This window comes from Coturnix japonica, chromosome 9 (assembly GCF_054131305.1).
Source record: "Coturnix japonica strain WE chromosome 9, WE-NBRP24, whole genome shotgun sequence".
In the NCBI taxonomy this organism is placed as follows: domain Eukaryota; kingdom Metazoa; phylum Chordata; class Aves; order Galliformes; family Phasianidae; genus Coturnix; species Coturnix japonica.
In genome coordinates, this window is record NC_140671.1 from 8,326,525 (window position 1) to 9,435,334 (window position 1,108,810).

Sequence of the window (1,108,810 nt, forward strand, 5' to 3'; positions counted from 1 at the left end):
TGCAGAGGTCCAGCCCAGATTATGTGATGAAGCATACAGGATTCATCTCGCATCCACAGGTCCTTACAGTCTTATAGCTGAGCTCTGAGAAAGAAGTGACTGTTACAGCACTGTTTGGTTTTATGCAGGGTAGGCCTCCCCTTGAGTCGGCTGTGAGAACCGAAGGCAAGAATTATTTCTAGTACAGCTTCTGTATGAAGATAATAAGCACAACCCACAGCTGAAAAGGCCAATGTGCCCCTGGGTCTGCAGCTCAGTGATGCAGGACAGACAAAAGTGAAAACACCACGGAAACCTACAGATCTACTAAATCGCATTAATGAGATGCTGAGAAACGTACAGTCATCAAACTGCACTGTGGCTGTATACTGTGAAATCAATTACCTACTTAGTGGAGAAGGAGCAGGAAGAAAGAGGTAGAAAGAAGAAAAGGAAAGGATGAAGAGCCAAATACGAAGTGTGTAAGCTATGGGTGGAAGCCTGCAGAATAACAGGAGCAAGCAGCTTTCAAACCACAGTTCAGTTCCAGACATGAACTGATTTAAGAACAGAGCAGATATAGAGTAAGAACAAAGCAAGCATGCATGCAGCAGGATCCCTTTTGAATTCAAAAGCCAGTTAAGAGAACAGACAACCTCAAGAAGTTTAGTTTAACATAAAATTCAATAACTTTTATGTATGCTAATATGCACCAAGATAAAGACTACAGTTACCCAGATACAAAGAGGTATCTAGGTGCTCATAGTAAATATTGTCTGTTACACATGCTGTCCTCTTTTGTTCTGTAGCATGCTTTCCCCTTGTTCTACAAATCTCTGGTAATAATATTACCACTTAGGTGGCGTTTCATAGCTGCAGATCACACTGTGCTTAACCCAGGGGGTATCATTATCTCTGTTTCGCATATGGAGTCACAGAAGCACCTAAAGATGAAATGAGTCCCCATTAAGATCGGAAAAACAGCTACAGTTTTATAAATTACAGTGTTAGCTTGTGTATACAAGAGAAACCTCAGGAGGCCTAAATGAGATTTGCTGGCAGCATAAAGACTGTTTGAAAACACCCATGAAAAGAGCTTGTCTTAGTGGTAAGCCAGGGACAAACACACACAGGGACAAAGAAAAGAGAAGGTGACAGTGCTATGGTCGTGGGTCAGAATGAATCAATAACAGCTGCTTCAGGAGCTACGCTAGGAAGACTTCGTGTTCTGCTCACATTGATGGTATTCACAGCTGTCTCCCTGGCCTTTGAGGAGATGAAAAGTTATCAGCAGAATCTTACACTGGGACCAGATCATCCAGACAGCTGAGCCTGGGGAAAAGGGCTGGTTGAAGTCACCAATGGCCACACAGCTCTAAGGACAACACTGGGGTGGAGATAAATTTATATCTGTTAAGTTTTACGTGCCATCCCCATTTCTGCCCCCTCCTCCTGCAGAAGATGCTGCTGCACTGAACCTGAAAGGTCTGGTTATAAATAGCCTCTCCCTGCAGCTCCTCAATGAGCCACTGAGGCGGAATGAGTCATCTCTGCCAGCTCCGTGCCCCCCCAAACCGACTGCATCAGGGTGGGAGCATGGCTGCCAAAAGCACTGGTACACACTGTTCTCTCTCAAAGGGCTGTGGCCTTGGGGGACAGGGACGCTAGTCAAACTAGCTCTGCTCATTACTCATAAGCACCCAAAAGACACATCATGTTGTGAGTAAGAATGGTAAGATCCATCAGTAGCACCTAGAAATCAACGCCAGCGCTTCAGCCACTTCTGTTCACACTGTTATCTGTGGCATCCCTCTCTGATCCTCTAACCCACTAGTTGGTTTGTCATGGAAATGACTGGGCATGCCTTCCAATGTCTCACTCAACTTGCAAAAAACTAATCCGTACCAATGTTAGTCAACATCTGGACAGCAAATGGACACGGTGACCAGCATATGATCTAACATAGCCTAACCTCGCTACTAGGAACACTCATGTATTTCCTAAAAGTAAAGAATATGGGAATTTTAACAAGCAAAGTGAGATTTAGATTGGATTATTCCACCATGAGAGAAATCCAGGTGCTCTGAGTAAAGGGATTCCAGCAATTATTTGCTTTGCTTACATGAGCTTTAATTGGAGACAAACAGAGCTCTACTGAAACATGTCTTTTCTCAAGTCTAAGGCATTAAGGATGGGTGTTTAATGAACTTAGTATACATATCTATTCAAGCAAGTAACACACAAGTCCTAGCCAAGATAAACAGGTATCTGTAACATATCATATTTGCTGCAATTAACAGAACACCTGAGAGTGAGTGTTCACCGTGGGGGCAAATAATCTAAACAAATAATGGTTTAAAAGAAAAAGAATATCAGGGAGCGAAGACAACACAAAGCTGATACCAAAGGAGAACACAGAGTTGGAAGCTTATTACTATTAGAAAAGAGCAAAATATGGAGATAGGAAGTGAAGAAATCTGATGCTACATTTCATTCAAATGGAGAATTTAAGGTAATGTGATCCAAGTGATTCTGATATGTTTTCCTTATGCTGAGATTAATGGCTGTGACCACCCAAATATTGTGTGCAGAAGCAAACTCTGGACAACAGTGAGTGTCAACAAGCAGGACAGCAAGCAAGAACGTCATATGGTTCAGAGAATCACAGAATTATAGGGGCTGGAAGGGACCCTGAGATCACTGGTCCAACAGCTCTGCTAAAGTAGGTTCATTACAATAGATGACACAGGAAAGCATCCAGGTGGATTCTGAATATCTCCAAAGGAGAAGATTCCACAGCCTCCCTGTGAAACTTGCTCCACTGCTCCGTCACCTTCCAATTTCAGCTGAAGCCAAAACTTTGCAAGTAAAACCTTGAAGTAGAAAATTTACAAATTTACATTAGAAATGAAAGCTGGTCAGGCTGATGAGGAGTCAGACAAATAGAACAAACAGAGCAACATGTTTCAGTTCTGTCAGCATCTCTGCATTCAGCAGTATGGACAAGAGCAACATTCCACAGGTATATGGTCACTGTACTTCTGCAGGTGTTCCCTGGTGCTGCACTACATGACAGCAGAGGGAACGTTGTCTGCTCTCAGTCATGCAGTGATGTAAGATGCTGACAAAGGCTGGCAGATATTTCGCTACTGGCAGAGGTGATACAGTGTCATCTCAGTGGAGGAAGATGAAGACATGATTTTACATTACTTGGCTTTCCATTTTCCCTCCAGATTTTAATTCACCATCAAACGAGCAAAGTACATTTCATTACTGACTTTGTACTGATAGAGTCACCACTGCATGTGTGTGGCTTCACCACTCCTATGTTCATGTTGTCCTGGAATATTTTATCTTTGAAGATATTACTCCAAAGGGACTCATTGCTCAGGGGGACTGAAATCTTGGAAACTTCTCTCCTGTCTCTACCTTTCTTCTCAGCAGCTAGAAAGTTATTTACCAGTGGCTGGCACCCAGAAAAGGCAGCTCTCATTTCTGTTATCACCTCTATCCTCTCTCTCCTTTCTTCATTATTATCTCCTCTGATACAAAGAACACCTATTTTCTCTCGCCTTGTATCAGTGAATAAAAGCTGAAGATCTTTATGTTCTTGCTTCTCACCGTGCAGTAGAGACAGGCTCACCACCTCTTCTTCTCATCTCTAAATTTTCCAGTAAGAAAAGACCTACCCACATTGCTATTGATCACTATATTCCTTAGCCTTCCTGAGGAATCCAAGCTTTATAGATGCGGTACAAGTGCAGCCTAATTGTGTCCCGAGGGTGTATCTGGGATGAACCTGAGTACTGTCCCCAGCTCCTGTGTGTGTGAAGGCTAAGAAAAGAAATCACAAGGGTCAGTCCCTTGTTATCTATCTCAAACTTCTATCTTCCTTTAATGATGAGAAAGGGACAGAATAGATGAACTCCTGGCATTTTGTGAGGGTTTTTTTTTTTTTAAACATTCTTGGATTTTTCATGTCTGACTAATAATCTAGCTAATAAATTTATTTGTCAATTGAGAAAATTAACTCTTTGATCTGTTGTTGATATTTGAATCTTAATACAACAATTTTAGTCACAACTGTAGTCCTGTTAACTTACCACCTGATCACAGACACAGCAGCCAAGACACAGGATGTATAGAGAGATCAGTACGTAAGAAAGCAAATTCTTTACTCATTTGCAAATATGCAATTTCAGTCTCTTCCAGACATATGGCCAGTGTGCCTTAATGAAGAATCTAGCCTAACAATGGGAGGCAATGCCAATGGCAAAGGCTACGCTTCGACTACCAAACAAGTGAGAGGATGGTGTTTCCCATACCCTAAGCACTACAACATATTTTTCATCAATGAGCAAGAAAATACATTAGTAAGAAGATAATAAGGCATATGGGAGGCAAGAGCATCACCGAGGTTTGAGATTTTGATGGGAACAGAGGAAATACTGGTGAAATAAAATAATATTTAAACAATCTTGCTTTAAATATCTGTAAGGGCCAACACATTCCAAAACAGCCCTTGAGGACATGGAAAAAAAACAAACAACAAAAATCCATCCACCAACTGCTGCCCTAGTCGTCCCAAGACTCCAAGGTGCCTGCCTGTTCAATCGCACACATTACACATGAAAATCAACAATACTGAAACCAATGCACATAAAATAGCTATTTCCATGAAAACATGCAGAACGTAACAGGGCAGCTGAAGCCATGCGGGTGCTGCCTTCTGGTAACACCTACCATTTTCAGTGGTCAAGAAATTAAGACTGAAGAGTCTTGACTGAAGCGTCAAGAAATTAAGAGATAGAAAGTATCTCTGAAAGTGGCTTCTTCTGTTAAACTGCTGCTCCAGTGATCCTATACAGAATATAAAACTCCATCTCACCTGAGACTGAGTAACCGCCCAACATCCAAGTCTGTTTCATCCTCATCTGTCATTCTTTGGCTATTCTGAGCAAGGGAATTCCAGCTCCTGGAAAGAACAGATTGAAGAGAGCAATTAGCCCAAATGCACCCATGGCATTAGCTACAATGGCAGGTGGGAATTCTGGCTTTTGGGCTGGGATTATACAAATGAGCATATCACTCATTCCCCATAAAAGCAGGCCTGTTTAAGGCTGCAGATGCTGCATGCCAAGCTGTGCAGAAATCCATATAGGCTATCTTTACTCATCCCAAGTAGGACAGATTTCTATAGGACTTACACTCCCCTCTCACATTGTGTGGTTTCATTCTTCCCCCAGTGTATTTTTTTCTCCTTTCTATTCACCAGATCCATGTAACTTTCCTATTCAACAGCACTAAGCAGAGACATAGTGATTATGCAATGAGATACATACTGTTTTTTTCATTGCCAAGTGGCACGCTTAGATTGTGGGAACAAATAGAAGAAAAATCCTCCCAAAGCAATGAAGAAGTCAAGTTCAGGTAATCAATCAGCTGCTGATGCCCAGTGGCACCTGCTGGGTGTGCTGTGCAGGAACAGCTGTGGTTGAGGTGTGCTGCCATCCTATCCGACTACAAGAGGGATTGCAGATGATGCAGGTGATTCCTTGTTCAGACAATATCCATTCTTTAATTTTCTTCACTACTCAGCCCCCACCTCCTCCCCTTACCCAGGCAAAATAAAATCTGAAGAGGCAACAACGCAGTCATGAGAACTGGAAAAGAACTGTTGCTGCCCTAATCTGAGGGGGATCTGGCTGCCGTGCAGAACTGCCAGCAGGTCTGCTCCAATAGTCATTTATATTGTCTTCCGCTGGGTTTGTTTTACAGTATGAAAAGACACCACAGATCCAAAGCTGAGCCCAGAGTCAGACGGACGAGAAGTCAGGGTCCAGGGGGGGAGGAAAAGGAGCACGGGGATGAAATGGAAGCATAACCAATAGCTGGGGGAAAAATCCCTTTCTTTTTGCTTTGTAAGACTTCTTCCCCACACTCAGACTCCCCCTGTTCCCTTCCCCAGGCCGTGGGGTAGGGCGGCCTGCTGCGTGGTCCTCAGCTCTGGCTTTAAATAGAAATCAAGCCCCAAACTGTCATTTTGATTTCTAAAGCTGCGGAAGTGAAGGGGCAGGAGGTAAGAGCATCCCAGAGGAAGCAAGGCTCCTCCGGCACAGTGCTGCAGCAGCAAAGCTATTAATAAATGTTTGCAATCTTTTAATCGTTCTGCTAAATTGCCATCGTGTTCCTGCAAACCCCATAGTGTGTCAGTGCAGCTGCCTCCCCCCGCCCGCCTCCCCGTGTTCGTGCATGTGATGAGGGGGAACATCAGGAACACGCTCATATCCGAGGGCTGCCGCAGCGTTAGAGGGAGAATGATTTTGACAAGTGACTTTTAAAACCTTCTCCACTCCAAAGCGAGCTGCCCTATTACTTACACCTATTAACCACTTGGTCTTCCTTCACCAGCACGCCCTGCTCGCTCAGTGCAGATGCTGCACTCTTCTTCATGAAAACACCGCATTGGATCTGTCACGGCTTGGGACACGCTACCTGGGAGGATGCATCTCCTGCCATATGACTGCACTGTGGTTGCAGTCAGTCAGCAGCCACTCTGCCTTCGAGATATTCTCAGCAACAGAACATTTTTGCCCACTTCATCCAGCCCACCACTGAGCTGAAAATCCTCAGGATGCTACACAAACACACATTGCTTTTCAGGCTTTTACTGCAGGGCCAGTTAACCAGAATACAAGTGGACTAGAAAGAATGGGATCCTATTTCTGGTAACAGATAACATTTCCGGATGAAAAGGATTAATACTTTTAACCAAATTGCCTATTCTCCACTCCACGTGGCTGAAGCACAGCCATCACTGTCCGAACCAGCACACAGCAGACAAAGGAAGCCTCCAACGTCACGGTGGAGATCAGCTTCATCCTTTGTCTGCTCCCTCCCCCAGCTCAAACTCCCATCTTTGTCCTAATTATAATAGCATTGGAAATTATCGTGGTTTAAAAAAAGATGCCAGCTTATATAATATTCTTATTGCTTATTAATGATTTCAGAAGGGAGAGCGAGTTGCCTTGCATTGTGGGAATTATGCAAACGAAGGCTGAGCCATACCTTGCTGGGTTCCACCAGTTTCTTATTTGGAAGCCTGATGCATGAGGATTACCATGTAATAACAGATGTAAAGGCTTTTAGTGAATGACAGGCCTGCCACACACACTTGAACAAGAAGACATGACAGGCGTCACATTTCACAGTGATTAGCCTTGGGCACTTTCAGAGGCAGAAGACTCCAGGCGGAGTGACTTTAACCACCCAGCAAGTGTGATAATCCCCAAGACGGCACAGCCTGAAGAGTTTGATTGCTGTTTGGAATGGGAGCTTATGAATAATAATAAAGAAAACATCAGACTGGGTTTTGGTGACACACTTACACGGCGCTGACAGCCAGAAAGACGGGCTGCTTGAATACAAAGTCCTTCCGTCCATCCCTTAATCTAAAATTACTTCCATGCTGCCCCCTAAACATCATCCTCTTCTATATGGTTATAACGTGTGAAAGACTTAATAAAGAGCTGAACCGGAGATTTAGGATGAGCTCCACATGAAACCTCCCCTGTGTTTGTCACTATGGTATCTTTCAGCTGGAGAGCACAGGGAGGGGATGTGAATGGGAGCAGCAGCTCTGGATCCATGTATCAACTCCCGTGGTTTTATTGGAAAACGAGTTTCAATACAAGGTGACACCATCAGTCTGATGCTAAGAGACTATCAAAAGACTGATTCTGCTTCTTGCCCCCACACTTACATAGAAACACCTGCAGCCGGCAAACCCCGAGAATAAACGAGCTCCGTACGAATAATTTAAGTAAATTAATTAAATTAAATGATTTTTAAATGATTTTGTTGATGTCTGTGATCTGACTCACAGATGCTCATCATCTTACAATGCTGATTATATAATAGGAAGTAGATGCGCTTTTCAAAGCAAGAGATGTGCATATGCAGCAGAATGCATTAGGACACGGAGCGAGCTGAAGCTGAGAGCACGTTTCAGGGCCATCCAACCAGCCCTCAAAACCCGCCGTGTTTTTTTTTTAATCCTATGTCTTACCAAATAATAAACATTAAAAAAGCCTCCATGATTTTTCACTTGAACGTCTGTCCCTGCTGTCCCTGTGTTTGCCAGGCTTGGGGCTGAGGGAGCTCTCCTTTGGTCGAGCAATTGGGGCAGGAAAAGGGATGGAGAAGGGACACCCTAAATGAATCAATCCATCCCCCACAGACCCTCTGCTATCCCTGCGCATCCAAACAGAGGGAAAACACAAGCAAACAAAATCCACTTAACAAGCTGTGGCTTAGTCTCTCGACCTGGTTTGAAGGTACATACACCACAACGTCAGTTCTTCCAACATCCCACACTGCATCTCCAACACCACCCAGGACTCTGCTGGCAGGAAGCTGTCCTTGGTGCAGCATCGAGACCCAGGCAGTCCTGGGTGCTGGCATACAACGGGCACGTGCTGGAAGGTGGGGAAAAGTGAGCTCCCTTTGGAAAGATGGAAAATGAAACCAGATGCCACCAATGCTGCGAGAAAGAAGAAACTAGATCTGATCCTTTAGATGACTTGATGGAGTCTGCTCGTGTTCAGAGGCAGAGGGACCAAATTCAGCTCTAATTAAGTCACTAATGTTACAGTGGGACAAACACGATCTTTTGAGCATCGCAGGTATGAAAACAGGGACACAGAAGGTCACACAGCAACAACTCCAGAGATGTGTCTGCAGTTCCTGGTCACGGTGAGCACCCCCAGTCAGCACAGCACAAATCAAAGAGCTGCAATGATTCTGCCCCACTCAAATCTGCACTTGCACACTGCACCCTGCTTTGCCTCTGGGGGGCTTTCAATTACTGCACTGGGCAGATGGACAGATGGAGGCTGGAACAGAGCGGTGCAGAGGCCTCCGGCAGATCAGGTCAGAATGAGCGGAGATCCACGTGCCCTGCGTGGGTGACTGACACACTCCTTGCACCAAGCTGACACCAGGACAAGCTGAGCCCCCCGGCAGCCAGCCCCAGCCCCAGCCTTACCTCCTGCATGCTGCACTGCCCTGCCAGAGCCATGCAGCAGGCAGGCCTTATGTAAGGTTGCTCCAGGACGCTGCAGCTGCAGAGTGATGGATGTGCTGGAAAATGCTTTTCATTGTCTTTCTCATTAGGGAGACAAGTGCTCTGCAGAAAGCATTTCTGATCCTATGCCGCTCGAGGCTGCTGGAGTTCAACACAAAGCCACATAGAAAAAGGGTTGTTCACCATTACGGCACTGTAAGCAGATGTACTGACAGGGCTGTGGCTTACCCTGCACAAGGGGATGCAGAGGAAAGGAAAAGCAAAGAGCAAAGACCTGCTCTACCCATGTAAAAAACATGCTTTGTTTTTTCACCTGAATTCAAAAATCACAGTCTTGTCTCGTTGGCAGACAGTGCTGACCCACACCTGAAGGGCTGGTTACTCAAGACTTGCAGGTTTTTGTTTGCCTGTTTTTCAGACCCTCCTTCACAGGCAGGTAAACTGAAGGGCTTTTGTTTAGTTGAAATGTTTTCCCTTTCCTTTATCTGCAGCTGCTCCTTGGGTTACTGGATGAAAAGTCCCTCAGCATCAGCAATGAAAGCTGCCTCACCAATTGCATCTCCTGCCTCAGTGCCTTTAGCACAGCCCTGTCCCATTGGCACGCTCTAAGATCTGCTCTATCACAAGTACAGCTCTCGAGTGCAGGCTGGAAATCCAGTAAAACTCTCTGAGGCCACCATTAGGTTTATGTCAGTCTCTGCTGTAACTTACAGAACGTCCTTCTCCTCCCTATAGGTGGCAAGAAGACAAAATCCTGCTAATGCTATTGGATTCTTTGAGAAGAAGCAATTTTTCAATTAAACATAATTAAGAGCAATTACCCTTTATCTTCAGAGACCAGAACAAAGAATAATTAATCCATCCTAACATCCCCGCTAAGGAGGCTTTACGAATGGTTTCCTCACTTAGCAGATCACACGGTAACTTCTGTGGCCTACTGCTCCCATTGGGCAGGAAGGAGGGAGCAGAGAGGATCCTGAACCAGCTGATCTGACAGCCCAGGTTCTGCCTTAAGCCACAAGCTCAGAGCTCAGCAGCAGCTGTTTGCTCCTTGCAGCTGCTTGCTGCAAACAAACAGGGCCCTGCCGACAGATTTCCTGTTTAGAAGCAGTTTTGCTGTGTCTGGTGATTAAGAGCACACGGTCACTATTAATCTGAATGGAACGATCCTGTTCTTGACTGTTCCAACAAAAAAACCCTGCAAATTTTGTATTTTCATTATGCATTGATTACATTTACATTAGCGCTCATACGCCAAGGTGATAAAAGGACAGCTTTATTCCTTAGTATATTGATTGATCCGAGGGCTCCCGAGCTAAAAAGGAAGGAAGGGAAATAGAGAAAATGAGAGAGCAAAAAGGAAGGGAGCACAGTGAGAGACAACACATCCCAAGCATTGCATTAAAGCATCTACATGAAAGGCTCCAGGCCAACACGCTCACAGAATGCACTCTTCTGTGTCAGTGACCTTGTAAAGATGAACTGAACGAAAAGCTTCGGGCAGCATCACACTGAGGACCTAAGAAGCAGTTTTAATTTTAGGCAGATTGCTTTGTGTTCAGGCACAGGGTCATCTGGGGATGCAATGTGCACACAGTGGAACAAAACGTAGCTGTCACCCTCATGCCACACCTGATGCTTCCAGGGGGAAGCAGAGCCACGGCTTTGGCTGCACAAGGAAGATCAAACTGGGGTATCACAAGGATGGAGCACCAGCACGTCCTAATTTTACTCCAGAATGTAATTAATTACTTGGCTACATTATGTGTGAGCAACATACAAGACTGGCAGTCCAACACAATATGCTCGAACACGCTGGCTCCCTCTGCTCACATTGTGTCCTTGCTCCCTATCTCTGGCCTGACAGCTATTTACCACGAACAACTTGTTCAATCCTTTTGAACCTGTCTCCTTACCTACAAAACACAAACATCCCATCTAAAAAGGACGAGAAGATTCACTAACTGATATCTGTCTTCCCAGTGAACACACACGCCGGTGATTTTAATTACAGCAAAAACGGGAATGCCAGGAGCTGACTGCATCAATCACAATGCTTACTGCAGCCTATTAGTACAGTCCATTCTACATGACACAAATGGGACTTAGTCCATAGCCTGGAGGTTACATACGCTGCATAAAGCCAAGACTCCCAAAGGCCCAGCTCTCAAAGGCCAATCCCACATGGAGCAGACACCAAAGCCACCTCAGAGGACACCAGGGCTCCATTCCTACAACAGATATAACCTCCCCCATTGTCCAGTCCCAACCTGCTTTTCAGATCAGGCAGGGAATGGCTGGTGGGATCAAAAGCCCCTCAACTATTTCTGACAATGCAGGGCACTGAGCTCACAGCCTGTCTGTGCAGGACAGACTCCCACCCTCTCCTGGCAGGTCTCTGCAGCCACTCTTCAACTGGAATTGCAGAAATCTTCTGGATTTTTCCCTCTCCAGCCCTATTTTTGGAGGCTGTTCTTTCCCACCTTGACCACGTAACTCAGCGTCACTTATGATTTGCTTCTTGAATCACTGGCACAAATCAATACAGCAAAGGTCGCAGAGGATGCAGCGAGGAGGAAAGGAAACAAAGGTGGAGGTGCTGGAATCTTTTACTCCTGCGCTGTCAGCTCAGCACACCGTGAATCCCGAGCAAACCTGCACGGCTTGTGCAAACACGAGCTGTGTGTGCAGGGAGCGGTGCTGGCTCAGGGCTGCTCTGTGCATTACCCAAACCAACAGCAGGGAACTAAGGGCTGTACCCTGAGCGGAATGAAGCAGGACAGCGCTGTCCCAGCACCGTGTCTCTCCTCATCAGCTCCTTGGACCGCAAACGGCGGCTCTGCAAGGCGCAGAGTGCACGCACAGCGCACACGTCCCATCGCATTACAGGGCGCACTGCACTCACGCGGGCTGCTCGCAGCTGCGCCTCTGCAGCAGCACAGAGCGGGGGAGGGAAGGAACGGCAGCAACACAACGGGCTGGAGGGGAACGGCACCGCACAGACAGCACGGCACGGAGTGAGCACACAGCACTGCCAACAGCCCGGGGACACAGCGGGACAGCACGGAGACGGGGGGAAAGAGAGACAGCAGCGCCACGCGGCTGCATTGGAACGGGGCACGGAGCACGGAGCACAGGGCACGGAGCACAGGGCACGGAGCAGAGCAGAGCACAGAGCACAGGGCACAGGGCACAGGGCACGGAGCACAGGGCACAGGGCACGGAGCACAGAGCAGAGCACAGAGCACAGGGCACGGAGCACGGCCCGGTGTCAGAGCACAGGGCACAGGGCACAGAGCACAGGGCACGGAGCACGGCCCGGTGTCGGAGCACGGAGCCGCAGCGCAGCCCGGCTGTGCCCGCAGCCCATCGTACACGTACAGGCCGCCCAAGGCCCGGCCTCGCCGTGCGCTGTTGTCCCCACTGAGGTTCTCGTTGCCACCTGCCTGAAGTGCGGCCACAGGTGACGGAGCGGAGACGGGACGGAGCGGGAGCAGCAGAACCGGCGGTTGCTGCTCATCGCGGACGGGCATCGCGCCGCCGTTTGCGCCGTGTCCTCAATGGAGCCCACGCTCAGTTCGTTCCGCCCGATCCGCCCCGTGCTCACACGCGGCCCAGCCGCCGCTCGACGCCTCCACCCGCCACGAGCGGCCCCGCGCGGCGGATGTGGGCAGCGCGGGACGGAGCGCGCATGCGCAAAGAAAAGGAAGGCAAAGAGGAAGAGCGGAGCCGCGCGTGCTGAGCGGGACGGGAAGTCCCGCCTCCTTCCCCGCCCCATTGGCCGCGCTGAGCGCAGGCCGCTCGCTCATTGGCTGGGAGCAGCATCCCCGCGGAAGGGCCGGTTGGCGGCATGGTGCGCTTCAAGAACAGGTGAGTTGTGAGGCTGCTCCTCGCGGTGAGGCGGCTCCGTCCCGTTACCGGCATCGCCCGCCGCCCGCAGGTACGTGCTGTGCGAGCTGCTCTCCGACGACCCGCGCTGCCGCCGCTGCATCGAGGATCGCGCTGTGGGACTGGCCGTCAGGGACGCCATCGTTAGGGCGCACGGCGACTACGGGCTGGGCTGCTGCTGCGTGTCGTTCACAGGTAGCGGGGCGGGGCGCGGGGTGGGGCGGGGCGGGATGCGGGCGGTAACGGGCGCGGTGTGTCCGCAGTGAAATACCTGAACGCCTACACCGGCACCGTGCTGCTGCGCTGCAGGAAGCCATGCCGGCCGCTGCTCTGCGCCGCGCTGCCGCTCGTGCGACACCTGGAGAGCCGCGGGCAGCGCTTCCACTGCGCGCTGCGCACCCTGCACGTGGGAGGTGAGGGCGGAACCGGGACCGAACCGGGACCGAACCGGCACCTGCACTAATGGAGGCGGTGCCCGATGCGCTCGTTGGGTGCGGGTGGTTCCGAGGGCTGTTACGTGCCGCTCCTGCAGGGACCATCAGAACCTGCCAGAAGTTTCTGATCCAATACAACAGGCGGCAGCTGCACCTGCTGCTGCGGAACTGCGCCAATGAAGGTGAGTTGTGCCGGCCGGCTCCGCTCATAGGGCTGCAGCACAATGACTGTGTGTGCTTTGCACAGGGCACAATGACTGTGTGTGCTTTGCACAGGGCACAATGACTGTGTGTGCTTTGCACAGGGCACACTGACTGCGTGTGCTTTGCACAGGGCACAGTGACTGTGTGTGCTTTGCACAGGGCACACTGACTGTGTGTGCTTTGCACAGGGCACAATGACTGTGTGTGCTTTGCACAGGGCACACTGACTGTGTGTGCTTTGCACAGGGCACAGTGACTGCGTGTGCTTTGCACAGGGCACAGTGACTGCGTGTGCTTTGCACAGGGCACAGTGACTGTGTGTGCTTTGCACAGGGCACAGTGACTGTGTGTGCTTTGCACAGGGCACAGTGACTGTGTGTGCTTTGCACAGGGCACAGTGACTGTGTGTGCTTTGCACAGGGCACAGTGACTGTGTGTGCTTTGCACAGGGCACAGTGACTGTGTGTGCTTTGCACAGGGCACAGTGACTGTGTGTGCTTTGCACAGGGCACAATAACTGTGTGTGCTTTGCACAGGGCACAGTGACTGCGTGTGCTTTGCACAGGGCACAGTGACTGTGTGTGCTTTGCACAGGGCACAGTGACTGTGTGCTTTGCACAGGGCACAGTGACTGTGTGCTTTGCACAGGGCACACTGACTGTGTGTGCTTTGCACAGGGCACACTGACTGTGTGTGCTTTGCACAGGGCACAATGACTGTGTGTGCTTTGCAGAGGAGAGGCGCAGGGTGCAGCAGGCCGTGATGAGCTGCTCCATCACAGAGGAGCAGGCACAGAGTGGGGATGAGGAGGAGGAGGAGGAGGATGGCACAGAGACGGACTGAGCAGCACCTGCTCACCTTTGTTCTGCATCGACCATCTTACTGTGTTCAGTAAAGCAAGTAAAGGTGCTTTTCATGTCCCTGCATGGACTTCATTTCTCTCTTCCAAATGTTCTTAAATAAAATGCATTCAAATAAACCACAAAAGATTACACTGCAGTAGGTTTTTCGCCTCTTTTATTCCAGGATTCAAACCTTTGACTGCTCCTAAGGAGCAGAGAAGCTCAATGTGATCTTCATGCTGAGGTAGAACTGAGCTTTAGGCAGTTGTATGGGAAAGAAATGGAGTTATGCTCCTTCAGTACAGAGAGCAGGAACTTCAGTTTTTGACCTTATTTTCCAGGGCACCTGTTCTTCATGGGGCTGTCTGGTGCTTCAGGTCACAAAAGCACCGATTGTCTACATGGGAGCATAGATTACAGCAAACACAACATGGAACTACATGGCTCAGCTCCATCCAACCCCTTTTAAAACTCATAGGTACAATTACTGCTTAGGTATTTATTAAGGTTACACCAATCAGTTACAGGAAGGTAGCACTGCTGCTCACAGCTCTTGAATCCATGGGAAAACAAGACGCAACTTGAAGGTCTGCCCTTTGGAGACCACTCAAGTAGATACTCCTGTTCCATAGCTTAAAATGACACAAGTAGAAAACAATCGCACTGTGAACGCAGTTAACTGCATACTTCAATTTATTTCATGACTTTTTTCTGTGCCCTCACCAGTTTTCCTGTGTGCATTCGAAGCATTAACAACAAGCTGTGCACCACTCCTGGGCGCTCTGGTTCTTTGTATTCCCTTGGCAAGCTCTGCTCTCCCTCAAGTGTAGTTAGTTGTGACCAAGTGTGAAATTAAGCTGCTTTCAAAGAATGTTTTGCAAGTGTTTCCTCTGTTCTCCTATCACAACAGAAACGTTCCTGACCTCCCCAGTCTCCCCCCCTTTCTGTCTCCCAGCTGCAGACTGGTTTATGCTCTTTGGTACTTGGGTGCCTTCAGGAAGCACCTGTAGAAGGAGCCTCTTGTTTTGACATGAAGCACCGATATGCTGACAGCCTTTTTAGGGAGGGATAAAAGCAATGAGTGTATCAGTGTGAGGATGGCTAACAACAGGAGTCTCAACTCCACGACTTCCTTGCTCAAACTGGTCACAGTGCAGAAGGGAGGGGGGGCATGGATTGCTTCTTAATGGAAGCATAAGCTTTTCAAACACCATGTGAATGCACTTCTTGGTACAGGTGGGGCTGAATGTAACAGAAGATACCTGTCACTCTTGCCCTATGTTACATGGTACTTCATACCAGCTTCCTGAAGGGAACCCATAGCATGAGTAGGATGCTAAATTTGCACGTGTTACCAAAAGTGGCATGATACTGTGGTGGTACAAACATTATAGCTCAAAAAAGTCTGCAGTATTGTAAGTGTGCGCATGTGATTTATTGCAACTGGTGGCCTTGACTGGTACATTACACCTACAGTTCATTTTATTTAACAAAATCCACACCACTTAACTCATTAGCTTCAAATCAAACCACAAGCAGTGCAGAATGCAACCACCCAAAGAAAGAGGGAAGAAGGGTCCAGAAGAGGCATATTTATAGCCCGAGGTGCTTACTGCAGATCAGCTCACAGCACAGAACCAAGCAGATACAGGACTTTATCCCAGTGCAAGAGATCCATGTTTCTTGCTGGGGGATACAGTGCCTATACACTCCAACTATTAGTTCCTCCAATTCAAGAGCAGCCAGTGTCAAAATATAGTTCACCTATTTACCGGGAGCCCGAGGGTGGAGTGTTTACTCGGGATGATCATCAGGTTACAAGGAATTTGTCAGCCATGGTTGGCTAAAGGAAAAAAAAGAATTAGCAGCCTCATTTAACCCACATTAAAGCAGAGTTAAACAACCGAGACAAGCCAGGAGTTCCTTCTACCACTAGTGCCAGTACGCATTCTGAAATACACAATTTCAGCAACAGTCACTTCAAAACCAGGTAGCCAAGTTCTGCTTTACACTCAACTCGACTTTAAGCCTTTCAAAGCCAGGAGAACAGAAGGAATTCTTGCTTTTTAGAAAAAGAACAGATAGCAGCTAACACTTCAAAGCCAGAAAGCTCTTTTGCCCCAGTGCAGAGGAAACCAGTTTCTGAAGAAAGCAGTTTAACAGCTTTACTGAAACAGCACTCGCAATCAGACAGACTGCTGTCTGTGTGTTCCCAGGGGAAATAAAAGCTCTGACTCTTCACATAGGCAATACTGCAGTGCTTTGGCAGTACCATACAGATGTAAAATGCTTTTATACTGCTTACTAGGCCAAAAGAACTGACGTGGTACAGACCAGAAGCCTTGGCTGAATGGTCTCTGTTTTTTTTCTTTCAAAACTTCGTTTCAATATAAATCAATTTGGTAAGCTGGAATAATTAAAAAAAAAAAAATAATCTCCAACATATACTGTCATGGTTTCCTCCTGAACCCCCTATAGAAGCCCCGGAAAAACAAGTTTAGTCTGTTCAAATTTAAATACTTAAACTATAGCAGCAAAACAAAGCAAAATGAAAAGAAAACCAGGAGAGGAAACTTCTCTTGAACAGCAGAATCACTTCGTGTGAACAACAGAGGTGCTGAACAGCAGCTTCTGCTTCTGTTTCTTTCTTTTCTTCCCTCCTTTTTCCTCTGTGAAGAATTGAAAAGATACTGTCATTCTTCTTGTGGAACAGGAATATCACACAAGAAACCAGTGCAAACTGGAGATCTTTTGAGCTCCCTCTAAGATAACTGCTTTAAGCTACCAGAAGCCCTAACTGAATGGTTCATAAACCACAACCTGATACTTTTTGGACCTGCTTTGCAGCCAGTTGTTGATCCCCAAAATTGCTTCTCTTACTTCTCCCAGAAGGAGAAATGTTCATTTTTTCCTACTTCAGCATTTCTCCCCTCCTCACCTGATAAATGATCAGCTGTGGACGGTTTGTCCAGTTTCAGGAGGGCCGCCTCAATAGCTTGGCTGAAGGAATTCTGGAAGCTGGGCACAGGTACGCGGTCAGAGCTGTCACTTTCTCCATCACTCTCCACTGGCACAGGGAGTGCCAGGGTGTTCTCATCTGAAAGAAAGGAAAAGGACATGTAAGACTTTCACAGTGCAAAAGCCTTTCCCCCACTCCAGATGTTTCTTGTTAAGCTACAAAATTTCTTTAATATTTAGATGCTCAGAAAAGAACCCAATGTAGTAATACTAAGTCTTCTTACCCTTTGTCTTTGGAGCAGGTTTGGGCCACGTTTCAGGTTTTGCCTTTCCAACTCTCAACATCTATCAAAGAAGTTGTAAGATCCAATTAAGTCCTATGCATCAGAACTATCCTGCATATGCCCCAAGAAAACCCAGGAACCCACCCAGCCCCCAAGCCCTACATCTTGTCCGTCAGATTTGTCCCACATTGGGATTGTGTTTTCAGACTCATCCGCTAAGACACAAGTAATTCTGACAAGATTTACTCTACAACATCTCTTACCTGGGCAAAGGATGGGAATGGAGACTCTTCTTCTAAACTCCCACAGAGTGACGGGCTGGCCTGGCTGGCAGCAGGAGAAAATGGAGTTGGAATAGAATCTACCGAGAAAAGAAGTGGTTAAAGCCAGGTGCATTTTGGCAGAGCTCTTAAGTACGAAACAGAAATAAAAGGATTTTATTATCTTCTGTTTTATCTCACTGGTTCCATCCATTAATCACACAGTGGGAAGTTTTAAATTTGCTCAATATTTAGATAAAAGATTGTGGGGTGTTTTTTGTTTTATTTCATTTATGAGGTGTTTTTTTTTGTTCACTTTACTTTCTATTTAATGTTTTTTAAGAACTGCAAGATGCAACATTCAGAGATGCATCACCAGACAACAAATGGAGTGTTTATCAGTTATGTTTTGCTACATCATGGGGGAAGACGGAGAGAGAAGAAATGCCAGCAGAGTATTCCCGACACACATGCATTTCTACCATTCCCCAACTCTGTCCCCTTTTGGCTCTTCTGAATCAACAAAGATTTAAAAGCTGCAGTAATAACAGCACAGATATAATCGTCACTACAGCAGAGCCAGTAAAAAGCAAATCCCTTAGCAGCGTTACTCTTCTGAGCATCATCTTTTAGGCAATCCAGGATAGCAGTCACTGGTCAGTATCAAGAAACATTAGCTTGACCTGAGCAGCAGATCCCCAGCGAACGACCGAGAGCTGGATGAAGCAAGTCTTTCCAGATGCTCACCTGTCTGAAACACGGGGCTTCTGCCAAGAGGAGACGGACAGAAGCTCTGATGATCAGTGCTGGTATTTTCTCCATGGCAAGAAGTAAAGGCAGGGAACTGCTGCAGATTCTCTAAAGCAATATGGACTTCTGGATCTAGAAAGAGTTTTTGAATTAAAGTAGTACATAATGTGGGGGAAGACTGTCGAGCAGGTTGTTTCAGGATGCTTGTAGGTGCCAACTCAGAATTTTTCTTTCCATCCTTTATTTTACGATCTGTGCTGCTGGATGGAAGCAGCCTCCAGGCTTTCTTTTTTCCCCCCTTCTTCTACACTTTCTACCCTATACTACAAAAACAGAAATCAAGATTCCTGAGAGCTGGATGGAGATGGTTGTGCCCTCCAACACCCTCTCTCTAGTAATGCACAAGTATGCAGGAACTGAATACATACTGAACAACATTTAGCACCCTAAAACACCTTCTCACTTGGAACCATTTCTAAGTACACACTACAAACTAAGGGCCTTACAGTTCATCCTGCAGCTCAAGAAATCAGCTCAGCACTGAAGAAGGCTGTGAACCCACCAGTTACATTCAAGCAAAACTTACATTTGCCCTGTTTCTTGTTTTCTTCTATCTCAATTCTGCGTTCACGACGCCGTTCATCACGAGCTTTCTTCTGCCGCAGGCGCTTCCTCTTTTCAATGTCATCTAGGAGCAACACACAGCATTGGATATAAAAGAACCACACCAATGCTTTGGCAATGTTTCCTCCAGCTTTGTAAACAATGCGTTCAGTTATAACACATTAGTAACAAGACACGCTTACAAAGTACATATGCTCTTACAAGCAGTCAAGCCCTTTTACTCTTTGTATAATTGTTGTCACAGCAGCAAGTAAAGGTTGTTCTGTCTAGCAGTCAGCAGCCAGTCGATGCAAGAGGAATAAAACTGCTATTTTTGTAATTTTTTCTGCTATTAAGGGATAGGAATGATTCCCTCCTCACTGAGATTTTTAGAAAGGTAAGCACCAACCTGAGAACAACTCTAAGGTCTCCTTAGAGATGACGGGTGGCTTCAGAGCCAGTTCACAAATGCTGAACTCACAAGTGAGGGGCAAGTGACAGAGGTAACGATGACGCTGTCTTATATCCTGATTTAAAAAAAAAAAAAGGCAGATATGTAATTGCAAAATCTAGAGACTGCCATACTGATGAACAACAGTGGAGACTGAATGCTCATCCTTCTTCAAATCAAATGGGGGAAAAAAAGCGGCATAGCAATACAGTAATGGCTTCATGAACTACAAAAATGTGAATGACGCCTTGGGTCACAACCAAATACTCCAAAATCTCCAACAGCTGTATCACAGCCATACCTGGATGAAGTTATTCCAGACTTTTTATTTTTAAGATAGCTTTAAGAACAAACCAACATCAAGCTTGCAACTCTCCTACTCCTAAACTTTTTACCTTCTAGAAGAAAGCAAGCCAAACAGCAGCCAGTGCATCAAAAACAACTTAAAGTATTGCAGCTTACACAGATGCCTTTTACAGATTAGCATGCCCATCCATTTACTTCATGTTACCAAAGAGAAACATCTCACCTATCAGCTATAAAGATCAGACTACCAAAATGTGGAAGTAAAATAGCTACCTCCGTCATTGAGTATCCAGCTATCTCCACTACAGCTGCAGTTATCTTCTCTGGACTCTTCTCCAAGCTGCCATACTCACGAACGAGGCACCGAACGTTCACGGGGTGAAGGTACATACATTGTCCATCCTCCGCTGTAACATAAGACACCACCAGTTGTTCTTTGCCTGTTAATTTTTAACAGCCTTCTCCCCACCTCAGTCCATTCAACCATAATGAAAACAAAGTTATTTTCTAAGGATGAGGGAGTTTTACTTTTCAGAGTTCAGCTGAACCTAACAAAGTGACAAGTGTCCCAAAGGGGGCATCTCTGCCCCCAAGACTCCAGGATTTCATTGCACTGACCTTGATAGAAATAGTAAAAAGGAGAGCTGTTAAGATGTCCGCTGCTAATTGTTTCTTTAGACTCCTGGTAGCTTGTTTCAGCTGGATTTGATTCTCCTCTTGTGTTTTCTTCAGGCTCCCCTATATTATCCACCTCATGTATTTCCTCTTCATCCAACACTGCCTCTTCTGACTCAACAGGAGGCAAAAATGAATTTGCTACATCAGAGCATGGCTCCACAAGCTCCTCGTCAAACGCAGAGAGATACTCCACATCACACTAATACAGAAGAGAGCACACAGTTAGAACCACATCACCTCCTTCAAAAGATCATCACCACCTCAAAAATCTTCTGTACCAGCTCACCCTGCATTGTGGTGTCAGTGGTAAAATTAAATATTAAGATCTGTCTGAACAGAACTGTCACTCACCTTTTTCTCTTGGGAAACTGCAGGCTCCATTGGCTTGGAGCTGTCTAGGACCAATTCTTCCACAGCTGCACTAATTCCAGCAATGCCACTGTTTTTATCTCGGTCAGCAGAGAGCGCTGCTTCTCGCTCCTGCAGGTCATCCAAAGAGAAGAAGTTTCAGTTTCCTATCTTAGCCAGGAGACTGTCACCATAATTATTTTCAGCCCTGGCCTATATGCAGTTTTCAAAGATCTATAATTTATCTGTGATAAAGACTGACCACTGGAAAGAGGCACCCTCCCACTGCAGGGCACCTGAAGGCTTTGAAAAAGAATATTCTACAGGTTTGCTCATGTTTGTAGCACAGAATTTATCCCAAAAATCACTGGAATTCCTTTGAGAGCAAAACCCTTCCACATTTTTTGAAGGAATCCCACTTAGTGAAACGCATTCTGTTATCATGTGAAGGTATCACACCAGGTACCTGGAGGAGCACAAAGGCTACAGTCTCCTCCAAAACTTTACTGCTACTCTAGCAGCAAGCATTACCACTTTGATAGCACATACATCACAGAGACCAGAATAATCACAGCCACTTCAGTGGCAGAACATAAATGCTCAGCATACTGCTAAAAATTAAGTTACTAAAAACATCCAGAGAGGCTCTCACCTTCAGCTCTTGGATGGCTGCCTCAATGAAGCATGCCTCAGGAGTATGTTTTTCCTCCTCATACTGCTTCAGTAATGCTGCTTTCTCCTCCAGAATCACCAGCTGCAAGACCTGTTCCCTGGATGCCAGGAGCAGCTTTGAATACTGGCTGTGCTGGTCATCTAACAGAAGGAGCACAAACAGAATCTTAATGTAGAGGCACAAGTTTGAATTGGCATAGGGAGCTACAATTTCTTTTGAAGTTTCACTGCTGCTCAATTCTGTGAGTTAAACCACTGTGAAGTGGACAATATTTAGAATGCATTTGATACAAACTCTGCATATTACTGTTATATTACTGATGGCACAAGCTGGTGCCAAATGCTTGCCCTGCTACGTGGATCTCTTCCACAACAGTTTATCTGCCATTTTCAACCTGCCAATTAACAACCTATTTGCTTAGCATCAAAAAAATTACATCCAAGCTTCTTTTCTGTGCAAGTATCGGCCCTGTAAAGCCCACAGTGGTCAAAGCCTCCTGAAAATCCAGTCTGCAGCTTCTTTCTCTTTCCTGCATACTCAGAGACACTGCAACTGTTTTGTCTCAAACAAGTTCATAATCCCTTATATACTCAAAACCCATACAGACTATTAATAGCCTACTAATAATTAGTCTAATAACAATTAGTCTGATATATTTTTTTAATTTATTATTATTTTTTACAGCAAGCACAGCAGAAACAGTAGATAAAACTAAAGAAGCTCAGCAAAATGTAGCCATCTCGTTAGTAAAGTGCTTAATGATACGCTTTACAGCAGGAACAGCACCACGTACTGGTACAGTCTGTATTCTCTGCTTCCTAACTTCCAACTTCTGCACTTCTTTGCCTACAGAACACCCCATTAATGCTGAACTTTTGGGGTTCGGAACGATCTCAAATGCAAGACTGGATTTTTATAGAAGCATTTGTTCTTTTGTAAGAGGATTTAAAGTCCTCTACTTTCAAAGGTGAGGGAAATGTAAGCATGCATTCTGCATATTTGGATACACTCCACAGGCTGCAAAGCTTGACTTTTTACAGAGAGCTTAAACTCATGCAGCTTTGCACAAATGCAGCTGCAAAACTAAGTGAGCCGATACAGCCCACCAAACAGCAATGTTAAGTAAAATCGTGTCTTTAACCAAAGAATTTTCACAATGTTAGCAAACAGGATGATGCATTAATAATGTATTACTCAAGAGGAAAAAACTGAAGAAGTCAGGCAACCGATGTTTGGAGTAAGTTTGCAAGAATTTTGACTATTTCCCCAAATTGTTTGCAGATCTTAGCGGATAAGCAAAGATGGTGAAAACCTTGTTGAAAAATACATCCGTGAAACAATTCAGACACGGAGACTAAGCTGTAGAATGAGGAGCCAGAAAGCAAAGTTAAGGCCACCAAAAAGCCAAAGCAGTGAGTGACACTAGTGACTGAAGTACAAAATGCACAAACTAACAACCAAAATGCAGGAAGCCTGTAGTGCTTGAAGGAAAGCAGAACACAGCTTAAAGTCTTACAAAAAGTCAAGTGTGAGTAGAAGGATAATTAAGATGTGATCATTATGGTTTTCAGATGCTAAAATGCAAGCTTTGCAGTCTGAATTACTGCGAGATGGCAGCATGGAGCTTCCATGGGAAATGTTCTCTAGCAAGCCCTAGGCACAGTCCAGACCAGGATGCCAGCCAGCAGGACCAATACACTCACCTCCAACATAAACAGGCTGCACCACATTCATCCACTGAGATTTGGGCAGTGCTATCAGAACACCTTTCTCTCTTCTCATCAGTTGCATCGTAATGACGTCACCAATTGCATACTGACGTGTTGCCATAGCTACAACACTGCAATGCAAGGACAAGGTTAGCAGGGTAAAATCGACATTTCAAAAGACTTATCAATTTATAAATGTCATCTCACCTCTTGAGATCCTTCTTGTGAACCGAGCCATAACAGATAGGACATTTACTCCAGGTCTTTTCACTCAGGGAGAGATAATGAAGGATGCATGCCCAACAGAAGATATGCCCACAGCGGGTGATCTTCGCTGCTGTAGGTGGGTACAGACAGATTGGGCAAGAGGGCACTTCATGGCTACAGATTCGCTGAAATGGCACATGAGAACAGTACGAGTTATAGGCTTGGAAATCACTCTGTAGCACAGAAACAAAACCACCCATAAGATCTACTCTAACATGTTAGTTTTCCAGCTCTTTAGGTTCTGCTTATTTATCAAGAAATTAAGTACGCTGTGAACTAAGCAGTCTATACATGCAATACCCTCAAAGTCATTCATCTGGCATTTTTACTCTAATAACGTTAAAAAAGCAACTCTTCTCATGTTTTCCCTCATTTGCCATCTCTTAAGAGTTAGCAACATCATCATCATCTGAATTCAGACCCAGAGAAGATAGCAAATGAATTATGTTACCTCACACCAGCATGTGTCTTAACTGTTTAACTCAGAGACTGAACTTACCCATTTCCATGAACACACTGGTTCAGTCAAATGTTCTCTTAGCACCTGCATTTTGCAGGGACAAGTCAGCCATGCAAGCACCTTATTTTTCAGATCTCTCAGGGTCACGCAGCAGTAAATAAACATACCTTCCCATCAGCTACACAATACAGCACAACTGATCTTTGCAGACCGTAAGTTTCTACTTGAGGCAACCTATAGTTATGGCCATAGTTATCAGGAGATTTTCCACTTTGTTGCTAGGCAAGATGGGCCATGTATGCACATGACAATTCTTCAAAATTCTACACTCCAGTCCTCTTTCATGGACTCATGCCCAAGTTTTCTGTTAATATCTCGATCACAAGGACTGAGTCTATAGAATGTCAGATACTATTTTTGATGTGCTTCCATCTGCAAAAGCAAGAAGAAGCTGCTAATTTTCCTAATAGATTTTAGCACTTCTCTTTTCCTGTCAAAGTACTTCATAACATATTCCATGACAGATCTTCCCCAGTATTGTGGGAGTGACAGAAGCGGCCTCAAGCTCAGAAACAGCTGAGTTTTATGTAACAACACAAAGAAACAGTTAAAAACAGGTTGAGTTTCTTAATAAAGGGAGAGCCGGGGGGGGGGGGGGGGGGGGGGGGGTCACAACTGACCACTTGCTCCACAAAGTCCCAGTTGACCAAGGTATCTGGATCAGCAAAGTGGACTGTGTAGTCCTGTTCTTCAGAGACAACAAACTGGCAGCTGGGGAAAGGCAAAGAGACAGGTGATCTACTCAGTTGTTTCTAAGAACTCCTTGAGAACTACCCCATAGGATTCTCAAAGCTTCTTCTTTGCCCAGCAGAAGATTGCTGGACACAGCTGCTAACCTCTACCAAGAAAAAACAAAGTTCAGTTCACAATCAGACTCCCAGAATACAGGTATGTCTAACTGCAGTTAGAAATAGCATCACAGAGTGTGCAAAGTAGAGTGCTTTTCCAAAAAAAAACATAAGAAACAGAGTCAGGGCCTTTGCTTCTGGGACTTACAAATTCAGATTAGTTTTGATTCACTAATTGCCATCCTTACCATCTGAAGACATTGACTTTTGGAAGAAAGGATCATCTTCCTTAAGGAAACTACATAGGTCTTCCCAAATGGAGTGTCATATTCTACTAACGATGCTAGAAGATTATGGTGGAAGGCTAACAGGTTTGTGTCTAAAAGACTCAATTAGATACCCTGTCAATAGGCAAAGAAGGAAACTTGATGTATTTTTATATCTTCCAAGTACGGTCACGACCACTAAAAATAGAGGTAATTTCACCCTGAGGAGTCAATACAAGTATGCGTGGTCAGACAGCTCCCTGGCTCCTCATCCCTCACAGCTTACTGCCTCTGTAGAAGTTTAACAGCCCTGCAAGTCTTCCACTCACTTGGCCTGTAGGAAGAGCTCCTTGTTGAAAGGCTTATGTCCCCACTTGTTCCTTTTCCCCCAGTTGCCATGTCCATTCCCGTCAAAATGGCCAGTCTGGCCACGGGGCTCAAAAGTGAAGTTCAGCAAGTGGTTCAGATTAATCTTCTTGGGTCCAGAGAACTGGGCAGGACTGAACTCTGCCCGTTGAGCCTCTGCTACCTAAGAGACAACAGCATTTATTAGACCCTGCCAGAATTTACTGCAAAAGCATCAGCACAAGTCAATATCCAGGCTCCATCAATGATTAAGTACAGAACATGCAGCATTCACTCACTTACCTTCTCCCATTCCTGTTGTGCAAATCAAGCACTGCAGCATAAGAAGTGCATGAGAATCTGAAAGTTAGAACTGATGGGCCTTACCCCACACTGATCAAATGGAGGAGAGCATAAAATCAGCCTACGAGACGAAAAGTAAAAGCCAGCAACACCCAACAGCCAAGGTTAATAACAGACGGAAATTGTTCAGATCCTCACAGTATTCTTTCAGACATCCAGCAACACAAGTTTGATTCCTATTTACACAGACCATATTTGTTTTTGTTAGTTTTCATATAACAAAGAAGAGAATGGGAATTGAAGAGACAGCCAATGCGTTTTGACAGAGTTAGCACTTTAGGCAAAGGAGCATTGCTCATCTACTAATACTGACAAATCAGTGTCTTCTGTATCAATGGAAAACCACCAGTACTCTACAGTTTTTACACCCACATCACCATAAGAAGCCTCAGTCTGGTTTTACTACATCTTGCTGTCACCAAGGTTAATTTAATTACTTTCCCAATGATGCTACCATGTGCAAATACATACACTCAAGTGGCTAGACACGATCATCTCAGACCTTTAAAAGCTAGAAATTGTTATCACTAGGTATTTTCATGAAGGACCTTTGCTTCATGAGATATGTACATGTCCTGCCTAGGTACCCATTCCTCAGATGACAATTTCACTAGTTTTGCTGTTCTTTTTATTGTTAGTCCCTCAGAGCAGACAGCACTCCTCTTCTGTTGTTGAGTGGGAGCAGAACAACCTTGCAATCTGGCATCACACCGATGTGAACACCTCTTATTGCTCCTTCCCTTCCAACCCAGGAGCTGAACACAGAAGACCTATCTATGCAGGTCAGTGATCTTCTCGTTCCAATAAAGAAGGTCTTGGAGTTAACGTGTTACAATTCTCACCTCATCTCGTCTTCCACCATTACTAGAGCTAAAAAGTTTGCCACCTCCACCGCCCCTCTGAGGGGGCATCTTGTTAAAAGCTTTGCTTTTCTGTGAATTGGAGCGACGGGACTGGCTGGAAAAGTTCTCATTTTTGGAATATGAAGTTTCTCTTTTCCGACTGTAGCGTTGTTTGGATCCATTTGTATTCTTTCCATCTGAAAGAAAACAACAACATAAGGATCAGCTGTAGCCCCAGCAGCCGCAGCCCATAGGCAGCACCAAGTTCCCCCCATTGAGCAACGCTCAGAAGGAAGGCACAGGTCAACAACCTGGTCAAAGAGTATAGGGAAGGATCGATCTCCTGTGATTCATCCTTTATTTGAGCAGTTTTCTTAGTTTTATTCATCAGCACATTCCCTGGTGCACTCAGTGATGAGCACCAATGCTGCGCTTCATGGCTCATGACAAGAGCTCACAGCAGCTGGGTCATTTTTCATTCAATTTCTGAATATTTTATATCTTCCCTTAAATAAATATCACTGCCTGCATCTGCCTTGAAGTCTCCCATTTTACAATACTCCATTGCCTTTTTTCACTCTGCTCCCAACTGACCTGTATTAAAAAATACCCTTTCCTTTCACAAGGCCAACAAACACCCATCAATGCTGAAGTACAAGGCCGACGCCTCGGCCTCTCAGTGCACATTCCCAATATCTGAGTAGAGAATCCACCACCCACACAACAAGGACGCTCTGCATTGCTGTGTGCTGAGCACACTGCTGACCACACTGCAAGGGAAACAAGCAAATCTCTGCAGGATTGAGGCTCACAAGAGCAGAACAATCATTCAGACTCCTGAGAGACATTTCCTATGCCTACAAGGCTGCTTCTTCAATGGTTCAAACTGAAGTCTAATGCTTCAGAGATGCCTCTAATAGTCTTAACCTAACACTGGAATTGCCTCAAACACTCAGCAGTCTGCTCTCCCACCACCTGCCATAAGCTGTAGTGGCAGAAGAGTTTTGCTGATCAACTTAGAAGCTGAACTCCCCAGGCTCAGCAGGTTCTTTGCACAACAGCCATCCTCAGGCTGCAGCTACTCAGCACCACACACACCTCATATGGCCACAACATCCAGCTCTGCTTTGTAAAATAATCCTATTAGTTTCTCCTTTCCCACTCTGTAGCCTGATAAATCTCATATGGCAGCAAACACATCACTGTAACTCACAACGGCACCACTCACACCAGCCCCTCAGTTCAGAATCAAACCAACCCTACCAGAACCACAGACACGTAACTCCAACACCTGCTCTGCCCCACAGCCACACGCAGGCTGTAAGGACACAGGTTTAGAGTTATCAGGGGAAAAAACACACCAGAAGCTGCCAAGTGCTCAGGGTGTAACCAGGCCTGGCGGCATGATTAGATAGACTTTTTTGGAGTGTTTGCAGGAAAGAGGCCATAATCAACACCCTTGAGCCTCTGATCAGAAATCAAGTGACCTCCTCTAGGTTTGGACAACTGCTTCAGTTGTTTACAGCAGAACTCACTGCTCCACAGCCCTCTGAAACCTGCAACTGCAGCCAATGCCACAGAAAGGAACATTCCTGTTTTGCCTACAGCAGCTTCACAACCCCCAATGGAGAAAAACAATCTCAAGAGATGTTCAGTCTGAAGTGGGTTTTCACATTTCTCTGCTAACAGAATTTCCTTCCCCTTGTCGTTTTAATCTCATCAGTCATCGTCAAGGGCACTAGTGTGTCAGCCAACTGGTTTACACACATTCCTGCCACACTGCATCACTCCAGACCGGCTCCCCTCCAAGCTCAGCGAGTCACAGCAACAGCTCTTATATTTTACAGGAGACTCCTCCCCACCTGTGACTCCTCGGGAAGGCCTTCACATTACAGCCCAACAACACTACAAACCTCATTTTATGGATCCCTTTTTCCCCTCCCAGAGTAATTAACCCCACAAGGATTCCCACCCGTCAAAGTGGCAAAGAAATAAGTCAGCAGTCAACCAAGAGTTTAAAATATGCATTTGTAAACTACAACACCTCTTTTTTTTTTCCATGCGAAACTAAGCAGAGCCATTCCTTCCAACCTCTACAGCAGGGCACATGCCAGAGCTCTGCTCTGTGTCACCCCTCCCTGCATTCCCTTCAGAGCCTCACAGAGCTCACTTCAAGCCACGCTGCAAGGGAATAGGAGCTCCTCCATGGTTTCAGGAATGTCCCTTCATCTCCTCAGCTGGACACAGCTGCATCAGGCAAGTGAGCAGCATGTAAAGGACAAGAGCTTGGCTGGACTTAAAGCCAGCGAGCACTGGTGTAAAAGCCACTTATGAAACAGGAGGTCAGCCTTCTGCAGAGGGTGTTTCAAAAGGAGGCACTGGAGTTTCAAAATACCTCCCATACAGTTCCTGACCCAGAAGAGAATTTGGGCAGGCAGCATCAGCTCACCACAGCCTGGCTGCTTCTGGGTGGATAAGGAACTTGAGAAAGAAATCCTGTGTGAGGAAGAGACGTCAGTGTCTGCTGTGAGACAACACAGGGAGAAAACACAGTCACTGCTCAACTCCACTGTGCTGTGTACACTCAGCCTGGGGCTGTTTGATCCCACCCAACTGGGGAACCTCCTCATTTTAGTTCTCAATTCACCCCAAGGAAGACACTCCCAAACATACATTAACTCCTGCTGAAGGAGTTGTTGCTGTTTGTTAAAAAACAACATCTATACAACTGAAAACAGAAAAACCCTACATACCCAAAGAAAACACAGGCTGCTCAGTGGAGCCTATCCAGTGTGAGATCAGTTAATACAGGTGAACAGCAGGCAGTACTCAGCCACCTGGAAACTGAATGCGTTTACAAGGTCTAAAAAGGAGCCAGCACCTTCAGGACATTTAATGCTGTGTGGGCTGCCTGAAGTATTTCAGCCCAAATAAACCAGTGAGGAAGGAAATATGGACAGCAAATTGGTGTTGAAGCAGCCTATAGGTGCACTCATACTTCTGGGACTACAACCACGCACTCTGAATGCTGCTGCCCCACTTCTACAATTGGAAGAAAATGAAGCGTTTGTCAGGAATGGGGCTTCTGATCAACCACAGAAGCCTGGGGGAGGTTCAGGTCGTACCTGCAGGAGAGGAAGCAGGAAGGCTCATCACCAACTGCTCTGTCAGCAGAACCAGCTGTGTGCAATGACAGCTGTGGCATTTTGATTACAACACCAGATACGCTGCAACATGTACTCTGACCTCTCCCAAAGAGGGTCAGCAGAGCACTCAGTAAGGGACAGCTTCAGGGGAGCAGAATCTCCCTAAGTGCAGCAGAAAGGCACCGGGGCTGAGTGCAGAACCAAGTCAGGGCTCCTTGACAGGCAGCAGCACCCGTGCGTTCCTAGTGCAAAACCAGAGCTCTGCCTCTCAAATACAAATATCAGCACAGACCATGGAATCATCGGGTTGGAAAAGACCTCTCAGATCCCCAGCACAGCCCACCATGCCCAGTGATTGTGTCCCTCAGTACCTCCATCTCCCCGGCTCTGGAACACCTGGCACAGTGACCTCACCACCCCCTGGCAATCTGAGCCAGTACCTCACAGTTCCTCAGAATACACTTTTTCTTAACACTCAACCCGAAATTGAACACAACCCTAAGGGAAGAAGGGTCTCCCTTGGGGGAGAATGAGGAGCCTACAGAGCCAGGAATGGGTCCGAGGAAGAAGGACAACCACAACCACAACCAGGCACTGAGCTGCACGCACGGCCCTGGGGTCCCTCTGCCCTCCCGATCCACAGATCCCCGCCGCAGCCCAAAGGCCTCGATGTTCCCCCCCCCCCGGTCCCGGCTCTTACCGCCTTTGGGCTTAGACTCCCCAGCTGCGGGCCCGGCCGATGCGGAGCGGGGCGGCTGCGCTTTGCTGCCGGCAGAGGAGCCGGGCGCACCGGGGCCGCAGGGGCCGCTCTTGTCCATGGCGGGGGCGGAGGAGGGGGGCGCGCCGGGCGGGCTGTGCAGCATCAACGGGCGGCCCGGCGGGAGAACGGCGGCCCTGGGCGGGGGGGCACGACGGGCGCTGGAGGAGCCGGCGGGGGCCCAGGCTCATGGCCCGCGAGGGGGACCGGCGGGGGCGGCGCAGCGCGGACTCGGCCTCCTTCATGGCGACATCTTCTCGGCGCTCCGCTCGAACCGGGGTTAGGCCGCGGAAGGCCGAGCCGGGCCTGCGGGGCTCCGGGCGACGACGGAAAGGGCTGCTGACGGAGCCCCGCGGGGCCCGGCTCTGCCTGCCGCCCGCGAGGTCGGCACCTCACCGGCACCCTACGGCTCCAAGGCGCCGCCCCGGCCCCGGCTCGGCCGCCGCCGCTGCCCCGTAATGGCGACGAGTCGCCCGCAGCGCCGCTGGGACCCGGATGGAGCCGGGCCCGGGCAGGGCGCGGGGCACGCCGGGAGATGTAGTGCGGGGCCGCGCGGAGCACGCCGGGAGTTGTAGTGCGCGGCAGCTACAGGCCGCAAAAGAGAAAAGAACGGGGGGGGATGGAGTGTGAGCAGAGCGAGGGGGAACGAGTCAACGGGCATCAACAGCACACGGTGATGGAGGGTAACGAGCTCGTACATAACGAGTCACACGTAACCATTGGGCTTAGGCTCCTTTTGGCTGCCCTGACTGATGTGTCACCGTTAGATCACAGCCCGGGCTGTGGGAAGCACCGGCTGGGGGTCAGATGAACACGGGGCACAAACAGCAGCACAAACAGCGCCAGAGAGAACAGCCAGCAACGAGATTTGAGAGGAACAACGACTTTATGGGGAGAGCAGCGGCTGAGGGAAGGAGGAGAACACAGCGACGGGCTGCTTTGTGTGTTTGCCCCAGGAACAACAAGAACATCACGCCATGCAGCAATGGCCGCACCCAGTGTGCTCAGCTGGCACGTGTGAGAGCTGCTGCACCATGGAGGGACGGGGCTGGACGCAGCTCTAGGAGGACTTGAAGAGCAGCAGAGCGACGTGGCCCAGGTACGCGAAGATGAAGTGGTTGGTCTCGTGTGTCACGCAGCTGGAGAAGTTCCTCCCCACCACGCAGTGCCACGTGGGGCTGTACCGCCTGTCGAACTCCTGCACACACACACACACACACACACACACACACACCATCCGATCAGTGCTGCCCCATGGCCACCTCTGCAGCGCGGGGATGGCGGTGTAACGCAATGGAGCAGCAGGACAGAGCCCAGCACACAGAATCACAGAATTGTGGGGGTTGGAACGGACCTCTAGAGATCATCGAGTCCAACCCCCCTGCCAAAGCAGGCTCCCTACACCATGTCACACAGGAAGGCGTCCAGGTGGGTCTTGAATATCTCCAGAGAAGGAGACTCCACCACCTCCCTGTGCAGCCTGTTCCAGTGCTCCATCACCCTCACATTCGTGCGGAACTTCCTATGCTGTACTTTCATCCCATTACCCCTAGTCCTATCCCCACACACTACTGAAAAGGGACCAGCCTCACCACTATGGCCCCCACACTTCAGGGATTTATAAACCTGGATCAAGTCCCCTCTCAGCCTTCTTTTCTCAAGGTTAAACAGACCCAGTTCCCTAAGTCTCTCCTCATAGGGGAGATGCTCCAGGCCCTTCACCATCTTAGTGGCCCTCCGCTGGACTCTTTCCAAGAGATCCCTGTCTTTTTTGTACTGGGGAGCCCAGAACTGGACACAATATTCCAGATGAGGCCTCACCAGGGCAGAGTAGAGGGAGAGGATCACCTCCATCAACCTGCTGGACACGCTCTTTTTAATACACCCCAGGATGCCACTGGTATTTAATACACCCCAGGATGCCATTGGTATTTAATACACCCCAGGATACCACTGGTATTTAATACACCCCAGTATGCCATTGGTATTTAATACACCCCAGTATGCCATTGGCTTTTTGGCTACAAGTGCACACTGCTGCTCATGGTCAACCTGTCGTCCAGCAGGACGCCCAGCTCCCTCTCAGCACAGCTCCTCTCCAGCAGGTAACTCCTGTCCAGCACCACGCAGGGCTCAGCATCCCACAGAGCCCGGTTACATTTACCCTCTTTATATTAGCGGCAACGTTGCACTCGGGGCTGTGCTGCTCCAGGGCCTGCAGCGCGCACTGCACCGCCTGCTTCTGCATCTCGTCCGTCATGTCCGTGTCCTTGATCTCGGCCTTGTTCTCCCCCATGGCTCCCAATGGCTGCACCGCCGCCCTAACGCGCCCTAACGCTTTAAGCGGCCCGCGCGCGCTGCACCCTCCCATTGGCCAACGCCTCCGCCGTTCCGCGCGCTCATTGGTCACGGGGCGCAGAGCGGCACATCCCCACTCGTTACTATAGCGGCAGGACAGCGGGGTCCTAGTGCCCGCACAGCGCACAGCGCCCCCTGCCGGCCAGCACGGAGTAGCACAGGCCCGACCCCCCCCAGCAGCGATTTACTTCATAAACTGACTATAAACACACAGCACTTTAATTAGTGAAGGAGCTGAATTTAGAAAGAAAATAAATACAAAGAACTATTTCTTTTTTATCCGTGTCTCAGCGCCGTGCTGGTACCTGCAGCCCACAGCTCCCAGCAACGTTTGCTACCCGGCCTTGAACAGCAGCACGTTGAGGCCGCGACACACGAAGAAAATGAAGTGTTTGGTCTCGTGGGACACGAAGCTGCCGAACTTCCTCCCCACCACGCAGTGCCACGTGGGGCTGTACTTCTTCTCAAACTCCTGTGGGACACACCAGGGGGCACTCAGTGCTGGCACGGCTCAACCACTGCATGGCTGTACAGCTCCTATCAGGATGCCTCTGTTAACAAGCAGCACTTTGGAAAGGCAATTGAGAAGCACCATGTGCTGTTTGCTTCAGGGGCTGTTTGTTACATCTCACAGCTGCTTAGACTGATGAAAATCAAACCCACTGTGCAGGTGGGAAGGTTACACGTACCAGGTAACATACATGTGTAAGGGCAATAAAAAGGAACACAGGGAAGCAGCCCCAGGCCCGCTCTGCCTTGCCCTCATAGAACTGGCTGTTCCATGAGGCTTGGCTCTATACCCAGCCCAGCTCTATGTGAGCAGATCAAAAAGGACCCGGCAGCTATTTACCCTCTATACTATTTACCCTTTTTATAAGGGCAGCGATTTCCCTTTCAACGGTGTACTTCTCTGTGGCCAACAGAGCACTCTGGATGGCCTGCTGCTGCATCTCCTCCACCATGTCGGTGTCCTTTATCTCCGCCTTCTGCTCGTCCATGGCCACCCGCACCGACAGCAGCCGCCTCCCTCCCCTCGCCCCGCTCCGTTAAACCGCCCCCACGTGCAAACGGCGACGGGAAGAGGCGGGGCCGGATGCGGCGGGAGCGGGGCACACCGGGAGCTGTAGTCCCGTAGGCACCGCCCAGCAGCACCACACTTAATAACGAGGCAGAAGCCGGGTGGATCTCGATGTTTATTTCCCAACTCAAATCTCCAAGAGGCATCAGCAGAAAAAGAAACAGCTCAGGCTCTGCAAAGTACAGCTGTCAGTACATCCAACGGTACCGGAAAGGAAAAGGGAGAGCTTTGGAACAGAACGCCGTCAGCACTCACAGAGCATAGGCAGCAATGGGCTGATACTGCAGATGGCATACAACTCGTAGGCCACACTCCTCCAACAGCTCTAATAGCCAAAATGAAGCCTTTGAGGAAACAAAAATAAATATAAGGAAGACTCTTTTTTTGGTATTTTTCATATCCACAACGTAACACCTTCTGCTATATCATGATCCCTGCCAGTGCCCTTGAAGATCAAGGTCTGCGTCCTCAGGAAGGCTGAAGGCACTGGGCACAGCAGCCCCGCAGCCACATGCGGCGTCACACAGAGTCCGTGCTTCTATCCAGACTTGAAGAGAAGAATAGCGACTTGGCCGAGGTAGAAGTAGATGAAGTGTTTGGTCTCATGAGTCACGTAGCTGCCAAAGTTCCTTCCCACGATGCAGTGCCAAGTAGGGTTGTATTTCTTGTCAAATTCCTGCAAAACAGACCACTGGACACTAAGAACGCTCCGAAACGGGCATTCCATTGCAGACCACAGCCATTAGAGGAGCAGCAGATGCTCTTGAATGTGTTCTAAACAACATAATCCCACTATTGTTCACCTGCTGCTTAGTCAGACATAAAACACAAGAAAGAAAAGCACAGCACTGCACAGCACCTCCCACCCGAGCAGGCAGCAGGGCCCACAACAGGCTGCAAGGGCCCAGGACGTTGCCTTTGCTCAGCACACACACTCCTCTCCCGCCCATAACTCATCTAAAGCTCCAGCCCCAAGTGAAAGCTCCATGCCAGTTTAGTATCTATGGAGACCAAGCCATTATTTGAACTCCTTTGTTGGGCTCTAACACTGGTGCTGATGGGGCTGTTTGTGGAGAACTCCCTGCCAGAAGCTCTGTACAGCAGTGCTGTCCATTCACCTCCTGTGTATCTGTGTTTTACACCTGGCAATGAATGCTCTAGAAGTTTCTAGCAGTTGCCACTAAAAGTACCTGAATAACATTAGGCTCAACTCCCTTCTCCACTATCACAGATATGGGGAAAAAAATCCCTTCCTGTACAGTGCTTTAATCAGAGGAAAGAATCTCCCTCAGTTGTGCTGCTTTTCAGATCACTCCTCCATTCAAACCCTCATTTTCCCCACTCACCAGAGCCAACTATTCTAAACATTACTGCTAATTTGATACATATATATATCACAGCAAACAGATTTAAAAGACAAGCAGAATTTATTTGCTTTGGTTTTGAGGCGGCTTTGTTTCTTGGTTTGGTTACTACATAAGGCACAATGACAGCAAGAAGAGGATGTTGCCCTGCAGTTTCTGTTTCAGCTGTAGAGAACTGAACAGATCCTGAAGATTAAGTTAAATGAAGCTGTAACTGAGAACTCTGTCAAACAAGCCTTCTCTCAGAGGGAAGCTGTAGGGGCACTCAATGGAGCCACTGTATTTTGGCCCAGATGAGTCCCAGGGACGGCTCAGCTGCCACTTTTTTGTTTAAGTGGACAGAAGACGATTGAGGTAAACGCTTAAATGAGAAATATTACAGGAGAACAGTGAAAAGAGCACAGAAATCCACGCAAAGGGCGTGGAAAGCACCGTAAGGAATCACAGCCTGCACATGAAGCCCGGCCCGGCGAGCTGCTCCCTCTGCATGAGCTGCATCAACTCGTTTCTCGAGCCCGCCCCGCCCGGCCGCATTCCCCCGCTGCTGTTACACACTCAGCGCTGCCCGGAGCGCAGCCCCGCAGCCCTTTACCTTCTTGATGTGCGCCGCAATGTCCTTCTCGATGTTGTACTTCTCCAGTGCCTGCGTAGCGCACTCCACAGCGTCCTGCTGCATCTCCTCCGACATGTCCGCGTTCTTGATCACGGCCTTTCTGTCACTCATGGTTGCCTGCAGCGGGCACGGAGCACGGCGCTGCGCTCACACCCGGCCGCTCCCTCGTGCTCCCGCAGCCCGGCCCGGTGCCCCACGTCGGTGCCGTGCAGTGCTCTGCGGGCTGCTCCCACTCATCGGCTCCGCTCCCCAGCCCCGCATCCACCGCCCCCCAGCGCTGAGTGGCCGCCTGCGTGCGGCGCCGTTATGGCCCGGCCGCAGCAACTCACCACACGCAGCTCCCGAATCGCCCGGCCGGACCCAGCCCCGATCACGAGCTGACCCAGCCCCCGCCCTCCCACCCGACCCCCCCCCGCCCCTCACCGTTCCGCGAGCGCGGCTCAGGAGCAGCCGTCAGGCAGCGGCACGCAGCGGGCCGGGACACGAAGTCGAACGCGCACCACAATCAGCCGCTCGCGCCGCCGCCGCGCCGGTTTAACCGACCCGCGCGCGTCGCACCCGCCTCCCGGTGCCGCCGGTCCCGCCCTCTCCGCACTGCCCATCGGCCATTGGTCAGCGCTGCGGCCATTCCGCGTTCTCATTAGCTATAAGCCGGGAGTCTGGCAGCATTTTACTCCTGCGTTTTCTTTCGGACCGGCGTGCTCCGCGGCTGTTGCCATAGCGACGTGTGTGTGTGTGTGCTGTCCGCCGAGGCGGGGCCTGGTGTGGGGCCTGGTGGGGCGATGTCCCGCTTACCGGGCTGTGATTGTGGCTGTGTTTGTGGCTGTGATTGTGGCTGTGCCGCCTTTGTTTGGCCTTCCCCGTTTGTTTTTCCTCACGGCTGAACCGCCCGAATGTGGTTCTGTGAACGGTGCGCTGCGGCCTAAGGATCGGTGCTGCGGCCGGGGCTGCCGGCCTCCTTCAACGCCTCCAAGATGGCGGCGGGGCTGTTCCCGTGCCGCTCGCTGCTGTCCCGCCGTATCGGGGCTGTGCGGGCGCTGCTCGGGGCCGCGCGGGGCCGGACCGAGGGGCCGCAGACGCACTTCGGCTTCCAGAACGTGTCCGAGGAGGAGCGGAGGGAGAAAAGTGAGTGTGCCGGGACGGGCTGCGGTTTGGGGGGGGCTCGGGGCTGGGACGGGGGAGGCCCGGTGTGCAGCGGAGTTATCATAGTATCATAGGATCATAGTTATCCCCGCTCGTTTCGTCTTTGCTCGTTTCATCCCCGCGGAGCCGCAGAAAGGTTACGGGCACGGCCGCCGTTCCTCCAAAGAGCCCTTTGTCGCTCAGCAAGGTCAATGGGATCCTCGCGTTATTCCGGTCTATGGGTTTTGCAGGTGAACTTTCCCAGTTCCGCACGGTGACAAACCTCCCTGAGACGAGTCTCCGCTCTGCTTTCCACAGGGTTAAATCAATCCCATCTGACCCTCTCAACCCTCTCTTTGCAGTTTACCAGGTCTTTGAAAACGTGGCCGAAAAATACGATGTAATGAATGACTCCATGTCGCTGGGGATCCATCGGGTGTGGAAGGACGTCCTCATGCACAAAATGAATCCTTCCCCAGGAACGCTCCTTGTGGATGTTGCTGGTGGAACAGGTAACCCCTCCCATAGTCCTGCATCACCACATCGTGCTATTTCCAAACCTTTCTTTTTTCTTTCTGAGTTTTCTTGGACTGAAGTTTGATTTATGTTTTGAACTACCTCCCTCCAAGGCTCTGAAGTTACCAGAAACCGTTTCCTTTTGCAGGAAGTTGTGAAATGTTTGCTTTTAGTATGTTCCCTTTACCTATATACATACTTACAGACTTTTATTTACGTACATACTACATATGGAATGTGTACGAGCTGAGTTTGATGTTCAAAGCCTTATGTTTCACTATTTCCAAGTTAAGAAAACATTCTAAAACACGTATCCTTCTTCTAAACCAATTGCAGGTGACATCGCCTTTCGATTCCTTAATTATGTTCGTGCTGTACGAGAACGTCAGCTCCAGCAGAAGCTGAGGCAGCACCAGAATTTGTCATGGCAGGAAATTTCAAAGAGTTACCAGGAAGAGAAAAGTAATCCATTGGGGGATTCCCAGGTTGTGGTCTGTGATATTAACAGAGAAATGTTAAAAGCTGGGAAGCAGAGAGCGCAGCATCTTGGCTACTCTGAAGGTAAATCATGCGTTGTAATGTGATTGATAGAACTGGATGAGTGATAGCCTTCAGGTAATCACCACTTTGGGATTGAAATTATATAGCCATGGTTTGATACCAAAGCTATGCTTGAAAATTAGAAATTTAAAAAATTAATAACAAATTCTCAAAATGGGTATTTAGTTTTCCCACTTTCTTTCTCTGCACAATGCAGCTTTAGAAACTCAATTGTCTTCCTGCTGCCTGGGTTGTCCTCCTGTGCTGTAATTCTGATTTCCTGTCTTCACTCCCTCATTCAGCACGTACCCATTGGCTGTATCCTGCCTTCTTCATGCAATTCCCCCATCTACTAGGGAACTCATTTCTGAGCTTATTTGCTCATTGTCCATGGACTGACGTTTGATTAATTTCAAGGAGTGTAGTTTTTCTTTCACCATTTTCCCATGTACATGTTTCTGTGTTCATATTTGCCAACAATGGTGGCTGTGCATGCTGAAAAGAAACATGAATGTTCCCCAATGGCAGATAGCAGCAGGAGTGGTAGCATGCCCTGCATACACCCAGTTCTTGTTTGATGCCAGCAGTCCCCATCATCTATCCCCTTACAAACTTCTGCCCTGTGGTTTTGCTGCAGTGTATTCTGAGGGAGGTTTTGCTATTGCTTAAAACCTTTTCTTGGTGATAGCTTTTTGTCTTTTCAAACTGCTCAGGTTTAAATAAGACTATTATTTGCTTAATAATGTTGCATGCTCCCTTTGCTTACAATATTTTCTACAACTATTAACATATCAACCTGGTAAGAATGAAATTTGAATGTTTCCTGCCATCAACTGAGGTTTGCTGTTGTCTTGTTCTCTGTGCCTCTTTCTAGCATTGTGCCCTTTGAAACTGCTGCTCTCCAGTGCAGAAAGCACATGTGGGTTGTTTTTTGTTTTGCTTTTTTGTTGTTGTTTTGCATCAGAGTCACCAAAAAGTGCCCTTAAAAACTATGAATTCTAAATTAAGCAGCCTTATTTTTGCTATAAATAACCCGAACATCTAATGGTGCACAGATGGTCCTTGGGGTTTGGGAAATAACACATCTGCAGTAGGGTCACATGTTGAGTGCTGATGGAGGAGTGTGGGGTTTTTTTATGTTCCTCAATCAATGGAAACTTTCTAGCAATGATTAAGTGTTTCATCTATTGCCATATGGCAATATGGTTAATTGTTGTTTGTAGTTGCTCTTTGAGTGCAGTCTCCTTCTGGAACTTTGCTACATTTGTAAGCCAGTTTGTTTCACTTTCCACTTCAATGCAAAATCGGGGTGAAATCTTTCTGGTAGACCAAAACCCTGTGAATGCAACATATTCACACAGACACAGAGGAATGCTTTGGCTGATATGCTGCAATGCAAGGCATTGAGAGATTTGTGAGTGAAGGCAAAGATGATGTTTTTTCCCTCCAACAGAAAGGCAAAATGGAAGCACTGCTTTTCAGTAGCAATTGTCATTTCCTTCTGGAGTAGGGAAGTTCTATTATTTTTGGAGGAATCTGAAGAGCAGAAGTTCTTTGCTTTTATTGTAGGTTTGTCCTGGGTGCTTGGGAATGCTGAAGAGTTGCCCTTCGATGATGACAAGTTTGATGTTTACACAATTGCCTTTGGAATAAGAAATGTTACTCGTATTGATTTGGTAAGTTGTTACAGCATTTACTGGTACAAAGTCCTTTCAGTCCATTTGATGTTGTTTTGGCTCTAGCAGAGGAAGCCAAAGAGGATCACTTTTGGGTAAGGAAACGTCTTTGTCTACTCCCAAGACACTTAATGTGACACGTAGTGTGTTTGAACAAGGAATGCAATAAAATGCCCCACCTTTGTTACAAGAAGTTAGATTTATACTATTTGCAGCCAATCTTTCCAGCTTGGCAAGCTATGCAATCTCTTCCTAAGGCAAAAAGGGCTGAATGCTACATTCCCCACCTTTGCAGTATTATAGGTTAGGAAGTCTTCATGTCCCAAAACTTCCTGAAGCACCTGATCTGTATCACGCCTCTAGTGCAGGAAGTATCTGACCTACTGTTGTTTCCCTGCTTGAGCCAGCAGAGCTCCCAGAGAAGAAAGTGAAGCAGGACGTTGACCTAAGCTGCTCAGCCCACTTCTGTTTCGTGTCATTACAGTTTTACATAAAACATAAGTACTAATTAAAACTAGTGAGAGTGGTACTCTGCATTCTAAGTTGTATCAGTCCTTTGGGAATGACTAGTTGTCATGTGGATAAAGATAGGTTAGAGAACCTGTCTAGCTAGATCAGTTGCCTGTGTTTTGGAGGAGCATGTTACAAACCTTGGCAAAGTTCCTTCCAAGGAAGGTACAGTGTTTAGATCCAAACCGCCTTGAAAAAATGTGCCTTTGAACTGAGTTTAATGCAGGTAACCTTTCACAGTGCTTCATCTGCTTCATCTGCTTCCCTTGGGAAGCACAAGCTCATTAGCTTATACCTCTTTGAGAAACCAGATACAGCAATCTGGTAGCATGACTCCTTGGAGACCTGATACAGAACACACTCAAGCATCTGATTCTGTTTCAGAGTTCCTGTCATATATGTGTACTGTTCATATTTTAATGTCATTTCCTCAGGAAAGCAACAATTGAAGCCAAATAGATGTAAAGCCTGCAGAGGCTGTTAGACACAACTTTATGTTCTCATGTGGAAAAAACATGGAGTTATCAGTATAATGCTTCTTGGTGGTTCCTTTGGTTATCTTGTTTTGAATACAGGATGTTATTTTCTAAGTAGCTAAATATTCTCCTCTTTCCCCCCTTTCTGTTCTCACACATCACTTCTCCAGAATCTAGAATCATTTCTTCTTTGATTTGCTGGTATGTCTTGCAGTTGAATAAAGTCTTTTGATTAAAAATATTTCTGTTACTCTTCTTGTTTTCAATTTCTTGTAGTTGAGTCACCTCCTTTCCAGATTTGGTCTGTAATTACAAGAGCTCTGTTGGCAAATGTTGATCAACTAAGTGCAGGAAAAAAAAGAGAAGAAAAATTGCTTCCCTAATATTATGGTTTAATCTTAAAGCCTGGTATAAATCTATTTATGCAACAGTCTAGTGTTCTGGGTTTTGATGGTGTCGGGATGCTTCTCTACAAGTAAAAATTGAAGACTGCCAGTCAAGATTGTCTCTACTGCCCTCAGTTCATCACTGAATTGCTGTTACATGCATGGTAATAGACAGGTGCTGTCCTACAAACTCACTGTGTCTGCTTTTGCTCAGGCACTTCAGGAGGCCTATCGAGTTCTGAAGCCAGGAGGGCGATTTCTCTGCCTTGAATTTAGTCATGTCAGCAACCCTATCCTTTCCAGGTAGGAATGTGGTGACACCTTATGCTGAGTCATAAGACTCTTATGTGTGCTCACAGTAAGAGGTAGAGACACTTTGGACCTTTTCATTGTGCATTTAAATCAAATCCAGACTGCAAAGGAAAGTGGTTAAGATAACAACTTTTGTTGGAGAGGACTGGTTTTAAATTTGTTTGTGCTGATGTGTGTTTGCTGTCTGTCTTTGCAGGCTCTATGATCTGTACAGTTTCCAGGTTGTCCCTGTTCTGGGTGAGGTTATTGCTGGTGACTGGAAGTCTTACCAGTATCTTGTGGAGAGCATCCGGCGCTTCCCCCCCCAGGTAAGGCAGCATTTCTCTGCATGCTCCAAAGTGCAAAATGATTTCCCAAATAATCGTGGAAGCAGCTGGCTTTATAGGCATTCAGATGGTTATAACTACAGAACTGTTACTTTTCAGGAGGAGCTGAAGGCGATGATAGAAGATGTGGGGTTTCTAAAAGTGGATTATGAGAACTTAAACTCTGGCATTGTCGCCATTCACTCAGGTTTCAAACTGTGAGTCTCCTGTGTAGTGAAACACAGCAAGTATGATTTTTTTGAGGGATCTGAAAGCTCTGGAATTGTAACTATCAAGATAAAAGATTAAAGTCTTAAGAACGCATGCAGCAGATCTTTGCTCAGCAGTCAGATCCAAAGGACATCACTTACTGTTTTCTCCTCAAGAGACTTGAGGGTGAAGTGAATTCTGTGGCCATTTTCTTATCCTTGAATTTCCCTTCCGAGTTCATAAAGGACAAGGACAAAATTGAGCAGTGCTAATGAATGGGCCGGCTTCATCACAGCTGCTGTGGATACAAACAGACTGTTTAGTCTACAAATAAGATTCCTCCTTTCTCTTGCTGAGGTTCAAGGAGGCTATTGTAGCAGTGAGAAGTTACTTGGATTTATTAAATCTGTATTGAAATCTGGTTGCCCTTCAGTCATATGGACTTTAATGGACTTTTCTGTGTTCTTCTGACTTTTTTCAAACAGACGAAAAGCTTGTGAAATAAAAGCTCTCAATCAGCTACTTTCACTTAACTTGGTAATTTTGTCTTTCTAAAAGAGGAGCTTTTTCAGACAGAGAATAACTGCGTAACTGTTCTGAAATCAGACTTGGTATGCTCACCTACAGACAAAATCTTTTCCTCTGCCAGTTCTAGATGTATGATCTGTACATAAAAGTACCACACCTTTCTTTCTGTTCCTTAAACCAAACTGTTGACGATGTGGTGCTTCTGTTGTAGCTGTAGGGATAAAAAACAAAACTCCAGAGAACATACGAAGTTAAAACCTGAAGTGACAGCTGTGTATTGTGAGTGTGTGAAAAGCCCTCTGTTCTGGAGAGTGGGACCAGAAAAGGCTGTAGCTCTTAGCTCAGCAGTTCATGTGAGATCAGAAAGGCAGCTCAACAATTTGCATGGGAGGTTATGCGTGCTGAAAAGGACTCAAAACACAGTCTGTTTTTTCACCTTCTCTCAGAAGAAATCTTTCCTCCTACTTGTACTGATGGATGATCTATTCATAGATGAACTCAGCATTCGCATGCTGTGTATTTAGGAGAAAAACTGGTGTGTGAATGTTCCTTTAGAGGGGAATAGAGTTTAATGCAAGTACTAAGGCAGCAGAAGGTTAGATAGAAGTCTTCCAGGATAAACCATTCCATTAGTTTTATTAGCAAATAAGCTTTGTTTTGAAAGAAAATAAATACGAGGAAGACACCTTTATAGCCACAAGGAAAATAAGAGCTACTACAGAGAAATCCCTGATCCTTAACAATACAGCACGAGACCTGAAGATGAAGGTCTGTGTCCTCAGCAAGGCTGAGGGTATCAGGCTGCTTGGCTTCGCTGTGCAGTCCTGCAGCCGGAGCAGCGCCAGTCCGTGCTTCTAACCAGACTTAAAGAGAAGAATAGCGACTTGGCCGAGGTAGAAGTAGATGAAGTGTTTGGTCTCATGAGTCACGTAGCTGCCAAAGTTCCTTCCCACGATGCAGTGCCAAGTAGGGTTGTATTTCTTGTCAAATTCCTGCAGAAGAGACAACTACAAATTTAGTGTTCCTTATGAGAACTGTACCAGCACTGCTGTTTTGGCACCGATGTGCCACTTCTTGGCAAGTACCACGTTCAGAAGACAGCAATTAAGGAGCAGCATATGCTCATAAGTGCAGGGATCATCTGGTGTCTTATAACTGTCTGCTGCTTACTGGAAAAAAGCTCTGCAGGAATAAGATAGAAATGTGTGTGCTCAGTGGTTTGTCTGAGCCAGATTCCAATCAAGCAGTGAAGTCTATGCGAATTAAGCCATTGTGTTAACTTCATGAGCTGTTCTTACCAACAGAGATGCTGAAAGGGCTCTGTGGGATATTCTTTGCCCACATCTTTCCACCAATCTCCGGAGAACATTCTCTGTACCCATCATACCAGGAGTCTGCTATGAGATTATTTGAAACTCATCAGTGCAAACCTACCATGAGCAGAACCCTCCAGCTGGTGGCTGTGTGCTGTGTGTGCTGCAGTGCCTGCCCTACAGCAGCGAGAGCAGCACTTTGTGTTCTGCTCAGCGCAGTCAGGCTGCACGGAGGAGGCAGAAATGTGACAGAGTGTAAGGAACAAACCATCTGTTGTGCAGCAGTGTGAACATGTCCTGCACGCGGTGCAAAGGGAACCCAAAGGATGGCAAGGTCTCAAAGCAGCACTGCTCAAATGGGTTCGTTTGGATGGGGAGACAAGGGAAGTCAAAGCTTAAAACACTGCGAAAGAAAAGCAGAAGGAGCACAGAAATCCACCCAGAGGTGTGGAAAGCACCGTAAGGAATCACAGCCTGCACATGAAGCCCGGCCCGGCGAGCTGCTCCCTCTGCATGAGCTGCATCAACTCGTTTCTCGAGCCCCCCCCGCATTCCCCCGCTGCTGTTACACACTCAGCGCTGCCCGGAGCGCAGCCCCGCAGCCCTTTACCTTCTTGATGTGCGCCGCAATGTCCTTCTCGATGTTGTACTTCTCCAGTGCCTGCGTAGCGCACTCCACCGAGTCCTGCTGCATCTCCTCCGACATGTCCGCGTTCTTGATCACGGCCTTTCTCTCACTCATGGTTGCCTGCAGCGGGCACGGAGCCCCGAGCAGGGGGTGAGCCCACCAGCCGCACGTGGCCGTTCTCCCCCCGCCCCGCTCCCCGCGCTGTGGGTTCCCGGCCGTTCTTACCGGCGCTGTTCGCTCCGCTCGCTGCACGCCGCGCTCCGCACACGCCTCCGCTCCCGCAGTCCCGCCCTAAGCCCCGCCTCCTCCGCGCCTCCCGTCCGCTATTGGCCGCAGCCCCGCCCTGCCGAGCGCTGATTGGTCAGCCGGCGGAGCTCCGCTTGGGTTTTACTCCGGCGTTTTCTTTCCGCCCGGCATGCCGCGTGTCCGCGTCCGCTCCCATAGCGACCGAGCAGGTCTGCTCTAAACTCTCCTTTAATGAGCAGAACCCAGCAGGGCCCAGTCTGAGTGCAGGCTGCCTTAACAGACGTTGCCACCTCTGCCCCTTTCCGATGGAGGCTGCACAGCCAGCACTTTTCAGCTGCATTACTGTTATTTTCTCTATTATTATTCATTGATGTCTTTCCTGGGGCTCCCAGTTACTGCTGTTATCAGATAATAATTATTAGCAATACAACACTCTCAATTTTTGTGTTTCTGTATCAGTGAAGGAATCTCTGCCTCGAGATGGTGTTTGGAAACCTGGCATCTATCTGTCCAGTGTATCTGTCCAGTGTTCTGTTACAGAGCTGCACAGCTGGAAAGAGAACACATGCAGGTGTGGGCCAAGCCAGCTCCAGGGGAACCCAGTGCATCTACTGCAGCTCAGAACGTGGCTTCCTTCCTTTCTGTTTAACCAAACAGACCTTTTGCTTTTGGCTGCAACAAACCACTGAGAAGAACAGTTGTTTGACAGAGATGTGTTATGTTTGCCTCACTTACCTGTTGTTTTCAATTGTTTTGTAGCAGAACAACGTAAGGATATGAGCCAGGGGTGCCTCCTCCCCCTGGGTGCAGCTCAGCCATCCCACAGGGCAGCACCAACTCATTACACAGGCTGGGGGGAGCAGAGACACCAACACGCTGCCCCATAGGCAGCTCATCCACCCTATGCAAGGGCTCCTAATGTGCAAGCTGTGGGGATCTGAGTCAGGGCTGTAATTCCCTCATTAGCGAGGACATTGTTACAAACCCCTTCATTAAGGAAATATGTGTTTTTAACATGTAAGACAGTTGAGGCTGCAGGGAACAAGCATCAGGCGGTCTGTCCTCTCACCAGGCTGTGCTTAAGGGAGGGTTTGCAGGGTCTGATTCTTGACACACCTGACACAAGCTCTAATATTCAAGCTTTGCAGTGAATTTGATATTGGCATAGAGATTTGGTTTATTAATCACGTCTTGTTTGTAGGGATGCAGAATATAGACTCCATAGGAAAAATAATTACAATTATGGCTGTTTAGCATCTCTGCCAAGGAACGCTTACACAAAGCTGGTGTTGTTCATTACACAGAAACACAGAGAAGCAAAGTGGGAGTGACTTTTTTTCCCTACAAACAGATACAGAACACGCACTGTGTAAAGTAGGTGACACTCAGTTCTGATCTAAGGAGGAGTTTCTGCCCTCCTGGGGTATTTCAGCTGTCCCCACACAAAGCGCAGTAATCCCAAATGAAATATAGAAACAGCGTTTGGGTTCTGTCTCTATGAGCCCTTCAGGAAAGTATCTCGTTCTTCCATCTCTGGTAAAGGGATGTTACCTGGAAGAAAAGAGAATTGTGAGAGACCAGTGAGCAGTGCAGCTTAACGTACAGTGCTACTGCAGTCTGATTTGTGAGCATGTAAGGGAAGTCAGGAAGTTCTGTTTGCCTTCCTGTAAGCAGTGCTGGGCAGGAGCTGTAAGGTAACATTAACCCCTCTACTGCTTTAGGCTCAATAGCTTGCAGCCTGCTCCAGGTTTGGTTTGTTAGTACAGATGATTAGAGTCATCCCTTACTTTGGAAGGTGTTGGGTTAACTCGAGCACGATGCAAAAGTTCTATAGAAGCTATGGTACCTGGTGGGGCTACGAAGTATTCCTCGACTTTCTCCGTGGCGTTTTTCAGCAGCTGTGCCGTGCAGTTCCCCTCGGTAACGTCATCTTCCCGCAGATAAAGACACCTGAGGACAGCGGCCGGAGGTCTGCATGGAGCACATTGGGGCTGGATGTGCACGGGGCACCAACACGGCCCTTACCTGTCCTCCAGCACCGAGTCCATGGGCTGGACACCCTCCGTATCCACCTCCCGCAGCCGCTCCGCGAATCGCACCGCGTCCCGCAGCCGCTCCACGCCGTCGGCATCGCGGAAATCCACCAGGGCCAGGCGCTCCAGGTGGTCGAGAACCTCCATCGTGACGCCGTCCTGCAAGAGAGCACAGATGGGGCTCCTCAAACCGTTACCTCCACTAATGGTATGGTATGGTATGGTATGGTATGGTATGGTATGGTATGGTATGGTATGGTAATGGTATGGTTATGGTATGGTATGGTATGGTATGGTATGGTATGGTATGGTATGGTATGGTTAGGGTAGGGTATGGTTAGGTTATGCTATGGTATGGTTATGCTATGGTATGGTTATGCTATGGTATGGTTATGGTATGGTATGGTTATGATATGGTTATGGTATGGTATGGTATGGTATGGTATGGTATGGTATGGTATGGTATGGTATGGTATGGTATGGTATGGTATGGTATGGTATGGCATGGGTATGGGTATAGGTATGGGTATGGGTATAGGTATGGGTATGGTATGGTATGGTATGGCATGGTATGGTGATGGTTATAGGTATGGGTATGGCATGGCATGGTACGTTACGGCCCGGCCCCGTGCTCTGTCTGACCTGCGGTGTCGGCGCGGCGCTGGCTGTGCACACGCTGATCCTGAGTGCTCTCACCGTCCCGCCCCGCAGTCCCCGCCATAACCCCGGCACCCACATCTCGCGCCGCCGGAAGCGGTTTGTGGCGTCATCGCTACGCGCCGGAATCGCGTCGTAGCGGTGTCGGAGGGGCCGTGCCGCCATGAATAGCGTGGGGGAGGCGTGTACCGAGCTGAAGCGCGAGTACGACCAGTGCTTCAACCGCTGGTTCGCAGAGAAGTTCCTCAAGGGCGAGAACGACGGGGACCCGTGCGGGCAGCTCTTCAAGCGCTACCAGCTGTGCGTGCAGGTGCGGGCCCTGCCGAGCCGCCGCCTTCACAGCCCAGCATCGTGCCGTTGCAGCCCGTGCGGGGCGGTGCTGACGCTGCTGTTTGTAGATGACGTTGTGAACAGAAGCTTTTGTTTCTCGGTGCCGTTTGAAACGTGCTTCCAACGTAACCGTTTTGTTGTTGTTCTTCCCAGAAAGCCATCAAGGAGAAGGACATCCCCATCGAAGGGCTGGAGTTCATGGGCCCGAGCAAAGGGAAAGCTGAAAACTCCTCCTGACTTCAGCTGAATGCGGGGAGTCAGTGATACGAGCCCACGGGCTGGGAACGGCGGCCACCCAGCAGCCAGGATGGATGCACCGGGACAGCGCTTTGCTGAGCTGCTTCCTCCATGTAGCACTGTAGGAAGTGGGGTTTCCTCTGTGCCTGTAGAAACAAACTGCCGCGAGCCAAAAGACTTCACGGTGTGCTGCCTGCTGCCTCCTTCCCAATGAATCGTGGTGGTGGTTCGGCTTATAACAGTGCAAAAAGATGATTTAACTTCTGTCGAATGTACTTTATAATGGGAGATGTTGAACCTGTAGTTAATCTCTGACCCGTTTATCTTGCTTATTTATGATGTTAGGAAGCGTCTAACAAGAAGGTTGGTTTACTCTGTCTTATCTCTGTGGTGCTGAATTTGGGTGGAAGGAGGCTGGTTTATATGATCCCAAACACCAAGGGCCTAAAGCACAGGTTTTGCCAGTAACAGAGATGGTGTAAAAGCACTTTTGCTGGATTTGCAATAGCTTAAATGAAATAAATGTAAGAAGTTATATTTTGTTCAGGTGGATGACTGTTTGGTAACGTCTGATTATGACCTCCAGGAGGGACAGAGGCAGCCTGCAACAGAACTGAAGAAACAGTGAAAGCAGAGGCCACTTTCTTTGGCCTTTTCCGAGGTACTGAAGTGATCCTGAATCTGAGTTCTTGCTCCTGTAATGTAATGTGTCACTGCAGTAGAACTGCGCAGGCCTGGCTGTCTTTGCACACACGACCACACAGCACCAGGTTGGCCACAACTCCTGTTACATCTTTGATTGAGATAATCAAAGTGTTGAGTGACAGTGATGCTGAACTGAAGCTTCACAGCTGAGAAGTTCAACGCCCCGGCAGCTTGTCCCGCCTCTTGGGGGACCTCACCTGCTTATGAAACTGCTCATGGACTATGTGTGAGCTTTACACCTAGTAAAGCAAACTGAAGTTATTTGTTGGTCTTAGTGAGTTGGCTTGTAAACTGCACAAACTCCAAGTAAGTTATTAAGTAAGTTATTTAGTAGTGGTTTTGAACGAGTGAGATGGTTGTCTAACTTGCCAGGTGCCCCATCTGAGAGTGTTTGTGTTACACTTCTGTGCAGCATGACTGAACAGCACTTTGTTTTTTCCTTAAACGAGTATCTGAAATTCTCTTCCTTTGAATGTAGAAAAGTAAAGGAGGCTGCTCAGCAAAAAGAATAGGCTGGTGTGTATTTTCCCATCTAGTTATGAAGGAGTTGTTAGGAATTACCCTTCTCCTCTCCAAATGTTTTCTACCTGGTCCACCCTGATATTTCAGCAGTAAGGCTTCCTTCGCTCCTGCAGATCTTGCAACAGATAGAGAGAAAAGGTGCTTGGAGAAGCGTGAGCTCAGTTGTCCTCAGCAATGACAGTAGCTCAAACACGGTCACACAGCCTGCATTAACCACGCTCCTGTGTGCACAAGGCAGCTGGCAAAATAGTCTGTGCAGAGATTAAGTGTAGCACTTCCAAAGTGAGCTGTTAATGCTTACTGCTGGGTCACTCGGTATAAATGGAACTAACTTTCAGCTGCTAAGTTGGGACACTTCTTTCTCAGCACCAGGAAGAACACTTTGTGGTCTGTCGAGTATGCAGCTTTATTTTCGACTAGCACATAAAACTGCTTTGCTTTTCTATGATCTTCATATAAGAACTAGTGTATTTTGACAGTTAAAGTAACTGTGCCTCTTAGTGCCTTGTTCTATGCATTATCATAAGCTTAAGTTATTTTATTATAGCGCTCTTCTGAGCTACGAGGAAGACATAAATAGCACTGAAGGCTAAAGAAGATTGTCCCGTAGTGCTTCTGAAATAAAATTGTGTTTCTGCAGACTCCAGAGGTTTACAATTGGTTAACTATGCAAAATCAGTACAGCCTTCTAGGATCTGCTGAGTGACACCGTGTGTATTGCGCAGACACGCAGCAGAGCAAAAACTGCTTTTGTTTGCAATGTGTGCCCTGAGATTTTGTCCAATTGGACTGCAGCTTTCCCAGCAGTGTCGTACGTGTGCTGATATACCAGAAATGTGAGAGCTGAGGATTAACGCTGGGAAGGCTGAAAGTGCTTAAGTTCAATGTCTTTGCTGGAATTCCCTCTCCCAGAAAGGGCTGGGTAAGACAGAATTGCCTTCGTGACTCCTAAACATTGCAATAGTGGATTATGCAGGATGTGTTTCCCTGTATACTGAATTTTAATTTATAATATTAGACTGATGGCAGCTCACCTGCACGCAGGATAACAACAGTCAGTGAAATCACACATAACATGTTATTTCATTTCGTATCCTTCATGATGGACTTGTTAGCATGACTGGATATGGGAGCAGGTATTAACAGGCACAGCCCTCTGCTTCTGTGCTGGGGAAGGCTCAGCACTAAACTAAGGAACTTGTAAGGAGTCACAGATGAATAAAAGACTCAGAGACCAAATTCAGGCTTGGAACTGTTTATTTAAAGGACCTCTACAGAAGTACTGGTGGAGGCCAGACCACCATTCACCTTGACTGTAGAAGGAATGCAGATCTTCTTAAGTGATGGTTCCCACAGAACAGCCTGGTCCAAATGGAAGAAGAGCCAAAGTTCTGGCTGTGGTTGAGGTTTTAGTTTTCATCTTCATAACCGGTCGGGAGAGCATTTACGTGAGGGTTGTGGAATAGAGTTTTGTTCCCATCGCCCCAAGGAAAAGGCTGTTGGAAGAAAGAAGGAAAATAAGCCCTTAGCAGGAAATTGACTGAGCTACTGAGCACAGCAAAAATGGACTCGACAGCAAATACAGACTCCAGCTTAAGCAAGCTGGCAGCGCTCCCAGGCTGTACCAAACCAGAGATGAAAACCAGTCTCCATTAGCTGACAGCTGTTGTCTCCAAACAGCAAGGTCACTGCTGTCCTTTAGCCATCCATTGTGCTATGCAATGAGGGCTCCCTGCCACAAGAGGGTGGGACCAGCTGTCACTGTGCAGATCTGCATTAGCCTGAGGTAAATGCAGCACCTGTACAGCCAAGATGTTTGCCTGGGAGACATCAGTACGGTTACCTGGGGCAGGGCTGGACTCACCAGAGCCGCCAGACACTGCTGAGCAACACAGGAGCAAAGCTATGAGCTAAAACCATGGCTGTACACACAGCAGCTCGCTCAGCAGAGGCCTGTGCTCCTCCTGGTTCAATCTGTGCGCTCAGAGCTCACAGAACACGAGATCCTCATAGCAGAGCACTAACACACCTTGCTGCGGATGCGGAGGTGCGCGTAGCGGATGAACTCAGGCCGCTCGTGCTCATGCTGCGCCTTCAGGTAGCAGTTCAACATGCACACACCGACCGCGGGCAGCGCCACCACGAAGCTCAGCGTCTTCCACAAACGGGCTGGGGGGGCATGGAGCACAGCAAAGTTATCGTTACAGCGGGACCCGACGTTAAGCACTGACACAGATCACAGAATGAGCCGGGTTGGAAGGGACCTCAAGGATCGTGTAGTTCCAACCCCCTGCCTGGCAGGGCCACCAAACATACACCTTTACTAGATCAGGTTGCCCAGGGCCCCGTCCAACCTGGCCTTGAACACCTCCAAGGACGGGGCATCCACAACCTCCCTGGGCAGCCTGTTCCAGGGCCTAACCACTCTCCTAGTGAAGAACTTCCCCCTAACATCCAACCTAAATCTTCCCTCTTTTAACTTAAAACCATTTCCCCGTGTCCTGCTATTATCAGCCCTTTCCAAGAGTTTACTCCCCTCCTGGCAGTAAGTTCCCTTCAGGTACTGAAAGGCTGCAATGAGGTCACCCCGCAACCTTCTCTTCTCCAGGCTGAACAAACCCAACTCCCTCAGCCTGTCCTCATAGGGGAGGTGCTCCAGCCCCCTGATCATCTTCCTGTCCCTCCTCTGGACCCTTAACAAAATCTCCATGTCTTTTTTACTGAGGGCTCCACACCAGGACACAGTACAACAGATGGGGCCTCAGCGCCCGCCCTCTCGTCCCCACTCACCTCCGCCACCTTCGTGCGCCGCCGCAGCCGCCATGTTTCGGGCCGGCACCGAGCGTGGCGCGGCGGGCAGCAGCCGGGACAGCACTCGGAGCGCCGCCATGTCCGCAGCGACCGCAGCGCCCTCCGGAAACGGAACTGACGTCACTGGGGCGGGACGGAGCATGCGCAGTGTTCTCCCACCGCCTGCCTGACTTTGAGCAGCGGCGCGCTTCTGCGCATGCGCTACCACAGGGAGGGAGATCGTTAGTCACGTGATTGGGAGGGTTGCGGACGGGCGCCATTTTGGGGAGATGGCGGTGTGTTCTATTCGAGGATAGGGCTGATGATGTGCGAGCGGCTGCGGGGATGGGACCGGAATGAGGATGGGAACTGGGATGGGAATGAGGATGGGATGGGATAAGGCCTCGATTGCGGCTGCTTAGGAGCAGTGGTGGCTATGAGGAAAGTAGCTGTAGGGATGTGGGTGCAGGGCCTGCTGGGCTGAGGTGCAGAGGAGGCTGTGGTGACTGGGTTGTACTGCTTCGTCCTGGGTACATCAGGTCAGCATTGAGTCGAGTTGGTGTTCAGGCTGATCTCTGCAGCAGGAGGAAAGATGACCGTGTATGGCACTGTGTGCTAAGGGAGTGTAGGGGAGGAAAGGTGCCCAGTGCTCCAGGGCTGAGATCCAGGGGCTGCATTCAGTGCAGCTTTAGAGATGCTCCTTATATGCTGGGTAACATTTCCTGCAGTGAGGTGATGGCACTGCTGTGTTTTGGTTTCTTTTAGGCAACATCAGAGAGCATACATTGCATTTCTTAAGGAGTTTGTTTGTTTATGGATACGTGTGTGTTAGGGATCAACCTCTTCACTGGGATATGAAAACTATGTTGGTCATGACTGTAAAAAGATGCCTGTAATTAAATGTACTTTTGTAGGCACTGGTATGTTTTTCATTATGTGGATTTGTGGGATAATTCTGCTGTTGTAATAACATCATTTGGATTAAAAACCATCTCCGGAAGAACTCTTAATGGCAATTAATGTGCAAATGTCTGGATCCTGTTTGTGATCCTGTTGGAGCCAGGTGGAAGCAGCTCTGCCACCAGCTCTATGGCTGTCCCTGATGGCTGAGATCCGCTCTTTGGACTCACTTTTATGTGTTTTTTTCCTTACAGAAGAGACTTAGGCCGTTTTCTTGTCTTGCTTTTCCTCACTGCAGGGCTGGGTAGCAGGGAAAAGAGGACGCGAATCTATCCAAGTCTTCGATACCGTCAGCCGGAGCCGGAGCCTATGGGAGCAATGCCGTGCTGTGCCGCCTGGTGGCAAACTGCTGTCACCGGCAGAGCCTGTGCTGAGCAAGTTTGGAAACAAGGATCTCGCTGAGGGATTTCAGGCTGTAATCTCATCTCATCGCAGACTATTGAGGCTCCCGGGGGCTGCTCAGCCCCCTTCGGTAGCGCTGCTGCCTCCAGCCGAGGTTGTTGGGGGGCGCTGCCTTAACATAGTGCCCGTGTATCAAAGTTCACGGGGCTTCTGGGGGGTTCCTCGTCTGCTCCCTGCAGCCCCGCGACTGCAGAAATCAATATTCTGCCATCTGTAAATTCTTTGTTCCCCTTTTCACCGGGGCTTTATCAGCTTTGTAAGTGAAGGAGGGAGGAGGGGGTGGGGGGAAGACGGGCGTTTAGAGGGCCATTGTCCCTTCTCTCGGGAATGATCTGGAAGTGCTATGCAAATCTTCATTTGAAGACCCTGGGAACCAGGGGAGGGTTTTAGCTGCGAGCTCAGTAGGAGGGGGGGGGGCTGTGCGGCCCCGTGTGCGCTCCAGCATCCTGCAAGGAGCTGGGAAGAGTTTGTTGTGCTGGCTGCTCTTCTGCCATCTTGAGCTCTGTGCACTTTGTGAGGCTTTGTGCTCCTCCCGTCTGCTGCTGTGTGTGTGTTTGGTTGTTTTCCCTGCCTACTTCTAAATGTTTGCTTACGAATTGGGAAGGGGGGAGATCTAAGAGTTACTGTGGTGCCTCCTACCAGGCAATGGAGCAGCTCCAGCGTGCTCCTATGAGTTCCACGTCAGCACAGCCTGCCTGCTGGTATTAACATAGAGCACAGACCTGCTTTCTGTAAGGAACATGGAGTGCAATAGCTCGCAGTTCTCAAATTAGCACATTGTAGCCAGGTCTTAAAAAGCCCCCTCTTACCGGGGCGAAGGCTCGCAGCCCGGTACCTGCTTTATGAAAGCCCGCAGTCTGTGCTGGCACGGCTCAGCGCTGTGTCACCTGTTTTGTATTAGGGGAGGGTCACAGTAACTGCCAGCTTCCTGGAAACTGCGTAGGGTCCCGCTTAGGCCTCTTGGAAAGGGGAATAGTCCGGCTGCACCGACACGTGGTGGGGAGGGCAGCGGGGATTCGGGTCTGGGCATTTGGGGTCTGTGCGTGTTAAAAGCCGTCACGTCGATTCTCTGAGCGCCTTTTTCATGCCAGTAAACCCGCTGTTTGTTTTCAAACGCGGAGGGGGGTTTTGTGTTCCAACAAGCTCTAACAGCGTTACCTTCCAGGGCTGTCACTGTTTGCATGTAGTGCTGTTCTCTATATTCATCCAAGAAGATGCAGCCTTTGCACTAATTTCACCTTTACTGAAGGAAGTGGAGGAGCCCACGCCACGAGGCTGATGCTGATGGCTTCTGCATGTCCAAAGCTATGTAAGCCTACCATTGTGTGCTGCAAGGACCTTCCTGCTTTATGAAGGGGGCATGGCAGGCATCCTCTCGTGCACAACTGGGTCTAAATCCACCTCGGAACGGTGCTCACTCACTCCTGTAAGTGCTGCAGCGACCTGAGCAGCTTCCACATCCGTGTAGCTGCTTTTCCAAGTACTTGTTTGCATGTGGGGTAGCGTGTGAATGCGCATTCTGCTCACCCGCTCTTCCCATACGCATGCAAACACACCATTCTCAAGTGCACGCATCCATTCCCTTTCTCTCATACACGTTTACGCATATACACAGAGCTTTTTGAAAGCTCCTGTTTTCAGAAAGGTTTTATTTATAGGTCCTGCCTGGTTGTGAATGTGAAAGGGAGAAAGCCCCTCGGAGGGGGCCTTTCATGTGTAAATCAGCCCAGGCTGAGAGCATCGGGGTCACTGAGAGGAGGATTTCTCTCTTAATTACTCAGAGAGAAAGCAGGCGGGGGACTTTCTCAAACTAATAGGGTTGTTCTTTGCTGGGGAAAGCAGCTTGAAACGCCGAGTTGCATCAGACTTCGGCTTCTGAATCACAGGACTCCTCGCAGTAACAGAGTTTGTGCGTTATGTGGCTCAAAACCAAACAAGTCAGCTTCCGATCCAGCTTACTTATTAAGGATGGTTATGTCCATTCTGATAACTGTGTGTCCTTCAGAGGCTGTCTGCAAAGCAGAAAAATGTTGTTAAGAGATTAGTGCCGTGAAAGGGGCTCTGAACTTGGACTTGAAATCAACGCTGAGTTCCCAGTTCAGCTATAGAGGGCCTTTATGGCGTTCGACAAGAGGCTGCCCTGTGCCTAACTGTGAAACAGCAGCATCTCTCCACAACGGGGCTGTTGAGCACAAAAGATGTGGATTGAGGTGCTCTTGGTTTTAAGGCTGTGAGTTCCAAGGTGACCCTGGGTGATGAGCATGTCTGGGGAGGTTGGCCTTTTTCTTGCAGTGCAATACAAACCCTGCTGGAGTTTCATGGTCACTGTTCATCAACACAAAATCGAATCTGGAGATCTGCTGCAGAGGCAAAACGTTCCCCATTCACAACAGAAGCTGCCCAGTTCTTTACAGGAACCACAGGACCTGCTTGTGCAACCACAAGGCAATACGAAGTGCGGCTGTAAAATGCAGCTGTCAGCAGTTGCAGGGAAGAGATCACTTGTGCACAGGTGTGCAAGTGCACACAAGCAGATTTGCATTTCTTTATTTATTTCATTTCAATTAAGGCTGCACTGTATCATCTGTATCTCCTTTTCTTATGGTCTCTGATTTTCTGGATTGCAAATAAATGCTTTTAGGGGTAAACATTCCCAACCTTACGCACAGCCCTCCTGGAGCCCCACTGTAGGGTTCTTGAAGCTGCATTAAGTCAGCTTGACTGGGGAGGCCGAGGTTGGAGCCCCTGAGCACCTGTTTGAGGAGCGGTGGGGCCAGCAGCCTGAAGTGCCTGCAGAGGTCAGGGAGAAATGAATGGGTCATTTCTTTTGCAAATGAAGAGCCGAAGCCTTAGCAGGGCTCAGCATGTGGGTCCAGGCTGTTCCTTTTATGAGCTGATGGAAATGGGGCCCGAAAGGACTTCCCTGATAGAGTTCTGCCATAGCCTTTGTTATCTTTGCCTCCCTCAGCGTGCACTGGCCATAGAATATGGATTGGGGGTTATCCTGGCTACCAGCATAGTCAGGAGGATGCAGCTTCATGGCAGCAGAGGAAACCGAAGGCTGCAGGGTATCCTTGCCATTCCACCAGGAAAATCTTGTGTTAAGATGTAGAACGTGTGTTTCTCTCTGCTTTAGAGTTCCTTCTCATCCAACCTGCGTTAAAATGAGTAAATCCAAGGGCTGCTTTAAAGTAATGCACTTAACTGAGTAACAGGGATTTTAAAGCCTTGATTCTGTTCCTTCTGATGGTAAATTTTCACTTCCTTTGACAAGTCCTATGAATACCTGATGCGTCATTTTCCCTGTAGAGCACTGAATTATTGCAGCATCTTTTTCTTAGACTGGTAGAGAATTCGGGGTCCTTGTTGTATGCAAAGTGTTGCTATTAAGTAACGTGGTCTTATTAGCGGTCATCGTTATGTCATATGTTGTGGTTATGGTCACAGTTACGGGTTTTGTCTGCTTTTTGTGCAACAGTGTTAACTCTTTTTCAATGTATTGACTGGAATTCACCTTACAGCATATAAACAACCTCAGTCCTGTCTTTCCATTTGCTCCTTGTGCCGCCTTGCAGACCATCATGGAACTTTCTTTTTGCTGTGACATCATAGTGGGAGGTGGAGACACCTCGAGGAGAAGGTCGAAACAAACAACAGCAATTGCAGGCAGCAATGACTGGAGAAAATCCTGCCTCAATGATAGGTTTGTGTGATCTCTGTGTGCCATCTTCAGTACGTACAGGTATTTAAAGCAAGGCAGGACATGGAAATAGCTGCTTCCCCTGTAGGAGCTCTAGGAACAGCTTTCTGTTATTGTGGAGTGGGGCAGGGGGAGGGTTTTAAGGAAGGTGGCTGAGGTCACAGTGTCTGTGCTCTGGGTCTTTCCTTGCTGCTGTAGTGCTACAGCCAGAGCCTGAGGCAAGAAGCGAAGAGTTAGAGAAGTCCTGGGACTGATGCTAAAGATGAAAATGAACCTGAGTTTAGACTTTATTTTTTGACCTTTGCTATATGTGAAGGATTGGGTGTTTTTTTTTATGGCTTTATCTCCGTTTTCCTTTAAAAGCATCATGAAGACTATCCGTGTTTCAAACCTGTTTTGATGTGTTTTAACTTCTTGATGCGGAGTAAGGTCACTCTCGGGAGGTTGCAGAAAAAGGACATAAAGACCATAATAAGTTTTCGGAGAGTTAAACATGCTCTTTATTTCTTAGAAACATCAGCCAGGCTCACGCTACTTTGTAAGTGGTGCTGAAAGAGAAGATGGATGTTTCTGAGGGCTTAGGGGCAGTTTGTGTTTGGGGTAAAGCTGAGGTTAGCCTTGGCGCCTGCATGCAAGCAGTAATTTGACAGCAGACGTGGGCACACAGTAATGCAGTCTCTAAAAGTCATGGAAACCTGCTGAGTTATTGTGAGATGGAAGAGCTTTTCTGTTTGTGGGCACATGAGTCTGCCTGCCTCACATTGTGAACACGTAACTGAGACATAAAGGATGCTGGCAAATATTGCAGAACGCTGATGGAAGGGGGGACAGGGCAGAAAAACTGAAAAGTTTGTAGATAGGGGGCTCAGTGCTGGTTGTGAATTTCTATCAGGTAGCTGGTCTTCAAATGAAAGCATCTGTTAAGTAAAGTGCTAATTTAAGGTGGGAGTTGGATAAATATCTGCAGAGGTTTTTGAACCCTATTTGCTGTGTGACTGTGGGATATGATAGTAGAGAAAGCAGTTTTACTTGCTACCTAGGTCTGCATTTGTTTATGTATCTAAAATGCATAAGGTAGGAAGTATATATATATTATACTGCAAAAAGAGGGAAGCAGGTAACACTGGGGTGTGGGCATGTAATATCCCACAGATAATCGCAGTCTGCACAGAAGGCATGTGAATTTCCTTCTGGTAACCCCCTCCCATGAGCATCACTGCTGGGTTATCTGGGGCCTCGTACCTGGCTGGTGGCTTGTTTCCCCTGTCCCGCAGACCTACTCCTGTTCCACCATGGGCAATGCAACCTCCTTTATGGCTACTGGCTTTCTTGATGTTACGTGTCTCTTTTCGTTGGACTGGGGCTTTAGGTAACGTGATGTAGTTGTAGGTTGTACTCAGCAGTGGCTGCAGTCTGTGGCTGTGGCTGAAGTGATGCCTTCCACAGAGTGCAGCCAGCAGCTCCTCTTGTCGGTGCATATCCCTTCTTTGTGCCCGTCAGTTCTCTGCTGGGGAATGGAACAGGCTCTGCCTGGCAGGTTTGGGGCAGTTCCCCACACAGGCACCCCCTGGTTTCCTCCCACAGCTCTTATCTGTTCCACAGGACTGGAGCAGTTTGGGATTGGTGCTTTATTACAGCTTTTTTTTTTTTTTAACTTCTGAAAGTTGGTGAGCCTTGAGTCATTCCCATGCTTCAGCCTTGTGTGTTAATTTCCAAGGACTCACAAGCTGCTGATAGATGTGTGCAGAAACAACCTTTGACCATTCCTGTAAATCATTGTATTCTTCATAAATTTCATTCCGGGCCTTTTCTTAAACTGGACACAGGACAATGGACACCAGCAGGCACGGCTCCCAGCCTCTGGGTTATTGTCACATATCCAAAGCCTGGTGGGAGGGGCAGACGTCAGGTCTGAATTCATCCTGCCGGGAAGACTGGGCTGAGAGAGGAGGAAAAGAAGGTCAGGGGAGGCTCCAAGGAAACGGCTTTGGTTTAAAACGTTTCATTACTTTGCTCACGCTGCAAATATAAAGTGCAGAAATACAATTGCTTGGCAGAGAAAGCAGATTCATTAAGTCCTGTATACGTGTGGTACTCCATACAGAAGGAGACAAAATATATCCCTGGCCAACTTAGCAGAATTGCGGGTCCCTGTTGTATGTGTGACTTTATTTTTCCAAAATAGCTCACTGGAGCTGTTTGTTATCAGCATTGCTAACAAATGCTCTTTTTTCTAGCAAACCATTGCTCTCTTCTGCAGTCACCCAGTCTTTGCATTGCAGCCTGCCTTTATCTAAGCAGTGTATCGGTGTCAGTCCAGCTGGGAACACTACCGGGATACTCTCCTCATATTGTTTCCCTTCCCCTCTGTGTCTGCCTTTGATTTTTCCTGTTGTAACTCTATAAGATAATCACGGCCAACCTTTTCAAATGGGTTATTCTTCTCCCCGTTGATTTGACAAGCTTCCTTTTGGAAAGGCAGTTTGCACCTGCCGCTTGAGCTTTGTAACCTCAGGATGTTCTGCCTCCTCATGCAGGCAGCGCTGGGAGTTTGGGTTGGTGCACATACCTGCAAGAGGGAGCCAGTGCAGGGCTACAGCAAATGTCACCCGTGAGAAGGCAGTGAAGGAGCTGCCAGTACATCTCATCTGCTTGCTTCTATTGGGGCTTAGCCTGGCCAAAAACCTGAGCAGTCAAAATGTCACAGGTGTATGTGGGCGGGTTCCTCCCCAGAAGCCAGGAGTACTTTGTTGGTTTGTTTCTCTTTTAAATGGCAGGTGAAAATCTTGGAGGGGTTTTGTTCTTACATCCCTGTAGTGCAAAAATGACTCTGGCTCTGAAAGAAATGTTTCCCAGCAGACTGGTGAAACAAAAGCAAGCACACAATGCCCTGCAAAAAGGTCAGTGCTGTCCAGGCCCTGAAATACCCCAAGTACACAGTCAGCTGCTCACACAGCCAACTCTGCTGTATGTTTGTACCCGGGTTCTTGTCAGCACTTCACGTAATTCTTATGTTCTTTACTGACTGTGCTGGGCAGTGTGTTGTCTTGTCAGGGCCCTGCAGGCACCAGCCAACTCTGCAAGCTCCTGCAGGTCTGGCTGCTCGTGTTCAAGGTCTGCCCTGATGTGGTGGATGTATTCTGGGAGCAGAGGGAATCCTGCTGGGGCCGCTCCACTTCCCTTGAGAGCTGTGACACAGAGCTGCCCTTGTCCGGGTAGGCTGCAGGTGTGTCCAGGTGTCACCCTTCCTGATTTTGACTTGCTGCCTTGACTTTCTGGCTTGTCCTGGAACCTGCAGGCTCATCTGATGGTCCTTGGACTCCTGGTTAAACGTGGTTACTCTTACCAGACCTGTAATACGAGAGATTACGGGGCAGTAATACGGGAGATGCTGGGAGGTCGTGCTGGTTTATTGCTATGACCAATACAAGAAACGTTGCATTGGTTTTGCCTTCCATGGTTTCCAACTTCTTAAAAAGACAGACCCCAAACTGGGTCTGCTGGTAAGGACTTGGGCTGCTAAGAAAGCAGCCGGCAGGAGGAGCTCTCAAGACATTTTGCTTGCTCATTTTTCAGAGCCCTGGCCGTATATTCTGAGGGCATCACTTTGGAGGCACAGATCACTTCGTGGTAATGTGACTGAGCTGCTTCCGTGACTTTTCTTTCACATATCTGTAATTCCTCCACAGCCCGGTTTTCTCAGGTGCCTTCTTTTGTTGTGATGTCTCTCTCTGTTGTTGATTGAGAAACTTACTATTCCTGAAAACATCAGGGATTCATTTTGGTCCCTGGAAGGAGGCAGATGTGTTTTCTAACTTCCAAGAACAACATCCTAACCACAGAGTAAGGAACTCCTAAGCAATCCTTTTGTGTAGAAAGATATCAAAGAAAGATCATAATTTGGATTCCTTACAACCCACGAGGGGACCTCTAAGCAAAGGAGCTCTGCAGTGTGTCAGTAGCACTCTGAATGTGCCTCTGACAAAGTTCTTCAGGTGCTTCTGTCTCCTCTTTTTCTTCTGTAAGAAACAGGTCTGGAGGACAGCAGTCATGCTCTATCTCCCTGCTTCTTAAAGCCAGACCCAGTGTGCCCTTGAGTGTGCCCTACAGCCACACCTCTGCACCACCTCTATTATTTTTTCCTTCATAAGGTGGACTTTTTTTGTAAGTCTGGCCTTTGTTTAGTTATCCAAACTGGAACGAGGTGCCTTCTGGTCCTGAATGTGGCTGTAATGATTATTTGGAATGCACCAGAAACTATTGTAATGCATATCAGTGCAAGTTAAGTCAATAGAGATTCTTCAAATTTATCCTGGTGTTCAGAGAATGGAATTCATGCACTTCAATTTACAGCTTATCAGATTTAATGAATTCACGGTGATCTTTTATGTTTCTGTTTACACATTTTCTTCCTATTCAACCATAATGTATGTGATTTAGAAAATGCAGAGCTGGATGGCAGTGTATGGGTCAGATATGTCCCACAGAGCACTGCGCTCTGCTTTAGATTTCAATCACATTTGCAGAGCTTCTGTGTAGAAGTGCTGCTTTCTGACTTGATGCATGGAAATCCAGCTTGATTTTTCAGAACCCTCTTTGCATTCTGGCAGCTGGAAAAGTGTTTGTATCGAGGAACAGAGATGATGTTCTTCAGAGTCACTAAATCATAATTATTAAGAACAATTCTTCATTTTATTTTTTGAAGATGATTTTTCAATGTGGTTCCATATTTTAGTTTGGAGGCTGGTAAATTGGAAATCAGTGGATCTACCTTTTCTGTTGTTCTGATATTTGGAACTCGTTCAGTACATCATCAAGATAAACCTCCCATAAACCTTCCTATTCCCAGGATATCTGCATACCATCTGAAGGTTATCTCACTGTGGTTCATTCAGCTCAGGGTTGGGAGGACGAAAGGATTGCATTGATTTTCATGATGTTTGAGGCTAAATACATGAAACCACATTCTCATCTGGACATTATTTCTCTCTGACTATATTAAACATGACAACTTCTAAGTGCTCCATCTGATCTATTGTAAAAATTCAGGTAATTCCTATTATTATTGCTGGAGACTTACCACTACTCTGTGGAAAAGCAGCATGGAAAAGTGAGGTCAGAGCACTAATTTAGGTATCACTGCATTTGTAGATCAAGTAATTGGGTACTGGCACTCATTTGTGTCCCTGGCGTACCAATAACTTTGACTGCACTCTAAGAACTGAAGTTATCACATCACTGAAAGATCTGCGGCCAGATAAATAATACAGAGCTTGTATGCAACCTGTGCAGAACTGAAGGAAAACAGATCTGAAATTCAGGATGGAGGAAAGGATGATGGACATGCAACAGCTCCAGTATGTGGGTACCCAGTATGAGGGTACCAAGTTACAGCAGTAGTGAAGCTATGCATGGAAATGCTGATAGTGACATTTAGAGGAGGTAGGTGGGGTACTGTGTTGCTGTTGTAGGAGGGAATGAAGGATCCTCAAGGAGAGCAGGAAAAGGATTCCTGAAGGGGAGGAGTGTGGGCATCACACCAACCCATGCACAGTCTGCTTGTGGGCACATGCCACTAAACCACGGTAGGAGATAGGAGGCATTGTGGAATTGAGCAGAGGGTCCTGGATATGTAAATAAAAGGTTTTTCCTCTCTTGTATAAGTCCCATTGAACTTGATATTGTAATATATAAGGCTTCCCTGACACCCCAAATTGACCCTGTAAGGTTCCTGGAAAAATAGTTATCAGAAAATTATCAGACTTCAGATTCACCCCATATAAAGCCTGGCAAACTTGGGCCTCAAGACAAAGAGGACTGAAACTGTAATGCCAGTCACACCTTCAACACAAAGGCTATAGGTGTAACCAGAGCAGGAATTGGCCACAAAATCTCTCTGATCTGAAATCAAGTAGAACTCTGGAAACAGCTGCTAAATACCCAAGGCCAGAGACTTCTCATACTCAGGGCAGTGCTTGTGTTATATGGTGATCTAAAGCTTGTTCTGCTTCCAGCTTATGGAAAGATTGATAATATTCAGTGTAGCAACTGAACTGTTTTGCTTGGTCTTTGTTGCTGTTGTTAAAATGAATCTGTGTGTAGCTGAGTTAATAGTTTTTCTTACTGTGACTCCAGGACAAGAAGATGTTACTATCTCCCCATTTCCAAGTGAGAAGTTCACCTTACAACTTTAGATGTACCCTTGGGATTGCAGCTAACAGTGACTACCATCATTAATAGTACAATAGTTTATCCTGCCTAAATAGCCTTGGGGCAAGAGATCAGCTTAATCATTAAGAATTCATCTTTAAATTACTTGACTTGGAAAGGCTATATATCGCTTATGTGCGACCATGCAGTCTGGTCTCTATATTGTTTCTCAACTCAGGACCATCAGCATCTATTTCATGCGTTCGTTGTCTGGTTCTGCTGACACTAAGAAGTCATTCACTGAATATTGGGGTTTTCTTCAGATTCTGTATCCCAAACACAGCTGTGATTCAGTGTGACTCTGGCGGAGGGTCACTGTGTTACTCCAGGACCTGTCAGATATCCAGGTATTCAATGGCAGCAGCTGAACAGGGACAGGCAGAGAGGACACGTTGAACTTCTCAGCTGGCTTCTTATTTCCAGCCCCACGCTCTGTGCTGCTGTACTGTGTGGTCTGGATCCTTCAGTTCTTTTTGGTTCGTTAATGCCAGCAGATGGAAATCCAGCTCAACTTTTAAGAGTGCTGAATAATTTATTAAGAACAAAGTTGTTGGTTTGAGAGCCGCTTCCTTCTCTTTTTCTCCTTTCTTTTTTCCCTCTGCAAACTGACTTTCAGAGGGAAAGTTTCTAATTACAGGTCAGGGAAGCAGGTTTAATCACACAGCAGAGCCCTTGATGCAGTATTAGAGAGCATTATTTATACACCTGAATTAATAGGGATGCAGCATCTCAGTAGAGAACAATGAGGTGGTTTTCAATTTCACTCTTTTTTTTTTCAGTGTGAACCAAACCTCATCAGGTTAATCGGGCTTTTTGACCTCATTTATTTGGATTTTAAGAAACCAACGAGGAAGTGCTCTGCAGGCTTGGAGCAGAAAGGAGCAAGAGTAGAGAACTGCACATATAGCAAGGAAACAACAAAAGCAGGACGTAGCAGAGAAAGCCAGGAGGAGATAGAAAGAGGAAGCCTTTGGGCAAACTAACCAAGGCAATAATGTAAATACGCTGCTGCTTGTCCTAAGAAAGACTTCTGGGGAGTGGGAAAAGTGGAAGACAGTCTGTGGTGTGTTGATGTGCACCCAGACACCTCAAAGCTTTGTTCTTGTAAGACCAAGATGAGGAGAGGTGAAGATGAAACCTGAAGGGTGCAAAGGGTCCCTTGTACTCCATGCTTCGGTGAATGGGATCCCTGCACCATCAGCTCTTGGAGTCACTGCCAGCTTTTACTGGAGGTGTTGGTTCTGTAGCACTGAAAAGAAGTGAGAAATCCTGGATGGGATTGTTCCTGCAACGTCACCATCTCCAGTGTGACTGACTGATTTACAGCACTATGGAGGGCAATTTTCTTGGCTGTTTTGGCACTCAGGTTTCCTGTGGACTTTTCTCCAGTTTCATCTCTAACTCGTGTTTTTTGGCTTTATATTCTTTACTTTGCTGCTTGGAAAGTCTGTAAACATTTCTAGGACTTTTCTGGACTTTTTCAGGGTTCAAAAGTGTGAGGCCTGGGACTTTGCTTTTGATTCTCTAAGTTATGGGAGATGCTGAGCTGACTGACGTCCTGATGCCCTGGATAGGTTGTGTAAAGAGAGGGAGTCTGTGCTTCAAAATAGCTGAAATACAGGTTCTATGGGTATGGAGCAAAGGATATCAGCAAGAATACCCAGGATTATGCTTTATATGTGAGATTTGACGTAGCCTTGATCTCCTGGAACCTCTATTTTGCTATGAGTGGTAGATGTCTACGTGCTATACTCAACAAAGAGGCAGGTGAATGAACCTAAATGATATATTACTTAAGGACAAAATGGTTATCTACTTTTGTAAATATACTTTCAGTCTGAATTATTTTTTTTTTTGGTTGGTTAGATTACAAAGACTGTGAGCTAATGTCGTGTATGGCTGCAAATCATTACCATGATGCTGGACCAGCATGGGCAGGAGTAGGAACTGATTCACCAGGCATGGAATGTCACAGTGCTCAAGCCATTGGATGCTGCAGCTCCTTCCACCAGGCTGGGTCTTGAGCAGTGTGCTGGGATCCAAAGCTGGGTTACAAGCTGGATGGAAACTCAATTGCAGAAAAAGAGCCACGGGTGTGAGAGCGAGAAAAGCCTTCAGGGAGAAAATGGAAAATTCTGCTCCATGGGACACACAAATAATCACTCAACTCTGCTGTGTGGGCCTTGTGTTGCCAACAGGTTTTCTGCCAGGCTGCAAAGATCTCTGCTGCTCTCACTGTGACATCCCTGTTATTACTGTCACATGCAGACGGCTGGCACCCACTGTGTCAAAGACAGTCGAGGGTTTGGTGTTGTGCTGCATCAGACATCGTGTTGGGTGTGTGATAGTCAGACTGCCCTTCCTGTGGGAGGAGATTTAGAGGGAGATGTTGCTTTTTGGTGTGCAAAAATAGCTGTCTGTCAGAGCTGGAGGATTTCAGAGAGGGAGGAGGCTGGTTAGGGAAAGGATTAACAGCGAGTACATGGATGGTCATATTTCAGGACAAACACCTGTAAATCAGCCTAAGCCTGTAAGTAGCAACCTATTAAACCGAGTTCACCTCTGCAGCATTCGCCCTGCGCCTGGTCAGCAAGGCTGGAACCAGCCCTGAGTGGTGCTACAGGCTCAGCCTTTTCCCATCTTGTATGAAATGAAGTAGCTGTGGATATTTACAGCTGGCAAGTCAAGACTATTAGTGATGTATTAAGGAGGTGATGCCACCTTTTTCATACATCTTTCTTCATTTCTGTTCCTTTTCTCATTCCTAACCCTTCTTAGAGTTCTGAAGTTATTTTCTTTCTTGTTTGCCTTTTTTCTTTCCCTCCTTCAAGCATTTGGTTTTGGCACAGATTACAGGTCAAGCCCCCCTGTCCTGCCCCCTCTGTCCAGCAGAAGGGCTGTTAGCAGGGCTGTGTTGCCTGCTTTCCTGCAGGTGATGCATGCTGACCTTCTAGCATCTCATGGCCCTTTACTCCAGTTGTAGGATGAGAAATCAGGATATTAACTTGACTTCTCTATTATTACCACTGGCAATTCATTTCAAATATTTGGCTTTAATAGTGGTTTAAAAGTTTTCCTTTATTAAAGAACACTGTTATCATTGTTACTATGTTGTCACCACTAATATATATGATAGTCTCTTTGTTACCTGAGCTAGTAGTAGACACCTTCAGAGAAGGTATTTAATGTAAGAAAATGTATAATGAGGAGTCATTTGGATTTCTCACCTGTGAGGGAATTTCTCTCCTGTAGATAAGGCAGGGTGCATATCTACAACGAACTGAGGCCCCAGCTGTGACCTCAGCACGTGGGCTGGTCCTGGAGGGTCCAATAAACCACTGATTTTAGTAGTACTACATCTTTGCTTCAAGCAAAATATATGTTTAAATGGTCTACTGATCTACTGCTTAACATAACTGCCTCTTACAATTATTGTTATAAATTCCTCTTTCTGTTATTTGGATACTAACGTGACGGTGCTTAGCTGGGCAAGATCTGAAACTGTTCAGTGCACAGTGACACCTTTAGGTCTGCTGGAGAGCAGCAAACTGTTTCATGTCTGCGTAACATGGATCACGCAGTGCAGCACGTCCAGACCCACTTCCAAGTGTTCATGGCACTTCCTTATGTTTGATGCTTCTCTTGGAGGAACAATCTTGGCTCATCTGATTGCGGCACTTCTGAAGTTCAGCAAATTATGGAGCTATTTTCTTTTCTCAGAACTTCCCAGGGTCCTGCAGACATTGCAGGTGATCCCCTTGTTTTGGGCTGGCTGCTGTCAAAGACCAGAACAGCCTGTTGTGAATGATGAGAACTGTTGTTTCCTTTGTATTTATAAATAACAAAATGAAAAGGACTGAGAAATTCATCTAAGCCATGATTAGAGTTCTAGATGGATACTACAGGTCTGTAGAACATCTTCACACCGGTGCTGTGTTTGCTTTGCCTGCCTGTCAGTGGGGGGATTCTGGTGGCACCAGTGCTGTGTTTTCCAGAAGGAACTGGAAATGGGGCAGGTTGGACGAAGCATGTGAGCTCTGTGCATTGCTGGAAACACAGACAGGCTCACAAAGACAACTGCTGCAGATCTAAAAGGTTCTTAAGCAGCATTTCTCCAGGTGAGTTGAATACACCATCCTCCCAGGGAAAAATGGGCGTTCCAAACAATTTGTATTCAAAGAGACCAAAGTGAATGAAAGTTCTATATGTACAGAATGAAGAAAATCAGATAAAACCATGGACCCAAATTCTCTTGGCTGATTTTGGGATAGTCTTCACCTCTGTGGGCAGCACGATTGGCCTGGCTAAGTTGCTGTTATACAGCTGTCAGATAGAAATGCAGCCTATGCCATTGCTTGAGTAAAGAGCATTTCATTTTCTAGCAGTCATTAAGAGTTGCCAGTGTCATTGAAATTTAGTAGCACTGAATAGTTGCTGTAAATTTCATCTGGGCAATATCCCCAATTGTGTTAGATATAATTACATTCAAAGTTCTTTTTAATCATTTATTTGGAACATGCCCCAAGATTCAGCAGTTTTGGATTGGGATAGAAATTGAATTATTTATTATCAATTAGAAGTTGTCAGAGCCTTTGACACCACGTCGAGCGGGCATTGTTTGGTATCTGTATTAATGATCGGATAGATAAAAGCATGAAATTATTGGTTAGGAAGCTTTTATTCCAGGCTGAGAAGGCTAGTTTGCATACTTGGCTGGATGCTTCCCTACGCTCACAGTCATTATGGCTCTGTTTAATCAAGTCAGCTCTGCCTGTAGAATTGCTTGCCCATAAATTGATGAATTGATTGTAAGAATAATTTCCCCTAGATGGAACCCAGTTGTGACTTCCCTTGCCATCCCTGCCCGGCGCATTCAGACTCTTGTACTTTGGCTGTGGTCTGCTATAGACCCTGGAACAATCTTTATCACATCTGTTCTTTTCTTACAAGAGCAATTTATTTATTGCTATTGGTGCTATGGTAATGCTGGCTGCTGAGCTTTTGTTCCCCCAGGTGAGGAGGAGGGGACAGCCTCACAGGTGTTCCTGAGCTCTCTCCACTGCTCTTCTGCACCCTTCTTTGATCAGCGTGGGTTTCAGAAATCATTTTTCATGTGGCATTTTGGCACTTGGTGAGAAATCTCAGCTTAACAGAAAGATAACAGAAGACCGATCAGAGGTTCAGTCCAGCTACATGGCTGTGGGTGGGGAAGTCTGGGGAAAAACAGGGGATGAAGAGCTCAGAGCAGGTGGCACTGATCTTGAAATACAGAAGAGCAGCAGAGGAGAAAGGCTGTTCATGGGAAGTTATGTCTGTGTCTTCTGCATGTAGCTGTTGCTGGGGTAATACCACTTTGGTGAGGATGTGAGGACACAGCTGCAGTCTTTTCTAGCAGACATGTAGCCTTTCCTGGAGCTGCTGGATGTGTATTGGCTTGGTACAGACACCAACCTAAACACATCATTTGAGCAGGTTACACTGCATCCAGAGAGCAAGCAGGAACGTCTCACATGATGGACACAGAGTTCCTGTTCTGACTCCCTCCCAGCTCTGCTTGCCATTGGCACGGGATTTCTATTAACTCCAATGTGATTTCTTGAATCATGTGTGATTTTCTCAATGGGGTTTCTGATTTGTTAAGGTTTTTATTCTGTTTTTTTTTTTTTTTTTTCTGCCTCCCATGCTTTCCAAAAGCAGAGCTGTGCTGCTGCCGCAGGTAAATCACTGCACACGTCTTTCATAAGTATTTCATTAGATCAAAAGAAACTGGGAGAAGGACAGAAGCTCTTGTTTTACCTGGAAATACTAAGATTTCAAAACCTTTTCTGTTCCAGGATGGATAAAAGTTTTTCACAAAGTGAAACTGAGAACATTACTCTGAGCAGAGCAGTTCCTCTGACTTCAGTGTCTTTAAACTTACACAACTTTATATAACTTACTATATGACTGCAGGGGATTTTTTTTATTTTTTTTTTATTTTTTTGTTTGAAAAGCTTTTCCAGACAACCCCCAATGCACTGAAAATGGCAAAATGGGTCTTTGACGTTATGGAAAAACTTCATTTATTTATTTTTTAACAGAAAAAAATGGTGTCCTATTTTTTCCTTTTGCATTCCTTCTCACACAGACGTTCATTTTCTAGACAAATATCCTAATACTCCAATATAGTACATAACTCCCATGCCTTTACAGCTGATGTTTGTGTGCTAGGAAATACCTCTGCCAGTGAACTCATTTGGCAAAGTTAGGAGCTGCATGTAGCCCAACTCTCGGGCTGGGTGCTGACTTCCACAGACAGGTATGCAGCTGGAATTCCTGGGGCAGTCCTCCCCTGCAGAACGTTTGGTGTGAGCGGTGCTATTTCTTAAGAGAACAAAGAAACAAGAAATCCCAGCCAACCAAAGCTCAGTCAATAACAACAAACTGACAAAAGTAAAACCCGCTTTTGTTATAAATCACCTTTTGTCTTGACTTGCAGGAGGTGCGACGTCCCCTTCATCCACTTGACTCAGAGGAAAAGAAGTTGGAAACTGAGGATATGGAACATCACCCTGCAGTACAAACAAGCCTCAAACCCTGAATGCGACTTTTCTTTCTCAGTCTGGTAGTGATGTTTCTGATTCCCGAACTCCCTCTTAGAAGCTGACAAGCAACAGCAGCTCTCAGCTAAGACAGACTTGGGAAATGACTAATTAAACAGTGATTGCAGGATTGCTTCCTGACCTGGATATCAGACCACAAGGGTGAAGCTTCATAAAGATAGAGTGAATGCAGGAAGCAGTCCTGCATATTTCCACAATAGGGGCATTATGGAGACATGCCCCGGAGGCTGCTTGAGACCTCGCTGAATGGAGTCTGATACCATCGGGGAATGGAGTACCTGCTAGTTCAAAGCGGGCCTGAATGCAGGTTTTAATCCCTTCTGACAATTGTTGAGAGGAAATGGCCTTTCCTCTGACCTTATCGTTGTAAACAACAACTAGTCATCAGGTTTGTCCTGCTAAGGGAATAGTCAAGGTCTATGCAAGGATTTTGCTTCAGATTTTTTTTTTTTTTCTTCTCTGATTACAATGGCTTAATTCTCTAGACCCAAAATGTATTCTCACCCCTTAATATACTGGCTTCGGGTACATTCTTTGTTAATTATTGAGTTTGTGAGGCTTGGTCTGATTCAAATTAGCTTCTTGGAGCTGCAGGCAGATTCGTGTCCCATGGCCAGATTCAGCGTTCAGCCCCGTGGCTGTTTTGGTGATGGGTGGATGTTGTGAGTTGTCTTTTGGACGTACCAGAACTGCTACAGCCAGGTGTGAGACAAGCTGACAAACTCTTCTAGCATGACAGAGAATCACTTAGAGCTATTTTCAAATGACCAACAGGTAGGATGGAGGCCTTGCTGCCGGGTACCATTAGTGTGGTAGTTTTCATGCATTAGGATGATGCGTACACCTCTGGAATCACAGCAGTGGGTGGATTTAACTTTGGATTTGTATGTCTTTCAGGGCTGAGAGAAGGCAGATAACAGAGGAAATGGGACAATAGCCTGTGGTGCTCCTAGAGATAGACCCAACTGCCTGTAGCCAGCATGATAGAGTAACGATGCAGGAGAGGTCTTACCTGCTGCACTGGCAGCATTTCAGGATGGTGAAACAAACCCTCCTTTCCCCAGACCTGTGTGGGAATCTGCCACTGGTCAGGCCTGCATTGAGAAGCACGTTTCTGTGGCCACCTGTGAGCATCCCCAGGCCCTGCTCCTCCTTCCCATCTGCTCCTCATCAGGTGCTAAGTGATAACTGTTTGATCAGTGATGACTGTTACAGCCCTTCCAAAAGGGAATTAGCAAAGCTATTAGGAGAGAGCTTCTGTGCCTGGCTATAGATCTTGGCAGAGCATAGGAGGTTACTGATGGCTTTGTGTGAATGGCTTTTTAATTCCGGTGGAGGTTTTGGGCAGCACTTGCATCTGCTCTTTGGTCTGCCGTGCTAAGCCACACCAGGAGCTAAAAGAGGTTTCTGTCTTGTGCTGCATGGGTTGGCTGATCACTACAAAATGAGGGAAGGGCTCTATAAGATGGTGTTCCTGAGAGCTCTAGAAGCTGCTGAATTAAATGATCAAATGAAAGATCTCTTTCACTGGAGCAAAGGTAAAGGCTGTTTCTTTGGATAGAGAGGAACACCTCTTCCCCAGGTAAGGATTAATAGTTACGATTTTTCTTGTTCTCTTGATTGGAGCTACTTAGTTTCTGCTTCTCTAGCTTGTAAGTGTTCTTATTATGTGCTTTACCCAGAGAAACATGGTGTAACTTCCTCGAGACCATAACTTTCCCTCTGTGCTCTTCTGGAGATCCATGGGTTACCTCAGGGCCCACAGGAAGCATGCATTCAGTTGGCTGAGGTTTGCTATGTGCAGGTCTGTACCTCTTGTGAGAAGCTTGTGGGGGTCTGCAATTGAGGTAACTCTTAAAGATCACTTTCCAGGGTTTTGAAAGAATGTTTGAAGTGGGATGTGGCAGGTGAGGGAGAGACTGGCAGACTTCTATAGAAAAGATGGCTGTCTTTCACAGCTGTTTGTCTCCTGTGTATGTTTGGTCTGTTTCATGTCATGTATCTGTGAGCAGAGGGAAAGGTCTGAACAGCATGCACACCTTCTGCAAAACAGTTGGTCAAGATGAGGGCTCAAGTGCTGGAAGGAATGGGGCTGGATGTGCCCTGTGTGCTGGGACCCAGGTGCACAAACATCCCGTACTCAAGGGAAGAGGTTTCTCTGATTGCCATTAGAGAGCTCTGGCTGTGCGTGGAGGAGGCTGTGCTTGTGCTCTGTCCTGCAACTGTGTGACACTGTTTTGTTCATATCAAAATATGCTGGGATAATTTTGCTTTTTGTTTTGTTTGGAGAGCAGTTAGGCAAAGCTGTGGCCCACATGTGAGCCTGGTGGGAGTGAGGCACGAGTAAATGGGAAAGATCTCAAGAAGCTCTGAGATGATGTCTGAAAGGATTTCCTTCCCTCCCGCCCAGAGGGTTGAACCATGCGGAAAGGTCACTTAATTGTGCTGCTTGGAGATCTCATACTGGGCCCAGCACTGCCTGTACCCTGCAGAACACCAACGATTGTGGCAGCAGTAACATCATCCCAGTGGCTTTGTGCTGTCTGCATCAGCCCTGTGTTGTCTGTGTCAGGGGTGCGATTTCAAAAGACAGAAAGAAAGTGTTTTAGAGGAGGTGTTGCTGCGTGGGATTAATGGGGTTGATGCATCTGGATTAACGCAGCTGTTTCTGAAAGAAATGCTCTCTTTTTTTGTCCACCCCTTCCCCACTGAGGTTTGCTTACTTGCAGCTGCTGACTCTTTGCCTGGCTGTTGTATTACCTGTGCTAAGGAGAACTGTAAAAAGCTCAAGTGTTTATTGATTCAGTAGTGGGATCCATTCAACAGTGATAAAATGCTGCTGCTTCTTCAGTTATGGAATACCTGTCACCATTTATTTCTTCCTGCCCTCAGATTCCCTTGAAGACTTTTTGAATTATTTCCTCTGCTTTATAGAGCTGTGACAAAGGACGGGTGCCTGGATCACTCCACCAGCATCACCTGAGTAAAAGGGGCCACAGAGAGGTTGAAAGGGCGCCTGTCAGCAGGCTGCTAATTGCATGTGTCCATCAGCAGGCTGTCCTTATAGCAGAGAATGTTATCTTGAGATGAATCCATAGGCAACACAGAAGGGTCTTGTTGAGAGAGGCAGACTGGGGAGCTATAGAGTGCTGCTACTTATCAGGACGGTGTCTTCTCAGCAGGTGCAAGAGTGAAAGAAGAGCACTAGCTATGTGAGAACTGCTTTGCCTTGCAGAGATGGTGTTAAAAGGGAGTACACTTGGCTTTCCTTTGTGGTAAGGGGCTTGTGCTGCATTTTGGCCTCATCTGCAACCTTTCTGGAAAGGTGCAGTAACTTGTTAGCATTCTGTGGTGCTTGTGTGCAGTGAGTGAGTGCTGCTTTTCCTGCTTGTTTTGTTTCATGCATGTTATGCTGTGACATTTCAAACGCGCTGTTTGTAAAGAAGAGCAATGCTGTTGTTTAGAAGCTCAGTGAATACCTCAACACTCTCTCTTGATGGTTTTTCCCGTCTGAGGATTTTCCCCTCCCACTGCATAGGAGCACATTTTGCTCTTACGTTACCTGAGCTCTGGCAATGTCTGAATGTGCTGGTATAGAGCTGCTGTTTGCTGTGACCTGGCTGGGAAGATGCTCACTGAGGCCAGGGACAAGGGCAGGTGTTTGAAAATGTTCACACAGGGTCAGACTTTTTTCATGATCTACTGAGAAATGCTGCACAAATCACAAATGCTTCCAGACTGTTTCTTTCTCTCACAGAGAGCATCGCCAGGCTTGACAAGGTCTCATTCTCAATATGGTCTATATGGTAATTAGGATGTATATTGCCATAAGCACCATGGGACCCCAGGAGAACATGAGCTGAAGATTTTGCTTGTCTGCCCTTACTGAATGCGTGTGAGAGTCTCATGAATATTTTTGAAGCAGGTTAAATACTTGCCATTGCAAATCTATAGAGGCCCTAATGAAAGCAGGAGTGAAGGAAGATTTCTCCTTCCTTACCAGAAGACTCAAGGAGTTCAGGAATCATTTTTTTAAGCAGTCGGTAATGCTTGTGGGTGAGATTTTGCTGTGAAGTTGGGGAGGTTCCTGATTTTCATTCAGCTGCAGGCTGGTGCCTGGTGCATGTCTGGGGGCAGTGGGAGAGCCAGGTGAGAGGCTCTCAACTGTGGGATGGCAGTTATGTACTGCGATATGGAAATCGAGACACTTCCCAAGAGCATATTTGCTGATTACAGAGAAGCAAACAGCTTGATGTGGAGACTGGGAGAAGGTAGAATCCCATTCTTCAGGCATTTATAATTTTTGTTACGACTGTCCTTCTTTAGAAGTATGATGTTAAATGAGCAGCTGCCAAATATAGTTGCTCTGCTGACGGTCACACATGACCCTACTGGGAGGTGGGGAAGCAATGACACTGAGGCGGTGACACCCTCTCGATTCTTCTGAACTAAGGTAGAGGAAACCTCAATGGCATTCATGCAAAATGTCTTCTGGGATCCTCTTTAACCTGGCCAGGCAGCCAGAGAGCATCTGAGTCATCCAAGGGGAGGGCTGGGTGGAGATGCAGGTTATGAATTGCAATGTGGTTGGGCTGACACTGGAGTTGGTAAGATGATGTGACCTTACCAATTCAGAAACCGACTGCCAAAGTGCCTGATTCAATGTTCATCCTGCTGGATGAGAAATGGCACCACTGAGGAGCCAAGGGATTTATGGCAATGCTGGGAGCAAACAGGTATCAGCTGAGGAACCTGCTGTCTGGAGAGCCTGTATTGTGTCTTTTGGCTGCTGGAAATGGCCACGAATTTCTTTTTGCTGTTGAGACAGTGCTACATCAGTGATCTGGACCATGTTCTGATTGGTTTCCTTGAGCTCATGCTGCCATTCACACAGCTGGTGCTGCTGATTCCTTTCCACAGTTTGGCCACATCTTGGATCAAGCTGAGTAAAGGACTGCTGAGATGCACAGGCAGGAGCACCAGGTTCTCCTCTTGCACCCGTGGTGCCCTGGCTGGGGATGGAGACATTGCAGGAAAGGAATTCTGCATCTGGTGGTGACTTAAGGAGAGTCTTTGTCAAGCAATGAGGTCTTTCTGTTCTTCAGGGATGCATACATCAATGTAGACTTATGTGTTTTTAGGAGAAAAGTCTCTGCTCTGACCTCAGTGCAGGAAAGCTCACCCCCAAACTCCAGCTCCCACTGATGTCCTTGGCTCTGACTTGGAGCCAGGGGGGACCTTTTCTGCAAGCTCCTGCACAGAAGAGGCCTGTTGCTGTGAACTCTTGCATAGTAATTAGAGGAAACAACTTTGGGCTCCCACCACCGGTTATGCAACAGGGCTGGACCCGGCTGCTGTTTGTCGCCGTACGGCCCAATGCCACCAAGCTGGTGCCTCTTTCCAAAAACCCCTCCTTCACCTCAGTCTCCCTCCTGGGGAGCCTCTGTGCAGGCTGCAGGAGGCAGCAAACAGGAACTTCTGCCCCACAGTTGGCTCCCAGGTAAATCCCGTCTGGACCTACTGGGGAAAATCGTAACCCCTCGGTGGAACGATTCAAGTTTCCAAGGCAACTACCCGCTAACCCTATTTTGAACGCTGCCTTGTTCCCATAGAAAGTTGCCCGTTAGTCTCTCAGCAGCTGCTGCAGAGCTCGCCACCTCCAGAGGAGTTAGTTGTCCTCTGCGGAGCTCTTTATTCCCATAATGAGCAGCTGGGGGGGGGTGGCATGTGCAGCTTGGTGCTGCGGGCCCCCAGCCGTGCTCGGGCAGGGCACTGCACAGCACAGGAGATGCTTTGGGGTGAGCTGGGGTGCTTCTGCCTCTGCCTTGCCAGGGAGAAGGAGGTGCGTGGGGCTCCCTGGAGGTGCAGGTTGTTGGGGGTCGTGGTGCAGATGGGGCTGGTACGTTTTTTGGCGAGCTGGAGGGTGACAAGTGAAGAAAAAGGACACGGCGTTTTATTTAATTAGAAAAACCAAACTCCCTAAAAGTAGCCTCCGAAGGGCCTCCGTTGTCATCAGCTTCACAAAGAGCTGTGACAAATGAAAGGAACTGAGCAGAGAAAAGGCTGCTTTCTCTTTGTGTCTCTTTCCCAGCTTCTGTTTGCTTTGCTGTCTCCCTTGCTCCCATTGATCAGGCATGTGGAAACATTCCTCCTCCTGCGCTCCCATTGTGGCCGCCCGGTTGCCAGGCTGCCGTTGGCTTGAATAACTTCACTAAGCCAGGCCTCTCCAAAACCATGCCATCCGGCATGCTGGACGCAGGGCCAGACGCTGCCCTCCCATCCTCCTCCTTCCCTCCCCCAACCAGGCAGGGGTGCAGTGAAAAAATGCCTGAAAGAACAAGGGAGGCAGCACGGAGCTCGGCCAGCATGAGAAAGGGAAGAAGTGCGAGCTCACCCTAGGAAAACAGGCTGCAGGGAGCGGACAATGGCCTGCCTGGGTTGCTGTGTTAAAAGGAAGGAGGGTGGTGCGGTAAGGGCTGTGAGCACAAAGTTTTTGAGCAGAGAAGAGGCACAGAGTCACACTTGAGGCCAATGGATCTGTGGGGAAAACCAGCCAAGTGCACCATTAAGGTGCAGGTGGCAGCTCTGCTGCAGAGCTGTGCTCCCCGGGCTTACCTGGGAGATTACCTTGTTGAAAGCCCTGGTGCTGAAGGTGCTGGACTTGTGCTCAAACCAGCACCAGGAGGTCTTGCACAGCCACTCGCTTCCAACCAAACTCAAGTCTCATCTCATGCAGCTCCATTGCCTATGGTCATTATTATTATCGGTGCAAATCTGGCTTATCATTATTCTTAATGCTATGTTTCTATCAGTGAAATAACAGTAAGCAATTTGTACTTTCTGATGTGCTTATTGATTCAAGGCAGCCAGGGTTCCGTCCACAGCTGGTACAAGCCAGCCCTGGCCCATCAGCTCACAGCATCACTCCCAGTTTAGTCTTTGCCTCACCTAGTTGTGGCTCTGCACTCAGGGTGGGTGGCACAGTGTGACTGTGGGCTGTGCCTGCTGGCACACAGGGGCTCCCCCCAGTGCTGGGTGGCCTCAGGTCTGTCTGCAGGGGTGGCACCGTTGTCCCTGTCCCCAGCAGCACAGGAGATGCTGTAGAGGAGCTGGAGCTGATGCAAACGAGGTTGGGTTTGTTCTGCAGAGACGTTCCAGGTTTGCACTGGGCTTGTACTGGTTTGAAGGGCAGGCACTGCTGAGCTCAGGTGATTAACATAACAATCCTGGGGCTCTGCCTTCATCCTGCGGCTAAAGCCTGGTTTGCTCAATCCAATTTCCAGCCTCTGCCCTTTCTTTAGCAGGCTAATTACGTCGGCAGGACAGTGGAAATGACCTTCTTAAAGCCACAGTGCCCCTTGTCTTCTTACTTGCGTGTCAAAACATAGGAGATGGAACAGTGATATAATTCAGAGAAATAACATGTTTAGGCACAACGGGCAAAGTACTCAACATGCTTCCAGAAGTTTGCAGTGGTAACTTGCATGTTGTTGGTTGATATCAGCCTTGTATGTTTGTAAAGATCCTTCCGAGCAAGGCACAGTGCTGGTGGGGCCTGGAGGTGTGGTGCTGTGATAGTTTAAGAAATGATAAGTATGTGGTCTTACACCAGTAAATGTGTGAAGTGTTACCATCTTGCACAGAAACCTGTGAGGGCGCTGGACTGGAAAGCTTCTGCTGCACTGGTTTCTCTCATTAGTCATCCTAGCCTCGTTCTGTCTCTGTAATACATAGCACCCTGCTTTGTGCTGCTTTCTGCCTCTCCCTGGACTAGCTGGGATGTGGCTTTTGGGCCCTGAATGATTGTTCATGTTCTGAGGTCCAGTCCTACAGCAGCTGCAGCCCTGCATGGGTTGGGGCTGAAGCTGGGGTTGGGAACCTGCCAGGGGCTGCAAACACAAGCAGAAAGCTGCAGTCTGTCTCTGTGTGTGCAAGTTGCAGGAAACCTTTGGTCTATGTGCAAGGTGCTGGAGTGACCAGCCACAGACCAAGGAAAGGTGCTCCCAAAGCCCTTGCATAGGCTTACTTGACTGCTGGAGCAGAAACAGATGATTTCCAAAGGGAATAGGGTACGTTGCTCTGCTAGTGTTCTGATCTCCTTTGTAAAGACTTTTGCTGGATTGGCCTTCATTTTTTATAGCATGAAACTGTCAACAGTCCTACAAGTCCTTCACAAAGGAAGTCAGAGTTTGTTCCTGACCAGTGGCTTGGTGTAAGATGCATCTGTTGTGGTCCTGTTGGAACCGGCAGTGTTCTTTTGTTAAGGCTGAATATTGTCTTTGGGTGATATTGGTTCTTGCAAATAAAGAGTCAGTCTTATAGTTCCAGAAGCTCCTGGGAGATGAAGCTGGACTAACTGCGGGAGCAGCCATAGCTAAACTTCTTCTAGAGCTGAAAGGATGGCTCCTGCTTTGAAAGAAGGGAACATGGTGAGCATCTTGAGGTTTAATGTAACAAAACAGGCTGGGTATAAAATTAGCTGGATAGCTGATATAGATGTGTCAGTCACACTTTGCCCCAAAGCTGCTGCTGATTGCTGAGATACCAGTTCCATCAGGCATTGAGAAGAGGTAGGAAAACAATTTTCAGTTCATGGCAGTCTTAAAGAGACCTGCTGCATACGACAAATTTGATGCTGTAATAACTGACACTGTTTGTGACAGGCAAACGTGCAGCTTGTGTAGTGAAGCACTTCAGAAGTGCCTGCTGTTGCATACCAAGAGCCCGTGGAAATGGTATCTGCTAGGAAAGATGTTGTAAGAGGATCTCTGCTATCAGCAGTGTCTACAAAAAGCCGTACGATGACAGCAAGATGTTGAGCATAATGGAAGATTTAAATAAGTACAAAGGCATTTTTTCCAAAGGCACAACTAGCACTTGGTCTGATTGTGCTCTGAGCTACAAAACAGGGGGCTTCTGGGGGGACAAGGAGATAGTGGGAAAACTGATGGTCCTGGGCTGAAGTATAAACTGAGTGTGTCTGAAAGAGAGGGAAACGATGACAGGAGAGGCTGTTACTAGAAAACTGTTGGGCGGGAGAGCAAATAAATCCAGTGCAACAAGAATAGAACAAATCTTGGGGGCTAACCTGGAGGCGTGACCTTACCCGTCCTTACCATGACAACCTTCTCAGAGGCTTTTTTACTGGGAAGATGATCACAGACGTGTTCTGTCTGTAGTGTAGCATACAGGACTATAGGAAACAACCCAGTGACTTTGGCCTCTACAGAGTGTTGTGGCTTTCTGAGAAGGCAGGAATTACATTTAGAATTACCAACCATTACTGTTGATGAAGAGCAGCTGGGTGCTCCAAGCAGGTTGGGGATTGTTCGGAATGGTGCCGTGGATTAACAAAAACACGCAGGGTGGAAACAAGAAATTAAATCTGTCTGTAACGTGTGCTACCTGGAGTGCGGGTGCGTCTATGGAGAGGAGGCAAATTGAAATGCACAAGAAACATTGCTTAGAGAAAAATTCTATCTCTAATATTATTTGTGGGGCATCTTTTGGTTTGCTTTTCCTGCATAAGCTTTGCAGGGGAGGCTGCCTTGTTGGTGGAAAGTCCTGCTGCTGCTGCAGGGCAGGGCTATTGTGGCTTGGTACTGGTCAAGCAGTGATGGTAAGCAGCGTGGTGAAGTCAGAGTGGACCACGCACCATTTAAAATCAAGGCAATGTGTTGTTAGATCTTCTCAGTGTGTGGATGAGAGCTCTGTGTGGCCGGTGCCAGGCACTGTCACATCCCACTGCTCATGAATGCCTTCACCAGGTGGAGACCCCGTCTGCTGTAAGTTGGAGTTAAGGACCAAATGAGACAGTTGTGTCACTCTTAAGCGATGCTTAGGCTCATGTTTCAGGGAGGGAGTCTGGAAAATGGGATCCTATGACTTTTTCAATGAGTGAATTCACTTGTCTTTTTTTTTCCCCTGAAATACATGAATAACCCACACGTATGTGAGAGCTGCCCCATACCATGGCTGGGTCAGACAGTCTCCTGAGGAGAGGCCGCTATGGGAATGTTGTTTTCAGCATCCCGTAATGTCCTCCAACTGAAGCCTGAGAGCTCCTGTTGGAGTCCATGAAGTAATTAGCTGCAGTGTCCCTGTTTTGAAGGAGATTAATGCCGCAGCTAAGTCTACAACTGGAGACCGTGCAGCCTAATTTTGTAAGCGAGAGTTACAGTAAACAGAGAGCCGTGCTTCCTGAATAGCAGATATTCATGTTCTGTCTGAAATATAGAAGCAGCATTCTTCTGTCAGGTTCTCTAGAAGAAAATGCATTAGAGTTAATGCTTGCAAGCAGCGTGTTTGGTGCGTCATTCACTTACACATCTAAATTCCAACTGTAATAGGTAAAACAAGATTAACTCATTTTCCTATGATGTACTGGGCTGATGGAAATTGTTATACATTTGAGACGACCCCCATCACTCTACGGCAGTCGCTTGTTGGGGTCTGGCTTGCAGGTACCTGCAGTCTCATAAAGCAGGCAGTGTGCCACAGCTCCTACAGGGCTGACTGTGAAATCTCCTTAGCTCCCGATTACTCCCTTTCTCTTTTGCTCACAAGAACCTTGATTCAGCTACTTCTGCAGCAGGCTCCTGGTGACAAAACTTCTGTCTGAACCGTGCTGTGTCTGGCAAAACAAGTGGCAGCTCTTTCGAGGTCCTCCCAGACAGGTTTCTCTTGCTGCTGTCTTTGTGCACACACTCATTCCTGTGCCTATCCCAGGGTTTTCTTCCTTCCTCGCGATGAGTGACTCACAGAGCCAAGATGGAGGATCTCCAGGGGAAGTTTCAAGTGTTCAATAAAAGAAGGAATGCAGGCAGAAAAGAAAGCCATGACTCAAATGGCATCATTCTCTTTCCTTCATCCCTTGGAGGTTCTCTTGCCTTCCCTGCCTGTGTGTGACCTCCCTCCTCTCCCAACCAGCCTTTCTTTTTTCAGCCTTCATCCTGCCCCTCACCCTCCTCCTCGCTCATTGATCTCCCTTTAGGCTTTATTAGTGACTCCCCCTCCCACCCTTTCTCTCCTTCAGTTTTTCTGATTCTCTAGCATAAGACAATTGAATGGGGCCAGACTCCTGAGCTGAAGCTGGGGGTGTGGGGTGAGAGGGAAGAGGCGTTAAGATTTAATGATATTGCCTCTTTAAGGAATCCCTAATTCCTAACACCCGTCTCCTCCCCCACCTGAGAACCAATTAAAACTCAATGAATTCAAGTGGAGGCTTTTGTGCATCACATGTGCTTGACTAACAAAGCTTTCTCCATGCTGGAATAAAAGCTTCTATTCAGCAGCCGGTTTGTTCTAATTCAAATCACTTCCACTCCAGCATCCTCTCCCTCCTTGCTGCTCCTGAGTTTCCCAGGCCAGACTGGGCTGCTGCCTGCACACCCTGCCCAGAGCTCCACGCTGCACCTTGCAGAGCCCTGCCTCGGTGGCAGAGGGCATGAGGTGACTTCTCCGTGGTTAACCAGGCACCCTGCAGTGCTCGTGGCCCCATCCCTGGGAGCCTGGTGGGCTGTAGGGTGAGCCAGCATTGTGCACTGCTGCACAGTGGGAGCTGCTTCTAAAGGGAACTCTTCCCTGCCCTTGGGAAGCACCGCATTTGTGCAGTGCTCTGTGTGTGGACAGGAAACTTCCTTGGCTATAGACAGAGTTCAGCCTTCCTTGACACCAGTGAAAGCTCTCTCCTTTCTTCTTTGCTACAGGGGTTATGTGGATATGGTGACACCTGAAGTGAGAGGGGAGTCTGAAAGCACGTGCAGTCTAAGAGAGTCTGAGTAGTTTCTACTTGCACTTTCATCAGTTTCAGTCTATAAATTGCACTACCTGGGAACCTGAGGATAATTTTCATCCTCTAGAAGGCCTTGAAAATAAAAAGGGGGCTTGAACAAGGTTGCCTGGGAGATAACACACATTTCATGCTATTCAACAGTTTTAAAACCTCACTTGAAAACTTGGCAACTGCAGACCTGTTTTTGGGGTGATTTTATGTGGGGAGGCTATTACCTGTCCAGATGTTAGTCAGGTGATCTTCACAATGTAAAACGTTGTTCAGAGCTTCTGCCTGTCCTTACTGATCACAGGGCTGTGTTAGCTGAGCTGTTCACAAAGTGATACAAATGGCATTAACTGGGCTATCTATTCTGTGTTCCTGCAGTCTTCTATTTGTAGAGACGTTTAGGTCTTTTTTTTTTCTTGTGAGAAATCTCTGGTAGGAGCAGGTTGAATGCTTTGCTCTAAAGGCAATGAGGTTTTTACTCCCCCTAATCTCTCCTGGGAGCCAGCTCCAGCACTGAGGGCCAGCTGCCAAGAAAGCTATCTGCTCTGCTCCAGAGCCTTGCGCAACGCAGCAGTTGCAGTTGCATTGCTCCTGCAAATCGTGTCTTTGTCGGGGAGTCATGAAGAAGAGGTCTCTAGGGTAGCTGGGACCTGTCCCACAAAGAGTTCTGGCAATTCAATTGGGCTCTTGGAAGCTGTGTTGGTATTTACAGAGGAATCAATAGTGAGAGCAGAGATCGAGTTTATGCGTAGCTGGGGAGCTGTGGTATTTGGCAAGTGGGATATTGCATTTTGAACTCATCTGAAAGTCTGCAGGGCTGGTAATTCTTTCAACTGCAATGCTTTGCAGCTGTCGAGCATGGCAGTGAACAAGCATTAACACATATCAGGGCGTGCTGCTGTCTTGTAGTCAACTTTTATCAGAGAGAGACTTGAGCATCACTGTTTGAACATCCCTTAGCTGTCCTGCTTCTCTCCATAGCTGTGGTCTCTCATGTTTGATCTCCAGCCCCAGTGGTGGTCAGCATATGGAACTGAAGATATACCAGTGTTCCCAAGGAGCGTATTTTGTTCTTCTCTTCTCTCCATGTTTTCCTGATTTGGACACTGTACCCCACTGTCAAAACATTTTACTTCTCAGTAAACTGACTTTTTTTTTGTTTTAATCTAGGTTTTTTTTTCTCTTGTAAGTGCAAGCCGACCTCTTGTCAGAGTGATGTGCAAAGTTTGTGCTCAGGGTGGGCTTCCTTTGGCAAACACAGTCCTATGTCCACATAAATGTAGTCTGAAGTGCTTTGGTCTTTCAGACTAACCCACGAATGGTAAAGAACAGCTCTTTACATGGCAAGCCAATTTCGGGCAGTGCTTTGTGGTGTCATGACAGTATAATCTCTGTCCGTGAATGTGGTGAGGGGGAAGAAGATCAGATCCAAATGTGTTGATTTGAGAAAGTATTTCATTCCCTGTGAGTTAGAGTGCTTAAAGTCAAAAAGCATTTTCCTGCGCAGCTTGTAGGTTATTTTCTGCAGCATGTTCTCTCTGAAGAGCTCAAAGCAGTTCTTGAGGTAGGGAAGAAAAATCCCAGATTTCAAGTAAAGAAACTGAATTTCTTGCCCCCAGATCACTTAGCTAACCTGTGAGAAGAGGCAGGAGCAGCAAGAGCACTTCATGAGCTGTACTGAGATCAGACCTCTTTCTCAAGCCTCTTACTATGTGCAGATGTGCAGTATACTCTCTAAGGTAAGAGGCTGACGGTGCTGTTGTGCCAGACTGGGGACTGGCACAGCCTAGTTGGTCCCTAGATGCTTTTGTAATAAACATGCTTAACTGAAGGGAACAGGAGGCGTGAGCTGATGGGCAGAACAGCCCCTTCCTTAGTGATGCAGTTCAGCAAGGCCTCCTTGTGCTCTACACTGACCTTCGTCTCTGGGGCTCTGCACTTCGTTCCTGTTTCTTGTTAATGAAGCGAGTTTGATGGTCTCAGACCCTTCCTTGCTAGTAAATGGTTTCTACTTCAAAACAAAGTGTGGTTAGTTGGGCAGGAGAGTCCCTGCTCTGACCTAAAACTAAATTACAGCTGACCCTGAGACACTGAGGCCCCTCCAGGTCAGGGACAAGGGCATTGTCAGGACACTGAGAGCTTGCACTGTAATTAGCAGCAAAGGTATCAAATACCTCTGTTTCCAGCATTCCTGCCCTTAAAGCAACACAAGCATCAAATCCAAAAAATTCTCCTATTGCAGCTTCACTGGAAAAAAAAAAAAGAAAAAAAAAGAACAACAAAAAAAGAATGATAAAAAAGTAAGGCTGAACCAACCTCCATTGATTTGCTCTTTCTCTGTTCTGCAGTAAATCTCCCTGTCTTGAGCCGGGTCCCGCAGCCCCCAGCATCTGGGAATGAATTTACCAGACCTTGCATTTCTTGCAAGGCTCCAGAATGGCCAACAAACGTGAGCACGTTTTGTCTGCCTTGCAGGGCTGTGTAAGAGGAGCTTTCCCACTTGAAGTTTGCTTGGCTCTAGAGCTGCTTTCCCAGCACATGTCTCTTCTGTCCCCAGTTTTCTCTGAACACCAGCAAGGATTATTTTAGGTTCACTCTCTAAATGTGTTTTGGTTTAAATACTCTTTATAAGATGTAACAGGAATATGATAACTTTTGAGGTAGGAAAATATTTGTGCTAGCTTTCCTGGTGTCTAGCAGCGTGCTGCTGAGCAGAGAGCAGGGTGCTGCTGCAGCTGAGAACATGAGGTATGGATTATTGGAGTGTCATGCTTTCTACCTCAACAAGTTTGCCACTACGTATGAGGGCATCCAGACTGTGGGCATGCACCTTGGGATGCTGCATTGTGCAGGAATGTGAGCCCATGGCTCCCACAGGCCTTGTGTGGAAGTAACAATGTTTACTGCACCTCCAGCCTCTGGACTAAAATGTTCAGAAACAACAGGGAGTTTTGGAAAAAACAAAATCAACCTTTTACTGCCTCACTGTTTCCATCCCTCTCAAGTAAGCAGCTTCCAAACCCCATGGGTGTCTGAAGGAGTGAACTGGGTGATCTCCAGAGGGGTAATGCTGGAGCAGGGCAGGACACACTGAACAGGGCTTCCAAAAACACCCATGTAATCAGATTACAAGTCCAGTGAGTCAAGATTTCACAAGCCTGAGTATGATCTCGCTATTTCCAGTGTAACTCATGAGATTCCTCTCTTCTGAAGCCTCTAGAGCTGCCCTGGTCATTCCTGCAAGCAGGGGTGCAAGGGTCTGTTATCTGATCCATCTGGAACACCATCAGTGGATCACAGAGGGTGAGTTGGGAGGGACCTTGAAGGGCTGCCTTCACAGGGATGCCTACAGGTGAGCTTGGATGCCTCCAAGGAGTTTAAATAAATAAATAAATTGCAAACATTAAGTTACTTTTTTTTTTTTTTTTTCTGTGACCCTTAAGATTTGATGCTGGAGTGCTGCGTTTCAATACGTGTATCTGACAAACCGAATTGTAGAGGTTACAGTTTCATTCCTATTTCTAGTGAAGGGTGGCTCCCTATTATATATTGCTTAACTCCATTGTGAGAGTGCTTTCCTGCTGCTCTTCTGCATCCCCCCATTTTTGGCAGTGTCTCCATGTTGCTCACATCCCAGCTCTGTGCTGAGCAATGTCCTGGGTGGCTGTTTGGGTCCCTCATGGTTGTGGTGGTTTGGCCTCCTACCAGCTGGGTGCCCTGAGCTGGCAAATCGCTGCTTGTTCTGGAGGGGAGAAGGCTCGGTGCCTCAGTTTCCTTCAGCTCATGGGTTGCCTGGGTGTGGGGTGGGTGGTGGAGGTCTGTGTGCAGCTGAAAAAGAAAACGGCATGAGGACCTGAATGCAACAAAATCAGCCTTGAGGGAAATCCGGAGCAGGCAAAGGCGTGAAAAGATAAATGCTTAAAGGCTGTGAAAATTGAGCAGAAGATACAAGGGCAAGAACAGACAAGTAGCAGCAGGAGCAAAGTATTTCCCACTAGGTTATGAGTGATGCGGAATCAGAGCTTGTCTTCAGTTAGAGGTCAGCTCACTGGTCTGTGGGCAGGGAGGGATCACCGTGTGTTCAGACCAAGGAATGGATTTTGAGCTGCTTTCAGTTCTAAACATAATTGAAACGTGGCTGAGGTTGCTGTGACTGGAGATTCAGGCAGCAGCCCCCTTGTTTCATGTTCCCTGAGCGGCTCAGCAGCCTCTAAGCCTGGAAGAAGATGGAGTGCCCCGGGGAACAAGTCAAACCCTCCTTCTCTGGAAGATATCACTCCTGGCCCCAGAGTGACTGTGCTGAGTGCACTACTTTGGAAAGCCAGAGGTTCTCCTGTGTGCTGCACCCACTGGGTGAGCTGGAGCCCTGCTTGGTGAGGTGATGGTTGAATATTCTTCAGCAGCAGATAGGAGAATAACCATGGAGGTCTCCAGGTGCACCTGGACCTTGTAGTCTGGCTCAGCAGAGACAGCTCAGTCAGGAGCAGTATGCACCAAGCAGATAAGCTGCTTCTGCAGGCTGAAGATGGAGCTTTGCCTGGGAAGACGCCGTTGTCCATCTTGATTAGGACATGATGCCTGATGTAAGTCACGTGACAAGCACAAACAAAATACCTTGACAAAACCTTGAGGAACCAGGGCAGGCTGAGCTGCTTAAGGAGATTTACAGGGTGTATTTCTGTCCTGTGCACTCGCCTTGGGCTGAACCTTTCCTTTCTCGGGAGCTCCAGCACATACCTTGGTGCTTGAAGAAGCTTTTTCCTGTTCATTCCTCAAATGATCTGTAAACCTTCCCGATTTTGTGCTCTTGTGTTTAACAGTGTGGTCCTGGTTGCTTTACACCACCAAGCGTCCTGCAAGCATCTCGGCTGGGGATCCAGCTGTCCTTGCTGCAGCCCTATCCTCCCCTTGCTCCCCTTTTCCCCAGGACTCACTGTGTCTAAGGTGGATTTTAGAGGTTCTTGGCCTAACAAGGTGAAGAAATAATAGAAACTGAGTATTGAAAGCACTGCTGAGGAGCCACCTCTTAGCCACAGGCAAGGGCAAAGTATAACCTGACCGGCAAACCAATGCTGCTTAATCTGTTCTTAACAATCTTCATGGATGGGGATTCCTCAGTGCTCCCAGCTGGCCTCTCCCACCTTCAGCCCTCCCCACAGTTGCTGAGTTTCTCAGAACATCTAACCTCGATGTCCCTCTCTGTCAGCTGAACTCATTGTCCTGTCCTGGATGAGCACAAGGACCAGTTCAGTCAATGTCCTTTGTGGAGCGGTCTGACAGATCTGGTGGGTTTCTGTCGCACGTGTCCTCACTTCTTTTCTCTGACAGGGGGAGATGGATTCTTCTGTGTCACCACCCCACCGTGAGCTTCCTGCTGAAGAAGGGAAGAGCAAAGCCCTACACTTTAGTTTCAGTAGCTGCTCTCCCTGGCTGTGCCCACTGTCCCCCCAGCCCGGTACCCAGTGGCTGAGCAGTTCCCTTAGAGGTGGCTGCAGTGGCTGCCTGTGCATGGGGTGGTTTTACCCTCGGCCTTCCCAGGGCTCAGCATCACATCCTCAGCACACAGGAGTGTGACCAGAAGCTGCTGCCAGAGCCTGGTGTTGCCCCCAGGCTGCCTAGAGCTGCACTTAATATCTTCCAGGTTTGCTTGTTTAGCATCAGAATATGAATAGGCCACGAGCGATTCGGATTCCAGCTCAAGTTTGTTTGTTAACTGTCCAAACTGAATGGAAAAACAAAACTTCTCTGAGTACCCACTGGCCAGAACCTCCCAGCTCCGGGATGCAGCCGAGCCTCCAGGACTTGGTCTCTATGTCACTCTTGTATGATGGGGGAGCAAAGGAGGCCCTGCCGCCCTGCCCCTCCCCTAACCTCCACTTCTGGGAACCTCCCTCTGCCCATGAATAACTCCAGTGTCTGCCACTGGTGCTGGGCAGCACTTTGCCAATCATCGTCCCCAGCAGGAAGTGGACATGATTTTGATAGTGTCACTCGACCACGCACGGGACGCTGAATAGCAGCAAGAAAACTGAGCAGTTTTGTTAATCTCGCTGGTGTTTGGCAACCTCTCAGCAGCAGCCACAGAGGCTCTACAGCTGTCTGTCTGCAGCCCCAGGAATACAATGCTGCATTATTTTATATTTGGAGATCATCTTTCCAATCATAAGGTCTGGAACGTTTTATATATTTACTTCTCTTCGAGGAAAGCTTCCTACTGTCACTAATCCACAGATTCTTCAGGCCTGTGTGTTATAGAGATAAATGCATTGATACTTCCAAAGGGCTTTGGGGTCCTGAGGTGGAAACACAAAATATGACTGTGTTTTGGAAAGGGCCTTGGAATAAGTTACGTGGTACAGCGTGCCGTCACTGCCAGGGCTGCAGCTCCACCACATCCTCCATCCAGCCCTCCTCAAGGCTGCTCTTTTTCCTCTGGTGTTCACAGATGGTAGCTCACTTTGGTCCTCTTCTCTCTTCTCCAGTGTTGTCTTGGTGGAAGAGAATAAAATAATAAGCATAGTGCAATATATATATATATGTACACAGAAGTGTTTTAATGCTGCCTGACTGCTCTGCATTAATTGTTGTGTATAATACACTTAAAATTATAACAGTCTGCTGGGAGTAAACCAAAAGCTGTTGTCCTGCTGCATGCCCAGAACTGATCTCTGGTTTCTTTTCTCCTTTCTGGAGTTTAATTAGCATTGCTTCTCTGCCTAAGCTGGGCAGTCAATGGAGCATGGAAGCCCGTGCCAGGTGACTTGCAAAACATTAGTTCCCCACTTGGAGTATCTGCCATCCAACTCGGAGCAGGTGCCAGGAGGCAGCGCAGCAGCAGTGAGTTTGGACAGTGTAGCAGGAGCAGCATTGGGCTTCTGATGGCCCAGAACTCACAGGGAATGCAAGGGGAAGTGACTGTAATGCTGCCACTGTGCTGCAACCATGGCTGGGGTACAGCTCAGTCCCTAGGGTGGGCACTGAGTGTGGGGCCAGGAGATGAGATAGTACCTCTGACCTCAGCTCAGGAAGCAAGGTGGGTGAATGGTGGTTTGGCAGAGCTAGTGATTCAGCTCAGCCTTTGGGATGAGCCTAGGTAGTGAAAAATACTATTATGGGGTGCTATTGAAACAAAGGTGTCCTGGTTCATTTCCTGCAGGGAGGTGAGGTGTATTAGCACAGGGAAAAGCGGTCATTAAAGAAGGGGAAGAATGGTTAGGTGAGGCTGGTGCTGACCTATGGCCATTGGGCACCTCACACCGTGGGGAAGCCTTGTGCTGAGGTGTGTTTGGTAGCACTGATGGGCAGGGAAGTGTTTGGAAGCACTGTGGCATGGAGCAGGAACAGCCTGCGATGCCCCTGTCCTGAGAGAGGCTTTGTGTGCTGCTGTGTTCTGATGTGTCACCACTGCTAACAAGGACCCTTTCTCAGGGCGATGCGCTGTGCAGGCAGGGCAGTGAGGCTCTGGTTCTCATCTGATACCCAGCATTTCACTTGCTCCTCACTGGGCCCCTCCATGCCTGCTTGCCCGAGCGGAGCACGGGGCCCCCAGCACACGGGTGAACCTGCAAGAAAGCAGCGAGACGCCGGAGCGTGGCACAGCTCTGTTGATTTGTACGAGGAGCTGCTGAGTGCCGGGGCCGCTCCATCCGCGGGCAGGGCTCGGGCTGGGCCCCGCCGAACCGCTGCTCCGGTGCTGTAAGCGGGGCCGGCCGGCAGCAGCGCGGGGCTCCGCCGGAGAAACCGCCCGGGTGGGCAGCGCCGAGCTCCGGGCAGGAGCCCCGGGTGCGAGCTGCTCTCCGTTCCCGTGCCCGCAGCCCCGCTGGGAGCCCGAGTCCGCGGGCAGCCTCCGCTCGGCGAGGGCCGTGGCTTCGGGAGCGCTCCGGGCGGGCAGGGCGGCCCCGGGGGCCGGGCCGGGCCCTCAGCCCCGCCGGCTTTAACCCACCCGCTGCCGGTGCCTCCATCGCCGCCGGGAGCTCCGGAGCCGCCGCGGCGAACTCGAGCGGCCCGAGCCGGGCCTCGGCCCCGCGGCACCCGGCGGACCCGGCCCGGCGCAGCGCGGAGCCCGCGGCCTTTTGTCCGCCAGCGCAGGTGCGGAGCGGCCGAGGAACAAAGCGCCCGCGGGGCCCCGGGCCGGGGCCGCTGCCTCCGCTCCGCCGTCCGCCTCCGTTCATCCTCCGGCGCGGTCCGGGTGCAGCTCCGGGCGTTCGGTCCCAGCGCGGCCCGGCGCCGCCGGCGGGTTTTATGCGCACGGAGACCGGCGGGCCGGCGGGGGTGGGAGGAGCCGGGCAGGTTGTGCCCGCCGGGCCCTCCTCCCTCGCTCCCTCCCCGCCCGGCGGAGAGGGGTCGGGGGAGGGGGCAGCATGGCCTGTCCGTCCGGCCCCTTTTCCAGCGCTCATCTGCCCCGGGAGTGCGGCGCCGCTCCTCGCAGGGAGAAGAGGTCCGAATGGAGACAGACGGCAGCCAGCCCGGCCTCGCCTCCCCGGACTCCCCGCACGACCCCTGGTACCGGAGCGGCGGGCGCTGCCGGCCGCCTCCTCCTCCTCCTCCTCCTCCTCCACCGCCCCCCTGGCCCCGCTCGCGGCCACGGCCGCCCCCTCCCCCCGGTCCCGGCCGCCCGGCCCGGGCAGGCGCGGCGGCGGCGGCGGTGCCGCTGCCAACATGGCCGATCCGCGCCCTCCCCTCTCCGCCCGGCCCCGCCGCCGCCAACCCCGCGGAGCTCCGCGGCCCCCCGGCACGGCCCCGCTCACGGCTCTCTCTCTTCCTCCCGCAGCAAAATGTTCATCGGGGGGCTGAGCTGGCAGACCACGCAAGGTGAGCGACGCGGCCGCCCCGCACCTGCCGCCGGGGCCGGGGGGGGGGCGGCGGGGCCGGGGCCGGGGGGGGCGGCGGCGGCGGGGCCGGGCGGGCCGGGACACCCACGGCGGGCGCTGTGTTCGCAGAGGGCCTGCGGGAGTACTTCAGCCAGTTCGGCGAGGTGAAAGAGTGCCTGGTGATGCGGGACCCGCTGACAAAGAGATCCAGGTGAGGAGGCCGGGCCCGCTCCTCCCTTCGCCCCCGCCGCGGCCCGGCCGCCACTTTAACCAACTTTCTCTGTTCTCTCCGCATCCCCTCTCCTGCCCGGGCTGTGGGGCTCAGGGGCTTCGGGTTCGTCACGTTCATGGACCAGGCTGGCGTCGACAAGGTTCTGGCCCAATCCAGACATGAACTGGACTCCAAGACGGTGAGATGACTTCTCTCATCTCAGGGGTGCGTTGGCCGGCGGAGCGGCTGCTCTCGGAGCAGCCATCGATTACGGTGTTTGATTTCCAGTTAGGGGCTGTAAACTATCGATTACCGATCGAGGTCGATCGGGCCCTTCTCCACCCCACTTATCAGCTGGTAACGGAGCTGCTGCCCACACTCTGTGCTCGCTATTGACCACTGACCCAACGTCCGGGCATCGATCCGCAGATCCCGGCGGCGGCCATCCTCCTGCCATTGATCGGAGGCCCCTCCATGAGCCGGGATGCGGGGCCCGGCTGTGCTGGGGGTGTTTGGGCCGAGGGTCGCTCCCTCCTGGCAGCCCCGTTTCCCACCTCCCCACAGCCCGCGCTTTGCCCTTGGCGCGGAGCATCCATTCCTCGTGTCCTGGTGCTTTCTCCACGCGAAGTTTTTGTAACGGTTGCAGAGGTTGCAGACTTTATTGTCTCCGAGCGTGGCCAGCCCGCCCATGTGGGCCACCAGCGCTCTCTCCTGCTCTCACTCTGCAGCCCCAGGGCCCCCAGCTGAGCTCCGCGGGAGATTTCGGTGCCGTATGGCACAGGGAGCTGAGCTGCAGCGCTCACAGACGTGCGGGCTCGATTTTGGGGGGGGTGGGGGTGAGGTGTCTGAGTGGGAGGTCCCTGCTCCGTGGTTGTAGTGACTTCCCTTTCCCTGGATTCCTTTTCCGTGCTGCTGCCCCGGGGTGAAGGTGAGGGTAGGGATGGGGGGCGGTTGGGGCTGCGTGGGGGTGCTGAGGTGCAGGGAGGTGTTCCCGTGCCAGGCACAGGCCGCACAAGAGGCCAAATGCTCAACTTTACTTCCAGCGTGGCTCGGGCATCCATGCCTTTATTGTGGAAGAGCAGGACCCCCCTTTCTGAGGGTTTATGGCATGGGTTGCAGCGAGATTTATGTCCGTTCTTGTTAAACTGCCTGGCTCGCTCCCTTTGATGTGCTCAGGTCCTTCCTCCCCCTGGCAGTGCCGGGTTAAGGCTGTCCCAGCCCTCCTGGCCAAGCCTGGGTCCCCAGGACTCCCAAACCTCCCTCCAGCAGTGTTGTAAAGGGAGCTGTGCTCTTGGGGAGGGTTGTGCTGAAGTATTTGAGGAGGACCCAGAGGTTTCCTTCTGGTTTTTGTTTTCTTTTTTTCTTCTTTCTCTTTCAGTAGCCCATGTAAGCACAGTATCAGATCAGCTAGACCTGGTCAGTGTAGACCCACTTGGAAAGGCAAGCGATGGAGGTGTGCAGCAGCAGTCCTGGTGCTGCAGGGCTGGGAGCTCAGTGCCAGCCGGGGCTCCATTCTTCTCGCTGCCTCCTGCTCTATGCAGCTCTGCTGTGGGGCTGGGGAGGGACAGCAAGGGGATGGGCTCTGTGGGGAGCAGACGGCCCCATGGCAGAGGGCACATGGGGACCGGTCATTGAAATTCCCAGCTACATCTGCTCCCCTCACCTTCCTGGTGTGGCAGAGAGAATGGGGCTGTTCCGCAAGGTCCGTCCTTTGTTAGGAACTTTGATCCTCCTCCCCATCCTTTCTGTTTTTCCCTTGGGCTGCTGTTCAGCTGTTGGATGTTTTGGGGTGCTCTGCCGGGTGAGCGCTTGGTGCTGTGGTGCCGCGTGGAGCCCCCCGTCCTCCTTTTGCCTGCTGAAAGGCTGTGCTGTGAGTCACGGGTTAAATGACACAAACTCATCTGAATCCTAATGTAGGGTTTTATGAAACTATGCAGGAAAAGGCCCGGTGGCCTGTGAGGACGGCCTGCTCTCCAGGCTTGGTGTCTCCTGGTAAACAGTGTTTGACAGACAGTGGCTGCCCAACTTGTTGCTTCATTGTTTTCCAATTCTCCCTATCCTAACGAGTGCTGTTGGCCTGAATCTCCGGGGAAACCTTGTGCTTTTCAGACTTGTCTTTGTTTGTAAGCTAGATTGCAGCAGCCCGTGGGGTTATTTATGGAAATGCTTGATATGAGAATTGGCTTTGCGGGCTCAAGGTAAAAGATTTGCGTGACTTTGTAAAGCTGCAGCTGGCCGCTGCCTTGAGCTTCTCCTTTATGTGCTCTGGGCAGAGCTGCTCCGTGGTGCTGCTCCGCTGACTCGTTTCTTTGTTGCCTTTCCTGAGGTTTTTTTTTCTTCTGGGTTTGTTCTTTTATGGAGGAGGGATGCACAGCTCTGGGGGCAGTGCTGGCGGATGGAGGCAGGGCGGCCATGGGCGTGCAGTGACCATGCAGACCCAGCGGTGAGGCCTGGGGTTCCCTGTCCTGCCCTGCTGCAGGGTGCTGTGCATCAGAAGCCCACTGTGCAAGCACCTGTGGTGTCAGGTACCCCGCAGCATCAGTGGGATTCCTGTCCTTAACGCCTCGTGGGGTGAAGCGAATGCGGTGTGTGCTCAGGTGACTCGTGCTTGCCACGGCCTGACATGGGGTTTTGTTTTTTGTTTTTTTTTTTTTGAATGCAATCTGAACAGTTCTGAATGCTTTTGCTCTTAGCAGATTTCTATCTGGGTTTGTGAAAAGGATCTGTTACGTCAGTGGGTGACACTGAAACACAACTCCTCCGGGGCTGTTTGTTTGAACACCAGAAATTAGGGAAAAAGGTACCGGTGCTTCTGCTTTCATTAGACTCCAGCCTCTGAGGAGCGGCCGGGTTTAGTAACTCGAGTCCGGCGCTGAGCTCGCTCCCTCTGCGTGTTCCCAGGGCTGCCCCTCAGCCGGGCGCCCGGCCTCCCCTACCTGCACAATGGCTGCTTGTGCAGAAGAATTCGTGCAGTGACTGCCTGCTCCCTCCAGCCAGGGGGACGCGTTATCTCTGCCCAGTTGATCACACTCGGGGTAATGAGAAAATGAGGCCGAGCTTAGCATTGCTGAGTATGAAAGCATCTTCTTGGCAGGAGCTGAATGACACTGGCTGAGAAGTAAAAGACAGTAGATTATTGTTTTTGCTTATTATCTGCCATCAGCCTCCTGGTCTCCTGCCGTCCCCTGTCCTCAGAATTCGCTGTGGGTTTCTGTGCTGGCCAGGAAGCGGCAGGGCTTGTGTGTGTGTGTGTGTGTGTGTGTGTTTGTGTGTGTGTGCAGGAGGGGAGGGACAGCTTGGATGCCCCATGGAGGCACCCAGAGGGCACAGTAATGTGCTTGCGCTTGCAGCCTGGGGAGAGAAGTTTATTTTTGAGTTTATTTGTGCTCTTCACTTTTGCCGCTGTTTACTTACGTGCTGAGTTTATTTATGCTGTAGGCTGTGAGTCAGGATGGAGGTGGGGAAGGCTGGTGGAAGGGCTGGTGGAAGGGCCCGTGGAGGCTGAGCTGCAGGGCGGTGTGGATGAGCAGGAGGGCTGCAAAGCTGAACAAAGCAGTGAGAGGCGCTGAAGAAACACGGCTTCCTTTGGGCTGTTTGAACTGCTGGCGGGTGGGATGGTGCTCTGGGCCGCCCTCTCAGCTGCAGCCCATCTAAGCACGGGGATGAGCCAGACCTGCCTTTACCGCAGGTCTTAAGCTGATTTGTAGGTCTGGATCATCCCTGATGTGATGTAACTTTACGGGAGTTGCTGTAAAAATAGGCTATAAAGAAGGAGGAGCACAGGCAGGAGCGCAGGCTTCATGGATGTTTGGTGTGCAGCTGCGTGCCCAGCTTTGTGGTGCCGTGAGGCCGATGCAGGCACGCGCTCATCCATGCTGATTCCAGCACAACACGCGGCACCTGGATGGGGTGCAGAGCCTGGCAGCTCGGCCAGCAGCAGGTCTGTGCAGCAGCTGAGCAAGCACAATGGAGGGCTCAGCCCGCCGAGGGGGGGCATCGCTCCATTGTGTGCAGTGCGGCCGTAGGAGAGGGGCAGCACGCTGCCCTGCAGCCACAGCCCCTGCTCGCCTGCAGCGGCCGGCTTTGGATCCCTGTGTTTAATTCGTAGCGTCCTGCCTGCTCTTTTATTTCTTCCTGCTGTTTTTGGGGTGAAATGTTGGGCTTTTTGCATGCTGCCTCTTTTCTACCCTGTTGTTAACCAGGTGAGCTCTGTGCTTGTAGATAGAGTGAAGGAAGAGAAAGAGCAAAAAGGCAAAAGAAAGCACTTTTAATATGACCCCGATGATGGAGGGCACCCAGGGGCAGGCCGAGCGGGAGGGTGCAGCCAAGCCTGTTAATCCCAGCACGTGATGGGCTCTCGGGTGCCGTCTGGGCAGCGCTCAGCTGGAGACAGACTGCTGCATGCTGGGGCTTGTAGTCTCCATGGATTACACCTTACTGAGCAGGGAAGATGTCTGCAGCCCGCTTCTGTGCACCTCAGGTAGATTGTTGGGGTATTTAGTGAGGCACCATGTGGGTGGAGAGAACTGCGCACTTGGAGGAAATGCTGTGTATGTAAGTAGGCAACAAAAATGTGTTCACCTCTTCTTTCTGTCTTCTCTTTCAGATTGACCCGAAGGTAGCGTTCCCCCGCCGAGCACAGCCAAAGGTGGGTTCTGCAGGCAGACGTTGCCTCTCCAAGGCTGCAAGTGATGGTGGTGAATTTTGTCCCTCTGTGTGGGTTTGCAGTGCATGCAGCAGAGTCGTTCTCTTGGGTTGCTCAGACCGTGAGCTGCTCCTTTCAGGTGTGGCAGTGTGATGCTGGGGTTGTGTGGTGCTGGAAGATCCAGCAGTCTCCCTCGGTTCCACTGCGGGATGCAATGGTTAAAAGTGGTAAAATAAACTCTGCCCAGGTCCTTTGGAAGCTGCAGTCAGTGAATGGAAGTTGCAGGCCTAAGGAGACACAGGACAGCTCTGTGCTGTGCTATGGATGGAAAGAGAGTGGTGTGTACAGACATGTGAATGGATGTGCTTATGGCAGGGAAGGGGTGAAGGATTTTGTTTTGTGAAGTGGCCTTGTGCATTCAGTGCTGGAAGAGGCAGGTGTTTGGCATTGGGTCTTGTCTGCAGGACTGGCACTGAAGGGAACAGCTGCAGGAACTCTTTCCAGGTGTGGAGACTTCTAACAGGATCCAATAGCAGGCTGGATACTGCTCTTAGGCTTTGGATCTCCTTTTAAGTTTGATCTTGGATGGGAGTTTTAAAGTTCAGAATCTGAATTCCATGTGCAGTCACAGAAGGAGGAGCTGGGCAGCAGCAGCGTGGAGAAGCACAGAGGGAGGAAAAGGCTGGTGCTGGAGGGAAGTAGGTGGGATCAGGCACAGAGAACAATTGGTGAGCAGGTATCCCAAGTAACTGAAGCCAGGAAGCACATGGTAGGAATTGGGTTAATTCCATTAAGCAGTTTGGTGACAGAAGGTGCTTTAGTGTTAGAACGGGCTGCTCTCCAAGCCAGGGAATTGCTGCGGATTAGCCCTATGCTCCTTGGGGTAATTAGGACCATGTGTTCCTCTGAGAGCAGGGGTGTAGCCAAGCAGCTAAGGGGAGGATGCAGCTGGAGAGCCAGTTGAAAGGATGTTAGTGTGTCTCAGCCTGGCAGCAGTGGCCCCTCTTGGGGCAGTTAGTTTGTTTCCTTGTCCCTGCAGCATGAGCAAGAAGTGGCAGAGAGGTCTTCTCTTTGCTTTCTTGCAAAGCCAAACAAGATTTAACTGGGAGGTGATTGGGCAGTGGTATGTGATGAGTCTTATCCCATTTGAGGCTGGGTGCTGTGTAGTTAGTGAGCTAGGATGGTAAAGCCTGGAGAGCCTATCTGTGCTGGAAGGCCTCCAGCTTGTCTTCCTGCTTGGGGAAGCATGGCACGCTTCTCCAGGGGAACCTGGAAGAGGCCGGGTGTGTGAAGCAGTCATGCTGTGGGAGGAGCTGGAGGGCTGGGGAAATCAAGGTCTGCTTCTCTGGGGTGAAGAGGTGCCAAGGCAGCAGCTTGGCGAGGGAAGAGGCTGGTAGTGAGCTGTACAAGGAGGAGATGGAGTCACTGAGCTGCTGTGGGGAGAGCACACGTACAGCCTGGTGTGGGCATTTGGGGTGCTTTGAGTGGGTGGGAGATCGACTGCAGCAAAGGGGCAGCTGCCTCCTGGCAGCAGAGGGTGAGTTAGTGGCCTTTCTTGTCTCATTCTCCACTTGCTCTCAGTTTATTTGGTGAATTCCTGTCCTTCCCTTTTCCAGATGGTGACCCGAACGAAGAAGATATTTGTGGGTGGTCTGTCGGTGAACACTACTGTGGAGGATGTGAAACAGTATTTCGAGCAGTTCGGGAAGGTAGGTCTCTCGAGTGGCGTTGGATCAAAGCTGTTGCTTCTGGGGCAAGAGGGAGTTTTCTGAACTTTTGGAGGCGGGATTAGGAGCAGGCAAGTCTTTTGCATGAGGTTAAGTAAATTGAAGGTCAGTTGCAGAGGTTAGGTAGCTGTAATGCATTTGTAGGGGCCGTAGCCCTGTGCAGATTTGAAACAAAGAGCTTGTGCTTGTTCTGCAGTCACTGGGACCTGGGTTAAGGGAAACAGTTTTCCATGTTTTTTTTCCCCATTCAGAGGTTGGTTACAGGATTTTAGTCCTGTAGATTTGTTGTTCAAGCGCTGAAGGAGGATTTGCAGACACTCCTAACAGGGCTGCAGCAGCATCAAACGTGTGATTTTTTGGTCTGATTTTAAGCCTCGTGGTTGGTATTTCTGTAATCTTTTATTAAAATAAGCCTTTTTGTCCTGAAACTTCCCCTGCTGAGTCTCAGGCAAGTGCTGATGTTGTTTTTGGATGTTTAAAGAAAAACTGGCACGATCCCTGTGCCTTGTTTTGGCCTGGGACTTCTGTGCCAGCTGGTGGCTCAGGGCAGAGCAGGCTTCTGTGGACTGAAGTTGTTTGTGCCCTTGCTCTGTGGCAGCCAGGTGTGCAAATCATGAGCAAAAGCAGAGTTGGAGGATGCACGAGGCTCAGTCTTGGCCTGTCAGCTGCTTCAGGAAGTTGTGAGTGTCCTCCGGAGCAACTCAGTAACACGAAACTTGGAGGGGCCTGGGTTTTGTAATGGCTTTAGGAACTGATTGGATTACTGTAGCCAGAAGCTGCAGGTGGTCACTTGTGGGACAGGGGCTGTAAGTGTTACACTGTTGCTCGGTGGTATCATGCACTTGCTGTTGCTTTGGGGAAGGAGCCTTGGATTCTGTAGCTGTGGGGAACTTCCTGCCTGGCCTTGCAAACAGAAGGTGGTTTGCTGGGCAGCAGCCTGGCCAGGACATTGCTGATGACACCCTGGATGTGAAGAGTGTGAGGGATGAAGGCTTTGGTACTCATTTTCTTCTCAAAGCTTATGCAAGAAGGTGATGCTGTTTTAAGGTATGTTAATTGGTGAACAGGAGGGGAGATTTTAAATCAGTTTTGTCACATAATTGGAACTTTTGGACTGAAAATTTGGAATGAGTTTTAGTTCCGTACTTTCCCTCAGCTCTGCTAGCCAGATCTGCACTTGTTCTCGCATGTTGTCGTGGCTGTAGAGTGGAGCTTGTTAGTGTTTCTGTTCAGCCCTACGAGAGTGGTAGCGGCAGAAGTCTTCAGGAGCCCTCACATTTGCTGTTTGTAATTGCTAATGGCTTTTATTTTCTGTTAGAAATAAGCAAGTTCTGTTGTGTCCCTGGGAGCTTTCACATGGTGTCACTGAAGGGCTCCACTAAAAGGTGGTGCTGTCCTTGTGTCTGTCATCTGCTCTCTGTTAGCTGCATGTGTTTCTGTGCTGCTGCTGCTGGATGTGTTCGATAAGAAACCAAAATGTCTTGGGCATAATCCTCTTTTAACCTTAACTGTACCTCTGTTAATTTGAAGCAGAAGCATATCACCTAGCACTCAGTTTACAAGCAGTTACAGTCTGTTGTTCTAGTTTGAGAAGAACTTTCCAGTTCTTTTGGAGTGCTATTCTCTTGTGTTCCTCTCGTTTCATGGTCACGTGTTGAAAGGTGTCCTGACACCAGACTGGCAAGAACTGGTTGTGTCGGATTGTTTTCCTGGGTCTGTGCAGAAGGGAGAGTTCTGCATAGCTCAGTGTGATTCATGGCCCACGTACCGGCATCCCGGATGACATCCGGTGCTCAAAGTCTGCACGAGGCCGATGCAGCTGGCCTCTGCTCTTGGGAGTTTCCGTGGGGAGAGGTCAGGGCTGGTCACACTGACTCTCTGTTTTTGGGGCAGTTTTCTGACTCATCTGGCTGCATGAGCTGAGGAGGCTCCTCGGAGCTCTGGTGTAAAGCACACTTCCTGGCCTTTAACTGTCTTCTAGGCCATACCTCACATCGTTCATCAAAGGCCAGGAAAACTGTCCTGAGAAATTCTCTGTGGTTGGTAGTTCCAAATGGCTGTTTTGTGGGATCAGTAGAAAGGCGTTTCAGAGGAAAGCCTCTGTGGCCATCAGAGCTGGGTTCGGGGCTCTGAAGGTTCCTTTCTGGTTTCTAGGGCAAAGAAAAGCCTGTTGCCTGCAATTTCATTGTTACGGAGAATGTGATTTTGGTACACAGGCTCTTCTGGTGTTTGTTGTGATACTCTGAGGCCTCACAGCTCTCAGAGGTTCCATAGGATCCCTTCTTATAAGGTACTCACTGAACCTGCCTCTGTGGTCTTCCTTAATTTAAGGCACTTCCAAGTGAGAGGTGAAGCTTCAATCATGTCATCTTACAAAGTCTCTCTGAGAAAAAATAGTTGCTTGAGTCATTTGGGATCGGACTGTGACTGTCTGAAAAGAAGCTGTTAAGGATGCCCTTCTTAGAGGACTGGCTTTGTCTGTGTTCCCTCCTCTTCTGAATGACCTCCTGTTTTTCCAGGATATGACAGGAGAAAAATCTCTCTTCTTTCCTCCTTTCAGAGAACGGTTAGATTCTGGAGGGGACAGAAATGGGAGACATGCTGTCTTGATTCTGCAAAATTAAGCTACCAGGTTCCTGGGGGTGACCTGTAGTCAGCCCTCAATGGCAGGCTGAGTGTGGATCTTGGCTTCAGAGAGAGGGCATCCTCTGTTCAGGCTGCTGGGGGTTATCTTCCCAGTAATCCTGAGGCTGCTGGCCTAAGAGTGTGGCAGACTTTGTACCTTGAAACCTTTACATCAGGATAGGTGCTGTAGGAACTATGAGAGGAACTTCTATGGCCTGCAGTACAGGCAAGGTCAGATGAGATTATGAGCATATATTGTCCAAATGTGTGAATTGCATCTTGTGAGCCTACCAAGGTAGTTGGGATTGATGTATTTTGGATAAGATGCAGCACTTGGAGCCTGCAGTGTTCACTAGCAGGAAAAAATAATGGAAGTTTGATTGGTTTCAAAATGAAATGCTTTTCCATAAACAAACAAACCAAAGAACCCACAGAATTCCCAGCACTGCCATCTCTGTTTTGGCATTTCTCCCTCTTGTCCTATTTTTGTTTTGGTTTCTTTTCTTGCCGAGTCCAAAATCTTCTCTGAGCTTTGTAAAATGGAAGTGACAAGAGGCAAATGAAGAAGTGTGAGAAGGAAATTCCTGAGCAACACTGAAGATAAGGGGAGAGATGGATAGGGTAGAGCAACTCTTTGTGTCAGAATACTTGGTTTTGACAGAGGAAAAAAAAAAAGGTGATTCCAAATACAGTGTGAGAGTTTCTCTGCTTAGAAAATAGAACACTTTTTTTTTTTTGTTGGGGTTGGTTTTTTTTGGGTTGGTTTGGTTTTAGTGCAGGGAGAGAGATTGAGAAGTGCCTATTGAGATGGCTTTTGTTTGCCAGGTGCAGCTGCTTGGGCTTTAAACATAGTGGGTTCTCCAGGAAACACTTCTGGCTCCAAAACCGAGCTGTGAGCTGAGGCCATGGACATAATTTCTAAAGGATGAGATTTTTTCAGCTGTAGGATGGAAGTCCAGAGAATTACATTCACAGTATGGGTAGCCAAATGTCTTGGCTCAAGTTGAAGAGCACTGGAGATCTTGAGACTTCACAAGGAAGTATTTCAACAGCCTCTTTAGATTCAGGGTACCACCCTCACTGAAACCTGAAACAGGGGGGAAGGAGGAAGATGTTATAAGTAGCACCTCAGGCTGGTTCTCTGTCTTGCTCAGCACATATGAAGATGCTTCTGGAGCTCAAGTTCCAGCTTCCTCCTGTTCTATTTCAACCTGTGGGCTTATGTTGTTCTGATTCTTTTTTTTTTTCAGGGGGAGAGGAGATTGCCCAGCAGAGTAATTTGTTCGGACTGTTTGGTCTCTGAGCTTGTAGGCAAGGTTATTTATTTCAAATAATAACTGGGGGAAAGAAAAACCAACCTCATACCATCTTTCTTTGTCAAGGGTTGATTCGATGAGGTTTTGGGGTAGAGCGGGTTGAATAAATTGCAAGGTATGAGGCTCAAAACAAATAAGGTCTGTTTTCATTGCAGCCAACTACACTGTGAAACCTTTCCCCCAGGGTACTGTTGATAAAATTATTTGTTGATTCCCAAATGATTGGACAAGTTTGTGGAAAGCCTTTTCAACATATAGACACACTCTCAAGTTTGGGAAGTTGCTGAATCCCAAATGAGTGGAAGCTGAGGGGGAATTCTGGGATCTATCATATCTTTGTCTGTATGTGCTTCTGAAGGTGGTTGCTGTTGGTCTGTGCCTTGGGTGTGCTGGACAACGTGGACCTCTCCTGTTACTTGGTGCAAGCTGGCTTTTATTTGTCACTGGTAGAGAAGTTGTTCCTTTCAGAAACTAGAAATGCAGAGGTACTGGGAGGAATGGGAGCCTGGGCTGCAGTCTGTGCTTGGTGGCTTTCTTGTGGTTTTGCATTGAGTGAGGAAGAAGTGCAAAAAAATTAATGCACAAGGAGGGTTCTGCATGACTTGCTGATCAGTTGTGGCTCCAAGAGTGCTTGAAAAGTGCCTGAAGACAGTCTGCATCTCTCCCTGGGTTTGCAGGTGATCTGCACATTTGGATGAGCTGCTCATGAAACCTCAGCTTGTCAGTGAGGCAGATCGTGCCCAGAGAGAGACCCGCTCTCTAAAAATATCCTGGAAGCAAGCAAGAAAACAAAATCTGCTGAGGTCAGAGTACGGTTCTGACCTTTAGGTTGCCATCTAATACTCAGTCTCAATTCTGGACCCTTTGCTTACGACAGATTCTGAGATGTCTCTCAGGGGAAGGCTCTGCTAATGTCCTGACCGAGAGAAAAACCACTGCATCTCGTGCGCTGGTTTTAAGGACAGTGTGCATGTCTGCCACAAATACATGTTCATATACACCTGCCAGAAAAATGGTGTGCTTGGCTTGGAGATGCTAAATGAGTTTTCTCTGCTGACTAATTGGAGAGCCTTCAGATACTGATAGAGAGTTTCTTTAAAGGAAAGAAAGTTCCCTGCACTTATGGTAGACATGATTTCCCTCGCTATGGATGGAGAGGCTGTTTAATTAATTAATCTTTAATCTGCCATTCTCTGGAAATTTCAGGGATCAAAGCTTCTTGTCAACCTGCTGTGGGTTTCCAAACTGGATTTTGGATTTTCTTCCACAGATCAGAGGGCAACTTATGCAAATTCTCACACGTAACAGGGTTGCAATGAACAGATGGGGAGGGGAGGAGAAGGGGAATCTGATCACCTCTCTTGTGGCAGTAGGCAGTTTGACTGGTGGTAACAAAGCCTCTGGAACAAAGAGTACTCTGTGCTCCGCATCTGGTAGGCAGATAGCCAAAAATGCTGGAGCATTAATGGTCATTCAGGTCTTTGGTGGTTCATTTGATATTTGCCAGGTGCCCGCAGTGCAGTGTGAGAGCAGGGAAGAACACCTGGATAGGCTGCCTGCTCACCTGTGGCACGGAGCGGGCTCTACCTATTGGTTTAGTCTTGTTCCCAGAGTTTGGAGAACTGTTCTGCAGAAGAGAGTAAGAAAGGAGGAGAGCCTGGTGCCATGTGCTGCTCCGTGGAGTGAGGGTCTGGATTGGTGCCATCTCCTCCTTAGGACCAGAAGAATCGACCTGCCCTGTCTGAGTAGCCAGGAGAACCTCCCTGGTTGTTAATGCCCTCCCTTGGCTGAGTGGTTTATGTCATTTGGTTTATGTTTTCCATGTTGAAGCTGCCTGACCAGCTATTATTCTTTTACCTTTTTGCCAGTACATTGCCATGGTTCCTTCTAGGACCAGTGAGCAGTTCAGGTAGAAGGCACCTGTCTCTGCAAAGCATTTGCTTGAATATTTACAACTTCCTTCAAGATCTGCCCGTGCAGAAGGACACCCAGCATTTCTCATCAAATGTGTGTAGGAAATTCTTGGTTTTTTTTCTGCTTGGGGCTGTCATTGGCTTTCTCTTCTGCACGGACCTATGGCTGTCTCAGGAAGACTGAGGGGTAGTAGAGTGGGACTGGGTGACTGGAAACAGCCAGGCCTTTTGGCCAAGCCAACGGGGGATTGTACAGCATTTTGTTTTGGTGCCTGGGCACCTGGGTGTTTTGGCTGCTTTGGGGGAGGTTCTCTTTATGAAGCCAGTCTGTGTGTCCCTGCCACCACCTCCCTGCTCTCTGACACCAGGTGTTGGTGCAAGAAGGGCCTCCCCATCTCTTGCTGCCCACCTGCAGCAGTGTCAGCTCTATGTATGTTCATGTTTCGGTTTGTTGTATGTTGCCCCTCCGAGCCAAAGCCTTTCTTCTGCTTCTGTTTGGTTTCCAAAGCTGCAGAGTGGTGATATTGCTTTGGGGATGTGGTACCTGTGCTCCTCCTGCCCTGTGCTGATCTCAGGAGGCACCGAGGGCTGCTGTGCCCTCCTCCAGGGGGGTTGGACTCCATGATCTCTAGAGTTCCCTTCCAACCCCTACAACTCTGTGATTCTCCCCTGTACCTGCCCCTCGTGGCTGCACACAGGAGGCACCATCCCATCCATGGTGTGGAGTTGGCAGACCTTGAACTTCTTGTGCCCTCGGCTGTTGGGCAGCTGCGGCCTGGACCAACAAGCCAAAGAGTTCCTTGGGAGAGCCTTGGCCATGGAGCTCAGCAGCTTTCTAGTAAAGAGATGTGCTGCTTTGGCTGTGTTTAAAGAGTTGGAACAAATATTTATCTAAGGGTGGGAGGGAGGAGGAGAAGGACGATTCACCCAGCAAGAAAGCCTTTGTCCGAGTGCAGCTCCGGCCATAACTGATCGCACACCCGGCCAGAAATGGACGCGGGCCGTCTATGCGAACCACGCGCTTCTCGCCCCGCGGTCCCTGCCGGGCTGAGCCGAGATGGCGGCTCCTTCCCGCCGCCTTCCACCTTCCCCTTTCCCCTCTGGGCGCCGCCGGCCGCTCCTCGCTCCCTCTCTCCCTCTCTCCCCATGCGGACGAGAGCGGGCGCCGCGGGGCGGCTTTGTGCGGGCCCGGCCGCTCGCTCTAATCCGGGAGGCAGCTGCGATTGGCGGCCGCGTTGCCGCGGTGACGGCCCCGCCGGCGGCCGCCTTTGTTGGGGCCCGGCGCGGCCCCCGGCGGGCGGCCATTGTGGCGGCGGGGAGACCGGCCACCCCCCAGCGCCCGGCGGGGCCCGGCTTCACCTCAGGGCGCTGGGAGCGCCTGGTGTGTGTGTGCTGGGCTGTGGGGGTGCTGGGCGTGGGGTCGGTCTCAGGTGTCCCGTGTGTCATCCGAGCTGTGTGCCACGCCAGCCTCATTTCAGAGCTCACACTTAAAAGGACCCCACCAAGGCAGGCTCGGTCCGTGCAGCCTGCAGGCGCTGTGGGATGGAGCTGCTGCCCTTGGTTCATGCCATGAGCTGCTGTGTGTTTGGATGCGCTGGGATCTGCGAAGGACCTTTCCCTGAGCTGTGCGGGGGGTGGATCTGGCCTAAACCAATAAAAATACTCAGTAAAACCTCGACATATATCAAGCCACGTCCATTCCCCCTAGTGCAGCTGTGAAGGGAGATGGGGTGCAGTGTGCTGTGCTGCTGCTGGCCCTCGGCTCCTGAGGAATCACCCCATCGTGGTGTGGGGCTGCACGCCCTGTGCCTGCCTGTGCCCTGTGAGGGTGCTGTGTTGGCAGAGGGACACCGGGCAGGAGGAGTGGGAGCCGGCTTGTCTGCTGTCACCTCACTCGCGTGGGGCGGATGTGTGGGATGAACCCAAGGGCATCGGCGCTGACGTCTGCCTGCTCGTGGTGGTGCTGGAAACATGTACTGAAGCCGAGCCAGGCGCCCTGTTTGTTGTTGTGGGGCTGAAGGGAAGAGCTGTGCCTGCACCCTGCTGCCAAGCAGCGCTGTGGATGCGGGTTGTCCCGCTGCAGAGCAGGCGAGCGGCTGCGCTGCACATGGGAGCTGCTGGACACAGTGCCGTCACCTCCCCTGAGCACTGCACGTCCAGTTCCATAATCGGATTAAGGCAGTGGTATTAGAGAGGAGGGATGGGTCAGTGGGACAGGTTTACACTGGGGCTTACACGGAGGGATCGCAGTGTATTTTTTAACCCTGCTTGGCCCGACCTCTGTTGCGGTGCAGATGTGTCTCTGCGAGGAAACGCCCAGCGGGAAGATGGAGGGAAAGTGGCACCAGGCGGCCATGAGATGCGCTGGGAGGGGGGGAGAGCAGCCCCTGGTCCTGGGGGATGGGAGCCGTCCGCCCCTCCCCCCGGGAGGCAGCCCTCGCTCAGGCCTTGCAGTAAATTTGCTCTAATTACAGCCTCCAGCAGTGGGAAACCTCACTTAGAGGAAGGGCTCCTCGGGGTGGGGGCGGGGGGGCCGCTTCCCAGCTTTCCCAGGCAGGCTCTGTTGTCTGAGGCCTCCGCTTCCCCTGTCGCTGGGAGGCCCCTTATTCCTCTCCCCTCTCCAGCTTTGCTTCTCTCCCCCTCTTTAATTCTCCTCTCCTTTGAGGCTGGGATTTGGGAACAATGCCTTCCCTGCTCTTTGCCCCCCAGCTGGAGCCGCAGGCAAACAATTGGGGTCGCTGGCTGTGGCGTGGGGAGGGGGGGGTTTGGTGGGGCCTGGGGCCGGGCCGAGGGGCTCAACCCAGCAGCACCTGCCCCAAGCTGGGGGGGCTTTAGTTGTGGAGAAGGGAATGGCGCCTTGTGCTGTGGGATGGGCCTGGTGCAGCACCAGAAGCATGGTTTGCACACACCCTGTTTCCCTCGTGTGGGTGGGAAGTCTTGTCCTTATTCCCTCTGGTTTGGGGAGGCCAGGTCTCTGTAAACATGTCAGCGATGCTTATGACAAGAGCAATAATCTGATGGGAGCCCTTCTCTCTGCAGGTGGATGATGCGATGCTGATGTTTGACAAGACAACCAACCGACACCGAGGTGAGAGCGATCTGCTGGCTGTAGGAGTGGGAAGCAGGGAGGGTTCCCCTCCTGCCTTAGTAGGGAGGGGTTGGTATCCCAGCAGCAGGGCACACGGGTCGCAGCTGCTCTTTATCTTGCCTCCAATTGCCCCATCCTTTTGCATCTGCATCCTTTACCGGCGTCCCTTGCAGCACAGAGAGCTTTTGTCCAGCGCATTTCCTGTGCTGTAAACTCGATGAGTTGCAGATATGTGAGAGGAGGCAGCCCCCTCCCCTTCCCGCTTACCTCTGTGGCTCCAGCCCGCAATGTGTGTCTTACCTTGTCCTGCGTAATCCGAGCTCATGGAACGCTGACATGAGAGCCTTGAAGACTGCCTGCCTCTCACCCCTTCCTCGGCATGGAGCCCGCTTGTGCTCCCAGGTCACCTTTTCTTACCCGAGTCCTGGTGGAGTCTGGTTACAGGATGGGAACAAGGCTGCAATATTTGCTGTGTCTGGACCCAACCCACACATAGGGATCCTTGTTTCCTATTCTCCGAGTGTGTCTTCATCCTGCCTCAGTGCCTGGCAAGGCTTGACACCCATATTGCACCAGCTCAGGGATTTATCAACAGCTTAATCTACAGACCCCGTCTTGGCATCTTCCAAATCAGGGCCAGTAGCAGCCCTGTGCTAGGCTGCTGTCTGTGCTGTTTGAAAGCTCTGCCCCCAGATCAGCAAAGGGACACTTCATCCTGCTTTTGCTACACTTTGTGCAGAAACACTGGAGTTTTTTTGGTGTTTTTTTAAATTTTGTTTTATTTTTATTCTTCAAAAGCTATTAGTTCTGTTCTGGTTGCCTGCCTTAAGGTGTTGTTCCAGCTTCATCCTAGAAGGGAGTAAATGGTGTAACCCCTGTTAATCTATGGGTACCTTCCACTCAGTGGTTAACAAAAGAACTGTTGGGTATTTCAGAAGGAACAGGGAGAGCTGCATGCTGCCATGTCAGCAGTGCGAGGTGCAGCAGGCCTGGCAGAGGCCTGGCTGGTCTCAGGGCTCACTTGGTGTCAGGATTTTACTCTTAAATTCCCAAGGTCCCCCACTCATGGATGCTGAGATGAATGCCAGCAAAGGGGTTGGTGAGAGACAGGAGGTGCAGGCATGGCCAAGGGATGTGCCGTCCTGTCTTAGCACAGAGATTAAACTTACTTGATGAAACTCTGCAAATCAGTCTGCTTGTGGCTTATCTGTGCAGCTCTGTCTTGCTCTGTACAGCTGCGTTGCTGATATTTGCTTGCTTATGCCTGTGGTATACTAGAGGTTGAAGGGGAAACATGCGGGTTGTTGCTGCTGTCCTGATGCATTTAGCACGGATGGGGATGTCCTGGCAAGCAGCTGTTCATTTCTTCAGCTCCCTTTGTGTGAGCATCTGCTGGATCCTCCCCAGCATTATCAGCCACGTGGTTTGTCTTGCAAATAGTTAAATTAAAAAGCAAAGCAAAACAAAACTTGGTTTTGAAAGCAATTGGGTTCAGAGAGGGTGGGAGGCACAAAAAGAGAAGGAAAGGGGAATCCATATGGGATGGCCTTGTTTTCTTCCACACAAAGGCAGGATTTGCTGGAGAAGGGAGATGAGGGACAGCCGTTATCAAGGGCTAGATTGTACTGTCCGTGAAGCCTGTGGCTCCTCCTACCAATGAGTGTAGGTAACGGGATCCAACTGTGTAGAGCTCTGGCCTGACCAAGAAGTTTTGCTTTTTCTTCAGGGTTTGGATTTGTCACATTTGAAAGTGAAGACATTGTGGAAAAAGTATGTGAGATCCACTTCCATGAGATTAACAACAAAATGGTGAGTGCCTGGGGCAGGAACTGGTGCAGGGCTGGGCAGTGGCACGGGACAATGTGTGAAGCATTTTATCTGCCGCGGGGAATTGATTCTTCTCCTCGAAAGTCACTGCAGCCAGTCTGGGAAGGAAGCACTGTGCAGTGAACCAGCATGATGGGGAGATGGCTGAACTGCTAGTAGGAATTGTACAGTCCTTATGGAACTTGAAGTTACAGTGAAACCTCCTGGTGGCCTAGGAAGGAGCAGAATGTTGCCTTTATTCGGAAGTGAGGAAAACAAGGCTTGGAGGCCCTTGTGCAGGAGGGCAGGAGAAGAGCAGTGTCTGAGCTCCTTGTTGTCTGTTGTGTCTGCAGAGCAAAGGGGAGGCTGGCAGCATGCAGGGTGGATGGGGAAGGACACAGGGATGAGCTGGTGGCACTGGCTGGGGTTGAGAAGCTCTATCCCAGTAGCAGCCTGGCCAGCCCGCAGCCTAGGTGCTTTGTGTCCAGTGGGAACACTCTGTGCCAGTTACAGCCAAGTCTGATCTTCACTTTCTTGTGGCAGGTGGAGTGCAAAAAAGCCCAGCCCAAGGAGGTGATGTCCCCAACAGGCTCAGCACGAGGGCGGTCCCGAGTCATGCCTTACGGGATGGATGCCTTCATGCTCGGGATCGGCATGCTGGGTAAGCTTCAGGATGGATCTCGTCCCCAGCTCCCGGTCGTGCCCGGCAGCAGCTTAGAGGTTTTATTCTGAGAGCACTTCCTGGCGTGCTGAGCCGGGCAGGGCGGCCAAGAGCAGCTCTCCCTGGTGCGGGGCTGGGGACGCTGGGGGCACCGGGGCCGTTTGTGATCACAAGTTGCCCTCTGGTGGCATCTGGAGAAACTGCAAACCTGTCTCTGCTGTCCTGCTTTAGGGAGGAGCCGTCCGCAGGGAGCCGTGCGCTGGGAAACGGGCCCTCTGTAGCTCAGTTTGTACTCCTGCAATGTGATAGTGTAATTCTCTAATGGCCAGTGTGGAATAGGACATCATTTCGTAGGTTATTCCACATTCGGTTCAGTGGTGCCCAGATATCTCTCTCCTGCACTTCAGTAGGCTTTCTGATGAATTAGTTTAGGTAGCCACTGAACAAAACTCCCAAAAGGGCATATTTTCTCCCCAGTGTCTTCTCTGGACTTACTGAAGGAAAACAAATCTCCAGCCCATGGTTTGCATTTTCCAAGCCATCCGAATTTTCAAGGAGCAAGACTCAAGCTGAGTCACTGTAAAGTCCCCACACTTGTTTCTTGGTAGATCTCAAATCAAACATTCATCTCTGAGTCGATGTCCCGTGTTCCCATAGGCCTGTAGGGGTGATGGCTTCCTGGGAATGGGAGGCATTGTGCCTGGCACCAGGAAGAAGTACTCTGCCTGCCTTTGCCCAACGCCCTCTAAGTGACTCAGAGCTATTCAGCCTTTCAAATGCCGCCACTTCCCCGATCTCCTGTTCCTAAATGCATTTGATGCATCAGAAAGCCTTAGTCTGCAGAGCTGTGAGCTTCTGAGAAGGAAACCTCCATGTCCTTACATGTTTGCAGTGACAGAAAAAATCCAATGGGCCTGTTACAGCTCAGATTCACGTACATCCTGTTCTCTGCCTCAGCAGTTTCTTGGGTTTTCTGCCATTAGTCCTGATAGCTCTTTCTAATACAGTCTTGCTGCTTGTGAGCAGCCAGGCACAGAGCTCCCTGCAAGCTAGCAGTAACAGCACTTTTCTGCTCCCCCAGGTTATCCAGGCTTCCAAGCTGCCACCTACGCGAGTCGAAGTTACACTGGCATTGCACCTGGTTACACTTACCAGTTCCCTGGTGAGTGGTGCTCCCGGCTCGGTTTTTTTGTCTGCCTGCAGGTGATGGGGCTCTCTGGCATGATCCGTAACCTGGGCTGTGCCCCTTTTACCCTTTTCCCTGTTTGGTCTTTGTTTAAATTGGAGACGGATGTGGAAGGGGGAGGGGTAAAGCCCTGGAATAGGTGGGAGCAGCCTGTCCTTCATTAGGATTATCCTCACACCCCAGCAACAGGAAAAGCCCTAGGCTGCTCCGATGCCCTTCATGTTAGCCTCCTCTGTAGGACTGCTGCTGTTACGCAGAAGGGCCCCTGCAGCTCTGCCTGTCTGCTGCCTTTATGTGTGTCTGTCTCTCTTTAACGGAGTTGCCACTGCTCTGAAAATAACACAGGAGTTTGAAGTGTAGCTTTCCAGGGGTTTGGGAATTGCTGAGCACCCAAAATAGAGGTGTCTGCAACATTGGTTGCTTTCTGAACAGTGCCTGGGCCACTTCTAGCCCCTGGAGAACATCTGCTGTGGCGGTGGGCTGCAGGCCCCGTGTGTACTGGGCTGTGTCAAGCTCCTGGCCCCGCCATGTGCTCAGAGCATGGACCCTGCAATCAATGGCTGGAACCTGCTGTGCCACAGCTGCTCCAGGCTGAATGGGGCCTCTTCTCCCTCCCCCTCCTCTGTGGTCCTGGGGATTGAGGCAGAGAGCACTCAGAGAAAAGACCATCTCGCTATTTTCTAGAGAAGTGGCAACTCTGAGCATCCCTTCCTGACCTCAACTCTCAATTTAATGATTTATATATGAAGTCTTGGTGTTGGGGGCTGGGAATGGGAAGCTGTGTCTGTCTGTGGTGAGCCCTGTGGCTGAAAGTTGCTGTTGCCTCCTAGCCATCTGGAAGCTCTGTGAGTCCAGTTTATGGGTCTCGGTCATTGTGGCTTGGAGTGTCTCGTTATAAAAACCATTCCCAGCTGAGTCTGGCACACACTGAGCACCTACTGCCATTGCAGCTGAGAGGTCGGATCTGATGAGTCGTGGAGCAGTGCTCCAGGGCAGGCCTGAGGCTGCTGAGCTGGGCCACAGTTAAAGCTTGCACTTGCTCTGCCTTGGCAGATTTGTTCTAAGGATAAATAGATCCTTAAAGCATCTGGGGCAGGAGTCCAGCACCTTTCAGCACCAGTTATAAATTAGTTCAGAACTGCACTGCCTGGCTGCAGTTTGGCTGCAGGCTGCTCCTCCAGCAGCCCTGGCTGCTGTCTGTCTGCAGGGTCTCCCTTGGGGCGTTTGACAAGTTCCTAAGCTGTCTTGCATTTCATTTTTAGAGTTCCGTGTAGAGCGGACCCCTCTCCCGAGTGCCCCCGTCCTCCCTGAGCTCACAGGTCAGTCCCACTCGTTTCCTAAACTCACAAGCTGGGAAAAGGGGGCGTTGGGCTGTTCCAGTGGTGTTGCTGCTCTGCAGCCTGGCACAGTTATACTGGAAATGTTTCTTATTTCTTCTTCCATCTGTACAAGTTCTGTTGAAAGCTGGGGCTGGAAAGGTGGAGAGGGAATCAGAGCTCAGGGCATTGCCTCTGGGAAGGGCAGTGCAGGTCATACCAAGTAAAGGCGTGTAATTCCTATGTGGCATTTCCTGCTGCTCGCCTCATTTTGTCTCCTTGCCCTGGGCTGGATGTAAACCAGAGCTGGAAAAGTCCGGAGGGCAGGGTGGCTTCTCAAAGGTCTACAGATGACCTTAACCTGATCTGCTGCAAAGACAAGTACTGCACTGCTGGGAGGGAGAAGGTGTGGGGCACTCCTCCTCACTCTGTGCATCCTGCACAGGGAAATGGGTGAAGTGCCACAGTGCCCATAGGGTTCTGTGGATGGAAATGGAAACAAGAGGGCTATTCTCCAGGGACTAATCCTGACTCAGTGTCCTCACAGAGTAAATACCCTCTGGATCCTCAGCCCCTGGACTGTGTACAGTGTTTTCTCTCTGGGTGATGCTCCTTCTGTTGACCCTCCCTCCCATGGCCGTGTTTTCCCCAGCCTTGTTGTGTCCATGGTGTTTGTTGTGGAAGACCAGCTTTGTGTAGCACCCTATTCCCCCTGTGCTGTCTCATTTCCATAGTGTTCCTCCTCTCCAGTGCTTCCTCGCCCCCACCTGTTTCAGGGTGTGAATCTCTCTGCAATGAGGGTGTGGAAAAGCTTCTTGAGAAGCCCTCCTGGATTTATGGATACAAACAGGATTGAAATCATTTTCTGTGACACAAAACCATGTCAGTCCTCAGGGAGTTTGCTGAGGTTGGCAGCCACCAACGAACAAATTGTCCTGAGGGAGGTAGGAGGAGATTAAATCCTAGCTCTCCTAATGAAACGCTTCCCTGATAACATGTATGCAAATGCGTAAGCACCTGACCTCTAACTCTAAGCCTTTGGTTGCCAAACGAAGGAGATTTAGGTCCAGTGTGTGTTTACATGCGTGATTTTTCCAGCAAACCCCATAACATTTGCAGGGTAGCACTGATGATTTTCCTTCCAGACAGGGCTGTGCCTCTCCTTGTGGAGGTGATTGCCTGGGGGCTGCTGTCATTGGCAGCCAGGGTGTAGCAGGGCTCTGTTCAACAACAAGTTATTAATGCTGCTCTCCTGGCTGAGTGCCATGGCAGCTTACAGTTCTGAGTGCCTTACTGAAGTACCAGCTGGGAATTGTGGCATTCTTCCCTTGCCATTACGCTTACCTACTGCTAAGCAGCCACTGTGCAGCCTTTTGGCTGGGTCGAGAGCTGCAGTTCCCATGTATAGGCTGGAGCTGGTCCCACAGAGTGCAGGGCCCCTTCCATTCCTACAAAGGCCCTGCAAGCTTGAGGGCCCTTGTGCCTGGGAGTGAGTACTTGTGCTTGATGTCTATGGGCTTGGCAAGTGGGACTGAGCTGAGGGGATGGCACAAGCAGGGATGATTGCTGCAGTGTGCAGGGAGATAGCATGCAGGTGCTTTGTCATCACTGCACAGACCTGTTTTTCTGTAGACAGACGACAAAAGCTAGAAAGTGTTTTCCTGGAAAAAGAATCAGAATCTGTGAGAAGACCTGGCCTCCATTCTCATTAAAACCACATTAATTCAGTCTCGTATTAGGACCTTGAAGCAGTGGTGGGGCAGAAGGGCAGCTGCCAGCAGCCTTCCCTCCCCAGAGCAGCATCTCCGGGGTCTGGGATGAGCAGCAAACCCAGATAGAAGCCCCATGTGACGTTTGTTTGAAACAGACCGGTGCCTGCTGCTATATATTCCCTTATAAGCTAGTCTGGATTTCGGCCTTAACAAGATCGATTTGTTCTGACCTGTTTTTATGGCACTCTAAACAGAATCACAGTGAATTTCACATTGGAGCATGAAATGCTGACCCAGTCATTTTAAGGGCAAAGAGAAACACGCTGCCTAGATGCCTCCTGCCCCGAGGGCTGGTTGCCTCTGGCAGTAGAGTTGAGAATTAGAACTGCTACATATAAATTAAGACTTACTGTTTTAATTAAGCCGTTTCTAGATCCTGCTCCCTAGGTGTGTGCTTCCTCTGTTCTACGATGAGCAGCAAGGGGTCGAGCAGTTCAGGAGGAAAGCCGAGTGGAGAGAATGGTGCATCTTGACTGGAAAAATAGGTAGAAAGAGGCTATTAAAATATGAGTATGAAAGGAAAGAGAGAAGGGGGTTGTGCCTCAGGACACTGAGCTGCCAGCTACTGTCCCTGTGCTACTGCATTTCTCCACATTTGCAGCCTAAGTTTTAATCTGTAGCTTCAGATTTAACTGCACCTTGCAAGCGAAGGAGCGATGGATGCATCTGGAACTGCTCCCTGGTTCAGCTCATCACATCACGCCCTCGGCTGCTCCAGAGGGTGGGGTTGGCAGAGCACGGCTTGTGTCCCCCTCCAGCACATTCACTGTGCAACCAACAGACACGGGGGGTGGGAGCTCCCCTGTTCTCACCCATGGATGTGCTGTGTGACGCACCTGGATGGTGTATCTTTGCAGCCCTGGTATTTCGCAGCAGGAAACAAAGGCTGCTGTTGAGGAATGCACCATGTAACCGCAACGGCCCTGAGATGCCTGTTCCTTCCTTTCCAGCAATCCCCCTCACTGCGTATGGACCAATGGCAGCGGCGGCAGCTGCGGCAGCTGTGGTGCGAGGGACAGGTAACTGCCACTTCCCTCCCTGGCACAGTTTTGTGCCATGGAGGTTTGTGATGGGCTGTGGGAGGGGGGTGGGACGGGGTTGCACTTTTGGGATTTTCACTGTGTAGTTTTGCTGCCTCCTGTAGGTTCCACCCCCAGTCGCACCGGTGGATTTCTGGGCACCACCAGCCCCGGGCCGATGGCAGAGCTTTATGGAGCTGCCAACCAGGACTCAGGGGTCAGCAGTTACATCAGCGCTGCCAGTCCAGCCCCGAGCACTGGCTTTGGCCACAGCCTAGGGGTGAGTGTGCCTTGCTGGGCTCTTCACAGGGGGAGGGTCTGCATCTCCATATGGTGATGGAGGCGAGCAGCGTCGGGCAGCTTGCTTTCTGGTTAAGAGCTGCCACCTGCTGATCCCCAGGCTGCACACTGCTGGTACAGGATGCAGCAGTTCATCTGGAGCCTGCCTCCCTGCTCCCCACTGGCTCCATTCAGCCTGGTCAAGGTCCTGATCTCCAAACCTTTCCCTGTTCTGGCCTAAGAGCTCATCTTGGCCCTGACGCTTCAGGTTGCTGGGGCTCTCCGTACCTACCACCTCCAACTGGAGCCAGCTTTCCTTTCTAGCATCTGAGCCACGACTGGATTTGTTTTGGTAGTAATTTTCCTGGCTTTTCTTTAGTCTGTTTACCGGTGAGTTTTATCTCCTTCCTTGCAGGGTCCCTTGATTGCAACAGCTTTTACCAATGGGTATCACTGAAGCTGGGGACCAAGGAGGCAGGAGGTAAGAGAACTTCAAACAGGAGCAGGTAGTGGGAGAAGTGACATTCTGAGCTGGCCCCTGTGTTTGGGCTCCCAGCAAGAGCTGTGGAAGCTGCTGGGAGACTCACTGCCTCAATCCAGCCTGTGCAGAGTCCTGTGGCCAGCTGAGGACTCTGTTCCACACCAGAGGCTTGGCAGATTGCTTCCTGCCTCCTGCTCTCCAGGTGCAGAGTGTTGTGAAGAGGTCGCTTAGTGTCTGGGTGCAGAGGGGAAGGAAATGAGGGTACTGACAGAAGGGGGGAAAGGTCTTCAGGACTAGCCAGAATCGTGGCCTGGAGGTGATCCTGGGGCATGCTTGACTCGACTGTGTGGCTGGGAGAGCCTCCTCTGCATGGCAGCTTGTTCTCATGGCTGCCTCACCACTGCCTGCTGAGCAGGCATTATCTCCTGTCTAGGAGAAGGGGGGGGTGGGGGCAAATCTGAGTCTTTAATTAGTTTGTTTCTGGTGCTCAGCTGGGCTCAAGAGAGGTGATCTCTGCTTTGCAAATATGGCTGAAGTTTGTTGGCTTAAACAAACAAACAAACAAAAGCTTCATAAAAAGAGGGCAAAAACTTGAAGGGGAGGCCCCACAGCAGCCTGAGCTGAGCTGAGTGCTGGAGAAATGGCAGGGCTCTGCTTTGTAGACAAGAGTGGAACTAAGAGTGCTGCAGGTTGGGGCAGGCCAGCTGCACAGCGCACGGAACCTTGTTTCCTGGGCCTGAACTTTGCCATTTAGCATGGAAACATCTCTTCTATGCCCTGTGCCATGCCAGCGGGGTGCAGACCCAGTCAGTGCTGGGTCAAGTGTGTCACATAACGCTGGAAGAGAGCCCCAAAGGAAAAGCTGTTGGGTGTTCTAGATCCTGCCCTTCGGTCCCCCGCTGTGTCTCGCAGATTCCCCAGTGACCCAACCGAGGACAGCGGCTGGAGGGTCTGGTGAGCCTCGGGGGATGAGCCACGGTTCCCTTCTTCTTGAATCAAACTGCACACCTGCCGGCTGGCTGCCAGGCTCCTGCCGCCCTGCCCTGATCTCTCCCTTTGACCAGACCACACTGGACTGAACCCAAGGAGATCATCTCGCTTTCTTACTAACCGCCGACGGTTTACGCTTCCCTCCCCCTCCCCCCTCCCCCAGCCCATTGGTCCTTCTTTTATTTATTTTATTAGCTGTTAGTTTTTATTTTTTTTATTTTATTTTTTTATCTTTTTTTTGGGGGGGGGGGGGTTCCCCCTTCTTTTTTGTTGTTTGCTCTTTCCCGAGCTAGTAGACCTATTCTCCGGATTGGCTTTGTGATTGTGTTAGGTAGTTTTTATTGAGGAGTACTTTTATTTGGCTTTGAAACCCTTCTGAATATTTTCAACTCTGTTGTTGTTGTCGTCAGTGTTTTTGAAGCACGGTGTGGAATGAGAATGCAGTTCTGAAGGAAAGAAAGAGACGCAGAGAGAGCAAAGGCTGAGAGGAACCGATGTATCTCTATTTTTTTTAAAGAAACTGTTTTTAATTGTTTCTGTTTTGTAAATGTGAGGCTTTGAAAAGTGTGAAACTCCAAGGATCTGAAAACGTTGGACATCGCTATGGAACAAAACAAATGTATATTTTGCTAAGTGAGAAAGGCTATCTTACAGCTGAAAGAATTGTTGTTTTTCCTAGGTTTAGTTTTACGTGGGATTTTCCTTTTCCTCCTGTATAATATGTAAATATCGCGAGCTGAACCTGGCTGCCACGTGCAGCCTGGCTCCGAGGAGCAGCTCCAGGTCCTGGACTTGGTGCCGCAGTGTGAGCAATACTCTCCAGCAGAATCCTGACAGGACTCCGTTCTTTTTTTGTACACCTTTTACTGTAAGATTTTAAGACCTCTGATGAGATGAAAGGGGGGGAGGGTGGGGGTGGGAGTGGGGTGAAGCGGACCGGCCATCGGCTGCGTTGCTGAGCGGGTTAAAGCTGCTTCCAATCGCTCGATGTACAGACTCCGTCACTGGGCTCCATAGTGCCAGTGTCTGGTTTGGCTTTAGGTAAAGGGCTTCACCGCCACCGTTTGTCTTGGTTTCTTTGAAAGGAATCCACTCTCCAAACGCTATCACCTGCGTCAAGATTGCCTGGGAAAGGGGATCCTCCTCCGGAGGCCAGGGGATTGGAAGGGGAGTCAGCCAGGGTGGGGGGAAGTGGGGATGGTGGTTCCGTAAGGGCAGGGTGCTGGGCTGGGGGAGTTGTTAATGGGGAGAAAAGCATTAGGGTGGTGATTTGGGGGCGGGTTAAGGGCTTCTCAGGGATTATATGACATATAGAATCACAGCTTCCCATTTGCTTTACTCTGTGTTCTGAAGACTGTGGGAATTGGTCCGTCGTGCTGTGCGGAGATGATCTGGTCCCTTCTCCAGAACCTGCAGGGCCTTCCCTTGGCACCATCCAGGCCTCTGCTGAGGAGCACCGTGCCAGGGGAAGCCTCCAGCGGGGAGCACACGGGGCAGGTTTGGGTCTGGATTTCAGTGAACCAAAGACCTCGTTAAGGGGGGTGATTGAGCCTTTCATTAAGATGCAGCCAAACTCTTTTCCCAGGGAAATAACAGCTTCATCTTAAGTTTTAAAAATCATTCCCTCTCTTCCCCCAAACTGAGCCCTTGTAAGGGAGAGGGGCATTAGAAACAGGACCGAGAGGGGCCGTCGTGCCCACGGGGCTCTTCCCTTCCATCCCTCCCCCTGCGTGCCAGAGCTTTTCCTGACCTGGGTGATACGTTTGGAGAGTTCTGTTTAGGTAAGAGGGTACTTAACAGATCAGTACTGAAAACACAAAGCAATAATTTTTGTTACTGAGACAAGAATCTGTATGTCTGTTTTTTTAAATATTTCCTAATGAAAAAAAGAAGAGCTGCATTTTATTGGGTTTATTTTTATTCTGTATACTTCCAATTTGGGTCTGCGGACAGCGCTTGCCTCCCTCTTGGTGTTCGCGCTGAGCTGCTTCTGTGCCCCCTCCAGACATCCCAGGCCAGCTGTGCTGCCGCTGGGCTGTGAGTCGCTCGCTGGCCAGTGCCGCCACTGCCTGGAGGCCGGGGCTCCGCTTTCAGGGTGGGCATTTTTTAAAAGAAATAAAGCTGTGTTTTTAAGGCAGTAAGTTATTACACTCCAGGGTTTGTTCTCTCCACACCTGTAACCCTTTTTTTCCAGATTTCAGTTTTAAATTCCTAATAAATTATTTGAAAACTGGCCTCTGTCGTTACTTGGTTGGGGGGGATTTTGGTGGGGGTGAGCTGGGGCCTGGCAGGAGCAGAGAGCTGCTGGTGGGGGGAAGCCTCAGGGCTTTGGCTGAACTTTGATGGAGAGCCTCCCCCCTGTGGGAGTTTTCTTATACAATGCTGCTGTTTCTCACATGCCGGCTTTCTCACACTGCGTGATCCCTGTGTTTAAATCCCAGATATGATGGTGTTCTTCAGCTGTGACTTAGCAAGGCCAGTTTACTGGAAATTCTCTTGGCAACATCCATGAAAAGTCAGACACTGAGAAATGGGGAAGAAGGAAGCGCAGAGTGCTGGGGTTCATCGGTAAATTAGCAGAGAAATGGAACATTTAACGAGGAAAAGCGTGGCCTAAGTAGCAACGCAGAAAGAGAACGCTTAGATATGGAAGGGAAAGTCAGCAGCTTGGTCTGTATCAAAAGATAAAGATGGCACTTTCCCAAGTAAACTGAAGCACCGGCTCCTTTACATCAACCTGAAATGTTTGCTCAGCGTGATCAATGTTGGGACATAGAAATAAATGCAGGCTCTTGCTCTCAAGGGAATATCTCAAGTGTGTAATGATGCCAAACCCACAGTCCTGACAGTGTTAGGGCCTCTGAGGTCTGACCATGGGCAAAGTTTTTTGGACCGGCTCCTGGCTGATTCCAGAGGCTTTTTCTTCCCTTTTTGTTCTTTCTTTTAAATCTAACATCAAGGTTCCCAACTCAGCTCACACCTTGGCACAGAGAATTGCAGTGCCTGACTGGGTGCTGCTCTAGTGATGGAGAAGCTGCTGTCGGAGCTACTGAGGGGTGCAGTGTGCATGGAATCTTCTGAGGACGGCTCATTTCCAGCACAGTTCCTCTGAGCTCAACTACAAACAGTACAAGGTCTTGCTTAAGCCAAGCCGTGGTGGCTTTGCCAGGAGGATGGGTACCATGCCACCTGCTTGTACCTGAAATGCAATTATCTTTAGTTATTTCCGTTGATATGTTTGTTCTTTAGTTATCTCTGTTATCGTTCACCTGGTGATGGCTGTGAGATGGTTTCAGCAGTTATTTCCCAGGTTGCTTCTGGTTCTTGCCCAGGAGATCCTCTGGAAGAGACCTTTAAAGGCTGTCAGGTCCTATTTCTGTGCAATGAATGGGGACACCCACAGCTCCATCGTTGTGCAGAGCCCCCTTTGTGACCTTGGGAGATAAAAGAATTTTGCACTAAAACTTAAATGCAAGTATTTGCCCTGCTGGCTTCCAGAACTTGAACTCCACTGGCCTTCAGAAGTTCATTCCGCAACCTGCTGCCCGCAGCCTCTGATAGCGGAAATCTGTTTGATAACATGAACATGGTGTGTGGACCTGGCTTCCCTTTCAAGGTGAGCTCGCAGTATAAAGAGCCGTGTTTCCTCTGGCAGCAATCTCGCTGTCAGATCCCACCAGAATGAAGACTCTTGGCGTGCTTTTCTTGCTGTCGGGTGTGTAGGCAGCGCGTGCCCCTCTCAGCACCCCCTGCCCGCTGCCTCCCCTCCTGATGCTGACCTTTGTGCTTCTCCTCAGCCGTGGCTGCCATCGCCGCTATCACACCTCGTGCGTTATGGGAGTTCCGCAGCATGATCAAATGCACCATCCCAGAGAGCCACCCTTTCCTTAGATTTGATGACTACGGCTGCTACTGCGGCTTGGGTGGCAGTGGGACACCTGTGGACGAGCTGGACAGGTTTGTATGACTCTGCTGCTATCTGTCTCTTTCCTCGCTTCTGCTTTTGTGGTTCTGCATCCTGGCTCCTCCCCAGCCCTGTCTGCAGGCATTCACTGAGCTGTCTGCCTGCTCCCACAGCTGGCTTCAAGGGAAGACGGTGGTGTGGTACCACACCATTGTGCCTTATTGCCGGGCTGAAGTACAACCCAGCAGCTGCTCTCTGTACCGGCTGTGCCACGTGCACTCCAGCACTTCTTCTGCAGCAGTGCTGTGCCTGCAGTCCCAGTGGCAGCTCTGAGCCCACCGGGCAGAGCTCCAGCATCGACACACTCAGAGCTGGGCCGCAAAGTGCCAAGAAGTGGTTTAACAGCCATCGGTCCCAAATGACAGCCAAAGGGCTGTGGCAGCTGTTTGCTCCTTGGACACCAGGCACTGATGGGGGATGCAGGGCAAATGCTGCCTTTTGCTGTGCTGAGATCTGCTACAGTCAGCACACACACACATGGAGCATGGGCTGGTAATTGAGGAGTTGGACTTGATGGTCGCTGTGCTTGGGATGCTCTGTGATGTGTGACCCTTCAGGGTCCTTTAAGCCACTTCAGCTGTCACTGAACATTCGGAGGGTTTGGTGGTGTCTGTGTTCATTGCCTTGTCCAAGTCACACGCTGACACGTCCCACAGGTCAGCTGAGTTTGCCATCCCAAATATCCCGACCTTTCCTTCCCTGTTCCCAGGTGCTGCCAAGCCCACGATGAATGTTACTCCGCGGCAGAGAACAAGACCGTGTGCTCCTCCTTCCTGGACACCCCCTACACGGAGATATACAAGTACTCCTGCAAGAACGAGGAGATCACATGCAGCAGTACGTCCTGCCCCCAGTCCCCGCTGTGCTCTGTATCACTGTGCTGCCTTCCCAGTGTGGAAGCAATGGGGCTGCGTTGTCCTGTGTGTGGGAGGGATGTGGGTGGGAGGCCGTGCCACGTGCAGTGCAATGACCGCACACCGTCCCTCCAGGTGCCAACAATGAGTGCGAGATGTTCGTGTGTAACTGCGACCGCACAGCCGCTATGTGCTTCGCCAAGGCGCCCTACGACCCCGCTCACCACCGCCTGGACAAGAAGAAATACTGCAGCACTTAAAGTGTAGCACGGCTGCCAACAATAAACGCCCCGCACCACGCGTGTCCCGCACTGTGCTGCGCCGTGGGGCTGGGACCAGGGGTGGGTGTGTGGGAGTGACGGGCTGCCTTGTTCGGCTGCCGAGGGGCCTCGTCCGGGCTGTGGGGCTGAGGTGGTGTTGCCTTGGCCGGGAGGGTTGGTGCGGCCTGCTGAGGGCCGGTTCACCGTGCCCTGCCCTGCAGCCATGTATGGAGGGCTGCACCAGGTGTCCGTGGGCCTACGAGGGTGTTCGGGTGGTCGTGGGGGGCCAGAAAGGGAACCACATCCCTCTTAAAAACGAATAGAATGTACCTTGAGCGTGTCACACCTGCAGCTCCTCCCTGTTGGGCCGTGCCCAGTGGCCATGTTGGTTTCCTGTTCCCTCAGCTCTGTGTCGCTGTGGGTTTTTGGAAGCACCAAACTCTGGGCTTCCCACAGGAATGTGGAGCATCCCGGATGTGTTTCCATCACTGCTGGGGTGGCTCCTTTGTTGGGATGGGAGTTCAAGGTGAGCCCCCCGTCCTCACTGACAGGAGGAAAACGAATGCAGAGAGGCTGAGTGACTTCTAGGTTGGTGAGAGGGCTGAGAATCCATGATGGTTTCATCCTTCCAAACCCAGTGCCCTTCTTTGTGTTGGATCCCCTGTGTGCCATCGTGTTGCTTCCATCTGGCTAACCCAGAAAATGAAAGGTGTGAAAAGCATGTGCCATACCCTTAGAATGGTAAGGGTGATGTTTATGAGGAAGCCAACGTTCCTGGAGCGTCTTTTGCTGCCACAGCATTCCATATACGGAAAACAAGTCCAGTGCAGGTTATAGCAAACTCTTCCCACTTCATCCAAAGTATTTCTTTGACTCTTAGGCAGATCTGGAAGTTGTGTTTGCTGAAGTCAGTGTCAGCGCTGCTGCTGTGCATCCCTGCTCCTGTGGGATACATCACTTACCGCAGTTCCTCATCCCCCCCCAATAATCTTTTGATAAGGGAACAGCAGAATGTCCCAGAAGTGCTTGTATGTTGGGTGGATTATTATCATGCAGCGATCACTTGACTCATGTTTTTGTCTCCTGTTTGTGTCCGTTGTTCTCAGCATCCATTTCTTCCTCCACTGGCTTATTCTACATCTTTGAGAACCCCTCTTTGTTTTCTGGCTCAAAGCTTTGCTTCCTGTGGTATTTCTTGTGATAAGACTCACTGATTTATTGAGGAGGCAAGTGATGGGTGCTACTGTGTGACAATCAGTGTCACTTTGTGGACATTTGAAAGCACTTTCCTTCAGTGCTGTTTATCTCCAGAAGAGGGTGCTGAGGAGTATTTACTGGCGGAAGATCTGGTCTGTGACTAAACAGCTTCAGCTTGGTATGGGAAAATCAGGGAATGATACCATCGTGTCCTGTGAAAAACGGGATGCAGGTGGGCACCTCCCTGCTCCCTCTTATCTGCTGGTGAGTCCCAGAAGGTGAGAACAAAGGAGTTTCTGCTGAGATCCCAGAGCCAGAAGCTGCCACTCCAAGGAGAGCTGACTCAGCCACTCTGGATCTGAGCTGTCACTCCAAAGAGAGGTGACTTGACCACTTTGGACTTATTTATATGTTTGTACTGCCATTGGAAGTTGTCGCTGGTCACCGTCAATAGAACAACACCTGATAACCCACCACTAATGAACATCAGTGACTGAACTATCAACCACGCTGGACCCGCGGTGATGACTATCTCCCTCTTACTTCCTATAAAGACTCCTTGATTCTATTTCCTATCTTTTCTATCTCCCTTCTTCCCTTCTCCATCTCCCTAAACAACTAGTATTTGTAATAAACTGGTTGGACCAACATTTGAACTGTTTCATAATCTCACATCAGGCATACATATATCAAAAAACCTTCTCTCCCTCCAGTAAATTGGAGCGAGACAACATCTTGTGCTCTGAATATTTCGTCTTGAATTTATACATTTCTCCCTTTTCTTTTTCTTAGCAAACTATTAACATGCTATGTAATAATGGCACTAGTCATGTTAATAATATAATCATGCCTTATACATGGCATCCTGGCTGCCTGAGTTGGAGCTTTCTCCTTCATTTTGTGCGATGCTTTGTAACAGCGTTGTATGCATTTAGGTTATTGTGACTCAATCAAGGCTTTGATTGACAACATGCTGAACATCAGAAAAGAGAGAAGGCAAGTGCAGCATAATGTCAATAAATGCTGTTAAACCCACTAAGAATGAATGTGTTTGGCCCATGGCCCAAATTCCTGCAACCTGGAAAAGAATCCCAGAGGGTTCCATTCTGTGTGTGCCTGTAGCTGATGAGAGAGAATCTTCAACTTTTATATACTTGGATATATTTATGAATGATCGCTAAGATTCATGCAACAAATGCTTTTAAAATCCTCCCAGCTGTGCCTTTGGGTTAATAATGGGAAATCAATGGCCATGCAATTTCGTTAAGTTGCATATTGGGCAGGATCAGCATCAGTGGGCGAATCATCCAGAGCATAACCAGTGGCACTGCTTTCTTAGCCAGCTCTCATCCTAACTTGGTGAGTGTGCTTAAAGCTTGAGCAGCGTTGGTTCAGGGTTCATTTGTATCTGAGAGACAGGATGTCTCAAGAGCAAAGGCAAGCAAACTGCACTCAGAGCAGCACAGAGGGCTCATAAAACTCATAGTTCTATTCAACTTACACTCATGCACATGCACACAAGTACACATTTTAGATAATCCCTGTAAGTGGGAATAGTGAACTGTTACTTACCAACCCTTGGGAGATGGTGAAGTGCCAAAGAAGGAACGTGCTGGTGGTGGATGTGATAGGCAGAGCCAGCAGGACATCCTTGCTTCAAAGTGTGCTTTTCCTCTCTCACTCACCACAGTGTCTCTCCTGCTTTTATTTCCCCCAGCATCTGCAGGTTTTTTCCATTTGCACACCGTATCTGTGTGGCCAGTGCATGATACAGAGCCCAAGTGGAACATCTGCTTGCAAAACAAGGCTTTGCAAAAAATAAGATAAACCACCAAGGCCAGCTCTGTCTACAAAACAAGATATTTGCTGCTACAGCCACAAATATCAGTTCCCTTAAAACTATCAGAAGACTTTATTCCATCCCAGCATTGCTCTTCAGCCAGGAGCCTTTAGGTCCCTGGTGGAGGTTCTGATTGAAGGGACCAGTGAAGCAAAAAATGTGTTGGGTGGTACTGCAGAATTCTGTATTAAAATCACACGTTGAATTAAAGTCTGATAGTGTGTGCCTTCATCTTGAGTAATGTATGGTCATATTTTTACAGTCCTGATTAGTGGGATGAAAGAGAGTTAATTGTGCTACAATACAGGGTTCTCTGTTAGCTTTGCCTGGGGTTCCTTTCCAGGTTCTGTCTCCACAAATTAAGCAGAGGTTAATTGACAGGCTAATAGAGTCATGACCAGGCGTTACTGATAATGGGGTGGTGAAATTACACCAAAAAGAGCTATTCCCATAGATTGCAGCACTGGTAGCATTGAATCCTGTTCGGTTCACATGTGATGCACTATTAAAATTGAGGGGGAAGCACAGAACAGCCTGGATAGTGCCTAATAATTCTAATTCTTGAGGCTGTATTGGTAGCATATAACCCACTTCTGTCATTCCACTACCAGCGCTGTGGGTAATCCAGCTGCTCTGCTCCACTCACTGGCACCTGTGAGTTATCTACAATACAGCAAATGGCAAAGCAATATCAGTAGGTAAGAAACACACAGTCTCAGTCATTATCAGGGCTGGATGCTATTCTGTGCCTTGAGATGAGGTCGAATGTATTTCTCTGGAACCCACCTAGGGCCAGTCTCTGTGGGAACACAAGCATATCCATGATCTCAAGTTACGAGTGGTAAGGGATGTTCTTGAGCTCACAAGGCAGGGTTGTTAACTTAAGAAAAGATCTTTTGATCCACTGAAGGTACCTGTAACATACAGAGTCACTTGTTATATGAAGCTTTCGTTGTTCTGCAAAAACCTGAAAAGCTTGAGCCACTGCAGCAAGTCCTACAGTTTGAGGTGATCCATCGACATCTGACACACTGATGTGTGCTGCGTGCATGGAATCTTCTGAGGACGGCTCATTTCCAGCACAGTTCCTCTGAGTTCAACTACAAACAGCCACGAGGTCTCATTTAAGCCAAGCCGTGGTGGCTTTGCCAGGAGGATGGGTACCGTGCCACCTGCTTGTACCTGAAGTGCAATTATCTTTAGTTATTTCTGTTGTTATGTTTGTTCTTTAGTTATCTCTGTTATCGTTCACCTGGTGATGGCTGTGAGATGGTTTCAGCAGTTGCTGGAGGAAGCTGGCCAGATCTGCACAGCCAGGAGGGTGAGCAGGGAAATGACTGCATCCCATCTGCTCAGTGGAAATCTCTGGTCTGAAGCTCCCACTACTTTGTTGCATTCACACCTTCTTTTACTGTGGTGGTTATTTGATATGAAAATATTTCCATGAAATTTCAGAGGCTTCCCAGGTTGCTTCTGTCTCTTGCCCAGGAGATCCTCTGAGAATCCTCCGGACTGAAAGAGACCTTTAAAGGCCGTCTGGTCCCATTTCCATGCAATGAATGGGGACACCCACAGCTCCATCATTGCTTACAATGCTGTTCCCTGACCTTGGGTGTCTGCAGGGACGAGGCACCACCACCTCTCTGGACAACCTGTGGCAATGCCTTACCACCCTCAATGTAAAACACTTCATACTTATATCTAGACTAAATCTGCTCTCCATCCACCTATATCGTTTCAAAAGTAAAAAGCAGACTAGTTTTTTTCAGTTCAGGTCCTGACAGGTGACCATTTAGGATGGATGAACAACTTCTTCCTCCATCAGGCTAGGTGAATCTGTGGAGACGTATGGGATTAATGTAAGAGGAATATCATATGCCAGCATTAGCAGGATGGATATTAGCGTGCCAGCAGTTTCCAATGTAATTACCGTGCTTTGTATTTTTCAGCAGAGAGCCCATGAAAATGTGCATACCTTTCAGGAGGACTCTTAATTCCAGCATTAATGTAGTAGCCAAATTTAGAATGCAAGTATTTGCCTTGGCCTTCAGATGTTTTGAGCCACAACCTGCTGAGCCTGAAGCTTCTGATAGCGGAAATCTGTTTGATAACATGAACATGGTGTGTGGACCTGGCTTCCCTTTCAAGGTGAGCTCGCAGTATAAAGAGCCGTGTTTCCTCTGGCAGCAATCTCGCTGTCAGATCCCACCAGAATGAAGACTCTTGGCGTGCTTTTCTTGCTGTCAGGTGTGTAGGCAGCGCGTGCCCCTCTCAGCACCCCCTGCCCGCTGCCTCCCCTCCTGATGCTGACCTTTGTGCTTCTCCTCAGCCGTGGCTGCCATCGCCGCTATCACACCTCGTGCGTTATGGGAGTTCCGCAGCATGATCAAATGCACCATCCCAGACAGCAGCCCTCTCCTTGAATTTAATAACTACGGCTGCTTCTGCGGCTTGGGAGGCAGTGGGAAACCTGTGGATGAGCTGGACAGGTTTGTATGACTCTGCTGCTATCTGTCTCTTTCCTCGCTTCTGCTTTTGTGGTTCTGCATCCTGGCTCCTCCTCAGCCGGTCCCACATGCCCAATATCCAAAGGGCTGTGGCAGCTGTTTGCTCCTTGGACACCAGGCACCGATGGGGGATGCAGGGCAAATGCTGCCTTTTGCTGTGCTGAGAGCTGCTGCAGTCAGCACACACACAGCAGGTACCTCATGTAGTGTGGGCTGGCAGGGGAGGCGTTGGGTTTGATGGTCGCTGTGGTTGGGATGCTCTGTGATGTGTGACCCATCAGGGTCCTTTGAGCCGCCTCAGCTGTGACCTAAAATTCAAAGGGTTTGGCGGTGTCTGTTCATTCCTTGTCTATCGAACAGTCACACGCTGACATGTCCTACAAGTCAGCTGAGTTTGCCATCCCAAATGTTCTTTTTCCCCCATGTTTTACAGGTGCTGTTATGCACATGACCAGTGCTACAGCAGGGCAAAGTCGGTGTGTGCCGCCACCAATGATAACCCCTACACGGAGTCATACAAGTACTCCTGCAACAACAAGGCGATCACCTGCAGCAGTACGTCCTGCCCCCAGTCCCCGCTGTGCTCTGTATCACTGTGCTGCCTTCCCGGTGTGGAAGCGATGGGGCTGCTCGGCCCTGTGTGTGGGAGGGATGTGGGTGGGAGGCCGTGTGACATGCAGTGCAATGACCGCACACTGTCCCTCCAGGTGCCAACAACGAGTGCGAGATGCTCGTGTGTAACTGCGACCGCACAGCCGCCATGTGCTTTGCCAAGGCGCCCTACAACCCCGCTCACCTCCACCTGGACAAGGACAAATACTGCAATTAAATAACAGCGCGGCTGCCAACAATAAAAGCCTCGTACCACGCGTGTCCCTGCACAGTGCTGTGCCTCCGGGGGACGGGAGAGGGCGGGTGGTGCAGAGCTTATAGGTGAAATAGCGGCCCTCTGGCCCTTAGGGCTGAGTCTGGAACTCTGAATATCCCCTTACTTTCTGCTGGACTGACCCCGCGTCCACTGCATTCTGTACTTTACTCGCTCCTGCCCGCTATGGGTTTGAAGCAACAACAAAAGAGCAGCAGCTTAGCATTTTGTGGTCAGATCTCCTTGCTTTGTTAGTGCCCTCTAAGCAAATGACTTTGGCATCCTTGCTTCTAACAGCTTTTAACAGCTCTTGTCAGGGTGTTAATATGGGACATGTAGGACTGGGGCTTTTGAAAGACCCCAGCGCAGCCCAGAGGGGAGTGCTAGAATGATGTGGAAGGCTGGATCCAAATGTGATGTTTCAGGCTGGTAAGGTTGTCTTTTACCCCACATGTGGTATAATTTGTCTTGAGATTTCACCCTGCGGATCAACACAACGTGTCTGCCCAGGAGGGATGGGTCTCCTGTTAGGACTGTACCAAATCACATCTATAAAAGCCTGAGATCTCCCCTGGGGAAACCTACTGTACAGATTGAATTGTATCTCTTAATTCATCAGCTGTTAGTAATTACATCCTGCATCTTTGCAATGGGAAAAAATGAATCTAAGCTGACTTCTGAGACTGACAATAAATTGCAGGAGGGAAAGGGAATTACAACGCAAATAGGAGCAGTCGTGTAAACAGTTTTAATTCACTACTAAGCTATTCATTAATTAAATAACACCTTTTAAAAACACATTTCTGAGAAGGCAGCAGTAACATAAAGCAGCTCTGGTCAGATTAGCTGAGCCTAAATCCTCTGGCATCTCAACAATTGACCATTTTGAAAGGTGGGACAGTTCAGCTGCTCAGCTGGCACTCAGAGCAGTGCTGACTGCCCCTCCTTGCTGATGGCAGCTCTGTAACCTGTGCTTTCAAGTCATTTATTACGAGAGCAGGATTCTCTTTTGATCCATCTTGGCGGCGCTGACACCTGCAGTTCTTTTTGCCTCTTTTACCCTCTTTGCACACTCCACATCTGCCCACGAATGATGTGGGATCCTCCAGCTGTACTTTGTGTTCCATATTGCTCTCCTGTGCTTTTCTGCCTGGAGTAACCCAGTCAAACTCCCCATCCCCCATTCTTGACAACTATTAGAATATCCTGTCCCAGTCCATTCCTTTGCCAGTGAATGCAAAGAAAAGGCTCTGTTTACACAGCGAGGGAAGGGAGAAAATAACTCCTTTTCATCGTTTTTGGTTTCAGTGCAGAAAACTGTCCGGCTGATGTGTGTGAGGTTTGCTGCCCTCTCCTGGCGTCACCAGGGGCCACATGTAAGGATCCCATGGCTGCCCTTCAGACCGTAGTAATTCCCCTTTGGAGAGATTAAGTCCTGCAGGAATGGAGGGAAGAAGATGCTTTATACATGAAATAGAACGTTTCACAACAGCAGTGTTTTGCTGAACCAGGTCAGTTCAACCAGGCACAGCTTTCAAATCAGCACTGACTTAAGAAATCCTGCATGTTGTTGCTACCCTTTAATGTGAATGCCCCAGATGTACTCACCTTGTAGAGATTATTTTACCCCTGATTGCCAGTGATACTCGGCTCGTTGGCTCAGTGTGCAACTATCAAAGGCAGCAGCTCTCCGCAGCGGGAGTTCAGCTTGAGGGATGCAAAGTGATCCAACCTCGTGGGCCCAATGTTTAGGACTGCGATTGGCAGCTGCTTCTCCCGGGCAGCCAGTGCAAACCTGTAACCAGAGTACACCTGCAGAAACACCAGAAGATGGAGTTAATGGCAGCACAGGCAAGGAACAGACAGAAAGGTCTGTATAAAGTGAAACAGGTGATGGTTGGCAGTGGGAAATGGGGCTGTATATGTATGCTGTGTTATGCAGCTGCGCTTAACTCAGGTCCTCAGCTATGGGACCAAGGGCTGCTGCATAGAGAGCAGTACAGAAACAGGAACTGGTGTGGGAGGAAGACCTCGCTACCTGCATGGAGGATCCTGCCACCAGCATGGAGTCTGACTCCGCCAGGCGTTGATGCACAAAATCCACCTTCTCCCGGCTCACTGTGTCTCCAAAGAACGTCACGTCGGGCTTTAGGATTCCACCACACTTCCTGCAAGATGGGACCTGGAAACTGCGCACCTGCTCGTCTGTCAGGAAGACATCTCCATCTGGATTCACATCAAGGGCTTCAGCTGTCCAGGTGGGGTTCAGAGCTTCAAAGTACTCCTGGAGCTCAGAGCGTGAGGTTTGATCGCCACAGGTCAGGCAGAAAACCCTGGAATGCAGAGCAGAGCCTTAACAGAGAGCTTAACAGAGAGCTTTATGCCAGCTGAGGCCGCAGAGCCACTGGCTTGTTCCTTACAAGGCCTGGGAAGTCCATTGCCATTATTGTATTTATTTCTCTTGCTTGGCAGGGATGCCCTACACTGTGCTCTCTGACCCCTGCCTTGCATTCCCTCTCATAGTTAAGGCTGTGCTTTTTCATCTGCAAGTTCTGGGTGACCACAGGCAGCTTGCAGAGCTCTGCTCTGATGTGCCCAGACAGAGCATTCCTGGCACTGCCCTCTCACCTTTGAACACGCCATCTCCACTGGCACAGCACATTTATGTGTTGTCTCCTTTCTTAGCAGCTAACACTGAACCTACACGTTGGTGACCCAGAGCAGAACACCAATGGATAACCCATCTTCCCTTACGCAGGCAGTACCTGTGTGTGCAGCCGTGCAGTTCTGTCACACGCTGGCTCCCAGCTTTGGTGTGAAGCGCATCCACGTTCTGGGTCACCAGCCAGTGCAGCTTCCCCAGCTCCTCCCAGTGCCTCAGCACCAGGTGGGCCGCGTTTGGCTGGTGGGATGAGAATTGTGGCCAGCCCACAAAGTTCCTCGCCCAGTAGCGCTGCCGGGCGCTGGCACTACGGACAAACTCTGTGTGCTGGATGGGCCGCCGGTCCGACCTGGCATAGAGCCCCACACCTTCCGAGCGGTAATCAGGGATCCCTGACTCAGTGGAGATTCCAGCTCCGGTCATTACAAACAGCTTCTTGGAGTTGGAAATAAAACGCTGCATCTCTTCTACTTGCGTGGGATGTGGGGGGAGGCAGGACGGGACAAAGGCCAGGTTTGGGGACGCCCTGGGGACAGAGCTGTGCAGGAGATGGTGCGGTCTGATGGCTCTGCAGCCTCCTGGGAGCTTCCTGGCAGGGAACATGTTGAGCTAAAAGCCAAGAAGAGAATATAAGGCTGTAAATGGGAGCAGAGCAGATCCCTGAGCACATTGCTGTGTGCTCCAGGAAATGATGCAGGTGATTCTTTGCACTTTATTTTCTATTTTGTAAAGAAACCCACATTACTTTGGAGTAGGACAGTGTTCCTACATTGCCACGTCCTGCTCACAGAGTAACAGAGTGAGGGCTGCTCAGAAGGTGCAGAGTTTCATGTCAGACAGTAACTGTTTCTGAGCTGAACACCCATCCTGATGCTCCCAGCAGCAGCTTGGCAGAGCTTAAAGTGCTTGCACCAATGGCACAGCCCCATTCCTGTCCCTCAGCATCCAAAGAGCTCTCAGAAGGTTTTGACGTGGGATGAAATGGAGCTGTGACAGCCTGACCCACAAATGGCGACAGCATGTAGGCCGGCCCACATCGAAGTAAAGCAGGTAAGGCTTAGGAGCGAAAATAACACATCTGCGAGACGCTGTGGAGCATCAGAACAGCGTCAGAGTCAGGGAAAAACTTACAGAAGGAGGAAGACTAATTGGGAAATGCAGGGCTGCTTTGGAAAGCCGAGTGCTCAGAGGGCAGCAGTACAAACACAAAACCCGAGCGGAGCCGAGTCTGCAACAGCGACGTGGGGGGGCAGGTGGGTCACAAAGCGAGCATGGCTGGGGGGATGGCAATGTTATCCGTACCTCTCATAGCGCTGCCAGCTCCGAGAAGGGCTTCCTGCAAGCAGGGCTTTGTGGGAAACACAGTCTGTGCAGCTCAGCCCTCAGCACAGCGCCTACAGTTCCCGTGGTTCAAGGAATAGAAGCTGAGCTTCCTGCAGGGTGCAGCCCTGATACAGCACCGAGTGCCTCGCAGCTGCCCTCTAGGAAACGTCCGGGAATAAAAGAAGCTCTGGTTTGTGTTCGGATGGAGAGAGCAGCCTTGAGAAAATGCGCTGTAGATGCTTAGATTAGAAAAGGCATTTTCCCCTCCCTGCTGGTCTCAGGTCCTGGCCTCAAAATGTGCCTGATGGCCGAGCTGGTCTGTGTGCAGCTTTATGGGGAGGCATGAGGACAAATATGAAGCTGCTGCAGGAGATGCACTTCTATGGGCCCATGTATGATGATGTATGAGGAGGCAGAAAGCCAACAGAGCAGCGGCAGTGTGAGGTGAACGGTGCTGAAACTCAACTGCCATCACCTTAAAGATGTGCAAACAGCACCTTAGAAACCCCGTCTGTCTTACAGGCTGCAAGGGCTGCTCACTCCTCGTCTTGCAATGAAGCCGCTCGGTTTTGGTGCTGCTCCGGGCCATGATGCTCGTTGCACTTTGGTTACTGGGAGCTGCTGGAGCAGCCCCCGTGCTGCCCTGCCCGCCCTGCCTGCCGCCCGTTGTGCCCCCGCTTGGTGCGGGTTTCATCCCGCACTGCACATTCAGGATAAACCCCGGGATGTGCGGGTTTGTTTTTTGGATCGGAGGCGCCGTAAAAACAACCATCACTTTAGGAATAGGGACAAACAATGAACATCCCATCCCGCACGGCTCGTCCCGTCCCCGCACACCCCGCCCCGCCGTAACCCCGCCCCGCTCTCAGGTGCCGCCCGTGCAGGGGCGGGTCGCTCCTCCCGTCCCCGCTCATTACCATGGCGGGTTCCCGGCTCTCCCTGCGCTCCGTCCCCGCCGCCGTTCGTCTCCGCCCCGCTCCCCCCGCACACTCCGTTGCTCCGGGCGCGGGGCGGCAGCGGCGGGGAGCGCGCGGGACCGGAAGCGAGGGGCGCGTGGGGGCGCGCCGGCGCGCTGTGACGTAGGCGGCGGTGCTGCTGCGGGGGGCGCGCCGGCGCGAAATAGGGGGTCAGCTTTGCGCAGTGGCAGTATCGTAGCCGATGAGGTTAATCCGAGGCGCGATTATTGCTAGTTGAAAACTTTTCCCAATACCCCGCCGTGACGACTTGCAATATAGTCGGCATTGGCAATTTTTGAGAGCCTCCCCGGAGGCTGATTTCTCGCGGTTAACAACAGAGCCAGAACTGACTAGGTTCACCGCCTCGGTGCTTTTTCCTTCTCGTAATCTTTAACCTGCGTTGTTCCCTCCCTCGGGGAGCTCCCGGCGGAGCTGGACGTCCCCGGCTGCAGGGGGGGGTTGGTGTGGGCTGTTGGGATGCGGTACCGCCAGAACCGGACCGGACGAAAAACTCAACATGAGCCAGCAGTGAGCACTGGTAGCCCGGAAAGCAAATGGGATCCTGGGCTCCATCAGGAGAGGGGTGGTCAGCAGGGATAGGGAGGTGATTGTCTCTCTCTCTACTCGGCTCTTGTGAGGCCCCATCTGTTGTACCGTGTCCAAGTGTGGAGCCCTCAGTACAAGAAAGACATGGAGATTTTGTGAAGGGTCCAGAGGAGGGACAGGAAGATGATCAGGGGGCTGGAGCACCTCCCCTATGAGGACAGGCTGAGGGAGTTGGGTTTGTTCAGCCTGGAGAAGAGAAGGTTGCGGGGTGACCTCATTGCAGCCTTTCAGTACCTGAAGGGAACTTACTGCCAGGAGGGGAGTAAACTCTTGGAAAGGGCTGACAATAGCAGGACACGGGGAAATGGTTTTAAGTTAAAAGAGGGAAGATTTAGGTTGGATGTCAGGGGGAAGTTCTTCACTAGGAGAGTGGTTAGGCACTGGAACAGGCTGCCCAGGGAGGTTGTGGATGCCCCGTCCTTGGAGGTGTTCAAGGCCAGGTTGGACGGGGCCCTGGGCAACCTGATCTAGTAAAGGTGTATGTTTGGTGGCCCTGCCAGGCAGGGGGTTGGAACTACATGATCCTTGAGGTCCCTTCCAACCGGGTCATTCTGTGGCTCTGGGCGCGCCCCTCCGGCGGGGAGAGCCCGGGTCTCCCGCGTGACGTCACGCCTACTTTGCATAGCGCTTCCCAGCATGCCTCGCGGCCTCCGGTTTCCCAACACGGGGGGGTTTGGCACAACCGGGGGCTGCGCTGATCACCGTGACCGCGGGGCCGCGGGGCCGGGCGGGGGGTGCGGCGGTAACGGCGGGGAACGGAGGCAGGGCGGGATCGCTCGCCGTGACTGAGCCGGTGACCACGGGGCCCGGGGTGGCGGCGGAGGGAGGCAGGTATCAGCTTTGCGCAGTGGCAGTATCGTAGCCAATGAGGTTAATCCGAGGCGCGATTATTGCTAATTGAAAACTTTTCCCAATACCCCGCCATGACGACTTGAAATATAGTCGGCATTGGCAATTTTTGACAGTCTCTACGGAGACTGAACGTACGTGGTTTAAAAGCAGAAAACACCGATTCTGGAACAGCGAAGCGAGGGTGTATTGCATTGCATTGCCGTGCCGTGTATTGCATTGCCGAGCCGCCGTTCCCTGCATTGCCTTGCCGTGCATTGCATTGCCGTGCCGTGCATTGCATTGCATTGCATTGCATTGCCGTGCATTGCATTGCCGTGCCGTGCCGTGCATTGCATTGCCGTGCATTGCATTGCCGTGCCATGCCGTGCATTGCATTGCCGTGCCGTGCATTGCATTGCATTGCCTTGCAGTGCCGTGCCGTGCCGTGCATTGCATTGCCGTGCCGTGCATTGCATTGCATTGCCGTGCATTGCATTGCCGTGCATTGCATTGCCGTGCATTGCATTGCCGTGCATTGCCGTTCCGTTCCGTTCCCCCGCTCCCGCCGGCAGGGTGCAGCCGCGGGCACACGCTGTTCCGCCGGGAGCGCGCGGTCGTCGGGCACGCGCGGGGGCGGGGCGGGAAAGTTGCGAGTCGCTGAGCGGAGCGGGCGGCGGCACCGGCACCATGGACGATCTGGGTGAGTTGTGGGCGCTGCCCGGTGAGCTGCGGGCCGCCTCTGCCCGTGTCTCTGCCCGTGTCTCTGTCCGTCTCTATCCGTGCTGTTCGGCCGCTCTCCGTGCCGTTGGTCGGGGCTCCCCGCGGTGCCGCGTTCCTCCCGCCGGCCGTTCGGGCCCGCACCCCCGGGGCTCGTCTCATCTTGGTTCGGCTCGTCTCGGCTCGGTTCGGTTCGGTTCGGCCCGGCCTCGTCCGCCCGCTCCCGGCCCGCTGTCGGGGTGCGGCTCTCGGAGTCCCGCGTGTGGAAGCGCTGGGAGCGGGCGGGGAGGGGCCGGCGCTGCTGGCAGCCGCCACCGGCAGAAAGCGGCGTGTTGAGCTGTGCGAGGTGAGGAATGGAGCCAGCAGGGCCATGAAGCGCCGGGTTCGTCCCCTGTTGCTCCTGTTGCTGAGACGCTGCTCGTTATCTCAGTGGAAGTTGTGAGATGAATCCTTCAGGCGTTGCTCTGTCCCAGCAGCGCGGTTTCGTTGTCACGCTTACGCCGGTTCCTTCTCAGTTTTTGTGCGGTATTTCAGGTTGGACGACATCTGCTGATCCCACCAGAACCCAACCAACAAGGAAAGCTCTCTTTCTCTCTCCTAAATCTGCAGGATTTTCCTTAGCAGAGCACGCCGGCTGCTTTCCCTCTGCAAATCACTGCTGTACCGCCCTGCTCTTCCAAAGGCTCCCAGCTTTTGGGAGCTCTTCACACATAGAGTTGGGAGGTGTTGGAACAGCCGCCCAGAGAGGCTGTGGATGCCTCAGTGTTGGACGTGAATGGGGCCCTGGGCAGCCTGGGCTGGTATGAAATGTAAAGGTTGGCCACCCTGCTTACAGTAGGAGGGTTGGAGCTTCATGATCCCTACCAACCCAGGCCATCCTACGGTAGGGATACATAAGTAAGGCGTAGTGCCATGCTGAGCTCATACGTGGTGTAGGTTCAGTGTTGTGCTGAGCTCATACATGCTGGAGGTTCAGTGTTGTGCTGAGCTCATACATGGTGGAGGTTCAGTGTTGTGCTGAGCTCATACGTGGTGTAGGTTCGGTGTTGTGCCTGGCTGGGTGTGAGGGAGCACCATGCGGTGCCAGGGGTGTCTCTGCTCTGAAATCCCCCAGCTTATGGTCAATCTTTGGGCCATCCTGCTCCATTCAATAGGAGCTGATGGCATGTTGGGCCATGGACTGTACTGTACTGCACTGTAAAGCTCAGACCCAGAGGTACCTGCATGGTCTGGGCAGGTTATAAAACAGAGTCATAGGGGTTGGAAGGGAGATCATTGAGTCCAACCCCCTGCCAGAGCAGGTTCATTACACAGAGTTGCACAGCTCAGCATCCAGGTGGGTCTTGAATATCTCAAGGAGACTCCACAGCCCCCCCGGGCAGCCCGTCCCAGTGCTCCACAACACCATCAGGAGCAGGTTTGGGTAGCGCTGGTTGTTTGATGGAGCTCCAAAGACTTGGCTTATTTCTTTTCATTCCTCAGCCCTGGAGGAATGGCGGCGTGGAGCTCCTGAAGGAAACTGCATCCCAGCAGCACAGGGAGCCGGGCCTGACCAAACTGCAGCAGCACATGGTGGGGATGGAGTGGGGGGTGGGGAGCCTGGGCAGCTGGCCAGCCTCACATTGCCTGCCTTCAGCCTCAGAGGAAACGCTTTGAGGACGTGCTTGGAGCTGGGCAGGAAGCTGGCTGTGCTGCGGATGGGTGTGGAGAATGAAAGCTGGCCCTGAGCAGTGCGGGTCCTAACGGGGACTGCAGTGTTGTTACGTGCTGTGCCCCCAGCAACAGGTGACCTGTCACATGCGTTTGCTTCAGGCACATTGAGCTGCTGGATTATTCCTGGTTCCGTGGCACTACCTTGTCTAAGTCATGTGCAGTGTTATTTATTTACTGAGAGCTCTGGCCGCTCCAATCAGAGGTGGTGCTGCTTTTAGAAGCTTGTTTTTGGAGGTGTTAACATTCCCATTTACTGCTCAGTTATTTATTCAGACATTTTTTGTTTCCCCCACTGGGTTTTGCAAGCAGAAACAAACCAGCATTGACTGGAGTTTGAGAGGGGTGTTCTGCAAAGTTGCTTCTGCTCCTTAATAAGAATGTATGTACGGTGGTGCTTTGGCTGTATGGAGCAATGCGGCTTTGAAAGTTCTGGGCTCAAAGGTTCAGAGTACAAGAGGTTTTACTTTAAGAGCTGTCTCTGGGGAGCTCCCACCCACCCCATCTTCATGGCTTAACCCTCTCAGGGTCGGTTTGCTGCTGGTTGTGCACAGGGAGGGGGCTCAGTGTGTTCCTGCCCTCTGTCCCAGCAGGTCTGTGCTGCTGCCTCTGTGCCTTCCATCTGAATTCATACCTGGTTTCGATTTGAACATTGACTGTGGATTGCTGACAGTCAGCTGTGCCCGAGGATTGGTGCTGGGGGAAGGGCTGCTCAGGTTGTTTGGTGCTTTCTGCTGGCTCGGGTTTCTGAGTGGTTCCTGGTGCTGGGCGAGAAGACTGCAAACAGAGCTACTGCTCTGCACAATGGGCTTCTGACTTGTTTCAGCTTCTTAGCTGTTCTGAGCCCTTGTAAAACAGGGGCTTCATTGTCCTGGGCAGCTCAGACAGGGAGTCCTCTGCCTCGAGCAGCGTGCGGCGCAGAGAGGCTTCCTTTCTTGCTGCTCTATTTCCATGGAAAGTCGGGACTCGGTGCTGTCTTTGGCTGCTTTGTCTCTGTCTGGGAGAGGTCAACTTACCCAGAGTGTTCAGCTGCCCTCCTGGTTAAAGCCGAGCCTCTGACACCGTGTCACCCATTAGAGGAAGCAGTGAGAGTTCCATGTCAGCCCGCTCTCTCATCACAGGGGAATCTCAGCGCCTCCGTTTCTCTTGGTCCTTTTTTAGTCACCCACTTTCCCCTTAAGCTGTGTTGTATGAAACAGGTCTGAATCCTGAAGTCTGGCAGCAGAGCAGGCGATAGCAGCCACTTGTGGTGACACCAAGGGGGGGTTCTGACCCACTGCTGTGACAGAGATGTTTGAATTCCTTAAGCTGAGTCTGTGTGACAGCAGTACAGCTGTGGGGGAGCAGGAAACAGCCCGCAGCCACCAAAGGGATCCGTCAGAATCAGAGTGCTGTGTTAGCTGGCTGCGTTAGCCCAGAGCTCCAATGGCTTTGGAGAAAGCAGGAATGCATTCTGAATTCAGCCATGTGCGTGAGCAGGATTTCAGCTCCCTGTTGCACAGCTCAGGCTGTGCTCCCATCTGCGTGCTGCTCTGTGCCCTGTTCTGATGAGGAAGCTGTTAATGAACACACTCTTCTGCTTCAGCTGCATGAAAGTGAAGCATTGTCCGGGGGAACTTCCCTGCGTACAGCAGGAGGACGGGACACAGGGATTGAGCCGCTTGCTCAGCCTGGGCTGTCTGTGCTGAGCGAGGTCTGGTGGCACTCCCTGCAATACGGGATGCCATGGCTATTAGGCAATCGGATTTAAAGTGCTGAGTAGGGAACTGTGGAGACATTTGGGTCCCGTTCTTGTTTTTCAGCGTGTGTAACGTCTCGCTGTGCGCCTCATCCAGCTGAGTTTCAGATTGCAGCCAAAAATGGTGATTCCTGCTTCCCCGGCCCTTGTGGGCTTTTGCTTACGTAGTGAGTGGGAACGGGGCTGCGGGGCGGATCGGTGCACGTTGCTGGAAGCCAGCCCTGTCACCCAGCCCGGACAGATGTGTGCTGCTGGATGGGGAGCAGGGCTCCCTTGCCCTGTGTTGGGGCAGCTGGATGCAGTGCAGGGGCTGTGCTGCGTTTTGTCCTATCTCCCTTCATTGCGGGTGCCAAGTGCAGCACAGTCAGCTGGATCAGCAAGCTGATTTCTCTGCAAACTGTTAGAACTGGTTGGTTTGTAGCCAGGTCGGCTCCTTGCTCTTTATGACCATGTGCTCACACAGAGCCGCCCCACCACCAGGCTGTGGATAGTGAGGCTCCTCTTTCAGCTGGAGCTGATGTTTGATTCATTATAAAGCAACCATTTATCCACAGATCTGCCTCCAGGCGAATTGTTTTTGCATCTGTGCAACAGGGGTGACAGCTCCTTACCTGCACAGTGTGCTCCATGTTTATTGCCAGCTTTGTGTTTCTAAACCAGCTTCCCTCAGAACAGTCTCTCTTTCACACTTCCCATCACTCCTGCTGGAAAAACACACAGTGGCAAGTTTGAGTTCGATTTATACGTGTCTGTTCTCAGCTCTGTTGGTGTTCCCGTGCTGCCATTCTGATGGCTCATCCCTTCTGCATCCCCGGGCAGGGCAGCCTGCGAGCAGGGAGACATTTCCTTCCCCACAGCACTTCTACTCTAAGTCTTTACCACAAAACGTCGTGAAGTCATTCGAAGAATGTCGTGTTCTAAAGATACACCATAAAAAAAATAACATATGACTGTATCACATCACTTGTCATTTCTTCCTCCCCTCTTCCCCCCCCAGTTTGTGCTTGTTCTCATGGTAAATGGCACCAGGACGGCACAGAGCAGCTGGCTGAGCTTTCTGGGCAGAGGTTCCGGAGCATTTGGATACTTTGAAGTTATGTTTATAAATCCTCATAAAACAAACAAAGCACACTGGGAACAACTTTGGTGTTCTTGCTGTTCCAGCCATAGGAGCTCATGTCCCCGAGGTTACGTGCTTGTGCTGTTGAGGAATCTGGCAGGCGTTTTTTTTCTGCTCGTGTAAATGCAGCGGGCAGTGATTAATCTGAACTTACATGGGAAACTTATCTGAAGCTGCTGGAGAAAGCTCTGTGCTGCGGATCTGAGAGCACAGGACAGGCCCCAGGGGGAACAGCCAGCGCTGTCACTACCCTGCTCCTTTCTCCTGCAGCACCCTGGGGCTGCCTTCTGCACCGTGAACGAGTTTAGTAGGGGTCATTTACATGAGGCTGGAGTGCTGGAAGGCTTCAAATGCTGCTTGCCATGCTGCTGGTCACAGCACTCCTGTGCTTGGTGTGCAGGGCTGGCTGGCAGTGTGCTGTGGCTGCAGCTTCATTGCTTGGCTTTTACTGCCCATTGCACTAAGCTCTAACATAAAGAACATTTAAAAAGAAGAAAAGGAAAGTTTTGCTCCAAGGGATGAACCTTCTGAGTGATGCTTTGCGTGGGGAGTTGTGCTTTACGTGGCTTAGCTGTGAAGCAGACTGCACGGGGTCTGCAGGAAGAAACCAGTCCCGTGTTCTTATCATGGAATTGAGCTGGTAGACGGAATTAATCCATGTCTGTATCTCCGTAGGATCTTTGTCTCTCTCTGTGCAGAGTAAGGTGAGCAGAGGCCTTCAGTCCCTGCTGTGGGAAGCTTGTGGTGGCTCATAGACCAGGGCAGGGTCAGGTTTTCCTGAGAGTGGAAGAGGGCAAAGAAAACTGCAAGTAGGGAAGGTCAGGGGCTGGAGAGCTGTAAATGATTTGCTGAGGATTAGGAGTTTAATGCTGCCTCGTTGTAGCCTCTTTGGGTCTGAACAAGTTCCAGGCTCTCTCTGAAAGGAGTTCTGTTCGATTGGAGCCACTTCATTGAACTGGGTCATCAGACAGAGGAGCCGGAGGCTGTTGGCACATCAGCTGAGTTCTCTGATGCCCCCAGGGCTGCAATACGACAGCAGCCTGCTGCCTGCCCTCACTGCCTGCCCTCACTGCCTGCCCTCACTGCCTGTCCTTTGGCCACCAGTTGTGTCTTTGTTCCCCATTTCTCAGCAGCAGCGGTTCCTCATGAGCAGGGTCAGAGAGTGCTGATAGCAAATTGCCCTCTGGGGCAGGGGTGACCCTCAGAATGAGATGCAGAGGAGAAGCACTGTCAGGCTTTGGTTTGTGGGAGGCTCTTCTCAGGCCGTGTTGGCCTGGTTAGGCAGTGTGAGGCACAGCTGGAGCCGCTCTGTGTGCTGTGAGCAGCTCCAGCAGTTGGACTCCATCCCCACGGAGCACCGGGCGCTGGGGGAGGGAGTGAGATGCCATTTTAGCCACGTCATGAGACCTCTTATCAGCAGCCAACTCTGGTGTGGGTGGGTGAGTGGCATGGCCAGAAGAAGCTGCCTCTTATTTCTGCTGTGAAATGTGGAGAGCTCAAACTGTCAGTCAGGACGAGCGCGTGGAGGTTGGGATGTTTGTCAGGCAGGTTCCTGTAATGTAGGGCCTCTAGCTGCCAGCCTGCCCTGCTGGGCTCTGCCAGGTTGGAGCTCTGCTGTCCTGTGCCTCTGTTGGCAGCACCTCACCAGCACAGCTGCTGTGGCACACTGCTCCTCTGCTTCATCACTGCTTAAATCTGATGCCTACAGCACCTTCTGTGTCAGGACTGTGCAGGGAGGCCTCAGCCATGTGAGACTCAAACCAAATCTGCCCAGTTAGGGTTTGTTTTTGCTGTAAGATTTGGGCACAGGTGCTAATTTGCCCCCAAAGTACACAAACAGATCACTGTGGTTCCGCATACAGCCCCCCCCTTTGAGGCTGTTGAGGCCCATTGGGGTCCTCTGATCCTGCTGCCAACATGTGAAAGATGCAGCCTGTGGCCGGCTTAGCCAGCACAGCACCGTGCTCTATGGCTCAGCGCTGTCCTGCCCCACGAAGCTGGGGGCTGGGGGGTGCAGAGGAAGCTTTATGTCATTCTTGGCTGCCTTCTGAGTAATTGTTTTAATGAAATGGAATGCAGTGCGTTCAGAGCTTGCTTGGCAGAAACAGCTGTTTTTAAAAAAAACATTCAGTTTTCTGGGGAAGGGGTTGAGGTCAGTCTGCTTTCCAGCCGCTTCAAGCGGGTAAACGTGGGTTTGCAGCAGAGAGAGGAGTGGGATGTTGTGCTCAGGGAGGGGATGGCTGCACTGCTGTATGTGTGGGGGGGATGATGTCCTCGTGCACATAATGTCTAAGCTGTTGGGCCTGGTCCCTCTGGCTCTCGCTGTGATGTTCATGCCAGCGTGGCTCTGAAGTGGATCAGGTTAATTTCAGAGCGATATGAGTAGGTTCGTGTGTGTGTAAGACACGTATGCACTGAGGAACTTGGTAGGAAAATGAATGGGACTTCAGTTATCCCTGGGTGAGATTGTGATGGGTTGAGACAAGCAAAGTCAACTCAATTTTCAGCAAAGCAGAAATGGAGGAACCAGGAATCTCGACTTGTGCAAATGACTGTGAGAAATTCCCTTGGCTGTCTCAGCTGCGTGGTGATTTGTGCCTTAGGAATGGCTGGAGGGGCAACCAGGGATCCTGCTGAAAACCCTTTTTTAGAAGGTGGTTTGCAGAAGGATTTATTTCGTGTACCTACGGAGGGGGGTTATTCTTATGCTGCTTCTATTTCAGCATTGCTGGCATTTCCATTTTTGGGCAGCTCTGGGGATTGGTCTCTTTTACTCATCTTCTACCTCCCAAAATCTTTCTGCTCCGTTTCCATCATTATTTAATCGTGGTCTTTTGTGGTCACGAGTTCTGTTGTGAGCAAAGCAGCCTTCAGTTGTCAGAGTGAGGTGCTCCAATGCAGAGCACTGCGATGGAGATGCTGACACGTGTTTGTTCCCTTTATTAATACTGCTTCTGGAGCGCTGTACTCTGTGGGCTTCTCTTGGAGACAGACTTCCAAAGGTGCCGCTTACCTGCTCTGTATTTGGTTCACCTTTAGGTTTAAAGCTTTAGGTTAAAGCTTCCTACCTGTTGTAGCCATAAGCAGCACAAAGACCTGCGTGTCTGAGAGATGCTGCACGCTGTGTCGTCGTTTCCCCCTGCCCTGTTTGTGCTGTTTGCATGGTGCTGCTGGCAGTGCTTCATGTAGCTCTGTTCCCGGTGATGACTTAACACGTGTTGGCCTGGACAGAGCTCACCACTGCTTCCAAGTGTGCTCCTGCTCAGTTGCAGTCAACCCTTCCAGAAACCACAGCTTCCTAACTAGAAGGATCCACCATTTTGAGCGTGTTTCCTTTACACTGGAAAAGCCCTTTGAGATCTCATTCGGTACCCGCGGTGTCTGAGATGTGCTGGGATCTCCTTTCTCCATGCAGGTGTTAGGTTTTGCAGTGTGATACACCTTGGTTTTTAAGGGCAGGTTTGCATTTGTTGCACTTTGCTTGCATTTACACTCTTCAGAGCTATACTTGTTAACTACTAGCAAGTTGCTATGGTGGAATAAGCCCCGGTGAGCTGCTCTCTTCCAGGTTTGCATGATGGCATCCCTCAGGTTGGGACTGTCTCCATGAGGCTGTACTGAACATTGTGGCAGTGCCTCTTTAGCGTGCTGCCCTGTGCTGCTGATTCCTGCTTGATAGCCAGAGGGTTCTGTATCTCACGGGCAGGATTTGTGCTTCTAATGCTTGTAATGAATTCGGAATTTGTACTAATATTTCTGTCCTTCATTTCATCATCTTTTATGGGTGTCTCAAGTTTTGTCATTGGCGTTTTGCCCGGAAGGGTCTATATTCAGATCTGTTCGTGCTGTTTGGATAGGATTTCCACTGTTTAAAAGATGCAGGCTTTTTTTCTTTCCTTAAGTTTCGTGTCTATTATTGCACCACCATGCAGATCTTCCATGTATTAGTTATAGGTCTGTGTGCCTTCCCGTACCTCTTACTTTTAATAAGGCAGATAATTAAGTCAGAATGTGCAAACTCCAACAGTGTTTTGTCTCTGGTTGAGTCCAAAGCCATTCTGTGTGCAGATGGGTGAGGTGATGGATAAGCCCTGCTGGGCTTCCATCTCCTGTGCCTTCTGCTGCCTCCTCTGCCAGGGGACGTACCCCATCCTTTCTGTTAGGTGCTCTACTCACCTCACTGTTCTAACTCTGAAGGAACAATATCTTTTTTTTTGGGTGGGGATTTGTATTCTGTTGAACTGGTTGGTGGAGGGGTCTTGTAAGAACTGGAGCTGAGAGAAGGAAGTGGCAGCGGCACACATCTGGAAGAGGGAGTAAAACCTCTCCATTTTTGGCAGTGGTGAGCTGTTAATTTGTCTTTCTGCATCTTGTGAAACTGTATCCTGAGCTCTGTGCTGCCCTGCTCCCCTGTAAGCCCCGATGTGACGTTTTCCATCCCCGGATGAGTAGAATCAGCAGTTCCAAGTTGTGACCTGCAAGTGGTAAGTGCTGCGCGGCTGTGTGAGGTGTCCTGTTAAATCCTCGCATTCACCAACGTCTCATTTCCACCTGGGGGCCTTGAAATTATAAGTGAAGGAGGGCTGGTGTGGCTCAAAGCTTTGGGAGCCACTGCTGTTCTGGCACAGCTCATGGCAATAGGCTCCTGCTTAGAAACCCCCCTGAAGAGAGATCTGCTCCTCATCAGTGCATGCTGCAGCTCGGTGCTGCCTACACTTATGCAAATGTAGTCCACCCAGGTCTTAAAAAATGCCATTAAAATGCCTGTCCTCCTTTCAGTGGGCACATGGAGGTAGCAGCACTGTGTGACCAAGGGTTTTGGATCTGCGTGCTGCTCCAGTAGGAAGGCTCTGGTTCTTCACATAGCTGCCTGCACTGAGCCCCCCTTCCTGCCGGACTACGAGGGAGCTGGTATTTGGATCAGCCTTGGCCGTGGGAAGCTGTCCCTGTGGGGTGAGCTCAGTGCTGCTTGTTTGCTTTTCGGGAATAGTTTTTGTCAGCTCTGGCCATTTGCTGGTGCCTTTGTCTGGGACTTCCTGGAAGTGCCCGAGGAGCTGCGTGCTCTCGGGCTGAGATCAGGAATAGATCTTGCACAAGAAGAGCCGTGCTGGGAGGACAGTGTCAGAGGCTGTGCTTACCCTCCTTGGAGACCAAAGCTGTTTCCAATTTGGTGGTTGAGGGACCGAGGCAACCTAATTTGTGCAGATTGTTGCTTCTCTTATTCAGGGGGCCCTGAATACATCCTGTATGAACATCAGTTTGTTTGCTCTCTGGAGGAGAGGCTTCTGATGAAGACATGGCGGCAGGTGGGGTTTGTAGCAGGCAACAGAGTGAGGCTGAGAAATTCCAACTTAAGTATTTTTAGGACAGGCCTGAGAGGCACAGACTTTCTATTCTGATAGAACATGGACTTGCCATGCTAAATCGGGCTGCTTGCTGCTGTGGGTCAGCTCCACTCCTGTACGGCAGATGGTTCTTCTCACTGTTGGGGACTTGTGAGTGTTGTGGTTTGTGGTCCCCGTCAGAGTTTGGGTGCTGTGGCTGCAGGCTTTACTGCGAGTTGCAGCCTGTTGTATCAATGCCACGTGGAATTCTTGGAGCTTTGTGTTTAAGGTGTGGAGCTGTCAGCTGCCATAACAGAAAAACCTGGCTGAAAACAGCCCCCACTTCTGCTGTGAGTGCTGTAACATGGGCAGCCGGACACCTGGGGGCTGCGGTACCTCCTCAGTGCCATCTGAATTACTGACAGCCATGAGCTGAAGCACTGAATTAAATCTGGTCGAGTCTCTGCAATACATAGAACACTTCCCAACTTCTCTTGTGCAATCTTCAGCTTCCCAGTTCAGAAAGCCAGAGCGCTGCCTTGTGCTCCTCACCAGCGTGTGAGCCATGGGGTGGGCTCTGCTGCTGTGTGACGGGATGTGCCGGGGCTGTGACTCACCAACTCTCTCCATGCTTCTCCTGATTCTTCAGAAGACTGTTCATAGAACGGCAGAAGAATTTTTTGACTGAAGCTTGTCCATTTTTGGTAATTGTTTCCTGTTGTTTAGGATTCAGCTTGAGAGCGCAGTGAATCAAGAAGGGAAGGAACCACGCAAGCAGTTGTGTTCTCTGGTAGCTTCCCCCAGCTGTGCCACAGAGGAGTTGAGGTTTGAGCTGCTGTCGTCGTCCCAGTGAGATGGGGTGTGAGTTCAGCTTAAGGCTCCAGGCCTTAACACAGGGTGTTTTTTCCTGGGATGAGCTGAGGTTGCTGCTCAGGGCTGTAAATTTAAGTATAAGAGGTCTCTTTTCACTTCTAGTGCGGGGAAAAGTGTGCTATTTAAAAGTGGATGTGGTTTGTGACAGGAAGTGACTCCTCCTTCCCACCCTCCCTGGGACTTTCTGGCAATGAGAAATGAATAGGAGGTCTCACATTTGGGTGCGAGCAGGCTGAGAAACCAGAGCTGGGGAGGTGTTGGTGGGCTCAGGTGCTGCTCCCTGGAGGGGAGCGGAGCAGAGCAGACCTGAGCAGCCAGGTTAGGCTGCATCTATCCAGCCCCACTTCACTCTGACTGTCTTTGGATCTACACAACCATTGAGAGATTGTTGCTTCTGGTCTTTTTGTTGACAGTTTCCAAGAGTGATGGCTGCAGCTGCTGAGAGGGCTGAGGATAACTGGGAGAGCTGGAAAAGGCTGTTCTGTTTGGCTGCAGGGAGTTCCATTCCAGCCACACACAGGAAACAAAACCATGTTTCCTTCTGGATTTGTGTCCGATAATCTTCCTGCTCTCCTTATTCTCTCATGCACCAACTGCATCCCTTCTGAAAGGAGATGATACTTAAGTTGCAGATCACTTCCAGTGTGAAAATGCTCAACAAACGTCTTCAGTGCATTGAAGATGATGTGAAACACCTCAGGAGTGTTCTGAGATAGCAGAAGGGTCATGAAGGTTTCTCTAGGGAGGTCAAAGGAAGGCAGAATGACTGGGAGCGCTTCACTTCCCTCCACCTGAGCTGGGGTCTCATTTACTGTTCAAGAGCTAAATGGCAAAGCTTCTCTTCCCACAGGAAAATCTGCTGTGGTTCCTTCACGCAGGACTGTAGGGCAGGGAGCGCTGTGGGTTTGTGTGGTTTCATCCAGGAAACTGTGCTGACACGGATCTTCAAGGCGGTTGCTGTGTCTGTCAGCCTGCCCGCTGCACTGATGATCCCATGCCCTGTGGGTCCAGGTGAGGTGAGGTTACCTTCCTGCCAACCCTGGGTTGGAAGGGTTTCCCAGCCTGTGGCATCAGTGCTGCAAGAGGTGGTTGGGGCTGCTGCATCCAGGCATGGAGCCATGAGTCCCTGGGGCTTCTGGTGCCTCCTGCAGGCAGCTGGCTGCCCTCAGCAGTGTCTGTGCCCTTAGAAGCCCTATTGCTGGCTGCACAGGAGCAGGATGCCCTTGTGATGCTGGCAGGCTGGTTCCATCAGCACGCTGATGCTGCCCCATTGCCGAGGTTAGTGGGCAGCTGCATGGCACAGTGAAATGCTTCTGTTATTTGGTAGGAAGTGGTGTGGTGGGTTTCAGGAAGGATCTTGTGCTGACCTCTGTTTTCTCAGAACAAACACACGTTGCTCTCTCACCTCCGCCCCTCAGAAGGATCCCATAGCACTGCAGACTCACTTAATGCCTTCTCTTGTAGCATGCTGAGTTGGCGTTTCTTCAGGGTTTTATGGGAGGGGGTTGGTTGTCTGTGTCAAAAGCTATTGCTTAAGCACTGTGGGACATGCTTGGTGTGAGCAGAGCTGCACCAGTCAGGCTGTATGCTGCATAGCCCTGCTGGAGCCCTGTGTTAGAGGTAGTGGTTGGTAGTGGTGAGAGCCATCTGAATTTGGGAGCAGCAGTTTGTCTGCTCCTTGTGCCCATTTCAGGCTGCATTTGCTGTGGTCTGCATTGGAGGCACAGGGTAATGACGGGAATGGGACAGGAGGATGGGGGGTTTCTTTCAGCTGGATGACGCTGGATTTCAGTTTGTGCTCTGGATAGTTTGGTACATGGAGGTGCAGCATTTCCTGCTTCAACCAGACTGTTTATTCTGTCCGTTTAGAGAAGGGCTGGATTTTGGCGTCACTCTCTTCAAAATGTTTTCTAGGAGCTGCTTTAGTCGCAGAGTGGCTGGGGATGGGCTTCCAAGAACCGGGTGAGTTTATCTAGGAGGAATAACTCTGCAGGGTGACGAGGCTGTGTTGGTGGGAAAGCATCTGACTGTGGTCTCAGGGGCAGCGTGAGGCTGCACACCCTGCTGTAAGCTACAGCTACAGCCTGTGGGGCTTGGACTCATCCTCACACCCCAGATGTGCAGGGAGCCAACGGACAGCAACCCAAATAGTCGGACCACTTGCACAGCCCTGTGCTTGGGGAGGTGGCAGGGCATGTTGGCTGGCCACAAGCCCTGGGTCGGACTCTCCGCTGTGGGGCTCAGTGGTAGGGACAGGAAGCCACAGCCACTGCTGCAGCTGATTGTCCACACTGCACCTTGGCACGGTGTCTTTAACCACTACCAACAAATGTCTAATTAGAGCTGGCTGTGGGGGCTGCTGCCCTGGGTTTGGCTGGTGGGTTTGGCTGTGTTCTAGTTGTGGCATGGGTGGGATTCGTGGTGGCTGCCACCAGGTGTTCTGTCTGTCACAGTACGAGCTCTTGTTGAGCCTTGGGTGCTTCTGCCATCCCCCCTTACATCTAAGGGGAAATGTTAGCTACAGGGAATAGTGAAGCTTAGGGGATTTTCATCTGTTGCCCTCTGTTGGAGCTGCCCATGCCATGTGCTGATAGCAGTCTGGCTGTCCCTCTTACCCAGCACTGTGTCTGTGAGCCCAGGCACAGCTTGCTCTGATACCTCGATGAGGAGCAATAAGCACCAGCCACTGACATACGTGACAAACAGCAGAGCGGTTTTTCAGCCGTGTCATTTGAATTTCCTCTGGGTGGGTCCCAGCAGTGGGAATTATAAATCCTGGTGGCTGCTTGGTGCAGGCAGCCCTGCAGTTGTTAGGGCTGGTAAAGGACTTACGTCCCGTGCCTTGGATTTTTCTGTCTTAAATAACAATTTGACCCTGCTTGACAGGAGAGCTGAGGGCGGCTGCGTGTCCTGGATGCTCACCACCCTGTGTTAGGGTTGTGCTTGGGAGAACTTCACAATGACTCCTTCCAAAAATGATTTGGAGAGTAAGGCAGCCTGCTTCCCGTGCTTTCTATTGATGTGAGTTAGTGAAAACCAGGGTTTTAAGAGCATCTCTGTGCGTGCACATCCAGTTCTTCAGGTCTCATTCTGAATGTAGTCTTGGATTTTATTGCTCTTTCAGCTTCTGATCCTTATTTTTCATTTAAAAACGTTAGGATATAACACAATAATAACCTGCCACTGCCTTTTTTACCTGGAAGTTAATGCCCATATTCACCTGTTCATGTTTGTCCAATTTCTTACAGTTCTCTTCTATTTCACTAAGTCACATTTACCATTGGAAAGGAGATAACAGTGCTGCTGTTCTGGGGCTCTCGCTGACGCCTGAATGCAGTGAGAAGTTGAGCAGCAAGGCTCCAGCAAGTCCTTGGGATGCAGCTTTGAGCACTGCACATGTTTCTTCTGAAAGGCCATTGAACAGGATAAATATACCCAAGCTCCCCATTCCTTTTCAGTTACTCACAATGTAAATCTGTCTTGCCAGGGGTTGGGTTACTGCCCTGAGCTGTCTCCCTGTACGCGAGCTGGATTTGCTGGAGCTGAGGGAGGGAAGACTCACTTGACCCTAAGGAGATTTTTCACCTTTGGATTCCAGGATTTAGCAGAAAAGGCTGCTTGGATGAATGTGGGAGCTCAGGGTTTGGTTCCGAAGGTGCAGTTCCCCTCATTCTCTTTAAGGCAACAGCAGAAATCTAGGACCCGAATTCAGCATCTTAAGCTATGAAGACAAAGTGGCTGGAGAATGACTTGTCGTTCTGCACACAGGGATCTGCAGCTGGTCTTAGGCCAGGGGACACAACTATGACACGTTGTCCATGTCCTCATTTACACCAGTAATTACAGCTGTTTTGCTTTCTATTTCCATTTGCCAAGTCAGTGGCAAACCTCCTGCTGCCTAACCCAGGGGAATGTGGTGTGGTTCTGGTTGTGTGGGCAGGAATGGCAGAGGTGCAGCCACCTACACTGCGCTGTGCTGGGTGAAGTGCTGCAGCAGGTGCTCACACATCTCACCCCAAGGTCCTGGTGTGCCTGGGCTGTCAGGGACACGTGGCAGGGTGATGCTGGGAGGTGGGACTAAATCTGAATGCTGCAGCATGTGGTGGCCAGGTGAGGAATCCCATCTCTAGCACTGCTTGCTTTCCAGATGTCTCTTGTTTGAAGCAGAGCTGCAGGCAGTGTGTGGTTTGATGGGTGTACATAAGTGGCTTTCAGCTGCTGAAGGTGGAAGGCTGATATGTGGAGCACTTGAAGCTTCTTGCCTCAACTGCGTGTCCATTTCCTTCCCAGCAGATAGGATGAAGAAAATATTACCACAACCTTTTGATCTGCTTGTTGTACTGGTGATGCTCCAGTGTGTTGTGTCAGCACGGCACAATGGCTCATCTTCAGCCATAAACTCCACGTGGAAAGCCCAGGTGGTTTTCTCTCTTCTGGCACTAATACTGGCATCTTTGTGCTGAGGTTCCTGTGTATCCAGCCCTCTGAGCCTGAAGTCGTGCTGGACACTCGGTACAGAAGGCTTGTCTTTAATAGGCAAAAGCAAACTTACCTATTGCTGATGGGCAGGAAGGGATTTGACAGTGCCTTGTTGTGCACTGGTTTGTTCTGCTTTGCTGTGCCCCCTCAGTCTGGGAGCATTTCTGTTGTGCGTGGAAGACGCAGGGAGGGAGAGGGCCCCAGCAGCATGCTTTGCATCAATATCTTTTCTCACCACTTCGCTATCTATTAGGCGCGGCTGAGCACAGCTCAGATTTATAGAGAAGGGAGTTACTGTGTTCATCACTACAAAGGGTCCCCTGTTAGCCATCAGCTCTCTGCCTTGGGGCTGTGCTGTGACCCCAGGTGGGCATCACTGCTCTGTATCAGCTGAAACCCAGGAATGTTCCCTGGGGCTGCATGTGGTTCAGAGCAATCAGAGCACAGCAAGTGCTGACACGCAGGGGTGGTGCAGGATCCTGTGCTGGGAGTGCATGAGGTGTGCACAACAGGGACATGTGGGGTGCTCTGGAGATGAGTGCCCTTCTCAGTGCAGCTTGAACTGGTGAATGGGGCTTCCCCTAAGGCACTGCCCTGCTCTTTCATCTTGCTGCTCGTCTTGGTGCGAGGGTTTTCTCTGGACAGTTCAGTGCACTGGACATCAGGCAGCTTTCCATCCATCCTCTAACTTTGCAGAGCATGTTGTGCTGCATTTTCATTCCCAGGCTGAGGGATGGGGGCTGGCAGCAATGCAGCCAGTGTTAGGAGCCACTCATCTGTACCTAATGCATCTGCAGAGCTGTGTGTGGGAGCAGAAGGCCAGGATCCCAAGAACCCTGTAGATAATAATGACTTCTTGCACAAGGGTGAGCCAAACGTGCCCAGACCTCTAGAAGCATCTCAGTGCTGTTTAGTAGTAAATTATCAGCCATGATATCACTCTAACTGTCCCGCCTCCCCAGGAAACAGCATCGAAATGTCACTTCAAGGTGAGTGCAGCTGTCCTCCCACAGCAGGCAGGATGTGGGCTGGGCAGCCCTCTGGCTGGACTGTGATTTCCCTTGTGTATGCGAGCTCTGGGTCCTGCGGTGCAGAGAAGAACACTCTTCTTCTGTGCCCCTCCCATATCTGCAGGGTGCTGTGCTGAGCAGTACCAAGGCATGGTGCACCCTGGGGTGCCTTGTGTGCAGCACACGATGAGCTGGGGCTTTGTGGCTCTGCTGGTAATGACCGTCCCTTGCTCTTTCACACCCCACTCTGAGGCACAGGAGAGCTGACAGAAGGCTTCAGTGTGACCAAGGCTGTAGGTGACCAGGTGAGGTGCATCAGTGCCAAGCCAGCTGCTGCCACCCGAGGTCCCAGCTCCATCCTTACAGGCTGCGTGGTGCCCTCTGACGGCTGTATCTCTCCATTCAGGTGTGCCCTGTGGGCTGTGTGGCACTGAGTGGCTGATGGACGCCTCCTGCAGCCCTGTGCCACAGAGTCGCCTTGGGAAGGAGCACTTCATTAGCTGAGAAATCAATAGAGCCTTTAATATTTCTGTTTGAGAATTGAGTATTTCTATTTGTGGAGCAGTTGCTGCAGTGGCAGCGCTGCACAAGGCACAGCACCTTTCTTACAGTCATCGAGTTAGTGCTGTCTGGTCCCTTTTGTGAAAGAAAGATAGGGAGCAGCAGCTCTTTGTTTTTTTTCCCATCAGTAAAACTCCTTCTTTGCTCCTTCCCTCGCCTTATGTTATGTTCTGCTCATTGGAATTGGTCCAGAAGAGGGGACGTGTGGCTGGAAACAGAAATGGGGATGAATGTGGGTGGGGAAGAGCTTCCTTCCATGATGGCAGTGAGCTCAGGGAGGAGCAACCCGGCTCCGGGCACATCAGGCAGGTGGGCACAGGGAGAAAGACCTTGCAGAACATGGGGTTGAGTGATTAAGGTGAGGGATCCTGTGCCATAGGGGAAGCCAGGAGTGCATGCATTCCTGAAGCTGTCGTGGCATCAGCTGGGAAGTTGAGTTCAGTTGCAGTAACCCTCCAACTGCGTGATTCCTCTCCAGCCTTTTTCTCCTCCCTCTGCTTCCTGTTCCTCAGTTCTGCCTTGTTTGCTCAAGTCAGGAAAGGGGGAGGGAATGGGGGAAGTTAATCATTAAACTGCAATGTCTCCTTAACTCCTTCGCAGCCTGAGGGCTGAGTGCTCCTGGCATTGCCAGACCCCTCTTCTGCAGACCTGCTGGAATGAACCACTGCATTAACCAAGCTCCCTTCTGTGCCATTAGTAACAGAGAGCTGCATTTCAGCCCACGGAACCATTGAGCAGAGGGTGCTGAGCTGTGTGCTGAGATGGTTACATCAGTGTGTCCTGCAGGGTGGGCTGGGGGCAGAGGGTGGAAAAATCACTTGGGTCCCCATATGGGGCTGGACGAGCCATACAACCTCATGAGATTTTTACTTCCTGGTGGAGTTGGATTTGCTTTTGTCATTGGTGGGGAGAAGCACAAGCCACACCTTCTTGGGTAGCACTTCTCTTGGTTGTGTGCACAGAACCTCCAGCCACTGGACCAGGCTGACAGAACTGCAGCTCTTCAGCGTTCTCCTGAGGTATGGCTGTGCCTTCCGCTCTGGAATCCACCAGCTGTTCTTCAGCTTAACAAGAAGCTCAAGCTCACTGTCTCCCAGCTGCAGCAAGCTGTATCCCTTTGGAGAGTCTGCTCCTGGGCTATTTTGGTCCCCTGGGGAAGATGCCTTTGGTTTAAATGGCTTTGGAGCATCTTTCTGGCTAAATGAAAGGTGCGTGGAGTTAATTGAACTCAGGATTTAATTTGCTAATAGGGAATTTGTTATCTGCAAGCAGAACTGCTCTTTTTTTTTTTGCTGTTCTCTTATGATGCTTTGCTTTGTGGAAGAGTTGAATATAAAAGCAGCACCTTCCTGTCTTGTAATGCGATGATGCTGTCCTCCATCTGACCCTTTAATATATTTTTGGAGGCTTGCTAAGTGCCTTGGCTGCACTGAGGAAGTGGCTTTGGGCTGACGGGTGCCAGCCCCTGGGAGCTGGTGGGCAGCCATTAAGGGTGAGCTGGTTCAGCTCCTGCTCTGCTGCCTCCTGGTCACTTCAGCTCCCTGCCACCCCGCCTGCAGGAGCCTGCTGGGTCCCTCAGCCCCACAGTCTGGGAGCTGAGCTCCATGTCGTGCATGGGGGAAGGGCAGCTCCTGCTCGCTGAGGCTGCTCTGACAGCTGGGTCTGTGTGTGGGGCCTCTCCTCCAGGTTTGCCCAAGTCGTGTCGCTGGTGTCTGGCTGAGCTCCACATCGCCGCAGGGTCCTACCAGGTATGAGCTGATGCTCTTGTCATGGAGAGCGCTGCTGTCCCCAGCAGCCCGGCTCCTCTCTAATGGCCTTAAAGAGTGTGTGCTTGAGCTCTCTGGAGAGCTGGGCAGGCGGCCAGTGAGGCTTTCTGTTGGACTGCGTGCAGTGCAGGCCTGCAGTTGTTCACAGGAGTTTCCCCCACCCTGGGCTGCAGCCGGCTCAGCGGGGTGGGATCGCAGGACAGAAGACCCGGCAAGCTGGGATTTGTCTGTGAGTCACAGCAGAGCAGCGCAGGGCTTGGAATGGGCCGAGGGTAGTTTGCAGGAGGAAATCCAGAAAGGCAAAAGGTGGGTTTTCTCCACTTGCTGTTAAGGGAGTGGTTTTTTTTCCTGCTTTAAGATCTGGGAGGTTCTAACCTTATGGCAATGGGTTCCTCTGCCTGGCACGAGTGGAAGTTTTTTCTTCTCTTTAGGAATCTGTGAGCTGGCTCCGCCCAGCAAACTAATTGCTTCCAGGGGGAGAAATTGCATTTACCTGGCATGCTCTGGAAACTCATTAACTGTGTGATATGTGCAGAGTATTCTTAGGAAAGCTGAAGCACATCTTCCTTGTGCCGCGGTGATGGACTCATTTGAAAGCTGCACGCTTCCTGCAGTGCATTCAGCTCTGGAGAAATCCCCTCCCAAGATCTTGTTTCCTGCAAAAAGCAGCGCCTGCGGCCACGTTAAATGACTCCATGATGATGTGGGGCCTGTAATTAGGCTGTGTCAATATCCTGTTGCAAGTCCATCTCTAGGCAGGTTTCTCCTAGGCTGCTCTTCTGCAAAGCGCACGCTGTGCGACTGCAGGTCGCAGTGATTGCGTGGTTTTCCAGTTAAGACAAGGATCAGAGGTAGGCACGGTTCTTCTGAGTGCTCTGATGCCTCTGAACCTTTTCTTTGTACTGGAAGTCCGAGGTGCAGCAACATCTCATGGTGCGTTTGGTTGATCACCTGAAGACTCTCTGATGTGGATCTTGTGAATGAGGCAGAAGCAGCTGCCATCCTGGATTTCACAGTACTGAGTGCTTTAATTTCCTTTCTGTTCCTTCAGACGCCTTACTGGCGGACCTGGAATCCACCACCTCGCACATCTCTAAGCGACCAGTGTTTCTAACAGAGGAAACGCCTTACTCCTACCCAACTGGAAACCACACGTACCAGGAGATTGCTGTGCCACCACCGGTGCCCCCGCCGCCTTCCAGCGAGGCCCTGAATGGGACTGTGATTGACCCCTTGGACCAGTGGCAGCCCAACGTATCCAGATACGCCCACCAGCAAGTAAGTGGGCATGTGCTGATGGAGGTGGGGAGAGTGTGTGCTTGGTTTGTTGGGACTAGCTGAGGGGAGGAAGCAGCAAGTAGGGGGATGACTTTGGCTAAAAACAGACTGGGGCAATGAGGGGAGGTCAGAGCAGATAGCAGAAAAGAATTCAAAACCCATCATTGTTGCTCCAGCAAAGTGGGAGTGTGATGGAATTAGGGTTAGTCATCTGTCCTGTAGCCTGTAGGAAGCAGGATGGGGGTTTCCAGCTCAGGTCTGCGACTCATTGGCAAATCTGAGGCAAGTGGAAAACAGTTGTTCCTGGTGTAGGTCATCTGATGGGGGCTGGTGGGCTGTGTAACAGCTTTTTGCTGCTGTGCTTTCTCTTGTGGTATGTTGGGTTGCAATACACTGTGTGTATTCTTGTTGCGTTCCCTGTTTTTCAATGCAAATTTTGTTTTCACAGCCTCAGTCCCAGTCTCCGATATACAGCTCTAGTGCCAAAAGCTCCAGCACCTCTGTTCCTAGAGACGGGCTCAGCTCCCCTTCTCCCCGTGCCAGTGAGGAGGAACACGTCTACAGGTACCTTGTCCCTGCTAAGAGAGAAGCCTGACTCACAGCTTGAGCCTGCTGTGGCTCAGGCTGCCATCTGAAACTAGAAACAAACACTGTGCTTCCTGTATATTTTCTGTTGCTCTGTGTTGGTTTATGTTACTCATTTGTAAGAGGCTGCTGCTCTGCCTTTTATATTCACTTAAAGACTTGGGCCTTCAGCTTGCTCAGCTATGGAAGAAGTTTGAGGATCACGGAATCACAGAATTGTAGGGGTTGGAAGGGATCTCTAGAGATCATCGAGTCCAACCCCCCTGTCAAAGCAGGCTCTCCACACCACGTAATCACCACGTAGGATCCATCAGGCAGGACTGGATCTGGGTTGTGCTGAGGGGTCCATTCCAGAGACTGGTGACAAATCCATCCCCCCTGTTAACCAGCCCCACTCAGCTCTTTTGGAGGTGTGTGGCCTTTGAGTCAGTTGTCTCAAGGAATGCAGTAACCATCACCTAGCAGGGTGTGTGATTGTTTGGTTTTTCATGTATATTTAAATTTCTTCCTGAGGGCTTCAAAGCTTCTCTGTCAGTACTTCTGACATTACCAGTTACTAATTGTGTTATACTCACTGACAGCTGTTCTTGCACTGAGCAGTTGCAGGGATGGTCTATGTGGTGAGACGGACCTTCCTGCTGACATGGGGATGAGAGAGGAAGAAGCTGCCATAGCTCCACCTCTGATGGCCCTGTGTGATGCCCTCTGTCCTGGGTACCTTCTTACAGTGTGGAGGAGAGTGTTGCTCTCCTGCCATGTTCTGACTATGCCCAACTCTTCATACTGGGCTGAAAGCTGCCCGCAACCAGAACTACTACAGGGTAGAACCAGATGTATCCAGAGATGGCTCAATGGAGGCAGTAATTGAGATTTTTCAGAGGGCTGCATGCAATTAGTACAAAATCAAGATAATTAGGGCCCTGAATCCTCCTGTAAGGGAGTCTGGCATGGTCTGGTTCTTGTGTGAGTTGGAGCTTGTGTGCTCGGGCCAGGATGAAGTATGCCCTTCTCAGATTGCATTTGTGGACTTTGTTTTCAATCTGAAGAATAAGACAATAACTACCTTTCTGAAGTTTCGTAATTGTCACTAGTGCTATAGGTCTGACAGTGCTAAACCTGCTGCGTATTAACTTTCTGAGCTGGATGTGGGCACAGGATAAATTCCCAGTTTGGATTTGGGAAGTATCTTTGATCGAATAAGAACCTCTAAAGCATTAGAAGTTATTTGTCTGTTAATAAAACTAGGAGAAAATTTCCCTGCTATTGACAGTGGGTAGATTGTTGTTAGTGTAGTTACTGTCCAGGTCACTGCACTGCTACTGTTTCGCTTTGAAACTCCTTGCAGTTGAGCATGGCTAAATGGGATCTCTCTTAGAGCATAAGCTGTAACTTACAGGCAGTGTTTTATATATATGTGTATGTAGGTAGACCTCTGTGGAGTCTTGTGTATTGAACATCATAGAAAATGCTTTCAGATTACTTTATTATAACTTGATTAGAATTCTCCAAAGGTTTGAGGACTTGAAAAGGGACCTCTTGGCAGCCTTTTGCAGGACACACAACCTACTGTTTTCAGTAGCTTTGGTAGCTTGAGTTTTGTACTTCGCCTTCTCTCCAGCCTGTGCTGGCCCTGCATCCCCTTGCTCCAGAGGAGAGGTTTTTGTTGCTCGATGTGCTGTCAGCAGAAACAGGCCTTTTTCCTGTATGCCAGCTAATGGTTCTGCTGCTGTTCTGTGCATCTTGGATCTGTAGGCAGTTAACTCTTTGCTGTAGAACAGTGCAGCACAGAGTCCTAAGGTCTGAGCCCCTGTCTATCAGTGCTGTTTCTTTGTAACTTACAAGTAAAGATGTGGCTAAACAGCAGCTGTGGTGACAGACACAAAGCACACAGCTTTCCCCACAGAGCTAAAAGCCTCAGCCTGAAAAGAATACAGTACCTGTATGAACTCAGTATAAGTTTCCCTCCATCATTCTGCTGTGTCTCAAAGCAGAAGATTTACACTTCCCTTTAATTTCCAGCTTCCCAAACAAGCAGAAGTCTGCAGAACCGTCTCCCACAATGACCAGCACCTCCCTGGGCAGCAACCTCTCGGAACTGGACAGACTTCTCCTGGAACTGAATGCTGTTCAACATAATCCCCCCAGTGGCTTCCCAGCAGGTAAGGACTAGCAAGACATTTGGTGTTAGTGAATAGCTTATTTCCCAAAGTAGCAGCCTGCTTCTTCCTTCCAACATCCGTGCAGAGGGAGGTGACACCAGCCCTGAACAAGGATTCCTTTAGTGGGTGGGATCTCTTGAGGTTCAGCACCCTACTCAGTGCTGGTCTAGCTTTAAAAATGACTCTAACTTCACAGTTTAAAAGCTGGTTTATGTTGTTTAGGCCCTTGTGCTTTAAGGTCTAACCATCCTCAAAGATGGTGATTCCAACAGGGTTTCTGGGCAGCATGTTGCTCTTTTCTTTAATTTGCATATATAAATAGGCCTGTGTGTCTGAACAACTCTGCTCCTCTGTTCTAAAGATGAAGTCAGCAGAAGCCCATCACTGCCCAACGTGGCTGGACCTCACTATGTCATCCCAGAGAGCAGCAGCTCTGCAGGAGGGAAGGCTGCACCCCCTACAAAAGAAAAACCAAAGCGAAATGGTGGGCGTGGGATCGAAGATGTGCGTCCCAGTGTGGAGAGCCTGCTGGATGAGCTGGAGAGCTCTGTGCCAAGCCCAGTGTAAGTAGTGTTTCAATGGGTGCGGTGGGGTTGGACAGGCTGTTATGGGAATTGGGAGAGTAGTGGAGGGGCAGACGTTGTGGGACAGTGGCAGACAGATGTGCTTTGGCTGCAGGGTGGGAAGTCAAGGAGGCACTTGAAGATGCCGATGCTCTTCTGTCTGCTGCAGCTCTTCCTGAATGAAAAGATACATGAGTTGTGTCACTAGTGGCATGTTTTTTTAAACTCAGATTTATAGCTGATCACAGATACCTGTTGTCTGGCCAAATGAGTGTTTGGTCGTGGTCTGTTCCTTAATGGATGGGTGTATGTGCATGTATACTCATGTTAGACTTGGCAGAGAGACAGGACCTGTGTGTGTTGCAGAAGCTGGATCTGGGGGAGGGCTGGCTAGGGCGAGCAGTGCTGATGACACTTGCCATGCTGTGCTTGTTTAGTGGGGCCAGTGAGACTTTCAGCCTAGGAGCTCTCCCCCGAGCCCAGATGCACTCCTTAAAAATAAATGTATTTTATTTTTGTCAGCCCTGCAATCACTGTGAGCCAAGGGGAGGTGAGCAGCCCCCAGCGTGTCACCGCCAGTCAGCAGCAGACCCGTATCTCTGCTTCTTCAGCTACACGAGAACTGGATGAGCTGATGGCGTCCCTCTCTGACTTTAAGGTGCTTTATCTTGACACCTTGCACCTCATCTCGTCCCTTCCCATGCCCAGGCTCTTGCATGTTGGCCACATCTGCTGACCTTATCTGATTTCCTGAATGTCTGCTTTACCTCTCACCCTGCGGAACTTTCTTTGGTGGTATTTGTGCTGCTGTAGGTTCTTGACTGCGATAATTTCCCATTGCTGGTGTGGGTAAGGGAGTTCTGGGGTCAGTTTTTTCCATCCATTGTGCAGTTTGTCTGCATTTGGCAAAGATAATGAGCTTAGTTACTGCTCAGTGCAGGGTGAATTATTTCTCTGTGCTGCAACTGAACAGAAGTAAGGGATCATCAGTCTGCTCTATGACAGAGGCCAGGCTCTTCTGTTCCGTGGGCTGAGCCTCCACTGCAGCGTGCCTATACTTTGTGCTTCCCTGAGAAGGGCATTAGGGGCTTAAGGGCGTGTGGTATGAGCATTGAAACCATTGCATCGAGCAGATGAAAACTTCGAGGGTTTCAATTTTAAAACAATATCACCTACTCACTTCCAAATAGGATTAAAGACTGAGCTTGTGCAGGTGAAGGATGGCAAATGCTGTTCAGGATTTCGCTTGCAAATCAGTGTATTATATTGGAAGAGAGCTGCTGCTGCTGCTTCAGTCCCAAGTGGCACACAAAAAGATTCTTATAATAGAAGAAGCAGAGGATTAACTTGCCAGTGGAGCACCAGGCACCTGCTCTGTGTGCCTAGATAACTTACAGATGCACACGTTTCTGTTCAGATAGGTGTACTATCCTTTCTACACTAGGTGGTTAACTATGGAGTTTATTTTCATGGTTCATCTACCCACAGTCATGGCAATATAACTTTCCTCTCTCTACTTTCAGCTGGTTTGCTTGTAGCATTGCTGAATTATTCTCTTGTATTTGTTCTGAGAGAGGTGGAGAAGCAAATATCTAATATGTTGTCATTATTGGGTGTGCCTTTCTTACATACACGTGCAAGTCTGCTTTGTAATGCTATGGAAGTTCCAAACTATCTTATTTTTTCCTCTTGCTTGCGCTAACCTCCATCTCCTGCTGTGAGTTTGGTCCCAAGGCGGTCAGAGCTGAGAAGATGTAGACAGCTGAGAAGCCAGCAGTGAGCCTGTGTGCTCCCTGGGACTTTGCTTGCCCTGTACTTATTGGCTTTAATTCAAGTCTCCAGTCTGTGACTCACATACTTGATTTTGAGACTCAAGGAGCTGCTCGCTGTTTTCTCTGGACTTAATTTAGTATGTATTTAGTCACTGCAAATAGTGCTGCCTTACTGGTGCTTTTCTTTTTCCATATTAGGTCCTAGGGCAGAGAGCAGGCTATCAGCGAGTATCTGTTCCATGCAGCTCAAAAACTGTGCTCTTGTGAAGCTGGAGAGAGTTCCCACCTGTGCTGCTGGCAGCGTACCCTGCCTCGCTGCTTCTGTGCGCTGTCGGTGCCAGGGCCTCCTGCTGCTTTATCAGGGCTCAGAAAACAAGCTCAGGGTGTGGTTGCTGCCACCAGCCTTTGCTCCTAGGTGAGCTTTGGCAGCAGGGGACGTCCTCACCCAACACACGCCTTTGTGTTTTACGCAACTCCAATGGTAGCTGCCCGAATGAGGCTACGTGCTTTCTGTAACACTGCCTTCCTTCCTGGCTTCTTGTCTGCTTGAGCTCTAAAAGCAACCTGAAATGCAACAAGATCTCAAGATCTGTAAATGCAGCATTAGGATTTTTGAAAGGCATTGAGCCCATCTGTCTTAAGTGTTGTTCCCTGCAGAACCAGCAGCACGATTTCTGTAATAGTTTCTCTTTGGTTATTATTGACACTGGCTGTTTTTGAACAGCTACTTTAATTTTTCCCATTCTTCATTTTCCTCTCAGTCCTTTTTCTTTGTTTTTACCTCCCCTATTTCTGTCAATGGGGGGTGCTGACTTCCCTGTAGAAATGATCTGGGGGGGAGAAGTGGGGTCTTTGCCAAAGGTGAAAACGAAAAGGCTGTCATTCACATGCCAGACTTGTATGTGGTTGCAAGAAATAGGGCAGGGAAATGAGGGGCAGCATGTAATTACCTGCAGTTGGTAGTTGGTACAACTGCAGGCCCCAGTGGATGGTACTGGGAGAGGTGGCAGCTCCAGCGTTTCACTCCTATCATACCCTGGAGTAACAGGTGCTATTACAGACCGATACATTGCCCTTCTATCATCTTTTGCTCACCTTTAATGAGTTGCTCATTCTTTTTGCTTACAAAATCCATCTGATTTTGGTTATCGAGCTCATCAGCAGGCACTGAGATTACTTAATACACTTGGTTTTTCAGCCTCTGAGATCTCTGTGTAACGTGATGCTGGCTCACTGTGCATTGTGCTGCTGGGGTTTAACTGTTATGGTGCTGATTTGTATTTAGCCATTGCTCGTCATTTGGAGCGAGTGTGTTTTCTGTATGCTGGGAATATTTGCTTCTGAGCAAAATGACAGCCTTGCCTTGCACAAAGTCTGGAAACTTTGTGCAACTATACTATATACTTTGCGAACTATAGTATAACACCCATTTACCTGTACAAGTACATCCACGTTAGGCAAAATACAGGGAGGGCAATATGAGGAAATTCCCTTGTTACTTTAATTAATGCACTTGCTGGTTCTTTTCATCTTGCTTCGCTTCTGGAAATGAGGAGCAACCTGTGATTAATTGCAGTCCCCTGTGGCTTTCTAAGATGCCTCTCCACAGCACTACCTGGGGACTTCACCAGTGTGTGTCTGCTGGCTCCTGACCCCTTGGCATGGGTGCACGTTAGGTGGCCACCTGAAGGTATCTGTCTCTTCCAACTATTGGCAGATTTTGTTTGTATTCTGGTTAATTTTTGCCTCTTATTCCTGACCAGTCTCCATACAGGTAAGTAAAGACCGAGCTGTTGCTACGTTGGGATGTGAGCATCTAACTTCTTAAAGCTTTTCAGAAAACCCAGTGAAGAATCAGAGCGTGTCTCGATATCTGTTGGATCTGGAGATCTTTGGATAGGTTTTTAAAACCCACAGGGCTCTGCATTGGCATCGGGCTGACCTACAGTGTGAGCCGGGCTAAGGCAGTGTTCCCATTTTCTCTCTCTGAGAAAAAGATGTAATGCCAGTTTGTCTCCTAAGGCTCAGCCAGGAGCCATTGAGAACAGGAAAAGGAGGATCCCTGGTTCGTGTTTTCTTTTAAACACTCTCTGAGCCGAGAACTGACAACTCGGTATCAGTCACTCTTGTTAGGGTGTATTTTGGCTTAAAATGAAAACTGATCTTGTTACAATTGAAATGTGGATGTTGTGACCAAAGTAGCAGAGGTTCATCTGGCAATGTGAGCAAAGCTTACAAGGGCGTGGAATGTCTGGCAAATGTGTTGAGGTTCAGTGTGTGTCACATCCAAGGTGAGACTGATGTTGTGAGCAGAACAAAGGCCATGTCGTGCTTTTGTTGTGCGTACCCTGAAGCTTTGTTTTCTCTGCTGTGAACTGGGGCACCTGGAGCACATTGTTGGTGTATCGAGAAGAAAATGACATGATTTGTTCTACTCATCCATTGCTCTTTTTTTCAGCTTTGAAATACAGGATGTTCATAGCGGAGCGTGAGCTGCTAATGTGACCTTTGCTCACAGTGCAGACATTCCTGGGCTTGTAGCTGATTTCCTGGCAGCTGCTGCGTGCCCCCATCGCAGCTGCAGGTGAACACACGAGGTGTTACGTAAGAGGGTGGCAGAGAAAAAGGATCTTGATGGCTGTAGATCTTCGTATCCTGTGGTTGTGTGCAAAGATGAGCACGGTGTCACATTGGTTCTCCTCTTTGCTCCCCTTTTCTCATTCCTTTTTCTCTGAAGGCTCAGGATCAGCATGGCTCCTGATTTGGAGATGACAATTGTTATGCTTTATACCATACTTCCTGTTTTTTTCTGCCCCCTGTTTCTTATTTCTTACCTTTCTTTTTTCTCCTCCTTTCTCCTGTCTCCTTTTTACAGACTATGTCTCTGATTCCTGAACCCTCCCTAGAGCCGGTTCCCGATTCAGCAGATGCAGACTCCAGCAGCATCCCTCCCAGTCTAACAGTGCTGCCCCCTTCCAAATGCCCTTCTGTCAGGCACAGCACAGACGTGGCAGTGCCAGCAGGTGCCCCCTCAGTTCTCTGCCCTGAGGAAGGCAGCAGCACTGTATTATGGCCTGCTTCAGGGCAGTGTGCCGCCCTTCTACGCGTACCCTCTTTGCCACAAATGGTCCCTGTGCCCCCTCCACGTGTCTCTTCTGTTTCTGCTACTCGTGGGGAGCAGTTGGCCTCTGCAAGTTCGGCGAGGCAGACTGGAAAGCCTGACTCTTCCAGGAAGACTTGCCAGGCTGTGCCGGCTCCCAGAGCCGAGCTTCTGTATAGATCTGCTAAGGTGGAGGCACAGGGCTTAGAGCTGGCACAGGAGAGTGAGAAGAAGGAGCAGAGAAGTGACCCCAAACTCTCAAGCATCTCAATTTCAAACGCTGGAATAAGTGGCCGAGGGAAGGGGCAGGCAGCTAAAGAGTTGGATCAGCAGGGAGTGCTCCGGGATCATTCAGCCCTTCCTGCTCAAGGCAGAAGTGTGAAAGCAGCTGTAGCTGAGCGGTGGGCCCTGGAGCTGTCAGAGCATGTACCAGAAGTACACAAGAAGAGTGATGGCATTTTGAGTCCTGTGTGTGACCCTTCTGCTGTGGCCCTGGATCAGTGGGGTGTCTTCCCAGACACTGAAAAACAGCTGGGCTTTGTTGTGGAGCGAGAACAAGAGCTGAAGGCTGAAGTACCACCTGAAATCCAAGTAGGTGGCTGTCCTGACATGGTCAAGAAGAGGCAGGGCAGAGAGAGAGCTCCCACGAAGGCAGGTACCACTAACATGAACAGAGCTGGAGGAGATGAGGAAAATGAGCGGATTGGAAGCTCTGCGGTTGTTCCGGAATCTCCTGAAAACACTTGGAAAGCTGAATGGGATTTGCCATGCCTCTCCAAGCCACCCATTGAAAGGATTTCTGCGTCGGGCCAGGCAGGCACTGAATGAATGTGGGAGGAGGATGAGTCGTAGTTAGGGCTGTCCTGACAGTGCACTAACGTTCTGCGTGTGGTGTGAGCGTGCCTGGGCTCACCCACACTAACAGCATGTGGTGTTGAGCAGCGTTACCGACAGCTGCATGTTATGGAGGCTTTAAGTCCTCTGCTTTGTCCTGTGGTCCGTTCTGCACGTTGGTCAGCAGCACAGAGCATGGCAGAGTGTAAGGACTGCCCAGGGAGATGGGGTTTTCTTCCTTAAATGGAATGAGGCAGACGCTTAGTCCATAAAGGCCTCTGAAAAGTTAAAGGGCTGATTCACTCCTCTGGAAGATGTTCCTCTGCCTTTTTAGGTCTTGTTGTTGGACCTGTTAATGTTCCTTCCAGCTCTGGATGTACTCTTTGTGCACCGGACCAAGTCTTGTGCTTGTAAAGGGCAAACACTGCAAGTCTGCCGTGTTTCCTTGTGATGCTGAAGTTTCTTCCATGCTCAGTGGAATGGTTGTGCTGCACCTCGTATCTTGGCTTTCTGCTGGCTAATCTTTGCCTTCCTTTTCTGGATAGTTATTTCTGGCTGCAGTGGTTATCTTTACAGAGTTTTTCCTTGCACTGAGTCACTGTTCTGGACCGTGCCAAGAAGAATTTTGGCGTTGTGGAATTAATGTCATCACTCTTCCTGCTTACATTTGTCACTAATGGCTTGAGTTTGTGCTGCTGCATCTTGAGGCTTGCTCTTACTCTGTTCTCTGCTGACACTATTGCCTTTCTCATCTAGATTAAGTCTTTAATCAAGAGGACAAAAGAAACCTCCAATGTGCATCCAATGAGTCGTGACCTCTCTCCAAGGCGTAAACTGGGCCCTGCAATATTTCACAAGACTGAGTCCCAGGATCGCTTGATTGAAGAGCTTCAGGACAGACTGGGGATTGCTAAACAGGAACAGGAGGAGCAGAAAAGCCAGGATGACTGGCTGACAGAGGGGGTCATTATTACTGCCCGACCCCAGGGGGAAGAGCAGAATGGTGGACAGCAAATAGAGAAGGTAGAAAGCGAGGGGGTGCTTCTACTTCTGGGAAACTGGAGCGTGTTCCTCTGTCTAGGCAGCATTTTGTGGAGGTGTATGTTAGGTGGCACCTTCAGCAACATGAAATGAAGAACTAACTCCTTCTACTCAGCCTCTTCTGACCTGAAAAGTAAACTGGCTCTCAGTTCCCAGTTCATGTTTGAGAACTGGAGTGATATCTGAAGGTGCTGGTAATGGTATCTGGGCAGCCTGCTGCTACTGCATATCAAGTACCTGTGTGGGTGTTGTTTGAAGCCCCTTCTGGGATGCCTGTCAGAGAGGGATGCCTTGCCTTCCCCAGTACGTGCTTGTGCAGGAAGTTCTGGGTGTAATATGGTGCTCATCCTTAGAGCTACACAGAGAAGCGAGTTCTCTTCTCTTCCCTTCCCTTGGTTGTTTGCTACTTTCTTCCCCTTAGATAAAGATGGTAACCGCCACAGGCCTCTGTTCTTACCTGCTTTGCTTGGCTGTGGCAGTGAGGTTAATGTCCCAGTTGTGCTCTGATATGAACCAGGGAGGTTCAGAAGAGTAGGAGGGAAAGCACGAGGCAGCAGAGGTCGTTATTTACTGGTCTGTGCTTCCAGCCTTCCAGTTGCAGGAGGTGCTTGTTGGTTCCTCTTTGGATTTACTCACTTTTCTTCCCTGTCTTTCTAGGTGGTATTCCCTCCAGAATCCCCACACCCCCGAAGGAGAACAGTCTCTGTTTCAGCCTCTCCCCCACTCCAACCTTCCAATGAAGCTGTGAAGACAGTCCCTGCTAGTGCTTCTCCCTCTCATGTACCTCAGCTCCCGCTCCCAGCTCAGCCCTCCCATGCGCTGGCTACCTCAGCTCCATGTCCAGTCTCCTCCTATTCCTTCCGCTTGGCTCCCCAGCCGCTTTTCCAGTGGGAAGCTCCTGATGCTGATTATCGTGATCTCTCTGTTGTGGGCACCCCTCCTCCTGAAGATCTTAGGCACTCTTCTCCCCAGACCTGGACCCCTAGCACCAAGACAGTTGTTTCTGTTGGCTGTCAAACAGAAGATGAGGCTTTCTTCCCACGGATGCAGGCAGGATTCTCTTTTCTGCTTTCCTTTTTATTTCATTTTAACAGAGTCCAGTCTTTCCACTGCTGTCAGCTTGATAGCTCAGTTCAGGTAGAGGCCGGCTCTGAACCGCTTAATGAAAGAGCAGAGCCATTAGTGGTATCAAATCGATGCCAGCTGTGCCCATCTAGCACTGCAGCCTACACGGCTGTGCACTAATCCACTGAGATGCGGGTGCTTCCTGCCTGCCCTTTGTGCAGCAGGGGGGTTATGGATTGTTTCCCTCTGAGATGAAGAAGGTAGCTCTGAAACTCAGGTCTCAGCTCCCCCTGCATCTCTCATCAGATGGGTGGAAGGATGGAAAAATGACAGTGAAATCTCAATCCTTGCTGTGCTTGCCCATGTGATGAGGTGTCCTGGCTGTGTTTGGAGGAGGAGCTGGTGCTTTGTGCCTCCTGTTGGGGTGGGGGCTGCAGCCCTGGGATGCTGGGAGGTTGTACTACATTTAAGCAGTGCAGTGTTATGCTGTGCTGGTTGTACAGGCAGATTTCAGTCAGCCTCTGCATCCTGAACTGTTTTACTTTTCAGGTGACCTCTGCTCCTCCCCTCACCCGCAGTGCCAACCTGCTGGCTGCCTCTGCACCCCCAGGCACCCCAAGCCCTGAGAAGGCAGGAGCTCCTTTGTTTCCTCTCAGCATGGTGTGCTCTTTGGGTGGATGGATGTGCTGGGAGCAGCTCCTGGAGCCTTCAGCGTGGTGAAAACAGCTGCTGTCTGGTAGTGCATGGTGTGCTGCTCATGTAGCTCCCAGCCAAAGGGGCAGTTTGAAGGGCCTTTGCATGGCGTGTCTGTGTGAATACTGTGCTGTGTCCCCTTCAAGTAGCAGGCATCATGTGCAGGAGGTTGGAAACAAACCTGGGAGCTGGCAGGAAGGCTGGACCACCAAGCCAGGTAGTGATGGTGTGTCCTCAGGTCATTGGGCCTGCACTGAGGTTATCTGCATGGGCAAGGCACAGCAAGTACTGTGCTTCTGCGTGTTGAGTTCTTCTTTCTTTCCAGTCTCTGTGTAATCTGTGCCTGGTGGTCACAAGCCCCTGCTTAGTGAGAGAGGACGCGATTGTTTCAGCTCTGTCCAACCCTCTTCCTCATGCTGTGCCATGCAGGAAGCCCTGGCCTTGTCCTGGGACTCTGCCCTGGCTCTGTGTACTTGGGGCCCTGCTGTCCATGACTGCTGTATGGCAGAGGTTTATTCCAGGCTCCAGACATTGGGGCTTTTCTGTGCTGCTGGGCTGGGAAATTATGTATGTTATGAGAATTTTTCTACAAACAAGTGGAAAACAGGGTTTGTCACTGAGTCGGCTGGTTGGCTACAGGCACCGCTGGCTGCAGGACAGGGAGTAGAGCTCCTCCAGTGGCTGCAAGGGCAAATTCTCTCCCTGTTCTTTGGGAAGCCTTTCTGTGTGTGTACTGTGACAGCGTGGAGTTCCAGAAGCTGCCTCTGGGATGAGGATTGTAACCCCTTCCTCGAGCATTTCCAGAGGTCCGACAACAGACGTGGCAGTGTTTCCATTGCAGCCCCGTCTGCTGTTGGCTGCACTGCCCTCTGTGTGGGTAAACAACAGGCAGCTTGAAGGGAGTTTCCTTCCTGCTTCCACTTGCTCAGCTTTGGTGTGGGATGGGAGCCACCTGATGGGGCAAAGGAGGAAATGTCCATAAAGGGTGTGGATGGAGGAAGGGGAGCTGTAGCTGAAAGGGAAGTGGAGAGTGGAAGAGGGATGCCTGTTAAGAAGGATAGAGAGTGGCAGGAGGAATAGAAAGAGGTCAGAGGGAAGGGGCCCTCTGGATGGCATCTCTGCTTTGACAACTGGCCAGGAACTGATGAGGTAAAGGGAGATTTTTGGCAGAGTTTAACAGAGCGTTGTACTGAGTGTTTGGGAACAGCTCGTAACTTCTGCTGTGCATACAGCAAAGGAAAGTCAAATCCTTAGTTGCCTGCCTTGCTGTTTTACATCCCAAGGTCTCTGCATGGGCACAGTGTGTGGACTTGATCCTGGCTCCCCCAGGTTTCTGCAGAGTGTAGCCATCTCCGAGCAGTCTCTGGTTTGTCTCTGCAGAAGTGCCGCTGGCAGCAAGAGCAGAGCTCATTCTGGGAGGTGCAGCACCGTTTGCTACATGACCTTTGTTTTCTCTTCCCTACAGTTCATGGCACAGGGGAAAGCTGGCGGCAGCAGCTCCCCACCGTCCACCACCCCCAAGCCTGGCAGTCAGCTGGACACCATGCTGGGAAGTCTGCAGTCTGACCTGAACAAACTGGGGGTAGCCACAGTCGCCAAGGGTGTGTGCGGAGCCTGCAAGAAGCCGATTGCTGGGCAGGTGGGTTGAAGGTGTCCCGTCTCATTGCTGAGCCTTGGCCTGCAGCTGGGAGCAGTGGGGAGGGTTTCTTTCGTGAGGCTGAAGAGACTGGAGATGCTGGAGAAACTGAAGTACTCTATTTATCCACTGGCTAGGTACGCTGTAAGCTCCTCCAGTGACCTCTACTCTGCCCTTGAGGGACTGCCCTCTCCTGAGATGATAGGTAATTCAGTTTTCATGCTACCCCAGTCCAGGGCTCACTTGAGTAGTAGAACTTGCCATTCTTGCTGACCTCCAGCTGGTGTCTTGTCGTGTGGTCTGGGGAGAGCGAAATGGAGCTGTCCTTCATAACCGGTCTTCCCAACAGGTAGTTACAGCCATGGGGAAAACCTGGCACCCTGAGCACTTCGTCTGCACCCACTGCCAGGAGGAGATCGGGTCACGGAACTTCTTTGAGCGGGATGGGCAGCCCTACTGCGAGAAGGACTATCACAACCTCTTCTCTCCTCGCTGCTACTACTGCAATGGGCCAATCCTTGATGTGAGTTCCTGGCTATGGTTAAGAGCACTGGTGAGGTGCTGCAGGCCTCGCTGTTAGAAGCTCTCTCTGTGTGTCCTGGGTGAAAGATGTTTTTGGGGAGTTCTGTTTTGCCTTTGTCCTGGCTCTGGAAGGCCAACAACTCGACTTGGTACAATTCTTACACTAATGGGGCGGTTCAGTCCTCCCACCTTTGCTGAAGCTGTAATCCTTTGAAACTCCTCGTGGTTCCATCGTTGTGCTGATGACTCCCCAGCTCTTTTCTGCTGGTAGCCTGTAGTAACAGCACCAGTGCTGGTCCTGAGAGCTGGATGGGGCCCTGTGTGAGGGAGGAGGCAGTGTGTAAGGTCTTCTTAGGGTTTAAACAATAAAAGCACCCCATGGGGAAGGTCTGAGTGAGCTGGAGATGGGGAAGAATTGACTCAGCTCTATAAAGGACAATCTGTTTTGATGTGTGCAGTTGTCAGCATTGACTTAAATGTGTTCTTCCCCACTCCCTGCCCCCTTTGCTCACCTCCAAGCAGAGCTATGATTGATGTGACTTTTTTCTGTGTCTTCTTCTGAACAGAAAGTGGTGACGGCTTTGGACAGGACGTGGCACCCTGAACACTTCTTCTGTGCCCAGTGTGGAGTTTTCTTTGGACCTGAAGGTATTACTGGTTAATGGGATGGGAAAATGTTCTCCTTCCTGAACTGCAGACAAGTGTGTAAGGCAGAGCTGCTATTAGGGGCCGGCTTGTGATGACAGGAAATAGTGGAGGTGGAAGTTCCAAGGGAAGTAGCTGTTTGTGGGGGAAGGATCTTAGCGGAAATCTTTTCACTCTCAGGCTCTGGATGAGTATGTGTGTGCATGGGACAGGAAGGGCAGCAGAACAAGAAACAGCTGCCTGCTGTGTGCTAGGGGAGAGGAAGGGTGATCCTGCTCACACTGGTTACCCCACAGAGCTTGGCTGCCGTAGGTGAGGTCAGGAGCTGATGATCTTTGCCTCTGTTCTTCTTTGGCAGGATTTCATGAGAAGGATGGCAAAGCCTATTGCCGCAAGGACTACTTTGACATGTTTGCTCCCAAGTGTGGAGGCTGTGCCCGGGCTATCCTGGAAAACTACATTTCTGCCTTAAACACCCTGTGGCATCCTGAGTGCTTTGTCTGCCGGGTAAGAAAAGCAAGGTCCTTTGTGGCTGCTGGACCCCTGTCCTTCACATCCTGCAGGCGTCTGGTCCCTTATCAGGAAGGAGGAATCTGTGGGGTCATGAGAGACCGCCAGCACCATGAGATAAAAACATCAGCAACCAAACAGCTTCTATGCTCCTCTGCCTGTTCACATGAAACCTTCTTGCTTCATTGCTCTCTCTGTTCCCAGCTGCAGTTAAAGGGCTTCTGCAGCAGTGCACAGATAGACAGGGACATGTTTTGTGACCTTTAAACAATGATGAGCTGAGCTGCTCTCTGAGTACTTGCCTCAGAGATCAGATTTTGAGGATCTTCCTCTCATGCTCCATCTGACAACGTAAACTAATGAAACTGACCTTGTTCAGACAAGCAGGCACGTCAGTGGAGTAGTGGCAGGCTCCATACAACAGGCATAATAAACAGGAATACTGCAGATTAAATGCTTGGCACTCATTCAGAGAGCCTTGCAAATATTATCTCTTGCAGGCCCCAAGAGAAGAGCAAATAGAAGCCAGTGTTTCCTAGAGTGAAACAAAAAGGCAGAGGCCGGATTAAGCAGCAGAATCACAAGCTGCTGGTTCCTGCTGTTCAGGGCACTGCGCTGCCTGTCCAGCGCTGTGTGGGAAGTGGAGCCACCGAATGGCAGCACTGGCTGCGTGGGGCCAGGCAGGGCCAGGCTTTTTGTGCCAGCACTGAGCTGCTTTCATGCACTTCTGCCTTCCTTCTCCCTGCTGTCACACTGCTTGTTGTATTGGGGTAGCTCTGATGTCTTCCAAGGCACAAGGCAGGATTCTCTTCCCCATTTTGCTAAAGCAGAGCAGAGTTTTCAGCTGTCCCGCTGAGGCAGGAGGCTGTTTATTGGACTAACTGTCTGCATTAGATATGTTTTGGACTTGCTGTAGGCAAATGGTGTTTGGTGGCGGTGTTGTGAGTGTTCAGCTGCTTGTGGCTCTGCTTGTTGTTTGCTGGGCTCTTGTTTGTGTTGGGGTCCAGCTGAGCTTCCTCTGTGGGAAAGAGGTTAGTGTTGTCTGGGCTGGCAACACCAGGATTCTGGAGGTCTGGCTTCTCCTCTGGGCCCTTCTGCTGCTGTGTTCAATGAGTGACATCTGGGTCCTGTACAGAGCGTATCTAATGCCAGTTCTGGAGGGACTGCTTTGGGAAATGTTCTTTTTTTCCTCAGATGGAACCAGCCCCACAGTCATTACGTTTTGCTGTAAGAAAACCTGGGTTGGTCCCCATCCTCTGCTTCCCACTGAGGGGAAGCTGGGCTGAGATTAAAGGAGTTAAAGGAGAGGAAGGTGCTGCGGTGTTTCCTGTCCCGAGGGAAGGACCGTTCCTCCCCCTGCCTGGTAGCTGGTTGTGTTTCCTTTGTGCAAGGGAAGCCGGCTGGAAGCCGTGGCCATTTCCTTGCTGGTGGCTGTCACTGTCCATCTCTCAGCCTTCCCCTGGCAGCTCTTCCCAGCACACAGTGCTTTGGTTCGGTGCAGTCAGGCTGATGAAAGGCAGCAGCTCACACTGCAGCCATGCAGCCGGTTTGCACTGCAGAGCAGAGGTTTGTAGAGCTCCCTGCATCCCCAGCTCAACACTCAACCCGTGCCCTTCTGCTTTCTCCTCCTGCAGGAATGTTTCACTCCATTCATCAATGGCAGCTTCTTCGAGCACGACGGGCAGCCCTACTGTGAGGTGCATTACCACGAGCGCCGCGGCTCGCTGTGCTCCGGCTGCCAGAAGCCCATCACGGGACGCTGCATCACTGCCATGGGCAAGAAATTTCACCCCGAACACTTTGTCTGTGCCTTCTGCCTCAAGCAGCTCAACAAAGGAACCTTCAAAGAACAGAACGACAAGCCCTACTGTCAGAACTGCTTCCTCAAACTCTTCTGTTAAAGGCGTCATAGACGGGAGCTAAGCATCTTTCTGCCGCCCCTTGTGGCAGTTCTGTCTCTTTGAACATTACTGTGATTTAGGAACCTTTCCAGGCAGGGCTGGGGGTGGGGGCAGCGCTCAGTGCTGCTGCGGAGGGGCAGTAGATACAGAGATGAAGTGGGCCATTACACTGGAACTGCCCTCGCTGTGCCGCGGTGGAGATGCTCGGTCCCATCCTTATGGTGCATCCATGTGTGACACCCGGCACAGCGAGGGCACCCCCTGATCTCAGCAGCGCTTTGTGCTACGTGGCTTAAAGACCAGAGCCTCAGCCACGGCCCTGCAAGGGGCTGCCCAGCCCCGTTACACTGTAAGGAGTCGATACCACTTTCTTTTTGTTGTTTGTTTGGGAGAGGAATGAAGGTTTTACTCTGTGGGTCCTTCCTGGTTTGTTGCTCCACGCCTCTTCTCGGCACGTGGGAAGCAATGGGCACTGCCAGCAGGGTTGGGTGCAGGGAGTCAGTGCAGCCTTATACAGCCCGGCCCCAGCCATCAATCCATCAGTCCATGAGTCCATGAGTCCATGAGTCCATCCATCAGGGCCTGAGCTCCTCCTGGTGGGGAAGAAGTGGAGGGTTTAAGAAGCCAGGAATGGAACCCAGCCCTCTCTTTCTCTCTGTCCTTCCTCTCTTTTTGCCCACCTTTGGCCTCTCCCCTCCCTGCTCCAGCAATAACTTTTGTACTGACTGTCACACTGGTCCCGGTTTTACTACGGGAACAAATGAAACATCCCGTCTTTGATAAGATTTCTACACCGAGTTTTCAATTCGTATCTAATTTTTTTGCTTTTAATCCTCTTATACAGAAATTGGTTTTGAAGTGATTTTTTTTTGCAGAGAGCGACTTTTTCTATCAGCGCTGCGGGACGGGGCCCTTCAACACAACGGGGCCATTAAACACCACGGGGCCCATAACCACAGCGGGGAGGTGCCGGGCTGTGCCGGGGCTGCCCCTCATGGCCGCAGGCCGAGCCCTGCCGGTGCCGGGCGGTGTAACCGGTCGCTCCGTGTAACGCAGTCGCTGCGCTTTGCTTCCATTTAAGTTCTTGCAGTTACGCCAATAAAGTTTGTACCATTTCTCCTTGTTCCGCTCTGTCCGTCAGTGCCGCCCCCTCCGTTGCAGTTCGCTCCTCCGGCCGCCAGGGGGCGCGCTGCGCATTCGGCCATAGCGCGGCCTGTGCGCCGTCAGCGTGGGCCGCCTCCCGCCCTGATTGACAGTTGCGAGCAGCCAATGGGTTGAGCGAAAGCCCTCCCGTGGCTCGCTGCGATTGGACAAGAGCCGCTGTATAAAAGGCGGCGGTCCCGCCCTGCGGCCTTTCTTTCTCGTAGCCCTCGTGGAGGTGGGTGCGCCGCGCGGCGCCTCCGGGCGGGTGTAGGCCCGGATCGTCTGTAGGGGTGTTGGGAACACGGGGTGTTGGGGTCATGGGGGTGTTGGGAACACGGGGCTGTTGGGGTCATGGGGGTGTTGGGGTGACGGGGTGTTGGGGTGACGGGGTGTTGGGGTCCGGGCCCGGGGCGGTACGGTCTGACCGAGCCGTTCTCGCAGCTCTCAGCTCGTCTTTAAACCTCCGGGCGATCCTTGGAGCACCGCCGCGATGCCCAGGGAAGACAGGGCCACGTGGAAATCCAACTACTTCATGAAGATCATCGTGAGTGACAGCGGGGAGCGGGGCCGGGCCGCGCCATGAGGGGCCGAGCGCCGCCAGGCCGCCATGAACGCGATGGGGCGCTCAGTGAGTGTGTGTGTGTGTATGTGTTTGTCTGTGTGTGTTTGTGTGTGTTTGTATCGCAGCAACTGCTGGATGATTACCCGAAATGTTTCGTGGTGGGAGCGGACAACGTGGGCTCCAAACAGATGCAGCAGATCCGGATGTCGCTGCGAGGGAAGGCCGTGGTGCTGATGGGGAAGAACACGATGATGCGTAAAGCCATCCGAGGGCACCTGGAGAACAACCCCGCCTTGGAGAAGTGAGTAACGACCCCAGCCCTGCGCCAAGGGCTGTGTTTGTGTGTGTGTGTGTGTGAGCAGCAGGATGTGTATATGTGTGTATGAGTGGCCGGGCTGAGCGCTCTGCTTTCCTCCAGGCTGCTGCCTCACATCCGTGGCAATGTGGGCTTTGTCTTCACCAAGGAGGATCTGACTGAGATCCGGGACATGCTGCTGGCCAACAAGGTATGAGGGCAGCCCTAACAGTGCTGGAGCTGAGAGCTGCTGAGTTAGGGATAATACAGAGGTGTTGGGGTTGCCTGGTGGGTTGGAGCCCCGTGGAGCTGGGAGCCAGGCCCCTGCAGCTGGGGGTGACTCACCAGTGTTCAGTTCCACCCCCCATCTGTGGGTGCCCAGCTGACATCCATCCTGCTGGAGCACCTCAGGATGGGGCTGATGCTCCCCTGGGACCTGAGAGGTCAGTGCTCCTCCAGCTGATCTTGTTTCTTCCTGCAGGTGCCGGCAGCTGCCCGTGCTGGTGCGATTGCTCCCTGTGATGTGACTGTGCCAGCCCAGAACACCGGCCTCGGACCTGAGAAGACCTCCTTCTTCCAGGCCTTGGGCATCACCACAAAGATCTCCAGAGGGACCATTGAAATTCTGGTCAGGAACGAGGATTGATGGTTCTATTCATAATGAAGTCCCATATTAGTGGTCTGACCGCTTCACTCTGGGCAGGGTTCAGTTTTATGGTGGAGTGGGAGGTGGGTTTAAGTTCCTCCATCAGATCCCAGCTGTGAGCTTGGGCTCTTCCGGAGGCATTCAGGAGCTGCAGGGGCTATTAATGCACTGATTTCCTCCTGGTGAGCAGCGCTTACTTGTGAGGTTTTAACTTGTGAAGGTGGACTTTGAGTGTCTTTTCCTTGTGCTCCTCTGTTACTTCAGTTCTGTATGTCATTAGGAATGCACCTTTGTGTGCTGCTGTACTGCTTTACCAGAATATCTCTGTGTGTATTGACTCATTTTCCTCTTATTTTCTCAGAGTGATGTGCAGCTCATTAAGACCGGAGACAAAGTGGGTGCCAGCGAAGCCACCCTGCTGAACATGCTGAACATCTCTCCCTTCTCCTTCGGGCTGGTGATCCAGCAGGTCTTCGACAATGGCAGCATTTACAACCCTGAAGTGCTGGACATCACCGAGGAGACCCTGCACAAGCGTTTCCTGGAGGTCAGTCCCGCAGCCCCTGTTGGTTACATTCACCTCTTATGCTGCAGGGAGAAAAGGGAAAGGAGACTGTGTGCCAGGGTGGTGTCACCTCTTGTGCTCTGTGCAGCGCTGCAGAGCCAGGAGCTCTCCTAGGAGGAACTGTTGGCCAAGGAGTGCCTTCTTTAGGCTTTTTTGGCTGAAGCAAGGGGAAATATGTCCTGTATTCCATTAACTGAGGTGTGTGTGGGGTTGGTGAACCCATTAAGACAGTGAAACACATAAGGAACGTGGAAGCTGCTTCAGAAAAGTCCTGATGTGGTTCTGGTGCTGATGCATCGTGTGGCTGCTCACAGGAGCTGCATTCATTCTATGGGCACATCCTGTGCTGTTGGTGGGTATCGGTGCCATCCCTGCACAAACACACATGTCTCTCTTGCAGGGTGTCCGTAACGTTGCCAGCGTGTGCCTGCAGATCGGGTACCCGACCATCGCCTCCGTGCCGCACTCCATCATCAACGGCTACAAGCGGGTGCTGGCGGTGGCGGTGGAGACCGACTACACCTTCCCGCTGGCTGAAAAGGTAACGGCAGCACCCGACGGCGCTGGGGGTGCTGGGGGTGCTGGGGGTGCTGCTGCTCACAGTGAGCGTCACCTGTGGCTGAGGTGTGACTGGCCAGAGTGTTCCATCCAGCTCCGTGTTTCCCCGCAGGTCAAAGCTTTCCTGGCCGACCCCTCCGCCTTCGTGGCGGCCGCTCCGGTGGTCACTGAAACAGCCGCACCCGCCGCTGCCGCCGCCCCGGCCAAGGAGGCGCCGAAGGAGGAGTCGGAGGAGTCGGATGAGGACATGGGCTTCGGCCTGTTCGACTAGCGGGAATAAAGCCAATAAAGCCGAGTTCCGCTCCATGTGTCCGTGTCCCGGCGCTGTGCTCGGTGGGGCGGGTCGGGCTGTGCCGGGTCGTGCTGTCGGTCTGTGTGGTGGCGCCCCCTGCCGGCGGGGCGGGTTGGCCGGTGTCTCTCGTCGCGGTGTTCTGTCTATCTATCCCGTCGTACCTTGCGGCGCACACCGCCCCGGAAGGAGGGAGCGCTTCCGGGGTCGCAGGCGGCGCCATGGCGGCCGACACGCAGGTGGGTTGGGGCCGGGCCCGGCGGTGGCGGCGGGATCAACGCGGCTCGGCCTCCCCGCGCCGTTCCCCGCCCGCTGTTTCGGTCCCTCGGTGCGGCGGGACACGGGGCCGTGCCGCTCAGCACGGGGCGGGGGGGGCTGTGCTGGAGCCGCCGCGAGTTGGGGAGGGGGGGGTCGGTCCGTGTCCGTCCCGGTCGTTCCGTTCCGTGGGTCCGTGTCCCGCCCCGCTCCCTTCATGTCCCATCGGAGCCCGGCGGCCCGTCCCGCTGCTCCCCGCCCCGTCACGAGCTGCCCCGGCCCGGCGCCCCGCCACGTTCCCGTGTGTCCCACGAGGAGCCGCAGCCGGTTCCGCTCCGTCCATCAGCGCTGCCCACCGAGTCCCGCGGTGCTGCCGGGCTGCTCTCGTAGCTCACTGGTTGTTCGCGTGTGTCCAGCTCTGCTGATTCAGCAGCACCACGAAACGTGGCTCGGTCGGTTCCATGGGCTGCTCAGTTTGCTGTGTGGGCCCCGGTACCCTGCGTACACAGAACACGGCAGCACGGACATGCAGAGGCGTTCAGTTCTGTGCCATGTTCTGTAGTTTCCCTGGCTGCTGTTGGTGACATAAGGGAGGAGTTTTATAACAAGGCGTAAATTCTTTTAATCTGACGAGTCCAATGTACAAAGCTCCTGGGCCGTGTGTGCTGATCCTGGGTGAGAATCGAGGCAAGTTGTGTTCCCTGCAATCACTTGGTTCCCTGCGAGTGATTTCACAGCCAATGGCAGGAACCACAGGTTGGTGTTGTGGGAGATGTGGGTCACTCTGCGATGGCCCCCAGCAGTTCGAAGTCCCATTTAAGGTGTTGTTGGGCTTTAGGAGGTAGCACTTCCCTGGGTTTATAGCTTTTCAAGTCCTTGTGCTCTCAGGCATTGATTGGTCTCTGTCCTTTTAGAAGGGTGAGTGAACCTTAAGGGGTGCCAAGATAGGTCAGCGAGCAGAAAGCTGTCGTCCTTCAGTTTAATAGGAAGTCTATGGAGCTGCATCTTGAGTGAGCCTTTCCCTGCTTGGTGAGGCCACGGCTGGTTACATTTGGTCCATAAGAGGTTGTGCAGCTGCTGGTTGTGCTGTCTCTATGTGGACACCTGAGGAGCTCTGATGTCTTTTCCCCATCCGTGTGTGCTTTCAGATTTCTGACACACTGAAGCGGTTTGCAGTGAAGGTCACCACAGCCAGCGTGAAGGAGCGGAGAGAGATCCTCAGTGAGCTGGGAAAATGCATCGCTGGGAAAGGTGAAGCATTGGGGCGCTGCTTTGATCACAAGGGTGGGGGGGGAACATTGGAGTCCATTGTTCAGGTTGTGTGTGAGAGTTGGGGCTGGATCTGAGGAGCACGGGGTGGCAGCACCTGGGCTATGTGCTTTCTTCCCAGTTAACTCCAGGTGTGCGCTGTGTGTAACACAGAACTCTGTTACTCACACAGGCTTTCTCCATTGAGGAGCTGTAGCATCACATGTACAGGTTTTTCATGGGGACGTGGATTGCTTGCTTCTTTCTGACCCTTTTGCTCAGTTTTGTAATGATTCGTGGAGTATTTATATGGACCCATGAAAATATTTCTGTATATAGAGAATATATTTTAGATGGTCATGAGAAAAGCAGCATTCTAAACAATCCTTTTGATTTCTCCCATATGCTGGAGGTGGCTGTGGAATAATGTGTGTCCCAGTGTTGTCCTTGTTTAAACAATACACATAAAACATGCCAAAAAGGGAAATTAAATATGATCCTTGTGAACACCTTCATACGTGATGAAATAAATCACTTCCTGGTTGCAGTTACAAAGTGTGTTAAATATATGGTGTATTAAAGAGCTCGATGGTCTGTAAGGAAACATTGTGAAATTCCATCTGTTACAGATCTGCCCGAGGGTGCAGTGAAAGGCCTTTGCAAACTCTTCTGCCTTACTCTGCACCGATACCGGTGAGTAACTTGGTGCACAAAGCTGCGTTATTCAATCTGTTACTGTTAAGGCATTTATCAGCTACATCGGCACAGAGCATCTGGAAATGTTACTATTCAGTGCTGTGTAGATGCTGGTGACATGAAAGATGATGTCTAGTAATGATCCTCTCAAGTCAGGTTTGACATTAAAGAGTTTTACGACTCTTGTTCTGTACTCCACTTTTGATTTTGAAATTAAAACTTGCATCTTGTGTTTGCAAGAATGTCCATCTCCATGTTGTTGTCCTTTTGAAATGAGAGAGAGATGTTCTTTAGACACACTCAGGCAGGGTTACAGAAGAGAAGCTGCTCAGAGCCTGTGTGTTCCTTTGGAGCCGGCTGGTTGGTGCCTCCTGTTACGTGTTATCCACATCACTTCTGTCAGCTGGAGAAGGGAGCGGAGCTTTCTGCCAGAACCTTCTCTGCTTCTTGGAACAGCCAGGATAAAAGAACTGTTGGCTGCAATGAGAAAGCAGAGCCCTTTGTGTGCTGCGAGGGTTGTGATGTGTGTCGTGTTGGCAGGATTCCTCATTCTCCAGAGCTGTGTTTTTCATTCCCACTAGCGATGCGGCGTCGCGCAGAGCCCTGCAGCTGGCGCTTCAGCAGCTCGCAGAGTCCCAGCCGGATGCAACAGCAAAAAACCTCCTGCAGTCACTTCAGTCTTCAGGGATCAGCGGCAAGGCTGGAGCTCCCAGGTACGCGGCGCTTTGTGTGGAAGCACTTCTGAGTTGCTGGTGCTTTCAGGATGGTGGTTAAAGAACTATTTAAACACAGTTTAAGGACTGGCTTAGACTGTACAAATGTTGTTATTTTACCTCTTTCGCATCTTCTGTGAAAGCAGAAGGATTTTCTTAGTGTAAATGCTGGCAGATTTGGTCCAAGTTACAGTTTCAGATCTGTTGAAGTCTGGGGAAATAAGGATAAGCTCCTACGAATGCACCTTCTCCATCCACCTCTTCTGACTGAGCAGAGATGTAGCTTTTAAATAGATACATGGTCTGGGTTTAAAGGTCTGCAGGGTTACAGTGTTTACCCTTCAGGTGGCTGCGCTGGGGATGCTGGCATTGCACATCAGAATATTTGCTACCTTATCTCACTTAGAGAGGGATCAAAATGGGGTGGGATCCTCAGGGAGCTGAGAAGTGGCTTCTGCCACCTGAAGTGGAGGAAGGAGAAGAGAATTGGCATAAACGAGAGCTGAGCGGTGTGCTGGGAAGGAATGCAAGCTGAGAAATGATTTGGCATCTATGGCTGTGAAGTGAAATGAGCAGCAGATGAGAAATCTTGAGTTACTCTTTGGGCATTCTCAGTTGGCAAAGTATTTATCTCATGTCTGTAACGCTTCTGGAACGATCAGAAGAAGATCTTTCCATTCCCAGCAGATGAGATTTGGCCTCTTTTTTGCCAATCAGAAGTTCTGAGTGTTAAATGTGAGCTGAAGCACAGCAAGCAAACCCCATCAGAGCTTATAAGCACCAGTTATTTCTTCTAAGGAATAAGAATTTAGCTGTATTTTTTTCTGCTATAGATTGTTTTGCTGATGATGTGATGCTTTGTCTTGGTGTAGATGCACTGGCTCTGGATCAGGAGGTGTAATGTACGTACCAGGAGCTGTAGATTTACCACTATGTTCTGTTTCCACAACAGTAAGAGCAGTGGATCCGCAGCCCTGCTGGCACTCTCCTGGACGTGCCTCCTGGTACGCACGGTCTTTCCAACATCTGACAAGAGACAGGGAGAAACATGGAAAAAACTGGTAGGTTCTTTTTGGTTTGTAGAAATACCTTTTGGAGAACAAGGACTCAAATATGTATTGTGTCTTCAATATGATGAAACACTGCAAGTAGTTCTGAATGTGCCTAACAACATCACATTAAAACCTGGGTTTATAGGATGATTTTCTTTGCTTTCTGGTGGATTTTCATCTCTCCTTTTCTGGAGCAGGCAGGAGATGGCGCAGTCTTGTCCATGCTCTGCACACAGTGGTGTGTACCTGTGTTTCTAGGCTGTGCTGTGCTAGTGGTGCCTCCAAGGTGCTGTCTGAAACATGCTGTCAACTCCTCGTGCCTCCCTGCCTTGCCTGTGATACTCGGTCATAAGGTGTTAGGTTGCCTTTTGCTTTCTTTCTGCCTTCTTTGATAATCTGTTGCTGGGACCACACTCATAGCATCTTGGAATGTGGTTGGCATACACTTTAAGAAGATGTAACTTGATATAATCGTTGGTTTCAAAGTCAGAGCTTCTAGAACTGTTACACGCAGTTTGCGGAGTGGTACATGTAGGTTGGAAACTGGCAGCTTCTGATATTTCCTGTTTGAAGAACTGAAACAGCCTCAGGACTTCTTTGTAAGCAGATGGAGTTGATCACTGGCATCTGACGTTTCTGGTTTGACATGAGCTCTCTGTGAAGCAGGCCCATGAGGGTGTTCTCGGCTGTTTCCCTTGGCAGGTGGAGGTTCAGTGTTTACTTCTTTTGGAAGTCTTGGGAGGCTCTCATAAGCAGGCAGTGGTTGGAGCAGTGAAGAAACTGAACAGACTTTGGAAAGAGGTGATGTATACTTCACCTAACTTTATTCAGTAGCACTTCTAGCTTCTGTTGTATTAATGTGCTATTTCTTTTGCTTCCTCATCAGAACCAAGATCTAGTGGATCAGTACCTGTCTGTCATTCTTGGTCTTGAACCAAACCAGAGCTATGCTGCAATGCTGGGACTTGTGGTGCAGTTTTGCACAGCTCAGAAAGAAACTGATATTATTAAACGCCACAAGGTAAATCTGCCATATTCCTGGTTTTAGGTTTTTTTTTTTGTGTTCTGGTTTGTTTTCTTTTTAACCTTTTCTTGGGAGTGGGTAATCAATAGCATTGTTACACTGCAGCCTTCACCCTGGTTGTAGGAATTGAAGGCTGCAGCTGGTTCTCAGTGGGTTTTGGATGCTGGGCTGGTGTGTACAGCAGAGAGCACTGATCTCAGCTCTCTTGTGTGAGGATAAAAACAAAGCTTCTGCTCGGTGGATGGGGCTGTCTTCCACAGCAAAGTGAAGTGTTGAGACAGTCCTGTGGTGTGCACAGAGCTGTGTAGGTTATGTTGTGGCTGTCATTGATATTTTTGCTTGTTCAGAGTGCTCTTCTGGATTTCTATGTGAAGACCATCCTAATGAGCAAGACAAAGCCTCAGAAGCATGTGCTGGTGAGACATACTCTTACAGGGCTGTTTATGCTTTTGTCCTATATGCAGTGTCTGCTGCTGTGCTCAGCACTTTGTTCCCTTTGCAGGACAGCTGCTCTCCACTTCTTCGATATGTCTCTCATGCTGAATTCAAAGACTTACTTTTGCCAACTCTGCAGAAATCCTTGCTAAGGAGCCCTGAGAATGTAATTGAAAGTGAGTGTCATCACTGCACGTTGCTCTGCCAGAGTGCACGACCGGTTGTTCCTCAGAGTTCTGGAGTTGTGAGGGCTGTGCATCCCTCTGGACTGTGAGCATAGACAGGAGGACTGTATGGTTTCTAAGGTCTGGATGTGGAGAAATGGCATTTGTGGTGTTATTCCAAGTGTCTGGGTATGTGTTAGCTACTGTTTGTGCTGAGGATAGAATTTCACAGCTGAGTGCTAAGAATAATCCTGAATGAATCTGTTGATTGGGCATCAGTTTTGGTGTTTTTCATCCCCACTCTCTGCTCTTGATTTGTACTGTGTGGAAAGATGTATGAAAAAAGTAAAATCGCTCATTTAACAAAATATAATATGACTTTATTTCTTTTGTCTTCAGCAATCTCTTGTTTGCTCTTGTCTGTTAACCTGGATCTTAGCCAGTATGCTCTGGACATTGTGAAAGGACTGGCTGGTAAGTGCTTAATTCTGGAGGGAATGATGAATTCAGAATAAGGCTTTCTTAATTTTTTGGCTGTAGCAACTGGATTACTGGTAACAAGGTTGATTTATTTGGATGGGAGGACAATACTGTAACTTGGTAATATAACTTAATAATATATGTCTATGTGTATATCATTAAGAGACAGTATGTCCTTGTCTCATTGATTTTATGCAGTTTGTAATAAGGAGCTCTTAGTTTGTGCGTCATGTTTTAGGTCATCTGAAATCCAACAGTGTGCAGCTCATGGATGAAGCAGTTGTTGCACTAAAGAATTTGGCTCGACAGTGTAGTGATCCTTCTGCCGTGGAATCACTGAGCAGACACCTTTTTGCCATCCTAGGGGGTGAGTAAATCCTAGATCAAGCAGTAGAAGTGAACAAAGCTTTGTTGCCTTCAGGGAGTTTTGTGTATTTTATTTTCTGTTGGTTTTGCTTGTCTGTGTGGTAAGGGTTGCTTAGCTAGGATTAGGGATAACATCATTTGTATTTCAGAGAAGATACCTGATGTAGCACATGGCCATTGTCTGTAAGTCAGCCATCACCTCTTTGTTTCTTGTTGACAGGCTCAGAGGGGAAGCTGACTGTTGTTGCACAGAAGATGAGCGTCCTTTCAGGTGAGGATCCTAAAAGAAAGCAGCTTCTCAGGTGGGGAAAATCCACCAGGTGTCTGAATGAGGGAATTCTGAGCTTTTAGGAATCCCTGCATGGTTATTCTGAATTGGCCGTAGTTAATGCCATAGAGGGTACTGAATATTGCAGGCAAATTCTTGACTTGCTCTTCAAAGGAAATCGTTGACTCATAAGCTAAAATGTTTTCTGCAATGAAGGTATCCTGGGTAAAAATGAAGACAAGGTCCTGCAGTGTTGGTTGGTGGTGAATTTGGCATCCAGATGTAGCAGTGAGGGAGAGATGTTTGTGCAAAAACTGAAATGTGATTGAGATTTTGCAGCACCTGCTGGTAGTTTGTGCATTAATGAGACAAGTCTTTCCTTCAGGGATTGGCAGCCTTAGTCACCATGTGGTTTCTGGATCATCTAGCCAAGCTCTGGCAGGAACTGTGGCTGAGCTTTTCATCCCCTTCCTGCAACAAGAAGGTGAAATCATTTGCCTTTTTTTGGGGTTTGCTAAGCTGCTTTTATCTCAGGCAGGCATTTTGTGTGGCCTGTTGTGCTATCAATTGCACTGTTTTATTGAGTAGCCCTGTGGAGACAACGCCGTGTCTGCTAGAAGCATGTGCATTCATTTCCTTCCTCACCCCAGCGTTGTAATCTGCTTTCTGTTTTCTGTGTTCCTGTGTTTTATGCATTTTCTGTACTGATGTGGATGCTGTGTTACTTCCTAGTCCATGAAGGCACATTGGTTCATGCAGTCTCTGTCCTGGCTCTGTGGTGTGTTCGCTTCACCACTGAAGTCCCTAAGAAGATGGTGGAATGGCTAAAGAAAGCATTTGGCCTTAAAACCTCGACTTCAGCTGTGAGGCATGCCTACCTGCAGTGCATGCTGGCCTCTTTCAAAGGTAAGGCTGCAGCTGTTAATAATTCTCTTGACCGTGTGGCTTAAGAGAATCGTAACCAACTTTTGTACTTCTTAAATATAAGTAGATGGCTGTGTGGGATAAGAGATTTTGTGAACTCTCATAAGCTTACGGCTAAAATGTTACCTGCAAATACTCCAGTGTACAGAACTGCAGCATCTTTTTTCTTTCTTATAGTGTCAGGTGAAGAGTTGCTCCTGGAAATATCAGGAACAACCAGCTGAGTTCCCTGGGAAGGGAGGGTGGCAGATCAGTGAGATTCCTCACCTTGTGACCATTTGAGACGTAACAGATGGTTGTAGCTTGCCAGGAATTTACTTTTGTCCTCTTAGAGAAATGTAGCCTTTAAAGTCAAACTTCCCATAATTTGAACTACTTCCTTTAATGTCACTGAATCGTGTTGGGATGAGATCATTTTATCTGTGACAAAAGGGCTAAAGTTATTCTCACCTTCATGGTTGAAGTCTAATTATAGTAGTGATGGGCAGATACTCTGTGAGATTCAGGGTCTTCCCTGTAGGTGTGTGGTTTGCTTCTTGAGTCTGGCAACAGAAGAACCATTAGTATCTTTCATGTAACACATGAAGGACCTTGTTTTGCAGTTTGTCTTGTTCTGTCTCCTCAGGTGACACATTGTTACAGGCAATGGACTTGCTACCCATGCTGATCCAGACAGTGGAAAAAGCAGCATCTCAGAGTACTCAGATTCCCATGGTAACAGAAGGGGTTGCTGCAGCTTTGTTGATCTGCAGGATGTCTGTAATTGAGGGACAAACTGGTAAGGTGGCAAAACATGTATCAGAATCCAATACGAACAGTTTCTGAGGAATAACTTTTTTTTCTTGACTGTGTGCATGAGATGCCGTTTCCTTAACTGGTGTGTTGCTTCTGTGTCAGAATCACTGCCCTTTGCTAAACCAGGGAGGGGTGTATTCTGATCTCTCCTGGTGATGTCAGTGATGAATTTCTGTGGCCTTGCAAATTGCAGCATCCATTTGCTTGGGGCAGCATTTCTCTTTCTGACAGAGAATTCACCCCAACCTTACATGCTCGGACACAACTGCAATCGAAGTGTTACTTGCTTGTCATTCGTGTAGTATTTTTCACTATTTTTGGAAAACAGCAGGATGGGATCTGAGCCTATTACAAGAACTATCTGAATTCATACCTCTACCAGGATATAAAATTCAGATGTGTTCTATCAAATGACAGACATCAACTTCCTCCTTTTCTTCTTTTTGAGGAAGTCTTGTCCTATGAAGGGTTAAGGGGAGGCAGATTTTACATTTCATAAGTGTGCTGTAGAGAAATACCTGTTTTTTCAGCAGATTTTTTTGAATGTGTTTATAGTTCCAAATGAGAAGCTTTAAACTGAAGACAAGTGAAGCTAGGAATAGCTTCAGTAATGTCAGGAGAAAAAAAAATCAGCTTTATTTTATATACCTTGGTAAGCTGTTACTTGTTTTGGTAAGTCCTTAATAAGCATCTGTTCTTTCCTAGCAGAGTCGAAGCTGAGTGGCTTCTGGCAGCTGATCCTAGATGAGAAAAAACAGATTTTTACCTCTGAGAAGTTCTTGCAGTCCGCTTCAGAGGAAGGTAAATTGTCAGTTATGTTGTATCCAGCTACTGTTTAATTCTGTGACCTGCTACTTAAGAGAGCTACTGTTGTAGTTAGCTCTGTTCTCTAAGTCTTGGAAACTTTTGTATTGCTCCTTCACCATGTTAGCTCCAAAAATTAGTGCTGGTGTTTTGAGAGTAAGCATTGTCATGGTTTGTTATTGGTTAATAGTGAGCAAAAATATCCAGCTAATGTGTTGAACATCCCCGAGCTACTTCATTCCTTGAATGTCAAAAGTCACCTGTATCTTACTTAGTGTGGGTTATAACCTAACCTGTGTTTCAGGGCTTTCTGTTTCTTCTCTTATGATATGATTGAATACTGATATACAAACCAAAGGAGTTAATGATAGTGGAAGGTCAGTTGATGACATGAGATAAAATACCTAGGCTACAATTCACATAGAATTATTCACTTCTATATGAATTCATTACACATCTTATTGAAGGTGTTTCAGTAGTGCTTAGGAATTAACAGTACTGATGCAGCGAACAGGATCATTATTATTTGGTTTGCTCTGTTTACTTACACAAAAAGGGCATCTCATACCGGTCAGTGAAACTCTGCTGGGATGAAGCCAACTGCATTTCTGTAAGCTAACAACTCTGTTTCCAGTCTTGTCAGATCTGACCTGGACTTAACTCTAGCTTCACTTAGAAAGGCTTATGTAGAGGCTCATTTTGGACAGTTGTTTGAATATGTCCTGCTTGCTATTTGTTCATTCTCAGGTTAAAACAAAAAAAAAAAAAATCTTCATCCCTATGAAATCACATGCTGCTTTAAATGTCTGTTTGCTCCCCAGCAATGTGCACTGTGCTGCAGCTGACAGAGCGCCTCCTCTTGGACCAAGCACAGCGGCTCCCTGAGAGTAAAATCCAGTATGTAGAGTGCACTTACTGCTACTGATCTGTGTCTGATTGCTGGAAGTTAATGCAGGTGGTGGGAGGGGGCAGGCCTGGGACTTTGCACGGAATGCTGAATGCTTTGTGATTTTGTGTTCTGTTGCTTAACCCGTTTGTTGTTCCATTTTCAGGCAGTATCACCGTGCTCTTGTTGCAGTACTGCTGAGTCGGACCTGGCATGTTCGAAGACAGGCCCATCAAACAGTTAGGAAGCTTTTGTCCTCTCTGGGAGGGTACAAACTGGCCTACGGGCTCTTAGAGGAGCTAAAAGTGGTTCTCAGCTCTCATAAGGTGAGTAGTCAAGAAGCCCGGTTCTTTCTTAGCTGTTTGTATGCTGCTGCTGATCAGCTCCCTACACTAGTTTTGCTGTTAGAATTGAAGTAGAGTGTGTTAGGAAAATGGTTCAGTTCCAGCTTTGTTTAAAAAAGAAAAACATTGTGTGGTACCACCGAATAAGCTAGCACAGTGTCACCTTGCTAAATAGATTAAGTTGCATTAATTAGGTACTACAAAGTAGACATCGTAAACAGTCTTGTGTTACTGCTTTGGCCTGAATTAAGTGTTTTTAAAAGATACAAGTAGACAGCAGAATTTGAACGTATTCTTGCCAACTGTTACACCTTTTCCAAAGCCCTCTTTGCTAAAAGTGGTAGTTTTATTTTGCTCCAGTGTGCTGAATCTAGGATTAGATAGTCTCTGTTCTGATTCCTTCCATCACTGTCAGCACTCTGTTGTGTTCCACTGTTATCCTTTCTTTTCTTTGAAAGCTTCAAGGTTGCATTTTCAGAAGGAGCTGAATGTTGGTGTTATGTATGGTATGACTCTAGGAAACTGTGCTCAGGAAGGCTTGCTGTGATTATTAGTGGTGAGCTGTCCCCTAGGTTATGCCTCAGGAGGTCCTGGTGACGGAGTCAGGTGAGCTGTCAGAGCAAGGAAAGACTTATATTCCTCCCCGTGTTCTTCATGAGGCACTGTGTGTCATCTCAAGTGTAGCTGGGCTGGATGTGGATTCCATTGAGACAGAAAAGCTGGCTCTGGAGATGCTGCTGGTGAGCCATCATCCATCTCTGGGTAAGTGAAGGGATAGGATCACACTCATGGATGATGGACATCTGTGTTTAATAGTATTTGCAATCTGCTTTGTATTTATTATGTCTGCTTTTTCTTCATGCTAGTGGCAGTACAGCCAGGTCTTTGGCCAGCTCTCCTTGTCAAGATGAAGATAAATCCCAAAGACTTTATTACCAAACACCTGAATGACATATTACCCAGACTCACTGCCTACACTCCAGACAACCAGGTGATAAACTTCTGCTTTGCCTCTGACAGAATAAGGATGTATTTCTGAGCAAAATAATTTGTTAGTAGAGTTAAGTACTAAGTGGCTTGTAAGGAAGGAGGTCTGCCTATATGCCAGGGAAAAGGCACTTCCAAAGTGAATGTCTCCAGTGTGAAAACAGCTGGGCTTTAAGGGGGAAAAATGTGTAGCAGCAGCTAAATAGAACTCTGGATAAATATCTGGTACCTCCTGGATGAGTTATTAAGACTTGAAGGATGTTGTTCTCAAAGAATTGCCTGCTTCAGCTGAGCATACTTCTAAAGCGGTGCCAAAGAATACTGATTATATGATTCTTATCTCTTTGTTTTCTTGATAGTCATCTCTGAATGCAGTGGGATCTCTCTCTCTGCTCTCACCTGGTAGAGTGCTCCCACAGCTCATCAGCATCATCTCAGCATCAATGCAGAATCCAGCTCTGTGCCAGGTTACTCGAGAAGAATTTGCCATCATGAAGACACCGGAGGGAGAACTGTATGATAAGTCTATAATACAGAGGTAAGACTTTTATAATTTCTTTTCTCTGTGAACATGGAGATCGATTCTTTCTGGCATCTGACTGGTGGGCGAATGGATTTGTCAGATGTTCTGTTTCTGGACAAGAGTTGCTGTATTTCTGTGCCTGAATCTTAATCCAGAACAGTCCTGATTCATCTCTGAACTTCTTTTCTCAGTGCTCAACAGGACAGCATGAAAAAGGCTAACATGAAGAGGGAGAATAAAGCCTACTCCTTCAAGGAGCAGATCATTGAGCTGGAGCTGAAGGAGGTAAGTTGGTGTAAACCAGAAAGCTGTTAGTGATGATTGTGACACCAGGTATTTCATCTGTTTTGTTGCATGGCTTATGGCATGTGTTTACACTGTTGGTAAAGATTCTTCAAATTTCTCTTCTCTTCTAACTGTATTTGTATCGATTTCTGCTGTATTCTGGTGATATGAGTGTGCTTGCTTGTTGGTAATACCTGTTTTTATCTCTTCTTTAATGTGTTTTGTATGACTGTCTCAGTAAGGGTTGTGAAATAGATGCTTTGGTCTTGTTGACAGCCAGCAGCTGTGCTCAGTCTGGACAGAGCAGTGTGTCAGTTGTGGGAAGGGTTTGATGAAAAGAAGGGAGCATACCGGACTGATTGGAGTATTCCTTTTTCAAAGATTGACTTCTTTGTCCAGGGGAGATCGATGTGTCCATCCGCTGTAGGAAAAAGTAGGCAGATCCCTGTTGATAGTCATTTTTTTGCCAGTTGAAAGCTGGAAAAAATTACGTTATGCTGCTAATAGAACACTGAAGTATCACTAACCTCCTGATTTCGATTTTTTGTCTTCAGTGTGATATGCATGGAAAAGTATTCCTTGCTTTAAAAGTAAATTGAGAAAAATAGCATGTCCAACTTACTCCTCTTCCTAAATGAGGGTGTAGTGTTAAGAGTTCCCAGTTAACAATGCCCATGATGTGCTCTTTGCAGGAGATAAAGAAGAAGAAGGGGATAAAGGATGAGGTGCAACTGACTAGTAAGCAGAAAGAACTGATGCAGGCACAGCTGGAAAAGGAATCTCAGATAAGAAAACGACTCAAGGAGGTAAGTGTTGACGATATTCTTTTTGCCAGCTCTGTAGCTACCAGAGTAATTTATGGTAGTCATCCACACTGTTTCTCTTACAGCTTGATAATGAATTGGAAACAGCCTTGGGACTATTGGACACAGTCATCAAGAGAAAACCTCCTGGTCTAACGCAGTACATCCCTAGTCTCGTTGGTTCCTTTTTGCCACTTTTCAGATCGCCTTTGGCTGCTCCAAGAGTTAAGGATCCTTTTCTTTCCTTGGCTTCCTGTGTCATGCCTGCTCGACTTAAAACCTTTGGTTAGTATTTGCAGTTGCTGTTTAAGGGCAGGGTACATTATTTTCATAGCAGGGAGCTCAAAATCCTTACTCTTCCATGATGAAGATCATTACTGTATACCCAGAGGGTAAAAAAAAATGGGGGGGAGGTGACTGCAACATCCCAGCGATCCCACTGATATGAGGGTCCTAGTCGAAAGACAAGGAGTTATGCACTCAGGGTGCAGCTGATCACACTGGGATTGTGTCTGTTCTGGAGAACTTGGGGGTTATGAGTGAAGCTGTGATAGCCCTGAGGACAGGCCAGCTGATGCTGACTTGGAAACAGCATCTATGGGTGATGATAATGGTGCTTGCAAAGTGGCAAAGGCTAAAAATTTCAGTGGGATATAAGCTCCTCAGTTACCTATGGCGTCTTCTGAACCCAGTGCTCTGATGTCTGTTACAGTTGCTGCCTTCTCTGCAAGATTTAAGTCGGTGCTTTCAGGGCTACTTTCACACTTTAGCAGGAGCACACAGTAGTGTTCATGTAGCAGTAAATGTAACTGCTGTGAAAGATGTCTCCTATTATCCTTGGGGCTGTGCTTCCTTCTCAGCACCTCTTCTGTTGCCTCGGCTGTTTCCCAGAGCTTTGTTAGAGTTCTTCAGTCTGTGTTCCTCAAGACTTTTTTCCTCAAGAAATGTTTGGTTTTAGTCCTCTCATGTATATTTTTCTTTCACACCAGGTACTTTGGTGAGCCACGTGACCTTGCGCCTGATGAAACCAGAATGTGAGTTAGATGAATCGTGGTGTCAAGAAGAGCTTCCTACTGCTCTTAACAGAGTGGTTAGCTTGCTGCATGCCCACACCATTCCTAGTCGAACTGGCAAAGGAGAGACAGGTAAAAAGTACTGTAGATCTTACCTTTCCACAATATCTCAGTGAGCTGTTTAAGTTTTGGTGGTTATATGTTTCCTAGGTGAGAGTCCCATTTTTTTTTTTTTTCTTTTTAAATTGGATTAAGTTTATTCAGAGACATGAAAAACTGTACCTTTTTCTTTCTGTGGTGTTGGTAGTAGAAATGATGTTACAAGAACATTAAGTGTAGAAATGAAATAACCTGTTCTTTAAATAGCTCAGACAAAAATAATAGCAGTGAAATTAAAACCCATCTTTGCTAGAGAGTCCTTGCATTTCAAGACCACTTAGAGTGGTGATTTAGTGAGACTAAGTGGAAAGATGAAAATAATTGCTTGTTATCTGTGATCTCAGCAGTGAAGTGCCTGTGGCCTCTGCTTGTTTGCTATGTACTACTGCAGTTCATGAATATTTTATTCTGGCATGATTGCAGAAGCAGCAGTTCCTTCCTCTGTAGCATGAGGGCAAGCACCAGTGTTTTTACAGTGCAAGTATAGTGATGTGAGTTAACAAGAACCTGTTTGCTTGTTTTTGATCACATGGTTAGTTTTAATCCAGATCCGTTCCGGAATCTGCTTAGTGATGGCATGTGTAAATACTTGTATCACTAAGCAGTAATAGGCAGTAGTGGAGAAGAGGGTGGGTAGGTCTGCTTCTTTTGGAAGTAGGGATGGCTTAGCCTGTCCTTACAGATGTGGGGTGCTGTAATGGTAGAGGTGATAAATCCATGCTTTGCAGCTAATCGCTTTCAGTCTTAGTCAGAAACTGCTCTGGCAGACAGTTCATAACATTTTAAAGGAGATTGAGGATTCCATTTGCTTCCATGCCCCAGGAGTTCAGTCATCCCCTCACAGTTCTGTTGTCAGTCAGCTCTGCAGCTATGTGGCACAAACAATCCTCACTGCTGAGCAGTAGCAGTTGACCATGCTGAGCACCACTTCAGCGCTAAGCATTTTGGTGATAATTCAGTGTCTCTGCTGTGATGTTTATTTCCATAGTAAGTGCAGATTCATTAACATTTGAATCTTTTTGCTTGCTTATTTCCAGACAGTACTGCAAGTATTTTCAATGCTCCTCCTTCTGTATTTCCTACTGGTTACTGCCTGCTTTTCTTATTTCTATTTATTTTACTTCCCCTGGAATAGAAGGCAAGAGGTTCACTCATACTTACTTGGGCAACTCAAATTGTATTTGCAAATGATTTTCCTGAAAGTTCTTAAAACACTTCTGAGTGCAGTCCTACAATACTGTTCAGTAGGGGTTGGTTTCTTCAGTTACCAAGAGGCTTCAGAGAAACCAAACGTCTTTATAATGCTGATGGAAAAATGCCTTTTATTGCTGACATGACAAGATACAATTCAAAGTCATTTCATATTGGTCAGAAACAGCTACTGTGCATTAAGAGAATGTTAATCTTCTCAGATAAAGCCTTCTCCTTGCTGCATGCAGCGGGACTCTTGCTTAAGCCAAAAAAATATCTGGCCAATAACTTAAGAAACAAAAAAAAGCAAATAACAAAGAAAAATCCTTCATCTGCAGATTTTTTAGCTAAGATTTTCATGTTAGATAGTTGAAAGCTCACAGGGTGTTTGGTATTTGAAATCTTTCCTTTGAACTACTTTTGCAGTATCCATGCCCTACATAAGCTGACTAATACTGCAGTATTGTATCTGCAGTGCTCTTCATCTGCATCTCAGAAATGTATAATGTTCTCTGACAGTGCAGATGGGGTGTTGGAAAAAGCCCTTTTCTTTAGATATCCACTCCTTTAGTTTGAACTATATGTATATATACAAAATCTCCAGTGGAATCACAGAGGCATATGTTCAAGAATATTTTTGCTAACCTACATATTTTATATATTTGATACCTATACCCAGATGGTGAGTGATGTTGACAGCTTATCTGAAACAAAAAGAATCATTCATTCATTCTTTTTTAATGTGGTATTCAGATTTTCCTTAGACTTTTTGCTTTGGACTAACTGGAGGATTGGGATGAGAATTTGTTATGCCCAATAGCCAACCCCCTGTGAGAAGAAAGGATCAAAGTCTTTAAAAACAGGAACCCAATAGCCTTAATTTTTTCCAAGCAGAAAAGAGTTTGAGCCTTGTACAGCATTAGGGAAACCTCTTTCTCAAGATTCCGAAGGCAGGCTGGAGTAACAGGTTAGCTGGGTTTGTAGGAAGTGTTTGAAGGGAATACAGCTGGCAAATGAGCTGTTATTTTGTGACAAAGCCATTCTAACAGTGAGTTAGTTAACTTGTATCAGATCCCTGTGTGAATTCTCTTGCTCAGAATAAAATGGACTATATTTTTTCTTTTCCAGTTTAATTCATCTGAATTCTCAGGGAGTTCATTCGCATATTCCAACAACGTAATTTAAATACTAGATTTGCAATTTTTAACCCTGGTGAATTTAATTTTGTCGTCTCCTCCTCCAAGTACATCTAAGATAGACAAATCCAAAGCTTTGCATGTCTGTCTACTTAGCATGTTTGTACAGAAGGTTGGAGATGGCCATGTATGTTTGAATCTACTGAAGTGCTCATTTTCATGGAGTCTTTGAATGGCTTGGGTTAGAAAGGAGCTTTAAAGATCATCTTGTTCCAACCCCAGTGCTGTGGACAGGGTTGCCAACCACTACATCAGGCTGTCCAGAACTCTGTCCAACCTGGGATGGAGATTGACCTCAGCCAGTATTTTGACATAGCTTTGAACAGCTCTGCTTATAGGATTGTTTCTCCTTCTCGCAGGTGCTGCCCCATTATCAGCTCCAGCATTTTCCCTCGTCTTTCCTCTCCTGAAGACTGTTATGACTGAGACATCCCATGACAGTGAAGATAAGGAGGAATTCCTGGTCAAGATTCTGCAGATCCTCGCAGTTCATGCTCAGCTGAGATCATCAATGAACGGCCAGGCTTTGCTGGTAGATGAGGTAAGTGAGAGCTGTCACTTAACAAAGTGAGGTTGTTTGATTTATGGCTGTGTGTGTCAGCCTCAGTTTTTTATCATAGTTCTTAAATAAGTCGTTCTATACATGGGTGAAGTGCTTTGGAGTCCCAAGATATAAGACTTTTTCTTCCCACCTCCCCTTTCAGAATGGCCCAGAGTTGCTGCCTCGACGGGACATGCTGCTTCTGCTGACCCAAGTGATAGCAACAGGCTCTCCACGGTTACAGGTGAGTCCTCAGCTTCATAACCACAGTCAGGATTCTGCCTCAGCTGCATCAGCATTGGACTGAGGGAAATATATCCACCAGATTAAAAAGTCTGGGGATAGTGGTTGATATATATATATATATGTTCTTCATCTCCTGTGTTTACAGTATTTTTCCTGGAATAAAGTATTTGATTTTTTTTTTTCCCTGTAAGTTTTCTGCATCAAAACATATTGTTCAGTTTTCCACAGGTGTTATTTTAGTTCTCCTCTAAGGCTTTGCTCAGTCAAAGAAAATCAGTGGCCAGCAGTAATGTTAATTCTAAGGACAGTAAGACCAATAGTGACAAAAAGGCCGAGGGTTGGATTGAACTCTTCGGTTCCTTTTGTCATCCTGAAGCCTTGTCACCATTCTTTCAGAATTTCTTCTCTTGTGATAACACTCACATCCCACCCTGTGCTCGCTTGGATGAATTGAAAAGAGGGCAGTTGTGGAATCTCTTATACCTACTCATGATATTTCAGGTCTTGGCTTCCAATGCACTGACCTTGGTGTGCACGAGTAGCAGTGGAGAGGATGGCTGTGCCTATGCAGAACAAGAGGAGATTGATGTGTTACTTCAGGCCCTGCAGTCTCCGTGCATGAATGTTCGAGATGCAGCTCTCAGAGTAGGTGGAAAGCATTCATGGTCACACTGAATTCCTTAATTTTTGGAAGTGAGTCTTCTCCAGCTCTGTTGGAGAGGTTTCAGCAGTGATGGTAGTCAATGGGCAGTGTGTCTGCAGGAGGAGGCAGTAGCTGTGGAACAATAATCATCTAACTAGAGCTTGAGCGTGATGTACTCTGGGTCTGCTCACACCTTTATTTTGTTAACAGTGTTGTTACGATGGTTAAATGTTTTCTATTTTGAACTGCGTAGAGTTTAGACTTATAAGGATAAAACTGTCAAAAAATTGCCTTTTCTGTATTGGCCCTGGTGTTTTAGGAAGGCTTCAGGCTTAGTCACTTCAAGAAGGTTAAAATACAAACACCAGGTGTATTCTTTCTTTGCTTTGCCGTGAAGCTAATTTCTGTTCAGCTCTTCTGAAGTAGCTTCTTTGCACTTAGAAGCAGAAAAGCCTGTAGTCACCAGAGCACAACCTAGTGCCTGCTCATGTCTCTGCACATTGAAAATGGAGCACTATTCTTAAATTGTATCATCTTAGCTATTTGCAGTACAATGTCTTGGATCAGCACTGGCAGTGTGCTGTGCACATGGACGTGAATTCTGACACTCCTAATCAAAAAGACCTTGACTTGGCAAAAGGTTTAAGTGTTTTAAAGCGTCTGTTTCTAAAATCAGATGTTTACACTGATTCTCCTGTAAATTAATTCAGGGACTGATGGAGCTACAGATGGTTTTACCAACCCCAGACAGTGATGAAAAGAATGGATTAAATCTGTTGCGTCGCCTTTGGGTCGTAAAGTTTGATGTGGAAGATGAGATTCAGAAACTGGCAGAGAGGTGAGAGATTTTTGTGGCTGTTTAGATCTCTCTCCTTGTGAAGCTTCACAGGCAAGGAGTTTGCCTCCCAGAGGTGGAGGGCAGCTCTAGGTCAGCCTTGTACTGCATGTGGCAGTGGCTTCTCTAGCTGAAAGGTGATTCATCACCTCTGTGTGTGCTGCAGGTTGTGGGAGTCCATGGGTCTGGAACTGCAGCCTGATCTCTGCTCTCTGCTGATCAAGGATGTCATCTACCATGAAGAGGCAGTGCGACAAGCAGGTGCCGAAGCTCTTTCCAAAGCTGTAGCTCAGTATCAAAACCAGGCAGCAGAGGTTATGAATAAACTTACAGAGATTTACCAGGAGAAGCTGTATGTAAGTATGCATGTCCCAAAGGATTGAGAGGCCCAAGCTTGTGCTCTATTTTTTAATCTTTTAATAATCATTTTTCCCCTTGTCTGCCTGGAGGATATATGTGAAGCTTTCTGTTGCTGTGTTTGAGCTTATCACAAACTTTAATGTATCTATCCTCAAGTTACCAGCAAGCAGTGGCAACATTGCACAGTTGGATGATATGCTTTAGGTGATAGAAGACTGTGGCATAGAGCCACGGGGGCTCTTTTTGATGCAGAACTATCTCTCTGCTTTTCTTTTCTCATGGTATCGTACCTCAGCAGTACTTTTAAAAAGGCATAGCAAGTATGCCTGGCAGCATCCTCTGTGTATGTGTCCTTGGAAAAAGCATTCTGATGAAAGTTTCCTCTTTGCAGAGGCCGCCTCCAGTTTTGGATGCTTTGGGACGAGTGATATCTGAATCACCACCTGACCAGTGGGAAGCAAGGTACAGTTATCTTCAGATTTATCTCATCACTTCCTGTCCATTCAGATGCAGTGTTCCAGGTTTTTATTTATACAGTCAGGCAGTGTATAAATAAGGGAAAGTTCAAGGAGCAAAATACAGGCAGGTTTATTAACTTGCTGTTTTCATAGTTCCTTCTGGTAAGGAGTATTTGTGCCTCCCAAGCAGGCTGTGCACACCAAATTAAGGTGCTCTGAGTTCCATCAAAATATAGGGTGCCCTTCTGGTAAGAACGGACTTGCCCTATCAGTGTGAATTTGTCACGTTACTGGATTCTCACCTCTGTATGGGCAATTGATTGTTTCAAGAGTAGCAAGCAGCTGTGATAGCCTTAATGAACTGAACAAATTCTAGTTTGCATAATTACTTTTTGTTCTATGCCCTGTACAGGTGTAATGGCAGAACATCTTGTTTGCTATCTTAAATTAATTTCTTCTTTATTGCTGATGTATGCTGCTATACAGCTGCTGTATTTCAGCAGTAGATGAAGTGATCCTAACGTTTGTCTATGTGTTGGCCCAAGTGTCTGTAATGCTTAATCAGCGTAACAGCCATTATGTGGCTGAAGGATTGTTGTCCTCTGGAGAACCTGCAGCATGGGGTTATGAAACAAAATGCATGTTGCTTGGACAGTTCTCTCTTAATTTCTGTAATGAATTGCTGATAGCAAGTGTGATTGTGACCTCAAGCAAATGCTTTAAAAAGCTCAGTAAGCTCACACAACTCAACATCTTTACAGGTGTGGCATTGCTTTGGCCCTTAACAAGCTCTCAGAGCATCTGGACAGTTCTCAGGTGAAGCCACTCTTTCAGTTTTTTGTACCAGATGCTCTGAATGATCGCAATCCTGAAGTCAGGAAATGCATGTTGGATGCAGCTCTTTCAACGCTCAACACTCATGGCAAAGTAAGTTTGAACACTTCTTTATCAGTGGGAACAGGTGGAATGAAAATGTAAATACTGTACTGAAGCCTATAGATAACTGTTTTTGTTTTTGCTGGGAGGGTGTTGTTGCTTGTAACATCTGAACCTTTTGTATAGTATGGACTTTTTGTTGAACAGTGTTCTGGTAGTGACTAGTGCTGACTGATTCTTAGTCATTGCTATAGAAATAAATAGGCTCGAATTAACAGGAGTTAATATGGCATATATTTAGAGTAATAGAAGTGAAATCATACCACAGGTCTTTTAATTCTGGGAAGGTGAGATTTCCCTTTCAGACCTCCTGGGGAGCAAAACTTGAAAGCTTGCTGATGGTTGGCTTAATTAAACTGCAAAACAACTGAAGTCTCTCAGAGAACTGAAAATGATCTCCATGCTGGCTGTCGGCTCTTCTCCAGCCATTTATTAAATGAGGGAGTTTTAGGGAATGTAAATTGTTTGGCATGTGGTTTCCTTATGTGTGCCAGTCACCTCCTTTGGACAGTGCTCTACGTTGCTGTTAAGCTCAGTGTCTGGTCATTTTTCACTTATGTCTTACAGCTGCCTTTATGACTTCTCCCTACAGGTGAAGACCAGTGGAGTGTTTTCATAATATTCAGTCTTCCCCTCTGTCTCTTAGAAAAGTAGTGAGAGGTTTTCTTTACTTTTCTGATCTTCCTTTGGGAATAGAGCAAACAAAAGAGCAGGCTCTGGTGTTTAGGCTAGCAGCTTGCCTGGAAACTTGCATTATTTCTGGTAGAACATTGTGCTGATGGGCTTGGGGATCTAATTTTCAAGAGCTAACTTCTATCTAGCAGGAAATATTTGTTGCCTGTCAGAATGGCTCAAGATTTTATGTGATGTGACATATTAAATGAACTGTAAATACTGTCTGATTGTTCGGTTTGTTGGCTCAGAGAAGAACAAACAAGTCCACTGAGCGTAGCAAATCTCATTCTGAGTGGACTCCAGTGGCAAGTTCTGTGGTTTTGTTTTTCAGGACAGTGTTAACTCTCTCTTGCCAGTGTTCGAAGAGTTCCTGAAAAATGCTCCTAATGATGCCAGTTATGATGCTGTCAGGCAGAGTGTGGTCATCCTGATGGGTTCACTGGCAAAACATCTGGACAAAAGTGACCCTAAAGTGAAACCAATTGTTGGCAAACTGATTGCAGCCTTGTCCACACCATCTCAGCAGGTGGGTGCTGTTTTGGAGGAGTTCCCACATCCCTTGTAGAGGCAGGTGAACACTGTGATGTCAGAGAGATGAAAAATGACTCTAGCGACAGGAATTTCTCATTGTAGGTGCGGTCCAAGAGGAAGTTATGTTAGCCGTGAACATTTTGGGATCTGATGATTTGAATTGTTTTACAGGTTCAGGAGTCAGTGGCAAGCTGTCTTCCCCCACTGGTGCCTGCAATTAAGGAGGACGCAGGAGGGATGATACAGAAGCTAATGCAGCTGCTTTTAGAGTCTGATAAATATGCAGAGCGCAAAGGTGCAGCTTATGGACTGGCAGGTCTAGTGAAAGGCCTTGGCATCCTTTCTCTCAAGCAGCAAGAGATGATGACCACTCTGACTGATGCTATCCAAGACAAGAAGAACTTTCGTCGGCGGGAGGGTAAGGAACAAGAGCTTTTTATTCTGAACACTTCACATTTCCCTTGTTTCTTCTACCACTGTGACTATATTGGGTGACACTTGTATTTCTTTTTCCTGTAGTTACAAAAGTTTGCAGAGTAGGAAATGGGGGCTGTTTGCCATGATGACATTGTGTCCTAAAATTGGTCTATTTACATTATGATGGGAGGTTAACTGGTCCAAGACAATATTCTTGCACTCATCCCTGCTGTTTTCGAAGGCAGGTGTTGCAAGGTGGGCTTCTGCCTCTTGAAAGGCATTACATATTCTTCTGCAGCAGGTCCAGGGGGGATTTCAGAGCATAGTTATAAGTTTTGCTGCTGTTTCCCATCCATATTGCTTACCTAAATAGGACTCAGAGTATGTTTTCAATACTATTAGACCTTTTGCTGTCCTTTCTGAGATCACAAATGGCCAACACAGCTCTTGCCACAAGTGCAGGAGTGTGAGAATTTTACAGTTTGTGGGACCTGAGAGTTTTTGGAGAAATTCTACAGATATCTGGCAAATTGTATTTTCTCTTCCTTCCCTTTAAATCAAGTGTTCTCTTCTGACTATCCTTTTTCTTTATTTAGGGGCTCTGTTTGCCTTTGAGATGCTCTGCAGCATGCTTGGAAAGCTCTTTGAGCCCTATGTGGTTCATGTGCTACCTCACTTGTTGCTTTGTTTTGGAGATGGAAACCAGTATGTGCGAGAGGTAAGAGACTGCAGATTTTGAGAGCATGCAGTGTTAGGAGAAAGCAGAAATTGAGGCTATGAATGCTGTTTATAATGGACAAATTGAGAAAGTAACATTTGCCTTGAAACACCACTAATATAACTTGATTTAATAATGGAATACATCTTATTTCAGTGGCCATTAGAATCATAGAATGGCTTGGGTTGGAAGGGACCTCAAAGATCATCACCCTGTGCTGCAGGCAGGGTTGCTAACCACTAGATCAGGTACTAGAGCAGATTTCCCAGGGCCCTGTCCAGCTTGGTCTTTAACGCCTCCAGTGGCATCTGGGCAGCCTGGTCCAGTACCTCAGTGAAAAACTTCCCCCTGACATCTAATCTGAATCGTCCCCTCTTTAGTTTAAAACCATTACCTCTTTGTCCTATTGCTATCTACCTTTGTAAAAAAGTTGATTTCCCTCCTGTTTATAATCTCCCTGTAACCACTGGAAGGCCACAGTGAGGTTTTCTCACAGCCTTCTCTTCTCCAGACGGAGCAAGGCCAGCTTCCTCGGGCACTATTTTACATGAAGGCTTCGTTTCCATTGTTCTTTGAGGGAGGAAGGAAAATGTGATGTGACAGACCTTATAAATGTTCTCTTCTCCTTGAAGGCTGCAGATGACTGTGCCAAAGCAGTGATGAGCAACTTGAGTACTCATGGAGTGAAGCTGGTTTTGCCATCACTTCTTGCTGCACTAGAAGAGGAATCTTGGAGAACCAAAGCTGGTATGGACCAGTAGCTGACTGATATGACTGAGATGACTGAGTACAGCTTACAGTTCATTTTATTGTCATTCTCCTTGCTTATTCCTTCATCCTTAATGACAACTTTGATAGTTTACTGTCTCATAAGGGGACTGGAAGCATACAGCTTTTAGAAATACAAATGAGCTTCCTGATACATTAGAACAAATTCTTCCCCTAACAGATACAAGAAGCAATATTTATTCCTTATCTCTCCAGAAGTTTTTCAAAAAGTGGATTTTTCTTTCCCATCCACACCTTCTTTAGTACAAAAGTAGATAATGTTTTTTTTTATTTTCAGGTGGCACAGAGTGACTTGATGCATTTCAGCCATTGTGTGTGTTCTCTGACTGGTCAGACCACTTGTATATTTAAACTTGACATGAACATAATCCTCTGTTAGCATTTCTTCTTAATGCTGTGTATTACTTTGTGATTTTTTTTTCTTTTTGCATATTTCATTCACAGGGTCAGTGGAACTGCTGGGAGCTATGGCATACTGTGCTCCCAAACAGCTCTCCTCCTGTTTACCCAATATTGTGCCAAAACTTACTGAAGTGCTCACAGATTCTCATGTGAAGGTGCAGAATGCAGGTCAACAAGCCCTCAGGCAGATTGGGTCCGTCATCAGAAATCCAGAGATCCTTGGTAAGAATTGTCTGTATCTCTAATGGCAAACAGCAGTCCTGACACTACCATAGTTTATAATAGCAAGGTTTTATCTTTGTTACATTTGGGATTAAATCTGAACCTCTACAGAAACAGAACTGCTCCTAGAACAGTATAGTGTGAAAGCTTCACAGCAGCTTTCTGCTTCAAAGTTTTTTGAATATTCCCTTCTGCTTTGTCATTTAACATCGATAGGGTTTTCTCTGTTCCTGTGCCTCTGAATGATTTAAAAGGATGTAAGACACCATGTGAGAGAACACTGTCTCACTCGGATGTGCCTTTTTGGTTTATGTACAAATAAATTATTTTCTCTCCTTTTAAAAAACACTCAGCAATCGCTCCAGTTCTGTTGGATGCTCTCACTGACCCCTCCAGGAAGACCCAAAAGTGTCTGCAGACTCTACTGGATACCAAATTTGTCCATTTCATCGATGCTCCATCCTTAGCGCTTATTATGCCAATTGTTCAGAGAGCTTTTCAAGATCGTTCTACAGACACCAGGAAAATGGCTGCCCAGATTATTGGGAACATGTACTCATTGACTGATCAGAAGGTACAGTACCAAAAAAGCTCTCTGTATTCTGTATTTACCATGGAGAAGAACAGGAAAGCATTTAGGGCAGACAGTACCAGAATCCAAGCAGGTTCTTTAATTAAATATATGTAAATGAACAGAAAGTGGCTATAAGTACAGTGTAAATTCTGGGGTATTTGTCAGCTTTGTACTCTGTTCATATATGTATTACCAGATATATCCCTGAAAAATAGTCCTTTGATTTTTACTGTAAACAAAATAACAAAGAAAGAAACAAAGCCACCACAGGTGAAAAAAAGATCAGTTGCTCACAAATGGATCCAAAATTTGTTTAAAAAGCATTTGTAGAACTTCACTGTAGGCTGAAGAGTGGTGTTTAATTTTTGTGGTGATAATCTCTGCGTTTAAACCCTGTGTAAATGTTAAGAATGTTGGATGCAAAGTGCTAGGTTGTGAGCGAGCATCAAAAAGGTCTTGAATGGTTTGGACTTCAGTGTTGCTTTTTTTACTTAAGAACAATTAAATGTGCAATCATTTATAGGATTCTAAAAGGAACTGATTAAAACTCTAAGGATGATCCCTAATAATAAGGGGCTGAAATGCCCTTTATGTAAAGATGATTTGAATTTTTTTCTCATTTTGGAATCTAGTTCTTATTCTTTGGGCTGTTTGTTTCAGGATCTGGCTCCTTACCTACCCAGTGTGACTCCTGGACTGAAGGCCTCCCTGCTGGATCCTGTACCTGAAGTAAGTCTTTTCATACAGTTAGTCTTTCAGTCCGTAATGTTGGGCTTTGTCCTCACCTCCTGTAGAAACGTAATCAGGCTGACTATTTGGCCAATCTCTTGTTTCTCTTGTCTCTTAGGTACGTACAGTATCTGCAAAGGCACTGGGAGCCATGGTGAAGGGCATGGGAGAATCATGCTTTGAGGATTTGTTGCCATGGCTGATGGAGACACTGACATACGAGCAAAGCTCAGTGGACCGATCTGGTGCAGCTCAAGGTGAGGATGACTGTGTGTGAATATTGAGCTCAGACTTTCCCCTGTTAAGTCAGGTTAGGTTGGTGTTTCTTGAGTTTATCAGCTCTGTTACTTTTTTTTCTCTCCAGGTCTGGCTGAAGTTATGGCTGGTTTAGGGGTGGAGAAGCTGGAGAAACTTATGCCAGAGATTGTAGCTACTGCCAGTAAGGTGGATATTGCTCCACATGTACGAGATGGTTATATAATGATGTTTAACTACCTGCCAATTACTTTTGGAGACAAGTTCATTCCATACGTTGGCCCCATCATCCCTTGTATCCTTAAGGTATGCAGCAGAAACATGAAGGGCTGTATTTATTAGAGGACAAAAAGAAGACACCGGGGTATTTTAAGCAACATTTCCATTAATTCTGTGACATGCAGAGACTTTTCCAGCATTGCTGGACTAAAGATAGCCACAAACTTATATTAATTCAAATTATGAATGAGTCACTTTTGCAGATTATTTTTTGCTGTCTTTTGTCTGTGGCCAGTAGTAATTTTTTGAAATATCCTTTGTCTGTTTGCAGCTCTACAGTTCATGTACTTCTTGTTGCTCAGAAAAACCATTTTATTTTCCTTGTTGGTATATTGTGCTGAAAGAAAGGAAATAGCTTCCACAGACACTTCTTTCTCTGTTCAGGCACTGGCAGATGAAAATGAGTTTGTGCGAGACACTGCCCTGCGTGCTGGCCAGAGGATCATAAGTATGTATGCAGAGACAGCCATTGCACTGCTTCTGCCACAGCTTGAGGATGGCCTGTTTGATGACTTGTGGAGGATAAGGTAGGGGATTACCATCTTATCCACAGACATTCTCATGGTTAGAGAAATGCTGCAATTCAGACTTCCCGATGTTCCTCAAAAAAAGTAATGCAGACACATATGAAGCAAAAGCAAATGTCTCTTTGTGCCTGTGGATTGAATACGATGCCTTTATAGCCCTGAGTCTGAGAAGCCCTGCTAGCTGTGAATCGGGTTTCCTGATATCTGCCATGCATTCTTACTAGGTTATTAGTTCTGATAGTGACTCTGAAAAGCACTTCTGAGGCAGTTGATGTGGCAACATTTAGTCCTAACATATTGCTTCTCATTTTTCAAAATGCTGAGTAAGTTTTAGTTGTCCTGTGTATGGAAATGTGCAGTGGAGCGCTCACAGTTAATAGCAGTTGCTTAGAAATTAGCTCTACTAAAAGGCATGTGTCAGCTGAGTGCTGATGGGTGCCCTCATCCCAGGTGAATGTCTTTTGGGATGAGAGAGATAGTGTGAATATCTCATTCTTTTTTAGAGGCCACTCTATTCCTTGATACATTACTATGATACCTTTAGTTTGGAATTAATTCTTTCCCTTTTTCTTTAGCATGCTTCTTCACTGTCACGTAGGCAGAATGATCTGACCTATCAGCCCATACAGCATTTCAGTGCTGACATAGCTCTTTCCGCTGCATTTTGCTCATATCTGTATTTGACATGTTGCTGTATTTGGACACGTCCTGTCTAATTACCCTGTTATAACACTTGATGTGCTTCTGGTTGCCAGGTTTAGCTCAGTTCAGCTCCTTGGAGATCTTTTATTCCATATCTCAGGAGTCACTGGAAAAATGACCACAGAAACTGCCTCAGAGGATGACAACTTTGGAACAGCCCAATCAAACAAGGTAAAGCTGTCCTTGTCTGTCGTGTCTGTTTTTTAATCAGCTTGAAAAGCTTGCTGGAAAGACTTAATGGATTAATATGTGTTCTGTTCCTTTTATAAATTTCAGGAGTGGTTAACACAATTCTGTATGTTTCTATACAGGCTATTATTAATGCTCTTGGTGTGGAGAGGAGGAACAGGGTGCTGGCAGGGCTGTACATGGGTCGTTCTGACACCCAGCTGGTAGTGCGTCAAGCTTCTTTACACGTTTGGAAGATCGTAGTTTCAAACACTCCTCGCACACTGCGTGAAATTTTGCCAACACTCTTTGGGCTTCTGCTGAAATTCTTGGCCAGTACTTGTGCCGATAAGCGAACGGTGAGAAATTGAGTAATACTTTCCTGTTTCTGCAGGCGGTCTTGTAAAGTGATTAAGAACGCAGGATAATTCTGTTCTTTGAATTGTTTTAAAGCTATAATGAATTTAACTGGTCAGAGGATATCTGAATTCTTCGCTGAAAGGCAATGGTGGTGGAAGTAGAACAATTTTTCCATGGCTACTTATTTTAATAGCGTTTCCATTGCTACATTTTTTGTCTATACTTGGAAAAGTGGTTTATAGTCAAAAAATAACATCTGCTCAAAATTCAGCTTCTGAACTATTTTCCTTGTTTAGAAAACGTAATTACCTAAGTTTAATTAACAGGTTGCGGCACGGACCTTAGGAGACCTTGTCCGAAAGTTAGGAGAGAAGATCCTTCCTGAAATCATTCCCATTCTGGAAGATGGCCTGAGGTCAGACAAGAATGATGAAAGGCAAGGAGTCTGCATTGGGCTGAGTGAGATAATGAAGTCCACCAGCAGGGATGCGGTAAGTTAAATAAGGAGGGTGAAATCTGCCATTTCCCAGATACAGTCTTGCAGCTGAGATGCAAAAATACAGTAACACTGTTGGACTTATTCTGTGGACTAAATTAAAGGCTCATATCTAATGTGAGTTGCTGTCGAAGCAAATGTGTGTATTTGTATCTACTGGTACATTTAAAACATTGCACAGTTCTGACATTTATGAGCCACAGAAGCATCTACAAGGCAGTCTTAGAACACTGCAAATCTTTAATCTTTCTTCCACTGTATTTCAACCAAATAGCAGTTCAGTTTCTGTTGTGCAAATTCAGGTTTTTAGCTATTTTACTGAGATGCATCTGTCCATTGTGCTTTATATAACCTGTAATTTTATCTTTATGTATTTAGGTGCTGGTTTTCTCAGAGTCCCTGGTGCCTACAGTGAGAAAAGCACTGTGTGACCCTCTGGAAGAAGTGAGAGAGGCTGCAGCTAAAACCTTTGAACAGTTGCACTCAACAATTGGGCATCAAGCTCTTGAAGATATCCTTCCTTTTTTGTTGAAGCAGCTGGTAAGCACTGCTCAACATGAACCAATTACTTAATCAGTAATGTTATAGGACCGGTTTTGAATAACTAGCTTAAGAGAGAAGGAAATTTGCACTGGCAGACCTTCTAAAGAATGCCCATCTCTATTTTGTCTCTTCTGTGGAGTCATGCTTGTCATCAGTAGGGAAGGTTTTGTGGTTAAAGCATAGACTTAAGAATTGCTACATCCGGCTCTGCTAGGGAATTGCAAATGTCACCTCCGTAAATTGGTCACCATGCCTGACGTGTTGCATCTTTTTCTCCACTTAGGTTTAGCTGTATAGTGTGAGAGTGCTTTTATGTAGAAGTACCTGTGTGAGTGTTGGTTGTATGATCGTGCAGTGAGTTGTCACCTTGTAAGAGGGGGTTAGCTTGGTGTGTCACAAATCACGTCCTGTTTTTGTTTTCTCTCTATATAGGATAACGAAGAGACATCTGACTTTGCTGTGGATGGTCTTAAACAAGTTATGGCTGTCAAGAGCCGTGTGGTACTGCCTTATTTGGTGCCAAAGGTACAACTGGAAACCAATTTTAAACTTCTGTCTAAAAGCTGTGCTTCTTCTTGTGTTTGCTGCCAGTTTTCTTTGGAACAATCTGCCAAAACGTTTCTGTGCTCAAAACTGTGTCATTGTGGCGCACTCATACTTAAAAATTTTCCTGTTATAAATGACCTGAGATTCCTCTCGAAGAAACTTTCTGCTCATCTCATTTTTGTTTTTGTTTGGTTTTGCCTTTTAGCTGACTACTCCCCCTGTGAACACCCGTGTGCTGGCTTTCCTCTCATCAGTAGCAGGGGATGCTCTGACAAGGCACTTGAGTGTCATCCTGCCTGCTATGATGTCTGCACTGAAAGAGAAGCTGGGGACTAGTGAAGAGCAACTGGCAAGTAGCATGGCTCAGCTCTCTGCTATGACAGGCTGCCTGAAGATGGTTTGGGTTTACCTCTCAGCACCGAGTCTGTATTCCCTAGATATACAGGCTGTGTGCTTTAATTCTATCCACTGCCTTCTTTAGGCAGAGTCTTCTTGCCTGGTGGTATATTGAGAGTTGAAAAACATATGCTTTCCAAATCCATTTGTATCCTTAAAGAAATCTCTTTGGCCCAAACAAGATACAATTCTCTGTTTACTTATTCTTTGGAAACTGTCAGAGTGTCTGGTGAAGTTTGTATGTATTAGTGGGAAATAGGACTGAAAGATTAAAGGGATGAAAGGAGAAAATCTCCTATTTGCATGTAGTGCTCCTTCTGAACTACTTTCAGAAACATCCATTGTTTGGACTCCAGAAAGCATCCTGGAGCTGTGATTGCATATAGATGTACACAGGCTGGTGAACTGAGAATGCTGTGGATAGAGTCCTGTCTGATACAGATGCCCATCTGCTCAGCTTCTAGCCCTGAGTTCGTTTCTAAGATACCTACAGCTGTATTTGCATTTAGTATCTCGACACAAAGACTTGAACTGAATTAAAAGAATTATCTAATGAGACCCGTGGTCTCTGAGAGTGAGCAAGACTGGGTGGACAAAGGTACTTTGATTCTTGGAATTCAGCTCTTCTGTAGCAGTAGAGCCACCTGTGCAACTTTTCAGGTCATTTGTTGAATTTTGAGAGTTGGTTTTGTACTTACGTCTCCTCCTGGACTGGGGACCCATTCATAATGTTTTTGGGCTTTTTTCTTTCCCCTGACATTTGTTACTAAGTAAGCACAAGGATGGAGGCAGCAGTAGGAAATCGGTTCTGAATTAAGCCTTTGATGGCAGTGCAACCAGCTATTCCAAAACAAAAGTTTAGCAAGTGGTATATGTTGTATCTTTTGTCTTAGAGATGATGTTCTGGATAGCATAGGGAAAACTGGGACTAACTCTGGTTTTATTCTATTTGAGAGTTAATGTAGAATTAATTTGGACTCTTTAGGAAATGGCAAATTGCCAGTCTGTAATCCTTTCTGTGGAAGATGATGTTGGACAAAGAATTATAACTGAAGATTTACTAGAAGCTACCCGCAGCCCTGACCTGGGAATGAGACAAGCAGCAGCTATCATGCTGAATATCTACTGCTCCAAGACAAAAGCAGACCTCACGGGTCATCTTAAGAGCTTGGTTTCAGGCTTGATACGTTTATTTAATGATACCAATCCTGTAGTTTTGAATGAGAGCTGGGACGCACTTAATTCCATCACCAAGGTAAGAAACAGCTTCAGAAGTTTACAGTGGTAGTGGTTGGCAAGGAGAAAATGGAGATAACTGGTAAAATACTGTCTGAATTGAATCTCCTGCTTAAACTACTTCTGTGTTGGCAAGTGCTGCAAAGATTTGAGATGTAAGATGAGCTTGGCATCAGCATTGCCAGTGAATAGTTAGGTCTTTGGAATGGGTGGGAAACAAGTGTCTTCTCATGATGCAACTGAGAATTCAGAAGGAACTGTAAGTTGTGATATTACTTCATCTTTTTGCCTTGCTCCTCTCTCCTACAGAAATTAGATGCTGGGAACCAGCTTGCTCTCATTGAGGACCTACACAAGGACATCCGGGTTGTAGGGAACGAGGCCAAAGGCGAGCATGTGCCAGGATTTTGTATTCCTAAGAAGGTAAAGGGTCAGAATGAGCGTGTGATGCAGAAATGGACTTGATCTCAACCACCCTATTTAATTCTGGGGGGAAACTGATTGATACTATGTTATGGTAGTAGAAATACTGAAACTGTAGCATTTAAAACCCCTGTGTTGGAGAGACTTTTTGTAGGTTGTTGGTGCTTTTGGATTACCTTGCAGACATCTCCTTTTGTGACAAGATCTTTGACAATTCTGTTATGCCTGGAAGTCATAATTGCTGATTCTGTGGAGGAGTAATGCTGGACTTCTGTGCCAAATTTCTATGGTTTAAAAATTCCCTCATCCACCAGCACTTTCCTCATAGCAACTGGCTTTCTAAGGCATAGATACATTAAATCAAACTGAATAAAAGTAGCTTTGCAAATGTGGAAGCAGGCAGCTGAAGGTCAGCAGGAAATTGAGAGAAACTGTTTAAGTCTGTTCATCTGGTATATAACAGGAACAAAAATAAGATACATATTTTTTGCATCTTAGGTTCTAAGCTTTCTTGTTTAATTGTTATGACAGGGAGTGACTTCTATACTTCTGGTGCTGCGTGAAGGTGTTCTAACTGGTAATCCAGAGCAAAAGGAGGAAGCAGCAAAGGCCTTGGGGCTGGTTATTAAGCTGACTTCTGCGGAAGCTCTTAAACCATCTGTAGTGAGCATTACTGGACCACTTATTCGTATCTTGGGAGATCGGTTCAGCTGGAATGTCAAAGTGGCTCTGCTTGAAACATTAAGCCTTCTTTTAGCCAAGGTAAGATGTAAAGTAATTGACTGTAGTTTGTGAGCATTTTCTACAGCAGCCTTCAGAAAATCTGTTGCCGTTCATTTTAATGTAGCTAGAATATCAGCTGGTGTAGATCTAATATCTAGAACAGCAATAAAATTGGGTTGTATTCTCCCAACAACTGAATCAATCACTGGACCTCTTAGAAATACTGCTAAATGCTCATCTCACTTTCGCATGATTGACAACTACCAGGTAGTTAATTTCTTTTGTGTCGATGCTTTTTGTGAAATGTGAAGGCTGAAGATGATCTTCTTACACATTTGAACTGAGCTGGGCTTTTATGCAGTGCTCTATATTGAAAAGAACATCTGACAATGTAGAATCTTTCTTATGTTTCCATCTACAGAAAATAGATTGGAAATGTTTCATTGTAAATCATCATTTCGTGTTTTTCCTGTTTTAGCAGTGTTAGATCTGAGTAAAGTCTGTTTGTTACTGTGACAATTAACTGTTGTAGAAGTCAAGCTGTTTACAGGCTTTGATATCTAGCCACAGTTACATACTCAACTCCATCACTTCTCCTTTTATCTCTGTTAAAGGTTGAGATTGCCCTGAAACCATTTTTGCCTCAACTGCAAACAACCTTCACCAAAGCTCTGCAAGATTCAAACCGTGCTGTTCGCCTTAAAGCTGCTGATGCTCTTGGTAAACTTATTGTTATCCATGTAAAAGTGGATCCTCTTTTTACTGAGCTACTGAATGGAATTCGATCCAGTGATGACTCTGCCATCAGGTAAGCTGTAGGTGGAGTCTCAGGCCTTGCTGCTTATTGAGGATAAGGGGCGAGGATGAATATGATATATAGCAATTTGAGATTATTTCCTTCCCCCATCGCCTTTAATTAACAGTAAGATTTATTTACTGTTAATGAAGGGTTGTAAACCCAATAGTGTGGATGATAGGGACATATTGGGTCAATCTCTGACTGTATGTTGTGATCAATTCTAGGGACACAATGCTGCAAGCACTGCGGTTTGTTACACGAGGAGCTGGTGCAAAAGTAGATGCTACAATTAGGAAGAACATCAGCACGGTGCTTCTTGGGATGCTGGGACATGATGAGGTAAAGCTTCAGGCAGCTGTGAAGGATCCCTGCTGTAGTTAGTCTGATTTCTAAATTTAAAATCGGAACTAAGAAAATGATTTTCTAGTTAATACTGTTAGAGTGGAAAGAATCTGTTATAAAGAAATACTGCAGTTGGACATCACTTGGTAAACTGACTGTGGTCTGTAAAACCGATTTCATTGGAGCCTTATGGTGTTAACTGAACTAGAGATCCCCAGCCAATTACTTTTAACTCTGAAAGCTTATGAGTTAAATGTTTCCTTAGCAACCACACAGGTGGATTTGCAGTTCCTCACCAACATTTGTGAGGCAGCTCTGAAGTCAGGATATGCTTTTTTATCTCAGAGAGAACCCACAGTACCTTCACTATAAGCACATCTATGTGTTTGCAGGCTCTCAGGTGGGGTTTATCATTTGGTGTGAGGAATTATGTTTTGTAACAACAGATTTTTCTCCAGTGAACTAAAGACTCTCCTAAGTTGAATGTATGATCTTCTGTATATGGCAGATAGCAATAGTATCATCTGTGAGACTGAATAATCAGGTAATGTCTTTATGTTTCAGTATGTGCAATGCAGGCATACAACTGTTGGCATGATAGAAATAGAACAATTGAAAAATTCCCGCTGGATTTTAAGTGTTAGGGTAGAGAAGTGCAGATGTTTATAGACGCAGAACCACACCAAACAAACATGAGTATGGAAGTTTAAAAGTAAAATCTTATCACAGCAATAAGCTTATGCAGAGATGGATAGAAGTAATATTTGTTGTCTGGGCTGTGAATCAAAATGCAACTCTTAACATATCTTTTAAAATACTCACTTTCCTCTTTATAACTTTTCCATTTAACAAGTCACGGTTTGTATGAGACCTGTAATTTTATAATCTCTACTGGCTTTTTTTGACTGGATGTGAGGCTTTCATTATGTACAACAAACCTGGCAAAATGACAGAAATCCACAGGTAGCAGGAGCAAAGAGTGTTTGCTCCTCATCTTTCTGTCCCTTGCTTGTCTGACTGCTTGTCCATGATGTGGATTGAGCTCAACCAGTGTTACTCTTTCCTTCCTTTCCTCATTTAGGATGCCACCCGCATGGCTTCGGCTGGCTGCTTAGCAGAATTCTGTGCATTTCTGTCAGAAGAGGAGCTCAATATTGTTCTCCACCAGCACTTACTGGGTAGGTGAAGCTACTGTGTCAAGACTAAGTCTAAAAAGCAAGAGAAAATACATTCTTAGCCAGTGGTTTGTGAAAACTTTGTGATTATTCAGGTTCCTTCTCTTTATTTTAAACAAATCTCTAGATTTCCTTGTACTTTTCTTTGCTCATGGCTGCTCTTACACTTTGGTAAAATCATTGAGCACAAGGTGACAATTATAAATTGGGTTTGCCATATTTTTTGTGGATTTGGGTTCAGGTGAGTTGATGCAAGTACCAGCATGGCTGAGCAGTTCCTTAGTGCTGATTCACAGTGGATGGAAGGTGATGGTACGTTCAGGCAGGATGGGGGAGGGCTGTTCCATTTTATTTGATGAGACCGTGATCACAAATTGGCTCATGACTATAGCAGACAACATCTAATGGCTTCAGATGCTTTTGGAGAATTAACTGATTTGCTTGTTAATCAGTCAGAAGCATGAATTTTGTAGGAACCTTGTAGTGGTTGTGAGTGTTATAGTGCTGTATGGAATTGAAAAGGGAATTTACTAGCTGGTTTCAAATTACAGATTACTTTTACAGTTTTATTGGTGTCAAAGCTTATGGTCAAGCTTCTTCATGCACCAAGTGACGTGGGTGTGATTATATGTATCATCAGAAAAACTCAGTTCAATGGCATAAAGTCAGTGTGTTGGGTTTCAATATCAGTCCAGAGAGAATTCTCTCTGATAGAGGTATTGTGTTATAGTACAGACTATATGTCTCTTTTGGAAGGAGAAAGATGCTGCTCTTGTAGAAGCAGGCTGACAAACTGACAAATGCTTTCTCAGATGGATACAGTAGCCTTTCTTAGAGCCATTTCTTCTGCCGTTTCTAGCAGACATCTCTGGAATTGACTGGATGGTGAGACATGGACGAAGCCTGGCCCTCTCAGTGGCTGTAAATGTTGCTCCTTATAGGCTGTGTTCCCCCAAGTACTATAACAGTGTTCTGGAGATGATCCTCAGCAATGCCACCGCTGACAGGGTAAGTGCTGCTTGAGAAAGGGCATGTTCTGTTCAAGTGCTTGTGGGAGTAGTTACAAAAGGCTCACAGGTTCACAGTATTACAGAAATACATGTAACAAATAAAACAGAATAAAAATGTATTCTGAATGTTCTTTCTTGACTAGATGCAGTTTTATAGTGAAACTGCATGATTGTGATTCTGATTCTTTGACTGCTGGTCTCTGTCAAGATGAAGATTAAATAATCTTCAACGGTAGAGTAACTTTCACTGGGAGTAAATTCCACTTCTGTTGCTCTATTAAAGTTCTCATTCACGGGCCAGGTTTACAAGATGAACAAATACTTCATTTTAGAAGGAATAGAGTTGAATGAATAATGTAGTGTAGTAACTTGTGGGTTATGTGGGGCCTGCCATGTCGTTTTGTGTGGCTCACAATCACGTCATGATTTTTTCATCCTCTTTGTCCAATAACATTACACAGTTTTCATGCATTGCATGCTGCAGTTCTTTGACAGATACGTTCAGCCTTTTGCAAAAGCACCAGTCCATGGGCCTAGTTATAGGGTTATAACTAGTTATAAGGATTGTTGAACTCTACTGTAGTAACATCAATCATATCACACATTTGTTTTTACATTGAAGATACCCATTGCAGTCAGTGGCATCAGAGGGATGGGCTTTCTTATGAAATACCACGTGGAAGAAGGAGGGAATCTGCCTCCAAAACTTTCCAACCTCTTTATTAAGGTAAGAATGTTTATGCTACCAGGCATTCTTCTCTGATCTTAACCAGTGCAATACAATTTTGCTTTCAACTAATTTATGGTGGTTTACTTTGTGAAGTTAAACCCTTGTAACCCAGCATGAAAACTGAAACCTCAGTTGCCTTATTTTGAGAAGCTGTAACTACTTTGATAATTGGAGATCCATACAAGTGTTTTTTGTTCCAAAGCAAACAGAATAATTTTACAAGCCTGCCTTACAGCTGTGAACACAACACCTCCATCTCTGTTGTAATGTGGAAATTTGACTTGTTCTGTGGTAAACTTTGATTCAGTGTGAATAATTGTTTTCCTTTGCAGTAACAAGCAGCTGACAGAGATGGGAAGAAAAGCATGGAGGGGGCAGAGAGGGGCAGGTGTCAGTTTGTTTTTAAAATCTGATAAAGATCAAAGGGGCTTTGTTAGAAAGCTGTTGAATACTAACTCCTTACCTTCTCTGCTTTTGCATCAGTACTTTCAGACTTCTATTTTTTTGAATGGGAGCAGCTCCTAGAGCCTGGAAGGAAAGGCAATATTATGTTAGTGCTTTATTATTATTTTTTTCTTTTCAATCAATATCTATTTGAAAATCTACCTAAAAATTCCTTTTTTTTGCTATTGTTCTGTATTTTTTTCCCCACAAAAGTACCCCTTGGGGCAGGAAGAACCTGAATTTTGAACATGAGAGTGTATTCAAAGTTTTAGAAAAGATGAGGGATGACAGAGTGAGGGGTAGTGGTGGAGCACACAAGCTGCTGCCGCCTTGTAATTTGTCTGCCAACGTTATGGTAAATAAAAATGTGTTACATTTCACATTTGAAATTTCTTCTAAATTTACTTGAAAATCCACCATAAGTGCAAGTCAACATGGAGCCTTACCGTTTTTCAAAGCAGATTTTTTGTTGAAATATAAACTCTGTGAATTGAAGGCTACTTCATTTACTTGTTGTAGTTAAAGGTACTTAAGTGAGGAAAACCAGGTAAGTTTGTGCTTTCAGTACCTTGTCCTTGGTATGTCTAAACTTAAAATCATCTTTGTCTCCTTCAGTGTCTCCAGAACTCATCCAGTGACATAAAGTTAGTTGCAGAGAAAATGATCTGGTGGGCAAATAAAAACCACCTTCCTGCACTGGATCCTCAGACAATTAAACCAATCCTCAAAGCGCTTCTGGACAACACAAAAGACAAAAACACGAGTGTAAGAGCTTACAGCGACCAAGCCATCGTTAACCTTCTGAAGATGAGAGCGGGTGAACAAGTGCTTGAGGTATGAGACAGAAGAAAACAGAATCATTGGTAGTAGGCTGTGTCAGGTGGCTCTGCTCATGTGTGAGTATTTGCCTGGAGTCTCAGGACATGCTGGCAGTCTCTTATGAAATAGGTGGAGTGGGATATTCCTATTTGCATTAAAGCCTTCATTAGTATTCTTATGGTAAGCTTTGAAGAAGTATGCAAGTTATGTCATGCTGCACAACCGTACAGTGTGGTATTATTGAAGTCAAGGTATTTAATGTGTTCACTGTGTTTAATGTCTGAAGCCATATTGTGCTGTAGTTGCCTTAGCTAGGACTGGTAGTTTATTGCTTTTGTCACTTTTATAATCCTATTGCAAACCTCCACCTGGTTTAGTTATCATGTCTGGAATCATAAAACTGGATGAAGGCTTTGAGAATATTCAAAGATGCAGATAAATACACCTTGTAAGGCACTTAAACTTGCTCTTATTTTGAATGGTGTGTCATAAGAAATCGATTATTTGGTGTTTTCTTCCCTCCACAGTCTGTTTCCAAGATTTTAGATGCAGCCAGCTTGGAGCTTCTCAATGAAAGCTGCAGGAGATCTCTTAAGAAGCTGGCTGGCCAGGCTGACTCTGATGAACAGATAGATGACACTATACTGACGTGATCGTCGAGCTCCCGAAGACAAAACAACACTGACCCAACCGCTGCATCAGCATTTCAACTCAAAACACCGACTTTAAATGTTTTCATTTTTGAAAATGTTAATTCTGATGGGATTTCATGAACAGGACTCCCAGAGAGTATTTTAGTATCAAATATACCAGAATAGCCTTAATTAGACCCACGATAGCTGAAATTTGAAAATTTGGTCCCCTTTTTTGAAGTAGATAATGCACAAGAAACAGAGATACTAATCTATACTGATAAATTTTGGCCAACTGTGAGATGTGGTTAGAGCACATCAGGCTTAAACTCTGGTGAAATCTACTTGTTTTCCAGGGTCTGTGTGCCAAAACTCCGGTATTGGAAGTACTGTTGTTTTTTTCCAGAGACCCTGTGAAGCTGGAATTGTTTTTGTGTACTGCTAACTTGCTGCTTGTGACGGTTCTGAAGAGTGAAGATCCCTGTAAAACACAGTATTTAAAACAGCCTTAGAAATCACAGATTCAAGGGGGGAATTAAATGCAGTCTGATTAAAGAAGGAACATTTAATAAAGGCTTTGACTTTGATCCTTCTGGTGTAAACTGTTCTCTTTACGCATTCATTTGCCAACAAATGAATACCATGATTTACTTTCTGGACATACAGTCTATAGACTGTTTTTTTTAAGGCATACACTTGATAGAGTGTGTAGTGCAGTAATCTATATAAGCCCTTTTGCAAAAGCTAGGGTTTAAAACCAAGCTAGAACTGACATTTAATGAAATTTGTAATTACTCCTGTTAATTTCTGGAGTATTTTGAACTATATACAGCTTTTTATTCAATTTGTGAAAACTATTTTTGTCTTCAAAGGCTTTAGAAGATATTTGGCATTTCCAACACGCAGAGGGGTTTTGTCATTGAATTGCACTGCTCTGAGAAAGCAGTATTTTTTTTTTCCATCTGGCCAAATAGTCACTTCTTTTTCTCTTTAATTGACTGAAGTCTTATATGCTATTTGATGGAAATAGTGGGGAAAATTGCTTTGCAGGATAGACATTTTTAAAGAGAAATGTAGTTTTGCATTCTGCATGTTAAAGTGAGCCCTATCTGATTGATGGAACTACACAGAAGAAGGTTGCTCTTCAGAAACCAAAGTGTTATGATTTACAGTTTCAAGTGGGGCAGTGATCTTAGATATAACTGGATGGTTCAGCCGTAAGATGGGAGAGAAAAAAATGCTACAAATCATGACATTTGAGAGCATAAAATGCAACTACGTGGGAACGCTGTACTAGAAGTGATTTGCCAATTGCCGTGATTCCATAACCCTTTCATGCCATCTATTTCATTATATACACTCTTTGGAGTGTTAGAGCTCACTTCGTGGCTATCAAATCCTTCCTTGCTGCTATCTGAGTCCATTGCTGTTTGTCCTGTTCCCACAGGCACTGAAAACAGTTCATTTGTGCAGCAGCCACATTATCCCTGCAGTGTTCCCATTCATGGATGAAACAAGCTTGGATTTTCTAGGGTTTGTGGATGAGCTTTTCTGAATCTATCTCGTTGCTCTTCATATTTGTTCCATTCAGATTCACAGTTGCCTTGTAGTGTCCACTGCTGGATCAGATCTGCTGGAGAACATCATTTTGCAGGTTCTATGCAACACGCTGCTGTCTGTCCCCATAAGAGACTTGGCTGCAATAGCAGACATTTTGCAATCAGTTATGAATCCAGGCTACAAATCTGCTCTTTCACTGTTTATGTCCAATCTTGCATTAATGCTGTTCGTTCTTTCTATAAAACTCCACCACTTTCCAGCTGGTCTTATTGAACCTGTAGTCCACATATTAAATAGCATTTAGCTGCATTTTGAAGGTGGTTTTAAATTCTGAGTTAGCCTTCCAGAATACTTGCAAATCTGTTTGATTTCTGTTATGTACGGATTAAAAATGTATTCTCTATCCCTTCATCCAGGTAATTAATTAAAGTAATGAGCTGCACCAGTCATGCTTCAGTGTGGAAAGCTACTTGCCTGTGTTGACAGTGCTGTGAGTAATTACACCGAGAAGAAAACTTGCAAGTATTGGTGGATATCCCTCAAAGCAGTGAATTCAGTCCGTGTGTTGCTGTCTATGAGATTAATGTGTAATCTAAAGGCAGCTCCACTAAAACACACAGTCTTGGGCAGCAAAAGTTTATCTGCCATCTTCTTCTGCAGTCTTAAGTCTCAGGGATGAGTGGTAATCAACTAATTCATCTTTGTACTTTTTATTTGCTATCCTTTCAAGTTTAAACTCTGTTTTTGCATTGCATTGGAAATAATCAGAGTGAAAACTAAAAATGCCCTTAAGGGTTTGGAGCCTTGTAACACTGATTAATTTCATCTGCAGTGGGTGAAGTGTTTGGAGGATAACAGAGGAACAGCAGTTAAACTGCCATACGCCAAAGTACTGAGCGCTATAGCAGAAGTGAACAAAATAGGAAGCCTGGAAAAAATAGGTGGGAAAAGCTCAGTAGTTGTACTGGAATAACTTCTTTGGCTGCTATAAGCAAGAAGGAAGATAAATGTGCAAGATTTTCTAAGGCACGGCAGGTTGAGCGCAGTCATAGACAGCTTTGTTTTTCTCCAGGATCCTGATACTTCTTGAACACGTTGAAGAATCACAGTCAAGTAGGTTTTTCAATTGGCGTATTAATTTTAGTCAATTACTACCTTTTGTAACTGAGTTAAGGGCATTCTGAAGATTTGTATTTTAACTTTGTCTAACGTGAAGTGGAAAAAACTCATTCATCTTTCCAAATAGCAGCTGGATTCCTGCGCTCAGTTTAGTTGTTCCTGACAGAGAAGAGTAAAAGGCAGGGACTCAGCTTGTACTTATTGAGAATATGCTGATTTTTCAATTACAGCACAACACGGAATCTGGATTCTGATAGCTACTTTTAACCAAGTCATTCCTATACTGCAATGCAATACATCAGAGCTAAAATACCCATAATTTTTGCCACGACGCGAATGATGATGAACGGATGGTGCCAACTTAAAAGACTGAGGAATTAATTTTTCTCTCATTTCAAACATCTTGAAAATACTGGTTGTCAGCCTAAGACCATTTTTATTCCCCACAACTGACTGTAATAACGTCTTTGAACTGTCAAGCAGCTGTCTCTGAGTGACAGCTGAACTGTGTGTATTTCAAGAAGATCACAAATGAAAGCGCGATGTTTTATCTTACAAGGTGTTAAAAAAAGTCGGAGGAAAAGAGACAGATGTGAAAACAAAACATTCAAATATTGTGATAGTTTTTAAAGGTAAGTCACCCAGTTGCATACAGTGTTTTATTTGGCAAAATGACTCCTTTCTTATGCTTTCTACATGGGCTTTCATAAGCTTAAAAATAATGGTAGAAGGAGACACTGGTTATCGTGACGTGGGGGGATGTGTTATTTGATGGGCTGCTAAAACGCTGTATAGATAAGATAGACAGGAGATGTTGCCTTTGACCTGGATTGGGCTTGGACTAGCTGCAAACCCTTCTCCAACAGTGTTTCTGTGGGTATCAAAGCAGAACTGCACACGCTTGTGTCTGGTAGCACTCCAGCCTGGGTGTGGTGTGTTACACATGTGAACTGTAAAGTCCATTGCATAGGAACATGACATGGAGGTGGTGCAAATGGATTTCAGGATGCGGACGTGACAGGACAGAACACTTTTCTGTAGGTTAAGATCAAGGAATGTTCCTAACTAAAAGCATAGTTGTGTTTTCAATCAGAAGTATTCTATTAGGCAATGCCTACAGATGCTATTCACCCTAGAGATGCTATTCACCCTAGAGATGCTATTTTAGCCATACTGGCTTGGTTTGTTTTCAGATGCATCAACCCAGAAGAATCTGCAGTTTTTTAGACACCAAAAGCTGCAGGTACATCCTGAGGGTCTTTGTGGGCTCAGCTGATGGCAAAGATTGTGTTCTTTCAGAGCTGATCCAGCTCTCACTTGGAAGCCCAGTGCATGCTAATGAGATGCTTCTGTCAGCGAGCTGTAAAGCTGACGTTTCTAATGTTACACATATTTTAATTAAACGGAGTCATTATTTTGGTTCGAACTTCTGCTAAACACGAATTGGCGGAGGAATTATTTTGAAGGACGTGTGTTGTCTGTTGTCGTTTATTTTTGAGCTGAAAAATAACGAAGTCCTGAATAACGGAGTCGAAACACCAACACAAAGAAACGCTCCTGTGGAAAAGAAACCACAGAGAGACCAGCGCACCTCTGGTCAGCATCCACCTAAGTGACAGCGCCCTTTCTTACCCCAATCATAAGCAGATCTCTGCATTAAACCCCCAAGGGTCGAACCCCAGGTTGAAGATGCCGCCGGTCCTGGCTTTTTCTTATCACTTCTCCTTGGACTCAGGCTGGGCGCTCACTCCCCTCCCGGCACTGTCATGGCGTCCTGAGGAGAACCAGCGGCACCGCCCCGCCCCACCCAGCTCAGGGAAAGCGCGCATGCGCAGCTCAAAGCCGCGTTGGGCGGGCTGCGCGCACGCGCCGCAGGGAGAGATGTTGCGCATGCGCGGCGGCGTGCCGGCGCAGCTGGAGGCCTACGGCGGCGCTCAGACGCATGCGCGGTTGTGCCGCTGTCAGTTCCGGTTGTTTGTTCGGGAAGTGGATCCGGGCCCGCCGCCGTCCCCTCCCCCTCTTCCCTCCCGCCGCGCTCCCGCCGCTCCCGGCCATGGCCCGGGATTACGACCACCTCTTCAAGCTGCTCATCATCGGCGACAGCGGTGAGGGCTCGCGGCCCGACCCTCCCCGGCCTTTAGGCACTGAGGGGCGGGGGCTGCGCGGCGCGGCGGGGCCTGAGGGGGGCGGCGGGGCCGGGCTGGGCCCGGCGGGGTGTGTGTATGTGTGTGTATGTGTGTGTGTATGAGTGTGTATGTGTGTGTGTGTGTATGTGTGTGTGTATGAGTGTGTATGTGTGTGGGGGTTGGGGCTGTGTCACCCTGTGGGGACCGCAGCGCTGTGCGGAGCGGTGCGGGATGCTGCGGTGAGCGGCACAGCCACAGCCAAGGGTGGGTGACATCGGTGTGTGTGGGGCGCAGGATGGTCGCTGTCGGGATGGGAGGGAGTTCCCTCCTGAGGTGGCCGAGATAAAGGCCCCGGCAGTGTTGCTTGCACTGCAGCAATCGCCGCTTTCTCTTCGCTGTTAACTCTTCGTTATTAACCGAGCCGTCCCTCGGGACTGCCTGAAATCTCAGTTCTGGAGTTCGACGTTTCTTTAAATCCTTGATGAGATCGAAGCGTTTGTAGTCCTGGTATGTGTGTAAATACCCGGGAGAGCTGCAGAGAAAGGATCGTTACACGTTTTGGAAATAAACCATTGAATGATTCTACAGCACTTTCAGAAACTTCTGGAGGGCCGGCGGTGAGCTCAGGTTGTGCCCAGTGCTTTGGACTAGGATGTGGGGCTGGGAGATCCATCCCACCCTCGGTCCCATTCAGTGCTGGTAACCCTCCAGCAGCTCACAGTTACATTTCCATAAGCCGGAGTAGATGGCATCCACCCTCTTCTTTTAATAGAGGTGTGGTCCATAAGGCAGCAGGTCCCAGCACGCAGCGTTGCTCGCTCTTGGCAGTTGTCACCTCCAGAAGCTTTTGCTGTATGTAAAAATATTTTATTCTATGCTAAACTGTGTCTGCAAGAAGGAAAAGGCTGTTTTTAAGACGGGAATGGGAAGAAAGGCTGAGAGCTTCAGAACAGCTTAAAACCCTGGGCACTTCTGAGAGCTCGTGGATTATTAAAACCAAATGCTGCTTTCTGAGTAAAGCAGTAACGCTGCTGCTTGTTGATGAGTTCCAAACTGTTCAGGCAAGATAAACAGGATGGTGAAAACTCTGAGGAAGGCTTCCACTTGTCTTGAACAATTAAATGGAACGTCTGAGCTGAGTCGTACTGTGCAGAGTCCTTGTGCTGCATCCAGAGAGGAGAAAAGTGCTGTAAGAACGGTCTGGCTGTATGAGGTTCTCTTTTGCTGTAATTAAATCTCACTGTGTAGTCTGGAGATTGATTTTCCTTTTTCTTTTTTTTTTGCTTACCACAACAGTAATGCTTTGTCCCTGCTTCCACACATCAATCTGTTTGCCTTGTTTGTTGCTGTTCAGAAAGGCCTTGTAATAGGAAGTGGACTGATATCTGGGTAAATGATAGTGTTTCATCCACTTTCCTCTGTAAGCAAATTTGTCCAGGGTAGTAGGTTTGTGTGTTTTTAGATCACATCGTCTGGAGAAGCTGCTGTTAATCTCAGTTGTTCCAAACGTTTAAAAATAACCCGGATGATCAGTGCTTTGTGTGTGTGTCACTTCGTTTGTGCTTTTTAATTTGCTTCGCTGCTCAGGAAGATACGGGTTTTAGAAACCAACAGGGCTCAGAAATTTGCTTTTAATGTTGATTTTGCCAAGTCAGTAGGCTGTTTGTGTTTTGTTTCATTTGACTGTCTGCAGCAAGCCAGGAGCCCTGTTATCCTTCTCCCTTCAGATCTTCAAATAACTCTATGTAGGAAGCAGAGGATGAAGAAGAGTGTGGTTTCTCAGCACTTGCAGCATGCGGGTCAGGGGCAGCGTATGTTCAGTGTGATCGTTGTCATCTGGAGCTTAAGGAACTTGCTGAGCTCGGGAGGCTTCTCTTCTTTGGAAGCCAGCTGAGAGCTGTGCATGAGGTTGAGTCTATACTGCAGTGCACAGGCTGACGGAGCAGTGGTCATGTGCAGCCCATGCAGCTCTGCAGCATAGCTTGGGGCAGGCTGGCCTCTTCACAAAGTGCTGTGGTCTGACATGTCTGTGGGTTCCAGCGTCTATTTTCTTTTTATTAAGCTGGAGGCGAAGGCGGTTTGATGAGAGAGCAGGGTACTTGCTGAAGACTTGTATTTTCTTCTTCTTTAAGCTGACTGGCACTTTGCATGGGATTAGCTCTTCCTAAAGAACTAGTGTGTTATTAAACTTTGGGAGCTGGTCTGCTGCCTTTTTTGAGCTCTGAGACGTATCTTCAATATATATGTGCTATGTCTGTGGGTTTTTTTTCCCCTCTCCTTTATGAGAAATGAGTAAACCATCTCTGAATGTATGGTGACTTAAAGTGCTGTTGAGATCTGGTTTACTGGTATAATGCTGGTTTTGGTTGTTTTTTTGTTTTTGTTTTTTTTTTTTAATTATTATTTTTTTAAATTTATTATTATTTTTTCCCATGGATTTTGTTCCATTTTTTTGCTGGCATCTATCTTCGGATGTGAACAGAGAAGAAATATTCATATGAGCTTAAAGTGCTTTGGGCTGGAGGGGACCTTTAAGACCATCCAGTTCCAACCCCCTGCTATAGTCAGGGACTAAGCAGGTTGCTCACAGCCCCATGCAACCTGGCCTTGAGTGCTTCCAGGGCCTCAAGGCGTCCACAGCTTCTCTGAGCAACCTGTTCCAGTGTCTCACCACCTTCAGCTTCTATATATGTGTGTGTTTGTGTATATATAAATGTAAGAGTTCTATATAGCCTTTACATCTACCTTTAGAACACTGATGTTGGGAAGAACTTTGAAGTTATACGTCATCAAAATAGTTAGCTTAAATAACTTCTACCTGAGAAGATTCAATAGATAATCACCCTGGTGAACTTGAATTTCCTCTTCATGCTGTAGCAGGTTTTTTTTCTGGGAGGGAGGTTGGGGGGGGGGGAGGAAGAGGGAGGTGGAAGGGACAGCTACAGAAGAGTTGTTATGCAGAGTTAATAACTTGGAAGCATTCTGATCCCCAGATTCCCTTGGCTGGGTGTGCAGGAATGAATTTCTTGTGATTCTTGTTTCTAGAGCAGTGAGAAATGTTTCCATGCAGCAGGGTGTAATCAGGGTGCAAACAGTTGTTTAGGGAAAGCAAAGCTGATGCTCAGATCATGTTGGAAAATGTTTAGTAGAACATTTTGGCAAAAGGTACAACTTCAGAAAGGTGTGTATCCTTCCTGCTAAGTGTAGAACAAGCCTTTTTTGGGTGCTCTAAAGCAAACAGCTCCTCTGTTTGGCTCAGGGTTCAGTTAAATTGTGGCCATGATAATCTAAGCTTTATAGTACCAAACCCTGGTCTGATTATCTAAGTAGTCCAAATTCCACTGCTGTTCAGCACAGATGAATGGGAGGTAGGCAGTGTTGTAAGCCCGATGTGCAAGTGAAATTCAACAGAGGAGTTTAGAGTAGTGTTCTGAACACTCAGTAATTAGCAGGGCATCCTCATTTTTGGACTTTTCCGGAGCAAACATAAACCAATGGATCATAATATGGCTTTTGGTCATTAGACCCTTGAGACCTCTTTGAACTGTGGTCTGCAACTCATTCTAAAAATACTGTTTTGAGCTTGCTGAGGTCTGGAGAAATGAGTGGACATAAAACCCATAGCAGCCCTTTGCTGCCACAAGAAGGATGCCACATCTTGGAGTAACTGCACTGTGCTACTTAACAGCTGGTCAAATCCTCAAGAACAGTTCTGAAGTGACTGCTCAAAGGGGATGGTGCTGAGGTATCTGCTGAGAAAAGATCTGACTTAAAAAGTAAATGCAGTGAGTGGTTAAAATATTGTTATGTTACCTGACATCCAAGATGACCGCATTGAAGGCTCTCAATGTCTTTATTTGTCATAGGTGTGGGCAAGAGCAGCTTGCTGTTGCGTTTTGCAGATAACACATTCTCAGGTGAGTATTTTGTTGACTTGGGTAAGTGAAATGGTCAAGGTCTGCTCTGGGGCTCCTGGCTGGCAAGGAGCTGTTGTGCTACATTTGCATGCTGGTAGCTGTACTGGGGATACACTGTTTCTAGCTCTGCTTCTTCTGCTACAGGCCTGTATAAGCCATCCTGTTTGATCTTCTCTTACTGCTGAAAGTACCCCGGTATTTAAATACTGACATGGTTCCAGAAATAGCTTGGGTGTTTTAGCTTAATCAGTGCTCGGTGCAGACTTCCCATTGGCCCCTTGGGATTTAGGCTGATTGAATATTGTAGCTCAGTCACTTACATTTATGACATAGCTAATTTATTGGGAGGAAACTCTTAGAACAGACTGTATTAAAACAAGCAATTGCATTAGCATTTGAGGAAAAGCTTTGTCTCAGAATTTTTCCACACAGAATCCTTGCATAGTTACTTAAGATACAAAGATAGAAGGTGTAGACTCTTGACCGCCAATAGAAGAATAGTATTTCAACATTTAACAGTTTTTAGGATGGCCTGGAAGATGTGGTTTTATGGCTGGAAAAAAAATATCTGTGGATAAAAATATCCAAATCAGCATAACCTGAGAGGGCATTTTAAAAGATGAGCAGATGGTGGGGGGGGAAAGTTGTCCTGCCCAGTCTGAAAGCTGCTGCCAAACAGGGGTCAGAAGTGTGTTTTGAGATATACAAATAAACGAGACTTACATTCTCACTTATCCTTTCAGGCAGCTACATCACCACAATTGGAGTGGACTTTAAAATCCGGACGGTTGAGATCAATGGAGAGAAAGTGAAGCTACAGATCTGGGACACAGCTGGACAGGAGCGCTTCCGAACTATTACATCAACGTGAGTGGAACTGTGACTTACAGCTTGGTGTATGGAACTTGTAGCTGGGATATTCTAATGTTGCAGCTGATCAGCTAATGATGGCTTTGCTATTAGTGTAGTGGGACTTCTCTCAGCTGGTTTAGGGCAGGTGGGGTGGTCTCATTCTGGATAAGCTTGAAACTGAGATTTCAGATTTCTTCAGCATTCTTTGCGTTTCTGTGACAGCTTTGTCTTACTCCTCTGCTTCTAGTTCTCAAAGCAGAGTTATTTCACTGGTTTGCATATACTAGAAAACTTATCCTGAAAGCCTGCCCAGAAAGATCCATCCTCTGGTTGAACGTGCTGCAGAAGTGTGGGTGCAATTTCTCTGTGCTGTTTAACTGAGTAGCTTAGGGGACTAAGAATGGGATATCTTTCTTCTAGAACAAATGTGTTTTAGAGGCTATCTTTGTGTCCAGTTCTGTGGAAGCAGACACCCACACAAAGTTAACCTTTTCCTTGGTTTGGGTTCAGTTTCATGCTCATTGTCCTTTCGAACAGCGTGTGCGCAGCTTTTCCTGTTCCTGGACAAACCACACCCAGAGCTGCAGCAGTGGGAACTAAGAATAAAATGTGTTTGTAAATGGATTGCAGCAAACGTTTGGACTGCTAATGCCTGGCTGAGGGGAGTAGGAAGAAACTAGGAGAGTGGTTAGGTCCTGGAACAGGCTGCCCAGGGAGGTTGTGGATGCCCCGTCCTTGGAGGTGTTCAAGGCCAGGTTGGACGGGGCCCTGGGGAACCTGATCTAGTAAAGGTGTATGTTTGGTGGCCCTGCCGGGCAGGGGGGTTGGAACTACATGATCCTTGAGGTCCCTTCCAACCCGGGTAATTCTGTGATTCTGTGATTCTGTGAAATGTCTTTGGAAGTGGAACTTTTGTTTCCTTTGAGTATTAAAAAATGCATATATTCTTGAAAGACTCAGGTATTTCACTTCGTCTCTGATGTCTGACTTCTTTATCTTTTTTTGGCTGCATTTTGAGAGGAGGATCATTTTTAGCTGGTGTATTGATTCAATTACTCAGACATAAAAACAGTGGGATTGCTTGCATCTATTATGCCTGAACAGCTAGGAATGGTAAAATTGGGCATGTGTACCCCGCCCCTTTCCTGTACACTTCTGTACAGATACTACTGGGTTACTTCCATTGTTTCCTAAACGTTTAGCTTGAAAAAACTCAGTTACCTCTTGTAGGGTTCCTGTGTGTGACATCACTTTTTGTTTCAGCACTGCAGCAGTCTGGGGCAGGAAGCAGTGAGGGGAGGGAAGCAAAGCACTACTGCAGCTCCTATCAGCTGTGCATGCAGGGCAGGCAGTGCCCCAATTAGTGCTGAGTCAGCAGAGGGCCTTCCTGTTTTCTGATTCCCTGACACAATTCAGAGCTGTGTTAATGAGTGTTGGTTCATGGGGCTGAGGGGCTGATGCCAGCTAGTTTAAAAAGCCATGGTATCCGGCACTGAATGGGGAATACCAGGAAAAGAGGCTTCCTTTTGTGAACAGGAATAGCTACAGGTCAGACTTTGCATAGTATTTGATGGATTTTTTTTCTTCAGTTGCAGTAGAAAATGGACAATCTGAAGGGATTGGAGGCAGTTGTGCCATGACCTGTTTGACTTCAGTTCTTCCTTTATTTTGCATGTTTTGCCAGAACAAGTACAAATCATGCTCTCAGGGAAGTGAAGGCCGCAGCCTTCCTGGCCTAATGCTGGTAAAGCAGCTACAGAATCTTGTGTGGCAGGGAAGAAAGGTTTGAACTTTGTGCAGCTGTAAGCAAAGAAGTTCCTCTGTTGGAGTGCATTTATGCTGTTGAGGAAAACACTTTGACAATGCTGATTACATTGTGGTGAGGGCTTCTCTTGCTGCTGGGTGGGCTGCTGTGACTGTGTAGCATTCCCTGGTATTTTTCCAGGGGCACTCTTGACCTAAATGTATCACCTGTGAAAACAATACGTAACAAGATTCTGATTTTAGAAAGGGTTTTTTCTCTCTCTCTCTCTGTTTATTGGCAAAGTGATACAGGAACTGATTCGCTGAGGCCAAACTGAGCCTCAAACAAATAGAGTTGTGGTGTTAGTATTTATGAAAGGGCTTGGCTCACCGCATCATGGGTGGGGTGCAGTCAACTGAGTGATGTAAAGTCTTTGTTACAATGACTGTTCAGATTGAATTTAAGAGTTGAAAATGTGTTCCTTCAGTGTTACTGTAGGCTGGAAGTGCCTTTACACAAGGCCAACAAGACAGAAATAAGAGTCCACTTGGTAATAGTAGTAATAAGTTGGAAGTGCTGCAGTTTAGACCTAGGATTGCAAAGTGACTGAGACAGTAGAAAGTTAATAATAAAAAATTGGGAAACATTCTTATGTTGTTTTAATTGTACTTGACTACAGGCACAGAAACCGAAGAACAGATTAAAAGTGCTAAGGGATAGAAATAATATAGAAATAATTGAGAGTATTCTACAGAAATGGAGGAAAGTCAAACATCAGAATTTCAGACTGAAAATTATAAAAGACAGCCACTATTTTTACTGCTTATTAAATGTGAAAGAACTGGGATGGCTGCTACATGCTGGTGGGAGAGGACAAATTGTATGGATTTGGTTGGCGTGGAACTTCATCCTAACTATACATTTGATTTCAGTTCAACAGAGATGTGTGTGCCACCACTTTGTTGCATTAGCAGAAACGCTTGAGGTGTGTGAACTACTCGGTTCTGTACTTTATTTGCAATTGGACTGCTCTTATTCTGATTCAGGACTCTGGTTTTAGAATTAAAATTTTATGTTATAGTTATTATATGATAGCAGATAAATTTTTTTCCATATATGTATATATATATATATATATATACACATACACACACACACACGTATGTATATATGTATGTATGTATGTATGTATCCCTATACATTGATAGGGATAAGCTTTCTGAGATGATGGAGCTGATATGTGCTGTAAGACAGATATGGTGACCAAAAGATAGTCAGACAGACCTCTGACAGTACATGTGCTTCCAGGACACTCCTCAAAAAAGGTGAATATGAAAATAGATAATTAGAATTCTCTGGAATCAGTTAGACTTCTGGAGGAATGAAAAACAAGGAAAGGTATCCAACAGACAAGTAGAATACAAACGAAGATGCTGGATTTAACCAGTGACTTGTCTTTCAAGTTGGTCAGCTATCGTTATTTACTTATCGATTTCCCTTCACAAAACTAGTCTCTAGGTCTCCAGATGTAAATCTTTGGAAGCGTTTAGTGGAGGAAATTTAAGAGGTTTCTTGCTGGTATCTTGAGGCAGAGAATGCACCAATGGATGTCAAGATGCTCCTTTTTGTTTAGGAAGGTGGTCTTTGAGGGCGTGGGAGGGGAGTGCAGGTGGCTGAAGGATGTTATCAGTTTGATTAATCAGTTCTAAAAGTTTTCTGGTTTAACTCAGCTATATTAGTAGGTATTGTTTTTAAGGCAGTTTTTTATAATCCTGTAGGTAAAACAAACTGCTTGGGTACTTTGGTGCTTATTTCAACTTAAATGCTATCATCTTTAATCATTTTCCACATCAAAGCTATGTTTAAGGCCCCTAGATATATGTGGGTTTTCCAGCTGCATGGAAGATAGCTGTGTGCTACCAAGCATCCAACTGCATAGACATTTGAAAATAGCTTAGGTCTTCCATCAAAATGGAATAATTTCTTGGGCACTCTAAAAACGAATAACTTTGTTAACATGTTTGTCAGTGGGGGTTGTAGGAGATGCTGCCTCTTACAAGGGCTGTGTCAGAGTGCAACTACCTTACAGAGGAAAGCTACCATCAGTTAGTTGTGTAGTCCTTCAGCTGGACTCTGGAATTGAAGACTTCATTTCTCTTTTGCACTCATTCTTACAGTATCCGTCTTCCATGAGATGTGGATGGGAAGATGTTAAGGCATTCTTTCTCTAGTGCCAAAGCCTAAACTACCTCTTGGTTGCCAAAAGCACAAAACCTACACGTCCTTATCCCTGAATGCTGCAAGCCCCATCTGTTCTCTACTCGCCAAAGCCTACAACTTCTTATAAAAGCAATTCTGCACTGCATCATTCTGAAACCTGAAGTATGGAGTAGGATAAGCCAGATTTTGTATTTTTTAGTGCAGTCCTGCTCTTGGGTTTGGAGCATCTTTGCTGTACTTGTCAAGCCTAAAATGTTATCTAGGACACAAGGATGTATCTAACAAATGAGAGAAAATAGCATGGCTAGCTTTTTGTTTAAAAAACCAACAACAAAACAACTATACTTTTAAGGCTTAGGAGTTAAAGAATAAAAGGTAGTCGTAGTCTTATCTCTTGAGCTGCTCAAAGGTAATGTCAGCCAATGGGGAAAGTGGCATTTTAGTGTAAATGAGGGGTTGGCAACCTTTCTAGAAGGATGCGCCAGGCAAATCTCTCTTCCAAAAATAGAAGCAATGTATGCTGATAGGAACTCAGCAGGAGTCAGGAGGTGCTGTCTTGCACAAAGGAAGATATTTCTGATGAGGTGGCTGGTGATATTAGGAGATCCCAGCTCCTCCAGACTTTTGAATGTCATAGTGGTCTGTGCTACATGGCCCAGCCCACAGCTCTCATCTCTAGAAGTAAATGACTGTGTGCTGACAGTGTGTTAGGATGGGGACCTATATGTGCAAGGTGCCTGTTATCCTACTCCCTAACACCATATGCTTCTGCTTAGAAGAAAACCTGGGTGCGTGGGCAAGGTAGGAGCTGCAGGATGCTGCCTCCATTGGGTCCCTGGTCTGGATGACGGGGATACAAGGCATGGTTTTGTGGTGTGCCCAGCAGAGTGAAGCAGCTCTGCGTAGGTGTAACTGAGCCATTGCTTTTCTGTAAAGGCCAAATGTTGTCTTGTGAACGTGATGCTCAGAGCTAGGGAGGAAGTGGTTGGCCAGCCTCAGAGATGCTGAATTAAAAGACTATGAAGGGACAGGGGTGAGCTTGAAGTCCATATATAGTGAACTCTAGTGTTTTGATAGGATCAAGATTCTTTCCCTTTCTGGTACTGTCACATAAAACAGTATTGTCGGGAGGTTTTGAATGTGTGGATTAAGGTTGTGGAATGCTTTTTTCTCTAAAGGATATAAATTTGTAACTAAGTAAAGCATAAGTGCAGCGCTGTAACGAGTTTTCAGGTGTTAAAGGAACTGATTGGGAATGGATTAGGATATGAGATAGTGCAGGGCCTCTTACTGGCTGTAAATAATTCTCACCTGAGTTCTTGCCAAGGAACATGGGTGTGCATGCATGGATGTCTGGTAAAGCATCTGAAAGCACTCAGGTGAGCAAGAGGAATGGGTTCTACTCCTGCAGAGTATGCATCTCATCACAGAGAAGCGCTGATGTTCCTTGACTATCACTGCAATGGCTTGCTTGAGTATATTGGTAGAAGTGAGACAACGTTGAGTTCTTCTAAAAGGTTGCACCTTTGGATTAGATTAAACAGCCTTGAATTTTGCTGAGTTGTAAGAAATTATCAGAGCCGGGGTGGTCACAGCTCACATCTAAAATGCAGCAGAAGGGAGTCTGCTGCAGTAAGTATTTGTGGTAGAGCTCTAGAAACACTATCACAGTGTAAAGGAAATTCCTAAGGCTTCATATGCATTTGTTTAATTAAGGATCTTAATATAAATTATAAGAAAGAAGAGGTGGATGAGGAAGAAATAAAGCTACGTGAAATATGAAAACTGGATACTGGTGAAGGCCTTTCTGTCAGCTGTTTCAATTACTCTTTATTGGTCTAAGGTGCCAAACTTGCAGTAGAGAAAATACCTGGTGTTCCTGGGAATATGGCTGGAAACTGAGGATCTACAGCTTGCTTTATATAGCTCATTATGGTGGGCATACTGCCTGCCTTCAGCAGCCTTGTGAAGGTGGTAACATTGGAACTTGAATTTGGTTTTCTGTTTTTGTATCTTTATTACTTATTTCTTAGAGGTGCTGATTGCTCAGGTCTAATAGGAATAAACCAAAGTAAAGCTTGTTTTTAATGGCTGGAGGTAGCAGTACACACTGAATGTGCATATGGAGTAGATCTGTTGAGTAGGAAGGTGTGATTGGAGCACAGTTGTTCAACAGGACAGAAATTTTTGTGAGCTCAAGAGAACTGTGACTGGGGGTTGAGTATATTTGGAGATTTTAATCTGGAAGTAATCCTTCACAGATAACAAAATTACTGCAGGGAGTTGATGTGGCTGACGGAGAGCTAAGGTTCACAATACAGCCAGTTCTGAGGGCGTGCTGGGAGCAATGCTGCCTTTTGCTCACATTGCCAGGAGACGCTGTCATCTTTGAGGGATTTGGCAGCATGAACAAGGCAGTCAGCAACAGGCTTTGGGCTTTGAAATCTGTTGGAATGGACTAAGTGAGCAGGGAAGTCTAGATCTAGAAGAATTAAATGGCTTCCATTAGAAAGGAATCACTTGCCAGTGTGACTCCCATTTACAAGAAGGATTGCAAGGAAGGTCTGGGGAACTGTAGGTATGTCGGCCTGACCTCGGTGCCAGGAAAGGTTATGGAGCAGATTATCTTGAGGGAGACCACACACATGGCGTGTGCTGGACAACAGGGGGGGGTCAGGCCTAGGCAGCATGGGTCTGTGAAAGGCAGGTCCTGCCTGACCAACCTGATCTCCTTCTATGATCTAGTGACCCACGTGATGGATGAGGGACAGGCTGTTGATGTAGTCTACCTAGAATTCAGCAACGCCTTTTGACACTGCCTCCCACAGTATCCTTTTGGAGCCCATGGCTTGGACAGATGCACATTTTGCTGGCTAAATATTGGTGATAGGTGGATGGTGGGACTAGATGATCTTAAGAGTCTTTTCCAGCTTCGGTGATTCCATGAAGTGGGGGCATTTGACTGCCTTGACTTGGGGATTTATTATGAATCTTGTCAAAACTAAGTGCAAGAGCTGAGAAGGTGATGCATAACTTGAGTTAACGTTTGTTGTCTTTTCCTGCCCTGTAGGTATTACAGAGGAACGCATGGAGTCATTGTTGTCTATGATGTAACCAGTGCAGAATCTTTTGTGAACGTAAAACGGTGGTTGCATGAAATTAATCAAAATTGTGATGATGTTTGCCGGATACTAGGTAAGTTATTCATCAGAGAGTTAAAGCATCTTGTTTAGTGGACAGACCTGTCAAAGTACCACGCTGACTTTTTCCTTTCTTTTTTCTAGTGGGGAATAAGAATGATGACCCAGAGCGAAAAGTAGTAGAAACAGAAGATGCCTATAAATTTGCTGGGCAGATGGAGATCCAATTGTTTGAGACCAGCGCCAAAGAAAATATTAACGTGGAAGAGGTAATATAATATGCGGAGCAGAGTATGGAAAATAACTACTTGGAGATGCTGGCTTGGGAAAAAGGAAGGGTTACTTTATTTCTGTTGAGGAAGAAAGATAAAATGCTTCGCTCAGATTGTGTGTGAGTAGGTAGTGTGACAAGAGATATCTGACTGCATTTGGAAGAGGTTGAGAAGCAAAGTGAAGACCCTACTGTATTTTTACTAGCTTTACAGCTCTAACATACTAGGCTTGTTCTCAAGAAAGATGTCTCACTGGGGAGGATACTTACACTAGAACTGCTCACTCTTCACTCTAGGCTTCAGTTGCCAGACTCACCTGTTTTTATTTATTGGTTTGGGAAAGGGGATAGCAGCATTACTGATGTAGCTTGGAAGTGACTCTGGAGGATACCTGATATGAGCTTGGTGTGTTCTGGTAGGTTGGGGAAGGTCTCTGAACTGTTACTGGAAAGTTTAAGAGTGGACTTTATTTTTTTTTTAAAGCAACTCCCTGATGAGTAGCCTTAGTTCCTAGGTGGTCTGATCTTGCTTGTTTCTCTTGCAGATGTTTAATTGCATTACAGAGCTAGTTCTGCGAGCAAAGAAAGAAAACTTAGCAAAGCAGCAACAGCAGCAACAGAATGATGTGGTGAAGCTAACGAAGAACAGTAAAAGGAAGAAGCGGTGCTGCTAATGCCCTTCCCCTGCTGCAGAGACTCTGCTCTGACAGATCAGCCCTTCCAGCTAGACTCGGGCAATTCCACTGGGACAGGCTTTGGGAGGACTTCCTCAGTTTTGTGCCGTTATTTAAAGATTATTTTTTTTCTCCATGTTTTCTATCAAGAGGCGCTGGCACCTTACCACTTCAGTGCCAAGAAGGTATCGGATGGAATCTTGCCCCTCTCTCCTCCCCTGCTCATTCCAGTGCGCCTTGTAGACAAGAAAGGACGTTGCCTACCAAGTGGACTAATTAACCCAAGAGTTTGTATATAATGTATATTGCGTTAACCAGCCTCGCCTCCCTGTTGTTGCTTTGGCTTATGCCTTCTTAATGTCAACCAATCATGGACTGCAGAGTTCACCTTTTTAATGAAATAGTACCAAGTTCTTAATTCAAGTTGGCCTCAGGCTGGCAGCAATTGCTTCCTGGGGTCTCTGGCTTCACTTCTGTTGGGCTCCAGGCTGGCAACTGGTGCCCCTGGGGCCTATGGCTTCACTTAGAGTTCCAGGCTTTTACTTGGAGCTCTGGCTTTCTTTTTCTAGGTACCGGGATCGCAGGTGTTGTTGCTGGAGCCTGGGGTTTCTCTTCTCAAGCCCCTGGGCTGACAGCTGGTGCTGCTGCTGGGGCCTTGAATTTCAGTTTGCCACGATCCAGGTTTGTGGCTGGGTCCTTGGGTTTCATCTTCTTGTGCTGCAGCTCAGCTGTACCTGCGCTCTCCTTCCATTTGTATCAAGATACTGAAAAAAAAACAAAACGAAACACCCAGCCTGCAGAAGTGGGATTTATTTGGATAAAACTTTTTTTTTTTTTTTTAAAGGGTGAAATTAAACTCCTTTGGCCTCTGCTTCTGGTTCTGCCACAGTCCAAAGTGAGGGTCCATTTCTTTTGAGAACAAAAATCATGTGGTTCTGCCAAAAAAAACACAACAATTCCCCTTTCTCCTCATTGTCCTGTCAGCAAATAGGAGATCTGAACGTGAATGTGAATTTTGATGGCAAAGCTGTGTTTTTCAGTGAGAAAAGGCATGACAATAAATCTAGCCGTTCCGGATTGATGTCTGAAAATGAAAGCAGCTGCAGGATCATTCCCAGGGCTCTCCTATTAGAAATGAGGATTGCTTTTTAATGTAAGGAAATGGAAAACTTGCTTGGGGGTTCACCTTTGAAAACAAACTGGTCTTGCTGTGCCCAGTGATGTTTTCCTTGCCCATGTTGGCTCTTCTGGGAAAACAAGGGCTCAGTCTGTTGCCCTGGATAGATATAGTTAAAGGTGGAGAGATTGTTTGTGTAATTGAAGTATTAGATTTCTGGGCTGAATGTACGTGCTCAGCACCTGAATAATTGCCTAAATAATAATGAAGAATTTTCTTTAAGATGACGAAAAGGCCTGGAAGATTCGATTTCCTTTAAGACCTTGAAGGAAGACTTACTCCATTTGTCAGTGAGCCCGATGGAATTGCTGGCCTTGGTTTGGTAGGATGTGATTCACCAATGTCCACGAGCTCTGGATCAGCCCTCCTCTCTCCCTTCCTCCCCCTCCCCCCAGGAGAGGCTAAAATTTAGTCACTTATTTTGTCTGTATTTTTTTTTTTAAGGTTTTTCCTGGTTGTGGTAGGAGCCCTAATCATACAATCACATCACGGTCAATCACTTTGGAGACTTCTTTTTTTTTTTAAATGCCAAGAATGAATGTGTAAACACATTTTTAATCAGTTCAGGTGCTGGGAGTACATTTCCAGCTGCCTTCACCCATCTGTTTTCTTCACATATCTTGTATTGGTAACCCAAGAAAAAGAATGAGTTGGGGTGACGTTGCTAGCGTGAGCTCTGATGATGGTTACACTCAAGCAGCTGTGGAAAGGGGCAGCTTAAGTTGCACCAGGTGTCATTCTGTATGCTTTCTCATGTTGAATGTGGTGTATGCACAAGGAAGGAGCTCTGTCAGTCCTCAAAGCCTTCCTGTTGGAATGAAGCTGTCCTGTGACAGTTACCACTTTCAGATTAAAGGGTCCAACTGTGTTTCTTTTGGGCTCTGGTGGTAGCGAGTGTGCAGATCCAGGAAGGAACAACTTCTTACAGGCTGAAGTAAAGAAATGTCTGAAATGACTGGAACCGATGCAATAAAATGAGGAAATGGTGCACCCAAACCTGGAGTGTTCTCTTATGTGGAAAGGTTGGTTCTCTTTGAGTCCAGGTCTTTGTGGCCACAAATTGAACTCTGCCAACCCAGGTGTCCAACTTCCTGAAGTGGGATTTTTTCCCTAATACTGGTTGTAGAGGAGTGGTTATATCTGCTCTTGCCACTGGCTGTTCAATTGGAAGGGGTGGGGACTGCATCTCTTGTGGTGTGCTGATGTGAAGTTTCCTAAATGTCGAGCAATGGAATGTCTAACTGGTTTGCTAGGATTATTTCTGTAATGAAAGTTTCTAATTATGCTTTTTAAATAATTTTAAAAAACTAAAAATAAAGGTTACAAGCTGCCAAATCTTTTTTGAGGCTTTGTTTCCTCTGCTGTCCATCATCTGGAGGTGGAGGGTGGCAGGCCAGGGCTGAGCCCTTCTGCTGGGTGTGGAGGGGTTTTCTTTCTGGGGAAGGAGGTACTGGTGAAATAACCATTCATGTGTATCTGTCTAGGAGCTGTGCAGCTGACGTTGTGCTGGTTGCCAGTTTACACAAGCAGGCTATTGAAAGCAGAAGTGGTGTGGAAGCACCCCCCAAGTGTTATGGAAGGATGCCTTTTCTCCTGCCTGCCTTGTTCAGGTATGACTGTTGATGGGAGAATCTTCAGGACTTGCAGATGGCCTGAGCCGCGACTGGGACATGCTGGATGTGTCTCATTGTACATTTGAGGTTTAGCTAAGTTTGTTAGAATACCCCTCCATGTAAAGGCCCCTAAAGGATACAGATGGTTGGATGGTGGAGGAGACCTGAATTTGCCTGCTTTCCTGTGCAGCAGGAGGTGTAAATGCTTCAAATATTCTACTCCTTCTCTGCAGAACACCTGCAGGTGCTGTCTGGGCGAATTTCCTGGGATGATGAGGTGCTAAAGATGCTGATAGGTGCCAAGATGCTTCTTCAAGAAGTGAGTTTGTTCTGCAGGTGGGCAGGATAAGCAGTGACTTCAGAGCTGAGACAGTATATAAATGATCAGTTTTATTCTGAAGAGAACTATTTACAAAAGAAAAGCTTTTTTTTTTTTTTTTTTTACTAAAAATATGCCTTTATAGATTTTTCATAATATGTATCTTATAAAAACCATACATTTATTTACATGACTGCTACATACAAAAATTACAGCACTGTGGTTTATGTACATATCTATAGGTACATTCTTTCTGCTTGTCCCTGCTGTGTGCTTTTCCCTTTCAGTGTAAGGGAATGGTTACTGCAGCACCCAGACGCTTCCTTTCTTGGCTTTTGGTTACAACAATCTTGCTTTTTATAGCCGAGTGGGGAGTGGAGAGTTTGCCTGCTGCAGAGGCATATCTGGAATTTACCATTCTAAGTAGGCCAAGTGCATACAGCTATGAAGTCCTTGTGCATGCAGCACTGCCTCTAACCTCACTTCTTGCTGCTCTGTGCAAAATTCTTCTGTTTTCATTAATTGACGTAGCGTTCATCTTGATGGCAAGTTGCTGATCTACATTTGAATTAACATAAAGTGCTAGTGACTTGCCTTTCGTTTACACGTTCCTTGTTTACTGTTGCTTCTCCTGCAGGGTTTACTAAAGGGAGAATCATCCCTTTTCCCTTATGCTAACACAGAAAATACTTGCCCAGTCACCTGTTGCTCAGCTGTGGGGAAGTTCTTTGCAATCTTAATGTCAGCAGGTGTCTTCTCCATGTGCAAACTTGAATGGTGACTGTGCAGCACTACTGGATTATTTACCGTCACCTCAGAGGGGTGAGTGTTGTATGTAGAGCTGCTGATCCCGCTTGTTAAGTCTCCTCTGGGATCCTGAGCACCTGCTGGATTAATGCATTTCCTCCATTCCATTTGCTGGAGCTGATGTTTTCTTTATGCCACGTGTATCCTAAAATATAGAATACCACAAGCGGAGCATCTTCCAACCCAGCCCTGCAAGGACAGTTCCAGGTTCCTGGCCACCACGGAAGGGGATGAGTGCTTCAATGACAGTTCAAGGTGAAATAGTTGGGACCTTCTTAAAACACAACATGACATACAAGAATGTGAAGGACTGAGTAAGTTTTCAAACAACAAAACGAAGCTTAGCTGCTATGTTAAGGCAGTTTCTGTTCCTGTTGAGTAGCAGCTCAGCACAAGGAGGTCTCCTTTGGTCTGTTGTCCAGTTTGTTAAACCCAATTCTCTTCTATTTCTGGGTTTAGTAGTGCAACTAAGTCTTTAGGATTAGGGGGTTACTTTGAAGAAACCATACCCAACTGGCACCTTGGAACGCGCTGACTTTCCTTTTGCAATCTCTACCATCACTGCTATTAAATAAATCAAATTGCAATGGGATTAAGGTAGGTTTCTCCTTAAATGCAGAGATGTGCTGTGCATTTCAATTGCCTACCCCTGCAACCACATGAGTCACTTTCCTCTCGGCAAATGTGTAGCAGAAGGCACCTTTCTTCATCTCATTACTGCATCTTCACTGGGTAACTGAAGGCCCTTTACTTAGGATTGCATACAGACAGATACCTTCAAGGGGGGAGGGTCCCACTCAGCTGCTCAGCATGAGGTCTGCAGAGAGCTGCTGGGGCCTGGGAGGTGATTGCTGATGGCAGAATAAGGAGCTGTGAGGGCTGAGATGTTCACACAACTCCCAGAAACATGCAGTGTCATTTTCAAAGAACTGCTGTGTCAGACAACTGCTCACAGCTATTGCTGGCATCCATCTACCCACACCTCATTCTGCAGGTATCAGAGTTTCTTAATGCGTGTGGGCATGAGTGAGTCCTGACAGCAGGAGATGCTGAGCACGTGCCTCGTGTCTCCATCCTATGAAGAGTCATAATGTAGGTACGATGGGAGGGTGAGGGTTTTCTGTGCTGAGAGCACTCTTGGCACTGCACAGAGTCCTTCCACTTGCATAAGTGGATACAAGCAGACTCTCGGCAGGAGGAGATGTTTGCTTTCCTTTCCTGCTGATGAGGCTCCAGGCTCCCTTCCCTGTTAGCACCAAACAACATTGATGGTGCTTTAATTATTTCCTGGGTAGGACCTGGAATCCAGGTTTCATTGCTTTCAGGTAAATGGGTTTCACCACTCATTCTTCTCAATCCCCAAGAACGCTCTGCTTTTTGCAGAGCTGACCTGATGCTTCCTGACTTTGTACCAGTGTGACAGCTCCGTGCTAATAAGGAAATGTGGGGATGCTCAAATCTTTGTGGCAGAAAGGATATTTCTACTGAGGTATTGTATATGTTCTATGCAATAAATCAGTCAAACAACAACCCAACAACCTCTTACCTGCTTCTTAGGAGGAGGTGTTGGGTAGCTAATTCTAGCAGCAAGCCTGTGACTGTAGATATGGAGCAGCTCCCCTTAAGAAGGTGTTTTAGCACCTGTGCTGAGCAAGGCAGAGCTGAGCATGTTCCTGGTTCCAGATGGGAGCCTCCTTGAAGCAGCATGGAAACAAATCGGGGACTGTGGGCATTGTGAGCTGGGATAACATGTGAAAATGGCACGGTGGAGGCAGGATGACTCTGAGCTTGGCCTGGCTGCTTTGCTGTCTCATGAAGGCAGACTCTACTAAAGGTAAGAGCTCTGAGGTGCCCATCCGGTGCATAGGGAAATGTATTGCAGGGTTTCCAGCACCACTGTGTGCATACACCAAAAACACTATTTTCCTTCTTGTTGGTCAAGTCTTGGTTGCAGCAAAGCAGGCTTTGATCACCTTTGGTTAAAAGGAGATCTGGCTGCCTGCTTGCTGAGGGGCTGAGTGGGAAATGACTTATGGGCAGGATAAATCCTCATTGTTCCCATCTGGTCACAGCTGATGGTACTGTGTGGGCCAAAGAGCCAGCTGCCGGATCCCCAGAGCTTTGCAGATGCCCTAATTGCCTGGGGCTTTAGCAAAAGAAGGTGCCTGTATGTTTCCTAAGGATCACACCTGCCAACCTAGCATTGGTTTCATTATGGACAGGATTTCAGTGAGTTGTTAGTGGGTTTTCTGGGTGGGTGGGAGGGTATCCTGTTACAATAACAGGTTTCTTACTCAGTTTGGGAGGGATACATGGCTTTGGGGGAAAGGTGCGTGTGATGTGCTGAAGTTCCACATCTACCTTTGACCTTTGGAGGACCTCAGGACTGAACGTCCACAACGCTATTCAGTTTGTAATCTGCTGTAGATGGCCATTAGGGATGGGGAGAAGTCCTTAACATTTTTGTGCACCTACAGACTCTGCAACTCTTCTGAGAGACGGAAGAAGACACAAACCTTCATCTGCCCTGACCTGCAAGGAGCCTGGGTTCCCAGCAAGGGATGAGCAGCTCCACAGAGCCACGGGCACAGGTGGCACCCAGGTAGGACGTGCAGTGAGGGTTCGTCTTCCCACAACATGGCAATGCTGCAGCCACTGCAGCTCTGCTCCCAGTGGGATGGATGAAGGACATCAGCTGCCAGGCCTGGAGAGCTGTGTGAGGGCCTCCTCTCTGCTCTTGCACTGGGCTCTCTTCTTCCCCCTGCACTCGCTGTGATGGCAGTTCCCAATCCCCTGTTCTGCTTTGTCTTGGGGCTGCTTATTTCCTTCTCCAGCATCAGAATGCTTTTAAGACGATCAATCGGATTATTCTTCACAGCAGAAACTAAACTGTGTCAAAGCGCCTAAAATATACCCTGAAGTTCATAGCTTCACTTGAAGAATAAGAAAAAGTTGCTTTCTATCAGTAGCACAATGTCAATCTGCAGAATTCCAACTCATGTAAACATTTGGTTCAGACCAGGTGCGGCGTTAGTAGTGCAGAGTCTCAAGGTTAACTCCTTTGCCCCTTCTTATTCCTGGTGGATCAGTGTTGGGTCCATCAGCAAGCTGGGCAGCTGCCTCCTCCCCATCTCGAAGCAAGAGTGGCTGGAGAGGTTTCTCTTTTTCAAGTTAATTTTTCTTGAAAAAGGAAAAGAGACGGTGCCCTTCTGCCCCGCTGGGCTCGTCCCCCTGCGGCTCTGGCCGGAGCACAGGGGAGGGTCTGGCACTCTGCTTTGCCACGTAGCCACTGGAGAAGGAATAAGCAAGCTGGCTCCATTCCTTCGGGTGTTTGTCCATCAGCTGCTGGTCAATGACCCTGTGCATGTCATCCTGCGGCAGGGGGAGAGGAGATGGGTGTTAGAGGCAGCTGATGCTCGAGGGGAGCTTGTGTGGGGATGTGGGTGTGAAACGTGCTGCGATGAGATGGAGGAGGGATGATGAGAAGCATGGGGACGGCCCCAGCTCCCTGCCCAGCAGCAGGCTCAGCCCCAGATGCTACTGTGAGGTCTCCTGGTGAGTGAGAAGGTAACTCACATTGCTTGGGGGATGAGTTGCAAACAGCAAGACTTGCAAACCAGGAAGTGGCAGAGCTGCTTGTGCAGCCCCACTGAAAGGCCTTCCTGGGGGAAGGTGCTCCCAAGAGCAGAGGGACTGGGGTCAGGCACAGGCCCACAAAACCCTATGTGGGGTTTGTCACTTTGGTGCTTGTCCCTTAGCCCCAGCTCCTTCCCAGTGGTGCTGGCAGAGCAGTGGGAGCTCTCTGACCGACAGCTTGGCACCAACAACTGCACTCTAGTTTTTTGGTTTGTTTTTTTTAAGCACCAGAGACGCTGTGGTTTCATCCATGTTTGCAGCACAGTGAAGTTGCTCTAGGCAGAAGAGTTGGTCAGCTCTATTGCTGCTAATGGCGTGTACTGATGTGTTCCTTGAAACCCCAGCTACCAATCTGACAAAATCTTAAACTTTCAGATACGTTATTTCTGCTGTAATTGTGTAATTAAGCTGAGGATGAGTGAAAATCCACACACGCAGAATATCCCTACAGGGGATGTCACCTATTCTCCACTGTTTTGGTCCCTGATTAGGACTAAGCAGGGAGTTGCTTCTCCATGTGGGAAGCTGCAACATGACTGGTGTTGAACTGGTATGCACCTCTCTTTAGCACTTTCCTCCCTCTTTTATTGCTCCAATCTCAGTTTCCCACCTGGATTTAGACATCAGGCTTGATGCTGCTCATAGCTGCACTATTTGGTGGCCTGGGAAAATTAGAGTTCCCTTTGCCAGCCCTGGGAGCCACAAGTGGGGCTCAAAGGTTAGAAGATGACATGGGAAAATGCCGCTTCCAGGAGGGAAAAGGATTGATGGCCATGGCCAGGACCTGAATTCGGTGTGAGGGTTTCTCTACAAAGCACAAGGGTGCAGAGCTAAGTAGACAGGGGAAGCTTTGGACTGGAAGGGGAAGAGGCAGAGGGAGAGTTGAAAAGGTTAAGGTAAACATCAAAGTTAATGGTTTCCAGAGGTGAAGCTGCCATGTAGAAATTTATAGCAGTTGGATTTGGAAAGCAACTTTACTATCAGATGAGGTGGACATCCAAGCTCCAGCATGGCAGATCCATCTTTGGTTAATCACATAATGAGAGATGGGTATGATTTTATATAGAACCATTGTAGAATCATTTGAGTTGGAAGGGACCTTTAAAGGGCATCTGGTCCAACTCCCCCGCAGTGAGTAGGGATGCCCACAGCTCCATCAGTGCTCACAACCCCATTCCCTGACACTGGGTGTCTGCAGGGATGAGGCACCACCACCTCCCTGGGCACCCTGTGCCAGTGCTTCACTGTCCTTATTGTATAAATCTTCTTCCTTATATCCAATCTATATCTCCCCTCTTTTAGTTTGAAACCACTGCATCTCATCCCATCATGACAGATCCTGCTGAAGAGTCTGCCCCCTTCTTTCTTACAGACTCTCTTTAGATACTGAAGGCTGTTCTCAGCTCACCCCAGAGCCTTCTCCTCTCCAGGCTGCACAGCCCCAGCTCAGCCTGTCCTCACTGGAGCTGTTCCATCCCTTGGAGCACTTTTGTGACCTACAACAGGCTCATATCTCTCCTGTACCGAGGACTCCACATCTGGATGCAGTGCTCCAGGAAAGCTGCAGCATGTGTATATGATTTACATACACGTATATAGACAGGTAAATAGTGTGTTACTGAGTGTAAATGCCTGCTGTCAGAAACCTAAGCTGGAGATGTGCTATGTGATACAGGCAGTACTAGTAAGCAGGTCTGAATTTACACCACTCATTCAAACTTGCAGGATGCAGCATATCCCTTACCAGATGATGAGGGTGAGGAGTAAAATCCCAGCAGGGATTCCCATCAGGAGTTTTCCTGATGCTGGACAAGCTGAGCACGCAGGATTAGTGACATGTGGACCTCAGCTTGGCTTTCCCCATGATGCCCTGTGGGCAAAGCCTCACTTCAGGGTTCTGGCCCTGGTGCTGGGGGATGCAGGGCCCTGAGGGGTGACGAGGAACCCCCGCTGGTTTCTTGCCAGATGGTGGTGAGGACAGAGGCGGATGCAGGTGGAGACAGCAGTGAATGGAGCAGGCAAAGTGATGGTGGGTGTTCGGTGGGTACAGGGATCTCACCTCAAAGGCAGGAGGGGTGTACGACTAAAGCTGTTGGTACAGGAACTGAGAAAGGCCACTAGATCAGAAACCAAAGGAGCCAGATAGTAAAAAGCCCTGAGGAAGCAAACTGTAAGCAGGAGAAAGAGAAGAAGAAAAAAGAAACGAAAACACGGTGGAGTTGAAACAGGAGCGAGGTTGTATGGGAGAGGTTTCTACCGGTCAGGTTGGGTGGTAGTAGAGTTGGGGTCTTGCAGGGTCTGCACCAATTTCCTGTAACTGACCCGGACCTTTTCTCTTGTATCTGCTCATTTTCTATTAGTCATGCTCCCTCAGTGCCAGTTTCTCAGAGGACTCAGCTTTGTCTGCCATCCAGGCTCTCTGCTTGGCACGGGTCTGTCCCGCTGACCCTAAGAACATCTCTGGGCCATCTGCCCTCACCTGCTGTGGGTTTGAGATTCCATTATTTACGTATTTATTCATTTTACCTTGATTGAAAGCTCTCATTTTAGCTTTTCCATCGTGCCGCATCTTCCGCGTTGACAAAAAACAGTGCTATGCAGTAGAGCAATGACCACAACCTCCCCGCCTCCCACCTTCTGCTTGGCTATAGGAACAGATGTGCTGCATCTGCGTATCTCGATGCTGAGGCTGCCCAGGGGGCATCCTCAACGTGGACACCCAGGTGGGTTCCTCTGCCATGTACTCTGAATGCCCTCAAACCCTGCCCTGCTGCAGTGGGCACTGCTCACCTGCCAGGCCTCCAGCTGCTGCGAGAGGTTCACCTTCTGCTGGATGGCATCCAGCAACTGGCTGTTGAGGGACATCATGTCAATCTTGCACTTGGCCAGCTCCACCTCCACAGCGTTCTTCCTGGGGGGAGAGCAAGAAATGGGACTTTTCACTTTATTATTGTTTTAAGGAAATATTGAATGTACCCCTCGGAAGTCAACAGGTTATTTATTTTGGTCTAGAAGGGGTGCCAAGAGAAAGAAGGGGACAGCAGGGTCTGTGTGGTAGGACAAGGGAACATGGTTCCAAATGGAAAGGTTTAGATTGTGTATAACGAAGAAGTTGCTTACAGTGAGGTGCCCAGGGAGGCGGTGGTGCCCCATCCCTACAGACACCCAGTATCAGGGAATGGGGCTGTGAGCACTAATGGAGCTGTGGGTGTCCCTGTGCACAGTGGGGGAGTTGGACCAGATGCCCTTTAAAGGTCCCTTCTGACTCAGACCATTCTGTGATTCTATTTAATTGGCAAGTCCCTAAATCCTAAGCAGCTTTCCATTGTATTCTGGTCTACTTATCAGAATTGTGTCTATTTATTGTTGTGACATTGTATCGTGTTTATTTATCAGAAGAGTGGGCCAGAACTGCAGACATCCTTACCATAAGATGAGCAGATTTTAGGTAACAACACCATGAAAAATAGGAACAGATATTCAGTCGTGCTGCTCTACAGAATCATATTGTACATCTGAACAACATGCAGGACCCACCATCAAAAATGGAGGACTAAAATGAGTTACATGTTTGCATTTCTTCTGTTTGCTGATGTATGGGAAATGAAATAGAATGCTCTAAAAAACAAAGACCCTCCCTGTGCTCAGCTGAGCAGCAAGTTTCAATATGGAAAAATAACCCTGCAAGAAGTACAACTCTGCTCTCAGTTTCTAGAGATGGTGCTTGAGCTGAGCAAAGGACCTGGCCACAAACCTGGAGTTACCAATTAACTGCTGTGTGATGGGAAACCATAATGTGACTTGCTGGGAACCATTTTTCCTTGAAAATATTTCGGGGAGGAATCACTGCATTTTATGAACTATCTCTAACCCATCACTTCCTAACAGCTCCCTCACGCTCCCCTGCAGAAGAGCAATGTGGGTATCTGTGTTTATATCCCAGGTAGCGATTGCTGAACGCTTCCTATTCTGGAACTCTCTTTTCCTATTGCTTCCCATGTTTGCCAAACTTCAGCTTTGAGCTGAATGTTTTCCATGCCAGATGTCTGCTGCAGGCGGTGATTTTATTTGCGTGCAGTGTTGGGTTGGTTGGTTGCTTTTTTGGTGGGGAAGCACTTCCACAGCCGTGATTTAACCCTTAAGGTGCAGGTGGGCAGAGCAGTGCATGCCTGGTGGGCAGCTCACTGCTGTGCAGCATCCCCTCTGTCTGCAAGGGAATGCTTTCATTTCTAGCATCTATATGCCGTCTCCTTTCACTTGCAGCTACTGCTCATTAATCACCCACCACTCATCCGTGCACACTTGTCACGTCCCCTCCCTCTGGGCTTTATAGGGTCATTAAGCACTGTGGAGAAGCCGTACCCTTCTGCTCCTGGTTGTGGGTCTGAGCACCTGAAATAGCCTTTTGCTCTGAAGCTCCCCACTGCTGCTTGTGGATATTACAGTGGGATTTACTGCATGTTGCCATAGCCACAGCAAGAGCCAGCAGCCCACACGCACAGGAAATGTCAGAACGACATCCCTGCACCCGGCTGTGCAGCTGGGATGCTCCTGCTTTATGCCAACAGATGGAGGTGTAACAGAGGACAGTAATGGGAATTTGGAAGCTGGATATCTGGGCAAGAGCAGCATGGGTGAGCCAGTTCATTTAAGAAAAGATGCAGGGTCTCTGCATGGAGATTTAGCTCCCTGCATCCTTGGAGCTGCAATGCTCTCACCTCATATTCCCACAAGCACCTGAGTATTAGATGTGTCTGTAAGGGGATATACTGGTGGTGTTCTCGCCACCTCATATGGAAGAGATTATCAGGCCTATCCCTTCTACCTAGAGGATGGGGGATGAATTGTTCTGCCTGTTCTTCGTGAGGGAAATTACTGAGGGTTGCACTGTTCTGCAGCATTGCAGGGCAGCTCAGCAAGGTGCAGAGCCAATGGAGGAGGTACAGGATATGGGGCAGCAAAATGGCAGAGGGCTGTGAGGGGGAAGAGGGGGAAAAATAAAGATTCAAAACAGTGGGAGAGTTCTGACCAGAGAAAAAGAGAATTATGGGAGTGGAGATGCAAAAAAGACCGTGGAACAGGAATGGAGAGTGAGCAGAGGAATGTTTTAGGGATGAGGTCCAGGAAAGGCTGCAATAGAGATGGGCAGGGAAGCAAGTCTGGAAGAGCAAAAGAAGAAAAAGGAATAGGGCAGAGCTAGGGGTTGCATTTGTTTCCCTAAAGCCTTCTAGTGCCACTCACCAGCACCATGATGGCAAAATCAGGGCTCACAGCATCCCCTGGAAGGCCCCTGGTCCTGCCCTGGAGTAGCTCCTAAGAGCTCCTGAGCTCCTGCAGTGTTTCCCATCAGCAGCAGGGCTCAGACTGGCCACCCTGGAGGCAACATGCTCCTGTACCCCTAGCCCAGCCTGGCTCAGGCTGTGTCCCCACTCACTTGGCGATGGCCTCGTCCCGATCCCGGATGGCCTGCAGGAGCCGTTCGCTCGTCTCCTTGTCTTCTGCAGTGCCCCGCAGCCGGTCCCGCTCCTCCTTCAGCGTCGTCATCTCCACGCTCAGCAGTGTGACCTGCACTCATGGGGGAGAGTGGAACACCCAGGGTGAGCACAGTGCAAGGGGGGTGCAAAACAAGCCAGGGGGCAACTAGAGACTGAGGTGCCGTGACTGTAGAAGCTACAAGTATCATCTAGCAACAAGAGGGATTGTTTATCCTGGTATATTTGTTTAGGAGGGGGAACAGTTACATCATTGTGTCTTCTGAAGCAGTGTGAAGCTGAGGACAGGGGATGTGCAAGTTCCCTTTCGCACCATGGAAGGTGTTACTGGCACGTCTTACAATTTTAATTAGACTTCAAAATGTGTGCAGAGCCTCAAACGGTCTGAGAAATGATCCATTGGTTTGGTCCTGTGCAGAGCGAGGGGGTGAAAGTGGGCACAGATTCACAACATTTCATATACATTTGGTTTCTCTGTTTGTGGATCATGCTTGCTCTGTTATGCTCCTCTACCACCTGGAAACCCTTCCAGCACCTGACCCACCTCCTCTGAATCCTCACAGGAAGGATTCAGACGGCTCCCACCGCCCCGTGTGAGTCCTTTGGTTGTGCTGACCTTCTGGACAGGGTTGTGTTTTCTTTTCCTTTCTCTTATGATGAAAGGGTGATCCAGCACTGCTGGCAAAACCAGCCGAGGGTGGTATAACCCCATTCCCTGCTCCTATGCAACTGATGCTGCATGAGCAGCTGTGCCAAAGGCTGCTACCACAGCCTCCACATCTCCTGTGGCACATGGAGACTTGTCCCATAGGAGATGGGGTTTGCCAAGTGTGTCTTTGAGTGCCTCTGCTTGCTGCTTTTAGAATATGACCTCAGACGGTGCTTTGGCTGGTTTTGGTGTGGATAGAAGCAGACTGATTCAACACATTGGGTGTGGAGCTTGGATTTGGGGCTGGACCATTTGCTTCAGTTGTGTTTGATTTAGCATTAGCCCCAGTGAGGGCTCTCTGGGTGTGCAATTAGCACATGTTATGATGCTGCAGTGCGATGTGCTGGGAGAGTGTGAGCCTCGTGCCATGTGCAACACATGCAGTGCTCTTCAGAAAATGCATCTATACTCGGGTAAAAGCTAATTAGAACCTATAAAAACATTAGGAGGACTTAGGGCGAGATGAGTCTGAATGGATACCTATGGGTTCCAGCATCCCATAGCAAGCAGCCTCATACTCTGGGATCTGCTGATAAAAGTTTAAGTGAGACAGAGCAGCTGGTAAAGCAGATTGGGCAGAAGGTTCATATTTGGTTACTTGGGATGATGTTGGGGATGGGCACCCGGACACCTGCAAAATGCAGAAGCTCTGATCCCACATGCACGAAGCCTCTGCACTGAGTTTAGCATAGATTTCCCTATCCAACCATAGCTTGTGCTCACCCAGATCCTTCTGGGCTGTTTATCATGGTGATCTCTTCTACAGGAAGCATGTGTTGGAGATGAACGCTGTGTCAAGAGGCCACCTGCAAAGTGTGGGCATTACTGACCTGGCTGTGCAGCCGCTGCAGCTCCTCCAGACTTTGCCTCAGTTTCCCCCGTTCTCCCTCCATTAACTCCCTCAGGGCTCGCGAGTCCTCACTTGTTCTCCTGATCTGTTCCTCCAAGGAGTCATCGTCGCTCCGCCGAGAGCTCTGGCAGCAGGAGAGGAAAACTCTTGATCAGGTTTTTATTGCTTGCTTTTTCTTTTTTAAAGGGCAGTTGCATGAATTTGAAGGGCAGTGCTCTTAGCTCAGCATAAACTGAATTCACTGGGACCTACTGACCACACACGGGGCTATGCTCTGTGTTTGCAGACCTGTTCCAGGACTCTGCTTTTGCTTTTACAAATGCCACTTCACCTCTTCCACTGACACACTGAACAGGTTGCCCAAGGAGGCTGTGGATGCCCCATCCCTGCAGGCATTCAAGGCCAGGCTGGATGTGGCTCTGGGCAGCCTGGGCTGCTGGTTGGTGACCGTGCACACAGCAGGGGGTTGGAACTGGATGAGCACTGTGGGCCTTTGCATCCCAGGCCATTCTGTGGTTCTATGATGTTTTGGGACAGAGAGCAGGCTGTGCACCAACACAGCTCTTCTCCATGAGCTTTCTTGGAGGGTAAAGTGAGAGCCTGTGACAACTTGGGCAAGGGGACATGAGCAATAACAGTGCTGCCAACTCACCGTGGAATCTGCCCCATCCAGCACGTTTTGTATCAGTCTTTTCAGCTCACTGAGAGCTGCCCGTAGGCTGCCGGCCGGGACATCTTTGGCTGATGAGGTTTCTGAAGACTCATCCATGGAGGAGTCTGTGGAGACGGCAGAGTCTGCGCTGTCATTTCCTCTGAGATGGGAGCAGAGGTACCGCACTTGGCAATATGCCTCCCAGAGCTGCAGCCTCAGCTGGAACGAGAGAGCCCCAGGTAAGCTTGGGTTGTCAAGGCTGCAGAAGTTCTCTGCCTCCACTGCAATGAGGAGTTTGATTGCTAAAGCTCACAAACATTCACCTGGGTTGCTGTATTGGTTTTGAAATTTACCCATCCTAGAGCTGGGGCCACAATCCCCGTTTCTGGCCATGGGCTCAGCTTCAAGCCCAGATCCAACATATTACATCTCTTTCTGGGGCTGGTGAGGTCCATGAGCATTCTTAGGGGCGGGAGGGCCAATACCTGTTCTCGTTCTTGTTCCAGCTCCTCTGCCTCCATGCTCTGCTCTATCTCAGACAGCAGCGATGTGCTGGTTGTGTTGAAATTTTGGAGACTTCTCTCCTCGCTGAGCTCTTCCACCTTCCCCTGCAGCTGCCGGTAGGACAGCCGCACCTCCTGGAGCTCCAGCTGGCTTTGGTGCAGCTTCCAAAGAAAATTAAGGAAGCAGAGGAAACAATGTTAGTGGAGAGGTGATACGGGCTGGACGAATCTCTTGATTCATGAAAGAGCTGAAAGGGAGGAAGAGGTGGCATGAAAGAGGGTTTCCAACCAGAAGGAAAACTCTCCTGGCTGAAGTTGCTGTTTATTGGAGCTAAATAATCTCTGAGCATTATTAGACACTGCTTAGGCTTCAGAAAATCCTGGAAGGTGAAAACAGCAGGTTAATCAGTGCTAAAATGAGGACCATTATGGAGAAGCTGAGACTCAGGAGAAAAAAGCTCACCAAAACTAACACAAAAAAAAAAAAAAAAAAAAAAGGAAAGCAATATAAATACACCTTGAAATAAGTCTCATAACCACAAACATTCTGCCATAAAACCCTGATGTTGAACTCCTACATTCACTGCTTTGCAGTCTGAGTTCACGGGGTGTCTGAAACACGCAGGACGCAGCGTTGGCATTGATTTGTTTTGGGCTTTATCTGTGCTCACCCAACTGTGTGATTTCATAGGCACTGAGCTGCAGTCTGCCTGGGCAGGAGCTGTGCATGGGGCTGGGGCACAGCCAGGTGTCGTGTGAGCAGCAGAGCTGAACCTGCTGGTGGAGGATGCTGCTGTCTGACACATGGGCAGCTTTCTTGTTCCTCTGAGGAGCGGGGGAAAAAAGATTCTGACTGTTCTGAAGAGCTGGGGGTGCAAGCGGTTGTCAGATGGGAAGTAAAAGTCAAGTGAGGTAAAATGGAGCTCTCCATGAAGATGCCCAAAGCTACAGCTGCGCCAGCTGTTCTCCAGGGAGTGACGTTTGCTGAGATGGCTGCAGACGCTGCAGAGCTTGCAGGGAAACCACCTGAGCTCTGAGAGCCTCACTGTCCTCCAGGCTAGAGTAAATGAGCCCCTTCTGGCCCCCGTGCTGCTATTAAAGCATTAAGTAATATATGCCCCAACCAGTGTTTTCCGCTTCCTTTTACATTTCCCTTCTTTTCCTGCCCTCCCCTCCTATTCCTTTGCTCAGCTCTCCCCCCAAATTGCTCTTTGTGTCAAAGTGCTCCATATTTTTCTCCATCTCTATAGAAAACAAATCCTCGCATTTTATTCTCTCATAGAATCATGAAATCATTACGGATGGAAAAGACCTCTAAGATCTCCAAGTCCAGCCCAGCCCACCCCACTGTGCCCAATAACTGCAGCCCTCAGTGCCACATCTTCACAGTTCTGGAACACCTGCAGGATGGTGACCCCACCACCCCCTGAGCAGTTGTGCCTCTGCATCACCTCTCTTTTTTTCCTAATAATTAACTTGAACCTCCCTGGTGCCACTTAAGGCCATTCAGTTCTTCCATCTCCCAGTTCCTCGTTATCTTTCTTGTTGACTTTACCCCAAACCACATCCTTGACCCATTTCCAACCTCCTGTCCTCTTCCCTCTCCCACTGCTGCCTTCTCACCTGCAGGTCCTTGTCATGGCTTTGTCTCTCCAGGATGAGGACTCGGTCCTGCAGCTCCTCCACCGTTCCCTGCAGCAGGTCGTTCTCCTCCATCATGGCACTGAGGCGATGCTCCAGCTCACGCTTTCTGTCCGTCAGCATTTTGATCTGCAGAGGGATGAGAACCGGCGTTGGACCCCATACTTTCCAGGTAGTGCAGATGAGGGAAACCACATCCCCATGAGAGGAATGAAGCAAGAAAAAATAGACACTCCAAAATACACATGTATGCATTCAGCACCTGTGTGCAAAGAAAAACAGGTACCCCTTCTACCCTAAAACTTGCAAGAATGAAACCAGCTACTTCTCCAGGTCCATCCCTGCCTGTGCAGATGGTGGGATTTTCTCCTGCATGGATGCTGGAGAGCACAGGGAGAGCCCCTGCACTCCTGCTCCCCGTGGGGCTGTGTGATGCACTGCCCATATGCTTTTCTTAATCATTGTACATTCACCAGGTTCTCACCGGGGATTTTTCTTTCTTTTTATTCATGAAGGCTCCTTTTCTGTGCCACACTTATTTTTAATTTCCCAGAGATGGGCTGCCTTTAAAATTGGTTCATCTCTTTTAATTGTCAAGGGCAGTGATTTTAGGTGAGGAGGGACAACGTGCCAAGCAAAACCTCTGTGATTCACTTAGCTGGGAACGGCACACAGGATGAATCAGCACCAGCCAAGGTCACTTTTTGTTTAACCAAGAAAAAGGAGCCTTTTTCCAGACTTGTGCACACAGGACCTTTGAAGACTGTGGATGTCGTTCTCCAGTACAGCCCTAAATATGCCCTATGGTCTCCTTTCAACTCCTTTCAACACGGATGACGGATGAATGTGGCATGTCCTACTGTTTTCTTGGCCTCTATGGGCTCCCATCTTTTGTTGTTTTCCAGGTTGCTGGAAATGTTTGGCTGCACAGAGGAATATCAGCAAAGCACGTCTTGCTGTTTCTGCAGGGTAAAGGCTGTTGTAGGGATCAGAAAGCTGCTCGCAGGTGAGTAATGGTTTCTGAGGTGTCTCTTCCCACCACTGTCGTGATTTGTGTGGGTTGGAGAAAAGGGGTACAAGGAAAATAAGAGGTATAATACAGAGAATGTACTGAGATTATTTGGTATCCAAACCAGTGATGAACACGCTGTGAATGACCATGTAAGAGAAAGCCAGCACTCTGGACTAAATGATCCCCAGGGGGCCCTTCCAACCCCTATGATTTTGTGACTCCGACGTGGGCCTTGGGCCATGCAAATAGGGGGAAAGGATTAGGAAAGCAGGAGATGGGGAGAAGTCGAGGTGAGGCATACATAACGACATGCATGCATGGTGATCAGGTGCACGTGTAGGCAAGCCCCCTCCAAGCCTCCATACTTACTTCAAGGACCTGCTGCTCCACACCGAGGGGAGGGGAAGAGAAGGCGAGGGACCAGCAGGGAGCAGGTGGGAGCAGGAGAGAAGAAATTGAGAGATTTTAGGAAAAGCTCTTCTTAAGCTCTTGCTTAAAAATAAACAAAGCGACAGGGTGGTGGAGCTGGACATCTTCTACCCCATCCCATTAGTTCCAGTGATTCCCATCAGGGAGGGAAGTAAAAAAAAAAAAAAGCTATAAATCCTGTTAATGTATCAGATCTAAAACAGGCAGGGACTCTACTTCCATGCATGACTGGCTCAGAGGTAGGGGAGGATCGCTGCTTTCTTTGCAAGCACGAGAAGCAGCAAAAAGGACCCAAACCTTACAGATCTTCCCACCATGGCCTTAGAGGTCAAGCTGTACAGACAGAAGCCTGACGTGACTCAGCTCCATGGTGAAGGTCCTGGAAGATCCTTCCCATCCATTCATTTTGCAGGTGGACGTTGCCCTTTACCAACCTGGCCAGCACAGCTACCAGCCTTCACCTTGCTCACCCCAAGCAGCTGGTTTTGTTCACCCAGCACAGAAGGGTTCGTCTTATGGATGACAGCAGCCCTGACCGCTGTCTGAAGGAGCAAGACCAAGCACGGGTGACTCACCTCAGCCTGGAGGCTCTCGAGCCGCACGATGTGTTGGCTGCTGGAGGAGTTCTTCTCCCTAAAGTCCTCCCGGAGCGTGTGGACCTGCAGGGAGAGCTGCCGCTCCACCTCGGATGCCTGCAAGGAGACACCAGCCGGCATTACCATGGGGGGTTGTCCCATGGCTGGAAAGCACTGATCTGCAGACCTGCCCTCATATGACTTCTGCACAAGCCCTGGTTTTGGTTGAAGCTTTGAAGTTAGTTGAGTTTGGACCTGGGAAATTCTCATTTGGGATGGGAGTGAAGGACAGCACCTGGTTAGATGGACCACGCTAATTTTCCCTTGGGAAAACTTTCCCTTGGAGGACACAGCTTGTAAGTTTCTCTTGCTGCAGAACAACATGACGTTTCCCATGACCCACAGGGAATTTAGTTTTCCTGAATACACCCAGTTGGGGCTAAGGAAGAGACCAGGCACTGGGGGACTCGATGTCCACATTCCCTGGCATACACCATTATATTTACGCTTTGTAAACCTCCACACATCTTCAGTGCAGATTTGAAACAACAAATATCCTCTGCTTCTGATCCCTGGCTCCCATCAGGGCCAGACGGAGAAGCATCAGATGACTGCCAGTGCAGCATCACTGGGCTTGGCCCTCACTCCCATGTGGAAGGAGGGATGCCCCCGTTGTTCAGGGTGCTTTGAGGACAGCAGAAAGGCCATTCCTTACCTACAGTATGTGGGCAGGCTGTATAAATGATGGCTTAGAACTTTACAACCCTCTGGACAGTTTTATTGCTGTTTTTCACATGGTGAACACACTTGTTTAGGTTTGTAAGAGAACATAAGGTTTTTATGACAAATCCCTAATGAGATAGCATAAATGGATGGCTTTCTGTTTAATTAGCCTCCATTTGGTTCCATTGTGCTTAGGCACAGACTTCCCCCCTGGCAGATTAATTGGAAGTGAATTAATCCTCTTCAAGACGCAGCACTGTCGTCCTGTTCAGAGCGCAGGCAGAGCTCTGTGCTCAATGGGAAACGCCATCAGGAGCCTCAGCCAGGGAAGTGAGATGGGTGGGAGGGATGGGGACATGAAGAGAAAACCCCCCATCACCTTCAGCAGTTGTTTGGGAGAGCATTCTTGTGTCTGTCAGGATTTGGCCAGGGGTGCTCTGGCTGCTAGAGAGCTCCCAACAGCTCCCAACCTAAGGAAGGAGCACACAGATCCTGAGCTGCTCATCAAAGCAACACTGCCCCTTCTAGGGATGGTCCCTGAATTTCTGCAGCATGCAGTCACATAATCCAAATCATAGGCAAGAGGCACTGGTTTCCTGAATGAGAAATGTTTTCCAATAGTAAGAAATCATCTTGTCTACCAATTCGTTTTCAGTTTTTAGTTCCCTTCCTGTCCTGGATTAGCATAAGCAGCCTTTCTGCTTTCTTTAAAGCCTCACACCAGAGGCCATTGCACTCCCTTCCCCCATTTGTTTATGTAATAAAATTCCCTTGCACAGGCAGAGCACACAGAACAGCATCAGCGCAGCACTATAGGAAGGGGTTGGCTGTTTTCTTCCCTTAAGCAGCTGTAGATCTTAAGGCATCCTGAGCCACTATTAATTGGTGACACTAAAGGAGATGGATGGGTTGTGCTTTCTGTGAATGATTCACTTTGCATTTGTAGAGGCTGCTGGAACATCTTCATGCTGAAATACTCCACGGGAGCTATCAAGGATGAAAAAGCACCAGATGAGAAGCACCGAAGGATTTTGCCTGCGAGATGCTGACCACACTCCCAAGGAGCACAAGCGGTACGAGATGAGATGACATGGCAGCACCCAATGTTTAACTGCATAACATCACCTATATGCCTGAACAGCTCTATGTGCAGGCAGTACAAGCATGCAGCATGGCAGTGAGAAAGAAGGGAATGTTAACAGCACTGTAAAAATCCGCGGTAAGACAGTTCACAGCTGCTGGATCTGGTTCTGGTCCCTGTGCTCAGAGTGGAGAAGGTAAAGGGAGGGGCTGCAAGAGTGATCCAGAGCATGGCAAATCTGTTATATGGAAGGAGACTTAAAGAGGATGGCTTGCTTTATCTCATGCCATGACTGCTGGGAGAGGGCTCCCCATAAATACATCACAGCATGCAGAAGGGGAAGCACGATTTAAGCAGAAGTACAATTGAGGCAGAAGAACTGATGTGAATAAACTGGCTAAGAGTATATTGAGGCTGGGAACTGGAAGATTTCTATGTTTCCAAGGAGCTGCAGTCAGATTCCTCTTCTTGCACAATTACAGTAGGAGGAACGGCAGCAATAATGAATTCTGCAGTGGAGCTGGGTCACTTCATCACCCGGCGTCTTTCAGAGAACTGCCTGTGACAGAAGGGAAATGAATTGACCTCAGAGGTCTTTTCCAGTTCTACAATGCTTGCAGGACTGTAAGGTTTGCATTAAACACCTCTTCATCCTCATCTGGAACGTATCTACTTGCTGCTCAGCTTACACACTCACACACCCTATTCCTGCAGCTGCAGCCCACGGAAGGAAGGAAGGACTCCCTTACTGCCAGCATACAGGGCACCAATGCAGACAGTGCTGTTGCCTCAGCCTACACCATTCACATCCTACCTAGTGCAGTCAAGTGAAAAGAATTCCTTGGCTTCAGAACCTGTAGAACACTATCCCTGAGGAACTGTTTAACAGAAATAAACAGGAATGGCTCCATCATGTCTTTCCTTCCACAGGAGAACAAGGAAAAATCCTCATCTGCTTCTTCTAGGCAGTGAAATGGCTGATGCAGATGTATCCCTTTTTGCAAAGATTCGAGTTTTCATAGACAAGGCAAAGCCTGCTGAGCTGAGCTGAGGTCATACAACCCTCCCTGTAGAGCTGTAGAGTTTCATGCTACATTTGTTTCCGACATTATTAATACTGCTGCCAAATTATCCCTTCGAATTGATTAGAAAGTTGAGATTTCCACATTCATTTGCATTGCACATAGGAAGCCACCTTGACAGCATCCAACATTCTGCAGGTTTTACAATGTATTTTCATATGGTTTCTGCTTGGGTTATCACACCGCCGCCAGCTTCTGCGCGTTGTGCCTGTTTGCTCTAAACCACGAGCTCACTATTGATTATTTCAGACATCAGTGTCATCAGAGAATGTAACCTTCCATCTACATTTTCCATTCACTGCTCAAATAAGCCATGGCTCTCACATCTGTTGAACTGAAGTGAGCTTCCTCTGCCCCAGCCAGTCTGGCTCTACTCTTACTATGCGAACCGGAGTGCTTTCTCTTCCCCATCAGTGTTTTCCTACACAATAAAGGCTACACCAGCTGCCCAGGGGGTGGTGGGGTCACCCACCGTCCCTGGAGCTGATCCAGAGCCATGAAGGTGTGGCACTGAGGGATGTGGGCGGTGGGCACAGTGGGGTGGGCTGGGGGATCTGAGAAGTGTTTTCCAACCTCGGTGATTCTATGAAAATAAATGTAAATACTGTCACTAAATAACGTGTAAATAAATGTCACGACCATCAAGAAGGGCTCTCTAACACTTGGGATGGACTGCGAGAAATGAACGCCTTGCTGGTCAATTTCACTCAAAGAAAACCCTCTCTGGAAAGGATATTTGCTCCATACATCCAACTGCGTACAGAATGCATGGTTTTAAGTCGTGTCAGAAAGGAAAAAGGAATGCAGACAGTGGAACAGACTGTGACTGGGTGAAGAAACCAATGCTGCCATATGATTTGCTTCTACAAACAACATGATTCCAATTTAACAAAGGATATCGAAGATTTGCTTGCCTAAAATAGATAAGAGAAGAACTAATTAGTGCTAAATTCAGAAACTCCAGAGAGCGTTACCCCTGCATTGATTTGCTCATCACTGAATCCAAGGGACTCCCCGTTCCCACTGTGGTACTGTTAATAACACTCCACCAAGCAAAGGGCAGATACCAGTAGTGAGAGCACAGCTACTGAGCTACTGCGGGTAAGATTTACTTCCTAACACAGACCTTTTTGCTCAGGACCCATCTCAGCCCTCAGCTCTCTCCCCAGTGACTTTGCTTCCTACCTGCAGCTCATCAGGGCATATTATACTAACAGCAGGTGCACAAAAGAAGGAAAAACTGAGAATTTTTATAGCACAAAATTCATCTGTCAAGGAAAAAAAAATAAAAAGGAATGGAAGATGGAAAGGGTGAGGATTCTTAATTGCCAAAGCCAAGAGCTTTGTAAGCGAGGAGACCTGGAACTGCTCTTTTCTAAGCAACGAGCTCAGGAGATGTTACTGATAGGAAATGGCTCTTAGCCGTAGCATCAAACCTGCTTCATGAAACAGAGGAGGCAGTGGCATCTCATGTTAAAATCTGCACTTCTCACACAGTGGTGGTATTTTGGAAATGAGATACTTCATCCCTTGCACAAAAATGAAAGCTCTTTGCTGCAAACATGTCTCTTACTCTTCAGTTTTTTCCCTTCTGTAGGACAAATGGGAAATGCTTTGAAAACTTGAGTTTTAACATGAAAAATGACAAGACTATGATCAGTCACCTCTTTGCACTCATCACTGACACGGTGGGTTCTTGTGGGTAGCAAAGGGTTAATGCAGCATGAGGCCAGATATCTCACACCTGAGCCATGAGGGTCAACAGGGAGCTGGCCTGTAAGACAACAAGGAGCAGCTGGTCTGCTTGTGTGTGGGGTGGGGTTTGTGTCTGTCCTGGGAGATAAGAAGTTGTTGATGGAGCACTGGATGTTTGGTTCTCAATCTGAAGCCTGTTTTGAAGGAGGAAAGCTGCCTGTGTTGGCTGGCTTTGGTTGCTTCCCATGTTTCATGTAGCTGGGGAGTCAGAACTGCTGCTGGAAATAGCTGCTGTTAACATCCAGGTAACACAATAACGTGCTGCTATGTTTTTTCTTTCCAAGTGTCCTTGAAAAATCCTTCTAATAGGGGCAGTAAGCTCTTGCTGCATCACCAAGCAAAGCATGGAAGAGTGGATTATTGAGAGTTTCCTGGCAATGCAGCTCTCTTTTCCTTCCCTAAAAAGCTGATTTAGAGATCTAGTCTGCAAGGTGAACAACTGAATGTCTTGGTGAAGAGCTCAACGGAGCGAGAGTCAAACTGTGGTGTTCATCTTGTTTGTCTGTGAGCACTCAGACAACTGGCTGGCTGAAACCAACAGCCGTTAACTTGGGCTAAATCACCTTACGGGATTAGGAACTGCTGCTCACAGCAAAAGCAGGGAGAGTTGTGTGCCATATGGGGGCACCTCAGGCTGGATGTAAGAACCCTAGGTTTGTTGTTTGGGAGAAATAGCTTCACAAGTGGATGCCCATTGTATGTATGTTTTAGGAGGTGCTTAAACATGAGCCTCTTTTTCTTTTGTGTGTGATTTATTCTTGACCTGAGCAGTTGGAGCTTATGGAGAGAAAAATATTGTGTGGAAAAATGAGTCAGCCAGCTTCCTGTGGGAGGGACTGCTGGAGCCCCCTGTTCACATGCTGCAGTAAGTTGGTGCTGGAGATAACTCAGGAGACAAAGTGTGCCTGGAGGACACGCAGTGCAAGAAGTGGCTCTTGTTCTCTGTATGTGAATTCAGTGGGAGATGAGACCACCCTCCCAGGGCTGGTGTCTGTCACTGGGCTCAGGATGGAAAGCTGCTGGCTCCAGCTCCTGGGTGTTGAGAAGGAATAGCAGCAGCTCTTCCAGCAGTGCAGACGGTGCACATGACCTTGAATGAGACATCTGTTGCTCTGCAGTTTAGTTATGCACTTGTAACTGGAGGCAGGGAGGCTTACAGCTTCCATCAAGTCAGCGACTCGACAGTAGAACTGAGAGGAGCCATCACACCAGTTTCAATGGAGCATAGCTTAGGTTCACTGTAATAGTAGCAGTGTTTGGGACCCTCAGGTCTGGTTCCAAAGTCTTGCCTTGATCTAACAGAGAGCTGTTCTTGGAGCTGACTTAAAACCTTTTCATTTCTATGAGGAAGCTTTGAGACAAGAAGGGAGAAAACTTTCTAAGATAGGTATGTATTTAAACTTGGGTAGGTTGACCTGGGAGTCAGACATGGCAGCTAATGAGACATCTCCCAGTAACCTGTATTAGCCTTGAGATGAAACTGAGCAGTTCATCTCAAAACCCAGAGGTAGGAGGGTTAAGAAATCTTTCTTCTTGTTTGGCTTGACTAAGGCGAGATAGAAGATGCTCTCTGCAGAATGCTCATTGTAGTTGATACAGCAGAGCTTGTAGTTGCTTTCTGCAGGAACATAAGGAGAGCTGAAAAGCTGTAGTTAATATTGGCTATCGTGGAAGTCCCAGCTTCAGGCTATTACTCCCATGAAGTCATTAGTTCCATTAAAGCCTTCTCTTCACTGGGGCGTTGGATGGGGCCCTGGGCAGCTTGGTCTGATATTAGATATGGAGGTTGGTGGGCCTATCTATGGTGGGGGAGTTGGAGCTTCATGATCCTTGAGGTCCCCTCCAACCCAGACCATTCTATGAGTCTGTGTTTTAATCACTCATAGGTGCAATCAGTCACAAATGAAAGATGAGGGACATAAAAAGGGATGGGCTTGTCATAAAGCCTCCAAAAACCAAAACAACCCTGTGTGGCAGCGCATCACAACTACGGCACTTAAGTAAAACCATCCTAATCTGTTTTGTTGAAGGACGGTTCTGGAGACGACAGGTCAGCTCAGTTTTGATCTGTCACACATGACAGAATCATGCTGGATTTGTGCAGGTGAGAACATTTAACTCGACAATACTTATTGCTGCTATTCCTGAATCGTTCTCTTTTGTTGTCTCGTTAGAGCACAAGGTCTTTGGAGCAGACTTGTAACGCGAGGCAGACCTTGCTCTTGGTGATCACTGACAAAAGATAATTACCATGTGTTAGTAACAGCATCTGAGCAGCCTGATCTGCCTAAGCAGAATAGAGTCATGCACAAAGTGTAGGTCTGTGTGTAGTAAGTACATGCACGCTTCTCTGCTCCGCTTTGCTCTGTCTCCACTAATGTGGCTCAGCTTATGACTCAGTGCAGCAGATGCTCCAGCACTGAACTACTTGTTTACCTTTTTGTGCAGTGCCGCAGATGTAAGAACTGTAGGGACTGGGTCTTTGTTGTAGTTTCTCAGGGCAGGGCCTTGACCTTCAAGAGCACCTTGATAGCAATATGTACAGTGACTTTTAGCATGAGCCAGAGCTGCTAAATTAAAACACAGCAGGTGTATATTCCAAGTTCAGGATGAAGAGTTTCTGAATAGCACCTGTGACTCAGATCAAGAGCTGAGTGTGTCTCCCTAAATGGGCAGATCCTATGTATGTGTCAGCCTGGTCTCCTCTGGAGACCTCGCATGTGTGTTGCTATGGCCAGAGACAATGTGAGAGTCCAGAAACAAGAATATGGACCCCTCCTTGGAGTCTTGTCCTCCCACAGTTTTGTTCTTACAAAGTTTTTGCATGAATTTCCTAAAATAACAGGTTTTGGCAAACACGCAGGCGTTCTGGCACTTGAAGTCTTACAGAGAGCTGGGCTTGGTGGAAAAATACATGGAGAAAATGCAGGCAGCAAATGTAGCTGAAAAGAAACAGTGAATGCAGCACATACTGTGGGACAGTGCATAAAATATAGGTGCCAAATCATATGCATGCGGGAGAATGCATTAACAGTTTCAGTGACTGGAAAGAGCCTCCTTCTGTAACTCCATGTCAATGGGAGCCCACTGAAAAGGATAAAGGCTCTGTTCTTGGCCACAGGCCCCAAATTTGGCATGCACATACTCTTAGATTTGTACCCATAGCCAAAGTTTTCCCAAATGTAGGTCGTGCTCCATTGAATCAAAAGCCCTTTTTTTTTTCCCCTTGCATCCCAAGCTGCTGCTTAGAAGCATCATTCCCAATGTGGCTGTTGGCACTGAGGTTGCTGCTTTCTGACAACTGCCCTGATGCAAAAAAAAGCTGTCAGGGATCCTGGGCTCAGGTGCTTGGTGGGGAGCAGGTCCTAGGAGCACGTGGGGCTGGGGGAGGCCCACTGCCTGGGTTTCCATGCAGCTGAGCTGTAAGCTGCTCGTGTCGAGGTGTGGGGTTCTGTAGGCATGGCACAAGGGCTTAGACTGGGAATGCTGCGATGATGGGGGGTGTGGGAATTACAGCCCGCCCTCACTGTCTGGTATTGAGAAAATATGTCTTCTCCTGGTGGCTGAAGGCAGCTTTGGCAATGGTAGCATGGCCAGGGCAAAGACAGTGCTCCCCTTCTTCACCACTATCTCCCTTTGAACCTCAGTGACGTAGCTCAGAGGATGGAGTGGGAAAAGGTCCACAGACCCCATTTAGGGGATAGAAGTGGGGTGGAAATGCTGTTGGCTTTGGTGCCCTAAAGCATCAGAATGGATGAGAGCATCATGTACCATGCGTATGCACTTTCTGGCCCTAAACAGGTAACAGGAAGCCAGTTAAATTACACCAAGTAAAGCATGACCAAACTGGTGTGCCAATGGCTGCTCTTTACCTTCCAAATCTCCCTGATAAGTTCCTGGGTTGTTGGGAGTGGTTTCCTTCTGCAGTGCTGACTGTGCTTAGACTTTAACTGCAGCTGCTTTGGTTTCCAGTTACATCCTTTAATCACTTTGCCCTTAAAGGAGGGTGAGGGCTGCTTTGCATGGACACGTGGATTATCCTGCACTAAGTGCAGGCAGATCTGCTGCCCAGTTTTTACACTACTACAGCAGGATTCTAAACTGGGACCTATTCTAGCATCACAGCCTCCAAATGATTTAATTTCTCTTCCTCTTGCTGCCAGAAAGCAAGAATAATGTCATCGGTGACAGGAGATCACAGAATTTGGCTCCCAGCAAATACTTTGCTCTTGCTGCAGCAGCTGGATTTCTTTATGCACAAGCCTGTGGTAGCAATATTCTGTCTGCTGACTTCTTGCTGTGTCGAGGAGTGTCTAAAATGGTGCCGCTAAAAACTTCTGCCAGAGCACAGGAGTGCAATTCAGTCAAAACCATTTAATCTTCCCTGTGCTAAACCACCTGCTCTGGGCAGCTGACCCCTCTCCCTGTCCTGCTTGTGACAAGGTGTGTGCTGGAGCGAGCAGATGGCTGGGGAGCAAACAGATCCATGGAAGCATGTAAGGAAATCATGTTGCATCATTGCTAAGGAGCTTGTGCCAGGACTTGGATTTTCTTATTCTGCCTACAGCGGCTTCCCCATTGCCTCCTGCCTCGGCTGGTTTGTGGCCCAGCTCCTGGAACAGTCCTGGAGACCTTCCTCAGCTCTCCAGCTGATCTCTCTGATGGATATCAGCCATGGTACATCGCATCAGTGCAGCACTGTGCCAGAGATCTGTATGTGTAATTACAGCAGTATTCTAATTCCTGCTGCAGTGTATCTAGGTGATTTCTTTTTTTGTTTTTGTCCTGTTGAATTAGAGCAGATACTGCCAAGTTGAGGATTATGGAGACTGAAAGGAACCAATGGAGGGAGTGTGGGAGGAGAACAGGTAGTTTAAACATGTCACTTGTGCACCACAACCCCTAATGCCACCTATCAGATGGTGCTCCTCAACTTCCTAAGCTAAGACACTGCTGTGGGATGGCTCTCATCTGTGTGTTATTAGCCTTGGCAGCCCAGGCAGGATACCTGGAAACAAACAACTTCTTCCTCGCTAAGCCCAAATGGGTTTTGTTACTCAGAGAAAAGCTCTGCGTGCAAAAAACTGGCAGTGTTGGGGTTGTGCCTCATTGATGTGATGCTTTGGTTGTGTCTGCAAGGTGAGGGTGCAGACCTTCACTGTTTGTGGGGGCTGAATGTTTTGATGCAGCTGATGTCAGTGGATGCACCTGGATTTCAAACACTGACCTGAATTCGGGTTATTTTTCAGAAAATCCGGGTTAGTTTTCAGAAATTAATTGCTTTAAAAGCACAGTGTGAGTTTAAGCTCTTGTGGGGATTTGGAATTTCCCAGCACGATCCTCGCTGGCATCCAGGAACAAAGGAGATAAAGATATTAGAGGCCAAGTTTTCAGCACGAGCCTTCTCTTAAGCACTGCTTCAAAACTCAGCTTTACTCGTCGGGATGTGAGACGCCACGTTTATCCACGTGTCTCAAACTACTTTTTGGGAGGATAGAAGACATACTGGCACCTAAAAAGCACCTCAATAGCTTCCATCCTTACTCAGGCTTGCTGAAAGGTTCTTGGATTTAATGTTATTTATGGCAACGCTTGAATGTTACCAGGAAAAAAGAGAGTCCTGCCAGGTCTCCCCACAGAGCAGGAATTTACATGGGGTTATCAGGCTCACCGAGGCTAATCCCTGCTGGCATTATACATCATCTGACAGTTGCCAAGGAGACGGGAATAATCTCAGAGAGACAAGATATGCAAGAAGGGTATTTATGGACCTCTGCCTAACGATGCTGGTGGAATGCACCAAGAAGTGATTATTTGAGTGCCTCTGAAGTATCACCTTCACTGTGCTTGAACGTGGGAGACGTGCTGCTGCAATAGCCCTCAGTCTTCCTATGATATTAAAGCAGCAGCTTGGCCTTCAGGTTTCCAACTCGTCCTGCAAAGGCTTCGTCTGCTGTCATGTGCAGGGTGGGTGGTGCTGAGATGGCTGCCCATCTGCCTGCGCTCTGCAGCGTCAGCAGGCTGTATGGATAAACAAGTCATTACGGCCCGCAGTGCTGACACAGGCTTAATGGAAACCATCCACTGCACGTGCTTGAAATACTAGCAGGTGCCTCCTGCAAATGTCTTCTATGCCAGACAGCGTGAGGGGAAGGGAGAGTGGAAACAGTGTGTGTGTAGATACAGGCAAAGATGTGTGTGTATTCTGGCAGTGGCATCCCAGTGCAACCAGCTCTTTCCTTCTTCCATGTCCTTACAGTGAACCCAGTTGCAGTGAGGCCAGCTGGCATAGGGTGGGGATGCTAACTAACATCATGTGCTGCTTGGTATGTGGATCTGAATGGGCATTTTGCTCAGGCTGGGCTATTTGCCCTGACCTGGAGTTGGCTTATAGCTCTGCTTAGGGAGATTAAGAGAAGCAGGAGAACTAATGTCTTCATTCAAACAAGCTCATGCTGTTAAGAAAGGCTTCTGCACTGCATGTTTCACATAGCAAGATGTTTTCTTAGCAGTGAGAAGGGACAGAGGACCTGGAGCACTGAAACTGCCACCATCCCATGCAGGGCAAACCTCCCCTCCCCAGTGCTGAGGCAAGGCAGTGACCTGTAACAAAGGGGTGAGGGCTGCCTGTCTCCTTCCTTCCTCACAAGCTGAGCTTTTGGGTCTGATACTATTTCTTAATGGACAATTATGGAGGACAGGGAAGAGGAGGGAGGAAAAAAAGGAGTTTCCCAAGTTTTCAACACCTTGATGCAAATGGTTTCCTTAGAAGGAAGGAAGCTCTGAGAGGAAGCCCTCAGCTGACCGGCTGTGCCTGTGGTGCCAGAGTTAATCTCGGTAAGTAGCTCTGAGCTGCTGGGTTGGATAATGCCTGGAATGGAGGAGAGCTCTTTACATGAACTAAATCAATCTGCTAATCCCCTGTGGGTGGGTTCTGAGTTGGTTCAGGTTGTGCAAATCAGTGGTGGCCATCAAGGATATTTCTGCAGTGGCACCCATTCAGAGCAGGGTGCTGACAGAGGGCTCTCATGGTGTCTGTGTTTACTTAGCTTCATAAGCATCAGGGATATGCAATTGCCTCTTGCAGGAAAAAATGATGTTCCCAAGTGTGTATCATTGTCCTCCACTACCCTGTGGGTTGAGCTCATTCCTCCATGCTACAAAAGCAAGCCAGGTGAACCTGAGCGGGTTAAATAGTGGCTTTCTGGGCTGCCTTGCTTTGACTGAGGTGAAACGAGCACCATGCTTGCCTGCAGTTCTGCAGGGTGAGGATGTGCACACACAGCCCCGGTGCTCCAGGGATAAAGCAGCCCCAGGAAGAGGAGATGTTACTGAAATCATCAATTTCATGCACGTTTGCCTTGAGCTTGTCAAGCTTTGAATATTTACCAGTTGTTGAAGCAACAAGCTCTCCCATGCTAAAGTGGGGAGGGAAAGGCCAGCACCATGCTGAAGAACCTGTGCTCCAAGTGAAATACAACATCCAGTAAAGCCCGGGGAAATAAATCTCTCTGGATCAGAGGCAAAAACTACAGCAATCATTTGAGTTAGCAAATCCCCGTGCAGCTTCGCAGCCGATCAATGGACGCTATTTGAAGAACGATCACATAATTCAGAAGAGATGGTAGATTTTGGCAAATGCTCTCATTTGAGGCTTTCTCATTTGGCATCATCTGTGCATAAATCTGCTGGAAAGCGCAGCTCCCCCAGCAGCTGAATCTGCTCAAGAGCTCCTGTTCAAGCAAAGGTTGGAACCTCTCTGAATCCTTCCCTGTTTGCATTTGTTTTGCCCCCCCTCCAATTGCTTCATGCCCACACAGGGTGTTAACATATGTGTGTTCCTAAGCTCTAAGGGTGCTGTGTGGTTTGTGAGCGTTCCTTGGGGCCTCTCTGCCTTTTTCCTTCAATATTCACTAACAGCAGGATGATCTGACCACACACTACTGAGAGGCTTCTCTGTATGGAAGGCCAGTTGCTACCTGTGGAACTCTCACCTCTGGGAAGCTCCTTGCTCCCATCTGTGCTGGAATTGCCTGCCTGCATAGCATGTCTCCATTGCATTGTGGCATCTATTAGAAGCCACATGGAAACACAGAAGCTCAAAATAAGCAGGATTTTGCTAAATGCAGTTCTAAACAAAATGCTTGATGAAGCTCTAGGCTGTTTTGCAAGGGGCCTCTATGATTTCATGGCTAATCAGAGCACCTAACACAGCTCGCAGACCTCCCTTCTGAGCTGTTGTCTACCAGATTACATTTAGGAAAAGCAATCCTACTTAAACAAGAAAAAGGAATTTAAAGACATTCGTTATAATGTGTGCAAAGTTTATAACCTGGAATGGTTCTTTAAAGTCCAAATGTTTGACTGTTTTTTTTCTCTTAGGTAGAGATGGGCAAAGCCTCTGATTATGTTTAGCTCTGGTTCCAGCTGGTAATGCAGTGGCTGGATGCAAACACCTTCAGTGTCCTACTTTCTAGAATATCCTGGAGGAAGTGTTTACAGCAAGTGTGAATAAGCAGAAATACTTCTACAAGGTCTTTGCTGCCCACGTTTCCCTACCTCTGAGCTACTGCATAATGAAGCAGCTCCTGTAAACACTGAGACCTGGGCTCAGACAGGATTTCAGCCACCTGAGATTTTTAGTGCGGTGCAACAGGGGAAGGAAGGATTCATTCAGATTTTTTATTCCGTCTTTGTTTTACGAGGTTGGGCAGTGATAGGACAAGAGGGGGATGGTTTGAAACTGAGACAGGGGAGGTTTAGGTTGGATCTTAGGAGGAAGTTTTTCACCCAGAGGTGGTGACGCACTGGAACAGGTTGCCCAAGGAGGCTGTGGATGCCCCATCCCTGCAGGCATTCAAGGCCAGGCTGGATGTGGCTCTGGGCAGCCTGGGCTGCTGGTTGGTGACCCTGCACACAGCAGGGGGTTGGAGCTGGATGAGCACTGTGGGCCTTTTCAACCCCAGCCACTCTATGGTTCTACGATCTATCAGGTTCAATTGCAGTTCCACATTGCATTCCTGCTTCCAGGTATTCACAGCTCAGTGATGCTACTCATCTGTCAAGGCACAAAGCTGTGCAGAAACCTCTGAGTTCTGCTCTAGAACTACTTGCTAGAGGTGAAGGCAGAAAGTGAGTAGGGCTTGGCTGGAGTACAAGAACAGCATACAGCTGATTGCCAGGTGATAACTGCTTGTACATAGGTGTCACCTGGATGGTGCTCTGGACACTTATTTCAGCTGATGAACCACCTGTGGTGTGAGGATGATGGCTGAGCTCTGGAGGTGCCTCACGGGACCAGTGTCTGCAGCTCCATGTGGGCACCACCAGCCTCCACGGATGGGAGATGAGCTGCAATGAGCTGTGACAAACAACCCTTCCTGCTGCCCTGTGGGCAGGGCTCACTTGAGGGTGAGTGTGCATGGAGCCCAGCCCTGGCAGTCACTCTAGGTAGAGTAGCAGCTAGAAAATCTCCCTGTGGGTGGTGTGGACAACAGGCTGCCTCGGGCTGGGAGATCTCCAGGGTGGTGGTTTTATTTTATCTGTTATTTTTTTGGATAAGCAGCAGCGAGCAGGAAAGGAAATAAAGGGATGAAGTGGTGATGCTGGGGACACGTCCTGGCAGCCAGCCGAGCCCGCAGCCCCCACCTCTCACTGCCTCGGACGTCACCAATGCGTTTCCCTGCGCGTCCTCTGACTGTCACAGCATCACAAGCTGTGGAATCACACCCAGTCGCTGTGGCAACGTCACCTGCTGTGATGTGCTGTGCCATTGCCTAGCAACAAGCAAAGGGTCCCTGTAGATGGCGGGGTGCAGGTCCCTTGTCCTGGGGCTCCACCCAGCCCATGTGTGGATGAATGCTCTCCCTTTTCCCCACAGACAGGGAATATGCTTTTTTAACCTGGGTAATTTTTAACCCTTTCCCTCCAGAGGGCTTTGTGCTGTGGTTTGCTAGCAGTGCGTGCCCTTGTTTCATTCTGCGTACATCCAGAAGAATGGACAGAAGTCCCTTCTGCCTCTGCTTGCTCGTAACCAAAGGACACAGGTGAAAAATCCTGCTTGAAATGGGTAGGTGCAAAACCTCTCAGCAACCTCTGGGAGTGCCTGTTCCCCAGCCTGCTCCTCCTGCCTCGGTGTTTGTTACATCTATCCCCTGCTGGTTCCCAAAGCTCCGGGTGCCCTGAGATGGGGTTAATGGGTGCTGCAGGGTTGGTGAGGTATTTGCTGGGGGTTGAGCCTTTCCTTCTGCCTGGCTCCCTCCATCCAGATGGATAGAACCCCACTATGCAGTGACCTCAAGATGTCTTCGCTACCTTCCAGGGCACTGATTCGTTTCATTGTAGGACTTTGCAGGAGAGGACATGCAGTTGCAGTCACGTCCTATATTTACAGCTTGAGCATAGAAAGCTTCAGTTTTCCAGTCCTGATGTGGCACGAAGCTGAATTATTAACAAGTGCTTTCTGCAAGGGGAGAAGTAGCTGGTAAGAGGAAGCCATTCCTGCCTGCACAGTAATCAGTATTCAGCAGGTGATGGGGGATCTGGTTACGTGCTGTTGGGGTCTGCTGATGCTTCAGAGGGGGCAGGCAGGTGCAGGTGCAGGTGTGGTCAGTGGGACGCTTGCTGCTTTCAGTGTCTGGCTCTAGTTTGTGCTGTCTCTTCTTTGTGTTGAATTTATGCTGTCCAGAGGTGAAGCAGACCAAGGTTTGCTATGCAAGTCTTGGCACACTATCTCCGTTACTGAAGTTTCTGACTTGCAAAGAATTCAGTGTAGTGACTGATTCACACCTTGAAAGGTCACAGTAACTTCTCTTCAGCTTTGCACCACTTGGGGCCCGCTTCTATCTAAAAGATAAACCCCCTGAAGCAGTGCTTGTTTTGAGCCTGGCTTGCCTCCACGCTGAGCATGGAGATTCTCAGTACACCCTGCTGTGCTATAGCAGACAACTCTATAAATGTAAGGCAGCTTGCGTAAAGCATCTGTATGTTAGAAATAAGGAATTAAAGATAAGCTAGCTCATAATGTCATACCTGTGCATCTCTGGCATGGAAAAAGCACCAAATCTTGCCCAAAACACCTGTTAAGTCACTGAAAACAGAGCCATTGTTTTCCCTAAGCATGTTATTGATAATGAGAGATATTTAAAGCACAAGTGATTTGGAAAGGATAGTACCATATATTCAGTCCATTCTTGAATCATAGAGTGGCCTGGGTTGAAAAGGCCCACAATGCTCATCCAGTTCCAACCCCTGCTGTGGGCAGGGTCACCAACCAGCTGCCCAGAGCCACATCCAGCCTGGCCTTGAATGCCTGCAGGGATGGGGCATCCACAGCCTCCTTAGGCAACCCAATCCAACATGCCACCATGTTTCCTTCAGCTCTAAGTGCAGGCAGTGCACCACAAAGCAGGAAATGGAACTCCTTCCCTCGAAATATCACTGAAAGGAATGTTTTGTGGCCAGTGAATGCAAAGTCCTTTGGAGACTTTGAGGGCTGGCTGGTTACTACCTTTCTTTACCAAAGGGACTGCCTGAAACGCCTCATTCTTTGTAGCAGTGTGTTGGCACTGGATGCTGAGAGAATATAAGAAGTTGGTGATTGAGGGTCCCTCTGAGGAATGCTGCAGTGCTCCTCTCTAAACAAAGAGCTGTTTCAGTGGTGCAAGATGACACTCTGCTTCCTGCTGCTGCAAAGAGACTTTCATTGCAAAAACTACCTGAGCCTGATGTTGTGAGATTCCTGCTTTGTACTCAGTGTACCAGAAAAGAAACCCAGCAGAACCAGGCAGGATGCATCCTTGCCTGAGTTGCATGCAGCAAACAGCTCCTGGAGCTCAGGGCTGGTAGCAGGAAGTGTGTGGGAATGCCATCTGGTGAAACTCCTTAGAAACAGTGTGAAATTCTTTTTTTTCCCTCATTCACTTCCTGACAAAGTAGTAATATGTTGCCTCAATATAGACAAACGGCTGCTTGTTGTTGTTATTTATATTAGTAGCTCCTGGAAGCCCTAAGGTGGGAGCAGCGCTCTTGCTGTGGTTGCTGCTGTAAGTGCATGGAAGAGGAAACCTCTCACTATGTGGCTTCCTACCTCCATTCCCCCATTTATAACTTAAAAAGATAAGGATTTTATTTCTTTCTTCCAAACAGGGAACTGAAACAGATGGGAGAGAGTGGAGAAGTTGGAAAGAAAACAATCTCCAAGCCATGGCTTTCTTGGTGGGCTGTGCTTCGCCTCCTGTACCCTGTGTGTCTGTGGGGAGCAGTACATACCTTGGTGTGCAAGCTCTGCAGCTCAGCGTTTTGCTTGGTATGGTTACTTGCTTTGCTATACTGAAGCAGGGGGAGGGAAATCTGGTCACACAGGAGGGATTGCAATCATTACTTAGAAAATTAAGAAATAAGGTTACTGTGAAGATCTTAAACTTTATCTTCAGTATCTGACTCGTGTCTTTTACCATGAGCTCCCAGCCTTACCTCATCTTCGTACTGTTTAATGCTGTTAGAACTCTGACTGGTTTCTCTGTTCAGTGTGGTTCTTTGCTTCTAGTAGAAGGCTATATTGCAAGAAGAGGCAAAGTTCCTTGCAGCTGACTCACTACTATTAGGTAGGTAAAGTTCTCCTGTATCATCATCTCATCCGGAGACCCCCAGTCATTTTTCAGACCTGATTGTAGCCTCTTGGCAACTCTAAGGCATGACAGCTACCCCCAGTTCTAGAGACTGCAACAGTCTCTAAATCTCTAACACTGAGTTTTCCTTAGCAGTCTATGCCAGCATCAAGGATGGATTTTTCAGTCCCATGGTTTAATTGCAAGCCAGAGCTTCCTAGGTCCCTTTGCTATCTGTGTGTGGGAGTGTGCGCTCAGCTGGGTAGCAATTGTGCCAGGTTTATACTGGAAAAAAGCATGTGGTTGAATTGGCCCTTCATCTCTGGGTAAGGCAGTGTGAATAAGAAGGAAACCTAAGGCTTAATTAGTAAAAGAGTAAGACAGCAGGAAGGAGGAGGGTCAGGAGACAGTGGATGCTGCCTGGCTCTAAGGTAGAAGCTTGGAACCCCCAAGGAAGCAAGCAGGACGGTGTGGGCTGGTAGGCTGTGAGGCTCAGACCATCACTTGATGTACAGAGTCTGGTGCCAAGGGAATGCCTTTCCCAGAGGGATGTTCAACTATTGTGAAACTGGGCCATGAGGTGTTAATTGCTAATCTGTAGAAATTAAATTTTAAAGAGCCAGCGTCTATTTAGCATAGAATGACTCATATCAGAGAGCAACATTTCCTTGTCGTTCTGTGAGTGAAACCTCTAGTAGGGCACTCAGTGACAGATGGGGGTAGAGCTGAGGCTCTGAACGAAGCAACAAAGTTGATTAATCAGAGGTTCAGGCTGTGATTACCAGTTTCCCATACAATGCAGTAATCAAGGGCTGAGATATACAAAAGCCTCAACCAAAGCCTTGACTGAGCAAAAGACCGCTCCTGAGCTGGCTTTGGTTTGTTTACATTTTTGTGACTCTAGGAAAGCTGTTTGCACACCTACTATGTCATTGTCTATATCTGAGTTATTGGTAAGTCTTCACCAGGTGACAAAGCCACTGAGTGGTGAATCTTGGCCAGGAAGCCTCAGCAAGAGTAAGCTGCTTCCTCTGCTCATCTGAGCATTGCAGAACAACTGTCCCCTGCACAAAGCTGGGGGCAGGGAGGGGCTGGAGCAGCAAGGTCAGTGCCAAGGAGCCCTTTTTTTTCCTGAGATGGGGTAATTCTGAAGTAGGAGGATTATTTCTGGCAGTAATAGGGAGCTGAGGGAACAAAACCCATACGTTGACACTGCTGGTAGACCTAAGTTGCTGAATCCTTCGCACAAGGCTTTACTGAGCATCTGGGCTGTGAGAGGTGCCTGTGGCACAAGTGTCAACTGAGGATAATCCCATCCAGTTTAAAGCCCAAAGCAAGCTGTTTGGTTTTCCTTTCCTACCTTCTAGACTGTCTTTATTACCTGCTTACAACTGGGACCATGACAGATCTGGCATCTCCTAGTCAGCAATGGAAATAATGCATTCACAGAAAACCCCTGAGGGCCACCAAATCTAATGACAGCCACCTCTTTGGCCTCAGGTAATAAATCTGACATAACACAGGAAATCTGCTAGGGCATGGATAGAACCTCTTATCTACATTGCATGTGAGATGCTCTGCCCACAGGGGAGGTGGAAGTTCCTCTCTGGCTCATCTGTTACACTTGGGAGATACTGCTTTAAAAACAGTGGTAAACTTAGCAGCTCTACTAAACTAAGGAAGGGTGTTTTATTCCTATTCTTTTTCCTTTTTTAACGCTGATGAATCTGCAGACTAATTGACTTTCCTCAGGACTTGACAGGAATGATTTCTTTTCAAGTTCCAGTACAAACTATTTTACTGATGACCTCTTCTAGAGGCACAGGAAAGCAGCACATCCAGACTGAGCAGAGACGAGGGAAAAGGCCTTTATTCTTGGCCCATTTCAGTCTTCTGTCCTAGTGTTGCAACTGAACTACTGACCTGATCCCTCAAAGTATATCCTTGCCAACTCCAGAGACCTATCTCTGACTGAACCTGGTCTGAAATATACTCTCTTGCCCTTGGATGGACCTCTTCAGCATGAATTTGGTGCATGTTTTTGTTCTATTTTGGGGGTGTGCAACCGGTGAGAAAATGCTTTCCTCTGCTGTAGTAACGGTGTTTCCAAGCAGTTAAGATTATGATTTGTCCCATCCAATAGGGAGAAAAAGACAAGATTCTTAATTCTAAAAGACAGGCCAGCATCTGGGGGGGAGGCAGCAACTTGTTAAGTCTTTTGCTGTCAGGACAAAACCTGCACTGGAAAGAGTCAGTCAATTAGGCTGATTTGTAGCAGCCTTACTCCAAATCCTCTTCCACCCAGAGGCTGAGCTCTTTGCTGAAACATTCCAAGGAGTTTCAGTAGGTTCTCAGATGTTCACACATCACATTATTTGCAGGGACACCATCGTGGTATATTCAGTTTAATAGCTTTATAGTCAATGGCTGTTGACTATAAATGGAGGTCAGCAAAGAGCCTTTCACCTCCCCGGCCCCGCCACAGATGTGCTTTCTTTCTTGCATTTCATGTTTGCCCAGCCTATTCATAAATGAGGAACAGATTTGCCAGCTCAGATTGAGATACAAAGAGCTGAGAAAGGGACCTGTGTGATAAATGACTGTTCAACCCACACAGCACAATGTTATGCCAATGCTCACTCACCCTGCTGAGCTGGTCCAGAAGTCTTTGGTTCTGTTCGGAGAGTTCCTGGACAGCCCGTGTCTTCTCACGGTCAGCTTCCCGCAGGTGAACCTGCTGCCTCTCCAGCTCGTCCTGCAGCTGCTTCACGTCGCTTTCCAGCTCAGACACCCTTCCTTCCCATTCTCCTTCCTTGTTCTCAAACCGCCTCCGCAGTTCGTGCTTCTCTTGTTCCAGGTGCTGTAGGTAACAGGGAGGAGGGAGAAGAGGTTAGGAAGGGAGGAAAAAAGTGAGCGCTGCCTCCTCCTGCCCCCTCATGTTCTGCACTGAGTCCTTTGGTGCAGGAAGGAGAATGGTAGTAGAGCCTGGTGGTGTGTGGAGGTGGCAGTCCCAGCCACGTCAGGACAGGTCACAGGCACTAAGTTTGCTTCTTGTTTCCAGCAGTCGGCCTGTCCTTGGCCTCTGCAGATCAGCACATTGAATTTTTACTGAAATAACTGCCAAAAGAGCAATGCAGGCTGCGTGGCAATAGGTGGAAAATATGGGTCAGGCAGGCCAATTGATTAGCGGAGCCTGGCTAATTCCAAAGCAGTATTTCATGGGCAGTGGGAGAATTCTTTTAAAGGCTGCCTTTATAGCCAGAATTACACAAACTGTACCCTTCGTGCTGATGAGGAAGCTAGATGAGGCATCTTTCTTGTCATTAGGGTCTTATGAACAACAGTTGAATCATCTGTCCATTTGCTCTTTCTATTCCTGACCTAATTAGTTGCCTGGTGATTTGAGAGTCCACAGTAACTCCATTGTTTGCTGCAGTCCCCTCTGGGGTGGCAGTGGGTGCACTGAAGTAGCTTCTCTAGAGGTGACACGTGCACATTCCAGGCTCAGGTCTTTCAGAAACAACCCCTCAGTTCTGGAAACTGCTCTGCTTAGGGCTGGTTGCAAAATGAGGGACAGCGTGAACCTGGTGGAACTTTGAGATGCCTTACAGGCTCCGTTAAATGAGGGCTTGACTGATACAGAGCTGCAAATTAGGTCAAAATAGATTTGTTGTGCCCGTTTGAAAGAATCTCTGCTCTGAAAACCTGAGCTCGGATTTCCCCTGGTGCCTGAAACCACGTGCATACTTGTAGAGCAGTGGCAGACTGGGACGTGGCCACGTCCTAAGATTAGCAGGGAAACCTGAAAAGCAGGAGCCATCTCCTTGCTGTTTGTTTTCTGTCCCCCATCATAACCTGCTGCTGCTCTCTACCAGATTCAGAGCCTTTTAGGAACATGTCTCAGCAAAGAACAGAAAGCTGCTGGGCCCAGCGCTGGCAGCGTTTTTCCCAGGTTATCATCCCCCAGTGAGCAATCCCCTATGACGCTTACGTTAGGAAGGGAGAATAAACCTGCTAGGAGGGAAAGAAAATTGCACTGCATTTATGTGAAGTGGCTCTTTATTGCTTGTTAGGAACATGGGCTGTGAGGTGGCTGTTTCCCCTGGGTGCCTCCTGCTGATGACACACAGCCTGCCTGCCTTGCAGGGTCTGTCACCTTCCTGGGCAGGAATGAATGTCAGAGCTCTGCACTGCCCCAGCAGCCCTCTGGCCTGTGTTATCACTGATGTTCCAACCCTCTTGCTCTGCAGAAGATGCTGTATTATCTCTTTCTGGATCTCGTCCCTAAATCTTCTATGTGCTCTTCAGCACAGCGTAGCAATGCCCTGCTTGTAACCCTCCCAATCCTTCTGCAAATCCAGGACTTTCTGGAAAACCTTCAGATGCCAGGAGTAAAAACAAAGCTGAGTGTTTCCCAGTGTTTCCAGATGCTGAAGGAATGAGCACCCCTTGCAAATACACAGCATCACAATCATCATTTTTAATGCACTAAGTAGGCAGATCCTAATGCAAGGCCCATGGCAACTAAGGGTGGCTGGAGCAGCCACAATTCTGCTTTCAGCAGTGCACTAACAGCGCTGTGTTTCACAGCTCTGTCTCTCTCTCTCACTGCTAGGCAACGTTGAGAAAGATCCAGGGCCTTCTCTAAATGGAAGGTGAAACTTCAACCTGCCGAGGAGCCAGCAGTGCAGCTGAAGCCCCTCAGCGCCCACAGACATACCCATGTGTGATTTAGAAGCCATCAATGAGCCTTGCCAGTCATTTACACACCACTTCAGAGCCTTAGTGCAAAGGAAAAGCCACACCGCACATAGCATCCAGCTCCTGCACTCAGAGAACCACCAGGGGTGGAGTAGAACTCTACTCATCCAATCCAACCATCCCTCCACTGCCAACATCACCCTATTAAACCATGTCCTTTAGCACAACAAGTGTTTCTTGATCACCTCCAGGACCAACAACCCAACCCCTTCCCTGGGCAGCCCTATCCAGTGCCTGACCGCTCTTTTGGAGCAGGTATTTTTCCTAACATCCAGCCTCAAAAAGCTGGGATGAGACAAGCATTTCTGCACCAACAGAACAAGATACGAAACATCTCAACCACTCACAGAGGATAAATCTGGGATCACAGATCAGAGTTTATTACAGGACTTCAGCTGTATGTTTAGAAATGAACTCAAATTCAGAGTTCTAAGTGAAACCAGAGTAGGCGTGTGTGGTAGGAACATTGAGCCACACCTGCAAAGCCAGAATCCATTTGGCCAACAGCAGCTGTCTCTGCCCTACGTGTGCACTGCCCCAGGGAACAAAGCTAACATAGGAATTAGAGATGTTTCTCACCAATGTGGTGATAACTCTGCACAAGCAGAGTGTTGAGGCAAGGTATCAGAAGAGCAGGCCAGCGTGCTGGCTGCCTGGAAATGGAGAGGCTTCACTGGGTTCCCATAGCCAGCTTGGGGCTGCTGACTGGGGGGAAATCTCTCCTCCTACGTCACTATAGCAGAGCAATTGTCACCAAGGATTTCATTTGAGACTTTGCTTTTGGCTATCAGAGAGTTCTCAGTGTAGGGAGGGAGGTAAAAGATGCCAGTCTTTCCTCCCCATTCCTCCAAGAGGGAGAAGCTTACTGTGAAATTCAGTTCACTTCAATGGCAACAGGAAGAGACTGGCTTTTAATCTTCAGGAACAAGGATGACAAGGCTTGTGTTGTAGAAAATTACTGTTCAAGTTTGTGTGGGCCAAGAGCACAGCCTCAGACCTGACAAACCCAGCAGGAAAAAACAACCTGGCCCTAAAGCAGAGAACTGCCATCAGATGCTGCTATCGGAGGCATCACCTGAAAAACCAGAATCTGTCATTCAACCGGAAAGTTGGAGCAATAGCAGCGGGATGAAAAATGCAAACAATTGGCAGCATTTCCTTTCCTTCACCTCCCAAATGGGTCCATAAAAGTGGAGGTAAACACTTGGGGAATGTTACTTTAAGCACTGTATAAAGCCTGAGCTTTCCCCCCTCTCCTTTTCAGCTTTACATTCTGCAGACAGCAGCGTTTGAGACCCCCAGACTCACAAAGGGGCAGCCCAGGAAGTGCCCCACGTTGTGCATCTCTCTTGGATGATAGGAAAGGTTTTACTCCAACTCGCAGGGAGTCCACGTCAGCACGATGCCACAGACGTCTGTTCCTGCTCCAAGACCAGCCCAAAAACATTCACCCCACAAATCGTCATGCTCTGAGAAATTCTGAGCTGACAAATAGCGCTGCTAAGTAACAACTTGGGCTAATGTCACCTTCAGGATTGCTTCTAACCCAACAGCAAACACAGAGAGAGCTGCCTGCAAAGAGGAAGGGAGCAGCTACGGTGAAGTGCTGAGTTTAATAACAGGGAGGAAATGCTCCGTTTGGGAAGAAAAAGGTCTGAGAACAAAGGCTGTGCAGTAATTCCATGAATCCAACAGTGCTCGTGGGGGGTAAATCCACCAGGAATGAACACAGGGATAGGTAGGAGTGCACAAAGAATCGGCCTAGGGCCGGTACTTGAAATCTGGGTGTTAACCGAGCATTGTTCAGACTCTCCCCTGGAAGGTGAGAAGCACCCAGGAGCTGTGCTGCTCACACAGAGAAGGAACTCTGCAAGAATATCTCTGAACAGAAGGTAGTTGTACACAGTTGTGCGAGAGGGTTGATCTGAAGGAAGCTGCCTACACGACTCTTATTCTCTGTTAATAACTCCATCTCAGCCTTAAAAATCAATACGTGACTCGATGCGCCGGGCTCCCGGCAAACGGCTCTGAGATACCTGTAGGTATTTTTCAGGGCGACCAGCAAGCAGAAACCTGTCAGTGGGGCTTATCTCCTGCCATGCCTAAAGCCTCAGCTGCGGGTGCTTAAGCAGAAGGCTCCCAAACGCTCCGTGCCTCGGTGTCAATGTAACTTACGATGCAATTCTGCCGCGATCCCTGCAGGGTTCACGTCTCCCCGCCCGGGTGGGACGCGGGGCAGAGCAGCACCCGGGGCCTCCCGAACGAGGCTCGCAGCCCGTCCTCAGGCCCGCACGGCAGCCGGGGAGAGGGAACGGCAGCACCCCAGGCCTAGGAAGGGGGGGGTGGTTTCCACCCTTTCTTCTCTATCGCGGCCGCGCCCGGGTTCGGCAGGGAAAGAGAGCGAAGCCCCGGGGCTCCCGGGGAACGCGGCCCCGAGCGGGGGCCGTGCGGAGCGCTGCGGGCCGGCCTCACCTCCAGCTTGTCGGTGAGCTCCTTGTGCATCCTCTCGTACTGACGGCTCATGTCCTGGTTGCGCTCCAGCAGCGCCTTGCCCAGCCGCGCCGCCAGCACCAGGTCCTTCTCCTTCTGCCGGATCAGCGACAGCAGCTCGGGGTCGCGGGCGGCGGCGGCGGGCGGCGGCTCCGGCGGTTCCCCGGCGGCGGCCAGCAGCGCCAGCTCCTCCTCCAGGGCCAGCTCCAGGGCGGCGGCCCCGGCGGCGGCGGCGGCGGCGGCGGGCGGCTCCATGCCGCCGGCGCTGTCCGCCTCCGCCGGTGCTGACCCGGCGGCGGGCAGGCGCGGGCACGGCGCCGACATGGCCCTGCGCGCCGCCGCCGCCGCTCCGCTGCGCCCCCCGCGCCCGGCCCGCGGCTGCGGCTGCTGGGCGGGGAGCGCCGCCGCCCCCGGCCGCCGCCCCCCGGAGCCGCGCCCCGCGCTCAGCGCCCCGGGCCGGCCCCGCGGACGCGGCGTGGCGGTGGCGGTGGCGGTGGCGGTGGCTGCCGGCGGCCGGAGCGCTGCGTGCGGCTGAGCCGTGTGCGCGTGTCCCCGTGCACGATCGGCTCCCGTTGGTTGAGCCGCGGGACCGGGACAAAAATCCCCCCGAAACGCTGGGCTGGCGTGAAAGGCCCCAAAAGGGAGCGGGGCGCTGGGATGGGGCATAGCGCTCCCTTCCTACTCGCCGCCCTCTCCTTCAGAACCTGCCTGGTTCTCTGAGGGCGGCTCTCAATACCTTTTTACTCCGTAGCTCGCACCTGGAGAGCTGACTACAGCTTCCAGCAGCCATTGGGGCTCGCTTTCGTTTTCTGATTGTTTCGGATATTCCCGGATAACGTTTGTCTTAAGAGCGGCTTCAGTGAACGTTGGGAGTTGTAGTCATCGGCACTTGTGTCTCTGGGAAGAGCCTTTACCAGGGGCAGGATTTCCAGCTAATCCCAGTCCGTGGAATTGGTTCTTTATTTTGGTGGGGGAGGGTTCATGATTCGTTTATTAATGTGTTTATTTGGCTTCATGCCCCTTTAGATCTGGACATCACTTTCCTCCTTGCCACAAGAGGGGATGCTGAGGCAGAGTGCAGCAGGGTCAGCTCAGATGGTGCTCCCTCACTTCCTCGTGGTGCTTTAATTTCAAAGCAAGTGATTGAACCAAAGTATTTTAAACACAACTTGTGCTTTTGACTTCCAGAAGCCTGCAGGAGTAAATGTCAGACTTAGAGCTTTTATTTCCAGACCCTGCTTCTATGGGGTTCGTTCTCCTATAGGCATCTCACTTAGGCTGTGTCCATCCCTGTGCAGCTGCCCCAGCACATCGGTCCCCAGCAGCTCTCTGGCTGGGACAGCTGATGGCTGATGCAGCTTTCTGGCATTGCTGGCTGCTGCCTCGTGACAGAGCCGGGACACTGGAGAGCTGCTGATTATTCACAACGAGCAGAGCATGAATTGTGGCAATGCCCATCTTCCTCCGGCCATCTGCCACCAGGAGGTGGGTTTTGTTGGGGATGTGCCCCAGGAGCCCAGGTAGGAGGACTCGTTGATAGGTGGCCCCTGTTCTGGCATTGGTGTTTTTGTGATGCAAACGTCTGCTCTACTGAAACCCAGGGGAGATGCAGCGCCTCGTGCCATGCTCCTGCCAGCACCTGTCCTGCAGTGATAACTGTTGGCCATCAGGACCCTGATTTCTTTTGCACTGGTGACCCAGAAGTGATTCCTCCTTTATCTCATGGCAATTCCCCAGGCACCAGTTTTTCCAGACCTTTTGTCCTTGCAATCAGCTGGGGCCTATATTGCCAAAGAAGTGGGATTTGCCATAAGGGGGGATGGCTCCAACGGCTTTTACAAGCAGCCCCTGGCCTGACGCGGGAACCAGGCTGCCACAGATTTGTTCATCACTGTTTAAACAGGAGGGAGATTAATGATTAAACTGATTGTGAGCACCTTCTGCTGGAAGTGCCTACTACAGCAAACCAAGCCTGGTGTGATTAATGAAATCCATTGTGGCCTTAGCGTTCATCTCTAATGCTTCTTTCGGTGTATAAAACAAAAAGAGATTATATCGAGATGGTTTTAATCCCTCAGACAAAGCCCAAAACAAACCCCAGAGCTGCATCTGTTTGGATGGGGAGGGAAAAATGCTGTTGCTTGACGGAGGAGATGTAAATCAGTGCTATGTATCGCAGATATGGCACTATGTCTCTGCCCATAGGCACCTGACTGCAGTTGCTGCTTCCCTTCCCCTAGATGGGCTCCGATATGTCCTTGAAGAATTACAGCCAACAAAAAAAAGGGCTGATAATAGCACAGACCCTTTCTGGGAACCCATAAGGATGGGCTGATTCAAGTATGCAGAGAACTGAGAGCAAGTACTGGTACAAGTGCTGTAATCACATCAGAAGTATGTGTGGCATCTCACCAGGATGGGTGGCCTTCCCAGTGGAGTCAGGAAATGAGGGTGAAGATAAAATAGTGGTATGAGAGAGCAGTGTAAGGTTGTTTATGAGAGAAGTGATCATTGTTTTCCTGCTCAGGTGAGGACCTGCAGAAGCAAGTAGCAAGAGTTAGTCTGACTTGGACAGGGATAAGGGGCACGTATGGGAACTGCTGAATCATGACATGAAGCACTTATGGAGCACCTGGGGAAAGGACCCAGTCAGCCCTGGGAGCACAGGTGAAGGCAATGCAACTGAGTGAGTGATAGGAAGGGGTTGAGCCTGGCTGTGCCTCTCTTAGACCCCACTGAAGATATGACTGCTCCTGGGGAAGGATCTCTGGTTCGAGATCTCTCCCTTGTAGGGTTTTACCACTGAGCCTGGATCTTCAGAGATGGGTGAGCACCTTTCCATTCATACTGTTCCCTCTGTTATTATACCTTCTGTACTGCCATTCTGCCGTGTTGATCTTTCTGATTGTTCTTAAGTAGTTTCCCCTTCTTGCTTTTCCCCATCTTGTGATCACCCAGCTCAGAAAATAAGCCATGAGAAGGGTTGGAGTACTCACCTAAAGGAGCCACTCAGGGCAGTTTGCTTTGTTGGATGGGTTCTGAAAGGATTGAGATGCTGAAATGGACAATCCAATTTAAGCAGCAGATATAGCCATGTGTGTTGTCCTTCCCACAGGGTCGAGGAGAGGTGAGCTCAAAGCTGTGCAAGCACTTCAAGCCCAGTGTCAAGTGCACTGTTAGAAATGGTGCCTTGAAATGAGTGCTCTGCCTTCCAGGGATTCCACTGTTGGGTCTCTCCACAAAGCAGGTGTAACAGAGGGTCTGGATCTCTCATGGCTGTGTGAGTGAAGCAGGACAGATCATTTTGAGTACATCAGAAAAGCTACAAATGCAATAAAGGCCCGAGTGCTTCCACTTGGGCTGTGAGGGCAGCAGGCAGAAATGGAGCGCTGCAGGGAGTCACCCTCTCTTATTTAGAGGAAGGAGTCTGAAAGATGTGTTACAGGAAGGCAGGTTGCTGTCCTGTGCTTTTACAGCTACCTGTGATGGGAGAGGAATTCCCATCAGCATCCTTAATCTTCCAGCTGGGGGCTGACAGTCCTGCAGGGAGGACAGCACACGCTCTCAGGTTTGCTTTGCTGCTCTCTCTCATATCAGTTTGAGTGATTAATTGCTTGATTTTTCTCTTTGCTTTGCCATGTTTTCTTTCTGACAGAAGTTTGGAGTTATTCTGGTGTTTCACATCCGTACACGCTGAGGTGCTTTCCATGTTGCTCAGCCTCCTGCTGCTGTAAGATGGGCAGCAAGAGGTGCAAGCAGGCAAGGAGAGTTTGCTCAGAGGTTGCAGTTACCAAGATGAATAATTGAAAGCAAAACGTGTCTTGCTTTCAAAGCAGTCCAGAACTGCAAAGCCAGAAATAAGAATCCTGTGCGACCTTTCTTCCTCTTTGCTTCTCTAACATCCAAAGCTGTGTGGTCTGTGTGTGCCCAGGTTCTCCCTGGTGTCAGGGATGAGAAATACAAGGTGGGAAAGTGATTGGTAGAGTCTGGCGAGGGAGAAGAGGATGGAAACTTTTGGTTTAACAGAAGGGAGAAGAAAGCTGTTCTGGGTGTTAGCCAAGCAATGTGCAGTAAAACAGAAGACCATCCTGATTCTTCCCAAGACGCCAGGTCCCCAAAGAGTTCCCAACAAGCTTGTTTCCCATGGTTATCAACATTACGTCATTAAGAACAGAAAAAGCACTGACACCGAGGTGACTCATAACACTGAAGTTGGGAGAAAAATCTCTTGATTGCTTAAGGGTATAAAAACATGGCCTGAGTGACTCAGTACTGCCTAAGGACAGAGCTGACACCTGGCTGTGCTCACCCCGCTGCCAAGCAGTAAGGAACAAGGGATGCAAAGGGAAAAGAATAGGATAATGGATTGAACTTGTTGTGCGGCACCTATGAGCATTGTGCCAAGGCATCTATAAGTTAGGGATATAAATACATTTTGCTGTAGCTTTTAGTCACCATTTCAGGTGTGAATGTTGGAAGCATGCCATAGCCATCTCTCCAGACCAAAGCAGACAGAAGCTCTGCACACAAGTAGAGCTCTTACAGAGCTGGTGGAGTCATGCAGCCAGTATTTCAGGCCAACCTGAATTGATAGGGGTACCAGTCTGGCAGTTTGACTTGGTTTTGCTCCTGATCCCAATGGGCCAGGTGACATATGTGCCACTGTGCACCTAGGCTCCTTCTTGACTTAACTACATCTCACTGAGGCGGGGGGGAAACTGTTGTAGCAGGTGGGAAAGTTTGCTCCAGGCACACTCTGGGCATAGAGAGAGTCCAAGTGAGATGTTCTTGCTTGCATTTCTTCGTAGGAATCCTTTAGGTCCTAACATTACCTTCAGTGGTGTTGGCTACCGTACAGTTTTGCAACCATTAAATGATTAGGTGTGACTTCATGCTTTGTTGTGGGGGGGAAAAATATTTCTTTAGGACCATCTTGTTCTGCTTCTTATGTATATGCTGTGATTTGTAGTGATTCATGAATGAACAATGATCTTTGATCCAGCATCTTTAGACCATTATGGAGCGTGTTGACATGGAGCAATCTTTGCTGTAACACAACCTCCTCACTCACTGTTGTGGTCAATCCTTACATGACAACGGCAGTTCTACCAGGTGTTTGTGCTTTACTGAACAACTATGTTGTTATGGAAACTGGTGCTCTATATGTTACCTGAAGAGAGGCCTGATTCATTTCTTGGGACCAAGAAGTTAGCAAGAAAAAGCACTGGCTCTATGGGTCATTGGCTACTTGGTGTCAATGGCAATGCTATAGCATCTTGTGCAAGATATGACCAGGTGTCCCTCACAGCAAGTGTGTGTGGCAGTGGTTGTGCCCAGCTGGAGATGAGCTGGTTCTCATGCATGTTTATGCGACCCTTGCCAGGTATGGAGATCACTGAGTGCCATGCACAGGGCTCACGAGCTCTTACAAATGTGCCCTGGCTTTGCTGTGGCAGGAAGGATGTGTCCTTTGGCCTTTGATGTTGACTTGTGGGGGAATGGAGACTGAGAGATGTTGATAATGTGATCTGAGAACCTTTAGCTCCTGTTCAATCACTTACACTTTTCAGACAGACTGAGTGTGCTGGTTTCTTACCTTAAAGTAAAGGAATGAGCAGCATTGAGGGGGTTTTGGTTTGGGGAGTTTTGTCCAAAGAAACCAACCTACCCTTCTGTCTGAATCCTCTTATTTGCTAATCCCAAGCATGGAACTTCTCAAGGCCTGAGCTGTCACCTCATTAGGAGCCAGGCAGTCCTGCCTGGGTGGAGGCAGTGCAGAAGCTCTCAGAGAAAGCTTTTGCAGCCCTCATTACCTATGAGAGGAGAAGCTTTTCGTTTCCAGAGCTGTTTCTTCAGCTCTTTTCAGCAGCATGAACTATGATAAACATGTGGGCGGAAAACCACTGAACAGAAGTAATTAAGTGGCTCCTGGTTAGCTGGAGCTCACTCTACATGGTTGAGGGAACCCGCATTAGTGTGAGTCAGGGAATGCTATTCCCCAGCATCCTTCTCCCTTTTAATACTTTCAAACCGTGGTTACTTCTCTTTCTTTTAAGCTGATTATTGAAAAGGCCATTCTGTGATTCTGTTACCTTGTATGTATCATCCTAAGGCCATAGGTAAATGCCCTTTTTGGCATCAGGACACAGAGCATGGGCAGGGGTGAGATTTCTGTGTGTGTGTTCTGGTCATGGGATGATACATGGAAATATTCCTTCTTTTCATCTTGCCCATATCAGTTCAAGCTGGAAAAGCCATATATTGCTTCTTAATGTTGTATAAATACTGGATTACTTTGCAGCAATTACTAAATGCTACCTCACAAGAAATGGAGCGTTCTGTAATGAAATGGGTGTTCAGAAAGAAACCAACGCAGGAAAAGAAGAGACCTCTCCTCCCCTTGGCTCCAAAGGGCAGCTGGAAATGTCCATCTTTCCTCTGTCAGTCTGGGCATAGAGTAACTACAAGAGCTAGGAAAAGAGCTTCCAGTCAATCACTTGCTTCCCAGTCTGATAAATGGGGGTTGATTTGGGTGTTGTCATCATTCTTTCTCCAGAAATACTCCATTCATAATCTCTCCAGAAAAACACAACTCCAGTTACTGGAATCCCCTTCACTTTACCACCTTTCTGCCTCACTGAATGGAGAGATGCCAGACTGGCATGTACCTCTCCGGGGCCTGCTGCCCACATAGCAGGTAGCACATTCCAACTCAGAACAGCAGAGTAAGAGTTTGTAAGAGTGCAGGTCAGCTTGGGCTGGCAGGAAAAGAGGTTTGTTTTCTTTGCATGTTGCTGTATGAGAACATTTTTACAATGAAATGAAGCTCGGTGTGAGTAATTTCCATTTTAAGCTCATATTTATGTGCAGGATTGCAAGAGGGGAAAAAGTGTTGCCAAATAATAGCTGAGACGTATCATTGAATTATGGATATTGGTTTCTGTTTAATTACTTGCAGACTGCACCATCCTTCTGGAAAGTGAACTGCAGGATTTCCCGTAGCACCGTTCAGCTCCCCTGCATCTGGCAAATGTCATTCTTTGGGATCAAAAAGGAAACTATTTTCCATCATTTCCACTGCTCAAAAGAAAAGGAGGAGAAAAAAACCCATCTTTTCTCCCTATGTGATACTTTGCATCACTAAGAGGAGCATAACTTTGAAAGCTTTCTCATTTTTCTGCTCTACTGTTAGTGCAGGAACTCTGCAAAACCCTGCGCTAATCCAGGGGCCACTGCCTTATAGTGGCATTAAAAATGAATTAATAGGGATGCTGTGAGTGCTTTAGGATCTGTTCGTCTCACCTGTGTGCTGCAGCAGTCAGGGGAGCACACTTCAGCATGTGAGGCCAGCAGGACTGAAGTCCCCTTGGCCTGTGTAGTCTGTGAAGTTGCGTTGTTGTGCACGGGGGGATGTCATAGCTCCATCCAAATGTGCCAGTATGACACACTCACACACACTCAAACACACTCATGCTGCCACCAGACTTTTCTGCAAGCTACATTTCGTCATTTTTTGAGATGGACTCCTCGGGGTGAAGGAAGGAAAAGCTGTAAGCACAGCTGAAGTCCAAGGTGTGTGATGCTGACGGCATTAAAAGAGCTGAATGGAACATGAGCTTGAGAGGGGGCTGCAGATTGGAAGAGCTTGAGATCAAAACATAAGAGGAATGGAAAACATGAAAGAGATCAGCCTTGCATGCAAAAAAAAAAAAAAGGAGAGGGGAAGGAAAGTAACCATATTACAATAGCTTTATTGGTCATTTATTAAACTGCGAGATAAATCACGCTTGTAATTTAAAAGAAGCATTTCTGTATTCTTGCTGGGATGACCAAGTTCACACTAGCTGTAAACGTGTTAGGACCGACAAATCAAAGCGCTCGAATGCTGTGAGGCACTCTCATCAGACCGTAATGCCTTTCTGAAGCAGTAATTCAATGATTGATCAGAGGAGATCTAATTAGCTAACCACACTGAGAGAGAGAAACAGCACCACGAAGAAAGCGGTGATGCTCTGGGTTGATGGATCTTTGCTCTGCTGCACGGTGGGGGTGTTTGATGGAAAAGGCAAAGCTTCATTCAATAGATGACCTAAAAATAAACCCAAAGATTAAAAGTTTCCTTTGTCTTTCTGCCCTGCCTTTCCCATATTATTGCTCTGCATACTCAGAGATGTTTTAGGGAGTGCGTAGACCCTATTTGTCACCGACATATTCAGCATTTTATTAATTGCTTTAATCTAATAATCACCCACACGCAAGCCATATGGGGGTGAAATTCAGGTAGGAATGTTACCTCAATAAAGTACCTTCTATTCTTGTTTCTCATTTTAAATCTTTTCCTGTCTGCAAAGGCTGGGTGAGCTCAGTCACATTGGAAATGACACCCATGAACATGTCGTACAGCTTTGATCTGAGCTCACAGCCCACCTCTCCCATGGGGTATGTGGCTGCAGTGTGACAAAGGGGAGAAGTGACAAATGTGAGGCCAAATATTGCTCAGTGGGGTTGATGAGCACTCTGGTGCTATTGTAAAAGGATGCTGAGATCAGGCATGTGCTTTGCTCGCTTGACAGCCTCTAAGGTTATATGCAGAGACTCTGGTGTCTACCTACAGTAACTTGGGCTCTCCATCAGAGCCTGGTTTGGCTGAGTATTCTTTTGTATGTCTTGTGCTTTGGAGTGTGGTTGTCCTCCTCCTGGAGATCAGGTTAGTTTCTAAAGCTTCCAGTATGTTGCGTGGTGTATGTGAAATCAGTAATCACAGCCTGAACCTCTGATTAATCAGCTGAGGCAAGTGTTGGGTCAGCTGTGGGAGCACAGGTGAGAGTAATTTAGCTGTGCTCCCAAAAGGGGTGGAGCTTGACTCCACCTCCTTTAGACCTCATTTAAGGGCTGACCACCACTAAGGCAGCATCTCTTGGAGATCATTCTTTGGTGGAGATTGCCTCAGTGGTTCCCAGCAGACTGACAGCTTCCATATTGGTGAGTTTTTCCTGTAAATAACCTTTTGGGTATTTACAACTACCATCTTTTCATTATTGTTACTGTACATGTGGCAAGATGTTTAGAACCAGATGAAGTCGGTCTTGTTGGTAAGGAGGTAAAGAGGCTTCAAAAGTCTTGTGAAGAGTCAGACATAGCCCTACAAGAATTTCATTAATTTTTATATTTCCCCTCACTGCTTTTATTGAAGGACATTGCAGAGAGTAATATGTACTATCTCCCAGATTTTATGTTTAAGTGAACAAACTTCAGCCAGAAAAAGGCCAAAATAGGGTGAGGCAACTGCTTCCTAAAGTGCTGCTTGAACTCTCCTACCAAATAAGCCCATGGGACTCACCCACACCACGCAGTCTGACACAGAGCTATCAATCCTTGCTACTTCTTGGGTCAGTTTTGTGCTACTTGTTGTGAGTGATAGGTAAGATACAGGCTGTACTGACCTTACTCCATTTTTTTATTCACAAGAGTAACCTATATACAAATAACAGAAGTATTTATGCCTTTGCCCTTGAAGTGTTTTTGTTTGTTCAGTGTTTTGGAAGTTGCTCTGAGGGGAAAAAGAAGATGCTTCCATATAAAATGATATGTTCACAGAGCTTGTGAAATACTGCGCTATCCATTGGAGCGTACCAGCATCCTTCTGTGCAGAAACCTCCGTAGAACCTCGCTGTGGTTCTGGTAAGAGCAGGTTACTGTGACTTTTAATTGCCTCTGCACACAGGTTACCCTTGGTTGCTTCCCCTTTTTCTCTTGATGGTTTACTAGCTCAATGAGGTGAAGTGCTATAGCCATCAGAATGTGGGCAATCATTCAGCTGCACAGTGGGTAAGTTACCCCAGCAGATTATTTCCAGCTAATGGGGGGAAAGCTTGAGATTGGAAGAGGTTATTTATGGGAGTCATTTGTTTAGGTGCTATGGCGTTGGTCTTTAAAGTTGACAAGAGAATCTGTAATAATGGAATCTGTGGAGAAGTGTCTGCCTCTGAGCTTCAATTAATGCTTCATTTAAAAAGCTGCAGTCTTATTTGTATTTGCAGGAAATTAAACCAAAGGTGTCTGATATACTGGTGTAAAATCATAGAATCACCAGGGTTGGAAAAGACCTCCAAGATCACCCAGTCTGACCATCCTCCTACCACCAGTACTTCCCCAGGAAGCCACATCCCTAAGTACAACATCTCAACATCCCTTGAGCACCTCCAGGGAGAGTGACTCCATCACCTCCATGGGCAGCCTGGCCCAACACCTGGCCTCTCTTTCAAAGAAGACATTTCTCCCAGTAAGTATATGGATATTCCTATTATGCTGCTATTCAACTCTGCCTGGTTTCTGCTGCCATTGGTTTTCTGTATCAGCTGGTACTCCGCTAAACTCTTCCTATACCTCAGTACTTTGGAGCATAAGTGTCTTTTGGAAGGGTAAGAGAATGCTGGCAAAGTAATCGTGTTTGTATAATAACAGAAACATCGTGTTCCTCTTTATTTACAGTTACTGAAGTGGAAATGGATCTATTGCTTGCGTTTCCCTGAAGTTAGATACCCCTCATTCAGACACCTGAAGAGCCGTTATCAACGCCACAATTTTTGTTTTGCTTTGTCTGTGGGAGGGTAAATGTCCTTTATTGGCCTATCTCAGAAACAGCATCTCATTAGCTGGGAACTGATTCAGGATTCTTTTAATTCCACGTATCATTAAGGCATATATGGCACTTCCAGGGAAAATCAAACCATGTGGAAGCAATGAAGACTGGCAGTTACGTCTGATCAACAGTAATAATCTGGTGTCCAGGGAAAAAACAACGACGAGTTTTTCTTCCAAACTCCATCAACAGGTAACAAAATGGCAGTATTGCATTGTTGACCTGTTAGAAAATTACCAACAGGTTTTTTGTTGGATGAGGGGGAGGTGAAAAGGCAGGCAGCGGTAAGGACTTGCAGCAGATTCGGATTCTTTATTTTGTGTGACCCGATTTAACAAGCTTCCTCTGTTGAAATATCACAGTCTATGTTGGGAATTATGTCAGGAAGCACAATATGTGCAGTGTGGGTGAGTGAGCTTGCATAAACTGTCAATGAAGATCAATTATAGGGATTATTGAATTACACATTAGATAAGTAGCAGATGACTTTTTGCATGCAAGCGCGGTGTTAGCTATTTTTGTCTACATGAAAATATAGCCGTGCAGGCAGTGAGAATTTGTCACCAAGCACCACAAGCTGCCCAGGTTCATTGACTGCTTTTTACAACTGAAGTCCTGTGGTTCTGGTGTAAAGTACCGTGCAAATGGTGTGAGAGAGCATCCATCTACCAACAGTTTATGGGCAGCTTGGGCAGAGAGTCCTGACAAGAGAGTTGGCAGGGAAGAAAAATGTTATTTAGAGGCTGCCGTTTTCTGATCTGCTGGGACTTCTGACTCGGTGTGCCTTCCTATTCACACCATGGCTGGGTGTTGGACAGGAGAGTGCATGAAGCAGGCTTTTTATGTCTCTTGTGATTTACAAATATCTTGCTTATTGAAAGTTTTTGAAGGTCTGGATGGTGTTTTTGCCCAGGAGGTGGGAAGACAGGCTGAGGAGCAGCCATCCTTTAGCACTCACGTGGTGGCTGTTGTTGGCACTGCTAGCATTGCCATGGCTGCGCCTCCTCATTGAGGAATCCCAGCTTGGGGAAGCAGAGGAGCAGTAGGATTATTGACACTAACTAGGAGATGGATCATCCTTTGTTGCTGGCATACTAAGAGGCATCCCAGTGAAACCCAGGAGCGTACTGAGCAGACAAAGGACAAATGGTCCATACAGCCGGCATGAAAACACCTTTTTATTCAAGCATCTTGTATTCTAAAACCTTCATCTCCGAATACTTGTTTTCATAGTGGACTGAGTTGATGCAGAACTCAGCCTTCCCCACTGCTTTCCCTGCTGTCTTATGGAGGATTTTAAGTAGCAGCCTGTGGTCAGCACTGGGAGGTTTGTTAGCAAATCAGTGTTCTTCAGTCTAGAATGTTTTGTCATTTTTATTTGTCATGTTGAGGTTGGCTGTTGGGCTTTTATCTCACAGTTGTTGGATATGAAATGCTGACTGATTTCTATTTCATGTTTGTAAGGTTTAATGAGCCCAACAAATCTGCACTTCTGTCCTTGTTCCTAAGAAAGTAATTGTTATGAGCTGTTTCACCCTCTGGTACAACTCATAAATGTGCCTTCTGATCCATTTCAAAGCTCAGAGGATCAATGCCTGAGAACTTTTCATTGCTCTGAGGAAAACTGGATGGCTGAGTGATGGGAAGAGCAGAAGGTGGAACATATCCTAGCTTTATATGTACGCTATTCTTTCAATTACAGAGGAATCTGAAACACAAGCATAGAAACACCTTTCAATAAACACTGATTTTTAAGACCTAAGGAAGGAAGTCCATCTGCAGTACTTTAAGAAAAGTAGTCCCAATCCTTTTCTATTACAAGATACATTCATTCCACAGGAACCGTTCTTTCATCTGGAGTTCCCATTCTTCTTTCAAAGCTGGTGTTTTAATTTTCATCCATCTGTGAAGAATGGCAAAATGCAGCTTCTTGGAAGGCTGTGAGCACTGCAGCACTGCAACAGCTCCCGCCATTTATTCATTTTTTTCCTCTCCGTTTGGTCTTGTAGCCAAACAGCAGAAGAAAGATAAAAGTGTAAGAAAACAACGTGAGCCAGGCCAACAGCAACCTGACCTGCAGCACAGCCAGCAATTGCCAATTGATCCCTATTTGAGCATTAAGTTGCCTCGCTCTTTGTCACTGCTTTCTTTTCATCCCTTGTCATCGCAATTCTTATAATGGAAAGCTGCTTAAAAATCAGAATTCCACAATAGTTACTGTAAAATATTTCTTGGCCTTCAAGCAAACAGTACAGAACTAATTCTAGAAGAATTAAATAAAGTAACATGTAGGCTGCCATGGCTGATTTCTCCAAGGCAGGAATGAACACACCCACTCAGAGCAAGAACATCTGAAATCTGTAAAGTACCAAAATCGTGATTCCAAATTAAAAAATAGACAGGCAATCAGAACTGGATTCCTTTCAGTCTTACCTGGAAGAGTCCTTCCACATTAAGGCTGTCACTGACGCATCTGATGCTTCTATTTTCACTCTGAACTACTGCTGCTGTTGTTCACGTCTGCCACCATCCTGCACAGCTGCTGTGCACAAGTTGTTGTTTGCTGCAAGAGTTGGGAGTAAGTCTGTAAAAGATAAAAATCAGAACCTCTTTTAAGTTCATTTACATGAATAAGTCAAGTCTATTCTTACATCTTAACTTAATTCACCGCAGTCAGTAACAAAGCACTTCAGAAGGACTCACGTAACTTCAGCAGGTTTACTTAAAAAGAATATTAATCTATGTTAATGCTTAATTTTGATGCTTCAGTCTGAAGGTACTTGTTATACTAGAGGTAGAAGTGAGTAGTTTTGTCTTGCTTTTACATAACAGGCCTTGGAACTCCTCACATGTGTTCCGCAAGGCTCCAAGCAGTAGCCAGACCCACCCTCTCCAAAATCACAGGGGGGCAGCAATACGAGTCACTTCCAACGCCACCTCCCTGACTCCTAAATTAATTCTCATTCTTCCACCTTTCTGGAAGTCAGCCACAAAGTTTTATGGGGATGCACGGCTCAGCTGTTCATCAGGGTCGGCTGTGGTGATGTCTGTCTGGCACACCTCTGTTTCTGGCTGATTTCTGCGATAGAGATCAACTAAGGAAGAGCCTGCTAATGATATTAAGGCAGAATTAATCTTTTGGGAGAACTGTCCCTTGATGGAGGTCAGAGTTCCAGTCTCCGAATACAGCACGTGGACTGCATTGAGTCACAACTTCTCTCAACACAATTCAGGACCGTAGGAAGGCGAGGAATGCCAGGTTTCTCAATGGAAGCACAGCACATGGCACTGAAATGTTTATCACCATCCCACCAGCAGGTAGGTTACTGCTCTGGTGTCTTTCATGCGCATTTGTTGATTTAGAGCAAGGAAAAGTCCTCCTTCGAACTACTAGAATTTGTTTGTCTTAGGACCAACTTAAGACTAAACTGCCCATCATTTTTAATTGTGCTCTCAACTGAATTTCATACTTTCACAATAAAGACAGTTCGTATTTTCCTTTGGAGTCTGGGTAAGAGATAGGTTGGCACGGCCACTGTGTGCGCAATTACTGTATTTAAATTCCAGAGTAACTGAGCATTCTGTTCTATGCAACCTCCAGATGATGAACTGTACCTGTACCGTTTGAGGCTTTATCTTCTAGAAGAGTCCAGTATTATCTTATTTTCCATGTCACTGAAGGCATGTGAGCGGTTCTTTAGCCACATTTAAAACAAAACAGCAGTTGATTATAATTGCTGGGACGCTTTGTCAGTTTTGCTTTAATTCAGACCCCGCCACTCGTTGCTCTGCAACACACAATTCCCGTTACGCCACGACAAATTGAGTTTCCAGCTCTTGCAGAGGGTGCTAATGAGAGCACATCAATATTCACGGGTCTTGGCAGATCGTGAAGTTTAATAAATCGCTTTCCATGAAATGATTCTCTTTTTAAAGCAGGGGTGTTCCCGTAATAGCACAAAGGAAGCCTGAGGGATGACAAGGATCATTTGCTTTTCACCGCACCTAGAAATTAATGAATTATTTACCTGCTAAGTAATGATATACTTGTTTTATGGCATCTATATGCATATAAGTATATAAAGAATGTGGAGGACAAATTATGAGAAAGAAAAAGCTTAATTTCATGTGGCTGCTCCAAAAGTGATGCCTCCTATTTTATGCTGTCAGCCCACAATATCAGAGGCAGACATTGGTGGTACAGCAGTAGAGGCTGAATCTTCCCACCAGCACCCCATTGCATTCTGTTGCTGTGTGGCAGATGGCAGCAGAGGGGCAGTATGTAAAAATGGTGTCTGACATGGAGGTGTGTATGAAGCAAAGGCAAGGAACTGAGATTCTCCATGTGAGAAAAGCACCCACTGACATTCACTGATGCTTGCTGAACGCTGATGGAGATCTAGCAGTGGATGTGAGCACAGTGAGGTGGTGGGGGTGCATTTCAGTGGTGACAGTTGGTCATGTCCATTGGTGCATGTTTTTATAAGCACAGCTCATAGGCTCTTTGTCATTGCTGGTGTAAATATACAGCTAATGGCAGTGACAGCTGAAAAACTGTTTTGCAGCTGAGAATTTGTCTTATCAAATAGTGTTACTGTGCTTTTTGTTTTTGTAGCTCCTACGGAAATAAATAGGAGGCATTACTTTCAGAGCAACCTACATACAAAGTGTTCTTTTCTCTATGAACACGAGACTGTTTTGGCTTTACAGAGCGATTCAGCACAGGGCTGTAATGTTGGGAGAGCCTGGTGATGTGGACAATCACTGAATGCTGTTTGAAGGATTGGGTGTGAAGAGCACCATGGGTACCTGTTTGCCTTTAATTAAATAGTTAAGAATATAGATGATGGCTATCTAACAGGAAGACTACTGTGTTTATTTAAAACATTATTTTAATGGATTCTACTTGTGTGAATATAAAGAAAGCTAAAACATTGTATTAAAAAAGTAATGAAGATAAATGTAGATAATACGTGAGCACATTGCTAATACAAACAAAAAAGGCCTTCACTGTTTCATTCAGAATAACCTTGAAGGATATTATCAGATGTACCTCGCTATCTAATTTCTAGTGGAAGTGTAGGGAAGAAGCACCAAGAAAACCATACAGGCGCCCTGATGTTTCATTTCCTTTCTGCTTATCCTAGGAGAATAACTGCAGAGTGGTCTTCTCCCAGAAATTACCAGGAGGAAATTAAAAGTACTGCAGAGGAAAGAATGCTATTGCTTTCCTGGTGTTTCTCTTTGCCTTCCTAGCTTTCTTTGGAGAGGAAGCTACTTGCCCCTTCCTGCTGCTCTAAAGATGAAGGTCCTTAAGAATGCTGCTGCTGTACATGCAGAAGTTCACAGCCAGATGGTGTTACAAAGGGATTTGGCACTCTCTCTATCCATTACAATATGGTTACGTTAGTTTGGATGAGAATGAGCCTCAGGTTCTCGGTGAGAAGTTAGCATACTTGCTTGTCTGATCTTCTGCTTTTCTATATGTGTAATACAGTCACCTTGGCATGCTATACAACAGCACGAGGGAGGAAAAATTTGGCCAAGGGATTAAAGGGAAATCCCTACTTTTATTAAAGAACTAAAAGCCAAACAGATGGTAACCAGTTCAATGCATGGTGAGATGCTGAAACACGTTGAGCACCACAGTGGGACCTGATTAGCAAAAATCGTAGAGCTGTTCACTGTTTTTGGATGACCTATTCATTTAATTGTAAGGAATTACCCCTTGCTTTGTACAATTGCAGGTTTCCTCACGAACCTTTAAGTGAGGATCAGCTTTATTAAGGACAATATTATTGAGGAGAACTAAGTTATAAATATGAAGCTTGTAGCAACTAAACATACTTTAATAGAACCTGGGCAGTGGAGAGAAGACTTATCCAGCAGGCTGGATTAGTCTTTTAGCCAAGCAGGGCTGTGCAAATTATTTGGCTGGTCTAACAAATACAGGCTTTTGTGTGGGACACCCAGAGGTAGCATTTCTCACTGCAGAAGGGGAAGGGCAGCCCAATGAGGATGAGGTAAATGATTTAATGACCCATCTCCTCAGCCAGGTTGTGGATTGGTGTTCTATGCCAGCCTGCAGGGATGAGAAGAGAATCAGCCACACTTTGTAACTTGAACACAACATAGAAATGATCTCGGCTTTGTTGCTTCCCCCATTTGCTAAATCTAAACTGATGAACAGACACAGTAATTTCCTAGGTGGCGTTAGAAATAGTGCAGGTGTTTATCAGTGATTTTGGCAGTTACAACACATGACATTTGTGTACAAGGTAGGTTGGAGAAGAGGAAAGTCGAAGAAGTGCCAAGTTCTCCTCTATGGTTGGATGGCAGACAGCTGAGACTTGACTAAAATCTTCAGACAAGATGGAGGCCCAAAGATCAATGTGGTATTTTACTCAAATGCATTAGCATGAAAACTCAACGGTGCATGAAAAGGAAGCTCTTTGGTGCACTTATGTTTCCGAGCTGATCACTCTTATGCTTTGCAGTTGTGGATGGGATGCAGGCAATGACAGTGACCTGAGCGGAATCCAAAGAGCACATTGGCAAGGGAGGCGGTGGACAGTAAATTAGGTTTTAAAAGCTCTTTCAGGCTTAATAACTTGAAATGAGCCCAAATATGTAACTTTGAGATGAGAAATACCTTAAAAGCATAATTGTTCCAGAGATAGAGTGGAAGAGGTAGGATGGAGCACAGGTCTGTAAGAAATGACTTGCATAATCAAGCCATTGGTCCATGGCTAAATGTCAAACCGGTATAACTAAGATGATTGCTGCAGAGCAAGGCTTGTCAAGTCACTATACAGCAACACGATGACCTGAAAGGGACACTATCATTTCGATTGCTATTACCAGCTTAAATGCTGCCCAGACACTGTATAACAAGGAGCGCTTTGCAATGGCATCATGTTTTGTGTAACCATGCAATGTATGTGTGCATACAGGACCAGTTACATGCAGTGTATGTGTGCATACAGGACCAGTTACATGCAATGTATGTGTGCATACCGGTTCATGCTGCTGCTCTCCACTGCCATCACTGCTGCTGCTCTGCTGCTACACAAGGTCATGCTGCATTCCACCCAGCATTCTGATGGATGGCACGTAGAGGAGGCCGAGCTGGCGCTGCTCCACTTGAAAGCTAATTATCCTATACACGACTCAAACGGCCACACGGCACTGAAAGGACAGAGAGGTCAAACGAACATTTTAAACCACTGACTTGCGGAATCAAACTCTATAATCCAGAGATGGGTTATAAAGCAGGTATGTTTATTCCAGTGTTGCGCAGCGCTGGGTGCAAGGGGGATAGCTCCTCCAAACTTGCACACCGTAAGGAGAAAAGTGTGTTACAGATATAGGTTAAGCTAATACATAATCAATAGTCTCCTCCTCAGTTTGATTACATATTCATTACATTCCCTATGGCCCCATTCCTCACAACCCCATTCCCTCATTCCCCCTGACCCCATTCCCCGTGACCCTTGCCGTTGTTTTGGGGTGAAATTCTTCTTCTGTTTTCTTCTTGGTGTTATCTGCTGGTATCATTCTCCCATGTCGGCATCATCTTGCCCGGGGGGATCTAATCCTTCTTCTTGTCAGAGGTCTCCGGACAGTTTCTTATCTTTATTGCCCTCTTCTCTGGTTTTATTTTGACTAAGCGTCTGTAATTCCCCCTTTCCCTGCGCTTTTAAATGTAAACTATCTACAGTTACCCTTTGTCTTGGTTTCAGTGAAGTTCCCCTTTCCCAAAGTGTTACCTTGCCTCTATTTTGGGGCTTTGCTCAATCTTCACCACAACATTAAAAGCTGCTATAAAACGTTTCTATTTCCCCTCTGGCAGCACTATAGGGCGGTTCAATACTGCCAGCCTATGGCTGAACCGGCTCCAGCCCCGGCTATTATTACAGAATGACTCATTGCAACGGTCTGAGAGAAGAATCACAGAATCACAGAATGACCCGGGTTGGAAGGGACCTCAAGGATCATGTAGTTCCAACCCCCCTGCCTGGCAGGGCCACCAAACATACACCTTTACTAGATCAGGTTGCCCAGGGCCCCGTCCAACCTGGCCTTGAACACCTCCAAGGACGGGGCATCCACAACCTCCCTGGGCAGCCTGTTCCAGGGCCTAACCACTCTCCTAGTGAAGAACTTCCCCCTGACATCCAACCTAAATCTTCCCTCTTTTAACTTAAAACCATTTCCCCGTGTCCTGCTATTGTCAGCCCTTCCCAAGAGTTTACTCCCCTCCTGGGACTAAGTTCCCTTCAGGTATTGAAAGGCTGCAATAAGCAGCATGTAAGGCAGGTGTGCACGGCGCTGCCCCAGTGCTGCGGTTGTTCGCCCCTCCGGGCCCTGAGGAGAGCTACGAGCCAGCTCTGTGGCGGGAAGGAGGAGCAGCCCCTTATGGCCGTTACCGGCTGCGCCTCTGAGTAGGCCGCATCCCCTCAGGGCCGCACTTCCGCCGCACCGCGCCTCCCGATTGGCTGAGGGGAGGGCGCGCCGCCGGAAGGGATGATGACGAGGACACGCCCCCGCCGCGTTCAAACCTGGATGGCGGTAAAGTTGAGGCGCCCGCTGAGGGGACGCGAGGCGGCGTTGCGGGTGGTGGGTGTGTGAGGCGCAAACAGCGCTGTGCCCTTCGATGTCGGTCGCTCACAGCGCCTCTCCTTCTTTCAGGTGCCCCTTTATGCGAGATAAGCTGCCGGGATGTTGAAGTTCAAGCACAGTGTGCGCAGCACGGCTGACACGGGCCCTGTGGAGCCCATCGCCAGCCGCGCCTCCCGCCTCAACCTGCTCTTTCAGGTAAAGAATCATGTCTGGTGTTGTGTCTGCTCACCTCAGCCGTGTCCGTGTCCATCTCAATGTGCCACAGCGCAGCTCTCACTGTGTGGATCTCAAAGCACGCCCCTATAGGGTTTTGGTTGTGGTTTTTTATTTTGGAGGTAGGGGTAAAGGAAGGAGATGGGTTGTTAAAGTTTAGAGTTGTGTTGTGCGTCTGGTAATGTTTTAATATCAGTGGATTTTCCCACATAAAGATAGAACACTGTGTTCTGTGTCTTTTAATCCTCACCTTTTCCTTGAGAGATACAATGAGAGTTTGTCAGGAGATGAATTTCCGCTGCCAGCTGCTGTTTGATCCTCTGAGGTGCAACAGCTTCTCCTTCTGGAGCTAATATTGATGCTGATTGCTTAATCTATTTGTACCATGAATAAAACATATGGTGCGATGTCAAGGACAAGCAGTCGGATCAGAGCCATCAGTGGTTGTAGATAGATCCAAGAAAGCTGTGATATGAGCTTTAACAACCTTTAGATGATTGCTTTGTCTAAAGGTAACCTACCTGTGTCAGCCGTTAGGTTTAGAAGACCTGAGTTGATATATTTACCTCACGCTTTTGCGTTATTTGCCTGATTTCTAAAGTAGTGATTTCTTAAATGAATAATATATAATCTGTTCTATACATATGTTATTGATTTGGGGCTTTTCATTGTTGTCTGAGACTCCATCTGCTGTTGCTTCTTTTTTATTCCAGGGGAAGCCACTCTTTGTGACTCAACAGCAGATGTCTCCTCTCTCCCGGGAAGGCATCCTCGATTCTTTATTCGCTCTGTTTGAAGAATGTAGAAACCCTGCTTTAATGAAAATCAAACACGTTGGCAACTTTGTCAAGAAGTGTAAGTGTTCCTTGGAGTAGTTTTTAGGTGTTGTTTTAAAAGATAGTCCTTAAGAACCTGAATATTTAAATCACGTTGTGGTCACTTACATTTGTCGATGGCTGGTGTCTTGTTTTTTGTGGGCTGACTCAGTGTTGCAAAGGGAAGCTTGGAGTCTTCTTAAACTTTATATAGGTCCGTAAGGGCAGATTGCAAGTGGATTCTAAGGTGCTGTAACTCAGGTTGCATATTAGGAAAAGTATTCTGGGAAAGAGTGGTGATGTAGCGGCACAGGCTGCCCAGGGACTGGTGGAGTCATTGTCCCTGGAGGTTCAAGAGCTACAGAGGTGTAGCACTGAGGGAATGTGGTTATTGGGAGTGGTGGGGGTGCCATTGACAGTTGGTTTAGATGATCTTAATGGTCTTTTCCAACCATAATGAATCTGTGACTTTAATCATAGAATCATAGAATTACCCAGGTTGGAAAAGACCTTGAAGATCACCAAGTCCAACCGCAGCCTAACCAGTACCGTAACTCTAAAAACCCTACACTAAGTCATATCCCTGAGTATCACATCCAAATGGCTCTTAAACACAACCAGGGATGGCGATTCAACCACCTCCCTGGGGAGCCTATTCCAATACCTAACTACCCTTTCTGTAAAGAAGTTCTTCCTAATTAACTTAAACTTGCCCTGGCGCAACTTGAGGCCATTTCCCCTTGTCCTGTCACTTGTCACTAGTGAGAAGAGACCTGCCCCACTCTCACTGTAAGAACCTTTCAGGTACTGGAAGAGGGTGATAAGGTCTCCTCTCAGCCTCCTTTTCCCCAGACTAAACAGCCCCGGCTTCCTTAGCCTCTCCACGTAGGGCTGATTCTCCAAGCCCTTCATGAGCCTCGTTGCCCTTCTCTGGACCTGCTCCAGTACCTCCATGTCTTTCCTGTGCTGAGGTGCCCAAAACTGAACACAGTACTCGAGGTGAGGCATCACCAATGTTCACCTTTCTTAGGCTGTATTATGCTTCTAGTTGAAGCATTTTTTGTTGATGCTGCATGTTGTTCTAAGTATGTACAATAGAATGATGTTGAAAACAGGATGGAAGAGGTAAACAATACGTAGGAATTATTTTGCCAATACTTGGTTCTTTCAGTGTGAAGTAGTAGTTTAGGTTTCATGTTTTATCCATATTTTCCATTGTGAAACTTTTAAGTAGCAATTCTGTACTTTAGAAATAATTCCGGATGGATTCAGCAAGTAGGACTAAATACTGAGAAAGTGCTCAAATCCTTAAAACAAACAGACAGAAAAACTTCATCAACCTTTCTGCTAAGAAACACAAATAGTTGGGTAAACAGTAATTTATCACGCTCTTTATGAAGTTCCAACCAGCAGTTTTTAGTTGAGAATAATTGTCTGATTATGAGGAATTTTTAGAACACTCTACAGAGAGCAATTATCTGTCACGGCGCGTTGCGGTTGAAACTCCTCAATGGGAAACCTAAAGTAACCTGTGAAAGAAATGCCTACGGATGTTTGTTACACAATGGACTAGTGCCTCCCACAGGCAGAGGACAGAACCCTGCCATTGGACTTGCAGAACTCGACTGGCTAAAGCCCTGGTATTTAGTGAACATGCTTTGTATTGGCAAGGGATAGCTGGAAAGAAATCAGAAACAAAAGAGGCTACCCATGTATAGCGTGATGAATGGGACAGAATTATGGTTGCTATGGGAACTGTCTTAGCATTTCCTGATTCTTTTGTATGTACCATATTTCACTTTTAACTATGTATTGATACTGGTGTGTTTGGTTTGTTTTTTTTTAGTATTATATATGCTGTTTTTTAAGAAGCGTATTCTGGGATGATTTAACATTTCTTTAGAGCCTGGAATGAAAATATTCTGGTGTTGTTTTTTTTATTGTTGTTGTTTTGTTTTATTTCCCATAACGGATGTTGTGTTCATTATGAAGTGCCAGTTAGCTGACCTAAAAATAAATGTCTTATTTTTATAGATGCAGAGACTATAGCTGAATTAAGGGAACTCCAACCCAGCGTGAAGGATTTTGACGTAAAGAGTGTGGTTGGCTGTGGTCACTTTGCAGATGTAAAAGTAGTAAGAGAGAAAGTTACTGGTGATGTGTACGCTATGAAGGTGATGAGCAAGGAGTCTTTGTTGGCACAGGAGCACGTATGTATATTTTTCTGTGATGACAAAAGAACCATAAGCTACAATTTGATGAGCATTTTCTTTTTCTCACTGCTATTATGCCTAAGAATAAATCTTTTATGAATTTACAAATTTCATTTAATGTTAGTGTGGGATAGGAAGAATAATCTTGCATTTCGATGAGGTATTATAACTGTGTGTAGTTCTGCTGTGTCTAAAAGCCATTGTCACAGACCATGAATCTACTGGGTGAGGTGCCATACAAGACAGAGAAACAGTCCATGTCTCAAAGAGCTTTGATCTAAATTGTAAGGCAAAAAACAATACATTAAAAAAATTAAGTCTATTTCGATCAGCTTGATGAACAACTTGATGCAGCTTTAATTTGCAGGTAATCCGCTCGTTAAGTTCTTATTTTATTTTAAAGAGCATCACAGAATGTCAAGAGTGAATGTGATGGCAAACTGTGGTGACTGTTGGTCTACAGAGCGCCTCTCACTAACTGGAAAGGCTGTAACTTGAAAACTTAAAAACAAACAGAAAACCCCAAACAAACAACAACAACAACAAAAAAAAACCCAGCAATGAAGGTTGTCACCACAGTTTGTTGAGACATGGAAGTTAATCTTCCACTAATGAGAGATGACACATAGGACAGTCTGTGAAAGGCCTCATGAGTTTGTATAGCAATATCTAGATTAGCTGTTCCCAACATATGGCTGCAGCGAAGTTGCTCCTGAGATTCTCTAGCTTCTTTGTGGCTGTCAGAAAAGGGAATAAACTAAAATTACTCTTGTTATGGCACAGGCTGGCAAGAAGAGCAAACCCACAATTTGACACTTTGTGAAAGTAGGGAACAATAATCTAAATGAACTAGCAGTATTTCTGTAAAGTAATTTCTTATTGTCCAGCACTACGTCTGAATAAAGGAATAGCTGTGAAAACAGGATTTCAAGAAAAACTTGTGTTTTAATATATATCATGAATTTATTACTGAATTCAACTCTTTATAAGGGTAGATAATGGCAGGTCAAGGGGAAATGGTTTTAAGTTGACTGAGGGAAGATTTTGGTTGGATATCAGTGAGAAGTGCTTTACCAAGAGAGTGGTGAAGTGCTGGCACAGGCTGCTTAGGGAGGTTATAGATGCCTTGTCCCTCGAGGCCAGGCTGGATGGGACCCTGGTCCTACCTGTGGCAAGGAGTTGGAGCCTGAGGTCCCTTCCAACCCAAGCCATTGTGAGGTGTTACTCTATAATTTTATAGCATCTTTTCTGCTTGTCTGAGATTAGTATTATTTTATTAGGGCTAATCCAGATGAGGTCACGATTGCACTCTAAACTGATAGAAACTTCACCAGTTTGAAAGGAGAGGTGACCTTTTCTTCAGGGACTGTTCAGTTGCCAACAAACTGGACAATAGAAGGTGGGAGGGAACTGAAAGCACAAAGGAGTAATATTAATTTTCTAAAAGCACGCATCACAAGGAAATGGTATTTAATGGTTTCTAAGCAATTTTTTTTTTTTATATATATATAATGTCTTTGGCACAGACTTGCATCTTTTTAAACCAGAGAATTCTAATGTATTCTAGCCCATTTTCATCAGCATATAACTGAATGTTTCCTATTTTTGTAGGTGTCATTTTTTGAGGAAGAACGCAGTATATTATCTCAGAGTACCAGTCCATGGATTCCACAGTTACAGTATGCATTTCAAGACAAGAAAAATCTTTACTTGGTAATGCTGGTCTTTTTCTTCTCTACTCAACACTGTTAACGTTGTTATAGTTGAGAACAGTGTGTCTGAATTTTGCCTACGTTCTGCACATTTTCCAGTGTTCCATGCTGTTCTTTGATGCGTACCCAGTGTAATATGGAGGAGTTGAATGGAATACATTTGGCATATATAAACTATATCTCTTCCTCTAAAATTTTATGAAGGTTATGGAGTACCAGCCTGGAGGGGACTTGCTGTCCCTCTTAAACCGGTATGAGGACCAACTAGATGAGAGCATGGTGCAGTTTTATCTTGCAGAGCTGGTTCTAGCCATTCACAGTGTCCACCAGATGGGTTATGTACACCGGTAGGTAAAAACTGCTTTGCATCACACATGGTGTTTAATCAGTGTCATTCCAGATTAAGTGTCCTGGAATGATGCGTTCTTGTTTATATTCCGTCCTCTTCAAGGACAATATTTCACATGCTGTATCAGAAGAGATTAGAAAATTAATCATACATAAACTATGATTGCAGCTAAAGGCATTAACTTTGATGTAAATTTCAAACTAATATTAAGAAATTATTGTTACATATATTTCCTTTAGCACAAAACAATCCTTAATAGAAAAATATTTTCTAGAGCAAAGGCTTATTTTTTATTAGAACCAAGAAATACAAGAAAGTAATGTAATTATTAAAGCTTGCTGTACCTGCTTGTTGAAGAGGGCGGTGTAATATGTTGGAATAGTTAAATACTGCAGAATTTTCTAAAAATTGTATCAAAACACGAAGGCTACAGCTGTAATTCTTAGTGTTGATTCATCCCATTTATTGACGGGTAGAATTGTATGTTTCCTTTCTTGTAGATGTCCTTTTTTTAAAGGAAGATTTATTCCATCCGTTCTGAGACTTTGGATGTGTCATGCAGTATTTTATGTTCCAAGCAGCTGAAATGGTTGCATTTAGATCATATAGATTGTGGCTTTCTAATGTAAGGTGGCTGCTTGGATTTGAAAGATGCACAGAGTAAGCTGAGTCACTCCAACTTCCTTGTGTCAGTGTGGAACTTCCTGTGTTCCAGTTTCTGCCCATTGCTCCTTCTATTCTTGCTCGCCACCTTAAAGACTCCACCTCCATCGACTTGGCTCCTGCAGTTTGGATATTTATAAACAGTTATGAGATGAAGGGATCTTGTGATGATGAAGGGAATTTGACCAATTTCATATTTAATTGAAGCAGTACAGCAGTGGGAAATGAGACTCAAATAGTAATGCATTGTTAAGGTTTTGTGCAGCTGAGTATATACTTGAGTGTAGCTAAAAAGGGAGTTGCTATTGTCCAGATGTGACGCTGGGGAAAGACACAAAAAGGCACTGATTGCTTTCTTCTTGTTTACAGAGACATCAAACCAGAGAATGTTCTTATTGACCGGACAGGACACATTAAACTGGTAGACTTTGGGTCAGCTGCCAAAATGACAGTAAACAAAATGGTAATAATTTAAATTTTTTCTATGGCTTGTTTGGATATTATGGTCAAAAAGAGAAAACTAACTTTATATGTGTTGCCTGATTATATCTTCTTTCCTGTCCAGTATGGAGTTGAGTTGGGAATGATATTTTTCCAGTTAGGGCAGGCTTTTCAAACATAAGCTTGAGTATCTTTTGCAGCTTTCAGTACATAAATATTTGCTTATTTGAGTTTTAATATGTAAGTAAGGTAAAAGTACATCTGCTTTCCAATGATGCTGCATTGCAATACCAAATCATCCTTCTAGAGATTCTCACGACTATTGAATATCATGTTTAAAGAAGGACGTGAACTTATAATTGTAATTGGACTGGAAATTATGTTTGCTGTAACTAAGGTGGCGTAGTTTTGAAGGTAGAGGAGCTCTTGATTAAAATGAGTCACATTCCAGCATTCTGAAATTCAGCTTTGTTCACAGAAAACCGTATTCATAGCTGTGAATAGGTTGAGCCTGTAGTTATAAGATGATATTAAATTTAGGAAACTGCACACAATTTCAAGCGATAATTTAAGTTAAAATAGATCCAAGTGAGAATATGAAGTTATATATCAGATTCCTCACTTGTTTTATGAGTTTTCATGTCTCATAACATTTTGTCAGTATTGTGACTCTTTATAGTTTGTTTTCCTTGTTATTTGCTTGGCAGTGTTCCTCCGCATTGCATTTTCTCATGTTTTTTTTTTTCCTTCATTTTACCTGTCTTTTCAGTTTTCTTTGGATTTCTGTTTGTACCCCTGCTGTTTTCTTTCACTCTTTTCTGCCACTCAGTGAAAAAAAAATTATTGCAGTTCTGGTTTCTAAATTACCTTTTCCAAGCACTTACGAAATATGAACACTAGCTGATCCTGAACACAAGGCAAAAAGGATGACACAGAATGGAACAAGGCCAGGGAATATTAATGTCTAAATTTGACAGTTTTGTGGGGGTTTTTTTGTTTGTTTTTTTTTGAACCTTCAACTATGATGTTCTCATTAATAATAGAGTGCTCAGGTATGCATACTGCTCAAAACATTACTTTTCTATAGTGCCATTCTTTTTACAGCACTGCTCTTTTAACATCAGCTGTACATTGTTTTCAGTGACAGCTCTAATATTTGTACTCCATTTTTACATCTAATAATTCTTTGTTACACCAATTTCAGTGTTTTGCTTATCAGTCTTGGTTAAAATTACTTAAACTTTTCTTGGAAAGCTGAAAACGTGTCTCTTGTTTCAGAAGGTTTTATTACCATGATCAATGAACAGAAGTACTGTAAATTCACTTGGAGTGTATTTGCTTCTCTTCCAGGTAAATGCCAAGCTACCTGTTGGCACACCTGATTACATGGCACCAGAAATGCTAACAGCGTTGAGTGGGGATGGCAAAGCTTCTTATGGTCCAGAGTGTGACTGGTGGTCCTTAGGTGTCATTGCATATGAGATGATTTATGGAAGATCTCCGTTCACTGAGGGAACTTCAGCTAAAACCTTTAATAACATCATGAATTTCCAGGTAGAGAGCATTGTTTTTATGTTGCTGGGTAAAAAGGCTGTAAATAAAAATGAGACATTTTTACAATTGCGAAAATAAGATAATATCTCTTACTTTCTTGTGTTCATAGAAAGTATGTATACTTTAAATAAAATGCTACTAATCTTGTATATCCACCTTCATGTTGTAAATACAAAGTGGCTTTTGTTTTTTTTTTTAATAATAGCTGTAAAAAAAGCATCTTCAGTGTATGAATTTGGAAAGATTTATTTGTCCAGTTTTGGCAATTGTAACAGTAGCATCTCCAAAATAATCCAGAAGGATTGAAAAGGTGATTTGATAAAGTTTCCTAATGATACTAAATGCTTCTGGTTGGTAAAGTAAGGGTCAGCTATGAGGAACTGAGGACCTAAGGATATAGAGTGTATGCATAATTAATATGTCACGTGAAAGTTAAATACATTTAAACCCCATGCATGTGAAAGGGTAAGTATTCCAACTTTACCTAGAAGTGGGTTCAAGTATTTTGATGTTATAATCTAGAGAAACATTAGTTTAATTCTTAGAAACAGAAAAAGAAAAAGAATATAAAATGGTAGGAATTTGTAGGAAAGAAAAAACAGTCATGTAGCTGGGAGAAAGCAAAAAGTAATAGTTATCTGTTCTGGTATGAGAGTTAGGGGTGTTAGATGAACGTAGTCAGCTGTAACTACAGAACAAACCAAAAAGGACACTCCATGTGGGATGTTATGGCCAAGTTCTCCTCAGCGTGATTATTTGCAGCTATTAAACATTTACATGGGTGCAAGTAATGACTAAACAAATTTATAGAAGAAGAATGCACTGGGATCTGGCAAATACAAAGGCATCATCCATGCTTCAGAAAATCCTAAGCCATAAATTCCTGGAAGTTTGAGAGGATTTTCTGCAGATCTGCCTTGCTTTATTCGTCTGTGTGTGTGGCCACTGACCGTTGTTCAGCATAAGATGGTAAACTGGGTCTGTTTTCGGTCTGGTCTGATATGGTTGTTCTTGTATTGTTTTCCCGTAGTGTAGTAAATTTATATCAAAGTCTATTTGGAAAATATCCACAATGTATTGTTTTTTTTCCCCCCTCTTTGTATGCTACAAGTATTTATCCTTTGTGCATGATACATCTCAGTACATTGAAACTTAAGAATCTTACTATTTCCTGCTAAGCAGACATTCTTTTCTTTCTAACACAATACAGAGATACCTGAAGTTCCCAGAGGATGTGAAAGTTAGCAGTGAATTTCTTGATCTAATCCAGAGCTTGCTTTGTGGGCAAAAGGAAAGGCTGGGTTATGAGGGACTCTGCTGCCATCCGTTTTTTTCTAAAATTGACTGGAATAATATCCGTAACTGTAAGTAGAAGAACACTGCATTCATAAACAGTTCCTGATTTCTGGGTAATGTGAAACTTTGTACGATGTCAGTATTTAAGTGTGTTTGATCTGAGTCATTATTAGTAATGAAACAGCACTGTGTTCAGGAGCAGGTGTTTTTAACAAAACAATTTGTTCTGGTTTTTAGATAGGATATGTTAGCATCTCTTAGGTGAAAATTGCAAGGTAAGGTGAGGTTTAATATGTTTCTGTATGAATTTCTGATGCAGTTGCTATATTACTGCGAGCGCTAGACTGGAAAATCACAGTGGCCTTTACATGTCTTTCTTCTGATTAAAATGCATGTGTGTTCTTCAGGCCTTTTCCACCTCAGTTTGCTCCATTTTGTATATTTTTACTGTACCTTTATTGTTCTCTCTTTCCTTACTTGCTGTCCAACTTTTATATATATATATATATTAACCTTCTGTAAGTGATGAAATGTCAAGAGGCTGTGGGGAACTCTGGTGCTTTTTTTCCTTTAAGTTAATGTGACTAATAAATGGATACATTTTTTATTTTTTATTTTTTTCACAAATCTATTCCTTCCAGTAGGAATGGATTAAAATCACTGAAGCAGATAATTTTCTAAGCAGAAAATTGTTTATAACACTGGGGGAATAATGGAATTTAGTATTTGGAAGTACTGAGTCTCCAGCACTTGTAAAAGCAAGCACTGTGCATACCGTCAGTGATCTATGAGTGCCCAACTTGTGTTGGTTGCTATTTTAAGTTACCTGGACTGTAAGATTATCTGTGCAAACAACCTGTCTGCTTTGTATTCTTTATCAAATATGCTCCCTGTATTAAGAGCAATGATTGTGCTCTAATTTTCATGAATTGCTAAGCCAACACTTCTGCTTTTTGATGACTGTCTCAGCATTTCAGCTGTCAGCTCCGCAGAATGTTTATCTGCTTTTCTGTTGATTCATTAATTTTGGACTTGTGGAACTGCTGCTCTGTTAAATGCCATTGTTTCTCCCCTTTGAGAGCCACTGAACCTCGAATGAGAAGCCTTTCTTATAATTTCAGCATGCATTTCCCAGGCTTCGGCTCGCTCTGCATTCTTCACCCAGAATCTAGTCTAAGCTACCAGTACCCAATTCTGAATTTTTTTGTACTGTATTTTTATCATATCTTATATCTGGAAGAAAACCCAGTATTTAGGAAAAGGTCTGTTGTTTCCTTGGCAATTGCCTGTCCAACATTGACACAACTGCATGAGTTAATAGAGAGTGTTTTTGCCATTTCGTGTGATAACTGTGATTCTGATGGAACAATTCTGCCGTCATCATAAAGTTTGAAGTAGTCACTGGGGATTTAAAAAGATCCTTTTTTGGTCTGCAGCTGACCTGTGCATTGCATCATTCCCTGTAATATCCAGACCTACCTATGGTGAAGATTCATGCAGTTTTGACCCCTGACTTGGATGCTATGTCTTGTACATCATAAAGCCTCTCTGTAACTAGCACAAAACACAGCAGTCTTTTCGCTTTTAGTAGCAGATCCAGTGTATTGCCTATTGCTTTGCTCTCTGCAGTGGTTCTCTATCTGCTGGTCTATTCAGGATGGTGTCACTATCATTCTATTCAGAAGCCTTGATAGGCTCTTCCTGGGCTATCTAAGAGCTGAAGGTTTCTTTCTTATCTTCAGTCTCCTGTGATAGTTATGTTTAACTGGAGCAGTGGCAACCTGAGGAAACTAGGAAGCCAGCAGTGTTGGAAGAGGCCACAGGGTTTTGATTTAGACCAAGGAATCTCATTTCCATAGGTTAACAGTGTGAGATTTTTGGGGCTATGGAATATGAATTTATTTCTGTCAAGTCATTATTAAATAAATTCTGTGTCAGCTCACTGATTTCTTTCTCGTCTATTCTTAATGCATCACTTTTGGTTATGGAAGTGTCATTAGGTAGTTGTTCAGTGTTAGATTTTGTTAATAAAAGTCAACCTCTGAAACATTTCACTTTTCAGTAAACTCCTTCCCAAAAAAGACAGTTGCCTTTTAGAAAAGCTCCCATCTTCCTTGGAATCAAGTAGCACAGGCCTGTAGAAGCAGCTCTTAAGGCAGAGAAACAACATAATCCAGCCATTAACCAAAGGTGAACTTTGAATGTGTCTCAACAGGAAATTTTACTCTTCCTTAGAGTGTTTTACTGAAGTGTGTCCTTTGATCTTGCTTTTAGTATTTGCTGATTTCTCTGTTTAATGACTTCTGAAACTTACTGTAATAAATCTCTGAATAACTTGTTTTGATTTATCTGCTAGAGCTTTCAGAAAATATTTTGGATTTTTATTTGCTAGAATGAACATGTTTCCAGCTGCGTTCCAGCTAAACAGATCAGGATTTTAACTGGAATGTTGCTGACTGGACTGTCTGAATGTTTGATAAGTATCTAGAAGCAGGTAGAGCTTAGGGAGCGATATACCTGGCTTATCAGCAACAAGGCTGCAAATCTGAGGGTTTTGTTAATCACATTCCTTGTCTGAAATCCTGAAATAACACCAACTGTTCAACTGGGAACAAAAAAATCTGTCTTATAAAGGTTACCTGATAGATGGTCAGAAGGTTCTATCATAATCTATTCAATGTATATACATACAGCATAAAGACTCTTGGACTTGAAGAGCTCTTGAAAGAAGAAAAGCGTGTTTGATCTTCCATGAGGAAACTGAAGAAAAGAGGAAAAGAATGGAAGTCTTGAGGAGACTGGAAAACCTCAGGAGGTGTTGAAGAGTGATTTTTAGGTTGTCTTCTGTTATAAAACAGGCAGGAACTCAAAACCCTTTGCTCATGATTCTGAGGCTCATCCTTATAAGCCCCAAATTGTCACTCAGCATGTTAACAGTTAAACATTTGATGTCTCATTTAGACGTTTGCTTTCAGAAAAATGTGTTGGCTTGTCTCTCTAAATGGAGATCACTTTCATGTCAGCTTGAAGATGACTTTTATTAGCAGAAACATATGTGTTGGATCATTGCCTTGAGAGAACAGAAAAGATTCTAAGACACTAATATATAGATAGATGGGTTAGAAGCAATACGATTCCATTGTTCAAATGGTCTTAGACATAATATCCTTAAATGATATCAGTCAGACCTGCTATTTTCTATTTTTATTCCATAACACTCTACTGAAATATGCCTCTTAAAACGTGAGAGAGTAACGCCTAACCTACTTGAAAAGGCTCTGCAGATGCTTCTCCCCAGCAAGTATATATAGATCACCTTGTATATCAAAAAAAGACACATTCTAATTCTTCAGACGTGTTCTTATTTCCTATAAATTTCCCTTTTCATCTTTCTCTGTCCCATGGGAAATGCACTATCTCTTTTCTGAATTTGCATGAAAATATTTGGAAAGGAAGGAGAGACACGACTGAGGCAATGTTCTTGAACTAGTCCTGAATGCACACAGCAGAAGGGAAAACCATACACGTCCATCCTCTGAATAAAAAATAATAAAAATCTTTGTTTTCATAAGGAACATTTTATCTCATCTTAATGATAAGCTGGTTAAAGTACTGCATTATGTGTGGGGTTTAACTTAGCAACCCACAACACCCTCTTTTCCTTGAAAAGTCATTCTTTGGAACAGATGGAAGAGGGTTACATCCTTCCACAAGTGGGGAGGTATCTAGGCAAGCAATTGGCTTTTTTTAAAACATGCAGTTCCTTGCAAGATACTTTAAATGGTAAACAGAACATATATATTCATTTGTAATACATCAGAAGCAGAAAGAGGTCTTTATACAGTTGGTAAGACTAGAAGCATCAGGCCTACTGCCTTTTTTGACTAATAGTTTTGCCTTCCTTTTGAGTGAGCCTGAAAGAAGTGCGAATCTTTCACCTTGTCAGCAGTGATGACATGATTTCAGCAGTTAGTTCTTGGAGGCTTATCTTGACCTCCTCTGAAAGATCCTTTTAAAGAAGGAACTGATAAGCACATCTATGCATTTGCATTCACTGATCTTCGTCTTGCTCCAAAAGTACGATAATTAGGAGTCCTTTGATTTTAAGTAAGAAATAATAACTTGTTATTATTATTAGAGATTGGCTAGAGATTATGTCACCACGTGATCCTCATTTGAGAACCAAATTGTTCATCTACATTAGCTTGTTTTTACAAGTTTCTTCTGAAGTAGATGATTCTGTGGGCATTTTAGACGTCATGCAAAGGCCCTTTCAATCTTAGCAATAACAGCCAATGAAGAAGCTACCAAATAAACAGAGTGGATCCAACAGTTCTTCTTTCCCTCTAGATATTCCCTCTTGCTCCTATTTGTGTATGTGGTATTTTTGTGGTTACTTTTTTTCCCTTCGGTGTACTGAAAAAGTTGTGAATCTCACGTTCAGTCACTGGCGATGGTTTAGGATGACTTAATGTACATTTTATGCTTTATTTTTTTCACTAAGTATAAAATAGGGAGCAAGAGCACTTCCAGTATTTTTCAAACAGCTTTCACAACTTCTTTGTTTGCATCTTTTAAGTGTTAGAAGAAACCATCCTGTAAAACACTTTGCTTTTCAAATTCATTTCCTGCCAGCCCCAAAGATTAGGTCTGTCTTGCATTCGGTTTTTCGTCTTTGCATCCTTTATTCTCCTCTGAGCCTGTTTTATCAATATACATGCATGCTGATCATATGCATTTTTTAAACTGTATTTGTCTCCATGCAAGTAGTTTAGCTAGAAATTCTTGTTAAGAGGAAAGATTTTCTTTTTAATGGTTATGTCTAAAGATGACTCTTTAGAGCTCCTCAGCTTCCATCCAGTGAGAAGTAAGGCACTAGATCTCTCTTTATAAGCTGAAATTAGCTGTCAGATTCTGCAGAACCTATAACAGGGGCGTTATAACGTTATGTTAAGGTAGCTATGTTGATTTTTGTTACCTCTTTAAGAAAGATTCTAGACTTCCCCAAGCGAAGTGAATAGTTTGCTGTTTGCTCTGCTACTTTGCCTCATCAACTTTATCTGTCTCCAAAGGCAACACAAAAAAAACTTCACAGCAACCCCTTCCTTCAAGAGGATGCACGAAGTTCTTTAAGCAGAGCTGCTAAACTAAAATATTTTCTGTAATTATCTTCCTCTGCTATGAGTTAACGGTAATTCTGGGGTTATCTTTGCATTAAAGATGATATACTTATGAACAGCATTCTATTGCTTACCTGTCTTTAATCTTTTAAGAGCATATAAAGAACAGCTTGGCACTATCTGGACATTAAGGGATTCTTTTCAGTGCAGATCCTAATAAACAATGTGTTCCAAAATTATGCTTACAATGTATAGATGTCAGTATTATACCGGATCTAAATATACATTATTACCAGTGAAATAGCAGAACATAATAAATACATAATATTAACAGAAAACATTAATGTTCTGAAAGCAGTAAGTAAAATTGCTTATTACTGAACCATTTTAATTTGTGTGTTTTCCCATTTATTTCATTCTAATGTACTTGGAACTACTGTACGTGAGCAGCATTCAATCTGCTCCATGGGATTTCTTTCCTTGTCCCTGCTTGGCAGCGGTGTCAGAATGGCTCCTTGGAGAGCCGCTAACAAAGCATGTGTGTGCAGCTGTGATTTGGTGCTTTACAGGGATGTTTTTTGGCTATCAGTGCTGTTCTGGTGGGTCGCTTAAGCATGGGTTTGTCTAGAGAATTAAGAGTTAAAAAGCAGGCTGTGAGAGGCTTGGCAACCTAGAGGGAGCTAGCAAGCTCCAGCCGTGACTCATTCTGCCTGTGTCAGTCAGATAAGCATCAGCATCTGTCACGAATGCAGGCAGGTAGGGTTAAACTTGAGCATGCAGAGAGTGAGGAGCAGGGAGCCTGCACTGCAGGGGTTGTAATGTTTGTTCCTGGTTCTTCAATTCTCATCAGCCCCTCAGCTACAGGAGATCTATACTGGCTCCATGGTAACGGTTTTAGCACACTACACTTCCATCAGCTTGTGACAATGGGCTGTGTTCTAGTTACGGACTGAAGAGCTGTCTCCTTCATAGAGCAAAAAAGAGATTAGTAAATTTACTGTGAGTGAGGATCCAAGTGATGAAGGGGGGAAAAAAAAAAGGTAGAAAATGTGCTTTAGTGAGGTAGGAATTGCACAGCAGGATTTTGCATTCATTCCCTTCGCACACGTAGCCATGCCAGCAGGTAGCTGGGGTGCTGCACATCATTGAGAATAACTCGTCTTTTTATTCTGTTGGTTAATTAAACTGAAGTAAACATTAGAAAAATCAGCTGAAATTAAACAACTGCTTAGCAACTAAAGTGGTACCAATTTAGAAATTATAGTAAAAAATAGACTGTAATGCCTGCTATATATACCTCTCTTCAGAGCTGATTGTATCAGAGCCAGACTGCAGTGGTGTCCCAACAAGAGTTCCAGATCTTTAGCAAGCTCTTCTGGATAAATAAAATCTTGCTGGTGTTTCTTCTCATCCTGAAGACCGGCTTTCAGTAGCTGTAATTTCTTAAAACCTTCCGGGAGAAAGACTGATTAATTATTGATTAGAAGCTCATGCTGGGCAGATTTTTGGTAGTATTAAATGGTAGATATATTATCCCTTAGCTAACTAGCAGAGAATCAGGCTGCATTCTCACGTAGTGCCTTCACTAACTGGCTAGGCTGGAAACATTTTCTAGATGAATCGGAATTGAATTACCTTTAGCTGTATTATGATGATGATTTTATTAGCCTCGTGTTTTGATTTGATTCATTGTGTGTCTGGAGAGGAAAAAAAAAATCCACACACACAAAAAAGGAAAATCTCCGACCTAGAACTCCGTTTAATCAGTGTGGGAGATGCTCTGCCTGCAGAGTGGTAGCCATGTTGGTGGCTGAAGGGTTAATCTCTTGTTGCTGTAATACGATTTGAGAGCAGCAGCTCAGTCTGCTTGTGTTAGCAAGATTAAAAGCAGGAGCTGCAGTGCCATTGCAAGCACTGAATGAGTGGGACTGTTGCAGAGTGAACTGTAGCTGAATTTTGTCTTTTATCCCTGCTTTTTTCACCAGCTCCTCCCCCCTTCGTTCCTACTCTCAAGTCTGATGATGACACCTCAAATTTTGATGAACCAGAGAAGAATTCGGGGGTTTTATCCTCTACACGGCAGTTGAACCCAGCAGGTTTCTCGGGTGAAGATTTGCCTTTTATAGGGTTTTCATTCATCAAGGCATTGGGGACCCTCAGATCAGAGTAAGTACAAATTATTGCTTAGGGGGATATGACCGCTGGAAAAAATATGAAGGTTTGTTTCAGTGAGGATGGTGTACGTGTGGGGGGGAAAAAGCTGTTTTAACTGGCCTGCACTGTGTGTTAGGGAAGCTGCCAGGTTCTGGTTTTATCTGTTGCTGCTGTGGCTTGTGTATGTCCTAATGTTCTGTGATTTTGGGGGTGAGAGAGAAGGAAGGCAATCAGAGGATTGATTCTAAACCAGTCGTTATTAAAATCATACTTCGGATACTTTGAATTAGTTACTGCTGTTAACCAAGGAGCAGTAGGTGATTGCATTTCTGGTACTGCAGACCACGGAAAGAAGGAAAATGCTAAGCAGTACAGAGATGGAAAAGCGGGGAGGGCATTTTAATGGGTTAGAGAGTGAACACCACAGTGCTGGGGATGTGTTAGGCTGAACTGGTGATGCACAGAAATGGAGCTGCACTGATCTGGGAATATGCAGTGCTAGGTTGGGGAATGAGGGAAGGAGCTTGATGGCAGCTGACTGTGCTGCTGGGTTGAGTTAAACGTGAAGGCTGGACATTGCTGTGTTGTGTGCTAGGAGACTGGAGGTTCAGGTGAAGTATGCGTGGTATGTCTTTGTGGAGAAAGGTGAAGACCTAGAAAAAAGGTTTTTCAGTTGAAAGGAAATGTGATTTCAGAGAGAATGGAGTCAGGTAAAAGAATGTAAGTAGTATGATGTTAACCATTTGGTGCGTTAGGTGGTTAATTCCTGATGGTAGAGCTATTGGAAAAAGTACTAGTGCAGAATGTTAAGTTGAAAAGTCCTTACCTCAGTATCAGGAGGCCTCTCAGGAATGGCATGGCTTTAGCTGGGTTACTGACTCAATGCACTGAATGCTGTGCTGTGTTTTCATGTCAACCACCGTTTGTTGCTGCTAGTTAGTTCCCAGAAGGGACTTAATTGTCAATCTGTCTTAATCAAGTTTTCATTTTTCTGTCATATTGATTATGAAAGTTCCTCTGCGGAAAGTGTGCAACCAGATCTGGTGACACTGTTGACATCTTTGATCTTGCCCACGCCGTGAATCAAGGTTATGTGATGGTTATGCCAGTAATAAAAAGGGAGGCTTTGACCGTCTTTCCTCAGTGCACTTGCTTTTATGACAAAAGAGGAAGGAAAGGAGAGCACGTAATGAGGAAGCCACGGTTTAGTTGAAATGATCTAATATTGTCAGCAGGATCAGAATAACGGAAAGTTGCATCTCTAGAAACCTGGGGCTAAAACCTTGACTCAAATCTTGATTTATAAGTGAAATAACTTTCACTGTTATCTTTTCTGCCTGAATGGATCTGTCATCCATCCGTCACAGCTAGATGGCCATTCATATAACAGTCAAAAGAGGCTCAACAGTAGGCACGAATGGTAAAAATGTATACGTAACAGAGGGCCCAGGACTAGATGGGCAGCAGCTTGAAGTAAAGTCTAATGAACAGTGATACAGCTGTGCTGGTCATTGGAGGCTTAAAAGTAATGCAGATGTAGCATTGATATACTTTCTTAGGGGACCTAGTAGTGAAGATGTATATTGAAGCAGCATTTGGATTTTGGCAGTAGATGAGAAGGTCTACAGCAAAAGAATAGAGATGTTAATGTGTTCTGGAGAAATTCTGACTGAAGTAGAATTTTTTCTTGTGGCCTGGACTTTCCTTATCTGGAGTAGAAAGGCATCACATACCTAATTCTCACCGACATTACTTCTATGTAAGCAGATCCTGGTGGTTTCTTTTCTTTTTGTTGTTTTTTAAACAGTCTTGACAGATGCACTCTGGTATTTTGAGGAGTAAATTAATACTTGCATTTTGTTCTATGTAGGCAATTTAAATATAGCAAAGAGAATGGAGGCTTAATAATGTCTGCATTTAAATAATGCAGCGGTTACTTTATTCTCAATATCACTGCAACACTGGGATGTAAACTTCTTTCTTATTGAATATTGCACAGAATGTGCTTTACTGAGGAAATAAAGTACTGTTTCTGTCCATTCTACTATGAATATCAATATCTAGAGGGGAAACGGAGCAGTAAATAAAGTGCAGGCTTATCTGTTGTGAATCTTGGATTGCTTTCCCTTGAAAGTCCATAGTCATCAAGTTTACCAGTGTGGAGTTTTTCTTCTTAAAACCTTTCTTGGGGAAGTCCATCCCTTATGGTTGCTAAGCAATTTAGATCTGTTTTCCTGTGTCTGCAGCATGATAGCCAGTGCCTCTAGTGCTGCTTGCAGTCAGGCCAGGCAACTGCAGAGTGCCATTAAAAAGGACCTTGAAACTTTCCTTGCTTATACTTTGAGGTCTGTCAAGCCATGAAGTTTAGGGTTAGAGTCTGTACCCAGTCTGTTGGATGGTGAGAAGCCATCCAACATGACTTGGGAATTTCAATTAATTTTAAGGAAAGAAAAGTTGTTTTGTTTTTTTTTTTTAAACAAAAATATTGGATGGAAGAAGGATAAGAAGTTTTCTTTTCCCATTCTCTTCTTTCTCCTAACCACTCAGGGTCTGAAGGGTTCACACAAGTCACTTAAACCTGTTGCCAGAAATTACCTGCTCAGGGTGTAGTTCAGAGTGGTCTGTTGAATTAAAATATTGTTTACGTTGCCCCATACTATGAGTTTTGGGAAGAATGTGAGATCAAACAGAATTGCAGAAGGCATGGCAGGTAATGTGTAAGAAGCGATCAGGAGAAATCAAGGGCATTGCGTATGTCATAAGTTCCTGTACTAGAAGGGTGTTTATTAAGTAAGTCTCCTGTATGACCTTAGGAAGCTGGGGCAGACTGCAGAGAAAGACCAACTAACTACTCCCATTGTGACCTCTGGATTCTTATCTGGAGAAAAAATACTCATTTGACTGCATGTCTGGCTGCTGGTTTAGCCACAAGCACGAGGCTGTGAGAACAGCTGAGAGTTCAATTCCATTCAAAGCCAGTCCCATCTTACTTCCTGTCCCTAAGCATGGCTTATCTTCAGTGCTCAGAACAAGTGAGAAAAAACCCTTAGAAGCTAGAATAACTCATCAAGCAGTGAAAGAAAATTACTCTTGTCCCCTGCAGGTGACTAGTAGAAGCCTTAAGGCATAAGATTAAACATACGATAGATTCAGGGCTAACCAAATATGCAGTGAAAAAGCCCGGTAAAGCAAATAGTTTATGATGTTAATTTTTGCCTGACTCTATTCTCTCTTCATTTGGAGTAAAGAGCTGAAGGGGCCTGGTACTTTATGATACAAAAATTAGGTTAATGCAGAATAATTGCTAAATCAGAACCCAGAGGTATTCACATGCAGGGCTGGAAGTGGGGCTAACCCAATCTCAGTGGTTGAATAAGGGCTTCTTTTCTTTAAACCATCTTTCAGAATAGAATAAGTGTAATCCTAGTAATTCTTTTAATGGGACTGTAAGGCTATTCTAGACAATCTACAGTTCCTTTCTGTAGTCATAAGTGGTATTTTTCAGGATTTTAAATTGTTTTTAACTTAAAATGAGATGCTGATTGGTGGTTACCATTACCAAATACTGAGTTAAAATGGAGCCCTTCCTCCAAGAGAAAAGAACATTGGTTTTGCCCAACAGTTTGTAGGGTTCTGGAGAGCTCTTTCACCAAAGATAGATTAAAGAGGAAACAGAGGATGAACATACCAAAAATATGCCTTGCTTCAGCTAGCTCTATTCACAGATTGATGGTATCACTGTTTGTTTTTGGTTGTTTTTTTTAGGCCTGAGCAAGCATTTACGAGGGGGCGGAAGGTACAGATGAGTGTAATGCCAAAAAGAATAGAGCATGAGGGACGGGGGATGAGTTACAGGCATGCTGTGTTGGGGGCAGCATTAGGACAGATGGTGTCAGTTGTTACGAGAAGGAAGAAGCACAGGTGAGAGTGGCGTTAAAGGACAAAGGGAGGGAAGAATTATGGTGTACAAGAGAGGTTGAATTATGAGTTCCATGCTGCAGAATGGTCCTATAGTTTATCCCATACTGATTCTTTTTTCTTCTCAGCCACGTTAAGAGTGAAGGAGCTTTTATACAACTAGCACCATTTCTGATGGTTCTGCTGGTTGAAGCAGTTGCTGATGTAGCTGTGAAATCACTAGGTGATCTGCTGTAAGTTAACTTGCTTTATTTTTTTAGACGTGTGGGTTGTGCTTCCTTTGAAAGTAAACTGGCACAGCTCGTGCTATCAGCACTAAGTACTACAGAATTTGAGGGGTTTTGGGTTTTTTTTGCCATTTTCAGTTGCAAGTTTCTTTTTGATGTATGCTGGTTACCTTTTGTCAATCTCTTTTTCACACCTCAGAGGAAGCAGCAGAATCTGCTCTGTTGTACTAAAAGGAGAGCTCCAGATGTAGCAATTAATTAAATGAAATACTCTGAGATGGCACCAACCTTAGATGATAGCTTTGCAACCTGTTTTTTTGATGCTGGACTTCATGTTTCATTTCTGAGTTGATGCTGACTGAGCAAGAACATAAGTGCGCCAGCAAGGTGGGCATTTTCCACCTTGTCATGCTGTGTTGAGAGCTTATATCACCATGACAAGGCTTATTAGATTAGTCACTATTCCATTTCTCTTGATTTCCTCTCTCTGCTCCCCTTCTGATACTTTTAAGATTATGTGGATGTTCGTGAAGTTGTTCCAAATAGATTATACAAAGGAAAGCATTCTTGGGAGAGGATACCTCTTAAAGGCCATGTGTACAGTGCTGGCTGAAACCAGCTTCATCTGGGGATCAGATGCACTTGTTTCCATGGCAGGAAAATCATCATGTCACTAGGACAGGTATTTTAAGGGATATTTTAACTCCATTTGGACAGGGATGAGAAATAGAAATAGAGTAGTTCTAGTCTGTATCCATCTCTTTCCTTACTAAACTGACACCAGCACTGAGGAGCAGCTCCCTCTAGAGTTACCGAATGAAATTCAAACTTCTGTCAATGAGAGTCTCCCTTGTTCTGTCCCACTCAGTCACTCCTGACTGAAAAATGTGTCCTTGCTGAGCTCTGGATCTTGCCTGAATCTGCCCTGTTGCTTCGTGGGCTGAACTCAGTAGAGTCGTGTTAGGTAATATCTCAAGTTTGAAAAGAATAAAAATCAAAAGGTGGTGGCTGGTGGTGAAACAAAATTTGCTTTAGCCAGTTCAGCTCAGGCCTATAAATTAACTGCTAATTATCAAAAGGTCTCCAGACTTAATGCAGGTTTCCAGCTATTTACATCTATTTGATTTACATTTTAAAGCATTCCTCAGTGTCTTTTTTTAGATAACGTGAGTTTTAATTTGTATTTTTAGACAGCTTTTCTCAACTACTCATTTTTAGCCTTGTTTGTACACCCAGCTCTTAAGGGATTTCATTCGCATCTTTCTCAGATGGCTGCTTTTTTCTCTGTAGGAGTACAGACATGCTTTATAAATTGATTTCTTTTAAAAACAATAATCTGATGGATGGTGTTGGCTGCACCAGGACTAAAGCGTTCACTTTACATTTGCTTTTCATTAAGTCTGACTCTATCTGTACTGTTGATATGCACAATTTGTCTTCTGAGTTTTCCACACTAGATTTTGGGGGGGGGGATAGGAATAATAATGGGCCTTGCAAGATAGAATTGATGCATTTTGCTGTACTTACTTGCTAATATCCAACCCATATTTCCTAGTGACTGCTAAGGGGGTAGTTTTGAAGCCCTATCTTGACATACACGTTTTGCTGCACTGCTTTCATAAAGATCTGTGGGGCTTTTTTTTGTGACTATCCTGCATACATGTTTGGATTTGGGAGTAGCTTTTTCCTCAGAAAATGGTGGTGATGGAATCAAACTTTCCTTGGTGTTAAGAAGAGACTGCTGCTGTGTGTGGGTGTATGGCTATATGCAGCGAGCTGCTCGAAGCGCATTTTTCTCCATAGGGATAACTGGCTGCATACCAAGCTGTGGCCAGGAGAGGCAGAAAGCAATGCAGGCAGACTGTGTGATCTTTTATTAGCACCTTCATTGTGTTTCTGTGTTTTCATCTATCAGTTAACACAGATTACATTGTTAACTGCTTAAATATTGAGTTTGAATCATTTTATGCAAGGGAGTATAGCATTTTTTTAAATTATGTTTTGATGCATGCACTGAATCTTCTCATTGAAAATTACATAGAGACTGCAAAGCACAGAAAATATGTTCCCAAACATTGATTGGCTTCCTTTTCTCTTCTAGAATGATTTTAGGCTATCAAGTATCAGTTTTTTTTCTCAGTTTTCTGATGTCAGATTGTTTGGAATAGTGCAGTTAAATTGTGTCTCATAATTGGGGGGGTGGGGAGAGGGAAGTACTTAAAAGCAAAACACTAGGGATAATATGGGTTATGTTGAGAACGTATTAGTTCAATTTTGTTTCATAGAAGTTAATTAAGAGAAGAAATTCTCATGGTGCAAATTATGACATTGATATTTTTAGGGCTCTTGTACTTTGATTATAGTTTTAAACTGTGTTTAACAGTAATGTTCAAAGAAGAGCAATTCTCTGTGTGTTGTTGTTTCCAACTGGTTGAACTGACTTTTGTTTTGTTTTGGTCACACCTACAAAGCTGTACAAGAGCTATGCAAAAGCATTGCTCAGGATTACTGTTTTGCACTCTAATATAACTCACTGATGGAAAATACGAACATTTTAACCAGAAGTATATGGATGATTTAGCGTGGATATAGTGTCATCAAATTGAATGGTTTGTTTGAATTAAAATGACAGCTGTAAGCCTGTGGTTGCTTCTTCTGTGTTTTCTTTTCTTATAACGGTGGTAAGTGCCCAACAATTTCACCAAGGCTGTGTAAGCACAGGTTCCTGTACCTTTTGTCTGTATTCATGTGCTGTTTGGCTCTGCTCTTTTAGATCCGTGCTTTCAAGCGTGGATTCTCCAGCAAAGGTCAGCTCCATGGAAAAGAAACTTCTTCTCAAGAGCAAAGAACTCCAAGACGCCCAGGACAAGTGTCACAAGGTATTTATTTATGCAGTTGGCCGTCTCCATTGCTCAAGGAATCTGCAACCACTGTGTGTCCAGGGATCTGTCAGATGCTGCTGATCATCCAGATTCGTGGTGGGCAAAGTGCTTTTCCTTCAGTGAGGTGGCTTCCTGTCCAATACAAAGGGAGATGAATTTAGGCCATGCTGTTGCTGTAGATACTTTTATCATAACAAGAAGCGGCTCTGGATTTTAAACAGTGCTTTTCTCAGCGTGACATAGACGACTGCTTCTTCCTGCAGGCCTTGCCTTGTCTTCGTCATATGCACAATTACAGCAGCACTGTTCTGAGGTTCTCTGTTCCTAGCTCATCAGCTTCTGCTTACATAACTACTGTCGTGTCACTGGTTATGGTGAACATCTTGTAACAGTTGCTGTGCTCCAATAAAGGGAACCTGGTGGAGTCTTTCAAAGCTCACTGCTCGATTGAGACTTTTATGAGAATTCAATTACTTTTCTCCTTGCTCTGTTCTGGATTTGACCATTTGTTCCTGACAAGGAGATGGGGGGAAACCATCTCCTGATCCAGCATGGATTTGGGATAAGGTTAAAGTGAACCATCTCTGCAAGTCAGGTGAAAAATGATTGTGGCTTCTTTGCTAACTGGTGTTCGAAGAATGACTGAATATGAACAATCAGCTTGAATGAATGGGGTGACTTAGACTTACTACTTGTCCTTAAGAAGAACTGTGCATTCCTGGAGCAGAGACAATGGTATCGGAATTTAAACACCTTTTGGAGCAATATAGCGTAGAAGTCTCTTGGAGGCAAATTCTTCTCAAACAGAGCTCTGAAAGTAGCAGTTAACAAAGCTTTTGAAGGCCCCCCCCCCCCTTTATAACCTTTTGATATTTATTGCAGATGGAGCAGGAAATGACGCGGTTGCACCGGAGAGTGTCAGAGGTGGAGGCTGTACTTAGCCAAAAGGAGGTGGAACTGAAAGCCTCTGAGACCCAGCGATCCCTCCTGGAGCAGGACCTGGCCACCTATATCACAGAATGCAGTGTGAGCCCATATCCCAGTCCTTTCCCCTCTGAAGGCCTGAAATCTGGTGGTCTTCTCTTCCATTGTTGTTTCAGTATTGTTCTTGATGGAGAGAAGATAATATGTGCGAGTCTCTCTGTTGAAAATGGAGCGCTGAATTGTTTGCAGAGGCTTGTTTGATAATTCTCTTCAAACTTTGTTCTGTGTTCATGTACTAAAAATATGTAGAAATAACTACTTTTCTGGTCTTTCTGATACATATATATTTGTCCTGCTAACTGTGCTAGAATGTACTTGAGTTTGGTTTCTCATTCAGAAGAGGATGAGGGTCTAATCAGAGGTCTTCAAGGACAAATAAGATGATTAGGAAACAATGGCGTTGTTGCTTGAATCTATGGTACACGGAGTTCAGGCAGATCAAGTTCCCCAGCAAAATGTCAGGGATGATGCTAGGACAGCTGCTGGTTTTCAGACAGAATATAAAAACAAGGCCTTAAAACCACATCTTCAAAGGTCATTTGGCGCTTTTCATGAGAGTAGGAATGTCTGCCCAGTTGCTCTGGCAAGATTTCAGAGAAGGTATTTTCATTCTGGTTAATAGTCTTTGTGTTAAGTAGAAGGTATTAGTCTGTTTCTTCTCTCCTGGCAAGGAAAACAATCCAGATTATGAACTGTTTTAGGGAATTGAGGAGTATTTCTGATGGGTTTGTTTGCTGGAAAACATGTCTTAAAACAGATTGACTTTTCCTATACTAGTTTCTAGGGGGTAAATAAAATAAATAGCGTTTGCCTCTTGCTGGTGAAGATTCCTACACAGTTGGTAGGAGGGCTGCTGGTCTGTTGACATTTGCAGGTAAAATACGTGTTGAGACCCTGGAGCAGTTCTGTCCTTTGGAAAAGTTTAACGGTGATTAAAGGATTTAATTCGCTTAAGAGCAACAAGAAAAAGTGAATGAGATTGTTAGTAATGTGAAGGATTGTATCTAGGTTATGAATTAATGGTACTAGATAAAAAATGGATAAATGCTGTCAATAATAGATGCCTTCTGTGACCTCTGTTTTTTGTCTCCAAGGCTGATGTGAGGAAGTGGAGATTTGAACTATGATTTCAGTGTAGTAAATGTGATTTGTAAAATGGGCTGATTGTATCCAGACAAAAGAACCTAGTTGTGATTTTTTTATTTTAATGGTTCCTCCATTGGTGCCTTGGTTTTCTTCTGATGCTTCGCTACAGACAAGGAGGAATTTGCATAGTTAAAGATCTTTATTATACAACCATCTGAAAAAACAAAGACTGTATTTTGAACGTTTCACTTTCTGCAGAGCTTAAAGCGAAGCCTGGAGCAGGCACGGATGGAGGTGTCTCAGGAAGATGATAAGGCACTACAGCTACTTCATGATATCAGAGAGCAAAGCCGGAAACTGCAAGAGATCAAAGAACAGGTATACTTGCTTCTGTGGGTAGCAGAGTGGCTACCTACACACATGCATTCTTTGGCATATTCTAGCGCTGTTGCCAGGCTTCCTTTTCTGTTTGTGATAACTTCCAGTCTGTGTGTTTCCACGTGGCTTTTAAAACCAAATGAGAAGTGATATAACTAAGCACAAACTCCAAACTTCCAGGTTTTATTTTCCTGATCCTGAAGGTACTTTGTAAAACCAGCTTAGGAGAAAGTTGAAATGCGTTAGTAATACGCTGCATTAGAAATGAGCTGTCCATCTTAAATGTTTGAGTTATAAATATTTCTTTTGTTTGTGAATCTTAACCTTGGAAGGAACTGAACCAGCCTTAAAGTTTTCAAATTAATTATTTTTTTTCTTATTTGGCCGTTTGAAATGCTCATCTGTTTTTGGAAATAGCCGATGGTCCCTAACTGGACTTTTCCTAACTTCATCCATTTGCCAAAGTGTTCGTGATTTTTTTTCCCACCAGGATAAACATTTGTCAATCCATATTGTTGTTCATAAGGAAAATGTCTAAATTAAATAAAAAAAATATGGTAACAAATGTGAATGCTTCTAGGATTAAAAATATTCTATAAGTAAGAGCCCCATTCAGTTTTGTGAATCAATAGCTAGGCTTTGTATTAAAGAAATTGAAATTTGTTATGGAGTTCAAACAATTCTTTCAACTATCTGATGATTTTCATCTTCAAAGCACATTAGTAACCTAATTTTACAGTGTTTGAGGCAAGGAAGCCCAGAAACCTTGGTAATAATTCTCCAGATATAAGCAGCACTTATGTAAAAAGTTATGAAATGCAAAACCAACCCTCTAGATGTAGCAGGCCTCCAAAGACTTCTACAGCATTTTTCTGGACGGTTCTTTTATGTAATACAAGGGATCTAAAGCTCATTACTCTGTGTTCTGATGCTTCATTAGCAAGCTTGCTTTAAATATTGAAATGTGGAACATTTTTTATAAAGATAAATATCAGTAGATTCTTGAGCAGTACATACTCATTTAATAGAGGGAAAATAATGCAAGTATCTTTTCAATCAAATATTTCATCTCAGAATCTTTTAACTTGTCCTGTGAAGATTCACAGTGAAAAAGCTGTTTAGGTCAGCAAATGGATCTGTAATATGCTGTAGACTTCCATATCTGTGGGGGTCTTGGGGACCTGTGTGCAAGAATGCTGCAAAATATGCAGAGATGTTTTTGCTTACTCATAGCAGCAGGTGGAACTTAGCCAGTAAAGACGTGGATCATGATTTCTAAGTCAGTGGGAACTGGGAGGTGAAATGGGAGAGTCCTTTTCGAGCTTTGCTGTTGGAAACCCCAAACTTGAGAGAGAGCCAGTAGAATTAACAGCATACTGGAATCTTCAAGAACAGTAATTAAGCATTTGGTGTTTGCAGGGCAAGACAGAAGGTTCAGCTTTCTCGGAGTGCTTGAAGAGTGTTGAAGTTTTTTTGGTTGTTGGGTTTTTTGGTTTTTGGTGTGTGTTATTTTTTGAAAGTATTTGTTTGAACTCAATGTTAATTGAGTCCAGGCATCCATGAAATCCATTAATGTAATTGGAGTGAGCAACTTTTGCACGAGCACTTGGGAGTTTGAAAGGATGGTTTAGAGCCTCACTGCACCTTTCTTCTCCGCTAGAGATCCATTACTTGGTCATTACTTGGTAAAAGCCTAAATGAATGAATCAATTTGTAGCGCATCAGATTCTTCATATGTTTAGAAAGGTCTACTCATTTATATGTAACTACCCTGACCTAGTTTGCTTCAGGTATATGCCCTAAGCTTTGCCTGTCCATTCATATGTGCTTAAATATATTGTGATAATTTTTAAACTGTGACCAGTGTATATTCAAGACGTGTTGTTTGGTGTCTTCATAAGTGATGTTTTTTGTTTTTATTTACTTGACCCTGAGAACAACTGAAATATTACTAATTATCTCCTTTCTTCTCTTTTCCTTCCCCTTTTTCCTCCCTTCTCAAACACTAATTTTCATATTGACAATGGTAGCCATACCTGTAATTCTATGATCAAGTTGACTCTAGTAGGAAGATTCTACATGAGTTATGATTTCTTGACAGACCACATTTCTTCAAATGACTCTCCCTTTTTCATTCATCAATGTATTTCTATGAAACAAATACTTGAGCCAATGTATTTTTGTTCACATATTATCAAAAGGCTCTGCTTTCTTTTAGCAAGAAAATAGAATCATCCATAGGAAGTGAGTGACTGGGGGAGTGAGAGTCCCTGTTTGCCTTGTGAACTGGAGAGTCACTTTGGGGATTGCAACCCAAAGAGCCATTCTGCCATACTCGCTGTAATGGGTAGCAAAGCTATCTGGTAAAGTCTCAGCTTCTTTAAACAGCAGCATGAGGTCTTTGTGTTGCAGCAAATTACAGGCTGACATGAGGGTTGTGTTCAGTCACTTGTCTGAGGACAGCTGGCAGTCTGGAAGGAGTGATGACAAACCTGAGTTTGTCATGAGATCATTAGTCTTTTGAATATGGGGGTAGTCAGGAGTCTTAACATACTAAAATGCAAAGAAAAATGGACTCCCCCACTGTCAGTCCTTCAAATCTTTAGCGCAGCTCCTGATGTGCTTTCTTTTTGTATTTGTTCTTAGCTTCATAATAAATACTTCTTTTTTGTTGTTTACTTTTATAAAAATGTATACTTACAGGACTCAGTAAATGCTAAATAAACAGAACTCATGTTTTTCCAGTGAAGAAATCTGAAGCAATTTCATGAGCTAGTGTATGAGTACCCAGTCTCAGATGGGATAGTCAATTCAAATGTTCTTGTTTTCCACACACCTTTCTTACCTGAATGTTCTTTCTTTATTGCAATATTCTGCATGGAGAATCATTATTTTTGGCTATATAGACAAATATTTTTTATGGGAAATGTGTGTGGGTTTTTTTGTGTTTTTTTTAGGGTTGGGGATGGGGTTGAAAGTTCTTCTAAATCAGTATTTGACTTAGGTTGTATCCCGTACAGAAATACGTTCCTCTTTGACTTTGTTGAGAGAAAGTAAGGGATGGCCAGGAGCCACAGTATTACACTATCCCTCTGCTTCTCCTTTCTTTTATCCAAACTGTGCAGATCTGGGGTAATTATCATGTAATCAGCCTGAGAAAATATATCTTGAAGGAGTATCTGTGCATTTAGTAGAGACATCATCTCAAAGGCACATTTCTGTTTCAGAGATCAGAAATGTAAGTAACTTTAATTGCTTGTATGTAGATATATCTATCTGTAGATATTTTAATCTATTGATAGATAGGTGTGTGTTTGTGTTTTTCTGCAATAAAGCCACTCTCAAAATGCGGTGATTTATCTTTTCGGAGGTTTTGGCTTGAAAATGGAAAGATTCAAACAGGAAGAAACACCATGGATGTTTTCATTTTATTTAGATGTCACTGTCTTATTTAATACTTCACTTTTGTTCTACATGTTTTTAAACACACCTCCTGCCTGCAGTTGGTGTTCTGGGCTCTGCTGCTCCACATATTTCCTCTATTGCCTATAAACCGTAACGTCTTTTCCTGCCCTTTTACCACAACTACAGGAGTATCAAGCTCAAGTGGAAGAAATGAGGTTGATGATGAATCAATTGGAAGAGGATCTTATTTCAGCTCGCAGGCGTAGTGATCTTTATGAATCGGAGTTGAGAGAGTCTCGAATGGCCGCTGAAGAATTTAAACGTAAAGCTACTGAATGTCACAACAAATTGCAAAAGGTAGTTTAAGGCTTCTTGGGAGAGGGGAGTTAATTGTTTGTATTTCTAGTGCTGTTTTAGATAAACAAAAGTTGTATGCAAGTTCTCTAGAGATTAGTGTAGCATTGTACAATTAATACAAAAGACCTTTCTGTTGTACTTTTCAAACAATGTTATGTATGTTTTGTGTAACTGCTTGTGTTTAAATTACACAGAGTGTTGATGGGGTAGAAAAACAGTGTACTGAAACTCTTCCTGAGACTTTTATATATTTTATATTTAAGTTACAGGTTAAAGATCAAGGAAAAAGTGAAGCAGGAGAATTGTATTGCAAATTAGAGAAGGTATGTTACTTTAATGTAGTGGGATTTGCTTCCTGGGTCTTTCATATTATACACAAAAACTAAGAGCGTCTTTGGTTACTCAATGGCACGCAGAGATGCATGTCCTCCCCCTCTCCTCACCACCCTACCACCTTCTCCCACCCCCCTTTTGTTTTCATGGTGTGAATCACTTTATTTTTTCATTTGATACGAAGCTGTACTCTGGCATCTTGTTCTTAATTGTTTGTGCTCTGAAGCTAGGCAGAGACAGCCATTTATCTGAATTGGGAATTAGGTTATTGATACATGAAGGTTTTGTTAATGAGTAAAGAATAGCAAATGAAAAATAAAAGTAATTCTGAGTATTGCTCTGTCACACTGATCAATCTACTTGGTGACCAAATACGAAATCAATCAGAAGTGAGTAAAATGGGACTGGATTTGCCCTGGGGCATTTTGTGAAGAACAAATATTATTAGGAAGTGAATTAAAATAAACATGGTATCATAAGTAGAGAGCCATCTCTTGGTTTTGGTTTTCCCACCCTTTTTTCATCCCTCCCCGTCTTTCTGTTTAACTGTAGATCAATACAGAGCAGCAAGCCAAAATCCAGGAGCTGCAGGAAAAGCTGACAAAGGTAATGTCTGGGTCGTGAAAGTGAATTTTCCACAAGATTTTCCAGTGAAAACTTAATGCAGAGGAGGAATGCACTTTGTTTTATCCTCAGAAATAGAGTTAGTCATAGCATGGGGGATGATAAGGAAAAGGGGGTGGAAGCTGATATCTGAAATCCTCGTTGTTTTCACTATGCTTTGGGCTCTTGAGACATGTCAACAGTGTTTATTTTTACAAATAGAGCTGAGTCAGAACTGGAGTAGTGTAGAGAAATTCTGATTGGAAAGGCCAGTTTGGGTATGCTGTATGCAGTGCACTGATCTCTTGTTTCTGAAGCCACGAGTTTCAGATTTTTTCTACTCCCTAATAAAATGTATGCTGAATTTGGCTTAGTCTCCCAGTATACTCTGTCTTAATTACAAAATCACTTTCCAGTTCAGTTATTCACAGTAAAAAAAATTGAATGCTAAGGCTTCACAATGGAAATAAAATACCTTAGCAATGTAAGCTACAGTAAGTATCTAATGTTTGTGGTGTGGTCAATCAGGCACTCTAAGAACAGCATGAGAACTTTTATTCTAGATGATGGACTTCTGGGAGGTGTCTTTTAACCAGAGAAGAAAGAATCATTATGGTAATCAACTGAGAGAGCTTTTCAACTTGACACTTGCTCAGAAATGGCTTTTTTTGAGGGCTAGTGGTCTGGAATATGGATAGAAAGCCAAAACTATTTAGAAAGGTTACTTACAAGAGTTCAAAAAAAGTCACACTTCACCCTGCTTTTCTCTTTTCAGTAATTCAGAGGAATTATCCTTAGGCCAACAGGTCATTCTCCTAGTGTTTTAGCAAGACTATCCTGTCAGCCCTTTCCAAAAACTTGAACTCAACTTTGGAATGAACTACCAAGTATATAAAGACAACTAGAAACTTGACATACAGCAGGACAAATATGTAGAGCTCCAGAATTTTCAGTTCTTTTTTTTGTGTGTATTTGTATGAGGGAAAAAAAAAAAAAAAAAGGATTAGGTAACAGAAGTTAAAATGTCAGTTCCTGACAACATTTGTACATCTTACTTTTTAGACTGCTAAGTGAAAGCTCTGTATCAGTTTTATTCAGAGTGTTGACTACTGTTGCATTATGAGCTTTGACACGCAAGAATTCTTATATATATGTTTTTCTTACAATACTTTTCTTAGGCTGTGAAGGCTAGCTCAGAGGCAACTGAACTGCTTCAGAATATCCGTCAAGCTAAGGAGAGAGCTGAGAAGGAGTTAGAGAAACTTCAAAATCGGGAAGATTCTAATGAAAGCATGAAGAAGAAATTGCTTGAAGCAGAGGTAAGTGAAGAAGGTCTGCCCAGTGTAAGTTAGTTATTGGGATGTGTCTTAGTTCATGAGCCCTCCTCTGGATGACTCTGTATGGCTTGTATTTCTGTAGTAAGTCTTCATGGGAAAGTAATATTAGACATTAATTAATCTATTTTATTCAATTATGTATATTAATTAATATAATTTATGTGTTAGAAGAAAGCTTACAGGGAATCTGATGTTATTTTCAGTGAGGAGCAGTAAAGACTTGTGACTAGGACAAGGGATTTGAGACATGATGAGGATTTCAAATATAAAAGGCAACTATACATTCAACTTCAGTTCACTTCTTCCAAAATCTACCCATTGTTTTGTGGTTGTGCAGTGTTGGTTAGCCTAAGTAGCATTTCCTAATTGCAGGAGCGGCGCCACTCTCTGGAGAATCAAGTGAAGAGATTAGAGACTGTGGAACGAAGAGAAAACCGCCTAAAGGAAGATATTCAGACTAAATCTCAACAAATTCAACAGATGGCAGAAAAAATTCTGGTGAGCAGAGGTGAAAATGAAAGATAAAGGGTAAGAGTTTGTAAGAAAGGAGTAGGAAAGGAACAGAAGACATAGAATTGCATTGAATAAGGAGGAAATTGTTGAATAAAGGGATTCATTTTGTGTACCATTCATACTGGAAAAGCTTGAGTTCTCAAATTCTATTTGCACCTTTTGGTTACAAACTATACCCTAAACCTGTAATCTTAAGACTGCTTTAAACTTCTGGTTGTCTTGCTAGGAACACACTGAACTCAGTACAGGATACTGCAACAGTAAAAACATTGATGTCTAGATTTTAAACTAAATTGCAAAGGAATTTAGAGGTCAGGTCCACTTGAAATGCTTACTCCTTGTAGCAGTGAGGAATTAGTCATCTAAAATGTTCTTCTCCAAAGGTAATATTTGTTGGGAATCCATTTGCACCCATATATCTCTGTTGGCAATTTCTTGTTTCTCTCATTGTTAAACATATTAAGACTTCATATTGAGTTGGTACTTCAGTCTACAGGGAACCAAACAGAAGATATTTCTAATACTTCCCTGGGACAAGAACCATAATCTCGGAGTAATTAAAATAATTAGCATTTCTAATGAGTGCTCTTTCCCTGTAGCAAATATGATAAGAATGAAAAGGTATTATTTTTATTAGTAGACATACTTGAAGAAGGCCAAATGGAAACACATAGCCCTATTTGGACAAATATGACCCATATTTGTTCTGGGTGGCAGCTGCATAGATAGACTTCAGCATCAGAATGTCTGAAAGCTCTCATGAAAAGGTAGAACCAGATCTTTGGTGGTGTTCTTTCTTTCAGATTGTTTTGATATCATGAATGCATGGTAAGTGGGAGACTATGGCTTTGCTGGGCACAGAGCCAACTTTATATTTAGAAAGGGTGTAAAACTTTGAATTGTTGTTGCATAAGCCTCTTGTGTATATTTGGAGATTGTTCATTGGTTTTGATTATGTTCTCTGTGGAGGAAAATCTGGAAGGGAATGCAGAAATATCTGCTAATTGTTTTACTCCACGGGATATGTTTAGCATTTCTCAAAGATAGTTTCCATGGAGTTCTGACAGAACATTGGAGAGATGCAGAGTTATTTTATAAAACAAAAAACAACCGTGTCAAGCAGGCATTAAAGAATTAATCCTATAGTTTCATTCCTAGTCCCTTGCAGCTGGTAGTCCCAGCTGATCTGGGAGCTATAGGGTGTGAGTTCTTGTTTTCTTTTTCCTCTCCTTTTGCCCTCTTACTTCCCTCTAGTTGATCTCTTCAAACACTTTTGACTTTTCCTGGTATAGAAAGGACAAAAGGATAGCAGAGGTGCTGATGATACAGAATTGGATAGAATAAAGTAGACACTTGAATAAACTGGATTGGGTTTGTTTGGGTTTGTGCAGTATTCATCTAGTACCTAAGAAGTCCTCCTGGATCTGCCTGCATAGAATTAAATAAGAAGTAAGAAACAAGCTAGAGAAGATACTTATTAGTACTTGAAAGTATGGTTTGTTGCTATGATGCTAATAGCAATTGAAAGTTAGAGCTACATAAAAAATAGTAGGTGAGAATTGGAATGGTAAAAAGATTACCTTTTAAGTGCAAACAGGCTATTAAATGCCTGTCATAAGTTGGTGAAGCTCCTACTCAGATGTAAGCAGTCTAATGCTGATAGCTTTGAAACTGTTGCTGATCTGGTGGTCTGATTCTCTGCCAGGGCCTGAAATGTGTGGGCTTCTGAAGGAGGTGAATTGTCCCTCTTGTTGCTGGGAGATATATTTCAATTGCAAAAAAGCAGCAATCTCCATTTCTTGCAGAAGTTTCGGGTACTTGGCACTGTAGCTGACCTACTTTTGGTGAACCTCCTTTTTGATTTCCTCTTCTGGAAAAAGAGGTCTACTGCAATTACTGGAGCAAAGAAATCTGTGTGGTTTTCAAAATGAGGGGGAGAAAAGAAGACGAAAAGGGAATTTTCCAGTGCTGTGCAGTAGTGAAGGCAGGCAGAAGTCCTACATGCATCCCAAAACCTGAACTTGTCTGTGCAGCAGCCAACCCAGCAGTAGTGAATGACAGACCTGGATCTGCCTGATGTACTAAAGAAATTGTTAGGATGGCAAATATGACAGTGAAGGAACATAAAGTTCTAAGCTCAGCTCTTGGGAGGTGTACTATTTGAAAGGTGTTTATAGATATATCCCCAATAATAGATTCACACGGCAGACTGTTCCTCTTACTAAAATAACTAACCTCTGAGATGCAGAATTATCTCAGTCTTGCTGTGCATAGCTGCAACTATCGGCTGTGAGGTAAAGAGGTTAAAAATAGTCTGGTACCATCTACCATATATATCGCATCCTGTACTTCTCGTTTTCAAAACAATTTATAAACGGTCATTCTGACAACATTCGCTTGATGAACGTGGCAAAGTAAATACTATTCCTGCTCTGTGAATATAGAATAAAAAGCCTAACGGCAGTGCCCCATTATTGAGACCTTCTGGGAGAAAGCAAAGTGAGAGACCTTGTTAAAAATAAATTGAACTTCCAGTGATGCCATACCACTGCAGCTATGAGTGTTTTTAACTGCTAGTTTTCACAAAACATGCTTGGCCTGTCTGAGAATATGTTACTGGGAATCAGATTCCTGTTGTGAAAGTAGAAATCTTTGTCTTTAGCAGTGTGTTGCCTCTATAGTGGATGGGTCAGCAGCAATATTTAAAGTTTAAAACTGTAATTTTTTTTTCCCCCCTCTTTCCCTCTATGATGTGGTCATACAGCGTAGAGCCTTAAAAAATGACAATGGATGTTCAATGTCTGTAACACACGTGCACAACCTATCTGTGTCTGAATATGAATCTCTGCTGCTTTTAGGAGCTGGAAGAAAAGCATCGAGAGGCTCAGATCTCAGCACAACATCTGGAGTTGCAGCTGAAACAGAAGGAACAATTCTATGAGGAAAAACTCAAAGTAAAAAAAATCTTCTTATCTTCCCACAAGTTTTTGTGGGTAGAAGGGATTGAGGGAAAAAGTGTTTCCTTTGGGCTTTGATTGCTATGTCCTATGAGCTGCTGTCTTGGTTACAACTTCTGAAATGCTCAGAGAGATTAGTGAAATATGAGTGAGTTTTTCTTGTAGTCAGTGTGTCCTGGTACCTCATTTTTAATGCTGTGTTAAAATAGGTGACATTTGAAGTAAGAACTGTAGGAGTTACATAATTGTTGACTGTAATTTGTTCGTTGCTGACAAAATAATACTTACTAAATGGTTTTGGATCTTTCATCCTGAAAAAAAAGTTTAGTTCCTACTGAAGATTTTCTGATTTCAGAGCATAGAATGTTTCTAAATTTCCATCTTCTTGGAGCTGTAACTTCTGCCAAGAAGCCACAGAAACCACCCACTTTGTTTTTGTCTTTTCCAGGGTAGCATAAGAATTTAACATACAGTTAGAAATAGAATTATAGACACCATCTAAAACTAGGAAAAACAAATTGGGAAATAGGAGTATGTGCTGTGGTTAAGGATTTTTCTAAAGAGCCTGCAATGCATCAGCCAGTAAGTGCATTTTGTAAGGATCTCTGTACTGAACATCACCTGCTCTCAGCAGTTTTTATCTATTAGGTTTACCTAGGACTTTATATTTCAGCTTAATTCTGAGAGGATGTAGAGGAAAAAAGGTATTTCTGTGGGAGAAATGAGAAGGGAAAAAGTGAAAAGATTTCCTGGTAGAGCTTGTGGTATTCAGTAATGAGAGAGACAGAAAGCAGGAAGGCAAGAAGTAAATATTTGGAAAAGAGAAGCTCTAAGATGGAAACTGGACAATATGACAGGGCTTGGAAAAGGGTTAAAAGGAAAGACGGACGGTGAATTATGGGGACATATGACATAGGGTTTAGTAGAGGGGATCTGGAAAGAAGATGAAAGAGATTCAAGGCATGAGATATTTATAACTGGAGGGGTAAAAGATATCCTGTGGTGACCAGAGTTTTAAGTTCTATTAAGAGTCGTGTCTGTAACACTTCTTTGTGCCTTTGAAAGCCCATCCTTGAAGAAAACAATGTTCAGTTTAACAACTGATTTAAAACTCAGGACTTGTCAACAAAACCCATCTATTTAATTAGAAAAGAAACAAACAAATGAACAACAAAAAAACAAAACAAAACAAAACAACAACAACAAACCCCCACCAAATAGTTACTTTAGTCCTGTACCCAGTATTTGTGTCACAAAAAAGAAGTCTTAGCTCATTCATTTTGTGTCTCTGACCTAGAGAACTAATGGATGTTTCTTGAGCAAAGTGTAATTATCTTTAAAAAAAAAAGAAAAGAAAGTCATGCCTTCATCAAACTTCATCATAAAATTCAGTCTTCAGAGATAGCTGAGGGAAGTTTCGGGCTTTTCACGCCATTGCATCTTGGGTCTAATGTTGCTTGAGTTGTGATGAATTGATTCAAAATAATCTATGTTGATAATTTTTTTTCCTGCTTGTGCTTTGCCCTGTGAAATGGATGTAATCTAGACAAAAGTAATGCCTTCATTTAGGTTTTGGAAAACCAAATGAAGAAAGATCTTGCTGATAAGGAAGCGCTTGAGAATATGCTCAGAAGACACGAAGAAGAAGCACGTGAGAAATGTAAAGTCCTGGCTGAACAGAAAGCGGTATGTGTAATTGAACTGGAAATCAGAGTGTTCTAAGAGCTTTTTTGAGACAGTGATTTTTAGCAAGATAATCTTGTTTGAGTTTCTGCATTGCTGCTGAACTGTCTTGAGGGATATCTTTTAAAAGATGTTTTCTTTTTATTATTACAAGGGAACTTCAAGAATATTTTCTTAAAAGGAAAATGCAAGTTGCTAATATAATGGTTGCTTTCCTCTAGTTATTAAAGCAGCAGGAAGTACTTGCAAACAGCTCCAGTAGTGGCACCCATGATGCTCTTTTTCTCAGCCACTGGATCAATGTTATTTTAGTGTTGTTCCTGGAAAAATTTCCAAAACTTTTTTTAAACGTTGTGATTTTTAAAATCACTTTTATTGTGTAATCTCAAAGGCATGTTGCTCTTTTTCAGATGATCAATGCAATGGATTCGAAGATTAGGTCACTGGAGCAGAGAATAGTGGAATTGTCTGAGGCCAATAAACTGGCTGCGAATAGCAGCCTTTTTACCCAGAGGAACATGTAAGTATAGCAGCTGCTATCACACTGGTCACCGCTGAATAGTCCTCAGTAGGATCTTTTCTCTAAATATAAAACTGATCCTTTGTTACAAGGTTGCTGTGCTCTCTGCTTGTTTTTCTGTTAAATGTGCATGTTCTTCAAACAGTTGTGGTTCACTGCTTCTTCAGTATTTTCCCAAACATGACAAGCAAAATTGTTTGGGGCCTTTCTTGAGGCTGGTGTCTCATGTAGGTTTACCAATTATGTTAAATGAATGCTGGCAATTTAAATGTCTAAAATACCTCTGGAGAAGCATATATACCTTTTTTAACATACATACTGTTAATATATTATTTTCCTTGTCTCCTTTGGCAGTTACTTAATATTCAAATAGAAAACATTACATATATTTCTGTCATAAACATTCTGTCCTGCCTGATGGCTAAGAAGACAAGTAAAAAGAACTAGACATACAGCCAGGAGCGTTTGCAAGGATGAGATTTTTTTTTTACTGCAGTGGGCAGAAGTAATATGGAACATAAGACGTCCCAGCTTCAGAATGCCGTTTCAGTTCACTTTTTCTTTATAAGTCACCTCTGTGGGGCACTACTGGACAATATCTAATGCCATCTTGAATCACTGTGTAAACAGCAATTGCTCTTGTGTTGAATTCTTCTTATTTGTTAAATATGGAGGAAATCTTGGACCTTTTCCCTATCAAATCTTTCTGTCTACTTGAATTTTATTTTGCTTTTCTTTTTAGTTTGGATTCCTTATTCTCTTAAAAATCCTTTTGCTTCTTTAATAACGTAAATGCATTCTACTTCAATAGAAGGAGCACAGATTGTTTGATATGCCTCGCAGGATAGGGCTAAAATAGCATTTGCTTTTCCTGAGTTTGGAGATTCATTAAGTTTGGCTGTCTGCATAAATGTTTTCAGTGTCCATCAGCTGCTGGATGCAATGTTAGGCAGCACTGCCCACTCCGTGGGCAGCACTTGGACGGATTCACCTATAATATTGAATAGAATCAACCAAGATTGAATTTTGGCAAAGTGTTGCTTTGTGGGTTTTTTTTCGCTGTTGTTGTTTTTTCTTTTTCTTTTCAGTGCTGATTATGCCTCCAGATATGTAATGGTTCCAATTTTTACTATATTTCAAATATCTGGCAAGTTATTCTAGCTTGAACAGCCAGAAATATTCACAGAAATAATTGGAAATTGCAGTTGAGTTGCTTTATGCTCCAGATGACTTCTGGTTAATCACACAGGAAGTCTGTTGGGATGGGAATAGCTATAACTTATCTTCAGTCTGAAATAAAATACAAGTAATGTCTCAGCATGTTCCTGGGAAGCACATTCAAGCTCTTATGCTGTAGTCATTGTGCTGAAGTGAATAGAAGATCTTGCGTGAGCTGGATGATCCTCTGGTAGCAGGACAGTTCACTAGAGTTCAGTAGAAAACAAGGAAAATAAAATAATGCTTGAAAATATTACTTGGAATAGCTTAAGAAATAATGTAACTTAACCTAATGTTGCTGAATTGCTAGAAAATATTACAGAATCAACAGCATTTTGAGAGGAAAATTGCTTTATTATGCCTGTGCTTATAAATGCAGATAGCTAATGAGTTTGTGCTTATTTTGTGAATTGTGGTGGTGAATATGTATGAATCTGTTGTTGGACTGCATTTTGAATCCACAAAAGCTACAATCAATCTGAGCATGTTTAAAGAGGAGAATTAGTGATTTAAACCCTTCAAAGAAGTGTAGGACTTGGCGAGTTTTTGTGCCATCAGGATGTAAGGCAGCTAATAATCATCAGCTTTGTCAGCAGGTAGCTCATTGGACAGTTCTGTCTGCCAATTATCAGTAGAGATAAACTAAAAAAACCCAACAAACAACAACATGAAACACAGGATGACAGGGGAGGGTTCTATGTGCAATGCACAGAAGTCTGAGTGTGAGTCAGAAGATTTGGGTTCTATTTTTAGCTTTTTTAAGCCTTCCCATTTGATCTTGGGCAAGCCACATAATTTCTCTGAGATAGGATTAGTAACAGCTTATCTCACAGTGAACTTGTTAAAATATTAATTCATTAATATATGTAGAGCTTTGTTAGACTTGAAGTGGAAAGAAATTTCCAATATGTGGTAAAATTATTCCCAGGACTTGTAAATATTGTAGGAGTCATGTTTGTTTGTTTTGCATGGGAATATCCATTTCACATACTAACTGTTGCTTTGAGCAGAGGTTGCAGGCTCAAAATTCTTATGCACACAGGTAATTACTTTCATTCACATTATAGATTTTGTTTAGAGACAACAAATCACTGTTTCGATATAGGTCAATTTAAAAACTTATTCTAGGTCTGTTTCATCTTCTAGACACAAATGAAGAAAAATCCCACCAGAAACCCTTTGATTTCTCGTATCTCATGGAATTATGGAGTGCAAAAGCACTGGGTTTCTGTTTTTATTTCTCCTATCAGGAAAGCCCAAGAAGAGATGATTTCAGAGCTCAGACAACAGAAGTTCTACTTGGAAACCCAAGCTGGAAAGTTAGAGGCCCAGAATCGAAAATTAGAGGAACAATTGGAAAAGATGAGTCACCAAGATCACACTGACAAGAACCGCCTGCTAGAGTTGGAGACTAGGCTGCGCGAGGTGAAAATGAGTTTAATCCAAACTTACTTGAATGTATCGCATTTTAAGTATTACGATGTTGATTAGGATTAAGTTGTCTTAGTTCTGTGTCTTAAAAATGATATTTTAATGTGTAATAATTTATTTTAGTCTATCAGTATTTTTCCCCCCAGGAGTTCTTCTCCTGGAGGGGGAGAAAATACAAAAGGTTGTTGATTGGAGTAAGTGTAAAGCTTACACTTCTTGCTTTCTCAGAATCACATCTGTATTTTATTTTTCTACAATATGATATTTTTCAGCTGGATTAAAGCTTAGCTACAACATACAATGTTTGGCTTAGCTGTAGGCCTGGAGTCTACAGAGTAGAAAGCAAATGATACAACAGAAGTGCTGTAAGAAAACAGGAGACTTGTTCTCTAATGCACATTTTTCTAAAGTTTTAAAAAACAAACAAACAAAAAAACCAAACCAAAACAAACAAACAAACAAACAAACAGAAAAAAAAACCACAAAAAACCACAGTAATATGAAAACCTGCATTTTTTGTGACCAATGCTGCATTTTTAGTTCTTTTGTTTTATATCAGCTAGTTTGAATCCACTTCAGATCTTTCGCCTTCTCCAGTCTCGCTCAGATAATTTTCATTTCAGACTGAAATTTTGCCTTTAGCCAAGAGGGTTGGGTGACTTGCACTTGTCCTTGTTTGATTGGAAGCTGGCTGGGACCAGTGTAAGATTTCAGGCAGGCTTCTCTCTCACATCTGCAGCGCAACAGTCACGTGGGATGCAAATGGATTGAGGAAGGTGTTGATATTTGGAATTGGTTTGAGCATGGAGATCTGTTTTGCTGCTTGTTTGTTTCTTTTCTCTTTCTGGAAATGTTTATCCTTGACTGTGCCTCAAGAAAACCTTGAACAGAAGCTATTCAAGTAAACCCAGAGCAAGGTTATTTGCTTGGTTTCTTCAAAAATAACATAAATACTTATATATTTGTGAAGATTAGTATTGTCTTTATGTCTAAAGATTCTCATATGCAGTAATTTCTGTGAAGAAATGTCAGCACAAACTACTTCAACTGTAATGCTTTTTATATGAGCGTGTTGTATGTGATATTTGAGTCACAGCTGGAACTATTCTTGTTTTCTTTTTTCATTTCAAAATGCTTTTGATCTTTTCCTAAGCAAATGAGTAGCTTTTAGGCAGACAAAGCAGCATTCTTGACTTCTCAGCCACTTAAGCAATCTGTAAAGATGTGGCTTTGGGATAGAAATGGCAACGTCATCCTGAAGTGTGGTTTGAAATCAGATTGTATTGCCTGTGTTTTCCTTTGTAAGTAACTTGTGTTTGGACGTTACTTTTTCATCCTTCAGGTTGGTCTTGAGCATGAAGAACAGAAGCTGGAACTCAAAAGGCAGTTGACAGAATTGCAGCTGACGCTCCAGGAGCGGGAATCTCAAATTACTGGGCTGCAGGCTGCCCGGACAGCCCTGGAGAATCAGCTCCGTGAAGCCAAAACTGAACTAGAGGAGACCACAGCTGAGGCAGAGGAAGAGATTCAAGCTCTCACGGTGAGCCCTGAAATTGGTACTAGATTAGAACTAAGCAGGTCCGTGTTTTAAAATGAGTTTAAATATGTTTTTTTTACTCTTTATTTCTTTTATTTTTCAGAAAAAGGCACTAATTGTGTGTTGAGTTGATAGAGGCAGCTATGTCTAAGATGTCAAATTTTGTCTATTAAATTCATCTTGTGTGCGCTTCCTGGTAGTTCTATCGGTGGTGCCCTAACTGATAAGACTCCTTGCAAGAACATTATTACTTCTGTGATGAGGTGAAAGCTACATATGAAATTGTCATTGCTAGGAGCTTTGTTCTCTGATTTACTTATTTAAATAATTTATCACAAACTTGAAGGTACTTGATCAGAAATGTTCTGATGATTTCTTTCTCTAAGCTTACCTGCTTTATACTTGTTTTGAAAACCAACAGCAACAAAAACTAGGCAAATAGTGTTGCTAAGCACCCTAATTTTATTCCAGTGTTGATTTCATTTAAAAATTGTTATTTGCATCTTGCAGTCTCTGGTGACATGTGTGAGTGACATAAAAGAAGAAAGAAAATTTAAATTGCCCCCTTTCCCCTTTCCTTCCCCCTCTCTGGGAAGATAATTCTAAATTATATGCTGCAGGTTGCAGTCTCTTGAGTACAAAAAGATGCTTCCACATTGCTTGATTCTAAGAATTTCCTTCAGAAAGGATTCTGAGGGCAGTAGGGGGGAGGGAGACATATGTGACCTGCTACTTCGTCTGCCACTTTTAACCCTCACTGAAGGAGCAGTCCTCAATGACCCTCAAATCCAGTTATTATGAAGTGCTGAAAATGTGCATTCTCTTTGTCCAGTAACATCTGATAAACAACTGTCATTCTGAATATTTCTGCCATTGCTATGTTTTAGAAGGGATAGCAGGGATTTGCTGAGCTAGGTGCTTGTATTAGCTTGGTGCTTTGGGTGGGGGAATGGGAGCTGCAGCAACACCAAGGCTTAAGAATAACTCATTGGAATGTGGCAGCAGTTTCTTTTTGCTCAAAATTGTTATGGTTCTCTGCCAGCTGAAAATTATGCATAGCTGCATAATATCACTGCTAACGGGGTGATGATTACGTGCTTGATATCTTTACCCTGTGCTGTCAGCAAAAAGGATGAATGTATATGACCTGTGTGTCACTCAGTTACTGCTTCAGTTAACATGGTAAAATGGCAGGGCTTTTGAACCAGCTGTTGTAAGATAGTGCAGTTCAATGGGCTTGGAGTGTTTTTGATGTGGCATTTTTTCTATGTACTTTATTTTTCATGTTGCCTGTTGTGGTAAGATAATGTATTAGCTCTCAAATTTGACTTCTGCTAAAGAGTTTTTCCTGTTTAGCCTCTTAGCTGTAACAAAAATGCTTTGAATGAAGAAAAGTAGTAGCTAGCACACTAACCTTTTGTTGGTTAAGGTTCCAAATAGCATATGACATTTTACACTGGTTAAATCAGTTTGATGGTCTGAATGAATTTTGAGAGAGGCCATGAGGCTGAAACAAGAACTTTTGCTTTGTCATGCTTTGCTTGTAAATTAGGAGGTAAAATGGTGCATGCAATACTGCTGTCTTTAAAATAAGCGCATGTACTTTTCAATACTTTGGATGCTGTTTTCCAAAGAATTGATTATTGCGTTTCATCACCGCTTTTTAGAGAGGCTTAGGATTAAATGGTGCTTGTTGGTAGGACATCAAGATTGGCAGTGCTGTTTGGGGTAGCTTGCATAATGCTTCACTGCAGTTTTTCCTTTGCAAACATTAAACTGTATGTGGTATTTATGTTGTATGAAATACTAATTTGAGTATGGAAGTAAAACTAACTCCAATTTATGTCAAGAATGTACAGACTTAACATGGAATCAATAAGTCATCTGGTGAGCATTTAAGATGGAATGTTTTATATAATTCAGTTTTTGAATTTGTGCGTTTTTCTTAGTTCAGAATTGGAAACATTTGATTAAGCAGGATGAGACTCTTGCTGATCAGTTCTTTGTCACTACAGAGTGCTTTCGTAGCGTGCGGCATCTGCCTTCCAAACTTTGCTTGCTGGTAGATTATTCTACAGTTTGTTTAGCAACAGCTGTTGGATTCTGATTCTCATGTACGAAAAATTGATGATTAACTTCTTACCTCCTTTAGGCACATAGAGATGAAATCCAGCGTAAATTTGAAGCCCTTCGTAATAGCTGCACAGTGAGTATTAAATACAGATCATTGAATTATTTTGAAATTAAGGATAAGGAAGCAAACAATTTACTGACTTACTCCTTGATGACACTAGTTCCCAATGCGGACTTCTGTCCTAAAGGTGTTAGGAGCTGAACTGATTGGATTTGATTTTTTTTTTAGGCTTCAGGTAAACCTCGGTTGTGAGGTTTTATTCCATTTGTGAAATTGACACTATTCTTCTTTTTAGAGAAGAAAGTAAATTAAAATATCTCATTGCAGTGCAGCTAATAAGAATGGTGTAGCAGCTGCAAACATGTTTGTAGGTAAAGATGTTTTCTACTCAAAAGGAGAAGAAAAGATCTGCCTGTCCAAATCCTGAGCTGCATTGTAGATCTAGGCCAAAGCTGATGGAAATGCATTCTTGCTACTTTGGGTTTTAGGGAGAATTTAAAGACTGAAGAGACAAAGTGCGCGATTCAAAATGATACAGTGATGTGTGGTCATCTGTTCAAAGAGCAGAAAGAATGTGAGGATCTTAATTTCTACTTTATATTACTTGAGGTCTTGACTTGTTTCTTTACACATTGCATCAATCCAGGGCAGATCTCAAGGTCTTTGTCTATTGACAGGAGTTCCTGCAAGTCAGAACTGTCTTCAAACTTGATGGAGTCAAGTCTTTCAATGACGTGAAGTATAGAAATGTTGATTCCTCTGGATCAACAATGGCTGCTGATATTTGTAGGCCTTTTTTCCTTACATAGCTCTGTAAACAAGGCTTAACTGCTGTTTTTTGGTGTTTTTTTTCTTTTTTAATCTTGATTGTTTCCCCACTTCCAGTCATTTCCTCAAGTTTAGTTATTTTTTGCTGGGTGACAAAGTATCTAACAAACTTTTCCTATTTCAAAAATACCATATAAGAGTTACTGTGTTTTGCACAGTTCCTTTTCAGCACTGAGCAAGGGGATTCTTGTATTTCATTCATAGAATATACTGATGTGAAGCAATGAGGAAGCAGGGCTGAGCAAATTGTGTTAATCTCCATCCAAAACAAATTCTGCAACATAAACTTTGTTTATTGTCATCTACTTTGCTTATGCTGAATGATCTTTTGGCCCTGTGTGTTGTCACACATTCTACACCCATAGCTATCTTTTCTGTTGTTTGTTCTGTCTTGGCCTTTTTTCAGAATGGTGGCTTTCTGTGAAAATACTTGTCATCTCCATGCAGGCAGAAACCAATTGTGTTCTGCTGCATGGCAAGCTGCCTTCCAGAGGTTGTAACCTGTTATCTCGTTGTAGAATTTTGGCTTTGTAAGTGTGGCAGACATTCTCCAGCAGTGAAGACTGACCCATGACCCATGTTCTTGGCTGAACGTGAGCCAGTAGTGTGCTCAGGTAGATAAAAGGCCAACGGCATCCTGGTTTATATAAGAAATAGTGTAGTCACTGGGACCAGGAGGTAATCGTCCGCCTGTACTCAGCTCTGCTGAGACCTCACTTCAAGTACTGTGTTCAGTTTTGGGCTCCTCACTACAAGAAAAACATTGAAGCTGTGGGGTGTCCAGAGATGTGAGGTTTCTGGAGCACAAGTCTGATGGAGAGCAACTGAGCGAACTGGGATTGTTCAGTCTGGAGAAGAGGAAGCTCAGGGGTGACCTTATTGCTCTCTACAGCTCCTTGAAAGGAGGTTGTGGCGAGGGGGGGAGTTGGCCTCTTCTCCTACATAACTAGTGATAAGAGCAAATGGATTCAAGTTGCTCCATGGGAGGTTTAGGTTGAATATTAGGAACAATTTCTTCTCTGAAAGAGCAGTCAGGCACTGGAAAGAGCTGTTCAGAGAGGTGGTAGAGTCACTGTTCCTGGTGGTGTTGAAGAAATGCTTAGATATAGTGCTAAAGGACATGGTTTAGTGGGGAAATATTGGTGGTAGATGTATGGTTGGTATGAATGATCTTGGTCTTTTCTAACCTGCATGATTCTGTGGTTTTAAAAGGTTACAATAACGTTGAGAGTTTTGAATGATATGCATAAAAGGATGTTTAAGTGTTGTGCATTGCAGGTCTTTTAGTGGTATGAGATCGTGCATCAGACGTCCTCATCAGTAACAAATCAGTGAAATGATTCCTATGTGAATAATACATGCTCATCATACATTCTCTTTCCAGCCCAGGAAAATGTATGTATAATTTAATTGACCGTGGATAGAAACTTTCTTTTACTGTGCTGTAAGTAGTTGTATCTGTCTATCCTTTTTACTGATGAGTACTAAGAGAAATGATAGGACAGTGAGGAATCAAGGGATGTTTGCTATGGTGCTTTCTCCAGATGGTTCAGCCTCATCTGTGTTGGACAGTGACACATCAAAGTGCGTCTGCTTTCCTTGTACCATGACTGCGCTCTTGTCCTTTCTTTTGCTGAGGTTTCTGATGCAATCAATACAACTTTGGGTTCTCCAATTTGTCAGTTTAAAATCTTATCGTTGTTGTATTGTTGGTCTTAATTTCTTTTGTCTTTGTGATTTTTGTTGCTCTGATAGCTCTGCATTGTTTCATCTTGCAACATGTCTTTTTTACTGTTGGAGCCAAAAAGAAAATACTGGCTTTTGCTTTTTCCAAAGAGACCTCAATTGTGCAGTAAGTGATAGGATAGATAATTACAGTAAACATTGCATTTTGTTGTACCTTCTCTACACACACTCACAGGTGAACATGGCCACACACACAGAATGATGGCGTATCGTAATCTTGTTGTAATGCCAGATCCAGCCACAAATCCATGGAGGGGGAAAGGACTGGTTCTCTACCTTTCAAGAGTTACTCTGTGAAAAATATCACCATCCATTTGAGTTTTAGAAGTTATTTTCTTGGCAATAAGCACTCTAGAAATAAAATGCATTTTCTTAAATAGGAAGATTTACACTTTTGTCAGTTATTTCCATCTGGAGTTTAATTATTGCTTCTTGTTGGTTCATCAACACATTTGGAGTCAAGAATGATACTGAGCTATTTAACTAATGATGGGATCCTTTCATGAAGAAAACATTCAGTAATTTCATTCAGAAATAATTCAGTTAGAAGGCAGTAATTTCTGTAAAAAATTAGAAGAAAATGTATCCCATAAAGTATATTTACAGTCAGCTCAGTAAAATATTAGTGTTATTCTGTGGAACCACCACCTTTATTTCCCATTTTTATGGGGACGGAGGGGGGAGAAGAGGCTGATACCCAGGCAAAAACTTCTTCATGGCTTAGTTAAATTTATAAAACAAACAAACAAAAAAATAGAAGCACATGCCCATGACTATGTGCATTTACAACTGTCTGTTGGTTGGGAGGAGCTGTTTCATTTCATGAAACATTTTATGGCAAAGGTGGAGTTTGGCAGAAAGTCACAGATTTTTTGGGTGTTGCGGTGATATTGTGGATGACTGCTGTGATTTGAGAGTGAAGCTCATGATTGGAGTGGCAGCTTATCTTCTGAGCACAAGGATGGGGGTCTACAGGAGACCGTATGTGAGGAGGAAGGGAACTCAGACGGTGAAATATTCCACTGCCCTGCAGCTGCTAACAGGAGCGGTGTCCTGCAAGCCATGCCATGATGAATTTTTGGAGACTGCAATTTCAGTGTAAGGTATTTTTCAAGTCACAGATGTTGTCTGATCATGCAGAGGAAGGAAAGTGAGGGATTGGTTGTTATGTATTCATCGTATAGGTGGACATACAGGACCAGCATCCATCTTCAGCTGTTGTCAGTAGGAGGCCTGATATTCTGCTCCATTAAAATGTTTGGTATTTCTCTGCTAGAAAAGCTTCATCTCTCGGATCCACATGTAATAAGCTAAAAGGAAGTGAGGTGGTAATTTCTCATGTGCTCCTCATGATAACCTGGGGATGTGAGATAGCTTTTGTTTTTTTCCTATTGACTTCTGACAGCTAACTTTCTGGTAAAGATTGGGATGGGGTGGGGACTGGAAATGAATGGAGTAAAACTATGCATTAGTTTGTAAGTTCTGAATGAAGGTTGTGATAAAAACCGAGTTAAACACCAAATAACGTGCGGCTGATAGCATTCTGAAGCAGGCAACCGGCTAGTATCCTAAAATATCCCTGTGCATTTGTTGGTGGCATCTAAGAACAGAGACATCTTCCTGAAAGCACTGAGCACAGCTTTGGAGAAGCTTGCAAACTGCAGTTAGGAGTATTCTAAAACTGCTTCTTTTTCTTTTTTCCTTTTCCATGTTATTTTGACTGTAGTTTTGATGCAAGGAGAGTATGGATTAAATTTTGTGTATGATAATATTGTGTATGATAACAACATAGAAACACTTTACCCCTTTGATACTGTGCAGCTGGGAGGGAATTGTGCGGAGTATGATCATTTTTGCTGGAGTTTAAGCTTGGGTTACCCTATAATATTTGAAATGAGATATCTTCATATAGATAGAGAAGATGGTGAGTTGTGTTCTCAGATGCGGTATGTAGAGAACAGTCTGTCAAGCTTGGCGTGGTCACGTTAGACTTTATCTCAGTTCTCTGGATTTGCTGGGTTGAAGATGTACGTAGACGTACATGAAGATACATTGGCTTTGTGGGTGATGGTGCATGGTGCAGGTAGTGCTGCCTGGATTGCCTGGAACTACTCCCCTGAGCTTTCAAGTGTTTGGTGGTTTTATAAACTTCAGATCTGAAGAGTTTTGTGATTATGTATTGGATTTTAAAAAGCGATAGTAGTGTTTCAGTGCAGGCTTTCCTTAAATATAGATTTACAAATATAACTTCATTGCTATAGCTCAGGTTTTGGGTTTTTTTTGTTTGTTTGTTTTGCCTGGGAAGTTCCTTAACTGAAAAGAAAAATGCCTAAAACTATTAATTCTTTTTCAGGTATGGGATTCTGGCATAGGTTGTATGTATGTATGCCTTAGGTCACATCCCCTATCATGTGTTGTTTGGCTTTGGTTTCCAGGACAGGTGTTTTCATCACACATCGTCTCATTTTCCTGTAACACTGTTATGGATCACCCCTTCAGCTTTATGGCACTTGTGAACTCTGTAACCCTGCTGGGTTATATGTACCTGCAGGTAGAAATAAAAAACAATTGTCAATATATTTCTCTTTTCCCTGTGAAAAAGAAAAAAATGCCCAACAGAAGGTTATGACAGAAATTCTAACTCCATTATGTTGTATAGGTTGTATATTGTATTCAAAGCCAAGTTGCTTTGGCGGTTTGATTTAATTTTGGTGGTATTCAGAGGAAGAAGTCAAAATCTTAGAACATAGAATAAGGGTGAATGGAGTTTAACTTCTAGCTGTTAAAGAATACAGCTGTCTTGAAATATAGTTTTTAAAGGAGAATTATGCGGTTTGAAGTACTAACTCTTTATGCCACCATATCAATTTTGGATTTAGCCCTCAGGTCTCTCATATTTCAAATATAGTATAAGACACTTCATAGAAAGTACTTGAATTAATACATAAAATGAAAGTGGAAGAAACCAAAGGTCTGTAACAGATTGCTTAAAACTCACTAGTGTGGTTAAGTAAGCAGAAAACAAAATAAAGGTAGAAAAAAAAGAAAGGCATTATCTGATCCGGCAGCTGGTAGAAACTGCCAGTGTTGTTTGTAGAAATGGTGGGCAAAACATTGTAAAAGCAGGTGTTCTTCTGTTCCTTTTTGTTTACATAAATACTTTTACAAGTATCCCTACAACAATTTGGCACTAAGGTATCCTTATGATACAGTCTGAGTTATTAGGAAACTTGTCTCAAGCATTGCAGATAAGATGCATGCTTTGAACAGGGCAGCAGGAGAGCTCAAAGAACAACCACATGATCAGAGTTTTATCAGCAGTGTTGTGTTTTAGAGGATGAATCACTTTGATTTGACCCAACACATACAGGTTGCAGGAATCTCCCCTTCACCCAGCAGGGAATGATGGCAGCGGGACTTCTTCTGCCACCTGTTTAAAAATGAAACACTGCAAATTTAAATCTAGGAGGGGTATGGTAAGAAGCAGCCAATACCTGCTTTACAGGTTCTTCAAAAAGAATTAGTTGTCATCTTTCCAGATAGCTGAGAAGAGATGTGTGCAACACTTTACTGCTTTATTTATTTACCTGCTTGACTTGTGTAGGAAATTGGAACATTTACATTTGAATGTGGCCAACTGTGTTCTGAGGTATTATATTTTTCCCATTTAATGAAGTGTTTTATTCACCTTTCTTTGACATCTAGGCAAAAATGCCTCTTGAATGTATTTCTAATAGTTGAATGTTAATTGTATAGAACTTTTCTAGTTTCTTAAGTTTTTTTTGTTAATGTTATTCTGAGGATCCTTTCTCTTCTGTTGTGATGACATTTTCTTAGTTAGGAGGTACAAATACTCACCCACCCGCTGCTGATGGCCTTTCACTCATAACAAATTAAACAGAATTTTGAGAGGAACCCACTGTTGTTCCTGTTCTTCAAACTGAAGCAGAATGTGGTTTAAAGCATTGTAGTACAATGCTATTCTGATTTAAGAAATGAATGCTTCCACTTTATTAAAGGCAGAGCTATTGTGCTTGTTGAATTTCTGCTTTTCACTGATTTTTCTATTAGTCTGCTGTGCTGCCACATTTTTTTTCATCATATCTCCTAAGCTGATATTACTTTGAAGTATATTTCTCAGTTTTTCTGCTTTTTCTGGCTACATACAGTGCTGCTTATAGTAATCCCAATGATTGCTAGGAGCATTCATCCAGATGTCTTCTTTGCACCTCTTGTTCAGTTTTCTTAAATATCACACCTCAAAAGTCTCTGTAAGAAGTGTCAGCCTCATTTCACTGGAGGAGAAATTAAGGCAAAAAAAACCAAAAGTAGTTTGGCAAAAGCACACTGAGTCAGCAGCAGGTTTGAGAATGCAACCAGAACTCTTGACTCCCAGCACAGAACCTTGAATATGGCAGCTCTCTCTCAAAGAAGTTATGTTATACCAAATCTACACTCATTATTGTGTTTCACATGTGTAGATTTGAAAAAGAGGGGGAAAAAAAAAGAAAAAAGCCAAGTGGTCTTCTTGCTTGGCAGTAAATGTTTCTGTGAGAAGAGAACACTTTTTCAAAACAGACTGTACTCGCTGATGTGTAATCTAATGTACCTTTCTTTCCAGGTGATTACAGATTTGGAAGAACAACTGAACCAGCTCAGTGAAGACAACGCAGAACTGAACAATCAGAATTTCTTCCTGTCCAAACAACTTGATGAGGCCTCAGGGGCCAATGATGAGGTTGTCCAGTTGCGAAGTGAAGTTGACCATCTCCGTCGAGAGATCACTGAGCGAGAGATGCAGCTTACCAGTCAGAAACAAGTAAGACTATATAAGTCTGGATCACAATCTCTCCATGATAGATAGGTGGTTATTGGAAAGGCTACGAATTATTTTAAATCCAGCAGCCTGTAGGGCAGTTTGACCAATTATTGCTTAAGCCTTCCTTCCTCGAGTACTTAAATGAATTCAAGACTTTTGTTTCTTCCCTTTGTATTATTATGCAAAGAAATTTAGCACTCTGAAGGTATCATAACTTAGAATTATTTAATTTTGTGACCTTGGCAATTTCAAATCTTCATAATGAGATACAGCTGACATTAAAGGCAATCACAAGTTGGAAATAAGCTGGTAAATCAGAACCCATTTATGTTTGCTGCCAATTTGCATGTACCGTAAGTTAAATGGTAAGGCTGAAGCTTAAAGTGCGTGCTTGATGTGGGATGTGAGAATTGATAGGAGGATTTATTTTTAGACTATGGAGGCCTTGAAGACAACATGTACAATGCTGGAGGAGCAAGTAATGGACTTGGAGGCCCTGAACGATGAACTCCTGGAGAAAGAGCGTCAGTGGGAAGCATGGAGAAATGTTCTAGGGGATGAGAAGTCTCAGTTTGAATGTCGTGTCAGAGAGTTGCAGAGGATGCTGGATACCGAGAAACAGAGCAGGTCTTTTGTCCCTTCCTCCCCTTTTATGTTAGCTTGTATGCAAATGCTCTATAGAAGCTAGTACAAAAATATATTTGGAATAGGATATGGGAGTGGGAACTAAATATAAATTCTTGTGAAGTAGTTCTAAAAATGGTGTATTAGTTAATAGTCATTCACCAGTAATATTGTTCCTTTTGGTTTTTTGGTTTTTTTCTGCAAGTAAGTGATTCAAGAGGGTGTGATATTTATCACTGAAATTTTTTATAACAGACTTGATCTTTTTTTTCTTTATTATGTGAAAAGTTAGTCCTTGCTCCAAAGTGTGACTGTAGAGTCTTGAAATTCTCAGGCTGCTTTTCTGGATTGGGGCAGGGTTATGTAATACAAGTGTTGCAACAAACAGTCATGCTTTATAAAGTAACATCTTGAGTTTGAGGCAAACCTCTGAAAGTTATTGATGCCACTGCATGCTAGTAAGAGGTCAAACCCAGAAGGGTGTTAGGTAACGTTGTCTTCCATTTTAATTCAGAGTGAGAGCAGATCAGCGTATTACTGAATCTCGCCAGGTGGTAGAACTAGCTGTCAAAGAACACAAGGCAGAGATTCTAGCCCTCCAGCAAGCACTAAAAGAACAAAAACTCAAAGCTGAGAGCCTTTCTGATAAGGTAAGCAACTTTCAACCCTACCCTTTCGTTACAAGCTGAAATAGTTTTCTTTTATAGAGATATTACTTCTAGAACTGTGATACTGAGCAGCTTTTTCAAGATGCGAAAGGAGGTTAAATACTGGAGATCAACAGGATAGAATTCTAGCTTCAAGCCAAAGACCTAGAATTTAATTTTAGAACAATAGAATAGTTCAGTTGAAGGGACCTACAAAGAACATCTAGTCCAACTGTCTGATTACTTCAGGGCTATCTGCAAGTTAAAGCATGTTATTAAGGGCTTTTCCACATGCCTTTTGAATGCTGACAGGCATTGGGCATCAACCACCTCACTATTTCCAGTGTTTGACCAGCCACATGGTGAAGAAATTTTTCCTAATGTACAGTCCAAACCTCCCTCGGTGCAGCTTTGGGCCATTCACTTGCATTCTATCATCAGATAGTACGGAGAAGAGACTGGAACCTCTTTCTCCATTCCAGAGAGCAATGAAGTCACCTTTTGGCCACCATTTCTTCACATTGGACAATCTGCTTGTCCTCAGCCTGTCCTCATAGGACATGCCTTCTAGCCCTTTTACTAGCTTTGTTGCTGACCTCTGGACACATTCAAGTATCTTAATATCCTTTCAGTGCTGTGCAGAGCCCAGAACTGCACACAGTACTCAAGATGAGGCTGCACCAATGCTAAATGTAATGGGATAATCCTCTCATTTAACCGACCGGCTGCACTGTGTTTAATGGACCCCAAAATACCATTTGCCCTCTTGGCTGCCAGGGCGTGCTGCAGGCTCATGTTGAGCCTACTGTCCAGTACTCCCAGATCCTTTCTATGGCATTGCTCTATAGCTGTTTGTCTCACAGTCAGTACTTGCGTCTGTGTTGAGAACGGCTGAAGGAAAAGGCAGTCTGTGATACCAGGTGTGTACAATGAGTTCTGTCAGTGATTTGATGTTTACATTTGAACAGCGGCAGGACAATTTTTTTCCTTCTCAACTCCTTATAGTAAGTAAGGGATAATTGTATCATTTTTCTTCTGTGCATGCTTGCTGAGGTTAATTTTTAAGGCTGTGGAACACTATACCACTGTTTACATTGTCCTGATCATCTGTCCCACCTGCTTAGCTCAATGACCTGGAGAAGAAGCATGCTATGTTGGAGATGAATGCACGCAGTTTACAACAGAAGCTTGAGACAGAAAGGGAGCTCAAGCAGAGGCTTCTGGAGGAGGTAACTTTGTAAATTCAAGAAGAAGATTCCACACTGTGGTGGGGAGGACTGGATAAAGCTGTGTCAATAGCAGGATTGCACATCCATCTTTCTCATACCTAACTAGAGAATTTATGAAGATAGAAGTTTTGTTTTTACTTAAAATTTTGCAAAATGTGTGGCCACATCAGTTGTGAAAGTGAACTGCTGTGCAGGGAAAGGTGGGGTGGAAGCCAAGAGTTAACAGTAAGGACTCTTCAGCCAGTGGACACAGTCCTAGAGTACTTGAACAAGAGGAGCAAAGCAGGTCTGGTGATAGTAATTGGGTTCAGCCAGTGTCCCAATGATTGTTAGAGAAGCTTGAATGACAAGGCATGTCCTAGGTCACATCTGCAAGGCAGTGTCTCTGCTCAGACACAGCATTCCTACGCCAGGCAGAGGACCATAGCTTATAAACAAGTCTGGAGCCAGTGTGTTGTGGGTGTGTAGGTGGAGACCACAGATGAAGCTTCTCAAAGCTCTCCATTCTTTAGCTTTTAAAGTAGCTTTAAGATGTACAAAGATGCTTTTTTTTTATTATGAAAAAGAAAGAATAACATACAATAGTTCTTTGTAAAAAAGACAACAAACAACAACAAAAAACAACAAAAAAACACACTGCTCTTTTTTGCTATTAACAGCAGGCAAAGCTGCAGCAGCAAATGGATCTGCAAAAGAACCACATCTTCCGCCTAACTCAAGGTCTGCAGGAGGCTCTAGATCGAGCAGATCTTCTGAAGACTGAAAGAAGTGATCTGGAATATCAGCTGGAAAACATTCAGGTGAGGGTGGGGAAACAGTGGGCAGGACTCTGCTCACCGATTAAGGTGGAGTTTTGGGATATTACTCTTTTCCTAATCCAGTATTTTACAGAGTCACATGATACAATACAGTATTTTTAGTTCTGTTCTGCTATTGAGTTGTTTGTTTCTGCTATTAAGATGAAATTTCTTACATATTTGTGTGGTTCAAAGGTTCTCTATTCCCACGAAAAAGTGAAAATGGAGGGCACTATTTCTCAACAAACCAAACTCATTGATTTCCTGCAAGCAAAGATGGACCAACCAGCAAAAAAGAAAAAGGTGGGTGAAAGAGGTTTGGGAGTCATAGAAGCAAATGATGGCTTTCTATGTAGCTATGTGCTGTGTTTTCAAAATTTTCTGTTTTATCTTTCTTTATGTGTAGCATAGATGTGTCATCTAAGCATTCCAAGTCACTAAGGACAGGCTTTGTTAGGCAGAAAGTCTTTCACGTCGCCTTTCCAGTACTTTATTATTCCCAACCCAATAGCTACACATCAGTGAGGTTGTTGTAGGAATACAGAGCTTTAACCATGCTTGGTTTTTTTTCCTTTTAACAGTAAGTACGTATGTGTATATGAACATATTGTGTACTTAAAGAGGCTGTCTTTTAGCAGAGGATTGATTAGTCAGGTGATGTGACTTGTGTCACATTGTTGTCATGAGCAGTTCTGTCATTTTAAATTGAGTAATTTAAATTAATTTTAACCACATATTTTGAGATCCTCTGTTTAGATGCTTTCGGAAATTCAGCATGTGAGTACTAGCAGGTAACGTATGTCCCCTTTTAAATCAATCCATATCTCAACATTTTCTCTCCAGTGCCAACATGAACTAAAAATCCATCCTTACTTATATCAGAATTACCATTAGGCCCTCTGGCCGGACTGCCACTAGCTAGTTTCACTTTGCCTAGTTTAAGCCATCTCTTACTAGGAGTTAGGAGTTGTCTGTGTGTTTCTGTTGCTAGGGCCTGTTTAGTCGGCGGAAAGAGGACCCTTCTTTACCCACACAGGTTCCCCTGCAATACAATGAGCTGAAAGTGGCACTGGAGAAGGAGAAAGCTCGTTCTGCTGAGCTGGAGGAGGCTCTACAGAAAACACGCATTGAGCTCAGATCTGCTCGTGAGGAAGGTAGGAGTTAACAGAAAAGGTGAATCTGGAGGCGGCGCACATTTTTTGGTCTGAATACATGCCTTTAATTGTGTGTCACTATAGCAGTAAAGTGTTGTTTAAATCCTCATCTACTGCAGAGAAGATGCAGGAAGGCTACATGTTTTTCTGCTGGTTGTAGCCATTGACATAGAACCACTGCTATGAGCTAGTGCTTCATGTTGGTTATGTTAATGATTGGTATTTATCTCATCTGTAGCTGCTCATCGGAAAATATCAGACCACCCACATCCTTCCACTCCAGCCACGGCCAGGCAGCAGATCATCATGTCTGCCATAGTCCGCTCACCAGAGCATCAGCCTACCCCTATCAGTCTGCTAGCTCCACCCTCCAGTCGCAGGAAGGAGACCTCCACACCAGAGGGTAGGTTCTTGGTAGACTTCTCTGTTGCATGTTTTCAACTATTTAGGTGTGATCTGCCTCTCTCTTCCTCTCACTACTGTTGGTAATAGGAGAAGATTTCGTTAGGCATAAAAGGAAGATACCAGTTCAAAGATACAGATATGCACTTATCTAGAAAAGGAGATATTGTTTCTCAGTATTCTGACTACAATTAGTTGTAGTACCTGTGATGCCCTTCCATAGCTTTGAGAATAGAGGTGACAGGGTCATCAGGAAAAGTGAACAGGTTAAGGGTTCTGCTCTTTTATACTTAGCTAACTAGTGTTCAACAATGAATGTCAAACAGGGGACTTCAAACTAATACCTCCTGATCTTCATTTGCCAAGTCATTGCCATCATAGGTAGCTGGTGTGCTATAAAGATGGGTAGCACTGGCATAGGAAGATACCCTCAGTGGCATATAATGATCAGGGAAAAGAATGATGTTTATCAGTGAAAGAATGTGCCTTGAAGGATTTACTTTGTCCATTATCAACCAAAAATACAGAATAGAAACACTAACAGATTCTGTTTTAGGTATGCTTTGAGATATACTGCCACTGGTGGCTAGTGTGAAGGCAAAAAGAAGGAAAAAGATCTTTGATGTATTGATTACAACAGCATAGGTACTGGAGAGTTTTTTGCCTGTAAGCAAAATAGTGATTAGTCCAGCACGTCATTGAGAATTGAAGGTAAGAGCAGACTTGAAATTTGGTTGGATTGTTTGGCATACTCTTGCTGCACCACAATAGCAATGTCAGCTCTACAGTCTGTTTTTAAGTGGCACATTCTGTGCAACTGTAAAAGGTAGTTACCGAAGTAGCTTAAGATTTGCAGGTTGCAAAGGAAAATAGGCAGTGTCCTTGTTCATCAGGGATAGAAATATGCAGTCACCTTGGCTTTAAAATGTCAAAACCTACTGTAATTTTCATCGCTGTCACAATATGCATTCTAAGAATAGATTTTTGTCCCTTCCAGAGTACAGCCGGCGCCTGAAAGAGCGAATGCATCATAATATCCCACATCGTTTTAATGTGGGGCTAAATATGAGAGCAACAAAATGTGCAGTGTGTCTGGATACTGTGCACTTCGGACGGCAGGCATCTAAATGTCTTGGTAAGAGCAGAGTGTGTGCCTGTAGTGTAACGTGACGAGAATGAAGAAGCATCAGCTGTCTAGAATTGCTTTGCAGTGAAGGTTGAATGAATGACCAAGCATGAAGACTGAAAATTCTTGGGCAAACATTCTACTTTAGAAAACACCTGAGGTAGATTTGTGCATTAGGAGTTTGAGGCAACTGTAATGCTTTTTTTCATCATTTTACATAAGTTTTTCTCTGTCTTTTTGTCAGAATGCCAAGTGATGTGTCACCCAAAATGCTCAACTTGCTTGCCAGCTACTTGTGGACTGCCAGCAGAATATGCCACGCATTTCTCTGAAGCATTCTGCCGGGATAAAATGAATTCTCCTGGTCTGCAGCTGAAGGAGCCAAGCAGCAGTCTACGTCTTGAAGGGTGGATGAAGGTGCCAAGGTATAAACGTGATGCTTGATGCCATACCAGGTTCTGAAACATTTGGGACAGTTCCATATTATCGTGGCTCTTGCAATGTGATAATGGATATGTTCATTACAACTTCTTGCTACTGATGAAATCTCATTTAAAATTTGCATGTTTTGTTCCTAATATGAGTAGAAAATCCAACATAGGTTTGTGCTTATTTTCTTCAGGAATAACAAACGTGGGCAGCAGGGCTGGGACAGGAAGTATATTGTCCTGGAAGGAACAAAAGTGCTCATTTATGATGCAGAAGCAAGAGAAGGTAACTTAGCATTTCTAGGAAGAACAAGGCCTAAAGATTGCTTGCTGTAGCCTTACCTAATTTAGCTAAATGTTCTGCCATAAGACAGTGTTGTTATTTTTTTTTAATGGTTTTATTTGCTAGTATGTTACCACAACCCAGCTGTGAAATATCCAGCCTGTATCCACTTCATTTTGCTATCAGTTACTTTCCTCACTGTTTGCTTGTTTGTCCCTTCTTAATCTATCTCCCTATCTTTCTCTGCAGCCGGACAGAGACCTCTGGAAGAATTTGAGCTCTGCCTTCCTGATGGGGATGTAACTGTTCATGGAGCTGTAGGAGCTACTGAACTTACCAATACAGCAAAGACAGGTGAGAATCAGTGAGGTCAAATGGATTTCATCTGATTTGACATCAGTTGGTATTCTGTTTGGCTAAACAGATTTTTCTCTCTTTATCTTTCATTCTGTAACTGTGCAATTCTGAGTTTACCTCTCTGAATTAAGTGAGTAGGTTTGGTTAGACTTGGTTACACATAGGGAGTTATTTCTGTCATGGTAATTGAACTGTGAATAAGATAATCATCAAGCCAAATGGAAGTAAATATTAGCATTTTGTAGCATACTTAAAAGCAAACTTGGTTTACTTTACATTTCTTTGATCAAGACTTGTTATGAAGTGTGACGTTCTGTAATGTGTGTCACTGTTGTGCTCTATCCAGAAAATAGTTTACTTAGAAACACTGTGGGTGTATACAGTCTCTTATTATTAAAAAATGTTAATGTTTTAATTTGTATGTATTGAATAGAATGGATGAAAAGATTATGTATGTCTTGATTTCAACATTAAAGGCTTCAGATTGTTAAAAACAAAGGTTTCCACAACCAATTTTTACAGATACTTCTTAAACAGTACAGGAAAAAACTAGCTGAATGGCTGTTCTTGTACTTTTTTTTCCCCCATAATGTTATTCCTTATGAATAAAAGACAAGAAATGATTCTTACTTATTAGAGGCAGCATTTTATGCATGGATTGTATATGTCTAGCTAATATTTAGCTTTAGGAGATTAGCCTGTGCAGGACCTGTAGGAGAAACCTCTGTATAAATTGCTGTGTTAATACCTCATGCTAAATACAACTTCTCTCCAATAACACTGAAAGGTGTTGATTTAAGTCCTTTGACAATATGCCAAAATCTAATCTAAGTCTTATTCTATCTATACAACATCTCAGATGTGCCATATATCCTAAAATTGGAGTCTCATCCACACACCACTTGCTGGCCTGGTAGAACACTCTACCTGTTAGCACCCAGCTTCCCTGACAAACAGCGCTGGGTCTCAGCACTGGAATCAATAGTGGCAGGTGGGAGAGTTTCCAGAGAAAAAGCTGAGGCTGATGCTGTGAGTATAAAAGTTTCATTTAATAATAAATATTCTGGGAGGGAGCAGAGTTTTGAAAAATGATTTTTTGGTATTTGACATACTGAGGTTTAACTGAAGGTAAGTTCTTATTTCTGCTTTAAGACGCGCACTGTGAGTACCAGGAACTAGTTCATTGTGAGACTGGTACTTCACAGTACAATACCCTTCTTTAAGCTTGGGAGTGCAGTAAGAAGACTCAAAAATTGCATCTCTGCAATTCCAGCATACAGTAAAGGAAGAAAGAGCAGTTTAAAACATGGCTTAAATCTTATCTTACTATGTACCATATGGAATGAGCAAGCCTTGAAAGAAAGAAAGAAAAAACAAAGAGGTCTTTCCTAAAGAACTGGGGTTTCTTTTGGTTTTGTAGCAGATGTGTTTGTTTTCTACTTTTAGCTTTACTCTAATAAGGATAAAAGCTTAAATAGAGCTGTTAAGACTTCGGGTAGCCTTTTGTCATTGCTGTGCAGATAAATCTATTTTCTGAAGAAGGGAGACTTGATTCTATGGCATTTCATATTAAAATGTTGGCTCTGGAAGTAATGAATATCGGATTAGGAGGAAACCATCTCTCATGCTAACATTTCTTTCATCTCTGGGAATATATATGTTCTCACTGACATTTGGACATCTTTATCCTTCTGGAAGAAATAAAAAATCAGTGCTCTATTGCAGGAGATAGAGGGAACTGGAAACTATAAGGATAACAATAAATGGTACACGTTTAGGTTAATCCTGATCAGTTTCTGACTGCATTTCAGGCAGCTGAAAGTTTGCTAATTCTTTTGTAGGAGAAATCCCTGCATCATTTAGCTTTATCAGAAAAGAAAATCTATACTAAACTTTTATCCCGTCTGAAATCATGATTTTGCATTGTGAAAATACAATTGGAGAAGCAGAGGAAGGTTAACTTAGCAATAACAAGAAAGTTCTTTCTGTTTACAGAAGTTGCTTGGGAACTCCCTGCTGAAGCTAGAGGGTGAGGACCGTTTGGATATAAATTGCACAATGCCCTTCAGTGACCAGGTAATGACAATGGTCAGTTGAACCTTACTGAATACTGGACAGTTCACTCATGAAAACTGTGTCTTCACAGCAGTGTGTGTAATTATGTTCTTAGTTGTTGGTTTGCTTTTTTTTTTTTGTCCTTTTCACTCTGTCTTCTGGTAAACACTCATCCAGACTTGTTCTCGGAGCATTCCTTGTTCTCCTCATACAATGAAGTCTTTTTTTTTCTGCTGTCATTATAGGTTGTACTGGTGGGTGCAGAGGAAGGTCTCTATGCCCTGAATGTATTAAAGAATTCCTTAACTCATATCCCTGGAGTGGGTGCTGTGTTCCAAATTCACCTCATCAAGGATCTGGAGAAGCTACTCATGATAGCAGGTAGGGGGCTGTATTTGTGCTGCAACCTTCTGCTAATTGCTTTGGAAATTTACTGCTATGCAGGTACCAAACGCTTTCCTTTAGATTAATTACAGGATTGTGTTTATTTGTTTAAAACTGGTGTATCAGCAGCTAACACAATACTGTCTAATGTTCTCTCATAAATGAGTATGCAGTTGAAGGCTTAGTTAAACTTTCATGTAAGAGGAATCAGGCATGGCCTGTAATACCATTTATTGGAGCACTTGGAAACTCATTACCAGTTATGTTGGCGCAGAAGAGTTCCTCCTAGGGACCTTCTAAAGGGTAAAAGAAAACTTTCTGGTTAATTTTGGATTGTTTACTAATGAGGCTGCTTTTAGTGGTGACCTACTTGACGTAGGCAACACTATTAACCCACTGAGAGTATTGTTTTCCCAGTGGATTTATTACCTGATTTGTGGTGGTTTTTTTGGTGGTGTTTTGTTTTTTTAAGTTTTATTTTTCACTTTTAATAGGAATAATATGAAATGAATTCTACATGGTACATAGTGACTGTTTCCACAGTAACAGCCTGTAATGATAAGCTGCTGCTTAGGTAACAGAAAAGACTTGCAGGGAACAAGGAGTTTTCCCTTGACAAAATGGGACCATTTTTGTCTGCAGGAGAAGAAAGGGCTTTGTGTCTCGTTGATGTAAAAAAGGTGAAGCAGTCTCTAGCGCAGTCTCACCTTCCGGCCCAGCCTGATATCTCACCAAACGTTTTTGAGGCTGTCAAAGGATGTCATCTTTTTGCTGCTGGCAAGGTAGGACTCAACTCCCTCCTGCTCCCAGAGCACACTTTTGCCTCTACCGAGTTTAATATTAATCAAATCAGCATCTTTATTTCACTGGCAACAAATCCAAGGTCTGTATTCTTGTTTAAAATCTTTTTTTCTCCAAATAAGAGCAGTATAGGTGAAAAAGAGAGACTGAACTGGAGATGGGATGGAGAATCTACTACAAGTTTGAATAAATTCAGTCAGGATGACATGACAGTATAACCGAAACTGCTGTATAATAAGAAGTACATCAAAGCTCAGCATAGCTGTCTGCTCAGAGTTTGCTTCAGCTTTAAGATATATAGGTAGTGAATTCCATCCACTGTTCTTGAATGTCATGGAATGGTTTCCAAGCTAGTGAATTTACTTATTGTGTCACTTGATAACACTTGACCTTTATGCTAATTCCCAGTGTCAGTGTGGAACATGTAGCCACAGTAATTCCACGCAGTACTCTGATAGCAAACAGTGAACATCATTCAGTTCAAAGCGATTTTTAAGGCAGCAGTTTGAGGGGTTAAAATTGAACCTAACTCATGTCGGTTTCTTACTGATTTTAATGAAAAGCTTCTGATTTGTTCTAAGTATGAAAGACATCATAGAACAGTTCAAATTTGTATCCCTTTTAGAATCTGAAGAGGCTTGTTATCCTTTCACTGCTTTGCACTATAACTACCTTACTAAAAATGGACTTGCTTATATCTGCAAATTTCTTCTTGTGTTAAAAGGTCTTTGGATCTGTTCCACACATTCAGCATTAGAATTTTCTTTATTATCACCCTTACCTATGGCTGTAATCCTCCTTACAGGTTGAGAATGGCCTTTGCATCTGTGCAGCCATGCCCAACAAAGTGGTTGTTCTGCGATACAATGAGAGCTTGAGCAAGTTCTGTATCAGAAAGGTAAGCTTAGTAATTCCTTTCAGTATCCAAAGTAGTTCCTACACTACACTAAGGCTCTGCGTTGCTCTGGAGCAAACATCTTAAATTTTTTTGTGTGTAAGAATAAGAACATAAGAACATTTATTTGCCAGCAGAAGTGATAGAAAATTGCTGTGTGCTAAGAGTAAAGTGAGAGCACAGAACAATTTCCCATAATGAGGGTTGGCTTATTTTGAGAGACAGAGAACAAAACTGAGACTTACGAGATACTGGACCCAGCTGTGCTCACTTCACTGTTTGGTCTCCACAAGCATTCAGCAAGCATCGATGAATGTCAGTAGATGCCATTTTGTCCACATGGAGGAATTCAGTCCTACACCTTTGCTTCAGATGCTATCTTGTCAGACTGCCCCTCTGCTGCCATCTATCAAACAGCAACAAAATGTAACAGAATGTAGGTGAGAAGCTTCAGCCTCTACTGCTATACCACCAGTATCCACCTCTGATATTGTGGGGCAACTTAATAAAGTAGGAGGCTGTAAGGTAAGAAAGTAGGAGATAATAGAAGAATGGTGGTATAATAGATAGCCAAAGGTTATCTATAGGAGAAACTCACCAATCCTGAGGCCTTCAATCTAGATGGAAAACGCTGAGGCTGGTCACCTGAACTCCACAAAGGAGCAATCTCCAAAAAGAGATGCTGTCATTGTGGTGGTCAGCCCTTAAATGAAGTATAGGAGAGGTGGAGTCAAGCTCCAGCCCTTCCAGGAGCACAGCTGAATCACCTTCACCTGTACTCCCACAGCTGACCCAACACTTGCCTCAGTTGGTTAATCAGAGGTTCAGGCTGTGATTACCAGTTTCCTATACAGAGGCATTACTTTCAGAGCAACCCTTGTGTAACCTTCAATAATAAGCAATATCTGTATACAATTACGGGGAACTAATACTGGTCTATACATTCCTTCTCTTTTCCAGGAGATTGAAACCTCAGAGCCTTGCAGCTGTATCCATCTGACCTCTTACAGCATCATTATTGGAACCAACAAGTTCTATGAAATTGAGATGAAGCAGTACACACTGGAGGGTAGGAGCCATTTTCTAAGGAGCGCCCCAGATGGCTCCACAGAGTACTGCTTCAGGGGAAAAAAATTTGGTGTGCTGATCAACCTGTTATTCTCCATTCTCTTTGCAGAGTTCCTGGATAAAAACGACCACACTTTGGCCTCTGCTGTGTTTGCTGCATCCACCAACAGTTTCCCAGTCAGCATCATCCAAGTGAACCCAACAGGGCAGAGGGAGGAGTATCTGCTGTGTTTTCATGGTAAGCATATTGTATGGTTGTACTGTTGTTGCACTACATCAGTTCTTGAAGTGGGAACTAACAAAAGGTGCTGCTGAGAGAGAAAGCTGGACAGAATTGACTTCCTAGGGCCTGGTAACAAAAGACTTCTTAGAAATAGTGAATCTAAAAGACCTGAAGGACTTGCAGCTGCTGGTTTAAACAGTGAAGACACACAGAAAATTGGTGCTAAAATATCTACTCCTGATCCAGTTTTCTGCACTGCTTCTGATCAGTCTACTTCTAGTGTGGAAGTTCTCTGTACCTGTGGCTTGGTACCACAGGTAGTCTTCTGTGCCCAAACAGGAGGAACTGTAGTTGATGTTAAATAAAAGAGGTGTTTGGTTATCCTAGTAAAACGTTAAGGGGTTTTCAAACTTTGGAATTCTTGATAGAAAAGACTTTTAAAATGTCTTGTATGTTACGTTTTCTTGTAGCTGCTTTTATTGCCCCTTTAGGGACAGTGTCATGGAGATGCACAGGAAGTCTTTAAAAACCCACCAGCAGTAGTTCTGAGTGTCTTACAGTAGGAGTAGCATAGTGTTCCCAGCTGTGCAAACAGATGGAATAATAACCTTACTTTAATTGGTACAAAGAGACCTAGAATTCAAGTACTTTTGGTATCCAAGTATACTTTAAGTCTAGACAATGTCAAGGCAACCTGAAGGACTTGAAAGACTGTGTACATCTTCTCACTGTGAAAAATCCCTGTCAGAATCCTTTGTGCCTTCAAAACTGCTCGTGACTTGACGTTACTTTTCTTGGCAGAGTTTGGTGTCTTTGTGGATTCCTATGGAAGACGCAGTAGGACTGATGACCTGAAATGGAACCGCTTACCCTTAGCTTTTGGTAGGTGCAGGGGGATGTTCACTGGGGTTACGGACATTGCTGAAGTGAGGAAATGTACTTATGGGAAAGGTATTCGTTGCTCTCAGCAGCTCCATTTCCTCTTCCCTCTGCCCACTATCCCAGAAGCTGTGGCAATGTTCACATGATTTAATATCATTATAAATCCAAATGGCAGACCTTCTAAGGTGTAAGCAGTTTAAACAGATGAAACTAAAGTGATATATTCCCTTAATGTTCTTAGTTTGACAGTGACTAAACTGTCTAGTGAAATTTTTGATGATGCTTGGAAATAGCTGGAATAGTCAAGGCTGTATCATTTCAGTGTGGATCCTTCAGGCCTTCTGTACTACCCACTGGATTTTGTTCAGTTAATCGCCCATTTTTATGCCTTATTCATGTTACTTCAGTTAGTAAAATTTCTTTGGATACAGGTAGTTTTATAGCAGCAATTCTCAAAGCTCCTGTCTCTCTACTTAGTAATTTTGTTTGTAATAGGATATCACTGAAAATGTACTCTTCCTAGCTTTTCCCAGCGGGCTGCAGCATTCTGTTGTGCTCACAGAACCTTTTAATAAGTTTCTAACAGAGAACTGTACATTGTATTTCTCCTGCCTCTATGATGTTCCTTCAGCCTACAGGGAGCCTTATCTGTTTGTGACCCACTTCAATTCCCTTGAAGTGATAGAGATTCAGGCACGAGCTTCTCTAGGGTGAGTTGTTCTCTTTTCATTCTTCTCTTTTCATTGAACAGCATGTGCTGGCTGGGAAAAGGTGCGGTGTTGTCATTGTAAATAGTTTTTCCTGCAATTTTACCCAGAACTCCTGCACGGGCCCACTTGGAGATCCCAAATCCACGGTATCTAGGGCCTGCAATTTCATCTGGAGCTATCTACTTGGCCTCCTCCTACCAAGATAAATTAAGGGTGATTTGCTGTAAGGGCAATCTGGTGAAGGAGACCAACAATGAGCACCACAGAGGATCTTCTGCCACACGCAGGTATGGTTAAGGTGATGTGCTACGGTCCTTGTGTAAGCAAACTCACTCCAGATATCCTTTCCCCCTTAAATGTTTGTTGCCCTCACTTCATTCTTGGAGACAGAGGCTAGTACTAGTCAGTTGTTGTAATGCTGGAGTGGAACAAGGAATGCTCCTCATGTTTTGAAATCCAGGGCACCGAGAAACATTAGCTCTGTAGGAATCTACGGCAAATATCTTCCACAAACACAAGTAAAGGATGGTTTGAGCTCTTCAGCTGTTTTATTTTGACTTTGAAACGGTGAGTTTAGGTTGTGATGGGGTGACAGTAAATATCGAGTGTAAGAATCCCCAAATCAGGAGTCACTTTCTCTTAAAGGAGCCTGCAGGGAGACAGGGTTCAGCAAGGCAGGGGTACTTCAGACAGATGCATAAGTACCATGGTTGACAGTGCTGCTGAAACAGAAGAATTGGGATGTGTAGCTCATCTTAACCTGGCCTAGGCCTCATGGATCCATCTTTGTGCTTTTTAGCGCGGCCTAGGGAGGGCTGATTTTTCACGTGAACGCTACTAGATATTTTGGGAAAGTTACATTTTTGCTAAAAGGAAATGTAACATGAGGTTTTTGTCGCTCAGCTGTTCGCGTCCATTATTTTTGAATGACAGCAGCCCTAACAAGAGAGGTCCGCCCACATACAACGAGCACATAACCAAGCGGGTAGCGTCGAGCCCAGGACCACCAGAAGGTCCCAGCCACCCTCGAGAACCAAGCACACCCCATCGGTACCGTGAGGGCAGGACAGAGCTGCGGAGGGACAAGTCACCTGGGCGACCACTGGAGAGGGAGAAATCTCCGGGCCGGCTTTTGAGCACCCGCAGAGAAAGGTCCCCTGGAAGACTGTTTGACGAAAGCAGCCGAGGACGAATGCCTGTGAGTGGTGCCAGAACTCCTCTTGCTCAAGTCAACAAGGTAAGTGGGGAGCTTGGAGATCTTCTCTAATCTCATGAAAAGATGTGGACTTCAGAAGGGCTGGTGGTACTGTTAAGTGTAAAAGCAAGTCTCATCTCACCCCACTCCTATCAAAGCACAGAGCAGATGAAGTTGTGACTTCCTGACCCTGTGAACACCCTTCCCTTGCTCTAGTTCTGTAACTGCCAAAGCAGCTTGACTTGAGAACAGGCCATAGTTCCTGAGGCATGAAAGTGAAGGTTTTACTAATGGAAATCAAGTCACTGAGGGCTTGAGAAATGTGTCTGGAGAAATGAATGTGGGAATCTGCTATGGCCAGTGTGATACTGGTGTTTACCTTCGTCAGTGGTTTAAGCATTATGCCACCAGGAAGCGAGCAGACATGCAGCACTCAGTCAGCTGTAGCAGCAGTCGTTAGGTGATGTACTGCTTCTGGCACCTGTGCTTCGGTAGGAACGATATGTGCAACGTGTAACTGTCATTTTATTTCCCTGCCAGGTCTGGGACCAGTCTTCAGTGTAAGTCTCAGCTAAACAAAGTTACTCATCTTGACCTGCAGGAAAAAAAAACACGGAAATATACTGAGTTATATGCACTCCATACATCTGCTGCCCAGTTACCAAAAGAGCTTTTCTGGGCCAAAGCTAGCTTCATATCAGGAGATGTGATGCTCTTGAAGATTGTTCGCATCTCAGTTAATTTCTCTGCACTTTCCTGCACTCCTGTTTTTGCACTTTGTACTACTGTTACTCTTTCAAGCAGTTCATGAACTTTTTGTATTCACTATAGTCCCTAGTACTTCATCAAGGAAATTCAATGGGACTGGAGTCCCACCCCAGATCTTCAGTGTGGTTAGCACCCCTTACCAGGTAATTGATCATAGTTCTGAGATGTGCTGGGAGTTCCTAATGGCCCAGAACCAGAAGGGCCAAGTTGACTGAGTCTTTCAATAGAAGATGTGATTGGATATTCTTTACAGAACACACACACACAAAAAAAAATCACTTTTGATCAATCTGTTCACCTGCCACTTCTGAGAGTTATTTTGTTCTCACTAAAATTGCTCTAGAGCAGCTCTGTTGGGGAGGGAAGAACCCTGCTTTGAATGAGCCCATGTGCCCTACTCCAAGACAAAGTGCATTATCTATAAGCTACTGGGGTGTTAAGACTTTATCCAGGTCTTCTGCATGACAGTTCACTGCATGCTGCTGCACCATCACTGGCTGCTCTCTCCTTTTAGGTTGCTTTGCTGAGTAGTGTATTGTACCTCACTTGTAAATTAACTGAAACCTCTAGATTACGCTGCAAAATAACTGTTAATTACTCTGGAAATTTGGCAAAGAAGAGTTAACGAGCCTTATTCTGCAACAAGGGTGACAGTCACACTTGTGCTCTCCTCTCAGCATTAAACAGGGTCTGTTCAGAAATTACACCACAGACCTCAACTCAGATCCCAAGAGGACTTTCCCCAAAGGGAAAAGCAGCACAGAGCTGGGCCCTCCCTGTGACCTGTAGCTTGTTGTACAATAAGGCTCAAATGTCACTGCATAAGAGGATACTCACAATGAACAGCTTTAGCGGTTACTGGCCACCTTTGCCTTTGCTTCTGCATACCGAACCTTGAGCCATTTATTGCTTTCTATTCTCTTTTGCCGTGACCATGAAGCAGAGAGCAAATGATTTTCAAAGCAGGCTTTGACCATTCAGTCTGCAGTAGCGACATCCTAAGTGAACGACCATGTTCTTTACAACTGCAAAGAGCAAAACTGCATCCAATCTTCCTCTTAAACTTCTGCTAGTCCCTTGCAAGCCCGTGCTAACCTGTTCTAAAGGTCCACAAGAAGTCAGATGTCTTTTGTCAGTGTCCTTTGGCAAGTTTCATGAATATTGTTATTCCGTTCTCTTGTCTGTTGGGTTGTTTTAGATCAGATTATATGGCAGGAAACTTGCTGAAAGTTTTGTCTTCTGGTCTGAATACTTTGAAAGGTCACTGAGATCAAGTCTTTAAATCTTTGCATCTCATGGAAGATCTTCAAGACCTCAGAAATGGGCCTGTCGAGTCCTGAAAGCGTATCTCTTGTGTCTTGTTTGTGAAATGCTTCCTGCTAGAGAAATAGCTCAAAGGACTGTACATACTTACAAGAAAATTTATATTCGTAACTAAAAGGGAATTGAATTGGTTTCTACTTTTTTATTGTAAACTGTGTGTTTTTCAACACTGGCTTTTTTTGTTTTAATGGTGGTTGTGGACAGCCACCTTCAGACACTGGAGGGCCCTCGGCTTAATCCTCCTAGCTCCCACAAAGAAATAATTGTAACATTAAATTGCAACTGAAGCTTGTTAGCATAAATGAGATGTTAGGGATCTAAAAGTACAGGAATTTTCTTCATTACCTTTTTACTATTGATAAGGGAGGGAACTAGAGGGACAGTTCAAAGCTCCACCTGGAAAGTATTGGACTTTGTTGTTGAACAATAACCAAATAAAACAAATAACTATCTTGACTGGCATGGTGAAATGAACGCTTCCTTCTACACAAGAGTATCCCAAAGCCATCCTAGTACTGCACCCAGCATTAGAAGCTGTGTAATCTATAGGCATCAATGCTTACCAAAGAGCTGACCTTGACTATTTAGCATTTTAATAGTTGTTATCCCTGAACAAGTAGCGTAAGTGGCTTCACAAAAGCAAAGCATGTTCATATGAACGACAGCAGATGGATTTGTCCAACTCTTTCACTATAGCAGCAGTGAGCTGCGAACACCTACAGCTGAATTCTGCCCTTAAGGAGTGATGCTAAGGGTAGAGCTAAGACACGTGTGAGTATAAGGGAGGAGAAGTGGCCCTGCTAAACGACCCATACATGTTGAGCTGGAATAAGAAAACATCATCTAATTAACAGTAGTGTGATCTAACGACAGGTTTGGGATTCATCCCAGCAGCGCACTGGTAGCAAAGGGGACAGAGAGCTGCTCATCCCACCGCTGCAATATGCTGGTGCTTTAAGGCCTAATAGCTGCAACTTTTTAAGAGAAGAAACGCTCACAAATCTAATTCCGATTGAATACAACCTGCAGAGTTGCTGTACATCTCAACTTACACCTGCTGGGAAAAACTTGCTAGATCAGACTTAAATGTAAATACATCTATTTTTAACTGAACCAGTTTTTACAGGGTCTGAAGTATTCTTTCACAGGAAGAGGTTTTTAATATTCACACTGCTGCCTACAGTAACTTAATTTGTCCTCCTACTGTTCAGTGTTTTTGGTTTTGTGCACGTAGCCGCCCCCTTCCCCCCAATGAAGGGCTTGTTGGAGGGTGTGTGGGAGGGTTACTAATAGCTCCGATTACATTTTGGTCTACATGGCATTCTTCATGAAAATGCTCTACATAAAAACCAAGCTGCTTGATTTATCTATTGTGCCTACTATCTGATGTATATGATGAAATGCTAACTTGTTAAATGTTCATTTCTATTTTACTGTGCACAAAGAATACTTATTTAAAGCTCATTGTTGCAGTCCTATGATGCATGATCAGAATTGTAACAAAACTAAAATAATCCAGAAACTGGTGGAGTAAAAGAACTTCCTTATCCAGCCTTTTGATTATCAAGAACCCTGCACAAAACACTTCAGCTTGACCACCATGTGAGTGCTCAGCCTTAGGGGTGGGGGGTGGGGGACAGGAGCTCTCCTTGTTTATGGAACACAAGGCTTAATCCTGAGCGAGTGTAACAAAAGGCTCTTAAAAATGAAGAAGCAAACAGCTCTCTTAGCAACAGCCAAGGATAAACACAACAGCACAGACTGCGAGGAGTGGGTGGGGGATGCGAGTGAGTGAGTGAGCTAATAAACCCAACTCCAGCTTTTGGAGGGATTTGATTCATCCTGTTACAAGAAGGGACTGCAGTGCAATTAATCTAATTCATTCACCTGTCAGGCAGGAGACAACTTGGCAAAAATAATAAGAGCAACAACTTCTCCTTTCTGAGGAGAAACCAAACCAAACCCACTTGGCTCTTCTGTCAGCACAGCCCAGCCAGGGCCTGAGCACACAGTTGCTGATGAGACAGTGATGTGGGCACTGAGGGGTACCCAGCTCACTTGGAGGAAGGCTATGGCTGCCAAGTTACCTCTAAGCTGCTCCTATATTCTTTCAGTACAATCAACATTTCTGATCAAACACCATGTCCACATTTAGCAACTGACAGCACAAGAGCCCCCATCATGCTGCAGCAGCACAACAGCTCTTCCACACTGCAGCTGAGTGAGAGCTCTTGAGGGCAGGAAGAATGGCTGCAGTCACTGTAACCCACCAGTGCTTCCACATAGATACCTGACAACATTGCACCAAGACAAACAGAAACAAAGCCTCACACACTGCCATGGAGCAGCACATAGAAGAAATAACCACAACCCACTTACCTGATCACTGGGGCTTGTGATCAATAAGTAATTAATTGGACTCTTCTTCCTGTAAACTCTGCCTTCCAAATACATGCTCAGATAGCCTTCAACTTAGTCACTAAGCTGCAACGATGGGTGAAAAGCTCACTCAGTCCACCAAGACCTAAAAGCCACCATCTGCCACTCCTGGCTTAAAACAAAGGAGAACTCAAGGAAGTGTAGGCTGCCAAGAGACTGGGAAGGACAGCAACAAAACAAGTCAACTGTTTCCTTGAAAATGTTTTATTTGTTTCTAATGAGGCTGAAAACAAAAGCAATTCCATATTTCAGAATACCAAATAATATCCGTTGCACAGAAGGAAGAGTTTTCAAAGAAAACCATTGCACTACACCCAGATCTGCTGAGCTACTTGGAACATTGCATCGAGGCAGGCTAGTGAGCAGAGCCACCCCCTGCTGCAGCTGCTTCCACTGAGTGCTGGCTGCTTTTGTCCCCACGTAACTCCTTACTGATTTGTTCAATGCGCTCTTCCCCACTGTAGGAGAGGGGCTGGTTACCATTGGCACAGGCGCTGGTGCTCTCAGGCACCAAACACCAAGAGCAGGACCTAGTAGGTCACCACCTCCCAAGCTGCTTCCCCCAGGAAGTTTTACATTAATGTTGCATTAATTTTGGGATAAAGCAGGCTGCAAGTACCTGTAGGTACAGACAACCTGGCATTATTGCATTCACTTACATAGAAGATATAAACAGACTAAAATGTGCAGAGGTGGCCATAGGCCTGGCTTTGGAAACACCAGGGATTTCCCACCTGCAGCCAATGCTGCAGCCTGGTGCAGGAGCCCAGCTCTAGCTGGACTTGACCAGCTGTCAAGTTTGGCCACTGGGATACAGCGAACTTACAGTCACCTCTGAAGTGGCTGATGGAAGCTGTTACTGAAGAACAAGACCCTACACTGAATCTACTGCTGTCCTTCCAGCCACCTCACCCAGCGTGACAAAGTCATTGGTGACAGCAAGGGAATTTGGTTGCAAAAAGCAGATTACTGCAAGATGCAGCTGAGACTGACAGAACAACCCAGCCGTTAAAAAACAATTGTCTTTACCAGAAATTCCACAGGGGAAAAAGTTGTAACTCAGTTCTCATGAAGAGAAAAACTACAGGGCTGTTCACAGTAGAAACAGAGCGCCCCAATCTACCGTAAAATGAAAGTGAGCCCGTAGGTGATTGTGGATGGTTTAGCCCAGAAAGGCTGCTACAAAATAATCATCGCTATTCACACTTATTTCAGCCCTGCAAGTTTGGAACTTGCTACTGAAGTAACTGTGGCTTTGATGAGTGATGGAGCAGTTGTACCAGACTTGCTCTTGCTGAATGCTGAGCTCAAATAGGATTCCACGAGAATCCTGAACTTCCTAGACTTTGGGCTGGCTCATTTCTTCCCATCTGTCTCACTGAAGGTCCTTAATCCATTTTGCTGCCCCCACGTTTTTCAGCCTTATTGAATTGGTGCTTGTTTTTGAAACTGAGCTGACCACGGGCACTGCCACATCTGCCATCAGCATAGCTGACATGGAGTTGCCACTTCCAACAACATCCACGGTGAGATCAGGGAAAATAAGGCAAAAATGTAGGAGACCCTGAAGTCTAAGAAACAACATGAAGTCAGAGTTCATTTGCTACAGCACAGAGGAGGAATACATTTGGTTAAGAGAAGAGTTTTCTTCTGAGACTGCACTGGCCCAGAACATTTGGTGACAAGCTACCGTGACCTTCATATTGGCTTGTATAGCAAAGTAGTCACGTATTTCTTCTTGTAACGATGCGTAGCACTGAGCACCATCACTCCATCCTACAGGAGATGGAAAACAAGTGAGCATTATGACATGGATATCTGAAAGCTGTGAGTGTGAACCATGTGCCCTGGCCCCTCACCTTGATAGAAAGGGCGTAGAGGTGGTTCAGCATGACATGGTTGGGTTCAGGAAGCAAAGCAGGATCACACTGGGGGGAAATAAGAGGATGAGAGACAGTGTGAAAACAACAGAACTCACAGTTTACTTCTCAGAGCTCATGGGTGATAAACACCATCTGCATGCTCACACACACCGTGCTGCTTCGTACACAAGACCAACCAGCAAACATAGCATTCCAAAACAAACCAAGATCCCTCCAGCATGAAACTGAGTCCTCACAGCCACCATAGGACAAATCTCAGTTCCTTCTTATGTGCTTCTGACCTTTTAAATGTTCAAAGATTGAGGGTTCTGGCTGTAAAACAGCAATCCAGCTCTCTTTTCAATTCTGAAGAAGCTGTTTCAGGTGGACCCATCTGGATCCATGAAATTCCCTGTGTCAAATAGGGGCTTTTACAACATGGCAACTATTCTAAGGCTCTTCCCTGAGTGCTCCCTGTCTGCACCCCAATCTTCCCACATCCATTCCCAACATCACGGCCCTTATCCAGCAAACAGGCTGATGTACTCACAGAAATGCCTGTGTCCTTGTTCAGGATGACCTGCAGCAGGTGTGGGGGAAGAATGGGTGGAGATTTAAAGCGCTCCTCTGCCTTACAGACATAAGGCTCCTGGTGGTACGGTCCTGGAGGTGAGCTTGACAGCTCTGCCAAAGAGATGGGAAATAGCCTGTAAGAACATCTGCTCTTTACACCTGTGTTTTGCAGTACTCCAAGTGAGTTCTCATATCCAGGAACAAGAGAATAAAAGAAATGCATGGCCTCTAAGTACCTGAGCTGCAGCAGCTGATGCAATACCGCAGGATCAGTCACCACCCAGTAAGTGATTTAAGATACCCAAAGTCTGCCTGCCTTCACACTAACTATGCAGGTCTTGGAGGCTGAGTGCTTACCACATATGATACCCAATTGCTAACAAGCTCATACCAGACATGTCCGAACACTTCTGGGAGTCCACCATCAAAGCATCAAACACTTCAAAGTCAGTTTTCTTCACCTGGATGATGTTGTTGACAGTCCCCAGCTGGCTGGTTACAACAGGCTGGGAAAAGATACAGAAGGCAAAATAAAAACGCTTGCAGGCTATTAGGATTCTCAAAACTAAACAACCAGCACAAATGAGTTACTTTGCTTTGAAAACAGGCTGGTACCGGTGGGGAATGAGGTAACCAATGCAGTTATTGTTCAGTTAAGGGTCTGGTGCAGTATTTAGGGCTGGGGAGGGACTCTAGTCAATCGAGCTCACTAAGTCCAGGTGAGTTGGGCACAGACTCAAGCGCAGCACAGGGGGATGTGGGCTGTCAGCAATGCTGTAGTGCTTTATAAGACAGTTTGGCATCTTTTTATATGAAGAGCCAACAGATCTCAACACCCATTTGTTACAAAGCCTCCTGTCCTCGGGGCTGTCAGTCTGAGGGCATCACCCACAGGGATCACCATGTCTCTCACCAGCCTCATCTGTTTCTGTTGTTAATAAACAAAAACCATCTGCTGGTACAGAAATCAACCAGTTTCTCCTCTTCACATACCTCAAGGAAGAAATACAGTGCACTGAAGAAAATACTACCTCTGATGGATCGTGTGTCCACTGCCCGTCCACAAAGAACTTGTACTGGTGCTCTCCTTCTGGCAGGTCCAGGATTGCCACAAAGTTGTTGTGACTGGAATTGAAGACAAACAGTCACCCCTGAAACACTTGGAGAAGTGAATCCATCTACACACTGTGATACACATCGTAACACAGAACCATCTCAGCATGCAAAAACTTTAACAATGCAACCAGAGACCCTCCCCCAGTGGCAGTCAGCCCTTCAATGAGGTCTAAGAGAGGCACAGCCAGGCTCCAGCCCTTCCTATCACACAGCTGAACTGCCTTCACCTGTGCTGCCAGGGCTGACCGGGTCCTTTCCCCAGGTGCTCCATCAGTGCTTCAGGCCATGATCCAACAGTTCCCATACAAACTCAGACGGGGCATTGATGCCACTGTGTCTCTTCACTTCTCAAGTAAGGAGCACAGTGAGCTCTGATACTTCAGCATATGCAATTCCTAAATACAAGCACATTTCCCTCACTGCATTCCCAGTCCATAGGGAACACCACCGACCCTATTACCTCCTCGTCAAAGGGATTTTACTCCAGTTGTTGAAGGACCCAGATAAATACACTTCCTTCCCTCCTCCGGTCCAGCGAAAGACAGTTGGTCGAGCTTGAGTGGGGGTTTTGTCACTCACTTCCAGGTCCTGTTGCCAAGCTAGGAACTCTTCTTTATCCAATGGCGCCTACGAGCACAACATCCTGATCAATACAAGTCCCCTCTCTGCAACCTTAGCTTGCATTTCACTCCATTTAATTCTGTGCTTAGATGCAATTTGGCAAGACATGCTAAGATGAGACAGTGGCCCTTCTAGGTGCTGCTCAGTGGCAAGAATCCTGCAAAGACGCTAAAGCCTTCCAAATCTAGAGAAAGAATGGATGGCAACGTAAAAAACAAATGACTTGAGCTCATGGGAGCTTTCAAAACACACCGATATTAATAAGGAGAAAAAAAATAGTTAAGGGGAAAGACACTTCAGGAGCAGCAAGACTGGGGAAGGCATAAAACTTGTGGTTAGATCCTGAAAGGGTACAAGCTGCCTACAGGACAGGTATCCTCATGGGACACATAACACAGTGCAAAGGTACCAGCAATCCCCCTCATAATGAGCAAAAAAAGCAGCCAAGGGATCTTTTAGTATGGAAAATACCAGATGAAACAACACAGGTGGCTGCAAGAGGATGGGAAGGAAGATGGGGAGCGGTGGGTAAATGGGTAAAGCTCTAAGGGAGCCCCAGCATTGCCAAGCGGTCCCGTCTGAATGCAGCCATACCTTCATCTCCTCCGAATGGAACAGGTCCGCATCTTCAGGGCTGTCCATTAAGATCTTGGGTCTGTCCCCATCCTTGGAGCCGCCGGCTCCTCCCGCCCCATCACCCCGCGCTGCTTTGTGCCCATGGCGCTCCAGCCCGGCTCTCTCACTGCTCGTGTTCCCCATATTTAAGGCCCTAAAAGAGCAGAAGCCACTTTAACCTTTAGTACCTGCAGCCACATAACCACGAAGCAAAGAAAACAACACCATCCCGGGCTGTGAGCTGAACACCAATGAACGCCACTTACCCAACGTCCGAGCAGCTGAGAATCGCATCACACTCAGAGCAGACAACGCGAGCAGCCGTGCAAACGACCGGCAGCGGCCACGAATAACACGGAGCGATACGGAGCGATACGGAGCCCGGCAGCCGCCCGCCCCTTCCGCTTCCGTGTGCCCCGCATGGCCGCCCCGGGCAGCAGCCGGCCCCGGGTTCCGGATTTACTCGGGGATGAGAAACAAGGAAGCGCCGCCCCACGTCGGAAATACGTTCCGACTGTGCTGGGAGCTGCTGTGCGGGCGGGGGAGGTGATGGGAGAAGCGCAGGTGGAAATTGTAGCGCTGTTAAGTGACCAGCCAGAAGGGCTCTTTATGGGATCAAAGCGGATCCTTATGCACGCCGTGACGTGGAGGCAGAATTGTGCTGGGATGGGCAGATTCCCGGTGCTGGCTCCTGCTCCCGGAGGAGCAGCTGCTGCTCGTTTGTCTTCCATGGGCAGATCGCCCTGAGCACACATCACACGCATCACACACATCACACACATCACAGGGGTTGTTAGAGCTTCCCCAGCTCCCACAGTGCCCTTATGCTGCTGTAGAATGCAGCTGTTGTTTTGACACTTAACACAGGTTAGCTCTCTCATGTTCTTTGCCTGCTGACCCGATGGTTTTGTGTCCCCTGCCACCAATGCGCACACATTGGAGGTACACAGCACCTTGTCTTGCCCGTTGGGGAGCCGCTGTGACAGCCTGCAGAGCCAGATGAGCTGCAAGCAGCAGCATCTCTACTTTAGGGCTCACCTTGTCTGCTTTACGATGGTTTTGTTATATACAAAAACCACAAACTGATAACACTGCAGAATAAGGGCTGCTGATAACCCACGGGGCTGTTGGGTAAGGAAAGTCCAAGCTTCTCTCAATGTAAAGCTTTGGTATAAAGACAGAATGGTTGCTCACCACGCAGCGTCACTCCAAAGCCTTTGGGAGCTCCTGGCCTTGGACAGGATGGAGGCAGTGGACACGGATGCGTGGTCATCACATGCACTGCGGTATCATTTCCTCCTATCAGCCTGAAGCAGAGCCCGGCTCGCTCACAGCTGTTCCTAAAGGAGATGTGGGACATGCCACGATGGCCTGGCAGAGCTCACCCACCCACTGAATCTTCTGCAGGTCAAAATCCCATTTGACCTGTTTGGATGCTCTCCTGGAGTTGGTTGAAACCCAAAGTGGCTGAACTCTGGTTGAGATGCCTATAGACGTGGCTGCCATGGTTCAGCACCACCCCACTGCCTGCTCTGGTGTGCATCCCTTAATGTCATTGGAGCTGCCCCTTCTCTTGCCTGAAATGTGTTGAAAAATGAAGTGTAGTGGCCAAATATCTTGGACTGTGCGTTTTAAAATCCTGATGTATCCGTTGGTATCTGACATGACACCAGCTTATCTGGCCAAAGAGAAGTAGCTGCAAGCTAAGTGGAAGCTGACTCAGCCCTCTAGATAGATATGATAGAAACAGAAGAGCCATCCTCAGTTATGAGCCAGCAGATCAAATTCAGACATGACACAGATCACATTATAAAGGATATACGAGCAAGTGCTCCTTGCAGCTTCTGTGCTACAGAGACAAGTGAGTCAGCTGGGAGCAGCAGCAGGATTTATCCTGGAGCTCAAGACAGGGAAAACATAGACTGCAGAAACCTCCCCATTCAATTCCTATAACCTTGTGTTCTACCTTGGCCTCCTGGGCTTGTTCCTCCAGCTTTAGATTGCTTGAGCAATCCCTCTCCCTACCACCCTCCTCCATTCAGGTCACTTCTGAATATATCCCATTTGGCCGGGCTGCAGAGGAAGTCAAGTTGGGCCGCCTCCTCTTAAAGGCTTGCTCACATTTCAAGGCAGGCGTGCCGTGGTGGTGCATGCAGAACATGCCGTTGTGTTTGGGAGGTGGAAAACGGTGAGTGAGCATAAAAACCACTTGTAGGCAGAGCACTGCATCCCTGCTCAGCATCTCTCCTCCAGCACAGCACTGTGTACCTTCAGTGACCTGCCTGTGTGCTGCCTTATAGGCTTGGAAGGGCTGCAGAAATGCAGGTTGCCCTGCACACAGCAGGATGTGGCTTACCAGCTTAGTTCCATGCCAATCAGTGACTTCCTTTCATTTAAATCTCACTAGTTTTGGGGAATCCAGCACTCAGATGCATCCTCTTGTGCACATATGTTCACACAGTGCGTACAAAATAAAGGCTAGCTCAGAAGGTGGCACGATCTCTTCCCTACTGTTACAAATTATGAACAGAATTCATCTTAAATACTGGCAAAGCCAGTGTTCACTGGCCCAGCAGATGCATCCAGGCTCATTTTGAGATACATGCAGGCTGAGAGGTAAAGCACAGCTCATTCTGTGTGCACATACCCATAGATACAGGCACAAAAGCAACAGATTCTGGACTCGTGAGCCACAGTGCTGTGGTTGCAACCACACCAACTGAGGAACCAACGCTGATGTTCAAGGTGTGCCTGCAGGGAGGCACCCAAAGAATTCCACATTGTCCTCTTGATGTTTTCCTTGCTGTGCAGTGTGATGAAACCCACACCACACGCTGTCTGAATGTCTGGCTGACCCCCTTCAGACAGCAGCGAAGAAACTCCTTGTATATTTAGAAGCCCTGCTCTAAGGTTACGTATCAAGATACATGCACACTGCTGTTTTGCAGAAAGCAGCTGCCCTGGAAGAAGCAAAAGATGCTAATCTGATCCAGGAGCTGAGGCCAGCAATTTCGAGTTTCCATCTGTCTCTGCCTGTAATACATGCAGGAAGGAAAAGAGAGTTGGACTCGGGGCAATAAGTGGAGCCTTCAGCATGCAGGGAGAGTGCAGAAAAAAACCTGGAAGGCTGGAGCAGCCGTGTGAAATGAAGACTCTTCTCCTGACAAGAGCACAGATGTTGAGTTGAAATAATAAATCTTACTGCTTTCCAACCCCCCTACCCGCCCCATACACACACACATCACAGAATAGCAAAAATCACACCATGCTCAAGACACCTGGGTCTGGGTCCATCAAACCTACAATACAATGATTTGCTTGGACAAGGAGCGTGTTTGTTTCCAGTACAAGAGGATTTGTGTTCAACTGCATTTCTCAAGCATGGCTGGAAGCATATGCAAGCATAAATAAATGAAGAGAAATGATATCATTGTATCAGTAAAGCAAAAATAAGATTACCTATGACACGGGAGCACTAAAGGACATTAGAGGAATTGCTGCATTTTCCCATATCTGTCACATTAAGTGGTTTAATATAAAGCTTTTATTTTTATACCAATCAATAGCACTGCGAGGTAGCACCATTTATCTTCAGAAGCACCGAAGTTAAAGTGGCTCAATTCCCATTTATCTCATGAGTGAGATTTCAGAGATGTTTACAAGCCTCAAGATGCAAGTTAGATTTCCACTATGGCTTTCAAAAGCATCCAAACAAATCAGGTGCCTCGCTCCTATTGATCGACATTCTCCTTAGGCACTCTGAGGACCTACTTCAAGTTGAGTATCCTCTAATGCTCAGAGAACTTTAAAACCCTTTCTCCCCTCCCACTCCACGTGCTTTGGTTCCATTGGCAGTGCTGGGACTTAACACTTGGCGGAAGGCAGGAAGTTGTTACACGCACTTTGATTTTCAGCATGTAGATGCATGAAGTTCCACTGCAGTGATGCAGGGGTGTTCACTTCGAAATCCCACTGTTTGCTTCCACTGACTTAACTCTGAAATCTCCTGGCAAGTTTGGGAAAGGGAAATTACTGTTTGAAACAAAAAAATAGGAAAGAAACTGTACCAGAATGGAGATGAAGTAAAAGTAATTTTATTCCACTTCTCAATGACATTGTTGTATGTATTGTATCTGATAATAAGGCAAGCTACCCAAAGTCCCACAAGACGTTATCAGACCACTGAAACAGTATTCAGAGAAACAAAGAGAAGTTCACAGAACAGCCACTTCTTGGGGTCATCAAAACCAGCGGCCAGATTCCGCCTTGCACAAATTACATCAGTGTAAGTGCTGGGGAAATCAACTCATTCCACTGATAAGTGCAAAGTTTTGTACCGGAGTAATTAAGGACAGGCTGCGCATCACTGACTTCAATGAAAAACAGAGGCTGGCAGAAAGAAATGTGAAAGAAGCACATGAAAAACACAATATTGAGGCGCAGGAAATACATGCTACTTCCAGGCATACGCTTCAACAAGTACAGATTTCTGGGAGATATATTTCTTTTTTTTTTTTTTTTTTTTTTGTCTTTTTCTTGCTTATTTGAATGCTAGACATACTAGACGTACTCCTGCCAGGCATTGCTCACGTGCACCTGTAAAACTCCCATGCGTTTCTGGGTATTCAGTCCAGATTTATGTTAGTGCAAGGAGAATAAGTGTAAGTTGGCGTGGCTTGCTTGAAGGTGTCATAACAATTAAAACAAATGGAGAACAGTCACCAAAGACATCGTCATCTGTGCCAATGCTCGCAGCTCGCTCCTTTGAACACGGAATATTTGGGTGATAAAAAGAAATCCATCCTTTCAAACAGTTTCCAGCTAATTAGATCTAGTTGTCCCACTCTACATTTTTATAAGGTATCGAGAAACTGCAGAAATTTAGAGGGCATCCTTTGTGCAGCCTAAAGCTGTTCACTGAGGGGTAACACAGGATCAGCGAGTCTGTGTAAATCAGTGAGTGTAGAGAAGTCTGTCCATCTCTGTGCTGATATATGGATATATTCATAGCAAGACGAGGGGGTGAATTAAAAATAAGACGCAAACAAAGCAGAACAGAATGAAAACATGACTTGCTATAGGAACAATAACAGAGGGATGAGAAAGAACATAAAAAGAGCTTTTGTGAGATAAAAAAGGAAAAATTTCATATACATGGAGTTTAAGGAGAAAAACATGATTGGTGCAACTTTAGTGCAGGACTAGAACTGAGTTAAGGGAGTTCAGCAAGGAAAGACAACAAAACGGGAGGAAATCATTAAAAATATGGATGCTACAGAACAGAAGTATCTCCTCATAATTAAGGGATTGAAATCGGTCCCAGGTGGTGAGAAACCCAATGCGAAGACCTAAAAACTGGAGGTGAGAGGAGAAAGCAGCCACCGAGTCAGAGTACACCCACAGCATTACAAAACCACATTGTGGGACAAACCACAAACTCATTGTTCTGATCACGGCCTGATCCAAAACCCACTGGAGGTGACAGGAGTCCCACTAGCTGCGCATCAGAGCTCACACCGTGCACTAGAACAGTCGAGATAGGTTGGTTTTGGCTTGGCTCAGCCACGGAACGTCATGGACCCAGCACACGTTCCACATAGATGAGAAAGAAAAGGGAGTTGTTAGGGCAAGGTTATCACACTGGGGTGAAATAAAAACAACCCACTTCTTTATACTGAGGTTCTGTACAAATAAATAACTTGGAAAACCTGGTCACGCCATGCTGATTTACTAACTGGGCTATCACTGCATCCACCAGCAACATGCCTCTGCAGACTTGTAGGGTCAAATCTAACAGTCCGGAAAGATGGGTTTCCTTTTCTTCTTACTTTTCCTCTCCTGAGATTTACATGGTGCTGGATTCCAAGTGCAGTCCTGGTCTTCAGATAGCATGCTGCAAGGACACAGAAATGTAGTTTTGAAGGGGGAAAAGACAGAGAGTTTGCCTTGTGAGCTTAAATTATTAATTCTACAGATCTAATGGATACATTATTTAGTATCACTTGCTCTCTTGAAAAACATCCCTCTAGATTAGTGGTTCAATACTGCTTTGAATCAAAGCAGTGTTTTTAATGGCACCAGGTATCCGTCAGTCTGAACAGAGTTATTAAACTGGGTTGCTCAAATCAGTGCATGTTGGGATCTTCCACTTTGCTGAAGTTTGTGCCCTGTGCTTTGCTGTCAGCAAATCGGTCCCTGCAGTCAGACAAATAGGCTTCATTGAACCTTGCTTTGCTACGGAAGGGCTACTGACAGGCTTTATTAAAGAATGGGAGAATGGTGGTAGTGGGTGAGAGCAAACAGCCTGACCCACACCATCCTGCCCGAACAGTGACATACTGCAGATGCCTTGGAAGCATGTAAGAAAAGCCCAAATCCTGTAGGATATTTCTCTCTTTATTGCCTCCCAGCTCTGGCCATCTGTAGCTTTCAAACTCTCTGAGGCTGAGATTCTATCTGCATCTTTGCATCTAAGCTTTCTTTCTTAACTGCCCTTCTAGCACTTCCAAATAATCTGCATTTTTGGTGCCTGTTGTGAGCAGCAGCAATCAGTTCCACAGCAGCACTGTACTTCACATGAAAAGGATCTTCTAGCTTAAAGCTGCTTTCCTCTGATAGCTCTCAATCTCATAAGAGACATCAAATAACCCCACTCTACCTCCCTTTGCTGCCTCCAGCTCCTGGCCTTTGACTCCCACATTTTCCAATCCATTTGTCCATTCTGTCTTCCCACACACAGAGATTTTTTCATACCTTTCAGATCTTCTCCATTATTTTATTTTATTTACTTACTTTTGTCTCCTACATCTTTTTCTTTGAGAGCTGAGTGTCACCTATTAGTAAAGCATTTAATCTTCCAGTTCAATTTACTCTCTAACCAGGCGTGCTGCAGCAGATTAACATCTCATACAGGCTGTGGCACATAGCACTGCCCAACTTCACTTTGCTGTTATGTCTCCTCACAGCAGACAAATACAGCCCTTCTCTCACTGCAGTCCTTGATGGACAACATGCCTATGAGCACATATACACAGTTACGCTCAGTGGTGACACAGATACCGGTTTGAGTTACATCTGAGCAAGCACTGTAAATGCAGTTCAGTGCAATGGACCGGCAAGACATGAGTGCAGAAGAAGCTGACAAGACAGGTTAAAAGTCAGAGAATGGAGGAAGTAGAAATTGGGACTGGAGTGGAATGGGTGCACAGTGCAGCTTATCCCTTGGTGACTCCTCTCCATAACAAGGAACGCACCCGTTTATGTTGATCAAAACAGACCAGTCAGCTCCAGCAATGAAAGCAATGCTCTCCCCTTGTCTGCATTCAGGGTCAGGACTGCAGAAAGTAGATGATTCCTAAGTGTGGGGTGGGCCCTATTTCAGGCTCTGTGTGTATATGTTTGTTAAAGATGTCAATATTGAGTACAAATGAGGCTCTCCAAAGCAGCAGCACAAGCTCAGAGTTGCCTTTGCATAGAGTAAACCTGTAAAATAGAAACTCAGTGCTGCTTATTCCATGCAGGTGTCTCCTGCTGTTATTTCTCTGTTACCTCCCAAGGTAGGAACCAGCTGAAAAGTGAAAGGACCTTCCTCTTCCTGAGCCCATCAGTCCCTGCCCATCTTTTTGGTCAGTAAGATACAAAACAGCCCTTTGAGTGCTCCTGTGCTCTGTGACTTGTTACCAGATGCAGGTCCATCATCTCATCCACCAGATCCTGGGCAAAGAGAGCTCTGTGGGCAGCTTACTCCAGGTCACTCCCCTTGGCAGGCTATCTGAGTCTCACAGGCAATCACAAATTACTGCAGTGATGAATTACAGGCATCAAAACTGCTTCTGTCATGCTCCTTCTTATTCATTCCACAATTCATAAGCAACAGATTCGGCTAGAACAGTCCAAATGAACTGCAGGATCATGTATGCCTGACCTTGCTGTCCTCCAAGGGAGTATAATCATTACTGGGGGTATAATTACTTGTTCAAACAGGGGATTTCTCACACTGCTTCTACCGTTTCTACCCATACAACCCCTGATGGGTGGGTTTTCTCCTGGCTGAGAGACTGGTGGGGTTCCAGGGGAGCCCTTCTCAGCTCTGCTTAAAGCACAGAACTAAGTTCCTGTCTAAAGCAGGAAGAAACACACAACAGGTTCAGGTACTAAAAAGCCAGAAGAGACATCAGGAAAAAGAAAAAAGAATTGGATTTTTTAATAGGGCACAAGTTTTGTTGTTCAGAGGACACTGAATTTCATCACATTAGATGCTGACCTTATCAAACTAGTCTTCTAGAAACACCATTCACAGGGAACAAGCTACTTTCCAGTGAATGCTGAAGGAACTATGTCCAGATCTGGAGACATTTGAGCACTCATTTCCCAACAGTTTCAATGAGAGATGCTCAAAGGTGGCAAAAAAGGTCTTCAGCAGTTAAGTGTTTGTACAGATGATGGCATGAGACTGTGGCTGCAGTGGTGATGAGCTGCAGGGCACTGCCTCCAAAACTGCCTGACACATCAGGTGCATCGACCCAGATGAGGCTTCAGATGCGGCTGTCAAGGTCACAGCTGTGGGGAATACTCAGTGCTCCTCTTCAGAACTGGGGTGATTGTGGCCACTCCTGAAGGAGCTGCACTCTGACTGAGGTGCTGAGTGTCCATGGGAAAGGGCTCAGACTGCAAACCACTGGGGTGTATTAACCAACAGCATTGCTTTCTTCTCTGAAGACCAGCAGGGGCTTTAGAGACTCTGTAGAGTGAGAAGAGATGAAGTACCAACACGACTTAGAAATGAGATGGTGAACAGCAAGCATAGGGCTGTGGAAGAATAATAATAGGAAACTATCCTAATGATAGTTTTCAGTGGGACTCGTATCCTTTAAGACTAAGAAAAGCCAGAAGGAAAATCAGCAGGAGCAACTGGCTGATATGGTAGTTGGTAAATGAATGAATCCTGGAGGGGTCAGGGTTGTCCACATTCTGGTCAAGTCTAAATTAGCTTCCACAAAAAATATGTATGTGTGTCATAGAAACATCAAATTGTGCCTCGTGGCAATCAAACAAATCAGTGACAGGGCTGACTCATTCTATTAAGGCCTCTTGGTACCATTTTGCCAATACCAAAGCATATTTATTAAATCATTTAGGTTTGCTTTGCGTGAGCAGAGATTAAATAGTGGCTGTATATAACGAAGACAAAAGTACACATGGATATCAGACAACTGCATACGGCACGCAATGCCAACCATGCCAGTCATATGGCAAACTCAAAACCAATTCAGTATAAAATATAAATGGCCAAGAGAAAGGAGACTCGGGTAAGTATAGAGGGTGGGAAGGGCAGCTAAGTGCCCCTGTTCACTCATTTTCATGCTAGAAAAATAAAGAGTAAAGATTTACCCCTATCAAATACTGAGGGGCTGAGAAGGGGAAGGAAGGTAGTAAAGGGACAGGAAGACCAGGGAGCAAAGTGAATCCACCACAGCTGTCACTTCAGCCCTCACAAACTGGAAGTACCATTTGGCCAAGATACCTCTATGGAAACTATTCACTGGAAACAAGAAATTAATATCCCAGCAGCATGTCGAGGATTCCCGGGCACCTAAAAATGCTTCTACCTAATGCAGACATCGTCCTTAAAAATAGAAAGACAAAACTCAAGAAGATGAATAATAGAGTCATATTATACTGATTTACCTCTGCATACTTCAATGAGGGTAGGACGGAGATGCTTACAAATACTAGCTAGATGTTAAATGCTAAACCACTACTAACATCTCTCAGTGGGCAAAAAGAATCGCTCACATTCAGTAAACAGGATCTCACTGTAGGGGAAGTGAAATATCAAATGCAGTTGAATGTAGACATTTGTGCCCCAGTTAATGTGAATGCTTCAATTCAGTGTTTCCTGACACTCTTCATGCCGTCCTTCTCTCCCCCTGCTTGAAAAAGAGCCTGAGCTGCTCCCCTTGTACTCTCCGTGTTTGGGAAGCGATGAGGCGGCAGAAGCAAACCGAGGAATTTACTGCTGCTGTCAATTACAGGACTTGGCACTCCCAGCCTGACCTGACTTGGTTTTAAACCCGCCGAGGGCTAAACAAACCCTACACAGGCTGTGCTAAAAAGGGATTCACGTTTGCAAAATGCAAAGGATAATAATGAATGAAACTATGGCTTCTGCTTTGGTGGCACCGGGCGCTGATATCCCAGAGCACTGGACCCCATTGCCATTAACTACTGAGGTCCACAGGGCACATTGAAGTGTTGCACATGTTTGACCAGCAGCTCTGTTCCACCCCTCAGAGATGTCCATGTTTCAGCTGAGGTGATCTCTATTTTTAGTTTACACTTGGGTTTGTATGGTGAGTTGGGAAGCCTAGGGGATAACAGGGTGGTTTTGACTGCCTTTAGCTCCTTATTCTGCAGCCCCTGCATAGACAACAAGTGCTTGCATTGGAACTGACAGCGTTTTGCTTACCGTTGTGAAATGAACTACACAGTAGATTCCAATGATGACAAGACCAATGATAATGGATGCAACTGCAACCCAGAGCGCATTGCGGCCCAGTCTTCTTGATCCTTCTATGTCTCCTTGGTTATAACTGTTTAAAGCCTGTAAAATAAATAATAATAAAAATTAAAAAAAGAAGACCAAAGATGATTTAATTAAAGTGATTTAATTCTCCTGAAAATGAGTCCCTCCAAAGTACAAGGGATCTCAAAGGTGATGCTGCCAATGAATTCTCTGTAGGAGCTGAGCCACGCTGGAAGGCTTCATGCATCTTTCTCTCATCAAAGCAAGGCAAGTTACAACACCAGTGACTTCTGCAATGTGGAAATGTCATCATCTTCAGCTTGGGAAACACAGATGTTGTGACTGCCTCAAAATGGCACTGGGAATGCCATTCAGTTACACCATGCTATCGACGTTCAAAACTTCATTTAGCCTCAGTGCTGAATTTCATACTATTTTAATGCTGTGTAACTTCCACCAGCACGTTATCCCAGATCTAACAGCTGCATTCTTTGTTCAGATCTCTACCACTGATAAAATGGAAACAACTCACTATTTATCTCTACTCTTTTTCAGAGAGGAGCACTGTGGCTACTGAAGTTTGCTTAGGCTTCATAGGATGCCAAGCAATGTTTGTAGAGCCCTTTATGCCAAGTGGAAAAATAATGTCAGGCATTATCTCTGCGTGGTCTGTCAATTAGTGAACATGGAAGCTAATGGACTAGATACATCCTTGCTGTTAGCACTGCAGCAGGTCCACTCTTGCCAAGGCAGTCCCAGAGCAATGAAGCCCTTATTCCTAGAATTGCATCTCAAGGATAAGTACAGGTATTTGCTCTCTTGTGTCTGAGAAAGAGTGAGCTGCTGATGCACTCTTGCCCTTAAGGAGAGCATTGATAGATTTCTCCTCTTCCTGGCAGCCTAAATACCTAAACATTTCTCTATTACAGTTCCTTAGAGAATATCTCTAATTCCTCTCTTGGCTGTCAGATTTTGTTGGCATTGGCTAATGAACTTCAATGGGGTAAGTGGAAAGAGATGGAAACGATGGGCACAAACATGCAGGATGACTGCCCAAGGCTTGTTTCCACACAACACTGGGCTGGCCACACATGGCTGTTCCAGCAGAGGAGCAGTGGCACAGCTACCCCTGGTTCTCCATCAACACAACCTCTTGTTGAAAGGGTTGGTTGGCACAGATCCTCTTGAGCAAGCAACTCCACTGTTCTCAGCAGTCCTGTCTATAGAAGAAAAGCTTTCTTAGGTTTTCTCCAAAAAGCCTTTCAGGAAGGTCAATAAGTGGAAAATGGTCCACGCTGGTCTTGAGCAGGTTGGCTTCTCTTTCCTCTGGCAGAAGAACGTGGCTGTGACCACAGGGAGAATCCTGGAAAAGCATCACTGACACCCCAGCCCTGACTTTGCTTCCCAGCCCACCAAAGGACAAGCTTTGCATGAGATCTGAGTGGTCCCCATGCATGTAGTCTCAAAAAGTAAAGCCAGAGTTGTAAGGAAGGCACAGCAGCATAAACTTGCAGCTCTGTGGCATTTTGCTAATGCATTTAGGAAGCCTGGAGAACACCCGAGTGATTCCTGCAGGTGCTTCATAAATAATTCACCCTGTGCAGCTCAATAAGCAATGCCATTTTAATATAAATCTGCGACAAAGAGCAGGAAAACAGCATTAATGACAAAGAAGAGGATTTGGGAGAGACAGGAAGGAGACAAAAGCTTCTTTATTAAGAGGCTTAAATGAAATGGTGTAATTTAGACAGCATCCAATGGGGAAAAAAACCCAAAACAACGAGGTTATGGGGTAAAGCTCTTTGAAATTAACTTACTTCCATCTCCTTCAAAGAGGCCTTGGATTGAGCCTTCAGTTTTCAATGTGGTAGGCAACATTAACTGCTAAAGCTGTCCACGTTAGCTGTGAACTCTGAATCCCTTCCAACGTGCATTTTCTTCTCCACGCTGCCACAAGGCTGCTTATGGGAGAAGCAGAAGTGGTACAGAAATCTTCCTCCCCATCTCTTAGAACTCTGGGCAGACCAGACAGAGGTGCCCTGATCAATATTTTCTGTGCTTTTGCAAAAGCCAGACTGTCACAAATCTTATTTGACTGTGCCTGGAAATGAGATACTTGCCCTAACTCAGACCTAAAGGAGGAACGAGATGTGCTGGCTCAGTGTGACTCCTCACTGCGAGCAACAAACAGGAGGAGAAAGAAGAGGGAGCTGGGGGGATAATTCAGAGACAGCACAGTTTGTTCTGCAGGTTGTTCAGCTCTGTGCAAACGCTGCACTTCTGCCACTCTGGGGACAAGTTGAAAGTGTTGTGGGAGAGGAAAGTTGGACCATTTTGCAGAGATGAGGATGGTGTGAACACGTTTAAGAATAGCTGATGAGCCTCGTTTCTTCTCATCCAAGTAGGTACCAATGTTCCATAAGGTGTTAGGTGTCCGTGTACCCAAAAGGCACTTAGAAAAGCCACCTGGACTTGGATGACCAGTCTGCCACATAAATCTTTGAAATAAAGACAACTGGAGGTGCTGTACTGAGTAAGGCCAACAAGGTTCATGGAACTACCAGGCCACAGCAATGGCAGAGAGCAAGAAAAGTTTGTCATCACAATAGGGAGAGCCTGGGAAAGGTCCAAAAATAAAGTCAGCTAAGACCTGGAATGGGAAGATTTGTACCCCTAAAGGTGAGAAAGGAGTGAGAAAAGCAGTGCTAGGGCTGTAAGTGGGGCAACAGAAGAGACAGAAGACGAACCTGTCATTTAATTTGGGGGTGTGTTGGAGCCCAGACTCTACTTTTAGCAGGAATACTATTTTCATTGTCTGAATTGAGAACGCTTAAGGAGGACAGACGCACACAAACAGGGTGTGAAAGGGGCAGGTCCCTCTGCATGCCAAGGGGACTTTTCCAGCAGGGTTTATCTTAGGCAGTGGAAATTAGTACAGAGAATTCTGCTCTTGTGGGTCCATGCCTCTTCTGACACAAGATCTCAGGCCACCTATACAAACTATAGTAAGGAAAGAAGAAACCTGCTCTTGTATCTCAGCATCAGCACTTAGCAGCTCTAGGAAACGTGCTCAGAGAAAGGGGGGATGTAGATCCCAGTGCAGTGATAAAAAGCAGAACCTGAGACAGAGGTGAATGGGGCAGAGATAGGTTCCAGCTCCAAAAGGAAGGGGATGGAGCTGTGGGAAACAAGCCAGACGTATTATTTTCACAGAGAAAATGGAAAAGAATAACACTGGAACAAAAGGCATTTGCACACAGTGGAACTTATTGCTTGAGTTTTAGGTTCCCCACCTTTCAAGGGATTGCGCAGCTGTGACCTGCACAGATTGTTTTGCATTCAGGAAGTGCTCTTCCCACCCCGGTTTCCATATATCCCACAGAGACAGTTGCTTCAGCCTGACTCCTAAAACCTGCATGAACTTCAGCTGGGGCGTGGGCAGACGTTCCTCCATATGGGGTGCAAAAGTCTTTAGAGGCCAAACTCTGCCCTCAGCATTTAACTTCTGTGCAGCCCTGGAGTGAAAGCTCTGTCACAGCAAATAGATGCCCACAGCCCCAGATCATCACCTCTCACCCTTTTACATAGTGCCTGCAGTGCCCACTACCTGAAGGGGTGTTGGGTACCAAACCTGGCAGATTTCAGCTTCTCAAATCAAAGAAAGGAGTGTAGTGTCTGATGGACAACAGCAAAAACAATCAAAAAGACGGCTAAAATTTGTCTTTTCTGAACAAAAGTGGTCATGAAGATGGCTTGGAATGGCTCCTTTAAGTACTTTAAGTGCATGCTCCAACATCAGGGTATGATTTGTGATCAGTCTTGGTAGTGACAATAGAGTTTTAGTATACTTTGGAGATGGATAATTATTCCATCAGCCAATTGCAAAAAGAAACAGCTACATTTTCGCTTACCTTTTCAACCTGGCTGTCAGAGAAAAGGAGGAAAATACACAACACGTTTAAAAACCTTTCCAGCTCCTAAACAACAGACACACTTCGCAGCGTTACTGATTACCCTGATGATACGTCCTATCAGAAAAGTCTGGACCTGACTCTGCAACTTTCAGCCTGGAGAAGAGGATTCTGTTCACACAGTCCTTCCTGTTTTAACGGGATCACTGCATCATTAAAGACTGTGCAAATGGGTTACGGCATAGGGGAGTGAGCCTGTTCTCTGAGCATGCTGAAAGAACACAAAGCTTTTATGCCCACAGTCCAGAATCACGGCTGTTTCATCTGCTTTTCTTGCAGGCAAATTCAGCGTCGTGCAGAAGAGCTTTTTTACTGCAAAAAAAAGCGGCACGATCGGACTAGATGAGCTGAAGCAAACAGCCCGTAACTGATGTGCAGCCCTGATTGCTGCTCCCCGGCTGCCGCTTTCACAGTCTGTAAGTCCAACTCAGCGTGCAAGTCAGTCGATGCAACAGATCTCGTTAACTGGGATAAACTTCCCTCCTTCACACAGCCTGGGACTGAAAACTCGCTTCGAACCTCCTTTCCCCCCGCGTTTGTCACTCGATAAACCTTTCGGAGCCTGTCCCCGTTAGGACAGCGGTACGGACCCCCCGGCTGATGCTCGCTACCCACTAACCAGGTCCGCACACACCGCCCTATGTCCGCTCCCCGGACTCTCCTCCGCTCCCACTCTGCCCCTTCCAGCGGCTGGGAACAGCTCCGAGCGGGAGCCAACAGCCGCAGATCGCCCTACACGCACCCGCAGCCCCAAGCCGGGGGTCGCGCACTCAGGGCTGCCCCCTCCCTCCGCGGTGCGACTCACCATGACGGCAAAGACGAAGGCTACGATGTTGATGGGATACGCGGGGCAGAAACAGGCGAGGATGCTGAGGAGCAGGTAGTTCTTGGGCCGCGGTTGCGGCGGACCGTCGGGGAGTTCATCCTCGATGTTTGTCTCGGGGCTGTTGTCCAGAGCCCTCTTGATGTCGGTGCCGGCGGGGAGCGAGGACATGAGGCTGCGGCACGGCGGGCGGGCGGCTCGGAAAGCCCAGCGCCGCGCACCGGGCAGGCGGGACCCCACGACGGCACCGAGCCAAGGGAGCCGCCCGGTGCTGCACAGCGCTTCCCAAAACGGCCAGCAGGGGCTTCACTATTGAGAAGCGGCGCAATGCATCCAAGGAATGGGGGGAAAATAGGTGATGAAGCTAAAAGACACGCGGTGCTCCCCGGGCTTTCCCTGTCCTTTGGTTAAGTGTCCTTTAACTGCGCTCGCATCATCCCCCTGGAGGATTTCCCTAGCTCTGGCAGCAAATGGCATCAAGGCTGCAAAGGCATTTCCTTTGGTCTGGGCTGACCCCGAGTAAAATGCTAAACTTAGCCAAAACATGAAAGATTGGCTGAAAATAATCTACTTAAAGAGTTTGGTGGCTCAGGCCCGGAGTATTTTGGCTTATCCTGGGAGTTCTTCGTCCACTGAAGTTATAGCCAACAATGAGGTGTGCATGGAGCTTTATGAATGAGCCACCCATAGCAATGGCAGCTCTGCAGTTGCCTCAAATGGAGCCATTGCTTCCTGTCTGCAGATGTCATCCTACAAGACATAATGCCATCAACACAATAAAGACGTGTGTGTAAGTGCAATGATTCCTTCCACAGGCACTGGTCGTCTTTCAGGCTGCATCCCTGGAATGTAACATAGAATAAGAATCTACTGATCTATAAACACGATGAAAGAACCGACTTTAGGAAGCAGGAAGAAATGCCGAGGTTACATCTGCCTGCCAAGTCACCCATTAGTGCTTGGGCACGGGCTCTTTGGAGCTGTAAAACCACTGATGTGCTCTTGGGGGACTTGAAACACACACCAGACGAGCTCAGAAGAAGCAGTTTGTATCACACTGCACTTTTGTATCACACTGCACAGTTACTTTTAGAATCGATTTCAATAGGGATGGAGAACACGGACTCACCCTCTGCAAGACATGTGGAGCTATGGGAGATGTCAGACACTCAGGGCAATTGGTGCTAATGACAACTCATTAAGAGGTTTGTGAGACGGAGGCGGTTATTGCAGCTGAATTTAGTGGTTTGAGAAGATGGGCTGAAACACAAGAACTGTATCATGTTAGGAGAACACTGCTTACATTCTGAATGGCACTGACTTGTAGACAGAGGAAACAAATGGGATACTCAGATAATAGAATGGCTTCATGTCCTGCAGTGACAGAAGGCAGCTGATCTCCAAGAACCTGGGGAAGATTCTGCTGTGAGGGAAGCACTGCTGTGCTGAGACGGCTCAGCAGGAAGCCGTGACATTATTTGAAGGCATGAACTTGAATTTGTTGGGGAGGAATCATATAGAAACAGCCCTCCAAGGGAATGAGTCACAGCACCCAATAGATGTACATACAGCCTTGCACTTCAGCCTGAGCCCTGAAATGGCTACACTGTGGGCTCAAGCCATTCTGACAAGAGCGGGCAAGATGTTCCCAGAAGCCTTTCTCCATTCAAAAGATGGTCTGGGGATAGGAGGTCACAGTAACAGTCAGTGGCCATGGAGGGCTCCATGCTGAGCTCTACTTATCTGAAGGAAAAATTCTATGTGTCTTCCAATGTTCAGCCTTGTTTTCCTTCCCAATGGGACTGTAAGCCTGCCTACCTTGTAACCCTGAGGGAAGATCAAACTATAAACCCAGGAGATTGGAAATTATGTAGTTCATTTCCAACGCCTAAAATTCCCGTGCTGTATCCACTACTCAGCAGGTTAAAATTCTTCATGACAATGAAAAACATCCGTGCTTTACAAACAAACCTGCAGGGATTGAAGCTGTTCATGCACAGCAGGGTTGGTACTTCTGTCATGTGGATGAATGCTCTGGCGTTCCCCCTCCCCAACAGGCAGAGTTGGGGCACATGGAAGTGGACTGAAGCCTCCCATAGCCCAAAAAGGCTCCTTTTACTCAATGGGACTCCAGTATTCTCTTGCGAACAGCTCAGGTAATGTTGTTTGTATAGCAGAGCTTGCAGATGGAATGGTTTGCACGGGCATGTTGAAAGCACAAAACTGACTTCAACATGAAAAGAAATGAGAAAGGAGAGATTTGGGAAGCTGCTCCGTGCCCTTTACTGGTACCTACTGTTCAGCAACTCTAGGTAAATATTGGGATCAAAGGAAACTGTTGCAATGAGCCACAAATCATTCTTGGCTCTGAAGTAAGTTTCTCTATTGACAAAACCCAGAATGCTCAAACCATTCAGGCAGAGTGAGATAATGACAAACTAATCATCCTTTATCTTGGAATCTGAAACTAACCTCTAAAGGGCCCTTGAATTCCAATTGATTTGCTGGGAGTCTAGCAAGGGTGTTATTAATTTATGAGGCTGAATCAGATAGGTACAGTTAATTGGTTTTCATGCATATTAAATATTCACACAGTTATACTTTTCCTCAGACAGGGAGCTGCTGTGTTATTTAACCCAATCCTGTAGTCAAGTGGTACAAGAATAATTCTGATGGTGATTTCTCAACACCATGGCAGTAGGTGGGCTCATAAAGAAGACTCATTTGAAAATTACCTCTTTTCTATGAGAATCTGACAGTGTCAATATCTGTCCATGACAGAAGGTGTTGAATCTGCCCTTTGCCATAAGTAAATGAGAACAGTCAGAAATCAAAGATCAGGATCCCGTTGGCTTTCTTTTTGGCCAGCATATATGTATTACTTCAAGAGTTAATTTAGACCTGTTCCTGAGGCTGTTCACATCACTGTCATTACAGTGATGAGAATTCCTTTTGCAGCTGTATTTTTGTGGGTATAACCAAGTCAGCAGTATCTGTGGGGCTGATGCAAAACTCCACCACTGGATCTGGTCTGTGCCCATAACATAAGAGGTATCAGGAGAGAAATGCTTTTCTTTATCTAAACGTAACTTTGCTATTTTATCCTTGCAGCCGTATGCTCTTATTTTTCATTCTGGACTTTGGCTTTGCAAGCATCTAAAGTCCCCAATGAACTGTTGCTTTGGTAAATTATTAACAATAAATTAATGCGTGATCAAGGAAAACATCCAGATTAAAAAATCTGAGACTTTTTGCATTCACTTCTATGCTTCTGAAGTACCATCATCATTTAAAGCCAAGAAGTAAGCTGAGTGATCAAACCTGCTAATGCTTAAACACGTGTGAAGACGTCTCTATATATCTGCCATGATCTCTTTCTTTCCATCTCCTGGCTTCTGACCTGTCTCATTTAGTCACACAACAGCGTCAAAGAACCTGTTCCCACAGCTCAGACAGCGATGGGCATCTGCTCGGTGCTGTGGGTGACCTGTTCTGTGCAGCGAGGAGCCCTTATTTTATCTCACTGTCCCATTTTCCTAGAAATAGTTTGTGTTCTTGGAAGTTTTTCTCCTTGTGATTGGCGAGGCAATCTGTTGGAGCAGCGCCCTCGGTTAGTGGGATCACTCTTACATCACCTCCAACATCCAAAAGCAGAGCATCAAAGCTCACCTATGTTTGACTTCTTTTAGAATCCATCAGATGGGTTCCAATAGCCCAATGGGAGTTTGCATGCCTTAGAATTAAATACAGGGGAGATGAACTGCAGGCAGGAATATTGCTTATAGGTCACCTGTAAAGCACGTTTTGAATCCATCACTATGCTCATAAGTGTTCTTAGCAGAACTCGAGCAAAGCTGCAACTCTGGCATTTGTATTACCAAAGGAATTTCAATGGTGGTTTGCTGTCTAATTCTTACTAGCAAATAACAGGTAAATGATGTTCTGAATAAATTTCCTACGTTCTAATGCGTATGAGAGCATTGGAGTATTATTTAATACTGTTTCATCTCAACCTGTTAAATAAGGCATTTTGCAGTGAATTTAATTAGTTCTCATTCACCACAGAGTGAATCTGGAATTTCTTTCACAGACTTCTGTGAATCAGCTCTGGCTTCACACAGGAACAAACTAGAGCAAGACTTGGCTGGAAGTGTTGTTCAGGGACCAGTAGCATCACTGACAAATAGAGCAGGGTTTGAACAAAAAGGCTAAATACACCCATTTGGGACTGCTTGGATCTGGATTCGGATATGAACTTGTGGGATAAGCTGAATACTAATTGACCTATAAATTATTAATATGCTTAGCACTTGTCTATTGTGCAGCATCCCCATAGGACCATCTCTCCTCACACACATACATGTGTTCTCTCCTTTCATTAAGGTTTCCCAGATACTGTAATTAGAGCAGCCATCTGGGTTTGACTGATCAACACCTGTGCAGCTTTACTTCAATGGAATGGCAGTGGGCTAAATCACACTGGTGAACGCAGCTCAGAACTCACTGCGCTACTGCAACAGGAGGCCATTTAACAGGGACAAAAGCAACCAAGACACTGCTTCTGTGCTATGAAACCCATCAGAAATAACTTGGATGTACACACAACAGAATGGGATTCTTTTTCCCTTCCCTTCCCCTTCCTCCTCCCCCCCCATTTCCAAAAGCAAAAGGTTGTTTTTCATCATATCTATCTCACCCACTTGGATCAGATGGGTCACCACTGTTCCTCTTCTATAACAAATGGGAATGGTTGGGTGTTGCAATCTTCCCTCCACACTTTTTTGCATGTAGTTTTCATGTAGACCACACATACTTTGCTGCAACCTGCTCTGCTTTTTAAACACAGTTTGGAGAGCCATGGGTAGGAAACAGGCAAATCTTTGTTAGGATACCCTGCAAAACATTCAAATAAATTATCTATGCAAGAGGATGTTTTGATGGCTGTTACAGTAATCTACCATTGGGAATGAACTGAATGTCACATTTGCCAGCTGTGATGGATTCTTTTAAGAATCCATGACAATTTCTATTACAAGGCCTATGTCCGTCATATATAGTCTAGTGTAATTTGCAGTGAAATGTACTAAAACATAGCCAACCTAATAAAAGGCAATATAAAGCATACAGAAAACAAACAACCCATCTACCAGGAGAAATAAAACAGGAAAGAAATGTCAACAAAGAAGGAAGGCTTTCTTTCTCGTCCTTTCCCTCCTCCAGACTCTAATTCTGTCCCTGCAAAGTGCACCTCTGGTGCATGAAGTGACCAGCCTGAGCTTGGATGGTTCATTTGGGCTAATGGAGTTTGTGAACAGCTGCTCTATTAGCTGAGACTGTATGGACCAGAGCAGACAGAACAGATCCAGCAGCTCAATCACACATTCTTGGACCTCTGTCAAATTGCTTAGAGTCCTGGTGTGTCTATCTCCAGTGTGTTACATGGGTTACTTTGAGCCTGCCTGGAAAAGCTGTGCTGAAAGAGGAAGCTGAAGATTGTGAGATGTTCACAAAAGTATTGGGGGGAATTCAAGATAACTGGGGGGTGAAAGAAAAACAAAACACATCAAAAAGTGTTAAAAGCCCAAATCTTCTTTCCTGCAGATCATAGAATTGTTTATGTTGGAAGAGACCCTTAAAGGCTGTCTAGTCCTTCCCTGAAATGAATGGGGGAAGCAAAGCAGATCACATCCAAAAAAGGACACACCATAACTCTAAATCATCCCTTGGGGTGAACTACAGCAAGTCTACAGCTTGTTATAGGGGTTTTATAGAATCATTAAGGTTGGAAAAAGCCTCTAAGATCCACAAGCCCAACACAAACCAAGCTCATAGCAGAGAAGAATAAAAGATGATTCGATTTCTTTCCAAAGGAGCAGTCCCCATCATTACCTGTTCCCAGAAGCATTACTGATGAACTCCAGCTCCATTATCATTTCTTATACATGAAGAAAACTCTAAACTTTCTCATCTGCATCTTCCCTTCAGTGAGGAAGGGCAAGGTGAAGGTTTCATCACTCAACCAGGGGAACCCAGCCTTTAAATGAAGGTTTCTTTCTGTTTGCCTGTAATATCAGCTGCCACCACAGGGTGACACGGCAGCACAATGAAACTTGGCTCAGGTGTGGTGAAAAGAACCCAAACAGACAGCAAAGGCAGGGGAGCAGCGATTCTCAGAGCCCAAGGGGGGCTGCAATGAATCTTCTTACAGAGAGCATTTAGAACTGAGGTCTGATCCTTGTTATCTGGCAGAAACGTGTCCATCTGTTTGACTGGACACTGGAACAACCCCTACAGAGTTTGGAGATAAGTTTGCTGTTGGATTTTTAAACGGAGGGAAAGAAAATCATGGACATGGAAGAACATGGCTTCATTAGAGGTAAAAGCCCTGTGTTACCACCACTGTGTATAGAATGAGAATAGAGGGAGCATGAAAAACATAATTTAGGCCTCTTTTATTTCCTGGTAGCTGTAACTCAAAGAAATTTGTGGATTTTGCTCTTTTCCTTGAAAAAAAAAAAAAAACATCAAACAACATTTACCTCCTGTTAGGAGAATGAGGAAGGGACCAAAAGAAGACCATTAATCAATAACATATCACACATCAATGGTCACAGCACTCACCTGCATCCTGAACTGCCACTGTTTTCTCTTATTGTGGCCAAAGAATGGACAGCCTTTCTGCCCAGTGGGTTCTTTGGAAGCTCTGACAGGCAGGTAAGCAGCTTATTAAGATCATCAGCTTAGCAGGTCATTGGGTCACTGATCCCATCATCTAGCAAGTGTGACTCACCATCAAAGAGACTATTGAGCCCAAACAGATCCACAAGGCTCATGAAATACGACCATCTCTGAGTTCAGGGGTATCATTCTATTGCCTTATCCAGGAGAGTGATGGAAAACATACGCTACAGTAATCAGTGGAAAGTATATATTCAAGTGAAAACCTTGGAAATACATCTAAGGATCCTTGGCTTTTCAATACTGATATTAACAAGGTAAGAAGTTAAGCCATAATCACAGAATAACTACAAAATTAACTCAACTGAAAACAAAACATCCAAACTACTGAAAAGAATTAGAGCAAAAACAAAAATGACAACAACAGAAAACCTGCATTAGAGCTTAAAGCCACCCTGTGTTTGGGTTATTTGTTTTGTAAATGGGAGGCAAAATGAAGAGCAGTCAGAGTCAGTGCTACTTAGATATGGTGATATGTGGAAATGCATTGAGAAGATGCTTGCTGTGATGTAGGCACTGCTGGAGAAACATTTGAAGTCACCTGCTCTGTGACTAGAAATTCAGCCTCCATCCTAAATGTAACCCCCATCTAACTAGAGATAGGACTAAAAGGAATGGCCTTAGGTTGCACCAAGGGAGATTTAAGTTGGACAGTAGGAAATACTTCTCCAGAAGAGTGTTCAGGTTCTGGAACAGGCAGCCTAGGGAGGTGGTGGGCAGTTGGACTGGATGATCTTAGAGGTCTTTTCCAACCTTGGTGATTCTATGATTCTACATGGTTAGGTGAGATTGAAGTCTGATGGTGAGTCCAGGACATCACACAGGAAGAGGCCATTTAGCTTTTATTCTATGTGTCTCACCACAGCCAGCAGAGCACAGTGCAGGGACAAATTCCAGATGTACAAAGGTGGTCAATGGGACTTCCTGAAGTTTACTCTCCTTGCCCAGTCTTCCATGATGCAAATCTGAACAGGTGGTAGTTTTCTGCTTGAAGCACGGCAATTGTAACTGGAAAACCATCTCAGCTGGCCATCTGATTTAAAGGCTAGAAGACTGTGCATCGAGAGGGTCTATTCTTGCCTGGAGCCACTCACTGAAATCCTCTTCTGACATCTGTACAATATTTTCACGTACAAACTGAAACAGAAAAAGGTTATTTCCTGAGCATTTAATTCTTTGTGTAAGAGAGAGAAATAAAACGCCTCTCAATTTGATCAATGCGAACAAATGTACTGACATCTGCATACAATTCACATAGTGCCCTTGTAATGTGTTACTCACTCAATATATGAAAGATGCACAGGCACCATGACATGCTGCCTCGCTGGGATTGCTGTTGTGCAAATTAGGAGGCAGAACGGTGATGAGAGCAAAGAACAGAAGGTGGCATCATTGCCTTTTGTATCTTGGTTAGACTACATGGCAGCATATGTTATAAAGTATTTGGGTTTCTTCCTTCTGTCTTTACTCTTCCATAAATTGCTTTTGGGGCCCAGCTCACAACCTTAAGAAGGATATTGTTTTTCATGTGATGCTGAAGCAAAGCAAAAGGCATCTGCAGAATTCCAGGATCAGTGGCACAATGGTTAACTTGAATAGCTCCTAGCTGAAAGGCCTGGGAATGACAGGCCTCTGCAGGGCACAGGAAGGGAATGTTTCTGCTCAAGATTCCCAACAATTTATGACAGACGCTGCTTTCACTGTGGCAGTAAATAAATCAGCAATGACATAATAATCAAATGGTGCTGATTAATAATCCAGCACTTGTCATAACGGCTTTCCTCTGAAGGGTTCAATGTGTCTCATCAAAGCTAAATAGTACCATCTTCTCTTAATGAGATCCCGAATGATTTCAACTGGCACCTTTCCACCGTGTGACCTTCACCTATAGGTGTTAACTTTGCCCACCCTTATCACACAGAGAATCCAGAACTGGACCCATCTCACCTCCACAGCAGCAGCGACTTCAGGAGAGCACAGCTCCCACAGCTGGAGATCAGTCAAAGTCTTCAGGAAGGTTTCCTGATCAATGCTTAAATCAGAAGCCATGCCAAATTTTTCCAGTTTCCTTAAGATTTTCTTGACATACTGGTCATTCTTCACTGGCTCCGGCAGCCTGGCCAGCAATACAGGAAACCTATAACAGAAAAGGGAACAGCAATGAAAGGGAATCTCTAGGAACTATATGGAAAAATCTAATGGGCAACTCTGGGTCTGGATGGCATTTCTTCCACTTCTGTGGCTTCTACAGGAGGAAAAAGAAAAGAAAGGTTCTTTGGAGAACGTAATGCTCAGCGTAATACCCAGTGAATAAAGCAAAGGGGCTTTATTTTATAGGAGTTGTGCATCAACTGCATTTACAGAGCCCTAAAATAGATGCTTTGCTGTTCATTTAAGTTCTGAATGACAAACGTGGTTATGAAAGCAAATAAGAAAAAGCTAACAAAGTTTTCATTTTACAAGAAATGTCCTCTTAATCTTTAGCCTCTCTGGATTTTCCAGTGCAACTGAGTGTATGATTTGACACACTTTGTGGTCCTCTCTACTATCCCTTTTCTCTCCGTTAACACCATTCTCCTCTATGTACTGGCATAAATCTCAGCAATGTGATGGTGCTGTAACACACAGCCTTTTATTATCTAATTCTGAATACAGAGACTCAGGAGGAGAATTACACATTACAATAAAAGAAAACCCTTGTGAAAAGATTGACATTTCCCCCTAATGTTCTGTATAAATTCCACAGAGCTGCTTTGACAGTGCTGGAGATTGATGTTCCCAGCCTATCAAGATCATGCATGGCTGAGGCATATGGGCAGTAGATTTGGCAGCAGGGAGTTCTGCCTTCCCATGGTTTGGGATACACGTTACTGGAACAGCAGGATATGGGTGAGGAATTTCTTCCTTAAACCAGTGCAAAGGGAAGCACATAGCTTCTCATCTTCAGTAGAGGCACCTCTCTGCTTGGCTGCATAATACTGGTATTGCTATTGAATGAAGCAACTCAGTATTCTCCCTGTTAGGTTACCCCAGTTCCCAGCACTGTCTCACAAACAGGTTTTGCATAACCCATCCATGCATTAAGATATTCTCTGAGAAAGGTCAGCACGCTCATATCCCACTGTTCGTATTTTATATCATCTCAGTTTTGGGTTGGCTTTTATTTCACTTTTTGAGAGAGAAAAAAGCAACTGGACTGACAGCTTATACCATTAAAGTGCTCCCAATGCAATTCAGCTTTCCTGGCAAGGCAGCGTTTGCAAGAGGATGGGAACAAAACAGCCCTGTTGTAAATGGAGAAAGTGTCACAGTGAAGGTAATTTCTCTGTCATGACTTAGAACCCCCTGGAGATGGACCTAACATCTCAGAGATTTCATTCTTTGTGTCCCAATGGAGAGTACAAGTGTGAGTTCATAGTGGCAAAAACTCATCCACTTTGGCTCTGGGGCTTTTTACATGGTAGATCTTCAATGTGTGCAACAGCTGAAGCACAAGTTAGGCAACTAAAATTCATTTCGCTATATAGGCTAAGGCTAAGTTTATTAATTAACTCATGCCTGATGCAATCCTGGGCCATTTGCAAGTTGGGCCTAAGAAACTGACTTTTTAATATCTCAAAGTATGAGGAACAGAGGGCTTACTAGCAAAGGGACCAAAGAGGACAGGCTGAAATAAATGTTTCATGCAGCCTTTTTTTTCCTTGCAGTTCCACGGCTGAGGAGTTCTCATGACAAGGAACATGCTGAGTGTTTGCTGAGGTATTCCTGTAGGCTACTTACAGTGTGGATCTGGAAGCTGGTCACCTGGACACAGTCAATATCCACACTGGCACAGCTAGAATCAGAGTTTTCTCACCATCAGTTTCAGCTCTGTGAATTCTCAGTTCAGTAAGAAGTTGCTGTGACTTTAACCCATATACGTTTATAAAGCATCTCTCCTCTTCAGGAAACAGCGTGTTTTTACATACGTCCTGATGGATGAAATTTCTGACAGAGCTCCATGCTGGAGAGCATCTGCGAATGCATGGACAGAGCATGAAAGAAATCTTCCCCCTCCCTTTTCTCCTACCAGGCCCAATTAACATGTCTCCTGACCAGCCTGCCCCTAGGAATAGCTGGGTATTTTTTTGCACCCAATTTGTGAAGCCTGCATTTTCAGCAACCATTTCCAATGCTTTCCAAGCAGAAAAAGAATAGAGTTACAGCCTTTTGTAAGAAAGAAAACTCTAAGACCATGACAACCTCATCTGCAATGAGGATCTCAATGGCTTCTTACCATTTAATTTCATTTTCATCACGTTCTCTTTCAGGTCTCACATCCAGCTGTCTTATTCTTTCCATGTCCTCTTTAAAGAACTTCAGATTTTTCAAAGCCAGGTATTTTTTACAGCATCTCTCTTCCTGGCAACTAACAACAACAACAAAACCATAAAAATGAAGCTGTACCTTAAGCATTACCATTCTTCTTCATAGATAAGTGGGAAGATACCAAGGAAGGCAGGAAACAACACAACTGAAGAACACATTGCATGTTCAGTCTTGTGGATGCTCAAAACAATGTTTGCTTGTGCAACATTCTGAATATACCCATCTGAATATACCATCTAAAAAATAAGGAAAGCTCCAGGGCAAAAAAGAAATCAAATCTAACTACAGAATGGAACAAAAGAATGGAAAGAAGAAAGGAAGAAAGAAAACAGCTGTATAGGGAAGGATTTCAGGTGTGATGTTTACTGAGGAAAAAAGAATTTGCACAAATATTACCCAGAAACGTTAATCTGTGAAAGGAAAGAGCGACACATTTTGGCTGGTTAACAAAGTAGAGACACTATTGATCAGGAAAAGAGCCTTGAGAGAGGATGCTGCAAGTGCTACTGTAAAAATAGTCCATGAAATGTTGAAGAACAACACAGCCAACTCTGAAATGTAATGACAAGACAGCCATGCAGACTGCACGTGAACTGAATTTATTACAATCTCTTTGAGTGGAAAGGACTATGATGTTCAAAGCAAATACATCCCACGTATTTATCAGAGCTGCGTTCACAAAAGTCACTCAGAACCATCCCCAAACACTGCCATAAATATTTAAGCTGGAGCACATTTTCATACCTGGACAGTCAAAGATTTCCAGACTATTCCCTACCCCTTATTTTATTGTTGTTCCATACAGATGAGTAGATGCATCTTTAAAACACCTGAAGATAAAAGGTCAAGAGCAAGGTGCACATATTCTTTTAGAAGTATACAGCAAACAGTCTCTTCTTACCTCTCAATGCTCTCTAGAGCATCATGCAAACAAAGAGCTGCTTCTTCCCGTATTGCCATGAACTGGTGCCTTGCATCAGCACTCAGATTAGATTTGCTTTTAATGAAATTGCTGATATGGCCGCTGGGAATAAAACAAGAGAAGTGGAATTAGCATCTCGTGGTAACCACCTCACAGCAGTGTGAATGTATTCAGGTTTGGAGATCCTTCACTCACACTGAAGTCTAAATTTAACATCATACACGATCTTTTTCCGTCAGATTTATGACAGAATGTGACAAATTAAAATTGTAAATGATATTAAATGTGGATTATTGCCATCCTTCCTGCCTGTCACCTTCTTTCAGGGAAGCCCTTTTGGGTTGCAAACTATGCTTACTGTGCTGTAAGGTTTTACTCTTTAAGGGCCTGCTCTGCCCTCAGTGAAATAAGATGCTGACAGTAAATTGTAAGATAAGACAAGGTTTAAAATTGAGTACAATGTGCCTTTGCCAGTCCGTGAGGCATCCTGTGAAAGCTGAAAGAACACTCTCAAAGTGGCAGACTTGCTGGAGTTATCCAGGAACAAAGTTTATCATTTTTTAATATTCATATTATTCATATTTTCATCACATTTCTCTTGACCTCAACTCCAAGGGAAAAAAAAAATGCTTCAGCAAAGCCCAATTATACGAATGATTAGTTGTGTCAATCTTACAGCTGCAGAAAGCACCACAAAACTGAATAATGAGGGAGCACACCTAATGGAAGTCTATTCTGCCACCTAGGCTGAGAGATATCGGTACCATTTGAACTCATTGAACACCAAATTCAGCTGCTCTGAAACAACACCAGCAACCCAACAACAAAATCCCAGCACCCCTCAGCTCTGTCCTGGTGAGTTTCTCCTCCTGGCTTTTCAGAAACATATTGGATAACACACCTCTTAAGTCCAGTCTTCTGAAGAGTGTCTTCTTGTTCAGAGGCATCTTTTGACTCCTTCACCTGTGTTGTCTGGATCTGCTTCTGTGGGGCTGATGAAAAACAATCTGTAAAAACATGTTAACTCTGTCCAATTGTCTCCCAGTTTCTACTTGTCTGTCTCTATGGGACGTTTCTTCATCTCATGGCCAAATTAAGCTCTCAGGTGTGACAGCTCTCTGGATTATTTTCAAATCACATCTCACACAGAAACCAGTTTTTCACCTAAATGGATTGCTTGAACTTAAAGCTTTGAATGCTCCACTGTTCCCACCCATGCCCCAACAAGGCTGTCCACCTGTGCTCAGCATCACGGACAGCTGCAACTGATGTAGAATATGATGTTTAGTGCAAAGCCTTCTCTTGTGTGTCTACCCAGCTTCTGCAGACTGAATCTGAAGGTCTTCCAGACTCAGAAAACGTGACCACTGCTTTACAATGAAAAGCAATTTGTTGTCTTCTTCTATTCAGATAGTTTAATTCAGAAAGACTGTAACCAGAAGAAGGAAATCCCAAGCACTCATAATTTTCCTTAAGTGCCTTTTACATTGCCTCTCACTCATTCTCCTCAGGGTTTTGTTGTTGTTTATTTTTAAAACCCTTTTAATAACAAATAAGCATTCACAGAACTATTCCAAATAAGTCCAAGATCTTCTCCTGAGTGCTAATTTAGAGCCTAGCAGAATATTATTACATTATCTAGATGATCTTGTAGGTCTTTTCCTACCTTAGTGATTCTATGATAATGTCAGGCTCATAATAATAATATAAATAGCAATCTAAGAATAACATACTGATTCTAAATACACCCAGAGGGTGGTGACACACTGGAACTGGTTGCACAAGGAGGCTGTGGATGCCCCATCTCTGCAGGCATTCAAGGCCAGGCTGGATGTGGCTCTGGGCAGCCTGGGCTGCTGGTTGGTGACCCTGCACATAGCAGGGGGTTGAAACTGGATGAGCATTGTGGGCCTTTTTCAACCCAGGCCATTCCATGACCCTATGATAAATAATAATTTGCTTTTCTAGCCTTGATGTAGAAGAAGGGAAAGGCTTAAGACTGCCTCGCTATATACTGAGATGCATTGCAAATTATTCTGTCAGGACTATCAAGTGCTGGCAGTCACTAATGGATGAGTAGGAGGAGCACAGAACAACAAAGCCCTGCATTAAATAGCTGTATGCTCTTTTCATCAGTTGATTACGCCAAAGAACACTTTCAATGTTTTCACCTCCTGTTGGACATCATAGATGTGAACGACTGATTATACAGCTGATATAACTGACAATACAACTCTTACTTAATATTCACATGGGATTACGTAATCTTTAAACCAATTTGTGACTGGTAAGTACATAGACAGACACGTATAAAGTTTCCTAAACCCAAAGAGGATGCACACTGGCACATATAGTTGTGTCTTTGAAATACTCCTTAGCGATACTGAAAGTAAGCCTACTTGATATTGGCAGCCAAGAAAAGTAACTTACGGGGGAAAGGTTGTTGTTCTTTAGTTTGCATTGACACACTCGTAACATCGGCCATAGATCCTTTCAGGTTGACATTGTCTTCGGAGAAATGCACGAGAGAATTTACACTGCTGAGGGGGGTCTGACCATGAGATGACTGAATGCTCAGCTGAGAGATGGCTGGAATAGCTGCCTTGTTTGCCTGCTTCCTTAACGGGATGCGCCGTGCTTTCCGCAAGTATTTCTGTACATACGACAAAGAACAAAAAGGGATTTTATGCAGCAAATTTCACTAGTAGATTTGGTTTCAAACTTCTGTAGCATCTTTGACAGTGAAGAACCATTTAGGCTTATCCGATCTTCACAGACTTCACCAAGGCAGCAATTACATGGGTAGGGCCTGCTTTTTTTGGCATCTTTCTTCCATATTCCTCTGCTGTAGCATTAATGACAACAGGCTAAGCTGATCTGTAAGCAAGTCATGCAGCAGCTATGCAGAGAGCTATCAATAAAGCAACTTTTTTCATGTTTATGGATGATTAAGTCAAAATGGTCTGATAAGCATTCAGGTCTCCTCCTCACATATGATAACCTTACAAGCAAGTTTCCTGTGTCCAATATGTAGAACTGAACGCAAACTGTGTTCTTCAGGCTTGATAATGAGAACAGTACGTATTATAAACCAATGACCCCTGGAGAAACCCAGTATGTCCACCAGAAGTTTCCATATCAAATTGAAAAGCTGTGTTCAAAGAATAATTAGTATAAATGATAGAAAGGAAATTAATCCAGGGAGGAGGAAAAACAAAAATATGAATGGTATATGACACACGAAGGCTGACGCACTTTGTGTTCTTCTGCTCATGCTCTTTGGGACCCGACTTTACAGAAGTGGGAAGACCATACAGAAAAACCAGAAAGGACCTACTGAGGAACAGCTCTTAGTTCTGTGACTTTCTGGCTTGCCCTCACTGTTTGCTTACAGTACAAAGAAAGCTGCATAAAACCCAGTCTTTATCTTAAGGAAGTTTCACAGCTTGCTGCTCATTCTCCACCAGCCCTCCAGGATACCAATTTGAAATCCCCAGGGTCTACAACTCTTAAGGGGAATAAATGCAAACCAGGGTCTACATAGCTTTTAGCAGAACATTTAATCCTTCCTACATCAGTATTATCACAAAGGCCAAGGCACAGCTTCAATCTCCTGAGCAGTTACCTATGGCTGTTCCTAATGCTGAGAATCAAAACTGTTATTGTACAAAAACACAGAAGAATAATCTGCAGTTCACATGATCCAGAATACAAAATGAGGTCTCAAGGAAGTTCAATAAGGCAACAAAAAGATTAAGTGCTTGAGAAATCGGATTCATTCCCAAAGAGTAAATTAACAGTACCTTTGTGTTCGTAAGAAAGAGCTCCCACATATATGCTGTTAACTTTTCCTCTTGAATTTCCTTCACTGATTTTTTAAAGCCACCAGGGTCCCTAAGTAAGAACAACGTAATTAGTTTCCTATTTCAAGTGTTCTTATTATTAAGTTCTTTTAAGAATGTAATAAACAGAGGGCAAATGGTGACTGATTGTGACAAATGTTTGCTTATAATAAAGACAACACAAGCAGTATGGCAGGTTCATGCAAAAGTTTGTTTTTTGTATCCTGTTGGCTGAGTGAGGACCTCAATTAGTCCAAAAGTTTAAATGTTACATCATGTTGGCAAAATTAAACATAAAAGATGCAATCCCGGCAGCTGTGGCACAACAACAGGTCACTGCTGAGGGAGCTTCATTTATCATTCAATCCCAATCTAATCAGTCACAAGTTTTGCAAAGCAGATTAATGTTCTAAGCTTGCTCCCTTCACTACCTTTAGAAATCTTTTCATGTAATAGATGTTATATGATCTGAATGAAAGCATAATTTTTCATGGTTACTGCAAAATGAAGTATATGTTGGCTTATCAACTCAGATAACGTTGAGGAAAAGGAGTGGTGTGTAAAGACTGCAGTAGAAAATAGAAGGAAGAAGAGACAGCACCACTTTCGTATCTGGAAATGAATCCAGAGCCTTATACATTAACACCCTGCTGTCAGCAGCTGTCTATTGGTCAGTCCTCATATGCAAAGGGGTGGAAAATTCATCCATGGTACGCACTGGACTGATTCTCCTCTAGGCTAATTCTACATAATGGTACTCTGCCACTCTTGTATATAGACATAATTTGTCTTCATTGAGAATATGCAGAGAAAACAGAACAGCTCTGAAGAGCTTTGCCCTGAAAATCAAAGCATGAATTGTATGAAGTTTTAGCTTTTGTGAATAATTCAAATAAACGTTAAGTCAGCATTGTTGTGCTTATTGACTAAAAATGTCGAGAGCTTAAATATTTACTTCTAACAGCACACAAGTTCAGAAGCAACACACCTTCTGTGAGTGCTCATCACTGTCGTGCATCAGTGATAGAACAAAAACAACAGCTAAATATCACTTAATCGCTGGCTGTGTTCTGTAATTAAAGTGTATCTGGAATTCCCATTTAGTTAGGGGCTATCCCTCTAAGGAAGGCTCCTGGAATATGCATATGTACATTACTACAAGTTTCTAGTTTACATAATTCTTAACAAAAGGAGAAAGGAAAGGAAGGAAAACAACTAGATTTCACTAGGTTAGCTCAGTATTTTCTGCTAGGATTTCACTTAAATAGTTATTACTTGAAAGAAGAGAAAAAAACAACTAATGACGTAAGATTCCCAAACTCTCATTCCAAAGACTATTGTGAATTGAACACATACGTGAGATTCCAGCAGGATAATAGAGGATGCATTGAACTGCTGGATTCAAGAGTCAGAGCTTCCAAAAGCCAGTGCATGGCACACAGCTGGCGGAAAAGACATTCACTGCAAAAAGAAGAGACAAATGCGTTATGCTACAGATAGGAAAACATAGTCAAGCTGCCATTCTGTTGACTGAAATAGATATATCTAACAGGAAAAGAAGCTTTTGTTGATAAAAGGCAATTCTGCAGCAGAACACTTCCATTGACACTGTCAGTTCTACACATCCACCCAGGCTTTTTTTAATGTTGAAGCATATTTTTGAACATGAGTCTTTTCAGAGCTTTCACTTGACTTTGAGATGCGATTTGTCAATGGGAATCTCTCCACAGAGAGAGTGGTGAGGAGCTGGAACAGCTGCCCAGGGAGGCTGTGGATGCTCCAACCATGGAGGTGTTCAAGGACAGGTTGGATGGAGCCCTGGGCAGCCTGGTCTAATGCCAGATCTGGAGGGTTGGCTGCCCTGTCTGTGTCAGGGGGTTGGAAGTTGGTGATCTCTGAGGTCCCTTCCAACCAAAGCCATTCCATGATTCTATGATTAGCACTGTAGTTTAATGCAAGCATAGACATAAAGATGCTTTCAGTGAGCAAGAGGTTAATGAACTTAGAACAAAACAGTGCACATTGCATAAGCACTGCATTCTCCCTCTCTTTTTCTTAGGCCTAATCTCTTTGTTTTCCAAGCTAGGAAAAATGAAATGTAATTTTGACAGCCTTTCCTCAAAACACTGTGCATGCAGATTTCATGTAAATAACTCAGAATATGCTACATCAAGACCTGGAGAGCAATTGATGCCTTCAAATATACCTTTGTGCTTCAGAGGGTCTTGGAACGAGGACGCTGGTATAAATGGGAGCATAAGACTTTAAGGTCATCTTTTTTTTCCTCTTCCCTGATTTTTTTGGTTGGCTGCCAAAAAAATTGGAAAGGAACTGTCAGAAAGAATGAAGATGGAAGTTAAAGGAAGAGTACTTAATGATTAAATAGAGAGGAAACCAGAAGAAGGTGGTAATAGGGCTGAACTAGCCAATAAACCCATTCTGCAAGTGAGACCACAAATTCTGCATGCAGTTCTTTATTATTCTTAGTTACACTGGGCAACAAAACATGGCAGACTCTCAACAGGTCTCTTCCTCAGAGAATGACTTAAGTGCCTACAAAACCTCTCCCAGCTCACCCTGAATTTCCACCTTCCAAGCTTCCTCCTTTTTTAAAAGTACAAGTATTTTTGGTCCATAATTGTTCAGTTCATGGGTGCTCACTTAGATTTTTAAGCATTTTCTCAAGTTTATAGTAATAAGTAGTAATATTCTGGCTCAGTGATAGAAAGAGAGATTGTCGCTTTTTAAACCCGCTGACTTTAATCTACAAAAAGCCCTCAGAATCAACTTACGCGTTCATTTCTTCTGCTGACACCTCTGCCTCAGATAAATTTTCACATGGATGGAAGTCAGTTCTCCACGTCGTCACTGGAGTCTTTTGTGCTTTCAATGCTTTCGTCTGCTCCAGCGATTCTTGGTGAAGGATATAAAAAAATTCTCCACCCTGCTTCATCATACTGATGTGACGTCTGCAAAAAAAAAACAACTCATTTTATAACATGTACTGATGCAATATGATAACAAAGGATAATTCCCCAATATGAACTGGGAGATCTTTGTGTCATCTCTTACAGCACTGTTGGATGTTGGAGTTTAACAACTGAAGTCAGCACCATGGTGTTCACTACTTGATTTAAATACTCCCTGCCTAATTCTAATCCATAGCAGCCAATTGACCACTGGGTCCCTATCCATCATATACTGTAATTGGCCATGCCCTGAAGCTACCAGGAAAGGTAATATTAAAGGAAATAACTGTCATAGCAGGAAAAAAGGAGGAAACCATAATGCATGCTCCTTGGATGACAATGGTAGTAATAAATAAATAAATAAATAAAATTAAAGGTGAGCCAGGGCAGAGAAAAGCTTAAATAGTTCATTAATGATTAAAACATTACCTCTAAAGTAGCAGATAATCCAAGCTAGACAAGGGCATGCTGCTCAGGCATAGGATGCAGCCCTCTAAATTAGCATGGTGCTGGCTTTCAAATTAGGTGTCATTAGGCTGCATTGATTCTTTCTCTGTCTCGTCTTGAAAGACTGGCCTTGTTTCTTTTACTGAAATTAACAGCCCCCCTTTATCTACCAGAAATACGTTAAAGCACTTGAAGATCACGGAGAGTACAAATTTCAGCCACTGAACTCACTAGTTCTCAATTGGAATGGTTTGCTCCCTCCTTGCTTTCCTTAATGAAAAACTATATGCACAGCTTAATGGTTGGAGGACTTGGTTGTGTCAGCCTTATTTTTAAGTCCGCAAATCATAAACAAAGTCTGAACACCTTTCATGTTCAGGTAGATGATAACCCATCTGCCAGCTATTTCTATGCTAACTTAGGGGAAAAAAAAAAAAAAAAAAAAAAGAAATGGGAAAATAAGATGTCTCTGATAAGAAATACTGCGTGCTTTAAAAACAGATGAGGATTTCAGAGCTGTGTGTGACATGACATTTTCTCTTCCATAAAAACCTCGAATTTGGAGCAACAGACATTGATTATGATGGTAGAAAATAACACCACATTCCTGCTTTATGCCCTTCTCCAGTAGTTCTCACTTGCTCTCATTTCTCCCAGCCATGAAGACACTGGTATGAAAAAGATTTATGAAAGCATTCCCTCTTAAAGATCAAAACCATTGCTGTAGCTGCACATTATGACCATACAAACAGTGAACAACCAGGTTAGCACACGAATCAAAGACTGATAGAAACAGATTGTTACAAAACAGAAAGACTCTTTTTGTTTGCTGACCACAACCAGTGATATGAGAAAAAGATGTACAAGTGGCAATTGGTACAATGAAGTACCATTTTAAAAACGTTGTGGAGCGTAATTAGTATTGAAGCATTGAATGTGTGTGTGCAAACACTGATGATTGCTCTCATATCCCAACAGGAGAAGAAAAACTACACACACTTGTGAACAAACATTCTGAGCCTGTGACTTCCTTGAAGCCTCAGCTATTACAACAGGTAGCTCTGCAGTCAGCAAGGCAAGAAATGAAATAAACAGAAGCACAGCATATAGAAGAGCTTTAACAAGAGACAAACAAGCAGAAATTCCTCATAATTCCATTGAATTATTTCAGGAATGTTTATGAATGACCCCAAACTTTTGCAGGCACCAGTCAAAGAAACTGTAGAATAAACCCAGGCTTAGAATATAGGGAACCAGCATACATTTAGGTGACCAATGTATTTTCCTGCACTACTGATTTACAGTACATTGCTGGAATAAGGCATCAAATATTTCTACATTTGAATTCTGGTATCAGGATACTCTGTTCATAACGTTGTAAATCCAGCCTGGCTGCCCTATTTGACAAGTAGGTGAGACTCAGTCATTAAAATAGAAATGCAATCAATGATGAACTTTTCAGTGCCTTTATTAAAATAATGGAGCTTCAGTCAATTTTAGTCACAACACAGATCTGCAGCTGTGCTTCAGATAAAAGGATTTTCAAGTTAAGAACTTTGTTAGCAAAGTAGTTGCAGTCTACTCACACCAGCTTAATTCTTCCTTTCCTTAAGACTTAACGTTATGGTCACAGTGAACAAAAGCTGAGTTGTGAGCTTTAAGAACAGTAACTATCCATCAAACAATTTAACTACATACAGACAATTTCTCTGGTCATGGAAATTACTACTCTCCATTTCATAGCATTTACTTATCTTAACAGAAAAAGGGTTTCTAGCAATGAAGTTAATGAAAGAACATCATCTGCTCCATGCACCGTACAGCAGAAATTCAACCTTTTTCCACAGGTATAGAGCCAATTGTGAATTGAGATAAAAGAAAATGTATCAGCACACGGAGCTATTTTTGCTTACAGAGGACACAAAGAACAACAGGAGACCAAACCCTGTTGCAAACCATCAATAGTAATATCCAGTTACACCCATGGAGAATTTGTTCCATTCTCTTATCAGCGAATACTGGAGCTGTAGACCATTGCACTCAGTTCTTCAGTGCCCTTACATTCAGTTGTTCAGTGTGAGAACATATATATATATATGTTATATATTTGTTATATACGCACACACACACGTATAACATATATACGTTATACACACACATCTGTTCCTGTCTGTCCGTAAGTTAGTTACATCAGGATTCCTTCACACCTTTGGGATCCTAAGCAAGGTGAGAAAGTCTCATTGTAAATGAAACTTAGCTCACTGCTCACTTAAAATATTCTTAGTGAGTTATTAAAGAGTGCTTATGTGACCCTCCTTAAATTACCAGAAGCCATGAGAAGTGAGTCTGAGAGAGCAAGTCCTGCTCTTGTGCTTCACGTGGCATTTGGGTCATGCTTTGAAAGCCCAGCACATGGGAAAGGGGGCTTACAGGTACTCACAATTAATATGTAGATGCTAATGTAAATGAATTAACAATTTCAGTTAGGTAGTGTTCAAAACCAAGCTAAAGAGATGCAAGTGGCAATGGAAAAGGAGGCAATGGAAAAATCAGAAACATACCAGTTGCTGCTCCTATTTAATGGCTGAGTAATCACACAAGAAGAGTCTAATAGGTAAATATACATTTCCCCAAGTTCAGTTAATACCAGATTATAATTACATTACATCTACTAAATGTAATTACCAACCCATAGAAACTCAGATACATGTTATCATTTACCAAACTGAACCACTAAACATTCTGCCAAGGAACTGAAAGTGGCACCAGATCAACATCTGCCTTGAGCAGCTGAAGGCACACAAACAATCTGGAATACCCACATTATTCTGAATGTAGAATCCCATTTTGCTCTCCTGAAGAACAAACAGAAACACCATCTGAAAGGGAAAAAACCCACACACCAAAGAATAACAAAACCAAAGCAAACCCTGTATGAAGGCAGCACCCTCTGCCTGTCTTCATAAGAAGGCACCAGATCTCCAGTAACTCCATGTCTCCTTTTGTGCTGGGGGCACCAGACCTGGCTGTGGTACTCCACATGAGGCATCACAAGGGCAGAGCAGGGAGAAGATCAACCTTTCTGCCTTAGCATGCAAAGGTATTTACAGAACAATGACATTTTAATACTAAATAATGGAAAACTCATTTTAAGTGTTAGCTTTGTTCAAACATTCAGTGACAACGTGTCATTTTGTTCCACGATACATGGAATTAGGCTGTCATGTTTAGATAGTAAAAAATCTAATAAGCAATGAACTGCTTGCACTTACAAAAATTCAAATACAAATACATTCCTGCACGAGAAGAAAGGAGAGATGGAGACTCAAATGAACAGTCTGGAAGGGCAGAACTGTTGATGGGAACAGCAGTCTTTCCAGTGATTGATGATAGGGATAATGATTCATACATCCATACACATAAATGGATGTCTTTGGCCATGACTGCTGTCTAATTAATGTGAGCCATCACTCACGTAAAAGAAAATTTTTGCTTCTGGAAATAAAATGCTACAAACTGCCAGCAGTGACAGTGCTAGAAACATGACAATTAGAGTGATTTCTGCCAACCAGGAAAAGGGCACAGAACACTGGTTTCCAAGCAACTGACATTATGAAGTATTAAGGACACTGGAAACTAATATTGGCAGATAAACATTTCACCTTCTCAGTTTCTGCCTCCTGACTCTCTTTTTTTGCTTCCTAGCATGATGATACCTCTCCTTTCCACTCTCACACACTCAGCTGGATCATCTAGTAAACCATCTGCATTAAGCAATGCCAGCTTAACAGAATCTCCAAGCACTGAAGTCTTCTTCATCTCTCCGTATATGTATATTTATATATATATATATATATATATATATATATATATATATATATATGTATATATATATATATATATATATATATAGGATCGGTACAGATTCATAGGTAAGGATTTCAAATGTTATAACCCAAACTCTAAAATCAATGTGCTTCTTGCCTTCCAAAATCTTCCCATAATAGCTACCAAATCAGTCAGAAAAGTTAAGTGACTTTACAACATAAAATATCCAAAGATGGCTACTTAGAAAGCTGCTCACAGGAAGACAAGTAACAGGAACAGCTCTTAGGGTACGTCAGTCTAACTGTTGTTGCAGGCATAAAGAATGCATTAACAGAGCCTGGGCTTCCTGTGTAAAGATTGACTTTTAGAGATCTGCCTTCAGGAAACTTGAAGCATTGAAAAGAAACATCCAGTTTCTAATTTAAAGCCAGCCAATTGAACACTACTAAACTGCCAGCAGTCTGACATACAGTTTGATTCAAATAGCGCTACTAAAACAGATGCAAGGGAACTAATTTTCTTCAAGCTACCAAAAATGCACTGCATTACAAGGGCTCAATGCAGCCCTTTTGGAAATAAAGGCTTGAGTGGCTCACCAAATGGCATGGACTCATTCCCTTTGAGCTTACAGCTCCAAGCTGTCAATTCCTAGATGTCACTGATAGAGGATGATCACGACCTGTTGTTGCCACATGGGGACCAGTGCTCAGATGATGTCACTGCATACACAGTTCTCATTTTTTATGTTGGCAGAGGTAAGGCCCATGATTAGAGTGTTCTGGCAAAGCAGTCACAGCACTGCCATGTAGTTTGGTCAGCCTCACTTGACTAAATCTAGAAAACATCTCAGCTTTTCAAAAACCAGCTCTGTTTCATGAGAAGTATGTATTTAAATTCTTTAATTCCCTCTAGAACATAGCATGCATCTGCCTCCTAAACTGAAAGAAGACTTCAAGCTCACATAAGATCAGAAAAATCCCCCAAAGCACCCGTTTCTATGCAATGACAAAAGTAGCCTTAAGGGAGCGGGCTTCTAACTCAGGAGCTCAGGCAAACACCTCATGCTAGGTGTAACAAATCCAAGCCCATGAATACAGTCGAGCATTTAAGGTCTGTGCAAACCAAGCAGAAGAATGACCTTCTAACAGGCGTTTCCATCACTGTGCACCTCAGTGCATAGCCTCGGTCTTTTCTTTGTCAAGGCTGAGGCTGTATTAATCAGCTGATGCAGTGGAGAGGAACATAGGAACAGCAGTCTGGCAGCACGCCCTGTTTGCAGAGCTTAGGCAAGGACAGGCTCTCAAAGCATTATCCCTCTCCTCATTTCTCTTGGTATCAATAATATTTGCATGTCTACCTCCACCTCTTCTGAGTGCCAGTGAATGCAAGTAATGATGGCCAGACACACCACGAATCAGATCTTAGTTGTGATAGAAACAAGAAAACACATTTGGCTCCTCAATGAAGACTGAGATGTTTTCAGATCACTTTCATAATACATTCTGCTAGATTCTGTTTCCAGTTTCCATTGCCTTTCAAACTTCCCTTTAAGACACAGATAATGTTTTCAGCCAGCCTCATTTTAAAGAGCAGGCTTCTTTTTAAGCTCTGTTGGGCTGTTTTGGGGGGTGCTGTTTGCTTGTCTGTGATGTTTTAATAACATGAGTATTTCCAACTTGCATGGTCTCTCTGGATGAGCTGGCCCACAGAAGAGATTTGTGGCAACCTGCTGTTATAACATTTTAACTACAAACCTCCCTGCTTTGGTAATTTTTGCTGTAGAAGTGGTTCCTACATCTTGCTACAATTCATGGCTGGTTATAAAGACTTCTGCTTTCTCGGTGTTCATGAAACACATCCTCATGCAACTGCGTACTACTTAACATTATTTCTGGGTCACACAGATGCCAATGCAACAAAGCAGTAAAAAAATAAAGGTATTTCCCTCCGAGCTGAATGTCGTATCAAAGCTGCTGTGCTTCTTACTGAGCAAACTCAAGAAGCCACAGGAGGAGATTTCTGCACTCACTTCTGCAGAAATGAAACAATAATTCTTAGCACAAAGCTAAAGATACTTAATTGCCCAAGGAGAAATATGTTGTCTTTGCTGCAACACTGTATTCCACCCACTAAATTCAACACTGGGAAACACTTAGGCAAGTCAGTCAGGGCTATTTTCAGTCTATGCATGAAACCGCCACTGGAAGAAAGATACATTGACTCAGAAATTGGAGTTAGAATTATCTACAGATTTCCCACTTTTTTCCTTTTTTTTTTTTTTTTTTTTTTTTTTTATGCTACACAAATATAAGCAAATCCTCTCCCATATTTTAACATAAAACCCCACCTGAGAGCCGACAGGTTCCTCCCCACGCAGTCATTTGGTGCTACCCATCAGCAGGAAAGCCCTGACAAGGCTTCCTGCTCAGAACCACTGACTGATAGCCATGAAAGATGACAACCTCTGCATTCAGAGATCACCCTCTTGTGTACATACAGTGTATTATACTGAAAGGAAGCACGAGTTTGTGGTTGTAAGTTTCATCTTCTCTTCAGTTATATTTTTTAGCATATAAGGTAGCATGTGAAAGCTTTATGAATGCATTCAAGTCAGTTCCAGTATTGACTCTTGAAATGTTTTTGAGATAACCTTAACATTCTTACTATCATGCTGTGATTTTTATTGCTAAAAACTCCCTCAGTTTGCTCCATTGTACTCTTTAATACAAACAAGCTGCAAGATCACAGGCTCTACTTGCCATGAATACATATCAATTAACACCCAATTAAGACAACCGCTGGCTGTTCCTTCTCAATCATGAGGATAGGCAGCAAAACCCAAATCCGCAAAGGTCATTTGCATCCCCTGGCTCTCTGTAGCACATATTAGCATGCTGCTCTGCTAGCCCGAATGCTTTCACTGACATGAAAAGTTGCTGTCCTAATGATTTACAACTCCTGTTTTCTCCTTCTGTGCATTTCCCACTCTGCTCCACCCCTTCAATAGCTCCTTTTCTACATCCTGAATCTGCTACTGAGAAGTATTGCCAACACACCCTTCGGTCCAAACATCAGTGCAGTAATTCTCACTTGAAATTATCTTTTCCTGACGTTTCCTGTTACGATATTTGGTTAAAAAGTTTTACTGTTCTGCAAATGTATTCAAAATAACATTGTATGAACACTCAAGATGAATGTCTAGAGTATTTTAGTTGCTAAAAGTCAAGGAGTTTCAGTTTTAGACAACAGAATAATTAGAAAGAACAACAGTTAGTGTATACTTTACACTTCCAGATACTGAGTCTGTTGGATATTATTCTGCACTGGGTTATCTGGCTACTGAATGCTTTAGGAAGCATTAAAGAATGAGAGTCCATGCTTAAAAAACTAAAAAAATAAATTAAAAAAAAAACCAGTTTCCCTGACTTTTCTCAAGCAAATTTCTCCACAGCCATTATAGTTCGTATAATGTTTCACTTAAATCACATAAGTAGGACGCATGGCTTAAATGCCACAGAGCATAGAACAAATTGTGTTACATGTGCTGCACGATCACCGCTGGGATCACAGTGTAATACCACACATTCCTTACATGAGGCGACAGGGAAACATTATTGAAGCACATATTGAGATAGCAGTGTTCTCTCTTTGCTTTTAGTTTTTCACTGCTCTAGTTGGCTAGCAATAAATAGGCAATAAATAGCATTAATCTCCCTGTGCTGAATCTCTTCTCCTCATGATGGTAATTATATGGTCCTCACCTCAACCCTTAAGCCTTTTTTGTTATTTTTTTGTCCCTGATCTTTTGAGGATGAGGAGTGTGAGAAGAGTGTGAAACCACCACGACTTGCAGTGAGCGTAAAAAAGGAAATATGAATGGACTTGTGCAGCAATGCAAGATTAGGTCTTCTCTTTGTGTTCCACATACGTTTGAGAGGTCATGGAAAAGCAGTGGACAAGAATATTTCCACTGAGGCATTTTAAATTAAATGAAGCCATTTTTGAATGCAACCACAATGAAGTTTATGGGACTAGAAGATCCTGAAGGAGTTGGAGATGTTTATACAGGTACATATGTCTTATTTGTCAGCACAACAAACTCTGCTTGGGTTATTAAAATGGAGTTGGGTTCTTTCCACCTTCTGCATCTGCAAGCCAACTAATTAAAATAAAAGTAAATCTGCAAGTAAAAAACATTCTGCAAGCCATACTAGATGCTAAAGAGAATTGCCTAACATGCCCATCCTCTGTGCATGTGGTACAGATACAACTGATCAAGACTTAAAGGCAATTCTGAAGTCAGGGTGCAAAAAGGATTATAAATTTGCTCACCCTTTTGGCTGTCCTGGCTTCTGGAGGTGAGAAGGGGTAGAAGACTAAAAGTTGGGGATTTAATCCCTCATTAAAAGATAACATTAGAATCAAAAGTACATTAAGATCAAATCTATTCACATCATTAACAGTCTGCATTAACATCATTTTGCAGATTACATTACCATTAAATACCCAGCAGAAGGTGAATCTGCATTTATGATTATGTCTTGAGTTAGAAGTAGGTTACACAAAACACTTCAAATGTTGTAAGAAACAACTGCACTCACTCAAAGCGATGAGTTGAATCTCTTAACAAGATCTTTCCTCAGAGCTTCTGATTAATCAGGGCAGTTTTGGAAAATAAATACATCAGAGAAAGTAAGCCATCACAGGATCACAGAACCACCAAGGTTGGAAAAGACCCACAAGGTCATCCAGTCCAATTGTCCACCTATCACCAGTACTTCCCACTAAACCACATCCCTCAACACAACATCTACACGTTCCATGAACACCTCTGGGGTCGGCAACTCCACCACCACTGAAAGACATAAGAATAACTCAAGCATTTACTTACTTGAGACATACGAGTTCCATTTGTAATTGGAAAAAAGCCATACTTTACTAAAACGGCCTATTCAACCTTCAAAATACGCAATGCTTATTATTTTGTTTATGGCTTATTACCCTTTGGCACATTAATCAAGTGGATTAACAGAATAAGTGTAAAACAAAATAACCAGAGTTAGGGAAGGACAGAAGGGAAGAATGTGGAATTTAACGTTACCGTGAGTAACTAGTACAGAATTCAGACATAAGAAATAGAGGTATTTAAAAACACTACAGCATAGTTGTCACTGTGCTGTGACAACTGATGATGTGATTCCTCATCAGCAGTACATGCACAGAAATTTCTTTTGCCCGGCTTCCTCAAACAGTGCAAAAACCTAATTCATCATCAATACAACATGCTGACTCAACACCACACATTCTCTTGATTGGAAAACCAGCTTACATTTAGCCTATGAAATGATTGCGTTTTTATATAAATGCTTATCTCCTCGCTGCTTGGTTTAATTCAACTATTTTTACCTGGTGAGTGTTCTTTAGAGGCCACAAGTCTACAAAGTACATAAACTCTCATGTAATCTGTACCCCATTGGGGCTGGCAGCAGTAAATCATCAGTGTTATTTACAGCAGGCTGTAACTAAACCTTGCCAGATGTAAATCTTTTTGTACTCCTGCTTGCTGTTTCAGCTGCAAGTAATTCTTGTTTCTCAACATTTGCATCAAGGAAGCTAGACAGCTCCAAGAAAATTTAGTAAACCTAGAGTCACCTGCTGCAAGGCCTATTATACAGCTCTTCAATTATTCAAGCTAATACTGAGCAAATACAATGAGCAGTCTCCATAGGCAAATTTGGAGCATAATCAGAATGTGTGATTGAAACAGAACAGCAAGTAGAAGTTGCAGCCTCATTAACGTAAGTAGTGACTGCAGTAACAAAGCTGAAATATGGGCATCAGCAAGACCTGAGTACACGTGAAAGAATGAGATGGTAAAATGGTAAAGCCAATGACCAACAGACCTTGCTGTATTAGTTTTTTTCTCTTTCTATTTAAATGAGTCTGTAAGAAATGCTCTGTTGTGGCAATGGGAGATACCATTGTCTGACAGTCTGCAAGTAGGTAACAAGCACCTTAATAATGAACACCAAAACAACGCAGTACTGATAGAGCTAGCAGTCGTTCCTCATGCAGCACTCAGAATGTCCTGAGCGTGCATAAAGACTATAATGGCAAAATTACAAGCCATCTTTTCTAAGCAATTAGTACAGCTGATGATTTTGCTGATAAGCCAACTGCTGCCTCTGCAGAACCAACAATTACTTTAACCTGAAGTGACCCATCTCTGCATGCTCTGGATTTCCTTACCTCAAGCGAGCTAAAGTTTTACTAAGAGTCTTCAGCTCCTGTCCTGTTTCTTCTTCAGAGGAGGAGGAGGAGGAGGAGAAGGGCCTTTTCACTGATTCCAGCTGATCAGACTGAAAGCGAACAAGTTGAGAATTAATATCAAGTTATTAAGAAGAGCTTAGCACAGAGAAGGTACACGCAGTATCACCGTTCAGCTTTAATCACCATTTTCTGAGATAACCATAATCTGGGAGAGCATTATGAGATTTCATGAGCATGTAAACAAACCTTATTTGATATGGCTCTACAAGTCCACGTGTATCATAGAATGGATTGGGTTGGAAGAGACCCCAAGGATCACACAGCTCCAACTCCCCTGCTATAGGCAGGGCTGCCAACCTCCATATCTAATACCAGACCAGGCTGCCCAGGGCCTCATCCAACCTGGCCTTGAACACCTCAAGGGCCGGTGCATCTCTGTGGATCTCATAAGGTGTCCAGAAAAATAAATTCCCAGTAAAGTCCCACAGCCTCAGACTTTTGAGATATAAGTATGTACAATATTGGCCAATGTACACCAAAAATCACAATGTTTTATTTTAAAAGTCATTTTGAATGCATTTGTCATTCTGCACTAAGCTGTTACATCATTTAAGATAAGTCTGCTATGTCAAATAGAGTGACACTGCTAAACTGAATTTTCTGAGCATTCTTTTTACCAAAATACAATATAAACTTGTCTCACTCATCAGCAACACTTTTATGAGATAGAACCTATGATACATTAGCAGAAAGGCATGTTCTAATGCATAGCAGGGCTTTAAACAGCAACCACTTGTATATACTCAAATGCTTGTATGTTAGCTTCTTTAACTCCATCCTGAATCACCAGAAATGAAACTGAGCACTCTCACCTTTGGGCTAACAGAGCTCTCAGTAGCAGCAACCTCAGCCACTTCTCTCCGTGGTCTTTCCTTCATGTATTTCTTCACTGGTTCCTAAAAATGAACACAAACATGTAGCCCTATTTATAATGCCAGTAAGACATAGAAAAGCAGATCACCATCTTATAAAACAAGCAGTGCAAGCAACTTTTCCTACCGAGATGCAACCTAAATCAAAAAAATTAAGGCAAGCCTGATGCAGAAGCACTTAAAACAACATTAACTGCAGCACTCAAATAGATTCTCATGTGATGCACCTGCAGAAAAAAACACCGTGCAAAACACATCCATGCTTTATAAATTACTGCACTTGAATGTGTTTGGTTTTTTTAAAGGCCCTCTTCTCATGGAAGGTATTATCCACCATGTCGAACATAAAAAGGAAATCCAATTTCCAAAACAGGAATAAGAAATTACTTACCTGTAATTGCTCTTCCCTGAAGATACGTGCTGTGATGGATCACTCTCTGTGGGTCTATGCTTTCACTCACCATGAAGGCACAGACTCGCAAAAAGCCCCGAAGCCAAACAATCTCATTTTTAGTTCTCCTTCAACCAGCACTTTATTCAAGTGGAAGATATATTTCTTCCTATTGAAATCATACACACACACACATACATTTATATGTAGATTAATAAAAAGCTTTAGATCACTCAGCAGCCTGTGGTACTCGGGCTAAAAGGGCATGAAAATAGCAATTCCTTCCTGCAGTAGTTTCAGATCAAAGAGCTCATTTATTGATCCCAAGCAAAGCAAAGCAGGGGGCCCTGGGAAGCTGCATCCATATAGCTAGGGCAGAGCTGACGTGCAACGAAGACTGAAAGACACAGCACAGCAAACATGGAGCTTAAAGCCTTGAAATATCTGGATGTTTTAAAGCAAAGTTAAGTGCGTGAAGGCTCTGCTATTTCATGTGCCTGGAGAGCAGCGGAACTAGGTAGGAGAGCAGCAGGGATAGATGGCAAGCTGACATCGCTTGGGAGAATACATCTCACTTTCAGAGGGATACCAATGTACTTGAGCTGCCTTGGTGTCTGAAGAAAGCTCATTCACACAGCATATGAGAAAGGAATCATTTAACTTCTGAGCAGGCTCCTGCATCTCACCCATAGGAAATGCAGAAATTCCAGTCTGCTTTGCTCCTAAGTCTTCTCCCCAGCCAAAACAGCAATCTGTTGACCATGGCCAGCCACCACCGTTTTTACAGCTGGTGATACCTTGACTGATAATATTGAATCAACTAAGGCCTCTCAGAGCAACTTACTACCCAAGGGGAAGAAGAGTGGTAAAGTTTCAATTGCTTCTAAGTACCAGAACACTGACCATGAGCACAGGCTGTGGAGCACTAGGAGAAAAAATTTCCCAGTACTATTCTTTCAGAGGTTTCTGGGTGTGCTGAAAGAATAAATTTGTGACCAAAACTCTACAAGGTGCACCATTACCCTGCATCCTACCCCAGTCAGCCACCCCAGCCAGTTCAAGGGGAAAGGCAAAAAAAAGAGCTGCAAATCCAGCTCTCCTTGGCATGGTTGCTTAGGGAAGAAGGGGAGGGAAGTATCACATATGTCATCCCCTCCTCTCAGGTACTGGTAATGAGATTCAATCAGCCTTATCACAGAAAACAGAAAGGAATAGCTGCTTTTTCTATGACATTATCTTTCATTACAACGCTGTGTATTGAAAGGGTGCAATCTGAGCTTAAAACAGTAACAGTCCATAATGATGGAATGGTACAATTCCTTCTTTTTAATTTGCAGTGCAGATACAGAAAAAAAGCCCTGAGGGCTGATAAGTCTAATTTGTTAAAAATCAACAACATATTATCGTGACAATCTGAAGAATCTTTGTGCAGAAGCAAGAAATGGGCTTGGGTGGTTTTAATTATTTTTTTTCCTCTTGCTTACAGGGTTTGCATATTTAGGTGAACAGCGAGAAGCCTCTTTACTTGCTTTTAAGCCACCAAGATGCCTGTTCCAGTCATCATTTCTTGAGATCACACCAAGCAGCCCTAGTAAAGTCAAGTGCAGGAGCAGCGCAGTAGGTGGAGCTCGATGCCGCCTGGTTGGAGGTGAACCCTCCCATTACTATCACAGGTGGCTGGATGCACACTCAAAGCTCTGCTCTTCTTGCATACCTGCTCACGCAGTGCTTTGCATGTCCGCTCCATCTTTAGTAAGAAAACTGAAGGCTCAGAGTATTTCTGGAGGAACAATTCCTTTTGAATAGCTCATTTCAATCACAAGCGACCGCCTCCAGACACACTAGATTTTATCCTAACAGTTCCCAGGCACATCTACTTTCTCTTCTAAGTAATTATGCAGAGCAAAATTGTTCAGCTCTGACACATCACATTCTTTTAATAAGCACACTTTCCATTTTACACACTTATCTTTGCAAATATCATTCTGAGTTTCCAACTCTTTTCTTTAAATCCTATTGCAGAAATAGCACAGAATCAGAGTGGATTGGTTTGGAAGGGACCTCAGGGATCATCAAGCTCCAACTCCCTGCTATAGGCAGGGCCACCAACTTCCATATCTAATACCAGACCAGGCTGCCCAGGGCCCCATCCAACCAGGCCTTGAATACCTGCAGGGATGGAGCATCCACAGTCTCTCTGGGCAGCTGTTCCAGCACCTCACCACTCTCCTGATAAAGAACTTCCCCCTGATATCCAACCTAAATCTTTCCTCCCTCAACTTAAAACTGTTTCCCCTTGTCCTGCATTATCTACCCTTGTAAAGCATTGACTCCTCTCTTGTTTGCAGGCTCCCTTTAGGTACTGGAAGGCTGCAATGAGCACACTGCATATGTCATGTACAGGCAGGGAGCTGCAGTACATTAAGCTTGACTTTATGATGTACATTTTCAAGTTAGAACCTTCTATTTCAGCAATTCCTGAAGCTTTTTTCCATTTTGGTCAATTTGTTTGTTTTCTATGATATTGTGGAAAAAAAAAAAAGAGACTGAAATCCCTATTGCACTCTTCTTTCTAATATAATTTAGCAACATTTCTAATATCTCTAGTAGAATTATGATTACATCTGCAATGTGTGAATGTGTTTTGACAAACATAAATCAGCACAGCCCTACCACAAGCTGCCTATTTGGTCATCCAGATGCCAACCTGTTGAAATATATCTGTCATTTTACAGAAGCATTTGGAAGGCTCTTGTTAAGCAATACACAGAGAGAGGACTACTGCACTTCTGCAGGCAGCATTCTACATGCTGATTTTTATTGGCAGTATTCTAGCTGAGTATTCAAGGTATTTTAAATTTGTTTCCTTATTTCTTCTTACGCTGCTGCTGCTGAATACTGACCCTTCTTGCCCTTTTTCACTGGGATAAGGGAACATGGAACAGATATTGGGACCTAAAGAGAATTTTAAATTAAACACAAGGGACTGCTAGGTAAAGGGCTTCACTAACAATATCCTGCAGAAAACTAAGATTGCTTTAAGAGCAATGTCATTTTAGTGCATCGGCTTAAAACTGTACAACGGCAAGATGCAAATATACATCAGCCTCAAAGACAAGGTACCTGATTCATTAAGGTTATGCTTTACCACATCAATAATGCAAGGCACTCCATAGATGAGAATCTCTGCAACCAATGGGAATGCTTGCTAAGAGCTAATGCAGCAGCTTGCTTTCCTTGGTCTCTGGTCAGAAACAGTCCTGATATCAATAGGGAGGGGTGCTCATTCCACTGTTCTACCACTGGAGGTTTTAATGAGGGAGGGAGCTCCAGCCCTGTCAGCTCCCAGTCTGCGCTCTAGCGAATGCATTACTATCGTTAAAGACACACCAGGAAAATAGAAGGAGGCAGCTGAGAAGTGAGAGAGAGGTTATCTACTAGTAAAGGTGTAAGAATGAAATTTGGAATAAGCAGGCTCAATTTCACGTCTGTCAGAAGATTCTTCTGACATCCCAAATAAAACACATAGCACCTTATCCCAGCTGGCAGGCCCTAACCCACCCCCCCTTCTTTCTGGCTACAATGGATTTTGCTACAAGAATCTCAACTCATGATGCCTCTACTCCACACATCTGAAATGCCACAAACTACACTGCTCATTTCATCACTTTTTAAGTATTCAGAAAGGATACGTGAAGACAAACTGCCGTTTACCTCACAAAACCAGCTCACATCGCTCAATATTTATCCCAGTTTGCCTCAGCTTGGCATATTCTCCAGGAAAATCCTCTTTTTATTTGCTTTTCTCCAAAGAATGTTCATAGAATCACAGAACTCCTATGGTTGGAAAGGACCCCAAGGATCATCACATTCACTGAATTCTGATGAGTGTCATAAATTCTGTAAAATAATTGGATCTAATTAGTCTCCATTGCACCTCTATTTGCTCCACAGTTACTTTTATGTATGACCTGACATCATATTTTTCCCACCCCCCATAACATTTTTCATTGCAAGATGATCTGAAAAACGCACAGCCTAAATACTCTGCATGTCGTCCTTACAAGTCAAGGCAAGCAAACATGCAAAAAAACCCAAACCACCTGACAACAGATTGCCTCTGTGACAGCTCTCCTTATTCCTCCTATTTCCATCAGTCTGATGGGCTCTGGGCAATGCATCAACACATTCAGTTGGTGCAGCTCTCCCATAGCCTTCCATTCACGCTTCTGGTAGCACACTGATGATGGAAATAATACTTGACCTTTGCTAGTGCTTTCTAGATATCTCCCTTTACTGATCTTCTATTAGCCTAACACACAGTTTCTTATTGGAATGCTATGCTAAAAAAGCATCAAAGTTCATGAGCCAAGGCAGAAACATATAATACAATTAACAGATCAATATTTCCATGGCACAGAGTCACTACTCAATCAAAAAGCAGCAAACAAACAAGCAAAAAGAACGTGCTATTCTGCTTTATTTCATATTGAGAACAAAGTTAATTTGAGGAGGAGTTGAGGAAAGACGCAGCTGGAGAGCAGAGTTACCAGCCTCAGGAAACGCGGCGAAATGTAATTGAGAACGAATTATCTCTTTAATTACTTTTGACCAAATCAATAAAAGCCATGGAATAAAAAGCATGATGACTGCCACCTGGTAGAGGACAAAGAACACAAGGAATTGGAAATTAGCACAAAGTTGAAATACGGACGTGTTAATAACAGTCCGAGCACTTCTCTCTTACAAGGGAATAAGAGAGTGTTGGGGATATTAGCTCAATAAATAAGAAGTACATGGAAAAATTAAAGCTTGTTTCTGGCCAATTCTTTCCATTCTCGGCTGTGAGGGCTGCGAACACTTCATTGTGTCACTCGAATTTCAAATCATCCAGCTACCACTCCAGGATCAGAAAAAGCAAAAACTCCGTTTCCTTCTGAACTTCCATGTTTGCCCCCACACTTGCTTTTATTTACCCAGACACCAACGAAGGAATTAGAAGTGCTTTAATTTTGTTTAGGCACAGTACTTATTCCTGTAAGCATATTAATAAAACAGAGCCAAATCCTACCTCTCCTTTGGCTTCAGCTCTGCAGATCAGCAGCTGTAATCACACCCAGAGGTCACAAAGGCATAGCTAAGCATGGCTGGCTCTGTACATGATGGATGGGGCATTCTTCTGGCTAGGCAGAGATGGAGGGGCTACAGGGGCTACACTGGCATCCAGCAGCCGTGAAGACTCCAAAGCATATCTGTAATACTCACATGGTCCCCATCACTACAACAGTTCAGCAGTTTACCACCTGTAAGATATTAATCCTCACAACGTTCTTGTCAGTAGGTGGTATTATATGCTGCATATATGAAGGATGAACGAAGGTACAGCAAGACAAGTGACTTGTGCCTCCAATTCCCTGTGCTTTTTGTGTATGTCATACCATAGAACAGTTAGGTTGGAAGGGACCTCAAGGATCATCAAGCTCCAAATCCCCTGCCACAGGCAGAGCTGCCAGCCTCCATATATTCTAAAGACAAATGTGACCAGGGACATCTCTGAAGCCAAAAGCACACATCTGAACTTGATGTGGTAGTCACAGTCCTGCAGGCCGACTGAATCTTCCACCATTTCTCTCTGTCTGGATATCCCCCATTCTTCTCAACTAGCTTTTACATTAATATCCCTCTGTTCATCCTGTGGATGCTGAACATTGAAGCTAAGTGCACTTCTTGTATATTGTTGGAACCTTCTTGCCATCTTCCTTTTTCTCTGTGCTGTCTGCAACTCCTCAGGCCCTGCAAGACCTTCAGTTCCAAGCAGCTCCTTTAATGGAGCCACTTGAACACAGCACAAGATGAAATTCTGTCATTTATTAGAACCTAAATGCAATAGCACCAAGGAAGTAGGATCAGGGCAGTCTCTAGATAAGCACTGATTTTTCTAGGTCACCTGTCTACTCCTTTCTCATAGGTCTTTATAGTCAGGAGATGCTCCAACTGGCAATGGAAAAAGACTGCAAAACACAAACAGAATGAACACAAACAGAGGCCTTACAAATAAACAAGAAGGTAAAGGCAGCTTAGGAAGTTGGAGGTGGCTCAATAATTTTTAAACTGGAAAATGTCCTTCTGGGACACATCATTTCCTCTTCCTCTCCTGCCCAACTTACGCCCTAAAATCACATACAGGTCAAGACCTTCACACAAGGGATAATACTCCATTCCACTTTGCCATTAAAGATCACATGGAATTGTGTACACTTTGGACAGAAGAGACAGGATAGTGCTGAATGATCAACACAGCAAATGAAACACATGAAGATTTGGGACTTTTCTTCTCGAAAGCCACTTCATAACCTTTTCTAAAAGAGATGCAGGATAGATAACATCCTAGTGCAGAAATTCCCGCTGGAGATTCTCTCCTCTCAGACACAGACAGGTTAATCAGAACCTCTAAGCAGACTGACAAATACAAATTTGATCTGATGTTACCCTGCATGCAGAGATGTACAATTTCAGAATACAACCTTCCATATGGAGCAGCCAGACAATGCGGATGATATAGCACAGCCGTTATGGAGGTGATCAATCACTTTAATTTTGAAAGACAAAACACAATTTGAAAAAAAAAATAACAAAACCCAAACCTCCTCTATTTATTTTGCACACTGTCTAATCTTTTGGATATTCCGAATCATATTTTGAGAAACTCAGATGATTGAGTTTGTATAATGAGGAATTTAATGACCTGTAAAATGAACAGAGCACATCTGGCAGCGCTCAAAAAGTCATCATCTCACCACATGCACAACATGATATGGGACTGACAGTTCCAGTCTATTTTCCCCAAGCAGCCGCTCCTGTTACTTCTCTAAAACAAATAAGCATTTTTAGATGCAAACTGGAGACTATGATTATTAAAACACTGATATGTTTTCTTAATATTTTTCCAATGTCACTTTGAGTAAATCAAGAAGCACGCAATGGTTGCCATACACATCGATATTCTACCTGGATATATTGAAGTTTACAAGCTAAAGGATAAAATCTGAACTGCTGTATAACTTTCCCAAAGCATATTTTTGTCAAAGGGTCTGGCTCCTTGTTGGAATAAAGAACCTGTCTGAATTCTTGTTTTACAGTGATGATACAGTCCATATTGCAATGGAATGAGCTTGCTGGCCAGCACCAAATTCATGCACAACAAATGTGAGACAGATGTCAATAAGAGAATCTTATGGGCTAGGTCTTATGCAAGATTAGACAGGGGATTCTTCAGTTCCAACACAAAGCCCAAAATATCATTGATAACCTACGTTAAGGCCCCAGTGAACAGCTCTGCATGGGTTTTAGGTGAGTGTGGTGAGACACTGCAACAGGTTGCCCAGTGAAGCTGTGGATGCCCCTTCCATGGAAGCAATCAAGGCCAGGCAGGATGGGGCTGTGAACAACCTGGTCTAGAGAGAGCTGTCCCTGCCAATAGCAGGGGGTTGGAACTGGATGATCTGAAAGGCCCCTTGCAACACAAACCATTCTGTGATTCCATGATAACATACTCAACAAAGATCCCCTCTTTTTATTACCTATGTGTTTCTATTCATAGTAAAACACAAGCACACACACACACCTCATCAGATATAGTTAACAAGCATTGTTTCATTGAACTGAATAAGCCACAGCTAACCCACCCAAACTTGACTTTCCAGGGGGCAGCTATTTTCAGAGGCATTTTGCAGTAGCCATGGCAGCTGCACACCCAGACTGCGTTACATCTGCGGCCCATTCTCCTCAAGCATTTTCTTTGTTTTGATTTCCTATTTCGTATTCCATTAGTTTTAAGGCTGTCTGTCATGCTGTCATTAAACCCCTGTTTTCAGGCCACAGTGTCTTCTAGCTGACCTCAGAGCAAAGCAGTGCAAAGACTTCAATTCATACAATTTGCCAGCCAACAACCAAGAGGTGCTGGAAAATCTTGCTCTACAACCTGCATCCTACGTAGCTAACTAACTCATCCTGACTTACCCAGTACTGCCACACACACATTCAGACCTCAAAAACCTCACGGACGTAATACAAGTTAACGCTGCTCTCATGGGAATGGTTGAAAACAAAACACCTGAAGGGGAAAAGAAAAATCACACGGCATTTGACTTGGTTTAATAAAGGATGGGAATGCTTCTGATGAGCTAACCAGAACAGCATGGTGGCTATTCAGAAAAGGATATTTCCCCTCCCGATCTGCTTTTTAATCTGTATTCACTAAAAGCTGAAGTAAGATCACTGACACCAAGAGGGATTTCTGAGTGCCACACCACAAAGCTGAATGAATTTTGTACTTCCAATCTCAGAAAAAAGAGAAATCAAGCTGTGATTTCATGGATGTGGATAAGGATCATTAAGATCCAGCCAGGGGTTTAATTTCTCATTTTTCACGGATTAATAGCATCGTCCACAGCTCAGGTTGCTGCACAGCGACACGAGCTCTGTGTAAGGCAACAAGAAACACACCTGAACAGCCCCAGAAAACACAGCAGTGCCTCTGATGGGAGCTTAAAGCGCAGTTATGTGATGGCAAACCACCTATCAGCTGCACCAGCAAACAAGGACAGCAGTTGTCAAGGCAGAGCTGGCAGTGATGTGCCTGAAAACCCCCCAGCCATGGTACAGCTGTCTGCATGTAGGGCTCAGCTCCCTGAACTGCAATGAGCAATTAGTTTCACAGCTTTGATTCCCCCTCAGTTTCACTGACAGCGACTCCAGGAATTAATCCCTAACAGTTCAAGGTAACCTAACAGGAAGAAAAACCAGAGCAGCAATTCAAAGGCATTTTAGGCTTTTATTTAATGAATAAATGGAGTTATCTCGCAAATAATTCCCCAAACAACAGAGCAAACAATTAGCCACGAGGATCATTTGTTGTCTAATTAAGCTGTAAGTATTCTTCTATCTGAACAGAGAGCTGATAGATTCAAGGAATACAAGTAATTAAAACATGGCTTTCTGTGGGATGTGTGCACACGTGGAGGGAAGGAGAAGTACATGTAAAGGGGAAAATAAACCATGACAGAAGAGAGTTCATAGACAAAGGGTTCACGAAGCACTGAGAGAGAAGTGCTGACACATCACAGCACCAATGAATGCCACCTTGGAATCCTGGCCAGAGCAGGATCCTCACTATGGGAGACAAATAATGCAAGATCGCTGGGAACTGTTGGTTTCACCTGAAGAGGAGAAATGAAGAACAGGATTCAAAAATATTAAAGTAAATACTTTCAGGATGAAGCACTGCAGTCCAAGGACTGCTGCAATGCACGAGGAACTGCATGATTTTATCCCATCAGAAGCTGCAGTGCCATGAGTTCAGGGCCAAAGACACAACAGGGGGCACTCACAGCCCTAAGGAGGAGCCAGGGGCATCTTTGGGTTCAGCAATTCACCACAACCTCACTCTCATTGTAGGACAGAAAACATTACCAGAACCAACCCAACAAGAGAACTACCAAGTACTACAATCTCTTCATTTCAAACATATGGATTGTTATTTGAAGCCTGATGTAGTGCAGCCAGAGTGAGTTAAAAGTTCCTAAAAGGGTAAGCTTTGTAATGGATGCACTGCACAAATTACAAACTAAATACATTGCAACCACTTCACAAAACACCTTCTGGCCCTTAAATCAAATTGCGTAGGGCTGTCTGAAGTCAAACTGCAATCTAACAGTGTTTTACTTGAGGACTCTGGAATCTGTTTTTCCTATCTAGATTAGGAGAGAGGACAGGCAAAGCTTTCAGCAGGAAGTCACTGATTAATTACGCCAAAATCTGCATCTTAATACACTGGGGAAAATAACAGCCCTGGGCTATAGTGTCCCCCAGACAATGCCACAGTCAAGCTTTCAACCAAGATGCAAAGCAACTCCATTTTCCATTGAAGAGAATCCAGAGTAACATTATAGCTGCTGCCTCCATTCCCTGTACACTGCTTTTGAGCTCTTAATGTAAAGTGTGACAGTTATATAGCTACCCAATTAACTTGACTATTGTCCCCTAAAAATACACTCTAGCTTGGCTCTCTTTTTGTGCAAATAGCATAACGTTAATTTAATGGAAAGGTCACATTATACTACAAAGAAAATAGAGACATTCCATTATGTCCTTCCCCCATCACTGCTGAGCATTCAGCACTTCCTCCATAGACATTTCATGAATAATGAGCAGCATCTCTGGCCATAGAGAGCACTGCCTTTCATTACTTGCAGTTTAAGACACATCATTCTACAGTGCCAAGGAAAGTGAAATATTACTGATCTGATTTTATACAAAAGGTTTTCAAGCTTTAAATACTACACTTTCCCCCCCTCGCAACTGAGCACCTGTATTCACTTCGCCTGCACATGGAAATATTCCATTTTACCAACTGACTTCAATACTTCTGAGCTGAAATAAATAAATTTACCCCAGATTGTTACTGTCTGTATGGGAAGGATAATCCCTCTCCAGCTCTTCCCCTTCTATGCAGTGTGTGGTTGGAGTCAGGAAGCTGTCCTGGCTAAACTGCAACTTGCTTCAACTGTTGTTTGCTTGTGCAAGTTCATCTCCCCTTTTTCTACTATCTACATTATTCTTATTGCTTTCTATCCTCAATTCTCAGGTATGCTTTGCCAAACAAAGGTATGTTGGCCAAAGCTGATGTTCCTCTGTGCTATTAGAGAGATACAGAGGAACAGAAACAGCCATGAATAACAGCGCTCCAACATCCACTGCAAGCTCTAAACAGAACCAATTGTACCTGTAAGCAGTGACAACAATGTATTTCTTATATACCATCCCTAATCAAATCTCAAGATGTTTTTGGAAGCAGCTTTTTCCCATTCTCTATCAGAGTAACCATCCAAACCCTCTGCTGGGGAGCAACCAATCCTTCAAATACAATGACTATCCCACCCCTCCCACAGCACACCTTGCAGAATATTTGTGCTCACTACATTGACTCTAAGCCTTCCAGAAATCAAACACTTTGAATATTCACTGGAAAGTGTCACCTTTTTAAGGCACTTCTCCTCTGCCCCAGGCACACTGTTGCAGATCAATTCCCAAAGCTAGGTGAGCAATGCAATTTGCAATGATGACAATTCAACTGTAATCACAGCAGCGTAATGCACCGTGACTGTACTAGCAGCCTGACATTTGGCAAGTTTACTAAAACCTTAATAACAATGCATTATTACATTTGATATGCTTCCTTTAATTCATTACCGGAGCAGGCTTCAGGAATAGAAATTGAACTTCTGAAATTGATTCGACTGTTTTGAATCGAGCAGCACAGAGATTGTGTGGTTAGCTGCTATTTAGCCATCATAATGCTCTCATCTTTTATAGGACATAACATTTTCAGGTAGTTAAGCTTAGATTAGGAGTATCACTTAATATGTCAGGAAGTAAAGCTATTGCTCTTAACCAAACAAGAAGGAAAAGCCAGTATTAAAAACAAGCAAACAACAAGCAACCTGAGAGCTCTGTAAGCACGACCTAATCCCTGGACTCATCTGCATTGCCATTTTGGTGCTAAAAGATAAAGCAGGAGCTCAGGATCAGAAATTCTTCAGGTTTACTGTTCTCTATATGCAGTTAGCTGAGATAATTCAGTTTGTAAGACACCTCCAAGCATACAAGACAAGTAATGGTTGTCAGTCTCACAAGGCTGAAAAGAAAAGCATTTCAATAAAACTATCAACAGGAGTGCTTAAATATTTACAGAATCATAGAATGGCCTGGGCTGCAAAGGCCCACAGTGCTCATCCAGTTCCAACCCCTGCTATGTGCAGGGCTGACAACCAGCAGCCCAGGCTGCCCAGAGCCACATCCAGCCTGGCACTGAATGCCTGCAGGGATGGGGCATCCACAGCCTCCTTGGGCAACCTGTTGCAGTGGGACATTGATGATTATTACCTGTAATAAAGCTGACTACTTCAGCATTCAGATACTTTGGCCTAACTTTGCATTTTTCACTGAGGAAGCTTAAAACATGAATCTCATTGCCACAGTCTCTCCTGTACCCTCTTTCTTGCTCACTCCCTTCATCCCGCTTAAAGCACCAGCCCTTACGCAAACAATGTAATTCCAGAGCTGACAGACTATCGTGACATGTTAAGCCTGGTAAAGTACTGCAAGCAGGAGGATTAAGCAGTAAAAACTTAAATCAAATAGGAATTAATCTTTGCAAACAGAATGCATCTGCAAGTTTTCCGTTCAAAGCTGCAGATGTGCAGTTATTAATTGTTAGAGATACGCCAGCATTGACCAACACAATTTAAGGCCACCTCCAGCAAGACGTAGGGAAGGGCCACATTTTACCAACCATTGACCAACCTCACTACAGTAAGAGTTCTTTAAATCTGAACATCTTTGGCATTGCTGGAAGAACAGGCTGGGCCACATCCATCCAGTTGAGTTACCCACCTCATACAGCAACTACAAGAGAAAGCACAGGCACATGGTGGCTCTTCCCTAAAGCTGGCTGAATAGCTGGTAGGAACGTTACACTTTGTTCTTTCACTGAAATTTCAGTGTCTGAGTAGGAGGTTTCAGGATATTGTATTCTAAACCTCATCTAAATCTATCATGAGAAAGCTTTTTTGTTGTTGGTTCTTCAATTAAATAAAAATGACTGGGGCCATTTCATAGAGGTAGGTCTGAGCCCTGGGTCAACCAAACCACCCTATATAGGTTATGCAATTTGGAAGTCATTAGGAACGTCACCACATACACACAGTCTGGCCTGACCAGTTTCCCCATTCCAGGGGTATCAGTAAGCAACCACCACCATTGTTTTCCTGCTCTTCCCAGCATGATAGGGAATTACAACTAACCTTGACATCAGCAAGGGAAAAGGCTCTTTGCATTCTATGCTCTGCCTTGCAACACGTGTTTTCAGTCTTCTGGGAAGGAAAGTATTAGATTGGATACCCTGACAGATCTTTAACTGCGGCAATAACAAATAACATCAGTGTAATTTATCTTGAAAGAAATTGCTCCATTTTCTTCTCCAGTTTCCAGCTTAAAACCTTTCATTGCTGATATTGCCGTCAATCTTATCTAGTGATCTATTTATCTAAAGCACAGAATTACAGTATAGGTTTTTATGACAAGCACGGAGTAGGCTTTGACGGTAATAATTTCATGAACCTGGATTGTTTTTAGGGCTCTGTCAGAAAGGCCACCTCTCTTCCGTGTGAAAAGTCAACGAGCCACTTCATATGAATGAATTTGTCATAGCAATTAAGCAAAGAAGCTACATAAACATCGATAAAGGGCGGCCAATCACCACATGCGCTGCCACATGAAGGAATAAGAAAAAGACCTTTAACACATTGCTCTGAAAGATCAAAAATACTGTCTGGAAAGCATCCATGGATCAGTGCTGTCTGCAATATGTGCTTGACCTTTGAGAAAGAGAGAAAAAAATCCCTCAGACTGAATGAAGTAACTTCCAATTATTTGTACTGGACATTCAAAAGGTTCATAGAATCACAGAATGGCTTTGGGTTGGAAGGAACCCCAAGGATCATCAGTTTCCAACCCCCTGCCACTGGCAGGACCACCAACCTCCAGAGCTGGTACTGGACCAGGCTGCCCAGGGCTCCATCCAATCTGGCCTTGAACACCTCCAGGGATGGAGCATCTACAGCCTCTCTGGGCAGCTGTTCCAGCACCTCATCAGTCTCTCTGTGAAGAGTTTGAGGGACACTTGCTAAGTTTCTCCTCTCAGATACTCTTACTAGTCTGGAAATGGGCTCATTTCATTCCAGAGAGTTTTAGTGGAAGGGAATTCTGTCTCTGCACCGAGCCAGCTTTTATTGCAAGACAGATGCCACTTCCACTGTGTGATCACAGAGCAGCAGTTTCCAATGCAACAGTCAGAACACTCAAATATCAGCTCTCAGGCTTCAGCCACCAAATGTACTTAATAAAGACACAGCATCAGTGGACAAATACAGCTTCTCTAAAACACATTTGTTAGCATCCAGTAGCTATAAAAAGGACCCTAAACATGTAATCGCCACATATAATATCCTCTGCCCATATCATTTTGTGTAACCATCTCAGCACACTCATTATGAAAATGTTTTTAGCTGTTAAGGGCTTCTTTTGTTATCATATCCATGACATTTGCCAGCAGATATTAGCATACTGAAGCCCCCTGAATTCCCACGGCCTTTATTAGCTCCTTGCTGTTTTTGTTGTATTTGTCATCCATCAAATACAGCATATTTCATAGCACTCTCAGGCACCTGGAATTGGATGCATCCAGTATCTACAATATCCTTAAGGTATTCAGGATGCCATGGGGACTGCTAAGGGATGGAAGGATTTGGGGATAAATAACTCACACAAAACCAAAATGCAGGTCATAAAGTACCTTAAAATTGGGCCGTAGGAACCCACTTTTGGTTTTGTATGTTTGGAAAAAGAAAATGAAAGCTTAAATTGGTTTCTGCAGAGCACACTGGCAACTTGAATAATGAGGCTGGGAGGGAGAACAGCCTGAAGTTCTGGGCCTTCCTTGTGGGGATGGAGCAAAGCATTCAGTGCCAGGCAAATGCTTTGTTGTCCCAGTGTGGTAACTGTTACTTCTTAGGACGGGAAAAGGAAAACCAACAGCAGTTGGTTACACCAGAGCAGGCTGCCCAGGGCCCCAACCAACCTGGCCTTGAACATCTCCAGGGCTGGGACATCCACAACTTGGAGCCTTTGACCCTTTAAATACCAGCACTGTCTGCTCCTGCTTTTTAACCCTTCATCCTCACACCCTCAAAATGGTTTCTCTCCTCCCACTGTCCAGACACACCTTGTTCCTTCTCCCTTAATTAAATCACATTCATTATTCCACAGTTTCTTTTTCATTCATTAACTTTCCATTGCTCCGACTCCATTCTAACAGCTGCTCCCAGTCACAAAAGCCAGCTCCCAAACCATAGCACGGGTCAAAGCAGTTGCCCAGCCTGTACAAACACCCTGTACCAGCAGCAGGGCAGACTGCAGCTCTCCACAAGAAAGGCAGGGAACACTGATTTAAACAGCAGCAATCATTCTCCTCCCCTGCATGCGGGGACTTAAAAGAGAAGCTTTTGTTTCCTATACAAAGACAAGCAGAAAGCCGGCTCTACCTTTGCGAGCTGTCCCAAGGAGCGCAGGGTGAAATGCTTTGGGTCGGCACATGACAGATCGCCCAGCTCTCGGTAGGGCTTCCCTCGGGGGGTGAATAGCGCCTGTGTGCGCTGCTGCTCCCTCCGCTGCCACGTCTCCTTGAACACTTGCTCTGACGGCGGCCCGCGGCTCCGGTACAGCGTAAAACTCCTGGCCAACACCTTCCCATCTGTCTGAGCCGATGAAGGCAGAGGCCGAATGCGCACGAAGTCTTTCGGGTTCGGCACTTTGCTGCATAATGTCACCTTGATTCCACCGTCCTTGGCCGGCTCCGGCGGTGCAGCAGCCCTGAGCTGAGCGCTAGATGCCACAGGTGCCTCAGCTCTGCTGAGTTTGGGCGCACCTGGCGCCGGCATCGCTCCAGCGCTGGAGCTGTTAGCGCTCCTTATGCTATTTCAAACTTTACTTTCTCAGCCATGACAACGAACCCACCTCGTAGCAAACCACCTTTTCAACCTCCTTCACCCAGGAACAGCCACTGAGGAACCCCAGCTCTCCTTCCACAGCAACAAACCCTTCTCTGCCCGGGAACCTAACACCCACCCCGTCTCCCAGGGAACAGCAGTACACAGAGCCGAGCACCTCCCTCCATAGCACAAACCCCTTCAGACCCACGGCTGCAGCATCATCACCCGCCCCCCTCAAGGTCCCTCCTGAGGTCCGCCCCCTCCCCTCACTGGCAGAGCTGCCCGGGGGGCGGTGGGTTTCCCACTCCTGGAGCCATGGGCAGTGGGCATGAGGACATGTAGTTGGCTGAGACTCGATTTGGAACCCAAGCTGCACAACCCACAGGCCACTTTTTATGCTCGTTTTAGTCTCAAAAACACTGAGCAGCAGCAGGAGTGAGTGGTGTCCAAAGGTGCATTGGTGATGCACAGCCATGAGAAGTGCATTAGATCCATTAAGCACCATTACCAGCATCTGGAGCTTATCACTGCAACTTAATGAATCTCATTCATTCCTCCTGTACTGGAGCTGCATCCCTTCCTGGTGGCTACCAGCAGAACCCTGGCTGTGCCCTGTATGCCCTTTGCTCCTGGGGCCTTTGGCATTAAACCCAGTGAGAAGTGTGGGAGATCCTTCCAAAATTCCCTTTGCAGAGCAGGAGACCCAAGGTGTCCTCTTTGGATTGGGGTGTTTGAGGCAGGAAGAGAAACACCTCTGAGCTAACACAGTGGTGATCCCATTGCTAATGAGACACAGAAGTCATTTAGCCCTGGCTGCATGTGTTGAAGGGATGAGGTGGGAAGTAATAAGATCCGGGAGCCGCAGTGCATGGTGCAAATGGAACAGAAAGAAACAAAGTGGGTGACATCCAGCTCCTCACCTGCTGCCTACCTCTAGTACAAGCACTGCTCTGACCCCACACTGAGTGGGAATGACCCAAAGCCCAGCATGAGGCTTTGCATGATCTTTTGCTCAGTGCTTTGCTTTACCTTCACCATGGAGATGCTTTACCTTGATTCGTTCCATTGTTTCAGTTGTAATTGACTGTTTTCACAAGCTCTTCTGCAGGCTGAGATGTGCTCTGCAGGTAGAGAACAGGGATGCAGCAGAGAGAAGTCTCCAAAACAAGGAAATAGAAATGGAGGGGGGGAGGGCTGTCATAGGAGCAACCACAGAGGGGCTGCAGGGGGTCATAGGGGCAGAGATGCCCTATGCCAGCCTGGGAATGGGGCAGGAGGGAGCTGAGCAATTTGGGGGCACAGACACCCTTGGCTATGGGAAGAAGAAGGGCCTCCAAGTGTGCCTGATGCGTTTGGAGCGCCCTGGAACTGCTCGTGTGTTGTTTACCCTGCTCCACACGCTGCCAGCCAAAATGAATCCATTCAGCTCCTTGTTTCCATTTTTGGAAAATAAACCCTTGAGGACACGCTGGGAGCTTCTTCCTCCCGGTGGGGCCACATCTCTGGGGCTCAGGAGGCTCCTGGTGCTCCCTGCTCCCTGTGCAGAGGCTCTGTACTGCAGCGGGTATAAAGCCATAAAGCCTAATAGGTTCCGGCACCATAAAACACAGGGTAATTGCTGTGAGACCATAAAAATGGAACATAATTGGCAGAGCAGCCATTGCAGTGTTACATAGCTCTGATGGTTTGGCGGTGTTATCTCACCCTGGGCTGCGGCAGACAAACAGCCCTGGGCATCAGCCTCAATGCTGAAATGCCACCGCGTTTTCAAAGCTGCTGTGTCACCCGCTGAACCACACGTAGCCACATTTATTGCTAAGACATCCCTCTCTTCAACACTCAGGTGGTGCTTAAACAAGCACTGAGCTTCACTTCCTTCACTGCTTGGCAAAGGGGCCCGACGCACCGCCTGCATACCAGGTCTTCACTGCTGATTAGGAAGTGATTGCAGGCACACTTCTCACCATTCTTTGTAAGATATTATTAAGGAATTCATCAGGAAGCAGAACCAAATGAAGCAGAGGGAATAAAGAAATAAAACCTCTTTCCCCCCAGCTGCGGATGAGCAGGAGAGAAAGCTGAGGGAATGGCCCATGTTAGGCAGGAGCCAGCTACCAGCGTTTGGGGATATTTGTTGAGTTTTTGGATCTGAGCCACGTGTCCTCTCTTTCATCCATACACAAAACACACCCAGCAGCTCCAAAGAGCAGAACCAGGGCTCCTGTGCTCCCAGGGCTGAAGCCCTACACAGGTAGCAGGGTGCAGCACATCCCCTCCCCACTCCCCCACAGTGTCAGCAGGGCTGCTGTGCTGGGGGGGAATGCAGCACTGGGGCCAGGATTTACAGCATATGCTGCGGCTGTTGTTGGTAACTGAGCCCTGAGAGAGCCCAAGTGCAACATGTGAGCTGTATTTTTAACTCCAAGGTCCCACTGACATGGAAAACTGGGTGTCCACTCCCTTTGGCATCACCACTTTGCTGTGCCTAGGCATTGGGTTGCAGGGTTGGGCTGCAGCCAGGAGCTGGTGGGGGGAGATGTGACTGGGGATGGTGCAAGGACAAACAGCTTCCCTGGCTCAGAGGGCTGCTTTGTGTTCCCAGCCTGGAAAAGGGCACAGAGCCCAACTGGAGGGCAAAGAGCGCCCAGAGCATCCCCAGCCCCCCTACCCTCACCTCCCAGCGAAGACCAGAAGAGGCTAAGAACATCAACTCGTCTTTATTCCTCAAGTCTGGTAAGTAAAATCAGAAGTTCTTTTTGGAAAAAGAAAAAATAAAACAACAAAACCCAACAAAAATAAAAACAAAAACAAAACAAAACAAAACATGCAGACAGTTTACACTTCTCAGCAGGTCTGGTGGGGGTTTGTCTGCCTGGGGCAGGGCTGTGCCATTGGCCCCACTGCCGGCTGTGTCTGCAGGCTGCCAAGGGGCCGGCGTGGAGATGGAGTTCAAAACAAAACCAAAAACAGAGAAGAAGAAGACACGGGACCACGGGGTTCCACTTCAACTTAAAAAGAGAAAAGGGCACTTTTTCGCTATTGTTACAAATATCCCATCTGCTCACCTTACAGCATTAAAAGAACCATAACGAAGACACCCATTCTGCTGGGTCTGATGGATGCAAAGCCTCTACCAGAATGTCAGACCACTGTGGGGCAGCTGCTCCCAGGGAGCGGGAGGGGCCGTGCCCCGGGGCCACCCCGCTGGGGCCCGAGGAGCGGGGTTGGGGGGGAATAGGGTCGGGGGAGTGGAGCAGGGGCACAGGGGCCCTCAGGCACAGGTGGCCTCTGGGTTCTCTAATGGGATCTCACTGCCACAGCTGCCCTCGCCGTACTGCTGGTAGGGGGGGATCTGGGGCGCCTCGATGATCAACAGCCCCTCCGGCGACAAGGAGGCGAAGACAGTGATGGGGTCCACCTCGTAGGGCAGCCTGGAGGGGGAGAGAGATGTGTGGGGTTAGGAGATGGTGCAGCCATGTGGGGCTCACAGCCTTCCCACTGAGATTGCCCAGCAGGAACCCTGTCTGGGCTCACAACCCCCAGTTGTGTTACTGCTGCAGTGCCTGGGAATGCATAGGGATATTTAAAGTGGCCCCTGGGCTGCCTGGCGCTCTGTTTAATCTCCGTGGCAGATGTGTTTGATGGGACGTCACTGCTGCCCGCGCTCGCCCGGCTGCTGCGTCGTGCCCATGCCTTGCCCATAAAAGGAGCCTGGCTGCTGGCTCCCACCCGCAGCGCACGCGGCTTTGCTGGGAGGTTTTGGTAAAGCGAAGCTGCAGAGCCACTGCTGCACTGCTGTGGTTTGCCCTCGGTGCTGGGCTCGCCTTCCCTCCCTGCTGTTGTTGTTGCTGGGGTGAGTCAGCGCGATAGCAATCAGACTGACATCACTCAGATGTGGATGTGGGTGCACGTGTGGCCGCACACCGGGGATGGGTGTGTTTTGGGGCTGGTGATGAGATCAGCCCCAAAAGAGGAGCACGGTGCTTTGCATCCCTTTCTGCTTTCATATCTAGGCTGGAGGAGCCCACAGGGCTGGTTTGGGGATGGGAACAGCGGGGCTGCGGCCATCGCATGTCATGGGGATGGGGCTGTGTTTGTGGGAGGACGCCCCGGGGCAGGGTGATACCTACTGGATTTTCTTGGTGAAGTTCTTGGAGACGATGCCTCCTTCCACCTGCTGCTCCTCGTGTTTGCCTGCGGGGAGGACAAAGGCGTGTCACCACTGCACTGGGCTCAGGGCTTAACCCAACAAGCAAAACAAACCCCAGGAACCCTTCCAAAGGAGTTGTTTTCCCTTCCCTCCGTGGGTGTCTCCCATGTGAGGAGGGTTACACCACAACCAACGAAGAACAGCACTAAGTGTCTGGCCTGTGAGGCTGCACTGGTTGGAGCAGGAGGAGGAGGAAGAGCTGCTCTCCCCACCAGACATCTTTGCTTCCCATGGAGCCTGAGCCCTGCTTGCTGCCAGGAGCCAGGGCTTAAGAAGGAGCCATCAGACATGATCAAATCTTTGGATCCCATCCCCATCCTCAGCCGCTCTGCTGGGCTGTGTGCAAGCCCTACGAAGATGGGGCTCAAGCTCTGAGGCCTCCTGGCTCCCCCCAACCCACAGCATCCCCCCAGATCAGCCCCTGGAAGAAGTGCTGCGTCCTGGCACGGTGCTGGCAGCCCCAGGAGGTGCAGGGCCCTGGCCAGGGCGCAGCGCTGGAGCTCTGGGAGGTGCTTCAGGCTGCCTCGCTCTCGGCCCCTTTAAAGGGAATCTCCCTCAGCTCCGTCCTCGCTGGCTATAATTAACCCAGCCAGGCTGGGGCCCCTCTCGGCAGCTCGCAGCTGGGTGCCAGCTGGAACACAAATCCCAGAGATTCACCCCAAAGGAGGCTCGGCCTTCCCGTGTTGGTGCTGAGCACGCCACCATGGTCCCCAAGCCCCATCCCACTCCCCAAGCCCCAGCCCTCACCTGACACCTCGACATATCCATCCTTGGTTTTGACCGTCAGCTCCTCAGGCTTGAAGCTGTGCACGTTGACGCACACCTTCCAGGGCTCGCGGGAGGTGGGCACAGGGCTGCGGCTCTCCGGGTACCCCCCGAAGCGGGTGCTGTAGCCGGGGGCCATGGCGGAAGCGCGGGCACGCAGCGGGCCCGGCCAGGTGGGGGTGAGCCGGGGCCGAGCCCAGTCAGGCCAGTCTGCTGTCAGGTCCCCAGGGAAGGGTGAGAGGCCAAAATCATCGTCCAGGAGGCGCGAGGTCAAACCGGGCTCTCGGAATGGGTCGCGGAGGCTCCGCCGGCCAGGGTAATGGCAGGAGAAGGGCAGCTGGCTGTCGGCCATGGCTCTACGCTCCTTGTGGAGCCTCAAAGGCTGCGGAATACCCCGGGGAGCCCAGCCCAGGGCAGGCACATCCACACGCGGGGGTTTGGGTGGGAGCCCGGCACCGGGCAGAGCGCGATGGGTGGAAGAGGTTCAGCAGGGCTGAGGCATCCGGAGCTTGGAAAGCAAGTGTGGGGAGGACGGTGTGAGCTGCAAGAAAACGCTTCCTGGTTGGCTTCGGTCCCAGGGATCGGGTGGAGGAAAATAAAACTTCTTGTCCGGAGAGGGGGGGAAAAAAAATCAAACCGAATATCCCGAGATTAAGAGCTTCTCTCTCCCCTCTTGCTCCCACAAGCACTGTGCTGCTTCCCCACCGCTCCCGGGTGAGAGCTGCAATAAATGCCTGAGCTCCGAGCCGAGAAACTTCTGCAACCTTCCACCGCCGGGCGAGCGCTATTTATATGCTTGCGGGAGGGGGAGGCTGTGTTTTGCAATTCCTGCCCTGTCAGCCGAGTATTTTGGAGAGGATGAAACAGCCGTGGAGAATCCGGGCTGTGCAGCTGACCTCCTGCACCGGCCTGAGGATCCCAGCAGGCGCGGTGTTTTTGGCACCTGCCTAAAAATAACTGGGGAGCTCAGGGTGGGCTGCACACACTCCTGTGTCACCCATCAAAAATACCCCCAAGGTGGGGCCGGGCCCCACACTGCACACCCGCTGCACCCGGAGGTGCGTCACCAGCAAAAAGTGGCTGGGATTGTGAGCTGATGCCCAGGGCTGGGCCTGGAGCAATGCCCCAGAATCATTGGGGTGGGAGTGGGACCCTACGTGGCCCCGTCCTCACCCTCCTCCTCCTCCTCCTCCTCCTTCTCATCGCGTGCCTGGCCGTGCCGCAGCAGGGCGAGGCGTAATCACAGCCGCGCGGGGCTAATTACAGGGCTGCAGGGGATGGGGTGCGGCGAGGTACCTGGAGCTGGTGGCACTGGGGCTCCTGGTGGCAGTGGGGTTCCTGCAGAGGGGGTCCTGGCATGCCAATGAGTGTCACCAGTGATGTGCCAGATGCTGCACTGCTTCCTCGCTCCCTCCTGTTTCTACCTCGCTTTCCTCAGCATCTGCAATCTCTCTAATGGACTTGCTGGAATAAATTGCAGCAGGAAGGCCGTAATGCGCTGCAGGCCATGCTGCGATACGGCTGCTGGTGGCTCAGAGGGCATTAATCATGGAGCAGAGACATGGCATCGCTGGGCAGGGCCTCTGCCTGCATGGGGAGCGGCTGCTTCCTGTTCTTATCCCTCATCTTCACTGGTGGGCATGGGGAGACACAGCCAGGCATCATGGGGTCTCCCTGGGGACTGGGCTATGACTGGAGGTGTGGGGAGGAGCAGAGAAGCAGCAGTCAGCAGAGGCTGAAGTGTCCTCTATCTCTTGCCCTGCCTGGCTGAGTGCTCCCATCACCCAGAGTGACACCAACGCACAGTTTGGGACAGCCCCATGGCTGCCTCCATCCCTACCACATTTCACCCTGAGATCTCCAGTCCCACATTTCCCGAGTAGCTCCAGGCCATCCTCCCTCCCAGGCCAGGAATCCGTCTTGTCGCCTTGCTTATCCCCATTAGTCACACGTCCCTCTCCAGGAATCCCAATTTAGCTCCTGTTGTCACTCCAAATCTCCCAGTCACCTCCCACAGCTGCCAGCACCGCCACGTCAGCTCTGGGGAGCGCAGAGCCCTCCTGTCTGCCAAGCGACCTGGGGACACTGCCCCATGTCTGTGTCTGTGCCATGGTCAGACCATTCCCAGGTGCACATCTCAGCTGCCCTCAGGACTTGGTGGCTGGTATTATCAGGGGACACAGAGCATCCCCACTGCCCCTGAATTGGTGTAAGATCTAACACTGCTGGCTTGAGCTGTTTGTAAGCTGAGGATGACCCAAATTGCATGGCAAAGGGCAGTGAAAGCCTGACCCAGCTGGCAGGAATTTGAGCTCGCAACAGTTCAGCTTCAGTCCCTGCCCCATGGACCTCATCCCCAGCAGCTGAGAGCGCAAGCACATGCCCTGCTACACCCAGCAGCTGAAGCAACCCAAAATATCCCACTGCACCAAGCCACATCCAAAAGGAACATGAGAAACCAGGCTGCGATGTGAACCAGATATCATCTGAACTTTTATTGGAACCCTTTTCTAAACAGGCTAACTGAAATACCCCAGGAAGACTAAAGAATACAGTATGCATTTCCATGGAGAGCAAAGGTAGTTTTACAGTGAAGTCGAATGATCATATGTGTGATTTGGTAAGGAACTGACCAACAGAGAAAACAGGGATGTGGTTTCCCTGGCAGCTTTTCTCCTGTCTGGGCTTTTGTTCTAAATCTCTCCATTCCCTGGATGGGGCTCAAGGTGCTGTTCTCTACAATAGCCCCAAATCTGGGCTGCTTTACCACGGAGCTGTTGCTACAGCAGTGGATGCTGCAGTGCTTCAGTGACCCTCCTGGTCACACACGGACTTCCAGGTAGCAGTGAAAGTCACGGGGTTTGCTCACCCTCTATCACACAGGTAACACAACCCTGCTGGACATTAAGGACTTCAGTCTGGCACCTAAAATTGTCCCTTTCACCCAACGGTGAGACCCAAACAGATTTCCTAAGTAATGCTCAATAAATAGGAGAAATAAATATTAAATAAGAGGCCAAGTCCTCTCAGCCTTTTTGATCTATGTACAATGCATAGCAAAATAACATTGATTGGCCGTTGCGGATAGGTTTGGTACAACTTCAGTCACCCAAAACAACAGAAACATTGAGAAAAGTTACAGTCAACATAAAGCAGAGCACAGCTGAGCGCCGCAACCCATGACAAAATAGAATGACACGACAGGGCATTGGAATATCCTTCCACTGCACTCTGCAGCAAAACTTCAGGGTCTGGGCTGGGTTTGCTGGAGCCTGACCAGTGTGAGATGGGAGAGGAGGGAGCCTGGGGGTTGAGTGAGTGGAGTGAGCATCCCAGATGGACACTGTGCCTTGTGCTCTGCTGTGGAAAGGCAACAGGGGCATTTGGGATGGAAACAACATAATGAGCAGGAAGGATGAGGAAAGAAAACCCTCTGAGATGGTGCTTCTGAGAGGCAACTGAGACGCTGCTCCAAAGCCATCAGCTCATGGTGAGGACATGGGCAGCCCCACTGCCAATGAGCAGTGATCTGTGTGCACCCAAAGGGCAGAGCTGCCCCAGGGTGGAAGCTGCTCCTTGCAAACAACAGCAACCTGAGACTCTGGTCATGGAGCAAAAATCCCATAGAAGCAATGAGCGAGTGAACACGCAACAAAAGAAGCACTGGCAAAAGGCACAGAGACAGAAAAGCTCACAGGCTTCTGGCAGAGTGACAGAAAACCCACTGATGGGACGGGCGATGGTCCACATTGTACCGAAAACCTTAAATAAGTTAAAAAACAAAGAGATAAATACCACTGAGTAAACATACGCACACACACACATACACACAGACGCAGTTAGTGCTGTCACTGGGCTGGATCTGCAGGCACCTCCCGTGCTCTCACGGGCCAACCTCAGATTTTCCATGGGTGGATCACAATGCAAAACAACGCGGGGAAGTCCTTCCTCCCGCCAGTGCTGGGCCAGCACTGGGAAACTCCATGCACTATTGGGGAGGGACCCAAACAAGCACACTGAGCCCCAATAACTCCTCACTCCTTCCTTTGCCCTCCAGAATAAATAAATAAATACTGCCAACGGCAACCGCTCGCGTCTGTCCCGATTAGAAACAGAAAGCGACCGATAATAAATAAATGCGTCAATAAATAATAAATAAATAAGGAGGTTTTGCTCTGATGCTGGAGAGCCTTCAGCTGCCGCCAGCCGTGCAGGCGGGTGGGTACCAGAGCCACGTGGCACCTCTTGTCCCATAGCCAGTGTGCGCTGCTGCCTCCAGCACTGTGTTTGTTCTCTGTCCCATAAGGAACTCGGCTCGGTGTAGCTGGGCTGTTTATACCGCTTGCACAAAGCTCTTTGCTTTCCCAGCTGTTGCCCATCTGGCTCGCTGCTGCAGGTGCATGCCGGCATTTGGGGGCACGGAGGGGCAGGACGAGACCGACAGATTTAGGATTTGGCCTCTGGTTGCTGAGTTCAGACCTTCAAGGAGTGCTATGGGGAGACAATGCCAAACTGGGAGGGACTCTCTAAGGAAGAAGCATGGGGTTCTCAGCCCCTTGCAAGAAGGGTGCTCCCCACCAGAGGAGCCAGGGGCTGCTGTGGGGCTGGGGTGGGGGAAGGCAGCAGCACCCGCTGCAAGAACACCTTGTCTGTAATTCTCAGCCACTGCCTGAGGGGTTTGCAGGGAGAAAGAGATGGGGGAAAAGGGCCCCTGTTATCAAATTTCCCCTTGCATCAGCTACGTAGAAGTATAACCCTTTCTGCTATGTTTTCCAACTGATAACACGTTTACATGCTCGATAAGGCAATCATCCAGGTTGTGTTTGACCTTCCCCTGCTCACAGCTTTACCTGCTGCCAGTGGAGGCCGTGGGTAACTCTCTGGCTGTGGGTTTGCCTTTCCTTCCACCCCTCTCCCCCTCCGGCAGATGCTGGCTGCCCTTAGCCCTTTCCTGTGACACTTCAATGACACACCTCCTTGACTCATTAAGCCCAAACTCGTTAATGATCAGGCAGGATGGAAGGGGAGGGGATGGAAAAAGGGAGGGAGGGAAGTCTTAGACCTAAATTAGCGTCTCTAAGCACCCAGGTGTTGTAAGAGAAAGAAAATCCTCAGCACCGGCTCAGCCCGTGCTAGGAGAAGCCTTTGTTGCTCTGCAAAACACAGTAATTGCGCAGGCAGCTGGGCTGGCAAGCCTGGCAGGGAGACAAAACCGCAGGGCCGCCCAGGCAGGCAGGGCCCTCCCAGATCCTGGGAAAAAACAGGCATTTTTTGCGGGGGGGGGGTCTCTGAGATGTGAGCCGTGCAGCCCCAGCTCACACTGCAGCACTGACTCCCCACTGCTGTGTCTCAGCATTCACGCTGCTGGAGGGGAATAAAACAGCCCTGTGAAAGCTGGATGTGTAACACCATGTTAGAAATGGATAGGAGAAAGAGAGGGAATAGCCTTTCCCCCCCCCCAGAAATTAATGTCATGGGGGGATTTGTAGCCTTCTATTTATAGCAGAGTTGGGCGTATGGCAATAAATAAGAACGCTCATGGCAGAGACCTGCTGCAGAGTGGGCAGAAACTCGGGAGGAGAGATCCAATATCAGGGACCTGATATTTGCCTTGAGGAGGATGGGTCACGTCCACTCATCACCAAAGCTTCCCAGCAAATTCCTCCCTAAATGTGTCTCTTCTTCCGGAGGGAATTAATTCACCGGCTCCTGCTTTGGCAAGAGAAGAGCAAAGAGACAAACTTCTTCCTTTGGAGCAGCTGTCAGCTGTCGGAGAGTGGCAGCAATGGGGGTGTCAGGAGGATGGACCCTGTAGGGTCTGCAGAGCCTCTGTAGGGCACTGGCCCCACTTCCAGCTCTGGCTTTAGGAGCTGCACAGATCCACCCTCCCTGCAAGGCAGCAGAGGGGCCATTCTGGAGCTCTTATTCCATCCTTAATGAGAAAAGGGGACCTGGTGCTGCTGTCGCATCAGTATCGGGGATGATTGCGATCGATGGCCAAATAGGTGGGAAGGATGCGGAGAACGCAAGGAATTCAGTGACGCCGGCGGCACTCCTTAGCGACGCAGGCTGTCAGAGCTGCCTCCTGAGTCACAGCTCCTGCTCCTGCTGCGGCTGCTCCTGGGGTCTGAGCTCCTGCTGCGGCTCCTGCCCTCTGTGCTGCTGCTGCTCCAGCTGCGGCTGCGGCTGGTCCGGTGGCTGGAGTAGCTCCGGCTCCGGCTCGGTGAGCGGCTGAGGCTGCTGTACCAGGAGGAATAGCTGCTGGCGCTGCTGGAGGAGGACGGGCTGGGCCTGTAGTAGGGGATGGGGCGTTTGCGGGCGCTGTGGGGACAGAGAGATGAGGGATTACCAGGAACACAAGGACAGTTGTATTGCCAAGATCTCCAAAATATGTTGTTCGTTCTGCACGACACCTCTCAGATCTGTCTGGTTTTATTTGCAGGTAGCTGGCAGGCGCTGGGATTCCAGCCAACCACCCCCACAGCCACCATGCATCAAGTCTGAGGCTCTGCCTGATGCTTTCCCAAAAAGGCCTCAGCTTGAGAATTAGAGTCAAATTTGACTGTCTATAGCATGGGAATCTACCACAGGAGAGGGTGAAGCAAAAGCCTGCTGCACCTTGTACTTGATGGGAGAGTGAATCCCTGCTCTGATTTCTCTGCCCCTTTTCTTCTGTGGCTGTAAATGAGACCTTCTGCAGATCCTCCAGCTGGAGGGGAGGCAGAAGTAGGGTTAGGGAAACCATTGTGCTCTTGGAGCAACCTGTGCTGGGGGGGGGATTGGAGACAGAGGGCAGCCCATGTACCCCAGTTGTGATGTCTCCATACCTGGTGATGCGCCGGGCCTCCAGGTGGCTGGGGGAGTCCCTCCTGCGCTTCCTTAGGGGGGAATAGGAGCGCCGGCGCTGCCGGTCCCGCTGCCGGTGTGACTCCTTCTCACTGGAGCTGTGCTTGTGCTCACGGTCCCTAAGGGAAGGGCCAGATTGGAAATAGTCACTGCTGGGCTTTTGCAGGTGCAAAAATCGGCTGGATGGGGTTTGAACATGAAGGCAGTGACCCAGCTGAGTGGAAAGCGCTCTGCTCGGTGTTTTGGTGGTATCAGCCTTGTGCTCTGCTGGACAGTGGGATGTTCGGTGGCCTGACAGATTGACACCCAGCAACTGTGGGCTGCAAGGAGGTTTCAGCAGTGTCTCCCAGCAGCCTTGCATTGCAAAGCTAAATGGCTTCCCTGTCCCTCTATGGATGCACTTGGTATTTCCACAGTGCTGCTAAAGCTGCTGTTGCTGGCTGTGCTGCAAGAGCGGGCGAGCACAGCTCTGCCAGCAGGCCCCACGTGTGCAGAGGGCCCCAGGTAGCTCTGCAGGGCTGTGCACTGCTCACCAGAAGGAGTGCTGGGGTTGCTATGGTTTTCTCTTTTGTTAAATCCCTGTGCACGTCAGCACAGGCCTTGCTGTGGAGGGTAGATGACTTCATACACCCCGTTCCCTTCTCAAAGCCGTCTACAAAGCAATACGTTACAGGTCAAGGACCTGATCCTTGCGAGCAGGAAATGTTCTCCAGCACCAGAGCAGGGGCTGTCACAGCTTGCAGAATCAGGCCCTGCGATAGTAACATTTAAGGGTGCCAAATGCTCACAGTGTGCTCAACAGCAGAGGTCTTACCAGAAATTAATGCCCAAAGGCATTTCTAGGGGTGAGCTGTGAGATGGGTGTTTTCTACAGGGTGTGGAGCAGAGACACCTGAGCTGTGTTTCCCCACGTGTGCCTCTGTGAGTGCCAGTGTGAGGACACCTGGTGCCTGCCCATGAAGCAGGGACACTTCTCAGGGCCTGCCACCTCTTTGGCAGAGCATCTTCCGCTGCTGCACTGATTGCTCTGAGGCAATAAATGGGAAGATATTTCTGGTGGGCTGCAGATCAGCATAATGCGCAGACATGTGCCATGCTCCATGTCTCTGTTTCCCTGCTCCCTCCAACCCTGGAAGCTGAGGGGGCAGCTTGGAGCTGGCAGAAGGAACCAGAAAGTAGGCTGGAGTACAAGCAAGTGATGTAGGCAATGGAAAAGCATGATACCAATGTAGAGACAGACGTACCTCGTAGGGCTGTAGTGGGAGTAACTGGGGCTCCGGCGAGTCTTTGAGCTCCTGCTTCCAGGGCTTTTTTTGCAGGATTTGGAGGAATAGCTGGGGGACCGTGAAGAAGACCTGGGGCTAGGGAAGGAATATAAAAGCTAAAGATGCTGGAGGGTGAGGTTGTACCAGACTTCCTGTAGGCTCACAGTGGGGAGAGATGCCCCATATTTCAAGGGCTACGTGGCTCCCTGGGTACCCACACAAACTCTCACTCTCCTCCCCAAGGAATCTGTCAGCCTGCAAGAGTTGGAGGTTGCCCAGAGTGATGGAAAGAACCATTTGTGCTGGTCTTACCTCTTCCCTGAAGAGCAGGACCTGCTGCGGGAGTACCTGGGGGAGGCCCTGCGGGGTGAGGAGCAGGAGCGGCTGGAGCCAGGGGAGGACCGTCCTGTGCTGCTGCACGACTCGCTGCGGGGACATGGCCTGAGCGGTGAGCTGCGGGCTGGTGATGGGGGAACACTGCGCTTCTTCTCCTCCGAACAGCTGGGACACGAGGACAGGCATCCTCTGGAAACGCATATTTGGGCAGTAAGCTCCTCTGCCCCATGCCCTGCAGGCTCTGGGGTTGAGGGTGAGGAGCAAGGGAAGCGTGGCAGGGCTGTGCTCCAGGAGCAGAGCAGGTCCTATTGCCTTTGGACTGGGCTGTGGGAATCCCTCTACTTCCAGAAGAGCCATGGATGTGAATTGGGGTCAGCTTCCCAACAGTAATGACCAGCTGCAATCCCGGCTCCACCCATGTGAAGGCAGAGTTATCCCACTGGAGTCACAATGTGAGAAGTGTTACTCTCCAACTGAAAATTTAGGACTCGTTCTTCCTAATACCAACTCCCCTGGCTCTAACGTTTGGCATTTAAGAACTGAGGTGGAATTACTCCCATACACCACTGCCCCAGTACAGCCTTGGGTACCAGCTGCCCTGCTTCTGCTCCTTCATCCCCACCACCACTTGGCACATCCCAGGAAACAGAGGCAGAGATGGAGCTGGCACCCACTCCTTTCTCTTGATGATGACCTGTGGCTGGATTTTCATCTTCCTCCTCAGGCTCCAACACTGCTCACTGTGGGCTCTGGACTCCAGGCTGGCAAGGTCTGATTGAGATCTAACCACTTCCAGACCACAAAAACCTCCCTGCCAGCTCACTGGTGTATTGGGAATGCGGGCAGGAGATACAGAGCAACAAATACCAGCAGCAGCTGCTGATAATCACTGACCTTTGGTCTTGTCCTTGGGCATCAGGAGACAGATTTTCTGAAGCTGTTGCCTTGGTCTGGGAAAAGCAACTGGTGAATGAATTTCCTGAATCAGAGCTGTTATCACCGTTGGCCACTTTGGGCTTCCCAGATGAGAAGGCAGGGCCAAAGCCATCGTGGGCTATGCTTCGTTTCTCCTGGCTGTCCTTTGACCTGGATGAGCTCGTTTGAGTGGAGGGAGGGGAAGAAGTGTCGTTTCCTGAGTCATATTCATGACACTCTCCGTTCTGGCTGGCTAGGTGGCCAGGCGGGCTGTCTGTTTTGGTAAAGAGGTCAGCAGAAGACCCTGACTGAGAGATCTGAAAGCAAAAAAGCCATTTGGCATTGTTTGAACGTTTTATTGAGGAGGGTCGCTCCTGGTTTTACTTTGCTTTTATTTTATGTTTTAAATAAACCCAGAAATTTTACCATCATGATGCACTGAAACAAAAGGAAAGAAACAAAGTAAGAAAGAAAGAAAAAGAAGAAAGAGAAGAAAACAAAAGCACACATCCCTGAAAGAAATCCACAGTAAGAAGAAACTCCTTTTCCCCCTGCTATGATAACGGGAAGATCTAGAGATCATGCAAAGAGTATCAGCATGCGATCCATGTTAAACAAAAGAGTCCAACAAAGTAAACGGGCAACCAAGGAATCAAAGTAACGGGCTAACTAAATGAAAAAGGGGTAACAGAGGAAAAAGCCCTTATTTAACCTAAAAGGGGGAGGGCAAAAAAGGAAACAAAAGAGGGAATGGGAATATATACATGATAAATAAATAGACAAATAAACTTTATAATCCTTGGAAAGAAAACAAAAACAAAACAAATGCTTCAGTAAGTGAATTTCTGAGTGAACGTCACAAAAATAAGCAAAGGAAAATCAAAGCAAATCAAACGAAGGGCTTCTGTACAAAATGGCAAATAAATGAGAGAAGCACTTTGGAAATAAAAGCTAAGAAGGGGGAAAAAAAATAAAGGAAAAAAAAAGGGAGGTGGGGGGGAAAGAAAAATCCCTCTGGAAATAAAAAGTATACAGACACCTCTTTGTGTGCTTTTTTCCCCCTGAAGAAGATACAGCTAATGCGCTCAAGTGACCTCTAATAAATTCCCTGGTGTCTTGCGGATAGCATCCACTTACCCATCAAGAACTCCTCCTTTAGTAGGTAAGGTGTAAGAAAAAAGGAAGAGCGGGCAACATAAGTCCATCATTAGAGTCTCAAATTACATGAAAAAAACATAAACCCTCTCTTCAATCCACACTGCCAACTGTTCACTTGACTCTGCTATGTAAATGTCACAACTGCTTTTTGTCTGCTTGCTTCTCTCACTTACTATTCCTCATTTTTGTTTCCTTCTGCTTTACATTAGGCTGCCCAGACAGCTCCTGGGGGCTGACAGCCTGTGCTGGAAAAGCATGGCTTGCACTCAATCCCCTAGGGTTTCAGGGTGGCCCACGGGTACTTGGAAGTGGCAAAAGGAACTCAAGCAAAGAAGTCAAAAATAAAGTCGAGGGGGAAGCAGTATTTCCCCACTGTGGTTGTACTGGAGAGCTACGGGAAGGGGATGATGGTTTTGGTGGGCTGCTGAAGCTGACAGGTCAGAGAGGAGCCTACAGCCGTGCTGGCTGCCTTGGCTGGGGCTGTCAGCTGGGACCCTGTACATCACCGGGGGATTCACATCATCTGAATGTCTCATCTCTTCAGTTTTATCTCTACTGGCATCTACCAGAGCCAGTCCAGCACTGGTCAGCGAGGCAACTTGAGTGCTAGTGCCTGCCCTTGTGATGGGGAGCGTTGAGGACAAACATGGACCTAGCACATCTGCGGCCTCCTCCAGGCCCCAGGGTTTGCAGCACAGGTACTGCTCTTTGCCACTTCTCTGCCAGCTCTCGTTTACTCCAGCAGAAGTTTACTCCAGAAATGTCAAAGGAGCGTAACAGAGCTGGGAGTCTGGCCCTGCTCTGTTTTGTACCCAAAGACATGAGCGACGTGGCCTCCACAACCAGAACCACGATCTCACCCCAAACACATCCCATAAAATACAAGACTGTGCTTTCACATGGTACCAGATTTTTTCTCAAGATTATGGCTTGTGTTATACCTGAACCCTGACTGAGAGGCAGCCAGCTTTTGGCTACATTTCATTTACAGGCATACCATGTGAAGTACTCCCTGGCTCCAGAGGTGGGAGTCTGGGGGTGGGCATGTGCATCTCCCTCACCTCCATTCCCTCCCAGTCCAAACCAAACAGCCTTTAGTTCTTCCCAGCCAAGAAATCCACCCATTTCTTGGCATTTCTACCCCTGGGACAAAGGATTTCTAGGAACTTTTGTTTTGCTTGTATTGAAGTAACAGCTGCTGTCAGCGCATCCCAATATCCACCCAAGGATCCCCCCGTGCCTCTCTGTATCTCCACCACTGTGACAGCAGCATCCTGGGAAGAGGTAACATGGATAGAAGTGGAATATGTCCTTGTGGGGGCTGGAAGGGCTGGCTTGTGGTTTCTGTCCTGTGCAGGAGGCAGGACAAGCATTGAGGTGCTGGACAGAGCAAATTCCCCCATCCGGTGACCTTGGCTTTGCCACACAAAATGAGAACCACGAGCTGCATCTGAAGATGCTGCAGAGTTCCATTGAATTCTAATGGCTTTTTATTTTTCTAGGGTGTCTTAAAAGAGTCTGGTTTTCTGTGAATCTAATTTTCTCTATGTGAACATTTGGCTTTTCTCCCCCCCACCCCCTAAATAAGTTATTAAATAATCTCAGTGATTTCAGATTGAGACACAGTGCTGCCCTCAAGAGAACCCAAGATACATATTTACTGTTTGGGTTTGTTATTTTTGTGTTTCAAATCATTATTTAAGCAAGGTGAAGGGACGAGTGGAAACGAGGCCCTGATGCTTCAGAACGTAATGCTGAGTGCGCTCCTAGATCAAGAGGCGGTGCAGCCTAATGGCTTACAACAATACAATCACTGCTCGTCTTCCAATTAAACTGAACGAGTTCATTTACTGTGCTTCAAACAGCCTCGAGGAGAGACAGGACTATAAATTTTCTCAGCCATAAGGGGACCGAGGCCCATCAGCGAGCAGCATGGCACAGACTCGCTCATCGCCAGAGGGTTTTTCTCGAGTCTTTTTCTCTGCTTTGAAATGAGTTGCAAAACAAGAGTTAATTTCTTTTTCAGAAGTGCATAATGTCTCCCTCCCTCTGTCTGTCCATGCATTGTACCAATGAAAGGCACACAAAGCTTGCAGCAGTGACCCCTGCTCCCCGCAGACAGCTGCCACTGCAGCACCTGCTGCCTTGCCGGGAGTGGGGCCCAGGGGGCTGCCCTTTAATGGGGAGATGGGCTGGGCTCTGCTAACCCTCTGCCTCAAGGAGGCAAACCTCCTCTCTGCCTGCTGCAGTGAGCACTTCCAGCTCAGTTTGGGCTGGTCTGGCACAGCTTTGGGATGAGGGTTCGCATTGTGTTGCCTCCTTTGGGTACCCGGGGAGCTGCTTGGTCCCCCCATGGCTGCACACTCTCCTGCCTCTGCTTGAGTGCTGAGCTGCAAATTTATCAGGTGATAACCAGAGGTACATTTAGTCCTCTGGCAGGGAGGAACAGCAAAAGAGAGAGGCTTTCATGTTTAGGAAAGGCTTTGCCTTCCAGCTCCTGAAGAGCCCTGTTTGTCATCAGAAACACGGCGTGCAGCAGTTAAAAGAGCAGCTTTTCCTATAAAAACCACAACCCAGGCTGGAAAACAGAGAGCAAGAGCAATGCGGCCTGCAGGCATGCTATCAGCCTCCCCCAGCCCCCCAGCACACACTGTCCCCATCCCTGCACTGTATTGTCCCACCTGTACCTCCCTGCAGGCACACCAGCACAAGTAGTGCTGCTTGGAACAACCAGACCCCACTGAGCCTCCCTGAAAATTTGGGTCAAGCCTGTGTTAATTAGTGACATTGCAAACGAGCTTCAGTGAAAGCAAAGGAGCTGGCAGGGAAGGTAGATGCGGTGTGCAGTTATCTTCATCAGGTACAACAAAAGGCAATTAAGCTCACACCCTGCAGTTACTTATATTGCTCTGCTCAACCAGAAGCACAAGGGCATGGAATATATCCGTACAAGTGCGGAACAGTGTCTGCAGCAGGACGGGGGGTTGCTGTTAATGTTCAGATATAGCAGCAGCGTATTACCAGTTCCTCTGCATGCTGAGGCACAGCCTCACAATCCTCTTTCTCAACACGTGCCTATTGTGGCTGCGTGTGATTAAAGGAAAAAATGTGTGTGTGAAGCTTGGAAATTCATTGCTCAAAAGGAGCAGGGAGCTCTGGGGTGTTTTTGCTTGTGTGCATGCCCATGCATGTGCCAACTTGCACATAAAGGCAAGAGGGGAAGAAGCAGCGAGGTGGATGCATGGACAGGGAGCTCTTCTGTGTGCCTCATCCCTCAGACTGCAGGTAAGCTGAGCTGGATGTGGTCATTCCGATAGAAAAGAAGGGACAAAATGCCTGGAGACAACCCACAGAATGCTTCCACTTTTCAGAAGAAAATAGAACAAAATCTGGCCTAAAGTTAAATAATTTTTAAAACAGACGTGGAAATGCTGTAGCATTACCTGGAGGAAGTCTGTGTCTTGCCTGTCTGGGTGTCTTCTGTGTGTCAGAGCCTTCCCCGGACCATCACTTTCCTTTGGAGATATCACGGTGAATCTCCTCAGGTCAGGAGGGTTTGGGTTGGAAGCCCAGGCCAGGGGTTGTGGCACAGAGAATGTGTGGCATTAGCAGACAAGACTGAAAGCTCCCACTCTATTTTTCCCTGCTGGTTCTGAGTACATGATATTTAAAGACCTTATTCAGCACTTCACCAGGGCATTCAATTTAAACAAGTGCATAAATGTGCTCTTGAACAGTGTCCCAGGAGAGCATACTGCTGCCCGGGAAGAAAGAGGACACCAATGGACTGTAGAAGTGAGGTCTTTTTGCCATTGGTTTCTTTGTGTTATTAACTCACACTGACCTTTGCTGAGTTGACACAAGGAAACACCCCAGGCTGATGGCAATGAAAGCTCTGCAGCTCGTCCTTTTTTCTTTGCATGTGCTGCTGTAAGGACACACACGTAAGCACAGCATGCAGGTTCTGCTACTCGTGCTCTGCCTTACATGGCTTTATAAGCAATGACTCACTTGTGCACTACACACTCAGTAGGTGTATATGACAGGAGTAAATATATGTCTATGACTCTGGGAGACGGCTTGTGTCTGTCTGTATCCATATACGATCTGTGTGTATAGTGACTGAAATGCCAGCTGTGCAGGTGAGCAGAGAAGGCGCCTCCTCTTGCTGGGACTATCTCCTCTATCTGCAGTATGGCTCAGCTATTTCCAGTTGAAGACTGGGCTTAAGGGGAAAAAGTCAGTCCCCCACTATATTCCACTTCAGGGCTCAGAGGACTCCACACAAGCCGCTGGTAGCATTCCGCATCCACACACAAGCACCAGGTCCTGTACTACCTCAAGTCTTATGTAGCACTGCCCCTCTCCAGAACACCCATCAGATACTAACACTGATCAAAGAGCATCACACCTCTGCTTGGCAGCTACTGGGAACAAGGGGGAAATGTGCCATGGGAAACAAAGATTTCATACCAGTCGCTATCTAAGATTTCTCTCCATTTTTGCTCCCTCTCTTCTAAGGCACGCATTATATCATCTCTTCCCATGTATATGGAAAAACATCCCAAGGCACTGAGACTGACTTTACCCTCGGCTGCACATGCAGTTCCCATTAGCATCAACGAGAGCTGCACACAAGCTCTCAAGTTGGCCCCTGGGCTTGTCAGTCCAGAGCAACAGTGATCTCAGAAGGATCCCAATAGAAAACATCCCCTGCCAATAATCACCAACTCACTAAATGCAAATATTTCCTTTATATACGTCTGATTCCCTTTTTTACCCCTGAAGGACTAAACTTTCGGACATGAAGACCGATGAATTAAGTCCATGTTCAGCTGAGCAAAGACTGCATAACAAACACATCCCTGTGAAATATCATCACTGAAGGCCACGGGTTTTAATCTTTTCTTTTTTTTGTCCTCAATTCATTATTCAGAGGCTAGAGACTCGGCAAACCTTTCCCCTCTCCAACCCCACTCTTGAGGAGGAAGTGCTGAAGGAAGGAATGACTTTAAATACATCTGGAGAACAGCACCATTAATAAGTAATGCTGCTTTAACCAGATTTCGTCTAACATCGCTATAATTGAGTTATAAAAATTACATGGCAGACTTCTCACCCATATTCCCATGGCTACTGAAAGCAAAGAAGCACAGTGCGTAATACTTACGACTTCCTTAGAAGACAGGAAGCTGTGCAGTGGGAGGGTTTGGCTGGTCTGAACCTCTGCAGAGGAGCTTCTCTTTGCTGGGACTTTTGCATGGTGCTGGGAGCGTCTCCGCCGTGTTTTACGCCCTTCCTCCCGAGACCTGGCTCTGCGCCTCCAGAAAACATGCAGAAGCAAAGTGTTATCCTCAGCATTGCAGCAGTGCCCACCAGCAGCTGCATGCAAACCCTTGCCTTCTCTGTGGAGTCAGGGTGGAAAGAAAGGGAATATTTTGCTTTAAAAGCATTTTAGTTTGCAGCCAGGAGATGCGTGGTGGGTTTTGGGTTTTAAACCTCGAGTTTCATCTCCAGTTCCTAATTTTACGGTGGCTCACAGCTTCCACGCAGCCTTGAATATCCCTATGGCAATACACCTCCAAGAGAAGACACTGCGCCTGCATGAACTTCCCACCTACTACTGGTTGTGTTCCTCCCTGCACTGATCGCCGAGTTTCCATGAGAAGTTTCTCAGTAGTTTTCTAAGTGGACTGGGTCAGAGGGAGTGGTTTGTTCATAAAGCTCTTTAAAACAGCACATAACAAGCTCACAATGTGCATAGCTATTCAATTTGCCATGGCAGTGATGCGGGTCTTGCACCAGCATCCACTCAGCTGGCCTCGGGATGCATCTGTCATCTACAGGAAAGAGATTTTAATCAGGTCACAGATAGTGGCCATAGGATGCCATTGGCAAATACATTTCCATTGCTAAGAACAAGCTTGAAGCTTTCCTTGGACATTGGCAGTACAGAGCCCTGGGCTGGGGAAGGCAGACTGGGCTGAAGTCAGCTGTCACTGGCTGATCATCAGCCATGGGGATTAGAAGTGACTGTTGGGCTGAGAAGATGCAGCTACCACTTATTGAGCCCAAACCCTCTGTTTTATGGCTGTGACCACAAGAAGCTCAACTCCCAACTGCCAGAGTGGGACATGGCTCTGCCCAGAGAGTCAGCAGGGCACACAAGACACTGCAGTCACTACCCTGATCCACTGCAGTGCTGCAGGGCAGCCAGTCCCGTGAGTGGTGACATTACCTGCTCCTGCAGCTCGGGGAATAGGAGTCAGAGCTCTCTGAGCGAGAGTGGCAGCGGCGGTGGCGGTGAGCTTTCCGGGTGCGCCCACGAGAGCTTTGGGAAGCAGAAAAGAAACTGTGGTTAGACAGCAGACCCAGGCTGTAAGACCCAACAGTTGGAGGCCAAAGGCAACGACACTTACATCAGAAACAAGATCAGCATTTTAAAGCAAAGGGATTGGGGCGTGAAACATTGCAAAGGACACAAAGGCGTGAAAAATTCTCCATCCCTTCATGGCTGCCCTGACATCAAGACATGTCATCTTACTGAGATCTATGCTAGCATTTAGCTACAAGCTGTTAGGTTGCCTCTGCGCCCTGCTGGAAGATCTATGGACAAGTGCACAGGAGAGCAGCAGGCAGCACCAATCCTTTCTTCTTTAAAGACCCAGCAGAGCTATGTCACCCACTCCCCCCTCATCCTGCAGCCCACCATGACAGCCCAATGCCTTGCCCTGTTTGGGGAGCACCATCTGTCTGGGCAGCCCAACCATCCCAGACTCCCCATAATACAGGACATTGGGTATCAGCTTTCCCCACCTTCTCAAGATAAGAGGGTCCAGCCAGTCCTATAATCTGCTCTTACTGTTGTTATAAACATGAGACAGCCTCCATAACTGCAGCCTATGCTGTACACGATTTCTGCTTGAGGGGACAGGACCATTTATTTGACTTCTCATAGGTGCCCAGTTGTTGCCACTCAATTCTCTTACATGGCTACAGGACAGGGACCAGCAAACTGCACACAGACACAGGTTCACTGTCCTGCTGCTTTTCCCCTTGCTCTATTTGGGTTGTTACAGTTGGACTTGGCCCCATAACCGAAGGGCTGGGCCTGTCCTTGCCAAAAGCCCCAGTCCTGCACTCAGGGAGCAGGGTTATATGAGTGGCAGGCTCTGAAACCTTCTGTGCTTGTTCCTTCTTGTCATGCCCAGTGCCCACCTCAGCAGCTATTTTGGGTCTGGCGTGTAACCATCTGCTCAGCCTGGCACTGCTGTGCCAGCATGCAAAGCTGATGATGGGTTAGTTGACAGGAACAATCTGGTTTCATGGCCATGCTGTACCAGTCACTGACACCGTTAACATACCTGCCTGGACAGCATTTAGCAATTTGGCACCATAAAAAATCAGTGAACCAATTGCCTGAGCACAGCATCTCCTCCAAAACAAAAGGGCAACAATGAGGGCAATTGCTTGAACTCTGCTTGGCTGTCTTCTCTGATGCTGTTTATACACTATGATTGGATTTCCAGCATTTCACATTTGGGGAGCTTCCTTCCTTCTGCATAGCTGAAGTCAGCAGCACTGACTGCCTCTCCCTCCCTGCATGCTTTTTCTTCACCTTCTGTATCAGATAAGCCAAACCCTGATTCAGGTTGGCTTATGGGATCTCTCTGATACACACCTGGGAGCAATGGGGAGGCTTGACGAAGCCAGGAGCTTCAGTTCTGATTTCTAAGTTGAAAGATGAAGACTAAGGAGCCCTGGGGGGGTTCATCCCCAGAGAGCAACCCCAGAAGCTCTCATTCCCCTCTGTCAATGCACTACTGCACCCAGTCTCTGTTCTAACCACGCTGCTAGGCTAATGCAGGCTGGCCAATACTGTTGTGAGTGGAAGGTGCCTTCTAATACAGATAATCAAGGAAGCTTCAGCTTTATCAGTGATCTATAGGATTTCTGGGCACACAGCAGCTCAGTTTGCATGAAGAAAATGGTGAGAACACGCAGAAATGCAGAGAAAAGGAGATGGGATTTCTGCATGCAATAGAGGTGGAGGTAGCACCTTGTGGATTCTAGTCTCTTCTGTCCCAATGGGCAGCAGGGTGACACTAGCAGTGCTAGGGGCTCTTGTCCTTCTGTTCCCTTCCTAAGAATAAAGGTTGTGCTGGGAAGAATTACAGGGCAGGTCATGCTAACGCCAAATAGACAGCAAATCCTGGTCTGTCAGCTCATCTCCTTTCCCTAACAGGGTATGCTGAGTCCCAGCAGGGCCAGCCAGGGGTGTGATAGCCAGGCTTCCGCCCCAGAACTGCTTCTGTGCTCTGAAAGCAGGTGAGAAGCCACAAGTTGCAAAATGGAAGTTTTACAGCCTCTTCTCCTGTCCCCAAAGAACCATGTCTCATGCCATGCTCATGTCTGCTCCTTAAGACAAACATTGTGCTTGTCTTCTGCACACATCAGAGCAGATGGGAACCTCAGCTCCCTATTTCAATAGTCTCCATCACCTCTAAACAACCCCTTCTTTTCCCCAGCCCCCATCGCTTTCTGCTCCCATTTGGATATTTGGTTATATCACAAGCAGTCCCTGTATAACCTCTGCAAGCAGCAAAGAAGAGCTAAAGCCCCTGTCAGTGAGAGTACACCATTGTGCAGAGCTGGGTCTCCTACTGCCTTCATCAGAAGAGCTGGACCTTCTGCTCACAACTGGCAGGGCAGAGAATATTGTGAATCACTACTTACTGTTTTTTGTGTTTTCTTTCTTCCTTTCTCTTACTTTTGGGGCTTGAGGAACTAAATAAGAAATGGCTAATTAATTTGGAGATTTCTGTTCTGATTAAAATACATATAAATATATCGCACGATCACACATCAACATTACAGCTGAACTGCCCAAAAACATGCAATTAAAAAACTGAAGGGCTGAATGTTTCTGACTTGACACAGGGGGTCTCAGCTCCTGCTGAGAAACCTGGTTCATTGGCTGGGACACAGTGCCCGTGGGATCAGCCAACCTTCTGGCTTTACACTTTCCCATAGAGAAGATACATGCACTGGAATCCGAAGAGTTCTTCCAGCATGCACCTGGAAAGGCACTGGGTTGGAATATTTCCTCACTGCTGGGGGATGTGTGCTGTTTGTAGGTGAAACCGTAGGAAGAACGAAGGCTCAAGATTCAGAAAGTGTCCAACGTGGACGAGGTTGTGAGACCCACAGGGGATGGGGGGACCAAGGGGATTCCACAAAGAGTCATAGAAGTGGCTCCACACCATGAACATCAACCTTGTGAGATCCTGAGGAGACCGTTTCTAAGGGATCAACCCGCACGTGCTCAGCTCTTACCTGTGTCTTCTCTTCTTTGAGGATAACCTGCAAGACACAAAGGTGCACACTGAGCACAGCGTCTTACAAAACTGGAAGTCTGAATCTGACACAATCTGGTAAAGTCCATCTTGAGGCTGAGCACTAAGGACACAGTGCACCAGATGTGTCCCATCTGAGCTCCTAGCACAACATCCCATAGAGCACCCAGCATGAAGTCCTGTCTAGAATGGCTGTGAGATGGCTCAAGGCAAGGCCAGTTGGGATCTGTAGTTGAGTGGGATCTCAAAATGACCTCCATTGGTCACTAACACTCAGTGGTTGATCACGCTCCCTTCTGGGATGAACCATAAGCCTATAGTTCATCTTGCAGGGGCACAAATGGGTTCGACAGGTGTAAAAATGATGAGCATCTGACCCGAGATGGATACCAGGAGGTGCCAAATATAGCATAGCATAAGAACCTGCTCTCCGAAAGGATATATTTTACAGGTATTTCTATCTCCTTCAATTCTCCCCCCCTTCCACCTTTTCCCATAAGAAATAAGCGCTGCTTTTCACTCTGTTCACCACTTTTGGTAGCTTCTTGCTCTCATTCAATAAATTATAAATACACGAACTCTCCCAGGGAGATGGCATCCACTGTTCTCTGCAAATATTGGTTTAACAGCTGAGAGAAAACAGTGAAATATTTGCAATTCCAAAATTTTATCACTCTCTTTAAATTAAAAACCAGCTTTCAGAACCTGATGCTTCCCCGCAACACTTCCACAGGAGAAATACCTGTTTCTTTTTCGTTTCTTGGAGCTCTTCTTTTTCTTCTTCTTCACAGGCGAGGGGCTGTAGGAAGGAGACCTGGGGGAGCAGAGAGGCATCAGGGCCAGCACAGCCCTTCACCCCCAGGGCTGCCCACCCTGAACCCCACCACCAGGCCTTGGGGCTCAGGCAGAGCTGAGGCTGAGCCATGTTCTGGGCATAAGGGGAGGATGAGAGGATGGCCAACAGATCCCCAGCCCCTCACACCTCTGTTTTATACCCGTTTTGTTCCTTCATGCACCAGGGGCTGCAGGACACACTTCCCCATGAGGCAAGGCCCAGGCCAACATGGCCACCCTCACCTCCGTCGCTTCTTGCGGCTGGATTTCTTCTTCTTCTTCTTCCCCCGGGCCGGCGGCGGTGCACGTTCACCATCACACGATGGGCTGCAGAAGCCAAACAAGACTGTAAAATAAACTGATAAAAGCACCATCGGAATGACCTCACTTGGGGTTGCCCACCTCCACGTGCCACCATCCCTACCTGAGGGCCAACCAGGACAGATCAGGGCACCTAATTACCCTCTAATTACCCTCACTTGAAATTAAGTGCCTCCTCTGTGGGTTTAATGGAGATATAATGAGGCAGACACTGTACGTGGCTGCGACGCCAGCTGGTTATTTGAAATGAGCTTGCTGAGGTTAACAACTCCATGACAGATTTATGGGTTTCGCTGCTTTGTAAATATGTTTTAAATAATTAATTGGCATTTGATTTGCATACAATAATTATTGAGACCGGGTGAATCTAATGGTAATGGGAGACATGGCAAATGTTAAATAGCAATTGATTAGAAAAAATATCTATTTATTGACATGCTATGGTGATTTAGTGAGATAAGCATCTCTTACACAGTGGTTAAACTTGGAGTGGGGGGGAAACTGTCTATTAATTTCTTTTTAAATTGTGCTATGTTTCAGCAAAAAGCAAACAGCAGTTAATGAATTTGGAGCACTGGGCTGGAAATGTGAAATGAATGAGGGTTGGTGACCCTAAAAAAAGGCAGTGAATGATGGAAACTAGAGCACAGGCTCCATGCCTCAGCATCCCCACTGCTCATCCCACTGGCTGCAGCTGCCACCATCAGGACCTCGTGGTTGAAAAGCCATCCTCACAGGGATGTGGGCTCCGGCATAGCTCAGCCCCGTCCTCATCTCGTTCTCCATCATCATCCCCTGCCATGTCTGTGCCAGGGCATGAAGAACCTCCAGGCTGTGTGCTCAGCTATAGGCAGCCTGCCTGGAGCCCTCCCCCTGCTCCCAAGATGAAGCCTTTTGTCTTTGAAGTGGAAGCCTCCTCCCTGAGCTGATCTAACTTTAATTGTTCCTCTGTGATTGTAATCAGAGTCTAATTAAAAATACACTTTAGATTACTGTTCCGGTTAGCCTGACATCTGAAGATAGTAAATGCACTTTCTGTCTCTTTCTTTCCAAGCAGAAAGGCCTTAAATCCCAGTTCAGCAGCAAAGGCTGAGACCCCAGCTGCCTTGCTTAGCAAGCTTCGTTCATTTTTACCCTTGCAAGTTGTCAGGGGCTAACAGTGCACAGATAACAAAGCGATATCCTAGTTAGGGCAATGCTGCTGCTCTGATCTCAGTGTGGGTGATGGGAACTGCTGAGGGTGATCCACAGCCAGAGGGGAACCCAATGTGCCCCAACCCCTGACCAGATCTAACAGCCTCAGCAGGGATGAGGATGATGAACCTCACGGTGGGGTGGTTCTGTCCCTACCTGCGTGACCTGTGCTGAGCAGGGTTGCGTCTCTCCTTCCCTCTTGCCCAGCCATTGGTGGTGGAGGTCTCCTTGGACACACAGCTGCTCAGCTTCTCAGGACGCCGATCCTCGGCAGAGTATGGCAGGCAGCTGAGCGTCCCACTGCATGGCAAGAGGCCAGAAAGAGCAATAAGAGAGCTAGAAAACAAAGGGAACCACCTGAGCCATGCAGGTGCCTGCATGAGCCCCAGGGAGCCCACACAGAGTAGAGCCCTGCAGATATTTGTTTCAGAGAATGGAAGCACTGATGGAAAGCCATAAACCATACCCAGTGGTTTTACCCAGTATAAAGAAATAAAGGAAGTATCAACAAGGCCAAGCCTGGCCAGGCATTTGGTCTTTAGAGACCATCACAGCCACCAAATGTGGGCTGCAGGGCCAGGATCAGGAGTGGTGCACATCTTCAGGGTTCAGTGATGCCAGGAGGGAAGCTAAAGTGCAGTTCCATGGGGAAGCAGCACATCAGCCCCAGCTAGCCGTGGCCAGAGGCTTGCAGCCCCTGGGAACTTTCTGCCTGCCCCAGTCATGAGAATCACAGTTCTGGGGGCTGGAGCTGGTGCAGAAGCATCTGTCAAAGTCAAAGAGACTTAATTCCTATTTCCACCCATGTTCTCAGGAAATCCCCACCTTATCCAACAGCCCTTTCTTTCTTGGAGCACAGATTGCAACGCCTGAAGGTTTAGGGATGAACATTAGGCAAACACATATGCTGGGGGTCAGTGGGATGAAGCTGGAGGAAATATTTCCCACACAGGTGATGCTGGCAGATCCAATGGTCCCTCCATCTTTACAATCTATTACTCTGCTTGTAAAAAATTTCCCAGTCTTTTCCCATCATCCATGCTATTTTTAATCATCCAGGAAGCTACATGGTTAATCGCTTACTTTGTGCGAACTAATTAGCTTGTGGCATTTCCCAACCCCCTTTTAAGAACAGTCTTCGGAGGCTCAGTCATTAGGATCCATTAAAAATGTCCCCAAATTAATGACCTGTGCAAAGCTGGAGCAGCTCCAGTGGTGCGGATGGGGGCTCTCCCTGGGCACAGTGGGTGATGTCCCCACTAATGGCATTTCAGGTCCTGGTGTTGAAACACATTAGCCTGAAGGCAACCAAGGGCTGCTGTCCTGCAACACGCTGGGGACCATTTCTTCTGGGCTTGGAAGTAATTATTGATGGAAATAATTATTCTCCAATCCCATCAAAGGCTGGCTTCAGTTCAACCCAATACTCTCCTCTGGTGAAAGCTGAGAGTCACTAACGCTCTAAACGGGCTGGTAATCCCTTTGTGTTAAGCTCTACAGACATCGATTGAACAGAGAGATTCAAACATATATATATTTTTTGTCATCTTTCATGGGCTGGGCCGTGACAGCTGGGAGAGGCACGGAGGACAGGGCAAAGGCACAGAGTGTTTGCTGCCTTGGGAGCAAACCGTGGCCGTGTACCCATCACTGTGCACATCACCATGGGCACATGCCATGCCATCAGACCATGAGATGCAGCGCTGGGTGACACAATCCCCTCCCCTGTCCTCAGGCTCCTGAGTCCCTGAGCCATCTCCTGCCACAAAGCTCTCATCAAACGGCCTTTCTCCTGCAGCTCCTCATCGCTGGAGGACTGAGAAGCAGAAAAACTGCCTTCCTGGTGAGCCTTGTTTGGAGGGCACAAGCAGAGTTGGGTGCACAGAATCATAGTCATGGAGTCATGAAGGTTGAGAAAGACCTCTCAGATCCTCAAGCCTTAAGCCCAACCCACCCCACCATGCCCATAACCGCATCCCTCACTGCCACATCTTCACATTACTCGAACAGCTCCAAGGTTGGTGACCCCACCACTCCCTGGACAGCAGTGCCAGTGCATCACCAGCACAAAGACATGCACACCCACGGCTCTGGGACCCCACTGTCCCACACCCGCTGTGGCTGTGCCACACTCCTCTCAGAACACATCCCTCTGTGCAGAGGAGGCTTTCTGCACTGGTGAAATCACCCTTTCCTTTCTCTCTTGCTTTCTGCCTCTTCTCAGTTGATTGAAAAAAAGAAAATGGTTGACCCGGCAGAAGGAGGGGGGGGAAAGGAGAAGGTTGTAAAGAGATTTCCACGCCAAAACTCATGCAGATGTGTTTACGTAAATCCCTTTGAAACAGGCTCTAAAAATACTTCTTTAAAATTACGAGGTGGGGGAGGTTGTAAGTGCTTTCCACAAACACAGCCACAGAACCAACCGCACGGCAGGTTCCTTCCCCGCCTCATCCAGACCGCTGTTATTAGTGCAGCAGGAGCCCTGTCGTTTGTTATTGGAAATTATAATAGCAAATCACCGCAATATTCTCCCTGATTGCACGGATCCTGAGCCAGTTCAATTTTAATCTTCTCTCCACTGTTTCCTCGTGCATCAGCAGAGGCACCAGCTGCAGAAAAGCGCGTGGCTTTCTTGAAGCAGCTTAAGCACAGAAAAGAAACACAATTCCATAATAGGCATTTTTCATCCAATTTTTGCCTCTGTGGCTCACCCCCCTCTCACACCCTTGCATCCTGCTGCAAGCCCAAGCCCGGCAGCAGCTCCTTTTTGCTTCTTGGCCTCCAGAAATGTTTCATGACCTTTCTTATCACAACCTGGGCCAAAAAAGCAGCTCGTCTCTTCATTTTTTCCAGCAACTGATTTGCTATGCATGGCTATGTAAGAACAGAGGTGGGTCCCCACCGGTGACAGGGCTGGTGCCAGGTGCTCCAAGGACACTGCATGGTTACAGCCCAGGGATGGGGATAGGATGGGGTTTGGGGATGGGCTTAGGGACGGGGATGGTAAAGAGAGGAGGATGGGATGGGGACAGAGATGAGAATCAAATGCGGCAAGGATGCGATTGGGATGGGGATGGAAATGGGATGGGGATAGTGAAGCAATGAGGATAGCAGCAGGGTTCAGAATGGGGAGAGGATTGAGGATGGGATGAGGAAAGGGTTGGGAATGGGGATGATAATGGGCACAGAGATAGGAGTGGCTCCATCTCCATCATAAACTCCTGCTGCAGGCAGCTGCTGGCAGCACTGGGGCAGATGTCCCCCCCATAGCTTAGTGCTCCAGTCCTGATGAGGACCCTGCCTTCGGGTGTCCTCCTCCCCAAGATGTTCCTTTCAGGGAGCAGCCCTGTGCCTCTCCTGTTCTTAAATCTCCCTCCCTGGCAAACACCCTGCAGGTTCCCACACCTGGAAAGGTGACAGTGATGTCAATCAAAGCTCCCATTCCCACACCAGGCAGGGCTGTGGGTCCTCACTGCAATTCCCTTGCCCAAAGTCCTGCTCTGTTGAGCAGGGCAAATGGCAGCAAGATAAATAGTTTATTTGCCAATAACATAGCTCGTTAACTTCTAATTGAATCGCGGATTGTGAGCACACACTTGTCGGGAGTGATGGGAGATGGCTTTGAGCATGGCTCTTAGCAGGGCTCAGGGGAGCACAGGGAAGTCTGTCAGGGGATGCTCCACACGGAGCAGGAGTGTTCCCTTTGGTGCTCAGACAAAGCTTATTCCCCTTCTGTCTCCAATAAGGAACTTAGCAACAAATCTCTCCCACCAGATAGACTCCCAGTCCAGGCAGGGAGGTGGCGAGAGGCTCCTGAGGGGAAGGTCCGGCCCTGGGCAACCGGCCCTGAGGCTGCAGACAGTCGTTCCCCTGCTCAGCACATCCATCTTTAATTGGGTGTAATAATAATTTTATTGCTTGCTGGGATTTGTGAGGCTGAACTAATATTTGCAAAACGCTTTGCTATCCTCAGCTGAAAGGCAACCCGGAGCGGCAAAGCCCCCGTGCCATTCACAACGGGATAATCCAGAATTATTCATAAACAAAATCAAGATTATGCAAATATATTCATTAGTTCTCAGCATACCTCCAGGAAAATAGAGGAATTAGTCTTGTTAACAATTGTATATTATGTAAGAGAGCGGCTAAGCACACAGACATGCTCCCCATCCACCTGGGGCTCATCCCAGGCTCTCAGGGCACTGCAGAAAGAGATGAATTTGGGCTCAGGGTGGTCCCAATGTCCCCTTGCTGTCCCTTGGCACTAAAGCCCACCTGCATGCCCAGGACACGACAGGATCCGCTGATAAAGGTGAGCTGGAAACACCACAAGGTTTAATTAATGCCACATGCCTTTCACTCCATAGGTTGTGTGGGTTGTTAATTATTTTTATAAAGAAAATAATTAGTCCCAATCAAGGCAGAAGCTCTCCAGAATTACAGCTCATTAACCACTCTCACATTTTTTCTGTTCTATAAAAAGTCGCGTGGTGCTGATGAAAATTATAGACCCTTGGAATCAGCATTAAATACAAATTCAGACAGTGTTACCATCCCATTACCATCAACTGCATCGACTTGGCTTTGGTAATTGCAGCTGGAGATGAAGTGCAGGGATTTCTGCTCTGTGCAATCTCTGCAAACAAGCGCTGTGCCCATCAGCCTGCCGGAACCAACTTGACACTGAGCAAATGCAGCCCCAAGGAGGGGACAGCCACCAAGGAGACTGAGGAAGGCTTTTGTGGGTGGATGATGGGATGCTCAGGTTTGGGGCAAAGGGGACAGGCAGCAGCCTGGAAGAGGTGGGTTTATGCTGTAGGACATGGGACACAAGGGATCACAGAATCATTAAGGTTCAAAAGGTCGCTGAGGTCATCTGGTCCGACCTTAATCCATGGCGTGATCGCTCCAGACCACATCACTCAATGCAACATCTGTGCTCTCCTTGAACACCTACAGGGATGGTGACCCCACCACTCCCTGGGCAGCCTGTGCCACTGCATCACCAGCAGATGCTCTGGGGGGGATGCAGGAGCACTCCATGCACCTCCAGTTGGGTCATCCCAGGGCTGGTTCTATTGAACGGCATAGAGGCTTCATTCAAAGCCTGATTGAAAGAAATCAGAGCATGGTAAAGTGAGGTCAGGGCAAATCGATAGTGGAGTGATGGGGAGGGTGAGCAGGGTGCTGGCTCTGCTACTTCGGCACCATGAACAACAAAGGGAGCCCCATCCTCTGCTCCACAATGAACATAGCTGAGAGCCAAAATGGGGCTTTGGAGAAGGAATGGGAAGTGGGGATGGGGGCAGCAAGCAGAGTGAGCCTGGAGGAGCAGCACTGAGCCCCGTGCCCATGGTCCTGCTGACCAGCCTGGAGCTGGACCAGCTGTAGCCAGCTGCTCATATCATCAATGGAGAGACATCAATTAAACATGGAGTGTTGAACGGGGTTGTCTGCAGATCAATTAGCCCCAGCCTTGGGATGGGGACTCAGGGACTGTTTCAGCCCCTGAGCAAGCCCTGTTGCCCCCAAACAAGCCAATTTCAGCCAAACCCTGCCCCAAAAGAGGCCATTTTCAACCCCACTCTGCTCCAAAAGACCAATTTCAGCTCAGTCCCCCTGAGCTAGAAAAGGGCAAGAACAGCTCAGGGACTGCAGCGCATTCCCCAGCACCTTTCTCTCTTTTAATAGAGTTTGTTCCCACTTCCAGATCTTTAAGCTCTCCTTGCAGTCCCTGCTGCACAAGCAGGGAAGGCACTTGTGAAAAAAAAAAGGAAAAAAATATGCTATTTTTACACTCCCAGTGTTTGTCAGCACTTTCAGCTTACCCGTGGAGGGGAGCTGGTGGCACCAGGACTGCATCGCACCAGTGCACCATCACTGCTCCTGTGCTATCAGGCCCCATTCCTCTGCCTGCTGAGCACCAATGGGTTCCAAACTGGGGTGTCTACTCCAGGCACCCAACTGTCCCTCAGTTTCTATGTGGTCACAAAAAGTGTCCAGCCCTGGTGTCCCAGGCACAGGTGGGATTTAATGCCCTGCTCCAGGCTTGGCAATGACAGAGAGGTTTCAGTGGCCACGGGAAGAAAAGGTAAGGGAGGGGGAAAAAAAAGAGAAAAAGGAATTGCAGTCATGCATGAAATGATTTCATTTCACTGAGGAAAGGATTGCCTTTGGAAAGTTCATATTATGGAAAATCGCACATGAAGGTCCAGCTGCAGGGAGAGGGGCAGGGAGGGGGGGAGGAGGGCTCAGCCCCAGCCCTATGGATGGGCTACCCCCCCAAAGGAGAGCCATGCTTGTATCTCACAACCCTGAATATTTGTTAGTTAAACCTTGAAAGAGTGGTGCAGGGTTATGAGCCCCCTCCATACAGGGTCTTGTCATGCCAAGATGGGCTAAGTCATTTTTTTGGACATATTTCCCATTCCTGAATTGGAATCAGGAATGGGGTGGGGGGGATTAGACCCAGGTGGTTTCCTGCAGCCCCTCACCCCATTGGAGACCTGAAGCCCTGTAGCCCCTCACTTTGTCCCAGGTTCATCCTCCAGAGGTCCACAAGACCCCACACCGCTGCACCATGCCCTGGGATGCAGTCCATGCCTTTGGGGACCGATGAACTTTTACCACTGAGAATCACCCCAGCACCAAACGAGGGATGGGGCTGAGGGAAGAGGAACAGGAGGAGAAGGAGGAGGAGGAGGAAGGCTCTATGGGTCCCATGGGCATCCCCAGTTCTGCCCTCACCCCCAGCAGCCCTCGAGCTGCCTCATGAGCGCAGCCGCCGTGCAGCTGGAGCCAGCAGGCAGGGGCTGACAAAGCCGCCCTATTGACGGTGCCCCGAGCACAGGGGCTTTGCTTCTCCCCCCTCCGCTTTCCTCCTCCAGGCCCACTCCCCCCCCTGGGCCGCGGCCATGGGCTCATTAGTGCTGCGGCTCGTTGGGCGCAGGAAGGAGCAGATGGCAGCCAGGCCCCGCTGAGCAGATGCCCGATGGACAAGGGGGGGATTAGCGGAGCCGGGGGCCCTCCGGCAGCACAGCCCAGTGCTGACACATGGGGACCGAGTGGGGCAATGAGGATGAAGAAACCACAGTGATGTGCCCAGCAAGCTGCAGGTTGGGGTGAAAGAGAGATGGGCCCCATCCCAGCCCCAAAATCACGGCTGACTGCAAACTGGGCAGTGAAACCACGTGTAGCACAGCACATCCTGGGGGATTAGGGGTTAAAATAAATCCCCACGCTGGCCTGGGGTGACCCACTTCAGCCATCTGGCAGCAGGGATGCGGCTGGTACGAGGGGTGCCAGGGGGTGACAGTGGGCAGTGGCAGCCCTGTGCCCCTTGGAGCCCCCCATGGAAGGAGAAGCAGCATCCCACAGCTGCTCCGTGGGGCTGAGTGCGGGTAATGACGATAATGAACAGCCACCCACTACCTTAAAATAAAAGACTCTCTCTGCAAGAAGAAGAAAAGGAGGAACTTCAGCTCTTCCCTCTGTACCACAGTGTTCAGTATCCCCTTTGCTCCATGGATTAGAGGGCAGACCCCCGAGGCGCAGCCCCCAGCCAGGCACGGGTGGGATTAATGTATTCTTTTGTTCCGGATGAAGTGTGGTTTTAGCGGAGCTTTAACCCTGCAAACCTCCCAGAGCGCCTGTCAGGAATTAGGATGGAAGAGGCTTTATCTGCAGGGCCGGGGCACCCTGGGGAAGCACCGCACTCTGATCTGGGGCTGCGTATGAACCCGAAAGGCAAGAACCCCACAGACCCATCCAGGAGGAGGAAAATCCCCTTCTGCAATGGGAACCCCACGCTGCCAGTGGCTGCCAAGCTGGGAGGAAACAGGGACACAGATGGTCACCGTAGTGTTGTGCTGGGCTTCCTGCTCCCTTCATCCCTCTGCCTGCTGGCACAGAGAGCTTTGCACTTAGATCAGTTCTGCAGTGAAGCCTTTGGGATAGCAGCTGTAGGAGCCACTGCTGCCCATGGTGCCCCAAGCTGAGCTTCCCCAGTTTCCAAACCTGACTGATCACTAATGGAGAGGTGGAAGCATTCAGTGACCTCAGTGGGGATCCCCAAGGGCTGGGATGTTTGGTGCAGTCTGATCCCCCAGACCTCTCCTGCACCAATCAAACATCTTCGCCAAACTCTGGTGACATTGAGCGATGGAAAGAAGCTTTGAAAAACAGTGCAGAGATGCTGCTCTTAAGCAATATTGTGACAGCCAACAGAATCTGAGGATGTGTAGTTGAGACAAAGTCGCACAAATCCCTGCATATCCCAGCAGAGCTCGGTGGGTACCAGCAGCCCCTTGGACACATTTTGTGTGGTCTGACCCTGCTGCCCTGGGCTTTGGCTCCAAGGGAAGGAGGGGGACAGACAACCAGAGGGACATGCACACCTTAAAACTATAACCCAGCCCCTAACACCACTCCAAGCTCCAAAGAGTCAAAGTTTCCCGAGCATCACTTGGGGAGGGGGGAACAGAAAGCTCAGATCCCTCAGCCCCAGGCAGGGGGTCCCCTGTGATCCCAGCCCCTAAGGAAGAGGTTTGCAGAAGGGAGCAGACCCCAAACCGAGGGTTCCACACGCCCTTACCTGGGCAGCGGTTTGCGGGCGGTGATGCTGGCCACGATGATGCTCTCTGGTCGCGGTGTGGCCACGGCTTTGAAGGTCCCTCGCCAGAACTTCTCGAAGAGCTGCTTCTCGCCCTGCTGCACGCTGGCCATGGCCCCGGCACTGCTCGGCACGGCCGCTCTCCGCGGTGCTGATCGCTACATCCCTCCCGACCGCGCACGGCTCGGTTCGGTGCCGGCTTGGGTTCAGTCCAAGGTTTAACGGGGGATATCCCGGTTCGGGTAGGGTTGGAGGGGAGCGTGTGAAGCCGAGCCAGATCCCGGCTCCCGTTTTGTGGCAGCGAGGCGGGGAATGGGGCCGGGCCCGCTCTTGTCCCCTCCCCGGTGCCGCCTCCCACAGCTGCTCCGCTGGGAGCATCCATGGACCAAGAGCATCCTTGGCTGGGAGCACCAGGATGGTCCTCGTGGGGCCCATTTCGGCCGCTCAGGAAGCATCCCGGAGCTCTCGACCCTTGGAGGGGATTTGTCTCTCGCAGCACAAGGGACGGTGACCTTGGATGGATGCGCCGCTCCCTGTTGTGTCTCGGAGAGCCATGTGCTGATTTATGTAAGCAACCAGGGGATAATGGAGCCAGGAACAATAGCCAGGAACAACAGAGAAAGAAGAAAAATCACAGAGGACTTGAGCACTTTCTTGTGATAAATAGCCAGCTCCATCCCATTGCTGCAGCTTGGTGACCAAATGCCCAATCAGGCACTGGTGCCTGCCCTGAGGTTTTCAGGACGCAGCTACAGCCAAGGTCCCCGTGCACCATACAACACTTCCACCAATCCCCTTTTTAACCCCCCAGCCCACAGCCATCCCCACCAGTCCAGACCCCGTCCCTGGGGCTGGAAACTGGAGTTGCTCAAAACACCTCCAGATTCACTGCCAAACACCAGGGATAATGAATATTTGCACTATTAAATTAGCAGCCCGGGTGGCATGTGTGCAGGGGGAAGGCAGTGATTGTTACAAGCAGAAACCTCTCCTGGCGTACCTCATGGAGACATCAGCGAGCTAATTAAGCAATTGGCTCCGTTAACAGAGGCTCCTAGGAATACACTTTCCCGCTATAGAATAACTGCGCTGTAATAAATTGCCTCATAAATAAACAGCCAGAAAAAGCAACATAAGATGCCCAGAAAAAGCTCTGTGCGATAAGCAGGGGCGATGCTGGGTGCTACCGGCACTACCAGCACAGTCCCAGCACCACACCCTGCAGGAAGCAGCCCTGTGGGGATGCTCCATCCCCTTTTTCTCCCCTCACCCTAAAGGCCCAGCCCCCCTTACCCACCCCGGTCCCTGATTTTGATTTGAGAGATGACAGCCAAAAGCTGCCCAGGGCATCCAGCTGCTGCCATGGATGAGCACACGGAGCTCAGCAGGACAGATCTGCGCCTGCTGAGAGGTACCCAAGGGGAGGAAAGTGGAAAACGCATTTACCCAGGATTACATTTTAATCTCTTCTCCCTTCCAGAGCGAATAAAGCTTGGTTTGTCCTGGAGCTGGACAAATATTTTTCTATAGATGTCATATTTTCCCTCAGTTTTGGATTGCTTGACTCGTGTTTTACACATTGCAGCACCCGGTGGATGCTGAGCACCCACTGCAGCTGCTGTTCTTTGCCCATTGGTTCTTGTGGCCCCCAAATACCCAACAAAGCAGAACCAAGCCCGTCCCTGTGGCCTCATGGCCAGGACAGTGGCTTCACAACACCTTATGACTTTGAGGGCCCCTCCATCCATACCTCTGTCCCCACTTTGCTCCCCACAGGTGAAGGCTCACCAGCAGCCCGCTTTTGCACCAAGCCTCCCCATATCCACCTCGACGCATCTCCCAGACAGGCAGGTTTCCTGCAAATGCAGAAAATCAATGATTACCTCTGGAAGTATTCATTAGAACTCAAGAGTCAATAAACAAAGGCTGTGAGTACCCTCTATTCATTACATTCAGCAGCACCTACCAATTATTCCCTCTGCGAGCTAAACCAGTCCCAGGCAGCAGTGGGGGGATTTTGGCTGTACACTGAGGATGCAGCACACCTTGGATCCACCCCTGCCAGGCCAGCATTCATCTCTCTCTCATTGGAAACGTCCATTTCATGGGAAGTTTTCCCATTGAGAAGCTTCCAAGAACAGCCCCCCATCACTGGGTCCCTTCACCTTCCCAGCAGCTGGGGACATCCAAGGATGAGGCTTCGGAGGTGACTTTGGATGGGAGAGAGAAACAGGTGAGGACAAAAAGCCCTTTTTTCCTTGAAATACAAGTATGGAAATGCACTGTCCTACACATACGGGAAGGTGGACATTTTGGAAGCTGGTGGCATCCAGCTGTTGTCACCAGGCTGGCACCACCCACGTGGTGACAGAGCATTCCCATCCCAACCCATCCCATGCCACCCCATCCCTCCCTTCTATGGGGCTGCCCCGTCCCAAAACAACCCAACCCTCCCTTCCATGGAGACATCAGCTGGAGCAGGCTTTTTCCAAGTGTCCATCCCACACAGCTTCATGGCCTCGTGCGCCATGCAGGGGGATGGCACCCCTCTTGCTAATGCAGCAATTAGACATGTTCACATTAACCAGATAATTAAGCAGAAAGGCACTAATTGAATAAACAGAAGAACTGAATGCCAATGACATGGAGAGAAAGGAGGCTGGGGACGGGTGGCTGAGGGACGGCTACAGCCATACAAGCTTTCAGAGCTGCAGGGAACAGGCAGAGGACTTGGGGAGCAGACACTTCCTGCTGAGACACGCTGATGGAAATGCAGAAACATTTCACTGTGCCGTGATTGTATGTATTTCTGAATGCAGCTGCAGCTCCGTTCCATTCTGGGCTAATTTAAGCTCCAGTTAAACCAGGCTAAATTACAGCCCTGGAAACCAATGTGACAGGGAATGTGTCCAGGAGCCCCAAATCCTGCTGATCTTGCTGTCTCCTTCCAACTGGACTGGACTGGACTAAGAGCCCCTGGCAAAACATCACTGCATGTCGCCCAGGGACTGCAAGCAACCCTGGGTGCCCTCTGGTTCCCAACTGAGCAGGGCAGGATGCTGCTGTGCTGGGACCAGCAGGATTAGCTCTGGGGACAGGGGACAAGCGAGCCCCAAGGGTAGGGTAGTGCCACCCCATCTGTGGAACCCACAGCCCCTTTGGTTGCTCCAGAAGAGCAAGTGGTCATCTAAGACCAAAGCAGCAAAGGTCAGGGGGGCAGAGGCTGTTTGCCCTCAGATTTTTATTTTTAATAGAATAAAGAGGAGATTATTAGATACAATTAATCATTCACACTGTACAGGAGATGAAAGCGTGGGGAGTAAGCAGATGCCGGTCACGATTCGGCGCTCATTAAGGCAAGAGCGGGATTCATCTCCTACACATGATTAACTCCTGGCCGCTGATGATTTACATGGCAGATGATCAAAAGAGAATTAATTACCCCACAAAAGGGGCTGCCTCCAGCCCGGCCCCAGCAGCACTGCCAACAGTAGAGCTGTCGGTCCCCAAAACCATGTCCACAGCCACCACACTGCTCAGACAACCACACCACAGCCATTCCCTGCAAGCAGCTGCAGAGCAGGAGATCCAGGCACATCCCTCCACCACCAGGGCTACTCTGCCCCACTGGGTTCCTTCATCCAAGAGGGCAATGTACACCCGAAGGCTCCAGAGCCCAGCCCAAGCCAGAGCATCCCTGGACCCCCAGCTTAGCATCTGCTGCTCAGATAACGAACCTGTGCTGATTATCACCTTTATTTTGAAGATTTGAACTCCCGCAGGAGTCACCTTCAGCTCCAGGAGGTGGCCCCTCCCGAGGTCGTGGGAGATGAGCTGATTGCATGCAGCTGATTAGCAATTAGCCTGGCGTGCTCCAGCTGTAAATACCAACACCAGGGTTGGGGAGGCATCCTGTGTGCTGATATTAATAAGGAGAGGGGCACACAGCCCCTGCATGAAGGAACAGGCTCCAAAATATTTCCCAAGGATTTTGGCAGCCTGCAGCACTCAAGTCCCACAGAGCCCTGCATCCCGCTGTCTGCCCAACAGCATAAGAGTTGTGTCTTTAATACAGGGTTGCAATATTGGCCTGTAAATAACATGATAACAGATTTACAGATTGGCCACCACTAGCGGTATGAGCTATTAATGGCTGGGGGATCCAAAGGGACAGCTCCTCTTCCAAACCCGAGGGGCTCAGAGCCCCCAGGGGACACAGGGCTTGGTAACAGGGTTCCAGCCCCATGGGATTGAACTGAGCCCAGCTCACCCATTGCCACTGCCCCCAGGACCATGAGGCTGGCACACATCTATTGCAGGTTTCCATCTCTCTGCCCACGGCTTTTAGAGGCACTCAGCTGCAGACTGTCTCCACGACCCAAGTCCCCATTCCTTGGGGCTTTAAAAGCCTCAGCATAAAAGAAATTAATAACAAAGTGAATTGTACTTGAAGGCAGCTGCTGGAGTGAGGAAGGCAATGCCTGGAGCTCAGGGGCTGTAGCAGCACAGGCAAGCGAGACGCGTTCCAGGGGCTCACAGCTCTGGCAGTGATGGATGAGGCCACTTCCAGAGCAGACTGATTCAGGGTGGCTTAAAACCAAAGTTTATCGAGGGCCAGCGTGCTGCCTGCCCAAAACACTGCATGCAGAAGTCTGATGGCACCATGGCAGAGAGCAGTGGGAGTCTGGGTTCTGCCAGCCCTGCCTCAGTGAACTGGGATGGATGGGTTTGCTCCTTCCTGTCTCATGAGGTTTGAATGGATGTTCAGCCCTCAAAGTCACTGCTCTCCATTTTCACGCTGCTCCTGGACCATGATGTTTGATTCAAGATGACCGGAACTTGGAGAACCTCAAGCCAAAATCTCTACAACTTCACCTGAAGGCTACAGGGGGTTCATCCTCAGCCTTTCCCCAATCAGCAATGCAGAGATCCCAGCTCTCTGTAGAACAGAGGTCTCAGCTGCCCAGGGAGGCCAACTCAGTGTTGTGTACAACTGGGATCCCACCTCCACATCCCCCCCTTGTCTGACAAGGCCAGAAATCACCCACTCATTCTTCAAGCAGTGGTTCAAAGCTTTTACAACACTCTCGAAATTAATTAGCAGATGAAAAGTAATCCAGGATAAGTCTTATCAAGGCATAAGAAGCATGACACTGCCAGGGAGCCAACACAGCAAAAGGGTCCACGTTCCTGGTCAAATCCAGCCCCTCCTGGGAAAACACAGACTCCTCCCCTCCCAAACAGGAGTTGATTCCCACCAGAGAGACATGGCAAGCAACCCAACCTCAGGCTGAGCAGAGCTCCAGAGGCTCCCTGTTCATGTTGGTCCCATTCCTGCAGACCCCTGCCCTTCTCAGGTGCACACAGAGCCTAGACCACCTCCAACATGCCCCAGAACATTGGGTTGACATGACATCTCTGTTCCATCGGCTGTGGCTGTCTCCCCTGCCACTGTCAGAGGATGCACAGAGCTCCCCATGCCCCATAGCTCCCTCTGCATGAGGACATCACCACTTTATCTCCAAAACCCCTCTCCCCAGGAACCTCCTCAAAGCGTTTGCAAGTAACAAATAAATAATCAGCGACAGCATGCTGGCTGCACCAGAACATTTATATCATATAATGCACCATTTATTTTCAATTATCATGGTGCTTTCCCCTCTCTCTCCCCGTGCACTTGGCAGGTTGCTGGTGGAAAGTTTGCAGAGTTGCAAAACATCCTCATACAAAATGCACCAGGGAACGAGGAGGGATGGCAGCAGGGTGGGAAGGACGGACAGACACCTTGGGGCCATGGGAGCTCTTGGGGTGGGTTGTGGTTTCCAAGCTGGTCATAAAACCACCAATCATCCCCACTCCACAGCTCCTCATGGCCAAGGGACCTCCACACTTCCCATGCTCTTGGGTGGGGATGGGCTGCTGCACTGCCTTACACCTGTGCTCCCACCAGCTCTGTTTTCCCACCTCTGTCTCAGCCAAAGCCATTTAAATCTCTCTGACATATCATGAAGGATCTTCCAGTGGGGTTCAGAGACTAAGATTTGTATTGAGAAGCCCAAATTTATTGGATTAATGCTGTGGACCAAAACCACGGCTGCTTAACAACTGGAAGATCTGTATTTTACAGCAACGTAACTAATAAGGCCATTAATACAAACTGGGCTCACTCCTGACATTTATATAGCCGTAAATCTCTCTCAGCACTGAAATTATTTATGCCATCCCAGGCACTCGAGCAGTGCTGTCGTCCTTTATCAGGCTGAAAGATTTAAGCCAAGAGACAGTGATGCTAACTGTAATGAAAGGGAGCATGAGCAAATCGAGGACGGCGCTGGCACAGCAGGAGCAAGGCCATGACCTGACCAGGAGCAAATGCAATCCCTACTCTTGGGCTTTGGGGGGCAGCTCCCCATTTCCAGCAGCAATAAGGTCAGGGCACCTGCAGCCCAGGTGCTTAAGGTCAAGCCCTTTAGGATGCATCTGTGCCTCAGGTCTGTCCTGAGCAAAGAAAACTTGGAGAGAGAAGCAAATAAATCTGTACAGAGCAAGGAGGCTTAAAAAGCCCCAAAGCAGCCTCAAGCAGCACAGGAAACTGTAAACAGGGAGAGGAGAGAGGGTGTGGGTGGTGGGAGCAGAGAGCAGCCTGCCAGCCCTCCGTGTGCACTAATTATTTCTGGCATTATCTGCACCGACAGATAAGGTTTTCATTAATAAACTCAAAGAGAAGTAGGGGCTGTGGGGGGAAGGGAGAAGCAGCAGCAGCAGCAGCTGAGAGCTGCAAATTGGCCACAATCAACAGCAAAATGCAATCAGGCATGGGGAGCAGTGAGAGGTCCAGCAGCAGTGGTGGCAGCAGAGGGGACATGGGGGACAGTAATTAGCAGCAGTCATTTCCCTGCTCACTGCTGCTTCGCAGGCTGCCTCCTAATTCACTGCACGTTGGAAAATAAATCATCGATACGGTTTCATAGCAGGGCCTTATTAAGACCACTATCTGCAGATATTTAATTGGACGAGATAAAGCCAGGGCAGCCTGGGACGCAAGGCAAGGAAGGTGCATCACCACACTGCCACTGCTCCTGCAACAAGCATGCAGGCAGATGTGCATGCACAGGGTGATGGGCTGCAGGGATGCTCAAGCCAGGGATTTTAACTTATCTCGTGCAGGTTATGACAACACAAAGGAGAGAAAGAAGAACCCCAGATCTTGCTCACAGCATTAGGGCTGGGAGTCAAGGGGCAGGATGATGATGCAGGATGGGGCCAGCACTGTGCATTCAGACAGACTTACGGATGCAGCAGGATGGATGGATAGGGTCACAAAGCTGCAGCAATTAGCAGGTGCAGGCTGGTCCCCTCTCAGCCTTGGTTTCCATGGCAATGGGGTGGTTCAGCACATTTCTCCATGCACAACCTCACCGCAAAGGTCAGGGCAGCATGGCAGAGGAAGATGCCTGGTCCTGCTGGAACAGAATACCATAGCAAATCATTAAAACATGGACAAAAGAGCTCAACCTTCCCAAAAAGCTCAATCCTGAAGATGCCTCCACCCCAAACAGCCACCTCAGGGTGCACACACCAGGGTCAGCAGCAGCCCCTTGCTCTATTTTCCATTGCTCACAGCCAACACGAGCAGCATTTCCACCAGGCTCACCACTCCCCTGCTCCCGGGCTGCTGCTCTCTGATGGCTGCTGGGAGGTCACAGCAAACTGCATCTGCAGAGAGAATGCAGAGAGACTAGGAAGGTGGGGAGAGGATTGCTGGCTGCCTTGATGCTCTCCTTAAACCAGGAGCTTTGCAAAAGAAGTGAGAGTTGCACACAGGTGAAAGGACAGCATTTCCTGAGGAAAAGCAAGTTGCCATCCCAGTAAATACTTCATTAGGGGTCAAGCTGCCAGCACAGGGAGTTCTACCCACAGAGATTTATCGTCAGTTTGAAAAAGCAGCAGCTTATCAAAAAGGATTTCCTTCTGCCTGGAACCAGGAGAGAGTCTGCATCCATGCTCAGCTGTTTAAACCAGCACTGTCTGATGGATGCCCTCGTGCTGCCCCAAACAGAGCCAGCTCAGGAATCGGGGCAGCTTGGGCCCCTTGATCTGCTTTTGCTCAGTGGGCAGAAGGTGCAGGGACCACAGGTGTTCTCCCAGCCTTACAGGAGTCTTCCAGGTGCCCATCAACTTAGAGAGCCAGAAGAGAGGGGATGCCAGCCAGAGACCTGCATCTCATAGGGATAAAGGCTGAGACTGAGCTTCACCTCTTTGAAAGGTAAGATGAAAACTCCTTGTGTAACTAAAGCCTCCCTAAGCAAAAGTAGCCAAGACAAATCTCTTTGCAGGCAGAAATCTAAAAGGAGTTTGGAGCAGCAGCAGAAGAGAAACTTTGGGCAGTTAGAAGAGAGATTTTCCTGGGACAGAAGCTCAGGATGGAGAGGTGTCAACAACCTCACAGAAGCACCTCCTTTCTCACATGTCACTTATTGAGGAGCTGAGCAATAAGAACTCTCCCTATTCCAGACACTGGTAACGGCAGCAACCTATCCTGCTTGGTTGTAATTAGCTCCAAAATCACTACAAACCTGCGTAGCTGAAGAACACTTCAGTCCCCCAAAATGGAGCCAAGCTGCAAGAAAGCAAATAGAATCCATCCTGCCTAATTATTTGTTCCTAATTGTCAAAAGAAAAAGCTGGATTCGGTAAGCAGAACAAGAGCGCGAGTGTACTTGAAGGCAAGCGCTGTAACAGGATCCGAGAGCAAGGCTTGTCATAATCCACGGGCTGTTAATTATCTAAACACTGGGCCCTCGGAGCTGCATGAGTGAGGATTAATTAGTTTTTGAAATAATAGCTAAATTGATACTGGGAAGGAGTTTGGGTTCCAAAATAATGGCTGAAAATTAGCCAGCTCGTTTCCCCGCTTCTCTTTGCCACGCTCAGAAGGACATTTGTCTCTGTTGTCTTTCCAGAAAAGGGCCATTAATCACAGTGGCAGATGGCCCTTCCCAGACCTGCAGTGCTGCAGAGAGACAAAAGGAAGGCGGAGGAGAAGGAGGAAGGAATCACCTACAAGCTTGGGAGAAAGAAATCCTCAGAACCAGCAAGAGAAACTGCAGAGAGCAGCCTGCGTGAGAGCTGGACCTGTCAGATTAACTCCTGCAGATGGAAGGCATCTCCTGTGACAGGCAGGTGCCAATGGGAAAGGGGCTGACCATCTCCAAAACACATTTCCAGCATCCCCAGCCCACCCCACCATGTGCACATCCCTCAGTGCCGCATCCCCACGGCTCTGGAGCACCTGCAGGGATGGTGAGCCCAGCACCCTCTGGGCAGCTGTGCCACTGCATCGCCGCTCTTTTGGAGAAGGAACTTTTCTTTGTGTGCTCTGCCAACGGGAGGCACAGAGCCTTTCCCACCCCTCTGTGTCCCACGCCTCTTCATGCACGTTTTCGGGGCACCTGGGAAATGAGCTCAGTGTGGCAGCAGGGAGGGAGCAGCCAGCTGAAGGCTGCAGCATTAATCACAGCAGCCTCCCTGCGCGCAGCCCGTTGTCTTGAAAGAGTGTCTGCTCCATAAAGTACGCACAGCTGACGCGCGTGAAACCCTCCACAGCATTTACTGATGTACATTACCTTGGCTTTTACAGCATAATAAATACAGGGGGAGAGACAGACACCCATCCTCTAATCGGCTACGGCAGCAAGGAGGGGATAAATGTTTGGCTGGGGGGAAAGCTGCCTCCTCCAACACCTTCCAGAGCCACAGGGAACCCACAGAGTCCCCATGAGTGTGTGCCCTGCACAAAGAGTGACCCAAAGGAGGCAGCTGATGCTCAGGTCTGCTCCCACTCTGCACCGCTTCTCTGTAGGATCAAACCTCAGTGGTTTGGTATGCTACACAGCTGGGAGGAAAGATCCTATTAGATAAGAGTGAGCACAGCAGGCCTGGAGCTGAGGGAAGCCACTTCATCTCCAGGAGGCTCGGTTTATCAGCACAGGGCTCAGGCACACCGAGAACCCACCGCAGCGTCAGGCAGCAAGCAGCAAACATCTCATTAGTAACAGCAGGGCTCCTGCTGCTCTGCCAGCCAGCGCTGAGCCTGCTTAGAATGGGGAGCAGAGTTCCCTCCCAGAAGCAAATCAAAGGCAGCACAGAGGGGGGTAGCACACCTTGCTGCTGCCGGTGCAGCGCCATCCTCCTGCTCCTGGTCTCACTCCACATAGCTAAGGCAATGCCTTAGCTAGATTAATCGCTCACACCACAGGCAAGAGAAGTCAAGTGGATGTCGTCTCCTTGGCCATTACTCTGATTTTTCATCCTTCACTTGCTGTGAATAAAGAAATGAGAGTGAGAGCGGCAGCCCCCAGCCCAGCCCCGGCTGCAGTGCTCAGTCAGCTGCACAGCATCCATCCTCAGCAGCCACAGCAGGGCAAGGAGCACCGCTCTGCCCTTCATCGTCCAGCAAGCACTGATTTATCTCCAGGTGCTGAGAAGCAGCATGGCTTGTGAGCATCCCTTCATCAAACCAGAGCCCGGTGGTGCTCCCTTCTGCAGAGGGACCTGGAGCAATTCCTGCTTTTGGGTGCCCCCACCAGAAACAGACACGAAGGCAGCTGCAGCATTCTCAATGTGGGCTCCTATCTTTGACCCCTCTGAGTTTTTGCCCCAGTCCAATCCCAAGTTTTCTACCTGCCAGGCCACGTCCCTGCTGGGTCCCCCTTGGCCAGCAGGGCAGTGAGGGATAGGCCACCAGTCTGAACAAGGCAGGGATGCTGCATAGGTCTGTCAGTCAAGCATACCTAGATCTCTTGATGCTGCTTATGTTTACCATTCATGCTTGTGTTTCTTTTGTTGCTATTCACTGTACTGAGGCACTCCCAGGCACAGAGAAAAACAGCTGGATGGGGTTTCTTTACCCATCACTGGGTTTCAAGGCAGCTCCAGGGGATGCATGAGCTGCCACTGGACTCAACCAGCGTGCAGCCAGCAAGAGACAAAGCTGAGTGGACACAGCTTCCCATGCCCCACATCACTAATGATAGGAAACGATGCTGCTTCCCCGAGGACAGGTGACTCGTCAGGGCAGGTGGCTGCAGCAGAGAGGAAAGGAGCTCTTACTTGTTTCTGGACAGGCTCAAGGATGCTCCAGGGGAAAGCACTGCAGGCAGGCAGCGTGCTAGATTGAGAGAGAAACCGGTCTGGAGCCCATGTTGGGTACATCGCTGAGGAAAAAGGAAGAAAAGAGAAATCAAGATTTCCTGCCCCCAATTTGCTGACTCAGTAATGACTCAAGGGCCTAAATTTAGCTACTGAAGTGCTCAGCAGCAGGGCGAGCGGCTGTTGGCCTCTCCTTAACCTTATTACAAGACCTTTCAAGCAAACCTTTCCCCAGCTCAGAAGGGATTCTGCTCACGCTCCAAGGGGATTGTGTGCCACCTTTGAAAGCTGGGAGAAAGCAGATGTTCATACATAGGTACACACACAACTTCCCAGTGCCAACGCAAGACCTGGGAGTGGAGAGAAGCACTTGAGAGCATCACGCTTGTTGAGTCACCATAGCAACAGGGAGTTTTTAAAAGCAATTAGGTGTGGGTTCATCTGTACTGCTCAGAAGGATCGCAGAGCGCTGCCTCTCCTCCCTGCAGCTCCTGCACATGAGGCTCCTATGGCAAAGATAGGCACGATGGCTCTGGCTGCACAGCCATGGGCAGACCTGGAGCTGCTCTGTGTGTCAGCCAGGTGCTGGCACACAGCTCAGCCTGGCCCAGGGAAAGATATAGCTGTGACCCAGGCCTATTTCTCTAGCCAGGACACAATGAGGTAGAGTCTAATGCTTCCCAATCATACAAAAGTATAAATTCATAATAGCAATGATAGCATCTCCTGCATCACAGCTTGAGCAAACCGCAAGCTAAGCCGATTCCATGCTTTCATAAGACCCATTTCTACGAGGTCAATCATTACATAACCCCACAACAAACCTCCATCGACCATCTTCCAGGAGCACGGAGCTGGTGGGCAGCTGAGCTGTACTGCACGGAGCTCAGGACCTGAGCACAGGCAATGGGGGGTGACCCAGAGCTCCTGCACTGCCCACCATGAGCTGCCCAGCACTGCAGGAATGGAAGCAGATCCATGCACATCACATGGGAATGGCATCAGCCCCATCCAGATTACAAAAGCACACACTCTGCTCTCCCAGTTCCTATAGCTAAGAGCTTTTTGCCTCTTCTTTTTTCCTCCCCCCCTTCAATATGCTAAAATTCAGTTCCTCCTCCTCACTGCTAGAAATTCCCATGTAGTTTCTCATCACATCTTTTCACCTCCCTTCAAAATTCCTGTATTTTCAAGGCTCTATATTGGATCAACTGCTGTTGAACCATTGATTTCCAGCTCCCCACATCCTCCCTTTCATTTTCCTCTTATTTTCCTGCACCATCTGCTCACAGCGGCCCTTCTGCCACCAGCAGCTTTTTGGCCATTCAATGGAACAATCCTCACCCCTATTATCTGAGTGCTTGCTTAACCCAGCCCACCTATGTATGCCCTGTGACTCACCCTGGCTGGGGACGTTCCCCTTTGCATCAAGGAGCTTCCAGGAGACCTGAGAGCTGCGGAAACATGGGTTGTTTGGTGCCTATGCTTCAGCATCAATCTCCCCTCTTTATGAACCAGAGACAGGATTTAGCATTTACCCAAAGCTCACAGCTTGGGATTGCCTGTGTTTGAAGCTGGAGCAGATTTCACTTTGCTCTGGCAACCAGGCACATTCCGCACTTGTTCTCCAAGGGAGAGATGGTGTAATGCTCATGTGACAGAGGGAGAGCAGCAAGATGAACCTGGGAAGGCTGGGACGAAGCGTGGCCTCACTGCTGCTGCATGCAGCAATCTCAGGTCCATCTCGGGGACTGCTGAGCTGCAAAGCCAGAGAGCAAACAGGTGCCCCTGGGGAGCTGAGGGGGAAGCAGTGTGTGGAGCTCCCACTGTATCAGCAGCATGAGTCAGTTGTGATGCAGCCTTCCCAGCCACCCCACTGCAGCACAGAGCTGCTAGCAGAAAGAAGGGAACCTTGTGCAGAAAAAAAGCACAGGCAGCTGGGTGGGAGCCTCGCTCACTGCTTTCTGCCCAACAATTCGCCTGCAGGGCTGCAGAGGCCGAGTTTCTGCAGTTCCCTCCTAGGCTGGCTGGCTTTTAGGGTGAGAGAGGTGAGTAACATATATCTGCAGAGGGGAGATAAGGTAATCGGGCACCTCGAATGCCTGGGATCGCATTAAAGCAAGGCTGGCTGCTGAGATGCTATCGCTGCACAGAAATATCTGCAACTTTATCCTCAGCTGGAACACGAACCAAAACAAATCAGGCGACCAGCACAGTGGGTTTGGGATCGCTGGCACAGCACTGAGGGCAGGGAGGAGGGGAGGCACAGCCTTGGCAGAGCCAGCGCAGCTGAGACAGCAACACAGGAGGATGCTGCGGCAGCGACAGGGAGCAAGGGTGTCAATGTAGGAAGGAGAGACACCTTGTGAAGGGCAGGAGAAGGGCCTGTATCCAGGCTCGCATACCCAAGGACACCAGAAAGGGTGCACAGCCCAAAAAGCACCTGATAAATCAGCCAGCTTTCACCTGGCTCATGGGAGTGCCTCCAGGATGGACCCCTGTGTGATACCACAACCCAAGGCCGGTGCTGACAGATAACCCTGCAGCAGCAATCTGATTGCTAACAAAGGGAGCAGAGCCCATCCCTAACATTTCCCACCTTGGGCTGCCCCCTGGGGAGGGGGCACAGCTGCTCAGCTCCCACCTCACTGCTCCGGCTGTAGCAAACAGCAGGCATGAGCTGGCTGACAGCCTGCTCTGTGGGAGCGGATGAAAGGCTCCTTTTCTCCTCCACCTGGAGCACACAGCCAGCCTGGTTCACACACATCTGCAGGAGCCAAGGATGCTGGGAGCAGGCTCACTGGGTACAGCTGGGCCATGGCTGATAGTGGGACCCCTCATCACTTCCCAGTGTTTGCAGGTAATGGCATGCAGCTCCTCTCCTTGCCCTCCTGCAGAGCTGTTCACCCAGGCTGGCAAGCTGGGAGGCAAACACAGAAAGCTTGCTGCTCTCAGGAGGCACGAATCTCACCTCTGCTGGTGGTCATGGCTTCAATAAGCAGTGAATGTCCTTCAAGGGAGGAGGGATCTCACGCTGTGCCCAGTAAACCAGTCACAGCAGCTGCACGGAGCCAGGGCTCATACAAAGCCAGGAACAACGTGCATGCAAACAAAGCTCAGGTTTCCAGTTCCTTTCGTTCTGCCCCAGACACATGCCCTGACTTATTTCCAAAGCCATCATGTGAAGCTTGTTCCTCTTGGGAGAGCACGAGGTAAGCAGGGATACTTGGAGTGATGCCTGCCAACAAACACCATCCAGGGCAGCAGTGGCTGAGGGGGGAGGATCCAGGTCTGCAGGCTTCTTTCTGCCAGAGCAGAGCTCACTGTGGCTCCTGCAGCTCTGCTCCAAAAGGAAGCTCTTCAGGAGCATTTGGGAAGGAGGCTTTGTAGGCTAAAAAAGCACAGCAGGCCAAGTATTGGAGCAGGGAGCAGTCAGCAGTGTCAGCACAAGGACCATCCCCGCCACAGCAGGGAGCTCAGAATTGCACATCACTTCAGGAATGGGGACTGACAGCTGCTAAGAGTTCATTGAGAGCAGCAATATTTGGAGAAATGAGCAAGTGTGGGGAGACAAGGCATCAGCACAGCAAAGCAATGGCTGCAAGAAAGCTTGCCATCTCCTCTCCACCCTCTGAACACCGCACTCAGCTGCTCACAGTGCTGGAGGGATCACAGCCCGGCCCTAGCAGGGCAAACAAGCCTCCAACACAGTGCAAATACAGATGGTGGAAAACATAATGCATCAAAGCAGCCAGCAAAACATGCTATCATCTGGCACTTAGCAGTGATTGCTGTCTCTGGTTCCCCACTGGGGATGATGGCCCTCACACTGCCAGGGCAGCTCCTAGACATCAAACGCATGTTGGTCAACCTGAGAGGCCTGAGATAGTATGTTGTGCTTCTCAAGATGGGATGATTACCAAGGGCAAGAGCCTCACTTAAAGCAGATCTGCTGTTTCTGGACTCCACGGTTCCTTGCTCAGAGTTAGTTCAGCTCTACATCCTGCTGCAGTGGAGACAAGGAAGCCCCTTCGGGTGAAACAGAGATTGGGAAACCTTCAGATAACACACAGAGAGAATGTTACTGCCTATTACCTGCAGCTGAAGATATTCTACCTGACTTATCCAGGGCAAATAAGGCTTGTCAAGAGCAACACAGTCATGGAACTGCTGTATTGGTCAGTCTGCATTGACAGTGTTGTGTTATGAGAGGTAATCAAAATGCTGTTGGAGAACTAACATGTAACAGCTCCACTCAAGCTGATGGGAAAAGGAGGCCAAGCGCTGACAAGCCAGCCTCATCTACAGCAAGCAAGAACATGGACTGACATACAGCTTAAACAACGTATTAATTGACACAGTGAAGGAATGAAAAGAAGTTCAAGTGGGGAGGAAGAAAGCTGTTTCCTTTCTAATTTATGAACATCCAAAATGTGATGTCCTTGGCATTGATATCACCAGATAGATGGCATGGCCAAGGAGGGGGTCAGGGGGTGCACCCTTTGTATCAAGACATTAGCTGGCCTGCACTGGTTTGACAAGGGAGAAACAGCAAAAATTCAATAAAATGATGGGAAGAAGCACACCAAAGTTAACAGGGCTACCCCACAAAGGGCCAGGTCAGGCTCTCAGCACAGAGCTGAGCAGGTCTGTGAGCTGCAGGTACCACTCAGCCCCAAGCAGCTCTGGGATTCCCTGGACAGAACCCAGGGCAAGCTCCAGTGACCCAGCTAATGACTTGTATGGGATTACTCTGCAAATGCTGGCTCACAATAAATGACAGTGCTCTGTGGAAACCTTTCTGAACCAGCTGTATCATGCAGATGTCCTCAGGAGTAAAAGTGCTTAGCAAGATCAGCATGGACGTGGCACTAGAGGCTGCATGTGAAAACAAGGCCTTAGCTGGTAACACTGACCTTGAAGAAGAGGAGACTCCAGGAAGGAGCATGGGGCCATCACCCCATTTTGAGTCTCTCCAGCAGCTCTAAGAAAGCTGTAAGGGTCTGGTCTCCCTCTGGTCAATGGCAAAGCAACCTGCAGGAAAGTCCCATTTCAGTGAACTCTTAGAAAGGGGATCTCCCATCCTTCATGCCTGACTGCCTTCCTGTAGCAGTGTTTCCCTGGGTTAGCAAATATCACAAACCCCAACCTCTGCAGGCAGATGGCTTTTTGCCTTATAGCAGCCCGCTAATAGGAAAGCAGTGGGGGACAGATGCTCCTGCCTTCCCACGTTAAGCCAGAGCAGCAGCTCCGAGCTGGCAGCGGCACTTGCTCACGTTGGTGCCCGAAAGCCACAGAAGGCAGCAGGAGGCGTGGGGTAAGCACTGCCATCCAGGCACCATGCTCAGAGCCAGCTGCAGCCTGCCCAGAGGTGATGCTCCCAGGACCCTCCATGCCCCTCCAGCTGTACCTTGCACCCACATGTGCTTCTATGCTTTGGATAACAGAATAAATACAAACCAGCAAGCAGCAGCAAACATCTTCCTCTCAATAGCTGCCAAGGGAAAACACTTCATTTCAGCCCCTCTGCTGCTAATGTGAGAGCTAAGAGTTAAGCTGGTAGCTGTCCTCGCTGGGTGGAAAGGAGCAGCAAGCAGAGCTCCTAGCAGAGCTCCTGGCCAGTGGAGAAGTTGCAGAGCTATTTAAAGGAGTCAGGGCCTTTTTCATCTGCCTTCTTCAAAAGGGAAAAAAGCCCACATGAATATACCTAACCAGAGCTTTTAACCCCTACAGGAAAGCCCTATTCACCTCTTTCAGCCAATTGCCCAACATGGCAAGAGCTGCTTCTCTGGAAATGGCACCGTTGGCTCATCGCTGTTTGCAGTCTTTCCACCCACAGACAGCAAAGCCTCTCTGTTCCCACACATCCCCAAAGGGCAAGTGTGCATCATGAGCACAACTCACAGCACCCAGCAGTGCCTGTGGGACTTCCCCTCCTCCCTATATAGAAAGGGGCCCAGTCCCCAGTCCTGACAGCAGCATGCCAACTGCTAACCAGCTGCTCAGCCCTAAACCTTGAGAAGCACCTCAAAGTTGGGCAGCACCTCGGCTGTGTACTTTTGCCTAAGCTGGTGAGAGAAGCAGTTTGCCAGATGACAGAACACAGAACAGGCGTTTGTGTGACAGTTACTTGCCAGGTTTTCTGCTGTTGTTGTCTCTGTTTCAGTTTCGTTTTGTTTTGAATTGCTACACCTCTGAAAAACAACTGCCTCATCATAAACCGCTGTGATTTTTCCCCTCGAGAAATCCTTGATGCTCACTGCTTCCACCCAGCTCTGCAGAGAGCCCTTCTCACCTTACACAGACAGACAGGGGAGGAACGTGGCACGGCACTGCCCTCTTTGGGTAAAGCCACCCACTGATCTCCACCACATCCAGTTCAGGCATTATGTCTTTGTCCTTTTCCTTCGTCCTGCTGGACACGAGCAGCTCTGCACCCCTTTTCCAACAAGGGAGGCCAGCAGATGCTCTCCTCCTCCAATCCAAACCCCAAACCTGCTGCCATCCAAAGCCACTGCCATGCTGCTCCCACAAGGCTCTGCTCCCCAATGGGATGCCTGGTAAAATGCAGAGCTGCCTCCATTTTCCCCCACTGTATGAAAAAGGCTTAGTGAAATGACTGCAGGAATATAGGGTAGGAAGAACATCCTGCAGCAGCATGGAAACCAAGAGTGGAGGATGGAAAGAAGAACAGCGGGTGATGCGGCTGCTGCAGATCTTACCTTCACACGACCACATAGATGAGGACGCATTAACAGTGGTAGGCAACTGTAAATCCAGCATGTCCTTATCTGGAAACACAGGATTTCTCTTAATACCTGTGGAAAGAGGGGAAAAAAAGCCAGGAGAGATCACTGTAAGAATTCCCTTAGGACCTGAAGAAGAAACCTGTGCATCTCACACATAAGCATGCAGCACATGGAGGAGATGGCACTGATGCAGCTGGTGCCCAGCTCTGCTGCATCATTCCCAAACCAGCCTGGGAAGGAACAACTGGGTTGGTAAAAGCAGCCATTTGACAGCATCTCCTCTGGGTAAAAGGAAGAGGCCAGCATTCTGTTCAAACTGGGAGCTTGTGGGTGTAACACAGGATCTCTTTTCCAGTGCTTTGTGTGCACGGTACAAACATGTATATCCACAGCCATAGAGAATGCAGAACAATGCCCCTGCAATTTCAGTCCAGCTTCCAGGCAGACCATAATAGTTCAGCCATGTTCAGCTCTAGCCCCACTCGGCAGCAGGTCTTGCCAAGCTTTACAAAGGGAGAGCCACGTGCCTTTGAGCTGTGCTTGGATAGAGCCTATTTTTGGGCTCTTTGCTGGCACGCCACCCTGCTGTAAGCGATCACCTCAGAGGTTAATTAGACAGAATGCTTCAGCGAGGTCTCAGGAGGAGCAGGATTTCCTTTTCTCCACGTTAAGCCTTTTTACCAACACTTCAATAGATGATGACATCGCGGTGCCCCTGCCACGCTACCCATCACAGAGCTGATGGTAACGGCAGCTCCGCCGCTGAGAATCAAGGGCAAACAACAGAGGAAGCAATAAGAGCAGAACAGGTTTAGAAACTGTCAGCTACAGCAGCAGCCCCTGAAGACACAACTGTGCCCGTCCCCACTGCAATCAAACCAGCACGGCATCAGAGCCAGCTCAGTACTTGCAGCCCTGTGAGTTCCGCAGGGGCTGGGGATGGCTGGGAGCTCCAGGAGCACAGTGAGGAAAGGATGGCACTCTCACTTTAACACAACATGACCAGCCGCTCGCAATAACAGCTTGGCTTCCCCGGCCCTGAACCTTGCAGGTGTTTGTTTAACAGTCTGCATAAATTGAGGCTAATCGCAGCTCCGCCAGCTGCCGAGGAACCCAGCAGCCTGGAGGACGCGGCCCCGTTATCTCAGTGCAAGCTGAGAGAGCTGCTCCCGAGGGGACGGCTAATCTGCTCGGCCCTAACGAAGCAGCCGGCCTCTCATGCCCGCAGTCTCAGTGGGGGGAAGAGGAGGACGGAGGCTGAATGGGATTAGTGCCGAGATGGAGGGGTGAGGATGGAGCTCGCTGCTGCTGCCAGGGACACATCTCCGCTGTCCCCTTTGCGCTAAGGGCTGAGCTGGAGGCCACAGCCAGCCTCCCTGGGTCTGCTATGTACATAAAGGCATGAATAATAGATCTAACAAGCCAACAAAAGCACTTTATCTAAAGCATGTCTCTGTCAGAAAGCCAGGCTTCTCCAGCACGTGGGATGGTTTCCAGACAGTGCCTTTTCCTAAGAGCATGGGGGGTTTCCTGGCTTCACTGCACCCTCACAAAGCACAGGGCAGGGGTTGGACACAGCAGACCCCCTGAATGCCTTCAGCTCACCTCAGAGACCTGGTGGGATGGGGCAGCATCCCCTGAGCCAGCTCCATGTGACATGCAGCCCCAACAGAACCTGCACACATAGAGCACAGCTACCTGCATGCTGTGGGGAAGCAATGGTTGGCTTCCCTTTAAACAAGGAGCAAGGGCACTTTCTTCCACCCCGAAGCAGGAATCATCTGTATCAGTGAAATCTGCTTCCCCGTCCATCCTTATGTCCAGCAGCAGAAAAGCTGGAGTAAGGGACTTGTGCTGTTGTGCAGCTCCCCAGTAGCTGGGCAGCTGCGTTCCCTGCAGGCTGCCAGGGTCAGTGTGCTGTGCAGTGACTGCAGTGACTCTCTAAGGCTTGGGCTGTCCTCTCCTCATTTGCTTTACGGAAATGCATAATAAGATCTTGACACGAGCAGAGGAAATTGCATTCCTTTATCTTGGCAGCACATGGCCCAGGCTAAGGCAGGAAGAAGGACACAAGCAACACCCAGAATACAATTCTCCTCTCAACAGTGGAGGTCAGCATTGAAAAAGCCAGCAGCTCCTTTGCCCCTCAGCTCTCTGTTTCATTTGCATTTCAATTTCTGGAGCTGCCAAGCTCAACTGCAAAGGCCCCACAAAGGCCAGGCGATGCTCCGGGCTGGATTCTTGCTCCATAAGGCAGCCACTGAGAGAAGTCATTCCTCACAATCCACGGTCCCCATGTCACGAGGCACCACCAGATGTACCAGGAGGAGTTCCAGCTCAGGGAGGGAAGGCAGGAGCCCTTGGGGAGCATTCTGGCACACTCAGGTCATTTTTCTCTGCCAATACCTGGACCAGAGCAACACCTCCTGTCTCCCATTCAAGAGGAACCAACAGGCAGGCAGTGCTCCAAATTCAGTTTTTAGGTACTTGGAAAGCCAGGGCTCCCACCCACACTGCTCCCTCCTCAGCTGCCAGCAGGTCCCCAGAAATTAGGCTGAATCTCCCTACAGCACAGAGTTCTCTGCAGCATCAGAGCAAGGCCCCAGCAAGGGCTTTGGTAACAAATGGCCCAGTAGCATGCCACGAAATCCAGCCTGAACACCCACCCATTCCTGGGGGCACTAAATGCTGCCTGTGCCTACAGATGGGCACAATAGATCAAGCTCAACTGGAGGTGATGGTGAAAATTCATTGTTTAGAACAACTGCCTTATTAGCAGCCTGGGCTGAGTATGGGAGATCATATCAGGGCCAGCACTGCACGAAAGGTTGCAGCAGCTCCTCTAGCCTGACCAAGGTAAGGATCTCATCACAGCTCCTGTGCAGACTCAGTCACCCTGAGCCCTGTGCAAGAGGAACGGGAGCAGCTCCACTGTGCCCTTTCCAAGCTGTCCTTGGGAAGCATAAGGTGCAGCTAAAGCTTTGATACTGGATGAGAGACTTTTTTTGGCCACCGATCAGTCTCTGATTTCTTTCCCTAAAGAGCCATCTGGGACATCCTCCTGAAGATGCAGCTGGTCTAGAAGGCAAGAGACAGTCCGTCAGTACTGCAGGAAACAGGCAAAAGCAGGCAGGCTGTCAGAGGAAGGAGTGCTTCTCCATCCACAAATGCAGGAAGCTGCTCTCCTCACCACTTCCCAGCCTCAGCAGACATGGGCTGTCAGAAATGAGATAAAATAGGACAGGGGATCGCAGCAGTTGAAACCTCTCCTGTGCTTGTCTGGATACCCTCCAAGAACTCATCCAAGACATTGACAGCTGAGGGCTGAGGATTACAGTGTGAGCAGGGACAGCTCTTCTGCACAGCCCACCTCACCCTGGAGGAGCTGGCATCTCAAAGGTAGATGGAACAACGTGCTTTGGAGGAATTGGACACAGGGCTCAGCATGTCGAAGCTTCAGTACAGCATCTCTGCAGCTCAGAGCAATAGCTCCTGCCAGAGAAAAAAAAAACAGCCATGAGCCATCATGCTGCAGAGATGCCATCCCCTCTGCTGGCAGCTCGAAGGACAAGCACGTACTGCCTCATTTTCTTCTGGCCCCATTGATTTTCTGCAGCTCTGTCTCCAGGAGCACACACACAGTGCGGTTTGTTTGGCCTTGCAGGAATGCTGGGGCAGGATGAGGATGCCTACAGATCACGCTGGGGGCAGAGACAGCAAAAGGTATCACAGGACAGATTGGTTAAGACAGAAGAGGGAACAGGCACAGCCAGGCTCATTCCCACACCCCAGGACAAGGACTGTTCTGTGCCCAGGTCAGAGTCAGCTCCTAGGTAAGCTCCTCATGTTCCCACCCCACAGCCAGCACTGCCCATCAAGCAGCCACCTTCACGTGCTCTCAGCTGTATCAAATCCAAGGCTGGAAAGCAAACTGTGGCAATTATCAGCACTTGCCACTGTGAATGGGAATGTTCTGTAAACAAATTGCATCTTGGAAATTAATACACGTTGCCTTAATTGAGGTTTAGCATCCTAAATTTGCCAAAAAATTTTAAAAAAATTAATTAAAAAAATCTTGCAAGTTAACAAAAAGAAAAGGGAGGGGAGGCAATGAGTTGGCTGCGGAGCCCTGGTGCAGAGCTAGCAGTGAGCACAGCACCTGAGCAGACTCAGCCTTGCCTGTCTCAGGTTGCTCTGCTCCAAAGGAGGATTTGTACATCCCAGGGTCAGACTAATTTCTCCTGCCAGCGCAGCAGCAGTGTTGTAAATGGCTTTTAAATATCAAACCCACACTTGAGCGCATCTAAGTCAAAGCACAACACGCATCAGGGATGATAAAGAAAAAAAATCAGATAGCGTTTAGCAGAGCCTGGGCCTCAGCACATCAGCCAGAGATGGCTTTGGCATTCAGCATTTGCAGTGGATGAAGCTCAGCATTCCTCACCTCCAGACAGCTGCCAGCTCTGCACAGTGCATCACTACCCCGGTGAGCAGCAGCTACAAGCTGATCCCCTGGGATTTTGCAGGGGCTGTGCCACTCCAGGAGCTCACCCTGCAGCTGAAGTCCTGCATCATGCTGCAGATCACACATTCCCAACAGACCCTTCTGCCACTGCACTGGCAGCTCATCCCAGCTCTAGGCTCCCTCCTGCCAAGCCTGTGCTCCATCCAGCCCCCAGACAATCTGTCCCCATGGAGGGAGCGATGCGTTGTCCAGAGCTTTTCCTTGCCTGGAACAAGCATGGACTCACGCCCAACAAGAAGCAAGTCTGTATACACACACTGCTTCATGATGGTGGTATTTCCATCTCCTCCATGTTGCTCTCAGACATGCTGGGTACCCGAGTGACTCCACGTCCCAGCCTGTGAGCAGGAGACTGGGAACAAGAGCACCTTCCATGCCTCCAGCCTGTCCCTGGCCCTCACCCTCCACCACACAGCACAGACACATGGACAGACACTGACAGCAGCACACAAACAGCACTGCTGTGGAGTCCCAGCTCCACACACGTGCATCTTGAGGGTTAAATCAATAATCTTCCCTTCCTCTACCCACATCATTAACACATCCAGGTATGTAGGAAAGCACAGCTCCCTGACACAAAGCGTTGTTTTTCCTCTTTGCTAACTCCTGGGGGGGACTGGTGTGTAGAAACCTTTAACGAGTTTGACATAACTCCTAGCACAGAACAGCTCTACTATTTGATACAAGCTTTAATTTGATTTCTCACTCGAATAGCTGAGACATCCTTGATACGCTTCCTTCAGCCTCCCCCTAGACAGCCCTGCTGCATGCAATCAGTGCTAAGAGTCACCTGCATTTCAACATCCCTCCTCCTTTGCTCGACTCTGCTCCTACTGCTAGCATCCTCCCATCCAGGTGAGCATCTCCATCTCTGGTCTTTGGGAAGGGTTTTCCACATCACTCCTTTAAGCAGTAGGAAAACTGAGTGGCAGCAGTTGGAGCCCAGGTGATGTGGCACACAGAGGAAAACAAAGTCACCCAGCTCAGCTTACACCAGTTATTTCTGCAGGAGAGCAACCACAGGAGGCAGGAATCCTTTCTACCTTTAGCTGTTGTAATCCTCCACAGAAGCAGCTCCATTTCATCAAGGCTTGCATCATCTACACTGCACTCTGCAAAGCTACAGAGCTCTGAATACAAGGAACACACACAACTCCTACAAAAAAGAGGAGTGTGGATGGAAATCTGGTGGAGTTTTGTTCATTTTAATGTCTTCAGGTTTTTCTAGTGTCTGTTCATAGGTCTGGCTGCAACTTCAACCTTCAGACCACAGACCCACTGACCCAGGTTCACCATGAGGACAATAGGACCCACAGCTTTCCAGGAGCCAGCAGAGCAATGGAGCCCCTCACCATGGCCAGACACAGCCAAAGTTCCCCCCTGAGACATGACAGGCACCATGACCCAGGTTTCTGCCTGGTTCAACCCCCACTGAGAGCCACCACAAACAATATTGGCTTGATTGAACCCGTTCTCTTCCCCAATCTCTGAAGCACAACAGCCAATTTCAAAACCTTAAAGCAAACCGTTAGGGAGCCAAAGATGTATTTGCAGGCATTAAAGCCACAGACCAAGGAGCAAACAGACACCTTTGATTGAGAAATCAATGCTTGGGTTTTACAACACTTCACGCTAAGCAGAAGCAGAGGAGAGTCCTGCAGACATCTCATCCCTTCAGGGCAAGGCAGGAGAAACTAGCAGGAGGATAACGTGATGCTTCCAGAAGTCTTAGCAAAGCCAGAACAGCCTTGTGGACCCAGAGGCCACGGGGTAAGACATATAACTGATGGGAAAAGAGTCCATCTCATACCTTCTATCAGACAGGTGCTTCTCCCAAGTGTTCCCCTGCCCTGGGTACAGCTCCAACACAGCAGGCTGAGGGCATCAGGGACAATCCTCACCCAACACAGCACTGCACCTGTCTGCAGAGCAGCCCAGGATGCAAGAGATTGGTCTGGAATGGAAAAAAAAGAAACCCAGACTCCATTGATCCAGGTGCCAGAGGGAAGGAGCAAGTCATGAAGGAAAGAGGAGGAACAATCCCTGCACCCAACAGTAGCATTAGGAGCAAGAGAGACGTGCTGACAAATTGAAACAGACCACTGGCACTGCTGGTACTTTTAAAAGCTTTCTTCCTCTCAGCTTTCTTCTCCCTTTGTACGCTGAAAACCCATCTTCAAAAGCAATCACAATGCCTCCAGAGGGAAAAATACCCCAGCACAAGGCAGACTTCCCTTTAGGCAATGTGAATCCCCGGTACCTGAGTAAAAAGGCTTTTATCTCAAAGCCATTCATTTCCAGAGCACTTGACCCAAAAGGAAGTCTCCTTTATTTCTATAAAAGTCCTTTTCTCCCCCAAAGTCTCATAGTCTCATAAGGGAGCTCTTATGCTGCTTTCTGCTCCCACCACTGCCTGGAGAAGGCAGAGAGCAGCCCCCACTCCACAGCCTCCTCCTGCCTGGAGATGGTGGCAGAGGAGCAGGAGCAGCCACATCCCTTTGCTTCTGTCCTTTAGCAAGAGCTAACGCAGCAGTTGCAGTTGTTAGCAATCAGCCAGCTCCCCCCCATAAGCTTTAAGTAAAAATCAAGCTCTTTCCCAGAAGGAAGCCACAGGCAAAGCTGTATCTACAGCGGCTGGGTGATTTTGAACAGCTCAGCATTGCCACCAGATAGAAATTAGCTCGTGCAGGCAACAGAGGCAGAGCTGGAGGAGATGGGTTCAGCTTGGAGTGCTGGGGCAGTCTGTCACAGCTCCACAAGCTGCCCACTGTGATCTGCACCTCCAGGAGTGTGTGGTGGCTGCAGAGATGTCCCCTCGCAGCATTTGTGCCTGAAATGGAGGGGAAAAACTGGTGCTAGGAATTTGGCAGGAGGAAGGAGAAACACTGTGTGACAGAGGCAGCACACAGCCAGCTGGCCTGATCTGAGCTCCCAGCTCCCACAGCAGCCAGCTCTGTGCTGCTCCTGATGAGGATTTGAAGCAAAGCGCCCACGTGCCAAGCAAAGCACCACGGCCACAGGCTGCTGCCCAGCATTAATGGGGGAAGGGAGGCAGCTCCCATCTCTCACGAAAGGCACCAGATTCCAGAAGATCTCCCCTAAGGGGACACAGATCAGAAATGCAGCCTCGCCATTCAGTCACATCCTGACCTGTCAAGTTGCTGTTTCAGTGCTGATGTTTGCATTGCTTGGTGTCCAGCCCCAGGGCAGGGAACAGACCAAATCAACAGCACCCAATTAAAATTACTACTCCTCCAAAAAGAGGACAACTCGAACCCCATACCCCCAAAGCATAGAAAATAATACGTGCTCCAACACTGCTTGCATGGCATCTCTTCATTCCATGGCTTTTAAGCAGTGTTGGGAGTTCTGAATGCCTCTTATTGAGAACCTGGAACGTGGCTGCTGAGTGCAAGCACTGCACAGGTGCTGAGGGATGTGGCTCAGCCATCCTGGAAGGAGCAGGTTTACCAGGCAGGACTGGCAGCAGAGATAATGGCACCAGTGATGTTTCCTTAGGCTGAACTGAAAGGTGACAGTCAGCATAAGCTACCTACAACATTCTGCAGAACAAATGCAGCGTGCTTCAGTTTATACCAACTGTCTCTGCATGTGAGACAGTTATATTGAAATATATTGAATATATTATTTGAAACCTAAACAGCAGGGCAGTAATAGAGCAAACAGGAGGAGCCAGGATACCTGAACTCCCTTCCCAGATTGGACTCAGGAAGCACCACATGAGAGGGCAGCACAGACATCCCAGCTCATATCTCAATAGATAGAGCAGCTTTAGCACCGCCAGGTGATACTGCTGGCCGCAAAGGCTCAGCGTCCCACTGACAGCCCACCAGCACCCCAGGACAGGCTTAGAGCAAGTCACCGAATGCAGTGCCATGCTGCAGGGAAGGGCAGTGCACAGCCCCACATCCACAGAGTGGTGTGAAGCAATCTGTGTTTATCCCTTCCTGCTGGCATAGTCACACAAAGACACACCTCACGCTCCCCTTCCCTCATGCCATTCTCCACTAGGCAGGTCACTTACAACCAGCCTCTCTTCTTCATACACCCCAAGGAAAAGGTGATAAAAATCTCTTTAAAAAGATTTCCAAAGCTCTCACAGATTAAAAGGTCCTATTAGACCACTTTTTAGGATAGCAGTGGAGGCAGGGAGAGGAAAGTTTAAGACAGACAAGCTGCAGTGGAAAAATTGATCTATTAAAGCAGCGGATGCTATTGGGGAAGCGACAGATTTCCTACAGACCAGCATAGCCAGACACATTTCTTCTAAAACAGATCTGTCCTGGCTTCTCCTCACCATGGCAGCTCTGCCCTCTACCTGCCTGCATCACAGCAGCCCGGCTTGACAGCTCTAATGGGGTAATTCAGTTTATCGACCTATTTGCTGCCACCTGCTCGGGACACAGCCACGGCAGATTTGCCATTGTGTAAGCAGCAGCCAGCATAAAACTCTAAATAAATTTTCAGAGGCCGTGAGCAGTGTAATTAATCACACTGTCTATCAAAAGGCAACAGCAGCAGGGCGGCAGGCAGGGGAACACAGAAGGCAAGGCTGTACAAGGGGGGCATTGGGGCCCCCTCCTGCTGTCTGCCCTTACCCCATGCTGCCAGATGAGGCACAAGCCAAGAACTAAGGCCATGCTGAAGCTAGAGTCTAGGTCAAACCCTATTTCACTGCTCACCCACTACTTGAACCTGAGCAAGTAGCCATCTGCCATGACATGCTTCATTTCTGCACACACTTGATGAGGAAATAAGCAGCATTCACAGCCAGCATTTGCAAAGTATTTAAGTTAGGAGCGCTTCAATCTGTTTCCAACCATGCTGAACTTGTGTCTTCTCCTCAGGACCTCTGAATCTGGCACAGACCAGCTAGCAGAGCAAGAGCAGAACAGAGATGTTAAAGAAACAGAAGGAAGAGATTTGCACACCCCAAACTTGGTTCCTTCCAGCTCACTTGGCAAACGCACCGAGCCTGAATCCTCCTCACTGCGATCTCTCCTCTGCTTCCCTGCCAATGCACCCATTTGGGATGCTGGTTCTGCCGCCTACCCAGTGACCAAAGTGCTGCACTAAGGCTCAGAAAGAAGTCAGGTGATTGCATAGGAGAGATCTATATATACACACACACAAATGTATGTATATGTAATAGGCCTCAAATTTTAAGGAGTTTAGGACATGGCACACCTCTGCTTTAAGGTAAGTGCCATGTTGCCTTACAGCAAGGCTCCCTCTAGACAACCTTCCCCACATTCATCAGCAGAAGCAAACAGAAGAGCTTGCCCCTGAGAGAAAACCTTCACATGATCTCCACCTTAAAAAACCATCAGAAGCTTCTGGAGATGCTTTGACTCACCAGGCAAATCAGGAGCCAGCAGGGCCTTTCTGAAGGGAGCTGACAGACAGACATCATGCCTGAACCCTCTGCTTCTCCCACTTTGCATCTCCTTCAGCCAAGCAGGGTGGTCAACATGAAGGCATTGTGCAGGCAGAGGAGCACAGTCCTGACCTGAAAAGACAGAGACAAGAAAATCTTTTATTCTCATGCCATTGAACCGGAGCCAAATGAGGCTGCAGCACACATCTCAGGGCTGTGATTCATCTGAAGTGCTCAGCCAAGCCCTGAGCTCAGAACACAGCCCATCCCAGGGTCGTGCCTCCCCTTCCAGCCTGCTTGCTGGGCTCCCTCTGGGTTGCTGGCATCCCTCCTGCTCCAAGCGGATGCTGCTTCTCTAAGTAACATCAATGCAGCGCTGAGCAAAAACCCCCCTCAAAAGGAGTGAAAACAAAAAAAATCTATTCCAGCCTTTGAGCCACACTATTAATATTTCATCTTTCTTTTTTTCTGCCAGAAGAAAGTAAGTCCCTCCTGCCAGCTGGGCTGCCATCTCACCACCACGTATCTGTGTCTCAGCCCTGGCTGCCAGCCTCTCCACACAGATGGCAAATGCAAGGCTCATATCCCCTCCACACAACCCCTTCTGTATCCTTCAGTGGCAGCACCGGAGCCAGCAGCACGCTGTAGTGAGGCATCAAGAGGCAGGCAGGGCTGGGCTGAGCACCCTGCAAAACAAAACTCAGGGCAGACCCAAGGATCGCACACAAGACCTGCATTGGGTCCACCCAGATGGGCCACAAGCTCACAGTGCCCATCCCTGACTGCTGCAGCTGGAAGACATCTGTCAGTTGTTACCATCACAAAGCCAGGCTCCATCCCACCCCCACGCAATCTATCCATCAGGCATCATCTGTGTCAAGCTGGTTGGTTTTTTTAGTTGAAACTTAATGCCTGTGAAGTATTTTGTCTTTAAATTATTGTGCAGACTCAGTCAGTTAAACAGTGCTTCCCAGTCTAGACAGAACAATCTTGTTGTCAGTGAAACAGATTCGCCCTGACATCCCATGGTGCGTGGTGATGTGGTTGCTATTTTGGAAGAAAGGAGACAGCTAAAAGCTCTTCCTCTCATGGCTCCAAAACCCGATTCCCATCCACTCAGCTTCAAACAAACACCTTCACAAACCATCCCGTGCCTTTGGTTTGATGGCTCTGTGTCAGGCACCAGAATGGGTGGAGAAAGGGGGAATGTCACTGCCTGCCCCCAGACACAGACCGGCCCGATTCCCCCTGGCCATGGGACGAGCTCTGGGTCATTAGTGTGGAGGTATTGCTTTAAACCGTGCCACAGTTCAAGTTGCAGATCAGCTTTGCCCCTGTTGCCTCCATCAGTGCATGGAGGGACTGCAAACACTCCGGCTCCTTTATAATTAAAAGCCTCTCCTCCCCCGAGTGAAAAACCTGCATAGAGGAAAAGGTGAAGCAGACGAAGCATCTGACAGCACTTCATGTCTAGTCAGGCTGAAGCCCGCGGAGCTGTAGGAGTGAAACAAGCCTGATCAAACCAGAGATCATATTTTCCCCTTTTGCACCGTCAGCGACGGATCCTTGATGTCTGCAGTCAGAAGCAACAAATACCATTTGGGGATGTTTTCATCTCTTTTTGCAGTAGCACAATTACCTGCCGACACAGTGCTGGGCTTTTTCCAGCCTGCAAATGCTCTCCTCCAGATGCAAGCACAGCCCCTTTGCTCCAGGGGATGCAGGAAGGTGCTGCAAGGGGAAAAGAATTGGAGTGCACCAATGGGCCTCTCTACAGGGTAGCGAAGGGACCTTCCAACTGCTTTTATTCCTCAAAAAACTGCAAATCTCCAGAAGCTGCCCTGTTTTAAATGCATCACACGCCTGCCTTCACATCTTGCAATAAACCACCTGCACATGCTCTGCTCCATGGAAGGCACACTCACCTCCAAACATCCAAGCAGAAGAATTCCCTCTGTGTATTCCAACAGGAAAAATGCAATTTGGGGCAGCAAGGAGGACTTGCTTCTTTTTGCACAGCACTACCAGACAGCAGCAGAGCGGTAAGTGCTGCACAAGAGAGCTGCCCTAGGACTGCCCGACTGTGTCCCCAGAGCCACCAGCACACACACCAGCAGTCAGAACCCCTCCAGCCAGAGCACATGGTGCCACAGATGGCCCAGGGAGATGAAGCAAAGCAGAGAAAGATAGACAGTTCTAAGAGCCCAGCTGTGTGAATCACAGTGAGGCACTGGCTCTTCTGGTACCAACAGAACAGCACGAGGCAAGCAGAGGGAGCAGCACAGAGGTACCTCACTACGTACCAATTCTCAGCCAGCACACAGCCCAGTGCCTTCAGCTGGCTTGAGAGCATTGCAAAGCAATATCCACCTCTGGAACCTCTCTGCTGGCTCCTCCTTGTTCCACTTTTAACGACCCTTCTATTAGAGAAATGAGAGCCCCAGCAGCCTGACCTAGCTGTGCAGTCCCAAGTTCAGCCATCCATCAGCTCCCCGGGGAGTCAGCACAGCCCTGTGCTCCCTCCATCTGTGTCTGTAACAGCCCAGCCCCATGCCCAGATGCATAATAAATGCACAGACAGGGACAGCACAGTCCTCCGGGGATGGAGAGCATTAATGCATGGGCAGAACCTGGGATGGGGGAGGTAAGTGCTGAAAAATGGATGCACACAGCACCTCATTATCACACTCATAAAAGCCCAGAAACTGCTAAGAGGGCCTCCACCTTTTCTGTTTGTTCTGGCTAGTAAAAGATCAGCTGATCACCCAGGAATTGGGCTACACAGACAGCACAGCTCAGCTCAGGTGCACTGCCAAGAACAGGTCAGTGCATCATCCTGGATTTCCCCACACTGCAGTGATCAGCTCAGGTTTCCTTCAACACACACAGCTCAGCTCATTCCAGCAGTGGAGAACAGGTGCTCAGGATTCAGGGTGGATTGGAGGAGCAATTGCTATCCCCCAGCCCTGGGCCAAAAGCTCCCCACAGTACCAATGAGCTGGGAGAGTGGCTTGAGAGCAGGGCAGGAGGCAGCCAGCGCTGAGCACCCTGCATCAGCTGCATCTCTATTTCATTTCTCATGACTCTTGTGTTGAAAGAGTTCGATGACTTCCAAGAAATACCAAACTGAGAAGCTTTTAAAACTACTGAACTGCCTTTTAAAGATGCACGTAGCTAATCCAGTCTTAAAACTAATGATTTAATTTACCTCAGGAGAAGCACGCCAGCATAAATGAGCATCTCCCAGAAGTATAGCAGAAGCATGTTTTATCTGGAGATTATGTTGATTAAATCATCAAGTGCCATAATCTTCTCTCTTCCTATTTCAAATAAGTGGGGGGGAGAAGGGGGATGGAAGCCCTAAAAATATAGATTCAGCTTTCTGAGGCACAGCAGGGAGCTGCACAGCCATCTCTAAGAGCTCTCCTTGCTCAGCAGAGCATGCAGGCAGGGCTCCCTGTGCTGGAAGGAGTTGCTCTAACTGCTATCAAGTGGGAAATGAATTAACTTGTTTGGGACTGGAGAGAAGCCAGAAGATGCAGGCTGGAGGAGCTTAGAGGTAGCATGGTTACAGGAGACACACAGAGCTGCTGTTTGAAGCCACCGTGTCACCTGTTGACAGGAGGAGAGGATGGGTTTTCAGGCCACGGACACACCATGTTTGGATGCACAAAGTATTTAAGGCTCCAGAGCTGCTTCAGGGCATCTCATCAGCTCTGCATCCTCTGCCCTGCTCCTTGAGTGGTCACACTCCTTCACCCTCCGGTTCTTGGACACAACTCATGGTAGGCTGCCCTTCCACACAGGGCTGCATGGCTCGGTAGGAGAGGCTGACATCCTCAGCCCAGCTGTACAGCTCCCTTCACCCATCCTACAAATCCTGCCTTCCTGACCCGGCTTTCACTCTGCAAACATAACTGAGAAGTCAAATTGAAGTTCTCGAGGCTGTAAGTCTCTTCACAGGATATAAGTCACGCAAGCTGCAAATTCAAGTAGCTTAGATACAGGGAGACAATGCCTTAGCAGAGGGGAAAAAAACCAGAAGCCTGCTTTAAACTCCTTCCTCCCAGCTCTCATCTCATCACTGCTTGTTCCTCCTTCGTGCTCAGCACTGAAGCAGGGAACAAACCACCCACCCCCGATGAATCAACAAGACCCACCTTGACACTCACCATCACCTGCAGATGGTGGGTTTTCAGACAAAGCCTTCTTCCTTTGGGACTCGATTGCAAACACTTCCCTGCAGCTCTCTGCCACATCATCACGCTCGGGCACTGCACCTGGAACGGCTTTGTCTGCTGGCTGTTTGAATTGCACGCAGAGTGCTCTGGAGCCCTTGGGCAGAGCACTTCAGAAACAGAACACCTTTTATTTAAAGCCAATTCAAACCCTCACCAGCGAGTTTGAAAGCTTCTCTGGAGAATGACAGAGCATCTCGTTAAGCTCACGGCAGCAGAGAAGGGGTCCAAGGCCAAAACAAATTGCTAGGACAGAAAGCTCCCTCTGATAAAAGCAAACTACAACCATTGCTTATGCTGACCCCTGGCACAAACAACAGGTCTGCAGCAGGCCTTCTGTACTTACAAGGCCAAGCTTCAATGTGAGCAATACCAACGTGCCCTTCCAGGCAATCGTTATACAAGTCAGAGGCAGGGTTTATGAAATCAGGGGATTTCTGTGAAGGAAGGGTGCTTAACAGATGTAGATGGGTTTGCTTCCTTGAAAGCTGAGGCAAACAGCAGCTCTGGATGTGGGCTGCAGCAGCCACGGTCACCCTGCCTCCATTTCCCCACACAGAATTATTATTCCACTGTTGTAAAAGCTTTGCGCCTTCAGAAGAGGGGCTGTGTTAGCTGGACGTGGTCCTTCACAGCTGCTACGATGGCAGAGTTGCTAGGAAAATGTCACCCACACAGCAGCTCAACTTTCACTGCGTTAACATCCCCTATTCAGTCCCTACAAACATCCAGTGAGCATCAATCAATGCCAATAGGTGCCATTTTTCTTTGCATGGAGAATGACACACTTTTGCTTCATCCACGCTCCCATGTCAGGTGCCATTTTGTCACAGTGCCCCTCTGCTGCCATCTGTCACACGGCAACAAAACATAATGGGATATTGGTGGGAAGGCTGAGCCTCTACTGCTGTACCACCAACATCTGCCTCTGATGGTGTGGGCTGACATCATAAAATAGGAGTCATCACTTTCGGAGCAGCCCTTGGATAACCAGACCTCCATAAAACAATTCCAGTGGAAAGCTGTAATTTCAGACCAATTACTCACATCCTTCTGACATCATTTTAGAGCAGAAATCACCTATTCTGACTCTCCCTCTGCAATCATTTCTGCCTTTCCAGGTGTGAACAGCATCTCCCTTCTGGGTTTTGCATCTCTTTTAGTTCAATTAACGTGGCTCCCCAAAGACTGAGCACTTTGGTACTTTAAACACAACACCTCTGAATACACTAACGCCACTCATCTCCTGCAGGACCCTCAGTCCAGACAGACCTGACACCTTGACAGCATCTTCACGTTCATTTTCCTGAGCAAACGCACCATTACATGAAGCTTAATTTTTAGAATGGGCAGGAAACCTCTTCCTCTGAGTAACCATCATATAAACATCTACACACTGCGTGGAATTACATGTCAAGGTGCTCGATAAAACCAACTTATCTGCCAGGAACAAGTTTGACAAACCTTCAGTACAGACACTTTCCTTCCCTCCTTTAAATTGCACACGGAGTCCTCAAAATCCAGAGGAAAGGAGGGGTTTCAAGCTCATTGATCAGCCTCCTTATCCTACCAGCACCACATGCACTTGTGCTTAACCCTCACCGCTGAGACAGCTGTCTTTAGAAACAAGGGGTTTGAGGATATACAGAGAGAAAAGCAGCACAAGAAGACACAGAGGTTGCTTCCCCTCCACCTTCCCAGAGCTCGTTGCAGCAGGAAGAACAAGAGCTGCCTGCAAACAGCATCGTTTCCATGTCTTCTACTCTTAAAATAGCAGACAGCCCTGCAGGCAGGACAGACCCAGGGAGCAATGCTTGCTGCCTTGGTGACAGAGGCCACCAAAGTCATGTCACTCTGCTGCTCACTCACTGCAGCTCATTCTCTCCTAAGGAGCAAAGTTGGTCAGGGTACCTTGCTCCTTACTTCAATGCTCCTGACAGACCAGATTTATAAGTCTTGTAATTGTTTTCTAATATATTCCCCTTGTCCTCAGGCTGGAGGCAGAAAACCTGCCCAGCACTCAGAGCCTCCAGCCATCAGGCAGCTTTCCTTCCCTTTAGCTGCCGGCCCTCAGCAAGATGGATTTAATTGTCTCTACCTCATTAGTTCCAGACTGGAGGGAGAGATCCTCCTTCCAGCATCACCTTGCAGTCAGCTCATGCTCTGGTCCTCTCTGAGCCACATCACACACTGAATCCTCTTCTTGCATTGACGTCTTCACTGACAGCACTGTTACATTCTCAACATCCTGTAGTAGCAAACAGTTAATTATCCCCTGTGAGTTACCATCTGTCAGCTGATCACATTAACAGACCATTCTCATTTTCCCCACCCACTACAAAGTAAAAATGCTCCTTTCTCATAGCTCATGCCATTTTAACTAAGGACAGACAACCAGCTTCTTACAGCCAACTATGAGAGACCAGCTGATGAGTGGTGACTAATTACACAGAAACCATCCGGTCACTTGTTCCAGGCTGAGCCTCATCCCACCCAGCTGGACAGAAAAGAGGGTAAGTCTGGAGATGACACACTGAGAGGTGTGAAGTTCTGATGTAGCTGCCCCTAACGCCCTGAGGAAGCTCAGCTGAGGGAGCTGGAGGGGAATGCTTTCATCCTCAGCTCATCACTGCACTCCTGTGCCTCAGCTCCCCCAGCTGAGCGAGCACATGTGTTCTCATTCACTTCTCCCTGTGGAAGCCTTTGAGATTTGCCTATCAAAAATATGGCATGTATAAAAGCACTGCCATGACAAACAGCAGCAGGCTCTGGATGCTCCTCACAGCACTGAGCATGCAGGAAGCAGGATGTTTCAGCATTGACATGAGTTTCTGCCACCCTTTTTGCTCATTAGCAATCAAGACTGCCACAGCAAAAGGAGATGGAGTAGAGAAATATCTCATTGGGATGTACTTGGTTGTTCTGTAGTGGATTGACACAAGAATTCGTTTGTAAATACATCAAGAGCATGTCGGTGTGAAATTGGAAATGGGAGTGGATGGCAGCACGGTGAGCAAAGTACGTGGGGTGAGGAGATGGAACACACAGGCTAACCTAAATGAGTTGCAAACTGAGACCTGTAGGAAAACAGAATCTCAGCTCTAATCAACTCACTTGATTAAGCAATGGAAACCTCTGTCACTAATGCAAACAGCATCGTGACTGCGTGCCTTCATGCTGTCACAGTCCCACTGAGCAACAAACACAGTCACAGGAACAGACCACATCCTTGGTCATCAAGCACTTACCAAAGGCATCACATCCTGCAGTGCTGGGTGATAAGCCAGCTCACCCAACCTGCCGAGCAACACACAGCGCTCCTCCAGCATCAGTCTTCATCTGAGGCACCAGGTTGATTCAGCAAGGTGTTTGGCAACAAAAGGATACAAAAGCAGTAAAAATGCTCACTAATTAATTAAAGTAGCAACACTTTGCAGTTGATGTAAATATGCAATAGGGTCGTAACAGAGTATTATAACAAGGCACAGGACAGGAATGTGATCCAAAGGTCTCCAGCAGGTAGCAGAGGGCAGCCACATGCAGAGGATGTTGTAACACACAAGTCCATGCTGCTCCCTATGGACCTCAGAATATCAACATTAGAAAGACAACAACAGCCTTGAATTATGTTAGAGAAGAACAAGACTAATGACTGAAGGAGAGCTGGTAACTCTGGCAAGTTTTGCCTTTACCATTTCTCTCTCCTGAACTGCAAAGCTCCTTGATACAAAATGAGACCGAACCAACACAGCAAGAGTAATACACCAACACCACCATGGTGCACACAACCTGGGCCCAAAACTCCAAGCAAAACTTTTCTGCCATGTCTCATGCACTTCAGGACACTCTTAAACCAAAGGCTTCAATAATCCCATTTTAATGGATGAAACTTCTACTGCCCCTTCCAACATTTGCCTCTTGTGTTCATACCGAGTTTGTACAGCCGTATTAACTGATTTACTACTGTCAGAATTCAGTCTCCAACACTACCCAATGCCTCCTGACATATGGGGTTTGGAACACTGGTTAGATGTCTATCCTGCTTCAAAATACATTGTTGTATACTGCAATTATCATAGAATGGCCTGGGCTGGAGCTTGATGATCCTTGAGGTCCCTTCCAATCCCCCATTTATATGCTTCAATACTTGAATGTTATCAGAACAGCGCAATACTTTAACTGCACAAAACATGGACTGAGTGCTTGAGACTTGCATTCATCCTTTTGTCTCCTGAATACTTGAGAAAGAGTATCATAACCTGATCCTTCAAAATAGACGAACTAAACTAGGAACAGCACACTGTGAACATCCAGGCCTTCTCAAGCACTTTGTGTTGGCTCTGTTTGCTTCTGCAGAATAAAGAGTCCCAAAGGTGTCTCAAACCACCCTTCTTTTTTGTTCCCCAAAGAGGAAGAATCAGTTATTCACAAAGGTCACAACAATTCCTGGCTCTTTTGGATTTCATCTTTGTAAGTGCTCCAGTTAACATGAAAAATGGCAAACACTCGAGGCTTTCATTGCTACATCACTCTGCATCCCTTAAAGACAGAGACAACTTCTTGGATCAGCATTCATCCCTGTAAAACCATTGCTGAACCTTTTCAAGGAGCACAATGTCAAAATGTCACCAGCAGTTGGTTTGCTGATCTGTCTTCCTTTCTATCTGAGTCTCTAATGGCTGACCAAGCACTAAATACTGCGTTGTTTTTCTCCCCAGCAGACACACAGGCTGTTTCTCAGCGTAATGACAATCTGTAGTGTAATGACAATAGCACCAAGCAGGAGCTACCAGCCAGCTACAGTTTAACCCAGAAAACCTGTTACTGGCAGAAAGTTCACCCTCCTTTAAAAACCCCTACCATTAAAACCAGCTCTTGATGGTTTACTTCAAACACTGGTAATGACGAGGATGAAATACTTTCATACCCACAAAGCCATTTCTGTTCACCAAGGATTTGAGTTTTTGCAGAGACTTCTGTTGGACAAAAAGCAGGCAGAAAAAAACACCATTTTCTCTTAGAAGTTAGGAAAGACCGCATTCATCTCCTTGGGTAACTGGGCTTTTTCCAGCCAGCAGGACGTTCTCATTTCTGCCACTGACATCTACACATCTGACCACCGCAAGGCTCACCTCACCACAGTGCAACTGGAGCATCCGTCGGGGATTAAAGCAACACACTGCTCTCCTGAGTGCATACTGCATTTTTAGCACTTCCAGCCTGTAATGGCACAGGTCGTTCATTATACAGCAGCCTGCTTGGCAAAACAAGATACAATATTCGTTTACTTTGACAGATGAGATGGACTGACTTTTCATAGTGATCAGCAACGGTAAGACATTCATTTCATGACAACCCTAAGAAAACTGTGAAACAGCCTTAAAATGAAATACCTGCTATGCTGTAGTTTAATAAGAGCAAAAAGAAGACTACAGACCCACAATCTGCATTGCCAAAAGCAGACATTACATTTCAAAGGCAATTCAGGGGCAGCAGGGAAACAGGCAATGGACCAGGAACAGAAGGGACTTATCATAACTTCTTATAACCCTTTCTGAACATTCAGTATCACTGTGAAAACTGAGCACCAATTTGATTTCAAAGTGTTTGCAAACCAGATCCACGTTGCCCCAAATCAACACCAGGTTAGAGAAGGAAACAGCACAACAATCCCATGGGGGTTTGAGGAGCCCATTCAGATACTGATTTGGGAGTGAACTGAAGATGTCACCCCATCCATTGCAAACCTTGCAATGTCAGACCACAGCAATGGAAAGGCAGGTTTGAGAGCCTGAGTGCAGCTGTTGTTTTCCTCCCTCTTCTGCCTAGGGAAAGGGAAGGTGAGCTGTTGTTAATTCAATCTGAGCAGTAGTGATGAAGATATAGAATTAAGCATCTGTGATGTGAGTGGATATTGCACCAACCCTATGAGAACTGCTGCACTTCCAGGCTTCTACCAATACCTTTAAAGGCAACACTACAGCAGAACAGAGATCATCTGCTGTTAGCAGGTCAGCAAGGTATCCTCCCAAAACCCCACCACATTTTCAGCTACTTCCCCCAATGTATGTGCATTCATAGCACGATGAAAGTAGGAAAAAAATCCTGCTATTTACTTAATGCTTTTTATTATAAGAACTATGATGATCACTTTAAGGCTTAGTGACAAATCCTGTTCGGTACATGATCACCTTATATAAAACCTGTCACGCACACAGAGAATGTTAAGTTATATTAAGGATGCTGCTAACTTGACTAAATACAGCCTGCTGCGTTCCACGCCTATCTCAGCGGCAAAGATGGCACATTTTTAAGGGTGGGAAGCAGCAACGTCCTCCTTTCCCCACCAGAAGTCCAGATGTAGCTGAATTTCTAAGTACAGCAAATATATGTGAGGTCCTTCAGTCAAAAACACAACGCATCAGCTCAGCCATAACACTCCACTCCGGATCCACGTACATACATCAGTTACTGGGATGTGACTGCCACCCAACTGCAGCAAGTAAAAGAAATTGAAACGGTCATTTAAAACACTCTATTTATCCAGGTATGGAACAGGCTAGACTGATGCTGAACAAGAAGGCAGCTGAAAAGCTAAAACAAAAGACAGCTCACGAAGCAAGAGAGAGGGGAAGGCAGAAATTACAACTTTTTGACCAGTAATCAGAAGGAGCACAGATTCTGATTTGCACAGAAGCTGAAGATCTCACAGTGATGCCAATGGGCTGCGTAGTTCCTGCTAATGAAGTCACACACGGTATTGGGGTACTTTCAGCCATCAGGAAGACTGAGAAGAAGGAATGCCAGTCAGATCCTTAAACAGATCCTTAAGGGTGTTAATACGAACAATATCATCTCTTGAACATTTTTACCCCTCGTGGTTTTGGAGGGTAAGTATAAAAATCCAGCATCATCTCCAGTAATTAAAACACCCTTCAAAGGGAAACGTACGTACAATGCTTTGGGGAAAGATGGGTTTAGGTGAATGCTAAAAGCACGCTAAGGCAGCTTTCCACTCTGTACCAAACTTGTAGTCTTTGTATGTGCAAAGTCCAGTTAACCAAGACTTTGGTTTATCCTCATCTGCCTACTCCAGGGAATCTAGGTATAAGACATACTCTTTGCTTGTTCACTGAAAAGCTTTTTAATGTGAAGAGAAATGGAAGCTCTGGATTAGCCATGTGTGACTGCTTAGCTATATTAAAATCAACTTGATTTTCAGCACTTGCTAAACTAATCAGACTGTCCCAAAAAAGCCTCAGCACTCAAGCCCTTAAGCAGTTCATCCAGTAAGCTGATGCTGTATACCAGATATTACAGATGCACTCCTCAGCTGCAGCTGAACCTTGGCAGGATTCATCTCCTTTTGCCCAACATCCTCAGCCTTGAAAGATATCAAAGCCAAAAAGAACAACCAGCCTCGGGTCTTGACAAGTTTCTTCCATTGGTCTGATTCAAAACACAAACATTACGCTGTCCTCAACATACAAGTCCAATCTGTGCACCACGAAACAACGATGAAGAAAAGTATGATGCAAATCTTCTTAAATAGTCATCCAAAATAGATATTATTAAAAAAAAAGAAGCATACAGCAGCCTGATGCAAAGTCCAGAAACAGTCCAGAGCAGTGTTTGTGTATCACCAAGACTTCAGGACTACTGGGGATAACGTGGTCAGTCACAAACTGTCTCATAAGAGGTTATGACATTCTGCTTCTAAGATGAGAGCGAACAGACTGCCATTCCCCAGTAGAGGTTTCTCTATTGGTTTTAATAAAAAAAAACAAGAAAAGAAGGAGCAGGGAGGAGCATACAGTCACGCTGCTGATCGCCGACGAATCACAAAAACACCTCGCTGCAGCTGTCCCAGATAGATCCTCATTTTTGTGCTGTCACTGGTTTTCCTCACCCAGATCTGCAGGAGAGAGAGATAGGCGGGGGGGAAAAAAGGGAAAAATCCCACCGTAAGTAACACGCAGCCAAATATGCCAGATGTTCTTACTGAGAGATCTGAACGCCTCTGTTATTCAGGGTGCACGATGCTTTGGTTAATTCCTTTTCCCTTCCCACATCAGTTTTCTGCTAACACTTCTGACTCCACCACTTCAACTCTCCGCTCAAAACAGTCATCAAGAATAATTACCCTTCCCAAGCTTCATCAAGAAAGCAAAGTTTCCTTCTGCTCTCGCCAGAACCCTGCCATTAAGCCTTACCTAATCAAAAATAAGGCCCTCTAGATCCACAGATCATAAAAATAATCTATCCTGGGATTTGCTCAGACAAGTAACTGTTAACCAAGTGAAAAGCTCACTCAGATTCTGTTCAGTGAAGCATTTCTCACCATTTATTATACAATTGTATCTGAAGATAAAAAAGCCTCCTTTTAAAATACCTGCGTGGAAGTATTCGTGTGGCTTGCAGATATACAGCACATTTCAAAGGACAAATTACTTTCCATAGAAGCAGCCTTTTCAGTGAATTTTGATAAATGAAAATCATTTTTAGGACAAATAACAGAGAAGTTTGGACCCAAATTACTGTAGTGTAAAAAAAAAAAAATCAAATCTGAGCAAATTTCCTCTTCCTATTATTATTTAAATGCATTTAAAATGACCAAATATATACACAGAAAATGCAAGTTTTCCAGCTCCAAGTCACAGAATACTTTAGGACAGAGCCCAGCATTTCCCACTGCAAGGGGCTGGAAAGTCAGTGTCAGAAAGTAATTTCTCCCTAACTGTTTTTCTAGCTACCATGAGCTCCAGGTCTAACGTGGTCTATTGATTTAACTATTACTTTAATTACAATCTGACCTCACTACAGATGTCCTCTGTATAAAATAAATTGAATATTTGCCTTTGGTTATTTCCCTGGAGGAATTAAAATCTACCTTCTCTGAAACCATCCCTGTGGTGACACACCCAGTGTTTGGTGGGCTTCTCTAACCAAAATGATTCATCCAACTGCAAACTGAGCGCCTACATGGAACAGTGAACAGGTGCAGAGTTCCACATTCCATCAGAATACAATGGGATGGTACGCTGCCCCATCAAAGTGAACTGCTTCGTTAAGCTTCATTTAGGAGGAATAAGCAAAAGCCATTTTCAGAGACCACAACAGTAGAATTAGCCCTAAAACGTGCCATGTGATTAAGGAGAATAAAAGAATGGAGACATTCTGAACTTAAAACTGATGTTTTAGACACCAAATGTATTCAGAAATCAGAACACATCTATGAATTCTAAAGAACCAAAGGACAAGCTGAATAGAAACAGCCGTGCTTTTCTCTTATTTGATTCCTATTTTGTAAAGGAAAAGTTTACTCCTTTTTCCAACTTGCATCAAACTGAACTTGTCGAATAAATCCCAGGAGGGAAACCCCTTCCTGTACCCACTGAAGAGGTTCTTGCTGTCAGAATGCAGAAGCTGAACTAAAAGTCTGGCCAATCGACTTCCACCAATGCAGAAGTTTGACTCAGTTTCCAAGGAAACAACGTGGAGTTCTTACTTATTTTCAGTAGGATCATCACAGCTGTGAGTGCTGGAGAGGCCGACAGGCAATTCCAGAAGTCAAGACCTTCTTTTCTCCAGCCACGCAGAAGCCATTTTATGCCATATTATGTTCCTTAGTTAAGGCTTCTTACTTTGAAGTTTACAGACACGCTGGTGGGGAGACAACCCACAGAAGCACCTTTAGTACAGCTGCTTTGAACTGACCTGACTTCCATTAGAAAAGCTATCGAATTATGAACTGACGTGACTTCCAAGTGCTACAAAATGATGACTGCGGTCTACCACTGGGGATCTCAAGATGAGGTTTGCTTTCTTGCTCCTAACTTGGTGCAGGACTCTGTGAGACCATAGTTGGGCAGCTCCGTTTGAATGAGCAACGAAAACTGAGGAGCACAGAGCACTCCTAAGGCCACATTTCAGTATTCTGCTTTGATCTCTTTTGTTTTTGTACTGTTGTGATGGCCCATTGCAGGAAAACTAACTGCCATGCCTTCTCCCAGCCTCCTTCAGAGAAAAAAACAAAACCTACAGTGTCACTTTAAAGTGAAATACATGCAATAAGCAGCAGACTGCATTTTCCTCAGGTTTCAGGTAAGCTGCTACCGAAAGATTAAGAGTTTTATTGTTCTAAGTTGATAGTAATAACTTTAATCAAATTAGCAGTACTGCATTTGTAACGTGTTTGTTAGCATGCAACTACTTCATCTCAGCCACTGAGCATAACTGCTACAGCAAGAACAGTTGTGATACAAAGCTAATCCCACATGCAACTCATTTTGTTGAGAGTGAAGTAGTTTCCCTTAACTGCCGAACCAAATTAAAGCTACTTTATTGCCTGATTGAAGAGAACTGCATTCAAGTCTATTGTTTCTTTCCTCAAAGTGCTACGAGTTTGCACTCGAGAAATAAAACGCTCTCGTTGCCCAACCGCTCAAACAGTCAGATTACTTTGCAACGAGATTCACATCAATCTTCAGCACACATCTCCCTCTTCACCTGCTTCTCTAAGTCTCTATCATTAGCCAACAGGAAATTGCCTCTGACAAATGACTCACCCCCTCTATCTCCCACAGAGGTGATGAATGATGCCAGCACACTTTACAATATACATACTCAGGTTAGCAGGAAGATTTTCTCCCCTCAGAGGAACTAAATTTGGTGACAATGTTTGTCCTTATTCTCTCCTGGCAACCCGATGGGATTTACTTCTATTTTGCATTAATAGGCTGTATGTTCTTTTAGTACTGCAAATGGAACTTTCCAATGCAGCATCAAAAGGATGCAATGTGACAGCTCTTCTCACTCTTCCTGCCTGCCAAAATACCACTTGCAAAACGTAGTATCATTCTTTAGAGACACAGGAAGCCTGAAGAAGATGTGTCAATTCAGTGTCATCCTATATTCAGCTTCTTTAAACGCTAAACAATCAGAGCTATTCTGAAAGCAGCCCATTCTCTTAGTCCCCAGCAAACAGCTGTCTACCTGCCTAAAGCAACCCACAGTTGTGAGCAAGGAGAAGCCCACTACCTCGTTGGCGCCCACAGAACTGATGACACAGCTGATCTTAGTGTTCTCTTTAGACTCCAGGTAAATGGCCTGGCTCTTGTGATACCTGCAAAAATTAAAGAAAGATAACACATGAAACCCTCAGTCATCTAGAGACTGCAGAAGTAAACAATAACAAGATTGATAAAGTCAGGATTCTGCAAGTATTTGGGTAGAATAAATATCAAGTCATTTTTCTTCCTTCCACACCGTTTTCCCCATCTTTGCAACACAGTTGTGATCTGATCCTCCACGCACGCCTGGCATTTAAATGCAGCTTCAGAATGCATGAAGCTCACTCAGTTTGAATTCAATTCTCAAAGCAGATTACTTAAAACAGATTTCATATCTGAAAGAGGCAGGGGCAGAGCATCAAGACACAAGATAAGACACAGATTCACAATCAGCCCATGCTTCAATAGCTAGCCAAAGCAGCCTTCCACACTTCAGACCCCAGCTCCACATTATGCATGATAAAATCATACAGAGCAAATTAGATCCTCCAGGATTATTCCCATTTCCCCCTCCCCACCTAAAAATAAAATAATCAGTAGAGCACTGGCACAACACCAGACGTGAAGTGCACTCAACCCAGCTGTGCAGTCTGCTGTTTCAACAGACCTTAAACTTCTAACACCACCTGATTTGGTGAAAATACCAGAAATTACATCAAAGTGATAAGTAACTGACTCTAAAAAGCAACGCGTATCTGCAGTAAGTAGAAGTGTCTGGGCATATTTTTCACTTTTAGATCATGTTTTAGTCATGCTGTGTACTTTTCTAAGGGCCTTTGTATGAAAGGAAGTAAGAAGCCAAACCGAATTGCTGGGTTTTGTGGCGTTGCCTTCTTCACCCTCACCAGCTTCTGGTAAGTACTGCAAAGTTTGCTATACAGAACTTCCACCTTCACCCTAATCAAGATGTGCTTCATATTTGACAGGGAAATCCACATTGCAGAATCAGCAGAGATTCTTTCAGTAACTACTCAGCATGCAAATCCCCGCAGTCTGATTGGCTGCCAAAACACACATCATTTGCATAAGCTTTACAGTTATTTCTACAACAACCATACTGTAAATATGGAAGTCATCCAATAGCTTATTCCACAATCTCTCTCTACTGGCTCATGTGTTCAGAATTTTCACATTTCTTGCCAGTAACAAAAATGATAGCGTTGGCTTTCAGTGCTCCTATAGTACTAATTACCAAAGGGCTGGGCAAAGTAATCACAAATCCAACCCTGCAACCTTCCCACACTTGTGCCCAACCATTATTCTTTCTCTCTCATTTTAACAAGATGGATATCAGTAGGATCCAGGGCAATGCAAGAGCAGCAGTGATACAAGCCAAGAACGGCAGTTTATTGAGCCCAGATGACCATTAATTGATATAAGGGAAACTGTGTAAGCTATTCCAAACCAGACCTCGCTGTGATAAGATAGGAATACCAGGCCAGAAGCATCTTAGCATGGCATGCTGTGAGTGCTTAAGCAATAAGAATTGACCATCTAGGTGCAATCAGAGTGCAGGAGATACTAACGAACACTCTGAGTGCAATCAGTGCAGGCACAGACACTGAAATAATTTCTCTCTCAAAGCTTTCAATTATCAGTGAACTCCAAAGTCAATGACACGCATGAAGCTGCTGCCCACCAGTAGATTTATGTTAACTACAGACAGAAAAGGTAAGAGAGTAAGTTAGTTTGAGAAGTCCTCAATGAAACAGAGCTGAGCTGCCACACGCTCCAGGCATGCAGGGATACATGTCAACAGAAGCAATCTGGTGAACCTCAGTAACCTCAGCCCTTTGCTGAGCTTATGTACCTGCAGGGGAACAAAAGGCATAGAATTCAACAGGAAAAGAGCTGAGAAAAAAAAAAACTGCAACGGAATTTAAGTGCAAAAGCATCTGACAAATCTTGCTTTTGCAATAAGTAAGATGTCCCAGTATGACAAGTGAGACAAGCAGAAATAATTTCCCTTCCTGCTACAAATTGCTTTGCTAAAAGGCTGGGATTTTCAACTGCAGCAGAAGATGGAAAGAAATCACTGCACTGCTGTGTGAAGGCAAAGCTAAAAGCAAAATGACAAGATGGTGAACCATGGTTTAGGATGTGGGGGAGAGCATGGAATCAACGCAAGGACAAAAACCCTGAAAGTCTGATTCCACAACCTGAAATTCCCTATACAAAGTCTCTGCTTTGGAAATGTGATTTTATAAATGCCTCTGCAAGACCTTGGGGGGCCTTTACTATCCTTAACCATTCACTACTTTAAGCTAATGGTCCTTTCACAGCTTCTTCCGGACACAGAAAAAGCAGCCACTCCTGAGCTCTCACATTTACTTCTGGAGCAGGTACACCAATATCTGTCCTCCTTCATATGCAGCACAACAGTAATGGGCACAGTTAAAGATCCTAAGGAACTGTTTATTCCTCTCAATGTAACCTACAGGACAGTAGCTCTACACAAAACTAAAGTTCTGAGAGCATCTGTGAAGTGACAAGCAGCCTCTTTGTGTCTGGTTTGTGCTTCAAGGAAGTTTAAGCTCCAGGCAGCAGCTTTTAGCAGAGCTGCATACACTGAATCCTCAACGAAACAGCACTACCAGAAGACAAGCAAAAGGAAAAACAGATGACCAACAGCACACGATGCTGCTGCTTAGACAACAAATCCAAAACTTACTTTTAGTACGAAAATTACAACCTCGTCTCATTTTTTTGAGCCAACAGAGTAGGCTACAGACGAGCATGCTGCTTGGAAATGGCTTTCTGCTTAAGAAGAACGAGATTGCCTCCTTGATTATCTCATTTTGCATGTCTCCGATTAAGACCTACTAATAAATTTTTGTACAGAAATCTTATTTTCTTTCCATTTTGCGAGGCTTCTACAGCTAAACACCCATAAAACTTAAAGAGCTATATCCAATCAGCAATTCTGAAGCTGCCTCTCCTGCGTTGGATCCGATCTTTCAAGGTTATTAGGATTTGTTATCAGAAATTTGTCATCGTGCTTATCTGGTGCACATTTCTTCTGCCACCTCGTGGAACAAAGAGTTGTTACTACAAAGCAGAGCACGTGGACTGTGAACACTGTTGGCAACAGCTGTACCTGCAATCACTGAACTCCCATATCTTAGCTGACCAGCTTCAATGCTCCTCCAAACTGCAGCCAATGGCAGCTCCCTTACATGAGATTAGATTTGACAAAACTATTTCCCAAGTGTCACAGTGCACAATTTCTTTTTTCTATGGAGTCATTTGTAAGTCCCCATGCTTGTAGTTACTCCAGAAAGTCTATGAGGTCTGAACACTCCATTATCGCTCATTTACAAAAGCCATAATGATTAATTCTTGGAGGACGGAGCTAATGACTGCTCAAAAACGTTTCACCCCCGGATTCCTTAATAAAGTGATTTCTCTCTGCAGTCATTTTCATTTCACAAAACAAGGCTCAGAATGATTAAAATAGAAATTTACCATGTCTTACCATCTTTTATCATAGTAGAGTTTTCCATCTTCTATCCGGGCCTCAAACCGCTGCGCTGGAGACTCAGCTGGTGTAGCTGGGAGGTGTTCAGGGGAGGAAGGAGAGACTGAGTGGAGAGAAGAGACCATTTAAAGATTAGCATATGTCCACCATGCAGCAGCACATCTACGTGCAGAATCATTTAACATGGCCGCATTAAGCAAAAATAAGCACAGAAAGCTACAAACTCAGATATCCTTTAGAAAGATACTTTCTGTTGGGATGACTAATTCAACCTTGGCCTTGCTTACTTAAATTGTAACATCTACTGAATAGATCAAGCAACCAAAGTATGTACAGGCAGGTGATAAACACTGCATCCTTGGATTCATTTTACTTCTAATTCATAATGTACTAATAGAATAGGGTCAGGATTACTTCAGCATGATAGTACCTGTATCTTGAAGTGAAGCGTAGAGATACACCTAGAGAGCTAAACCCACAAAGCTGGAAATTACTCCTAATTACTCTGCCTATTTTACAAAGACATGTCCAGACACATATGAATACAGAGAAAGAAAGTCTTGCTACGCAGCCACATTGACCCATGTTGTCAGTGGTCTCTCATTGCCCAAATGCTTCACACACGTGAAGGATACATACTGCTGCCTCCCCATCCCCAAACTTCCTAAGAGATTATGAGACTCCACAGGGCACCCCTTAGCCACAGTAACCACACAAAGAACAGCAATTACTCAGTCAAAACAATCACACAACCAAATTACCCAGTCAAGAAGTCTACCATATAAATCTCTGTCCAAAACAACATGGTTGTGAACAAGTTCCAGTGTCACTGTGAACTCACCTGGTCTCTTGGGTGATTTAAGCTGCATGGAAAGAGAACAGAGAAAGTGTGAGGGATCTGACAATGGCCAAGGATGTAATAACTTTAGATGTGGTCTTTCTTCCCATACTCTAAATGGTTGTATTTTATTTTTTTTTTTTTATTAAAGGGTACAGTTAAGTGGCATAACAAAACCAGAACACTGTGCCATAAGCAGCTAGAGGTGCAGATCATCTCATAATACTTCAGGGCCAGAAACCGATATTTTTCAGAGCATTCTGACTGTCCACCAAACCAAATCCATCCGACACGCTCCATTCTCTGAGTATGGCATACCCTGAGAGCAGCTGGATCAAACACAGAATGTAGATCATTAGCAAGACTTCTACAGCTGCCACAAAAGGCATGCTCCATTAACATCATCAAAAGCCTTAATGAGCAGCCCCTAATATGAGAAATCGCATAAGCCTTAAAGCAGTTAGCAAGGATAATCACATCTAGAAGAAGCTGAACAATAAATAAACACACTGTACCCTACCCCGTTCACTGAAGCACTGCAAGATTGGGGAGAAAAAAGAAAAGCCCCCAAAGGCTTGGAACAGAGACTGGGATCTCAAAGAAAACAGTGCTACCATCTGTTCAGCCATGCAGGGGAAGACAAGAACACGGTAAGATAGCTTATCATTTGGTTCCAACAAAAGGTAATGCTGTTAGACAGCAGTCGTTTTAATTAGGTTAATTAAACATACCAAAATAGAAGGGAGGAGATACCCTCTTGCTAAATCTTATCTTGTGTTACTTCAGAAAGCCTACTGGGATGAAACAGCCCCACATCTCAGAAAGGAACATAGGACAGAGAGCTCTGCTCTTCTTTAAAATAAAGAAATATAACTCAAGCCACAATCCCTACCTTATTTAGGGTTCTCAGGTCCTCCATTATTTGCTCATCCGTCAACAAGTAATTCAGCTGAGGTATCCAGAATTAAGGTTCTCTAAAGCTCTTGACAAGGCTAAAAATTAAAGGTCGATGATATTTCACTTTACAGAAACCTTCTGGGTTACGCTTAGTGAAATTGCATCAGATTTTAATAAGGGCATTATACTTTTTTATCATACAATTAATGCAAGTCAGCCCCCACAAAGCCTCATATTTAGCAGCAAGCACTACAATATCTCTTTAGCTTATTCACTTAAAACCATCCATGAACAACCTTTAGCACGCTGACATTTAGTGGAGGCATCAAACAAGGAGCATTTCCAGTGCTTTTCAGCTTGCGTTGCTGTACAGAACAATCTGTGAGCTGCAGCACAACAGACTTCCTTGAAATCCTGTAAAATGAAGCTGAATGCCACCCAGAGCTAGGACAAAAAAAGAAGTCAGCACTTCACGACTCAATAGGAAGGAATAGAGACAGGAACAAGAAGAAAAATCCACAAAACCTTGAGAAAAATCAACCTAAACAAAGCAGGCAGCACAACACACACCTTCACGTGGATGAGGATGAAATAACATCACACCACTCAACTGAAAACTATCTCTGAAACCAAAACATCAGAAGACAAATCAGTGCATTATAGAGCCCAACAGTCATTTTGCAAAGCTTCGCTATAGTCACGTTTGCAATGAAACATGCTTATTTCAGGTGAGATATGGACCATAATACACACACACACACAGGAACAGTGAACAATCTCCAAGTAAAAAGAGGTTAATTAAAACTGGAGATGCTCGTGGCCACCCTGCATGAACCCCAGAAGTTCATAGTTTGATACTGCCTACAGAAAACATGAGTCACTCAGGAGCTGCAAGGTGAGTTTGTTAATCTGACCCAAGCAAAACAAGTTGGGAATCCAATAATAAACTGCTGCAGAGCAAATATCATTGTTTTCCTTTCCAGGTGGATTTAATATACACAGAATGAAGGACCCAACATCACATATTTCCAGAAGTAAACAGCAAGGTAGGAGCAGAAGGATCATCTGTGTGTGTTTTTTGTTTTTTTTGTGTTATATAAAAACAAGATTTAAAAGGAAAATCTAATTCAGAGCACAAATCTGGTTTCTTGCTTTCGCTACGCATCTTTTCACATTAGATATCCGAAGCCTTTATCAGAAATGGAAAACAGAGTTTGATATGACAAATATGATCTTACTGGCAAATGTTTTGTCACATCTTGAAATGAGAAAAGCTGTGGTTCATGGAAAAAGTCGTTTCCTATCTATGGAATCAATTGCCTCAACATTCATGTATAACGGCCTGCTAAAATTACCCTTTGTGAATAAACTGCCAGAAGAACTGAAACCAGTCTCCATGCCAAAAAAAGTCACCCACATTATAACATGACACTGCAGAGTTTAACTTATTATCTCCATAGATCAGCTGTACACTATTTGTTAATCACACCATATACATAACCAATTGTACTTGGGTATTTCCTACATTAAATCCTGATTCCAGCACCTCATATCTTTCTTTTTCCTGCATGCAACAGCAGTGATGCACTCCGCCTTGCAGGCAGCATGCTGACTTCAAATACAAAAGCCCTCCAATGTTTCTGCAGAAGGATATCAGGGGCAGGTTTCCTCCTCTTGTCTGGGATGGGAACTGGATCATTTGGTCGTCGCCTCAGTTTCCTTGTCATGATAGGCTTCACTTCCATAGAATCTGTAGAGAAATGAAGTTGGAAAGCTGATGGGGCCAGTGGGAGAAGAGTAAGAATCAGTAATTTCTACAGAGGGCACAAGGAAAACAATGTTATCTCTGTCACTCAGAAAACAGGATCTTCCTCATGACAGCTTCTAGCATCCAAGCTGGAACTGCTGACAGTGAATATGAGCTCTCCTTTATACTAGGCCACTGCTGAACAACAGTGTTGTGATGCCATGGTTACAGCTTTCATTGTCTGCAAGTGGCACAGCTGCTTGGGGGCACTGAGCAGCTCCCTCAGGTACAGGTAACTGCAGCACAGCAGTGCTATGATGGCTCAAACATTTCTCTCATGCTAACACCACATATCTGTGTCTAAACAGACCTCTTAGATGGAGTTATCTGCTAATAAAACTTGAATAGGTAGCAGCACATAAGGCATCAGCTACAGATTTTTTTTACCATTCTTTCTCACATCTTCAGGTTGGAACACTAAGCAGCACAGTTAGCACATTCGAGATGGAGACTGACACCCATCTTTGTGATTCTTGAGATTTGTGATAACTTGAAGCCATTTTCAAAGAGCTGCTAAAGCACCAACAGATTTCACCTGAAACACAAGCTTACATGAGCCTTAACAGGTGAGAACCACACAAGGTGGTGCTCCAGGAGGCAGCAGCTACAACCTACTGAAACTGCAAGGAAGTCCCAATGCTCACAAACCAGCCTGCTACTCATCAGGTTGCCAACCTGCATTCTTGCACACATTGAACTCCTCTGTAGGTTTTAGAAATCACTGAGTGCACACAGGTTCCATTGTGCTTCTTTCTCAGCCTGCAGTATGCATTCATGATGAATTCTGCTACTTCTAAAGGAATCAAATTGCATTTCTGCTGGTCTGGAAGGAGGGAGATAAGAGAGGCCTAGCACACACACATAGAATGAAATGCTTCTCCACAGTTACTTACACACCTTTTACCAGAGCTGTGCCTGATGAAACAGCTCATCTCTTCAGGACACACAACAGTGGGGGGAGATATTTCCCAATGGAGAATTAATTCGGTCCCCAAATCAGACGCATTACCCCTGAATAGCTCTTTTTACACCTCCTCAGTCTCCCTTTCACTCTGCAAATCCCAACCCTGACATTAACAGCTGTGCTGCCTGCTGATGGAGACACTGGATTCCTTCAGACCCTTAGAACAGCGGTGTGCAGATTTACAAAGGCAAGATCTACTCAGACCTTGATTCCCCAATGAAGATCTAATTGCAGGATTAGCACTGTATGCTGGCTTAGCAGCGAGGAAGCCCAGACTAACAATAACAAAGTTAAGGCAAAGGCACAGAGTTGGTAAGATCAGACAGACCCATAAAAACAATCTAAAAGCAAATAAACAACCAGCACAAGATGTTTTCCAGACCAGACAAGCCCTAACGGGTTTGTACATCACCAGCAGCACTTAAGCCTGTACGAACAGGTTCTATTTCTCATTTCTGAGCACCAATTACATTATTAGCTTACATAACGCTTGCAGATGCTAAGAAAGATGTAAAGGTCTAATTCATGGACAGACCTCAGCAACACATCAGCTGTTCATAACATGTGGGAGTTGCTTCTTGTAAAGAAATCAGATCAGACCTTTGGTTCTGAACCAGAGCAACACAACCTGTGAAGGAGTCCTATCAGCCCTATCACTCCTCTGCTGACAAGGCACCCAAGGGCTTCATAAGAGAAACACGTCCATTTAATGCTCATTTTCCAGAGTCTGGACACAAATGCAGCTAACTGAAATCAATCTGTGCTACCAGCTTTAAGTAGCACATTTTAACCCTTGTTGTTTACCTTCCTTTAGCTTCTTAACCATCTGCACTATTTAAAACCTGGTACCACTGGTCAGGTCAATATTGTGGCACTTCTCAATAGTTTTACTGCTGCAGGAACTTAAAGAAGCCCTTTTTGCCTGTATATAGAGTAGGACACCATGAAAATATATCAGCCTAGTGAAAAAATACCAACATACGGTAGGCATTCTCCAGCATTCTGTAACAAAAATGATTAAAATGCATTGGTTCCAACTGCCACCCCAATTCAGGGAAATTATCATAGAATGGTAGAACCTTTTGAGTTGGAAGGGACCTTTAAAGGTCATCTAGTCCAACTCCCCTGCAATGAATAGGGACATCTACAGCTCAATCAGGTGCTCAGAGCCCAGCTTGATCTTGAATGTCTCCAAGGGGATTCTAACCACAGGGAAAACCATGGTACATGCAGTGAGTCAACTAATGAACTTTGTTCAATCTAACTTAAGAAATATTGTTCTACAACAGTATCTCAAAAATCCGTCTTAAAAAGAAGCTACAAATCCAAACACATGAGATTAACTTTCAGGAACGAGCCCAACCCACCATCCAGCACCAGTTTATCAAGTCTAGAAATCACAGGAACTCAGTATCTGCTCTTTAGAGAGGAGAAAAAGTGAACAAAAAAGCTTCTGCACTCTGTTCCTTCGACGACACTGCTTTGATTTACATGTTAATAATGCAGGTCACTGAATTTTATCATGAACTACATTCTATGAACTAAAAGACCACCAATTTGTGATCCACATCAGTTGATGTTTGGGATGTTTTAAGGTCAAGCTGTTTGTATAAACCAGCATGGCTTTTTTAAACTCTTTTTTTCTAAGCAGGGGTGAAGTGGGGAAGAAAAAATGACAGATCTCTTTTTTACCTCCTGTTAATTCCATGGTTAACTTTTCATTCTCAATCATCTTCTTTTTCTCTTCCAACTCTGCAATCAAATTTTCCTTAAGCTCAATTTTCTTATCTTCAAACTCCTTTGCTGCTGCCTTCTTTTCCTTGACATAATTCTTTTCCACCTGATCTGTCTAATGCAAATCAAAAGATAAAAGAGTTAGCTAAAGAACCAATATCCCAAGTCAATGACTTGGCAACACCTTCTTTCAACTGCTCTGCTTTCATTAGCTCTTCTGTTCAAAGCTATGGCCACTTCTGCAGATTATCAGCATCTAAATAATACAACACAAAACCACCTGAGATGACTAAGGAAGCAGAACTGTTATCAGCAAAAGAATTAATTCCTTTCAAACACACTTTAACGGTGCATACCCTATCAAGTCTCTAACAGAAAGCTCTTCACATTTATCATGTACCACCCCATCTAAGCTCAAACAAGCTTTTTAAACAACCAAACACACAAGTAGCATACAGCAAGTCAAGAAAACGTGTATACTTAATTTTCTTTTTAATGACAGCCTGGAAGTTACTGTAGGCAACACAACAGTATTCTGTACTTAACTGTAATGATACCAAAGGGGGAAACAAAAAGTGAGAAAAAGAGCTGGTTGATGAAGCTGCAGGTTTAACCCCTCCCACCTACTTAATATGTATTGTGATAAATTAAGAGTACTCACTTCCAGCTGGAGGAACAGTTCTGAAAGACAAGAAAGACCCAACTTAGTAACTTAATTCACGTTTTCTACAGCTATTCAATCACATTTGCAAACCTTACACAGGAGTAAACCAGACTTTTCAGCTCAACTACTGCTTCCATCAATATCAAGTATATAATCCACCCTTCTTCCAGTCATATATCAATTCTAGATACAAATTTCCCAGATAGAAGCTTGAAACACATAGCTGGAAACACATGGTTGGCCAAAATGGACAGGGTAGACCAATACTATGAATCCCAGCAATGATTCCTTCAGAAATAATATTGCAGCAGTTTGATTCATCTATTTAACACCAAGTGCCTGATTTCAGGCTGCTTATGCCTGAGAAATTAGCAGCTTTCTTGCCTGTTATCACTTTCTAAAGCGCTGTAAAAGGTAAGATAGATAGCCAAAATTGAAATTAAACCTTTTGTTTGAAAAGGCCTCTATATCCTCAGCAAGGAAGGTTGCCTGGTCTAATATTAAACATGGAAGTTGGTGGTCCCACCTGTGGCAGGGGGGTTTGAGCTTGATAATCCTTAAGGTCCCTTCTAACCTAAGCCATTCTATGATTCTATGTGTATTTCCATTACAGACATAATCACATGCAGACAAATCTAAGCTGCTGCATTAATACTTGGATTCTCAAAAAAATAAATAAAAAACACAACAGGAAAGCAGAACAAAAAACTGCACTCAACATGGGAGGAATCAATGCAAAAGCCCATTCCTGTATCAGTAGGCAGTCAGGTTTTTATCCTAATTCATAACTAAGCACAATCTGCCCTCCTCTGGAAGAAAGGTGCTGCTGCAACACTGCTCCTGGCCAGCCAGGGATACAACTTAACAGTTAATTTTACAGCAACATCCCATTATCACTAGACTGCCACTCTAATGTACAGTAATTTCATCTCAGAAGATGAATTTCTGCTTGCAAGAAGCAGCTCAAAGCAGCTCAACTTACATAAACTCATCAAGCAAATCTTTTACTATCACAAAGTCTTTCAGAAGACAGCTCACATTACTGAAAGGCTGCTGTGTATTTGACATCATACAACTGCTCTGACTTATTTCACAGTATAATGGGATGTATCTGACTTTTCTATAAGAGGTTGTTGCTTCAGTATCTAAGATTCAAAACTACTGGAAAGAGAACAGGAAGGAAAGCAAGCAGACAGATCTGATTTCCAAGCTGTATCTCTGCGTTAACACAATAAAGGCTCTCAGAAAGGCACTTTAAAATGAACTTGGGCCCTCGCTTTGGAGACACAGCCAAAAGATGTGGGCAGCCCATTCAGTGTCACGGCTGTAAGCAGACACATTTGCAGGAGCAAATCCTCTATATTCATCGTTCTCAAGCACATAAGAGATTTCCGAGAAAGCAGGCAGTCCTAAGGGGTCAGACAAGATGCACAAAAGAACAAGCCAATGTGGAAGACTGTAGGCATAACAGCAGATATAAATGAAACACTTTCATTTGTGCCATTTTGCAATAGCTAAACATTGTTTAGTAAACACTGCAAACAACACTGATGGAGGGGTGGGTGTTTTCAAGGTAGATTTCATTACGTTTCATAAACTCAATAACAACCACACCCCACCCTCAGAGCACAGAATCCCTTTGCTCCAGCACTTCAGTGCTGAGTTACCTTCATGTTTCTTCAGGTGTAACAATAACTGTAATGCAAAGGCATACGCAGCACCTTTGAAAGAAACACAGCTTACCAGCATTTCGTATCCTTTCTTTGTACTGCTGGTCCAACTTTTTCATTCTTTTCTGATATTCCTGAAGAGTACCTAAAAACAAATAGTCAGTTTCAATGGCAATTATATTTTCCTTCATATTCAGTTTCCTCAGAGGGCCATAAAACACAAACACTCCTTCAAAACTTACCTTCCTGCAGCTGCTGCAACTGTCTTTTAAGAGATGCCAGTTTGTCCTGATACATCCTGCAAAGACAGAGACCTTTACATTGAGAAACAAGCAAATTATTTGTATCACCACCTGCTTCGGTTACAGCGTGCTTACACTGAATTAGAAACTTTTCAGAAGAACTTCAGGAAACAAACAGGATAAATACCCTTTTACTATGTGAAATTGGTAATCACAGCCTGAACCTCTGATTAATCAGCTGAGGCAAGTGTTGGGTCAGCTGTGGGAGCACAGGTGAGAGTAATTTAGCTGTACTCCTGGAAGGGTTGGAGCTTGACTCTACCTCCTCTAGACCTCATTTAAGGGCTGACCACCACTAAGGCAGCATCTCTTGGAGATCGCTCCTTGGTGGAAATTGCCTCAGCAGTTCCCAGCAGACCAAAGGCTTCCACGTAGGTGAGTTTTTCCTGTAAATAACCTTTTAGGTATTTACTACCATCTTTTCATTATTGTCACCATACATCCTACAAATGAGACATCCTCCTGTCTAAAAGAAACTGCCAGCTCATCAGTTTTACGATGCATTCCAGTCAATCATTTCCTTAAGAGTTCAGCAAAAACATGACTTACGTCATTTACCTTAAACACAGAAAACTACAGTGATACTTAGACCTACAAACACCAAAAACCTTGCAATAGTGTCAGTGCAATAGTGTCATCCTGCCACTTTATCATGTCTCAATATTTGTCTCACTTTCCTACTGATAAAACAGAAGGCATTTCCTCACATAGCCCTTAACATTCTGCATATACGCATATATATATATATGAAATATATGTGTGTCTACATGTTACATACACATATAAAACTTTCCCCAGCACACACACCATAAGAAAAAGGCAAACCCAAAACTAAAACCAAAGTCTATTCCTAGTGCTGTCTTAGACTTGCATTTCCTTTCTCACGTATCTGTGGTTTAACATACACCAACTCTTCCTGACCTGTGTGAAAAACCACACTGTTGCCAGTAAACGAACATGAAAAGCTGCAAATACATCTTAAGGTAAAAATAAGCTACCTCAAGTCTCCAAAAAGTTAACTCTCTCTGGACAAGACTGGCATTCAGCTGCTTAAGTAATTTTCACAGACATCTTGCTTTTTGCTTGGCTTGTATCAAGCAGATTCTTTCTTTTCTTTAAAGGATCTGCCTGCAGAGGGATTCATCCGCAGCAAAACTGAGCTGCTGTGTGTTTCTTTGTTCAGAACATTGCTTTGCTTCGTGAACTGAGAAGAAATATGATTATGTGTGCTATTACATTGAGCTACAATTCTTTTAACCCAAATCTCGGTCCAAAGCACTGCAGAGCTTTATACAAAACCAGACATCGCCCCCAGACCCCCTAAAAGGGCAGCAAAAACATTACATCACTTTTCATTAGAATGGGCTACTTACTGTTCTTTCATTTCTACAAAGTCTTCCTCCTCGTGTTTTGCCAGATCAGTCTCGCTAGCATCCTCAGTATCTAAATGAGGTAAAGAATGACTTGTTAAAACTAAGCAGGATTAAAAGAACATAGGAAAGCACTAAAAAACCCCACACTTGGGCAAATACGCAGCCAGACTGGCAACTGGAGAAATGAGTTCAGAACCAACTTGAAACATCTCTTCCTTGACACCACTAATTATCCCATGTAAGGCCACCAGCAGATTTACAACATAGCTTCCACCACATTTAAGCAGCACTGACCCAAGATACTCCACTAATCTCTTCCCATAAGTCTCACAACTCTAAAGTGAGGTGGTAATACAATCTTAGGACACTGAAGGACATTTCCCAAGCTGCTGCTTAGAGCTTCACCCAAGAAACAATGACTGAAGGAGCTCTGATTCAGAATGCCTTTGTATCTTGACCTGAAACACAGCAAATAGAGAGCACTATGGTAGATGCTGTCATGGTTTACCACAGAGGTTGCACTTAATATAACAAATTTCTTGCTATAATCTGAAGCTGACCTCTCAGCTACACACTGAAATACTTTATCGTTCTCACAAAGCAAAGACAGGTGCTAATATACAGATAGACCCAATCTTACACACAGATAATAAAAGCTATAAAATAAAGCAGTATTGCACTGCTAGATTTCAGCAACTCCTTTGCAGCTCTCTTCTTGTGTAGCCAAGGGTGAATTCCCTTTCCTCTCTAAGGGTTCAGCTTCTCCAGGCTGGAGTTATGGCAGACAAAGTACAGCTGCACAGCCTGAACTACAGCTACACCTCCCACATACAGACAAAGGCATCAGTCTTGACAAAAGACCTGAAAAAGGCTATCAATAAACACCTTAAACTGGCTTTTTACACTAAGATAAAATTCAACACAGAGATATAACTTAACTTTTGACTAAAAGAGAAACACTTTGGCATGTAGGACAGCAAAAAGCCCTCCCATACCTACTTTATTTGTAAATACCTACTTTATTTGATGCAGCTGGCATCACATACGCTGCCACCTCTCATGGGGACCTGCAGATGTGGCTCCAGCTCCTTGTTCAGAGGCGCACAGACATGACATGACAGCAGAGTGGAGCTGACTCCTGTCCACTCTGACACCACATACTGTCCCTGTGCTGTTCCTGATCTCCCCTACATGTCATTTTACGCATCCTATACACCAGGATACTCGGGATTTTACTTCAGCTCCCTCTTTTCCCTTGTTTTCATGGTCCCGCTACAAAGCCCACTGCCTTCTAACACCTTCTTGGTCCCTAATTCTTACAGATCTGCCCTTCCATCCTCCTCCTACCCCTTCACACCACAGAAACACCAGCCTTCTCCAGCACTTCTTCCCCTCCTGCCCTAATTACAACCCGCAGACACCCAAAATCCCACCTCCTCAGTGCTCTCCTCATTCTGACTTCACCAATCGGGAAACCCAGCCCAATTCCACCCTCCAACACTTCTTTAGTTCTTTTCTCTTTTAATCCTTCCACATGAAGCTCCAGCGATATGACGAAAGAGCTGTTGATTCCAAAGCACGTTCCCACAGCTCAGAGCCCACCCCACCTCGCTTCTACCCCCCTCCCAAGGAGCGCAGCGGCCTACACGTCCCCTCAAGGCCTCCCCCAGCGCTACTCACCCTCATCGGAGTCTCGGGCCCGAGCGCTCCGCTCTCCATCCTCCTCCTCGGCGCTCTCCAGCTCCTCCTCCTCGTAGTACTCGGGGCCGGGGGGCATGGCGGGGGCGGGTGCCCCGGGTGGGGTGGGTGCGGGCGGAGCAGCGGACACCAGCCCGGCCGCGCTCATGGCGGCGGGACGGGATCAAACGAGACGCGGCTCCGCTGGGCGCTCTGGCAACAGCGCCAGGACCCGCGCGCCACTTCCGCTTCCGGCCGCACCGAGCCGCTGCCGGATGGACGCTGCAGGCAAACGGCGCGGCCACCTAACAGGGGGCCTGATGGGGGCGCTGGGTTTGACTGCGGGTCACGGGTTCGAGGCCCGGGCACGGCGTTGCTCCGTGAGACGCGGGTTCGAGCCCCGTGCACGGCAGCACAGGAATGGAGAGTCGGAGCTCTTTGCCGTTTTTAACACGGCAAAGTGCAAGGTTTTGCACTTGGGCCGGAAGAACCCCAGGCACCTGTACAGGCTGGGAGGAGTTGTCCTTGAGAGCAGCTCGGAAGAGAAAGACCTGGGGGTCCTGATGGATGAAAAACTCAACATGAGCCAGCAGTGCGCTCTGGCAGCCCGGGAAGCAAATGGGATCCTGGGCTCCATCAGGAGAGGGGTGGTCAGCAGGGATAGGGAGGTGATTGTCCCTCTCTACTCGGCTCTTGTGAGGCCCCATCTGTTGTACCGTGTCCAGGTGTGGAGCCCTCAGGACAAAAAAGACATGGAGATTTTGTGAAGGGTCCAGAGGAGGGACAGGAAGATGATCAGGGGCTGGAGCACCTCCCCTATGAGGACAGGCTGAGGGAGTTGGGTTTGTTCAGCCTGGAGAAGAGAAGGTTGCGGGGTGACCTCATTGCAGCCTTTCAGTACCTGAAGGGAACTTACTGCCAGGAGGGGAGTAAACTCTTGGAAAGGGCTGATAATAGCAGGACACGGGGAAATGGGTTTAAGTTAAAAGAGGGAAGATTTAGGTTGGATGTTAGGGGAAAGTTCTTCACTAGGAGAGTGGTTAGGCCCTGGAACAGGCTGCCCAGGGAGGTTGTGGATGCCCCGTCCTTGGAGGTGTTCAAGGCCAGGTTGGACGGGGCCCTGGGCAACCTGATGTAGTAAAGGTGTATGTTTGGTGGCCCTGCCAGGCAGGGGGTTGGAACTACATGATCCTTGAGGTCCCTTCCAACCCGGGTCATTCTGTGATTCTGTGAGCTATGGAGAGGCACTTTGGCACATTCTGCCACCAGCTGCTATCACCGACACTGTAACAACGTGCCCAGCAGTGCTGCTGTCCCTGCCCCAGTGGGAGCGGGCTGATCCAGTGCTTGCACAGCTTCCCTCCATGCACAAGAGCCTTCCTTGTTCCTCATTGCTTTCATCACACGGCTCCATGCCAATCAATTGCAGCTTTACTGAGATAAGCATCCAAACCTGCTGCAGGTTCCTCCCAGCAGTCACAGACAGGTTACCTTCCAGCAGGACACTGCAAGATCTGCAGGACCGAGATGTGCATCCCGCAGTGAGATTCACCATGTTAAATGCGTGACCATTATGAGCATGAAAAAGCCTCGTGCTGCTCTTTCAGGCCCTTTCCCACAGCTTCACGTCACCTGGGAGGCACAGACTGATCAGTCCTTTAGCAGAGCTGTGCTGATTGCTCACCTGGACATTCCCCAGATGCTTGTTGACTCACTGATACACCACAAACAGCTGACCAAGGAGAAGGAAATAAAACAAAGTTGGTTTCACTTAAGGACTAAACTCAAGATGACCGCAGCGCTGTTTAAAACTAGTTAACCCAGGGGGCAGCAGGTCATACCCTGCTCATAGAACTGCAGTAGCGCAGCACGTGCACTTTGCTTTTCAGTAGTTCATCCCAAAGATCTGTTTGCACTGACTGGCAATTTTTAACCTAGGACACCCACACAAAGCACGGCTCAAACCCTTTTATGTAAGTAAATATTGCCTCTTACAGGAGACGAGGCTGAACATCAGCAGCTCCCAGATCTCCATGTCCCACCGGGGGGCACTCGACTTGGCACACCAGCAGTGTAAGCGTTAGAGCAGCTCACCCCCCCTTGCTGCCAGCTACATCGGTGCCAGAGCCATCTGCATCTGGACAAGCAATCCTTCCGCAGGGCTCTGCCTGATGCAGAAGAGCTGACAGGGCAGCGTGTGGCCACAGGGTGAACAGGAAAGGGTGCGGTGGCTGCTGCTCCATCCCAGGAGCTGCACCGCTGGGGCCATGCTTGGACTGCCAAGATCACTTCCCCATCTTCACACAGCTGCAGAATTAGAAACAGCACGCTGGCTTAAGCCCCAATTTATTCTCCATTTCCTTCCTGTATCTCTTCCATGTGTCCACACAGTTCACCCATCGGCTCCTCAGTCAGCCTTGCTCATGCTGCTGTGGACAGCGATTGGGTAAACGAGCTGGGGCTGCCCTTCCTTCCAAGGTTAATTCAACTCACATTACACTGCCTCAGCACTTTCTGTTTGTCTGAAGCAAATTTACCCTTTAGGAGAAGCTTGCACACAAAGGGCAGGTGCATCCACTAATGCGAGGGCACAGAGGAATCCTTTGAACAGGAGGAGCTGGGTACAGAGAACGAGTAAGAAACCGGATAGAGTTGCTGATGCAAAACGTTCTGAGCTCATTCTGTGGTCAAAACTGGAATCTCACTCTCTGCTTGCTCCCTCCACACCAATCCCTCATGTTTAATATTAGCCTTCTGGAGACACCCAATACTGTCATCTCTCAGGCATCCAGTGGGAACCCAAGGGAGGAGGTTCAGCTTGAAGGAATGCCATGTTTCCCTTACAAATGCTTAAAGAAACTTAACTATCTACGCCCCAAAGAGCTATCAGGGAAAGTTCAGACTCCTTTGTCGAGCTGTTGTTCTTGGCTCATGTCTTCATAAACTGTTTTTCTCATCACAACTCGCTGTCTGACATACATCCACTCCTACTGAAGGAAGGTCTCTGCATCCTGCTTGGTCAGCAGCAGCTATTTGCAAAGCAGCTGACACACGAGTCAGTGTTGTTTTTCTTTCCCTTTGGAAGAAATGGAAGAGGAAGATAGTTGTAAATAGAGAGCACAGCAAGATGCTTCTTATATGAAACAGACAACCAGAAAACCCTTGATATTAGCCCTCATAGAGCAGAACACAGGTAAGGCCTGAGCCATGTTGCTTTCAAGTCTCCACAGCTTTAGTTCCAAATGGCTGCACCACTAAAGCTTCTCCCCCTCCAAGGCCTTTCCTCCTCAGGCTGTGTTATCTTTCAGCCCCACAGCTCCCCTTCCTGATGCAGCCCACCCTCACCAAGGCTTTACCACACACAGCAGCTGCTGCAAGTCCCACAGCCACTCAGTGATGGGCCGTGAAAGGCCTCTTGTACACCTGAACCTGTGGCGAGCATGAAGCTACCTACACACCTACACACAACTGATCCCCCTGCAGGGTTGGGCCTATAAGCCCCTATAAGCCTGAACCACCCCCCAACCCCCTTACAGGTCTGCCTTTCCTTTACACACACACAGTGGCCCAGAGCCCCCCCTCCTCTCACACCTCACCCCTTACATCCCCCTCCTCTCACACCTCACCCCTTACATCCCCCTCCTCTCACACACACCTTCCCCCACAGACCCCCCATCCCTCGCACCCCCCCAGGGGAATCAATCGCCCGCCGATTCCCGCCGCCCCCTTCATCCCTCCGGCCGGGGCTGCGCAGGCGAACCAATGGAACTCCGAGCTCTCCCAGCGCTCCATGGCCGCGTCTCCCTCATCTCGGGCCGGGCCGCTCAGCCGATCGCCGATGCCATTACCCCCATACACACACACACACACACATATACACGCCTTATTCCCTCCCGCGGCGGCAGGGCGGCGAGCCGAGCGCCGAGCGATTGGCCTCGCCTGGCAGCAGGGAGCCGCGCCCCGGGCGGCGGCGGGGCCGTGGCAGGAAGCGGCGGGGCCGGCCCGGCCCTCCCCCCCCGCCCGCCGCCTGCTGCCCGCTCCGCGAGGACGTGGCCCGCAGCCGCCGTCCGGTACCAGGTGAGAGGCGGCGGGGCGGGGGTCGGGGCTGCTACAGCGGGAAGTTCGGCGGGGAGAGCCCGGCAGGCTCCGTGCCGCTGCTATACTGCTGTTATACTGCTGTTATAGCGCTGCTATACCGCTGTTATACCACTGCCCGGCTCCGGTGTGTGTGGAGATCCGCGTCCCGTCCCGTCCCGCTGTGTCCGTGCGGTCGCTGTTGGCGGAGGGGATCGCTCTGCTCAGCTCTCAAACTTTGTTTCCTAACGTCTGACAGCTCCGTTGCTTCGTGCAGCCGCCGCCAGGCTGCGGGCTGCGCTGCCCGCATCGCTCCGTGCTGCCCGTCAGCTCGGTGTGCGCTGTTTGCACCGCGGTGACTCGTGTCCAGCAGCGCACAGCCCGGCCGAGGATGGAGGGAGAACACGGGCTGCTCCGCTCCCCTCCGCCCTACCCCGGCCGGGTTCTTTCACGTTCTCTTTTTGGGGGGTGGGGAAAGCAGCCCCAAAGCTGTCACACTTATTATTTCCACGCTACTTCCTTATTTGAAGGCCGTCGATCTGAGCAGGGTGATTTGATTGCCTTTGGCTGAGCAATGAACACGCGATTGCGTTGCTGCTGTTTCCGAGGGGTGGCTGTGTGTCCTCCCCACTCTGCCCCTCTTATCGCTCTGGGCAATCACCGAGCTTCGCTTTCTTTCTGATTCATTTGTTAAGAGCTGCTCTCATACGTGTGCGTCGCCTGCGGGTGAACCGTGGGTATCTTAAGGGAGAAATAAGGGAATCTCTCTCCCCGTGTAACCTCTCACTGGTAGCAGACATTCAGGCTTCTCGTTTCGATCTGCCGTGGCCGCATCTCAGCGCACAGAACTTGATTGTATGGCACACAGCGCCTGAAATCATCATCGGGGTTTGCATGTCAGGAGCTGTAATCTGCGTGAAGCTCAGCTCCTAATGAATGAGGAGGAAAGTTGAAGTAGAAATTAAAGTCAATTGGTGGGGTGTGGTCTTCCATCTCCGGAGCTATTGAAGGATGTTGGAGTTGGTTGTGGTGCCGTGGGAGCTCCCACTGACTCTTCCTAAAGCCCTGGTGCAGTGTTAAAGGATCACACTTCCAGCGTGACCTGTAGTTCTTATTCTCTTGAACCATCCAACCACTCTTTCGTTTCTCAGATATATTAAAGACGCCTTTAAGGATCAGTAGCTTTCTGCTCTCAGATTGCCAAAGCCGGGAGTGCTGCTGCTACCAATAGTTATAGTGATAGATACGAAGATATATAGTGAGCTCAAAGTGAGTTTGGAAGGGCTTCTGTCTTTGTGTCCTGGCAGAGCTTGTCATACTGAGTCTGGTGAAAGGATGTGTTGGATTTGGGCATTTTGGAAGCTTTTATGTTTATAGGCTCCTCCTGGTGTTCACTTGCTGGACTTTCCCTAAGAAATAGTTTAATTTGTAGGGACAGGGAAACTTCACATTTAATATAGGGAGCTTACAAAACAAGTTTGTCCGAGTTGTTAATGAAGCAAGCACTTGTTCCCTTGAACAGGTAATAGCTTGATGTTGATGTAATTACAGTTTTTCCCCACCCTGAATATTAGGTCAAAATGGACTCTGGTTCATTTCAGATGTAGTGAAACCAATAGCTACGTGGGAACACGCGGTTGCATGCCTTACTGCTTAGCTACCAGAGGCTTTCAGAGAAGGGCAATCTCACAGTTGGTACAGCATATTCATTTCAATCTGTCCTTCGGAGCATCGCTAATTAGGCACAGCTGGAGCGTGGGGTTAATTGGATGAAGTTAGAGCACCTAACTCACTCAGATGAACCCATCCTCATTGGGTGAGCAGTGAACTCACCCTGAGTTGTGCCTCGTCCGGCTCTCATTTGCTACTGGTGATGCTGGACTTTACCTCCGAGCCCACATGAATGCAGCCCCTGTGCAGCGTGTGCATTTACACTTGCATTCAGCAGTGTAGGATGAAAGGCTTTATGGCTTCCAGGTACCATTGCTTGTTTGATGTCCAGGGTGTCCCTGCTGGAGTGGAACTGATGTATGTGTGCCAAATATTTGTGCGCAGTGACTCTGCCTCTGGAGTTATCCTCAGCTTCTCCATGAGTTTCCTATTTCTTTGCTTTAAATAAGTGGTTTGAGGGTACCTTGCACCGAAATCAAGCAGGTTGGCTCAGGGCTGCCCTTGCATGCTGTGTTTAAACCAGGTTCACAAGAATGTGGTCTACTGACGATTCACGTTGAGATGATGTTTTCCTTTGTATCAGAGCTTATGGCACTGCAAACAGTGAGACACAGTGTTTGCTTTATTCCACAGCAAAAAGTTTGGATTTTCAGTCTAACGCTGAGCAGAAAGCTTTGTAAACAGCCCCGTCTGCTGGGTTGTGTTGGGTGCATCACATTGTGGTGCTCAACTCTGAAATAGTCCCTTTAAATGGAAACAGCACTCTTATAAAACCAGTGACCGCTGCTGTGAATTCACTGGATGTTTCACTGGGAGCTGCAGTTTGTTTGTGCTACTAACACTGCTCTGAGTGCATTGCCTTGTGTGAGCATATGGTTTTCTTCCTGTTTCATTGGCCAGAGCGTCTTCGTTCTCTTTAGTCTTTGCATGGCTGAGGGAGGTTTGGGATTTTCAGTGCTGTGGGTGGAAGGAATAAATGCTCACCTTGGTTCCAGTGCACCAAGGTAAGCATGCAGAAGTGCAGGTAAAGGCTGTAACTTCCATCCCTCTGTTTCCTGGAGCTCTCCTGCATTTCTTAACTATTCAGTTGATCTGCACCACTTCAGCCACGGCTTCGTAGCACTCACTGCATCATATTGGAGCTCACAGGCGCTGCAGTTGTAAGTCCTTGGTTGCAGGAGTGCATTTATTGAGCTCTTTCAATAAGTGAAGTCATTAATTTCAGTGATAAATGATCAGACTTCATGGCAAAATTGGCACCGCCGCGGTTTGTTCTGCATTTACTTCTTCTGACTGACATTCCAATGTGCTGTAACCGTCATGGGGGAAGAAATTGACATCACTATGATCTGATCTGATTTAATAAAAGGAAGCGTTATCTATAGTTGAGGGAATTAACTAATGACCTCCTGTTACCGTCACCTTCAGGATCTCAGATCCTCCCTTTGCTTGCCTCATTCTTAGTCACAGATTGGAAAAGGAAGACAGGCTTTAGTCCCCTCCCAGCTCTTAGGCAGTTTCTGAACTTCAGTTGAACTGCTGAGTGACCTAAACTATGGGAATAGACTGGAATTGGGAAAATATTCCCTCTCTGCTTGCAGAATGTGCTGCTTCTATTAAAACTCGCGTAGCCTATTGGCCAGCTCTGGGTTTCAGTTCTAACCTGGGTAGAGAATGTGTTTTAAGACTATTAAACTAAGATTTATTTCAGGCTATAACGTTTCCGAAGTCAGTGACGGTTGGGGTTTCGGTCCGAGCTTTAAGCTTCTTTCAAAAGAAGGGGGGAAAACACAGGGCTTATCTGGAAAGTCTGTGAGTGGCGGAGCAGATAAGATAATTGAGACCTAAATGTGAGCTGGGATGGAAACAGCCTCTGTTAAGAGTCAGGTCTCATCCGCTCCGCACAGCCAGGCGGTGCTTCGGTGCATACTAATGCTGTCAGTTCCCTCATCCCGGGGAGGATGCGATGAATTTTGACTCTTCAGCATTAAGAGCTGAGCCTTCAGTGGAAGTGTGAGAGTCACGTTTCCTTCATAGCAGAGATACTGGGTTTGTTGTGAAGCAACCTGGAAAAGGAAGGGTTTAGGTGTCTCCCAAAGTGAGGAATAGAAATGAAAAGCATTCTAGCGTGCTCTTCCACCTGGACAGTCATTTCTCATGTGTGAATTCATCTGCTGCTCCCTCCAGGGGAAGACAAATTCCAGGAGGTGACAACCTTCCAATTTTGGGCTCTTCCCATAGAGGGGGAGCTCCCATTCTGGCTGTGGAGCTGCTGTTGTTGAGGCCTGGGGTGGGCAGGGGGTAGTCATACAGATACCTACAACCTGAACAACTGGGTAAGTATGGGGATGATTTTATTCTTTTGGTTCTTGCATAGTTAATTCCGAATCAGGTTGGGCTCCTCCAGGAGCAGAGCACAGGGGCTTCCTTGAGCCCAGCAGTGGTTCCATGACAGCTCCCAGGCCCAGAAATGGATGGCGAGGGGCTCCCCTATGGCTCTGCTGTGTGTGAGGTCAGCTGCTCACAGATACCTCAGCAAGACTTGTATCCGGATGCTATTTATAAGAGCAAACTCATTTCTTTCTTGGTAATGATGGCCTCCTGGCTGATGACGGGGCTGGAATCTGGAAGATCTGGATTCTGTGTGCCAGCACTCAGTTGTGTATCCACGGGGCGGTCATTTGCTAGGTTTCTGCCTCCGTGTTTTTTATCTGGATTTAAATGGAGGAGGAAAAGATGTTGACTAATCACTGCCTCAGAAGGCTGTGAGAGCACAGTCAGTAGCCTCATGCTGTGAGATCTGCAGAAAACACTGCAGGAATGTTCAAGGAGCCTATTATAGCTGGAGCCCTCACAAGGGGAGGGCTGGTTGCACCTGGGTTGTTGTTAGAGCGTTCATTACAGAGCCTTAATAGCTGAAGAGATGATAGTGGCTGCTCCTGCTTCACCCTCAATTACCCAGGGTAGGTGCAGTACCGGGGCTGTGGAGCAGGACCCAAGCAGATGCATTGAGGTTTGCATCCGCCCAGAGCTCCTCGGTTCTGTTTCACGACTGGATTTGCATGCAGGTCAGGCCATAGCCTGAGTGAATTTTGGCAGCTTGACATGGCACAATTGCTTATTGTGCCACTAGCGAGCCCTCAGCGCCTTCTTGCCCAAAGCAGTCCTATATATTCCACTGAATGTTTCCTCTGAATCTGCCTAACTCTTTATCTGCCGTGTTCTCACTTAGGAATTTTTTGTTCAGTTTTCAGCTGGGCGACATAAATCCTGCTGCCTGATATGGTGTAAAGCAGATGGAAAAACCTCATAAGCTTTGGCAGCCTTCAGGCTCAGGCTGCCCTGTGACAACCTGCGGCACTTTTGTGTGGATGCTCCCACTGTGGATTTTAGTTCATCTGATAGCAGAATCGTTTCCCTTCAGTAAGTGTAGTAACAAGCAGCTGTGTGAGGAGAGGAGAAAGCCTGTTCTAGGGAAGGCCGGGTATCTTATGCTATTAAACTTTAATAACTTTCTTAAAATTCAGTGGCACTATGCTCTTGTACTTGAACTCAAGATGGAGCCTTGAAATGTGAGGCCTAAATCGAGCCTTAGTTTTATTTGCCCATGGGGTTTCATCTCTTTGTGATGATACATGTGTACTGTTTTCTGCAGCTTGGCAGAACGTATTGATTAAAATAGAAAGTCGGATCCCCACTGACACCCATGGTTCAGGAGCAGAGGTTCCCCATTTTGGGAGCATGAAACTGACATTGAACTCATGAGGCTGTGAGTTGGGATGAATTCAGGCTGGTGCAGGTGATGGTGAAAGCCCTTGTATTGGAGCCTCTCCCTTGTATTGCTGAGCTGTGTGGGCTCAGGTTGGTGTTAGCGGGAAGCTGATCCAGCTGCAGAATATCCATCCTGTGCAGCAAACCCACTGGTCTTGGGATGTGGAAGTTCAGATGTGGAAAGAGGATGGGGCTGGGAGGCTGCCGTACTGCTCGGTTACAGCGGCAGTGATCTGTGAAAGCAAACAGAGAAGGCCCCATACTGTTGCTCAGTTTGACTTGCTGAGTTAGTTGGGTGGTTTTGCTTTCCATTTCTTGTGCATGAGCAGAAAGGGCTGGAAGCATCTCTACTGTCAGGGACTACAAGCTGCACTGGAAGACCTGGGTGAGAAATCCCCTTCTTGCTCGTGCTTTGCCTCATTTTCTGAAGGGTTTTTTTTTCTATAGAAGACCCAAGTTTGGAGCTTTACATAAAATATTCTGGGCTTGTTTAGCTTGAAGAGAAAGCTCTGGGGACACCTCGTTGCCTTCCAGTACTTGAAGGGAGCATGTAAACAGGAAGGAGAATGGCTGTTTACAAGGGTGGACAGTGATAGGACAAGGGGGAATGGTTTTGAACTGAGACAGGGGAGGTTTAGGTTGGATCTTAGGAGGAAGTTTTTCACCCAGAGGGTGGTGACGCACTGGCACAGGTTGCCCAAGGAGGCTGTGGATGCCCCATCCCTGCAGGCATTCACGGCCAGGCTGGATGTGGCTCTGGGCAGCCTGGGCTGCTGGTTGGCGACCCTGCACACAGCAGGGGGTTGGAAATGGATGATCATTGTGGGCCTTTGCAACCCCAGCCATTCTATGGTTCTATGAATATTTGCACCTGCATTTCTTAGAAGTGAATTTATGTTCAGCTTTGTAACATAAACAAGGAAGGGCTCTTTGGAAAGGCTGACATACTTTGTCGCGCATTCATAGTTTTATAGCTTATGTAGAAAAATATCACTGCCATAAAAAGCAGGGAAAAACGAAAGCAGGATGCTTGTCTTGTAAGCACTGCCAGTATTGATTGGATGATAAGTAAGCAAACAGATACTGACAAATGCTGTTTTATTTTACCCTTTAGGTATGTGATGGCTTTTAAAATGCTGGGGCTTGGCACTGTGCACTGGGGCACAGGTGAAATATGGTTTCTAAACACTCAGTCCTCCGTGTTCCGGGCAGGTATGGATTACTCGGAGTCTATAAGAACAGGCCTACAATTAGAAAAGGAAGCGCTAGTTTTCTTCAAATAGCCTGTTGCATGTATACAAAAGAAGACAGTTCTTTTGCTCTTCAGCAAGCAGTGCAGCTCAGCATCAACCTTCCCATTGCCAAGCACACCTGGCTTCCAAAGCCATCCAGGGAGTTAGTGGTGGATGCATGAGGAAGAAAGCAAGGCAGTGAAAGGGCAGCTGGCTGCTGGTGGCAGGGCCTCCCCATCCACAGGCTGCCTGCAGCTGTCGTTGGTGCAGTTGTTGTGGGTGAGTCTCAAGAGTGCAGAGAGAGGAAGTCGAAGAACTTTCGCATTTGTGATCTCTGTCTTCTCACTTGCTTTAAACACAAAGAACAGCTTCGTTTGCGTCGCCTTCTGTAAGTGAAGGGCTCCTGGTGCGTTCAGCTGGAGGCCAAGCATCTGGATGAAGCTCCCTCTGTATCGCATGGTTTTGTCTTCCTGCAGCTTGAAAGCTGCACAGGAGCTGGTGAGGCCGTGAACGTGCAGTTACTGCTCTTATCTTGGCAGCCTGGCATAAGGAACTTCCTAGTGCTGACTGCCAGTGCTGCACAACCACGAGTGCTTGCTGGTCCTGTTAGTTGAAGGGGGTTGTAGGGCTTTCTATCTCCTCTGGTGGAGGATTGATTTAAGGAAGCTGTTGCAAAGCTCACGCTGAGCTGTTTAAAATATATATATATATATATATTAATAATAAATGAAGTAAAATGGGTATTTAAACCCAGGCTTTTGTCCGTGTTGGTTGCTTAGAGGCCAAGGAGCTGCATTTACCTGCAGTAGGCTCCTGTGCTGCTGGAACGTGACAAGTGGCATCACTCTGGGGGGCTGATGGACCTGGGTGCTGGGTGGGGTTTGAGCTGAGTTTTTCACTACTGCAGCACAAATGATCATTGTATGCCGCTTCTTCTGCCTTCTCTTCATCTCAGGGGACGAGCTGGGTGAGGTGGATGGGTTTTTCTGTTCCAAAGCTCATGCTGCCTCTGTGATCAGGAGGAGCACGTTAGCTCCTCTAATATTAGCAGAAGTTGAGTAAATGGATTTTGATTTTGGGTGTTTTTTTTTCCTTGCATGAAGAGCTTGCTTTGTGCGACTGCTGGGGCGTGACTTTAAATCCTGGGCAGGACTTTGTGGCTTGTTAGCATCAAGTTCAGCTTGTGATGTTGCAACGGAGAAGGAAGTGAGCATGTGTGTGTTTGGGGAGGGGGAGAACCAAGCACTTCTGCCTGGCCACATAAGGTGGGAATTGCAGCTGGCTGGTTATTTTTAGCTTCTAACTCGTTCTGAATGTGAATCTTCTAATCTTCATCTCTTTGGGTTTTGGGTTTTTTTTTCTCTCTTTTTTCAAATCAGAGCGTTTGGTAAACGAGGCCGTCATTCTGTTTTGAAGATTATTTTTTTCCTTTTTAAGCATTTATAAGCCTCCAAGGCTGCAGGAGTGGGCGTGATGTAGTTTGCAAGCCTTTCTGTGTGCTGTTAATTTTGCAGGTGTACATCCATCCATCCATCCATCCATCCATCCATCCATCCATCCATCCATCCATCCATTATCCATCTGTGGATACAAGCATGGTAGGGACTGCAAGGAGAGGTGGGACCTCACAGATGTGCCTCTGCATTTGGAAAAGCACAGCAGCTTCAGTGAAGGAAAGAAGTCAAAATAGCGGGTCTGGATCTGAGTTTGCTCCCTCCTTGCAAAAACATGCAACAATGCAAGTTGTAAGGACTTTTTGTGGGTAGGAAGGAGAGGTGGAAGATACTATCAATTTCCACCACTCTGCTTTCCAGTCACTCACTGTGATAGTGAATCTTTTGTTGGGGTTTTTGTTTATGCTCACACTGACCTGAGAAGGGCCATACAGGATGTTTCCATTTCCATCTCTCCAGCAGAATGGATGAATAAACTCACCCTTCCCACGTTGGTTTATTGCAGTAGGTGAGATTTCCTTCCTGGGATCTGCCTGGTTTGCTGTATGGATATGCCTCACATACCCACCCCCTGACAGCTCTTCATGCTCTATCAGAACATGGATGGAAGAAAACATTCGAACCATTTTGCTTTAGGGCTTCAATGTCTTAAAACATGCTGCTACAAGTAACATATATATATATTTCTTCTTAATGCATTCAGCAATGCTTTCCTGGCTCCATGCTTCTCCCCCTGTGTTATGTGCCATTAATGCCTACCAAAACTCCACAGCCTCCAGTCCTGCTGACTTGGATTGGCTGTGAAAGTCTGAAGGCAGAGCGTGGTTTCCTCTATTGACACAACAGGTGCATCCCAAGTATGAGTTTTCCCCTCCATTGCTAAAGCAGCTCCTTTCTCCTTTCATGTTGACTTTGAAGGATCTGCTGCTCTCACTGTTGTTTTCCTCTCCCTCAAGAGCAGTTCATTCATTGAGCTGGGTCTGAAAGAAGTAGCGGGTAAATGACATTGCTGGGCAAGACAGAGGTACATACAGTGGCAGCTGGATTCCTTGTAGCTTTTCCAGAACCTTTGTATAGTAATCAGGGCATATTCCCCTGTTTTCAGAAACAGTTTAATATTTTATCCTCATTCCTAAATTGTGTGCCAAGTAATGCATTTACTGGATTGAACTGAGAAACCTCTGGTGGTTCACATGGGTATATTGAACACCTGATTTTATGTGCTGGTGTGTATATACGATGGCAGTCAACTGAGAAGCTCTGCTGGCTGTGTTGGAACTGCCTTAAACCCACATCCCAAACCCCCAGAGCTTCCAAGGACAGCTGCATATCAGAAAGCAGATACGCTTTTGCTGTGGGCTATGTTACTGGTTTGCAGTTCATTTCAGTTATGTTCTGTTTTGCTTGGCAGTCAGGAATGTGCTTGGGCTGAGCGTGGTGCAGTTACTTTCTGTGCTGGTCATCTCATTCCTTGCCCTTAAGTGTGCGCTCTGTCCGTGCCTGTTTTGGGAGATAGCACGGCCCTGTGAAGGACACGGGTTTCTGTAGCCTTTAACATCTATCAGGTTTGTTTAGCAGCCGACTTGGGTCGTGCTTTGAGATTTACAGGGCATTTGGTGGTGTTTTGACTGTGAGTTTATCTCTCCCTCTCAGTAAGGCCGTGCTCTTCTGGCTGGTGCTGATAGCAGCTGTTGGGATGCGGGTGTTTGGGGTGCTGATCTGGGATGAGCACTCGGGTCCTTTTGCCCTTAGTTTTTGGGTTGGATGCGTGGTTGAAAAGGCTGCAGATGGCTGTTTGCTCATATTTGATGACAGAATACTCTGACAGTTCTTATGTATTGGGGGGATTCCTATGCTCTGCTCAGGTACTAATTTCCAGTCTTGGCCCTCACATCTGAGTTACAGGCTTGGAAAGGATTCCAAGGCCTCAATTTGCTGAGACCAGCTACGTGTTGATGTGATGTGTGCTTGTGCCTTCATTGCTACCAGTTTGCACACCCCCCATATTCACCATGAGCATTTGCAGACAGCTTCAGCTCCTACTTCACATCAAGGGATACCCCAAAATCCCCTGATGGGGGAGGTCTGTTAAGGAAAATACCTCTGTCATATCACAGTCTGACAGTGCCGAGGGGGTGCTGTGTGTGCTGATGCAATGCATGTGTGTGTTGTAGCAAGTGATGAGGCTGGCTGCACAACTCCTGCTCGTAGCATTGATTGCAGGCAGAACAAGCAACTTCAGTAATGGAGTGAAAGTTTCCAGTTGCTCTTTTGAACTTGCTCTTATACTTCTGGTTGCTGTGCTAATTAAATGCTTGTGTTAATACCCGCTGCTCGGCTGTTGACTTCTGACCTAATTGAGGTACTGCTGCTAATTTGTTAGGGCAGCATTAAAAACCATCCAGCTGTGGTGCTGCGTGGAGCTATGCTATGTGGAAACGTGCACTTTATGCTCCAAACCTGAGGCTTTTAAAGCATTTCCAGTCACCAATGGAACGTAGCTGATCTTCTGTAAGCAGCTGTCCCTCCATACAGCTCAGGGTTAGGGTGGTAATGTTTTGCTCTTGGTGCTGGTGGGTTTTGGAGGTCGCTCGCCGATAGGTGAGGATGTAACTTCAAGGCATTCGAAAGCGAGGTGGAATTTCTCTTGTCCTACTGGATTTTTATCAGTCCTAGTAATTCAAGAAGGCCATCTCGTGCTCTCTGACGGAGAGCCTACAGCCTGCAGGTAATTCTAGGAGCCCGTGGGCTGATCTGGAAGTGTTATTAGTTTGCAACTAGCACAGAGGTGTTGGAGCTCTTGTTATCAAATTAGAAGACAGAACCAAAAGTGTACCTCGGTGCTCCAAGCGTGTATGAACTCTCATGTGCCTCTGGTATCCTCCTGTTCACTTGCAGCTGTGGAATTGCTTTGTCCCTTGTGCTGGCAGTAAATGAGGTAGTGCTTTGGGATGGGGAGAAAATGGAAGGTCAAAGGGAGCTGGATCCTTCACCATTGTAAGATTGAGGCTGGGGTTGTTGAGATTGGTCAAAGTTTGGTTAAGAGGCAGGATTGGCAGGAGGTGATAGAGTTACTGAAGGTACAGGCATGTGCTGTGGGGTGTCGGAGTTTGAGGGAGGAAAGTAATGTCCAGCAGAAATGTCCTCATATACATTTAATTGACTTAAATTGGTTTATCTATCCCAGCCTCTTCTGTCCTTATTACATCCTAATGAAACCTATGCTGCCTTCGAATGAATCTGGATGATGTTTTCGCATTCCCCAATTGCAATCTCTTCTACTTGAAATCTACAGTCCAATATACCCAATATAACGTGTGTTTATGGAAAGAGGATATTTCTGCTGGTTTGTGTGGGTGTTTGCCCGCTCAGATCATTGCTGCAGCCATTGGCTGCCTAACTGGTTCCTAGAAAATAGAGGGGAATTTCGTGCCGTGACTCATCTCCCAAGCAGCAGATACTACCTGCTGCCAGCACTTGGATGGCAGCTCCTGCACTCTCCATGTGTATAACCCAGTGCTGGGGACTCAAAACTATCTTGGGGATCATCTTAATGATTGCACAAATCCCTTGTAGGGAGCAGATCAATTTGTCCGTGCTGCCATGGAGCTGCAAGTGTTGGCTATGGGAGGAGCTGGCAGGAGCGGTGTCCTTGCCTGCAGGCTCGCTGCTGGGTGCACAGGGCTGGAGGAAGGCTGCGGTGGTGGCTGTGTGTCAGTGGCACAGCACCAAGGGTGGGGCTGGGGATGTGATGGGCTGTGCCCAACTGGGATGTGTGCGGGGTGGGGGGGATGGCAGCTCCAGCTGCTTCATTGCCACTGAGCCATGGGAGTGGCTGTCCTGCCAGCTGGGCTTGGGAGATATGAGGCTGTGCCTGGTGGGGTGGAAAGCAGCCTGTGGTACCTGCACTGTCCTCATAGGAGCTGAGTGCTGCTTTGGAGGTGCCTGCTACTATCAGCATGGAGGTCTGGGATTCCCATGTGGGTGGAGGTCTCACTGAAGGCTCCAGAAAATCCCAGCTGCTAATAGTGGCTGCTGAGTTGTGAGGAGCTCAGCTCTTCTGTTTAGAAGCACCAAACTGAGCCTTATCTTCATGGGCACAGTAAGCACCGTGCTTCTCTGCAGAAGTTTGTTTCTGAGCAAGGTGTGGTTCCGTTTGCTCAGCAGTATGCTGATGGTTTGGAACTTATGGGTTGGTTTTTACAAGCCTATTTCTATGGTCATTTCAGTGGCGTTGCTTTCAAGACGCAGGATGCTGAAGTTTGGCTGGCTTAGGGTTGTTCTGCTCCAATGGGGCTGTTTGTGCACAAGTAGCTGCCGTGCTCTGTTGTACTTGCAGTTCCCAAAGGGCTGATTCCTCAGCACCAGGAATACAGTGATCAGGCAATTGTGAAGCTGGGTGCTTGTCTGATACAGAACAGCCCATCCTAACAGTTCAGTGCAGCTCCCACTCTGGATTTCTTCCCTTTCAAATAGTAGGAACTGTGTGTAAAATCCAGGGGCTCTTTGCAGATCACTGTGAGGCCTTTGTATTCTACATATGTACTATATATTTACTAGAAGGACCCAGAAAGGATATATTTCTTCCCTGTTTTTCTCACCCCTGGTATCCCCTTCTTGCAGCAGCAGCTCCCTGCTGTGCTCTGGGAACCTCTATAGCCCTCTCTGAGCTCCTCCAGGCTCTGGGTCTGATGTGGCCATATGATAAAATATTGAATCAGGAGCTGCTTTGTTCCTGGTGTTGTGTCCCCATCCGTGGGAGAGCTGCTTTCATTCACAGAGGTTCACAGAAGGATGTGCTTACAATTCCCTTGTACAAAATACTGGGTTTTCTGAGCTCACTGCTGGTGAGAACTGGGGCACAATAAAGCAATTGTGTGATGCAATGAGAGGCTGTGCCAGCATCTCTTAGCATTTAGGGCAGCTTGTAGTTTCTTCCCAGGTAGATATAAAACGTTGCCTGAGGAAGGTTAATCTTCTGGTGGAGGTATGGAGCTGGGTTTAGGTTCGTTCCACTTTACCCACCAAATGCACAATATGGGGCTGTTAATATGTACGGGAGGCTCCGAGAACTACAACAGACATTGAAAAACTGATAATTCCTTCATTTATTCATAGAGCAGGCAGTGTAGCTCTTAAAAGTTTGATCAGATGCCAGTTCCTTCAGTGGCCGCTCTGTTCCGAAACCTTTTTATAGCTGCGCTAACATCTCTGAAGACTGTTGGACTTAATTAATGTTTAAGGATCTTGAGCAGAAGACGGCATGAAAAGGGAAAACCAAACAGTGCCTTCTCTCAGGGGTCAGCTGCGGGGAAGCTTTTCCCAGGACAAGGAACATTTTTCTGTGTGTAAACCTGCTCTGCTGCCTAAAAGGAACGCTCTGGGCTGTAGCATCGTGGTTTTTGACCGCCGCTCGTGGCAGGAAAAGGACTTTGGTGCATCTTAATAGAAGGCAGAACTGGAACAAAGTGGCACAAATGAATGACTTCTGATTGAAGTCCAACAACGTGGCCTGCAGGGGAAGATACTCTTGGCAGGGAAGATCCCAGTGATGAAAGCCTTGCTGGAGAAGTTAAGCATTAGATAAAAACCTCATGTATTATTTAATCTCCATTTAGGCTTTTTTTTCGCCTGGTTAAAAAGGTAACAAGTAGGGCACCGAGATCCTATCGCTGAAGGAGCTTCAGATGCTGTATTCAGCCAAAACTCCATCTTGGCTTCTGATAGAAGAGTTTAATGCCTTAATGGCACCTGAATACGTTTTGCTTCTGTTCTCTGCTCCAGCTCCTCTCAGAGGGGAGGGGAGAGGGCAGCCTTGCTTTATGGCTTTTCCTGTTTTGTTTCATGCATCATTACCCCTTATGCTCATCCCGTGTGTAGGCTGCCTTTATTTTTGGCATACCTTCACGTTGCTGCCTTCCCCTGCATCTAATACTTGTAATTCTTCTGCCTTTTTTTTTTCCCTGCAGCCAATGTGGGATGCTGTACTCTGATCCTTCGTTCTGCCATGACTTTGGTACTCCTGGCATGGCTCTTTGCCATTGTGTCCGAGCATCCTGATATTCCATTTGCCTTTCTGCCTCTGCACACTGAGCAGATGTTCTGACAGCTCTCTGCAACCAGCCCCGGGTCTTTTTCATGTGTGGTTGCAATTAATTTCAAATTCAGCCATGAGCTGGAAATATTACTGTGTGCTTACCCTACTTTTCATAGCATGCGTTTCATCAGTCCCTGCTCTGCTTTGGGTTTTGCTTCAGCCTGATTTGCTTGAGATGGACCTGGCTGTGTTAGCGTGACCTCATCACCTTGGCCATGAGCAAGTGTTACCTATGAGTTAAGTGAATGCAACCCACCCGGTGTTGTGAAGGTTCATAAATGAATCCTGTGGCATCCTTCCAGATGCCTTCCCCAAAATACCCACCAACAAAATGGTTATTTTGGTGACAATTCATAATAGCAAGTTATAATTAGAGCAAAAATAGCAGTCCTATTTTACGGCAGTTTCTGAGCTGTCTCTTCTTCCTATCTGGTAAGCCTGGATTTTGTGGCCTCTTAACCATCATGATGCATGTTTCTACATAGGCTGCCCATTCCTTGGGTGCTGCTCACATTGAAGTGTAGGTCTTTCTGAGCTATTCTTGGGAATACAGTTCCTCTCCCATTCTTTTCTATCCTTCATGTTACATTTTCTGGTTTATTTAAGCCTCCTGCCCCAAATATTGTGTTGCTGCTGTCCCCAGGACACCCTTACCCAGAGCTCCTTTGCTCCTGCAGCCTCCTGCCATAATGTGATGTGATTGAGGCATTCCCATACAAGCCTGGTGAGCCTTTGATTACTCCTGGCCCTCCCTTCATTCATTGCTTCTGTAGGTTTTCAGATGCTCAAGCCCTGTGACAAGAGAATGTAATTTAGGCTTTGAGAGCAGCTCCTGCTGTCGGGATCCTCGGTGTCTACTGGGACATCAGTTCCTTGTTACTGGAAATCACAGCAAACAGAAATGCACTCATGTTCTTGCTAAAAGCCTTTTGTGGCCAGGGGACTGCACTGTTGGGGCCGTAGCTGCTGGCACAGCCTGCTGAGCAGTGCTGCATCTCCTAAGTGAGCTGTTGCCATGGGGATCTGCCTTCCCTCCTCCTAAAAGGACTGCTGGCTCCTGGAATCGGGTCGGTTTCCCTGCCAGGAGTGATTGTAATGTCCATTGCTTTCCTGCTCTGATCATCCCAGGTCCCACCACAGGCTGCAGGCTGGTGTTGTTCCATGGGCTTTGCTTTCCCAAGCCTGCTCTGTGAGTTTGAGAGGCTGGGATTTCTGATGGCAGCAACTTGAAGGAGTTACTGTACCCTTGTGCAACCAGCAACACAATTGTTTCCTTTGTTTGCTGGTTAAGTGCACTGAATTAGCAAAAGGTGGTAACTGTATACTAATTATAGGAAAGGATACTAATAACAGACTGTAGCAGCACTGAGTGTCCCATATCCCCCCCCCCCAGAACCTTTTTGTGGAGAGAAAACCCTGTGTTGGCTTCAGGTTGAGGTATTTGGTTCCTCATGTTGTGATGAGTTGCCTAGAACTGCTTTTCTTAGTGCAGAAGCAGAGGCTGGAGCTTTCAGAAGGGATGCTGCTGTGGTTCCCTTTGAGGTTTTGGGGTGTGATTCCTGCCCCTGCCTGTCTGCTCCTATTTGCAGGGATGGATGGGGAACAAATATGGCCAGAAAGCTCTTTGCTCTGGGTGGGTTATTGCATTAAGCCCTCAGTGCTTGTCAGGCCTTGCTGAATTCACATGGAGGTTATCCAAGGCATGACATTGAGCAGGTTTTGTTCCTCATGTTATCAGTCTCAGCGTTTTGTCAAGCCTTCTCAGGTGTAACTGAATTTATATGGGTTTTTTCCTAAAGAAACTTTTTCCTGTTCAGTTCCACTTGTGAAGCAAGCACCGAACACCTGGGTGAAACAGGCGTAGCCAGTCCTTAATGATGCCAGCATGGAAAAAGATTCCTTTTCTGTTTGTCAGTGGTCGCAATTGTGCCTGTAAATAGGTCAGGCAGAGTGATGTGCTGGAGTAGAGCAGAGGCACCAAGGGCGGACTGCACTGAAATGATGAGCTGAGGCAGTCAGGCTGTTTCCTAAAGCACTATCACTGGTTGGCAGGGAGGGAGCAGGAAGGAAGGGGCTGCGAAAGGGGAAGTGGTGGGCAGGGAGGGATTCGTGGGACCAGGAGCCCCACGGAAATGGGTGGAGGGCTGCCAATGGGACCTCCAGCACCTCTTCTCCACTGGAACAGGTCGCCCAAGGAGGCTGTGGATGCCCCATCCCTGCAGGCATTCAAGGCCAGGCTGGATGTGGCTCTGGGCAGCCTGGGCTGCTGGTTGGCGACCCCAGATCTGCCCAGTGCTGCCTTTTCTGATGGTGTAGCAGCCAGAATATAAACTTCTTTAAAATACCTCAAATAGCTGCGAGCCACAAAATGGCTGCAGTTTTGGAAGCCGTGACATTAATAGGTAGGAAACTCTGAGTGTGCTTTCATAAACAAATGTGATGACTTATTTGTGCCTCTCAGGAGCACCCAGCATAGCAGCTGTGAATTTGTGACTGTCTGGAGCTGTCAGTGATGTGATAAAGAGGCTGATAAAATGCTGCTGAAGTCTGATGAGAATAAGGAGGCAGCTTCCTTAGTTTCATGATCCATATATGATGAAATGTTGATGTTGGGAGCAAGTAGCCTTTTCCTTAGTACGTAAATGCAAGTAATAGAGATGTTACAAATGGAGCTGGATTTCCTCTAAAACAGCTCAGCCAGGGGAAAAAAATGCAGTCAAGGTACATATTTACAGTGGAACATGCAATGTACTCATTGAATTTCATATCCCAGGGCCACTGTGCACAGTGATTGCCGTTGTCCGTAAAGTACTGAATCATTTTTGGTTAGTGTGAGTAATCTCAGTTAGTGTGAGTTAACTCGGAGTGATCCGATGCACATGTCAGCATTGGAGGTTACTGAATCCCCATTTAGATGTGCCAGTTTGAAGTGGATTGCTGGGCTAAATGATGGGCAAGGGGAAGCTCTTGTGTTTCTTTCTAGGACATGAACCCTTTGGGAAGAGGAGCAGTTTTGGAGGGGCTGCTGCTGGCCATGGCTGGGGATTGCTGATGCTGCAGTTCGGGCCCAATCACCCACTCTCCTTGTAGGTAGCATAGAATCACTTTGCAGGCTGGACACAGCAGAGGACTGGCTGCTTCTCTCCAGAGCGAAACCTTCTCTGGCAAGCATGGAATCAGTGATTAATTTAAGCAAACAAAGGCTGTAGTACAGCTGCTTTTTGTGTACACTGTGAGAAAACTTTAAATAACCAACTCTTCATACCAGATCCGTGTCGTAGCGTTTTACACATTAAAATAAGCTAAATACTAATATGCTACAATGAGCATATGTTGCTTTCGTTTGCATAACAGCGGCTGTAAAAGTGAAGTATTCTTAGCGATCAGAGAAATGACATTGAAGTGCTTAAAATATAGCTTTCAAGAGGGTTTTTTTTCCCCCTCAGAATTACTAGGCTGCACTTGAAATAACTCAGGCCTTCAGTAACGTGAAGGTGGTTCAGCTCTGCCAGCTCATGCAGTGTGACTGAATCACCTTCTCTAAACAGAATGAGAGAACTTTTCCCTTTTATAGCATGACGACAGCTGGGGCTCCTTATCATAGCTGTGCGTCAGGACCTGGGTAGGTTAGAAGTTGTTTCACTTTCCTGCACTGTGAAGAAGCTCTGATGCTGCTCTTCCTTCCTTTAGGAGCGCTTTGGAGGAGGTACATGATTGGAAGGCTTTGAGTTGAGGTCTTCAGGTGGAATTTTGCAACCAGCTTAAAGCCTGGAAGCCTCCATCAGCCCATTCCCTGTTCCCTGCAGACTGTGTGTGTGACTGTAGTTGTGCTGGAGGTGTCTGCTGCTGATCCCTGCTGTGTGCAAACCCAGGCACCGCTTCCACACCATCGACTGCTCTCCATCCCCTGCTGTCTGTGCGTAAGGGAATTTGTGAAGAAAATAGACTTAATACATTGCAGAAGCACTGGGTGAGGTGTTTGGGCACGGCCGTGCTACCCATAAATAGCAATTAGAGGAAGAAAGGGCTCATACTTCAAAAAATATGTATTTTTGGTGTTTATTTGCTGCAATGGAACTTGAACGTGTGCCTGCTCTGAGGCAGCTCTGTGCTTTGGGACAGTTTTTACCATCAGCTTTTGAGCTTGTTTGAGAATTCCAGGCAAGCTCTGTGTGGGGTTTGCCTGTTCTGATACAGGAGCCAGTTCACTGAGGACATACTTAGAGTGGTTATAGGCCTTTAAAAATCAGTTTCTTTCTAGAACAGGTTTCTGACAGGAAACAACCACAATAAAACCCAACTGGTAAACCTGTTGTTGCTGCAACTTGTCCTTTCCCTGTTACCTGCCTGTGTGCTGCTTCCCATAACCCTGCCAGAAAGCTGAGAGAGGCACTTTGTGTTAGATGGTTTCCCTTGGGTGTTGCACTGGCTGTTCTAATGGACAGGAAGGCTGTTCTTCTCCCTGGAAGCCAACGCAATGGAAATGCCCAGCTGCTGGCGATGCTCGGAGCACTGCTTTGCTCAAGTTTGCATCCCATCTATAAAAAAAACCTGGAGTGATAACAGTCTTGATGCGCATGAAAGAGTTCCAAAAGCCCATTGTTTGCAAGTTATCCTATGTTACCAGATAATATTAAAAAACGTTATTCTTGGATGCTCTTTAAATCCTTAAAAACTGCAGTATCTTGATGCTATTCCCTTTGTTTTCTGCTGATTTGACTAGGCTTGGGAAGCTGCTCAGGTTTGGGGCACTGATGAATGATGCTTTGCCCAACCTGCATGTCAACAGACCATTAGGAGTATCAGTGTGGCTAAATCAGTGTTCTGTGGCTGGGTGCATGAATGGCACAGAAGCATTGTCCAAGTGGCACATTGTGTGATATAGGATGTAACTTAACCCAGTTGCCATCAGCTTAGCAATCACAGCATGTTTCATTAGTCAGTCTTTTCTTAGAGGAACATGTTGCCCAAGGAGGCTGTGGATGCCCCATCCCTGCAGGCATTCAAGGCCAGGCTGGATGTGGCTCTGGGCAGCCTGGGCTGCTGGTTGGTGGCCCTGCACATAACAGGGGGTTGGAACCGGATGAGCACTGTGAGCCTTTAAAACCCAGGCCACTCAATCATTCTAAGATCTTCACGTATCACAATGTCATTCCTAATGCTGCATTTACTCTCTGGTTCCTCCTGCCTCTCCAGCTCTGTGCAGCATTCCAGAAGCAGAGCATGAGCAGTGTGTCCCCAAAGGCTGAGCATTCCACCAGCTGGTGACTGAGAGCTGCAATTTGGAGGTAGGCAGTTGGAGGCATTGCCAAGTGGCCTCGTCTGACCCCGGCACTGCTCACACACTGTCAGAAAATCTTGAGTCACCTGTCACATCCATAAGTCATCGCCCATATGACTAATGCTATTTTCATTTGAAGGCTTTGGAACATGCAGTCTCAAAGGCAGATTCCCATGTGCCTTTGGAAAGATGAGGAGTAGGAATCAGGCTTACAATAGAAATTGTTTCTAGATGCATTAAATAAGTAGCTCAGCAACCGAAAACAACATGCTTAATTGGACGAAACCTTGAACTTGAGTAATTTCTGTTGATGACATTCAGCTGCCATAATGCCCTGAAGAATTAAGCCAGGCACTATTTAAACTGTCTTGCCTTTAATCTTTCCATGTCTAGAAGGGAGTTTTAATATGAAGGATTTGCTGCTTTGCCAGCTTACCACTGACTCTGTGATTTGTATCTTTCCTGACCCGTGCCCATGCCCATCCCCAGCACTGTTTGCTCTTGGAAGCACTTTGCATCCCAGGCTTTGCTGATGGCTGTTACTGGAAATTCATAGTCCTGCTAAGAAGGTTTGCACATCACGCAGCCTCACCGTGTGCATCTGTCCCAGTCAGAATGGCATTCAGCCTAGAGCTTAGCTTTAGGTGTTGGCATAATGGGGATGGGTTGGGGTTGGACTTGGTGGTCTTCGAGGTCTTCTGCAGCCTCAATGATTCGATGCTTTAGTCGTGACATTTTAAATCCTAATTTACTCTTGAGTGTTAGAGCTGCGCTGGTTTTGTTTATGGCACTGTTCCTTTGGCTAGAGATGGATAAATGCTTTTCTGCCTCAGTTTGTTTTCTGTTGTTCTAAAGCCAAATGGATTTTTCACTTGGCTGAAGAGTGCCGGACCTGAAATACTGCATTCTTTGCCCTGTGTGCAGGTATGTGGTAAATATAGCACCTCTGGGTGAGGCCAGTCAGCTGGGGATGAATAATCATTTTGTTCATCTGCCTTCTGTCATTAGTTTATCCCTGGTAGATAGCAGGAATTCAAAGGAAGGTATCACTGACTGGCTGAAACATTGCAGATCCTTTTGCTGAAGCTCCTTGAGGAACTTTAAAACAGCTCAGTAGCAATGCTCCGTCATTGAGAACAGTGGGTAGAAACGGTGGCTTTGGGAATGTAATGACAAGCAGGAGGTCTCCTGTGCAGATGTTATTTCCTCATAAACAAGAAGGTGCATTAGTTTGCTTGTCACTAGTTCAGGTAAGTATTACTTCACATACGGTGATAAGGCTGTAGGTATCTGAGGGCAAGTGTTTGATCTGACCCAGAGGGTGGTTGGGTGGGTGTTGCTGCACATGGTTGTGTCCTCTGCTATGAGTGGTCTGGCCCTGATGGGAGCTTTGGCTCTGCCCTCTTTTTGTTCTATTTTGTTCTTTGGCTTTGCTCATTCTCTTGCTGGTGGAATCCACTGGTGCCTGATATGTCAGTGTCTGGGACCTCAAGGTTTTGTGTGTTGTCAGGTATAACGCACTGAGTTCAATGCTAACCTCATCTTTATGAGCTTAGTCCTTTCTGGAGGCCATCTGAAAAGCGTGCTCTGAGAACAGACTTCCAAACAAGCTCAAGAGCCTTTATAAAAATCAAAGGATTTGGCACTTGATCTCATTTCCTGCGTCCTGCCCTTTGATATACAAACATGTCAGATATCATGGAGCACAAGAATAGAGCCTCTTCTCCTAAAGAGGGATGATTGTGTTTATGGGTGGTGCTGGTCCCTTTTAGTTCCCCTTTTACTGCACTTTCAGATGATCCCTTTGTAGCTGTTGCCCTTTCCTAGATGCCACGTTTTCATGCATTCAAATGAGCTACTGGATTTAAATATTTCCTTTTAAACGCCGATATTTGCTTTCCTTTGCAGAATATCGGGAGTGCACAGGATTTGGGGAGAGAGGAGCTCACATCAATGCTGCTGGAAGGAATCTGAGCTGCAGAGCATGCTTTGTGCCACAGTTACCCAGGTATGCTTCAGCAGAGCGCTCTGAGCACCTCTAATGAGCCACAGTTGGCTGTGCTTGTTGCTCCATTACTTGTCATCCTGAGCCAAGGGGAACGTCTCAGCCTCAGACCAAAATTATGCTCTGCTTTCATCCTGGGTGGTGTTTGCAGTTTGAAATCTTTCAGTGCCTTTAACATGTATTTTAATTTAACCTGGTTGCTATATTTCAGCTGGTCTTTCTTCAAATGTTATGCTGATCTATGATGTAAAGTAGGCAGGGCACTCTCATGTTTCTTTTCACAAGGGTTTTTGTTGATGCACTAAATGTGGTATCAATAACCAGGTGCTGAGCTGCATGTGGGGAAGCAGAGCTTTGAGATTTGCTCTGTTCTGCTGTTAGGAGCTGCTGCAGTTGACTCAGCTGTAGTTTATCTGCTGGGCTTTAGAAGGCCAGAGCTGAGCAGAGGCCTCTGTCGTTCCTCTGTCCACCAACAGCAAGAAACCAGTGCAGATTTTTCAGAGTGCTTTAATGATAAACTTTGTAGTGTTTTGCTTTTTGCAGGTTTAACGTTGAAAACCTTCATTTAAGCACGGCCCAGCTCCGTGGTTCTGATTACATGCTTGTGCTAAAGAAGGTGCTAAAGGAGTAAATACCTGCCTTGCAGGATGGAGTCCAGGAGCTTTCAAGAGCAGATCTGTGATGGGAGTTCTGGCACTCATTACAAAAGCCAATAGCACCGGCTGCCTTGGAGCACCGAAAACTTAAAATAATATCCATTTAACACAAAACAAAACCCCACATTCACATGATTGTGAAGTGTTTCTGTGGAATAGAAGCTAACTGTTCTTTTAGCACCAGCTGGCAAGTGGGAGTAGAGAAACAAAGCAAACAACCAGCAGAGAAAAGCAGGAGGAACAATAGTGATAGTCTGAAAAGTGACACGTTAGGAGAGCAGTGTGAAGAATAAGCAAGTTGTGTCACAGGATGTTGTGCGTGGCAACAGGACTTTTGTCTTCAAGTGGACTTTAGTGTAACCGTAACCCTTGCTTCCTGTTTGAGATAGAGCCGTTGTGCTCTGAATGCGTTTTAATCTCTCCATCTAAATTGGCCTAATAATTGAAAAGAATTTGCTGAAGGAAACGATAGTGGAGTCTGTTGCTCCTGAAAGTGCTTCCTCTTGTTTTGCTGTCATAGAAACACGTGTGAAGGAAAGAGATTGAAGATGAACTTTTTCACCAGGTGCTGAATGGTGTCTACAGACTACGTTGTCGATGAAGGAAGAAACTGATTGGGAACTGAAGGCTCCAACTTGTTCATAATCCCGTTCAACATGCGCAAAGGGGTGCCAAAGGACCCAGAAATAGCTGACCTGTTCTACAAAGATGATCCTGAAGAAATATTTGTGGGTTTACATGAAATCGGGCATGGAAGTTTCGGAGCGGTTTACTTTGTAAGTATCATTCCCTACTTCCTATCTTCTCCATTTTGGAAGATAAAACCATGCTGTGGTTTTTAAGGAGCATCCTTTCAGCTCGTAGTGCTTTGTGTGCATGAGCTTGTTTGTCTCCAGAGCACTCCTGAGCTCTTTGCTGTTGCAGCTGTATTGATAGTAGCAGCTGACTGTAGTCACAACACATCCAGCCGTACGGGTTGTGTGTATGGTGTCTGCTGCTGTCAGATGCTGAAAGCTGAATCAAGGCAGTTGAAAATGGTCAAACTGGAATTTCAGGACGTGCTGCTTGTAAATCATTGCAAATAAACATATCTAGTGAATTAATGATTCAAAATGCTTTCAGAGTTGGAAGCTACTTCTGTGAATGAATTGGTTTTGTTGCTGTTTGAGTAAGGATTTTGTGGCGGTAGCATCAAATTACTTTTAGGCTTCCTGAGTGATTTCTCTGCTGTTCTGATAATTCAGGAGTTAAAGACGTCTTTGAAATTCCATCTTGCTTTGTCATCCTCATTTTCTTTATGTTTATTGCGTACCATGCTATCTTCAATAGCAGATGCTTTCAATAGCAAAAGCAAAGGGAAAGTCTTATGAGAAGAGGGAATTCAAGAGGGAAGCAGGTACTGTTTTGATTGATAGTCAAGAGAATTTAATCTGGAAGGTGAGAAGAACAGTGCTTTTACACTTAGAGTGAAAGAAAGCCAAATGCAAGATACCGGACTTGGAAGTAATTCTAAATCCAGCCCTTATCAGTGAAAATTAAATAGAATTCAGTATCAAAAAATAGGTCAAACACAAATTACAGTTGCTGAGTAGCATGTCCTGACACTCCAGAAGATCAAGTGCACCACAACTGAAACTTCCGAGTATCAGACATTAATGCATTTTGGTAAGTGCCCACAAGGCTGGAAGTTGTGCTGCTCTCTGGTAGTAGTTTTGTGCAGCAATGGAGGTGTTGGTGGAACCGAAGGGGTTTTCTGTTCTGGGGGTCTTCAGCAGTGGGACAGATGCTTGTAGTTGTTGGGTGAAGTGACAGGAAGGTGGTAGTGTAATATTAAGTGCACTGCGTGCTAAGAGGGTGAGGTTGTAAAATTTACAAGGTGTGCTGATCCACTCTGTAAGAAGAGATAGGAGAAGGGAGGTTCCTATGCACTGCATGTCACAGATGAGGAGAGGGATCCACAATGTGCTTTATTGCAGTGCTGGAGCAGTGAAGTTGCCTTCTCCGTCATTCAGCTCCTCATGCTTCCAGGGAAAGAGAGTGAGGAGCAGCAGAGATCTAATCTGCCAGGCTGCCTTACAAGAGGAATCTCGCTATGGTTCAGTAGGAGACTTCTGTGGTCCCCCCAGAACTGCTCTTCCTCCACTCCTATAGACTTTACCAGGAGAGTTGGGCTTGCTGCCACCCTGGTTGATGGTTATGTAATATTTCCAAATACTGTGGGGCCTTTATGCAGTTCAGTGCTGCTTCTCTGACAGAATTAAATACCATGGGCAAGTTGGGCTACAAAGCATCTGACATGGACTTTTCAAGCCTACTTGAGTACTGTGAGTTTGTATTTGAACAAAGTGATGAGGAGCCTTTTTTCCTACCAAGAAACTGGGAGGAGAGGAATATTCCTGCCAAGCCTAATAAAATAAAGAAAGAAAGCAGTGATGCTCAAATGGCTCAAGTATTGCCATTCAGAAAATGGCAAATAGTCAAATAAAGCAAATGAAGGACTTGGGAAGGACTGTAACTCTGGTGACACTAGCAAGTGATTTTGGCTGTCTGGTGTGTTATTGCCAAGGCTTGGAGAGTTAACTGAGCATTGCTTTTGTTGCTAGAAAGAAATGCTTCTTACAGCAACAACTCCATCCACAACTGAGAGAACGTGGCAACAGCTTAATGATGCAGTGATACCTTTCAGCAAGTTGTTAATGGTATGAGAGGTTGTATGCTCACCTGAAGGGATGCGGAGTTGGTGGCAGACAGGAATGTTTGGAAGTTTGCTTAGGACACCAGCATGAGCTCATCTGAGTGAGTGGAACACTTGTGCTGAATGAGGACAGTGAGTGGTTCTTGAAACTTCTTAGCCAGGAGTTACTTGCTTCCAGCTTTCTGTGAGTCGCCTGTTGAGCAGAGCAGTCTGAGTGTGTCGGCTCCCTTTAGTCATCGCTGTGCTCTCATGGTTCACCCAGTGCCATTTGTCTTTGAAGTCCCTGTATGCATGGTGGAATGGCTTTGATTAATGCATCACTTGGGAGCATAGTACTCGTCTTCCTGAGCAGCTGAAATGAGGGGTTACCACACTTAGCTTTGATTGTATTTTAAGCTTAAGACACTGATTTCTTGTCCTCAGTGTTGTGAGTGGTTAGAGTACCAGCATCTCAGTAACTCCCTTAAGACTAAAGCCTTAAAACATTTGGTCTTTAATGTGCAGAAATGGAGGTGGTGCAGTGCCAGACAAGCAGAGCTCTTTCTAAAGTTGAGTTCTCAGCTTCTGGTCAGTGTGCCCATGTCATACAGATACACACAAGTGTGCTTTTTCTGCCTGAATGATATTGATTGTACAACTGGGACTTGGTGGCTGTGATATTAAAATACTAAACATAGAGCTAAATCTGTAACAGAATCTGTGTCCCGTATTTTCCTTTGACATTTCTTCATCAAAACAACCAGATGCCAGGCATCCAATTCTGCTCAGTGTCCTCCTGAGCCTTCCCAGTGCTGCCCCAATACAAGATGGCAGTGTCAAAGATGACCTACAGTTCAGGGCTGAAAACAAACCCTTCAACCTGTTTGAGCACTAAGTTGCATATCAGCTCGCTGACATACTTGTTTGAAGGTGTGTGTTTTTGTATTAGGATCCATGATGTTTGGGTCTGGCAATTATTGTTGGAAACGTCAATGTCCTGAGTTTTAACACTGATTTCACAGTGGTTGTTTGGATGAGGTTTGCATTGATACGAATGGCTGGGGCTTTTCCCCACTTTATGCTGCACACCCAGCACTGGAGTGGAAGCAATTTGCAGTGAAAGGAAGGTTGCTTTCTTTTAATTGAGTTGAATTCCAGTTTGAAGCACTGTAAAACTGGAAGCTGAAATACCTGTTTGACAACGTCACTGTTTGCATGGTTGGCTTTGGGTGGAATTTTGTTGTGCTTTTTTATTTGTTTCTTTAGGAAATATTTTAACCTAAGGCTGTTTTTACAGCAGTTCCAACCTGTGTTTTGCATGCTTACACTCTGTGATACTGGACCTTGGTCTGTGTAGCACTGGAAAGGCAGCAAGTGTAGTAAGGGCTGGGGGAGGGACAGTGATTGCAGAGAGTGAAATAGTGCCAGAAAGGAGTGATAAAAGAGTTGTCTCATAAATCTTATCATCACGCAGGTGTCTGAAGTGCAGGAGCTTGCCAGGATGTGATACAGGGGGAGAAGGTCTGTGTTTGCTAAAGGCACAGCTCACTCCACCAGGAGGAAAAAAAAAAATGATGGTTTAATTTCTTTTTCCTGCTGCAGGCTACAAATTCCCACACTAATGAGGTGGTGGCAGTCAAGAAGATGTCCTACAGCGGCAAGCAAACCAACGAGGTAAGGTGGTGCAGCCAGTTCTGATACAGCTGTGCTGTAAGGCTGGTCAGTGAAATCAGCAGAGCAGCCTCCTAATGCTGTAGCTGTTGCTCACTTCCATAGGAAGCACAAAGGTTTGTAGAGGGAAGATTAATTCATGCAAATCTTGACAAGTAGCTCTGTTTAAGCAAGCAAACAGGAATTCAGGATGCTTGTAGGGTGGTTATTTCTGTATAATTCTGTATATTATTTCTATAAGTACATTAATAACACCTGGGCTGCAGGAGCCATAACCACAACTTGCTGAGGTGTCGAGTGAATTGTAGAGCTGACCTTAAAACCTGCTCTAGGTTTGTAATATCAAAATGCACAGGCGCAGTATTTGGAATATCAGCCTCGCTTCAATTATTGTTTGTTAATTGCTCCTCTTATTTACTATTGTTAGCATACAGCCAACTGCTCCTGCTTGCAGCACGTGCTGTAGCTGCTGGCTGCTTTGGGGCATGTGAGCACTTCATGGTGTTTAACAGTTGCAATCCTTTGAGTAAAATGTGTTGCAAATAAATAAGGTGGGGAAAAATCCTTTTTAGTTCTCCAGCTTAACCTGTCTTAGGGCAGTCAGATGCAAACAGCTTCAGTACAGCCATGCTTTTGCAACTACAACTCTTGTCATCTTTGCACCATAGAATTACCTTCTGGCTGCTTTTCAGCCTGTTGTGCTGTACATGAGGTCATGTAGGGGCTTAAGTGGGGAAACGTGCCCATGTCTTTTTGTTTTCATTAGAAATGGCAGGATATCATCAAAGAAGTCAAGTTTCTACAACAGCTGAAGCACCCAAACACCATAGAATATAAGGGCTGTTACCTGAAGGAGCACACAGCATGGGTGAGTGGGGTGGCACTGGGGGGCTCGGTGGGCAGAAGGCTGCATGGCGACCAGGCATCCAATGCGTGCAGTGTCTTTGCATGCAGCAGTATCCATCCACTGCTGCCTGTTGTCTCTTTCATCTAAAGAAGCTTCTGGTTAATTTAAAAGTAATGGATATTTAGGAGGCTAGAAGAGGTCCTTGAAACTTCACTTTCCAATTGCTCCTGCAGGTCCTTAGCCATCCAAATAGCAGCAGTTTATTTGGGGGAGCTTCCATTTACTATTACTTAATTGCGTGCTTTTTTTCCCCTTGCAGTTGGTTATGGAGTACTGCTTAGGATCAGCCTCTGATTTGCTAGAAGGTGAGTTGTACGAAGTCTTGAGGTTTGTTTCTTCTGGTGCCCCCTCTGAGCACAGTGGGATAAGAATGGGACCAGAATGGCTGTGTTTGTCATGCTGAGATTTTCCCATAGGGCCAATGCTCTGTATACATGGCATGCACATTCATAAGTTGTAAGATGAAGATATAAAAGTTTACAGCTGGATTGCTGTAATTGGCACCTTCTGGATGAGTGTCTGTTACCTGAATACCCGTAATAAAAACCCCGCCTTTCTGTTTCTAGGAATAACTACAGGTGACCATAAGTCAGAAGATGGGTATGACCTCAAAGCTGAGACCACAGCACCTGCAGAGGGATGGGAGTCTAAGCTGTAGCCTGTTAAGACTGTTAGTCTTTGCAAGCCTTGTATTTTGTATCTAAGATGCAGTCAGTCAAAGGCACTCACTGGTCTGATTTAGGGATCTATGGAAGATGCTTTGGGGCATCTCTGTGTATTCTTCAGTTCTGTGTTTTTGCTAAGAAGGATGGGGTTGGAAAGGGAATTTCTCTATGCTAAGGGCTGAAGTTGTATTTCAAATACATTGACCAGCTGTAGTCAGACACATCACCTGGTGCCAGCAGTAACTGCTCCCCTTAGCAGGACTGTGGTTTCACCACTGAAATCCTCACAAAGGATGTGTGCAGACTCAAAGCTCCTACAGGAGATAAGTGTGATGAAGGCGGTGCCCACCTCATAGCTTGCAAAATGGGAGGCGTTCCTTTTTAGAAACGTTCCCAGGATCACACTGGATGTTCTTACATTTTTCTCCTGCTTTTTTTCTGTAGTTCACAAGAAACCACTTCAGGAAGTGGAGATTGCTGCCATCACCCACGGTGCCTTGCAGGGGCTGGCCTACCTGCACTCTCACTGTAAGATACACAGGTAAGGCTGCTGCTGGAGCTGCTTTCGGTTACATGGGATGAGTCTGAAAATCACTTTGCTCTGTCTAAGCAGCTTTGTTAAAGGTTCCCCTGTTAGAGTTTCCTTCAGTGGGCTTACCAATGCACCCAATGCCAGGGTAGGTTTATAAATGAAAGCTGTTGGATGGTAAGAGATAAGTTCCTTCTGAAGTAATTCCATGTGCTTATTGTCCAGTGCTAATTCTCTTCCATGGCAGCAATTTTCTCTGCAGACCTTGATAACAAAGGGTGCACCTCAATGTTGGCAATGAGCATGGACAAGAAATACACAGTGCAAATCCATCAGCTATGTTGGTATGGTAGAGCTAAACTACTTCTAAAACTTAACATCTGAATAGTTTTTGACATTGAGTAAGTAAAACTATGTGCTTCCAGAAATCAGCTGCTGAAAGCGTAAGGCCAGGCTAAAACTGCCTTAGGAGAAATAAGAGCATGCACAGGAGGATCCCTGTCTGATCACTGATGCCAGCTCCTAGATCTATGTTGTATTATTTTCCAGGAGTTCTGAGTTTTTTACACCCATCTGTCAGTGCTGCTGCATGATCCCAGTTAGTGTTGTTTCACTGTGAGTCCTGCTGCTGTTCTGTATCAGGGAGTTGCTGTGGAAGTGATGAGAGCTGCGATGTGAGTGAGGAGTCAGCAGGATGAAGCAGCTCGAGACCATTAAAAGCCTCTATTTGGTCTGCTGGCAGGCGTTAGGCAGAAAATCTACGTTGCTGGGGTAGAAAGAAATTAAGGAAATTATTACGCTGGATGTGAATGCCAGTTCATGAAATTAAAGTAAAGCAATTCCTGATGAACCCTGTGCATGTATGCACTTGTGCATAAGAAGTGCCGTGCTGATGTGCTTGGCTGCAGGGGGCTGTGCCTGGAGCAGCCCCTGCTGTGGTGTCTGAGTGCTGGGCAAGGCAGCAGGTGATGGGTGAGCTGGGTCCAACGCTGGCAGCTGGTGCCTTGGTTTCCCTGCCCCACAGCCTGCAAGGCAAATCGTGACCTGGTCTGGAGGGACACCTGGTGGAGATGCAGGAAAAGGCAAGTCCCTGCCCCGTCTCTGAAGTACTTCTTAGGTCCGTTCCTGCAAATACAAAACATTCTTCATACTTCTCCTTTCTTGTTGAAGTTCTGTACCAGGGTTTAAAGGAGTTTCACCGTGTCCTGATTGTTCTCCCTGTTTAATAGCTTATGGGTGCAAGAATAAGTATTGCAGGTATAACAGGCCGGAAATCCCAGGGATTATAAAGGAATGAATGGTACTTAAGTTATTCCTCTGTAGGTTTGCATAGACCCGTTGCCAGGTGTTTTAGGTTAACTCCATTCTCATATCTTCTTGTTTTATGGGCCGTTAATTTGTCATTAACCACTTACTGAGGGATTGAAAGGTTCTCAGTGTAGAAGGTGTTGCAGAGACCCGGTGCTTTTAGTATTGCAGTATGAACTGCATGAATTATCTGAGACTTGCAGGACGGTAGCAGATGTGAGGGCATTTGAACAACAAGAACAGCCCTCCTGTTATCTGTCACATCTGCAGAATAGGGTGAATCTCTTTGATCTCTGTTTCAAACCTCAGCTTTGCAGCCGTGGCTCATCTCTTCATCATTCATCCCATACTGCACTTTTTGGGTGCAGTCGGGTTTCCATTCCAAGTCAGGTTGTGTGATCTCCCTCCAGCTTTCTGTAAGCCCAGACTTCAGATATTTGTAGGGATGATTTTAATGGCTGTTTTAGTTGGGAACAGGTTGGTGGCATACTCTGTGTCTGTGAGTTCGGAAGGTTGTTCTGCTCTAACAAGAAATGTACTTTTTCTTTCTTTTTCCTTTCTTTAAGGGACATTAAAGCTGGAAATATTCTTCTAACAGAACCAGGTCAAGTGAAGCTCGCTGATTTTGGGTCAGCATCTATAGTCTCCCCTGCCAATTCCTTCGTAGGAACGCCTTACTGGTGAGTAAAGCCTGAGGTGTTTCACTCTAAGTCTGCTCTCTTATGTTTCCAGCACTTCACAATCTGGAAATGCTGTCTGGCACAGCAACTATGTTAATCTAGCAGTGCTTTTTGTTTACAATTCCCATGTCCAGGAAATGGTTCCTTCTCAGTACCCATGAGTAGAGACTGATTGTGCAGTGCTTCAGAATGGCACCAGTTCGTGTTCTGCCTGTTGTCATGTCTTTGGCTTAAAAACAGTTAACGTTTGCTATATATAATGCAACTAAGGCAACCACACAGAGTAAAAGAAAGTTCTGTTAATCCATGTGTGCAGACTGGAAGTCACACAGCTGCGTGGATTGTGTTTGAAGAGACTTGCTTAAGGGTCACTTGAGTTGCTTTACATTCCTAACTATCATAGGGAACCAGCTTAGCTTTATACTGCACTTATTTTGTGGCAGACACCCCATACCCTGATGGGAGGTTACGTATCACTCAACCTCTGAACAAGTCTGTTTGGCAAGAAGCTTCATTTTTGAAGAACAAAACCTGCAAGGCTGAATTCCTGCAGGCTGGGCCTGCTGCTTATTTTCCCTCTTCTCCCCTCCTTATCCTGGGCTTCTGGATTTCCCTGTTCATTCCATAGCTACACTCCCTCTGCCTGCTGGGAAGTTCTGGTGTGCCAATGGAAAACCTGCCATCTCTAGTGTGGGTACAGATGATGGCTTTACGACTTCCCCAGCCCCCACAGTCTACCTGCAGGTCTGAGGCCTTTGAGGCTGGTTCCCCATGTGCCAACATTTTGTGCTAATAGTGAAACGATCAGGTTGACCTCTCATTTATTTCCTTTTCTTAAACTGTCTGTTGGAAGAGCAGCTCATGCAGGCAAGCACTGTTTTGTTTCAGCGTGGTTTTACTCAGCTCCCTGCTGACTCTTCAAGCTCTGGTCTGCTGTGCTGTTGAAGCTGATGGAGCCATCTCATTTTTAAGCTGTGTGCTGGGAGTCACTGTTTGTATCTTCTGACCTTTGTGTTTTGCACTGTGGTTGGTAGGATGGCACCAGAGGTGATCCTGGCTATGGACGAAGGACAGTATGATGGGAAGGTGGATGTCTGGTCTCTTGGGATCACGTGTATAGAGTTAGGTGAGTAAATGCTTTGCAACTGAAATGAATAACCGTCATGATCATGAGAGGGCTGCAGTCTTGTACTTTGCTCAGCCTGAGCAATCCTGGTTGTTACTGAATGGAGCCTGGCTTAAGTAGATGGAATAATGTTCAGTTGTTCAGATTGATGCTTGAATCTGGCACATGTGTGTCCTGAGTGCAGCATTGAAGACGTGGCCAGTCTTAGGGACTGAAGGTATTTGCCAAGCACAGCTCATTGCCCCGTGCTCCCTCTGTGTGTTAGGAAAAGCTGAAAGTAGCAGCTGTGTTCATGAGTAATACCAGACTTGTGAGCTCAAGGCATTGCTAAGAACAGTGGAAGTGATATTCTGTCTTCAAATTGCTGCACCTTCAGACAGTTTTTATATAGGAATTCTAAATACTTATAGACTGATTAAATGCTGCTGTGGGAAGATGCATAACGGCCACCAGCCGGTCGTTTGTACAGGGAGGTTTAGTGCACCTCACAAATGTGTGGCCAAACATGAACACAAGTGAAAAAGTGAGTTGGAATGAGAGAGAAGCAAACTTGCAGCATTTCTGCTGAGCTCTTAGAAACATCTCTTCCTGCTTTATATAGTTTGTCCCCTGCTGTTCTGCTATGGAACAAAGTGCTGCTATTTTTATTATTGCTCCCAGAGAAGAGGGAACTATGGCCTGTCGTCTGTTCCTTTGTGTGTGTGTGGTTTTGGGAAGGTTGGAGCAACTATTCTGCCAAGGGTATTGATGTCCTAAGAAGTTTGTGTTAGATGAGGCCTGCGTTAGCTTTCAGCTCGTCCTGTTATTTCCCCAGTCTGGGAAATAAATGAATCCTCAGTCTCATCTAAAAGTTTGAAATGTGAATCAATGTGAATGGGTTCTGTGCATGGGAAGGAAAGGGTTTGCACTGCAAGGGGCAGAGTGTGCACATGGGTACTGCCTGAAGGAGAGGTAGATGGGATAGCAGATGTACAGAGCAGATTGGTGCATATTGAGTTTGGATGTTGACACTGCACGAGTCAGAGATCCCAGTGGCTGAATAGATCCCATGCTCCCTATGCAGGCATTCAGTTTTCATAGTAGAATTTGTGTGCAACTTTTCAGTCAAGAACTATAAAGGTGAGAGCTGTGCATGATTCCATATCTGAGCTAAGGGCACATCTGGCAGTGAATGTGGCAGGTTGCCTGGCTTTCACAGGGGGCAGCCACTGACAGAAGAAAGGGGCATCCGCTCTTTTCTTAAGCACGCTGTATGCCTGAGGCCTTTTTTGGGCAGCTCCTGCTGATTTTACCATAGCAGATCAGGTGTGGAATGTTGCAGTTAACCTAAAATGAATTGGAAACTCTTCCTTGTGATTTGCATCCCGTTCTTTGGATTCCATTATCCCATCTACAAGTGAGTAACAGCTTTCCTCGAGTGGTTGTCCCTGGCTAACCCAGAAGATTAAAATAATTGGCCGAGATGTGATGACAGCAATAATGGGCTATTGATTTAACAGTAGTACTCTGCTCATATTTCCATATCTTTCCCCTTTTCTTTCCAGACTGCCTTATCACACCTTTCTCTTCTCTTTCTAGCTGAAAGGAAGCCTCCGCTCTTCAACATGAATGCAATGAGTGCCTTATATCACATAGCCCAGAACGATTCCCCTACCTTACAGTCAAACGAATGGTAAGAGAGCAATTACCAAGTGGTTTTGGTTTTTTTTTGCTGTGCATGGCTCAAGTCTGACAAGAAAAGCGTCTGTAGCAGCAGAGTGGTTTGACTGTGTTCCTGCATAATGCTGCCATGTAGGCAGGCTCAGTTTTGACCTTCTGTCACTTTGGCTGTGCTACAATCTAAACGTGTGGAGGTGTTAATTACGGGGCTGTAGATGCAGCAGGAATTAAAATATTCTTGGATGCGCTAAGCCAGCCTCAGCTCAGCATCAGCAACGTTTCCAGCTGCAAAAGAGCTCTGACAGAAGAACTGATAGCATTGTAGTGCAGCAGGAATGCGGAGGAAGGAAGGGGAGATGCTACTGAAGTCATTAGATATCTTCTTTTTTTGGTGAGTAATTTCAGAAGTCCACAGAGCTCTGTGCCCAGTAACTGCTCCCGGTGCTATAGGCTCATGTTCCAGAATCGAAGCTTTAATACAACAGCGTCTTGTTGATGGCCTGAGAATAAAGGCATTACTCCATGTCCTGCTCTGTTGATTCAGGAGTGGAATGTAGCCATGGAATGATGCTTGGCAGGCTCTGCAGATGGCTGGGAACAATAGCACCTGGGGAGGTGTGAAATTCCCCCTGTTACTTTTAGGCACTGAAGTAGCATCATTATTTCATCGCCGATCATTTTATCAAAGCTGCTCCACATCAGTTTCCTTATCTCCTCATTTGTCCTTTGGCCAGTTTTCAAGGTTCAACAAAATTGGTCTCATATCTCCACACTGATACTCAGATCCTTCCATGCAGAATAGAAGAGTGTTTCATGCAGAATAGAAGAGAAATCACAAGTGTATTCTTGCACTTGTGAATACAGTGCAAGAATCAGTACTCTTGATTGCAGACTGTTTATGTCACCTGTTTGCTCTCTGTGCCAAGGATAAAGCCAGGTGCCTTTTCTGCTGCTTTTGGGTTCAGTGGGCACCCAGAAGATTAGCATTCTTCTTGCAGGCTGTAATACAAACTCACACACAGCCTGAAGTTTTCTTGAGCTGAGCTTGCACCGAGATGCTTTCTTGAGTCAGTGTTGCAAGTGGTGGGAAGCATCTGCAAGCCGGGTCATTCCATTCTCTAGAGATGCTGCAGATTTCAATGTCATCTGATTCGAAGTAGTTGAAGTAATGCTGAAAACACAGGCTGGTACACAGAGCTCTTGTTTGGTTTTCGTCTTGTGATTGGGGTTAATGGTTTGTCCATGTTTGAATCCACAGTGTTGGATTGCTGAGAGAGCTGGTGGGATCAGCATAAACTTTGGAGAAGCACAGTTTGTGCCCCAGAGCTTGAGGACAAAGCAGTCAGGATGTGCCTATTTCAGATCTTAAGCTTATCTTTCATTTTGAACTTCTACTTTAATTTACAGGTCAGACTCCTTCAGGGGATTTGTCGATTACTGCTTACAGAAAATACCTCAGGAAAGGCCATCATCAGCAGATCTACTACGGGTACATTTTCAACTCTCTTTCAGAAATTTAGGGGGGGAAAAAGTTGTTTGTTTAACCCCAAAGTGATTCTAACGACTAAATAGTTACCCTTACCAAAACACTGTCGCTTTTGCTCTTGTCTGTATTTGGAGGTGTTTTGGGGTTTCATCTAAAGTACCTTTGAAATGTTAAGGGATACATGTGCTTACTGGCCACTGCAGTCCTGCTTGCTGTGGGTTTAATCTGGAATTCTCTTTATACCTGCTGCGATAAGAATTCATTTTACACATTGATGGGACCATTGATGGGACCACAGCAATGTTTAATTGCTGTGAAGTAAAAGATTTGCAGGAGCCTTACCCTTGGTGTTGGTGGTACGAGGCTGAGTTTCTCTCCATTCCTAAAGGTTGGGAATTCTTTGCCTTTTTTCTGCATTCACCTTCCTAAAATCTCCCATCAAACTCTTACTAAGAAAAGCGTTCCCTTTCTGGGTGCAGTTTCAGTCTTGCAGTGCTACAGACTCTGTGGAATCAACAAGAAAACCTTGAAAAGCCATTTGAATCTCCATTCAAAGCCCAGACTTTCACCATCCTCTGTGAGCTGCATGGGCACACCTTGGAAGTACCTTGAGAGTTATCTTCCATGAGATCAGAAGATTAGGACCTTAATGATATTATGCTGATTATTTAAAGAAATGTGAGTGTTAAAGAGATGGGCTGATCAGAGCACAGCTCCCATCTCGTCCTTTGCCAGTGTGCTGCAGGAAGGTTATCTCAACCTTTATTCTTCATGTAACAATAACTTCAACATGATTCATTCCTTATCTGTCCATACCTTTCCAATCTATTTGCAGCTTTCCTGCCCTTTAGCAGTTCAAGCTCTTTCTTTTTGCTCTGGTCGTATAAATCATTCCTTTGGGCTTTTCTGGTCTTATATGAAGGTTTTTTTTGTCCAGACTGGACAGACATTTCTGGCACTAACGTATGTGTGATGGCTGCTGCCCCAGATGTGCTTGCAGAGGAGAGGCTGGCCAGGCTGTGCTGTGCTGCACCAACAGGGCTTGGGCTGCAGTGTTGGCTGCTGCCTTGTTCAGAGATCTCAGCACATTTAGTGGTTGGTGCCTCCTGCCCATCTCTCCTCATATTATTACTTACAAACATGTGCTGCATCTTTTTTCTATTGTGGATTTCCAGCCATTACACTTCTCAACTTCTCTGTTTGTGCAGGGTTGTATTTCTCTATTCTGATTTCCATTTTAAAGTCATTTCTTTATCCCAGATGGACCCTGAGCAGTTCCTGTTGATTGATTAACATTTTACAGTGTCCCTTGTCTCCATGCTTAAAAGTTAGGGTAAAAACAGCACTCACAGGTTAGGCCTAAGTTAACTTCCCTCCTGTTGTGAGCAATCACAAGTCACTTTATATCCCTTCCATAGTTTCCACACTGAACCCAAACAGTTAGAACTTCTGTTTTGGGAAGTGCTTTGTGCAGGATTGTCGTTGCTGTGAGTGTATGGAGCAGAACCTTTGCTGGGACTGATGTGTCCTGAGTTTGTCAGGGTCCTGGCAGGGAACCACTCACCCATCACTATTTCTGAATCCGTCAGCTTTTACTTCTCCCCAAACCATTTATCATTCCAAAGGCTTTTGGAGTATTTAAGAGCAACCTTCCTTTCGGTGGTAGGGATGTGTGTAGTCCTGTCCAGCCCCTTCTCCATCAAGCTGCTCTTTTTTTAAGCATTTCCTTTCTTTAACATTGATGAGTGGCCCTGCTATTCCTCTGGTTGCCGTGCATAGCTGCTGGTGAGAACTGCATGGCATGCTGCTGTTCCACACCAGGTAAACAGGACTCAGTTTTTCCTTAAATATTTGAGCAGAGGAATTGTTAGCTCCTGCGGGTGTTTTGCTTAATTTCCACAGTAGGTTGGATTGCTGCTCTGTGTCTACCTGACAGCCTTTTCACGCTGATTTTTGTTCTAAGGCTACCATTCAGCCTTTGTTTTATGGCTTCTCTCGTTTCGGCTCAGTAAAATGCATTCTCATGGATATTTCTGAATCTCTTGGTTCTCAAAGTGAGAAATGAGAATCATGCAGTCGTTGCTGAATAGCTGGCTCTGCACTCGCTTCAGTCATTGCTTTAAGCCTGGGCCATATAGAGTATTTAACCCTCACGCCTTCACTTTGTAGGTACATGTTGACAAAGGAGCTTGTTTTCACTCCCTCCTCAGCACCCAGTGTGTTTCCCAGTCATCTGTTTGTGCCGTGCCACTTACCCAGTGTTTTGTTCTCCAGCTCCGCTTGCAGCACCCTGACAATCCCTTGACCAGCTAATAGGTTTATGTTGTGGGTTTCGGAGTGATTCATGTGGATTGGCAGCCTTTCTGCTCTCTAGGAATAGTGCAAGTTCATTGAAGGATATGATTTCATGAGTACCGTACGTTGGAGTCTGTGCAAACAATTGGAGCTGAGGTGTCATTCTTCAATTATGCATATTCCCTCTTTTTCTTGGATTTTACACTTTCAGAGCAGTCTCCCAGATGTTCCCTCCTGCAGGAAGCATCTCCTCCCTAAAGCCTGTCACATTGTACATCCAACAGCTTGGTTCTGGGGGAGGGTTTTCTGCTTGCAAGCAGTAAACAGGAAAATCTTTGCAGCCACGTTTTCGTAAAGGGATCTGAATGGTAAGAGGAGCTCAGGAGCATGTTCTGTTTACAACCCTGGGCAAGAAAAAGGAGAGTAAAACCCATCTGGTGAATATTTTCCCTTTCAAAATTAGCAGCAGAGATTTAACCTGCTTTTAACATGTGTTATTTTGCTCAGCATGCCTGGCAGTCTGATGGTTACCAACCTTCCAGCCAACTTCGCTGTTCACCTTTGCATTAACCTCTTCTTCTTCTGGAGCTCGTTGGTTTTTCTCCTTATGATTTGAAGAAAGTGACCAAATGACATCCTTTCAGCTGTGGCTTCTTAGCAGTACCTTGCAGAGCAGCAACTGCATCTTATACATCCAATTTAGACAGCCATTTCATGCAGCTGAGCATTTAGGTTTGTGTCCTCCTCATGCAGGTCTACTGGTTGTTTGGTTTTGTTCCTCTGCATCTGCCATAGAGTTTCTATAGGGCCTCATTCTTAATACTTGTGTGTCTTAGCTATGAAGCACATCACTTCCCATTCAGTATTTGCGGTGTTAAAGAACATGCATAAACAAGTGCATAGCAGACAGATAGAAAGAGCTATAGGTTGGGATTATTGTTCCAAGTGCATTACTGCTTTCTAATGTTTACCTGCAGTGAGGTTACCTTTTTCTAATCATAAATAAGCTGCACATTGTCACTTCTTACAGAGAAATAAGCGGTGCAGATCTGCTCAGAGGAGCAGAAGTGAATTGCTTTCCTCTGTTTGAAATGGTGTGTGGAATTTTTAGTTATCAGGAGCTGATACTGAAGGGATGAGTGTTCTCCATTAACAAAACTCAGATGTGCCCCGGTTTGAATTCAATTAAAAACAAGAAATAAGCCCGTGGCATGATTCTTTCTTTGCTTATTTACAAGTCATTAAAAAAGATCTTCACATCCTTTCAACTTCTTTGTATTCAAGATTTCTGCCTTAAGGAAGGCCGGTGTTTGCGTGCCTGTTGCTGAGCTCCAGTTGGATGTACTGGTCCTGGAGTCTGAGGGATGGCAGTGGCTGTGGGCAGGGATGCACCTCCTGGGGTTGCCCAGCTGTGGCCCAGGGGCTGGGCAGCCAGGTGTGATGCTGCTGGGTGCTGCTTGGTAGGTGGGAGCCAGCTGCTGGGCTCACTAACAAAAAGCCACTGTGGCACGTGCTGTGCAGGGCAGAAAACTTCTATCCCCCTCTTGTTTGTATTTCTACAAGTGATGTCGGTATTTCAGAGCTATCTCCTATGGTATGCATGAAGCAGCACACATGATGGTGGTGGTCCCATGCAGAGCATTGGCAAGCGTATGCTTAGGCTGCCTGCCTTACTCAGAGGATGGATCAGAAAGCTGCCAGGCTTACATGCCCCATTGCCAGCTGTACAGTGCAGGAGAACATGGCTGATAAGTCAGAGAAGAGCCTTTAATCACGTACTTAAAATCCATTAAACGATTTATTGTCTGCACTTAAAACCTGTGCTTCCCGTACATCCTTTGCAGGAGTTGGCAAGAAATGCTTTGAGAATAAATAAACCTTGCACTCATCTTCCTGCTTTGATTTGAATTGGAATAGGTCAGCTTCAGGGTAACTCTTTGCAGGTAATCTTCTGTAATCAGGATTGTATCCTCTTTGTTCTTTATTCATTTGGCTCATTCTGGAGACCTGTGCCTTTGCAAGGTTTGAAATGGCACCATCTTCACCTTAAAGTGAAGGGGCTGAAAAAGAAAAGAAGCAGCTCTATTAGCTGAGAGCCCAGAAATCCAATCTGACCCTGGTCCCAAAAGTGAGTCCAAAGGATCTCGGGCCTCTCCATCCACCACCCTGCATCTCCTGCCACTGATGCATACGCACTCATGAGTTTCCAGTAGCAAAGTGATCTCTGGTTCATTTCTCTGTGTTCGGTCCTGTTCTGTGCTAAAGCAGTTTCTCTGACTTTGGAGCAAAGCATTTTGCAGCCTATGCTCTGAGCCTCACATGGGGTAGAGTGATCCCCTCAGTTGTGTGTTGTGGTGCAATCATTGCTGAGTGTGTTTGGAGCCTTTTGTGACAGGTATCACTAGTGACTGAGTGTGAGCTGCTGTGCCAGGTGACCCAAAGTAGCCTCTGTTTGTAGATCAGACTGCCTGGTGTCATGTCTGAGACCCCCTGTTTTGTTTCGTTAAATTCAGCATGATTTTGTTCGCCGAGATCGACCACCGAGAGTCCTCATAGACCTCATACAAAGGACAAAAGATGCAGTACGAGAGCTGGACAACCTTCAGTACCGGAAAATGAAGAAAATCCTTTTCCAAGAGACGCGGAACGGCCCTTTGACCGAGTCTCAAGAGGAGGAAGAGGTACGTTGGTTTCATTACCCTATTTGCTCTGTTCTAATGGATTTCAGGGCAGGTGGGAGATATTCCTGTCTTTAAGGGGCAGAATGAGAGCACCCACAATGCAGATGTGAGCCATCTGGTTGGAATACCAACTGAATTATCTACTGAATCAGCAGAGATGGGTGAGGATGATGAGCATTAGCAGCCATTGCTGGATGTTAGATGTGCACTTATTGGCCAAACAACAACTTTGGCCTTTCTTCTGAAAACTATGGGGAAGAAACTCGCTTGGAGGGAGATCCTCAGTGATGAAAAGGATAACCCAGAGGCTGTGCAAAGGAGAGCCTAGTGATGGTCTGAGCTGTTCATTCTCATAGCAAAATCCAGACTGCTTGATTGATGTTCTATTTTTTTTCAATTACCGTAGGCTCATTACTTTACAGTAAATTTATCGTGAGCTGAAAAGCAAATCGCCAAATTAGTGAGGCTTATTTTTTTTTAATTCTTTAATATTAAAGAAAGAAAGATTATAGATAAAATCCAGCCGCAGTTGAAATCTTGTAATGAACCACCCACTTCATCAGTGTGTGATAACTGACAGTAACTGTGGCTTAGAGAGGGAAACCAGTCATTTTTCAATTGATGAGATTAGATGGAAATTAATGTCATTTGGTGGAGGCACTTGGCTAAAGAAATCCATTTCCAGTTCTCAACCACAAAAATGATAGGGAAATTGTTAGGCATTCCTTTTTCTTTGCATTGTAGCAAGATCATGTGCAATGAGATGCCAAAGTCCAACATATATTTGGGGACTTGGCTTTGAGGCTTGCATATGTCAAGTACTCTTTTCAAACTAGACTCGTGCTTTGCTTTAAGCAGTGGGAGAACCTGGGTGTCAGGTGGGAGACTATACAGGAAGAAGAGACTGATGTTTATATTGACCTTCACTTCGGGGAAGGGGCAGCAGCAGATCCAAGCTCCACAGCTGAGGTGTGCCAACACAGATTGAGATGCACCTTCCTCTGATCTTCCTGTCCACGTTCCTAAAAAGGATAGAAAAGTGTGTCTCCAGGACTTAATGCTTCTAATGAAGCTCACACTCTGCATGTGCACAGCATGCTCTGCACTGGGTTTTACCACTGAGCTTGCAAACCACCAAAGGAGGTCATGTTTCACGCACAGCAATGGGAATGACTGAAGTAAAACACAGCACTTGCTTCGGTTTCTAAACTGGTTAACAGAAGCTGAGAATGCCACAAATTGCTTCCTCTTTCTTCCCTGGACTTTCTCAGTGCAAGGCGTATTGCAGATCCTCTTTCTAACACTCCCAATGATACTAATGCTTTCCTCAGGCCTTTTGCAAGAAAGTCAAGATTACCTGGAAAGGATTCGAGTCAGGAAGTCAGTGTTAAGGTTACAAATGCAATCCCATCTCTACCCTTCTGTACGTGTGTGTTTATTAGTTAGCCACATTCCCATCTCAGATGTTATTTCCGTGGTGACTCTGTGAGCATCCTGGAAATGTTTTCCTTTTCCTGTGTATTTTGGCTGCTGGGTGCTTTGATGCAGGCTCTGAATGATCTGCTAATTGCTGAAAAATAATCACGCAGTCAAATACAAGTCTGTCAAACTTCTTTCTTGCAGTTGCCAACAACATGAGTTCACTGTCCGTTGATTTGAAGCATGATTCTCCCCAGACTCGCTTTGGAGGCGAGAAGCAGCAGGGTGCAGTGCAGCCACTCGTGTGGGTGAATCAGAGCTATTTCAGAGCAGAAGCTGAAGGCTCTTCAGGGCTCTCAGTCCTCGCTGTGAACTCCTTGCAAGCATCTTCATTCTTGTTAGTTTATTACAAGGGACTCTGTAATTCTCTGAGTCAGTCCAGATTAAGCTCATGCTCTGGGATTACTGAGCTCATATAAAACCAAAAGAAGATGCTACCTTCTGGTGTGCCAGCATAGAAGAAAAAAATATGTCCTGTGTGAGGAATAATTATCTAAGTATGTCTAAGCAGATTACAATAGCTTTAATCACTATAATAATGCCGAATCTTCTGAGTCAGGTGTTTAAAGGTGAACGAAGGTTACATAAGAGTTCATCTTGGCTGAAAATACAGGATGGGAGGCTCTTATTAGCTGGAAAGAATAGAATTGCTGACTGTTAGGGACACGGAGGTTAAATCCACCAACCTGTGAAGCACTCTGAGATAGTTACCTAATGACAACAAGTGGATTTGTCATCTTACGTCTGCTCTGACTCACCAGATGTGTTGTGCCATACCCAAACTCAGAAACATTGTTTTAAGTCAAACTTGGAAGTTTGTTCCTTCCTCAGCTGTAGGACTCCTTTCGCCACCAATGCACCTATTGCTGGGTGCGCCCTATTCAAACCACAGCCATGCCCAGACCTGCTGAGATGTGGAGAAAGCTGGCCTGGCCCCTGCCTGATGTGTGAGGATTGCAGGGGAAGAGGCAAAAGCTAACTGCCCTCTGTGCAGTGTTTCATAATCTGTGCAGCTCTGAGAAAGGAAGCTGCCAAAATACTGGGCAAAAAGCCTTTAACTCAGCAGAGTTGCCTTTCAAACCAACCTTGGGCACTGCAGTCACCTGTTGGGCAGGTGATCCTCTGCAGTGTTTGTAACCGATGCCCCTTGTTTTGTAGGACAGTGAGCACGGATCAAACCTGAGTAGGAAGATGGACAGTCTGGGCAGCAACCATTCCATCCCAAGCATGTCTGTGAGCACAGGCAGTCAGAGCAGCAGTGTGAGCAGCATGCAGGAGGTCCTGGATGAGAGCAGCCCTGAACTGGTCATGATGCATAGTGACGAGAGCACAATTAATTCCACTTCCTCCGTTGTTCAGAAGAAGGTACGTCCTCCAGTGCTCTCCATAGCTTCCTTCAGTCCCTGCTATCGCTCACATTGGCTCGCCTGCATAGGGCCCCATGAGCAGTGTGCTGTGGTCTTGTGCTGAGCCATCTGCTGAGTGCAGGAGCTGGTGCTGGGCTTGTCAGAGTCAAGTTCTGTGTTTGTTCTGTAGTGGCTGAGCTGTATGTAGAGAAGCTGCAAATAAAGAGCCTGCTAACGAAGGGTAGTGCTGTCAGTGGCTAGGCAGGGCTCCTGCAGACTTACTGCATGCCTCCTCACCCAGCCCTGCATGTGCACCCCTTCATCTCTGCTTTGTGACCTCAGTCCTCGTTTCCTCGTGAATGCCTGTACTGTGTTATATGGGATGGTCACAGCAGCTGAGCTAACCATTTACCAGTCACAGTGTATGATTAAAATCTGCTTGCACTTGGATTTCCCTCATGAGAAGTGGAAGTGTGCAGAACATTGGACCCTTCCCACGAGGTATGTTATGAGTCAAATTCCACTCTATGCTTTTCTGCTCTTTTGCTGCATGTTGTGATCTGTTGCCTGTTTGTTTTCTTAGTGCAAGGTAGCAGACTGAAGTTGTCCAACCCTGTCCAACACAGCATCTAATCTGAGATGGGCCGAACCAAAACTAATTTGGCCACAGTATTGCTGCTTACTATTGGGCAGTAAGATGTACCTTTTGTGTGATTGCTTTTTCAAAGGGTTTTCAATGCATTTCGCCAGCAGAGCTAAAGTGTTACAGCAGCAACAAAAGTATGAACTTCAACCTTCTATGGCAAAGCCTAGTTTTAACTAAGTGCTTTGCAGGCAAGTTTCTTCCTCCTGAAATGCAGTATTTGCGTGGTTGAACATGGAGGTGTTTGTAAAAGGAAGCTCTCGAGTAGTTTTGTCTCCAACAAAAGGTTGCCTTGTACATTTGCATACACTGGAAGATAAGCTGGGTTTGTTTCAGAGGGTTACATTTGCAACAGCACCTTGAAGGAGATGGTGTCAGGAACAAAATGCCACTCCAGGAGCCTTGAATGAAGAATGGCACGACTGATTTTCTGTTGTGGGGGGATTCTAGTTGAAGCATCTCTTCATTTTGTGCACATTTCAGGACCGTGTTTTGATTTCACGTTGCCAAGCGGTTGTATTTATGTATGTGTTAAAACAAGCGTGAGAGATCGATTTGCACAATAATACGTTGTAATATCACTGATGGATCGGTGTCATTACAGTTGATGAAAACAAAGGGTGAACCCCTTCCATCAGGTCTAAATTGCATGTGTTGAAGAAGCAGAGTGCTGCTTGCTTTCATATCGTTCCTTCATTTTGCACTGGAAGGGGGGGAGCTTCCCCTCACTCAGTCCTTTGGTTGCACAGTGTGCATAGCACAGCACTGTGAACAAACACAATTATGGTACCACCTGGGTGTTCTGTTACACTGTATGGAAGAACAGGATTGCTTACATAACTTTTGGGGAAAGAGTATGAAAGAACTCACCTGTGGGTCACCTCCAGCTTATGTTTTAGGGTAGTTTTGGAAGCACAAGCATCAGAGATTTGCTGATGGTCCTTATGAAGCAGTTAACAATGGGCACCTTGCACAGGTGCAGATGTGAGCACAGTTGGCAGGTGTTACCTTCTGCTGTCCACGTGCATGCAGTGGAATACGTGTGGCAGGACGGTGCCACTCTGAATATGCAGCTTTAAATGCCTTTTTAAAGTTCTCTTATTTGGAGGAATGCAATTTTAAATGAAAAACTGCTTTGTCTGCATATTCTGTATGTAGTAATACCTGTATAAAGACTGTAATTGCAACATTGTGTTTGCTGGAGCTTATACACACATACATCCCATTCTGTTTTCAAGATAAAATTCCTTATTTGGGGGATAGAAATCCTTCAATCTGTGTTTGCTCTAACTAGTTCTGTAACCTGGTTAAGTGGACGCACACAAGTTGTTCTACCAGTTGAGAAGCAGGTTCACATGAGCTCAATTACTCTCCCAGAGCCTAATCACAAACCAAATCCAGAGAACTTGGGGGTTCAAGCTTAAATGAAGCTTTTGTTTTGCATCTGATCAGCCTTTAAAGGCTAAAAAAGAAAATACAGATGAACATAATTAGCCAGCTGTCTGCCTCGTGTGGCCCTAGGGTCATGTGCTGGATTGTTTTGACATGGGTCAAATCAAAATGCTTGGTGAAATTATGGTGTTCCACAAATGTGTTAATTAACGACCTCCAGATGTACCAGACTGTGTGCACATGCCCATGGTGGCTGCACTGCCTGAGTTGTTAGTGTTTCTCAGAGCTCGGGGTGTCAGAGGCCTTTGGATTTCATTGCACCGCAGCTCCAGCGTGTTCAGTTGAGACCCGCTGACTGTATGCTGGCTCCTGGCAGCCAAGATGCTGCTCTGCACCAAGCAGCACCCAAGTGTTTGTGATGGATCCTCCATGGGAAGAGGACACGTCCTCACTCCTTCCAGCAGGCAGAACCATTGGGGCAGCACTTTGCTCCTTTACGGACGTGAGGTTTGGCCTGTGAGTGTGGGCAGTGGTGGCCCCATGTGAACCTTCTGCGGCTCTGTCATGCAGGTCAGAGGCACAGAGCCTATTCTGCAGATGGTTGAGGCATTTAGTGCCGTGTATTAAAGTGAACAGTGATGCTCCTTTCAGTCCTTAGAAGGATTTGCTGCAGTTGTATGTAGTGCCCTGCAGTTGCCTGCAAGTCCTTTCTATGGCTCAAAAATTCCCTCTCCTGTTTGCATAGGAGGCTGGAAGTCCTCCTCAAGTAGAGGTTCCTCTTGTGAAGGGGTATCCTAATAGAGCCTTTGTGAAGGTATCTCTTTGGTGTGCAAAACTGAAGGTGAAATACATGAGCCAACAGTCCTGGGGTGTAAGTGGTTGTTTCCACTTCAGGCTGCCCCGGTGTGATCAGTTTGATGTAGGGGAGGTGTTTCTGAATCGGCTGTGATGACAGTGGGACTCCTTTCTCTGTGTTTTGCACTTATGTTGAATGTTTTGCCAGTGCAAGAGCAGCAGCACAGTTATATACTGAAAAGAACGTAAACACCAAATGCAGTTTATAGATCTGCCTCCCCAGTTTTGTTGTGATTAAAATCCAAGGCAAAATTCTCATTGATTCATCAGTAGGGAAAAAATCAACTCCAATGTACTTACTGGGTTTTCTATTTGCTTCTGTAGCTTGCTTGTTCTGAGCAAGTCTTCTATTCACATAGGAGGCCTCATGACAGAAATGGATCTGTTTTCAGTCATTGAATCATAGAACTGTTTGAGGTGGAAGGGGCCCTGAAAGGCCATTTGGTCCAACACCTTGCAGTGGGTTGGGGGCACCCACAGTTGATCGGGTGCTTAGAGCCCCATCCAACTGACCTTGGGTGTCAACACCCAGCGTTACTCAAAACAATCTGCATTTTGGAGCAAACCCAAATGATCAGGTTGATCAGGTCAGTGTAATTATCTGGAAGGAGCCTACCCAGAATGTCCATAACACAACTTGAAAGTGCCGCTGACAAGCTGCTGTTAGTGTAGTTCTTCAAAAGCCATGGTAGGTGAGTTAGGGAGATGTTCTGGTGTTGGGGCAGAGACTGTAAAACCTGCTGTTCAGTGAGGAGGATGAAAAGACGTCTGGTGGTGGATGTCTCACTCCAGGGACAGGCCTTGGCCAAGCCATCTGGGTTTGAGCAGCAGTTTGCTTCTTTCTTGGTTGAAATCCTTGCATTCACCGTAGTATATGAATGTAATGGAGATAAGGGAGACAGCTGAGCGACTGGTGTATTGCTGTAGGAGACCTTAGGAACCTGTGTTGCTGCAGACCATGGTGTATAACCATGGGTAAGATTTGGTCTGTTGTCACCTCAGTTTTGTAGCTCAGCAGAGCTCTTGTAGCTCCTGTGTTCTGTGTTAGAATCATAGAATTAGGGTCGGAAAAGAGCGCTAAGGTCTCATCCAACCTTCTGGATCTCTTCAGTCCTTTGTGGTTAAGACATCTAAATCTTGTATGGATCTTTAGGACAGGGTTTCTATTGAGCTTTATTTAGCATACAGGTAACTCTGGTATCAGTTTGTGGTTGCTGTCTCTGTTCCTCTTGCCCTGGCCTGCTTCAGAACCACATGTGCACATGAAGCAATGCTTGCAGGAGCTCTGAGAGCCCTGGGCCAGTCAGGTCCATCCCTGCAGGGCTGAACTGCTGGAGCTGCAGGCTCCCAGTGTGGCAGCAGGAGCATCAGACCAAGAGGTGGTGATGTTAGCAGCCAGTCAGCCTCAAATACAGCCCTGGGACTGTGTTTCAGTCCTCACACCTTCTTGCTGGGTGATGCTGTGGCAGAGCTGTAGGAGTTGTGGCATTGGTACCCTTCTGGTGAACCCATGAGTCTCAACTGAGTGATGCTGTTTAAGTATAAATGTTTAATCACTGCTTTTTTTGGTGACTGTAACAGTCTCAGACTTAACTTCCTCATCACAACATGGAAGTCTGGGAGCACCCCCTCTGTCATTTGAACTTGCACACATTGAAAAGCGAAGATCAGCTCCATTGACAGTAGTGGACCTTCTGTAACACTGTCTTCTCCTGCTGAGGATGTGCAACAAAAAGCCCCGTGTAAGGATAACAAATGTTAAGAGAAATTGGAACTGCTTATTACCCTCTGCATAGATTCACTACTGCTGTGGAAGAAATGTCCCTATAGCCAGAGGAGCCGCCATAGCTGTCATGGTTTCGGCTGTTGTTCTCCCTGCCAAGGCAAGGGAATGGAGTATGGGATGGTTTATCTGGAGAAGAGGAGCTCAGGGGAAACCTCACTGCTCCCTATAAGTGCCTGGAAGGAGGTTGTTGTGAGGTGAGGGTCAGCCTCTGCTACCAAGTTACTGTGATAGGGTGGGAGGGGGTGGATTCATGTTGCACCGGCGGTGGAAAAAGGGTGGATATTAGGAACAGTTTGTTCTCTGAGAGTAGCGATGCATTGGCATAGGCTGCCCAGGGAGCTGGGGCTCACCGTCCCTGGAGGTGTTCAAGGAAAGGGCAGCTATTGCTCTGAGTGGCCTGGAGCAGTCACAGACATGGGTTGGGGTTGGACCAGTTGATCTTGGTGATCTTTCCAACCTTAACAGTTCTATGATTCTATGAAAGCGGTCGAATTTGTGCAGGTCCAATCTAGGAGTGGCAGAGCATTGGGGAAAGAAACCTCTGGTGTGGGAGAGAAGCAGCAATATGACAACAGTGTCATGGTGAAAGTTCCAGTTGTGGATGGGCTGCTTGGCAATGGGACGGTGGGCAGCAGAGTGGTGCAATCACCCCCAGACACCTGCACAGCCCACGGGTCACTGCTGCCGTAGCTGTGCTCCATACAGAGGATATGTGCCTCTGCTGCGGGGCTGTAGAAGTGAGTGACTCCTTCCTTTGCACCCATGGCAGCTGGAAACCTGATGGCATTCAAGAAGACTCTCAAGTTGGTTATGGCTGAACCAAGCCTGTGCTGGTGACCCAGTGGGATGTGATGGGGGCTGCTGGCTGCCACCTCTCCTTGCTTGTGGTTGGGGTGCATATCCCAAACCATGCACCCTGCCCCACGCCTCAGCAAGGAGCCTGGGTGTTTGCCAGCAAGTCAGGAGGGAGCTGCACGAGAAAGCATTGGTGCTAAAACCTGTGAGCTGTTGCTTTAAAGGGGGGGAAAAAAAAAAAAATTAAAAAAAAAAATAGGGAAAAAAAAAATCCTTTGTGGGCTGTGGAGAGAAAGTGCTAGAAGCGTGCAGGATCATGACTGGAAAGCAGGATCCCTGAGTGGCGGCGGGGCCGGCAGCACGGCCGGGATGCGGGCGCAGGCAGCGACCGCGGGACACAACCCGGAGCTGCCAGGGGAATGAATGAGGCGTCCCGAATGCGATAGAGATGGGAGTCACGTTTCTCGAGGGATCGCTGGGCTGCGGTGCTTACAGCCAACCTTTTTGAGGAGCCCGGCTCACTCTGCATATTGCCTTTGCTTTGGATTTCTATTTCTTTTTTCTATGTAATGCTGGAGGTTTAAAAAAAACAAAAACAAAAAAAAACCAACAACAACAAAAAAAAAACCACCCCCCCCAAAAAAGAAAAAAAAAAAAAAACCAACAAAAAACCCCAAGCCAACCCTGGCAGGGATTGAGGAGGCATCCCGCTAGCGATCAGCTGACACGCCGAGCCGGAGCTGCAATGTGTTGCTTATTCATTTCGTACCGTGGGAGCTGCAGGGGCTAGCAGAGAGCTAAACTATGCATTTCAAACAGCCGTGCTTGTGCAGAGAGAGGGCTGAGAGAGAGGCAGCCGCCGAGGAAAGAGCACAGCTGGACTTTCTCCTTGTTTTTATCCATTTCTGCAGGATCATGTATTTATAAGGGATGAGGTGGGCCACAGGGATCGCAGGCCTGAGGTGCGGCCTACCCAGTCGGTGCAGAATCAGGCCCTCCACTACCGGAACCGAGAGCGCTTTGCCACGATCAAATCAGCATCTTTGGTAAGCAGCCCCCTCCCCTGCTCCTCTGCATCTCCCCATCTCTCTGGGAAGGGGTCAAGAATCCTTTTTCTTCTTATTATTCCTTTTTATATTGTTGTTGTTATGTTCTTTCTCTCTACATATATATATATAATTTTCCTCCTTTCCGTTGGCATAGCAACTCGGTGCTGCACCGGCTGGTATTTTGGCTGTGTGTGTGAATGGGGAAATGTCGAATGCATGGAATGCCTGTGCTTTCACGCCGCATATATTTTCAGCAGATGTGGAATAAGCCACGTTTGTGGGTGAAGCTGGTATCGTCTCGGGTTATTTTTCCCCCTTTTCCCACCCGTCTCCTTTGTTCGAGCCGTTCGTGTTCACAAATGTGCTTATTTGCATGTGCACAAACCGCGGCTGGGTGTGCTCGCGTGGAATACGTTTGGATGCCGTGGAAATGCAGATGGGGCTGGGAACAATAAGGCTGCCGTGTGCAGGGCGAGCTGCTGCCTTTTTTTCTCATTCATTCATTCATTCATTCATTTATCTCGGGCAGCAGCAGCAGCAGCACGGTGACCGCATCCCGCGGGCAGCATCGCCGGGCTGCAGCAGCTTTACAAAGAGCAGGGGGATGGGGCGAACCCAGATTTGTACTATTGCAAATGGGATTTCTGTGGACGCCTTTGTAGTAGCGAGAGGGGTGTGTGCTCATGGAGTTACAGCCGCGCCTCCCGCCCGGCCCCGTACGGCTGCGGGCACCGGAGGGTGTACGGGTGGGAGCAGGGCAGGGAGAGGGCTGGGAGGCACCGGGACATGGAGCGGGATGTGTTCCAGCCCCACAGCATTGGAGGTCACATGGATGGAGAGCTGGGAAGTGCCGCCGCTCGGCCTGGCACTTGCTGGGTGTTATGACATCATCCCGGACCAACCCCGAAATTACAACGGCAAACCCTCCCCTTCTGCCTTTGCCCTGGCTGAATGGCTTGTTCTCCCTTTAGCACCACCATTTCTCCTTTTCCCTGCACAGCTCTCCATCTCTACGCGTGCAGGAGGCATTGGTGCGTGTCACTGCCGAGAGAAACGGCAGCGGCCACATTTTCTTTCTGTACGGTGGTTGTTACAACCCACGGTGACACCGTGGCTGTCAGAGCCGCCACCAGATGCTTTGCAGGCTGAGATTTGGGGCAGGGCATCCAAGTTCTATCTTCTGCAGGGGCACTCCTGTAACGGTACCCGAGTGCTCCCTGGGGCTGAGCGCCTGCTCCCCCCGCTGCTCTCCTCCTCCCACCGAAGGAGTGACCTAGAAATATGAGTGATGGAGGTTCACGCTGCACACCTGCCACACGCGGCAGCTCTGCTCTCCTGCAGACCCACTGCCTCGTACATTTTGATTTCATGTGTGCACATAGCGCGGTGCCAGCACAACTGCATGTAGGAGACGGTTCTATTGGCTGCAAGGAAGAAATGATCCATGTCTCGAGCATCGTCATCCAGACAGATGCATGGTGTGATGGGCGGATGGGTGTGCGTTGAACACGTGTGTGATCTCTTACTCCACATGGGTTCAGCAGAGTCCATAACTCCTCCTCACATGTCATCCCCAGACTGCCCAGGTGGCTCCCATGGCAAGGCCCTGCTGGGAGCTGTTGGCATGAGAATACAGGCTGTGAGGTCCTCCCAGTTCTCATTGCTCTGGGGAAGGCAGAAGTGCCCCAAGGTGGCTCCTTGACCCTCATGGCAGCCTTTTGTGGGGCTGCAGCTGTGTCTGCCTCACCTGGTCAATGGCTGCACTAAATCCCTCTGCTTCACTTACCAAATGACTATAAGGATGATATTAATAGTGGGTAAGAAAGGCATTGGGATTTTTGGGGACTTTTGTTCCTCTAGTTTGCTGTGGAACGCACTCAAGTGTGGCTTGTAGTGCTGCACTGAAGTGAACTCCATGCACAGCATCCTTTGGGACGCAGGGCAGTCCCACTGTCAGCTTGCTGTTACCAGCAGGCTGATGGAGCAGCAAGTGGTACTGTGTGTCCTGTGAGGCTTTGTTGTCCCCATCACATGCATACCTGTCCCCTTTCCAGCACTGAGAGAGCTTCCCCAAACCATCACTGTGTATTACAGGGTTGTTACCATGTCCTTAGGTTGCATGATGAGGGAGCAATTTCATTATGCTTACAGCAGAAATACCTCACTTAATTTCAAGGAATCTAGAGCTGAGCTTTCCCTTTTTGCTTCTTGTGCTCCAAAATGGAAACCTAGAAGAAATTCCAAGTTGAAACTAATTCCCCGGAACATGAAGAGTGCCAGTACAGGTGCTGGGTTTTGAGCTGCTGCTGTGGCTGCCAGTACAGCACTCTGTTCTCTTTATCTCTGTGTGTTACCTCTGGATGGAGGGGGCCAGTGGATGGCCCAGCGCTGCTACTGCTCTGGCCAAGGGAAAACTGCCACACCTGCCCCTTGTCTCCTTGTCCAGTATCTGTGGGGAAGATTTTATATTAAAAACCAAGGGAGCCAGCATGCGTTGGTAGTTGGTGCTGACCGTCAGTTGGATCCTCAGCAGCTTAACACTGCTTTCTGGGCACTGAGAGGCACATAGCCTCCGCTGCAGAGAATCAGGAGCATCAGAAAATGGGAGTTCTGAGACCAAACTTGCTGTAACGGGGTGATATTTGGGTGTGAAAAGATTGCTGACCAGCACCTCAAACAGGAGGGGAGGGCAGCCCTGCAGAGGGAAGGAAAGCAGCGAGCCCAGGGCTGCTGGGCTGTGCCTTTGGCAGACCCTGGCTCCCATAGCACCCATAGGTCAGGCTGTGAATGTACCTGTTATACTTTTCCTGACTGTCTCTGGATGCTTATGTATAACGTATACATATAAAAATTACTTATAATTTAAAAGGATAAACAAATGAAAAGGACAAATGGGGTTAAGAAAGCTGAAGGAGCGCTCTGGCCTTCTGAAACAAACTCTTACCTTTGTGCTTACCTAATTCAGACAGCACTTTTATTAGGCAATCTGGACCACCTTCTTTGGTCATTGCATGTGCCAACCTCAGCCTTGAAGCTGGGAAAGCTGTGTTGAAAAAGAAGGCAGGATGTTCTGCATGCTGATCAGACTGCACATCAACATCTTCCACTGAAAGGTGCATCTTTAAATATGTGCAGCGAGGCGCTGATTTGCATTTCTGGGTCATGCTTGACCCTTTAACTCTCCATCGCTCCTTGCATTTCCTCGATAGCTGCTGTTGCAGTTTTCAAATGAATCAAATGAAATGATGTAACAGGGAGGGCTCTATCGAAGGCCTTGGCATTCTCTTCCAAATTGAAATGCCAGCAGAAGTGTTTCGTGATCTCATCCTGAGTCTGCAAAGCCAAATGCCTGGGTACATGGGAGCAGCCTCTGGATGTGGCTATCCAAGTGCACCGACTCCTCGTGCATTAACACAGTGGCTGTTCCCTTACACCTTCTGCTGTCACAGCAGTGATGTTTTACTCCAGGTGGTTGGGTTTCTCATCAGCTCATCTGGCTGCTGTCTATGGAGATCTTTGCCCTAAAATGCTGAACTTATTTCTTCTCATCTCAAAGTTCTCACTGAGAGAAGGGGCTGCTGGTGCTTGGCGTTTTGCTCAGTCCTCTGCTTCCATCCAGCAAAGAAGACGTGGTGTTTCGAGAGATGAAAATATCTCTTCTTAGGAGAAAACTTGGTGTCTTGTCTGAGCAATGTGATGAGACAAAGAAGCTTCTCTTTGTGAGATCCTTCTGTGAAGTTGTGAGCCCAACTTCCTTACGTAAAGCAGAAAATCTTGGAGAGCGAATAAGAGTAACTTTGGATTTCATGTGGTGGGTGAACTGAGTGTGAGAGCAGGGTGGAGAAGGCATCTGTCTGTCTCAGTTCTGTGTATGAGAAGGATGCAGGGAGATAAGAAACTGAGAAAATGTCATACCTTAATGGAAGCTGCTCTGTTTTATGCAGAGCTTTGGTTCTGCCGATGACCGGACTGATTATGCCGTGCTTTGAACGAGGCTTCAGGAAGCCACTGTTTTCTGCATTAAAGAATGCTGACATTTTCTGGCTACGTGGAGAACAAACTTTGTGATAAGCGCTTCCTGTGTCATCTTTTTTCCCATCATAACCTATGGGGCTACGTTTATGAAATGCTTTATAACTGATTTTCAGCTCCATGTTTCTTAAACTCTCGCTGTCTGCTTTGGCACTGAGCATTCTGATGGCTGCAGGCAGTGCCCAACCAGGCACATCCCCAGCTGCTGCCTGGGGGTCACCACATGTGCCAGCCGCCAGCCAAGCATGCCTACTGGAAGTCTTACCTTGCTTAACTTAGCAAACAGCATCTATGTAAAATGCCGGATTCTTGTGTCTTGGCTACATCTCTTGTCATTAACAGGTCTGACTTCTTAGATAAACTCTACGTCAGTTGATTGTGTTTAATCCAGCCCATCTGAAAATAACATCCCCAAATTCCTTATGATGGCAGCATACAATTCGTGCTTCTGCACTTCTTATGGTTGAGTTTTGGCTTTGCCAGAGTGGTGCTGGAGCTCAATATGGTATGTTCTGTGTTTTCCATGCACAGATGTTTGCTTTCTCTCTGGAGTTGCCTTTATTTGTAGAATTTTAGAATGGTTTGGGTTGGAAGGGACCTCGAGGATCATCAAGCTCCAACCCCCTTTAGGAAGCATGCAGGGGAAATGGGCCCTCCATTTCCTTAGTTTTGTCCTCTCATGACCTGTTTCTGCTTTGGGACTGGCCATAACTGTCTTGGATGGTGACTCCTTCCTGTAAACTGCTGTCAGTCCACTTGAGGGTGAAGGCCATGCAAGGCTCTTCCTGACCTCTTCACGCTCCTCCCAAGTGTTGGTGACACATTGGTGGTGCTGCTGAACTGATGTTGGTGGCTGATGTTGGAGTTTAGCAACTGCTGCAGTTGCAGTCCTGCAGGACTTGCTTGGTTGGCTGTCAGGAAAGCAGCTGCTCTTCTGTTGGCTTCAGCCTCCTCAGATGTGCGTGTACATCCCATCCCAGGTCTGAACTTATCTTAAAGATCTCCAGAAAATGACCTTCAAATGACAGTGGTGCTCTGGTACATGCCAGTTCTTTCTCTTGGTTGCCTATGGAGAAATGCATTGTGAAGGCTGCGCTCCTGCAGGCTGCAGGAAGGGCTGCTGGTTCATAAGGCTCCAATAATGCCCTTCAAAAGGGCTTTGGGTTGGGTATGAAAGGAGACATCCCCTCTTATAGACTGCAGCTCTACCTGTGTGCTGAGGGCTCCAGCTTTTGGCTGCCAGGGCTGTCCTCTAAAAGATGAGCAGATCATTGCAAGTTCCTGAGTCTGTATTCTCAATTAAAAATAAGAAAAAAAGAAATCAATCTTGGATGCTTTTGATCTTTTAAAATGGAAGACATGGAAGTGTTACCACCCATGTTTTCTTCTGAAAGATTTTGGCTCAACTTCCAGGGTTTTTTTTTTCCTGCCTTTCACAGGGATGCTCTTAGGCATGGAAATGAATGTGGAACTTGTGAGTTTTGTTTCATCTGAGCGGGGTTTAAAATCTGCTTAGACCATCTGATCAATCTTGTCAAGAGCACACAGTTCCAGAACAGTGTTCCCTTGTTAGAAAACTTTCAATTCTGGTAGGGGATGAGCTCAGTCTGCTGTCTGCTTGAATTTCAAGAAGGAGTGATGAGGGAGGTAGCTCATAGCAGGCAATGAATGGGTGTTGAGGGACTGTGCTGGAGCAGCGGTGACTTGGGGAGCTTCCAAGGATGGGGGTGAGTTCCTTAAAGCGGTGCCATCTTGTAAGTCTGTGTAACCTGTGGGATTCAGAGCCTCTCTCCAAGGAGGGTTGTACGGCGGGCACCTTTTGTTTGCAGACCTCCTCCAGTATTTCCCATAGTGATCTGCAACCTGTTTCCTTTGGTTGGAACGTGATGTTTTCTGCTATGGCAGTGGAAATGCACATCAAGTGCTTGGAAAGATAGGGGAAGAATGAGGAGGGAGAAACCTTTTGACCCGATCTGTAGTATTAGATGTTAGCACCCTCTGAAACCTGGAGCGGCGCACCCTGCAAGTTGACCTCAAAGAGCGCTGCAGAGCGTGGTATTCTTTACAGGTGAGCAGTTAATAAGGAGGCAGTGAAGAAGGCCACGTAGCATTTGTGTCCCTTTTCCCATTCTCAGGTTACAAGGCAGATCCATGAGCATGAGCAGGAGAACGAGTTGCGGGAACAGATGTCAGGATATAAGCGGATGCGGCGCCAGCACCAGAAGCAGCTGATCGCCCTGGAAAACAAGTTGAAGGCCGAGATGGACGAGCACCGCCTCAAGCTGCAGAAGGAGGTGGAGACACATGCCAACAACTCGTCCATTGAGCTGGAGAAGCTGGCCAAGAAGCAAGTGGCTGTGATGGAGAAGGAGGTGAGTACCAGTGTGGGCTCCCCATGATGATGTATGAGATGATTGAGAAGCGTGTAGCAGCTCTGAAGGGAAAGGCAGTGGATGTAGTGTTTGAAGCCCATGTTTGTGAGCACGTCGTTAACTGTCTGGAGCTGCCTTGGCCAGTTATTGGAACAGCCTCACAGCCACACACTGAGTGTTGGTGGACAGCATTGCCATCAAGCGGTGTTGCAGCCACTGACTGCTGGCTGAGGGACCAACGCTTGTTCTGCTCATGGCTGTGGCAGTGACAGAGGTGTAACATGGCAGCCTGCTGTCAGTTGGTGTGAAGTCAACCCATTATTCCATATAATTGGTGGGCTTTTACCCTCTCTCATCAGGTAGCTCTGATGGAGAGAAAGGAAAAGAAAGCTCTGAAACGTGTGTGGGCATACTGTTTTCTTATTTATGTGCAAGCAGATTTCATTTGGCCAAACAGTCAACAGCTTTGTCTTACATATGGTGGGAGAATGACGGACCAGAAATGCACGAGAGAAAACTGATGTGTGCTGGATTCGGTGCTTGCACCTTCACCCTTATTTTTTTTCCCCTTTCTCTGTGCCTTGCAGGCAAAGACAGCTGCAGCAGATGAAAAGAAATTCCAGCAACAGATTTTGGCTCAGCAAAAGAAAGACCTGGCGACCTTTTTAGAAAGTCAGAAGAAACAATACAAGCTTTGCAAGGAAAAGATTAAAGAGGCAAGCTGCTGTCATTGAGGGCTGAAGGGGTGTGGAATGAACACGATTTAGACTTTCCTTTCGATTAACCTGGGCCAGCCCAGGGGTTTAGGATGCCATAATACATGGAAGCAAATTTAGATTCCTAGCAAGTAAACTGTCAGGAACTGGGGTCATCTGGCAGCATTTCTAGAATAATCTTTAAGCATGCTGGAGGAGCCTGCATGATATGTCATGGAGTGGAAGCTTTGAAGCTGAGGATGATGAAGGGAAACAGCAATTCAGAGAATTCTTCTTCCTCCTTTTCCTCATTAGTTCTCCCCACAGACAGTCAGCAATCAGAGCAGTGATATGGATGTCACTTGACTAAAAGCCCTGGGGTTACTTACATGAACTGGAAGAAAAGACACCATTAATTTAGTGTTTAGCCAGCATCTGTTGCAAACCGTGCCCCCAGCAGACAGCAAAATCATTTGTAGTTAAGAAAGTAGGGAGGACAAAAGGGATAGCAAAGAGCTCTGCTGGGTATCTGATTCAACAGATTTGAGCTTGAATCCCATTGAAATGAAGGAAACTTAAGCCCAGGCTAGACTCCTTTGTAAAGCAGGTACAGGGAGCCAAGGATTTAGATCCATTCTCTTTCCTGGACAGACAGACCTCCCCTGCAGTGGTATTTTCTGTATTCTCATTGCTGCACTGTTTAGACCTTACGGTGTTTGCACTGGGCACTTCTCCCGGCTCCTCGTGGGGGTGGCAATGCAGCTTTAGAGGTGGCAGGGATGGCACGGCTGGGTGACAGACTGGGTTCTGCATTGGGTGCTGTTCCATGAACTGAATGATGGAGGATTGCCCAGTGACTGATGGTTCTCCAGGTTCTGTGTCACGGTGATGCTAAGAGGAGTCTTGTTTTTGACTCTACTTGCAGGAAATGAATGAGGACCACAGCACACCGAAGAAAGAGAAGCAGGAGAGAATATCCAAACACAAAGAGAACCTGCAGCACACGCAGGCTGAAGAGGAGGCCCATCTTCTCAGCCAGCAGAGACTCTACTATGACAAAAACTGCCGTTTCTTCAAGAGAAAAACGATGATCAAAAGGCACGAGTTGGAGCAGCAGAACATTCGGGAAGTATGGACCTCTTCAGTTGCTTTCCTACATAGTTCTTTAAATTGTACCTTTGTGTCTGTAAAACAGTTTGGTGACTGTGTGCTATTAGATCTTCGCGTTTTCAGTTGCCAAATAGAGCTGAGAAAAGTGTAGGAAATGTGTTTTGGGAACCTGTTTTCCATACAGAAGTGTAGTTGGCACATGGCTGCTTCTATTTATTAATGGAAGAGGGTGGCATAAGTGGCTTGCAGAAAGAAACATGTGAGCCACCCACCCTGGGCCTGAGAGATTGATCTAAGCTCCTGGCCCCTTTCTGGGGGAGCTTCATTCATAGCATATGCCATGCTGAGCATCACAGCTGCCTGTGGGATAGGAGGGCTGAAAGGGGAGCTCTGCTTGTTGGCTTAAGTAAATATGTAGTTAAAACGTGTAAGAAAGCAGTAATAACTGTTAGCCTTTCAGGCTGCCGAGAGTTAAATAAGGAATCATTGCTCCTAGATTTTATTAACGTATCTGTTACATGGCTGAACACACAGTGCCATGTGCATGGAACACCATTCAGCATGTCCTTATCTGTATTCTGGCTGTCAGAGTGCAAGTTTTGCTTACATGTGGACACATGCAGTATATTCACAGTGACAGTTTGGAGTGGATATTTGCAGGTGCTGCTGTTGAGAAGTGCAGTGGGATTACAACATGCAAGCTGCAGCTCAGTATAATGAGTTATTTTTGCTTCTGCTGCAGAAATTTGTTAGGCCAAGCCAACACTGAGCCCTCCGTGTGCTGGGCACTGCTGTGCCTTAGTCTAGCATGAAGTGTAGTGATGAGTTGGTAAGCTGAGAGCTGGAGCAGGGATGTACCAGCAGACCATCTGCCAAGGTCAGTGAGCACCAGTAAGGGTACAGCTGGAATCACTGCTCACCTGAGCTGGATTCAGCCTGGGGCTCTGCAGGTTGTTGGCAATGCCCTGAGACAGAGATGATGACAGCCTTGAGCACTAGTTATCTTCCTCTTTGTTGGTTTACAGTGTGGTGGTTTTCTTAGACTTGCAGGGTGCAGAAACAATAGTGTGCAGTGCAGAGTACCATGAGACTTGGAATATATCATCATTTGATCAAATTTACTGCATGTGGGGTCAAAAATCACCCATACATAGTGGTAGATGAGGTGGTTTTTCTTACGTAATGTGTTTTGGAGCCAATTACTTCTTTGGCCATTAGTAATTAATGTATAAGAAGCCTCAGCTCCCATCATTTGACAGGGGCTCGGGAAAATGTAAAACAGACAGAGGCCTCCCGTTGTGGGCATGGCTGTTGGTCCCCCCCAGCTCTGAGCACTCCAGGATGAGTTAGAAACTTCTGGGACTTGCAGCAGCTGCAGGGGACTGTCGTGTGGCCCCAGTGCCACCTACTGGACAGTCACTGGGGGACCTAGGAGCTGCCTTGGTGCAAGTTACAGGGCCATACCAGGTGGCCTCATCAGAAGTGTTCCCGTGGTGCTGTGCTGGCTTTGTGCGCTTGGAAGAGCTCGATGCCATCCAGGGGGGAGTGACGGGGGCGCCTGGCCTTGCAAATTCACCCTTTTTTTTTGGTGTTCTGCTGTGCTCTTGTGCAGGAGTTGAACAAGAAGCGGACCCAGAAAGAAATGGAGCATGCCATGCTGATCCGGCACGATGAGTCTACGCGTGAGCTGGAATACAGGCAGCTACACACGCTGCAGAAGCTGCGAATGGACCTGATCCGGCTGCAGCACCAGACTGAGCTTGAGAATCAGCTGGAATACAACAAGCGACGAGAGCGGGAGCTGCACAGGAAGCATTTCATGGAGCTCCGGCAGCAACCAAAGAACCTGAAGGTGCTGGAAGCTTTCCTTCCCTCCCAGCCTGTGTCCCGCCATGCTTTCTGGGCAGGCAGGTTGTGGTCTGAGGCTTCTCATGCAGCATCTATGCCACAGAACCAGCATTCTCTGCCAGCACTCTGTGCTCTCCCTTGCATCCCTTCCCTTTGCTCAGATCTGCAGTGGTATGAGGAAGTTGCAAGCTATTATAGCAGAGAGCTCAGCGAGGATTTCTGTTAAGTGCTGTGTTAATTGAGGCTGCCCATAAAAAAAACAGGCTGCTCCATAACGAGGTATGACAGGATTTGCTCCTAGTAGTCCATGCCTCAGCTCTCACTCATGTTGGCCTACAGACCTCGGTATGGAACAGGGTTGGCTGATGCTTCCTTGCTTTAAAAATCAATAAGGGGAGTGAACACGGGTGTGCAGAGCCCTGTGCTCTATCCGGGTTCAGAGCTGCCCTGGGAGATGGCTCCCTTCCTCAGGCTGTCTGAATAAGCGTAGTGCTTTTGTTCATTTCATCACACACCCGCAGGTTCTCAGGTTGGCTGTCTCTGTGTAGTGTCTGCTTGCAATGAGAGGCAGCTCACACAGGCTAGACAGATGGGAGGCCTCAAAGACAAAGGCCACTGCGCTGTGTGGGAGGCAGGGGGCAGTGGCAGAAGACGGTGATGTCCTGGGCTAAGGAGGTGAGGTTGATCCTGCTTCTGGCCCAGCCTGTGGTCAATGGCACCTCAGCACACACTGGAGTTGCTCTTGGGCTGGTGCTGCTCGTTAGGTGGCTGCGTGCACAGGGCAGGAGAAATGCAGAGCGCAGGGGAGCTGTGGTTGTGCCTCAGGGCTGTGTCCATTCGGGTGTGCTGCGACCTCTGCATTCCCAAAGCAATCTGTGCTCTTCACGTCGTTCCTTCCTTGGCAGGCTATGGAAATGCAGATCAAAAAGCAGTTCCAGGACACGTGCAAAGTGCAAACTAAGCAGTACAAAGCACTGAAGAATCACCAGCTGGAAGTAACTCCAAAGAGTGAGCACAAGACAATTTTGAAGAGTCTGAAGGATGAGCAGACGAGGAAGCTCGCCATCCTGGCGGAGCAGTATGAGCAGAGCATCAACGAGATGATGGCCTCGCAAGCGGTAGGTGCAGCATCCCTGCCCTCCTGCCTGTGGGCCTGCAGGGCCGTGGGTGCAGTCAGGCCACCAGTCCATGCAGCACGTCATGTTCTGTCTCACAGCTGCGACTGGACGAGGCCCAAGAAGCAGAATGCCAAGCCCTGAGACTGCAACTCCAGCAGGAGATGGAGCTCCTCAACGCGTACCAGAGCAAAATTAAGATGCAGACAGAAGCACAGCACGAAAGAGAACTCCAGAAGCTGGAGCAGAGGGTGTCACTGCGCAGGGCGCATCTGGAGCAAAAGGTGGGTTTGGGGTGGGCTGCTGGCAGTGAGCAGCTGCTGCTTGGGTGCATGTGGCTGTAGTTGGTGCCTGGTGGGGACCCGCAAAGGGCCATATGAGCTCTGAGGGCGCTGCTGAGGGGCTGTGCTGCCTGTGCTTCTTGCAGATTGAAGAGGAGCTCGCCGCCCTCCAGAAGGAACGCAGCGAGAGGATCAAGTTTCTATTGGAAAGGCAGGAGCGAGAGATTGAAACGTTTGACATGGAGAGCTTACGAATGGGCTTTGGGAATTTGGTCACATTAGATTATCCCAAGGAGGACTATAGATGAGACGAAATTTCTTTGCCATTAAAAACAAAACAAAAGCAGACAAAAAAAAAGCAAACAGAATAGTTACAAAACTCGCAAAAACCAACATTCCCCATGTTAACGGGCGTGCTCTCTCTCTCTTTCTGTCTCTCTTACTGACATCGTGTCGGACCAGTGCCTGTATATTCTTACTCCATCAGGGGTCCCCTTTCCCCCTGTGTCACGTCCCGGTGGCGGGCGGCTCCTGGCAGTCTTTCCCATAGTACGTCACAGTCTCGATGTCTCTGTGCAATGATTAAAAACAAAAAGAAATGTTTCAGTTGATAAAAAAACAAAACAAAAAACAAACTTTTGGAGACGATTTGAATGGAGAGAAAGCAAAGAGAAAACAAGACCGATCCGCCCCCGTGTGGATGTTTGTTGCTTTTGGAGCAATCAATGACGTGGGTTTTATCCACCGACCTCTGAAAGGTACAAGCAAAAAAAGAGAAGTGATAGATACAAACCCAGGGGGAGAGAGACGAAATCCGCAGCCTTACCTTGAACCAGCTGCTGCATAACTTTTATTTTATTCTTATTTTTTTGGGGGTATTTATTCATCAGGAATAATGAAATTAATAATAATTAATAATAAATAAATAATAATAATAAAAAGTTTTATTAAAGATTGAAAAAAACAAAAAAAAAACAGGAAAAAAAAAAACAAAAAAAAACAAAAAAAAATTTATTTGATACGTTTTACAGGAAGACAAAAAAACAAACAACCCCCCTTCATCCTTCCCCCCCCAAACCCCAACCAACCGTGAGTCGTGCTGTACATAGCAGTGGTGGGATGTTATTGCTTGGGTGGGGGTGGGGGGTGGGCAGAGACCCGGTGCTTTGTAGGAGCGCCGTGCCAGGCGGGGCAGCCCCCCCGTCCCTCGGCCAACTCTTGATTGTATCAGAACCATTTTCTGCTGTCGCAGAGGATGTTGACTACACTTAAAACAAAGAGCCCACGCGATCCTGGTAGCACAAAATTGGGCTTTGTCAAATCGTGTATTTTGTGTATAGAAGGAATTTAAGGAGAGCTTTGACTTATTTTCATATTGTATTTTAACTGTTTTCTCTGATCAGAAAATTTTTTTACTCCTTTCCGTCCCTCCTCCTTTCCAACCCCTTCGCTTTCAGTCCCTGCAGTTCAGCACTGTCACACCATCCCCACTCCTTGCTTTTCTCTCTTTTCTTTTTGGGGTTGATGGGGGGGGTGGTTCCATTTTATTTTCTAACCTTTCTGTTCCTTACCCCCCCCCCCTCCTAACTTCCCCCTCGGCCTCCCATGAGTTCAGTCATTAATTCCGCATTCCTCACACTTTCAAACTGTGTATTTTCTTACAATAAAAAGAGAAAAAAAAAGAAAAAAAAAAGATAAAAAATGAAAAAAAAGAAAATTATATATAAAAAAAAGGCTTTACTTCTTTTGCATGCACTTTAAAAAAAAAGAAAAAGAAAAATGACAAAAAAAAGCAACGAAGACAAGAAAACAGCAAAAAAAACAACCCCCCCCCCCCTCCCACCATCACCACCACCACCAAGAAGATGTTTTTCAGGTTCAAAGGAAGAGCATGAGTAACTGTCAGAGCTTTTAATTATATTTGTAAATAAAAGTGTTCATCACAGTGCCTCGCTGTCTCATTGGGGGAGGAGTGGCTTGTGGCTGTGGGAGGGGAGGGGGGCGGGCTCAGATTGATGCTCACCTCTTTATCTTTTGCCTTTCTTCAGTCCAAGTTCTCAGGGTCTGCACCCTCTGCTGTCTTGTTGTCTATCCTGCTGTGTTTAGTTGGGGTGTTCCTGAGACACTTCCTTTCCAGGAGCCTCGGAGCTGTCCCAGCAGTGTTAGCACTGTCCCTGTTCTGCTTGTGCCACCAGCTGGCACCATGGTGGAGGTCCCGCTGCCTTCCAGGTGTGGAGCTTCAGTGATGAGTTGGGAAGGCTGCCCTGGGGGCCAAGTGTGAAGAAACCTGGATTTCTGCAAGGTGTTGAGGTTTGTAACTCATGTATGTTTTTCACACCCCTTAAAAAACAGCTCCTTGGAGATGGTGAAACAACTGACAGGAGGAAGGCTTCTGGTCCTGTGAAGCAGTCACGTTGGCTTCGTTTTTTGTTAAAATCAAGCCTTGAGTCCTGCTTTGTTTCCTGCCTGAAATGCTTAGGAAACAACACCAGGCCTTGCAGCAACACAAGTGCAACCCTGCAGCAGGGTTGGGATGCACCTTCAAGTCTGTAACACCAGGAGTGGAGCCCTGCTACATCACGCTGCTCCCGTAAGTGTTCCCCTCCTTCCTCCCCTCCAAGAAGACAACCACACCATCCATCCACCTTGCAAAGTGTTTAATTGCACTGTGAGCAAACACCAGGTCACAACACAAGTCGAGCAAAGCAAAGCCTCTCAGCTTTGAATGGCAACAGAGATCAGAAAGTAGTGCTATAAACCAGCATCAATGCCTCTTTCTACTAATTAGTGGTTCACTTTAGCGGAGGCACTGGCCGAATACTTGCAGGAGAGGAAAAAATGCAGTTTCCCTTTACAGACTGCTGCCTTCTCCCCTCCTGGAAAGAGAAGGCTCCGCAGCCAGAAGTGGTTCTGTACCCACACTGCTGCTCAACACCATTTTAACACAGTAGAGACACACTGAAGTGGTACTGAGTCACAAAGGCTTAGGACTTCCCTTGGGCAGGGCAGCCCTGGTGGCAGCTCTTGCAGCACCAGCTTTTCAGAAGCTGATTGAGCCAGCTGTGGCTTGTACCTCCAGCAGTCAGCTGAAGCACAACGCACAGCCAGACCGCTCTGACACCAAAGCAGATTCACTTCACAGAGATAGTTGGGGATACGGTTCAGGTTACAGCTCAAGTTGTCGGTGCAGGAGCAGCTGGGTTCTCAGCTCACCAGGCAAACAAAACTACAGAGAAATGCTTAGGGGAATGGAGGGTGCAGCACAGTGCTTGGTCAGGCCCCTTCTCCCTACTTCCCGGACAGCTGCTCATAGAGTTTCGGCACGTAGTCATCCCACTCTGCCTGGTAGCAAGTGCCAGCCACCGGCACCCCCAGCCCATACTTGCTGCGGAAAGCAGCTACCTTGAACTTCCCTCGCTTGTCGCCAGAGCGATTGGACAGGATGGGCTCATCGCAGGTCAGCTGCTTCAGCTGCTCGTACACCAGCCACACGTAGCGGTGCAGCCCTGCAGGGATGAGACAGTATTACAAGTGCACCTTCTGGGGCTGCAGTGACCCCAGCTCAGGAAAGAAACCTGTGCCCACCCAAGGGCTGCTGGCAGCCAATACAGGATAAGTCTGACTGAGCTAAACGAGCTTAAAGGAGACATCTTGAGGCGCCAGAATGGCTCGTGCCACACCTGCACTCCTCCTGGCTATTGAATGCAGGTGCAGCCCCTCAGCAAATACAGAAGGGGTGGTGCTGCTAAGTCCTGACCAGGCTTGCATGTAGGTGCAGGCAGGCCCGTGAACCATTTCTGCAGCACTGTGCCTCCCTCCCAGCCCACATTCACCCACCCACACCACCACAGGCCCGAGGCACTGGGACTGATGCATGCAGGCACCCACCTGTTCCTTTAGGGGGGCCCGAGCCCACGTAGTCTGACAGCACGGTCCCACTCCCCACATTGTTACCTTTCATGTTGGTCACCAGGAAGTGATGCCATTCCCTGAAAGAAGGTTACAAAACTAACAATAAAGCTGCACTACAACCCCCAGGCACGACCTTCTGCTGCTGTCAGTGCAAGATAACCAAAGCTAACCACTGCCATTTCTAATTCATTAAACCCAACGAGGACTGGGAGCTCAGTGCCTGCTGCAGGACTCGGAGCCTATCGGGCAGCTCCATCCTGCCTTGTAGCACCAGCACCCACCTCCAAGCCTGGTAAGTGAGCACTGCGTGTGCTCCTGAGCCCAAGCTGAGGGCGAGCTGCTCCCACACTGCGCTGACAGACCTAATTCCAACTCCTGCACGTACCATGAGCAGCAAATCTGTACCACTTCCACCCACAGGAGCCCTTCAACGCCCTGGCAGAAACTGTATAAGCAGCCGCTGCCCAGGTGTATACAAGAGATCCAAGGGCAGAGCACGTTCCCCACCTCCTGCCGAGCCGCTCGGTCCAAAAGCAACGTCCCGTTCCCCGCAGATAAGACAGGAAATTACCAAACGCCGTTACCTGAACTTCGGATCCTTCCTACTGGGCGCATCGGGGTCGGTGAGCACCAGGGTGTACAGCTTCTGCGGGTCGCATCCATCCCACTCAATGCTGGTGGGTCGGCGCTGCACCTGCAGGGCCCACAGCGTCACCTCACGGCCCGCTCCACCCTCACCACAGCCCCGAAGGCTCCGCTGCCGCCCCCCGCCATCTTGAGCGGCCCCCTCACCCCCCACCTCACCTGTGTGGGGGTGAGCACCTTGCCCAGCTCGTCTATCTCCACGGGGCCATACTTAACGCGCAGCGGCTGCGCAGGTTTCTGCTCCACCTCGCTCAGGCTGAGCGGCCCGTCCCACAGCCCCACATCCAGCGGCATGGCGGCTCCTCCTCACACCGCGTCCCGCTGCGTGACGGCCGCGCCGCGCGATCACCTCAGCCCTTCGTCCCGCCTTCCCCGCCCCGCTCCTATTGGCTACGGCGACGCCGCGCTCCGCTCCCATTGGCTCCCATCGTTATGGCGCCCCCAAGTGGTGGCGGTGCGTTGCGCTGCCCCGGGGCGGGCGGCCTTGAGGGCATTGGCCGGTGCTTAGGGATAATAAAGTTTATAGCACACCAGCTGGCACACGGCTGTTAATCCCCGACGATACACAGTGTCCCAAGACGAGCTGTAAACGTGGGCTGTGGCTGCCAGCGGGCGCTGCGCCGATCGCCCCGAGCAGCTCTCGGCCTTGGCCCTGCAGAGAACTGCCTTATTTCTGGCACAGGCAGCAACTGCTCGGCCTCACACAAAGCCGATTCCTCCCCCCGAGCCGGCCCGGCCCGCTTTCCTCGTTGTGCGATGCCGGAGGTGGTTTAAGATGGTCGTAAAGCAGCGGAGGGGCGCCCAACATGGCGGCAGCGGCCGGGGGCGCTCAAAATGGCGGCGGGGGGCGGCCAAGATGGCGGCGGGCGGCCCCCGGGGTGTCCCCTCAGCGGGGCGGCGACCGGGAACCCGAGCGGGAGGTGAGGGAGGAGGGCGGGTCGTCACCGCCCCCGGGCGGGTCCGGCCCCAGCGGGAGGTGCCGGTGGAGGCGGACGGCGATGCGGTTCGGCGGCGGGTCGGTGCGGGCCGGGCTGCTGCTCGCGCTCTGGGGGTGGGCGCAGGTGCCGCTCCGCAGCGCTGCAGGTACGGGCTGAGGGGCGGCATGAGGTACCTCAGTGCAGCGCTATGGCAGCGGGAGGCACGGCAGGAATACGAGCGTTTTGCTTCCTAAATCACCTTTCCCTTCTTAATCCCCATCCACCTCCAGCAGGGCTGGACTCAAAAAGGCCCTCTCTGCACTGGGTTCCACTTGGACAGAGGACTTGACGAGCTTGAGGAAAGGGGCTCCATGTATTCCCCGCATCCCTAACGCTCTCCCTTCTGTTTTGCAGGAACAGCAGAAGTAGTCTTTGGGAAGGTGGGAGGCAGCATCCTCCTCTTGTGCCGCAATGTCTCCAAGGAGGCCACTGAGGTGCTGTGGTTCCAAGGGGACCCGCACTCTTTTCCCCCACTCTTCTCCTCGAGGGTCGCCTTCCCCCCAGACATTCGCTTCTCTCTGGTGGACAACAGCTCCCTGCGCATCTCGGAGCTGCGGCTGCAGGACGAGGGCAACTACACGTGTAAGGAAGTGCTGAACAAGACAGACCACGAGCACAGAGTTCAGCTCCTGGTAGCCAGTAAGTCTGTCCCATGACTGAATTTCTGCCCTTGGGTTGCATGAGTCCCATTTCCATTCCTTATCCATTCTCTTAGAAGTCTTCATAGGCCTTCAGACCTGGGCTGTGACCTGCTGTCCTCCGTGCCAACCATAGGGTTTTGGAAGAGCGAAAGGCTGCTGCCAGTTCTGCTTCATTGCCAATCTGTGCTTTACCAGGTCTTTCTTTTTCTTGCTGATCTTTCTGTCAACATTTGCAGAGTGATGCCTGTGTTCTATTTGCATTCAGGGTGTTGCTTCTTTGTCGGAGCTTGTTGACGGGTATGTGTTGTAAAAGTTGTACCTGTTCTGTACAGATTAAATCTCTGAACGTTCACACAGGTGAAAATTCCCTTCCTGGGGCGAGAAACCTGCAGATGGGGTTGGAGGCTCATGGGGGCTGGACTGAAGGAATCAAACCTTAGGCTACTATAGAGAATCTGTGGGCTTGGAGCTTAGAAAGAGGAGCCTTAAATCTAGAGCAGCAAAGCAAAATGCTCGTGAGCAAAAGCCATCACCAGCATTTCCCAGTCTCCTATCTGAACATTCTCTAATTGATGTCTGAAGGCTTTTTTATGCTAAGGCTCTTCTTTGTGATCTTCTGTGGACATGCCAAGCATTGGTACCACTCTCTGAAATGGGTTTGTTAATGTGTGACTTGTCAGTTAAAGGTCACAAAGGTGGTATGCACTACTGGGGTCTCTTTAAGCAGGTTGAAGAGAGGTTTCTAGTGATGCTTAAGGTCAGTAGAAGCAACATCAGCACAGGCTAGAAGTTGGAGCTTATCAGCATAACATTAGAAGTAAATACTCATTTTCTTTCACGCTCTCTGTTGGCCATAGGAGCAATTTGTGCCATAGAGAGCCACAGTTGGCTGTTCTCAGAGATCATAAAAGGTGCATGTATATTGTTCCTGGGAAGCCAAGCCTCGAGAAGGTATTATTGCAGCTCACATGGGTTTTTGCCATGGTTTTTTTTTGCCCTTTAATCCAAATTATGTGATTTCTCCCGTGACTTGAAAAATGCTTTACAAAATAAGCATAACTCGTCCCTCTGACGCCTCTTCGTTGGGGCTTTCTATAGCAGCATCTCTCAGTAAGGTCTTGTTGAGCATTGTAGCAGGCAATTAGTGCAGGGACACTATGTGTTACTTCTGCCTGGATCAGAGTCCAGAATCCCTCTGGCTGTTAAAAGAACACGTGTGTGTATCTGTGTATGGGTGTGTATATGCTACAGCTTCTCCACCAAAGTCGTACTCTTGGGCAGCCCCAGAAACCAGATGATGGGGGAGAGCCATGAACTGGAGCTGCATGAAATGTGAGCTCTGCTCTGCCCGAGGGGACTGCTCTTGTGTTTCTATGGGTTTCTGCCCCATCCTGCCGTTAGTTGTTTCTTTATTTAAATAACAAACGCAGTCTTGGTTACCCGGTGATTGGCCCTGGCCTGAACCCAGCAGTGCTTTACCCACCTTCCTTTTCATGGAGTTTGTCCCCACCGCTGGGCTGTGATGTGAGCGTAGCACAGCAAGGGGCTGAGTGAGGCAGTGTGACCCCACACTGCAGTGACAGCTGTTTGCATCAGATAAAGCTGTGGCAGAAATTTGTCCTTCCCTTGTATTCTAGTGGTTGCTGTGATACTTTCTGCAGAGCAGCCTCCTGCTTTGTCCCTGTTGGCTGTCGTTCAGTTATGCTCCCCTGAGGCAGTGGTGCACAGGTCAGGGAGAAACACAGGCAGGGAAACCATGGAGACCTTCAAGGAGAATGATTGCAAAACCAAGCTTTTGCTGAGGTTCCAGCCCGGGACACCAGGTGACTCAGATCTGTTTCTAACTCTGTGCCCTTCTTGCTGATAGATCCACCACGGTCCACCCCGAAGTGCTGGGCTGAGACCTCCTCCTCAGGGCTGATGCTGCAGCTGTTTTGCAGCTGGCCCGGGGGGCATCCCCACCCCACCCTGCACTGGAGAGAAGAGGGGCACGATCTGGAGAACTCCAGCTGGCTCATCAGCTCTACGAGCTCCTCAGACACCCACGTGGAAACACTGAACAGCTCTCACCTCTCCCACCGCAAAGTGTTCAAGTGTGTCGGGAGCCACGTTGTCGAGCAAGAGGAGCCCGCATGCTCTGTGGAGATAAGTAAGTTGGTTTCCTCACCATATTAATGATTAATGATGGGGCAGACAGGTACCCTGATCGTTCTCTGCCCTCCAGAGCCAGGTTTGCTGGTTCTTGCAGCAGGGGAGGGATGCAAATGAGGCAGACTGGCAGGATTTGGCTGTGCAGAGGTGACAGAGGTCCTGCAGGTGAGGTGTAGCATGGCACAGTTGTTGTTGAGTCGTATTTTGGGCTGACAAATCCCCGTGCACCAACCTTTTCACCTGTGCAAACACTCACACTTGTGGCATGAACAGAGAAGATGAACCAGTGGTTTTAGTGCCTTGCTCAGCTTAAGTTTGCTGGGGCTGGGTTTATGTTGGAATGGTTGTGCGTCCCCAGCCCCCTGGGCTGCTTTCCTCCTCTGCCATATTTCTACTGGCCGCCCTCCAGCCATTGTCCTCTGTCGATATAAACACAGGTGTCAAAAATGGGAAAGTGAAAGTTGTTCATATCATATCATATCGCTCCATGGAAGGCTGCTCAAGTCTCAACCAAAATGCTTCCTTCTGTTAATGATTACTAATCAGTTGGATGGCTGATAGCTTGTTATGTTAAACTCTTCGGTCCCCTCCTTGACTGTTTCTTTCCTTCTGTGCTGTTCAGAAGTCCCTTCGCTGGAATTGGAGCCCCCAAAGACCTGTTTTGTGGGTGACAATGTGACCCTGACGTGCCGCGTGACCGAGAGCGTGCCTGCAGCAAGACTCACCTGGCTGAGGGGCATCACCCAGCCAGAGATTGAACCTGGGGGGAGGTACTTCATTGCCCAGGAGGGCAACGTGTCCCACCTCACCATCCAGAACTGCTCCCAGGGCACCGACGGGGGCTGTTACGTCTGCAAGGCACAGAACCCCGTGGGGCTGAGGGAGGTGTTTGTCTGCCTGACAGTGAAGCGTGAGTAGGGCTGCCTGGGATTGCTGTGGCAGGGATGTGAGGAAAGCAGGGGTGCAGCTCATGGCAACTGCTGCATTTGCCACTGATTGTCCACTGACGCTTCCCATGCACTTGCAGCAAGTGAGGTGCAGGACTGGGTCTCTTCATCCCTGCTGTTAAAAGACCCCATTCCTCTCATGTTGGTGCAGCGGGTATGAGAGAGGTGCGCAGCTTCTCCTTGCTCCTTCCTGTGGGTTTTGGGGCAGAACACTCAAGCAGCAACAGGCAGGAGCTGATTTGTTTTCACAAGAACCTTGCAGTGTTGTTTTCTGTGTCAGTGAAGCATGATTGTTTTGCCATACAAACACACCTTGTGTGGTGGTTGGACAGTTGAAATGATGGGAAATCAGAGCTGTGCAGCACTGAGACTCCTGTTATTTAAACAGGGCATTCATCCACATCCCAGTGACATGTTGGCTTCACGTGTCTCCTCTTTCTGCAGAACCAACGAACATAGTTGGAGTTGTGGGTGCTGTGGTGGTCCTGTCCCTGATGACTGTTCTCACCATCTCTGGGGTTGTCTTGTACTACAATCCTCTCTTGTGCCTCAGAGGTAGGAGCAAGCCAGGGGCTGGGGGTGGGATTATCCCTAACCTACCTGCCCTTCCTGATGTGCTGGAGTCAGCTACTGGCTATCCCCAGCTCTTGGGCATCATGCTGCTCCAGTTCAGGAGCGTACCAGCCAGCCCTGGAGGAGCTGGGCTGGAACACAAGGCCCTTCCATAGCTGCATGTTTCAAACATCTTGCCCTGAGCTGCTACAGGGAGCTGTGCAGAGCCATTCCTCCTCCTCCCTTTCCTTCCAAGCTCTGATGCACAGCTGGTAGGGGCTGCACAGCAAAACCAGCAGGCTGCTCTGGGGTCAGTTTCTAACACTCCCTTCTCTCCTCCCTTCTCTCCCATTCAGGTGCTGCGTTCAGGTGAGTTGATTTTCCTCCATCTGGTCCTGCCCAGGTTTGTTAGCCTGCTGTCCTGGCAGCCATGATCTCCAGTAGGGCAGAGCAGAGCTGTTCTTAGGTGGGAGTGGAAGGGCTCAGCAGGGCTGGGTGAGGCTTGGCATGAATGAGGGAACAGGAGGATGAGGGGAGCAGTTGTCATTGCCTCTGGACACTCAGAGGTGGTCCTGTTAGCATGGGGGAAAGCTGTGCAGGAGAGCTCCTCCATGGTGCTGGTGAGCCCTAAACCTTGGTGAGTAAAGTGAAATGTCAATCTTCTGCTTCTCTGCATGGGTGCCTGCACTGTGTCCTTCTGTTCCTCTGGTGGGGCTGTCTGGGAGCTGCATGTGGATGAATACATCTGTGGGGATTCCGGTGTACTGGGTTTCTTCTCTGCTTCTTGCTGTCACCCCTCCTGGCCCTGCTCCCTCTCCCTGCCCTTGTTGGTTCTGTTCCCACAGCTGTGGTGCTGCGGCATGGGAAGACTCTATTCTGTGTGCCTCCAGTTCCCCATCTGTGCAGGAAGGGAGGATAACTCCGCTCGGGAGGGGCTCTTGCAGTGTAGTACATGACTGTTGATGAGATGGTTGGAGGACTTTGGAAGACGAATGGGAAGCAGTGCAGGATGCTGTTGGTGGTGTTGCTGCCAGCAGGGTCTGAAACCAGCTATTCTTCGAACACGGTTAGTGCAGGGTTGGAAGAGTCCATCCAAATGGGTGTATAGAGTTGTCAGGGCCAGGGGAGATGCAGTCTGGAGGAACAGGGTCAAGAGAAAGCTGTTCTTAGCATCAGCCCACCTCCCCTCACTCTGCTGTTGACAGGAGCCAGGTCTCGGATGATGTCTTAGTGCTGGTGGACTCTGAAGATGATGATGATGATGAGGGGAATGGGGAAGAGGACACGATGGGCAGCTCCACCAAGCACGAGGTGATGGCGCTGGTCAATGGGAACAGCATCCAGGCTGCGTATCTCAACTGCCCAGCAGAAGGTGAGCCCTGGTGCCCTCCTGCAAGCTGGGTTTGGGGTCTGGAGCAACAAAGGGGGGGAAGAGCTGCTCTATATCTTGTTGGCTCTTGCTGAGGTGCTGCTTTGTGCCCTGTGTAGGAGATGAGGGCGAGCAGCACAGTGGGGTCCCTCTTCAGAAGCCAAGTGGAGAAGACACACAAGCCACATAAATAACACCCATTCCTTGTGGAATGGCACCAAACGTCCTCATCGCCGTGTGGCTGATTGCAGACTGTTCATGTCCTGCAGTCATCTGGTTCAGCCAAAGCACCTCGCTTCCTTCTCCACTCCCCCTTCCCCAGCTTTCACTCCACCCTTCCAGCCTGGTTTCTCCCCTTCTCTCTTTTCCTGTTCCTCTTTGTCTCAGATACCCTCCTTAACAAGGTGGCACCCAGCACAGGTGCAGAGCTCGGCAGATAGGTGCCAGGGGCCTGTTCAGGTCAGCCTTGGGTACGGTATGGGGGTTTGGGCTCCATCACTGCCAGCAGTGCCAGAGCTGTGGGGAGCACAATGGAGGACCTTGCCTTGGGGGGGTGATGGAAGAAACAGCTGGTGGATGGGGCAGGATGGGGGGGGAGGATGCTGACTCTTCAAGGAGGCTTAATTGTTTTTATTATAAATAATTGTTTTTATCCCAAGCCCTTCTGCAGTGTTGTTCTTGGACCCAGAGAGGAGGGGGTGAGGGAAGCCACGGGGGAGGGGAAGGGGGGGATTCAGAGGGGTGGGAGTGTACAGGAGGGGATTGAGGAATAGATAAAGGTCTGCAGGGGTGGATGGAAGGATGTGAGCAGACACACAGGGAATGGAGGGAATCTGAGTGCACCTGGGGGAACGAGGGGGGACTGAAGGTGAGGTGGGGAAGGGAGCAGTTGTGTATGTGCACTGGTACCCCACTGTCTCCTGCCCAATGATGCTTCCAGGTCAGGCCCCAGCAATGACAAGTCACACTGCAGCCTGGGTTCCCTGTCAGAGCCCTCCTTGGCCACACGTGTGTCCTCCCAGCCTTGTGGGTGACGCTCAGGGCTGTGGGAAGGAAACCTCTGAGGGAGCCTCTGGCTGCCCCTGGCAACAACATTGTGTGCCAGCAACACCGGCTGCCCTGCAATGGCTGCACCACGTCCAGCTCCTCCCCGTGCTGCACGGGCTCCAGATGAGGCCCCAAAGACATCCCCAGGTCTGGAGGAGCATCTGAGCAGGGTGTTCCAGGACAAGCTGCGGCTCCAGTGAGTGCCCCTGCTTCCTCATGTGGGCTGCCATTGTGCCAGTGCTCCCCAAGGGGATGTTTGTGCAGCTGATCTTGGGGTGGGCGGAAGGCTCGGAGGCGTCCCCAGCCCAGCAGGCAGCACCTAGCCCAGCTGGGGTAACTTGGGTAACATGCCCACCTCGTGGCTGAGCCTGGGCAGGCACTTTGGGGGGGTTCTGTTGGGGCTGGGTGTCCTGGCAGTGCTGCTGGATGTGATGGTGTGTGTGTGTGTCACAGGACGGTGCCAACGTGGGACTCAGCATCTCTGCTGCCCTCCAGGCGCCTGCTGCTGAAAAGGAGGGAGGTGGTGGAGGTGGAACGAGCCCTGCAGGCCCAGCGGGAGGTACAGCCCCCAGCACAACACGTGCCCCCCATGTGTGCTTGTTTTCCATCCAAAGTGGGACTGAAACCACAGATTTCCTTTGGGGTCACAGTGGGTTGTGGTGGGGAGAGGAACCTTAAGAAGGTCAACAAGGGCGAGTGTAGAGTCTGGGGAGGAATAACATGGGGATGATTCAGGTCGGAGCCCAGAGAGGTGGTGGAGGGTCCTGCTCTGGAGGTGCTCACATCCCAGCTGGACAGCGTCCCTGTGTAACCACTGTAGGGAACCTGCAGAGGGGCTGGGATGGGGGATTTCTAGAGGGTCCCCCTTGACCCCCGTGATTCAGTGTCCCTGCCCCCCTCAGCACTTCCAGCAGCGGATGGAGCGCCTGGCACAGCGCTGGCAGCAGCTGGGCCAGCGGGAAGAGCAGCTCCGTGATGACACCATCAAATTCAACGCCTTCCTCAAGGTGTGAGCGGGTTCAGGGCCAGGCTTATGGCCACGGCCCTCTGCCATCCCACCAATGGCCTCTCCCCGTGCTGCAGGCCATGTCAGCGAGGCGACAGCGGGCACAGCAGCGGGCAGCTGAGGAGCGGGTGCGGGCGGCACAGCACAGAGCTGAGGCCTCACGGCTGCAGCAGGAGCTGGAGAGGCTGCAGCAGCACAGGGAGCAACTGGGACGGCGCCTGCGGAGCCTCCATGTCTTTGGTGCCTTCTTGCAGGATGTGCAGGCAGCCACGGGGCAGGTGAGGGGTAGGGGGAGGGCTCCTGTCCCAAAGGGCCTGGCCGTGTCCTGTTCATCCCAACACTGCGGCCCAGTTTCAGGACATGCCATCCATGCTGGCCCATTTCATGCTGGCCCATTTCAGGACGTGCCATCCATGCTGGCACATTTCGGGGCACTGGCAGAGGTGCGGGCAGTGCTGCTGCAGCAGGTGGAGGCTGGACGTGTGGCAGTGGCCCAGGGCAGGGCTCAACTCCAGCAGTGCTGCAAGGAGGCTGACAACGAGCTCAGCAGCAGGAAGGAGGAGATGCTCCGGCTCCGTGCACGCCTGGAAGCTGCCCGCAGTGATGTGCTGAAGGAGGTAAAAGCTGCGGGACCCCTATGGCAAAGGGCTGTGGGGTGGGACCACCCGCAGCCCTGAGCTGTTCCCTGCCCCCAGGAGTCCCGCTGGGCTCAGCTGCAGAGTGAGGCAGCCCAGAAGATGCTGCTGCTGGGGCAGATCCGGATGGCAGTGCTGAGCCTCTTCCAGCTCGCCACTACGAGGCTGCAGGTCCCCAAGGATGTAGCCCTGGAGGACACAGAGGCACAGCTGGACGTGGTGAGTGCTGTTTAGCAGCCATGGGGCTGGGAGGGATATGGATTCCACTGTGACACAGAGGTCCCTGTGTCCCCAGCTGCTGCTCTGCATGCAGGACCTGGCTGCCATCTGTGCCGAGCTGGGGCTGTGTCCTCATGTGCCTGCCACCACCACCACACAGCCATGGCATCACAGGGCTGTCACAGCGCCTCCCAGCCAGGAATAGATGGACTTAGGATACAGCGGAGCATGGAAATCACTCCTCAAGTGGCCTCCTGCAAGGCACCGGGACAGACAACAGTAGAGCAGCTGCTCATCTTCAGGCCTTTGGTACTGATAAAGCCTTTTCCCATTAAAACATAGCACAGCTGCAGCCCCGGAGCACTGGGTTCTTTTAGAATTGCACCTAAGGGAGGAATTACCCCAAGGCACGAGATGCAAGAGAGGAGGCAGGGTACAAAACCAGGCAGGTATCTATTTGATGTGTCCTTTGCCAGGTCACCTCCTACATCTTTTTCCGGAGCTTTCCCTTCTTGGTGGCCCCAACGCGGCCAAACGCCATCTGCTGCAGCTCCCGCATCCGCTGCCGGTTCCGTGCCCTCAGGCGCTTCATGCCCCCGCGCTGCAGGAAGCGCTGCTTGGCCGCTGCCTTGCGCTGCTTCAGGATCTGCTGCTTGGTCTTCAGCTCCGAGCGCACCTTGCCCTGGCCAGGGGCCTTCCGGGGGGCTGTGGGACAGACAGGGCCATGAGTGGATGTAAAACCACGCTTGGAGGTCCCAAAGGTAGCAGGGGGGTGCTATGGGGACCGGTGCTTGTCGGGGTACTCACCGTGCCCACGTTTGTGCTTCCCTCTGTACTGCTCCCGGCCTCCTTGGTTGTCTTCATCCTCGTCTCGCTCATCAACCTTGTTTTTCTGCTTCCACTTCTCATAGCTGCGGCAGGTTAAGGGCAGGCACAGCACTTTACATCACTCACCCCCTCCCCACCTCCCTCTCCTGCAGCACCACAGCCCGCTCTCCCAGCACCGTGTGGGCAGGATACAGGTTGTTCTTGTAGGAGCTGCTGATGTAGTGCCCACTCTCCGTCCGCACTTTCTTCTTCTCCTCCTGGCCCGTCTGTCCCACAAAGCGCTTCTTCTTGCGGTCCCTTTTAAAGAGGGAGCAAAGAGGGTGGGAGACTCTTGAACAACAAACCACCTCCATCTTCCTCATTGGGCATCCCAGTTCTACCTGACAATGCCCAATACACAGCACAACTCACTGGCTGCGATGGAAGAGAAACACCCCCCTGGGCTCTGCTCCTTGCCCAGCTCTTCCCTGTCACATTCAGACCCCACTCACCACTTCAGCAGCTGTTTGCTCCTGTTCAGGTTGTGGCTTTCATCGCCCATGAGATCCAGCACAGCCCCAGCCGCCTGCTGCTCAAAGGCACTGCCCTCACCGCCAACACTCAACCTGCGCAGAGGGGGGCAATGAGAGCAGCCCAGGCTGCTGCAGGAGGGTGGGGGGAGCGTTCCCAACTCACCCCCGCTCACTCTCAAAGTCCTTAGGCCGATATGGGATGTAGAAGTCCTCGTCCCGCTGTGCTGGTGGCTGTGGCTTTTTCCTGGCACCATCTCCTGCAGCCCAGCTCCGCTTGCGCTTCCGTCCCACCATGGTGGAGAACACCTCCTGGAAGGGGGCAAACAAGGGGCTGGGGGCTCACGTCCCAAGGCCAGGTTCTTCTGGAGGTTCATATGCTCACTCCAAAGCCAAGACACAGCCCCGTCCCAGCCCTGTTACCTGGAGGTTTTCCTCCTCTCCTTCCTCCTCCTCAGGCCTGGGGGTGGCTGGGGTGACAGGGTGCAGCCTCTGTCCCTCGAGAGCTGCTGCCCGCTTCTCCTGCTGCCCACGCTGGAACTTCTCGATGAGGGCACGATCGTGCCGCCGCTTGGAGCGCATGATGCTGCTGGCCAACGTGTGGGCTGTGGCGTTGATCTCAAAGATGGTCTGTGCACAGAGACACAACAAACGCCAGGAATGCATACTTTAGTGGGCACCGTGAGGATGGGTGGATGGTTGGGCTTGATGATCTTTAGAGGCATTTTCCAACCTCTGTGATTCTATGGGACCTCCCTCTTTTCCAGTCCCTCCCCTCCCTCTGCCTTCCATCCACAGGCTCCAGCTCACCGCCTTGGACTTGTAGGCTTTAATGCTGTCCACTAACTTCAGCCTCTCCAGTTCTGTGTCTTCAAAGTGAGCACCTGGGGAGCAAATATGGATCAGTTTGTCCATAAGGGAGAAGGATGCCGTCCCACAGCGCCCTGAGGCACTCACTGAAGAGTGGGTGGATGCCCAGCTGAGACGTGTCCATCTCCTTCACCCTCTTGATGGACTCGGGTGAGGGGCCGGGCCGGGAGCGCAGGTACTGCTTCTGGGCATTGTCAGCCACACGGCGCAGGCTCTGCAGCTCCAGTGAGCCCTCGTGGTCTGTCAGCAGCAGACACTCCTCATCATCCACCAAGCTCTGCGGGACGCGACCCAGGACCCCATCTGCATCTGCAGCACCAGGGACAGAACATCAGCTCTCTGCAACCCACACCCTGGGAGCAAGAGGGTACAAAACCCTTCTGCACAAAAGCTGGATGCAGGACCACAAAGTCCATGGATAAACCACAAAGGATGTGCAGCCACCTCTACACGTTTGGGTCCCCCTCACCTGCAGGCATCTCTTGGGCACCAGCAAGGATGAGTGGGCGCCCCAGGAAGAGATGGAGGTCAAAGATGTAGGGCATCTCATCAGGAGCCACCAGAGAGTAGGCAGTGCCACTGCGGCCAGCCCGGGCCACACGACCTGGCAGGGTGAGGAGGAGGGGAGGGTGGGAAACCAAAGCCAGCATCAGCCCCTCATCTGGGACAGGGACCTGCTGATACTCCAGGACCCCAAGGGTCAGCCCACTTACACCCTGACCCCATCACCCTGAGGTGACACCTACCAACACGGTGCACAAACAGCTTGGACTTGGCAGGGAAGCTGTAGTTGATGACATTGTCCAGCATGGGGATGTCGAGCCCACGGGCGGCCACGTCTGTCACCAGCAGCACCTGGCACTTGCCATGGGCAAACCTGGCAATGTTGATCTTGCGGGCAGTCTGGTCCAGTGAGCTGTAGATATGGGTACAGCAGATGCCCTGGGACGTGAGTAGCTGCAGACAGAAGGAAGAGAGCACAGAACCCACTTGGAAATGGACCTCCAGCCCATGGAAAGGGTCCTCGGGGTGCTGAGTCCCCAAAGTGCCCACCCAGACCCCAAACACTGGGTACCCTGGGTGCCACTGACCTCCTTCAGATACTCTGTGTGGTGCTTTGTAGCCACAAAGACAACTGTCTGATCCTGGGGCTTCACCACGTTGCGGAGCAGGTGGAGCAGCACAGCTGGTTTGTCATCTCCACGCACGTGGAAGAAAGCCAGCTGCAAAGGGAGGGCAGGGCTCAGCCCTTCTGGGCCGCTGGGCTCTTGGGGACACCTCACAGCACTCACTCCCTTCCACGCTGGTCACTCCTTATGAGTCTCCAGCCACCACGGGGTAACTTGTAGGCACGGGGGCACCTGACGCTGGAGGAAGAGGCACAAAGCTCACCTTGAGCTGCTCACTCAGCTTTGACTCCACATCCAGACGTATCAGCATTGGTTCAGTGAGACCTGTGGGACATGGCGGCATATGAGACACAGTGCTGGGACCAGATCCAGATACTGGGCAAATCTACTTGGCCCAGCCTCAACCCAGCTCTGTTTCTCCAGTCCTGTGACCATCACAGCTGCAGGCCTGGGAGAAATCCCCCCAGTGGATCACTGCCACCAGTATAGGATCACCAAGCCTTGGAGCCAGTCCCATCCCAGCCCATCTACCCCACGCTTCTCACCAGCACGGGCAAACTCAACGAGCAGCTTGGGCAGCGTGGCTGAGAAGAGGACAGTCTGGTGGCTACCCGGCAGCCGAGCGAGGATCTCTTGGAGCTGTTCTGCAAAGCCCATCTCAAAGAGTCTGCAGGGAGAGCACATGGGATGTGGCAGCCAAAGTCCCCCTGCTGCCATCACCACCTTCTCCAAGCACTGACTGACCTGTCAGCCTCGTCGAACACCACGTACTCCACGCTGTGCAGCTTCAGGTTCATCTCCACTGCTACATGCACCAGGCGCCCAGGGGTGGCAATGATTCTGTGAGGGGCAGAGATGGTGACACCGAGCTGCTTCCAGTCTCCCCACATCATCCCAAACCTGACCTTGCCGGCCATGTTCCCACCAAGTCCCCTCCCCTGCGCCCACACTCACATGTCAGGGTTCTCGTGCAGCGCAGCAAACTGATCCTCCATCCTGTGAGAGTGGAGAGAGCCCAATGGCAGGGGATGGCTCAGCCCATATCCCCCCAAGGTTGGGCAGGTTTGGGGCTGTTTTAAGGACGTGGGGGCTGGCAGGGACCTGCTGACAGCAGGGATAGCACTCACTTGTCTCCCCCCAGCACAAGAGCGGTCTTCAAGCCTGTGAACTTGCCCAGCTGCAGGGCGAGAAGGGAAACAGTGAGGCTAAAGCACATTGGGATTCCAACCCCAAATGGTGCCTGCCCATCCCCGTACCTCCTTGGTGAACTTGAGGGTCTGCAGGGCCAGTTCACGGGTGGGTGAGAGGATAAGGGCGCGTGCTCCAGAAGGGCTGGGTGCCTTCAGCCGCTCGAACATGGGCAGGAGGAAGCAGGCCGTCTTCCCACTGCCCGTCCGCGCCATCGCCACCACGTCACGGCCACGCAGGATCACCGGGATGGTCTGTGGGATGCAGCCCTGCTGTCAGTGCTCCGTTATGGGGGGACACGACACAGCACCCACAGCCAGCGCCTCACCTTCCTCTGGATGGGAGTGGGCACTTTGTAGCCCTTCTTCATCACACCCTTGAAGACGGGGTAGCTCAGCCCTACAGGGACATGAAGTAGTGAGGGGATGTGGGTGATGAGGAGCCCTGCAGGGGGGGCGACCCCAACCCCACACGTACCCATGGACTGGAAGCCTCCGGATTTCTTCTTCTTGTTCTGCGCCCGCACCATCGCCGCCGCGTCCGCCGCGTCGGCACCATCGTCCTCAGCCGTGGGGAATGAGGGCAGCGAGGGCACAGGAAACTGGAAACGGTGACGGTGTGTGAGGGACGCGGGGACGGGAACCGGGGGCGGCTGGGACACGGGTACGGGGGGACCGGGGGCAACGGAGCCAACAGCACGTGGGGACGCGGCGCTGGATACCGGGCAGGCCGGCTCCGTGCAGCGGACACGGGAAGGGACCCACGGCTTCAACCCCCATCCCCACACCCTCGTACCGCTGGAGCTGCCCGGTTCTTCTCCCCAGCTCCGCTCGGTCCGCGCCGCTTACGGGCACCCGGCGGCGCCATGACGGGGCGGAAACAGGAAACAGCGCCGGGTATGAGAGCGGAAAGGGCGGAATCCTCGTGTCCCCATCCACGGCCGGAATAAGGAGCGACCCGAGCGGGTTATTTGTTTTATTAGGAGCAAACAGCGGCTCAAAACGCGGAGCTGCAAAGCTGAAGGCTGCGAAGTTCCTTGTTTGTAAGGCAGCACCTTCGCTGCGGGTATTTGCAAATAGGAAACTGAACGCGAAGCATTTGCGAGGCGGGGGGAAACAGAGAACACAAGGCGGTGTTTGCAGTAGGAGCTGGTTGGTCTCTACACAGCTCAGTGCTTCCCACCGAAGAGGTGCTGCAGCGGAGATAACAGCCTAGGGAACAAAACCGGAGCGTGAGGCACAAGGTGGTGATGTGAGGATGGGAGGGATGAAAGGGATGGCACAGCGTGAGATGGAAACGTGGGGAGGAAACACAGAATAACCCGGGGAATGGCGTTGTTATGATTGAAAAGGGTTTTTAGGATCCCCTGAATGGGAGTAAAGCTCGATCCCCGTGAGGTTCTGCTGGGAGGTGTTGAGTCTGGCAGCAGCCTGGCTGTAGATGGCGCTCTGTATCTGATATGAGGCCTTGAATGCCTGCAGGGATGGGGCACCCACAGCCTCCATGGGCAACCTGCTCCAGTGTGTCACCAGCTCTGGGTGAGGAACACGGTTCTCCTTTAAAATGCAGGAGATAAGAGAACAGGCGGCCCTGGGGGATAACAAAAGCTGCGCTGTAAGGCAGCTTTAAGTAGGAGCTGCTCACAGCTGTAACACAGGTACCTTTTCCAGAGCTTTGAGAGAGCTCCTGGTTTAGGCTCCTCAATTCCTTTGGCTGTGATTTGGTCCATTGGTTGCAGTACCCGCGTTCCACCCTCAGGCTGGCTGGATTCTGCTCTTTGTTCCATGTTATTTCCCACAGGTCTCCCTGGAAGGAACAGGAGCAAGAAGAGAAGTACAAACTCACACCCTCCCTCAAACTCCTCCTGTAAGAAATAATTCCTTACTTACATAAACTCTCTTGCTTGCAGCCCATGCTGAGGGATGATGGATTATGCTCACACTGAATTTCTTTGGCATAATTCTGAAAGAAAACACAGCCCAAAAACTTGAAATTGTATCTCACAGGAGGGGTCTGTTGACCTGCTTGCTTTAAGAACTAAATGACAAAATCTAAAGGAAGATGTGTAGGCTGGATTTGACAGCTGGCTGTCAAAACGATGCCTGAAGGACGGGAAGGAAATAATCCTCCCTTCCTGACAAGGCATTATGAGAGGAGAGGGTTTAGGAAGCACCTCTGATCCCTCTGGAACAGCCCCCTCATTAATATCACTACTGATGACATAGTCAGAAAACTCATTATGCTTTTTAAGGAGGAGAGGTAGATGCCTACAAGGCCATCTGTGCAGAGTTGTGGTGAGTTCCAAGTATTGACATCAAAGTCAGCACCTACTGCAGGCTCTCTGTGGGGTCTGATATGAAGAAGGCATCTGGAGGCTTGAAGTCAAGGCAGGCCATTCTTCAGGCTCTCTCAGAGGTTAAGCTTACCCTTAGTGTTCTTAGCTAAAGAACCAGAAAGGCTTGTGTGGTCTCTCTGTAAAACTCATTACCTGGCTAATTGTGATAAACAGCAATCGAGGATGTCACTCTCAGGGGAGAACCTACCTGAAGGCATTTTATGCTTGCCGTCTTAAGCACCTAGGTCTAAATAAATACTGTTGCTTCTTTCTGAATATCCTGTAGCCTACCTTGTCAAATCTATGCTCTGCTTTAATTACACGGTGAGCACTCTCAGCTCCAGGGCTAAAAAGAAGTGAAATAAATAAGAACTGAGTTTACAGAGAACTTACAAAAAGGAAGCAGTCAAGCAATCGTGTCTATGGGCACTATAAGCACTTTATTTTTAAGTCTTTAGTACCTCCAGGCAACAAAATACATACCCTGAGCATATATTTGTACTCAGGGTTCTAATTTTCATTGAGAAGGAAGAGAAAATGTGTACACATTCCCAATAAGAAATCCAAGAGTGGGAAAGGTGTCATCAGTGAAAGGGAAGGGAGAACAACAGGGAAAAGGACTACACAGTAATGATGAGCACAGAAGGTCGGTGGCATAGGAAAGATATTTCTGTATGGCCTTGGAGAATGTTTTGTAGTTGACTGACCTGTCCATACACAACAATGGGTATGAGGTCTCCATTTGACCTTCAGTTCTTCTTCTCTTCACCATTTCTTCCATCTCAGTAGTTTCTGGTATTTCACTTTTTCTCTTGACCTTCAAAACATTGCAAAGTTTGTATTGGCAACACTTGATTATGGCTTTTCTATTTAATAACAAGATTCAGAATTAATGTGTGCTTCTATTTAGTGCAGTCATTCATCCTTACACAATGGAAACAGAAAGGACTTGTGAGTAAAATATTAGCTTTTATATTCAGAGAGATGAACCAGAGAGAAGCCAGCCCAAGAACTGCACCAGTAGTGCCAATTTATCATTTCCAATTAGCAGTAAATGTAAAACTTGAGCATTTCCCATCTTGCAGCAGTTTTGGCTGCAGCCTGGAATATCCCTGTGTACTCTGCTGCTTCAGACTGGACTGTAACTCAGAACACACACATGCAACTTACAGGCTCAGAAGTGTCACTGTTTACTTCTTTACCTGTAACAGAAGGATGACAAAGCTTGGTGATGGTTTACACTGGAGTTTCTCCAACCAACTTATAAGTACATATCTGCTTTGTGCCTTACTTCCTGAGAACAGGACAGCCTGCTGAACTTACACACAGTGCACTGAAACTGAAAAGCTACTGAAAAACACTTCTTTGTTCAGGAAATGACCCAAACATAACCAGGCAGACTTACCCAAAGACAGGCTTTGCTGGAATGAGTTGAGCTCTAGATACATGGTGCAAATGTAGGGATAAGGCACGAGATCGACATTCTTGTGTTTGAATCTCATTTCTGATACTCTTTCCCATTTGCTTAAATCTGAGAGCAATGTTAAGACTTACAAACAAAGCACTACGTTGCCTTCTCTACCAGTAGCACAAAGCTGCTGAGTCTGTAAGGAACATTTCTCATTTCATTAATGTTCTAAAGCAGTGCACAAGCCGTGCTTGCCATTGTGTTTGGTGGGCTCACTATGACTCAGTATATGTGCTTTCATTTCTGGAAATAGATGATCTTTCAGGTCGCTTCTGTGGTTTTCTCTGTCTAAATCTCACTTGGAACTTGGAGTCACTGGTCTAAAAACACTGCAAAAGACTCCTTTGAAATCAGTTCTTTGCTGAAAGCAACGGCTGAGGTGGGTCCTCAGGTAACATCAAATTGTTAAGCTCAAAGTAGCTAAAGATCTGCACAGTACTGAACATGGATGCTGAGTGAAGCAACTCTGCAACATTTACAACTCAAGGAATCTTTTCTTTCATGAGCAGGAAAGGATACATGGAAAGATGGTAAAGTGGTCTGTAGAAAATGGATGTAAATCATCAAGATTTCCAAGGATGACTCGAATTGCTTCCTGGAAAGACCAAAAAAGTGAGGGAATAATACTGACAACATATCCACAGCTCTACTGGAGCTCAGTGTTTGTTCAGGATTTGAAATAAAATAACTTTACAGTTTGGATGAGTTGTTGGAAAGGATATTCTGGATACATACATACAGCTTTGCTTTTCCTTCTCCCCACTCCCTTCATATCACCTGAGCTGCACTACAGAAACATACCGACTGTTATGGCTTCATATCCTACCTCAAACTCCTTGACAGCAATTTCAGTGTTGTTGAGTTCAGGAGCACTGTGAAAACAGATAGAAAGAATTAGTCCCACCTGGGGAAGGGAAGGGGGGAAATTACATTCTCTGACAGAGTTTAAACGGCAACAGAACATCACAAACAGGGCACATTTCTCAGAATGGTGCTCACAGATCCTCTGGCTCTGCTCATTTTTATTAATATTTAAGAGCACCCCTCCCATTTCTCAGGCCTGCCATTACCACACCTTCTAGAAACTGAGAGGCGGCCTATCAAAGTCCTCAGTTCCTCACCTCTGCAAGTTGCCATAGCGGATTTTAAACTTATACACAATTCCTTCTGCATGAAGGAACCTGGTTTCAGGCAGTGGGTATGCAAATGGTTTCAATGGCATCTTTCTTTTTAATCACTTCCAGAGGAAGAAGGCTGGCTGAGGCTCTCTCCTCACCAGGCCGCTCTGACAGCACAGCCTGGCACAGATGGGAGCAGGGCTGGTGCTGGGCCTAGGCTGCGGCCTGCAGCCCTGCGGGCACAGAGGGAAGGCTGCAGGAATGCACCAACCCCATGTTGTTACCATTGGGGTCTTTTGAGAGAAAAAACAAGACCTGGAGCTTTCTTGGCAGCCTCCTGCATTGTACAGACACAACTAGAAAGCTCCAGTGGCTGATAACAAAGCAACAATCAAAGGCAATGCGTAAACAGATGCAAAGGAATCTATTTGGGATCAATATCCACAGATCCATGCTTTCATATCACTAAATATGCCATAATAATCACAGTGCCCTTGCCCTTTCTGCAACCCTGAGCACTGAAACCATCAGAATCCACTCACTCCCTGAACACTGGCATCCTACTCCTCACAGCAGCACTGTGAGAGCCCCCCCTGTGCCATTCCATCTGCCCACATCCCTCATCCTGTGAGAAGCCCCACCTGTGGGGAGCCAAAATGGAGAGCTGGTCCTTTCAAATGCCTTCAAACAGCTGAGCAATACCACCCCATTTAGTAGGGAGGTAAGGCAATACCACCCCATTTAGTAGGGAGGTAAGGCAATACCAGCTGTGTTTCCCCTTTGAACCCTGGGGATGTGGGAAACTCTCAGCACTGCCTTCTCCTTTTTACTATGTGGTTAAGAAAGCCTCACACCTGCAGGCAATTGCTGGCTTATAACCCAAGAACAACATTAACAGCATTTTCCTTTTGCTCCCCTAATTTGCAAACCAGCCTCATTATCTTTGCAGGGAAATGCCCCCAGGTTTTAACTGGCCTCCTGTACATTTGTTTATGAAGCGGACAAACTTGTCCCCCTTAACTGCATCTGCCCTGGGAAAGGAACAGGTTCCCTCTGCTTTGCCCACCAGCGATGCAACAGGGCTGTCTGCTGCCCCTGGCTCTGCCCTGGCTGGATCTGCAGGGCTTCAGCTCAGCCCAGGGCTCCTTCTCCTCCTGTTTCCCAACAGAACCGTTCTCTCTTGTAAGTGGGTGGCAAAGCTGCTGTGCCCTAAGGGCCGGGAGTGTGTGAGACTATGAGATACTGCTGGGTAGGCAGATGAGGCTGTGTGCATCAGAGCCCTGGAAAAACAGCCCAGGTGCAAATTCAGGGATATGAGAAAAGCTGCTCGTTCATCTTCTGTCTGTTGCAGAGCAACGATCTCAGGGAAAAGGAAGGACTGAAGAGCCTCTATAAGTTCAGTGGAGGTGCAGCTGCTGCTGGAAGAAAGAAGCGACAGATGAAATCAGTGGGGAGACAGACGGGAAGTGGCACCTCCTGTGAATGCTTCTGCAAGTGCCAGGGACACAGCCCTCCCCGCTGCACCAGCTGGAGCCTCAGCGCAGCACAAACAGACAGAGAAAATGGAGGATACTTTCAGAATAGAGATGGAGAATACAGGCAGATGTGATGTAGGGGTCTGCAGAAGCCACATTGGGAAGCTGCAATCCTCTGCATGAACAACAAGGAGCCCTGATGCTGAAATGTGGGCCAGCAGGAGGAAAGATGTGCTCACTGTGTGTGATCTGTTGGGCTGAGGGCACTGCACTGGTCACAGCACTGGACCTTAAAGTAAAATGCCAGAGGATTGGGACAAGCAGGATATTGCTGTCCTGGATGGCTGTTCAGTTTGCTGGAGACCCTGTGCCAAAGGGTGTGAAATTATGATATGATATGATATATGATATGATATGATATGATGATATGATTCTTTTGCATCCCTGGCCAAGAACCAGCCAGCCCAGCCCTCCCCAATCCCTGCAAAGAAGGCAGGGCAGCCCTCAAAACCCTGAGCCTCCCCTGTCCCCCAGTGCAGAAATAGCTCCCCCAGCTGCTCCTGGCAATGTTGGACAAAGACATTTCCATCTTTGCATAGTGGTGATGGTTAAAGATGTCCCAGAAAAGATGGTGCCAAAGCCCAGAGCAGCCCTTATGGGAAAACGACAACAGATGTGGCCAGTGCAGGTCATTGGAGCACTGCATCAGGGCCAGCTCCACTGCAGCACAGGGGCATCAGCCACACTGGGGAGCAGGAATGGGAACCTGCTCCATCCCAGCAAGGGAAGATCCTCTGCTGTGTGCAGCAGCCCCACACCCCACTGCTGGCAGCACTGCTGCTGGCTGGGTGCCACCCCGGGACCCACACAGGGGAAGCAGCTTCTGTGAGGGTCCCTTCAAAACAAGGGTGTTCTTGTCTGAGAGATGGGAAAAAAAAAAGATAAAACAGGGTGATCTGCATGAAACCAGACCCGGTGACAGAGGATTTGCTTCCGGACACCTTGGCCAGGATGCTGTGGGGATTGCTTTGCCTTCTTCCCTGCCACCTGCAGGTCCTGCTCACCTCTGGCATGGCCACACCAGCAATAGCACCGCAGGTGTGAGGTAGGGTGGGATGCCACTGTGCCCAGAGCGGCATCAGCTGTACCACAGTGTGCTCAGCAGGGAGCTTTTGCACTACTGCATCCCTGTTGCATCTTTACTGCATCCCTGCCTGCATCCCTGCTGCTTCCCTACTGCATCCCTGCTGCTTCCCTGCCTGTATCCTTACTGCATCCTTATTGCATCCCCACTGCATCTCTGCCACTTCCCTGCTGCATCCCTTTTGCATCCCTATCTGTATCCCCTCCTGCATCCCTGCTGCTTCCTTGTCTGTATCCTTACTGCATCCTTGCTGCTTCCCTATGGCATCCCCACTGCATCCTTACTGCATCACTGCATCTCCGCTGCTTCCTTACTGCATCCCTATCTGTATCCCCACAGCATCTCCGCTGCTTCCCTGCCCGTATCCCGTCCCTCTCACGTTCCCACCCACACAAACCCCACTCCCGCATCCCCGGTTCATCCCCCACATCCCTCGTGGCCGCACTGTGGTTACCCTTTACCCTCACCCCCTCCGTCGCCCCCCGGAGCCGCCCCCGCCGCTCTCCGCCTCCTCGGGGCGGTGCTCGGTGTCTCCTTATTAAGGGGCATCGCCGCGGGGCGCGGGGAGGGGGCGATGGACTACGCGGAGGCGGATTATTACTACGGGGAGGCGGAGGAGGAGGGCAACGGGACGGCGTGCTCCTGGCAGGCGGACTGGGAGGCGTCGTTCGCTTTGCTGCCCGCTCTGTACGCTCTGGTCTTCGTGCTGGGGCTGGCTGGCAACGCGCTGGTGCTGCTGACGGTGTGGCGGGGTCCCCGATCCAAGCGGCGCTCGGCCGACGCCTACATCGGCAACCTGGCGCTGGCCGACCTGGCCTTCGTGGCCACGCTGCCGCTGTGGGCCGCCTACACGGCGCTGCGCTTCCACTGGCCGTTCGGCGCCGCGCTGTGCAAGCTCAGCAGTTACCTGGTGCTGCTCAACATGTTCGCCTCCGCCTTCTGCCTGGGCGGGCTCAGCGCAGAGCGGTACCGCGCCGTGCTCCGCGCCGCCCCCCCGCCGCCCCGCGCCGCCTCCGCCCGTGTCCGCCGCCCCGCGGCTCTGGGTCCTTTGGCCGCGCTCTGGGCGGCGGCGGCGGCGGCGGCTCTGCCCGCTCTGCTGCTCCGCGAGGCGCGGAGGGACGCGCGGAACCGCACGTTGTGCGACCTGCGGCTGGGGGGGGACGGCGGCGGGGCGGAGCGGGCGGCGGCGGCGCTGAGTCTCGGGACCACCGCGCTGGGCTTCGCCGCTCCGCTGCTGCTCATGGCCGTGTGCTACTGCTGCGTCGGCAGCGCCGTCCGACGCCACCTGCGGCCCCGACGAGCAGAAGCGGCGGCCCGGAGGCGGCTGCTGCGGCTGATCGCGGCGCTGGTCGGGGTGTTCGCCGGCTGCTGGCTGCCCTTCCACCTGCTCAAGAGCCTCTTCGTGCTGGCCGCGGCCGGGCTGCTGGAGCTGCCGTGCGCGCTGCTCGGCCTCATCTCCCGCCTGCATCCCTACGCCACCTGCCTCGCCTACCTCAACAGCTGCCTCAACCCGCTGCTCTACGCTTTCCTCGACGGCCGGTTCCGCGCTCAGTGCCGGGCGCTGCTGGGGCTGCGCGGAGCCCGACCGCCCCCCGCCGCCTCCTCCACGCTGAGCGCCCCGACGCAGCGCTCCGAGCTGCCCTCCTCGGGGGGCACCAAGGTGTAACGGCGCCCCTTCCTCACAATAAACGGCCGTGCCGCCCTCGGAGCTCGCTCCCTTCTTCGTCCCATCGCGGCCGGAGCCCACGCGGCTCCGCCCCGGGTGCGTTTTACTCGGGTCGCGTGAACCCGGTGGGTTCGGAGAGTCAGGAGTGAGCCCTGCACCCATGTGAGCGCGGGGCTGGGCTGGGGCTGCGCTCCTGGAGAGCCGCAGGGGGGTCACCCCATCCTGCTGGTACGGGGCAGCCTCGTCCTGGGGCCGGGTGGGTGCTGGCGGTCCAAGGGCTGCTCCGTTCGTCCGTGGATGGGTGAGCGCTACTTTGAGCCCCAGCTCTGCAAATCCAGTGCGGTTCTTACCCTGTCCCAGCACCCACATCCAAGGCTGCGGCCACAGCGTGCTGAGCCCACCCCTGTGCGGTCACCTGGAGCCCTCCTGCAGCTCCTCACCTTGCTCATGTAGCTCCACCTGAGCAGGTCACATCTCCAGCTCCATCCTGCTTTCCTGCCACCGGTTCAGCCTCTGCAAGAGGCTGCTGTGCCCTGGGTTGTGAGCTCCAACCAGACCAGATCCACATCCCTGCAGCCGTGGGCATGAGGGGTGAGATGCCAGACCAGATCATGGTGGTGATGGAGCTGCTGTGGGCAGTGTGTGCACTGGGATGGAGGGATGAGGGGAGGGAAGGTATCCCAGCATAGAAAGCATCTGCCAGCCCCAAGTTTGTGTCCTGCAGGCTCTTCCCACACCGTAGGTCTGCTCTGGGTGGGGGGGGTGGGAGAAGGAGCTGGAACAGCTTGGGGTCCTTCCCTGGCTTTCTGCTTCACTGCTTCATACCTGGGAGACACATGCAAGAGTGTCTGTGCTCTTAAATGCCCATGGAGGAAAAGCCGATGCTGGGCCAGGGCCAGGAGCTGGGCACTGCCTCCAGCTTCCAGATCTGCTCTCATTGCAGAGGTCTGGACAGATGCAGAGCTTTGGGATGGGTTTGGTGGTGGCATACTGACCCTGGCCATGCTGTTGGGCCACCCTCTGGTTGTCCCCTGGCTCAGATATGGTGGGACAGTGGCTTGCACAAGGCCAGCAGAGCTGGGGAGAGGGGAGGAGGTAATGGCTAGGAACCAAAGGACAACGCAGCCCTACAGCACAAGGGCATATAGAACTCCAAGGGGTCCCCACAGCCAGGGCCCACCCTAGGGCTGCAGTGGGCCTCAGGATGAGCAGCTGTGGCACAACAGCTCCTGCAGCTGGGCCAGGCTCAGGTTGCCCTGTGCCACTGTGGGGCTGAGGATGCTGCTGCTGCTGCCAGGAGCTTGTGGCAGTGATGGGAAGCTGTCAGCTGCTCTTGGCACAGGGACAAGGGCTCACTGTGCCCCTCGCGGTGCCTTGGCACGAGGCTCAGTGCAGCGCTCAGTGGGTCCCTTCTCTCCTGCAGGGCAGACAGCAGTGGAGCTTTTCATGTCGGCAGAGCCGCTTCCAGGCAGCTGGCAGGAAAAGGAAGGCCTCATCCTCTTGTCTCCAAACAAACAGCACAGAGCCCACAAAGCCAGGGTCGGGCTGGGGCTGCCCTGCAGGGCTGGGGATTCCTCCGCTGCCCCGAGGTGTTGCCCTGGAGACCTGGCAGCACAAGGCTGGCACCTCTGCACGCGCCCACGTTCCCAGGCGCCCACAGCCCCTGTGCAGACAATGCAGCACTTCATGAGCCCCCATGGCAGCTGGGCTGCAGGTTCCCTCAGCCCCACAGAGCAGCCCAGGGGGGCTGAGCAGTCCAGACCTGCACAGCACTGCTGCCCCAACCAGCCTCAGCTGCAGCCTTGGAGCCATGTCCACAAGCAGCCTAAGCCTGCTCCTTGGGTACCAGCACAGCAGATGCTTTGCTCTGAGGGCTTGGTCACAACACTGGCCTCAGAAGGGTCTTAATGCCCCTGACCTGAAGGCACTGGTCAAGCATGAGGTACATCTCAGGACCCTGAGGCCACAAATGAGGGAATTAAAGATAGCTGCAGGCACAGGAGCACGTCCTTCACTCACAGAGGGACCAGTTGCTACAAGCTTCAGCCTTGTTCCACACTACAACATGCACTGGGTGAACATTAAGATAGGAATCACAATTCAGCACAATGCTGCTGAATAGAAGGAGGCAGCTGATGCTGGTTTTGTGCTACTACTGGAACAGGACTTGTGCAAAGACCCTCCTGGCACTCACGTGGGCTCTGAAGACACACAAAACACCATCAACACGGGGCTGCCTTTAGACAGGAGCTCCCTCAGATGCTGCCTTCAGCTCTTCCTTCTTTCCTCTTGAGACTGAGGCAAAGTTATCCTGGAACAATCACCACAGCAAGACCCAAAAGTTGAAGCATTTATTTTCCTGCCTCATTTTTCTGCCCATCTGAGCAGCACTGTGCAATCCCCATTCACATACCTCCAACGCACGTAAAGAGCTTGAGAAGGTGGTGGAGTTTGCTCCTGCATTTATGGAAGGAAGCTTCATACCTTCATCATGCACACGAGGATCCTCAACCTGAACAAAAGCAACCAGCCCCAACCTGCATGCTGTCACAAGGACCTGAAATGCAGGGAAATGAACCAATCTTCCCTCTTTTCTGTTTTTCCTGTGGTATGCAGAACTCAGAGCTGTCTGGTAACAGATGTTCACTTTGAACTGGTTTTCCCCTCCTGCAACATCTACCACACATCCAGCCTACAAAGGAACGGCAGCGGTGCAGTTCATTTGGTGCTCCTGGAGGTGGGCAAGTCTTGGTCACTCTGTGAGCAATCAGGCTGTAAAGGTTTCTGAGCATGGAGTTCGTGCTCACCTTGTCTGAGCAGAGCTGAGCAGACAGCTGCCCAATGGACTCAACCCATGTCATCTGTGCAAGAAGTGGTCAGCAAGGAGCTGCACTGCAGCCTCCAGTTTGGAGCAAGAGGGGAAAGGCAACATCCTTGCTGCTGACCTGAGGGCCGGACAAAAATGAGCAGTTCAGGACTCCAAGTTCCAGTACTTTAATTAAAATTACCTGGAACAGCAAGAGGATCAAAGCAACACAAACCTGAGGGACTCGGGACAGAACACAGGGTCACTTTATTTTCAGCTGGTCAAGGGGCTCTGCTGCTGTTGCAACGATGTCCCAAAGAAACAGCAGCAATAATGTGCTATAATAATTGCTAGGAAAGATCACGAACTCCAGCTTTCTTCCTCTGATCATCACAATTTACTGCAATCCCCACCAACAGCCAGACTCTCTTTAAAGGATCCTCATCCTCTGTACTGTCAGCACCACGACACTCCACCTGCTTACACAGACCCCACACTCAGCAACTGCACAGGCAAATGCCCATCCCTACCCCCACGCTCAGCTTTGAGAACCCTCACAATTTCATCCCCCTTGTGCTCGCACAGGCTGTTTGGATCTCTATACTCTGTAGCTCAGGTCTCTTAACTGTTTTTCTCCACACTAAGAGAAGTCTCAAGTCCTGGCCTCCTCTCGCATTGATTAAGACCCAGTTTTAACTTCCTGTCAGATTCTTATGAGACAACTTGCTAAGCTGGACATTCTGGTCTTCCAGGTTTAACGTATACCTCAGATGCAAAAAGGGGACCCACACTTTATTACTTTGCTAAAACCACACATCAACCCTCCCTTCATACCAGGCACAGTTCCCATTTATTTTAAAAATAAATATTTATAAACAAAAGGAAGAAAGAAATTCAAAGATCTAGAATGTTAAAAACATTCCTGCCCAAAGCATAAATGCCTTTTTCAGTCACAACAACTTGTACGTCAAAACAGTGGCAGTGCTGTTCTCTCATCTGCTGCTGTAGTCTTCCACTGCAGGAATCCACATCTCCATTGAAGCAGCCAGCAATTCTGCGCCTGCTGAGGATGTGTCATGGGGATATTCAGTCTCCTTTTGTGATCAAGTCCTCGATATAAGCATCCAGTTCATCATCTGTATTAATATCAATGTCCTGAAATTAAAACAACAAGAAATCTCAGTGAAAAAGTGAATCTTGAAGAGCAGCGTGAGGATGGAAAGAACAAAACCCCTCCTTGTCCAGCAACACAGCATCTTCCGCAGCATCCTTTGCATCCTGGCTGCCAGATGGTGGGCAGTGACAGCAGCAAACAGCTGCTTCTGCTGGTCTGGACCCAAGTGGCACCACATTGAGAAAGCACTGAGAAAACATCAGAATCACACGCCTGGGTTGCAAAGGACCACAATGGTTATCTTGATTCAACCCCCTGCTGTGTGCTGGGTCGCCAACCAGCAGCCCAGGCTGCCCAGAGCCAAATCCAGCCTGGCCTTGAATGCCTGCAGGGATGGGGCATCCACAGCCTCCTTGGGCATCATGTTTCAGTGCGTCACCACCCTCTGGGTGAAAAAGAAAGAGCTGAAGAACAGCTCAGTTCTGGGCTACAACACCCAGTGCCTGGACCAACCTCGGTCTGATGAAGGTCTCGGTGCTGTGGTTCACCCACCTCCTGCACTTTCTGCAGCAAAGCCACAATGTTAGTCCTCAGCTTCTGCAGTTTCTCCTCTGTTTCCTTCAGCTTTCTCTCAGTGTTGCGCAGGTTTTCTTCACAGGCTTTGGCCCGGGCATCAGCACGAGTCTGATATGAATTGCACAGGTTCTGCAGACCCATCTCGTACTGTTTGAAATAGTCTTTCTATGGAACATAAAAACAACAAAAGAGGACACATTAAAAGAAACACTAAACGTAAAGGAGACCCCAGTAGTTGCAGCTACCAGCAGGACTGAACAACGCGAGGTAACACAGCCCTTCTGTGCTCCTTGGCTGCATTCCTCACCATGCTCACATTTACATACCTACATCTGCCTACAGTATGAAGCACAAAAATCACACGGGTTTTCACACTCCCAAAGACCAGAAATGCAACAGAAGCGGACTGAATTTGGATTAGGCACAATGTGGTTTGGCAGGATGTCAGAGAATAGACAAGCCAGAGAAGCCAGTATCAGTACTCCACATTTTCCATCACCAGCACAAAGATGTTGCTGCAGACTCAGCCACCAAAGGAAGGACAGAATGTTCAAGCAGAGAAGACTTCATCCCTGTTGGTTTACTCCCACCACTTCCGATATGGTTCAGAGACCACGTGCCTCTGGTTTAGGGAAGGAAACCCACAGAGCTATTTTGTGGGGGCCTCCTTCCAGTCATTTGAACTACAATGGAAGAAAAAGCCCTCGAAGCTTATGAAGTATTTCCTGAACACAGCACAGCGCTGCAGCTCACGGCACTGACTCATAATAAACACATTTCAGTTATTCTGCTGGTAAGGACTCGGAGAGGATTTCAGCTTTAGCACATAGATCAAGGAAATCAGGATACTGACCCCCACGCAGAATCCCATTTGTTCCTTGCTCAACCAAGAGCCTTAAGGCGAATCACTGGTGGGATGTGAATCTTGAAATTCTGCTCCATCTCTGTGAGCCTGGTCATCTGGAGAAGCACAAGGGGGTTGTGGCTTCCATGCTCCCTTTTATTTCTCAGATGGTCTCTTTGTAAGTTGGACTTAAAGGTTGGGGGTAAAGGACCAGATTTGCCTATGTTCCATCTCAGAACTGACCTCTCTTGTTAAAAACTTAACAGCAATTAACAAGAACTTCAGGTAGTAGCAGCCAACAGCTTTCCTATGCAGATGTATGATAACAGAAGACTTGAGGCACCAGTTATGAACTCTCTTTCCCCCTCAGCTACACTAGTCTGCTAAGGATACAAACAAGCTTTTGAGGTGCACAACCCTACGGCCTGTGGATGTAGACTTGCCATAAGAATGGGGGGTGGGAAAAAACCCAACAAACTCCAGTTTATTTTCTGGATGTACTGAACTCACCAAGGGAAATGCCAGCAACCCTTCCGAGCTCATGGAACTCAATTCCTTCTTGGAAATAGGAAAATTTGGAGGCAAGAAGTATCGCAAACAATTTCTATGCAGGAAAGAAAAACAAAACCAAGCTGGAGTTTGAGTCTGAAAAAGTGAAGCCATCAGGCTGCAGCAGCTCGTAGGGAAACGATGAACTCACCGAAGGATCTGGACTAGTAAGTCTACTGTTTCTTGGCCACTGCTGGGGCCTGTAGTGTCTGGTTCAATTCCAACATATTCTGAGGTAGAAGGTTCAGCCACAACAACCTCCTCTTCCTGCTGTGTGTCTGGACTCTGGTACTCTGGAGAGGGAGGTTTCATCAGTCTCACATCCTCACTGCCTTTCTCTACCCTGAGAAGCGGAAAAAGAAAGAGAAAATCAGATATATTTATCAACATCAGTCATACCTGAAACACAGAATCACAGAATGGCCTGGGCTGAAAGGGACTTCAAGGATTGTGGATTTCCAACCCCCCCATTTAATACCAGGCTGTCCAGGGCCCCATCCAACCTGGCCCTGAACACCTCAAGGGACACTTAACAGCCTCATCAGAATCTGTACAAATCTGTCACTGAGAGCCCTAGATTACACAACAGCTGCCTCCATTGGAGCATCATGTTCAAGTGATGAGTAGATTGTACTGAGTTTGTTGTGTTCACTCTTTGCATAGCAGCTCGACTGTCCTGAGTGCACACATGCTCCCTGACGTGACAGCAATGCATTTCTGTCTTCAGTATCTACGTAAGTAAACCAGAGCCATCTCCTTTAAAGCACAAAAAGCCTCAAAAACACTGAAGATAGTTACCAGCGATCTCTTGGAGTGGTGTCCGTAGGAACATAATCAAACTTCACCTTCCAGCGTACCGCATGTTTGCCCATTTCCACAGCTGTGACACGGCCTGTGAACCACTCCTTGTTCACACGGACCTCCACGTGCAGCCCTTTGTCTGGAAAGAAGGAGACAATAAAGACGTTGGCAAATATTGAGATGCTGGAGGCCACATTTTGCTTCACCTTTACAGAAGTCAGGCACTGGGAGCTGACCTAAAACTGTGACAGCTGCTTCAAATGGCACATGACCCATAACAACATCACTATCTCAGAGCTGAACTTCTACTAAGAAATGTTAATACACAAAGAAATGGCACGGCACTCTCAGACAGTGTTTCTGCTGTACCCTAGGCTGTGTGCCATGCTGTTCAGGCTCATGTTTAAGACAACTTCCTATGGGTTTCTACAGGGTCACTTTCTATTCAGCACCTTGGGAACAAGCTGTAGAATTAATCAGTCAGAAGGTGAAACAGCCTCTTTGCTAGAGGTCTCTCAGCCACTCTTCTTTAGAAAGCTCATTAATGAAATGACACCTTTAATCAGCAAACCCAGCTCTGAACCACCTCTATTTCACTGTATCATAAGTTCATTTCTCACCTTTCTGAGCTTTCTTCAGTTCTGCCACATCTTCTTCCCCTGCGCTGTCTGTGAGCTACGAGCAAAGCGAGGTCAGATTAGATGTCAGCTGTCAAGACAAACATCAAACACTTGACAAACACCTCCTGCTGCAGACCCTTGTGTGCTCTCACCTCTACCTCCACCTCACTGGGATCTTTCTTCTCCTCTTTCACTGCTACAAATTTGCCCCGTTTTGTCCTCTCCTTCTTGCACTCCACTTCTTCTTCAGACAGCTCCTCAGCAGCCTGCACAGACCTCTTGCGGGGGGTGGAGGCCTGAAGGAGGCAAACAAGGTCCAGCTGTACCTCAGGTACATTATAAAACAAAATCTATTTGCCAAGTTATTTAACAAACAAACAGGAAACCAACTCGGCATAAACCAACCCCACAAATCTTCACTATTCAAGTTTCTACAGGTGCCATACAATAATAATACAAGCCCTCAACCCTGCTGCTCCATTATCCCACTGTGATGTGACACAGCAACATGGGCTATGCAGAACAGCAGGTAAGGAGCTGATGGTTTTCATCCCACTGAATCTCACCTGGGGAGATTTGACAATGGCAGATTTCTTTGGTGTTGACGCCTTGGCAGTTTTTGAGCTGGGTGCTTCACGGGGGCTTTTGGGGCTCTGCGGGGCAGCAGAGGAGGGTTTGGTTGCTGTAGTTAGCTTAGCAAGAGTCTTTGAAGTGCTGTTAGACCTCCCAACTGTCACAGCATCGTGGTGTGTCTTGGAAGTGCTGGCCTCTTCCTTGGAGAGAATGCTTGCCAATCTGGGAGTGTTAATATGTGTCCAAGTAGAAGAACTCTTTTTCAGCTGACTGACGGACTTGGAAGGAAGTGTAAATGAAGGTGGTCTGCTGGGAGCATTCTTGATGACATCGGGTAAGGGAGGAGATCGCGGGCGCTGAGATCGAGCCACTTGCTGGGTGTTCCAAATCAAGGTATACAGAGAAAACAGACAGAAAAGTCAGGCTCTGAGCTAAGGGCAGTGCAGAAGAGTAGCCTACAGTGGTATCCCCATTACCTCCCCCGCAGGCCGAGTGGTCACTTCCAGAGGCAGCTTCTTTAAGTCAGCTTGAGATCGAACTGGCGTGGTTTTCTGTTAAAGTAAGAAAACCCAAAAAACTTACATTTAAAAGCTGCATGAACCCAGCCTAGCAAACAGCTTGCCCGTTTCAAACAAGATCAGGAATTGTAAAGAAGGCATTTTCTGCTGTCTCTCAAGACTGTGACACCAGCAGTCAACTCTCACCTTCCTAACAGGAGATGAGTCTTGAGATGTTGTATTAAAACAAGCCCACCCAATGAACGCGACACAGCACACACACTATTAGAGGACATTACTCTCAGCATCATCTGCTGGCACCAAGTTCCTCAATGCCCACTGTGCTTAGAAGGGGACCTCCAGTTTTACCTGAAGTGCTTCTAGTTTCTCCTGCTGCTGGCGGATTTTCTCTGACAGCTGTTTCTGCTTTTCCTCCTGCGATTTTGAGTCTTTCTTCAAGGTTCCCAGTGGTAATTTCTGCTTCTGCTCTGGAGCGTCGCACCTAACACCAAAGGAATGCAAGACAACTTCAGTACAGACAGCAGAATCTCCACCTCTCTCACTTGCAGCGCTGTTCCCATCCCTTGCACAGCACTAAAACCCCTTTTTCTTTCTACAGTGCCCACAATCCCAGAGGTAGCTGTTTTCTCCCTGGGCAATGCAAAATGTAAGGATCAAAGGCATTACTAATAAACCAAGCCATTTACACTGGGAATTACCAGTTCAAAGCCCTGGAGCCATATTAAACTAAGTTTGGGGATAGGTCAGTACAAAGATGGGTAACAATTTGGCTGTGTGAACTATTGGTACAATCATACTTCCAGTGACAGTGCAGAGAACCCACAAAGGAACTCAGTTTCACAGAAGCATTGAATGGTTGAGGTTGGAACAGACCGTCTGGAGGCCATCCAGTCCAACCCTTCTACTCACACAGAGATGTCTACATTAGGATAACCAGGACCATGTCCAGATGGCTTTGGTTGTAGATACAACCAAACTCCAGACCCTCTGGGCAGCCTGTGCCAGTGCACGGTCTCCCTCGTGGTCAAAGTGTTGCCTGATATTCAAGGAAGATCCTCCTTTATTTCAGTTTGTATCCATTGCTTATCTCAATGCAACACTGCTTCTCTTGCTTGCAGCATTCTTCCTGACACAGCCCAGAACACTGCTGGTCATCTTTGCCTGCTGACAGCTCATGATCAAGCTGGTGCCCACCAGTACGCCCCCCCCCCCCAGGTCTTTTCTGAACAGCTTCCTTTCAACTGGGCTCTCCCACCATACCCTGGTGTCTCAGGCTGTTCCTCCCCAGGTGCAGGACCCTGCAATTCTTGCTGAATATCATGAGTTCCTGTCAGCCCACTCCACCAGCATGTCCAGGTCCCTCTGGAGGGCAGCACAACCCTTTGGCAAAGGAGCCACTCTTCCAGTTTTGCATCACCAGCCAACACTCTGAGAGCACAGCCACATCCACCCGCATGTCAGCACCAATTAGTACCTCATTATTACTTGGTCAGACTGCAAGCACAGCCCACATGTGTGCCATACAGGTACAGAACTACTGTCTGTCACTCCAGCTGTTCCCAAAAACCTCCTAACCATAAACAGGCAAATAAGGCATTATTTATATTAATTGATTCTTACCTATTTTGCTCAGGGTCAGGGTTCATAGAGCACACCCAACTATCAGGGTAATTCTTCTCCACCGAACTCAGCTGGAATGGGAGAGTCCTCCATTTCAGGCATACGTCTGTTAAAGTAAACACTTTGCAAATCAGAAATGCACAATCAAGTTCCCTTTCCACAGCACTTCTCAAGCTTGTTCAATGCCCAAGGATCACATCTATTTCCAAAACATAGTTAAGACTAGCGGCAAAATACAGCTGCACACAACATATACCTCCACTTTGAGGAAGACCTCAAATGTAGTAAGCAAAGCAACCGTAACGATAACCTGATGAAGCCTGGCATCAACTGATACTTGAGCACTTCACTGCTACAATGACAGCACTTAAAAATGAGCAGTGATTTCAGGATGGGCTGCTCCATCTCAGGAGATGGGCTGCCCCTTTACTGGCACCAATGCTTGAGAACTCAGAGACATAACCACTAAAATTAGATAACGTAAGAGGTTTTAGATGAGTCAGATGCACTGAGTTTGGTTTTCAGGGCACTACTGGACTACCAGGAAACCAACATCATAATAAGTAATAAAATGCAAGTATTTTCAAATCAGGCTCTGGGAGGACTTTGCACAGCAGATGTCAACAGCAAAGATGATGAAGAGTAATAGGAAAGCTCCTCCTATGTGTGAAGAACCTGGAAGTTGCTGAGCAAACCATCTAGGGAGGAGAGCATGACAAAATAATTCCTAACGATTGGCTCCACGTTCCTTGCTATGTCCTCATTCCCAGTTCCCGTGGGAAAATGGTCATGGAAGTTCAGTGTCCCTCTATGAAATGAGGAAGTGGTTATGTTGAGATCTCCCTTCTCCCAGCTGGAATAAGGGCTTAGCCAGAGCCACTCAGCAGTGCACAAAAGAGAAGCTAAAAAGATGACTGTAAATGGGCCCTTTCTGTGCTATATCCAGAACATCATGGTCAGCACACTATGCAGGACCAAAACCTTATTATAAGACATTTAAATGTACCAGCAGATGCTGGGTAAAAGACAGAGGGAACTCAGAAAAGGAGACAACAAACCCTAGCAGGAAACCACAATAGATGAGTTCATCTCAAACCTCCTCCCATCTATCTGTCCCCATAATGCAGACAGGAGTTCCCTCCCCAAGGAGGAGCAGCCTCCTAAACTGCAGCTGTTCACACGCACCGCACTGGATGGTGGTGGGGATCTCCATGGCTCTGCGCCGTTTGTAGCGCAGTTCGCTGGATGGAGGCTGGTTCCAGTTTGCTGACAGATAACCAAATTCATCCCAGAACTTGATGATACCCCTCTGGGCTGCAAAACAAACAAGCTTCCATTCAATACGGAGTTAATAATCATAAAAATCCTCACTCTTGGCTGTTCACTCCCTCAGTTCCCTCCCAGCCAAAGTCTCCCCCTCCTTCCCTTGGAAGCTGTAAAGCTTCATTACCTATAGCTACATCCTTCCAGTACTGAGCTAAGTGCTCCCCCATGGCCTTCAACAAGTGTCGGTATTCTTTGGCATCAGCAAAGTCTTGTTTATTATGAGTTGGCTCCAGAACCAGATAGGGCACATCCACGACACCGACTACTCCACCACATGCCCTGCCAGAGGAACACACAGTCAGGAACAGTACTGAAATGGGAGGTCATCATTGAGACACACAGCAATGAGAACAGCAGATGGCACACACACAACCACACACACACACACGTATCCTTGCAGCAGAACTGTTCTTACGTTTATTAGCTCCGCAACTCAGGCTTGAGCTGGTACAGAGAGAACTCAAATGGGAAAACATGGAAGCACTGGGCAATGTTAGAACACAGGTTATTGGTCAGACTCCAAACAAAAGGTTGAGAAAGTGAAAATCTCATGCTCACAAACAATGATTAATGCAGAAAAAAAGACCATTAGAAGACCTAAGTTATGTGTAAGAACATGCAAAAATACACTGAAAAATCTCCAAAAACTCACATGCCACCCTCCAGCTGTGGGCCCACCTTCTCATACATCTTTATCAGCCGACTGCAGTTATAAATGAACATGCCGTCCAGCTCGCGCTGCTCAATATTCACACCAAAAATAAAGTTGAGTTCTTTGGGTTCCTTCAGTGCCCTGTAACACAATGAGAGGAGCTCTGAGGAGCTCGAAATATTCTGTTCTCATTTCTAAAACTCAGGAGTTCTGTTTGAGCGTGTGCTACAGCTGATGATGAGCGCAGCACAAAGGCTTCACAATGCAGACATCAATTTAGGCTGAACGTTACTTGCTGAGGCAGCCTGATCACTGTAATGAGGACACCTTAGTTTCAGGCTGAAGTTATCACCAAACATGAGGCAAAAAGCTTTAACTATTATACAGCGTTGCCTGTGCCCCTATCCTGCCTTAAACCCACGTGCACAGCCCCAGGGAGGTGTTTGGCTTCTCTAAGCTCTTAATCTTTAGAGCGGAATCATGGAATGATTAAGGTTGGAAAAGAGCCCTAAGCTCAGCAGGTCTGACCACCAACCCCCACCACACCACGTCCCTCAGTGCCACGTCCGGTTGAAGATGCTTGGAATTCTTTCTCCTTATCTGCTACCTTCTGCTACCGCTATCAGACACTGAGAGACCCTGAGTTGTGCATTCATGAGCACTACGTAGTAGTAACCTGTAGCTCTAAGACTGGAGTCTATCTTCACATTCAAATACCTCAAAACAAATCCAAGTTACACTTCATACATTATCAGTGTTGTCAAAAGAAAGAACTAAAAGATAAGCCTTACATGCACAACTGAGATGGAAGCCGAAGATCACAGCTCTGCTGCTTCTGAATTGCAATTACTTAAGATATTAAAATGCATTAAGTTCATTTCTGGCAGCAAGTGTGGGATAGTCCTGACCCAGCAGGGATGTAAATCAGGATGCAAAACAAACAGCTTGGAACAGAGACCTGGGATACACAAACCCCAAACCACGCTCACCATCAGCCTTGGCTGTAAGTAATCAGCCTTTCTGTTAATCAGCCCTTACTCTGAGACATTTTCTGTTAGGGTTTGTGAAATGCATATGAAAAATAGGCAGAAAGCTCATATACAAAGTGCTAATTATTCCCATGAGTTCTAACAATGCCACAGGAATTCATGGCAAGGACTGCAACAGAACTCAATGAGCTCTGAGGAAACACCTCTACAACTCCAAGCAAAGTCATTTCACTGTTAGTTGATGGCAAGTCTTTGTTCCCCTGAATCTGAAGCGCAAATGCAAAGCAGACAAGCAGGAGAATGATAAAAGCTGTTGCTAAAGAAAAGGAAAAAGAAGCCATTTTCAAATGCTTTTTTCAGAAACTAAGGAGGGGAACAGCAGAAGCAGCTTGAAAAGCCAACTCAGCCCTTGTGGCTGAACAGATGCCCGCAGACACCCAAGCTTTGAGCTGGATTTTTCACTCTATGACATGAAATAAAGCAGGAGAATCATTGGAGCGCGTGGAGCAAAAACAGGCTGAGGAGATCAGAGATTGCAGCTGCCTTGGACTCACCGCTGCTTTGCATCCTTAATCCTCTTCTTGACGTCGGCCTCTCGGCGCATGGTGATGGCCGAGTTCTGCACCTGACGTAACGTCACCTGCCAACACGTACGGCACAGTAAAACTGCTGCTCTGAGCTGCAGGAACACTCAGCCCCCGAGGTTTTTTCCTCCCTCCTTCTTCAAAGATCTCACCAATCTTCCAAATGTAAAGAATCCGCCAGCTGAGCTGGGCAATAATTAGAACTCCCAAACATACAGGGCTGTGCCAGTTGTCTGGGTTGCTTAAGCAGCTTCATAGTTGCTTAGAAGGAAGCATCTAAATGTAACTGTCAGTGCAACCAAAGGCACAGGGTGAAGGGCAGGACACAGAAGGGAAATAGCTGGGATACTCCAAGTCTGGATTTTTCATTAGCTGTCATTAAGGAGTAATTTTAAGCTCAGGCCACTTGCTGCACCACCTGGCAGCTCCTTCCCAGCTCAGCCTTCCCACCTCTCCAAGCCCACAGGGCTGCAGCTTGGTGAGGAACCATCAGAAGGAAACCAAGAGAACAATGGTTTGAGGAAACTGAGGATGAAACTGCAGGAGCAGTAAGAGAGAGAATCCAAAGGAAGGAAAATAAAATCCCCACAGTTTTACTTCTGTTCCAATACTCTGCATTCCCTCAGCCTCAAAAGGAGCACCAAATCAAAGCACCTTCACAGTAAAACTCCAATACTGGCAGGGGATCACCTGCCAACTGATAGATATTGAAAGCTGTGTGCATTGGAGTATCAGCATGCTTCCTTCTCACTGGGGCTGGAAAACAAGACACGCTTAAGCATGTCCTGCAGTGATGACATTGCTGATGACTGAACTCTGCTGACAACTTATCTCCAACAGAAGTCACCAGCTGCTCCCCTCACACACCCAAGTGCTAACAGCAGGTGCTAAGCTGTTCCCTCTCCCATCCAAAGCCACACTTCTCAACCTCTCCTTCAATGCCCAACGCCCAGCTTGGCAGAGCAGCACAACTCACCCTGGACTCCCGGGTAAGGTCCCCCCCGAGGCGCAGCTCAAACGCGCGGGCTTTGCTCTCTGCTTCCCGAGCCTTCTCCTCCGCTGAAACACCAAGAGAAAGAACAACATGAACCAACAGCAACATCAGCAGGCACTGAGTGCAGACAGCACGGCATTCAACTGGTGCTAACAGATGTGCGGAGACAGCCTGTGCTGGGTTAACCTGGATAAGGGAGAGACAATGAAGCAACACAGGAAGGTACTAAAGAAAACGTTACATATGAGATGATCATTAACAAAGCACTTTACATTTGGGCAGAGGTCACAGTCAACACTGGCACAATGGCAGGGCTGAAAATCTGTGAAAGCACAACTTAGAAAGTTGTGTATTTATGGTATTCACTATGTTTTGCCTGGAAAATAAAGATCACTCATCTGTGCTACACATAAAATAGGACATAAAAAACATTTTTATTTATGTATTTATGGTATTCACTATGTTTTGCCTGGAAAATAAAGAGTACTCATCTGTGCTACACACAAAATAGGACATAAAAAAACATACCATTATGTCCAATGCTCTTCACATACACAAATTTTACCACCTAGAAGAACTTCCTCTTCCCACCTCTTTTAGGCATTACCAACATGGCTGCAGGGCAGCTGGCACACACTGCCCCACACCCCCACCCACCTCAGATCCATTCAACAAACCTCATTTTCAGCTGTGAAATTCCCTCCTAAAATGGAGACACAAACAGCTCTTGCAAGTTAGCAATGCATACCTTGCATCTGCATGCTCCCCCATCCCAAAGCACATTGGCTATGATCCTCCCTCATACTCCCTTTCATGTCAGAAGGCTGCTGTGCTTACAGCTGTACGGACAAAGAACTAACTGTTTGGAACACGGCTCTTTTCTCCATCCCACACATTACGAGGCCCCACAGTAAATGTGGACCGGCAAGTCATGCCCTGTTTGGGCAGGGGATGCCTCCAGCTGCAGCTGCCACCTGCACCATACATCTCAATGAGGTATTTTGGCTGCTGATGCAGAACTGAGGTTACTGCTGAGTGGTCACCACCCCCTCAGTGCTGGGTCAGGATTACATGTGGAAATGCACGTTTGTCACCTTTCCTTTCTTTTCTGTGTTCTGTTGGAGTTCTGCTACCTTAGCTCCCTGAGGGACACAGTAACTCCTTGAGCAAGGAACAGCTTAATTGCACTGCGTGACACCCAGTGCCCTCACAGTGCACCCAGGTTGGCTAAATAGGACAACACAAGTTTGGAGACAGCTTAAAAATGCATCCACTCACATATTCCATCTGTATCTAAGCTTGGATCACAGCAGTGGGCAAACTAAGAACAGCCAGGTTTGAAGGGAAGAACAGAGGGATGCCTGCCCATAAGGTGATGGGAAGAACAGAGGGATGCCTGCCCATATGGCAATGCCTCAATGAAGTGTCCCAGATTGGCTGTAGAGATCCATCCGCCTGCCAAGGGATGTGGATGCTACAGCTCATCACAGGAGGCAGGAAAGTTGGTTCTCAGTGAATGAGGAGTTTTCTCCTTGTCCTCGATACCAGCCATGTCTCCATTCCTGGTCTGTGATACATGTAGGATCACTGACTGGAAATAAGGAGAAATTAATCTTCTCTATCAGCAGTAGGAAGAGAGCCCTTGGTATATGGAACAGAATATCAAAGATGAAACTGGTTTTCCCAAAAGCAAAGCAATGAGATCTGTGCCACTGCAGCTGAGGTTAATGCTACAGGACTGTTTTAGCCCTGAAGACTTAATGCAGTCAGTTCTTGCAGAACAAGGTTTAGCACTCATTTCACTACTGGAGAAAGTGAAGTGCTTTGGTGATGAAGGTGAGTTTGTTTCAGTGCTGATATCCATTTCAGTGCTGGTATCCCTTCTTGGAAGCGGGACACTGAAGGGCAGAATTCCTCACTGCCAAGGCACTGAAGCTCACCTTTCAAACATCACGAAGGCCTCGTGTAATGCCGCAAGAAAGAAACCTTTCCAAATCACGGGATCTGTAGCCTTCTGGAGCAGAATGCAAGTTTGCTGAACACCTGCTCTGGCTACAGGCCCCAATCTAAAAAAAACTCTCATCTATGAGGATGGAGGCACAAGATAAACTGCTTAAACCTCACCATCTATCGTACTAGGCTATACTTTGCTGTGCAGCTCGAGGGTTATTCTGTTACATGCATCCCTGAGAGGAAGCGGCCTACAGGAATAACATGAATTCCCTCCATTGCACAGAAGCAAGTCTCAGTCACCCACAGTAACCAGCTTCTTTGCAACCACGGAGATCACAGAAACTACCAACTTCAGGTGATACCGGGTGAGAGCCTCGTCCTTCCCTTTGCTACAGCAGCATCAGGATGCATGTGTACCCCAGGACTCACCTATCCTCGCCATGTGCTCTGCTTTCTTCACCTCTTGCTCTGCACGAGTCTTGAAACGATTTGAAGTGTATTTGTACATCCTGTGACGATCAAAACACCATCAGCAATCTCAGCAGTAGGGTCAGGGCCAGATTCATCGCTTTCTTACAAAATAAAGTCCCCACACACTACTCGATTTCCCCTCCCCCCCGAAAGGATACACAACAAATTGAGAAGGTTTATGAATCAGTAACTGGGCATTCTGGCCATATCTTTAAGTCACAGATGCTCTAGCAGTAAATGCAGCTACATCATTCTCTCCTGCATCACACAGGGCAGATGTAACAAACTCCATATTCTTGAAAGGAATCCAAGGATTAATTAAGGAGAACATCTTCAGAAGGGAAAAGAATACCAAACGTATATGTGAAACTTCTTATAACTAATAGATGTCCACACGTGCAGTTTCACAGCACGCACCTCCAGGCAGAGTTAGCTCAAAGCCTGTAACGCAGCACAGGAAATGCCTGAACGCAGCTTCAAGCTGCAGCTCCTAAATTTCAGGACATGTCTGCTTTACAACCTTGTAAAGTGTTATTGAGTTGCGATGGCTTGTTTCATCTTCCATATACAGCGCAACACATCAAATAACCATGTTAGGAGAGGCAAAGTCGGGTACTGGGTTGTGCAATCTCCTCAGACCTACTTGAGGATGATCTAAGCTACCTGGAGCCAAGAACCAGAACCAGCATTTGGAAAACACAACTGCTGTCAACACGTTGAAACAATTAAATTACATCATCTGCATTTTGCCTTACATTCCTGGGTGAGAGGGAACAGAGTGAAGCTGGATGATCTCAACAAGTGACTCTTGAGGAAGGAGGTTATGGTCAACAGCTCTGTGTTCATCAGGTGAAGGCTGGAGACAAGGGGTGTCCCCCTAGGGTCTGTCCTGCAACTGGTGCTCTTCAGCATCTTTATCAGTGACACAGGCAGAGGTATTGAGAGTACCTCAGTAGGTTTGCTGAAGACACCAAGGTAAGCAGTGTGGTTGATATGACAGAAGGAAGGGATGCTATCCACAGGGACCTGGGCAAGCTTGAATGTACACATGAATGTAAAGGGCAGAGTGCTGCAACTGGGTTGGGGAAATCCCAATTATGTGTACAGACAGGGAGAACTCCTTGAGAGCAGTCTTGCATAGAAGGATTTGGGGATCTGGTGGACAAGAAGCTGGATGTGAGGCAGCAGAGTGCTCCTGCAGCCCCATCTCTGGGACAGTTCTCAGTCAGGCTGGATGGGGCTTTGGGCAGCCTGGCCTAGTGGAAAATGTCCATGCCCACAGCAAGGGGGTTACAACAAGATGATCTTTAAGGTTGCTTCCAACCCAAGCCATTCTACAACTATAAGAGAAGTACTTGGGCATGATCACAGACAGACTGCTTCACCAAGCAAGGTACACCTCCTCCTTTCCAACCCAGACAGGCAGACTAAGCTGTCAGCCCAGCTCCACTCCCACCTTCCCAGCACTGCTCCCTGCACCAGCTTCAGTTACTTGCAGGAATGTTCAATAGCCCAAAAGCAGAACAGCACAGATTTGGCTCCAGATAAACTGTCCCAGAGACTGAAAAATTCCAGAAAGAAAAAAAACACCCAGCCAGTAAGTTTTGCTTTATTTCGCAATGCCAAATGACTTCGGCTACAGCCAGGAAAGCTCACACTCAAGGGGTGTAAAAAAGATATGCATTGAGAAGCATGACAGACAAGAAATTCACACTTTCCTGCCTTCAAGATGTTAATTGTGATCATTCTAGAGTGTCCTCACAAAGGAAACTCTCTTGCACATGGTATGATAATTGCACACAGTTCAGAGAGATAGCCAAGGCAAACAAAGCAGCATGCAGTGCTACTGCAGCCACCTGAACCCGATGCCTGCTGAGATCACCGCTTGCCCACATAGCAGGCATGTAAGCTGATGTGCAGAACAGCCTGCTTCCTTCTAGCTGCACGTACTGTGCTGCAAAACAAGTTGAAACAGTGACTGTGGGAGGCAACAGATGAAGTAACTGTTCAAGAGATGAAAGCAGCTTCCAGGCAGCGTGGTGTTGCAGCATCACACCTATAAAAGTTGCTGAAAGACCTGCATAAAAGCAGACTGGCTCCTGGACATCACAGGTTCCAGAAAGGTTGCATGAGGCCTCACTGAACTCTAGCAAAAGGCAGGATATATCCAGAGCCCTTTTGTAAGGAAAAACTGCTTCCTTGGCAGTCCTGGATCTCTTTCTCCCACCTGAATGGGAGGGAAGGCCACGCTGGTAGCTGATGATACAGTCCACAGAAGGACAGCATTCAGGAAGGACAGGTGACAAAAGAACAAACATTCTGCTCAGATCACAAGCTGTTATTTCTGAAGGAGGGCAAAACAAGGGCTGCAAAACCCAGATTTGCACAGTAAAGGCATTTAAACACCCAGAGGGCCATTACAGATTTCCACTTTTTGTTCTCTGACATCACAAAACTAACCTGAAGACAAGTCACTGTTAAAGGATCTTCCTTCAGAGATGAAGACAGAGTTACTGCCCTACAAATGGGAGAGAATTCATCGTCTTCAGGAGGTGAACCCCCCCAGCAGATCTTCAGAGCAGAATGGCCCAACGTAGAGCATGAAATGATCACTTCAAGCAGAAAGACCTGGCCTAAAGCTCAGCATCAAGTAACGGCCTGCTTTTAGCATGGCAAACTAGTTTGTAACGCATTTCCTTCAAAATCCACCAATGGAAACGGACAGGTGTGTCTCTGTACTGATGGACGAATGCCATTCCATTACAGTACTTAAGCAGCCTTTAATTAGGAGGATATGAATAATCATATCCATATCATGACTCTCCCACAGAGATTAGCAAGCAGTCCTTACATAGAACACTCAGCACAGCATCTCTTCAGGCTGTCAGCCACTTTTCTGGCTAGGAAAGCTCAGCAGTAAACTGGCCTAGACTACAGCAGCTCTGCCACAAACATCTATGATCAAGTGCTACAGCATTAACTGCCCTCCAAAGGATCTTCCTAACATCAATATGCTTCCCCTCTATGCTCCTGTACAAACCAGAGTCAAGTCATTCTGGCTGCCTTTGACAGTGAAAAGGCTGAGAAGGGGAGAGCAGTGGATGCAATCTCACTTGACTTTTCTCAAGTTTCTGACACCACTTTCCAAGTTCTAATTAAAGAAGCTGAGTAAGTGTGAGCTTGACGGGCAGACTTATGTAAGCTGAAAATTAGCCAGGTTCAAAGGGCACTTATCAGCAGCTTGACAAAATGCAACTAGGAAAAACATGCAGGAAGTTGATGGTGGGCCCACACTGCTCAAACTCTACTGCAGTACAAAATGGCAGTGTGTTATTAAGGCATAGGGCTACCTTAGAACACAGCCTGTGTATGCACTACCACGGACAGAATGCTACCATGTCAGACAGACCTACATACACCTTCCCTTTATTCCTCTCTCATCCTCAGAACCTTCTATATTCTCTTTGAAGACAACTGACATCTCATCTCACTTTCAAATGTGCCATGTTTAAGGGAATTCAAAAGGAAGACAGGGAACAGCCTTTCCCAATCTCTGTTCAAACCTCAATGAGCCACCGGTAAAGGTTAACTTCAAACTAACTATTTCAAGTGTTCAGTGTGGTTTCCTTTCTGTATAGTTGTAGGATGCACCACAGCTATTTCTCTGTCCTGTTAAAAAATGGAAGGCCAGGGGAACTGGAGGTCAGTCAGCTCACCTCTGTGCCTGGCAACACACTGGAGCACGTCCCCTTGGAAGTTGTGCTGAAGCCCATGGAAAATAAAGAGGTGATTGGTGACAGCCAACACGGCTTCACTAAAGGCAAACTGTGCCTGCCAAATCTGGTGGCCTTACTATGAGGTTACAGCCTTGATAAATATAGGAAGAGCAATTAACATCATCTGTCTGAAACCGTACAAGGCATCTGACGTTGTCTTGTGTAACATCCCTGTCTCTTAAGATCTGTTTCTGTGGCTTCAATGTGGAGTTATGTAGGATACATCCAGACAGCAAAATGCTATACCATTTTTCTGCAAGAGAGGTCCTGTACGTGTAAGCAGACTTTGGCTCTAACACTTACCTTGGCTTGTACAAGCAGCAGGAAAGTCTCTTGGTTTGTACCTTGTGCCCATTTATAAAGATTCTCATTCTGGGATCAATGTACAGCACAGCAGCATAGGCACGGAAGGAGCGGCGCTCAGGCTTTCTGTAAGAGAGATGTTTATAGAAACTAGGCAGTTTGTTCTGCATTTCCCTTTAGGACTAATGGGAGACACTCTCCCTGTTATGACCACATAGTTCAAAGATGACTCATTCAATTGATCCCCCAAGTAATCAATGATTCCTTAATCAGAGTGCTCGTCTTTTGCCTTTCCTCTTTCCTTCGCAGTTTTTCCCTTTTAATTCTTCTTCAGTTAAGAACAGCCCAGACATAGTCAGACAGCCTCCACCTATACAGGCAAACCCCACACAGTTGGATCAGAACCCAAGGGCCTGTAATGCCAGTCACACTTACGTTCCCTCTGGGGGGGTTTCTGCCATCTGAATGTCTCGAGGGTCAGAAGTCACATCCAGCTCTGGCTCCCCGTTGTCCATCAGCTTGAGGTTAAAGATGATCACCAGTGTACCTAAGCATGTAACAAGTTGATCAGACAAACCCAACTCAAACCACAAACCACCCCGCCCATCACCCGCACCATACATACATACATACCTTTCTCACCACGGATCTTATTAAACTGCTCCATCACTTGCTGTTCTGATTTGAACGGGGAATACTTGTAAATCAGCTCTGTCTCAATAGCAAACTTCTCCATGTTGTCACTCACAGGCTCCCGGTTCCATGCATTCCAGGTGGGCAATGGGACAATGACCTGCAAACAGCCCCGTATCAGGAACAACCCCGACTCAGCCCCTCCATGCCATTTATGCTGATTGAGGCTGAGTGAACTCAACCCTTCCTATAGGCCCCTATTTAAGGCAGGAGCTCTTAATTTTGCAGCGCTTTGCCTAACTGCCAAATGCTCGAGGATCTCTCTTTTCCAACCTCCAAGTTATTCTTCTGCACCATCCAGTCTTACTTATTTCCATGTTAAGAGTTCAGATAAAGAACACCTCAATTATCTACTAAATGTATATGAATTTTCAATTGGTGGAACCACAGTGATTTCAGCATTCATTATGTCCCTTCATTACGTACAAACCTCATCAATGCCTTCTTCCTCATGAAACGTCCGGGACAAGAGGAGGCAAGTCATGGTGTTATTTTTCTTTGTGAACAGGATAAAGTCTTTCCCAATCCGCATGGAACCCCTGGAGAAAGATTTTGGGCAATTTCATGACATTTGGTGACTGCCCTTTTTGGCAAACAAGCAGAATTTATGCAAACACTTCAAAAAGCAGACTGAATTATCACTTTGTTTCCATTTTGCTCAATTATGAGACTCCAAGAGCAGATAGCAGTGAAAATGGCTTAAAACCAGTAACCACCCTCTCTTTCTAAATATATCATTCCTTCCAATAAAGCATGTAAACCTGGTACATCTTCACAAGAAGAAATCGAGCTCTCTACACTCTTTCCTCCCATACTACTCACAGTTTAAAGGTGAGGATTGGAAAGCTCCATTACACCTCACACTATGCAGTGTAAGTTCATCTGACTTGCACCAGCCGAATCCCCTAGTAAGAGGCTGCAGCCCAATTTAGCTCCAGTTTCACTATGTGTCTGACAGAAGCACATTAAGGGTCTTTTGTTCCTGCTTTTCACTACTTCATCCAGCTCTGACCCATATCCCGCATCACTTAAACACGGCAACAAAACACTGTACTCAGCTTGGAACAGATCTATCTGCTCCAGTGCTTGTCCAAAGTGCTCCCACATACCCCAACATGGCATCCTTAATTCAGATTTCATCCACACGTGTTTTTCTGATAGAACAAACACCTCTATGCAAAAAAGCCAACAAAACATGGACTATCTCAGCTCTAATCTCCACAGTCTCAGCAGACCAGCTCTGATTAATACCTACGATTTCAAGCCGTTCCCGTACTGCCCAATTTGAGTTGACTCTGGCGATCGCTTGGCTGATTTGCCAAACTGAATAACGCTGGCAGCTTCATCTGCAATGAGAGACAGAGCAAACCCAAGGTTTCTTTTAACACAAAGACTTGGATATACATTCTCTATCTGAACACATTTACTTAAGTGACACAGAGATTGTCATATGGAAGAGGCCTCGAGCCCAAGCCAAGGTCTCACCTTGAAGTTCTGCTATCCAGCTCTGGACAATGGCACTGCCTGCACTACAAGTGTTGTACAGATGCAGTTATACTGATAAGAAGAGTTCCAAGTTTCATATCAGACCAGTTCCCCCATCTGAACTGCACAAAGATGTTTTAACTAAAAAATGTCAAGGAGATCATCTGTTGCGTTGACTGCAATTACCAGCGTGCTTGTAAACCAAAACTCAGCCCAAGGATACTGCAGCTCCAAGGCTACCACTAACACCACAGACCCAACGCCTCTCAGTGTAGAGCATGAGTCACCAGATAAAAAGGTTTTGAGTTCAGAATAAATGAATTACTTTCTCTTTATGAATTTGAATGGAACACTATGAGCAATTAACGCACTGCTACGCCAAAAGCTAATTTTTGCAACTACTACATAAAGTCACAGTATGTACACACTTTTAATGGCATAGGACAAAACTAATGGATATGACAGCTTTATAGCAAAGAGGGGCTGTCATTTTTAGTTCAAGCCTTTCCATTGTTCAAGGTACAAAACCTTTTAATATCATCTGTAGGACAGAAGAATTATCCTCCCTTCCCCCAAAGATAGCAATCAGTTCGCCATAGAATTTACTGGGAGAAGTAAAAAGCAATTCCAGATACAAGGGAACATGAAGTGCCTTAACAGGAACAATAGTTTAAACAGGAAAACTAACAGCAGTTACATCCTCAGTGCATATACAAGAGAGCTTGGAACATCCCTTACTACACCCCAACACTACAAAAAGCTGGAGGCAATGGTCAGGCTGGGTTTGAACATACCCAGGTTCATCAGCACAGGCAGCGAGGCTCATTGGTTTAACGAGAAATGACCCATCTGTATGTCAGAAGGCTATTACCCATGCAAATGGCATTCAGACTTAAAGCCACAAACAACAAGGCAAAAACACGAGATAAGAACTTTGCACCAACCTTGCTCCCTCTGTTCAGTATGTACACAACAAAGGTCTATGGGATGTTTCAAACACACATTCTGAAAGGATTACAGGACCTCTTTTTCTTATTCCAACCTAGGATTGTATTTTCATGCCAATGAAAGCAAACTTTAGAAGGTTATCTCATATTTGGAGGTCTGGATTTTATTTTTTATTGTTTTAGCTTTAAAACCGAGTCAGACTGGTGAATGTGAGATATTCTAAGAGCACATTATGAGTCCCCTTTTACTATGCAAAAGAAAAGTTTTTATCAACAACTGCTCTTAAGAATATTTTAGAAGCCTAAAAAAGGAAAAGAGTAATTATCCCAGGCATTTCCTCACTCAGAAAAGGTGAACATATGGTTTATCATTCAGTGATGGAGATTCAAAACCGCTCTGAAAATACAGTTTCTGTTGGGCAGAGGAACACAAACGATGCCCTGAAAAAGGAAGTCCTGAAGGGCAAAGATGTTTCGCTCTCTGCTCCAGACCGTCTTTGGGAGCTATTCGATCCTTACCCTTCTCCAAACAAACAAGGTACAAACGAAAACTCTTCCACACTTTTTGAGTGAGGGCACTAAGGGGAGTTTCACTTGCAACTATTTTAGTCACGCTGTTTTCATTTCGCTGTGCCTTAGAGCTGCTAGATGTAAAAAACAAACTCCCTGGCAACAAAATGAGCACCGATGTGAGCTATGCCAAACAGAAAAGACAAAAAACAAACTGAAAGAACACCCCGAGCATGGGAGATTGAGCTTTACAACTCCAGACAAATAAGGGCACCAATTAAAAGTGTAAAAAGGGGAGACAGAGTTGTTTAAGTCCTGACTGCTGTTTGCCCAGAACAGTGACAGAAAACCCTTCTGAATGATGTGTCAGCTGATCAGGTGTCAGAAAGAAATCCTACATTATGCAGGCCCTAGCACAGGTCACACAGAGGAGCTGCAGATGCTCCAGCCCTTGGAGGCATTCAATGTAAGCTGGATGGGCCTCTGAGCATGCTGGTATGGCGGGAGGTGTCCCTGCCCATTACAGAGACTGGAAGTGGATAGGTTGCATGGTACCTTCCAACCCAAGTCATGGTTTAGAAGGCAATGTCGATGGTAGGCAGACAGCTAGACCAGATGATTTTAGAGCTCTTTTCCGACCTTACAGACATTATGATTCTATTCTACACTGTCTGCAGTACACATGCGAGTACTGAGAATGTGAATAACGGAGCCCAACTGCAAACATGTTAAACTGGGGGACAACTCTATTGAGATTTCTAAGTTTCCCAGGGAATCATTCGGTATAACCAAGCGTGTAAAGCTCATCCAACAGATGTCCCTATGGGAGGAAAGAGTGTCTCCACTTGCCAACCAGTCCCAGGAATCGGTGATGTCCTCCCAGCCTGTCTGTGATAGCATCTTCCCCAAAATTCCTCCTCTTAAGCCATTTTTATACAATTTCCTTACTTACAGGTGGAGCTTGTGTAACTGCAGCCATACATACCTTTTGTTGCATTTGGTGCAATGGAAAATGAAAAACTGCTGACTCAGGGTGACAGCTACATAGTTTCCAACCAAGTTTCCATCCCTGTTGTGTTATCACAGACCCTGGCCATGGTGTTCATACACCGCTCCACCCTCTGTGCTTTATCTCTTACAAGTCAGCATACCAAGCTCCCTTGGTGTTAATAACGTGGAAGGTTGTTTAGGGAACTACCATGGACCAGAATCCTTGCATATTCACCACCCTGAAGGCTCCTCCAATGCTGCACCTTCCTTTAAGAGGCAGACATCTCAATCAGTCACCTCCAAAGTAATCCACCCTGTGACTACAGTCACTCAAGCTTCACAACATTTAGATGAATTGGGGAGGTCACAGTCAGCCTTGTTATAAGGACTAGAGCTCAAGGGGCCACTATGTACTATGTCCCACTACTGACTCATAGTATTTAGCACATGCTCATCTGGTCCTCAGCTACTTAACTGGGTGTCTGCTATCTGTTCTTTCAGCCCCTCACTTTGAGACAGACATGCGGTTGTTATCTTTCCTAGCAAGACTGTTATCAAAGCTGAGCAGGCCTTAGGCGTCACCTTGTCTGCCTGAACAATGCCAGGTGAAGGAGGAGTGTGGGGGCAGCAACACAGATCCCAATTAAAAGCTGTTCCTCACCACTGTAGGCCTTACACACATAACAGTTAAAGAAATGAATATCTAAGTAAGTGATCAAGAGTTTAGTACTTAACTATATCTTGTAAAATGAAAGCACTTCTGAGCTTCCAATCTTCAAAATACAGTTAAAGGAACAAGAAGTGGTTTGAAAATCAAGTTAACGATTGAAGCAAAGAAGTCTTCAAGAATACAATTAGAGTATTATTAGATTAGCTGTAAGTACAAACATTGGCAAGCAGAGCTCCTCAAAGCAGGATCTTCAAGATGCAAATAAAGTAGTGTGAATTGGTAGTTCTGTTTGCTGACCCTAAAGCAAAGCAAGAAGGCTTTACTCCCGCTAAACCCAACACTGAATAACATAAGTGCTTATGACAGAGACAGACTTTGCTACATTCTTCTCATACTCCCAAGATTTTCTATGATCTTTATCACAATGATGAAAGAATAGCTCAACGTCTTCAAAGTGAAGGTTGCAAACTTTTGTTATTAGAGATGAGAAACGAATCGCTTGGCAGCCCCTGGTGAAGTAGGTGATGAGAAGAGGCCTCTTTTCCTGGTTGTACTATTCCCAAAGCCAACTTCTGTGCAGTGGAAAACCAAAGGCAAAGCTGACTCATTTCTATAATGCAGCACAACAGTTTTCTTACGTTTCCTGCAAACTGAGGAGGCAAAGAGTTGGACGCAGTGAGAGGGCCAGTGTAGAGACAGGTACAGGTATCCAAGCATGGAACTATCCCTTCCATAACGCCAAGCTGTTAATTCAGCTTAAGCCATAACATGACATCTCAGCTTGAAAATGCAAATGTAAATTCTTATCACTTACTTGAATCCATTCCTGTTCCATCATCCAAAAAACACAGCATGAATCCACCTCGCAGGCTTTCCCGGCGCTCTACAAAAGAGTTATTTAATACTCCCACACACAAATTCAAAGCTTTGAGAAAACACCAATCTGCTCAAGCTAAACAGTGTTCATGAGAAAGTAACACAATAAACACGACTTCCATAACCCTGATACAGCTACGCTCTAAAAAAGGGCACCGCGTTTTTATTACAGAGTGACTAATTTCTCCTGCACTTTAACTTGCGTGTAAATATGTGATACAGCAGTTCACTGTAAAAGCACATTTCTTAAACATTCAGTACAAACAACTCACTTTGGTGCTATCTGACCTCAGCTGAAAACTGATCTAATGCACTTGCACAAGCTACTTGTAAACATGCTGTTTTCTGAAGACACAAAAGCACAGGAGAAGCAGAAATGGACACAAACACATTCACTCTTACACCGCATGTTGGTAGCCAAAACCCAAGTTTTAACTTTAGACTTACCAGTATAAATGTCTATTCTTGTAGCATCCGCATCTCTATGAAGCAACAAAAACCCAGTCAGTATTCAAATGTCAACTGCAAAATAAAGCTAATGCCAGGCACATGCAATAACTTCAATAGTGAACTGACTGCATACATCAAAGTGCACGAAGGCCCAGCACTCAGTACTGGTAAGTTAAAAACCACACTGTTCTGCTTTCTGTCTATTTGAACCCATGCTCAAGCTGTAACTGCTTATAATTAAACCTAGTTATAGTATCACTGTCTTGTAAATAGCAGTCATAGTAAGGAAACAAATAGTAAGCACATACTTCTGAGCTCCCTCTTCCACACCACTTTACATTTATCTTGTCAAGATGCCTATAAAGTTTATTAACTTCTGCATAAAACTCAATGTAAATACAATATTTGCTCCAAAAGAAATGCCTCCTATTTTATGTCAGCACACAGTGTCTGAGGTGGATGTTGGTGGTACAGCACTAAAGGTTGAACCTTCCCACCAGCATCTTGCTACACATTGTTGCTGTGTGACAGATGTTAGCAGAGGGGCATTCTGACAGAATGGCATCTGACATGGAGCTGTGTCTGAAGCAAAGGTGTGGAACTGAATTCCTCCATGCAAAACAAATGGCACCGACATTCATCAGTGCTTGCTGGAAGTTCACGGACACCAAACAATGGATGTGAGCACAGTGAGGTGGTGGGTGGTGCATTTCAGCAGTGGCAACAGCAATGTGAAGGACAAGCCATGTTCCAGGAAGCCATGTAGACTTAAGAGCAGAGCATGTGAACAGTGGTGACAATGCTGAAAATAGTGTTTTGTGCCCAAGAACTTTCTTTATCAAACAGTGCTATTGTTCTCTTTGTAGCTGCTGATGTTCCCGCGGAACTAAGTAGGAGGCATTACTTTCAGAGCAACCTATATACATTCAAGTTTGTCACAGGAAACTGTAAGAGATTGTTTCAGTAATAACCTTCACATACCCTTCATCCTCTTCTATACGCCACTGATTGAAAGGATAAATATGCAAGGCTTAGGATGTAACTATAGGCTGCAACACGAGAAACATGGCCCTCGTTACGCCATCACTGTCTTGTTAGGAATACTTTGTTGTTGTTTTTCCACAGGGCAGATGTGCCAGCATAAGAAAACCAACCGAAACATTCATGCTAAGCTATAATGAGGTCTATTTTTACTTTTCTTAAAGACTGCTAGAAATAAAGCTTGCCTAATATCCCCTAAACAGTCAAGCTAATTAAATTCTTTACAGAATGTACCTTGGGAATTAGGCAGTGTCAGATACGCACCTGGCATTATCTACAAGTTCAGCAAGGGCACCAAACAAGAACTCGTGGGTAGTTCTGCAATAAAGCACAGAATCAGCAGGGTTACACTGACACTGAGGAAGGGAGACCTTTATTTAAACAAAAATCTCAAACATTTTGACCAAATCAAGTTATAAGTCTACAGTACCAATGCTGGCTACAGACACAAGACTAGAAATGTGTGTTTCACTATCTGCTGGCACAGAAATGCTGCTCAGTAGACTATCTCATTCAGAAGACCTGCTGCACTTTACAGTCTGCATCATAAACATGAGTCTCATGGACACAATGAAGAATTACTGACTTGAAGTCCATGAACTACCCTGTAACTCATGTAAATCCTCACAGCAACTAAACCCCGTCTATGTGCAAAACATGGGCAGATTAATATTTTGCGTAAGATTTGTCTTCACTGTGCACACACTGATATTACAGAAGTTATTTCTGGCACGAAGAAGTTTCCAGATCATTGGAGACTTCCAACAGATGCAGCTGCTCAAAGACCAGAATGCTGTCTTCTTCCACCGCTGTGCACCCTTCCAAACTCAACGTTAAGGCCATGCAGCCAGATGATACTCGCACAGTTACAGAAAGTTATGTTTAGCTTCCAGCCTCCTAACAGCAACACTTTGTCTGCAGAACCTGCTTGAAAGGGAGTAGTTATTTGCCTTAATCTTGACAGATGATACATGCTGAAGGTGACTCAAAAGGGACCATAGACCCATTCCAGTAGATTGTCTCCAGCATTAACCTAATACTTCCGCTGGAGGTCCAACTTCTTCCTATACCTTCAAAATCCAGCAGTTATTTCCAAGGCGGATGAACCACATCCAGCCCAACATTTAACTTCAGCTACAAGATAGGAGAAACAATTTATCTTACTGAATCAGGTCATTTAACCAACCCAGCAAGGCTTCTGTAATTTATTTCTTTACTAGGACAGCTGATGAAGAGATTGCGTCCTCAAAAGATATTTTTAGCTATGTATTCCAGTTTGCACAAAACCTCTACACATACAGCTTGCTGTCACTACTACTACAAAGACTGAAGTCACACTTAGTTCTGATTTGCAGTTTTAGAAGAACAGATGCAAAGGCACTTCCTGCACAAAAATATACAGCCAGACAGAAGGCCAGTAATTACAAAACTATCTTGCATATTTATCTTCAGCATCATGAACTGCAGCTCATTAACATAGCTAAGGTTCAAAACAACAGCCTTCCAAGCTACCACTAGAAAGAGAATAGTTTTTCTTCTCTGCAGGCTCCCAAGGAAACAAGAGATAGAATTGAAATGGTGTTCAGAAGATGACCTGACTGACCAGAAGGCCTTACCAGAAGCTCAGACCTGCTACTCTTTCTTTCAAGAGTGATTTCCTGTGTGCACATTTCAAAGTGCTCCCATCATTTAGGAATCCATTCAACTTTATAAATCAACACTCAACAACCCAGTTGATTTAGAAATTAATCCATGTCAGAAAACAACAACAAAACACAACAAAGTGGATACTTTAGAACTAGTAACTATGCTTCGTCAGCAGTTTTCACTCTGCAATTTCAGGAACACTTTAAATTAAGGAGAAGATGCAAATAGAGATTCCAAAGACAAATACTGGAACAAGATAGCTGAAAAAGTAACTGCAATTAAGAAAGGCAAGAGAAAATGCTATTTCTCAATAGCCTGACACCATACCTAACTTGAACCCCTATCAAAATCAAGGGCAAAGCGACACCTTGCGACAAGCAACTAAAATCAATCAGAGCTGCTTATCACTAACAAAGAAATTATATGTGCTATAAATATCTAGTATTAAGTACATTAATCTCCATGCTAAGACTTTTAAAATGTCTCAGATGACCTTGTCGGTATCTAATTAAGTCACACGAAGCACTCAACCTAAGAAAACCCCATGATATCATCTTACAATCAAAGGTGCCTGCAGTACTTAACAGCCATCATTATCAACCAGTGACAACCCTCTCCTTGCTCCATGCAAAATAAACCCTGCAGGATTATATTACTTGCAACATAACTTTCAAAAATGGAAGCCAAGCTGTTAGCAAGATAGTCCACCAGAGTTGACTTATAACCTGGAAACACTCAAGTATCGGCTAGAACGCCATTATCAGAGGCTACATTAACCTAATTCAAAGCACTAGAAATACAACCACTAGTGATTCAGAGCACTACAAATATACATTTCTTAAATGAAACATGAAGAGTCAGGGAGAAAGTGTTACTAAAATCCACAGTCTCAGTGACAGCCCATTGTAAGTTCATTGACCCGGAACCATTCTCCAACTTCTACCATTTATTCAAGACAGCTCCGTGCTGGAGGCCAAACCTGACATGGATCAACTGAATGCAAGAACCTAATTACTAACGAAAGACGTAAGACTAAGTTTGCTCTGAAGGAGGTCATACCTGGGAAAACACTTAAGCTGGAAGTCTGGAATCTGCATCAGAAACATGAGCTATCCTCTCATTACTGCACTGCTTCAGGCCAGAACAGAAAATATCCGCAAGAAGAAATGGGAGGTTCTGAGGTACGAAGAGATGCTTATCTACTACTTGTATTCCTCAAATCCACTGGTTGATTATGCTGAAGTCTTCCCATCTAAGTGAACTTCTTCCACTTGAGCAGTATTCAAAGGGGCAATTCCAATTACAGAAATAAAAACCAAGTTCAGTCACAAGTTAACTCCAACTATGCAACACAGCTCAGGGATGTTCTCTGCCGCTCAGGTCTTAACAGACTCCTTCGGTTATGCCGTACAAACACTCAAAATATACCAAATAAGTTGGCTGGGCCAAGATGTACCTTGTTTTCATCACAGTGAATGCTTCAGAAACACCTTAAAGCAGTAGCATTTGACTGTCAAGGAAAAAATCCCAGTTGTTGTGATGGCAGGCAGGTGGCTTTCAGAAGTCACCATAAGGGAAATACGTTACTCATTTCCATGTGCTTACATACTAAGGCTTTTCTTACTGGATCTACAAGAACTTTCACGTGACTCCATTAAACAAGCTTTGGAAAAGCACTTAGCAAAGTAATAGAAGTAGTTGAAAAAGATATATACACTTTGCAACTGAAGTGATTCAGGTACACGGGGCCAAGTCATCCACCAGGCATGGCAGCACAATGAGCTCTAAATCCTCATGTTCAAGGACCAAATAAATTGGCTCCTGAAAAGTGCTCCAAAATGTACTATTAGATATATTTCCTTTCTGAAGCAGAGATAAAAAACAATAAACAACAACAGCAACAACAACCTCATACGCTGAAGTAGTATTCACTGAGATGGCATGGCTTTCCTCAGACAGCAAAAACAGCTCGAAATACAAGAGTCTCTATTACCAAAAATCCTCTTCAGTTCTTTCTTATTGATTTTGTTGTTGGTGGTGGTTATTGAGGTTGTTATTATTATTACTGGGAGGCAGGATAAGTTGTGTATTTGTTGTTTGGGTTTTGGCTTTTCCATTGCTACTCTTAAGGAAGCATCCAGCGAACACACAGATCTCCATAACCTCAGAAGGCTCACAGTGGATGAAAAGCCCTGGCTTTGCCTTATTCACACACACTGCTCTCCAATTCCTAGCAAGGCAGCTACACAGCACACAGGTAGGTCATCATCATAAGCAGAACAGAAACCACAGTGGCAATATTGAAGAACTTGGGATACTTTGGGGCAGCAACACCACTGCTGGTCTTCTGCAGCACTTTGTCTTCTTACAAACATGGCCAGAATCCATGGCAAACCCAAGCCATTTGCAGATCTCTACTATCTAACAGTGTTGCACAGTAGGAGTTAACTTGTGATTGAACTTGGGTTTTCTAACACATAAGAACTTTTGTTTTCCACAACTGGATGTGAGAGTTTCTCAAGTCCAGGAATACAACGCGGTTTTGTCTGTCACGCACCAGGCTTCACGTGTGATTGCCACAGGCCAAACAACGAGTAGAGCCACCAAACATGGACTCCAGGGCATCATTAGGCCTCTTGTCCTTCTTCTTTTGTGCAGAACCCACACTTCTCTGATAGTGAAAAGAAAGCGATAACATTCTTGGCACATGTAACAGTGGAGATCTGTCCGAGTAGTCGCTCCCGGAGCTGGATCTTATATTACCAACACAAACACTGCTGCATCTACTTCAAAGTGAATGCAGTTAGGAGACTTCAGACAGCTGCAGACCACTGATGTCCCTCCTTCCAAGCTCGCCTTCACACACTGAAAACTGGGAGCAAGAACATACTTGATTTCTTCTTCTGTCGATGGTAACATCAAATCAGCTCTTCCACTGAATGGCTGGAAACACAATGAGCACAACAACGAGATGCCAAACGCTGTGTGCTATTCCTGCAGGGCAGTTCAACCAGTGGAAGCTCTCCTTCGACTCTTCCATACATGGCATTGCAATGCCTGCTCCCCACGTGCAGGGCCGAGCTGGATCCATAGCGGTGCCATCCCTGCAGGCACTTACCATGTCCTAGCTGCGTATTCTGAACGAACCACTTATAAAGCAGGTGAAACTCTATCGCTCCGTCAGGGATTTTAAAACTGACGGATTCCAGGGTTTAAAGAACAATAAAAAGAAAAAACAGACACAAACACACAAAGAAGCCAATCCTGAAATGGCGCCGTGCTTAACGAGGCACCAATATCTGACAGCCGGGTCGCACGGGGGCCGTTCCGTCGGGCCGCACACACGGATCCGCCCCGCGGCTGCTCCCGGCGCTCAGTGCCGCCTCCACCGCCCGCTGTGTGCCCGCACCGCCCCGCACCGCCCTGCGGCACCGCTGCTCGCGGGGGCGGGCGGATACCAGGGGGCGGCGTGTACCGAGAGGCCGGGCCGCGGCCCCACTTACCTGCCCGAGGCCTCGGCCCGTCCCCCACCCGCTATCCCGGTACTCACGAGTTGGTGTGCAGGTACTCGAAGGTCAGCTGCGCCCGGTTCAAGCTGCTGTAATTAGCGCACGACATGGCGGCGGACGGGCCCCGCTCCGCGTGCGCCCTCGAGGCCTATTCCCCTCCCACCCCCCCCACCCCGCTACCCCGCACCGGTCACCGCCCGGCCCGGACAGACAGCGCCATCCGCGACGCCTCTCCCCTATATTGGCCCGGCCCGGCCCTGTGGCCCCGTTTTGTCCTATATTGGCCCCTCCCGGCCCTGCGGCCCCTCTTTGTCCCCGCCGCGGTCGCGCTTCGCAGCCGCCCGCAGCCGCCGCTCCCCCCCTCAGGGCGGGGCCGCGCCGTTGGCCGCCGGTTGGGCCGCCGCGTCACGTGACGGGGGGAGCCATCGCGCGCGCCGCCGCCGTTTCCTGTGGGCCGCGTGACGCGCGTGCACGGTGTGCGCGCTCCCGCGGCGCGGGGCGGTGTGCGCGCTTTCAGACGGCGGGACGCGGTAATGGCGCCCATCCGCTGCTTTAATCCGCTGCGTTTCACGGCCCGGCCCGGTTTTCGTGCTCTCCATCCGCTGAAGGCTCCGGGAAAGGCGTTAAGGAACGGCTGGACGGCTTCAAGCGTGATAGTGGGGTACGTAACATGGCTCCCGGTGCTGGAGGCCGGGTTGTGCTGCGGAACGTCAGCGGAAAAACCCTGATAGCCAACGGGATGTGATCCTGACGGGATGGACACCGAGGAGGAATCGGGGTGATCCATAGTGTCTGTGGTGGAGCTGAGCTGTGCAGTGTTAGAGCTGGTTACCTGGGGAGGTGCATCCCATAGCCCAGGCTTTGTGTTTGTCTCCTCTATTGTCTGCAGCACGGCCAGCCCTGTGCCGCTGCTGGGGTGGGGTTTGCTGTGTGTGTGTGTGAGTGCTGTATGTGCTGTATTTGCTGTATGTGCTGTATCTGCTGTGTGGTGATTCATTTCAGCCCTTCTGTCTCAAAGCTGCATGAAAAGCATCAAGGAAAACCCACTGCCAGCAGCGCTGTTTGGGTGGCCTTAAGGCTATGACAGAAAATACCTATCTGAGTCTTTTAAGCTTTGTGGAATCGTTGTTGTACTCGGCTTTTATTTCCTCGTGTTGCTGTGAGTATCAGAAGCAGGTGGGTAAAAGCAGAATAAATCCCATCGTTGTCAGGGCAAAGCAGCTGTCTGTATCTGTGCTCCTATGGAGTGCAAACCCGACCTAGAGGGCTGTGTAGTTCACTGGCCCTCTGAGCTGCTGGACATCCGGAGAGGAGTGGAATTGCCCTTTGCAGAGCAACCTTTGGATAACTCCAGAGGTCTAATTTGGCCATAGCATTGCTGTTCTTTGATGGGGAGCCAGTCTGCTGGTGGCCGGAGGGATGCTGAGCTCTTGTGGCCTGTGAGCCTCTGCTGCAAGCCGCTCGGTTCCTTTGCTTTTGGGACTGAACTGTTCCCACTGCAAATTTACATCTGTCTTCATTAAGGTGATCGTGTTTTAGCTTGGGAACTGCCTCTCCAAACTTTAAATATTAACTGTGAATACATTAAAAAACCTGAACAAATAAACATAAAACTGTGATATTCCTTTTGACAGCTTTCCTTTTTTTCTGTCTGCTATCGGCGCCGTTTTCCTGAGTTCCTGCCCATCATGTGGGTATCCACTGGCACCTTCCACCAACAGCTGGCTGATGAAGCTGGCTTCTTCTATTACTTCCTCTGACACAGATGTGACGAAGTGTCATAGACAGTCCCCCCCTCCGCTGTGAGTGACCTTTGTCGCAGTGGAAAGCAGCAGCATGCTGTGATGCACTGAGTGATCCTGGCGAATGGCCTGTGGAATTAATGGCAGTCTGTCACAGCAGTGCGTGTTGGAGCTTGAGGCGTACAGTCCTGCTCTTCTTTAACCTGAGCTTCACACGCAGAACTGGATTTCGACACCCCAGTCTGTTCATCTTTTTCACTTTGGAGTAACCCCCGAATCCCCTCATACAACTAGACTGAGGAATCCACGCTGGCCAAACTTTGTGTTTCTGGCTGGGCAGTGACAGTTCCTATGGAGCCATGTGTAGCTTTTGCTGAATCCTTAATTTGGTATAGTGTTTTGCTCACCCTCTTTCCACCATGTCGTAGCCCGAGGTAGTTGAACAGTTCATTTGGCAGCCCTTATTCTGAAAATTGGAGGCACCAGCCTCGAACCAGCAGTTATTCCTTGTCTTCCCTAGTTTGACTTTGAAGCCAGCACTTAATGTACATTGTGAGTCACTATACTGGTAAGTACCATGTTTGCACCATACAAATGCAGCAATGAGGTTTCCAAAGGTTGGTGGCTTTATTCTGTGTGTATGTGTACAAAGAAACATACACCTTTGTGCTGTTTAAATGTGATTTTCACCAGTGTAGTCCTTCTTGGTTGTGATCTGACTGTTCACATTCAGTGTACTTCTCTCATGAAGTTCAGGTGTTGTTATGGGTCCCTGTAACTTAAGTTGCGTGGATCTCTTTTTTATTGCCCTGAATTCGTAGGAGTTTCAAAGTGCCTTACTGCAGTGGGCTGTGAAAGCATGATGTGGGCTCACAGCAGTTTGGTTCTGAACCCTTTGTGCTATGCCATACACTGGCTCTGCTGCATGATTCACTCTGATTACCTTCCTTTACAGGTGGAAATTCTTCCTGCCATGAAACACACTGCTCTCTGAACACATGACAAGGCATTCTTCATTAAGTAGAGTGTGATTGTCTCACTCAGAGAGGAGCTACAATCATTCCGCCTTTTCCTGAGTGTGATTTGAATGTCAGGATCAGCCCAAGATAATGCAGGAACACAAGCCGTGAAATCAAGAATTTAGAAAAAAATGAGTGTCTTACCTTCATTTCTTTTCCTACCAAGGGGTTCTACCTTTTGTGGTCTGGGGTAGAGCTGTTTCTTGTGTTCATAGCAACGTCTATTCGGTCTCTGTCTTCAAGTAGCAGAGCAATTTGCTGATTAACTTCAAAGAGACACAGAGTGAGACTTTTTTCATGAAAGGCTTTTTTTTTTCCTCCTATGTTGGCAGACCTAGCTCCTGGCTTTGTGCTCTCTGGGGCAGTCATTTAATGAGCAGTCAGTGAATCAATCCTCACAAGATATGCAGACTAAAACGTTCAAATGCAACTACCTGAACGGGAACAGAAAGCACCAATGTGAAAATGCAGCAACCCTTTTCACAGTGCCCAGTGTCAGTGTCATGCTTGCTTATCTCACAGGAAATTCACACCATGGATTTGAATTCATTATTTAATCTAGATATTCTCAGTGAGACGCTGGCTGTCAGAAGTGACTTCATATATCAGTCTACAGGAAGCTGGAAAGGGGAGAAATAGATGAGAACGAGAAATCTTGAAGGAAGGACCGGGAAACAGCAGAATGGTTGGATGCTGAGGATCCTCCACCTGCACCAGTCAGAATTCCCTGGCCTTGAGTCTGCGTTTGCTCCATGAACTAAGCAAAACAGAGTAAACAATAATCAAAATGTCAGTATTAGACCTCCTAAATCAGAAAATGCGGTACTGAAGAGCCCACAGGAAGCCAGTAGACAAGGAGCAGTGGTGGAATCTTGAAAGGATTTATCTGACCTATGTGGAAGAGTGGCAAGAGTCAATCAGATTTACAGTATGGCCAGGTTGGATGGCTTCCCACAAGGGTATTGAAAAGAACCTGAAGGCTGTGCGGCTTCTTTCTTTCTAAACTGTGATTGCATGACAGTTTATTGGCCTCTGCCAGGATAAAAAGGCATGCAGACTTCTTAATAAAGTAGCTGATGAGCAGAATTTCTTTTGTTGATGAATGAATGTTTTTTCCTACCTCATTATTTTAAATGTGGGGCTGTGTTCAGTTCAGTGTGTCTTTTTAAACCAGCCTGATGGACTTGCTTGACATGGACAGCTCAAATGGTTTCAGTTTGGCAAATTAGTGACCAACTGAAAACATGATCTTCTGGTGATCGAAAAGCATCAAGTGGGTGCATCCGAGTAGATGGGGCTGTGATTGGAATGAGGAGCTGAACTGCCATGTAACCACATCTGAAACAGAACACAGCTGGGCAGTGCTAGCACGGAAGGAAGGCTCTAGAGACTCCTCTCATTAAAACATCTCTCAGTAATGATTGTCAAAGGGAACTGTTCCTCTGTTCTGTGAATACTACCATGTGATACAGGTCTTCTTGTCTCCAAAGGCGAGTGGTGGTATATGGAATGAAAGCACCATAACAGCCAACAGACTTGCAGTGAAAAATCTGAATTTTGGACAGGACTTTCTAAGCAATCCATGTCCATGTCAGTCTGTGGAGTCCTTCTGAAATGACTGGAGCAAGGAGCCTGCAGGCCTTCCCAAGAGCAGCTGTGGCTTTTTGAACCAAAGGCAATAAAACTCTTAGACTCTGACAATATCAAGAGTTTGGTTTCAACCACCTGAGATGCAACGTGCATATGTCTGTTGCCTTTGCCTTTACCTTGATGTCTTTCCAAAATGTGTTCTCTGGAGAAAGTTCTCCTATAAGTCAGCCTGCTGTTCCACATCTTTCCTGTTTTCCACAGGCTGCAGCAGGTTCACCACCTAAACTGGCCCATCAGCAGTGCTGTGAGAGCTCAGTAGCTTTATTTGCCCTGTCTTCTCCATTTGTTTTTCCTTCAAACCCTCATCTCTGCCTCATGTCAGTGTGGCCTTGGCCTCCAGTTGCCACTAGTTTGGGTTGAAGGCTGAGCAGAGGCTGTGGGGCCACAGCTGGAGCACTGCCATCAGCATAGGGGAGGAGGGAAGAGGTCTTTTCTTGCTCTCTTTACATATTTGCACCTGTTGGAGCCTTGGTGTTGCTGCCATAGACCCACAGGTTTGCCATTGTCAGTGCCAGGCATTCAGTATTCAGTTCAAATGTGGAGGTGTGCTTTGCCAGGAGGAGCACCACTATTTCCAGGCAGCAGGGATGGATATCACCATATCTCTCAGTGCTATCAAAGGCTGTCTCAACTCCAAACCCTACATGGGAAAACTGCCTGAAAAATGGGAGAGAATTTCTGCATCAGGAGTGACTCAGGACTTTGGTATATTGTGTTCTCAAATATTTATTTCAGTGTTCTTATAAATGTTTTATTTGGAGAAAAATACTGTAATTGGCCAATATTCCATACAATCTAAACATTTTGCTCTAAGATAGTACTTCCCCTGCTTGTGGAGATTTGATTCTTTGCTGATTACACAGTTCAAGCTCTGTGTACTGACGAGGGCTTTCCTCCACTCTACGTCCTGTTTACATGTGACTGAAGCCTTAATCCAGGCACTCTAATAGCGAGCAGGGACAAAGACGATTTATCCTTGGTTAATCTTCAAACACTGCTTTTTATCTGACACTTTTTTTCCACTGGGAAAGATTGCATATGGGAACAGGATGGGGGCAGTTGAGGAATAAAAAGGCAGAGTTCCCTGAAACAGCTGCACTGTCTTTACAGAGAAGGGGGCACTTGTCAGAAATAAGGAACGGTACTAGAGAGGCCACCAGTTCTCTGCACTCTTGCAATACAAGAGGTGTTGGGAGAGCAGGCAGTGTGCAATGTGCCCTGCCATGGACATAGCAGCTCAATGGTTTCATGACATGTCACTGGGCCTGTCCCTGGGAGCTCTTCTTTAGCACAAGCTGTGAAGGGACTTTCTCCAGTGTCACTCATTTTCCAGTGCTTGAAGGGTATTTAACGCACTAAATGGAGCAATACTCTACACTCAGTGCTTTGCTGTATGCTGATTTCATGGTCCAGAGACCCACCTTTGCAAGCCTGCACTGAGGATGCTCAGGCTTCTGTCCTCGCAGGACTCGTGTTGGAGCACACAGGGAGCTGGCTCTGCTCTTGCTTTTCCCAAGCGTGTGGCAGAGCTGAGGTCAGCTCTTGGTCTGCAGCTGTTGGGATCAGCAAGCAGCAGTACCGAGCATGGGTGGAAAAATCTGTGTTGTGAGCATCTTGAGAATGTTGAGGGTTTTTTGAAGTGTCATCTGAAGGCTTTAATCCATTATGTGGTCCCACTGAAAGCTGCTGGCATCCATCACTCTGCTTACTTCTGTTTACCAGCTATACCTGTGTCTAGGGAACGTTTTAACAGATGCTCGGAGAAGAGAAGGAAATTCAAAATTACTTCGAAGCCACCTCCAGTGACTTCTTCAAAGTTGTTACCTTTGTTGTAGGTAGCAGCCTCCCCCATCACTGCGGCTATCAGTGTTGTTTTTCTGGGGCGTGATATTGGCAGAGGCAGAAAACACCACAAAAGGGAACCAGCAGCTCTCCCATCCCACAGCATGGTGAAAAAGAGCAGAGAACTGGTACCCTTCAGGACTGCAGGTGGGATCTGGCCAGGATCGGGTCCCAGCACCACAGCAGTGCCAGGCCTTGGAGCACTGGTGTGCCCTGCAGCCACCATCCAGGGCTCTGTATCAGCTGTGAGGACGCCGCGCACTGGCAACTGCCCACAGCCATGTTTGATGTAGTGACAGCGAAGACCTCGGGTGGAGCAGGAGCTCAGCAGCTGCTGACATGCAGGATCTCCATCCAGAGAGGGCTGCCATGGTCTGAGCCACAGGGAATACAGAGGAGCAAAGGCTGACCCTGATTTAGCAGTTGACGACATGACTTACAAGAACGACCTCCAGACATGGAAAGGGTCCCTCTCAGGGACCACAGAGCTGGCAAGCACCCCAGGATACTGGTGGTGGCTGTAGCAGCTTTGCTGTGGATAAATTCTCCTATTTCCAAAGGGAATTTGTGACCACATATGAAATACCAAACAATGTGCTAGCTATCTTTTTGTATGTGGATAAGGCATTTTAATGCAATATAGCTCAGACTGCCTGCAACAGAGTAGACGTACTGACAAGGATTAATAGTCCAGCGCAAGACTTGGCAGTCACAAGCAGGGAGGACTCCTAATCAGGCAGCTGTTTGGGTCTTATATAAGCTGTCTAGACCAAACATGAAGAAACTAAGCCAACCCTGGCATCAGACTACCGCTTCTGCACAGACGGTCTCCAACCTACAGCTTTCCTATCTGAGCTTGTGCAAAGCAAGGGAGAAACAGAAGGATGTTAGTAGTCAAGCCAACTCCACATCAGAAAGAAGTCTGTGAGCAACTATAAAAATAATGGAAAAGAACAGTAATGAGTGAGATTTATTACAGCTAGGAAAACAGTTGACATTTTGCATGCAGAAAATACTGTATTGCCAAGAATGTCTCCTCACAGTGAGCCCAAAGGAGTCAGGTAGAGCTGGGGAACATGGCTTATGCTACAACAAAGGGGAGGATGCTCCTGGCGGAGAGCAGCCTGGGAGAGGAGGTGTAACTTTTCCTAGTTCCTTGTGACTGTTTCAGTGGAGAATCAAGTTCATTCAAAGAGAAAACTCAGAAAAGAGGTTGCTCTTGGAGTAGTATTTTACGTGGCAAATAAGACAGAAGGGTCTGTGGCTGGGACAGGTGTGACTGTGAGGAACTGAAAACAACAAGGGCTGTCACCAGGGAGCAGTGGAGCAAGATACGTCCTGTTGGTGGGTAATGGATTAGCCATTGGCAACCTGCAGATTGAAGGAAGCCAGCAGTTGTATGACACAACCAATCCTTGTGCCGTGGGGCAGGACGTGACCCGCTGGGTGCAACGCATGCAGGAGCCCTTTGTCACCGCGTTGTTTGGCTCATTAATGAATACCAGAACCAGTCTCATACAGGTTGGCAACAACATTACACACATCTGGCTTTTTTTTTTTTTTTTTGAGGGGAGCAGTGTGTCACAAGAGCCTGTTTGGCTGTTTCTTGCTGCCAGGGCCCAGGAGATACCAGCTGTGGGCAGTGGGGTGTGGGGTCCCTGCTTTGGTGGCCATGCAGAAGTGGGTTTGCCTCTGTGCAGCCCCAGAGGAGCTCTCCTATGGGGACTGCCTACAGCCATCCTGACATTGAGAGCTGACTGAGAGAGGGGCTCTGGGTCTCTTTGGCTTTGCTCATGGCACAGCTTCTAGGGAGCCCCTGGGAAAGACCATCACGTTTGGGAATGTCTGTAATCTGGTTTTTAAGTTACAAGGATTGGTATCTTCCCCGTACCCCTTGTCCTCATACCAAACCCTTCCTTTCTTGGCTATAGCAAATCTCAGCATTGTGATTTATGGGCTCCAGAGGTGTCCCAAAAAGGGAAAAAATAGCTGTGTTCAGACAGTGTGACAAAGAAATTGGAGAGATGGGGGGGGGCTGGGAACGGACGGGTCACCTCTTAGGAATGTCCTGCCTGTGGAGATGCTGGAGCAGCCTCCTTCCCTTGCTCACATGGTCAGAGCCTTGTACAAGCATTTAGAGCTGAGCTGGAACCGTAGCAGGTATGTGACCTCTCCTCTGGACTGACAGAAAGGTTTCTGCCCAGCTCAGGTGTGTCTTGTGAGATGGCAAAGGGCTGGGACAGCCCCACACAGCCACTTACCCGCATTAAAGCAAGCAGGGCTGAGTTTCCTGGCTACCAGCTGTATCTCTGCTCAGGTCTCCATGCTTGTGGCTGCCTGCAGGTTTGCTCTTGCCCTGCATGGCACACAGAACGCATCCTAGCCCTGCACACATAGTGTTGTCCTGAGCACGTGCTGGCCCTGCTCCAGCCTCTGCCTCCCATCTCCCTCTGCTCCCAGCAGATGTGGTGCTCTTGCCAGCCCATGGCTGCATCCTCTGATGCTGTGTAGCTGCTGCTGTTGGCAGCGTGGCAGTGGCACAACCAGGTGCCTGGCACAGTGAGCGCAGTGTGAGCAGCAGGAGCAGACAGACCGATGGACAGACCTGCTGGTTCTCTTATGCACAGCATGGTAGACACAGCTGACGTTCAGCCCCAGAGGTTGATGCTTGAAACAGATCACTCCAGAGCAAAGCACAGTGCATCCCAGCAGGGTGTGACGAGAACTGGAATCCTCAGTGCCTGCAACAGCATTGCTGCTCATCAGGCATATGTGGGACCTTCCTCATCATATGGCTCCTTCACTCAGTGATGTGGCATCTGCAGTGCTGATAGGAGGCTGCACAGTGCCCGTGCCAGAGCAGGATGTGAGGAATTAAACAGTCTTGATCCTGCCCTGGCCTTGAGCAGAACGTGAGTCACATCTGAGAAATGGGTACATCTCTTTATCAAGGAGTGCTCTGTCCTGAGCAAATGGCATCAGCTGCGCCCAGGCAGATGGACACCATGGCTGCTCTGGGCCAGAGGCTTGTGCTGAAGGGTTGGCAGAGCAGCAGCGTTGCTGTGTGTTCCTTACCTTCTTCTTACCTGGGGCTGTCAGCCCTTAAAGCCACCTGATGCTCAGCTGCACGCTCCCGTTTTCAGCTGGGAGGTGGCTGCAACCCCACGTAGCTGAAGGAGCTTCTGCACTGCCTGGGCACATTGGGGCACCGAGCCACAGGAACTGAGAACCCCAAAAGTCAGCCTGCATGATGTCACTGCTTGTCATAGCTCTGTGGGAGCTGCCCTGGATGATGACATGCAGAGGAGCAGCGTCACCGTGTTACACGTGTGCTTGTTGTGCAGCAAAGCCAGGAGCTTTCCTCCTCCTCCTCATCCCTGAGCACACGCAGTGGCTTTTGGTAGCCAGGGGCAGGGGATAGAGGCCTGGCACGGGCATCCCACGGGGGTGACACTCCTTGTTCCACCTCTACACGAACAACAAAGTCTCCCCCAAGGCTGGGTGCACACACAGAGCACAGGGGATGGATGCAAAGGTGCTGCAGGGCCACGATCTTGGGGCGATGTGGCTCAGGGAGGCACAGAGGGGACACCTCGACGGGTAGCGATGGGCAGCAGTTGCAGGAGGAGAGCTCTGCATATGCTGAGCTGTGCGGGATCCCCGAGCACGCCGTGCCCTCCTGCACCCACCGGGCCGACCCCAACGAGCCCCATGGAAGGGGCCAAGAGCTGCAGTCCGGAATGATGCTCCGGGCGCATTTACAGCCAAATTTGGGTGATTTCTTTCCTTTGCTGAAAGGCCGAATCGGACGGGAACGTTCCCGTGCTGCTCCCCCCGTCGGGTTACGATTCCCAACAGAAGTTTCCTGTTACACAAACAAACTCCGCCGCGGTCGGTGCAGCCCGTGCCCACCCGGAGCTCCGCACATCGGGGGCCTCACCGGGGGCTGCCGGACCGCACGGGGTGAAGCCGGGCCCGCTCCCCACCGCTCCCCACCCTCCGGGGGCGGCGGTGCCGAGGCGGGGCCGGGGCGGGACGGCGGGACCGGTCGGGGCCGTTGAACCAATGGCGGCGGTGGGCGCGGGCGGGGCGGCGCGGGGCCGGGCCGGGCGGGAGCGGGACTGCGCGGGGCTGCGCGGCTGCGGGAGCGGGCCCGGCCCGGCGGAGCGGAGCCGTATCGGGAGCGGACGGGACCCGGAGCCTCGCGGGGGGCAGCGGGCGGGCACCATGTCCCAGGACAGCCTGCAGGGGTTGGACGAGGGGGCGCTGAGAAAGATGGTGAGTGCCCGCACCAAGGAGCGGGGGGAGGGCGGGAGGAGCGGGTCGAGGTGCCCGCAGGTGGCACCGCTCCCGCTGCAGCGCGGTGCCCGGTGCCCTCGGGGCGGGCGGCGAGCGGGGGCTGCTGCGGGAGCGCGGGGGGAGCTCCGGGAGCCGCCTGGGCGCTCTTCCGGCTGTGCCCCATCGCCCGCTCTGCTCGGACCGACACATCCGTCCGTCGGCTCCGTCCCCCCGGCGCCGATCCCCGCTGCCCGCCGTGCTCCCCGCGCGGTGCCGGGCGGGACGCGCTGCCCGCCATCTGCCACGCGTGCCCCGGGTCCCTGCTTCCCTCTGGCCCGGCTCCAGCAGCCGAGCCCTCCCCGGCCACCTGCTTCCTGCGGGCATCACGGAGCTGCTTCCTGCCGGCCCCGCTCCGTGCCGCTCCCCGGGCTGCGTTGCTGCGGCCGGCCTGGGATGGGCGCTCCGCGGGTGGCCGTGGGTCGCCCCTCGTGCAGCCCAGCGGTGGGAAGGGGCTCCGACCTACCCGGGGATTTACGTTGGGAAGCCGCTTTGGATCGTGAGCTGCCGCCCAGCGTGCAGCCCGGCTCCGTGCGCTGAGCCCCGCGCCGGCTCCACGGGCGGTTTGGGGAGCGGAGAGCGGCAGGAAGCTGAGTCAGCTCGGAAAGAACGTCCGCGGGGAACAGGAAAGGGTCGGGGTGCCGCTGGGACGGCGTGGAGGTCAGCACGGGGTCCGTGCCGCCCGCGGCTCCCAGCTGTGCCCATTCTGCTGCGGGCGCAGCTCACAAACCCATCTTCTGCCCCGGACACGGGGATGGGTGCTCGGGGTTTCTCCTGGCTCTGCTTCCCACCCGAGGCTGCTGGGAGCCGAGAATGAGGCAGTGCTTCTCCACGGGGCTGTCCCCGTTTGAGCAGCGGGTGCTTCGCACCTACTCGTGCCTTCCCAATGCAGTGGGCTGCACACACGTGCTGCTGGCTGGCTGTGCAGGTGTCCAAAGGGAGGCTGAGCCCGCGGGGCTGCACTGATGTGAGCTGCTGCTCTCCATCCTGCTGCAACCACGGGCTCTGTTGGATGGTTCCCCTGCTCCTTCATGGCCTCACCCCACGGCTGCCCACAGCTCTCCCCGTGCCCATGCAGCTGGAGGAAAGGCTGCTCCGGGCTGACGTGAGCCGGGGAAGGAATTTTTTCTTTGGTTAGGTTTTGGCTCTGCTTAGCTGGAAGAGGATTAGCCCATATAAGGGAAAACTGCCTGCCTCTGCCGCCGCTTCCTCCCTGCTCCTTCTCTCTCCCCATCCCTCTGTTCCTTGTTCTCCTCCTCCCATCTCCCAGTGGCAGAACTCCCAGCAGTGCTCTGATGTCCCCGAGGTGCCACCGTGTGGGACCCGAGGGCGGCCCGGAGCGGGCGCTGGCTCCCCGCAGTGGTGAGCGGGGCAGGTGCTGTTTGGGGCTGGTCGTGGCTGATGGGATGTGGATGCTGCTCTGGCTCCTTTCCCCAGCGCTGAGTTTCCCTGCGGCCGCGCTCCAGCTGCTCAGTGCCCCTCTGTGCTGCCTGTCCCAGAGCTGGATGGAAAGCCTGGGCTAATTAGAGCTAATTATGGCCCTCTGCTGGCGGACGTGCCCCGAGCTGAGGCAAGGCTGAGTGCTGCCGTGCTCGGGCATCACCAGGAAAGCAGCCCATGGTGGCTTGCCAGCATCCTCCTCACAAAGCCACTTTGTGTGGGACGAGGCGGGCGTTTGCTCGCAACCATTAATTTGCTGCAGGCTGGGCAGGGCCCGTGGGGCCCTGGCATGTGCCGAGCTCAGGGCTTGTCACTGCAGGGCCCCGCGGCCCCTTCCAGCCCTGGCTCCAGTTGTGGTTTCCGGCACGTTGCCCCACGAGCCGTGTGTTTGCCGTGTGCTGGCTCCATGCTGACGTGGGCTTGGGACAGGGCTCCTGCTGCCCTACCGCCATCTCTCCTGCGGAGCAAAGGCTGAATCCTCCAGGACCGCGGTGCAGGTCAGACCCCATCCATCAGGTGCCCTTGGGAAGGGCAGATCCTGGTTCTTCTCCTTCCCTCCCTCCCCACTGCTGCCTTTGTACCCTGGCCATGAGGCTCGGAGCTCCTGTGCCGGGTGTTGGAGCTGCGGAGCACTCAGCCGTCAGTTTGTTTAGCAAATGGTCAGGGCCTCGGCCTCCCGGTGTGAGGTGGAGGAGTGTTTTTGTGTCCTTAAGGCCTTTACACAGCTGCAGAGCGCCTTGTTGCCTCCTTTCCATTCTCGCAGCCCATTGCAGAAGTCCCTCAGGGAGGCTGTGGGTGTTCAGATGGCCTGGTATTGCCTGGGGCTCTGCTGCTGCCCCAGGACCTTCTGTGCATGCAGGAGCTGGGGCTGCTGCAAGATGGGTTGGTTTCTCCCACCCCAGGGATACCATGTAGGGCTGTGAGGGTGGGCTGGGGCTGTTCATATGCCTGGCCTTATGGCTCAGTGGTGCTGAGCTCACCAATGCTGCTCTCCAGGTCCCTGCTGTGTGCTGAGCCAGCAGGGAAAGGGCTGCCCTGTTGCAAAGGCTGTGACTCCGGATGAGAGCCCACACCCGGCAGCACGTGGCACAGGGCTGCAGCCCCCAGCTCTGTCCCTGGGAGGCGGATGCTCACGCTGCTGCAGGATGCTGATATGGGATGCTGATATCACTGCACGGCAGGGGTGCTGGGAGGGATATGGGAGGGAGCTTGTTTGTTTTAAGCTTCAACCCCTGACGACAAGGATCGTCATTTCTAACCCTGTGCTGCCCAGCAGGAACTGACCCACATGGGAAGGTGTCCCTGGGGTGGCAGTGTGGAAAATGCTGCTCCCAGATGGGTATCGGTGGCTTTGCTGGGATGGGCTGTGCCAGCAGATGCAGAGTGTGCAATGGGCCTGCAGCGGGCTGCAGCCTTCCCCTGGCTTGTTGCATGTTGCTTGTTGCTGTGCTTCTGTCCCTGCTGTGACCTGGAGCTCAGTGACCAGTTAGTTGGCCTGACAGTGTCCTGTGGGAATGTGAGGAAGAGAACTGCTGCCTTCACCCTTTGCTGCAGCCGCTGCTGCTCCCAGCTTTCCAAGCCCTGATGCTGACAGCAGCTGCTGCGGGTCACGGGGTTTATTTTTAACAAGCTCCATGGGAAATCGTTTTCCCGGTTCCCTCACTGCAAGCCAGTGCCTGGGCAGGGCCTGGTGTCCTGCAGCAGGGCTACGCCTGCTTTGTGCAGAGGCTGCTCTGAGTGCAGGCCGCTGGCGCAGCTCACACTGCAGCTCTGCTATGGAGGAAGGGAAGCCCCCCGTGTGCTGGTGTGGTGCTGGGTGCTGTGCCTGCTCCCCGAGGCAGAGTCCGTCTCTGGCCAACCTCACATCCCATCCCACGCTGGGGTTGGGCCACCCCTCATCCCCCGGAATGGGGGCAGACAGTGCCAGGCAGTGTGTGCAGGGCGCGTGGGCAGCGCGGCACAGACGGCCCCATTGTGCCCATTGCCCAGCCCTGCCCTGTCCTCCCAGCTGGAGGCGACGCTGGACCTCGCCGAGCGGCGCCGCATCCGCTCTGCCATCCGGGAGCTGCAGCGGCAGGAGCTGGAGAGGGACGAGGAGGCGCTGGCCTCCAAACGCTTCCGCACCGAGCGCGGCAGCCACCGGCAGGACAACAAGGAGAACTGGCTGCGGTGAGTTACCTGGGGCACAGCGGGACCCTGGTGCAATGGCTGTGCGGGACACTGCTCCCCTGCGGCTCTCACCCCCTGCTCCGGCGCAGGTCCCAGCAGCTGGAGGAGCAGCAGCAGAAGGCTCTTGCCTCGCTGTCCCGGGAACTTGAGTCCATCACTGATGTGGAGGAGCTGACGAAGCTGGTGAGTGCCTGATGGTGGGGTGGTGTGAGGGAGCTGAGTGCCACTGAGCCCTCGCCGTGCCTCACTCCTGGCTCTGCCCCTCCGCAGCTGCGGGCAGCCAGCGAGTACGAGGAGCGCAAGCTGATCCGCGCCGCCATCCGCAAGCTGCGGGCTGAGGAGATCGAAGGTGAGGTCCCTGTGTCTGGGCTGCCCCGTGGATACTGGGATGCGCCCAGCTCCTTCCTGAGCTTTCCCTTCTTTGCTTCCACCCAGCTGCAGCCCTGGCTGGGAACGTGCAGAGCAGCCGCAGGGATGGTGCTGAGCCCGCAGCCGTGCCCGCACGTGCAGAACGCAGCAGGAGGGATGATGCTGAAACAACAGCTCTGATTGGGAACGGGGAGAGCTCCCACAGGGCAGGCTCGGAGCTGCCGGCCGTGGTGAGCGTGGAGAGCAGCACTGAGCCCGGGGAGAACAACCAGAGGGGTGATACTGAACAGCCAGTGCTGAGCAGGACGGAGGAGAGCAGCCGTGGGGGGGATGCAGACAGACTGCCTGCAGAGGAGCCTGAACGCTCCGTGGTGAGTAATGGGGGGTGATGCCGCTGGGAATTGCTGAGTCCTTTGCTTGTGCCTGCCTACTGAGGGCACAAATCCCTGCACGTGTGTGACTTACCTGCTATAGGGGATTGGGGTACGTGACACTGGTGGTGGAGCAGAGGTCTGCAGGGAGATGGGGATGTGGCTGTGCTCAAGACACCAATGCGGGCTGTGTGAGTGCTCCCTCTAGCCTTGGAAGGGATTGTTCCTGTTCCAGGACTAGGCTGGTGCCCAGTAGTGATGGATGAGCTGGTGGGGCAGGGCTGGGAGTGGTGAGCGCAAACACAAGCTCCCTGTCTAGCAATGATGGCCCTGCAGGGCACGGTAGCTTTGTGGTGGTGGAGTGTCCTCCCAAGGACGCAGCACAGGGCTTCCACTTGCAAGAGTGAGTGGGGGAGGAACAAGCAGTGGTTTGACCCCCAGGCTGCCTGTGTCCAGCCCAGCTTTTCCCTCTGCCTCCCCCAGGGCCTGCATGGGGCCGGTGGCAGGGGAAGGAAAGGTGACCCTGTGCCACTTCCTTCCTGGTCAGCATCTGCTGGTGCTGCGGCACCCCCAGCACACAGCTGTCTGTGCAGGGCTGTTTCCTGATCAGACTCCCAGTTTATCCAGAAGATAAAGCATTTCCCTTTAGCATAGACTGGTGGGGTATGCGTTTTGGCACTAGTTTCCCCCATGCATCCCTTGGCTGTGGTCTTCTAACTGCCTCCCCCTATCCTGTAGTTACACTTGGATCTCAGCCCACTTTGCCCTGGGTTGGTGCTGCTCTTCCCTTGCCCCTTCGTGGCACTGTGCTGCCACTGCAGGACACTTATGTCCTAGCAGCCTTTGGCAGTAACCCTATTGCAGGGTGTGAGCTGCTGTGTGTGTGTGAAGTCCCATGTCTTGCCCTGCAGCATGGGGATGGCACAGGGGGAGGCTGCAGTCTGCAGCATGTCCCTGGCCAGGTGGCAGGATGGGACAGTGCTGCTGGAAGTGGAATTCTGACCCACCTTGCATGAGGAGCTGCCTGGGCGCAGTGGGGTGGAGGCAGCTGTGGGGCTGACTGGGCTCTCAACCCTGCTTTCTTCCAGGCCCATGAGCAGGAAGAAGAGCAGGAGCACAGGCAAGCTGAGCTGCAGGACCTGAGCGGCCAACAGCTGAGAGAAGCCCAGAAACCCCCTGCCCAAGGTGAGTCCATGTCTGCAGTGTATTCCAGGGGAGGAGCAGAGCTTGGGAGTGCAGGTTGAAGTGGAGTTTGAGGGAGAATAGGAGGATGGAGGGGCTGCAGGGGGTCTCCTGATAAGCCCGAGCTGGTGGCCAGGTGCTTGCCTGGGGCCACACGAGTGGGGATGCTGCACAGAGCCTGTTATCTGCCCTGCAGCCGCAGCCTCAGGGACCGTGGTACTGCTGGACCTGCACCCAGCCCTGGAGCCCACTGCAGCCCCGCAGCCCGAAGAGCACACAGCAGAGGTGGAGCTGCACACCGGGCAGGCACCTGAGTATGAGCTGCAGTACCAGGAGGAGGGCTCTGGCAGCTCCTGTCCTGCACAGGAGCCCATCGTGGAGCCAGCAGAGGCCCCGTGCAGCACAGGGCAGAGCCGCCAGGCGGAGCAGCACGGCCCGGCACAGCCCTGCGCTGTCACTCAGAGTGGCCAGGTATGGGAACGCTGCGCCGGTGGGTGCTGGGAGCCACTCAGACCACAGCCCCCACCTCAACATGGGGCTGGAGGTGCTGCACGTGGCATCTGTCTCGATGTCTGCCCCTTTGAGCTGCTGAGGTCAGATTGTGGCAGCTCCTCAGTTCACCCTTTTCCCCTGCAGTTTGTCATCTGCGTGCGAGGCCAGGTGTCGGGGAAGGCTGTGATGCCACAGGAGAAGCCAGCGGGTAAGGGCAGCCCCAGGCAGCACCCCCAGACCCTCCCCTGCGAACCCAGGAGGATGCAGTGCTCTGTGTGGGGCAGGGGATGGGGACGCAGCGCCTGATTGGGCTCAGTGCGTGCTCAGGCCTGGGCCAGGCAGTGGGGTGGCAGGCACGGTGTTTACAAGTCCCCCAGCTACCAGCCGGGCTGCTGCAGGGCCATGAAAGGGAATCTGTGCGTGCAGCAAACCTCGGCCTTTTGCATTCTTTGTCCCAATAAGGCTGGAGCTGAGCACCGGTCCGGCCCTGGCCCCCCCCGGGGCTGTGCTCGCTGGCCTGGCCGGGGGCTGTGCGCTGCTCCGGGCCCTCCATGCCTGGCCGGGCGCTCTTGGCAGCCCAGAGAGATTGTGTTGGACAACTGATGCCCTCGTGCTGCTGTTGGGAAAGCGTTTCCCTTCTTGTGTGCCAGGAGGAAATAAGGCCAAATGGGAGCTCGCAGCTGTGGGCACCCTTAGGGTCACGGCCCTGCTGGGAGCCTCCAGCAAGACACAGGCTCAGGCCTGGTGGCTGGGGAAGGATTGAACCCTGCTGCCCTGGGGCAGAGCAGGGGCAGCTGAGCAGCTCAGCTCCCTCCACACCACCACAGAGCCTGCATAGCACTGGCCCTGCTCTGCTGGGCTCCCATGGGGGCTGGGACAAGCACACAGCCCCTGTGTTCCCCTATCCCCCTCCTGTGCCTGGTGGGGTGTGTAGTGGGCACTGAGCTCCAGGGACGTGGGTGACACTGGGGAGAGCTGCCATCCCTGCTTCATTCTGTGCTCACTCTCTTCTCCCTCCATCCCATTCCTTGCACACGGACGTGGCCCGTCCCTTCCCGGCTGGCAGCACCCACCCAGAGCACAGCACGGACCCCATCTCGCCTCAACGCTCAGCGCTGGGAGCAACCCCCCTCCTCGCCGTGCCCGCAGGGCCACGCAGGTGAGGGCACATGGTGGCTGCCGTGCTCCATTTGGGCTCCCACCCGCGCGTGGACACGCAGAAGCTCAGAAGGCTGCGGGGCACCCGGGGGGCAGCATCCCTATGGGCGGCATGCATGGCGGGGACGGCGTGCATTGGGGGGAGGCCGGGGGGCAGCATGCATCGCGGGGTGCGCGGGGGGCACTCGACGTGGCACCCATCTGACCCGGCTGCTCCGTCCCCCGCAGAGCCGAGCCCCGTGCAGCGCTCCTCCTCGGTGCGGGAACGCGCGCAGCGCTTCACCCCTTCGGGCGCGACCCCGGTGGGCACCGCGGGGCGGCAGCGGGCGGCGGCGGGCGGCCCCGAGGGGGCGGGCGGCGCTGCGGGGCGGGCCGGGCCCGGCCAATGGCAGCGGGGGCCTCGCACGGCCCCGTCGGGCCCCGTTCAAAACGCGAGGGGAGCCGGTGACGGAGGAGCAGAGCAGCGCCCGCCGCCCGCCGGCCCCCGCCCCGCCGGTACCGGCCCCACCGCCGCCCACGACGGCATGAAGACGTACTTCACCATCGAGATCAAGGATGGGCGCGTGCAGCCCCACACGCAGTCCGTCACGCCCCGCATCGTGGCCGCCCCCGGCAGCCAGCGGGCAGGTGGGCACCGGGCGGGGGGCACGGGGACAGCGGGGACGGTGGGCACCCAGGGGCCGGCAGGGGGGCGACCTGTGGTTGGACGTACGGTGGGTGCTGGTAGGACAGGGGAGCCGCGGTGGGATGTGGGATGCTGGGGGCAGAGCGTGGGCTCTGCAGAAGGGCAGGAGCGTGGCAGCCCTCGCCCTTTGGCTCCAAGGCTTGTCCCCGTCCAGATGTCCCCTCCCATCCCACAGTCCTTCCAACCCTGCAGCCCGGCCCCAGAGTGCAGCATAGCCTTGTGCTGGTGCCCCATCCCCACAGACCCGCCTCTGTGCTGGCACGGGCGTCGTGCAAAGCACCATCCCCGCTGCTGCCCTTTGTGCTGTGCCCGTATCAGGACAGGATGCCTCCGTGCGCTCTCCGGGGCTGTCCCTCACGCCGGGAGGTCTTGGCTCCCCCTGGAGAGCTGCGGGAAGTGTCCATCTTAGGGGTGAAGGCACGCTGGGGGGGCCTGGCTCCCCACTGACGCAGCAGCTCCCACATCTTTTAGCCGTCCCCACAGCCCTTTCTGTGCACCAGAGCTCAGAGCTCTGCTGCAGGAGCAGGATGCGCCGGAGCCGGGGCTTCTCTCCATCTGCGGGCACGGGGCTGAGCCTGTCGGGCTGGAGCACAACCCGAGTGCCCGCGGCTTCCTTTGCAGAGCTCACCCTGGGGCTGAGGAGCACTCCCATCCGCATCACCGCCATCCCCAGCAGCACCGGCGGCATCTGCAGCATCAGCACCAGCAGCAATGTCATCAAAGTGAGTGCGCTCAGGGCCCTGGATGCGGGGTGGGAGCAGCACCATGTGTTGGTGCTGGCACTGCGGTTGGGGGGCTCTGCTGTGTGGGTAGGGGACCCCCCAAGGCCTGTGTGTAAACCCACATCCTTGTCCAGGTGACCCCACTCATGCCAGTGTGTATAGATGGCTTAGAGAAGGGAGTGGGTAAGGGGCAAGGATTTGTGGGTCTCCCCCTCTGCTCTCAGCTGCCTCATAGGGTTGTGGCAGCTGAGGGAAACCCATTGCCATCCAGCCCTGTGTTTTCCATTCTGGGAATGAAGCTCAGCTGTGGGGCTGGGGAGCATCTGTAGGGCCCTGCTCCAGGGGCTCTGCTCCCTCTGTGCTCCCCAGCTGAGCCTGCATGGTGCAGGGGATTCTTGGGGCCAACTGGATTGGAAAGAAAAAGAAGAAGAAGGTACAGCCAGCCTTGGCTCTGATCTGGGTGGAGATGAGGACACAGTCCTGGGTGCTGCAGTAGCAGGGCTGGAGGTGCCTAGAAGGCAGCATGGTGCTTACAGCTCTTTAAGTGCTTTTATCTGCTGTTTGCCATCTAGGGCAATGCAAAGTGTGCGCATGTGCAGTGGTATTGGCAGGAGCTGGGATGTCCAGAACTGTGCTGCCTTGCTCACAGGGCTGAGTGCCTGCCTGCTCCTCCAGGCATGGCTGAGGTGGTGGTCAGGGTGCTGCTCGTTTGCTGTGGGCCCAGCATGGTGCTCAACTCGACCAGCATGCAGCCTGGTGGGGCTGCAGAAGGTGCTGCCCATGCCAAAGGTGCAGCTCTGTGCCCACAGGGTGACAGCCCCGCACTAATGCGCTAGCGCAGGGCCTGTCAGCTCTCATTAAGGTATTAGCAGTGCTGTGGGACTTGGTGGGTGCTTGGGGACCAGGGCTGGACACAACCTCCAGGTGTGCTGCAAGCAGACAGGGAGGAGAAGGAGGAGGAGGAAGGGGCTGTGGTTCCCTCAGCTCTGCCAGGTAGGGGTCGGTCTGACCCGTGGTGTGTGTGGGGCTGGGGGCTGCTGCCTTTTGCCGAGAGTGCTGTGTGTGCCTTGGGAGCTGGCAGATGTGGAGCTCATGGGGCTGCATGCAGCAAGGAGAGGTGAGACCCATGGTCACCCTGCAGCGGTGATCGCCCAGGGCTGTGGCTTTGTGCTGGGTGGGTGCCATGGGGCAGGATGGCTGCAGGAAGTTGTGTAGGAGGGGCTGTCTGCATGCAGCAGAGCAGCGTTGCTGGAGTGGATCCTGCAGGGTTTCTGCTACTGCCTGCCTGCCTTGCGGAGCCTCAGTGCTGCATGGCCACGGGGGCAGCAGCTGCCAGGCCATGGGGAGAGAGGCAGGAGCCCATTCCCTGGAGCAGCCACCAGGGCCCCCCCTTGCCGGGCCACCTGGTCCTGTGGGGCCTGGAAACACTTCCAAGTGTCAGCGCCTGCCTTGGTGCCCCTGCACGGGACCCCGGGCCGTGCTGCGACAAGAATAGCCGGGCCGGCCTCCAGCTGGGGGTGGTGCCCCTGCAGCCCCTATAAAGGGCAGGGGACAGCTGAGAGGGGCCCGCTGCGGCACCCGCAGCCCTGGAGCCCGCCGCCGCCATGCCGGGGGTCAGCCTGGAGAGCCTGGCGCAGGCCGGGGTGGCCGAGCTGGAGGAGCTGCGGCGAGAGCTGCAGGCCTTCGGGCGGGCGGTGGAGGGGCAGCTGGAGCAAGCCGTGCAGCAAGTGCAGCCCCTGGCCCGTGCGCTGCGGGATCTGGAGGAGGAGCACCTAGTGCTGCGGGCTGAGCAGGCGCGCCTGGGCCGCCGGCTGGACCTGCTGGCACTATGGCTGGCACCGCCGGAACCCGCAGAGAAGGACCTCAGCACCCTGTTTCTGGAAGCACAGGACCCTTGCGCTCATTTTGAGGGCACTGAGGAGTCCAGCAGCCCGGTGGCCCATCCGCCCACTTTCTCCAGCACGCGCCAACAGTCGACCCTGCATCTCTCCCGGAGCGACAGCTTTGTGAGTGTGGGCCAGGCCGGGCCTGGCTGGGCTGCCCCGTCCTGGGCAGCACCCACTGGGGGGGCAGGGTGCTGGGGCTGAGGAGAAACCCTCGGCTGGGGGTGGGATGTGTGTGCAGTTTGGCTGGGATCAGCCGCAGTCACAGCCTGCTGCTGTGGGAGGCCGGTGCCGGGCAGGGCTGCGAGCCAATGGCGCCTGCCTGCTTCGCATTGCTGGCGTGCCGGCCGCAGGGCAGCTGTGCCGGCCCCTGTGTGGGCTCGCCTTGCAGTCGTCACCTCGTCCTGCAGTGGCCCTGGGCTCTGTGCTGCTCCTCCTGCCCAGAGCTTTGCCGCAGTGCTCTGCATTGCTGGCACTGGGCTGAGCCACTGGGGAGCCAACCAGTGCCAGCAATGCGTGCCCTCACGCCTGGCAGCGGAGCAGGATGGGGCCAGGTGTGCAGCGGGGCTGTCTTGGCCCAACACCTCCCACCCGCTGCCTACAGGCCCTATTCCGGGCCTGGAGAGCTGCCCACGGCGCATTGCTTGGGGGTCGTGCTGAAAGGGACTTGGTGTCCTGGCTGTGCTCCCGCGGGGGCTGAGCTGGCCTAGTTCCTGAGCGGAGATGACGAGGAGGCTCTTGATCTCCTGCGCAAGCTCTTCTTTCCGCTAAGTCCCTTAATTCCTTGGAAATCCCTTGTGCTGCTAATGGTGTGCACTGGCCTTGCCAGCTTTAGGGCACTGGGCATGGAGCCCCCTGCCTCACCGGAGGCCCTAGTGGTGTTAGTGGGTCGTGGGTGTCCACAGGCTACAATGTGGAGACGTTTCAGCAGCAGGTACAAGAGCACCTGGGGCCTCCTGGGGCAGGGTGGGCTGCGTTGTGTGCTGAGCATTGGGGATGTGGCACTCCTCCTGCATTGGTCACTGCTGACATCCATGGAGTCCCACCAGCTGTGAGCTCCTACACCACACAGTGCATCTCCACGGTCCCTGCTGCCTGTGGCACTGGGCAAGCATCGGGTTCATTAGGGGGCTGTTGGGCTGGTCAGGCTCAGGTGTGTGGTGCTCTCCTTGCAGCCGATGGAAGCAGAGCTGGTGGTGGAGCAGCCCCAGGCACCGAGGCTGCAGCCAGAGCTGCCCAATGGCATGGAGAAGGTCCAAGTGAGGGAAGTGGAGAAAAGGAGCAAGCTGAATGTCGAGGAGTTGAACAGGATTGAGGACGAGGATGTTCTGGATAAGATGGTACGTCCTTCACTGTGATGGTGTGGGCTTCTGAGGACAGGATGCAGGCTGGAGATAAAGGGGCTCGGAACTGGGTGGGAGAACAGAGCTGAGGGGCCATGCTGAGCTCCCCTTCCTCCCACAGCTGGATCAGACCACAGACTTCGAGGAGCGACGGCTGATCCGTAATGCCATGCGGGAGCTACGCCAGCGCAAGAGAGGTAGTTGGTGGCTGCTGGGAGGGGGGAATGCTGATTCCCCATGCGGGATCATGGACCTTGCATCTTGCTGCTGACACCATCCCCTGTGTGCATTTGCAGACCAGCGGGAGAAGGAACGGGACCAGCGGCTGCAGGAGGTGAAGAGCCAGGCTACAGTGAGCAGGGCTGGCCACAACACTGAGACCACCACCACGCAGAGCACCCAGTCAGCCGACGGCTCAGCCCGCAGCACTGTCACCAAAACCGAGCGCCTCATCCAGTCTAGTAAGCACAGGGCTCACTACTGGTTCTCTGTCTGTCGTTCTCTGCTTGTCCTGGCTGGGACCCCTGCCATTTCCAGCATTAGCCCAGCCTGTGGCATGCACCAGGCTTTGCAGAGCCCAGGGCAAGGGACAGCAGAGAGCTGGGCATCTTCTGTTGCTCTTCCTGTGCAGGGAGGTGACAGCATAGCATACAGGGTCAGCTGCATCCTGCAGAGAGCAAGGCCCTGGTTTAGGGCCAGGTTTCACTGTCTTGGCTTGGTTGGCCTCCTGCTTTAGACATCCTGGGGCCTGAGCCCTAAGGGATCTGCTCTAGCACCTTCCCACCTGACCCATGCTCCCCATTGGGGTGGCACAGGGCTTGTGGGCCCTCTCCTGTCACCCACACTTCTGCCAGCTGACTTAAGCTGGGAATAGCTGTCCGTGGCTGCTCCAGCCTTCCTGCCTCTCTGCTCCATCACTTTGGTCTCTCTGTTCCACCTGGTTGCTGCCTGGGGGCACGTAGCTTCCGTCTCACCCCTATGTGTGTGCAGGATGTCTCCCTGCCATGCTGTGTGGACCTGAGGGTAGTTCATAGTGCTCGGTCTCTAACCCAGCTGTCCCCCTTTGCTTTCTCCCCTGCAGATGATGGCAGCAAGACTTCCCGCACAACAACCATGGAGTCGAGTTATGTGAAGAGATCAGACAGTAAGAGTGTTCGCTGCCTTTTACCATAGGCATCCCTTGGGCATGCCCATGGGGGCATTGCTGCTGCAGAGCACATAGCAGAGCTCCCCTGGCCTGCCCATCTCTGCTGCTCCATGGCTTCTGCCTGAGGCCTCTTTCTCCTTTTCTGCAGATGGCAGCAGCAGCACGTTTGTTCAAACCAAATCATCCTACAGCTCATCTTCCAAGAAGACAGGCAGGTAAGTGGTGATGCCGCCAGCCAGGGACCTTCAGCTGTGTTTGTTCCATCCTAGGAGCATGGAGTTCTCTGGGCTGCAGGGATGATGAGGGGCTGAGAATGGCTATGTTCCTTTCTGCACTGAGGCTTTGCCTGTGTCTCTTGCAGCATCTTTGACCGGGAGGATGAGAGTGCCTCAAGGCAGAGCAGCCTGGCTGCACTGGAACGGCGTCAGGCTGAGAAGAAGAAGGAGCTAATGAAAGCTCAGAGCCTGCCCAAGACATCAACGTCACAGGCTCGCAAGGCCATGATTGAGAAGCTGCAGAAAGAGGGCGGGAGGTGAGGATGTGGCAGGAAAGGGGCGGTTGGGGCAGCAAGTATCCCATGCGTTACCCTCCGTGTTTTCTCCCTCAGCTCTCCAAACCCTGCGGCACCACGTGCAGCTGTGCAGCGCTCCTCCAGCTGTGGTGTCCCCAATGCCAACAGCATCAAGCAGATGTTGCTGGACTGGTGCAGGGCTAAGACCCGGGGCTATGAGGTCAGTGCTGCCTCCTTTCCCCATCTTGGGCCAGGCTGGGCCGGTCACTGTGCCCCTTGGTAACTCTCCTTCCCTACAGCACGTGGACATCCAGAACTTCTCCTCCAGCTGGAGCGACGGCATGGCCTTCTGTGCTTTGGTCCACAACTTCTTTCCAGATGCTTTTGACTACAGCAAGCTCACACCTCAGAACCGCCGTCACAACTTCGAGGTGGCGTTCTCCTCTGCAGAGTACGTAACTCTGGTGCTACCATAAGGGCTGTGGGCATGTCCCATGTTCAGGACAGCTCTCCCTCCTGCTGCCTGGGTTCAGGGACATAGGCAGGGCCCTGGAGGAGCTGGCCATGCCTGAGGCTCAGTGCCTGCTGGCATCGCTCCTTTCTGTCATACAGTGAGGTTGGGGAAGAGTAGACTGGGGTGTACACAGACCCGATGGGCTGGTACAGCCCAGTCTGTGCTGAGGTGGTGAGCATGGGACTGGGTCTCCTGGGCGTGGAACATAGGAGCCAAAGGCAGGGCAGGCTCTGTGGGGCAGAGCACCAGTCATGCACAGTGCAGTACCTATAGAGCTGAGACCGGGGTTTGTACATGCAGGTGCCTCCTTCACAGTTGTAGGGGCTCAAACACCGTTGCAGCTTCTCAAGTCTCTTCCCTCCCCTTTTGCTTCTGGTTTTCCTGGGTGCTGAGAGATGGGAGCGCATCCAGCTGGAGGGCTGGAAGCCAGGCCCGCTCTCCTTCCTTCTGTCTCTCCTCCCATCCACTTCTCCTCCCCTCCAGCACCCTGCTGGCCTCGCCTCGGGCAGGGCCAGGTGGGTTTCGGAGGGGCCCCATCCCCACCTGCCTGGCAGGTGGCAGCCGGCTGGTGCTCAGTGTGGCAGCACTGGCCGGGAGCTCCCAGCAGCTCCCACGGTGCTGTTCAGTGGAGCAATTGGGAACAGGGGGCCGTGTGCCTGGGTCTTGGTGCTCCTATTAATAGACTTTTTGCTTTAATTGGGACCGGTGCGTGGACTGAGAGAGCCATCGATCTCTCCGGCCTGGAAGCCAGGTGGCCTCTTGTCCTTCCTCCTCCTCCAGCTCTTGTGAGCGTCTTCTCCTGAGCTTCCTGCACCAGGGCTGTGCCGTGCGGTTCCAAGCGGAGCTGGGCAGGATACTGGGCATGCCCAGCCCTCCTGGCTGCTCTATATACAAGCTATATAGAGCGCCGCTCCGCTCTGGAACTCGCTCCCCGAGCACCGGGCGCGCCAGAACACATCACTCCCTCTTCTGTCTCGTTCTGTCATTCCCTCTTGACCTCACGCCTGTCCACACTGCTCACCTACCCTCCCATCCCCTGCTTGTGAGCCCTGGCCCCCCCAAGTCACACTGAATGGCCTTGGAGCGCGGCGGTGCCTGGAGCCGTCCTGCCCCTGCATCGCGCACCCCCAGAGCATGTGAGAGCAGAGCAGCATCTGCCCGGGGAATGGGAACTGCATTGATCCGTGTCTCTTGTTTTCTCTCTTTCTCCCCTCCCCGACTGGGCTGCGGTCACTGGCTTGCCCCTCTCTCTCCCTGCCCTCAGGAAGCACGCTGACTGTCCGCAGTTGCTGGACGTGGAGGACATGGTCCGGATGCGCGAGCCGGATTGGAAGTGTGTGTACACATACATACAGGAATTCTATCGCTGCCTGGTCCAGAAGGGGCTGGTAAAAACCAAAAAGTCGTAGCCCATTTTCACCCCCGGGAGCGATGGTGAGAATCTTCCTGTCGATCTACCGCCGCACACCAGCCCACCTGCATCCCACAGCTTGGCAGGAGGGCCGGGGAGCGGCCGCTGCGGCTGGGGCAGAGGATGGGGTATAATGGTGGGAGAGGGTCAAGTCTTGTTCTGGGAGCAGGGTGGAGCCTCTCTCCTTCCAGAACAGCGCTGGTGGGGAGAGGGCTGAGGAGGTGGCCGTGGAGGGGACCCAGGGGCCCAGTGGCTCTCTAGCCACAAGGATGATGCCAGCAGGAGTGGGGCTGCTGTGGCTTTTCCCTGCCTTCCTCCCACTCACCCATCCCAGCCAGGGGGATGAGCGGCTGGGTATCGGGGAATGCTGCTTTGGGCACCCAAGTGCTGAGCAGCACCAGCCTGTGTGGGTCTGCTCAGCTGATGGGCAGGCTCTTGTTGCTCCCGCGGTGCTCCAGCCTCACTGCCTGTGCTCGCTGCCTCCTGTTTCTGTACTCGAGGCTGCCTGTCCCAGGCACGCAGAGGCTGCTGTCTGCAGGGGGGGAGGCTGAGGCCAGTGCTGCCTGCAGGATCAGGCGTGGCTCAGGGTGCTCCCCTCCCATCGAGGTGCTGCCTGCTCATATATGGGCAAGAGAGGGGAGCCTGGAAAGTGTGACTCAAGGCTGCAGTCCTGCCTCTTCTTGCACTGTTTGTGCCTGTCTTTCAGGGGCATCCTAGCTGGCACTGGAGCCTCCTCTCCCCCAGCTCTGCACTGCATGAGCACACCGAGGCCCAAACAATGCCTTTATAAGGGCAGAGCCTGTCTCCCTCTGCTGCCTTAGCATTTCCATCACCCTGGCTGGTGGTAGCAGGGGACCTGCTGTGCTCAGGCGGGTGCTTTCCCAAGGCCCTGAGCATGGCCTCCTGGGCTGCTGTATCATGCAGTAGGGATGCTGCAGACCAGGCCCTGGGCTCAGAGCCCATTGCTTCCATGGCTGAGTTGCAGCTCTGCAGCATTAACCAGGAGAGCGGAGCATGAAGAGCAAGGCCCCAGGCAGAGCTCCCAGGCTGGCTACAGCCTTCCAGCATGGCTGCAGCACCTGTGAGGAGCCCAGGGACCAGGCAGCTTTCTTTGATCCCAGTGCTCCTTGCATCCATGGATCCAACTGTGTGTCTGTGCCAGAGCCAGCCCAGAGCTCCTTGCTCCAAGGGCTGTGTGGAGCACCAGAGCACATGATGGGGTTAGCAGGGTCTGCAGCTTGGCACGAAGGGGAGGTGGTTAGGGATGGGGGATTTTGTGGAGGGTGTCTGATCTTCCCAGTACAGTCAGAGCTGTACCAGTGAGCTTCTCCCTGGCTCAGCCTGCATAACAGTGGGACCTGGAGCCAAGCTTTGTGGGTTCTGCAGGACCTAACAGGGATGGCTTCATCCCCAGCCGCTGCATGGTGGCCTCAAGCTCAGGTTCAGCTTCGGGCTCCTCAGCCCCAGCCCTGATCTTGGTGCTGGTGCCAGCACAGCCTGTGCCCTGTCAGCCAACACTGGCAGTGGCTGCTCCAACTCTGAGCACTGTCCTCTCATGGGTGGCAGCAGCACTGGGCTGCTCCTGGACACCCCTGCCAGCCCCAAGCCCTGAAGAGCCACATGAGGGAGAGAGCTGCTCCTTCTCTGCCATCTATACCCTGCCTGTAGCCTGCAGCAGCAACAGCCCCCGCTGTGCCAGCAGCCCTGAAGACCAAGGAGCCGCCTGGGGCCTGGTGGAGCTGGGGAGACACATCTTGGGCTGCAGGCTGGCAGCAGTGGGGCAGGGGTGGTGCTTGTAGCCAAGGGTCAGAGTCAACAGCAGCATCATCCCAAGGCCAGCTTTAATGGTGGAGAGCGCCCTGAGGTGGAGAGCAGCTGGGGAAGGGTCTGGCACAGGCCTCAGTGCCCAGCCCAGGCCTCAGTGCCCCGCACAGGCCTCAGGGCAGCATAGTGACTCCTGGCTGGGGTAGCCATGGGCCATTGCTGAGCTGCTGGAAACTGTGTGGCTCTGTCAGAGTTGTGCCTGCATTCAGGCCCAATGCAGCCTCCCTGGGCTGTGATCCAGCAGTTGGGTGGGAAGCAGGAGGGTGGGAGGCTGGGAAGCCTGGCCAGGAGTTGGGGAGCAAAGGGCAGCGTGGGGTGAGACTGCTCTGGCAGCTCCAGTGCAGTGCAATGGCCTCAGCCTGCACTCAAAGGCCTAGGAGGGCTACGAGGCGACTGTGAGGACCAAGAGCAGGGCAGGGTGTGGGTCACAGGCCACACTGGGCTGGGGGCACTGAGGGCACAGTGAGGCTGGGGGCAGCGGTGCCTGGTGCCAGCAGCCCCATCCTGGCCTCCTACAGGCATGCTGAGCCCCCATGTCTTTGCAGGATGCTGGCGGACTGCGTGCCCCTGGTGGAGGTGGAAGACATGATGATCATGGGGAAGAAGCCAGACGCCAAGTGCGTCTTCACCTACGTGCAGTCCCTCTACAACCACCTGCGTCGCCACGAGATGCGCATGCGGCAGAAAGAGTGCTAGAGCCTGCCCTGCCTGCGGCTGCCCGACACCTCACTGCCCCCTCCCTGCAGGGACGCTGGTGTGCGGAGGAGCTGCTGCCCCATGGAGAGGCTGGCAGTGGGGGTGGAGAGGCTGTGGGGCTGGCGCTGGACAAAGGCAGGGGCTCCTGGTCACCCGTTGCTTTGGCCTTGCTGGAGCTCCTCAGTCAGCCTCTGCCCCAGCTGGCTGCCAGCTGAATGTACAGGCAGGGAAGAACGGTGCCAGGTAGGCGCTGCCTAGGATGCTAGGATCCCTGCAGCCAGCTTGGCTCTCCTCCCCTCTGCCATACTCTAGTGTGTTAAGTTATTCATTTTCAAGGAGTTCTTTTTACGTGGGCAGTGTCTCTGCTTCCCCAGGGAGGCTGGGGCAGCACAGTACCCTTGGGCCCTGAGTGTCTGGGTCTGTGTGTCTGTGTGGCTCAGCCCATGGACCCTGCAAGCCAGGGCCTGGGTGGGCGTTGCTGGTTTTGGTGCAGCCGGGAGGCAGAGTGCCCTGCTCCCCAGGCGGCCTGAGAGCAGTTCTGGGCCCCCTGCAAGGAAGCCCCTCTGCCCACCACAGTCCCTGCTTGGTGCCACCTCCCTGGGGACGGCCCTGTGCCAACACCCTGCTTCCCACCGCACGCACGTGCCCAGGGCGCTTCCACGGCGGGGACCTGCAGCACCCCCGTGCTGGGGAGCTGGAGGGGAGCGGGGAGGGCCCCGAGGAGCGCGGGGCCAGGGCCAGGACCAGACAGCCCCCGCGCTCCTCCCCAGCTCTGGGCACCTCGTGCTCAGTGCCACTCGCCCCTTCATCACAGTCTACACCTGCGTTGACACGTGTACCAACACCAGCCAGACAATAAAAGTTTATTCTATAGGGTGATTCTTCTGCCTCAGGTCCTTCTCCCCAGCCCCTTCCAGCAGCAACTGCGTGCAGGGCCATTTCCCCTTGCCCTGAGACGATCTGCAACCTCAGCTGCACTGAGACCCCTCAGCTCTGGCCCGGAGCTGGGCTATAGCACCCTCACCCCTTGCTCCCCATGGGTGCAATCGTGCCCAATGCTTTGGCACCTGATCTACCTGGCCATGGGGGCAGCACAGGAACTACATAGCAACCCTGCAACCGCCTCCTGCCTCTGTCCTGCAAGCATGGATGTGCACCCAACTGAGACTGCCACAGAAAAATGACAAGGTGCAGCTGCTGATAGGCAACGGCTTTACTGTGTGCTTGATAGAGGCAGCCCTGCTGGTGATGTAAAGCCATACCCTCCCAGGAGGAAGCCATCCCACCTCCAGGACTCAGCACATCTACCCTCAGCACGTAGAGCTTTCTGCTGAGAGTTTCATCCTGTCCTGTGCAGGTAGGATACTGCTGTCCAGCACCAGGAGTTGAACGGACCTTGGGGCATGGGAAAGTAGCAAGAAGATCTCTGCTTCTCCTTACTAATCATGCCAGAACGGCTGGGCTGCATAGCTCAGGGGAAAGGCAGAGACAGGCACATAGGCTCACTCAACCATCCACTGTGCTCAGGAGCCTCTGCTCAAGGCTGGCACAATTCAGGACACCCTTGGGACAGAGGCTAGAGAGCACCAAGCAACAACAGCAGCAGCAGGGAACATCTCTGCTTCCTGCTCATGCTCTTGCCACCCCATGGCAAGCTCCCTGGTCCCATGTGAAGAGGCAGCTGTCCTAACACCCTTGTCCCCATGCCCTGAGGACTGGCTATAGGGCCTCCTACCACCTGGCACTGCTCATTACAGGTCTGGGCGGTCCTTCTTGTCCTGTTCAGACAGGGTCTTGCTGTCAGCTGCAGGAGCTCTGCGGGGCATTAGGGTGGGCAGTGGCTTGGCAGGGGCAAACTGGAACTCCTCAGGCACAGGAGCTTCGGGAGTCTCCTTGCGGTAGAAGCCCAGCTCCTGCACCAGCTGGTTGATCTCCTCCCGGGTCATGTCGCTCAGGGGGATTCTCTGCACAGAGACAGGGATCCATAGCAGCTCCATCAGCCCGGGTGCCCTGGACCCTGTGGCTGTGCTCGGTGCTGTGCAGCCCACTCACCTCCAGCTCCTCATATCTGAAGCTAAGCAGCACGAGCTCAGGGTCGGCGCCGGGCAGGTGCTTCATCTCCAGGTTATGGCTGGGAGATTCATTAAGGACCAGCAGCACCAGGAGGGACAGTCCCAGCCCCATCCTCCTCAATCTATGCCCTGTTCTGACCCCCCATCCCATCCTGCTATAACACTCTCATTCTACCCCTCATCCTCATCCCGGCCCTCGTCACATTCCATTCCCATCCCGTCACATCCGTCCTCATCCCGTTACATCCCGTCCCGCCTTGTCCCATCCAGCCCCTATCCCATTTCATCCAGCCCCCATCCCATCCCATCCCTTCCCATCCCATCCCTGTTCCAACGTGTCCCACTCCCTTCCTCATCCCTACCCCACCCCATCCCATCCCTTTCCCCCCTCCCACCCCAATGTTGCCCCCTTTCCCCCCACCCCTCCGCACACCGATACTACAGCGGGATGTCCTGGCTGACGAAGGCCTTCACCTGCGGGCACAGCGATGCGGTTCGGAACAGACCCATCTCGGTCCGCCCCATCCCCGTTAAGCACTTACCTCCGGCAGCCGGCTCAGCCGTCACCCACCGCACGTCTGCGGGCAGACACAGCACAGCCCGTCACAGCCCAGCCCTTAACCCCCCCATCCCCGTACCCCGTTCCCGTTACCCACCTCCACTTTACCCCTCGCCAACCCCCGTGGTGGTCGCCGTTCGCCCCCCGCCGCCATCAGCAGCAGCACAACCAGCACCGCCCGCCGCATCCCGCCACGTCGCGAGCCTCCCCCGCTCTGCGCATGCGCGGCACCGCGCGTGCACGCACCCCCCCGCGCGTGCACAGCCATCGGCCGCGCGCTCTCGGCCGCGCGCAGGTGCAGGTGCTCCCGGCCCCGCCCCCCAGCCGTGACGTCACGGGGTGGGGGACCGCGCTGCTGGAGGGCGGCGTGCAGGTGGGGGGGGCACGGGGAGATGGAGCGGGGCCGGCGGGGCAGCGCGGAGCTGGGCCCGGCCGCGCTGGGCTCCAGGCCCGTGTCCCCGCGCAGCCCCTCGCCCGCCGTGGCCCCCCCCGCTCTGCTCGTCCCGTTCGGCCCCGAGGGCCCGGCCCCGCCGCCCGCCGCGCGCAGGAGCTCCCGACCCGACGCCGTCGCCTTCGAGCCGTTCCCCTCGCGCCCGCCGCCCGACGGAGCCCAGCCCGGCTGCGGCCGGACCGACGAGCGGGTACCGGGCCGGGCCGCGCAGCCCCCGGTGCTGGACGTGGGCAGGGCCCAGCCCGAGCCGCTCCCGGTGCCCGCTTTGCTGCCCCTCGGGCCGGGCGTCCCATCGGGCCGAACCTCGGTGCTGGGCCCGGAGCTCGGCCCCGCGGAGCACAACGTCCCCGGGAAGCCGCTGCCCAAAGCCGAGTCCAGCGACCACATCTCGGCCTGGGCGGCCCCTCGAGCTGTGGGGCTGCCCAAAGCCGTGTCCAGCGAGTTCCTGTCCGCCGGCCGCATCGGGCTGGGTAAGGCTGTGGCCCTCGCTAAGCCGGAGCCCGAGGAGCTGCCCCTGTTCGGGAGGTGCGGGGCGACCCTCAGCCCTACGAGCTCCGGAGGATCCTCTGATGCTCTGCTGGGCTGCGCGGGGACGGCTGCGGAGGATGGAGCGTTCCGGTGAGCTCAGGGGACAGCGGGAGCCCTTTGTATGGGGTATCAATGGGGGGGGACGTGGGGTCTGAGCCGGCGAGGAGCAGCGGCTGAGTCCTATGCGTTGACTTCTCATCCCCGCTGTGATGGCTTTGGGGTGGGAGAGCTTTGGGGCCGAGGGACCTTCAGGATGTATTGAGGGGATGGATGTAGGTGGGATTAGAGGTGACGGCCGCTCGTTGAGCTCTCAAAATGGTGCGGTACTTCCCTGCCACGCTGCTGACATTGGCTCCTGTGAGTGCCACCGTTCAGCCTGCGGGCTGCTGGCACCCGCTGCGTAGCAGCATTAATGTGCCGTGACGGATGGTGGTGGCTGTGTGCTCTGAAGGACACTGCTGTCACGCGATGCACTGCCCAGCTGCAGGCAGGACACGGCGGGGGGGGGCTCACGTCCCTGTGTATGGGATCGGAGGGATGAGCTCTGCATGGGGAAGCAGTTATCTGGGGATAACTGCCCTTGTGAGCATCTATGGCCAGTTCTGCCCCATGCAGGCTGCTTGGAGGGCTGGGTTGGAGGGCAGGGAGCCCTTGTGTTACCTTGTTCTCCCTTATTCCTCTTAAGCATCACAGTGGTCACCTGGAACGTGGGCACAGCCATGCCCCCCAGCGATGTGACGTCGCTGTTGCATCTCAACACGGGCGAGACGAATGATGCAGACATGATTGCCATTGGGTAAGAGAGGGAGGTGCGGGGCCCCTACGTGGAGAGGGCCCTGTTTGAGGGGGTTTCCATATATTGTCCTGGGGGGGCTCAGAGTGGGAGAGCTGCAGCTCCAGCCCTCCCTCAGGCATAGGAAGCAGGGAGGGATGTGCATCGTGGCTGAACAGCATGATAAAAGGTGATGGAAAATCAGCTTCTTTTAAGAAATGGGAGCACTCAGAGGAGCTGAAACCCTCAGGTCCTAAATAGCCATGAATCAACCCCTGTGCAGCCCTGTAGCTGGCTGTGCCAAGCACATTGTGGCTTCAGGAGGTGCCTGGGTCAGATCTGGAGAGGCTTTTAACTCTCCTGTGTGGATACTGCTGGAAGCATTTTCCTCATCTCACCTCTTGTTCGTGGTATTCGAGCCTCAAGGGCACGGATCTGCTGTTTTCTCACAGCTGGATTGGCTCCGTGCCTCTGGCAACACTTAACTGCTGGCAAGGCAGCCCCAAGTTGGTGTGATGAGGCTTTCTTGGCGTGGCCAGCCGGGCAAGTTGAGCCAGAATTTAAGGGGAAACCAAACCCTTAGGGATTGCCATGGAGTGTGCAGATCTGTGCCAAGAGCACGGATGTGGTGCCTGTTGTACAACCTCTGCCCTGCGAGCTCCCTGTGTGTGCAGTGGAGGAGCTCTGTGTCCAGCAGGAGGCTGCTGGAGCCCGTCTCCTGGTTGGGGTCCCCTCAGCCTTATGGGCAGACCCCACCTGTGTGGGTCAGGGTAGGGGTGTTGCTTGGTGTGAGGGACTGTGCCAGGGCATGGTGTCCTGTGCTAGTGAACTGCCTGCAGGGTGCCTCTGCCTGCCCGTGTCCTTCCTCTGACCCGTGTCTTTGTGCCCGGGGCACTCAATATTTTCGGGCAAGGCATTTCCTGATTCTGCTGTTCTCTGGGGATGCTCTCCTTCCCTCTGTTCTCTAATTGCTGAGTGGGGAGGAGCACTGTTAACCTTCTGGCGCTGCTGCTCTGAGCTCGGTGGCTAGGATGCGTCTGGATGCCCTGTGCTGAAGTACTGGTGGGACCTGGCTTCTCTTCAGACATCCATGCAGCTGACATGTCCTGTAAGCCCCTCTTGCACCTAGAGATAGACTTTAGACTGCTGCCCAGCCTTGTGCAGCTGAACTGCTCCTGCTTAGAGGGCCGAAGCATTGCAGCTTCATTGCCACTTGTGCCTCTTGCTACCCAGCATCGCTAGCGTGAGGATATAGCTGGTTTGTGCTCTAATTCCAAGGTCCTCCCTTGGAATGCCCTTGCAGCTCTGTCCTTGGGTGCCTCGCCCGAGGAGCTCTCCTTGGCTGGGATGCAGGTGCCTTCCTGTTGTGGCTGAGGGATCTGTCTGGGGTCAGACAGGCTCTGCAAAGCACTTTGTCCTTCTCCCAGGCTGCAGGAGGTGAACTCCAAGATAAACAAACGCCTGAAGGACGCCCTGTTCACAGATCAGTGGAGCGAGCTCTTCATGGATGTCCTGAGCCCCTTCCACTTTGTGTTGGTAAGACAGTCCCAAAGGGGCTGGACAGCTGGTGTCCCTTCTGTGCCTGCCAGCCAGGCAAGAGGGTACAGGGAGGGTGGCAGGGCAGAGAGGGATGGAGGGTGTGCAGGGGAAGACCTGGCTATAGTGATGCCCTGCAGCCCTTTGAGCAGAGTGTGGAAGCTGAGCTGAAGGTAAATGGGACGTTCTGGCAATATGCTGCCTGACTTCTGCCACTCTGCTCGCTTCTCTGGTTGCATTTGGCTTCCCCTGTGGTACTCTGGGGACACACCTTGTTGCCCACTGTGTCGTACCGGGGTGAGGAGAGGATCCAGCCTGTGATTCTGGCAGCAGCCTGTGGGTCCCAGGGCAAGGCTCAGCTCCCCAGGCAGCTTGTAGATAAGTCCTAGTATTGCTGGGCTTATCTTGGTCAGTGGTCGGAATCCAGGAGAGTACGCCTGGATCTCTGAGCTAAATGTGCTGCATAGCCCCATGTGAGATGGGCGTGCAGAAGGGAAGGTTCTGCTCTGGCCTGGAACTGTCCTTGCCCTTGTGGGTTGTGCTGTGGCGGTTATCCTGCTACAAGCCCTGCTCCTGTTCCAGGTCAGCACAGTGCGGATGCAAGGTGTGATCCTGCTGGTGTTTGCCAAGTACTACCACCTCCCCTTCCTGCAGGACATCCAGACAGACTGCACTAGGACAGGGCTGGGCGGCTACTGGGTGAGTGTGGTCCTGGGGGGAGGAGGAAGGAGGAGGGAGCTGCCTTCCTCAGGACTCACAGCATCCAATTGTGGCAGGGCAACAAAGGAGGGGTGAGCGTCCGCCTGTCCATCTTTGGGCACATGGTGTGCTTCCTCAACTGCCACCTGCCAGCACACCTGGAGAAGGCGGAGCAGCGCAAGGAGGACTTTGCCACCATCCTGCACATGCAGCAGTTTGAGGGAACGGCAGCCAGTGGCATCTTGGACCATGAGTGAGTACCTCACTGTTTTGCCTACTGCTCTGTGCCGGGGCTGCGGGGCCGGCCCTGTGCCTTGACAGGGGGCTGGATCTGGCATCTGAATCTGAGCACAGCTTGGAGGTGGGGGTGCAGAGTTGTCCCTCGGAGCAGTGAGATGCAGTGCAATAGGTGTTAAAAGGAGCCCTTGTTTGCTCCTGGGGCACATGCAGGCCTGCTGTGGTTCCTGGCACTCTTAAGGGTTGGGACTGGTTCCTACCCTGCTGGTGCTGGTGCTGGGCCCTGCTGCTCACTGCCCTCGTCTCTGCAGCCTCGTCTTCTGGTTTGGGGATCTCAATTTCCGCATTGAGAGTCTCGACATCCGCTTCGTCAAATACGCCATTGACAGCAACATCCTGAGCCAGCTCTGGGAGAAGGACCAGGTGAGAGGGCTGGGTGTGCAGCCAGCTGTACTCCTTGGCACTTAGCAGTGCTCGTGCAGCTGTGTGCCACTTGGTGTGAAGGGCACAGGCTCTTCCAGCTCCTTGGGGAACGGCAGACTGTGTTCTCCTGGGGTATTTTCCATTGGAGAGCTGTGCACATCAGCAGTTCCTTTCTGGGAACATTGAGAAGAGCTGGGGCCATGGAGCCTTGCTGCTCTCCTGCCCACAGCTGAACATTGCCAAGAGCACCTGGCCTGTCCTGAACGGCTTTCAGGAGGGACCCCTCAACTTCCCCCCCACATTCAAGTTTGATGTGGGCACCAACAAGTACGACAGCAGGTAGGGCAGCACAGTGTGTGTTGGGGGCGGGTGGCACGGCTGAGGTTCATGGGGGGGTCTCGAGGGGTTGGGAGGGAGGGTTGTGGTCTGGGGGCAGCGGGCTGGGACACAGCCATTGTGCTGGTGCCAGTGCAGGTCTGTCCCTGCAGCTGCACTGAGCTGTGCGTCGAGACGAGCCGCATCCCCTGCCCGCGTGCTCCGTAGTGCCAGGGGGAGGCAGGTTGGGGTGGAGCCCACTGCCCCCTGCCAGGCAAGAGATGCCCCTCTGTGCCCTGCAGTGCCAAGAAGAGAAAACCCGCCTGGACTGACCGCATCCTTTGGAAGATCAAATCTCCCAGCTCTGGGCTGGGCGGGCGCCGGCCCAGCAGGGGTGTGCTGTCGGTGAGCCAGCTCTGCTACTGCAGCCACATGGAGTACACGGTCAGCGACCACAAGCCGGTAGCTGCCATCTTTGCCGTGCAGGTGAGCACCTGCTGGGGCTGCTGGGTGCCCTTGGTGAGGCAGGTCTGCTATGTGACCACCATGGCTGGGGGCGGTGGGGGTGCTGCTCTTGGGGCTTGTGCTAAACAAGTGCTTGGGGCAGCACTCTGGCACGTGGCTATCTGCTCTTATTCACCATCTGCACGTCCCTGTCAGTTTCCTTCCAAGGCAGACAACCCTCTGGTGGAGATCTATGTGGCTGATGAGTGGATCAGGCCTGAACAAGCAGTTGTCAAGTACAGGATGGCTGCTGGCTTCCACCGGAGCTCCTGGGACTGGATTGGCCTCTACCGGGTAGGGGCTGGGGTCATTAGCAGTGTGATGGGATCCCCTCTGTAGCTGCCCCCTCCCACCGATGCTGTTCCATGGCCTGGGTGTGGGCTCTCCCATTCTGGAATTCAGCACTTCTCTTTCTCCCACTCCATGGGCTCCAAATGACCCGAATCTTTTGCTGGGGCTGAGAGAAGATGAAAAGCACCAGCTCACCTCCCTTCTCCTACAGGTGGGTTTTCGGCATCCCAAAGACTATGTGTCCTATGTTTGGGCCAGGAGCGATGATGGAGAGCGCTGTGTAGAGAAGCAGCTGTGTGCACAGGTGAGTCAGTGCTGTGTGTGCCATGGGGTGAGGCAGCAGCAGCCTCTGGACCTTTGGATGGCATGGAGGGAGACTCCAGGCCCATGTATGGGGGTGGCTGGGGGGGCAGCCCTGTGCTCAGCCTGGTGCCCATCTGCTGCAGGTGATGTTCTCAGAGGAAGCGCTGCCCAAAGGGAAGGGGGAATACATCCTCGGCTACTACAGCAACACCTCCAGCAGCATCGTGGGTGTGACAGAGCCCTTCCAGGTCAGCAGTGCCTCGAGGTGAAGGGTGGGGGGAGGGAGGTTTCAGCAGGGCAGGGCGTCCTGCTGTAGTGCCCCACAGCCCCCTGTGTGGGTCAGGGCCCAGTGCTGATGATGCGTGGTGCAGATCTCCCTGCCTAGATCCGAGGAGGGCAGCAGCCCTACAGACAGCTCGGGCAGCAGCTCAGAGGAGGAGGATGACAGCACACTTGTCCTGCTGGCCCCCAAATCCCGCAGCCCCAGCCCGGGCAAGATGAAGCGGCACCGGAGCCGCAGCCCCAGCCTGGCCAAGTTCCAGGGTCTCATCCTGCGCCCATCGAGCCGTGACCGGGGCACCAGCAGGAGCCCCTCGCCCCAGAGCCGCCGTGGCCTCACCGGGGACATCCCTGCCATCCACCTGCCCCAGTTGGAGCTGGGACGCCGTGGATCCAAAGCCAAGGAATCGGGGCAGGTGGTCAACAGCCAGGAGGGCAGCCCGGGCTCCTTCTACCAGACTGTGCAGCCATGCAGTGTCCGGCGCGCTGCTGTTGACAACCCTCTGGCCAGGGCTGACCCCAGGAATCTGGGCCTGCTGCCTGCGCTCCGCCTGGAAACCATTGACCAAGCCATGGGCCGACGGCGGGAGAGTGCAGACCAGGGCTACCCCTGCCGCAGGATGAGCCCCACCAGCCCTCCCTGCAGCACCTCCCCAAAGGAAGGGGGCAGCCCCCGGGAGTTGGATGGTTACAGCTGTACCATGGGGCGCTGAGGCTGTGCCCTCCTCCCTCCTCGCCGTAGCGCGCTTGCTGTGTGCTTTCCCGTGCCACGTCCCTGCTGTGAGCCATCCATCTCCCTTATTTATTGCAGTGAATCACCCCTGCACCCCTGCTGCGTGCCTGCCCTGCTCCTCCTGGGGCTGCAGAGGGGGCACAGGGGAGGGGGTGGTGGTGAGGGAACCCCTTGTGTGTGTCAGAGCTGTGGGATGCTCAGTCCTAGGGCAGGTGAGTGGGCCTGGGGGCTCTGGGGGGCCAGGGGCGGTGCTGCAAGTGAGGATGTGGCCCCCTCCCCCCCCGGGGCACAACACTGCTGCGGGCATCCTGCAGATGGGAGCTTGCTTTTTCCTGCCCTTACCACTGTGCCTCGGGCTTGGACATAGTGTGAGCAACAAAATAAAGCATCCCGCCTGCCCCAGCTGCACTGTGCTTATTGCGGGGTGGGGGCCATGGGGAATGCAGAACCCCAGCACCATGCACCGTGTCACGCTGCCCTTTATTTGCCTTGTGCCACATGCAGGCACTGACCCTCCCAAGGCACAGCACTGTGCTTCCCACCTCTAGAGCTCGGGGGGACCTGGCTCCCTCCACCACCACCCCCCGCTGCAGGGCCGGAACCTGGGGTTTGGGTCCTGGCACCGTCCTGCCCGGGGCTCCCACGGCCACAGCATCCTCATGGGGACGGGAGGCGGTCAGTTTTCCCCGTCCCCGCTCCTTTCCCTTTGCTTTGATGGCGGCCGCAGCTCCTGGGGGTGGCAGCTGAGCCTCCTCCACCCCTCTCCTGCCCCACGCAGTCACGCCAGCAGCCACTCTCGGTGCCATCCTTTCTCTCAAGGACCCGACATTGAGCAGCTCCGCCCCGCAGCGCAGCTCCTCCCCACGCACGGTGCAGCCCATCCGCTGGGCTCAGCGGGGCGCGGGTTGTTGCGGGGCTCCCATCCCCTGTTCCAGGGCCACCCGCCGGCACCGTTCGTACAAGGCATCACCGCCGCTCTCCTGCGCGTTCCTCTCCCTTCGCTCAGCACCGCCGCGCCGCAGCGCGGTCCTCAGGTGCCGTGCGGGCAGCAGCACGGCCCGGACTGCGGTGACACAGCTGCTGGAGGAGCAGAACAGAGCGTTACAACGAGCCAAGCTCCGCCAGCCCCGTCCCTGCCCCGGCCCCTTCGCACTCACCCGCTCGGTCGCTCCGCTCCGCACTCGGGCTGCGGTTCCAACACGAAGCAGCGCGCGGCGATGCTCTCGGCCAGGAGGGGCGGCTCGGCGCCCCCAGGGCCCTTCGTCCTGCGCAGGGACCGCACCATCCTGCGGGGACAGCGGGGCAGCGCTCAGCATCCCGCCCACTCCCACCCCCCTCCAGCCCCGCTCTGTGCGATGACGGACGGACGGGCCGCCCCACGTCACACACCTGCGGGTGCAGTTACAGTGGAACAGCGTCCGCGCACCGCCGTTCCGCAGTCCGTACTTCGCCTCGCGGGGCGCGATGCGGTGCTCGCAGCGATCCAGGTGCCGATAAGCTCTGCACAGCCTCCCCAGCCCTGAGGGCAGACAGCGGTCATCGGACCGAAGCGCTCGGCCCGGGGACCCCCCCCGCCGTCCCTCATTCTGCACTCACCGCTCCGTCCTCCCGCGGCGCTCCCCGGGGCGGCCTCACACCGCTCCGCCGCTCCCACGGCTCCGGGCTCCGCGGCGCACGTGTTGCTCCCGACGGCCGCAGGTGCCGCGGTGCCGTAGGGGCTCTGCCGCACCATCGTGGCCACCGGCACCACCTCGTACCGCTCGCACCTGCGGGCACCGCATCAGGACCCGCCCGACGGTCGCAACCCGCGGCTCCCGCGGCTCCCGCGGCTCCGCACTCACCCGCCCCACCAGTGCCAGCGCACGCACTGCTCGGCGCGCCGCAGCACGAAGCACGGCACCTCCAGGAGGTCGAAGAAGGTGACTCCGATGAGGTCGGAGATGGTGTCGTTCAGGGCCCGCAGGCAGCGGCGGAACGCGGCGTCGCAGTCGCAGTGGCTGACGGTGTGCGGGCGGTAGTTGCGGATGCCGAAGTTGAACTGCAGCGCGGCGATCTGCGCCCCGCACCGATCGTGCTCCCGGCAGCAGCGGTCGGGGCCGCGGAACAGACCTGCGGGCGGCGACGTTCAGTGCCCGCCTCGCCCCGAGCGGCCCCGCGCGGCGCCCCGGGCCCGTACCCAGCTCGGAGGAGTTCCCGGCCGAATCCCCGGCCCCGCACCACAGCGTCCCCGGCACCGTCCAACCCCTCCGCATCCTCCGTGTCCCGCGGTGCGCTGCGGGCTCTGCGCACGCCGCCCTGCGCCGCCACAGCGCGGCCACGTCCCGGCGCAGCGCGGGCGCGGGAGCGGCGGGCGGGCGGCGCGCGCAGGCGGCGAGGAAAGCGCGGATGGCGCGTGGTTCCCTCCGCACCCAGCAGCCCCGCAGCTTCCCGCGCGCGCCCCACGCGCCCTCCAACAGCGCGGGTGGCCCCGTTCCCGCGCTCAGGAAAGCCGCGTAGCGCGCGCCTCCCGCCGCCTCCCGTTTAGCGCACAGCGCTCCCACGGGCCAGGCGCGCGCGCACGCGGCCAGCAGCGCCGCTCCCGCCAGCACCGCGCGCGCCCACATCCCGCGCGCGCCACCCGCCACCGCCGCCGCCTTTAAGCCCGCGCCGCCGCCGTCGCACCGCGCGCTGATTGGTCCGCGCCGCGCCCGGCCCCGCCCCGCCCCGCCCGGAGCGCGGGAGCCCCCCGCGTGGCGCGACCCGGCGTGTGCGCGCGGCCGGGAGGAGGGAAAGGGGGGGGGGGGACATCGGCGGGGCTTCACCGCCCACATCGGGGCAACGCGTGGAGCGCGGGGGGGGCAGAGTCCGCAGTGCCACGGCGGCCCCGCGCTGCCCTCGGTGTCACAAAGGTCCCGCGGTGCCCGCGGGGTCACCGAGCGGCTGGGGGCTGCCCGGCCCATCGCCCGGCCCGGGGGGAGCCGCGTGTTCCCCGCCCTCCTCACGTGCGCCCCGCGCCCCGTGCGCAGCCCGCAGCCCCGCGCCGTGTTGCGGCCAAACGTGAGCGCGGCACGGAGCGCCGGGTTTGGCTTCGTGTGTCAGATAACGGCACCGCGCTGCCCTTCACCCCGCCGCCCCACGCGTCGCTCCCGTCGGGCTCCCGGCTCCGCTGACGTGGCCAAGGCCGCGGCCAAGGCCGGCACGGGGCCGAGCGCTTCTCTGCGCCCGATGCATCCCCGGGCCGAGGTGGGGTCACTGTGCTGGTGGCGTGTGGGGACAGCGGAGCTGGTGGATGCGGGGCTGCGGTGCGGCCCGTGAACCTGCCCTTGTTCTGCTGCCGGAGGGGGAACAGAGCCCGGGGCACGAGCAGAGCGCAGGCGAAAGCACCCGAACCCAGCCGGGTACCCGCAGGAGGGAGGAAATTCCCATCACCTTCTGCATCTCCAGCCTAACCCCGGTGCTCCCGGGATGTTCCCGTTTGTTGCCCCCCCGTGAATTCATTCCGATTTGGGGGAACGCAGCGCAGCCCTGCGCGCATCCCCTCCTCCTGCTGGGAAGGACCAGCGCTGCGCTGTGCCCTCACCGCTCCCATAGGAAACCGGGAAACAAACCCCCGTGCTCCGGCCTTGCCTAACGCTGGGTGTGTTGCGTCCCAACGTTGCACAACCATCACCGCTGACTGTTACAGCGCCGTGGGTTTGGCTGCTCGCAGCAGTTACCGTGAATCATTAACCCGCGGGTACAACCACGGGCTGCAACACGCTCTACCTCCTTTCCCGGCTCAGCTCCGCGCCGGCGGGTCTGGGCCATGTGCAGCCGAACCTCCCCCCGCAGACGCCCCGCAGCCCGCAGGGAGCGCTGCCGGGCCGGGCCGGGTCGAGCGGAGCCGGGCGAAGCGCATCGGCATCGGCATCAGCATCGGCATCGGCAATGGGGCCGGGCTGCTGGAGGGCGGTGAGCAGCTATTCCAGCCCGCAGGTGGTGGTGGTGCGGGACGGGCGGCTCGGCACCGCGTATCGAGCGCTGCAGCTCCTGGTGCTGCTCTACTTCATCGGGTGAGTGGGATGGGATGGGATGGGATGGGATGGGATGGGATGGGATGGGATGGGATGGGGTAGGAACCGATCTGATCGGACCCGGTGCTTCACTGTGCTGGCAGCTCTGACACCCGGCTCTCTCTGTCCCTGTCCCGATCCCCGCAGGTATGTGTTCATCGTACAGAAGGGATACCAGGAGCGAGAAACGGGCCCGGAAAGCTCCGTCATCACCAAGGTGAAGGGCGTGACGCAGTCACCGAGCAAGGTCTGGGATGTTGGGGAGTACGTGGCCCCCCCCGAGGTGAGCTCTCACTGCTGCCCCAGTGATGCTCGGCTCCTCCTGGCTGTGCTGTGACTGCTGTCCTCCCCCTCGGCTGCTCTGTAGGGTGGGAGCAGCTTCAGCATCCTCACACGGGTGGAGGTGAGCGCTGCCCAGGCCATGGGGACGTGCCACGAGGTGAGCATGGGGGCACAGGGCAGGGTGCTGTGTGGGGACCAAGTAGTGCTTGGCAACTGGGGGGGGGGGAATCACCAGTGAATACAGCTGCTCCCTATGGGAGAAGGTGAATGGGGTGTAGGTACCCATGCAACCATCTCTATCCCCATCTCTATTCCCATCCCCATCCCATCCCATCCCCTTCTCCATTCCCACCCCATCCCAACTCCCACCCCCTGCAGGGTCCCAGCGCTCCGTGCCACTCAGAGCAGGACTGTGTCTCTGGGACCATGGATGCATCCCAGCACGGTGAGTCCAGGGGGGTGCAGCCCATTGACCCTCCTCAGGCAGAACCCTACGCTGAGTGCCTGTCCCTTACCCTGCAGGTGTGAGGACAGGGCACTGTGTGCCCTGGGGCAATGGGAGGAGCTGTGAGTTGCTGGCCTGGTGCCCTCTCCATGTAGGCAGCAACAGGTATGAGCAATGCGATGGGTTGGGTTGTGCACAGCCCTCACCTGGGGGTGCCTGCTATGGGGCAGCAGTGTCCCCGCTGTGAGGCTGGGTGAGAGCTGCAGTGCTCTGTGCTCGTTTCTCTGCTCCCAGCGAGTCCTTGGCGGAGATGGCAGCGCAGTTCACCATCCTCATCAAGAACCACATCCGCTTCCCCCGCTTTGGCTTCTCCAAGTGAGCACCATGGGTGCCCTGAGGGCTGGGATCCAGGCAGTGGCCCTTATGGCATCAGCAGCAGAGATGCTGCATCCTGCCCCATCCCCTGATGTGCTGCTCCCTGCCCTGCTCTCCTCAGGGCCAACATTCAGGCTGCCGAGAGCCACTACCTGAAGAGCTGCACCTTCAATGCCACCTCTGCTCTGTACTGCCCCATCTTCAGGCTGGGCTTCCTGGCTGAGCAGGCAGGCGAGGACTTTGCAGTGCTGGCTGAGAAGGTGCAGTGCAATGGGGGGCCTCACCCCAACACCCCCCAGCACTGCAGGTCCCTCCCCTGTGGTTCTTCTGGGGAGCTCCTTGCCCTAGAGATGCCACATCCTGTGGGTGCTATTCCCAGAGGATGCCGTGCCTGCAATGTGCTGATGCTGCACAAACCCTGCTGCAGGGTGGGGTGATCGGTGTCATCATCAGCTGGGACTGCAACCTGGATCTGCCTGAAATGGAATGCAATCCACGCTACTCCTTCCGCCGCCTCGACCCTAAAGGGGCTTTGGCATCCCCAGGCTACAACTACAGGTGACAGCCCCATCCCCTCAGTGTTCTCATGTCTTCCTCCAGCCCTCACCCCTGTGCCTGCAACCCCTCCAGGTTTGCCAAGTACTACATCTGGAACGGGACCTGTACGCGGGTGCTGACCAAGGCCTATGGGATCCGTGTGGATGTGATTGTGCAAGGCCAGGCAGGGAAGTTCAGCCTGATCCCCACAGTCATCACATTGGCCACTGCACTCACCTCGGTGGGGCTGGTGAGTGTCCTGGGGTGTGGGGGCTCAGCCCATTGCCCTGCACTGGCCTCACTGTGCCCATCTGCCTTGCAGGGCTCCTTCCTTTGTGACTGGGTGCTGCTGTGCTGCATGGACAAGGAGCGGCGGTACAGCAGCAGGAAATATGAGCAGGTACCAGTGGGCTGAGGATGCTCCTCTGCAGCCCCACACTATCCCCTCCCCACCCCCAAAATGACATTGCCCACAGCACCTTACAGCCACCCACTACTGCTGTCAATAAACCAATTGCGTTGGTGTCAATGGAAGGATGCAGGAACCATCACTTAATGGGCCTGGGGGAGCTGAGGGGCTCTGGGGCTGCCACCAAGGCACGAACCCTGCCCAGATTCTGCCTATAAAACCACAGTGCTGCTGGCCCCGGCCCAACGGCACCGCACAGCCGGCGCCTGGCGGTAACCAAGTGGGGCATTATTTCTGAGCATAACCCGCTGTTTTCCTGCTCTCACATTACAGCTCAGCCTCCCCCAGTGGCTCAGAGGAGAGGCAGGGTTGGGGGTGAGGGGAGGGCTGCAGGACGTTGTGCCTCAGGGGCTACAGGGAACACTCCAGAGCCAGGTAGGGTGCATTGCTGGGGTGGAGGCCCCCACGCTGCTGCCCCAGGGTTGTGCTGTATGACAGCAGTGACTGCACCACTCTGTGCTCAAGCTGAGCCCCAGGGAGGCACTGCCCAGCCCGGGCTGCAGCCCACTGGGACTCAGTTACCAGCAATATGGGCTGAGCCAGACACTAACTCAATTGCACAAAGCAGCAATCACATTAGGGTCTGGCTCTGCCGCCCCTCCAGCCCGGCTCATGTGGAAGTGAGGGGCGCAGCCTCTCTGCTTGCAGCCTGGGAGCAAACAGAGGCAGCTCCCTGCTCCTTCTTGCACAGTCAGACCCTGCCCAGCTGCCCCTCTGCAAGAACCAGGCGTGCTTTAAACAAAACATTTATTTATACATATTCTACATTAAAAACACACCGAGCCAGCACACTGGGTCCTGCCTCCAGCACTAACATCCACCCTGGGCACATGGTCCTTATGGAGCACAGCTCTCACACACCCTTGTCCCTGTGCTGGGCTGGCTGCAGGAAGCACAGCCCCTCACCTGTTGGTGCAGCACCCATTGCTCTGTAAGAAACCTCAGATGCAGGAGTCCAGCACTGTCTCACTGCTGGAGCTGGGGGTTGGTGTGCAGCAGCCATTCGATGGTCTCCAGCAGATGGGCCATGCCGTAGTGCCGGGCGATGTTCTGGAAGATGGTGATGTGCTCCATGAAGGTCTGCGGGAGGAGGGAGAAGGGAAGCTCACACGGTGCACAGTGATTAGAGAAAAGGCAGGAGGGCAGCTATGTGGCCCCAGTAGGAGAAGTACCTGGGAGGAGATGGTGAGGGCAAAGTCTCCAGCACAGCTGCAGTACACAGGCATGTGTGTGTCCTTCACACCGTGGCACTTCTTGCACACCTAAGAAGCAAAGGAGCTTTAAGTGGGATGTGATGAGACACTCAGCCCTCTGCTGGGCACCTGAGTGGCACAGAGGCAGGGAAGTGCTGCCGTGGGCTGATGAGACACGTGGGACCAATGCCTCTCTGCTGTTTGCAAGGCTGATCTGCCCCCCAGGGCAGTCTGGTGCTCACCAGGTCCTGCAGCATGAAGGCCATCAGCTTCTTCTGCAGGGCTTCCACCAAGGCCATTTCTATGGAGTCAGAGTCGTACTGTGCCTGGCAGTTGGAGCACACCCAGCTGGGCAGCACCGATCCATCCTGGAGGCAAAGGGAAGGGCAGTGAGCACAGAACAAACTCTTCCTAAGAGGAGACTGCCAAACAAAGCTGCCTGGGAAGTCCCCAGTGCCAGGGAAATGCAATCAGGGTGAACTCTGCTCCTAGAGAGGAAGGAACACACAGCACTGGGACTTGTCATAGAGAGCTGGAAAAGGGGGTGCACAGAAATGGGCTTTAGGGGAGGCTGAGCAGCACAGGGCCAAGTGAAGGGCACAAGGGAGGGAAGAGAGGATTGACAGGCATAGAGCAAAGCCACGCTAAAGCTTCAGTGTCCATGGCTGTACCTGGGAGAGGGCAGGGTCCTTGCACAGGTCCAGGTCCCTGCAGAAGTTGCAGTTCCTGCAGATGACCTCAGGGAGCACATAGGAACGGCAAGGGTCCCGAAACTGGGCTTCATCTGAGAACTCGCCCACCTCGATGAGGCGTAGCAGGTCCCTGCGCAGCTTGTTCACCTGGTTGGTGATGTTGGCATCCAGGGACAGCACCTGCAAGAGAGAACCCGGTGAGCCCACCAGCAGAGTCCTCCTGAGGACAACTCACACCTCAGAGAGCAGGGCAGAGCAAAGCAAACTGGCTGCAGGTCTGCAGTGAGCTCCTGAAGGAAAACTGTGGCAGATCAGAGCCAATGGAGTATAGAATTGGAACCCTGGGAAGCAGCCCAGCCCACCCTGCTGACCTGGCAAACATATTTGATGAACTCCAGAGCAGGGTTGTTGAGTGGCAAGTAGGAGCCGGGCAGCACCGGGAACAAGTCTGATGGCTCAGTGGTGCGTCGGGAGCCAGACATCTTCTTCTGGATCTTCTGCGTGATGGTGAAGAAGCTCTGAGTGAGCTCATTGGCCACGTAATCCTGTGAGAAGGTGATCATGCCTTGGGAGACCAAGCAGAGAGCTGTAAGTGCATGCAGTGCAGGTGTGGCCGGCCAGGCGGGCGGCTCCCTGACTTCCCTTGGGTTGCAACAATGCCAGCCCCAAAAGCCCAAACTGGGCACCCACCAGGCATGGCTCCTGTCTCCCCCTGTGCCTCCTGGGTCACCTGGCTGGTGCCTTTTCTCTTGACCGGAGTGCTGCCGGGGGCATTGCGCCGCAGCTCCTCCTTCATGCTATGGTACACGGCCACGATGTAGGCTGCAGGGACACCAATGGGGACAGCCCGTGTTGGGGCAGCAGCAACAGCAGCTGTCTCATGGCAGGGCTCTTGGGATCAACTGCCAGGACCTACTCACCCGACACAATCATCAGGAAGTAGTTCTGGCAGGAGGCAGCCTGCGGCAGGAACTGCACGATGTTCCAGCTGTTCTCCAGCAGCTCCTCCATGTTGGACTCCCCTTCTTCCTCATCTTCTTCCCCTGCCTCCTCTTCTTCCTCACTGTCTCCCTCCTCTAGAGCTTGTTTCTTGCTGGTATCCTTCTGGAACAGCACACGGAGAGACAATGATGTTACAGAACTAGTTGGAGCCAGATGATGCCTCCCCAGTCAGCTCAGCCCCAGCCTCAGCTCGGCTCCTTGGGGACTGAGAGCTTCCTCTCCCTTACCTCCCCGCAGTGGATGCGAGAATGCACTTTTCCCTTGATACCTCCATAATTAGCTGGATCCATCCAGAGCAGGAACTCCCAGCAGCGGGAGAAAGAAATAGTCAGAGAGTGGAAGATCTCCTTTGAGTGGATGCTGGAGGGAAGAGACTACAGTCACCCACGACATCAGCGTCTAATGAACAGCCTTCTCCATGGGATGGAGTGGTGTTGGCAATGAGAGGGCAACCACTGGAATCCTCCAAGAGTTCTGAGAATGCAGGCACTGCCCACCTGTTGATGATGTAGTCCATGTAGCTGATGGCATCCTCAATACGCCGCTTCTTGGTGCACAGAATGATCCGGTTGAAGTTGGCGTACACCACCGAAGAGCCGAGGCGCCTGAACTCAGCCACCAACCTGCAGGCAGAGCACAGGAGCTGCGTTTGGCACACAGGAAGAACTGCTGCCATCCAGCTCCCTGTTAGCAGCAGACAGCACAGTGGCTCTGACTCGCTGCCCATCTGCAGCCCTGTCCCTTTGGAAGATGCAACAGAAGGAACTGGCTGAGGGTGCCAACAAGCATCCCAGTCACAAGTGCCATGCTATGCCTCTCCCCTCCTTCTCAGTTTTCACTTACTGCAGGAAAAGCTTCTTCATCATGTTGTGCAATGTGCGGTGCAGCGCTGGGTCATAGAGCAATGAGGAAGGAGAGCGAAGCCAGCGGTAGAAGTGAATGACCTGGTTGTCTGCATAGATGTTGTGGTACTGTGTGATCTCCTTCACCCAGCTCACCACCATGCTCTTCAGAATCCTGTCAGGGAGCACAGAGGAATATTACCCCACTGGCCACAAACAATCCCTTCCTCCTTCCAGAAAGTGACATGCCTTCAAAGATATGTGGGATGACTCTATGGTCCTCAGCCACAGGGTAAATATGTGCCTCTGTAAACTCCCAACTGCTCCAGCCCTACCTGAATGTGTTGGAGCAGAGGGCAGTTTCATCATAGCTGGCTGGGATGTTGGCAGCTTGGTTCCCTGTCACCATGTCTTCCAAGGATGCCTGCTGAATTACGTCAAAGCTGATGCTCATGCTGGAACCTCCTTCCATATCATTTACATGATGGGACTGCAGCACCGTGTTCACAGCCAGGCTCTGGATGTCCAGCTCCAGACACACTACAAAGTACAACCACTCAGCAGGCAGGCAGGGCATCCCCATCCCAGGCTTCCTAGTGCTGCTATTGGTGTCCATAAATTAGAACTGGATCTACACATGGATACCTGCGTACATTTTCCCATTGCACACAGGACCTCCCATCCCTGCATCATGCCCACAACAAACACCTCACCCAGATCACTGCCAAACCATCAAAGCTTTGGGGCACTACTGCCAGCTCAGAGCTCGTGCATCCAGCCCCGTGCACTGCTCACAGAGCAGCACACCTGGCTCTGTCCTCCTTACCTGTGGAGTAGCAGCCGGGGTTGTTAATCTCCACCGAGGCTCTCTCATCAAACTCCATGACGAGGCGGTTGTCATCAGCCTCCTTCCCCCCCAGGTCGGGGCGGGCAGTGGGGGAGAGCCACAGCAAATGGTTGTGACGACGGAGGTGTCGTGAGAAGAAAAGGTCAGAGCCAAAGGTGGAGATGTCATCAGGGAGGTTCCCGATGGGAATGTGATAATATCTGGAGTAAATAGACAAGTGCAGTCATCAGGAGTGAGCACAGCTATGCCTGCCCCAACAAGGAATGCAGCACCTGCCCTTGGCATGGCTGCAGTCTCTTCCCCATCCAGCAAGGAGCACAGCAACCCCAGGGCAACGTGGCCAACCCCAGGGCAACGTGGCCAACCCCAGGCACCTGCTCATCTCAAAGGCTTGTGACAGGCACGTGTCCAGGTTGAGGTAATGGCGGATCATGCGTCGGGCTGCATGGCGCTGCCAGTCCAGGACTGAGTAGCTGATGTCATCTGTCACCCGGATGGGGACCAGAGGGAACTCCTCAAGGATGGGGATGCCACTCGCCAGCCGCTTCAGCTCCCAGTTGGACTGCACAGCGATCAATGTGGGACCTCGGCGCTCATCCTGTGAGCAGAAGACATGTCCTGCACCTCTCCAGGCAGCACCAGGGCTCCACTGGAGGCCATCAGGCCATTTGATGCACAGTAGGGACTGCACCTTCAGCACAGCAGCTCTTGGAGAACCCAGCTCTGCAGGAAGCAGCCCCAAACATGGCAGAACACCCACATCTCTGCAGCAGTGCCTCCCACAGCACCTTCCCCCCACAATACACCCACGGGGTGCCTCCAGCTCTCACCTTGTAACCCAGCAGCAGCCGCTGGATGGCTCTGTAGATGGCCTTGGGGTCGGTCTCGGCACGCACTTCGAAGTTGTGCTTGTCTGGAGGCAGCAGCTCCTCACCCACCCTTTCCAGCAGCGCTCCTCGTTCCGCTGAGAACATGGTGGTGAGGTTTGGCATCTGGTTGCTGCGCACCTGGAACCAGAGTGGGACACAGTGAGGGAGGAGGCTGCATGCTGGCAGCTCAGGACAGGTCCGACCCTGCCATCCCTGATGAAAACCCACTGCTGTCTGCATGGAGAAAGCCTCCAGGCTCCTACCGTGTCCAGCACAAAGACAGCAGCCTTGCGTTGTGCAGGGATGAAGAGGCCAAAGAGGGCCCTGCTGCCCTGGGAGCTGTGGTAGAGGTAGATGTGGCGAATGCTCCCTACGGATGAAGAGCACAAGTGGTGTGTGCTGGCTGCTGGGTGCCAGGCACACAGCCAGTACCCCCACCTGCTGACTCACCTGGCTCCAGGTAGGGGAACTGGGCCAGCGAGCGCATCTCCAGGTGCTCGATGTCGAAGGTTTCAGCCTCACGGCCCGTCAGGTGCCGGACAAGCTGCCTGCTGACCATGCAGACACAGCCCAGCTGGATCAGGGCCCTCAGCAGCAGTGGCACCTGCACCAAGAGATGTGGGTGGAGAGCAACCCTCAGCTTAACTCCCCTCGGCATCCAGACTGAGAGCAACCCAGCTCAAAAGCATGGGGATCTGTGGTGCCTCAGGGCTGGCTTTGGTACCATTGCAGACCACATTCCTAATTCATGTTTGTTCCTATCTAGTAGCCGCCCCCATGTGACCCACCACAATCATTTTACTGCCTTTTGTGTTTATCCCAATACAGCATCTTTTTAATGTCTCCAAGCAACTTGTTTTATTTCAGTTGTTAATTTTAATTGCTTCTTGGTCTTATCTAGTTCTACCAATTAAACACCACAACAGTGGAGAGGACTGAGGTTTGCTGCTGGAAGATGCTGTAGTTAATAACACCCCTGAGCACATTGAGCTTTTCCTGCTTAGGCAAAGATTTTCAGTACATAGTAATTCTATATTGCATTTTAGCAGCAAATCTGTTTGCCTTTACAAATGTAAAGCCCCCCCTCTGAAAATGGTGCAGCCTACTCTGCCACTTCTATATAGGTCAGATCCCGAGACCACAGTGGTTTTTCAATTATATTCCCATCACTGGGTTTTCAGATGCTGAATAAATGTCCTCAATTAGAAGCAAGCATTCCAGCTTCTCTTCATTTTCAGGCTGCCATTGCTAACAGAAGAGTATATTTCATGTTGGTTTGATGCTTTGCATGTGTACAGCCGAACCTCGTTTAGGCTGTTCTTTGCTCCTCCTAAAGTTTCAAGCTGTGTCATGTTCTGCTTTCTGGCACAGCATGGTTTTATAAACTCATCTTAGTGGATTACAGAACTACATGGAGGATTTTCCTCCTTTTAAGTCCAAATTGTCTTTTAATTCACCTTTCCAAGTTTAAATATAAGCAGCCTTATTCTGCTTTGGTTTAGAGGAGGATTTTTCTGCTTAAAGGTCTCCAGGTTTTTGAATCCCAAATAAACCCAACCTCCTTTCATTGACATACCTTAAACCACACACTGCTATTCTACATCTCTGCCCATGCACAAGTGGTTCCATTCCAGAGCACTCCACTGTGGTGGGTCTATGACTTTTTACCTGTCACCACGCACCATGCCATTGCATTTCTAACTTCCAGGTGTCCTCTGCCATTGGTACTCTTGTTAAGAGCAGCAAGCTACCACTCAGCCCACTTTAAAACAGGGAGGTGATATGAGCACCAGAGAGGTTACCTGAGTCTCATACACTCCCTCGATGTCTGGAGCAGAGAGGTCAGCGTTGATCTCATTGATGTGCTCCTGGTACATGTCCTCAGGGACTGAGTACTCATATAGGTTGTACACCAGGTTCGATCGGGGCAGGATCCTGTTCACCTGCCAACAGAAGGGGCGCTCATAGCACGAGCAGAAAGGGATGGCTTCCCTGTCCTAGAAGCACTGGGGCTGGTGGTGCCCACCTTCCTGTAGACAGCTCCCTCCTCTGGCTTTGCGACGCGCTGGTTGACATAGAACACCCTGGGGATGTTCAGCTTGATGCAGTGCAGGTCGCTCCCAATCACTGCCCACAGCCTGAACAGACCAGGCTGGCTGGTCTCAGCGATCTGTTGGACCCAGGGTTAGAGATGACATGAGTGGGGAAATTCAACATGCCATCAGCTCTTACACACAGCCCATGGAGCGCTCTGGGGATCCGACATGGCCAACTAGCAGTCACGCAGGCTGAGGTTGACAGCAGTACCTGCACGATCTGCCAGGGCAGGTCCAGGATGCTGCGTGCGGTGCGGCGCAGGTAGCTGCCCAGCCCCCTGGAGAGGGCATCACGGACCACCCCGCCGCCCACTGCCATCCCTCCGTCCTCCAGGCGCCGCCTCTTCTGCCTCTCACGCCTCTGCCGGGCCTGCAGCTCCCATTTCTTCTGGTGGAAGCGCAACCAGGCCACGAGATCCTCCTGCGTGCATCAACAGTGTGTGATGGGCAGCCCCAAGAACCAGAGCTTGCTTCCCACCTGTGCCAGCCCAAGTGCTGCACCAGCAGACCCTCCTGCCCCAGCCCATGTCCCTGCTTGCCCCCAGTTGTTCTCTCCCAGTCACATTTCTCTTTGTAGCCAGAACCCATGGAAGCAGAGTGGGCTCAGAGCTTGGCACACAGCCCTAAGGCCATCCCCCAGCTTCCTCTGCCCACCTTGGTGGTACCCATGGGAGGAGGAGGACCCAGGATCTCCCGCCAGGACTGGGACAGCTCCAAGCTCTGGGATGTCTGTTGGCTTTCTTCTGCCGTAGGGACTCGCTTCCGTTTGTTTGCAATGGGAATGGATGGCTGAAGGCTCTTGGCAGCCCCAAAATCCTCAATGTCACCAACCTGTGAGCTGGGTGTGCCCTCCTGAGGCTGGTTGGCAAGGACCTGGGGGGAGAAAGGGCAGCAGGAAGGTGTGCTGCAGGATGAGACCCTGCTCAGCACAACCAGCACCCTTCCCTTGCCCTCCTTACCTGCCTCTTGCCTTCAGAAGTGAAAAGCTCATTGATCTTTTTCTGTTTGTACACATCATTCTTCTCCAGGAGTTTCTTATGCAGCCAATCTGGGTGCCGGACTCGTGGCACTGGGTTCTTTACCTGAGGAACAGCCCCAAATTACAGTCCCCATTTAATGCTCTCCTACCAGCACAGAATTGCTTCCCACTCCTGTACCTGCTGCAAGGCTGCAGGAATAGTGATGATTTTCTGGATGGTGCTTCCCAGTCTCTCAATGTAGTAGTCCCAGTCCAGGATCTGTGAACAGGGCAGAAAAGCATGGAGTGAAGGAAGCAGTACAGAAGGATACAAGTTTAGGTTTTGCCAGCAGATGCAGGACCCAGCAGTTCATAGAATGGATCAGGTTGGAAAGGACCTTACAGCCCACACATCCCCAACCCCTGCCATGGGGTTACCAAAGGCCTCATCCAGCTTAGCCTTGGGCACCCCCAGGGACGGGTGCATTCAATCCCATAATCATGCCGTCGATACAGATGGTGAAGAGAACTATTTCCAAGATGATACCCTGAAGGACACCACTCCCCAACAGCATCCACCTGAATGAAGAGCTGCTGACCACAACCCTCTGGCTGTGACCACCTGACCAATTCTTTATCCTCTGAATAGTCAATCCTTCAAATCTCTATTTTCTTGGGGGCCCCTCACAGCAACCTATGAATGCCAATGGCTGTTGCCCATGTTGTGCCATAGGGACAAGCTGTCCTGGCAGAGCCACAGGTCATGCTCAACTCACTGCCCGAATGCCGAAGTCCTGCAGCGAGGGGCTCTTCAGCCATTTCCGAAGGTAGTGTTTCCTTACACTGGGCTCTGCTTGGAAGATGGCAAGAGGGATGGCCCTGGAGAAGACAAGGATGCACTCAGTGCTCACCCAGAGCAAGGTCCTGGCTGCAGAGCACCCCCTTTCCCATACTGTAGAGGTTTTCCCCTTCCCACCATGCAACAGCTGTACAGCATTACACCTTGCTGGCCTCAGCCACACAATACCCATCCACTCCTTGCTGCCACCCTGCCCTGCCCACATGCTGTCACAAGCCTCGGCCCTTCCAGACACGGGTACCTCTCAGTGACAGGAGAGCCCTCGGGTTTCTTTGAGATGATGAAGCGGCAGCTCAGCCCTGCATCCTTAACCATCTGGTCCCCCAGGAACTCTGCCAGGCGCTTGGCAGTGCTGATGGAGGTGGATTTCTGCTCCCCATAGTCCTCCAGCTTGCGAGACATGGAACGGTTCTCTGAGATGAGCTCAAACAGCTCCGAATCGGGCATGTTGGCAGCCTGAAGGCAGGGGGGAACAAATACACAGCAAGAGTTTGGTGATTTAACATCGCAGCATCCAACCAGCTCTTACACCTTCTTTTACACCACTTTAGGGAGGCAGGGGGCAGCCAACCTGCAAAGCAATGTGTACCTTGCTGTACAGCACATCCAGCCAGTAGTCAGCCACCTTGGCCACAGAAGCATAGACCTCCTCCAGGGTGGTGCCTTTCAGGAAGGCCTCGAATACAGAAGACTGGAATATCTTCACCAGCTGCAGCTCACCTCGGCGCTTCACCTCAAAGCCCTTCAGCTCAGCCAGGGACCCATCTTCATTGAACACCGCATACCTGGGGTACATGGATTGTTTCATTTTGGGCTGTGAAAGCACAACAGTTTGTGCCCCAGTCCATCAGTACCAAGTGGGGGAATGTTCCAAACTGCACATCAGTAAAGGCCAGGAGGTGAGACAGGGTAAGGTGGGGGAGATGCAGGGGGAGATATCAGGAAGAGCTTTAGAGAAAAGAAGGAAGGTTCATAAGCTTAGTGAAATGATTCAGAGGAAGCTGGATGTAGTTACTGATGAGGTTATCATCACACTACCCTCCGCCCTTTTTTTGCTTATCCCTACCCTTTATTTGTATGCATGTCTCAAGATAAACCTTACAGAACACTCAGCTAAAGGAAGAGCAATGATACTCAAGCTCACATTACTTTGACTGCCCAACTCATCAGTATGGATGCAGCCTTCTCTTCCTCCACCATTGATGGTGCCTACCAGTAAGCTTCAGGTTATTTCCATTTGAGCACAACCAAGGAATAAATGCCTTTGCCAACAACACCCTGAAACCACAGGGAAGGTGAGGCCCCTGAGGAAGGGGCCCTGTGTACAGCACCCATTCAGTGCTTGACATCAGTTTTATTCCTATGGCACAGACGTGGCATGGAAAGGCACTGACAGGGGATGGCAGACATTAGAACTTGTCTGATGGGCAGAGAGCACAGCCAGGCTGAGCATTTTAAGGAAAGAGGGTCCTGGAGGATGGAAATGGCTTTTCTGAGTTCAGACCCAGGTCCACAGGCACCTCCATAGCTGGACATTGCTGGTGTTTCTACACAGGTTTCTGTGGAAAAGTCAGTGGTATTTGATGACACTTGCTTTCCTATATTTCAAACTTTGAGTCCTACCTTTTCTTCAGCTTCTTTCCCTCCTCCTTGGAAGCTGGGAGGATCATGGCCAGGTATGGCCCATCCACTTCAAAGAAGATGCTGTTCTCTGAGCGTGTGATGTAGGTGAGGGAGGCTGGGTCCTGCAGCTCCTGGTACTGATCATTGGTGAAGCCTTCCTGCAGGCACAGCCCCAAAAGAACAGACTGACTCAACAGCTGGGCTGGTTCTACCAGGAGATACCATACTTTCTCTCCTTGTCAGTCCTCCATGCATTTCCCCAGACTGCAGAGCTGGCTGGGATGGGTGTGAGACTCACCTTCACCAGGATGTTCAGCATAGCACCTGGGTAAGAGATTGTCACCTTTGGCTTCTTGGCATTGGTTGACTTGATGACAAAGTTTTCTGGGAAGCTGTTGGGGAGGACGCACCAAATCCCATCTGTATCCAGTTCCAGAGGTCTCCTAAGGAAGATCACTCAGGAAATCAGAAGCTGATCCCATATAACAGCTCTGCTGCTGCTTGTATGGGGGACACAGCCTCTTGCTTCACTCTCCTGTCCCTTCTGCAAAGTGAGCCCTTGTAAGGCAGCAGAAAAACAACAACCACCAATGCCAGCAATCTGAATCTTCAACACGAAACACTTTCAGCATCTAATATGCTCCCATTGGTTCTATGCTCCACACTCAAACCCCACTCTCACTGCGTGCAGAAGAACCTTTCTTTCCCAGCTCAGCACATACTCACCCAATCTGCTCAATCAGTTCCCTGGCCTGTGTGATGATATTGGCCCCAGTGAAGCAGACGATCCCAGCCATTTCCATGGAGTACCATCGAGCTCTGGGAACAGAGGAGTCCAGGTGAAGGGGATGCAGTGCTACCCTGCAGCCAGCTATGGGAAAGGGCAGGAAGGCATCCAGAGGGAGAAGAGCAAGGTACAAGGCAGCACTGTGCCTTGGTAGATTGCTTTCCTTTCCTTCTTAATGGTTTTTTAGAGAATCTGAGAAAACACTGATAGAGAAGACTGCCGCCCCTTGCTGCTCAACACTACAGGTCTCAAAGATCAGAAGCCATTAATAGAAGCAAGAGAGAAGTCCCTGTGCTATGGAAACAGGTGAAGCAAGTGGCAGCCTCCCCAAAACAACCCTGGGTGTTCTCTGGAGGACTCAGCAACAACGCTGGCTCAGACTCACCCTTTCCGCATGACATAGCCATAGAAAGAATTGAGAATGCATTTGTGTGCCAGCTGCAGGGAGTCGTAGAGGATCTCCATGTTCTTGCAGCGTTTCACTTCAGAGGCATCTCCTGTCTCCATGGCTGCGGACAGCTTCTTCTTCCACACCTGGGAGCAACAGGCAAAGTTGGAGAGGTAATGGGTGCCCCATCCTTGGAGACACCCAAGGTCATGTTGGGCCGGGCCCTGAGCACCTGATCAGCTGTAGGTGGCCCTGTTCATTGCAGAGGAGTTGGACATGACGGCCTTTAAAGGTCCCTTCCAACTCAAACCATTCTATGATTTCCCTACTCAGTACAAAGGCTGAACAAACCCATCCTTCAGTGCTCAGGCTTACAGCAGTTGGTGAGAACTCCCCATCCCCAGGAGGACAACGAAAGCAGGACTCAGCCCAATACCTTGTGCAGCCCCTTGAACTCATAGCGGCGGTCCCTGAAAGCTCGCACCGTGTCCACATAGAAGGAGTTCTCTCGTTGGCAGATGGTGGTGACCCTCTCCTCCACCTTGGTGACGTGGATCTTCTTGTAGGCTTTGCGGCAGTAATCTGCTCAAGGGCATAACAGGTTGTTTCTCAGTTGGTGCCCACCATGGATGGAGGAGGTGGACACACAGAGGGGGTGGACAGAACTGCATGAGGTTCTGGCTGAACAGCATTGATCTGTGCCTCAGCTCATGATATTAACTCTTACCTGCCAGCCGCTTCTTCTCATACTTGGCTTGTTCCTCTCGGGAGAGCTCGTGGAAAGCACGTGGTGCTCCATCAGGGAACAGCGGAGGGAACTTTTCTGATTCCAGCTGCTGCTGGATGCGGTGATACTCACTGCGGCTCGCAGGCACTGCAAGGAGGGCAATGGGGAGTTTTCCAGAGGAGAAGCAGGAATCAGCCTCAGCATCATCCAATGGGACAACAAGGTCTCTAGTGCACTCGGCCTCACTGAGTGGGACAGTGAGGTGTCCGTTGTACTCACTGAATTCTCCTCTCCACTGCCACGTCATCCGGCGCTGGCAGTTGGCCCCTGGCTTGTTGAAGTCACAGGCAGCACACGTGGCCTCATCCACCATCGCTGAGGGCTAAGGAAGAGACACACAGATATCAGAGGATGCTTGGTTTCAACCCTACCCTTATTTGATGCCCCCCGCCCTAAGCTCAAAGTTCAGCCCTTGCTGTTCAAGGGGATCAAATACAAGAAACAGAGACTGTCCTGATGTCACCCACCTGCAACCTGTTGGTCAGAATGATGTTGGGGTACATGGCCCCCACATCCAAATGGTAGATAAGGGGACACTCAATTCGGTTAGGAACATCCTTCAGGGAATTCAGTTTGACTTTGATTTCATCACAGACCTGTAGAGGGATGATGCAGAAATGAAACTCAGATAGGAAGGAATTCATGTGCCGAATACATGTTGAATTTGGCCCTTCACTTCTGCACAAAGGGACTGAAAGGATCAAAGGAGAAGCATTAGGGAGAGCAGCAGTGGGACTCCTCTGCCACCAAAAGATTTGTTCTGGGGTGACATTACCTCCTGGAAGTTGGTGACTTGATCCAATGGCAAACCCTCCTCCTCCTCAATTGCATGCCGAAGAGTCTTCTCCACGTTCTGCATCAAGTAGTCAAAGGCAGCAGGGTTCTGCAGGGGCATGGGGACAGTGCTTAGACTGCTTCCAGCACAGGCACTGCTGAGTGCTGGCCCCACTTTGGAGACCAAAGCATAGAACAGCACATCAAGGTGCAGGCAAAGGCCCGGGCCACTGACACCACAGGGAAGAAGAAAGGGCTGCTCCTCTGCAGCAATTCTACAAACAGCCAGTCTGAGGCCACAGAGCTCCCCATCCCTCCCCAGCTCAGCTCCAAGCAGCTTCAGGTGCCCATAGAGCCTCCTAGAGCACAAAAGATATTGCCCAACCCCAGCAAAAGCAGATGGGAACACTAATACCAATGGAGGATCACCCCAGAGCACTGTGCTCTGCACACACAGGATGGCTGAAGGGCCCTTTACCATTTTGAAGCGGCAGGGGATATCACTGCGGAACACCCCCGATTCCAGTGCTTCCACGTGGCCTCCAACATATGTCTCAGAATCCAGCACGTGGCCATCCTCTGTGAGCTTGTTGAATTCCTGCTCCTGCTTGTTGGGGAAGATGATGTTGGCATGATAGGCTTGAACCATCAGCAGCGCCTCGCACAGCGTCCCAGAACCTTTTCGTAACACCTGTAAGAGAAAGCAAAGCTGCTCTAAGAGGTGCTGCATGGGGCTCTCGTGGGACCAGGAGGGCTCTGCTCATGGGAGTGCAGCCTCCAAGTGCTCTCCTCATCCTCTGCTGCTATGATGGGAATGGATCAGGACAGCAGGAGTCAGCCCTATTGCCAGCACATTGTGGTGGTGTGGGAGATGCAGCTCTTTGCCCAACAGGCAATTTGTGCTTCTCAGACTGCACTCACCTCATCGGGCTCCATGGGGATGATGGTACACAAGGCAAAAATGAAAGGGTGTACATACTTCATATACATGTAATAGGTGGCAACAGCATCAGACACTGAATAGGTGGCCAGAGTCTGTTGGGGAAGGGTGAGAGCCAAATTAATCCCAGTCGTATGTGACAGAGCAGCTCAGTGATAAACACAGAATCATTAAGGTTGGGTCCTTACCATTAAGGTAAGGACCATGAGGTTCATCAAGTTCAACTATCAACCCATCCCCATTGGGCCCACTAAGCCACGTCCCTCAGTATGACATCTACCCTGGGGATACCTGAGGCTCCTCTGTAGCCATCCGGCACATCTCTTCAGGGTCCAGCTCCACTGGGTCATAGCCCAGTTTTGCTTTAGCTGCTGCCTTCAGGTTGTGACTTCCCACTGGGAGGTAACTGTCTCTCTTCACCCACCTGGACAGGACAATGAGAATCTGATTTACACTGTTCCCACTCTCATACCTGAGTGACTTAAAGGCAATAAAACTCACTACAAAAGGAGATACCACCAGGACAGCAAAGTCAGTCAACCACCCTCCAAATACTGATCCAGGGGAAACCCCCACCAAAACCTCAGCTCCTGAGGCAGACTGCAATCTCACACAAACGTGTCCTTTCCTGCTCTCCCCATGCCAGGCAGGCTGGTGAGTCACAGTCCAATTCTTGGTGTTTCATATAAATCCAAGAGATAACAATGCATTTATGCAGCAGGGAGGCGGTATGTGGTACCTTAGGCAGTCCATGTGGATGCACTGTGATGCTTTGTACTCTCCCTGGCTGTCCTTCTGAAATCCAATTTCCTGGTACATGTCAAGTCCATGAGCTGCAGCTCTTGCTTCCACAAAGGGCCTGGGGGAAGAGGCAGCGTGGGGCAGAAGGAACACAACAGCCATTTCTCTTCATCTCCACCAACAGTTTCACAACCACTTTATTTCAAATGACATTCAATTATTTATCTATCTGGACTCAGTGAAAGCTTCCTGCAGGGCAGAGTTATAATGTGAATGAAAAGGGCTCTACAGAAGTACATACTTCAAAGGCACTGGATAGGGAATTCAGTGACATGACAGCATGTCCCACCCAGCCCCTTTGGGAGAGACACAAAGGAAAGGACATCAGGGCTGTACCCGACCCTGACCCACAGCTCAGGTCACACCTTTCCCAGGAGGAACCGGTTTAGTTGTCATTCCTGATCTTACCAGTCAAAGAAGTCACCGTTGTATGTGACAATGATGTTAGGTTTGGTCTCCTGGACATGTTCAAACCACCTCTGGATTAAATGAGCCTAGTGAGAAACAGAAGAATAAAAAACTATGAAGCAATTTCATCTCCTTGACAGAGAGACATTCCATGTAATGCAGTTTACTCTGCCCTTCCCCTCTTCTCCCCACCCAGCCAGAATCTCTCTTCCTGTCAAGAAGCCTGACAGAACCTACAGAATCATAGAATGGCCTGCACTGAAAAGGACCTTAAAGATCATCCAGTTTCAACCTCCCTGCCATGTGCAGGGTCACCAACCAGCAGACCAGGCTGCCCAGAGCCACATCCAGCCTGGCCTTGAATGCCTCCAGGGCCCCCTAAGTCTCTCAGTGGGGCAGAGTGATGTCTAATAAGATCTCTTTGGCCAGCAAGAGAACCAGGTGTATAAAAAGCAGCTGTATCTGCCAGGCAGAACCTACTCACTTCATCTGGCTCGTTAAAGACACAAAAGGGTCCCTCATACTCCGGCTTGGGAGTGAATTCAAAGTCTTCGATATCCTCAGAGACGATCTCCCTGTTTGTGATCAGGTAGCCCTGGGAGGTACAAAGAGACAGAACTGACATCAACTGTCTGGAGCTGGAACAGCAGCCTGCTCCCCAGTGTGGTGGCTGCAGCATGAAGGTAGCTCCGCCATCCCATTACCTGCCCATCAATCATGTAGGAGATCATCATGATCTGGTCCGTTTCTGCATCAGGAAACTTCAAGGGGAGTTTGGTGGTTTCGATGTCAAAGGCAAGGACAACAGGATCCTGAGGAAGCCCAAACACATTCAGATTTTAAAGCTGAATTAAAGGTGATTCCCATCAGGCTTTCCAAATCCAGTCTTGGTGCAGTGGGTGGACCAGCTCTTCCTGGTAACCATCTACCCAATTCAACAGCGTTACCCAAGCCCATAGCCAGAATCAGCCCCATGAACCCCATGGAGTGACACCAACTGGATGCTGGGAATGACTGCTGGAAATCAGCCTCTAGGAGAACATCCACACACAGGGGCAGAGTGCTGCCCTTTGCAGGTACTTACCGGCCGCTCCACCAGGTCATCCCTGCGGGTGATCTCAGGGGGGAAGGTGTTGCCGCGGTACCGCACGTTGTACCAGTGAGCCTGGGGGCAGAACAGCAGGCAGAGCCTTATTGCAAGGCTGCTTCCAGGCTATAGGAACAAAGCTCTGCAGGTAATTCAGGAGGAAGGCACAGACTGGGGCTGCATATCAACCACTTGACTTTTCTGTGCACCAGGACCAAGGACAGCAGGAAAGCACATCATTTCCAGCCTCCTCATCCCTTACCACATGGATCTTGAGGTCGATGGAGAGCCGCACGTGGTAGGGCACGTCATACTCCCGCATGTCCACGATGTTGTCCATTTGGTTGGTGATCTTTTTGGAGGCTCCTTCCTCTGCTGTGGTCAGGCTGCCTCCAGCCAAAGCACTGCAGGGAGCAGAGGAAGGCAGTCCTTGTATGTCAGAAGGTCAGCGCTCATCTTGCACATAGCAGCACTGACTATGTGAAAGCAACACAACAGCAACAATATCCAAAGGGAAGATGGAAGTTGGTAAAGACAGAATGAGAAACATTTCCTCTTAATACAACGACCGCCTTTGCAGAAGGATGGTCCTCAGGTCTGACAGCATCACTTCACTCCCCATTTGACACTCACTTGTTGTTATATTTATGTGCTACATCTGTACAAAGGTATTAACAAAATCCAACAGGTATCTGTATAACAAAATGGGTTTGGATTTATCAAGTGTGGTAACAGGTCTAAGGATAATGGTGCAGCCCAGGAGACACTCTGACCAGCAAACATACACCTTCCCTTGGTACTTCTTCCTCAGGTATGTTTTAAGGGAAATCAGACTTCAGGGACAGGAAAACAACGAGAAGGTCGATTTTTACATCTGCATTTGCTGGCAGACTTTAAAAGCTTGAGATGTTACCAAGTGTGTTTCCAGTTCTGTAAAGAGTTGATAGGAAAATGCTTTGTTTTCTTTTTCCTTTAGACACAGCCCATACTAAGGATGTTCTCAGTGCTCTGGGAGAAGCAGGGAATAGGGGACTAAAGAAGGCTGCAAGCAGAGGAACCACCACAAAACAGTGCATCCAAAGGGCTCTGGGGCCCTCTTGAGGCACAGCACTGAGCTGCACGAATAGTCTTGGAGCAATTAGAGGCACACACAGATTCAGTCCTTAGAATGGAAAATCCCTAAGAAACTTAATGCCAAAGATCAAATGGCACGGGAAGAACTCTCACCTTGACAGCATGGATGTGTACACATCGCTGGCCTGGTCGCGTTCCCTGTTCTTCTTTACTGCAGGGGCAATCTCCTTCCTCACCTTCACCAACTCATCCACCGTGCTGAAGGACAGCTTGAGGTAGTGCCGCTTCAGCCCCACCAGGTGGTTGGGCTGCAAAGCAATGGGACCATCAGGGAGGATGGTGAGATGGCCAAGACATGAGGTGGTGGGGAAGGCCAACTGCAGTGCTACACATCTTGAGTGTGTCATGCAAAAGACAGTGTGTGCTTGTGGAGAGCAATGAAATGGCACAGGGAGGTGGTGGGGTCACCATCCCAGCAGGTGTTCAGAAGTGTGGAGATGTGGCACTGAGGGATGTGGGCAGTGGGCATGGAGGGATGGGTCTTTCCCAACCTTAATACTATAACCCTACAATATCACTGAACAATATGTAATGTACTTCAGATGCAGAGTGCAAATGTGGGTAAAGAAGTTGAGGTGGAACAAACTGCTCCCTTCAGGACACACAGCGGTAGGTGATGCCCAAGTCCATCAGTGTTTACAAGGCGTTTGGTCCATGTCCCCAACAACGTGCCTTACCTCAGCCCTGAATCCTGAATCCTCATCCCTTAAAGTCCCTTCCACCCACATTACTCCACACTGCTTTCCCCAGCCCCTTTTGATTCAGTATCCAGCAGCGCACACGAATACACACCAGATCCAAATCTTCTTTTGGGACAGTTTCCAGCTTCGCAATTTTCCCTTGGAACTTCTTGGCCAGGAAGGAGGACACCTCCCGCTCACAGCCCTGCCGAGGAGCACAGCTCAGCCCTGCACCCCTATAGCAGCACACAGAGGGCAGGGCTGGCTCTCACCTGCTGCGTGGCCACGTAGAAGTAGGGTCTGTATGGCAGGGCCACCTGGGAGAGAGCACACAAACACATTCGCTGTGATGGTCGCCTGCCTCGCACTCTTATGGGGAGCAGGGGGTGGTGGGCAGAGTGCAGGGATCACCTTAAAGCGGCTGCCGTCCTCCTGGATGAAGTAATAGTCCACAGCGCTCACAGCCCGCCGGTCCTCATCCAGCACCTCGGTCTGCAATCAGGTACGCCATTCTCAGCCTTGCAGCTCGCTGAGCCCGGTTCAGATCCCAACCCCCCACACACACACATACACCCCCCGCTCCGTACCGGGTGCATGTTGATGAGCCACCCCGTCCGCTCACAAGGCTCCAAAGGCCGCTCGAAGCCGAACAGCGCGTCCAGCCGGTCCGTGCGCTGCGACCGCTCCAGGCGCTTGAGGGCGGACAGCGTGGGGGCATCATCCCTACGAACAGCAACAGGGTCAGCAACGGCTCCGTGCACGGACAGGGCTGCCACCCCCCGGGCTGCCACCCCCCGGGCTCACCGTGTCCCATCGGGATCGCCCCCACCCCCGCCGCCCCGCAGCACCATGACCGCAGTCGATGCAGAAGGGATTTCGCGCGCTGCGCTCAACTCCCGCCAGCTGCAGGCCCCGCCCCGCGCCGAGAGAACCAATCGCCGAGAGCCCCAGCCGCATCGCCTGCACCTCCAGCCAATCACCGAGAGGACTAGCCGGAACGCCCCGCCCTCATGAATGACGTCATCAATCAATCACTAGGCCAAGCTCACAAGGGCGGCCCTCCTCCGGAAGTGGCGTTCGCTGTTGCAGGAAGTGGAGGCGGAGCTAAACGGAAGTGATAGACGGCTCCCAGAAGTGTCATGGCGGCTCCCGGAAGTGATAGTACCGACTGGGATAACGCTGGTATCATCCTCGGTTCCGGAACGGAGTTTTGCTCCCAGCTGTATTAACCAGCACGGAGCGTGATGTGTTTGAGCCCCTCGGGGTCTGTGCAGCCTGAGCCCTCCCGTCCTGAGCGGGGATCTGAGCAAAGCTTATCAGTATCTAAAGGCAGAGGGTCAATTGAATGGCGTCTGGATAGATTGACAGACGTCTAACCAAAGGACAAGGGGTAAAGGGCGCAGATTGGAACACAGGAAGGTCCATAAATTGAATCTCACTGAGGTACTGAAGGAGGCCTTCTATGAGAGCAGGATTCTTCTGAGAGTGTACACTGAGATGCGTGAAGAAAAAGACAAACTCGTAGTAAATTAAATATAATGTAATTATAAAAATAGCTGAAAACAATGCGACAATCTCATCCGATGAGGAAAAAATTAACTATGAGCGTAAAAGAGCATTGGAAAAAGCTGCCTAGAGACTGTAAAGAGATACTCAGACCCTGCCTGGACAATTTCCTGGGTAACATACTATAGGGAATTGCTTTAAGGGGCATCGGACTGTGTGATTTCCAGACGTCCCTTCCAACCCCCACCTGTTGTGGTGTTGAGGTACCTGTTGTGATGAGAGCTCCTCAACCAGCAGCTGCCTGGAGCATCTGGAGATGCAGAGGCCCTGTGATCTGAGAAGGCAGATGGCTTCACAACATGGGCACTGGATTAGGAACCAAGGTTTGTTGTTGCAGCAGCTTCTCAGTGGTGACTGACTGTCCACTGCAAGTGAGCATGTCAGGTAAGGGAAGCAGGCCTGGCATTTGGTGGCTCAGAACACTTTGGCATTGTGTTGTGTCATGGATTTTGCATGGAATGTTCAGGGTTCAGAAATGGGATCAAAAATTCTGTAAATTCCCAGACAGAAGTCCTCCAGGTCATCAACAAGGAATGGGTCTTTTATCTTGAGGACCTGAAAGAGCTTCTCTTGGGCACTGGACCCTTTTTTCTCAACTAGGTCCAGCAGAAATCGATTCTTCTCTTGTTTTGTATTTTGAGCTCGCACCTCCTCTTCTTCTTCATCGTTGATTACACCTACATCCCTTAAGAGTAGTAGAATGGAGGAGATCTGCCCCATCCTGGAACAAAGCTCTGTCTTGTGCTTCCTCAGGAAGGCTGCACCTAAACCTAGCAGATACCAAAGCCAGTGTTACAGTGCTGCACGTGGCAAGGCAGGCTTTCCTGCTGTGGTACTCTGCACCCTAGCCAACACACCCAAGGGCTCTTCACTCTGTCCCACAGCCACGTGCTCCCATTCCCTCTGGTGCCCCAGCAGTGCTGCTTGCTGGCCTGTAGGCTGAGTCACCAGAAGAAAGCAACCTCATCAGCTGTGGAAGCATTGGGAGCATTGGTGCCAAGGTAAGGACAAGCCAGAGCTGGGGGGGAGGGGGGGGGCAGGTTGGTGACATCCCAGGGACTATTCCTTCCAGTACTCCTGCATTATTTGAAGCAAGTGGGAAGCAGTGGCTCTGTGATAAGCTATGAGATGCTCCGACTCTACTAGTTACTGAAAGTCCAGTGTTTTAGCTGTAGCTCATTCTCTACAAATAGTTTATGTCTGATCACCAAGAAATCAAAACAGTTTGGAGGGCCCCCAACACTGTGCCAGTTCACAGAGCAAGCAGCCAGCAGTGAGGGAATAAAAGCTTTAAAGCTTTTTCTTGTCCAGAAAGAGTCATAAGGGTTGGGAAAAAGGTGGTTGTTTATCTGCTGTAAGCCACAAGATTTAAAAGCCCAGATAAATATTCAGACACAACAAATTCAGCTCAGAAAACCTGTACTCACCTGAAGGGATTTTGGAGACATTTCTAGAAAGACAAAAATCACCTGAAAGAGAAAGGAGGGAGATTACGAAATATACCATTACTAAAGTGGAGACCCTTTCTAAAAGTCCTTTTGAGATGTCTGATCTTTAAAGGAACCATCAGCAATTATTTCCTGCTTACAGTATTTCTTACCCCTCTGCTGTGAACTCAGCTAAGTGCGCCCTGGGCTGTGTTCATTTGTAGGTGTTATTGTAGGGGTTCAGGATTAGCCTAAGAGAGAAGGGATCCCAAGGCACAATTCCATATCTTGCGCTCAGAGTATCTGAGCATCTCTTCTCACTGTTATGAGCAGTGCAGCTTACTGTCCTATCATCTCAGTTCTCCTTACAGATGGATCTGATCCTACCTGATCTCAGTGATGCCTCCCAGACCACAGTGTCATTCTGTCCATCTCTAATAAATAATTCAATTTCCTCTGCCATCTTCTTGATGTAGATCTCAACGTAGAGCTGTTGTTCCTCTGGACTCTTGTAGCAAAATGGCAAGTGTGGCTGTAGAGATAAGAAGGAAGATGAGTCTTATCCTGTGGAGCTGTGAATTTACACAGATCATCCCATGTGTCCTGTCCATGCAGAAAAAAAGAAGAAATTGGCAGAGGAATGGAACTCTGGAGTGTCTCGTCTGCCCTCCTTCACAAAGACGGAATATATTGTCATTTCTAGATGAGCTCAGCCTGGGCTTTTTCTCCACCACTGCAATTTGGAGAATATGATGTGGAAGCAGAGGCAGAGGAACAGGGTTTGTTTATCCTGGAGAAGAAAAGGCAAAGGAAAGAACTATGCACTGCTTTTAACAATGTAAAGTGGGGTTAAAAAAAGACAGAGCCTCTTGGAAGTGTACAGTGATGAGATGAGGCAATGTGCAGGAGCTGAGACAAGGGAAATTCTGATTAGGTAATAGGGAAATGATCCCAATGCTGAACTGGAGACCCAGAGAAGCTCTGGTATTTTTTCTTTCACTCACACAATCGCTCATCCATAAATAAAAAGGGAACAATCCCACTTACTTCAGGTTTAATCTTTACTTTAGGTTTGCTGGAGACCTTATATCTGTATCCAAAGAACAGACGTGTGAATGGAGGAGGCTTGGGAATAAGCCTTGAGTTCCAACTCATCTCTTGTCTTTCAATGGCCTGTAAACATCAAGGATCGCTTTTGAGAGTTGAAAAGAGCTGGAGCTGGAGGTAGCATTCAATGCCCTTGGAAAGTCAAGAACAGAACAACCTGATCAGGACAGAGCCCTGAATGTGCATTACAGGCAGTGCTGTCAGAGGGGAAGGGCTGCAAGCAACAGGAGAGAATCTGCTATGCAGTCATATATTACTGTGCGTGGCAGCAGCCAGCATGTCTGACATCTGCTAAGCTCCACGTTGCAGAGCATCCTGTGCTCATGCTGGGATATGCTGTCCCATCCAAAAACACAGAGAGATTCCTGGAGGCAGGAAACACCAGAGCAAAACTGAGAGGGCATTTTGCTTATCAAATCCATTCCCTACAAGTGCAGCCTCCACAGATGCCTCCCTCCGAACAGGTCAAGCTCCCTCCACCTTACCTGCCTCACAGAGATGTCATCTGGGATCAGGTAGAGATGCAGGGTTGTATTTGCGGCAGAGAGCTGCTGGAAGATCAGCACTAAGGAGTGCACAGGGATAGAAAAGGCTGAACGTAATTTTCTCCAAACCACCCCAAGAAGAGAGAAACTGGGATTCTCCAGGACAGCAGTGAAAGCCATCACTTTTTTTGGCTGCTGTATGGTCATCTTCTCAAATTCAAAATGGGCAATGGAGCACCCACTGGTGTCTACTTCTGAAAGAGATGGGAAAGACAACAAGGTTCTGCTTTGCACCCTGCCTGGGTACCTCCTTCTCTTTGAGGGGTTATTAGAAGAAAGGAGACATACCCCAACAGAAAATGACATGCTCTGCTTTAGGGTGATGTATACCCTGAATTTATATAGTTCCTGAGCCCAGCAGGGTATTACAGGTCTTTGCTAGTCTTCCTCTGTGCTCATAATACTGCAAACTAGAGGTAGCAGCTTGGGACTGCTGCACAGCTGGGGGAGAATGTTGTGTGTCATCACAGCCCCTGGGAGAGGAGAATGCAGTGGTGTGAGTGCAAAGCAGGAGGTGGGGAAGGGAGCACTGTGAGTACTTAATAAAACATGAAAAAAGGATGGAGGTTGGCAAAGCAGGGTAGAAGAATGCAAGGGAGTACAGGCTACCACAGAGGTGACGAAGGTAGTGGCGGAGTCTTGAGTCACGTCTAAAGAAGACATTACCGTAAGTCAAACTGTGTCCACCTGTGTAAGCAGGTCCTGGATATGCCCCTGAGAGAAAGGAAGGGCATGCTGAAGGAAAACAGCCTGGCAGAACCCAGGTGCCTGAGGGGCAGTGGGCTGTGCCATGGAGCAGGTCCCTCAGCTGCCATACCTGACACGCAGATGAAGTGGGGGAGATACACAGCCCGCACGGTTCCAGGCAGCGCCCAGATGTTGAAAAGAGGCCCAGCAGGTTCCCACATGTTATGGTCAGCCTCTTTCAGATGTGTGCTCCAGTTGGCATATCTGTACACGATGCTGGCTGCTGACTCCACCTCGAAGGCAAGACCCGTCTCAGAGCACTGGAAGATGCCTGGTCCAGGGAGACAAGCTCTGCAAGCCGGAGAGATGGCAGGCTCACACATGGTGTAGTGAGGGCTTTTGGAAAGCGTTCCCACTTCTCCCAAGGAGCTCTTACTTGTATATGTTTTGTTCCTTCAAAATGTCTGGATCTACCCCTGGCTCCACTTGTTGAAGTTTCTGCAAGAAAAGTGAGTGGTTTGGGGCTGAATGGATGTTGTGCACTGGATGCCACTAGCAGGAGGCATGCTGAGAGACACAGTGAAGCACAGTGCAGTTTGGCCTATGGGATGCAAACCATGCAAGCAGCAGCAGGGTAATGAGTAGCTCTGCCCAAGCAATGGAATTTTGCTTTCTTTTTCCCTCTTTTCAGATTAGAAATCCACAAAGAAGAAAGGGTGGTGAAGGACAATCAGTTTGAAAGCGGAAAGGGTGTGTTGCAAGTGAGGTGCCTGGTGGCCTGGTTGCAGAAACATTTTTCTATTTGTAGGCTCGGACACATGGTGTAAGGTGACCCAGCATGCTGCCTTCTTACAGCTGCCTGGCACCAAGCAGCCCCCTGACACCCTCTGCTCTTACTCAGGCACTTGACATGGTGGAAAGCAGCTGTTCAGCAAAGGAGCGCGCATGAAAGTTGCCTGTTGCTTTCATTTACCTGCTGCTGTGGTTGTATACCAAGAATATGGTGTTTCTTTTACGTTTTCAGAAGAAGGGGACTACAGACCCTGCTGTGTGGTGTCCGGGAAACATCACTCATCAGTGAAAGAGGCCAGGAAAATCAATTACTGCTAACCACCCTGGGATCCATGGCAGGCATGGGACATTTCTGAGGCAGGCAGGCAGGCTCAGTGCTGACATGCATGCTCATGACCCTTGATCATGGCTGCTCAGTGCTGTCATTTATCATGGTGCCCTTGAAGAATCCTGAGCACTGTCACACGAAGGAGGGCTGAACAGTTATTCCCAGAGGCATGGGGAAGGCACCACTTAGTGCATGTGTCCCTGATGCATCAACAGGTAACATAACAATTAGATGTGCAGAGTAATGCCTGGAGCCCCAGACTACGAGTTTTACACCCTGGTCTTCGGGATGTATTTTGAACATGGAAATTCTAGACAGTGAAATTTCTGTTTCCTGGGAGATAAATTGTTGGCAGCTGACTTGCTTCAAGAGAGAGAATGCAGGGGGTACAGACAGATGGAATTGTTAGCAGAGTGAAGAAATTTGGGATGCGAGTGAGTGGATATGACCCGTTCCACTAATGTAAAACAGATCAGTGCACGCTGTCTTAGTGCAGCAAGGAGAGTGGATTGTTATAGAGTCGAAATAATTGCTGTGAACAACAAATCCTGGAGGTACAGGTTGGAACTGAGGTTTGCTTGCTGTGCCATGTGAGTAAGGCCGGAGCAGAGCAGAGCTGCAGGCAAGGAGCCTTACCTGCCTGGAACAGAAACAGAATCTCTCCTTTTCTAGAAAAAGCAACCGCATCTGTTTCCAGAATCCCTAGAGAAGGGAACACAGTAAGAGCACTTCTAAGCCATATTCCTCCCCTCTGCCATGCTTGTTTGCCAAGGGGACAAGGAGAGGCCTCCTGGATAAAGCACAGGCCAGCCCTGCTGCAGGACACTGAGTGCCACAGATCCCTGTGGGGATGGCTGTGGGCTCAAGGTGCCCAGCCCTGCATGCTGCCCAGCCCTGTCACACTCCTCCCTCTGTCCCAGAGCTCAGGTATTCCAGCAGACCTTACCTCTGTACTCCTGCAGGTGATGGAAGACAGTCTGCGCCTTATTTCTGCCTCTGATTCTTCTAGATCATCTGTGGATGGAAAAAGAAGATGGTCATTGTCTCTACAACTCACTGCAATCACCCGAAAGGAGGAGGATGCTAAAGAAGGTGTTGGTCTCTTCCCCTGGTGACAAGTGATAGGAAGTGAGGTGGCACTGGGGAAGTTCAGGCTGAATGTCAGGTAGAATTTGTTCCCAGAAGGGGTGGCCAGGCACTGGGACAAGCTGCCCAGGGAGGTGGTGGAGTCCCAGTCCCTGGAGGTATTTAAGGGACATGTGGCTGTGGCCCTGAAGGACAAAGTGTAAAGGTGGATTTGTAGTGTTATGGTTGGATGGTTGGACTTGATCGAATGGGACTTTTCCAAGCAAATTGCAGCCATCCTACCTTCACCCAGTCTTCCCCATCCCATCAGCTGCACAGTCCACAGGTGCACCACCGCATGCTCCCAGATTTACCTCAGCTTCCATGTATGAATTGGACACACACTCAGCACCCATGCGGATTCCCTCCCTCCACAAGAGTGCCAGTGAGGACTGTGATCGTACCTGAGACATCTTCCTTGCCTTCTAATGCAGCTGACCCACCACCTCACATTGCAACAGCAGAACAGAGTAGAGGAGAGGTAAGGATCCTGATCCCATCAGGGGAAGCATTCCCCCACATCCATTTCCCTTTCTGCCCTCCCCTCCCAGTTCTTCCCTCTCATGGCACAGGTCTCCCTGGCTGACGGTCCTCTTGCTCCTTCCCCTTGGCAGCCAGAGGCCAGCCTGCTCCCATGGCCACTCCCCTCCTCTGGGCTGGTACTTACGCATCAGAAGGGGTTGTATGTCGCTGTTGGAAGTAATGTTGTAATGTCTCAGAGTTTGTTCATTCATCAGCTCCTGGCCACCGTGAATCAGTCTTGACTGAGAAGGGTAGAAATAGCTATCCAGTGCAAATAGCTTCACCTTCAGGTCCAGCACCGTGTCGTTCACAGATACAGGCACAGAAATAATTTTTTCCAGCTGAGGCAACACAGAGATGGATAATGTGAAGCTGGGTGTGGTCTCACTCAGAAATTCTTCTCTGCTTCTAGCCCCTTGAAGCATGGCAAGGTCCCTGGGAGAGGGGTCATCAGACTCTCGGGGCTGCCGACGTCCAGCAGAGAACAGGTAGTTGCCCATAATTCTTCTGCCTGCATCACTGTTAAAGTGAAAGCACGGAGAGCATTCTGGGGATCAGGATGTGTCATCACTTCCTCCTCTGGCATCAGGGTAGGGAGATAGGGAGGGAGGGGCAGTGCTTCATCGGAGGGCATGGCTTGCATTAGGACTCTTTCAGGCTCTTCTGTGTGCCACCATGGAAAGCCCAGGACCGTACCCTATGCTGTCCTGATTTGCTGGGGACACATGTCTTTGCCCATTCCATCCATGTCCCATGCTGGGGGCTGCAGGCACAGCAGGCCCACAGGGTTTGTCCCCTCCTGCTGCTGGCCATGTGGGTCTGTGAGCAGAGAGCATCTCACCTTCAAAACGGGCTCAGCTGCAGGAAGGAGAGTGCCATGCCTGTCAGCTAGGCAGGAGCTGGTCCTCCCCTCCTGCAGCTGGGGGGTGTGTGGAAATTCAGCCCAGGACTATGAGATATGTGTAAGTAAAGCTGTATGAGAGGACAGTCAGCATCCAGCATATTGTCAGTGTTGTATGTTGAGTGTGAAGGCAGTGGTTCCCCAACACAGTCTGCATTTAGGGGAGAAAAATCTTTTCTCTGCACGCAAGGTGATCACAAAAATCACAGTGTGTTTGTGGTGCCTGCACTGCAGCCTCAGGCTGCTGAGTCAGAGGAGCTCCTAAGAGCTGGGTGGAAAAGCAGAGGTCTTGTTGGTGACAGTGGCCTCCTGATTGTGGAACCATGGAAACACGGAAGCATGGAACCACTGAAGCCTGGTCCAAACCGCCAGCTCTCATCCAGCACTTCTGTCCGTGATCAGGCACGGTGGCACTGACGTCTTGGTTTTGGAATGCCGTGCCTCCCGGGCTGTGTGTGTGGCTTAAGATTTCTCTTTATGGATTCTGATGTGTAGTGGAGTGCCCTGGCAGCACAGTGTCCATATGTAGCAGTGTTGAGAGCACAGCTGCTCCATGCCCCTGCCCTGCCAGGCCCAGCAGGAACAGCTCCACTGCTGTTCTCGCAAGGCCATATCAATGGTGATGCAAATGTGGGAATCCCATGGCTGTTCAGTCTGCAGAAGAGTAGGCTGTGGGGGAATCTGAGCAATGCTTATCGTATCTAAAGGGTGAGGATAAAGTGGATGAGGCCAGGCTATTTATGCAGTTGCCTGCTGACAGGACAAGGGCCAATGGGCACAAATTGGAACTCAGGAAGTTCCATAAATTGAATCTCACCGAGGTACTGAAGGTGGCCCTCTATGAGTGCAGGATTCTTCTGAGAGTGTACACTGAGATGCGTGAAGAAAAAGACAAACTCGTAGTAAATTAAATATAATGTAATTATAAAAATAGCTGAAAACAATGGTCAGGTTGGTGGTTGGTGTGATGATCTCATCTGATGAGGAAAAAATTAACTGTGAGGGTAACAGAGCATTGGAACAGGCTGCCCAGACAGACTGTAAAATCTCTGGAGATACTCAGACCCTGCCTGGACACTTTCCTGGGTAACATACTGTAGGGAACTGCTTTAAGAAGGGTTGGACTGTGTGATTTCCAGAGGTCCCCTGCAACCCCCACCTGTTGTGGTGTTGAGGTACCTGTTGTGATGAGAGCTCCTCGACCAGCAGCTGCCTGGAGCATCTGGAGATGCAGAGGCCCTGTGATCTCAGAAGGCAGATGGCTTCACAACGTGGGCGCTCGATTAGGGACAAAGGTTTGTTGTTGCAGCAGCTTCTCAATGGTGACTGACTGTCCACTGCTAGTGAGCATGTCAGGTAACGGAAGGAGGCCTGGCAGTTGGTGGCTCAGAACATTTTGGCATTGCAATGTCTCATGGATTTTGCATGGAAAGATTTGGGTTCAGGAAATGGGATCAAAAATTCTGAAAATTCCCAGACGGAAGTCCTCCAGGTCATCAACAAGGAATGGGTCTTTTATCTTGAGGACCTGAAAGAGCTTCTCTTGGGCACTGGACCCTTTTTTCTCAACTAGGTCCAGCAGAAATCGATTCTTCTCTTGTTTTGTATTTTGAGCTCGCACCTCCTGTTCTTCTTCACTGTTGATTACACCTTCATCCCTTAAGAGTAGTAGAATGGAGGAGATCTGCCCCATCCTGGAACAAAGCTCTGTCTTGTGCTTCTTCAGGAAGGCTGCACCTAGCAGATACCAAAGCCTGTGTTACAGTGCTGCACTTGGCAAGGCAGGCTGTTTCCTGCTGTGGTTCTCTGCACCCTAGCCAACACACCCAAGGGCTCTTCACTCTGTCCCACAGCCACGTGCTCCCATTCCCTCTAGTGCCCCAGCAGTGCTGCTTGCTGGCCTGTAGGCTGAGTCACCAGAAGAAAGCAACCTCATCAGCTGTGGAAGCATTGGGAGCATTGGAGCCAAGGTAAGGACAAGGCCAGAGCTGATGGAGGTCAGGTTGGTGACATCCCAGGGACTGTTCCTTCCAGTACTCCTGCATTGTTTGAAGCAAGTGGGAAGCAGTGGCTTTGTGATAAGCTATGAGATGCTCTGACTCTACCAGTTATTGGAAATCCAGTGAAATATTTCTGGGCTGTGAACTGTTTTAGCTGTAGCTCATTCTCTACAAATAGTTTATGTCTGATCACAAAGAAGGCAAAACAGTTTGGAGGGCCCCCAACACTGTGCCAGTTCACAGAGCAAGCAGCCAGCAGTGAGGGAATAAAAGCTTTAAAGTTTATTTTTTCTCCAGAAAGAGTCATAAGAGTTATAAAAAACTCTTGGTTATGTGCTGTAAGCCACAAGATTTAAAAGCCCAAATAAATATTCAGACACAACAAATGGCAGCTCTGAAAGCCTGTACTGACCTGAAGGAATATTGGAGACATTTCTAGAAAGACTGAAATCACCTGAAAGAGAAAGGAGGGAGATGATGAAATATACCATTACTAAAGTGGAGACCCTTTCTAAAAGTCCTTTTGAGATGTCTGATCTTCCAATCAACCATTAGCCATTATTTCCTGCTTACAGTATTTCTTGCCCCTCTGCTGTGAACTCAGCTAAGTGCGCCCTGGGCTGTGTTCATCTGTAGGTGTTATTGTAGGGTGCAGAATTAGCCTAAGAGAGTAGGGATCTCAAGGCACAATTCCATATTCTGTGCTCAGAGTATCTGAGCATCTCTTCTCACTGTTCTGAGCAGTGCAGCTTACTGTCCTATCATCTCAGTTCTCCTTACAGATGGATCTGATCCTACCTGATCTCAATGATGCCTCCCAGACCACAGTGTCATTCTGTCCATCTCTAATAAATAATTCAATTTCCTCTGCCATCTTCTTGATGTAGATCTCAATGTAGAGCTGTTGTTCCTCGGGACTCTTGTAGCAAAATGGCAGTGTTGTCTGTAGAGATAAGAAGGAAGTTGAATCTTATCCTGTGGAGCTGTGAATTGACACACATCATCCCATGTGTCCTGTCCATGCAGAAAAAAAAGAAGAAAGTGGCAAGGAATGGAACTCTGGAGTGTCTTGTCTGCCCTCCTTCACAAAGAGGGAGTGTGTTGTCATTTCTAGATGGGCTCAGCCTGGGCTTTTTCTCCACCACTGCAATTTGGAGAATATGATGTGGAAGCAGAGGCAGAGGAACGGGGTTTGTTTATCCTGGAGAAGAAAAGGCAAAGGAAAGAACTATTCACTGCTTTTAACAATGTAAAGTGGGGTTAAAGAAAAGACAGAGCCTCTTGGAAGTGTACAGTGATGAGATGAGGCAATGTGCAGGGGCTGAGACAAGGGAAATTCTGATTAGGTTATAGGGAAATGATCCCAATGCTGAACTGGAGACCCAGAGAAGCTCTGGTATTTTCTCTTTCACTCACACACTCACTCATGCATAAATAAAAAGGGAACAATCCCACTTACTTCAGGTTTAATCTTTACTTTAGGTTTGCTGGAGACCTTATATCTGTATCCAAAGAACAGACGTGTGAATGGAGGAGGCTTGGGAATAAGCCTTGAGTTCCAACTCATCTCTTGTCTTTCAATGGCCTGTAAACATCAAGGATCGCTTTTGAGAGTTGAAAAGAGAGCTGGAGCTGGAGGTAGCATTCAATGCCCTTGGAAAGTCAAGAAGAGAAGAGAACAACCTGATCAGGACAGAGCCCTGAATGTGCATTACAGGCAGTGCTGTCAGAGGGGAAGGGCTGCAAGCAACAGGAGAGAATCTGCTATGCAGTCATCTATTACTGTGCGTGGCAGCAGCCAGCATGTCTCACATGTGCTCTGTTCCATGTTGCAGAGCATCCTTTGCTCATGCTGGGATATGCTGTCCCATCCAAAAACACAAAGAGATTCCTGGAGGCAGGAAACACCAGAGCAAAACTGAGAGGGCTCTTTGCTTATCAAATCAGTTCCCTGCAACTGCAGCCTCCCCAGATGCCTCCCTCCGACCTGGTCAAGCTCCCTCCACCTTACCTGCTTCACAGAGATGTCATCTGGGATCAGGTAGAGATGCAGGGTTGTATTTGCGGCAGAGAGCTGCTGGAAGATCAGCACTAAGGAGTGCACAGGAATAGAAAAGGCTGAATGTAACTTTCTCCAAACCACCCCAAGAAGAGAGAAACTGGGATTCTCCAGGACAGCAGTGAAAGCCATCACTTTTTTTGGCTGCTGTATGGTCATCTTCTCAAATTCAAAATGGGCAATGGAGCATCCACTGATATTTGCTCCTAAGAGAGACACAAAGGCCACAATGTTCTTCTTTGTCTTCCTTGCATCCTACCAGGGTACCTCCTTCTCTTTGAGGGGTTATTAGAAGAAGGGAGACACACCCCAAGAGAAAATGACATGCTCTGCTTTAGGGTTGATGTATACCCTGGATTTACAGGGTTCCTGAGCCCAGCAGGGTATTACAGATCTTTGCTAGTCTTCCTCTGGACTCAGAAAACTGCAGACTAGAGGTAGCAGCATGGGACTGCTGCACAGCTGGGGGAGAACGTTGTGGGTCATCAAAGCCACTGGGAGAGGAGAATGCAGTGGTGTGAGTGCAAAGCAGGTGGTGGGGAAGGGAACACTGTGAAGGTTTAATAAAACATGAGAAAAGGATGGAGGATGGCAAAGCAGGGTAGAAGAATGCAAGGGAGTACAGGCTACCACTTAGGTGACGAAGATATTGGCGGACTCTAGACTCACGTCTCAAGAAGACATCGTAAGTCACTGTTCTGTGTCCACCTGTGTGAGCAGGTCCTGGATATGCCCCTGAGAGAAAGGAAGGGCAGGCTGAAGGAAAGCAGTCTGGCAGAACCCAGGTGCCTGAGGGGCAGTGGGCTGTGCCATGGAGCAGGTCCCACAGCTGCCATACCTGACACGCAGATGAAGTGGGGGAGATACACAGCCCGCACGGTTCCAGGCAGCGCCCAGATGTTGAAAAGAGGCCCAGCAGGTTCCCACATGTTCTGGTCAGCCTCTTTCAGATGCATGCTCCAGTTGGCATATCTGTACACGATGCTGGCTGCTGATTCCACCTCGAACGCAAGACCCGTCTCAGAGCACTGGAAGATGCCTGGTCCAGGGAGACAAGCTCTGCAAGTCGGAGAGAGGGCAGGTTCACATATGGTGCAGTGAGGGCTTTTGGAAAGCGTTCTCACTTCTCCCAGGAGCTCTTACTTGTATATGATTTGTTCCTTCAAAATGTGTGGATCTATCTCTGGCTTCACTTGTTGAAGTTCCTGCAAGACAAGTGTGGGTGGTTTGGACTGAATGAGATGTTGTGCTCTGGTTGCCACTAGCAGGAGGCATGCTGAGAGACACAGTGAAGCACAGTGCAGGTTGGCTTTTGGGCTGCAAACCATGCAAGCAGCAGCAGGGTAATGAGCAGCTCTGCCCAAGCAATGGTATTTTGCTTTCTTTTTCCCCCTTTTCAGATTAGAAATCCACAAAGAAGAAAGGGTGGTGAAGGACAATCAGTTTGAAAGCAGCAGGGTTCTGGTGCAAGCAAGGTTCCTGGTGTCCTGGTTGCAGAAACATTTCTCTATGTGTAGGCTGGGACACATAGTGTAAGGTGACCCAGCATGCTGCCTTCTTACAGCTGCCTGGCACCAAGACGCCCCCAGACACCCTTACTCTTACTCAGACGCCTGACATGGGAAGCAGCTGTTCAGCAAAGGAGCGCACATGAACGTTGCCTGGTGCTTTCATTTACCTGCTGCTGTGGTTGTATACCAAGAATACGGTGTTTCTTTTACCTCTTCAGAAGAAGGGGACTACAGACCCTGCTGTGTGGTGTCCGGGAAACATCACTCATCAGTGAAAGAGGCCAGGAAAATCAATACTGCTAACCACCCTGGGATCCATGGCAGCATGGGACATTTCTGAGGCAGGCAGGCAGGCTCAGTGCTGACATGCATGCTCATGACCCTTGATCATGGCTGCTCAGTGCTGTCATTTATCATGGTGCCCTTGAAGAATCCTGAGCACTGTCACAGGAAGGAGGGCTGAACAGTTATTCCCAGAGGCATGGGGAAGGCACCACTTAGTGCATGTGTCCCTGATGCATCAACAGGTAACATAACAATTAGATGTGCAGAGTAATGCCTGGAGCCCCAGACTACGAGTTTTACACCCTGGTCTTAGGGATGTATTTTGAACATGGAAATTCTAGACAGTGAAATTTCTGTTTCCCGGGAGATAAATTGTTGGCAGCTGACTTGCTTCAAGAGAGAGAATGCAGGGGGTACAGACAGATGGAATTGTTAGCAGAGTGAAGAAATTTGGGATGCGAGTGAGTGGATATGACCCCTTCCACTAATGTAAAACAGATCAGTGCATGCTGTCTTAGTGCAGCAAGGAGAGTGGACTGTTATAGAGTCGAAATAATTGCTGTGAACAACAAATCCTGGAGGTACAGGTTGGAACTGAGGTTTGCTTGCTGTGCCATGTGAGTAAGGCCGGAGCAGAGCAGAGCTGCAGGCAAGGAGCCTTACCTGCCTGGAACAGAAACAGAATCTCTCCTTTTCTAGAAAAAGGAACTGCATCAGTCTCCGGAATTCCTGGAGAGGGGAACACAGTAAGAGCACTTCTAAGCCATATTCCTCCCCTCTGCCATGCTTGTTTGCCAAGGGGACAAGGAGAGGCCTCCTGGATAAAGCACAGGCCAGCCCTGCTGCAGGACACTGAGTGCCACAGATCCCTGTGGGGATGGCTGTGGGCTCAAGGTGCCCAGCCCTGCATGCTGCCCAGCCCTGTCACACTCCTCCCTCTGTCTCAGAGCTTGGGTATCCCAGCAGACCTTACCTCTGCACTCGTGGAGGTGATGCGAGACAGTCCTCCCTGTATTACTGCCTGTGATTCTTCTAGATCATCTGTGGATGGAAAAAGAAGATGGTCATTGTCTCTACAACTCACTGCAATAACCTAAAAGGAGGAGGATGCTAAAGAAGGTGTTGGTCTCTTCCCCTGGTGACAAGTGATAGGAAGTGAGGTGGCACTGGGGAAGTTCAGGCTGAATGTCAGGAAGAATTTGTTCCCAGAAGGGGTGGCCAGGCACTGGGACTAGCTGCCCAAGTAGGTGGTGGAGTCCCAGTCCCTGCAGGTATTTAAGAGACGTGTGGCTGTGGCCCTGAAGGACAAAGTGTAAAGGTGGATTTGTAGTGTTATGGTTGGATGGTTGGACTTGATCGAATGGGACTTTTCCAAGCAAATTGCAGCCATCCTACCTTCACCCAGTCTTCCCCATACCATCAGCTGCACAGTCCACAGGTGCACCACCGCATGCTCCCAGATTTACCTCAACTTCCATGTATGAATTGGACACACACTCAGCACCCATGTGGATTCCCTCCCTCCACAAGAGTGTCACTGAGGACTGTGATCGTACCTGAGACATCTTCCTTGCCCTCTAATTCAGCTGAACCACCACCTCACATTGCAACAGCAGAACAGAGTAGAGGAGAGGTAAGGATCCTGATCCCATCAGGGGAAGCATTCCCCCACGTCCATTTCCCTTTCTGCCCTCCCCTCCCAGTTCTTCCCTCCCAAGGCACAGGGCTCCCTGGCTGACGGTCCTCTTGCCCCTTCCCCTTGGCAGCCAGAGGCCAGCCTGCTCCCATGGCCACTCCCCTCCTCTGGGCTGGTACTTACACCTAAGAATGTGGTGTACGCTGCTGTTGGAGGTAATGTTGTAATGTCTCAGAGTTTGTTCATTCATCAGCTCCTGTCCATCATGAATCATTGTTGACCGAGAAGGGTAGAAATAGCTATCCATTGCAAATAGCTTCACCTTCAGGTCCAGCACCGTGTCGTTCACAGATACAGGCACAGAAATAGTTTTTTCCAGCTGAGACTTCACAGAGATGGAGAATGTGGAGCTGGGTGTGGTCTCACTCAGAAATTCTTCTCTGCTTCTAGCCCCTTGAAGCATGGCAAGGTCCCTGGGAGAGGGGTCATCAGACTCTCGGGGCTGCCGCCGTCCAGCAGAGAACAGGTAGTTGCCCATAATTCTTCTGCCTGCATCACTGTTAAAGTGAAAGCACGGAGAGCATTCTGGGAATCAGGATGTGTCATCACTTCCTCCTCTGGCATCAGGGTATGGAGATAGGGAGGGAGGGGCAGTGCTTCATCGGAGGGCATAGCTTGCATTAGGACTCTTTCAGGCTCTTCTGTGTGCGTCCACAGAGAGCCCAGGACCATACCCTATGCTGTCCTGATTTGCTGGGGACACGTGTCTTTGCCCATTCCATCCATGTCCCATGCTGGGGGCTGCAGGCACAGCAGGCCCACGGGGTTTGTCCCCTCCTGCTGCTGGCCATGTGGGTCTGTGAGCAGTGAGCATCTCACCTTCAAAACGGGCTCAGCTGCAGGAAGGAGAGTGCCATGCCTGTCAGCTAGGCAGGAGCTGGTCCTCCCCTCCTGCAGCTGGGGGGTGTGTGGAAATTCAGCCCAGGACTATAAGATACGTGTAAGTAAAGCTGCATGAGAGGACAGTCAGCATCCAGCATATTGTCAGTGTTGTATGTTGAGTGTGAAGGCAGTGGTTCCCCAACACAGTCTGCATTTAGGGGAGAAAAATCTTTTCTCTGCACACAAGGTGATCACAAAAATCACAGTGTGAGGCTGGGGTGCCTGCACTGCAGCCTCAGGCTGCTGAGTCAGAGGAGCTCCTAAGAGCTGGGTGGAAAAGCAGAGGTCTTGTTGGTGACAGTGGCCTCCTGATTGTGGAACCGTGGAAACACGGAAGCATGGAACCACTGAAGCCTGGTCCAAACCACCAGCTCTCATCCAGCACTTCTGTCCGTGATCAGGCACGGTGGCACTGACGTCTTGGTTTTGGAATGCCGTGCCTCCCGGGCTGTGTGTGTGGCTTAAGATTTCTTTTTATGGATTCTGATGTGTAGTGGAGTGCCCTGGCAGCACAGTGTCCATATGTAGCAGTGTTGAGAGCACAGCTGCTCCATGCCCCTGCCCTGCCAGGCCCAGCAGCTGCTCCACTGCTGTTCTTGCAAGGCCATATCAATGGCGATGCAAATGTGGGAATCCTATGGCTGTTCAGTCTGCAGAAGAGTAGGCTGTGGGGGAATCTGAGCAATGCTTATCGTATCTAAAGGGTGAGGATAAAGTGGATGGGGCCAGGCTATTTTTGCAGTTGCCTGCTGACAACAAGGGCCAATGGGCACAAATTGGAACTCAGGAAGTTCCATAAATTGAATCTCACCGAGGTACTGAAGGTGGCCCTCTATGAGCGCAGGATTCTTCTGAGAGTGTACACTGAGACGTGTGGAAGAAAAAGACATACTCATAGTAAATAGAATATAATGTAATTACAAAAAATAGTTGAAAACAATGGTCAGGTTGGTGGTTGGTGTGATGATCTCACCTGATGAGGAAAAAATTAACTGTGAGGGTAACAGAGCATTGGAACAGGCTGCCCAGACAGACTGTAAAATCTCTGGAGATACTCAGACCCTGCCTGGACACTTTCCTGGGTAACATACTGTAGGGAACTGCTTTAAGAAGGGTTGGACTGTGTGATTTCCAGAGGTCCCCTCCAACCCCCACCTGTTGTGGTGTTGAGGTACCTGTTGTGATGAGAGCTCCTTGACCAGCAGCTGCCTGGAGCATCTGGAGATGCAGAGGCCCTGTGATCTCAGAAGGCAGATGGCTTCACAACGTGGGCGCTCGATTAGGGACAAAGGTTTGTTGTTGCAGCAGCTTCTCAATGGTGACTGACTGTCCACTGCTAGTGAGCATGTCAGGTAACGGAAGGAGGCCTGGCAGTTGGTGGCTCAGGCTTTGGCATTGCAGTGTGTCATGGATTTTGCATGGAAAGTTCACGATTCAGGCATTGACAAATCCGTCCTTTTGCCTGACTCTCCTGTCACTCTCAAAATCTGGGAATGGGAACAATAGCTGTCTGCTTTCCCAGTTTTAGCTACTATCCAGGTCTTCAACAAGAAATGGGTCTTTTTTCTGGAGGATCTGATAGAGCTTCTCTTGGGCCCTGTGCCCTTTTTTCTCAACTAGGTCCAGCAGAAATTGATTCTTCTTTTGTTTTGTATTTTCAGCTTGTACTTCCTCTTCTTCGTCACTGTTGATTACATCTTCAACCCTTAAATTTAGTAAAATGGAGGAGATCTGCCCCATCCTGGAACAAAGCTCTGTCTTGTGCTTCTTCAGGAAGGCTGCACCTAGCAGATACCAAAGCCTGTGTTACAGTGCTGCACTTGGCAAGGCAGGCTGTTACATCCCCTGGTACTCTGCATCCTAGTCAATGCATCCAAGGGCTATTCACTCTGTCCCACAGCCACGTGCTCCCATTCCCTCTAGTGCCCCAGCAGTGCTGCTTGCTGGCCTGTAGGCTGAGTCACCAGAAGAAAGCAACCTCATCAGCTGTGGAAGCATTGGGAGCATTGGAGCCAAGGTAAGTAGAAGGCCAGAGCTGATGGAGGTCAGGTTGGTGACATCCCAGGGACTGTTCCTTCCAGTACTCCTGCATTATTTGAAGCAAGTGGGAAGCAGTGGCTTTGTGATAAGCTATGAGATGCTCCGACTCTATCAGTTATTGGAAGTCCAGTGAAATATTTCTGGGCTGTGAACTGTTTTAGCTGTAGCTCATTCTCTACAAATAGATTATGTCTGATCTCAAAGAAGGCAAAACAGTTTGAGGGCCCCCAACACTGTGCCAGTTCACAGAGCAAGCAGCCAGCAGTGAGATAATAAAAGCTTTAAAGTTTATTTTTTCTCCAGAAAGAGTCATAAGAGTTATAAAAAACTATTGGTTATGTGCTGTAAGCCACAAGATTTAAAAGCCCAAATAAATATTCAGACACAACAAATGGCAGCTCTGAAAGCCTGTACTGACCTGAAGGAATATTGGAGACATTTCTAGAAAGACTGAAATCACCTGAAAGAGAAAGGAGGGAGATGATGAAATATACCATTACTAAAGTGGAGACCCTTTCTAAAAGTCCTTTTGAGATGTCTGATCTTCCAAGCAACCATTAGCCATTATTTCCTGCTTACAGTATTTCTTGCCGATCTGTTGAGAACTCAGCTAAGTGCGCCCTGGGCTTTGTTCATTTGTAGGTGTTGGTTTAGGGGTGCATGATTAGCCTAAGAGAGAAGGGATCTCAAGGCACAATTCCATATTCTGTGCTCAGAGTATCTGAGCATCTCTTCTCACTGTTCTGAGCAGTGCAGCTTACTGTCCTATCATCTCAGTTCTCCTTACAGATGGATCTGATCCTACCTGATCTCAATGATGCCTCCCAGACCACAGTGTCATTCTGTCCATCTCTAATAAATAATTCAATTTCCTCTGCCATCTTCTTGATGTAGATCTCAACGTAGAGCTGTTGTTCCTCAGGACTCTTGTAGGAAAATGGCAGGTGTGGCTGTAGAGATAAGAAGGAAGATGAGTCTTATCCTGTGGAGCTGTGAATTGACACACATCATCCCATGTGTCCTGGTCATGCAGAAAAAAAGAAGAAAGTGGCAGAGGAATGGAACTCTGGAGTGTCTCGTCTGTCCTCCTTCAGAAAGAGGGAGTGTGTTGTCATCTCTAGATGGGCTAAGCCTCACTAAGGCTTTTTCTCCACCACTGCAATTTGGAGAATATGATGTGGAAGCAGAGGCAGAGGAATGAGGTTTGTTTATCCTGGAGAAGAAAAGGCAAAGGAAAGAACTATTCACTGCTTTTAACAATGTAAAGTGGGGTTAAAAAAAGACAGAGCCTCTTGGAAGTGTACAGTGATGAGATGAGGCAATGTGCAGGGGCTGAGACAAGGGAAATTCTGATTAGGTTATAGGGAAACAATCCCAATGCTGAACTGGTGACCCAGAGAAGCTCTGGTATTTTCTCTTCCACTCACACACTCACTCATGCATAAATAAAAAGGGAACAATCCCACTTACTTCAGGTTTAATCTTTACTTTAGGTTTGCTGGAGACCTTATATCTGTATCCAAAGAACAGACGTGTGAATGGAGGAGGCTTGGGAATAAGCCTTGAGTTCCAACTCATCTCTTGTCTTTCAATGGCCTGTAAACATCAAGGATCGCTTTTGAGAGTTGAAAAGAGCTGGAGCTGGAGGTAGCATTCAATGCCCTTGGAAAGTCAAGAAGAGAACAACCTGATCAGGACAGAGCCCTGAATGTGCATTACAGGCAGTGCTGTCAGAGGGGAAGGGCTGCAAGCAACAGGAGAGAATCTGCTATGCAGTCATCTATTACTGTGCGTGGCAGCAGCCAGCATGTCTGACATGTGCTTTGTTCCATGTTGCAGAGCATCCTTTGCTCATGCTGGGATATGCTGTCCCATCCAAAAACACAAAGAGATTCCTGGAGGCAGGAAACACCAGAGCAAAACTGAGAGGGCTCTTTGCTTATCAAATCAGTTCCCTGCAACTGCAGCCTCCCCAGATGCCTCCCTCCGACCTGGTCAAGCTCCCTCCACCTTACCTGCTTCACAGAGATGTCATCTGGGATCAGGTAGAGATGCAGGGTTGTATTTGCGGCAGAGAGCTGCTGGAAGATCAGCACTAAGGAGTGCACAGGGAGAGAAATGGCTGAACATAATGTTCTCCAAACTACCCCAAGAAGAGAGAAACTGGGATTCTCCAGGACAGCAGTGAAAGCCATCACTTTTTTTGGCTGCTGTATGGTCATCTTCTCAAATTCAAAATGGGCAATGGAGCACCCACTTATATTTGCACCTAAAAGAGACACAAAGGCCACAATGTTCTTCTTTGTATTCCCTGTGCCCTACCAAGGTACCTCCTTCTCTTTGAGGGGTTATTAGAAGAAAGGAGACATACCCCAACAGAAAATGACATGCTCTGCTTTTGGGGTGATGTATACACAGAATTTACAGCGTTCCTGAGCCCAGCAGGGTATTACAGATCTTTGCTAGTCTTCCTCTGGACTCAGAAAAGTGCAAACTAGAGGTAACAGCATGGGACTGCTGCACAGCTGGGGGAGAACGTTGTGGGTCATCAAAGCCTCTGGAAGAGGAGAATGCAGTGGTGTGAGTGCAAAGCAGGAGGTGGGGAAGGGAGCACTGTGAAGACTTAATAAAACATGAGGAAAGGTTGGAAGACGGCAAAGCAGGGTAGAAGAATGCAAGGGAGTACAGGCTACCACTTAGGTGACGAAGATATTGGCGGACTCTAGACTCACGTCTCAAGAAGACATCGTAAGTCACTGTTCTGTGTCCACCTGTGTGAGCAGGTCCTGGATAAGCCCCTGAGAGAAAGGAAGGGCAGGCTGAAGGAAAGCAGTCTGGCAGAACCCAGGTGCCTGAGGGGCAGTGGGCTGTGCCATGGAGCAGGTCCCACAGCTGCCATACCTGACACGCAGATGAAGTGGGGGAGATACACAGCCCGCACGGTTCCGGGCAGCGCCCAGATGTTGAAAAGAGGCCCAGCAGGTTCCCACAAGTTCTGGTCAGCCTCTTTCAGATACGTGCTCCAGTCGGCGTATCTGTACACGATGCTGGCTGCTGATTCCACCTCAAAGGCAAGGCCTGTCTCAGAGCACTGGAAGATGCCTGGTCCAGGGAGACAAGCTCTGCAAGTCGGAGAGAGGGCAGGCTCACATATGGTGCAGTGAGGAGTCTTGGAAAGCATTCCCACTTCTCCCAGGAGCTCTTACTTGTATACGTTTTGTTCCTTCAAAATGTGTGCATCTACCTCTGGGTTCACTCGTTCAAATTCCTGCAAGACAAGTGTGAGTGGTTTGGGGCTGAATGGGATGTTGTGCACTGGATGCCACTAGCAGGAGGCATGCAGAGAGACACTGTGAAGCACAGTGCAGTTTGGCCTATGGGCTGCAAACCACGCAAGCAGCAGCAGAGTAATGAGCAGCTCTGCCCAAGCAATGGTATTTTCCTTTCTTTTTCCCCCTTTTCAGATTAGAAATCCACAAAGAATAAAGGGTGGGAAGGAGAATCAGTTTTTGAAAGCGGCAGGGTTCTGGTGCAAGCAAGGTTCCTGGAGGCCTGGTTGCAGAAACATTTCTCTATGTGTAATCTCGGACACATGGTTTAAGGTGACCCAGCATGGTGCCTTCTTTCAGCTGCCTGGCACCAAGCAGCCCCCAGACACCCTCTGCTCTTACTCAGACACCTGACATGGTGGGAAGCAGCTGTTCAGCAAAGGATTGCTTATGATAGTTGCCTGGTGCTTTCATTTACTTGCTGCTGTGGTTGTATACCATGCATACGGTGTTTCCTTTACCTCTTCAGAAGAAGGGGACTACAGACCCTGCAGTGTAGTGTCCAGGAAACATCACTCATATGAGAAGAGGCCAGGAAAATGACTGCTAACCACCCTGGGATCCATGGCAGCATGGGACTACTCTGAGGCAGGCAGGCAGGCTCAGTGCTGACATGCATGCTCATAACCCTTGATCGTGGCTGTTCAATGCTGTCATTAATCATGGTGCCCTGAAGAAACCCTGCACACTGTCACAGGAAGGAGGGCTGAACAGTTATCCCCATTGGCACACAGAAGGCAACACTTAGTGCATGTGTCCCTGATGCATCAACAGGAAAGATAACGGTCAGATTCACAGAGCATTACCTGGAGGCCCAGACTACGAGTTTCACACATTGATTTGGGGGAAGTATTTTGTACATGGAAGTTCTAGATAGTGAAGTTTCAGTTTTCTGGGAGAGAAATTGTTGACGGCTGACTTGCTTCAAGAGAGAGAAAACAGTGGACACAGAAAGATGAAATGTGTATAAAGGGAAACGTTTAGATGGAATTTGGCATGAAAGTGTGTGGAAATGAGCCTTTCCACTAATGTAAAACAGATCAGTGCGTGCTTTGTTAGTGCAGCAAGGAGAATTTACTGTTCTGGAGTCCAAAGAATTGCTGTGAAGAACAGGTCCTGAAGATAATTTGGGAGCTGAGGGATGCCTGCTATGCCCTGCGAAGGCCACTAGGCTGGTGCAGAGCAGAGCTGCAGGCAAGGAGCCTTACCTGCCTCACACAGCGACAGCTTCTCTCCTGTGCTGGGACATCTGACTGTGGCCTCTTCTGGAGTTCCTGGAGGAGGGAACACAGGAAGAGCACTCCCAAGCCATATTTCTGCACTCTGATGTGCTTGCTTGCCAGGGGCATAGAATCATAGAATCATGGAATTTCTGAGGTTGGAAAAGACCTTAAAGATCATCATGTCCAACTGCAATTGAACCATACTTCCCTAACTCATTTCAGCCCTCCACTAAATCCTGTCCTTGAACATCAAATCCAAATAGTTATTAAACTCATTCAGGGATGGTGACTCAACCACCTCCCTGGAGAGCCTATTCCAGTGCTCAATGACCTTTTCTGTAAAGAGGTTTTTGCTAATATCCAACCTAAACTTACCCTGGTGCAACTTGAGGCCATTTCCCCCTGTTCTGTAACCTGTCACCAGTGAGAAAAGACCAGTCCCACTGTTGCTGTAATCACCTTTCAGATATTGGAAGAGTCTCCTCTCAGCCTCCACTTCCCCAGTCTGTGAACAGCCCCAGTTCATTCAGACTCTCCTCATAGGCCATATTCTCCAAGCCCTTCCCCAGCCTTGCTGCCCTTCTCTGGACGTTCTCCAGCACCTCCGTGTCCTTTTGGTTTGGTACTGAGGTGCCCAAAACTGAACACAGCACTCGAGGTGAGACCTCGCCAATGCCGAGCAGAGGGGCAGGACTTACTTAGTTCTGCTCACCACACCATTCCTTATACAAACCAGGATGCCATTGGCCTTCTTGGCCACCTGGGCACACAGCTGCCTCATATTCAGCTAGTCCACCAACACACCAAGGTCCTTTTCTGTCAGGCAGCTTTCAGCCATTCCTCCCCAAGCCTGTAGTGTTGTCTGGGGTTGTTGTGACCAAAATGTAGGACCCGACCCTTGGCCCCACAGAAACTCATACAGTTTGCCTTGGCCCATCGATCCAGTCTATCCAGGTCTCTCTGTAGTGCCCTTCTCCCCTCAGGCAGATCAACATTCCCTCTCAGCTTGGTGTTGTCTGCAAACTTCCTGAGTGTGACCTCAATCCCCTCATCAATATTGTTAATAAAGATGCTAAATAGAAGCAGCCCCAGCACTGAGCCCTGTGGACACCGCTTATAACCAGCCGCCAACTGGATCTAATTCCATTGACCACAACTCTTTGGGCTCGGCCATCCAGCCAGTGTTTCACCCAGTGCAGTGTACACCGATCTAAACTGTGGGCAGCCAGCTTCTCCACGAGAATGTTGTGGGGGACAGTGTCAAAGGCTTTACTGAAGTCCAGGTAGACCATGTTGACAGCCTTACCCTCATCCACCAAGCAGGTCACCTTGTCATAGAATGGAATCAGGTTTGTCAGACAGGATCTACCATTCATGAGCCCATGCAGACAGGACCTGACCATTGGTCCATGATGGCTCCTGAGATTATCCTTTCCATAGCCATCTCTGGCACCAAGGTAAGACTGTTAGGTCTGTAGCTGCCAGGATCATCTTTCAGGCGTTTATTGAAGACGGGCGTCACATTTGCCAGTCCCTGGGACATTTCTGGTTAGCCAGGACTAGCAAAGGATGATGGAGAGTGGCTTGGCAACCACCAACTCCCTCAGCACTGCAGGGTGCAGTCCATCTGGCCACGTGGACTTGTAAGCATCCAGCTATTGAAGCAAGCCCAAAATCACCTTGTTGTGGATTATGCAGGGCTTATTCTGTTCCCCATCTATCTACAAGTGCAATAGGATGTGTGCCCAGGGAGTAACAAGTCTTACTATTAATGACTGAGGCAAAGAGGGCATGAGAAGAGGCCTCCTGGAGGTGGCAGAGGACTACCCAGCTGCAGGACACAACCCTGTGGAGATGGCTGCGGGATCAAGGTGCCCAGCCTTACCCAGTGACCAGACCTGTCGCACTCCTCTTTCTGTCCCAGGCCTACTGCACCCCACCAGACCTTACCTCTACACTTGTTGAGGTGATGTCTGCCAATTGCCTCTTCGTATCTATATTTGCGGCGGCATCTGCTGAAGCGCCCTGCATTTCTATCTCTGAGGCATTTCCTGATAAAGTACACCCGAAATCCAGCTCTGCATCTTGATTATCTGTGGCTGGGAAAAGAAGATGGTCACTGTCTCTACAACTCACTGCAAGGAGAATGCTGCTAAAGAAGGTGTTGGTCTCTTCCCTTGGTGACAAGTGATAGGAAGTGAGGTGGCACTGGGGAAGTTCAGGCTGAATGTCAGGAAGAATTTGTTCCCAGAAGGGGTGGCCAGGCATTGGGACAGGCTGCCCAGGAAGGTGGCGGAGTCCCAGTCCCTGCAGGTATTTAAGGGACGTGTGGCTTTTGCCCTGAAGGACAAAGTGTAAAGGTGGATTTGTAGTGTAGGTGGATGGTTGGACTTGATGAAATGGGACTTTTCCAAGCAAATTGCAGCCATCCTACCTTCACCCAGTCTTCCTCATCCCACCAGCTTCATATCACACAGGTGCACCACCGCATGCTCCCAGATTTACCTCAGCTTCCATGTATGAATCGGACACACACTCAGCACCCATGCGGATTCCCTCCCTCCACAAGAGTGCCATTGAGGACTGTGACCGTACCTGAAACATCTTCCTTGCCCTCTAGTGCAGCTGAACCACCACCTCGCACTGCAACAGGAACACAAAGTAGAGGAGAGGTAAGGATCCTGGTCCCATCAGGGGAAGCATTCCCCCACATCCATTTCCCTTTCTGCCCTCCCCTCCCAGTTCTTCCCTCCCAAGGCACAGGGCTCCCTGGCTGACGGTCCTCTTGCCCCTTCCCCTTGGCAGCCAGAGGCCAGCCTGCTCCCATGGCCACTCCCCTCCTCTGGGCTGGTACTTACACCTAAGAATATGGTGTACGCTGCTGTTGGAGGTAATGTTGTAATGTCTCAGAGTTTGTTCATTCATCAGCTCCTGGCCACCGTGAATCAGTCTTGACTGAGAAGGGTAGAAATAGCTATCCATTGCAAATAGCTTCACCTTCAGGTCCAGCACCGTGTCGTCCAAAGATACAGGCACAGAAATCATTTTTCTTGAGAAAGACTTCACAGAGATGGGGAATGTGGAGTTGCTCGTGGTCTCCATTGTCTCTGCTCTGGGTCTTTCAGCCACCTGAGACACAGGTATGTCTGTGGATGAAGGTGCATAAGATACTCACGGCCACAGACGGCCATCCAGGAACAGGCGGCTGCCCACAATTCTTCCGCATATGTCACTTCCCGAGAAAATGAAAGCACGGAGAGACTTCAGGGAAACAGTGCTCGTCATCACTCCCTCCTCTGGCCTCTGTGCGTCAGGGCAGGGAGATGGGGGGGGGCAGGGAATGCAGAGGGCCAGTGAAGCAGGGAAGCAGCGCTTCTTCTGGAGGGCATGGCTTTCATTAGGACTCCTTCAGGCCCTTCTGTGTGTCACCATGGAGAGCCCAGGTCCATACCCCATACTGTCCTAATTTGCCCCAGTGCGCTTGGGCAGAGAAACACAGGGACACACGTCTTGGCCCTGATCCATCCATGTCCCATGCTGGGGTCTGCAGGCACAGCAGGGCCACAGCGTTTGATCCCTCCTGCTGCAGGCCATGTGTGTCTGTGAGCAGAGAGCATCTCACCTTCAAAACGGGCTCAGCTGCAGGAAGGAGAGTGCCATGCCTGGCAGCCAGTCAGGAGCTGGTCCTCCCCTCCTGCAGCTGGGGGTGTGTGTGGAAATTCAGCCCAGGACTATGGGACACGTGTAAGTAAAGCTGCATGAGATGGCAGTTGACATCCTACACAATATCAATGTTGTATGATGAGTGTGAAAGGCAGTGGTAACCCAACACAGATGTAATTAGGTGAGAAAAAACAAGGTGGGGGGGTTCACCATCTGCTGCCTGTGTAGAACTATTTCTGTTTGCCCCATAGTCCTGGGCTGAATTTCCACCCTCCAGCTGAAGCTGAGGGGTCAGGCTGCACAGAGCCCGAGGGGCGTGCAGGGCAGTGGAGCTGGTGGGCAGCACACAGAGGGCTGGCAGTGGGGCCGCCATGGGCGCGCATCTCCGCAGACCGGGTGTGAAGAGGGTTTGTGTTGTGAGCACAGCACTGGAGCTGTGTCATCTTCCGGGAACGCCCCACCTCACCTCCGTGAGCGTCCCGTATCACTTCCGTGAGCACACCATGTCCCTCAGATAAAACCCCGCATCCACTTCCTTCGTCCCGCCCATTTATGTCTGAGCGCTGCGGGCTCTTCGTTCACCCAGCAGGACGGCCGCCGCTTCGAGGTGATGCCCCGCGCTCTGCCCACCGTCCCCCGTGGCCCCTCCCAGCTGGGAGCCTCCTCTCGCCCCCACCCCACCGCTGTCAAATCCAGGTTCGTGTCAGGTTCCCTCAATCTCGTCAGCCCGCTGAGATGGACCTGCAGGTCCTGATGGCCGACAGCCCAACGTGAGCCAGCAGCGTGCCCCGGTGGCCAGGAAAGCCAGCAGTGCCCTGGGGTGCCTTACAAAGAGTGTGGCCAGAAGATGGTGAGAGGGTCTCACCTCTGCTCTGCGCTTTGGGGACTACATCTGGAGTACCGGGTCCAATTCGGGGCTCCCTGGTTCAAGGCAGACAGGGAACTGCTGCAGACAGCCCAGCAGAGGAATACAAAGGCTGTTGGGGAGCATCGCAGTGGTGGTGAAAGGCTGAAAGCCTTGGGGCAGTTCGGACAGCAGAAGAGAAGGCTGAGAGGGGAGCAGAGCAACGCTTATCAGTATGTAAAGGGCGAGGATAAAGTGGATGGGGCCAGGCTATTTTTGCAGCTGCCTGCTGACAGGACAAGGGGCCAACGGGCACAAATTAGAACACAGGAAGTTTTATACATTGAATCTCACTGAGGTACTGAAGGTTGCCCTCTATGAGTGCAGGATTCTTTTGAGAGAGTACAGTGAGACGCGTGGAAGAAAAAGACATACTCACAGTAAATGGAATATAATGTAATTACAAAAAATAGTTGAAAGCAATGGTCAGGTTGATAGATGGTCCGATGTTCTCATCTGATGAGGAAAAAATTTAACTGTGAGGGTAACAGAGCATTGGAACAAGCTGTCCAGAGAAGTCTCTGGAGATACTCAGACCCTGCCTGGACACTTTCCTGGGTAACATACTGTAGGGAACTGCTTTAAGAGGGGTTAAACTCTGTGATTTCCAGAGGTCCCTTCCAACCCCCACCTGTTGTGGTGTTGAGGTACCTGTTGTGATGAGAGCTCCTTGACCAGCAGCTGCCTGGAGCATCTGGAGATGCAGAGGCCCTGTGATCTCAGAAGGCAGATGGCTTCACAACACGGGCACTGGTTAAGGAACCAAAGTCTCTTGTTGCTGCAGTTTCTCAGTGGTGAATAACTGTCCGCTGCAAGTGAGCATGTCAGGTAAGGGAAGCAGGCCTGGTAGTTGGTGGCTCAGGCTTTGGCATTGCAATGTGTCATGGATTTGACATGGAAAGACCAGGATGGAGGCACTGACAAATCCCTCCTTTTACCTGACTCTCCTGTCACTCCCAAAATCTGGCAATGGGAACAAAAGCTGTTTTCTTTCCCAGTTTTAGCTATTATCCAGGTCTTCAACAAGCAATGGGTCTTTTTTCTGGAGGATCTGAAAGAGCTTCTCTTGGGCCCTTTGCCCTTTTTTCTCAGCTAGGTCCAGCAGAAATTGATTCTTCTTTTGTTTTGTATTTTGAGCTTGTACTTCCTCTTCTTCGTCACTGTTGATTACATCTTCAACCCTTAAATTTAGTAAAATGGAGGAGATCTGCCCCATCCTTGAACAAAGCTCTGTCTTGTGCTTCTTCAGGAAGGCTGCACCTAGCAGATACCAAAGCCTGTGTTACAGTGCTGCATGTGGCAAGGCAGGCTGTTACCTGCTGTGGTACTCTGCACCCTAGCCAACAAATCCAAGGGCTGTTCACTCTATCCCACAGTCATGTGCTCCCATTCCCTCCACTGCACTAGCAGTGCTGCTTGCTGGCCTGGAGGCTGAGCCACCAGAAGAAAGCAACCTCATCAGCTCTAGAAGCATTGGGAGCATTGGTGCAAAGGTAAGGACTAGGCCAGAGCTGATGGAGGTCAGGTTGGTGACATCCCAGGGACTGTCCCTTCCAGTACTCCTTCATTATTTGAAGCAAGTGGGAAGCAGTGGCTCTGTGATAAGCTATGAGATGCTCCAACTCTACCAGTTATTGGAAATGCAGTGAAATGTTTCTGGGCTGTGAATTGATTTAGCTGTAGCTCATTCTCTACAAATAGATTATGTCTGATCACAAAGAAGGCAAAACAGTTTGGAGGGTCCCCAACACTGTGCCAGTTTACAGAGCAAGCAGCCAGCAGTGAGGGAATAAAAGCTTTAAAGGTTTTTTTTTGTTTTTTTTTTTTTCTTTTTTTTTCTCTCCAGAAAGAGTCATAAGGGTTGGAAAAAAGGTGGTTGTTTATCTGCTGTAAGCCTAAAGAATGAAAAACCGAGTAAATATTCAGACACAACAAATTCTGCTCAGAAAACCTGTACTGACCTGAAGGGATACTGGAGACATTTCTAGAAAGACAAAAATCACCTGAAAGAGAAAGGAGGGAGATGATGAAATATACCATTTCTAAAGTGGATACCCTTTCTGAAAGTCCTTATGAGATGTCTGATCTTTGAAGGAACCATCAGCCATTGTTTCCTGCTTACAGTATTTCTTGCCCATCTGTTAAGAACTCAGCTAAGTGTGTCCTGGGCGGTGTACATTTGTAGGTGTTGGTTTAGGGGTGCATGATTAGCCTAAGAGAGAAGGGATCCCATGGCACAACTCCATACCCTGCACTCAGAGTATCTGAGCATCTCTTCTCGCTGTTATGAGCAGTGTAGCTCACTGTCCCGTCATCTCAATTCTCCTTACAGATGGATCTGATCCTACCTGATCTTAGTGATGCCTCCCAGATCACAGTGTCATTCTGTCCATCCCTAATAAATAATTCAGTTTCCTCTGCCATCTTCTTGATGTAGATCTCAACAAAGAACTGTTGTTCCTCAGGACTCTTGTAGCAAAATGGCAAGTGTGGCTGTAGAGATATGAAGGAAGTTGAGTCTCACCCTGTAGAGCTGTAAATTTACACACATCATCCATTTGTCCTTGCCTTGCAGAAAAAAAGAAGGAAGTGGCAGAGGAATGGAACTCTGGAGTGTCTCATCTGCCCTCCTCCACAAAGAGGGAGTGTGTTGTCAACCATAGATGGGCTCAGCCTGTCTTTGTCTAGCAAAATACAGGAACCCTCAAAGAGCAAAGATTTTATCACCATTTTGGTGTTCTCTGAGTGTTGGACCACCTCTGAAATTTGGAGAATATGATGTGCAAGCAGAGGCAGAAGGACAGGGATTGCTTATCCTGCAGTAGAAACGGCAAAAGAAAGAACTAATCACTGATTCCCAAAGTCTGAAGGGGTGTTATTGAAAAGACAGATCCTCTTGGAAGTGTAAATTGATGAGATGAGGCAACATGCAGGGGCTGAGACAAGCAAAGTTCTGATTAGATAATAGGGAAATGATCCTAGTGCTGAATTGGAGACCCAGAGAAGCTCTGGTATTTTCTATTTCAATCAAAAAGAAAGAAATGAAAAGAGAACAGTCCTACTTACTTCAGGTTTAATTTGTACTTTAGGTTTACTGGAGACCTTATATCTGTATCCAAAGAACAGATGTGTGAATGGAGGAGGCTTGGGAATAAGCCTTGAGTTCCAACTCATCTCTCGTCTTTCAGTGGCCTGTGAACATCAAGGATCGCTTTTGAGAGTTGAAAAGAGAGCTGTGAGCTGGAGGTAGCTTTCAGTGTTCTTGGAAAGTCAATAAGAGAACAACCTGATCAGGACAGAGCCCTGAATGTGCATTACAGGCAGTGCTGTCAGAGGGGAAGGGCTGCAACCAAGAGGAGAGCATCTGCTATGAAGCCATCTATTACTGTGCATGGCAGCAGCCAGCATATCTGGCAAGAGCTATGCTCTACGCTGCAGAGCATCCTATGCCATGTCTCTGCTCATGCTGGGAAATGTTGTCCCAGCCAAAAGCACAGAGAGATTCCTGGAGGCAGGAAACAACAGAGCAAAACTGAGAGGGCTCTCTGCTTAACAAATCCATTTCCTGCAATTGCAGCCTCCCCAGATGCCTCCCTCCAAACCGGTCAAGGTACCTCCACCTTACCTGCCTCACAGAGATGTCATCTGGGATCAGATAGAGATGCAGAGTTGTATTTGCAGCAGAGAGTTGCTGGAAGATCAGCACTAAGGAGTGCACAGGGAGAGAAATGGCTGAAAGTAACTTTCTCCAAACCACCCCAAGAAGAGAGAAACTGGGATTCTCCAGGACAGCAGTGAAAGCCATCACTTTTTCTGGCTGCTGTATGGTCATCTTCTCAAATTCAAAATGGGCAATGGAGCACCCACTGGTGTCTACTTCTGAAAGAGATGGGAAAGACAACAAGGTTCTGCTTTGCACCCTGCCTGGGTACCTCCTTCTCTTTGAGGGTTTATTAGAACGAAGGAGACACACCCCAACACAAAATGACACGCTCTGCTTTAGGGGTGAAGTATACCCGGAATTTATATAGTTCCTGAGCCCAGCAGGGTATTACAGGTCTTTGCTAGTCTTCCTCTGGGCTCAGAAAAACGCAAACTAGAGGCAGCAGCTTGGGACTACTCCGAAGCTGGGGGAGAATGTTGTGGGTCATCACAGCCACTGGGAGAGGAGAATGCAGTGGTGTGAGTGCAAAGCAAGTGGTGGGGAAGGGTGGACTGTGAAGACTTAATAAAACATGAGAAAAGGATGGAGGATGGCAAAGCAAGGTGGAAGAATATGGGAGAGCACAGGCTACCTGTGAAGGGGGAAATAATTTGACCCCATCTGGAGAGAGGTCCCCAGGAGCTGTTTAGTTAAGTAGCTGTTTTGTGACCACCTGTGTGAGCAGGCCATGGAGGCATGCTGGGGGTACAGCAACTGGAGGCTGAGTGAAAGCAGGCTGGCAGAACCCAGGTGCCTGAGGGGCAGTGGGCTGTGCCATGGAGCAGGTCCCACAGCTGCCATACCTGACACGCAGATGAAGTGGGGGAGATACACAGCCCGCACGGTTCCAGGCAGCGCCCAGATGTTGAAAAGAGGCCCAGCAGGTACCCACATGTTCTGGTCAGCCTCTTTCAGATGTGTGCTCCAGTCAGCGTATCTGTACACGATGCTGGCAGCTGATTCCACCTCGAACGCAAGGCCCGTCTCAGAGCACTGGAAGATGCCTGGTCCAGGGAGACAAGCTCTGCAAGCCGGAGAGAGGGTAGGCTTACACATGGTGCAATGAGGGCTTTTGGAAAGCGTTCCCACTTCTCCCAGGAGAAGTTACAAGTCTTACTTGTATATGTTTTGTTCCTTCAAAAAGAGTGAATCTATCTCTGGCATCACTTGTAGAAGTTCCTGCAAGATAAGTGTGAGTGGTTTGGGGCTGAATGGGGTGTTGTGCACTGGATGCCACTTGCAGGAGCTGTGCTGAGAGCTGCAGTGAAGCACAGTGCAGGTTGGCCAATGGGCTGCAAACCATGCAAGCAGCAGCAGGGTAATGAGCAGCTTTTCCCAGGCAATGGTAATTTACTTTCTTTTTCCGCCTTTTCAGATTAGAAATCCACAAGGAAGAAAGGGTGGTGAAGGAGAATTAATTTGAAAGCAGAAAAAGTGTGTTGCAAGTGAGGTGCTCGGTGGCCTGGTTACGGAGACATTTCTCTATGTGTAGGCTCGGACACATGGTTTAAAGTGACCCAGCATGCTGCCTTCTTTCAGGTCTTCTGAGTAAGAGCACTTTGCTCTTACTCAGACACCTGACATGGTGGCAAGCAGCTGTTCAGCAAAGGAGTGCACATGAACGTTGCCTGGTGCTTTCATTTACCTGCTGCTGTGGTTGTATACCATGCATACGGTGTTTCTTTTACCTCTTCAGAAGAAGGGGACTACAGACCCTGTGGTGCGGTGTCCAGGAAACATCACTCATAAGAGAGGAGGCCAGGACAATGACTGCTAACCACACTGCAATCCATGACAGCATGGGACATTTCTGAGGCAGGCAGGCATGCTTACTGCTGACATGCATGCTCATGACCCTTGATTGTGGCTGCTCAATGCTGTCATTAATCATGGTGCCCTGAAGAAACCCTGCACACTGTCACAGGAAGGAGGGCTGAACAGTTATCCCCATTGGCACATGGAAGGCACCACTTAGTGCATGTGTCCCTGATGCATCAACAGGAAAGATAATGGTTAGATGCACAGAGCATTACCTAGAGGCCCAGACTACGGGTTTCACACATTGATTTGAGGGATGTATTTTGAACATGGAAATTCTAGATAGTGAAGTTTCAGTTTTCTGGGAGAGAAATTGTTGACGGCTGACTTGCTTCAAGAGAGAGAAAGCAGTGGACAGAGAAAGATGAAATGTGTATAAAGGGAAACGTTTAGATGGAATTTGGCATGCAAGTGTGTGGAAATGAGCCTTTCGACTAATGTAAAACAGATCAATGCGTGCTTTGTTAGTGCAGCAAGGAGAATTTACTGTTCTGGAGTCCAAAGAATTGCTGTGAAGAACAGGTCCTGAAGATAATTTGGGAGCTGAGGGATGCCTGCTGTGCCCTGCGAAGGCCACTAAGGATGTTGCAGAGCAGAGCTGCAGGCAAGGAGCCTTACCTTCCTCACACAGCGACAGCTTCTCTCCTGTGCTGGGACATCTGACTGTGGCCTTTTCTGGAGTTCCTGGAGGAGGGAACACAGGAAGAGCACTCCCAAGCCATATTTCTGCACTCTGATGTGCTTGCTTGCCTGGGGCATAGAATCATAGAGTCATAGAATCATAGAATCATAGACTCATAGAATTTATGAGATTGGAAAGGACCTTAAAGATCATCATGTCCAACTGCAACCGAACCATACTTCCCTAACTCATTTCAGCCATCCACTAAATCCTGTCCTTGAGCACCACATCCAAATGGTTTTTAAACTCATTCAGGGATGTTGACTCAACCACCTCCCTGGGGAGCCTTTTTCAGTGCTTAACGACCTTTTCTGTAATGAATATTTTGCTTATATTCAACCTAAACTTACCCTGGTGCAATTTGAGGCTATTTCCCCTCATTCTGTCATCTGTCACCAGTGAGAAAAGTCCAACTGCACTGTTGCTGTAATCACCTTTCAGATACTGGAAGAGTCTCTTCTCAGCCTCCACTTCCCCAGACTGTGAACAGCTCCAGTTCATTCAGACGCTCCTCATAGGCCATATTCTCCAAGCCCTTCCCCAGCCTTTCTGCCATTCTTTGGACCTGCTCCAGCACCTCCATGTCCTTTTTGTACTGAAGTGCCCAAAACTGAACACAGCACTCGAGGTGAGGCCTCGCCAATGCCGAGCACAGGGGCAGGATTACTTACCCAGTCCTGCTCACCACACCATTCCTGATACAAACCAGGATGCCACTGGCCACCTTGGCCACCTGGGCACACAGCTGCCTCATATTCAGCCAGTCCACCAGCACACCAAGGTCCTTTTCCATCAGGCAGCTTTCAGCCACTCCTCCCCAAGTCTGTAAGGTTGCCTGGGGTTGTTGGGACCAAAATGCAGGACCCGACCCTTAGCCCCACAGAAACTCATACAGTTTGCCTTGGCCTATCGATCCAATCTATCCAGGTCTCTCTGTAGTGCCCTTCTCCCCTCAGGCAGATCAACATTCCCTCTCAGCTTGGTGTTGTCTGCAAACTTCCTGAGTGTGACCTCAATCCCCTCATCAATGTTGTTAATAAAGAAGTTAAATAGAAGCAGCCCCAGTACCAAGCCCTTTGGGACAATGCTTATGACCAACTGCCAACTGGATTTAATTCCGTTGACCACAACTCTTTGGGCCTGGCCATCCAGCCAGTGTTTCACCCAGTGCAGTGTACACCCATCTAAACTGTGGGCAGCCAGCTTCTCCATGAGAATGTTGTGGGGGACATTGTCACAGGCTTTACTGAAATCCTGGTAGACCATGTCGACAGCCTTACCCTCATCCACCAAGCAGGTCACCTTGTCATAGAATGGAATCAGGTTTGTCAGACAGGATCTACCATTCATGAGCCCATGCAGACAGGACCTGACCATTGGTTCATGATGGCTACTGAGATTATCCGTTCCATAACTTTCTCTGGAACCAAGGTAAGACTGGTAGGTCTGTAGCTGCCAGGATCATCTTTCAGGCGTTTATTGAAGACGGGCATCACATTTGCCAGTCCCTGGGACATTTCTGGTTGGCCAGGACTACCAAAGGGTGATGGAGAGTGTCTTGGCAACCACATCCACCAACTCCCTCAGCACTGCAGGGTGCAGTCCATCTGGCCACGTGGACTTGTAAGCATCCAGCTTTTGAAGCAAGCCCAAAATCACCTTGTTGTGGATTATGCAGGGCTTATTCTGTTCCCCATCTATCTAAAAGTGCAATGGGATGTGTGCCTAGGGAGTAACAAGTCTTACTGAGTCAAAGAGGGCTTGAGGAGAGGCCACCTGAATGCGGCAGAGGACAGCCCAGGTGCAGGACAGATCCCTGTGGAGATGGCTGCGGGATCAAGGTGCCCAGCCTTACCCAGAGCCCAGTCCTGTTGCACTCCTCCATCTGTCCCAGGCCTTGGGCACCCCACCAGACCTTACCTCTACACTTGTTGAGGTGATGCCTGCCAATTTGCTCTTCGTATCTATAGTTGAGGCGGCATCTGCTGAAGCGCCCTGCATTTCTATCTCTGAGACATTTCCTGATAAAGTAGTCCAGAAATCAAGCTCTGCTTCTTCTAGATCATCTGTGGATGGAACAAGAAGATGGTCACTGTCTCTACAATCCACTGCAAGGAGAATGCTGCTGAGGAAGGTATTGGTCTCTTCCCTTGGTGACTAATAACAGGAAGTGAGGTGGCACTGGGGAAGTTCAGGCTGAATGTCAGGAAGAATTTGTTCCCAGAAGGGGTGGCCAGGCATTGGGACAGGCTGCCCAAGTAGGTGCTGGAGTCCCAGTCCCTGCAGGTATTTAAGAGACGTGTGGCTGTGGCCCTGAAGGACAAAGTGTAAAGGTGGATTTGCAGTGTTAGGTGGATGGTTGGACTTGATCAAATGGGACTTTTCCAAGCAAACTGCAGCCATCCTACCTTCACCCAGTCTTCCCCATCCCATCAGCTGCACATTCCACAGGTGCACCACCGCATGCTCCCAGATTTACCACAGCTTCCATGTATGAATTGGACACACGCTCAGCACCCATGCGGATTTCCTCCCTCCACAAGAGTGTCATTGAGGACTGTGATCGTGCCTGAGACATCTTCCTTGCCCTCTAATTCAGCTGAACCACCACCTCACATTGCAACAGCAGAACTGAGCAGAGGAGAGCTCAGGATCCCGATCCTATTAGGGAAAGTATTCCCCCATATCCATTTCCCTTTCTGCCCTCCCCTCCCAGTTCTTCCCTCTCATGGCACAGGGCTCCCTGGATGACGGTCCTCTTGCCCCTTCCCCTTGGCAGCCAGAGGCCAGCCTGCTCTCATGGCCACTCCCCTCCTCTGGGCTAGTACTTACACCTTCGAAAATGTGGTATGATGCTGTTGGAGGTAATGTTGTAATGTCTCAGAGTTTGTTCATTCATTAGCTCCTGGCTATCATGAACCAGAATTGACAAAAAAGGGTAGAAATAGCTATCCAGTGCAAATAGCTTCATCTTCAGGTCCAGCACCGTGTCGTCCAAAGATACAGGCACAGAAATAATTTTTCCTAACTCAGACATCACAAAGATGGAGAATGTGGAGCTGCTCGTGGTCTCCATTGTCTCTTCTTTGAGTCTTTCAGCCACACAGCGATGTCTGTGGATGAAGGTGCACAAGATTCTCACGGCCACAGACGGCCATCCAGGAAGAGGCAGCTGCCCACAATTCTTCCGCTTCTGTCACTTCCCAGGGAAGAGAAAGCACGGAGAGACTTCAGGTAATCAATGCACGTCATCACTCCCTCCTCTGGCCTCTGTGCGTCAAGGCAGGGAGATGGGGAGGCAGGGAATGCAGAGGGACAGTGAAGCAGGGAGGCAGTACTTCTTGCGGAGGGCATGGCTTGCATTAGGGCACTTTCAGGCCCTTCTGTGTGTCACCATGGAGAGCCCAGGTCCATACCCTATACTGTCCTAATTTGCCCCAGTGCACTTGGCCAGTGTGGGAATCAAATGTTGTTTCTGCATTTAGAATAAGGTAACAATATTTTTTTTTCAAGGTCTCATTATTGTCATGGTTTAATAATTTTGTAATTTAACTATCAGTATTCCACATCATAACATCATATAAAGCATGAATAATTTTACTGAATCTGCAACTTACAGAAGAAGACTACATCTCCCAGAGAACAACACGGTCACATGTGGGTCACGGGACCTGGACTCTACATTATCTCTCTCCCAGGCTAGACTGACGTCTTTCGAGTTCTGGCATTCAGGGGAGTGTGTGGGAGCCTTCACTGTTTCACCTAGATTCACATTAGGCCACTCGGTTTCAGGACTCATTCTCTCTCCTATTTTGCTTGATTCGTTAGCTCAATTTTCATTTATATTGTATTATATTCTGTTCTTCTGTATTTCGATATAGTATTTAGTAAATAAGTGTGCCTCCTTAGATCGTTGCCACTGTTTTCTTTTCCTAATTAACTTTTCCTTTCGGCCTAGGGCCCCTGTGGGGTCCGCGCCCCCCTACCCCCATCCCGTCACTGACACAGGTAGATTTTCATTAAAACCATGACAATTATATAAGTGAAGCAAGTTGTATTTATTAGGTAGAAGTCATAGGTACAAAGACTGCAGGTCCTGTTTGTCCAGCTGTCTGAAACAGAACTACTGATTTTTGGTGCTGAACAAATAAGACCTGAGTAATAAAGGATCCAAAGAGGAGAAGTTAGAATAACAATATACCTGTATAAACTAGCAATAATATATGTTTTAATGTTTTGTTGTCTATACTGTAAAAACATACGAATCATGACATACTCAGGGGGTGGGAGGGGTGTATGGGAAGGGGGTGGGGGTTGTGTGTGTGTGTGTGTGTGTGATTTCAGTCCTTCCCGTTATCTCTTCAGGCACATCCTTAGGTATGTTACGACTTATATATTTTTACAATGCATACAGCAAAACACTGATACATACATTGCTGCTGCTTTATACAGGCATATTGTTAATTATTTTAAATTCTCCTCTTTGGATCCTTTATTACTCAGGTCTTATTTGTCCAGCAACAAAAATCAGTAGTCCTATTTCAGACAGCTGGACAGACAGGAGCTGCAGTCTTTCTACCTATGACTTTACCTAATAACTACATATTCCTTCACTTATATAATGAATATAATGAGACCTTGAAATAAAATATTCTTGTCTTATTCAAAATGCAGAAACAACATTTGATTCCCACAGGGGTTCACCATCTGCTGCCTGTGTAGAACTATTTCTGTTTGCCCCATAGTCCTGGGCTGAATTTACACCCTCCAGCTGAAGCTGAGGGGTCAGGCTGCACAGAGCCCGAGGGGCGTGCGGGGCAGTGGAGCTGGTGGGCAGCACACGGAGGGCTGGCAGTGGGGCCGCCATGGGCGCGCATCTCCGCAGACCGGGTGTGAAGAGGGTTTGTGCTGTGAGCACAGCAATGGAGCTGTGTCATCTTCCGGGAACGCCCCACCTCACCTCCGGGAGCGTCCCGCATTACTTCCGTGAGCAACCCGTATCACTTCCGTGAGCACCCCATATCCCTCGGATAAAACCCCGCATCCACTTCCTTCGTCCCGCCCATTTATGTCTGAGCGCTGCGGGCTCTTCGTTCATCCAGCAGGACGGCCGCCGCTTCGAGGTGATGCCCCGCGCTCTGCCCACCGTCCCTCGTGGCCCCTCCCAGCTGGGAGCCTCCTCTCGCCCCCACCCCACCGCTGTCAAATCCAGGTTCGTGTCAGGTTCCCTCAATCTCGTCAGCCCGCTGAGATGGACCTGCAGGTCCTGATGGCCGACAGCCCAACGTGAGCCAGCAGCGTGCCCCGGTGGCCAGGAAAGCCAGCAGTGCCCTGGAGTGCCTTACAAAGAGTGTGGCCAGAAGATGGTGAGAGGGTCTCACCTCTGCTCTGCGCTTTGGGGACTACATCTGGAGTACCGGGTCCAATTCGGGGCTCCCTGGTTCAAGGCAGACAGGGAACTGCTGCAGACAGCCCAGCAGAGGAATACAAAGGCTGTTGGGGGCTGGAGCATCGCAGTGGTGGTGAAAGGCTGAAAGCCTTGGGGCTGTTCGGACAGCAGAAGAGAAGGCTGAGAGGGGAGCAGAGCAACGCTTATCAGTGTGTAAAGGGCGAGGAGAAAGTGGATGGGGCCAGGCTATTTTTGCAGCTGCCTGCTGACAGGACAAGGGGCCAATGGGCACAAATTGGAACTCAGGAAGTTCCATAAATTGAATCTCACCGAGGTACTGAAGGTGGCCCTCTATGAGTGCAGGATTCTTCTGAGAGTGTATGCTGAGACGCGGGGAAGAAAAAGACATACTCATAGTAAATAGAATATAATGTAATTACAAAAAATAGCTGAAAACAATGGTCAGGTTGATGGTTGGGTTGATGTTCTCATCTGATGAGGAAAGAATTTAACTGTGAGGGGATGAGGAGGGCCTGTTGCGTTACATCTTGAGTGTTCATGCACGCCTAATATAACAGCATGGAAGGGTTTGGGTTCAGGAAATGGGATCAAAAAGTCTGTGAATTCCCTTAACATAAGCCATCCAGGTCATCCACAAGGAATGGGTCTATTTTCTTGAGCACCTGAAAGAGCTTCTCTTGGGCCCTTTGCCCTTTTTTCTCAACTAGGTCCAGCAGATACTGATTCTTCTCCTGTTTTGTATTTTGAGCTCGCACCTCCTCTTCTTCTTTACTGTTGATTACACCTTCATCCCTTAAGTGTAGTAGAATAGAGGAGATCTGCCCCATCCTGGAACAAAGCTCTGTCTTGTGCTTCTTCAGGAAGTCTGCATCTAGCAGATAACAAAGCCTGTGTTACAGTGCTGCATGTGGCCAGGCAGGCTGTTACCTCCTGTGGTACTCTGCATCCCAGCCAACACACCCAAGGGCTGTTCACTCTGTCCCACAACCACTTGCTCCCATTCCCTCCACTGCACTACCAGTGCTGTTTGCTGGCCTGGAGGCTGAGTCACCAGAAGAAAGCAACCTCATCAGCTGTGGAAGCATTGGGAGCATTGGAGCCAAGGTAAGAACAGGGCCAGAGCTGATGGAGGTCAGGTTGGTGACATCCCAGGGACTGTCCCATCCAGTACTCCTTCATTGTTTGAAGCAAGTGGGAAGCAGTGGCTTTGTGATAAGCTATGAGATGCTCAAACTCTACCAGTTATTGGAAGTCCAGTGAAATGTTTCTGTGCTGTGAACTGTCTTAGCTGTAGCTCATTCTCTACAAATAGATTATGTCTGATCACAAAGAAGGCAAAACAGTTTGGAGGGCCCCCAACACTGTGCCAGTTCACAGAGCAAGCAGCCAGCAGTGAGAAAATAAAAGCTTTAAAGCTTTTTCTTGTCCAGAAAGTCGTAAGGGTTGGAAAAAAAGTGGTTGTTTATCTGCTGTAAGCCACAAGATTTAAAAGCCCAGATAAATATTTAGACACAACAAATTCAGCTCAGAAAACCTGTACTGACCTGAAGGCATCATGTCGATACTTGTATAAAGACAGAAATCATCTGAAAGAGAAAGGAGAGAGATTATGAAATATACCATTACTAAAGTGGAGACCCTTTCTAAAAGTCCTCTTGAGATGTCTGATCTTTGAAGGAACCATCAGCCATTATTTCCTGATTACAGTATTTCTTGCCATACTGTTGAGAACTCAGTTAAGTGCGTCCTTGGCTGCGTACATTTGTAGGTGTTGGTTTAGGGGTGCAGGATTAGCCTAAGAGAGAAGGAATCCCAAGGCATGGTTCCATATCCTGCGCCCAGAGTATCTGAGCATCTCTTCTCACTTTTATGAGCAGTGCAGCTCACTTTCCCGCCATCTCAATTCTCCTTACAGATGGATCTGATCCTACCTGATCTCAATGATGCCTCCCAGACCACAGTGTCATTCTGTCCATCACTAATAAATAATTCAATTTCCTCTGCCATCTTCTTGATGTAGATCTCAACAAAGAACTGTTGTTTCTTTGGACTCTTGTAGCAAAATGGCAAGTGTGGCTGTAGAGATAAGAAGGAAGTTGAGTCTCACCCTGTGGAGCTGTGAATTTACACACATCATCCATTTGTCCTGGCCTTGCAGAAAAAAAGAAGGAAGTGGCAGAGGAATGGAACTCTGGAGTGTCTCGTCTGTCCTCCTCCACAAAGAGGGAGTGTGTTGTCAACTGTAGATGGGCTCAGCCTGTCTTTGTCTAGCAGAATGCAGGAACCCTCAAAGAGCAGAGATTTTACCACCATTCTGGTGTTCTCTGAGTGTTGCACCACCTCTGAAATTTGGAGAATAAGATGTGCAAGCAGAGGCGGAGGGACAGGGAGAAGAAATGGCAAAAGAAAGAACTAATCACTGCTTTCAAAAGTGTGAAGGGGTGTTAAAGAAAAGTCAGAGCCTCTTGGAAGTGTACAGTGATGAGATGAGGCAACGTGCAGGGGCTGAGACAAGGGAAATTCTGATTAGCTAATATGGAAATGATCCCAGTGCTGAAATGGAGACGAAGAGAAGCTGTGGTATTTTCTGTTTACAGTCAAAAAGAAATAAATGAAAAAAGAACAATCCCACATACTTCAGGTTTAATTTGAACTTTAGGTTTGCTGGAGACCTTATATCTGTATCCAAAGAACAGATGTCTGAATGGAGAAGGCTTGGGAATAAGGCTTGAGTTCCAGCTCATCTCTCGTCTTTCAATGGCCTGTGAACATCAAGGATTACTTTTGAGAATTGAAAAGAGAGCTGTGAGCTGCAGGTAGCTTTCAGTGTGCTTGGAAAGTGGAGAAGAGAACAACCTGATCAGGACAGAGCCCTGAATGTGCATTACAGGCAGTGCTGTCACAGGGGAAGGGCTGCAAGCAACGGGAGAGAATCTGCTATGAAGCCATCTATTACTGTGCATGGCAGCAGCCAGCATATCTGGCATGAGCTAAGCTCTACGCTGCAGAGCATCCTGTGCCATGTCTCTGCTCATGTTGGGAAATGTTGTCCCAGCCAAAAACACATAGGGATTCCTGGAGGCAGGAAACAACAGAACAAAACTGAGAGGGCTCTCTGCTTAACAAATCCATTCCCTGCAACTGCAGCCTCCACAGATGCCTCCCTCCGAACCGGTCAAGCTCCCTCCACCTTACCTGCCTCACAGAGGTGTCGTCTGGGATCAGGTAGAGATGCAGTGTTGTATTTGCAGCAGAGAGCTGCCGGAAGATCAGCACTAAGGGGTGCACAGGGAGAGAAATGGCTGAACGTAACTTTCTCCAAACCACCCCAAGAAGAGAGAAACTGGGATTCTCCAGGACAGCAGTGAAAGCCATCACTTTTTTAGGCTGCTCTATGGTCATCTTCTCAAATTCAAAATGGGCAATGGAGCACCCACTGGTGTCTACGTCTAAAAGAGATGGGAAAGACAACAAGGTTCTGCTTTGCACCCTTCCTGGATACCTCCTTCTCTTTGGGGGTTTATTAGAAGAACGGAGACACACCCCAACACAAAATGACATGCTCTGCTTTAGGGGTGATGTATACCCAGGATTTACAGAGTTCCTTTGCCCAGCAGGGTATTACAGGTCTTTGCTAGTCTTCCTCTGTGCTCATAATACTGCAAACTAGAGGTAGCAGCTTGGGAATGCTGTGAAGCTGGGGGAGAACGTTTTAGGTGATCACAGCGACTGGGATTGGAGAATGCAGTGGTGTGAGTGCAAAGCATGTGGTGGGGAAGGGAGCACTGTGAAGGTTTAATAAAAGATGAGAAAAGGATGGAGGATGGCAAAGCATGGTGGAAGAATACAGGAGAGCACAGGCTACCTGTGAAGAGGGATATAATTCTACCCCATCTGGAGAGTGGTCCCCAGGAGCTGTTTTGTTAAGGAGCTGTTTCGTGCCCACATGTGTGAGCAGGCCATGGAGTCATGCTGGGGGTACAGGAACTGGAGGATGAGTGAAAGCATTCTGGCAGAACCCAGGTGCCTGAGGGGCAGTGGGCTGTGCCATGGAGCAGGTCCCACAGCTGCCATACCTGACACGCAGATGAAGTGGGGGAGATACACAGCCCGCACGGTTCCAGGCAGCGCCCAGATGTTGAAAAGAGGCCCAGCAGGTTCCCACAAGTTCTGGTCAGCCTCTTTCAGATGCGTGCTCCAGTCAGCGTATCTGTACACGATGCTGGCTGCTGATTCCACCTCAAAGGCAAGACCCGTCTCAGAGCACTGGAAGATGCCTGGTCCAGGGAGACAAGCTCTGCAAGTGGGAGAGAGGGCAGGCTCACATATGGTGCAGTGAGGGCTTTTGGAAAGCGTTCCCACTTCCCCCAGGAACTCTTACTTGTATATGATTTGTTCCTTCAAAATGAGTGAATCTATCTCTGGCATCACTTGTAGAAGTTCCTGCAAGATAAGTGTGAGTGGTTTGGGGCTGAATGGGGTGTTGTGCACTGGTTGCCACTTGCAGGAGGCGTGCTGAGAGCTGCAGTGAAGCACAGAGCAGGATGGCCCATGGGCTGCAAACCATGCAAGCAGCAGCAGGGTAATGAGCAGCTCTGCCCAAGCAATGGCATTTTGGTTTTTTTGTTCCCTGTCCAGATTAGAGAACAAAAATTAAGAAAGGGTGGTGAAGGAGAATCAGTTTGAAAGCAGAAAGAGTGTGAAGCAAGTGAGGTGCCTGGAGGCCTGGTTGCAGAAACATTTTTCTATGTGTAGTCTCGGACACATGGTTTAAGGTGACCCAACATGGTGCCTTCTTTCAGCTGCCTGGCACCAAGCAGCCCCCAGACACCCTCTGATTTTACTCAGACACGTGACATGGTGGGAAGCAGCTGTTCAGCAAAGAAGCGCTCATGAAAGTTGCCCGGTGCTTTCATTTACCTGCTGCTGTGGTTGTATACCAAGAATATGGTGTTTCTTTTACCTCTTCAGAACAAGGGAACTACAGACCCTGCTGTGTGGTGTCCAGGAAACATCATTCATAAGAGAAGGGGCCAGGAAAATGACTGCTAACCACCCTGGGATCCATGGCAGCATAGGACTTTTCTGAGGCAGGCAGGCAGGCAGGCTCAGTGCTGACATGCATGCTCATGACCTTTGATCGTGGTTGCTCAGTGCTGTCATTAATCATGGTGCCCTTGAAGAAATCCTGACAACTGGCACAGGAAGGAGGGCTGAACAGTTATCCCCATTGGCACACAGAAGGCAACACTTAGTGCATGTGTCCCTGATGCATCAATAGGAAAGATTACGGTTAGATTCACAGAGCCAGACTACGGGTTTCACACATTGATTTGGGGGATGTATTTTGAACATGGAAGTTCTAGATAGTGAAGTTTCAGTTTTCTGGGAGAGAAATTGTTGACGGCTGACTTGCTTCAAGAGAGAGAAAACAGTGGACACAGAAAGATGAAATGTGTATAAAGGGAAACGTTTAGATGGAATTTGGCATGCAAATGTGTGGAAATGAGCCTTTCCACTAATGTAAAACAGATCAGTGCATGCTTTGTTAGTGCAGCAAGGAGAAATTACTGTTCTGGAGTCCAAAGAATTGCTGTGAAGAACAGGTCCTGAAGATAATCTGGTAGCTGAGGGATGCCTGCTGTGCCCTGCGAAGGCCACTAAGGCTGGTGCAGAGCAGAGCTGCAGGCAAGGAGCCTTACCTGCCTCACACAGCGACAGCTTCTCTCCTGTGCTGGGACATCTGACTGTGGCCTCTTCTGGAGTTCCTGGAGGAGGGAACACAAGAAGAGCACTCCCAAGCCATATTTCTGCACTCTGATGTGCTTGCTTGACAGGGGCATAGAATCATAGAATCATAGAATTTCTGAGGTTGGAAAAGACCTTAAAGATCATCATGTCCAACTGCAACCGAACCATACTTCCCTAACTCATTTCAGCCCTCCACTAAATCCTGTCCTTGAGCACCACATCCAAATGATTTTTAGACTCATTCAGGGATGGTGACTCAACCACCTCCCTGGGGAGCCTTTTCCAGTGCTTAATGACCTTCCCTGAAAAGAATTTTCTGCTAATATCCAATCTAAACTTACCCTGGTGCAACTTGAGGCTATTTCCCCTCATTCTGTCATCTGTCACCAGTGAGAAAAGACCAGTCCCACTGTTGCTGTAATCACCTTTCAGATACTGGAAGAGTCTCCTCTCAGCCTCCACTTCCCCAGACTGTGAACAGCCCCAGTTCATTCAGACTCTCCTCATAGGCCATATTCTCCAAGCCCTTCCCCAGCCTTCCTGCCCTTCTCTGGACGTTCTCCAGCACCTCCGTGTCCTTTTTGTACTGAGGTGCCCAAAACTGAACACAGCACTCGAGGTGAGGCCTCACCAATGCCAAGCACAGGGGCAGGATTACTTACCCAGTCCTGCTCACCACACCATTCCTGATACAAGCCAGGATGCCATTGGCCTTCTTGGCCACCTGGGCACACAGCTGCCTCATATTCAGCCAGTCCACCAGCACACCAAGGTCCTTTTCCATCAGGCAGCTTTCAGCCACTTGAAAGGTCACCTTGTCATAGAATGGAATCAGGTTTGTCAGACAGGATCTACCATTCATGAACCCATGCAGACAGGATCTGAGCATTGGTCCATGATGGCTCCTGAGATTATCTGTTCCATAACCATCTCTGGCACCAAGGTAAGACGGTTAGGTCTGTAGCTGCCAGGATCATCTTTCAGGCGTTTATTGAAGATGGGCGTCACATTTGCCAGTCCCTGGGACATTTCTGGTTAGCCAGGACTACCAAAGGATGATGGAGAGTGGCTTGGCAACCACATCCACCAACTCCCCAAGCACTGCAGGGTGCAGTCCATCTGGCCACATGGACTTGTAAGCATCCAGCTTTTGAAGCAAGCCCAAAATCACCTTGTTGTGGATTATGCAGGGCTTATTCTGTTCCCCATCTATCTACAAGTGCAATAGGATGTGTGCCCAGGGAGTAACAAGTCTTACTATTAATGACTGAGGCAAAGAGGGCATGAGGAGAGGCCTACAGGAGGTGGCAGAGGACTACCCAGCTGCAGGACACAACCCTGTGGAGATGGCTGCGGGATCAAGGTGCCCAGCCTTACCCAATGACCAGACCTGTCACACTCCTCCATCTGTCCCAGGCCTCGGGCACCCCACCAGACCTTACCTCTACACTTGTTGAGGTGATTCCTGCCAGAAGGCTCTTCGTTTCTATAGTTAAGTCAGCATGTGCTGAACCACCATGCAGTATTACCATAGAGGCAGATCGTGATGAATCAGCCTGGTAAACCAGCTTTCGTTCTTGATTATCTGTAGCTGGAAAAAGAAGATGGTCATTGTCACTACAGCTCACTGCAGTCACCTAAAAGGAGGAGGATGCTGAGGAAGGTGTTGGTCTCTTCCCCTGGTGACAAGTGATAGGAAGTGAGGTGGCACTGGGGAAGTTCAGGCTGAATGTCAGGAAGAATTTGTTCCCAGAAGGGGTGGCCAGGCATTGGGACAGGCTGCCCAAGTAGGTGGTGGAGTCCCAGTCCCTGGAGGTATTTAAGGGACATGTGGCTTTTGCCCTGAAGGACAAAGTGTAAAGGTGGATTTGCAGTGTTAGGTGGATGGTTGGACTTGATCGAATGGGACTTTTCCAAGCAAATTGCAGCCATCCTACCTTCACCCAGTCTTCCCCATCCCATCAGCTGCACAGTCCACAGGTGCACCACTGCATGCTCCCAGATTTACCTCAGCTTCCATGTATGAATCGGACACACACTCAGCACCCATGTGGATTCCCTCCCTCCACAAGAGTGCCAGTGAGGACTGTGATCGTACCTGAGACATCTTCCTTGCCCTCTAGTGCAGCTGAACCACCACCTTGCGCTGCAACAGCAACACAAAGCAGAGAAGAGCTCAGGTTCCCAGTCCCATCAGGGGAAGCATTCCCCCACATCCATTTCGCTTTCTGTCCTCCCCTCACAGTTCTTCCCTCCCAAGGCACAGAGCTCCCTGGCTGACGGTCCTCTTGCCCCTTCCCCTTGGCAGCCAGAGGCCAGCCTGCTTCCATGGCCACTCCCCTCCTCTGGGCTGGTACTTACACCTAAGAATATGGTGTACGCTGCTGTTGGAGGTAATGTTGTAATGTCTCAGAGTTTGTTCATTCATCAGCTCCTGTCCATCATGAACCAGACTTGACTGAGAAGGGTAGAAATAGCTATCCAGTGCAAATAGCTTCACCTTCAGGTCCAGCACCGTGTCGTCCAAAGATACAGGCACAGAAATATTTTTTCCTAACTCAGACGTCACAGAGATGGGGAATGTGGAGCTGCTCGTGGTCTCCATTGTCTCTGCTTTGAGACTTTCAGCCACACAGCGATATCTGTGGATGAAGGTGCACAAGATTCTCACAGCCACAGACGGCCATCCAGGAACAGGCAGCTGCCCACAATTCTTCCGCTTGTGTCACTTCCCAAGAAATTGAAAGCACGGTGAGACTTCAGGTAATCAGTGCACGTCATCACTCCCTCCTCTGGCCTCTGTGCGTCAGGGCAGGGAGATGGGGAGGCAGGGAATGCAGAGGGACAGTGAAGCAGGGAGGCAGCGCTTCTTCTGGAGGGCATGGCTTGCATTAGGACTCCTTCAGGCCCTCCTGTGTGTCACCATGGAGAGCCCAGGTCCATACCCCATACTGTCCTAATTTGCCCCAGTGCGCTTGGCCAGAGAAACATGGGGACACACGTCATGGCCCTGGTTCATCTATGTCCCATGCTGTCGACTGCAGGCACAGCAGGGCCACAGTTTGGCCATGGTTCTATGGCTGCATGGCTCCACGACACCATGCTTTCATGGTTCTATGGTTCCATGGTTCTGTGGTTTCATGGCTCTGTGGTTCCACAGCTCAGTTGTTCCATGCTTCCATGTTTCCATGGTTCTATGATCAGGAGGCCACTGGCATGCTGCTGCTGGCCATGTGTGTCTGTGAGCAGAGAGCATCTCACCTTCAAAACGGGCTCAGCTGCAGGAAGGAGAGTGCCATGCCTGTCAGCTAGGCAGGAGTTGGACCTTCCCACCTCCCCTCCTGCATCTGGGAGGGGGGGGGGGGGGGTTGGAAATTCAGCCCAGGACCATGGGACATGTGTACGTAAAGCTGCATGAGAAGACAGTCAACACCCAAGACAATGTCAAAGTTGTATGATGAGTGTGAATAGCAGTGGTAACCCAGCACAGTCTGCATTTAGGGGAGACAACTCTTTGCTCTGTACTCAAGGTGGTCTCAAAAATCACAGTGTGAGAACAACTGGGGCATGTGCTAAGAAAAGGCACATAGAGATGCTGACACATCCCCAAACAGGGCATGATGGATAAGGAAAGCAGTTTGCTGCAGAAAATAGAAAGCATGCCAGGCAGGAATGGGAACAGATCCCTGTCTCCGAAGTGAGGGAAAAAATGTGAATGCAGAAGGATGATGTAAAATAAGTGATAGGGGAAAGAGTGGCATTGGCTATTTCCAGCAAAAAGGAATAATTCTGCCCGGGCAGCAGATGGTGATCCTCCCCACCTGGTTTGACAGCAGTGGACCAAAAATTGAGCACCAAGGAGCAGTGGACCTTTGCCCCGAGCATCTCAGCCCATATGACAGTGTGTGGCTGTGGTGCCTGCACTGCAGCCTCAGGCTGCTGAGTCCAGAGGAGCTCCTAAGAGCTGGGTGGAAAGGCAGAGATCTTGTTGGTGACAGTGGCCTCCTGATCATGGAACCATGGAAACATGGAACCACTGAACTGTGGAACCACAGAGCCATGAAACCACAGAACCATGGAATCATGGAACCATAGAAGCATGGAACCAGAAAATCCAAGCTGGAAGAGACCCACAAGGATCATGGAACGGTTTGACTTGGAAGGGACCTTTAAAGGCCATCTGGCCCAACTCCCCTGTGGTGAACAGGGACATCCACAGCTTTATCAGGTGTTCAGAGCCATGTCCAGCCTGATCTTGAATATCTCTAGGGACGGAACATCCACCACATCTCTGGGCAACCAGTGCCAGTGTTTCACTACCCTTATTGGACTTCCAGTACCTGAAAGGGTCCTACAGGAAAGCTGAGGAGGAACTTTTTTTTAAAGGCATGTAGAGACACAATAAGGAGAGGTTTTAAACTGAGAGAGGGCAGATGTAGACTAGATATTAGGAAGAAATTCTTTACTGGGAGGGTTGTGAGACACTGGAACAGGTTGCCCAGCGAGGTTGTGGATGCCCCATCCCTGGAAGTGTTCAAGGCCAGGCTGGATGGGGCTGTGAGCAGCCTGGTCAGTGGTAGGTGTCCCTGCCAATAGCAGGGGGTTGGAACTGGATGATCTTAAAGGTCCCTTCCAACACAAACCATTCTGTGATTCTCTGATTGTAAAAAAAAAAAAAAAAAACACAAACCAACAACAAAACCTTTTTCCTTATATCCAGTCTTCTTTGTTTGAAACCATTTCCCCTTGTCCTATCACAACAGACCCTGCTAAAGAGTCCATCACAGAGTCCAACTCCTGGCTTCACATTAGGACCACCCAGACCCGATATCTACCAGCATCGTCCAAACGCTCCCTGCTCCCGCAGCCCATGGGAGCAGTTCCATGCCCACCTCCCTCTGGGGCAGAACCATTCCCTACCCCACCACTGACCCTCCCTTTACGCGGCTCCGCGCCGTTCCCTGTCGCTGTCACCCGTTCCCGCGGACAGACGGACACCCGCACCCTCCCGCATCTCCTCCGCCGGTGCATGCGCACTGCCCGCTCCGTGCCATGGTGCCCGGCCGAGCCGCTCCGCACCGCTCCGCTCCGCTCGGTGCCCGCAGGTAGCGGAGCTCCGACCCGCCCCGACCCGCCCGGGGGCGGCCGCGCTCCCTCCTGCCGCCGCGATGCCGCGGTGCCGCGGTGCCGAGCCGGGAGCTGCCCAGGTAAGTGCGGGGCTGCGGCTCCGGGAGGAGCATCCCGCGGGGAAAACGGGGGGTACCGGGCTGCCGGTACCGCTCTGTGTCCGGGTCCCGGTACCGGCTTTGCGGGAGCACCGCGGGTGGTTCGGAACCGCAGCGAGCGCTCGGGGTGTGATAGCACCGAGCAAGCGGGCCGCGGTGATGCGGGAGGAAAGCTGCGTTTGTCAGAGCTGGAACAGCAGAACGTTCAGCGTGCCCTGCAAGTTTGTTCATTCCTATTCGGGGAGCGCAGCCCAGCTGGGCGCACAGCCGCGGTGGGGCCGGCAAGGTGCGAGCGGTGCGGTCTGTGCGTGCGGGTGTGATGTGCCTCTGGGTGAGAGAATGGGGGGAGCGGGGAGACGTGCGGTCCACTCTGGAAGTGAACGTCACATTCCCAGGGTGATGCGTGGAAGTAGAAATGTGGAGGTGTTGTGCTTGGCTGTCAGGCTTGGAAAAAGCTCCCGTGATGAACTCCTGCACTGCTTCGGTAGCAAATACGCTTGTCCCTTGTGCAGTGGTGAAATGGTGATGGTGGCAAGCAGGACTTCCCTCTAACACAGCACTGGAACCTCTTTTCATTGCAAAACACCTGAAGTTGTGCATCCAACAGCCCGCACACAACCTGCACTGCTTTTCAGCATTTTAGCATTTATGGGAGCACCTTTGAGATCTGGACCAAATCTCTTGTTTAATTATTAATGTCAGAACATTTTCCATCCAGCTTGCAGAGGACACGTTGGAGCGGTGGCGATGAGAACGCTGCTGAATGAGCCTTTAACCTGGAGCCTCTAAACTGCTGAAGCAGCAGCCGGTGGAACAGTAGTGGCTAATTGCAGCCTGACATTGCTGCCGCACTCCTCCTGGAGCCAGCAGGGCACGTTTGTGGCAGCTTTGCAGCTGGTGATGTGCAGTGGGATGGGGATCCCTCCCAGTTTGTGCACCAGGCTGTGCGTTGCAGTGTGATGGTTTCGGGTGCAGCATCCTGGAGATGGGATGGGACCCGTGGCACAGACGTGGGCATTTCCCTCCCCAGCTGTGCTGTAGGGCTGCTCTATGTGAGTGCGTGCATCCTGGGTAGCACAGCTCCTGAAAGAAGTGCTTCCTGACATCCAGGATGGAGATCCATCTGTTTTCACCCTCGGGCTGTCTCAGAAGCCCAAGTTTTGACCTGCTCTAAAAACGCTGTCCCAGCTCTGCTCTGTGGGACTCTGCTGTCCTCCTGGTGGCTCTTTCCAACCCCTACACTGTCCCCGGGTCAGGGCTTGGGCTGACAACACGTCATGCACAGTGTGGGGTGCTGGGAGTGCCTTGGGACCCCCGAGGCTCTGTCCACACCTGGGCTGTGTTGAAGTCATGCCGTCAGAGGAGAGTTCTGCTTTCCTTGGCAGCACTGCCTGTGTTATTCTGGAGCTGGAGCCAAGAGCCAGCCCTGAGACCTTTCAGCTCAGAGGAGTGTTAGCGTTGCTACACCAGGCAGGGGGGGTCTGTCAGAGTGGGGTGACCACTGTGCAGTTCTGGCTCACATGAGAGCAGATGGTCCCTCTGGTGTCATATACTGGATCTGTGAAGCTGGCTTGGTTGAAGAGCAGTGATGTCCAGAACTCAGCAAGCAGAGGGTTGCCAGCAGGTCTGGGGGCTTTTGGCACTGAGCTTCATAGGGAAGCCCAGCACTTGGCTCTGCTCTCAGCCTGTGGCATGAGAGGGATGTGTTCCTGCCTCCTCCATTGTCCCTATATTCCCTGTTTGCAGCAGAAATGCTCTGTGCCCCAGGACACAGCCAGTGGGATGGGATGGGATGGGATGGGATGGGATGGGATGGGATGGGATGGGATGGGATGGGATGGGATGGGATGGGATGGGGTGCAGTGGAGGTCACCACCATGGTGGGGTTGTGCTCCATTCTGTTTGCAGGGTGTGCCCATAACAAGTCTCCTGCTGGAGCTGCTCAGCGGTTCCCACTGTGCTCTATGTGAAAGACAATATTGTGCACATACAGAGAGCTGGCAAGGAAGGAACTCTGCAGTAGATATGGAGAGCTTTGGGATCAAGGATTGTTTTTTTCCACAGCGGGAACCAGAGCCAGAGCCAGCTCTTTCCTGCAAGTGGAGATGGTGCCATCAGGTGCCCTGAGCACAGTCTGCAAACCCAAATCTCTCTCCCTAGCAAAGGCACATGGTCCTTTTTGCACTTTAGAGCCGACAGTTTTGGGACTGAGGACAGATTCATCCTGGATTTCCAGCTACAGGGAGGGGATGGCAAACCTCACCCCCGGACTCACTCCAGCAGGTCCAGTTTTTCTTGTGCTGGAGGCCCAGAGCAGAATGCAGCTCTCCAGACTGGGTCATAGAAGGGCAGACTAGAGGGGGACAATCACCTCCATCATCCTGCTGGCCATGCTTCTTTTGCTGCAACCCAGGATGCAGTTGACTTTCTGGGCTGCAAATGGGCATTGTAGGCTTACATTCAGCTTTTCATCAGCCAACACCATCAAGTTCTTCTCCACCTGTATGTGTGTTTGGGATTGCCCCAGCCCAGGTGCAGGACTTTGCAGTCCTTGAGTCAGAAACAGGGGTTTGTTTGCAAACAACGGGACAGAAATGCAATAAAAAGACAATCTTATTTTATGCAGAGGCAGTTAAAAAATAGCATCTCCTGTTGAGCTTGAAGCTCCAGGACATTCCCTGTGAATATCTGTGCTACAAGTGATTGAGAGCTAGATAAACAAAACTGCCACAGGGAATAGTGCTTGAGGGATCAAGGGCACAGCTGGATTGTTGGTTCTGCAAAGCAGGGAGTCATTGACCTGAAATGGCTCAGCCAGGTGAGGGGCCGTGCTCAGAGCCATGGAGAGTGGCAAAGTACTCCAGAAGTGATAGACCTGAGAGCAAAAGATCCTTCCCAGGCTCTGCATCTGACCAGTGGGTGTTGTGAGATTGTCTTGGTGCTGGTATCACTTTGAACGTCTTGACTTCCCATTTCTTAGGAGCTCTACATCTGGTGGAAGGGGTGTGGATGGGGAACCTGGGATGGTCTCCAGCTGCCATGAGTGGATATCCATGTTCTTTGTCATCCATTGGATCTCGGCCTTTTCTGCTTATAGGTGTCTGAGAGGTGTGGTACCCATGGGGATCTCCAGGTGTTTGTGGAACTCCCCACCTCACCAAGGTCCATTGTTTTAAGCTTAGAGTAGGGTTACCTTGCATTGCTCAGAGACTGGGAGATCGTGAGATGACCTGACATCCAGAGACCTTCTAACCAGGATCCTGTGTCTCTACAATGGCACTTGGCTGTGGGGCTCCCAGATGGGAGGTTCAGCCTGTTGCTTGTGGGGCTGAAATGGTGCTCATGGTGCTTGCTGTGAATGGCTGTAGGACCCTGACCATGGGCACATCAGGCATCTATCAACCTCCCATCCTCTCGCAAGGGTCAGCCCAGGAACAGCCCATCCCTCCAAAGGGCCCTTGGGGACCATCAGTAGGGGAACTACAAAGGGGATTGCTTCAGATTGCTGCCTTGAAGGCTCAAACAAAGCATTCATTTCATTCAAATGGCCGATACTCATGGGCAGGCACCCTACAAGCCCCTCAGAAACCAGCCAGACCAGCTGGAAAGGAGTCCTGCAGCCTTGGGCTGTGCATTGGCATCTCTGCAGGGTTGGGAATCTTTGCATGGTATCTTTTATTGCTTTACAGTAAACTGTTGGCCTATATCACTGAGACATCAACAGCTGAGACTCTCTCTCATACAGAACTGTTTTCCATTTCTTCCTGTGAGTTTTGGCAAAGGTCCACAGAGCAGCACAGCAGATACTGCATGTGACTTTGCTGCTGTATTTTTCCCAAATCTTCTGCATTTTTGTGCCTCCTTTCTTGACTTTTTATTTATTTATTTTTCGGCATTTACTGTTGCGTAAGCGTTGGCATGCTGCTCTCCTTGGATGCTCTCACCCTTGCCACTCAGTGACTTCGCTCTTCCCTGTTCCATTCCCTCTGCAAATGAGCTTGTCTGGGAGCTCTGCACAAACCTGATGGCTCTTTGAGGACTGGATGTAGCTCTCATAGCACATTCCTGGCTCATCCACAGGGACCTGCACAGGCTTGAGAGGTGAGCCCATAGGAACGTCAGATGTGCCCCATCTCCAGTGTTGCTCCAGGCCATGGATGAGCTCTGGGCAGCCTGGTCTGGTGGGGGCAGCCAGCCCAGGGCAGGGGTTGGGGCTGGGGGCTGTAAGGTCCCTTCTAGCTCAGCCATTCTAGGAAATGGTTAATTCTAGCCTTCCCAAAGGCAGGGCTTCAGAAAGTTATTAAAGCCTGGAGATGAACCAAGTGACGCTGGTGATTTAAAACTTCAGAAGGGTTTTTTTCTGCCCCATGCAGGTGCTGAAGGACGCCTGAGGCCCGGTGCCAGCGGGCGGCTGCCATGCTAGACTGTGCCCATCCACTCGCTGCTCTGCCCACCATCCCTGCTGTGTGCCCAGCACGGTGCTGCTCTGCTCACCATGGGAGGATGCTTCTCCAAGCCCAAGCCAGGTGAGATGGAAGGATGAGGGGATGTAGGTCAACGGCAGCTCCACGGGCACCGCTGGGGAATGTTAATTCTGTGCTCCTGCAGGGAGGATTACTGCCTGCTAATCCCCTGAATTCCTGTGCTCTGCCTTCAGCTGGAGTCCTGTGGGGCTGTGGGGCCGTGTGGGGCACAGGAGGTTCTGTTGGAGGTTCTGGCATGTGCCCAGCCCTGATTCACTGCAATGCGTCCAGAAGCTGCTGGGACATCTTCTATCTCACCCCACAAACTCCTTTAGCACTTATTGGGGCCAGGTGGGCTCCTACTGTTGGGCAGCCTGAGGTGTTGGTGTGATATGGGTCATGTCTGTGAGCCATGAAGTGTCCCTAGCTGGCCATCCTGGCTTTGCAAGGCATGGGCACACAGGTTTTATTGAGACACAAAGAGAGAATGTAAGGTTGGTTTCTGCTGTGTGCAGAGGTTATTTCAATGGTCATCACAGTGCCCAAGGAACACGGCACTGCATACTGTGGGCAAGTTTCTATCCTCCCACTCATTGTAAGTCTTACCCTAGTGAGGAACCACTCTGGTCTTCCTTGTTAAAAAGGCAGAGCACACCTAGGAATAAATGCCCCCATTGAATAAACTTGCAACAAAGTCCGCTGGCAGCTCCGCTTTATTTTGTATACCATCAGCAAGATTGTGTTTAATCTTGGGCTGATGCAGGAATAAAAGCGCTCTGCGGGCGCATTTCCTGAGCTGCATATTTTTGTGTCAAGCTGTATTTGCATAGCAGGGCAAGCTCTAAGAATGCCACCCTGTAATGGAACACTCCTTCTGCAGCTCTGTTTCTGATTAGCAGCCTTCAGGAGGTTTTGACAGCAGTTCCTCAGCCCCTTGTTAGCACACACTGCAATGCTTCACCCCGGTGCTTATAAAACCTCCGAGTGCACTGAGATAAACAGATATGGATTTGCAGATGCTGATGGTGCTGGCAAATGTTTCACAACCTGTTTGTGACGCTTGCTTTCCATGCTGCACTCACATTTCTCTATGCCAGAAAGACCTTTTGATGGGCAGAAAACCAGAGCAGGAGACCCGCAGCAGCAAACAACTGCATGCACTGATATAAATATCAGCATTTAATTCAGAGCTTGCGTTCAAGTAGTGACGTAATCTCTTATCTCCAATGCTGCAGTCGTGTGACCCCAGACTCCATTCCAGAGCTTGGTTCCCAGTCTCTGCATAACTATGTTGGTGCTTGTGAAGGTGTGGGGGCTGCATGTCAAGGCTGTTCCTGTGCCTTCCTGCCCTTGTCCTTGCTGCTGGGAGGTGCTAATGCCTGGAGAGGCAGGGTGGAAGCAGGCACATTTATCTCACAATTTTGGGATTAACTCTACCATTTTTAATGAGAATGGTTTTGAGTTGCAGGCCACTAAAATGAGAGGGCAGTAGCCAGGTGCCCACCGTGTCCTGCCACATCACACCATATCCCACTACATCTCACCACGTCTCACCACATCCGACTACGTCCCACCATGTCTACAACATCCCATCACATCCCATGACATCCACTAAGTCCACCACATCCACCACAACTCACTACAACCCACAATGTCCCACCACATCCTTCCACATCCCATCACATCTCACCATGTCCCACCATGCGTCCCACTTCCTGCCTCATCCACCACATCCCATAACGTGCGCCATGTCCACCACATCCCAGCGCATCCTGTGATGTCATATGTCATTTGATGTGATTATATGTCCACCGTGTCATCTACATTCACCACAACCCACAACATCCCACTATGTCCCACCACGTCCACCATGTTCCACCACATCCTACCACAGCCCTTCACATCACACCACATCCCACAGTATCCACAACATCCCAACATATTCCATCTCTTTGAATCTGCTCATCGATTCTCTTTCCTTAACCTCTTTGGGTTGTGGGTTTTAACTTTTATCTTCTGTGCAGCTCGTCCTGTCTGTGACATTTACAAGACTGGGAAAGTGAAATACTCTCCCATGTGCTTGGGACAGCTCTTTGGTCTCTGGCAATTATGCCCAGCTCACTATAAATGTCCCCTGGTGTTTATTATAAATATTAATGACCTTAGTCTCGAGGGGTGCTTAGGAGATAAAGAGATATTTTATGCCTGCTTGATGGATATGGACATGAAATGCATTTTTTAAGCTCACAGCTGTCACCTGGCATGACAGGTTTGAGATGTCAGAGCCTGGTTTCTCAGGCACATGCTGTGACCATCTCCCTGCTCTGTGGGGTTTGGTGGCACCTCAGTGATGCTCTGAGGCTCTTAATGAGTTGTGCTCTAGGAAAGACCAAATGGCTGGTACCATGAATGGCCATTGTGGATATTTGCATTGAAGTAAGCTGATTAGCCTCACGCAGAAGCTCTGTGTTGCTACTTCCAGGGGTGATCTCATTGCCCTGAGATCGTCCCTTCTCATGGTGCAGTAGCTTCCTCATTCAGTGCAGGTCTGACAGCTTCTTGCACCAGCCTGGATGTGATCTGGGTGGCCTGGGTTGAGGTCTGGGAGGTCTGAGATGGAATCTGAGGGATCTGAGAAGGGATTTAGGAGGTGTGTGATGGGATGGAATCTGAGAGGTCTGGGATGGGCTCTGAGAGGTCTGAGATGAGATCTGGCTCTCTGAACTTCCTATCCCAGTCCCCACCACCAAGGCCCTGTCTCTCCTCTCCTGGCCCCCAGTTTCATCACAGATGTTTCCCATCTGCTCTCATTAGCTCACCCTGGCCCTTGTATCCAGTGTTCCCAGGAGAACCCTTGCAATTTGTGTTTCTTGTCTCCTGAGGACCTTTAATGTTCTTCAGTTCTCCCGGACCTCTCCGTGCCGCTGCATGGGTATGAGGGATTCTTATTATGGAGAGCAGCTTTCTGGTCTCTTCTGGGAAGCCATCCCTTGACTTTCTGCTAGCATTTATGGCCAAGGGAGCTTTTATTGTCAAACCTGTTAAACAGTTTAAACCTAAATAAACCAGACAGTTCTTGCTTTTGCTGAAGATTCTCTCTTTGCTGAAAACCCCATGCAGAAATAGTGTTGAGCATTTTTAATACTTGTTCCTTATTAAAACCATCTAATGAAGCAGTTTTATACACCATACAGTGTTGGCTTTCTCCTTCAGTTAATGTTATCTACCAACAAACAAAGGATTTTTTTGAAGCCTCTCTGAGCCCTAGAGGCCTTGGCATGCTCACACTTAACTGCCTGAAGCTATGTTCCACTAAACAGGACAGGAGGAGTGACAGAGGGATTGCTTTGCACCAGTGATTAATGCCCACTTGCAAGAGTATTTACTTCATGCATGCAAAGGTGCACAGCTGAGAAAGAACAGTGCAATAATGGAATTAGGTAACCAAGCTAAGTTTGATATCAGATGTTTTATCTTCCCATGCAAGACAACAAAAAAACATCATTTCTGTTGACATCTTCCAGCCCCTTTTGAAATCCAAAGGAGGAAGGAGAGGCAGAATGACAGCAAAACTTCAGGCTTTGTTTTAATGAAGATTTCTGTTTGTTCCTGCAGTTGAAGTGAAAATTGAGGTTGTGATACCTGAGAAGGAGAGGAGCAAGGAGGAGATGTCACCCAACGGGAAAGCCAGTCCATTGGTTTACAAAGTCAATGGGACCGCCCGGCATTACCATCTTGAGGAGCATCCCATTGCCAGCAATCCCTACCACAACCCAAAGGACGTAGTGGAAGCATCTGTGTGCCATGTTAAGGACCTGGAGAATGGACAGTAAGTGCCTAAAATCTGCATAGGTAGTTTTAGAAGTCCCAGAAGAGAGCTTGGAGACAAAACCAAACCTTCCTCCTGGCTCCTCAGTTTCTTGAGATAATAATTTGACTTAGTAAAATACCATCACAGGTGAGTGACATCAACTGCTCTTTATACCGGTGATGTGATCTTGAGGGTCAGCCCACCATTCTGAGCTCTACATGGTGCAGTTGTAGCCTGATGGCTGCTGGGGTTATTGCAGCCAGGAGATGCTGGGTGCCCGTGGAGACGACTTCTGCTGGCCATGTTTGGGGTGCTCCTAAAAGAGGCTTTGGTGCCCTGCTGCAAGAAGGAGGTTGGAAAACTAGGGCTTAGATAAATACATTGCCTCGAAATGTGCAGTACAACAGAGCAAAAAGTTGCTGAGGGTGAGGAGTGTGCAAGAATCATTAAGGTTGGGAAAGATCTCTAAGGTCATCTAGTCCTTTTCTTACCTGTCTGTAGCAAAAAGCTCTATGGTCAAACAGGCAACTGCTAAAGCAAGGCCCTTTTTTCCTAACAGTTTCTAGCTCAAAGTAGAGGTGTGTGAGAAGGTCCCATGGCTCATAAGCAATAGGTGAGGGTGAGTCCCTTCCTCCTCTGGATCTCAGACGGATACTCAGGGATGCTGATTTCAAGGGCAAGAGAACAGAGTGCCCACCTTGGGGTCAGCACAGCCGTGTGGCACTGGTCACTCTCTGGGTCTTTGGGACTGAACACACAGTGAGGGCTTTGCAGCTTCCTGTGTATTACCTTTGAGATGCCAGCTCTTGTTTTTGCCTCTTTCAGATCATGCAGTTCCTTGGGTAAGTTGTAAACTCTCTCACTTATCTTATCTCCTGACAAAGTTATGGTTGTCATTTAACGAGAAGCACAGGATTTATCTGAAGTGCTGAGGAATGCAGCAGGACTTGTACTGCTCTAATGTGAGTTGTGCTGACTGAAGGACATCCCTGTGCCAAGTGTCCTGCTCGGGAGTGGGGCTGCCAGCTGGTGGGGCAGATGGCTCCCAGGGCAAGCAGAAAGAACTCCCTGCCCCTCTGCTTCCCCCCCCTACACAGCACTTTGCTGTGGGTTTCATGAGGTATCCCAGGGCTGGCAAGTGAGAGATGTCAACAAGTACCTGAATGGAGGTTGAAACCAGGAGGGGGTCGTTAGGTGATAATTGATAGGATGCCAGGAAATGCCCAAGGGGAGGTTCTGATTGGGTGTTGTAAAGAATTTCTTCATGGAGAGGATGGTCTGGCAGAGGACTGGGCTGCCCAGAGAGGCAGTAGGGTCCCCATCTCAAGGCATTTAGGAGTGGATGTGGTACTAAGGGACACATTTTGGTGCTGGGATTCATTAGGTAAGATTGATGACTGGACTTGATGATCTTGAAGGTCTTTTCCAACCTAGGTGATGTTCTGAAATGCTGCTTTCCAGCAGTGATGATGTAATTAACCACATATCCAGTAGATGAGGGCACTGCAGTGTCTTTTTTGTTTTTGCAAGCAGGGTGTGCTTTTGCCTAGGGCAGGGCTGACAAAACCTGTGACCAACCCAGAGCCAGTGGCAGGTGGGCTGGAGGAAGGGGGAGGTGGGCAGAGTGGGACTGGGCTGCAGCACGAGGTGAGGGAATGACATTAGTTCTACCACCATCTCTGTGCGCTTCTCTCCTCAGGATGCGTGAGGTGGACTTGGGCTGTGGGAAAGCACTGCTGATCAAGGAAGGTGGCGAGTTCTATGCTATGGGACACAAATGCCCCCACTATGGGGCCCCGCTGGTTAAAGGTCAGTCTCTTGCTCAGCTTCATCCCATCTTTGGGCTGGTGTAAATCTTTCAGCAGCAAAAATACATGTCTGTGGTTTCAGTGGGGTGACAGCAGTTCACCCTGCCACAAACCAGCTCCTTTGGGCAGGGAAAGCCAAAGTCCAAGGCAGCAGTGCCTGAGCAAACACAAGGAATAACCCTGTTGCTATGGATGTGTGATTTCCTGATAGTTTATAGACTCCATGTTGCATCAGGTTCTGTTTTCAAGTAGGCTTGCTCTAAGGGATCCTCTGCTTTGAGGCACAGCTTGCTTGGGCTGGTGCTGGGTTTATAGACCTGAGTGCAGAACCCAGGAGATGGAAACCCTCCCTGCAGGCAGGGGATGTATCACCACTGTTCTGCTGTCCTTTGTGCAGGGGTTTTGTCCAAAGGAAGGGTCCGTTGCCCCTGGCATGGGGCTTGCTTCAACATTGGCACTGGTGACATTGAGGACTTTCCTGGCTTGGACAGCCTGCCCAGGTTCCAGGTGAGACCTTTGTTCCTATCAGCACTGCCTCTGTGGAAGTGTGGGGCCAGCACATGGCAGAATGGGCCTGTGGGTTCTCCTCACACCTCTTCCCTGTCCTGCAAACTGCTGCTCTTTGTCACCCTCAGGTGAAGATCGAGAAGGAGAAGGTGTACATCCGGGCGAGCAAGCAGGTGAGAGGCAGAGTTGCCCCAGAAGCAAAGCCAGAGGCTGGCTCTGTGCCCCTATGGGGGAATGCTGCTCTTTAGGCTCTCTGGCAGGGGAAGAAGTGTCTGAGCAGATGGATATGTGAGCATCCAGAATGGGGAAACCCAAAGTCTCAAGCAGCAGTCCTCTCCTCTCAGCCATTTGGCCTCATCAGCTGCATCTGAACATGGTGTGGCAATGCAGGTCACATAGTCCATCAGCTCCCTAGAATATTAAAGGCATTATGAGCTCAGGAGCAGGCTGAAGTTCCTGATAGAACTTTTGCATTTCCATTTCCTCTGCTGACTGCAGGATCATACAACGGTCCACTGCTGTGGACCTGCTGCTTTTCCTGTCTTTTTTCCCAGTGCTTTGTCCCTGCATGAATTTGCCAACAGCAATGGATATGTTTTGCTTTTGTTCCTGGGAAGGGAGTGTAGTGCACAAGGTAATGGGAAGGCATTTGGTTGAGCATGGGTTTGGAGTCCTCACTGGGTGCAAGGATGTGGGTATTCCTTGGTTAGAAGTTGCCCCCAGTTCCTGCCTTGCTAATGACTGCTCTTCTTCTGGTTGGTGGCATAGGCACTTCAGACACAGAGGAGGACAAAGATGATGGCAAAGTGCATCTCCTTGAGCAACTACAACCTGAGCAGTACCAACGTGTTGATCATTGGTGCAGGTATCGAGTGGCATGCTCTGGGACAGCAGTGTGTGTCCCCTCCCAGTGTGGGTGTCAGAACAGCAGGACATCCAGACTGGCTTAAGTAATATGTCTCATATAAGCAAATGTGGAACTCCAAACTGAAGAGAGGTGTCTGAGAGAAGGGAGTCTGGAGGCACCCCACATAGTTGTGCTGACATGATGCATTGTAGATAAGGTGTACAGCTTGCAGAGCAGGATACTAAACCAACATGCAGTTAGCAATTTCTAGAAGTCCAGGGACTTTAAAGTCAAAGAGGAGCTGCAATCTCAAGCATGTTTTCTGTTCCTTATACCCATACTGTTTGTTGATAACTGCCCAAGGGCAGTTGGGCTCTCTGGGGAGCATGGGATGGCTGTGGGTAAACAGTCATCCAAATCCTGAACCAAGCTGCTCAAGAAGTGGTGGTTGTTGTTGCTGAAAGAACTTTCTCAGCCTTGAGCAGCTAAGCTGACAGCTCTTCCTAAAGGCCAAGGTCTGTTCTGGTAAGCAGGAAAGGAGATCTCAAAACTAGCCAGGTGGGAAGAGAATACCGCAGTCCATTGCATTGGGTTGCTGAAGGCTGCCCACTGCTGTATTGCACTGCTGGACTTAGAAATACACCCCACTGACTCTGTGCAAATCCATGTCGGTTCAAATGAGTTCTTTCTACCAAAACCTGAGTTTGTAGGGGTAAAGGATTCAGGCCATCAGATACAGTGTATGCATGGCTTGTGTGGGTCTTCCTTCTTTCTTAGGTGCAGCTGGGTTAGTCTGTGCAGAGACCTTGCGCCAGGAGGGTTTCTCAGACAGGATCGTCATGTGTACAATGGACAGACACTTGCCCTATGACAGACCAAAGCTCAGCAAGGTTTGTAGCACCTTGAGTCCGAGTTTCGAAAATTGCCCTTTGATATTTCTATTCATTGCACAGTTATGTTTCTCCTTAATTCATCCTGAAAGATGGAACACAAAAGGGGAGTTGTACAGACTCTGAGCAAGGGTTTGCCAGCACAGAAACCAGGGCATTCTCCATAGGCTTTGCTTGAGACCAGACACAACTCAGGTTTAACAGCAACACCTTAAAGCTGGACTTTAGGCAGGCAGTGTGTGTATTCCCCTTTACGTCCCTTTACTTATCCCAGGGAGCTGGTACTCAACAATCAGAGCTTCTAACTCAGTTTGCAGCCCCAAAACGAAGCCTTTTTCAAGGGAATGCAAAGATACACATGGCTTTTTGAGAGCACTGGAAAGATCCATTGGAGGAGTAGCACGTAAAGCTGTATGCTGCAGGCTTCTTGCCTCCTGTAACAGAATAATTGCCCTTCCTCTTGCTGAATGTCTGTTATCAGCCCATTCTGAGCTTCCTCAGACTGCTCCCCTCTGTGGGACTTTGGACCGTGACTCCTTGGTGTCCCGCAATGGAGAGCAGCAAAGCCCTCAGGGCTTCTGCACTGCTCCGTGCTGCCCTCCTCACACACCAGTATGGGAACTTGCACTCCCAAGCTGTGGGATCAGAAGTTCCTCTCTTAGTAAACACCAAATGTTTAAAGAACTCTCAGTAAAACTCGTATGACCCTGAACTTGCCTCAAGATACAAATTTCTTCTGAGTACACGGTTACCTGAAGTCATGGGAAAGGAGTGCCCCCTGCTCTCAACCAAATGGAGATGAAGGGCTTTGCACATCCATCCCTGGTATGCAGCTGGTGCTAAGGGTGTAGGTGGTGAAGCCCTTGATTCATGGAGGAAATCTCTTGACAAATGCCACAAGGACTGATTTCAGATTGTAGAGTCGTAGAGTTGAGCTGGGAGTGACCTTGTGCTGGGAGCAGGCCTTGCTCTGCTTGCTTTTTCAACTCACAGCTTTTGACAGAAGAATGCATTGTATTTCTTCTTGTAGTCAATGGATTCCCACCCAGAGCAGATCGCCCTGCGCCCCAAGGAATTCTTCCGCACGTACGACATCGAGGTCCTGACTGAGATGCAGGTAAGGAGAGTCCTACTCATACACTGTGGTCTTACCTGCTGACTCCTGGTATGGAAATGCTGAGTCTCACTCATTCCCTGGGCTGTTCTGTGCCCCTGAGCTCAGTCTGTGATTGTTCAGAAGCAGAATGAATACAATCCTTCCCTGAGTGAGTGCCATGGCGATTGCCATTTCTTACATGCCATTTGCTGAGCATCCTCGCATGGATTCAGGGTGACCAGATGGCGTCTGAATGGGGCAGTGTGCCTGCGAGCACCCTGAAAGTGATAAATCAAGTATATCCTCCTGTTATTCTATTTATACTGGGAGATCTTCAAGGAATTGTGAAAGTCAACTAGAAAGATATGAGGTCTGGGTTGACTGAGCTGCCAATAGGAACCAAACCTCAAAAACAAGACGACTACTCAAGGATTAAAAAAAGAAAGCCTGTGTTATGGGTAGAACAGAAAATGAGAGTTCTGCAGAGAAAGAGACCAGATGGTAGTTTGTTAGGTGGTCCAGGCCAGGCAGAGCATCACCATTCTCTCAAAGATCTGCCATTCACAGTGCAAATGTTGGCTTTATGGAGATGTTCACAGAGTTGGGGTTTACAGAGAAGTAATCCTAAGGCTGGAGTGTGCTACCACCAGTACTGCTCAATAACCTGAGACATGGATGGGCAGGCTCTGGATCAGCAAGTGGCATCTCAGTGGGTATCTAAGATTTCATCCCTTGACATGATTTAGAAATGATTTCAGGCTGCGGCTGTGGATGTCAAGAACAAGACGGCTGTGTTCAAGGATGGATTTAAGATGGAGTACAACAAACTGCTGATAGCGACTGGAAACACGTAAGCAACAGAGAAACATTTCAAAGATAAGAGAAACTATTATATCTGAGAATCTGAGGAGCTTGTGCCTGAGGATAAGGGATCACACGTGGCACTTCAGAAACCAAATATGCTTGCAAAAGCCTTTGCAGAGAAGGCAACAAACACATGTAGGATAGGGCTATATCTCTCTTTCTAGCTGTGTTGGGTGTATCTGCTCAATCAAAGCTGGGAATCAAATAATACATTCACTAGAATTTCCACCTTTCATTCCTGGCTGACCTTAAGGCCTTTTGGGTCCTGTGCCTGGATTCCTTGCAAACATGTTCTGCTGCCACATCAGTTTGTGGGCTGATGCTGGGCAATGCAGCACTGCAGCCAAATGCACCTCCACCTATGGAGGTGCATAAGCCTTTGGAAATAACTTGAAAATCCTCAAGTACAAGCTCTGAGTACACTGGGTAAGTGTTTTTAATGTACCTGAATTATTTAGGATCTTCAGTCCCATTTCCAGATGGGAATCACATATCCAAGGGCTGGATATTTAAAAATACATAAGCTCCAGTAAATGCATGAGGGTGACAGGATTAACCTGCTTCTGTAGCCTCATCTGCACAGACTTATAAAGCCTTTAAAATGGGGCCCCAAAGCTTCTGCTGAAGGGTAGAGTTGACTGTGTCCCACCGGGCTTCTGAGAATTGTAATGCATGACAGCAGTTAAACTTAGAATTACAAAGCAGGAGCCATCCTGCATCGTGCTCCACTTCCCTGCGCAGAGTTTATCCTGGCCCTGTAATGTTGTCCCACCAAACAGATGCATGAGGGCTGTTGCTGGGGCCAAAGGCTCTTCATAGAATCATAGAATGGGTTGGAAGGGACCTCAAGGATCATGCAGCTCCAGCCCCTCTGCCGCAGGCAGGGCTACTGACCTCCATATCTAATACTTGGCTGCCCAGGGCTCCATCCAGCCTGGTCTTGAACACCTCCAGGGATGGGGTATCCACAGCCTCTTGGTTTTGGTTCTTGCCATTGTCCTCCAGTGTTCAGGTTTTGCATATTATGTTTCCAGCCCGGGAGATTTTGCAGAGAAATATGGCAATATGGGGTGTTTTGGCTGCTCTTGATGGGCTGCAGACAGCCAGGCCAAGCTGTCTGCAGGAGCCCAGCCCAGTAAGCCCTTCATTTATGTTTTCAGGCCCAAAGCTCTCAGCTGTAAGGGCAAGGAAGTGGAAAACGTTTTCAACATCCGGACGCCGGAAGATGCGAACCGTGTGGTGAAGTTGGCAGCCAGCAAGAACGTGGTCATAGTGGGTGCTTCCTTCTTGGGTGAGCTCTTGTTTTGCATGGGGATTGAGAGACCAGTTGCAAACTGCAGGTCATCAAAGAGAACAGTTTCCAAAAACTCCCATAGAAAGAAAATGTATTGCAGAGGCTTTCTGTGCAATCATCAGCACCAAAACTGGTCAACAAAAATCCTCAAAGAAGAAAAAATATGGAGGTCACAAAGGTTGTTTTCACCCAGTAGCTCCTTACTTCTAAAACATTCTCTTCCTTCATCTGTGGTCCATTACCAGATGGATCCTGTGGCACGTTGGGACTTTGTTAGGCCATATTGCTTACCTCCCTATGGCCCTCCCATAGCTTCCACCTGGAAGAATAAATTAATGTGAATGATAAATCCCATATGATACTCAGTGGTTGTATGAAAGTGGTGTGGCCCAAGGCTGGGGGTGGGGACAGCACTGGGCCACTGGGATGTGCTTGTGTTCCCCAGGGATGGAGGTGGCCGCCTACCTGACAGAGAGGGCACACTCAGTGTCCGTGGTAGAGCTGGAGGAGGTCCCATTCAAGAAGTTCTTTGGAGAGAAAGTTGGCCGTGCTGTCATGAAGGTGACTTTGGCATTGGGTTTGGTGAAATGAGTGGGTTCTGCTGGTTTCGGTAGCTTGTGGTTGCAGTTATTTTAGAAGTGGATTTATTGATGGAGCCGTGGAGATGCTCCATGCTGCAAGCCCTCTAAAGACTGGGATGGGAGCCTCTATGGGGTGTGCATGGATGGGGATGGGCCTCTTGCAATGAGGGCATGGGAACCTCACAGTGGGATGGGGTAGCGGAGGCTGAGGTACACCCTCTCTTCCCACAGATGTTTGAGACCAACAGGGTGAAGTTCTACATGCAGACTGAGGTGTCAGAACTCCGGGAGCAGGAGGGCAAGGTATGGTGTGGCAGTGGGTCAGAAACAAGAGGTGACCATAGCCCCACATATCACCCCATGGGACTGCTGTCTCCTTCAGAGCCAGGTTTATGCCCTCTCTTTCCAAGCCCTTGAAATTTCTACTCCTGGGCTTAGCCCACAGAAGGAAACATATTCCAGCCATGGTGTTTGGGGTGGTAACATTGCTCTGAGATCCTGGAGGGGCAGATGGAGCATCAAGAATAACCCTGCTGGGATGCTTCCTGGTTCAAGCTCTAACCCTGTCCTTAGAAAGCACGTACAGGACTCCCTCAGAGGGCCCCAAAACTCCTCCTGTTGCCACTATAGGGGATTATAATCAACTTGCATGTCAGAAATGAAGTGAGATATCAGCTTGGCTTGCTACTGTTACAGGGTTTTACTTTGTTGACTCTGAAATAACTGCACTTTTCCCCTCTCTTCCATAAAGCTGAAGGAGGTGGTGCTGAAGAGTGGGAAGGTCCTGCGTGCAGATGTTTGTGTCGTTGGTATAGGTAAGGGGACTTCGCTGTGAGTACACTGTGAGGTCCTTGGGGTACACTGGGGCACACTGGGAAGCCTCTGGAGCACACTAGAGCAAGATGGGGAGCTCTGGTAGTACTCAGGGCGCCCTAGAGAACACCAAGGGATGTCTCTAGGGTACACTGGGAAGCCTCTAGGGTGCCCTAGAGCACACTGAGGACTGCCAGGCCCATCAAGCCAGTGGTGATTTACTCTGCTATGGAAATAGAACTGGAGGACCATAAGACAAGGGTATTTTTCTCCTTTATACTCATGGAGAGAAAGGTCCCTAATTGTAACTTTTCTACACTTTGCAAACTGGACCAATCACAGGATTCGTATTTCATTCTCCCAGGGTGTTGCTTTATTGACTGCTCCACAACAGAGCAATTTGTAAAGTCTAGAGGAAAAAAAGTCCCCTTTGCTTTCTCCCACAGGTGCAGTGCCAGCGACAGGGTTTCTCAAGCAGAGTGGCATCAACATTGACTCCAAAGGCTTCATCGTGGTCAACAAGGTGAGCAGGGTGGTACAGCCAACACCTCCAAGCTGGACTTGCCTCGGGCTCTGAGCCACCAGCATTGGGATAGTCTGTTCCCAGATGCTGAGATTATGGATACTGCCATGTGTGTGGTTTGCAAAGCCCATCTTGATGCTGTGGGTGTCCACATCTTCACACCTCCCACCCCGGAGGACCTTGAAAAGTTCCCTGCCAGCTGCCCAGGTAGGGTGAAAATCCCACCAAGGTTCCCTTCTGCTTCCTCTTGTCAGATGATGCAGACCAACATCCCTGGAGTGTTTGCAGCTGGTGATGCTGTCACGTTCCCACTGGCCTTGAGGAACAATAAGAAAGTGAACGTCCCCCACTGGCAGATGGCCCACATGCATGGTAGGTGCATCTGAATGCCTTTGCTTTGCACAATAAACTGCTTGTTGGGAAGAACCGTATCAATATCCATGGGAAATTTCTAACCCTTTAGGAAGAGAATGGGGCAACTGAATGCAGGGAAACAGAGTAGATGTAGGAAACACTGGGAAAAATATATTTTCTCCCATCCCCACACTTGCTTGGGCTCAGAGCTTCCTCACTTACTCTGCTGTTTCTTGTCTTCCAGGCCGTATTGCAGCACTGAATATGCTGGCCCATGGCACAGAGATCAGCACAGTTCCCTACTTGTGGACTGCAATGTTTGGGAAAAGCATTCGATATGCAGGTAAGGGATTCTCTGGGGCTGCTGTGGGTCCTGTGCTGGTGGAACTGTTTTGGGACACAGAAGTCATGGTCACATTGCAGAGCCACTTCCAGCCCCATCAGCTGGCCCAGGGTGATGTGCAGGGACACCTCTTGTTTAGCAAAGCATGAAGGGCCTTGTGGACACGGAAAGCCTCCCTGAACATGAGTGTATTTGGGCAAACACGGATGATTCTTGATCCCTCTGCCTTCCAGTGCCCATCTCTCAGTGATCCCAGGGTGGCTGCCTCTATTGTAGCTCTGGTTTAAAACACTTTTTGCTAAGGCCAGAGCTGTATCCAGAAGAAAGAAGTGAAGACCAATCTTTAATTCCATGGTCAAACTAAGTAAATGAGAAGCAGACCAAAACATTTGCTGTGGAAATGGTTTTCTTAACAACAGTGCTTCTCCCACTCATAATAATTTCATCTTTCAGGCCATGGGGAAGGATTTGATGATGTTGTCATTCAAGGGGACTTGGATGAACTGAAGTTTGTTGCATTTTATACCAAGTAAGTGTTTCTCCTCTCCATGTCCATTTGTCTCAGCTTGTTCCACTAGGCTGGAAATTATTTTTACTAGAGCTTCTTCCAGTCAATTCTGCTCCAATCTGGACACTGAGGTTGCAGGACATTAATAAATTGCATGTAGAAATGCATCAATGCCAGGAGAAGCGACGTGCTGAGTATTTCTCTCCAGCAAACAGTCTTCTTTGAAGCCTCTTCCCACCCTTCCTTTGCGTCCTAGGGCACAACAGGTGCAGCTATTTATCCCAACCCTAATTAGAAAGGAAATGCCAGAGCACTTGAATAAAACATCAGTGGAGTTCTTTCCAAGAGCAAGGTGAATAATCCCCTGCGTGGTGCAGGGCCTCACGCTGGGGCTGCGGGGCGGGCGCTGAGCGCTGCCTTCTTCTGCCACCCAGGAGAGGCCCCAGGAGATGGCTTTGGTGTGGCAGGACGGCACCGTGCGCCGAGAGCTGGAGGTACTGAGGGGTCCAGCGGGCTTCTCTCAGCCACAGCTCCATCTCTGCCTCTGCCAGAGGTGGCTGGGGGTGTTCCTTTCCTCCTTTTCTTATCACTTGGTGATAGTCTTGCTACTGGTGCTAATGCTTTTGGATGAGGATGCTGTCCCCAAGCGGCCGTCTCCTGTTTCCCACATCTACCTGTTGGCTTAGGCTCTTCTTCTGGTGTGTGCTGGTTCTTGCATGAAACGCTGGTGGTGCCCATTGCTGGAGCCTGCCCTGAGCAACAGCTTTCACAATGGAACTCTTTTCTTTTCTGGAATTTGAAGAATAAAACTGTTTATCCCCATACAGAACTGAGGATGAGCTGCTAAGGGGTCAGCCCTTATGCTCTGGGGGACAGGGTGCTCTGCAGCTGTCCCCATGGGACACCAGTAGAACAGACCAACCCCAAGCTCTTGGGGTGAGCAGCTGTAGTTGCCTTCCTCATGGCACCCCCTTTTCTACTGCATTGAACCCTACAGAAGAAGGGAAAGCCAGGTGCAGATGGTGCTCATCCCCAGCAATTTACAGCCTTTAGGCCAAGACCTCTGGTTAGTCCCCATCCCAGCTGCAGAAAGGGCACCTTTGTTGGCCTCCAAAGACCTCTTGAAAAAGAGGGATTCCTGCTGGCCTCAAACAAAATGTTTCAAAGCCACTGCTGATGTGAGGTGCTCCAGTTCACTACTGCCCTGCACACTATTTCACAGGACCACCTGCCCCTTGTCTTGCTGATGGGAATGGTTGCCTGTGTTGATACACAACATCATCTCACAGTGAGAAGGGAACCTCCTGGATTAGCTGTCAGTGCAGGGTCCCATAGCACCTGAGCTCACCATGTTCCAGCAGATACCCCCAATCCAGGGTGCTCTTCTTGGGGGCTGTATTGGATATTAGTGATCTTCTGAGGGACTTGAGTTGCTGGGCATGGTGGTGATGGGTTGATGGTTGGTTAGACTGGATGATCTTGGTTTTTACCAACCATAATGATTCTATGATTCACTTGCAGTTGCACAGAGGACAGAGTGTAGTTTAAAACAGCACCCAGCCTATGATTTGCTGGCTCCTTGCTCACTCTTGCCATTTTGTGCATGCATTAATGGATAAAACATGGAACAAACAGTGGAAAAGCTGCAGTGTGTCTGGAACAGGTTCTGAGCTCCTGGTCTGGGAAGCTGTGGTGGTGTTTCCCTGTGGCAGTGGATTAATCCTGGTTTGTTGGGTGCTTCCACACTGAGCAGCATCTCCAGTGTTTAATATTTCACTCATGCATCTTCCCTGATCTTTATGTTGTTCATTCTGTTACTAATTGTGAATCAGACTTTGAAGATTTACGCTCAGTCTGACTGCTGCAAATCTCGGAGCAGAGAAATCCTTCTCCTTTGCTTTGTGACCTTTACCCAAAGCTCCTCTAGTGTTCTTACGCCTTTTCTTCTGCTTCAGTCATTTCCCATTCACCTTTTGATCTCACCTTATACCACCACCACTGGGGTATGGTCAGCCAGGCTGGGACACACTGCTCCACTGTCAGCTCCATCTCTTCTGATGTTGCTTTTGGGTGATGGAGTTGGTCCATGTTGGGGCTGCCCTGACCTCTCTGCTCTCCGGCCCTAGGAGTGATGAGGTGGTGGCTGTGGCCAGCATGAACTACGACCCCATTGTCTCCAAGGTGGCCGAGGTCCTGGCTGCTGGCAGGGCCATCCGAAAGCGTGATGTGGAGTAAGTACATGTGCTGTACCAAGAGCTGGGCTGGGGAGGAGCCTGGAGTGGGCTGCCTAACCCTGAATGTCTTTTCTCTCTCTGTCTCCTGCTGCATCTACACCTTTTAGGCTGTTTGTCCGTCATGGCAAGTACGTTCAGTTTTGGGTCCTGGGTGTGTTGGGTATTACAGGTGTGCCACATCTCCAACTCCTGCATGGAGATGCTGATAATGGCCATGTGCTTGTATTGCAACTCAAGCCTGCTTGAACTGTTTTGCATGGGGTGGAGGTGCAGGCAGAGGAAGGGGTATTGTACAGCTTGGAAAGCTCACAGTGCTGCTTGTTTTTGTCTTCATAGAACTGGAGATATGTCCTGGCTCACAGGGAAAGGCTCCTAACACAGACATGGCTGCAACCGCCTGATGCTGTGCTGGCCTCGAGGAGATGGGGACGGCTGCAGCTCCACGGCACGATGCAAATAATGCACCTGAGTCATTTTCCCTTGAGACTTGGCCAGAGACCCAGCCACTTTCACCCTGCAGTCACCTTCCCAGCAGCTCTGTGCATGTGAACCACCACCAGCTCTCCTGGCCCTGCAGCCACCACTTGGTGGGGTCAGTGGGTGGAATCCCCACTGGAAAGTCAGGAAAACAGGCCCTGGGGGAGCAGGTTTGGCACCAGTGTGGCTGGCAGGGAGCTGCAGAATGCTGACACGGGTGCCACAGTGCTGATGGGTGCCACATCCACACTCTCCAAGCAGCACGACGGGAGCCCCAAGCACATCCCTTCACCCTGTGAACAGCATGAGTGCCTTTCGTCGCTCTCTGTGGCCAGTACGTGCTCTCAAGCACATTGCCCCTTCCCAGATCCTCTTTCCTCCCCACGGAGCCCAGCATCTGCACCTTCTCCTTAGTGATTATTGGAGGGTTGAAATTGCTGCTGACATGCTGCTCAAGGAAGAAGAGCTGGAGGAGTATTTCTGGCCATTCTCTGCCCTTTGTCACTTACTCTTCCTGTCGCCTGGTGACAGGGCTGCATATCTCAGCTGGCAATGTCAGTGCTATGTAGCCATGCTTGCTGCCCCTGGAGTGGAGGTGGCCAGTCCAGAGCCCTGTGTTTGTCCTTTCAGCAGTGCCAGGTGTGAGAATCCCCCATGGACAGCTTCCATTCCTGTCCTTTGGGAGCTTTGTTCCCTCACTATCACTGAATTACCCTCAGCCCAGAGCCAGAGAAATATTATTTTCAGTTTGATTCACCCTCTATGAATGAAAGCAGTGCCCCTGTTGTCATCCGGACCCTTTCTGATTCCTTCCAAGCCCAGCAGGTTGGCCAAAGGAAAAGCGTGTCCTGTCCTGATACAGCCAAATAGACCAGCAGGACCTCATGGGACTCTCTACTAGTCCATCAGCCTTAGTGCACTGCCCTTATCTAGTGATAGACCAACACACACAGCATGCTGTGTTTATTCCATACCTTGATACATTGCCTGGGATATCCACATAGGACAGGGCTCCTTTCCTAAAGAAAGCCCTCTTTAGGGCTCCCATCCCGTGCTCCACAGCTTTGCTTTGGCTTTAGCAAGTAGAAAAGTCCTTTTTATTTGGTTTCTCATTTTTCTTATTGGGGCCTGGACCTTAAGGACTGCTTTGCAACAGCCTCAATATCTGCAGGAGCAGCCAGATCAGGCACTGGCAGCAGCTTCTTGGGCACTTGGGCAACTTCTGGGATGGGATGAAGGCTGAAGATCACAAGGAGAGTCATTGGGGACTCCACGATGGGAGCACCTGCTCCAGTGAGGGTAAAAGGCTCCATGGGCCTGGAGACTTTGAGACTCATTCCTGGCAATGTCACCTCGATGCCAGCATCATGGAGCAATTCTGCTGCGGTGTCCGTTCTATGAGGGGAAGGGTCTCAGGGGATGGGACACATCCACATCTGTCAGGGAATTTTAAGCAATAATGATGCTGATACAATGCAGCAGGGAGGGGGTGCAATGGGGTGGCGTGCTGCATGGAGGGGACGTCCCCATGGTGGTGACAGGAGATGCTCTGTACCCTTGGACTCAGTGTCTGGGAGCTCTCACTATGGCAATAAAGGCCCTTCCCCAGCAGCTGTGTACCATGAGAGCCAATGGCTGCCTGGCCCCACGCATTACCCTGAGCAGTCATTGCCTTAATTCCCCTCCTGTTAATCCCAGCTTTGCTGCCGGCCATGGCTGCACACATACCGCTGCCCCCCAACCTGCGCCGGGGGCTGACTGCCTTCAGCAGTGCCCTCTTCACCACCAACAAGACATGGGACAGCAGCACTGCTCACCTCTACCATCCAGGTACCTCGGGGGGGTTCAATGCTGTGTCTGCGCTGTAACAGTGCTGTTACACTGGGCTGGGATGCAAGGGAGGGATGATGGGGGTACTGTGGGTCCTGCCCATCCCTGCTTTGCCCTGCCCAGTGCACGAGGTGTTGTCCAGCCTGCCCCTCCAGGTGATGCTCTACTTCAATGTCTGCTACTTCCCCTGCTGGTGCCTGGCTGAGGGCATGATGCTACAGCTGAAGGTACCTTAACTTTCCAGGCAGGGAAGGTTACAGTGGGAGGGCAGAGTGGGCAGTGCTGGGAACCAGCATAGGGCTGGCAGGGACAAGGCTGTGCCCTGTTACAGTACAACCTGCTGCCCCGCTACTACCAGCTCCTCCTGCTCGCTGCCTTCCTCATCCTCACACTGGCTGAAGGAGCTCGGCTCTACTTGGGCTACATTGGGAACCTGCAGGAGAAGGTAAGGGCTGGCCTGCTGCTCCATGCTGGATATCCCCTTTGCCTGGGGGCTATGAGCCCATCACATCCCTTCCTTCTTGAGTGCCAATCCAGGGTGCTTCAGGGGGTTCAGCCCCTGCAGAGGTGCCCCCCACATACCAAGGGTCCCCATACACCCTCACCAACCTCTGCCCACGCAGGTGCCTGAGCTTGCTGGGTTCCTTCTCCTCTCCATCCTGATCCAGCTGCCCCTCCTTTTGTTCCTGCTGACGGACCACCTCACCATCCGCCTGCCGCTGGAGCTGGCTGTGCACAGCCTTCTCTTGGCCTTCCTCATCTGTGAGGTGGTGGCTGCCTTCCTGGCACTGCGGGTGATGAGCAGACAGCTGGCAGCTCAGTTCTACCTGCGGCAGTTCAAGGTGGGCAGCCAAAGTGATGCTGTGGGTCACGACCTGCCCCACTGAGCCCAACATTAAACAGCCCTTGGACCACATAATGTGCTTCTGAGCACTCTTTCCTAGGCCCTGCAGTTCAGGAGTTCCCTGAGCTCTGCTCCCAGTAAAGGGGTAGGTGTCCATGCTGACCCCTGGTAGGGCAGAGCTGGGGTGTGCAGGATGGAGGTGCACCTTAATGACCATGCAAAGGATACAGGGCTCCAAGGGAAAGAGCAGGGCCAGAGCCACCTCCCACTTTCTGAGAACAGCTTTATTTCAGTGCATCCCTGCTTTCCACAGGGCCAAATGGAAAGGGAAGAAGCGCAAAGTGCTTTAAGCCTCCTATGCTGAGCATGGACTGACCCCATCCCAGTGAGCCCCAGCCCTGACAGCAGCTTTGCAGCACTGCCCCAGAGCTTCATGTTGTGTCAGGAGGACTCTCCATATACTCTCCATGTACCAAGGACTCCTTCAGAAGTGCAGCACCCATCCCCAGAGCTCATCCAGAATTGGGCCTCCTCCTGCAGGGCCAAAGCTGTGCCCCATCACATCTACCTCCAAGTCACTCCACTGTGCATTGCTGAGCATCCCCCAGGTCCTGGCCAGCCTTCTGTGCCTCAGTTGTTGCTTCTTTCTTACCTTTAGGAGGTTTTGCCTGCAAAGCAAATAGGGATGTTTGCTACAGCCCAGGGAATGCCCAAGTCCTGCCCTGAGCTGGCAGCATTTCTGCTCTGATAGGGAATGGAAGGGCTCTGATAGGCTCTGGAAGGGCTCCAAGTCGACCAGTGCCAAGCAGACATCATACACAGCAAGCAAATCGACAGCACTGACACAGCTCCCAGATCTGGTGAGCTGAGTTACAATCAAAGGGCAAACAAAAAGCAATGAAATCAGCTCACAAAACCTCAGCTCTCCCACATGGCCCTGCAGCCCAAACTCACCTCCTCAAACTTCTCCTTCCAATAGAGGTCGGCCTTCGCATCCAGGTAGAGCAGAACCAAGTCACAGACCATGGTGGCCTAGAGGGGGACAAATGGAGCCGGTGTAGGAAATGCTGCGGGTTGGGGATGGTAGAGGGGAGAGCCACCGTCATAGCCATGCAAGGGACAGGGAAATGGGGGCAGGGAGGGACCCCATTACTGGGTCAATGGCAGCACGTGCCAGGCATGCTGCACCAGGCTGCTCATCAGGCTTCCCTGAAGCTCAGAAGCTGCAGCTGAGCAGCAAATCACAGCCCACAGATGAGAGGAAAAGAGCATCTTCAGTACTCACAGTTCCAAGGAAGGCGATGCCGGTGCCAAAGCTGACAGCAGCAGGAATTACACCGAACTTCCCAGCCTGATGAAAACAAGGGGTGGAGGAGAGAAGGCAGAGAGCAGGGAGAGGGCTGTGAGGAGCCCATAGGGGAGCTGCAGGCAGTGACAAGGAATGGGGGGGGGAGGTTTGAGGACCTGGCCGTGCACAGAGATGTCAAAGCGGATGCCATAGAGCTTCAGCAGGCTCCGGTAGTGCTGCCTCTGCGAGTCCCAGTAGTAGGAGGCTGTTCTGCAGAGTCACACAGGACTCAGCCACTCATCCCTGCACCCAGCCGGGCTCAGTGTGGGCACAGCTGGCTTATTATGGTCCCATCTGCTCTGCTGCCTTTGTCAGACAAAGCGAGCTCCCAAGTGAGAGCAGCGCACCCAGCCCAGCACCCTCACCTGAAGTTATACCTCCTGTCCAGCAGGATGAAGGAGTAGCGTGGCTGGCAGTGGGCAGCAGGTTGGTCCAGGTCACAGTCCCACTCAATGCGCACACTGATGCTTCCTCCCTGCAGCACACCAACACACGTTAGATTCCAGGGACTGGAGGTGTCATAGAATCACAACACACCTGAAACAAAAGAGACCTTAATGCCCCCCAGCCCCAACCCCTGCCCTGGGTTGGTTGCCCCACACCAGATCAGGCTGCCCAGGGCCCATACAGCCCAGCTTCCTATGGGGAATTAGCAATCATCTTCTATGCTTGAAAAAGAAGCAAATACCAGCAGTGCGAGGGCCCCAAAGGTCTCCCCAGCTGCTTCCACCATGTCACGGATACGGAACACAGGGCAGGAAGGATTGAAAAAGGGATCGTATACACAGGTCTTGAAATAGGTGGGGTCATTGGTCTGCAGTGTGTTGCCCCTGAAACAGGAGGAAAAGAGACAGGGTTGGTACGTGGCCCCTGGTATGAGCTGAGCACAAAGACTGGGCCAGGCAGCACACAGTACGGGCTGGAGGGTGTCACACTTACTTGGAAAAGTTAAACTTGGTGAAGTTGACAGTATTCTTTATAAAAAGGGTGAAATTCTCTGCCTCGGCCAGAAGAGGCTTCCTGCAAAACAACAAAGCCCTGGGATTTGGGCTACAGTGGCAGTAATCAAGGACTAAGAATGATGGAACCATTAAGGAAAGACCTTTAAGTTCACTTGCTCCACCTGCCTGCCAACCAACTACATCCCTCAGTTCCACATCTCCACCTCTTCAAACACCTTGAGAGACCATCCCCAGCCCTGTGCTGTACCTGGGCAGGGTGTCATTCTCCACTGGGCACCAGCCAAAGATCTCACAGGTGGAATGGCTGCTGTTGAACATCACACATTTTCCAGTCTTAATCCCTAGAAATGAGGTGACACGAATCACACCATGATCTTCAAGGCTGTCTCTACCAGCCTCCAGTCTCTATTGCAAAAGGGCACTGAACTCAGGCAGTGAGGCATCATTACAGAGCTGGAACTGAACAATTTTCATCTGCTTCTTAAGCAAAACATGCAGTACCATTGCCATGAACCACCGGGTTTCCCATAGGACAGTCCACATCTTCCATGCAGATCCCATCCAACACAGAGGGGCTCTGAAAGAGGCAGGAGAGAAATGATCAGCGCCGCACAGCCCCTTAAGGCTCACAGCCATTCACCCACATCTCCATACATGCCCCAAATGCTTCCAAACCAGCAGCACAGCTCCCCTCAGAGCTGGGAAATGGGATTCCCCCATACAGCTTCATGGTTGGGTTGGAAGGGACTTTAAGGCCCACCCAGTGGTTATATGTGAAGAGGTGCAAACCTTGGGAATTCAGCTACTGGAGTCCATGGCAGTGCTATAGAAAACCTGAATCTGGATGAGATTCCTTCAACATACCCTTCCTAACACCTTCTAATATGTCAGCCCTGAAAATCTACTGGTGACGGTGCTCTCCATGGGCACAAATAGAGCCAGGTTACATGTGCCACAGGGTACACTGAGAGATGGGACCTGCTGTGCAGACACCACTGAAACTTGAGGGCTGAAGGTTTTATTGGTGAGCACAGAAAGCAAACGTACCTGGGCAAGAGAATGAGTTTATTCTTCATCCTTATCACAAACAGCTGCTGATTCTTCAACAGCTGCACAGCCATGCACTGCAGCCAGGAAGCAAAGCCAGCCTCCTCGGAGAGCAAAGCACCAACAGCATCAGGTAGGTGGGAGCAAACAGGGAGGTGGTTTCGTGCAAGGTCTGACACCCATCTCACCTCCCTTTGTGAGCAACATCCCAGTGCTCCCTGAGCTCCTGCAGCCCAAGGTTGTGCCCTGGGGAGCCGTGCCATGCACCGTGCTCCACAAGGCCTGCTCACCTCGGGGCACGTACCCTGAACCTGTTTGTCCGTCACAATGAAGTTGGTAACCAAAAAAAGCACGTTTTCTCCCTGCGAGGCAAAAGGACACATTCAGCACTGCTCTATTGCGACCCCTCCAGCATTGCTCTATTGCGACCCGGGTCCGAATCCCGGCTCTCCAACCTGCGGGGGTCTCGAGAAATCCGCCGCGTCCCAGAGCCGCCTCGGTGCGTCCCCCGCTCTGCTGACGGACGCTCCCTTCAGTTTAGTGACGACCGAAACGTGAGGAGCGGTATCGGTGTCCTGGTAACCCCTCCGCACAACAAACACCCACCTGCGGACGGGCATCGCGGTCAGCCCGGCTCGGAGCTGCGGGATAAAGCAGCGTTGCGATGCGGCCGTACCCCAGCACGTAGCCCAGCACGGCGAGCTGCAGCAGGCGGTGCAGCAGCCCCACGCGTCTGTTCCGAGTCAGGGCGAATTTCTCGGTCTTATAGTCCAGCAGCGCCCCGCACAGCGAGGAACCTCCGCCGCGCAGCATCGCCATGGAGACAGCGAAGGATGCGGAGATGGCGGAGGACGGGAGCGCCGCGTTCCGCTCTTGTCCCGCAGGTCGGGAGCGCAGCTCGTACCTGGCGGCGTGCCGGGTCTGCGGCGTCTGCCCGGCATCCTGCCTGCTGCCCGGCCCGAGCGGCCCTGCGCTCCTCCTGCGGCACCGCGGGGTGGGCCCTCGGGTGAGGGCGTCGTTCCCCATCCCCGCTATGACCCCTCTCGTTACCCTCTCCCATCTCCAATACCTCCCCCCCATCCCATCATTAACTCACCACCCCCGTTATTCCTCCTCCCACCATCTTCCCCCATCCCCATTATTCCTCCCCTTGCTGTCCCCCCATTAGTTATACCCCCCCAAACCCCCATTCCTGTTATCACTCACCACCCTTTATACCCCCATCCCCCTTATTCCTCCCCTCATTATTCCCAGTCCTTTAGCCCTTACCATACCCCCCCATTACCTCCCCATCCCTATTATGCTCCCACCATCCCTTATATCCCCTCCATCCACCCCCACCCCCACTGCTCTTTCCAACCTTCCCCTCTCCATTACCCTCTCTTCCTTATTCCCTCTCCATTACCCTTTCTTTTTTCCCCCTCCAGCCCCCTTGTTCCTCTCTGTTGCTCTCCCATCCCTGTTATACTCCCCATGATCCCCCCCACCCCAGATTGCACACCAAGACCCCAACCTTATCAGCCCTTCCTTCCTGGGGCTGCTGGTTCTGCCCTCCAGGAGTCAGAGAGCCCATTTTTGTGACAGGGAGGTGTTGAGGACCCACCTCCTGCTTGTCCTTCAGTTCAGAGACATCCAGGTTGGGCACCTGGATCTGGGGAGCAGAGTTGCACAGAATGGCTTTGACTGGAAGGGACCTTAAAGCCAATCCATCCCCTTTCACATGTAGGGATGCCTCCCATCACATCAGGCTGCTCAAACCCCATCCAGCCTTTCCCTGAGCATCTCTATAGATGGAGCAGCCCACACCAAGGCCTTTTTTTGTTGCAGGGTGCCAAGGCATTGGCTCTTTCCTTGATGGCCAACACCTCTGTCATCTCGTTAGACCTGGGTGACAATTGGCTGCTGGGAGAAGGAACAGCTGCAATAGCAGAAATGCTGAAAGAAAACTGCTCCATTTCAGGTTTGTGTCATCCTTCCTGCTGTTCCCCACTGGCAGTTTTGCTGGAGAGGAAGAGATTGCACTGTTTTCTTTGTGGTCTTAACCAACCCCCCTCTTACAGCAGCTCTGAAGCCTCTCCAGAGGCTAGAACTTCTTGTAAGCCAAACTGGTTGCAGCCCTGTAGGATATATTATTCACTAAGAACAAGGTCAGTGTAGACAGCTGAGAATAGAACAACAGCTTTCAGCTGAGGCTGCTCTAATCTGCTTTGTCAGGAGGTAGCCACAGATGGAAGCATCAAGCTTGGTGCTGTGAAACACTGAGGAACATGGGATCTTGTTTTCCTTCTCTAGTGGCTGAATTCTGTAGTAAACATTTAGGGCTCTATTAATTCTGTGCTAGGGAAGCTCGTTCTATATACAGGTGGACAGAGGAATTCAGGTTTCTGTTTTCTCTGTTAGAATACAGTGTTAGAGCAGTTCAGTCTTTCTTACATTCTGAGCCTGGCACTGCTTCTCCCATTACAGTATAGAGGCAACTCTTTGGCTTCTGCTATGGTACCACCTGATGACCTGATCAGGTTTTTTCCTTCCCCAGCTGTCGATTTATCTGACAACAAAATGGGCATTGAAGGAGCTAAGGCCATTTCTGCCATGCTTCTACAAAATACTACAGTTCAGGTCCTCGGCCTCTCAGGAAATGAGTTTGATGACCATGCAGCAAAGTATTTAGCAGATGCCATCACAGCAAACAGCAAATTGGAAGTCCTGGATCTGAGTTATAACAAGTTGGGTGACAAAGCAGGTAAAGCACTGTCTGAATGCCTCGCATAGTGAGGGGTGCTGCAGGGGTTTGCAGGGAAGCTCATTGAGTTGCTTCAGACCGTTGGGGAGCACTTGTGCAGGACGTTCCTTGTGATCTCAGTCCTTAACTCTTCATCCTTTAAGCTCATTTACTTTGGTTTGCTTCACAAGAGATGGATAAGCAACCATAGTCCTCATCTCTTCCAGCCACCAGCTCTCCTCCTCCTCCTCTCCCTTCCCATTATTACTTATGAAGGCTTCAATGCATGCTTTCTTCTCCACCTCTGTGCTTCTGACCTCCTGTTGCCTTCACAAACACCTCTCCTGTATTCTGTTCTTCAGCCATAGCCGTGGCTCATCACTGGCCTCATTTCTTTCCTGCCCCATCAGACACTTACAGAGCATTTGTTGGGAAAGTCTGTCCAGGTCTCAGAGCTGCAGGGCTGGCTCCTCTGCCACCAGCAGGCTGCAGTTGGATGGAGGCCAGTTGGAAGAATGAGAGATGCCTGTGGGATGCTATCTGCTGCTTGGTGTCAGCTTTCAGACTCACATGGGGCTGGAGAAGGGGGTTGTGCTGTCAGCTCTTCAGGCTTGAGCTGCAGACCATGGCTTTATTATGGGCTGATTAGATTTCCTCTTCCATGGCCTGTGTTTGCAGCCTGCAGGTGGAGAACACATACACTTCTATGGCCTGGCAGCTGCTGCTCTGTGTCTGGGCTAAACAAGGTATATAAGATAATAACATATTCTTGTTCTGCTCGCTTGCCCAGATGGAACACAGACAGTGGCAGAGAAATACCTAAACTAACCCAAGCTCCCTGCTTTGCAAAGCAGCTGTTTTAACTCTCCAGCTGTTTGGCACTGTGTGTTTTACTCAAGGTGAAGTTCTTGGAGCAGCAATAGCAGAAAACATTGGATTAAAGGAACTGAAAATCAGCTGGAACCATTTCCGCAGCGAGGGGGGAGCTGCTTTGGCCAAAGGCGTGGGGGTAGGAAATGTTTTCACTCCTGTTTTAAATGCTGATGTCTCATGTGAAGCTCTATCTGTCTGTATGAGCATCCATGTCATCATGTGATGTCTGTCCACCAGCCATCTATGATCTGGGATCACACAGACCTTGGAACCCAGACAGTGAAATCATTCCTTGTTTACTGACACACTTACATATGTTTTCATTTCTCCACCTCCAGCTCTTTCCCTTTTTGGAGTCCAACTTGGTATCATGAATGCTTTGAATTGTTTCATTGCGCTTCTGGTTCACAAATCAATACAGAAGTTGCTTTGTAATTCCACATCCAGTTCTTACTCTGCTCAAATAAAGCAGCTTCTTTTAGTAACTAGATTTTAAATTGAATGTCTATGTTGTGCCACAGGCAAACGTGTTCCTTAAGGTGCTGGATGTTTCCTACAATGGCTTTGGCAACAGTGGAGCAGCTGCCTTGGGAGAGGCTCTGCGAGCCAACAATGTGCTGGAGGAGCTCAATGTAAGGTGAGTCACTCTCATCCTGTATGAGGTGTATGAGAGAAGGATGTGATGTTTGGGGTAAGGATTGGACCGTGGCCTCTGTTCAGCTCATGACCTGTAGGGAGATGTGCTTAGGGCTGGAGTGGTGGTGAAACAGCAGTGGAAACAAGGTGGCCAAGATGCTGAGACCTCAACAAGTTTGTGGTCATTAATATAACTGATGGAAGTGGTCCCAAGAAGAGCAGACAAAGATGGTAGCAGGGAACTGCCATGAAGTCCCTCCAGGCTTGTTTTCAGCACTGGGTGCAACAGGAGGTTACATATCCTTTGCCGGAGCACTGGGTGCAGCATCATCTTGTATCAGCCTGGCTGTGTGGGCATGGAGGTCCTGCAGCTCAGCATTGTGACTCCTGCCATCCATCTGCTTTCAGCAATAATCGTATTTCAGTGGAAGGAGCTCTGCGACTTGCAGCCGGCCTGAGAGCAAACAAGACTCTGAAGATCCTTAAGGTAACTTTGCCACCAGGAGGCTTTAACGTGCAGCTGTATGTTGGGGATGGGAAGAGCTGTTGTGCATCCTCCTGTTGTTTTCATTCTCAACTTCAGATGAGCAGAAATCCCATGCAGAACAAAGGATGCTGTGGGATCCTCAAAGCCCTACAGGCAAATTCTGGCACTGGGATGGAGATCCTGGACCTGCCTGTGAGTGTGACAGCGGAAGGAAGAGGGAGGGGAGGGAAGAAGCTGAGTGTGTGGATAACAAAGCTCTGCCAGAGGGGTTTATGCACAAGACATCTCATGTGGTTCACCAAAGAGCATTGCTTTAGGAATAGAGGCTTTCTTTCGTCTGGTAACTGCTCAGTGCCCTTAGGGCCAAACAATTAGCAAGTCCTTTAATTTCTAGAAAGGGAAAACCCACATCTTGCATTGATTCTTGTGCTGCTTTGTCACCTCAGCTCTTCTCCTTGCCCAGGCAGCAGGATGCTGCTGCTAATGAACCTCACCCCTACCTGTAATGTGGGCAGCCCCAGGGAGGGTGCATCACACCATGCACTTGTTTACCTGCAGTGATTCTCCCCTTTAGGACACTGCATGGAGCAAAGAGTTGGCAGAGCTTTGTGAGGCTGTGCAAAGGCTTCTCCCAAACCTTCATCTGCGACGTGGTGGAAGCATGAAATTGCAGAGGAAAAGTCTGTTGGCTGTTGAGCTTTGGCCTCAGCCCAAAGTGTTGGGTAATTCCCATAACGCTGTGCCTTAATGTGAGTCCCTTTGAGGCTGCTGTCTGTCTGCTCACCTTGCTGCATGTTCCAGCAGAAGCTTCCCCGTGGATGGTGGGCACAGGGCTGGGGGGTCACCACATGCCATAGGATGCCACAGGGGAGTCTGTGCAGCTCAGGAGTGCAGTGTGCTTACCTAGCAAGCGATGTCTGTCCAGAGCTGTGCTATGCACAGATGTTTGCTGTCTTCAGCTGCCCTGCAAACAGCCAGCATTGCCTTTGCTGGACTGGCTGTCGGATGCAGTGGTGACTCATTTTCAGCTGCTTTCTTCCCCAGCTCCTTGGCTTTGTGAGGAGCTCAAACTCCCCAGGGTGCAGACCCCATCTTAGGTCACGCCTGGTGTTATTTCCTGGATGTACGCTCCTCCTTTTTTGAGTTTCACATGCTACAGGCTGCCTGGAAACAGGACAGGCACTCAGCAGTGATTCAGCACTGACAGCAGCACGTGGCTTTAACCCTTTCCCTCTCCTTGCAATGTGTCTGCCATCACCCAGCAGCACCAAAGGCATCCTCTGTGTGCTGCTGGGGAGAAAAGAACTCTATGCCATTACATGGATCTAAATAAATAACACCTGTGCCCATGATTCCACTATTCTTACCATTCCGAGAGGTCTCTTGCATGTTTTAAGCTCTGTAAATACAGGTTGTTGGCATTACTGATCATTTCCCCTTTGTTACTGGGGCAGCTTTTGTTTTGATTAGGCTTTGCTTGCAGCTTTACTCCTCTCCACCTCATTGCAGCCCAGCAGCCTGTCTCCTTGCAGCACTCCTGGTCTGCTCTGATTGCTTCTGGCAGGTGAACCTTCATGTTCCCAGCAGACTCATGGGCCCCTTCCACGTGAACCAGCTCTGATGCAAGTCATGCTGGTGAGCACAAAATGCTCAGCTACTAATAAGGATCATTTGGGGCAGGGCTGGAGCAGGGCAGCCTGCAGCACGACTCCAAGCTGCTCCACCAGCACAGGGGAATGCTTTTGTGAGTGCTTTCACCTCTATTGCAATACTCAGCCTGATTTCCCCATGCAGGGGATGAGGGAATGCATTCACCTGGAGGTGATGTGCCAGTTTTCAACGTCCTGCCTTTTTCAGGCCCAGGGAAGGAGGAGATTAATTGCTGCTGGGGCTGAGCACAGTGCTTACCTCATCCTCAGGCTGTGTGCATAGGAGGATGGGAGGCTCACGTGGGAAGATGAGCGGATCACTTGCAGCTCCTCTGTGCAGGGGGGGAGGGTAGCAGGTGGCAAAGAACCACAGGGTTGAAAAAGACCCCAAAGTCTTTTTCACCCCAGTGCTGCAGCACTCCCCATTGCAGCGGGGATGCTCACCCATGCAGCAGCCCCATGCACAGCCTGGCCCACAGTACGTGTGAGCTGCCCCGTGACCTCCAAAGCCGTGTCAGTTTTCCAGAGCCCTTATACCGCTCTGACCTACATACCTTACCCTGCAGCATTGCAATTAGACTGATCTCCACGCAATCCAGCCGGGCTGATTAGATCACTTCCATGAGCCCCAGAAAAAAAGGCTGTTTCTTTTACGGGACAAATCATTGTAGGATTGCTCCTTGGTTAGCTGTGGCTACTGAGAAAATAAATGGCTTTGAGCATTATTGGGTGGACAATTTAAAACCAATGAATACATATTCTGCATAGGGCGCATTACCTCAGCAGGATGTGGGATGGAACAGAAGAACCAACCAATCCTGTAACCCTGGGTATGGGCTCTAACCAACCCAATGGTGCTGCAGAGGGCACTGCTCCTCCCAGGCTGCCACTAATCACATCTCCATCCTTAATTCCCTGCAGCCACGTCAACTCCCCACCCACACACAGCCCACGTGGTCCCCACGGCTGCTATCACTATTACAGGTGAGCACTGTTTCTCTGTGTTCTTACAACTGCATTTGGGTTGGTTAAGCACCGACAGCTCACATAAGGCAGAACAACGACCGTGCTGGAGCCACACATGTATCCAGTGGCTTGCCTTTAATTCACATCATTGATGCTGGGTTTGCACGTTCTCTAAGCTCTGGGGCAACAGCACAGACCCAGTGCCAGGACACTGCTCTGCTCAGCCCTGTCCCTGCAGCAGGCACTGGGGCTCAATGCTTCTAAGCACCCATAGGGCTCCAGCTCCCTGCCCCAAGCTCACAGCTCCGGCCAAAACCCATTCACTGCTGGGAAGAAGTGGGCTATGAGGGGAACACAGCACATGCACCCAGAGCCATTGCAGAACCAGCATTTATGGGGGTGATCAGGTCAGCCCGTTGCTCACAACCACTACACGGAGGCGCCAAGCAGGGCTGCAGTAGGGCAGGGGTTGGGCAGCAGTGACAGTGCAAGGGGAGCAGGACATGGGCATTTTGCAGGTGTGCAGAGCCCCCAGGGGGACTGGGCAGGGGACAGGAGCAGCTCCTACCAGGGCATGAACCCATAGGAGAATGCTGGGATGCTGCAGGGCAGAGGATCTGCATTGCAAAGCCTGAGGGGTTTGGTAGCCTCTTCCAGCACCCTCTAAAACCTGCACCTGGGGGAATGACACCAAAAAGCATCCACTGAGCCCATCCTGAGGCCCTGGGAGCCAGGGAAAGGCAGCACCCAAGCCTAGAGGTGTGGCAGCTGCTGGGGCACAGGGGAACAACACAGGCTGTGCTACCCTTCCCATGGTCCTACCTACAAATGAGGTCTCTGCCTGCATGCTGCCATGTCCCTTCCTCAGCTCGTGTGGCCCTGGCTGCTCCTTGTGCCTCTCAGTGCTGGCATTGAAGGGGAAAAGCCCCAGAGAGGGTCAGGCAGAGGGAACAGCAGCACAAGGCTCAGCAGGGCTAAAGCAGAAGCCAGGATGAGGTTGGGGTGGGTATGCTGCCTGTCTCCATCCTCCATCCATGCAGGGCAGTGGGGGTGGGCTGGAACAAGGGGATTTGCTGCATGGCATCTGGGTGGGCACAGGGAATGAGGATCCCTCTGAGCACGACGGGCACTGGGGATGGGGGCAGAGAGCTGCTCCCCAGTGCTGGGAGAGAAGGGGCCAGCTCCACCACGCTTTGCAGGGAAGAGTGAGCAGCATGCCTGGATGGAGCCCCACACCCGGGCAGCCCTCGCTGCACAGGGGTCAGGCAGAGCAGAGGGGTCCAGAGGGTGGGTGGGCACTGCCAGAGACACAGGGCCCCCTCCCATGGGCGTCATCTCTTGTCCTCAGTGGTGTCGGTGTCCGGCAGCCCACCAGCAGGCTGAGAGCTGGGCTGCACTGCCTGCACTGTCTCCTCCAGGCTGCTGCTGGGGAACACCACATAGCGGGCGCTGACACTCTGTGGTCGTGGCTCCCGCAGGTTCTCCTTGCTGTGCCAGATGCCGTAGCCAAAGTAGACGAGCAGGCCTGGATTAAGGGAGAGGGAGGTCAGCATGCCCACCCAGCAGCACAAGACCTAAAACAGAGGTCTTGGCTCTGCCTGGCCATCAGGTCCCAGGACTTGCAGTAGGTGCTTTTGTCTCACTAGGAGAGATGGTTTCTGGGTTCTGGGAGCACTCACCAAGGATGAGCCAAATGGCAAAGCGGAGCCATGTCATGTAGCTGAGCTTCAGCATGAGATAGATGTTGAGGACAATGCTCAGCGCTGGAGACAGGGGAACCAGGGGGATCTGCAAGAGATGGAGCTAGTGGGGAGGGGCTGCCAGCAATGGCTGTGCCACAGGACTGCCTCCCACCCAACCACACCTGCACCCCAGGTGATGCTGCTGACACCAATACTCCATGCCAGGCATAGAATCACAGCATAACTGGATTGGGAGAGACCTTGCAGCCCCCTCCAGCCCCAAACCCTGCCCTGGGCTAGTTGCTCCCACCCACTGAAGCTGCCCAGGGCCCATCCGTAGCCTGGAGCACTGCAGGGGATGGGGAATCCACAGCTTTTTGGGCAGCCTGGCCCAGACCCTCAATACCCTCTGAATAAAGAATTTGCCCCCAACATCTTCCCACTAACATCAGCCTGGGACCCACCTGGAAGGTCTGGGTGCTGTGCTGCTGCTCGTGCACCCAGATGAGGAGGAGGCTGAGCACGAAGCCCAGGCTGAAGAGGACCAGCAGCAGGGAGTAGCTCCAGGTGGGCAGGTGGAGGTGGGTGTTGCCAAACACCAAGATGGAGCAGAGGCAGACGGCAGACACCATCAGGGTCACCACAGCCACCGTGACCACCTCACCTGGGTAGAAGTCACTGAGAAACTCCAGGTAGGGTTCAAATGCCGCCTTCAGCTGCCCTGGCTCACGGTGCTCCTTGCTCTTGTCACTCCCCACCAGCTGCAGCTTATCGGAGAAGGACTCGTACTCCTTCAGCTCGGGGGCAGCGATGCCCTCACGCTGTTCAGGGTTGGGCTGGCTGCTGGCTGGCTGTGCTGGGCCATCCGCCTTCTGCTGCTGGAAGCGCAGCACGATGATGCTGGCAGCCACAAAGGTGTAGGCCAGCAATGTGCCGATGGACAGGAACTGCACCAGAGCCTCCAGATCGAAGACAAGGGCCAACAGGGCCATGAGCAGCCCAAAGACCACGATGCCGATGACGGGCACCTGTGTGCGTGGGTGCACCCGGGAGAACACCTGGAAGAAGAGCCCATCCTCGGCCATGGCATAGACGATGCGTGGCAGAGAGAAGAGGTTGCTCAGCAGGACCGTGTTCATTGCTGAGGGGTGGGCAGAGAAAAAGGCTCCATGTGAGAGCGGGCCCCAATCAAACCAGCTCCTGACCCCGTGCTCTCCCACCTCCTCCCACAAACCCACACTCACCACAGATGGAGCCAGCAGCCACCAGGAATCCTGCCCAGGAATAGCCCCTCCTGTAGAAGGCGTCAGCCAGGGCAGAGTCGGGATCCAGTGTGTGCCAGGGCACCATCAGCGTCAGCACCATGGACACAAGGATGTAGGCACCAGTGGCCAACCCTAAGGAGAATGCAATGGCCCTGGGAACGGCCTTCTGTGGGTTCCTGGCTTCTTCACTGGAGGCTGCGATGACATCGAAGCCCACAAAGGCGTAGAAGCAGGTGGCCGTGCCGGCCATGATGCCTGACAGCCCATAGGGGGCAAAGCCTCCCTCCTGGGCACTCCAGTTCTTGGGCTGCGCGAGAACGAAGCCCATGATGAGAATGAAGAGGATGACACCCATGCTGATGGCCGAGAAGACGTGGTTGAGCCAGGAGGACACTTTGGCCCCAAAGGAGATGAAGGCAGTGGCCACCAACAAGATGGCAGCTGCCAGAAAGTCAGGGTAGTGAGCCAGGAAGGGCACCTGCCAGGAGCCAACGTGGGTCTCGGTGAAGTTCTTAATTTTGTGGTTGAAGATGGAGTCCAGGTAACCGCTCCAGGCCCTGGCCACCGCTGCGCCCCCGATCATGTACTCCAACAACACATTCCAGCCAATGAGAAAAGCCCAAATCTCACCCACAGACACGTAGGTGAACATGTAGGCAGAGCCCGTCTTGGGCACCCGGGCCCCAAACTCAGCATAGCAGAGAGCAGCCAGAAGGGAGGCAAAGCCAGCAATGATGAAGGAGACGATGACAGCGGGGCCAGCAATCTCCTTGGCCACGGTGCCTGTGAGGACATAAAGCCCAGAGCCCACCATGCCCCCAATTCCCAGCAGTGTCAAATCGATGGTGGAAAGGCACCTGTTGAAGGACGTCTCCATCATGTCGGCCTCCAAGGTCTTCACTCTGTTGAGTTTCTGGCAGAAGCGGGTCAGGTCCGTGGAGCGGGGCAGCCATCTCGCCATCCTGCAGGTGCCCTGCTGGGAGACCTGGTGGGAAGCAGGAAGGCGTGAGGAGCACGGCAGCAGATTGGGAATGCATTGGTTCCATTCTGCTATGTGGGACCAGAGAGGTGGTGGTGGTGGTGGAGTCACCATCCTGGATGTGTTCAAGAACTGCGGGGATGTGGCACTGAGGGATGTGGGTAGTGGGCACGGTGGGGGTGGGCTGGGGATATGAGAAATCTTTTCCAACCTTAATGATTCTGTGACCGAGCAGCCTCTGTGCTTCTCCTCCACTGCCTAAATCCCATCCATTGGCAGAGCCCAGGAGAGCTGGGCTCAGGGTGGGGAAGTCACATATTTCCTTGGGTTCAGACCTGCTGAGCACAAACATCCCCAGCTCTGTAGCACGTGGTGGGGTCAGCGCTGCAGTGTGCTGATTTAGGCACTGTGCAGGAAGCCCTGCCTGGAAACCAGGTGGAGGGGAACCGCTGCACCCCCAGTACAGCATGTCCCCACCCTTCCCTATCCAAAGATCGCTGTTAAAACACAAACCAACGCACACGGGGCACAGCAGACCGTGCTGCTGTCTGGCACCTTATCCAGCACCACCCTGCTCAGAGGAAGCCCTGGTGGTCGGAAAGCCCACCGAGGGGTCGTGCAGGGGCTGCGCCGGACATTTCCCAGTTGTCAAAGCCAGGCATGGGACCAGCACGACGCAACGGGCTCCATCTGCAGCTCGGGGGCTGCTCCCTGACCCCCAAACTCTGCTCAGACGGCTCATCAGCCGCTCCCCCAAAAACCTCCGATCCACAGCCGGGTCCCCCCGGCACCATCCACGGGAACAGGGCCGCGGTGACACGCACACAGCTCCGCATCCGTCGTCGGCAACAGAAGGACCAGGGCACGCCCGCAACGCCGCCACCGCCCTTTGTCCGTGCGGGTACCGAGCCAGGGCGGGGGCTGCGCGGTGACGCGGGGGGAAATCTGGCTCCGGCCTGCAGCCGGGAGGGGAGAAAGGCGAAATCCCACCTAGACATCGAACCCCGAAGTCCAACCATCCCCATCCCGGCCCCGCTCACCTCTGCGCCCCGGCAGCTCCGCGGGCGCGGCCGGGGGAGGTCCGTGCGGCTCCGGCCCCGCACCTGCTCCGCACCTGCTCCGCACCGCCGCCGCCGCGCTCCGCCCCGGTCCCACCTCCGACACGACGGTGGGCGGCTGCCACCTGGTGGGTCCTTTGGGTTAGATCCGTGTGCAGCCAGGAGGTGGACGCCGAGATGCTCGCGGGTCCTTTACAGCTCTTCGGTTCAGTGATGCTCGGAGTTCAGACTGAGGCCCCCATTGAGCCCCGCACTGAACTGGGATGAAGGAGCCGCGGTTGGATGTGGGTGCGCTAGTGGTTTCATAGCAGCAAAACGATCCTTGTTTCCTTCTTCTGCCTTTCTTAACGCAGCATTTGATCCCATGACAGCTACTGAGCACCAATGCTGATAATTCTGTGATCCTGGCAGCCATCACCCCAAATACTTCGGTGTCTGTCCTCCAATATTCATTGATCCCATATATATATGTGTGTGTGTGTGTATATATATGTGTATATATATATATATATATATATATATATATATATATATACACACACATATATAACTCACCTATACATATATATATAACACCTATACATATATATATAACTCACCTTCACCCACACTGAATCTACATCCTCCCCTTGGAGGGGCCCACACTGCCCTGGTCTGCTCAGCAAAGCAGAGAAGACAGCAGGAAATTCACCTTGTTTCTTCTTACAATCATTCACTGCTCCTCCGGCTTGTGTGCCTTTGCTCACCTTCCACCAGACCAGAGGAACTGGATCCTATTGTGCAGTGTTTCCCCACGCTGCTCCTGGCATCTGAAGCCACCTGAGATGCCACCAGGCACACAGCAGGTCCCCAGCCAAGCATTTCCTATGGCACCCAAGAGCTGCCCAGGAGCAGAGCCAGCAGCAATCCAGCCATTTACTGCTGCATTTCCAGCTGGGGCAGCACCTCTGGGTCACTCTAAGATCTAACACCACTGCAGAAGAGCTGCAGCCAGTCCCATGGGAAGGGCCACTGATCACGAGCTACACCAGGAGCTTTAATTCTCTTAAAATAACCTTCCCAACCACTTGAACCACATCCGAGGGGGCTCCACACCTCAACCAGAAAGCAAGAACAAGAAAGGACTAAAGAAAACCCATGACCTGAAGCAGGCTGCAGGCATGGAAAATTTCAGTGGGGATTGTTTGCCTGCCAGAGCCACGTGCAACCGAAACCAGATGGTGGGAGCAGGAAGCTCTGTTGTCATGGTGCTGTCGGAGCAGCCTGCCACAGATGCCACAGCCCTGGAGAAAGCTGGGGTGGGTGGCAGAGCCTTGCACATGCCCTGTGTTGGGGGCTCTGCTCTGCTCAATGCTGGGCTATGAAGCTGCACAGCAATGCTAAGCTGCTGCATTTGCTGCCTGCAGGTGCTCCAAGCTCCTCCAGCTGCACTGCCGGCTCTGTTACTGCCTGGTAGCAACAGCTCCAGCCTCTTTGCTTCTCACAGCGCTGCAGAAAATCAGCTCCAGCGTGTTCCATCTATAGCAGAGCCAAAAAACCACCCACAAACTCTGCCGGCACCTTTGCAGTTTCCTTGTTTGAGTTGGTGACGGCCCCAGTTTGCTGAAAACCTCTCTGGCTTCAGCCATCTGCTTCTGTAAGGACATAAAGGCTTACAGTACCTTGAATAAGGGGCAGGAACCCATTTCCTAACTTCAGTAATTAACTGTGCACTGAACCTCCTAATACTGCTGAGAAGAGGCTGCTGTAGTAATAACAGAGGATGCAGGAAAGAGCAAAACCAGCAGCACAAAGGAGAAACCTCCCAAACACAATCCTTGCCTGTAGAAATGCTGCAAAACCTTTAAGCAGTGATTTGTGTCATCAAAGCCCTTCAGCACAGGATGGTAGAAGTCCTTGATCCACTTCCAGCAGCTGCTCTGACTTGAAGAGCCACTCATCCATGAAAATAACTGCTTTCTGATGCTGCCTTGCACCATCCTATCTCCTGCAAGCAGCCAACGCTGCACATTAGCTGGCACATTGCTTGCACACACATTTCTTGCACATACAAAGCCCTGATTACACACAAGCACTCCCATTCCTTCTGTGCACCAAGTCCTGAGGCTCAATGTGTTCATCAGCTCATTCCTGAGAGCTCTGAGCATCACTTCAGCTCCTCAGCTTTAACGCAGCTCAGACCCAGAGCAGGGATAGAAAAATCTTAAGTGTGATCATTGACCTTCAGAAAACGGCAGCCCCAGAAGGCAGTGCAGAATATTTCTACCCATTTGGAACTGTTTTAAAGTAACAAAGCAAAAGCTCTCGTGTCTTTCTGGCTACTTGAGCCAGGTGAAAACACCACCGACATCACGTCACATTTCAGAACAGGATTTTAATAGAACTCAGAGGAGACATCAATGTTATCCACCTCAATGTCTCTCTGTGAAGCATCTGCCTGTTATTTCTGCCTCAGCACACAAGAAACACATCTTGCTGCAGACATAACGTTGACTTCTTTCTCCCCATGTGCCAACTAACTGCACACTGAGGCTGCAAAGGAAAGCAGCTGCACTTTGCTTCCTGTCTGATAGGACAGTTACTCACCTCTCCCATCCCTTACCAAACCCTCCTCCTTGATTCGGAAGGGCAGATCACAGTTTAGAGATGACGCTGCAGGCTGGAGGTGGCAGATTCACACTCTGTCAGCCCTTGTCTTAGCAACCCACTGCAACAAAGCAGGAATTGCAATGTGCTCCTTGCTTTGATGAGTGGAAGGGCAACCTGGAGCTCTTCAGCTCCCCTCTGCTCTAGAGGTCTATCTCTGAAGGTAACCTAAGGGTTTCAACTTGCACTTGCTGACCAATGGCCTCTTCTTAATATAACACACAACAAAATGCATTAAGTCTATTCTTTAGAGGGGAGTCAGAAGAAAACTTTGTCTTGCTCAGGAAAAAGCCTTCTCTGACTCAGATTCCTTCTGCTGCAACTTCCGAATCAACTCCAGTAAGTTCATCTGTAAAGTCAGCTCCTGTAAAGGAAGAAAGACATTAATGCAAGGGTAAGAAGATCCCAGTCCCTTCTGCAGGAAGCAGAAAGGGCTCATTTGTACCATGGCACTATTTAGTGCTTGATCCTTTTGCAGGAGAAGACAAGGAGGTAAATGCAACACACTGCTATGATACAATCCCCTCTTTCACTTCTCTAAAGCACCCCATTTTCCACAGCTGCCGTTGAGTTGAGATCACCCCCTCCTATAGCCACCAACAGCAGCTTACAGCTCTCTTATCCTCCTTCCTCTTGCCACCTTGTTCTTTGCTCATGTTCAGCTCACAAAGCCATGCAGCACAGACTGCATTTCTCCTGCTGAGAGGCACAGTGCCCATCAGCTGATGGGGCAAAGGAGCAATAATCACTCTTTCCGAGCCAGAATTCATTAAGAATAGACTAAAACTTGTGTCATTGGCACAAGAGCACCACCAGCTCTTATCCTCACTGCTAACAACACTGACCTGTGGGTTGGTGGTGATGTAGAAGCCAGACACCCCAGCCTTCTCCAGGGTGCTCTGCTGGTCAATCACTTTTTGGTCCAGCTCCAAGACTATTTTCTCATCCATCATTCTCTGCTCCTCTCGAATTCGTTGCTCCACAGCCTGAGAAGACAATTAGATCTTTTACTGAAAACCAAAGAGTTACTACATCCTTAAAGCACTCCAATTCCGATGACTTTGTCTCTTCCAAGGACAGCAGAGGGCAGCAAGCACAGCCTCAGATCTTACCTTGGGTGCTTGCCATGCCTTACAGTGAGCCGCCTCTCACTACAAAGCACAGGGAAACAGCTGGGACTAACCTGCTTTAGTGCATTTTGGAGCCAGGAAAGAGATCATGAGCAGCAGACTGTGATCTGAATGACTTTTCCTGAGGAGCAACAGGCTGTAGCCAAGTACTCCAGTAATACACGAGCTAAGAAGTCAGTAGCCCAAAAGTCACACATCCCTCACAGCACTGCTGAAACAGCAGCAAGACTTGGGGGAGTGACACAGATCATTAAGAAACACAGGAGCCAGCTCAGATGCCTCCACATCCTGTGAGCAGCACATCAGAGCCAGCTCCCATTGATTCACTAAGGAGCCAAACTCCTCCACTCCCAACTTTGCAACAGGAAGCATAGCTTATTTTTTGTTGTTGACAACGGCAAGCAGAAGCCTTGCTCGGAACTACGGCCTGCTGGGGCTCTGCTCCTAGCAAACAGAATGTTATCGAGTGAGGACTTGCCAAAACAGCCCCTATCAGAAGCATGCAGGCCCTCCTGCTCTGCCTTAGCAGAAAACTTACAGCAGACCAAATGGAACAATAGAAGCTGCCTAAGCACAGGATGGCAGAGCTGGAACTTGCTTTGCCATAGACACACAGCAGTGTGTAAATCACCCCCTCCCACCTGGAACACGGAGATCAGCTGCTACTTCAAAGAGACACCAGAAATCAGGTGCTGTGGGCGGCTCTAAGAACACAGCAGGATCTTGTTGGGTGACAATGAATGACAGCCTTCCTTCTCAAGCCATAGGGATATGGCAGCACCATTATTTAGAGCCAGGCATTCAATTCTGAGACACAGAAAAGCACCAAAGGCTCTGGGAAAAGTAAGGCTTAAACACAAGCCTTGCTTCAGCTCAGGTGGTTGGTGAGCTGCTCTGCTAGGCCAATTGAGTTCTTTACTTTTAAGGTTATAGATACCATCTGGAAGCTGGGCATCCCCAAACCATATCTTGTATTACCCCTCCCTGTGGGGCTGATCACAGAGGATCCCATAGCAGCTGGTCCTTGAGCCACAGAGGCTGCTACAACACACTACACACAGGAGGAAAATGGATGGTTAATGCAGGCCCAGCCTGAGTTCAGCCACCTCAATAGAACACAAGGGAAGTGGAAACAAAAGGGCTCTCACACCGTGGTTATTATGGCTAAAGGTCAGGAGAAAGCCAACATTTAAACAGTTACACGTTTGTGGACTAAAGTAACTTCACACATCCATTGAAATTACATGGATTAAGATAACCTCTATCTTATCTACTGACGTGTAGATAAGAGGATCTTTGGGCCTTTGGGACTCAACGTCCCTCTCACGCCAAAGCCCTTTTCCAGAAATGCTTTGGGAAACACTAGGAATCAATCTGTGCTCTTAGGAACCTCAGGTTATTTCTTCCCTTATCAGTGCAACTGGGTAAATTACAGCTTCTGAGCACTGTCTGTTTTCACCCTTTGGAGTTCCCATGGGCTGTGATGTCCCTCACACTGCGCCAGCTCCAGCACTGGGACACCCAACATTGCCTTGCAGCAAAATGTCCCCAAGCCCCCAGGGACAACGTGTGAAGGGCACTGAGTGTGGCTGCACCCTCCTGCTCCCCCCTTACCTCCATCTCCCTCTGCTGGGCAGCACGGAGCAGGGGCAGGTTGTGTGGCCTGCAGCACTGCTGGGCCTCCTTGTGCCGGTGGAAGAGCTCCTGCTTCAGCCCTGCACCCAGCAATGGGGACAGCATCAGGACAGCACCACCACCTCACCCCCATCCCCATCCCCACACCTCCCCATTGCCTCCTTGCAGTGACCCAGCCTCCCATTACACCTCTCTCACCCCCATCCAGTCCTTCAACCCCACCACCAGCATCTCACCCCAGTGCCCCCCATGTCCCTCAACCCCAACCCTATTCCCTGCTGACCACGATGCTCGCTATGCAGCTTGAGGCGTTGGCTGTAGAGGTTCTTCTCAGTAAGGTGCTGGATCTCCAGCAGCCCCTGCACGATCTCAAACACCGTCCCATCCAGCAGAGCCAGTGCCAGGTCACTCAGCGTCGTGTAGGACAAGCGCTGCTGGCAGGAGCTGCAGGGACACAGCGGGATCAGGGTTAGGTTCAGGGTTACAGCTTGGAATTGGGGGGTCAGAGTTGAGGTTGGGGTTTGGAACTGGGGTCAGAGTTTGGTTAAGTTGGAGCTGGCGCTCAGAGTTGGGGTTGGATTAATTTGGGGGCTGGGAAATGGGTCAGCATTTGGAACTGGGATTGGATTCGTAATAGAGACTGGAATTGGGATCAACATACTTGGAGTTGAGGTTCAGAGCTGGGATCAGATTAGTGTTGGGGTTTCGAACTGGGGTTCATGGTCAGGGTTTGGAGTTGGGGTTGGAGTTCAGAGTTGGGGTTTGGGCCAAGGTTTGGAATTGGGGTCAGCATTCAGAGTTGGGACTGGGAAATAAGGTTCAGAGTTGGGGTTAGTGTTCAGAATTGGGGTTTGGAACTGAGGTCAGGAACTGGGGTTCACGGTCAGGGTTTGGAGTTGGGGTTGGAGTTCAGAATTGGGGTTTGGGTGAAGGTTTGGAATTAGGGTCAGAATCCACAGTTGGAGCTGGGATTAGAACTGGAGTTCAGAGTTGGGGTTTGGGTCAAGGTTTGGAGTTGGGGTTCAGAGTTGCAATCAGATTAGTGTTGGGATTTAGAACTGGGGTTCATGGTCAGGGTTTGGAGTTGGGGTTGGAGTTCAGAATTGGGATTTGGGTGAAGGTTTGGAATTAGGGTCACAATTCACAGTTGGAGCTGGGATTAGAACTGGAGATCAGAGTTTGGGTTTGGGTCAAGGTTTGGAGTTGGGGTTCAGAGTTGTGGCTGGGATTAGGATTGGGAATTGGGGTTCAGAGGTTCGGAACTGAGGTCAGGACTGTGGGTCAGGGTCAGGGTTTGGAGTTAGGGTTGGAGTTCAGAATTGGGGTTTGAGTCAGGGTATGGAGTTGGGGTTGAAACCTTAGTCAGGTCTGGGGCTCAGAATTGGGGTGTAGAGCTGGGATTGTAGCTCAGAGCTGGACACAAGGGTATCATTTGAGGCTGGGGCTGAGGACAGGGTTTGGACTCAGGGCTCAGAACCGGGGCTGGGTTCGGGGTTGGGGCCCAGGCTTTGAGCTGCAGCCCCAGCTCGTAGCCGACACTCACCACTCCGCCCTACCCCCCCCTTGCTCCCTTCCACCCCTCGCACCTGGGCAGCGCTTTCACCAGCTCCTGCAGCTCGGATAGCAGCCGGTAATGCCGCTCCTGCTGCCGGGACAGCTCGGCAACTTCATACCCAGCACCGCCGAACCGCTCCATCCCACTGGGCCCAACACACCAACCGGGCCTGACGCAGGCGCAGGCGGTGGGGCAGGCGGAGCCTCCCCGGGCTATAGGGGCGGTGCGGGCTATAGGGGCGGTGCGGGCTATAGGGGCGGTGCGGGCTATAGGGGCGGTGCGGGCTATAGGGGCGGTGCGGGCTATAGGGGCGGTGCGGGCTATAGGGGCGGAGCGGCCCCGCTGAGCCTTGGCATTGTAAGCAGGGATTGTTGGGTCACCGCGTCCCTGTGCGGTGGGGTTGGGAATCACCGGCTGGGGGAGGAGAGATGGAGTCCGTAAGGCCTAAATGTGGGGAAACGCAGCTTTGGGATCTGTCTTTTAATTCCTGCGAACACATGGAGTGTATTAAGTTGGTTTCGACTTCAAATGGTGGGTTGGAACGACAGTGTTTGGTGTGTTTGTGAGCAGGTAATGAGATCGGTATTTCTGAGGTTCCTTGTAAAGCTGAGTTTTAAATGAATTCCAGGGGTCCACGTGGAGAGATTCCTGCCTTGAGTTAGCAAAATGAAAGAGGCACCGAAATGCATTGGAAAGCTTAAGGAGTGATTCTTAATATGACTTCAGAGCTCCTAAGAACTGCATTGTGTGCCCAATGGGAGCTGAAGTGTTTGCATTAGAGGATCATGGAATGGCCTGTGTTGCAAAGGCCCACAGTGCTCACCCAGCTCCAACCCCCTGCTGTGTGCAGGGTCACCAACCAGCAGCCCAGGCTGCCCAGAGCCACATCCAGCCTGGCCTTGACTCCCTGCAGGGATGGGGCATCCACAGCCTCCTTGGGCAAAGAATAACATAGAACATCCCCAGGTAAATAGGGCCTCCTTGCAGCGTCCCTGAATATCAGTCGTCCTTTTTGGTTTTTTTGGCTGTCTCCTTTTTCCACCCAATGAGGGTGATCTCCAAATCCCAGGCTTTGGGTGGGATGCTGATGGATCCCTCTCCCTCTCACGGTGTATTTTTAACAGGCGAATCCACCTACATTTTCCTAACCCCATTCTCAGGAGCTGCCAAAGCGTTTTATGCTCATCTGCAGCTGCCAAAGGCAGAGCCATGGAGCAGAGCATGCCTGCTTACAGCTGAGCTTCCAAGGGATGGAAAACACGGCCTATGCAACCTGCAAATCCTCCATCAGCCTTCAGTGTGCAGGGATGGGAGCCAGGAGCCCACCCAGTACCAGCACAGGACCAAGTGATGTGGTGCTGTAGTACCATGTGCTGCTGAGCACAGCCCTGCCTTGTCCCTGTCCCACTTCTGTTGTTGCAGCATAGAGCAGCCCTTGCCTTGATGTCTCCAGCCCATAACCCTTCCTAGAGAGGCAGTTTGCTGGCTCTGTTTTCTGCTCCCAGTCTGTTTCTAGTGGGAGCATAACCCCATTGGCAGCACGAGGGTCTGCAGATCTGATGCTGCTCGTGCCTTTGTGCCCCTACCCCAGTGAAGGAGCAGCGTGTGTGAAGGACCTGCGCCCCAGGGCCCCAACTCTGTTCTGCTCTGCTGTGAACATTCCTCTCCCTTCCTTTGTGCTGCAGGAAATATGTGCTTCCTCCGTTCCCAACGCTGCTCCCCGCTCAATCGCTACCAGATGTGGGTCCCATGCGCTTCTCATTAGTCTGGCAGGCTCAGGGTGCTGCCTCCTCCCGGCTCGCGGGCTGAGCTTTGGAAAGGCTGAGCTGCTTGTGGGAACCAGCAAGGATATTTGAGCTGGTGTGTGCGCCATAAGGCAGCGGGCTTGGGGTGCGTAGGGCCAGCATTGCCTTTGTGCTGGGCTGGGAGGTGATTGGGGCAGCAATGGGGAAAGGCAGATGGAGGCACTGATCCAGAGCTGGGGGTTGGAGCTGCCTGAGCGCTATGGGGATGGGGACAGGGGTATGATGACCCGAGGCAGTGTGGGCTCTTGCTGGGGTGGCAGCAGGGAGATGGCATCGGCAGCAGTGCCACAATCAGCACATGGATTGTGCTGCCTGGGGCTGGATTTGGGGGCTCAGGGGTTCATCTCATACCGCATCATCATCTCTTTGCAGAGCCTGGAGGCTGGACTTAGAGGCTTCACGGCAGGAACAGCCCTGCAGGAAGCTTATGATCTCCCAGGGCAATGCAGTCACAGGTGCCCACTGCACCCTGGACATCTGAGGAAGGGAGCCTGGTTCTTGCCTTCCCCTGGAAGTCGTGTTTGCCTGCTCAGAAATGCTGAGATCCCGATTCAAACAAACAGGGCAGAGAGAGCAGAGTGCGCACATGCGTGCATTGCAATAGCTCCTTTCTGCAAACAGAGCACGTTGCAATTAGGAGCAATCCTCCAGAGAAAGCCAAGCACAAATCCATCCACAGGAGATGGCTGCCAGAACCCGGTGTCCCCCGTGGGGCAGTGTCACCACAGCTCTGAGTCACCATATTGGAGCCAGGAGCTGCTGTGGGTTTCCACTGGGCAGCCAGTTGTGCCAAAAGAGAGCGATGCACAATGGCATAAACAAGCCCAAATCCTTCTTGGTAGAGGATGAGGGGAAGTGATGCAGAGCCTGGGGGCATGGCAGGGCCAGGGCATAGACCAAGAGCCAAAATGCATGGTGCCCACAGCCCAGATCCCAGTGTTGGGTTGGGCTGGGGATCTGGAGGGCATGGGGGGATTTGTTCATCTATTCCTCTATCCACATCCTGCACACTGCCAGCCGCTGTGTTGAGTGTGTGGTCACCACCCTTGGTACCTCTGTAGCCTCATATCCAACCTCAACCCCCTGCATGCTCATCCCCTGGGTGAGGGGGACCACGGGAGCCTCACAGCCACCTCCTTGGGTATGCTGGGTTTATCCAAACTTAACGAGAGCGCTGTGCAGTAAATGTGTTCCCCTGCTATGGCCTCAGGAGCTGAAGGGGAATTTCAGCCTGAGCTGTAGCTAAACTAAGGTCTGGATTTAGGGGCTCCCATGGAGAACACAGGGTCTCTACGGAGAAGCTGGTTGTGGTTTGATGGCTGGAGGGGGTTTTATGGCCCTACGTCTCCTCATGTCTGCACTGCCCACAGAGCAGATCTGTCAGCAGGGCTGGGTGATGCTGGGGAACATGTTCATACCACCCTATGGACAGCCTGAGTGTGGGCATGGAGTGGGAGATGGAAGCATCACAGGGGCACCAGCTGCAAGGCACTCAAAGGATACAAAGGCTACAGCCGGCTGCAAGTGATGCGAAGGATTCAGTGGGCACAAAGGATGCAAAAGATGCAGTGGCGTGCAAAGAACTCAAGGGGGTAGCGCAAGGGATGCAAAAGATGCAGTGGGTTGCACGTGTTGCAAGGGCTTCAAGGGGCGGAAAGGATGCAAAGAGTGCAGTGGACTGCAGAGCTTCAGCAGGATGCAGTGGGTTGCAAGGAGCAAAAAAGATACAAAGGATATAAGGGATGCAAAGGATGTGAGGGCTGCAATGGGCACATGGGATGCAATGGATGACAAGGCTCTTCTGGGGTCACCTGTGGGCAGGATGCTGAGCGCTGCGCCTCAGCCATCACCCCCATGTCCTGTGCAGCACAGAGGGAGTGCAGCCAGCTGCAGCAGCCTGCACTGATCATGTGGCTCCTAATGAAATCCAGACCCTGGCAGAGCGATGACACAGCACCATGATTTGTGCTTCCATACAGACTAAACAAGCACGAGCACTCCCCCCTATCCAGGCCAGCGCAGGCGTGGGGATAAATCAGGTAGTGCTGGTGGGACATCTCTGTCCATCTCCTGTCAAAGTGGGCTTGTTGGAGTGCTTGGATGCAAACGCATTCATGCTTTCCTAAATTATACTGAACAGAGCTACAACAAAAGCTCAGGCTCTCAGACCTGCTTAGAAGAGGCTCCTGCTCCCCATGATTGATGCCCACAAACACTGGAGGTGCTGTGCATGGTCCATGCTGTTTTCTGTGCCCGAGCCCCTTGCAATCCCCCCCAGCATCAAATGCTGCCAGCACTGCTGCTCCCCTCCCAACCATTGCTTCCTTATACAACCCTAGCAGCTCACTGCCTCATGCATCTTTCATTCTCATTTGAATTTGCCTTCTTTCGAGTTTATTTTTGGTAGGGCCCGAAATAGGAAATGAATAGCTGGCAATCGGGTTCGCTTTTATCGCCGTTCTCCAGGCCAAGCCAAAACAAATGCGCTGTTTTCCAACCCAACAACTCCTCTTTTGCTTTTTGGAAATGGGGAATTAAATGGGGAAAAAACACCAATGGCACAGTGTTGGTGGGGGGTAGGGGTGTCACAATGGGCACCATCCCCAGTGGGGATGGAGGGGAAGTGGGGAAAGACCTGCTTGCTTTTGTATTCCCTCATTCCTTGTTATTGTTCCGTGTTACAACTTCCTCTCCTGATGGGATTCAGCTGCTTTTGCCTTGAGGTCAAAGGCCTCAAGAGGAGAAGGGAAAGCAAGTTTATTTATGCTAAGCGTGAACTTTCCAGTGGGGCTCACAGCTGCAGGGGAAACTGTTTAGGGGTTCACAAATCAACAGAGGCTGGAAAGCATAAAGCAAAGTGTTTGCAGCACCGTGCATCGCATGGTGCTCTCTGTTAGAGGTAACCAACATGCAGTGGTGGGAGGAAAGCCTGCGGACCCCAGTGGGATGCCTGGAAGAGGGTTTCAGAGTCCCGTCATGTAGAAATATCAGCGTAAAACAACACCTGGTGGTCTAAGTGGGAACAGAATCATAGAATCACTGAGGTTGGAAAAGATCTCTAAGATCTCCAAGTCCAACCCCAACACACTGGGCCCACTGACTGTGTAAGGTACCACAGTATCACACCTCCATGGCTCTGAACACCTCCAGGGATGGTGACTCTGCCACTCCCTGGGTATCCTGAGCCACTGCATCACTTCTTTTTAGGAGAAGAACCCTTTCCTAATATCTAACCTGAATGCTGAATAGCATTATTTTTATGGGGCACCCCCTGGCCTCCACTGTGTCCCACTGAGGACCCTGCATCCCAAATGCCCAAGTGAGGCCAGGTGATGCTCCATGGGCATCCTGGGGCACGGAGAGACAGCACCCGGGTATGGAAGAAATACACTTTTATTAGAAAAGCGCTCTGCAGAGATGCCAGGCTCTGTCGTACCAAACCCATCTACCCGACTCCACTGGCCAGATCCCCCCTGAAGCCACAACAGCCTCCCCGAGTGCTGTGCAGCCCAGGCCTTAAATAGTGCTTTCCTGCTTCCACTCCTGGCACAGGCAGCCCTGGGGCCAGGGGCATTGGTCGAAACCAGCTCGACCCCACACCGGGAGCGGTGAGGCAGCACCGGGGGCTGCACCTCTGAGAGGGGAGAAGCAGATGTAGCAGTGCAGGGAGGTCTGGGTGAGGACACGGGGATGTCCCGTGTGTCATCTCCCTTTTGCTCCCGTGCTGCAATGGGGACCTGGCAGAGTGGAGTGGGGCGCGGGAAGCGAGCGGCTCTGTTACTGCAGAATATAACATGGGTACGTCTAGTACAACAAGCACTGCTTATGCGATCGATAATACTGCTAAAAAAAAAGGGGGGGCCCCCAGCTCCTGCATCCCTGCATGGGGAGCACAGCACCAGGGGGGTACCAGGCCCAGGGGCGGTGGAGGAGATGGGCTGACAGGAGAAAGGGGATGAGGGGAGAGATGTGGAATGAAGAAGTTGGGGGGCTCTTCCAGTCCAGGCACTGCAAGTCCTTCCCAGGTGCCCAGCTCCCCATTACTGCACCGTCTGCGTGGGCACCACGGCTGCCTTGGGTGGCTCCAGGGTGGCTTCTCGACTCTTCTTCCTGGGGGGCTTTTTGATGGGTGTCTTCTTGGCCACCTGCTCGCCCGGAGGGGCCGGGTCCTGGCTGCTGACCGTGGTTTGTTTCTCCACCCTCCTGGGTTCACCCCCAGCCACTGGCTCGGCCGTGGTGGGGATCAGTTTCTGCAGGTTGGGTGAGGTGGGCAGCAGGGGTTTGCTGGCCTTCTGGCTGCCGGTGGCCGCCGAGCGCTTGGCTTTCTGGGGTGGGGTGGGCTTCTCCCGCTGGGCTCCCACCCCATTGGGCCGGGCGCTGCCCTCCGCCTTGTTGAGGCTCTGAGTCTTTTCCTTCAGCTGGGCCGCCAGCAGCGTGGCTGCCTCGGAGGCCAGGTGTGGATGGAGGGTCTCGGAGCGTGGCTTGCCGGCACTGGGGCTGCGTGGGGCCTCCCCAGCCCGCCTCTCTGCATGGAAGCCACCCATCTTTTTGAAGGCGTTCTGCACCGCCCCGTTGATGTTCTCCATCTGCTCCGAGCTGGCCTTGCTCCTCTGCTTGGGTTTTGAAGGCGACTGGGGCTCCGCGGCAAGGTTGGCTTTGCCCTCCAGGACACCAGGCTCCTTAGGATGCTTCTGCGGTCTCTCCTTGCCACGTGTGCCACCACTGCCTTTCTCCTCCGCTTTGCCATGCACACCAGCTGACGTCTCGCTGGGGCTCCTCTTCCTCTTGGCCAAGCCTTGGCCATGCTCAGGGCTGCTGGACCGGGCGGCTGCTGGCTCTGGTGAGCGGCTGGGCAGCGAGTTGGACTGGCTGGAGTTGTAGCGGCTGTGGATCCAGGACACCTTGGGCTTGGTGGATGGGTCAGGAGGACGGGGCTTGGTTCTCTCTGGGGACAGCGCCGTGTCCTCCTCCTCCTTGGACTGCTTGGAGAGGCGGGCGACCTTGGCATAGAGCGCAGCGCTGGCTGAGCCAGACCCGCAGGACGAGCGCTCGCTGTCCGAGGACTTGAGCAGGGGTGTTTCGCTGCTGTCAGCATGGAAAGCCTTGACAGAGCCCGTCTCCTTCAGGAAGCTGTACTCGGCTGCCTCCTCCCCACTGGCAGGGGCCATGAGCTTCTCACCGGGGCTGGAGGATGGTGCCCTGTCCCTGCTGTCACCCACGCTCTCTGCAGGAAGAGAGCATGGATGTGTCACGAAGGCACGGAATGGTTTGGGTTGGAAGGGAGCCTTAAAATGCCACCCGGTCCAACTCGATCCTATGGGTTGGACACCTGCCTCCCAATTCAGCCTGGCTTTGAGCATCTCCAATTATAGGGCTTCTCTGGGCCCTGTGCCACTGCCTTGCTGCCCTTATGGCAAAAAAAACCCCATGCACAGTGGTGGGGTAGGGGCAAAACTGGGCTCTCCATTGACCTGTCTCTGCATGCCTCCAGGTCCCTCTATGCCACAGGACCCCCACCTCCCCATTACAGGGCCACCTCCAGCCCTCATCCTTGCATGCAGCACCCAGGGAAGCACCGTGCTGGAGTCTCACCTTCATGGGGCACGCAGTACACCGGCCCTTCATCCGTGGTGTCAAAGGAGGAGAAGGAGCCACGGGATGACCAGGATGGGGAGGGCTGCTCCACCACCGAGGGCGGCTCGATGAAGCTGCAGTTCAATGTGTTCTCCAGGTCGTGGTGAGCTACTGCCAGCACAGGAAAGTGGCCATCAGCCAGTGCCTGCCATGACGGGTCCCAGCCCCATTTCACCCCCCTGGGATGAGTCGTGGTTGCAAGCAGCTACGCTCCCCCCCACACAGCACTGTGCAGGAGATAAGGGATCACGGAGATGACTGTGTGAGAGGGAATAAACCTGAGAGAGGAATGGCCCAGCAAGGTGAGGGGAATCCTGATATATAAGGGATGGGGGAGGATGCAAAAGCTGAGAGAAACTCCAGAGACAGAGCAAAAGCAGTGGAGATATTTAAGGAGCAAAAGGCCCAGAGTGGGGGAGGCAGCCAGTCCGGCATGACTTTCCTTGTTGTAAAACCCAAAAAGAGAAAATTAGAAGCAGACCGTTGGAAGCAGATGAAGCACTCTGCTTCCTGCGAGAAGGCGTGACGGGGTGCTGGGACTCGTGGCCACGCAGCATCTCCAGGACTTGGATGAGACCAAGGGGATGGCTGGAGGAAGAGGAGCACCAGCAGCAGCTTGAGATGTGCTGAGGCTCCTGCCTGGCCCCTGGCAAAGAAGGGCTGCAGGTCCCTGTGCTGCCAGATGGTGATGGATGGATGTTATTGCTCCAAGGCCAGCCCCGAGTGGTCAGAGCCATCGCCTGCCTGGGTCCCTTGTTGCCTTCTGGCACAGACCCCTTTGTCCCAGGGTCCTGGGTGGCCTCACTGCACAGCCCCAGACCCAGAGCAGGTTGTAATGCACAGAGCCCTGGAGCTGAGGCCATCCCCTCCCTCCCCTCTGTGTTTACACAGCGCTGCTGGGTGGGAGCCAGCTGCTGTGGGGCGGCTGCAGGAAACGCGCACACAGCCCCATTGAGCCCCGCGCACACAGCCCCCTCTGTCCTCCTCCCCGAGCCCTGCCTGGCCCCTTCCACAAACATGGCCCCTGTTTGGGTTGCAGTGGGGATGTTTCCCCAGCCCTGGTGCACTCTGCATGGGTTTGGGGCCGGGAGAAGCACAGCAGGTCGCATGAATTGACCCTGCTCTGCCCCTCGGTGCCTCACCTACGACCTTGGGCATCTTCTGGCGGCGCAGGGGGATGCGGGGCAGCTTCATGCTGATGCGGCTGAAGCGCCCACACAAACGTCTTGGAGGCTTCTTGGCTGCCACCGGGTCTTGATTTGCTCTACAAGGAAATGCAACAGCCCCATCAGACAGGGCAGGGCAATGGTCACACTGGGACCACTGATCATAGGGCCATGCATTGAGCTGGGGGCTCAGGGATGCTGCACATGAAGAAGGGTTTGGAGAAGAGGCAGGACAGAGTGATGCCACAGGAGTGTATTCCCCATTGGTTTTGCCCCAGTTGAAGCCCAGGATGGCTCAGGGTAGGGGTCAGGGCTGTTATCAGCCCCACGCTCCAGCTTGCGTTGTGGCAGAGCCAGACCATGCCCCAAACACCCACAGCTCCCAGCCAGGCCTTTGAATCATATGATTAACTTCAGAAAAAAAAAAAAAAAAAACCCTAAAAAAACTTAAAAAGAAAAATATCCCAACCCCAAACAAACACGTGGCTTCTCTTTATTTGCTCTCTGGTTTTGAAGCCTCTCGGGGATGAGCGTTCAGGCAATTATCCACAGCCACAGCAGCAAGAGGCTCTCTTGCAGCAAAAAAGAGTGCAGCAATGCCACTCAACCCATGTGCACCCATAGCCACTGCAGCCCCCCCTGCCACAGCCCTTCCTGGCACCGGGGATGCTTTGGAACAGGACACTGAGATGGCAGTTTGGGGTCTGGGCACCCCACAGTGCCCGGGGAGAGGAAACTCTTTGGAGCCATTTCCCATGCAAGTCTTCTCTGAGCAGCATTGAGTTTGGGAAGTGGCTCCTTTTATCTGCAGCATAATGACATGCAGCCCACAGGCTCTCCAAACCAGATGTGCTGGGCTGGAGTGGAGTTGGCACGGCTGCAAGCAGAGGCTTCCTGAAAATTCCTGCACAGCAGCCGGCAGCACAAGGGACGGCTTTTGTGCAGCTGGTGGAGCTCCCCTGGCCCCTTTCTCCCCAATAAGCAGCCATCCCCATCCCCATCCCCATCCCCATCCCCACCCCCACCCCCACCCCCACCCCCACCCCCATCCCCACCCCCATCCCTATCCCTATCCCTATCCCTATCCCTATCCCTATCCCTATCCCTATCCCTATCCCTATCCCCATCCCCATCCCCATCCCTATCCCAATCCCCACCCCCATCCCTATCCCAATCCCCATCCCCATCCCCATCCCTATCCCAATCTCCACCCCCATCCCTATCCCTATCCCCATCCCTATCCCAATCCCCACCCCCATCCCTATCCCCATCCCTATCCCTATCCCTATCCCCACTCCCATCCCTATCCCAAACCCCATCCCTATCTCCATTCCCATCCCTGTCCCAATCCCCACAGCAGGGACTGGAGGGGCTCACTTTGTCCTGCAGACCCTACAGCCCAGCCCCACTGTGGGAGTTGCTGTGCACACTCCTGCCTTCATCCCCGTGACATTTTGGGGATCCCAGACACAACTTTAGGTTTCCCTTTGTAGGCTCCAGGCCCAGGGACCCACTGGGTCCCAGTGAGGCAATAGCCAATAACAGGAGCACAAAGCCAGGGGGCACCCTGCAGTGTGGGGTCCTCCTGCTCCTACCCCATGTTCTCTTTTGCCCATTCTCAGGAGGATGGGAAACCACTCTGCATTTCCCTTCTGTCCTCCCCTTTCCCTGCCAGCATCCACTCACCCGTGCCCTTCATCCTTCTTGCGGCAGACACAACAGCAACAGAGCAGTGACAGCAGGAGGATGAGCAGCAGCGCCAGCAGAGCTCCAGCCCCAATCACCCCCATCCGTTGGTTGGCTTCTGCAAGACACAGCGTGCTCAGATACCAGCCACAGGCACCCCAGCACCCCAACCCTACAACTCACCCATGTGGCAGGCGCCCGTCAGCGGGTCGCAGGCACCGTCATGGCAGCTGCAGGCTTGAGCGCAGTTGGCTCCATAGTGGCCAGGCGGGCAGGTGAGGTTACAGCTGGGGAGAGGGTGAGGGTGGGGTGATGCATCCTGGGGATGCTCCTGCTCTCCCTTCCCAAACCCCCTCTAAAAGCAGGTGACACAGTGTTGGACTGCACTGACGGCATCCCCATGGGGGGACCATGCCACCTTCCTGCTTGGCCCCATATTTGCTGTCTCTGAGAGCCCTCCTCCACCCCCACGTGCTGCACAAGGCTTTGCAATGAGGCTTGTAGCACTGTGGTGACAACAGGTCATTAACCCATCAGCCACACACTGTACCAACCCAGCAGCGCTGGGCATTTGCAGCAGGTCTCAGCTCAGCAGTTCTGATGTGATGTGGCCTTGTGCCCCATGCACACCCAGGATAGAGCCCTTCCACTGCAGCCCAGGAGCTTGGAAACCTCCCAGCTAAGTGTATCTAAGAAGGAAGAACAACCATGGCTGAGGTGCCTTCCTTGCCAGGGCACAGCCCCCCAGCTCACCACCACCGAGAGGGGCACACACCAGGGCTGGAAGGTGGGCAATATGTCAGGCACCACCCAAAGCAGCCCAGGCTCTGGGTGCCCTCCCACTAAGCAGCCTGTCCCCAGAGTTCTGGGGGCAACAATGACACTATGCAGGACCCCACTGCTAACAGCATGGGCACTGGGATGGATGTACTGGGGCTGATGGCCCTGAGCCCAATGCCAGCTGCTCCCAGCTGGTAGCACCGTGGCCCCAATCCCAGCCCCTCTCCCCTGGGGCAGCAGCTGCTCCCTTGGCTCAGCTACATTTCATGCTCTCTGGTTTTCAAAGCACCGCCGTGGCTGAGCCACGTGCCCTGAGCCCCCACAGGCAGCTGCTGTGCAGCGGGATGCAGGGATGGGAGCAGGGATATCCCCCAGACAGTCCAAACTACCCCCATCAGCTGGACCTGAATTTCTACCCCAGACACACAGATTTTGGGAGATACCATGGGAATGATGTGGAGCAAGAGAGGGCTCAGATGCCATACCCGTGAGGCTATGTGCTATTCTGGGATGTGGTTTTCTCTGTTTTCGGCTAGAAATTCCACCCTGAACTCAGGGGGGAAAAAAAATAATAATAATCATAAAAAAGAGTTTTGTCAAAGCCCTTTGATTTCACCAAATGGTCATTTCCTAATGACAAAATCCTTTGGTCAAGAAGCCCATCCTGCAGCTCTTGGAGAGGTGCAGCGTGGCTCTGCTCTATGAGGACCCTGCTGAGCTCAGGGGGATCGGCTGCTGCTGCCTCCAGTTCGCTTGGATCCCACCCCACCCAGGGGCAGGAACAGACAGGGATGGAGGTGATGCCAAGCAATGATGAGCACTCGGGGTCCCCACAGCTGTTTGCTTACTATGTGCCATGGGAGCCAGCGCGGCACAGGCAGCGTCCAGTCTCGAAGTGGCACTCCCCGCTGACGCAGTCACTGCAGACGAAGGCACAGTTCTCCCCATACGTCCCATTGCGGCACTTGGTTTCACACCTGTGGAGTGATGAGGGCAGCTGGAGCACAGGGCAGGGGTCTTCTAACGGTGCCCCCGCTATGCCCGTCCTGGTCACCCTATTCTGCTTCCCATCTGTTCCATGCAGGTGTTGCAGAGCCTCAGACCCAACCCCAGGTGGCTCCAGGAAAGTTTCAGAGTCCTGCTGTGTGTTTGGGTCACTGAGAAGATAGGGACACCATGGCATTGTGCACACAGGCATCCCACGGCCCATGTGCCAACACTGTGGCCCTGGGGTCCCTGAGGCTCCCTGTGGCCTCATGGCCATGCCAGCAGGCTCAGCCCATTTCTGCTGCCCTCCCCCCCAGCCCCAGCTGCATGCCCACCCCCAGACCCCATGCAGGGACGTAGCACCGCTGCATGCACCAGCTGGGCCGTGCAGCACTCACCGGTCTCCAATCCAGCCAGGGTTGCAGTGCGAGCACTTGCCATTGATGTGGTTGCAGGTATGGCCATCCTTGCAGGGGGGGCAGAGCTTCTCACAACCCTCCCCATAGAATCCAGCCGAGCAGGGCTGGTCACACTTGGTTCCATTCCAACCTGCCTCACATGTCAGGCAGCGCCCATCCGCCACGGTGCAGGGCTGCAGGCTCTTGCACTGCCCACACCTGCAACAACAAAGGGACACGTGGCACATGGCACACCGCAGCTCCCACCTCCCTCCTCGTGCCCCAGCACTCACCTCCTCCTGCAGCCTTGCCCATAGAAGCCAGCTGGGCACGGCTCACGGCAGTACTTGCCACGGTAGCCCGGCTCACAGGTACAGGTGCCATCCACCTGGTTGCACTTCCCCTTGTAGCACTGGCAGTAGCGGTCACAGCGAGGCCCAAAGGTGCGCTCACGGCACTGGCAGCGCCCGGTGAACTGCTCACAGGGTGAGTTGTTGCAGGAACATTGGTTGTTGCAGCCACGGCCCCACCAGCCTGGCTGGCACAGGCAGTTCCCCGTCTGCTGATCACACTGGGAATTGTGGCTGCAGTAGCAGGAGCTGGAGCACTGGGGGCCCCACCAGTTGGGCTCACAGGTGCACTTGCCCGTCTTCTGGTCGCACTTGCCGTGCTTGCAGAGGCAGATGTTCTCACACTTGGGGCCCCAGCGGTTGGGGTTGCAGGTGCACTGACCCGTCACATCTTCACACTGCCCGTTGGGGTGGCAGCTGCACATCTCCTTGCAGTCGGGGCCCCAGAACTGGCGGGGACATTCTGTAGGTGGAACAGCGCTGCAGTCAGCCATGGGTGACCTCATGCAAGCAGCACTCCTTTCTCCTCTCCATCCCCACTGCTCCTAGTGTGCTTAGGGGACAGGCTGCCCGCATGAAGTGCCCACCCTGGGGTGCCCCAGCAGTGCCAGTGGTACTCACTGGTGTCGCAGTTGGCACCGAAGTAGCCGTGGCGGCAGCGGCACTCGCCGGGTCTAACACACACTTCATTCTCCTTGCAGGTGAAGTTCCCTTCGCAGACAGCTGTGCAGATGGACCGACAACAGAGAATGAGGACATGGCTGAATGGTGCCCACTGAGTGCCACAAGGATCGTCCCATCCCGGTCCCCAATCCCCAGAGCAGGGGACGGGGTGCACGGTGGCGCCATAGGGGTCAGTGAAGTTTGATACAGCACGGAGATCACAATGGAAATGCCACCATCCTCCTGCCACCGTCCCCAGCTCCATCCCTGCCCCAGCCCCCTGCCACCCTGCTCACCCATCCCTGTGCTGCAAGCGGGATTTGGGACATGGGACGCAGGCAGCCACTAGCACAGCCCCCCTTCTCCTAACCTCCCTATTGGGGAGCTGCCCCAGCACCCCCCAGCCCACGAGTCCCCCTGTGAGTGCTGGGGCATGGCATGGTGCTGGCCCCATGGCCCCACAAAGTCCCCTTGGCCAGCAAGAGAGGGGGAACAGAGCACCCGTACCGAGCACCTTACCTGGCTGTTGTTAGACCTACGGTGATGGGGACTATAGAAAACCCTAAAATAGACAGATGGAACAGGTTAGAGGCAGTGAGTCTAATGGTTAGAGCAGCCTGGGGGGAAAGTGGGGAGAGGAAATGGGGATGGTTTGCTTCAGGACCATCCTTCCCAGCTGTGCATCCTTCTCCCTTCCTGCACCAGCTGCATGCAGTGAGTGGTTATGAGGGCGCATGCAGGGTGAGTTAGTTGGTTATGGGGTCTGCAGCCCATCGGCTCCCTGGGCACCACAGCCACCCCAAACTGGAAGGACACACAGGGTCCCCAAATCCTGCATGGTGGCACACCATGGCTTTCTGTGGGCACGGTGACACTGGTCCCTTTCTGCAGTGGCATGTGGCTGTCCCTTCATCCTCTGCCACAGCCCTCCAGCACTGTGGCAGCACGCAGAGCTCACCACACTGCCTCTCATGTCCAAGGGCTGCACCCCAAGGTGAGCTGGGGTGCACTACACAGCTCCAGGGCCATCTCAAGACCTCAGCATTGCTGCTTACCTATCAGACACTCGCTTCCTTGTTGCCTCCATCCTGGGCAGCACACGAGCACCGAGGAGCTGCAGGAAAAAATAAGTCCACAAATGGTTGGGATATCCAGAAAGCTGCTGTCCTTCCTGGGAACCTGTCAGCTGTGATGGTATCAAGAACCAATCCTGCCATGCAGACACTTGGCGTGGGGCACTCAGCTCAGTGTGGGGCTCAGCAGAGAACAAGGTGGCAAACAGCAGCAGTGCTGGGCATGGGGCAACATCCCAACCCAACATCCACGTGCCCCATGCGCAGAAAATGGCTCAGATTCTTTTGCCATCAGATGTGATTTAAAGGATAGACTCAAATGAGCGTATCCTTAACCAAGGCATTGGAAAATAACAGGCAGGAGGGAGGAAAGCCTGGGCAAAGCAAGGAGCGCTTATGGGAACCTACAGATGGGTTTGGTGCTTGGCACTGTGGCAGCATGGGGATGGCATCCCAAGGTAGGATGGTGGCATCTCACCCCATCCCATCTCAACCACTGCAGCCCCCAGAAGAGGGGCACAGGGACACCCCATAGCCATGCAGAGGAGGGAACATCCTCTTCTCAGCCCAAATCCATGACATCCCTCCATTTGTGCAGCTTTGCCCCCACATTGAAGCTATAATCCAATGCATGGGAACGATCCCGGAGGCTCTGGAGCAATCCAAAGGCACGCTGCAGTCGAGGAAAACTTGACATGGGCTGGACCAGTGGCAGAGCCTGGAATGCATGCTTTTCTTCTTTTATTTTTTTTTCCCCTTTCCCTTTATATGTAACAAATGCAGAAGAGGAGGAGGAGGAGACAGCGAGGAAGCACTCGTGAAACGCAAAGCAGTCACAGGACCACGTCTGGCTGCCAGAAGGAGCTGCTGTGGGTTAAGGGGGGGTGGGAGCAGCCCCTGGTGGGACGCGGGCTGGGCTGAATGGGGCAGCACCAACATGGGAGAAGCCACGGCTGCCTCTCGTGGAAGATGTTGAAAAATTGGACGGGAGGCAGAAAGGAACCACAAAAATGATTCAGGGCCTGGAAAAAATGCCTTGCAGCTGGAGACCAAAATAGCTCCATCCATTCCGTCCGTCACTGAGATTACACAGCGCTGCGATTGCGCCCGGGGCTGGAGAGGGATCTGTGCTCTGGAAGGGGGGTGAAACACATGAGGAGAGGCAATGGGGCACCAATCAAAGCCTCTCTGTGGTGGACAGGAGGACTCAGAGTGAAATCCACTGGGCTCCATGGGTTGAAATGGATCCACGATGGGTTGAAATGTGCCGTGATGGAGTCGTCTAACAAGCACGGGTTGTGCCTGTGGGGTCTCATCCCCTTGGAGGTGGGTGGGAAGGAGTCATCCTGCCCAAGGAGGGACCACAGTGCCCAATGGCTCTGCACTGCGACTGAAGCATCATGAGTGGGTCCACGGGGCAGCCCACACGCAGCGCTGGGATTAAAGCTATCTCCTGGTAGACAGCTAATCGCCTCCACCGGGCCGTGTCCGACACCTCCCCGCTCAGCCTCCCCTCCCTTATCAGCTGCTCTGACAGCAAACCAATGCGCTCACATTTCAAAGCTTGAGCCACCTCCCTGCGCCCCACAGCACAGCTGGGACCGGGGCTCAGCCCCAGAGCAGGTTGCCCACGGACCTGCTGCTTCCCTCAGCACATCCCTTCCCTTTCTGTTTTCCTGCCTTTTCCCCTTGAGAAAGGAAAAAAAGAATCACTTTGCCAAACCGACAGGGATTTCACTCACACAGAGGAAAAGGAGCACACGATGGGGCAAAACCAGAGCTGTCCCTGCTCCTGGGATGCATCTGCATCCCACTGAGCATCTCACATCGCACTGAGCATCACCTGCATCCCAACATCCCGCATCCTGCTGAGGGTTTAGGAGCTGCATAAATAGATGGAGGTGAAAACCCCACAGCCCAGAGCACCGCTGCCACCTGCTCCAGCTCTGTGCCCACTGGCACCAGCTGTGTGACCCTGGCACTGAGCCCCTTCTTCCTCCACGCCACCCATCACTCGGTGCCTTGCATGGCAAAAAGGGAATATACAGGAAAAGAATGGCCAAAAGGAAGTTATGGTGGCCATAGAGAAAGCAATTCCCACACACACAGTGCTTGCACTCATCACCCTGCACCCCTGCTTCTCCAACAGAAGGGGGGCACAGTGACTTTGAACAGGAGATAAAAGAGCTTCCAAATCAAGAGGAGCAGTCGCATTCAGCACACACACCAAACCCAACAGCTCCAAAGTACACCCCTTTCTCCTACCCTATGTAATCCATAGAACTGTATGGACACAGATTCCGGGTGCTGGCCCCAAGGGTCACCGCTTGCAGCCCCACTGCCACCCTAAGTGACAGCTTTGCTGGGCACCAGTTCTACAGGGGGATGTGGAGACCCAGTGCATCCTCCCCTCGCCCCCCCCCCGCCGAGTACTGAGGCCGCACTGCTCTGGCAAAGCCTCCTTCGGAAACTGTAATTTGAGGAGGGGGCACCAGCGCCCCGCGGCCGGGCTGAATGGAGCCATTATGCGGCCTCTCCAGCGCGCAGCACATGTTTTCCTTGTGGACTTGTCTGACCTCACGGGCGAGATGTAAAAAGGTGCATTTATGGACGCCCCCCCTCCCCCCGCCCCCCCTAGCCCCCATCATCCCCCCCTCCCCCCATATAGGGGTCTCCTCGCGGGAATGAGGCGGCTTTGGGACCACTGAGCCCCAATTGGGGAAGGGGCGTAGGCAGGGGGAGGCGACCCTGGGGACAGCACCGGCACCTTTGCTCTGGAGCCAACGCCAAATACTGCTCCGTTGCTGCCAACGCGGCCGCCCCGAGCGCTCCGGGAGCCGCTCCAGCAGGGTACACCCGCAGCATCCCGCATCCCACTGCGGGACCACACCCGGAACGCTCAGAACCGGCTTCCCCCTATAGGACCGGCGCCGGGATACCGAGATTCGGACCCGGGACACCAAAATCCGGACCCGGGACACCGAGATTCGGACCCGGGACACCCAGCTCCAGAACGGGGACACCAAAATTCAGACCCGGGACACCAAAATCCGGACCTGGGACACGCTGCTCCGGCTCCCCTCGTCACGTTGGGGCCCATCGCCCCCTCCCCACCGCCCCACACCGCTCTCTCCCAGGCCCGCGCCCTCCCCCCATCCCGGCCGCCCGCCCGGCCCCACCTGCCCTCCCCTCCCCTCGCTCCTACCCTGCAGCTCTGCAGACGTTCCTGCCCCGTGGGCTCAGCTCCTGCGCGACTCCGCAGCTCAGCACGGCCAGCAGCAGCAGCACCGCGGTTCCGTTTGGGCGCGGCGGCCGCAGCTCCAGGGCCGCCATGGCCGTCGGCGCTGCGGGGCCCTGCCCGGCCCGGCCCATCCCATACGGGGCTCGGTTCCGCTGCGCGGTGCCCGGTGCCGCCCTGCCCTGCCCTGCCCTGCCCCGACGGCCGCTCTCAGCGGACGGAAACTGCAGTGCGAGCTCCGCGCCGCCGCCGCCGCCGCCGCCTCCCCCGCGCCCCTCTCGGCGGCGGCGGGAGGGGCCCCGCCGGCAGCCAGGAAATTCCGCATTGGTTCCCCTGACGGCGGGCCAGGCTCCGGGGGCCGCCGCCGCCGCCTCCTCCCCGCGACCGACCCCGGCCACGAGCCCCGACGGCCCCGGGGTGCGGGATGCGTAGCGTCGGTACGGGTGTAGATCCGGAGCCCCAATAGCCCCGAGGGTGGCTGTGCCCATGTCCGGCAGCCCCCCGGTGCCCGCAGCCCCATAGGAGCCAAGCGGTGCCTGCAGCGGCAGCCACTCGTAACCCCCCCAGAGAAACGCAGTTAGGAACAGGGGCTGCACATCCAGCGCTTCTAGCAGTCCCAAATCCCTCGCGTGGACGGGGGACACGCCGGGCATCTGCCACGTGGTTACACAAACACCCAGCGTCCCTCGAATACTGCAGAGCATCGCCGCTCCGTGCACGCTCGGCTATCCCAGGCGCTCGGCTCGATGGTTTTAATAGGGATAGTTGGGTCCTCTCCTGCCGAGGGGCTGCGGGCATCTCCCTCATTGCCGCCCCTGAGCATCGCACGCCTCCAGGAGAGGATGCTCCGACAGCATCTAACGGGAAAGAGCCGGGGCGTGTCCCGTCAAAACAGCGAATGAAGGATGGATGAGCAGCTGCTCACCGCCGACCTGTGGAGTTATCACATTCTGGTCCAGGGAGCAGCGATGCCACAACACAGTGCGACCAGGACCCTCCTAAGGCCGCTTTCCCACGGAGCTGTGTTGTCACCAGGTCACTGATGGGGACTCGTGAGTCAGAGCCGTAGCAGGGAACCACCTTCACCCCGTCCCTGTGCACGGGTAGATCGTGATGCGAGCAACCACGGGTGCAGAGGGAGGGGCTGGGGGGGTTGGCAGCCATTGGGGACCGATGTCACTGCCCTAAAATGACACGGACGGGGACACCATTCCCAAGCTGCACTCAGCTCCCTCCTGCCCCGTCTGCCTGTGCAGAAACCACCTCCCAACTCCCTGATTGTTACAGCTGTCACCCACCTACTCATCTTTCCTGATTTCAAATCACTGAGTGTCTCACCTCACTGACACATCCCATGTCCCCGTACCCACAGTGCTGGCAGCAGATCCCCAGCCCTGTCCTGCAGGCAGGATGGGTCCAGCCATCCATCTGTTGTTAACCCAAGAGTCACAAGGACCCCCAGGCTACTTCCAAAGCAGGGCTGCTCCAGCACCCACCCCCAGAGCTGGAGGGGATGCACACCCCATAGACATCAGCCACTACTGCTGTTATTCTCCCTCTGGTCCCACTGAGGCTTCTGCTTTTGAGAGGAGCAGTGCTGGTGCTCCACAAGCCCATCTCAGAGCTCTCTATTCCAACTCTCTGCAGTTCCTTGTTCAGGTTCCAGGCTGGAGCTGCTCTGCCAGGTGCTCTCCTCCCGCTGAACCACGTTTTGGATAACACCAGCAAAAGCAAGAGAAAGGAACCCCAGCATTATAGCATTTCCAAACACAAAGCGAAGGCAAAAAAATATGCTGTTTTGTCAACGGTTCAACAACTCCCTGCAGCTGTTTCCCGGGGAAGGACCATGAGTGAGGTGGCCCCTGGGGCACTCAGCACCATCCGGCAGGGACACAGCCAGGCTCTGCCCCTTGGAAGGAGCCCAGGCTCACGTGTGCTTAGAGCTCTCCCAGCGTTGGAATACAGCTGCTGCACAGCGTGGGCTCTCTGCCTTGCAACTCCCCCTGCTGCTGCATCCAGCACCCTTGCAAGAAGGCACGCTGCAACGCTGGCTGGAGCAACCCCCAGCCTTTGCTATCAGGGAAACGCCGCAGAACCCAACGCTATGCACTGAGTCGAGGAATAAGAGCAACAGTGCTTTAATCGTTGCCATTTGCTGCAAATCCAGTGCTTGGCAGAGCTGAGCTGCAGCCCAGCTCCTGGCTCCCTGGCCCTCAGCACTGCCCCATCCTCATGGGACAGCACAGGGACATGGCTGGGAGGCTCCCATCCCCATGATAGGTGTCTCAGGCCCGGCATGGCCACAAGGCACTGAGAGCCTGTGGAGCTTTGGCTCTGCCAAAGAACAGCAGAGGGACATCAGTCGGGGCACAGCCAGCTAGGCAGCCCTACAGTAGTGGCCTCCAGAAGGAGGATGTGGTTCTACAGCAGTAAGAGAACATCTCCCTCCCAGGCAAAGGCCTCAGGAGGAAAAACAGCAACAGAACAAGGCAGAGGAACTGGGTTAGTGGTTAACATGAAGGCACAAAAGCCCCAATGCCGTGCAAAGGCTGGGTCCTGCAGGGCTGGAGGGGTCAGGGGTTGGAGCTGAAGATGGTGCCTGCAAAAAGTCGCCGCTTAAACTCCCTCCAAAGCAGGTCCCGCTCCTGGTTGGCTCTCTGCATGAAGCCCCTGTTCTCCTGGGCACGGCGGGACAGGTAGGGCAGCACCTCATCCACCGGGCCATAGGGGACATACTTGTAGACAGGGAAGCCAGCCTGACCTGGAAGAAGAGAGGGAGAGTGTGGAAGTGCCCCAAAGACCTTCCAAGGTCCAGGTCACTGGCACTGCTGTGACCAAGGGCAAGGATCCAGGCATAGCAACTCAGAGCATTCCAGGTAGCAGAGATGCTTTGTAGACAACCAAGGGACACAGGGATGTCCCAACCAGCACCCTGTCAGCCAGCCCAGCTTCCTGCCTCTATGTGTGGGGGAAAGTAGGGTGAGCCCAGCGCGTCAGGGCTGAAGGATGGGATTGAGCAACCCACAGGAAGCCTGGGAGCATCTCCGGCCAGATGCAGGGAGCCTGCCTGGGACAGGGGGGGGGAACATAGCAGCCTGTCCCCTCCCTGCTTTGCACAGGGATTTGGGAAGGTGCCAGGGAGAGAGTGCCGAGGTCACCGTCAGCCCTGGGAATGCCGGCAGGGAGGGCCAGGCCAATTCAAGAAGCATTCAACCAGAAACATCAAGTTAACACATTTTTCCAGCATGACCAGAGGAGGCTGCGGACCCAGAGCCAAGCCCTGCTTACTGAGGGAACTCCAGGACAGAGCAGCATCCACACTGGAAAACAGCCCAGTCTGCCTTGCACTGCTGTCCCCTGGCCTGGAGACTGGGACAGGTCCTCAGCCAGCAACCCACAGCCTGGCTCGATCTTGCCTTCAAACCCCACAGCAGCTGCTCAGGAAGACCGTGAGGTGACAACGGGACAGGAAACCTCTGCCACATCCTGCTGCTCCCAGGTGCTGGTGCTGCAGCACTCACCCAAGGGGAAGGTGATCTGGTCACACATGCCCAGCAGCTGCCCAAAGCAGACCTTCTTCTCTGAAGGATGGATCCCAAGCTCCATCATCCTGCAAGCCAAGCCTCAACGTTAGGGGAGAACAAAGACCCTTTACGTCCTGTGTGCAGAGCAAGGACTGGGCACCCAACACTGGCCTCACCCCACCAGCACCCACCTGCGTAGGGTGAATTTGACCGTGTTCTCATTGTGAGTTGCCACCATGACATTGGCTTTCCGGCTGTGCTTGATCTCCTCCAGGACATAATCCAGGCACCTGCAGGGCACCATGGGGCTGCGTGGTGAGGCTGCCCCATCCCGCTGGGGAGAGAGGCAGGAGCGTGGTGGGGGGCACCCCCTACCTGTGGTACATCTCATTGGTCTTCTCATAGGTGGGATTGATGGGATCCTCGTAGCCAATCTTCGCTGCTCTCTCCCTCTCCTGCTCCATGTAGGCTCCACGGACCAGCTTGGTGCCAAAGTGCCAGCCTTCCCGGCGCGACAGCTCCACATCCACACTCACGTTATCATAAGCTTCCTGGGCACAGATGGCCCAGGGTCACCAAACCAGCGCCATCAGCCACCCCAAAAACAGGTCAAATGGCTTACAGCATCACCGAGCCCTGCACTCCATCCCCTGCCTCACCTTCAGGTAGCACTGGTGGGTGTTGAAGATGACTGCCTGCTCCCTGTTGAAGCGGCGCTGCATCTCCAGGCTGAGGCGGCTGATGGCTGGCTGGAAGTAGCTCTGCTCTGCATCCACCATCAGCCTCACGCCCGTCTCCGTGGCTCTCTGTGGGGTGAAGGAGGCACGGAAGGCTGCTGAGGCCACCTGCCACGTGTCCCCATTGGCAGCAGAGCCCATCCCCACCTCTTCCACACCTTGGCAAGGACGTCCATCCGCTGTAGCATCCGTTTCATTTGCAGTTCCTCTTCCTCGGTGAAGTGTGAAAGCAGAGGCTCCAGCTGCCTGGTCTGAAATGAAAAGAGCCCATTCAGCACTGCCTGGCACAGCAGCACTGTAGGGAGACAGATGCCCTGGGGAGTCCACCCCCAACACCCCCCAACCTGTGCTGTGCATGGGGTGCCCACCCTACCAACTGCATGCAGCAGGTCAGTGTGGGGGGCTCCAGAAGCCCTGCAGGGTCTGAGGATGGCAACCTCCCACCCCAGGACAGGGTTGAGCTGCGTCACACTGGCAGTGTCCACGCTGCAGAGCTGCTTGGTGGGCAGAGCCTGGCTGAAGCATATACACACCTTGATGTTGGGGACAAGCAGCAGCTTGGAGAGCTTGGTGCGGCTGTCAATTAGGCTGTTCCAGTCCAGCAGATCCACAGTGCTGTGGATGGGAAGTCAGGTCCATGCTGGTGATGGGGCCTCTACCAGCTCCCACCCCACCAGCAAACCAGCTGCAAGAGACACCCTACCCCAGCTTGTCACCCCTCTCTGCTTTGGGAGCCCCTGGTTGCCACAACAAGTCAGCAGTGACTTTTGGAGACCACCCATTGCTGCTACCCATCTGCCCAGTGTCACAGTGGGGCTGGCCTAGGTCCCAGCACCATCACCCCACAGCACCCTACAGGCTGTGGACAGCTTACCCGCTCTCACCCACGTTCTCGCCTGTGAACCAGTGCTGGCTCTCTGCCTTGGTCGCGATGCCGAGCTTGGCCAAGGACTCCTGCCACCAAAAGGAGCATCAGTGCCAAAGCACAGCCAGACCCCACCGACCCCCCTCAGCAGCACAACCTCACCCCTCACACATCACCCTGCTCACCTGCAGCTTCTCCACCTCCAGCCTCATCTCCAGCGCTGCCCGCCCGCCCTGGCCCTGCTCTGCAGCCATTTGGTGGAAGAACCGCCGCCACTTCACCAGCACCTCTGAGAACTGCAGCTATAGGGATGGAGCTCAGTGTGAGCTGTATGGGCTCAGAGCCCCACAGACTGAGCCCATAGCAGGAGAACACAGCCCGGTATAAAGCACCAATGCTTCCACCTTGGGACCCCTTCATGTGCTCCTAAAGCTTGAGGCCATCCCCCAGGTGGCTTCAGGCACCCCGAAGCACCCACTGTCCTCTCCCTAACCCAGCCCACCCTACCCACCCCCATGGGTACTCACCAGGAACTGAGGTCTGCCCAGTGCTGTCAGCTTGATGGCCGAGAAGCCGTCCTCTGAGCTGCCACCTGGAAAGAGCCACATGGGCAGGGCTGGCTGGGGCAGGGTCCCTGGTGTCTCCAGGCACACAGGGCTACGCTGAGGACTTACTTGATGCATCGATGCAGCGCAGGAAGGTCTCCATGTGCTGATCACACTTGGCCTCATCGGCATAGAAATAGGTGCGTGCGCTGATGACTCCATCACGGCGATCCCCAAAGCCACGATGGGCACGGAACTGCTTCTCTCTCCTCTCTGCTCCTGCGGTGGAAGAAGGCAGAGATGAGCCCAATGGCCTCTGCTGAACCCTACCAGCTCCTGCCTCCTTCCTCAGACCTCACGAGACCCCAGTTTGTGGAGGAGTGGGGTCAGCTGAGAACCTCAGCATTTCTCCTCCAATTCATGAAGGAGGAATGAGTTTTTTCCCCCAGGTGCCCGGAGCATCTGGGCCTTCAGCCAGGCGATATCTGCTGAGAGCAGGAGAGGCCATCACTCACCTCCTGGCTCCTTCTCGGCTGCAGAGGTGCAGGAGCTAAGAAGAGAAACAGGGAAGGTGAGGACCAGGCCAGCAGCACCCTGCAGCCACACACTGGTGGCCAAGGCAGCCCCAAGGCCTGACACTACACCCTGTTCTTCCCTCACCATCCCATTGCTAACGGGGCCAACACCACTTTGTTGGCAGCTCGGGTATCCCAAATCCTCTCATGGAAAGCAAAGAGGAATCATTTGCTAAAGAGCACACAGAGGATACTCTGGACCTTGGCCCATCCCAGCCTATTGTGGTTGGGGATACACACTAAATGGCAAGGACAAGGCTGACCATGGTGGGGCTGGGGGTTCCGTTTCAGGATGGACATCAGGAAACACTTCTTCTCTGAAAGAGAGGTGATGCATTGACACAGCTGCCCAGGGAGTGATGTGGTCACCATCCCTGGGGGGGCTCCAGAGCCATGGAGATGTGGCACTGAGGGATGTGGGCAGTGGGTATGGTGGGGATGGGTTGGGGTTGGGTATCTTAGCGGTCTTCTCCAACCTTAACAGTTCCATGATCTCTATGGCCCTTAAACCATGGGAACACCAAACCTCATCCCAGTGCCAGACCATAAAGCAAGGAGCCTGTGCAGGGCGAGCTGCACCAAGCCATGGGTCCCACAGCCCCACTGCCACTCAGCTGCTCCACTCCACTGCTCCTCAGCACCAGCCAAACACTTACAAACAAGGCTCAGCCCCAACCCCAGCCAACCTCGGATGTAATTTCAAGCTCGAGCCCTTTGTCACAGAGATAGCAGGGCTCTGACAGCCTGGGCTGGTGCCCAAGTCATGAGTTCCTGCTGGAGCTCAAGCAGTTACGCCTCCTCACTGCCCCTCTACACCCAGCCCATGGACAGGGGTCTGATGCAGTAGCCCCTGGAAGGCAGCCCAGAGCCACCTCCTCCCAGGAGATCTCTGCTTTGCACAGCCCCAGCATTGCTGCCCCAAATTGGCCATGCCACCAGCATGGGAGCCTCGCCAGAGGGCTCGGATGGGCAGCACCCACGTGGGAACCCCGTGACAGGGATTAGGAGTTGCTGGAAGCACAAACAAAGCCCTTTCCTCCTGCTGGAGGCTCCCTGGGGCAGCTCAGAGCACAGCAAAGCCTCATGTGAACTGCAGCTCAGCAGGAGCCGTGCCACAACCTGCTGTGTCCTTGGCTTCTGCTCTGTGACCGTGGGACAGGTCAAGAACCTTGCTGCTCCAGAGCATGAAAGAAGGACGCAATAGCAAAGCTCTGATGGCTGCAAGATGCCCCTGGTGCAGGCAGGATAGTTCTGCAGCCCTGAGCACACCTCGATCCAGCACCTGTGTGCTGGGGACAAGCAGCCCTGGCACAGCCCTTGTGGCATGCACAGCTCAGTTATCAGCAAACACCCCTTGGCTTTGAAGTGTTTTGTGTTCCTGAAGACAAACACACCCGTTCCAGCAGCATTCCTGCTGCATGACTGCATTGAACCCTCCATCCCGGGGCAGGGTGGGGGCAATCAAAGCAGTGCCATGGTGCTCTTTTTATTGTCCTGCATCAAAACAAACTAGAGGAAGCTCTTTCCAGCTGAAGAAATAGCCCTTCCTGGATATCAGCTGCTTTCTTTGCAGTGTTAGCTTTGGCAAGCAGAGCCATTCCCACAACAACCAAATGCCACTTAGCCCAGCTGAAGTAGCTTATACCAGATCGTGGAGGGGGGATGGAGGGGGACAGGAAGCATCTCAGCACTGCCCAAGAGCTCCCAGAAGCAAAGCAACTCTTTGCAAGGCATGCTTAGCCTTTATCAAGAGCTAATGCAGAGGTGCAGGGAGCACCAGCCTGCTGGATGGCTGTGCACGGTGATGTGGCCAATGCTGTAGAATTGGGAGTTTTGGATCTGGCTCAGATGGAGAAGCACAAGGGTGCCCTCATTAGCAGTAAGGTAGATGTAGCAATGTGTTTCAGGCTGGAGGCTGCCTGCAGCACTGCCAACCCATGTCCTGTCCCACACCCAGCAGTGCTGCCTGCAGGAGCCTTTCCCTGCCTGTGCCACCATGACCTGAGTGCAGTGCTCATAGTGGCACCTGGAGGATACCCGTGACAAGCTGGCAGGGCGCCGAACAGCAGCCTGGGCAGGGCAGGGCAGGACTGAACTGGCTGCAGGCATGTGAGAATATGGGCTCAGCCAGTGCTTGCCTGTGCAGTGTTAATGCAAATCAGTCACGAGGAGCATTTCTTGGGGGGGGCTGGGGGGGGAAAGAAGCACAAGGGTGTCTCCATGCAGGCTGCTGCTAGAGGCTTCGCACAGCAGATGGCATCAGGACACGCTGCCTGCAGCTCCGTGGCTGGCATGGCACCCAGCGGGCTCGGGCAGGGTGACAGTGAGGGGGCACAGAGCTTTCAGGGTGGGAACCCCATAGCAGCAGCAGCCCTATAACCTACAGCGGGGGGGCAACAGAGCCTGAACGCATCAAGAGTTAAGAGGGAATGGGTGCAGAAAAGCCTTCAGTGCTAAAGGCAGGAGCTCTCAGCGCAGGCACAGCCGGCACAAGGGCAGCGCTGTCACCCCCCCTTCTCCCCCCCTTACACTCCATTGGGATGCAGAGCACGGCTCGGATCGCAACACGTGCCCCGGCTGCGTGCCCGGGGCAGCACACAGGGATCAGCTGCTCCCGCATCACAACCAGGGCCGGCAGCAGCAGCAGCTGTGTGATATAGGCTGTGTGATATAGGCTGTGCGATACAGGCTGTGCGATACAGGCAGCGCTGGGTGCGGGGCAGAGATAAGGGGAGGAAGGGAGGGGTGGGCGAACACCTGCTGGATACGGACCCAGGGCTCCGAGCTCGGAGTTTCGGGAGGTGTTTTTAGCACAGCGCAGCTGGGCGCCATTGGGGAGATGAGGGGTGTGGGGGGAGGCTGTGAACGGGGGGGGGGGAAATGATGGGAAGAGGGGGCGGCACCGGGGGGCGATGCCGGGGGCCGGGGCGCGCCACGGGAGGCGGGGCGGTGACGCGCGGTTCCGTTCAGCCAATAGGATTTGGGGGATGGGCGCTCGCAGCCAATCGCATCGCGGCCAACTCCCGCGCCCGCCACCCCCCGCATCCCTCCCGCCACTCGGCGCTCACTCCAGCTCGTGGCGCTCGGCCGTGGCCGGGCTCAGATCCTCCTCCACGCTGTAATCCAGCACGGCGCCCACCCCGAACGCCCGGTTCCGTCGGATGAGCGGTTTGATGGCCTCCTGGTCCTCCCCGGCCACGAACTGCCCGTAGAAGGTCATCTTCATCAGCCGCTCGAACAGCGCCTGGCCCAGCACCCGCTTCCCGAGTTGCAGCAGCTGCGGGACAGCGGAACCTCAGCACCGGCACCGTGACACCGGCTCTCCCCCTTCCCCTGTCCCCGTTACCCACCTCTCGGTTGTGCTCCACCAGCGGTCCCACCGCGCACATCCCAAGCACCAGCAGCCCCCGCAGCAGCTCGGCGCTGCTTTTACTGCGGAACGCTTCCTCCGGGTCCCCGAAATTTACGGTCGGGGTCGCACCCCGCGGTGGGACCGACGACGGTACCGGCCTCGTTCCCCCTTTCCCGCTGGCCGGTAGCGGTGGGGCGGCCCCGCGGGGAACGGAGCGTGGGGCGCCCACGCGGGCGGCGGTGGCGTGGAGAGCCCGCACGGCGCTCGGTAGAGCCATGGGCGCTGCGGAGCCGCCCGCCCGCAACGCCGCCGCCTTAAGTACGTCCCACCCGGCACCGCCCCGCCGGGCTCCCGCAGGCACGGGCTTGAGTTAGTGGGCCGGCTTTCCGCCCCGTGTCCTGCCCGCTGCTTCCTTCCCTTCGTAGATGGGAAGGGTCGGGGTTTGTGTGTGGGGGGGGGTTTGGAAGGAAGCCCAGTGCCCCTGGAGGGGGGATGTAGGAGGACGGGCTGCCCCTCGGAGTGGCCTAAAGGAATCTTTAAAGGAATCTCTTTAAGGGATCTCCGAACCCTCGCAGCCATCCCCGGGGTGGGTTGGGGGGGGGGTTGTCGCCTTCGGTGCGGGATGTTCCAGCTGGGCTCCTGGCAGGGCACGGTCACCGCTCCCCGCCCGCTTCGCCTTGTAGGATCAAGCAGGAATCCAGCCAACCTCCTGCCGGCCCCAAAGTGCCATCTGGCGCCCGGTGATGCTCAGCGCAACCTGCGGGATCGGCCGGGACTCCGTGTTGAAGAGCCAGAGCCAGAGGGCATCGCTTTGGGCGGAGATAGGCAAAATGTTGGCGATGAAAAAACAACACCCGTTTCCTTCCGTGTATTTATTGCGTTGTGTTATTCCCCCAGAGTGAAAGAAGCAGTTCAAAGCTGCCATGTGAAGCCTCAGCTCTGAGGTTTCCAAGTAGTTTTACTCTCAGATCTGGACACAAAAGAACAATGTCTAAAAAAAAGAAACCCAAAAGGTTCAGATAGAAATGCAGATCCAGGTGCTTTGTGGCTGCGGTGTGATGCTCACAAACACACGTTCCCAATCACTCAGCAGTCAGCTCTGAGCTGGGAAGCATCTCTTATTGATGGCCCGGGAAGCCATAAGATGTGAAGAAACAAATCTGAAGGCAAGACAAATAGGCGGAAAGGGGATTTAGTGCAGGAGGAGAAGGCGGGTTGGAAATGAGAGGACACAACATGCATATTTCATGGGCCGGCGCTGGGCAGAGAAGCTTTCTGACACAGTGAAAATAACAGATGGCAACAAGTTACAGCAGCCGCTGGTGGCACCAGGAAGGGAGATTGGGGAGCTGGAATTGGCTGCTCCTTGGTTTCAGTGGTGGTTGGCATGCCAGCAAGCTGAGCTTATCCAGCAAGCTGAGGTTATCCAGTAAGCTGAGGTTATCCACTAAGCTGAGGTTATCCCTGTCCTGATCTGCTCTGGGGAGGCCACAGCTGGGATGCTGGGCACGGTGCTGGGCCTCCCCTGTGCAAAGGAGCACTGGAAACAGGAGAGAGTACAACAAAGGGCTGTGATGATGATGAAGGGCCTGGAGCACCTTTCCTACCGGAGGCTGAGAGAGCTGGGCCTGTTCAGCCTGTAGATAAGGGGGCTCTGAGCATCCCCTCTGTGTCCCTCAATACCAGCAGGGAGGTACAGAGGGGATGGTGCCTCGAGCTGGGTCATCCTCCTCCATCACTATCCTTCTTCTTCACCCCCATCCCATCCTCTTTTCCCCCCAGCCCTCCCATCATTCCTGCCCAAGGCCTGCACACAGAGCCCCGAGCCCCAACACGGTGCTACATAATGGGCTGCTGGGGCTGAGAAAGAGAGTCCCTCTCAGTTTCTACCACCCTGGATTAGGGGGTGAAGCTGAGATGGCCATCTGGGGGAGGCGAGGTGGGGAAGAAAGGTGAGCAAATGCCTGAAGCCATCTCTCTGCACTTACAGCCTAGAAATGAATGTGCTGGAAGCTTTCTATACAAGCAGGGCCTGGGGAATAAACTCAAAAAGCCTTTTTCTGGGCTGCCTACTGTGGCAAGGGGTTTTTTATTGAGCCGGGATGCTGGAGTGCCTGGAAGGGATCTTGCTGTGTTTTAGCCCACACTAAATGATTCAAACACATCACACTGGGGAGTGGTACTGGGAAAACAGTGATGGAAAGGGTTTGGGGCAGCTGGGTGGGAGCTGGGCATCCTCCCATGGGTTTGCTGCCTCAGAGCCCCACAGTGCACTGTGCAGCCCCTTGCAGGATGCAAAGAGCCCCAGGGTGGGCTTGTGTGGGTGTGCAGAATCCTGGAGCATCCAGGTGTTGCTGGGCTGGGGGATAGCAGCTGTTTCCAGGCCGAGGCAGGTGAACTTGAGTCACCTTTGTCCTTGAGAAGGGGGCTGTTCCTTATCGATGAACGCAGCATCTCGTTTTCCTAAAAATACGCCCTTAATGACGGTGCCTCGGGAAGCAGAGACATGGCTCAGCAAAACCTCATTGATCTGAGGGCGGCTGCAGACACAGCAAAACCTTTGGGCTCTCAGCTCCCACCACGCTCCCCTCGGCAGGAGGGTTCAGCTGCTGCGGGGTGTGAATCAATGCCCAGCACGCAGCTGGAACTGATGAACCCCTCTAACCGAGCACCACTTGCTTTGGCTTCTTAACTTCCCATATATTTAATTGAGAGCAGGTAGTGCTGAGTGGCCCTTGGGTTCTCTTCCAGCGGGGTAAAAAAAGAAGAAAGAAAATGTTCCCTTTCCCCTTTCACTATGGAGATGCCTGCAGTGAAAGGGGACAAGCCATTCTGTTCTCTGTTCGCTGTTATTTTCCTACCCTCCTTCTCACAGGCAAATGCTTTGCAGGAAACTTTGTACTTTTCTCACATTGTCACAGGGGAGCAACATTCCCACAGGAGCTTGGGGCAAAGAAGAGCCCGGGATGGAGTCCACATTGCAGCACAGTTGGAAGCTGCCCCTGATCTCGCATTGGAGTGGCTGAGAACTCAAATCACCTCTCCATGTCACAATATGGATTCTTCAGGTTGTCCTGGGGATGGGGGAAGGCAGCACTCCAAGCCCCTGCTCCACAAGCTGGCGATGTGACAGCTGGAGTGACTGATGTTGTGTTTTTTAACACAGGCCAAACAAAGCCATTTTCTCTCATTAGAGGTGCTGATACAGCTGGAAAACTGAGCTTTCTCGCTGTGAGCTCCCACCCGTTTGCATCTCACCCACAGCTCCCACAAAACACCATCCTCTGGCAAGACCTCGGGGTGTTTGCTCGTCGTGGTCTCAGCACTTCTTGTGCCCTGGCTGCTTCCACTGAGACACGGAAACAAAAAGACTCGAGGATGGAAAATTTCAACCCTAAAGGGTGAAGCGGGACAAGATCCAGGCGGGACTTGGCAGGCAGAGCTGACAGCGGTGCCGACACTTTGGCTTCTTCTCTTTCGGGAACTGCTCTGTGGCTTTGCTCCATCCGGGCCGTGTTCCATGCGAGGAGCCGGAGCCGGAACCACGAAGGGGTCGCGTTTCCCTTCTAAGCCCGGGGGATGAGCGGGGGATGCGGGAGGTTGGAGCGCGGTGTGGCCGCTCGGTGGCGCTGCGGCTCCGCCCGCCGGGACCGGCTCTGAGAGTGGGAGCCGGGCGGAGTTGGGGCGGTGCCGGCACACGGGAGCGCACGGTACATTGCGTTGGGTCCGGTGTTAGGGGTGTTTTACCTACAGTACCTACGAACAGCGAGGATCCCGCATTGATGAAATGGTAAATGTTGAAACCCCGGAGCGGCTTCTCCTGCTGTGCCCCTCGGGCAGCCGGGGGCGGAGCGTTGCTCGGAGCTGCCCGTCTCCCCCCGCAGCCCACCCAGCGGAGCGCTGTGGTTCCTTCAGCTTTCTTTAAAAGCCCAAACTGCTCACACGCACAGAGCCAAGGTTCTGCCAGCAGGGCCTCCTCTGAGTCATGCTATCTGCTTGCTCCAATGGTGTCTTTGTGTGCATGGGATGGGAGCGCAGGGCAGCAGGTTCGAGTGCCTACAGGGCAGGGTACTTGGGTGTGTGTGCACTCATATGTGCTGCGAGTGAGAGGTGAGGGTGTCAGGCTGTCAGAGGATGTGCAGCTGTGCCCAGCAGACCTAAGCAGGTCACTCAGCTCCATCCCAGGGATGTGCTGCGTTGGTTGATGCAGGGTTACACCTTGCCAGGCCCTGCTCTGTGTGTCCCATCCCCTTCCATCCAGTTGTGGTGCTTCATTGCTGCTCCCCAGGACAGCTGCAGGAGCTGCAGCAGTGAGCCTCCCAGCCCAGCCCATATATCACATAGCAGCTTGGCATTTATGAGGGATCTGAAGCAATAAATTCTCTCTGGATGTTCTTGGGAACTGGTGTCAAGGACGGGCTCAGCAAATCCTCTGCTGCCTGCACTTGCTGCCTGCTCCTCCCAGTGCCCTGGAGTGAGTGTGAGTGTCTGTTGGAGAACCACAGCTTTAAAGATGAACAAAATGGCATTTGCAGCATTGCACACAGTTCTGGGCTCCCCAGAACAAGAGTGATGTGGACACGGTGGAATGAATTTGTCAAGGATTGAGGCACTGGATTGACAGGAGTGAAGTGGTGCAGCCTCCATCCCTGCAGGCACTCACAGCCTGCACTGGTTGGCCTGGGCAGGGCTTGGCAATGGGTCTTTTCCACCCTCAGCAGTCTGTACTTTGAGCTCTGGGAAGGCGAAGCAAACGTCCAAGAACAAAAAAATAACCAACCCCCCAAATTCCAAAGGGAAATAAAGCAATCCAGGCTGTTTCTTGACACTTGTGAAGGGCAAAGTTGGATGGTGGTGAGTGGTGGAAAGGACAATCCACTCTTCCAGACCTCCCTTTGTCTGCCCAGCCTCACCAGAGGGCACCAGTGGGGAACTTGGAGTCTTCCCAAGGGCAGCAACAGTTTGCAGCCACATTTGCCTGCCTCTTATGGAACACAGGAACAACAGAGATGCAAAACAGTGCACACCTTGTCCCAAACTTGGTGTTTTTTTTCCCACAAAGGGTGCTGGGATTGTGATTAAACCTGGTTGCATCGTGACATTTTGCTCTATGAGGAAGCTCTTCTTGGCTGTGCCCAACACTGCGGTGTTGCTCAGCAGAGCACAGACGGCCTGACAACAATTTGGCTGCTAAAATGGCTAAAAATAAAAGCCACTTTTCTTTCTTACTTTCTTTCTTTCTCTCTTTTTCATCCTCCTCCCTCCAAAGAACCACTGCAGCATCACGCCTTCCTCCTGATTCAAAGCATTGGGCAGAGGGGCTGCAGCCACACAGCTGGGCTCTGAGATGGTGTCGTTTTAGTTGGGGTGAATCCAAACACTTGCCATGTGAGAGGAGCTGTTTGAGGTTCCCTATGGAGAAGGTCTTCCTGGTTAAGGAGGTTGGAGCTCTCCCCAAAACATTCCAAAACATCTCAAAGAACTAAAGACAGGTGGTGTGATCCATACCCCCCCATCCTTTCCTTCCCCTTGTTTTCTCTTTGCTGCATAAAGATGCTTTGCTTTACTCTCATGCTTCTGAAGGGTCTCTCGAACCTTCAGCATTTGTCACAAACCAGTGCCAGCAGCTCAGAGGTCGCTTGTATTTTCCGGGGTAATTTTGCTCGATCCCTGACTACTCAGACAGATTGAGCTTACCTCAGCATCCTGTAAGTGCTTCCTTCCTGGCTCCGGCTCCCTCTCTGGTGCTCACTGCCCTAGAAACTGCTCACACGATGAGGAAGGCACTGCTCTCTGCAGCCCTCTCTGTGTACTCTCTTTGCATTCCCTCTCCACTACAAGACATGAGTGTCGAATCTCTTTTCTCTCCATTATCCTTCCAGGGCACTTCTGGAGCTTCTGCTGTTGCTTTCTATCTCCTTGCTGCCCGCCACTCACTCAGCCTTTCTCATGCTACACTCATGTGCGCTCACTATCCCTCCACACTCACCCTTCTGCTCTCATCCCCCTTTTTATAGAATTCTTTTTTAAGTTTCAGGCCACCAAAGTGCTCCTGATTTAGCAATACTGCTCTTTTACTGTTGCCCCGTGGTTGCTCTGCCTCAGGATGTTTAGCTGCTGTGCACCTCTAATAGACTCTTTTAGTAACTTCGCACACTCCTGTCTATTTTTTTCCTTCGGATGGCTCCCCAAGGGTCTCTTTGCTGGTGGTAAAGCATCCCCGTGAGTTGGTTCAGTTTATGTTTCTACATCCAACTGTCTTTATTTACCGGGGTTGGGAGATGCTTTCTTTGTTTAAACATCCAAACCAATAAACCATGTGTGGTCTGTGATTGCTGTCCTTCACACAACACCACTTCCATAGACCCCCAACCAGTCCTTCCATGTTGGTCAGGATTAAGGCTGCAACAGCTGCCTCCACTTTACATTCCCAATCTCACCATTTTCGGGTAGAAAAATGAAAGGGTTGTGGAGCTCTCCAAATGTTGTCTGGGTAGGTGATGTCCTCATGGATTTATTTATTCTCTCCCAATGGGATGTTAAAACGGGGTGGTTTAGGTATAAAAAAGTTGCTGTTTATTCAGCCAACTGCTCGCCGGATGAGGCTTTAACTCGAGAGTAATTGCAGATAAAATGAAGCCGTGTTTTTGATGAATAAATTGTTGTTCTTTCAAATGTGCTCAATCCGAGGTTTAGTGCTGTGATAAATCTTTGCTAACTTCTGTTCCCGAGTGAAGCAGCAGGCAGGGAGGGAACGTGCAGGAACGGCTCCCAGCTGCCTTCCTACTGCCCCACAGTGTGATGGGAATGGGTAGAGACCAGTCAGCACCCAGAGGCAGTGGAGCCCAAGTGCCACAATTGCTCTCTATATGGTGAAGAGCTGATGGAGTTGGGTTGTCCGCCCATCCTGCCATCACTCCATCCATCCCTCCATCCGCTATGGATGCTTGGAGATGATGCTTCAACCCTTTGCTTCCTTCTCCCATCCAACACCCACCTGCTGCCTGTAATGCTGTATAATGCTGTAGGGTGGGATGGGATGGGATGGGATGGGTGTCTATCCTGCCCCAGGTGCAGCCCTGTGTGAGCAGCCAGGATAAGGTTAGTGCTGGTGAATGGAAGCTGGGATGGAGGGGGGGGACTCACCTTAAAAAGGAGCCAAAGATGTTGAGAGGCACCGGAAGGTGATTCCCTCCACCAAATGTGATGTTTCCTCCCCTAAATGTAAAATCTCCCCCAAATGTGTTGTTTCAGCAGAAGACAAAGCTATAGTCAACACCCAATGGAGAAACATAATGAGGGTAGCCTGCTCAATGAACAGACACATCCAGAACCAGCAGCCCTGGGGACAGCAAGGACTGCCCTTCCAGAAGCATCATCCCATCCCTGTCCCATTCATTTCAGAGGACTTGGACCACGCGGCCTTTAAAGGTCCCTTCCAGCTCAAACTGTGATTCTATTGATTTCACACCCTTGCTGGTGCTGCTCAACCCTTGGGAGTACCAAGCTGGGAGCAAGGAGCAGCATCTGGTCTGAGTGGTGGTCACGTTGTCCCAGAGTGATGCCATTGAGGGTCTTTCTGCTGGGAGAGGCAGCAGTGCCCACCATCACACATCGTCCTCACCCACATGTCTGCTGCATCCAAGGGGACTGAAGGGGGCAGGGTTGGTCCCTAACCCCAAACCCACCCAAGCTGTCATTGCAGCTGCTGCGGCTCCGAGGGCCACACGTCACAGATGTGACCTCAAAATGAAGATGCTAAGCCATTCCGCTTTCGGAGAAGCTTAGCACTTAAAGCTGATTTCAACAGCTTTTGCCTAAAGTTTTAAGACCCGTCACTAATCAGCAGCTGCTTTATGGCCGCTGTAAAAGATCAGGAAAAATAAAGAAATCTCCCGAAGTTGAGGGGAGCGCGTCCCAGCGCCCGCATCCATCACCCGCTGAGCCGACATTTACGAGCACAAGGAGCCATAAATCTGTGTGGGGCTGACACCGGCCCAGGACTCGGTGCTGGAGGGGAAGTGTTGTGTCTGAATCCGTGTCCTGCCCCAGGAGGAGCTTTATTAATGCTCCACCAGACGCATCCCAGCTCCAAGTACATCCATCCCCAGGTTTTATAGGCTCTGCTGCGCTGCAGACGGGGCTGGCGGTGGGTGGTTTTGAGCCTCCTTGTGTGCAGGAGAGATGGGTGTTCTGGGTTGGGGCATTGTCTGCTGGGATTTTGTTCACCCTCTACAAGCACTTCTGCAGCATCCAGGCATCGCTGCCATAGAAACCCACCAGAGAAGGCTCCCAGCTCAGTGTGTGCTGAAATCCAGCCCAAGAGTGGGATGCTGGGGGCAGCAGGGTGAGCCGGGCAGTAACCACAGAATCACCAAATATTCTCACTTTGGGGAGACCCACATTGCATCCAGCTCCCAAATCCAAACCCCTGACCCTCAGCAGCCCTGCTCTGAGAGCAAGGCCTTGCTCTGCTGCCTTGTAAAATGTTGTCATTGCAAACCTAAGTGTGTGCACAGGGGTCCCGAGATGTCCCCAACCGGAGCTCTCACTCTGGTCACGCATTAATCGACATCTTGTAAGCGAGCAGCCAGGAATACTGAGTAATTATAGCTGCCACTGAGTCACAGGGGAGTGTGGGCACCACATCTCTCTTACAAATCACAGCAAAAGACCCTGCAGATCAAATCCTTCCTTCCCCCCCTTCTCGCACCCATAAAAGGCTGCATTTGTGCTGCAAGCAGTAAAAATAGCAAGGGCTGTTATTAGCGGGGATGTACAACTGCTGACTCCAATGCGAAACGTGTCTCCATATGGTCATTACAGTTGAAGGACAAAAACAATATTTTATGTTTCTCGCAGTTATTGTTCATCAAATGTTTATGAAAATGGATAATGAGTTGTGTGTGATGAGCTCGTTGTTCAATAAAGGGAACGAGACGAGAACCGGTGCGTATTTCCAGCCCAAATAATAAAGACCATTAAATTAATAGCTTAATTATGTCATCAATTTCCAAACGTTATCTAGAATTCGTTTCATTTTTGTTTAACCTAATAGCACGTTTTATCTGCAACTCTTTCTGGGATCTGTACATAAACCTGCAGCCATGGTTATGTTTCCCTGGCCTCGGTTTCTCTTTCATAGCCCTATGGGTTGTCACTGACAGCCATGCACAGAGAACTGGTGCTGGAAGTCATTGGGTTGTAAAGCTCAGGGCTGAGTGTGGGGCGTGTGGGGCTGTGGCTGCCCCTTTGTATCCCCTGCACTGTGTCCTTGTGCCCTTGATGCCATGCACCCACATCCACCTCTGCCTGCTGTGCATTGGGCTGGACCCCAAAATGACATCGTGTGCTCTCGAGGGTGCTCACATGGGACATGTGGTGGATGTGGGGTGGGAGAGTCTCTGCATTAGACATGAAGTGTCTCTGAGATGGGACAGGCTCTGGTAGGACATATAGTGGCCCTGGGGTGGGACATGCAGTAGCTCTGGGATGCAACAGACTCTGAGGTGGGACATGTAGTGGTTCTGGGGTGGGTCATACTCTAGTATGGAACACAAGGTGGCTCTGGGGTGGGATATATGGAGGATCCAGGTTTCCCCCGCTGTGCTGCCCCACTCCAGGCTCAGCCTCCAAGCAACATCTGGGGCCTTTTGCACACCAAACCCACAGCACAAAACAACACTTAGGGCCTTTTGCTTGCCACTTTCTGCCCCCGCATGCAGCTAACATGGCAGGCAAGGAAATGGGATCTGCTCAGTGTTCTCTGAAGCAGAGCTATGGGTACTTCAGTAGTAACCGATACCCCATTAACAGCAGTGAGGCCTTGCAGCAGGCATCGTGTAATTAGCTGAAACTTCTGTAAACGATAATTTTATAATTAGAGTTCCTCTAACAGCTTATAGCAGTGGAAGGGGGTTGTGTGCATGTGCTTCTTGGGTGCCAGTGCCTCTGTGGGTGAGCACGGCGTGTCCCCGCTGCTCGTTCTGCTTGTGGAAACGTGTTTCATTAAAGGCCAATTGGAAATTTAATTGTATCCATTTTCTTTGATTGCATATTTCACTCCAGGTGAACTCACCTGACTCTCCCTTCCCGACCCGCTCGCTGAATCAATCTCAGCAGTTGGATCGCTTGCAAATGTGGATGTTTAACATGCTGGCCACACTCACATCACTCTTCCCACTCCTGGAGCAGCCACCCCAACCCATGTGGGGAGCCATAGAATCATGAAGGTTGGAAAAGACCTCACAGAACCCCAAGTCCAACCTTAGCCCACCCCCACTGTGCCCACTGACCACATCCCTCAGTGCCACATCTCCATATTGAGAGCCCTAGGGACAGTCACCCCACTACTCCCTGTGCCAATGCATCCCTGCTCTTTCAGAGAAGAGATGTTTCCTTATACCCAATCTGAAAGCTTGATGCCTGCAGCATCTTGGTTTCCTGCAGTGGGGTTGGGTTGGTGGGGTTCTCTTCAATGGGGCACGATGGTTGGCTGGAGCAGTGTGGGTGCTGCGTGCTGTCCTTGCCCCCAGAACCACCATCCCCATTGCTGAACAGAGACTTGGCTTTTATAGGCACTACAGCAGCCACCGCTTTATTCCAATGGAGGCTTCTTATGGTTTAATATCGTTAAATACAGATGCAACTTGTGTTCTCTAAAGCTGTAATGCCCCTTCCTGTTACTGCCTTACAATTAACTGGGCTATAAAGCTTTCAAACATATTGCAGACACTAATTCAACTGGATGGGAAAGAAACATGGTTTTATTGGGCAATTACAGGGCTTGGAACACGTTCTGATCCACGTGATCGCTTCCCAACAGACCCAGGGTCTCCCAGGCCATGCTGCTAAACAAGGTTCAAAGGTGGCATCCAAATAATCTCATCTCCAGGCTGCAGGGCTGGGGGGTGATTTAATTCACGGCTTAATAAAAAGCTGCCCAGGAGCATTGTCAGAGCTGGGGGCAGCAGGGAGCTGCTGTTTCTGGGCTGCTCCACGCCGCAGCTCCCACCTCTGCTCTATTGGATGCCTGGAGAGCTATGGGTGCCCCATCTGCAGTGCTGCTCCAGGCCATGGATGGGCCCAGAGCAGCCTGATCTGGTGGGGGGGCAACCAGCCCAGGGTAGGGGTTGGGGCTGGGAGACTGTAAGGACCCTTCCAACCCTGCAATGTATATGGGGAAGATTAAATCCCCCATAACCCTCAGTGACCTTGTTCAAGGCGCTGCTGCCTTCTCCAGAGGGGGATTTTGGGGGTGTCCAGCTCCTATAGTGAGTTACACCACCCAGAGAGCAGATGATCTCTGTATTTCTTTTCATATTTTTTCTCTATGTATTTATTTTTCTTTGGAAATGGAGACAATTTGTTAAGTGCAGAAGGGAAATGGTTTTATTCCAGCTATAACAGCAGAGATCTGGATCCCTGTTTATCCCCACTATGACTGCTGCTTTCATGGCATTACCTTCAAGGAACAGTTTCTCATTTGTATGTTTCTCTCCGGAGAGGAAGGTCATATCCTTCACAAAAGAGAAAACTAATTAGAGAAGTAATTCAGCAGTTGTCTGGTAGGTCAGATATTGGGAATAAATACTCAGGTTAGTGCATGACTATGGTGGTGCTCGCGGGCAGGAGCAGGAGTAGCATCCTGTGGGTGGGAAGCAATCAAGTCTCTCATCTGCAGCCCCAGAGCTGGAGAGATGTGGTGCGGCCAGTGGAGCAGCAGTCACATTCGTAGCTATTTGCTGCTTGCAAACGAAATGCAGCCTAAGAATTGTTCACAGGAACAGCTCCAAGTAGCAGATTCATTTGAGAAAGCTGCAATCTGCTCGTGGCTAATTCGAGAACAGAAAGAGAGGAGGACCGGTGCGTGTGATGAATTATTCACATGGTGCACCGTGAGGCTGGTGGTGCAGAGATATGGTGTAGGCATGGCTTGGACCTCGTCGTCTCAGATGGGGAGAAAGCTGAACTGGTCCCAGGTTTGGGAGTAAATTCCTTTCCTTGATGTTGAAGTAGGGACAAGCAAAATGTGTAAGCTAGACCCTGGGCAGTGAGGTATGTATGTATGTGCCACCAGCATGGAAATGAGTCTGCAGCAGACAATGAGGTTATACCTGGTAGGAGAATTGGACAAGAATTAGATGGTGCTGAACCAGAGGATGATACCAACCAGCAGTCCATGAGCATCTGAACAAGCACATCGGGCAGCAGACTGCAAAGCCTGCCTTGGTCCCAATGGCTTTTGGTGGTGCCATGTTTAGCTGGTGATGTACCTGTCAGGACAGGGTGATTAACACTGGAGTGCAGCTCCAGAACTACGTGAGAGACAGGGAGCAGAAAGGAGTGAGGAAGGAGGAAAGTGTGAAAGGATGAGAGTGGGGCTGACATTGACTGGGAAGCTGAAGATCGTGGTAGAAATGAGCCAGAGGTGAGGGAGGCGTGGGAGGAGCACAGAAATGGAATATATGTAATGGAAATGGAGGGGCCAGAGATCCCAAAGTGATAGATCTGGTCCTGGGATACACAGCCAGTGGCAGCAGCCTGAAGAAAGGGGCATTTTGTTTGATAGGATGATCTGGGCTCCATGATGGTCCAGACCATCCTGCTAAAGGGTCACCCCAGGGCTCAACGATCACGCTCTGTCCTGGCTGGGAGTCCTGCCTTGGGGCCAGGGCTGTGAAGACACAGCTCGGCTTCTTCCCAGAAGTCTTGCTGGGCTCAGGAACTCCTCCAACTGTTTGTCAGCAGGCACAGATATAAACCTTGGGCATGGATCAACTCAGACATCACCAGTGGCCATCTGGCCACCGCTGCTGGGGGGCTTCATATGAACAGGGAAAATGAGATCAGTCACAACAAAGAACGAACATTCCTGGCCAGGAATGACCAGAAAAACAAATCCTTAAGCCAAAAAGACAGTCCAGGTGGAGCAACAAAGTGACGTTTTCTCATTAAAGGAAGTTTTTCACCCACCAGTCTCTGTGGGTGATGCGGGAGTGGAGCAGGCTGCCGCAGGAGGGAGGTGGCAACAGAGTTATTTTGCTGAATGTTCCGTTGTTTGCTGTGGGAGATAAGGCTGCTGGGAGCTTAAAAGGCAGCGAGGGCTCTGATAGCAATACTTTCTGCAAATATTTGGTGACTGCATTTGATTCTGTCCAAGCAGAGACCACCAGCATACCCTGTCCGTGATGAAGAGATTGTTTCCAGGTTGTCAGAGAAAATCTGTTTGTCATCTCCATCTGGAGCTGTTTTCAGCAGCAAGTTTGCATTCTCACCCCATGTGCATTTTTAGTCTCTCTCCAGCCTGGGTGTCACGGTTTGGGACCAGGCCTGACCCAGCAGATGGGAATGATGCTCACAAGAGGTGCAGAGCTTGTGTGATCCATTGGGCTGCACTGACAGAAGTAGCTGTGGGAGCTGGGATGGCTCAGGGGCAGAGAAGTTCAAGTGAGGCTGCTTGGGGCTGTCAGGCTTCCAGGCTCCTGCGTCTGACACCCACCTGCTCCTTGTGTAAGGACATGTTGCTTGCCTTCAGTTAAAGCACCCTTAGGAGAGCAGCCTGCCCCAGGAGGTGGGTACCTGCCTCACTGGGCTACTTCTCTGCTAGAAAAAGCTCCTTCCAACCCTAAAGCAATTCCTCCACAGCAAAGTGCTGGTGTGGGATGATTAAAGCGCCCTGCAGACTTCTTGTTAGTCAAGATAAACAGGTTGAGCTCCTTCGAGTTGCTTGTTTCTCCATCCATCTAGTGGCTGGCGGGCTCTGCACAGGCAGCTGTTGGCAGCACGCATATCAGTCTCAGCTGTGCTATGCTGCTGTGCTCTGCTCTCCCCGCTTTATCCCTTGTCTCACTCCTGTTGTGCTCTCAGTGACCCACAGCAGAACCGCAGAGCCCTGTTGGACCCCTCCATGAAGCACTTGGTTGTATCTCAGCGTTAGGCACAAGGGATCCCTGGCTGATCCCATCTCTCCGATCCTGCTGTGGATCTGTCAATCCCTCCGTTCTTTGCCTCAGCCACAAAGTTTTTATGAATGAGTTTTTAATAAGCGTGTTCTAATCATTGATGAAAATATTGACTGCCTTAAACCTCCTGCTGGAAAACGTTACGAAAACCACAGATTTAATGACAGCTCCCCATCGATGATGTCTGTCTGAGCTCCTACCCGAGTCTCAATCTCTCACATGCTTCTCCCTGATGCTGCTGAGTGCTCGTTTTTAATCAGCCATGCAGCGCAGTCCCTGTGCTGAGGTATATCACATCTATTCAGTTACTTTTATTAACCAAACCTGTGATCTCTTCTCTGAACGAAACCAGGGCTGACAAGATCTATTTCCCATAAAGCCATGTTGATTGGCATTAATTCTCCAGGTTCCTTCCGGCTGACTCATGTATCACTTTCCCTTGGATTTGCCCATGTCTGATGCTCAGAGCATCCCCCAGCCTGCTCTCTTTGCTGGGACTGTGTTGTGCCTTCCAATGGGACTGCATTTACTGGGGATGCTACTGTGCGAGGTAACGCCTTCCTACTACATAAAGGTAACCCCATTCAGTGTTATTTAATCTGTGATCTTAACACTGCTGGTGAGTTCTTCAAATTCCTCTTGCAAGACAGCCATGAAGACAGCTCAGAAACATTTATTGCATTTCTGCCTTATTAAGAGCTTGGTCATCTCTAGGAGAAAAACCTCTGCACCTTTTTATTTTGTTCACTGAGCGTTTCAATTGCCCTCTCACCGTCATACGCTCACTGACTTACACATCTTTAACAGACGAGTGTAGCTCCTTGAATCGCTTCTCCACACTTCATAACATCTAATTCAAAATCAATGGCTGCCTATTTCCCCACTCCATTTTGTCACTTATCACTTTTCCCATTTCTAATAGCAGCCACCACTGCTGAAGGGGATGGGCAACTGGCCAAAGACGTCCTCTTACTTGATTGTGAAGTTACGGCACTCTGAGAAGAACTCCCTCTTTTTGCTCCCGTCACTGCTCTGTTTTTTTTTGTCCCTCCCACTTGATTCTGATTGCAATTTACTTCCCTAATGGGACGTTTCCCTTCGGCAACACCAGAGATGCCTTGTCCTGATGCTGAGAACAACTGCTGCCCTTCCCTGGTGGGATGGAATGCTTTTGGGTTATACCTTCATGGAAACCCCCTGCTCCTCCAATGTTTGCTACCCTGAGAAGAGAACAGGGCAAATCCAAGTTAATAATTTATGAGTGTCAACAGCAACTTCCACCATTTGGGGAAGAGAAGAAAACTGTTCCATAAACATTTTTTTCTTTTCAATTTCCTACCGGTTGCTTGAAATTTGATTTCCACCTCGTTGGTTTCATTGAACCTCCCCAGCGTGACTTGAAAAGTGTCACTGACAATTACCCAGCTGTGGAAAGAAGGAAATGGCAATGGGGAAACCCTGCCTTACCAGCCCCAAGGGGACCACCAGGAGGATGGGGTCACTGGCACATTGATATTGTGTGGGACCTGACCTAGGACAGCTCCAGTTGCGTGGCATTGCCTTTGGGGTGGCTGGGACAGGAATGAAAGGGTACAACCTCGTGTCACGCCAGCAGAGCTTCAGGTTGGATGTTAGGAAAAGCTTCTTTTCCAAAACAGTGAAGATGGAAGATTCACTGTTCTAGAAATGTGAGATGTGCCACTGACATGGGCAATGATGGTGATAGACAGATGGCTGGAATATATGATCTTAGTGGTCTTTTCCAATCTTAACAATTCTCTGAGCCACATTGTGGGGCAAGTGAAAAAGGGGCTGTGGGTAGCAACAGGCATCTGATTGCATGCATGCATGTCATCATTTGGTGGAGGATCTGGAGTCTGGGGAAGCCCAAACACCACGATGAAAACTTGTGATCTTCCTGATAATTGCAGAAGACAAGTGCTGAATAGGCAGCAGCCCTCGGTGGACGTCATCCAAGCCTGGAGGTGTTTACAGTGTCAGCTCTTTGAGCATAATAGGGAATTACATGAATAGGCTGGCGGAGTTTGAAAAGAAATAGCTTTGTTAAAAGCAGTTAGGATCAGGTGATGCTTGTCAGTGCCGTGGCTGCCTCATGGTCATGTCAGACATGGCCGTGCTGTCCTGTGAGCCCCCAGCCAAGTAGTGCACTTATTTCCCTTCTAAAAGAAATTGCAAATAGTAAATATAGAAATTCAGGACAACTCACAGCACCTGTTCTGTAGGAATGATTGCCCAATGGCTTCACTTAGCGCAGAGGAGCACTAAGATTTCTGTGCTGGAAATGAGTTGTTCTCTTGACCTTTTGCTTTTAAATAAACACACAGGGTGGCAATAACAGCTCCAAGCATGAATGCATCAGCTGGAGGGCTGCTGGGGCTGGGAGGGGGGAGGAGACCTGGGGCAGCACTGTGTGCTCTCCTCCAGCCCCAAGGGACAGCTCAGCACATCAGAGGTGAGTGCTACCATGTGTGAAGTTTGGATATTAAGAAATTAGGAAAAAAACGTTATCAAAAAGAGTGGTTTTGCATCAGCACAGGCTGCCCAGGAATGCCATGGAGCCACTGTCCCTAGGAGGTATTTTCCAACCTTAATGATGCTCGGATTCTATTCTGTGATTCTAAGGGCAGTTGTTACCTTCTGCAGTCACAGTGGGACACATTGGGCACACCCAAGTGGGACCTGGCTGTGCACAGATAGGAGCCCTCTGGTTGAGCAAAGCCAGACCCAGTTCTGTGCTCAGGTAAGATCCTGATCCCCATATCCCATGCTTAAGTTAACATCTGACATCACTTTTGCTGTGATACCCACCAATCTGCCCCACAGACCCTGTGCAGCAGAATATACTGCAACACTGGTGTCACATCCCATCCATAGGAGAGCTGGAAGAGGTTTCTGTATAGGACCTATTTTTGTCTTTTCATTGCTCTGAAGACTGATGAGTGCACTCTGGAAGCTAATTAGAAGTTTCTTGCATAGTTTGACTAAAATTGGTCAAATTGTTATGAAGATCCAGGTCAGAGACATTGCTCAGATTTGGATTTGCTCCTTAAATTGTAGTCTTTTGAGTATGTTCATCCATCTTAAGTAGAAAAATCTTTCCACTGGGCATTCCAGGCCAAGGCAGGAGAGTGACAGTAATTAAGCACTGCTGCTAATCAGGCTTTTACTTTAGGGTTAAACATCCTCCTCCTGGTGGCAGTTTTCAGCCTAGAGATTTCAGGTGTGAAAAAAACTCCTTATTTGCTTTTAACATCTTTTCATTAAGTAAAGTGAAAGTGAAGATACAGATCCCAGTTTTTCTCTTCTACTGGGCAGGGCTGTACGGCAGACCCAAGATGCCTCACTACCCAGCGCTGGCCACTTATCCTTATCCCTCTTCTTGGCTCTCTCCTATTGCTGTGGGGCCACTGGGCTGGATGGGGTAGGAGAGGGATGTATCCAGAAGGTTTTAATGGGGTCCCATCTGTGCTGAGAAGGCAGAGATTCGCCATTCTATGATTCTGAGATTCTAGGACTGCAGCGACACCTGGGGCACTGGCTGAAACCATGAGGAGTGCTGACGATTGGCTTTGCATTCCCAGTGTCTGATGGTAGGTAACAGCTGTTCCAAGCTGATAATTAATACAGATTCACTACCCACGAATGGGATTTCCCTCTGTACATCACAGCAGTGTGAGCTGGAGTTCGAAGCTCTCAGCGCTGCGTGTTACAGCGGTGCCATTTCAGTGACGACAGAGCCCTGAAAAATTCATGTGCAGTTCTTGGAAGAAAAAACCCCTACAAACTTAATATGGGTTTTCCTGACACGCGAGCCCTCTATTAGGCCCTGTAAACTTTTCCTGACATTACCAGTTCATGAAAACTTTGATTTTGGCTGTTGACTGAATCTTTAATCTTCCTCTACCTGCTAGCTCTGTCTCCTTTTCTTCCTTAAAAAAACCCATTTTGGATTTGTCTTCGATGGCATCTTTCAAATGTCAGCAGTTACCAGCCTAACATGGAATGCAAAGGCCTTGGCAAACAGTCTTTTAAAGAGCTGGGGCATATAAATTTAAAGGCATGATATAATCTAGGAGAAATCCATCAGCCAGGGGAGCCTCTTGCATGAAGTGTATTGAGAACTGAACACAATATGAGCAGAAGGAAAATTGCTTTTTCCCTTTTGAATTTTTATTCACTTACCAGCAATATTTACTGGTAGCAGGCAGAATCTATTCTTCATTTTCTGGGGAGATGGGAGAATTCTGGTGCCACTCATCTTGTCACCAAATTAAATCTGTCGACTTGCTGCCAGGTTGCCGCGATATTAATGATACACTTGTAATCCCTTTCATTTGGGAGGGCTGCGGATGGGGAAGTGAGACACTTGACCATTGTTCACTCGTTGTAATAGAAGGAAAAAACAGCACTTCTGAACTGCTGGGGGAACCGTGGCTCCCTCTGTCATTTATTCCCACTGCGTTAACAGAATCCGGCTGCAATCAGCTCTCACAGCTCAGTGTGTGGACACCTGGCAACCAACAGCTTTTATTTAGCAATTAGTCAGAGGACGGTGAGTTGGGTGCACGCAGTAGGCACTCATGAAAAGACCTCTGAGATCACCAAGTCCAGCTCCATCCCATCCCACTCAGCGTGTCCCTCAGTGCCGTATCTCAGCACATCTTGAACACCTCCAGGGGTGGTGACACCACCTGGGCAGCCTGTTTGGGATACCAGGATTTGGACTTGCAGGCTGTGGCACTGCAGGGGCTGGTGCTTATGGAGGGATGGAGAGCTTTGCCCTTGGGAGTCACACTGCAGCTGTACCAAATCTGTGCCCTTCCCGCTCACCAGACTCCTAATTAGCATTCCTTTTGCACGCTTAATTAGCACATTCCTGCCTTTAAGTTATGGGCTGCTTTCCTCTATTTACACCCTCCTAAAACATCAAGGGAAAGGTCTATAAATTACATCTCATGAAAAACATTGCTTGTTTGAACTCCTTCTAGGATTCGTAATGTTCTTTTTTGCTACCCACTTTGCGGGAGCAGGAACACAAAGGTGCCATGGCCTGAGAGGAGGCATCCCAGATCTGCACCACACCAGCTGGAGCAGATTCATTCCACCTTGCCTCTCTTCCCAGAAGAGATGCTGAGATCACTCTTCTGGTGCCTCCAGTTCTGATTTTCCCTAAGACAAGGAATCTCGTGCAGCATCTCTGTGCTTATTGGCTCAACTCTGCATGGCATAACTTTTAGTCCAAGCACCAGTCTCTAGTTCTTTGCTGCCTTGCAGTAAAGGGTTCTGAAGGGTTATTGTGCCCCATGCTTCCTATAGGGTTGGTTGGACAGGAGCTGGAGGTTGTGAGGCATTTGGCAGGCATTCCCTCCATTTACATGTAACAAGCTTTAGCTATTGAACTCTCATTAACAATTAAAGTGCAGCCAAGACCTTAGCTAATGAGAAAAAAATGTCACCCTGAAATGTGAGCTGGCCTGGTGCCTCCTGCTAAGTGCTGAGCAGCTGAGATCAAGAGCTCTCTTCATGCCAGCACTGCTGCTTGGACCTGTGTGCTGACAGAGATCATAGAATCAAAGCTGGAAGGGACCCACAAGGATCATCACCATGCAAGGTGATCAAGGATTCATCCACCATGCAAGGACATTGAAACAGAAGGGAGCACTGTGTGGTTATCAAGTGAGGGATGTGCATGTTATCTTTGGGTGCTTACTACATCATCCTAGGAAGAAATGCAACAGGGCAGACAGCAGTTCTTCATGCATGCTTTGCATCTATCTGGAATTTACACATTATTGCTTTTGATCCTCATGAACGTGTGTTTTTAGTCATACAAAAATATTACTTGCTTCCAAGGATGCTCCATGGATACCATCAAACCTTCCCTGTGAGAAAAGCTTGGCAGGAAGTTTGCTGCTGAGTTCAGCCTCCCTGATCTCCAGTACTGGCATTTCTGCAGTATACATTCACTCTACATGTGTTCTCTATAAACTGAGTGGTTATTTTCTCCATTTCTTTTAAGATATGTAAGTCCAAACCGCATCCACAGGGTTTCTTTTGGTCTGTTCCAGACCGTGGAAGAAAATCAGAATCCTGTCAGCCACCTTTAAGATGCAAACCTTGTGTTTTCATAGGATTTCAGCTTTCTGAATGGCCAAGAGTGTGGCCCCACCTCCTTGAGTGCTTGGAGATGGTGCCTCATGGTCCTCAGTAAAACCCTATCCCCAACCAGCTTCTGAGGTTAACGACATGCTGCGTTCATCCCCAGTTGGACATCAGCTGTCCTTTGGTGACTGTCAGCTCAGTCAAAAAAAGAAGCAAAAAGACTCGAATCCCAGCAATGCGCCACAGTCAGCACAAGACGTAGGAAGTCTGTAACAGCAGAGCAGGCGCAGGAATGTGAAAGCGGGGCACGGCGGTTCATGTATGTGTATGTACTTGTGGGCATCTGTCTGTGCAGGGCCTGCAAACTGGCTGCAGAACTGAAGGGAGGAGGCTCCTCATTTGGAGGTGAAGAAACATTCTGGAGCCCTATGTTTGCTGCCAAAGACAAGAGTGAGCCTGTCTCCCCAGCAGGAGTAGCTGTTGATCCTATCCAAAGGAAAAAGTGTGAATTTGGAGCTAACTTCTGAGAAGCCGAGTGCTGGGCATTTATCCAAACGCCATCAGATTTCACCTCTTTCTATGCAACACGAAGCTGACTCAGGAGCGGGGACATGGTTTGAGATGGGGCACAGCTGGATCTGCAGAGGTGGCACAGGAGAGCTGTGTGTAAAACCACAAACTGCCAACAAGGTGTGCAGCTGGACCCCTGCATTCTGATATATGGGCTCTGATTCCTAGAGCAGTGATTTGGTCACACCAATGGTCTTAGCAAAGGTCTTCCCTGTGGTCTTATCAAAGAAACCTCACTGCTGGGCTGTTGTGTCTTGCCTTGTCTTGTCTGCATCCATTTCTTTTTCTCATCTGCAAAGCCTCATCCAGCAGAAGACTCCAGCATCCCTGAAGGGGATGGTTGCTTAAGCTGGCTGAGACAGAAGGTATTTGGATCATGGGGTGCAGAGCTTCAGGTGTGCTCCTGTGCAACACGGGCTGTGTTTGATCTTCATGTGGTGGATTTCATCTCTATTTCTAATTCCTCCAACTTGCTTCTTGTTTCTTGACAGGACCTGAATCTTTTCTGTAATGGAATAGTGACAGATCACTGGAAAGTGCACATGTCATGTAGCTACTTATAGAAATGCATGCACAAGTGATCTCAGACAGGCTTTTCCTACTGAGATCCTTGTAGTAGAAATTGCGCCATTGATTTTCCAGCGTCCTATGAGCAATATTTATTTTCACATTTGCCAAATGCACATACTCTTTGTACAACAGCAATGCGCATTATTTTACCATTCATCAGGTGGCTAAGCATTTCCAGGCAAGACACAGAGCCATTCTGCACCTGCTCATCTGGAAGGGAAAATGATGAACGCTATATCCTGATGAAAAGGTGAAGGTAATTTAGACAGACAACATTTAAGAATGGGCTCAGAATATGCCCAATAGCCAGAAACAGCAGTTTTGCACTTGCAAAAAGCCCCATCCTGATTATTTTAATGCCTATGAGCCTTTATCTTAATAAGTAGGTGTTTGAGACCATGCTGAAGGCAAATAAATACACCCAGTAGCTGCAGAGGTCTGCGGCATCTGCATCCTGCCCCACTGTCCTTCTCCCATCCCAGGGCTTCCCTTTCCCTCTGCTTGAGGCTACTGCTGAGGAGGTGACACCTCAGATCACGGTCATGGTCACAGCACTCTGTGGTCATAGGGATGTCTTTTTTCATAGCAAAGGCAGGCCCTGCACCAGAATTTGCATCACCAGAGATCTGGGTAAAGAAAAGGAGTTTCTGGTGGCACTGATTTACGTGGTTGGTGAGCTTGGGGAGGGGGGAGGCTGATGGTTGGACTGGATGATCTTACTGGTCTTTTCCAACATTAATGGTTCTATTCTACATTTCATTCCTTGATTTTTGGAAGGCAAAACTGCCCTTGTTGACCTAGAATTCCTGGACCTGGCAAGGACCTCCCCTGGCTGAGAGTCTGGGCCTGGGCATTGAACTGCTGCTGTCCTGCTTGGTCTATGGGATGCCCCATCTTTCTCTCTCCCAGAGCAGTGCTTTGGCCTGTGCCATCACAGCCATCAAGGTGGTTCCAGGGGCTGAAAGCAATGTTGCCAAGAACAGCGTTTTTCTGTCCCCTTGGATAGCATTTCTTTATTTGGCAACCTTGCAAAACCCAGTTAACATAACCACAAATAAAAATGCCTTTAACAGGCCATACATTAAGAGAGAACTGGCTAAATTCTTGTTGGGTGTAAGTCAGTGTGGCATCACTGGCTTCCAGGGGGCTACCCTGATTTACACCCACTGAGTTCAGGCCAAACATTTACATTTACAGTGCACAGACATGATAAAATGAAATAAAAACAAAATACTAAACACGATTCCATCTTAAAGCTTTATGTGAGCCATAAATGGGTTTGAAATCAATCACGTACCTCTCCCGGGCCGTGTAACTCAGACCAGAGGAGCGTGGTGCAGAGCCAATTGCTCACCCCACCTGCTGAATCGTGCAGAGATTTGTTGCTCTGTGGAGGTGTGCTCCATACAAAGCACCATTTTTTGAGGCTGGGAGTTATGCTGAGAAGTCAAACTCTTGGAAGGCTGGGGATGCTGGAATTAGGACTGTGTGGGGAGTGAGAACTTTTCCTGGTGCTTATGAATTGAGAAGCACCTTCTGTTCTCAGCCACATTGGATTTTCCCCACCTCACTCATTTTTTTTGTGTGTGGTTTCATCTTTTCTTTATTTCAGATTATGGTCTTCATCACTGATGGGAAATTTCTTTAGAGATGAGACACTTAAATGGTATTTCCCCTGCCTCCATTACCTGTTCCATTTCAGGTTTATACTTGGTGCATTTGACACCACCACTGTTCAAAGAGCTGGAAAGACAGCAACTAAATTATTCCTAATCTTGTCTCTAGGCTGCTTCAGAATGTCTGGATTGCTTTAAAAGACAGTTTTGCTCCTGGACAAAGAGTAAGGGTTACAACATGAGCCTGGTGGGACAGGTGCAGTTAAAATCAACTAAAAGTGGTTGCACAGTGGCTGTGACTTCTGCTTTCGCTGAAGATACTGTGAGTTTTGGGGCTTGCAGAGTGGAGAATCTGCTTTCTGTGTTGCTTTAAAGCCTTTTCCTCAAGTCCATCCAACCATGGATGCATGGTTGTGGTGTAAATGGTGTAGGTCATCCTTGGAGCCTTTGCTCCTTTTCTGCAGCTGTAGTGTGTAGAATAGCAGCTCATTGGCTCAGGGCTGCTGCATACTGCTGGAGTTTTTGTTGCCTTCTCCTTAGAGATGTTTGAGTGACCTTGAAACACCAAACCCATCTTGATAACTGCATCGCAGCTTTTGGTGATCCAAGGTCACGTTCTGGATGGGACACGATGGACATCCTGCAACCCACAGCCTGGCAGTGCTGTTTGTCCAAAGCACTCGGTGTCTCTGCTGAAAAAAATAAAAGAGAAATGTTGCAGACTTACATGACAAGCCAAATCCTGGGATTTATCACTGCCTCCTGAGGGATTAAAGCAGCAGGAAGGAGCTGAGCCTGTGTTTTCTTTCTGATGGGTGATTGCTGTATATGTTGCCTCTTCTTAGCCTTCCTGACAAGAGCTTTGGCTTTGCTTCATGCATCTAAGCTGTGTGATGAATGGTTGGGGTGATCCCACCGACCTTTGCAGCAGCTTAAGTTGCTGTGTGGTTTTGTTGCTTCCTCAAGCTCCCATGGCTGCACGTGGCCCTACAGCTGTGCCAGGTCCCTCTGGCTCCATCTGGGGGCTATGTTGGCACTTCTCAAGCAGATGGGCTCTGTGCCTGCCCCTTTGGATTCCCTACTGCATCCAGAGGAACCCCTGATGCTGGGAGAGACATTGAGGTCCTTTTCCAGAAGGTCTCCCATTGGTCTTGCTACTCACAAGCAATGCATTTCATAAGCAGTCCTTGAAGAGAGGAACTAGAGAGGTTGGACCACAATGGTTTCGAATGTCTTCCTGGATCAGTAGAAATACTGTGGTCCCTGGCACAGCCCCAGCATGGCACATTCCCAGGTCTGTGAGGACCACAAGCTGCAGTGCCAGGCAGGGATGCTCACTTCACCCACACAGACTTTGGGTGCTGTACACTTGGGTTGCCTGAATGCATTTCCTGGTGCTTCCTTGATAAGGTGCTTTTTTTTAAACCTCTTTTTGTTGTTGTTGTTTGTTCATTTGTTTGGGCACTAGGGTTGGAATTTAGGAAAGGCCAAACATCTCGAGGAGCTCAAAGATGTGGTTTCTGGCTCAGCCTGGGCTGATGTGATTGAAAGAAGTGAATGAGCAGCGGTGGAGCAGTCTTCAGAGGTGTGGTATGAAAAGGCTTCCAATGACTGATCTTAAGAAGGCCAGGGATTTCTGAAAGCAGGTTGACACTGGGCATCAAGCATGCGGCAATGAGACTTAGTCATTAGAAAGAAAAGACTGGGCCTTCACATTTCAAGGTGAAGCAGAAGAGTGGTCCCACTCCAACAAAGAATCCAGTAAATAAATGCAGCCTGGACAGGAAAGGAGCCAAACTCAGATGCTGCAACGTGATCCAGAGGGAATCAGATTGATTTTGTAAAACTTCTGTCAATGTGTTTTAGCAAATCGGTGCATCCCATTTGGCCTGGCTTCCTTCAGGGAGGTCACCAGTTAATCTAAAGCAGGCAATGAACCACTTCCTTTCTGTTTATTCTTTGATTTTGCTTTTCTAGCAGCTATGGGTTTGCAACCAGCATGAGAAAACTGTGTTTACTGCCAGCACCTGAAAGCATTCCGCTCCAACAGATGCCCCTATTTCATTTCAAACACATCAGGATGTCTCTCATTCTCTGGCAATGGGAAGTTGGGTGTAGTGAATTCTGGAACACTACCTTTTTTATAAGATCCCTAGCAAGGATGTAGTTAAGCTGAATGTTAAAAGCAAAAATAAAATGTCTGGTTGCCTTATTATAATAATCTCTCTTAGCAATGAGCAATGAAAACACCTGTATGCCACGTACAAATGAAGTTCCTGCAATTAAAAGTTATGCAAGCGGGAAAATCATCAGAAGTCTCTATAAGAGCAGGGGAAATATCACTAATAGACTCTGGGAATAAGGGCTGTGGAAGGCAGAGGCATGGGAAATATTTATTGCAATATGTTATTGCAGTACACATAAAAGAAGCAGGAAGGCAACGCACCAAAAGAATTTGCCTTTTTTTTGTGCTTGGGAGGAGACATTGGAGAGTTTTCTTTTGGCAACAGGAGATGACAAGGAAGTATCTGACGTTTCTGTGATCCACATCTGCTGCTTCAGGTTCTGAGACAAGAACATTCTGAATGTTTATGAAGGATAAATCAGAAAGAAAATGATTAATGTTATTTGCTTTCAAAATGAATGGCCTATTTGATTAATGGACAGTTCACAGCTCTTTTGGGGCTATTATTCCAAGCTGTCTTCAGCTGCATGTCATGGAAGCATAGAATCATGGAATCATGGAGGCTGGGAAAGACATCTAAGATCCCCAAACCCAATCCTGGAAGACCTTACCATGCCCATAACCATGTCCTTCAGTGTCATGTCTCCATGGCTCTGGAATACCTACAGGGACTGTAACCCCACCACTCCCTGGGCAGCCTGTGCCAATATTTCACCTCCTGTGAACATCAGTATTATCAACTGCTGCATAGTGTGAGGATGAAATGAGCCTATCTGTCCATCTATCCCCAAAGCAGATCAGCTCAATGCATGCTCACCTAACAGATTATTAACAAATCCCCAATTACGACCATCTATTCCAGTGCTCTACTCTTCAGAAAACTTCTTCAGCATCAGGAGGAATTCCACTTCTGTTGGGCTTCAGGCTCAGTCCTTTCTTGCACTCATCATCTCCAAATTCATGTTGCATCAGGAGAAAATCCAAACACGTGCAACCAAGAGCTTCACGTGAGCTGAAGCTGTACGACCAGCTTCAAATCAAATAGGGAATGCTTAGGCAGTGTTTCATTGCTCATTTTACTTCAAGAAACAGCTACCAGAGAAAAGAAGAAGAAAGTTGGGAGTGGATTTTCTTGACAATTGCTCGCTCTGAAGCTCCTGAAGAGTTTCACATTTTTCAGGCAAGTCAAGCAGAAGAGGCCAAGTGCACCCAGCTGTGGTATAGAAAATTGGGCAGTGCTGCAGTCCATGTAGGAAATAAAACGCATGAGCAATACGCTTTTCAATGGCTGGTACACAAGACAAAAACATAGGATTACCTGTGATTGATCTAGACAGTGGAGCCAATCTTGTAATTTTGGGGGCTTGCTGGGCCTCTGATAACAGGTAATGCTGTGAGTGAGGTCTGAGAAGGAGGAAATGGATCAAAGAGGAACAAGAAATGACATGCGAGAAACCCCAGCTGCACCTCTCAGCAAAGCAGTCAAAATTCACCAAGTGAAAAAGTCTTCATCGTTGGAGAGTTTGGCTGCTGGGAGGAGGAAAAGGAGAAGTCTGGGTACCGCCAGGTTGGATTCATGCCGTGGAAGAGAATCTTGCAGGATCTGGGAGTACTTTGGGCCACTTCTGTGGCTCCAACAGGTCCACGTCCCACAGAGAGTGGTGGGACCCAGGGAGGATGTGGATGCCCCATCCCTGAAGGTGTTCAAGACCAGGTGTTCAAGACCCAGAAATGGACCCCTGGGCAACCTGGACCAGTACCAGATCTGGAGGTTTGTGGCCATACCTAAGGCAGGGGGTTGGAACTTTGTGATCCTTGGGTTCCCTTCCAACCCAAGCTGTTCTACGACTCCATGATTTTGTGACTCTCTCCTGTACTAAGGACTCCACATCTGGATGCAGTGCCCCGGGTGGGCAATGGGAGATGGCAACAGAGGTGATCGGGTGCTGAGGGTGAGCTGGGGTAGCCCTCATGTTGCTCTGCGTGGGGTGGCACACATGCAGCTCAGCTGGACGTCCTTGCAGAGTGTGGTTGTGACTGCAGCATCAAAGCAATTGATGCTCTGGACTTTTATTCCAGCGTAGGCTGTGTCTTTGATGACAGGTTTTCACTTACAAACTCACAGGTAATGGATGATGAAGATAAATTGTCGTGTTATGTAACTTAAAGTGAATTTTGTCTGTGTGGTATAGCTAAAATAAATGTGCTCATTCCCACAAAATGGCTGATCTGTCACATTACCCTGTGTCCTCATTGTCTCCAATTGAGCCAAATAGCGGCTATTGGAGACCTGATTGCTTTAAAAAGCATATTTATCACATCCTTAATTTCCATTTGTATGGAGATCCAGCACTTAATGTTTGTTTACCTGAATCCCAGCCTTTCCTCCTTGCTCTGTGATGGCTGTGGCCACTCAATGCACCAGCCCGAAAGCAGTGTTGGTTCTGATGCTGCTCATGGATTGTATCTTTAAACAAAGGTGCAGCTCCAATCCTTTTCCAAGCATCCTGCCACAAACAAGGTACCTGCAGTTACAGTGACTGATGTTAATCCTACCTTTAATTCTTTATCAGTTGAACCCCGTCTTGGTTTTCCCATTAGGTTCAGAAACTGATTTCAGGTTAGAGACCTTCACAGGTCACAGAGAAGCAAAACCTCAGCATTCTTGCCATCTCCTGAAGCTCACCATTGCCCCCGGTGTAGTAAAAATTAATAAAAGCTGGATTTCTCCTTGCTGGCTGGTGGGACCCTGAGGGTACCCCATCTGCTGCGATTAGAGCGGATGGGTTTCTCAGTGACAGGCTGGGTTTAACCCTCCATGGAAGGGAATGCTCCACGGCTCCCCTGCTATACCAGCATATCCTTGATCTCCTTCCCACACAGCACATCAGTATTTCCCCTCCTGCCTTGCCTTCCCTGCCTCATTATTAGTAATTTCATCATCTCCACTAATAGCAGATCTGCTGACTGGTGCTCTTTGGTGAACCCTCTGCTTCCTTTCCCAGTGGGAAAGGCCTTGCTTGGCCCCCTGAACCTTCCTACCTGCCCCCTGTGCATGCCCTGTGCTGGGGAATGGGGAGCAAGGAACACTCTTCATTCGCTGTGTGTCTTCCCATAACAGGAACACTATTTCACTGCAACTTATTCCTTTCGTTGAAACCTTTGAATAATTTCCCTCCGTAATCAAACTTTTCTATCCCTAAATCAGTTTTATAACCACCTTGTTATACCTTGAAGCTCAAAATGAAAAAAAAAAAAAAATTGTTATAAATAACTGGGTTGTGCTTTGAATACTGAGTAGGGCAGCAGATTTCAGAGCACGTGTTAAAGGGGGTGACCACTCCAACCTCACCTTCCATCCATTGCCAGAAAGGAAGAATCAAGGAGGGAGGACCAAGAGCGTGCAGTTACCTTCCCAGCTTTCCAAGGAGGGCTGTGTGTGCCTCCAGGCAGAGCTCCAGCCACCTCCTCATTTTTAGGTGTGTGTCAGGAAGAACGAATTTGTTGCTGGCTTGCAGCTTATGTGATGGTTTTATTTAACAGATTCACAAGGCTGGAGAGATGCATTAGATCATTGCACCTGGTTTCCTGCATGCTGCAAGCCATTATGTTTCACCAGGCTCATCATGCAGTGCTTCTAGTGACTTGGATTTGACTGAAACATATCTTTCAGAAAGATCACTTCAGGCTACTCTCATTGATGGTTAAATGCAATCCTTCCAAAAAAAGTATCTAATTCATAATTTGAATGATGCTGGCTTTGGCTTCCAGCTTTTGTTCTGCCTTTTACAGCGAAGTCACAGGGTCTTTACTGTGTGATATTTTCTCCCTCTGAAGGCATTTAGATGCAATGATGAAGTCACCTCTCAGTCTTCTGCTTTAAAAAAGCTAACCAGCTTGAACCCTGTAAATCTCTGCATGGAGGGTGTTCTTCCTGGCCCTTAAATCAACTTCGTGGTGCTTTCCTGCACCACACTCATGTTCCAACTTTATTATTATTATTATTATTTAAGGGAAGACCTACACAAATGCCGTAATTTAGAACATGGTGTTAAACTGGAGAGAGAATAATAGACCAATCCCAGGCTCTTGTGAATGGCCCATATGCCTGCCACCCAAACAAATAATTACAGAGCTGTAAATGAGGTGCAGGCAGCTCGTTTATCTCTGAGCTGCCTCAGCAATTCCTGCTTGCCAAGAAGCTCAGCAGGATGGGAGCTCTTGCCTACCCATACTCTGTATACCCAGCTCTACTCAAAGTACCAGATGATCCAAGGATGTGCTACCCAGACGTAGATAGCCCAGCTTTTGTGTCCTTCATAAGGAATGTCCCACCCAGGGGAAAAACACTGAACACTTAATCCAAACTCTATGGGGACTCTCCCTCCATCCCATCTACTGAAGCTCTTAAGGCCATTGCCCTTAGATCAGCTCTCACAGGGATCACTCTATTAACTAATATTTCCTCTGAGGAGACTGACATTTAGCCATGGAAAACTCAAATGGCCAAAGCATAGATGTTGCTGTGAATCTCTGCTAATACTGAGGCAGTGAGCTAGACACTGTTAACCATCAAGGCTGAAGGCAGCTATAATAATCAGTCATTAAGCATGACTATTTGGCTATTAAAGAAAGAAGAGAAGATGAGAAACGGAACACGAATGGCAAACAGCGACTGGACCTGAAGAGAGCTGATAATTGAGATGTGTGGGCAGGGAGTGCATGTCCCCAGAGGGCTCCTTTCTTCTTGTGAGCCAAGACAAAGCACATCCTTCCCCAGAGCTGCTGCTGAGTCCTACCTGACACTTTTCAGGCAATTAAAGAAGCTTAGAGATGCACACAATAGCCGAATTTGAGGGCTGGAGAATCCTCTTTGCATATCTAAAGTCATTTAAATGATATCTGCATATGCAAATTTGAAGAATCTCAGCTAAAGCCAATGAAACCAAAGAAAGCATTTGAATTAGTTACTTGAAAGAAGCCACTCGAAGGAGTAGTCTCGAAAATCACAAAATACCTGGATACTAAGAGTCCTAAATCCAAATTAAATCCCGCTATTTCCCTCTGTTTACCAAAATTAGCTCATGTCTTTTCTCAAGGAACACGCAGTATAAGGAAGTTGGTATTTAACAGGAGAAGCTGTTAATACCTTCAATTACAACAGCATTTCATTATCCCATTAAATTCATTACGAGAATACATTAACACTGACTCCTTGCCAGAACATTGACAACTTCCTATTGCTCCCAGTGCTGGAGAAATAATGTGGTGTGTCGCATTAAAAACCTGGTGTGTCACGATTCCTCATTGTTCACTATTCTCTGCTTTAGTTACCCAGACACTGCTTACCTGAAAAAATCAACTGCCTCTGCTAGAAGGACAATGAGGGGTCTGACATCCTTTCACAGGCGGGATGTTTTGCCTTGTGTTGTTGTCTGCTCATGAATAAGGAGCACATTTGTTTATAGGCAATATAACCCTCATTGCTTCTGATGCTTCTGTGGAGTGTCTCAGAGCATCCTCAGAGAGTTAACTTTTCCTCTGATTTAGTCCACGGACCCATTTTGCATGGGAACAAATTGCTGCTCTGTCAATGATTTTTCAGCCTACCTAACCAGTCTTCTTGGGAAAATCACTTCTTAAAGAGTTTTGAAGCAGGACAATCATCAGCCATTACTGACATCCCTGCCTTTTCTATTTAGGCCTTTGGAAGTGATTCTTGTACCTCTGTATTTACCTTTGAGTGCAGTGGTCTGGTAGAAGAAGGTCCCCAAATGGACCCTTTTGCTGACTGAGAGCAGAGAGCCATGTACCCCAAATCCATGTGCCAGGCAAGGCAGCTGCAGCACCACTTAGATCAGGGATGGGCTCATGTCCCCTCTGTTCTGTACTCAAGCAGCTCTTGCCTTGAGATCCAGTTATAACACTGAATGGCCTTGTTACACATCCATCTCCTGTGCTGAGAACAATAGCAATGGAAGTTATTATATGAGATGCATACCTGGAAATGGATCATTTGTAAATAAACACCTCTGAAGGAGCTTATCAAGGCAAAAACACCCAGAAAGGTTCTGACCTTTCAGCAGAAACATGAATTTAGATGTAAGAAAGGTCTCCTACAATGCATTCTCCAGCTCTAAATGTTCTTCTTAACATCTGAGGAATAAAGATGTTAGCACGCTTATGAAATTGATTCATTTTAGTAAGAGGAGTTTCTAAATCACACAGAACATTCTCAAAAGGAAGACTTTTTTCTTGCCAGCCTAGGTAAAAGTTGCCCGTTTTCATGATGTACTTTACAACTCCTGGTAAGGATCTCTGGGGTCATCTGTTTTGATCCTAAGTAAAGCACTTCTCTCTTCCTGAAGACGGCTCTTCTAAACTGTAAATGTTTGGGAAGTCTTTTCTCTTGGAGTGTTATTTCTGCATCTGAGTTGTCTTGCTTTTAAGAGGGCAGTCGTTCAATTGTTTCCTTCTGACCCAAAGTTTCTTAATCCCATGCAGTGCATTTATAACGCTCGGTTAAAGACCTCAGGAAAGAATTCTGCATAGGGTGCAACTCCTGATGACAAAGCTACGTAGTTTGCTTTCAGACTATAGCACAAAAGGCAGCAGGGTATATAGCTCCAACAAGGTGAAGGTACATCAAACAGAGCTGCGGATGCTGTGTGAAAGCAATAGGGACATGGCTCACTAGAGACACCAGTGGTGTGCTCCCTCTCCTGTGACAGACCCTCTTGAACAGATCCCATCCCTTGAAGAGATTCATCCATGCCCATGTAGTGGTAATGTGACACTGGATCGCTCAGTGCTAAGTTCACGTTGTTCTCCAAATGTCTCTCTTAGGGTTGGTTTTGGTTTACTGAGAGTTTTGCTGGGAGCAGGATAAGCCCTCACCCTGGGCTCTCTGGAGAAAGATGGATGGGACATGGTTCAGTTCTTGAGGAAGAAAAGGGTGTTTCTCCTCTGGGGCTTTCTCTGTGGTTTCCTGGGGTTTATCTGCACCACTTGCAAGGCAAACTGGAGGATGATGGCTGAGGCATCTGCCCCTGACAGACTGTTTCTACTGCCAGACAGCAACACAGCAGCTCTCTTTATTTACAGCAGCACAAAGCCACCAGCTGTGTTGAAACCAGCTGTGGGATCTTTGCTGCCCTGGACATCCCTGAGCTGTGTATTACTTTGGTCATTTATTCCCTTCCTTGATTAATTCCCTGTAACATCTGTCTCACCCCTTCCCCCGTGTCAGCTCCCTTCTGCCCAGATGTGCTCAGAGCAGGCAGAGCAAGGCACGCTCTGCCAGCTGTTAGCAGGGATACGCTGCTCCCAGAGGCTGATGCAGTTGGTTTTGAATGGCATTAAGAAAACCCATGATGGCAAGAAACACCGTAATGAACCCAGTGGTGTGAAAGATGTTTTCCAGATACATAGTCATGTTTTCCTTATTGAGTTGGTGTTTCCCCACTGCATTCTCACCTTCTGGGTATTTGTTAGAGGGATGCTGCTGGGGCATTTGTCATAACTTCACAGCTCATTGCTGCAGAGCCTGTCACTGGTAATTGCTCCTTCAAGGGATGACAACACTTGAATCTATTTCTCTACTGAGTATCTCTCTGCACTGTGCTATGACTGCATGGCTGGGGTGGATTTGGGTTGGCTGCTCTAGGTCTGTTTGGATTCTGGTGCAGAATGGTAACTGGGCAAGCAGCCTGGGGTGAACTACCAGCTAAAATGGGGGCTGGGATCCTAACATGCTGGAAGATAGGAGGCCTGCCCAGTGCAGCAGAGCAGCTGTGACCATTTGCAGTGGAACCACAGGGTCCCAAGAAGTGGGTGAGTACTGGGGGATAATGCATCTGGGAAGGGTCTGGGGCCTGAGCATGTGTGATGGTTGCTGGAGGGACAATTGTCCCTGCAGACCCCCAGGCAGCAACACTCCTTGATACTTCGTGCCCAGTCCCATTTTCAAGTGGGGAAGGCTCTGAGTGTTCACCCCATGCATTGGAGGGGATGTGGATGATGCATAAGGTATCTGGAAATAGGCAAAAGGTGAGATTTACACTGCACAATCTGCAGTACAAATGTAAGCCCTTGCTGTGTTCTAATTGGGGTGCTAGGAGCATCTCGGCAGATCTGAGACAGCTCTGCAGTTGTGTGTGTAAATGCCTCATCAAAGTGGTAATGCATTCTAATTATTAGCAGAGCACTGGCTGCCTCACGAGCCTGTAATATTTTGTGGCATGTGACGTTAAAATGAAAATACATGAATAACAATTTTTCATTTAAATTACTGGCTGTATGATCTTTTTTTTTTTTTTTTTGGTAGTATTATGAGGTTTGGGGTAACTACTCCATACACATGTAAATAACTTGTGATATTGATGCATTACGTAATTGCAGGTATGACTCCATCCTGACCTCTGTGGTCCATCACTACCACTATCTAGACCAAGCAGAGTGTCTCCAGGACATGCTTGCAGGGTTCCCCAGGGCAGGATGCTGCAGCATTGTCTCAGTGTTGCAATAAGATGTACATTACTGCATTTTGAGCTATTCTGTACCCCTCAGGGTTGGTTTACATTGGGCTTCTTGATGGTATGGGAAAGCTGGAATGTCCCAAAGCCAGGGACGGACACTGGGAGCATAATGTGTCCTTCTCCACCACCTGGAGTGGGAAATGTCCGCATCTGGCCTTGTGGGAAGAGGGAAAATGTGATGTTGTGAGTTAATTTTTCCACTGGAAATACTAGAGCAACTTGAGAACTAATTAAAACATGAAGGAGAACAGTGTGTCCACACCAGGGAGAGGTGAAAACAGCAGCATTTTTATTAGGAGAATGATATTTCTGGAAGAAAACAGCATGAGTGTGATCTCCTGAAGAGACTGGGGTCACCGTGGGAGTGGGGAGAGAAATGTTTGCAGGGTGGTGATGGCCCAGTGCCCTGAGGGAATGATTATGAATAGCAGCAGCATTCTGGCCTTCATCACCAGCACTGTGCTGTGCTCAATGAGCTGCCTTTGGGACTGACCCTGGATTTCACTGCGATGCCAATGTAAAGAGCATCTTGGTGGGGCTGGAACTGCACAGGACCCACTTGAACCTCAACTTCAGCCTACTGCACTCCACTATCCCTGCCATTACCTTTCCTTCACTGTAACTGACCTCACAGTGTTGCACCTCTGTGTGAACACACAGGGACACATTATACAGATGGACACATCTGATTGCGTTATTTGCACAGGTGCCAGAGCAGCCCTGGGTGCTTGCTGGGTGACTTTCTGCAATGCTTTCAGGTAACCTTATTTTGCTCAGCTGCTATTGGTAGCCCTGCTCCTTAGCTTGATGGGCAGAGATCAGTGAGTTTTGCTTAACTCAGTATCTGCTGCAATGTCTGTGCACTATGTCATCTACTCAATGATCCTCATGGGTCTCTTCCAAATCAGGATATTCTATGATTCTGTGATTCTATCACTGCTTCCAAGCCCTGCTATTTGCCCTGTGAACACATCTGCATGAGGATCCAATGGGACTCGATGGCTCTGGAGGTCAGGACAGCCACCTCACACAGCTATGCACAAGAAGAGATTGCCATGCTCGACCTCAGAATGTAGAGTGGACACTTGGGCTTGATCACAGCACATCCCGGTTGTAATAACACGGTGGAAACCCTAATGGCAGGGAGGAGGCTGCTTTCTTTTCTGCTTTCTTTTTTACACAGATGACTGCGGCCTGTCCCTTGGAAAGATGGTCACTGTGGGGCAGACCATTCCCTCCTCCCACAGCCATCCCCAGGCTCCTGTCTGGGCTCTGCATGGCGCTAGGCCCGCAGCAGGCCTGGCAAGGCCGCAGGTGAGAAATAACCAGCAAATGAATCCATATGGATTAATTATTTAGCTCTGACCAACCCAGAGGGGTTTAAAACATCCCTGCAAAGTGCCATGTTGTACCCTCTGTCACCTCCCTGCTCTGGGAGGCCTATGGCTGTGGTCTGCCCAAGCACGGCCTGTCAAGCACGGCCTGCCCGCATTGCCCCAGCTCCTCCTTCCCTCCCTTCAAGAAGAGGACTCATTTTCCTTCCCCTCCTCCCGAGCTCTGTAAGCAGTTCTGAGTGTGACTGGAAAGGAAATGGGGCTGGGAGAGGGAATCCCAGCACCGTGGCCTCCAGAGAGGGAATATTTGATGAGGCCGAGTTCTGAGAAGAGAGAGCAGAGCCTGTTGCCATCACAGATACTGCAGCACAGATGCCACAGAAGAAAGAAGTCGGGCTTTGTGAAGAGCCTTTGTATTATTTCCTGCCTCTCCACTTCTACTGAAGTGAAAATGAAGCTTTTTTTTTCTTTTTTTTTTTTTTTTCTTCTTCTTTTTTTAAAGAGTGTTGTAGGGGGAAGTGTATGAAAGGAAGAACAACTTTTCTTTCTGCTGAAAGCATGGTGCTGGGCTTTAACTCTTCCCTGAGCTCATCTGCCAAAAGCAGGCTCCTTGCGGGCTGCCTAGGCTTCCATGCAGAATATATTTCCTTTAGCAGACCCCAGTGAGCCACTTCTTGCACCAGATATATCTTCTGGGTTGGCGGAAGGAAGGGCTGCTCAGCCCAGGGGGAGCCAGCACGAGTGGTTGCGGATGAAGGACATGCTGAGTGCCATCCATCACAGGCTCTGCAGGGCCAAGGAAGACTAGCTGGCTGTTTGTCAGCCTGCCCCACCACATTTTACCAGGTGGCATCCTCCTGCCCTTAATTATTGTCATTATTATTACTAGCTTTCTCCAGACATAACTGGGTCCAAAATCTCTGTGGTGCCAAGAGCTCAGCTACTCTCTGCACTGACAGCGTTCCAAGTCTGAGCTTTTCTTCCCTTTGCAAACATTACAGATGAATGAAGTGCTCTGTTCCCTCATTTGTTTTACTACTTCCAGCGCAGGATGGCTCCAGCTTCATGTACAGGAGGGAAGAGCAGGAGGAGGGGGGGAGGGAGTACAACACATCAGGAGGGCTGTACATGCCTCCAGGCTCCTGCTCCCAGGGGACTTCCTGAATGAATGGATCGTGATCTGCTCCATTATCCTCGGATAATCGACCAATTGTCTCTTTAAACCCTTGCACCTGCACGTTGATGTCTGCAAAACATTCCCATTGCTTTTCTACTGGTGTTTGCCAGCGGAAGCTACAGGAGGGACCTCATTAGGTTTCCAGGTTGATGTAGTCTGTGATGAAGAGTAGCCTGTGGACTTCTCCTGAGTGGATCTGTGTCTCTCATCGGGTAAGTCCTCATGCACTGCGTGCAAACTGCTCCTACTCTTACCCCAAGCGTTTAGGTTGAAGTGCTTCCCATGGCAGGAGATTTCTTCGAGCACTGCCACCACTCCAGCGTGGCACAAAGGTGGGGTCCAATTGCCTGAGCCGTGGTGCTGTGACTTGCGAATAACACGGGACTTGAAAACAGCTCCAGAGTCTGAGTCAGACTCTTTAGGGTGTTTGTGAAGCGTGCGGGGTGTTCGAGAGAGAAATCCTATAGACATCGTGCACTTCTACAGGGCTGTCCTCACACCCCAGGTGAAGCTGATGTGTGCAGGGAGCAGAAATGGAGTAGTCCACCCCCTATACGGACAGCATACAGTAAGTCTGCAGTAGCCCTATGGATGTAAATTGCATATACAAATCAAATCAAAACTTTCCAGACAACAACCCCCTTACCAGAATTAAGGCTTCTCTGAGAAAGCTGTGCTGGGTGAGTAAGTCCTGCCCATTTCCTCCCTCGCTCAGTTTGCTGTTTTCCATGCCTGTGGCTTTCGAAAGGTCTTCAGAGAAATGAGGCTGTGAGAATCAGAGCTCTCATCCCTACTCAGACAGTCTGACTCTGAGGCACTTCCCTACGAATCTTCTATATCGTAAAAATAATGGGCATGTAAATTAAATGGTCCTGAAGGCATTTGGCAGAATACTAATAGGGAACTGGCTGGTAGGGAACAATCCTCCTTGTCAGCTTAACAGAGGCAGAGGTGAGCTGAAATTAACTGCCCTCCAACACCTTGTGTGCAGGCAGTGGGGCAAGGTCACCAGCATCTTTAAGGACCTGGAGGTGCGTGGTGCCTTTTCCCCATTGCCTCAGCACAATCTGCTCCCTTTCAGTACTCCCGGTCTGCCCTGCACTTAGCCTTCAAGCAGGATAAGATCTGCTGCCAGATTTGAAGTCATGTTATAAATAACATTGGGTTATAGGCACGGGGCACTGAGCATGCTCTGCAGACCCCCTTTCTCTGGCATGCTTCTTTTCCATTCTTATTGCAGCTCTCTCCATTTGGTTTGCAGCTTAACAATAAGACCAGCAGAATAGAGGGGTTACCAGACAGCTCTTAAACCAGAAACACAGTCCTTCAAGAGGAAGTTTCTTATTCAGCAGAATGGTTGTAAGGTTTGCTTGGTGATTCCCTAACACTGAGTTCCCATCATGTTGATGGATGAAAGGTGAAGAAGTCGGGGTTCTGGTCAGAGCTGTGCAATGCTGCTCCTTTATAGCTGAACTCATTCAGGTCCCAAGAGTTGGCTCAAAAGCAACAAAATTGACTTTACTGTGCACTTTGTGGCCGTGCAGCTAATGCAATGTGCTGCCTGGGCACAGCATGCACAAAAGAGGATCCTGAGAACTGCAAAGTGAGGCATTTAGATTTGGGAAAAGCAGGGAAAAAAGCATGTATATAAAATAACTCCTAACATGCTGCATCCAGACCAGAGCATCCCCTCCACCATTGTGCATGGAAGATGAAGGACTTTTAGTAGCATTGGGTTAAGATGTGGTGCCAGTATCTGGGATCTGCACTCTGGTCCATTGCTCTATAAAGCTGGTGCTGCACACGCAGGCTCTGAGTTTGCTGCCCAAGATTATTTATTCTGTGGCCATTTCACATCATGCAGGCAAACTTACCTGTAAAACGAGCACCTCCAGCACCACATTACTGTTCGTCTGTGGAAAGTGAGGACCGTTAATACGGAAGCTGACATTGAGTGATAAGATGGGAGGAGAATATTGAATTAGGGGGAAAAATAAAATCCACTTTCCTCGTGGTTGTGCATGAAATAGAGGAGCAGCTGCAATTGTGTGCAGCCATAGCAGCAGGTCCACCTCTCCTTGAGCCAAACAAGCCATTCCCTCACGTTGCTGCCAGCTTTGGAATTTGGCATCTATGAGATCTGAGCACTTCTTTAGGGTTAAGCACAGGGGCATAGAAGAGGGAATCAGATATCCTGCAGCGTTATATCACAGGCACATTGCAGTTTATTGGACATGCAGAGGCTCGTGTTTCTTGCCGCTCTGTTGCAAGCCAAGGGTGAGAAAACCATCCCCACAACAAGGATGCTCTCTGTCAGCCTCCAGGAACCCTGAGGAAGTGTGGGAAGCCTTATCTGCAGAAACAGATATAGGTTTAAAATTAAACTGAACATAAAATTCTGGGGAGAGCTGTCATGTCAGTGGTATTTTATTGTGGCATCTTTCTTTCTATTGAATGCATTGCTATTGTTTAGTATCAATCACTTTGATGAATCCACATTTTTTATATATATTTATGCAAAATTTCAGTTTCTGCTTCTGTTTGCTTGCGTATTAGAAACGGCATCATGCTCATTTCCTGTAGCAGCCTTGCTTTATCTTGTGGAAGAGGTGTCAATCGTTTGACATGTTTTAATGGGGATCAGGAAAAATATTGGTAAAGCTTCATTCTCATATCCTATCAGTTTCAGTATGGTGCAGTCATAAAGCACTGCAGAGGGGATAACCTCGCCATGGTGCTGCATTGGCAAGCACATCCCATAACACAAACCTGAGGTCAGGAGGAGGAGAGAACTACCAGAGCAGAAGAAAAAGGGAAGCAAGGAAAAGAGTACACTAAAAGGGAATAAGGATAAATAGTTAGCAAAGTCTTGCTCTACCAAAGGAAGGACCTCATCCTGTTCCTACATCTCCTACCACTGTGCTGAACTCACCTGTCTAACCAGGCGTCTTCTATTTCAGACCACCAGTTTGAGACACATCTGTGGCTGTTAATCTGTTATGGAGTGTGTTACCAGTGCTATTTCTCATTGTCTTCCTGTTCAAGACCAGGCTGAAGGAAGAAGCTGGGAGAAAGAAAGAAGGGGCAGGGGGAGCACACCATCATGGGTACCATCCCTGTGGTGGTGGTAGAGGGTCTGGAGGTGCTCAAGGAAAGGTAGAGATGTGGCACGGAGGGACATGGTTGGGTGGACAAGGGCTGGTGGTTGGACTGGATGATCTCAGAGGTCTTTTTCAACCTTAATGATTCTATGAATCCATGAAAATACTCCATGATTCTCCTTGGTGCTTCTCCAGGAACTGTAGTTTCCCCTGGGAGCAGATGATCTGTCACAAAGGTGAGTTCTGCTGGATGTCCCAGAGGCTGCTGCATGCCAGATATGAGTCCTTGTCCTGAACCAGCTTAGCTATGGCCTCAGCTCCAGGAGGGGAAGGCAAGAAAGACACATTTGGTCCCTGGGAGCTGCAGTTCATGCCTATTCATTAGCAAGGCTCCTAACAGAATAGTGATCATGATTTTAGTATGATTAGTGAGACATGGAGATACATTTGTTAACCGCTTTTACAGTAATGCCAGGCAGAGCACAGACCATATTAAATGTTCCAGTGCTGATGTAAAGGAGATGATAATTAAGCAATAATATGCAGCCAGGGCTGTCAAAGGGTGAGAGCAGAGCACAGTAAGGCAGATGGTGCCAGGAGGTGAGTCTGGGCAAGGGAATGGATTTTTTCCTCACAGTAGCCCTTTATTTCATTGATTTGAGTAGGATGCCTAATGCTGAAGCAAAACTAGGCCGTGTATTTGTGTAATTATCAGCTCCACCTCACCTGCTGGTCCATGTAAGAAGAACATGAGAACTATAAGGTATGGGGAAACCCAGACAGACTTGAGGAAGGTGAAGCTCCTACCTGGCAAGTGTTGCTCACTGGTGCTGCAAGAGAGGAGGGCTTGTTTGGCTGGGGATGCTGCTGGGACCAGAGCTCTTTGCCCTTGGGACAGGGGTTGCCTCTGGGCTGCATCATGGTACATGTTGTCCAGCTAGGCAAAGCTTGACCAAGCTATTAGACATCTTGTCTTACTGCTCTTTACTGATCACTTGGCAGAGTTTGTCTTGCAAGTCGGTTTTTATCACTGTCTCTATCATCTCACTTCACTCTGGTTCCAGTGTTTAGAACCTTTGCAAAATCCCTTTGTAACACCGTCGTTTGCAGAGATCTCCCTCCTCATTTTGAGATCTGCTGTTTTTGTCCAACACCTAATTTACACATTGGCTTCACCAGCAGCATCTAGAACTGCTTTTAATCCAAAGCTGTAAAGCTTGATTGTGCTTGACCACTCTATCCTATCAGTTGCATGTACGTTGTCCTCTGCAAATCAGTATAGATATAGAAGGGCTGCTTTGCACAAAACCATGCTGACTGGACTTGATAATATTCCTTAAATTCTTTATTAACTCAATCCTGTATCAGTTTTACCTTTACTCTGCCAAGGACCTGTTTCTCTAAAGGATGCTACCTTGCAAATTAAACCTTGGCATATGGATTTATACTGAGCAATTCTCTGTTACTCTCCAGTCACCCAGTGACATATTGAATTTGACCCTCTTTTTGTCAGTATCCAAGAGTAACTGCTGTATTGTATGAGCAAGCTGCTTTTATGCCATATCTGCAGTGTGCAACCGATGTTTCCTAAGAACCTCTCGCTTAAATGATGGTCAACACATTTCCTTCGTGCATGTGGATGCACTACTTAATCTGTTTCTCCCATGGGATAATACTGTGGGTTAACAACACCCTCTGTTCAATTGCCAGTGGTGTCTTGAGTCTGAGAAGGAGTCACTCTCCTCATCCTGCTCTTGAGCACAGCTGTGTTCCAGGATGGCTCTGAGGCTATGGGGACCACGGCTTTCTCCATGGGCACTTCTATTGTCCCATTTCCTTCATTATTTCTCCAGCTGTGCTGTTCCTGCAGTCCCTCACAACATTTTCTTTACCTTTGGCAAGCCTGTCCTTGAAGGCACAGGCAGCTGAGATGTGACTTATAGCAGGGCCACCCAAGCACTCCTACTGGCTGAACTGGTCCTGGAAGCAAGCTGGGGCTGAGCAATTGAAGATGATCCTCCTGGCACTGTAATCACACTGTGAAAAGTCTTGAAAGTTTCAGTTGTTGAATATTTAATGCTAGAAGAGGAATAAGACCCTGAATGTGAATTTTATGATGGATATCTTGCTCGCCTGTGGATGTGTGAGAGCCTCCACTCACCTTGCAGACACGGTGACGATGAATATTCATCCTGCTTCCTCCAGGGCTCGTCTTTTTGTGAGGCTGGCAGGAACTACACTCTGGGAGCTCAGATAAGCAAGGAGGGTAGTGGGGCATTTAGAGAGAGAGAGGGGATGTATGGAGAGTGCCTGTCAGATGGGGATGGTGTAGTAATTGAGAGCATCTTGTTTCAGGTGTGTCAGCTTACTCAGTGTGTCTGCAGTCCAGGACAGAGCAGAGCCAGTTTTGCTTCCCAGAAGCAGGGGGGCTCTGCAGGCTGTAATTTGTTAACTGAGTGTAATAGGGCACTCAGCTCCACGCTCAGCCCACACTGATACAGATGGTCTGTGGTCTCTTTTAGTTGTAGCTTGGTCCCAGGGGAGTATCACCATTAACCAATGTGGCCTTCACACATCCATTGGTTTTGCAGCAAGGGGAGAGGTACGTACATACTCAAGGCAGTGTTGGACAACTCCATTGTCACCTCTTTTAGTGGATTCCTCACCAGAACCACCATGGCTTTGTTCCACAGTAGCTCCTAAGGTTGGAAAATCGGTTTGCATCTAAATTCCTCATGGAAATCAAGCCCTTGGGCTGTATTTGTGTGCTTGGGACTGGAATGTGGGGCTGGTGTGAACACTCCTAAGTGCTGGTGCCAGCTCCTGATGGGCCTGGTTCCATACAATCTGGACAGTATGAATTCTCTTGTTCTCTGATGAGGTTAATGAGTAACACTAGAAAACATTAAGAAGCTGTATTTCTCCCCTCAAGTTCTGATACTTTTAAGTTTTCTCCTTTGCAGTGACAGTGTTACAAGAAAGGTGTTTATTTCCTATCTTCTGTGACTTTTCTTCCAGAATCTTAGTTTTTCACTGAGAAAAGGTTCTGATAGCAGCACCCTTAATTTATCACAGCCACCAGGCTGGCCTAGCTGGGATGCCAGCCTTGACAGGCAGCCCTGACTGATACAGCCACCAGTGCTTTACAAGTATGCATGCAGGTGAATATATATCTAGGGGCAGAAGGTACAAACCATGTAACGCAGCAGTGCTGTACTGATTTCTAAGCAGTCCTGCCCTTCACAGTTTTTGTGCTGCATCCCCAGCACTCACACCAACACTGTGCTGCACTCATATGCAGCTCTTTTCCAGGCTCTTTTAGCAAAGCCTTGCTTGGCAGTGTGTGACATCTGGCTGCCTGCACAAAACCCTAGGGAAGAGAATGGGTACATCCTTATGTTGATAGAGACTTCCAGAGCTGCTGCATGGACAAAAAGAGACCCATTGACCTGAATAAGACAGAACGGAGGGTTCTGAGCATGAAATCCTCAGTGCTAGAGAGCAAAGGAAATTAGATTGGAAAAAATAGGGAAAATTTCTTGTCAGAAAGAAGTGGTGATGCATTGGCAAAGGCTGCCCAGGGAAATGGTGGGATCACTGTCCTTGGTGCTGTTCCGGAGTTATGGGGCACTGAGGGACACAGGCAGTAGGCATGGTGGGGTGGGTTGGGGTTGGACTTAGAGGTCTTAGAGGTCTTTTCTGACCATAGTGGCTCTGTGATTCTATGAAAGGTCTGGTGACCTTGTAGGATGCAGTGTGAATGGTGGAGGTAACCGTGTCTTCAGCATTTCTCCCTCAGCAATCACAGCTCTGGCTGGGGGATGAGTGTGCTGCTTTCACTGTGGATCTTTGCATGCTCTACAATAGATGTTCTTAGATGATGGACTTGTCCAAAAAAGCAGAGAGCTGGCAGATTGTCTTCACATGGCCTGAAGTCCATTAGAGGAGCTTCTGAGGCTCTATCCGTGCTGTTGTAGCTGCATCCACCCCCTGCTTCTGCCAGGTGTGAATGGCATGCACAGGGAATAAGCTGGGGGGATCCTGCAGGTTGTAGGCACCTTTGGGCAGTCTTATGGGGTTGTGGTTGCTCTGTATGGTGTCAGGTGGAGGATGGGTGGATGCAGCAGGGATTACGCTCTGGTAACAAGGTTAGTTTTGATTTATTATTCCCAGGAACCTTTAGCACAGCAAAGCCTTTTGAGTTGTCTGCAACAAGCGCTCATTGTTTTACTGCCTTTATAAATCACCTTCGTGTGCAGAAATGTGGGAATAGAAAATGTTAGTTTAAAATAAACAATCGCTAACCAGTGAGACAAAATAATCAATATTCATAAGATAAAACACCGGTGTAAGGAGAGTGATGATAATAATGAGGAGGAGAAACAAATCATGAGGTGAGGCTCCCAAAACCTTAATGCCAAAACAAGCATGTTGCTCTGGACTGAGCTTTATCAGTCAAACACCAGAAAAGCCTTTCCTCAATGGCAGGAACCATAAAGAACCTCTCAGCCCCTGTGTCCCAAACACCCTACAGCACCCAGACTGTGCATCTGGAGGCACATCCCTGTACCCACCACGTGTGACACCCGTGGGATCTGCAGTTAGACAGCTGGAAGGGAAGAAGGGTCATAGCGACCTATGACCAAGGGCTGGGTGGGAAGAAGAGAGCAGGGTGGCTGCGTCCAGGGAGCTGTGCAATGAATGGGGGAGGACAGAGGCCAGGACTTATGGGCAGAGATACAGAAGAGAGCAGCTGAGGTCCACAAACAAACATACATAACTGACCAACCAGTACCAGATAAATCACTAGAAAACACCAGATGAGTATGCATAGAGATCTCTATAACCTTCCTCCCCAGCAAACTCTTTTGAGGAAAAACTCCAAAACTTTGATCATTGTTGCCATGGTGATGTGATTTGGAATAAGTGGCAGAGTATTTTTTATTATCAGCCTTTGTCATAAACAAATAACCTGCTATAGACTTAGAAGGAAAAAAAAAAAGGATAGAGCCGGGCTCAGACCATCTAATCATCAGACCCAGAGGCTGTGACTAATAAATCAAGGCGATGGAAAGATTGTAAATTCCACCAGAGGTCACTTGGTTAAACAAAGTGCAGGCATGGGAGACAGCCGGAGTGGGTGGGAACTGAATTAACACAAGGTCTGGCCACTGTCAGTGAGCATTCAGATGCTGGTTTATGGTGACAGGCGTCTCATCTCCAAAAGCCTTCTAGGAAATACAGCCTGAATACTAAGCGTGGGCTACCTGGTGTGACTGCAGCTGGGCTGGGGAAACACTGCCCTTTGCTTACCCAAAGGATGTGGGCCTCTTGTGTGTGTGGTAGAGCTTTTTTGGGGCACACGTGCTCCATTCACATTATCCAGACATGATGTGTATTGAGAGGAGCCTGGCCTCTACTGTGGGCTGGGGATCAAGCAGCCCTGGACTGCTCAATGCTCTCAGGATCTGTACTGTATGGAGATGTGATTTCTATCGTGGCCTCCATTTCTTAGGTTTGCAAATGTGCAAATTTGACCACTGGGTTGACAGACTATACTGTGAGCTCACGGTCACTTCTTAGCATAGGGTGTCTTGAGCAGTTCCCTTGCCTCTGACCTTTGGTATAGATATTATGGGAAGGGCACTTTGAATGCTGTCTGTAAGCTTGAAATACTTTCTGGACCTGTGTTGCAACCCTACAGGTCTCACCTACAGCTCTAGCAAAACCTGACCCCTTTCTATACAAAATCTGATCCCACAGGTCGTCAGTGTCACACAGAGGATGATGGCATTGCAAAGCAGACTGACACCAAATTTCCAGTACAAAGTGCCTACTATGAGCTATTTTTAATTCAAAACATCCCTAACTTTGAACATCTTCAGAGCTCTGGCACTTCCACCTTCCAAAACCCAGAGCATCAAATCGGTTTAGATTTCTCCAGGGGAAGCTTGAACTGTTTTCAAGCTTAATTGATGGCTGGGAGAGCGGTGTTGCTCTGTCTGACTCTCCCTGGGATGTGATGGATCAGGCTGTTTGCACTGGATTATGCTCAGAGAGCTTTTCCTCCTGTTTTGCTCCATGCTCCCAGCAGAGTGCTCTGCTTCCACGAGTCAAGCCATATCCATCCTTGTTCAGCCTGAGCCCAGCATTTATTCCTGCCAGACAAACCCTTGTTTCTCACAGCCTGGTTTGACTTCACTGGAGCTCTCAATCTAAGCAGCAATCTCATCATTGTCCTGCATCTTTGGAGAAGAGGGAAAGCAGTTTTACCTCTTCTGAGAGCCAAAGTCTACCTCTGTACATCCCTTCAAACCCCATATCTTCACAGAAGGACTGGTGGCCCTGCACATCAGAAAATAGGGAAAGAGAAATGTAACCTCCCCTAGGGACTTATTCTAATGGGGAAGGTTGGAGAGATTCTAGTTTTGGTTTGGATTTACAGAGAGGTGGCAGCAGAGAAGACATTGTATAAGCAGCAGGAATGCTCACTATTTTAGCTTGAGCTTGGAGTTCATTTCAAAGTAATTAACTCCCAGGAGTTAATTTTCTAGAAGCTTGGTCTGTGAGGTGGGTGGAAACTCCTTTGTTTGAGCACATCAGCTTTAGCCCTGGGGCAAGTATGGAGACAAAGCCGTGGTGTAAGAATCATGCCCTGCTTGGGGAGATGTTTCCCCTGAGCAGGCAGTCTGCTCTGCTACCCCCAGAAATACACTCCCCTCCAGCAGAGGTGACTTCTAAAGGGCCGGGACTTCAATCACAGCACAGTTCTTTTGTGTAAAGAACATATCCCTGATCAAGTGCTTTCCGAAGAGACGGTTCTCTACTAAATGACACAAGACACACATGGCCACTGCTTCCATCACAGGTGACAGAGGTGGCCAAGGGTGCAATACTAGCTGTCATGAATTCTCCCTTCTTCAGCCAAAGCAGATTTCTGCACATGAAGTTGCACCCCTCCAATGTGTGGTGGTTCCACCAAGGAGCCATTGTGAAGGGTAAATTTTCCTGATTACCCAAGCAGCAAAGCACCTAATTCCCTGTGGGGCCTTCTAAACTGGCTTCCTCCCATTACAGTTGTTACAAGGCTGAAAGGAAGGCCATCCATCCTTTTCATATTCCCCATTACAGGAACAATCTCTGCTGCTAGCAGTGGACTTAGATGAGAAATGTAATTCTTGTTTTCTAGGTTGTATAAACTAACTTCCAGGGCATTATATAACTTTCCCTCCTTGGAGCGCGCACCTGTTTTAATAAAAATAAGTTACAAGTACAATATAAAGTTAATGTAATGATACCATCTGACTCTTCCCCTGTAGGGCTTGGGCTGTTTATTAGAAGGGGGGAGAGGGGGGTGAGAGGCGAGCAGAGGGGAAAGCATTTCCTAAGTGCAAACAGAAAGAGAGTTTGGTGCTTGTAGAGCGGAGGACATGGGATCTGAATATGCTGGTGTCTGCTCACCCACATCCCTGCCTCTCTACATAGTGTGAGGAATGTGTGGTGATAATCCATCAACACAGGCTGAGCACTTTGGCCAGCCCCCACAAAACACGCTGCTGACCAGAGGTTTTCAGTTTCTGCATCAGATCATTCCTCCCTTGAGCCTGTTGCTGTCTGCAAACAAACTGTACAGCTTCTTGAGTTACCTACACCAAAGTCTGCGTGCATCCCCCCTTCTTCCAGCTGCCATTCACCCATTGGTATGGGATGCAGGAGCAAAACTGCACGAGTTAAGTGACAAAATGCACACCCGAATTGCATTGTGGAAAGCAGTTGGTAACCAGCTGAACTCTTCAAGGCACCCTCAAGCTCCGAATGACTCATGAAAACCAATCCAAAGTGCTTTTAGGAAATGACCCAGTTGAGGAGCTCAGGATCAGCTCACCAGCCATTTGCTAACTCCAAGAGTGAACACACAGGGCCTGTTTCTCATGGCCTGACTCATCTTCAGCATTACCCTTTATTTTTGTTTTCCTCCTCTATGAGAGGTTCCAAAAATTGCATGGAATTGCCAGAGTATTTTAAAGATGTTATTCACCAGCTCAGCATGATTAAGTGCAACCTATAATAAATATAAAGAGGGTGAAATTAATATATATATATATGTCAGACTGGCTCAAGAGCTAAATTTCCCAGGAGCCTTAAGTGTTGCAAATGCTTAGGACTGCAGCACATCATTTTCAAGCTCTGTGCCACCTGGGAGTACTACTTCTCAGGCTTCAGGGCTGACAAAGCAATGCAGGGAGATTGGCTTATGCTGCCCAGCTGTAACAGCCCCACTTCAAGTGCAGGTAGCTCCTTCCAGCTGTGAGGAAGAGGCATTTTTAACCTAGAACTCTTTCTTTAAGGTGAAACCTTTAAATCTAGATGATTTCAGTAGGTACACACATCATTTAGACATCTCCTTTCTCTGGAAGAGAGTTTAGGTGCATGGTGTAGGAGGACTGTGCTGTCCCAGACTAAGTTGCTCCAGGGTATGCTGTAGCACTACCAATTTAAAGGTTAATATTATAATCTTCTGAATTCAGGGAGGGGTCAGAGATCCCACCCCCAGGAAAAGAAGGTGATGAGGGAAGGCTGCACCACTGTTATGCTCCTAGGAGAGCCACTTGGAGCTCAATGTCTTGCTGTATTGCAGTGTCTAGATCAAAGCCAACTAATCAGAACTCAGCTTATGAGCAAAACGCAGCTCTTCTGAGCCTCTCATCCCTGAGCAGAGCAGGTTTAAGGCTTCCTGATGGGCTGTCAGCTTTGAATGTTTGCCCCTCCAAGTGCCAGGAGAGATCATAAAGAGCACGAGCATAGTGGAGGTAAGGAAAGCCATGGAAAACCTCGTTGTTCCTCTGGTTGCTATGAGGCTGGGGCTTCTGTGGGGCGCACCCACCTACCCCAGTCACTCTGGGAGGGGAGGTTTTCTCCAACCCCTCATTCCAAGCAAAATGGTGCAGCCAACGTTTTTGGCCAGAGCAGTTCTCTACCTGATTTATGTCTCTTGCTCCAAGAAATTTCTCAGTAACACATGTTACCAACTGCAAAGCACATCAAGGAAATACCCGGGGTGGGAAATCATTCTTAATCCCCTTTTAGGCTCAGAAAATGTGAACAACAAGCAGAGAAGGCTTGAGCAGGGCTTCACCCTGCTTCTGCGAGCTGTGGGTGTCTGCAAAGAAGGGGTGAGTCAGCAGCACCCTTTCTGTACAGTAATAGTAATCTTGGCTTTTAATAGCTCTGTTAGCTCAGAAAGGAGCAGCTGACCATGAAACAGCAGCAAGGACATCTGAGGAGGCCTAAAAATGTAACGTGTGAGCGATGTGTTTTTAAGTGGATCACAAAAAAGGGAAGGAGAGAAGTTGGGATAAGTCCAAATCTAAAAGAACAGTTATAGGGGGAAGAAACTAAAGCACAAGGTAAAGACCAAAATATCAATTAGGTCTTGAATGAGGGGGGATAAAACCCAGACCCTTTCCTGGAGAAAACAAATTGAAACTTCCAAGCAGATGTTCCCTCTCAAGCATCAGCTATAGGGATGTTATGGGCTCTCAGTTACCCAGAGGGACACAAACGGTTTGGGATCAGCTGTAGAACTCAGCATTGGACACCTTCATTCTGAAATCTTCCTTTGGTCCTACTTAGAACAGTTAAGGTTGGAGGAGACCGCTGAGATCATCAAGTCCAACCATCAACCCAGCCCCACCATGCCAATTTCCCAGTTTGTATTTCATCATGCAAAGCTTTAAAAACAACCACAAAATAAGAACACCCTTACAGAAATGGGCTTTGAGTCTAGTGCTTCTTACCATTCAGTAGGTCAGTTATTATGGCGAAGAAAGGAACGAGCCTAACCTGATGTGATTTGTGCTTCAGAGATCAGATCCATCCCTGGTGATTTTATTGCCTTCTCTTTTGGGTGACTATAATCTCATTGTCTAATATTGTTTTCCTGAAAATCTCCGAGCTCTGGAAGTGAACTATAATTTAGAGCTGGTCTATAATTTCCACCCCCACCTCCTTCCTTCCTCTTCTGAAAACAGATACTATACTTCTGCCTCAGTCCCTGCTCTATCAGACTGCCTGAAGGTATAGCAAACAGTTCAGAGGCTGCTTCAGCTGAATCCTTCAGTACTCTGGGGGGGGCTGTCACCAGGTGCTGTAGATCTGAGTACCTCTGTTCTGATGCAATCATCTTTAACTCATCCTTTCTCACACCTGGCTCGTCTAATCTCTTTGTAAAATGCATTGCTTTACACAGCTTGTTGCAATTATTTCTTTATTCTGAGTGCTGAAGAATATACCAAATGCTTCGGCTTCATCTGTGTTAGCCGTTATTTGCTGTCATGATTCCATAGGGCTAAGCTTCCGTTTGTCGTCTTCTTCCTTTGAAGGTATTTCTGGAGCCTTTTCTTATGCCCTCTCTGCTCCTGGCTCACCGGCTGCATGCAGGGACTGCTGCTTCTATTCAGGTGCAATTGTGCTGCCACTCTACTTTCACTGTGCTCCTGTGTTCCCCACTCCCATTTACTGCGTGATTCTCCCTTATTACACAGTAAAGTAGCCGTAATGGCTCTTATTATTCTTCCTTTTCCTCTGCATCGGTATTGTTTGCTATTGAAAGGGAAGCATTTTCCACTGCAAGCAAGGGAGAGATATATGGAGAGTTGCCAACCATGTAGGGATGCTCTGTGGGGTCCTTGGGTGCTAGGAGGTTCAGGTGGGAGATGGGGTGTGATTATGGAGGGGGGAAGGTGGAGGAGAGGGGAAATAAAGCTCAAGCTACAGAGTGGCCTCCTGTTTGATCCGTTCTTCCTTCCAGCCCTTTTGTTTTGATTACCCCACCTCATGTCAGTGGGTACCTGATGACTGCTTTCCAGCCAGGCTCATTAACTCTTGTGGCACTATTTCCTTTTTACTTTTTTTCTCATCACTTTTGCCATATTTCAGCTTCGTACCAGCACTGGTGAGAGGTAATTTTAGGCATACTGTACAAATAGGGTGCAATGTCTCTGATAATAGCAACAAGAACTTGATGGCCTGGTGGCTCTGCCTCTATGTCATCATCATCAGAGATCCCATAGAGTCTGGACATCACTCTCCATCATATGGTCTCATTTTTGGGTGGTGCTGTGTGGAGCCATGCATTAGACTCAATGATTCTTATGGGTCCCTTCCAACTGGGGATATTCTATGGTTTATGGTCTCAAAGAAAACACAAAGGGAATTTAGCTTGGACTGGCAAGGGCACTAGTGCAAGATAAAACTACTTTGGAATACAGCAGGACTGAGTTCCTGGAAGTGATACAGAAAACCATGATATGTAGGTCATTTAAGAGTGGAAATCCAAGAAAGGGGCTGAAGACATCGTGTGCCTGCTCCAAAGAACCACTGACACCAAGGAAGCGCTTGACATTTTATATCAGAATGCATTATAATAGAGTAGGCGATAATAACAGGAGATGCGTATTGCAGTTACCCATCTCTCCTGCCGCAAGCAATGCACCAGCACCTGATGGAAGCTGGTGTTTCCTTTGGGTGGGTTACAACTGATGTGAACAGGTCAGAGGTGGAGCCAGTGATCACAGTCCTTTAAGACCAGGAATATGAATGTTTACAATCCTTGGAGTCTTCAGCTGAGTATTCTTGGCTTGAAATCCGGTCAAGCTTGGCATGGGAACACTGAAATAACTCAGCTACTTTGTGTCCTTGGACAAAAGTAGACATTTTTCTTGGACCAATTTTAAATCTAAAACCTGCTTGGCCAGGAACCTTTAATGACTGGTGATCTTTCAGCTTGTCTGTTATAATTGAGACACAGGGAATAGGCACTGTTTTTCAATAGCATAAAATGCAGTACAAGGTGGCTTGTCACTCACCTTGGTAAATCCAGTGAGAAGCTCTCTGAGTAAATTTCTGACTTAGAGTAATGTAAATGTTGATAATCCAGCTCTCAATGGGTTTTAATTCAGGTTTTATTCTAGTCTCCAGATGTCATCCAGTTTGTGCTCAGAGAACCCAGTGATGCCTTTAGCAATCTCCTGGCTGGCTATTTTATGAAAACAGAGGAGACATTTGTGGAACAGCATCCTTAATTCCTTCACAGGAAGTTTCTGTGTCTTGAAGTGGTCCAATAGACTGACCGTGAAGGATCTGTGGCATAATTTCAGGGTATTGAACTATGTCACAGGATGTAGATTAAGTCCTTTAAAGATGAAGTCCTGTTCTTGATGTATTGATGGAAATTAGTGTTATACTGATGGAATTCAGGAGGTGTTGGTTGGGAGGCACGTTTGGATGCCTTTGATCCAATAGTGTGCTTAGAGCAAGACCATCAGCAATACAGGGTCAAGCCAGCTGTGGTTTTCTGCTATGAAACTTAGAAAACCTTCAGAGATGCAGCCCTCAGTGAACTCTTCCAAGGCTGCACCATCTTCCCAGTGCCATTTTTTCCCCTTGATGTTAAATTTGAACTTCCCAAGCTGCATTGTGTAACCATTGTCCCTTGTAGTGTCTGTCACTGCTGAGAAGCATTTGGGTCTGTGACCTTTATGACTCCTTTCCCCATTGTTGTAGGCTTCTCCTGTTTTTCCACTAAGCCACATTTTCAGTGGGATAGACAGGACTACATTTCTTCAATGAGAGAGCTCACTGTTATCTTAGTATTCAACCAAGTCTCTGCTGCAACCCCTAGGTCTTTTCCAGCACTGGTAGACTTGATCTTGATGGAAAATGAATGGATATGTTCGACCTGACATGAAATATTAAATCTCTATTCAAGGTGACACTTCATAAATTACATGGCTGCGAAATCATGGAGAACTCAAATCATTTTCAGTAAGGATATTTACTCCTACCACAAAACCCAATTGGGTGCCATTCCTGGGGCAAAAGCCAGGAAGACCTAGGGCTGCCAGACCTCACCAGGACATGATTTTGGCTCCATAAATCTGCAGATGCATGGACTGGAATCTGCATTTATTGAGTGCACAGGGCAGATACACATAGAAATGCTGCTCTTATCTGGTCCTGGTATATGTAAAGCCTGAATGTGGCTCATTGTGTTCTCTATCAGGACGCATATCAGAAGCTTGGCTGTGGATTCAAGATTAGCTAATTAATGAAAACAAGGGATATGTCCCCACACTGTAGGGTGTTTCTGTACAGCACCCAGCATCCCAGTCATTTCTTGAGCTCTTGACTATCCCAGATTTGTGTCTGCCTGGACGTTGCAGGTTGGGCTGTCAGTCTGGATCCTATGCTGCCAGCTCACTATGAGTCACACTGACCCAAGCATCCATTTGTCCGATTACTGTTTTTCTTTACTACCATCAGATCAGCAGTTTCATTTCTGAAAAAGAACCTCCCCAACCATTTTGAAAACCCACTTTGGAAAGCAGAAATCAAAACATGTGTGCAGTGCCCAGATTTGTTCTTCCCATTGCTGCTGTGCTGCAGACCACTCGCAATCCAGTGCCAAGGAGAAGAGGCAGACATCCCATACACTGCAACACATGGCTCAGCTCACGTGGCTGGGGCATAGACCATACAAGTAGCCCATGGATGTCCAGCCTTTTGGCTTGCCTGAGCCACGGTGAGTGAAGAGGAATGGTCTTGGGCCTCATATATGTAGGTCACTCTGAAAGTAATGTCTCCTATTTATTTCTATAGAAACTACAACCAATTCAATGAGCACTATAACACTGTTTGGCAGAGCAAATTCTCAGCTGCAAAACACTGCTTTTCCACAAAGTCATCCTCATTAGCTATGTATTTTCATTGGAGATGAATAGGAGCCTGTATGCAACACTTGTAAAGATCTGTAGCAGTGGAGGTGCCCCACTGCTGCTGTCATCACAGCTGAAATGCACCTCCCACCACCTCACTGTGCTAACATCTGCCATTCCATCTCCATCACATTCAGTGATCATCAATGAATGTCAGTGGGTGCAATTTTTGTGCATGGAGGATTTCAGTGACACACCTTTGCTCCATACAAACTTCCACATTAGAATGCCATTCTATCAGACTGCCCCTCCACTGCCACCTGTCACATGATGTCAAAATGTAAGGGGATATTGGTGGGAAGGTTCAGCTTCTACTGCCATACCACCAGTATCCACCCCTGATGTTGTGGGCAGCAAAATGACCCATTCTATCTGTTTGGCACAATGAGAAGTCAGGGCACTACCAGCAATTGCTTTAAGCAAGACTATTAATGAGTAATGAACAACAGCCAATTACTCAAGCGAGCAATGGGTTGGTGTTGTACTAAGGGACATGGTTTAGTGGGGAAATATTGGTGGTAGGTGAACAGCTGGATTGGATGATCTTAGAGGTCTTTTCCAGCCTTGGTTAAGTCTATGTTTTTATGGTTATCTTTACTAACAGCAACTTGTTATCTGGCATTCCTGGGTGGCTGGGTTGAGACATTCATGAAATACAACTGCTTCTTTCCTTTTGTGCAAAGGTTGCAGAAGTGCCCTCTGCCCAATTGCAAAGCCCATGAGAGCTGCAGGATCTGAGTGTGGATGAGAGTCATGCAGACAGCACAAGTGCAACCAATGGAGCCAGATCAGACCGCTGACAAGAGAAGGTGCCTGAGGAGTGCAATGGAACGGGGGTAAGAATTACTGTTGTTCCTACACCAGCGCCAGAAGGGTGAAAAATAAGGTAGTGAAAAATCAGATGTATGGTATCAAAAAACACTATGATGTCAAAAAGCACCATGGTATCAAAAAGCACCATGATGTAGCTGACTTCCATAACCTGATAGAAAGAGGAGTCAGTGGGTGCAGCATTGTCAAAGAGGGGTTGAAAGGGAAAGCAGAGCAGAGATACAGATGGAGGTGACAATGTGTGCAGGATATTGTTTGATGTGTAACAGCGTCGAATATGATGGAGAAAGGGACATTTTGGGAGTCATTTTGGCTGGAAATCTCAGATTTTATTACTAAAAATGTAGCAGTAAATGATACTTGGAAGTGTAGCTGCCCCTGATCAGCATTGTGATAATGATCAGGAGATGGCCGGTGAGATGAGAGGAGCTGCATGTTTAGCACAGGTAGTAACACAGGGTGATTTCCACTCCTTGTAGAAACTGAGCCAGAGATGGGATGCACAGACAGCTACTGTGCACAACAAATGGTGCTTATAGCCCTCAGAGGATGCCATTTTGGCCCTTAACTATGAATGGAACCTTTTCTACAGGTCATTAGTGGGAGAGATGCTCTGCAATATAACCACAGCACAATTAATTTTAGGCTGTATAAACCCAGTATGTGGCTATTCAATTTTACAAAAGAGAGGTATGTAAAAATAGTGGAAATTGTCAAAATAAACCTGGAAGTGTTAACAGAAAGGTCTGGACAAGATTGCCTTGCAGTAAAGCTACAAAGCAAGTCAACTGAAGGCCACAGATGAAGGTGGGCCTAGTCCCTGCCTGTCTGACTTTGCAGCTCTGGGTTATTGGTTTGTGTGCTATTGGGACTCCTGGCTTTTTCCTTTCTTGGTGAGTGGTGGCACTGAGACTGACAGCATATCGAATATCTGCATTTGCTCCCTAATTTTGCATGGAATAAAGGTAGGTGGGTTAAGATTTCAGGGTTTTGCTTTAAGCAAGTGATCAAGGCGAGAGAAATGGGACATTTGACCCATGTACCTTGCCATGTGCCATCATATAGAGCAGGTAAATAATGCCAGTAAGATAAAGATGGTATAATCAGTGGTTAAGGGTGGGAGGTGAAGGGAGACAATCTGTAGGCACAGCCCAACTCTGGAAATGGCTGATCTCCGTGAAAGGCTGACTTCCAAATTTAGTCATTAAAAGGCTCTCCTCTATGGAAAGTAGAGCGTAGAATATGGAAATAATCCCCAAACATGAAAATCTACAGCTGACTGTGAGGCTGGGTAGAGGTGTGATAGAAACATCCTTGCTCTGGCATCTCCTGTGGGCCATGGACTGAGATGTTGGACTGGATTTGTCTCACCAGCTTCAGAGTTGTGTAATGTATACACCTACAAAAGAGCTGGTAGAGTGTGCTTCACTTAGACTCATTTAGAATGAGAGGAACACATTTATTTTCCTCTGTCAACTACAAAGGGAGATGGTGGTTCAGTTCAGATGGTTGCATTTGGTAAATGAATTCATAAAAGTGTGAGAAGAGAAAGATCAGATAAACTATTTGCATAACTGATGAATCATGAGAGGTTGCTTATGGAAGATGGACTGCTTTGATTTACTGCAGGACATCTCAGAGGCCCAGGACAATGTGAAGGAAATTCTCCAAGAGGATTTTGAGTCTCATCCATTTTGTATCCATCTGTCACTACCCTGTGTCTAATGCCAAGGTTTAATGCAGCAGGATGGTACTGTTTTCCATATTTTCAGAGAACAAGACACATTATAACAAAAACTAGCCAGAGCCACATCTTCAGAGAGTTCCCTCTGGTACACAGAAGAAAATATCACCATCTGGAGAACTCACCTCAAGGTGAGATGAGCCCCTTAGAAGCTACTGATGTTTCCTGTGGACAGGAGGTGGGGTTGGGATGGCAGGAATTCTCACTTTCAGCCCTTTATGAGTGCAGCTGATTGAACTCAAGTTTGATGGATTCATCAGACAAACTTCTGTGAGGGGCTTAGGGAAATCCAAAAGGCAAGTAAAGAAGGATTTGAGTATAGTGTGATGGAAGACACATTCTGTAACCAGAAAAGAGAGGGATGCTTATAATATGTTGGGCTCAATTACATTTGGTACAAGTCCAAGGATGCATCTGGGGCTGTGCCAAGCTTAGCAGACTATGACATGGGTTGAGAGTGTGGTGAAAGGAGAAATAGATTGTCTGAGAGATCAGGAGGAAGTAAGTAAAGCAGCTCTTTCCAGGTGAGGAGTGAACTATATATCTATGATTCATTTTTGATTCATTTCAAACCCAAACAATCTTTATTATTACAGACCAGAACTCAGCAGCGTGGCCTGGAATAACTTTCAGGATTGTAGGGCAGGAGGGATGAGTAGAGACAAGGCAGCTCTTGGAGGTTCTCACCTTTGCCAGTAAATACAACAGATACCATTCTTTGGTCTGGAGATCAAATGATTCATACACAAATGACTGAACAGGCTTTCCTCCTGATGGCTGCACCCAAACCCTTTGGGTGCACCAATGACCTCATTCTAGTATCCTCTCTGGCTGCTCAGGATGAGAGATAATTAGTGGAAGATTTATATGTGTATAGTCAGTATGGATACCTTTGATAGCTGGGCTTAGGCACTCAGTCTGCCCAGTATCTACCCATAGATCACAGTTCTCCCCAGTTGCTGGCACTTGGATATATGAGTTACTGAGACCACAGCCTTGCTCCAGCTCATGGTGATCAGACCCCCTCAAGCAGACACAGTGAGGGCTTACATGGACTCTCTCCCCTTCCCTGCCTTTAGTTGCTTCCCTAAACATCTCAGAATAAGCTTTGTGTAGTCCCCACATGCATCATGTTAACGTGTCCCATACCCTTGGGCAGTGATTCCTTTCAGCCCAAGGTTATACCTATAAAGCTGTTCACCGTTGACTCACCCATTGGATGTCCCACCTGGGCTGTGGGGTGATGGATTTGCTGGAACATCCCAGAAAGGAAACGTGGTATAATTCCCTGCTGGTTCTGACCGAGTTATTTGGGTTCCCTTGCTTGTATTATTGTGTTTGTGAAGATGAGCTAAGAATCACAGAACTACAGTTCCTGGGAAAAAGAGCCTTTGAAACAAAATGTCTCAAAGAGATTAGTAAGGATGAGGAAGATCTTTAGAAGTGAATGTCTGGAAAGGCAAACCAAGGGTAATAAGAAAAATTAAAACCTGAAAATAATCAGTACAGGTATTGTAAACAAATGCATGTCAACGTAACTGTACCTTCCATTGTATGAGAGACAAAGTGTCTGGGACGTCGGAGCGCTTGGCAACAGCTTCTCTGAGGATTGGCTGAAAACATCTTGAGGATGAGGACCAACATACAAAATGGATTTCTTCACTGCAGAATATTTACAAGGAACTGAAATTCAAAGAAAAGTCCTGACAGCAGAGCTCTGGCTGAGGGCCTTCTTCCAAAACCCAAGGTAATCCAGCTCTTGGGAACAATGGCAAAGAACCTCTCTGCTATTTGAGGGGTTTTTAGAACTGCACAAGTGCACTGCACATTTTCTAGCAGGTTGATGAAGATGTTGAAGAGGAGTGACATGAGTGTTTATCGCCAATGAGGACAGCTCTTTTCCTTTTTGACTAATAATGCTTTGCAGTCAATGTCCTTCTCTCTTAAACAATAAGTAGCCTTCTCCTGTAATTACCTTGTCAACAGAAGGAATAGATTTAGGAGTTTACCTGGAATAATATTTGCATGTGTATCTTTTGGAGTTATACCCGTCCCCATCCAGGTTTTTTACTGGTCCTTTTCAAAGCCAGAGAAATACAGAAAATACATACATACAGATGGGAAGATCTCATGTGTTGCTCCTTCTCTTTTCACCTACCTCTCAAAGCAATGCTTTGCAGAAATACACACACATGTAAACCATGACTTTCTCCTTTTTTTTCAAGCCCAGGACCAAGATCAGCAGCTAGAAACCCAACATCTATGCTGGTGATAACAGTGTGACCATATGCACACTTGGTACTTCTAAATACATGTACCTATCTGTGCTGTTATGTCCTATAAAATATACGTTGCCTCTTTGCTGTGGTTTATGTTTCACTGTAAAGTTGGTATTGCTGCCTTCAATTAAGATTTTTATTATTTTCACTATTTGATGTTCATTAAGGATTTTATTGACCGAGGTTCTATAAAAGTTTATATGTTACACAAATACGTTGCACCAAATAAAATGAGCTTTCATAAAAGCGCTGCCCAAAGCAGAACAAATGTTCCTTCAGCTCTTGCTGAAGCACCCACACCTCTGCTTGCAATTTTCAGCAATTTGCTCTTGTCACACTGAAGGTCTCACAGGGGGCAGAGTCTGCTCCTATGAGCAACACCATCTTCACCTTGCCCTTCCAAGTGCGTGCCTTGGTGCTCATCTGTAGCTACTCAAGTCATTCTTAGGGCTGCTCTTCCCTTCTGCCTATGTGTCTGGGCAGTATTTTCAGACAGAGTAATTCCTACTAAAGGCCATTAATTTCCTGCCTCCAGAGCCAACAGTGATTATGGACTTTGGGGATGCTGTCTTACCCAAAACTGCATCACAAGAGCATGGGGGACTTTCCAACCTTGGAGGAGCACATGTAACTGTTCTTTTCCATGGCTGAGCTTTGAGACCTCTGACTGGGAAAGACTTCAGTTATGAACTTCCAACCTGTGGTATTGCTCCTGGATCTCCTTCATCATGACAAAAAACCCCCACATTTCTGAGAATCTATTAATTGCTGTGAAGGCATGGATTGGATTTACTGCTTTTTAAGGGGTTATTAGCAGTGTCTGTTGCCACAGTGTATGTTTCATCCCAGGAAATTACTTGCTACATTTGAGAACATAGGATGAGATTCTGAAGGCTTCCAAAGTACTCTAAGGGATGGGAGACAGACTCTCAGCCTGGTTGAAAGGTAGAGTAGCCATAGGTCAGATCTCCAGGAGTCCTTCTAAACTGTGATGTATAGAGTCAGAGAATCATAGTCATGGAATCATTAATACTGGAAATACCTCTAAGATCCCCAAGTCCAACCCTGCCATGCCCACTGACTGCATCTGTCCGTGCCACATCTCCCAAGTTCTTGGACACCTCCAAAGACAGTGTCTCCACTGCTTCCCTGGGCAGCCTGTGCCAGTGGCTAATATTCAGTCCAAACCTCCCCTGTTACAGCTTAAGGCCATCACCTCTTGTCCAATTGCTGTTACCTGGGAGCAGAGTCTGCCCCCCACCTCACAACAACTGTCCTTCAGGGCATTGTAGAGGCAATAATGCATCCCCCGAGTCTCTTCTTCTTCATCCCAGTTCCATTCATATCAGTATATGAACAACCAGACAAGCTTAGTCATTGACTGACCTTCTTGTCACTGGTCATGTCCTGCAGTATTTCCAGGAAGGACCAAAAGACTCATTTCAGGCAGCCCCCCACTAATAAACACATCTGTGGAGCTCCCAGTTTGTGTTAAATCAGCAGATAAAGAGATATACTGCTCTTTCACGAAGATTTGAATGTTGTGCATTTGCAGAAAGAAAGACTCCTCCAACACTTCATCCAAGTTGTTATTCATGTTTAGTACACTGCTTGCCTTTTTTTTTTTCCTTCAAGAAAACTGAAATTTATCATAAATATTTCATGAATAAACAATGGTGGTAATCTATTTGTTAAGCACGGCTGCTGTTTGCAGTGCTTCAGAGAGCATGATGCCAAGAAAGTCACCAGTGCGAGGCACATTCAAAGTACACCCTCCAGTCTGCATGTGAGGACTTGGAAAAATCAGAGGTATAGGCTGATACTGAAAGTATATGAAGGAAGGTGTTGAGTAAGTATGGATACAGCCATGGGGGAGGACAGTGTTATCCATCAGAGCTCCAGGATGCCTTTCTTCCGGGAGAGAGTGGGTGCTTTTTCATGGTCTGCACAGCTCTGTGGCCCATTTGAGATAGTAAGAAGCTGCTTCTCAGAATCCCAGATACTCAGGAGTTGGTCAGCATCATTGTGACCAGCTGTGCTGCCATCACCATCCTTCAGCTTGCCTTTCTCCATCAGGCTGTATGTGTCAGGGCGGGCCATATAGCCCAGCAGACACTGTGTTTGCTTGAGGCTGAGACCATCCCTTAGGGGAGGTTAGGCTGGGGGAGAGCCTTCCTAGTGCAGGTTATGTCAGCAAGAGCACTTTATGCTGGTGGTGGAACCCCATAGAGATTATCTAGGACTCCTCCTCCCATGCAAATCCCATCCAGCATTCAACTGTTAGAAATTGGCTCAGCCCAGCTGTAGGAGGTTTAGTAATATCCTTTCCAAAACACGTTAGTGTTAACTCTGTTAATTGGATAGACTCATTATCCATATAAATTTCAGTCCCACTGGGTTTCTGCACCGCGGATGTGTGAATTCAACTTTACAATCCATTGCTCTGGCATTTCTGGGTTGTGCTCAGCATGATTTAAGTGGAGAACCGTGGTGGCTGATGACTGCAAAGGCATCTGGGTGTGCTGGGGATTTAAACCAAACTGCTCTGACACATCGCTTTGAAAAGTGGCTTCTCTGGGAAGGAGCTTTACAGGTAGAAATTCTTAGAGTGAATATTAAGTAAATTTGACTGTATCCTCCTTGGGAGAAAGAATATCTGTTCCTGAAGCTTGTGCAGTTCACAACACCATTGTCTGAATCCAGACAGCACAGTCATTTAATGGGTTCATGGCTGCCACTGATTGAACATTGCCCTCCCAGCTCATTTCCTAGAAATTACTTAAATAGCCCAATCATTTGCACTCCTTGGCCAGCGGAGGGCTGAAGGTACTTCTTTGTATTTGCTCTTGGATGTGAATCAGTCCCTGGTGTGTCTTATTCTTGAATGGGAATGCATTTGAAAATTCCACATACTGTATGACCAAGATAAGAAATGTGAAGCTGAAGGAGAAGACAGAAACTGGAGGAGCTGGAAGAGCTGACATTGCTTGGTTGCTACCATTGTATTGGCAGATGGGAAGGAGGGGACAGCGGTACCTTCAATTGGGATCAGAACAATCCAGATCTGCTTTTTAGTAAAACAAATCTCCCTCAATGGGAAAGTCTGGAAAATACCAAAATAAACGTGAGCGTGGTTGGATTTCTTTCAGAAGTACATATCTGGTTTTAATGAAAGATTATCATCTGCTTTTGAAGGATTATGAAAGGAGGAAAGGAGCTCACAGGTTGTTGTTGTTGTTTTCCCTGTCTAATTCCTGAATCAGCTCCAGCAAATATGCCTTTGCTAAAACAAATTGATGCAGGATATGTTTGTGTGGTTATTTTGAAATACCTGTAATTTCCCTCCTCCTGTTTATAAAAGACTCAGAACATGATCAGGGAACAAAACCAATAAAGAGCAATTCTAGCCTGTTCCCTCGTTTATGGGATGAATCTCATACTGTGAATAATGAAGAGCGAATAGCTGAAGTAAATAGTTCGCAATCAATCTGCCTTGCCTGGCGTGGCAAATGCAATCAAGCAAGATGCACTGTAATACAGCTGGATGCAAGGTCGCTGTCTAGAAACAAAGAATGCAGGTTGCAATTGCATGGCAGGGAATTGCATTTTGGAAAGCGTGGAAGGAACGTGGGCCATGCTGGAAACCAACAGGAGTGCTAGAACTTGGGAAGGGTGATGGGGTTGCAGTTGGTCCTCTTGACCCCACATTGACTTGTTGGTGCTCCTATGGGGCCCTGTGCTGCTGAACCCTCAGAGGAAACGCCATGTAGATTCAGGAGGATCATAGAACCACAAGGTTGGAAAGGACCTATAAGATCATCTAGACCAACCATCCGAGGGTTAGGACTGTTAGGACCAAGCCATGGAAGTATCCTGTACCAAGGAAAAGCAGCAGCTTTAACCTTTCAGTTGTCTTTGTCTGGTAAGGTAGGCAAAACTGGACATAAGGCATCTTGGTTTCTCATATCTAGGGTGAGCACTAGGATTCATCTCAACTTCAACATGCAGCAGGACTTCTTTTGTAGGGGAAGTGCACTCTTCCACATTGCCTCTGAACTGCCGTGAGCCCCCCAAAAGCTATTGACATCACTCCAAATATAGGGTACCAGTGCTCTACTGTTGCAAAATACTTCTTATTCATGCATAGTATCCTCCATCAAACCCATGTTTGGTTTGTGGTTCTCTTGCAAAGGGAAAGGTCTGCAATTTATGGCCTGGGCAATGACTATCATCAGACACCATCGGTGGTCATGCCAGTGCTTCCATCATCTCCTCTCTGGAGCTGCAGCTCATCTGCATGTCTACATAACATAAATTAGAGCTGAGGGTTGCTCTCCAGGGAGCTGACACAGTTACAACCTGCTGCTGGTGCTGCCCCAGAGCCAGCCCTGGCTGTGAGTGCTGCTCACACACACTGCAGAACATGAAGAGTTAAGTCCTACAGGTCTCATCTCAAAAAGAATCTGGCTGGCGTTGCCTTTCCTAGGAAAATTATGGATTCTTGGCAGCAAGCTAATAAACCAATCAGCAGTAATTAGCATCTTTCAAGGAATGAACTGTCTGGTGGCATTCAAGGAGTAGAACATCTTGCTTGAGTGAAATGAAGTGTGAAAGCGCTCTGTTGAGAGGTGGGCCTATTGCTATGGTGCTATCCTTGGAGGCCCAAACCTGCTGCAGCAGAGATTGGACTGGTGGTTCAGATTGCCCACACCACTTCCCAAACAGATTTTCTCCCCTGTCTATCTTTCTGAGCTGTGATTTTTCACTCCTGGCTGCAGCCTTGCCCTGAATGATGAAGGCACTCCTTTGGGGCAGCGTTAGGCATACAGCCGGCCCATGTTTTGACACCTTCTATTGCAGTGGTTCCACTTTCTTTTGCTTTGTGGGATGCTCGATCTTTTAACAGAAAAAAAGCATACAATAAAATGCAGCAAACCAAAAATCACCTGTCCCAGAACTTCCTGCTGACCTCTTCATTTTCTGCCGACAGATTGAATTTTTCACTTTCTGTCTTCCCATGTTTGCTCCTCTCCAGTGCATATCAGCTTACAGTAGGGAAATGGATGCTGTTGTGCCATGGGGACCACACTACTGTCCCTCAGCTAAGATGCTTTTCCATCAGGATGGACCTATCACAGAATAGGAATGAGAATAAGAAATTGAATCTTTTGCTGTAGATGTATCAAGCAGAACACAGATGCTGCAGCACAGTCTTGTGAGCTGTGCCTGGCACTGTGCATGTGGTGGTCTGAATTCAGAGCAGTTAAGACTGCTGGGATCAACGGGAGCAAGGAGCACTCTTCGTAAAGTAAAGCAAATAGCAGAGTAAAGGACAGCTGGGGAAGGCAGAGGGAAAGAGGTAGTCTGGGAGCTGGAAACATTTGGAAATGCTCAGATTCTGAAGCAAGCACTCAAAAGGATGGCTCTGATGGTTGCAAACATAGAGCTTTGTAGCTGTTCTGCAGCTGTGGTGGGTGGCTCTGTAGGGCCTTTGCATGTCTCACCAGCAGCCTGGGCAGTGTGCACTGTGGGAAGAGAGAGGATGAAATTTAGCAGCCCTCATACAGGCAGTAAATATTTCCAATGGAAAAAAAAGACAGACCAAGTGCCTGGAGAAAGTTGTTTGTTTTTTTCTTCTCGTGGAACAGAAAATACCCTGAGAGTTTGCAATCCACACATCTAGCAAAGCATTTTTGCTCCCACCCTCCTTGTGAGGGTCTCCTCTGTCCTGCGTGTGCTGGGAAAGGGGAGACAGGACACACTGGCAAGGGCTTTGCTATTCATGCATCACCGCTGCTCTCTTCCTTTTCTGAATCTGGAATGGAAATACAGCTACCCACCCCATGGCTTGTCTGCCTGTATACGTGCTGCTCCCACTGCAGCCTCAGTGCTAAGGCTTTCAGCAAAGTATGTCCAGTTACGGCTGTGAGAAGTAGGTGAGAGGAGGCCTCTCAGGATGGCAATGTGCAGCATATGGCAGGCGTGCTGTGGCATATTGCTAACAGACCTGCACTTACAGGCCCATTAGTCTCAATTAAACTGTTGGAATATGTAGCACAGGTTCAAGTAGGAGTGACTGGAAGTGGTACCCTGAGGCTTATCAGTGTGGTTGGTGGGATGCACCAGTAGCCTACAAGAAGCTGGAGGGCTGGGGGAATGAGGACAGTGATGCAGGAGTGGTGCTTTCAGGGGGTTCTTGGTGTTTTGCGTGTCAGTGCTGTTGCTTGCATCAACCTTTAGAGGCTCATTGTGAAGCAAAGGCTGCGTTTGATGGAAGAAAATATTTGTTGGTTTGGCCTCCAAGGGATGGGCCTGAAGGAGCAAGCGGGTATGCCCATCACAGAGCACTGAGCAGAAACATTGCTGGAGACAACCAGGCAAGGGGGGGCATCTTCCTGACATCTGCATAATGGAGATATGCACCAAAAGCTTCTGCCCACTTTGTCTTTGTAAGCTCTTCTTAGCTTGAAGCCACAGCCCCATCTCTGGTAGTAACACATCAGTTTCCATTCAACCTCGCTCTGTAACACTGGTTTGTACATGGCCCTGGCTCTGAGGTTGGCAATGCAGCTCTGGGAGAACACAACAGAGTGACAGTAGTTAGTGCTGATACCACTGACTGTGAGGACAGATCTGGGGGCTTCGTCTTGTCAAGGACATATGGAGGAGCCTACACAAAAGGAAGTGATGAGCCCAAACCCAGCAAAGACTTCAGCTAGGAAACCATCATTAAAAATGCCCTTGTGGAAATGCAGACATGCTGAGAGCTTAATTCCCCACCCCGTTTAATTGCCTCTGTGGGACGCTGTAAGAAAAGCAAACATTAAAATATGCAGTGGGATGAGGATGACAGTTGCTACCTCCGCTGTGATTATGCAGCAAGGGAGAAATCAGAGTCTGGCCATAAGGCTCTGTGTCTCCCTGCACCAATAGGAAAGTGTGGCTACAGGCCTGACCTCCTTCAAAACAAACTACAAAGTTCATTTCCTGAGCTGCATTTTCCCTCCGTATATTATTTATGCGTGCAAACACAGACATCCAAGGACCTGCAGAGAAGTGCAGGAGTATATTGATGTTATGCATTAGAGTACACATGAAATCAAACTTCTCTGGAAGGTGGAAAGGAGAAGAGAGCTACTGCGCTCCTCTTGGCTGGTGTGAGCGTGTGTGGGGATGCAACAGCTCACACAGAGCACGACGTGGCCTATCCTGAAGGTTAAGTGTCTTTCAAACAGATGTTTGCTAAAACCATTAATGGTGATGCTGGGCTTCTGGGTGGTGGCTTATTTGATCTACTTGTGTTGCCACTTTGTTTAATAGCAGCGTAAGTAAGGGAATGATCGTATTTGATGCAGTTAGAGCAGGATGGTCTTGTTTTCAGTCATCAAGTGGCTGTTTATGATGTGTAGAGCCTGCAGATAAACGACCATATTTAGGTTAATGTGATGTTAATGATACATGAAGCTAACTGGCCAAAACATTATTTCTAGAGCAGGTATTCAGAGACCAGCAAACAATATGTGGACATCTGATTTATCCCCTGAGACACATTTAATGAAGCAAGAGCGTCTGGAGCCACTTTAAATCCATGTAGACACTTGTCCCTCCAGAATCCAAAGTGATTTTAATGCTTTCCAGCCTATTGTCTGGCAGCTGAAGGAACAATTTGTATTGATGCATGTTATATCAGTGACTGCATGTTCCCCTAAATGGGCTCACTCTGGTGTGACCTCTCTTTGTGCAGCTGTGCACACAGGGATACAGCACACTCATACCACCTCCTGTAGGCTCAGAAACACAGTATGGACTGGACAGCACAGTCAGGTATGTGACTGAGACATCTTCTTTCGGGTGGCCAAACCAAAATCGCTGGCATTGTACGTGCTTTTTGTTTATCTGATCATTGAGCAGTGCTTGTGATCCTTGGTGCTAAATAAAGGGTATGTGTTGTGTAGGGAATCACTGAGGTTAGAAAAGACCACTGAGTCCAATTACAACCCATCTCCACCATGCCCACATACCGTGTGCCTCAGTGCCACATCTCTGTAGTTCTAGAATGCCTCCAGGGATGGTGATAGGAGAAGGAAGATCATGCTGCAGTTTTTTACTGTTTCCTTGGAACAGAAGAGGGCTCTGTAAAGCTGATACATCACATATTTGCTGTAGAGCACATGCCTGGGCAGCTTGTTGAAGGTATGTAAGTTGAATATGTTGCTGAACCTGAAATCACACTTAGTGACAGGGGAGGGGATAGGACAGAGCAGTGCTGGTGATGCTCAAAGGACACCTTGAATCCAGGGTGTCAGACTACAAGGCTGAAAGGGAACATGGTCAACTTGTGTCCTTGTCTTCCAGATATACCTGCAGGACATAGGATGGATCCACTCACCAGAAGCCCCGTTGGTCCCCTGACACTTAAGGTGGCAGGGTCTCCTTTGATTTCTAAGATGCAATCAAAGTAACATGAAGTCAGCTTCACAGGGATAATTTCCTTGCACTCACTACGTCCTGCCTGCTTAGGGCTTGCTCACATCAGGGAATTTGGAGCAGAGAAGACATGTTTCTCTGCTGAGGCATCTCCAGAGGGCTCTGTGCCTCTGACAGGTCTTGCCTGCCAGAACTTAGAAAGCTGGGCTGCTTATGGATCTTCAAAGCACCCTCTCAGACAGGCAGATAAAGCTGTATCCAGGATAATCCTCCCTGTTTCAGAAACCACAGCTCTAACGACAGCACAGGGGACATGTGAAAACTGACCACGCTCAGGGTATGGTTCTTGGAGTGCCTCATATGGAAAGAGACTTTCGTGCACTGTTAGTCACAATTCCTTCCCTGTACAAGTCTCATGTCTCTTCTTTTGTATATTACTTCAACTTCCACCCAGGGGAGAGATACTTGAGGACCCTTCAGCAGTGTGAGTGCTGGCCCACACACATCTCCATTCAATGACACTATGACATTTCATCCATCCAGCATGGTTATTCAATGAAACTCTTTGTTTCACCGTGATAAATGGGGCAGGCAGGGAATCGATTTCCTTCCTCTGCCTGCAAGGCGTCAGAGAGCTGCTTTCATCAGGAGGCCTTCTCTCTGCCTCAGTGCTCAGATTAACTTATTAGGAGTTAATTAATCAGGCCCATTGATTGGCTGTCAAACTGCTGGGTGGTTAGTCTGCTCTCAGGTCAGGAGGCCAAATCAGAATAGTTTCTTCTGTCCTCTTTGCTGTGTGATGCCCATCAACGCCAGGAGAGGACAAGCAACGAGGATGGAGGAATTGGAAATGATTCACAGTCAGAGCTTTGGCTTTCAGCCCTCAGACTCCTACTCACTTCTGCCTATGGGTGTTCATATTGTTCTTGGATAAAGATTGCTGTGGTGGGCACTGCTCACAATGGTGTCCACAACAGGTGTCTTTCAGGTACCTGTGAGGTTATTAGCAGTTATCCATGAGGCAGTGAGCAGTGTTGTTTTGGAGTGAAAAGGTTTCAACACTGCATGATAGTGTCCAGCTACAAAATACCAGAGAAAAGCTCTTTAATATTTAAAGCATGACCTTCAATGGAGTTTGGATGAGATATTGAGGCCAACAGTCCTGGATCTTGTAAGAAAACTGATAGGAGGTTGTAAGGTCACCACTCATGGAGGTTTTCAATGAAAGAGTAGAGAGGCACTGTTTAGTGGGCGTGCATGGAGGTTTCATGGTTGGACTAGATGATTTTAGTCTTAGTCTTCTCCAACCTTAATGGTTCTATGAACATCTCAGATTTCATTTGAGGAGTCACCACCAACAGGAGAGCATACATGCTAGAAAAATGCTGCTTGAAAACCTGCATTAATGCAATGCACTGAAGAGGTTTGGTCTCTTTTGTCTATTTAGGAGCGTACAAGGTAGTGACCTGGTAGATGTCTGTAAGTATCTGCACTTTAGGCGGGGGGGAAGATTTGTGACAGTAGAGGGCTCTTCAGCTGCACATAAAAAGGTCTCCTTGTGTCCAGGCTTTAGAAGGAGGAGTTCTAAACAACGAGGCAAGATGTAAGGGGTGACTTCAAAAGTGAAGAGTTAACTTCAAAACTTGTCTTGAGATATGGCCAATTGAATGGAGGACAGGAGCCACATGAAGGTCTTGCCCTGTACTGTGCTGTGCTATGCTATGCTGTGCTGTCTGAGCTTCCTGGATCAAACAGCAGATCTGTAGACACCAGCTGGGTTGGGACCTCAGCTCAGAGGACCTACCAAGTATTTAGTGCCATTACTCATCATGTTTGGCATTTGTTCCACCTGCTAAGTAATCCAGAATCACCTGCCTCTTGCATGGCCCTCCACAGCCCCCAACTAGGAAGATGGAGAAGTGAGTGGATATAGCCAGGGCCAATCAATCCCATCCCCTGTGATAGACCCACATTGGAAATTACACATTCCTGAACATTTCAGCTTGGACCTACAAGGCAATGGCTCCAGCAGGTCTCACTGGATCACACTCTTCTGCACCTTTTGCTTAAAGTGCTGAGTGGAAATGAAGAGATGAGCATGGCAAGTGATGGTGAAACCTGGTTGGACAAAGGTCAGGAAAAGATTTTCTGCTGCAGAACGTGTGAAGTGGAGGAGGTTTAATCCCCAAATAAAGGTGTTTGTTCACTTCTTTATCGGGACAAACATCCACTGCCATTTCCTCTAGTACTCTAAAACCATGCATGCATCTACAGGATCTAATGGGAAATCAACCAAAGAACGAAGGTGATTATTCCTTCCTTTCTCTTAACCCCTGTTCAAGCTTCAGCCTTTCTGGGGATCAGCAGTAGCCAGTGCTGCAATTATTCCTGATGTGCAGTGTTAGCTCAGCCTCTCCTTTTCTTTTTCTCCTGCAGTATCTGCCCCATCACTCCTGACAGTGCAGATATTGGTGGAGGATCCATGGGGTTGTGCTCCTATCACTCAGCTGTGCTCTACTCTGTGGGGATCTCATGTGTCGTCTAGAAATAGAAGTGGAGATGCATTATCCGGGACTCTGATCACACAGTAAATTTAGATCCTCACTCACATTTACACCATTACAATCTTAGAGTATTTGAGATGAATGAGTGCTCTTGGCCTCCTTTTATGGCTGGACTGCCTGGCTGGATGCATCCATTGAGATGTAACTTATCTCAAAGGGAGGAGACACTGAGATCACTGGAGGGCTTTCTGGATGAGAGAGGAAGAAACCAGCCACAGCTCTGAAGATGCAACACAGAAAACTGTCCTCCACAGCTCTCCAGGGTCTTGGTGAGAGGACGTGGCAGATCTGGTGCTAATGTTGATTCATTGTAAGTGTTTGGCAGATCCTGCTTGATAACTTGTTGACTAGTGAAGAGACCAAGAGTCTCCTCAACGCACAATAAACAAACCAAGTTCCCAAATGCATTTTCTGCAAAGGAAGCCAAAATGCCTTGATCATTAATCAGTGAGACCTGGCATATGACAACAGCTTGAGAGCAGAAAACAGCGAGCTTGGGAAGCCTTGGATTCCAGCCAGCAGAGTCTGAGTTTCCCAGCCACGCTCCTGGAGTGCATGCAGTCACACAATGTGTGCCATATGGGAGCTCCCTGCTGGGTAATGCAATGCCTGGGCTGGGCATATCTGCAGTGTGGGATGTCCTCCCTGTCCAGCTCAAATCAGTGCTTGGTTCCTGGTTCCTGTGCTCCTCCATCACATGTGTCCAGGATGCTGGAGCTATCCAGGAACAGTTGAGATTTGGTTCTTATACCAGTGCATCTTACTGGTCATTACAACAAGAGAGATACAGCCCAATTTTGAGCTTCCTATTAAACTGCATTCTTCCTTTGAGGTCCTGTCTATCCACATACAAAAGGCTGCCTTTCAAGGCTTCATGAAAGAAGGAAACTGAGCTTCCTGTTGAGGCCATTCTCCCTCCCTTTTGGAGTCTCCAGAACCTGGCACTCCCCTTGACTTGTGCCTTCTGCTCAGCTAACTGAAGCTGTTTCCATCTGCTCTGTGGATGCTGACAGCTCAAACCTCTGTAGCCAAATCCTAGAACACTACTTGCATACAGTGTATATCCTGGAAAACAGCCCTAAATGTATAGCATACAGAAACCATATCTATTGTCTCTCAACCTGTGATTTGCTTAAATGGCAATGACTCAGTCTTTACCATGTCCAGAGCTGGGCTGATTCCATGCATTGCCTTTAGCAGTATGATGTTGTTGTCCTTCTATGTCCCCCTACTACTGTGAAACACCCAGCTCTGTCTTCCTGATGACCTTATCATAGGCACTGGCAAACCGCTAGTGTGTACCTTCAGTGCCTTCTGTTGTCCACAGTGGACCTGACCCAATCCTGTGCCCTCTTCACACAGACCCACGCCCATCTTGGTGACTATAGTGGTGTTGCAAAACTGTGGTCAAGATGTGTTCTGAGATGTACTGAATAAAAGGCAGTGCTGACTTCCCATCATCTGCTGGTCATGGTTCTGGTAGTCCAGCCCAGGATGCTGTTGGCCTTTGCTACAGGGATGCACTGATGGCACGTTGCTGAGGGAGAAGGAATGCAAGGATTCTATGTCACACAGCCCAGATTCCAATGTATCAGAGATCCTCTTAAGGGTCTTTCTTAGACTTGTATCTGCTGACACAAGATGGTGACCGCCACTCTAAAAATGTTACCGACCAGTAGAGAGATGGAATAGGTCACATTGTATTTTTCTGCAGAAAATTACATTTTGCAGTCTGTGCCATGTTACTTTGTTATTACCAACACATAAATCTGCAAGTGCACAGCTTATTGAGGCTCTCTGACAGCCAGGAGACGGGGAATTGTTACAATGACAGATGGACTGACAAGTATATTCCTATAGAAAAACTTTGTTCAGCTCGGAGTTAAGGCTGTAAATATATAAACCTTACATAAAGGGAACGTGATTAGAACAGTGCAGCTCAAGAGGTCTGGGCATCCCGTGGTAGCAGTGCTGGCAGGAGGAGCATTGTGGCTCCTGGTAGGAGGAAGGGCTTGAAGTATGGCAAACACAACTGTTCTCACCTCTGCGGTTCCTTTATGACACGAGTGAGCATCATCAGGTTCAGAAGGGTGTTTGATCACCCCATGATGCTTCAGACAGTGTGGAGATTGTGTGTAGCACTCTCTGTGCTGTGGATGACAGCTCTATGTTGGCCAATGTGATTGAGAATGTACAGCTATAATGGTATCAAGGCAGGGAATTGCCTTCAGAAGGCTTTCAGCATACTCCTTTCCTCTACTAGAAGACCAAAGGTTGTAAAGAGAGAGGTCTACCTTGATTCTTAGCCCTGTTAAAACAGCATTTCAACAGATGTAAAGCTGATAACTTGTATAAAGGTGTTGTATTTGGAGGTACCTGCTAGGCATGGAAGCTTTGGACATAGAATCATGGAAAAGACCTCTAAGATCATCAAGTCCAAGTCCTCCAAGATGGGGACCTGCATCCCCCAGTGCTTGTCCTGCAGAGCAGGAGCTCCCTGCAGCTCCGTGAGGCTGAACTCTTGCCGAACATCTTTGACATTTGATTTGAGGAATAAAGGTCAGGCTCCTCCAAGAATGGTAATGTGGGCTTAATGAACAGAAGCTGTCAGCATCTGCGTTGCTGCAGCCTCTGTGGAGCTGTGGAGCTGCAGCTCCAACAGTGGTGGAATCTGTGGTTGGCACCCTGCTCTTTGCACATCCCAGTGTGGTGAGCAATGCAGAGAGACTAGTGGGGATGTGGCAGCTTTTGCATTAAAATGCCTTGTGTAGCATGGGAGAGCTTAGTTCTGAAATGTTTCCCTTGGTAAAGTCAGAATAGAAAGGTAAGAAATATCCAGGCAACACATTCTAGCTTTTGGAAGATGAGGAACTGAATTAATTTTGGCCACCTCTTGCCAAATTCAAGATGTCTTGCCCTGTGCATCCCCTCCCCCTGCCTGACCAAGTCCTTCCTCCCTCCTCCCTCCCCAGGAGCTCTCTCGACTTCTCCATCACTGAATGACAGAAGCTTTGCTTTGTGTCTAATAATGCGCATCCCAGTCCAATTTCATGCTCTTACACTCAGAATGTCCACACAGAATGCGACTCTTTTCACATACACAATTGCAAACACATGGCTAAACCATGACCAATTTCATCTTTGCAATGAAATACCTCTCATTTATAGATGTGCACATTTTCTGACCACAAAATACTTAAACACACAGCATCACTTGAAGCTAAACAATCTCTTTCAAGCCTATTTAGGTGCCATCAGCCTCTCTCAGCTGCCCATAGCTTGAAATCACTACTGATATATTCTCTCTCCTTTACTTTGCCTTCTTGAGTAAGTGTAAATGCTGGATATTGTGTTTACCTCTGTAAGATAGCAGAGGTGCTCAGTCACAGGGAAACAGCCAGTTCCGTATGGCTTAAGCATTAAGATGCTTTTCCTCTATACTTGTGGAATGATATTAAAAAACCTACACCCAAAGTACACTGATGCTCAATGTCAAGTGCTTCAGATGATGGAAGTGCCAAAATTACGGCTGCTCTCAGCTCCGGCCTCTTGAGAGGGATCATTATGGTGCAGTTTTTAATTACATGATCATATACTAGTTTTTCCATAGAATCCCTAACTCATTCCATGCCTGAGTAGTCATTCAATATTTTCCTTAATCCTCCCCATTCAATGTGTGCCACAGGCTTTATTTATTGCATACCATTCAAACCCTTTGTTGACTACACAGTTATTCATTTTCCCTCGAGTGTTTCTCTGGTGCTTTCACGGGGTCTATTAATGCTTCTCAAGTGCTAACAAATGTATTTCTACAAAACACCTGTGTAATGACCTTGCATTTTCTCCCTAGAAAACATGCAGAAAGATGAGCACCAATAAGAGTGAGAATCAGAGTTTGGATGCACCCACACCAACCCGTGCAGCAGGCCCGTGCTTGGTTTTCTGTGGACTTAGCATTTATTTACATTTCATCTATTCAAAGGATAGCTCCTGTTGACTTTCATTCTGAGTGCTCAGCACTTCTTCAGGCTTGACCCTAAGGATCTCTAAGGGCACTGGGGGCCCTGAAAATGAGAAAGACTTAATTAAACTCAGCACCAAATTGTGGAGGCAATGTAAGGGTAGGGTGGAATCCTCATGAGGATACCCTTTCTTCTCATGCAGTCCCTTAGTAAAGATTTCCTACTCTTCTCAGAGGATGCCTTGTTATGCTGTCCCTAGAGGAGCAAGTCCAAGCCAGACCCTGCTCTTTCCCAGCTGCTGGGATGCTGCTTGTCCCTTCCTTTGTCCTCCTGGCCATCTGTATTCTGCTTCCCTGTTTGTTTAGAAAAGGTTTCATGTTCACCTTCCCAAGTTCCCAGGCAACTGCTCTGACATATTTTCCCTGTCAATGCAAAGACAACACAGTCTGCTAAAACAGCTGCCTGAACCTCCCGGGTTACTACATTCTCAGTATTAAAACAACGTTTCCTTAAAGACTGGCAGGGCAGTTGTGAATCTCAATGCAGCTTACAGCTGGAGGGGCACGATGTGCTCCCTCCATCCTAAATACCCCTCTTTTCTGGAGATGCCTCTCTCCAAGCAACAGGGGTCAGCTGTTTATAAAGTACTGCTGTTGAATATGCAACCACAGACTCTACAGCCCATCTCTCAAGCAGTAAAACACTATGCGCAATGCTTCTGTAGCTGGGGCACAGCAGAAGAGTAAGGATTGGTGGGAGCTTGTGCAATGGAAGGCAGCTGGGTGTACCCTCAGCATTCAGGTTCATGCTTAAAGCAGCTTACCAACAGTTTGGGTTCTCAGATCTTGCACAGCAGTGCATTCCAGCAAAACCACCAATGGCCAGGTGGTGATGCACTGCTCAGCCTGCCCTGCTGCTACCCTCAGTGCTCCTTCCAGCCTGACTATGCCATTGAACAGGGCAGCCAAAGAGACTGCAGGGTGCTCTGTTCATCCCTCCTGAGAGGCTTTAAACCAATCTGACACCTCTGTTTTGAATCATAGAATCTCACAATCAAAGAATGGCTTAGGTTGGAAGGGACTTTGGAGGTCATCTAGTTCTGAGCCCTCATGCTGTAGGCAGGATTGCCACCCAGCAGATCAGCCTGCCCAATGCCCTACCCAGCCTGGCCTTGAACACCTCCAGGCATGGAGAATCTTTTCCGAACATCTAACCTAAACTTGCCCTCTTTCAGTTTAAAGCCAGTCCTCCTTTTCCTGTTACAACTTGACCATGTAAAAAGACACTCTTCTTTTTTATAAGCCTCCCTCAGTTACAAGAAGATAGCAATAAGGTCTTTCTAGGGCCTTATCCAGGCTGAACAACCTCTGAGCATCTTCACGGCCCCCTCTGGACCTGCTCCAGCAGTTGGGATTGAGAGGATTAAAATGCTTGGAGACCAATTTCCACTTGTTTGCTCATTCAGGGAGAGACTGGGCTGCATGTACCGACACACTTGGACACTAAGCTTCAGAGAGCTAAAACTGAAACTGAGATTAAAACACAGTGTTTTTTACAGAGTCCGAGGGAAACAGCATCTGAAGGCAGCTGTGCGGCCTCATGGCTTGTACCAAACCCTCACACAAACCGTTTGCTGAAATGCAAAGGTTCCTCCTCCCTGCCTGTGAAGGATTACAGTGGGTCTCGCTGTCAACGATGACTTAAAGCAGAATGGAACAGTGAAATTAGAAAATCACTACAGATCAGGAGAGAGTTTAAATGATTCATTAAAGGGTTTGTTATTGCTGGGTACGCAGAGCAAGACAAAAAGAAGTGTTATTGATGGAGCCGGGCTGATTTCTGAGCATGCACATGAGATTGCTGTGCTGGTGACACACTGCTATGGATGCCGGAGATCTAAAACCACATTATGTGATCTGTGCAGCAAATTAAAGGAACGGTCAAGCAAAAAGGCACAGCAACAAACTGGGGCAATGTGCTGATCAGAGGAAAACCAACATTTATATTCACAACTGCAAAGTAAACGTGAATCCCACCGAGAATGCAACAGCTCCTATGAAGCTGTTTAATTATGTTAATGGCAACAAAAGGTGGGTTTTTTGTACTTCTTCATAAGCAGCAAACAAAGGACTTCATACATGGTCTGCAGGGCCTTCTAATTTCACAGCCAGATTACCAAAAGCTGAAACACTGGCAAGACATGGCTGTAATAAAGAAGTATGTGAAAGAGATCCTTCCTCCTGTGTGCTTTAAGGTGACAGTAACATGAGTGCTCTGTCAAGGAATCTCTTAGAGAAAGGCTCTGTGTTTATTGCAAAGGATGGACGGGAGAGTGTTGTTTGTGTTAACAAATGGAGGACTCTGGCCATCAGGCCATTGAGGTGGGATGCAGGTGGTGGGATGGAGTTCACAAATGAAATGGCTTTTTGGCAGTGTTTTCACTTGCACATACTGCCTGAGTTCCTGTTTGCATCCATTTGGTGCCCAATGTGAATCTGGGTCATATGCATGGAGCTGGCACATGAGCTCTGCAGATCTATTGGAGACCTGGATCCCAGCTGGAAGCCCAGTGGGCCCTGCTCCACACAGAGCCACCCAAAGATCACACCATACAGCTGAGAGTATTGTCCAGATGCATCTCAAACTACGTTAAAAGTATTTCCACAGTCTGCCATGGGAGCTGAGAGGTTGCCTTAACTCCCGCCTTCAACAAAGAGATGTGTGAAGCAAAGTGAGAATAACCTCATCTTTTGTGCATGAAAGAGGAATGGCCCCTTCATTATGTGCATTGTATGGCAGAGAGCTGGGATGTGGTAGGGCTGCAGCTTTTTTTTGGAGCCAGATACAGGTTGGCTTTAGTAGGGTACAGTGAGAAGAGGCACGGCTTTCCAAATCAGTGATGTTGTCCAGGATGGAATTAAATGATAATAACAGATAATTGGCCAGGCTGCTTGCCTAGAAGGGAAGATGTATTGACTTATCTAGCTGACAGAATACCTTTGTAAAGCTAGAATTAGCTAAAAGCTGCTAATAGGTAGAGAATGAAGACAGATACAGAAGAGAATTCAGAATTAGTATGCCATGCTCATTCCAGGATCACAGTGTTTGAAAGAGCATCCTCCCAGGCTGCCAGGCAATGGGTCACAGGTGTGCCATTGCAGCTGCTGGTGCTGCATGGAGGATGCAGTGATGGGAGAACCAAACAGACACTGCCTGAGGCTGCATCTGCCCTTGAGCTGGGATGCAGCCACGTGAGGCAGCTCTCAAAGCACGCTACAAAAGGATGCTCAGCATTGCTGGTGTCCACTTGCCACTCACCACCTTGTATATCAGTGGAGGATTGCTTTAAACCAATCTGATAGCATCAGAGTGCATTGCGGTGTTTTGGGAGATAAGAATCCAGGACATGCTGGGGGAGCATTGGTACCCATATGTCGCTTCCCACTGGCACAGGCATTGTGAGAACATAGCTGAGAACAAATGTAATGAAAATGTGGCAAGTTATCTTCAAAAGCCCTTGTCTTGTTCATGGACTGGAAGGGTGATGGGTATCACCTTTGTCTACCCATAGTTTTTCTTAGGGGATTGCATGGTGCCTTATACCTTGTATAGCAGATCAGCATCTCCAAGTCCCACTCCTGCTGTTGCTCTTCATGCAGGAGATGCCAGGTCAGGATGAAGATGGGCTGGGAGGTGAAAGGGATCCCTATCTCCAGAGGTAAATACTGATCCTTACCTCAGGGTAACAACCTGGAATAAAAATTGACTTGCCAAGCTTTCCATCTTCCCTTACTCTGCCAGGCTCCTGGGTTGGAAACAACCAGCTGTAGCTGTCAGATGTCTGCTGCAGGTGGGGAGCAAGAAATGAAGAATGGAAACCATCTCCACAAGGGTGGGAAGTTGTTCGGCTTTAATTACTTGCTGCAGAGAGTCCGCTGTACCCATGAGGGTATCTCTGGATCGTGGGCTATTCACATACCCCAAGCACAGAGACACTTCCCAGGTTGTGAGCTTCCCCATATCCATTCCCAGGCACACCTTGGCTCAGAATTACATTGTCTTGTGGGTTGGCGAAGGGTTCCCATGGTTCCTGTCTTCATTAGGGTGATTAACCACTTCCACAAGTGGGCTTGCAGATTTCATTCCAAGGCTTTACAAGTCTGTGATGTGGAGAAGCTGCTTTAATGGAACTGCAACCTCTGGCTACTGTTGAAGGTTATTGAATTCGTGAATAACGTTTTTGTTCATTTATTTATTTATTATTTTCATGATTGCATTGCTTTGCTTTTATGTTCCGTGACTGTTTGTTTCTTTTTAAAACATTGTGTAACTGAAGTGCTGATGATTCCAGGCGGTGCTGGTGGGTGACAGAGACAGCAGGAATGTAGCAAGGCAATGAGGTGGCACCAGCAGGTGAAATTCACCCACTGCAGAGCCTCCCACACAAAGCAGAGCAATGAGGTGATACACGTGCCTGCTGTTACGGCCCACTCCCACTCCTCAATTGGCCGTGTTCATCTGAGCATCTCTCCATGACCCGTGCCTGCCAGCAGGGCTGGACCCCACCTGAGCAGAACCTGTTGTGGATGAGATATCCCTGCAATTAAGAGATCTCAAAATCATGATAACAAAGTGTAATGCGGAGCTGGGAGGGCCCTCGTGCAACAATCTTTCATGTGGGCATTGTGGGCCCCCTGCCCACCCCCATGATTCTCATGGGGAAAATGAAATCAGAGCCAGACTGCGAGCGGTAGCAGAGGAGGGCTGGGTGAATCAGTGCAGCTCTGTGGGTGTCAGCTCGGCCCCCCATGCATATGGCAGCAGGTTTGAGTCCCACTCTGTGCTTCAGGCCCATGGCCAGCGCAGAGACTGAGCTGAGGTTACTCTCACTTATTATAGTATTATAGAATCATGAAGGTTGCAAAGGGCCTCTCAGATCCCCAATCACTGGCTCAGGGACCTTGGAGTATGCGTCTGCAGACAATGACTTTGAGAGCACTTAACTATGTGAGTGGGATTTAGGAAAAAAATCAATTACTGGATTAAAATAATCAAGGAAAGCATTTGAAATGAGCTTTAGAAAACTGAAGTGTTGGTAAATTCTCTGCAGAGAGCAGCAGGGCAGTGATGCAGCTCTCCCTGCTTTGCCTCCAGACGTGAAGCACGGGATGGGCAGAGACTTTGCTGCCCACGCTGCTTGCCCACCTCCTCTGCTGACAACCAGCATGAAGTGTTCACCTCCTCTCTTGCCATGGTAGGTGGGCTGAGTCTGCAACAAACCAGAAGAACGTGAACTTAAAGGAGAGTCTGGATCTCCAATAGCTTTGTCAGAGTCTGTTTTGGTAACACTGAGTAAAGAGTGGAGCTGAGGGTGGGACTCCTGAGCTATTTGGTACCTCCTCAAAGCTTCCCTGAATCCTGGAGAGAAAAGGGAGGGAGAGAGAGAAGATCTGGGTCAACAGCAGTAGCTGGTGAGGGATGAGGAGCAAGTCAGAAGGAGACCAGATGTGATGCTGGAAGGGTAGGGATGAGAATGGAGTGGTGAGGAGGTGAGTCAAAAGATGTGAGAGGTGAAAGGGTTGAGCCAAATACATTTGTGACCCACCTGACTGGTAGAAAGGGGCATAGATTGATTTCTAGATGTTCTCAACCAAAAACTTGAATAGCACGAACTGAAGCCCCCGCTTGAATACCAGGGAAATAAATCTTCCTACCTGAGCTCTTGAGACTGAGCAAATGCTCCTGTGATGGATGGTGTCTGTTTCTCTGCCTGTTTGCTGTTTTCTACACCTGTGTGTCATGTTCTTTTCAAAAGCTGTGATTGGGGAGCTGAAAAGAAGGGACTTTTTGCCTCAGAAGGGCTTACAGTTCCACACAGTCTTGGGGGCCGTTGGGAAGGGCAAGGGAAAGAAATGAGGGATGCTGTGGAGCTGGCTGCCATGTATAAGAGAACCATGATGCGATGAAGGCACCTTGATGGAGGGTGGAGAAACCATCCAGCAAAGGGCACAATGGACATGGAGAGATCTCACTTCATTCCCTTTCTACATATGCATGTGGAATTTTCTCTGTTTGCAACCGTGTCCTACTATTCCCTTATGAAGGTAAGCAGCACAGGAATCGTCCTCTCTGCTCCTGTGCACAGCGGGCATCTTGGGGAAGCTGTGAAAATTAAGGATCCCCTTGAATGCACATGTTCATTTAAATGACTTTCTTAGTGGCTGAGATTCCCAAGGTGCGTGAGCCAGTCAAGATCTTCCTTCCTAAATGGTTTTCATTAGAAAAATGCCGGATTGGAACCAGCATGTGTCATAATGGCTTCAGCGGATTGATAATGATTAGGAAAAATATCAGTATGATGTAGCTTGGGCCCAGGGTGGAACTCATCATGAAGGCTCACCAGGAGGGCCATACTGAAAGGAAACACCTTAAAATATGTATGAGTCTCAGATCTGAATCCTTCCCACAGCTTCAGAGGCAGCTTTTTGAAGAATACCCTCTGGAATTTCCATTTGGGAGCTGGATTTCTTTCCCCCACCCTTTTATTTTTAATTTATTTTTTTTCCCACTCAGGAATTTTCCATGGGTTGCCCCAGTTTTTTGGAGTTACTACCAAACTGCTGTGTCTTTTGGCCAGCCCTTTGCATAGGGCATCCATGTGTTCTGGTGCTGAGCTGGGGGTGGCAGTGATGCAACCTGATGCTCCCAGCTTACTGTCCTGTATTGAATAAGAATGGAGAACGGACTGTAGTTTCCATTTTGTGTGCTGTGTAAAAGGGCTGGAGAACATGATGAAAGTTGGATTTGGATGCATAGAAAGAAAGCACTGATTGGATGCCTTGGGACGGGGTCCTGTTTCCAGCATGGGCCATCTTGACCCTTCCCTTCAGCCTGCCCATTGCTCTGACTTTTGGTCTGGACTTAGGGAATGAGAGGCATTTTGCCTCTCTACTGAGCTGTAGTAGGAGACAGCCCTTGATTTGGAGCCTGGGAACTGGAGAAGTAGCTGTCTAATGGTGCCTCAGGGTGCAGCACAAGTCATTGTCTGAGCACAGGTTTGCTTAGACACACTGCACAGCTGGGCTAACCTGCAGTCATCTTCATTGGGTGTAGTGGGCACAGTGGTATGGTTCAATATTTGGACTTGATGATCTAAGTGATCTTTTCCAACCTTACAATCTATACATGTCTGTGCGAGGACTCAGAGCACTGGGTGGAGGTCCTGGCAACCTTTTCTGTCTGCTTTCCAAGGGCAGAAGTTCAGGCACTGGCCCAGGAATCCACCCAACTTCCTTCTTCAAGACAGAGCTGCAGAGTAATCCTTGAGCAGTTGGAGGGTTGGCACTGCAGGCTGAAGTACACATTTGTCCCTGAGGTTTTAAAAGTGCTCAAGGGCTCCTTTTAAACTTGTATCCCTGTAAGACAGAGCTTCAGGAGGAAATTCTGCACTGAGTGCTGTGCTTTCCCCCATCTGGCTCAGCCTCAGGAGAGTAATATCTGCACAGCTTTGTTCCTGCAAGGGTTCAAATTCCCAGGTACTTACCCTTGTCTTCCTGCTCTCCTCTTGGGTGCCCATTTTGCTGTTTCCCTGCTGAGATTTACAGCCCCTCTCCATCCCAGCAATCACTGGATGCTTGTAGCTCCTCTCTGCCTCACCCCGCAGCTCCCGTGTGCAGCTCACGTCCCTGGTTTAAATCTCCCTTTAAGCACACACCTGTTTTCTATTGCTGTAGCGGCATGATTTTAACTGTGTATGTATTACATGTCTTTAAAATTTATGCAATTCATTTTTTTATGTGCAGAGCTTTGCGATAAGCTGTGAAAGGTATTCTATAAAAATGTGTAATTGCACCGTATTTTTTTCTCGACACATGGCAAAAAAAATTGTATTTTTTATTTTATTTTATTATTATTATTATTATTATTTTTTCCAAGGGAAATTTGCAGTGGGGGAGGGAAGAAGGAAAAAAAAGGGAAAAGCAGCAACAATCCATTCAGCAGACCCGTCCTGCTCTGAATTCAACCTGGGTGTAGCAGAAGGGTTTGCAGTGGTGCAGGAGGATGGTTTGCTTTGCAGAGCATCCCCGGTGCTTTGAGCTGTGAGTTGGCACTCCAGTTGAATGCCACTCTGCTTTGCTTCTTCTTAGAGCCCTGCTTGCTGCCCTCTAAATCACTTCACCACGTGCTTTCCCTTTCTAACAAGCGGAGATAAGAGCTTAGTGCAGAGGTTAATTGGACTACAAAGCAGCAGCTTCATATGCTGTTTCTCTGCCTGACCAGTGAGAGGCTGGGAAGTGCTGAGCTGAGCTAGGGGCTGGTTGAGCAAACACATTCCAGCTTGGTGTGGAGAAGGGTATGGAAAAGATGTTGTGCCCAGTGGGGACAATGGGGAGCTCCCATTCACCTCTCCTGATCTCCCCACCAAGTGAGCGCCTCCAGAAACAGGAGCAGTGCTGCTGTAAACAGCTTTGAGACCCATTTCTGCAGAGGATGGCAGATATATGGATACATTCCAATGCAGGGAGGGGGTGGAAAAGATCAATCATTAACAGTGAGTTTTGCTGACTGCTACCAGCAGATGGTACCGACAATTTTCACTTCTCTGCCTGCTTAAACATATTGAATTGCCAACCAAACAAAACAAAACATAACCCCCTCTAAACAAACAAACACCAACAGCCAAACCACCTCCGAAGAAGGGGTGAAATGTCTTTGCAATGGGCATCTGCTGTGGCTTCTCATGGTGAAACGTCCTTGCTCCCATTCCCTCCCCATGCCACAGACATACAATGCCTTGTCCAGTTTGGGTTCTCAGCTCAGTGAAAACTCAGCACATTTCCAGGCGGTTGCGTCTTTTGGCAAAGGGACCATGACTCACAAATGCTGCTGTCATGGTAGCTCAGAGGAACTGGAGAGTGTGCCACCTTCTCTACTTCTCTGCACTGTTCTTTGCATCTAGGGATCATCCCTACTGGGATGGTTTCTATGTGCTTCCTACCCATTGCACTTTCTCTTCAAACATGTTGCAAAAGAGCAAGAGATGCACTAACCTAGCTACCAGCTGAGGGTGCCACAGTGAGCAAAAATGTTCCTGCATGGGGACAGAGCAGAGAGATGGAGCAGAGGACTGAAAACCTGGTGGCCAGGAGGTGCTGGGCACACATCCTTGCTTTATCTTCCTGGTCTTCACATTGCTTTGCTTTTGCCTTGTTAAGGAGCATCTGTGGGTGTGACAGAATGGTCAGTGTGATATCCAACCTCATCGCTCCCCTCCATTTCCCTGTGGCCTTGCTTCTTCACTTAAGCTCTTGAAGGAAATATTTGGCTCCTGAAGGTGAAAGACCAGCCTGGGGACAGGAATGTTTTATCTTCTTTCTGCTGCATTCTGTGGGAGGATTTCACTTGTGCTTTATCCTGTTAGATCTCTCTGAAAAAACTTAACCCACCAAGATGCAGCTTGATTAATTGTTCATCGGGATGGTCCTTGTATGGTTTGTGTCTGAAATATACGAGCTGTACCTTCTCTATGAATGCAACCCAGCAACAACTTATAGAAGAGAAAATTTTCCCAAGTAATAGCTGCAATATGGTGAGCAATAACATACATTAAAAAAAAAAAAAAAAGCTATTAGTCAATTTTAGTGGCACAAAATTTTGGTCATATAGCTCTTCACTTCTGGTAATATCCTCTCCTAAGTGCAATAGAACTCTGATTGCCTTCAACAGTCTCCACGAGCAGAAGATTGCTTCTTCAGGAAGAGATGAAATGGGTATTTTAATACCTATTGTGTTGCATAGGCAAATAACTTGTGAAGGTTTGAACTGTCCTGACAGCTACAATCAACAATAAAAGGGAAGGATCCACTCTGACCAAAGATGTGCACTGTTGCTTGTAACAGCTCCACTATATTAATATTTCTTCTCAGATTTATCTTCTGATCCAAGCTGGATCCCAGGACCTGCTGGTCAGATGCCAACAGACGGCTCTCATTTGTTTCTTCCCCAGAACCTCTAATCCCTAAATAAAATGCAAAGAAAAGCTGCCAAAGCTGTCACCGATGCAAATGGATGGGAGGGGAAGATAAACTATCACCCTGCTGCAAAGGAAGCCTAGTTTGGTGCTGAGAGAATCACCTCCTCCTATCCAGCTCCTACCAGCTGGTCTCTTGCAATGCTTTGGTGGAAGCACAGCTTCCTCAGCTCTTGTAATGTGCTTGGATGAGCCAACCCTGTGTAATGGAGGGAAAAATTCTTCTCAGCAAGAGTGGTGGGCATTGGGAAGTGGTGGGGTCACTGTCCCTGCAGGTGTAGGAGAGCTGTGAGGAGATGTGGCACTGAGGGATGTGGTCAGTGGGCATGGTGGGTTGGGTTGGGGTTGGACTTGGTGAGGTCTTTTCCAACCTCAATAATTCTGTGTTTTTGTGATATGGGACTGACATGATTGCTGCCTGATAAGTCTCCTTGCAGTTTGTCCTTCTCGCTACTGAACAAGACTAAGGAAAATGATAATCGAGTGCATCCAGCAAAATACATTGTTGGGCATTGGATTACAAATTTGGAGTCACAAAAACACAATGCAAGTGAACCTCAGTTTGTCTCTGTTGGTAGCTCGTGCCCTGGACTGATTATAAGGCAATGTCCCCTGCTCCAAACACCATTTCTCAATGGAAGAATCATAGAATAACCTGAGTTGGAAGGAACCCATAAGGATCACTGAGCCCACCCAAGACTTGGGGTTCAGCCTGGGAGTTACTGTTTTCTATACAGTAAGAGCACAGAAATCTGCTCTCTGGAATCCCTCATTTTTCTTGCCTCAGACTTGAAGAAAACATGGCAGCACTTGTTTTATTTCTCTGCTTGGAAAATTGAATATTTCACTGGACATCTACCCTCAGAAATGCCCCAAATGCTTCAATTCAGACATATCCAGAACAATATGCATTATATACCATTGGAAGTTTTCATTACATAAGGTTCCTAGAGACCTGGTGACGGTGGCAGTGCACTAGTTTTTCATGGCTACCACCTGGGACGCACCATTTACGTAGATGACTGACGTTGTGACACAGAGTTTATGCAATAAACACTCTCCTCCTGCCATGTAAATGGTGCTCATTTGGGAAATGTCACCTCTGCTATTTAAAGCATTTTTTTTTTTTCCTGGATCACTGCATTATTCTTAAGCCTGTCACCATACTTTTTATAAGAGGAGTTTATGATACAAACATCTCTCTCTCTCTCTCTCTGTCTGGTTATTTTTTTCAACTTTACAGTTTCCAGATCATCCCTGGCTTTATGTACAAATTAAACATAACACATCTCCAGGGATGAGACAGATATGGGAATGGGGGTGTTGTTTTCCCTGTAGCCACCCTCCCCTCTCCAAACAAGCTGTCACTTGGGGTCCCTCTCTCTGTGTATCACCTCCTCCTCCCCACCTCCAGTAATGTGGAGTCAGATCCTTTTCTCCCTGTTCCCATGCCTGGTGGCATTGCCCCGTGTTATACACAGAGCTGAGGACTGCTGGGCAGAGAGGTGTTGAGGTTGCCCAGATGTTGAGGCAAAGCTTTTTCTAAGCAGGAGAAATCTCTCTGAAAGCTTTTGGATGTGGAGAGCTGAATTAAAGAGGGTTGGATGATGAGTAGCCATTGCAGTAGCACTGATGCAGACTTCACGTGCTGTGATGGAGCTCAGCTCCTTAAGCTCCAACCCACTTCTCTGTGGCTGTGGTGGATTCCCCTTCCTGTGAGCTACAGAACAGGACTTACAATTGGATGTTAGCAATCGTTATAGAATCCTATTGATAACAATTAGTTTGAAACATCTGCTCCCACAGATCCCAAATTCAGTCCCAGATGAAGGAAATACGCTCACCATGCTACACTCTGTGCAATGAAAACCCTACAGAAGTGAATATGGAAATGTAGAAATGGTGAATTACTACGTAATTTCAGAATGATGGAAAAAGTAATGTATTTGCAGAGATGAGTGTTAACTTTGACATACTTCACACTGATATCTCTTTTACCAATAATGTTCCCGTGAAAGCAGTAGTTTTACTCAAAGATATAAAGAAATAGATCCTTTTCCATCTCTAAATTCATTTCTCTTCTCTCCAAATGGCCAACCATTGTGAACTGGCCCAAATGGAGATCTGGAGTTGTCATATAACAGAGTCCAAAAAGTACCAGTGAGTACCAGCTGTTCTTTTTGACCCACTGAATGTTTTTGTTCATTTACAAAGCTCGTGATAGGATTCTTCTTATTCCATTTTAGTTCAAAGGATGCCCATCTTCTATAACAGGGCACGACCAACTCCACTTGGGTCATTCCTGAATAGGGTTTTTCTACTGTGACTGTAATACTCACTAATGATAAGGATTCCCTGACCTCAGGCAACTGGGTTTTCCTAACGTCTGATCTGTAAAAGTGATGTGTGGTCCCACGGCAACTGATCCCATCCACTGATTTTCCTTCCCTTTCTTTCACAGCAATTTCTGCCTCTCCTTTGCTGCCCTGCCTCACCATTTCAGTTCTGCCTAATGGGCCAGTTTTCCTTTATCCCTGGACGTGCTTATTACTCTCCTTTGAACTCCCTTCAACAGATCCTCTGTTATTTTTCTTTTCAAAGTGCTGTTCTGGTAATTAGAAAAACATTATTCTAGTTGATGCCTTAGCAGGATTTTTAAGACTTTTTACCCCTGTGCATGCCTGCAGAATGAAACATTCTCCTATACTGCTTTGCCTTAGTTCATTTTCTCTTTGGACATTTCCAAGTCCCTTCATGACTGCAACTGATCCCTTACAGTTCTTGTAGAAACTCATTCCTGCTGTTTTTTCTACCTGTTTCTCTAATTCATGAAGACATTTGGAATTCTAATCCTGTCCTTCTGCGTACATGTGTTCTCTCAAAACTTGGTATTATCTTGGAAATGAAATAAGCCAGCTATTTCTTCCATCATCTGGGTCATTAATGAAAACACTGAATCGTGCTGGAGTCAAGGGAGACCCCTAAGGAACTCTACGCAGCACTGAGATTAATGAAACTTTTTAATTAGAAACGGTGGGCAGAGCAGTAAGTATAAAACTTTCCAGCCCATTTTTAGCCTGTTGCCAGCCCTCATGTGTTCACCTGCATGCAGATCCCAGGAGTTAATTACCTCTGGGTTAAAGGGCAAAAGGAAGAGCCAGGGGCGTTTTACTTGGACGATACTTATCAAACAGCAAGGTAACAGTTCCAAATGGGCCTGATCTGCCACTCATGAATTATGGGTACAGGATGCTTTTCTAGAGTTGTTTCTTTTCATGTTTGTTGGCATATATTGCCAGGCTGGATGTGACTCTGGGCAGCCTGGCCTGGTGGTTGGCAACTTTGCCTACAGCAGAGGGGTTGAAACTGGATGATCATTGTGGTCCTTTTCAACCCAGGCCATTCTATGATTCTATGACACACTGGTTATAATCATTTTCATTTAGTGATTCCGGGGTGTCCTCACTTTCCATGGTATATGTGTGAGCAGTTTTATCTCCTCTCTCCAGCACAGACACAGGAACCTGAGAGCCTGTTCAGTGTTCCTCTGTCTCCTAGGAGTGAGTTAATTTTCTTCCAATTTTCCTCAGATAAGGCTGCAGGGTTCATTGTAATTAAGTGACTGCTCATCAGTACCTCCTGCAGAAGGATGCCTCAGTACAGGGCGAGATACACTGAGCCTGGAGAAACATGGTGCATGCACTGTGCTATAGGGAAAGGTCTGAATGATGCTGCTAATGAGGCATCACGTGAGCTGGGCAGCACTGGCAGGACACGGTTTTCATGGGCACGGTCATGTTCTAATTGTACCAGTTAATTATTTGGTGCGCTCTAACTTTGTTGAACAGCTGACAATGAATAATGGTGGGGCTTCATGTGAGGTCATGGCTCTGATATCCTCTCCCAGATGTTTCTGTGAGTACACGATAATTTGTCAACTCAAGTTATACAGCACTGCAATAGGAAACTAAATTTCCAAGTCAGTAATGGGATTATCCATGACAATAATGCTGTTAGTGTAAGGCAAGTCCCCAGGCCTCCTTAGTAAAACAATTTAAAGGGCTGAAAAGTTGAATTTGCTGTTAGTCTGTCTTGGTGTGTATTTCCAGCCATGGGTTCGTAATAACACTGTGCTGATATGACCTCTGGGATGCATCTGGGATTAGGGAGGCTGTGGTTACTGGCTCAGAATGATTCAATACATGCTCATGGAAGCATCGTGGGAGAAATCAGTCTCGTCAGGTTGGTATCTTTCAGTGATATCCATCTGCAGAACCTTGGGATGCTGCAGCAGCCAGCCAGCCCCATGTGAAGGAACACCCTTCCTCCAGCCCTGCTGGTAGGGATGTCTGGGGCAGTGGTTGGGATCTTGCCCTTGCAAGATTTGAGCTCTTGGGAGAGGATGCCCTCCCAAGACACATCCATCAGCAGAGCGCAGGCTGATCTAGGAGGATGGAAGCCTATTTCGAACAGCTTTATGGCAAACATCAGCTCCGCTTTCAAGTGGCAGATAAAACAGGAAAACAAGGAAGAGCCTTTCTTTGGATCTTGCCCATCCCTTCTTGCAGTGAAGCTGTTCCTCAGCACAGACAGTGTCACACTGGGCTTGATCTGCAGCAGTCTCCAGGCACCGGCCTGCCCTTGGAGCATCGCTGCTGGTTGCTCCATTGCTTCTCTGCTGCCTTTGTTAATTGGCTTTATCCAGCCCTCTCTGGCCCTTTTCTTCTCAGTGATTGGCAGAGAATGGAAAGGCGAAGCTGACTGAAGCTGACAAGATTTATTCTTAAAAAAAAAGAAAAGCTTGCATTGGCTCCATCAAAGACTTTTATTAAAGCCACATGGGGAAAGAGCTGCCCTGTCAGACAGCTTTCTGTATTGAGAAAACATGAAAGAAGCCAACAGCTATAATCAGCTCAAGAAATTTATTGCATTTTTGACCCTGATGTGGTTGTGTGCTGCTCGAGATTTCTTTGAAGGTGTTGCAGGGTTATTGATTGTGAAAAATGTCAATGTGTCACATGCCCAATTAACTTGGCACTTCTTGCAATCAATACCCTAATTGCCTTCCCTTTAGAGAAGCCTTTAATTTAATTAACCCCCCCTCCCCACCTTGTTTTCCCAGCTAACAAGTTTTAATAAACAGTTGATCTGGGGCATGTGGTCTAGTAATGGAGGAGATGAAGGAGCGTGGCTTTCTCATGGATACAATGCCCATGTCTAAAAGACTTGACATCTCTTCTTGAACCCCAAGCCCAGGGGAGCAAGTGCTAAAAGTCCTGTTTTTGTTGTTCATTGCTTGTTTCAACTCTTTCTCTTCTTGTGCACCAAGAGATGAAACTTCCTTAGCAGGAAAGAGACCCAACGTTGAGACTTGACCTTAACATGCTGCCTTATGGGCATTGTGTTGGAAATGAGAGTCTTGGTATCGCTCTTTTTTTGAGCCAACACAAGGAGGATTCATAGAGCTGTCAGTGGGCTGATGCTGTCAGGAGTTAATGCCAGCGTCTTTGACCTGGCTTTATTTTGATTAGTCCTTAACAAACAGATGTGGCATGATTAGCCTGTGTTTAAAAACTGGTTAACTGCTAGATCTCACAGTATAATTGTTGGTGCAACATCAGCCTTCAGCGCAGTCATTTCCTAATTGGGTCCCACAGGTATCTCCCCTGGACTCAGTGCTATTCTGTACCTTCAGCAACGATCTGGAAGAAAACAGAAAATCATTACTGATAAAGTTTGGAGATGACTCTGAGAGACTGCTGAAGCAGTAAATAATGACAAGAGTGGAGTAATCAGGCGGTGGTGATTCTATCACTTAGTAAATTGGACGTGATAGAACAGCCCCTGGTTTAATGCAGCTAAATGCCAGATCATAAAAGCAGGAACCAGAAATACATATCACAGCTGTAGGGTGGGAGAGAGGATGTGGTGCTGGAAGGACTGAAAGTTTGTGGTGGAAGTCTATTGCAGTTACAAGCTTCTTGTTTGCTGCTGTGATGAAGACTGGAGGAGCAACATGCAGACGTAGGCCAGATTGAAGTTCAGTTCTAAGTAGCATAAAACCAAAAAAGAAATATTGAAAAATAACCTGAAAGTAATCATTCTTGTGTGCTTTTACTCCTCCTCTAGTCCCTTTTATTTTTGATTAGTCAAAGAAATGGTCAATCTTTCAAAATCTGATATGTTGATAGTGTTGGGACTGGAAATCAAATCTCATCTGGGAAATTTTCTGTCTTCCTTTATGGCCAGCTGTATTTAAGTACAAGATCAAAGAATCACGGCTGAAGGCAGCACAGCCATTGAAGTGGAGGCTGCTGCCCTTGGGGAGCAGAGGCGTAGGCAGAAGAAACCTCACTCACCCCTTGATTTCCAGCAGTGAAAGGGAAACCCTTAGAAAAGGCATTAAGAGGAAGCAAACAGCCCACTACCCTTCTACCAGCCCCAGACCCCGGGAGAGAGAAACTGCAGGGAAAGCAGCATCTTCCTAACTGCTGGATTTCAGTTGCTGCTGGAGAACTTCATCCAGGGCACTTTTCACACCTTGCAATCCTTCTGGATCAGGCCGAAGATGAGCTCTGGTGTGTTCTTGTCCCAGCCCAGGCTCTCATCTTCTATGTAATGCCTTATTTGTGACCCTGCTCAAGGTCTGCTGTGCACCCACCTCTTCCCTTCCCTTCCCTTCCCTTCCCTTCCCTTCCCTTCCCTTCCCTTCCCTTCCCTTCCCTTCCCTTCCCTTCCCTTCCCTTCCCTTCCCTTCCCTTCCCTTCCCTTCCCTTCCCTTCCCTTCCCTTCCCTTCCCTTCCCTTCCCTTCCCTTCCCTTCCCTTCCCTTCCCTTCCCTTCCCTTCCCTTCCCTTCCCTTCCCTTATCAGAGAACATGTTTCTGTCTTGGGCACTTGAGGTCACCCATGACTTGGAGCCAGGAGCCCCTTCATCCTCCCTCAGAGGCACTCATCCTGGGAATCATTTTCTCAGCAAGCACCCACGTATGCTTTCAACACCTACACCACAGCTGCTGGCAGGGGAGGTGCTGCTGGGCTTTCTGTAGGCACCAAGCGACCAGTTTGTGTCCCAGGAACCAGGGAGGCTTTGTGCAATGTCCTTTGCAGCTCCTAGGACCCACAGAGCCAACAGGAACTGAAGCAGCACAGTCCATACTGTAAAAGAGTGGGTCAGTTTGTGTTCACTGTGACTGCAGGACAAGCTCATGGTCCAGCTAAGCAGGAAAAGAAGGGATGAGCAGGAGGGGATGGTGTAACACCCTCCAGGGAAGGCACAGGTCCCTTGCATGGAAGTAAATAATGAGATGGCCATGAGAGAAGCAGCTGAACATGTGGCTGGGGCTGCCTCACCAGCGAAACAGTGATCATGGATGGAAGCCACCAATAGAGCAGCTGACAAGCAGCTAATATTAATGCAGCTTTAGGCTTCCTCTAAACTTAGCAGCCATGAAGGAATAGCACGTAGAATAAACCTTTCGTCAACATCCCATTGCCTGCAGGAACTGTCTCAAAGCACCTCTAAAGAAGCTGCCCACCTTCCAGGTCTGCTGCTAATAGAAGCAGTGATTTTTGCTGGACCCTTGAGTGGTCTCTTAGGACAGATTTCACCAGACTGGCAAAGGAAAAACTGTAAAGTCTTTACTGCCAGTCCCTAAATTCTGAGCTGCATCTGCCTGTTAACGTGAAACATACTGCACATGCTCATCTATGTGTGCAGGGCTCTGAGTCTTGTCTGAGCTCAGATCAAAGAGAAAAGGTTTCCCAGAGCCAATGGTACCACCCAATATAATGTGGCAAATTATGATGACTGGTTTCCCTTAGTTTCTGGAGCCCAGGAGCTTTGGGAAATGTGCCTCTCCAGTTCTTTGAGACAGCATTGATTGCAGATATAGAAAGCAAACAGTATTTGGGGTTGCAGGCTGGAAGTGTACAAGAAATGTGGGCATGTGTCACTGAAGGATATGATCACTGGGCATGGTGGGATCTCCAACCCGAACCTCCCTTGGCTGCTACCTCTCATTCCACCACTAGTTACCAGGGAAAGGAGGCCAACCCCCGCCTTGTTAATGAGCTGTAAGAAACCCCTGCCCTGTGGAACTTCATGCACATTTGAGCATAGCACGTTAGCAAGAGACGTGGGAAGTCTGTACCACTTCTCTGGCAATGAGAATTACTCCCCAGGCTTCTCTATTTCTTCCTTTCTAGTGAGCTGGGTTTTCTCAGAAGGCAGGATTACAACTGCCAGAGAGCTCGAACGCATCACACGCTCCTCGAAGGCAGCTCCACAGCAGTGACTCATCAGCCCCCTGCCAACCTGGGGCTGCGTAGCATCTCTGCAGGAAGGATGCAGGCTGCTTTGCAGGCACCCAAGTTAGCTCCATGCATGTGTGCATGCAGAGAACGTTCCTCTGCCCATATGTTGGGATAGATAGATAGTCCTGAATGGACACATGTGCTCCATTTCTTTCTGCTTCCTGGTAGCAGAGAAAGCAGGTGATTTTGGAGCTGAATGCATTCACCGCATGGTTCCCATCGCTGACTCCTGGAGCATCCACAGAGATTTCTGCTGTCTGTATCAGAATGAAATAAATGTGCTCCAGCATCCTGGAGGTAGGACAGCTCTGAGCCTGCGCTGTGGGTTGGCTGGGGGAGCTGTGCTCTCTTGCTGTCCATCGCTTTTGGCTTAAGGATCACTGTCACTACCAGACCTCTGACTCAGGGTACTGCCATTAATTGTAGAATGGTCTGAGTTGGAAGGGACTTCTAAAGGCCATCTGGTCCAGCTCTTCTGCAATGCACAGGGATACCTATGGCTGATCAGGTGCTCAGAGCACCATCCTCTGACCCTGGGTGTCTGCAGGGATGGGGCACTGCCACCTCTCTGAGTAACCTGTACCAGTGCCTCACCAACCTTATCATTAAAACCTTTTCCATATCTGTTATCTACATCTCTCCTCTTTTAGTTTGAAACCATTTCCCCTTGTCCTACTACATCAATCCCTGCTAAAGAGACAATCCAGAATATTTCCTCACCTTTCAGGGAATACCGGTGGCTATTTGAAAGCAATGCTGCAGATGAAGAGCATTTGAACCTTTTGGATAGGCTCTGCATAGCCAGAGAGAACAGTCAGGTGTGGGTTAAGCAGCCAGGGTCGAGGTGGACACCTCTGCCTTAGCAGGCTGCAGCCCATGCACAGCAACCATCATAGATGAGCTTCCCAGTCTTATTTCCAGGAATAAAAACACAACACAGCCTGTAGTTATCCCTGAGCAGGTTCTTGCTTTGAGCAAGTGTCTCTTTGGCAGAATGCTTTAATTTAGAATCTGTAGTGGTGGTGAATCCCACACAATCCTTGGTAAATTAGCTCCAAATCTCTGTTTTAAGACTTCCGTGCCCTACTGCTAGTTTCAGCGTGGCATCGCTTTGTATCTTGTTAGATCTTTGCTGGTTTGAAGAGCTCTGGGCTATCGGATTTTCACGCCCTGAGCAGGCAATTGCAGATAATGATCAAGCCACTCTTGACCTTCTGTGCGATAAATGAAGCAGAGGGAGCATCCATGACCCATTCTCATGGTTCCCTCCTGCACTTCTCCAGTTTATCATCACACCTATGTCACAGATCTCGCTATTCCAGCAGTGGTAAACTCAGAAGCACGGCTTCTGGGCTCCTGTTTGGTCATTTGGAGTTATCATTTGCCTCTTCAGCATGACTTTTGGAACTGGCTCCAGCCTAATTGCCTGCCAATAGTTACCCCCAACTTGTCCCTTAATGTCAGCTCCCCAGAGGTAGCCCCTCCCTGTACCCAACCTGAACGACTCATTCCTGGATGGGTTGTTTCATGTCTGAACGTTTTGTTTCAGGCTCCTTACCAAATTTCCCAGAGAGTTTTGGGGCTTAACCCATCCTCTGCTGTGCAAATCAGCCCTCGGGTCCTCCTGCTGGCTGCATGCCTTGGCACAGCGACGTTACTTTCTCTTCCAGGTTGTTGTTAAAAATATTAACCGATGTATGGCCGAGAGCCAGCTTCCTCACCAGCCCCTGAGAAACATCCCTGCTGTGTGACACTTTTGATGAGCATTTACATTTTGCAGCCTTGCTTGGGAGGCAGCTTCTCCATTCAGCATCCGCCACATCCACTTTCCTGAGGCTCCTTTCAGAAATGTGGAGCAACTGTGGCTCCCAGGCATCTCCTGGTAATGCTGTGGGATATGGAAGGATAATGTGAGCCTCCTGTTGCTCTGGCATGCCTCTTCTGCTTCATGCTCCGTCTGTCATGCTCTTGTATGTCTACCAAGGGAGGAGAGCCATTTGGGAGTGTGCAGGGCTGGGAAGTGGGGCTGTTTGATCATCCAGTGACAGGTCTCCATCTGAACATGTGGTTCTGAGTCCTTGCTAGTGGGAGAAAATCTCTTAATGAAAGATTCAAATACCTTCTGGGCTGAGAGCGGGGAGAGATTCTGCCCCACTTCTCTGCTCCTCTGAGGAGCTTGCCATCAAAAGCAGAGTAGGCTTAGACGTCATCAGGCAACTACGAAGGTCACAAGTGCAATCTCTCCCTCTCCAAGTGACGAACACCACCAGTTTTGCTCTGATTTAATGCATGCTATTGGGAATGTGTAGGATTTGCCTTTGGCATCAGTCCCACTGGCCAATTCTACAAGAAGATTAAGGACTCATTACAAAAAGGATTTGAATGCTCCCGCTGTTCCCAATGGCTGCCTTCTTCCTGGAAAGCCCAGCTCCTTCATTCCACAGCCATGTTTGCTGTGTGGGATGCATGCATGAGGTGAATGCTGCCATGGCTGGTGGCAATACCTGGTGAGCTTCATCAGCCTTCGCCTCAGCAGGGGAAGAGCACAACCGTTCCCATGTGTGTTTCTCATTGCTTGCTTGCAGGACAGCTTTACCTTGGAGCTGCAGGGAAGGTGATGCCTGCTGATGCAGTGATGAGTGCTTACAACCTGCTGCTACAAGGTGACAGAGCCCAGCAGTGTCACTTTGTTAGCAGGACTGTTTGCTCACCAACATCATCCTATGGCGGATCCACATACAGGTGATGAGATTGTAAGGATCCATCACCCTTCCCATAGTCTGGCCCAGCGACCAGCTCTGCAGGCATCTTGGCTGCCTCTCACCAGGATTTGCTCCCCTAGGCCTGCACTGCTTGTGGAAAGAAACCTGTTACATATGGAGAGCATTAAAAGCCTAATGCACAAAACACAAATCTCAGATAATCCCAGGCTTATCTGCTGCACCCTGCCTGGCACCTACCTCCAGACTGTCCCCTTCTCATCCCATTATGAACCCCCTGCTTGTCTGCTCCTCAGCAGCTTTTGGAGGGCAGGGCAGAGCCTTGCTATTATTTCCTTTCCTCCAGACACTCTTTGTGTCCCTGGTGAGGTGAAGCAGCTCATCAAACCCCCCAGATTTCTGGCACTTGTGAAGATGAGTTATGTGGTGGTGGAATCCCTCAGAAGGTCCCAAGGTTGGGGGTCTGCACTGGGACCAGCGCCTGGCTATTAGGGAGCAGGAGCTATAACTGCAGGACAAAGCACAAAGCATCTCCACTGGTTGGTCCCAAGTGTCACCTGCTGGAGAAGTCAGTGCCCACTTCCAGGTTTCCATGAAGTGCTGGTGCGTATGTACCGTCAAGGTTCAGGGCTGCATCATGGCTGTTTCAGGGATGCTCGGACCTGCCTTGTTACCCATTAGCTCTCTATGTCTGTGCTAGCCCACGCTTCTGCTTCTCCTGCACCTGAAACGTTTTGCCCTTTTTCCCCGACAACAGCTGGGCTAAGAAGCAAAAGGGATGAAATATACTGGTAGTCCACAGCAACAGCCTGCTGTGTTCTATTCTTGCACCCTTCCTGCATCCTCCCAGACAGTTCTGTCCAATGATCCTGGGCTTGTGGCAACCTTTCCATGCAGCACTTCAAGGCTGCTGGAACTCCCCCACACTTTTGTATACTATCGTGCATCACTCTTTCTTTGCATTGCTGGGACTTGGTGATACATCTTCTTCTTTCATGCTGAATGTGAGTGGGCCCTCCTCTGAGATGCTGCATGCATGCTACTGGTCCTTCAGCTCTTGCTGGGATGCTTGATGTGCTGGCAATGGCCTATGGCTCTACACGGGGCCATCTGCATCAAGGTTTATACTTTGTTGTCTCTGTACCTGCTTCTGAATTTCACATGGTTCCCTGCATCCCATTTTGATCTCATGACTGTTTGGATTTCTCTTCCTTTGCAAAAGTAAGGCAGACAGCATCCCAGATGATCCCGACTCAGAGCTCTGACTCTGAAGGTCACAAACTTGCGTAGCTTTGCTTGAAAGAGTCAAAGAGAGCACTGCCAGAGAGGCATTGAAGTTGGGTTTCCTTGGCCAGCCTGGCAACTGGCAGAACCCTCTCAGCAAATATTAAAAGATGACCTGCTCTCCAGTGGCTGAGCAAACAGACGAGGGTCAGCCTGCAAGCAGTGGGGCTGCCCACGGTGCAGGTGGGAGCAGGATGGGGTGACAGCGCTGTCGGAGCTCAGCCTTCACCTCGAGAAGTTCTTGCAAAGTTTGAAGCTTTCTTTTTTTTCTTTTTCTTTTTTGCAGGAGGAGGAGGGTTTCAGGAAAGTGTCAAGAGAACATGAGCTCATAGTGTTGCGTTTATTTATATACCAAACCCGGCATCTGCTGTGCCCAAGCTCGCTGCAGTCCTCAGCATTAAACATTTCATTAGCCCACAGCCCCTCTGGCAGCGCTCACACCCGCACACAGGCTGTTTAGCAGCCAATCCATCCATTTAATTTCTCATTAAACTTTAGATGTAATGAATTTTTTAGTGGTCAAATGAATAAAGCAGTTAAAAGAAAAAATGGCTGGATAGCAAAGGTTTGGCCTTTGCTATTTTCAGCCTTTAACGACGCGGTGGTGTAGCCAAGAAGTGCCTGTGCTTGTTTGTTGGGTGTGCAGGTCCCTTCTGGGGGAGGTTCTTTGAAAATACCATCCTTCAGTATGAGCCGAAGGCTTTGATCTAAGGAGGGGAAGCCAGGGAATAGTCAGCCCCATCAACAAACAGTTTGTAGGAGAAAGTGTTGGGAATCTTTAAAGGGCCAGCTTTCCTTTTTTGTTATTTTTAGTTTTATTTGGCAGGTGAAAATTTGCAGTTTTGTTATCGCAGCGACACAGAAAATAAATAGCCACCACCTACCTGTAGCAGAGCGGACAGATCTTTGGATGATTAACATCTGCTACCATTTTAATTAGCTGGGAAACAATACTGATGAATCCTAGACAGAAGGCTGGCTTACATCTGTGCACAAAATGTAATGGGTGCCCAGCATTCTTGGTGTCACTCTGTAGAGTCTTTACGGAGTCATCACACACATGGATAGGGGCCCTGGAGCGTGTCACTGCTACGCTGATAGGATGCAACCTCATAGGGAAGGCAAGAAAAGCTGAGAGGTGTGGGGGGAACACTGAGGGGATGGGAATGTGGGAGTGCACATGGAAGTGGGAGGAGAAGATCTGTGCAGTGGGATTCAGGATGAATGGGGAGCCACCTGCAAAGGTGGGGTGGGAGGAGTGATGTTTGTGAAATGGGAGACCTCTCAGTGCTTTTCCTTCTTGCTGTAGTCTGGCAGCTTCTCTTCAGGTTTAGCCTTTGATGGCTGTTATTTTACTTTATTTTTATGAATAAGAACTGGGCCCAACGTTGTACTAGCAAGGAAGAAAAAAATAAGTGTGTTCACAAGTGCCTGACTTCAGAGTAGAGGCTCACACCTAGTCAGCTGGGATAGGAAGAAATCAATCTGTTCTGATGATATAGATTTGCACAGTGCAATGTATAGAGAGCTTCAGGTCCTCCTGCATAGTATCCAACATGACTCACTTCCAGGAGCAAGATTTGCTGGATGGTTGGCATTGAAATCCATGAGTTGTTGTATTTCATACAATGGTTTGAGTTGGAAGGGACTCTTAAAGGCTGTCTGGTTCAACAGCAATGCAATGAATAGGGACACCCACAGCTGATCAGGTGATCAGAGCTCCATCCAACTGACCTTGGGCATCCCCAAGGATGGACATCCACCGCCTCTCTGGGCAACTTGTGCCAACGCTTCACCAAATTCATTTACTTATTATTTCTTAAGTGCTTTGTCTTCAGGAGCCAGGATGTATTCAGGCACAAGCAGCAGTGCTACCAACCAACAGGGCTGCCCATTGGTGTGAGTAGTGCCATGGAGGCAGCATCTCAGCACAGAGCTGCACACTTGGACTGTGGCCGCCTTCCAACACCACCTCCTGGATAATTACAGAAACGTGGATCTTCATTCCTGCAAGCAAAGAGCCTAATAAATTAATCAATAGAGATGTGCAAAGCATGACTTACCCGAGGCTCCAGGCGAGCCGTGGTTGATTGAGTGGAGGCCGTCACCAGCGTGGGCTCAGCCAGCCCAGGGAGGGACTCCCTAGCACCAAAGGACTCTCCTGCATCAATCACAAAGCTGAAGCCCGTGAAGCTCTGGCGTGTAGAAGAGAGAAAACATCAAAAGGATGCTTTGACACATACTTAACATTTTATATATTTTCTGTAAAGTAGCAAAAAGGAAGATCTTAAAATATTCATCTCCTGGGAAGGCAGACGGGTGGATAAAAAGCTCTCGATCCGCAGGGAAGCAGGGAGGAGATGGGGGCTGATGTGCATCTCCTTTGACCGGTGCAGCAGACAGCAGGTGATTCCCAGAGCTCCTGGGGTGCCCAGCTGAGGGTTGGGGGAGCTGGGAGGGAGCTCTCCCTACCAGAGCCACATCTGGCATATCCTTCCCAAGGGATGGCACTGCTAGCTCCCAGGGTGGAATCACGAGTCTCATTGTGGGAAATGTTCTCGTTAAGGTGCCAGCAGCTGGAGTCCTGCTAGGAAGTGTGCTTCTCAGGTTTTATTTTGCAGAGGAACGTTATAAGCCTCTGGCCATGGAGAAGTTTGAAACTGCTACCGCAGCACAACTCAAAGCTTTGGGAGCAGGAGGATAAACTATCATATAAATTATTATTATTTATATATATATATATATATATATTCCCCATTATCCTCTTCCTAAGCCAACCCCAAGACTGAGGGGCAAAGAGGTGGGTGTCCGGGTTTTAATATTTGGTCAATGAAGGAATGCAGGGCTGTAAGGACTGCATCACAGCTCTGAGAGAGCAGCATTGGTATTGTATGCATTCAGTCTAAATAAATACATCAGCTCTTTCATCCTATGCAGCAACACCAGGCACCCGAAAGGGTATGACAAACCCAAATCTATCCTGCAATACTGCCCCTTCATCCCACAGGACATGTTCCTAGGAGCAATACACACTCCTGTCTGCAGAGACCTGCTGTTCTCTTCCTTGACTTTGTATACAAAGAACCCCTCAAATCCCATGCTGGCTAATTTCATCAGCTCCACATCTGTCATGGTAAAACATCTCCTGCCTTTCCAGTTCTATGTGTTGGAGTCAGAAGGAGAGCATCCTATCCAAAAACAGGAGGGAGAAGAGAGAGTCCTCAGGGACAGGCTACAGGAGGATACTGATGCAGAAGGAAGGGTGTTGTGGGGTGCTTTGCACAAGGAATCCTTTCAGGACTTAACTTAATCCACTCCCTCGATTAAGCTACTGCAAACCAAAGTCAGTCTACTCTTCAGCTGCCCATTTAAAGCACAGAGTGCTTTGCCTAATCCCTTCCCTTCAAGGCTTTTCTTAATTTCTCCTTCATTTTGCAGAGTGCATTTGCATGAGAGAGCTGCCAGGAGGGCGCCATGCTATGTGCACTGAAAGCCGTCCCATCTACTATGAGTGTGCTGCAAGAGCCAGCAAAGCATCCTTAGAGCCGGAAGGGACAGAAGCCTCTTGCTCCTTCAGTATAGCATAGGACAGTGTTATTTCTGGGCAAAAATGGCCAAGAAAAGAGGGAAATTTTCATCTATCTATCTATCTATCTATCTATCTATCTATCTATCTATCTATCTATCTATCTATCTATCTATCATCTACCATCTATCTATCTATCTATCTATCTATCTATCTATCTATCTATCTATCTATCTATCTATCTATCTATATCTATCTATCTATCTACCTACCCACCTACCTATCCATCCATCCATCCACCCATCCATCTATCCATCCATCCATCCATCCATCCATCCATCCATCCATCCATCCATCCATCCATCCACCCACCCACCCACCCACTTATCTATCTACCTATCTACTTGGAGAGTTCTTGCAAAGCTCAGCAACAGGAGATTTCCCAGGTGTCATTTGTTGCTCAGATATGTTCTACTTCATGGCAAACATGCCTTGAGCTGGGGCTCAGGGTAGAGAGAAATCAGTGGCATTCCCTCTTCTGAGCCATAGCGTCTGCTTGATTGGCTTGTACTTGAAGTGTTTTGCACCTCTGTAAGAATGAAGTGGTCAAAGCAGAAAAACCCCAAGAGGGAGGAAGTTGCTCCTGTCCTAAGAGCAGCCAAGCCTGCCTGGGGACATATGCAAGTGAAGGGCAAGACAAGAGGAAGAGCATAAAGAAGTCACAGCAGGGAGCTGGGCTGGTGAAATAAACAGCCAGGGCCTCTAGAGAGATAGAAGTGCCTGGGGATAAAACTTCCAGGAATAAAACTTCCCAGTGCTGTGCAGAGACTGCTGCAACTCAGAAAGCCAATAAATGGACCTAAAGGCAGCCTGGAAGCTGGGACCAGCTTGCAAGGGCTCTGTAGGCAGGGGAGAGCTGTTAATGAGCCTTTTCATGTCTATTCTATCTGATCTAATTCTATTCCGTCACTTTGATTTTTCTTTCAGTGTAGAAGTTAATTCATGTTATAAATAATACCTATCCCTTGATCAGCTTTGGGGAGCTCATTTTGGGGAATAAGGACACCTCAAAGCTGCACCTAAACTGGGGTCCCATCACAGCTGTACACACTGCATCATGCAGGGACCAAAACCATTTTTCAGGCTGCAAAGAGGGAAGGGTTGGGAACAGATTTATGAATGATCAGACCTGAAATGTGGTGCCCATTGGTTACTTTGGTTTTCATCATTTCTGAAGACTCCCCCTGAGCCAACTATGAAGACAAGCTTAAGGATGAGGGAATCTTGCCCTCTGTGCTTACTATGTGGCTTTTCATCTTGTTTCTGTGGGGGAAACCTATCCTACCACTTGTGTCCTTTTCTGCTTCCAGCCCAGACTTTTCTGTTCTCTGCTCTTCTCATCTGCCAAACGACGGTTCTGCTAATCAGCCAGGTGCTGCAAAGTCAGAGAAGGAGAGAGCTGCTCTGCATATTTGGCTTGATATGAGCAATGCTGGCACACGGTGTGTATGCACCAGTTGATGGAGATGGGGTTAGTGGTAGTTTAAGCCATTGATCAGCTTCTTGGGGGAAAGCTGATTCTATAGCTGTCCTTCTCTCTCTGCCTACAGCAGGCTGGAGTCACCTGGGCAAGCTTTGAGTGGGCAGGAGCTTGATTGGATGGAGGCAACCCCTTGGCAGCTCTTCCTATATCAATGGGTTCTGGGTGCTGGTAAGCTACCCCTGAGCAAGCTCCTTGTTTAGACCTGTGCTTCAGACATCTCAAACTGGGAGTCCAGGTTTACCACCACTGCTTGGAGGAGAAACAGTGAACTGCTAGGACCTCCAAGTCTTGGAAGAATCCATTCAATGTCCTCTCTTTGCTCTGTTTCAGCTCTGAGAAGGCAAAGGAGCTCTGCTCGTCTTTGTCTTCTTCCATGGCACTGCAATTCGTCCCCACGTACCCGGCTGCATTCTACTCTATCCCTCTCTGTAGCTTGCTGTAGCTATTAGGGGGTCCATGCACCCATAGGTTGACAGCACTGTGTAAGTATGGCCTTTCATCTCCCTACTGGCTTGGCACTCCTGACTTTTGGCTTAGGACCTATGCTCTTTTTTCTGCAGACAGATCAGGCTGTGAAACTTTAATTTGCTGCCCTGCAGTTCTTGCATCCTCTCGGCTTCCCTGCTTGGCTGTCTTTCCCTTCTCTTGACTATCTGCTGTTTCAGATGAATTTATTTATTTATTTGTGGGGTTGGTTTTTTTTTTTTTTTTGGTCCAAACTGTCCTAACCTGTATTTACTGGGACAATTTGCATTTTTACTATTTTCTGCCCATATTTCCAAGGTTTCTTATCCATTTCTATTTCCTCTCTGGGGCTCATTGCTCCCTTCTATTTAGCATTATCTACAGGGCTCTGTCCTGTAAACCCGTTTCAATTCATTTTCACATCCTGAAGTTTAGCTGACCTGGAGGCTCACCCAGCAGGGAAGACAATAAGTTGTTAGGACACAAAAATTGCCTGCAGGGATTAGAAGGACGCCTGGCATCTTTTGGGCCTTGGAGATGACCAGCAAACATTTGGGAAGCACTGACACTCCTAATGTCCTGCAGTTGTGCTGTTTTATTAAGTCTAGAGCTTTAATTCAAATCAGAAATGAGCTTTTAAAACAAATCTCCCATCATCTGTGTTTACTTTGCCTGGACAGTCATTGTGGAGTGCTCCATGAACACATGAACTTAATTCCGTATGGATGGCATCGAACTGCCAAAAGCATTTTGGGAGCACATCTGACGTTCCTCGGGTGTAGTGGAGATTCAGCCCAAAGCCTGCATTGTGCATGGCATGAACATTGGGTTTCCAGCTCCGCTGGCTTCACTCCATGGAGCCACACTAATTACTCTGTACTGCTTGCTAATGAGGAGATCGCCTGCGCCAGTGCTCAGCTCGCTGCTCGTGGGGGAGCAGGGCTCGAACCCTTCCAAATCCTCATCAGGGCTGAGATCATGTAAGGCTTGCTTAAGTACACTGGTGGCTTTTCATTATCCCTGCTGAGACTGAAGTGATCCAGGCCCAGAGCAGTCCATGTTCTGTACTGTGAACAAACAAGTTGCATTTTTCTAGTTATAAACAATTCTTTTTGGGAAAACAGCTTTTCTCAGTGGAATTTTTTAATGCAGCTTCCTGTTTTCCATTATATTAGCTAGCGAGTGTCCAACCTTTTAGCTTGCCTGGGCTGCACTGAGTGAAGAGGAATCGCCTTAGGCCATATATAATGTGGCTGCTCTGAAAGTAACGCCTCCCATTTATTTCCATGATACAATAGATACAACAGCACAGTATCACCATCCAGTGAGCATCAATGAATGCCTGTGTGTGTCATTGTTTCCCCAAGGAGGAACTCAGTTCCACACCTTTGCTCCATACACACCTCCATGTCAGATGCCATTCTGTCAGACTGTCCTGGGGCCACCTGTCAGACAGCAACTACACCTAATGGGATACTGGTGGGAAGGTTCAGCCTCTACTGCTGTAGAGATCCTAGGAATCCAGTAAATAGGGGTTGGTAGAATACGTGGGGTGCCATTAGGGATGCTGCAGGTGTGTGGGTTTGGGTGAGGCTCACATCTATGCAGGGACTCAGAAGTATGGCAAAGGTGATGGTGAGGACATGATGAAGATCCAACAATATGCAACAAAGGGCGGATTAGAAGCTTTCCATAGAAAATAGATTTCCATTCTGATGCCTATTGAACAGCTTTCTTTTTACCTCTTGCCCTTTTATTTGCATTGAAAAGGGAAGGGAGGGCTCTGTGTGCAATATTGGAGAACTTTGCTTTTTCTCCTACTTGAAAGGACGTGGAATCAGTCCTGAGAAAAAAAAAATGGCACAGAGAAAGGCTTCTCCTTAGATTTTCAGCCTTCCAGAGACAGTCATTTGATGGGATTACTTTTACGTCTTCCAATTTCTCAGTGCTGTCGATGCAAATAAATGTTATTTTCAAACTGAAACAATGCAAAGCACATTAAAAAGCACAGATTCAACACTTGTACCAAATTCAATCTCGGCTTTAAACAAATCTGCATGATAGCTTTAAAATTAGCAGCGCAGTTGCAGATGTTACCAACCCATTGGTTCATTGACATCACAAACTACATCTGCATTGTGCCCTTTCTCCTCACACCTTCCATTTTCCATGCACACAACTAACTAACTCTTACAACCAAAATATTATAATCACATTAAATATATACATATATATTTCAGCAAGGAGGCAAAAGGCAGCTTTCAAGATGGCAACAGGAGTGAAGTCATGGCCAAAACTCCAAGCTGGCTTGATGTCCACAGCAGAAATGTTTCCATCCCTAAGTCCTAGCATCCTCTCTATATAAAGGGGAAAACCACCCCAACTTGCCTCCCTGCTGGCTTTTGATTTGACATGAACTATGACAGCTCTGGACCTGTGCTGGGTGGCCTGTTGGCCAGTTTGAGTATCAGGGTTGTACTCAACCTGCTTTCCCACAGAGAAGACACCAACAGCACTGATTCCTTCTCCTCAGCTGTAGGTTCTCATAAAACCTCCCATCTCTAAGACCTCTCTATGTGGCTGAAGTTCACTTATACAAAAGGGCTGGCAGACGGTTGGGCAGACTAGACAGTGTGATCCCATCAGTCTTTGTTCTTTATGAAACCAGGCTAAAAATGAGCTTTTTTTTCTCAGTGCAGGCAAGTTCACATTCTTTCTAAGAGCTCTTTGATGATCAAACGTTTTCTTATTTTATGATGTTTTATACTCCCTTCCCAAAATAACAAATTTCCTAATGGAATCAGTTAGGCTATTAATTTCTACCATCCTCTGCCACAACCTGACAGTGTTTCCTCTAAGACCAGGTGCTTTTTCTTATACAAGGCAGAAGGAGTTTAGGATCCAAATCTACCGCAGTGTCAGAAAACCCAAAGGAATCAGTGTATCTTTTAGGCTGGAAGGGACCTCTTGAGATCCTCTAGACCAAGCGTTCCATTCAGGCAGTTTCACCTAGAACAAGTTGTCCAGGACTATCTCCATGTGGGTCTTGACTATCTCCGAGGGTATCTCACAGCCCCTCTGGGCAACCTGTGCTTGATTTCCTCCATAGTGAAGTTTCCTGCTGAATCTTCTGTGCTGAACTTGTCTCTTGTTCAGTCAATGGGTGCTGCTGAAAACTCCCATCAGGTGTTTATACGCATTGATAGGGTCTCCCTGAGCCATTTTTTCTACAGACCTTTCTCTCTCAGTCTTTTCTCATACATTGGATGCTCCAGTCCTTTAAGCATCTTCACAGCCCTTTTCCAGACACCGTATAGATATAAGTATGTCCATATCTTTCCTGTACTGGGGAGCACAGAACTGGACACACCATTCTAGTGCTGAGTAGAAGGAAAGGATCACAGATCACATCTCTCAACCTGGCAGCAATAGTTCTCCTATTCCAGCCCCATGAAGCTGTTGGCCTTCTTTGCTGCAAGGGTATATTGCCAGATCATGATCAGTTTGATATTCACCAGGACCCCAAGGTCCTTCTCTATTGACTTTCCTGCTGGTTGGAGTCCACAATGTACTTGTACATGAGGTTACTCCTCCCCAGATGCAGGATTCTGCATTTTCCCTTGGGATTCTTTCATGTTCTTCCTCTCTTCACACTTTTCCAGCCTGTAGATTTCCCTTTGAATGGCACCACAGTTGTCTGGTGTATCAGCTGCTCACCTTAGTTTTGTATTATCTACTCAATTCTGTACTCTGTTCCACTGCCCAGGTCATTAATGGAGCAATTCAGCAGCACTGGCCACAGCACTGACCTCTGATTTATGGAACCATAGAACTGTTTGAGTCGGAAGGGACTATTCAAGGCCATCTGGTCCCACAGTGCTCAGAGCCCCATCCAGCCTGACCTTGGGTGTCTCCCCCACTTCATGCTGCTTATGACAACCCTCTGGGTCTCTCCTCTTAAGCTAAGGAGACGCGAGTACAAATTTCATGTTGTTGAGTTGTTATTTTATCCACTTTCCATTTACACTTCAAATAGAGGAGTTCCAGACTAACAGTCTCCTTTTACTCCTAAAAAGATGGCAAACAAAGGCAAGTTTGCTGTTACTTTTTGGATCATCTTTATTTGTTCTTAGCAACCACGATCTACGTAAGGCAATAAAACCTGTAATGAGTTCCAGTACCGCTCTTTTGTACATGCGTTGCTGATGGAAAGCACCACTGGGCTCTGCCATTCAGCATCTCCTGCCAAGAGCTATCAAAGCTGGCAGCTGTTCTGCAGTCTGGATATTTTTCACTTGTGGAGAGATTACTGGTGCAAAGTTGAGGCAGCAGCCTTTAGAAGCATTTCTTGGAACTGCCCTGAATGCAATACATAGCCTGGCATTAAAACCTTCCAGAAGAACAAGGTTAGCCAACAGTAACTTCTCCATGAGCAAATCAATGAAAGATTCAAGGTCTGTCCAGAGAGACTAATTATGAAATGAAAGCCAAGGAGGCAAACAAGCATTCAGAGTGGATAAAAAAGGAATTAGTTGGGAAAAATAACACAAAATGCCTCAACACACGAGTTTGCTAATGTTGGCTTGAAAGATCTGACATTTATTTGTTGGAGAACAAGGAGGGACGTCTCTCTTCTGGGTCTGACCTTCTTCTTGCTCTCTTTTTAAGAGGTTTCAAATAGTTGGAAGCTGATGTTTCTTGGAGGAACATGACATCTAATCAAAACCCAGAGATTTTTAGCCACTTTATTCTACAGGATGTGGAGATGTACAGGTTGGTCAGCCCTGTCTGATGTGCCTTTTTGTATCAAAGCTTCTGTTGAAAGACTTCTTTGGAAAAATCTCTCCTTGAGTTTCTCATGATCCTGCTTCACTCATACTCTTACTATTTACCCTTCTGGCTTGACTTACACATTTATCTTTTTTTGCATTGAGCAATGAAGCTTAAATTTGGGTATTTGATTTTATGTTAGATTATAGGTGGAATCTGACAATATTTAACTGAATGGCCTTGTTTATTGTATTGTAACACAGAACAGACTGTTTACCTGTCTGAGCATTCCTATCTTATTTCTCCTTTCCATCCAGACACACGAACAGTTGAGATATCCAATAGCTGTCACACTCTAGGTTTCCTTAACAGCCCTGAATTGCAGTTCTTAAGCTCTGCCCCCTCTCTCATAAGCCTGCATTACAGACACTTCACCCAGAAATCAGATTTCAAATGATAAAGCAGCAGCATCGTTTTTATTCAACATAACACATGCATGGTGCTTGTGATATGTCTCTATCTAAAGCATCTATAAAATCACATCTTATTTTTGCTTTGATAGATGCAGCTTTTGCTACCCTGGACAGGGAGAGCCCTTCAGGCCTATAGCTGAGCACCCTGGGTACCTGATGTGGAGAAGCCCAGCTGGCTGAGGTTCCCCCTCCATGGCCATTTGCTGTGATTCTCTCCTGCCTTTCCATTGGAAGCTCCAGCCTTCATCAGGCCATTCTTGATACAGCTGCAACAGAGGGAGACCACACATCTGTCCTGTGCCAATGAGGTTGCCATCCATTATCACCTTATTCCAGGCTTGCCTTGAATTTCTTCTCCTCAGGTTATTTCTTCTGTGTCAGAATGGAGCTTCCCCCTGTGCCTCATGCTTTAATGAACCCTACGGGCTCCTTCCTGCTCTCACCTCCATGTGTGAGGTGAAAATCACATGGCCGTAGCTGGGTTTACACACTATGAGCTGAGCCCACTTACTTTTCAGCTTAACCATGCAGCTTTTGGTGTTTTTTTTCTCTCCTGTTTTGCTCATAGGTGCACAGCCATCTGCCCCTCTACTACAGTGCTGTCTGCCATCTGTCCTAGGAAAATAAAATAACTGTAAACTCCAAATGCTCGCAGGCTGCAGAGTTAACAGCTGAGATGGTTCTGAGCATGCTGAACAGGAGGCAGCAGATTATTCATTTTGGCTGATCCCTAACCTGAGTTATTCAGGCACATTTGACCAAGGGATACTAAGAATGATGGAACAAGCAGAGATGATGAGTAGGACTGCACAGTACCTACATGAAGAGATTTCTGTTGTCTTCAAGAGTGTAGCATGGAGGCTCCAATGAAGGAACCTCTACCTACAGGTGCTGCTGATATCAGAGGGTGGTGCTCATATATCTGGGATAGTTCAAGGGTAACTGTCTGTTGGAAGGCAGGGTTCCCCAGTGCTGGTCTGTCCAGCATCCTGCAAGAACGTGTAGGGAGGGCAGCTGTGACCATCTAAAAAGCTGCTCCCTCTGCAGGGATGAATTTCTCATCATGGAGCTGCCCATCTTCTTGGAGTTCTCCTCTTTGGGTCCTGACTTGCCCTGGTATGTACACCAGCTACATCATAGAACCTTTTTGGTTAGAAGGGGCCTTTAAAAGGTTGTCTACTCCACCTCTCCTGCAGGGCACAAGGATACCTACAGCTTGATAGGGTTGCTCAGAGCCCCATTCAGCCTGACCTTGGGTGTATCACCAGCAATAGGGCACCCACCACCTCTCTGGGCAAACTGTGCCAGTGCTTCCCTACCATTCTTGGTTATAAGGAAGAAGTGTCTTACAAGCTAAATCTCCCCTCTTAGTTTGAAACCATTTCCCCTTGCTCTATCCAAACAGACCCTGCTAAGGTATCTTCTTAGATCCCCCTCTTAGATATTGATCATCCCAGCAAAGGCAGCGCCTGGGGTGCCAAACCATGTTCACTAATCGTGCCATTTTTAACAGAGGTGAAATACAGTGGGCTCTGATATTTCTCAGGCATCTGCTCTCTGCAAGTCACCAGCCAACACACAGGCAGGGGGCCCGGTATGATCATTCAGATGGTGCTATGCTTATTTTCAGTCTTTCTTCCTTTCCTGCTTGTGGTAAGGAGCCAGACAGTAACAGGCATGTCCTGCCCTGCTCCCCCACACCACTTCAGGGCAGCGGGGGGTCTGCGTGTACTGCAGCATATTCAGAGAAAAAAGGCAACTATCCCTAAAAGCCCTTGATTACCTGCTGGGAACATAGCAGAAGGCTGGTGTCGAATACAGATGATTGCTTTGTGGGCCTAAAACGTTGAGGACAGAGCTCCTTCTCGAGGATTTTACCCCATCAGGAGCTCTTTTTCGCCTAGTTTAGCTCCAAAGGATTTTAATAGCTCTGGCCTTGATCTCTTCACCAGCACATGAATGACAGCTGCAGGAAGAACTATAACATTTTAACTGACATTTGTGTTTAGAAGCTCAACTATAATTAGAGGCAAGTGAATCATCTGCAAGAAATAATTAATTCAGGCAGTGCTGCCTTTCTTCCTCTTCGTGAATTTTCTATGAGCAGGTTGCTGTGTTCTCAAGACCGATCTTCATTCCAACATAGTCACACGTTTTCTCTTGGTCTGATGATGGCTTGCAGCAACCAGTGGCAGGGTCTGGGATTCCCCACTGCTGACCCATTGGTCAGCAATACAAAGTTATGTGCTGATGTTCCCTGTTCTCAGTTAGATGGCATGGGGAGGTTATATGGCATTGGCTGTGTGGATGTGAATTTCATATCCAAGCATAGAAACGCTGTTTGAAGCAGTTGTGATGTGTTGGAGAGCTGAGATCTGTGCAGTGTCTGGTGCCAATTTCTGCAAGTTTTTGGCTTCAGACACTGTAGAGTCATTTTTGGGGGTTGGAACTTGATGATCCTTGGGGTCCCTTTCAACCCAGTCCATTCTATGATTTAGGACTTCCACAGGTGAACCCCAAACAATACTTCATCTTCAACTACTCCCAGGCCATGAAGGATGAAATTCTGGACCAACAGCCAGTCCTCCATCAGAATGGAGGAAGGAACCTTGGTGCATTTCTTTTCTTGTTGCCTTGGTCTTGCATTAGCACAAGATACCAGACACCCTGATTTCCCATCTTCCAGCTTTGAGCTCTTGTTAGAAGTTGGAGACCCGTCCTCTGAACAGGAATGTTGGCTAGACAGTCTCTGTATGAAGCAAAGGCCTGTGTTCATAGGGTGCTGGTGAAGTGGAGAGAAGGTAGGGTAGATGTGGCACTTAGGAGATACGGCTTGGTTGGTGGTGGGTTGGTGGTTGGATTAGATGATCTTAGAGGTTTGATCCAACCTTAACGTTTCTATGATTCTGTGAAGGTGGTTTTTCTTTTGCTTTGGGTCCAGGTGAGCTGATTCCTCCATCCTGATGAACCCTCTGTTTTCCAGAGGTGTCTTCTGTTCCCCAAGCATGTGGAAATAAGAGGACAAAGGGTCACCAGTAACAGCATTTCATTTCCTTCCAGTCTCTGTAGTTTCATTCCACCTGCCAGGAGCAAGTGTCGCTGGAAGCTTCACAATACAAATTGCCGAGGCTCAAAAGCTGGAGGAAATGTTCAGGATGGAGGGTTTAGGGATGCCTCAATTATCTGAACGGGAAGGAAATGACCCAGGAAATCAGGGTGAAAACAACATCATCAGTGCAAACTGATAGCAGATCAACCTCAGGTTACTTAAAAGAGCTGCACCCGCAAATGGATTTTGACTTTGGAGGCTGAGTGCCATCTAGACAGTCTCTGTGACAGTGGTGACGTGCTGTGTGCATTTACAGGGGACTGGCAATCTTCCCTCCACCAAGAAAAGCAATCCATGTCTGGAGGCTTAGCCCAAAGGCTTGGAAACCCTGGATGTCTGGTGAGGAATAGTGGCAGAAACCAGATCATTTCCTGCCCTGCCTCATCAGCTCGTCTTGGCTCAGCCTCCTTCCCTCAGATTGGCCACGATTCTTACATGGATTTCATCTTTTTTCAGCATTTCATTTGTGCCTTTGACTGTTTCCTACCAGTTCTCTTCTGCGCTCGTTTGCTATTTTGCATTTAAGCTTATTTCTCCCTAAGAGCTTGATGCAAAGCCCAGTGAAGCAGTATTTGCCCTGAGTAATTGTTATGTCTTTAGCAGTCTTAATGCAGCTTCTTAAACAAGTTGTGCATTTTTCATCTGGGAGTATCAATAAGCGAGTGCTGACAATACTTTCAGTTTTTATTAACTTGTTATTAGTGGCCTAGACAAAGAACTTGCAGTTTGTACATAGCTGTGGAGTCTAATCTAATCTGATCTATCTATCTGATGTACTTGGCTGGGCAATCAGCCACAGCTTGGTAGCTGTGGAGTATGAAGTTCATCTGCCAAATAGCTGAAATGACAAAAAAAAAAAGACAGCAGCTGAAAAGCAATTATTAATTGATGTGTTTTTGATTGAAGTTAGCTGCTATTGATCATCTCACTGCTTAAATGAACGAGGCTCATAATGTAATCTTTATGCTGAACACCGATGCGCCGTGCACTGTGCACCTTCCTCATTGATCTGTTGCACATTGGCAAAGTTATTTAGCATCTCATTACCTAAAAATCAATGATGAGATTGTATTACACAATCTGAGGCCCAACTGTGGCACTTCTATTCAAATCTGGAGCACAGTCGCCACAACAGAGGAATTCATTTGAGGGGCTCTCAGTCGCCATCAATCTGTGGGCTGCATGTGCATATGTGTGTATGAAGTTAAAAGAAGTAGCTGCTACTTGGAAATCATTATAGCAGCTGATAAGCAGTTTTATAAGATATTTTATATTAAAATCCCCCAAAATGCTTTTCTAAATTCTTCTGCATCTTCTGTTGTGAGGTTGCTGTAATTCACTCGATGGAGATTTTTATATTGCACCATATGCTTTCCAACCATAGCTGTTTTATATCGTTAACATAACCGTGGGATAAAATTAGAGTAAGGTCTTGATATGCTGTCCCATTGTGGCACATTGCCAGCTCATAGCCAAGCTTGGAACTGCCTGTGGGTGGACTGGTGCACGCATCATGAGATTTCATAGCAGGGCCTTGGATGAGCAGTAGGACTGCTCTGCTGCAGATCCCGGGGTGGAACCGCCCAGGATCAAGTCCTGAATCAGGCTCACGACCCAGCAGCAAAGGGGAACAGAGCAGCTAGCTGGAGACAAGGACTGCAATACACATATTGCCTCTCCACTGCCATGATTGATTTGGAACAGCCTGTACAAGGAGGTGGTGGGCTCACTGTCTATAGAGGTGTTCCAGAACCATGGGGATGCCGCACTGAGGGATGTGGTTGTGGGCACTGTGGGGCTGTGCTGGGGTTGGCCTTGGGGATCTGAGAGGTCTTTTCCAACCTTCACAATTCTATGATCCATTATGTCCATCTCATATGTTTCTTTAACTCCTTCACTGCCCAAACACCTCTGGCTTTCATTTTCATCTAGCACATCCTTTTGCAACGATGTAGAAGGAGTTTTTCACCTTTCCTCTTTCTGCCTCCCTATCCATCTTTACAAAATCTTCTTAACACCAGCTCAGAAAGTTTGTTTCAATTAAATCTGCTTGGAAAAGGTCATCCACACACTGTAGCAGCTTCTATCTAAGCATCATGTTTATGTAGATATACATATATATATATTTCTCCAAGGTTTCTAAAACATTCCAATTATTCCCTGGATATTTTCTCAAATTCTGACAAAGTATCTCCACTCCATATGTTCCTGATTCATATCTGTTACAGGCTGATAACCAGGATTGCAAGGGTTGCATGTTGGCTTTATACAACTCTCTTTTCTCTGCTGAGCAAGTTTAACTGGGAATGTTGTCCAGCCATTTTCTGGTTGGGGGACAGCATCACTTTTTGTGCTGAATTGAGCATTTTTGGGTTCTTTCTTGCAAACTTTAATTGGGATGAAAGGAAGCTGTGTTTGTGTCTTTTGCAAATGGCGCACTACTCTAAAAGCAGCTCACTCCTGGGCAGTTATCTGTGATTTCATTTGTGGTTAGTCCATTTAGCTACTAATACTGCTGAATACATCTCTAGACCTTCATTTCTAAGAAAGCCAGATGTTATATTGGGGACCCACTCATCCATCCACCCACCCATCCAACTATCCACCTACCCATCCAGCCGTCTATTCCCCATCCTTTGGTGTAACTGAACACTTCCCAGGTAAATCAATTCTCCATCAGTATGGACTCACTCATTCACAACAGCTGAGCCCACTAAAAGCAGTTTCTTGCCATAAAAATCATTTGATGCTGTGGGGTGAATTACCAGTCCTTGTAAACTCTGTGCTTCTAGATGTAATTTATCCTAATTTAGCTCTTGTATTGTCTCGTGTATTGTCTCTGAATAAGGCAATCTTGCAAATGCGGTCTCAGATACAGTAATGCATACTGAAAGCCTGCACTGGAGTTATCCTGCAGCTCATTTTCTCTACCTGGTGATGATATTTAAGAAGGCTTATTTATTTATTTATTTATTTGGAGCTGAGTATTAGGAGCATGTCAAGGAGTCTGCCTGGGCATAGGAGCCCACCATCATAGCTGGTCAATCAGGCACTAATTGAGTCACAGGTGGTCTCACTGACTTGCAGTCCATCACTTTAGATCAGAGTTTTACTGAAATGCTGTGGGTCACGCTGGTCCCAGAGACACAGAGGGAAGGAGGAAGCAGCCTGTCCTGAAGTTTGGGATCTCCTGCCTGAAGACCACCTCTGTTATTTCAGGTGTTGTAACTCCATCATGGCACCAAATGTCAGTGCACCATGAGTGCCCCTGTGCTTGCAGCAGTGCCCAGATACTCTGACACCTAATGCACCTCCTGTACCTACAGCAATCCCATGTGTTGCTGGCACATTGCGAATGGTTTTCTGTACCCATCACCTTCCTTGCTTTGTGGTCTGTCCCTGCACTGAAATGCATGCTCAGCTCTTTGCATATGGATGCTGCTGGCACCACTGCCCTATGGACCAAGGGCAGAGCTTCCCCCTCAGAGATCCCTGGGGTTTTCCCTCTGCTCTGTCTCCTGTCTGGAAACCTATTTTAGCTCTCCAACAATTGACCCCATTTATGTGGCACTTAACCATGAATTACAGCCAGCAATTTGGAGTTTCTGTCACTGGTTATTTACATGTGTTTATTCCTGGGTATCACCCTACTGCTCCAGCCTCAGAAGCTGGTAAAAAGGCAGCAATTAGCAAAGAAATACGCACATGCAATTTACTCCTGGTGTAATAGCTCAGGGCCATGGGAGCATGACTCCAGCTGAGAAAGGCTGCACTATTTCCTCTCTCCCTCCCTCCGACCTGGCTGTGAGCTGTGGATGTGGCTGAGCTGAAGGGATGCCAGCAGGTCCCTGCACTTCCACGCCACTCCTGTTGCTAAGGCAACTCCATCTTTTGGCTGCCAGCACTGTGATCTGGAGCCATGCTGCAAAGCAGCGAGCGGGTAGCAGCACTAATGAGGCAGCGAGCTGCAGCCTGCATGGCCCTGTTGACCTTGCCTGGCTGTGGTGGGGTGACATCTCCATGGGGAAGCCAGCCCAGGGACCATTGAGGCCATGGGAAGTGTTCTTCATCCAACAGCTCATGGGAGATGTGTGTGTGTGTCCTCATTACCCTGGTTGCCCAGGAGTGATGTGGTGGAGAGGACAGCCAGCAGAAAAGAGCATAACTCAGCTGTTCTGTGGGTTCGGTGGGCTGCTGTGGTGGGCACAGAGCTGTGGGCATGACTCCGAGGGGACAGGGCTGGTGTTTGTGAGCCAAGACATCTGCAGGTTGTATAAGCTGTTTTGGAAGGTTGGTTTGAAACCATTTCCCCTTGTCCTGTCACAGCAACTCTTGCTAAAGAGCCTGTCCCCTTCTTTCTTACAGACCCCCTCTAGAGTCTGAAATGCTGCTCTTAGAACTCTCTGAAACCTTTTCTTCTCCAGCCTGAAAGCCCCAGTGCTCTCAGGATCTCTACAGTGTGTACCTGGTCCTCCCTATTGTGCTGTGGCACATGCTATGCACAGGGTTGCTCTCTTAGAAGACACCTCAATATCTTGTCCCCGTGAAAGACCTCCAAGACTCAACTCTCTGCTGCCTTTCAACAGGATTCCTCATTGCTTTGCCTTTGGGTTTGGCAGTGTGGCTTTGCTGCAGTAACACAGCTTTGAGCCAAGCATTGCTCTGGTTTGGATGGAGCAAAGAAGGCTCCAGTGGTAGGTTCCTTCTCTAGGGGTGTTTCTAAATCTGCACTAACTCTTTACATGGAATACGTTGCTGCTTTTATCAGTGTTTCTCATCTGCTCCTAGCAAGGAATCCCACACATGTCATTTCATAGCTCCAGTTGCTCAAAAGCACTCAAAAAATGAAAACAGAAGGCATTAAATCAGCCCCAGTATTTGACAAAGCAGTCTGTATTATTTACATCTGGCTGAAGCTTTTGACAGATGCCTTTTCACAGTAAAACACAATAGGAAATATTCACTTTTAAAAGGGGATTCTAAAAGAAAGTACTTCATTTCAGCTCAATAGTTTGCTGTAAACACCAAATATCAACTTCAGGAATCGGAACAGAGTCCGACAAGGAGAATGGAGCTATTTTATAACCTCTCTTATTCCTGCTAAGGAGGAAGGCTTGTGACAACCCTATTCAGACTTGGTATCTCACCCAGCTGGAGCAGCGGTCCCCTCGGAGATGGGGACAGCTCGCAGTGATTAATCTTTGCTGTGTTACCCAGTGCTTCTTGGTGGTGGTTTCATTCACCATCATCCTGTAAATAGATTCATTCTTCATACGAGTGCAGGTAAATAATTTCCCTTCTCCAGGGTTGCAGAGTCTGTTTGTTGAGACAATTGACTGCTAGTGAGCAATGGGTCAGCTGGGACAATTTCTACCCCTCCATTGGATTACTGAGTCCTTTTTAGCAGGAGTGCAACAATTAGAAGTGAATGAAAAGCAGACAAGACTGCCTCCAGCATCCAAAAATAATGATCTACATGCAGAGATGATGCTGGGAGAGAACCGACAAACAGGGCAAAACCAACAGAAAATAATTAACAGTTATCCATTACTTGTGTGGAGGGTTTATTCAATATTTCATGCTTTTTCAGCACACGGGAAGGGTAGAGATTTGCTTTTGATGTCCTGATAGTAACGGCGTACGTTCAGCAGCTGGAGCTGAAAGAACAGACAGCGGGTATGATGTGACTTGTTAGGAAAGTAATGAGAATCATAGACAGCAAGGATTCCCCAGCAAGCATGCGAGCACGCCGGCTGCTAAAGTCTGTGCTACTTCCAGGAAGCAGCCTCCTTTCCCCAGACACTGGATGGAGATGGAGGGCTAAGCAGCATCACCAAGCAACCCAGTCTTGGAGCGTATTTCATGGCTGAGGCAGAGATAGTCCTGCCTAACAAAGTAAAAGCTGAGCAGGGCCCATGTTTTACACAAAGCAAGGTTCATTTGTATAGAAATGAGCTGCTGTGCAAGAGATAATGGTTTATTATTGCACTTTGCAGATCTCCATTCATTCTCAGCTCATGTGACTCCGGCTACAGCCAAGTCAGTTTGAATTAATTTCTCACGTATGGCTCCATGAGACAATGCATCAGATGTTTTAATAACATTCAGACAGGCTGCGGCTATCAGGGTCCTTGCAGACACTAATTAGGGGTTTCTATTAAAAAATACCCTGCAATCCTCCCTTCATCCCTCCCCCCCCCCAAAAAAAAAAGACCCAACAAAAAACAACAGCAATCAATTTTCCTGGTCCCAGTTGTGATAATTTGCCATCTCATCCTCCTGGATGTTTATCAATTCCTGCCTTTAATATTTAACATGTAGTACATTGGTTTATGAAGGATTAAGGAGATATTACAGTCAGCCCAGCGCCAAAAGCACTCTGTTTTGCTTTGTTCGAGATGGATCTCGCATCTGCTTTGTTGCACCCACTCTTGCCTTTATTTTGCTCTCTAGATAAACAGAAATAAATGTCATTATACTCATTCAATCCTTAAATAAACCCTGTGGTCCTCTGCCTGTGAATTAGCCACTTCCTATGATTTACTGATGCTTTACTTTGGTATTACATGCATGTTCATTAACGTTTTAAGAGCTTTAGTGTTTCCTCAGCAGATAAGAATGGCATGTTAGTTGGCTGGGACATAAAGGCCAATTGAAGTGAAGGTTCAAACAGCCCAGGCATTTCAACTCACTTTCTTCTCATTTGTGGTTCTAGAAACCGGTTGACCAGGTCAAAAGCCTTATGAGCACAGTGATGGCAGTGCCTGACAGTCATGGTTGTCAGCTGTCACTATTCTCCTGTTTGGTTAGGCTGGGAGAAATAGATGAAGCTTTGATTTGTACTTTGTCTTAGGACAAACCACCATGATCCCAAGCCTGCTGGCATCCCAGAGCTCTCTCCTAAGGCCCTTCTGAGCAGCCAGAGTGTGATTCAGGCTCAGGACAGAGCTGAATCATAACTAAGGGGGTAGCCACGATGGGGATCATTACATGGTTCCTATTCGCCATGATCCATACGAGACCCCACAGCAAGTCCTGGATTTGCTTTTGTTGTGAACTTGAGCTTGTCACCTGGGTGATGCTCTCTGCCATTTGGGGCAATGCATCAATGGGGAGCAAAGTGAAGAGCCTGGAATGGCTGACAAGGGGACACAGACAGCGGTGTGTACTTAAGGTCCAGCAGGGTACCTTCTCCATGTGGACTTAATCCCATCACAGCTAGGGATGCAGACTGAACCACTGTTCAAATAGATGCACCAACTTGTCCCCTGAAGGGACACCATGCTGATTTGCACAGTCAGAAGTGTTGTGTCCATCCCAGCTGCACCCAAGCTGGGTCCAGCAGGTTTTTATGTGCTCCTACATAGGCCTGGCATGTTCACTGCGCTGTCTACTGACTTTCTACACATACTTCTTAAGAGCAAAAAAACCCAAACGACCTCCTGGCATTCTTTTCAAAGATGAATGTGTCCATTCCAGCTTGGCTTCAAGCCGTGGGTTTGGTGGGCAGTCATGAGCTGCTGTTTTACAGTGGTGACAAGCTTCAGTGCATAACGAAGAGCAAAGACAACACTCACCAGATCCCAGCACTCCCAAAATCTCAGACAATGTTGGACTGATCACAGACCACACTGACATTCTGCACTCGGTAACTCTGAACTCATCCGTGGGGTATTTTTTCGCATGGACAGCTTCAAAAGAGCATTTATTTCCCTTCCATACACACACTCCAGATCAGAGAGATACAGCCTTTGCTCCACAATGTCTTACGGGTTGCAAAGAGTGAGCCTGGCAGGTTCAAGCACAAAGAAATCTGTATTCATAAATGGAGCTGCCTGAAAGTTCCAGTCTTTGAAAGATTCAACTAGTAGGTCAAGACCACCATTGCTGTAACTCCTGCGTTCCCAAATTGTGCCTACTATGTTTGGAATAAAATGTGTCAGTGTAAGAGGCCTATTCCAGTCACTTCATTAGCTGTGCCAGTGGCACATTGAGCTGTGCTCACTGCTGTGAGCACATCCTGCCATAGCCTGCAGTTTTGGATCCAGTCTGTCATAGCCTGTATACCCAGTGCTGGAGCAATGCGCTCACATTTATTCCTCTGCTGCTAGTGGCTCTCCTTTCACGTGGACGCCATTTAGACAGCCCCAAACCTCCCAGGATTGCTTCTACTCCTGCACACCTGGGTATTCACCTGTGTGGGTGAATCTGTGTGTCCAGAAGGACACATGGAGTGGCCGGGGACTGGAAAAAAAGCTCTTCCCCCTGTGAAACCACCTGAGCGTGCAGCTCTACACCCAACAGAGTCCCAGTGGAGCACAAGGCAGACCTGTGGGCTCTCTGCATTCCCTCTGGGTCCCTGCAGCAATGAGCAGAAGCAGAGCTGGTGGTGACACAGGGGACACCCAGGCAGCTGAGAGACCTCCAGTGGCAGATGCTGTGAGTGCACAGACACACAGGGAGCAGCTGCTCCCACCGTATATGACTCAGCTGGCGATCCGGGGATGCTAAAGCCTGAGCAAATTAGTTACTCAGCATTATTTGCAATTGGCGACTGAATAGCTTACTCTCTAATAGAAACAACTGAATAAATCAATTAACAAATGCAACCCCCAGTAGCTCACTCGCAGGTATTTAAATGAATGACGCCGTGTAACTGCTAACTCTTTCGAGAAGAGGTGATTATCTTTACTGCACCTCAGTAATTACTAACTGTAGTACACACCACATCATTTCAATGTAAGTCAGAGGGCAGTACAGCCAAACCACCTGGCAGTAAATGTGGGCAGCAGAACTTGTGGAAGCGGATCAGCACAGAGCAGAAGCATGCAACGTAAAACCTGCTGTGCTGTCCATGCGTGCATGGCACAAAGTCTTACTCTAGAAAGATTTTAGATGAGGAATTTGATCCCATTATACAGGATTTTGCCAGCAACTGCACCTCCTGGACATTTCTGAATTCCCGTAGTAGAATGAGATGAAATAGAATCATTGAGTCATAGAACCATTAAGGTCGGAAAAGACCTCCAAGATCTTCATGTTCAACCCATGATGATAGTGCTGAGATCAAACCTTTCCACTGGGTTTATGTGGAGACGCTTGTTGGCAAACGTGTGTATCTGATCTGAGATCATAGAGTCATTATAGTTGGAAAACACCACTAACACCTATTCCAAACATGAGAGAGACGCAAGTGTGGAGCTCTCCCTGAAAGGGAAGGGGGTACTTGCAGCTCAGCTCAGTTGAATCAGAGATTGTTCCCCATCTGTTTTGTGATAATCCATGTTCAGAAGGGTCTCTGCTTCTGTATCTTCATGAGCCCACTGGGGAGTTGGGACTTCTTCCTCCAGCATCAGGTCAGTTCAACCCAGCTGCTGGGAGGTGCTTTGTAAGGCTGAGTTTGAAGGCATGTGGATCTTGATTGTGCTGCAGACACCTCTGGACGGTCATAACCATGTCAGGGACCTGCTGTATTTTATTGGCTTCACCCTCTCTTTGTCCAGCTTCCTTGGGATGGTTCTGCTAGAGAACAATTATGGGTGCAGGGCAGCAGGAGATCCTGCTTGCACATTATCTGCATCATGACAGAATCACTCTCAGGGCTAAGGAGAGCTCTGCTCAGGCTTGACCTTGCTGTTTGAGCCCTCAGCTGATTGGTATGCTGCAAGCTGAGCAGACAAATGAGTGTCTTAAATGCAGCACCATGAGAGGAATATATGAGGGAGAGTGACCATGGAACAATCCCCCCATAATTGGGATGGATGAAACGCACAGACCTCACCCTTGACTGCTATGTGGACACTCCCAAAAACCTTCTTGAATCTGGAGAGAGCTCAGTGGGTCCTTGGACTGCAAAGGACAAAGCCGTGAGATCTCTCTGCCAGAATCAGAAGTGCTTTGTACCACACTTAGGTCACCAGGACCATAGCAGATGTTGGCTCCAATGCTATAGAAAGATATCACCTGCTGAGTGAGTGCCCTGAGTGCAGTCCCTCTGGCTGAGTGTTGTGTTGTAATGAGCTAGGCAACTTTCACATGCATTCTGGGGTACTCTGGGTGGGGATGGTTGGCCAAAGGTGTCCCTGAGAGGATCAGGGAGGTTCTTCTGGGGTCCTGCCCACAGATGCTGTGGGTACCAGGAGCATGTTTCTGGCCAGGCAGTGCTCACTATGGGAGGTGCAGGGCTGGGGTGGTCAAAACCCTGTCACATTTAGGAGGAAAGTGCAAAGCTGAGTTGAGTGAGACCCTGTAGAGGAAAAGTGCCAGTTTCTCCATTTGCAGCTGCTCCTGCTCTGCCTCTCACACTTCAGGCTTTGCTGATGAAGCTGAGGGAGGTCTCAAGCATTCGGACCATTGCTACTGAGTCCCTGCAGAACAGAGCATGCAAATGCCAGCAGAGGTGCATTGGCCCCTTGCTCTCCTCTCCCCAGCCTCCTCCTGGTCCCCATCCGCTTCTCTCCATTCTCTCCCATCTCTGCAGAGCAACTTTGCGTTCCCACTTGCGGGGGAGAGGATTTGTGGAGCTGATTGGCGTGACAAGCTGCTACCAACCCACAGCAGCAGGTTACCCTGCCGTGCTGCGAGCGGCCGTAATGAGATGAAATAATGAGCCACGGAGAGCCCAGCCCAGCCTGCGTGGCAGCACAGTGACAGATTGCTGCTCAGATCTGCCCGGCACATGCGCAGCGCTGCGTCCCGTGGGTACCACCATGCGTGGTAATGAAGCTGTGATGCGACGGAGGAATCCACCCTTCAGGAATGGCATCGGGGGAGAGGAGACGTGGGGGTCTGCTGCGCTTTGAATTGCAGGAGAGCTCGTTGCAGCACCCACTTCTCGTCCCTGCAGACGCTGCTCCAGCACATGGTGGATTCAGGGGGAGGAATTACAGCAAGAAAAACATGGCTGGAATTGAAATAAATCCCAGCCTCCGCCAGCAGCACAGGTAGCTTCTCATTAGCACAGTGCCAGCTCCAGCTTGAGATTTTGTCTGGGGAAAATGAACGCTCCCACTGCAGCTCTGCTCTGTTGCTGGCGTGCACCGTTAGAAATGCAGCTCTGTGGCACCTCAGCTGCCTCCAGACATCTCTGAAGCCTCCCCTGTGCTGCTGCGGGGTTCTGCCATCAATTCCAAAGCTTCCCAGGCTGTGCTGACAAAAATAGGCCGGGATCGCAACCCTGGCAAAAGTTTCCAGGCGAGTTTTACTCCAGTTTGAGAGCCGATTTGAGGTGGTTTCTCGCCCTCTCGGTGGGGATTTAAACTGATTGCATCAAGTCCTCCCATTAACCACCGATGTGATTAATGTCTCCTGTATTGTTATAAAGTGATTCTGTGTTGTAGATCTTTCTGAATGCCTCCTGAATTTATTATTTCCTTGTCCCAGTTGCTATTGGTGACGGCCTTGGTAAAATCCCTAGCAACATATAGAATGCAACATACATGGAAATTAGTTGAATACTTATCAGTATTATAGTCATAAAAGACCCTATTTATTAAATATATGGCTAAAGTGACACCTTAACAGCCAGAGGTACTAAATGACATGGGTAACATTCATTTGTATGTTGGTACATTGGTACGGAAGTGCTCCGGCGATGGTGAGCTTTATTGCCAACATCAAATTAAGATATATTGTGGGTAACATCATTAGGGCTGGTTGGACTGAACTGAATTTAAATAATGTCTTTAAGATGCAGATTTTTTCTGCAGCTTCAAAACACTCCCCAGCTAATCCCCCTTGGCCCAGAATAGCTATAGCCAGTGAGTGCAAGTCTTCACTCAGAGAAGTGCCCTGATTTAATGATGTCCTTCTGCTGAGATTAGCTACACCTCCTGAGCATGACCTGGAAGAGGCTGCTGTGCTGAATGAATGTTCCCGGTGGGTAAGATCAGTGCCTTTGCTGAGATGAATGGAGAACTCACTATTTAACTTATCACAGGGAAGGCGGCGAGATCGTGGAAAGAACACTTCTGATTTGGGGAGTTCTTTAATGTGACAGCAGGATAGATAACATTCAGGATGGAGATGGGACATGGTGCTTCTTCCAGCAGGGAGAGGAGAGAAATGCTGAAAGCCACAGAAGATTTTTCACCACCCGGGAACTGAAGGAGCTATTGGGTGATTTCTTCTACAAGAACAGCTGTAGATGAACCACGAGTTACAGATTCTGAGGCACAGGGGGAGATTTTCCAGCTTGAATCATGCAGGAAGTCAGAGAAAGTCCTCTGAAGTTAAAACTTCTCGATAGCTCATAGCAGAGGTGGTTGTCAGCCCATGATGGCACTGTGCAAGGTGTGCCCAGTCTCTTCTGCTTCTTTGGAGGAAACAATCAGTAATTCTTGACCTGAGAGGTGATGGATGCCCCATCCCTGAAGACACCCAAGGTCAGTTGGATGGGGCTTAGAGCACCTGATCAGCTGTGGGTGTCCCTTTTCATTGCAGGGGATTTGAACCAGATGGCCTTTGGGTTCCCTTCCAACTCAAATGATTCAACAATTCTTTGATTCTTGTTGGCTCAGTAAAGGAGAGAATGGGCACATCCTGAAGAAAGCCTGGTGTCCTGACATCCTTGAGGCCACTCCAGAAACTTTCCTGCACCATCTGACATCCCAGAAAAGTATGGAAGTATACAAAGACCACAAAGAACAGAGGCGGTAGGTCATCGTACAAATACTTTTGTCCATGTAATGGGCTCTGTCAAGCCCCAAGGCTTCACTGGTTGATGGAAAGTAGTGTAATAAATCACACAGTTTGCAGGCAGAGGCTTAAAACACGCTGCTTCAGAGCAAATAGGACACATCATCTCCCAGTGAATACACTACACAGGGGGATTTGTCACCATGGGAATACAGCCAAATACTTGGCAAGAGTTGGAGTAGAGCCTCTTCTGTAGTGACAAGGCCCTACCAGGGAGCCTGGGAGAACGCAAGGGAGGTGCTGAAGAGGGATGGACACTTGCTGCTGAAGTTATGTGGTTCTCTTGTCATTAAACACCAAGAAAAGACCCCAGTTTGGGAAGAGAGTGGTTTCATTTCTTCCTGCAGCTTTTTACAAATTAAAAGGCTCCTACGTTAGCACAGTGGGTCCGTTCCCACCAAATCTCATAGTGCCAAGGAACAGCAAAAAATCTGTTCTTTCTACATAGAAATGAGGAAATACGGTGTTTGCAAATGCTGCCCTAAGACAAGGCTGTGAAAAGAATCTGTGATTCCCATACCCGCAGATGAGGATGAGCACTATTTTTCACTTTTAGATACATACAGAGCTCCAGAAACCTTGCAGAGATACCTTGGAGATCTATAGATGGAGGATTGGTCCCATTCCTCACCTATTTCATATCAGCAGTATTAGGCACCACTGAGATGTGTGTTGTGGGCCCCACCATTGGATTCTGTGGCTCAGCCTTTGTGCTTTGCTCCATGCTGATAGAAGAAGTGCTGCCATACGTTTGGGCACTGCACTACTAAGAAGCTGTTCAACTGAAGCAGGCTCACCTTCTTCTCCTGTGATGCTGGAGGTCTTGTTACCCACACAAATAGAAAAGAATTCAGATAGAGAGAAAACAAAGTGGTTTTAGTCCTTCTAAAAACGAGTCTCACCCTTAGGGGCCAGTTCCAGGATTTCTGAAGGCCTCGTGTCTCTTTCAAGGTAGGTGATTTTGCATTCTGCAGTTTGGGTGTTAGATAGCATCTCTCATGCTTTTCGTTGACCTCCTGCTCCCAATCATTTTCTGCGGCCATTAGGGCACCAACCTCTCCAGCTCTGCTCCTTGATGCTAGAGGGAGCTCTGTGAACCGTGCTGGATTGCTAATAGAGCTCCTGAGGGCTTTCTCCAGCAATACGTGGGCCTGTTTAATCCGAGGTTTACCAGGAAATCATTTTGAAAGGAGATGTCATTTCCTATCTGTGTCTCACCACAAAGCAGCAAGGTCTGGGCAGGGACCCCAGCTACCCCCCTGGTGGACACAGTGCATGGTTAACGATGGCACTTTCAGCCCTTGGGTGATTATTTATGTTCCTCGTGCTGTATCTCATTGCATCTGCAAGATGATCCCCTTTCTGTTTATTAAACTGCTGTTTGCATATTCTGCTAATGCACATTTATGATGCAAAGAGCATCTCTGCACAAATCTTCTCTTGCTGAGTCCATCAGCCTGCACATGGCAGCAGGAAGGTACCTGCAGATCTGTGCACTGGCTCATTGTCCTATCAGTTGGCACTAAACTGCAAAGGCCCCAAAGCACACCAAGAGCTGCTAAGGTATGCAGGGAGGAAGTTAGGATGGCAAAAGCCCAGCTTGAACTTAGATTGGCCACTGCAGTTAAAGAGAATAAGAAATCCTTTTACAAATATATCAACAGTAACAGAAGAACCAAGGAAAATGTCCATCCATTAGTTGATGCAGCGGGGAATGTGATCACTGAAGATAAGAAGAAGGCTGAGGTCCTCAATGCCTTCTTTACACCTGCCTTTGATGGGCAGACCAGTTATCCTCAGGGCACTTTATGCCCTAATCTGGGATGGAACACAGAATACACCCCCAGTAATTCAGAGGGACACAGTTAAAAAGCTCCTGAGGTGATATATTGTGTGTCTCCGGGAAGCACAGATACTGGTACACCCACCTGTAGGCACACCTAAGGTCATCCTACTCCAGGCACGATGCAGACCATGAGAACTGGAGCTATTGGAGGCCACAGGCAAAATAATTGGCTGTCCTGGGCATAGGGAAGACTTGAATCAGCCCCTGGCTGTTCCAGACCCTTGAAATTGTTCAACCACAAATCTCCTGATGGCTTTCCGATTATGCGAATGTAAACGACATCCACAAACTCACACTCATTAATGAACAAGATCTTAGGAAGGGGCCGTTCAATGCACAGAGCAATTAACGCAGCAGTTGATTAAGGCAGTTTGAGGGTAAGTCTTATGAAGAATTAAACATTGCTGCATTGCTTCCGATAGACGCTTGGCAGAGACACAAAATCACAACAAACGTTTGCTGCTAGCAGCAGGCATGCAGGTTTCCCAGCGAGGTGAGCACTGCTCCATCTCTGACCCCCAGCACCCAATGGCGTTCAGTTGTCTTATTTAAGAAGGTGCAAATATGGAGTCATAGCAAATCATTAAGGTTGGAAAAGACCTCTAAGATCCCCAAGCCCAATCCCAGCCCACCCCCACCATTCCTGTTGCCCTCTCAGTGCCACATCTCCATGGTTCTGGAACACCTCAAGGGACGGTGACCCCACCACTCTCTGTGATTTACCACTCCTGAGAACAGCTTGTCCTAATATCCATCCTGAATCCTCCCTAAGAGGTTGAGCCCAAGCTGAGGAAGAGAAAATATGTCTGACCGCCATGACGCTGAGCCAGGCAAAACCTATTGATCATCTGCTTGTTTGCAAGCAACCACTCACTTTTCTTCCTCTCCAATCCTTCATTCCATGTTTGTTCTTCTCAGATGTACTTTGTTCCTCCCCATTCTTCACTTCTGACCTTTCCAACAAACATAATAAGTTTTGAACGTTCCCACAGACATTCTCAGCTGGCTGAGAAGGAAATTTGCTTTCTGATGAGCCCCCTGATAATCTGCTTTCCCCTGTCTTATCAATGACAGAGTTCTGTCTGAACATCAGTAAGGTGATGTTTGAGTGGCTCCCTCAAAGGCCTATCAACACATGCCTTCCAGTTTCAGGTCTTTGGTGCTGCAGTTATCTGCTGAGCATTAGGGCTCATGTATCTTATCTGCTGATTTTTGTTCTCTTCTTGGCCCTCATTTGTTTTTTGTACTGATTTGGGTATTGCATCAGAGCCCAGCTGATCAAACCATCTCAGCATCACTGTCACACCACAGAACAAGAATGCCCTGCTCATCTGTGACACCATGCTGTGACTGCAGCTATGGTACAGTATTGGATCTTGCTGGACACAGCAGGTTCACCAGCTTCCTTTGGCCCCTTCCACGTTATGGAGGTAGCACTGAGTTTCCTGCCCTTTGCTGAGTGCTTTGAGGTGTGCAATGCAGAGGCGAAGTTCTCTCACCAGCCCTAAGCATTTGTACTACTACAATTGTGAGCAAGTAGGAGAGGTGACTCATTCTCCTAGGAAAATACTGCTTTCATTCAGAGCCTGGAGCATTTCCCAAAAGTAATTAACTAGGAGAATCTGCTAATTAAAAGACCTTGTGTCTACAGGAGTACTTGGCAGAGGTGGGTGTCATCTTGCCAGCTTTGAGGTGCTAAGAGATGATGCCTCGAGAACAAAGCCCAGTAGGTGCTGCTGCCTGCTCTGCCCCAATGACGTCCTTGCTGCATGGATGCTGATTGTTCTCAGCAGTGAGATGTAAGGACAGCAGCTGTGGGGGTTTGCCTCTCCCTTCATCTCTGTGAAGATGCTGAGGTCCAGCTGTCCAATTCACTGCTCCACTTTAGTGGGGTCTTGATGCAGATATGCTGGCACTCAACTTGAGGTGGGCTGATCCTTCATCCCCAGCCTTATCTGGAGTGTTTCTGTGTAGAACCAACAAAGAACGTAACCATGCAAGAAAGAAAACATAAAAAAACCCAAACCACACGACACCAACAGACATCTCACCCATGCAGTCCCACTGGTGCCTGGCTGAGCTCAGCCAGTCAGCGGTTACATCACCAAGAGAGGGTGAGGGAGGACATGGACAAAGGATCGAGGTCCTTGAGGATCACATAGTATTATACTGTAAGCTGTAGGGGTTTAACAGCTGCTGAAGTTCCCATTTGCATTGCCTTGAGTATGGCTATGGGTGGACTGATTTTCACTCACCTGCCTGCCCCTGGAATCAGTTTCAGTCTCTTGGCCGGAGGAGGTGGCTCTGATGAGTAGATGGGTTGTGCTGGTAGCAGATGGTGGCAGGAGGTAAGTGTGGAGCTGCAGCTCAAACGCATGTGGTCCTAGCAGGGGAAGAACGAACAATTTGCCACATTATGCCAGTTCTGATCCAAAGGTGCGTCCCAAGGCTGGGAAATGGCTGTTCCAGAAGTTGTGCGTTTTGCTTTGCTTGCTGGCCAGAGGGACAACATGGGGTGAGATGAGCCAGAGGTTATGCTCTCCAGGGCATCTCTATGCTCCCACAGCAGTGGCTGGGCTGAGCTCCAAGCACAGCATCACTGGGAGATGAGAATTAGTTACTTCTTTAGTGCTGTTCCAGCCATCTACCTTTGGCATTAATGACTTGCAAATGTGCTCAGGTCATTAAGGTAATAACTTGTCACTGTGGGATCCAGAGACTGGCAATGTCAGAGGGAGCTCTTTAGGACTCAGCAGCCACTGTAGCAGCACTCTTCCAGCTGCTTTGATTTACACTTTTTATGGCTTGGAGCATGAGCGCCTTTAGATAAGGCATAGGTTCTCACCCTATCTACCTCCAGACCCTAATGGCCAATAGCACAAGCTGGGCAGTGCAAGCATCCCCTCCCTGCAAGAGGAGGAGGGAGAAATCCAGGCTGTGGGTTGTGCTGTGTGATGTGGTTGTGTACCTTTAATAGAAAGCACAGGTAATCAGACCTCAGAAGAAATTATTTAGGCCCAGGTCTCCTCTTATTCTCTCTGTGTACTGAGGTAGATTTCACTGAAGTGACTCCAATTTACACCCCGTCAGGAAAGAAAGAGTTAGCTCTTGCATTTTCAGCTGTAGTAAATTATTTTTAGGAACCACAGCATTCATCACGAAAGCTTCTCTGTCTCCTCCTGCAAGGAAGGACTGAATAATGAATGAATACAGTGCCGGACTAATATCTACTGCTCAGCCATCCATGAAAGCAGGCTGAACAGACTACATGCATGCTGCTAGTGGACAAGGCTGTGTGACTCTGCATCCTAAGATCACTGGTACGTCCAGGAACCCTGTCCTCTTCATGCAGCCCAGCAACCACAGGACCTTGTTGCTTCCTGCAGGACACTGGGGCAGAGCATAGTCCTGCAAAGCTCTGACATCCCCTGCAACCAGAGAGGGAGTTTTTCACCTAGAGGGTGGTGATGCACTGGAACAGGTTGCCCAAGGAGGCTGTGGATGCCCCATCCCTGCAAGCATTCAAGGCCAGGCTGGATGTGGCTCTGGGCAGCCTGGTTGGTGACCCTGCACATAGCAGGGGGTTGGAACTGGATGAGCACTTTGGTCCTATTCAACCCAGGCCATTCTATGATTCTGTGAATCGCGAGGACCCCTGAACCCTTCAGTGACATTTGGGGGTTCAGTTCTCAGGTGCTGCTGGTCTTTGCTGCCTGTACCACACTCAGACCAATGAAAGTAATCTCCTTAAGCAGTGAATAGATGTTATGCAGATGGATGCCCTGCTGAGGCTGCTCAGGGCAATTAGACCCAGTTGATGTACCCGGAGCCAAAAACATGCTTGTTTGAAAGACTGGAAGCACTTGATTTGGGGAGAAAACTTTAAAAACCACTTTCCCATTCCTCAGTTTCTCACTGTGGGTGGGTTTCATGTGCTCAGAACATGGACCCTGCAGAAGTGCTGCCTTTAAACCTCAGCCCAGGTTGATGTTTAGCACTGGCCATGCAAGGATTGAGTCTTACTCTTCTCAGATGTTGCCCTTCAGTCAGGCTGAACTGTTTAATTCTCCAGGCCCATAACCATTTCAGGTCATGTACTAATGGGCTTGAGATCAGTTATTGTGCAGGGAATGATAAATGGCTGTACACTGCGGCTAATGAAGGGGATAGATTATTGGGTTATAAATCAATTAAGTGGTTCTGAGGAAGTTGCAAACCGCAAGAAGAAAAACCATGAAGGAAAAGAACAACATCCGACACTTGGGGATGGGTGGGAGGTACCAGGTGCCATCAGCCATTACGTTACCCCTCAAGGGGAGCAAACACAGCACTGCTACGTGTGGCCATCCTTGGTTTGATGGTGGGAACTGGTTTGTGCTCTGTGGTTATCAGGGGGTGTATGGGAACTGCTGAGTCAGGACCTGAAGCACTGACGGAGCACCTGGGGAAAGGACCTGGTCAGCCCTGGGAGCACAGGTGAAGGCAGTTCAGCTGTGTGATAGGAAGGGGTGCAGCCTGGCTGCACCTCTCTTAGACCTCATTGAAGGGTTGAACTGCTCCTGGGGAAGGAGCTCTGGTTGGAGATCTCTTCTTGTTGGAGCTGAGCCTAGGATCTTCTGATATAGGTGAGCAATCTTCTTCCCTTCCTTTATAGCACCTTCCTTTATAGCATCATTTTATCACACTAGTCCTTCTGTCGTCGCACCTCTGTTGTAATGCCTTTCCCATTGTGTTGACCTGTTGAATTGAACAGGGGGGTTACTGGCAGCAGGCTGCCTCTTCCAGAAAATACCTGGAACCTCTGCATAGCATTGAAGTGACTACATGACCTGTGCTTCATCAGGTGGTCAGGATTTCTTTGGTGTGTGTCCAAAACTGGCTATTGTGGCTGTCTGAAGGACTACACGGGCACATTGAATTGGTTGGATATCAGAGGTAGAATGATTGGGCACTGGAATGAGCTGCCCAGGGAGGTGGTGAAAACCCTATCAAGTGGCAAGTAGGTGGTTGGATTGGATAACTTTAGAGGTCATTTCCAACCCTTATGATTCTACGATGCCATGAGCAGTCTGGATGCCCCTACATGACTGTCCATCATAGAAAAGATTCACCCTGTAAGCATACAGCACATGAATTGTGAGCCTGTACATTTTGTTTTTCAACTCAAAAGTTCTTCATAGTAGGGCTGGGAAAGTTGGGAAAAGTGAATGGTGAGAAAGAGACTCAGGATTATCTGGGGAGCTGCATGGTTTACATGCTTCTCATTGTGTTCTGACTTCTTGTTTTGTTCCGTATCAGCAAGCCTTTAGAAAACCAGCAATGCAGCATTTTCAAAATTCTAATGAGCTTTTTTTCCTAATAGTTATCTAATGAGCTGTGGCAAGCAGCAAAAAAGCCCGTTGGATGCTTTAATGTCTTCAACTACAGTGTATCTTGGAGGTGAAGGGTCTCAAGGGAGGAATGGACTTGATGCTAAACAGATGCTCTAGGGGGTGATGACATTATCTAGTGCAGGTCTGGCTGATGCCAGTGCAGTCATTAAATTATGTGTGTTCTTGGATGTGTACATTGCTCCAGGTCAGTAGGAACCAGCTTACAAAAGCATACGTACTCTTCTCCAAGGATACTGTGCATGGTTTGGCTGTTCTCAAGCATCTTTCACTGAAAACAGAACATCTTCAGGAAACAGAGGGGAGCTGAGGAGCAGAGATGCTTCTGTCCATAGTGAAGATACTGATCTAGGAAGGATGTGTCTGCAGTGACCATGCCCCTGACCATCACACCAGGACATCTTGCGTCTTCTTCAGACTTGATGGCTTTCCAACATGTGCACATGTATCTCTTTGATATAGGAGCTCAGGCCTCTGTACAGGTCCTGGTGGGTACCTGGTACTCCCCAAAGTAGCTTCTCTACCTTGTTTTGTACCTGAAGGAAGGTTGGAAATGCTTTTGTTGTGCTGTCTGAGGGGCCTCCCTTTACACAGAGCTACGAGTTTCCAGGTAGAGCATTGACATGCTGGACCCTGCATTCACCTTTCTGTTTCAGAGCAGTCTGAAAAGCCCATCTAGCAGGAGTCAGTGGTGGTCTTGAAAGCATTTTGTTATGCTGGGGAGAGTTATCACAGGATCGATCTCTTTAATACACTGGGATATTAAGAGGCCTGCAGAAGGGATGAGCTGGTTGTCTCTTTGCCAGCATTTAAAGAGCTCCACCTAATCAGCCTATGTCTCCTCCAGTTGGCAATTTTTCTCTTAGCAGTACCTACCCATGCTGCAAGAAGTTGCTCAGTTTTCACACATTTGTATGGAGAGGCAAAGGGAAGGAATTTCCACCTGCAAAATCCTGCTGGGAAGCCTTTAGAAATGCCTACATCTTCAGTATTCAGGTGCTGAACTTCCACCAGGGTGAGTGCTCAGGTGATAACTCTCTGCTTTTGATCTATTGGATTTTGCAATGACTTTGGTATGGTGATGAGACTGCAATATCCCATAATATATAGCTGTTTCTAGCAAGAGCTCTGCTATAATTGTATTTATGAGTGGAATACTTATAGAGGCCTTCAGGGAGCTTCAAGTGTAAAAACATTCCTATAACAACATATAGGCAGCCAACAGCCAAACAATTAATTTCTTGACTGCAAGTGGTGATTGAGGGGCTCTGTCCTGGGATACAACATCCATTCATGTTGAAGGGAATGAGGCAGCTGCTGCTGGACACTTACTATTTCCTATGTGGTTTGTATGCTGTGCCTCAAGCTGATGCTGCTTTGGCTGAAATTAACTTAATAATGGCATACCTCCCCCAGCTCAGACGTCCCATAGGGTGACATCAGTCGTTCTTGTATGTATACAAGAAGGGTAACTTAGAAGGGTGAGAGGAAAGGAGGTTCATCCCATCATTTAATGAGATGAAACCACAAGGTATTCCATTTATTAAAGCTTTTTGAGTTCATAATTATCTGGAAAGTTTTCCACTCAACAAACTAGCACAGAAAACTGTTGAAGCCAGTGACTTTGAAAGCATGAAAGAACTTCAGCATTTATATAGGGCTACAGGTAATGTCTGTGGTTGTCATGAATAGTTCCAGTATTACAAACAACAACATATGTTAAGAATTGAGTTGTATCCTTCAAACACATTGCAAGCTTCTTTGTAAGGAGAAGCTCCAGTCTGAGTGCTGCAAAGCCCTTCCCAGAGCAATCATGTGAGGGTAGCTGTGCCTGTATTGCTCAGCTTGGGTATTAAAAGGCAGTCACTGGGACTTCATTGTGTCCTTCTGGTTTCTCATATACCCCTGGCTGCATTCAGACAGACACTGCAACAGCTGGTGAAGGAAAGCTGGGTAGTAGAAAGTGCTGTCTTTTAAGGCTTGGGAATGGGCTGTTCATGCATAGAGATAGAATTATAGGTGTCTGTCTCCCAGGTAAAAGTTTCTGCTGTACAAGAGGCTTTGCTCAGAACAGTTCTACATTGAGAAAATCTCTTCAATAATGACATGCTGCTGAGATTCAGTTGGCCACCTGCAGAAGCCAGAAGGAATTTCCCCCAAGAAACCTTGTCTTCTTATTTTAGGGAGAGTTTCTTAATCTCCTCTAATACATAAGGATAACTGCAGCTGGAGATACAATGCCTACCGGAGGGATTCTCTTCAATGAAGCAGCACTAGTTTGAAGCTTTTAAAGCCCTTCTGGAGAGGTTTGTGTGTGTGCGTTTGTGTTTATAACTGAGCCTGACTTGAAGTGTGCTGCTAGAAATATTGTTCTATTTATACAGAACATAGTTTGTAAACCCATATTGTGTTTTTTGTTGCGTACTGAGGGGAAGGCATTAAACATCTTCAGGGATTCTGGGATAATTAGCAAGAACAAGAGGAAAGAACAATGACTGCTGGTGCTCACGCATCCTTTGGACCTCTGGTTCCTCCTTTGGGGGTGGGATGAACCAAAGTCCTCTTCAGCAGATGCCATTCTGTGCTGCATTATCTTCCCATCTGTAACTACAGACCCCTGAGGCCTGAGAGTGCTGGTTAATTGCAGACAACATGAAGTTGTGGAAGCCCTGCTCCTGGAGACCAGGCTGTGAGCAACTTGATGAAGCTGTGATGCCCCTGTTCATTGCAGGGGAGTCAGAGACACCTGCAGCTCTGCCCTGAGGTGCCCACACTGGGGATGATGCTCTGACCTTGTTCTGCTTCTGTCTCTCATACTGACACAGCTGAAGGAAGGTGTAGGTTGTAGAGGTCAATGGATCTGCATTTTCACCTTTCTTTCTTGCTAAAGCAACTTTCCCAGCACTAGTAGAGCATCACAGATACTTTGGAAAAGCTTTCCCTAGTTGGAACTGTCTGAAATGGTTCCTAGCAAACAGTGCTGATCTCCTCATTGCCCTTCTCTTGGGTGCTGGCTCAGCAGTTGGCTTTAAACATGACTTTGTCCAGTGTAAAATGACCACCAGCAGCTTTTGAAGTTGACAGTTGCTTCTGTCCATGCCCTTGTGCTAGTTTGGCTGTAGACAGGTGAATGCCCACACCCAGATGACTCCTCACTGAGGGCTTTTGCTCAACCCTACTGCTGTTGGTGCTCATAGCATAGCCCAGGAGCTGTGGCATCAACTACACTAAGCTCTTTCCTTGAGATGCTGGTTTGAGGCATTATAGGCAGACACTGACCAGGATACAGTGGTATATTCCTGTACATTTCCCACTGAGCCATGTTCTTCCCCAGCTGCCGTGTGTTACACACATGAGCATGTGTGTTTGTATACAGGGTGCTGCAGGGACTCCCCTCACCACAGGGACTTTAATGAAGGGGCCACTCCAGCTGCTCCCATCTCCTCCCTGGGAGGCAGCTGGGAAGGTGCAGTGCTGCTTGCCACTTGAAACTGCCACTAATTGGACCTTATTAAAAATTTACCTCTGTTTGACAATAAAGCTGGAGCATTTATCTTTCCCCAGCAAAGCCATTAATTAACAACACAAATGGGCTACGCTGCCAGAACAGCAAAGCTCTGCCTGTCAATACGGTGACCTCACTGCAGCCCTTCCTGCCAGCTCTGCAGAGAAAAGCAGCCACCCACGCTGCCCTATACAGGTTCACATGCAGATAAGTATCCTCCGCTGCTTGCTCTTGCTGTATTCAAGCTGTGGGATTTCCTCCTTCCTTCATGAAGAAGGTAGGATGCAAGAAAACATCCTGAAGAACCCTCAGTTTGCTTAAGAAATGAGAACTAATGACCTGATTGAAGCAAGCTGTCCAAGAACCAGAAGAGCTTTAGATATCCCTGAGTCCTTGGGGGTGTGGTTAGAGTTCATCTTGGTGGCTGTGCTGCAGCAGTACTGTGCTTTCATTGCTGGATGTTGCAGAGCAGGGGGTGCTGTTAGGGTTAAAACCACATAACAGCGTCCTGGCTTGAGAGACAGAGAGCCATTAAGGTTGGAAATGACCACTAAGATCACCCAACAGAGCAGGAGCACAAGGGAGGGAGGTGAGTACCAGCCCACTCCTTGCACTATGCTCAGAGTAGAGAGAGAGCCAAATTCCTCCAGTTCCTTTTGTGCAGCAGCAGCAGTGGTGGGAGGGATGCTGCAAACTGTGGTTCCAATTAGGTGCAGCACTGTGGCACCTGTCTGGATGTGACATGATAATGCACCTGCTAAACATTATAAGAAGCTTCAGAGATTTGATGTGACACATGTGAGGCAATAGCTGGAGTTTAGTCAACACTCCATCAGTTAAAAGTCTATATTTCCAATTATCTGCGGACAGTTTGCCTTCAAGGATAATTGGCTTCCTGAAGATCTCTAGAACAGATGCCAGGGAGCTCTTTGTTTCCCATGGAGGAAAATCTGGAATGGTTTACAGCACGTGGTAGTGTGGAGATGTCAGTGCTGGAGGATTTGGGGATCAGCAAGGTGCCACCGTGCAGAGAAAGCGGATTCCAGGAGTATGAAGGGCATTGGGTGCTGCTGCTGGGCTCTATACCTATACAGCAAGGCCAACCTGTGGCAATGTCCCATGAGATGGGCAAAGTAGATGATGGGGACTACGGAGCTAAATGCACTGGTTCTTAGCAACATGTCCCACAATAGGGGATGAGATATAATTACCCAAGCCATGGTGAGCAGCATCATACCTAAGAAAACAAAGGAGAAGCAAGGATGTGTGAAGGCCTCCAGCATCAGCTGGCCCTGAATTGTTGTGTCTGAGGCTCCCAGTGCTGGGAGATGTTAGGCCACGTAACACCTTTGTGGTCTCCCTTTGCAGTCTGAGCAGGAGCTGTTGCTTCCCACCAGCCTTTGTCAGCACTGTCCCTTGTTCAGACTGCTGCTCGACTGCTAATGAGGCAGTAATTGGCTCCATGTCAGCAGGATGGCAGTAACCAGGGATGATGTGCTGCACGTTCACTGGAACAAGAGCAGCAGGAGAGCTGTGCTCCGGTCTCTGGACACGGTCCTGACCAAACCAGGGCTTTGTTTACCCAAATAGCCAAAGGGAACATCCAGCTGTGCTGGTGTGGAGCGTTTGCCCTGAATTTTACTCTGTGCTTCTGCCCTCTTGTGAAGGTACCACATGCACGTTGCTAGTGCCCTGACTGCCCGGAGCAAGCAGCCTGGAGGATCTGTTTGCAGATTATTCACAACTGGTTTTTCTCTTCCATCTGCTTAACTTGACCATCTGGTACATTCTTCATTCCTACAGGATAGCAGCAAGGCTTCTGGGTCTGGCTTTCACTCCAATGCATCAGCAGCAATAACACTGTCATTGCAGAGCAGCTCTCTGACTTGAGCATTTTGGCTTACCAGCATGGTGATACCACACTTTATTGCCCTATAAACCTTTCTAGATAGAAGTGCAATGACTGGATTAAGCATTTCCCAGCCTACTTCCCATGTGCTTTGCCCACAGCTATCCCATCCTGTGCATTCCAGGGCAGCTCAAGTCTTTTCTCTCTCAGCAAAAGGGGCTTGTGTGGAAACAGATTTTGTTTCCATCCATTTTCCTTTGCTGGACCAATGGGAAATCTTTATTCCTGAGAGCAGGGCAAAGCTGAGAAACTCACCTGTGAATTAAGTTTGCTGTGGGCTGAAGTTTGTGACACAACTGATAATTGCCAGAGCCACGGCTCCTCATCAAGGATGAGAGGAACTGCGCTGGAATAAACTCGAGTTCAATATATGCCAATTTTCTAACCATTTCCTTGGTGTTTCTGTACCCCAGGTGCCATTTGGTTCTTGTCATGGTCTCTGGGCCATATCCCTGACATAATGAAGAAGGAGTCATTTCTACCAGTAATTAGGAGATGGGCTCAGGGGAACCCTTATCACTCTCTATAACTGTCTGAAGGGGGATTGTAGTGAGCTATGGGTCTAGTGATAGGACCAGAGGGAATGGCCTCAAGTTGCATCAGGGGAGGTTCAAGTTGGACATCAGGAAGTACTTATCTGAAGAGTGGTCAGGCAGTGGAATGGGCTGCACGAGGAGGTGGAGGACTCACTGGCCCTGGAGGTGTTCAAGGAATGTTTGGACTTTGTGTTAAGGGACATGGATTAGTGAGAACTATTGGTGATTGGTGGATGGTTGGACTGGGTGATCCTGCAGGTCTTTTCCAGCCTTGGTGATTCTATGATTCCTCGGCAGACCTTCTGCCAGCACTTACAGCATGTTGGGAGTTCATGATGAATAACAGCAAGAAAGCAAGTGTTTCCAGAGTAGAGCTGCAAAACATAGAGTGGAATGGTCATGAAACCATTGAGATGACTCAGCAGGGAATTCCCAACTCAACGATGCTCTGGAGCTCGTGGGGTGGTGCTAACCTAACCAGAAGACTGTTTCTGGTGTGAGCAAAGCCAATATAAGACTTAAGAGTATTTCTCAGAAGTGGGGAAAAAAACAGTAAATAGACTCAGCTAATATTCGTTAATTGCTAATATTTGTACTGACCTATAGATAAAAGCAGCACTGTTCCCCAAGTCTAATTATGCTTGGAAAGGGCCAGGTTTTAGGCGTTTTTCATGAATCTGATGGATATTGACTTAAATGTTTCTACTGGCAGAATATGAAATAACAGCAACTCAGATGCTAATTGCTACTTAGTCAATCAAAATGCCGTGGTTTTGGGAAGGAAAAAAATGAAATTTGGAAATGAGCTTCATAATATTTTGGAGTGAAAAAGCTGGTGGGAAACGTGGAGGGAAATAATGTGAGATCTTAGTATAGGATGGACTTGAAAGTAACGCTGTGATTCAAGGATTAATGGTGGCCTCTTTCTTCGTTGGGTTGGTAGTGGAACAGGTGGCTCATTAGATATTTATAGATCAACTGCAGTCAGTAATGTAATGTAATGTCAGCACCTGAGGGCTGTTGGCATCCTCTGGAAAATATATGTGTGTTTTTTTCTTACCAGTGTAATAAGTAGTACTGCTGGCCTCAGATTAATTTTGACTTCTTGTATCGACAGCTTCCAATGCCGAAACACACACAACCAGCTAAAGTCCAATAAAAATACTCTTCGGGGCAAGGATGCATTTGCAATGTACAAAGCACTCCTGTTCACAGCTGCACAAACAATTAGGTTTTGCATTTCTTGGGCCAACAGTTTCAGATTGAACAGAATATTTAACCAGGCCACGTCAAGGATTGCTTCGTTGGTGTAGAGTTGGGTGTTTTGTTTTCTTTAGGAAGAAAAAAAACAACTTAAAAATGAAAGGATGGAGCTCTGGGGGGAAAAAAAAAGCAGAGAAAAACTCAATAACAGTTCAGATCTTGAGGGCGTTTTTGAAACTTCATCTTTTGACTGCAACAATTTGACAGCCTTGCAAACTGTTTGCGTTGACTGTTTACATGTATATTTTCTGAGGGGAAAAATACTGTTTTCAGCCAAGAGGACTCGCTGATCTGTAGCTGTGTTATAGATGGATCTGGTGCTGCTAATGCTGCGTGTTCTTTGTTTCTTTGTGTGCTGCCATAAGGGGATCATGGGCTCTCACATTGGAGCACCCACAAAGCTTGCCTGTTCCCACTCTCAATACACCTGGGGTTCTATGTCAGGGAGAATGTTTTGAATCTGGGTAGCTTAAAAGCAAAGAGAGGGAAGGTATGAAGGTATCTCCCTGGGCATTGCTTGGGCTTTGATGTCAGAACTCAGGTAGGACTGGTGACCCTGCTCATCCAAGCTGCAGCTTGCTTCTGGATGTCAAGGACTGACAGGTTGTTCCCATGTGACATTGGCTGTGGGAACAGAGGTGTCCTCCTGCCCTGGAATGGGCTCTTGAGGGGCTTTGTCCTGGCAATGAAGTGAAGCATGAAGCTGGTCTGGCTGCTCTCTTCCTCCTCTAGTCCCAGTGAGAGCAAAGCCAGAAGCTGACACAAAGAGAACACTGGGATGGGGGCAGAGTCAAGGAACAGTAATCTCTTATCCTGAGGAGTTGAGATTGAGAATGCTGCCAAAGAACTCACTGCTTTAACTCAGAGGGAAATCTGGAGAATCTGGGCTAATCCACATATTCCAGAGAACAAACTGACATGAAGCATTCATGTCTTAAAATTAATACAGAATGTAATGAACCTTCATTACGGCGTATTGAAGCCTTCTTCCTAAACAGCAAAGGGTTTGAATTCTGGATTTAACCATAAAACCTGGCCTGGCCATTAGCTATGTGAGTGCAGTGGCACATCCATAGCATAGGTATATTTTTTTCTGTTTATGAGCATAAATATTGAGTGCATTAGAGATATATATGTATATATCTATAAGAGATAATGCCAAAATGTTTTCCCTGGCACTGTGGAGTGTTTCAGCTTCAAGAAGCCGTGGCCAATTTATCTATCTTAGATATAAGGACAACAGCAGCGCTGTGATACATGGGGAGCTCCAACAGGGTTTCTCCATCAGTGCCTTCTACCACAGCCTTGTCCAGGTTCTGGACTAGTGGAACCACGTGCAGATTTATTCTTTGTCAGGTGCCACATCAGGGAAAAGTTTATTTAATGCAGAGAAGATGAAACTTTGCCTTATTCATCACTACTGTTCCGAGCAAAAGAAAGGCTCCGATTGATTTTGTGTTAGGAGGTAATTAATTGTTGTACAAAGCCTGGCTTAGAGTTTAAAGGCCAGATTACTACAGCTAGGACCTCTGGCTGTGTCAGCAGCATCTGGCAGCTGAGAAATGTGAACAGAGATGCAGGGTTTTCCCTGAGTTGCCGGGCTGTGCACCCTGAAAATAGGCAGAACTCACAATCAGATGATGAAGGGTGGAATGAGAACTGAGCAGACATTAGAGCACGTAGAAAGAGGACCTGTGGGCCTTCTTCTCTCCCATGCCACCACTTGGGGCTAGGATACTCCTAATACATACCAGCAAAGGGTAGCCATGCAGTGCCAAGAGCTGAACTCTCCATAGGCAACACCTAGGGATCCCAAAACTATGGTGTTGACTCGCACCCATGGCAAGATGATTGGTGAGTTGCTACCTGTAATTTAGAAGCACACAGGGAAGGTGGGGCTGAATTTGTAATGAAGCAATGGATACCCCACGTCACGGCCCTCTTGTGAAGAATAGATGATGGTTGAATGTCATGAACTTCATAGGTAACGTGTGTCCAACTGTTGGGCAACCAGAGAGCCTGGGCCAAGATGCCAGGCCTGCTGTGAACCACTCTTGTGGCAGAGGTTGCTCTCATGCTGGTTGCTTTGCCTGTCAGAGTGGACTTTTGTGCTGTGTCCATCTGTCAGAGCATATCATCCTTCCAGGTCTGGCCTTCACCAAATGAAGGGCTTACAAATCTACTGGGAAAAGGTATGAAGGGTTTACAAATCTACTGGGAAAGGGTCTTGACACCCCAAGTGCAGCTTCCTACCTTTTAGGTTTGGGTTCCTGTGGCCGCAGTGATCCTTGAATCCAGTCAAAAATCAAACACTTTTGCTTGCAGTTACACATAAGTCTGTTAACAATGGATAACTAATCAATAGGACATTACGCTGTTACAAGTACTTGGGCCATTAGCACAAAAGGGGAGATTTGCTGAGATAGCTTTCTGAAGCAGACCTCAGGGCACATATAGGGTAAATTGCTCATGAGGTGTTGCTGTTTTGACCATTCCTAGTATAAAATATACTGTCTTCACAGAAAAAGAGGATGAAGCTTAGTTTGCATCTTGTCTGAGGGATCCATGCGTGTCTGCACCCAGACCAGACAGCCTTACGAAGGCCAACCTAACAAAGGTTGGCTGAGGAGTGTCTTAGTGAGGACTGAATAGAGTTGACACCCCTGGGCACTAAGCAGTTTGTGGATGGTTCCAGCTGGAGGGCAGCCTCTGGTTCCTACACATCACATCCCTTTGGGTGAGTTAGGGTGGACATCCCATAATGGGTGCCAAGAGCAGAAGGGTCTTGATGAGAAACAGACTCTTGAAAGTCCCCCACTTGAGCTATGCTTGCCAGGGTGGATTGCTTATTAAGGTCAGCAGAACCCTGCATCTTGAAACTGGGGCTGAACAGAGCCCAAATGCAAGCACTTGGCTCTTCTGCTGATCACAGCATGATGCTGGTCATCCAGGAAGTGAGGGGCAGGGGTGGGGGGTGTAATTTGTGACCACTTGGTAGCATCTTGCTTTAAGTCACTTGGCAAGAATGAGAAATGGGTCCCATAGGAGGAACAAGGAGCAGGCTGGTTTATTTTCCAAACCAGTGTTCAACATCACAACCCCAACGATTTTCACATTCCTTGAACAGAGCCCAGACTGCTTCCCAGACAAGTCCAGCCTGCTTACTGAATACCTTTTTTCTTTGGTAGAAAAATCAGTGAATAATCATATGATTAAACTCAGCCTCTTAAGAGTTATTCACAAGAGTCCCTAATGGCGATTATAGAAGCAATTTTCTTTTTAAATACTGATTGGCTTTGCAGTCTTACAGTGGATGTTGGGCTCTGCATGTGCACGCATGAGCCAGTACATCCTTATGTGTCTGTGTACGTCTATGGATGTTCCTAGAGTTTTTAAGGATGGGAGGCAACGCTTAGACATCCTTCAGTATTTCCAGGATGGGCAGAGCTTGAGCTGTGATGACAGTGGGAAGAGCAATGAACAGTTCCTTTGGGTCAGCATGGAAAGGGGTATCCCCACAAGACCTGCACTGTGGCGGTTACTCTCATATCTTACAAAGCTGGAGGACCTGCCTTCCATGGTCTAACTGTGGTTATGTTGCTTTCCAGCACCGCAGAACAGAACAAAGGTGTATCCAGAGAAGCTGAAAGGGAGTTGAGTAAAAGGAAGATGTACCTATATGCGTTTTTAAAGGATGAAGTAGAGCTGCAGACTCTTATCTTGCCTGCCTCTTGATGTCACATTAAGACTCAGCTCACTATGAGCAATATCTGAGGCTTTTGAGTCTTTCTCACTCAGTTGAAAGAACTGAAAACACATGTTTTGAGTTGCTAATTAGAGCCTGAGCCAAGGGCTGTTGTAGAAATCCTGATCACTCTCCTGTCGTTAGCAACAAAAACCAAAGCAATCCCTTCCTGTGCACGCTATGCTTTCCCTGAAGAGCAGCTCTGGGATCCTTTGCTGATCTCTGGAGTGATGTTTGTTCAGCTGCAACTGGAGAAACATTTCCCCACTGTTGCAGTGGATGGGAATGCAAAATGAGATAAGCTGGCAGCCCAGGCAGGGAGCCAGTTGTTGGCATCCCAGCCAGCTTCCCACAGCCAACCAGCCAGGACCTGACTCTTCCCAGAAGCTCCTCTACCTGAGCAAAGACTGTGAGAACCCAGGTTCAATAGTGAGCTCCACACACCAAGGGTTAGTCACTATGGTTATGTAGGTCTCTACTGGAGTGGCTTATTTACTATGGAGCATCCTTTCTTCTTTCGGTGCCAGGAATGGTCTAATACACAATAAGCTAATGCAGCCTCATCAATGTTTCATGTGATGTTTGGTGGTGGCAAACTGACTTTTGAAACCATGCATGATTTCAGGCTTTCGTAGAGCCAGATGCCATGGGTAAGTATGTTCTCGTGGTATTTGTAGATGCAGAGGATGCCAGTGGTGCCAACGAGGCAATCCAGGCCAAGATAGCAGCAGTGTGCTTTGCAGTGAGTGCTGATACACTGCAAACCATCACTGCTAACAGAGCTCAGTCTGCATAGAAAAACTCTTCATACTGGGTTCTATAAATATTTCCACTGTCATTTTAACATAAGCACCTTTTTAGGTCATGTTTTCCAGGGGACACCATTTATGGAATCAGGACACTTGACAGTCCTACAAAATCTGCAGATTCACTCCTTCGTTAAGAGGCAAAGCGCACAACTAAAGTGCATTGATTATACACACATACACCCAGTTCTATCTGCTTGAGCACGGCCTTAGTTTTGAGGGCAAACTAGAAAACAAGGCAAGTTTATGAGCTTTCTGTTTACCTTCACATTTAATTGCCATTTCTCAGGTCTTTTGTACCTGATATACTTTACACCCTTGCTGTATTTGTCACAGGAGTGGCGTGTATTTATGATGGCACATCTGGGAGTGTGGACCCTGTTATTAGAAGAGTGGGATTGGATGGAATTCATTAAATATATGAAGAATTGATCAAGGTGATTTCGGGGAATTTTTTCTTGGGTTGTCTTAAAATAAGTGGATGTAAAAGAAGGGTCACCAACTGAAATCCGTGTCTTATCTCACTAGTAGGTGTCCAGGTCCAAAAAGACTTTGCATAGGAGTATTTGTTGTGACCTCTTTGGATGGGAGGGCACACACCTCCAGGCAGATGGAGTGAGTTTTTTTGTGAGCTTCTGGGCTCCTCTCTGCCATGGGAAGCCAACAGTGCATTCTTGGACCTGAACACCTCTGGAAACTAAGCTGGCTTCACACTGACCTGATGGAATCCCATATTGGAGTTGAACTAGATGACCTTTAAATTCCCTTCCAACTCTAAATTTCTTCCAACTCAAATGATTGTATGATTCTGCAATTGCCTTCAGTTTGTGGAGCCTGTTTTGGAGACCAAACCAGAAGAGGTTTGCCACGTATCTATATTGTCTGCTTGCCATCTAGGGTCACTCAAAGCTCCTGTGTGATCCCCAACGTGTAGAGGTAGCGTCTAGCAAAATCCCTCTCATGGTTCTCAGAAGGCTTTTGCATCTTGTTCATTCTGTTGCTTGCATTGCTCTTTACCCATTTGGGCCATTAATTGCAGCTCTTTGTTTGACACAATGGTTCTGTCATTAGGATAGGTCACAAATAGAAGCCTGCACCTCTCAACACTGGTTTCTCCTTTAGACCACAGGGCTGATGTCATTTTCAAGAGCGCAAACACAATTTGGAAAACAAACGCAAATGATTTGAAACAAACCTTTCTAATTCCTGTATATGTAATGATCACAGCTACACACGTTTCTATTATGTATTTTGGAACTCTGAAGGCTTACAGTTGAGGCAGAAGCATTACTCACCCAAAGCTTATCTTGTTCACACAGCAGACAAATATGACTTTTGGTTTCAGGTGAAGGACAAACAGCAGAGCCAGATCACTCTATCTGCTTGATTCATGAGCCAAGGAAATATACATTGGGTTAAACTCATTGGGATGTTTGAGGGGAATCATAGAAATTTGCTTCAAATAGTGCACCAGGCAAATCCTCGTCGTTGATACTGCAGAAGCATTGTCTCCTATCCCTCAGATTAGATTCACCCCAGTGTAAAATGGGGTACCTGCCCCAGGAAAAAGGGGCGTCTTTCTGCCCACAGGTCAGAATTGGAAGGGTATTTTGGAGCCACAGCCCACTATGGCCTTAAGTATTGTGTCTCAGCTGGAGGAGATAGAAAAGGTTTCCCTGCAGGCTGAGGCAGGAGGTTGCTGCTTTATGGAGCTGGGCACTCTTGCAAGCAAACCCAAGAGTGTGCATTACAGCAGGAGGCTTTGGTGGGCAGATAGGGAAGGGCTTTGTTCTGCCCAAATTTTACAGCTCAGAAATAGCAGGGCTTCACCCCTTGTCTTATTAAAGACAACTGCAAAAGGAGAAACTTGTGCTTGAGCAGATGGGGTATGGTTTGTCCCACATGGCCATGTGCTCAGGAGCCAGCAGGATTTTACAGCTAAAAGGCATTTAAAAGTACTTAAAATATACTTAAAATCATACCCGAAACCCAGAGAGCTTTTCATAGCCCACAGTGAAAGGCCTGGCAAGGAGTGCTTTGCTCCTTATGATATTTGCTTTGTCCCAGACTCAAGGTGTTGTGAACTTGGAGGGGACAATTTACAACTCTGTTGCTGCGAAACACTTCATCAGGAGCGTCTGGAGGTGATGAAGTCAGGCTTTGCACAGCTTGTTTTCTATCTGGCTCTATCCTCCAACTTGGATATTAATGCTAATAGATTAGGGAGAGATTGAGCTGGATCAGATAAATATATTAACGCATCATCTGCATACAACATTAATGCAAAGCTCTCTGAGCCCTTATAATGCTGGGGATATTTTCATTTTGGTGCGTATTAGATGCCAAATATCCAGTTGAAAAATCAACTGTCAGGAGAGCAAGATGTTCCTTCATCACTTTGCTGCTCAGGGAAGCACCTGGATATGAAGCTTTTTGTCACTAATTGGGAGAAAGAAGGTAGAAAAAAGGCTATACCACAGCTACCAAGGAACTACCCAGCAGCTGTGAAGCCAGGAGTCAATGTGTGTTAACTTTCCAGGACACTGATGGCATCAAATTAGTGCAGTTTGTTTTCCTTAGGATATTCTGGGCTGCTTCTGTCTCCAGAGCAAGGGAAGAGAAACAGAAGTTTCTGGTCTGGAATGGCATGCAGAGCAGAGACTTGCAATGTGGCTACATGCTCCAGTAATGCTCTGTGTGGTGGCCATCTCATCACTGCAAGGTTATGGGATGAGCTCCCTGTTGCTCACACTCATTGTATGGTTTCATAGAATCAAAGAAACATTTGAATTGGAAGGGGTGCTCAAAGACCATCTGGTCCAACTCCCTACAATGCACAGGGACACCCACAACTCCATCACATGCTCAAAACCCCATTGACTGACCCTGAGTGCCTCCAAGGATGGGGCATCCATCACCTCTCTGGGCAACCTGTGTCAGTGCTTCACTACATTTAGTGTTTTTTTATATTCAGTCTGTATCACCCCTAAAGATCCCCTGGAGATTCACTTGGCTTTCCTAGCCCAGCAGGGCCTTCCTAACAGAGTTTCCAGCTAATTTCCTTCAGGGGTAAAGTGATACTCAGAAAAAAATCCTCAACAGGGAAAGGACTTCTGGTCAACTGCAGACCATTGAGAGACCTGGCAGGATGGAAAGATGGTCAGTGGTGGCTTAAGTGCCCCAAGTAAATGAAGAGTATTCCTGTTTATAAGTCATTAATACCATTAGTCTGAGTAGTACTGGTGTAAAGCTTCCAGGTTGATAAGTAACATGATACATAAATGATTCAAATGCCTCTTTTTCATTTCCGACATCAGATACCAGCACTGCTGTGACTGGGCAGAAAGGCCACACACCATGAGATGTGTTTCTGGAATGAGGCAGGTTGGCCTCCCCTCACATATGGAATAGCCACATTACATGCTATGAATGAAGATGAGGTGTGTGTGATACTAAGTGAGAAGCAAAAAAGGAAAGGGTTTACTAGTATCTCTCCCTTTCACAGTGCATGCTTCCAATAAGTGTGCTTCCCCAGTGTGACAAAGTACATCCCTTTGTACATCTATGGGCATTTCATTCCACTGCTTCCAGATCATGGAACGAGCTGAAGTACCTAGTGGTAAGAAAACTTCACTATATGCAGCTAAAATACAAGTCGTCTCAATGCATGGACACATATAATACCTGGGGTTTTAAAGGGAGGGAAGCCAACCTGGGAATGCAGAGCCTGACACCTGCAGATATGGAGGCTCATTGAACACCTGAGGGAGGCAGCACTGAAGACCTGATGGAGGGTGGCCATGCCAGGGCTCAGCTCTACTCGCAGCGCTCTTTCTTCCCCTGGCAAGGCAGAGCATGCTGTGATGCAAGAGAGCCAGAGGCACCTGTGGGTTTAAACCAGTTAGATTTGCTCTGGGCAGAGACACAAGGCTCAGTAGTCTTTCAGAAAGAGGGAATTAATGATTTCTTCTTCTTTTCTTGGATCAAACTGACTTTCTGTGTCTGGAAGTGTAAATGTTGCTGTCTTTCCAAACCGAGCTAATTTGTGTTGAACTCCGTTGACAGAAGTCAACGATCATCCATGCAATGGAAATTGGGGCCAGCTTGGTTCTGATGAAGGAAAGAAGCAGCCAGCAGCCCATCCCTGAGCCCCTAAAGAAGGGGCTGCCCTTGAGTGAACAGGGGTGGTCCTATGGGAGAGCTGCCTGACTACAACAGCTTGCCCTGTGCTTGGGTGTCTTTTCTGCCCAATGAAGGTTTCACGCAAGCTTTGCCTTGGTTTGTACAAGACCACACAGCTCACCTTTTGCAGCCCCTCTTGCACCTTCAGCAGTTACCTTCCACCATAGTAACGCCACATCCAAATCAGTGTTGGCTGTGAAATCTGCTGCTTTCTGCTTACCCACATCAGCACTGACACAAACCTGCAGACAAGCTGCCTGCATGGAGCAGCTCTTGCCCTGTCACTTTTGCCACTGAAGAAGCCATTTAAAATGTGTTTGATGTAACACTTCCCGTTAACCTGACAGCACTGAGAGCTGGAGAGTCACAGCAAAGGAAGTGTGAGCAGGATGATGCCCGGCCTCGTGCAAATTCAGATGGCTGTTGTTGAAAGCTCGAGTTCTCTCCTGGAGGACATGAGAGGTACGGTGATCATTTCTACCTTCTCTGCTTCTCAAACCTCAAAGCCAGACCTCTAAGGTCTGTGTCAGCTGGAGAAGCAGCTGCAGGAGTGATTTGCTGTGTTTCTGCTCGTAGCTTAGAGGCTGGGCAGACAGACTTCTGCTGATTCACACTGTGAATCCATTGGGTGTTTCAGGCCAAAGCAGATGCAAACTCATACATGAGTCTGGCATAGTTGCCATTCCCAGATGGCTCCCCTCCTTCCAAGGGCATTGGTTTGGGTGGTAAAGCTCACAGTACCTGAGGGTTCTCAGCTCAGCCATGAGCCCTGCAGAGTTGCTGGACTGCAGGGTGCAGAAATCCCTTTAATTGAGCTTCTCTTGAGGAGGGACTGAAGAGAGCAGTTCAGATAGTTCAATGGCCTGGCAGCCTGCATCCTCATTTAGCTAGCAAGGTTAATTGGCTGCAGGTCCTCTAGCCTCTCCTGAAGCCTTAGCACCCTGCTGATGTGCTCTGACTGCTAAGCAGGATATCCCTGCAGTAAGACCTGCCATAGCTTTGGAGCACCAGATGAGGATTAAGACAATCCCTGTGTCTGCTTTTTCCTTAGAATCATAGAATCGTTAAGGTTGGAAAAGACCACTAAGATCATGTAGCCCAGCCATCAACCCATCACCACCATGTCTCCTAAATTACATCAAAGAGTATCCTAGGCAGGAGATGCTCTCAGAGCCCTAAGACCACCCTACCCTTCCCATGGGATTTGGCCACGCACTGAAAACTGCCTGGTGGATCTTATTCAGAAAAGCCTTCTACTTGTGTCCCAGTGGACACGGTGAGCAAGGACAATCAGATGGCAGAAGTATGGCTGCGTGGGGAGAGGCTGGAGGAGCTGCTGCTCTTCAAAGGGATAGGAAGAGCTGTCTACAGCAGCAGAGGGCTGTGCTCATGTGCTCTGGACAATGCCTTACCCTGCTCTGACAGTTAGCATCTATTTAGCAGTGGAGTTTGATGACTCACAAAGCAGCCTCTTGCAGAGGTCACCAGGAGGATTTTTCCCTTGAAAGCAGTAAGAGCAAGTGGGGAGTGCAGCACTGAGGAGTAGGTTTTGGGGAGGGCTTCAGTGTGCCCTCCTTGTTCCCCTAAGGGCAGGCAGCTCTCAGCTTTGCTGTGAAGCAGATCAGCAGTGTCACACCAGGAACACTCGGTCATGCTCGGAGCGATGAGGCACAGAGAATGGAGGGATACTCCAGGGAAAACGTTCAGATAGGTGGGAGCTCACGGTGAAGATGCTTTGAGAGGAGGTCATGAGGAAAACAGCTATCTCATGCCTACATGAGCAATTAGAGCAGGGGCTGCACACACTTCACAGAACGCTGTAGTTACGGCTAATCACATCGAGCTGCATTGACTCTCTCTGGAATAATTGCCCATGGGAATTCAGAGCATGTCCAAGCATTCAGCTCATTAAGCGTGCAGGCTGCGGGCTGCTCACATACCAGCTTGGTTTCAATGAGATCCCCCCCTGCCCAGCCAGCCTTGGCCACATGGGGTGCCAGTGGCACTTGGTGGCTGCTGGAATCCTGGGGTCTGCTCCCCAAAACCTCCTTTCAATCAGTGCAGGAAAGATTCTTGGCCACAGAGGGAAGCATGTGGTTGTGTGTTACTGGATTCAAGCCACAGTGAGACCACATTTGTCACAGTTGACTGCTGTGCCATGGTCAGAAAGGGGAATGGAGACTCTCCATTAGTCCTTGGCTGGTGTCAAGCCGGACGGGAGACCCTGTCTGAAGGTGACTGTTGCCACAGCCCTTACTGTAAGAAGTGATTGATGGAAACACATGGCATGTGATTCACCTCCAGAAAGAAACTCTCATAGGAGGTGACCATCACTTTCCTAGAGGATGTGTTGTAGATGGAGGAGAGCCTTTGGTGTCAAGGCAGATTGTCTGGATGGAATTATCTACCTTGTACCACAGCAGATAACTGCACAATTCCTCCTGCCTTGACCATCTCATTGATGTGATTAGTGCTACTGAAGTAGTCCCAGTGAAACAAACATATAACTAAGGAGTTGGATATCGGCTGTGACCATACAGCTGCAGGCATGGGTTGATGGTTGGACTTGGTGATCTTAACAGCCTTTCCAACCTTAATGAATCTATGGTTCTATGATTCTACACTGCTCCCACATTGTTCTGTCTCACCAGAATGCCACAACTAACCCTTCAGAATGCCAACTGCCCCCCATTGGGCCAACTGCACCCCAAGGCAATGTTATTGCCTTCCTGCCAGACAGCTCTGCCTCTCCGCTTGCCATTCCTCTGCTCTCTAAGCACTGCTCCCCAAGGATATATAACTGAATTTTATAATGAAGCACCTCTCACCCAGCACATATTAAATAAATTTCAGTTGCCCTTTATTACACAATAATGATAGTAAGATTTAATTACCTCTGCACCCAACGGGGATGTGAATTTTAACCAATGTGGCTAAATCTTCCCAGTAGGATAATTGGTGTTGTCTGCAGCTGAGGGTCATTTCCAGTGCATTGGTGGGCAGTGATGGAAAAATCCTTCCTAAGGAATGTGGATCCCAAGCTGAGATTGTGGGTGGACTATGAGGCTGAGCAGCTGATTCAGGAAACCCAATTAAACGATGACACTTAGTGGAGTTTTGAGTTAATGTCAAAGGATGAAGATGCAAGACACTGGGTAACAATCCATGTAATGATGGGGAACAACCAAACCAGAGCCTCTGCACTCTGCAATAGGAGCCATGTCAGGACTGTGCTTCTCTTTTCACATTTTCCATCATTTTCTGTAATTTTAAAATACGTATTTTTTTTCAGGGTAAAGAAAACAGTGTAAAGGCATTCGCTGAGCAACTCGGCTTCTGTGACACAGCTTCTTTGATCGGTGCTGAAAACTGTGTCACCTAGATACATCCCAGGCACTGACAGCTCGTGCTGTGCTTTTATGGTGGGGAGAAATGAGGTCTCCAGGAGCAGGGGCAGTCTCAGAGATGGAGTCCCCCCTCCAGGTCACTCTCCAGCTCCTGTTGTGGTTGGTCACAGCCTCTTGGCCTTGCTTGGCATGTAGGACTCTGAACTGCACAGCATAAAGCCCTAAGTTACCCCCATGTCTTTGGAGGGGCTCAATTTAAGCATTTTCTTCCCCAGAACACTCCACAGTTTTGCAAGTACTGATGTAGTGAAGAACCAACTTGTTCCAAACCTTTCCAGCCTTTCAGTTTTGTCCTGCTGACTGCACTATGACACAAACAGGCTGAGCTCAGCTCTCCCCATAACCAACCTCTTCATTTGCCTTCTTTCCAAGTCCTCTTTCTTTCTACCTCCATCCTCCTCATCCAACCTGCCTTGATCTTCTTTGTCTGCATTTATCCTGGGGCTATCAATTGCTTCCAGGGGTTCCTACCCCCTTTGTTTGCCTCCACCTTTCCCAAACACTGTGAGCTGAGGCTTTTGAGGACCCAAAACACTGCTCACCCTTGGGACACCTGTCCCAGCTTTCAGCCTTTGATGTGTTTGTGTGCCAGTGCTCGCAGGTCATGCTTGGCTGCTGCTCTTCACCAGGCTCCCCATCCAGATCCTCAAAGGATTTCTGAGGAAGGTAAAATCAGCTCATTGCTTCAGTAAACAAAAGACAAGGCCATGAGGAGGGGTTGGTAGGCGAGGGATGTCTTTTTGCTTGTCTGCTTGGTGGGGTGTTCCGCAGGTAGGAAATATCCCAGCCTTGTGGGTCTCCCATCAAGAGGTAAGTAAAAGGATCGAGTATCATAGGATATCCCAAGTTGGAAGGGATCCATAAGGATCACTGAGTCCAACTCCTGGGGGACAACACAGGACCAACCCAAAATCAGACTAAATAAGTCTCGACTGGGCTGCACCCATGCCAGTGTCAGGAGGAATCAGTGAGGCCAGCACAAATGTTCACAACTGGTAATGTACAGGACAAAAAGGGGTATGAAGTCCTGGCAAAGATATCTTGCAAGTCATCTGCTGCCTTTTATTTTTTCCTTTCAGTATTTTGGGAGCCAGAACATATTCTGGGTGCCAAACAGGAGCCATAGAATTACAGAATGGCAGAATGGCCCAGGTTGGAAGGGACCTTAAAGATCATTTAATTCCAACCACCATCCCATGGGCAGGGTTGCCTCCTGCCAGGTCAGGTTGCCCAGGGCCCCATCCAACATGGCCTTGAGCTCTATTGGGGATGAGGCACCCATTGCTCTCTAGACAGCAGTTCCAGGGCCTTCCTTGTCCCTTTAGGATGCAGTAATTTAAATGGATGCTGATGGAGTTGAAGCAGAGCATCACTGGGAAATACATGGAATATCTGCAGGAGCTACTGGCTCAGCGTGTGGCTTTTGAGAGCTATTCTGGTTAGGAAGAAATGGCAAATATCCATGTTTTGCAGGAAAAGTTGGCCTGTCAAGCCCAGCTGCAACATCAGATGTTCTCAGTTCATGTCTACCAGCCAGGCCCAGATCCACTGATCACACACCAGCTGGTGCTTCTCCTCCCAAACGCATCAGCTGCTGCTTCTTTACCGACTACATTTACCTCCTTCCTCACTGTTGGGCCCTATTGCCACCACTAGCACTGCACAGCACCAAGAGTTGTCAAAAGCCCCAAATGCATTAAAACAAAAACTCCAAAAATTTCCTGTCTCTGCCACTGCCGGATAATTACACCAACATTAATGAGACAACAGCCATTCCACAGATTATAACGAACTATTAGGCTGAGAAAGAGCCAATTACTGTAGGACTGATGAGATGCAAACTTTTGTGGTGAGCTCTGCTGCAGAAGGTGTATTTCTAAAAGGGAATGTGTAAGTCCTAACTGTACTGTGCTGTCCTACTTCCTTGCTGTTTGCATACACTCATAACGAGGGCACTGGGTCTCCTCTGAACTCCCTCCTTTTGACCCTGCTCATGTGAAGGCATTTTTAGGACAGTTGCCCCCTTTTCAGATGATGATGCACTGGAACATGTTGCCCAAGGAGGCTGTGGATGCCCCATCCCTGCAGGCATTGAAGGCCAGGCTGGATGTGGCTCTGGGCAGCCTGGGCTGCTGGTTGGTGACCCTGCACACAGCAGGGGGTTGGAACTGGATGAGCACTGTGGGCCTTTGCAACTCAGGCCGTTCTATGATTCCATGAAGATCCAGCTGTGCGTGCTTCTTTTTCCTCCTACCCACCCAGCCAACTGAAAGCTATTTCTGCTCTAAATTGTTTGCCATTGTTTTTGGGACTGGTCTTATGGAAATGCAGATCAGAGCTGTTTCCAAGTGAACATTCAGTAAATACTCTGAAAATTAATGGTGAGCTATAATACCATCAATATACAATAGAAATACCATCAGCTACTGTCAGCTATTGGTTGGAGCTCAATGATCTTTAAGGTCCCTTCCAACTTAAGCCATTGTCTGATTCTATCCCTGCAGACTGATGGAGTTTAAAAACCTACAGCAAAGTCAGTCTTTCACGACTTAATTTTCTCCATCTTTCTTGGCTGCTGCCAGAATTGAAAGTCAAAGGGGCAAATGGACGCAGGAGGCTGTTTGTTGGGCTGTCTGGCACGGCTGTCTTCTTGTTATTGCTTGTGCAGAACTTTGTGCTGGAAGGAGATGCAGCAGAGGTGGGTCAGGGCCCTGGCTGCCCCACTGGGCTGTCATCTCTCTGACCTGCCTGCTGCCATCTCTCTGCAGCCCGTTCTGCATCCTCAGCCCTCTGTCCCAGGGGTTTAGCTGCCACCCATCACCATGCTGCTCTTTCTGTATGTCAGGCATACAATGTCCCCAAGGAGTCCATACACTGAAAGCCCCAACTGAGTGCAGAAAAATTCAACCAGCAGCAGCTGAAGGCAGCTCCTGGGACTGTGGTTTGAGATTGCTATGTCAGGCTGGGACTTTGTGCTTGGCATCAGGGCATGAGTGTGAGTCGTGGGGGGTGGCTTTTCTCAAATGAAGGAGACTTTAAGGGAGTTTAACAAGTGAGCTTCACTGAGTGCTGTTGGGTATGTTTCAATTGAGAAGGGGACATGAGGGAATGCAGCCCAGCACAGAGAGGGTGACTCTTTCTGGTGACCAATCCCAGCAAGCAAAAGAGGCTCAACAGAAAGTCTGAACTCTTCCCTTGCAATACCAAAGCCCTCACCTGAATTTGTCCATTGGTGCTTTCCACTGAGTAAAGCAAATTGTCTCCCTTAGCATTCCCAAAGCACAGTCCCACCTGTGGGATCAGCTTCCACAACAGGGGAGGCTGAATGCAATTTCCTGCTGCTGTCAGAGCCATTGCAAAGTCTCGTGTCACCAAGCAAGCAGAGATGCCACTTTCCTCTGTTTCAGCTCTGTGTCTTGAAAGCCGTGAGTGGAAAATCTGTGTGTGCCCATTTATTCTTAGTGATCTGTAGCCTCTCTCAGCAGGAGAGTAACTGTCAGCTGCTAATTAAATATCAGACCTGAGACACTGAGTGTGCAGAGCGTTAAGCTCTGCATCTTATTCATTTGGGTGGCATTGTAGATGAGGAGTGTTTCATTCAGAGGCAAAATTAAGCCCCGTGGAATGAAAGCTTCCTTTAATAGCTTCCTGCTGGGCTGGTGGTTGTCGACACTTTGTCCTTGCATCCATCCAACATGTCTTTCTGTGGGGAAGAGAAGGATTTCCATCTCTCTGTGCATTCTGCTACATTTGGTGTGGCCTGTGTCCCAGAAAAGGGATCGAGATCTGATGGAATAGCAAAATCAGACAGAGCAGAGGTGCTCCAACCTCTGGTCATCCTTCTCTGGACCCGGGTTCCTACAGCTCTGCATCTTTCTTGCACTGAAGACCCCAGACATGGACTCTTTACATGCCCAACCACTGAAGACTCAATGGTAGAGCCCTCAGGTCTTCTCCATCCTTTGGACCCAGGGATGTCAATGAGTCAAGAAGGAAACCTTTCCTTGTGCAGCTGAGGAAACAGCCTCAGGTTGTGCCAGGGATGGTTCAGCTTGGATGTCAGTTAAAAACTCTTCATGGTTAGGCATTGGTTTGGGTTGCCCAGTGAAGTGGTGGAGTCCCCACCCCCGAAGGTATTTAACAGATGAGTGGATGTGCCTCTGAAGGATATGGTGGGACTTGGAAGGTCAGGCTGATGGTTGGACTTAGTGATCTTGAAGGTTTTTTACCAACCTAGAAGACTTTATGGTTCTGTGATTCTGTGTTACTCCTCATCTCACATCCCTCTCTGGTCTCACTTGTGGTCTTGGCTATTTTGCTCATAAAGGCATTTTCCCAGCCTAAATCAAGGACTCCAGACAGCTTCACACAGCGCTCGTGCTCCAGATCTGATTACAGGAGCAGCGCTTGCAGCCTGCTGTGACTACATGGAAATGGCCCACGCTTTGCTGAGCATTTGCATGGTCGCATCCCACTTAGCTCTTCTCCTGGGGATGACCTGCTGCTTCCCTGATTCACCGGGGCTTTCTGGACCTTCCCTGGTACAATGGGAAGCTGTGTTTTGCCTGGAGCCTTATTTTCACTGTATCAGCTTAATAAAAGGCAGAAACCACTTCTTTTATGTGAAGGCCTGAAATCTTTGATTGATCCTTTGCTGCACGGCTCTCAGGGTAAGGCTGTCTGATTGTCTGCCTTTTCATTATGTTATCTCTCTGGATTTTATTTCTCATTCCAGCAAGTATCTCTAAATTATCCTCTTTGGACAATAAATGCCAGTGGAAACACGTCCTCTTTTCACAAATTCTGCGCTGCTCCTGGGTGTAGATAAAGCTCATTTTGGATCCAATTTTAAGGGGACATTGTCCCCGTTGTTTTAAGTTCCTTCTTCTCCATGTCTTTTTCAGGGTGATCCTTGCAAGGCGGTATTTCAAAAGCGTAATTGAAATCCTTGCCATGTGCTCTGCTCTCTTAGCTCCACTGCCAGCGCCTCCCTTGCCTTCCCCAGCTCTCACAATAGATGGGTTTTACCCAACCTGGTGCCTCTCAAGGTAAGAGCAGTTTCCATGCGCTCACCAAACTGCAATGGTCTCCTCCTCTCACTCCCACATTGACAACTGATATAGACAAGAGAGGCTGCACCCAAGGAGAGCCTATAGAAAAGCAGACCTGGAGAAGGTGCCAGAATTACAGAGTAGGGTCCAGGGGGTGATATACGTTTCCTAAAGGCACACAGAGCTTTTGGCAGGAGGCGGGTTTCCTCTTACTCCACAGCATTAACCTAGGGCTGTTTCACATCTTCTAAGTGCCATCCTGAATGCTGCCATGTCCCAGTAGTACCAGAGGGTACTCTGACTGCAAGAGCATGAGGACAGACCTTGCCAATAGCCCAGCAGTGAGCCTGGAGGGACTTAAGCCTGAGGGAAGTGATGGGAAATCTCCACCTTTAGCAACTGCCTCCCATAGCATTACTCATGGAGCATCAGGATGCTGACCTGCATATATGTATGGAATAGGGTGGGTAAGGAATAGTAAGTAAGGGTATGTATGTAAGGGATGGTTTGTAAGGAACAGAGGAGAAATGAGGCTGTACTCTCCCATGGAGGAAAGCTGATGTCCCGCTGGGCTGCGGCTGCAATTTCAATCCAGCTCTTCCCCTTATACTCTAGAAGAACACCTTTGATTTGTGTGCCTCATCTCCACTTTAATCACACGCTGCAGGCATGGATCCTGAGCAATGCACCGATGCTCTATCACACTGCCATCCTGCACAGCAGACAGCCATCCTGTCCTATGGGAACATGTGCTGAGCCATGGAGTTATTAGCCTGCTCCCTCCACCCAGGCAAAGAAATCCAGCAATAACCCATGATTCTGGTCATTTGTTTAGAGAGTAACTATCCCTGTCTCCCCCAGTGCTCAGAGGCCTCATGCTCCCCACTGAGATAAAGTGTACCTGGTCTGCTCTGCTTTGACTACACACCTTCATGCTTGTGAAAGATGCTGTGCTGAGGATTCAGACTCAGGAGGGGCCACCAGCCTGACCCCTTGATTAACACAGGCCAGAGAAGCCCACTCACTGATGCTGTGCCCAGCTCTCACTCAGCAGCCTCTTCTGAGATGTGCAACCTTGATTTATGAATGCCAATTAATGGGAAATTTAATGAGCCTGTTGGCAACGAGTACCAAATGGTCAGCTGCCTTCAGTGTTACAGATTTGCTCCTTACGTTTAACTCGTTTCTTCAAGCTCCACATTACAGCCAGTGAATCTTGCTCTGACTTTTCCTCTTGATTTAAAGCAGGAAATCTCCTCCCCAGGAACATACCAAGGATCATCTCTCTTTTTTACTTTCTCTTAGAGCATCTCCGTTAAAAGACAGAATGGAATGAGTCAGTGGCTTCCTCTGAGCCCAGCACACTTTGAAAAAGCTATTAAAGAATTGGTGTCCTGTTGTTCAACAGCACAGCCCTTCCCACCCACTTGTGATCGTCAGGACTGCCAAACTGAGGATTCCCAGTCAAGAGAGGCACTGGTTGCCCAGAGGAATGGTGGATGTCCCATCCTGCAGACACCCAAGGTCAGGCTGCAGGGGCTCTGAGCAACTGATCAGCTGCGGGTGTCCCTGTGCATTGCAGGGGGTTGGACCAGCTGGCCTCTGGGGGCCCTTTCAACTCAAACCATTCTATGAATGTGACTCAATCTTCTTGCTGAGCAGAGCATAACATTGGCCAGGCACATCTCTCATTCTTGGTGCAAAGAACATTTCAGGGGCTCAGCTACTTGGGTATTGTTTTGTGTTTCTTCTTGGATATTCAGACCTGAATTTGCATTAACATGCACCTCAGCCCCACATCTCTGCACAAAACCATGGGTGAGAGCATGTGGTTTAACAAGTGTGCACGTTTCATGCTGGGAGAAGAGAAGCACATTCACCATCTTAGTGATGCTCAGTGTTTGTGAGATGCTCTGACTTGCTAAGAGGAAAAGTCTACTGTTCGGGGAGAGTATGGATAAATCCCTGTGGCATATGCATCATCTCTGGATATAATCCAACAATCCCAATGAGCACAAGAAGCAAATCAGAGGCAGGGCCTCCTGGTAGCACAAAATCAGCTATATATCCTCTGTTTGAGAGAGGGAAGAAAAGCAAGAACTCCCTTCCCCCGGCTGGGGGCTGAAAGATATATCACCCCACAGTCATGGTGGGACTCATCATTTCCGAGTCATTTTCCTGATCCAGCACAATTAGATATTCCACGCGGTGGGATGATGCTTTCCCAGCTGGAATATGTATTTTGGTGAGGTGACAAAAAGCAAAAGATGTCCTGGGGACTCACTAAGAGTTTGTTGCAACTCGGAAAGCCACTGAGCTAGATATAACCAAGCCAGAAGTAAAGATCCATCCACAGGGACATGCTGGGAAGGGAAAGAGTTGTTTATGAGCTCTTTTATTTCTATTCCATCTGGCCTAGCAACTCAGAGTTCCTCCTCTTTCAGGAACACACTTATTCAAGTTTATATTCTCGTAAAACATGGATTTGGAGTTTAAAAGTCCTCTTGGTCTTTGGAGAGAGTTCTCTGCAAGGGAAATCTGTGGGCAGATCTCCGTCCCTGTACTAGCTGGCTCCGGGTCCCCATTTCTTCCTCTGCAAACACAGGGGAGCATAGTGCTGCTTGGGTTCCTGCAGGGCTCAAGGGAAGGCTCCATCAGGAGTGTGGGGTGGGAGCATTATGCAGATGCCTGACGCAGACCAGGGAGGAGAGTAAGGAAACAGTGCTGGGAGTGTGATGCTGTGGGTTATGAGGGGTCTGTGAGGCTGCTCTGGCTCAGATTAGCTTCTTGATTACTGCACTGTGTTCTCATCAGGAGAGAAGAGGGTTTGATCAAAGGAAGATTACCTCCAAACGGGAAGAGGAGGTTTCATTAGAGAGGCTTAGATGATGCAACGTAACTTAACTCATCTTCTGAACAGCTCAGCTTAACCCTTGGGGATGGGCTGCTCTCTTTCTCCTGCCTATTCCAGCAGGCAGATCCTTTCCCTGAAGGAGGCATTGAAACTCAGAGCTGCTTCAGGGCTGTTTGGCCCCAGAAAACCTCACCTTGAAATACATACAACCCGTCTCTTTCTGTAGTGATTAACCTGGCTGAGGAACCTCTTCCAAACCCACCCGCAAAGATTAGAAGTGGAATGAGAAAAGGGATCTTACAGAAAAGATGGAGAGAAACCATTTTTTACCAGGACCTGTAACAGTGGGGAATGGTTTTAGACTTAAAGAAAGGAGATTTAGATTAGATATAAGAAATTCTGGCTGTTCAGAGAACTCTGAGCTTGTATCCTTACACTACAAGCTGTGGAAGCACCTGATGTGAACAAGGTCTGTTAAGCAAGTAGGCTTTAATTTGACTACAGTGAGTGTCCTTCATGGTATGGTCATCACTGGACAGGTTTGGTAAGAGAAAGCTTCTCCTCCAGCAATGACTTGCAATAGGAATTCTCACAAGAGAGATATTTTCTGTTCTGCTGCTGTTTTCACCCATGTTAATGTATTTTGAGCCTTGTTTTTCCTTACAGAAAGAATCAAATTCCAGCAATGACAGCACCTTAACCCAGTATCATTCAATTGATTTATTCCCCCCCACCTCAGAAAACAGTTATTACTTTCCTTAATAACGTCAAAGAGGCTCTCAGACAAGGGACCTTTTTCTATTAAGGTTTTCTATTGCTAAAGAAAAGTAGGTAAGAGATGCTGTTGAAATGGAAGACTTAGTTAATACACTGCAAGTGCTTTAACTGCTCTTTCTCTTTCTCCACCAGAATTCCTCCTTAAAGTTTAGTTCCTAATCAGTTCCTAATCAGTTCCATCAGTTCCTAATGGCTCTCCTTGCTTTGAGAACATCATGACAAGATTATTCATGCACCGAGACCCAGAGTCCAACTATCCCACCCTGTACTATGGCACAGTCTTCCTTGTACTCACTGTGCTCAGATTCCACCAGTGTGCCAAAAGGAGACATCCCAGAAAGAACCATGGTTATGACAGCCAAGGGAATTCAGAATGTCATGGCAGAGAAAGGCAGAGAAGAGAATGTGGGATAGACCAGCTGACAAAGGACCTATAGAAAATGCAGGATGGAAGGCCAACAGATGAAGGTTTCCCATTACTGAGCTCTCAGTTGCATCTAGAGGACTTGTTCATAGCACCCCTAGCATTGTCTTCTGTCATCTCTGCACTAGCCAGCAGTGATTGCTCTCACACCTGGTGCTTAGCCAGCCCTGCCAATATGTCCCCTGGAAAATGTAATGTATGAGCATCCCTGCCAGAAATCAGTCATTGTGTTCACACTGGTAATCTCACAGAGAGAACACAGGGCTGGTGCCTTTTGTGTGTGAAGATGAAAAACCAGAGGAGGGGGATTTATTAAATGAGCAATAGATAAGGGCTTCAGATTGATCTGTCACAGGCAGGACTGAAATTGATAGAAGTGGGCACTCCACACCAGGGAGCAGATTGCAATACCACTGCTGCCTCAGCTCCTTCCTCACCTCCCCAGCCTCCCTGCCTGTCCCTAAGAGGCACTTCATTCAGCAAAGCTGCAGCCAGTGTTTGTGTGTTGTGGAGCCTCTGGGTGTGTTCAGTGGGCAGACCTGCACTTTACCAGGGGTAAATTACTTAGAGATCCCTTCTCCTCTTTGTCCTTAATATCCTTTGTCCTTAGTATCCCCCATAGTGGAGGACTGGTTGGGATTTCCCATTGGCCTTTCAGGCACAAGGATGAGCTGATACATCCCCACCACTTCACAAGGCACATAAAGACAAATCCCAGTGCTGTACTTGCATATGCCAGAGACCCGGGGCAGCCAGGAGTCAAACATCATTAGCATTATTTCACATTAGAGACAGTAATTTTCTAACAGGGAAGGTATTGCCCCCAACATGAAGTAATTTATTTTGGATCTCGTTATGATGGATAAAGACGAATTAATCACAACGTTGGAAGTTAGTGGTTGCCCAGGGACTCATGATCATGACCTGATTATCTTTAATATAGGAAAAGAGAGACTAGTCCCACGTAATTCCATATATCTATAGACACACAAGCACATACATTCGGTGCTTTAGAAAGACTTATTTCCCAAAGCTGGGGGAAAATTATGAGTAGAATTAATTTGGAGGGGAAATTTTAATCAGAACGATGTGAATGAAGATGGGAAGTTCTTTAATGAGAGCTTATTAGGTCATAATTTCACTTTAAAGAAGGAAGACAATTTTGGCTAGGAGTCCATGCTGATTTAATGGCAAAATGGAGCTGGCAGTGGCTCATGTTAGAAATAAAAATGCAACATGGAAAGAATGGAGAGAGGGAAAGAAGACGTGGTTATTGGTTAGAACTGCAGCAAGGAAAAGCGAGAGATTGATAAGGAAAAACTGAAGACAATAAAAAAGATGCCCACAGATGAGAAGTCAGAGAAAGAGCCTTCAGAAGTAGTTTGGAAACATGGTAATACATGTAAAAACACAAAATTTCAACCTATAATAGATTATGTGGGATACAGCTCAACAAGGAGGCTCCCTGTCCCCAGGAGTTCAATACCAGCTGCCTGGTGAGGTCTTGGCCTGCCAGCAATAGCTCTTCATTGGTCCTTGGTAAAAGAGAGCAGCCTGGGTATGGGGTGAGTGCTCACACTGGATGGTTGTGAATCACTGAATCACAAAGGTTGGAAAGACCATTGAGACCAAGTCCAGCCATCAGTTCACCCCTACCATATCACCAAACCATGTCACTCAATGCATCATATACCCTGTTCCTGAACACCTTCAGGGATGGTGACTCTACCACTCCCTGGGCAGTCTGTGCCAGTGCATCACTGCTCCTCTGGGAAGGCATTTACCCTGATATTCAACCTGAATATCCCCTAGCACAACTTAAAGCCATTACCTTAAAGCCACGAAAGCAACACAAAGAAACAAGGGGGTCTCTGTCATTGAGTTCACTTCCAAAGGAAATAACGGATCTGAGTGCTAAAGGGATGTAGCTAAAACAACATCCCCAGCTCGGTGAAGATATAAGCACATTCCCTAAGTAGGGCACTGCCTGAACATGGCTTGAATGCTGCTAAAAGAGGCAGCCCTGTGCCAGTCTGCATGTTCCAGCCTTATGGCTTCCTCTCCCTGTTGACACAGAGATTTAAAGCAAACTGGGCCATTGAACTGATAGTGAAGTTGACCTGGGAGTTTGTTTTAAGCCCCGTTCAATCCCTCAGCTCATTGAATTGCCTTTTTATTTTCTTGCCTTCTTCTTTTATTCCAACAGGAACTTCGCTTAGTGAAGCTTACATGAGCTTAATCTGTTTCTCAAATGGAAAGACTTTAATATTTTCTTGGACGTTTGATTTACTGTCACAGAGTATTCTGTTTCAAAAAGTAGCTCCACGGGCAGCAGAAATGCTGAGGCTTAGTTTCCTGTGGCTGCCTCCTGTGTGTTTCCCTGCGTGTCTAGCAAGTTGGTTGATCTCAGAAGGAAGCCTTTCTCAGCAGAGCTCTAATTTGGGTCTGCTTCCTGGAGCTTGGCTATATACTTTCATTATATTTGTAAGAACACGGTATCTCGGAGAGCTCTGCCTTTTAGCTCGACTTGACTAAGGTGGCAACAGCAGGACTGGCAGGCAGTAATGTCACATAATTCCCGCTTCCTTAGCAAACCTGGCTAAAATTAACACCAAAATGCATCAGTCTTGCACTTGATAAATTGATTGAAGGCTGGATAGGAGATCTCAGGTCTTGGAAAATCAAGCTGAGTAGGAGAAGTTGTGTGCCTGAATGTGTTGGCCAAAGTGCTGATGGGTGACAATACCTGGCTCTGGGAAGGACAATTATGAAGATGTGAGGCTAAAGGGATAAGCATAAACCAGTGGAAGCAGGATGGGAACCAGCAGCTAATACTCACAGCCCTGTTTTGTATTGAACAGGGCTGAATGATAGTCCTGCCAGCCTTGGTGCATCAACCAGCAGCCCCAGTGGTATCCTGCCCTAAAGGACCATGCAAGGTGGTGTGGGGCAGTAATCCCCAAAGTGGAGATTACTTATCTTATCCCTCCCAATATTGGCAAGCATTTGCTGTAGGAAACTCACGGAGCTCATAGGTACAACCAGCTCTGGGTGAGCCCCACTGGCACCACTGTTTCCTTGCTCCGTAAGCAGCAACCTCAGGATGTTCCAATGCAAACAGCGCTTCATTCATGACCTTGGTGGCTTGAGCCAACAACTTCCCCCCTCCACCAGCTGCAGTGTGGGCTCTGCTGCCAGCCCTGGGCCTAGCTCATCACTCAGAGCCAAGTTACTGGAGAAATGGCAAGGGGAGAAATGACAGAAGGAGATAGGCTGGAGCCAAACCTGATGCCAGCTATGGGCTGAGCAGAGGAGGGACAAGGGCTGTGCCCAGGGAAACTTCCCATTAGCAAACTGTTCCAATAAAGCTGCAACCTGAGATATCCAGTATGAGATGTGGGAGTTCCTGGGAGAGATGGGAGACTTTTCTTGGCTGTTGCATTCAAGCACATGGCTGGATGCTGAGGGACTGAACACCCAGAGCTCTCTTGTCCAATCTAGACCAGCTCCATTTTAGATGTGAGGGTCTGGAATGACCCAAAGGAGCTGAATCCCAAAACTGGTTGAGACTAATGTTGAACATCTGCAAGCTGCCAGGTTCGTTCAGCAGATGGTGTTCATAGTTGCTGCCTAAGCAGGAGAGCTGGTCAGATTGGGGTTGTTCCTGGCAGCTCTGGGCTATTATCTTAGTCAATAGCTGACAAGTGCTGGGGGCTGTGAATTGCCAATACAACATTAATGAGTATGTAAAAAAACATAACGTAACGTAACGTAACGTAACGTAACGTAACGTAACGTAACGTAACGTAACGTAACGTAACGTAACGTAACGTAACGTAACATAACATAACATAACATAACATAACATAACATAACATAACATAACGGGCTCTTGTTCAGAGATCGCAACTGGTTTTGTTATGCCTTTAGAATACTTGGTGTGCACAATGCAACAGCAGCAGTTCCTTAATGGCTGGGCAGGCGCAAGCTGAAAGCAGTTGGAGGACAAGGCAAGTCCAGACCAGACCTGTGATTCTACAGACAGGTCAGTGGGAAGCCTTCGATTTTCTACTAGGAATTCAACACTTGCCTTTGCTGTGCTAAGCCACCATCACAATCAGAGCGCCTTACCTTGGCCCTGACCACTAAATTTAATGCCACGAGTAGAGATATGCCTATGAAATAGATGGGCATCCCTCCCCCCAGCAGCTTGGGCAAGTGATGGGATTTGCACCATGAAGGTCAGCACCTTTCTCTACTTTCCCTTCCTTTCTGGAATTCCTTATACAACAGTTTTAGCTGATGTCAGCATGACAATCCCTTGAGTCATTCAACTAATTGCTGTCACTTGAGGACATTTACATCACAGAATCATGGAATCATTAAGGTTGGAAAGACCTCCACGGCCATCAAGTCCAACTGTCAACCCATCATCACTATGTGCCACTTCTATGTGTTTCTTAACACCTCCAGGGATGCTATGGAGGAGGGCTCCTATTTACAGCTGTGCCTACTTAATTTCATGTCTGCACTTCTGAATGTTATCAGTTCCACAAGGCATTAACAGGCACTTGAAGATATTCAGCCCTACCTGAGGCTGGAGAGCTGATATAAGATAGATCTGAGCCATTTTTTGGGGGGATAAGGTCAAAACTGGGTGGCAATAGATGTGTGCTTGCCAATACATGAAGACTTACAGGTATCTTATGATGTGTATCTACCGATATATGCATTGCCTGCAATTCAGGAATTATATTGAGCCAGATTATTGTACAAAGTGTCGTTTGAACATATGAGGTCTTTCTATAGATCAAGTCAAGAGAAAGACTTGGCTTTTACTCAAGCATTTAAACTGGAGAAGGCCTGTCCCAACTCTGCTCCTTAATGATGGAGGGGCAGAGGGGGGCTTTGCACCACGGCCAGGCTGAGAGCCAACAAACAGGCTTTATTTCAGCTTCTTGGAAGGTGAGCAATGTGGATGTGCTGAGCTTCTTGATTCAACCCCATCCACAGCATCTTTCTGGAGATGAAGCACAATATCACACCAAAAATTAATATGCACTGGCAACACACCAGAAATGCTGTCAGGGAACAGACACTGTGGATGGTGGCTTTGAGACGAGCCCATCTATAGCTCATTATCTGATTACAATGAATGTGGGCAGCAGAGCACTGAGACGCTCCTCATCTCCCTCCCCAACTCCCTGGCATTCAAAACACTTGACTTCGGTCACAGAAAACATTTATGCTGCCCTAAAATAATGAGATTTTAAAAATTAATAAACCTCGGCTCTGTTTATTTGCCTCCATTTATTTATTTATCTACCTATTGGAGCTGGTAGGAATCATGTTTCCAGTTTTTCTTTGCAGTCATAAGTTTGGCTCTGCCGTGATTTTCATTCAAGACCGAGCGCCTCGTGTAATCCCCTGACTCTTGCAGCTGGGGCTGTAAGAAAAATAACAGCTCTCTAAGGACTGAATCATCAGAGCTGTCAACCCTGGTCAACCTTTTCAGCTTGGTGAAGAAGGGATAAGGATGCACTTAAGAGCACTGTCTGAATTGGAGTTGGGAACTAGTGAGTTACTTTACCTGGGAGTGCTTCACCTTGGGGATTCATGACCCTTGGTGTGACACAGGGGTCTTGTTGTGCTCCTCAGCAAAATCCCCATGCTGGCAATGGATCAGAACACAGGCACTGACTTGCTGAGAAGCATTTAAAGCTCTCACAGGGGTGCCAGGATGACCTGAGTGTTCCTACCTTCCTGCTGGGGCCATAGCTGTCCTCAGATTCTTTGCCAAGAGATAGAGCTTGGCATGGCTGGGTGCTTGGGCATGAACAAAACAACCACAGGTTGATGAATTTCAGCAAGTTCAAAACATCTACCCATCAAATCAAGCCTAATTTGCACTTGTTGTGTTCCCTATGCACCTTTTCCATTGACAGTTTTCTTTCTTATCACACCAATAACAATGCAACCATGTTTCTCAAAGAAGGAGGGCAGGACTGGCTCCGTAGCTGTCCTAGTTCCCTTATACCACTTGTTGTGTCCAGGTCCTGCGTGCTCCACATCACACCTCAGCCCAAGTGATGTCATTCAGTCTCATGCTGCTTCTTCCTGTAAGAGGGGCAAATGGCATCAGCAGCTCAGATTGGCTTCGATATCAGAAAGTACGAAGCCTTCAGTTCATAAGTGCACACGATATCTCTGGGTGATGAAAAAAGAACCATCTGGGATCTGTCAGAAACAAATCATTCCAAATCAGACCAATTTGTTTTGGACAGCAACTGGCCTAGTGGATAAAGGGAAGAAACAGATGTGAAATATATTAACTTGAAGGCTCCTAACACAGTGCAACAGGATATTCTCTGAGCAAGGCAAGGAAATAAGCCCTAGATTTCCTATGATAACAGGGGTGCCAGTAGGTGAAGGACTATTCTCAGTGAGCTCCTAACAACCTTGATGTCAAGCCAAGAGGGCTGTTCAGATAGATCTGTTGCAAGACTGACCTTCTTTGGGTTTTGATTCCTATTTTACAGAATAAAGGGGATTCTTCCATGGCCAGTTGGAAGAAACTGAAGAATCGAAGCTCGTGTAACCTTAGCAAAACACTGCAGAAGTGGGCTGAAAACACAAGGGTAAAGTTCATTAAGAAAAACACAACAATTACAACGTCTTGGTAAGAGGCACCTATGGGGTCACCTGGGACAGAATGGGAAGTAGAGACCTCCAGAGGTTCCTTTCTAAGAGCCTGTGAGTCTTTCTAAGATTTTCTATGACTGTGATCTATGTCTATGATCTGATCTGTCTGTGCTAATGGCTTTGCTGGTTGCTTGCCAGTATCAGCCATTCTGTTCCAAAATAATGACTTAATTTACAAGCAGCTCATGGGAGAAAGAAGGTGGGATATGGAGAAGCCATAGATTCTTCAGAGGAGATAAGAGAGGAAATACCAATGCACATGAAAAGGAGCAATTCTTCAGTTCAAGCTGTCCGGCTGCAGGTTTTAGCTTCCCTTCCAATGGGAATGATCCTTGGTCACTGCTCTTTAACCAGCCTCATACAACATGACTAATTGCACCCCTTTTTTAAAAGGCAGTGAATCAAGGTAAACGAATTTGTTAATTGAAGAGGAGATATTTTCTAGGCTTGGCTTTCACTTTTGTGACTTTTAAGCTCTTTTCTCTGTCTGCATGATGAATTTCACAGAGCTTGTTGGAGAGTCCCATCTGTAGCTCTAGATTCCCCTTTCCAGGCTGCACATGGCTGGGTAGCAAATATTCTCCCTAGGAAGAAGTAAAGACATTATCATTAATAGAAGGTATTGTTCAGGGATTTAATTTCCCTCCCTCTCCCCAACCCTCCTCCTATGTTTAGGTCCACAGGGACTATGTAAGAGGAAACAGTGTTCCTCAATGGCCAGGATCCACAGGCTGCGGTCAGGGGTATTTTAGTGGGGTACCCTATCTTTTAGCAGCAGGATTAGACAGAAGTGACTGAATCAATGGGATCTATGACATCACTGTGCTGATGTCAGAGTGATGTAATTGACCTCTCATGTAGAAGGCTGATACAAAGCAGTATTCTTTCAAGGGGCAAATATCCTTGATTCCTTTATGAATCAATCCCTTCTTCCTATTGAAGACCTCCTGCCCTATCAATAAAAAAAACCCCAACAAGTACTTTTGTGTGTGTGTGTTCTTCATCTTCTTTCTTCTATTCGGCTGAAAGGACAGAAGTCAGTGAATTATCCTAGGCTTCAAATCAAATTCTGGCTAATAGCTTATTGTCATTTCCATCTCTCATATTCTCCAGGAGCAGCAGAGCTGTAGCACTGCTCCATCACTCCACTTGGTCCAATGGGAGCTTGGCTGACATGTCCCTCATTGAAGCTCTCAAAGACAGCTCAGCCAGGTTGGAGTACATCAAAAACCAGAGGTAGCAAAAAAAGAGTCTTAGGAAAGTTTTGCTATGGGAGTTTTCCTAAAGCTTTTGTATTCTGCTCGAATGGCACTTTTCTTCAAGCAGAGGATGCTCTCCCACTTAAAAAAAAAGGAAGAAATGAAGGAAAGAAAGGTCAGGCCAAACCTCTGCATGGATGAAATCCCTGGAAGAGCCAGTTTCACTGTGCAGCTCACATGCTGCATTTGCTTGACTAAGCTCCAGCCTCTCCTGCCTGCTTTTTGCACTGGTCTCTGGAGCTTACAGCGGGTTGCTGATAACGGCAGGTGATGCGACAGAGTCCAGAGTCCTTGAAGGGAGAGTTTTGCTTGGGCTGCAGACCAGAGGACACCTCCTTTGCCTTAATTGCTTAATTAATACTCTGCGCAGGCATCCAGCAGCATGAAAGCAAGCAGGTGTGAGGTTGTGAGCCGCCCTGCGGAGCGCCTTCCCATTAACATTCACTTGGCTTTCTGCAGCGGGAAGCGAAAGAGCAGGACAGATAAAGCATAATTAAAGGGCCATTCATTCAAATGTTACATTTCCATCTCCTCGAGTGCTATCAGGAAGGCTCTGGCCAGGCGCAGGGTGCCAGTGATTTGATTAAACGTTCAGCCGTGCCTGCGTGGGTGAGTGCCATGTCTCTGTGTGCTGGGCTGTGGCTTTGCCTTCACTGATATGTGGGTCTGGGAATTAGACCTGATCATCCAGGTCAGCATCAGGCTGCCCAGCCAGCACAAGGACAGTTTGAGAGCAGCCCCTCCTAAACCATCCATAGAGCCTATCCAACAGAGAGGGGTACAAGCCTGCTACCCCCATAGGACAAAAATGGGGCTGGCTGTGCTGTCATCCTCCTGCAGTCCATTCTTGCTGCTGTTGGCCCAATTCCACCTCTTGTGAGCAAGCTCCTGAAGCATTTGCTGGGTCCCATGGCTGCAGTAACTGCAGGCAGAGCAGTGTGTCCTGATGGCATCGTGCTCTGTGTTGCTAGAGACTTAGTCTAAATTTCTCCTGAGCTGATCCGCTGGGGCATGTTTGGTTTGCACTGACTGTGTGCTATGTTTTCTTTTATCCAGCTGTGATGGCTCTGTCTGCTCAGGTCATGGCCTAAAAGGTGCCTTTGTGGTTGCAACTGGAAACTGCCAGTGAATCTCCCCAGCTATCAAATCAGAAGGAGGTCCATAAAACAAGCAAGCACCTGCCTGGCTGTGTCAGGACCTGGAGTTGTTGATTTCTGCTGAATAAAAGACACTGTGGGAATTTTCCTATGTACAGAACATGTTTTCCCACCTACAGGCTACATTGCAGAGACGTAGGTGTAACACAGCATAAAGCACAAGACAGGAGAGGAGCAAGATCCTTGGCTATAGCAAGTGAGGATTCACTCCAACCCAACAGCACAAAAATAAGAGAAAGAAACTGCTCACCTTCAGAATGCCTGCAAGGTCCTCAGGGATGCAGGGGTCACCAGATGAGATACCCTCACCTCCACTGCCAGCCTTTAAGTGAGGTCTAACTAAAAGCACCCCAGCTAAAAGTGATGGGACTGGGGTTCCGATGCCAGCACCAAGGAAAGCCAAACTCTTCCTCAGAAGAAAAGCACAGAGAGATGGAAGTTCTGAGCCAAAAGCCCGTTGTTAATGGGAATGGGAAGTGAGCTGGGAAAAGCTGGTGTGAAAAATACAAAGCAGGTAATGTCACTCAAGTGTTTTTCATTCTATCAAAATGGTTCTTCTTTTTCTTATCCTGAAAATCTTTTCCAGTTATTTCTTGTCATGTGGAAACTTTTTTATTCATGTGTGTTTATTCACGTCACTTTATGCACTGTTAGAAAGGGGATGCTTCCATTCCTTCTTTGGCACACGCCTATAGACATAAGGGTAGGTAGGAAGAAGGCATCCTCCATGAATCCCTCTCAAATCCCTCTCCCCCTCCTTTTATCACTGCCTCTGGTTCTTCTTGTGCTTGGGAGCAGGTAGAGGTCAACCCACCGTGGTGCACAACCACACGGTGATCTCCATCAGTGTCTTCTGGTTCACAGGACTGAATTATAGGCAAGTTGCTAACAGATGTAGCAGAAAGAAAACAATCCTCCTTTCCTCTTCAATTCTCCAGCTTGCCAGCCCTGCTCTTGGCTATCCCAGCAACCTCCTTTTGTTCCCCTCTGCTTTCCCTGCCAGATTTGTGTTGCCTCCACCATCTGTCTTAGCAGATTCAGACGCACTATTTCGATATGAACACTGGGGTCCTGCCATGGCAGACCTGCTCCCAGTCTGGAAAAACTCACAGCTCCTGTTCCAATTCCTCTATTAGTCAGCATCGCTGTAAACAATCCAGGGGCAAACACAGATGTGGTGGTTTGAAGCACAGAGGGGTGGCAGGAGCTTACCAGGAGCTTACCAGAGACCTCATACATTGCAACAGACAGAAGAAGAACTGTTAGACCAGTGTGGCTGTGTCAGCATGATAAGCTCCCCCAATGGAGGAGCAGGTTTCTAAGATGGGACAGCACTGTTTTGGCTTTGCTTTGCAGCTTCCAGACCCCTAGAGAGCTCTGAGGGAGGCATTACCCAGTATTACGTGGAGCAAATAAGTACCACATCTTTACAAGAGCCCTGTTTTTAGGAAGGCAAAAGACCTGGGCACATGAGATGCTGTTTCATAAGTCCAGATGCAGCACGCTGATTGAAGCCATGACCCTCCCGCCCTAAATACCTCTTATAATAAATGCAGAAGAGCTTTAAGTGTAAGCACATTCCCTCCAAGACGAAGGCTCTCAGCCTGCTCAAGTGATCCCCAAATAAAAAGCAGGGCAATAATGGCTTGGATGAGTTTGCATCAGGCACAGTCAGCTTGGTAATGAATACCCAGGGAGGCATGAGCATGTTAAACAGGGCTCGCTTATGCTATATGAGGTCACTATTACATGCCCTTCATTATCAGAAACTTGTAAAAGGCATATGGCTCTGCCTAATGTGATTTAAGGGGGGGGAAAAAAAAGAGAAATGACATTTAATGCTTCTCATGGAGCTATCTTTTGCTACCTAAAGAAGCATTCTTTCAGCAAGAACTTAGCAAAATAATGAGCAGGTGACTCTCCTTGCAATTTCTTGACATTTATTCTGAATGTCCTTAACTGCCTCATTTCCCCGCACCGACGGTGGCTCTCAGCTGCTCCAAATGGGCTTATTTCCAAAGCTTTTCTTCCCAGGATCAGACAACCCACAGAAACCCTCCAAGAAGGACTTTGAATGGGACAAAGATTTCTGTTTCACATGCGAGCTGCTGGAAATGTGTGGTGGCTCAGAGCTGCCCTGCAGGGCAATGTACAAATCCAAGGCAGAGCTCTGCAAAGAGAATCTGAGCCCCCAGCTCTGTGAGGTGCCTGGATTTCTTCAAGCTCAGCATTGCAAAACATCTATATGTGCACCCAGTCTATGAAACCTCAGCAGAAGAGGAAAGCTAGTGCCAGAAACAAGTGATGGATTTAATGCTGAAAAATGATCTGGTTTCATGGGCTGTTTTTTTTTGGCAACATTTCAGTATAGTTTCACAGAACCTCATATTTTAGATGGCCAAACCAGATGACTTCCAGCTCCATCCTCCTCTTTTCACACCTTCTATTGATGTTCAGTGCAGTCTGCACACTGTGTGGCTTCCATCCCCATGTGTTTTCTCTTGCATTTTGACACAAGAGCTTAATCAACAGTGTGCTGCTGTTCTGCTCCTCAGTCCCAGCAGGTGCAAACTATGCTTTCCAGCCTTCAGGTCCCCCAAGGTTCTCTGCCATTCAACCCTCCGACCCAGACAGTCACCTGAAGTCTTCATCCAGAAAAATCTGACTCATCATCAGTTGCTTCCACTCTAAAAGACCTTCATGTGAAAGCGTGAGCCATCCTCATCACAGAATGGTGGAAGCCAGCATGGATTCCTCCTTGATCCACATGGACCTCTGGGTCCATCTGGTCCAATCTCCCTTCTCACACAGGGACACCCAGAGCGGGTTGCCTGGGAACATATCCATGTCATCCCTGCTTCAAGCTTACTAAAGCTCACTCCACCATGATGGCTTGCCCTAAACCTTATTGCTCCCCAGACTCAGACCCCAGAGCTTTCCTATCCTTTGGCGTTCCCCCAGGAGAGCTCAGATCTAAATCCTCTGTGGCCAGTGGACTGCTGCCCACTCTGTGCTAAGTACAAAGTCATGACCTGTACTGCCTCTATATGCTCATGGTCTGCTGTGCTCCAAACAACAGGATAGATAGCCATAATCTATTCCTTGCTGAACTCTGCAGCCCGCTGAACTGACCCGGAGTGCTCAGGCAGGCTGCTCCCCAGAGCCTATTTCTTTGTTTTTTTTAATTAATGAAACAAAATAATAAAATAAATTTTAAAAAAAAAGGTCTTTCTACCCCATCGAGTTCATTTCAGTCCCTCTCAGTATGAAGAGCCACAGCAGCCTCAGCACAGACCTGGCCTAAAGAGGGAGAAAAACAGAAGGAGTAAATGAAATGTGATAAGAAATAGGAAGCAAGGGACGAAAGGAGGAGGGGATGGACTTGTCTGCCTCGAAGTTGAATTAGCAAGAACAGAGCAGAGGAGCGGTAGATAAGGAAATAGGTTTCAAAAGAAGGGAAAACCAAGAAGAAAGATGAAAGGGACCAAATACTTTTGTGAAACATTTGTAAAGAGGATCAACAGATCAACCCATGGGAATTTAGAACATAATAAAGCAAGAAATACGAATAATGTGGTGTGAATGGATTCACTGCACTTGATGGTCATGAGATTTTCTGACTTATCGCCTGAAACGAGTTTTCTGGAGGCCAGGATTCATCTTTTCAAGCACATCCCTTCCTGCTTCTTGATGCTGCTTGAGTGGCTTCTATGCTCAGAACATTTCACCTCCTCTTCAGTCACTGAATGCATCACAGATGAGCGATCCCCATCTTCCTTCTTCCATCCTTCTTATCCCATGGGAGGTAAGAATTACAACTGGCCACAGGCTTGGGAGATTTTTGCTCCAGTACTTCAGTAGACAAAGGACATAGCAGTAAAGATGCTCTAGACTGGTTCTGTCTTGGGTCTCCATGGATGCAGCAGAATGGCTTCAGCCATTTGGGTTTCAGTTTCTCTCCTCATCACCATCAGAAGGAACATGGAGGTCGGAGAGTTGTGTACATGCATGTAGCTGTGTGTAGAGGTGGGTGTTCAGGTCCTGCTAAGCTCCAGATGGGCAATGCTGGCTGTTTTCCAGTGTCAAGGATTCAGATATTGACTCAAACCTTGTGCCCTGTGCACGTGAACCTCTTGATTCCTCAGATCAGAGCTGACCACTCTGTTTGACATGTTTGCTCTGATGCCTCTGGGGGATGGATGCTCTGCTCTGATATTCCTCAGCCCAATTCTCTTGGAGCAAATTGGCTTGCTGATAGTCTAGCTAACCAACAGGCTGCTCCATTGGTCATGATGCTCCGTAACAAGAAATGTATGTGCTCAGCATACACAGCACAGCACAGGGGTGTTGGCCTGATTCATTGGTGCCATTTGTTCTACTTTGGCCACCATCAGGCTCAGTCATGCAGGCAGGTTCCTCTGCTGAAAGCAGATGGGAGAACTGCTGCTGGAGAGCAGGGACTGTGGTTTGCAGCCAAATTTCCCAGCTTGCTGTTTGCTCATAGCAGTGAAATGCCCTCTGCTACTTACACAACTGTTTTCTAACAAATTGGACATTATCCTAAATACTTTGTTCTTAGTTAGGATAGCATTAGCGGGATCAGTTTGCTGTGGAAGCTACCAGTAGGTGCTTGCACAGAGATGGAAGATACATGGATTTTGAGAGAGAAATCCCATCTTTCTTTGCTACTTACCCAGATTACCAAGTGTTTTTTCTGTTTCCCTTGTTAGAATCCAGACAACCTGAGAGTTCTTTCTCTTCTGTCCCTTTTTCCTCCTTCTTTTCCTCTGATGGAGGATCTTGGTACAAGACAAAGCAATTCCCCAGGAGCCACAAACGTTTGTAAATTTAACTCCAAGCTGTTTGGACTATTTGCAAGCCTTGAGTCAACCCTCCTGATGGCAGCATCCAGAGTCCCTGAAACAGCAAATGAGCAGCGTGTCTGCACCACGCACCAGCTGGGGGTTCACTTCTGTGTAAGCCACTGGAGGTCCTGAGTCCATCTGGGATGATGAGGCCAGAAAGTGAAAGCTTCCTAATGGAGACCATCCTGGATGCTGTTCAGCTCCCCTCTTGCTCCTTCCTTCCTACATCTAAGAAGTCCTGAGTGTTGCATCTTATGCTCACATATTAATTTCAATTAATATTTTTCAATTCATTCTAAACACCAAGGATGGGTGTTGTTTTTTTTTCCTGCACTTTTGCTTGTTTTCCCATCATTTTCTGATTTTTAGTGATGTTTCCAGTGGTATAAGTTGCTCACAACTCTGTTAACCACTGGAAGGCATCTGGGACAATGCAATCAGGGATTCTTTCTCTTTCTCACCAAAATCAGAGTTTACAGCAATGCAAGAGAAACTTGCAGCAATGCTTACACCTGTGAAGACCCCTTCATAGGATCATAGAACGGCCTGGGTTGAAAAGGACCACAAAGATGATCTGTTTTCAACCTCCCTGCTATGTGCAGGGTCACCATACACCAGACCAGGCTGCCCAGAGCCACATCCTGGATCTATCTAGAGCTAGATCCTGGGATGGGACATCCACAACCTTCTTCATTTCACTCATTTGGGGCTCTGTCTTTTCCTCCTGCCAATAGGACTTCAGGGTTTTAAACTCTACACTGCAGATTAACTCACAGAAGTTTTAAAATAGCAGCGAGATACAGCTGGCATCCTTTATCTCCAGCATTTGGAGATGCCCCAACCCCACTGCTGTTCCTGCTGGGTGCTTTGCATGCTGCTGGAGGGGGTGGGTGATCTCAACAGGCTCCGGGCTGGCTCTGGCTTTTTTGCTCATTCTCAGTGCCAGCCCTGTCCCTTCTTTCCCTCTGCTCAGGACATTGCAGCTGGTTGGATTTGTGATGTAGAATTGATTGCCAGTGCGGGGCTGGTGCCTGTTGAAGCTGGGGAGCTGAACAGGGAAGAGGAGGATGCTTTCCCAGCTGGGAATCCAGCCACACGAGGCATCCTCAAGGTGCAGAATGGAAAGCACAGTCATCGGACCCATGGCTGGTGGAAATCACAGCAGCACATGGGGAGCCTTCAGCCAGTGAGGGCACCATGAAGAGCAACAAGCTTATAGTTAGAGAAGGTTTAGGAGAGACTGTGCTGTCCTGGGAGCTGCATGCATTGCTCTGAGGTGGCACTTAGTATGTTCCATCCTGAAACTTCTCAGCCTCTGGAGGCTTTGAGGAGGTCTCTGTAAGAAACCAGGGTGTGCAGCAGATCTGTTTTATCAAGTCTGAAGCTTTTTCTGCTGATTTACTGTTCTCCCATAGAAGGATGATCAGCTGTTATAGATAAGTGAACTCCATTGATCACCTAAATGGTTGCAGCCTTTATCTTGAGATGGCGCTTTGTGAATGCGTGCAATTAATAGCCAGGTCCTCAACAAAGTTCTTTTTGGCAGTATCTGAGATCTTTTATGTGATCAAAGCTGGTTTCTGGGCATGTAGAGTCTTGTGGAGATCTACAGGGAAGACAACACATCCCTCAGAGGAAGGAATTGCCTCTTCATCTCTCTGCTGCTTTGCGGATCACAAGATACAACTCAGCTTTGGAGGAGCTGGAAATACATAAAACCTTTTGGGACCGAGGGGCAAAATGGCCAGGCTGGGTTCAGATCCAACCAGATTAAAGCAGTGGCCGAGAAGTAAGGCTGTCTGTAGTGCTAGAGGTGATTCTTCTGCTAGGTGCCTGTAAACCACCCCATGTGCCTGCGAGAGAATCCAGGCAGACTTCATCACAGCAGCTTTCTGGTGGAGATACCTAGAGAGGTGCTGATGGAGCAGGGAAGAAATGAGTGACCCTGGGACTATGCATCAGATTTCCAACTGAAGAGGAGATGCTCAATGTCCAGGGATAGGGTGAAACCATTTCTGGCAGGACAGGAGGTGGAGAGGGAGAAAGAATTGCTCTGCAAACTGTAATGCCTGGACAAGCCCCCATTGCAGACAAGTCCTTCTCATTGCTTCCCTTCTGCCCCAGCACATTAACATCCTGCCCAGTGCTGCAGTGCAGGTATGAGCATCACATGGCCCGTAACACACCAACTATCATTGCACCTGGCATAGCAGTAGTTAAATGCAGAGAGAATATGTAGCGACAGATTAGTTGAAGATTATGTATTAAGACTTTTTATTTTTACATATGTTTTCCCTTGTGCTGGGCAAAAGCCTTACTAAGTCTGCTTATCCTCTGCACAGCTGTTTTGTTGATGTGCTGTTTCTGGAGCTGTAGCTTTTATTCCTTGCCTGACCATGGTTAAGTGTCCTGAGCCTGGAGTCCTTCACAGGCAGTTCAGCCTTGCAGGAAAGGTGCTTCCTGCCTCCCAGTTTCTCAGCATGGGCTGTTTCTGGGCATTGGAAGAGCATCAGAAATACCAATAACGCTTCCCTGCTGGGAATGGGATTCCCCTGGGAGCCTGGGTGTGCTGCCATCAAACACCAGGAAGGCTTCTGGCAGGGATGGATGGGGCTGAGCAGCCTCCTTGATTCCTTTCTCCCATCCTTCTGAGAAGCCCTGTTGACTCTCTGCCCAAAACTTCAATGAGAGAGGCTCTGTCTTTCCTTTACACCATCGTGGGCAAAATCAATACTGTCTGGGCATTGGAGACCCCAGGTAAATGAAGCTGTAATTATTAATTTATAATAGGCAGAATGAAAATCTCTCAGGTCAGAAAGAGAAAGGCCACTCCTTCTGTTAGGTGAATACAGCGGTAAGCAGAAAGATTGGTTGATGGAGGAAATTTATCATCCAAGAGCATCTCAGCATTGCTTTCTGAAGAGCTCGATGGCACCTCTCAATCCTTCTGTGCTTTGGGTACCATCTGCATTTGGTTTCTGAGATTCAGCAGCTTTCTTGCAAAGGGAAGAATTATTGTGCAGGAGAATGTTAATAGCAAAAGTTCAAGTGTGACGTTCAAAATCTGTTTCCTCTCTTCTTGGAATCTCTATGCAAAAAAGCATCCACATGTAGAAACAAAGCTAAGAAATACATCATTGGAGCCAGGAAATGAAAGCTAAAAGCTGTGGTAGCTCTCCGTCTTAATCCAGATGCCCCGGATAAAGTTTCCTTTTCCATTAGTGCATTATTTATCAGCTCAATTGTAACGGAGGATGTAAGCTGCAATGTCTAATAGAGCCTCAGAGAGGCCTGTCCTGGCAGCAGTGACAGTGCACTGTGTGCAGACCTGCCATGTGTTGAGCTCCATCCAGATTTACCAGATCTCTAAGAAATAAGGGCACGCCTGAGTGCGTGGTTAGAGATTTGGAGTGTGTGAATGGGTTGGGGAGACACCAGATAGTCAGTGTAAGGTCTTGATTATGGATGGCATCAAAAGCCCCATTGAAATCACCAGCAGCACTGTGTCTGTCTGTCCTCTTTGCATCTGATATTCTGCTTACAGAAGGAACTCCTGGTGGCATTGGAGGTCTTTCCAGCATCTTCCATCCCCACCCACTGCTGCTGGCTATGGCTGTGTAGCCATGGCAGGCTCTAGAGGAAGCCATTTTATATGATCTATATTGTGTTTTTGATGCTTCATAGCTTCCTTCCATCCCAAATGCATTGCTGAGGGGACACCAGAGTCACTGCAATGTCACGATGTACTGATAAACTGAGTCGCCAGTGCTGGAGTATGGCTGCACCCCAGTATGGAGGCAACATTGAGCCCTACAATCACACAGGTAAACTGCAGCAGGAGATGCTCCTTTGTGCATTCACCCTCTGAAATCTCTGTTCCCTGTCCCCTGGTCTTCTTCTGAGTCCCATTATTTCCTGGGCTCTCCCCTGCACTGTCAGGCATATGACACAGCCGTGTCTGCAGTTGTGGATATTGATGCATGCCTATATTCATAGCCCCATAAAGCTATTTTATGGTGATATAATAACCCTAAATATGGGATGTATTGGCAACAGAGAGTTAGCAATTCTAAGTGGTCTATCCATAGTGAAATGAATGCCTCCCAGATATCAATAGAGGAGTTGATGGAGTCAGGTAAACAGCTGCTTTTCAATATCTCTCTTTGCTACAGATTCACAAGGTATCAATATATCTATTGGAGCCTTTTGTGAGCGAGACATAAATCTGGCCGCTTGTTTCCTGGGAACAAATGCTTTATTATTAGCAAATTGTAAAGCAGGGTCTAGGCACTTTGCTAACAAGTGCACGATCTGCAATTCTAATGGCAGTTCATCTCCCTTCTCGCACACAAGCAGGCACACACATACACCCCTCCAGTAAACACCTCTGTGGGAGTGATTAATATCTGCTGATGACTGATAGCCAAGCCTTCTCCTTGCACTTTTATGCAGCCAGTTCTGCTGCTGAAAATAAGAGCTGCGTAGCTCCAGGCATGGCAAAGGAGCACGCAAAGAGCTGGGCAACACGCTCAGCACAGAGTGGCAGTGCAGTGTTCTGACATCTTGCCAGGTCTTTTGCAAAAGGAAAGAAATAAAATAATCCATTTCCATTAGTCCCATTCTGCTCATTGCTATTAGAAGTGAATGGGGAGCTCTGTTTGACGGGAGCAAGGGCGGCTGTGAGCCAGAGAAGCTGCTTGTCACCCCTGCCACACACAGAACAGACGATGCCTGGCTGGGAGATGGCTCTGGACTTCCCCCAGGGATGTCCAAGCAGCCAGGTTATCAGCTCACCTGCTCTCGTGTTACATGTCTGCCATCTGGACACCCAGCCTGGGCTGTCTGGAGAAACCCATGGGATGCTGCATCACACCATAAGTTGTCAGCAGGTTCAGAGCCCTCCCCCAGCCCTGCTTCGCTTCTATGGATGATCTTAGCTCTGCCTTTGCTTGGTTTCAAAAGGGAAGGCAGCATGGAACCCCACTTGGTTCTTCCAAACTCCCTACAAACTGGGAGCTGGCCCAGGAGGTTGGCTAAATGACATCCCAACCTCCTGGGTGAGGTGTAATTTGGTCTGACTTAAAAATGCTTTCCTCCCTCCTGGAGCTCAACTTCCCTCTCCAGCAACATAACAGACTACAAGGGTGTCATCTTGGGGACCCTTCAGTGTGGTTTGCAGAGCTCTGGTGTTCACAGCAGCTCCGTGGAAGCACTGGAGAAAAGCACCCAACCACCCACAACTCTCAGAAAACATGAAATGCATTTTTTCCAGCTTTGAAGTGATTGATTGCACAAGAAGAGCTAAAACGGGGTGGGACACATCGCCATCCAGGCTCCTTCATGGATGCAATTGCTGTCCTTGGGACTGCTGTGGACTTGAAAGGAAGCAACGTTCCCAACGTTCCCTTGCCCTCTCTGCATCTCTGGGAAGGCCCAATGCAATTCCTGTTTTCACCACTTAGATGGCGTTCAGCTTTGCTCTGCAGCTTGCTGTGTTATCAATGCGCTTAGCAACGTGCCCGTGCATGCACAGATTTGTGAGGCCGAAAGAAGAGATGTGCGTTTGAAAATGTTAAGTATTAGAAATGATTGGCTGTCGGTGACTTGAGTGATTTGTCCCTGTTTCATGTTCAGCTCTTCCGTGCTTATGACCCGCTTCATTACTGTCACCCAGGATCTTATTCTGCTGCTTCTTGTCTCTGCTTTGCAGCCCATAATAAAGGGCCCACCACTTGGACCTCTGTACCCTGCCTTATCCCAGTAATCTTATCCCAATTAGAAGAGTGATGTACCTCACCCTGGTGCAGCTCACATGATGCACCCAACCTGATGCTCTCTTGCTTCCTGCGGGGCAGCGTGGTCAGACCACCAACACCCTGCCAGGCTTCATTTGCTCTGCTGGCTCCCCCCAGGTCTGCCCTGCTGTTTCCTTGAAACTTGTCCTGTACTTTACTTTAAATGCAGCAGGGAGTCAGAATTCCGCCCACTGTTCCCTTCTATTCTTGGCCCTCCGCTTCCTTCACCTCCCAACCAAAATCTGTTCGCCTTCTGAAAATGGCTTGTATTTTCTGCCTGCGAGAAAGCCTTTCTCCCACGGGGGTCACAGTGCCATTGGCTCTCACACCTCAGAGTGAAGCAGCACAGAGCAGGGCTCTGCTCTTTGCCCCTTGCTGCCCTTCTCCACAGCCCTACCTAAGCAGCAAGTGGCTGAGCTGCCTTTTGGCAGCGGGTTCCGTAGCTCCTCCAATCACTGTTTCTTTCCTTTATTGCTTGCTTGATGCCAGAGATGCTAAATTTATGGGAGTTGTCGCTAGGAATTATCGACGAGTCCGTATTTCTCTACTTTAATGCCTGTGATTGCTGGGCGAGGGAAGCACATGCTATTTGTCCCCCTTCCAAACAACGTCTCTGTCGAATCAACAAGAACAGATTATTCATCTGCTGCAGAAGCCTAATTGCAAACAATTGTAAAACAAAATATTATTTCATTGCAAAGTAATGGACAGCACTGTCTCTGCACCATATGGCACACTGGTTCGAACACAGACTGGTCTGGCCACCTGAACACAGCCCTTGGGTAAGTGCTCTTCCATTTGCTTAAGGGCTATTTATCTAATGGAAAGCTTTCCTCGGTAAGGCAGCAGTGCTGTGGTTCACTGCCCAATGGGAGCACCCACACTGAATCCAAGGGGATGGGATGAGCCACAAGCTCAGGCTGAAGCTCTGTCTATACACTGTGACATTGACTCTTGATGAAGCTGCCAGCATGGGGTGAGCATCCCTGCACGTCACCTGCTCAGCATGAGTTCAAGGGGTCCTGATTTTAAAGCATGTTTGAACAAGAGATGTTGGGCTGACGCCTCTTACTGATGCTGCTCCATCTGCAAATCAAGCAGCTGGTTCTCAGATAGATAGTCAGATTTTCAGCGAGGAGAACTGATTTCCAAGGGACTCAGAGTCTTCCCACAGAGAAGCATTATGTTTACCTCCAGCCTTCTGTCTTTTCCTGAAAACCACTTTCTTTAGGAAACTACGTGGGCACTTAATTTTTTTTCCCAGGGATGTGATGTGCAAAAATGGGTTTGTAGTCATCCCTTCAGGCTCTTAAATGCAGTATAAAAAGATCAATGGCCAAAGTAGCCTCCAGTGGGGTCCGTAAGGTGGCCTAACCCAAGCTCAGGGCAAATCAACCAGATTTGAGCTCACTGTTTGAGTGAGCTCTATTGTGTTCTCTATTTAGTAGAGTAAGTTGTAGGACAGGAGATAAATTTTGAAGTCCAGGTTGTCACAGACTCTCTCCAGGTGATGGCTGTGGTCATGTTTAATCAAAACCCCCCTTATATACTATAAAGCACATTGCTCTCCAGATCTTCCCACTTTGGCATGATCGGTGATGGAGGACTCTGCTTTGAACTTGGTATTTCCACGTTTCAGCTCAATGTACCCCATGTTAAGCTTTCAGGAATACACATGTAACAGTTTGCTTTAGTTCTAATGCAGGGAAAATAACAGTGCCTCCCAACTCTCTGCAAGAAACCTTAACATGCTCCAGTCCAGTCTGATATTTTGCAGGCAAAGTGTTGAGTTTATAGAATCACAGAATCATAGAAGGGCTTGGGATGGAAGGGACCTCAAGGATCATGAAGCTCCAACCCTGCTGCCACAGGCAGGGCCACCAACATCCACATTTAATACCAGACCAGGCTGCCCAGGGCCCCATCCAATCTGGCCTTGACCTCCAGGAATGGCGCATCCACAGCCTCTTTGGGCAGCCTGTGCCAGCACCTCACCGCTCTCTTGCTGCACACAGGAAGACCCACAAGCAGCTCAAATCACTTCAGGGAGTGCAATCTTTGTGGATGACTGAGCAAATCATCACTGCACGATCCCAGCTTCCTATCTTGCACCTCTCCAGCTCCATATGTTTCTCTTTACCATGTATAGTTTTTCTGCTCTTCAGCCAGTTTTTCATGCATTAAGCCATGCCAAGTCCTAAACTCATCAGAAAAAGTACATTGGCATGGGACACTGAGTCCTACAGATTGTTTGAACACATCCTGCTTGGACCCTTCTCCTGGACAGTCTGCCTGAGTTCAATGGTTTTGGCCTTCAGGAAACTCAAAGTTACTCTTGAGGAATTTGCTCTTCTTAAGAAGGGCCAATTTCTTCCCCCATGGCTTTTTGGAAACATTACAAAGGATGACTGGATGCAGTTCCTGCTTCATCACACAGGTGGGCTCCAGCATCCAGCACACATGTCTTTATCCATGACTGCCATACCAACGTGCTACACATCTCCATACCCCACTTGGTTTGGTCCTTCCCTCCCTTTTCCCCATCTCATCTGTTTCATTTCCTGTTCCAGGGCTGTTTCTTCCATCTCTGTCTGATAATGGCAACTGGGATGGGTGAAGAGTCCAATTTTTGGCCCTTAAAAGCCTTGCCTTCCCCATCTCTGGATAACTCTTGGAGCTGGCTCATGCTTGGTAGCAAAATCACATCACTTGGAAGGGTTGAGCTCTGGCCAAAGGGGGGCAAGACACCCCTGTGTGCTTCACCATTACCATGTCTGCCCCTTACACTGCACTGCTTAAGATATAGGAGCATCTCTGGAAATAACTGCCGGCTCTGGAGGGTTTCAAGTTAAGGCATGAGCTAAGAGAGTAATCTGAAATGAATAATTTATTTTGGTGAATTTTTGCTTCCCTCTGTTTACAGATTGTCTAGGAGCAGATTGCAGCTTTCGCACCTCAATTCATTATTGGAAACTATTTGCAGATAGTTCCCGGTCTGCAACTCATTTGCTAACTCTGTTGGGAGTACTGCAGATCTGAAATCAGAGGTGTTTTGAATGGTCATGTGGTTCTGCCATGCTCTCATTCCTCCATGAAATGTATGTGACGTTTAGAATCAGGCTTTAAGGGCAGATGCTCCTAATCATGAACTAGATGTTTGTTTTCTGCCAGTGCTCTCCAATAGCCCTCCTGTATTTCCATACAGCTGCCCCAGCCAGGACACTAAGCAACACCCAACGAGTAGGACTCAAAAAGAATAAACATAAACTGGAAATAAAACAAAACAAGCAAACAATCATTGTAGAAGAAGTGTATCTCGCTGTCTCAAAGCAGAGAGACAATGCTCAGCAAGCTTGGGGGAAAAACAAAAGACTGACCCACTTATTGAACATATGAGCTTCATTCCACACCATCCATGTGGTGGAGCTGGGAACAGCAGAGCTTCTGAGTTTCTGACTTGCAGTGATTGGGCCTGGGGATGACCCCAGCTGACTCATACTGGTGTGGCTGTGATGGGGCTGTCATGTTTCATCTGTTGCTCTCAGGAGTGTTCCCACTCCTTGGTCACTGCAGTCTTGAATTCTATCCTGTACTGAAACCTACACCCCGATCAGAAATCCAATGGCAGCCCTTGAGTAGGTAAGGTCAGGCACTGGGGATGCAGAGCCTTTCTCAGCAGAGCCCACCAGTACCCAGGTCCATGATGGAGTCCCTGTTCTGAATCATTAGCTTGGCCTGGAAGTCACTGGCAGACATCTCTTTAGGGCTTTGCATTTCCCTTTCCTTAAAGTTTTCCAGCACTGCCAGTTGCTTCATAGTCAAGGCAGAGTAAGCTTAGGGCAGCTCCAAGCCACGTGCAAGCTCTCATCCAGCTAAGTCTCCCTAAGACCTGAATTCCAGCAGCTGTCTGTGAGAGATGCCTGGATGAGCCCTACAGAGATGCTGAAGGATTCCTGGCATGTCCCAGTCTTGCAGCACTGCCAGGACCAGGTGGGAACCTTTTGCTGCATGATGAGAAGGGATTGATGTGTCAGGCTGAAACGAGCGCTGAGATGATTTACAGGAGCGACTCGTCCAGGCCGACCCTATTGCTGAGGCAGAAGAAGTCTGAAATCGGAGAGAAATCACGAAGCAGAAGCGATGAGGCTCATAATTCACCTTGCTGGGAGAAGCAGCATCCATGGGGAATCACTGCCTATGGTAGGGGCTGGATGCACTGAGAGAAGGGAAGCTATTCTTGCTTTGCTTTGCCCATCCAGGCACTGCAAGGCTCTGGTACATTTTTCATGGCAGTAGGTGCAAAATAAACCCCAACAAGGCATGTAAGAACAATAAAGATATTGAACTAAAGTGATATGGTGAGGAGATGAGATAGTTGACAGAGGTGGGGTGGGGCTCCTAGTGGCTGAAAAGTTAGGCTCCTAGGCCAAGTCTGAATGCCTTATTTTCCCCTTCTGCCTCTCCACCTTCTTCTCAGCACCCTCAGATCCATGCTACAGCCACTGTGTCTGCATGAGTGAGCAAGCGACCAGCTGAAGCCTTGCAAACAATACTCACGATCCAAAAGGAAGAGAACTGATCTAAGTGTGATTAAGAGCTAGGTAGAGACGATCATGTAATTATCCAGTCAAAGCAAGGTGTCTCTTGATCTGAGTGAATACTGGCTCCTTTCCAAGCTGCAAATGAGCTGCACAGAACTCCTCACTCTGTAATTGCGAACCACCTCATATCTCCCAGGAGATCGCCTGCTTGGGAAGCTCTTTCTCTTTGCTAGACAGAGCTTAGCCATGTTGGGAGATGGAAAGCACAAATGTCCAACACACAGAGGGAAGAGCCTTCTGTGTCTTATAACACGAGCTTGGAAAGCCAGCTGGCAATAGGGTGAGCCACTTGGCATGCCAGGGTCACAGCCACCATGTTCCTTCACTGTGTCCCATGTTCTACAGACTGCTGGGTCTTAAACCAGCCCCAAGTGGGGCAGGGATCTGCTAGAAAAGTCAGGCCCAGCATTCTGTGGATGTTCTCTCTCCACTTTAAGATTAACCTTTCAGAAATGTCAGCCAAAGATCCTGCTGTCTTGGTGTTAGAACCTGTAATTTTTGGCCTCGCGAATATAGCTTCAGTTAACTCCTTCATTGCCTGTGTTCACTTTCCAGCTCTCCCCCAGACAATTCCAGCTCCGAGGTCCTTTTATTTGCAGTGATCTTTATGCTCTGCACGTAGGTGACCTCTCTTTCCCAATGCACATGGCAATGTCAGAGGGCACCACTCAAACACGAGTGCTTGGAGGTGTGTTTACAAGGAGGAGCAGCATATTGCTGACTTGCAGGAGCTGGACTGTCACTGCAGAAAGAGACTTTAGACCTGCAACTCCCTCCATCTGCTTCTTCAGAGCAGACCTGCTACCTGCCACAGGACCCAAAGGAGACAGCAAAGTGCTAAATGGGCCATGGTTCCATCTGAGCCAGGAAGGTTAGAAATTGTGAGAGCACAGCACTCCCTAGACAGCATGTTCTCAAAGAGTTTGGGGCAACGTGTGCAGGACAGGCAGAGAAAAGAGGGGCTGTATGTTGCAGGGTGGGGTTGGGCAGCAAGCACTGTATTGGGTGTAGGTTGGGATTCAAGATGGGCAGGAGTAGGGCTGGAGGTTGCCCTTATGCAGAATGAGTAGAGGAAATACTATGCAAAGCAAATTGAGTAGAGAAGAATGGAAAGAGATGGAAGCTCTGCCAGCTGAAGCTGACCTGGTCCCGTCCTGCTCCTGGTGATCTGACATTGTTCCCAAAGGGAGCCTTTCTCCAGCTTCACATTTACACCCTGGTTGTGGATGATGAGTAAAATGACAGCAAAAGGTATCTGAAAGGCATGCAACCCAGATGCCTGTGGACAGCTGAGGCTGCTCGCCTAATTAGAGCCCACTCTTAATAAATGCTCTCCAGCTGGCTTAGATGCTCAACTGAGCTTTTCTTTGGTTGTGGTTCTTCTTTTCCACAGGTGTTGAAGGTCTTTGGTGGAGAGGAGACACTGTACCAGTTTCTTGACTCATCTTGATGCCATCCCTACAGAGCAAACTGGGTAGGCCTTCAAGAATGTGGTGACTGCACAAGCCCTGGGTGCAAGCAGCTCTGGAGATGGCCAAGATAAGGGTGGTAAGTCATAAAAGAGAGAGATGAATATTCAATAGCATACATACCTATATATACATTATATATATATATATATATGTACGCACAGATAGCAGTTTGAAATCTCTCACTAGCAGAGCCAGAGGCACCATGTCTTCCTATTCAAAATATTCATCTGTTTCTGGCACCATCCTTCCTGTCTCCTTTGCCCACTGAGCAAATGAGTTCAGTTTAATGAGATCTGGCTTCCTGCTCCTCGGGACAGCTGCAGATGGGAGCTGCCCATGCAGTAAGCACTGTCTGCTCCAGGACAGGGAAACTAGTGAGAGGGATGAGGATGGAAAAGCATCTTCGCTGTGTTTCACCTCCAATCAGTGTAAATGTTATGCTTTTAGGTAAACTGAGGTAAGCTCCTTGCAGCAGGCAGGAGAACGATCCCGAAAGCACACACTGGTGGGATGCGATCGGGGAGAGGTGGGGGGGGTGTCGAGATGTGGGGTCTGGCCTCCTCGGGGAACGCAGTGACCCCACAGCAGCAGAAGCGAACCCCGGCAATGGGCCCTGCGGCAGAATGGAGCCGAGCCGGGTGTCTCCGCAGCCTGCCCGGAGAGGAGCCGGCTCGGGAGCGCCCGGATCCTTCCGTGATCCCATTGCCGAGCGCTGCGGGCGGCTCCCGGAGATGCTGCCGGTTGGAGGCGGGGGAGCGGCCGGCCCGATGCCCGCAGCCGCCCGGCCGGCCCTATCCGCGGCATCCTTTAGGTGGCACCTCTCCTCCAGGAATGAGCCTCCCATCCCCGCACCGCCCTGCCCGGGCACCGCGGGGACCCGCCGCCGTCGGAACGGCTCCGGCTGCCCCCGGAGCGGCCCCTCCCTCCCTTCCTTCCTTCCATCCCGTGCCCGTCTCCCCCGTCCTCCCTCTCACTCCTCCAGCCAGTAAATCCGAGCTAGGCTGATTCCTCTCACGTCAAACCACATGATCCCATAAAACATTCATCGCCTCTCCAAGCCCCGCGCCCCGCTCGTTCGCTCCCGGGATCCGCTGCTGCAGGCTCCGCGCTCCCCTCCGCCGCCTCCGGCTCTGCCTCCGCGGGATCCGCCGCATCCCCGGCCCCGGCCTCGTGCGTGCGGCGGGCGGGAGGGAGGACGGAGGGAGGAGGCAGGCGGGCGGGCAGGGAGGGAGGGGGAGCCTCGCCTGGATGCTGACTCCAGCTCGGGGGCTGCTCATTCCCCCGATGAGCGAGGGCACCGGCACAGGGAGAGCCCCCTCCCCGCGCTCCGCTCCGCGCTCGGGCTGAAGTTTTTTTTGCACGAGGACCTGCTCCGCTTTCTCAAGGATTGTACCGCTGCCGCTCGACTTTGCGCCTCCAGACGTGCCTTCCCCGACCCCTAAGATGAAGAGGGCGATAGCTGAAGGTAGGTGCGTCCCCCCACTACCCAATAACCCCCCCCCCCTCCCCCCCCGCCGAGACTCCCCAGGGCAGGGCAGAGTGAGGTGGCCGCATCCCCCGGAGCGGTGCGAACTCGGAACTTCCCTGCCTGCAACTTTCTTCGGCGGAGCGGCCGGATCCCACCGGTGGGGAAGAGCGGCTGGAACCCACGGGTTGGGGGCCCGCATTTCTCTGGGCCCGGGAGAGGCGGAGGGGTGAACGGAGGCTGAGGCCGGGCTGGATGGGGGGTAGCTCGGCTGCGGGCTGAGGCCCCTCCTGTTCCATCTACCCCCGCCTCGGTGCGGCCGGGCTCCCCCCGAAGTTGGGGCAGGCAAAGTGTTAAGGAGGTTGGGCCGGGGGAAAAAGCGGCATCCTCCGCTCTCAAGGCTGCCTCCCACCGGGGCGCAGCCCGTGCTGCTGGGGGAGGTGGCCGGAACGGCGGAGCCTGAGAGGAGGGCGGAGGCAGCCAGCCCGGCTTTCCTCTGCTCCCTTCTCGGCTGCCGAGGAGCGATGCTCCGCTCCCGACCAGGTTGCGGAGGAGCTGCGGGTGCCTCCGGCCGGGGAAGTTCGCGGAGGCTGCGGGATCCCCGAGACCGGGGATGTGCGCGGGGCCGACCCCTTCCTAATGGACCCCAGCCCGCTTCGGTGCCCGCCAGGGAGAGGGGCTCGTGGAGAAGCCCTGCAGATCGTCCTTTTCCATCTGCTCGGGCGGCCCTTTTGCTTTCGAGTTGCCGGTGCGGATGGGTCGGGCTGCGGCCCCTGTGTGGGGGTGCCCCGCTGTGAGCTCGTGGTTTCGCCCATCCCATTTGCAGCCCCTCCGGGTGAAACCCGACATGAAGAACCGCGTTCGGAGGAACACACGCTCTCAGGTTCGGGCCGCTTGGAGAAGCGTGCCCAGGTGTGTTGCTGGAAACCCAGCCCGAGGGCTGCAATACTGAACTCGAGCCATCAGCCCCTCGTAGCAGCTCTGCCGCTGCACAGGCTGCTGGATGAGGGAGCGTTTGGCACACAGAGATGCACGGAGTTCTTTCCCGTGTGTGCCGTCTTCCTTTCTCCATCAAAGATACACTGTATATATATATATATATATAAGGGAATATATATATTCCTTTTTATTTTGTTTCTTTTTCTTTTTGGAGAGCACTCCAGCTCACTCATTTATACCGGTCGAGGGATGCTCCCCGGCTCTGCTCTTAACACACCACCTCTTTTGGAGGGCTCAAATCCTTTTCAAGTTCTGAAATGGCCAATTGCTTTTTGTTCAGCAAACACCTTCAGGGTGGGAGCAAGGGGGGGAGCAGGTTGCAGTGCCAGCCTGTGGGGGCCCTTGGGTGATGCTGAGATGCCAGCATCCCTTTGCTCTGATGTGCTGTGGGTGTAGGTGTTTGGTTAAGCTGAGCCCCGTGGTTGCCCGCTGTGCTGCTGGCAGTGGTACCCAGGGTGTTGGGTGTGGTGCAGCACCCGAGCACTCAGTGATGCTGCAGCGCAGGGCTGTCTCTCTGCACCGCGACTTTCCTGTGTTTCCAGCTGCTACCAGAGATAATGAAATACAAGATCCATGTTACAACAGCTTTATTTATAGAACAAAGCTTTGAGGGGGTTGACTTTTTTATTTTTGCTTTCTTTATTTCTTTATTTATTTTTTCCCTTCTCCCTGCTGCTTGTGAGAGGCTGCTGGTTGCTGATAGGTGTGACTGTGAAGTCCTTATGAACCTTAGGGGATGATGTTTGGATGAGTGACCATCCTCCTGCATCTAGGCTACGTTTCCCACTGTGGGCTGCCAGGATGCTCCGAGTGCTTTGCAAGCCAGAAATAGCCACCAGGGGCAGTTAGAGGCAGAGCTTTCACCTGGTGCTCTAAGCACTTACTGCTTTATTAACACTATTTCTTTATATTGAAGAAGGTCTTTCCAAGCTTTTTCTTTCTTTCTTTTTAATAGATTTTCTTATGTAAAGCAAATATCCTGTAGTATAAGAACCCACACCAATGTGGAGATGCAGCAGCAGCTCTTTCTTTTCCTTGAGAGAAGACACCTTTCATCAGTTCATTATTTTATGTTTCCATTCTGGATATTGTTCATTCATTTCAAGGAGCCTCAGCATTTCCTGAGCTTCGTTCCTTATTCCCCACCAGGCAGCAAAATGCTTCACTCTGACGTTCTATGGGTTCATCCGTGGATGTGTTTTGAGAGGCTTTTTAAAGTGGAATATCAGAGCCAAAATGTGGAGGTGCCGTTGTGCTGCTCTGTGCTGTGGGGTTGTGTCTGTGCAGATGTGGTTGTGTCTCTGCTGGCCCAGAAAAGAAGTGAATTAGAAGCAGTGAGAGCTGCCACTGCCCTCTGCACTGCTGTGGTTTGTGGGCAGCAGGTGTTTGTGCTGCTGACCAGAACGTGGGGAATGTGGCAACCCTGTACTTGCAAGCCCTGCTCTTTGTTAATTACCTGCATCCTATGTTTGGCTGCTTTGGGCTTTGCATAGTGACAACTATGCTGGCAGCTCATGAAGTGCAGAAGTGGCGGTGGTGGGGAGGAAGGGGGGCAAAATCAGCAAATCCAGCAGCACCTCTATGAATTTTGGCTCAGAAGCAGTGAGAGAGACTGAAATTAGGGCAGAGAAGGGAAGGATGCTCTGGATCTCAGCTCCTGGGCTTGCTGCCATGGGCCCTGCATGCCCAACGATGCTGCTGCAAGGAGCTGCTGCCTGCCCTGAAATCGCAGCATCCTCCTTTTCTCCCCACACCAAGCTCCAAGGGAGGGGAGGAGGAGGAGGGAGAGGGGAGATCAGTTGAGCCAGAGCCTCGGCACAAAGCAGGACAAGGAAGATTGTGAGGAGCTGAGCTTTAATCCTTGTGCTGAGCCTGCCTGTGGCTGCTGTACCCACTGCCCGTGGCTCAGCTGTGCTGCAGGATGTGCCCCAGTGCAGTGGCTGAGGCCATGGGAGGCAGAACAGAAGGGAGAAGAAAGGAGTTGGTCTAATTAAGTGTGTGCTCTCTTCCCCTGGATTTGCAATGCTCTACGCTGCTGTCACCTTCATTAAGATATTTCTCAGAGTGCCAAGTGCCTCTTTTGATGTTCCTAAAGGGGTTTGTTTATCCAGGAGAGGCGCACACAAGGAAGTGGGAGCATCCTGTACCATTGTACCATTGCAAAGAGCAAGGCAGCACTGCATTGTGGTGCCTGCAAGGGCTGGGAATTGCACTAAGGTTTCTCCCTCCCATCCTTCTGCTGTATCCTGGAGCCAATTGGGTCTTTGTACTGTATGTGTGGGAGGGAGGAGGGAGCTTGTGAATCCACGGAGCCCGACCTCTCCTTCCCTTTTTGCTACGGTTGCAACTCCTGGAGGTTTCCAAAGGCTAAAGGGAAAGGGAGAAAATGACGCTGAAAAGTCAAGAAGCCAAGGGTGGATCCTTCCATGTTTGGCATAGAAATGCTAAAGTAATTGCTACAGTGTGCAAACTCACCCCTTCTTACAGCTACAGCAGCAGGCAGCGCAAGGTTTGGGTGACTGCTGCTATGGAGGTGTTCAGTGATGGCTCAGAGCAGGGTGGCTTCATAGTGGCTATTTCCTATAGTGTGTTTGCAGCACACATGGAAATCCTACCTGGATTTGAGGCAGAAAGCATCTGCATGTGGTATGTGTGGGCTTTGTCCCTATTTCCTTTGCTTCACAGTGGTCTGAGCTTCTGCACCCTGTTCCAGGCTCTGCCTTTGACTTCCCTGTACCCTTGAGGAGATTGCTCAGCTTTTCCAGCTCTAATGATGGGAGAGTGATGCTGAGCTATCTCCCAAGGGCCCCAGAATGCTCACAGAGGTCAGCCCTGAGCTGAAGCTTGTGGGTCCAGGCAGCAATGACAAGGCATCAGGCAACAAGATGGATAGTGTTCTCTTTAGGGCTTGTGCTGCACCAACAGCAGGTTTGTCTCTCTGCTCTGGCCTCCCTCGCTGCCTTAGCATTGCAGCTTGGAGCTGAACATCAGCACCATCACATTTTGCTGTATTTACTGTCTCTCTGCTCCTGGAATCGGGGAATTAGAAAAGTGCTTTGTTTTATTTTATAGCCTTCTTTCCTGGAGCTGCCAATGGAAGTCAAAGCGTTGTATAGGAGCATGCAAAAACACTTGAGAGTTTTGAAAGCAAGGAAGTTCTTGCATATCATGATTGTTTTAGTGCCAGAAGAAGTCTCATCAGGGCCTGCATCCCCTGGGATGAACCTTCCTGACACACAATATGAGCCACCATTTGCTCACATGCAGTTGGGGTCCATAGGTGTCTCCTTGCATATCATTCATTTCCATGCTGTGCTCAAGGGTTCTTTAGCTATGGGCTGGAAACCCTGGAGGAAGTCCAGGATTACCCTCTAAACACCTTGTTCTGCTCTGCTGTTGGCTTCCCCTTCTGCCCAAACTCCAGCTAAGGAGAAACCACCTTTGACGTGGGATACCTCTGTCCCTTTCACCACCAACATCCTTCAGAGATCAAAGTCCTTTTGCTAAATGATGCCCATTTTGCTGTCTGCTTCCTAGAATCTAGACTCAGAAAACCTTGCTTGCACTGCATGTTTCTATAATTCATCTGAGGCCATCTCCTCAAAGGTCTGGAGAGCCTTTACTGCAAGCCCTGCCTCCATTGATTGCTTCCCATCCACATCTGCAATTCCATGTGGAAATGAGAAGAAGCCCAAAGAAAACAGTGTTGTTCCATGAGCAGAGTGAGGTTCACTGCCCGGATGGGAATTTTCAGGTGGTCACAGCTTTGCTCCATCTCAGATGAACTGGGTGCATCCCTCATTTTTGCCTTTCGAAGGATGGTGATTCCTTTCATCTCTCTGCCTTCCATTGGAAACAGAGGAATGTTCACGTTCAACTATGGTGCTTTCTTTCCTGCCCTGGAAAAACAGGGATTGTTGTAGAGCTTTGCATGGACATGCACAAACTGATCCATCATTAGCGATAATTATAATTTACATGACTGTCTTAGAAGAGGGGCGGTCATTAATATAACAGAAGCAACAACTATGATAGTGGTTCAGCTTTGCTTACTGCTGTGTCAGATCCTTTCCTGTCTGCTGCTCACTGGGGAAACTGGTTAAATTTCACTCTTTTCCCCCCCCTCCCAAAGAATGAATCTTTTGCTCGAACCATCTGGCTGCTAAATTCTTCTCCTGAAGCAGTGCGCTTTGCTGGGAGTTCATTTGCGTCTTTAGCTACTAAGGAGGAAGTAAAAGTGACTGATGAGGCTGAGGCTGGGACCGTTCGCATCAAAGTGACAGCTTTTGTGAGCTGGATTTGGGGAAAAGTGTTTAAAATTGGTGTGTTTTCATTAAATTTTGATGACCGTGGGCAGAACTTTGCTGTCGGCGCTGCGGCGCGGCTCTTCACTCTGCACCCTGCGTCGTTGTGTCAGAGTGAATTGTGTGGCTGTTAAGATTTGTTGCGCTCTCGTTTGATGACTTTAAATATTGATTTTAATTGGGTCTCCTTTCTTAAGGCTGTGAGTGATGGTCGGGGCTGTGCGTGATGCTCAGTGACGTGCGTGGGAAGGGGATGCCAACCCAGCATGTCTCTTAAATACACAGCAGGAGGAGAGGGGATGGGGAAGACCTTTGGAGGACCTGGATTTGGATTTTCTTGCTTCCAGCTGAGAGCCCTCCCTGGAGGTGTATAAAGAAAAGGCAGATGTAGCACTGAAGGGCATGGCTTAGTGGGCGGTATTGGTGGTGGATGGATGGCTGGACTGGATGATCTTAGAGGTCTTTTCCAACCTTAATGCACCTGTGATTCTGTGTGATTCTCTGTGTGGCCAGCCTGTGGCTGGTGTGATTGATGCTTCCCATGGCCGTGTTGATGTGGTTAGCGTTGGCTTTACACTAGAGGGCTGTCTGTCCCTTTCCCTTCAGAGGAAAGGCATTAGTGTGAGCTCTGGGAAAGCTCCTGTCGTTCACAGCCTCACAGCAGTTTGACAGTGGCCCATTTTGTTGGCTGGGTAACGCGATGTGGGTTTTATTTACTGCTCCCCACCTCCCTTGGTGCTGCTTAAGAGCATCCTCCTCCTGGTCTGGAGGGTGCTTGGGAGCTGTCTGTCCGGAGCGATGTGGAAGCTTTGTCTCCATGTGAGCACTTATATATATCCCTGCTTTGCTTCATTCCATTCCTGCTCACTTGGGGCTGTGCCTGGTGTGCACTGAGGTGCGGGCATCACTCCTCTGCCAGCAGCTGATTTATCAACTTCAGGGACTTCTCTCCCTTCTCCCTCCCTCCCTCCCTATTTTCTCAATTTGCAGCTAATATGTAGAGAAGGGAGGGGGGAATTAATAATGGTAATTACAGCAGCTCACGGTCCTGAGTGCTGACACTAACCACGTGCACAGTGATGGATGGTGGGAGAGCACGGTGCTGCAGGCATGCCATGAGTGGTGGTGGATGCATAGGGCTGAACCCAGCAATGCTAGTAGGGCAAGGGGGAGGTGGGCTGCAGGCTGCTTAAATGGCTTCCCCAGCTCAGCAACCACTATTGCAGTTTTCCTGAGGCTGGGGCTGCTCGGGCTCTGCTCTGTTGCTCAGAGATTGGCACTGAGGGAGAAAAAGGGGCCCTTGTTCTCCCAGGTTGGATGGCAGCACCGAGGGAGCTGCACAGCCAAAGAGAGACATTTATATGAGTGGCAGAATAAATGAATCTGAGCTGCCTCCTGGGAACCAGCCCAGAAGAGACTGACTTTACTTGGCCATGGCTTTCCAGCGGGAAATGTTTTTCTTTCGCTGTATTTATTTTTGGCTTTCCTAGTGTTTTGCTAGGCTTACAATTAATCCTACGCTTCTGGGTGGCCAGCTGGGCTGCAAGGGACAAAGTCTTCTTGAAAGCAGTTTGCTTGGTCACTTCCTGAGGACCTTGGATTTATGGGAAGGCTGGGGAGTGCTTGACCTGATGCACTGATGGAGAAGTGCTGAGGTGCTGGCACCGGGCTCACCTCTCCCCCAGGTGCATCTCACCTGCTTTGGTTGCACTGAGCATCTCCCACAGCTGGGAGGGATCCCTGTGCTGATCTCCTCCTTTGTTGCTGGAGGGGGATCCCATCTCTTTGATGCATTCAATGCCTTCTGTGCGTGTTTATGGCCAGCACCCCATGGATGCCAGTCAAGACAGCTCTCCACGTGCCATGGGCCCATTTCCCCACCTGCAGCCTCCTCCCTCCTCTTGCTGCAGCTGAGATGGATGTGTTGGGCTGTGTCAGCTGCCGTTTCTTAGCACTTCTATTTTGTTCCTGTATTCCTGAAGCAAAGGTTTTGTTGCTTGTCTGAATGTGACCCCCTTGCCCAAACTCCTAAAAAAGCACAGGGGGTGAGAATGAGGCACCCGCTGCCATCTGCTGCAATGCAGGCAGAGCACAAGGCTGGGGCACGAGGTGCAGCTTTGCTGTCAGCTGGATCGCTGAGCACCTGATGTGCTGCCCCACTGTGTGACTGGAGGACATTGCCCCCAGGGAGGAGATGGGACAAGCTGTGATCCTGTTGCTCTGAGCCTGAGGAGCACAGTGCCGGACTGCTGAATGTATGAGCTCTCTGTGTATGCAGGGCTGGAGCAGCACAGGCTCTCTGCAATGCTGAGAGGTGCTGTGAGTGAAAGGGGCGAGCCTGCCACTTGGCACGGGGAGAGGTGGGAAGTGATAATTGGAGACAATGATGGCACAGGAATCTCTCAATGTGATAGGAGCTAAATGACACGGTGAGGAATATTACACCTTGTTGCAAGTGTCAAAACTGGCACAGAGGCAAGAGCAGAGCTTAGTGCATTCCAGCAGCTCCTAAAGAAGGGCCTTGGCCAAGCTTTGGCTCCAGCTGCAGCCCACCTACCCCAGCAGCTCCCTCCACCCAATGCTGCAAAGCTCTTATTCTTGGGGATGAAGGTGATGAGTGGGATCCGTCATTTAGGCCAAGTAACCTCTGGGCTTTTCTGGATCGTTAGAAAGGGTGCTTGGTTGTTAGACCAAAACGCCCATCACAGGCTGCACATGTACCTGGGTGCATGATGTGCTGGGGCAGCTGCCTGTTTTAGGGGCAGTGGAGTGGGCTGAGCTGGGGTGTGTGGCTCAATGGGTTGGAACTGGTGGGGAAAGAGGTTCTAGCATCCAGGAGAAAGCACGGTGACAAAAGGCATAGGGACGAGCCAGGGTTTGCTGTGCAAAGGATCTCATGGGCAGCCCCACTGGGTGCAAGGTGGGTGCTACCTGCATGGCAGGCTGGCAGCAGCCCATCTCAGAACTAGTGGCTGACTCTTCCCAGCAGCCTTGGGAAATATATGCAAATTTAACCTTTGAATTTACTGTGCTGTTCTTTTCCTAGGAAATGTCATTCAGGGCATCAAGCTGGGACTGCTGGCAGGGGAGTGGGCATGGGTGGCATATGCTCTGTCTGTGGGGGGTAAGGTGAGCCCCCTCCCAGGGAGCCTTCCCCACAAGCAGGAGCTTGCCATACTCATTGCCTTCACTGCCAGCAGAAGCTGCCCTGATAGGTGAAACAAGCCTGAAGGTCTTGAGCTGGTTCCTGAGTGTTGTAAGGAGGGTTCTGTCCCTGTTGTGGGTGCTGGGAGGAGCTGGTGGCAGTGGCACAGCAGTACTGGGATGCTCCTCTGCCTTGAGGGATGGAGCTCATGGAGCTCTTATGGGATGATCTTAAAGGTCCCTTCCAACCCAAACCATTCTATGATCTATGTGACCCAACCAGTGCTGCAGGAGGGAGCTCCCAGCCCTGCTTGATGTGCAGAGCTGAAGGGAATCCCAGGTGTTGTGGCTGGCAGTGACTGATGGGACCATCCTAGCTTGGGCCGACACTAAGCTGAAAGGCTGAGTTTCCAGGCTGCCCCTGGGAGGTGTCTATGGAGCAAAACAAAGATGTGATTACAGCGCAGGCAGGAGTGACAGAGCAAGGAAGATGGATTTCAGCATGGCTGAATAACCGAAGACCATCTCTATGTCCCAGGAGGGCTCTGCTCTGCTTGCTGGGCCAGCCGTGCTGAAGCCATCCCTGTCACATCAGCTCTGTTACTGTTCCTGGCTCCTGTCAGCATGAATGTGCCTCTCTGCAGCGTTCTCGTTGCACCTATATGGGCTGTGCCAGCTGTAGAGCTCAACAGTAGTTTGGGAAGGTGGAAATAACCTGAAGAGCGCCGTGCATGGCTCTGGTTGTGTGGCTGCTGATGTCCCCTACAGCTTTCTGCAGAGTTATTACGCTTCCCAGTGCTGTCTCTGTGCAGAAGTGCTTTGGGGTCAGCAGTGCAGGAGCTCCCAAAGAACAAGGTGTGCAGCTGCAGCACCCTCCAGAACAGCTGGAGCCAGCAGGACCCTGAGCTAAAAGAGCAGAGTGCCTTCACAGGCATCCCTAAATATAGCCAAACAGAATGTCCATGTGATGGGTTTCAATAGGAAAATAGATTCATTTCCCAGCTCCCCGAGGGCTTTTTGGAAACAGTAGAGAGTAAATAAGGGTTTGGAAAGCAATGACAAATACCTTGGATGTGCCCTTCCAAGCTGTTTGAAATTACATTCACATCTCCTGTGGCTCTGAGATGGGGAGCGTGAGGCCCCAAAGATCTCCAGATCTAGCATGCTCTTATTTGCTTGGGTGCTAATTAAGAGTACGTTGAAGCTCTGATATGTATTCTGTAACTCCCAGTAAATTCAGATAAGAGACATTACAAACCCATCACAGGTGTATTAAAATCTCCTTAATTAATAAAATACAAACACAGCAGTCCTCTGGAGAGTGAGTGAGCAATGGATGGGGGCAGACATAACGTAGTGCTATGAGGAGAGGTGGGGAGGATGCTGCCCATACAGTCCTCATTCCCCAGGAGAGAGATGGTAAAGCAGAGATTTTCTGTACAGGAAAACTGCTGGTAGTTAAGCATTGAAGCTATTGCCAGAATCATAGGATCATTTAGGTTGGAAAATACCACTAAAATCATCAAGTCCAACCTTCAAATGCTGGTGTTTGAGCTGCTGGTGTTAATACACAGAGGTGCAAGGAGGAGGTGAATTCCTGGATAGAGAACTCAAGTCCAGAGTTGTGATGAGCTTATTTATGTCCCTTAAAACCTATTAAGATGATTGCTCTGCTTTCGAATGTTAACAGTGCAGGGCAATCCCATGAGTTGTCCTTCAAAGGTCACGAGCTAAGGAGATGGCAGAGAGGCCCACAGGCTTTCTGAGTGACAAGGGTGTGAGTGAAGCCAGTGAAAGGAGGTAGCCTTCATTACTAAAGCTGTCTTGTTATGTGTTTTGACATAGTGCAGTTTCTTCAGCAGCAAGAAAGCAGTTGTGCCCCCTGCTTGGTGGGTTCAGTGGTCAGAATGTCCCTAACAAGGCTTGTTGCTCAGCCTGCTCTGATAACAGTGTTTGAGCCCACTGAGAAGTGTGCCTTGTCCAGTCTGCCTTGCATTCCCTGTGGTACCCCATGTTGTGCCAGCTGGGGGGCTAGACACTGTCTAGATAGAGAGCAGTGAAAGAGTGTGTGTGTGGAGAGGGGTTCATGCAGTGATGGTACTCAGAGATGCAATGTGAAGCAGTCGTGTCCCCCATCCCCAACATGGACACTCAGCCCACCTCCTTGTGTACTCACCATAGAGCTTATAAGACACCATGCTGCTTCCACAGATGGGTGACAAGTCCAGTTTGTGTGATGTCCAGGCTCCCAAGAGTCTGTAAGCAATTCACACCTGATTCTGCAGTATCAGACCTTCCATTAGAAGGTCTCTAAATGTGCCTACCAGTGTCTGTGGGAGCTGGCAGGGCAGAGTGCTGTGGTGCAGGCTTTGTGTTCCTCCTGTCCATCTCAGCTCTGGAATCCCTGATCCCATATTCATTGGTGCCCTTTTGGGGAGCTTTGCTGTGGTTTTGGTACACCAAGGGCAGCCCTGAAGGGAGGGGTGCCAACAGGCTTTGCACATCCTGACGGCTCTTTCATAGGTTGAGCAGATTAAAGCACCTGGTGTGTACCTGGCACTCTGTAACCATTCTTCACTGTCTTCTCTGCTGTTTAAGCAACGATTTGATGAGGGTATGGCAAGTCAGGCGTGTGAGAACAACTGCTGCTCCAGTACCTGCTGGAGGGCTCTGATTCCTGGGTGTAGCTCAGGCTGGTGGGGCTGGGTGTCCTCCAGAGAGTGGGTTGGGGAGGCAGGTCCCATGCAGGCTCAGGGTTCTCCATGCCATGTTCTACCTAAGAGACCATGTGCTCTGCCCTCTAGATAGGATGCAAAGACTGCTTAGAAAGCGGATGGACTTCTATGTGCCCTCAGAGCTGACCTACCACCCAGATGGTTTCTCTGTCATACATCTTGCCTCCAAAGCTGTAGGCTGCAAGGACAAAAAGTGTCCCCTTTACTGTATTCCTCACTCTGCTTTGCTTGGCTATGGATACTGTGTGCTGTATGCTATCTGATCTGTGTGTAATGTCTGCAGGTCCCCTGCTGCCTGAGGAGATATTGGGCTGCTTGGTTAAAACCATAGAAGCAAATTACTTATTGCGCTGCTAAGATCACATTCATCCAAATCCCCACCAGAGATAAGGGATATTGGTAGTGACAGAGCTATGGGTGACACAGCCTGGTCCTATTAACCCACACACCACCCTCTTGGCATTCTCCTTAGGAGGGGATGGAATTGATATGGGAGCCATCCTCTGGCTCACTCTGTTGGGTCCTGTAAATGGATATATGCACACCTGTGGCTTCCCTGCCCCAGCTCAATGGGACTGATACATCTCCTATGCTGGCAACGTATTATGGTTATATACAACCAGAGCTGGAAGGCATTTTGAGGGAGGGAGAGCCACAAGTCCAGCAGAGCTGTCTGCGCTCTGGGCTACAGGGCTTTCTTCCCAAACACCTTCAGAAGCTGCTTGTCTAACTGCAACTGTAAAGGAAAGCAACAGAGCTTTCAGGTGGTGCTGCCTGTTTTACTCTTTCAGGAGGAAGAGTGTCTTAGTATAACTGCCTTGCTTACTTGGAAGAAAAACACCACTGTAGTTACTAGAAATTCAATATAGAAATTACTGGTTACTACCCTCTGTAGACTAATTCTGAAGGTAGCAGAAGAATGAGGAATTTAATGCACACTATAATGAATGTCAATCTTCTCCCTTAATGAATAGGAATCACAGTTTGCTGCACATTGTAGGGAAATGAAAAGCATCCAAAGTTCAATCCACTTTCTCCTTCTTTTTTTTTTTCTCCCTCTCCCCCCTCCCCATCCTTTTCTCTTTATGGAGAGAGATAATACTATGCACAGCAGATGGGTACATCCATTTGTCAGCTCTAAGGATTTGTATCTTGCACCATACAAGTCAGGGTTTTCCTTCGACTGAGCTTTGTAGAATTTCCTATACGAGCAGAGGCATAATGCCATTCACAGAGCAGGATCCTAACGAGAAAGGGGATTTTTCCCCTCCCTCCTTTAGTAAACCATCCAGGCAATCAGAAGCAGAGATGATCCACTCTTTGTTTGGTGTTTACCAGCTATTCCCAGCCATGACTCTGCTTGCTGGTTGCACAGAGGAGCATTTATACATGCATGCATGTGACAGTTGTGCAATGGGATCTCTTGGAGGGTTGTATGGCCACAAGCTGAAGGCCATGTTTGCAGCAAGAACTTTATATCTGGAGAGGTCTATGAGATGAGCGTGGACAGCATCACTCCTGGCTGAGGAGGCTGTGCAGGAATCAGTGTTTAAGAGCAAGGAGAGGATGGGCTCCTTGGCACAACATGGCCCACATGGCCCGTTATGGTTTTGTTGGCATGATGCAGGCTTGTAAAGTGTAATTCCTTAAGCTTGAGTGTCCTTTAGGGTCATAGAATCATAAAGGCTGGAAAAGACCTCTTAAATTGCCCGAGTCCAACCCCAAATGTAACACCAGTGGCACAAAGCCATGCTGCAGCTAATGTGATGCAGGGACTGAGAGCTGCAGAAAGAATCTGCCTCTGCTCTGAGCTGATCCTCCAGTTCCCTGAGCTGAAGTGTCTGAATGCTCTCAGGAAGGAGCTTTTAGGCATCACCATCATCATGAGGAACAGCACTTTACAAAGACCTGTGCAACCATGTGCCAGCCTTGCAGACTTTTGGGTGTATGTGAGAGTTCAAGGGTCCGACTCACAGCCCCCAGGGCTCAGCGTGGGATGTATAGGTGCAACAAGGTGGCCCCTTAAGGGAGGTGGAGGAGGGAGAATGTCTCCCACAGGCTGAGCTATGCCATCATGGGGTTGGAGAGCTTCCTTGCTGCTGTGGTCCTGGGGATCCGGAAGGCGTTGTTCCATCTGTTCTCTCATGTGCAAATGCAGGCTCCAGCTGAGCAGATGCCGGCTCTGTGCCAGAGGAGTTTAGAGTTCCACTGTTTTAAAATATTTATTAATGTGAAGATGTAGTTATCACTTAAGCTGAAGCAATACAGTGGAAGTCTTCTTGTTGGAATGGAAGTTAGTGATGCTGAAAAGCCATTAAGCTGTAAATATAAACTATATTAAGTGCTCAGTAGCAACCTTAAATATCCCTTTGTTGGTTGCTTTTCTTCTTCAAGGCTGAGTGTCTGTTGAGGGGATTACTCAATGCTATCGCTCCACGGCATGCCCAGCTCTACCCGATAGCTCAAAGAGGGGCATGAATGGCTTTGCAGCAAGATTTCCCCAGCAGCTCAGCTTAGTGCTGTGCCTTTCAGCAGCTCCACAGCCATGTGAGTGCTTGATGGGAGCAGGATGAGATGCCGAGCATCTCTGCTGCTCATTCATCTGGAGAGATGGTGCTGGGATCCCACACCCAAACCATGGGCTGATGCCCTTTTTCTCTTGCCTTGCCCACTGGTATAGAGTCAGAGAATTGTTTAGGTTGGAAAAGACTGCAGTATTTTGCAGTATTTTGTAGAAGCTTCTTGCATGTCCTCTTCTAGGATCAGGGCTGCATTCCCCTCTTGTTCTAGATGGAGTGAGTACAGTGCAGAAGGGATGCTCCGAATGAGATGTAGAGTGAATGAGTGCTGCCCATAGACATGGCTCACAGCCTTCTGCATTCAGCTCTGCTGAGGAGCTCCCTCTCAGCCAAGTAGGCTCCATGCCCAGTACGGCATCAGGCCTGATCCTCTCGTCTCTGCAGATCAGTCAGAAGAGATGGGCTTTTCTCAGAAAATGCTGTCAGAGCTCAAAGTAAGTGTCATTGGGTCTCTTCTAATCACAATGCCTCTGAGCCCTTCCCTAAAAAGAAAGGAAGAAAAAATTAGAGAGGAAAAAAGGGGATATTGCTGGGAAATGCACCTCATCCATGTTTGCCTGTAGATCCTGTTATGTTTGTGCTCTCCTCCCATACACCATGGACATGAGCACCTTTTGCTCTACTGACCATGTGCCTGGCATGCTGAGCATCACCTCTGAGCATTGCTCCTGGCTCTGCCTCTGCTTTGCTGCAAGCAGCAGCCGAGCTCGGGTGATGCTGCTGAGCCCTGCTGTCCCAGCCTCTGCCCTTCCCTGACTCCTCTCCTTCCCCCTCCTGTTGGCTCTGGCTGCTGCCTTGCCCCCAGGACATGCCAAACCATGTAATCCCCTTTCCTTGGGGCAGCTAATTCTGGCACGCTGGCTCCTTCCCTGCTGCTGTCATCTGCTTGCTTCCCCCTAAGCTGCTTTTCCAGGTCAGGTGGACGGCAGCGATATTTCTGCTGCTGTTTCTGAGCAGGAGGTGCTCTCTGACTGTGAGCTGATTTCAGAGACCTGAGCTGTTGGTTATGCCCTTGGGGCACCTCCAATGTTGTTGGGCTGTGTGGGTTTTCTCCCCACTGCTTGCTGGATTAGTGAGTTACGTGGGACATTGTTTCCCTTTACCCATCACAAGAGCATCCCCAGCTCTCCAGATGAGCCCTCTCGGTCTTGCTTGGGGTTGCAGATGTCGGAAACAGAAGCCAGTGGAGTTCTGTGCATCGCTTGCAGGAAATCACTGCTCTCCATTCAGTAAATCACCTTTGACTCCACTTTACGCACTCTGGATGAAAACAGCAGGCTTTATTCCAGCAAAGCATAGAACTGAAGTCTTGGTTATAGCGCTGGAGACTTCTCCAGAGGAGGGTAAAACAAACATGAACTGCAGATCGTATCAATTGCTGAGCTTCATCCCTTGCTCCTCCCATGTCTTTGGTAGCTGGACAAGCCAGCAAGCACACCTCGCTACCACCCAGCACAACAGCTGCCCTCAGAAGCTTTGCTATCACAGCGTTGCATTGCAGCTCTGTCCCCTCTTCATGGGATAAATCAAACTCTTGTCAGCAGGAATTGTGTCTGCAGGAGCATCCAAGTTGGTGGGGGTCTGACTGGGATCTGACTGTGATGCTTGCATGGTGCTGGTGGTATATAACCAAGGAGAACCTGTTAATGACAGGGATTGTTCAGACCCTGCTCACCTCCACCAGAACCAGGGTGAAGAGTGAGCAAAGCCTCAAAATGGTGGTAAGGTAACACTGTGCTATAGAAAGGGAAAGGGGAACTTCACAGAAACCAAGACAAAGGGTAACTGTACATTTAAAAGTGCAGGGAAAGGGGGAATTGCAGACACTTAGTCAAAATAAAGCCAGAGAAGAGGGCAATAAAGATAAGAAGAAACTGTCCGGAGACCTCTGACAAGAAGGATTAGATCCCCCCCCCCGGGCAAGATGATGCCGACATGGGAGAACAATAACAGCAGATAACACCAAGAAGAAAACAGAAGAAGAATTTCACCCCAAAACATCAGCAAGGGTCGCGGGGAATGGGGTCAGGGGGAATGAGGGAATGGGGTCGCGGGGAACGGGGCCATAGGGAATGTAATGAATATGTAATCAAACTGAGGAGGAGACTATTGATTATGTATTAGCTTAACCTATATCTGTAACACACTTTTCTCTTTACGGTGTGCAAGTTTGGTGGAGCTATCCCCCTTGCACCCGGCGCTGCGCAACGCTGGAATAAACATACCTGCTTTATAACCCATCTCTGGATTATAGAGTTTGATTCCGCAAGTCAAGGGCACAGGTTGGAATGGTTGTACCAAAGCCCTACCAGATGTCACTGGGGAATGCCTTGAGGGGCACCTCCAAGCTAAAGGATCTCCAAAACAAAATAGCTTTATGACTTAGCTTTTCTGCTTGGGATGGATGAAGGGGGCAGCCCAGCCCCTTTGCTGCAGCTTTTGGGAGCTGGAGGGCAGTAAGAACTTAGGAGGAGCATCCAGGAGGTTGGATGGGCTTCTGGTTTTTCTGTCCCTTTGTGATGCAGCTTGATTCAGCCTCAGCCACCTCTGGGAGCTCCGCTGAGATCCACCTGCAGGTAAAAAGGGAGAAAAAGATACGCTGACCTGCTTCTGTTTCCCTGCATGCACACACAGTCGAGGCTCCTTGGTTGCTTCAAGATCCTGGCCTGGATTGCTACAAAATAGCTTATTTCTGTATGGAAGTGTTCAGAAAGAGGGGTCTAGGATGTTGTTAATTTACTCTTTGTTGCCATTGAGTGAAGCAAAGTGTTTGGGAGCCCATAGTGTCTCTATAGGCACCAGAGGCACGGCGGCTGGTTGGTTTAGTGAGCCAAAAGTCAGAGGGATTTACTTTGCAGAGCAAAGTGAGCAAGAAAGGAAAGTAGAAGATACAGACACCATCTCCGGAGAGCCTTAAAAGTCTGAGCACCTCCGAGGGGGCTTTAGAATTTTAAAGATAGATAAATAAATAAAATACCTCCCCCCCAAAAAAGTCCCTTTCCCCATCCCTGGAATTCTTTGTGGGGATTTCAGAAAGACTCCAAAATGTGCTGGCTGCTGAATTAATGATGAACAGGTTTCCTCTGGCAAAGCACTCGTTGCAGGCTGTACATCCGATGGAAAATTAAAGGCGTTTTGGTGGTATTGGAGCTCTTTGGTTCATTCTGAGGACTTGGAGTATTCAAGTTCTTTCTCTTGTGCTGCGTGGGAAGGGGATGAGAGCGTGCAGGGTTGGGGTGGGAGATGGTCTGTGCTGCTCTTGCTCTGTGCAGTGTGCTTGCACATGGCTTAGGAGGCAATGTTTAAATCATGCTGCTTCTTCCAGCAAGCAGAAGCCAGGAAAGCCCATTTCTGTATGTGGGCTGTGGGAGGGCTCCCAAGTATTTGCCTTGTAAGCAGGGCTGGAGCCATTACTTCTCCTCTGGTTTTATGGGTGCTGTGCTTGGCAAAGCATAAAGCTGGGCTTGGCAGAGTGGCAGCATCACCAGAAAGAAGGTTTGTAGCCCCAGAATGAGGTGCTCTCCAAAACAGGGGGTTGTGCTGAGGGTGGTAGAGTGATGCTGTCCCTCTGCTGCTCAGGGTCCCAGACCTCCCACAGCTGTATGGTGAGGCAATGCCCCAGTTTGCTTTCACCATGGGAGGTGGGGTAAGAGTAGCTGCCAGTCAAAGATCTACTTCCAAATATTAAACAAATCCCTGTTATTGAATATGGTAAAATCTGGAGCTCAACACTAAGCTCAAGCTCTGCTCAAAGGAGACCAAAAACCTACATCAGTGCCTGCAGGAAGGTTAGGATAGAATCATAGAATGGCTTAGGTAGGAGGGGACCTTAAAGATCATCCACTTCCAACAGCCCTGCTGTGGGATGGTTGCCCCCCACTAGATCAGGCTGACCAGAGTCCCACCCAACTTAGCCTTGAATATCTCCTGAATATGTGGCTCTGGGCAGCCTGGTCCTAAACTTAAACTCTCAACATGTGCCAACAAAAAACTGAAATCTATGCCTGCAAGAAGGCAAGGCTGGCTAGCCAGGCATGGGTCTACTTCCCAAAAGGACAGAATATCTCGGCTACACAATAAGGGCCCCAGTCCTAATTCAGCAGAGCTTCCATCTCTGAGTCATCACGTGAGCCCTCTGCTGAGCCCAGCAGCATGACTTGCAAGGAGAGAAGTGGGTCCAGGGCTGCTCTGACTGCTCTAATTCTGCACAGGCAATGGGAAAAGTAATGGTTGAACACTTATACATTAAGTTATGTAAGGATATAATAGCACATGATGTTGTACAGATACCTAAACTGTGCTTCATCACCCCTTTCTGCTGGCTTCCTGCCCATGAGCTGGACATGTGATGTGTCAGGTCCAGTCTTCATCAGTCCCCAGTGTGAGTTATCAGCTCCATTTCAGACAGGGCTCTATGTATATTTGAAACACAAAGGGGAACAGAATCCCCCTCCATCTCCTCCACGAGCAGAGCCCGATCAGAAATATTACAGATTGATCAGTATTTTATCTGGGAAGGAGGACAGCTCCTTAACATCATTAAGTAGTGACCTTTAAAACTCATATTCTCCTGCCAGCCAGATTTGGCAATGGATAGAGTGGAGACGGATGGCGGCAATGGGGAATAAAATCAATTGTTTGCTGAGATCAGTGCGTGTGTGTTTTCAGTGGCATGGAGGTCCCTGGGCCGCTGTTCACAGCCTCTTTCAGCACATTTCTTTTTTACAGCAGAATAAATTCTGTTTGGGGCCCCGAGATGAATTTTCAGAGTCATACGTCATGTTTTACAAGGGGCTGACAGCACAAATTGGGGGAGAATAATGGTGCCCAGCCCTAACTCACCTCAATGACTTTATTAGATTTCTCATCCAGAAGCAGATGAGCAGGCTGGGTTCTCAGGGATGTTTTCTGTTGGGAAACCCATCTGCTTAGTTTCAGGTTCAGATTTCAGTGTGTGTTAATGCTCTGCCTGGACTAGGGTGCAAATGTACTGGGTGGCAGCACCGAAGCCAGAAACGGAGCTGCTTCTTGGGTGCATGGTGCCTCACATTGGGATGCCCTATATCTGGGTACCAGCCTCTGGTACCTCCTGTCCATCACTTGGGAATGAGGCTGTCTTGTGAGGTGTCAACCCTGAGTGATTCTGGGCAGGTTTGTTTTGAACCACTCTGTTTATGGCAGCCCATGGCTGTGTGGTGATGGGAATATGGTGCTCCGCGTGTGGTCACACATGCTTTAAGATCGTGCTGGAGCTGTGAAATCAAGATCTCAAGGCACAAAACTGGGTCATAGAACCATTTGAAACTCATCTGGTCCAACTCCCCTGCAATAAACAGGGACACCCACAGCTCCATCACTGCTCAAAGCCCCTCCACCCTGGTTGTGGGTGTATGGGTAACTGGTAATCACAGCCTGAACCTCTGATTAATCAGCTGAGGCAAGTGTTGGGTCAGCTGTGGGAGCACAGGTGAGAGTAATTTAGCTGTGCTCCCAGAAGGGGTGGAGCTTGACTCCACCTCCTCTACACCTCATTTAAGGGCTGACCACCACTAAGGTAACATCTCTTGGAGATTGGTCCTTGGTGGAGGCTGCTTCAGTGGTTCCCAGCAAACCAAAGGCTTCCATATGGATGAGTTTTTCCTATAAATAATCTTTTGGATATTTACCGCTATCATCTTTTTATTATTGTCACCATACAGTGGGTGTCTGCAGGAATGGGGCACCACCACCTCTCTGGGACACTTGTTCCAGTGCTTCACATCATCACATCTCCATGGTAGTACCTCAATGCTCTTGGTTGTCACCATTTAACCCTCTTTGATGGCATGTCCTGCTCCCTGTGCCTGCAGTCCTGATGTCTCCAATGAGGATCTCCCTGACTTTGGGATGCCTTTGCAGAGCTCAGACAGCCCTTAAAACAGAAGGTTACCCTAATTTACAGTCCTTGGATTTATGGGAGGCGTATATCAAAGGAGAATGTAATAGCTTTCCTGCAGCCCATTGGCAGAGGGGGGACTGTCCTCAGGACTGGGAGCAGGGACAGCTGTGGGCGCATCCACCAATGTAGCTGTCTTAACTCTTTCACTTCAGAGCTAGTACTGCTGTTGCTGGGCTCTCTCCTTTGGCCCAGCACTGAGGACTTGGACCCTTCCTTCAGCCTCCTTTCTTGGTGCTTCCACCTGTAAAAGTGCCTTTGGTGGCCTTTGTTCTGTCTGACTTTGGTCTAAAGGTGGAAAGGCCAGGTTAGTTTCTACGTTGCTCCTTGTGGCTCTTCTAAGCAGCCAGAGAGCTGGGGTAGTGCTGTGGGGTGTCATCTCTGTCCCCAATGTGTGGTGCCCCATCACCTCTGCATTTCCTGCCCTATAGGACAGAGCTGGAGCAGGGACCTGGGAACTGAAATCTGCTCTGAGCTCTGCACTTCTAGTGTCTCACTGTCAGAGTGATAGAGCCCCAAGTGATGCCCTGGCTATGGAGGTACCATAGAGAGAGAGCTGGTGGAATGCCTTCAGCTCTTTTTGCTTCACCCGGAGGGAAAAAGGGCTGTGAGTGCCAACCCCATCTAGCACAACAGCTATTTGTAGCTGGAAGTTTGGGAGCTGGGAAAATAGGAGGACAACTGCAGGCATAGGAGGATGATAGTTGAAAAGCTGGTGTTCTCGTGGTCCAAACTCTTCCATCTTTCCTAATCCTCTGCAATTGCCTGCGTGCAAATGGCTGTTGCCCTCTCCAGAATCTGGCGTTGTTGCTAGAATATGTTCTGCTTCTTTAGCAGTTCAAGAACTTCAGCAGTTACAAAAACTTCTCTTTAAAAATTCATGCTGTTCTGTATCATGTTAAATATTTATTCTTAAGGAACAATGCGTTCCCCTTCCCCCATTCTGCTATGATACCTATTTTGCATATGAACTGATTAATAATTAAGAGTCTTACATTTTATTTTCACTAGCAGAAGATGTGCTCCGGCCAAGTGCATCCCTGCTGTGTTCTGCTGAGCTGTGAATTCACCTTTGCTCTCCAGACTGAAGGATCCTATCTGGTTGCAGCTTGCAGCTCTCCTGCACTGAGGGCCCATGTTGGTCAGGGTCAGTCTGGAACCTCCTTCAGATATGTAATACTGCAGGGTCTGGCTGTTCGTGTCATGGGGAAGGCTGTAGGGTTGCCCCTCCACTTACCATGCAGCATGAAGCCAGGATGGCTTCTTCAGCCATGCATATTTATAGTGGGGAGCTCTTCCCAAGGCTGGGGCAGGATATTACTTATGTGCCCATTGCTGGAAAGCAATGTGCCAACAGTAACGAATGTCTGGGAGCCAACCTTTACCTCTGCTAGAGGAAGGAGTGGAGAGGGTATTGGATGTCTTGGCCATGAATATCAGCTCCATGACTAACATCAGGTTGGTGGCACTTCTGATGCAGCTTTGAGTTCCTCTGGGCAACTCCTGGCACTGTCATTGTCACTGTTGCTGCAGAGCTCATGACCTGGGGCTGGAAAAAGAGCTGACATAAGGGCGAGCTGCACCCTGGGATTAGAAGGAATTAGTCCTGCTAAAAAGACAGGATTACTATTCAGAAGAAATGCTGAGAAAAGTGCATTTTGCAAATGCTCTGGGGGGATTTCAGCATTATCCCCCTCTTCCTCCTTGCAGATTTCCCACAGAAAACAAAACTAGGAAATACAATCCCAGCTGGTTTGCAAATGTGGGAGCACCTTGCTCTCTATAATTTGCAGGCATCACAAATAACATTCCTTCCTTCCCCTCCCTGCTTACAGCCTGGCTTGTAAGCACTGATATAAAGGGCAAAAACTGCCTGGAGGGCTGCAAGCAGAGGGGAGGGATGGGTGATGGGAGTGATGGGGTGTGTGAGGGGTGCAGGAGGCTTGCATGGCAATTGGTGCTTCTTATTGAACAGCTTCATAAGTGAGCTGTAGCAAGGGCTTGCTAAGAAGGCAAGATCTTGTATTTGAGAACAGGAATGTGAGAGATGCACTGTGGCCTGGTAGAGCTCTGTTGCAATAGCTAGGCTGTGTGTGGGAATGCAGCTTACTGTCTGGACAGACTGGCTTTGAAGGCACCAGAAGATGGAGATGCTGCTATTTCTCTCTGTTGTTCATGGTTAAGGCTAATCACTGTGACTCATTTCTGATTTAAGTTCTAACCTTAAGCTGCTAGGTCATACTTTCACATCCTCTGCTGAATTAAAGAGCGTTTGAGTACCCTCTTGTTTTCTTCCCCAAAAATGCTTAGATGCTGTTATCAGGTCACCTATTTTAATTCCTCTTTAGAGGAGAGGCAGATTCTTCCATCCTACACCATTTTTTCCTGTCTCTTGATACCATTCCAGGCTTCTCTTTGCAATTCCTTCTGCTCTTCCACAAGGACTCAGAGTATCCTGAGTTGGAAGGGACACATGAGGATCAGAGAAGTATAGAATGGCTTGAGCTGGAAGGGACCTTGAAGCTCATCCAGTTCTAATTACTTGCCCTGAGCTGGTTGCCACCACCAGCTCAGGCTGCCCAGGGCCCATCCATGGCACCACTGGGGATGCAGCACCCACAGCTCTGTGCAGTCTGAGCCAGCTCCTCCTTGCCCTCTGAGTAATGAATTTCACCTAAATCTCCCCTCTTTTGGTATAAAGCCATTCTCCTTGTCCTATCAGTGTCTGCCCATGTCTCAAGTTGCTCTCCCTCCTGGCTCCTGCTGTCCCTTTTGGCTGGCAGGGCACACTGCTGGCTCACATTAAGCTTGCTGTGCCTTTCTCCACGCTCACTTGGGATGGCCTCAGACTGGAGCAACACTTTCCTTGTGCTTTCTCTATGCTGCCAGATCACTTCTGGACTTGCAGCAGGCCACCATGTGCTCACATTTATTGTTGGCATTCAGTCTGAGCACAGTGACTTGAGCTATGGCACTGGCTGGGTGCTGACTTTGCAGTGAGTAGTTATTGCTTTCAGACATGCCCTGGCAGATTGACAGACTTAGGAAGGAGGCAAGGTTGGATCTGATGCATTTGGGCATGGGCAATGAAGTTTCTCTTTATTTTATTCCTCTCTGAGCGAGGCTGGTTGGCTTCATACCAACCCTGTCCTCATCGTGGAAAGCAGCAGCTTCTCTCCTTCCTTCCCTCTGCCTTTACCTGCTGTTCTGTGCTACCCTTCTCTTTCTCACTGGAGTTTCAAGCTGTTGTTAATGCCTGAGCACAGATTATAATGTAAGTGAGATTGTTTTGCTCTCAGTGGCCTCCCCAGGTAGTCACCACTTCTCAGATAGGAAGATGGGTGGGTACGTTTCAGGTTAGGCAGAATGGGATCCTACAAAACCTCCCTGCTGAGTTGGGTGCTGCTCACACACACAGTTGTGGTCCAGCCATTCCTGGCCTCCTATGTTGAGCTTCATGGTGTCCATCTCCTTCCTAAGGCATATGGTGACTCTGAGCTTCACTTGTCCCATTGTCCCTGTAGGGCTTGTCTCATGCTGAGATCTCCCTGTTGTTCCCATCAGCAGCAATGGCCAGAGTTACCAGCAACAGCATGGCTGGAACAGAATGAGCTGAAGTTCAGCTGAGGGAGCTCATGTCCATAAAACTCTTAGCCGGGAGTGTGAGCCTGATCTGGAGTTGCACTTGGGTCTGCACAATGCCTCTAAGCAGGTTCTGTATCCCATACACGTTCTCCTTGTCCATGCTCAGCCATCCTTTCTGCAGGAGTTCCTTCCTCCCTGTGTCATTCAACACTCATTTACATGGGTTTCAGGTGAAGCCAGGCCAGGGCTATGCTGGCAGCAGAGCTTTCATAGACAATGTGTAGTAAGGCAAAAACTTCTTCCTTTCCTACAATCAGCGCCAAGATTGTCTCTTGGGAGAGTCCCCTCTTTAAATAGCAGGCTGAGTGTTTTATGTTGCAGAGTGGTTTTGCAAAGAATTTCATCAAGGACTCTCACTGCCTGACCTTTCCCATCTTCATATAATTTCTGAGTGTGCAGCTTAGGCTGTGAAGTGCCACCAACCTCACACAGCCTGATCTCCTTTGCAAAGATCGAAACTCGTGAAGATTGGGGCCAGTTTAGAATAGATGATGTTGGTCAACAGTGCCATGGCCCTGGGAATGCTATCAGGTCACAGCCTTTACATGTGGTTCTTAGTACATGTGCTGTACACGTACTGTTCCTGCTCTGGGATGGCAGTGTGATAGTGCCATAGAATCATAGAAACATTAAGGCTGGAAAAGACCTCCAAGATCATCAAGTCCAACTGTCCACTTGCCACCAATGCTGCCAACTTAACCGTGTCCCTCAGTGCCTCATCTCCATAGTTCTTGAATAACTCCAAGGACAGTGACCCCCCCACCTCCATAGGCATCCTGTTCCAATGCATTAACACTCTTTTGGATAAGTTTTTCATAGTATCTAACCTGAACCTCCCCTGGTGCAGCTTAAGACCATCACCTCTCATCCTATCACTGTTACCTGGGAGCAGAGGCTGACTCCCACCTCACTGCAATCTCCTTTCAGGACTTTGCAGAGAGTACTAAGGTCTCCCCTGAGTTTCCTGTTCTCCAGACTGAACCATCCCAGTTCTCTCAGCAGCTCCATGTAAGTCTCATGCTCCAGACCCTTCACAGCTCTGTTGCTCTTTAAATGCTCTTTAATAGTTTCATGTCTGGAGCTGCTCATGCTGGCCATCTGCTGGAGCGACTCCCAGCCATTACACCCTTCTAAAAAGACATCTAAGTGAAAAGGGCTCTCCAGATCGATGGCCAAAGGTGGAAAAAGGGTCGGTGCAAGGAGCACGTGTGCTATAACAGGAGCAGAAGCAGGTGGCACGTTTGGTGCCATTGGCGTGTTCAGGTGACACTATTGTCTCCTAGGCTTTATTAACATGTGACCATGGACCAGGCAGGGATGCTGTCTTAGGGACAGATTTGTTCTCCTTACAGGTCGCTGACACATCCCCTCTGAGGCCAGGCCTCCTTCTTGCCCCATGGCACACACAGCTGCTGGAGATAGGTTACCATACCAATGGGCCCCATGCCTGGCCTTGCGGTAGTCTGAGATGGATTGCATGGGTTAAGAGGAGAAATGGCCTCAATGAAGGCAAATGCATTGCCTTGAATGCTGCTCCTGACCTGGTCTGATGAGATTTTGGTGGCCTGGATGAGCAAAGATCTGCTCAAAACCCAGCATGGTAGAGGCCTGGCAATGTACATGCATGTGAAAGAGAGATAGCAGAGCTGTTATGTGTAGGGAAATCAGGGTAAGCACAAAACAACAAGAAGATGCTTTTAAGACTTAAATTAGTTTTCCTTCTTTTCATGTCGGGAGTCTGAAGCTTTTTCTTGTCTTCCAAGCTTGCGTTGTTAAGTTGGAGATTTTGTGCTTGTTTCTTTAATTAGTTTCTTAGCATTTTCCCAGTTTCTCCACTGAGATCGTTTTTCCTCTATACAAGTCTGTTCCTTAAGGTTAGTTCTTAAAATGCTCATCCGAACTGAAAAGCGATGCCAAAGCCCAAGGAAAATCTTTCCTACATGAAAGATGCAGACATTTGCTGAGCAACAAACTGCTCTCTGATATGCTGAGGAGTCTCCCAGTAAAGAAGTCAAGGGGTTTTGGTTTAACAGTACCCATCATCAGGCTTTGTGGGTTGAATTTACAGGGACTTTGGCTTTCCAAGAAGTCAAAAGCTTTAGAAAAGCCCTCCTAATTCCCTGCAGATGGAGCATGAGGCTAATTTTAGACTGCCTCGTTTGGAGGTGTCAACTCTTGTGTACAAGGATCTTACAGCAACTTTGTTCGAGCGTTGAAAACAGAAATCCTTTTTTAATGTTAACAAGGGATCAATGTGTTTTGAATGTGCAAAGATTTTATGCCACTAGGAGGGAAGATTTTGTATTTGTATATAATAAGCCCACGGCGTGGCCGTGTTGTGAATAATCCATATTCTTCTTGCTGCCCTGCTTCAGGAAAGACTCTGTAGTAATGGAAAAGCTTGTGAGGAGGGCAGTCAGGGTGATCAGAGACAGTAAATCCTGGACTAGGGAGGACCTCCAAAGCATTGCATGGGGCAGAGCAGGTGAGTAAGGAACAGTTAGTTTCTAATGACTGATAACACTTAGTGGAATGGTGAGGATGGGGGTATTGCCACGCATCCTCCAGTTCTGCAACTCTTTGCCCCAGGATTCTGTGAGTTGAGTTAAATGGGAGGAAAAGCAGATTGTCTTTCTGATGGATCCCTCTGTTTTAAAAAGCAGATGGTTCATGAAATCCTAATTCTGGAAATCTCCAAACTGCTGACTGCTACCTCCGACAATGCATTGAGAAAAGGGCTCTCCCATTCTTGCCCCATTTCCCCTGCTCTTACCTAAGCAGAGGATGCTATCTGTGCCAGAGGCAGGATGAAAGCTTTCCTAATGATCTTTGTTCTGGTTCAATATGCCAGTTCTTATATATATATACGTACATATAAAAGAATTTAAAAAGGTTTTGCAGGAGCAGCTAAGACCCAGATTCCGAGCTGCTTAAGTGTTGCAGAAATAGGGATTTAACTTTTAGAAGCCTGAGATTTCTTTCTCTATATCTGTCCTGTCTTTTTTCTTTAAATCAGTTCTCTAAAATTACAGTAAAGCATCCCACAGATTCTTTTATTCCGGTTCAGTCCTCTATGTGTGTGTGAAACCCCACAGTAACTACCTGCGTCATCTTCAAAGGCAGGGATGCTATGCAAATGCTTGGTCCAACCTATGGAAAACACACAGTGAATGTAAGTAGTTGCATAAATGTTGCAGATGCTCTGAAACAGTATGAATAAGCTCCCAAATAATTGTGTTGGCTTCCCTTCTTCGTCCCTTTCTGATTTGCTGTAAGACCAATGGACCAAAGGTAACTAACCTTTCCAAGGTATCCCCCAGCTGGAAAGGATGCTTCTCTTTGTAGTCAGGATGTGTGACATTACCAGTTCACCACTACCCCTTGTAGGCTGGTGACAGGTGTCTACCCAGCTTTTCATGCTCAGCTCATGGAACATGCTGGTGGAGGTGCAACTCTGGCTGGACAACCAGTTGCCTTCAGAAAGACATTGCCACCATAGGACATAGCTGTCTTGTGTGTCACAGCTTGGCATGGAGGTCACACCTGCATCTTTATTGGGCTAGAAGAATAAAAGTAGCTTTGGCATATTTGTTATTGGCCTATTGTGGTGTCACACTGGAACAGGTTGTCCAAGGAGGCTGTGGATGCCCCATCCCTGGAGGCATTCAAGGCCAGGCTGGATGTGGCTCTGGGCAGCCCGGTCTGGTGATTGGTGACACTGCACATAGCAGGGGGTTGGAACTGGATGTTCATTGTGGTCCTTTTCATCCCAGGCCACATTATGACTCTATGTTTCTATCATTCTGTTTCGCCAAAGTCATCCTCCTAGTACCAGCCCATTACAAAAAGTGAAGAGCATGTAGCACATAGGCAAAGCTGACCAGGAAACCCAGCTCAGTTCCCAGCTCTCAGTCTGGATGATTCCCTTAGGCCTCTGCTCAGCCACCACCACCCCTCCTTGCATGCTCTCCTGGATAAGAGGAGAATAGGAACGGCAGGTGCCTCTTAGGGGCATGGCTGACTGCTTGGATGCGTCCTTGGCAGGGGAAACCACAGAGTTCAGAAGCAGGTTGGAACGATATCCTGGGGACTCTTGAAACTTTCCATCCACATCATAGAATAGCTGAGCTCAGAAGGGACCTCTGGAGATCCTTCATCTCAAGGATCTTTTTATTCCACTACTCTTGGAGCTTCCTTATATCGTGGTCTTGCCGCCAGCCTTTGAGCATCTGCCAGCCTGCTAACGAAATGCTCTCAAGCTGATTCGAGAAGAAATCTCTTTGATGAACAAAAAGGGACCCTCAAGTGCTGATTTTCTACCCATTTACTTTTTTTTTTCCCTTCTTTTTTTTTTTTTTTAAGATGTAATTGAACTGCAGTCATAGGAACATACTGTATCAGTTTGCAAATTACATGCTATAGAAGGTCCTCAGTGTCCTTTTGCAGTTTGAACTGTGTTTTCCCTCTCCTTAGCAGCATGCCTTGCAACAGGAACCTTTTCACAGCTCCACAAGGAGCTTGAAATAAGAATATTTCCAAAATCATTGTTTATACAATGTTTATAGCAACCCTGGAATTCAAATTAAGCTGAAACAAACTGGTGCTCAGGTGGTTACTGTGCTAACACACAATATCTAAATTACCTTTATGGAACCCCCCTTTTTCCCATGGTTTTGTGGTCATCTTGTTGCAAAGCTCTGATGTTGCCTAACAGCTTTGTGCCCTATTGCTCACCCTCACTTTACCTCCAAGACTTTCTCTAATCCAACAGGAATACAGACTGTGTCCTTGACTTTGACTTGAAGGATGACATTGCCCATCCAGTGCTCCCCCAGTTTTCTGACCCAGATATCTCCAACATCTTGAAGCTCCCCAGTATTAAGTAATTGGATCCAGAATAGCCAGTGAAGTCTCTAGTTTGCATCCTGAGTGCCATAGGCCCTTGTACATATGTATGGCTTTCTCTATGAGTAACTTTGGTGAATTCTTACCTCCTTAACCCCCAGCCCAGCAAAGCTTGATGTAGAGATTGTGCCATCCTCTCGCCCATCCTTCCCTGTTGCTTTGTGAGCAGTTATCATCTTGCTTGAAGATCCATTTCTGTTCTCCTTGTCTCCAGGTTGGACATCAATCTTTCCTTCAGGGCTTTCTGAGGTGCCACTTAAAACCACAATGGTTGGACTGGGTGATCTTGAAGGTCTTTTCCAACACTAGTGACTCTATGATCCTATCATAATACAGTGATTGTCCCATGATGTCAGTGTTCTCATTCCCAAAACCAGCTCTTTCTTTCACTGTGATGCTCAAGCCTCGTGCTCTCCTGAGATATGTATTAATAGTGTGCTCACCTCCTGTCTGCCTGCGGGAAGAGTGACCTACATGTGCTAGTCACTTAAAATCACAGAGTCATAGAATCAATAGGGCTGGAAAAGATGCCTTAAGATCTCTAGGTCCAACTCCAATCCATCCACATCATGCCCACCAACCATGCCCCTCACTGCCACATTCCCATGGTTCTTGAACACCTCCAGGGACGGTAACTCCAGCGACATACAGAGGTCTTGCCTATCATTCTCCAAAGCAAAAGGCAAAACAGCAGCACTTATATTTAGCACAAAAGCAAAAGGTGTGTTTGTTGCACCAAAAACTTTGTTACTTCTTCCAAGTTTCTATTCTCTGCCAGCCGGAGTGGTACACAGAGCAGATCATTAAGATTTAATTCAACTCATTGCTTTGGGCATGATCTCTGTAGCTTGTCCTGCAGCCCTTCTCCTTCTCTAGGCAGACCCTAGGAGCCAGTGGCACATTTACCTCAAGCCATCTGCCACCCCTTTTAGCTCTTAGCATGGGCTGCATCCCATCTCTATGCGGTAGAGCTGCTGCCCAGGCAGGAGCTAGATCCTGGATGGTTTTTAATGGCTGGAGGCTCATTGCCAGGCAGCATCATGTCCCACCTTGGAGATCTTCCCTTGCAGAGTCAGCACTGGGCTTGCAGGGCTGTGGACCCTGGGGGTCGAGGGGCAGTAGGAGCCAATGGGATACATTCCCATCCCTGCTGCCATATTTTGTCATGGAGGAGCCATCCTCTTGCCATCAGACCTTGTCCTTGGGTGTGAATGGCTGGGCACAATGTGCCAGCATCACAGCACCCAGCTCGCTGTGTTGACACAGGCTCCAGGGATAACAGCATCAATACTAGGAGAATATTAATACTAACAGAAGGCAGAACCATTGTTTACCTTGCTTTTGTTAATCAGTTTGTTTCCATTCGTGATCCCAAAATGAAATTAAAATGCTCTGTTTACATTGCTGAATTATCATCTGCTCCAGCAGGTAAAGCGCTTTGCCAGAGAATTAATGGAGCCACGGACAGATTTGTGTCAAAAATATGTGCATATTTTCTCACTGAAGGATTTGTTTGAAATGAGCTGGAATCCCATGCCTTTGTGTTTAAATAAAACATCATCCACCAACCACCCACACATACTGCTGCGGTGCGGTGGCCCTGAAACAAGTTCACCTTTAAAACAACTGAGTGGCAGGCACTTCCCGTGCTGGATTCAGAGGTGATTCTCTGAGACCAAAGATGGCCTTGGAAGGTAGCTTAGGGATTCAGAAAATGCTTGATGGAAAAGAAGGAAGAGTGCAGTCTTGATGCCAGGGAAAGAAAGATTGGCTTCAGGTTGTCCTCAGCTTGTGCTGAATAGTTGCTGGGGGGGTTGGGAGGGGGTGGATTCAAGGGTGGGTGTATATCTGCCTTAAGAAAAAGAGCCAAATGATCTTCTCCAGCACTGCAATGCACCCCAGCATCTGCCTCAGAAAGGCTGAAAAAATCCAGTTCTGATCATTTCTGCTCCAGCAGCACTAAATTTATAACCCAGCACAAGGAAGACAAGATCTAAAAACTAATTTAGCAAAAAATAGCCTTTGCAACTAAAAATTAATGCTTCGAGTGGCCTAAATGAAGCTTGAAAATAGCTTTTTTTTTGTTGTTGTTGCTCCATCTGATGATCCACGTGCCTATTTGCAAACAATTCAAATGCAGTAAATTGAGAGGAAATATAAATCAGGTTCCTAAGTGAAGCCGCATAAATCCAATAAATGATTGATGAGAGAATCCTGTTTTAAGACATTGCTGTCTGTCTCCAGTGCTGAGGCAGAAAATAATGGGGCCGTTGCCTCTCTGGGCTGTGCTGAATGCAGCAAGCTTGCACCAACCTCTGATCCCAGCTCAGAGTCAGAGTTGACCTTCTCTTTTCACCCATCCAAACTGCCCAAAAAGAGAGCTGCAAAATTAGGCTGTGCTCACCAAAGATCTGGCACTGATCTTTATAGTCTCTCCTCCAGGATGGGAATGGGTCCATCAGCTGTGAGTCTGACCTTGAAGTGCTATGCTGCAAAGGGTTCACTGGCTCTTACTAGTATGGACCTGGTGCAAAGGTACCAGTCCTTCTCTTAGTCCTAATCTGTTTCTGGCACAGTCTGTATCCCATGTACTGGCTTCAGAACCCTCCAACACAGCATCTTGTAACCCAGGAACTGTTGTGAGCGCCCAGCAATTGTTAGCAATGCCTTAATAGAAGACTGCATGAGATAAGGAGGGGGCTTGGCCACCTCATCTAGCTGCCAGCATCCTGCCCCCCAGCACAAAGCAGATGTCAGGATATTCCGAGTTCCCTGGAAGGGCCATTTACCCGTCCTGCTCGGATTGAACATCTCTGCAGGCTTTTGCAAACTGGGATATGACACATGATGCTGATGCAGCCCTGAGGGCTGGCAATCACCAGTAGATTTTTCCATCCCCAGTGTGAAGGGTGTTTCAGGACAGGGACAGACTTCATGCAAGTTGTTCTGCAGCCCTAGAGCAGAGAAAAATGCTTTGAGGGTGCAACCTTCCCCTTCTTTTCTGGGGATAAAGAACCTGAGGAGCCGTGGGCTAATGGGGACCATGTGATGCTGAGATGTGTCCCGCTGCCTGTTTTGAGTTATGTCATGTCTGCTTGGGTTGTAACGAAGTGTACCGCCCTGAACAGGGCTTTCTTTTCACCTCAACCTATTGCTCTCACCTTTCTCCACCATTAGGTTACCCACAAGTGAAGGGAGAGGATGGTTTGCTTAGGGTAGCAACAGGGCAATCTGCAATATCATAGGACTGTAGAATGGCCTGGGTTGCAAAGGCCCACAGTGCTCATCCAGTTCCAACCCCCTGCTGTGTGCAGGGTCACCAACCACCAGCCCAGGCTGCCCAGAGCCACATCCAGCCTGGCCTTCAATGCCTGCAGGGATGGGGCATCCACAGCCTCCTTGGGCAACCTGTTCCAGTGCAGTATGATACTCTGGCAGCCTAGGACAATCCTGCACCAAATCCAGAGCTACACTGCTCCCTGCTTTGTGTTGGGGTTGAAGATTCAACCACTTTTTCCTGTACCTGACAGGTGAAGACAGCTGCCATCAGCTCCTGTTTCCAGACAGCTTGGCATAAATCATCGTGAATAGGAGGAGGTGAGGTGTCTCTGCTCCAGGTTGTCCCTGTTTGGATTCAGCTCTGACACCATTTTCATGAAAAATTTATATTGTAAGAAAATGGATTTTTGATCAAACCAGGCATTTCTGCATAAAATATTGTTTGGGCTGACATTCCCCTCCTCCCCCCCCCCCCCCCCTCTCTATTTTTCCACAATGCAGTTTACTTCCTTTATTCTCTCACCCTCTTCCAAAGATACGAGCATAAAAATATCTCTGAAACTGTGTTAATTTTGCAGTGAAAGCATCTGGGTTTGGGGGACAGAGGGTTGCATATTAATAGTGGAAAACAAACATCAAAACTAAAGACAAGTTGGTTTTCAGAGAGAATACCAACAATCTATTAAGGTAGAGATGCTAACTATCTGGTGAATGTGTTGTAGGAGAGAGAATGTGGTTTGTACCTGCTGGCCTGCAACACAGCTTGTCTTCTAACAAGCCTGAGCTGTTCCCATGAGGATATTGGGATGTTTCGCCATCAAGTTCCAAGGCCAGTAGCCAAAACTCAGCCAGCCAGCAGCCCCAGACCTGCTTCCCACTGAGCTCCTTGACTCATCCTTCCTCCCACTCCCTTCCTCTACTCCCATCTCTCCCAGTTTCCCAAATCCTGTTGCTTTTCTTTCCCATCTCCCAGACTGGGCTCACCCTTGAGACATGAGTGACGTGGTTTAGTGGCATGGTGGTGATGAGCTGATGGTTGGACTGGGTGATCTTAGTGGTCTTTCCCAACCTATGGTTCTGTGATTCATTGATTCTATGAGGAGAAGAGCTGGTGTCATAGGCAAAGCTCAGAGGTCTGCAGAGCACACTGTGTCCCACTTGACCCTCAGCTCTGCAGTCCTGGCCATGCAGAACCATGAGTGGAGTGGGGACAACAGCAGTGTTAATGACCTTGGCTCCCTCCTCTTAAGCATGGCCAAAAGCCCAAGATGCCATTCTCACTGATGGCATTCGCCATGACAGCCCTTGTTCTATAAGCAGTCCTGCCTTTGTTCCAGTGACAAACAGCATAGGGAGGAAGAAGCAGTGCCTGTGGTTCCAAAGATGCCTTCTCTGCCGTGGAGCCAATTTCCATGCATCCCATTAGGGCTGGCTTCTGCTGGGCAGATATTGGCCCTCAGTGCCCCAGAATCAGCTTCCCTTCCCCCTATTTCTCTCTGGGTCATGGCAGGTCTGGTGTAGCTTGTCTTTCCAAAAGCTCCATGTGACAAAAGTATCTTGCAAAAGCAAAAGGAAAAGCAAAAGCTTTATTTCATCAAGCAGGGGATTGCTATTCCCTGTCCTCATAGAGAAGGATGCAGAAGAGAGTGTCCCATCTGTTTTGGGGTGCAGAAATCTCCCTTTGCCTTTATGGCAGCTGAGCTAATCAGGACAGGTCACCCAGGGGTCCTTTCTGAAGTCGTCTGAAGTTTGATTGCAGTCTGTGATGCCACTCCAATCCACTCCACTGTGGGAGCTCACAATCCTGGTGCTCCCACTCCCTGTATTGGGAGCAAAGGGCTCCGGTGCCAAGAGAGGGGCTGAGGGTCTATAGATCAGTGGAAGCTCTCAAGTGGGGGATCCTGCTGGCTGCCCTTCAAAGGAGCAGAGCTAGCACCGGAGAGACCCTGGTGAGATTCCCCCTGCCAGATGTGGATGGCAGCTGGTGAGACACGAGGCCCTGAGAAATTCTTGCCATTTTCCAGCTCTTGCTCTTTTGCAGGACTAGCAGAATTTCTCAGTGTAGAGACATTTGTCAATTTACATAATTAAAGCGCTGCAAACTCATCCAGATTCACAGATCCCTGTGCTGGCTCCCCAGAGACTCACCACTTCTCTCCCATGAATTATTTATTGGCAGCGCTGTTTCAAATGGGCCCCTTTGTCTGCTGTGTTTGCTCCAGATTTCATTTCTCCGAGGCAGGGATGATGCTGTGGTCCTCTGAGGCAGAGCACAGGGAAAGAAATGACTCCATTTGCTGCAGCCCTTGGTTGTAACTCTGCCCATCAGGTGTTGTCCCCAGTGCAGCACAGAGCCTGGACCCAGGAGCTGCAGGGACCCCAGTGTGGGATGCTTACCTTGTATGGTCACCTTGCTCCTCTTAAAGCTGCATTGCTTTGCCTCTAGTTAAAGCTACCCATTGAACAGGCTCACCTGCCAGAACCACCTGTCCCTTGTTTGGATACACAGAAAATAATGGATAACATGAGAGAGAAACAGAGGAAAGCAGCAGCAAGCAGAAGGTACATAGAGATGTTGCTCGTACTTGCAGGCTCTCCCTGCCGGAATTGAGTGTGTGCTTCTAAGTCCCACATCAGAGGAATACAAATATTTGTGCTGCAGAAACTCTTCTAATGAAGTCTTGGACTCAATTCATTTCAGCCTTTTGAGGCCTGTTTGTTTTCCAGTCCTGCAGCTGTGATGGCTGCAGCATCAGGAGCTTGGCATCAGCCAGCCACATCCCTACTGCTTTCCCCTTATCTCCCATGTGTCTGCAGAGCAGAATGGGGCCATGGCAGCCAGGTCAGGAGGCAAGCAAGAAATCAAAACGCAATGATGACCCCAGTGCTGAGTTAATCAGTGTGAGTCTGGTTGTCAGGTACTGCATGCAGCTCTGCTAACAGCAGTATGAAATGCTGAGAACAGAGCACAGGTGGTCATGAGATGGTCCATGGGATGGTGGGGCATGGAGTGGTCCAGCAAGACCAGGGATGCTCATTCCTCTCATGCACAGAGCTGATGGTTAATCCCGAACCAGGAGCTGGACAGGGAGGTTGCAGTTGTAAATGCAGCCTGAAGAAGTTGCAGGCTGCTACAATGAGAGATGCTTGTGTAGCATTCCTTCTCTCCTCATCCATGAATACGCATGTACTGAGATGTGGCCCTTCACAGCCCATACATAGAGCAAGAGAACCAGGAGATTCCCATAGTAAGGACAGCAGCTTTGGCTGGTTGTACAGCAGAGGAGCTGTACAGGGTTTATTCCCCAGAGCCCTGGATCTCACTGTTCTCATTGCAAGGTGTGATCACACCTGCAGCACACCCACAGGTGTAATTTTCAGCTCCTATCCCCTTCCTTCAATCAGATGGGGTGAGAAATGGTACAGCGCAGTTGGGGGCTATTGTGGAAAACACACACACACACAAAACCCTCTGCAAAGGATTTTCACAGTGTAATGGAAGCTAAAAGAACTTATCTGGGCCTCTTGGTTTTTATTTTTATTTATTTCTTCTTTTTTTTTTTTTTTTTTTTTTTTTCTCCTGGAGACTGCTGTTGCTGATGTATTATTTATACAGCGGGAAATTAGACTCCAAGGACTCGAGTATTCTTCAAATAAGCTTCCTAATTCTGTCAATTAAGAATGCACAGGCTGCTGGGTCTCTGGCTTGGGAAGATCCGCAGAGGAGTGAAAGCTGCCCCTGGTCATTGCTCTGATGTGCTGCATCGCTGACGTGCTGCAGACATTTCAGCTGGAGGAAAAAAAAAAGATCTCTGTCCCCAAATCAAATGCTTCCTGGGAGCTCTGTGTACAGAAGCTCTCGCGGATTTCAATGGGACAAATAACTTTCTTGTGCTCTGGAGGGGGAGCACTGAAGCTGCAAGCGAGCGGTCGCGCTTTGTTGTGCTCTGAAATGAAACCTGGTGCTGTTAACGGATGGCTGCCAAAGCTGGAAGACCACTGTTGTGAGTTAGGGGGTGTTTGCTCTCTAATTAATGCTTTTAATTTTTCCTGTGTTCCCAGTGTAGTTTTAGAGCGAATGAGTTGACATGTAATTAGCATCCTCGCTTCTTTACAACCTTCACTTAACAAAGTGGAAGTCCCTTCCTGCACCAGGACATGGGGAAGTGTCTTTTTGGCCATGGGAGAGGGCTTGGGCATAGAGCTGCAGGACGGGCTGTTCTCACCTCCTGCAGCACAGGCTGCATCCCAAGGTGGAGAAAAGAAGGAAACAGACTGTTCCTGAAACTGTAAATTACTCAGCCCTGGTCTGCGGCTGAAGATGAGATGCTCAAGGTCAGTTGGATGGGGCTCTGAGTACCTGATCAGCTGTGGATGTCCCAGTTCAGTGCAGGGGAGGTGGATCAGGTGGCCTTTAGTGGTCCCTTCCAACTCAAATGATTCTATGGTTTGATGATGCCGTGTTCATTTCATAGCCAGAAAAAATGCAACGTGGGGTAAGGCAGCGCTTTGGTGCTCAGTGACATTAGGCATGGGAAGATGCTAATTGCTTGTCCTCCCCTTAGTGTTGTTATGAGGAAGGTGAGGCCTCTCAGATGACAAGTCCTTTTATCCCTTCTTATGGGTTGGACAGCGTCCCTTCTACCACCCCAGAAATGCTTAGCGCTGAGGGAAGAAGGTTTATGTCTGCAGCAAGGCGTTTCTTTTCTTTCCTTGCTCTGAATTTAGTATCCACTGCAAATGCAGATTTCTCCATCTGGAGAAGGAATAAATGCCTGAACTAAGATTGCCATAAAAGGACACTGCCATCCCTGCTCTGTGTCAGGGCTGGATGGGTGATCCCTCAGCTCCTGGAGTGCTGGAAGGTCTTGGCACCACCATTGGCCCCACCACTGTCCAAAGCTGGATGCACACTGGGGAAGAGACTTTCAGAGAAGGTGGAAGGTATGCTCACAGATAGATTTCAATGCTTCCGTTTGGTCACAATAAGTTTCTTTATTGGCAAAACAAAGTCAGAAATAGCAATGCTTGTAATTGCTCTTCAGTAGTGAGTGCCAAGGAACGGTTCAGCATGGGGTTGACTCCTTTGTGCCCATGGGAGCATGGGTCCTTATACAGTGATGCTCCCACCACCCTCCAGCTCATCTCAGTCCCCATCATGCAGGTGACAATGCAGTGACCAGTTGCACACAATCTGTGTGAGATGAGCTGTGGATCCCCAGCCAAACTCATGTCCATCTGCTACTGTGGATGTAACCCTATATTCATGAGCAGATGCTAAACCTTTGTGTCCTGGGAAGGCTCTGAAGTAAAAGGAGCATGGGATGGGAATGGCTGTCTAAGACATCAGCCAGGCCCAGCAGTCTTGATAGACAGGGAAAGAAGCAGCAAACTGTGGCCTTGCCAGGTGAATGGTGCTAGGCTCACTGTTCCATCATGTCCTTGATTCCATCACACTGAGTTCTCCCAGCTTGCCCTTGAAACTGGGAGTGATGGAGATCCCACAGCCCTCCCCAGAGATCTGCCCCACTATTTTGACTGCTCAGGTCCTTCCTCAGGAATGGTCTCAATCTTCAGTCCTGCATTTGAAGCCCATTGTTTCCTGGCATGACCACGAGCAGGGAGAAATAGTCTCTCTTGCTTTCTGCAATCCTTTATAGCCTTAGCTATGTATCTCTCTCACTCTCCATTGTAGGCTGAACAAGCTTTCCCTCCCAGCCTCCTGTAATACCATCCTTTATTGAAAACCTTAGCTTCTGGGAACACTGATGTCATTTTAAAGGTGGTTTATAATCATGATGGCTGTGGAAAAAGCTGAAATAACTCACCCACCAGGATTCACACAGCAGAACCCCAAATCAATGGATCTGCAAGACTGATTAGCTGGAAGAAATGCTGGGTTCTGCTTTACGCATCACTCTTAGTGCTTATGCATCACAGAGACTTGTGCATGGGGCTGCTCCCCATCTTCTGCAGTTCATAGAATCAAAGAATTGCAGAATATCCTGAGCTGGAAGGGATTCATAAAGATCACTGAGTCCAACTGATTTCAAGTTCTGGTGTCTAGCTCTGCTTCTTAGTCAAAAGCAGCACATCCTCCCTCTTGGCACAGCGTGGCCCACAACTGACCCTGGGATGCTGTGGGAAGCCAACAAGCTGATAAATAGGGAGCAAGACTCAGCTCTGAATTGCAAAGCTTCAGCTCGTATTGAGCTGGAGAGGGAGAGTCTGCCAGCAGGCACTCACTGGAAGGCTATTTCTGCTTTGAAGAAGCTCGTGAAATGTAAACCACACGTGACATTAGACTTCTCCCTGTCCTTCGAGCTTATGGGGAATAAATGCTTTTCAGCTACGGTGAGTGCAGGGTTGAACCTCTCTATGTGAAAATGTTTGGTTTGCTATGGAAACCTGTCCCTGTTCCAACAGCTCCCCAGTCCTCATCCTAGGAAGAATTGCACACTTCTGAAGGGCCAATGGTGACTCAGAGGGGAGCACTGATCCTTTCCTGCACCTTGCTGGGGCAAGTGTGGGGTTATGCCCTGCTTTGCTGGCTGTGCTCTCCATTTGGGAGGGCAGGAATGGAGCTGGGGGCTCAATGCAGAGTAGGAAGCACAGCAGGAAGATCCCCATCCTGCTTATTTCTAAACTAATCCTTTTCTTCCTTGCTGTTTTTATCCTTTTACTTTTTCAGTCCTTCCAGACGGGAGCATATGGAGATCTAAGCCTCAGTGATTTAAAGAGGCAGAACACTTACAAAACAAACACATACATGGTTAAAACTTTTGTTTTCCTTTTCCACTCAGTGCTTTGGTGCTGCTTGGACTCTACAGTGCTAAGCCCATCATCCTTCCCTTTGCAATTGGATACAGGTCAGTGAGGCCAAGAGCTCTCCCTTTGCCACCAGAGATGGGCTGTGTTGTCATCTGTCTCTTTGAAGCCTATCCTAACAGCAGGAACGTGTGATTGCCTTCAGTGGGCTCTAAGCTAAAGAACTCATGGCCAGCAAGGAAATTCTCCCAGTCTGCAGAACATGTTGACAAGGACTGTGTGTGGGAGGGCTCCTGTGCTATTGGTGAGCTCCTGTCCACCTGTCACGAGAAGCACTGTAATCAGTTTGTCAGTGCAACAACCTTGGGAATAGATGCTGTTTGCATTGTGCTCTTCTGTGAAAGAAAAATAACTAAACTGGGCTTATGTGGCAAAGTTTTGGTAGTGGGGAGTGCCATCTGCTACCACAAAAACAAACCAGGAACCAAAGGAAACCCATTCAGCAGGCAGGATGCCTGCTGTGTCTCAGGATGATGTGGCAAGGTGATGACTTGGAATAGTACTCACTGAACTACAAAACCAATGTGGTGTCAGCATGTTTGGGTTTCGTTCTCCCCCACTCCCGGCTGCTGGGGGTGCCCAGGTGTGGCTGGGGCAGGGAGCTGGTGACTTCTGATACTGGGTTCAGAGCTGAAATTAGGAGAACTGAGAAATGTAAATGATTTGATCAAAGGAAGATCCAGACAGAAAGTAGCATGGCATGTACTGAGCACCCAGCCTTGGGAAGCACTGTGTGTGGGCAAACACATGACGGGCACTGGGAGATGAAGCTGGGAGACCAGGGAGCAGCAGTGCTCTAAGATGCATCTCCTTTGGTGCTGAGCATCCAAGAGCCTCATAGTATCACAGGTTCATAGAATTACTAAGGTTGGGAAAGACCACTAAGGCCATCTAGTCCAACCCCAACCCACTCCCACCATACCACACTACCTGTGTCCCTCAGTCCTTTTCCTTTTCTTGAACACCTCTAAGGATGATTCCACCACTTCCCAGGGCTGCCTATTCCAGTTCACTACCACTCTCTCCAAGCAGAAATTTCTCCTGATATCTAAGCTGGCATTCAAGGCCAGGCTGGATGTAGCTCTGGGCAGCCTGGTCTGGTGGACCCTGCGCATAGCAGGGGGTGTTGAAACTGGATAATCATTGTGGTCCTTTTCAACCCAGGCCATTCTGTGATACGATGATTCTATGATTCTGTGACCTGCTAAGGGATACCTGGGTGACAGAAAATGGGACAAAACATGGAGATGTGGCACTGAGGGATGTGGTTAGAAGGTATGGTTGTGATAGGCTGACGGTTGGACTTGGGGATCTGAGTAGTCTTTCCTACCTTAATGATTTTGTGATTCTATAAAGAAGAGGAAACGGGGCTTTGTAAGGTTTATAACTGCCACCAATCATCTCCAGGATCATTTGGGGATCTCTGACCCTCACTCTCCCTAGGAACCTACTGTCAATGCCAGCACTGCTGCTGCAGGTGGGAGAGCCTCTTGTGCTCCGTGCCTGGCACCGAGTCTGTAAATCTCAGCTCCCGCTCCGCTCCTGCCTGCCTGGCCTTCCCAGCAGTACTTAAATCAGCCCTAAATGAGCTCTTTTAAGAAAATGTAGGCAATCAGGAGTGAATTATATTGAGGCACAAGAGCTTTCTTAAAAGCGATGAGCACTTATTGGTCATCTGGACCGCAGAAGGCACAGTTCTTTAAATCAAAGCCCACAGGTCAGCTGGAGCAGTTGCCTCTTTCTGTGCTTCCTTAAGCAGATTCTGCCCTGCTGGTTGTCAGCACCTTCCTCCCTCCCTCCTATCTGTTCCTTCCAACCATCTTCTTCGACACCATTCCTGGTGCGTTTCTCCTTCCTTTTATCAAACTTGTTTTTATTAGCTGTTTTGTTTTGTTATTTTATAACAGAATTCTCAGCAGATTGTTTGGGACCTTTTCATTCACCTCCTTCCGTCTGATGGTTTGGGAGACAGACAGATAGATGAATTAATGCTTTCATCTCCTTTGCTGGAACAAAAAGGAAGAAATGATGTCCAAAAAGAAGGCTGAGCTGAGCTCCTGAGTCCAGAATTGGGACTTAAAAAATAAATTGCTACATATCTTATGATCAGTGACAAAACCCTGGAAGTAATCACGACCTGCAGAGCTCTCAGAGCAATCCCTGCCTTAATAGCTTGGTTGAGTCTCAAGGGGACTCCTTGCCCTCCCTCTCCTTTCCTTCCCTGTGCAAGCTGAGGGGACAGTGGGATCAGAGCAGGCGGTGTGTAATGAGGAGGCAATGCATTCATCACCAGCCTGATCTGCTAATTTCTGTGTTGTGCCATAGCAGTGACAGCACTGTAATCTCACTCGGGGAAATCATCACTGTGGATCGTATTCTGTCAAGGAAACCACAAGGTAATGTTGTGACTTGCTTGTTTGATTTTCCCAGGTTTAAAAGCATGTCAGAGCTCCCCCTTATTTTGTATGCCATGTTAATGTCAAGGGAGTTGTGATGGAATGTCATTCCTCCCCAAAATATTTCTCCTGCAAGTGAGAGAGATGCTTTGGTTTAAGGTGAATAAAGTGGAGCAAAGGCTGGAGTTCAGCACGAGAGAAGAGGCTGCAACAGCAGTGATACAGCATGCAGTGATACAGCAGCTGCTTGGGAGGAAAGGGAGAAAAGGATGGCAGGGTTCTCCTCTGCAGCCCTTGGATACCTCTCTTTCTGACATCTTTTCAATGAAGTGTTTATCAACTGTTTCTCAGCATGAAGCCTGCCACATTTGGTGACTGATTTTGAAGGTGTTTCTCCAGCCCTTGTCACCCAAACAGCAACAAGTCCTTCACCTGCAATGCGCTCAGCCGTGTGACCCCCCTGTATAATAACTGGGGTAGGGAAGCTGTCCCTGCTGCTCAGGGAATGCGGTGTCCAAGTGCTGCACTCTGAATGAATATGAAAAGTCTCAAAGCCAGTTAATCTCATAACTACCCTCAGTTGGGAGTGTATTCCCATGGGGCAATGAACTGTAGGGCTGCAGCACCCAGGCTGCTGTTGGGCACTCGAGGCAGCTTCATGCAGGATGCACCTCTCCCTACAGCTCTTACTGAAAGTACAGATATGAATTAGTTCCACTGCATCTGTGGGCTTGGGTTTTGTCTGGACATGAGGCCAACAAGAAACAAGCTCCAAATAAGTCATGGAGGCTTCCAGGTGAAGTCCACCTCCATTGTTGCCATCAGAATGACATGGAGATTTATGATCCAAGACTGATGCAGAAAGCTCCTTGGTCCGTGCAGCCTGGCTTTCATTGGTCACTCCCAAACAGTGTATTAAATATGGAAGGGATGAGCTATTCTGCAGTTTCTCTTTCTAAACCTAGAGTAATCTCAGAGCAAGGTCTGAAATAGGACTCCCTCCTTTGTCCTTCTCTTAGCTCCATGCCCTGGCCCACTCTGCAAGCTTTTGTTGTATATATCATAGTAGACTCCTGCTCAGCATATTTCATCTTTCAGCCCTTCAGGGTGGTCCCAGGTTCCTCTTGAGCCTACTTGAATGTGATTCTGATCTTGAGAGTTCAGGTTCTTGAAGCTGCTCCTCTTCCTCTGGACCCAAACCACTGAGTTGCCACTTAGTGATGCACAAGTATAGCTTTAAGCTTGTACATCTGCCAGAGAAGAGCAGTTAGATGTGTTCAAGTTACATAGGGCACCAGATCTATGAGGAGACATGTGCCACAAGGCTAATAAATCACCATCATCATTATGAATTGATACCACTGTCTTCTTTTGACAGAAACTGGTGGTTTTTAACCTGCATGTGGGATCTGATGTCTCTGCACAGAGGATATATTCTTTATTCTTTATTTCTGCAGTGGCACTCATAGAATCACAGAACCACCAAGGCTGGAAAAGACCTCCAAGATCATCCAGTCCAACTGCCCTCCTACCACCAATATTTCCCACTAAATCATGACCCTCAGGACAACATCTAAATGTTTCTTGAACATCTCCAGGGATGGTGACCCCACCATGTCCCTGAGCAGCCTGTTCTATCACCTGACCACTCTTGCAGAGAATAATCTTGTAATATCCAACCTGGCATCCACTTTTGCCTGGAAAATATCATGTTTGGTCACCCTCTCTAACTCAGTCCTTTTAGAGTCCAGTCTGCCATGCCAGGGCAGTAAGTGTGACTTGTGTGGTACTTCTAGTGTTGACTTGGTTATTTCCAGCTAGCCTGGATTTCCAGATCTGGTGTAAATTGTTCTTGTAGTCTAAAGTTGTTTTCTCTTTCTAATGTCAGAGTCTCTGTAAAGGCCATATTCTAAAATGTCAGAATATTTGTTCTTTCTTTTGGGGATAACAGGTCAGTGACTTCATCAGGTGTTCAACTCAAACTATTTCACTTAAAGGTTGGTCCTCCTCGGTGTCACGTTGGTGTACTCATTAATTCATATTTCATGCAAATATGATTTGAAATGTTCGTGATGATCTCAGACAAAGTTACTATACCAGTCCTTTACTTCGTGTATTATTTCAGACAGTCCACAGAGAAAAGGTGATTGATGGCAGTTTTGCATCAGGGTCCAGCTGGTTGATCATGAGAAGCGTGGGTGAGCAAGTGCAGAAGAGGCAGAGGTGATGATGTGCCTCTTTAGAGGATGCGTCACTGGTGGGACCTGCTGTTCCATCAAAGCCAATTCAGTGTGCGCTTTGAAGTATCACATGTTGCCCATCTCTACCAACACAGAATGAAATCAAAGACTTCTGGTCTATTCTTGTTATACTGTAGGTTTAAATGCATCTTGTGTTTCTTAAGTTTCCTTCACTGAATTGTTTGTTCCTGGATATTATCTGATCGACCATTATAGAACATAGAAAGACATGAGGGGTGTGTAGATGGCATATATTTATTTATAAAGAGTGGTCAGGCAGTGCAATGGGCTGCCCAGGGAGGTGGTGGAGTCACCGACCCTGGAGGTGTTCAAGGAATGTTTGGATGTTGTGTTGAGGGACGTGGTTTAGTAAGAACTATTGGTGATGGAATACTCAGACTTCCACGTTTGACTTGAACTCTCCTTGTTTTTGGAGGATGTTCTCTTTAGAAATGATTTCAAGTGCTCTTAAGCTCCCTCAGTAGGTTTTGTCTCACATTTGCTTCTCCTCTGGAGAGAAATTTCCTGTGCTTCATGGGACGTGAATTTCACTGCTGTTATTTCAGAGAATTCTTGGACTGCAGCTGGGTTTGCACTGGCAAATTTCAGCGAAGATCTGGCTTGTGCAGAGCAGAGCTGGGGGGAACTTTATTGCAATCTGCCATGGAATGAGATTATTTTTACCTTGAAAAGGTGATATTTTGATGTCTCTCTTGGTGTATTTTTTTTTCCAAACACTTCTTTGGTCTTTGGTAAATCTCTTCTTGTGGAACACTGAGTATCCTTTCCTTCCCTCGCGTTAAGGACAACAGAAAGGAAACCCAAGAAAATTGACCTCTGGCGCTGTGTTGGCCTGTGTGATGGCTTTAAATCCAGATGCTTTGTTCCAACTGGGGCCAGAAATTGTGCAGTGCCTATTTTTGTCTGGAAGTATCTCATTTTCTTTTGACCAGTTCTTTGCAAACAAGCCAACCGAGGGTTGAATTGGCATGTGTTTGGGCCACTGCCTTGCTTCAGCTCTGCCTTCCTGTGGGTGCCAATCCTGACCTCATTGAGTAACCTGCCATTGCACAGCTCGTTCCTGAGGTTCAAATCTGAAACAGAGGAGAAACAATACGATTCTTTCTGTGGTTTTTCCCTGTCTTGTTTTTTCTGTGCCTTGTTGATGAACCTTGCTCTAGTGCCTGGTAGTCCTTTCTTGTACTCAGTCAACTTACTACCCTGCTTCCTACTGTATTTTCCAGGATTCTGTAGACCTGAGGACACACAATTGCCTGTGCACAGAGCTGGTCCTCCAGGGTCACGTGTGAATAGGGATTCTCCTTTTCTTGTCACTTGCATAACTTTCCTGGTGTTTTAGTTAAGCAAAAAAGTCAGACTCTAAGAACTGTTGGAACTGGGATCAGTAACAACAGTTGTATTCTTTCTGATAGCCTCTAAGGAGCCCCAGGCAGGAACTAGCATTAGAGCACAAATTCAGTCCCAAGTAAACCACTTTCCCTCCTCTCATTATCAACCATCATCTTGCAACTCCCAGGCAGTTCTTCAGATATGCCTCTTTTTATCTACAGCCTTTGCCCCTTCATACAGATTACTTGGAAGGTAGATCATTTTCCCCAGAATTAGCTGCATCTTTCTATCTCCTATCAACGTGCTGTTTCTTCCATGAATCCCCTGTCATTTGTCTATCCCACTAATACTGAAAGCCTCTCCAGCTCAGCAGGGGCAAATTTAATTAACCTGCTATCTTCTCCCTCCCTCTTCTAGATCATTCATGAAAGTGCCTAATGAGTCTGGGTCTAATGGTCGTCCCAATGGCCTAGCACAGCACACATCCCCCTCTCAGTACATCAAGGAATTAACATGAAGCTTCAGTAAGGATCATGCAGAGAGTGGTAATCATTTCTCCAATCCAGTATTAACTCGTGTTTCATGTACCACATCAACAGTGAATCAGATGATGCCATTTTACATCATCTCCTCAATGGGAGATGAAGGCACAGGTCTCTGCCTTGACTTAGGCACTGTGGGGATGTGACAACCAGCTCCCTCTGCACATAGGGTTTATGGATCAAACAGACATCCACCAATGGGCACCCTCTCAAAGTCTCTGCATGCTGCTTTGGCCAGCTAAAGTTATGTCTGTTAACATCTAGAGACAGATGTGTGCAACCTCATGCTGATAGGAGTGAATGTGCTTTGCAGGCAAGGGAAGATGAATTTTGAGAACTACTTTGGCAATGACATTTTAGGGCTAACAGCGCTTAGGGAGGTTTCTGTCACCCCAGCAGCCCTTGTTTCAGTGACCATCCACCACAGCTGTTCCACCACTGCTGTTTTACACACCTTGCTGTTCTCTGGCCAGCCAGAGAAGAGGGGATGCCGTGCTATGGAAACAGGCCAGGATCCCATGGGGTGCAGTGAAGAGGACACTGAACATGTCTGATTTCACTTCATGCAGCAATTTTAAACAAACCAAGTCATCAGACTCTTCCCCAACCCCCAACCCCATCATAGGAAAGCCCAGAGGGACCTTCCAAATCTAGGATTAGCCTGTTCCCTGATAATAGCCTCTGGGCACCAGCAGCTAACATGAGGGCTAAGAGCCATGCGTCACCTTCAGGAGGATTTAAATACGTAAGAGGAGAGAAGAAAGAAATAGCTGCCAGATTTTAACATTATCAAATGTCAAGCCACACATTTGGGAATGGAAAAAACTTAAGGTGACCTCCAGACTGCTGGGAAAGGAACTGGAGTATTTTGGTAATGAAGTGGATTTGGGGATTTGGAGCACGTGATCTTGAGGATGGAGGATACATGGTGGCTTCACTGAAGGATGCCAGCAGGATCCCAGGTACTGCTATCTATCCTGGGAAGAATTGGCATCCTAAAGATACTTCATCAATGTAGAAGCCCAGTGAAGCCACCATCAGAACCCATTTTGGACTGTGTTCTGAGAAAAAGGTGGAGGTGAGAGGGATGTCACCCCAGATAACATCTCCCAAGAAAAATACCATCAGAAGCCAAGTGTGGTGAGGGAGAAATGGCAGCACCTATATTGTGGGTGGAAGGAAGTTACCCAGAGAATGAACCTGAAAGAGCCTCTCTGACTCTTTTTAATTGAGCAGAATTTGTCCCAGTTTGCTTAATTCTACCCCTCTGATACAAATCCTAGGAGGATTTAATTCCCCATACAAGGCTGCAAGGGATTTGCTGAGCTGAGCATCTTCAAGTTTTGGCTTTGGGAGGTGGTGGCACTGGAAAGGTTTACATGCTGAGGCTGTTGTTGCAAAGAGTGCTTGTTTTGAAGCGTGTTGTCTGGATAGTGCCTGGTGGAACCAGCAGGGATTGCTCCTCTTGTCCTTGCTGCTGTCAGAAGCTGTACAAACTATTTCCCCATAGGAAGGACAGTTTGCTTCCAGTATGGCAGGGATAAGAGAGGCGGGGGAATGAGGAGGCATGTTTTCCTGTCTTCAGATCTGCTAATCTCAAGCTTTGCTATTGTCACCACAACTGAATGCGTGAGCGTGAGAGCATAGAAGTGGTATCTGAGAACTTAATAGTTTATTTTGTTTAACTACGAGCCCAAGAAGGGCTCTGAAGGGGTTTTTCCAGGTTGTGAGATATGACATATTCTGTCTGTAAATGGATTCATTCCCTATCAGGTGCCATTATGGTGCCTGATGTCATTGTTCTGACAACAGGCATGTCCTGCAGGATTGAGTTTCCCAGTTATTTTGATTCTCTTTTCCCCTAAAATAGAAGTTGCTTCTTGGTCTCCCTTCCAGTGCTGAGGAATGTGAATTAAACAAATAAAGATGGCAAATGAAATGGAAAGGAAAAAAAAAAAAAAGAAAAAAAAAAAGAAAAAAGTTCTCTTAATATAATGAAATATTAATAGCCACTTAGTATTAGGAGAAATTAGTCCTGCTGTGCTAAAACTGCTCTGCATGGAATGACTGAACTGCAGGGTGTAAAGCCTGTGTCCCCATGGAGATGTGCATGTCCTGGCTGTAGGTTGGAGATTGTCTTCAATAAGCTTCAGGGTTTGGATCTTTTAATTAAGTAATTCACTTCAGGGTTTCAGAGGCTGAAGCAAAATGTGTTTCTACCACCTATTTCTCAGACAAACATGGCTATGAGAAACCAATGCCTTATATGCATGCACTGGGAAGCAAAAGGCCATTGATCTGTCAGTGCTAAGGAGGTCCTGTTTCCAGAACATCAACAAACTGGAGAAGTCCCAGAGACCCAAGAAATACCATCACTTTCAGCCAAGGTATATCCCAGAAAATAATCTTAAACTTCACAGAGTAATTTTATTGTTTCTCATTTTTCTCCTCCCAAACCCAGGGGGGGATTGTTTTTAAACTTATCACTGTTGCTGTTATCTATTAATTATATTGCAACAATGCCAACGAGCCCCAGGCATGGGCTGATGTCCTGTTGTACTGCACGCGGCCAAGAAGAACAGTTTCTGCTCGTGTATCTGGATTTTCATCACACATTTAGCCTTAATGTCAGGCACTCGCTTTACTTGCTCAAAAATAGGCTATTGAATCAATGGGCAGTTATTAAATGGATTAAGAAACAGGCAGCTAAAAGCTCTCAAAATGCAATTGTTCTGGGAGAATCATTGACAAACAGGCTGCTTGCATGATAGCTTTGTAGGCTTCTGCTTTCACCCCCGGTGTATTTCACTATTTTCATGAATGATCTAGAAAATAGATATAAATTAGTTGCCTGTAAAGTTTGCAGCTGACTCAAATTTTGCCGTGATAAATAATGATGAAGGCTAAACCCTAATGCAGAGCGACTGCAGTTGCTTGGTAGACCAGCAATGGTGGAACACCATGAATTTTAATAGGGAGAAATGCTTGGTCATCCATCTCTGAGCACAGAATGTAGGGCACTCCGTCAGGATGGGAGACTGCCTGCTTCAGGGCAGCAGCTCTACAATTGATTTAAGGGCCATATTGGAAAACAGGTGATAATGAACATTTAGTGCCCTGTAGTGGCAAAATGGATGAACGTGATCTCTGGGTGAAGAGGGGGAGCTAAAGACAGGGAGGTTTTATCCACCTTGATTAAAAAGCTAGAAGGTGCTGTCATCTGCTATAGCTGTAATGGAAGCTAATGGTTGAAATGAGAGCTTTCTACGTGGAAATCTGGTGCAAATCCCTAAGATTCTACTACAGGATCTTTGAACTCAGCGTGGATGGATGGCTGCTGTAGGAAATGTGGGCAGCTCAACTAGGGGCTGGTGGCATGAGCTGCTGCCTCCCATGAGGCTCAAGGCTGTGGGCTGGGATCCTTCCCTGATTTCCCTGTGAACAGGAAGGTGTATCATTAGCATCCCATTGTACTCCTGTTTAGCTCAGCTTCACAGAGCCTGCACATCTCAGGGAAGTATGTTTATAGAGTTGTGGGTGTTGCGTTTCTTATCTGGCGAGAGTGGATGAGAGAGCTGCAGAAAAGCAGGCAAGCATGTCTAATACTGAAACTGTAAAGGAGCAAAGCCAACACCTGATAAAGACAGCGGCGGCTGAATTTGCAGACTTATTAAAAATCAATCCTAGCTTTTATTTGGGAATGAAAAAAATGAGCCATGTGAATATGATGCATGCCTGGAAACAGCAAGGAGGGATGCTAAGAGAGACAAGGGAATGGAGGCAGGCAACAGCTAGCCTGGCCTGGTGTCACTATGTGTGCATATGTGTGCCTAAGGGACACTGAGAAATGGCCTCTCTTTCCACTATGGCGTTTTCTCTAAGACAGACCTTCTATGTGATTGCATGGCTGTGGTGCTTTACCATCCAAAGGGATGACCTGGTAATGCATTGGCACAGGCTGCCCAGGGAGTTGGTGGAGTCACTGTCCCTGGAGGTGTTCAAGGAAAAGGCATGGAATGATGTGGTCTGGGGTGATAGCAGGCATGGGTTGGTGGTTGGGCTGGATGATCTCAGTGGTCTTACCAACCTTAATGATACTGTGATTGCTGGGGTGCAGAGCTCTGGTCTTCCAGGCTCAGAGAGGAACAAATGGAGTTGTGAACGGGGTAGAGAAATCTGATCCTCACCACCCACAAATCTCCGCTCTCTTGTTTTCATTCCTGGCTGCTCTTTGAAAAAGTTCTGGTGTTGAAAGCTGAAATTAAAATGCCCTTCTTCTCTCCATCCCACATTTGCTCCTGAGCTGCAAAGGTTGTCTGCCTCCACGCTGACAACAAAACTGAGATCATGGGCTATTTTCAGATTATATGGAGCAACATTTCCTCCCCATCTTTCCTAGACTTCCTCCTCTCGTTCCACATAACATGCAGATGCAAGGGCTTCAGCAAAAGCTGACATAAGTGTTAGTTTGGAAGAAAACCGAGAAAAATACTGCCTAGTGCAATGGGGGCACTTCCAGTGCTGGAGGTGTGGGGGTGGGATGCGCAGATGCCAGGTGGGGTGCAGTCCCAGATGGCTGGCAGAGAGCAGGTGTAAATTGCCATCTGGTTTATCTCCCCTGTTCTGAGTCACCCTCACAGTGCTGCGTTTGGATGTGCAGGAAATTCTGCTTCGGAGTGACAATATTTGGAAGCATTTCTGATATACTTTGGATTCCATGGGAGATTTAAATCACCTCAGGAACCAGAGTTTATTTTTTTCTTCTCAACACCTGCTTGTTCCTGATTTTTGACAAATATGACATAGATTATACCAAATCTTGTACTTTGTGATTCACAGTGCATGTCTTCTCACTTCACTCCTCGTGGCGTAAGGATTGCGTGATGGTGATGCAATGGATGATCCTGGTCATGCAGTGTGCTGGATGTGTCCCTTCCATTCATTTTCCCTTGTCCTCTTTCCTTTTCCCCCTTTCCCTTGTCCCTTTCCTCTTCCCCCTTTCCTTTTTCCCCTTTCCCTTTCCTCTTTCCATTTCTTCTTTTCCTTACCCCCCCTTCTTTCTCCTTTCCCCTTTTCATTCCCATCACCCTCCCTCTTCCCCTTCCTGTTTACTTTTCCCATAAGCATCCTGTCTGCCCCAAATGCTTTTTGCAGTCGGTGTCATCTAAGAGATAAACCCCATATTAAAAATGTGAAGGAAGTGAACTCTTCTTGCATAAACCATTATGAGCAGTGGGACAATGTCAGTGCTTAAAACCATTTTACGGTTTGGGCAGAACTGAGAGCTATGATCATATTTCTGCTTGAGGGAAAGTGGGTATTTGGGCACAGGATTTGTTGCAGCAAGAGGTTTCATGGTAAAATACACAGCCACAGAGTAGATGGCAAATGCAATTCAGCATTTCTAAGTACAAAGTAATGTACACTGGAAAACAGCCCAGACCCTTTCCTAAACAAACCCAGTGATGGGCTCTGAATGAGCTACTGCCACTCAGCAAAGTGATGTTGTGGATGCGGAGGGCATGCTGAAAACCTCAGCCTGATGCTGAACAATGGCTTAAATGGCCGTCAGGGTTCAAGAGCTGCAAGGGACAGAACGGGACATCTAAACCTCCATAGAAGTGCATGGTGAGATTGCACCCTGAGTCCTCCTTCCACATACAGTGGTGAAGAGGACCCTTAAGGTCCCTTCCAACCCGGGTCATTCTGTGATTCTGTGTGATTCTGTGAAAAGATGCAGAGGAATAGGGCAAAAACGTCTGGAGTGGCATTTATGGGATCAGAGGGAAATAGAAGCCTGGTTCAGGCAGACCCTGAACCACTGTTTCCATGAAAATAAGGTTTTCCACACCATTTCGTATCACTGTTCCTTCTGCTTCAGCTCCTGACCACTGCCTCAGAGCAGCCCAAGTGGGGTACAGCTCTTCTCATGTTCCTGTGTTATAGTGAACAGTGCTTTTCTGTTTCTTATTTCCTGGCCTCGCAGGGAATTACTAGGCTACAATAATTGGTACAAGTGTTATTGTTCTATGGGGACCTCATGACTCCTGCATTTAAATCCCCTGACATGTTCCCCTATAAAGGATTCTCCTGACCTTTTCTTTGTGAATCTTTCACACCTCCGTGGCTTGTAGCACATCTTTGAAATTCAGCAGGAGGAAAAACCCTCCGGCAAGAGAGGAAGCTTCATGAAATTCGTATTCAGATTGGCTGAAGCCTAACCCGTTAAATATCACCTTTTCCTGCCTCTCCCTGATGCTGCTGAGAGAAACTCTGGCAATCCACCAAAAGAATGAAGAACCCAGCCCAAACGTTGTTAGTGCTGCCACCAAAGTGCTGGGAGCAATGGAGATCCTCTGGCAGGGATGTGGAGCACTGGAGGCAGCCAGGAGCAGCTTTGGCACCTGCCCTGTGAGTGCACAGAGCTGCCCTAGTAGAGATTTGAGTTGCACACAGCTCGCGTACCACATCTTGTAGTTCAACCCTAAGCACAGCGCTGAGGAATCAGCATTCAGACCCCCTTGGAGATCGGTGAGGAAGGAGTCGAAGAATTGCACCTGATCAATCTTGCTTTAAGTTCAAAAATCACATTAAGGGAGCATGATTTAGGTGGAAAAGATGAACACCTGGAAGTCGGGAAATGACACATCTATTGCCTGGATGCATTATGGAATTGACCTTTCGTTTCTGACCGCATACGGCGTTCTTTCTGCTGAACTCATTCAGGTTAGATACTGGATATACTAAAGAGAACTGAAGTTGAACTGATGAAGGGAATGAAGAGCAGCACAGTCCCAAAAGTTAATGGAAATGCATGCAGTCCCAGAGCATGTGGGATCAGAGACTGTAGCAGTCAGGGATGGGATGCTGATGCTTGTACGTTGCTGCCATGTGCCACTGATGACACACTCCAGCTGCTGAGCACTGGTCTCCCAGAGGAGCACTCACACTGGCACCTTGTACCCTCAAGAGCATCTACAAGGGAATTAGCCACCTATTTTTAGACAGCTGTGATTCAGCACCGGAAAAAAGATTGATGTCTTTGCTGTGAGCTGGGATGCTGAACTCCAGCAACAGCCTGAGGAAATTGAGCACACCTGATCAGCTGAGCCTGCAGAGGAATTGAGCCCTTTGTGACACACACAGAGCTCAAGTGACCCGTGGAGGGTTTGCCTCCACAGGAGCTGCAGATGTGGATCAGCCCCAAAATCTCCTGCTGTAGTTGTCTGCCAGGAGTCTGCCTGAGGGTGCAAGCCAGATGGGAGCTGCTCAGCCAGTGCTGCTCCAAGTTCTTGGTTTCCCACTGCTTAAGCTCTGACACCCATCTCCCCTCCTTCTCACCCTAAAGCCACTCAGCTGCACCATCACAAAGGTTATGAACCAGCCACCCTCTGCAGCAGAGGGATGAGGCAGCAGAAGAGTGGGAAGCTGCAGCCTGGGGTGTTGCTCATCCGAAGCAATTTTCCTTCCTCGCTCAATTCTTAATCCACTTCCAGCTTGAGGTGCCTATAAGTGCTACCCTCCTGCTTTTGGTGCGCCCATTCAACTCAAGTTCAACAAGTCCGCAGGACAAAGCAGAAGACCCTGAAAGCTGATTTGCATCTGTCAGAGTCGTGCTGAATTTCAAACAATAGCAGTTCAGAATAGGGAATTTAGCAGCTACGGTGTTTCTGTGCTATAAACAAAGGGAAAAAAAATGCTGTGTGCATCAGCAAAAGGCTTTGTATTGTAAAGCACTCCCTTTATGCCCGAGCAGGAGAGAATTCAAATGATTATTGACCCTCCGCTGTAGGAAAGCCGCATTATAATATCTCCAAATCAATAGAGACAAGAGCAGAGCGGCAGAGAAAGGCCACGGCTCTGCAAACTGCAGAAAATTGCATTTTGCTTTGGCCTCTTAAAAAGTTTGCAAAGCATCTATTAGAGGCCCCCAGAGCCTTTTCTTTCTAATTGCCGTGTTTGACAATGCAGTTGCACGGGGGACTGGCGGAAAGACAGATAATGGACCCACTTTAATTGCTTCCCAGTTCCATGAGTCATAACACTTCTGAGATGGCAAAGGGGAAACGTGGCAGTTTGACTGAAGGAGGATCCTGGCTTTTAAGAAAGCTCTGGAGGAACAAATGCTAAACTCAAAGCCAAACTCTTGGAGAGACTGAAGGTTCCTGGTGCTGGATTTTCTTTCATCTTCTGCTTTTGACTGGGACTATTCAATTAGGTTTTAATCATGTTCAGTAGGGGTAGGTAGGAATGGCTGTTCATCTAAGGGGAGAGGGAAGGGGCTGAGGGCAAGGCAGGATGGTTTAGGGTTAAGCTTAGGAGGTCCTTGGTTTGTTCTGCCCAGTGCAGAAGGAATGGAGGGGCAACACTGAGCCCTGCCCTCTGGTGACAATGATAGGGCTGAACAGCAGGGATAGGATGAACAGCATGGAGCTGTGTCAGGTGGAGTTAGGGAAAGGTCCCCAGGGCTGTGAGCACAGCCACGAGCTGCCAGAGCTCAGGGAGTATTAAGACACCACTCTCAGCTATAAGGATTGGGTTTGGGCCATGCTGCATGGGACCAGGAGTGGGACTCTGTGATCCCTGTGGGTTCCTTTGAACTTGGGAAATTCTGTGATTCCACAACTTGTGTTGTGCCATTGGGCCCCTGAACAGGGACATGTTTCCAGCAAATGGACTCAGGCCCCAGCAGTGTTACATCTGGCCTATTTCGGTCTTATTCTATGTGGTTGCTTTAACATGCACCAATGCAAAGTGTTGGGATCTGAGCTGTGCAGTGTGAAGAAGACTGGAGAAAAGCTTTTGGGGATGACTGACAGCAACAGTCTCTAATGGAAAAAGCAAATCTGAGCAGCTCATGAACACCAGGTCCCTAATTAAAGTGCACAGGGTAGCCCTGCTTGTAATTAATTTCCCTATGCTGCTCCACTGGTGGCCGGCTATTGGTGCCACTGACTCACAGCTTCTGGCAGCTGCAGCAGCAGTAGCAGCAATGGGAAAGGAAAGAAGTGGAGCAGGATTTGCTCCTACCTTCTGCTCCTTTGTCCTGAGAGAAGCTGTAGCCTGTCTGGAGTGACTGGAGGAAGAGAAGAGCCCAGTTGTCCAGAGGGGTTAGCACAGGGCAGGGTGGTATTCATATGCATGGCTTGTTTTCTTCTGGCTGCTTCATGTTCTCTCTTTCTCTCTCCATGTGAACATATATTTATTATGCATTTGCCTCTCCTGTCTGAGGCTGGAACAAAAGTGTTGTCATTGTGATTCCTCTCCCACAGGACTGGTGCTTTGCATTCACTCTATTGTGAACATGGCACACATCTGTAAGGTGTGGGGGATGCATCTGGGTCATGGTTGGATATTCCCTGGGTAGGCTGCAGTCCTGGTGCTATTACTGGGTGGGAATCATTGGGGACTCTGAAGCAGTGTGGCGTGGCTGCCATAATACCTGTCACCCCAGTCCCAGATTGTGGAAGAGGCTCCAGAAATGCTTATTCCTCTGCTACAACATTTCATTATCAGCTGGAGTGGAATTGGGTTGGTCGGAGGGATGCTGGCATTGTTTTAATTTCCCAGGAGGTTCCTCTTGGTGTGACATGTCTACAGCAGGGGATTTCAGTTGTCTCATGTTACTTTGCTCCCTACAATGGGACGTGATATGTCAAAACATGACAAGCCAGCCAGAATGTGTCATAATACTGCACTCAACACACTGCCTTCCAGGGAAGCTCAGCAGCTAATAATATCAGGCTCAAATTATCTCTGCTTGCTGAGCTGTTATTTTTCTCCCATGTTAACTGTGATGTATAGGAGTCTCCTGTCTATATTGGACCATTGAATCAGCACAGATTGATTAGCTGCACGTGGTGAATTATTTTGCCTAGGTGGAAACTCAGGCTTAGGATCCCAGACTTTCATGACAAAAGAAGTGACCGCCATCCTGCCTTCTTTGACAGCTTTTATTTTCCTCTTTTTCCTTACTTTGTGAACTCTGGTATTCTACCTTAAAGTGTAATGAGGCATCAAAATGCCTGAACAACATGTGAAGCCTTTCAAGGAAGAGAAATCCTCCCACAGCTGTGGTGTGTGCCTGGGCTGGGACTCCCCAGCGAGAGGGAGGAGAGCATCCCTTTGCCAGAGGTGCTGTGATGAGTTAGGAAGGAGGCACACGTGTCCCTGCTTGCACGTGGAATTGCACAAATGGAGCTTCCCACTGCTATGGTTGCTGCCCGTTCGTTTTAGCTTCAGCATGTGGTTTAGAGAAAGCAATCTAATTACTTGCTTTTAATTGCTGGTAAAGTACTGCTGAAACTGTCCCTGTTTGCAAGTGACTCTTTCTCATGTCCCCTTTCAGAAGCTGGTGTCAGCTGCATGGCTTCTGCCCATCTCTGCCCATCTTCCACACCACCTCCTCCCCCTGCTCCCTCCCCTCCCAAAGCACAATGAATCAAAAGTCAAAATACTTCATTGTGATTCAAGGGCCCATTCAGCCCAGCTCCTGGGAAGGCAGGGGGTCATCACCATGGAAAAACCTTCTTCTCAAGGGCTCTTCAACCCCAGTGGGCTGCCTGCATTCTCGGAATGAGGATACCTACTTCTGCTTTGCAAGGTGTGAGGAATCCCCGAATCAAGCCTTGCATAGGATTTCCTTCAGGAAGAGCACTGCCCTCTGGAAAACACCCTCTTTTCACCTCTTCATCAGTGCCAGAGTTCCAGGGGGGAGGTAGGAGAGAGGAAGGGAAACATGAGTGTGTGGTGCAAAGGTCTGACCGGTGCTGAAGGAGAAGGAAAGGGCACTCTTGGCTCTGAGGCTTCTACAGGCTGTTCTGACCTGTAAGTTATTCTGAGAATCCCCTGCAGTTACGTCTTGCGGAAAGACTGGATCAATCAGAAATTGTTCGTGGAAAGTCACAAAAATCTTACATTTTGAGTGCAGGAAACCTAAGGAGATAGCAGCACTGGGTGGGACACAGAGTGATGTAGTGTAACCCAGGCAGGTGTCTTCCCACAGGCTGAATTGTCCTAAATGCTTCTGTGACAGACAAATAGCCCCAAGGAGCCTGTTGCTTTCCTCACAGCACCCTGGAACCGACTTCACATTAGCTGTGTTTCCAGGACTGATGGTGCAAACATGCAGTGAAGATGGCTTATTTCTCTGACCAGAATCAAATGCTTCCCAGATGTGAAAGGCTGAGGAGGTGCTCAGTATCTCTCACTGTGAGTGTGTATTGCTTTTAACTCTTGCATGGAGCGGTGGAACGGTTTTAATTCTTCATTTTAATTGTTTGGCTCCCCTGGCAATGTGTTGTTTGCGGTTAATGGCAACATGCTGAGAAGGGTGATTTTCAGGCTTATCTGATGAGTTACAAAGAAAAGCGCTCTCCTGTGACCCTGGCTAATTTTCATACTATTTCTGTTGTCCTTTAGGAAGCAAACTGCTGATTTTGGTGCTTTGCTTGAACATCCAGTCAGAAGTGGAGTCTTGCCCTGGAGCGTGTGTGTGCTACAGTGAACCGAAGATTACAATAAGTTGTCAGCAGCAAGGACTGACAGCAATCCCCACAGAGATACCCATCCAGAGCCAGCGCATCTTCTTGCACAACAACAAGATAACCCTCGTGAGGTCCACCAGCTTCACGTCTTGTCGCAACATGACAATTCTTTGGATCCACTCCAACAACATCAGCCTCATTGAGCCTGGAGCCTTCTACGGACTCAACAAACTGGAGGAGCTGGATCTCAGTGACAACACGAACCTGAAGTCTATCAATCCTGTCACTTTCCGTGGTCTTGTTCACCTCCACACCTTACATCTGGATCGCTGCGGGCTCATGGAGCTCTCCACGGGGCTTTTTCGAGGATTGTTTTCCTTGCAGTATCTCTACCTTCAGGATAATAACCTGCAGAACCTGCTGGATGACACCTTCATAGATCTGGCGAACCTCACCTATCTGTTTTTGCACGGTAACAAAATCAAGAGCTTATCAGAGAACGTCTTTCGCGGGTTAATCAACCTCGACCGGTTGCTTCTGCACCAGAACAGAGTCAGCTTGGTTCACCGCCGGTCTTTTCATGACCTTGGGAAAGTGATGACCTTGTATCTGTTTAACAACAACCTGACCGTGCTCACAGGGGAAACCATGGCACCCCTGGTGTCCCTCCAGTATCTGCGCTTAAATGGCAACCAATGGATCTGTGACTGCCAGGCTCGGTCTCTCTGGAATTGGTTTAAGCAGTTTAAAGGGTCGTCTTCAGAGCTGGAGTGCCACCTTCCCCCACACTTGGCAGGGAGAGACCTCAAAAGGCTGCAGAGCTCTGACTTGGAAGGATGCATCGACTCTTTCAATCAGATTCGAACGAGTGTTTTTAGCACTAAGACCAGATCTGGTAAGCTGGCCACCGGGAGTCCTCCCCTCAGCTCCCATGATGGGTCCATGAAGTGCTGCCAGCCAGAAATGGATAAATCTTTTATATACGAAGCTAAAGGCAAGGCAGGTCCTTCTTCCCACAGCAGCCGGCCGTCCTCCAACAACCCTCTCAAGGATAAGGAGAACATGTCCAAAACCAAGTACGTTGAGACGGACCCTTCCAAAAATGGCAGCAACAAGCAGATAAACGATTCCCCTTTTGGGACCTTCCCCAGCATTGTAGACCCTCCATTGACCAAGTTGAGACCAGAGTTTCTAGAGCCTATTGAACCTTCCACAGTCCCAACCAAAAAGAGGCAGGGCTGCTCTAAAAAGAACAGATCAAAGGCCCAGTGCCGCCTTACCCAGCAAGGAAGAAGCTCCACATTACAGCTCAGCCTAAGCCTTTTGATCCCCCCCTTGGTGTGGAGCTTACTGTTACTCTGCTAAGATTAACTCTTTTTCCCGGGTTGATGACACTTTAATACTAGACTTTTGCTGACCTCCATAAGTGTTACAAACAAAAGCAAACTACCATCTTCCCCGAGAAAGCTTTGTTACACAAAACTTAACTGGATGCCTTTATATAAAAACAAAACAAAAAAAAACCCACGAGACAAAAGCAAACAAAACAAAACAAAAAGACAAAACACCGAGATGTACATAATTTATTTGTCCTGATACCTGTGAATTATACCTTTGGTCTTCGGAACTGCACATACTCACAAAGCAGGTTTTGCTACAGCAGATGAGAAAGAAATATGGTTTATTTACAGGAAAAAAACAAACAAACAAAAAGTGTATGAAATGGTCTGAAAAGAATGTCTGAAATCTGTTTGTAACTTGACATCACACTGAACAATATTGCAGGTTCCCATTTGCAGAGGTAATGAATTTGATGCTGTTTTGATCCTATGTTTATGAATATTGCAGGTTTTTTTTCCGTATCCATTCCATCACACCACGTTTACGGGCAGCATTTGTTAAAGAATGCTACCTTTTCCTTCACGAGATTGCAGTATATATAGATATGCATTTTATTTTACTTGTGTACAAGTATAAAGAAAACAAAAAAGATATAAAATAAAGATCTCTTTTTTCCTAAGTGGTTGTCATCTGCAAGGGACAAAGCATGGCTAAAAAGCTGAAAAATTAAAAGGGTGTTGAGTAATACCCGATCTGAAGGCCAGCTCAGCATTGAACATGACAGTAATAAATAAGACATACTCGGCACAGTTATGCAAGCTTTAATTGGTGCCAACAAAGGGGTTGTTTGCACAAAACACTCACTCATGATGCTCCTGCTTCCCTTCGAGCTGTCCCATATGCTCCCCAGACGCCATTCATATTTCAGGATGCTCAGAATAGCAGGGCTTTTTAGCTGGAGCTGAGGACTCCAGGCTTCAGGTAGAGGTGAATAACCCCTAGGAGTCAAATAGGGCCCTTGAAGTATTTATATATACACTTGCAAGACCCTCTGTCACAGGCAGGTGGCATGCAGTGCTAAATGGGAGGACCTTGTGCTCAGGCATTGCTCAGAGAAGAGAAAGAGCATCGTTCCAGGTGTACCCAAGGCCCTGGGAACATGTGCTGGAGGAATATTTGTGCAAGTGAGGCTGAGGGTCTCCAGGCTTCCTGGGCACCAGTGAGGTTTGCAGCACTGGGATTAGAGCTTAGCTTCACAGAAGAGCTATGCATGGAGGAGGGAAGGAGAGAAGGACAACAGCAGGGCCATGGCTTAGTATGAGCCTGGCTGTAGGCATGATGGCTCATGAGGAGGGGAAGGCAGCCATGGGAAGGAGGAAGGCAGGGTGGCTGTGTGGCAGCATGAATCTGGGATCCCAGTAGAGCTCTGTGACCAACACAAGCACTGATTTCTTCAGCTAAGCCAGGCAGGTTTCTCTTCAAATGCATTGCTCAGCCCAAGAGGTGAAGCAAGAATTCAGTGTCCTGTGCTGGGATTCACAAATGCCTTGATACGACCCTGACAATCCCTGTGCCTGAATGCTTGTCCAGTGTGTGTACACACAGGGGAGTAATCAGCACTTTGCTGGCTGCTTTCAGCCATCCTTGCTTGGGTTTGTCCCCTTCATGCCAGTGCTGAAGGTTTTACTGACACATTGCATGCCTGAGGCAGGAGCTGTCCTAATGCACCTGAGAGCATCTTTATGAGTCTTGAGGGGTTCAACTCTACAGCTGAAGCTGAAGTGCAGTAGCAGAGAGCAGCTCAGCCTGGCTTGGCTGCAGGATCAACACCACTTCAAAGCCTGTAGAAAAGTCAGAAGACTTGCTGGATGCTGTGCTGGATGCTGGAGAAACTTCTATGTTTGGGCATAGCCTTGGGGTCTACCGTATGTCTGCTCAGAATGCTTGGATGGATGCCTACAGCTCTACGTGCATGAGGAAACCAGAGGAAGTGGCAAAAGTCAGAATGAACGTGAGCTGATAAAAACAGCTGTGTGTTGTGGCATTTCCCCACGACAACTAAACCAGCCCTGAACAGAACTCAGATCTGGGTTTGTTTGTCTGTCTCCAAATTGGTATCACAGGTACTTTGGCTTTAATGCTTCCTGTGGTTAGCACAGAGCAGACGAGTGCATTACTGTCACTTACCCTGCATGGACTCTGTGTCACTTTATGCCAGCCCAGTGACACTCTTCTTGCTTTCTAGAGTTTGACTCTGCTGTGCTTTCAGTGGCTCATAGGACTATACATTGGCCATAAGCCCAGAAGAATCCCTTGTGCTCATTTCCTAGATTTCCTGCTGTCCAGATGCCAATTCCTCTGTTTACAGGCATTAGAAAGCCATTTGAAAGACGTTCTATTGAAGGAGGGGGATGTGATGGGCAGCAGGAATAGCTGTGGGAAGTTGGACGAGGCAGGCGATGAGCTCTGACATAGGTGAGGTTAGGGAGGGCTCAAAGAGGGCAGTTTCCCTTCTGCTTTATGCTTTGCAGATACAAGACTCCCAGATGTGCCTCGATCTGTTTTATACTCAGATGTCACTCAGTTCAATGGGATTTACACAGTTGGGCTCAGGGCCTTGTTGACTCTTCCCCATATCACGATTCTCACTCTCTCTTTTCTTGCTGTACAAGTCACAGTCAATTTCCTGCTCAAGTGCTTGATGCCATGAGTGAAATCAAGTAAACAAAATCATCTTTGATGGGCAAGAAACCAGACAGGATCTGAGTGTGTCAGAAATGAAGAGTAGGATGTCCTGGGAAGAGTGGGCTCCACATCTCAGAGTGCAGAGCTGCACACCTTTGCACGTTAGTCAGAACCCTGCAGACCCTTGGCAATGCAGAGCCTGGTCTTGAAGATGCATTAAGGATGTGAAGGTGAAGATGTCCACCACCTTCAGCAGTGTGAGGCACTGTGTTTAGGCTCACTTCTCTGACTGCATTTGACTGCGTAGATCCACACTTACCCAGTGCTGACAGCTCCACATTTGTGCCAAAAGAAAAACCTTCTTTCCATGTTTTCAGGTCCATCTGTAAGCACTGCTGAGCTCCAAGCTAGCCAGAGACCTCATTCTTTTTCCCCTTCCCATGCTACCAAGAGAAGTATATTTATCTTCCATCCCTGCCCTCATCCTTTCCTCCCATCCTCATGCAGAGGGCAGGGAGAACTGTGTCTCTGCCTATGGATGGTATCCAAAAGCACACATCCTCATGTGGTCATTTGTCCCGTTCTAAATGAGCGTGCTGAGCCACACTCCAAAGTTTCCTATCTCTCTTATCACGGTGCCAAGCTGTTACATCTGACACGGGCACATTTCATGTAGAAGTGATTTCATCAAAATGGTTTTGAAAGCTTTCTTTTTTTCTTTTCTTCTGCACAACTGTGATTCACCAAGATCAAAACTTTATACAGGGATGCTGTGGCTTTGACATCATTTCCATCAGGAAAGCTTTTTTTTATCAAAGGTATGGAGGAAGAGATGGGTAATGTGATGTGAAAGAAACCCACTAATGGTCTGGTTCCTAAGAAACCATAGATGTGGACTGGAAAAGGCCTAGAGAATCTGAGTTAAGGAGCTCAGGTGGTACTGGTGTAAACTGGAGTGCCCTGAGAATTCACAAACTATCTGTGTACTGAAAGTACATCATAGGGATATGTGTGAGCCTTATTGCTATAGATGCTTCAGGGGACTTGGCTGGAAACACAAGATGACAGGAGAGGCTGGGAGCAGGACAAGCCCAGGGGCTGCTGACCATGGCCAAGTACTGGCCCTTGGAAGCTCTGCTCTTGGCCTGCTGTGCACAGCACATGGGACTCCCAGCAGTGTTTCAGGAGCAGTCATTTCACTCCATGCAGGGATCTAGAACTGCAGTGCCCTGAGGTAGACAATCTCATGGACTTGCTTGGATTCAGACTTTCTGAGCCTACTGCAGCCTTGCATGGGTTTGTGGCAGCTGCTTTCCTCCCCTCTTGCCCAGGACATCACTAAATGTGCAAGGACATAAAAATTGCCTCTCTTGCCCTTTGCCTGAACCAGATGTATCCAATGTTCAAGCTGGAATTCCAGACAGCACCAGCTAAAGAAGCATTACTTGGATCCCCACACTGAAATCAGCTTTAATAACTGGTGCTTCTTAATGAAGCTCTTCTGGATTCTGTTTCACTGCATGGAAACTGGGTTTCCAACCTTTCCTCAGCTGGGGTTGAAGTCCTCGTGCAACTGCTCTGACTCAGAGAAACACCAAATCTCCCAATAGTCAGGACAGTGCTGGGAGAGCTGGCAGTGCTGGGCCAGGTACTGGAACATGGATGCAGTCCCTGGACCTTCCAGTAGCTCTTAGAAGACCATGGGGCCAAATGCTCAGCTGCCTGTGATGCAGGGCTGGTGGCACTCATCCTATGCAGGATCTCTTGAACCTCTTGAGTCACTGGGGTTTCTTCATCCTTCTGCTCTCAGTTTCAGAATTTCCCTAGATGCAAAGTGATGCACAGAAATAATAAAGGGTGGTAGGTTTTCTAAGTCCAAGCCATGTTTCTGGATTAGTTCTCTATCATTAGATCATGCAGGAGAAGAGCTATTATCTTCTGCCTCAGTCTCGAAATCAGAAGAGGTTACAAATAAACAGAGCCCTTTCAGGATGGAGGTGGGCAGGAGAATGGAAAGGGTAGATGAGAGAAAAACAGCTCTGGGCAGCCTGGTCTGGTGTTTGGCAGCCCTACTTACACCGGGGGGGAGGGAGGGGAGATGAAACTAAATGAACATTGTGGTCCTTTTCAACCCAGTCCATTCTATGATTCTGTGATATGATTCTAACATTTCTTAGGGTTGCTAGTGTACCACTGGGTTGTGATTGCAGATGGAAAGCTCTAGACTGGGTACAGCCACAGCCAGGACAGGGCATGCGTGAAATTACATAGAGATCTTCCTTATAAAGCCAAGCCCAAAAATTCGAGTCTGAATAGAGGCAGAAATACTAATTAGAGAGCCCCCAATTTGTGCCATAACTAGGGCACTGCATGGGGAGATGCTGATGCAGGTGAGGCTTAATGGAATTGCTTCCTGGGGCATCTATAAATAAGGAAAATGGGGACTCAGCAAAGCAGAGGCATGGTGAAAATAAAGGGACACGCTGCCCACTCACTGAGCGATGAGGCACTTCAAATGAGCCACCTTCAGCACAGACCGAGAGGCTTGTTCTAGGTCAGCAGGTACCGAAAAGGCCCAGCTGTCATCAAGCACAAAAACAGCACATCTTTTGGGATGAAATCATAGATGTGATAGGCTGCTGCTCCCCGCATGGCAGCGGCACAGGCGCAGTTAGCTGGAATGAGTCACTTGTGGGTGGCTCCATCTGCAGCAGTTTACTTGTGTCAGGGTCCATCTGCAGCGGTGTGTTGGTGGGTCTGTTGGCAGTTTGCTCATGGCTCAGCTCCTTCGTGGTGGTGAGGTTGCGGGTGGCTCCCTCTTGCTTTTGGTGTTCAGTGGATGGTTTTGAGTGTTTTCAAAGCAGAAAGGCTGGAAAATTTGGTTTGGGAAGGGACAGTGATGATGCCCCTATTGCATGGTTATAGCCAGAGGGATTTGAGCTGGTAACTCACTGCATTTATATTAGATGCTGCATGATCTGCTCTGCTTTCTTGTCTGGTGCAACTCCTCTAGAGAAAAACCATCCCTGCAGACACCCAAGGTCAGGGAACAGGACTCTGAGCACCTGATGGAGCTGTGGGTGTCCCTGTTCATTGCAGGGGAGTTGGACCAGATGGCCTTTAAGGATCACTTCCAACTAATGATTCTATGATTCTATGACCAAAATATCCATGGCATGCACAGCCAGTGTGGCCCACCATTGCTCTGTGCTTCCTACCATTGCCCCAGTGGGGTGCCAGCAAGCAGAGAGTTGCCTTATGCACCAGCATGTCCACATCTGGGAGCACAACTCTCACAGCACCCACAAGGACTGTTCCCAAGTACACATGGAGCTGCCCCCTAGCTCCTCAGACATCAGTCACTGCCTTGCATGGCTTGAGCAACCCTACATTTAGCCTTTGAGTCCTAAGGCAAAGCAGTGGAGACAGCTCCTTCACATGTGCCATGTTATTGAGTGTTATTTGGTGAGTACAGGTCACCGGGTAAGGCACGTCACCTCCCTCACAGTGCCCATCTGGGTGTGGGTGCAGTGGTCATGGGAGGCAGTACTGGGTCCTCACTCACATCCAAGCTTCTCCATTGGCAGAAGGGCAGGATGTTTAACTGTGCTTCGCTTTCACTTGGATCAAAGCCCTGGCTTTGGACACTAATCCAGCTTCACACTTGCTAACTCAAGGCAGAGCTGCTCTTTTCTCCCCTGGTATTTCCAATCAAACCACAACAACAGCGGCTGCAGGAGCAGCCACTCCCATGGAATATTTATAAGTTGTTTGCAGAAATGTCAGGAAGAGCCAGTGGTTGTATTAACTCTCTCTCAGAGCAGCAGTGTTGGAAAGTTATGTGACTCTTAGTCCTTACGTAATAGTTACAAGTGCTCACAAATCCCAGGGATGCTTTCTCATTTCTTGACAAACAGCCGTGAGCTGCCCTGACACCGAGACACAAATCAATCACTTTCATTAGTTCATTAGCTGCCTCCATCGTCCCCTCCACCCTGCAGTGCAATTAACACTGAGTTACCTGCGAGGAGCTGACAATTAGAGACCAAGCTCCAGTGCGATGCAGCAGCACTGGATAACAGGCATGCTCATCACCTGCCAGCGTCAGACATTCAGGTTGAAGTCAGGACTCTGGGACTGAATGTCTCAATTCTCTCTGGGCAGTAGAAGCTGGAATTATAACGTTTCCAATCAAGACAGTGAAATTCTGTGCTTTGTTAAATGCTGGTTTTGCTCCTTCTCTCCCCTCCTCTCCAATTGAACTCATTGGAACTGTAGGGATGGATTGGGGGGGGGATGAAGGGCACTGAAGGGAAAGAAATTTCAGTCCTCCTAAACTGTGGGACCTGAGAATGTCAGGAACATTTAGGTGTAGTCAGAGGAGTGTTTGGTTTGTCTCAACTACAGAGTAGTATTTTTTCAGCATAGCCAAGACCATTAGCTGTGCATTAGGTACGCCTGCCTATGGAGCCTTGCTGCTCTGGACCCCAACTGTAGTCTGATTTTCTGGCTTGGCCTTGGATCTGTCTCATCCTTATGTACCTGCATGGTGATCACTGGACCTGGTCCCAATGTGTGGATATGACAAATGAAGCCTTTCTGGCTTTGCTGCCTCATCCACAAGGTACTGCCCTATGATGTGGACTTTTAACTGGACTTGGCACCATCTAATACTCTTTGCTTCCTCATTTAGGTTCTATGGTAAAGGCTGTGGTTGGTGGGATGCCTGGCAGCCATGGGACCTTCCTTAGCTCCTGGCTTGCCTTCCTGAGGGAGCAGCCCTTCTCTTGCTGCTCCCTGGCACATCTCACCAAAGCAGACACCTTACAGACACCAGAAGGGCCAGCAAAGCAAAAAAGGATCCTATGTGGCCTGAAGCTTTTCAAAGGTGTGACCCCAGCCTCCTCCAGAGCTACTGCTTGTAAAACCCTTATGGGGGGTGGAAAAATGCATATTTGTATAAAGGGTGTCTATCAAAGCTTTATATTTTTCAGGCCCTTTCTGGTTTGCTTGAACAAAATAAGAGGGAGGGTGGGCCCCAAACTGCGTATCAAAGACTGGAAAGAAAGCATCTGGTGTACCCAGGGGTTGTCATAGTGAAGCTGAGTGACACATAATAATGATGAATTCAGAAACTTTCACCTTGATTTCCCTGCCTATTTAAGCTTTGAAGTGAGCTTCTAATATTATGTTAGCAGTTTATTGTGTGTGCTTCATTAAAAATACATCACAGACTTTTTGGAGCTAGAAGGGACGCAAATTAGGTCATCTAGTCCAGCCTCCCGCTGTTCTGCCAGGACTCTGATCTCGCTAATGACTCCAGCCCAGCCCTGACAGGTGCTCGTCTGGCTGCCAATTGACACTCTCAGCTGACAGAGGGGAACCAGGCTCAATCCGAGATCATTTCACTTTCTATAAAGTTTCAAGCTTCTTGTTAAATGGGCTTTTGTTTCATGTTTCAGTCCACCTGCCTGGCTGGCGCTTGAGCAGCGAGGAGAGTGGTTTTATTTCTCCCAATGGGGTGCAGTTCTCTTCTGTTCTTTAAGCTGGACAAGTTCAGCAATGCAGACATTGGTGGCGTGGCACAGCTTCCCTGGTCTGGCTTTTTCTATGGCTTGGGCTGGTTGGAAGGGACTTCATCTAGTTGCAACTGATTGAGCCCCACACATCCATGTCTTCCTGCTTAGGGAAGACTCAGCAAAGCTGAGCTGAACTCTCAGCAGTGTTAGCTCCCATAGAGAAGCACAAGACCGGCTCCATATGAACTCAAGAGTTATCACCTAATGATACAGGCATGTGCATGAAAGGGCAATAGGATCCATCAGCCAAGCCTCCTACTGGCAGCATGCGAGCTGTGTGTGTACTCCTGTGCAGCTGAGGAAGGCTGGAGCTGCCAGGTCCTCCTTGGAGAGGGTCTGTGCCAGCTCTCAGCTTCCTGAGATCTGCATCTGAGGTCCTTGTCCTGGTGAGGAACAGGCAGTGTCACCTAATATTTGCTGCTCCTGGAGCAAGAGGGTTTGGCAAGGGTCAGAGTGATGCTGGCAGATCCATCAAGGAGAAACCAGGCTGGTTTTTTTGGCCTGAAAGAGCATCATGATACAGTGTTGTGTTCTGTGATGAGCTCTAAGAGCTTGGTTACATCCTATGGGGGGAGATCTGAGCACATGCATCCTTTGGGAGCTTCACATTTGCACCAGTAGCTGGAAACTCTAAACAGTCTGACCTGCTGGATTTTGAGGCAGAAGAGACTGAAGATGTTCCTGGGGTTTTCTCAGGCTCTGTGCCTCCTCCAGAGGAAGGAGAGCACAGCCCTTCATTAACTGTAATGACTGTCTGCACTGAGACAAGACCATGGGCCCTGGCTCTGCACTGCTTGGCAGAGCACTGTGCTGAGCAGCCTGGATGACCTAGAAAAACCTCTTAATGTGTAGTTCATTTTGAAAGGGGCAATGGTCTTATCTAATCACAAACCACATCCTTCAGCACCAGAGACTGCAGCCAACTTAACTCAATCAGTAAATCACTATGCTGAGCTATTTAGAGACAGTTTTTAATGGCTGTAGCAACAAGAGGATAGATAATAATAATATAGAAACAAAGTGCACTAAGAGGCTGTGATGGGATAACCGGTGTCCCTCCCCACCCCTGCAGGGCCTTTGCACACCAATGCTGCTATATGGGGCTTTGGACTTTCCACGGAGCCTCTTTCCAAGTGCTCCTTTTTCTTCCCTGTTTATCATCTCTGCAGCCTCACAGAAAGTCACACCTTTCAAAAGCATGTGAATTTGAGAGGGTGTATGTGTCCTTTTTTTTTTTTTTCCCCTCTTGCTTTCCCCAACAATCTTATTTTGAGTCTGTCCTCCCCCTCCTCCCTCCTCCAGGTCTGTTTCGCCTTGTGTTAGCCCACTTGGGAGCTGAGCATCTGCACTTGGAGTTGGTATCTCGTGGTTGTGGGGCTGCAGAGACATGCAGGTTGCATGGTGGTCTCTGGGTCAGGACCAGCTGCTCCATCCCTGGGGCCATGTACCCACTGAGGCAGCCCTACTGCTGTATTGGCCATAGGAGATTCACCAAAGAATCAGGTTCTTGTGTCCCAAGACCCATGCCCATGCCAGTGGGCTGTAAAGAACTGTAAAGGACCACTAAAGGACACACCATATGGGCAGCTGTAGCTGAAAAGCTTGGCTTTAAAGAGTGACCTGGAAGTGGTAGAGCAATGCACACTCCCATGCAGAATCAGGAGCACCAAGGCTGCCTCTCCATGCAGTCTGGCTGTGAAGCACTCCTTGGGTGATGAATGAAATGATCTCTGTTTGCTCAAGGTCTCACCTCACTTAGCCCAGAGTGCAGCTGGGGTGGAACAACAGCTCTCTTCCCTTTCTTTGCAAGCACTGTTTAATGTGTGGCCTGTTTTGCCCAGCCCTGCTCTGAATACAGCACTCTAAATGGCCTGGTGTTTATTGCTATGTTACCTGCGTGCTTCCCAGCCCTCCTTGAGTGTTTTCAAGCCCTTTGTAAAACAGCAAAATTGTTGTAATGCTGCTGCAGGCAGCGATCTCCAGGTGTTAGCAGAGCAGGGCATCTGGAGAGCAGAATGTGGTGCTGCTTGGCTCTCATCAGCTCAAAGCACGCCTGGGATTTGGCTTATCAGAGCAGCAAGCTGCTAGAAGTTGCTTCCCTTTAACAAGCATAATTCCTTTGACTTGGCTACTTTGAGGACACCAGGCAGTTTAAAAATATATTTAAAAGTGCCACTTTTCATCCCCATTTAGCTAGCTGGTACAATTGCCCAATCACTTCTACTGGGAAAGGTAAAAATACAAATCCCTGGGGAATTCAGTGGTCAAAAGAGGGAAGAGAAGAGCATGGACCCAAGAAAAAATGACAGTGTTCTTCCTTTAAAAGAAGAAAAAATCCTTAGTAGAACTGAAAAGAAAACTGTGTGTTCAACAGAAAGTCTGCTACACTGATTCTATTTCAGGTTTCAGCAAAAGCTTGGAAATAGCAACCTGATCCCTGAGCAATTCAGGTGCAGGCCATGGCCTCCCATCCGAGCGGTCCTGGAGCTGTGTTGTGGCTGAGGGTCACATTCTGACCTCACACTGACTCCGTGGTTTATTCCCCTACACTTGGAACCCAGCCTTTACTTTCAGCATCTCAATGGCTGCCAGCTCATGATGCGCTTCTGCTCCTTGCAGCTTCTTGGGGCAGGATGGAAAGCTCAGCACTTTGTGTCTTGAGAGGCTGAGTCACAAGGACACTAAAAGCAACGATGTCCTAAACATATCCTTCCAAAAAGGGCCTTTTGCCCCCCAAATACCCATATATGTATCCTATCAAGGAAAGGGCAGGTATCACAGTGAGTGTCATAGTGCTATTCTAGTGATGGGCTGATGGTCAGACTTCGCCACTGTGACCTTTCCAACCTTCCTAATTCTCTATCATCCCATGATTCGATGATGTGTTTGTACAGATATCAGTTTGCTTCTCTTTCCCCCAAGTTCTCACCCACAAGATGGCAAACAGGAAAACGCTGTTACATACACAGCCAAAAAAAGACCCCCACCAACCCCAAAACACCAACCCAACAGTGATTGAAAATGGTAGACTGGAGTGGAAAAGTGCAAATCCTGGGCGGTTTCCTTTTCCAGCACTAAGGGAAAATCTTGCAAAGAAAAGTTGAGTTCTCTTGCAAAGAGCTGTGCTATTTTTCAAGCAGCTGTAGCATGAGCTCATGTAGGCAAAATAGAAATGTAGCCTGTGCACCGGGGGCGAGAGGCGTCTGGTGAACAAGAGCAGATTGTTACACCAGTGAAAGGCATTAAGATTCAACAAGTGAAAACTGACAGTCTTGAGGTAGGAGCGTGGAGGGAGAGGATCAGGTTAATTAGCCTCCCAGGAGAGTCGGAGGCCACAAGCTCAGCAGAACTTTGTAGAGGAATTAATTAAAGGTTTTGCTTGTAGCTGAGCTCGACGATAAAAGGAGATGAATAAATAAATAAATAAATGAGCAAACAAACGAAAATATCCCCACTGCAGGTTGCCTATTGCATCCTGACACATTGAGATGCTCTTGGGCTGCTGCCAAGCTGCACGCACAGCCCGGTGTTTACACCTTTAAAGAGTCAGTGGACAGGAGGGAGAATTAATTATGAGCCCAACCTGCAGAGCTGCTACTCCTGTCTGCCCCAGTGGGTGGGCAATGTGGCAAGAGCGGTGGGTTGCCTCTAAGTGAAGCTGTATGGAGGGGATGGGGCCACAAAATGGCCCTTTTGTGGAGGGGATGTAACATGGCTGGAGGGATTTAGGGATGACTCAGACATCACTTGTTGCCACAGTGTTCTTGGGGTCCGAGCCAGGATGACTTGGGGATGAAGGACAGCAATGAGTCTGCTGAGCATAGTCCTTGCAGAGCACATTCCCCAGCCCCATATAGGTTGCCCATTCACTGTGCTTGTGGTATTGTTGGGGTGCAGCAGGGTTAGATCAGCATCTTGCAAGCAGGTTGTGCTATTGCTGGAGTTCTGTGAGTCTTCCTACAGAGGAACAGCAGCAGGGAATATGGGAGCTCTGCTGCAGCAAGGTCACTCCTCAAGGCAGAGCTTATCCCTCATTGGACTGAGTTCCTTGAACCTTGAAGTCTGAATATTGGTTCTGCACAGACATGTCACCAGGCTCAAGGCCCATTGTGTACAGCATGAATAAAGCAGGACGGACTGACATAATAGCTGGGTTTTATGGCACTGAAGTCTCCCTCAGCGCGGAGCTGACAGATATAGCCCATAAAAGGCTTAAGGGATCTGACATCATATTCTGTTTTTAAACATTAGTATTGGGCATTACCTAATCTATGTTAAATGGGTTGGGAAGTGACAACAAGCTACGATACACAAATCAACACAAAACTGTCATCGAATGAGAACATTTCTGTCGGGATCTCAAGGAAACAGTGAAGCCTTGGTGCTTCTCAATGTTTCTATCAATTATCTAAAAATAAATCTGAAATTTGCAGATGGCATCGGCTGGCAGAGTTGCATATAGAGATAAGAACAGGCAGCTTTACAGACTTAGCTAAAATCCTGGATGAGTAGGACCACTCAATTAAAATGTGTTTTCACACTGGCAGATGAGCTTTAGCTGGTTTGGTACAGGGCGGACACAAAGGCACCGGCTCTGACACGGACATGCTGAAAGTGAGAGGGCCGGCCATCATTCCCAAGGCAGCAAATTGGGGTAAGATTTAAGAGGATCAAGAAGAAGATGAAGAAGGTAATTTTAAATCTTCATAGGGTACAAGTCCATCAGATTGGTAGAAGGATGCTTTCCTTTGATCTTCTCTGCTTAGTGGGTCCCAAGGAATCATCGAATCATGGAATTATTAAGGTTGAAAACACCACTAAGATCATCCAGTCCAACCATCAACCCATACCTGTGGCTGCTGTGGAATTACTGTTGTCTCCCTGAGCATCATACCTGCTGTTACTAGTGGGCAGGCAAAGTTACCATTGTAAGCCCATGGACCCTAACATTCTCTTGGCTGGGGCACTCATGGCCATCTCCCTTCTTTGGATAACCTTGCGTTCCTCTTGCTGTTTGGGTTATGCAACACTCTGTAGGTAGGGATCATAGAGTGGCTTCAATACCCCAAATCCTGCCAGATGGCAGTGCAGGGGTTGCTTGGTGATGAGCTGTATGCTATTATATGCTCTGGGACATTTATGGAATTATAGAATCATTGAATCATTTGATTTGGAAGGGATCCTTAAAGGCCATCTGGTCCAACTCCTCTGCATTAAACAGGGATACCTACAGCTGATCAAGTGCTCAGAGCCCTTCCAGCCTGACCTTGAATATGTCCAAGGAGAACATTTCAGAGGTCAATGCCCAAGGTACCTCCTGCCATTTTCTCTATGGGGACCACTGGAGGGTGATTCTGTCTGTCTTGGATGCATCAGGATGGGCTCTCACAAGCATTGCACTGAGCCTTACCCTGGATTTGTCTCTGGTATTGGTGCCCAGAGTGACAGTGTAGCTGCATCTGACTCTAGAAACGTTCCTTGGCATATCATGTAACTTCATGATGAACTGAAATGCCAGTTCTTGACCCTAAAATGCTCTCCAACCTCACTTGCCCACTGCAGTGCTGAGTGAATGTAAAAATCAGGCCTTGCAAGTCTTCCAAGTGAATAAGGGAACATCCATGTCATGTGTTGCTTCACTGAGACAATGAAAGTAAGAGTTTGCATCCAAACCCCTAAAACAACATGTCTTTGTTTCATGGTAAGATATAACAGGACAACACACTGTAATGGAGTCTGCTTAGAAAGTAAGTGAACAAGTGCTCTTGCAACTTATAGAGATAAAGAAAAAGGAGGTGAAGCCAGAGGAGAGGAAGGTGGAAATGTTCCCACTGTGGTGCTGGAGTTGGGATGGTTTCAGTGGCAAAGCTTTGCAAGAACACTTTTCTCAGAGATCAGTGCAGAACTAACGGCACAGCTAAAGAAGGAGATGAAATGATACACAGCTACCGAGATCAGAAGGAAGATAAACAGATGTAAACATCTCAAATGCCTACAATAGCAGGATTTTGTTTCTGAAGGTGATGAAGAGCAAAAAAAAAAAAATCTTACCAGCAGCACTGAAGCTGATTGAAGGTGAAACAGCAGCCCCAAGCCTCCCGAGATGGGGGGATTTATTTAGAAGACAACCACAGGCAAATATGCTTTTTTATTTTTTCCTTGCTTTTTGATGAGGAATATTGCTGTAGTCAGCTGGAGGAGGGAAGGAGGGAGGGGGGGAAGCTTTGATCATGCTTTCGTGGAGCAAGAAAATCTGCTTTGAATTCTGGCGCAAACCAGATCCCAAGAGGGGCCGTGTGCGTGATGTTCACACTGGTGCAGAAGCCCCTGTTCAGAGAATGGGAGCTCTCCTCTATCCCCTCCTCACATCTCACAGCTGAAATAGCAATGCATGGGCAGTAGAGCACTGCTGTCCTCGCAGCAATTCTGCTGGCAGTCAGAGCAGTTAAAGGTAGCTGCCCAATCTGAGTTGACCCCAGCAGAGGAGACCAGAGCACCAGAGGATAACCTGTATGGATGACTGCAGCACCTGTATTCATCAGATCATAGAATCACAGAATGGCTTGGGTTGGAAGGGACTTCAAGGATCATGAAGTTCCAACTCCCTGCCACAGGTGGGGCCACCAACCTTCAGATCTGGTGCTAAATCAGGCTGCCCAGGACTCCATCCAACCTGGTCTTGAACACCTCCAGGGACAGAGCATCCTCAGCCTCACTGCAAAACCTGTTCCAGCACCTCACCACTCTCTCAGTGCAAAACTTCCCTCTGACATCCAATCTAAATCTCCCCTCCTTTAGTTTAAAACCATTCCCCCTTGTCCTGTCACTGTCTAACTGCATAAAAAGTTGATATTCCTCATTTTGTTTTATTCATGTTATCACATATTTTGTGATAAAAAGAGCTGCTTCCAGGCAGTGTGCCAAAGTTGTCACAGGGGATCCCCAGGTCAAACTGCAAACATGGTCTGCTGTCATAAGAACCAGGGTTTCCTCCAGCTCTGCTTCTTGGGTTCTGTGGTAAAACCACCATCCAGGTAAGGACCTCTTTGTGACATGGGGCACAGCAGGAGCTCTTAAACCTACTGACCATGTGGAGAATAGCAGTAGAATCAGTAAATGTCTGAAAAAGAACATTTTCTGCATAGGTGTGGGTCAAAAATACGTTTCACCCATGAAAATTGCCATTGAGTTCATTAAAAAATGTCATTAGATCAGTCAGAATATAGGGAAGAGCTACATTCAGAGCAGTAACGACGTGGTAAGAGCAATATGTGTTGATTTTGCTGGTTTGGGCCTATACTAGCAAACAAGAGCATTTGTTTAGATGACGATAATTGGAATAGCATGAAAAAATACCAAAAATAGCTTTTTCTTTTCTTTTCTTTTCTTTTTTTTTTTTTTTTTTTCAGGAAACCGTTTCTCTGAAGGAAATTGCTCTTCAAGGAGTGGCACTAATTTTCAATTACTTTTTCATCCCCTGCTTCTTTTTTTAAGCACGGCGGTTGAGAAGCAGAACTTCTTTTCAAGACTTTGAAGTGCACAGTGTTGCGTGCAGATTTTTCCTCCCTTTTGTCACCAGAAAGTCTTCTCCCATGTAGATGTTGACTTCCTCGCTCACGGCACCCAATGAGATTGAATTATTTATTTTCCCAAGGACAGCTTTCTCTCCAAAAAAAACCACATTAAGAATCTCAGAGAAAAGCTTTGCCTTTTGAAAATCAGTTCTCCTCCACCTGCCCAAGGTTTTCTTGCTCTTTCTGAAGTGGATAAAGATTTAATGAGAGGAAAAACCATGAACTCTGCGTGGGAAACCAGAATCTTCCTATGAAAGTAATTCTAAAGAGGCTTCTTTTGCATTTTTCCCCCCCCTGAAAATATAGTAATTGAAAAAAAAGACACAAACAACCAGAGCTCCTTAGTTTTCTTAGGCGTTGTAGCTCTATTATTTCCCTGAGCCATCTTGGAAGACTTTCTCAGACAAGATGGAGGCAAACCAAGTTAAATTTATTCCCAGCACCTGTACAGCGTGGCACAGAGCCGTACAATCCTTGATTGGCAGTGGAGATAATTGCTGTGGCATCCTTCCTTTTCAGCAGAAGGCTGCCCAAGCACAGTAGCTTCCATCATGGAAATACATTTCACTCCCTTTGCACGGCTCCATGAATGCACTGCATGGATCCTCCTGTATCCAGGCCAGCTGGGCTGAAAGACAAACTTCTCCTTCTACATCTTTCCCCAAGGCCTATTTGTGTTGCTATTCCATGTTCTTGCATGTAGAATGTGGTTTAACAGTGTGGAAAGAGAAGGAAGTGTGTACGTTCCAGGGGAGCCAAGCTGATACTATCCCTCTTTCCATATCCAGCTCTTCCATATGCAAGCTGATGTGTTTCCAATTTCTGCTGAAACTGGCCCTTCTGCCCCTAGGCTGCCCATCCCCAGGGTCTTGCACCCCAAAGCACTTGGCTTTGCATTTGGTTGAAGCTTTGTGCTCCTTTCATCTTGACTTCATCATTTACAGTTCTCATTTGTAGCCAACCAGCACTTCCAACCTGACAATTAACGGCTGCAATTAAGAGTTGCAGAGGTAGGTGTTTCCCCTCCAAAGGGACCTGATGTTTTCCATGCTGAACATGAGATAGATTCCCACTGAGGGAGCTAATTTGTGCTGCTAAATTAATGCAGCTGAATATTGTCCTTGTAATCTGGCTAGCTAAATTTGGGATAGAAGTCTAAAAAGTTGCACAGTATTTAATAAACCAGCATTTTTACCTCTTTACTGACATCCCAAATTTCTGCTAAAAGTGAAGGGACATGTGAATTTTAGATGACAGCAGCAGTGTCTCTGCTCTTAATCAGTTCAGAAAATGAGGTAAATTATGAGGAAAGCCAGTAGATACCCAGTAAAGGATTATTTAAGGGCAGGATTGTTAGATGAAAGGTAAAGATATTGGGGTTCTCGATAGAACACAGCCATGGAAGTGACAGTACTAAGTAGAAGGCGCATTAAGATGTTTCTATTGAGCTGTTTTAGATAGTGATAGAATAGTAGAAGCTGGGAAACAATGGATAAAGATGATCTGGACCTGGATGGGGAAAAATATCAGCAAAAAAAAATCAAAACAAATTGTCAATTACACAGTGCTTTTCCACTCATCTTTAATTCCTGAATTCAGATTTGCTGCTGGTGCTCAATAATGGCATTTTATTCCTCGTGCAGCGAGTGCCAGTATGAAATGAGGGGTGGAAATATTTCTTTTCCAAAGACGACTGTGTCTCAGCCTCTGCAGTGAAAAATATGTTTAGATACTGCTCTGCTTGTTGCTAAAAGTGATCTAATGTCATAAGCGAAGCAAGAAAAGCCTCCAACAATGTCTGTCTGGTGATGGGAAATGATTAATACAATACCTGCTGGAACAGCTTCGAAGGCATCCCCAGGACAGCTGGATGGATTGTACACTACACAGGGATGTAGCAGCGTGCAAATAAAACAATGAAGAATAAGGAAGTGTTATTGATAAAGATTATTTCTCCCCTTTCTTGATCATAACAGTTTTATATCTTTGTAAAAATGAATCCTCGACCGTAATGTGGTCTCTGGGAGTTGTATTTATTCTGTTTATTGGTGTGAGGAACTTATTGTTTTGCATAAATTATTCATGTGAATTAGACATGCTTGTGGTACTCGCATTATTTGTGTCTGGAGGGATGGGTGATAGGAAGCTACCATCACACTTCTATTTATTTATTTATTTGTCTTGTGGAAAGTGATTGGGAATCATGGGGCATGAGAAAATCCCAACATTAATGTCATCCCATCATGCTCTCCATGTAATGCTCCTGGCCACATAACAATGAGGGTACTGGGGCATCTCCATCACAGCACAGTGCAGAACCATGGACATTGGTTCTTGCCTTTGTTTTATGCTCATATTTAACAAAAAGGTTTAGAAACTGGTTTGTGGCCTGAGTGTAGTTGCTCTGTGTGCAGTGGGTGCCGTCCTTTTTTGAGGCCCTAAGACCTTCTTTCCAGGATAAAGAGGACACTTCCCCCCTCCCCTAGCAAAGTACAAAGCTCATCTCACAGCATTTAAACATGGAGGATTCGATGCAGATACAACATATAGGTAAAGATTTAACATCTTGCTGGAGTATCTGTTCTTCTGAAGACATAAAACAAAGGCTGGAAGGCAAATGCTCTGTGATCAGCAGGAGATAGGAGCAGATAACATCCCCTCTGGTTATGAGTTTGTAACTGGGTAGTACAACTGATCCATTCAGTGCTCTCCATTGGCAAAACCCAGGCAGGGATATCTCATAAGATGGGTAATAAACCTCTGGGATTGCTTATATAACCATGACCCATGGTTCACTCATCAGGGGCACATGTTGTCCTCAGCTTTGTGTTTTGTTGCAAACCAACCTGCCTCTGTTTCCCTCTGCAGCAACCATTTGCCTAAAAGCCTATTTCTTTCTTAATAGGACTGAGTTTTGAATAAAATAATATTGAAGTGCAGTACTGATCACAGGAGATGGATTTGGCAGTGGAGCTGTGGATATGGAACCCATGCAGATATTGCCTGAGGTGCTTTTTCTTTCCCAGGACTGTTGTTTCTGCACAAGCTGTCCCCAAAGCAGTTGCTGTATTGTGGCTTTTCTGCAAGTGGTAATTCAAAAGACCTGTCTGACATGCACTTTTTCAAAGAGTTCTTGAAATTTCTGGGGTGTTTTTCTGTCCACCTGAGCCATGTTCTTGTCCCATCGCAGCTGGACCCTCATTAATCATTCCCCAATGGAGATGAACTCAGCAAGCTACAAAATGCAGTTGCTGGGCAGCCGCTCTTGCTATTTCACTCAGAGCAAAGCTAGAAATTCCTCTGGTGCTTTTTCCTCCAGCTGGTGGATGTGTTTTCTGTACCGCATCCAAATCTCACACCTGCCCAGCAGTGTGGTAAACACAACAGCCATGTCCACCCCAATTTGGGTGAAGAGCAGAGAGAGCCTACAGTGGAACTCTTATGGCTCTATTATGGAAAGAAAAGAGTGCCCTGTGAGCATATCAGGCACCAGACTGCAACACGGGGGCTGGGTGTAACGTCTTAGCTGTCAATAATAGAGTGGCTACGTCCTCCTACAGAAGCCTGGGTAGCAGAGAGTGAAATAGCCAGGTGCTCTGTGGCTTGATGAGGGAGGAATCGAGTACCCAGACAAAACCCATGCATCACTGATAACAGAAAACAAAAGGGAAGGAGCAAGGTGGCCTCAAGTGAACAATATGTATCTTAATCCAACTAACACACGGATGTGCATCTAGACACAGATTGCACAGCTTACAACTGTCATTTGGGAAATGTCAAAGCCATGACACCACAAATGACTTGGGGATGATTTCAGATAGCCACCTAATGGAAGCTCACTCTAAGATAAGGAAACTTGGAAGGTGAATATGAGTCATAATGTCATTCACATGAAAATACTAACTGGGTAGAGAGAGATGGTGTGATTTCTGCATTAGCAAGAATGAGATAAACTACTAGATCTATATCTGATACCCACATTGTTAAAATACATTGTCAACAGGAAAATACAAAGATTTGCAATGATGAGTCAGGGTTTGGAAAGCCTACCTGCCTGTGACAAACAGGGGGTTCCATCTTTCAGTTTATCTAATTGAAGTTCATGACTAATATAAAAATCCATCCATGGAGTGAAGATTGCTGATAGTAAAACGATGTTCAATTTGGACAGATCAGGATCCAGTGGTAGGAAATTGAAGCACTGAATACCGAGCATGAAAACGATGCACAATTCATGGTACTGTTAGCAGTTTAAGAAGTGTTGGGCATCAAACAGAAACCCTGAGCCCTGTGGACCAAGACTTGGGTGGCTCCAGAGTCCAGAGCTGCTAGTGGCTGGAGACAGCAGTTTAGGAATGAAATTTAGGGTATATGCTCCTGTATTGCACCCAGAGGCATGGCATCCAGAGACATGGCACCCATCCTTCCTCATCTGTTGCCTTGGTGGACCCTAATTCTTTGGTTGGCTTCAAGAAGAAGGAAACGCTGAGTCTGAAGTTCACATCTCAGGAAGAAATAGCAAGGACAGAAGACTTCGTGGTGTGGAAGGTCAGGCTGGCCTACTCTAAATCCCAATAATTGGGACTGTGCCCTTATCACAGGGTACAACCTGCTGCCAAGTACCCTCTCACCATGCATCACGAAGGATTAGCTCCAGAACCCTGATATAGAAGTTAAGGTCAAATGAAAGTCAGAAGTGCTGCCTCAGATTTGCAGTCCCACCATGGCTAGAAGTACTATTCTCTTCATTTTGAGAGGTAATTTGTTTCCACAGATTGTCTCTGTCTCTGGAGAAGGAAACTGCAACAAAGGGATTAACAAAAAATGTGATGGAAATGCATTTTCTTCCTGTTTTCTGCATGTCTGATTTACATGCACTAGTTGAAAGAAATGTCAACAGCAAGAGTAGAGCTGTCCTCCAGTGCATGTACTAAGAACAACCCACCAGGACACCTCTAAGAAACGATCACTATTCAGTCACCAATAGCTTTGGGCCAGAACTGGAGCTGACGAGATCATTTCTGTCATAAACCTAATTGGGCACAGCACTTGAGAGAGGTGTTGGACCCTCATTCATTACCTTCTCAAAGGGTTACACAATGCTCTCCTGGAAACATGAATGACAGCAGCAATGTGTGATACGGATGCCATTTGTTCTCCTTTACTAACCTCTGCCCATGCTTTGGTGAATCTCCAAGCCACGTACGATCTCTGAATCACAGCCCCAGCTCTCTTTCACTGCTCCCGGAAAAGAAGCTCAAGAAATAATTAACTTTACCACTTCCTGTAAAATCACTTGTTTTTCAGGGCCCTGGAAGGCAGGAACTGGTAACACTGTCTGTGTGTTAGTGACAGCTCAGATCTTTTGCCTCCTTCTGCTGTTGTTGCAAATGGAGGGCAAGATTGCCTTGTCTGATTGTCACAAGCAGAGATATGCAAGTAATTGTTTTCTTGGTTTGGCTAGCGATCCAGAAAAAAATAATTGTTTGAAGTTGACCTGAAACCAGAACTTTACAGAATTTTGGGTAAAGTGAAACAGATTGCACTGGGTTAAAATGTCAGATGAAGCACTTCATTTGATAAGAGGAGAATTCTTTTATTTTTGGGGGAGTTGTTTCTAATCTGATTTGAGAGGGATGGAGAAGGAAATTTCACTCCATAGCTTCTCACCTTGTCCATGCTGGAAACCCAGAGCTACAGGCTGGATGGACTCAACAGATACTGGGCTATGAGATGGGAAGGACAGGGCCTTATTCTGACAGACTTACCTAGTATGCTGAGCTCTTAATCACAGAAATAGCTGAAAGCCCCTTCTGATGCACAGGCATGTGTCAAAGTGACGGGGGCCCTAACAAGTTTCATCTGCCTGAACATCGATGCAGAGCAGAGATGTCTCTATTTGAGTAATCATCTAGATTCCCATTATGGTCAACAGTGAGAAATCATCTCTGCCAGAAAACTATCCATCTTGCTCTCAGGGAGATACCCAAGTACGCGAAAGCAGTGACTTGCATGCTGAAACCTGTATTTCTTCTTTAACTTGTGCATGCGCCTCGACTGTAGAAGTACAAATTTGGGCTGACAAATATCTCTTTCCCTTATTCCTTCCCTAGATTCCAGCTCTACTCCTGCAACACCACTGAAGCACTGGGTAGATGCTTGGAACTGCAATAGGAACAGATGTGAGGGATGCATTCCCCCACAGCCATGCCTGGATGCTGCTTACCCAAGCACAGGTACAACCTTCTACATCTTCAGTGTCTGGCATTTTGGAAACTGCTCTACTGGAGAGCTGTCTGCCAGCCCTGAGCTTCTCTATGTACTCAGCTTGGAAGGAGATGAGAACAAAGAAATGAACACAGCTGGAAACCCCAAGTACGCATTATTTTCTCCTTTCTTTCCTTTTTTCCTTTATCATACTCCCAGGAAATGAAAACTCTCTTCTGTCTTCCTGTGCAAGAGAAGTCTCACAAGAAGAGAAGAGATCTGTACTGTTCTACACAGGCATCATTTGGGGATAGTATTCCCTAGGCTGGAGCCTCACCTCCTTACTGAGGATGGTCAGCTGCACATAAGAGAGGCAGGGGTTGCTCTGGGCAGTGCCAGTGTTGATGCCTATTGCACATAATGGACTCACACTTCTCTACCTGCACACTGCTTGTAATGGTCTTTATCACTGCACTCAGCACAGTGTTTTTGGCTTGCAGTGGGTCCATCCCATCACATGTCCTTCAGCGCTAAAGGAATTTGGCTCCATCCTTACAGCCATCTGAATTCTCCCATCTGCTACAAAAATGTTGCACTTAGAATCACAGAATCATTAAGGCTGGAAAAGATGTCTCAGATCCCCAGTCCAACCCCAACCCACCTTCACCATGTCCACTGATCACATCCCTCAGTGCCACATCTCCATGGTTCTGGGACACCTCCAGGGACAGTGCTCCCACCACTTCCCTGAGCAGCCTCTGCCAATTAATCAGCACTCTCTGTGGAATAAATGTTTCCTAAGATCCAACCTGAATCTCCCCTGGTGTAACTTAAGGCTTCTCATCCTTTCCTTGGATCTCAGAAGAGCTTGGTCAAATCATCCCATTGGAGTACCGCTCCATTGCAACCATCCCAAGTGGGTATACATGGGGGTTGAGGAAGAACAACAACATAAAAACAAGCACTGATACTGGGAGCATAACAATAGAAATGTAGTGTAGGTATACAAACACTTGGCCAATCAATAGCACATAATAAAATTATTTTACAAAATGACAATTATTCAGAGTGAAAAAAGCTTTAAGAGGACAAAACAGTTACTTATGGAGAATGTCCCTATGTGTGTCCTTTAGTTCCCGGCACCAACTACCAAAGATTTCATCATGAAAAGACTTTACACTTGAAAGGAAGAAGAAAGGAAGAAAAAAAAGGAATTCGGACTAATTTGCTGACTAAATATTTACTAAAATAGAAAGCAGCAATAAAAGTTAAAAGCTGCCTGAAATTAAGATGCAAATTGGAGAACTAGAAAATGCAAAGGGAGAGGCTGCGGTGGGAGCATTTACTCTGTCCTACCTTATGAATGGACCCAGATTTTTCATAGAATCAGAGATTTTTCTTCAAGGCTAAAGCAGAAATAAAAGTGGGAATGTTGGAAAAATTAGAAACTCGGAGCTAAATTCCTTTTGGGTGCCATCGAAACATGTTCGACAGCCCCCAAACATTCCCATTTATAATTGGAACCATCTTGTTGTTGTTGTTGTTGTTGTTGTTCCCCCAGTTAACCCAGGACTATAAAAAGCACAATTATTGGAAACCAAAGGAGGTGACGTTGCCCAAATCTCTTAATAAATGCACGAGCTGAGAAACAAATGTGGTTTTGAAAAACATCTCTGTGTCGACGCATTTACATTTTGACTGAATGAAAGTAGCCCCGTGAAATTTCAGCCCATTTCCTCTCCAATATTCTGCCTCCTGAATGCAACCATTTAATACTGACTTAAAGTCTGCAAAATGAGGAGGATGAAGAGCTGATATTTCTCCGTAACCTTTTGGTTTTTTTTCCTGTTCTGATTTCAGCCCAATTTGATCCATAGCATCGTAGATTTCAGTAGCATAAGGGATTTTTTTTCTTTCTTTTTTTTTTTTTTTTGTACATTTATTTTCATAATTTAATGTTTGTTTTAGAAAAAAGAGGGGAAGGAGAGCTGCCAGGGCTTAATCACGCAGCAATCTCGAATCTTTCCATGACTGGGGGAGGAAAGGAAGGTTTGGCATCTTTGCTGCAGTGCTAATTTACATTGAGGAGGATTTTTACCCTTCGCAGCTAAAAAAGATGAAGTGCTAACTTCCAAAGTGACATTTTGGAATTTGTGTGGAGGTTCTCACGCTGCCAAGGCTGCAGTTTAACGCTCTGCCTGTTTCTTTTATTAAGCTGAGGATGGCTAATTTGTCCAGAGGGACAAATGCTGGGGGGTTTAACACAGGGAGGGGAACTTATCTCTGCATATAAATTGATATCATAGTTCAAGTCTTCACTCTGGATGCCTGGGAAGCGAAGGATGCTGATCACCAATGCAGACGTTCCTCTGTTCTGCTCTGCAAAGCAGGTACCTCTGTCCCCTCCAAAGGGCATTTCTCACCTTTCTGAGCCAAAACCAGAGAAGACAAACAGCTGTGCTTACCTGCAGGGTGGCAAATGCTCAAACCTCTGCAGATGGGGCTGTTTCACATCTCTGTGCCCTTTGTTACAGCTTGGTTTCTCAGCTCTGCTGCAGGGTATCTGTGTGGATGGCTAAGTGATGTTTGGGGCGTGCGCACTGTGAATCATGTCCTTATCCCACAGTTCTACCTGGGAAAAGGTTAGATACAGCATTTACGACCAGGCTTCAGGCTGTGATTTAGACCACTTGTACCTCAGTGTGATGCTGATTTGCTGCCTGGTGCTTCCACAAGCTCCCAGGTTTTCTTAGCAAGCATGCCCAGGGGTATGTATTAGTGTGTATGCATGTGTGTGTGCATGCACCTGTGTGTGACAGTGAGGGGAACGTTCTCCTCTTCTGTTTCTGCTGATGCAGCCCACTCTCCTTGGCAGTCTCCTTGGAAATGAGGAAGGCTGAAGGCTCAGGACAGCAGCTTTAAGAGTCCAGGTGGTTTCATATTCCCAGATAGAGGGTGGAGTTTTTCCTAACCTTTTGAATAAGGGCTTTAGAGCTCTATAGAAGTAATGATGGGAAAGAGGGCCAATTGTGCTGCAGCATCGGGGATGTTAGGTTCCATATACTGTGCTTATGAACTGTACTCTCAGTCCACTCCCGCCCTCCATGTCCCTCAGCTGAGCTGGCTCTGAATGTGACACACATGTTGTTTTGAAGCTAGGAACATGTCAGGTTTGGATAGACACTTTCCTTCCCTCTGCTGGAAAGGGCTGAT

At 48.2% G+C, this 1,108,810-nt stretch overlaps 56 protein-coding genes, 14 long non-coding RNA genes and 2 other non-coding genes across 268 annotated transcripts; 33 read left to right on the top strand and 39 right to left on the bottom strand.

The window, feature by feature from the left end:
* Positions 1 to 2,157: 2,157 nt before the first annotated feature.
* Positions 2,158 to 12,597, bottom strand: LOC107321519 (uncharacterized). The gene is made up of 2 exons (XM_085556191.1): positions 4,868 to 12,597; positions 2,158 to 2,852 (listed from the first exon to the last, which is right to left on the bottom strand). Exon 1 carries the CDS (start codon positions 12,595 to 12,597, stop codon positions 11,788 to 11,790), a length of 810 nt encoding a protein of 269 aa, XP_085412317.1. The 3' UTR covers positions 2,158 to 2,852; positions 4,868 to 11,787.
* POP5 (POP5 ribonuclease P/MRP subunit) lies at positions 12,301 to 14,589 on the top strand. 8 transcript variants are annotated; one of them, XM_085556196.1, is made up of 5 exons: positions 12,301 to 12,934; positions 13,005 to 13,147; positions 13,262 to 13,365; positions 13,485 to 13,568; positions 14,297 to 14,589. In XM_085556196.1, the coding sequence occupies exons 1-4, from the start codon at positions 12,625 to 12,627 to the stop codon at positions 13,564 to 13,566; spliced, it is 639 nt and encodes a 212-aa protein (XP_085412322.1). In that variant the 5' UTR covers positions 12,301 to 12,624; the 3' UTR covers positions 13,567 to 13,568; positions 14,297 to 14,589. The 8 variants fall into 8 exon arrangements, 6 of the variants coding, with proteins under 6 accessions (XP_085412322.1, XP_085412321.1, XP_085412320.1 ...); XM_085556195.1 differs by having other exon boundaries at positions 14,324 to 14,589; XM_085556194.1 differs by having other exon boundaries at positions 13,495 to 13,568; positions 14,324 to 14,589.
* A 1,256-nt stretch (positions 14,590 to 15,845) lies between these two features.
* RNF10 (ring finger protein 10) lies at positions 15,846 to 31,223 on the bottom strand. 3 transcript variants are annotated; one of them, XM_015878277.3, is made up of 17 exons: positions 30,690 to 31,223; positions 26,844 to 27,040; positions 25,623 to 25,822; positions 24,860 to 24,950; positions 23,660 to 23,844; positions 23,447 to 23,583; positions 21,723 to 21,883; positions 21,074 to 21,202; positions 20,663 to 20,921; positions 20,318 to 20,451; positions 19,697 to 19,814; positions 19,271 to 19,372; positions 18,682 to 18,816; positions 17,938 to 18,035; positions 17,675 to 17,735; positions 17,371 to 17,529; positions 15,846 to 17,101 (listed from the first exon to the last, which is right to left on the bottom strand). In XM_015878277.3, exons 1-17 carry the CDS (start codon positions 30,850 to 30,852, stop codon positions 17,025 to 17,027), a joined length of 2,406 nt encoding a protein of 801 aa, XP_015733763.1. In that variant the 5' UTR covers positions 30,853 to 31,223; the 3' UTR covers positions 15,846 to 17,024. The 3 variants fall into 3 exon arrangements, with proteins under 3 accessions (XP_015733763.1, XP_085412285.1, XP_085412286.1); XM_085556159.1 differs by lacking the exon at positions 30,690 to 31,223 and adding an exon at positions 29,969 to 30,011; XM_085556160.1 differs by lacking the exons at positions 26,844 to 27,040; positions 30,690 to 31,223 and adding an exon at positions 25,942 to 26,829.
* Positions 31,224 to 31,613: 390 nt separating this feature from the next.
* On the bottom strand, positions 31,614 to 33,061 carry LOC107321366 (dynein light chain 1, cytoplasmic-like). The gene is made up of 2 exons (XM_015878189.3): positions 32,911 to 33,061; positions 31,614 to 31,944 (listed from the first exon to the last, which is right to left on the bottom strand). The coding sequence occupies exons 1-2, from the start codon at positions 33,040 to 33,042 to the stop codon at positions 31,807 to 31,809; spliced, it is 270 nt and encodes an 89-aa protein (XP_015733675.3). The 5' UTR covers positions 33,043 to 33,061; the 3' UTR covers positions 31,614 to 31,806.
* A 240-nt stretch (positions 33,062 to 33,301) lies between these two features.
* On the bottom strand, positions 33,302 to 34,102 carry LOC107321370 (dynein light chain 2, cytoplasmic-like). Its single transcript, XM_015878193.3, has 2 exons — positions 33,971 to 34,102; positions 33,302 to 33,576 (listed from the first exon to the last, which is right to left on the bottom strand). Exons 1-2 carry the CDS (start codon positions 34,100 to 34,102, stop codon positions 33,439 to 33,441), a joined length of 270 nt encoding a protein of 89 aa, XP_015733679.1. The 3' UTR covers positions 33,302 to 33,438.
* A 177-nt stretch (positions 34,103 to 34,279) lies between these two features.
* On the bottom strand, positions 34,280 to 44,961 carry LOC107321369 (dynein light chain 1, cytoplasmic). 3 transcript variants are annotated; one of them, XM_032447805.2, is made up of 3 exons: positions 44,907 to 44,961; positions 36,139 to 36,276; positions 34,280 to 34,858 (listed from the first exon to the last, which is right to left on the bottom strand). In XM_032447805.2, exons 2-3 carry the CDS (start codon positions 36,268 to 36,270, stop codon positions 34,721 to 34,723), a joined length of 270 nt encoding a protein of 89 aa, XP_032303696.1. In that variant the 5' UTR covers positions 36,271 to 36,276; positions 44,907 to 44,961; the 3' UTR covers positions 34,280 to 34,720. The 3 variants fall into 3 exon arrangements, with proteins under 3 accessions (XP_032303696.1, XP_015733677.1, XP_015733678.1); XM_015878191.3 differs by lacking the exon at positions 44,907 to 44,961 and adding an exon at positions 36,583 to 36,666; XM_015878192.3 differs by lacking the exon at positions 44,907 to 44,961 and adding an exon at positions 36,489 to 36,666.
* On the top strand, positions 37,115 to 42,745 carry COQ5 (coenzyme Q5, methyltransferase). The gene is made up of 7 exons (XM_015878186.3): positions 37,115 to 37,284; positions 37,644 to 37,793; positions 38,134 to 38,358; positions 39,907 to 40,013; positions 41,600 to 41,688; positions 41,894 to 42,005; positions 42,123 to 42,745. The coding sequence occupies exons 1-7, from the start codon at positions 37,134 to 37,136 to the stop codon at positions 42,222 to 42,224; spliced, it is 936 nt and encodes a 311-aa protein (XP_015733672.1). The 5' UTR covers positions 37,115 to 37,133; the 3' UTR covers positions 42,225 to 42,745.
* Positions 43,358 to 44,961, bottom strand: LOC107321367 (dynein light chain 1, cytoplasmic-like). Its single transcript, XM_032447804.2, has 3 exons — positions 44,907 to 44,961; positions 44,664 to 44,801; positions 43,358 to 43,732 (listed from the first exon to the last, which is right to left on the bottom strand). The coding sequence occupies exons 2-3, from the start codon at positions 44,793 to 44,795 to the stop codon at positions 43,595 to 43,597; spliced, it is 270 nt and encodes an 89-aa protein (XP_032303695.1). The 5' UTR covers positions 44,796 to 44,801; positions 44,907 to 44,961; the 3' UTR covers positions 43,358 to 43,594.
* Positions 44,962 to 46,079: 1,118 nt separating this feature from the next.
* Positions 46,080 to 47,782, bottom strand: GATC (glutamyl-tRNA amidotransferase subunit C). The gene is made up of 4 exons (XM_015878187.3): positions 47,603 to 47,782; positions 46,953 to 47,119; positions 46,774 to 46,877; positions 46,080 to 46,478 (listed from the first exon to the last, which is right to left on the bottom strand). The coding sequence occupies exons 1-4, from the start codon at positions 47,780 to 47,782 to the stop codon at positions 46,423 to 46,425; spliced, it is 507 nt and encodes a 168-aa protein (XP_015733673.1). The 3' UTR covers positions 46,080 to 46,422.
* TRIAP1 (TP53 regulated inhibitor of apoptosis 1) lies at positions 47,753 to 50,650 on the top strand. The gene is made up of 2 exons (XM_015878194.3): positions 47,753 to 47,927; positions 48,101 to 50,650. The coding sequence occupies exons 1-2, from the start codon at positions 47,781 to 47,783 to the stop codon at positions 48,182 to 48,184; spliced, it is 231 nt and encodes a 76-aa protein (XP_015733680.1). The 5' UTR covers positions 47,753 to 47,780; the 3' UTR covers positions 48,185 to 50,650.
* Positions 50,651 to 53,479, bottom strand: COX6A1 (cytochrome c oxidase subunit 6A1). Of its 2 annotated transcripts, XM_015878188.3 has the most exons (3): positions 52,202 to 52,338; positions 51,441 to 51,580; positions 50,651 to 50,907 (listed from the first exon to the last, which is right to left on the bottom strand). In XM_015878188.3, the coding sequence occupies exons 1-3, from the start codon at positions 52,299 to 52,301 to the stop codon at positions 50,821 to 50,823; spliced, it is 327 nt and encodes a 108-aa protein (XP_015733674.1). In that variant the 5' UTR covers positions 52,302 to 52,338; the 3' UTR covers positions 50,651 to 50,820. The 2 variants fall into 2 exon arrangements, with proteins under 2 accessions (XP_015733674.1, XP_085412332.1); XM_085556206.1 differs by lacking the exon at positions 51,441 to 51,580 and having other exon boundaries at positions 52,202 to 53,479.
* A 3,629-nt stretch (positions 53,480 to 57,108) lies between these two features.
* On the top strand, positions 57,109 to 70,201 carry LOC107321421 (uncharacterized). Its single transcript, XR_001558560.3, has 2 exons — positions 57,109 to 57,305; positions 69,952 to 70,201. It is a non-coding gene; the product is annotated as an uncharacterized LOC107321421 (long non-coding RNA).
* A 17,339-nt stretch (positions 70,202 to 87,540) lies between these two features.
* On the bottom strand, positions 87,541 to 90,736 carry LOC107321422 (uncharacterized). Its single transcript, XR_001558561.3, has 2 exons — positions 90,605 to 90,736; positions 87,541 to 88,345 (listed from the first exon to the last, which is right to left on the bottom strand). It is a non-coding gene; the product is annotated as an uncharacterized LOC107321422 (long non-coding RNA).
* MSI1 (musashi RNA binding protein 1) lies at positions 90,282 to 117,935 on the top strand. 11 transcript variants are annotated; one of them, XM_032447808.2, is made up of 15 exons: positions 90,282 to 90,359; positions 90,628 to 90,668; positions 90,797 to 90,878; positions 90,993 to 91,077; positions 95,485 to 95,526; positions 97,140 to 97,232; positions 106,144 to 106,192; positions 107,919 to 108,001; positions 108,542 to 108,659; positions 109,741 to 109,821; positions 111,108 to 111,164; positions 113,791 to 113,952; positions 114,060 to 114,232; positions 114,647 to 114,712; positions 115,625 to 117,935. In XM_032447808.2, exons 1-14 carry the CDS (start codon positions 90,301 to 90,303, stop codon positions 114,686 to 114,688), a joined length of 1,167 nt encoding a protein of 388 aa, XP_032303699.2. In that variant the 5' UTR covers positions 90,282 to 90,300; the 3' UTR covers positions 114,689 to 114,712; positions 115,625 to 117,935. The 11 variants fall into 11 exon arrangements, with proteins under 11 accessions (XP_032303699.2, XP_085412300.1, XP_032303700.2 ...); XM_085556174.1 differs by having other exon boundaries at positions 114,078 to 114,232; XM_032447809.2 differs by having other exon boundaries at positions 113,884 to 113,952.
* An 88-nt stretch (positions 117,936 to 118,023) lies between these two features.
* LOC107321420 (phospholipase A2, minor isoenzyme-like) lies at positions 118,024 to 120,820 on the top strand. 2 transcript variants are annotated; one of them, XM_032447815.2, is made up of 4 exons: positions 118,024 to 119,318; positions 119,500 to 119,659; positions 120,376 to 120,503; positions 120,656 to 120,820. In XM_032447815.2, exons 2-4 carry the CDS (start codon positions 119,553 to 119,555, stop codon positions 120,778 to 120,780), a joined length of 360 nt encoding a protein of 119 aa, XP_032303706.1. In that variant the 5' UTR covers positions 118,024 to 119,318; positions 119,500 to 119,552; the 3' UTR covers positions 120,781 to 120,820. The 2 variants fall into 2 exon arrangements, with proteins under 2 accessions (XP_032303706.1, XP_015733792.1); XM_015878306.3 differs by lacking the exon at positions 118,024 to 119,318 and adding an exon at positions 119,326 to 119,417.
* Positions 120,821 to 125,960: 5,140 nt separating this feature from the next.
* On the top strand, positions 125,961 to 127,193 carry LOC107321417 (phospholipase A2, minor isoenzyme-like). The gene is made up of 4 exons (XM_015878301.3): positions 125,961 to 126,064; positions 126,147 to 126,306; positions 126,758 to 126,879; positions 127,032 to 127,193. The coding sequence occupies exons 1-4, from the start codon at positions 126,031 to 126,033 to the stop codon at positions 127,151 to 127,153; spliced, it is 438 nt and encodes a 145-aa protein (XP_015733787.1). The 5' UTR covers positions 125,961 to 126,030; the 3' UTR covers positions 127,154 to 127,193.
* A 721-nt stretch (positions 127,194 to 127,914) lies between these two features.
* On the bottom strand, positions 127,915 to 132,235 carry SIRT4 (sirtuin 4). Of its 2 annotated transcripts, none has more exons than XM_015878298.3 (5): positions 132,092 to 132,235; positions 129,955 to 130,460; positions 129,228 to 129,522; positions 128,798 to 129,001; positions 127,915 to 128,624 (listed from the first exon to the last, which is right to left on the bottom strand). In XM_015878298.3, exons 1-4 carry the CDS (start codon positions 132,092 to 132,094, stop codon positions 128,849 to 128,851), a joined length of 957 nt encoding a protein of 318 aa, XP_015733784.2. In that variant the 5' UTR covers positions 132,095 to 132,235; the 3' UTR covers positions 127,915 to 128,624; positions 128,798 to 128,848. The 2 variants fall into 2 exon arrangements, with proteins under 2 accessions (XP_015733784.2, XP_015733785.2); XM_015878299.3 differs by lacking the exon at positions 132,092 to 132,235 and adding an exon at positions 131,154 to 131,195.
* Positions 132,236 to 132,303: 68 nt separating this feature from the next.
* On the top strand, positions 132,304 to 132,444 carry LOC116654135 (U4 spliceosomal RNA). The gene has a single exon (XR_004309080.2). It is a non-coding gene; the product is annotated as a U4 spliceosomal RNA (small nuclear RNA).
* A 1,128-nt stretch (positions 132,445 to 133,572) lies between these two features.
* Positions 133,573 to 133,713, top strand: LOC116654134 (U4 spliceosomal RNA). The gene has a single exon (XR_004309079.1). It is a non-coding gene; the product is annotated as a U4 spliceosomal RNA (small nuclear RNA).
* A 494-nt stretch (positions 133,714 to 134,207) lies between these two features.
* PXN (paxillin) lies at positions 134,208 to 172,284 on the top strand. 14 transcript variants are annotated; one of them, XR_014949179.1, is made up of 16 exons: positions 134,208 to 134,267; positions 153,917 to 154,143; positions 154,592 to 154,707; positions 156,748 to 156,887; positions 157,249 to 157,450; positions 157,973 to 158,108; positions 162,098 to 163,135; positions 163,913 to 164,179; positions 164,855 to 165,247; positions 165,812 to 165,892; positions 167,421 to 167,594; positions 167,729 to 167,796; positions 167,941 to 168,114; positions 168,680 to 168,761; positions 169,117 to 169,265; positions 170,903 to 172,284. XR_014949179.1 is itself a non-coding variant. In XM_085556147.1 (15 exons), exons 4-15 carry the CDS (start codon positions 156,788 to 156,790, stop codon positions 171,167 to 171,169), a joined length of 3,063 nt encoding a protein of 1,020 aa, XP_085412273.1. In that variant the 5' UTR covers positions 134,208 to 143,336; positions 153,917 to 154,143; positions 154,592 to 154,707; positions 156,748 to 156,787; the 3' UTR covers positions 171,170 to 172,284. The 14 variants fall into 14 exon arrangements, 13 of the variants coding, with proteins under 13 accessions (XP_085412273.1, XP_015733442.2, XP_085412274.1 ...); XM_085556147.1 differs by lacking the exon at positions 167,729 to 167,796 and having other exon boundaries at positions 134,208 to 143,336; XM_015877956.2 differs by lacking the exon at positions 167,729 to 167,796.
* Positions 172,285 to 172,521: 237 nt separating this feature from the next.
* Positions 172,522 to 175,244, top strand: RPLP0 (ribosomal protein lateral stalk subunit P0). The gene is made up of 8 exons (XM_015877961.3): positions 172,522 to 172,547; positions 172,754 to 172,856; positions 173,000 to 173,175; positions 173,293 to 173,380; positions 173,651 to 173,797; positions 174,177 to 174,362; positions 174,781 to 174,921; positions 175,051 to 175,244. Exons 2-8 carry the CDS (start codon positions 172,803 to 172,805, stop codon positions 175,207 to 175,209), a joined length of 951 nt encoding a protein of 316 aa, XP_015733447.1. The 5' UTR covers positions 172,522 to 172,547; positions 172,754 to 172,802; the 3' UTR covers positions 175,210 to 175,244.
* A 180-nt stretch (positions 175,245 to 175,424) lies between these two features.
* Positions 175,425 to 214,106, top strand: GCN1 (GCN1 activator of EIF2AK4). Of its 10 annotated transcripts, none has more exons than XM_085556115.1 (58): positions 175,425 to 176,238; positions 176,631 to 176,733; positions 177,360 to 177,423; positions 178,008 to 178,139; positions 179,092 to 179,200; positions 179,894 to 179,992; positions 180,078 to 180,212; positions 180,563 to 180,631; positions 180,718 to 180,826; positions 181,214 to 181,288; positions 181,533 to 181,661; positions 181,881 to 181,931; positions 182,314 to 182,412; positions 182,661 to 182,834; positions 183,478 to 183,630; positions 184,353 to 184,448; positions 185,273 to 185,348; positions 185,504 to 185,663; positions 186,254 to 186,443; positions 186,548 to 186,672; positions 187,028 to 187,206; positions 187,383 to 187,476; positions 188,169 to 188,282; positions 188,366 to 188,564; positions 189,269 to 189,424; positions 192,198 to 192,379; positions 192,543 to 192,623; positions 193,127 to 193,270; positions 193,979 to 194,106; positions 194,270 to 194,459; positions 194,855 to 194,925; positions 195,683 to 195,848; positions 196,864 to 197,058; positions 197,235 to 197,481; positions 198,077 to 198,198; positions 198,831 to 198,945; positions 199,432 to 199,611; positions 199,965 to 200,185; positions 200,846 to 200,914; positions 201,033 to 201,171; positions 201,279 to 201,475; positions 201,833 to 201,975; positions 202,731 to 202,848; positions 202,989 to 203,204; positions 203,532 to 203,696; positions 204,080 to 204,241; positions 204,677 to 204,769; positions 204,996 to 205,139; positions 206,172 to 206,441; positions 206,732 to 206,845; positions 207,377 to 207,607; positions 208,183 to 208,376; positions 208,592 to 208,706; positions 209,791 to 209,887; positions 210,744 to 210,892; positions 211,517 to 211,621; positions 212,684 to 212,902; positions 213,415 to 214,106. In XM_085556115.1, the coding sequence occupies exons 7-58, from the start codon at positions 180,147 to 180,149 to the stop codon at positions 213,538 to 213,540; spliced, it is 7,422 nt and encodes a 2,473-aa protein (XP_085412241.1). In that variant the 5' UTR covers positions 175,425 to 176,238; positions 176,631 to 176,733; positions 177,360 to 177,423; positions 178,008 to 178,139; positions 179,092 to 179,200; positions 179,894 to 179,992; positions 180,078 to 180,146; the 3' UTR covers positions 213,541 to 214,106. The 10 variants fall into 10 exon arrangements, with proteins under 10 accessions (XP_085412241.1, XP_015733439.2, XP_015733441.2 ...); XM_015877953.2 differs by having other exon boundaries at positions 175,425 to 175,466; XM_015877955.2 differs by having other exon boundaries at positions 175,425 to 175,466; positions 210,747 to 210,892.
* LOC107321242 (uncharacterized) lies at positions 209,700 to 217,970 on the bottom strand. The gene is made up of 3 exons (XR_001558510.3): positions 217,831 to 217,970; positions 212,088 to 212,152; positions 209,700 to 209,917 (listed from the first exon to the last, which is right to left on the bottom strand). It is a non-coding gene; the product is annotated as an uncharacterized LOC107321242 (long non-coding RNA).
* LOC146759671 (uncharacterized) lies at positions 215,591 to 217,624 on the top strand. The gene is made up of 2 exons (XR_014949210.1): positions 215,591 to 215,761; positions 216,429 to 217,624. It is a non-coding gene; the product is annotated as an uncharacterized LOC146759671 (long non-coding RNA).
* Positions 217,873 to 233,654, top strand: RAB35 (RAB35, member RAS oncogene family). 2 transcript variants are annotated; one of them, XM_015877962.2, is made up of 6 exons: positions 218,135 to 218,303; positions 222,191 to 222,241; positions 222,985 to 223,108; positions 230,128 to 230,252; positions 230,342 to 230,466; positions 231,014 to 233,654. In XM_015877962.2, the coding sequence occupies exons 1-6, from the start codon at positions 218,141 to 218,143 to the stop codon at positions 231,140 to 231,142; spliced, it is 717 nt and encodes a 238-aa protein (XP_015733448.2). In that variant the 5' UTR covers positions 218,135 to 218,140; the 3' UTR covers positions 231,143 to 233,654. The 2 variants fall into 2 exon arrangements, with proteins under 2 accessions (XP_085412318.1, XP_015733448.2); XM_085556192.1 differs by lacking the exons at positions 222,191 to 222,241; positions 222,985 to 223,108 and having other exon boundaries at positions 217,873 to 218,303.
* A 653-nt stretch (positions 233,655 to 234,307) lies between these two features.
* BICDL1 (BICD family like cargo adaptor 1) lies at positions 234,308 to 275,843 on the bottom strand. 3 transcript variants are annotated; one of them, XR_014949180.1, is made up of 11 exons: positions 275,040 to 275,843; positions 270,451 to 270,666; positions 250,558 to 250,674; positions 248,524 to 248,670; positions 246,883 to 247,062; positions 246,398 to 246,616; positions 245,726 to 245,869; positions 244,129 to 244,259; positions 241,485 to 241,605; positions 240,754 to 240,862; positions 234,308 to 238,430 (listed from the first exon to the last, which is right to left on the bottom strand). XR_014949180.1 is itself a non-coding variant. In XM_085556161.1 (10 exons), the coding sequence occupies exons 1-10, from the start codon at positions 275,721 to 275,723 to the stop codon at positions 238,230 to 238,232; spliced, it is 2,160 nt and encodes a 719-aa protein (XP_085412287.1). In that variant the 5' UTR covers positions 275,724 to 275,843; the 3' UTR covers positions 234,308 to 238,229. The 3 variants fall into 3 exon arrangements, 2 of the variants coding, with proteins under 2 accessions (XP_085412287.1, XP_085412288.1); XM_085556161.1 differs by lacking the exon at positions 240,754 to 240,862; XM_085556162.1 differs by lacking the exons at positions 240,754 to 240,862; positions 250,558 to 250,674; positions 270,451 to 270,666; positions 275,040 to 275,843 and adding an exon at positions 249,923 to 250,387.
* LOC107321243 (uncharacterized) lies at positions 265,003 to 272,642 on the top strand. 2 transcript variants are annotated; one of them, XR_014949205.1, is made up of 3 exons: positions 265,003 to 265,267; positions 267,346 to 267,505; positions 272,422 to 272,642. It is a non-coding gene; the product is annotated as an uncharacterized LOC107321243 (long non-coding RNA). The 2 variants fall into 2 exon arrangements; XR_001558511.3 differs by having other exon boundaries at positions 265,003 to 265,244.
* A 6,958-nt stretch (positions 275,844 to 282,801) lies between the features above and the next one.
* Positions 282,802 to 294,193, bottom strand: LOC107321509 (uncharacterized). 9 transcript variants are annotated; one of them, XR_014949203.1, is made up of 5 exons: positions 293,197 to 294,187; positions 292,717 to 292,887; positions 289,315 to 289,704; positions 288,133 to 288,283; positions 282,802 to 283,146 (listed from the first exon to the last, which is right to left on the bottom strand). It is a non-coding gene; the product is annotated as an uncharacterized LOC107321509 (long non-coding RNA). The 9 variants fall into 9 exon arrangements; XR_014949197.1 differs by lacking the exon at positions 282,802 to 283,146 and adding an exon at positions 286,858 to 287,701 and having other exon boundaries at positions 289,315 to 292,227; positions 293,197 to 294,193; XR_014949202.1 differs by lacking the exon at positions 282,802 to 283,146 and adding an exon at positions 286,858 to 287,701 and having other exon boundaries at positions 293,469 to 294,187.
* A 14-nt stretch (positions 294,194 to 294,207) lies between these two features.
* Positions 294,208 to 364,649, top strand: CIT (citron rho-interacting serine/threonine kinase). 37 transcript variants are annotated; one of them, XM_015878246.3, is made up of 48 exons: positions 294,208 to 294,270; positions 294,391 to 294,516; positions 295,248 to 295,389; positions 297,384 to 297,559; positions 299,174 to 299,275; positions 299,479 to 299,621; positions 300,656 to 300,749; positions 302,078 to 302,281; positions 303,492 to 303,645; positions 310,683 to 310,863; positions 317,770 to 317,875; positions 318,761 to 318,904; positions 320,207 to 320,326; positions 323,918 to 324,088; positions 324,352 to 324,411; positions 324,974 to 325,027; positions 326,203 to 326,343; positions 326,734 to 326,859; positions 329,733 to 329,828; positions 331,401 to 331,517; positions 331,925 to 332,034; positions 334,503 to 334,677; positions 336,026 to 336,223; positions 338,373 to 338,426; positions 345,550 to 345,747; positions 346,181 to 346,374; positions 346,886 to 347,021; positions 348,143 to 348,247; positions 348,907 to 349,047; positions 349,240 to 349,347; positions 350,036 to 350,198; positions 350,437 to 350,601; positions 351,598 to 351,735; positions 351,971 to 352,151; positions 352,349 to 352,440; positions 352,687 to 352,791; positions 353,654 to 353,823; positions 354,790 to 354,882; positions 355,095 to 355,230; positions 355,876 to 356,015; positions 356,840 to 356,932; positions 357,890 to 357,998; positions 358,107 to 358,235; positions 359,022 to 359,102; positions 359,734 to 359,812; positions 359,920 to 360,099; positions 360,716 to 361,049; positions 361,548 to 364,649. In XM_015878246.3, exons 2-48 carry the CDS (start codon positions 294,421 to 294,423, stop codon positions 361,569 to 361,571), a joined length of 6,258 nt encoding a protein of 2,085 aa, XP_015733732.1. In that variant the 5' UTR covers positions 294,208 to 294,270; positions 294,391 to 294,420; the 3' UTR covers positions 361,572 to 364,649. The 37 variants fall into 37 exon arrangements, with proteins under 37 accessions (XP_015733732.1, XP_085412244.1, XP_085412245.1 ...); XM_085556118.1 differs by having other exon boundaries at positions 294,211 to 294,287; positions 294,390 to 294,516; XM_085556119.1 differs by having other exon boundaries at positions 294,262 to 294,318.
* On the bottom strand, positions 316,856 to 328,574 carry LOC146759672 (uncharacterized). The gene is made up of 2 exons (XR_014949207.1): positions 328,455 to 328,574; positions 316,856 to 319,525 (listed from the first exon to the last, which is right to left on the bottom strand). It is a non-coding gene; the product is annotated as an uncharacterized LOC146759672 (long non-coding RNA).
* Positions 364,650 to 365,725: 1,076 nt separating the features above from the next.
* PRKAB1 (protein kinase AMP-activated non-catalytic subunit beta 1) lies at positions 365,726 to 370,730 on the bottom strand. The gene is made up of 8 exons (XM_015878259.3): positions 370,591 to 370,730; positions 370,304 to 370,478; positions 369,549 to 369,715; positions 369,004 to 369,097; positions 368,364 to 368,478; positions 367,950 to 368,083; positions 367,397 to 367,465; positions 365,726 to 367,313 (listed from the first exon to the last, which is right to left on the bottom strand). The coding sequence occupies exons 2-8, from the start codon at positions 370,466 to 370,468 to the stop codon at positions 367,236 to 367,238; spliced, it is 822 nt and encodes a 273-aa protein (XP_015733745.1). The 5' UTR covers positions 370,469 to 370,478; positions 370,591 to 370,730; the 3' UTR covers positions 365,726 to 367,235.
* Positions 370,731 to 374,402: 3,672 nt separating this feature from the next.
* On the bottom strand, positions 374,403 to 391,947 carry TMEM233 (transmembrane protein 233). 7 transcript variants are annotated; one of them, XR_014949195.1, is made up of 7 exons: positions 391,533 to 391,947; positions 390,344 to 390,536; positions 387,615 to 387,870; positions 385,626 to 386,903; positions 380,793 to 380,927; positions 378,588 to 379,064; positions 374,403 to 376,217 (listed from the first exon to the last, which is right to left on the bottom strand). XR_014949195.1 is itself a non-coding variant. In XM_015878442.3 (6 exons), the coding sequence occupies exons 4-6, from the start codon at positions 385,812 to 385,814 to the stop codon at positions 376,206 to 376,208; spliced, it is 336 nt and encodes a 111-aa protein (XP_015733928.1). In that variant the 5' UTR covers positions 385,815 to 386,903; positions 387,615 to 387,870; positions 390,344 to 390,536; positions 391,533 to 391,935; the 3' UTR covers positions 374,403 to 376,205. The 7 variants fall into 7 exon arrangements, 1 of the variants encoding a protein (XP_015733928.1); XR_014949194.1 differs by having other exon boundaries at positions 377,873 to 379,064; XR_014949190.1 differs by lacking the exons at positions 374,403 to 376,217; positions 378,588 to 379,064 and adding exons at positions 381,758 to 382,483; positions 382,667 to 383,465 and having other exon boundaries at positions 380,814 to 380,927; positions 391,533 to 391,935.
* Positions 390,536 to 398,700, top strand: LOC146759673 (uncharacterized). The gene is made up of 2 exons (XR_014949206.1): positions 390,536 to 392,786; positions 393,123 to 398,700. It is a non-coding gene; the product is annotated as an uncharacterized LOC146759673 (long non-coding RNA).
* On the bottom strand, positions 393,211 to 434,508 carry CCDC60 (coiled-coil domain containing 60). Of its 4 annotated transcripts, XM_085556163.1 has the most exons (15): positions 421,422 to 423,418; positions 420,065 to 420,250; positions 416,351 to 416,519; positions 415,900 to 415,983; positions 415,007 to 415,116; positions 404,306 to 404,482; positions 403,720 to 403,821; positions 402,870 to 402,974; positions 401,475 to 401,565; positions 400,102 to 400,324; positions 398,573 to 398,663; positions 397,651 to 397,773; positions 396,658 to 396,789; positions 394,329 to 394,518; positions 393,211 to 393,518 (listed from the first exon to the last, which is right to left on the bottom strand). In XM_085556163.1, exons 4-15 carry the CDS (start codon positions 415,963 to 415,965, stop codon positions 393,420 to 393,422), a joined length of 1,509 nt encoding a protein of 502 aa, XP_085412289.1. In that variant the 5' UTR covers positions 415,966 to 415,983; positions 416,351 to 416,519; positions 420,065 to 420,250; positions 421,422 to 423,418; the 3' UTR covers positions 393,211 to 393,419. The 4 variants fall into 4 exon arrangements, with proteins under 4 accessions (XP_085412289.1, XP_015733927.2, XP_085412291.1 ...); XM_015878441.3 differs by lacking the exons at positions 416,351 to 416,519; positions 420,065 to 420,250; positions 421,422 to 423,418 and adding an exon at positions 431,512 to 434,508; XM_085556165.1 differs by lacking the exons at positions 416,351 to 416,519; positions 420,065 to 420,250; positions 421,422 to 423,418 and having other exon boundaries at positions 403,720 to 403,844.
* A 148-nt stretch (positions 434,509 to 434,656) lies between these two features.
* On the bottom strand, positions 434,657 to 437,694 carry HSPB8 (heat shock protein family B (small) member 8). Its single transcript, XM_015878358.3, has 3 exons — positions 436,916 to 437,694; positions 436,089 to 436,152; positions 434,657 to 435,389 (listed from the first exon to the last, which is right to left on the bottom strand). The coding sequence occupies exons 1-3, from the start codon at positions 437,283 to 437,285 to the stop codon at positions 435,230 to 435,232; spliced, it is 594 nt and encodes a 197-aa protein (XP_015733844.1). The 5' UTR covers positions 437,286 to 437,694; the 3' UTR covers positions 434,657 to 435,229.
* A 1,706-nt stretch (positions 437,695 to 439,400) lies between these two features.
* Positions 439,401 to 468,034, bottom strand: SRRM4 (serine/arginine repetitive matrix 4). 4 transcript variants are annotated; one of them, XM_085556167.1, is made up of 13 exons: positions 467,752 to 468,034; positions 459,315 to 459,458; positions 457,887 to 457,970; positions 457,552 to 457,623; positions 456,790 to 456,816; positions 456,190 to 456,240; positions 453,692 to 453,784; positions 452,624 to 452,768; positions 446,275 to 446,612; positions 445,357 to 445,569; positions 445,024 to 445,140; positions 443,761 to 443,898; positions 439,401 to 443,254 (listed from the first exon to the last, which is right to left on the bottom strand). In XM_085556167.1, the coding sequence occupies exons 1-13, from the start codon at positions 467,880 to 467,882 to the stop codon at positions 442,990 to 442,992; spliced, it is 1,818 nt and encodes a 605-aa protein (XP_085412293.1). In that variant the 5' UTR covers positions 467,883 to 468,034; the 3' UTR covers positions 439,401 to 442,989. The 4 variants fall into 4 exon arrangements, with proteins under 4 accessions (XP_085412293.1, XP_085412292.1, XP_085412295.1 ...); XM_085556166.1 differs by having other exon boundaries at positions 452,624 to 452,774; XM_085556169.1 differs by lacking the exon at positions 456,190 to 456,240.
* Positions 468,035 to 468,177: 143 nt separating this feature from the next.
* Positions 468,178 to 505,219, bottom strand: LOC146759674 (uncharacterized). 8 transcript variants are annotated; one of them, XM_085556204.1, is made up of 11 exons: positions 494,898 to 495,520; positions 492,005 to 492,148; positions 488,565 to 488,747; positions 485,643 to 485,738; positions 483,837 to 483,954; positions 478,882 to 478,985; positions 477,933 to 478,090; positions 475,061 to 475,229; positions 469,736 to 469,979; positions 469,520 to 469,625; positions 468,178 to 468,327 (listed from the first exon to the last, which is right to left on the bottom strand). In XM_085556204.1, exons 3-7 carry the CDS (start codon positions 488,631 to 488,633, stop codon positions 478,064 to 478,066), a joined length of 414 nt encoding a protein of 137 aa, XP_085412330.1. In that variant the 5' UTR covers positions 488,634 to 488,747; positions 492,005 to 492,148; positions 494,898 to 495,520; the 3' UTR covers positions 468,178 to 468,327; positions 469,520 to 469,625; positions 469,736 to 469,979; positions 475,061 to 475,229; positions 477,933 to 478,063. The 8 variants fall into 8 exon arrangements, with proteins under 8 accessions (XP_085412330.1, XP_085412325.1, XP_085412331.1 ...); XM_085556199.1 differs by lacking the exons at positions 483,837 to 483,954; positions 488,565 to 488,747; positions 494,898 to 495,520 and adding exons at positions 495,572 to 495,724; positions 504,968 to 505,219; XM_085556205.1 differs by lacking the exons at positions 477,933 to 478,090; positions 488,565 to 488,747; positions 494,898 to 495,520 and having other exon boundaries at positions 475,061 to 475,232; positions 492,005 to 492,044.
* A 722-nt stretch (positions 505,220 to 505,941) lies between these two features.
* On the bottom strand, positions 505,942 to 526,550 carry SUDS3 (SIN3A corepressor complex component SDS3). Of its 9 annotated transcripts, XR_014949187.1 has the most exons (13): positions 526,310 to 526,550; positions 524,630 to 524,699; positions 523,197 to 523,252; positions 523,028 to 523,099; positions 521,282 to 521,301; positions 520,579 to 520,735; positions 517,662 to 517,865; positions 516,686 to 516,738; positions 516,111 to 516,210; positions 515,222 to 515,243; positions 514,378 to 514,483; positions 510,871 to 510,955; positions 505,942 to 507,745 (listed from the first exon to the last, which is right to left on the bottom strand). XR_014949187.1 is itself a non-coding variant. In XM_015878348.3 (12 exons), exons 1-12 carry the CDS (start codon positions 526,473 to 526,475, stop codon positions 507,647 to 507,649), a joined length of 1,011 nt encoding a protein of 336 aa, XP_015733834.1. In that variant the 5' UTR covers positions 526,476 to 526,550; the 3' UTR covers positions 505,942 to 507,646. The 9 variants fall into 9 exon arrangements, 5 of the variants coding, with proteins under 5 accessions (XP_015733834.1, XP_085412312.1, XP_085412311.1 ...); XR_014949184.1 differs by lacking the exon at positions 516,686 to 516,738 and having other exon boundaries at positions 515,142 to 515,243; positions 516,111 to 516,172; positions 517,770 to 517,865; XR_014949186.1 differs by lacking the exon at positions 516,686 to 516,738.
* Positions 526,551 to 528,259: 1,709 nt separating this feature from the next.
* LOC107321268 (uncharacterized) lies at positions 528,260 to 530,690 on the bottom strand. Its single transcript, XM_085509844.1, has 3 exons — positions 530,514 to 530,690; positions 529,992 to 530,482; positions 528,260 to 529,382 (listed from the first exon to the last, which is right to left on the bottom strand). Exons 1-3 carry the CDS (start codon positions 530,688 to 530,690, stop codon positions 529,244 to 529,246), a joined length of 807 nt encoding a protein of 268 aa, XP_085365970.1. The 3' UTR covers positions 528,260 to 529,243.
* On the top strand, positions 530,242 to 594,038 carry TAOK3 (TAO kinase 3). Of its 8 annotated transcripts, none has more exons than XM_015878004.3 (21): positions 530,242 to 530,383; positions 551,795 to 551,894; positions 553,068 to 553,323; positions 556,824 to 556,895; positions 557,659 to 557,760; positions 558,059 to 558,104; positions 558,909 to 559,005; positions 560,868 to 560,981; positions 562,016 to 562,107; positions 563,686 to 563,779; positions 565,174 to 565,255; positions 570,061 to 570,228; positions 572,866 to 573,072; positions 579,436 to 579,570; positions 585,741 to 585,977; positions 586,565 to 586,693; positions 587,598 to 587,801; positions 589,395 to 589,634; positions 590,536 to 590,748; positions 590,847 to 591,029; positions 591,173 to 594,038. In XM_015878004.3, the coding sequence occupies exons 3-21, from the start codon at positions 553,204 to 553,206 to the stop codon at positions 591,332 to 591,334; spliced, it is 2,697 nt and encodes an 898-aa protein (XP_015733490.1). In that variant the 5' UTR covers positions 530,242 to 530,383; positions 551,795 to 551,894; positions 553,068 to 553,203; the 3' UTR covers positions 591,335 to 594,038. The 8 variants fall into 8 exon arrangements, with proteins under 8 accessions (XP_015733490.1, XP_015733489.1, XP_085412283.1 ...); XM_015878003.3 differs by having other exon boundaries at positions 553,113 to 553,323; XM_085556155.1 differs by lacking the exon at positions 530,242 to 530,383 and adding an exon at positions 533,714 to 534,387 and having other exon boundaries at positions 553,113 to 553,323.
* Positions 593,669 to 595,941, bottom strand: PEBP1 (phosphatidylethanolamine binding protein 1). Its single transcript, XM_015878008.3, has 4 exons — positions 595,743 to 595,941; positions 595,523 to 595,632; positions 594,915 to 595,015; positions 593,669 to 594,532 (listed from the first exon to the last, which is right to left on the bottom strand). The coding sequence occupies exons 1-4, from the start codon at positions 595,875 to 595,877 to the stop codon at positions 594,315 to 594,317; spliced, it is 564 nt and encodes a 187-aa protein (XP_015733494.2). The 5' UTR covers positions 595,878 to 595,941; the 3' UTR covers positions 593,669 to 594,314.
* Positions 595,942 to 596,080: 139 nt separating this feature from the next.
* Positions 596,081 to 602,878, top strand: VSIG10 (V-set and immunoglobulin domain containing 10). Of its 7 annotated transcripts, none has more exons than XR_014949181.1 (8): positions 596,081 to 596,503; positions 596,915 to 597,199; positions 599,069 to 599,350; positions 599,975 to 600,262; positions 600,744 to 600,854; positions 601,208 to 601,917; positions 602,057 to 602,223; positions 602,340 to 602,878. XR_014949181.1 is itself a non-coding variant. In XM_015878007.3 (8 exons), the coding sequence occupies exons 1-8, from the start codon at positions 596,359 to 596,361 to the stop codon at positions 602,408 to 602,410; spliced, it is 1,362 nt and encodes a 453-aa protein (XP_015733493.2). In that variant the 5' UTR covers positions 596,081 to 596,358; the 3' UTR covers positions 602,411 to 602,878. The 7 variants fall into 7 exon arrangements, 5 of the variants coding, with proteins under 5 accessions (XP_015733493.2, XP_085412298.1, XP_085412296.1 ...); XM_015878007.3 differs by having other exon boundaries at positions 601,208 to 601,220; XR_014949182.1 differs by lacking the exon at positions 596,081 to 596,503 and adding an exon at positions 596,555 to 596,666.
* Positions 602,879 to 602,924: 46 nt separating this feature from the next.
* CFAP73 (cilia and flagella associated protein 73) lies at positions 602,925 to 605,479 on the top strand. 2 transcript variants are annotated; one of them, XM_015878000.3, is made up of 7 exons: positions 602,925 to 603,463; positions 603,721 to 603,826; positions 604,170 to 604,274; positions 604,351 to 604,551; positions 604,675 to 604,890; positions 604,969 to 605,127; positions 605,204 to 605,479. In XM_015878000.3, exons 1-7 carry the CDS (start codon positions 603,345 to 603,347, stop codon positions 605,330 to 605,332), a joined length of 1,035 nt encoding a protein of 344 aa, XP_015733486.2. In that variant the 5' UTR covers positions 602,925 to 603,344; the 3' UTR covers positions 605,333 to 605,479. The 2 variants fall into 2 exon arrangements, with proteins under 2 accessions (XP_015733486.2, XP_085412310.1); XM_085556184.1 differs by having other exon boundaries at positions 602,950 to 603,463; positions 604,351 to 604,890.
* Positions 605,480 to 605,561: 82 nt separating this feature from the next.
* Positions 605,562 to 610,543, bottom strand: DDX54 (DEAD-box helicase 54). Its single transcript, XM_015877998.3, has 20 exons — positions 610,448 to 610,543; positions 610,130 to 610,253; positions 609,981 to 610,051; positions 609,721 to 609,906; positions 609,592 to 609,641; positions 609,419 to 609,460; positions 609,209 to 609,304; positions 609,010 to 609,131; positions 608,727 to 608,788; positions 608,426 to 608,557; positions 608,081 to 608,291; positions 607,804 to 607,938; positions 607,422 to 607,643; positions 607,275 to 607,348; positions 606,888 to 607,094; positions 606,631 to 606,776; positions 606,447 to 606,560; positions 606,148 to 606,252; positions 605,935 to 606,038; positions 605,562 to 605,832 (listed from the first exon to the last, which is right to left on the bottom strand). The coding sequence occupies exons 1-20, from the start codon at positions 610,517 to 610,519 to the stop codon at positions 605,612 to 605,614; spliced, it is 2,496 nt and encodes an 831-aa protein (XP_015733484.2). The 5' UTR covers positions 610,520 to 610,543; the 3' UTR covers positions 605,562 to 605,611.
* A 69-nt stretch (positions 610,544 to 610,612) lies between these two features.
* MAJIN (membrane anchored junction protein) lies at positions 610,613 to 618,922 on the bottom strand. Of its 4 annotated transcripts, none has more exons than XM_085556183.1 (10): positions 618,100 to 618,922; positions 614,282 to 614,327; positions 613,975 to 614,050; positions 613,393 to 613,518; positions 613,158 to 613,189; positions 612,695 to 612,804; positions 612,279 to 612,333; positions 611,542 to 611,614; positions 611,314 to 611,458; positions 610,613 to 610,863 (listed from the first exon to the last, which is right to left on the bottom strand). In XM_085556183.1, exons 1-10 carry the CDS (start codon positions 618,432 to 618,434, stop codon positions 610,821 to 610,823), a joined length of 1,041 nt encoding a protein of 346 aa, XP_085412309.1. In that variant the 5' UTR covers positions 618,435 to 618,922; the 3' UTR covers positions 610,613 to 610,820. The 4 variants fall into 4 exon arrangements, with proteins under 4 accessions (XP_085412309.1, XP_032303828.2, XP_085412308.1 ...); XM_032447937.2 differs by lacking the exon at positions 618,100 to 618,922 and adding an exon at positions 614,577 to 615,939; XM_085556182.1 differs by lacking the exon at positions 612,279 to 612,333.
* A 3,513-nt stretch (positions 618,923 to 622,435) lies between these two features.
* MORC2 (MORC family CW-type zinc finger 2) lies at positions 622,436 to 652,923 on the bottom strand. Of its 10 annotated transcripts, none has more exons than XR_001558550.3 (27): positions 652,787 to 652,923; positions 647,854 to 647,907; positions 646,546 to 646,580; positions 646,037 to 646,105; positions 641,876 to 641,966; positions 641,051 to 641,159; positions 640,561 to 640,720; positions 640,363 to 640,474; positions 639,928 to 640,053; positions 635,807 to 635,886; positions 633,407 to 633,489; positions 632,401 to 632,486; positions 630,858 to 630,998; positions 630,330 to 630,484; positions 630,065 to 630,193; positions 628,880 to 628,985; positions 627,608 to 627,740; positions 627,218 to 627,292; positions 626,735 to 627,115; positions 626,321 to 626,464; positions 626,169 to 626,223; positions 625,546 to 625,687; positions 624,899 to 625,090; positions 624,709 to 624,802; positions 624,208 to 624,314; positions 623,331 to 623,519; positions 622,436 to 622,819 (listed from the first exon to the last, which is right to left on the bottom strand). XR_001558550.3 is itself a non-coding variant. In XM_085556209.1 (27 exons), exons 5-27 carry the CDS (start codon positions 646,074 to 646,076, stop codon positions 622,751 to 622,753), a joined length of 2,931 nt encoding a protein of 976 aa, XP_085412335.1. In that variant the 5' UTR covers positions 646,077 to 646,105; positions 646,546 to 646,580; positions 647,854 to 647,907; positions 651,794 to 651,907; positions 652,093 to 652,219; the 3' UTR covers positions 622,436 to 622,750. The 10 variants fall into 10 exon arrangements, 9 of the variants coding, with proteins under 9 accessions (XP_085412335.1, XP_085412336.1, XP_015733662.1 ...); XM_085556209.1 differs by lacking the exons at positions 624,208 to 624,314; positions 652,787 to 652,923 and adding exons at positions 651,794 to 651,907; positions 652,093 to 652,219 and having other exon boundaries at positions 623,292 to 623,519; XM_085556210.1 differs by lacking the exons at positions 624,208 to 624,314; positions 652,787 to 652,923 and adding exons at positions 651,794 to 651,907; positions 652,000 to 652,018 and having other exon boundaries at positions 623,292 to 623,519.
* A 10,143-nt stretch (positions 652,924 to 663,066) lies between these two features.
* SMTN (smoothelin) lies at positions 663,067 to 682,129 on the top strand. Of its 6 annotated transcripts, XM_085556217.1 has the most exons (21): positions 663,067 to 663,276; positions 666,782 to 666,942; positions 667,032 to 667,125; positions 667,213 to 667,291; positions 667,378 to 667,682; positions 668,771 to 668,867; positions 669,061 to 669,335; positions 669,501 to 669,564; positions 670,423 to 670,515; positions 670,743 to 671,141; positions 671,821 to 671,921; positions 673,811 to 673,927; positions 674,980 to 675,144; positions 675,269 to 675,344; positions 675,444 to 675,608; positions 676,229 to 676,291; positions 676,443 to 676,509; positions 676,656 to 676,826; positions 676,902 to 677,025; positions 677,105 to 677,256; positions 681,100 to 682,123. In XM_085556217.1, the coding sequence occupies exons 1-21, from the start codon at positions 663,226 to 663,228 to the stop codon at positions 681,248 to 681,250; spliced, it is 2,970 nt and encodes a 989-aa protein (XP_085412343.1). In that variant the 5' UTR covers positions 663,067 to 663,225; the 3' UTR covers positions 681,251 to 682,123. The 6 variants fall into 6 exon arrangements, with proteins under 6 accessions (XP_085412343.1, XP_015733716.2, XP_085412340.1 ...); XM_015878230.3 differs by lacking the exon at positions 673,811 to 673,927 and having other exon boundaries at positions 663,068 to 663,276; positions 681,100 to 682,129; XM_085556214.1 differs by lacking the exons at positions 673,811 to 673,927; positions 681,100 to 682,123 and adding an exon at positions 678,584 to 678,747 and having other exon boundaries at positions 663,069 to 663,276.
* A 319-nt stretch (positions 682,130 to 682,448) lies between these two features.
* SELENOM (selenoprotein M) lies at positions 682,449 to 684,096 on the bottom strand. Of its 2 annotated transcripts, XM_015878235.3 has the most exons (5): positions 683,979 to 684,096; positions 683,865 to 683,900; positions 683,762 to 683,796; positions 683,303 to 683,381; positions 682,449 to 683,214 (listed from the first exon to the last, which is right to left on the bottom strand). In XM_015878235.3, the coding sequence occupies exons 1-5, from the start codon at positions 684,066 to 684,068 to the stop codon at positions 683,002 to 683,004; spliced, it is 453 nt and encodes a 150-aa protein (XP_015733721.1). In that variant the 5' UTR covers positions 684,069 to 684,096; the 3' UTR covers positions 682,449 to 683,001. The 2 variants fall into 2 exon arrangements, with proteins under 2 accessions (XP_015733721.1, XP_015733722.1); XM_015878236.3 differs by lacking the exon at positions 683,865 to 683,900.
* Positions 684,097 to 684,211: 115 nt separating this feature from the next.
* INPP5J (inositol polyphosphate-5-phosphatase J) lies at positions 684,212 to 691,354 on the top strand. 3 transcript variants are annotated; one of them, XR_014949211.1, is made up of 12 exons: positions 684,212 to 684,950; positions 685,546 to 685,656; positions 687,060 to 687,168; positions 687,751 to 687,867; positions 687,945 to 688,120; positions 688,416 to 688,527; positions 688,757 to 688,866; positions 689,016 to 689,328; positions 689,503 to 689,640; positions 689,849 to 689,941; positions 690,084 to 690,188; positions 690,312 to 690,857. XR_014949211.1 is itself a non-coding variant. In XM_015878233.3 (12 exons), the coding sequence occupies exons 1-12, from the start codon at positions 684,274 to 684,276 to the stop codon at positions 690,930 to 690,932; spliced, it is 2,553 nt and encodes an 850-aa protein (XP_015733719.2). In that variant the 5' UTR covers positions 684,212 to 684,273; the 3' UTR covers positions 690,933 to 691,354. The 3 variants fall into 3 exon arrangements, 2 of the variants coding, with proteins under 2 accessions (XP_015733719.2, XP_085412344.1); XM_015878233.3 differs by having other exon boundaries at positions 689,145 to 689,328; positions 690,312 to 691,354; XM_085556218.1 differs by lacking the exons at positions 684,212 to 684,950; positions 685,546 to 685,656 and adding an exon at positions 686,618 to 686,740 and having other exon boundaries at positions 689,145 to 689,328; positions 690,312 to 691,354.
* A 59-nt stretch (positions 691,355 to 691,413) lies between these two features.
* PLA2G3 (phospholipase A2 group III) lies at positions 691,414 to 693,578 on the bottom strand. 2 transcript variants are annotated; one of them, XM_015877680.2, is made up of 6 exons: positions 693,129 to 693,578; positions 692,794 to 693,061; positions 692,549 to 692,718; positions 692,342 to 692,471; positions 692,110 to 692,238; positions 691,414 to 692,032 (listed from the first exon to the last, which is right to left on the bottom strand). In XM_015877680.2, the coding sequence occupies exons 1-6, from the start codon at positions 693,553 to 693,555 to the stop codon at positions 691,843 to 691,845; spliced, it is 1,314 nt and encodes a 437-aa protein (XP_015733166.2). In that variant the 5' UTR covers positions 693,556 to 693,578; the 3' UTR covers positions 691,414 to 691,842. The 2 variants fall into 2 exon arrangements, with proteins under 2 accessions (XP_015733166.2, XP_085412366.1); XM_085556240.1 differs by having other exon boundaries at positions 691,414 to 692,029; positions 693,129 to 693,576.
* Positions 693,579 to 694,588: 1,010 nt separating this feature from the next.
* On the top strand, positions 694,589 to 697,151 carry P2RX2 (purinergic receptor P2X 2). Of its 2 annotated transcripts, none has more exons than XM_015877665.3 (10): positions 694,589 to 694,983; positions 695,131 to 695,266; positions 695,351 to 695,422; positions 695,644 to 695,710; positions 695,788 to 695,875; positions 696,005 to 696,085; positions 696,207 to 696,345; positions 696,513 to 696,643; positions 696,716 to 696,872; positions 696,945 to 697,151. In XM_015877665.3, the coding sequence occupies exons 1-10, from the start codon at positions 694,859 to 694,861 to the stop codon at positions 697,035 to 697,037; spliced, it is 1,089 nt and encodes a 362-aa protein (XP_015733151.2). In that variant the 5' UTR covers positions 694,589 to 694,858; the 3' UTR covers positions 697,038 to 697,151. The 2 variants fall into 2 exon arrangements, with proteins under 2 accessions (XP_015733151.2, XP_085364831.1); XM_085508705.1 differs by having other exon boundaries at positions 694,725 to 694,983; positions 696,465 to 696,643.
* Positions 697,152 to 697,824: 673 nt separating this feature from the next.
* On the bottom strand, positions 697,825 to 716,726 carry POLE (DNA polymerase epsilon, catalytic subunit). The gene is made up of 49 exons (XM_015878181.3): positions 716,663 to 716,726; positions 716,446 to 716,581; positions 716,270 to 716,350; positions 716,131 to 716,175; positions 715,971 to 716,063; positions 715,272 to 715,426; positions 714,307 to 714,448; positions 714,042 to 714,122; positions 713,662 to 713,769; positions 713,442 to 713,552; positions 712,958 to 713,043; positions 712,488 to 712,607; positions 712,040 to 712,172; positions 711,730 to 711,843; positions 711,287 to 711,499; positions 710,810 to 710,917; positions 710,502 to 710,630; positions 710,254 to 710,356; positions 709,975 to 710,121; positions 709,684 to 709,829; positions 709,245 to 709,393; positions 708,799 to 708,891; positions 708,371 to 708,515; positions 708,073 to 708,230; positions 707,039 to 707,234; positions 706,691 to 706,905; positions 706,367 to 706,469; positions 705,790 to 705,870; positions 705,592 to 705,714; positions 705,287 to 705,505; positions 704,844 to 705,053; positions 704,563 to 704,706; positions 704,339 to 704,479; positions 702,987 to 703,140; positions 702,800 to 702,906; positions 702,498 to 702,674; positions 702,042 to 702,265; positions 701,647 to 701,867; positions 701,156 to 701,360; positions 700,822 to 700,995; positions 700,476 to 700,601; positions 700,206 to 700,338; positions 699,897 to 700,080; positions 699,667 to 699,798; positions 699,348 to 699,541; positions 698,956 to 699,156; positions 698,527 to 698,652; positions 698,264 to 698,353; positions 697,825 to 698,171 (listed from the first exon to the last, which is right to left on the bottom strand). The coding sequence occupies exons 1-49, from the start codon at positions 716,707 to 716,709 to the stop codon at positions 698,058 to 698,060; spliced, it is 6,837 nt and encodes a 2,278-aa protein (XP_015733667.2). The 5' UTR covers positions 716,710 to 716,726; the 3' UTR covers positions 697,825 to 698,057.
* Positions 716,727 to 717,383: 657 nt separating this feature from the next.
* On the bottom strand, positions 717,384 to 724,578 carry LOC146759675 (caspase recruitment domain-containing protein 8-like). Of its 9 annotated transcripts, XM_085556224.1 has the most exons (11): positions 724,103 to 724,578; positions 723,257 to 723,324; positions 722,947 to 723,012; positions 721,627 to 721,688; positions 721,321 to 721,541; positions 721,170 to 721,217; positions 720,444 to 720,697; positions 719,899 to 720,024; positions 719,239 to 719,383; positions 718,852 to 718,893; positions 717,384 to 718,194 (listed from the first exon to the last, which is right to left on the bottom strand). In XM_085556224.1, the coding sequence occupies exons 1-11, from the start codon at positions 724,455 to 724,457 to the stop codon at positions 717,887 to 717,889; spliced, it is 1,695 nt and encodes a 564-aa protein (XP_085412350.1). In that variant the 5' UTR covers positions 724,458 to 724,578; the 3' UTR covers positions 717,384 to 717,886. The 9 variants fall into 9 exon arrangements, 8 of the variants coding, with proteins under 8 accessions (XP_085412350.1, XP_085412349.1, XP_085412352.1 ...); XR_014949212.1 differs by lacking the exon at positions 724,103 to 724,578 and having other exon boundaries at positions 719,899 to 720,090; positions 723,257 to 723,850; XM_085556223.1 differs by lacking the exon at positions 724,103 to 724,578 and having other exon boundaries at positions 723,257 to 723,850.
* On the top strand, positions 718,190 to 719,897 carry LOC146759676 (uncharacterized). The gene is made up of 2 exons (XR_014931757.1): positions 718,190 to 718,425; positions 719,211 to 719,897. It is a non-coding gene; the product is annotated as an uncharacterized LOC146759676 (long non-coding RNA).
* A 1,183-nt stretch (positions 724,579 to 725,761) lies between the features above and the next one.
* LOC107321358 (caspase recruitment domain-containing protein 8-like) lies at positions 725,762 to 732,931 on the bottom strand. Its single transcript, XM_085556239.1, has 11 exons — positions 732,533 to 732,931; positions 731,687 to 731,754; positions 731,377 to 731,442; positions 730,061 to 730,122; positions 729,756 to 729,976; positions 729,587 to 729,652; positions 728,870 to 729,123; positions 728,318 to 728,443; positions 727,657 to 727,801; positions 727,271 to 727,312; positions 725,762 to 726,595 (listed from the first exon to the last, which is right to left on the bottom strand). Exons 1-11 carry the CDS (start codon positions 732,885 to 732,887, stop codon positions 726,300 to 726,302), a joined length of 1,701 nt encoding a protein of 566 aa, XP_085412365.1. The 5' UTR covers positions 732,888 to 732,931; the 3' UTR covers positions 725,762 to 726,299.
* LOC146759677 (uncharacterized) lies at positions 726,695 to 727,731 on the top strand. The gene is made up of 2 exons (XR_014931760.1): positions 726,695 to 726,828; positions 727,629 to 727,731. It is a non-coding gene; the product is annotated as an uncharacterized LOC146759677 (long non-coding RNA).
* A 1,252-nt stretch (positions 732,932 to 734,183) lies between the features above and the next one.
* LOC107306909 (caspase recruitment domain-containing protein 8-like) lies at positions 734,184 to 743,111 on the bottom strand. 12 transcript variants are annotated; one of them, XR_014949216.1, is made up of 13 exons: positions 742,742 to 743,111; positions 742,479 to 742,526; positions 741,834 to 741,982; positions 739,869 to 739,934; positions 738,538 to 738,599; positions 738,233 to 738,453; positions 738,064 to 738,129; positions 737,347 to 737,600; positions 736,802 to 737,226; positions 736,137 to 736,281; positions 735,911 to 736,000; positions 735,750 to 735,791; positions 734,952 to 735,075 (listed from the first exon to the last, which is right to left on the bottom strand). XR_014949216.1 is itself a non-coding variant. In XM_085556232.1 (12 exons), exons 1-12 carry the CDS (start codon positions 742,983 to 742,985, stop codon positions 734,816 to 734,818), a joined length of 1,683 nt encoding a protein of 560 aa, XP_085412358.1. In that variant the 5' UTR covers positions 742,986 to 743,111; the 3' UTR covers positions 734,184 to 734,815. The 12 variants fall into 12 exon arrangements, 7 of the variants coding, with proteins under 7 accessions (XP_085412358.1, XP_085412357.1, XP_085412359.1 ...); XR_014949217.1 differs by lacking the exon at positions 735,911 to 736,000 and having other exon boundaries at positions 734,184 to 735,075; positions 736,802 to 736,993; XM_085556232.1 differs by lacking the exon at positions 735,911 to 736,000 and having other exon boundaries at positions 734,184 to 735,075; positions 736,802 to 736,927.
* LOC146759678 (uncharacterized) lies at positions 735,073 to 736,208 on the top strand. Its single transcript, XR_014931759.1, has 2 exons — positions 735,073 to 735,308; positions 736,109 to 736,208. It is a non-coding gene; the product is annotated as an uncharacterized LOC146759678 (long non-coding RNA).
* Positions 743,112 to 744,831: 1,720 nt separating the features above from the next.
* On the bottom strand, positions 744,832 to 753,859 carry LOC107321361 (caspase recruitment domain-containing protein 8-like). The gene is made up of 10 exons (XM_085508699.1): positions 753,486 to 753,859; positions 752,574 to 752,719; positions 750,590 to 750,655; positions 749,271 to 749,332; positions 748,957 to 749,177; positions 748,076 to 748,329; positions 747,517 to 747,642; positions 746,799 to 746,943; positions 746,412 to 746,453; positions 744,832 to 745,710 (listed from the first exon to the last, which is right to left on the bottom strand). The coding sequence occupies exons 1-10, from the start codon at positions 753,727 to 753,729 to the stop codon at positions 745,451 to 745,453; spliced, it is 1,566 nt and encodes a 521-aa protein (XP_085364825.1). The 5' UTR covers positions 753,730 to 753,859; the 3' UTR covers positions 744,832 to 745,450.
* A 1,786-nt stretch (positions 753,860 to 755,645) lies between these two features.
* Positions 755,646 to 756,501, top strand: LOC146759679 (uncharacterized). The gene is made up of 2 exons (XR_014931756.1): positions 755,646 to 755,776; positions 755,877 to 756,501. It is a non-coding gene; the product is annotated as an uncharacterized LOC146759679 (long non-coding RNA).
* On the bottom strand, positions 756,454 to 764,548 carry LOC107306906 (caspase recruitment domain-containing protein 8-like). 3 transcript variants are annotated; one of them, XM_085556242.1, is made up of 11 exons: positions 764,176 to 764,548; positions 763,913 to 763,960; positions 763,344 to 763,405; positions 761,766 to 761,831; positions 760,445 to 760,506; positions 760,140 to 760,360; positions 759,259 to 759,512; positions 758,700 to 758,825; positions 757,995 to 758,139; positions 757,608 to 757,649; positions 756,454 to 756,934 (listed from the first exon to the last, which is right to left on the bottom strand). In XM_085556242.1, the coding sequence occupies exons 1-11, from the start codon at positions 764,417 to 764,419 to the stop codon at positions 756,672 to 756,674; spliced, it is 1,533 nt and encodes a 510-aa protein (XP_085412368.1). In that variant the 5' UTR covers positions 764,420 to 764,548; the 3' UTR covers positions 756,454 to 756,671. The 3 variants fall into 3 exon arrangements, 2 of the variants coding, with proteins under 2 accessions (XP_085412368.1, XP_085412367.1); XM_085556241.1 differs by having other exon boundaries at positions 763,257 to 763,405; XR_014949218.1 differs by lacking the exon at positions 756,454 to 756,934 and adding an exon at positions 757,769 to 757,858 and having other exon boundaries at positions 763,257 to 763,405.
* On the top strand, positions 757,030 to 758,689 carry LOC107306910 (uncharacterized). The gene is made up of 2 exons (XR_014931758.1): positions 757,030 to 757,167; positions 757,979 to 758,689. It is a non-coding gene; the product is annotated as an uncharacterized LOC107306910 (long non-coding RNA).
* Positions 764,549 to 766,884: 2,336 nt separating the features above from the next.
* Positions 766,885 to 790,063, top strand: AIFM3 (AIF family member 3). Of its 5 annotated transcripts, XM_085556221.1 has the most exons (22): positions 766,885 to 767,021; positions 771,413 to 771,565; positions 775,118 to 775,331; positions 777,013 to 777,122; positions 777,519 to 777,628; positions 777,757 to 777,801; positions 778,397 to 778,493; positions 779,253 to 779,365; positions 780,396 to 780,482; positions 781,220 to 781,311; positions 782,486 to 782,616; positions 783,065 to 783,180; positions 783,432 to 783,503; positions 783,952 to 784,015; positions 784,460 to 784,536; positions 784,791 to 784,908; positions 785,135 to 785,233; positions 785,687 to 785,762; positions 786,176 to 786,235; positions 787,868 to 787,972; positions 788,083 to 788,103; positions 788,312 to 790,058. In XM_085556221.1, exons 2-22 carry the CDS (start codon positions 771,535 to 771,537, stop codon positions 788,349 to 788,351), a joined length of 1,878 nt encoding a protein of 625 aa, XP_085412347.1. In that variant the 5' UTR covers positions 766,885 to 767,021; positions 771,413 to 771,534; the 3' UTR covers positions 788,352 to 790,058. The 5 variants fall into 5 exon arrangements, with proteins under 5 accessions (XP_085412347.1, XP_015733769.1, XP_015733771.1 ...); XM_015878283.3 differs by lacking the exon at positions 786,176 to 786,235 and having other exon boundaries at positions 788,312 to 790,063; XM_015878285.3 differs by lacking the exons at positions 786,176 to 786,235; positions 788,083 to 788,103 and having other exon boundaries at positions 788,312 to 790,063.
* A 33-nt stretch (positions 790,064 to 790,096) lies between these two features.
* LOC107321408 (transmembrane protein 17B-like) lies at positions 790,097 to 791,198 on the top strand. Its single transcript, XM_015878291.3, has 4 exons — positions 790,097 to 790,282; positions 790,406 to 790,509; positions 790,614 to 790,727; positions 790,906 to 791,198. Exons 1-4 carry the CDS (start codon positions 790,165 to 790,167, stop codon positions 791,167 to 791,169), a joined length of 600 nt encoding a protein of 199 aa, XP_015733777.2. The 5' UTR covers positions 790,097 to 790,164; the 3' UTR covers positions 791,170 to 791,198.
* Positions 791,199 to 791,391: 193 nt separating this feature from the next.
* Positions 791,392 to 795,295, bottom strand: P2RX6 (purinergic receptor P2X 6). Of its 7 annotated transcripts, none has more exons than XM_085508707.1 (13): positions 795,160 to 795,295; positions 794,939 to 795,089; positions 794,672 to 794,845; positions 794,484 to 794,584; positions 793,938 to 794,013; positions 793,684 to 793,777; positions 793,414 to 793,494; positions 793,163 to 793,304; positions 792,840 to 792,949; positions 792,591 to 792,684; positions 792,412 to 792,477; positions 792,081 to 792,158; positions 791,392 to 791,794 (listed from the first exon to the last, which is right to left on the bottom strand). In XM_085508707.1, exons 5-13 carry the CDS (start codon positions 793,984 to 793,986, stop codon positions 791,702 to 791,704), a joined length of 807 nt encoding a protein of 268 aa, XP_085364833.1. In that variant the 5' UTR covers positions 793,987 to 794,013; positions 794,484 to 794,584; positions 794,672 to 794,845; positions 794,939 to 795,089; positions 795,160 to 795,295; the 3' UTR covers positions 791,392 to 791,701. The 7 variants fall into 7 exon arrangements, with proteins under 7 accessions (XP_085364833.1, XP_085364837.1, XP_085364835.1 ...); XM_085508711.1 differs by having other exon boundaries at positions 792,852 to 792,949; positions 794,774 to 794,845; positions 795,160 to 795,278; XM_085508709.1 differs by having other exon boundaries at positions 794,774 to 794,845; positions 795,160 to 795,248.
* A 5-nt stretch (positions 795,296 to 795,300) lies between these two features.
* On the top strand, positions 795,301 to 801,594 carry LRRC74B (leucine rich repeat containing 74B). Of its 5 annotated transcripts, none has more exons than XM_085508700.1 (9): positions 795,301 to 795,489; positions 796,311 to 796,443; positions 797,020 to 797,226; positions 798,105 to 798,214; positions 798,600 to 798,715; positions 799,123 to 799,201; positions 799,298 to 799,393; positions 799,776 to 799,923; positions 800,766 to 801,594. In XM_085508700.1, the coding sequence occupies exons 1-9, from the start codon at positions 795,301 to 795,303 to the stop codon at positions 801,131 to 801,133; spliced, it is 1,446 nt and encodes a 481-aa protein (XP_085364826.1). In that variant the 3' UTR covers positions 801,134 to 801,594. The 5 variants fall into 5 exon arrangements, with proteins under 5 accessions (XP_085364826.1, XP_085364830.1, XP_085364829.1 ...); XM_085508704.1 differs by having other exon boundaries at positions 799,776 to 799,950; positions 800,766 to 800,867; XM_085508701.1 differs by lacking the exon at positions 795,301 to 795,489 and adding an exon at positions 796,079 to 796,205.
* Positions 801,595 to 801,917: 323 nt separating this feature from the next.
* On the bottom strand, positions 801,918 to 806,917 carry SLC7A4 (solute carrier family 7 member 4). The gene is made up of 5 exons (XM_015878282.3): positions 806,783 to 806,917; positions 804,743 to 805,748; positions 803,963 to 804,639; positions 803,496 to 803,604; positions 801,918 to 803,341 (listed from the first exon to the last, which is right to left on the bottom strand). The coding sequence occupies exons 2-5, from the start codon at positions 805,722 to 805,724 to the stop codon at positions 803,148 to 803,150; spliced, it is 1,962 nt and encodes a 653-aa protein (XP_015733768.2). The 5' UTR covers positions 805,725 to 805,748; positions 806,783 to 806,917; the 3' UTR covers positions 801,918 to 803,147.
* A 2,237-nt stretch (positions 806,918 to 809,154) lies between these two features.
* LOC107321407 (protein DGCR6) lies at positions 809,155 to 813,937 on the bottom strand. The gene is made up of 5 exons (XM_015878290.2): positions 813,798 to 813,937; positions 812,495 to 812,655; positions 812,191 to 812,291; positions 810,292 to 810,432; positions 809,155 to 809,810 (listed from the first exon to the last, which is right to left on the bottom strand). The coding sequence occupies exons 1-5, from the start codon at positions 813,905 to 813,907 to the stop codon at positions 809,727 to 809,729; spliced, it is 597 nt and encodes a 198-aa protein (XP_015733776.1). The 5' UTR covers positions 813,908 to 813,937; the 3' UTR covers positions 809,155 to 809,726.
* A 5,011-nt stretch (positions 813,938 to 818,948) lies between these two features.
* Positions 818,949 to 832,265, bottom strand: SCARF2 (scavenger receptor class F member 2). Of its 2 annotated transcripts, none has more exons than XM_015878329.3 (11): positions 831,514 to 832,265; positions 828,291 to 828,349; positions 827,194 to 827,295; positions 826,516 to 827,035; positions 826,223 to 826,441; positions 825,686 to 825,814; positions 824,241 to 824,344; positions 824,058 to 824,175; positions 822,348 to 822,469; positions 821,164 to 821,313; positions 818,949 to 820,795 (listed from the first exon to the last, which is right to left on the bottom strand). In XM_015878329.3, exons 1-11 carry the CDS (start codon positions 832,248 to 832,250, stop codon positions 819,612 to 819,614), a joined length of 3,444 nt encoding a protein of 1,147 aa, XP_015733815.2. In that variant the 5' UTR covers positions 832,251 to 832,265; the 3' UTR covers positions 818,949 to 819,611. The 2 variants fall into 2 exon arrangements, with proteins under 2 accessions (XP_015733815.2, XP_015733814.2); XM_015878328.2 differs by having other exon boundaries at positions 821,164 to 821,316; positions 831,514 to 831,857.
* Positions 832,266 to 833,668: 1,403 nt separating this feature from the next.
* Positions 833,669 to 841,436, bottom strand: PRODH (proline dehydrogenase 1). 2 transcript variants are annotated; one of them, XM_015878330.3, is made up of 14 exons: positions 841,143 to 841,436; positions 840,861 to 841,069; positions 837,733 to 837,767; positions 837,347 to 837,496; positions 837,200 to 837,264; positions 836,858 to 836,974; positions 836,682 to 836,761; positions 836,341 to 836,422; positions 835,966 to 836,058; positions 835,730 to 835,876; positions 835,446 to 835,621; positions 835,262 to 835,360; positions 835,068 to 835,156; positions 833,669 to 834,307 (listed from the first exon to the last, which is right to left on the bottom strand). In XM_015878330.3, the coding sequence occupies exons 1-14, from the start codon at positions 841,419 to 841,421 to the stop codon at positions 834,120 to 834,122; spliced, it is 1,809 nt and encodes a 602-aa protein (XP_015733816.2). In that variant the 5' UTR covers positions 841,422 to 841,436; the 3' UTR covers positions 833,669 to 834,119. The 2 variants fall into 2 exon arrangements, with proteins under 2 accessions (XP_015733816.2, XP_085412348.1); XM_085556222.1 differs by lacking the exon at positions 837,733 to 837,767.
* Positions 841,437 to 876,558: 35,122 nt separating this feature from the next.
* On the top strand, positions 876,559 to 1,006,195 carry LOC107321212 (uncharacterized). 2 transcript variants are annotated; one of them, XR_001558498.3, is made up of 3 exons: positions 876,559 to 877,432; positions 894,780 to 894,932; positions 1,005,068 to 1,006,195. It is a non-coding gene; the product is annotated as an uncharacterized LOC107321212 (long non-coding RNA). The 2 variants fall into 2 exon arrangements; XR_014931966.1 differs by having other exon boundaries at positions 894,787 to 894,932.
* A 1,355-nt stretch (positions 1,006,196 to 1,007,550) lies between these two features.
* On the top strand, positions 1,007,551 to 1,084,231 carry RTN4R (reticulon 4 receptor). 2 transcript variants are annotated; one of them, XM_085509517.1, is made up of 3 exons: positions 1,007,551 to 1,008,160; positions 1,024,301 to 1,024,455; positions 1,082,147 to 1,084,231. In XM_085509517.1, exon 3 carries the CDS (start codon positions 1,082,371 to 1,082,373, stop codon positions 1,083,574 to 1,083,576), a length of 1,206 nt encoding a protein of 401 aa, XP_085365643.1. In that variant the 5' UTR covers positions 1,007,551 to 1,008,160; positions 1,024,301 to 1,024,455; positions 1,082,147 to 1,082,370; the 3' UTR covers positions 1,083,577 to 1,084,231. The 2 variants fall into 2 exon arrangements, with proteins under 2 accessions (XP_085365643.1, XP_015733977.1); XM_015878491.3 differs by lacking the exons at positions 1,007,551 to 1,008,160; positions 1,024,301 to 1,024,455 and adding an exon at positions 1,025,255 to 1,025,844.
* Positions 1,084,232 to 1,108,810: the final 24,579 nt, after the last annotated feature.

Excerpts from the sequence above, each read along its gene's own strand:
- COX6A1 (XM_085556206.1), bottom strand. The coding sequence starts at position 52,482 with ATGGCGCCCGTCCGCAACCCTCCCAATCACGTGACTAACGATCTCCCT. Across the intron at positions 50,908-52,201 it reads GGCGCACGAAGGTGGCGGAG|CCTTTTCCTTGGGGCGATGG; the intron begins GTGAGTGGGGAC and ends TTCTTCCAACAG.
- SMTN (XM_085556217.1), top strand. The coding sequence starts at position 663,226 with ATGTCCCAGGACAGCCTGCAGGGGTTGGACGAGGGGGCGCTGAGAAAG. Across the intron at positions 669,565-670,422 it reads GCCACAGGAGAAGCCAGCGG|CACCCACCCAGAGCACAGCA; the intron begins GTAAGGGCAGCC and ends CCCGGCTGGCAG. Across the intron at positions 677,026-677,104 it reads CTAAGACCCGGGGCTATGAG|CACGTGGACATCCAGAACTT; the intron begins GTCAGTGCTGCC and ends CCTTCCCTACAG.
- LOC107321358 (XM_085556239.1), bottom strand. The coding sequence starts at position 732,887 with ATGGGCAACTACCTGTTCTCTGCTGGACGGCGGCAGCCCCGAGAGTCT. Across the intron at positions 731,443-731,686 it reads TCACCTCCACGAGTGCAGAG|GAATTCCGGAGACTGATGCA; the intron begins GTAAGGTCTGCT and ends TCCCCTCTCCAG. Across the intron at positions 726,596-727,270 it reads TGTCTCCAATATTCCTTCAG|GTGCAGCCTTCCTGAAGAAG; the intron begins GTCAGTACAGGC and ends GGTATCTGCTAG.
- HSPB8 (XM_015878358.3), bottom strand. The coding sequence starts at position 437,285 with ATGGCCGACAGCCAGCTGCCCTTCTCCTGCCATTACCCTGGCCGGCGG. Across the intron at positions 436,153-436,915 it reads TGGATATGTCGAGGTGTCAG|GCAAACACGAGGAGCAGCAG; the intron begins GTGAGGGCTGGG and ends TCCTCCCCGCAG. Across the intron at positions 435,390-436,088 it reads AACTTCACCAAGAAAATCCA|GCTGCCCTACGAGGTGGACC; the intron begins GTAGGTATCACC and ends CTCCCCCTCCAG.
- PEBP1 (XM_015878008.3), bottom strand. The coding sequence starts at position 595,877 with ATGCCGCTGGATGTGGGGCTGTGGGACGGGCCGCTCAGCCTGAGCGAG. Across the intron at positions 595,633-595,742 it reads AGGTGCTCACCCCCACACAG|GTGCAGCGCCGACCCACCAG; the intron begins GTGAGGTGGGGG and ends TGGGCCCTGCAG. Across the intron at positions 595,016-595,522 it reads AGGAAGGATCCGAAGTTCAG|GGAATGGCATCACTTCCTGG; the intron begins GTAACGGCGTTT and ends ACCTTCTTTCAG.
- LOC107321417 (XM_015878301.3), top strand. The coding sequence starts at position 126,031 with ATGAAGACTCTTGGCGTGCTTTTCTTGCTGTCAG. Across the intron at positions 126,307-126,757 it reads CCTGTGGATGAGCTGGACAG|GTGCTGTTATGCACATGACC; the intron begins GTTTGTATGACT and ends CATGTTTTACAG. Across the intron at positions 126,880-127,031 it reads CAAGGCGATCACCTGCAGCA|GTGCCAACAACGAGTGCGAG; the intron begins GTACGTCCTGCC and ends CTGTCCCTCCAG.
- LOC107306906 (XM_085556241.1), bottom strand. The coding sequence starts at position 764,419 with ATGGAGACCACGAGCAGCTCCACATTCCCCATCTCTGTGACGTCTGAG. Across the intron at positions 763,961-764,175 it reads CGTACACCATATTCTTAGGT|CGCAAGGTGGTGGTTCAGCT; the intron begins GTAAGTACCAGC and ends TTGCTGTTGCAG. Across the intron at positions 758,140-758,699 it reads AAGTTCAAATTAAACCTGAA|CCACACTTGCCATTTTGCTA; the intron begins GTATGTGGGATT and ends TTATCTCTACAG.
- LOC107321268 (XM_085509844.1), bottom strand. The coding sequence starts at position 530,690 with ATGCGGGCAGCGCAGCCCGCAGCCTGGCGGCGGCTGCACGAAGCAACG. Across the intron at positions 530,483-530,513 it reads CACACCGGAGCCGGGCAGTG|CAGTATAACAGCAGTATAGC; the intron begins GTATAACAGCGG and ends GCGCTATAACAG. Across the intron at positions 529,383-529,991 it reads CGATTGATTCCCCTGGGGGG|GGAAAGAAAAACAACACTGA; the intron begins GTGCGAGGGATG and ends TTTCTTCCAAAG.
- VSIG10 (XM_015878007.3), top strand. The coding sequence starts at position 596,359 with ATGGTCGTAAAGCAGCGGAGGGGCGCCCAACATGGCGGCAGCGGCCGG. Across the intron at positions 597,200-599,068 it reads AGTTCAGCTCCTGGTAGCCA|ATCCACCACGGTCCACCCCG; the intron begins GTAAGTCTGTCC and ends TCTTGCTGATAG. Across the intron at positions 600,263-600,743 it reads TGTCTGCCTGACAGTGAAGC|AACCAACGAACATAGTTGGA; the intron begins GTGAGTAGGGCT and ends CTCTTTCTGCAG.
- LOC107321366 (XM_015878189.3), bottom strand. The coding sequence starts at position 33,042 with ATGGGGGAGAACAAGGCCGAGATCAAGGACACGGACATGACGGACGAG. Across the intron at positions 31,945-32,910 it reads TTGCCGCTAATATAAAGAGG|GAGTTCGACAGGCGGTACAG; the intron begins GTAAATGTAACC and ends GTGTGTGTGCAG.
- LOC107321367 (XM_032447804.2), bottom strand. The coding sequence starts at position 44,795 with ATGAGTGAGAGAAAGGCCGTGATCAAGAACGCGGACATGTCGGAGGAG. Across the intron at positions 43,733-44,663 it reads TTGCGGCGCACATCAAGAAG|GAATTTGACAAGAAATACAA; the intron begins GTAAAGGGCTGC and ends TCTCTTCTGCAG.
- PRODH (XM_015878330.3), bottom strand. The coding sequence starts at position 841,421 with ATGGCTCTACCGAGCGCCGTGCGGGCTCTCCACGCCACCGCCGCCCGC. Across the intron at positions 837,265-837,346 it reads GCGCTGCATCGATGCATCAA|GTGGCAGCTCAGAGGACGGC; the intron begins GTAAGTCCTCAG and ends GGCTCTTTCCAG. Across the intron at positions 836,423-836,681 it reads GAGAACGTGGGTGAGAGCGG|CACTGTGGATCTGCTGGACT; the intron begins GTAAGCTGTCCA and ends TCCCATCCACAG.
- LRRC74B (XM_085508700.1), top strand. The coding sequence starts at position 795,301 with ATGGAGACAGCGAAGGATGCGGAGATGGCGGAGGACGGGAGCGCCGCG. Across the intron at positions 798,716-799,122 it reads CTGGAGGAGCTCAATGTAAG|CAATAATCGTATTTCAGTGG; the intron begins GTGAGTCACTCT and ends ATCTGCTTTCAG. Across the intron at positions 799,202-799,297 it reads AGACTCTGAAGATCCTTAAG|ATGAGCAGAAATCCCATGCA; the intron begins GTAACTTTGCCA and ends TCTCAACTTCAG.
- LOC146759675 (XM_085556223.1), bottom strand. The coding sequence starts at position 723,703 with ATGGGATGGGGAAGACTGGGTGAAGGTAGGATGGCTGCAATTTGCTTG. Across the intron at positions 723,013-723,256 it reads TCACCTGCAGGAGTACAGAG|GGATTCTGGAAACAGATGCG; the intron begins GTAAGGTCTGCT and ends TCCCTTCTCTAG. Across the intron at positions 720,698-721,169 it reads TGGACACAGTTTGACTTACG|AAGTAGACACCAGTGGGTGC; the intron begins GTAATGTCTTCT and ends CATCTCTTTCAG.
- LOC107321420 (XM_015878306.3), top strand. The coding sequence starts at position 119,384 with ATGAAGACTCTTGGCGTGCTTTTCTTGCTGTCGG. Across the intron at positions 119,418-119,499 it reads CGTGCTTTTCTTGCTGTCGG|CCGTGGCTGCCATCGCCGCT; the intron begins GTGTGTAGGCAG and ends GCTTCTCCTCAG. Across the intron at positions 120,504-120,655 it reads CGAGGAGATCACATGCAGCA|GTGCCAACAATGAGTGCGAG; the intron begins GTACGTCCTGCC and ends CCGTCCCTCCAG.
- PLA2G3 (XM_015877680.2), bottom strand. The coding sequence starts at position 693,555 with ATGTGGGCGCGCGCGGTGCTGGCGGGAGCGGCGCTGCTGGCCGCGTGC. Across the intron at positions 693,062-693,128 it reads CGGGAACTCCTCCGAGCTGG|GTCTGTTCCGCGGCCCCGAC; the intron begins GTACGGGCCCGG and ends CGCCGCCCGCAG. Across the intron at positions 692,719-692,793 it reads CGCTGGCACTGGTGGGGCGG|GTGCGAGCGGTACGAGGTGG; the intron begins GTGAGTGCGGAG and ends CGGTGCCCGCAG.
- BICDL1 (XM_085556161.1), bottom strand. The coding sequence starts at position 275,723 with ATGCCCCATCCCAGCGCCCCGCTCCCTTTTGGGGCCTTTCACGCCAGC. Across the intron at positions 244,260-245,725 it reads TGCAGCGGCTGCACAGCCAG|GTCACACTGCTGAGCGTGGA; the intron begins GTCAGTAATGCC and ends CCATGAGTGCAG. Across the intron at positions 241,606-244,128 it reads CGGGACGAGGCCATCGCCAA|GAAGAACGCTGTGGAGGTGG; the intron begins GTGAGTGGGGAC and ends CTCTCCCCCCAG.
- SCARF2 (XM_015878329.3), bottom strand. The coding sequence starts at position 832,250 with ATGCTCTGCAGTATTCGAGGGACGCTGGGTGTTTGTGTAACCACGTGG. Across the intron at positions 825,815-826,222 it reads CCTGGCTGGATTGGAGACCG|GTGTGAAACCAAGTGCCGCA; the intron begins GTGAGTGCTGCA and ends ATCACTCCACAG. Across the intron at positions 821,314-822,347 it reads GAAGATGCCCAAGGTCGTAG|CTCACCACGACCTGGAGAAC; the intron begins GTGAGGCACCGA and ends TGCTGGCAGTAG.
- CFAP73 (XM_085556184.1), top strand. The coding sequence starts at position 603,345 with ATGGCTGCACCACGTCCAGCTCCTCCCCGTGCTGCACGGGCTCCAGAT. Across the intron at positions 604,275-604,350 it reads AATTCAACGCCTTCCTCAAG|GCCATGTCAGCGAGGCGACA; the intron begins GTGTGAGCGGGT and ends CCCGTGCTGCAG. Across the intron at positions 604,891-604,968 it reads GCAGTGATGTGCTGAAGGAG|GAGTCCCGCTGGGCTCAGCT; the intron begins GTAAAAGCTGCG and ends CCCTGCCCCCAG.
- COQ5 (XM_015878186.3), top strand. The coding sequence starts at position 37,134 with ATGGCGGCGGGGCTGTTCCCGTGCCGCTCGCTGCTGTCCCGCCGTATC. Across the intron at positions 37,285-37,643 it reads GGAGGAGCGGAGGGAGAAAA|TTTACCAGGTCTTTGAAAAC; the intron begins GTGAGTGTGCCG and ends CTCTCTTTGCAG. Across the intron at positions 41,689-41,893 it reads AGCAACCCTATCCTTTCCAG|GCTCTATGATCTGTACAGTT; the intron begins GTAGGAATGTGG and ends CTGTCTTTGCAG.
- TRIAP1 (XM_015878194.3), top strand. The coding sequence starts at position 47,781 with ATGAATAGCGTGGGGGAGGCGTGTACCGAGCTGAAGCGCGAGTACGAC. Across the intron at positions 47,928-48,100 it reads GCTACCAGCTGTGCGTGCAG|AAAGCCATCAAGGAGAAGGA; the intron begins GTGCGGGCCCTG and ends TGTTCTTCCCAG.
- SRRM4 (XM_085556166.1), bottom strand. The coding sequence starts at position 467,882 with ATGGCCAGCGTGCAGCAGGGCGAGAAGCAGCTCTTCGAGAAGTTCTGG. Across the intron at positions 453,785-456,189 it reads GAAAGAAAACACAAAAAACA|CTCTCGTGGGCGCACCCGGA; the intron begins GTAAGTAGTGAT and ends TGCTTCCCAAAG. Across the intron at positions 443,255-443,760 it reads GAGGCCCGGCGCATCACCAG|CGCCCGCAAACGCCCCATCC; the intron begins GTATGGAGACAT and ends CTGTCCCCACAG.
- SELENOM (XM_015878236.3), bottom strand. The coding sequence starts at position 684,068 with ATGCGGCGGGCGGTGCTGGTTGTGCTGCTGCTGATGGCGGCGGGGGGC. Across the intron at positions 683,797-683,978 it reads TGGCGAGGGGTAAAGTGGAG|GTGAAGGCCTTCGTCAGCCA; the intron begins GTGGGTAACGGG and ends CTGTGCCCGCAG. Across the intron at positions 683,382-683,761 it reads AGCCAGGACATCCCGCTGTA|CCATAACCTGGAGATGAAGC; the intron begins GTATCGGTGTGC and ends TGAATCTCCCAG.
- CIT (XM_015878246.3), top strand. The coding sequence starts at position 294,421 with ATGTTGAAGTTCAAGCACAGTGTGCGCAGCACGGCTGACACGGGCCCT. Across the intron at positions 299,622-300,655 it reads CAGATGGGTTATGTACACCG|AGACATCAAACCAGAGAATG; the intron begins GTAGGTAAAAAC and ends TCTTGTTTACAG. Across the intron at positions 332,035-334,502 it reads CTTTTTACCCAGAGGAACAT|GAAAGCCCAAGAAGAGATGA; the intron begins GTAAGTATAGCA and ends TTCTCCTATCAG.
- TAOK3 (XM_015878004.3), top strand. The coding sequence starts at position 553,204 with ATGCGCAAAGGGGTGCCAAAGGACCCAGAAATAGCTGACCTGTTCTAC. Across the intron at positions 586,694-587,597 it reads GCAAGGAAAAGATTAAAGAG|GAAATGAATGAGGACCACAG; the intron begins GCAAGCTGCTGT and ends CTCTACTTGCAG. Across the intron at positions 589,635-590,535 it reads AGCAACCAAAGAACCTGAAG|GCTATGGAAATGCAGATCAA; the intron begins GTGCTGGAAGCT and ends CTTCCTTGGCAG.
- POLE (XM_015878181.3), bottom strand. The coding sequence starts at position 716,709 with ATGGTGCTGCGGGGCGGCGGGGGTGGGGGCGATCCCGATGGGACACG. Across the intron at positions 716,176-716,269 it reads AGGACGGCAGCCGCTTTAAG|GTGGCCCTGCCATACAGACC; the intron begins GTGATCCCTGCA and ends GCTCTCTCCCAG. Across the intron at positions 713,770-714,041 it reads ATGACCTGGTGGAGCGGCCG|GATCCTGTTGTCCTTGCCTT; the intron begins GTAAGTACCTGC and ends GGGCTTCCTCAG.
- MSI1 (XM_032447808.2), top strand. The coding sequence starts at position 90,301 with ATGGAGACAGACGGCAGCCAGCCCGGCCTCGCCTCCCCGGACTCCCCG. Across the intron at positions 90,360-90,627 it reads GACTCCCCGCACGACCCCTG|CAAAATGTTCATCGGGGGGC; the intron begins GTACCGGAGCGG and ends TTCCTCCCGCAG. Across the intron at positions 97,233-106,143 it reads ATTTCGAGCAGTTCGGGAAG|GTGGATGATGCGATGCTGAT; the intron begins GTAGGTCTCTCG and ends TTCTCTCTGCAG.
- DDX54 (XM_015877998.3), bottom strand. The coding sequence starts at position 610,519 with ATGGCGCCGCCGGGTGCCCGTAAGCGGCGCGGACCGAGCGGAGCTGGG. Across the intron at positions 607,095-607,274 it reads AAGCCTACAAGTCCAAGGCG|ACCATCTTTGAGATCAACGC; the intron begins GTGAGCTGGAGC and ends CTCTGTGCACAG. Across the intron at positions 605,833-605,934 it reads GAAGCACAAACGTGGGCACG|CCCCCCGGAAGGCCCCTGGC; the intron begins GTGAGTACCCCG and ends TCTGTCCCACAG.
- RTN4R (XM_015878491.3), top strand. The coding sequence starts at position 1,025,823 with ATGAAGAGGGCGATAGCTGAAG. Across the intron at positions 1,025,845-1,082,146 it reads GAAGAGGGCGATAGCTGAAG|GAAGCAAACTGCTGATTTTG; the intron begins GTAGGTGCGTCC and ends GTTGTCCTTTAG.
- RNF10 (XM_015878277.3), bottom strand. The coding sequence starts at position 30,852 with ATGCTGCACAGCCCGCCCGGCGCGCCCCCCTCCTCCGCCCCCGCCATG. Across the intron at positions 24,951-25,622 it reads GAGCTCTTCCTACAGGCCAA|CTGCCAGTTTGTTGTCTCTG; the intron begins GTGAGTGGAAGA and ends GCCTTTCCCCAG. Across the intron at positions 18,817-19,270 it reads AAACAAGAAACAGGGCAAAT|ATCCAGAAGTCCATATTGCT; the intron begins GTAAGTTTTGCT and ends AACTCTTTCTAG.
- LOC107321408 (XM_015878291.3), top strand. The coding sequence starts at position 790,165 with ATGGCTGCACACATACCGCTGCCCCCCAACCTGCGCCGGGGGCTGACT. Across the intron at positions 790,283-790,405 it reads TGCTCACCTCTACCATCCAG|TGCACGAGGTGTTGTCCAGC; the intron begins GTACCTCGGGGG and ends TGCCCTGCCCAG. Across the intron at positions 790,728-790,905 it reads TTGGGAACCTGCAGGAGAAG|GTGCCTGAGCTTGCTGGGTT; the intron begins GTAAGGGCTGGC and ends CTGCCCACGCAG.
- GATC (XM_015878187.3), bottom strand. The coding sequence starts at position 47,782 with ATGGCGGCACGGCCCCTCCGACACCGCTACGACGCGATTCCGGCGCGT. Across the intron at positions 47,120-47,602 it reads GCGCCGCGCCGACACCGCAG|GACGGCGTCACGATGGAGGT; the intron begins GTCAGACAGAGC and ends GCTCTCTTGCAG. Across the intron at positions 46,878-46,952 it reads GACTCGGTGCTGGAGGACAG|GTGTCTTTATCTGCGGGAAG; the intron begins GTAAGGGCCGTG and ends CGCTGTCCTCAG.
- PXN (XM_015877956.2), top strand. Across the intron at positions 163,136-163,912 it reads GGATTTCTGCGTCGGGCCAG|ATTAAGTCTTTAATCAAGAG; the intron begins GCAGGCACTGAA and ends TTTCTCATCTAG. Across the intron at positions 169,266-170,902 it reads CTGAGTGCTTTGTCTGCCGG|GAATGTTTCACTCCATTCAT; the intron begins GTAAGAAAAGCA and ends CTCCTCCTGCAG.
- POP5 (XM_085556193.1), top strand. The coding sequence starts at position 12,625 with ATGGAGCCCACGCTCAGTTCGTTCCGCCCGATCCGCCCCGTGCTCACA. Across the intron at positions 12,935-13,004 it reads ATGGTGCGCTTCAAGAACAG|GTACGTGCTGTGCGAGCTGC; the intron begins GTGAGTTGTGAG and ends CGCCGCCCGCAG. Across the intron at positions 13,148-13,261 it reads CTGCTGCGTGTCGTTCACAG|GAAGCCATGCCGGCCGCTGC; the intron begins GTAGCGGGGCGG and ends GCTGCGCTGCAG.
- RAB35 (XM_085556192.1), top strand. The coding sequence starts at position 217,888 with ATGCCGCCGGTCCTGGCTTTTTCTTATCACTTCTCCTTGGACTCAGGC. Across the intron at positions 230,253-230,341 it reads TGATGTTTGCCGGATACTAG|TGGGGAATAAGAATGATGAC; the intron begins GTAAGTTATTCA and ends TCTTTTTTCTAG. Across the intron at positions 230,467-231,013 it reads AAAATATTAACGTGGAAGAG|ATGTTTAATTGCATTACAGA; the intron begins GTAATATAATAT and ends TTTCTCTTGCAG.
- GCN1 (XM_015877953.2), top strand. Across the intron at positions 183,631-184,352 it reads TGTAATTGAGGGACAAACTG|CAGAGTCGAAGCTGAGTGGC; the intron begins GTAAGGTGGCAA and ends GTTCTTTCCTAG. Across the intron at positions 199,612-199,964 it reads CAGAAATCCAGAGATCCTTG|CAATCGCTCCAGTTCTGTTG; the intron begins GTAAGAATTGTC and ends AAAAACACTCAG.
- LOC107306909 (XM_085556231.1), bottom strand. The coding sequence starts at position 742,985 with ATGGAGACCACGAGCAACTCCACATTCCCCATCTCTGTGAAGTCTTTC. Across the intron at positions 737,601-738,063 it reads TTACGATGTCTTCTTGAGAC|GTGCAAATATAAGTGGGTGC; the intron begins GTGAGTCTAGAG and ends TGTCTCTTTTAG. Across the intron at positions 735,792-736,136 it reads GGAGGCATCATTGAGATCAG|GTGATTTCAGTCTTTCTAGA; the intron begins GTAGGATCAGAT and ends TTTCTCTTTCAG.
- MORC2 (XM_085556207.1), bottom strand. The coding sequence starts at position 652,854 with ATGTCGTGCGCTAATTACAGCAGCTTGAACCGGGCGCAGCTGACCTTC. Across the intron at positions 630,999-632,400 it reads ATTAAGGATGCAAAGCAGCG|GGCACTGAAGGAACCCAAAG; the intron begins GTGAGTCCAAGG and ends ATTGTGTTACAG. Across the intron at positions 626,224-626,320 it reads CCAGTGAGGTGGAGGTAGAG|CTCACAGACAGCGCAGGGGA; the intron begins GTGAGAGCACAC and ends CTTTGCTCGTAG.
- P2RX6 (XM_015878288.3), bottom strand. The coding sequence starts at position 795,103 with ATGCCCGTCCGCAGGTGGGTGTTTGTTGTGCGGAGGGGTTACCAGGAC. Across the intron at positions 794,846-794,938 it reads ATTTCTCGAGACCCCCGCAG|GGAGAAAACGTGCTTTTTTT; the intron begins GTTGGAGAGCCG and ends TTTGCCTCGCAG. Across the intron at positions 793,778-793,937 it reads CCCGGTGGTTCATGGCAATG|GGATTAAGACTGGAAAATGT; the intron begins GTACTGCATGTT and ends CCTCATTTCTAG.
- SIRT4 (XM_015878298.3), bottom strand. Across the intron at positions 129,523-129,954 it reads CTGCACGGCTGCACACACAG|GGTTTTCTGCCTGACCTGTG; the intron begins GTACTGCCTGCG and ends TCTGCATTCCAG. Across the intron at positions 129,002-129,227 it reads TGGCAGGATCCTCCATGCAG|GTGTACTCTGGTTACAGGTT; the intron begins GTAGCGAGGTCT and ends GTGTTTCTGCAG.
- LOC107321407 (XM_015878290.2), bottom strand. The coding sequence starts at position 813,907 with ATGGAGCGGTTCGGCGGTGCTGGGTATGAAGTTGCCGAGCTGTCCCGG. Across the intron at positions 812,292-812,494 it reads GCTGCATAGCGAGCATCGTG|GGCTGAAGCAGGAGCTCTTC; the intron begins GTCAGCAGGGAA and ends TGCTGGGTGCAG. Across the intron at positions 810,433-812,190 it reads CCCAGCAGAGGGAGATGGAG|GCTGTGGAGCAACGAATTCG; the intron begins GTAAGGGGGGAG and ends TTGTCTTCTCAG.
- INPP5J (XM_015878233.3), top strand. The coding sequence starts at position 684,274 with ATGGAGCGGGGCCGGCGGGGCAGCGCGGAGCTGGGCCCGGCCGCGCTG. Across the intron at positions 688,121-688,415 it reads AGTGGCATCTTGGACCATGA|CCTCGTCTTCTGGTTTGGGG; the intron begins GTGAGTACCTCA and ends TCGTCTCTGCAG. Across the intron at positions 689,641-689,848 it reads ACTGGATTGGCCTCTACCGG|GTGGGTTTTCGGCATCCCAA; the intron begins GTAGGGGCTGGG and ends CTTCTCCTACAG.
- SUDS3 (XM_015878348.3), bottom strand. The coding sequence starts at position 526,475 with ATGAGCGCGGCCGGGCTGGTGTCCGCTGCTCCGCCCGCACCCACCCCA. Across the intron at positions 517,866-520,578 it reads AACCATGGAATTAACAGGAG|ATTCTATGGAAGTGAAGCCT; the intron begins GTAAAAAAGAGA and ends ATTTCTCTACAG. Across the intron at positions 514,484-515,221 it reads TAAATCACCCAAGAGACCAG|TCTCTCCTTCCTCCCCTGAA; the intron begins GTGAGTTCACAG and ends CTCTCCACTCAG.
- CCDC60 (XM_015878441.3), bottom strand. The coding sequence starts at position 431,907 with ATGCCGGCGCCAGGTGCGCCCAAACTCAGCAGAGCTGAGGCACCTGTG. Across the intron at positions 415,984-431,511 it reads CCTTGGGACAGCTCGCAAAG|GAACCAGTGAAGAAATACAT; the intron begins GTAGAGCCGGCT and ends GTTCATTTTTAG. Across the intron at positions 393,519-394,328 it reads AAGTCGCTGCTGCTGTGGAG|TTTGTACGTGAAAATATTGT; the intron begins GTGAGATGGGTC and ends TTTCTGTTTCAG.
- PRKAB1 (XM_015878259.3), bottom strand. The coding sequence starts at position 370,468 with ATGGGGAACACGAGCAGTGAGAGAGCCGGGCTGGAGCGCCATGGGCAC. Across the intron at positions 368,479-369,003 it reads GGACACACGATCCATCAGAG|CCTGTTGTAACCAGCCAGCT; the intron begins GTAGTATTTTCT and ends ATCTTTTCCCAG. Across the intron at positions 367,314-367,396 it reads TCTACGCCCTTTCTATCAAG|GATGGAGTGATGGTGCTCAG; the intron begins GTGAGGGGCCAG and ends CATCTCCTGTAG.
- LOC107321361 (XM_085508699.1), bottom strand. The coding sequence starts at position 753,729 with ATGGAGACCACGAGCAGCTCCACATTCTCCATCTTTGTGATGTCTGAG. Across the intron at positions 749,333-750,589 it reads GCTGTCGCTGTGTGAGGAAG|GAACTTCTACAAGTGATGCC; the intron begins GTAAGGCTCCTT and ends CTTATCTTGCAG. Across the intron at positions 746,454-746,798 it reads GGAGGCATCACTAAGATCAG|GTGATTTTTGTCTTTCTAGA; the intron begins GTAGGATCAGAT and ends TTTCTCTTTCAG.
- RPLP0 (XM_015877961.3), top strand. The coding sequence starts at position 172,803 with ATGCCCAGGGAAGACAGGGCCACGTGGAAATCCAACTACTTCATGAAG. Across the intron at positions 173,381-173,650 it reads ACATGCTGCTGGCCAACAAG|GTGCCGGCAGCTGCCCGTGC; the intron begins GTATGAGGGCAG and ends TTCTTCCTGCAG. Across the intron at positions 173,798-174,176 it reads GAGGGACCATTGAAATTCTG|AGTGATGTGCAGCTCATTAA; the intron begins GTCAGGAACGAG and ends TTATTTTCTCAG.
- LOC107321519 (XM_085556191.1), bottom strand. The coding sequence starts at position 12,597 with ATGCCCGTCCGCGATGAGCAGCAACCGCCGGTTCTGCTGCTCCCGCTC.
- LOC146759674 (XM_085556197.1), bottom strand. The coding sequence starts at position 505,175 with ATGAATGTCTTACCGTTGCTGATCACTATGAAAAGTCAGTCCATCTCA. Across the intron at positions 492,149-495,571 it reads GCTGGCTCCTGATTTGCCTG|ACCAATCTCTTGCATCCTGG; the intron begins GTGAGTCAAAGC and ends TTTCCATTCCAG. Across the intron at positions 478,986-485,642 it reads ATCTATGTGGTCGTGTGAAG|CGATGTACCCAACATGGGCT; the intron begins GTAAGATCTGCA and ends CTTTTTCCTCAG.
- LOC107321370 (XM_015878193.3), bottom strand. The coding sequence starts at position 34,102 with ATGGACGAGCAGAAGGCGGAGATAAAGGACACCGACATGGTGGAGGAG. Across the intron at positions 33,577-33,970 it reads TCGCTGCCCTTATAAAAAGG|GAGTTTGAGAAGAAGTACAG; the intron begins GTAAATAGTATA and ends TGTGTCCCACAG.
- P2RX2 (XM_085508705.1), top strand. The coding sequence starts at position 694,859 with ATGGGGCCGGGCTGCTGGAGGGCGGTGAGCAGCTATTCCAGCCCGCAG. Across the intron at positions 694,984-695,130 it reads GTGCTGCTCTACTTCATCGG|GTATGTGTTCATCGTACAGA; the intron begins GTGAGTGGGATG and ends CGATCCCCGCAG. Across the intron at positions 695,423-695,643 it reads CCATGGGGACGTGCCACGAG|GGTCCCAGCGCTCCGTGCCA; the intron begins GTGAGCATGGGG and ends CACCCCCTGCAG.
- AIFM3 (XM_085556219.1), top strand. The coding sequence starts at position 771,535 with ATGGGAGGATGCTTCTCCAAGCCCAAGCCAG. Across the intron at positions 785,234-785,686 it reads GAAAAGCATTCGATATGCAG|GCCATGGGGAAGGATTTGAT; the intron begins GTAAGGGATTCT and ends TTCATCTTTCAG. Across the intron at positions 787,973-788,337 it reads ATCCGAAAGCGTGATGTGGA|GGAAAGGCTCCTAACACAGA; the intron begins GTAAGTACATGT and ends CCTGGCTCACAG.
- LOC107321369 (XM_032447805.2), bottom strand. The coding sequence starts at position 36,270 with ATGAGTGACAGAAAGGCCGTGATCAAGAACGCGGACATGTCGGAGGAG. Across the intron at positions 34,859-36,138 it reads TTGCGGCGCACATCAAGAAG|GAATTTGACAAGAAATACAA; the intron begins GTAAAGGGCTGC and ends TCTGTTTTGCAG.
- TMEM233 (XM_015878442.3), bottom strand. The coding sequence starts at position 385,814 with ATGTCCTCGCTCCCCGCCGGCACCGACATCAAGAGGGCTCTGGACAAC. Across the intron at positions 380,928-385,625 it reads CCTTCGTCTTTGCCGTCATG|GCTTTAAACAGTTATAACCA; the intron begins GTGAGTCGCACC and ends TTTATTTTACAG.
- MAJIN (XM_085556182.1), bottom strand. The coding sequence starts at position 618,434 with ATGAGCAGCAGCGGAGCGGCGAAGCCCAGCGCGGTGGTCCCGAGACTC. Across the intron at positions 614,328-618,099 it reads AACATGTTGAGCAGCACCAG|TGCTCCTGAACTCAACAACA; the intron begins GTAACTGCTGAG and ends CTGTTTTCACAG. Across the intron at positions 610,864-611,313 it reads CTCTCAAAGCTCTGGAAAAG|GCTGTTATCTCCGCTGCAGC; the intron begins GTACCTGTGTTA and ends TTTGTTCCCTAG.
- SLC7A4 (XM_015878282.3), bottom strand. The coding sequence starts at position 805,724 with ATGGCGAGATGGCTGCCCCGCTCCACGGACCTGACCCGCTTCTGCCAG. Across the intron at positions 804,640-804,742 it reads GGCTGCTGGCTCCATCTGTG|CAATGAACACGGTCCTGCTG; the intron begins GTGAGTGTGGGT and ends CCCACCCCTCAG. Across the intron at positions 803,605-803,962 it reads ACAGCACCCAGACCTTCCAG|ATCCCCCTGGTTCCCCTGTC; the intron begins GTGGGTCCCAGG and ends CATCTCTTGCAG.